Source organism: Scyliorhinus torazame, chromosome 3 (assembly GCF_047496885.1).
Source record: "Scyliorhinus torazame isolate Kashiwa2021f chromosome 3, sScyTor2.1, whole genome shotgun sequence".
NCBI lineage: Eukaryota > Metazoa > Chordata > Chondrichthyes > Carcharhiniformes > Scyliorhinidae > Scyliorhinus > Scyliorhinus torazame.
In genome coordinates, this window is record NC_092709.1 from 3,847,790 (window position 1) to 4,780,810 (window position 933,021).

The window sequence follows — 933,021 nt, forward strand, 5'->3', positions numbered from 1 at the left end:
CCCTCCCTCAGGTCTCACTCTCTGATAGTGCAGCACTCCCTCAGGACTGACTCTCTGACAGTGCAGCTCTCCCTCAGGACTGACTCTCTGATAGTGCAGCACTACCTCAGTACTGACCCTCTGACAGTGCAGCACTCCCTCAGGACTGACTCTCTGACAGTGCAGCTCTCCCTCAGGACTGACTCTCTGATAGTGCAGCACTCCCTCAGTACTGACCCTCTGACAGTGCGGCACTCCCTCAGTACTGACCCTCTGACAGTGCAGCCCTCCCTCAGTACTGACCCTCTGACAGTGCAGCACTCCCTCAGTACAGACCCTCTGACAGTGCAGCACTCCCTCAGTACTGACCCTCTGACAGTGCAGCCCTCCCTCAGTACTGACTCTCTGATAGTGCAGCACTCCCTCAGTACTGACCCTCTGACAGTGCAGCACTCCCTCAGTACTGACCCTCTGACAGTGTGGCACTCCCTCAGGACTGACTCTCTGACAGTGCAGCACTCCCTCAGTACTGACCCTCTGACAGTGTGGCACTCCCTCAGGACTGACTCTCTGACAGTGCAGCACTCCCTGAGGACTGGCTCTCTGACAGTTGCAAATCTTTCACACCTGTTATGGCTCAGGGTTTAGAGAACCCCAAAGTGGATCATGGATTTCACCTGACCCACAACTTTTACTAGATTGTGGTATGGGGAGCACACGGCCCACACGACAGGTGTGGTACAGCAGAAATGGAAAAGTATTTTTAAAGCAAAACAATGTTTATTCTTTTAACTCAAGTTAACCTTTTTAAATAAACAGTGAACATCCTAGCAATCATCAATTCAAATACAACCCCCAAAGAAAACAACACTAAGTAATGCGTAATAACTTCTCAAACAACATCCAGAAGACAAAAGAAACACCTTTTAACAGAACATTTTACATTCACTACTGAGAACATTTATAATTGTGAATTCGCCAAATGATCAAGAGATAGTCTTTTCATGACAGAGAGAGCAGCAGTACACCTGCTCTGTCTGGCTTCAGCTCCAACACTGAAAACAAAACTAAAACACACCCTGCAGCAAACAGCCTAAAACAAAAGTAAAAAGCTGACAGACCGCCCAGCCCCACCCACATTCTGACATCACTTCTAAACACCCATTTCTTAAAGGTACATTTCTTAAACACCCATTTCTTAAAGGTACTCTCACATGACACACCACAGGGTTCGGTCCTTGGCCCCAGCTATTTACAATCTATATAAATGAGTTGGATACAGGAATAGAAGTTTATTTAGCCATATTCGCAGATGATACAAAAATAGGCGGGACAATAAGTTGCAATGAGGAAATAAGAGCCTTGCAAATGGATATAGATAGGTTAGGAGAGTGGGCCAAAATGTGGCAGATGGAGTTTAACGTGGGTAATTGTGAAATCATGCATTTTGGTCAAAGGAATGGGAAAGGAACTTTAAAAATAAAATCTTTTTCTCACAAGTAGGCTTACATTAACACTGCAATGAAGTTACTGTGAAAAGCCCCTAGGTGCCACACTCCAGCGCCTGTTCAGGTACACAGAGAGAGAATTCTGAATGTCCAAATTACCTAACAGCACATCTTTGGACTGTGGGAGGAAACCGGAGCACCCGGAGGAAACCCACGCAGGCATGGTGAGAATGTGCAGACTCCGCACAGACAGTGACCCAAGACCGGAATCGAACCTGGGATCCTGGCGCTGTGAAGCAACAGTGCTAACCACTATGCTACACAATTATTATCCAAATGATTTGATTTGATTTGATTGTCACATGTACCGAAGTACAGTGAAAAGTATTTTCCTGCGGCCGAGGGAACGTACACAGTACGTACATAGTAGACAAAAGAATAATCAACAGAGAACATTGACAAATGGTACATCGACAAACAGTGATTGGTTACAGTGCGGAACAAGGGGCCAAACAAAGCAAATACTGAGCAAGAGCAGCATAGGGCGTCGTGAATAGTGTTCTTACAGCGAACAGATCAGTCCGAGGGGGAGTCGTTGAGGAGTCTAGTAGCTGTGGGGAAGAAGCTGTTCCTATGTCTGGATGGGGAGAAACATCAGAGTGGTCTGGTGCAGAGGGATCTGGAATCTGGGTCAGTTACAGAAAATTAGCATGCAGGTGCAGCAGGTAATAAGGAAAGGAAATGGAATGTTGGCATTTAGAGCAAAAGGAATTGTGTATAAAGGTAAGGAAGTGGTGCTGCAACTGTACACGGCATTGGTGAGACTGCACCTGGAGTACTGTGCACAGTTTTGGTCCCCTTATTTGAGGAAAGATGTAGTGGCATTGGGGGCAGTTCAGAGGAGATTCATTAGATTGATTCCAGAGATGAGGGGTTTGTTGTATGAAGAGAGATTGAACAGTTTAGCCCTACACCCTCGAGTTTAGAAGGATGAGGGGAGGTCTAACTGAGGTATACAAGATGCTAAAAGGTCTGGATAAAGTAGACGTGGAGCGGATGCTGCCTCTTGTGGGGCATTCTAAAACTAAAGGTCATAATCTTAGAATAAGAGGTAACAAATTTAAAACAGATTTGAGGAGAAACTACTTCTCCCAAAGGGTTGTGAATCTGTGGAATCCGCTACCCCAGAGTGCGGTGCATGCTGGGACAGTGAGTAAATTTAAGGAGGAGTGAGACAGATTTTTAATGAGTAATGGGGTGAAGGGTTATGGAGAACGGGCAGGACGGTGGAGTTGAGGCCAGGATGGGATCAGCCATGAGCACATTGAGGGTGTTAGGCCCGGGAGGCTAAATTGCCGACTCCCGCTCCGAGGTCATGTGATCTCGGGAGGAGATGCTCTGGCTGATTTCACAATCCAGCTCTTGGTCTGTAACATTGTAGGGAGCAGATGAAGAACATATCAGCCATGATAGAATGGCGGAGCAGACTCGATGGGCCGAATGGCATAATTCTGCTCCTATATCTTATGACCTTACGAACTGTGAAGCGGAGCCGGGCGATCTACCCAGTTTCCTGTGACAACATGTAGCCCTGAGTCAACTCATCTAAATTCAGGTTATCCGGTCACTGTCACATTGTCATTTGTGGGATCTTGCTGTGTGCAGATATGTTGCCTGGTTTATAACAGTGCCGACACTTTGTTGGCTTGAAAGCATTTTGGGATGTCCTGATGTACTGACAGGCGCTGAGGAAATGCAAGTCTTTCTATCTTTGTTTTTTGGCAGTACTCAGTTGGGACACTAGGTGGCAGTTTTGTAGCAGTGAAGAGTCTAGGCAGGACTCTCCGCTTCACAGACTCTGGTGCTGAATCAGTACCAGGACCTCCACCGCCGGGACCTTTACCACCAAGACCGACAGGACCTCCACCGGCAGGACCTCCACCGCCAGAACCTACACCGCCAGGACCACCAGGACCTCCACCGTCGGGACCTCCACCGCAACGGCCGGCAGGACCTCCACCGGCAGAACCTCCACCGACGGGACCTCCACCGCCAAAACTGCCAGGACCTCCACCGCCAGGACCTCCACCTGCAGGACCTCCACCTGCAGGACCTCCACCACCAGGACCTCCATTGGCAGGACTCCATTGGCAGGACCTCCACCTGCAGGACCTCCATTGGCAGGACTCCATCGGCAGGACCTCCACTGCCAGGGCCTCCACCGCCAGGACCTCCATCGGCAGGACTCCATCGGCAGGACCTCCACCACCAGGACCTCCACCGCCAGGACCTCCACCACTAGGACCTCCACCGTCAGGACCTCCATTGGCAGGACTCCATTGGCAGGACCTCCACCTGCAGGCCTCCACCACCAGGACCTCCACCACCAGGACCTCCATTGGCAGGGCTCCATCGGCAGGACCTCCACCTGCAGGACCTCCACCTGCAGGACCTCCACCGCCAGGACCTCCATCGGCAGGACCTCCACCACCGGGACCTCCATCGGCAGGACCTCCATCGGCAGGACCTCCACCATCAGGATCTCCACCGCCAAGACCTCCATCGGCAGGACCTCCACCACCGGGACCTCCACCTGCAGGAACTCCACCTGCAGGACCTCCACCGCCAGGACCTCCACCGCCGGGATCTCCACCGCCAGGACCTCCACCACTGGGACCTCCACCGCCAGGACATCCACCGCCGGGATCTCCACCGCCAAAACCGCCAGGACCTCCACCGCCAGGACATTCACCACCAGGACCTCCACCACCAGGATCTCCACCGGCAGGACCTCCACCGCCAGGACCTCCACCGCCAGGACCTTCACCATCAGGACCTCCACCGCCAGGACCTTCACCATCAGGACCTCCACCGCCAGCACCTTCACCGCAGGGACCTCCACTGCCAAGACCTCCATCGGCAGGACTCCATCGGCAGGACCTCCACCGCCAGGACCTCCACCATCAGGATCTCCACCGCCAAGACCTCCACCGGCAGGACCTCCACCAGCAGGACCTCCATCGGCAGGACTCCATCGGCAGGACCTCCACCGCCAGGACCTCCACCACCAGGACCGCCACCGGCAGGACCTCCACTGCCGGGACCGGCAGGACCTCCACCGGCAGGACCTCCACTGGCAGGGCCGGCTAGTGGTGCAGTAAGATGTTGCACGACCTCCTCAGGGGGCCAGGGTGAGTAGGAAGCACTGTGCCCCGGTACTAACCCCCGTCACACACTCCCGTAACCCCACATCCCCTCCACACCCAGAGACGGCCGAACCCCCCCACCCTGCACCACATCCCGGCACCCATACCGACCGTCATGGCCGGGTGCCCTGGTCACCAGTTGCCCACCCCCTGTGCCGCATGTGTCTGACTGTCTAACACTGCGTCTCCCCCCACCCCCCCAAGAGAAGGCGGAGCATCACTGCAGAGAGTGGGGGGGAAACCGAGGGGGACCGCCGGACCTCCGGCCTCTCACCGCAGTGGCACAGCGGGCACTGGACCCGGTCAGTGAGCCAGCCCACCCCACCACCACCCCACACCCCCTACAGCACCCCCTGGCCACGTCCACAACACCCCCCCCTCACCACCCTGACCACCCTATCACCACCCCCACCCCACCCCTACACCACCCCACGCTCTCTTCACCACCACCTGGCCACGCCTACAAACACCCCCCTCACCTCCCTTACCCCACACCCCTCCCACCAGCCCCGCCCCACCCCCATCCGAACCCCCATCACCCTCATACCACCAGCACCCCAAAGCGTGATCCAATCATGTGTCATGTCTTGTGACTTGTAGGATCACCTGGTTATGAGATGAGCTCTTCTGGTGACCCCGTCCCCGAGCCCAACACCAAGTGGATCCCAGCACCGCGGAGGACACGGACACTGAGGATTTCAGCAACATCCAGCGTCAGCAGCTGCAGTTTGAGGAGTCCAACCACCTGCAAGAGCAGAAGGAGGTGCCGACAATGTGTGCCACCCAGGGGGTACTGGGTGGTGAGGCCTTGGGGGCAAAGGTATCAACTGTGCGTCAGGGTGTCCAAGGCCTGGGGCCCTCTTTCCTGGCGGTGGCCAAGCCACAGGACAGGGCGGCCCTGTCGCGTCCAGCCATGTACCAGGGCCACCTGGACATTGCAGCGGGGCTCCAGAGCTTGGCCCAGTCACAGCGGGTCACGGCTGAGGGAGTCAGTGGCACTGCCCGGGCGCTGGCTGACCTGCGCCAGACCCGAAGGGACCTGGCGTGATCACCGAGTGATGTGGCACAGTCCCAGAGGCAGGTGGCCCAGACTCTGAGCTCCATAGCCACGAGCATGGAGACCCTGTCGAGATGAGAGCGAGCCTCCATCAGCTCCTGAAAGATCTCTGAGACCTTCCCCACTCCTACTCCTATTCTCGACACCACCTTATCCTGCAGTCCCCGGTGCGGCAGGTATGGGAAGGTCGAAACCTGCCTCCGCACAAAACTCTTCACCTGCAGATACCGGAACCCATTCCCACCCGGCACCCCAAACTCCTCCTCCAGCTCCTCCAGGCTCGGGAAACCGTCATCAATAAAAAGATCTCCAAATCTCTCTATCCTCGCCCACTGCCATCTCCGCAACCCCCCATCCAGCCTCCCCCTGGAGTGAACCGGTGACATATCGGTGCCCACACTTATGCCCCTTCCTGCCCCATGTGCTGCCGCCACTGTCCCCACACCCTCAGGGCTGCCACTACTACCGGGCTTGTGGAGTACCGAGCCGGTGAGAATGGCAGAGGTGCCGTTAACAGTGCCCCCAAACCCCTGTCCCTACATGAGGCCGTTCCCCACCCACTCCCAAACCGACCCCTCCCCCACTACCCACCTCCTGACCATTGCTGTATTCACTGACCAATAATAATTTATAAAATTCGGAAGCCAGCCCCCCCCATCATGCTCCCATTCCAGCAACACCTTCCTCACCCGCGGGGTTTTACCCACCCAAACAAATCCCGAGATCACCGCATTTACGTTCACCCGCACACTCGCCACCGGTGCCTGATACAACAACCGGACTCAGTCCCCAAATCCCTGCCCAAATCCTAAACCGCCACATCACTCCCATCGGTATTCCCACTCCACTCGATCAAAGGCCTTCTCTGCGTCCATGGCAACCACCACCTTTACCTCGCGCCTCTCTGAAGGCAGCATGATCACGTTCAGCAACCTCCTGATGTTGGCCGCCAGATGCCTCCCCTTCACGAACCCCGTCTGGTCCTCCTCTATTACCCCTGCGACATGGTCCTCGATCCTCGAGGCCAAGATCTTCGCCAATAGTTTGGCATCTATATTTAGCAGAGAAATAGGTCTATGCGACCCACATTATTCCTAATCTTTATCTCGCTTTAAAATGACGGAGATCGACACCTGCGACTACGTTGGGGAGAATTCCTCCAGCTGCTTTGCCTTATTGAAGGCCCTTACCAGCAACGGTCCCAATACCCCTGAGAACCTCTTGTAAAATTCCACTGGGTACCCATCTGGTCCCGGGGCCTTACCCAATTGCATCGCGTCCGGCCTCTCCACTGCTTCTGCAAGCCCAGGTGGGGCCCCAGGCACTCCACCAAATTCTCATCCACCTTCGGGAACTCCAGCCTTTCCAGGAACCCCCTCATTCCCTCTTCCCCGGCTGGGGGTTCCAACTCGTACAACTTACTACAGAAGTCCCTAAACACCCCGTTCACCCCCGCCGGGTCCAAGACCGTATTCCCACCTGTGTCCATCACTTTCCCAATCTCCCTCACCGCCTCCTGATTCCTCAGCTGGTGCGCTAACATCCCTGCTCGCCTTCTCCCCATATTCATAAACTGCCCCTCTTACCCTTCTCAACTGCTCTACCGCCTTACCCGTGGTTAACAGCCCAAACTCCATCTGCAGCCTCTGCCGCTGCGTTAGCAGCCCCGCCTCCAGGGCTTCTGCATATCTCCTGTCCACCTGCAGGTTTTCCTCCAATAGTCTTTCTATTTCTGCCCACTCCGCCTTCTCCCTGTGCACTTGAATCAAAATAAACTCCCCACTGACCACTGCCTTTACCCTCCCCGACCTCGAGCTTGACTGGTCCAGTCCTGGATCCAGGACCGTATTGAAGTCCCCCCCCACATAATCAGCCGATGAGAGTCTACGTAGATCAAACCCACCACCTTGATCGAATCCACCGCTTGGGTCAGGTCCTCCAGATTCTCAAAGAGTCATTGGACTCGAAACGTTAGCTCTTTTCTCTCCCTACAGATGCTGCCAGGCCTGCTGAGATTTTCCAGCATTTCCTCTTTCGTTTCAGATTCCAGCATCCGCAGTAATTTGCTTTTTTCTTCCAGAGTCTCCTTTCGTTGCTGGGTGAACTTCTCGCTCAGGAAGATCACCAGCTGCTCCATTGACCACTGAGCTGGCAGGGCCGCTCCCTGCCCCTCCGCCATCTCAACGTGCACCGCAGATACCGCACCAGCTTTTGCTGTCTGTTCCTCTTTTGCGACCGCTTCTGGCCCTCAGCTCCATACACCAGTGGGTCAATCTCTTCCACTCATTCTGCACCTTTTTGCCTCCTCACCTCCACCCGTTAACCGTGGAAACGGTCCACAAAAAACCAACGAGCGGGAGCCACAGAATGAGCGACCACTCACACCGTGGCTGCCACCGCAAGTGATTTAATCTTAATTTCAATGTCATATCTTTATTTTTTATTTTTTTATTTCCTTTATATATTCCTTGAATAATGTTGTATCCATTCAGGATCATACTGGAGGTTCAACTTCAACTGGGAGTTGTTTTTTACTCCATACTGTTTACAGCAGCCCGACACATGCACAACAAATGGGGTTTTCGATTTCTGGTGAAGGGCATGGAGTGAGTGGGCGCACACAAGGCAGCTCGGCTCGAAGGTGTTGGTCTGGGCTTTTTTCACCCGTTCATTGGGTGGATTCACCAGAAAAGTGGAGCGGAAAGTGCAAGGGAAGAAGCTCTCCTCTAGATTGCCGTGTCTACTGGCTACCTGACCCGGCTGAGGACAGCGAAGGACCTGGCAAGGAGATGAGGAGACGTGCGTTCCCGACTTATCAGCACACATGTTGTTGGAGCAACTGCTGCCCCCTAACAATTTGAGGGAGGGCAGGATTGGGGACATATACGGGTGGTTGGGGGACCAGGGCAAGGCACAGGTGGTGAGGATAAAGTGTAAGTGGGAAGAGGAGTTGAGGAGGGAAATAGGATGGGGTCTCTGGTGTGAGGTGATACAGGGCGTGAAGCCAACCTTTTCCTGTGCGGGGATGAGCTTGATTCAGTTCAAGGTGGTGCTCAGGGTGTGTACGTGACTCTGGTGAGGATGAGTGGGTTCTTCCAGGGGGTGACCAATGTGAGAAGTGTGGGCAGGGACCAGCATCTCAATTCCATTTACCCCCATCTTGATCCATATCTCTTTGTCCCATCTATTTTCCATTCCAATTCTCTTCCCCCTCCTAATGATGCACGAAGGCAGACTTTCATCTGTTTCCATAGTTACTAATTCCTGGAACAGGTTGTGGTGATATGCATCACCATATATATACAAGGGGTTAATGTAAATACATTGCAACTAAGTAAACACTAGAGGGAGCACCGGAGATGTCATGATTGCAAACATGCAGCTACTGAACACTTAGAATAGGACACAACCAATGAGCAGTCAATCACTGGCTTTGAAAGCAGACCAAGGCAGGCCAGCAGCACGGTTCAATTCCCGTACCAGCCTCCCCGAACAGGCGCCAGAATGTGGCGACTAGGGGCTTTTCACAGTAACTTCATTTGAAGTCTACTTGTGACAATAAGCGATTTTCATTTCATTTCATTTTCATTTCAAGACACCCAGAGGTGGCATTTCCACAAGGGGGCATTACAAAACCCATATATAAAAGGACAGGGCACACGTGCTCTGTCTCTTTCCACAGACAGACATCTAGAGAGTACATCAGGGTTGATCAGCAACATCACACCCAGCACGTGACTTAGAGCAGGCTGGTAAAGATAGACTGAAAAATGAATGAAATGAAATGAAAATGAAATGAAATGAAAATCGCTTATTGTCACAAGTAGGCTTCAAATGAAGTTACTGTGAAAAGCCCCTAGTCGCCACATTCTGGCGCCTGTTCAGGGAGGTTGGTACGGGAATTGAACCCACGCTGCTGGCCTGCCTTGGTCTGCTTTCAAAGCCAGCGATTTAGCCCTGTGCTAAACCAGCCCCTTCAAACACATTTGAAGGTGACACTAATTTTGGCCGCGTTGTGGACGCACCTTCCTCGGTCGTCAAGTCCTGGGCTGGGACTCGAACCCAGAGTTTCTTGCTCAGAGGCAGGGAGGCTAACCCACTGCCCCACAAGATCTCCTACACATCCCTTTGTACCTAACAACCACAGCCTTTTGTGGCGTGTGTTCCAGATTTCCAATACTCGATGTGGAGAAGCTTCCTGGTTTCAGGCCAGAATGATCCCTCATCAGCAGCAATAGTTCTTCGAGATCCACTCTATTAACTGCTTGTATTATTTTATAATAATAATCTTTTTAGAATGACAATCTAAATGATCACTTTTCAGTGGGATTGCAAGCCAAGGAAAGGGTCTTGTATACTTTTTAGATATTCCATTCCCTATTTTCAACTTCCTCTTTCCCAGGACGGCAATTAACATTTCCAAGAACATTAATTTTATTATATTGCTGCTAAATTCTCCCATTGAAACTCCAGTCTGTGTTCAGTTGGAGGCAAGTCAACATCTGCTGCCACATCCGACAAGAATCATATCACCCTCCCTTCCTGCTTTGCACAACTTCCTGTCAACATCTGTCACATTATTGGTTTTTATTATATCTGCTTCAGTTTCACATAAAATATTCACTACACATTTCCTTTTTGCTCTTGATTCCAACTTGAACCAAATTCCTCATTCTGATTCTGTCCCCACCTCAATTACTTATCAGCTTATTCTCCCCCTAAACCTCTTTGCTGTTTTCCCCCTGACAATAACCCCCTCCTTGCCCTATGCTCCCCTCACTCTGCATGACCCCCTCACCCTGCGCCCACCCTCCTCACCCTGTGCCTCTCTCCTCACCCTGCGCCCAATCCTCGCCCTGCACCAGTCCCCTCCTCGCCCTGCATGCACCCCCTCACCCACCCTCCTCACCCTACGCCCCCCTCCTCACTCTATGCCCCCCATTCCCCACCCATCATCCCTGTCCTCGCCCTGCACCCAACCCCCCCACCTCACCCCTACCCAAACTCACCTTCTCGACCTTCTTGTCTGCTCCTGGGTGTTTAAGTCACCAGTGCGAGTCCCTCCAACTCACTGCTCACCAACCCCCCGAGAGTACCTCTCTGCTAACCCCAGGAGAGACTCATTTTCAAAACGCTGACTCCCGCCCCTCAGTCCCGCCACCTATCTCGACACCATACTTGCAGAATGTGCCTGTAATTGGCAAATTCATTTCAAGACAGATTAGTGTGAGACTGTACATTTTGTGTGAAATCAGACATTGCTTGGTTAAGAGGTGTAAATATAACAGAGGAGCAGCTGAATCTGGGGGCGCAAATCATGAAAAGTAAGATAAAGTCCCCACCGCCCCAGATGACCCTCGGCTGCTTCCCCCTTTGAGGGGGAGCTGACTGGGGGGGATTTAACCTGAGGATCACCACACCTCAGGTGCGGGGCAGGGTTGTGAAGGCGGGGCCTTCATGAATAACCTCAGTCGGTACAGGGTTTGGAGACCCGCAGGTTAAAATAATACCATTAAAAATGCAAATACAGCTCTGGAGTTTATGAGAGAGGGAAAGAATTGAAAAGCAGAGAAGTTACATCAATTTACGATAGAACCTGAGTTGGACCACAATTGTGTGGTTCTGGTCTCCATATTGGTTTGGAGGCATCATCAGGAAAGAGTGAAGAGACTGGAACTCCATTCTCCAGAATGGGAGAGAATCTGATCAATATCTTTTTTGGGACAGTAGATACAGAGGAAATTCTCCCTCTTGTGGGGGCTCCAAAACCAGGAACCACGGACACAAGATGTTGGGTTCTTCTGCCGCGCCTGGCGCAAGATCGCCACGGACGGGACGGGGGCCATGTGAAGATCCATTGCCCTCGGGCGGGGATATCCGGTTACCGGGCGGACGCAGTCCCTAATAATTCAAGAGAAACTTCATCACCCAAAGAGTGGTGACAATGTGGAACTTGCTCCCAATGGGAGTGCTCAAGATGGATAATATTGATACGTTTAAGGGGGACGCTGGATAAACACATGAGAGAGAAAGAACCAATGGATAGAGGATTGGCTGACTGGCAGAAGGAAGAGAGTAGTGATAAAGGGGTCTTTTTCAGGATGGCAGCCGGTGACTAGTGGTGTGCCTCAGGGGTCTGTGCTGGGACCACAACTTTTCACAATATACATTAATGATCTGGAAGAAGGTACTGAAGGCACTGTTGCTAAGTTTGCAGATGATACAAAGATCTGTAGAGGGACAGGTAGTATTGAGGATGCAGGGGGGCTGCAGAAGGACTTGGACAGGCTAGGAGAGTGGGCAAAGAAGTGGCAGATGAAATACAATGTGGAAAAGTGTGAGGTCATGCACTTTGGAAGGAGGAATTTAGGCACAGACTATTTTCTAAATGGGGAAATGCTTCAGAAAGCAGAAGCACAAAGGGACTTGGGAATCCTTGTTCAAGATTCTCTTAAGGTCAACGTGCAGGTTCAGTCGGCAGTTAAGAAGGCAAATGCAATGTGAGCATTCGTATCAAGAGGACTAGAATATATGACCAGGGATGTACTTCTGAGGCTGTATAAGACCCCATTTGGAGTATTGTGGGCAGTTTTGGGCCCTATATCGAAGGAAGGATGTGCTGGCCTTGGAAAGGGTCCAGAGGAGGTTCACAAGAATGATCCCTGGAATGAAGAACTTGTCGTATGAGGAACGTTTGAGGACTCTGGGTCTGTACTCGTTGGAGTTTAGAAGGATGAGGGGGTATCTTATTGAAACTTACTGGATACTGCGAAGCCTGGATACAGTGGATGTGGAGAGGATGTTTCCACTTGTAGGAAAAACTAGAACCAGAGGACGCCATCTCAGACTAAAGGGACGATCCTTTGAAACAGAGATGGAGAGGAATTTCTTCAGCCAGTGGGTGGTGAATCTGTGGAACTCTTTGCCGCAGAAGGCTGTGGAGGCCAAATCACTGAGTGTCTTTAAGACAGAGATAGATAGGTTCTTGATCAATAAGGGGATCAGGGGTTATGGGGAGAAGGCAGGAGAATGGGGACGAGAAAATATCAACCATGATTGAATGGCGGAGCAGACTCGATGGGCCGAGTGGACTAATTCTGCTCCTATGTCTTCTGGTGTTATGGATCAGCTGACAGGATGAGATGAAGGTGGGAACGGGCTTGTGTGGAGCATAAACACCAAAATGGAGCATTTGGGCCGAATGGCCTGATGTTGGGTTCGAAGTTCAGGGCAATTCTAAGCCATGGTTCTGTAGCAGTTGGTTTGCTGAACTGTTCTCTCATCTCTGCTGTCTCAATGCACTTGGTCCCAGCAAATTATTCACAATTCCCCAACTCGGGCAGTGCCCATTGTAGTTTCAAATTAATTGGCCAGAAACCGCGGCGTGAACCAGATCTAACCACCTGTCATCGGGTAACTGGGACCTCTGTTATATCTACACCTCTTAACCAATAGCAGCTGAATACCTCTTTACTTCCAGGGCTAACTGCCCCCTGTCTCTGGCTCTCGCTCCTCCGATGGAGCCCATGGATATCTAGAGTCGCGGGGTGGAACCTTCTGGCGATTCCCACTGGCGGGATCTTCTGTGCACCCGCCACCCGGTTTCCCGGCAGCGAGGGGTGCATTCACAGGAAACCCCTAAGATCCTGCCGCTGCCACCATGCAACAGGTGGTCACTACACGGTAAATCCCACCCATGGAGTTATCTATGGCACTGAAGGAGGCCATTCAGCCCATGGACTCCATGCTGGCTTTCTGTCGAGCAACCCAGTCAGTCGCATTCTCTGCTCTATCCCCATAACCCAGCAATTTTATTTTGCTCAAATGTTCATCCAATTTCCTTTTGAAATCATTGACGGTCTTCACTTGCACCCTCCCCACAGGCAGCGAGTTCCAGGCTGCCCCTGCTCGCTGTATAAACCACGTTCATCCTTCAGACCTCCCTGCATCTCGTGTCCCAAACCTTAAATTGGCATCCCATATTCCTTGTACCATTAGTGAATGGGAAGAGTTTTTCCTTGTCTGCCTTACCTAAACCTGTCATAACCTTGTACACCTCCATCAAATCCACCCCCCATCATCCCTCCGTCACTCTGAGAACATCTCACTTTCTCCGACCTTGCAGCTAAAATCCCTCATTCCTGCAACTGTTCTGGCAAATCTCCTGTTGAGGGGAGATGGTATTGTCATTGGACCAGTGATCCAGAGGCCCTGGTACTGTCATTGGACCAGTGATCCAGAGGCCCTGGTACTGTCATTGGGCCAGTGATCCAGAGGCCCTGGTATTGTCATTGGACCAGTGATCCAGAGGCCCTGGTACTGTCATTGGACCAGTGATCCAGAGGCCCTGGTACTGTCATTGGACCAGTGATCCAGAGGCCCTGGGACTGTCATTGGACCAGTGATCCAGAGGCCCTGGTACTGTCATTGGACCAGTGATCGAGAGGCCCTGGTATTGTCATTGGACCAGTGATCCAGAGGCCCTGGTACTGTCATTGGACCAGTGATCCAGAGGCCCTGGTATTGTATTGGACCAGTGATCCAGAGGCCCTGGTATTGTATTGGACCAGTGATCCAGAGGCCCTGGTATTGTCATTGGACCAGTGATCCAGAGGCCCTGGCTGATGTCCTGGGCACATGGGTTCAAATCCTACCATGGCAGCTGGTGCAATTTCAATTCTTTTAATGAATCCAGAATATAGGGCTGGACTCTCCGATTTGGAGACTATGTCCCCACGCCAGTGTGGGAACGGGTTTACGCCAGGAAAACTGGCGCAAAACGGCCACTGATTCCCCGTGTTGCTGGGGGCTAGCAGGAAGGCAGCGTAGAGCACCCGTCTCTGGGGAATTGCCGGATCCGTAGTCATGCATGCGCACTGCGGCGGCCTGCAGCGGCCGTGCCGTGCTTCATGGCGGAGGCCGCTTGCGGACCCGACCCGCAAAATAGTCCCCCCCCTTGCCCTATGCCCCCCTCACTCTGCATGCCCCCCTCACCCTGTGCCCACCCTCCTCACCCTGTGCCTCTCTCCTCACCCTGCGCCCAATCCTCGCCCTGCACCAGTCCCCTCCTCGCCCTGCATGCACCCCCTCACCCACCCTATGCCCCCTCCTCACTCTATGCCCCCCATTCCCCACCCATCATCCCTGTCCTCGCCCTGCACCCAACCCCCCCACCTCACCCCTACCCAAACTCACCTCCTCGACCTTACTTGTCTGCTCCTGGGTGTTTAAGTCACCAGTGCGAGGCCCTCCAACTCACTGCTCACCAACCCCCCGGGAGAACCTCTCCGCTAACCCCAGGAGAGACTCATTTTCAAAACGCTGACTCCCGCCCCTCAGTCCCGCCACCTATCTCGACATCATACTTGCAGAATGTGCCTGTAATTGGCAAATTCATTTCAAGACAGATTAGTGTGAGACTGTACATTTTGTGTGAAATCAGACATTGCTTGGTTAAGAGGTGTAAATATAACAGAGGAGCAGCTGAATCTGGGGGCGCAAATCATGAAAAGTAAGATAAAGTCCCCACCGCCCCAGATGACCCTCGGCTGCTTCCCCCTTTGAGGGGGAGCTGACTGGGGGGGATTTAACCTGAGGATCACCACACCTCAGGTGCGGGGCAGGGTTGTGAAGGCGGGGCCTTCATGAATAACCTCAGTCGGTACAGGGTTTGGAGACCCGCAGGTTAAAATAATACCATTAAAAATGCAAATACAGCTCTGGAGTTTATGAGAGAGGGAAAGAATTGAAAAGCAGAGAAGTTACACCAATTTACGATAGAACCTGAGTTGGACCACAATTGTGTGGTTCTGGTCTCCATATTGGTTTGGAGGCATCATCAGGAAAGAGTGAAGAGACTGGAACTCCATTCTCCAGAATGGGAGAGAATCTGATCAATATCTTTTTTGGGACAGTAGATACAGAGGAAATTCTCCCTCTTGTGGGGGCTCCAAAACCAGGAACCACGGACACAAGATGTTGGGTTCTTCTGCCGCGCCTGGCGCAAGATCGCCACGGACGGGACGGGGGCCATGTGAAGATCCATTGCCCTCGGGCGGGGATATCCGGTTACCGGGCGGACTCAGTCCCTAATAATTCAAGAGAAACTTCATCACCCAAAGAGTGGTGACAATGTGGAACTTGCTCCCAATGGGAGTGCTCAAGATGGATAATATTGATACGTTTAAGGGGGACGCTGGATAAACACATGAGAGAGAAAGAACCAATGGATAGAGGATTGGCTGACTGGCAGAAGGAAGAGAGTAGTGATAAAGGGGTCTTTTTCAGGATGGCAGCCGGTGACTAGTGGTGTGCCTCAGGGGTCTGTGCTGGGACCACAACTTTTCACAATATACATTAATGATCTGGAAGAAGGTATTGAAGGCACTGTTGCTAAGTTTGCAGATGATACAAAGATCTGTAGAGGGACAGGTAGTATTGAGGATGCAGGGGGGCTGCAGAAGGACTTGGACAGGCTAGGAGAGTGGGCAAAGAAGTGGCAGATTAATACAATGTGGAAAAGTGTGAGGTTATGCACGTTGGAAGGCGGAATTTAGGCACAGACTATTTTCTAAATGGGGAAATGCTTCAGAAAGCAGAAGCACAAAGGGACTTGGGAATCCTTGTTCAAGATTCTCTTAAGGTCAACGTGCAGGTTCAGTCGGCAGTTAAGAAGGCAAATGCAATGTGAGCATTCATATCAAGAGGACTAGAATATAAGACCAGGGATGTACTTCTGAGGCTGTATAAGACCCCATTTGGAGTATTGTGAGCAGTTTTGGGCCCCATATCGAAGGAAGGATGTGCTGGCCTTGGAAAGGGTCCAGAGGAGGTTCACAAGAATGATCCCTGGAATGAAGAACTTGTCGTATGAGGAACGTTTGAGGACTCTGGGTCTGTACTCGTTGGAGTTTAGAAGGATGAGGGGGGATCTTATTGAAACTTACTGGATACTGCGAAGCCTGGATACAGTGGATGTGGAGAGGATGTTTCCACTTGTAGGAAAAACTAGAACCAGAGGACGCCATCTCAGACTAAAGGGACGATCCTTTGAAACAGAGATGGAGAGGAATTTCTTCAGCCAGTGGGTGGTGAATCTGTGGAACTCTTTGCCGCAGAAGGCTGTGGAGGCCAAATCACTGAGTGTCTTTAAGACAGAGATAGATAGGTTCTTGATCAATAAGGGGATCAGGAGTTATGGGGAGAAGGCAGGAGAATGGGGATGAGAAAATATCAACCATGATTGAATGGCGGAGCAGACTCGATGGGCCGAGTGGACTAATTCTGCTCCTATGTCTTCTGATGTTATGGATCAGCTGACAGGATGAGATGAAGGTGGGAACGGGCTTGTGTGGAGCATAAACACCAAAATGGAGCATTTGGGCCGAATGGCCTGATGTTGGGTTCGAAGTTCAGGGCAATTCTAAGCCATGGTTCTGTAGCAGTTGGTTTGCTAAACTGTTCTCTCATCTCTGCTGTCTCAATGCACTTGGTCCCAGCAAATTATTCACAATTCCCCAACTCGGGCAGTGCCCATTGTAGTTTCAAATTAATTGGCCAGAAACCGCGGCGTGAACCAGATCTAACCACCTGTCATCGGGTAACTGGGACCTCTGTTATATCTACACCTCTTAACCAATAGCAGCTGAATACCTCTTTACTTCCAGGGCTAACTGCCCCCTGTCTCTGGCTCTCGCTCCTCCGATGGAGCCCATGGATATCTAGAGTCGCGGGGTGGAACCTTCTGGCGATTCCCACTGGCGGGATCTTCTGTGCACCCGCCACCCGGTTTCCCGGCAGCGAGGGGTGCATTCACAGGAAACCCCTAAGATCCTGCCGCTGCCACCATGCAACAGGTGGTCACTACACGGTAAATCCCACCCATGGAGTTATCTATGGCACTGAAGGAGGCCATTCAGCCCATGGACTCCATGCTGGCTTTCTGTCGAGCAACCCAGTCATTCCCATTCTCTTTTTTTTTAAAATTTTTTATTAAATATTTTATTGAAAATTTTTGGTCAACCAACACAGTACATTGTGCATCCTTTACACAATATTATAACAACACAAATAACAATGACCTATTTTATAAACAAAAAATGAATAAATAACAAAAATGAAAACTAGCCCTAATTGGCAACTGCCTTGTCACAAGTAACACTCTCCAAAAATATAATTTAACAGTCCAATATATAATTATCTGTAGCAACGACCTATACATACTATACAGTATATATTAACAACCCTGAGAGTCCTTCTGGTTCCTCCCCCCCCCCCCCCCCCCCCCCGATCCTGGGCTGCTGCTGCTGCCTTCTTTTTCCCATTCCGTCTATCTTTCTGCGAGGTATTCGACGAACGGTTGCCACCGCCTGGTGAACCCTTGAGCCGACCCCCTTAGGACGAACTTAATCCGCTCTAGCTTTATAAACCCCGCCATGTCATTTATCCAGGTCTCCACCCCCGGGGGCTTGGCTTCTTTCCACATTAGCAATATCCTGCGCCGGGCTACTAGGGACGCAAAGGCCAAAACATCGGCCTCTCTCGCCCTCTGCACTCCCGGCTCTTGTGCAACCCCAAATATAGTCAACCCCCAGCTTGGTTCGACCCGGACTCCTACTACTTTTGAAAGCACCTTTGTCACCCCCATCCAAAACCCCTGTAGTGCCGGGCATGACCAAAACATATGGGTATGATTCGCTGGGCTTCTCGAGCACCTCGCACACCTATCCTCCACCCCAAAAAATTTACTGAGCCATGCTCCAGTCATATGTGCCCTGTGTAATACCTTAAACTGAATCAGGCTTAGCCTGGCACACGAGGACGACGAGTTTACCCTGCTTAGGGCATCTGCCCACAGCCCCTCCTCGATCTCCTCCCCCAGCTCTTCTTCCCATTTCCCTTTTAGTTCATCTACCATAGTCTCCCCTTCGTCCATCATTTCCCTATATATATCTGACACCTTACCATCCCCCACCCATGTCTTTGAGATCACTCTGTCCTGCACCTCTTGTGTCGGGAGCTGCGGGAATTCCCTCACCTGTTGCCTCGCAAAAGCCCTCAGTTGCATATACCTGAATGCATTCCCTTGGGGCAACCCATATTTCTCGGTCAGCGCTCCCAGACTCGCGAACTTCCCATCCACAAACAGATCTTTCAGTTGCGTTATTCCTGCTCTTTGCCACATTCCATATCCCCCATCCATTCCCCCCGGGGCAAACCGATGATTGTTTCTTATCGGGGACCCCCCCAAGGCTCCAGTCTTTCCCCTATGCCGTCTCCACTGTCCCCAAATCTTCAGTGTAGCCACCACCACCGGGCTTGTGGTGTAGTTCCTCGGTGAGAACGGCAATGGGGCTGTCACCATAGCCTGTAGGCTAGTCCCCCTACAGGACGCCCTCTCTAATCTCTTCCACGCCGCTCCCTCCTCCTCTCCCATCCACTTACTCACCATTGAAATATTAGCGGCCCAATAATACTCACTTAGGCTCGGTAGTGCCAGTCCCCCCCTATCCCTGCTACGCTGTAAGAATCCCTTCCTCACTCTCGGGGTCTTCCCGGCCCACACAAAACCCATGATGCTCTTTTCAATCCTTTTAAAAAAAGCCTTCGTGATCACCACCGGGAGGCACTGAAACACAAAGAGGAATCTCGGGAGGACCACCATCTTAACCGCCTGCACCCTCCCTGCCAGTGACAGGGATACCATATCCCATCTCTTGAAATCCTCCTCCATCTGTTCCACCAACCGCGTTAAATTTAACCGATGCAATGTGCCCCAATTCTTAGCTATCTGGATCCCCAGGTAACGAAAGTCCCTTGTTACCTTCCTCAACGGTAGGTCCTCTATTTCTCTACTCTGCTCCCCTGGATGCACCACAAACAACTCACTTTTCCCCATGTTCAATTTATACCCTGAAAAATGCCCAAACTCCCCAAGTATCCGCATTATTTCTGGCATCCCCTCCGCCGGGTCCGCCACGTATAGTAGCAAATCGTCCGCATACAAAGATACCCGGTGTTCTTCTCCTCCCCTAAGTACTCCCCTCCACTTCTTGGAACCCCTCAACGCTATCGCCAGGGGCTCAATCGCCAGTGCAAACAATAATGGGGACAGAGGGCATCCCTGCCTTGTCCCTCTATGGAGCCGAAAATATGCAGATCCCCGTCCATTCGTGACCACGCTCGCCACTGGGGCCCTATACATCAGCTGCACCCATCTAACATACCCCTCTCCAAAACCAAATCTCCTCAACACCTCCCACAAATAATCCCACTCCACTCTATCAAATGCTTTCTCGGCATCCATCGCCACTACTATCTCCGTTTCTCCCTCTGATGGGGCCATCATCATTACCCCTAACAACCTCCGTATATTCGTGTTCAGCTGTCTCCCCTTCACAAACCCAGTTTGGTCCTCGTGGACCACCCCCGGGACACATTCCTCTATTCTCATTGCCATTACCTTGGCCAGGACCTTGGCATCTACATTTAGGAGGGAAATAGGTCTATAGGACCCGCATTGTAGCGGGTCCTTTTCCTTCTTTAAGAGAAGCGATATCGTTGCTTCAGACATAGTCGGGGGCAGTTGTCCCCTTTCCTTTGCCTCATTCAAGGTCCTCGCCAGTACCGGGGCGAGCAAGTCCACATATTTTCTATAGAATTCGACTGGGAATCCATCCGGTCCCGGGGCCTTTCCCGCCTGCATGCTCCTAATTCCTTTCACCACTTCTTCTACCTCGATCTGTGCTCCCAGTCCCACCCTTTCCTGCTCTTCCACCTTGGGAAATTCCAGCCGATCCAAGAAGCCCATCATTCTCTCCCTCCCATCCGGGGGTTGAGCTTCATATAATTTTTTATAAAATGTCTTGAACACTCCATTCACTCTCTCCGCTCCCCGCTCCATCTCTCCTTCCTCATCCCTCACTCCCCCTATTTCCCTCGCTGCTCCCCTTTTCCTCAATTGGTGTGCCAGCAACCTGCTCGCCTTCTCCCCATATTCGTACTGTACACCCTGTGCCTTCCTCCATTGTGCCTCTGCAGTGCCTGTAGTCAGCAAGTCAAATTCTACATGTAGCCTTTGCCTTTCCCTGTACAGTCCCTCCTCCGGTGCTTCCGCATATTGTCTGTCCACCCTCAAAAGTTCTTGCAGCAACCCCTCCCGTTCCTTGCTCTCCTGCTTCCCTTTATGTGCCCTTATTGATATCAGCTCCCCTCTAACCACCGCCTTCAACGCCTCCCAGACCACTCCCACCTGGACCTCCCCATTATCATTGAGTTCCAAGTACTTTTCAATGCACCCCCTCACCCTTAGACACACCCCCTCATCTGCCATTAGTCCCATGTCCATTCTCCAGGGTGGGCGCCCTCCTGTTTCCTCCCCTATCTCCAAGTCTACCCAGTGTGGAGCGTGATCCGAAATGGCTATAGCCGTATACTCCGTTCCCCTCACCTTCGGGATCAATGCCCTACCCAGCACAAAAAAGTCTATTCGCGAGTAGACTTTATGGACATAGGAGAAAAACGAGAACTCCTTACTCCTAGGTCTGCTAAATCTCCACGGGTCTACACCTCCCATCTGCTCCATAAAATCTTTAAGTACCTTGGCTGCTGCCGGCCTCCTTCCAGTCCTGGACTTCGACCTATCCAGCCCTGGTTCCAACACCGTATTAAAATCTCCCCCCATTATCAGCTTTCCCATCTCTAGGTCCGGAATGCGTCCTAGCATCCGCCTCATAAAATTGGCATCATCCCAGTTCGGGGCATATACGTTTACCAAAACCACCGTCTCCCCCTGTAGTTTGCCACTCACCATCACGTATCTGCCCCCGTTATCCGCCACTATAGTCTTTGCCTCGAACATTACCCGCTTCCCCACTAATATAGCCACCCCCCTGTTTTTCGCATCTAGCCCCGAATGGAACACCTGCCCCACCCATCCTTTGCGTAGCCTAACCTGGTCTATCAGTTTCAGGTGCGTTTCCTGTAACATAACCACATCTGCCTTAAGTTTCTTAAGGTGTGCGAGTACCCGTGCCCTCTTTATCGGCCCGTTCAGCCCTCTCACGTTCCACGTGATCAGCCGAGTTGGGGGGCTTCCTACCCCCCTTGTCGATTAGCCATCACCTTTTTCCAGCTCCTCACCCGGTTCCCACGCAGCTGTATCTCCCCCAGGCGGTGCCCCCCCGCCCATCCTCTCCCATACCAGCTCCCCCCTCTCCCCAGCAGCAGCAACCCAGTAATTCCCCCCTCCCACCCCCCCCGCTAGATCCCCCGCTAGCGTAATTACTCCCCCCATGTTGCTCCCAGAAGTCAGCAAACTCTGGCTGACCTCGGCTTCCCCCCGTGACCTCGGCTCGCACCGTGCGACGCCCCCTCCTTCCTGCTTCTCTATTCCCGCCATGATTATCATAGCGCGGGAACCAAGCCCGCGCTTCTCCCTTGGCCCCGCCCCCAATGGCCAATGCCCCATCTCCTCCACCTCCCCTCCTCCCCCCATCACCACCTGTGGGAGAGAGAAAAGTTACCACATCGCAGGATTAGTACATAAAACCCCTCTTTGCCCCCCACATTCGCCCCACCACTTTGTTCAAACGTTCTTTTTAATAACCCGCTCATTCCAGTTTTTCTTCCACAATAAAAGTCCACGCTTCAACCGCCGTCTCAAAGTAGTGGTGCCTCCCTTGATATGTGACCCACAGTCTTGCCGGTTGCAGCATTCCAAATTTTATCTTCTTTTTATGAAGCACCGCCTTGGCCCGATTAAAGCTCGCCCTCCTTCTCGCCACCTCCGCACTCCAGTCTTGATAAACGCGGATCACCGCGTTCTCCCATTTACTGCTCCGAGTTTTCTTCGCCCATCTAAGGACCATTTCTCTATCCTTAAAATGGAGGAATCTCACCACTATGGCTCTGGGAATTTCTCCTGCTCTCGGTCCTCGCGCCATCACTCGGTATGCTCCCTCCACCTCCAACGGACCCGCCGGGGCCTCCGCTCCCATTAACGAGTGCAGCATCGTGCTCACATATGCCCCGACGTCCGCTCCCTCCACACCTTCAGGAAGACCAAGAATCCTCAGGTTGTTCCTCCTTGCGTTGTTTTCCAGTGCCTCCAACCTTTCCACACATCGTTTCTGATGTGCCTCCTGCGTCTCCGTCCTCACCACCAGGCCCTGTACGTCGTCCTCATTCTCGGCTGCCTTTGCCTTCACGACCCGAAGCTCCCGCTCCTGGGTCTTTTGTTCCTCCTTTAGCCCTTCGATCGCCTGTAGTATCGGGGCCGACAGCTCTTTCTTCATTTCCTTTTTGATCTCTTCCACACAGCATTTCAAGAACTCTTGTTGTTCAGGGCCCCATGTTAAACTGCCACCTTCCGACGCCATCTTGGTTTTTGCTTGCCTTCCTTGCCGCTGTTCTAAAGGATCCACTGCAATCCGGCCACTTTCTCCTCCTTTTTTCATCCGTATCCAGGGGGGATTCCCTTCTGGTTTACCGCACAGTGTTTTTAGCCGTCAAAATTGCCGTTGGGGCTCCTATCAAGAGCCCAAAAGTCCGTTTCACAGGGAGCTGCCGAAACGTGCGACTCAGCTGGTCATCGCCGCACCCGAAAGTCCAGTTCCATTCTCTGCTCTATCCCCATAACCCAGCAATTTTATTTTGCTCAAATGTTCATCCAATTTCCTTTTGAAATCATTGATGGTCTTCACTTGCACCCTCCCCACAGGCAGCGAGTTCCAGGCTGCCCCTGCTCGCTGTATAAACCACGTTCATCCTTCAGACCTCCCTGCATCTCGTGTCCCAAACCTTAAATTGGCATCCCATATTCCTTGTACCATTAGTGAATGGGAAGAGTTTTTCCTTGTCTGCCTTACCTAAACCTGTCATAACCTTGTACACCTCCATCAAATCCACCCCCCATCATCCCTCCGTCACTCTGAGAACATCTCACTTTCTCCGACCTTGCAGCTAAAATCCCTCACTTCTGCAACTGTTCTGGCAAATCTCCTGTTGAGGGGAGATGGTATTATCATTGGACCAGTGATCCAGAGGCCCTGGTACTGTCATTGGACCAGTGATCCAGAGGTCCTGGTATTGTCATTGGACCAGTGATCCAGAGGCCCTGGTATTGTCATTGGACCAGTGATCCAGAGGCCCTGGTACTGTCATTGGACCAGTGATCCAGATGCCCTGGTATTGTATTGGACCAGTGATCCAGAGGCCCTGGTATTGTATTGGACCAGTGATCCAGAGGCCCTGGTATTGTATTGGACCAGTGATCCAGAGGCCCTGGTATTGTCATTGGACCAGTGATCCAGAGGCCCTGGCTGATGTCCTGGGCACATGGGTTCAAATCCTACCATGGCAGCTGGTGCAATTTCAATTCTTTTAATGAATCCAGAATATAGGGCTGGACTCTCCGATTTGGAGACTATGTCCCCACGCCAGTGTGGGAACGGGTTTACGCCAGGAAAACTGGCGCAAAACGGCCACTGATTCCCCGTGTTGCTGGGGGCTAGCAGGAAGGCAGCGTAGAGCACCCGTCTCTGGGGAATTGCCGGATCCGTAGTCATGCATGCGCACTGCGGCGGCCTGCAGCGGCCGTGCCGTGCTTCATGGAGGAGGCCGCTCGCGGACCCGACCCGCAAAATAGTCCCCCCCCTTGCCCTATGCCCCCCTCACTCTGCATGCCCCCCTCACCCTGTGCCCACCCTCCTCACCCTGTGCCTCTCTCCTCACCCTGCGCCCAATCCTCGCCCTACACCAGTCCCCTCCTCGCCCTGCATGCACCCTCTCACCCACCCTCCTCACCCTACGCCCCCTCCTCACTCTATGCCCCCCATTCCCCACCCATCATCCCTGTCCTCGCCCTGCACCCCACCCCCCCACCTCACCCCTACCCAAACTCACCTCCTCGACCTTACTTGTCTGCTCCTGGGTGTTTAAGTCACCAGTGCGAGTCCCTCCAACTCACTGCTCACCAACCCCCCGGGAGAACCTCTCTGCTAACCCCAGGAGAGACTCATTTTCAAAACGCTGACTCCTGCCCCTCAGTCCCGCCACCTATCTCGACATCATACTTGCAGAATGTGCCTCTAATTGGCAAATTCATTTCAAGACAGATTAGTGTGAGACTGTACATTTTGTGTGAAATCAGACATTGCTTGGTTAAGAGGTGTAAATATAACAGAGGAGCAGCTGAATCTGGGGGCGCAAATCATGAAAAGTAAGATAAAGTCCCCACCGCCCCAGATGACCCTCGGCTGCTTCCCCCTTTGAGGGGGAGCTGACTGGGGGGGATTTAACCTGAGGATCACCACACCTCAGGTGCGGGGCAGGGTTGTGAAGGCGGGGCCTTCATGAATAACCTCAGTCGGTACAGGGTTTGGAGACCCGCAGGTTAAAATAATACCATTAAAAATGCAAATACAGCTCTGGAGTTTATGAGAGAGGGAAAGAATTGAAAAGCAGAGAAGTTACATCAATTTACGATAGAACCTGAGTTGGACCACAATTGTGTGGTTCTGGTCTCCATATTGGTTTGGAGGCATCATCAGGAAAGAGTGAAGAGACTGGAACTCCATTCTCCAGAATGGGAGAGAATCTGATCAATATCTTTTTTGGGACAGTAGATACAGAGGAAATTCTCCCTCTTGTGGGGGCTCCAAAACCAGGAACCACGGACACAAGATGTTGGGTTCTTCGGCCGCGCCTGGCGCAAGATAGCCATGGACGGGACGGGGGCCATGTGAAGATCCATTGCCCTCGGGCGGGGATATCCGGTTACCGGGCGGACGCAGTCCCTAATAATTCAAGAGAAACGTCATCACCCAAAGAGTGGTGACAATGTGGAACTTGCTCCCAATGGGAGTGCTCAAGATGGATAATATTGATACGTTTAAGGGGGACGCTGGATAAACACATGAGAGAGAAAGAAACAATGGATAGAGGATTGGCTGACTGGCAGAAGGAAGAGAGTAGTGATAAAGGGGTCTTTTTCAGGATGGCAGCCGGTGACTAGTGGTGTGCCTCAGGGGTCTGTGCTGGGACCACAACTTTTAAAAATATACATTAATGATCTGGAAGAAAGTACTGAAGGCACTGTTGCTAAGTTTGCAGATGATACAAAGATCTGTAGAGGGACAGGTAGTATTGAGGATGCAGGGGGGCTGCAGAAGGACTTGGACAGGCTAGGAGAGTGGGCAATGAAGTGGCAGATGAAATACAATGTGGAAAAGTGTGAGGTTATGCACGTTGGAAGGAGGAATTTAGGCACAGACTATTTTCTAAATGGGGAAATGCTTCGGAAAGCAGAAGCACAAAGGGACTTGGGAATCCTTGTTCAAGATTCTCTTAAGGTCAACGTGCAGGTTCAGTCGGCAGTTAAGAAGGCAAATGCAATGTGAGCATTCATATCAAGAAGACTAGAATATAAGACAAGGGATGTACTTCTGAGGCTATATAAGACCCCATTTGGAGTATTGTGAGCAGTTTTGGGCCCCATATCGAAGGAAGGATGTGCTGGCCTTGGAAAGGGTCCAGAGGAGATTCACAAGAATGATCCCTGGAATGAAGAACTTGTCGTATGAGGAACGGTTGAGGACTCTGGGTCTGTACTCGTTGGAGTTTAGAAGGATGAGGGGGGATCTTATTGAAACTTACTGGATACTGCGAAGCCTGGATACAGTGGATGTGGAGAGGATGTTTCCACTTGTAGGAAAAACTAGAACCAGAGGACGCCATCTCAGACTAAAGGGACGATCCTTTGAAACAGAGATGGAGAGGAATTTCTTCAGCCAGTGGGTGGTGAATCTGTGGAACTCTTTGCCGCAGAAGGCTGTGGAGGCCAAATCATTGAGTGTCTTTAAGACAGAGATAGATAGGTTCTTGATTAATAAGGGGATCAGGAGTTATGGGGAGAAGGCAGGAGAATGGGGACGAGAAAATATCAACCATGATTGAATGGCGGAGCAGACTCGATGGGCCGAGTGGACTAATTCTGCTCCTATGTCTTCTGGTGTTATGGATCAGCTGACAGGATGAGATGAAGGTGGGAAAGGGCTTGTGTGGAGCATAAACACCAAAATGGAGCATTTGGGCCGAATGGCCTGATGTTGGGTTCGAAGTTCAGGGCAATTCTAAGCCATGGTTCTGTAGCAGTTGGTTTGCTAAACTGTTCTCTCATCTCTGCTGTCTCAATGCACTTGGTCCCAGCAAATTATTCACAATTCCCCAACTCGGGCAGTGCCCATTGTAGTTTCAAATTAATTGGCCAGAAACCGCGGCGTGAACCAGATCTAACCACCTGTCATCGGGTAACTGGGACCTCTGTTATATCTACACCTCTTAACCAATAGCAGCTGAATACCTCTTTACTTCCAGGGCTAACTGCCCCCTGTCTCTGGCTCTCGCTCCTCCGATGGAGCCCATGGATATCTAGAGTCGCGGGGTGGAGCCTTCTGGCGATTCCCACTGGCGGGATCTTCTGTGCACCCGCCACCCGGTTTCCCGGCAGCGAGGGGTGCATTCACAGGAAACCCCTAAGATCCTGCCGCTGCCACCATGCAACAGGTGGTGACTACACGGTAAATCCCACCCATGGAGTTATCTATGGCACTGAAGGAGGCCATTCAGCCCATGGACTCCATGCTGGCTTTCTGTCGAGCAAACCAGTCAGTCCCATTCTCTGCTCTATCCCCATAACCCAGCAATTTTATTTTGCTCAAATGTTCATCCAATTTCCTTTTGAAATCATTGATGGTCTTCACTTGCACCCTCCCCACAGGCAGCGAGTTCCAGGCTGCCCCTGCTCGCTGTATAAACCACGTTCATCCTTCAGACCTCCCTGCACCTCGTGTCCCAAACCTTAAATTGGCATCCCATATTCCTTGTACCATTAGTGAATGGGAAGAGTTTTTCCTTGTCTGCCTTACCTAAACCTGTCATAACCTTGTACACCTCCATCAAATCCACCCCCCATCATCCCTCCGTCACTCTGAGAACATCTCACTTTCTCCGACCTTGCAGCTAAAATCCCTCATTCCTGCAACTGTTCTGGCAAATCTCCTGTTGAGGGGAGATGGTATTGTCATTGGACCAGTGATCCAGAGGCCCTGGTATTGTCATTGGACCAGTGATCCAGAGGCCCTGGTATTGTCATTGGACCAGTGATCCAGAGGCCCTGGTACTGTCATTGGACCAGTGATCCAGATGCCCTGGTATTGTATTGGACCAGTGATCCAGAGGCCCTGGTATTGTATTGGACCAGTGATCCAGAGGCCCTGGTATTGTATTGGACCAGTGATCCAGAGGCCCTGGTATTGTATTGGACCAGTGATCCAGAGGCCCTGGTATTGTCATTGGACCAGTGATCCAGAGGCCCTGGTATTGTATTGGACCAGTGATCCAGAGGCCCTGGTATTGTCATTGGACCAGTGATCCAGAGGCCCTGGCTGATGTCCTGGGCACATGGGTTCAAATCCTACCATGGCAGCTGGTACAATTTCAATTCTTTTAATGAATCCAGAATATAGGGCTGGACTCTCCGATTTGGAGACTATGTCCCCACGTCAGTGTGGGAACGGGTTTATGCCAGGAAAACTGGCGCAAAACGGCCACTGATTCCCCGTGTTGCTGGGGGCTAGCAGGAAGGCAGCGTAGAGCACCCGTCTCTGGGGAGTTGCCGGGTCCGTAGTCATGCATGCGCACTGCGGCGGCCTGCAGCGGCCGTGCCGTGCTTCATGGCGGAGGCCGCTCGCGGACCCGACCCACAAAATAGTCCCCCCCTTCGGCCAGCTTGCGCGCCCCGGACCCCCCCCCCCCCCACCACAGTGCCCCCCCAGCCCCGAATATCTCGCGGCTCGGCCCTCCCCGTACTGTGGTGGCGCCACGCCGAGTTCCCAATGGGTGAGACCACGAGAGACCCACACCGTCAGGAACTCAGCCGGTCGGAGACGGAACATCGCGGGGGGGCCTCAGCGAACATACGGGGGCCGTGGATACGGCGTGTGGCGTATTCTGCGAGTACGCCATTTTTCAGGGGACGGAGCATCGCGAAAGCGCCGCCGCCCCTGATTTCGGCGTCATCGGGGATTCTCCGTCCCGTCGCCGATCGCGATTTCGGCATCGGGGAGCGGAGAATCTCGCCTCTCGTCTCAGTAATGGTGACTATGAAACCATTGTCGATTATAGTAAAATAATCTGGTTCACTGATATCCTTTAGGGAAGGATACTGTTGTCCTTCTCTGGTCTGGCCTACACGTGACTCCAGGCCCACAGCAATGTAGTTAATTCTTAAATGCCCCTCTGAAATAGCCTAATGTAAGTATCCTCCTGTTTAACCCTTGTCTGTTTCCTTTTCCTCCTTTTAATTTCTGGTATTTTCCACTATTGCAATTTTGGTCCATGGATGATTAATGACTTTAAGAACAAGCAGCTTACCTTTAATTTAAAACAGGAAGCTCCAGCAGGGTGTGCTGTTTGGCCTGTCATCAGTGATGACCTGGATTGATTGGCTTGAATGCCGGCCAATGAGCTGTCCCCACAAGCCGGGTTCTTCTTGGGGACAGGCAGTGATTGGTTCTGTTGTCTCTGGAATGTTGAGACCAGGTTTTAGTTTTGTTTTGATGTCAGAAGCATGGAGGGTGACAGCCCTGATCTCTCTCTTATCTAGTAGATACTTCCGAAAGAGCTGAGGGAAAAAAACTCTCTCTCTGCACAGCCAGACTGTACTGCAAAGAAACCAAAGGCAAGCCACCAGCTGGCGGCTGGGTTCAGATGTTTAAAACCCTTTTAAAGCCTCATGTGGAGAACCCTGTTCTTATCACAATAAGGCTGTTAGTCATTCTGGTGGCGTTAGAAACCAGTAAGAATTAAACAAGTCTGAGATTGTTCCTTTAGATGAAGGCCCAGGTTGATAAATGTTAAAGCGACTCTCCAGAGGAAATCCTAGTACCTGGGAGTACTGACTGAATGCCGCTGTCAGAAGATCATCTCTAACACTACTCTGGTGGCTCTGATCACTAAGCATCCTGGAAGGAAAGCCTGCTGCAATGACTTCAACTTTGAAGCAAGGACACTCATCTTTCATTTCACACGAATCCCTTATTACTTTCACCCTCTTCCCCTCCCCCCACTGTCTGTATCTGTCTTGTGTGTGTCTGGGTAGAGGGTGGGACGGTAAAAGGGGGAGGTAGTAGATTAACTGACCGTTATAATTACTGCACTTTTCAACTTTGTTTCTGTGATAAATAAACAGTTATTGTGTTCAACTTACAGACCTGGTGACTGTCACTTCTTGAGTAGCCAAGGGGCGAAAGATTCTGAGAATTTTATCCGAATTATTGGTTAATTGACTTGTGTTGGGACTCCGGGGCCTGTGGGCTGGAATTGACCGTGCACTAGCCCAGGGTGTCGTAACACTAGCAAATCACTCAGTTCAAGGGCAATTGGGGATTGGGCAACAAATGCTGGCCCGGCCTGCGAAGCCCACATACCATGAAAGAAGAAAAAACTTTCAAAAGGTGTGATGCAATTTTCTAGCTTTGGCTTAACCACAGCTTTATAAAGCTTCAGCATAAAGTCCCTGTTTTTGTACTCAATTCCCTATTTTGAATGCCTAGATTCCGTATGTTCTGTTGACCATTCACACTGTGTCCTGCCAAAGGTCTATGTCCCTGAGACTATTCAAGTTGCTGCCTTGTATACATTTCCCCTCCAGCTCCCCATTCTCCAGCCCTAAACTTTCAGTTTTCTGCATTTCCTTCCCTGTTCCTCCACATACTCCGCTTTTCCAGCACACTCATCCCCTGCTCACCTCACTCCAGCCCTAGCCCCTTCTGAGCCTCAGAGTAACTGACATTGAAATGTTTCTCTAACGTCAGGCACTGTTACTCCTCTTTAACATCCGCAATTCCTTTCTATAATAACCCCCACTCCTTTTCCCTATTGCCTCATCTGGAACCTCCTTTGCCCATTTCAACATATTATCAGTTTTGTGCCCTTCAGTTTCCTCTTTAATTCTTGCCCATTAGTTTTGTAGCTTAGTTTCAGTCATGGGTCAGTCACCCTGTGACGAAGGGTTTGGTGAATTATCCCAGTCATACTTGTGGTGATTCATTCAGTCAACCACACTGTCCTCCTCCCAGTGTCGTGAGTCCTGCACTCATACAGTTAGAACCATAGAATTCCTACTGTGCAAAAGAAGGCCATTCGGCCCATCAAGTCTGCACCAACCTTCTGAAAGAGCGCCTTACCTACCCACTCACATGTCCTATCTCCATAACCTCATAACCCCACCTAACCTACACTAGCACACTGGGCTAAATCACTGGCTTTGAAAGCAGACCAAGGCAGGCCAGTAGCACGGTTCAATTCCCGTACCAGCCTCCCCGAACAGGCGCCGGAATGTGGGGCTTTTCACAGTAACTTCATTGGAGCCTACTTGTGACAATCAGCGATTTTCACTTTTCACTTTCACATCCTTGGACACTAAGGGCAGTTGATCACGGCCAATCCACCTAACCAACACATCTTTGGACTGTGGGAGTAAACCGGAGCACCCGGAAGAAACCCACGCAGACACGGGGAGGAAGTGCAAACTCCACGCAGCCACCTGAGGCTGGAATTGAACATGGGTCCTTGGCGCTGTGAGACCGCAGTGCTAACCACTCTGCCACCGTGTCACCCCCAACTGAGTGTTCAAGATGTTGTGTACATTGTAGTGATCAGGTTTCATGGTTAGATTTGTGATACACTAAACCAATTAATCTGAGGCCCGATCTGCGCTCTCAAGTCAACATTAAGGATTCCATGGTCAGAATCGGTGAAGAGCAGGGGAGCCCTCCCTGGTGTCCTGGTCACAAATGTATCAGCGGGAGTAATTTCATGAAACTTGGGGGGTGGATGGGAAAGAGCTGCCGTGACCATGAGGCTAATGGTGGAGTCAGACACATTGTCCAGTGAAGTGATGATTCACATTGGGGAATTCAAGTTAGTGAATGATTTACACGTTAGCAACAACAAACGTTAACTCGCCTAATTAATTTGGCTCAAGCTCTGAGCCACTAAAATCATTGGAAAATTGGAAGTGGTGCAAACGGGGTTTTCACCTCCTGCCCTTCCAATCCCAGCTCCCTTTGAGCAGAGCTCTGAGGCCGAGAGCCACGTGCACAGTAACCCCAACCATGGCATCCTAACTGTGTGGAAAATCACAAATGTTCCGTGTGATCAGCACCAAGAGGAATTGAGAACAATAAGAAAATGTGACGCTGCCTGAGGGACTTTGGGGAGCTTCCTCCGATCTTAATTAGCTTTAAGTCAAAGGGAAAGTGTCTTATATTCCACCTCGAGGGGGGAAATTTTGAGCCTGCTCTCTCCGTCTGTGAGAAACCAGGTGCAGCTCAAAATCCAGAGAGAATCGAAAAACGCAATTCTCTCCGGCGTGATTGGGTTTAGGAGTTTTCATTCCCCCCCCCTCTCCGGTGGAGCAGTGAGACCCCGGGAACCCGGAACCTAATGTTAATACATTAGCACGTCATTCACAAAAGATCTCCCCCATCACGGAATATTCACCGGGCGGGGCGTCATTTACAACTTGTCTACGAAAGCAGGAACCTGGAGGCCTCACGTCCGGGGTGGACATCAGGCAGCAGTGGTTCTCCTGGCTTGTCACTGCTCAGCGTACAGCAGAGAGAACGCGGGGGACACTGATAAATTCAACAAGTGGCCACGGCTGGGGGTCACTCACTCAACCTCGGGGGAGGGGTCACAAGCTGGACTCACCTTCTGTTCACTTGGGGGCGCCCCTTCCTTTCTGAGGTTCTGGAGGCTGGCAGGCAGGCATCGCTTCCTGTGACCTCCTTGATGGACTTTGCTCAAATAGAAACACAGAAAATAGGAGCAGGAGGAGGCCATTCGGCCCTTCGAGCCTGCTCTGCCATTCATTATGATCATCGTGGATCATCCAACTCAATGGCCTAATCCCGCTTTTTCCCCATATCCTTTGATCCTCTTCGCCCTACAGGGCTATATCTAACTGTGCTTAATCACCACTGAGAGAATGACCATCCTTACCGGGAGCTGGAATGGGGGTGGGAGGAGGTGAATTCAGAGGGTCAGCACTGGGGGAGACTGTCAGGTTTCTGGGTGGGGTCCCATGAGAGGCCAGGCTGTAAGGGCAGAGCAGGGGACTCAGGGATGGGTGCATCACTGCCTCATCAATAAAGAAGACCCTCTCGCTTTGGTAAGCATGACTGCAGTGTGGGTGGAACCCCACACTCAGGCAGCACTGTGAGGACAAAGGTGTTAAGCTCTATGGAATTTTAATTCCACTTGTTTGGGAAGTTTGACTGTCAGGAACAAGTTGGGCTGTGAAATGGGAGAATGAGGGTGCCCTCTAGGTTTGTGTTTGTCATGTTAATTGCAGACTTCACTCTAATCAGTTGTGCCTTATCTGCCATAGAAGGCAGTCATTTGCTTGATGTGCTACCTAACCCTTCAATTGTGCCAAAGAAAGCTGAAGAACTAAACTTCACTTCACCGAGTGGAGTATCAATATTGACTCCCAAAACTCATACAAGGGTTAACATCACACAGGATACACTGATGTGTTCCCCAATACAAGGCTTCATGGTGAAGTCTATTATCGTTGACCCTGTTATAGGTCATAACAGGGCCGTCTTTGAGGTGCCCCGAGGGTATGTAGACACAGATTCCACGTATACACTCAACAGCCCTGTCACCTAAGGCAGGGATTGGTGTTGGGGAGGGGGGGAGGCAGCAGTTGTGAAATGGCCTGGAGGGTGTCACTGACACGCCCAAGAGTCCAGGAGCCGAATCCTGGTGGGGCTGAGAGGGGCAGGTGTGGGGATTTGCCGGAGTGAGAAGGGAAGGGAGGGTGTGAGGCTCAGGGGAGAGTCACTTACTCAGGGACCGTGCACAAGTGGAGGTCTCAGAGGAGTGCAGGGCTGAGGGTCAGGACTCTGTCAGGAATCCTCGCCGATCAATTTGGTGATCTTCCCCTTTCAGTGCATGTTTTTAAAAAAATATTTTTTATTCTCCCCCTTTTTCACATTTTCTCCCAAATTTACACCCACCAACAATAAACAATAATCAGTAACAAATATGTCAATCCCCAAATCAATAACAACGATCCCATCCTCCCACCAAACCCCAAGCAGTAGCCCGCATGTTCACATAAAAAAATGACAAAAAGGAATCAGGAACCGCCCATAGTCACCATCAACACACACAGCCCCCCTCCCCCCAACCCTCCCACCCACCCCTCCCAACTAATGTTCGATGTTATCCAATTCTTGAAAGTGAACAATGAATAATGCCCATGAATTGTAGATCCCCTCCATCCTTCCCCTCAGTTCACACTTAACCTTCTCAAAAGTCAAGAATTCCAACAGGTCCTCCTGCCACACCAGGGCACAGGGTGGAGAGGCTGCTCTCCAACCTATCAGGATCCGCCTCCGGGCGATCAACGAGGCGAAGGCTACAACATCTGCCTCCGCACCCGTTTCCAACCCCGGCTGGTCCGACACCCCGACTATGGCCTCCCGGGGGCTCGGGTCCAGTTTCACGTGCACCACCTTGGAAATTACCCTAAAAACCTCCTTCCAGTAATCCTCTAGCTTTGGACAGGCTCAAAACATATGAACGTGATTAGCGGCCCCCGCCCCGCAATGTTCACACACATCTTCAACTCCTTCAAAGAATCGGCTCATCCTCGCCCTCGTGAGGTGTGCTCTGTATACCACCTCCAGCTGTATCAGCCCCAACCTCGCGCACGAGGTGGAGGCATTCACTCTCCGGAGCACCCCACACCAGAACCCCTCCTGGGGCTGGTTTAGCACACTGGGCTAAATAGCTGGCTTTTAAAGCAGACCAGCAGCACGGTTCAATTCCCGTACCAGCCTCCCCGAACCGGCGCCGGAATGTGGTGATTAGGGGCTTTTCACAGTAACTTCATTTGAAGCCTACTTGTGATAATAAGCGATTTTCATTTCATAACCGCTCCCAACTCTTCCTCCCACTTTGCTTTGATCCCTTCCAGCAGTGCCTTCTCCTCTTCCAAAATAGCTCCGTAAACCGCTGACACTACCCCCTTCTCCAGTCCCCCCGTCGTCAGCACCTCCTCCAGCAACGTGGAGGCCGGGAAACTCTGTATTTCCTTTCTGGCAAAATCTCAAACCTGCATGTATCTAAACATTTCCCCCTGCTCCAGCCCATACTTCGCTTCCAGCTCCTTCAATCCTGCAAACCGACCCCTAAGAAACAAATCTTTTAGTGTCTTAATCCCCTTCTCCTCCCATCTCCGAAAATTTCCATCCCACTTCCCTGGCTCAAATCTGAGGTACCCCCGAATCGGCATTTCCCTTGACCCTGCCCCCAACCCGAAGTGTTGGCGAAACTGCCTCCAAATTCTCAATGAAGCTATTATTACCGGACTCCCTGAGTATTTCCCCGGGGACATCGGGAGCAGCGCTGTTGCTAGCGCCTTCAATCCCGACCCCCGTATCCAAACTCTCCTCCATTCTGACCCATTGGGTTTCAACCCCTCTGACCCAGCTCCGCACCTTCTCCACATTCGCTGCCCAGTAGTAATACATCAGGCTCGGAAGACCCAAACCCCCTGCCTGCCTTCCCCTCTGTAGCAGCACTTTTCCAACTCTGGCCACCTTCCCTCCTCATATGAACAACGTAATCCTTCCCTCAATCTCTCTGAAAAAAGCCTTTGGCAGGAAAATCGGCAGGCATTGGAAAATAAACAGAAATCGCGGCAACACGTTCATTTTAACCGCCTGTACCCGACCCGCCAGTGACAGAGGGAGACCATCCCACCTTGCCCGATCAGCTTTCACTCTCCCCACCAAACTAGAAATGTTGTACCGGCGGAGCCCCCCCAATCCCGAGCAACCTGCACCCCCAGGTATCTAAAGTGAGTCCCTGCCCTACGGAATGGCAGCCCCCCCACCCCTGCCCCCACATCCGGCCGAGACACCACAAAATACTCACTCTTGTTTAGATTTAATTTGTACCCGAGAAAGACCCAAACACCCGAAGCAGCTCCAATATTCCCCCTATCGACACACTTGGCTCCGACACGTATAACAGCAAGTCATCGGCATATAAGGACACCCTATGCTCTATCCCGCCCCCGCACTATCCCTTTCCATACCCCTGAACTTCTTAATGCGATGGCCAATGGCTCAATCACGAGTGCAAACAGCAGGGGGGACATAGAACATCCCTGTCTAGTCCCACGGTGGAGAGGAAAATACCTCGAGCTGATATTATTTGTGCGGACACTCGCCCTCAGCTCCTTATATAGTAGCTTTACCCAGTTCACAAATCTTGGTCCAATCCCAAACCGCTCCAGAACTGCCATCAAGTACCCCCATTCTACCCGGTCAAACGCCTTCTCAGCGTCCAATGCCACAAACACCTGTTTCCTTCCCCTCCGCCGGTGCCATAACTGTGGTGTTGGGTGTTCTGACACACAGATGAGCCAACACGGTTGCATATGGTACAACGCTATTTTATTTAAACTTACTATTTACAGTTTGGTCTTTGCACTCTGCACGTGGGGGTTCCCTGCTTGTGATGTTTTAACAGCTCTTTCTTGTTCCCTTCTCCCCAGACCTACTGACCTCCAGGTGTCGTGCTCGTGCTTTTTATGTGTTGGTGTTCTTGTCTGTGATTGGTTGTGGTGTTGTGTACTCTGATTTGCCTGTTAGTGTGTCCATCATGATGTGTGTGTTTGAATATCATGACATCCCCCCTTTTTACAAAGATATGTGCCTACGTGGTAATAAATATGATCGTGTCGTGAGTGCATCTAAGAGTGTGTGTGTGTCGTGTGCAGCATGTGCATATGACGGAACTATGTACATGGGGCGATGTCGGGTGCGTCACATGAACCAAGTTGTACCATAACATAACATAAATGCGAACGAGAGAAGAAGAAAAAAAAAAAAACTTGAACAGTTGTCCAGTCAGACGACATCTGGAACGATAAACAACAACAGGTTATCATGTAAAATTGTGCAACTTGTTAAACATATGAACGGTATTATAAGTCCAGTCTAATGGGCTTGCGACGAGTTCAGGTTGACCGCCTCAAGGGTGGATCAAGAACCACCGGCTGCTGTGCAGGCATGGCCATGGGTGGCGATGGAAAGGGCGTGATGTGCGGCAGCTCCACAAAGTCATCCTCGGAAGCCTGTTGAGGATCTGGCGTGTGCGTACTGTGTGGCTGTGAGCGTGGAAGTCGGCGAAGGGCGCGCCGATTGCGGCGACGCACGGAACCATCCGGCATGCGAACCAGGAACGAGCGGGGAGCCACTTGTCGGAGGACTTCGGCCGGTGCTGACCAGCCACCATACGGTTGATGGACGCGTACTTTGTCTCCGGAGGACAGGGGGGGCAGGTCCGTCGCTCGTGTGTCGTACCGACTTTTCTGGCGATCACGCTGCAGTTGCATGTTCCGAAGAACCGCCTCATGGTCTGTTGTTGGTGCCAGGATGGAAGGTACCGTCGTCCTGAGGGAGCGACCCATTAGTAGCTGCGCTGGCGAGAGACCCGTGGATAGCGGGGCCGATCGATAGGCCAGCAAGGCAAGGTTAAAGTCCGATCCGGCAGCAGCCGCCTTGCACAGGAGCCGCTTGGCGATGTGGACACCCTTTTCAGCCTTCCCGTTCGATTGTGGATGCAGAGGGCTGGATGTCACATGAGTGAAACCATATGCTGCGGCAAAGGACGACCATTCACGGCTGGCGAAACAGGGTCCATTGTCTGACATGACAGTCCTTGGAATGCCATAGCGAGCAAATGTTTCCTTGCAGGCCCCAATGACTGCGGACGACGTCAGATCATGGAGAGGCATGACTTCCGGGTAGTTTGAGAAGTAGTCTATAATAACGATGTAATCTCTGCCGAGCGCGTGAAATAGGTCAACACCCACCTTCGCCCAGGGGGACGTCACCATCTCGTGTGGTAGAAGTGTTTCCGGAGGTTGCGCCGGCTGAAACCTCTGACAGGTTGTGCAGTTGAGCACCATGTTGGCTATGTCTTCATTAATACCCGGCCAATATACCGCCTCCCGGGCCCTTCGTCTGCATTTTTCGACGCCCAAGTGGCCTTCGTGTAGTTGATGAAGAATCATCTGGCGCACGCTGTGCGGAATAACGATCCTGTGTGATTTCATAAGGACCCCGTCTATGTTGGTGAGATCATCTCGCACATTATAAAACTGGGGGCACTGCCCTTTTAGCCACCCTTCCGTCATGTGGCGCATCACTCGCTGCAGAAGGGGGTCAGTCGCCGTCTCTGCGCGTATGTGGGCCAGACTAGGATCATCAGCTGGCAGATTTGCTGCTGTCAGAGTTACGTGTGCCTCAATTTGACGCACGAACCCCTCCGCATCTGGTGGTGTGCTCACTGCTCGGGAAAGAGTGTCCGCCACGATGAGCTCCTTCCCCGGAGTGTAGATCAGTTCAAAATCGTACCTCCTGAGTTTAAGTAAGATGCGCTGGAGGCGAGGAGTCATGTCGTTCAGGTCTTTGTTAATGATGTTGACCAGGGGGCGGTGGTCAGTTTCGACCGTAAATCGTGGCAGGCCATACACATAGTCGTGGAACTTGTCCAGTCCAGTTAACAAGCCCAGGCATTCTTTTTCGATTTGCGCGTAGCGCTGTTCGGTAGGGGTCATGGCTCGTGAGGCATATGCAACCGGGGCCCATGACGACGTGCTGTCTTTTTGCAGGAGTACCGCTCCAATACCAGATTGGCTGGCGTCTGTTGAGATCTTTGTAGGGCGAGTCGTGTCAAAGAAGGCCAGCACTGGTGCCGTGACCAGTTTGTGCTTGAGCTCCTCCCATTCCCGCTGAATGCCAGTTGAATTCTGTCGATTTTTTTACGAGATGGCGCATATTTGTTGTATGAGAAGCCAGGTTGGGAATGAACTTCCCAAGGAAGTTGACCATGCCCAGGAATCTTAAGACAGCCTTCTTGTCAGCCGGTCGTGGCATGGCTGTGATGGCGCTAACCTTGTCTGCATCGGGACGGACCCCTGACCTTGAGATGTGGTCCCCGAGGAATTTCAGCTCCGTCTGGCCGAAGGCACACTTCGCACGGTTGAGACGCAGGCCATTTTGTCGTATGCGGGTAAAGACACGTCGTAGACGATGCATGTGTTCCTGCGGAGTGGTGGACCAAATGATGATATCGTCCACATATACATGTACCCCTTCGATGCCTTCCATCATCTGCTCCATAATGCGGTGGAAAACTTCAGATGCTGAAATGATGCCGAATGGCATCCGGTTGTAGCAGAATCTGCCAAAAGGGGTGTTGAATGTGCATAGTCTTCGGCTGGCCGGGTCCAGTTGGATCTGCCAGAATCCTTTGGACGCATCCAATTTAGTGAATATTTTGGCTCGCGCCATCTCGCTGGTGAGGTCTTCTCGTTTCGGGATGGGATAGTGTTCCCGCATGATGTTGTTATTCAGATCTTTAGGATCTATACATATACGGAGCTCGCCAGAGGGCTTCTTTACACAGACCATGGAGCTGACCCATGGCGTGGGCTCCGTGACCCTGGATAGGACCCCTTGGTCCTGAAGAATCTGCAGTTGTGCCTTGAGGCGGTCTTTGAGTGGCGCAGGAACCCTGCGAGGTGCGTGAACGACAGGGATGGCGTCCGGTCTGAGTCGAATCTTGTACGTGTATGGCAATGTCCCCATGCCTTCAAAGACCTCCTGGTTGTGAGCAAGGAGGGAATGGAGATTTGCGTGGAACTCAGCATCCGGGAAGTCGGATATCTCATCTGGAGAGAGAGACATAATGCGCTGTACCAGGTGAAGGACCTTACACGCCTGTGCGCCCAGTAACGAGTCCTTTGATGAGCCGACAACTTCGAAGGGGAGTGTGGCCGTGTACATCTTGTGAGTCACCTGTAGCTGGCAAGATCCTATGGACGGGATGACGTTCCCGTTATAGTCAACCATCTTGAGCCGGGATGGCGTGATGGGTGGTTTGACCTTCATGGCCTGGACTGCAGAGTAAGCAATCAGGTTGGCGGATGCGCCGGTGTCCAGACGGAAGGCGACGCGCGATCGGTTGACCGTCAGGGTGGCACACCACTCATCGGCTGGATTGATGGCATTGACCTTGTTGACATCAATGACGGAAACGCGGAAGGCATCCTGGTCATCTGCATCACTTAACTGGAAGTCTTGATGCGTGGGCTGGATGGTCCTGACTTGTCTGCGAGATTGTCGAGGATGCGCCGGATCCATGGGTTGAGCCGAACGACAGTGGGCTGCGTAGTGGCCCATCTTGCCACATCTGAGGCACTGTCGGTGTTTTGCAGGACATTGCCCTTTTAAATGTAGAGCTCCACAATTGCCGCACGTCATGACGTCACGGCGTTCGTTGCGCCACTGCGCATGCGCAGTGCGATCTTGCGGTGGGCGCGCCTGCGCAGTGCGTCCCTCATTGTGGCCGTTATTTTTGGCGCGCACCTGCGCGGGAGACCGCGAAAAGCGCGGGAAGCGGCCGCTGTCGTCCGGGCCGTGGGTCGGGAAGTAATCGACGGCCTGGATGCGTTCGACGTCGTGGGCGGCCTGGCTTGCCGATTCGACGGCTGGGGACCCCCTCCGTGCCAACTCGGACGCCTGAAATCGGGCAAAACGGCAGGTAGCATTTTCGTGGAGGACACAGGCTTCCACAGCAGACGCTAAGGTGAGGCTTTTCATTTTAAGAAGCTGCTGGCGTAGGCCACTAGAGGCAACACCAAAAACAATCTGGTCCCTGATCATGGACTCTGTGGTGGTGCCGTAACCGCAGGACTGCGCTAGAATCCGGAGGTGCGTCAAGAAGGGTTGAAAAAGCTCCTCCTTACCTTGCAGGCGTTGCTGAAAGAGGTATCTTTCAAAACTTTCATTTACTTCAACTTGAAAGTGTTGGTCCAGTTTGAGGATGACCGTGTCATATTTGGCTTGGTTTTCGCCTTCTTCGAACACCAGTGAGTTGAAGACGTTGGTGGCGTGCTGACCTGCGTAGAAGAGGAGCATTGCAATCTTCGTGTCATCCGAGGCATTCTGTTTTTCGGTGGCACGGATGTACAGGTCAAATCGCTGCCTGTAGAGCTTCCAGTTGGTACCTAGGTTCCCCGCGACTTGCATCGGCTGCGGTTTGTCGGTGTGGTCCATGTCCAGAATGGCAGGTTAGTAGGCAGGTATCGATCCACTCCTGTACCATGTGGTGTTGGGTGTTCTGACACACAGATGAGCCAACACGGTTGCATATGGTACAACGCTATTTTATTTAAACTTACTATTTACAGTTTGGTCTTTGCACTCTGCACGTGGGGGTTCCCTGCTTGTGATGTTTTAACAGCTCTTTCTTGTTCCCTTCTCCCCAGACCTACTGACCACCAGGTGTCGTGCTCGTGCTTTTTATGTGGTTGGTGTTCTTGTCTGTGATTGGTTGTGGTGTTGTGTACTCTGATTTGCCTGTTAGTGTGTCCATCATGATGTGTGTGTTTGAATATCATGACAATAACCACGTTCAATACCCTCCTAATGTTTGTTAAGAGCTGCCTCCCTCTCACGAACCCCTTTCTCGGGGTACAAACTAAATCTAAACAAGAGTGAGTATTTTGTGGTGTCTCGGCCGGATGTGGGGGCAGGGGTGGGGGGGGGCTGCCATTCCGTAGGGCATCTATCTTCACCTATCACCTTCGGGAGGCACTCCTCCAGCCTACCCGCCAGTACCTTCGCCAATACTTTTGCGTCCACATTCAGAAGTGATATGGGCCGATACGACCCACACTCCGTCAGATCTTTATCTTTTTTTAGCAACAGGGAAATCGATGCCTGCCCCAAAGTTTATGGCAACACCCCCTTCCCTATCGCCTCTTCAAACATCCCCACCATCAGGGGTGCCAGCTTGTCCTTGAATTTTTTATAATATTCCACCGGAAACCCATCCGGCCCTGCCACCTTCCCCGACTGCATCCTCCCAATCGCTTTCTTTATCTCCTGCTCCACTATCGCTCCTTCTAGTGTAGCCCTGTCCCCCTCCCCTAACCTCGGGTACTCCAACCCATCTAGAAATTCCTGCATCTCCCGGTCTCCCCCAGGTGGCTCTGACCTGTACAACCTCTCATAAAATTCCTCAAAAACCTTGTTAATCAGGTCCGGAGCCACCACCAACTTCCCTGCCCGATCCTTCACCTATACAATTTCCCTTACCACTGCCTCCCTCCGGAGCTGACCTGCTAACATACTTATTTCCATGTTTGTAAACTGCACCCCTTGCTCGTCTCAGTTGGCGCACCGCCTTCCTGGTAGATAGTCGGTCGAAGCTCGCCTGTCGTTCCTTCCGCTTTTTCAACTTCGCTGGGTCCCCATCTTCTGCATAACCCCTATCTACCTCCAACATCTCATCTATTACCCTCTGCCGCTCCAACCTCTCCTCTTTGTCCACCCTGGCCTTAAATGAAATCACCTCACCCCTCACCACCACCTTTAGAGCCTCCCAGACGACTGCCTTCGACACCTCACCTGTACAGTTGAAACCTACATATTCCTTAATTACCTTTTCAATTTTGTCACAGAACGCTTGGTCCCCCAAAAGTCCCACATCTAATTTCCACCCCGGTCTCTGCGCTACCCCCTTCTCCAGCACCATCTCCACCCAATGCGGAGCATGATCTGACACTGCAATTGCCGAGTATTCCGACCCCTTAACCCCAGCCAGCAAAGCCTTCCCCACCACGAAAAAGTCGATCCGCGAGTATACCTTATGGACTGCTGAGAAAAACGAGTACTCCCATTCCCTCGGGTGCAGAAACCTCCAAGGGTCCACCCCTCCCATTTCCACCATTAGCCCAGCCAACGCCTTCGCCCCCCCCTGATGGGACCAGCAAGCACGGCCATGACCTGTCCAACCTTGGTTCCTGCACCAAGTTCCAGTCCCCCTCCACAATCAGCTCATGCGTGTCCAAGTCGGGAATGGCCCCAAACAGCTTCCTCGCGAATCCCACATCGTCCCAATTGGGACCGTATACACTTAACAGCGCCACTAACCTCCCCTCCAGCCCCTGTCACAATCACACATCGACCCCCCTGATCTGCCACCACATTCTCCATCTGGAAGCGCACTCTTGCTGGCTCAATTACTAGGGGGCATAGGTTTAAGGTGAGAGGGGCAAAGTTTAGAGTAGATGTACGAGGCAAGTTTTTTACGCAGAGGGTAGTGGGTGCCTGGAACTCACTACCGGAGGAGGTAGTGGAGGCAGGGACGATAGGGACATTTAAGGGGCATCTTGACAAATATATGAATAGGATGGGAATAGAAGGATACGGACCCAGGAAGTGTAGAAGATTGTAGTTTAGTCGGGCAGTATGGTCGGCACGGGCTTGGAGGGCCGAAGGGCCTGTTCCTGTGCTGTACATTTCTTTGTTCTTTGTTCTTTGTATTACCGCTACCGCTCGAACCCTTCCATCAAATCCGGAGTGAAACACTTGGCTAACCCAGCCCTTTTTAAGTCTCACCTGGTCCTTCACCCTCAAGTGAGTCTCCTGCAGCATTGCTACATTGGCTTTCAAACTTTTAAGATGCTCAAGCACCCTTGACCTCTTGACCGGACCTCCTAACCCCCTCACGTTCCACGTGACTATCCTAACTGGGGGTCTCTCACCCCCCCACCCTTCTTATCCACCATCACCATACCACTGGGCCCTGCGCCATGAGCCTGAGCAGTCCCTATCCATTATTAACATCAAAGCCCTTCCCCCCTCCCAAACCCCCCCTACATTTCCTCTCGAAAAATCAACTCTGTCGTGATATTCAGGTAAACATCATGGTGCAAACATACATACATATTGATGGACAGATCAACGGACCAATCAACACACACGCAACATCACAGCCAATCACAGGCAAGAGCATACACACTACAAAACAGGGAACACAACACTTCCCGCTCATTCCAGCAGGAGACAGCTCAGGGCACAGAGCTCCGAGCAAGCCACTTAGACATCCACCATGTGCTGAGTGCCACTCCAAGATAACATTAGGAATAGGTCCACAGATTCTAGGGTTATGATCGAACCTCAGTAACCAGTTTACCACTGTAAATATATATTAGTAATAAAACTGAGTTGTACCATTCGCAACCGTGTTGGTTCGTCTGTGTAGCAGAGCCCCCAACACATCAAACCCCCAGCATCAATCCCATCCCCCTCCTCGCTCGCCTCGTAGGCCCATCGAAACCTGCTAACCAGGCTCCAATATCCGCAGCCCTCACCTCACGTCCGTTCACTAGCGACTTTAGTTAGTTAGCACGGGTGGCTCTGCCAAGATATACCGTCCCCTCCCACCCAGTCCCAGAGAAAGAAAAAACAAAAACACCAATTCAACCCACACAATTCACTAAAATAAGATATAACCGTCGCAACACAGAATGCCAATCAACCCAACCAATAACTTGAACTCTGTAACAATGTGAAGAGAATTAAATTACAATACCCGTCAGTAAAAAGAAAGTTATCGCATTTATATATTTTCCAGCTCCCCAATCACAATTCACAGTCTCTCTTTCAGCTCCGCTCCTCACGTCTGTCCCAAGCCTTCTGCCCTCACGAGCGCCTCAGCCGCCTCCGCTGTCTAGAAATAAAATTCTTTGGCATCATTCGTCACCCTCAGCTTCGCCGGGTATACCATACCAAATCGCATCCCCTTGTTGGACTGTGCCACCTTCACTCGCCTGAACGGCGCTCGTTTTTTTGCCAACTCCACCGTTAAGTCCTGGTAGATCCGAACACCAGCACCATCCCACTGCACCTCCCGTTTCTGCTTCTCCCTTCATGCAGTATTTATGGAAGCAGATAATTACTGCTCTTGGCGGCTCGTTTACTTTGGGTTTCGGCCTTAATGACCGGTGAGCTCGGTCTAGCTCGTACCGGGAGGGGTTCTTACCCTCCCCATCAACTCCGCCAACTTCTTAGCGAAATACTCTGTTCCTTTTATAAGGGCAAAGTACTCTGTTGGCCTTGGGCACTCTGTCCCTTCAGGCAAGCCCACAATTCTCAGATTTTGCCACCTCGAGCGGTTCTCCAAGTCCTCAAGCTTTGCTCGGAGCCCTCTGTTGACCTCCACCGTCCTCCGCAGCTCAGCCCCCATCGAGGTGAGCTGGTCGCTGTGCTGCGACATGGCCTCCTCCACTTCCTTCATCTTCTCGCCCTGCTCTCTCACCTCGGCCGATGTCTTTGCCTGTTGTTGAAAACTCACCACTATTCTTAGAAGTCCTCCTATACCAAAAAGGGCCGACATTCTAAATGGTGATCAGGGATTCTCACTCCCTGACTCCGATGCAGGCTTCGGTGGGTGCTATTCAGGACAAACTATGTTTTCAAGTTATCCCCCGGTATAACCCATACATTCACCGAAGATTTCATCTAATTACCACTTAGTAGCGTTGATCCTGGGTCCCGCATTGCTAAGTAAGTAAAGTAGACTTTGGAATAACCATTATTTCAGGTTAAATTAAGTTATTTTATTATTATATATTTTCTTTTAAAAGCTGCAATCCCTGTCTTTACAGAAAGGTAAAAAGATCTTGCTTCTGGATCCTTCCGGTTGGTTGAAGGGACCTTCAGGCCCAACTTGACAATCAATCTTCTTTTTAAAATCTGGTCTTCTTTAAATGTATTCGCTGATGAGTTCAGTTGCTGTGTCCTATCTTTCACATGTACCGAGCTGTGAGAGCTGACTCTGCTGTCTATCTCTGAGCTGACTCTGAGCTGACTCTGCCTCCCCTTTAAATTCTAGTCTTCCTCAGATGTATTAGCTATTTTAGCTCAGCTGCTTTGCCCTGTCCCTTTCCAATGTCCGAGCTGACTGTAATCTAACTCTGAGCTGCTTGTTCCCCCTCTGCTTCTCCGCCTCTCTGCTTCTCTCTGAGTTCTGGTTCTCCCTGCCTTGGTCTCTGAGTTTATATTTTCTTTCTAACAGTTATTACGTTTTTATGACTTTATTGTAAAGTAACTCTTATTTAACTTTGATTGTAAAAAGTATCTTTGCTCTAAACATTCTAATCCAACTAAGTATTCACTTTGACATGACCTCACCTTTCAGGTCTCTAATTACATTGCTTCCTTTGTGATGTTCAAAGTTCCTTTGTGATATTCAAAAATGCTTTGGTTTCAAGAGGAGTGAATTTTGGTTTGGTTCATGTCATTTCTATAGTTTTATTTTCCAATTGTGTCCTCAGCTCATAATTTTGACTTTATTTTGGCTTTGAATTATGTTTCTCGTAGACTGATAGTCTCCAGTTTTCTTTAATTTACCTGGTATTAGCAAAATTTCACACCTAGAATTGTCACCAAATTCAACTGAACCTCATCCTTTCCTTTCCAGCTGCTCACTAAGATAGTTACTTTCAATGAAGGTGTGAGCCATTGTTTTTGGCTTCACTCAAAATCCTGTGTGTTTGCTAAGCCTGCTTGACCAAGGATATCTGCATTTTACAATCCTGCCCTGGCAGCTGCTGTTAACCCTTTGTGGGATCTTGCCCTGTATTCTCTCATGTTTCTCTCAGACCAGATATTGCCAGACTTCCATGTTTCAAATGACACAGCTTTCCATATTTTCAATAACATGTCACAGCTACCATCACCGGGGCGATTGTCTCCTCCACCAATGACTTCAATGCGACCGCCGCCTCCTTCCTCAAAGCCTCCATGTGCCTCGCAAACTGCTTTTCGAGCTCCACAGCCATCCCCTTGGTCATCTTTTCCACCGTAAGTAGTGCGGCCCCACCATGCGGTCCGCATCCACCATCTTGTCAGCACTTTTGCTGGTCCTCTCATTCAGCGGCGAGCCCGCGTTTCCTCCCTTCCTTGACGCTGCTTTTCACATCCTTTAGCGGCTTATTATTTTTCCTTTTTTTTTCACCCTTCTTTCCTTCCTCAATCTTTTATTTTATAGAAAAACAAAAAATTCTTCCTTCAAAAAAAGAAAAAAACTTTCACCAAGTTTCTTTAACTCTTCTTTTTTGTGTTCCTCCGGAATTTCCCTGGGAACAGACTTCAGTCTCCTTACCACATTCTAGGCAGGAGCCACCTGCTGTGGGGCATCTCACCTACATCGCGCCCTGGCTTCGGGCCTGACACCTCGACCTCCGTTTACTCCGCCCCCGCTGCTCCGACCTCCGCGCGCGCTGGGCCCGAAGCCTCAACACCAGCTGCCCGACACCCGCGCGGGGTTCCTCGCCGGTTTTCAAACCGACCCCGCTTCACGTCCGGGACGGCCCCAAAGGCCGACAATAATTGGAGGGGAGAGCGAAGAATCGGGGAAACTCCCGACAGCGCCGCAAATAGTGGCCACCGGGGGGAGCTGCTCTCGATGCGGCCGACCCGCTCGCAAATGCCACTGGAAGTCCAATGCATGGTTGTGGAGAATCACGGAGCCTGTCGCGTTGGGGCAGGGTGTGATAGCCTGCAGCATGTAGCCTTGCGGTCTCCATTGTATCATTTCAGGGATCATTCTTGTGAACCTCCTCTGGACCCTTTCCAAGGCCAGCACATCCTTCCTTAGATACGGGACCCAAAACTGCTCACAATACTCCAAATGGGGTCTGACCAGATCCTTATACAGCCTCAGAAGTACATCCCTGGTCTCGTATTCTAGCTTTTATGACATGAATGCTAACATTGCATTTGCCTTCCTAACTGCCGACTGAACCTGCACCTAACCTTAAGAGAATCTTGAACTAGAACTCCTAGGCATGGTAGCACAGTGGTTAGCACAGTTGCTTCACAGCCCCAGGGTCCCAGGTTCGATTCCCGGCTTGGGTCACTGTCTGTGCGGAGCCTGCACGTTTTCCCCGTGCCTGCGTGGGTTTCCTCCGGGTGCTCCGGTTTCCTCCCACAAGTCCCAATAGACGTGCTGTTAGGTAATTATTACATTCCGAATTCTCCCTCTGTATACCCGAACAGGCGCCGGAGTGTGGCGACTAGGGGATTTTCACAGCAACTTCATTGCAGTGTTAATGTAAGCCTACTTGTGACAATAAAGATTATTATTATTAAGTCCCTTTGTGCTTCTGATTTCCGAAGCCTTTCCCCATTTAGAAAATAGTCCATGCCTCCATTTCTCCTTCCAAAGTGCATAACCTCACACTTTTCCACTTTGTATTCCATCTGCCACTTCTTTGCCCACTCTCCTAGCCTGTCCAAGTCCTTCTGCAGCCTCTCTTATTGAACGATAAGATTAGGGAGGGTCCAGGTTATCTGTTATATTGTTAAAGACCGTTTTTAAGTCTGTGAATTTGCTACTCTAGATAATTGATGCGGGAACAAAAGAACATGTAAACATACAAAATAGGAAGAGCAGTCGGCCATTCTGCCCCTCGAGCCTGTTCCACCATTCATTAAGATCATGTCTGATCCGTTTGTGTTTCGATGTCCACATTCCCCAAATAACCCTTGCCAAATGAGAATCTATCGATCTCCACCTTAAAAATATTCAGTGACCCCGGCCTCCCCTGCTTCTGAGACAGAGTTGCAGAATCACTCAGCCCTCAGAGAAAACAATTCTCCTCATCTCTGTCTTAAACTAGCAACCCCTAATTTTCAGCAATATCCCTGATTCTGGACTCAGCCACAAGAGGAAACATCCTTTCCATGTCCACCTTGTTGAGACCATTCAGGATCTTATAAACTTCAATCAACTCCCTTTTCACTCGTCTAAACTCCAGTGGAAACCAGCCCAGTCTGTCCAACCTCCCCTCGTAAGACAACCTGCTCATTCTGATATCAATCTGTAAACCGCCTTGGAACCACCTTTAATGTATCTAAATAAGGAGATCAAAACTGCTCACAGTATTGGAGCCATGGAGCTGGATTCTCCATTTGGGAGACTAAGTCCCCATGCCAGCGGGAAAGCGGCGGCGTTTTACGCCAGGAAAAATGGTGCAAAACGGCCACCAATTCCCTGTTCCGGTTGTGGGGGAGAGGGGGGGGGGGCAGCAGCCAGGCAGCGTAGAGCCCCCTCTAGCTGCCGATATGGCTTGGAGAATTGCCGGGTCCCTGGCTGCGGCTCGCAAAAATAGTCTCCCCCTTTGGCAGGTTCGCGCGCCCTGGACCGTGCCCCCATAGCGCCCCCAGCCCCGAATAAAGCGCCCCCCCCCGCCCGCGGATCGGCCCACCCCTGACAGTGGCGACGCTGGACTGAGTTCGCAGCCGCCACGCTGAGTTCCCGACTGGTGAGACCACACGCGACCCACGCCATCGGGGAACTCGGCTGTCCGGGGACGGAATATCACGGGGCGGGCCTCAGCCAACGTAAGGCGGGCGTGAATACGACGCGCGGTATACTCCTAGAGTACGCCACTTTTCAGGGGGTGGAGCATCGAGAAAGCGATGCTGCCCCCGATTTCGTCATCATCGGGGTTTCTCCGCCCCTTCACTGAATTCGATTTCGGCATCGGGAATCGGAGAATCTAGCCCGTGGTCTGCTCTCCTCACATTGCATTGCTATTCAGTCCCAGGAGAGTGGTTGTCGCCTGTGAACTTTGTGTCAACATTTTGAGTGTCAGATCAAGGATATCGAAAAGATAAGGGGAAAGAAAGATCCAATTAACAGCTTGGAACAGTCCACCTGCACATCATCTGATGTGAGGTTCATTAACGCTGCAGAGTGATCAATGATTACTCAGTAAATCTCCTGCATTGCACAAACTGCACTGTATCTGAAAGCTTTATCAAAAGTCTTGGTGGTTAAAAGAAGTATCAGGAAAGTCCCTTAGCCAGAAACTTGCTGCTGACGTGTGTCAACCATGTCGAGGATTAATGAGCTGATACGTCGTCTTAGCTGTTGTAAAGTGCAAAGCACCCAGCAAAACATATGAAGAAATCAATATTGCCCAGGATTGAGGCTTGAAGCATCGTCCGTATCATTAGTAGCTGTCAGAGACCGTTGGTGGGATTCTCGGTCCTGAGACTCTCCGCTGGATAACGGCGGAATTGGGAAATGCGATTAGGCGGAGAATAGGACCCGACGCTAAAATCGTGGTGGGCGGCCATTTGACACCAAATCACGATTCTCCGTCACATCGACAGTGGCGTCAATGCGCACCGGAACACACATCCAGTAAACACCGTTTGAATCACAGAATCATAGCATTTACAGTGCAGAACGAGGCCATTCAGCCGGTTGAGTCTGCTCTGACCCTTGGAAAGAGGTCCTACTAAAGCCCCTACCTCCACCCGATCCCCACACGTCCAGCCTATCCCCGTAACCCCACCTAACAATGTTTAGACACTAAGGGACAATTTAGCACGGCCAATCCACTTAACCCGCACACCTTTGGACGGTGGGAGGAAACCGGAGCACCCGGAGGAAACCCACGCACACACGGGGAGGATGTGCAGACTCCGCACAGACGGGAATCGAACCTGGGACCCTGGGGCTGTGAAGCAACTGTGCTAACCACTGTGCTACCCATAAATTATTAGCATATCATTAGCGGGTCTGAGCCGGAATTCTCCAGGTCCTCCGCGACTCTCCGCCTCCGATGGGCCGAGTTCCCCACGGTGCGGGTCACTTGTGCTTTTAAAAATCGTGAAACCGGCGCCGTGGCTTCTGGGGGAGCGAGGGGGGGGGGGGTATGGAAAGTGTCCAGGATCGCCATTATTTGCTGACAGTTGTGCTGCTGGCCGGGGCGGGGGGGGGGGGGTGGGGTGGGGGGCTTCTGCCAGGGCCGGGGGGAGTAGGGGGGTGACCAGGAGGTGGGCTGTGGGGTCAGGGAGATCGGGCACGGAACACCATTGCCGCGGCTGGCAAGGCAGCCATGCAACTGTGCACGCTGTTGACTGCCCACTGAGAATTCAGGGCCATGGGTCGTATAGGTGTCAACCCAGGGCACCCCCCCCGGGTGACCTCTGACCTCAGCAGACTTATCAGCTGTATGGGCACTCTCCAGCACGACCAATGCTATCTTATTGGGTGCTCTCCTCCGCGCCCCCCCACCCCCTCTCCTTAGCCACTGTTGGCTTTGAACAGGTCCTGGAACAGGTTGGTGAATGGCCCCCACGCTATGTGGAAGCCCTCGTCCGACCCCCAGATGGTGAATTTGATCTTCTCCAGGTGGGGAAATTCCGACCTGTCTGCCGGCCAGTCTGCAGCTATGGGCAGTGCTGCCGATCGGCAGCCGAGCAGGATTCTCCGGCGTGCGATTAGGGAAGCAAAGGCCAGGGCGTCGGCCCTCTTCCCCATGTGTAGATCTGGCTGGTCCGATTCCCCGAAATTAGCCTAATGGCTGATTTAAATACCTGGGCGCTGGATTCACCTGGCGCCCGGCACTCAACGGCGACGCCTGCAAGACCTTGTTGGGCGCCATTTAGTAATGGGACTGTGCCACGTAGGCCAAGGCCTGGCAATACCGGCGACGCCCTCAGCCATGACTCGCTGTGACTGGGCCATGCTCCTGAGCACCTCTGCAATGTCCAGGTGGCCCTGGTACATGGCTGCCTCTGGCAGGGCCGCCCTGTCCTGTGACTTGGCCTCTGCCCACACACAGTGTCCCAGGCCTTGGACATCTTGACCCATGGCCAATACCTTTGCCCCCAAGGCCTCCACCGCGGATGCTACCTGTGCAGTGTTGGCCTGGGTGGCACGCATTGTCGGCACCACCTCCTGCTCCGACACACGGATGTGCTCCTCCACCTGCTCCAGCAGGTACTGGATGCTCGCCGACAACCCCTCATGTAGTCCCTGGCTCTGTGTCAGCATCTCCACGATTGGTGGGACTGCCCATTCCAGAAGCCTGAAACCCATCTGAACGTCAGCTAGTCCCTGGGGTCGGCCTGCTCTCCGACCGTCCACTCCCTCGGGAGTTCCTACCTCCACCTGATGTACCGGACCAGCTGTGTGGTGAGCACCAGATAGTATCCCAGAAGCCTCTTCCCTAAAGTGCCCAACCGAGGTGAGTGTCTCTGGGAAGGTGGAGGGTGTTGGAGACGGGTGTGATGGGAAGTCAGTGTCGTTCTCAAACTCGAGCTCCGGGGTGTCTCGGGCTGTGGGTCGAGGGCTCCCATCGCTGTCTGCGTCCTCTTCCTCGCTCCTATCCCCTTGGGGTTGGGGTCTGGGCGGGGACATCAGAGGGACCCGCCTCATTGCCAGAAGTTTCTGCAAGACATGAGACATGACGCATGATTGGATCGTGGGTGACAATTGGGGTGCTGGGTGGTGGATGGGGGGGTGGGGGTGGTGGTGTGTGGGGGCAGTGGTGGAGGGAGGGTGGGGGTGTGTGTGGTGGGGGGGGTATGGGCGGGTGATGGTGGGGGATGGGGATGGTGGAGGGAGGTGTGGGGGCGGTGGTGGAGGGGGCGTGTGTGGAGGAGGTGTGTGGGGGCGGTGGTGGTGGGGGGTGGGGTGGTGGTGGAGGGGGTTGTGGGGGTGGGGTAGGGGAGGTGGGGATGGTGTGTGTGGGGGTGGTGGTGGAGGGGGTGGGGGGATGGTGGTGGTGGAGGGGGGTGTGGGGGTGGTGGTGGAGGGGGTGGGGGGTCGTGGAGGGGGTGGGGGGGTGGTGGAGGGGGTGGGAGGGGTGATGGAGGGAGTGGTGGTGGTGGAGGGGGTGGGGGTGGTGGTGGAGGGGGTGGTGGTGGTGGAGGGGGTGGGGGTGCTGGAGGGGGTGGGGGTGATGGAGGGGTGTGTGGGGGTGGGGTAGGGGGGGTGGGGATTGTGTGTGTGGGGGTGTGGGGGTGTGGTGGGGGGGTGGGGATGGTGTGTGTGGGGTGGTGGAGGGGGTGGGGTTGTGGTAGGGGGGTGGGGATGGTGTGCGTGGGGGTGTGAAGGTGGGGTGGGGGGGTGGGGATGGTGTGTGTGGGGGGTGGGGGTGGGGTGGGGATGGTGTGTGTGGGGGGGGTGGTGGAGGGGTGGGGGTGTGATAGGGGGGGTGGGGATGGTGTGCGTGGGGGTGTGGGGGTGGGGGGGTTGGAGGGGGTGGGGGGGGGTTGCTCAGGATCAGTGCTTCTCAGCATATTGGATTTCTTGCCGTGTTTTTCAATCCCTTGTTTATCCTCCTCGCCGGATTGTTCTGGACGTTTCCAGCCACCGTTTGCCGAGCAGAGATCGGCATCACCGCTGTGTTGCTCCTCGAGGAGACATTTGCCTCCAGCCACCCATGGAGTCACCCACTGAAACAGCCTCTGGCTCCACTTTGAAGACTTTGTTTCTGTCAGCTTCCGACTTGGTGTCTATCCATTGTTCCACACTCTCGAGGGCACCTGTATCTTCGAGGTCCACCCCCCCTTTCAGTAGAACCGCTTTCTTGATGCGCTGTGTGTGGAGTAGTGATCTGAGTCTTGGATTGTTCCTCCGGAGTCAGGACTGACTTTGCATCTATGGCTGCTGTGTGCGCCATCGGTATATAGTTGGTGTCGGTATCGTATAATCGCTGTGCTAGCCGCAGTGACTCACGTGCTGCTGCACCCGGCAGTGATTGCTTGTCTGTTTCCAGAATTGCAAATTTAACTGTGAATAATTGTGCATTCATTTCGACTTGCAGGTTACACGTTCCCAATGTCTTAATTGGTGTGCCGTGGCAGTTGATGAGATTCTTGGGGGGCAGCACGTTGGAAAGTGATTAGCACTATGGCCTCACAGCTCCAGGGTCCCAGGTTCGAAACCCAGCTTGGGTCACTGTCTGTGCGGAGTCTGCATATTCTCCCCGTTGTCATGTGAGAGTACCTTTAAGAAATGGGTGTTTAGAAGTGATGTCAGAATGTGGGTGGGGCTGGGCGGTCTGTCAGCTTTTTACTTTTGTTTTAGGCTGTTTGCTGCAGGGTGTGTTTTAGTTTTGTTTTCAGTGTTGGAGCTGAAGCCAGACAGAGCAGGTGTACTGCTGTTCTCTCTGTCATGAAAAGACTATCTCTTGATCATTTGGTGAATTCAGAATTATAAATGTTCTCAGTAGTGAATGTAAACCTGATGTGCTTCTGTTAAAAGGTGTTTCTTTTGTCTTCTGGATGTTGTTTCGGAAGTTATTAAGGATTACTTTAGGGGTTGTATTTGAATTGATGGTTGCTAAGATGTTCACTGTATGTTTTAAAAAGGTTAATTTGAGTTCATAGAATCATAGAATCATAGAATTTACAGTGCAGAAGGAGGCCATTCGGCCCATCAAGTCTGCACCGGCTCTTGGAAAGAGCACCCGACCCAAGGTCAACACCTCCACCCTATCCCCATGACCCAGTAACCCCACCCAACACTAAGGGCAATTTTGGACACTAAGCGCAATTTATCACGGCCAATCCACCTAACCTGCACATCTTTGGACTGTGGGAGGAAACCGGAGCACCCGGAGGAAACCCACGCACACACAGGGAGGATGTGCAGACTCCGCACAGACAGTGACCCAAGACGGAATCGAACCTGGGACCCTGGAGCTGTGAAGCAATTGTGCTAACCACTATGCTACTGTGCTGCCCTCTCATAGAATAAACATTGTTTTGCTTTAAAAAGTACTTTTCCACAGAGTCTCAATCCAAGCAGATGACCTGCTCCTCCGCATCTTGGACCCACAAAGCAGCATGGACGGAATCGTCGCGCTCCTGAAAGAGTTTGGCGCCTTCTCGGGCTACAAACTCAACATGAGCCAAAGCGAGATCTTCCCGGTACACCCACAAGTAGGGGGGGGCAGCACTAACGGGACTGACGTTTAAACAAACCCGACTCAAATTCCGCTACCTGGGGATCCAAATAGCCCACGACTGGAAAGCAATCCACAAATGGAACCTCACCAGTTTGACGGAGGAAGTAAAAAAGGACCTGCAAAGTTGGAGCACACTCCCACTCTCCCTCGCGGGGAGAGTCCAGACGATCAAAATGAACGTGCTGCCCAGGTACCTCTTCCTATTCAGATCCATCCCGATCTACATCCCCAAGGCCTTTTTCAAAGCACTAGACAAACTAATCATAGCGTTCGTATGGGGGGGGGGGGGGGGGGGGGCGGGGATGCTAGGATCCCAAAGAAGGTCTTACAAAAAACAAAATCAAGGGGAGGGCTAGCCCTCCCAAATCTACAATTATGCCACTGGGCGGCGACGGCCGAGCGAATAAGGGGATGGATCAAGGAGCCAGAAGCCGATTGGGTGCGCGCGGAGGAGGCCTCCTGTAACGTGACCTCCCTCTGGGCCCTCACAACGGCGGCACTCCCATCCCCACCCAAAAAACACTCCAGCAACCCGGTGGCGATAGCTACCCTCCAGTCCTGGAACCAACTACGGCAGCAATTTGGCCTGACCAAATTGTCGGACAAAGCTCCCATCTGCAACAACAATAGGTTCACACCAGTGCTGACTGACGCCACCTTCAAACGGTGGAGACAGGACGGGGGGACACTGACAGTCAGGGACCTATACACCGACGGAAGGGTCACAACACTGGACGAACTGACAGAGAAATTCCAGCTAGCCAGGGGGAACGAGCTAAGGTACCTGCAACTCAAAAACTTCCTACGAAAGGAGACAAGGACGTACCCACAACCGCCACGTCAGACATTACTGGAAGAGTTACTGGACGCGAGCATATTAGAGAAAGGAAACTGTAGCGACATGTATGACCGACTGGTAGAGGGGGCCGACGCAACAAGAATGAAATGGGAGGAGGACCTGGGGATCGAGATAGGGTGGGGACTCTGGAACGAGGCACTGTGTAGGGTCAACTCCACCTCCACAAGGCTCAGCCTGACGCAGCTAAAAGTGGTACACAGAGCCCACTTAACAGGAACCCATATGAGTAGGTTCTTCCCGGAGGTGGAGGATAGATGTGAGCGGTGCCAAGGAGGCCCGGCCACACCACCCCCACATGTTCTGGTCTTGCCCCAGACTTGCTGGGTACTGGACAGCCTTCTTCGAGGCAATGTCCAAGGTGGTGGGGGTGAGGGTGGAGCCATGCCCGAAAGTAGCGGTCTTCGGGGTTTCACACCAGCCAGATCTATTTCTGGGGAGGAGGGCGGACGCCCTTGCCTTTGCCTCCCTGATCGCCCGCCTTAGAATCCTGTTCGGCTGGCGGTCAGCAGCACCACCCAAAGCTGCGGACTGGCTGGCGGTCAGCAGCAGCACCCAAAGCTGCAGACTGGCTGGCGGTCAGCAGCACCCAAAGCTGCGGACTGGCTGGCGGTCAGCAGCACCACCCAAAGCTGCGGACTGGCTGGCGGTCAGCACCACCCAAAGCTGCGGACTGGCTGGCGGTCAGCAGCACCCAAAGCTGCAGACTGGCTGGCGGTCAGCACCACCCAAAGCTGCGGACTGGCTGGCGGTCAGCAGCACCCAAAGCTGCAGACTGGCTGGCGGTCAGCAGCACCACCCAAAGCTGCAGACTGGCTGGCGGTCAGCACCACCCGAAGCTGCAGACTGGCTGGCGGTCAGCACCACCCAAAGCTGCAGACTGGCTGGCGGTCAGCAGCAGCACCCAAAGCTGCGGACTGGCTGGCGGTCAGCAGCACCCAAAGCTGCAGACTGGCTGGCGGTCAGCACCACCCGAAGCTGCAGACTGGCTGGCGGTCAGCAGCACCCAAAGCTGCGGACTGGCTGGCGGTCAGCAGCACCACCCAAAGCTGCGGACTGGCTGGCGGTCAGCAGCACCACCCAAAGCTGCAGACTGGCTGGCGGTCAGCAGCACCCAAAGCTGCGGACTGGCTGGCGGTCAGCACCACCCAAAGCTGCAGACTGGCTGGCGGTCAGCAGCACCACCCAAAGCTGCAGACTGGCTGGCGGTCAGCAGCACCACCCAAAGCTGCAGACTGGCTGTCCGACCTCTCGGAATCTCTCCAAACGGAGATAATTAAATTCGCCATCCGAGGGTCAGACGGTGGCTTCCACAGAACGTGGGAGCCATTCACCGAATTGTTCCGGGACCTGTTTGTGGCCAACGAACAAGCAGAAGAATAGCCAGGTAGCCAAGAACCGGGGGAAAGCAGCCAAAGCATGAGAGGGAGAGATAGACCGGGAGAGGGGGGACGCCAACTCAATCTAAGAGGAAGGAAAGGGGAACCACGGGGGGGGGGGCAGGGAAACGTTAACCAACTTCACATCCACAGGAACAGAGAAAAGGGAGAATATAGGCAGAGGACGGGAGGGCCGGCTGAAGTGGCAGCGAGCACGAGAAGACAACGGTGGCGAAATCTGGCCGGGAGAAGCGAGGGGCAACACCGGCACCAGACCCACTCGAGGATTGCCCTCCGCAAGTGCCTCGCCGGCACAAACGGATGCCTACTTACATATATATCATATCCTGTGTGCATAACGGCAAAATATACTCTGTTCAAAAATCCAATAAAAAATATTTATAAAAAAAATACTTTTCCATTTCTGCTGTACCACACCTGTTGAGTGGGCCGTGTGCTCCCCATCCCACAATCTAGTAAAAGTTGTGGATCAGGTGAACTCCATGATACACTTTGGGGTTCTCTAAACCCTGGCCCATAACACAGTTTCTGCGTGGGTTTCCTCCGGGTGCTCCAGTTTCCTCCCACAAGTTCCAAAAGACGTGCTGTTAGGTAATTTGGACATTCTGAATTCTCCCTCCGTGTACCCGAACAGGCGCCGGAGTGTGGCGACTAGGGGCTTTTCAGAGTAACTTCATTGCAGTGTTAATGTAAGTCTACTTGTGACAATAAAGATTATTATATTGCAATCGTTATTCTCTATTTGTGGTTGAATCCACATTTTCTGCAGGTCTGCTTTGTTGATTAAATTCACTCTGATACCTGTGTCCAGTTTGATGTTTGTGCTGGTTTGATTAATTATCAGCGGAATCGCCAATTGTCCAAGTGGTTTGCTATTTCTTCTTCTATTTCTGAATTTCGTTGTTCAGTGCCTTCAGTAATCATGTCCATGAAAAAATAGCTATCCAGGCCGTCTGGTGCATCATTAAACTCAGTTTGCCTGTTCAGGGCTGCACTTTGCATAATTGCTGAATCACTCATTATTTTAGCCTCAGTTATCACATTAGGTTGCTGTGTTTTTCCAATCGACAGGAATTGCTGGGCAAAATGTTTTTTTCTGGCACATCTGGCACAGGTTTTGCCGAATGCAGGGCATTTTCTCGGACTGTGTGTTCTGCCACACCTCCGGTTAAAAGTTGTGTGTCAGGTGACCTCCATGATACACTTTGGGGTTCTCTAAACCCTGGCCCATAACTAATTGGCGGCTCGAGGGGGATAAAAGTCTATCTATTGGATTGGCTTAGTGAACTTAAAGACAGTGAGGGGTGAGCATATTGTGGTTGCTTTTCAGGTGTGGTATTCTAGTTGAAATGGGAAGTGTGTTGTGGACAATGGCTCTTTCAGAGGCTCTGAAGCTTTTGAGGGTGGAGACGGTCACACGTAGTACTTTACGGACAGAGACTAAAAGCAGACTGTTAGATTTGGCAAAAACATTGCAGTTAACATTACCTGACAAAATGCGAAAAGATGAGGTAATTATGGTGGTGGCAAAGCATTTAAAGTTGCCTGAGATACAGTCTGACTAATTAGAAATGGCAAAGATCCAGTTGCAGATTGAGCAACTTGACCATGAAAAAGAATTAAAGCAGCTTGAATATGCAATGAGAGAAAAAGAAAGAGAAAGGGAGATACAGATCAGGGAAAAAGAAAAGGAGAGAGAAGAAAGAAACAAAGAAAGAGATAGAGAGGAAAAGGAAAGAGATGGAGAGGCAAGGGAAAAAGAGAGAGAGTTTGAACTTCAGAAAATAGCTATGAAACATAACAGTCAGTTATAATTGGCAGACGTAAAGGGAAACGTGCAGTTGGATGATAGTGATGAGGATAGTGAGAAAGAGCATCAAAGTCGAAGGCTTGGTGGGGATCTATTTAAATATGTCCAAGCATTGCCAAGGTTTGACGAGAAGGAGGTAGAAGCCTTTTTCATTTCATTTGAGAAGGTAGCTAAACAAATGAAATAGCCACAGGACATGTGGGTATTACTGATTCAAACAAAGCTGGTAGGTAGGGCTAATGAAGTGTTTGCATCACGACTGGAGGAGGAATCTGGGACGTATGAGGAGGTGAAAAAATCCATCTTAGGTGCATGTGAACTAGTGCCTGAAGCCTACAGACAAAGGTTTAGAAATTTAAGGATAGAATTTGGTCAAACATACATGGAGTTTGAAAGGCTCAAACAGAGTAATTTTGATAGGTGGATAAGGGCTTTGAAAATAGACCAAATGTATGAAGCTCTCAGAGAAATTATGCTTTTGGAGGAGTTTAAAAATTCAATTCCTGATGTAGTGAAAACTCATGTGGCAGAACAGAGGGTTAAAACTGCGAGATTAGCAGCAGAAATGGCAGATGATTATGAATTAGTTCATAAATCAAAGCTTGGTTTCTGACATCAGTTTCAGCCGGTGAGGGATAGAAACTGGGGACATGAGAAATACTCAAGTGGTAAAGGTAAAGGTGATCTGATGGGAGATAATAAGGGGAGTGCACCTCAGACTAAAAAAGAAATCCAGGAGGGTGGAAGAGACATGAAAAGTTTCAAATGTTTTCACTGTAATAAACTAGGCCATGTAAAGTCACAGTGTTGGTGGTTGAAGAAAAGCACTGAGAAGGCTGATGTGGTGACACAGGATAAGACAGTGGGGTTTGTGAAAGTGGTAAAGGAAAGCCCAAGTGAAGCGAAGGAGGTGCAAAAGATTGTACAGCCTGATCAAGAGGTGATTGATAAGAAGGTGCCAGATCTCTTTAAAGAATTTACTTGTGTGGGTAAAGTTTACTCATGTATATCAAGAGGAGCAGGTAAAGAAGTCACAATTTTAAGAGATACGGGAGCTAGTCAATCTTTAATGGTAAGAGATGAGGAGTTATGTAGTTTGGGAAGAATATTGGCAGAAAAGTTGGTAATATGTGGAATTCAGGGTGAGAGTAGTGGTGTTCCATTATATAAGGTAAGGTTGGAAAGTCCAGTGAAGAGTGGTGAAGTGGTAGTAGGAGTAATAGAGAAACTATCTTGTCCAGGAATACAGCTTATCTTGGTTAATGATAGAGCTGGATCGCAGGTGGGAGTGATGCCTACTGTGGTTGATAAGCCAGTGCAAAATCAGACAACTGAAGTGTTGAAGGACGAAAATCCTGGGATTTTTCAGGATTGTGTAGTAACAAGGTCGCAAAGTCACAGGTTAAGACAAGAGGAGAAATCAAAGAGTGAAGATGAAGTTGAAGTGCAATTATCAGAAACAATTTTTGATCAGATGGTTGAAAAAGAACAAGAACAGGTGGAGGATGAGGCGGATATTTTTCGTTCAGGAACATTGGCGGAGTTACAACAGAAAGATGTAGAAATAAAACGGATATATCAGAAAGCATACACGAAGAGGAATCTGAGTGTATACCAGAGTGTTATTACTGTAAATTCCCGTACCAGCCTCCCCGAACAGGCCCCGGAATGTGGCAACTAGGGGCTTTTCACAGTAACTTCATTGAAGCCTACTTGTGACAATAAGCGATTTTCATTTTCATAAAAGTGATGTTTTGATGAGAAAATGGAGTCCTTTACATATGCAGGTGGATGAAAAGTGGGCAGAAGTTCATCAAGTAGTATTGCCGGTAGGGTATAGAAAGGAGGTGTTGCGAGTTGCACATGAGGTATCAGTGGGAGGTCATTTGGGAATAAGGAAAACTCAAGCTAAATTCCAGAAACATTTTTATTGGCCTGGACTACATAAAGATGTAGTTAAATTTTGTCAATCATGTCACACATGTCAAGTGACAGGGAAACCTCAAGCAGTGATAAAACCAGCGCCCTTAATACCCATTCCAGCATTTGAGGAACCTTTTACAAGGGTCCTAATCGATTGTGTAGGACCGTTTCCTAAAACAAAAAGTGGGAATCAATATCTTTTGATGATAATGGATGTGTCTACTAGGTTTCCAGAGGCCATGAAATGAAATGAGTGAATTAAAATTGCTTATTGTCACAGGTAGGCTTCAAATGAAGCTACTGTGAAAAGCCTCTAGTCGCCACTGTTCGGGGAGGCTGGTACAGGAATTGAACCATGCTGCTGGCCTGCCTTGGTCTGCTTTAAAAGCCAGCTATTTAGCCCAGTGTGCTAAACCAGCTCATAGTTGGCCATTTCAGTACATAATATTACAGCTAAAAAGATTGTGGAGGAGTTACTTAAATTCTTTACTAGATATGGACTACCCACAGAAATACAATCGGATGAAGGATCAAATTTTACCTCAAGGCTATTCAAAGAAGTTATGGATAGCTTAGGAATAAAACAATTTAAATCAACTGCGTACCATCCAGAATCGCAGGGAGCGTTAGAAAGGTGGCATCAGACATTAAAGACAATGTTGAGGGCGTATTGTCAAGATTATCCAGAGGATTGGGATAAAGGAATTCCATTCGTACTGTTTGCAATTAGGGATGCACCTAATGCGTCAACCAAATTCAGTCCTTTTGATCTAATTTATGGTCATGAGGTAAGGACCACTTAAATTGATTAAGGAAAAATTGGTGGGTGAGAAATCGGAAATTACACTGTTGGATTATGTGTCAAATTTTAGGGAACGATTAAATAGAGCAGGTGAATTGGCTAGACAACATTTGAAAGTTGCACAAAATGTGATGAAATGGGTAGCGGACAAGAAATCCAAAGTTTGTAGTTTTGCCAGTGGGGATAAAGTTTCAGTGTTGTTACCAGTGGTAGGGGAGCCTTTAAAAGCTGGGTTTTGTGGCCCTTATCAGATTGAAAGGAAATTAAGTGAGGTGAATTATGTGGTAAAAACACCAGATTGACAGGCATTTCTGGGCAAAATGTTGTTTTCTGGCACATCTGGCACAGGTTTTGCCGAATGCAGGGCATTTTCTTGGACTGTGTGTTCTGCTGCACCTCTGGCACAAAATGGCATTCTCTGAATAGTTCACAAAATGGCCACTGCCTAGACCACGGGCGGGATTCTCCCCTACCCGGCGGGGCAGGCCGTACCGGCGCCGAGTGGCGTGAAGCACTCCGGCGCCGGCCGCCCAGACCGGCACGACGCGGCGCCATTCCCGCCCCCGCCGAAAGACCGGCGCCGGAGAATCCGGCAGGCGGCATCGGGGCGGGATTCACGCTGCCCCCCGGCGATTCTCCGGCCCGGCGGGGGGTCGGAGAATTCCGCCCCATGTTTCTGATCCCGCTGCAACACAGCAAAGGTGCCATCGGTCACACCTTCCTTTTCCTGCCACTTTCTTTTTTTAAAAAAATGTTTTTCTAAATTTAGAGTACCCAATTCATTTTTTCCCAATTAACTGGCAATTTAACGTGGCCAATCCACCTACCCTGCACATCTTTGGGTCATGGGGGCAAAACCCACACAAACACGGGGAGAATGTGCAAACTCCATGTTTTGTTATGTTTCCTTTGTAACATAAGCGGCTTCCTTGTGTTGCATTTGTCAAGGAAGGTCGAGACGTGTAAATAACTTCAACTCATTTATATACACTATGTACATTTTTATAACTTGAGTTCGACACTACTGCTAATCCTAGTATAGCTACCTAAACTGACTAACCAGCTGCTGTCTTCCACGTGGTGAGAAGATTCACTGGAGAGAATTCTTCGAGACAGGATCTACTCCCATTTGGAAGCAAATGGACGTATTAGTGAGAGGCAGCACGGTTTTGTGAAGGGGAGGTCGTGTCTCACTAACTTGATAGAGTTTTTCGAGGAGGTCACTAAGATGATTGATGCAGGTAGGGCAGTAGATGTTGTCTATATGGACTTCATTAAGGCCTTTGACAAGGTCCCTCATGGTAGACTATTACAAAAGGTGAAGTCACACGGGAACAGGGGTGAGCTGGCAAGGTGGATACAGAACTGGCTAGGCCATAGAAGGCAGAGAGTAGCAATGGAGGGATGCTTTTCTAATTGGAGGGCTGTGACCAGTGGTGTTCCACAGGGATCAGTGCTGGGACCTTTGCTCTTTGTAGTATATATAAATGATTTGGAGGAAAATGTAACTGGTCTGATTAGTAAGTTTGCAGACGACACAAAGGTTGGTGGAATTGCGAATAGCGATGAGGACTGTCGGAGGATACAGCAGGATTTAGATTGTCTGGAGACTTGGGCGGAGAGATGGCAGATGGAGTTTAATCCGGACAAATGTGAGGTAATGCATTTTGGAAGGTCTAATGCAGGTAGGGAATATACAGTGAATGGTAGAACCCTCAAGAGTATTGAAAGTCAAAGAGATCTAGGAGTACAGGTCCACAGGTCATTGAAAGGGGCAACGCAGGTGGAGAAGGTAGTCAAGAAGGCATACGGCATGCTTGCCTTCATTGGCCGGGGCATTGAGTATAAGAATTGGCAAGTCATGTTGCAGCTGTATAGAACCTTAGTTAGGCCACACTTGGAGTATAGTGTTCAATTCTGGTCGCCACACTACCAGAAGGATGTGGAGGCTTTAGGGAGGGTGCAGAAGAGATTTACCAGAATGTTGCCTGGTATGGAGGGCATTAGCTATGAGGAGCGGTTGAATAAACTCGGTTTGTTCTCACTGGAACGAAGGAGGTTGAGGGGAGACCTGATAGAGGTATACAAAATTATGAGGGGCATAGACAGAGTGGATAGTCAGAGGCTTTTCCCCAGGGTAGAGGGGTCAATTACTAGGGGGCATAGGTTTAAGGTGAGAGGGGCAAGGTTTAGAGTAGATGTACGAGGCAAGTTTTTTACGCAGAGGGTAGTGGGTGCCTGGAACTCGCTACCGGAGGAGGTAGTGGAAGCAGGGATGATAGGGACATTTAAGGGGCATCTTGACAAATATATGAATAGGATGGGAATAGAAGGATACGGACCCAGGAAGTGTAGAAGATTGTAGTTTAGTCGGGCAGCATGGTCGGCACGGGCTTGGAGGGCCGAAGGGCCTGTTCCTGTGCTGTACATTTCTTTGTTCTTTGTCTTTGTGGTGAGTGTAATATTGAATCAACCCTGTGCCTCTCCTCACTGACTGTCTCCACTGGCCAAAAGGGGACATCATGTGTGTGGTGTCCTTTATGTATGGGTTGCTGTAATGCCCCCCTGTGGTCGTGTCACCTCCTTGTGTATCGTGAATGTCCATTGGTCGCCTCCTATCTAACCTATCTATTGGTTGAGTGTGTGTGTGTGTGATGTTTCTAGTGTTCCCTCTAGTGTCTGGCTAGCTTACATGTATTTACAGTGATGCACATCACCACACTCCACACGGCCAGTGACCCAGAGCCGGGATCGAACCTGGGACCTCGGTGTCGTGAGGCAGCAGTGCTAACCACTGCGCCACCGCGCTGCCCCTATTCCCGCCACTTTCTCAGGTCTGGATCTCAGTGATTTGCTATTGTACAATCTCACTGGCCTTGCATATTTTCATAGCATCTGCTTGTTTTAAATCCTTTTCCCTCAGCAATCACTCGCGTAATTTATCACATTGCAGACTGTATACAATTTGGTCTTTAATCAATGACTCATGGAGGTTTGCAGAATTGCAGGACTGTGCTTTGAGATGTGGAACCCTGACAAAACAGTCACATTTCTGCAGTCTCCTCCTGAATACATAACGCTCGAAGGTTTGGTTTTTTTTCGGATGGCAATAGTTCTCGAATTGCTCGATTACTTTTGAGTAACTCTTCTTGTTTCCTCTGAAGCAAACTGAAAAATATTAGACAGATAAATTGCTTGGGAACCGGCTGCTGTTATTAGGAGTTGCTAATTTTCTCTCATCCGAAGATACTTGGAGACCAAGAGCTTGCACGTAAAAAATGAACTGTAGCTTGAAAGCACGCCGGTTTGCATCTCCATTCCCAGTCGTGAACAGTTAGCTGGGTGTCTTCAATGCTTCCATCTCGCTTCGACCATCCTGGTAGTGTTTCGTTTTACAGACAATTTTTTTTCGCGTCTCCACTTGTTCTCTTGTGTCTTCTCGACATATCTAACTTTCCCTAACTGCTCTCTTTCAACATCCACTCCAAAGATGGTAGAACAGTAAAACTTATAACTTATAATGCACATGTAGATCATAGAATTTACAGTGATGATGAACTATTCATGTTATATACAGATGCTGGTCAACCTATCATCACATGCGCCGCCCCCGCACCGATGCTCCGCCCGGTGGGGGGTTAGCAGCCACACCACGTAAAACCCCCACCTTTCCCTGCAGATACGGACAGAGGATTGCCGGGTCCGAGGTCGCACATGCGCACGGCGGTGACCTGCAGTCTACAACATGGCGCCGATCGCGCACGGACCTGGCCTGCCAGATAGTGCCCCCCCCGTAACCCCCCTCGCCAACCCCTCCTGGTCCTCCCAGCCCCTGCCGAAGCCCCCCCCCCAGCCAGTGGAACGGCCCCCCCCCCTCCCCAACTGTGGCAGCGCTGGACACAGTCTGCAGCCGCCATGCGAGGTTGACGAAACCTCAGGCCACAAGCGATCCGTGCCATCGGGAAGTCAGCCCATCGGGGTTGGAGCATCAGGGGAGGACCTTCAGGTGAAGTCCTGAGGCCATCCCAACGGCGTGGGGCGTACTCCCGATGACGCCGTTTTGAAGAGGGCGGAGCATCCTACAACAGGCACCACCCCCGATTTCGGCGTCAAAAGGGATTTTCCGGCCAATCGGCGAATGCGATTTCGGCATCGGCAATCGGAGAATCCCGCCCCTTAGTCTCTGACACGGAGAATCCCGCCCCTTAGTCTCTGACACGGAGAATCCCGCCCCTTAGTCTCTGACACGGAGAATCCCGCCCCTTAATCTCTGACACGGAGAATCCCGCCCCTTAGTCTCTGACACGGAGAATCCCGCCCCTTAGTCTCTGACACGGAGAATCCCGCCCCTTAGTCTCTGACACAGAGAATCCCGCCCCTTAGTCTCTGACACGGAGAATCCCGCCCCTTAGTCTCTGACACGGAGAATCCCGCCCCTTAGTCTCTGACACAGAGAATCCCGCCCCTTAGTCTCTGACACGGAGAATCCCGCCCCTTATTTCCTCATAATGTGAGCGTTGACAGTGAAACTTTGTAAGTTGGTTTCAGGAGTCTGTTAAGTAATTGGAAGCGTTTGTGGTTGAAAGATCAAGAAAGGAAAAAGTTAAATTAAGAAGTCACAGATTTGGGGGAGTTGATGTAATCCTCTGTTGATGTCTTGCCTTGGGGGGGGTTTATGCTTTGCTCCAGTCACTCGGGGATTTTCCCAAGCCTCGTTCAGGGTGTTTGGATTAAACTGAAAATTCCTCCTCTGTGTTACAACCAGGGATTTCAGCTCTGGTAAAACACAAACCCAATTACGTCAGACTCCACTGCGAGACGAGGGTGTACGCTATCTTATTTACATAGAGAAATCATTGCAAAATGATGTAGAAATCGTGTCAATGTAAAATGAGAGACTGTTGAAGTATTTACATGCAAAGGATGCGAACGCCACATATTGATCCGGGGAGTATCACCCTCACAAAGGAAATAAGATTAATCTAAAATTATTAAAGCTTTATTTGCGTTTATTTGTCCAGGTAATAAAAGCACTTTAACCTTGCTCTTAATTGTTGAAACTAAAATAAAATAAAACAGCAGAAATTGCAGGAAAAACCCACCCGGTCTGGCAGACTCTGCAGATAGAAACACAATTAACATTTCCAGTCCAAAATGATTCTTCGAAGGAACATTTTGTAAAAGCTGTTTAAACCTGTTCTCAGAGAGACAATATGAAAAAGGCTGAACATAGAGCAGGTGCAAAATACACGACTAACAGCATAAATGTATTCGGGACGTTCATTTGAAGTTAAACAGGAATTACAGCACAGAAACAGGCCATTCGGTCCAACTGCTCGGTGCTGGAGTTAATGCTCCGCATGAACCTCCTCTCACCCTGTCAGCAGGTCCGTCTGTTCCTCGCTCCCTGGTCTGTTTACCCAGCTTCCCCCTGAAATGTCTCAACACTATGCACCACGACACTCCCTGTGGGAGTGAGTTCCACATTCTCCCCACTCCCTGTGTAAGTGAGGTCCACATTCTCCCCACTCCCTGTGGGAGCGAGTCCCACATTCTCCCCACTCCCTGTGGGAATGTGTCCCACATTCTCCCCACTCCCTATGGGAATGTGTCCCACATTCTCCCCACTCCCTGTGGGAATGTGTCCCACATTCTCCCCACTCCCTGTGGGAATGTGTCCCACATTCTCCCCACTCCCTGTGGGAGCGAGTCCCACATTCTCCCCACTCCCTGTGGGAGCGAGTCCCACATTCTCCCCACTCCCTGTGGGAGCGAGTTCCAAATTATCTCCACTCCCTGTGGGAGCGAGTCCCACATTCTCCCCACTCCCCGTGGGAGCGAGTCCCACATTCCCCCCACTCCCTGTGGGAGCGAGTCCCACATTCTCCCCACTCCCTGTGGGAGCGAGTCCCACATTCTCCCCACTCCCTGTGGGAGCGAGTTCCAAATTATCCCCACTCCCTGTGGAAGCGAGTCCCACATTCTCCTCACTCCCTGTGGGAGCGAGTTCCAAATTATCCCCACTCCCTGTGGGAGCGAGTCCCACATTCTCCCCACTCCCCGTGGGAGCGAGTCCCACATTCTCCCCACTCCCTGTGGGAGCGAGTCCCACATTCTCCCCACTCCCTGTGGGAGCAAGTCCCACATTCTCCCCACTCCCTGTGGGAGCGAGTTCCACATTCTCCCCACCCCCTGTGGGAGCGAGTTCCACATTCCCCCCACTCCCTGTGGGAGTGAGTCCAACATTCTCCCCACTCCCTGTGGGAGCGAGTCCCACATTCTCCCCACTCCCTGTGGGAATGTGTCTCACATTCTCACCATTCTCTGGATAAGAATGTTTCGCCTGAATTCTCAACTAAATTAAAAATATTGTGTGCACTCCTGAGGAAGGCTGTTCTTGCTCTCGAGGGAGTGCAGCGAAGGTTTACCAGACTGATTCCAGGGATGGCGGGACTGTCATATGAGGAGACATTGACTAGGTTGGGATTGTTCTCGCTGGAGTTCAGAAGAATGAGGGGAGTTCTCATAGAGACTTATACAATTCTAACAGGACTAGACAGGGTAGACGCAGGGAAGACGTTTCATAGAGTCCTAGATGTTTACAGCATGGAAACAGGCCCTTCGGCCCAGCTTGTCCATGCCGCCCAGTTTCTATCACTAAGCTAGTCCCACTTGCCAGCATTTGGCCCATATCCCTCTATACCCACCCTGCCCATGTAACTGTCTGTTTTTTTTAAAGGACAAAATTGTACCCGCCTCTGCCACTGCCCCTGGCAGCTCGTTCCAGATGCTCACCACCTTCTGTGTGAAGATATTTCCCCTCTGGTCTCTTTTGTACCTCTCCGCTCTCACCTTAAACCTTTGCCCTCTAGTTCTAGACTCCTCTACCTTTGGGAAAAGATGTTGACCTTATCGATGCCCCTCATTATTTTACAGGCCTCTCTAGGATCACCCCTAAGCCTCCTACGCTCCCGGGGAAAACAATCCCAGTCTATCCAGTCTCTCCTTATAACTCAGACCATCAAGTCCTGGTAGCATCCTCGTAAATCTCTGCTGCACTCTTTCTAGTTTAACAATATCCTTCCTATAATAAATAGGGTGACCAGAACTGAACACAGTGTTCCATGTGTGGTCTTACCAATGTCTTGTACAACTTCAACACAACGTCCCAACTCCTGTATACAATGGTGGGTGTGTCCAGAACCAGGGGCGAAATTCTCCGTTATCAGCGGAAAGTCCGCCGATCGGCGCCAAAAACGGCGCAAATCCGACTTGCGTCACGTCGTAAAAATGGGTCGAAAGTCTCCGGCCCGAAATGGGCTAGCAGCGACGTAACGGGATCCGCGCTTGCGCAGTGGTTCACGCCGTGCAGCGTCATACACGCTGCACGGCGTGACGGCTCATAAGGCCGCGCTGCTTCCCCCCACCCGACCGGAACACCCGACCGCAACACCTGACTGGATGGCTGGCCGCCGCTCAGCCCCGAGGTTCGAGTCACGCGATGTGGAGGCGCTCCTGGACGTGGTGGAGCAGAGGAGGGACGCCCTGTATCCCGGGCACGGCCGCAGAGTTGCCCCACGCCACAGCCGGCGTCTGTGGAGGGAAGTGGCAGAGGCCGTCACCGCTGTGGCCCTAACACCACGGACAGGCACCCAGTGCCACAAGAAGGTGAACGACCTCGTCAGAGCAGGCAGGGTGAGCCTCCCCATATCCCCCCTCCCCATATCCCCCCTCCCCATATCCCCCCTCCCCATATCCCCCCTCCCCCATTTCCCCCTCCCCATATCCCCATATCCCCCCTCCCCCATATCCCCCATATCCCCCCTCCCCCATATCCCCCCTCCCCATATCCCCCTCCCCCATATCCCCCCTCCCCCATATCCCCCTCCCCTTTGTATCCCCCCTCCCCCATATCCCCCCTCCCCCATATCCCCCTCCCCCACATCCCCCACAATCCCCCCTCCCCATATCCCCCATATCCCCCCTCCCCCATATCCCCCCGCCCCATATCCCCCCTCCCCATATCCCCCTCCCCATATCCCCCTCCCCCATATCCCCCTCCCCATATCCCCCATAATCCTCCCTCCCCCATATCCCCCATATCCCCCCTCCCCATATCCCCCCTCCCCATATCCCCCCTCCCCCATATCCCCCCTCCCCCATATCCCCCTCCCTCATATCACCCCTCCCCATATCACCCCTCTCCCATATCCCCCCTCCCCCATATCCCCCCTCCCCCATATCCCCCATAATCCCCCTCCCCATATCCCCCATATCTCCCCCTCCCCCATATCCCCCCTCCCCATATCCCCCATAATCCCCCCTCCCCCATATCCCCCATATCTCCCCCTCCCCCATATCCCCCCTCCCCCATATCCCCCCTCCCCCATATCCCCCTCCCCCATATCCCCATAATCCCCCCTCCCCCATATCCCCCAGAATCCCCCCTCCCCATATCCCCCTTCCCCATATCCCCCCTCCCCCATTTCCCCCCTCCCCATATCCCCCCTCCCCCATATCCCCCCTCCCCCATATCCCCCATATCCCCCCTCCCCCATATCCCCCATATCCCCCCTCCCCCATATCCCCCGTATCCCCCCCTCCCCCATATCCCCCATATCCCAAGTGAATCCAGCCCTAACCTTAACCTCTGCAATGCACGCGCAACCGATGGCGTGCATTCATATACCTGCCTTAGTGTTGCCTTTTACCCCTGCCACCCCCTCCCCCCCCACAGGATAAGCGCGCACACAACAATAGGGAGCATGTGAGGACTGGAGGAGGCCCCGCTGATGAGAGGCCACTGACCGAACATGAGGAAAGGGCCCTGGAACTGGCTGGCGGACCTGAGGACCGGGAGGTTGCTGATGCAGAGGTCGGGGGCGTAGTAGCAAGTGAGCCACCGACAGCCCGTCCCCATATCCCCCCTCCCCTATATCCCCCTCCCCCATATCACCTGATCACTGCCTGATGTCTAACCATGCATGCTTCATTGTGTATCGCAGGACCAAACGTCCAGGCACCCATCCCCGCAGATGCAGACCGCCCGCAGGATGCCCCTCGGAGGCCACGGGAGACGGAGAGACCCGGACCCTCCAGCATGCGACGCCCGCAGGATGCCCCTCGGAGGCCACGGGAGACGGAGAGACCCGGACCCTCCAGCATGCGACGCCCGTAGGATGCCCCTCGGAGGTCACGGGAGACGGAGAGACCCGGACCCTCCAGCATGCGACGCCCGCAGGATGCCCCTCGGAGGCCACGGGAGATGGAGAGACCCGGACCCTCCAGCATGCGACGCCCGCAAGATGCCCCTCGCACACCATGGGAGACGGAGAGACCCGCACCCTCCAGCATGCGACACCCGCAGGATGCCCCTCGCACACCACGGGAGACGGAGAGACCCGCACACTCCAGCATGCGACGCCCGCAGGATGCCCCTCGCACACCACGGGAGACGGAGAGACCCGCACCCTCCAGCATGCGACGCCCGCAGGATGCCCCTCACACACCACGGGAGACGAAGAGACCTGGAGCAACAGGGAGACGACACCCCCGTCACGTGCGGGAGCGACCACTCAGCGACGAGGGGGGCAGCCACAGGCCCCCGTCACATCCGAGCCAGGACACCACTACCCAGGACACCACTACCCAGGACACCACTACCCGGGACACCACTACCCGGGACAGCACTGCCCAGGACACCCCTACCCGGGGCAGCACTACCCAGGAAGACGAAATACCGGACAGTGACTCAGAGTGGATGGGTGGAGACGAACCCCCACCCCAAAGTGCCATGGACTCAGAGTGGGACGAAGAGCACGACACAACGCCACTGCTGTCACCAACACCCTCCACCATCGCAGAAACACTCACCTCGGTTGGGCACTTTAGTGATGAGGCGTCTGGTACACTCACTGGTGCGCACAACACAGCCGTCCCGGTACAGCAGGTGGAGGTAGGAGCAGCAGAGGGGCCGGGCGGTCGGAGGGCAGCCCAGCCCAAGCGAACATCTGCCGCCCAGATGGATCCCGGGTTCCTGGAGTTACCACACCCACACATAGATCCGATGCAACCACCGACCCGGAGACGAGCGGCTTGCGGCGGCTGCAGTCGCAGGTGGAGGAGTCCACCCGCGTCCAGGAGCTGGGAGTGGTCCCGGTCATGCGTGCCACCCAAGCTGACACCGCACGGGTGGCGTCCGCGGTGGAGGCAATGGGTGCGACGGTGTCAGACATGGGGAACGACAGGAGGCCATGAGCCAGTGCCAGCGCCAGATGGCAGAGGCGCTCAACGCCATAGCCCAGTCTCTGGAGGCCATACCCCAGTCTCAGCAGTCCATGGCCCAGTCTCAGCAGGCCAAGGCCCAGTCTCAGCAGGCCATGGCCCAGTCTCAGCAGGCCATAGCCCAGTCTCAGCAGGCCATCGCTGAGGGCATCGGCGCCAGTGGCCATGTGCGAGCCAGCGTCGCACTGTCACAGACAGGGTTTGCCAACCCCCTGGGCTCCATGGCTGCAAACCTGCAGACCCCTGTCGATACCAGCACGGGCCTCCAGGACTGGCAGCGCCAGATGTCGGGGGGGCGTCGGATGGCCAGTCCGTTCGCATCTCCCACCCATGTAGAGGCCTGGGGGCCATCGGGCACCCCGAGGGAGGAGGAGGTGGTGTTGTCCGTCCCGGCTCCCCCTGTAGGGGAGGTCCCGATACACCGCGACACCTCGGACTCCCCCCCTTCCGTCCCAGGTGCATCGGGTGGGCAACGGGCAGGACAGGCTGGCAGCTCGCCATCCCAGTCGCCCGGGCCGCAGCCTGGCCCATCTAGGCCAGGACGCCCCAGGAAACGGCCGCCAAAGGGATCCAGTGTCAGAGGGCAGGAATCACAGGAGTCCACCTCCAGTTCTGCTGTACCGGCTGGGGAACCACGTAGACGTAGTCAAAGGGCACGGAAGGCCAAACAATTAGACACTGAGTAAGTTGGCATGGGTGCAGGGCACAGATGAGTTTTAGGGGCTAGGGCACGTGCATGAACTCCTTTGGTTATTAAAGTCAATGTTACACCTACAGAAGCTGCATTTGTGCTCTGTCCAAAGCGTGCGGGGGTGTCATGTACGTTGAGCGCAAGTGTGTGTGTGAGGGGTGGTCTTACCTCAGCCCCAGGTGAGTCTGCCCCCTTCCCCCTGGGCCGCCATCAACATCCCCCGGGCAGAGGACGGGACCGTGCGCTGCAGTGTCACAGCCGCATGCAGGGATGGTCCGGGTGGATGGTGGTACTGTGGCCATGAGTCAGACATAGTCCAACGATGTAGAGCCAGGAGCTCACCGCAGGGCGGGTTGTCATCATCCTCCATGGCCTGCAATAGACATGCGTCCACCCGCAACTGTGTGAGCCCGGCCCGTTGTGCCGCAGGTGGATCGGCAATGGGGGGGGGGGGGTGCATGCGGGTGGGGTGGGTGGGGTTGGGGAGGGGAGTGAGGGTGCTGGGTGGGTGGATGGGTGGGGGGTGTGGGTGGTCGGCTGTTGCCATGGTGTGCGGTCTGTGGCCATACTACCCGATTCCCACGCCCATCTAGTCAGTGAAGCGGGCGGCTATCAGTCTGTCCCGTGCCCGCTGGGCCAGCCGGTAACGGTGGACAGCCACCCGCCTGTGTCTACCCCGTCTGCCCTGACCATCACCCCCATCCCCCTCATCTGGGGAGGACTGCGCCTCTTCCTGCTGCTCCTCCACTCCGCCCTCCTCTGCCTGCGGCACATCGCCCCTCTGCTGGGCTATGTTGTGCAGGACGCAGCACACCACAATGATGCGGCCGACCCTATCTGACCGATACTGGAGGGCGCCCCCAGAGAGGTCCAGGCACCTGAAACGCATCTTCAGCACGCCAAAGCACCTCTCTATCACTCCCCTTGTCGCTACATGGGCATCATTGTAGCGGTTCTCCGCCTTATTGCGTGGCCTCCGTATAGGCGTCATCAGCCACGATCGCAATGGGTAGCCCTGTCGCCCAGCAGCCAGCCCCTCAGCCGGGGATGGCGTCCCTCGTACATGCCGGGGTGGATGACCGCGACAACACGTATGAGTCATGTACACTGCCTGGGTAACGGGCGCAGACGTGCAGGATCATCATGCGGTGGTCGCAGACCACCTGTATGTTCATCGAATAGGTCCCCTTCTTATTGGTGAACACGGCCCTGTTATCTGCAGGTGGCCGCACGGCGACGTGCATCCCATCGATCGCGCCCTGGACCATGGGGAACCCGGCCACGGCAGAGAAGCCCACGGCCCGGGCATCTTGGCTGGCCCGGTCCACGGGGAAGCGGATGTAGCGGTGCGCCATGGCATATAGGGCATCTGTCACTGCCCGGATGCACCGATGCACCGATGTCTGCGATATGCCGGACAGGTCCCCACTCGGTGCCTGGAATGACCCCGTTGCATAAAAGTTCAGGGCCACCGTAACCTTGACGGACACGGGGAGAGGGTTCCCCCTCCAGTGCCACGCGGTGACAGGTGTGCCAGCAGGTGGCAGATGTGTGCCATGGTTTCCCGGCTCATCCGGAGTCTCCTCCTGCATTCCCGGTCCGTGAGGTCCTGGTATGACTGCCGGGGCCGGTACACACGGGGCGCCCTCGGGTGCCTCCGTTGCCGTGGGGCCGCGACGTCCTCCTCCCCCTCCTCGTCCTGTCGGTCAGGTGTCCCTCCAGCCTGGGCGGCTGCCGCCTGCCCCTCTGCGGCAGCCTGCGCCGCCTCTCTGGCACGCTCCTCCTCCTCCTCCTCATCCAGGGCAACATAGACATGAGCGGCTGCCGCCACGGCGGCCAACATCGCTGGATGATCGGAAAACATGACGGCCTGGTGGGGGGGAGGGGAACGACGACATGTCATCATTGCCCATATCCCCTCCTCCCCCCAGCCAGGTGGCATGGACCGCATGGGTCCAACTGTTGGAGGCTGGCACCTGGCCAGGTGGACCAACTCACTTGCCCTCGCATCCCCCTCCCCGGCACGGACCCCCCCCAACCTCCACCCCGGCACGGACCCCCCCCCCAAACCTCCACCCCGGCACGGACGCCCCATCCCCCTCCCCGGCACGGACCCCCCCCAACCTCCACCCCGGCATGGACCCCCCATCACTCTCCCTGGCACGGACCCCCCCCCAACCTCCACCCCGGCACGGACCCCCCATCCCCCTCCCCGGCACGGACACCCCCCCAACCTCCGCCCCGGCACGGACCCCCCCCCCCCAACCTCCACCCCGGGCACGGACCCCCCCAACCTCCACCCCGGCACGGACACCCCCCACAACCTCCACCCCGGCACGGACCCCCCATCCCCCTCCCCGGCACGGACCCCCCCCCAACCTCCACCCCGGCACGGACCACCCCCCCCAACCTCCACCCCGGCACGGACCCCCCCCCAACATCCACTCCGGCACAGACCCCCCCCAACCTCCACCCCGGCACGGACCCCCCCCCAACCTCCACACCGGCACGGACCCCCCATCCCCCTCCCCGGCACGGACCCCGCCCCAACCTCCAACCCGGCACGGACCCCCCATCCCCCTCCCCGGCACGGACCCCCCCCAACCTCCACCCCGGCACGGACCCCCCCCCCCAACCTCCACCCCGGCACGGATCCCCCCCAACCTCCACCCCGGCATGGACCCCCGCCCAACCTCCACCCCGGCACGGACCCCCCCAACCTCCACCCCGGCACGGACCCCCCATCCCCCTCCCCGGCACAGACCCCCCCCCAACCTCCACCCCGGCACGGACCCCCCCCCCCCCAACCTCCACCCCGGCACAGACCCCCCCCCCAACCTCCACCCCGGCATGGACACCCCATCCCCCTCCCCGGCACGGACCCCCCCCCCATCCCCCTCCCCGGCACGGAGGCCCCCATCCCCCTCCCCGGCACGGACCCCCCCCCATCCCCCTCCCCGGCACGGACTCCCCTCCCGGCACTCCCCCGGAGCCCAGCCTACTCTAACCACCCCCCCCCCCCTGCCCCCCCCCCCCCCCCCCCCCCCGCCGCACACACACACACACAACCCGAGACACGAGACACACCTCTCCTCACGCATTCAGACTGCGGCCACGCCATCGCCTGCCCAGAGCCAACCCCCCAGGCCGTCACTCACCTCCTCGCTGGTCGGCGTGAACCTGGAGCACCGGGTCACGCCGATGAAAAGGAGGTTTAATTTACGTCGACGTGAACGGTCATCACGTCGACGGGACTTCGGCCCATCCGGAAGGGAGAATATCGGCAGGCCGAAAATTGGCTGCCTTGCGCAGACCCGTGACATTCTCCGACGGCAGCGGCGACATTAACGCCCCGCCGACTTTTCTCCCTTCGGAGACTTCGGCAACCGGCGGGGGCGGGATTCACGGCGGCCAACGGCCATTCTCCGACCCTCTGGGGGGTCGGAGAATGACACCCCAGGGGTCACAGTCTGAGGATTCAGGGTAAACTATTTTGGACAGAGATAAGGAGACATTTCTTCACACAAAGAACATAGAACATAGAAAATACAGCACAGAACAGGCCCTTCGGCCCACGATGTTGCGCCGAACCTTTGTCCTAGATTAATCATAGATTATCATTGAATTTACAGTGCAGAAGGAGGCCATTTGGCCCTTTGAGTCTGCACCGGCTCTTGGAAAGAGCACCCTACCCAAACTCAACACCTCCACCCTCCACCTTGGACATTAAGGGCAATTTATCATTGGCCAATTCACCTAACCCGCACATCTTTGGACTGTGGGAGGAAACCGGAGCACCCGGAGGAAACCCACGCAGACACGGGGAGGACGTGCAGACTCCGCACAGACAGTGACCCAAGCCGGAATCGAACCTGGGACCCTGGAGCTGTGAAGCAATTGTGCTATCCACAATGCTACCGTGCTGCCCTTGAGAACAAATAAATCTACACTATATCATTTTACCGTAATCCATGTACCTATCCAATAGCTGCTTGAAGGTCCCTAATGTTTCCGACTCAACTACTTCCACAGGCAGTGCATTCCATGCCCCCACTACTCTCTGGGTAAAGAACCTACCTCTGATATCCCTCCTATATCTTCCACCTTTCACCTTAAATTTATGTCCCCTTGTAATGGTTTGTTCCACACGGGGAAAAAGTCTCTGACTGTCTACTCTATCTATTCCCCTGATCATCTTATAAACCTCTATCAAGTCGCCCCTCATCCTTCTCCGTTCTAATGAGAAAAGGCCTAGCACCCTCAACCTTTCCTCGTAAGACCTACTCTCCATTCCAGGCAACATCCTGGTAAATCTTCTTTGCACCTTTTCCAAAGCTTCCACATCCTTCGTAAAATGAGGCGACCAAAACTGTACACAATACTCCAAATGTGGCCTTACCAAAGTTTTGTCCAGCTGCATCATCACCTCACGGCTCTTAAATTCAATCCCTCTGTTAATGAACGCTAGCACACCATAGGCCTTCTTCACAGCTCTATCCACTTGAGTGGCAACTTTCAAAGATGTCTGAACATAGACCCCAAGGTCTCTTTGCTCCTCCACATTGCCAAGAACTCTACCGTTAACCCTGTATTCCGCATTCATATTTGTCCTTCCAAAATGGACAACCTCACACTTTTCAGGGTTAAACACCATCTGCCACTTCTCAGCCCAGCTCTGCATCCTATCTATGTCTCTTTGCAGCCGACAACAGCCCTCCTTACTATCCACAACTCCACCAATCTTCGTATCGTCTGCAAATTTACTGACCCACCCTTCAACTCCCTCATCCAAGTCATTAATGAAAATCACAAATCACAAAGAGTGGTGAGCCTGTGGAATTCATTACCACAGGAAGTAGTTGATGCAAAAACATTGAATATATTCAAGAGGTGGCTGGATATAGCACTTGGGGAGAATGGGATCAAAGGCTATGGGGAGAAAGCAGGATTAGGCTATTGAGTTGGATGATCAGCCATGATGAAGAAAAAAAACAAAGAACAAAGAAATGTACAGCACAGGAACAGGCCCTACGGCCACCAAGCCCGTTCCGACCATGCTGCCCGACTAAACGACAATCTTCTACACTTCCTGGGCCCGTATCCCTCTATTCCCATCCTATTCATGTATTTGTCAAGATGCCCCTTAAATGTCACTATCGTCCCTGCTTCCATCACCTCCTCCGGTAGCGAGTTCCAGGCACCCACTACCCTCTGCGTAAAAAACTTGCCTCGTATATCTCCTCTAAACCTTGGCCTTCGCACCTTAAACCTATGACCCCTAGTAATTGACCCCTCTACCCTGGGAAAAAGTCTCTGACTATCCACTCTGTCAATGCCCCTCATAAGTTTGTAGACCTCTATCAAGTCGCCCCTCAACCTCCTTCATTCCAGTGGGAACAAATCAAGTTTATTCAACCTCTCCTCATAGCTAATGCCCTCCATACCAGGCAACATCCTGGTAAATCCCTTCTGCACCTTCTCCAAAGCCTCCATATTCTTCGGGTAGTGTGGCGACCAGAATTGAACACAATACTCCAAGTGTGGCCTAACTAAGGTTCTATACAGCTGCAACATGACTTGCCAATTCTTATACTCAAAGCCCCGGCCAATGAAGGCAAACATGCCGTATGCTTTCTTGGCTACCTTCTCCACGTGTTGCCCCTTTCAGTGACCTGTGGACCTGTCCACGTAGATCTCTCTGACTGTCAATACTCTTGAGGGTTCTACCATTCACTGTATATTCCCTACCTGTATTAGACCTTCCAAAATGCATTACCTCACATTTGTCCGGATTAAACTCCATCTGCCATCTCTCCGCCCAAGTCTCCAAACAATCTAAATCCTGCTGTATCCTCTGACAGTCCTCATCGCTATCCGCAATTACACCAACCTTTGTGTGATCTGCAAACTTACTAATCAGACCAGTTACATTTTCCTCCAAATCATTTATATATACTACGAACAGCAAAGGTCCCAGCACTGATCCCTGCGGAACACCACTCGTCACAGCCCTTCATTCAGAAAAGCATCCTTCCGCTGCTACTCCCTGCCTTCTTTGACCTAGCCAGTTCTGTATCCATCTTGCCAGCTCGCCTCTGATCCCGTGTGACTTCACCTTTTGTACCAGTCTGCCATGAGGGACCTTGTCAAAGGCCTTAATGAAGTCCATATATAGCACATCCACTGCCCTACCTGCATCAATCATCTTTGTGACCACCTCGGAAAACTCTCTCTAGTTAGTGAGACACTAACTTCACAAAACCGTGCTGCCTCTCACTAATACGACCACTTGCTTCCAAATGGGAGTAGATCCTGTCTCGAAGAATTCTCTCCAGTAATTTCCCTACCACTGACGTAAGGCTCACTGGCCTGTAGTTCCCTGGATTATCCTTGCTACCCTTCTTAAATAAAGGAACAACATTGGCTATTCTCCAGTCCTCCGGGACATCACCTGAAGACAGTGAGGATCCAAAGATTTCTGTCAAGGCCTCAGCAATTTCCTCTCCAGCCTCCTTCAGTATTCTGGGGTAGATCCCATCAGGCCCTGGGGACTTATTCACCTTAATATTTTTCAAGACGCCCAACACCTCGTCTTTTTGGATCTCAATGTGACCCAGGCTATCTACACACCCTTCTCCAGACTCAACATCTACCAATTCCTTCTCTTTGGTGAATACTGATGCAAAGTATTCATTTAGTACGTCGCCCATTTCCTCTGGCTCCACCCTCCCCTGTCCTTCAGTGGGCCAACCCTTTCCCTGGCTACCCTCTTGCTTTTTATGTATGTGTAAAAAGCCTTGGAATTTTCCTTAACCCTATTTGGCAATGGCTTTTGGTGACCCCTTTTAGTCATTCTGACTCCTTGCTTAAGTTCCTTCCTACTTTCGTTATATTCCACACAGGCTTTGTCTGTTCCCAGCCTTCTAGCCCTGACAAATGTCTCCTTTTTGTTTTTGACGAGGCCTACAATATCTCTCGTTGTTCCCGAAATTTACCATATTTATCCTTCTTCCGCACAGGAACATGCCGGTCCTGAATTCCTTTCAACTGACATTTGAAAGCCTCCCACATGGCAGATGTTGATTTACCCTCAAACATCCGCCCCCAATCTAGATTCTTCAGTTCCCGCCTAATATTGTTATAATTAACCTTCCCTGTTCGAGAGGGGGACAACCACAGGGGATTCCTGCACTGACTGCCTGCCCTTTCTGGTGGTCACCCATTTCTCTGCCTGCACCTTGGGTGTGACCACATTTATATAACTGCTATCTATGACGCTTTCCGCCACCTGCATGCTCCTAAGTGCATCCAATTGCTGCTCCAACCGAACCATGCGGTCTGTGAGGAGCTCCAGTTGGGTGCACTTTCTGCAGATGAAGCCATCCAGGACGCTGGAAGCCTCCCGTACCTGCCACATCTCACAGTCAGAGCACTGCGCCCCTCTAACTGACATTGCATCAATTAATTAGTAAATTAAAATTAAAAATAAATACTTATTGAATTTTTAAAAAAGTTACTGTTAACTATATATTCCGAGCACTAGATTTCTACTATAAATGTGAAAGCTAAATATAGTACTCTCCGATCTCTGTCTTAGATACCCCTCTAAATTATAATTAAGTAATTAATTCATTATGTTTAATTAGTTTAACAATGTTTAATTTTTTAATTTAGTGCAGATTCCCTACCAGCCAATCAGGTCACAGCTTTCCTGTGATGTCACTTTTCAGCCCCCCCCCCCCCCCCCCCCCCCCCCCCCCGCCCCCCCCAGTCGGCTCACTCAGAATAGCCGAATATCCCCGGCTCCGTCGCTCACTCCCGCTCCCGGGAATGATCATGATAAGTGGCGGAGTAGGCTTGCAGGGCCGAATGTCCTCCGCCTGCTCCTATCTTCTGTGTCTCTATGGAAATTACAAATATTGTAATGTAGAGAGAGAGAGAGAGCTTTCATTTAAATTGACATCACATTACCAGGACATTCAGAAACACTTTGCCAAGAATTAAATCAAAAGAGAAAATGCTGGAAACACTCAGCAGGTCAACTACCTGTGGTGGTATGTATTAGGGGTAATACGGTACGCCACGTGTCGACAGGCTATTGGTGGAGGGATGCCAGGTCCTGATAGGATCTGCCACCTACTGGACTCCACCCAGAAATGCCGGTATAAGAACCCAGCTTTTCCCTCCATTTCCCTCAGCAGCTGCATTCTGTAACCACGTTGCTGGGGATAAAGTTCTGCTTAATAAAGCCTTCAATTGACATTACCTCAACCTGCCTCGCGTCATATTGACGGTGCTACACTACCTCTGGAGGGAGACACAGATTGGTGATCAGAACATGAAAAGTTAGCAAAGTAATGGTAATAGAGAGGTCGGGAAAATTGGCAGGGTTGATGAAAAGAACAACAATGAGGCAATGTGAAGGGAGGGAGAGGGGAGTGTCGATGTGACAAATGGGAAAATGGTGCATGATGGTAATTGGGCAGGTTTGTCTGGAGGAAACAGGAGGATACAGAGAGGGAGGAAAAACTGAGCATGAGTGTGAAGGATTCAGGTCGCCGGGAGCCAATCAGATAAGGACTGAGACCTGTGGAGATGTGCACCGACCCCACCAGCTCTCTGCCTGATAGGGGGGGAGTCCCACCGGGGGAGGGTCCCAGCCCCGACAGCAGAGCGCCGAGCCCCCCCCCCCCCCCCCCCCCCCCCGCACCAGCTCCACACTCAGTCAGTGATTGTGGTGCAGCAGCGTTCATTGTCAGCTCGTTCTGCCGGAGAGAGGATCCAGGATGTTAGGGCTGCTCATCCGTAAAGAAGTGTCAGATAGAGGGTGTGGTAAAGATTAGATTTACATCATTTAAAAATCACCTCAGGACCAACAGCACAAACAGAGCCAGAGGCAGGGATTTGGGTGTGGCTACCCTCAGAGAGAAAATAGCACACAGCAATATCCCACAAACAGCAGTGTGATCACAACCATATCATGTGTCAAAGTGATAGTGATTGAGGGATGAATATTGATGAAATATATGATCGCTGCTCGTCTTCACAATAGTAGACATAGGATTTTTTACATTCACTTCAGATAGCCTGGGTTTAAAGTATCACATCAAAGACAGGACTTGCAGCACTCCCTCAGTACTGACCCTCTGACAGTGCAGCACTCCCTCAGTACTGACCCTCTGACAGTGCGGCATTCCCTCAGTACTGACCCTCTGACAGTGCAGCACTCCCTCAGTACTGACCCTCTGACAGTGCGGCACTCCCTCAGTACTGACCCTCTGACAGTGCAGCACTCCCTCAGTACTGACCCTCTGACAGTGCGGCACTCCCTCAGTACTGACCCTCTGACAGTGCAGCACTCCCTCAGTACTGACCCTCTGACAGTGCGGCACTCCCTCAGTACTGACCCTCTGACAGTGCAGCACTCCCTCAGTACTGACCCTCTGACTGTGGAGCGCTCCTTCAATAGTGACCCTCTGACAGTGCAGCACTCCCTCAGTACTGACCCTCTGACAGTGCAGCACTCCCTCAGTACTGACCCTCTGACAGTGCAGCACTCCCTCAGTACTGACCCTCTGACAGTGCGGCACTCCCTCAGTACTGACCCTCTGACAGTGCAGCACTCCCTCAGTACTGACCCTCTGACAGTGCAGCACTCCCTCAGTACTGACCCTCTGACAGTGCAGCACTCCCTCAGTACTGACCCTCTGACAGCGCGGCACTCCCTCAGTACTGACCCTCTGACAGCGCGGCACTCCCTCAGTACTGACCCTCTGACAGTGCAGCAGTCCCTCAGTACTGACCCTCTGACTGTGGAGCACTCCCTCAGTACTGACCCTCTGACTGTGGAGCGCTCCTTCAATAGTGACCCTCTGACAGTGCAGCACTCCCTCAGTACTGACCCTCTGACAGTGCAGCACTCCCTCAGTACTGACCCTCTGACAGTGCGGCACTCCCTCAGTACTGACCCTCTGACAGTGCAGCACTCCCTCAGTACTGACCCTCTGACAGTGCAGCACTCCCTCAGTACTGACCCTCTGACAGTGCAGCACTCCCTCAGTACTGACCCTCTGACAGTGCGGCACTCCCTCAGTACTGATCCTCTGGCAGTGCAGCACTAATACCCAGGGAGTGCCAGTGTGGAATTTGGCTGATGCCTGTTGAGTGTTTGTTTGAAACCACAGTTCACACTCTGACTCCAGCTGATACCAGAAAGAGGAAGCAATGAGTGTGCCCACACTCTTGAACAGAGAGAGTAGGAAATGAATATTTAACAGTGAGAGAGAACAGCAACTTCGGGAAGTCCGGGATAATCAGTCTCTGCAGACCCCCTCCAGTGGGCAGTGTGTCTGTGTGAGGGGCAGTGTCTCTGTGAGTGGGGACAGTGTGTCTGTGAGAGGGACTGTGTCTCTGTGAGAGGGACAGTGTGTCTGTGAGAGGGACAGTGTGTCTGTGAGTGGGGACAGTGTGTCTGTGAGAGGGACAGTGTGTCTGTGAGTGGGGACAGTGTGTCTGTGAGTGGGGACAGTGTCTCTGTGAGAGGGACAGTGTCTCTGTGAGAGGGACAGTGTGTCTGTGTGAGGGACAGTGTCTCTGTGAGAGGGACAGTGTGTATGTGAGAGGGACAGTGTCTCTGTGAGAGGGACAGTGTGTATGTGAGAGGGACAGTGTCTCTGTGAGAGGGACAGTGTGTCTGTGAGAGGGGCAGTGTCTCTGTGAGAGGGACAGTGTCTCTGTGAGAGGGACAGTGTGTCTGTGTGAGGGACAGTGTGTCTGTGAGTGGGGACAGTGTGTCTGTGAGTGGGGACAGTGTCTCTGTGAGAGGGACAGTGTCTCTGTGAGAGGGACAGTGTGTCTGTGAGAGGGACAGTGTCTCTGTGAGAGGGACAGTGTGTCTGTGAGAGGGACAGTGTGTATGTGAGAGGGATAGTGTGTCTGTGTGAGGGACAGTGTGTCTGTGAGTGGGGACAGTGTGTCTGTGAGAGGGACAGTGTGTCTGTGAGTGGGGACAGTGTGTCTGTGAGAGGGATAGTGTGTCTGTGAGTGGGACAGTGTGTCTGTGAGTGGGGACAGTGTGTCTGTGAGTGGGGACAGTGTGTCTGTGAGAGGGGACAGTGTGTCTGTGAGAGGGGACAGTGTGTCTGTGAGAGGGATAGTGTGTCTGTGAGAGGGGACAGTGTGTCTGTGAGTGGGGACAGTGTGTCTGTGAGAGGGGACAGTGTGTCTGTGAGAGGGGACAGTGTGTCTGTGAGAGGGACAGTGTGTCTGTGAGAGGGACAGTGTCTCTGTGAGTGGGGACAGTGTCTCTGAGAGAGGGATAGTGTGTCTGTGTGAGGGACAGTGTGTCTGTGAGTGGGGACAGTGTGTCTGTGAGAGGGACAGTGTGTCTGTGAGTGGGGACAGTGTGTCTGTGAGTGGGGACAGTGTGTCTGTGAGAGGGGACAGTGTGTCTGTGAGAGGGGACAGTGTGTCTGTGAGAGGGATAGTGTGTCTGTGAGAGGGGACAGTGTGTCTGTGAGTGGGGACAGTGTGTCTGTGAGAGGGGACAGTGTGTCTGTGAGAGGGGACAGTGTGTCTGTGAGTGGGGACAGTGTGTCTGTGAGTGGGGACAGTGTGTCTGTGAGAGGGACAGTGTGTCTGTGAGTGGGGACAGTGTGTCTGTGAGAGGGACAGTGCCTCTGTGAGAGGGACAGTGTGTATGTGAGAGGGACAGTGTGTCTGTGAGAGGGACAGTGTGTCTGTGAGTGGGGACAGTGTCTCTGTGAGAGGGTCAGTGTCTCTGTGAGAGGGACAGTGTGTCTGTGTGAGGGACAGTGTCTCTGTGAGAGGGACAGTGTGTCTGTGAGTGGGGACAGTGTGTCTGTGAGAGGGACAGTGCCTCTGTGAGAGGGACAGTGTGTATGTGAGAGGGACAGTGTGTCTGTGAGAGGGACAGTGTGTCTGTGAGTGGGGACAGTGTGTCTGTGAGAGGGACAGTGTGTCTGTGAGTGGGGACAGTGTGTCTGTGAGTGGGGACAGTGTCTCTGTGAGAGGGGACAGTGTGTCTGTGAGTGGGGACAGTGTCTCTGTGAGAGGGATAGTGTGTCTGTGTGAGGGGACAGTGTGTCTGTGAGTGGGGACAGTGTGTCTGTGAGAGGGACAGTGTGTCTGTGAGAGGGGACAGTGTGTCTGTGAGTGGGGACAGTGTGTCTGTGAGAGGGATAGTGTGTCTGTGTGAGGGACAGTGCCTCTGTGAGTGGGGAGTGTGTCTGTGAGTGGGGACAGTGTCTCTGTGAGAGGGACAGTGTCTCTGTGAGAGGGACAGTGTGTCTGTGAGTGGGGACAGTGTGTATGTGAGAGGGACAGTGTGTCTGTGAGAGGGACAGTGTCTCTGTGAGTGGGGACAGTGTGTCTGTGTGAGGGACAGTGTCTCTGTGAGAGGGACAGTGTGTCTGTGAGTGGGGACAGTGTGTCTGTGAGAGGGACAGTGCCTCTGTGAGAGGGACAGTGTGTCTGTGAGAGGGACAGTGTCTCTGTGAGTGGGGACAGTGTGTCTGTGAGTGGGGACAGTGTCTCTGTGAGAGGGACAGTGTGTCTGTGAGTGGGGACAGTGTGTCTGTGAGAGGGACAGTGTGTCTGTGAGAGGGACAGTGTGTCTGTGAGTGGGGACAGTGTGTCTGTGAGAGGGACAGTGTGTCTGTGAGTGGGGACAGTGTGTCTGTGAGTGGGGACAGTGTCTCTGTGTGAGGGACAGTGTGTCTGTGAGTGGGGACAGTGTCTCTGTGAGAGGGATAGTGTGTCTGTGTGAGGGACAGTGTGTCTGTGAGTGGGGACAGTGTGTCTGTGAGAGGGACAGTGTGTCTGTGAGTGGGGACAGTGTGTCTGTGAGAGGGGACAGTGTGTCTGTGAGTGGGGACAGTGTGTCTGTGAGAGGGATAGTGTGTCTGTGTGAGGGACAGTGCCTCTGTGAGTGGGGACAGTGTCTCTGTGAGTGGGGACAGTGTCTCTGTGAGAGGGACAGTGTCTCTGTGAGAGGGACAGTGTGTCTGTGAGAGGGGACAGTGTGTCTGTGAGTGGGGACAGTGTGTCTGTGAGAGGGGACAGTGTGTCTGTGAGTGGGGACAGTGTGTCTGTGAGAGGGATAGTGTGTCTGTGTGAGGGACAGTGCCTCTGTGAGTGGGGACAGTGTCTCTGTGAGTGGGGACAGTGTCTCTGTGAGAGGGACAGTGTCTCTGTGAGAGGGACAGTGTGTCTGTGAGAGGGACAGTGTGTATGTGAGAGGGACAGTGTGTCTGTGAGAGGGGCAGTGTCTCTGTGAGAGGGACAGTGTCTCTGTGAGAGGGACAGTGTCTCTGTGAGAGGGACAGTGTCTCTGTGAGAGGGGACAGTGTCTCTGTGAGAGGGACAGTGTCTCTGTGAGAGGGGACAGTGTGTCTGTGAGAGGGACAGTGTGCCTGTGCTGATGTGGGTTTGAGGGCAAAGTGAAGATGGGGCCGGTATGGAGGGGGTGAAACTGCAGAAGTCCAACCCGGAGCGGACTGGGTGCAGCAGGAGCTGGAGATGGGGAGTCCACGAGTAGAACCGGCTGCAGCAAGCGGGCTGGAGGCTGGTGTCCGTGGAGGGGAGAGGTAAGTGTACAATAGTGATGCCTGAACTGGGGCTGAGACTGGGAGCTGGGGTCTGGGAGCAGGAGCTGGGGTCTGGGAGCAGGATCTGGGGGTCTGGGAGCAGGACCTGGGGTCTGGGAGCAGGAGCTGGGATCTGGGAGCAGGAGCTGGGATCTGGGAGCAGGATCTGGGGTCTGGGAGAAGGATCTGGGGTCTAGGAGCAGGACCTGGGGTCTGGGAGCAGGATCTGGGGTCTGGGAGCAGGATCTGGGGTCTGGGAGAAGGATCTGGGGGTCTGGGAGCAGGAGCTGGGATCTGGGAGCAGGATCTGGGGTCTGGGAGCAGGATCTGGAGGTCTGGGATCTGGGAGCAGGATCTGGGGATATGGGGTCTGGGAGCAGGATCTAGGGATCTGGGGGTTCGGTAGCAGGATCTGGGGTCTGGGATTGCAGGCTGTAGGGTTGCTGGGAGAGGTGAGTGCATATTTAAAAGTGCTTAGTTTACAGGTCGAGTGGCAGTTGGAGACTTCACTTCCTGGAGCGGGCCTATTGGCTCATTGGAAATCAGGCAGGGTACAAAAGGTGTGGCAGGAGTGCCTTTAGACACGGAGTGCTGATTGGAACAGAGTGCATCTGAGTTTAGGTGAGTTTAGGAAATAGCGGGGCACCTGGAGGGAAATTGTCCCATTGGGCAGACGCAGCATGGGTTCATAAACGGTAGGTCGTGTCTGACTAATTTGGTAGAATTTTTTGAGGACGTTACCAGTGCAGTAGATAATGGGGAGCCAATGGATGTGGTATATCTGGATTTTGACAAGGTGCCACACAAAAGGTTGCTGCATAAACTAAAGATGCATGGCATTGAGGGTAAAGTGGTAGCATGGGTAGAGGATTGGTTAGCTAACAGAAAGCAGAGAGTGGGGATAAATGGGTGTTTCTCTGATTGGCAACCTGTAACTAGTGGGGTCCCTCAAGGATCAGTGTTGGGCCCGCAGTTGTTCACAATTTACATAGACGATTTGGAGTTGGGGACCAAGTGCAATGTGTCAAAGTTTGCAGCCGACACTAAGATGAGTGGTAAAGCAAAAAGTGCAGAGGATACCGGAAGTCTGCAGAAGGATTTGGATAGGTTAGGTGAATGGGCTAGGGTCTGGCAGATGGAATTCAATGTTGCCAAGTGTGAGGCTATCCATTTTGGGAGGAATAACAGCAGAATGGATTATTATTTAAACGGTAAGATGTTAAAACATGCTGCTGTGCAGAGGGACCTGGGTGTGCTGGTGCACGAGTCGCAAAAAGTTGGTGTGCAGGTGCAACAGGTGATTAAGAAGGCTAATCGAGTTTTGTCTTTCATTGCTAGAGGGATGGAGTTTAAGACTAGGGAGGTTATGCTGCAATTGTATAAGGTGTTGGTGAGGCCACATCTGGAGTATTGTGTTCAGTTTTGGTCTCCTTACCTGAGAAAGGACATATTGGCACTGGAGGGAGTGCAGAGGAGATTCACTAGGTTGATCCCAGAGTTGAGGGGATTAGATTATGACGAGAGGTTGAGTAGACTGGGACTGTACTCATTGGAGTTTAGAAGGATGCGGGGGGATCTTATTGAAACAGAAAAATTATGAAGGGAATAGACAGGATAGATGCGGGCAGGTTGTTTCCACTGGCGGGTGAAAGCAGAACTAGGGGGCATAGCCTCAAAAATAAGGGGAAGTAGATTTAGGACCGAGTTTAGGAGGAACTTCTTCTCCCAAAGGATTGTGAATCTCTGGAATTCCTTGCCCAGTGAAACAGTTGAGGATCCTTCTTTAAACGTTTTTAAGAAAAAGATAGATACCTTTCTAAAGAATAAAGGGATTCGGGGATATGGTGTTCGGGCCGGAAAGTGGAGCTGAGTCCACAAAAGATCAGCCATGATCTCATTGAATGGTGGAGCAGGCTCGAGGGGCCAGATGGCCTACTCCTGCTCCTAGTTCTCATGTTCTTATGGGAGCAGGAGCTGGGGGATCTGGGGGTTCGGAAGCAGGACCTGGGGTCTGGGAGCAGGATCTGGGGGGCCTGGGAGCAGGAACTGGGGGTTCAGGAGCAGGAGTTGGGGGATTTGGGGGTCTGGGAGCAGGAACTGGGGTTTCAGGAGCAGGATCTGGGGGATCTGGGGTCTGGGAGCAGGATCTGTGGATCTGGGGGTTCGGTAGCGGGATCTGGGGGGTCTGGGGGTCTGGGAGCAGGATCTGGGGGTTCGAGGGCAGGATTGGGCGGATCTGGGGGTGTGGGAGCAGGACTTGGGGGATCTGGGGGTTCAGGAGCAGGGTCTGGATTCTGGGAGCAGGATCCCGGGTATCTGGGGGTCTGGGAGCAGGATCTGGGGGATCTGGGATCTGGGAGCAGGATCTGGGTTCTGGGAGCTGGATCTGGGGGATAATGGGTTTGGGAGCAGGGTCTGGGGTTCGAGGGGCAGGATTGGGGGGACCTGGGGGTTCGGGAGCAGGGTCTGGGGGACCTGGGGGTTCGGGAGCTGGATCTTTGGGATCTGTGGGTTCGGGAGCAGGGTCTGGGGGATCTGGGGGTTCGGGAGCAGGGTCTGGGGGATCTGGGGGTTCGGGAGCAGGGTCTGGGGGATCTGAGGGTTCGGGAGCAGAGCCTGGGGGATCTGGGGGTTCGGGAGCAGGGTCTGGGGGATCTGGGGGTTTGGGAGCAGGGTCTGGGGGATCTGGGGGTTCGGTAGCAGGGTCTGGGGGATCTGAGGGTTCGGGAGCAGAGTCTGGGGGATCTGGGGGTTCGGGACCAGGGTCTGGGGGGATCTGAGGGTTCGGGAGCAGAGTCTGGGGGATCTGAGGGTTCGGGAGCAGAGTCTGGGGGATCTGGGGGTTCGGGAGCAGGGTCTGGGGGATCTGAGGGTTCGGGAGCAGAGTCTGGGGGATCTGGGGGCTCGGGAGCAGGGTCTGGGGGTTCGGGAGCAGGGTCTGGGGATCTGAGGGTTCGGGAGCAGGGTCTGGGGGATCTGGGGGTTCGGGAGCAGGGTCTGGGGGATCTGGGGGTTCGGGAGCAGGGTCTGGGGGATCTGGGGGTTCGGGAGCAGGGTCTGGGGGATCTGGGGGTTCGGGAGCAGGGTCTGGGGGATCTGGGGGTTCGGGAGCAGGGTCTGGGGGATCTGGGGGTTCGGGAGCAGGGTCTGGGGGATCTGGGGGTTCGGGAGCAGGGTCTGGGGGATCTGGGGGTTCGGGAGCAGAGTCTGGGGGATCTGGGGGTTCGGGAGCAGGGTCTGGGGGATCTGGGGGTTCGGGAGCAGGGTCTGGGGGAACAGGGGGAGGGACGGGTTTTCGAGGTGAGAGATTTATTTTACACTTAAGTTCATTGCTGGACAAATTTACAGAAGGCAAAAGTAACAATATATATATTTTAAATTCCAAGATTGTTTAACAAGTTGGGAAAGTTAATTAAAATCTTTTAAACAAGGTTTTTTTTAACAAAGGAATCGTGCTTCAGTTTGATAAAAACGTTTCCCTGATTAACTTATAGGGCGAAATTCTCCGTTATCGGCGCAAAGTCCGCCGACCGGCGGCAAAAACGGCGCGAATCCCACCTGCATCACGCCGCCAATAACGTCGCAAAGTCTCTGGCTCGGAAGGGGCTAGCAGCGACGTGACGCTATCCGCGCTGGCTCACGTGGTTCACACCGTGCGGCGTGACGGCTCATTAAGGACGCGCTGCACCCCCCACCCGACCGGATGGCCGCCCGCCGCTCAGCCCCGAGGTTCGAATCACGGGACATTGAGGCGCTCCTGGACGCAGTGGAGCAGAGGAGGGAGGCCCTGTATCCCGGGCACGGCCGCAGAGTTGCCCCACACCACAGCCGGCGTCTGTGGAGGGAGGTGGCAGAGGCCGTCACCGCTGCGGCCCTGACACCACGGACAGGCACGCAGTGCCACAAGAAGTGAACGACCTCGTCAGAGCAGGCAGGGTGAGCGTCCCCCATATCCCCCCCTCCCCCCTATCCCCCATATCCCCCTCCTCCATATCCCCCATATTCCCCCTCCCCATAACCCCCCTCCCCCATATCCCCATAACCCCCCTCCCCCATATCCCCATATCCCCCCACACCCAGATCTCCCATATCCCCCCACCCCATATCCCCCTCCCCCATATCCCCCCTCCCCATATCCCCCATATCCCCCTCCCCATATCCCCCATATCCCCCTCCCCATATCCCCCTCCCCATATCCCCCTCCCCATATCCCCATTTCCCCCTACCCCATATCGCCCTCCCCCATATCCCCCATAACCCCCTCACCCATATCCCCCATCCCCATATCCCCCTCCCCATATCCCCCTCCCCCATATCCCCTCCCCCATATCCCCTCCCCCATATCCCCCATATCCCCCTCCCCATATTCCCCTCCCCATATCCCCCCTCCCCCATATCCTCCCACCCCATATCCCCATATCCCCTCTCCCCCATATCCCCCATATTCCCCCTCCCCATATCCCCCATTTCCCCCTCCCCATATCCCCCCTCCCCCATATCCCCCCTCCCCATATCAGCCCTCCACCTATCCCCCATATCCCCCCACCCCATATGCCCCATATCCCCCTCCCCATATCCCCATATCCCTCCATCCCCCATATCCCCCCTCCCCCATATCCCCCCTCCCCATATCCCCCCTCCCCTATCCCCCCTCCCCATATATCCCCTCCCCCATATCCCCATATACCCCCGCCCCCATATCCCCCCCTCCGCCATATCCCCATATACCCCTCCCCCATATACCCCTCCCCATATCCCCATATTCCCCCTCCCCCATATTCCCCTTCCCATATCCCCCCTCCCCCATATTCCCCCTCCCCATATCCACCATAACCCCCTCCCCATATCCCCCATATCGCCCCTCCCCCATATCCCCCCTCCCCCATATCCCCCACCCCCCATATCACCCCTCCCCCATATCCCCCATATCCCGCTCCCCCATATCCCCCTTCCCCATATCCCCCCTCCCCATATCCCCCATATCCCCCCTCCCCATATCCCCCCTCCCCATATCCCCCTCCCCATATGCCCCCTCCCCCATATCCCCATATCCACCCTCCCCATATACCCCCGCCACCATATCCCCCCTCCCCATATCCCCCCTCCCCATATCCCCCCTCCCCCATATCCCCCCTCCCCCATATCCCCCATATCCCCCCTCCCCCATATCCCCCCTCTCCCATATCCCCCCTCCCCATATTCCCATAACCCCCCTCCCCATATTCCCCATATCCCCCTCCCCATATTCCCCTCCCCTATATCGCCATATCCCCCCTCACCATATCCCCGATATCCCCCCTCCCCATATCCCCCCTCCCTATATCCCCCATATCCCCCTCCCCCATATTCCCCCTCCCCATATCCCCGCTCCCCATATCCCCACTCCCCCATATCCCCCTCCTCATATCCCCCCTCCCCATAACACCCCTATCCCCCCTCCCCATATCCCCCTCCCCATATCCCCCATATCCCCCTCGTCATACCCCCCTCCCCATATCCCCCTCCCCATATCCCCCATATCCCCCCAACCAGTCCCCCAAATGCCCCCTCCCCATATTAACCCTCCCCATATCCCCCCTCCCCATATCCCCCATCCCCCATATCCCCCATAGCCCCCCTCCCCCATATCCCCCCCTCCCCATATCCCCCCTCCCCATTTCCCCCTCCCATACACCCCCTCCGCCATATCCCACCTCCCCAATATCCCCCTCCCCCATATCCCCCATATCCCCCCTCCCCATATCCCCCCTCCCCATATCCCCCATATCACCCCTCCCCATATCCCACCTCCCCATATCCCCCCTCCCCATATCCCTCATATCACCCCTCCCCCATATCCCCCTCCCCATATACCTCTCCCCCATATCCCCCTCCCCATATCCCCCATATACCCCCTCCCCCATATCCACCATATCCCCCCTTCCCATATCCCCCTCCCCATATCCCCATATCCCCCCTTCCCATATCCCCTACCCCATATCCCCCCTCCCCATATACCCCTCCCCATATCCCCCCTCCCATATGCCCCCTCCCCATATCTCCCCTCCCCATATCCCCCTCCCCATATCCCCCATATCCCCACCCCACATAAACCCCCTCCCCATATCCCCCATCCCCCATATACCACTCCCCCATATCCCCCCTCCCCATATCCCCCATATCCCCATATCCCCCCTCCCCCATATACCCCATATCCCCCTCCCTATATCCCCCCTCCCCATATCCCCCTTATCCCTCCTCCCCCATATCCCCCATATCCCCCCTCCCCCATATCCCCCATATCCCCCCTCCCCATATCCCCCCATCCCATATCCCCATATCCCCCCTCCCTCATATCCCTCATATCCCCCCTCCCCATATCCCCCATATCCCCCTCCCCATATCCCCCCTCCCCATATCCCCCATATCCCCCCTCCCCCATATCCCCCCTCCCCCATAATCCCCCCTACCCCCTCCCCATATGCCCCTCCCCATATCCCCATATCCCCCTCCCCATATCCCCCATATCCCCCCTCCCCCATATCCCCCCTCCCCGATATCCCCCCTCCCCCATATCTTGCTCCCCATATTAACCCTCCCCATATCCCCATATCCCCCCTCCCCATATCCCCCATATCCCCCTCCCCATATCCCCCATATCCCCCCTCCCGCATATCCCCCCTCCCCCATAATCCCCCCATCCCCCTCCCCATATCCCCCTCCCGATATCCCCCATTTCCCCCTCCCCATATCACCCTGCCCATATCCCCCTCCCCATATCCCCATATCTCCCCTCCCCATATCCCCATATGCCCCCTCCCCCATATCCCCCATATCTCCCATATCCCCCCTCCCCCATATCCCCCTCCCCCATATCCCCCCTCCCCCATATCCCCATATCCCCCCTCCACCATATCCCCCCTCCCCATAGCCCCCCTCCCCCATATCCCCCCTCCCCATATCCCCCTCACCATATCCCCCATATCCCCCTCCCCATATCCCCCCTCCCCCATATCCCCCTCCCCCACAGTACTGACACTCTGACAGTGCGGCACTCCCTCAGTACTGGCCCTCTGACAGTGTGGCACTCCATCAGTACTGACCCTCTGACTGTGCAGCACTCCCTCAGTACTGATCCTCTGACAGTGCAGCACTCCCTCAGTACTGACCCTCTGACAGTGCAGCACTCCGTCAGGACTGACCGGCTGACAGTGCGGAAATCCCTCAGTACTGACCCTCTGACACTGCGGCACTCCCTCAGTGCTGACCCTCTGGCAGTGCGGTCCTCCCTCAGTACTGACCCACTGACAGTGCAGCGCTCCCTCAGTACTGACCCCCTGACAGTGCGGCACTCCCTCAGTACTGACCCTCTGACAGTGCAGCACTCCCTCAGTACTGACCCTCTGACAGTGCAGCACTCCCTCAGTACTGATCCTCTGTCAGAGCAGCACTCCCTCAGTATTGACCCTCTGACAGTGCGGCATTCCCTCAGTACTGATCCTCTGACAGTGCAGCATTCCCTCAGTAATGACCCTCTGACAGTGCGGCACTCCCACAGTACTGACCCTCTGACAGTGCAGCACTCCCTCAGTACTGTCACTCTGACAGAGCAGCACTCCGTCAGGACTGACCGACTGACAGTGCGGAACTCCCTCAGTACTGACCCTCTGACACTGCGGCACTCCCTCAGTGCTGACCCTCTGGCAGTGCGGCCCTCCCTCAGTACTGACCCTCTGACAGTGCGGCACTCCCTCAGTACTGACCCTCTGACAGTGCGGCATTCCCTCAGTACTGAGCCTCTGACAGTGCAGCACTACCTCAGTACTGACCCTCTGACAGTGCGGCACTCCCTCAGTACTGACCCTCTGATAGTGCAGCACTCCCTCAGTACTGACCCTCTGACAGTGCGGCATTCCCTCAGTACTGATCCTCTGACAGTGCAGCACTCCCTCAGTAATGATCCTCTGACAGTGCGGCACTCCCTCAGGACCGACCCTCTGACAGTGCAGCACTCCCTCAGTACTGACCCTCTGACAGTGCGGCACTCCCACAGTACTGACCCTCTGACAGTGCAGCACTCCCTCAGTTCTGTCACTCTGACAGAGCAGCACTCCCTCAGTACTGATCCTCTGTCAGTGCAGCACTCCCTCAATACAGACCCTCTGACAGTGCGGCACTCACTCAGTCCTGACCCTCTGACAGTGCGGCACTCCCTCAGTACTGACCTTCTGACAGTGCAGCACTCCCTCAGTACTGACCCTCTGACAGTGCGGCACTCCCTCAGTACTGACCCTCTGGCAGTGCGGAACTCCCACAGTACTGAACCTCTGACAGTGCGGCACTCCCTCAGTCCTGACCCTCTGACTGTGCAGCACTCCCTCAGTACTGATCCTCTGACAGTGCGGCACTCCCTCAGTACTGACCCTCTGACAGGGCAGCACTCCGTGAGGACTGACCGACTGACAGTGCGGAACTCCCTCAGTACTGACCCTCTGACACTGCGGCACTCCCTCAGTGCTGACCCTCTGGCAGTGCGGCCCTCCCTCAGTACTGACCCACTGACAGGGCAGCGCTCCCTCAGTACTGACCCCCTGACAGTGCGGCACTCCCTCAGTACTGACTCTCTAACAGTGCAGCACTCCCTCAGTACTGACCCTCTGACAGTGCAGCACTCCCTCAGTACTGATCCTCTGTCAGAGCAGCACTCCCTCAGTACTGACCCTCTGACAGTGCGGCACTCCCTCAGTACTGACCCTCTGACAGTGCGGCACTCCCTCAGTACTGACCCTCTGACAGTGCAGCATTCCGTCAGGACTGACCGACTGACACTGCAGCACTCCCTCAGTACTGACCCTCTGACAGTGCAGCACTCCCTCAGTACTGACCCTCTGACAGTGCGGCACTCCCACAGTACTGACCCTCTGACAGTGCAGCGCTCCCTCAGTACTGACCTTCTGACAGTGCAGCACTCCCTCCGTACTGATGCTCTGACAGTGCAGCACTCACTCAGTACTGACCCTCTGACAGTGCAGCACTCCCTCAGTACTGACCCTCTGACAGTGCAGCAATCCCTCAGTACTGACCCTCTGACAGTGCGGCACTCCCTCAGTAATGACCCTATGACAGTGCGGCACACCCACAGCACTGACCCTCTGACAGTGCAGCCCTCCCTCAGTACTGACCCTCTGACAGTGCGGCACTCCCTCAGTAATGACCCTCTGACAGTGCGGCACTCCCTCAGTACTGACCCTCTGACAGTGCGGCACTCCCTCAGTACTGACCCTGTGACAGTGCGACATTCCCTCAGTAATGACCCTCTGACAGTGCGGCACTCCCTCAGTACTGACCCTCTGACAGTGCAGCAATCCCTCAGTACTGACCCTCTGACAGTGCGGCACTCCCACAGTACTGACCCTCTGACAGTGCAGCCCTCCCTCAGTACTGACCCTCTGACAGTGCGGCACTCCCTCAGTAATGACCCTCTGACAGTGCGGCATTCCCTCAGTACTGATCCTCTGACAGTGCAGCACTCCCTCGGTACTGACCCTCTGTCAGTGCGGCACTCCCTCAGTACTGACCCTCTGACAGTGCAGCACTCCCTCAGTACTGACCCTCTGACAGTGCAGCACTCCCTCAGGACTGATCCTCTGGCAGTGCGGCCCTCCCTCAGTACTGACCCTCTGACAGTGCGGCACTCCCTCAATACTGACCCTCTGACAGTTCAGCACTCCCTCAGTACTGATAATCTGTCAGTGCAGCACTCTCTCAGTACTGACCCTCTGACAGTGCGGCACTCCCTCAGTACTGACCCTCTGACAGTGCGGCACTCGCTCAGTACTGACCCTCTGACTGTGCAGCGCTCCCTCAGTACTGACCCTCTGACAGTGCGGCACTCCCACAGTACTGACACTCTGACAGTGCAGCACTCCCTCAGTACTGTCACTCTGACAGAGCAGCACTCCATCAGGACTGACCGACTGACAGTGCGGAACTCCCTCAGTACTGACCCTCTGACACTGCGGCACTCCCTCAGTGCTGACCCTCTGGCAGTGCGGCCCTCCCTCAGTATTGACCCTCTGACAGTGCGGCACTCCCTCAGTACTGACCCTCTGACAGTGCGGCATTCCCTCAGTACTGAGCCTCTGACAGTGCAGCACTACCTCAGTACTGACCCTCTGACAGTGCGGCACTCCCTCAGTACTGACCCTCTGATAGTGCAGCACTCCCTCAGTACTGACCCTCTGACAGTGCGGCATTCCCTCAGTACTGATCCTCTGACAGTGCAGCACTCCCTCAGTAATGAACCTCTGACAGTGCGGCACTCCCTCAGGACCGACCCTCTGACAGTGCAGCACTCCCTCAGTACTGACCCTCTGACAGTGCGGCACTCCCACAGTACTGACCCTCTGACAGTGCAGCACTCCCTCAGTTCTGTCACTCTGACAGAGCAGCACTCCCTCAGTACTGATCCTCTGTCAGTGCAGCACTCCCTCAATACAGACCCTCTGACAGTGCGGCACTCACTCAGTCCTGACCCTCTGACAGTGCGGCACTCCCTCAGTACTGACCTTCTGACAGTGCAGCACTCCCTCAGTACTGACCCTCTGACAGTGCGGCACTCCCTCAGTACTGACCCTCTGGCAGTGCGGAACTCCCACAGTACTGAACCTCTGACAGTGCGGCACTCCCTCAGTCCTGACCCTCTGACTGTGCAGCACTCCCTCAGTACTGATCCTCTGACAGTGCGGCACTCCCTCAGTACTGACCCTCTGACAGGGCAGCACTCCGTGAGGACTGACCGACTGACAGTGCGGAACTCCCTCAGTACTGACCCTCTGACACTGCGGCACTCCCTCAGTGCTGACCCTCTGGCAGTGCGGCCCTCCCTCAGTACTGACCCACTGACAGGGCAGCGCTCCCTCAGTACTGACCCCCTGACAGTGCGGCACTCCCTCAGTACTGACCCTCTAACAGTGCAGCACTCCCTCAGTACTGACCCTCTGACAGTGCAGCACTCCCTCAATACTGATCCTCTGTCAGAGCAGCACTCCCTCAGTACTGAACCTCTGACAGTGCGGCACTCCCTCAGTACTGACCCTCTGACAGTGCGGCACTCCCTCAGTACTGACCCTCTGACAGTGCAGCATTCCGTCAGGACTGACCGACTGACACTGCAGCACTCCCTCAGTACTGACCCTCTGACAGTGCAGCACTCCCTCAGTACTGACCCTCTGACAGTGCGGCACTCCCACAGTACTGACCCTCTGACAGTGCAGCGCTCCCTCAGTACTGACCTTCTGACAGTGCAGCACTCCCTCCGTACTGATGCTCTGACAGTGCAGCACTCACTCAGTACTGACCCTCTGACAGTGCAGCACTCCCTCAGTACTGACCCTCTGACAGTGCAGCAATCCCTCAGTACTGACCCTCTGACAGTGCGGCACTCCCTCAGTAATGACCCTATGACAGTGCGGCACACCCACAGCACTGACCCTCTGACAGTGCAGCCCTCCCTCAGTACTGACCCTCTGACAGTGCGGCACTCCCTCAGTAATGACCCTCTGACAGTGCGGCACTCCCTCAGTACTGACCCTCTGACAGTGCGGCACTCCCTCAGTACTGACCCTGTGACAGTGCGACATTCCCTCAGTAATGACCCTCTGACAGTGCGGCACTCCCTCAGTACTGACCCTCTGACAGTGCAGCAATCCCTCAGTACTGACCCTCTGACAGTGCGGCACTCCCACAGTACTGACCCTCTGACAGTGCAGCCCTCCCTCAGTACTGACCCTCTGACAGTGCGGCACTCCCTCAGTAATGACCCTCTGACAGTGCGGCATTCCCTCAGTACTGATCCTCGGACAGTGCAGCACTCCCTCGGTACTGACCCTCTGTCAGTGCGGCACTCCCTCAGTACTGACCCTCTGACAGTGCAGCACTCCCTCAGTACTGACCCTCTGACAGTGCAGCACTCCCTCAGGACTGATCCTCTGGCAGTGCGGCCCTCCCTCAGTACTGACCCTCTGACAGTGCGGCACTCCCTCAATACTGACCCTCTGACAGTGCAGCACTCCCTCAGTACTGATAATCTGTCAGTGCAGCACTCTCTCAGTACTGACCCTCTGACAGTGCGGCACTCCCTCAGTACTGACCCTCTGACAGTGCGGCACTCGCTCAGTACTGACCCTCTGACTGTGCAGCGCTCCCTCAGTACTGACCCTCTGTCAGTGCGGCACTCCCTCAGTACTGACCCTCTGACAGTGCAGCACTCCGTCAGTACTGACCGACTGACAGTGCGGCACTCCCTCAGTACTGACCCCCTGACAGTGCGGCACTCCCTCAGTGCTGACCCTCTGACAGTGCGACACTCCCTCAGTACTGACCGTCTGACAGTGCGGCACTCCCTCAATACAGACCCTCTGACAGTGCGGCACTCACTCAGTACTGACCCTCTGACAGTGCGGCACTCCCTCAGTACTGACCTTCTGACAGTGCAGCACTCCCTCAGTACTGACCCTCTGACAGTGCGGCACTCCCTCAGTACTGACCCTCTGACAGTGCAGCACTCCCTCAGTACTGACCCTCTGACAGTGCGGGATTCCCTCAGTACTGATCCTCTGACAGTGCAGCACTCCCTCAGTAAAGACCCTCTGACAGTGCGGCACTCCCTCAGTACCGACCCTCTGACAGTGCAGCACTCCCTCAGTACTGACCTTCTGACAGTGCGGCACTCCCACAGTACTGACCCTCTGACAGTGCAGCACTCCCTCAGTACTGTCCCTCTGACAGTGCGGCACTCCCTCAGTACTGACCCTCTGTCAGTGCAGCACTCAGTCAGTACTGACCGACTGACAGTGCGGCACTCCCTCAGTACTGACCCTCTGACATTGCGGCACTCCCACAGTACCGACCCTCTGACAGTGCGGCACTCCCTCAGTGCTGACCCTCTGACAGTGCAGCACTCGCTCAGTACTGACCCTTTGAAAGTGCGGCACTCCCTCAGTACTGAACTTCTGACAGTGCAGCACTCCCTCAGTACTGACCCTCTGACAGTGCGGCACTCCCTCAGTACTGACCCTCTGACAGTGCAGCACTCCGTCAGTACTGACCGACTGACAGTGCGGCACTCCCTCAGTACTGACCCTCTGACAGTGCGGCACTCCGTCAGTGCTGACCCTCTGGCAGTGCGGCCCTCCCTCAGTACTGACCCTCTGACAGTGCAGCGCTCCCTCAGTACTGACCCTCTGACAGTGCGGCACTCCCTCAGTACTGACCCTCTGACAGTGCAGCACTCCCTCAGTACTAACCCTCTGACAGTGCGGCACTCCCACAGTACTGACCCTCTGACAGTGCGGCACTCTCTCAGTACTGACCCTCTGACAGTGCAGCACTCGCTCAGTACTGACCCTCTGACAGTGCGGCGCTACCTCAGTACTGACCTCCTGACAGTGCGGCACTCCCTCAGTACTGACCCTCTGACAGTGCGGCACTCCCTCAGGACTGACCCTCTGACAGTGCAGCACTCCCTCAGTACTGACCCTCTGACAGTGCGGCACTTCCTCAGTACTGACCCTCTGACAGTGCAGCACTCCCTCAGTACTGACCCTCCTGACAATGCGGCACTCCCTCAGTACTGACCCTCTGACAGTGCGGCACTCCCTCAGTACTGACCCTCTGACAGTGCAGCACTCCCTCAGTACTGACCCTCTGACAGTGCGGCACTCCCTCAGTACTGACGTTCTGACAGTGCGGCATTCCCTCAGTACTGATCCTCTGACAGTGCGGCAATCCCTCAGTACTGACCCTCTGACAGTGCGGCACTCCCTCAGGACTGACCCTCTGACAGTGCAGCACTCCCTCAGTACTGACCCTCTGACTGTGCAGCACTCTCTCAGTACTGACCCTCTGACAGTGCGGCATTCCTCAGTACTGACCCTCTGACAGTGCGGCACTCCCTCAGTACTGACCCTCTGACAGTGCGGCACTCCCACAGTACTGACCCTCTGACAGTGTAGCGCTCCCTCTGTACGGACCCTCTGACAGTGCGGCATTCCCTCAGTACTGATCCTCTGACAGTGCAGCACTGCCTCAATACTGACCCTCTGACAGTGCGGCACTCCCTCAGTTCTGACCCTCTGACAGTGCAGCACTCCCTCAGTACTGACCCTCTGACAGTGCGGCACTCCCACAGTACTGACCCTCTGACAGTGCAGCACTCCCTCAGTACTGACCCTCTGACAGTGCAGCATACCCTCAGTACTGACCCTCTGACAGTGCAGCACTCCCTCAATACTGACCCTCTGACAGTGCGGCACTCCCACAGTACTGACCCTCTGACAGTGCGGCACTCCCTCAGTACTGACCCTCTGACAGTGCGGCACTCCCTCAGTACTGACCCTCTGACAGTGCGTCATTCCCTCAGTACTAATCCTCTGACAGTGCGGCACTCCCTCAGTACTGACCCTCTGACAGTGTGGCACTCCCTCAGTACTGACCATGTGACAGTGCAGCACTCCCTCAGTACTGACCCTCTGACAGTACGGCATTCACTCAGTACTGATCCTCTAACAGTGCAGCACTCCTTCAGTACCGACTCTCTGACAGTGCAGCACTCCCTCAGTACTGACCCTCTGACAGTGTGGCACACCCACAGTACTGACCCTCTGACAGTGCAGCACTCCCTCAGTACTGACCCTCTGACAGTGCAGCACTCCCTCAGTACTGAACCTCTGTCAGTGCAGCACTCCCTCAGTACTGACCCTCTGACAGTGCGGCACTCACTCAGTACTGACCCTCTGACAGTGCGGCACTCCCTCAGTACTGACCCTCTGACAGTGCAGCACTCCCTCAGTACTAACCCTCTGACAGTGCGGCACTCCCACAGTACTGACCCTCTGACAGTGCGGCACTCCCACAGTACTGACCCTCTGACAGTGCAGCACTCCCTCAGTACTGACCCTCTGACAGTGCAGCACTCCCTCAGTACTGATCCTCTGTCAGTGCAGCACTCCCTCAGTACTGACCCTCTGACAGTACGGCACTCACTCAGTACTGACCCTCTGACAGTGCGGCACTCCCTCAGTACTGACCTTCTGACAGTGCAGCACTCCCTCAGTACTGACCCTCTGTCAGTGCGGCACTCCCTCAGTGCTGACCCTCTGGCAGTGCGGCCCTCCCTCAGTACTGACCCTCTGACAGTGCAGCGCTCCCTCAGTACTGACCCTCTGACAGTGCGGCACACCCTCAGTACTGACCCTCTGACAGTTCAGCACTCCCTCAGTACTGACCCTCTGACAGTGCGGCACTCCGTCAGTGCTGACCCTCTGGCAGTGCGGCCCTCCCTCAGTACTGACCCTCTGACAGTGCAGCGCTCCCTCAGTACTGACCCTCTGACAGTGCGGCACTCCCTCAGTACTGACCCTCTGACAGTGCAGCACTCCCTCAGTACTAACCCTCTGACAGTGCGGCACTCCCACAGTACTGACCCTCTGACAGTGCGGCACTCTCTCAGTACTGACCCTCTGACAGTGCAGCACTCGCTCAGTACTGACCCTCTGACAGTGCGGCGCTACCTCAGTACTGACCTCCTGACAGTGCGGCACTCCCTCAGTACTGACCCTCTGACAGTGCGGCACTCCCTCAGGACTGACCCTCTGACAGTGCAGCACTCCCTCAGTACTGACCCTCTGACAGTGCGGCACTTCCTCAGTACTGACCCTCTGACAGTGCAGCACTCCCTCAGTACTGACCCTCCTGACAATGCGGCACTCCCTCAGTACTGACCCTCTGACAGTGCGGCACTCCCTCAGTACTGACCCTCTGACAGTGCAGCACTCCCTCAGTACTGACCCTCTGACAGTGCGGCACTCCCTCAGTACTGACGTTCTGACAGTGCGGCATTCCCTCAGTACTGATCCTCTGACAGTGCGGCAATCCCTCAGTACTGACCCTCTGACAGTGCGGCACTCCCTCAGGACTGACCCTCTGACAGTGCAGCACTCCCTCAGTACTGACCCTCTGACTGTGCAGCACTCTCTCAGTACTGACCCTCTGACAGTGCGGCATTCCTCAGTACTGACCCTCTGACAGTGCGGCACTCCCTCAGTACTGACCCTCTGACAGTGCGGCACTCCCACAGTACTGACCCTCTGACAGTGTAGCGCTCCCTAGGTACGGACCCTCTGACAGTGCGGCATTCCCTCAGTACTGATCCTCTGACAGTGCAGCACTGCCTCAATACTGACCCTCTGACAGTGCGGCACTCCCTCAGTTCTGACCCTCTGACAGTGCAGCACTCCCTCAGTACTGACCCTCTGACAGTGCGGCACTCCCACAGTACTGACCCTCTGACAGTGCAGCACTCCCTCAGTACTGACCCTCTGACAGTGCAGCATACCCACAGTACTGACCCTCTGACAGTGCAGCACTCCCTCAATACTGACCCTCTGACAGTGCGGCACTCCCACAGTACTGACCCTCTGACAGTGCGGCACTCCCTCAGTACTGACCCTCTGACAGTGCGGCACTCCCTCAGTACTGACCCTCTGACAGTGCGTCATTCCCTCAGTACTAATCCTCTGACAGTGCGGCACTCCCTCAGTACTGACCCTCTGACAGTGTGGCACTCCCTCAGTACTGACCATGTGACAGTGCAGCACTCCCTCAGTACTGACCCTCTGACAGTACGGCATTCACTCAGTACTGATCCTCTAACAGTGCAGCACTCCTTCAGTACCGACTCTCTGACAGTGCAGCACTCCCTCAGTACTGACCCTCTGACAGTGTGGCACACCCACAGTACTGATCTTCTGACAGTGCAGCACTCCCTCAGTACTGACCCTCTGACAGTGCAGCACTCCCTCAGTACTGACCCTCTGACAGTGCAGCACTCCCTCAGTACTGATCCTCTGTCAGTGCAGCACTCCCTCAGTACTGACCCTCTGACAGTACGGCACTCACTCAGTACTGACCCTCTGACAGTGCGGCACTCCCTCAGTACTGACCTTCTGACAGTGCAGCACTCCCTCAGTACTGACCCTCTGTCAGTGCGGCACTCCCTCAGTGCTGACCCTCTGGCAGTGCGGCCCTCCCTCAGTACTGACCCTCTGACAGTGCAGCGTTCCCTCAGTACTGACCCTCTGACAGTGCGGCACACCCTCAGTACTGACCCTCTGACAGTTCAGCACTCCCTCAGTACTGACCCTCTGACAGTGCGGCACTCCCACAGTACTGACCCTCTGACAGTGCGGCACTCCCTCAGCACTGACCCTCTGACAGTGCAGCACTCGCTCAGTACTGACCCTCTGACAGTGCGGCGCTACCTCAGTACTGACCTTCTGACGGTGCGACACTCCCTCAGTACTGACCGTCTGACAGTGCGGCACTCCCTCAGTACTGACCCTCTGACAGTGCGGCACTCCCTGAGTTCTGACCGTGTGACAGTGCAGCACTCCCTCAGTACTGATACTCTGTCAGTGCAGCACTCCCTCAGTACTGACCCTCTGACAGTGCGGCACTCACTCAGTACTGACCCTCTGACAGTGCGGCACTCCCTCAGTACTGACCTTCTGACAGTGCAGCACTCCCTCAGTACTGACCCTCTGTCAGTGCGGCCCTCCCTCAGTACTGACCCTCTGACAGTGCAGCGCTCCCGCAGTACTGACCCTCTGACAGTGCGGCACACCCTCAGTACTGACCCTCTGCCAGTTCAGCACTCCCTCAGTACTGACCCTCTGACAGTGCGGCACTCCCACAGTACTGACCCTCTGACAGTGCGGCACTCCCTCAGCACTGACCCTCTGACAGTGCAGCACTCGCTCAGTACTGACCCTCTGACAGTGCGGCGCTACCTCAGTACTGACCTTCTGACGGTGCGACACTCCCTCAGTACTGACCGTCTGACAGTGCGGCACTCCCTCAGTACTGACCCTCTGACAGTGCGGCACTCCCTGAGTTCTGACCGTGTGACAGTGCAGCACTCCCTCAGTACTGACCCTCTGACAGTGCGGCACTCCCTCAGTACTGACCCTCTGACAGTGCGGCACTCCCACAGTACTGACCCTCTGACAGTGCGGCACTCCCTCAGTACTGATCCTCTGACAGTGCAACACTCGCTCTGTACTGACCCTCTGACAGTGCGGCGCTCCCTCAGTACTGACCTTCTGACGGTGCAGCGCTCCCTCAGTACTGACCCTCTGACAGTGCGGCACTCCCTCATTACTGACCCTCTGACAGTGCGGCACTCCCTCAGTTCTGACCCTCTGACAGTGCATCACTCCCTCAGTACTGTCCCTCTGACAGTGCGGCACTCCCTCAGTTCTGACCCTCTGACAGTGCATCACTCCCTCAGTACTGTCCCTCTGACAGCGCAGCACTCCCTCAGTACTGACCCTCTGACAGTGCAGCACTCCCTCAGTACTGTCCCTCTGACAGTGCGGCACTCCCTCAGTTCTGACCCTCTGACAGTGCAGCACTCCCTCAGTACTGACCCTCTGACAGTGCGGCACTCCCTCAGTTCTGACCCTTTGACAGTGCAGCACTCCCTCAGTTCTGACCCTCTGACAGTGCAGCACTCCCTCAGTACTGTCCCTCTGACAGTGCGGCACTCACTCAGTTCTGACCCTCTGACAGTGCAGCACTCCCTCAGTACTGACCCTCTGACAGTGCGGCACTCCCTCAGTTCTGACCCTTTGACAGTGCAGCACTCCCTCAGTTCTGACCCTCTGACAGTGCAGCACTCCCTCAGTACTGTCCCTCTGACAGTGCGGCACTCCCTCAGTACTGACCCTCTGACAGTGTGGCACACCCACAGTACTGACCCTCTGACAGTGCAGCACTCCCTCAGTACTGACCCTCTGACAGTGCAGCACTCCCTCAGTACTGAACCTCTGTCAGTGCAGCACTCCCTCAGTACTGACCCTCTGACAGTGCGGCACTCACTCAGTACTGACCCTCTGACAGTGCGGCACTCCCTCAGTACTGACCCTCTGACAGTGCGGCACTCCCTCAGTACTGACCCTCTGACAGTGCGGCACTCCCACAGTACTGACCCTCTGACAGTGCGGCACTCCCACAGTACTGACCCTCTGACAGTGCAGCACTCCCTCAGTACTGACCCTCTGACAGTGCAGCACTCCCTCAGTACTGATCCTCTGTCAGTGCAGCACTCCCTCAGTACTGACCCTCTGACAGTACGGCACTCACTCAGTACTGACCCTCTGACAGTGCGGCACTCCCTCAGTACTGACCTTCTGACAGTGCAGCACTCCCTCAGTACTGACCCTCTGTCAGTGCGGCACTCCCTCAGTGCTGACCCTCTGGCAGTGCGGCCCTCCCTCAGTACTGACCCTCTGACAGTGCAGCGCTCCCTCAGTACTGACCCTCTGACAGTGCGGCACACCCTCAGTACTGACCCTCTGACAGTTCAGCACTCCCTCAGTACTGACCCTCTGACAGTGCGGCACTCCGTCAGTGCTGACCCTCTGGCAGTGCGGCCCTCCCTCAGTACTGACCCTCTGACAGTGCAGCGCTCCCTCAGTACTGACCCTCTGACAGTGCGGCACTCCCTCAGTACTGACCCTCTGACAGTGCAGCACTCCCTCAGTACTAACCCTCTGACAGTGCGGCACTCCCACAGTACTGACCCTCTGACAGTGCGGCACTCTCTCAGTACTGACCCTCTGACAGTGCAGCACTCGCTCAGTACTGACCCTCTGACAGTGCGGCGCTACCTCTATACTGACCTCCTGACAGTGCGGCACTCCCTCAGTACTGACCCTCTGACAGTGCGGCACTCCCTCAGGACTGACCCTCTGACAGTGCAGCTCTCCCTCAGTACTGACCCTCTGACAGTGCGGCACTTCCTCAGTACTGACCCTCTGACAGTGCAGCACTCCCTCAGTACTGACCCTCTGACAGTGCAGCACTCCCTCAGTACTGAACCTCTGTCAGTGCAGCACTCCCTCATTACTGACCCTCTGACAGTGCGGCACTCACTCAGTACTGACCCTCTGACAGTGCGGCACTCCCTCAGTACTGACCCTCTGACAGTGCGGCACTCCCTCAGTACTGACCCTCTGACAGTGCGGCACTCCCACAGTACTGACCCTCTGACAGTGCGGCACTCCCACAGTACTGACCCTCTGACAGTGCAGCACTCCCTCAGTACTGACCCTCTGACAGTGCAGCACTCCCTCAGTACTGATCCTCTGTCAGTGCAGCACTCCCTCAGTACTGACCCTCTGACAGTACGGCACTCACTCAGTACTGACCCTCTGACAGTGCGGCACTCCCTCAGTACTGACCTTCTGACAGTGCAGCACTCCCTCAGTACTGACCCTCTGTCAGTGCGGCACTCCCTCAGTGCTGACCCTCTGGCAGTGCGGCCCTCCCTCAGTACTGACCCTCTGACAGTGCAGCGCTCCCTCAGTACTGACCCTCTGACAGTGCGGCACACCCTCAGTACTGACCCTCTGACAGTTCAGCACTCCCTCAGTACTGACCCTCTGACAGTGCGGCACTCCCACAGTACTGACCCTCTGACAGTGCGGCACTCCCTCAGCACTGACCCTCTGACAGTGCAGCACTCGCTCAGTACTGACCCTCTGACAGTGCGGCGCTACCTCAGTACTGACCTTCTGACGGTGTGACACTCCCTCAGTACTGACCGTCTGACAGTGCGGCACTCCCTCAGTACTGACCCTCTGACAGTGCGGCACTCCCTGAGTTCTGACCGTGTGACAGTGCAGCACTCCCTCAGTACTGATCCTCTGTCAGTGCAGCACTCCCTCAGTACTGACCCTCTGACAGTGCGGCACTCACTCAGTACTGACCCTCTGACAGTGCGGCACTCCCTCAGTACTGACCTTCTGACAGTGCAGCACTCCCTCAGTACTGACCCTCTGTCAGTGCGGCACTCCCTCAGTGCTGACCCTCTGGCAGTGCGGCCCTCCCTCAGTACTGACCCTCTGACAGTGCAGCGCTCCCGCAGTACTGACCCTCTGACAGTGCGGCACACCCTCAGTACTGACCCTCTGACAGTTCAGCACTCCCTCAGTACTGACCCTCTGACAGTGCGGCACTCCCACAGTACTGACCCTCTGACAGTGCGGCACTCCCTCAGCACTGACCCTCTGACAGTGCAGCACTCGCTCAGTACTGACCCTCTGACAGTGCGGCGCTACCTCAGTACTGACCTTCTGACGGTGCGACACTCCCTCAGTACTGACCGTCTGACAGTGCGGCACTCCCTCAGTACTGACCCTCTGACAGTGCGGCACTCCCTGAGTTCTGACCGTGTGACAGTGCAGCACTCCCTCAGTACTGACCCTCTGACAGTGCGGCACTCCCTCAGTACTGACCCTCTGACAGTGCGGCACTCCCACAGTACTGACCCTCTGACAGTGCGGCGCTCACTCAGTACTGACCTTCTGACGGTGCAGCGCTCCCTCAGTACTGACCCTCTGACAGTGCGGCACTCCCTCATTACTGACCCTCTGACAGTGCGGCACTCCCTCAGTTCTGACCCTCTGACAGTGCATCACTCCCTCAGTACTGTCCCTCTGACAGTGCGGCACTCCCTCAGTTCTGACCCTCTGACAGTGCATCACTCCCTCAGTACTGTCCCTCTGACAGCGCAGCACTCCCTCAGTACTGACCCTCTGACAGTGGAGCACTCCCTCAGTACTGTCCCTCTGACAGTGCGGCACTCCCTCAGTTCTGACCCTCTGACAGTGCAGCACTCCCTCAGTACTGACCCTCTGACAGTGCGGCACTCCCTCAGTTCTGACCCTTTGACAGTGCAGCACTCCCTCAGTTCTGACCCTCTGACAGTGCAGCACTCCCTCAGTACTGTCCCTCTGACAGTGCGGCACTCACTCAGTTCTGACCCTCTGACAGTGCGGCACTCACTCAGTTCTGACCCTCTGACAGTGCAGCACTCCCTCAGTACTGACCCTCTGACAGTGCAGCACTCCCTCAGTACTGAACCTCTGTCAGTGCAGCACTCCCTCAGTACTGACCCTCTGACAGTGCGGCACTCACTCAGTACTGACCCTCTGACAGTGCGGCACTCCCTCAGTACTGACCCTCTGACAGTGCGGCACTCCCTCAGTACTGACCCTCTGACAGTGCGGCACTCCCACAGTACTGACCCTCTGACAGTGCGGCACTCCCACAGTACTGACCCTCTGACAGTGCAGCACTCCCTCAGTACTGACCCTCTGACAGTGCAGCACTCCCTCAGTACTGATCCTCTGTCAGTGCAGAACTCCCTCAGTACTGACCCTCTGACAGTACGGCACTCACTCAGTACTGACCCTCTGACAGTGCGGCACTCCCTCAGTACTGACCTTCTGACAGTGCAGCACTCCCTCAGTACTGACCCTCTGTCAGTGCGGCACTCCCTCAGTGCTGACCCTCTGGCAGTGCGGCCCTCCCTCAGTACTGACCCTCTGACAGTGCAGCGCTCCCTCAGTACTGACCCTCTGACAGTGCGGCACACCCTCAGTACTGACCCTCTGACAGTTCAGCACTCCCTCAGTACTGACCCTCTGACAGTGCGGCACTCCGTCAGTGCTGACCCTCTGGCAGTGCGGCCCTCCCTCAGTACTGACCCTCTGACAGTGCAGCGCTCCCTCAGTACTGACCCTCTGACAGTGCGGCACTCCCTCAGTACTGTCCCTCTGACAGCGCAGCACTCCCTCAGTACTGACCCTCTGACAGTGGAGCACTCCCTCAGTACTGTCCCTCTGACAGTGCGGCACTCCCTCAGTTCTGACCCTCTGACAGTGCAGCACTCCCTCAGTACTGACCCTCTGACAGTGCGGCACTCCCTCAGTTCTGACCCTTTGACAGTGCAGCACTCCCTCAGTTCTGACCCTCTGACAGTGCAGCACTCCCTCAGTACTGTCCCTCTGACAGTGCGGCACTCACTCAGTTCTGACCCTCTGACAGTGCAGCACTCCCTCAGTACTGACCCTCTGACAGTGCGGCACTCCCTCAGTTCTGACCCTTTGACAGTGCAGCACTCCCTCAGTTCTGACCCTCTGACAGTGCAGCACTCCCTCAGTACTGTCCCTCTGACAGTGCGGCACTCCCTCAGTACTAACCCTCTGACAGTGTGGCACACCCACAGTACTGACCCTCTGACAGTGCAGCACTCCCTCAGTACTGACCCTCTGACAGTGCAGCACTCCCTCAGTACTGAACCTCTGTCAGTGCAGCACTCCCTCAGTACTGACCCTCTGACAGTGCGGCACTCACTCAGTACTGACCCTCTGACAGTGCGGCACTCCCTCAGTACTGACCCTCTGACAGTGCGGCACTCCCTCAGTACTGACCCTCTGACAGTGCGGCACTCCCACAGTACTGACCCTCTGACAGTGCGGCACTCCCACAGTACTGACCCTCTGACAGTGCAGCACTCCCTCAGTACTGACCCTCTGACAGTGCAGCACTCCCTCAGTACTGATCCTCTGTCAGTGCAGAACTCCCTCAGTACTGACCCTCTGACAGTACGGCACTCACTCAGTACTGACCCTCTGACAGTGCGGCACTCCCTCAGTACTGACCTTCTGACAGTGCAGCACTCCCTCAGTACTGACCCTCTGTCAGTGCGGCACTCCCTCAGTGCTGACCCTCTGGCAGTGCGGCCCTCCCTCAGTACTGACCCTCTGACAGTGCAGCGCTCCCTCAGTACTGACCCTCTGACAGTGCGGCACACCCTCAGTACTGACCCTCTGACAGTTCAGCACTCCCTCAGTACTGACCCTCTGACAGTGCGGCACTCCGTCAGTGCTGACCCTCTGGCAGTGCGGCCCTCCCTCAGTACTGACCCTCTGACAGTGCAGCGCTCCCTCAGTACTGACCCTCTGACAGTGCGGCACTCCCTCAGTACTGACCCTCTGACAGTGCAGCACTCCCTCAGTACTAACCCTCTGACAGTGCGGCACTCCCACAGTACTGACCCTCTGACAGTGCGGCACTCTCTCAGTACTGACCCTCTGACAGTGCAGCACTCGCTCAGTACTGACCCTCTGACAGTGCGGCGCTACCTCAGTACTGACCTCCTGACAGTGCGGCACTCCCTCAGTACTGACCCTCTGACAGTGCGGCACTCCCTCAGGACTGACCCTCTGACAGTGCAGCTCTCCCTCAGTACTGACCCTCTGACAGTGCGGCACTTCCTCAGTACTGACCCTCTGACAGTGCAGCACTCCCTCAGTACTGACCCTCCTGACAATGCGGCACTTCCTCAGTACTGACCCTCTGACAGTGCGGCACTCCCTCAGTACTGACCCTCTGACAGTGCGGCACTCCCTCAGTACTGACGTTCTGACAGTGCGGCATTCCCTCAGTACTGATCCTCTGGCAGTGCGGCAATCCCTCAGTACTGACCCTCTGACAGTGCGGCACTCCCTCAGGACTGACCCTCTGACAGTGCAGCACTCCCTCAGTACTGACCCTCTGACTGTGCAGCACTCTCTCAGTACTGACCCTCTGACAGTGCGGCATTCCTCAGTACTGACCCTCTGACATTGCGGCACTCCCTCAGTACTGACCCTCTGACAGTGCGGCACTCCCACAGTACTGACCCTCTGACAGTGTAGCGCTCCCTCAGTACGGACCCTCTGACAGTGCGGCATTCCCTCAGTACTGATCCTCTGACAGTGCAGCACTGCCTCAATACTGACCCTCTGACAGTGCGGCACTCCCTCAGTTCTGACCCTCTGACAGTGCAGCACTCCCTCAGTACTGACCCTCTGACAGTGCGGCACTCCCACAGTACTGACCCTCTGACAGTGCAGCACTCCCTCAGTACTGACCCTCTGACAGTGCAGCATACCCTCAGTACTGACCCTCTGACAGTGCAGCACTCCCTCAATACTGACCCTCTGACAGTGCGGCACTCCCACAGTACTGACCCTCTGACAGTGCGGCACTCCCTCAGTACTGACCCTCTGACAGTGCGGCACTCCCTCAGTACTGACCCTCTGACAGTGCGTCATTCCCTCAGTACTAATCCTCTGACAGTGCGGCACTCCCTCAGTACTGACCCTCTGACAGTGTGGCACTCCCTCAGTACTGACCATGTGACAGTGCAGCACTCCCTCAGTACTGACCCTCTGACAGTACGGCATTCACTCAGTACTGATCCTCTAACAGTGCAGCACTCCTTCAGTACCGACTCTCTGACAGTGCAGCACTCCCTCAGTACTGACCCTCTGACAGTGTGGCACACCCACAGTACTGACCCTCTGACAGTGCAGCACTCCCTCAGTACTGACCCTCTGACAGTGCAGCACTCCCTCAGTACTGAACCTCTGTCAGTGCAGCACTCCCTCATTACTGACCCTCTGACAGTGCGGCACTCACTCAGTACTGACCCTCTGACAGTGCGGCACTCCCTCAGTACTGACCCTCTGACAGTGCGGCACTCCCTCAGTACTGACCCTCTGACAGTGCGGCACTCCCACAGTACTGACCCTCTGACAGTGCGGCACTCCCACAGTACTGACCCTCTGACAGTGCAGCACTCACTCAGTACTGACCCTCTGACAGTGCAGCACTCCCTCAGTACTGATCCTCTGACAGTGCAGCACTCCCTCAGTACTGACCCTCTGACAGTGCAGCACTCCCTCAGTACTGATCCTCTGTCAGTGCAGAACTCCCTCAGTACTGACCCTCTGACAGTACGGCACTCACTCAGTACTGACCCTCTGACAGTGCGGCACTTCCTCAGTACTGACCTTCTGACAGTGCAGCACTCCCTCAGTACTGACCCTCTGTCAGTGCGGCACTCCCTCAGTGCTGACCCTCTGGCAGTGCGGCCCTCCCTCAGTACTGACCCTCTGACAGTGCAGCGCTCCCTCAGTACTGACCCTCTGACAGTGCGGCACACCCTCAGTACTGACCCTCTGACAGTTCAGCACTCCCTCAGTACTGACCCTCTGACAGTGCGGCACTCCGTCAGTGCTGACCCTCTGGCAGTGCGGCCCTCCCTCAGTACTGACCCTCTGACAGTGCAGCGCTCCCTCAGTACTGACCCTCTGACAGTGCGGCACTCCCTCAGTACTGACCCTCTGACAGTGCAGCACTCCCTCAGTACTGATCCTCTGACAGTGCGGCAATCCCTCAGTACTGACCCTCTGACAGTGCGGCACTCCCTCAGGACTGACCCTCTGACAGTGCAGCACTCCCTCAGTACTGACCCTCTGACTGTGCAGCACTCTCTCAGTACTGACCCTCTGACAGTGCGGCATTCCTCAGTACTGACCCTCTGACATTGCGGCACTCCCTCAGTACTGACCCTCTGACAGTGCGGCACTCCCACAGTACTGACCCTCTGACAGTGTAGCGCTCCCTCAGTACGGACCCTCTGACAGTGCGGCATTCCCTCAGTACTGATCCTCTGACAGTGCAGCACTGCCTCAATACTGACCCTCTGACAGTGCGGCACTCCCTCAGTTCTGACCCTCTGACAGTGCAGCACTCCCTCAGTACTGACCCTCTGACAGTGCGGCACTCCCACAGTACTGACCCTCTGACAGTGCAGCACTCCCTCAGTACTGACCCTCTGACAGTGCAGCATACCCTCAGTACTGACCCTCTGACAGTGCAGCACTCCCTCAATACTGACCCTCTGACAGTGCGGCACTCCCACAGTACTGACCCTCTGACAGTGCGGCACTCCCTCAGTACTGACCCTCTGACAGTGCGGCACTCCCTCAGTACTGACCCTCTGACAGTGCGTCATTCCCTCAGTACTAATCCTCTGACAGTGCGGCACTCCCTCAGTACTGACCCTCTGACAGTGTGGCACTCCCTCAGTACTGACCATGTGACAGTGCAGCACTCCCTCAGTACTGACCCTCTGACAGTACGGCATTCACTCAGTACTGATCCTCTAACAGTGCAGCACTCCTTCAGTACCGACTCTCTGACAGTGCAGCACTCCCTCAGTACTGACCCTCTGACAGTGTGGCACACCCACAGTACTGACCCTCTGACAGTGCAGCACTCCCTCAGTACTGACCCTCTGACAGTGCAGCACTCCCTCAGTACTGAACCTCTGTCAGTGCAGCACTCCCTCATTACTGACCCTCTGACAGTGCGGCACTCACTCAGTACTGACCCTCTGACAGTGCGGCACTCCCTCAGTACTGACCCTCTGACAGTGCGGCACTCCCTCAGTACTGACCCTCTGACAGTGCGGCACTCCCACAGTACTGACCCTCTGACAGTGCGGCACTCCCACAGTACTGACCCTCTGACAGTGCAGCACTCACTCAGTACTGACCCTCTGACAGTGCAGCACTCCCTCAGTACTGATCCTCTGTCAGTGCAGCACTCCCTCAGTACCGACCCTCTGACAGTACGGCACTCACTCAGTACTGACCCTCTGACAGTGCGGCACTCCCTCAGTACTGACCTTCTGACAGTGCAGCACTCCCTCAGTACTGACCCTCTGTCAGTGCGGCACTCCCTCAGTGCTGACCCTCTGGCAGTGCGGCCCTCCCTCAGTACTGACCCTCTGACAGTGCAGCGCTCCCTCAGTACTGACCCTCTGACAGTGCGGCACACCCTCAGTACTGACCCTCTGACAGTTCAGCACTCCCTCAGTACTGACCCTCTGACAGTGCGGCACTCCCACAGTACTGACCCTCTGACAGTGCGGCACTCCCTCAGCACTGACCCTCTGACAGTGCAGCACTCGCTCAGTACTGACCCTCTGACAGTGCGGCGCTACCTCAGTACTGACCTTCTGACGGTGCGACACTCCCTCAGTACTGACCGTCTGACAGTGCGGCACTCCCTCAGTACTGACCCTCTGACAGTGCGGCACTCCCTGAGTTCTGACCGTGTGACAGTGCAGCACTCCCTCAGTACTGATCCTCTGTCAGTGCAGCACTCCCTCAGTACTGACCCTCTGACAGTGCGGCACTCACTCAGTACTGACCCTCTGACAGTGCGGCACTCCCTCAGTACTGACCTTCTGACAGTGCAGCACTCCCTCAGTACTGACCCTCTGTCAGTGCGGCACTCCCTCAGTGCTGACCCTCTGGCAGTGCGGCCCTCCCTCAGTACTGACCCTCTGACAGTGCAGCGCTCCCGCAGTACTGACCCTCTGACAGTGCGGCACACCCTCAGTACTGACCCTCTGACAGTTCAGCACTCCCTCAGTACTGACCCTCTGACAGTGCGGCACTCCCACAGTACTGACCCTCTGACAGTGCGGCACTCCCTCAGCACTGACCCTCTGACAGTGCAGCACTCGCTCAGTACTGACCCTCTGACAGTGCGGCGCTACCTCAGTACTGACCTTCTGACGGTGCGACACTCCCTCAGTACTGACCGTCTGACAGTGCGGCACTCCCTCAGTACTGACCCTCTGACAGTGCGGCACTCCCTGAGTTCTGACCGTGTGACAGTGCAGCACTCCCTCAGTACTGACCCTCTGACAGTGCGGCACTCCCTCAGTACTGACCCTCTGACAGTGCGGCACTCCCACAGTACTGACCCTCTGACAGTGCGGCACTACCTCAGTACTGATCCTCTGACAGTGCAACACTCGCTCTGTACTGACCCTCTGACAGTGCGGCGCTCCCTCAGTACTGACCTTCTGACGGTGCAGCGCTCCCTCAGTACTGACCCTCTGACAGTGCGGCACTCCCTCATTACTGACCCTCTGACAGTGCGGCACTCCCTCAGTTCTGACCCTCTGACAGTGCATCACTCCCTCAGTACTGTCCCTCTGACAGTGCGGCACTCCCTCAGTTCTGACCCTCTGACAGTGCATCACTCCCTCAGTACTGTCCCTCTGACAGCGCAGCACTCCCTCAGTACTGACCCTCTGACAGTGCAGCACACCCTCAGTACTGTCCCTCTGACAGTGCGGCACTCCCTCAGTTCTGACCCTCTGACAGTGCAGCACTCCCTCAGTACTGACCCTCTGACAGTGCGGCACTCCCTCAGTTCTGACCCTTTGACAGTGCAGCACTCCCTCAGTTCTGACCCTCTGACAGTGCAGCACTCCCTCAGTACTGTCCCTCTGACAGTGCGGCACTCCCTCAGTTCTGACCCTCTGACAGTGCAGCACTCCCTCAGTACTGACCCTCTGACAGTGCGGCACTCCCTCAGTTCTGACCCTTTGACAGTGCAGCACTCCCTCAGTTCTGACCCTCTGACAGTGCAGCACTCCCTCAGTACTGTCCCTCTGACAGTGCGGCACTCCCTCAGTACTGACCCTCTGACAGTGCGGCACTCCCTCAGTACTGACCCTCTGACAGTGCGGCACTCCCTCAGTTCTGACCCTCTGGCAGTGCGGCCCTCCCTCAGTACTGACCCTCTGACAGTGCAGCGCTCCCTCAGTACTGACCCTCTGACAGTGCGGCACTCCCTCAGTACTGACCCTCTGACAGTGCAGCACTCCCTCAGTACTAACCCTCTGACAGTGCGGCACTCCCACAGTACTGACCCTCTGACAGTGCGGCACTCTCTCAGTACTGACCCTCTGACAGTGCAGCACTCGCTCAGTACTGACCCTCTGACAGTGCGGCGCTACCTCAGTACTGACCTCCTGACAGTGCGGCACTCCCTCAGTACTGACCCTCTGACAGTGCGGCACTCCCTCAGGACTGACCCTCTGACAGTGCAGCTCTCCCTCAGTACTGACCCTCTGACAGTGCGGCACTTCCTCAGTACTGACCCTCTGACAGTGCAGCACTCCCTCAGTACTGACCCTCTGACAGTGCAGCACTCCCTCAGTACTGAACCTCTGTCAGTGCAGCACTCCCTCATTACTGACCCTCTGACAGTGCGGCACTCACTCAGTACTGACCCTCTGACAGTGCGGCACTCCCTCAGTACTGACCCTCTGACAGTGCGGCACTCCCTCAGTACTGACCCTCTGACAGTGCGGCACTCCCACAGTACTGACCCTCTGACAGTGCGGCACTCCCACAGTACTGACCCTCTGACAGTGCAGCACTCCCTCAGTACTGACCCTCTGACAGTGCAGCACTCCCTCAGTACTGATCCTCTGTCAGTGCAGCACTCCCTCAGTACTGACCCTCTGACAGTACGGCACACACTCAGTACTGACCCTCTGACAGTGCGGCACTCCCTCAGTACTGACCTTCTGACAGTGCAGCACTCCCTCAGTACTGACCCTCTGTCAGTGCGGCACTCCCTCAGTGCTGACCCTCTGGCAGTGCGGCCCTCCCTCAGTACTGACCCTCTGACAGTGCAGCGCTCCCTCAGTACTGACCCTCTGACAGTGCGGCACACCCTCAGTACTGACCCTCTGACAGTTCAGCACTCCCTCAGTACTGACCCTCTGACAGTGCGGCACTCCCACAGTACTGACCCTCTGACAGTGCGGCACTCCCTCAGCACTGACCCTCTGACAGTGCAGCACTCGCTCAGTACTGACCCTCTGACAGTGCGGCGCTACCTCAGTACTGACCTTCTGACGGTGCGACACTCCCTCAGTACTGACCGTCTGACAGTGCGGCACTCCCTCAGTACTGACCCTCTGACAGTGCGGCACTCCCTGAGTTCTGACCGTGTGACAGTGCAGCACTCCCTCAGTACTGATCCTCTGTCAGTGCAGCACTCCCTCAGTACTGACCCTCTGACAGTGCGGCAGTCACTCAGTACTGACCCTCTGACAGTGCGGCACTCCCTCAGTACTGACCTTCTGACAGTGCAGCACTCCCTCAGTACTGACCCTCTGTCAGTGCGGCACTCCCTCAGTGCTGACCCTCTGGCAGTGCGGCCCTCCCTCAGTACTGACCCTCTGACAGTGCAGCGCTCCCGCAGTACTGACCCTCTGACAGTGCGGCACACCCTCAGTACTGACCCTCTGACAGTTCAGCACTCCCTCAGTACTGACCCTCTGACAGTGAGCACTCCCACAGTACTGACCCTCTGACAGTGCGGCACTCCCTCAGCACTGACCCTCTGACAGTGCAGCACTCGCTCAGTACTGACCCTCTGACAGTGCGGCGCTACCTCAGTACTGACCTTCTGACGGTGCGACACTCCCTCAGTACTGACCGTCTGACAGTGCGGCACTCCCTCAGTACTGACCCTCTGACAGTGCGGCACTCCCTGAGTTCTGACCGTGTGACAGTGCAGCACTCCCTCAGTACTGACCCTCTGACAGTGCGGCACTCCCTCAGTACTGACCCTCTGACAGTGCGGCACTCCCACAGTACTGACCCTCTGACAGTGCGGCACTCCCTCAGTACTGATCCTCTGACAGTGCAACACTCGCTCTGTACTGACCCTCTGACAGTGCGGCGCTCCCTCAGTACTGACCTTCTGACGGTGCAGCGCTCCCTCAGTACTGACCCTCTGACAGTGCGGCACTCCCTCATTACTGACCCTCTGACAGTGCGGCACTCCCTCAGTTCTGACCCTCTGACAGTGCATCACTCCCTCAGTACTGTCCCTCTGACAGTGCGGCACTCCCTCAGTTCTGACCCTCTGACAGTGCATCACTCCCTCAGTACTGTCCCTCTGACAGCGCAGCACTCCCTCAGTACTGACCCTCTGACAGTGCAGCACTCCCTCAGTACTGTCCCTCTGACAGTGCGGCACTCCCTCAGTTCTGACCCTCTGACAGTGCAGCACTCCCTCAGTACTGACCCTCTGACAGTGCGGCACTCCCTCAGTTCTGACCCTTTGACAGTGCAGCACTCCCTCAGTTCTGACCCTCTGACAGTGCAGCACTCCCTCAGTACTGTCCCTCTGACAGTGCGGCACTCACTCAGTTCTGACCCTCTGACAGTGCAGCACTCCCTCAGTACTGACCCTCTGACAGTGCGGCACTCCCTCAGTTCTGACCCTTTGACAGTGCAGCACTCCCTCAGTTCTGACCCTCTGACAGTGCAGCACTCCCTCAGTACTGTCCCTCTGACAGTGCGGCACTCCCTCAGTACTGACCCTCTGACAGTGTGGCACACCCACAGTACTGACCCTCTGACAGTGCAGCACTCCCTCAGTACTGACCCTCTGACAGTGCAGCACTCCCTCAGTACTGAACCTCTGTCAGTGCAGCACTCCCTCAGTACTGACCCTCTGACAGTGCGGCACTCACTCAGTACTGACCCTCTGACAGTGCGGCACTCCCTCAGTACTGACCCTCTGACAGTGCGGCACTCCCTCAGTACTGACCCTCTGACAGTGCGGCACTCCCACAGTACTGACCCTCTGACAGTGCGGCACTCCCACAGTACTGACCCTCTGACAGTGCAGCACTCCCTCAGTACTGACCCTCTGACAGTGCAGCACTCCCTCAGTACTGATCCTCTGTCAGTGCAGAACTCCCTCAGTACTGACCCTCTGACAGTACGGCACTCACTCAGTACTGACCCTCTGACAGTGCGGCACTCCCTCAGTACTGACCTTCTGACAGTGCAGCACTCCCTCAGTACTGACCCTCTGTCAGTGCGGCACTCCCTCAGTGCTGACCCTCTGGCAGTGCGGCCCTCCCTCAGTACTGACCCTCTGACAGTGCAGCGCTCCCTCAGTACTGACCCTCTGACAGTGCGGCACACCCTCAGTACTGACCCTCTGACAGTTCAGCACTCCCTCAGTACTGACCCTCTGACAGTGCGGCACTCCGTCAGTGCTGACCCTCTGGCAGTGCGGCCCTCCCTCAGTACTGACCCTCTGACAGTGCAGCGCTCCCTCAGTACTGACCCTCTGACAGTGCGGCACTCCCTCAGTACTGACCCTCTGACAGTGCAGCACTCCCTCAGTACTAACCCTCTGACAGTGCGGCACTCCCACAGTACTGACCCTCTGACAGTGCGGCACTCTCTCAGTACTGACCCTCTGACAGTGCAGCACTCGCTCAGTACTGACCCTCTGACAGTGCGGCGCTACCTCAGTACTGACCTCCTGACAGTGCGGCACTCCCTCAGTACTGACCCTCTGACAGTGCGGCACTCCCTCAGGACTGACCCTCTGACAGTGCAGCTCTCCCTCAGTACTGACCCTCTGACAGTGCGGCACTTCCTCAGTACTGACCCTCTGACAGTGCAGCACTCCCTCAGTACTGACCCTCCTGACAATGCGGCACTTCCTCAGTACTGACCCTCTGACAGTGCGGCACTCCCTCAGTACTGACCCTCTGACAGTGCAGCACTCCCTCAGTACTGACCCTCTGACAGTGCGGCACTCCCTCAGTACTGACGTTCTGACAGTGCGGCATTCCCTCAGTACTGATCCTCTGACAGTGCGGCAATCCCTCAGTACTGACCCTCTGACAGTGCGGCACTCCCTCAGGACTGACCCTCTGACAGTGCAGCACTCCCTCAGTACTGACCCTCTGACTGTGCAGCACTCTCTCAGTACTGACCCTCTGACAGTGCGGCATTCCTCAGTACTGACCCTCTGACATTGCGGCACTCCCTCAGTACTGACCCTCTGACAGTGCGGCACTCCCACAGTACTGACCCTCTGACAGTGTAGCGCTCCCTCAGTACGGACCCTCTGACAGTGCGGCATTCCCTCAGTACTGATCCTCTGACAGTGCAGCACTGCCTCAATACTGACCCTCTGACAGTGCGGCACTCCCTCAGTTCTGACCCTCTGACAGTGCAGCACTCCCTCAGTACTGACCCTCTGACAGTGCGGCACTCCCACAGTACTGACCCTCTGACAGTGCAGCACTCCCTCAGTACTGACCCTCTGACAGTGCAGCATACCCTCAGTACTGACCCTCTGACAGTGCAGCACTCCCTCAATACTGACCCTCTGACAGTGCGGCACTCCCACAGTACTGACCCTCTGACAGTGCGGCACTCCCTCAGTACTGACCCTCTGACAGTGCGGCACTCCCTCAGTACTGACCCTCTGACAGTGCGTCATTCCCTCAGTACTAATCCTCTGACAGTGCGGCACTCCCTCAGTACTGACCCTCTGACAGTGTGGCGCTCCCTCAGTACTGACCATGTGACAGTGCAGCACTCCCTCAGTACTGACCCTCTGACAGTACGGCATTCACTCAGTACTGATCCTCTAACAGTGCAGCACTCCTTCAGTACCGACTCTCTGACAGTGCAGCACTCCCTCAGTACTGACCCTCTGACAGTGTGGCACACCCACAGTACTGACCCTCTGACAGTGCAGCACTCCCTCAGTACTGACCCTCTGACAGTGCAGCACTCCCTCAGTACTGAACCTCTGTCAGTGCAGCACTCCCTCATTACTGACCCTCTGACAGTGCGGCACTCACTCAGTACTGACCCTCTGACAGTGCGGCACTCCCTCAGTACTGACCCTCTGACAGTGCGGCACTCCCTCAGTACTGACCCTCTGACAGTGCGGCACTCCCACAGTACTGACCCTCTGACAGTGCGGCACTCCCACAGTACTGACCCTCTGACAGTGCAGCACTCACTCAGTACTGACCCTCTGACAGTGCAGCACTCCCTCAGTACTGATCCTCTGTCAGTGCAGCACTCCCTCAGTACTGACCCTCTGACAGTACGGCACTCACTCAGTACTGACCCTCTGACAGTGCGGCACTCCCTCAGTACTGACCTTCTGACAGTGCAGCACTCCCTCAGTACTGACCCTCTGTCAGTGCGGCACTCCCTCAGTGCTGACCCTCTGGCAGTGCGGCCCTCCCTCAGTACTGACCCTCTGACAGTGCAGCGCTCCCTCAGTACTGACCCTCTGACAGTGCGGCACACCCTCAGTACTGACCCTCTGACAGTTCAGCACTCCCTCAGTACTGACCCTCTGACAGTGCGGCACTCCCACAGTACTGACCCTCTGACAGTGCGGCACTCCCTCAGCACTGACCCTCTGACAGTGCAGCACTCGCTCAGTACTGACCCTCTGACAGTGCGGCGCTACCTCAGTACTGACCTTCTGACGGTGCGACACTCCCTCAGTACTGACCGTCTGACAGTGCGGCACTCCCTCAGTACTGACCCTCTGACAGTGCGGCACTCCCTGAGTTCTGACCGTGTGACAGTGCAGCACTCCCTCAGTACTGATCCTCTGTCAGTGCAGCACTCCCTCAGTACTGACCCTCTGACAGTGCGGCACTCACTCAGTACTGACCCTCTGACAGTGCGGCACTCCCTCAGTACTGACCTTCTGACAGTGCAGCACTCCCTCAGTACTGACCCTCTGTCAGTGCGGCACTCCCTCAGTGCTGACCCTCTGGCAGTGCGGCCCTCCCTCAGTACTGACCCTCTGACAGTGCAGCGCTCCCGCAGTACTGACCCTCTGACAGTGCGGCACACCCTCAGTACTAACCCTCTGACAGTTCAGCACTCCCTCAGTACTGACCCTCTGACAGTGCGGCACTCCCACAGTACTGACCCTCTGACAGTGCGGCACTCCCTCAGCACTGACCCTCTGACAGTGCAGCACTCGCTCAGTACTGACCCTCTGACAGTGCGGCGCTACCTCAGTACTGACCTTCTGACGGTGCGACACTCCCTCAGTACTGACCGTCTGACAGTGCGGCACTCCCTCAGTACTGACCCTCTGACAGTGCGGCACTCCCTGAGTTCTGACCGTGTGACAGTGCAGCACTCCCTCAGTACTGACCCTCTGACAGTGCGGCACTCCCTCAGTACTGACCCTCTGACAGTGCGGCACTCCCACAGTACTGACCCTCTGACAGTGCGGCACTCCCTCAGTACTGATCCTCTGACAGTGCAACACTCGCTCTGTACTGACCCTCTGACAGTGCGGCGCTCCCTCAGTACTGACCTTCTGACGGTGCAGCGCTCCCTCAGTACTGACCCTCTGACAGTGCGGCACTCCCTCATTACTGACCCTCTGACAGTGCGGCACTCCCTCAGTTCTGACCCTCTGACAGTGCATCACTCCCTCAGTACTGTCCCTCTGACAGTGCGGCACTCCCTCAGTTCTGACCCTCTGACAGTGCATCACTCCCTCAGTACTGTCCCTCTGACAGCGCAGCACTCCCTCAGTACTGACCCTCTGACAGTGCAGCACTCCCTCAGTACTGTCCCTCTGACAGTGCGGCACTCCCTCAGTTCTGACCCTCTGACAGTGCAGCACTCCCTCAGTACTGACCCTCTGACAGTGCGGCACTCCCTCAGTTCTGACCCTTTGACAGTGCAGCACTCCCTCAGTTCTGACCCTTTGACAGTGCAGCACTCCCTCAGTTCTGACCCTCTGACAGTGCAGCACTCCCTCAGTACTGTCCCTCTGACAGTGCGGCACTCCCTCAGTACTGACCCTCTGACAGTGCGGCACTCCCTCAGTACTGACCCTCTGACAGTGCGGCACTCCCTCAGTTCTGACCCTTTGACAGTGCAGCACTCCCTCAGTTCTGACCCTCTGACAGTGCAGCACTCCCTCAGTACTGTCCCTCTGACAGTGCGGCACTCCCTCAGTACTGTCCCTCTGACAGTGCTTCTCATGTTATTGAATCCATGGGGAACTGTAACCCGGTAGATGGGAGTTACGTTGTGAAGTGATAGGGTGCAATTCAAATCTTAATCCTTTCCTTTTCTTCACAACAACAGCTAACGATATTGGTGCTGAATAAAGTTTCACAATGGCTATAAAAGCCCTCTTCAGGTTGTGACAGAGGTTTTCTTCCTTATTTACAGCGTCTCATCACTTCAGCTGCTCCGCAGAAACCGAGTGAAACTCGTCAATGAGCTTGGAGACAGAATCGACTGTATTCTGGATCATGCTTTGCAAATCGAGATACTTTCAGAAGACGATTTTGAAGATGTGAAGTATAATCCTGGGCCCAGGAGGAAGGTGCGGGCCCTGCTGGATATTATCGACTGCCGTGGGGAACTGATGGCTCAGCAATTCTGTTCACTCTTCCAGAAAACCAAATATGTGTCTGAAAAGGAAACTATATCCAGAGGTACGTAGACTGTCCATTGATTAGACTGTGTCCAGGGGTGAATAGACTGACCATTGATTAGATTGTGTCCAGGGGTAAGTAGACTGTCCAATGATTAGACTGTGTCCAGGGGTAGGTAGGCAGTCCATTGATTAGACTGTGTCCAGGGGTGAATAGACTGACCATTGATTAGATTGTGTCCAGGTGTAAGTAGACTGTCCAATGATTAGACTGTGTCCAGGGGTAGGTAGGCAGTCCATTGATTAGACTGTGCCCAGGGGTAAGTAGACTGTCCATTGATTAGACTGTGTCCAGGGACAAGTAGGCTGCCCATTGATTAGACTGTGTCCAGGGGTGAATAGACTGTCCATTGATTAGACTGTGTCCAGTGGTAAGTAGGCTGTCCATTGATTAGACTGTGTCCAGGGGTAAGTAGGCAGTCCATTGATTAGACTGTGTCCAGGGGTAAGTAGACTGTCCAATGATTAGACTGTGTCAAAGGGCAAGGTAGACTGTCCAATGACTAGACTGTGTCCAGGGGTAAGTAGACTGTCCACTGATTAGACTGTGACCAGGGGTAAGTAGACTGTCCATTGATTCGACTGTGTCCAGGGGCAAGTAGACTGTCCATTGATTAGACTGAGTCCAGGGCTAAGTAGACTGACCATTGATTAGACTGTGTCCAGGGGTAAGTAGGCTATCCAGTGATTAGACTGTGTCCAGGGCTAAGTAGACTGACCATTGATGAGACTGTGTCCAGGGGTAAGTAGACTGTCCATTGATGAGACTGCGTCCAGGGCTAAGTAGACTGTCCATTGATTAGACTGTGTCCAGGGGTGAATAGACTGTCCATTGATTAGACTGTGTCCAGTGGTAAGTAGACTGTCCATTGATTAGACTGTGTCCAGTGGGAAGTAGGCTGTCCATTGATTAGACTGTGTCCAGGGCAAAGTAGACTGTCCAATGATTAGCCTGTGTCGAGGGGTAAGTAGACTGTCCATTGATTAGACTGTGTCCAGGGGTAAGTAGACTGTCCATTGATTAGACTGTGTCCAGGGGTAAGTAGACTGTCCATTGATTAGACTATGTCCAGCGGTACGTAGACTGTCCATTGATTAGACTGTGTCCAGGGGTAAGTAGACTGTCCATTGAATAGACTGTGTCCAGGGGCAAGTAGGCTGTTCATTGATTAGACTGTGTCCAGTGTTATGTAGACTGTCCATTGATTAGACTGTGTCCAGCGCAAAGTAGACTGTCCAATGATTAGACTGTGTCCAGGGGTGAATAGACTGTCCATTGATTTGAGTGTGTCCAGGGGTAAGTAGACTGTCCAATGATTAGCCTATGTCCAAGGTAAGTAGGCTGTCCATTGATTAGACTATTTTCAGGGGTAAGTAGACTGTCCATTGTTTAGACTGTGTCCAGGGGCAAGTAGGCTGTCCATTGATTAGACTGTGTCCAGGGGTGAATAGGCTGTCCATTGATTAGACAGTGTCCAGTGGTAAGTAGGCTGTCCATTGATTAGACTGTGTCCAGGGGTAAGTAGACTGTCCATTGATTAGACTGTGTCCAGGGGTATGTAGGCTGTCCATTGATTAGACTGTGTCCAGGGGTAAGTAGGCTGTCCATTGATTAGACTGTGTCCAGGGGTAAGTAGACTGTCCATTGATTAGACTGTGTCCAGGGGTAAGTAGGCTGTCCATTGATTAGACTGTGTCCAGGGGTAAGTAGACTGTCCATTGATTAGACTGTGTCCAGGGGCAAGTAGGCTCTCCATTGTTTAGGCTGTGTCCAGGGGTGAATAGACTGTCCAATGATTAGACTGTGTCCAGGGCAAAGTAGACTGCCCATTGATTAGAATGTGTCCAGGGGCAAGTAGGCTGTCCAATGATTAGACTGTGTCCAGGGGTAAGTAGACTGTGCAATGATTAGACTGTGTCCAGGGCAAAGTAGACTGTCCATTGGTCAGACTGTGTCCAGGGGTAAGTAGACTGTCCAATTATTAGACTGTGTCCAGGGGTAAGAAGACTGTCCAATCATTAGACTGTGTCCAGGGCAAAGTAGTCTGTCCATTGATTAGACTGTGTCCATGGGCATGGAGGCTGTCCATTGATTAGACTGTGTCCAGGGGTAAGTAGACTGTCCAATGATTAGACTGTGTCCAGGGGTAAGTAGACTGTCCAATGATTAGACTGTGTCCAGGGGTAAGTAGACTGTTCAATGATTAGACTGTGTCCAGGGGTAAGTAGACTGTCCATTGATTAGTCTGTGTCCAGGGATAAGTAGACTGTCCATTGATTAGACTGTGTCCAGATGTATGTAGAGTGTCCAATGATTAGACTGTGTCCAGGGGTGAATAGACTGTCCATTGATTCGACTGTGTCCAGAGGTATGTAGACTGTCCATTGATTAGTCTGTGTCCAGGGGCAAGTAGACTGTCCATTGATTAGAATGAGTCCAGGGGAAAGTAGACTGTCCAATGATTAGACAGTGTCCAGGGGTATGTAGACAGTCCATTGATTAGACTGTGTCCAGGGGTCAGTAGACTGTCCATTGATTAGTCTGTGTCCAGGGGTATGTAGACTGTCCATTGATTAGACTGTGTCCAGGGGTAAGTAGGCTGTCCGTTGATTAGACTGTGTCCAGGGGTAAGTAGACTGTCCATTGATTAGACTGTGTCCAGGGGGAAGTAGGCAGTCCATTGATTAGACTGTGTCCAGGGGTAAGTAGACTGTCCATTGATTAGACTGTGTCGAGGGGCAAGTAGGATGTCCATTGATTAGACTGTGTCCAGGGGTAAGTAGACTGTCCATTGATTAGACTGTGTCCAGCGCAAAGTAGACTGTCCAATGATTAGACTGTGTCCAGCGGTAAGTAGACTGTCCATTGATTAGACTGTGTCCAGGGCAAAGTAGACTGTCCATTGATTAGACTGTGTCCAGGGGTAAGTAGGCTGTCCATTGATTAATCTGTGTCCAGGGGTATGTAGACTGTCCATTGATTAGACTGTGTCCAGGGGTAAGTAGGCTGTCCAATGATTAGCCTATGTCCAGGGGTAAGTAGGCTGTCCATTGATTAGACTGTGTACAGGGGTAAGTAGACTATCCATTGATTAGACTGTGTCCAGGGGCAAGTAGGCTGTCCATTGATTAGACTGTGTCCAGGCGGGAATAGACTGTCCATTGATTAAACAGTGTCCAGTGGTAAGTAGGCTGTCCATTGATTAGACTGTGTCCAGGGGTAAGTAGGCTGTCCATTGATTGGACTGTTTTCAGGGGTAAGTAGACTGTCCATTGATTAGACTGTGTCCAGGGGCAAGTAGGCTGTCCATTGATTAGACTGTGTCCAGGGGTGAATAGGCTGTCCATTGATTAGACAGTGTCCAGTGGTAAGTAGGCTGTCCATTGATTAGACTGTGTCCAGGGGTAAGTAGACTGTCCATTGATTAGACTGTGTCCAGTGGTAAGTAGACTGTCCATTGAATAGACTGTGTCCAGGGGTAAGTAGACTGTCCATTGATTAGACTGTGTCCATGGGTAAGTAGACTGTCCATTGATTAGACTGTGTCCAGGGGCAAGTAGGCTCTCCATTGTTTAGGCTGTGTCCAGGGGTGAATAGACTGTCCAATGATTAGACTGTGTCCAGGGAAAAGTAGACTGCCCATTGATTAGAATGTGTCCAGGGGCAAGTAGGCTGTCCAATGATTAGACTGTGTCCAGGGGTAAGTAGACTGTCCAATGATTAGACTGTGTCCAGGGCAAAGTAGAGTGTCCATTGGTCAGACTGTGTCCAGGGGTAAGTAGACTGTCCAATTATTAGACTGTGTCCAGGGGTAAGTAGACTGTCCAATCATTAGACTGTGTCCAGGGCAAAGTAGTCTGTCCATTGATTAGACTGTGTCCATGGGCATGGAGGCTGTCCATTGATTAGACTGTGTCCAGGGGTAAGTAGACTGTCCAATGATTAGACTGTGTCCAGGGGTAAGTAGACTGTCCAATGATTAGACTGTGTCCAGGGGTAAGTAGACTGTTCAATGATTAGACTGTGTCCAGGGGTAAGTAGACTGTCCAATGATTAGACTGTGTCCAGGGGTAAGTAGACTGTCCAATGACTAGACTGTGTCCAGGGGTAAGTAGACTGTTCAATGATTAGACTGTGTCCAGGGGTAAGAAAACTGTCCATTGATTAGTCTGTGTCCAGGGATAAGTAGACTGTCCATTGATTAGACTGTGTCCAGGGGTAAGTAGACTGTCCATTGATTAGTCTGTGTCCAGGGGCAAGTAGAATGTCCATTGATTAGAATGAGTCCAGGGGAAAGTAGACTGTCCAATGATTAGACTGTGTCCAGGGGTATGTAAACTGTCCATTGATTAGACTGTGTCCAGGGGTAAGTAGACTGTCCATTGATTAGTCTGTGTCCAGGGGTATGTAGACTGTCCATTGATTAGACTGTGTCCAGGGGTAAGTAGGCTGTCCATTGATTAGACTGTGTCCAGGGGTATGTAGACTGTCCATTGATTAGACTGTGTCCAGGGGCAAGTAGGCAGTCCATTGATTAGACTGTGTCCAGGGGTAAGTAGACTGTCCATTGATTAGACTGTGTCCAGGGGTAAGTAGACTGTCCATTGATTAGACTGTGTCCAGCGCAAAGTAGACTGTCCAATGATTAGACTGTGTCCAGCGGTAAGTAGACTGTCCATTGATTAGACTGTGTCCAGGGCAAAGTAGACTGTCCATTGATTAGACTGTGTCCAGGGTAAGTACGCTGTCCATTGATTAATCTGTGTCCAGGGGTATGTAGACTGTCCATTGATTAGACTGTGTCCAGGGGTAAGTAGGCTGTCCAATGATTAGCCTATGTCCAGGGGTAAGTAGGCTGTCCATTGATTAGACTGTGTCCAGGGGTAAGTAGACTATCCATTGATTAGACTGTGTCCAGGGGCAAGTAGGCTGTCCATTGATTAGACTGTGTCCAGGCGTGAATAGACTGTCCATTGATTAGACAGTGTCCAGTGGTAAGTAGGCTGTCCATTGATTAGACTGTGTCCAGGGGCAAGTAGGCAGTCCATTGATTAGACTGTGTCCAGGGGCAAGTAGGCTGTCCATTGATTAGACTGTATCCAGGGGTAAGAAGACTGTCCATTGATTAGACTGTGTCCAGGGGTAAGTAGACTTTCCATTGATTAGACTGTGTCCAGGGGCAAGTAGGCAGTCCATTGATTAGACTGTGTCCGGGGGCAAGTAGACTGTCCATTGATTAGACTGTGTCCAGCTGAAAGTAGACTGTCCAATGATTAGACTGTGTCCAGTGGTAAGTAGACTGTCCATTGATTAGACTGTGTACAGGGCAAAGTAGACTGTCCATTGATTAGACTGTGTCCAGGGGTAAGTAGGCTGTCCATTGATTAGACTGTGTCCAGGGCAAAGTAGACTGTCCATTGATTAGAATGTGTCCATGGGTAAGTAGGCTGTCCATTGATTAGACTGTGTCCAGGGGTAAGTAGACTGTCCAATGATTAGCCTATGTCCAGGGGTAAGTAGGCTGTCCATTGATTAGACTGTGTCCAGGCGTGAATAGACTGTCCATTGATTAGACAGTGTCCAGTGGTAAGTAGGCTGTCCATTGATTAGACTGCGTCCAGGGGTAAGTAGACTGTCCATTGTTTAGACTGTTTCCAAGGGTAAGTAGACTGTCCATTGATTAGACTGTGTCCAGGGGTAAGTAGACTGTCCATTGATTAGACTGTGTCCAGGGGTAAGTAGGCTGTCCATTGATTAGACTTTGTCCAGGGGTAAGTAGACTGTCCATTGATTTGACTGTGTCCAGGTGCAAGTAGGCTCTCCATTGATTAGACTGTGTCCAGGGGTGAATAGACTGTCCAATGATTAGACTGTTTCCAGGGCAAAGTAGACATTCCATTGATTAGACTGTGTCCAGGGCAAAGTAGGCTGTCCAATGATTAGACTGTGTCCAGGGGTAAGTAGACTCTCCAATGATTAGACTGTGTCCAGGGCAAAGTAGACTGTCCATTGGTCAGACTGTGTCCAGGGGTAAGTAGACTGTCCAATTATTAGACTGTGTCCAGGGATAAGTAGACTGTCCAATCATTAGACTGTGTCCAGGGCAAAGTAGTCTGTCCATTGATTAGACTGTGTCCATGGGCATGGAGGCTGTCCAATGATTAGACTGTGTCCAGGGGTAAGTAGACTGTCCATTGATTAGACTGTGTCCAGATGTCTGTAGAGTGTCCAATGATTAGACTGTGTCCAGGGGTGAATAGACTGTCCATTGATTCGACTGTGTCCAGGGGTCAGTAAACTGTCCATTGATTAGTCTGTGTCCAGGGGTAAGTAGACTGTCCATTGATTAGAATGAGTCCAGGGGAAAGTAGACTGCCCAATGATTAGACTGTGTCCAGGGGTATGTAGACTGTCCATTGATTAGACTGTGTCCAGGGGTAAGTAGACTGTCCATTGATTAGTCTGTGTCCAGGGGTATGTAGACTGTCCATTGATTAGACTGTGTCCAGGGGTAAGTAGGCTGTCCATTGATTAGGCTGTGTCCAGGGGTAAGTAGACTGTCCATTGATTAGACTGTGTCCAGGGGCAAGTAGGCAGTCCAATGATTAGCCTATGTCCAGGGGTAAGTAGGCTGTCCATTGATTAGACTGTGTCCAGGCGTGAATAGACTGTCCATTGATTAGACAGTGTCCAGTGGTACGTAGGCTGTCCATTGATTAGACTGCGTCCAGGGGTAAGTAGACTGTCCATTGTTTAGACTGTGTCCAAGGGTAAGTAGACTGTCCATTGATTAGACTGTGTCCAGGGGTAAGTAGACTGTCCATTGATTAGACTGTGTCCAGGGGTAAGTAGGCTGTCCATTGATTAGACTTTGTCCAGGGGTAAGTAGACTGTCCATTGATTTGACTGTGTCCAGGTGCAAGTAGGCTCTCCATTGATTAGACTGTGTCCAGGGGTGAATAGACTGTCCAATGATTAGACTGTTTCCAGGGCAAAGTAGACTGTCCATTGATTAGACTGTGTCCAGGGCAAAGTAGGCTGTCCAATGATTAGACTGTGTCCAGGGGTAAGTAGACTCTCCAATGATTAGACTGTGTCCAGGGCAAAGTAGACTGTCCATTGGTCAGACTGTGTCCAGGGGTAAGTAGACTGTCCATTGATTAGACTGTGTCCAGGGGCAAGTAGGCTCTCCATTATTTAGACTGTGTCCAGGGGCAAGTAGGCTCTCCATTATTTAGACTGTGTCCAGGGGCGAATAGACTGTCCAATGATTAGACTGTGTCCAGGGCAAAGTAGACTGCCCATTGATTAGAATGTGTCGAGGTGCAAGTAGGCTGTCCAATGATTAGACTGTGTCCAGGGGTAAGTAGACTGTCCAATGATTAGCCTGTGTCCAGGGCAAAGTAGACTGTCCATTGATTAGACTGTGTCCAGGGCAAAGTAGACTGTCCATTGGTTAGACTGTGTCCAGGGGTAAGTAGACTGTCCAATTATTAGACTGTGTCCAGGGGTAAGTAGATTGTCCAATCATTAGACTGTGTCCAGTGCAAAGTAGTCTGTCCATTGATTAGACTGTGTCCATGGGCATGGAGGCTGTCCATTGATTAGACTGTGTCCAGGGGTATGTAGACTGTCCATTGATTAGACTGTGTCCAGGGGTAAGTAGACTGTCCATTGATTAGAATGAGTCCAGGGGAAAGTAGACTGTCCAATGATTAGACTGTGTCCAGGGGCAAGTAGGCTGTCCATTGATTAGACTGTGTCCAGGCGTGAATAGACTGTCCATTGATTAGACAGTGTCCAGTGGTAAGTAGGCTGTCCATTGATTAGACGGCGTCCAGGGGTAAGTAGACTGCCCATTGATTATCTGTGTCCAGGGGTAAGTAGACTGTCCATTGATTAGTCTGTGTCCAAGGGTAAGTAGACTGTCCATTGATAAGACTGTGTCCAGGGGTATGTAGACTGTCCAATGATTAGACTGTGTCCAGGGGTGAATAGACTGTCCATTGATTCGACTGTGTCCAGGGGTAAGTAGACTGTCCATTGATTACTCTGTGTCCAGGGGTATGTAGACTGTCCATTGATTAGACTGTGTCCAGGGGTAAGTAGGCTGTCCATTGATTAGACTGTGTCCAGGGGTAAGTAGGTTGTCCATTGATTAGTCTGTGTCCAGGGGTATGTAGACTGTCCATTGATTTGACTGTGTCCAGGGGTAAGTAGGCTATCCATTGATTAGACTGTGTCCAGGGGTAAGTAGGCATTCCATTGATTAAACTGTGTCCAGGGGTAACTAGACTGTCCATTGATTAGACTGTGTCCAGGGGCAAGTAGGCAGTCCATTGATTAGACTTTGTCCAGGAGTAAGTAGACTGTCCATTGATTAGACTGTGTCCAGGGGTAAGTAGGCTGTCCATTGATTAGACTGTGTCCAGGGGTATGTAGACTGTCCATTGATTAGACTGTGTCCAGGGGTATGCAGACTGTCCATTGATTAGACTGTGTCCAGGGGTAAGTAGACTATCCATTGATTAGTCTGTGTCCAGGGGTAAGTAGACTGTCCATTGATTAGAATGAGTCCAGGGGAAAGTAGTCTGTCCAATGATTAGACTGTGTCCAGGGGTATGTAGACTGTCCATTGATTAGACTGTGTCCAGGGGTAAGTAGTCTGTCGATTGATTAGACTGTGTCTAGGGGTAAGTAGACTGTCCATTGATTAGTCTGTGTCCTGGAGTATGTAGACTGTCCATTGATTAGACTGTGTCCAGGGGTAAGTAGACTTTCCATTGATTAGTCTGTGTCCAGGGGTAAGTAGACTGTCCATTGATTAGACTGTGTCCAGGGGTATGCAGACTGTCCATTGATTAGGCTGTGTCCAGGGGTAAATAGACTGTCCATTGATTAGTCTGTGTCCAGGGGTAAGTAGACTGTCCATTGATTAGAATGAGTCCAGGGGAAAGTAGACTGTCCAATGATTAGACTGTGTCCAGGGGTATGTAGACTGTCCATTGATTAGACTGTGTCCAGGGGGAAGTAGACTGTCCATTGATTAGTCTGTGTCCAAGGGTAAGTAGACTGTCCATTGATAAGACTGTGTCCAGGGGTATGTAGACTGTCCAATGATTAGACTGTGTCCAGGGCTGAATAGACTGTCCATTGATTACTCTGTATCCAGGGGTATGTAGACTGTCCATTGATTAGACTGTATCCAGGGGTAAGTAGGCTGTCCATTGATTAGACTGTGTCCAGGGGTAAGTAGGTTGTCCATTGATTAGTCTGTGTCCAGGGGTATGTAGACTGTCCATTGATTTGACTGTGTCCAGGGGTAAGTAGGCTGTCCATTGATTAGACTGTGTCCAGGGGTAAGTAGGCATTCCATTGATTAGACTGTGTCCAGGGGTAAGTAGACTGTCCATTGATTAGACTGTGTCCAGGGGCAAGTAGGCAGTCCATTGATTAGACTTTGTCCAGGAGTAAGTAGACTGTCCATTGATTAGACTGTGTCCAGGGGCAAGTAGGCTGTCCATTGATTAGACTGTGTCCAGGGGTAAGTAGACTGTCCATTGATTAGACTGTGTCCAGGGGTAAGTAGGTTGTCCATTGATTAGTCTGTGTCCAGGGGTATGTAGACTGTCCATTGATTAGACTGTGTCCAGGGATAAGTAGGCTGTCCATTGATTAGACTGTGTCCAGGGGTAAGGAGACTGTGCATTGATTAGTCTGTGTCCAGGGGTAAGTAGACTGTCCATTGATTAGACTGTGTCCAGGGGTATGCAGACTGTCCATTGATTAGGCTGTGTCCAGGGGTAAGTAGACTGTCCATTGATTAGTCTGTGTCCAGGGGTAAGTAGACTGTCCATTGATTAGAATGAGTCCAGGGGAAAGTAGACTGTCCAATGATTAGACTGTGTCCAGGGCAAAGTAGACAGTCCATTGATTAGACTGTGTCCAGGGGTAAGTAGGCTGTCCATTGATTAGACTGTGTCCAGGGCAAAGTAGACTGTCCATTGATTAGAATGTGTCCAGGGGTAAGTAGGCTGTCCTTTGATTAGACTGTGTCCAGGGGTAAGTAGGCTGTCCAATGATTAGCCTATGTCCAGGGGCAAGAAGGCTCTCCATTGTTTAGACTGTGTCCAGGGGTTAATAGACTGTCCAATGATTAGACTGTGTCCAGGGCAAAGTAGACTGCCTATTGATTAGAATGTGTCCAGGGGCAAGTAGGCTGTCCAATGATTAGACTGTGTCCAGGGGTAAGTAGACTGTCCAATGATTAGCCTGTGTCCAGGGCAAAGTAGACTGTCCATTGATTAGACTGTGTCCAGGGCAAAGTAGACTGTCCATTGGTTAGACTGTGTCCAGGGGTAAGTAGACTGTCCAATTATTAGACTGTGTCCAGGGGTAAGTAGATTGTCCAATCATTAGACTGTGTCCAGGGCAAAGTAGTCTGTCCATTGATTAGACTGTGTCCATGGGCATGGAGGCTGTCCATTGATTAGACTGTGTCCAGGGGTATGTAGACCGTCCATTGATTAGACTGTGTCCAGGGGTAAGTAGACTGTCCATTGATTAGTCTGTGTCCAGGAGTAAGTAGACTGTCCATTGATTAGACTGTGTCCAGGGGTATGTAGACTGTCCAATGATTAGACTGTGTCCAAGGGTGAATAGACTGTCCATTGATTCAACTGTGTCCAGGGGTAAGTAGACTGTCCATTGATTAGTCTGTGTCCAGGGGTATGTAGACTGTCCATTGATTAGACTGTGTCCAGGGTTATGTAGACTGTCCAATGATTAGACTGTGTCCAGGGGTGAATAGACTGTCCATTGATTCGACTGTGTCCAGGGGTAAGTAGACTGTCGATTGATTAGTCTGTGTCCAGGGGTATGTAGACTGTCCATTGATTAGACTGTGTCCAGGGGTAAGTAGGCTGTCCATTGATTAGACTGTGTCCAGGGGTAAGTAGACTTTCCATTCATTAGACTGTGTCCAGGGGCAAGTAGGCAGTCCATTGATTAGACTGTGTCCAGGGGCAAGTAGGCTGTCCATTGATTAGACTGTGTCCCGGGGTAAGTAGACTATCCATTGATTAGACTGTGTCCAGCGCAAAGTAGACTGTCCAATGATTAGACTGTGTCCAATGGTAAGTAGACTGTCCATTGATTAGACTGTGTACAGGGCAAAGTAGACTGTCCATTGATTAGACTGTGTCCAGGGGTAAGTAGGCTGTCCATTGATTAGACTGTGTCCAGGGCAAAGTAGGCTGTCCATTGATTAGAATGTGTCCATGGGTAAGTAGGCTGTCCATTGATTAGACTGTGTCCAGGGGCAAGTAGGCTGTCCATTGATTAGACTGTGTCCAGGCGTGAATAGACTGTCCATTGATTAGACAGTGTCCAGTGGTAAGTAGGCTGTCCATTGATTAGACGGCGTCCAGGGGTAAGTAGACTGTCCATTGATTAGACTGTGTCCAGGGGTAAGTAGACTGTCCATTGATTAGACTGTGTCCAGGGGTAAGTAGACTGTCAATTGATTAGACTGTGTCCAGGGGTAAGTAGGCTGTCCATTGATTAGACTGTGTCCAGGGGCAAGTAGGCTCTCCATTGATTAGACTGTGTCCAGGGGTGAATAGACTGTCCAATGATTAGACTGTTTCCAGGGCAAAGTAGACTGTCCATTGATTAGACTGTGTCCAGGGCAAAGTAGACTGTCCATTTGTTAGACTGTGTCCAGGGGTAAGTAGACTGTCCAATGATTAGACTGTGTCCAGTGGTAAGTAGACTGTCCAATCATTAGACTGTTTCCAGGGCAAAGTAGACTGTCCATTGATTAGACTGTGTCCAGGGGCATGGAGGCTGTCCATTGATCAGACTGTGTCCAGGGGTAAGTAGACTGTCCATTGATTACTCTGTGTCCAGGGGTATGTAGACTGTCCATTGATTAGACTGTGTCCAGGGGTAAGTAGTCTGTCGATTGATTAGACTGTGTCTAGGGGTAAGTAGACTGTCCATTGATTAGTCTGTGTCCTGGAGTATGTAGACTGTCCATTGATTAGACTGTGTCCAGGGGTAAGTAGACTGTCCATTGATTAGTCTGTGTCCAGGGGTAAGTAGACTGTCCATTGATTAGAATGAGTCCAGGGGAAAGTAGACTGTCCAATGATTAGACTGTGTCCAGGGGTATGTAGACTGTCCATTAATTAGACTGTGTCCAGGGGTAACTAGAGTGTCCATTGATTAGTCTGTGTCCAAGGTGAAGTAGACTGTCCATTGATAAGACTGTGTCCAGGGGTATGTAGACTGTCCAATGATTAGACTGTGTCCAGGGGTGAATAGACTGTCCATTGATTCGACTGTGTCCAGGGGTAAGTAGACTGTCCATTGATTACTCTGTGTCCAGGGGTATGTAGACTGTCCATTGATTAGACTGTGTCCAGGGGTAAGTAGGCTGTCCATTGATTAGACTGTGTCCAGGGGTAAGTAGGTTGTCCATTGATTAGTCTGTGTCCAGGGGTATGTAGTCTGTCCATTGATTTGACTGTGTCCAGGGGTAAGTAGGCTGTCCATTGATTAGGCTGTGTCCAGGGATAAGTAGGCATTCCATTGATTAGACTGTGTCCAGGGGTAAGTAGACTGTCCATTGATTAGACTGTGTCCAGGGGCAAGTAGGCAGTCCATTGATTAGACTTTGTCCAGGAATAAGTAGACTGTCCATTGATTAGACTGTGTCCAGGGGCAAGTAGGCTGTCCATTGATTAGACTGTGTCCAGGGGTAAGTAGACTGTCCATTGATTAGACTGTGTCCAGTGCAAAGTAGACTGTCCAATAGAACATAGAACATAGAACAATACAGCGCAGTACAGGCCCTTCGGCCCACGATGTTGCACCGAAACAAAAGCCATCTAACCTACACTATGCCATTATCATCCATATGTTTATCCAATAAACTTTTAAATGCCCTCAATGTTGGCGAGTTCACTCCTGTAGCAGGTAGGGCATTCCACGGCCTCACTACTCTTTGCGTAAAGAACGTACCTCTGACCTCTGTCCTATATCTATTACCCCTCAGTTTAAAGTTATGTCCCCTCGTGCCAGCCATTATCATCCGCGGGAGAAGGCTCTCACTGTCCACCCTATCCAACCCCCTGATCATTTTGTATGCCTCTATTAAGTCTCCTCTTAACCTTCTTCTCTCCAACGAAAACAACCTCAAGTCCGTCAGCCTTTCCTCATAAGATTTTCCCTCCATACCAGGCAACATCCTGGTAAATCTCCTCTGCACCCGCTCCAAAGCCTCCACGTCCTTCCTATAATGCGGTGACCAGAACTGTACGCAATACTCCAAATGCGGCCGGACCAGAGTTCTGTACAGCTGCAACATGACCTCCCGACTCCGGAACTCAATCCCTCTACCAATAAAGGCCAACACTCCATAGGCCTTCTTCACAACCCTATCAACCTGGGTGGCAACTTTCAGGGATCTATGTACATGGACACCTAGATCCCTCTGCTCAGCCACACTTTCAAGAACTTTACCATTAGCCAAATATTCCGCATTCCTGTTATTCCTTCCAAAGTGAATCACCTCACACTTCTCTACATTAAACTCCATTTGCCACCTCTCAGCCCAGCTCTGCAGCTTATCTATATCCCTCTGTAACCTGCTACATCCTTCCACACTATCGACAACACCACCGACTTTAGTATCGTCTGCAAATTTACTCACCCACCCTTCTGCGCCTTCCTCTCGGTCATTGATAAAAATGACAAACAGCAACGGCCCCAGAACAGATCCTTGTGGTACTCCACTTGTGACTGTACTCCATTCTGAACATTTCCCATCAACCACCACCCTCTGTCTTCTTTCAGCTAGCCAATTTCTGATCCACATCTCTAAATCACCCTCAATCCCCAGCCTCCGTATTTTTGCAATAGCCTACCGTGGGGAACCTTATCAAACGCTTTGCTGAAATCCATATACACCACATCAACTGCTCTACCCTCATCTACCTGTTCAGTCACCTTCTCAAAGAACTCAATAAGGTTTGTGAGGCATGACCTACCCTTCACAAAGCCATGCTGACTATCCCTGATCATATTATTCCTATCTAGATGATTATAAATCTTGTCCCTTATAATCCCCTCCAAGACTTTACCCACTACAGACGTGAGGCTCACCGGTCTATAGTTGCCGGGGTTGTCTCTGCTCCCCTTTTTGAACAAAGGGACCACATTTGCTGTCCTCCAGTCCTCTGGCACTGTTCCTGTAGCCAATGATGACATAAAAATCAAAGCCAAAGGTCCAGCAATCTCTTCCCTGGCCTCCCATAGAATCCTAGGATAAATCCCATCAGGTCCCGGGGACTTATCTATTTTCAGCCTGTCCAGAATTGCCAACACCTCTTCCCTACGTACCTCAATGCCATCTATTCTATTAGCCTGGGGCTCAGCATTCTCCTCCACAACATTATCTTTTTCCTGAGTGAATACTGACGAAAAATATTCATTTAGTATCTCGCCTATCTCTTCAGACGCCACACACAATTTCCCATCCCTGTCCTTGACTGGTCCTACTCTTTCCCTAGTCATTCGCTTATTCCTGACATACCTATAGAAAGCTTTTGGGTTTTCCTTGATCCTTCCTGCCAAATACTTCTCATGTCCCCTCCTTGCTCGTCTTAGCTCTCTCTTTAGATCCTTCCTCGCTACCTTGTAACTATCCATCGCCCCAACTGAAACTTCACACCTCATCTTCACATAGGCCTTCTTCTTCCTCTTAACAAGAGATTCCACTTCCTTGGTAAACCACGGTTCCCTCGCTCGACGCCTTCCTCCCTGTCTGACCGGTACATACTTATCAAGAACACGCAGTAGCTGATCCTTGAACAAGCCCCACTTATCCAGTGTGCCCAACACTTGCAGCCTACTTCTCCACCTTATCCCCCCCAAGTCACGTCTAATGGCATCATAATTGCCCTTCCCCCAGCTATAACTCTTGCCCTGCGGTGTATACTTATCCCTTTCCATCATTAACGTAAACGTCACCGAATTGTGGTCACTGTCCCCAAAGTGCTCTCCTACCTCCAAATCCAACACCTGGCCTGGTTCATTACCCAAAACCAAATCCAATGTGGCCTCGCCTCTTGTTGGCCTGTCAACATATTGTTTCAGGAAACCCTCCTGCACACACTGTACAAAAAACGACCCATCTATTGTACTCGAACTATATATTTTCCAGTCAATATTTGGAAAGTTAAAGTCTCCCATAATAACTACCCTGTTACTTTCGCTCATATCCAGAATCATCTTCGCCATCCTTTCCTCTACATCCCTAGAACTATTAGGAGGCCTATAAAAAACTCCCAACAGGGTGACCTCTCCTTTCCTGTTTCTAACTTCAGCCCATACTACCTCGGAAGAAGAGTCCCCATCTAGCATCCTCTCCGCCACCGTAATACTGCTCTTGACTAGCAGCGCCACACCTCCCCCTCTTTTGCCTCCTTCTCTGAGCTTACTAAAACACCTAAACCCCGGAACCTGCAACATCCATTCCTGTCCCTGCTCTATCCATGTCTCCGAAATGGCCACAACATCGAAGTCCCAGGTACCAACCCATGCTGCCAGTTCCTCTACCTTGTTTCGTATACTCCTGGCATTGAAGTAGACACACTTCAAACCACCTACCTGAACGCTGGCCCCCTCCTGCGACGTCAAATCTGTGCTCCTGACCTCTATACTCTCATTCTCCCTTACCCTAAAACTACAATCCAGGTTCCCATGCCCCTGCTGCATTAGTTTAAACCCCCCCAAAGAGCACTAACAAATCTCCCCCCCCAGGATATTTGTGCCCCTCAGGTTCAGATGTAGACCATCCTGTCTGTAGAGGTCCCACCTTCCCCAGAAAGAGCCCCAGTTATCCAAAAATCTGAAACCCTCCCGCCTGCACCATCCCTGTAGCCACGTGTTTAAATGCTCTCTCTCCCTATTCCTCATCTCACTATCACGTGGCACGGGCAACAACCCAGAGATAACAACTCTGTTTGTTCTAGTTCTGAGCTTCCATCCTAGCTCCCTGAAAGCCTGCCTGACATCCTTGTCCCCTTTCCTACCTATGTCGTTGGTGCCAATGTGGACCACGACTTGGGGCTGCTCCCCCTCCCCCCTAAGGACCCGGAAAACACGATCCGAGACATCACGTACCCTTGCACCTGGGAGGCAACATACCAAACGTGAGTCTCTCACGCTCCCACAAAATCTCCTATCTGTGCCCCTGACTATAGAGTCCCCAATTACTAATGCTCTGCTCCTCTCCCCCCTTCCCTTCTGAGCAACAGGGACAGACTCCGTGCCAGAGGCCCATACCCCATGGCTTACCCCTGGTAAGTCGTCCCCCCCACAAGTATCCAAAGCGGTATACTTGTTTCTCAGGGGAACGACCGCAGGGGATCCCTGCACTGACTGTTTTTTCCCAGTCCCCCTTACAGTTACCCACCTATCTCCAATCTTTGGTGTAACTAATTCCCTGAAGCTGCTATCTATGACCCCTTCTGCCTCCCGAATGATCCGAAGTTCTTCCAACTCCAGCTCCAGTTCCCTAACTCGGTCTTGGAGGAGCTGGAGATGGCAGCACTTCCTGCAGGTAAAATCAGCAGGGACACTAACTGCATCCCTCACCTCAAACATCCTGCAGGAGGAACATTGCACTCCCTTCCCTGCCATTCCTCTAACTTTCTACCAAGATCTGGCTGAAAAATAACAATAATATAATAAAATATGGTACTTACCTCACACCAATGGGTTTTATTATTAGGTTAGAGGAGGAGGGCGGGTGGGAGACACTACACGTGTAGTGTCTCGGGTTTCCTCTCCACCAGAATTTATTGGTGAGGGTCTTCCCAGACGTCCGCGGGTCGACTTCCTGATCCCGCCTAAAAAACTAATTTAAAAAAAAAGAAAAATTCTCAGCTCCTGCTGAAATTGACTAACCAGCCAGCTCCACTCCCGCCGAAATCGACTGGCCTGCCCCTGCAAAGAGAAGTGCTTTTAAAGGTTGACTTACCTCCCAGCAACCTCCTTCCGCAATGCTCCCGCTGAAATTGACTAACCAGCTGCTCTCACGCCGCCGAAATCGACTGCCCTGCCCCTGCAAAGAGAAGTGCTTTTAAAGGTTGACTTACCTCCCAGCAACCTCCTTCCGCAATGCTCCCGCTGAAATTGACTAACCAGCTGCTCTCACGCCGCCGAAATCGACTGGCCTGCCCCTGCAAAGAGAAGTGCTTTTAAAGGTTGACTTACCTCCCAGCAACCTCCTTCCGCAATGCTCCCGCTGAAATTGACTAACCAGCTGCTCTCACGCCGCCGAAATCGACTCGGGAGATTCAGTCACACTGAGGGAGATTCAGTTACACTGAGATTCAGCCACACTGAGATTCAGTCACACTGCGATTCAGTCACACTGCGATTCAGTCACACTGAGATTCAGTCACACTGAGGGAGATTCAGTTACACTGAGATTCAGCCACACTGAGATTCAGTCACACTGAGATTCAGTTACACTGAGATTCAGCCACACTGATATTCAGCCACACTGAGATTCAGTCACACTGAGATTCAGTCACACTGAGGGAGATTCAGTCACACTGAGATTCAGTCACACTGAGATTCAGTCACATTGAGATTCAGTCACACTGAGGGAGATTCAGTCACACTGGGATTCAGTCACACTGAGATTCAGCCACACTGAGATTCAGTCACACTGAGATTCAGTTACACTGAGATTCAGACACACTGAGATTCAGCCACACTGAGATTCAGTAACACTGAGATTCAGTCACACTGAGATTCAGTCACACTGAGATTCAGCCACACTGAGATTCAGTCACACTGAGATTCAGCCACACTGAGATTCAGTCACACTGAGATTCAGTCACACTGAGGGAGATTCAGTCACACTGAGATTCAGTCACACTGAGATTCAGTTACACTGCAATTCAGTCACACTGAGATTCAGTCACACTGAGATTCAGTAACACTGAGGGAGATTCAGTCACACTGAGATTCAGTATCACTGAGATTCAGTAACACTGAGGGAGATTCAGTCACACTGAGATTCAGTCACACTGAGATTCAATAACGCTGAGGGACATTCAGTCACACTGAGATTCAGTAATGCTGAGGGAGATTCAGTCACACTGCGATTCAGTCACACTGAGATTCAGTCACACTGCGATTCAGTCTCACTGAGATTCAGTGAGATTCAGACTGTCCATTGATTAGACTGTGTCCAGGGGTATGCAGACTGTCCATTGATTAGGCTGTGTCCAGGGGTAAGTAGACTGTCCATTGATTAGACTGTGTCCAGTGGTAAGTAGACTGTCCATTGATTAGACTGTGTCCAGGGCAAAGTAGACAGTCCATTGATTAGACTGTGTCCCGGGGTAAGTAGACTGTCCAATGATTAGACTGTGTCCAGGGGTAAGTAGACTGTCCAATGATTAGACTGTGTCCAGGGCAAAGTAGACAGTCCATTGATTAGACTGTGTCCCGGGGTAAGTAGACTGTCCAATGATTAGACTGTGTCCAGGGGTAAGTAGACTGTCCAATGATTAGACTGTGTCCAGGGGTAAGTAGACTGTTCAATGATTAGACTGTGTCCAGGGCAAAGTAGACTGTCCATTGATTAGACTGTGTCCAGGAGCAAGTAGGCTGTCCAATGATTAGACTGTGTCCAGGGGTAAGTAGACTGTCCAATGATTAGACTGTGTCCAGGGCAAAGTAGACTGTCCATTGATTAGACTGTGTCCAGGGCAAAGTAGACTGTCCATTGGTTAGACTGTGCCCAGGGGTAAGCAGACTGTTCAATGATTAGACTGTGTCCAGGGGCAGGTAGGCAGTCCATTGATTAGAGTGTGTCCAGGGGTGAATAGACTGTCCATTGATTAGACTGTGTCCAGTGGTAAGTAGGCTTTCCATTGATTAGTCTGTGTCCAGGGGTATGTAGACTGTCCATTGATTAGACTGTGTCCAGGGGCATGCAGACTGTCCATTGATTAGACTGTGTCCAGGGGTAAGTAGACTATCCATTGATTAGTCTGTGTCCAGGGGTAAGTAGACTGTCCATTGATTAGAATGAGTCCAGGGGAAAGTAGACTGTCCAATGATTAGACTGTGTCCAGGGGTATGTAGACTGTCCATTGATTAGACTGTGTCCAGGGGTAAGTAGTCTGTCGATTGATTAGACTGTGTCTAGGGGTAAGTAGACTGTCCATTGATTAGTCTGTGTCCTGGAGTATGTAGACTGTCCATTGATTAGACTGTGTCCAGGGGTAAGTAGACTGTCCATTGATTAGTCTGTGTCCAGGGGTAAGTTGACTGTCCATTGATTAGACTGTGTCCAGGGGTATGCAGACTGTCCATTGATTAGGCTGTGTCCAGGGGTAAGTAGACTGTCCATTGATTAGTCTGTGTCCAGGGGTAAGTAGACTGTCCATTGATTAGAATGAGTCCAGGGGAAAGTAGACTGTCCAATGATTAGACTGTGTCCAGGGGTATTTAGACTGTCCATTGATTAGACTGTGTCCAGGGGTAAGTAGACTGTCCATTGATTAGTCTGTGTCCAAGGGTAAGTAGACTGTCCATTGATAAGACTGTGTCCAGGGGTATGTAGACTGTCCAATGATTAGACTGTGTCCAGGGGTGAATAGACTGTCCATTGATTCGACTGTGCCCAGTGGTAAGTAGACTGTCCATTGATTAGACTGTGTCCAGGGGTAAGTAGGCTGTCCATTGATTAGACTGTGTCCAGGGGTAAGTAGGTTGTCCATTGATTAGTCTGTGTCCAGGGGTATGTAGACTGTCCAACGATTTGACTGTGTCCAGGGGTAAGTAGGCTGTCCATTGATTAGACTGTGTCCAGGGGTAAGTAGGTTGTCCATTGATTAGTCTGTGTCCAGGGGTAAGTAGTCTGTCGATTGATTAGACTGTGTCTAGGGGTAAGTAGACTGTCCATTGATTAGTCTGTGTCCTGGAGTATGTAGACTGTCCATTGATTAGACTGTGTCCAGGGGTAAGTAGACTGTCCATTGATTAGTCTGTGTCCAGGGGTAAGTTGACTGTCCATTGATTAGACTGTGTCCAGGGGTATGCAGACTGTCCATTGATTAGGCTGTGTCCAGGGGTAAGTAGACTGTCCATTGATGAGTCTGTGTCCAGGGGTAAGTAGACTGTCCATTGATTAGAATGAGTCCAGGGGAAAGTAGACTGTCCAATGATTAGACTGTGTCCAGGGGTATTTAGACTGTCCATTGATTAGACTGTGTCCAGGGGTAAGTAGACTGTCCATTGATTAGTCTGTGTCCAAGGGTAAGTAGACTGTCCATTGATAAGACTGTGTCCAGGGGTATGTAGACTGTCCAATGATTAGACTGTGTCCAGGGGTGAATAGACTGTCCATTGATTCGACTGTGCCCAGTGGTAAGTAGACTGTCCATTGATTAGACTGTGTCCAGGGGTAAGTAGGCTGTCCATTGATTAGACTGTGTCCAGGGGTAAGTAGGTTGTCCATTGATTAGTCTGTGTCCAGGGGTATGTAGACTGTCCAACGATTTGACTGTGTCCAGGGGTAAGTAGGCTGTCCATTGATTAGACTGTGTCCAGGGGTAAGTAGGCATTCCATTGATTAGACTGTGTCCAGCGGTAAGTAGACTGTCCATTGATTAGACTGTGTCCAGGGGCAAGTAGGCAGTCCATTGATTAGACTTTGTCCAGGAGTAAGTAGACTGTCCATTGATTAGACTGTGTCCAGGGGCAAGTAGGCTGTCCATTGATTAGACTGTGTCCAGGGGTAAGTAGATTGTCTATTGATTAGACTGTGTCCAGCGCAAAGTAGACTGTCCAATGATTAGACTGTGTCCAGTGGTAAGTAGACTGTCCATTGATTAGACTGTGTCCAGGGCAAAGTAGACAGTCCATTGATTAGACTGTGTCCAGGGGTAAGTAGGCTGTCCATTGTTTAGACTGTGTCCAGGGCAAAGTAGACTGTCCATTGATTAGAATGTGTCCAGGGGTAAGTAGGCTGTCCTTTGATTAGACTGTGTCCAGGGGTAAGTAGGCTGTCCAATGATTAGCCTATGTCCAGGGGTAAGTAGGCTGTCCATTGATTAGACTGTGTCCAGAGGTAAGTAGACTGTCCATTGATTAGACAGTGTCCAGTGGTAAGTAGGCTGTCCATTGATAAGACTGCGTCCAGGGGTAAGTAGACTGTCCATTGATTGGACTGTGTCCAAGGGCAAGTAGGCTCTCCATTGTTTAGACTGTGTCCAGGAGTGAATAGACTGTCCAATGATTAGACTGTGTCCAGGGCAAAGTAGACTGTCCATTGATTAGACTGTGTCCCGGGGAAAGTAGGCTGTCCAATTATTAGACTGTGTCCAGGGGTAAGTAGACTGTCCAATGATTAGACTGTGTCCAGGGCAAAGTAGACTGTCTAATGATTAGACTGTGTCCAGGGCAAAGTAGACTGTCCATTGGTTAGACTGTGTCCAGGGGTAAGTAGACTGTCCAATGATTAGACTGTGTCCAGGGGTAAGTAGACTGTCCAATCATTAGACTGTGTCCAGGGCAAAGTAGACTGTCCATTGAATAGACTGTGTCCAGGGGCATGGAGGCTGTCCATTGATTAGACTGTGTCCAGGGGTAAGTAGACTGTCCAATGATTAGACTGTGTCCAGGGGTAAATAGACTGTCCATTGATTAGACTGTGTCCAGGGGTAAGTAGACTGTCCAATGATTAGACTGTGTCCAGGGGTAAATAGACTGTCCATTGATTAGACTGTGTCCAGGGGTAAGTAGACTGTCCATTGATTAGTCTGTGTCCAGGGGTAAGTAGACTGTCCATTGATTAGACTGTGTCCAGGGGTATGTGGACTGTCCATTGATTAGACTGTGTCCAGGGGTAAGTAGACTGTCCATTGATTAGTCTGTGTCCAGTGGTAAGTAGACTGTCCATTGATTAGACTGTGTCCAGGGGTATGTAGACTGTCCAATGATTAGACTGTGTCCAGGGGTGAATAGACTGTCCATTGATTAAACTGTGTCCAGGGGTAAGTAGACTGTCCATTGATTAGTCTGTGTCCAGGGGTATGTAGACTGTCCATTGATTAGACTGTGTCCAGGGTTATGTAGACTGTCCAATGATTAGACTGTGTCCAGGGGTGAATAGACTGTCCATTGATTCGACTGTGTCCAGGGGTAAGTAGACTGTCCATTGATTAGTCTGTGTCCAGTGGTATGTAGACTGTCCATTGATTAGACTGTGTCCAGGGGTAAGTAGGCTGTCCATTGATTAGACTGTGTCCAGGGGTAAGTAGACTGTCCATTGATTAGACTGTGTCCAGGGGCAAGTAGGCTGTCCATTGATTAGACTGTGTCCAGGGGTCAGTAGGCTGTCCATTGATTTGACTGTGTCCAGGGCTACGTAGACTGTCCATTGATTAGACTGTGTCCTGGGGTAAGTTGCCTGTCCAGTGATTAGACTGTGTCTAGGGGACGGAGACTGTCCATTGATTAAACTGTGTCCAGGGCCACGTAGACTGTCCATTGATTAAACTGTGTCCAGGGCTACGTAGACTGTCCATTGATTAGACTGTGTCCTGGGGTAAGTTGCCTGTCCAGTGATTAGACTGTGTCTAGGGGACGGAGACTGTCCATTGATTAAACTGTGTCCAGGGCTACGTAGACTGTCCATTGATTAGACTGTGTCTAGGGGACGGAGACTGTCCAGTGATTAGACTGTGTCCAGGGGTGAATAGACTGTCCACTGATTAGACTGTGTCCAGGGTATGTTGACTGTCCATTGATTGGACTGTCCAGGGGTAAGTTGACTGTCCAATGATTAGACTGTGTCTAGGGGAAGGAGACTGTCCAGTGATTAGACTGTGTCCAGGGGTGAATAGACTGCACAGTGATTAGACTGTGTCCAGGGTATGTAGACTGTCCATTGATTGGACTGTCCAGGGGTAGGTACACTGTCCATTGACTAGACTGTATCCAGGGGAGGTAGACTGTCCATTGCTTCAACTCTGCCCAGGGGTAAGTAGACTGTCCAATGATTAGCCTGTGCCCAGGGATGAATAGACTGTCCAGTGATTAGACTGTGACCAGGGGTGAATAGACTGTCCATTGATTAGACTGTGACCAGGGCTAAGGTGACTGTCCATTGATTAGACTGTGTCCGAAGGTAGGTAGGCTGTCCAATGATTAGACTGTGTCCAGGGGTAAGTAGACTGTCCATTGATTAGACTGTGTCCAGGGGTGAATAGACTGTCCATTGATTAGACTGTGTCCGGGGTGAATAGAGTATCCATTGATTAGACTGTGTCCAGGTGTGAATAGACTGTCCCGTGATTAGACTGTGTCCAGGGGTGAATAGACTGCCCAATCATTAGACTGTGTCCAGGGCAAAGTAGACTGTCCATTGAATTGACTGTGTCCAGGGGCATGGTGGCTGTCCATTGATTAGACTGTGTCCAGGGTTATGTAGACTGTCCAATGATTAGACTGTGTCCAGGGGTGAATAGACTGTCCATTGATTCGACTGTGTCCAGGGGTAAGTAGACTGTCCATTGATTAGTCTGTGTCCAGTGGTATGTAGACTGTCCATTGATTAGACTGTGTCCAGGGGTAAGTAGGCTGTCCATTGATTAGACTGTGTCCAGGGGTAAGTAGACTGTCCATTGATTAGACTGTGTCCAGGGGCAAGTAGGCTGTCCATTGATTAGACTGTGTCCAGGGGTCAGGAGGCTGTCCATTGATTTGACTGTGTCCAGGGCTACGTAGACTGTCCATTGATTAGACTGTGTCCCGGGGAAAGTAGGCTGTCCAATTATTAGACTGTGTCCAGGGGTAAGTAGACTGTCCAATGATTAGACTGTGTCCAGGGCAAAGTAGACTGTCTAATGATTAGACTGTGTCCAGGGCAAAGTAGACTGTCCATTGGTTAGACTGTGTCCAGGGGTAAGTAGACTGTCCAATGATTAGACTGTGTCCAGGGGTAAGTAGACTGTCCAATCATTAGACTGTGTCCAGGGCAAAGTAGACTGTCCATTGAATAGACTGTGTCCAGGGGCATGGAGGCTGTCCATTGATTAGACTGTGTCCAGGGGTAAGTAGACTGTCCAATGATTAGACTGTGTCCAGGGGTAAATAGACTGTCCATTGATTAGACTGTGTCCAGGGGTAAGTAGACTGTCCAATGATTAGACTGTGTCCAGGGGTAAATAGACTGTCCATTGATTAGACTGTGTCCAGGGGTAAGTAGACTGTCCATTGATTAGTCTGTGTCCAGGGGTAAGTAGACTGTCCATTGATTAGACTGTGTCCAGGGGTATGTGGACTGTCCATTGATTAGACTGTGTCCAGGGGTAAGTAGACTGTCCATTGATTAGTCTGTGTCCAGTGGTAAGTAGACTGTCCATTGATTAGACTGTGTCCAGGGGTATGTAGACTGTCCAATGATTAGACTGTGTCCAGGGGTGAATAGACTGTCCATTGATTAAACTGTGTCCAGGGGTAAGTAGACTGTCCATTGATTAGTCTGTGTCCAGGGGTATGTAGACTGTCCATTGATTAGACTGTGTCCAGGGTTATGTAGACTGTCCAATGATTAGACTGTGTCCAGGGGTGAATAGACTGTCCATTGATTCGACTGTGTCCAGGGGTAAGTAGACTGTCCATTGATTAGTCTGTGTCCAGTGGTATGTAGACTGTCCATTGATTAGACTGTGTCCAGGGGTAAGTAGGCTGTCCATTGATTAGACTGTGTCCAGGGGTAAGTAGACTGTCCATTGATTAGACTGTGTCCAGGGGCAAGTAGGCTGTCCATTGATTAGACTGTGTCCAGGGGTCAGGAGGCTGTCCATTGATTTGACTGTGTCCAGGGCTACGTAGACTGTCCATTGATTAGACTGTGTCCTGGGGTAAGTTGCCTGTCCAGTGATTAGACTGTGTCTAGGGGACGGAGACTGTCCATTGATTAAACTGTGTCCAGGGCCACGTAGACTGTCCATTGATTAAACTGTGTCCAGGGCTACGTAGACTGTCCATTGATTAGACTGTGTCCTGGGGTAAGTTGCCTGTCCAGTGATTAGACTGTGTCTAGGGGACGGAGACTGTCCATTGATTAAACTGTGTCCAGGGCTACGTAGACTGTCCATTGATTAGACTGTGTCTGGGGGACGGAGACTGTCCAGTGATTAGACTGTGTCCAGGGGTGAATAGACTGTCCACTGATTAGACTGTGTCCAGGGTATGTTGACTGTCCATTGATTGGACTGTCCAGGGGTAAGTTGACTGTCCAATGATTAGACTGTGTCTAGGGGAAGGAGACTGTCCAGTGATTAGACTGTGTCCAGGGGTGAATAGACTGCACAGTGATTAGACTGTGTCCAGGGTATGTAGACTGTCCATTGATTGGACTGTCCAGGGGTAGGTACACTGTCCATTGACTAGACTGTATCCAGGGGAGGTAGACTGTCCATTGCTTCAACTCTGCCCAGGGGTAAGTAGACTGTCCAATGATTAGCCTGTGCCCAGGGATGAATAGACTGTCCAGTGATTAGACTGTGACCAGGGGTGAATAGACTGTCCATTGATTAGACTGTGACCAGGGCTAAGGTGACTGTCCATTGATTAGACTGTGTCCGAAGGTAGGTAGGCTGTCCAATGATTAGACTGTGTCCAGGGGTAAGTAGACTGTCCATTGATTAGACTGTGTCCAGGGGTGAATAGACTGTCCATTGATTAGACTGTGTCCGGGGTGAATAGAGTATCCATTGATTAGACTGTGTCCAGGGGTGAATAGACTGTCCCGTGATTAGACTGTGTCCAGGGGTGAATAGACTGCCCATTGATTAGACTGTGTCCAGTGTAAGTAGACTGTCCATTGATTAGACTGTGTCCAGGGTTATGTAGACTGTCCAATGATTAGACTGTGTCCAGGGGTGAATAGACTGTCCATTGATTCGACTGTGTCCAGGGGTAAGTAGATTGTCCATTGATTAGTCTGTGTCCAGTGGTATGTAGACTGTCCATTGATTAGACTGTGTCCAGGGGTAAGTAGGCTGTCCATTGATTAGTCTGTGTCCTGGGGTAAGTAGACTGTCCATTGATTAGACTGTGTCCAGGGGCAAGTAGGCAGTCCATTGATTAGACTGTGTCCAGGGGTAAGTAGACTGTCCATTGATTAGACTGTGTCCAGGGGCAAGTAGGCTGTCCATTGATTAGACTGTGTCCAGGGGTAAGTAGGCTGTCCATTGATTAGACTATGTCCAGGGCTACGTAGACTGTCCATTGATTAGACTGTGTCCTGGGGTAAGTTGCCTGTCCAGTGATTAGACTGTGTCTAGGGGACGGAGACTGTCCATTGATTAAACTGTGTCCAGGGCCACGTAGACTGTCCATTGATTAAACTGTGTCCAGGGCTACGTAGACTGTCCATTGATTAGACTGTGTCCTGGGGTAAGTTGCCTGTCCAGTGATTAGACTGTGTCTAGGGGACGGAGACTGTCCATTGATTAAACTGTGTCCAGGGCTACGTAGACTGTCCATTGATTAGACTGTGTCTAGGGGACGGAGACTGTCCAGTGATTAGACTGTGTCCAGGGGTGAATAGACTGTCCATTGATTAGACTGTGTCCAGGGTATGTCGACTGTCCATTGATTGGACTGTCCAGGGGTAAGTTGACTGTCCAATGATCAGACTGTGTCTAGGGGAAGGAGACTGTCCAGTGATTAGACTGTGTCCAGGGGTGAATAGACTGTACAGTGATTAGACTGTGTCCAGGGTATGTAGACTGTCCATTGATTGGACTGTCCAGGGATAGGTACACTGTCCATTGACTAGACTGTATCCAGGGAGGTAGACTGTCCATTGCTTCAACTCTTCCCAGGGGTAAGTAGACTGTCCAATGATTAGCCTGTGCCCAGGGATGAATAGACTGTCCATTGATTAGACTGTGACCAGGGGTGAATAGACTGTCCATTGATTAGACTGTGACCAGGGGTAAGGTGACTGTCCATTGATTAGACTGTGTCCGAAGGTAGGTAGGCTGTCCAATGATTAGACCGTGTCCAGGGGTGAATAGACTGTCCCGTGATTAGACAGTGTCCAGGGGTGAATAGACTGTCCATTGATTAGACTGTGTCCAGTGTAAGTAGACTGTCCAATGATTAGACTGTCCAGGGATAGGTAGACTCTCCATTGATTAGACTGTGTCCAGGGGTACGTAGACTGTCCATAGATAAGACTGTGTCCAGGGGTGAATAGACTGTCCATTGATTAGACTGTGTCCGGGGTGAATAGACTATCCATTGATTAGACTGTGTCCAGGGGTGAATAGACTGTCCAGTGATTAGACTGTGTCCAGGGGTGAATAGACTGTCCATTGATTAGACTGTGTCCAGTGTAAGTAGACTGTCCAATGATTAGACTGTCCAGGGGTAGGTAGACTCTCCATTGATTAGACTGTGTCCAGGGGTACGTAGACTCTCCATTGATTAAGACTCTGCCCTTTTGGAATAGTGGTTGATTACAGATATAGAGAGGTTTGTGGGCTCAGGTTGGCGTGGTTAGTTCCTGGTCTGGCTGCCTCTCGAACCCAGTGGAGTGTGAGTGTGAAGCAGTTTTAGCCGCACTGTGATACTAAACTGGTATCAATGTCCAAACATCACTCTCTGGTGCAAAACATTGACCTTGATTTACCTGAGCTATATTTCTTATGTAATCGTACAGCAATGCGGGTCAAAACCACTTGATACCTGTGTCAGAGTGAGAGTGTAAACACACCCTCAGGTAGATTCCAGTGTGGATTTTCTCTGGATTTACTGTGAATGCTACTCCAGGTACTGAGGAATATTGAGTTAGAGATGGCACTCCCAGGATGAAGGTGTGGGTCAGGGAATTGTGGTTGGAACATGTTTCAGCTGAAATGCTTTGCAGTGCCCTGAGATTGTGAAAGGAACTATATTGATGCAAGTCTTTCATCAAGACCAAGGACAATAGTCAGCTGTATTGTTGGGTAGATGGGGAAATGATAAGTAGAATATAAATCAAACCCATTTAATGCTCAAAATGTATTGTTAGAAAATGAAAGACTTGCATTTCTATAGCGCCCTTCATGACTGCAGGACGCCCCGGCTGTGTTACAGGCAATGATGTTGCACAGTACATCCCACAAATAGCGATGTGGTACCTACTCCATCAGCTTTAGTGATATTAATTTAGGGATAAATATTGGACCCAGAAAATTCTCTAGAATAATTATTGAGTTTTGTGCTAGTTTCACAGTGGCTTTTCACAGTAACTTCTTTGCAGTGTTAATGTAAGCCTACTTCTGACAATAAAGATTATTACAATTATTTCATAGTTCGCCAATCAGCTGTTTAGATCGTGTATCATCCTCCAGCCAGAGTGACTGGTAAATCAGGATTGTTCTAGAAATAAATTTTAGAGTACCCAATTCATTTTTTCCAAATTAAGGGGCAATTTAGCGTGGCCAATCCACCTACCCTGCACATTTTTGGGTTGTGGGGGCGAAACCCACGCAAACATGGGGAGAATGTGCAAACTCCACACGGACAGTGACCCAGAGCCGGGATCGAACCTGGGACCTCAGCGCCGTGAGGCTGCAGTGCTAACCCACTGTGCCACCGTGCTGCCCGAAATAATAGCTGGAGAGGGGAGAGCGAGAGCTGATTCCAGAGCTGTTTATCTAAAGACATGGCTGGTTGTGCTGGACACAGAGGGAGTGACCAGTGGTTATATTGATTCAGACTTGTCACGTTAAGCTACCACAGCGATCTACCCTCTTCCACTTTAATGTTTCAAATGTCGTTTTGTGCCTCTGCAGAAGATTCAGTTTTGATGAAGAAACACAAACAAGTCCTTAGTCGCAGGAATGAAGTAATGATGTATTACAACACACGCCCGGGAGAGAAAATCCATCTTTCAGATCAATTCACCAACTTGCTGCTTGTCCAAGGGCATCACAGCCTTGAATTCAAAAGGCATGAGCTGCTGTCCTTTGGGCAGGAGCGGATTCACTTACAGGAGAGCAGCAGGCCGCAGATGGAAATCAAACCAGGACAATTATTTATGAAGATGAACGACAAACGAGCTCCCAACATAACCCTGGTTTCTGGAGTAGCGGGAATAGGGAAGACTGTCCTGCTGCAGAAGATTGTTTACGATTGGGCCAATAATCAATGCTTTAATAACTTTGAGTTCATTCTGCAATTCTCATTCAGGGACCTTAATTTAATTAATAAACCCACCAGTTTCAGGAATCTGGTTTTGAGGAAAAACAGTCACTTGTCCAAAGGGCTGGATGTGGTTTTCGAGGCTGCGGAGAAGTTGCTGATCATTCTGGATGGCTTTGATGAGTTTCGATTGTGCAGCTCTCTGGCTGGAGATTGCTACATCACTGACCCTGATGAGGAAGGGGACCTGGTGGATATCATTCACAGTCTCCTGCGAAGGGAACTGCTCATGGGGGCTTCAATCCTGCTGACGAGCCGGCCCACAGCAGTCAGCTACATCCCAGTGGAGACCATTGACAGATTCGTAATCATCACCGGCTTCTCTGAGAGGGATATCCGAAATTTCTTCCTGAAATATTACCAAGGTGAGGAAGTGGGCGGCCAAATGTTCCTGCGGGTGAAAGGAAATGATGTCCTCTTCACCTTGTGCTTTGTCCCTGCCTTTTGTTATATTGTCTGCAGCGTTTTCAAACAGGACGAAGGGGAGTGTCAGAAAGAGCCCAAGACAATGTCAGACATTTACAGCCGCTACCTGAGTGTGCTGTTGAGACATCATTCCCGACCCCAGCTAACAGGGGAAGAGCCACTCACACACACCCTCCGCAATCTGGGCAGCTTAGCATACAGCAAACTGCTGCAACACAACACACTCTTCTACCAACACGACCTGCAGGCTCATTCTGTGCAACTGGACACTTTGGTGAATAGTTTTCTGGATGAAACCTGTGTCCAGGAGCCAGACGGTGTGCAGAGTGTCTTTTCCTTCACACATTTCACCATCCAGGAGTTCTTTGCAGCTCTGCATTACATACTGGAACCCGAGCCTTTCCCAGACCTGATGAATGTGGACACAATGATCGATTACACGATAGCCTCGGGTTTCCTGGATATTTTCCAGCGATTCCTGTCGGGTTTGTTGTCAGAGCGGAATCAAGCCTTGCTCTCCAAGCACATGGAGATGGACAAAGCCACGAAGTCTGAGTCCTACTGCCACTGGCTGATGGCAGGAATCAAAGAGCACTGTGAAAATGGGTCCAGCATCTTGAATCTTCTCCACTGTCTATTCGAACAGCAAAATGACTCATTGGCAGAAAGGATACATCCCCAGAATGTGCGCGTTCACATTGGGGACAATGTACTTACTCCAGTAGATTTCACTGTGTTGAAATACTTTCTAGACATGAAGATTGGAGATCTGGAAGAATTAGATCTCACAGCAACAAACATAAATAGTGCAGCGCTGAGGAATCTGCAACCATATCTAAACCAATGTGAGAGGCTGTGGTGAGCACCTTTTATATCTTTCTTTGGGATTGGCTGACATGGACAAGGCTATGTTTATCACACCTCACTAGTTACTCTCAGGGTATTAGGTCAATGGTCAGGGATTTGGAATCCAGCTGGGTTTATACAACAGGACACGGCTATCAACCCTTCATTTCTCATGTAGAGTCTTATCCATTGGATTTCACAGCTTCCTGCAGAGGGCAGTGATGGGCCCGTATTGTCCATGTGTTCCACACACTTCCCAATTTGGAGTTTAAAAAAATAATCTTTTAATAATCTTTATTGTCACAAGTAGGCTTACAATGAAGTTACTGTGAAAATCCCCTAGTCGCCACACTCCGGTGCCTGTTCGGGTACACAGAGGGAGAATTCAGAATGTCCAATTCACCTAACAACACGTCTTTCGGGACTTGTGGGAGGAAACCGGAGCACCCGGAGGAAACCCACACAGACACGGGGAGAACGTGCAGACTCCACACAGACAGTGACCCAAACCAGGAATCGAACCTGGGACCCTGGAGCTGTGAAGCCACAGTGCTAACCACGAGACTTGGATTCTTGATTAATAAGGGGATCAGGGGCTATGGGGAGAAGGCAGGAGAATGGGGATGAGAAAAGCATCAGCCATGACAATGGCGGAGCAGACTCGATGGGCCGAGTGGCCTAATTCTGCTCCTATGTCTTATGGTCTTATGGAATTAGCCTATCACAGCTCAGGGCCCCCACTCACTCTCTCACTGACAACCCTGTCAGTGATTTAACTAATGGATATTTTTGACTTCTTTCACCATTACCACAATTATAGTTCACATTTATTCTTTTTCAGTTCCATTCCTCTGGATTTAAACTAGAAGGGCTTGAGGTTCATAAGGAGGAGGTGTTAGCAATTCTGGAAAGTGTGAAAATAGATAAGTCTCCTGGGCCGGATGGGATTTATCCTAGGATTCTCTGGGAAGCTAGGGAGGAGATTGCTGAGCCTTTGGCTTTGATCTTTAAGTCATCTTTGTCTACAGGAATAGTGCCAGAAGACGAGGATAGCAAATGTTGTCCCCTTGTTCAAGAAAGGGAGTAGAGATAACCCCGGTAACTATAGACCAGTGAGCCTTACTTCTGTTGTGGGCAAAATCTTGGAAAGATTTATAAGAGATAGGATGTATAATCACCTGGAAAAGAATAATGTGATTAGAGATAGTCAACACGGTTTTGTGAAGGGTAGGTCGTGTGTCACAAACCTTATTGAGTTCTTTGAGAAGGTGACCAAACAGGTGAATGAGGGTAAAGCAGTTGATGTGGTATATATGGATTTCAGTAAAGCGTTTGATAAGGTTCCCCACGGTAGGCTACTGCAGAAATTACGGGTGGTTTAGCAGTTTGGATCAGAAATTGGCTAGCTGGAAGAAGACAAAGGGTGGTGGTTGATGGGAAATGTTCAGACTGGAGTCCAGTTACTAGTGGTGTACCACAAGGATCTGTTTTGGGGCCACTGCTGTTTGTCATTTTTATAAATGACCTGGAGGAGGGCGTAGAAGGATGGGTGAGTAAATTTGCAGATGACACTAAAGTCGGTGGAGTTGTGGACAGTGCGGAAGGATGTTACAAGTTACAGAGGGACATAGATAAGCTGCAGCGCTGGGCTGAGAGGTGGCAGATGCAGTTTAATGTAGAAAAGTGTGAGGTGATTCATTTTGGACGGAATAACAGGAAGACAGAGTACTGGGCTAATGGTAAGATTCTTGGCAGTGTGGATGAGCAGAGAGATCTCGGTGTCCATGTACATAGATCCCTGAAAGTTGCCACCCAGGTTGAGAGGGTTGTTAAGAAGGCGTACGGTGTGTTAGCTTTTATTGGTAGAGGGATTGAGTTTCGGAGCCATGAGGTCATGTTGCAGCTGTACAAAACTCTGGTGCGGCCGCATTTGGAGTATTGTGTGCAATTCTGGTCGCCGCATTATAGGAAGGATGTGGAAGCATTGGAAAGGGTGCAGAGGAGATTTACCAGAATGTTGCCTGGTATGGTGGGAAGATCTTATGAGGAAAGGCTGAGGGACTTGAGGCTGTTTTCGTTAGAGAGAAGAAGGTTAAGAGGTGACTTAATTGAGGCAGACAAGATGATCAGAGGATTGGATAGGGTGGACAGTGAGAGCCTTTTTCCTCGGATGGTGATGTCTAGCACGAGGGGACATAGCCTTAAATTGAGGGGAGATAGATATAGGACAGATGTCAGAGGTAGGTTCTTTACTCAGAGAGTAGTAAGGGCGTGGAATGCCCTGCCTGCAACAGTAGTGGACTCGCCAACACTAAGGGCATTCAAATGGTCATTGGATAGACATATGGACGATAAGGGAATAGCGTAGATGGGCTTTAGAGTGGTTTCCCAGATCGGCGCAACATCGAGGGCCGAAGGGCCTGTACTGCGCTGTAATGTTCTATGTTCTATGTTCTAAAATTGATTTAACTCTTCATTTTCCTCCCTCACATTTTATTTTCCACTCTGCAACTCCCTCAGTACTGACCCTCTGACAGTGCGGCGCTCCCTCAGTACTGACCCTCTGACTGTGCGGCACTCCCTCAGTACTGACCCTCTGACAGTGCCGCACTCCCTCAGTACTGCCCCTCTGACAATGCAGCACCCCCTCAGTACTGACCCTCTGACAGTGCGGCACTCCCTCAGTACTGACCCTCTGACAATGCAGCACCCCCTCAGTACTGACCCTCTGACAGTGCAGCACTCCCTCAGTACTGACCCTCTGACAGTGCGGCGCTCCCTCAGTACTGACCCTCTGACAGTGTGGCACTCCCTCAGTACTGACCCTCTGACAGTGCAGCACTCCCTTAGTACTGGCCCTCTGACAGTGTGGCACTCCCTCAGTACTGACCCTCTGACAGTGCAGCACTCCCTCAGTACTGACCCTCTGACAGTGCAGCACTCCCTCAGTACTGACCCTCTGACAGTGTGGCACTCCCTCAATACTGACCCTCTGACATTGCAGCACTCCCTCAGTTCTGACCCTCTGACAGTGCAGTACTCCCTCAGTACCGTCCCTCTGACAGTGCAGCGCTCCCTCAGTACTGACCCTCTGACAGTGCAGTACTCCCTCAGTACTGTCCCTCTGACAGTGCGGTACTCCCTCAGTACTGACCCTCTGACAGTGCAGTACTCCCTCAGTACTGTCCCTCTGACAGTGCAGCACTCCCTCAGTACTGACCCTCTGACAGTGCAGTACTCCCTCAGTACTGTCCCTCTGACAGTGCAGCGCTCCCTCAGTACTGACCCTTTGACAGCGCGGTACTCCCTCAGTACTGTCCCTCTGACAGTGCGATACTCCCTCAGTACTGTCCCTCTGACAGTGCGGCACTCCCTCAGTGCGGCACTCCCTCAGTACTGACCCCTGACTGTGCAGTACTCCCTCAGTACTGACCCTCTGACAGTGCAGTACTCCCTCAGTACTGTCCCTCTGACAGTGCAGCACTCCCTCAGTACTGACCCTCTGACAGTGCAGTACTCCCTCAGTACTGTCCCTCTGACAGTGCAGCGCTCCCTCAGTACTGACCCTCTGACAGTGCGGTACTCCCTCAATACTGTCCCTCTGACAGTGCGATACTCCCTCAGTACTGTCCCTCTGACAGTGCGGCACTCCCTCAGTGCGGCACTCCCTCAGTACTGACCCCTGACTGTGCAGTACTCCCTCAGTACTGACCCTCTGACAGTGCAGCACTCCCTCAGTACTGACCCTCTGACAGTGCGGCACTCCCACAGTACTGACCCTCTGACAGTGCAGCACTCCCTCAGTACTGACCCTCTGACAAGGGCAATTAGGGATGGGTACTAAACGGTGACACACCCTGCGATACCCACATCCCACGAACAAACAAGCAAAACAAACATTTCATAATGATTCACTCTGGAGAACGTGGTCGTCTAATCAACCCAATTGACCTCACAAAAAGTTAGAGTTATGGAAATGACACTCACAGATACAGAGCTTTCATTGGTTGTGGTTTTTATAAAAGGTAAAACTAAGCAGATTCAAAAACCTCTTCTATTTTTTAACTTGCTAGGTGTGGAGAAAATAAATTGGATTTTGAAGCAATTGGATTGCTGTGCGAGCTGCTGAGATCTCCAGACTACAAACTGAAACTGTTGGGGTAATACCACCAAAATCCTTTCATCAATGTGCTGGAAATTGTCACTGATACATTTACATTATCGAGGGCCCTGGAATCCTGAGCAGGCCTTGGAAGTTGCTGCCCTTCTCACGCCTGGGTGAAGGATCCAGGATCATTGCCCCTCTCACAGTGCCTTTGACCTCAACACTGGCAATGGTGACAGTCACCTGTGGATTTCCGGGCCCCCCTGCGTTTGGGTTTTCGGGGAATGAATGTTGAGAATTCTTATTAATATTTTGAACTTTGGTCAATACAGTTGGACAATGGTTCTGACTATTGGTTATGGATAACTGTTAACTCTTAGATGTCTGCACAACAGACTGTCTCCAGTTCTGTTCTGAAGGGATTGTGGGACACTATGGATTGACTCTTTATACTGTGGCATTAAGACTCAACATCACAACTTGATGCCTTGAATGTGGTGATTGGTCTAAACCAAGGCAGTCAGCTCCTCCCCAGAAAACCATTCCCAAGAAACAGCTTACTGTTTCTTCCCCATCCCATCTCTTCCTTGCTCCATTTAACATCCCAGAGGCTCCGGTCTCTGACTTCTTGGACGGCAGGGTTCCAGCAAGGCTCCTACCTACAACCTTGGCTATGCCCGACTCCCGAATCTGTCACCTTGACTTGTGTCCAAGGCTCTGTCCGAGCACCATTGGTTCATTTCCTGTGCCAGTCACCTGTCCACCAGTTACCAATGGACTTTCGATCAAACCCATTTATCCTGCTGCCCTCTGAACATCAGCGGCACAATCTTCTGTTTTGGGGAATGTTTTCATTACATTTTTAACACTTTATACAAAAATACAAAACATATAAACAAAGAACCTGTAACCAAACCCTAAAGCCAAACACGCCCCCAACATCACCATCCATTCCGTGGAACAACAAAAATAAAAAAGAGACAAAGCCCCGGCTTACTGAACCCCCCTCCCCACCCCCTCACCCCCGTGCGTACGTGCGTGCGTGTGTGTGCATGTGTATGGGTGTGTGTGTGTGCCCATGTGTGGGTGTGTGTGTGGGGTGTGTTATGTGTGTGTGTGCGTGTGATATGAGTGTGCGTGTGTGTGTCTGTGTGTGATATGTGTGTGTCTGTGTGTGTGTGTGTGATATATGTGTTTGGGGGTGTGTGGGGGTGTGTGTGGGGGTGTATGTGTGGGTGTGTGTGTGCGCGTGGGTGTGTGGGGGGTGTGGGTGTGTGTGGGTGGTGTGTGTGTGTGATATGTGTGATATATGTGTGTATGATGTGTGTGTGTGTATGATGTGTGTGTGTGATATGTGTGTGCGTCTAATATGTGTGATGTATGTGTGTGTCATATGTGTGTGTGTGTTATGTGTGTGTGTGATGTGTATGTGTGTTTGTGATATGTGTGTGTGACATGTGTGTGTGTGTGTGAGATATGTGATGTGTGATGTATGTGTGTGTCATATGTGTATGTGTGTGTGATATGTGTGTGTGCCATGTGTGTGTGTGTGCGATTGTGTGTGTGTGTGTGTGTGTGATATCTGTGTGTGTGATGTGTGTGTGTTCTGTGTGTGTCTGATGTGTGTGGTGTGTGTGTGTGTGATATGTGTGTGAGTGTGTGTGTGTGTTTGTGTGTGTTTGTGAGTGTGTGTGAGTGTGTGTGGTTGTGTGATGTGTGTGTGAGTGTGTGAGAGTGTGTGTGAGAGTTTATGTGTGTGAGCGTGTGTGAGTGTGGGTGTGTGATATGTGAGTGTGTGTGTGATATGTGTGTGTGTGATGTGTGTGTGTGTGATATGTGTGTGAGTGTGTGTGTGTGAGTGTGTGTGAGTGGGTGAGTGTGGGTGTGTGATATGTGTGTCTGTGTGAGTGTGTGTGATATGTGTGTGTGATATGTGTGTGAGTGTGAGTGTGTGTGTAATGTCTGTGTGTGATATGTGTGTGAGTGTGTGTGTGTGATATGTGAGTGTGTGTGTGTGTGATATGTGTGTGTGTGATATGTGTGTGCGGGTGTGTGATATGTATGTGTGAGAGTGTGTGTGTGATATGTGTGTGAGTGTGTGTGTGGGTGATATGTGTGTGTGTGTGATATGTGTGTCAGTGTGTGAGTGTGTGTGTGTGTGAGCGTGTGTGTGTATGAGAGTGTGATATGTGTGTGAGTGTGTGTGTGAGTGTGTGTGTGAGTGTGTGTGTGTGAGTGTGTGATGAGTGTGTGTGGTGAGTGTAAGTGCGTGTGTGTGTGAGTGTGACGTGTGTGTGTGATATGTGTGTGAGTGTGTGTGGGTGTGTGTGTGGGTGTGTGATATGTGTGTGAGAGAGAGTATGTGTGTGATGTGTGTGTGATGTGTGTGAGTGTGTGTGAGTGTGTGTGTGTGATATGTATGTGTGTCTGTGTGTGTGTGTGTATGAGTGTGTGTGAGTGTGTGTGGTTGTGTGAAATGTGTGTGTGTGTGTGAGTGTGGGTGGGTGTGGGTGTGTGAGTGTGCGGGTGTGTGCGGGTGTGTGATATGTGTGTGTGTGAGTGTGAGTGTGTGAGTGTGTGTGTGTGGGTGTATGATATGTGTGTGTATGTGTGAGTGAGTGTATATGTGTGAGTGTGTGCACGTGTGGGTGTGTGATATGTGTGTGTGTGTCTGATATGTGTGTGTGTGTGGGTGTGTGATATGTGTGTGTGGGTGTGTGATGTGTGTGTGTGGGTGTGTGATGTTTGTGTGTGTGGGTGTGTGATATGTGTGTGTGTGTGTGTGTGTGAGTGAGTGTGTTTGTGAGTGTGTGTGCGTGTGGGTGGGTGATATGTGTGTGTGTGAGTGAGTGTGTGTGTGTGTGAGTGTGTCTGTGTGTGTGTGTGTGTGAGCGTGTCTGTGAGTGTATGCGTGTGTGTGAGTGTGTGTGTGGGTATGTGGTATGTGTGAGTGTGAGTGTGTGATATGTGTGTGTGTGTGAGTGTGCTTGATATGTGTGAGTGTGTGTGTGTTATGTGTGTGTGTGTGATATGTGTGTATGGGTGTGTGTGTGTGGGTGTGATATGTGTGTGACGTGTGTGCGCGATTGTGTGTGTGGTGTGTGTGTTATATGTGTGTGTGTGTGATCTGTGTGTGTGTGAGATGTGTGTGATGTGTGTTGTGTGTGTGATGTGTGTGTGTAATGTGTGTGTGAGTGTGTGTGTGATGTGTGTGAGATGTGTGTGAGTGTGTGTGTGTGGGTGTGTGATGTGTGTATGTGAGTGTGTGTGTATGCTATGTGTGAGTGTGTGTGTGTGTGTGTGTGTGTGTGAGTGAGTGTGTGTGTGTGTCAGTGTGTATGAGTGATGTGTGTGTGATGTGTTTGTGTGAGTGTGTGTGAGTGTGTGTGAATGTGTGTGAGTGTGTGTGATACGTGTGTGTGAGTGTGCGTGTTTGTGAGTGTGTGTGTGAATGTGTGGGTGTGTGATATGTGTGTGTGTGAGTGTGTGTGTGTGAGTGTTTGTGAGTGTGTGTGTGTGAGGGTGTGTGATATGCGTGTGTGTGTGTGCGAGTGTGTGTGTGTGGGTGTGTGATATGTGTGTGTGAGTGTGTGTGTGAGCGTGTGTGTGTGTGAGTGTGTGTGTGTGTGTGTGTGTGAGAGCATGCGTGTGTGTGAGTGTGTTTGGGTGGGGATGTGTGATATGTGTGTGTGTGTGTGAGTGTGTATGTGTGAGTGTGTGTGAGTGAGTGTGTGAGTGTGTGTGATGTCTGTGTGTGATGTGTGTGTTTGATATGTGAGTGTGTGTGTGTGTGATATGTGTGTGTGTGATATGTGTGTGCGGGTGTGTGATATGTATGTGTGAGAGAGTGTGTGTGATATGTGTCTGAGTGTGGGTGATATGTGTGTGATATGTGTGTCAGTGTGTGAGTGTGTGTGTGTGAGTGTGTGTGTGTGTGAGTGTGATATGTGTGTGAGTGTGTGTGTGAGTGTGAGTGTGAGTGTGTGTGTGATGTGTGTGAGTGTGTGTGTGTGATGAGTGTGAGTGTGTGTGTGTGACGTGTGTGTGTGATATGTGTGTGAGTGTGTGTGAGTGTGTGTGAGTGTGTGTGTGTGTGTGTGGGTGTGATATGTGTGTGTGAGAGAGTGTGTGAGAGAGTGTGAGTGTGAGTGTGTGTGAGTGTGATGTGTGTGTGATGTGTGTGACGTGTGTGTGTGATATGTGTGTGAGTGTGTGTGAGTGTGTGGGTGTGATATGTGTGTGTGAGAGTGTGTGAGAGAGTGTGAGTGTGAGTGTGTGTGTGTGATATGTGTGTGTGAGTGTGTGTGTGTATGAGTGTGTGAGTGTGCGTGGGTGTGTGAAATGTGTGTGTGTGTGTGTGAGTGTGGGTGTGTGAGTGTGCGGGTGTGTGCGGGTGTGTGTGTGTGTGTGAGCGTGTGTGTGTGGGTGTGTGATATGTGTGTGTGTGGGTGTATGATATGTGAGTGTATGTGTGAGTGAGTGTATGTGTGAGTGCGTGTGGGTGTGTGATATGTGTGTGTGTGTGATATGTGTGTGTGTGTGATGTGTGTGTGTGGGTGTGATATGTGTGTGTGTGTGTGTGAGTGAGTGTGTTTGTGTGTGTGTGTGATATGTGTGTGTGTGTGTGTGTGAGTGAGTGTGTGTGTGTGTGAGTGTGAGTGAGTGAGTGAGTGTGTGTGAGTGTGTGAGCGTGTCTGTGAGTGTATGCGTGTGTGTGAGTGTGTGTGTGGGTATGTGGTGTGTGTGTGTGTAAGTGTGTGTGTGTGTTTGATATGTGAGTGTGTGTGTGTGATGTGTATGTGTGTGTGTGATATGTGTGTGTGATGTGTGTGTGCGTGTGTGTGTGAGATATATGTGTGTGGGTGTGTGTGTGTGGGTGTGATGTGTGTGTGACATGTGTGTGTGGGTGTGATGTGTGTGTGTGATATGTGTGTGATGTGTGTGTTTGTGTTGTGTGTATGTGATGTGTGTGTGTGTGATGTGTGTGTGATGTGTGTGTGATATGTGTGTGTGATATGTGTGTGTGATATGTGTGTCAGGTGTGTGTGAGTGTGTGTGTGTGTGGTATGTGTGTGTGAGTGTGTGTGTATGATATGTGTGAGTGTGTGTGTGAGTGAGTGTGTGTGTGTGTGAGTGTGGTGTGTGTATGATGTGTGTGTGAGTGTGTGTGAGTGTGATGTGTGTGTGAGTGTGTGTGATGTGTGTGTGTGTGTATGAATGTGTGAGTGTGTGTGATGTGTGTGTGTGCGTGTTTGTGAGTGTGTATGTGAGTGTGAGTGTGTGTGTGTGAGTGTGTGTGTGTGTGTGAGTGTGTGAGGGCGTGTGTGTGTGGTTGTGTGATATGTGTGTGAGTGTGTGTGAGTGTGTGTGTGTGAGTGTGTGTGTGAGTATGTGTGAGTGTGAGCGTGTGTGTGTGTGAGAGCGTGCCTGTGTGTGTGTGAGTGTGTGTGGGTGGAGGTGTGTGATATGTGTGTGAGTGTGTGTGTGTGAGTGTGTATGTGTGAGTGTGTATGTGAGTGTGAGTGTGTGTGTGTGAGTGTGTGTGTGTTATATGTGTGTGTGTGTGATGTCTATGTGTGTGTGTGATATGTGTGTGTGACATGTTTGTGTGTGTGTGAGATATGTGTGTGTGGGTGTGATATGTGTGTGTGTGTATGAGTGTGTGTGGGTGTGTGAAATTGTGTGTGTGTGTGTGAGTGTGGGTGTGTGAGTGTGCGGGTGTGTGCGGGTGTGAGTGTGTGTGAGTGTGTGTGTGTGGGTGTGTGATATGTGTGTGTGTGGGTGTATGATATGTGAGTGTATGTGTGAGTGAGTGTATGTGTGAGTGCGTGTGGGTGTGTGATATGTGTGTGTGTGTGTGTGATATGTGTGTGTGTGGGTGTGTGATGTGTGTGTGTGTGTGATATGTGTGTGTGGGTGTGTGATGTGTGTGTGTGGGTGTGATATGTGTGAGTGAGTGTGTGTGTGTGAGTGTGGTGTGTGTATCATGTGTGTGTGAGTGTGTGTGAGTGTGATGTGTGTGTGTGTGTGTGTATGAATGTGTGTGAGTGTGTGTGATGTGTGTGTGTGCGTGTTTGTGAGTGTGTATGTGAGTGTGAGTGTGTGTGTGTGAGTGTGTGTGTGTGTGTGAGTGTGTGAGGGCGTGTGTGTGTGGTTGTGTGATATGTGTGTGAGTGTGTGTGTGTGTGTGTGAGTGTGTGTGTGTGAGTGTGAGCGTGTGTGTGTGTGTGAGAGCGTGCCTGTGTGTGTGTGAGTGTGTGTGGGTGGAGGTGTGTGATATGTGTGTGAGTGTGTGTGTGTGAGTGTGTATGTGTGAGTGTGTATGTGAGTGTGAGTGTGTGTGTGAGTGTGTGTTATATGTGTGTGTGTGTGATGTCTATGTGTGTGTGTGATGTGTGTGTGACATGTTTGTGTGTGTGTGAGATGTGTGTGTGTGTGTGTGTGATATGTGTGTGTGTGTGTGATGTGTGTGTGTGTGATATGTGTGTCATATGTGTGTGAGTGTGTGAGTGTGTGTGTGTGTGTGAGTGAGTGTGTGAGTGTGTGTGAGTGAGTGAGTGAGTGTGTGAGTGTGAGTGTGTGAGTGAGTGTGTGTGTGTGTGTGAGTGAGTGTGTGTGTGTGTGAGTGAGTGTGTGAGTGTGTGTGAGTGAGTGAGTGAGTGTGTGAGTGAGTGAGTGAGTGTGTGTGTGTGTGAGTGAGTGTGTGTGTCTGTGTGTGTGATGAGGATCCCATCGAGCAGCGTTCGCAAATATCCTCCACCCCCTCGAAAGAACGACTCATCCTAGCCCTAGTGAGGTGCGCTCGAAACACTACCTTTCAGCAGATAAGGCTCAGACATGGACATGATGATGTGGCATTCACCCTCCGCAGCCCCTCGCTCCACACCTCCTCTTCCAGTACTGATCCCAACTCCTCCACCCAGGTAGCTTTCCTCCTTCTACTGAGCTCAACTCTTCCCCACAATCAGCTCATACACGCTGGGTGTACTGACTCCTCTGACCCTGAACAGGAGAGAATCCACTCCAAAAGGCTGACAGCAGCACCTCCGGGAAATCCGACAAAAGCTTCTTAACAAAGCTCCGCACCTGGAGGAACCTGAACATGTCCGCGCCTAACTGCCCAAATTCTTCCCACCCCCTCTTTATTGGTCCCCCCCCCCCGCCAGGCCTCGCATGTCCCAGGTGACTAACTTTGTCGGGGGCCTCTCACCCCTCCCCAACCTCGAGTCAGCCATTACCACCGCGATGCATCATACCTTCACCACCGGCCCCTAGGCCACAGGCCCACATCAGGTGGCCGCCTGCCCCACCCAATGGGTGTGACAAAGAAAATCCCCTGGTCACTGTTAGCTCCCTAACCTCCCCCTCCCCAACCCTATACCTCCCCCCGCCATTCACCTCAACTAACACCCTCCCCAACAAACATTCTACACTCATCGAGCCTCACCAAACAGACCCAACAAGTCTCAGCCCATGCCCCCCACACCACTCCTGTTCACTAGCCTAACTTTTAGTGCTAGCAAGGTCCCCCCCCCCCCCCCCCCCCTCCCGGCCCAGCAAGGTCCTGCCCAAAAACAACCAAAACAAAGACCCCCACCCCCCAAGTCCATCCTCCCTACTTTGTTGTTCCAATCCCAGTACCCTTTTCTTTCTATCCAATGACCCTATCAGCCCCCCCCCCCGCGCTACCATCCCTCCTGACCCTAACCTCCAGAACAATCCCCCCCCCCACCAACCTCCCAGAAAGGGAAAAGCAAAAACAGAACACAACTATATTGTAATATAGGGGTAGCACGGTGGCGCAGTGGTTAGCCCTGTGCCTCACGGCACCGAGGTCCCAGGTTCGATCCAGGCTCTGGGTCACTGTCCGTGTGGAGTTTGCACATTCTCCCCGTGTTTGCGTGGGTTTCACCCCCACAAACCAAAAAAATGTGCAAGCGAGGTGGATTGGACACGCTAAATTGCCCCTTAATTGGAAAAAGTGAATTGAGTACTCTCAATTTTTAAAAAAACTACATTGTAATATTTACAGACTCCCCAACCCAACTTTCACACACAGGAAAAATCCCTCCAGCCCTCCTCACATCAGTCCTTTGTCAAAGGACAAAGAACAAAGAAAAGTACAGCACAGGAACAGGCCCTTCGGCCCTCCAAGCCCGTGCCGACCATGCTGCCCGACTAAACTACAATCTTCTACACTTCCTGGGTCCGTATCCCTCTATTCCCATCCTATTCATGTATTTGTCAAGATGCCCCTTAAATGTCACTATCGTCCCTGCTTCCACCACCTCCTCCGGTAGTGAGTTCCAGGCACCCACTACCCTCTGCGTAAAAAACTTGCCTCGTACATCTACTCTAAACCTTGCCCCTCTCACCTTAAACCTATGCCCCCTAGTAATTGACCCCTCTACCCTGGGGAAAAGCCTCTGACTATCCACCCTGTCTATGCCCCTCATAATTTTGTAGACGTCTGTCAGGTCGCCCCTCAACCTCCGTCGTTCCAGTGAGAACAAACCGAGTATATTCCACCACTCCTCATAGCTAATGCCCTCCATACCAGGCAACATCCTGGTAAAGGGCAGCACGGTAGCCTTGTGGATAGCACAATTGCTTCACAGCTCCAGGGTCCCAGGTTCGATTCTGGCTTGGGTCACTGTCTGTGCGGAGTCTGCACGTCCTCCCCGTGTGTGCGTGGGTTTCCTCCGGGTGCTCCGGTTTCCTCCCACAGTCCAAAGATGTGCAGGTTAGGTGGATTGGCCATGATAAATTGCCCTTAGTGTCCAAAATTGCCCTTAGTGTTGGGTGGGGTTACTGGGTTATGGGGGTAGGGTGGCGGTGTTGACCTTGGGTAGGGTGCTCTTTCCAAGAGCCGGTGCAGACTCGATGGGCCGAATGGCCTCCTTCTGCACTGTAAATTCTATGATAATCTATGATAAATCTCTTCTGCACCCTCTCTAAAGCCTCCACATCCTTCTGGTAGTGTGGCGACCAGAATTGAACACTATACTCCAAGTGTGGCCTAACTAAGTTTCTATACTGCTGCAACATGACTTGCCAATTCTTACACTCAATGCCCTGGCCAATGAAGGCAAGCATGCCGTATGCCTTCTTGACTACCTTCTCCACCTGTGTTGCCCCTTTCAGTGACCTGTGGACCTGTACACCTAGATCTCTCTGACTTTCAATACTCTTGAGGGTTCTACCATTCACTGTATATTTTCTCCCTGCATTAGACTATCCCAAATGCATTACCTCACATTTGTCCGGATTAAACTCCATCTGCCATCTCTCCGCCCAAGTCTCCAAACAATCTAAATCCTGCTGTATCCTCTGAAAGTCCTCATCGCCATCCGCAATTCCACCAACCTTTGTGTCGTCTGCAAACTTACTAATCAGACCAGTTACATTTTCCTCCAAATCATTTATATATATGACGAACAGCAAAGGTCCCAGCACTGATCCCTGCGGAACACCACTAGTCACAGCCCTCCAATTAGAAAAGCACCCTTCCGTTGCTACTCTCTGCCTTCTATGACCTAGCCAGTTCTGTATCCACCTTGCCAGCTCACCCCTGATTCCGTGTGACTTCACCTTTTGTACCAGTCTACCATGAGTGACCTTGTCAAAGGCCTTACTGAAGTCCATATAGACAACATCCACAGTTCTACCTGCAAAAATCATCTTTGTGACCTCTTCGAAAAACTCTATCAAGTTAGTGAGATACGACCTCCCCTTCACAGAACCGTGCTGCCTCTCACTAATACGTCCATTTGCTTCCAAATGACAGTAGATCTTGTCTCGAAGAATTCTCTCCAGTAATTTCCCTACCACTGACGTAAGGCTCACCGGCCTGTAGTTCCCTGGACTATTCTTGCTACCCTTCTTAAACAAAGGAACAACATTGGCTATTCTCCAGTCCTCCCGGACATCACCTGAAGACAGTAAGGATCCAAAGATTTCTGACAAGGCCTCAGCAATTTCCTCTCTGTCCTCCTTCAGTACCCTGATCCCATCAGGCCCTGGGGACTTATCTACCTTAATATTTTTCAAGACGCCCAACACCTCGTCTTTTGGGATCTCAATGTGACCCAGGCTATCTACACACCCTTCTCCAGACTCAACATCTACCAATTCCTTCTCTTTGGTGAATACTGATGCAAAGTATTCATTTAGTACCTCGCCCATTTCCTCTGGCTCCACACATAGATTCCTTTGCCTATCCTTCAGTGGGCCAACCCTTTCCCTGGCTACCCTCTTGCTTTTTATGTACGTGTAAAAAGCCTTGGGATTTTCCTTAACCCTATTTGCCAATGACTTTTCGTGACCCCTTCTAGCCCTCCTGACTCCTTGCTTAAGTTCCTTTCTAATTTCCTTATATTCCACACAGGCTTCGTCTGTTCCCAGCCTTCTAGCACTGACAAATGCCTCCTTTTCTTTTTGACGAGGCCTACAATATCTCTCGTTATCCAAGATTCCTGAAATTTGCCGTATTTACCCTTCTTCCACACAGGAACATGCCGGTCCTGAATTCCTTTCAACTGACACTTGAAAGCCTCCCACAGGTCAGATGTTGATTTACCCTCAAACATCCGCCCCCAATCTAGGTTCTTCAGTTCCCGCCTAATATTGTTATAATTAGCCTTCCCCCAATTTAGCACATTCACTGTAGGACCACTCTTATCCTTGTCCACCAGCACTTTAAAACTCACTGAATTGTGGTCACTGTTCCCAAAATGCTCTCCTACTGAAACTTCTACCACTTGGCCGGGCTCATTCCCCAATACCAGGTCCAGTACAGCCCCTTCCCTAGTTGGACTGTCTACATATTGTTTTAAGAAGCCCTCCTGGATGCTCCTTACAAACTCTGCCCGGTCTAAGGCCCTGGCACTAAGTGAGGCCCAGTCAATATTGGAGAAGTTGAAGTCTCCCATCACCACAACCCTGTTGTTTTTACTCTTTTCCAAAATCTGTCGACCTGTCTGCTCCTCTATCTCCGCTGGCTGTTGGGAGGCCTGTAGTAAGCCCCCAACATTGTGACTGCACCCTTCTTATTCCTGATCTCGACCCATCTAGCCTCACTGCCCTCTGAGGTGTCTTCCCATAGTACAGCTGTGATATTCTCCCTAACCAGTAGAGCAACTCCTCCACCCCTTTTACATCCCCCTCTATTCCGCCTGAAACATCTAAATCCTGGAACGTTTAGCTGCCAATCCTGTCCTTCCCTCAACCAGGTCTCTGTAATGGCAACAACATCATAGTTCCAAGTACTAATCCAAGCTCTAAGTTCATCTGCCTTACCCGTAATACTTCTTGAATTAAAATATATGCACTTCAGGCCACCAGACCCGCTGTGTTCAGCAACTTCTCCCTGTCTGCTCTGCCTCAGAGCCACACTGTCCCTATTCCCTAGTTCTCCTTCAATGCTCTCACCTTCTGACCTATTGCTCCCGTGCCCACCCCCCTGCCATACTAGTTTAAACCCTCCCGTGTGACACTAGCAAACCTCGTGGCCAGGGTATTGATAAATGCCTCATCCTTCCCCGTCATGTCAAAATGGTGATCCCTCGAGTGGCATGTGACTTTCAGCCCCTAACCGCCTTCGCCTTAGTGAAGCCCTCTCTCTGCTTCGCTAGTTCGGTACCAATGTCCTGGTAGATCCGTACTGTGTGCCCATCCCACTCAATGTTCTGACTCGTCTTGGCCCACTCCAGGAACCGCTCCTTCCCCAGTAACTGTGAAATCGGACGGTCACCGCCCATGGCGGCTCGTTCAGCTGCAGTTTCTGCCGCTGAGCACGATGCTCCCTGCCCAATCCCGGAGCGATGACCACTTCATCCTCGTCCACCAATCGAGAGACCATTTCGGAACAGTAATCGGCCGGTCTCGAGATCTCCACACCCTCCAGCAAGCCCACCACTCAGATTCAGGTGCCTCGACCGGTTCTCCGTCTCTTCAACTTTGGTCTTCAGGCCCTTATACCCGTCCGACATGAGCAGCTTTGCAGCTTCCAACGAGGCAGGCTGGTCCTCATGCTATGCCAAGCCCTCCTCCACGCCCTCCAGTGTCTCAGCTTGCTCCTTCACAGCCTTGACCATCTTGCCCAGATCCTCCTTTATCGGGCCCAGCGCCTCCTCGACGGTCGCTTTGAATGAGGTTTTAATCTTCTTTCCTGGTCATTGAAATTGAACATCCATCTGCCTGCCAAATGTCTCCAACTCCTGCGACATCACCCCCGCCAGCGTCTCTACCGGCTTGGTGCGGCCGCCTCCGCGACCTATTCTCCCCCAGATTCCTTTGCCGGGCAACCAGCCGGGGATTTCTTTCCTGTGGCCTTTATCGCTGAGGGTTTTGACATTCCTCTATCTGTTCTCCACACCAACCTACAGGGTTAGGATCCCAAATCTCCCGAAGAAACCGGGCAAAAGGGATCAAAACACTGGGACCCTGTCAGGAGCCGCCTCTCGTGCGACCTGCTTTCTCAGGAAGCCCCCAGCAGCACAATCTTAAAACTATCAAACACAACAAAAGCTTACTCTTTACTTAATGAAATAAATACATAAATTCTCCAGAACCTCGCTTCTGTCTGTCTTTGCATTTAGAAACAGGAAGAGAACATTCAGCCCCTCGAGTCTGTACTGTTAGAATTCATAGAACAAAGAACAAAGAACAAAGAAATGTACAGCACAGGAACAGGCCCTTCGGCCCTCCAAGCCCGTGCCGACCATGCTGCCCGACTAAACTATAATCTTCCTCACTTCCTGGGTCCGTATCCCTCTATTCCCATCCTATTCATGTATTTGTCAAGATGCCCCTTAAATGTCACTATCGTCCCTGCTTCCACCGCCTCCTCCGGTAGCGAGTTCCAGGCACCCACTACCCTCTGTGTAAAAAACTTGCCTCGTACATCTACTCTAAACCTTGCCCCTCTCACCTTAAACCTATGCCCCCTAGTAATTGACCCCTCTACCCTGGGGCAAAGCCTCTGACTATCCACTCTGTCTATGCCCCTCATAATTTTGTAGACCTCTATCAGGTCGCCCCTCAACCTCCGTCGTTCCAGTGAGAACAAACCGAGTTTATTCAACCGCTCCTCATAGCTAATGCCCTCCATACCAGGAAACATTCTGGTAAATCTCTTCTGCACCCTCTCTAAAGCCTCCACATCCTTCTGGTAGTGTGGCGACCAGAATTGAACACTATACTCCAAGTGTGGCCTAACTAAGGTTCTATACAGCTGCAAAATGACTTGTCAATTCTTATACTCAATGCCCCGGCCAATGAAGGCAAGCATGCCGTATGCCTTCTTGACTACCTTCTCCACCTGTGTTGCCCCTTTCAGTGACCTGTGGACCTGTACACTTAGTTGTCTCTGACTTTCAATACTCTTGAGGGTTCTACCATGCACTGTATATTCCCTACCTGCATTAGACCTTCCAAAATGCATTACCTCACATTTGTCCGGATTAAACTCCATCTGCCATCTCTCCGCCCAAGTAACATATGATGAACGTCTGAGGATCCTGGGATTATATTCATTGGAGTTTAGGAGGTTGAGGGGAGATCTAATAGAAACTTACAAGATAATGAATGGCTTAGATAGGGTGGATGTAGGGAAGTTGTTTCCATTAGCAGGGGAGACTAGGACCCGGGGGCACAGCCTTAGAATAAAAGGGAGTCACTTTAGAACAGAGATGAGGAGAAATTTCTTCAGCCAGAGAGTGGTGGGTCTGTGGAATTCATTGCCACAGAGGGCGGTGGAGGCCGGGACGTTGAGTGTCTTTAAGTCAGAAATTGATAAATTCTTGATTTCTAGAGGAATTAAGGGCTATGGAGAGAGAGCGGGTAAATGGAGTTGAAATCAGCCATGATTGAATGGTGGAGTGGACTCGATGGGCCGAATGGCCTTACTTCCGCTCCTATGTCTTTTGGTCTTATGGTCTCCAAACAATCTAAATCCTGCTGTATCCTCTGACAGTCCTCATCGCTATCCGCAATTCCACCAACCTTTGTGTCGTCTGCAAACTTACTAATCAGACCAGTTACATTTTCCTCCAAATCATTTATATACACTACAAACAGCAAAGGTCCCAGCACAGATCCCTGCGGAACACCACTGATCACAGCCCTCCAATTAGAAAAGCACCCTTCCATTGCTACTCTCTGCCTTCTATGACCTAGCCAGTTCTGTATCCACCTTGCCAGCTCACCCCTGATCCCGTGTGACTCCACCTTTTGTACCAGTCTGCCATGAGGGACCTTGTCAAAGGCCTTACTGAAGTCCATATAGACAATATCCACTGCCCTACCTGCATCAATCATCTTTGTGACCTCCTCGAAAAACTCTATCAAGTTAGTGAGACACAACCTCCCCTTCACAAAACCATGCTGCCTCTCACTAATACGTCCATTTGCTTCCAAATGGGAGTAGATCCTGTCTCGAAGAATTCTCTCCAGTAATTTCCCTACCACTGAAGTAAGGCTCACCGGCCTGTAGTTCCCTGGATTATCCTTGCTACCCTTCTTAAACAGAGGAACAACATTGGCTATTCTCCAGTCCTCCGGGGCATCACCTGAAGACAGTGAGGATCTAAAGATTTCTGTCAAGGCTTCCGCAATTTCCTCTCCAGCCTCCTTCAGTATTCTGGGGTAGATCCCATCAGGCCCTGGGGACTTATCCACCTTAATATTTTTCAAGACGCCCAACACCTCGTCTTTTTGGATCTCAATGTGACCCAGGCTATCTACACACCCTTCTCCAGACTCAACATCGACTAATTCCTTCTCTTTGGTGAATACTGATGCAAAGTATTCATTTAGTACCTCGCCCATTTCCTCTGGCTCCACACATAGATTCCCTTGCCTATCCTTCAGTGGGCCAACCCTTTCCCTGGCTACCCTCTTGCTTTTTATGTACGTGTAAAAAGCCTTGGGATTTTCCTTAACCCTCTTTGCCAATGACTTTTCGTGACCCCTTCTAGCCCTCCTGACTCCTTGCTTAAGTTCCTTTCTACTTTCCTTATATTCCACACAGGCTTTGTCTGTTCCCAGCCTTTTAGCCCTGACAAATGCCTCCTTTTTCTTTTTGACGAGGCCTACAATATCTCTCGTTATCCAAGGTTTTCGAAAATTGCCGTATTTATCCTTCTTCCTCACAGGAACATGCCGGTCCTGAATTCCTTTCAACTGACACTAGAAAGCCTCCCACATGTCAGGTGTTGATTTACCCTCAAACATCCGCCCCCAATCTAGGTTCTTCAGTTCCCGCCTAATATTGTTATAATTAGCCTTCCCCCAATTTAGCACATTCATCCTAGGACCACTCTTATCCTTGTCCACCAGCACTTTAAAACTTACTGAATTGTGGTCACTGTTCCCGAAATTCTCCCCTACTGAAACTTGCAGCACCTGGCCGGGCTCATTCCCCAATACCAGGTCCAGTACCGCCCCTTCCCTAGTTGGACTGTCTACATATTGTTTTAAGAAGCCCTCCTGGATGCTCCTTACAAACTCTGCCCCATCTAAGCCCCTGGCACTAAGTGAGTCCCAGTCAATATTGGGGAAGTTGAAGTCTCCCATCACCACAACCCTGTTGTTTTTACTCTTTTCCAAAATCTGTCTACCTATCTGCTCCTCTATCTCCCGCTGGCTGTTGGGAGGCCTGTAGTAAACCCCCAACATTGTGACTGCACCCTTCTTATTCCTGATCTCTACCCATCTAGCCTCACTGCCCTCTGAGGTGTCCTCCAGTAGTGCAGCTGTGATACTCTCCCTAACCAGTAGCGCAACTCCGCCTCCCCTTTTACATCCCCCTCTATCCCGCCTGAAACATCTAAATCCTGGAACGTTTAGCTGCCAATCCTGCTCTTCCCTCAACCAGGTCTCTGTAATGGCAACAACATCATAGTTCCAAGTATTAATCCAAGCTCTAAGTTCATCTGCCTTACCTGTTACACTTCTTGCATTAAAACATATGCACTTCAGGCCACCAGACCCGCTGTGTTCAGCAACTTCTCCCTGTCTGCTCTGCCTCAGAGCCACACTGTCCCTATTCCCTAGTTCTCCCTCAATGCTCTCACCTTCTGACCTAATGCTCCCGTGCCCACCCCCCTGCCATACTAGTTTAAACCCTCCCGTGTGACACTAGCAAACCTCGCGGCCAGGATATTTATGCCTCTCCGGTTTAGATGCAACCCGTCCTTCTTATATAGGTCACACCTGCCCCGGAAGAGCTCCCAGTGGTCCAGATAATGGAAACCCTCCCTCCTACACCAGCTGTTGAGCCACGTGTTTAGCTGCTCTATCTAGAATTTACAGTCCTGTGTTATTCAGGGAGATTGTGACTAATCTTGGATCTAACTCTATACAGCTGACTTGGTTCCATATAAACTTTTATAATCCACGCCAAGCAAAATAAATCTTTCTGTCTCAGATTTAAATGATGAATTAGCACAGGCTTTAAATATTGCTGTAACTTAAGATATTGAAAACCTCAATTTAGAATTAAAGTTTTAAATTCATTGATTATTCCTGTGGTCTAATTGGTTGTCCAGGTTTCTGTCTGATGTCCCTGTTCTCCATCCTCACATTAAAATGCAATTAAAAATAATGATTCCTTTGCAATTCCCTCAATTCACCGCTATTGTAAATTTTACACTATTCATTCAATTTTATTTTTATAAAAATAATTTGGCTAGTTGGGTGGAATTCTTTATTTTCGAGATGAAGTGTGATGGCGGGAAGCGCCTGCCGCCCCCCTTTGGTGAGGATGGCAAGATCCCACAGCAGATTCTGCGCTTGGATCCTCAATAATTACCCACAGGCGAGCCTCTTTCCCAATCACCCGGAAGACCGGCACCTGATTGGTCTGCCTACCGTCAGCTGGCGGCTTTGGATGTCCCAGCACCATATTTAATCCCAATCCAGCACGAGTGCTTCACTCTCTGCAGCCTGTTCTCAGGAGACCCTCCGACGTGTCCCGAACACAGATGCAAAAGCCCAGCGGCCTCCGGAAGAAGGCAGCATCACCTTTCACATGCCCCCCAGCAATAGCCGCGGGGGGATTATCAGATGTGTGACTCTCTGCGCACTGCCTTTCCTCTTTGCCCAAACCAGGACATGTACTTCAGGGTGAGAGCTCTACGCTGGTCTGCACTTGCTGTGTGACAGAGTTTGAAGCTTTACGTGGTGCAGGAAACACCCAGCCTCCACTCCCATCACTGTTCCTCCTTGCTGGACTGTACGTTGACAGCGTGAGCACATCAGCAGGACACTGATGACCACAGCTGGGCCCTGATGGGAGTTGTGAGCTCGTCAGGCCCGAGTGTGAAATCAGCGATGGTTCAGTTATTCCTTCAGAAGTCACAAAATGGCTTGGAGGACGAGAGGAGATGTTTCCTGATGATTGGACTTGTAGATTTACTCCTCATAGAATCATAGAATTTTCAGTGCAGAGGAGGCTGTTTGCCCCATCGAGCCTGCACCGACCCGTGGAAACAGTACCCCCACCTAGGCCCACGCCCCAACCCTATCCCTGTAACCCAGTAAACCCAATAACCTTTTGGACACTAAGGGCAATTTATCATGGCCAATCCACCTAACCTGCAGATCTTTGGACTGTGGGAGGAAACCGGAGCACCCGGAGGAAACCCACGCAGACACGGGGAGAACGTGTAAATTTAGCACAGTCACCTGAGGCGGGAATTGAACCCGGGTCCCTGGCGCTGTGAAGCAGCAGTGCTAACCACTGTGCCACCACAAACACTGGTGTCTAACGTGGGGCTTGAGTCGATGACCCTGAGCTTAAGAGTCTCGTGCTCCAACGACTGAGCTAGCCAGACAGCTGGCTAGGCAGCCAGACAGTTGGCTAGACAGCCAGGCAGCTGGCTAGACAGCCAGGCAGCTGGTTAGACAGCCAGACAGCTGGCTAGACCGCCAGACAGCTGGCTAGACCGCCAGACAGCTGGCTAGACCGCCAGACAGCTGGTTAGACCGCAAGACAGCTGGTTAGACCGCCAGACAGCTGGCTAGACAGCCAGACAGTGGTAATAGGATAAACTGGGAACACATTTAACGGAATATTAAACAAAATGCTTCAAAGCTATTGGTGCTTGGTTAATCTTCTTAAAAGTGACTGCACTCAGTAACAGCAGTGTGTGTATAGTTTGAATGGACTCAGTAACAGCAGTGTGTTGTATAGTTTGAATGGGCTCAGTAACAGCAGTGTGTTGTATAGTTTGAATGGGCTCAGTAACAGCAGTGTGTGTATAGTTTGAATGGGCTCAGTAACAGCAGTGTGTTGTATAGTTTGAATGGACTCAGTAACAGCAGTGTGTGTATAGTTTGAATGGGCTCAGTAACAGCAGTGTGTTGTATAGTTTGAATGGACTCAGTAACAGCAGTGTGTGTATAGTTTGAATGGGCTCAGTAACAGCAGTGTGTGTATAGTTTGAATGGGCTCAGTAACAGCAGTGTGTTGTATAGTTTGAATGGACTCAGTAACAGCAGTGTGTGTATAGTTTGAATGGGCTCAGTAACAGCAGTGTGTGTAGAGTTTGAATGGGCTCAGTAACAGCAGTGTGTGTATAGTTTGAATGGGCTCAGTAACAGCAGTGTGTTGTATAGTTTGAATGGACTCAGTAACAGCAGTGTGTGTATAGTTTGAATGGGCTCAGTAACAGCAGTGTGTGTATAGTTTGAATGGACTCAGTAACAGCAGTGTGTGTATAGTTTGAATGGGCTCAGTAACAGCAGTGTGTGTATAGTTTGAATGGGCTCAGTAACAGCAGTGTGTGTATAGTTTGAATGGGCTCAGTAACAGCAGTGTGTGTATAGTTTGAATGGACTCAGTAACAGCAGTGTGTTGTATAGTTTGAATGGGCTCAGTAACAGCAGTGTGTTGTATAGTTTGAATGGGCTCAGTAACAGTAGTGTGTGTATAGTTTGAATGGGCTCAGTAACAGCAGTGTGTTGTATAGTTTGAATGGGCTCAGTAACAGCAGTGTGTTGTATAGTTTTGAATGGACTCAGTAACAGCAGTGTGTGTATAGTTTGAATGGACTCAGTAACAGCAGTGTGTTGTATAGTTTGAATGGGCTCAGTAACAGCAGTGTGTTGTATAGTTTGAATGGGCTCAGTAACAGTAGTGTGTGTATAGTTTGAATGGGCTCAGTAACAGCAGTGTGTTGTATAGTTTGAATGGGCTCAGTAACAGCAGTGTGTTGTATAGTTTGAATGGGCTCAGTAACAGCAGTGTGTTGTATAGTTTGAATGGACTCAGTACAGCAGTGTGTGTATAGTGTGAATGGGCTCAGTAACAGCAGTGTGTTGTATAGTTTGAATGGACTCAGTAACAGCAGTGTGTTGTATAGTTTGAATGGGCTCAGTAACAGCAGTGTGTTGTATAGTTTGAATGGACTCAGTAACAGCAGTGTGTTGTATAGTTTGAATGGGCTCAGTAACAGCAGTGTGTTGTATAGTTTGAATGGGCTCAGTAAAAGCAGTGTGTTGTATAGTTTGAATGGACTCAGTAACAGCAGTGTATTGTATAGTTTGAATGGACTCAGTAACAGCAGTGTGTGTATAGTTTGAATGGGCTCAGTAACAGCAGTGTGTTGTATAGTTTGAATGGACTCAGGAACAGCAGTGTGTTGTATAGTTTGAATGGACTCAGTAACAGCAGTGTGTGTATAGTTTGAATGGACTCAGTAACAGCAGTGTGTTGTATAGTTTGAATGGGCTCAGTAACAGTAGTGTGTGTATAGTTTGAATGGACTCAGTAACAGCAGTGTGTTGTATAGTTTGAATGGACTCAGTAACAGCAGTGTGTTGTATAGTTTGAATGGACTCAGTAACAGCAGTGTGTTGTATAGTTTGAATGGGCTCAGTAACAGCAGTGTGTTGTATAGTTTGAATGGACTCAGTAACAGCAGTGTGTGTATAGTTTGAATGGGCTCAGTAACAGCAGTGTGTTGTATAGTTTGAATGGACTCAGTAACAGCAGTGTGTTGTATAGTTTGAATGGACTCAGTAACAGTAGTGTGTGTATAGTTTGAATGGGCTCAGTAACAGTAGTGTGTTGTATAGTTTGAATGGACTCAGTAACAGCAGTGTGTTGTATAGTTTGAATGGGCTCAGTAACAGCAGTGTGTTGTATAGTTTGAATGGACTCAGTAACAGTAGTGTGTGTATAGTTTGAATGGGCTCAGTAACAGTAGTGTGTTGTATAGTTTGAATGGACTCAGTAACAGCAGTGTGTTGTATAGTTTGAATGGGCTCAGTAACAGCAGTGTGTTGTATAGTTTGAATGGGCTCAGTAACAGCAGTGTGTTGTATAGTTTGAATGGGCTCAGTAACAGCAGTGTGTTGTATAGTTTGAATGGGCTCAGTAACAGCAGTGTGTTGTATAGTTTGAATGGGCTCAGTAACAGCAGTGTGTTGTATAGTTTGAATGGGCTCAGTAACAGCAGTGTGTTGTATAGTTTGAATGGACTCAGTAACAGCAGTGTGTTGTATAGTTTGAATGGACTCAGTAACAGCAGTGTGTTGTATAGTTTGAATGGGCTCAGTAACAGCAGTGTGTTGTATAGTTTGAATGGGCTCAGTAACAGCAGTGTGTTGTATAGTTTGAATGGGCTCAGTAACAGCAGTGTGTTGTATAGTTTGAATGGACTCAGTAACAGCAGTGTGTTGTATAGTTTGAATGGACTCAGTAACAGCAGTGTGTTGTATAGTTTGAATGGGCTCAGTAACAGCAGTGTGTTGTATAGTTTGAATGGACTCAGTAACAGCAGTGTGTTGTATAGTTTGAATGGGCTCAGTAACAGCAGTGTGTTGTATAGTTTGAATGGGCTCAGTAACAGCAGTGTGTTGTATAGTTTGAATGGGCTCAGTAACAGCAGTGTGTTGTATAGTTTGAATGGGCTCAGTAACAGCAGTGTGTTGTATAGTTTGAATGGACTCAGTAACAGCAGTGTGTTGTATAGTTTGAATGGGCTCAGTAACAGCAGTGTGTTGTATAGTTTGAATGGGCTCAGTAACAGCAGTGTGTTGTATAGTTTGAATGGGCTCAGTAACAGCAGTGTGTGTATAGTTTGAATGGGCTCAGTAACAGCAGTGTGTTGTATAGTTTGAATGGGCTCAGTAACAGCAATGTGTTGTATAGTTTGAATGGGCTCAGTAACAGCAATGTGTTGTATAGTTTGAATGGGCTCAGTAACAGCAGTGTGTTGTATAGTTTGAATGGGCTCAGTAACAGCAGTGTGTTGTATAGTTTGAATGGGCTCAGTAACAGCAGTGTGTTGTATAGTTTGAATGGGCTCAGTAACAGCAGTGTGTTGTATAGTTTGAATGGCTCAGTAACAGCAATGTGTTGTATAGTTTGAATGGGCTCAGTAACAGCAGTGTGTTGTATAGTTTGAATGGGCTCAGTAACAGCAGTGTGTTGTATAGTTTGAATGGACTCAGTAACAGCAGTGTGTTGTATAGTTTGAATGGGCTCAGTAACAGCAGTGTGTTGTATAGTTTGAATGGACTCAGTAACAGCAGTGTGTGTATAGTTTGAATGGGCTCAGTAACAGCAGTGTGTTGTATAGTTTGAATGGGCTCAGTAACAGCAGTGTGTTGTATAGTTTGAATGGACTCAGTAACAGCAGTGTGTGTATAGTTTGAATGGGCTCAGTAACAGCAGTGTGTTGTATAGTTTGAATGGGCTCAGTAACAGCAATGTGTTGTATAGTTTGAATGGGCTCAGTAACAGCAGTGTGTTGTATAGTTTGAATGGGCTCAGTAACAGCAGTGTGTTGTATAGTTTGAATGGGCTCAGTAACAGCAGTGTGTTGTATAGTTTGAATGGGCTCAGTAACAGCAGTGTGTTGTATAGTTTGAATGGGCTCAGTAACAGCAGTGTGTTGTATAGTTTGAATGGACTCAGTAACAGCAGTGTGTGTATAGTTTGAATGGGCTCAGTAACAGCAGTGTGTTGTATAGTTTGAATGGGCTCAGTAACAGCAATGTGTTGTATAGTTTGAATGGGCTCAGTAACAGCAGTGTGTTGTATAGTTTGAATGGGCTCAGTAACAGCAGTGTGTTGTATAGTTTGAATGGGCTCAGTAACAGCAGTGTGTTGTATAGTTTGAATGGGCTCAGTAACAGCAATGTGTTGTATAGTTTGAATGGGCTCAGTAACAGCAGTGTGTTGTATAGTTTGAATGGGCTCAGTAACAGCAGTGTGTTGTATAGTTTGAATGGACTCAGTAACAGCAGTGTGTTGTATAGTTTGAATGGGCTCAGTAACAGCAGTGTGTTGTATAGTTTGAATGGACTCAGTAACAGCAGTGTGTGTATAGTTTGAATGGGCTCAGTAACAGCAGTGTGTTGTATAGTTTGAATGGGCTCAGTAACAGCAGTGTGTTGTATAGTTTGAATGGGCTCAGTAACAGCAGTGTGTTGTATAGTTTGAATGGGCTCAGTAACAGCAGTGTGTTGTATAGTTTGAATGGCTCAGTAACAGCAGTGTGTTGTATAGTTTGAATGGGCTCAGTAACAGCAATGTGTTGTATAGTTTGAATGGGCTCAGTAACAGCAGTGTGTTGTATAGTTTGAATGGGCTCAGTAACAGCAGTGTGTTGTATAGTTTGAATGGACTCAGTAACAGCAGTGTGTTGTATAGTTTGAATGGGCTCAGTAACAGCAGTGTGTTGTATAGTTTGAATGGGCTCAGTAACAGTTAGTGTGTGTATAGTTTGAATGGGCTCAGTAACAGCAGTGTGTTGTATAGTTTGAATGGACTCAGTAACAGCAGTGTGTGTATAGTTTGAATGGACTCAGTAACAGCAGTGTGTGTATAGTTTGAATGGGCTCAGTAACAGCAGTGTGTGTATAGTTTGAATGGGCTCAGTAACAGCAGTGTGTGTATAGTTTGAATGGACTCAGTAACAGCAGTGTGTTGTATAGTTTGAATGGGCTCAGTAACAGCAGTGTGTTGTATAGTTTGAATGGACTCAGTAACAGCAGTGTGTGTATAGTTTGAATGGGCTCAGTAACAGCAGTGTGTGTATAGTTTGAATGGGCTCAGTAACAGCAGTGTGTGTATAGTTTGAATGGACTCAGTAACAGCAGTGTGTTGTATAGTTTGAATGGGCTCAGTAACAGCAGTGTGTTGTATAGTTTGAATGGGCTCAGTAACAGCAGTGTGTGTATAGTTTGAATGGACTCAGTAACAGCAGTGTGTTGTATAGTTTGAATGGGCTCAGTAACAGTAGTGTGTGTATAGTTTGAATGGGCTCAGTAACAGCAGTGTGTGTATAGTTTGAATGGACTCAGTAACAGCAGTGTGTTGTATAGTTTGAATGGGCTCAGTAACAGCAGTGTTGTATAGTTTGAATGGGCTCAGTAACAGCAATGTGTTGTATAGTTTGAATGGGCTCAGTAACAGCAGTGTGTTGTATAGTTTGAATGGGCTCAGTAACAGCAGTGTGTTGTATAGTTTGAATGGGCTCAGTAACAGCAATGTGTTGTATAGTTTGAATGGGCTCAGTAACAGCAGTGTGTTGTATAGTTTGAATGGACTCAGTAACAGCAGTGTGTTGTATAGTTTGAATGGGCTCAGTAACAGTAGTGTGTGTATAGTTTGAATGGGCTCAGTAACAGCAGTGTGTTGTATAGTTTGAATGGGCTCAGTAACAGCAGTGTGTTGTATAGTTTGAATGGGCTCAGTAACAGCAGTGTGTTGTATAGTTTGAATGGGCTCAGTAACAGCAGTGTGTGTATAGTTTGAATGGGCTCAGTAACAGTAGTGTGTTGTATAGTTTGAATGGGCTCAGTAACAGCAGTGTGTGTATAGTTTGAATGGGACTCAGTAACAGCAGTGTGTTGTTTGAATGGGCTCAGTAACAGCAGTGTGTTGTATAGTTTGAATGGACTCAGTAACAGCAGTGTGTTGCTATAGTTTGAATGGGCTCAGTAACAGCAGTGTGTTGTATAGTTTGAATGGCTCAGTACAGCAGTGTGTTGTATAGTTTGAATGGACTCAGGTAACAGCAGTGTGTTGTATAGTTTGAATGGGCTCAGTAACAGCAGTGTGTGTATAGTTTGAATGGACTCAGTAACAGCAGTGTGTGTATAGTTTGAATGGCTCAGTAACAGCAGTGTGTTGTATAGTTTGAATGGGCTCAGTAACAGCTAGTGTGTGTATAGTTTGAATGGGCTCAGTAACAGCAGTGTGTGTATAGTTTGAATGGACTCAGTAACAGCAGTGTGTTGTATAGTTTGAATGGGCTCAGTAACAGCAGTGTGTTGTATAGTTTGAATGGGCTCAGTAACAGCATGTGTTGTATAGTTTGAATGGGCTCAGTAACAGCAGTGTGTGTATAGTTTGAATGGCTCAGTAACAGCAGTGTGTTGTATAGTTTGAATGGGCTCAGTAACAGCAATGTGTTGTATAGTTTGAATGGGCTCAGTAACAGCAGTGTGTTGTATAGTTTGAATGGACTCAGTAACAGCAGTGTGTTGTATAGTTTGAATGGGCCTCAGTAACAGTAGTGTGTGTATAGTTTGAATGGGACTCAGTAACAGCAGTGTGTTGTATAGTTTGAATGGGCTCAGTAACAGCAGTGTGTTGTATAGTTTGAATGGGCTCAGTAACAGCAGTGTGTTGTATAGTTTGAATGGGCTCAGTAACAGCAGTGTGTGTATAGTTTGAATGGGCTCAGTAACAGTAGTGTGTTGTATAGTTTGAATGGGACTCAGTAACAGCAGTGTGTTGTATAGTTTGAATGGACTCAGTAACAGCAGTGTGTTGTATAGTTTGAATGGACTCAGTAACAGCAGTGTGTTGTATAGTTTGAATGGGCTCAGTAACGGTAGTGTGTGTATAGTTTGAATGGGCTCAGTAACAGCAGTGTGTGTATAGTTTGAATGGGCTCAGTAACAGCAGTGTGTTGTATAGTTTGAATGGGCTCAGTAACAGCAGTGTGTTGTATAGTTTGAATGGGCTCAGTAACAGCAGTGTGTTGTATAGTTTGAATGGGCTCAGTAACAGCAGTGTGTTGTATAGTTTGAATGGACTCAGTAACAGCAGTGTGTTGTATAGTTTGAATGGGCTCAGTAACAGCAGTGTGTTGTATAGTTTGAATGGGCTCAGTAACAGCAGTGTGTTGTATAGTTTGAATGGACTCAGTAACAGCAGTGTGTTGTATAGTTTGAATGGACTCAGTAACAGCAGTGTGTTGTATAGTTTGAATGGACTCAGTAACAGCAGTGTGTTATATAGTTTGAATGGGCTCAGTAACAGCAGTGTGTTGTATAGTTTGAATGGGCTCAGTAACAGCAGTGTGTTGTATAGTTTGAATGGCTCAGTAACAGCAGTGTGTTGTATAGTTTGAATGGGCTCAGTAACAGCAGTGTGTTTGTATAGTTTGAATGGGCTCAGTAACAGCAGTGTGTTGTATAGTTTGAATGGACTCAGTAACAGCAGTGTGTGTAATAGTTTGAATGGACTCAGTAACAGCAGTGTGTTGTATAGTTTGAATGGACTCAGTAACAGCAGTGTGTTGTATAGTTTGAATGGGCTCAGTAACAGCAGTGTGTGTATAGTTTGAATGGGCTCAGTAACAGCAGTGTGTTGTATAGTTTGAATGGGCTCAGTAACAGCAGTGTGTTGTATAGTTTGAATGGGCTCAGTAACAGCAGTGTGTTGTATAGTTTGAATGGGCTCAGTAACAGTAGTGTGTGTATAGTTTGAATGGGCTCAGTAACAGCAGTGTGTTGTATAGTTTGAATGGGCTCAGTAACAGTAGTGTGTGTATAGTTTGAATGGACTCAGTAACAGTAGTGTGTGTATAGTTTGAATGGGCTCAGTAACAGCAGTGTGTTGTATAGTTTGAATGGGCTCAGTAACAGCAGTGTGTTGTATAGTTTGAATGGACTCAGTAACAGCAGTGTGTTGTATAGTTTGAATGGGCTCAGTAACAGCAGTGTGTTGTATAGTTTGAATGGACTCAGTAACAGCAGTGTGTTGTATAGTTTGAATGGACTCAGTAACAGCAGTGTGTGTATAGTTTGAATGGGCTCAGTAACAGCAGTGTGTTGTATAGTTTTGAATGGGCTCAGTAACAGCAGTGTGTTGTATAGTTTGAATGGGCTCAGTAACAGCAGTGCGTTGTATAGTTTGAATGGACTCAGTAACAGCAGTGTGTGTATAGTTTGAATGGACTCAGTAACAGCAGTGTGTTGTATAGTTTGAATGGACTCAGTAACAGCAATGTGTTGTATAGTTTGAATGGACTCAGTAACAGCAGTGTGTGTATAATTTGAATGGACTCAGTAACAGCAGTGTGTTGTATAGTTTGAATGGGCTCAGTAACAGCAATGTGTTGTATAGTTTGAATGGACTCAGTAACAGCAGTGTGTGTATAGTTTGAATGGACTCAGTAACAGCAGTGTGTTGTATAGTTTGAATGGGCTCAGTAACAGCAGTGTGTTGTATAGTTTGAATGGGCTCAGTAACAGCAGTGTGTGTATAGTTTGAATGGCTCAGTAACAGCAGTGTGTTGTATAGTTTGAATGGACTCAGTAACAGTAGTGTGTGTATAGTTTGAATGGGCTCAGTAACAGCAGTGTGTTGTATAGTTTGAATGGGCTCAGTAACAGCAGTGTGTTGTATAGTTTGAATGGACTCAGTAACAGCAGTGTGTTGTATAGTTTGAATGGGCTCAGTAACAGCAGTGTGTTGTATAGTTTGAATGGGCTCAGTAACAGCAGTGTGTTGTATAGTTTGAATGGGCTCAGTAACAGCAGTGTGTTGTATAGTTTGAATGGACTCAGTAACAGCAATGTGTTGTATAGTTTGAATGGACTCAGTAACAGCAGTGTGTTGTATAGTTTGAATGGGCTCAGTAACAGCAGTGTGTTGTATAGTTTGAATGGACTCAGTAACAGCAGTGTGTTGTATAGTTTGAATGGACTCAGTAACAGCAGTGTGTTGTATAGTTTGAATGGACTCAGTAACAGCAGTGTGTTGTATAGTTTGAATGGACTCAGTAACAGCAGTGTGTTGTATAGTTTGAATGGACTCAGTAACAGCAGTGTGTTGTATAGTTTGAATGGACTCAGTAACAGCAGTGTGTTGTATAGTTTGAATGGACTCAGTAACAGCAGTGTGTGTATAGTTTGAATGGACTCAGTAACAGCAGTGTGTTGTATAGTTTGAATGGGACTCAGTAACAGCAGTGTGTGTATAGTTTGAATGGACTCAGTAACAGCAGTGTGTTGTATAGTTTGAATGGACTCAGTAACAGCAGTGTGTTGTATAGTTTGAATGGACTCAGTAACAGCAGTGTGTTGTATAGTTTGAATGGACTCAGTAACAGCATGTGTGTAGTTTGGGCTCGTAAGGTGTGTATAGTTTGAATGGACCTCAGTAACAGCAGTGTGTTGTATAGTTTGAATGGACTCAGTAACAGCAGTGTGTTGTATAGTTTGAATGGACTCAGTAACAGCAGTGTGTTGTATAGTTTGAATGGACTCAGTAAACAGCAGTGTGTTGTATAGTTTGAATGGGCTCAGTAACAGCAGTGTGTTGTATAGTTTGAATGGACTCAGTAACAGCAGTGTGTTGTATAGTTTGAATGGGCTCAGTAACAGCAGTGTGTTGTATAGTTTGAATGGACTCAGTAACAGCAGTGGGTTGTATAGTTTGAATGGACTCAGTAACAGCAGTGTGTTGTATAGTTTGAATGGGACTCAGTAACAGCAGTGTGTTGTATAGTTTGAATGGACTCAGTAACAGCAGTGTGTTGTATAGTTTGAATGGGCTCAGTAACAGCAGTGTGTTGTATAGTTTGAATGGACTCAGTAACAGCAGTGTGTTGTATAGTTTGAATGGACTCAGTAACAGCAGTGTGTTGTATAGTTTGAATGGGACTCAGTAACAGCAGTGTGTTGTATAGTTTGAATGGGCTCAGTAACAGCAGTGTGTTGTATAGTTTGAATGGGCTCAGTAACAGCAGTGTGTTGTATAGTTTGAATGGACTCAGTAACAGCAGTGTGTGTATAGTTTGAATGGACTCAGTAACAGCAGTGTGTGTATAGTTTGAATGGCTCAGTAACAGCAGTGTGTTGTATAGTTTGAATGGGCTCAGTAACAGCAGTGTGTTGTATAGTTTGAATGGACTCAGTAACAGCAGTGTGTTGTATAGTTTGAATGGGCTCAGTAACAGCAGTGTGTTGTATAGTTTGAATGGGCTCAGTAACAGCAGTGGTGTTGTATAGTTTGAATGGACTCAGTAACAGCAGTGTGTTGTATAGTTTGAATGGGCTCAGTAACAGCAGTGTGTTGTATAGTTTGAATGGGCTCAGTAACAGCAGTGTGTTGTATAGTTTGAATGGGCTCAGTAACAGCAGTGTGTTGTATAGTTTGAATGGCTCAGTAACAGCAGTGTGTTGTATAGTTTGAATGGGCTCAGTAACAGCAGTGTGTTGTATAGTTTGAATGGGCTCAGTAACAGCAGTGTGTTGTATAGTTTGAATGGACTCAGTAACAGCAGTGTGTTGTATAGTTTGAATGGACTCAGTAACAGCAGTGTGTTGTATAGTTTGAATGGGACTCAGTAACAGCAGTGTGTTGTATAGTTTGAATGGACTCAGTAACAGCAGTGTGTGTATAGTTTGAATGGGCTCAGTAACAGCAGTGTGTTGTATAGTTTGAATGGACTCAGTAACAGCAGTGTGTTGTATAGTTTGAATGGGCTCAGTAACAGCAGTGTGTTGTATAGTTTGAATGGGCTCAGTAACAGCAGTGTGTTGTATAGTTTGAAATGGGACTCAGTAACAGCAGTGTGTTGTATAGTTTGAATGGGACTCAGTAACAGCAGTGTGTTGTATAGTTTGAATGGGCTCAGTTAACAGCAGTGTGTTGTATAGTTTGAATGGACTCAGTAACAGTAGTGTGTGTATAGTTTGAATGGGCTCAGTAACAGCAGTGTGTTGTATAGTTTGAATGGGCTCAGTAACAGCAGTGTGTTGTATAGTTTGAATGGGACTCAGTAACAGCAGTGTGTTGTATAGTTTGAATGGGCTCAGTAACAGCAGTGTGTTGTATAGTTTGAATGGGCTCAGTAACAGCAGTGTGTTGTATAGTTTGAATGGACTCAGTAACAGCAGTGTGTTGTATAGTTTGAATGGGCTCAGTAACAGCAGTGTGTTGTATAGTTTGAATGGGCTTCAGTAACAGCAGTGTGTTGTATAGTTTGAATGGACTCAGTAACAGCAGTGTGTTGTATAGTTTGAATGGGCTCAGTAACAGCAGTGTGTTGTATAGTTTGAATGGGCTCAGTAACAGCAGTGTGTGTATAGTTTGAATGGACTCAGTAACAGCAGTGTGTTGTATAGTTTGAATGGGCTCAGTAACAGCAGTGTGTTGTATAGTTTGAATGGGCTCAGTAACAGCAGTGTGTGTATAGTTTGAATGGACTCAGTAACAGCAGTGTGTTGTATAGTTTGAATGGGCTCAGTAACAGTAGTGTGTGTATAGTTTGAATGGGCTCAGTAACAGCAGTGTGTTGTATAGTTTGAATGGCTCAGTAACAGCAGTGTGTTGTATAGTTTGAATGGGCTCAGTAACAGCAGTGTGTTGTATAGTTTGAATGGGCTCAGTAACAGCAATGTGTTGTATAGTTTGAATGGGCTCAGTAACAGCAGTGTGTTGTATAGTTTGAATGGGCTCAGTAACAGCAGTGTGTTGTATAGTTTGAATGGGCTCAGTAACAGCAGTGTGTTGTATAGTTTGAATGGGCTCAGTAACAGCAGTGTGTTGTATAGTTTGAATGGACTCAGTAACAGCAGTGTGTTGTATAGTTTGAATGGGCTCAGTAACAGTAGTGTGTGTATAGTTTGAATGGGCTCAGTAACAGCAGTGTGTTGTATAGTTTGAATGGGCTCAGTAACAGCAGTGTGTTGTATAGTTTGAATGGGACTCAGTAACAGCAGTGTGTTGTATAGTTTGAATGGGCCTCAGTTAACAGCAGTGTGTGTATAGTTTGAATGGCTCAGTAACAGTAGTGTGTTGTATAGTTTGAATGGGCTCAGTAACAGCAGTGTGTGTATAGTTTGAATGGACTCAGTAACAGCAGTGTGTTGTATAGTTTGAATGGCTCAGTAACAGCAGTGTGTTGTATAGTTTGAATGGGCTCAGTAACAGCAGTGTGTGTATAGTTTGAATGGGCTCAGTAACAGCAGTGTGTGTATAGTTTGAATGGGCTCAGTAACAGCAGTGTGTGTATAGTTTTGAATGGACTCAGTAACAGCAGTGTGTTGTATAGTTTGAATGGGCTCAGTAACAGCAGTGTGTTGTATAGTTTGAATGGGCTCAGTAACAGCAGTGTGTTGTATAGTTTGAATGGACTCAGTAACAGCAGTGTGTTGTATAGTTTGAATGGGCTCAGTAACAGCAGTGTGTTGTATAGTTTGAATGGGCTCAGTAACAGCAGTGTGTTGTATAGTTTGAATGGCTCAGTAACAGCAGTGTGTTGTATAGTTTGAATGGGACTCAGTAACAGCAGTGTGTTTATAGTTTGAATGGGCTCAGTAACAGCAGTGTGTTGTATAGTTTGAATGGGCTCAGTAACAGCAGTGTGTTGTATAGTTTGAATGGCTCAGTAACAGCAGTGTGTTGTATAGTTTGAATGGGCTCAGTAACAGCAGTGTGTTGTATAGTTTGAATGGGCTCAGTAACAGCAGTGTGTTGTATAGTTTGAATGGGCTCAGTAACAGCAGTGTGTTGTATAGTTTGAATGGGCTCAGTAACAGCAGTGTGTTGTATAGTTTGAATGGGCTCAGTAACAGCTAGTGTGTTGTATAGTTTGAATGGGCTCAGTAACAGCAGTGTGTTGTATAGTTTGAATGGGCTCAGTAACAGCAGTGTGTTGTATAGTTTGAATGGGCTCAGTAACAGCAGTGTGTTGTATAGTTTGAATGGGCTCAGTAACAGCAGTGTGTTGTATAGTTTGAATGGTCTCAGTAACAGCAGTGTGTTGTATAGTTTGAATGGACTCAGTAACAGCAGTGTGTTGTATAGTTTGAATGGGCTCAGTAACAGCAGTGTGTTGTATAGTTTGAATGGGCTCAGTAACAGCAGTGTGTGTGTATAGTTTGAATGGGCTCAGTAACAGCAGTGTGTTGTATAGTTTGAATGGGCTCAGTAACAGCAGTGTGTGTATAGTTTGAATGGGCTCAGTAACAGCAGTGTGTTGTATAGTTTGAATGGGCTCAGTAACAGCAGTGTGTTGTATAGTTTGAATGGGCTCAGTAACAGCAGTGTGTTGTATAGTTTGAATGGGACTCAGTAACAGCAGTGTGTTGTATAGTTTGAATGGCTCAGTAACAGCAGTGTGTTGTATAGTTTGAATGGGCTCAGTAACAGCAGTGTGTTGTATAGTTTGAATGGGACTCAGTAACAGCAGTGTGTTGTATAGTTTGAATGGACTCAGTAACAGCAGTGTGTTGTATAGTTTGAATGGACTCAGTAACAGCAGTGTGTGTGTATAGTTTGAATGGGCTCAGTAACAGCAGTGTGTTGTATAGTTTGAATGGGCTCAGTAACAGCAGTGTGTTGTATAGTTTGAATGGGCTCAGTAACAGCAGTGTGTTGTATAGTTTGAATGGGCTCAGTAACAGCAGTGTGTTGTATAGTTTGAATGGGCTCAGTAACAGCAGTGTGTTGTATAGTTTGAATGGACTCAGTAACAGCAGTGTGTTGTATAGTTTGAATGGACTCAGTAACAGCAGTGTGTTGTATAGTTTGAATGGACTCAGTAACAGCAGTGTGTTGTATAGTTTGAATGGGCTCAGTAACAGCAGTGTGTTGTATAGTTTGAATGGGCTCAGTAACAGCAGTGTGTTGTATAGTTTGAATGGGCTCAGTAACAGCAGTGTGTTGTATAGTTTGAATGGGCTCAGTAACAGCAGTGTGTTGTATAGTTTGAATGGGCTCAGTAACAGTAGTGTGTGTATAGTTTGAATGGGCTCAGTAACAGCAGTGTGTTGTATAGTTTGAATGGGCTCAGTAACAGCAGTGTGTTGTATAGTTTGAATGGACTCAGTAACAGTAGTGTGTGTATAGTTTGAATGGGCTCAGTAACAGCAGTGTGTTGTATAGTTTGAATGGGCTCAGTAACAGCAGTGTGTTGTATAGTTTGAATGGGCTCAGTAACAGCAGTGTGTTGTATAGTTTGAATGGGCTCAGTAACAGCAGTGTGTGTATAGTTTGAATGGGACTCAGTAACAGCAGTGTGTTGTATAGTTTGAATGGGCTCAGTAACAGCAGTGTGTTGTTATAGTTTGAATGGCTCAGTAACAGCAGTGTGTTGTATAGTTTGAATGGGCTCAGTAACAGCAGTGTGTTGTATAGTTTGAATGGACTCAGTAACAGCAGTGTGTTGTATAGTTTGAATGGACTCAGTAACAGCAGTGTGTTGTATAGTTTGAATGGGACTCAGTAACAGCAGTGTGTGTATAGTTTGAATGGGCTCAGTAACAGCAGTGTGTGTATAGTTTGAATGGGCTCAGTAACAGCAGTGTGTTGTATAGTTTGAATGGAGCTCAGTAACAGCAGTGTGTTGTATAGTTTGAATGGCTCAGTAACAGCAGTGTGTTGTATAGTTTGAATGGGCTCAGTAACAGCAGTGTGTTGTATAGTTTGAATGGACCTCAGTAACAGCAGTGTGTTGTATAGTTTGAATGGACTCAGTAACAGCAGTGTGTTGTATAGTTTGAATGGGCCTCAGTAACAGCAGTGTGTTGTATAGTTTGAATGGGCTCAGTAACAGTAGTGTGTGTATAGTTTGAATGGGCTCAGTAACAGCAGTGTGTTGTATAGTTTGAATGGACTCAGTAACAGCAGTGTGTTGTATAGTTTGAATGGACTCAGTAACAGCAGTGTGTTGTATAGTTTGAATGGGCTCAGTAACAGCAGTGTGTTGTATAGTTTGAATGGGCTCAGTAACAGCAGTGTGTTGTATAGTTTGAATGGACTCAGTAACAGCAGTGGTGTTGTATAGTTTGAATGGGCTCAGTAACAGCAGTGTGTTGTATAGTTTGAATGGGCTCAGTAACAGTAGTGTGTGTATAGTTTTGAATGGACTCAGTAACAGCAGTGTGTTGTATAGTTTGAATGGACTCAGTAACAGCAGTGTGTTGTATAGTTTGAATGGCTCAGTAACAGCAGTGTGTGTTATAGTTTGAATGGACTCAGTAACAGCAGTGTGTTGTATAGTTTGAATGGGCTCAGTAACAGTAGTGTGTGTATAGTTTGAATGGGCTCAGTAACAGCAGTGTGTGTATAGTTTGAATGGGACTCAGTAACAGCAGTGTGTTGTATAGTTTGAATGGGCTCAGTAACAGCAGTGTTGTATAGTTTGAATGGGCTCAGTAACAGCAGTGTGTTGTATAGTTTGAATGGGGCTCAGTAACAGCAGTGTGTTGTATAGTTTGAATGGGCTCAGTAACAGCAGTGTGTTGTATAGTTTAAATGGGCTCAGTAACAGCAATGTGTTGTATAGTTTGAATGGGCTCAGTAACAGCAGTGTGTTGTATAGTTTGAATGGACTCAGTAACAGCAGTGTGTTGTATAGTTTGAATGGGCTCAGTAACAGTAGTGTGTGTATAGTTTGAATGGGCTCAGTAACAGCAGTGTGTTGTATAGTTTGAATGGGCTCAGTAACAGCAGTGTGTTGTATAGTTTGAATGGGCTCAGTAACAGCAGTGTGTTGTATAGTTTGAATGGGCTCAGTAACAGCAGTGTGTGTATAGTTTGAATGGGCTCAGTAACAGTAGTGTGTTGTATAGTTTGAATGGGCTCAGTAACAGCAGTGTGTGTATAGTTTGAATGGACTCAGTAACAGCAGTGTGTTGTATAGTTGAATGGGCTCAGTAACAGCAGTGTGTTGTATAGTTTGAATGGACTCAGTAACAGCAGTGTGTGTATAGTTTGAATGGCTCAGTAACAGCAGTGTGTGTATAGTTTGAATGGGCTCAGTAACAGCAGTGTGTGTATAGTTTGAATGGACTCAGTAACAGCAGTGTGTTGTATAGTTTGAATGGGCTCAGTAACAGCAGTGTGTTGTATAGTTTGAATGGGCTCAGTAACAGCAGTGTGTGTATAGTTTGAATGGACTCAGTAACAGCAGTGTGTTGTATAGTTTGAATGGGCTCAGTAACAGTAGTGTGTGTATAGTTTGAATGGGCTCAGTAACAGCAGTGTGTGTATAGTTTGAATGGACTCAGTAACAGCAGTGTGTTGTATAGTTTGAATGGGCTCAGTAACAGCAGTGTAGTTGTATAGTTTGAATGGGCTCAGTAACAGCAAGTGTGTTGTATAGTTTGAATGGGCTCAGTAACAGCAGTGTGTTGTATAGTTTGAATGGGCTCAGTAACAGCAAGTGTGTTGTATAGTTTGAATGGGCTCAGTAACAGCAGTGTGTTGTGTAGTTTGAATGGACTCAGTAACAGCAGTGTGTTGTATAGTTTGAATGGGCTCAGTAACAGTAGTGTGTTGTATAGTTTGAATGGGCTCAGTAACAGCAGTGTGTTGTATAGTTTGAATGGGCTCAGTAACAGCAGTGTGTTGTATAGTTTGAATGGGCTCAGTAACAGCAGTGTGTTGTATAGTTTGAATGGGCTCAGTAACAGCAGTGTGTGTATAGTTTGAATGGGCTCAGTAACAGTAGTGTGTTGTATAGTTTGAATGGACTCAGTAACAGCAGTGTGTTGTATAGTTTGAATGGACTCAGTAACAGCAGTGTGTTGTATAGTTTGAATGGACTCAGTAACAGCAGTGTGTTGTATAGTTTGAATGGGCTCAGTAACAGTAGTGTGTGTATAGTTTGAATGGGCTCAGTAACAGCAGTGTGTTGTATAGTTTGAATGGGCTCAGTAACAGCAGTGTGTTGTATAGTTTGAATGGGCTCAGTAACAGCAGTGTGTTGTATAGTTTGAATGGGCTCAGTAACAGCAGTGTGTTGTATAGTTTGAATGGGCTCAGTAACAGCAGTGTGTTGTATAGTTTGAATGGACTCAGTAACAGCAGTGTGTTGTATAGTTTGAATGGCTCAGTAACAGCAGTGTGTTGTATAGTTTGAATGGGCTCAGTAACAGCAGTGTGTTGTATAGTTTGAATGGACTCAGTAACAGCAGTGTGTTGTATAGTTTGAATGGACTCAGTAACAGCAGTGTGTTGTATAGTTTGAATGGACTCAGTAACAGCAGTGTGTTGTGTATAGTTTGAATGGGCTCAGTAACAGCAGTGTGTTGTATAGTTTGAATGGCTCAGTAACAGCAGTGTGTTGTATAGTTTGAATGGGCTCAGTAACAGCAGTGTGTGTATAGTTTGAATGGGCTCAGTAACAGCAGTGTGTTGTATAGTTTGAATGGGCTCAGTAACAGCAGTGTGTTGTATAGTTTGAATGGACTCAGTAACAGCAGTGTGTGTATAGTTTGAATGGACTCAGTAACAGCAGTGTGTGTATAGTTTGAATGGACTCAGTAACAGCAGTGTGTTGTATAGTTTGAATGGGCTCAGTAACAGCATGTGTGTATAGTTTGAATGGCTCAGTAACAGCAGTGTGTTGTATAGTTTGAATGGGCTCAGTAACAGCAGTGTGTTGTATAGTTTGAATGGGCTCAGTAACAGCAGTGTGTTGTATAGTTTGAATGGCTCAGTAACAGTAGTGTGTGTATAGTTTGAATGGGCTCAGTAACAGCAGTGTGTTGTATAGTTTGAATGGGCTCAGTAACAGTAGTGTGTGTATAGTTTGAATGGACTCAGTAACAGTAGTGTGTGTATAGTTTGAATGGGCTCAGTAACAGCAGTGTGTTGTATAGTTTGAATGGGCTCAGTAACAGCAGTGTGTTGTATAGTTTGAATGGACTCAGTAACAGCAGTGTGTTGTATAGTTTGATGGCTCAGTAACAGCAGTGTGTTGTATAGTTTGAATGGACTCAGTAACAGCAGTGTGTTGTATAGTTTGAATGGACTCAGTAACAGCAGTGTGTGTATAGTTTGAATGGGCTCAGTAACAGCAGTGTGTTGTATAGTTTGAATGGGCTCAGTAACAGCAGTGTGTTGTATAGTTTGAATGGGCTCAGTAACAGCAGTGTGTTGTATAGTTTGAATGGACTCAGTAACAGCAGTGTGTGTATAGTTTGAATGGACTCAGTAACAGCAGTGTGTGTATAGTTTGAATGGACTCAGTAACAGCAGTGTGTTGGTATAGTTTGAATGGCTCAGTAACAGCAGTGTGTTGTATAGTTTGAATGGTCTCAGTAACAGCAGTGTGTGTATAGTTTGAATGGGCCTCAGTAACAGCAGTGTGTTGTATAGTTTGAATGGACTCAGTAACAGCAGTGTGTGTATAGTTTGAATGGCTCAGTAACAGCAGTGTGTTGTATAGTTTGAATGGGCTCAGTAACAGCAGTGTGTTGTATAGTTTGAATGGACTCAGTAACAGCAGTGTGTTGTATAGTTTGAATGGGCTCAGTAACAGCAGTGTGTTGTATAGTTTGAATGGGCTCAGTAACAGCAGTGTGTTGTATAGTTTGAATGGCTCAGTAACAGCAGTGTGTTGTATAGTTTGAATGGGACTCAGTAACAGCAATGTGTTGTATAGTTTGAATGGACTCAGTAACAGCAGTGTGTTGTATAGTTTGAATGGGATCTCAGTAACAGCAGTGTGTTGTATAGTTTGAATGGACTCAGTAACAGCAGTGTGTTGTGTAGTTTGAATGGACTCAGTAACAGCAGTGTGTTGTATAGTTTGAATGGACTCAGTAACAGCAGTGTGTTGTATAGTTTGAATGGACTCAGTAACAGCAGTGTGTTGTATAGTTTGAATGGACTCAGTAACAGCAGTGTGTTGTATAGTTTGAATGGACTCAGTAACAGCAGTGTGTTGTATAGTTTGAATGGACTCAGTAAAGCAGTGTGTGTGTATAGTTTGAATGGACTCAGTAACAGCAGTGTGTTGTATAGTTTGAATGGACTCAGTAACAGCAGTGTGTGTATAGTTTGAATGGACTCAGTAACAGCAGTGTGTTGTATAGTTTGAATGGACTCAGTAACAGCAGTGTGTTGTATAGTTTGAATGGACTCAGTAACAGCAGTGTGTTGTATAGTTTGAATGGACTCAGTAACAGCAGTGTGTTGTATAGTTTAATGGGCTCAGTAACAGCAATGTGTTGTATAGTTTGAATGGACTCAGTAACAGCAGTGTGTTGTATAGTTTGAATGGACTCAGTAACAGCAGTGTGTTGTATAGTTTGAATGGACTCAGTAACAGCAAGTGTGTTGTATAGTTTGAATGGGACTCAGTAACAGCAGTGTGTTGTATAGTTTGAATGGGCTCAGTAACAGCAGTGTGTTGTATAGTTTGAATGGACTCAGTAACAGCAGTGTGTTGTATAGTTGAATGGGCTCAGTAACAGCAGTGTGTTGTATAGTTTGAATGGACTCAGTAACAGCAGTGTGTTGTATAGTTTGAATGACTCAGTAACAGTAGTGTGTATAGTTTGAATGGACTCAGTAACAGCAGTGTGTTGTATAGTTTGAATGGACTCAGTAACAGCAGTGTGTTGTATAGTTTGAATGGGCTCAGTAACAGCAGTGTGTTTGTATAGTTTGAATGGACTCAGTAACAGCAGTGTGGTTGTATAGTTTGAATGGGCTCAGTAACAGCAGTGTGTTGTATAGTTTGAATGGACTCAGTAACAGCAGTGTGTTGTATAGTTTGAATGGGCTCAGTAACAGCAGTGTGTTGTATAGTTTGAATGGGCTCAGTAACAGCAGTGTGTGTATAGTTTGAATGGACTCAGTAACTGCAGTGTGTGTATAGTTTGAATGGACTCAGTAACAGCAGTGTGTGTATAGTTTGAATGGCTCAGTAACAGCAGTGTGTTGTATAGTTTGAATGGGCTCAGTAACAGCAGTGTGTTGTATAGTTTGAATGGGACTCAGTAACAGCAGTGTGTTGTATAGTTTGAATGGGCTCAGTAACAGCAGTGTGTGTATAGTTTGAATGGGCTCAGTAACAGCAGTGTGTGTATAGTTTGAATGGACTCAGTAATCAGCAGTGTGTTGTATAGTTTGAATGGGCTCAGTAACAGCAGTGTGTTGTATAGTTTGAATGGGCTCAGTAACAGCAATGTGTTGTATAGTTTGAATGGGCTCAGTAACAGCAGTGTGTTGTATAGTTTGAATGGCTCAGTAACAGCAGTGTGTTGTATAGTTTGAATGGGCTCAGTAACAGCAGTGTGTTGTATAGTTTGAATGGGCTCAGTAAATGCAGTGTGTTGTATAGTTTGAATGGACTCAGTAACAGCAGTGTGTGTATAGTTTGAATGGACTCAGTAACAGCAGTGTGTTGTATAGTTTGAATGGACTCAGTAACAGCAGTGTGTGTATAGTTTGAATGGGCTCAGTAACAGCAGTGTGTGTATAGTTTGAATGGGCTCAGTAACAGCAGTGTGTTGTATAGTTTGAATGGACTCAGTAACAGCAGTGTGTTGTATAGTTTGAATGGCTCAGTAACAGCAGTGTGTTGTATAGTTGAATGGGCTCAGTAACAGCAGTGTGTTGTATAGTTTGAATGGACTCAGTAACAGCAGTGGTGTGTATAGTTTGAATGGACTCAGTAACAGCAGTGTGTTGTTATAGTTTGAATGGGCTCAGTAACAGCAGTGTGTTGTATAGTTTGAATGGGCTCTGTAACAGTAGTGTGTGTATAGTTTGAATGGCTCAGTAACAGCAGTGTGTTGTATAGTTTTGAATGGACTCAGTAACAGCAGTGTGTTGTATAGTTTGAATGGACTCAGTAACAGCAGTGTGTTGTATAGTTTGAATGGGCTCAGTAACAGCAGTGTGTTGTATAGTTTGAATGGGCTCAGTAACAGCAGTGTGTTGTATAGTTTGAATGGACTCAGTAACAGCAGTGTGTTGTATAGTTTGAATGGGCTCAGTAACAGCAGTGTGTTGTATAGTTTGAATGGGCTCAGTAACAGTAGTGTGTGTATAGTTTGAATGGACTCAGTAACAGCAGTGTGTTGTATAGTTTGAATGGACTCAGTAACAGCAGTGTGTTGTATAGTTTGAATGGGCTCAGTAACAGCAGTGTGTGTATAGTTTGAATGGACTCAGTAACAGTAGTGTGTTGTATAGTTTGAATGGACTCAGTAACAGCAGTGTGTTGTATAGTTTGAATGGACTCAGTAACAGCAGTGTGTTGTATAGTTTGAATGGACTCAGTAACAGCAGTGTGTTGTATAGTTTGAATGGACTCAGTAACAGCAGTGTGTTGTATAGTTTGAATGGGCTCAGTAACAGCAGTGTGTTGTATAGTTTGAATGGGCTCAGTAACAGCAGTGTGTTGTATAGTTTGAATGGACTCAGTAACAGCAGTGTGTTGTATAGTTTGAATGGGCTCAGTAACAGCAGTGTGTTGTATAGTTTGAATGGGCTCAGTAACAGTAGTGTGTGTATAGTTTGAATGGACTCAGTAACAGCAGTGTGTTGTATAGTTTGAATGGACTCAGTAACAGCAGTGTGTTGTATAGTTTGAATGGGCTCAGTAACAGCAGTGTGTGTATAGTTTGAATGGACTCAGTAACAGTAGTGTGTTGTATAGTTTGAATGGACTCAGTAACAGCAGTGTGTTGTATAGTTTGAATGGACTCAGTAACAGCAGTGTGTTGTATAGTTTGAATGGACTCAGTAACAGCAGTGTGTTGTATAGTTTGAATGGACTCAGTAACAGCAGTGTGTTGTATAGTTTGAATGGGCTCAGTAACAGCAGTGTGTTGTATAGTTTGAATGGGCTCAGTAACAGCAGTGTGTGTATAGTTTGAATGGGCTCAGTAACAGCAGTGTGTTGTATAGTTTGATGGGCTCAGTAACAGCAGTGTGTTGTATAGTTTGAATGGGCTCAGTAACAGCAATGTGTTGTATAGTTTGAATGGGCTCAGTAACAGCAGTGTGTTGTATAGTTTGAATGGGCTCAGTAACAGCAGTGTGTTGTATAGTTTGAATGGGCTCAGTAACAGCAGTGTGTTGTATAGTTTGAATGCGTTGCCAACACTGAGTAGCAATATAGTGAATGTGTAATCTCGGTAAATTTTTAATTCCAACACTTTTCTCAAACAGTCTCGGCTGGACCGACATTGGGAACAATGAGCTGAAGGAACTTTGTGACGCACTAAAGGACAACAAAACACTTCAGGAACTGTGGTAACTTGATAGACATTGGCCCATTTATCTGTCTGCCTGTCTGTCTCATTGTCTTATCTATCTGGATCTCTATGTCTGGTTGTTCATCTGTCAGTTTATCTGCCTGTCTATTTCCCTGTCCGTCTAGCTTCCTGTCCGTCTGGTTGCTCTGTCTGTCTGGTTGCTCTGTCTGTCTGGTTGCTCTGTCTGTCTGGTTGCTCCGTCTGCCTGGTTGCTCTGTCTGTCTGTCTGGTTGCTCTGTCTGGTTGCTCTGTCTGGTTGCTCTGTCTGTCTGGTTGCTCTGTCTGCCTGGTTGCTCTGTCTGTCTGCCTGGTTGCTCTGTCTGTCTGTCTGGTTGCTCTGTCTGTCTGCCTGGTTGCTCTGTCTGTCTGTCTGGTTGCTCTGTCTGTCTGCCTGGTTGCTCTGTCTGTCTGCCTGGTTGCTCTGTCTGTCTCGTTGCTCTGTCTGTCTGCCTGGTTGCTCTGTCTGTCTCGTTGCTCTGTCTGTCTCGTTGCTCTGTCTGTCTGCCTGGTTGCTCTGTCTGTCTGGTTGCTCTGTCTGCCTGGTTGCTCTGTCTGTCTGGTTGCTCTGTCTGCCTGGTTGCTCTGTCTGTCTCGTTGCTCTGTCTGTCTGCCTGGTTGCTCTGTCTGTCTGTCTGGTTGCTCTGTCTGCCTGGTTGCTCTGTCTGTCTGTCTGGTTGCTCTGTCTGGTTGCTCTGTCTGGTTGCTCTGTCTGTCTGGTTGCTCTGTCTGGTTGCTCTGTCTGTCTGTCTGGTTGCTCTGTCTGCCTGGTTGCTCTGTCTGTCTGGTTGCTCTGTCTGTCTGGTTGCTCTGTCTGTCTGGTTGCTCTGTCTGTCTGTCTGGTTGCTCTGTCTGGTTGCTCTGTCTGGTTGCTCTGTCTGTCTGGTTGCTCTGTCTGCCTGGTTGCTCTGTCTGTCTGTTTGCTCTGTCTGTCTGGTTGCTCTGTCTGTCTGTCTGGTTGCTCTGTCTGTCTGTTTGCTCTGTCTGTCTGGTTGCTCTGTCTGTCTGTCTGGTTGCTCTGTCTGTCTGTCTGGTTGCTCTGTCTGGTTGCTCTGTCTGGTTGCTCTGTCTGCCTGGTTGCTCTGTCTGTCTGCCTGGTTGCTCTGTCTGTCTGCCTGGTTGCTCTGTCTGTCTGCCTGGTTGCTCTGTCTGTCTGGTTGCTCTGTCTGTCTGCCTCGTTGCTCTGTCTGGTTGCTCTGTCTGGTTGCTCTGTCTGTCTGGTTGCTCTGTCTGTCTGTCTGGTTGCTCTGTCTGGTTGCTCTGTCTGCCTGGTTGCTCTGTCTGTCTGCCTGGTTGCTTTGTCTGTCTGCCTGGTTGCTCTGTCTGTCTGCCTGGTTGCTCTGTCTGTCCGAATTCTCTGTCTGTCTGTCACGATCCCAGATCAGACCCCAGTGGTTCGGACACTGGACTGAAATCCAAATATTTTAGTTTATTCTAAGACTGCGAAGGAATGATTTGCTGCAGAAGCGATTGCACGAAGAAACAGGCCTTTGATATTTCGAAAGCAAGTCTTTATTATAAACAAAATATTAAAGTTTTAACTTCACATCAAAAATGAACAGCTTACAATTACCCCTTAATCACAATTCCCCATTAACAACCAGAAAAGAAACATACAGCTCTGAATCTATCTTACTGTGGGGCAATTGTGGACTCAGATAAGAATTTAACTCCTCTCTCCAGAGTTTCTCCACAAAACTGCCTGTCTAAAGCTTTTCAAAATGTCTGTCCGCATTCCTTGGCTCCACCCAGCAATGACCTCATCTCCCCAAGCTGAAAAACAAATGGGGTGGGTTTCTCCGTCCCGCACCACGCCCCCGCCGGCAGCGGGATCCTCCATTCTCGCAGCTGGCCAATGAGGTTTCCCATTGTGGGCACCCCCACAGTGTCGGGAAATCCCTGGGTGTGAGCGCTCTGCCGGCAAAGCGGAGGACCCCGTCAACAGAGAATCCAGCCCATGACCTCTGCAGGCTGCAAAGCATTTCAGCTCCTCAGGGACTTTCCCAGTCAAACCACAGTCCATTAACCTAGACCGAAAAACAGTTTCCTTTGTCAATTTCACCTTCTGGCTGCTAAAAGATCCAGGCCCTGCAAAGCAGAATTCTTTTTTATACAAAACATGGCCACTGCAGTCAAACATTTAAATTGCCCAATACCTAAAATTCAATATTCCTGAAATCTTCCAGTGGTCACACCTCACCCCTTAAAACAATGAATGAGCAATTTAAACAGATGGCTTCATTTTTATAAAACCTTTTTTAACGTTAAACATTTCTTAAGATTATATATACGATACACTCTATACGCTATATCATTTTACATTTTTAAACAGGCCAACATCAACATGAATATAGTCCATTTTAATCTTCTCACATGTTACAGGTGTGATAACGCATCAGTAATCACACTTTCTGTTTGACAAACTCTCGTATCAGCTCTGTCTGAATAATCCTGGCATTATCAAGCAGAAAGTTGGTCTGTCTGTGTGTTTGGCTGCGTCTGTCTGTCTGGCTGCGTCTGTCTGCGTCTGTCTGTCTGCCTCTGTCTGTCTGTCTGTCTGGCTGCGTCTGTCGGTCTGGCTGCGTCTGGCTGCTTCTGTCTGTCTGTCTGCCTCTGTCTGTCTGGCTGCGTCAGTCTGTCTGGCTGCGTCTGTCTGTCTGGCTGCATCTGTCTGCCTGGCTGCGTCTGTCGGTCTGGCTGCGTCTGTCTGCGTCTGTCTGTCTGGCTGCGCCTGTCTGTCTGGCTGCGTCTGTCTGTCTGGCTGCGTCAGTCTGTCTGTCTGCATCTGTCTGTCTGGCTGCATCTGTCTGCGTCTGTCTGTCTGTCTGGCTGCATCCGTCTATCGGGCTGCGCCTGTCTGTCTGGCTGCGCCTGTCTGTCTGTCTGCGTCCATCTGCCTGGCTGCGTCCGTCTGTCAGGTTGGTCTAACTGTCTGTCCATGTCTCTGCCTGGTTGTGTCTGTCTGTCTGCCTGGTTGTGTCTGTCTGTCTGTCTGGCCAGTCTACAAATCGCAGACTAACGTTTCCGTTTCAGGATTGAAGGCAGTAATGCGGATTATGATGGAATATCTGGATTTACCGCAATTCCTTCTACAAATACAACATTAAAAAAAGTGGTGTAAGTAGTGGGGATATAACTGTGCTGATGTAAAATATCATTGCTATCAAATTTGTAAATATTTATAAATGTTTAAGTGTTAAATATTCTTTATTTATATACAATATATACAACTGCCAGGAAGCATTGAACAGGCTGGACTCTTTAACAAGAGAGGGTTGAGGGGGGTGACCTGATAGAGATCTTTAAAATTAGGAAGGAGTTTGAAAGGATAAATACGGAGAAGATGTTTCCACTTGTGAGGGAGACGGGAACTCAGGGCCATAAATATCAGAGTTACCAGAAAATCAATTTTTAAAATATGTTTTTATTAAAGTTTTTCAATTTTACAAAATCTTACAAAAGATACAATTTTCTATAAATCCCCCGAAACATCCAGCAAGAAAAAATATGAATGAAAACCCAATCCTACCCCCCCACCCCCCCCCCCCCCCCCCACGCCCGCAAAACATCTACACACAGCCCAGCAACTGATGGTGATTAGTTCATTGAAGTAAGTAATAAAAGTACCTCCGGTAGAACTGACTACAAAAGCTTCCTTCTATAGATATGTGAAGAGAAAAAGACTGGTGAAGACAAATGTAGGTCCCTTACGGTTAGAATCAGCTGAATTCATAATGGGCAACAAAAAGATGGCAGACCAGTTGAACAAATGCTTTGGATCGGTCTTCAGTCAGGGGACCACAAATGACCTGCAAATTGGCATAGGGAGGCAAGAATAAGGGAAGTTAACACGTGGCTGAAAGAGTGGTGTGGGAAAGAGGGGTTTCTTTTCATGGGACACTGGCATCAGTTTTGGGACAGGGGGGACCTAAACTGTTGGGATGGTCTCCACCGGAACCGAGCTGGGACCAGTGTTCTGGCGAAAAGAGTAAATAGGGTGGTCAATAGGACTTTAAACTAGAGATTGGGGGGGAAGGGAAAGTCAGGGAACCACGAGGTGAAGTAATCAGTGGGAAGCGTAGCTGCTTAGGAATACAAAAAAAGCACAAAAAGACAGAACTCAGGAGAGGTTACGATAGTCCCCATCCCACAAAATATGACACAGTGTATGGAAAGGCTCAGTAAACCAAGGTCCACCACACTAAGAAAACAAAAAGGGACGGTCAATAGAGAATTAAAGGTGCTATATTTAAATGCGCGCAGTGTACGGAACAAGGTAGATGAGCTTGTGGCCCAGATTGTGACTGGCAGGTATGATGTGGTAGGCATCACAGAGTCGTGGTTGCAGGGGGTTCAGAACTGGCATTTAAACATCCAGGGATTCACAACCTATCGAAAAGACAGAGAGGTAGGCAGAGGGGGCGGGGTTGCCTTGTTAATTAGGAATGAAATTAAATCAATAGCACTAAATGACATAGGGTCAGATGATGTGGAGTCTGTGTGGGTAGAGTTGAGGAACCACAAAGGCAAAAAAACCATAATGGGAGTTATGTACAGGCCTCCTAACAGTGGTCAGGACCGGGGGCACAAAATGCACCACGAAATAGAAAGTGCATGTCAGAAAGGCAAGGTCACAGTGATCATGGGGGCTTCAATATGCAGGTGGACTGGGTAAATAATGCTGCCAGTGGACCCAAGGAAATGGAATTCATTGAATGTTTACAGGAGGGCTTTTTGGAACAGCTTGTGATGGAGCCCACGAGAGAACAGGCCATTCTGGACTTAGTGTTATGTAATGAGCCAGACTTGATTAAAGATCTTAAAGTAAGGGAACACTTAGGAGGCAGTGATCATAACATGGTAGAATTCAATCTGCAATTTGAAAGAAAGAAGGTAGAATCAGATGTAAAGGTGTCACAGTTAAATAAAGGTAACTACAGGGGCATGAGGGAGGAACTGACGAAAATCGACTGGGAGCAGAGCCTAGTGGGAAAGACAGTAGAACAGCAATGGCAGGAGTTTCTGGGAGTAATTGAGGACACAGTACAGAGGTTCATCCCAAAGAAAAGAAAGGTTATCAGAGGGGGGATTAGGCAGCCATGGCTGACAAAGGAAGTTAGGGAATGCATCAAAGCAAAAGAGAAAGCCTATAATGTGGCAAAGAGTAGTGGGAAGTCAGAAGATTGGGAAGGCTGCAAAAACAAACCGAGGATAACAAAGAGAGAAATAAAGAAAGAGAGGATCAAATATGAAGGTAGGCTAGCCAGTAACATTAGGAATGATAGTAAAAGTTTCTTTAAATACATTAAAAACAAACGGGAGGCAAAAGTAGACATTGGGCCGCTCCAAAATGACTCTGGTAATCGAGTGATGGGAGACAAGGAAATAGCTGAGGAACTAAATAAGTACTTTGCGTCAGTCTTCACAGTAGAAGACATGGTTAATATCCCAACAATTCAGGAGAGTCAGGGGGCAGAGTTGAATATGGTAGCCATCTCAAAGGAGAAAGTGCTAGAGAAACTAAGAGGTCTAAAAATTGATAAATCTCCGGGCCCAGATGGGCTACATCCTAGAGTTCTAAAGGAGATAGCTGAAGAAATAGTGGAGGCGTTAGTTATAATCTTTCAAAAGTCACTGGAGTCAGGGAAAGTCCCAGAGGATTGGAAAATCGCTATTGTAGCCCCCCTGTTCAAGAAGGGAACAAGGAAAAAGATGGAAAGTTATAGGCCAATTAGCCTAACCTCGGTTGTTGGCAAGATTCTAGAATCCATCGATAAGGATGAGATTTCTAATTTCTTGGAAGTGCAGGGTCGGATTAGGACAAGTCAGCATGGATTTAGTAAGGGGAGGTCGTGCCTGACAAACCTGTTAGAGTTCTTTGAATAGATAACAAATAGGTTAGACCAAGGAGAGCCAATGGATGTTATCTATCTTGACTTCCAAAAGGCCTTTGATAAGGTGCCTCACGGGAGACTGCTGAGTAAAATAAGGGCCCATGGTATTCGAGGCAAGATACTAACATGGATTGACGATTGGCTGTCAGGCAGAAGGCAGAGAGTTGGGATAAAAGGTTCTTTTTCGGAATGGCAACCGGTGACGAGTGGTGTCCCGCAGGGTTCAGTGTTGGGGCCACAGCTGTTCTCTTTATATATTAACAATCTAGATGACGGGACTGGGGGCATTCTGGCTAAGTTTGCCGATGATACAAAGATAGGTGGAGGGGCAGGTAGTATGGAGGAGGTGGGGAGGCTGCAGAAAGATTTACACAGTTTAGGAGAGTGGTCCAAGAAATGGCTGATGAAATTCAACATGGGCAAGTGCGAGGTCTTGCACTTTGGAAAAAAGAATAGAGGCATGGACTATTTTCTAAACGGTGACAAAATTCATAATGCTGAAGCGCAAAGGGACTTGGGAGTCCTAGTCCAGGATTCTCTAAAGGTAAACTTGCAGGTTGAGTCCGTAATTAAGAAAGCAAATGCAATGTTGTCATTTATCTCAAGAGGCTTGGAATATAAAAGCCGGGATGTACTTCTGAAGCTTTATAAAGCATTAGTTAGGCCCCATTTAGAATACCGTGAGCAATTTTGGGCCCCACACCTCAGGAAGGACATACTGGCACTGGAGCGGGTCCAGCGGAGATTCACACGGATGATCCCAGGAATGGTCGGCCTAACATACGATGAATGTCTGAGGATCCTGGGATTATATTCATTAGAGTTTAGGAGGTTGAGGGGAGATCTAATAGAAACTTACAAGATAATGAATGGCTTAGATAGGGTGGATGTAGGGAAGTTGTTTCCATTAGCAGGGGAGACTAGGACCCGGGGGCACAACCTTAGAATAAAAGGGAGTCACTTTAGAACAGAGATGAGGAGAAATTTCTTCAGCCAGAGAGTGGTGGGTCTGTGGAATTCATTGCCACAGAGGGCGGTGGAGGCCGGGACGTTGAGTGTCTTTAAGACAGAAGTTGATAAATTCTTGATTTCTCGAGGAATTAAGGACTATGGAGAGAGAGCGGGTAAATGGAGTTGAAATCAGCCATGATTGAATGGTGGAGTGGACTCGATGGGCCGAATGGCCTTACTTCCGCTCCTGTGTCTTATGGTCTTATGGACCTTCCAGAAATACTAGGGGGCAGAGGGTCAGCATGAAGGAGGAACTGAAGGAAATCCTTATTAGTCAGGAAATTGTATTGGGGAAATTGATGGGATTAAAACCCGATAAGTCCCCAGGTCCTGATGCTCTGCATCCCAGAGAACATACGGAAGTGGCCCTAGACACATTGGTGATCATTTTCCAGCATTCTATAGACTCTGGAAGAGTTCCAATGGATTGGAGGGCAGCTAATGTCACCCCACTTTTTAAAAAAGGAAGGAGAGAGAAAATGGGGAATTATAGACCGGTTAGCCTGACGTTGGTGGTGGGAAAAGTCTGGAGTCAATTATTAAGGATGAAATAACTGGACATTTGGAAAGCGGGGACAGGATCAGTCCAAGTCAGCATGGATTCACTGAAGGAAAATCATGCTCGGCAAATCTTCTGGAATTTTTTGAGGATGTGACCAGTGGAGTGGACAAGGGTGAACCAGTGGATGTTGTGTATCTGGACTTTCAAAAGGCTTTTAACTAGGTCTCACACAAGAGACTAGTGAGCAAAATTCAAGCTCCTGGCATTGGGGGTAATATATTGATGGGGATAGAGAACTGGTTGCCAGACAGGAAGCAGAGAGTGGGAATAAATGGGTCCTTTTCAGGCAGGCAGTGATAGTGGGGTACTGCAGGGTTCAGGGCTGGGACCCCAGCTCTTCACAATATACATTAATGATTTGGACGAAGGAATTGCAATATCTCCAAATTCGCAGACGACACTAAGCTGGGTGGCAGTGTGTGCTGTGAGGAGGATGCAGAGAGGCTGCAGGGTGACTTGGACAGGCTGGCTGAGTGGGCAAACACTTGGCCAATGCAATATAATGTGGGTAAATGTGAGGTTATCCACTTTGTGGCAAAAACAGGCAGATTATTATCTGAATGGTGGCAGTTTAGGAAACCGGGAAGTGCATTAGAAGAATGAGAGGGGATCTCATAGAAACATATAAAATCCTGATGGGACTGGACAGGCTGGATGCGGGAAGAATGTTCCAGGTGTTGGGGATGTCCAGAACTAGGGGTCACAGCCTCAGAATAAGGGGTCAGCCAATCAGGACTGAGATGAGGAAGAGCTTCTTCTCTCAGAGAGTTGTGACCGTGTGGAATTCTCTCCCACAGAAAGCTGCTGGGGCCGGTTCACTGGATATATTCAAGAGGCAGCTGGACGTGGCCCTTACGGCTAAAGGGATCGAGGGCTATGGAGAGAAAGCGGGAGTGGGACACTGAATTTGCATGATCAGCCATGATCAGAATGAATGGGGGAGCAGGCTCAAAGGGCCGAATGGCCTCCTCGTGCTCCTATTTTATATATTTCTATGTTTCTAACCCCTCGACCAATCCCCTCACCGGGTACTTAACCTCCTCTAGATATAAAAACTCCATTAGATCCCCTAACCATGCACTTGGTGGGGTTGGAGACCTCCCCTCCAGCAGGACCCGCCTCCAGGCCATTAACGAGGCAAAGGCGAGGACATCCGTCTCCACCCCTGTCTGCAGCCCCCGCAAATCTGACACCCCAAATATGGCCGCTAAAGGGCAGAGCTCCAGTTCGATATTGAGAATGGTGCTAAAGAAGGTGACCCCAAAATGTACGAGCTTGGGACAGGACCAGAATGTGTGCGTGTGGCTATCCCGGCCCGCAGAACATAGCTCACACCGATTGTCCATCTCCGGGAAAACACTGCTCTTCCTCTCCGTGGTTAAATGTGCCATAAGCACCACATTAGGCTGGATCAAGCCCAGCCTCGCACACGAGTATGTGGAGCTCAGCCTGCGAAGGGCCTCACTCCACACCTCGTCATCTACTACAGGCTCCCCCTCACACCTCGCTTTCACCCCATCCACTGTATTCATTGTATTCCTCTCATAGGATCCTCACATAGATTCCAGACATGTTCCCCTCCTCCGACCCCACAAGTAAAAAGATCCTTCCCATTAGAGCTGTCGGCGGCACCACTGGGAAAGTCGGGAAAATCTTCTGTACTAAATTCCGAACCTGGCAAAACTAAACGAGTTCGACCCCGACAGCCTGTACTTCACCATTAATTTCTCCAAGCTGGCGAATCGCCCCTCCTCCAAAAACAAGTCTGTTATTCTCTCTAACCCCTTCCTTCCCCACACCCCAAACATGGCATTGCCAGCTCAAACAGGTGGTTATTACAAATGGGGGCCAACATCAACAAAGCCCTCAACCTGAAACGCTGTCTGAACTGCCTCGTTACAACTCCTGTATTCATTGTTCTGACAAATGAAGCCACGCATGCTGAATGCCTTCTTCACCACCCTGTCCACCTGCAACTCTACTTTCAAGGAGCTATGAAGCTGTACCCCTAGATCTCTTTGTTCTGTAACTCTCCCCAACTCCCTATCATTAACTGAGTAGGTCCTGCCCCGATTTGATCTACCAAAATGCATCACCTTACATTTATCTAAATTAAACTCCATCTGCCATTCATCGGCCCACTGGCCCAATTGGTCAAGGTCCCGTTGCAATCCTAGATAACCTTCTTCACTATCCCTATGCCACCAATCTTGGTGTCATCTGCAAACTTATTAACCATGCCTCCTAAATTCTCATCCAAATCATCAATATAAATCACAAATAACAGTGGACGCAGCCCTGAGGCACAGCCAAGCCAATTTTGAATCTAATTGGCTACCTCACCCTGGATCCCGTGAGATTTAACCTTTTGCAACAACCTACCATGCGGTACCTTGTCAAAGGCCTTGCTAAAATCCATGTAGACAAAATTGCTGGCTTTTAAAGCAGACCAAGGCAGGCCAGCAGCACGGTTCAACTCCCGTACCAGCCTCCCCGAACAGGCGCTGGAATGTGGTGACTAGGGGCTTTTCACAGTAACTTCATTGAAGCCTACTTGTGACAATAAGCGATTTTCATTTCATTTCATTCAACTGCACAGCCCTCATCTACTTTCTTGGTTACCCCTTCAAAAAACTCAATCAAATTCGAGAGACATGATTTTCCACTCACAAAGCCATGCTGACTGTCCCTAATCAGTCCTTGCCTCTCTAAATGCCTGTAGATCCAGGGCGCGATTCTCCACTCCCCCGCCAGTTGGGAGAATCGCCTGGGCCGCCGAAATTTCCGGGGACGCCGGTCCGATGCCCTCCAGCGATTATCCCAAGCGGCGGGAACGGCCCGGTTGAGTTTCGCGGGCCGCAGGCCGGAGAATCGCCGGAGACACCCAAAATGGCACCCCCGCGATTCTGAGGCCCGGATGGGCCGAGTGGCCAGGCCAAAACAGCGGGTTCCCCCCAGCGCCGTCCACACCTGGTCGCTACAGTCGTGGGCGGTGCGTGAACGCTGGGGGGGCGGCCTGTGGGGGGGCTCGGGGGGATCCTGCACCGGGCTTCACCTTGAATGTGGGGTGGCCCGCGATCGGTGCCCACCGATCGTCGGGCCGTCCTCTCTGAAGGAGGACCACCTTCCTTCCGCAGCCCCGCAAGATCCGTCCCCCATCTTCTTGCGGGGCGGATTTGGACAGGACGGCAACCACGCATGCGCGGGTGATGTCCGTTATGCGGCGCCGGTCGCGTCATCTATTCGGCGCCGCTTTTACGCGGGCGACAAGGCCTGGCGCGGGTAGATGACGCGGCCCCGATACTGGCCCATTGTCAGGGCCTGAATCGGTCGGGACCGGGGCCGTTCCGCGCCGTCGTGAACCTCGACAGCGTTCACAACGGCGCGGCCACTTCGGCGTGGGGGTGGAGAATCGCGCCCCCTGTCTCTCAGAATACCTTCTAACAACTTACCCACCACAGACATTAGGCTCACCGGTCTGCAGTTCCCAGGCTTTTCCCTGCGGCTCTTCTCAAAGAAGGGCACAACATTTGCTCCCCTCCAACCCTCAGGCCCCTCACCTGTGTCTGTCGACGATTCAAATATCTCTGCTAGGGGACCCGCAATTTCCTCCCTAGTCATCGGAGTATAGGGACACCTTATGCTCCAGCCCCCCCTTAATTATTCCCTTCCATTTTCTTGAAGCCCTTAAAGCCATAACCAAGAGCTCGATCACCATTACAAATAGGAGGGGAGATATCGGACACTCCTGTCTCGTTCCCCGAGCTCAAATTTTTGGTACATACACAAGCCAACGGGGCTTTGTACATGTTGTGTTGGGTGCTCTGGATCTGTGGAACACATATAGGCCACCAACACTTAAAATAGAACAACACTATTTTATTGAGTTAGAAACTGTTGAACATCCTTTCACTGTGGGTTAACACGATGTTAGATTAAACTAAAGACCTATGCCTGTCCTAACCAGTCTATGCGCTCAGCACATGGTGAAGATCTGTGCTGTAAGCTGTCAGCTCTGTCCTTCTGAGAGGCTGCATCCCGAATGAGCGGGAAAACTGATGCCCTCTGTCTTTATAGTGCGTGTGCTCTAACTGGTGATTGGCTGCGGTGGTATGTGTGTTGATTGGTCTTGCTGTGTGTCCATCAGTGTGTGTGTCTGCACCATGATATACTGGTGTATATTATGACAGTACAGTCGACGTACCCACAAGCCAAACTTTGGTCCAAGCCCAAATTTCTCCCAAACTGGAAAATGATACTTCCACTTTGCCTATCAAATGCCTTCTCCGCATCCTAAGCCACCACCACCTCAGGATTGGGCCTTGCCAGCGGGAGAGAAGTACATTTAACAGTCGCCAGACATTAGATGACAGTTTCGGTCCTTAACAAACCCTGTCTGATCTTCATCTATCACCCCAGGAAGACAAGGGTCTCACCTCATCGCCAGCACCTTAGCCAATACCTTGGCATCTGTATTCAACAGTGAAATAGAATGGTACAACCCACATTCCACTTTTTTCAACGAAAGGGAAATCGATGCCTGCACCAGTGTCACTGAGAGGCACCCCGGGTCAAAGAGTCCGGAAACGTGTCCACCAGCAATGGGCCCAACTGTCTGGAAAACGTCTTGTAAAATTCCCCCGGAAACCCATCTGGCCGTGAGGCTTTACCTGTTTGCATCTGTCCTATGGCTGACAAGACTTCCCCACGACCTAGCGGTGCCTCCAATTCCTCGCACTCCTCCTCCCACCAGTAGAAATTCTAGACCCTCCAAAATTGCCGACATATCTGACCCCCCCACTTGCACTAAGACCTATAAAGATTCTTATAGAAAGCCTGAAATGCCCGTTTACTCTCCCCGGGGTGGGCACCAGCTCACCGCTGGAGTCCCTCACCTGAATGTTCTCCCAGGAGGCCTCCTCCCAGCCTCCTCAGCTGGTGAGCCAAGGGAGGGCTGGCGTTCTCCCCATATTCATGAAAAACCTCCCTCGAATGCCGCAGATCGAATTGCGTGTGTAGTTTCTCCTATTCACCGGGATAGGGTCAGTGGATTACCTGCATTCCACCTCCAGAATATCGCCAATTAGCTTCTGCCATTCTTCTCTTACCTCCCTACCCACGTGCGCCTTGTATAATTTAATCTCTCCTCTGATAACTGCTTTCAAAGCCTCCCACAGTGTGTCCAGCCTCCATGGCGGACAGTGAATGGGGCCCAACTTGAAAAGCAGGTCCACCAATCCTACCTTCCTCACCCCGGGAAGGAGAGAGCCACCCATCAAAAAGAAGTCGATCCTGGAGTATATCTTATTATCTGGGGACAAGAACGAGATTTCTTTACCCCCCCCCCCCCCCATGGCTGAACCACCACAAATCCTCACCCTCTGTTCTCTTCCATAAACGCTAGCAGCGCCCTCACTACCCCCCAAAGGAGCCAACAACCTCAACCTAGACTGCTCTAACTTCAGTTCCAGCACACAGTTTAAATCTCCCCCAGGATCAGCTGGTGTGTGTCCAAATCCAGGATGGAGGCCAACAACTTCCTTATAAATTCCACATCATCCCAATTTGGCTCATGCACATTTACCAATACTACCAACTTACCCGCCAATGACCCAGTAACAATCACACACCTGCCTCCCAAATCTGCCACGACCTAATCCACCAAAACGCGCGTCCACTTATTGATTAAAGTCGCCACCCCATGGACCCCAGTATTGAATCCCGGGTGAAAAACCTGGCACCCACCCCTCCGCAGTCTGGTCTGGTCCCTCACCCACAAGTGAGTCCCCTGCAGAAGTACCACATTGGCCCTTGAATTCTTCAGGTCAGAAAAAGCTCTCGATTTCTGAGATGGGTGTTATGGTGTCCTGTACTTAAGAACAAAGAAGCGTACAGCACAAGAACAAGCCCTTTGGCCTCCAAGCCAAACTTAGTCTGGTAAGGGATTGCATTTTGAAATATGCTTTATCCTCGAGGTGGGCAATATCATTGCTTTTTTTCTCAATGTCCTAGGAGGAGCTGCCCCGCTAGCAATAAATAAAACTGGTGAACGAGGGTGAGATGTGGGGGCCTGGGGTGGGGGGGGGGAGTGAAGCTGCAGCTGTTGAACCAATTTTGGCTGGTTCAACAAGCTTAGCGTCTGGGTTGGGGCCTGGGGGGGGGGGCGGGGGGGGGGTGAGGATGTTTGGATCTCTTCAGTGGACCCCCAAAGCCCGCACATTCCATGTGACCAGCCTGATCGAAAGGGTCTCAGCCTCCCCCTCAACCCGGAGTCAGCCATTTAGACAAATCTGAAATTCTTTGAAGATCTAACTAGTAGAGTTGACCAGGGAGAACCAGCAGATGTGGTTTATTTAGACTTTCAGAAGGCTTTCAACAAGATCTCACATAGCAGATTAATATGGAAAGTTAAAGCACATGTCTTGAGATGGATAGAAAGCAGGTTAGCAAAAGGTTGGAATAAATGGGTCTTTTTCTGATTGGAGGCAGTTTCGTGTGCAGTTTTGGTCTCTTTATCTGAGGAAGGATGTCCTTGCTATGGAGGGAGTGCAGCGAAGTTTTACCAGGCTGATTCCTGGGATGGCGAAGTCCATTATATATGATTTAATAGCAGAGCTTTGGAAAACAGTCACACGATCAGACAGGGTTAACGTGGATTTACTAAAGGAAAATCCTGCTTGACAAATCTACTAGAATTCTTCGAGGATGTAACTAGTGGAGTTGATAAGGGGGAGCCAGTCGATGTGGTATATTTGAACTTTCAGAAGGCTTTTGACAAAGTCCCGCATAAAAGATTATCGTGCAAGATTAAAACACATGGGATTAGGGGTAGTGTATTGAGATGGATAGAAAACTGGTTGGCAGACAGGAAACAAAGAGTAGGAATTAACGAGTCTTTTTCAAATTGGCAGCAGTGACTAGTGGGGTACCACAGGGATCAGTGCTGGGACCCCAGCTATTCACAATAGATATTAATGATTTAGACGATGGCACGATCTGACAAAGTCTCATTCTGGCGGGATTAGTGGTGACATTCCCGCCGCTTGTAGTGCCGGGAACGATCCCGCTATCCAATGCCACAGTGTTATATTTTGGGGGTCTCAGCAGGGAATGCCCCCTCCCCCCCCCCCCCCCCCTCCCCCCGCCGTGGTTGCACTCAGCCGCATTTCTTGCTTAAGGAGCTCCGCTGACCAGTGCAGGAAGAGATCGGGTCGGCATTTAAAAATGGTACCCCAATCTCTCAAACCCCAATGTGACCCCTGCCCCCCCCCCCCCCCCCCCCCCCCCACTAAACAACCAAACTCACCTGTTGCAGAGTCCTCGAGCCGCCCTCACCCCAACACATACAGACAGGGCACCCCCGGGTCCGATGTGGGCAAAATGCCATCTCGGCACCTTGGTAGTGCCCCTGCCAGCCTGGCAGTGTCACCTGGGAACCCTGGCAGTTACGTGGTGCTTGGGTGGCATCAGAGTGCCACCCTGCCGGAGGCCACCACCTGGTGGCCTCCGATCGCCTGGGAGACCCCCCCTCCCAACCAGTGCCATTCTGCCAGGGCACCATTTGTGGTGACCAATGCTAAATGTTGCACGGCTGGGGTCTCCTCGACGATGCCAGTAGATTCCGGGGGCCGGTTAGATCCGGCGTAGACATAGTTAAGGGAGCTGCAAGTCTGGATCCCACCCATTGTGGGAATCTCGGGAATTGTCTACAAAATTATGAGAGGCATAGACAGAGTGGATAGTCAGAGGCTTTTCCCCGGGGTAGAGGGGTCAATTACTAGGGGGCATAGGTTTAAGGTGAGAGGGGCAAGGTTTAGAGTAGATGTACAAGGCAAGTTTTTTACGCAGAGGGTAGTGGGTGCCTGGAACTCGCTACCGGAGGAGGTGGTGGAAGCAGGGACGATAGTGACATTTAAGGGGCATCTTGACAAATACATGAATAGGATGGGAATAGAGGGATACGGACCCAGGAAGTGTAGAAGATTGTCGTTTAGTCGGGCAGCATGGTCGGCGCGGTCTTGGAGGGCCGAAGGGCCTGTTCCTGTGCTGTACCTTTCTTTGTTTGTTCTGTGTAGGCCTCTCGCGGGACCTACCAGCCGCATCCCATCCCAAGTCTGGCAGGATGCGGCCAGCAAATCGCGCCCAATATCTCCATATTTGCAGATGACACCAAGTTGCTTCAGTGTGAATTGGACAAGTTGGGCGAGTGAGAATATCAATGGCAGATGCAGTATAATTTGGATAAGTGTGAGGTTATTCACTTTGGAAGCAAAATCAGGAAGGCAGATTACTACCTGAATGGTTGTAAATTGGGAGAGGGGAGTGTGCAGCGGGACCTGGGTGTCCTTGTGCACCAGTCGCTGAAGGTAAGCATGCAGGTGCAGCAGGCAATAAAGAAGGCTAATGGTATGTTGGCCTTCATTGCGAGAGGTTTCGAGTATAGAAGCAGGGATGTGTTGCTGCAATTATACAGGGCCTTGGTGAGGCCACACCTGGAGTATTGAGGGCAGTTTTGGTCTCCTTCTCTGAGGACGGATGTTTCAGTTATAGAAGGAGTTCAGCGAAGGTTTACCAGGCTGATACCTGGGATGGCGGGACTGACGTATAAGGTGCGATGGAGTCGGTTGGGATTATATTCACTGGAGTTCAGAAGAATGAGGGGGGACTTCACAGAAACCACATCATTCTAACATAATTAGAGCGGGTAGATTCAGAAAGAATGTTCCCGATGGTGGGGGAGTCTAGAACCAGGGGTCACAGTTTGAGGGTAAGGGGTAAACCTTTTTGGACTGAGGTGAGGAGAAATGTCTTCACCCAGAGAGCGGTGAATCTGTGGAATTCACTGCCACAGAAAGTAGTTGAGGCCAAAATGTTTTCAAGAAGGAATTAGATACAGCTCTTGGGGCTAAAGGGATCAAGGGATATGGGGAGAAAGCAGGATTAGGTTACTAAGTTGGACAATAAGCCATGATCATAATGGATGGCGGAGCAGGCTCGAAGGGCCGAATGGCCTCCTCCTGCTCCTAGTTTCTATGTTGTGATCTGGAATCCGTTGCCTGAAAGGGAAGTGGATGCAAATTCAACAGGAACTTTCAACAGGGAATTGGGCAAAGTCTTGAAGGGAAAGAATGTTCAGAGTTTTGGGGGAAGAGCTCTGGGGCTGATTGAATAAATTGAACAAAGAGCCAGCATAGATACAAGGGGCTGAATGGCCTTCTATATGATTTGCGATTGTATGAGGGAATTCTGTCAGTTGGTGTCCACATGAAGGAAATGTTTGTCATGCTGTAGAACGAGCTCTGACCTTTCCCCCTGACCTTCCCCCCTGACCTTTCCAGCTTAGTCAATATTGTGACTGTTATTTTGCAGGTTAGTTGGACACTGCCTTCGTGAGGAGGATTTGGTGAAATTGTCCCAGAGCCTGAAACCTTCCAGTTTGGGATTTCTCATTACAGGCTTCAGTGACGACCACGACCAGTGGGAGGGTTGGTGCCACTGGATTCTTCAGCGGTGTGAAATGTGCGACAGTGAGAAGCTTGTCTACTTTCTCATTAAAATCTTCAATGAGTTTCTCCAAAACAAGACCTTCCTGTGGATGTCACAATGGTGTAAGGAGCTTCAGAAGCTTCTACAAGACAGGATTAGGAAATGCAAGACAGAGGACACCAGAAATAAACTGAAAAAAATCAAAGACACCATCAGCCGACACTGCTGAGAAAACAGTCGCCATCTTCCAAGCTGTAAGAAATGGTCATGGATAATTCAACCGATTCGCTCTACCAAAGAGCGGGGCAGCACAGTGACACAGTGGTTAGCACTGCTGCCTCACGGCGCCAAGGTCCCAGGTTCGATCCCGGTCCCGGGTCACTGTCCGTGTGGAGTTTCCACATTCTCCCAGATTCTGCGTGGGTTTCGCCCCCACAGCCCAAAGATGTGCAGGGTCGGTGGACTGGCCACAATAATTTGTCGCTTAATTGGAAAAAAAGAATTGGGTACTCTAAATTTATTTTGAAAAAGCTTTACCAAAGAGCTAGCACAGGGCCGATGGGCTGAATGGCTTCCTGCTGCATTATTCAATGGATTAAATAGCACTTGATGATCACAAAACGCTTCACACTATTTAATTACTTTAGAAAGTGTAGTTTGTGCTGTTATTTAAGACACGTGTTAGATGCTTAATTAGATTTGGGGGATCTGGCATTAACTGGAAATTCACGTGCGCCCCTGTACATAGGAACAGACTAAAAGTTTGGTTGTTGGGTTTGGAGATGTATGTCTGTAATATGTGTCTCTGTAAATAAAGGTATGTGTGTGTAAAGATTGGCTCCAGTTCTATCCTTCAGTGCCTGTCTTTGAGTGAAGGGGGAAGGTGGGGAGGGGTGGGGAGGGGAGTGGAAATGACGGCAAGTACTCCCTCCCCTACCCGCGACACTCCCTCGCCTACCCTCGGCACTCCCTCCCCTACCCTCGGCACTCCCTCCCCTACCCTCGGCGCTCCCTCCCCTACCCCCGGCGCTCCCTCCCCTACCCTCGGCGCTCCCTCCTCTAGCCTCGGCGCTCCCGCCCCTACCCTCGGCACTCCCTCCCCTCCCCTCGGCACTCCCTCCCCTCCCCTCGGCACTCCCTCCCCTACCCTCGGCACTCCCTCCCCTACCCTCGGCACTCCCTCCCCTACCCTCGGCGCTCCCTCCCCTACCCTCGGCGCTCCCTCCCCTACCCTTGGCGCTCCCTCCTCTAGCCTCGGCACTCCCTCCCCTACCCTCGGCACTCCCTCCCCTCCCCTCGGCACTCCCTCCTCTAGCTCTCGGCACTCCCTCCCCTCCCCTCGGCACTCCCTCCCCTACCCTCGGCACTCCCTCCCCTACCCTCGGCACTCCCTCCCCTCCCCTCGGCACTCCCTCCTCTAGCTCTCGGCACTCCCTCCCCTCCCCTCGGCACTCCCTCCCCTACCCTCGGCACTCCCTCCCCTACCCTCGGCACTCCCTCCCCTACCCTCGGCACTCCCTCCCCTCCCCTCGGCACTCCCTCCCCTCCCCTCGGCACTCCCTACCTTCGGCACTCCCTCCCCTACCCTCGGCACACCCTCCCCTACCCTCGGCGCTCCCTCCCCTACCCTCGGCGCTCCCTGCTCTAGCCTCGGCACTCCCTCCCCTCCCCTCGGCACTCCCTCCCCTACCCACGGCACTCCCTCCGCTACCCTGGGCACACCCTCTCCTACCCTGGGCACTCCCTCCCCTACCCTGGGCACTCCCTCCCCTACCCTGGGCACTCCCTCCCCTACCCTGGGCACTCCCTCCCCTACCCTGGGCACTCCCTCCCCTACCCTGGGCACTCCCTCCCCTACCCTCGGCACTCCCTCCCCTACCCTCGGCACTCCCTCCCCTACCCTCGGCACTCCCTCCCCTACCCTCGGCTCTCCCCCCTACCCTCGGCACTCCCCCCCTACCCTCGGCTCTCCCCCCCCTACCCTCGGCACTCCCCCCCTACCCTCGGCACTCACCCCCCCCTACCCTCGGCACTCACCCCCCCCTACCCTCGGCGCTCCCTCCCCTACCCTCGGCTCTCCCCCCCTACCCTCGGCACTCACCCCCCCCTACCCTCGGCGCTCCCTCCCCTACCCTCGGCGCTCCCTCCCCTACCCTCGGCGCTCCCTCCCCTACCCTCGGCGCTCCCTCCCCTACCCTCGGCACTCCCTCCCCTACCCTCGGCAATCCCTCCCCTACCCTCGGCACTCCCCCCCCCCTACATAGAACATAGAAAAATACAGCACAGAACAGGCCCTTCGGCCCACAATGTTGTGCCGAACCTTTGTCCTAGATTAATCATAGATCATCATTGAATTTACAGTGCAGAAGGAGGCCATTCGGCCCTTTGAGTCTGCACCGGCTCCTGGAAAGAGGACCCTACCCAAGGTCCACACCTCCACCCAACACTAAGGGCAATTTTGGACACTAAGGGCAATTTATCATGGCCAATCCACCTAACCTGCACATCTTTGGACTGTGGGAGGAAACCGGAGCACCTGGAGGAAACCCACGCACACATGGGGAGGACGTGCAGACTCCGCACAGACAGTGACCCAAGCCGGAATTGAACCTGGGACCCTGGAGCTGTGAAGCAATTGTGCTATCCACAATGCTACCCTGCTGCCCTTAAGAACAAATAAATCTACACTATATCATTTTACCGTAATCCATGTACCTATCCAATAGCTGCTTGAAGGTCCCTAATGTTTCCGACTCAACTACTTCCACAGGCAGTGCATTCCATGCCCCCACTACTCTCTGGGTAAAGAACCTACCTCTGATATCCCCCCTATATCTTCCACCATTCGCCTTGAATTTATGTCCCCTTGTAATGGTTTGTTCCACCCGGGGAAAAAGTCTCTGACTGTCTACTCAATCTATTCCCCTGATCGTCTTATAAACCTCTATCAAGTCGCCCCTCATCCTTCTCTGTTCTAATGAGAAAAGGCCTAGCACCCTCAACCTTTCCTCGTAAGACCTACTCTCCATTCCAGGCAACATCCCGGTAAATCTTCTTTGCACCTTTTCCAAAGCTTCCACATCCTTCCTAAAATGAGGCGACCAGAACTGTACACAGTACTCCAAATGTGGCCTTACCAAAGTTTTGTACAGCTGCATCATCACCTCACGCTCTTAAATTCAATCCCTCTGTTTTTTTAAAAATAATTTTTATTAAAGGTTTTCATAAAATATCAATAACAAAATGAGAAAGAAAAAAGAACCCAACAAGGGTAAGTACAAAACACAATCTAAAAAAGCAACCCCCCAAACACCCCCCCCCACCCCGTACCTAAATAATAAATTAACATAAACACCCCGACTTAAGACAACAACAGGTGTATACACCCCCTCAGACCCTTCCAGTGTAAATAACATAAACAAAAATAAAGTAAACCCCCTCCCCAACCCCCGAGCTGCTGCTGCCATTGACCAATGTCTAGCGTTCTGCCAGAAAGTCTAAGAACGGTTGCCACCGCCTAAAGAACCCTTGTACCGACCCTCTCAAGGCGAATTTCACCCTCTCCAATTTAATGAACCCTGCCATATCGCTGATCCAGGATTCCACGCTTGGGGGCCTCGTATCTTTCCACTGAAGGAGAATCCTTCGCCGGGCTACCAGGGACGCAAAGGCCAGAATTCCGGCCTCTTTCGCCTCCTGCACTCCCGGCTCCTCTGCCACCCCAAATATTGCGAGCCCCCAGCCCGGTTTGACCCTGGATCCTACCACCCTCGACACCGTCCTCGCTACGCCCTTCCAAAATTCCTCCAGCGCTGGGCATGCCCAGAACATATGGGTGTGATTTGCTGGGCTCCCTGAGTACCTAACACACCTGTCCTCACCCCCAAAGAACCTGCTCATCCTTGTCCCGGTCATGTGTGCCCTGTGCAGCACCTTAAACTGTATGAGGCTGAGCCTCGCGCATGAAAAGGAAGAGTTCACCCTCCCTAGGGCATCTGCCCACGTCCACTCTTCGATCTCCTCTCCCAACTCTTCCTCCCACTTACCTTTCAACTCCACCACCGAGGCCTCCTCCTCCTCCTGCATCACCTGGTAAGTTTCCGAGATCTTCCCCACTCCCACCCCCCCGAGAGCACCCTGTCCTGTACTGTGTGTGGCAGTAGCCGTGGGAATTCCACCACCTGCTGTCTGGCAAACGCCCTTACCTGTAAGTACCTGAAGGTGTTCCCCGGGGGGAGCCCGTACTTCTCCTCCAGCTCACCCAAGCTCGCAAACTTCCCGTCCACAAACAGGTCCCCCAACTTTCGTATGCCTGCCCTGTGCCACCCCGAAAACCCTCCACCTGTTCTTCCTGGGGCGAACCGGTGGTTCCCCTGTAATGGGGTTCACGCCGAGGCCCTAACTTCCCCCCTATGCCGCCTCCACTGCCCCCAAATTTTGTGGGCCGCCACCACTGGCCTCGTGGTATACCTCCTTGGAGGGAGTGGCAGCGGTGCCGTTGCCAGTGCCCCCAGACTCGTACCCACACAGGACGCCGTCTCCAGCCTCTTCCATGCAGCCCCCTCCCCCTCCATCACCCACTTGTGCACCATTCTCGCATTGGCGGCCCAGTAGTACCCACAGAGGTTGGGCAGCCCCCCCCCCCCCCCTATCTCTACTCCGCTCCAGGAACACCCTTCTCACCCTCTGAGTCCCTCGCGCCCACACAAACCCCATTATACTCCTGTTAACCTGCCTGAAAAAAGCCTTCGGGATAAACACGGGGAGGCACTGGAACAGGAACAAAAACCTTGGGAGCACCGTCATTTTGATTGACTGCACCTTACCCGCCAGGGACAGCGGCAACGCGTCCCACCTCTTGAACTCCTCCTCCATTTGCTCCACCAGCCTTGTAAAGTTAAGCCTATGCAGGGCCACTCAATCCCTCTGTTAATGAACGCTAGCACACCATAGGCCTTCTTCACAGCTCTATCCACTTGAGTGGCAACTTTCAAAGATGTATGAACATAGACCCCAAGATCTCTCTGCTCCTCCACATTGCCAAGAACTCTACCGTTAACCCTGTATTCCGCATTCATATTTGTCCTTCCAAAATGGACAACCTCACACTTTTCAAGGTTAAACTCCATCTGCCACTTCTCAGCCCAGCTCTGCATCCTATCTATGTCTCTTTGCAGCCGACAACAGTCCTCAACTCCACCAATCTTCGTATCGTCTGCAAATTTACTAACCCATCCTTCAACTCCCTCATCCAAGTCATTAATGAAAATCACAAACAGCAGAGGACCCAGAACTGATCCCTGTGGTACGCCACTGGTAACTGGGATCCAGGCTGAATATTTGCCATCCACCACCACTCTCTGACTTCTATCGGTTAGCCAGTTCATTATCCAACTGGCCAAATTTACCACTATCCCATGCCTCCTTACTTTCTGCAGAAGCCTACCATGGGGAACCTTATCAAATGCCTTACTAAAATCCATGTACACTACATCCACTGCTTTACCATCATCCACATGCTTGGTCACCTCCTCAAAGAATTCAATAAGACTTGTAAGGCAAGACCTACCCCTCACAAATCCGTGCTGACTATCCCTAATCAAGCAGTGTCTTTCCAGATGCTCAGAAATCCTATCCTTCAGTACCCTTTCCATTACTTTGCCTACCACCGAAGTAAGGACTAACTGGCCTGTAATTCCCAGGGTTATCCCTAGTCCCTTTTTGAACAGGGGCACGACATTCGCCACTCTCCAATCCCCTGGTACCACCCCTGTTGACAGTGAGGACGAAAAGATCATTGCCAACGGCTCTGCAATTTCATCTCTTGCTTCCCATAGAATCCTTGGATATATCCCGTCAGGCCCGGGGTACTTGTCTACCCTCAAGTTTTTCAAAATGCCCAACACATCCTCCTTCCTCACAAGTATTTCCTTGAGCTTACCAGTCTGTTTCACACTGCCCTCTCCAACAATATGGCCCCTCTCATTTGTAAATACAGAGGAAAAGTACTCGTTCAAGACCTCTCCTATCTCTTCAGACTCAATACACAATCTCCCGCTACTGTCCTTGATCGGACCTACCCTCGCTCTAGTCATTCTCATATTTCTCACATATGTGTAAAAGGCCTTGGGTTTTCCTTGATCCTACCTGCCAAAGATTGTTCATGCCCTCTCTTAGCTCTCCTAATCCCTTTCTTCAGTTCCCCTCCTGGCTATCTTGTATCCCTCCAACGCCCTGTCTGAACCTTGTTTCCTCAGCCTTACATAAGTCTCCTTTTTCCTCTTAACAAGACATTCAACCTCTCTTGTCAACCATGGTTCCCTCACTCGACTATCTCTTCCCTGCCTGACAGGGACATACATATCAAGGACACGTAGCACCTGTTCCTTGAACAAGTTCCACATTTCACTTGTGTCCTTCCCTGACAGCCTATGTTCCCAATTTATGCACTTCAATTCTTGTCTGACAACATCGTATTTACCCTTCCCCCAATTGTAAACCTTGCCCTGTTGCACGCACCTATCCCTCTCCATTACTAAGTGAAAGTCACAGAATTATGGTCACTATCTCCAAAATGCTCCCCACTAACAAATCTATCACTTGCCCTGGTTCATTACCAAGTAGCAAATCCAATTTTGCCCCTCCTCTGGTCGGACAATCTGCATACTGTGTTAGAAAAGCTTCCTGGACACACTGCACAAACACCACCCCATCCAAACTATTTGATCTAAAGAGTTTCCACTCAATGTTTGGTAAGTTAAAGTCACCCATGACTACTACCCTGTGACTTCTGCACCTTTCAAAATCTGTTTCCCAATCAGTTCCTCCACATCTCTGCTACTATTGGGGGGCCTATAGAAAACTCCTAACAAGGTGACTGCTCCTTTCCTATTTCTGACTTCAACCCATACTACCTCAGAAGGCAGATACTCCTCGAACTGCCTTTCTGCAGCTGTTATACTATCTCTAAGTAACAATGCCACCCCCCCCCCCCACCTCTTTTACCACCCTCCCTAATCTTATTGAAACATCTATACCCAGGGACCTCCAATAACCATTTCTGCCCCTCTTCTATCCAAGTTTCCGTGATGGCCACCACATTGTAGTCCCAAGTACCGATCCATGCCTTAAGTTCACCCACCTTATTCCTGATGCTTCTTGCGTTGAAGTATACACACTTCAACCCATCTCCGTGCCTGCAAGTACTCTCCTTTGTCAGTGTTCCCTTCCCCACTGCCTCACTAAACGCTTTGGCGTCCTGAATATCGGCTAGTTTAGTTGCTGGACTACAAATCAGGGGCGTCATTCTCCGACCCCCCGCCGGGTCAGAGAATGGCCGTTGGCCGCCGTGAATCCCGCCCCCGCAGAAGTCTCCGGTACCGGAGACTGGGCGGGGGCGGGGAATCGGGCCGCGCCGGTTGGCGGGACCCCCCGCTGGATTCTCCGGCCCGGATGGGCCGAAGTCCCGCCCAGAAATTGCCTGTCCCGCCGGCGTAAATCAAACCTGGTATTTACCAGCGGGACCAGGCGGCGTGGGCGGGCTCCGGGGTCCTGGGGGGGGGGGGCGCGGGGCGATCTGACCCCGGGGGGTGCCCCCACGGTGGCCTGGCCCGCGATCGGGGCCCACCGATCCGCGGGCGGGCCTGTGCCGTGGGGGGGCACTCTTTCCCTTCCGCCTCCGCCACGGACTCCACCATGGCGGAGGCGGAAGAGACTCTCCCCACTGCGCAGGCGCGGGAAACTGACAGCGGCCACTGACGATCCCGCGCATGCGCCGGGAAACTGACAGCGGCCGCTGACGCTCCCACGCATGCGCCGCATTTCCGCGCCAGCTGGCGGGGCAACAAACGCCATTTCCGCCAGCTGGCGGGGCGGAAATCCCTCCGGCGTCGGCCTAGCCCCTCAATGTTGGGGCTCGGCCCCCAAAGACGCGGAGCATTCCGCACCTTTGGGCCGGCGCAATGCCCGTCTGATTGGCACCGTCTTTGGCGCCAGTCGGCGGACATCCCGCCGTTGGGGGAGAATTTCGCCCCCGGTTCTCATTCCCCTGCCAAATTAGTTTAAACCCTCCCGAAGAGTACTAGAAAACCTCCCTCCCAGGATATTGGTGCCCCTCTGGTTCAGATGCAACCCGTCCTGCTTGTACAGGTCCACCTTCCCCAGAATGCGCTCCAATTATCCAAATACCTGAAGCCCTCCCTCCTACACCATTCCTGCAGCCACGTGTTCAGCTGCACTCTCTCCCTATTCCTAGCCTCGCTATCACGTGGCACCGGCAACAAACCAGAGATGACAACTCTGTTTGTCCTGGCTTTTAACTTCCAGCCTAACTCCCTAAACTCATTTATTACCTCCACACCCCTTTTCCTACCTATGTCGGTGGTACAATGTGCACCATGACTTCTGGCTGCTCCCCCTCCCCCTTAAGGATCCTGAAGACACGATCCGAGACATCCCTGGCCCTGGCACCCGGGAGGCAACATACCTTCCGGGAGTCTCGCTCGCGACCACAGAATCTCCTATCTATTCCCCTAACCATTGAATCTCCTACAACTATTGCTTTTCTATTCTCCCCCCTTCCCTCCTGAGCCCCAGAGCCAGACTCAGTGCCAGAGACCTGGCCGCTAGGGCCTTCCCCCCGGTAGGTCATCCTCCCCCAACAGCATCCAAAACGGTTTTTGAAGGGGAACGGCCACGAGGGATCCCTGCGCTGTCTGCCTGTTTGTTTTCTTTCCCCTGACTGTAACCCAGCTTCTCTTGTCCTGTACGTTAGGTGTGGTTACCTCTCTGTAACTCTTCTCTATCACCCCCTCTGCCTCCCGAATGATCCGAAGTTCATCCAGCTTCAGCTCCAGTTCCCTAACACGGTCTTTGAGGAGCTGGAGTTGGGTGCACTTCCCGCAGGTACAGTCAGCGGGGACACCGGTGGTATCCCTCACCACCCACATCCTACAGGAGGAGCATGCAACTGGCCTAGCCTCCATCCCTCTTACCTTACAGAATGTAGCTGCCCTGTGGACCAACTAGATCTCCGCCCTCCGACTCTACTCCAGTCAGCTGCACTCTCTGTAAACTCCTAGCTCTCTTCTCACTCTTTGCGGAAATGCAGGAAACAAAATGAAAGGAGCACCTTACTCCCTCCTCACCTAACTCCCTCAGTCACCAAACTCTCACTATAGCACTCAAATGCACCAAATTCAGCGCTCAGTGCAAACTACCCTCGGCACTCCCTCCCCTACCCTCGGCACTCCCTCCCCTACCCTCGGCACTCCCTCCCCTACCCTCGGCACTCCATCCCCCTACCCTCGGCACTCCCTCCCCTACCCTCGGCACTCCCTCCCCTACCCTCAGCGCTCCCTCCCCTACCCTCGGCACTCCCTCCCCTACCCTGGGCACTCCCTCCCCTACCCTCGGCACTCCCTCCCCTACCCTCGGCGCTCCCTCCCCAACCCTCGGCACTCCCTCCCCTAGCCTCGGCACTCCCTCCCCTACCCTCCGCACTCCCTTCCCTCCCCTCAGCACTCCCTCCCCTACGTTCGGCACTCCCCTCCCTACCCTCGGCACTCCCTCCCCTACCCTCAGCACTCCCCTCCCCTACCCTCGGCACCCCCCCTACCCTCCAGGCTCCCTCCCCTCCCCTCAGCACTCCCTCCCCTACGTTCGGCACTTCCCTCCCCTACCCTCGGCGCTCCCTCCCCAACCCTCGGCACTCCCTCCCCTACCCTCGGCACTCCCTCCCCTACCCTCGGCACTCCCTCCCCTACCCTCGGCACTCCCTCCCTACCCTCGGCACTCCCTCCCCTACCCTCGGCACTCCCTCCCCTACCCTCGGCACTCCCTCCCCTCCCCTCGGCACTCCCTCCCCTCCGCTCGGCACTCCCTCCCCTACCCTCGGCACTCCCACCCCTCCCCTCGGCACTCCCTCCCCTACCCTCGACACTCCCTCCCTTACCCACGGCACATCCCCCCCTACCTCGGCACTCCCCCCCTACGCTCGGCACTCCCTCCCCTACCCTCGACATTCCCTCCCCTACCCTCGGCACTCCCTCCCCTACCCTCGCACTCCCTCCCCTACCCTCGACGCTCCCTCCCCTACCCTCGACGCTCCCTCCCCTACCCTCGACGCTCCCTCCCCTACCCTCGACGCTCCTCCCTACCTCGACGCTCCCTCCCCTACCCTCGCGCTCCCCTCCCCTACCCTCGGCGCTCCCTCCCCTACCCTCGGCACTCCCTCCCCTACCCTCGGCACTCCCTCTCCTACCCTCGGCACTCCCTCTCCTACCCTCGGCACTCCCTCTCCTCCCCTCGGCACTCCCTCCACTACCCTCGGCATTCCCTCCCCTCCCCTCGGCACTCCCTCCCCTACCCTCGGCACTCCCTCCACTACCCTCGGCACTCCCTCCCCTACCCTCGCGCTCCCTCCCCTCCCCTCGGCGCTCCCTCCCCTCCCCTCGGCGCTCCCTCCCCTACCCTCGGCGCTCCCTCCCCTACCCTCGGCGCTCCCTCCCCTCCCCTCGGCACTCCCTCCCCACCCTCGGCACTCCCTCCCCCACCCTCGGCACTCCCTCCCCTACCCTGGGCACTCCCTCCCCTACCCTCGGCACTCCCTCCCCTACCCTGGGCACTCCCTCCCCTACCCTGGGCACTCCCTCCCCTACCCTGGGCACTCCCTCCCCTACCCTGGGCACTCCCTCCCTACCCTGGGCACTCCCTCCCCTACTCTCGGCACTCCCTCCCCTCCCCTCGGCGCTCCCCTCCCCTACCCTCGGCGCTCCCTCCCTAGCCTCGGCACTCCCTCCCCTACCCTCGGCACTCCCTCCCCTACCCTGGGCACTCCCTCCCCTACCCTCGGCACTCCCTCCCCTCCCCTCGACACTCCCTCCCCTCCCCCTCGGCACTCCCTCCCCTCCCCCTCGGCACTCCCTCCCCTCCCCTCGGCAATCCCTCCCTTCCCCTCGGCACTCCCTCCCCTCTGCTCGGCACTCCCTCCCCTACCCTCGGCACCCCCCTACCCTCGACACTCCCTCCCCTACCCTCGGACACTCCCTCCCTTACCCACGGCACTCCCCCCCCACCCTCGGCACTCCCCCCCTACCCTCGGCACTCCCTCCCCTACCCTCGACATTCCCTCCCCTACCCTCGGTACTCCCTCCCCTACCCTCGACGCTCCCTCCCCTACCCTCGACGCTCCCTCCCTACCCTCGGCGCTCCCTCCCCTACCCTCGACACTCCCTCCCTTACCCACGCACTCCCCCCCTACCCTCGGCACTCCCCCCTACCCTCGGCACTCCGTCCCTACCCTCGACATTCCCTCCCCTACCCTCGGCACTCCCTCCCCTACCCTCGGCGCTCCCTCCCCTACCCTCGACGCTCCCTCCCCTACCCTCGACGCTCCTCCCCTACCCTCGGCGCTCCCTCCCCTACCCTCGGCGCTCCCTCCCCTACCCTCGGCGCTCCCTCCCCTACCCTCGGCGCTCCCTCCCCTACCCTCGGCACTCCCGCCCCTACCCTCGGCACTCCCTCCCCTACCCTCGGCACTCCCTCCCCTACCCTCGGCACTCCCTCCCCTACCCTCGGCACTCCCTCCCCTACCCTCGGCACTCCCTCCCCTACCGTCGGCACTCCCTCCCCTACCCTCGGCACTCCCTCCCCTACCCTCGGCACTCCCTCTCCCTCCCCTCGGCACTCCCTCTCCTCCCCCGGCGCTCCCTCCACTACCCTCGGCGCTCCCTCCCCTACCCTCGGCCATCCCTCCCCTCCCCTCGGCACTCCCTCCCCTCCCCTCGGCACTCCCTCCCCCACCCTCGGCACTCCCACCCCCACCCTCGGCACTCCCTCCCCTACCCGCGACACTCCCTCCCCTACCCTGGGCACTCCCTCCCCTACCCTGGGCACTCCCTCCCCTACCCTGGGCACTCCCTCCCCTATCCTGGGCACTCCCTCCCCTACCCTGGGCACTCCCTCCCCTACCCTGGGCACTCCCTCCCCTACTCTCGGCACTCCCTCCCCTCCCCTCGGCGCTCCCTCCCCTACCCTCGGCGCTCCCTCCTCTAGCCTCGGCACTCCCTCCCCTACCCTCGGCACTCCCTCTCCTACCCTCGGCGCTCCCTCCCCTACCCTCGGCGCTCCCTCCCCTCCCCTCGGCGCTCCCTCCCCTCCCCTCGGCGCTCCCTCCCCTATCCTCGGCACTCCCCTCCCCTACCCTGGGCACTCCCTCCCCTACCCTGGGCACTCCCTCCCCTACCCTGGGCACTCCCTCCCCTACCCTGGGCACTCCCTCACCCTACCCTGGGCACTCCCTCCCCTCCCCTCGGCACTTCCTCCCCTCCCCTCGGCACTCCCTCCCCTCCCCTCGGCACTCCCTCCCCTCCCCTCGGCACTCCCTCCCCTCCCCTCGGCACTCCCTCCCCTCCCCTCGGCACTCCCTCCCCTCCCCTCGGCACTCCCTCCCCTCCCCTCGGCACTCCCTCCCCTCCCCTCGGCACTCCCTCCCCTCCCCTCGGCACTCCCTCCCCTCCCCTCGGCACTCCACAGCCATACAGTGCCGCGGGGCAGATTAATGAGGGCTGAACCCCATTGGGCAGAAGCCCTGCGCTCTGGGGCTGCTGGCCAATCAGATTGACCAGAAGCTTCATCAGTCCCGGCAACGCCAGGAAGGCGTCGGTGATTGCCGGGGCTGTAGAAGGAAAAGATCAAGGCCCATGGATCCCCGGAACAGGCCTAGGGCTGGAAGGGTTTGGGTGGGTCAGAGAGAGGGGTGGGATGGCGGGAGGGGGGTAGGTTTAAGGGAGGAAGTGGGTAGTAACGAAAGGGAAGGGTCCACCTGGTGAAGACAGCCCACAACTGGCAACGTGAACCCCCGAAGAGCGACCCTCCCCTACCTTTGATGCCCTTTAACTCCTCGAGTTAAAGAATTGGCTTTCCTCTCCCTCCTGACTGCCCAAGCCAGACGTTTTGTAATTACCAGGGTCAACTGGTTTGATGACAAACCTATTAGACCTGTTTGAAGTGGTGGGTGGGTTGGTGATTTCAGTGCCTGCCCACTGCCCCTGCCCCGTTTACGGGGGTGAGCTCGGGGTTGAGCGGAGAGGTGATGGGATGGGCACAGGTGTTTGTCTCATGTTTCCTGGCCCCCACTCCCAGCAGGACGTAAGCCCCCAGGGTCTTGTCAAATTCTGGCCCATGTCACATTGACTGTGATATGACCAATTAGTCTGTTTCTAAGGATACTGATTGGATAACGAATGTTGACCAAGGCATCAGGGGAACCCCTTCCCCTTGGAATTCTGACGTTGGATCTGATGCTTGTGCCTGAAACAGGCCTCAGTGAAAAAGTGGCATCTCTGACGCTGCAGCATTCTCCCTGCGCTGAAGCAGCAGCCCGCATTACTGCTCCAACCATCGAATGAGGCTTTTTACCAACAGCCTTCTTGTCCAAGGGCCAGGAACCCAAGAAATGAGTCCCACTGAATCTTACCGGCCAAGTTTCTGAATTGTAGCACTGAGGCTTCGATAGTTCCCTCAGGTGAATATGAAAGATCCCACATGGCAGCACAGTGGCGCAGTGGTTAGCACTGCTGCCTCACAGCGCCGAGGTCCCAGGTTCGAATCCCGGCCCCGGGTCACTGTCCATGTGGAGTTTGCACATTCTCCCCGTGTCTGCGTGGGTTTCACCCCCACAACCCAAAGATGTGCAGGGTAGGTGGATTGGCCACGCTAAATTGCCCCTTAATTGGAAAAGATGAATTCGGTACTCTAAATTTAAAAACAAAATTTTTAAAGATCCCACGGGACATTTTTGAAGAAGAACAGGAGCGTTCCCCTCAGAGTCCTGGCCAACATTCACCCTCCGTCAACATCAGAAAAACAGACTATCTGATGGTTATTACGTTGCTGGTTCTGGAAGTTTGTTGAGCCAGGATTGGCCATCTCATTATACGGCAGTGACTCCATTCCTAAAGCACAGTTTTTATTGGCCATAAAGATCTTTCGGGTGTCTCGAGGTTGTGAAAGATTCGGCAGAAAGGTCATTTCTGGCTCTCTGATTTAATACAATTTTCCACTGTGTCAGTAAGTCTCTACACCAGGACTCCCAGCTTGGAAAATAATCCCCTTTGATTGAAAAACGTTCCCGCTCTCTGCAGCTTTCAATAACCCAAACTTACAACTCTGAGAATAGATTTTACACCATCAAACGATGAGGTTAAAGGTCATCATGAACTCAATTGTAAAGAAACACTTGAATTTCGACAATGCTTTCCAAAACTTCATAAATTCTTTAAAATTATTGAATTAATTTTAAAAAGAGATGTCACTGTTGTAATGTATGAAATGTGGCCACCATTTTGTGAACAGCAAGATTCCCAAAACAGCAATGTGATAAATAACCAGATTAAGGGATTTAAAGATGCTGTTTGAGAGGTAAATATTAGCTCCAGGATAATGAGGAGAATAGTGCAGCACTCCCTCAGCACTGACCCTCTGACAGTGCGGCACTCCCTCAGCACTGACCCACTGACAGTGCGGCACTCCCTCAGCACTTACCCTCTGACAGTGCAGCACTCCCTCAGTACTGACCCTCTGACAGTGCGGCACTCCCTCAGTACTGACCCTCTGACAGTGCGGCACTCCCTCAGTACTGACCCTCTGACAGTGCGGCACTCCCTCAGTACTGACCCTCTGACAGTGCAGCACTCCCTCAGTACTGACCCTCTGACAGTGCGGCACTCCCTCAGTACTGACCCTCTGACAGTGCGGCACTCCCTCAGGACTGACCCTCTGACAATGCGGCGCTCCCTCAGTACTGACCCTCTGACAGTGCGGCACTCCCTCAGTACTGACCCTCTGACAGTGCGGCACTCCCTCAGTACTGACCCTCTGACAGTGCAGCACTCCCTCAGGACTGACCCTCTGACAGTGCAGCCCTCCCTCAGTACTGACCCTCTGACAGTGCGGCACTCCCTCAGTACTGTCCCTCTGACAGTGCAGCACTCCCTCAGTACTGATCCTCTGACAGTGCGGCACTCCCTCAGTACTGACCCTCTGACAGTGCGGCACTCCCTCAGTACTGACCCTCTGACAGTGCAGCACTCCCTCAGGACTGACCCTCTGACAGTGCAGCCCTCCCTCAGTACTGACCCTCTGACAGTGCGGCACTCCCTCAGTACTGTCCCTCTGACAGTGCAGCACTCCCTCAGTACTGATCCTCTGACAGTGCGGCACTCCCTCAGTACTGACCCTCTGACAGTGCGGCACTCCCTCAGTACTGACCCTCTGACAGTGCGGCACTCCCTCAGTACTGACCCTCTGACAGTGCAGCACTCCCTCAGTACTGACCCTCTGACAGTGCAGCACTCCCTCAGTACTGACCCTCTGACAGTGCAGCACTCCCTCAGTACTGACCCTCTAACAGTGCAATACTGGGAGAATCCCTGGGTATTAGTGTCTGGAACTATTTGATTTGGAGAAGGTTCTTGCTTTCACACACGTAGTTGCATTTTCTCTCTGTTTTTATTGCACTGTCATTAATTTAGCATTTAATTGAGTTACTTTATTGTCCTTTCGTAAGTCACGAGGTTACCGAGGCAACTGGTAATGATTGAAATTTCCTGGTCATTGAACCTGTGGGTTTCAGAAAGGGTCAGATCCCCGCTAACCGCGAAGTCAGCGAGAAACATTTCCAAGAAATATATTTATTAATTCTGAATGTTTCACACAGTCAGATTAATGAAAAGACAAAGCTCACCATTAACAAATAATCATTTTAAAAGTCCAGGCGATCAGTAAATAGCACAATTAATAGCTGCTCAGTGAACGGATTAAAATTAAACTTTAACACAATGTTTATCCTTGGGAGTTGGAGGGTTTACAAATCCTAAATACAGAATTGACAGAATCACCAGTCCAGAGCCCAGTTATCTTGAGGAAGAATGAAATATTCACAATATTTCTGTGGGGTTTTTCTGTGAACAGGAATCCCCTTTCACAGCGACTGTGCTGTGAGTTCACCAGACTGGTTGATGCTGCAGTGTTATTTTTGAGTGTGAGTGGGTAGAACATTGCAAAGCTGAGTTATGCTCCGTTGTAGCTCATTTTTCCTAGTTGTAGAATAACCCAATGACATTTATAATGGAACAATATCCCCGAAATCAACGACACCTCATCTCGTTCAGGCCCACTGTGATTATTATTTGGCATCTCTGTGCCTTTTATTAAGTGTGACTGTGATTATAATCTGAAGTTTCAATTAAATTCCATCAGGTTGCAAAGTGTTGTTGGCAGACATCGCAAACCTTCCTGTTTTGAAAGTAAAAGTGTGAACACAGGCCGTAAACCTACAGAAAACAAAAACAAACTCAGATTAGTAGGCAGTTCCATTCATCTCCAACCTGCAGAAGTTTGCTGCTGAGATGGAATTAGTTAGCAGATTCGGTGGCAACACTTACTCAGCACTTTTCACAAAATCCCAATGTCCCAAAGTGCGGTCACTGCTGTAATGTGGCAAATGCAGCAGCCAATCTGTGCACAGTAAGATCCCACAAACAGCAATGTGAGAAATGGCCAGGCAATCTGTTTATGTGACGTGGGCTGAAGGATAAACAATTACAGCTGGGGCTTATACAGCAACTTCAACTTGGTAAATGTCGCAAAGAGCTTCACATGGGGAGGGGGGGGGGGGGGGGCGGGGGGGGGGGGGGGGGGGGGGAGAAACCAGAAATTAACCCAAAGCATATCGAGGCATTATGGCCAAAGAGGCAGATAGATGTTGAGGAATCTCTGGAAGGAGGTGAGCAGCTGGAGGAGTTTATGGAGAGAATTTCACACCTCGGGGCTCAGGCAAAACTGCCAATCGTGGAGCAAAAATTGGGGATGTGCAAGAGGCCAGAGGAATGCAGAGATACAAAGAACAAAGAAAAGTACAGCACAGGAACAGGCCCTTCGGCCCTCAAAGCCTGTGCCGACCATGCTGCCCGACTAAACTACAATCTTCTGCATTTCCGGGGTCCGTATCCCTCTATTCCCACCCTATTCATGTATTTGTCAAGATGCCCCTTAAATGTCACTATCGTCCCTGCTTCCACCACCTCCTCCGGTAGCGAGTTCCAGGCACCCACTACCCTCTGCGTAAAAAAACTTGCCTCGTACATCTACTCTAAACCTTGCCCTTGCACCTTAAACCTATGGCCCCTAATAATTGACCCCTCTACCCTGGGAAAAAGCCTCTGACTATCCACTCTGTCTATGCCCCTCATAATTTTGTAGACCTCTATCAGGTCGCCCCTCAACCTCCATCGTTCCAGTGAGAACAAACCGAGTTTATTCAACCTCTCCTCATAGCTAATGCCCTCCATACCAGGCAACATCCTGGTAAATCTCTTCTGCACCATCTCTAAAGCCTCCACATCCTTCTGGTAGTGTGGCGACCAGAATTGAACACTATACTCCAAGTGTGGCCTAACGAAGGTTCTATACAGCTGCAACATGACTTGCCAATTCTTATACTCAATGCCCCGGCCAATGAAGGCAAGCATGCCGTATGCCTTCTTGACTACCTTCTCCACCTGTGTTGCCCCTTTCAGTGACCTGTGGACCTGTACACCGAGATCTCTCTGACTTTCAATACTCTTGAGGGTTCTACCATTCACTGTATATTCCCTACCTGAATTAGACCTTCCAAAATGCATTACCTCACATTTGTCCAGATTAAACTCCATCTGCCATCTCTCCGCCCAAGTCTCCAAACAATCTAAATCCTGCTGTATCCTCTGACAGTCCTCATCGCTATCCGCAACTCCACCAACCTTTGTGTCGTCTGCAAACTTACTAATCAGACCAGTTACATTTTCCTCCAAATCATTTCCATATACTACAAACAGCAAAGGTCCCAGCACTGATCCCTACGGAACACCACTCGTCACAACCCTCGAATCAGAAAAGCACCCTTCCATTGCTACTCTCTGCCTTCTATGACCTAGCCAGTTCTGTATCCATCTTGCCAGCTCACTCCTGATCCCATGTGACTTCACCTTTTGTACTAGTCTACCATGAGGGACCTTGTCAAAGGCCTTACTGAAGTCCATATAAACAACATCCACTGCCCTACCTGCATCAATCATCTTTGTGAACTCCTCGAAAACCTCTATCAAGTTAGTAAGACACGACCTCCCATTCACAAAACTGCGCTGCCTCTCGCTAATACGTCCATTTGCTTCCAAATTGGAGTAGATCCTGTCTCGAAGGATTCACTCCAGTAATTTCCCTACCACTGACGTAAGGCTTACCAGCCTGTAGTTCCCTGGATTATCCTTGCTACCCTTCTTAAACAAAGGAACAACATTGGCTATTCTCCAGTCCTCCGGGACGTAACCTAAGACAGTGAGGATCCAAAGATTTCTGTCAAGGCCTCCGCAATTTCCTCTCTACCCTCCTTCAGTATTCTGGGGTAGATCCCATCAGGCCCTGAGGACTTATCTACCTTAATATTTTTCAAGGCGCCCAACACCTCGTCTTTTTGGATATCAATGTGATCCAGACTATCTACACACCCTTCTCCAGACTCAACATCCACCAATTCCTTCTCTTTGATGAATACTGATGCAAAGTATTCATTTAGTACCTCGCTCATTTCCTCTGGCTCCACACATAGATTCCCTCGCCTGTCCTTCAGTGGGCCAACCCTTTCCCTGGCTACCCTCTTGCTTTTTATGTATGTGTAAAAAGCCTTGGGATTTTCCTTAACCCTGTTTGCCATTGACTTTTCGTGACCCATTTTGGCCGTCCTGACTCCTTGCTTAAGTTCCTTCCTACTTTCCTTATATTCCACACAGGCTTTGTCTGTTCCCAGCCTTCTAGCCCTGACAAATGCCTCCTTTTTCTTTTGGCAAGGCCTAAACTATCTCTCGTTATCCAAGGTTCCCAAAAATTGCCGTATTTATCCTTCTTCCTCACAGGAACATGCCGGTCCTGAATTCCTTTCAACTGACACTTGAACGCCTCCCACATGTCAGATGTTGATTTACCCTCAAACATCCGCCCCCAATCTATGTTCTTCAGTTCCTGCCTAATATTGTTATAATTAGCCTTCCCCCAATTTAGCACATTCACCCTAGGACCACTCTTATCCTTGTCCACCAGCACTTAAAACTTACAGAATTGTGGTCACTGTTCCCAAAATGCTCCCCGACTGAAACTTCTACCACCTGGCCGGGCTCATTCCCGATTACCAGGTCCAGTACCGCCCCTTCCCTAGTTGGACTGTCCACATATTGTTTTAAGAAGCCCTCCTGGATGCTCCTTACAAACTCCGCCCCGTCTAAGCCCCTGGCACTAAGTGAGTCCCAGTCAATATTGGGGAAGTTGAAGTCTCCCATCACCACAACCCTGTTGCTTTTACTCCTTTCCAAAATCTGTCTACCTATCTGCTCCTCTATCTCCCGCTGGCTGTTGGGAGGCCTGTAGTAAACCCCCAACATTGTGACTACACCCTTCTTATTCCTGATCTCTACCCATATAGCCTCGCTGCCCTCTGAGGTGTCCTCTCGCAGTATAGCTGTGATATCCTCCCGAACCAGTAGCGCAACTCCTCCACCCGTTTTACATCCCCCTCTATCCCGCCTGAAACATCTAAATCCTGGAATGTTTAGCTGCCAATCCTGTCCTTCCCTCAACCAGGTCTCTGCAATGGCAACAACATCATAGTTCCAAGTACTAATCCAAGCTCTAAGTTCATCTGCCTTACCCGTAATACTTCTTGCATTAAAACATATGCACTTCAGGCCACCAGTCCCGCTGTTTTCAGCAACTTCTCCCTGTCTGCTCTTCCTCAGAGCCACACTGTCCCTATTCCCTAGTTCTCCCTCAATTTTTTCACCTTCTGACCTATTGCTCCGGTACCCACCCCCCCTGCCATACTAGTTTAAACCCTCCCGTGTGACACTGGCAAACCTCGCGGCCAGGATATTTATGCCTCTCCAGTTTAGATGCAACCTGTCCTTCTTATACAGGTCACACCTGCCCCGGAAGAGCTCCCAGTAGTCCAGATCACGGAAACCCTCCCTCCTACAACAGCTGTTTAGCCACATGTTTAGCTGCTCTATCTTCCTATTTCTAGCCTCACTGGCACGTGGCACAGGGAGTAATCCCGAGATTACAACCCTAGAGGTCCTGTTTTTTAACTTTTTGCCTAGCTCCCTGAACTCCTGCTGCAGGACCTCATTCCCCTTCCAGCCTATGTCGTTCGTACCAATATGTACCATGACCTCTGCCTGTTTGCCGTCCCCCTTCAGGATGCCTGCTACCCATTTGGAGACATCCTGGACCCTGGCACCAGGGAGGCAACATACCATCCTGGAGTCTCTTTCACGTCCACAGAAGCGCCTATCTGTGCCCCTGACTATAGCGTCCCCTATAACTATTACTCTTCTGCGCTTTGACCCTCCCTGCTGAACATCAGAGCCAGCCGTGGTGCCACTGCTCTGGCTGCTGCTGTTTTCCCCAGATAGGCTATCCCCCCCGACAGTATCCAAAGGGGTATACCTGTTCGAGAGGGGGACAACCACAGGGGATTCCTGCACTGACTGCCTGCCCCTTCTGGTGGTCACCCATCTCTCTGCCTGCACCTTGGGTGTGACCACATTTATATAACTGCTATCTATGACGCTTTCCACCACCTGCATGCTCCTAAGTGCATCCAATTGCTGCTCCAACCGAACCACGCAGTCTGTGAGGGGCTGCCATTGGTTACACTTACTGCAGATGTAGACGACCGGAACGCTGGAAGTGTCACAGATCTGCCACATCTCACAGTCAGAGCACTGCATCTCGCTGAGTGACATTTAAGCACTAATTAATTAATTTAAAATAAACACTTGAATTATTGTTAGATTGAGTTACAATTAACTATATTGCCCTGATGCTAGATGATTTTTACTGTAAAATTAAATGCTAAATACCGATCTCTGCCCTCAGGTTTAGTTACTCTACTATCTGGTTAATCAATTATATATTTTTTGCAATTTTTTTTCTCCAAATTTAACAGATTCCCAACCAGCCAATCAGGTCACAGCTTTACTGTGATGCCACTTACAGTTTCCCCCCCCCCACACACAATTTGAAAAGGTAATAAAAATAAAAAATCACTTACCGTCCCAGAATGCTCTCTGGTTCTCTCCCTGCAGATTAACAGTTACAGGCCAGAAGACAGAGAACAAAACAGTAGGAAAAAGCACCTTCTCCCACTCTGCACCAAATTACCTCACTGCACCAAATTACCAAGTTCCAATTCCCACTCTGGATGTGTCTCACTCACTCAGGATGTGTCTCCTTCACCTGCGCAAAGCCACCTGAGTGTGTTTTCTGTCTGTCTTTTATACAGAACTCAGTTAACCAGGGTGACTCACACTACTTAAGCTTCAAATAGAAGAATACAATGTACACTCTTGTGCCACTAAACAGGCTTCAGGTGACTGACAGATAACTGCCTCTCAGCAATTAAGGTGGGGGCAGCTTCAGCCAATCAGACACAAAGCTGCACACCACTTTTAACTGAAAAACAGCAAAATTAGACTTACCACTTACCTTTCCTGATTACCTCACTGCACCAAATTACCAAGTTCCAATTCCCACTCTAGATGTGTCTCACTCACTCAGGATGTGTCTCCTTCACCTGCGCAAAGCAGGTGATCTCGGAGAGTTGTGAGGCTGGAGGAGATTCCAGAGATTAGGGAGTGATGAAAACTATGGTTGGAGGGTGGGGGGTCAACTCCCCTATTCTTCTTCAAAATAGTGACCATGGGATCATCTGTGCCGCCTGTGACAGGCGTTTCAGATCTCATCTGAAAGTCTCGGCGGAATTTAAGGTGGAAACTGTATGAACCAATTTAAGGGAAAGGATAAATTGTGCGAGTCTCCCGATCGCTCCCCGACACTGAGGGAGGAGGTCCCGAGAGTCTCCAGGCTCCTCATGGGACTCTGACCAATCCCGGATCGCAGTGAGATTATCACTGGCTCTGCATTGGCTCTTGGGAAGTCTCGCAGACTAAGGTAATCGATTCTGGAACGGAAGGTTAAGGGGAGGAGGGGGGGGGAGGGGGGGGAGGGGGGGGGGGAGGGGGGGGGGAGGGGGGGGGAGGGGGGAGGAGGGGGGGGAGGGGGAGGGGGGGGAGGGGGAGGGGGGGAGGGGAGGGGGGAGGGGGAGGGGAGGGGGGAGGGGAGGGGGGAGGGGGAGGGGAGGGGGGAGAGGAGGGGGAGGGGGAGGGGGGAGGGGGGGAGGGGGGAGGGGGGGAGGGGGGAGGGGGGGAGGGGGGAGGGGGGGAGGGGAGGGGGGAGGGGGAGGGGGGAGGGGAGGAGGGGGGAGGGGAGGGGAGGAGGGGGGAGGGGAGGGGAGGAGGGGGGGAGGGGAGGAGGGGGGAGGGGAGGGGAGGGGGGGGAGGGGAGGGGGGGAGGAGGGGGGAGGGGGGGAGGGGAGGAGGGAGGGGAGGAGGGGGGAGGGGAGGAGGGGAGGGGAGGAGGGGGGAGGGGAGGGGAGGAGGGGGGGAGGGGAGGAGGGGGGAGGGGAGGAGGGGGGAGGGGAGGAGGGGGGAGGGGAGGAGGGGGGAGGAGGGGGAGGGGGAGGGGGTGGGGGGAGGGGGAGGGGGGCAGGGAGGGGGGGAGGGGAGGAGGGGGGGAGGGGAGGGGAGGAGGAGGGGAGGAGGGGAGGGGAGGGGAGGGGAGGGGAGGGGGGGAGGAGGGGAGGGGAGGAGGAGGGAGGGGAGGGGAGGGGGGGGAGGGGAGGAGGGGAGGGGAGGAGGGGAGGAGGGGAGGGGAGGAGGGGGGAGGGGAGGGGAGGAGGGGGGGAGGGGAGGAGGGGGGGAGGGGAGGAGGGGGGGAGGGGAGGAGCGGGGGAGGGGAGGAGGGGTGGGAGGGGAGGAGGGGGGGCGAGGGGAAGCGGAGGGGGGGCAGGGGAAGCGGAGGGGGGGAGGGGAAGCGGAGGGGGGAGGGGAAGCGGAGGGGGGGGAAGAGGAGGGGGGGAAGAGGAGGGGGAGGGGAAGAGGAGGGGGAGGGGAAGAGGAGGGGGGAGGGGAAGAGGAGGGGGGAGGGGAAGAGGAGGGGGGGAGGGGAAGAGGAGGGGGAAGGGGAAGAGGAGGGGGAAGGGGAAGAGGAGGGGGAGGGGAAGAGGAGGGGGAAGGGGAAGAGGAGGGGGAGGGGAAGAGGAGGGGGAGGGGAAGAGGAGGGGGAGGGGAAGAGGAGGGGGAGGGGAAGAGGAGGGGGAGGGGGAGGGGAAGAGGAGGGGGAAGAGGAGGGGGGAGGGGAAGAGGAGGGGGAAGAGGGGAAGAGGAGGGGGGAGGGGAAGAGGAGGGGGGGAGGGGAAGAGGAGGGGGAGGGGAAGAGGAGGGGGGAGGGGAAGAGGAGGGGGGAGGGGGTGGGAGGGGAGGAGGTGGGAGGGGAAGAGGAGGGGGTAGAAGGGGAAGAGGTGGGAGGGGAAGAGGAGGGGGTGGGAGGGGAAGAGGTGGGAGGGGAAGAGGAGGGGGTGGGAGGGGAAGAGGAGGGGGTGGGAGGGGAAGAGGAGGGGGTGGGAGGGGAAGAGGAGGGGGGAGGGGAAGAGGAGGGGGTGGGAGGGGAAGAGGATGGGGGGAGGGGAAGAGGAGGGGGAAGAGGAGGGGGGGGAAGAGGAGGGGGGGGAGAGGAGGGGGAGGGGAAGAGGAGGGGGGGAGGGGAAGAGGAGGGGGGGAGGGGAAGAGGAGGGGGGGAGGGGAAGAGGAGGGGGGGAGGGGAAGAGGAGGGGGGAGGGGAAGAGGAGGGGGGGAGGGGAAGAGGAGGGGGGAGGGGAAGAGGAGGGGGAGGGGAAGAGGAGGGGGGAGGGGAAGAGGAGGGGGGAGGGGAAGAGGAGTGGGGGAAGAGGAGGGGGGAAGAGGAGGGGGGGAAGAGGAGGGGGGAGGGGAAGAGGAGGGGGGAGGGGAAGAGGAGGGGGGGAGGGGAAGAGGAGGGGGAGGGGAAGAGGAGGGGGGAGGGGAAGAGGAGGGGGGGAGGGGAAGAGGAGGGGGGAGGGGAAGAGGAGGGGGGGGGGTCACCACCACATTCATTGTTTGGTCAAAGGTTAAATAAAACCAGAAAGTGCTGGAAATATTCATCAGCCCTGGCAGCTCTGTGGATAGAAACAGAGTTAATGTTTCAGGTCAATGATCTTCCAGCTCTCCTATAAGACCATAAGACATAGGAGCGGAAGTAAGGCCATTCGGCCCATCGAGTCCACTCCACCATTCAATCATGGCTGATTTCAACCCCATTTCCCCGCTCTCTCTCCATAGCCCATAATTCCTCGAGAAATCAAGAATTTATCAACTTCTGTCTTAAAGACACTCAACGTCCCAGCCTCCACCGCCCTCTGTGGCAATGAATTCCACAGACCCACCACTCTCTGGCTGAAGAAATTTCTCCTCATCTCTGTTCTAAAGTGACTCCCTTTTATTCTAAGGCTGTGCCCCCGGGTCCTAGTCTCCCCTACTAATGGAAACAACTTCCCTACATCCACCCTATCTAAGCCATTCATTATCTTGTAAGTTTCTATTAGATCTCCCCTCAACCTCCTAAACTCCAATGAATATAATCCCAGGATCCTCAGACGTTCATCGTATGTTAGGCCTACCATCCCTGGGATCATCCGTGTGAGTCTCCGCTGGACCCGCTCCAGTGCCAGTATGTCCTTCCTGAGGTGTGGGGCCCAAAATTGCTCACAGTATTCTAAATGGGGCCTAACTAATGCTTTATACAGCTTCAGAAGTACATCCCTGCTGTTATATTCCAAGCCTCTTGAGATGAATGACAACATTGCATTTGCTTTCTTAATTACGGACTCAACCTGCAAGTTTACCTTTAGAGAATCCTGGACTAGGACTCCCAAGTCCCTTTGCATTTCAGCATTATGAATTTTGTCACCGTTTAGAAAATAGTCCATGCCTCTATTCTTTTTTCCAAAGTGCAAGACCTCGCACTTGCCCACGTTGAATTTCATCAGCCATTTCTTGGACCACTCTCCTAAACTGTGTAAATCTTTCTGCAGCCTCCCCACCTCCTCCATACTACCTGCCCCTCCACCTATCTTTGTATCATCGGCAAATTTAGCCAGAATGCCCCCAGTCCCGTCATCTAGATCGTTAATATATAAAGAGAACAGCTGTGGCCCCAACACTGAACCCTGCGGGACACCACTCGTCACCGGTTGCCATTCCGAAAAAGAACCTTTTATCCCAACTCTCTGCCTTCTGCCTGGCAGCCAATTGTCAATCCATGTTAGTAACTTGCCTCGAATACCATGGGCCCTTATTTTACTCAGCAGTCTCCCGTGAGGCACCTTATCAAAGGCCTTTTGGAAGTCAAGATAGATAACATCCATTGGCTCTCCTTGGTCTAACCTATTTGTTATCTCTTCAAAGAACTCTAACAGGTTTGTCAGGCACGACCTCCCCTTACTAAATCCATGCTGACTTGTCCTAATCCGACCCTGCACTTCCAAGAAATTAGAAATCTCATCCTTAACAATGGATTCTAGAATCTTGCCAACAACCGAGGTTAGGCTAATTGGCCTATAATTTTCCATCTTTTTCCTTGTTCCCTTCTTGAACAGGGGTGTTACAATAGCGATTTTCTAATCCTCTGGGACTTTCCCTGACTCCAGTGACTTTTGAAATATCATAACTAACGCCTCCACTATTTCTTCAGCTATCTCCTTCAGAACTATAGGATGTAGCCCATCTGGGCCCGGAGATTTATCAATTTTTAGACCTCTTAGTTTCTCTAACACTTTCTCCTTTGTGATGGCTACCATATTCAACTCTGCCCCCTGACTCTCCGGAATTGTTGGGATATTACTCATGTCTTCTACTGTGAAGACTGACGCAAAGTACTTATTTAGTTCCTCAGCTATTTCCTTGTCTCCCATCACTAGATTACCAGCGTCATTTTGGAGCGGCCCAATGTCTACTTTTGCCTACCGTTTGTTTTTAATGTATTTAAAGAAACTTTTATTATCATTCCTAATGTTACTGGCTAGCCTACCTTCATATTTGATCCTCTCTTTCCTTATTTCTCTCTTTGTTATCCTCTGTTTGTTTTTGTAGCCTTCCCAATCTTCTGACTTCCCACTACTCTTTGCCACATTATAGACTTTCTCTTTTGCTTTGATGCATTCCCTAACTTCCTTTGTCAGCCATGGCTGCCTAATCCCCCCTCTGATAACCTTTCTTTTCTTTGGGATGAACCTCTGTACTGTGTCCTCAGTTACTCCCAGAAACTCCTGCCATTGCTGTTCTACTGTCTTTCCCACTAGGCTCTGCTCCCAGTCGATTTTCGTCAGTTCCTCCCTCATGCCCCTGTAGTTACCTTTATTTAACTGTAACACCTTTACATCTGATTCTACCTTCTTTCTTTCAAATTGGAGATTGAATTCGACCATTCGGCATACAAAATGATCAGGGGGTTGGATAGGGTGGACAGTGAGAGCCTTCTCCCGCGGATGGATATGGCTGGCACGAGGGGACATAACTTTAAACTGAGGGGTAATAGATATAGGACAGAGGTCAGAGGTAGGTTCTTTACGCAAAGAGTAGTGAGGCCGTGGAATGCCCTACCTGCTACAGTAGTGAACTCGCCAACATTGAGGGCATTTAAAAGTTTATTGGATAAACATATGGATGATAATGGCATAGTGTAGGTTAGATGGCTTTTGTTTCGGTGCAACATCGTGGGCCGAAGGGCCTGTACTGCGCTGTATTGTTCTATGTTCTATGTTCTATATTATGATCACTGCCTCCTAAGTGCTCCCTTACTTTAAGATCTTTAATCAAGTCTGGCTCATTACATAACACTAAGTCCAGAATGGCCTGTTCCCTCGTGGGCTCCATCACAAGCTGTTCCAAAAAGCCCTCCTGTAAACATTCAATGAATTCCCTTTCCTTGGGTCCACTGGCAGTATTATTTACCCAGTCCACCTGCCTATTGAAGCCCCCATGATCACTGTGACCTTGCCTTTCTGACATGCACTTTCTATTTTGTGGTGCATTTTGTGCCCCCGGTCCTGACCACTGTTAGGAGGCCTGTACATAACTCCCATTATGGTTTTTTTGCCTTTGTGGTTCCTCAACTCTACCCACACAGACTCCACATCATCTGACCCTATGTCGTTTAGTGCTATTGATTTAATTTCATTCCTAATTAACAAGGCAACCCCGCCCCCTCTGCCCACCTCTCTGTCTTTTCGATAGGTTGTGAATCCTTGGATGTTTAAATGCCAGTCCGGAACCCCCTGCAACCACGTCTCTGTGATGCCTACCACATCATACCTGCCAGTCACAATCTGGGCCACAAGATCATCTACCTTGTTCCGTACACTGCGCGCATTTAAATATAGCACCTTTAATTCTCTATTGACCGTCCCTTTTTGTTTTCTTAGTGTGGTGGACCTTGGTTTACTGAGCCTTTCCATACACTGTGTCATATTTTGTGGGATGGGGACTATTGTAACCTCTCCTGAGTTCTGTCTTTTCGTGCTTTTTTGTATTCCTAAGCAGCTACGCTTCCCACTGAGCAAAGAACAAAGAACAAAGAAATGTACAGCACAGGAACAGGCCCTTCGGCCCTCCAAGCCCGTGCCGAACATACTGCCCGACTAAACTACAATCTTCTACACTTCCTGGGTCCGTATCCTTCTATTCCCATCCTATTCATATATTTGTCAAGATGCCCCTTAAATGTCCCTATCGTCCCTGCTTCCACTACCTCCTCCGGTAGCGAGTTCCAGGTACCCACTACCCTCTGCGTAAAAAACTTGCCTCGTACATCTACTCTAAACCTTGCCCCTCTCACCTTAAACCTATGCCCCCAAGTAATTGACCCCTCTACCCTGGAGAAAAGCCTCTGACTATCCACTCTGTCTATGCCCCTCATAATTTTGTATACCTCTATAAGGTCGCCCCTCAACCTCCATCATTCCAGTGAGAACAAACCGAATTTATTCAATCGCTCCTCATAGCTTATGCCCTCCATACCAGGCAACATTCTGGTAAATCTCTTCTGCACCCTCTCTAAAGCCTCCACATCCTTCTGGTAGTGTGGCGACCAGAATTGAACACGAGACTCCAAGTGTGGCCTAACTAAGGTTCTATACAGCTGCAACATGACTTGCCAATTCTTATACTCAATGCCCCGGCCAATGAAGGCAAGCATGCCGTATGCCTTCTTGACTACCTTCTCCACCTGTGTTGCCCCTTTCAATGACCTGTGGACCTGTACTCCTAGATCTCTTTGACTTTCAATACTCTTGAGGGTTCTACCATTCACTGTATATTCCCTACCTGCATTAGACCTTCCAAAATGCATTACCTCACATTTGTCCGGATTAAACTCCATCTGCCATCTCTCCGCCCAAGTCTCCAGACAATCTAAATCCTGCTGTATCCTCAGACAGTCCTCATCGCTATCCGCAATTCCACCAACCTTTGTGTCGTCTGCAAACTTACTAATCAGACCAGTTACATTTTCCTTCAAATCATTTATATATACTACAAACAGCAAAGGTCCCAGCACTGATCCCTGTGGAACACCACTGGTCACAGCCCTCCAATTAGAAAAGCATCCCTCCATTGCTACCCTCTGCCTTCTATGGCCTAGCCAGTTCTGTATCCACCTTGCCAGTTCACCCCTGATCCCGTGTGACTACAAGAGGTGATTACTTCACCTCTTGGTTCCCTGACTTTCCCTTCCCCTCCTGAAAGGTCAGAGAGTATTTCCAGCACTTTTTCTGTTTATATTGCAGACTTTCAGCATCTGCAGTATATTTTACAGGGGATAAAGCGCTCGTTGGTTCAATGGTTCTTGAGGTCCCTCTGGTGGCAACTTGTGACATTGCAGCAGCCTCTTGATTGGTAATTTGTGTAAGTCAGAAACACCTTCATGATCGCTATCTTCTTACCCTGTCCACTGAGCAGTTTTAACTTGACTGTTTTAAAAAGACTGCATTCTCCGAGAAGAAAGTTTAGCACAGAAACACTTCCTTCAATCACAGCGCTGGGGGGGGGGGTGGAGGGCGAGGGCGGTGAGTAAGGAAGAGGAAATGAGAGAAAGAGAGGGAGAAGGGCAGGATAGCGGGAAGAGGAGGGGGAAGGGTCGGGATGGAGGGGGAAGGGTTAAGGAAAGCTTTATTTATTGAAGTTCCAGATAATAACTATCGCAACGAGAGAGGATCTGAGCAGCGCCCCATTCAATGGCATTACCATCGCTGAATCCCCACGATCACCATCCTGGGGGTTACCATTGGTCAGAAACTGAACTGAATTTGACATATGGGCAATTAGGGATGAACAATAAATACTGGCCTAACCAGCGACGGCCACACCCTGTAAACTGATTTTAAAAATACTGTGGCTACCAGGGCAGGTCAATGGATAGGAATCCTCTGGTGAGGACCTCACCTCCTGACCCCCGAAAGCCTGTCCCCCATCTACAAGTCAGGAGTATGATGGAATACTCTCCACTTGCCTGGATGAGGCAGCTCCAACAACACTCAAGGAGCTCGACACCATCCAGGACAAAGCAGCCCCGCTTGATTAGCACCCCTTCCACAAGCATTCACTCCCTCCACCACTAACGCACAGTGCCAGCCGTGTGCACCATCTACAACATGCACTGTTGGAACTCACCAATGTTCGTTAGGCAGCACCTTTGAAACCCATGACCACCACTATCTAGAAGGACAAGAGCAGCTGATACATAAGACAACCACCTGGAGGTTCCCCTCCACGTCGCTCACCACCCTGACTTGGAAATATATCGCCGTTCCTTCACTGTCGCTGGGGCAACATCCTGGAACACCTTCCCTAACAGCACAGTGGGTGTACCTACACCTTAAGGACTGCCGCGGTTCAAGAAGGCAGCTCACCATCACCTTCTTAAGGGCAACTAGGGATGGGCAACAAATGCTGACCTAACCAGCCACGCCCACATCCCAGAAAACAAATAAAAGCAAACTTCCTTTCTCCACCGTCTTGCCCAGTCAAACAGCTTTTCTTTCCCAACTCCAACACGGTTAGAATGAGGAACAATTCAAATCAAAGTTTTATTGCCCCTTTGATTTTGCTTCCAGCAGTGTTGGAATGTTAATATTTAATTCCTTGGGTAACCCAAGGTTTAATTGATAGGAGGTATGATTGGCCAAGATTCATCAATTACTGAAAGGTTGTGATTGGGATTAGCTCTGTGATTGGCAGAGGGTTGAACGAGAATTCACAGCTGGTCCAGCACTATAACAAATTATAACATAAATTACATTTACCTTTTTATTTCATGTTTGTCGGTTTTGCATGGACACCAGCCTGAAATACAAAGTGTTAGAGATTAAATGGCAATGTTGTACCATACACACACACACACTCACACACATACACACACGGACCCGTACAGACATACACACACACACATGGACCCGTACAGACATACACACACAGTCACGGACTCACATACACACACACTCACACACATTCACACACGCTCGCACTCACATACACACACTCACACACGCTCGCACACACATACACACACTCACACTCACACATGCTCGCACCCACACACTCACATAAACACAAACATGCTCGCACTCACATACATACACACACACTCTCACACACACACACACACACATACACACACACACACACACACGCTCCCGCACTCACATACACACATACACACACAGACACACCTACACACTCATAAAAACCCTCACATACACAGGCACACATGATGTGGAGATGCCGGCGTTGGACTGGAGTGAGCACAGTAAGAAGTCTTACAACACCAGGTTAAAGTCCAACAGGTTTGTTTCGATATCACTAGGTTTCGGAGCGCTGCTCCTTCCTCAGGCACACAGACACACATTCACACTCACATACTTTCACATACAAAGACACACAGGTACACACAATGGCAAACACACACAAACAGGGACATAAAGAAACAAAAAAGAAACACATCTACACACATATTTTGATAAGACTAATATAACGGGCGCTATTATCCCCCTGGCATGAACCGCTCCAGTGCCATGCTGGCCCCCACGAGGTTGTGCCCGGGCCCTGTTCGCGCCATCGTGAAACGCGACGGCGTTCACGGCGGCGCAAACACTTGGTCTCCATGTTGGAGAATCGCCCAAAAGATCTTTGCCTCCCATTGCATACTTACTATTTATTTGCTAATTCCTTTCCAATTCACCTGGGCAAGATCTCTTTTCAACTCACTGAAATTACTGCTCCAACTGAGTATCTTCACCTTACCTGTTGCTTATCCCTTTTCCATATCTATTCTTAAACCTAATGATATTGTGATTACTGTTTACCAGATGCTCCCCCACTGAAACATCCTCCATTTACCCCTCTTCATTACCCGGACCCAGATCCAGCACCTCCTTTCTTCCTCATTGGGATGGAAAATACTGAACAAGAATATTCTCGTGTACACATTTCAGGAACTCCTCACCCTCCTTGCCCTTTCTACTGTTGCTATCCAAGTCTATTTTAGGATAACCAAGTCCCACATTATCACTCCTCCACTGGTTTTCCATCATTCTGAAATTTGACTGCAGATGTGAGAGATCTGGTGGAACTGGAATGCAGCCGATCCAAGCGATCTGCTCCATTGTCCAATCAGACCTGGGATCAGCCTCTAATGAATCCATGGATGACTCATGATCTCATTCTGCAAAGATGAGTCAGGTTACTCCGCTTTTCCCAGTCTCCAGGAGTGCTGGACATGCCAAGGAATTGCAGTGGGAAGAAGCTCTCAGAGTATCTGTGAACGGGAGGGCCTGTAAGGGACCTCCAGATGTTCCGGCTAAGTGTTGCTGGCCTTTCAAAGGCTCCTCTTGAATTATTTACACCAATTGTGGTTATTCCCACCCAACAATCAACAGGAGTTTGAGGCAATTCCCCAATTTGATGAATTCCAATTAATTCTACCTTTCCTACTAGTTTCACAATGTTTACTTCTACTTCAGACCCATCAGCGTTTACAGCCGTGTATAATTTTGTGGATGGATTTAGACGTGAGGATTGAGTGTTATTTGCACTTGAGACTTCAGAAGGAGTGAAGGTGGTGATACTAAATGAGAAATGATTCACACCCAAAGACAAAAAGATTGTTCCCCCATTGTGTTTGGAATTTTTAACGACAAAACTGCCTCAAAGTATCACAGGTTCCATAGAATCCCGACAGGGCATAAAGAGGCCATTCAGTCCATCGAGTCTACAAAGACCCTCTGAAAGAGCCCACTCCCCCACCCTATCCCTGTAACCCCACCTGCCCTGCACATCTTTGGGTTGTGGGGTTGAGATCTACGTAGACACGGGGAGAATGTGCAAACCCCACAAGGACAGTGACCCAGATTCGGGATCGAACCCGGGTCCTCGGTGCCGTGAGGCCACCGTGCTGCCCTACTAAGGGGCAATTTATCGTGGCCAATCCACCCAACCTGCACATCTTTGGACTGTGGGAGGAAATCGGAGCACCCGGAGGAAACCCACGCACACACGGGGAGGATGTGCAGACTCCACACAGTCACCCAGGGCGGAATTGAACCTGGGACCCTGGCAGCAGTGCTAACCACTGTGCTACCATGTTGGCAGAATTCTGCTATTGCTTATCAGACACTAGGAAACCATCGTTCATATCGGAAAGAAGGGGAAACATGTGAGATATTAGAATGATTACTCTACCACTTGTCCTTTGGCTGCTGGAATGTTGGAGATGGTTCCATCATCCATTTTATTAGCATCTGCAAAAGAGAACATTACAGTGAATTAGAATGGATACAGAAACACTGCATTCGGCCCACCTGGGATTAATACTTCAAACAAGCCACCTCCCACCCTCTTCATTTCGCCCTTTAGCTTTTCCTATTTGTGGAATTAAGACTTTGGATGCTGTTTTCTGAAGCATTTCGGCCCCCTGGGCTAGTGCACGGTCAATTCCATCCCCACTTGACCCCGAGTTCCAACACAATTGAAATTAACAATTAAAACTTAGAAAATACCCCAAGCCTTTGTCTCGGTCTGCGCAATAATTACAGTCACCAGGTTTGCAAAAATAAACACAATTAATTTTTCTTAACAGCCATAACTATGAGTAAATCGGCAGCAAATACTAGTTAATTATTATCTAGTTCTGAACCACCCCTTTAACTCGTCCCCTCTACACACACACAAGACAGGCAAACACAGCGGGGAAAGAGGTGTGAAGGAATATATAAAGGATAAGAGGTACCGCAGGGTTCTGTGTTAGGAGCCCAACTGTCCACATTATATATTAAATATTTGGACGAGGGAACTAAATGTATGATCTCCAAATTTGCAGATGACACAAAGTTGGGTGGGAGGGTGAGCTGTGAGGAGGATGCAGAGATGCTTCAGTGGGATTTGGACAGGCTGAGTGAGTGGGCAGATGCAGTATAATGTGGATAAATGTGAATTTATCCACTTGGTAGCCAAAACAGGAAGGCAGATTATTATTTGAATGGGTTTAATTTGAGAGAGGTGGATACTCAGCGAGACCTTGGTGTCCTCGTGCATCAGTCGCTGAAAGTAAGCGTGCGGGTACAGCAGGCAGTAAAGAAGGGAAATGGTATGTTGGCCTTCACAGTGAGAGGATTTGAGTATAGGAATAGAGATGTTTTACTGAAATTGTAAAGGGCATTGGTGAGGTCACACCTGGAGTATTGTGGGCAGTTTTGGTCTCCTTCTCTGAGGAAGGATGTTCTTGCTGTGGAGGGAGAGCAGCGAAGGTTTACCAGACTGATTCCTGGGATGGCGGGACTGTCATATGAGGAGAGATTAAGTCGGTTAGGATTATATTCATTGGAGTTTAGAAGAGTGAGACGGGATCTATTAGAAACTTACAAAATTCTAACCGGATTAGACAGGGTAGATTCAGAAAGAATGTTCCCGATGGTGGGGGAGTCCAGAACTAGGGGTCATAGTTTGAGGAAAAGGGTAAACCTTTTAGGACTGAGGTGAGGAGAAATTTCTTCACCCAGAGAGCGGTGTATCTGTGGAATTCACTACCACAGAATGTAGGTGAGGTGAAAACATTGTGTAATTTCAAGGAGGAAATAGATTTAGCTCTTGGGGCTAAAGGAATCAAGGGATACGGGGGAAAGCAGGTTCAGAATGTTCAACTTGATCAACCACGATCATAATGAATGATGGAGCAGGCTCGGAGGCTCTGTTTTCTATGTATGTTTCCATATCTATAGGCCACCAATAGTAACATTACGGTGGGGCAGGCAAGAAACAAAGAAAGAACGGATGCATGTAGAAATGGTACAGCAGTTATCATGGGGGATTTTAATCTACATGTCGATTGGTTTAACCAGGTCGGTCAAGGCAGCCTTGAGGAGGAGTTTATAGAATGTATCCGCGATAGTTTCCCAGAACGGTATGTAATGGAACCTACGAGGGAACAAACGATCCTCGATCTGGTCCTGTGTAATGAGACAGGATTGATTAATGATCTCATAGTTAGGGATCCTCTCAGAAGGAGCGATCACAATATGGTGGAATTTAAAATACAGATGGAGGGTGAGAAGATAAAATCAAACACTAGTGTTTTGTGCTTAAACAAAGGAGATTACAATGGGATGAGGGAAGAGCTGGCTAAGGTAGACTGGGAGCAAAGACTTTATGGTGAAACAATTGAGGAACAGTGGAGAACCTTCCAAGCGATTTTTCACAGTGCTCAGCAAAGGTTTATACCAACAAAAAGGAAGGACGGTAGAAAGAGGGAAAATCGACTGTGGATATCTGAGGAAATAAGGGAGAGTATCAAATTGAAGGAAAAAGCATACAAAGTGGCAAAGATTAGTGGGAGACTCGAGGATTGGGAAATCTTTAGGGGGCAACAGAAAGCTACGAAAATAGCTATAAAGAAGAGTAAGATAGATTGAGAGAGTAAACTTGCTCAGAGTATAAAAACAGTTAGTAAAAGTTTCTACAAATATATAAAACAAAAAAGAGTGGCTAAGGTAAACATTGGTCCTTTAGAGGATGAGAAGGGAGATTTAATAATGGGAGATGAGGAAATGGCTGAGGAACTGAACAGGTTTTTTGGGTCGGTCTTCACAGTGGAAGACACAAATAACACGCCAGTGACTGCTGGAAATGAGGCTATGGCAGGTGAGGACCTTGAGACGATTGTCATCACTAAGGAGGTAGTGATGGGCAAGCTAATGGGGCTAAAGGTAGACAAGTCTCCTGGCCCTGATGGAATGCATCCCAGGGTAATAAAAGAGATGGCTAGGGAAATTGCAAATGCACTCTTGATAATTTGCCAAAATTCACTTGACTCTGGGGTGGTCCCGGCGGATTGGAAATTAGCAAACGTGACACCACTGTTTAAAAAAGGAAGGTAGGCAGAAAGGGGGTAATTATAGGCCAGTTAGCTTAACTTCGATAGTAGGGAAGATGCTGGAATCTATAATCAAGGAAGAAATAGCGAGGCATCTGGATGGAAATTGTCCCATTGGGCAGACGCAGCATGGGTTCATAAAGGGCAGGTCATGCCTAACTAATTTAGTGTAATATTTTGAGGCCATTATCAGTGCGGTAGATAATGGGGAGCCAATGGGTGTGGTATGTCTGGATTTCCAGAAAGCCTTTGACAAGGTGCCACACTAAAGGTTGCTGCATAAGATAAAGATGCATGGTATTAAGGGGAAAGTAGTAGCATGGATCGAGGATTGGTTAATTAATAGAAAGCAAAGAGTGGGGATTAATGGGTGTTTCTCTGGTTGGCAATCAGTAGCTAGTGGTGTCCCTCAGGGATCAGTATTGGGCCCACAATTGTTCACAATTTACATAGATGATTTGGAGTTGGGGACCAAGGGCAATGTGTCCAAGTTTGCAGACGACACTAAGATGAGTGGTAAAGCAAAAAGTGCAGAGGATACTGGAAGTCTGCAGAGGGATTTGGATAGGTTAAGTGAATGGGCTAGGGTCTGGCAGATGGAATACAATGTTGACAAATGTGAGGTTACCCATTTTGGTAGGAATAACAGCAAAAGGGATTGTTATTTAAATGATAAAATATTAAAACATGCTGCTGTGCAGAGGGACCTGGGTGTCCTAGTGCATGCGTCGCAAAATGTTGGTTAACAGGTGCAACAGGTGATTAAGAAGGCAAATGGAGTTTTGTCCTTCATTGCTAGAGGCATGAAGTTTAAGACTAGGGAGGTTATGCTGCAACTGTATAAGGTGTTAGTGAGGCCACACCTGGAGTATTGTGTTCAGTTTTGGTCTCCTTACCTGAGAAAGGATGTACTAGCACTGGAGGGTGTGCAGAGGAGATTCACTAGGTTAATCCCAGAGTTGAGGGGGTTGGATTACGAGGAGAGGTTGAGTAGACTGGGACTGTACTCGTTGGAATTTCGAAGGTGTCATGTGAGAGTACCTTTAAGAAATGGGTGTTTATAAATGGGTGTGTATATAAATATCTGTAGTGAGAGTACCTTTAAGAAATGGGTGTTTATTACTGCAGTGATGTCAGAGAGTGGGTGGAGCTGGGCTGTCTGTCGGCTTTTTACTTTCGTTTTAGGCTGTTTGCTGCAGGGTGTGTTTTAGTTTAGTTTTCAGAGCTGGATAGCTACAGTCACAGCCAGAAGGTGTTTTAGAGGAACAGGGTAGTTGTTATGGGGGACTTTAACTTTCCAAATATTGACTGGAAATGCTATAGTTCAAGTACTTTAGATGGGTCAGTTTTTGTCCAATGTGTACAGGAGGGTTTCCTGACACAGTATGTAGATAGGCCAATAAGAGGCGAGGCCACATTGGATTTGGTACTGGGTAATGAACCAGGCCAGGTGTTAGATTTGGAGGTAGGTGAGCATTTTGGTGATAGTGACCACAATTCAGTTACGTTTACTTTAGCGATGGAAAGGGATAGGTATATGCCTCAGGGCAAGAGTTATAGCTGGGGGAAAGGCAATTATGATGCGATTAGGCAAGACTTAGGATGCATAGGATGGGGAAGGAAACTGCAGGGGATGGGCACAATTGAAATGTGGAGCTTGTTCAAGGAACAGCTACTGCGTGTCCTTGATAAGTATGTACCTGTCAGGCAGGGAGGAAGTGGTCGAGGGAGGGAACTGTGGTTTACTAAAGTAGTTGAATCACTTGTCAAGAGGAAGAAGGAGGCTTATGTCAAGTTGAGATGTGAAGGTTCAGTTAGGATGCTTGAGAGTTACAAGTTAGCCAGGAAGGACCTAAAGAGAGAGCTTAGAAGAGCCAGGAGGGGACATGAGAAGTCTTTGGCAGGAAGGATCAAGGATAACCCTAAAGCTTTCTATAGGTATGTCAGGAATAAAACAATGACTAGGATAAGAGTAGGGCCAGTCAAGGACAGTAGTGGGAAGTTGTGCATGGAGTCCGAGGAGATAGGAGAGGCGCTAAATGAATACTTGTCGTCAGTATTCACACAGGAAAAAGACAATGTTGTCAAGGAGAATACTGAGATACAGGCTACTAGACTAGACGGGATTGAGATCATAAGGAGGAGGTGTTATCAATTCTGGAAAGTGTGAAAATAGATATGTCCCCTGGGCCGGATGGGATGTATCCTAGGATTCTCTGGGAAGCTAGGGAGGAGATTGCTGAGCCTTTGGCTTTGATCTTTAAATCATCTTTGTCTACATGAATAGTGCCAGAAGACTGGAGGATAGCAAATGCTGTCCCCTTGTTCAAGAAGGGGAGTAGAGACAACCCCGGTAACTATAGACCAGTGAGCCTTACTTCTGTTGTGGGCAAAGTCTTGGAAAGGATTATAAGAGATAGGATTTATAATCATCTAGAAAGGAATAATTTGATTAGGGATAGTCAACACGGTTTTGTGAAGGGTAGGTCGTGCCTCACAAACCTTATTGAGTTCTTTGAGAAGGTGACCAAACAGGTGGACAAGGGTAAAGCAGTTGATGTGGTGTATATGGATTTCAGTAAAGCGTTTGATAAGGTTCCCCATGGTAGGCTACTGCAGAAAATACGGTGGCATGGGATTGAGGGTGATTTAGCAGTTTGCATCAGAAATTGGCTAGCTGGAAGAAGACAAAGGGTGGTGGTTGATGGGAAATGTTCAGCCTGGAGTTCAGTTACTAGTGGTGTACCACAAGGATCTGTTTTGGGGCCACTGCTGTTTGTTATTTTTATAAATGACCTGGAGGGGTGGCGTAGAAGGATGGGTGAGTAAATTTACGGATGACACTAAAGTCGGTGGAGTTGTGGACAGTGCGGAAGGATGTTGCAGGTTACAGAGGGACATAGATAAGCTGCAGAGCTGGGCTGAGAAGTGGCAAATGGAGTTTAATGCAGAAAAGTGTGAGGTGATTCATTTTGGAAGGAGTAACAGGAATACAGAGTACTGGGCTAATGGTAAGATTCTTGGCAGTGTGGATGAGCAGAGAGATCTCGGTGTCCATGTACATAGATCCCTGAAAGTTGCCATCCAGGTTGAGAGGGTTGTTAAGAAGGCGTACGGTGTGTTAGCTTTTATTGGTAGAGGGATTGAGTTTCGGAGCCATGAGGTCATGTTGCAGCCGTACAAAACTCTGGTGTGGCCGCTTTGGAGTATCGCGTGCAGTTCTGGTCGCCACATTATAGGAAGGATGTGGAAGCATTGGAAAGGGTGCAGAGGAGATTTACCAGGATGTTGCCTGATATGGAGGGAAGATCTTATGAGGAAAGGCTGAGGGACTTGAGGCTGTTTTCGTTAGAGAGAAGATTAAGAGGTGACTTAATAGAGGCATACAAGATGATCAGAGGATTAGATAGGGTGGACAGTGAGAGCCTTTTTCCTCGGATGGTGATGTCTAGCATGAGGGGACATAGCTTTAAATTGAGGGGAGATAGATATAGGACAGATGTCAGAGGTAGGTTCTTTACTCAGAGAGTAGTAAGGGCGTGGAATGCCCTGCCTGCAACAGTAGTGGACTCGCCAACATTAAGGGCATTTAAATGGTCATTGGATAAACATATGGATGATAAGGGAATAGTGTAGATGGGCTTTAGAGTGGTTTCACAGGTCGGCGCAACATCGAGGGCCGAAGGACCTGTACTGCGCTGTAATGTTCTATTGTTCTATAGAGTCTCTCTCTGTAATCTAAAGACTGTAAATTGATCATTTGGTGATTTAAAACTAATAACTGCTGTCAGTCGTGACTTTAACCTGATGTGCTTCTGTTAAAGGTTCTGTTTTTAAGTCTTTTGGACGTTAAAAGGAAAGCTTGAAGGATTACTCAGTGTTGTAGTCTTTGGGGGTTGTATTTGATTTACAGGTCGCTAAGATGTTCACTGTATGTTTTAAAAAAGGTTAATTTGAGTTCATAGAATAAACATTGTTTTGCTGTAAAAAATACTTTTCTATTTCTGCTGTCCCACACCTGTAGAGTGGGCCGTGTGCTCCCCATACCACAATCTATTAAAAGTTGTGGGTCAGGTGAACTCCATGATACACTTTGGGGTTCTCTAAACCCTGGCCCATAACAAAGAATGCGGGGAGATCTTATAGAAACATATAAAATTATGAAGGGAATAGATAGGATAGCTGCAGGCAGGTTGTTTCCACTGGCGGGTGAAAGCAGAACTAGGGGGCATAGCCTCAAAATAAGGGGAAGTAGATTTAGGACTGAGCTTAGGAGGAACTTCCTCACCTAAAGTGTTGTGAATCTATGGAATTCCTTGCCCAGTGAAGCAGCAGAGGCTCCTTCATTAAATGTTTTCAAGATAAAGATAGCTTGTTTTTTTAAGAATAAAGGAATAAAGCGTTATGATGTTCGGGCCGGAAAGTGGAGCTGAGTCCACAAAAGATCAGCCATGATATCATTGAATGGCGGAGCAGGCTCGAGGGGCCAGATGGCCGACTCCTGCTCCTAGTTCTTATGTTCTTATGTTCGAGTCGCTGTTTATGATGGACTTCTTCCAATACAGCTTTCTTCAGTGTAGGCCTTCTGTTGGAGGTTTTTGCTTTCAGTCAGTAATGAAAGTCAGTTTTCACTGTTAGTTTCATTCAGGTCTCAAAAGCTTCTCTGCAGGTTCAGAAAACCACAGCTAGGCAGCATTTTTGGAGAAAGAGAGAGAGAGACAGCTGCTCACAGCTTCTTCTCTCTGCGTCCAGGACCCAAATGTCCCTTCCTACACAGGTAGGACCCAATCACCGCCTGTCGCTGGGCAGAATATGGCTCCACCACCAGCCAACCAATCAAACTGAATCCCTCCAATCTCACGGGTGCCAGAAAGTCTGAGTTCCTCTGTTCAAAATCTAAATCTCCAGGAGCACAGCCTATTATTTTGTAACTTTTGCGTTTCTCATTCCTCTGCTCCACTTGAAGGTATAAGTCCATTAACATCCATGGAACAAAATGATGGTGACAAAATAAAAGAAATGGAAAATAAGGAAATCAACAGGAAGCATCAGATTGGAATGTGAATGTTGCCCAACCCCAATTGCTCTTGAACTGAGTGACTTGCTGAGGCCATTTCAGAGGGACAATGAACAGTCAACCACATTGCTGTGGGTCTGGAGTCACATGTAGGCCAGACCGGGTAAGGGCGGCAGATTTCCTTCCCTAAAGGACATTAGTGAACAGATAAGTATTTTTTATGACAATTAATAATGATTTCATGGCATCATCACTGAGACTAGCTTTATGTTCCAGATTTATAATTTATAATTGAATTTAAGTTCCCCCAGCTATCCTGATGGAATTTGAACCCATGCCCCAAAGGCATTGCCTCGGCCTTGGGATTACTGGTTTAGTGCCAATTCCACTATGTCACCGTCTCCCGGTTATACACACTTGTACGTTTCACAGCTAAGTGAATGAAAATATGTCAACTTCTTGGTTAATTAAAGTTCTTGTTAATTAAGTAATAGTCAGATTGTGTTCCTTTGTGTATAGAAGATTAAGGGGTGATCTAGTTGAGATGTTTAAGATGATCATGGATTTGATAGGGTCGGTAGAGAGAAACATCTGGGGTTGTGGAGAGAGGGGGGAAGGAGCCCAGAACAAGGGGGCAGAACCTTGAACTGAGAGCCAGGCTGTTCAGGGCTGGGGTCAGGGGGCCACTTCCTCACACAGAGTGGAGTGGAAATCTGCAACTTGTTCCTCCAAAAAGCTGTTGCGGTTGGAAGTAAGTTGAAAGTTTGAAGACTATGATTGATAGATTTTTGGTGGATAAGAGATGAAGGACTATGGAACCAAGGTAAACAGATGGAGTTAAATACAGGTGAATGGGTGGAACATGCTCAAGGAGCCGAACAGTTTCCCTCTGTTGTGTAAAACTACTCACTGTCTGAATGATGAACAATCTTGAGTTTATCTGTGGAGAAAAAAAATAAAGTGTACACTTGTTAATTTGGGGATTGTCAGACCTTTGTTCTCTTCCTCATTCTCAGGATGTGGAGCTTGCTGGGATTTACATGGAACATAGAACATACAGTGCAGAAGGAGGCCATTCGGCCCATCGAGTCTGCACCACTTAAGCCCTCACTTCCACCCTATCCCCATAACCCAATAACCCCTCCTAACCTTCTTGGACACTAAGGGCAATTTCTCATGGCCAATCCACCTAACCTGCATGTCTTTGGACAGTGGGAGGAAACCGGAGCACCCGGAGAAAACCCACGCAGACACGGGGAGAACGTGCAGACTCCGCACAGACAGTGACTCAGCGGGGGATCAAACCTGGGACCCTGGCGCTGTGAAGCCACAGTGCCAGCCACTGTGCTACTGTGCTGCCCAAGTTGAAATGAAAAATGAAATGAAATGAAAATCGCTTATTGTCACGAGTAGGCTTCAATGAAGTTACTGTTAAAAGCCCCTAGTCGCCACATTCCGGCGCCTGTTCGGGGAGGCTGTTACGGGAGTTTCTTTCCCATCTGTAGTTGTTCTGAGAAAGTAACAGTGAGACATCTTGGTACCATGACTGGACCACAGAGCTGTGGGACTGGAGTCACATCCAGACCAGATTGGGGCAGATCAGCAGATTTCTGAAGAAGATATTGGACTTGAAATGTTAACTGTGTTTCTCTCTCCACAGACGCTGCCGGACCTGCTGAGCTTTTACAACACTTCCCCATACAGCACATGGCCTGTGCAGTGTGTGCGATAAAGGAACATCCGTTCTAGTCTCATCTGAAGGCAGCGGATTCTGGTAGATCAGTCACATCTGATTCAGAGCAATTCCTGAACCTCCAACAAGCATTTAACAACCATGAAAGACCGACCTGCATCTCTATAGTGCCTTTCACAGGATGCCTCAAAATGCACAGTCAACAATGTTCTTTGTGAACTGTGGTTTGTGTCAGAGTGTAATAAATGTGGCAGACGGTTTCTGCACTGCAGGGTCCCACCGAGCTAAATGAGCAGATAATCTATGTTTTCGTCTTGTTGGTTGAGAAATAAATATTGGACGGACACCATGGAAACCACCATGGAAACCACCACGCTCTTTTTACAAATTGGGAGTGCAATGATTTTGGAACATTGACCTTTGATCCTTCGATTAAAGCTGCCAATTTGAGCTGGGAGTGAGGTCTCTGAATGTTTACTCAAAGGTGTTTATCGGGGAACAGCTAATAAGGTATCAAAGTGATACTTTTCAATGGTCTCATCTCTACAAGGATTATTACACAAAATCACTCTCTCCACGTTCTGTCCTCCACGCCTCTCATTATTTATTCATCTCCACTTTTACATCATATTTACAGCACACAAACAGCCATTCGGCCCAACTTCACCATGTTGGTTTGAATGTTCCACATGAGGCTCCTCCCCGCCTCTGACCCTATCACCATATGGTTCTACTCCTTTCTCCCTGGAGTGTTTATCCAGCTTCCCCCTCAATGTATCGCTGCCTTTCACCTCAAGGATTTTATCGAAGAAGGAAATGTGAAGGATCAGCGAATTGGGACAGGTTAAATGGAGGAGTTATTACGAGCACAGATCCCGTGGGCTCCTTCTGTGCATCATTCCCGAGCTTGGGAAGGGAATGATTCTTTGATACTTTGTTTTGTTGGAAATAGATTCCGAGATCAATATCAGAAACGTCTGAGTCCCTGGCCAGGCTGCGTGGCCTTAAATTTCCAACCAGTAAAACTGACCATTAAAATCACAGAAGTCCCAAGTTGAACCAGAAAGTCAGTTTTAACAAATAAATCGAGTGAATCTATGTATTACCGTAGAGGTCGTCCACATCCTGTCTGTCTTTTATAATGTTCTCTCGGAATTTACGCAATCTCTCCTTTTAAATAGAAAAGAGATAAACAAAAGTTAAACCTGAGATTTTACAGATCTCTGAGCAGCAGCAATAGACAGACAACAACGATTAACCTATTGGGCAGGATTCTCTGGCCTCCCAGCCCCAAGGTTCTGACTGTTTCCTGATGGTGAGAGTCTCTGTTTCCCCCACTGTAAATGGGATTTCCCATTGAAGCCACGCTGCCAGGAAACCACGGGAGAGGGTGCACTGCCGACGGGAACAGAGAATCCCGCGGCCAGCCAACGGGTGGAGAATTCTGGCCAATATTTATATAGAGCCTTAAAACACCCCAAGGTGCTTCTCAGGAGAATAATCTGACCTACCCAAAAGGGGGTTCTTACCTCTCCCAAAGGAATTCCGGGACCATATCCAAAGAGATATAGAACAAAGAAGTATGGCTATGGACAAAGTGCAGAATAGATAAGTGCTTACTGGCTGGCGGAGACAAGATGGGCTGAATGGTGTGTTGTACTGTAATACTCAATGACTTTAAGTATCTTAGGCTATCCCGAGGGCCCCAAGTTCAGACCAGCTCCGACCTTTTTTTCAATTAATTTATGGGATGTGGGCATCGTTGGCTAGGCCAGTGTTTATTGCCCATCCCTACTTGCCCTTCAGAAGGTGGTGGTGAGCTGCCTTCCTGAACCGCTACAGTCCTTGGGTTGTAGGTACATCCATTGTGCTGTTAGGGTGGGAGTTCCAGGACTTTTCCCAGTGACAGTGAAGGAATGGCGATATATTTCCAAGTCAGGATGGTGAGTGACTTGGTGGGGAAGCTCCAGGTGGTGGGGTTCCCAGGTATCTGCTGCTCTTGTCCTTCTAGATGGTAGTGGGCGTGGGTTTGGAAGGTGCTGCCTAAGGAACCTTGGTGAGTCCCTGCAGTACATCTTGTAGATGGTACACACGGCTGCCACTGTGCATCGGTGGTGAAGGGAGCAAATGTTTGTGGAAGGAGCAGCAATCAAGTGGGCTGCTTTGTCCTGGATGGTGTCAAGCTTCTTGAGTGTTGTTGGAGTTGCACTCATCCAGGCACTACTGGCCTATCAAACCCCCACTTCAGTGGAGGCAGTTATATGGTCAGCTACCTGTGTAAACTGTGTACGTGTGAACCCTGGCCCAACTCATTCCCGTCCGCACAAAAATGGGAAGAGTTGTGTTTGTGGGTTGGGACGTAGGATTTCTGGGCACATCTGCCAATTCTTTTATTATAAAGTTAGAGTACCCAGTTCATTTTCTCCAATTAAGGGGTAATTTAGCGTGGCCAATCCACCTACCCTGCACATCTTTGGGTTGTGGGGGCGAAACCCACACAAACACAGGGAGAATGTGCAAACTCCACACGGACAGTGACCTGGGACCGGGATCGAACCTGGTGCTAACCACTGCGCTATCGTGCTTCATCTGCCAATTTTGCCATCATGGAGAACCCTGACACTGTGCCACAAATTCAGGCCTTGATGTCGAACCTCGATTTGAATACTGTAAGTCAGCTCCTGACTGTTTTTGGTGGGAATACCAATTATCCGATCACGATGACGGAGCATTGGACTATAATGGGAATGGATTGGAAGTTGCTGTACGAAAATCTTTAACCATCCATCATCCAACTCCCACCTGACGATGGAGACGTTAATTGCCCCTCTGTGGGATCTTTACCAATAGCTGAGCTTCTGCGATTGATTCTCTAATACACATCTAATTATTTTACTGAGGACTCTGTCTCTGTCTCTCCACAGACTCTGACAGACCTTTGATGAATTTTCCAGAACCTTCTGTGTTTGTTTCAGATTTTCAGAATCTGCAATATTTTACTTTTAGCAAATTATTTTATGCTGGGAATATCCGCGCATGTTGGTATCTGGGGCGGTGTGTAGGTGCTGGTGGGGGGCAGGAGGGGGGGCTGTATACTGGGGGGGGGGAGGGGGTTTACCTGGGGGGGGGGTGGAGGTCGGGGGGGGGGGGGGAGGTCACTTCCTCAGCCTCTTTCCTTTATTTTCTATCACGTTTTATTTTCGTCCACCCCTCTTCTGTGAATTGAGCTTCCTTCACTTTCTCGCAATGCTCTGTATGATTGCAGGGTGCTTCGACTGTTGAGGAATCACTTGATGGTGTTCGAGGGCGGGCACACCACACAAAACATCTTAACAAGGAGGTGTTTATTCATTAATAAATTACAGGACTTGAAACCTCGAAGTGCGGGAGTGACAATGACAACAAATTGAAAAAGTGAGCCATTAAATAAAGTGACTCAAGGAAGGACATCTTTGAAGTTAATGAATTGGTGAAATACTGTAAAGGATCATTGTTACTGTCACAATTTTAAAAGGAAAATGTTGGGGTTGTTTAACCAGACTCAAATGGTCAACTTCTGTGCCTGAGTCACATGGTCTAAACAAATAAATGTATCCCTGATTCCTTGTGTTAATGTGAAGTTTTGAGTCTTCTTTCCAGATTTGCTTGGAGAGAGAGAGAGAGAGAGGGAGAGACAGAGAGAGTGAGTGAGAGAGAGAGAGAGAGAGAGGGAGACAGGCATCAAATCATGGTGGATGAAATGGAAGGGTGCCTGCTCGAGATGGAGTGGATGATGGAAGAACAGAAACAAGGGAGGTTGAAGTAATTGCAACTCTAGCAGAGACTTAGGGTTCACTGGGTGAGCCTGAGAGCTGAAGGAGTGACCAGGAATGTTTCCACCCCTTAATGTAGCAAGGGAAATGGGGAATATCCCATCCTGGATATCCCACCTGCCGGTGGGTAGGAAGCTGGACAGATATGGGTGAAGACTGGAGATGTCCAATGAATTGATGCACCAGCAACATAGTCTAACAGATAGGGAGACTGTGGCATAGTGGTATTGTCACTGGACTAATAATCCAGAGACCCGGAGTAATGCGCTGGGGACCCAGGTTCAAATCCCACCTCTGCAGACGGTGAAATTTGAATTTAACAAAAATCTGGGATTAAAAGTCTAAAAGTGACTATTGTCGATTGTTGTAAAAACCCATCTGGTTCACTAATGTCTTTTAGGGAAGGAAATCTGCCTCCTTTCCCGGTCTGGCCTACACGTGACTCCAGACCCACAGCAATGTGGTTGACTCTTATACGCCTCAGGGATGGGCAATAAATGCTGGCCCGCCCAGTGATGCCCACATCCCGTGAACGAATTAAACAAAAAAGAGCAACAGGAGTAGGCCATTCACCATCCAATAGGATCATGGCTGATCTGACTGTTGCTCCAACACCACACTCTGCCTACCACTGATAACCTTTGACCCCCCTTGTTAATCTATCGAACTCTGCCTTCAAAATACTCAATGACTCTGGTTCCATTGCCATTCTCCGGGAAGAGATTTCCAAAGATTCACGACCCTCTGAGAGAAATTCTCCCATCACCTGGATCAAGGATGCTAAGCTGGTCATGACAGTTACGAGGAGGCAGTGGTGTGGTGGTTGTCGTGGATTTGACCAGCAACAACAGGTCTGCCCAGCAACAGGTAGAAATCTCCCTAGCGACAGCGGTAGCCAGCATTCAAAAGGCATAATGAGATGCAATTGTAAAAGTAACGAGATGCAGATGTCTTGACAAATGGTATAAAGATTGCCAGCATCCTCAGAAGCAGAGAGGCAGTTTATACCTAACAGCCAGAGAGGTGAATTTAAAATCTAACAGCCAGGAGCCTAGACAAGCGGCTAAACCTTGGAGTGAAGGTCCTGCACAAACCTTTGGAAAAACAGTTCTAATATCTTCACTGGACTAGGAAAATACACTTCCTAGATCTGACTATCCACACTGTATTGTGTGGTAACTATAAGCTGGATTTGACTTATAGATTTATTTCATTTGAATGTTGTATCAGAAAAGGGAAGTCGTAAGGAGTTCAAGGATCGAGTTGGAACAACGGGTATGTTCTACATAAACCAGGCGTGTGTTTAGTGATTCAGATACTCAATGGCCTTAGAGTATTGTAGTCCTGTTTGGGTGTTTTTGTATTTTCTTTACTGAGATAAATGGGGCGTCATTCTCCGACCCCCCGCCGGGTTGGAGAATCGCCGGGGGCTGCTGTGAATCCCGCCCCCGCCGGTTGCCGAAGTCTCCAGCACCGGATATTCGGCGGGGGCGGGAATCGGGCCGCGCCGGTTGGCGAGCCCCCCCGCTCGATTCTCCGGCCCGGATGGGCCGAAGTCCCGCCGATAAATTGCCTGTCCCGCCGGCGTGGATTAAACCACCTTTTGAATGGCGGGACATGGCGGGCTCCGGGGTCCTGGGGGGGGGCGCGGGGCGATCTGGCCCTGGGGGGTGCCCCCACGGTGGCCTGGCCCGCGGTCGGGGCCTACCGATCCGCGGGCAGGCCTGTGCCGTGGGGGCACTCTTTCCCTACCGCCTCCGCCACGGTCTCCACCATGGCGGAGGCGGAAGAGACTCCCTCCACTGCGCATGTGTGGGAAACTGTCAGCGGCTGAAATTCCTCCGGCGCCGGCCTAGCCCCTCAATGTTCGGGCTCGGCCCCCAAAGATGCGGAGCATTCCGCACCTTTGGGGCGGCGGGATGCCCGTCTGATTGGCGCCGTTGTGGGCGCCAGTCGGCGGACATCGCGCCGTTTCGGGAGAATTTCGCCCCTGGTCTTTAATAATCGTTACATGACGACTGGGGGGGGGGGGGATGGGGGGGGGGTTGCTTATTCTCATTAAGGTTTAAAAAAAAAAATCTTTACTGTCACAAGTAGGCTTATATTAACACTGCAATGTAGTTACTGTGAAAATCCCCTAGTCACCACATTCTGGAGCCTGTTTGGGTACACAGAGGGAGAATTCAGAATGTCCAATTCACCTAACAGCACGTCTTTCGGGACTTGTGGGAGGAAACCGGAGCACCCGGAGGAAACCCACGCAGACACGGGGAGAACGTGCAGACTCCGCACAGACAGTGACCCAAGCCGGGAATCGAACCTGGTGCTGTGAAGCAACTGTGCTAACCACTGTGCTACCGTGCTGCCCCGTTTTTTTTCCATTTGGTAAGAAGAATCCAAATGGGTACAATGATGTGCAATGAACGATTCACCTGGAGTTCACAGCTAACACTTCATCACTGAGGCCTTCTGAAATCTTAGGCGCAATGGAGAGGCGGTGGGTTATCACTAGGGTGTTGGGGCAACCGAGAGGTTGGAGAATGCTGGGATGGTGACCAGGAAATGGGCATTGCATTTTTGAATGGTATTTTTGTTGGTTAAGAGCCCATGGAGTTAAGGGTAAGATCCTGGCATGGATAGAGGATTGGCTGACTGGCAGAAGGCAGAGACTGGGGATTAAGGGGTCTTTTTCAGGATGGCAGCCGGTGACTAGTGGTGTGCCTCAGGGGTCTGTGCTGGGACCACAACTTTCCACAATATACATTAATGATCTGGAAGAAGGTACTGAAGGCACTGTTGCTAAGTTTGCATTTGGTACAAAGATCTGTAGAGGGACAGGTAGTATTGAGGAAGCAAGGGGGCTGCAGAAGGACTTGGACAGGCTGGGAGAGTGGGCAATGAAGTGGCAGATGGAATACAATGTGGAAAAGTGTGAGGTTATGCACTTTGGAAGGAGAAATGGAGGCATAGACTATTTTCTAAATGGGGAAATGCTTCGGAAAGCAGAAGCACAAAGGGACTTGGGAATCCTTGTTCAAGATTCTCTTAAGGTCAACGTGCAGGTTCAGTCGGCAGTTAAGAAGGCAAATGCAATGTTAGCATTCACGTCGAGAGGGCTAGAATACAAGACCAGGGATGTACTTCTGAGGCTGTATAAGGCTCTGGTCAGACTCCATTTGGAGTATTGTGAGCAGTTTTGGGCCCAATACATAAGGAAGGATGTGCTGGCCTTGGAAAGGGTCCAGAGGAGGTTCATAATTATGATCCCTGGAATGAAGAGCTTGTCGTATGAGGAATGGTTGAGGACTCTGGGTCTGTACTCGTTGGAATTTAGAAGGATGAGGGGGGATCTTATTGAAACTTACAGGATACTGCGAGGCCTGGATAGAGTGGACGTGGAGAAGATTTATCCACATGTAGGTAAAACTAGAAGCAGAGATCACAATCTCAGACTAAAGGGATAATCCTTTAAAACAGAGATGAGGAGGAATTTCTCCAGCCAGAGGGGGGTGAATCTGTGGAACTCTTTGCTGCAGAAGGCTGTGGAGGCCAAATCACGGAGTGTCTTTAAGACAGAGATAGATAGGTTCTTGATTAATTAGGGGATCAGGGGTTATGGGGAGAAGGCAGGAAAATGGGGATGAGAAAATATCAGCCATGATTGAATGGCGGAGCAGACTCGATGGGCCGAGTGGCCTAATTCTGCTCCTATGTCTTAACACGCTGAGTGCAAAGGAGGATCCATATGTTGGTAAGAGTTGGCAGGGTTGTAGATTGACAGCGTGTGGGGGATGAGGGGGACACAATTTGGCATCAATGAAAGTGCATGAATGACTTACATAATTATGATGAAGCATTGTAACTTCATTTGTATAGAATTGCTGTTCTTTACAGAAACAGGTGTATGCTCCATAAGACCATAAGACATAGGAGCAGAATTAGGCCACTCGGCCCATCGAGTCTGCTCCGCCATTCAATCATGGCTGATATGTTTCTCATCCCCATTCTCCTGCTTTCTCCCCATAACCCCTGATCCCCTTATTGATCATGAGCTCCGCATGAGCTTCCTCCTACGCCCCTCTTTTTCCATCAACAGATCCTTCGATTCCTCTCAGTTTCCGGCATTTATCCAGCTTCACCCTCAAACATGTCAACACCATTTACCTCAGCCACACCCTGTGGGAGCGAGACCCACATTGTCCCCACTCCCAGTCGGAGCGAATCCCACATTCTCCCCCACTCCCCGTGGGAGTGAGTCCCACATTCTCCCCACTGACCGTGGGAGTGAGACCCACATTCTCCCCACTCCCTGGGCGAAATTCTCCGTAATCGGCACGATGTCCGCTGACCGGCGCCAAAAACGGTGCCAATCAGTCGGGCATCGCGCCGCCCCAAAGGTGCGGAATCCTCCGCATCTTGAGCGGCCGAGCCCTAACCTTGAGGGGCTAGGCCCGCGCCGGACTGATTTCCGCCCTGCCAGCTGGCGGGAAAGGCCTTTGGTGCCCCGCCAGCTGGCGCAGAAATGACATTGCCGGGCGGCGCATGTGTGGGAGCGTCAGCGGGCGCTCACGGCATCCCCACACATGCGCAGTGGAGGGGGTCTCTTCCGCCTCCGCCATGGTGGAGACCGTGGCGAAGGCGGAAGGAAAAGAGTGCCCCCACGACACAGGCCCGCCCGCGGATCGGTGGGCCCCGATCGCAGGCCAGGCCACCGTGGGGGCACCCCCCGGGGCCAGATCGCCGCGCCCCCCCAGGACCCCGGAGCCCGCCTGCGCCACCTTGTCCCACCGGTAAGAGAGGTGGTTTAATCCACGCCGGCGGGACAGGCATTCCAGCAGCGGGACTTCGGCCCATCCGGGCCGGAGAATCGCCGGGGGAGGGGGGGGGGGCGCCAACTGGCGCAGCGCGATTCCCGCCCCTGCCGAATCTCCGGTGCCGGAGAATTCGGCAACCCGCGGGGGCGGGATTCACGCCAGCCCCCGGCGATTCTCCGACCCGGCGGGGGGTCGGAGAATCCCGCCCCCTGTGTGAGCAAGTCCCACATTATCCCCACTACCCGTGGGAGTGAGTCCCACATTCTCCCCACTCCCCATGGGAACGAGTCCCACATTCTCCCCCATTCCCCATGGGAGCGAGTCCCACATTCTCCCCACTCCCCATGGGAGCGAGTCCCACATTCTCCCCATTCCCCATGCGAGCGAGTCCCACATTCTCCCCACTCCCTGTGGGAGCGAGTCCCACATTCTCCCCACTCTCTGTGGGTGAAGAACTTTCTCCTGAATTCCCCACTGGATTTATTAGTGACTGTCTGATATTGATGGCCCCGAGCTCTGATCTCCCCAGAAGAGGAAACATCTTCTCTATTTCTACCCTATTGAAGCCTTTCACAATGTTAAAGGTCTCCTTTACTGGTGAAAAGACCCAGCTTATTTAAAACCTTGAATCACAAGTCATTTCGATACCGCGGCTGCAATCACAGTGCTCCGAACACAACTTGCTGGCCCACAGTATTACTGTCCAGCTCTCCTGTAGGCCCAAACTGACATTTAGTGTGGAATGAACAGGTGGCTAGAATTGAAACCCTAAATCCACACTCAATAGAGCTGAAGTGTCAGCAGTCCATGCGAAACACTTTAAGGCTGTTGGTGCCTGTGACACGAGACCTGGGGTGCAGTTTGTACCGAAATCTCTCTGTGACCGAAGCTGATTGTACCGACAGCAACAAGAGGGTAGAAACTTCAAAGATCACCAAAAGAATGAAGGCAAAACTTTGGAGAATGATGTCTGTGCCAGAATTGTCTAAATGTGAAGTTTCTCCCAAACAGTGACCCAAGCACAATCCATAAAAGATTTTAAACGAACAGAAACTAAATATTTGAAAAGGAAGCCGGCTGGATTTGGTGGGACCGTCTTCAGTCCACTCGGAGGAACTGGGAGTCAGGCAGCTGGAGGAGACACTGCCCCTGCTGGCAGGAGGAGATTGTCATTACAGCGTGACAAATGACAGGACAATCCCATTAGAAATACGGAAAAGAGTTTCTTATAGAAACACATTGACACAAAACCTTGACAATCAGAGAGAAGGTTTTGTAGTGAATGTCTGAAGCTGTAAGGTATTTTTATGAAGCACAGTTTATCTCACTTGATTTTTATTTCGAATGTTCATGTGCAGAGTTCAGGAAGAGAGAAAGATTTGCATTTCTGTAGCACCTTTTATGATCTCAGGATGCCCCAAAGTGCTTTACAGCCAATGAAATACTCCTGAGATGTAGTCACCATTGTCATGTAGGGAAACGTGGTTTTACCCAGCAAGATACCAAAGTGATGATGACCATATAGTCTTATTTTTACAGCGTTAAAATGTATTAATTTGAATAATACGAAGATGCCAATGTCACATTTATGTTGGTTTGTTTTCCAATATTGATGCCGTGCACAAAGATTGAATTTGCTTTGCTCTCCTTCCCTCCCATAATGGAGGAAGGAGTGTGCTACTGAACTGGACAAACCATCCAGCAGAGTTCAGGGTGGTGGGATTGTTCCATTGGCTCAGCCTGACAGAGGGGGAGGGGTTGGCTGCTTTTGCCCTTAGACAGGCAGGGCCGGCCGAGCCAGAAAAATACATTCCTGTTATTGGGAAATCCACTCGCTGCTTGTCCACATCCCAGAAATAAATCTTTGGGCATCAAATGAAAGCTCCCGACCCGAGCTTTGTGGTTGAGGTGAGCTGTCTGTACCTGGACTGGATTAATGTGTCAGGGAGGAAACCCCGGTCTTATTTTAAATGATCAGTCTTTTTAAGAAAATTCACATCTGACTCAGGTCAACAGCTTTATATCATCCTAAATTCAGAACCTTGGAAGAAAGTGGCCCTAACTCCTTGGGCAGGATTTAACTAAATGGGAACAAAGTTCCATAGCAAGCGCATTTAGCCATGTGTTTCCCAGCGCTCGCAGCACCGAGAAACACAAAGCTATAAAACACGACTTGCGTTTGATAAGGGGTCTCAGTGGGGAAAACGCAGCCGAGGCCCCGCATAGACCCACTTTGCACAGTGAGGAGCTGCACTCACTGGAACTCCCCTGTATAGTGAGAGACCGGGACCCCACCCAGGGAGGGTCCCCAAAGCCGTTCCGTTTCTAGAAACCAGTACTGAACAGTGCTCCTCGGAGAGTGAGATTGATCCCACGCCTCAGGTACCTCGGGAACCTGCTCATTAGAGTGAGACTAACTGTCTCGCTTTAATATGCAGATTTGCCAAAAAGTGATTCCGCCCACAATGGGCAAGATTTACATTGCAACGTCTCGCGAGATCGTGTTAGATCTTGTGAGGCGTTGCATGCTGGGTGTATCTCAGGAACGCGGTCTCCTGGCTTTTATTGGCCACGCTGTGGCGCGACGAGCTGCTTTTCGGGCGCAGCGTGGCTGTAAAATCGCGCCTCATGTTAGTAGCTCGAGCCCCTTCACCGACACATCTATCTTGTAGGGAATGAATCAATTATTATTCTGGCACCTGTTGTGCAGCATCTTGATCTTTCTGTTCCGTCTGCCATTGTTTAAACTTTTCCTGTGCTTCATTCACTGTGAGAACTCCCTTTTTGACCAGTTCTTGCAGATGGATCAACTGTTGCTGTCCTGGATTGTACTCTGTCCTGAATGTGTCGGACACTGAGGTCTCATCAACCTTGGGTTTGCTTGCTGCACAACACAAAGGTGATCGATTAGAAATGCAGGACACAAGCTCAGTATTACACTGATCAGTCAGGACGTACAGTATCAGAATGAGTTTTCTCCGTAGGAACAGGCCAACATCTATAATTAGAATGCATGAAAATAACAGGAGACTTCTTCACAATCTTTGGGGCTGAATTGAGAGCTTTAGTACCCATTTTCTCAGAGTTACATGGACAACAAAGACACCCAAGATGCACAAGCACATTTCCGACAGGGAGTGTGCAGGACACCAACTTGTTGAAGTGGTTTGAGCATGTCTGCTGACTACTGGCATTTCTTGAAGCCACATTGCGCCACCTCGTTAAGTGCTGCAGGCTGCCTCCTAGTGGTACAGGCCACCATCAATGTCCAATATGTGCAGCCAATGGGGAGTACTGGCTGTGCATTTCAATGAGACAGCACCAATTTACCCACAACAAACTGAATTGGTGAGGTTAATCTTATACCACAATCTATCCAATTTAGGGGAGGCAGTGGTATTGTCACTGGACTAATGATCCAGAAACACAGGGTAATTCTCTGGGGATCAGGGTTTGAGTCCCACCTTGGCAAATGGTGAAATTTGAAATCAGTAAAAATTGAGTCCAATGCTAACCATCAAACCACTGGCCATTGCCGATTGTCGTGAAAACCTATTTGGCTCATTAACGCACTTGAGTGATGAACTGTCCTTACCTAGCCTATCTAAATGTAACTCCAGGCCTCTTAAACGCCAGCTGAAATGGCCCAGCAAGTCACTCAGTTCAAGGGCAATTAGGGTTGGGCATAGGTAACAATTGCTGGCCTTGCCAATGACAATGCGATTGTGTATTGTGTCTCTGCATCGATCTAGTACAGATACACAACCAAGCATTGTGGTGAAGAGTCACCTATGAACCAGGCAGCCCAGTATACCATAGAATCCTTACAGTGCAGGAGGAGGCCATTTGGCCCATCGAATCTGCACCGTCTCTCTGAAAGTGCACCTTACCTAGGCCCACTCCCCCGCCCTATCCCTGTAACCCCACCTAACCTTTGGAAACTAAGGGGCAATTGATCATGACCAATCCACCTAACCTGCACATCTTTGGACAGTGGGAGGAAACCGGAGCACCCGGAGGAAACCCACGCACACACGGGGGAGAATGCAAACTCCACAGAGACACTCAAGTAACTTTACGTAATGAGTAACTTGTCTATATTCGAGAGCAATCTGTAAATGTGGAAAAGGGAATATTTCAATGTGGTTGTTTGGAATGTGTAAACTGCAGCTGGTTACAATTGCACAAGATATAGATGGGAATTGAAGAATTCTCAGTCAAATATTGATGAACCTTTTTATTAAATCATTTCAAAACTGATGAACTACTTCACCCGCGTGAGTGTAAAATATAGTTATCTTCAAAAGTGATTAATTCTCACTGTAAAAGTCATTAGGCTATATTTCTCTCAAATTCTGAGAATTAGTTCATTAACATGTACAGAAATTCAAATGCTTGCTGATGAAAAAGAAAATGGCAAAGAAAATATCTGGGTGATTTTCCAGATGTTTGCCATCAAGAGCAGCCTCACCCATTGTTTGGACTGATTGGGTAATAATGGGCTTGCTGTGTGTGATACTCCCTGGGAGATGGGCCTTGTTGCTTTTGCACAGTCAGAAAAAGAACTTGACCATGTTTGGGGTTTGACTAACGACATTTCAAAGCCACCAACTGAAAAAAACGCATCTACGTGTTATCACGAGACACCAAAAATAGCAAGGTTCCCTACCTCTTAGGGGGGCAGATTGGAGTTTGTCATCAGTTCCTTTTCCAGTCTTTTGCTGAAACACTAACATAAAGTCATATTAGTTTTTGTTGAAAGTTCCTGAGCAATAACACGCAATCTTTGATTTCCTTAGAGTCTCCCCTGGTCAACATTAATCCAATCGGGAAGACTCACTCACGCTCCCAAGATTATAATCAAAAATCTGGACATTTAATTTAGATGTTGTTCATCAATCATCATTCACATCGATTTTCTTGTGGTGTTCAATAACCTTCTTACCAATGAATCCAGATGAAGAGTTTTCTGTTCATGGAATCATAGAATTGTTACAGTACCATTGGAGGCCATTCCACCTGCCCTGCCTGTGTTCCTTTTTGCAAAAGCAAATTGGCAAGTCGCACTCCCCTTCCCTTTCCTTGTAGCCCTGCTCTGTTTAGATTATCCAATTCCTTTACAAAGCCACGATGGAGTCTGCCTCTACCACTCCCTCGGACAGTGCATCCCACTGCTGTGTAAAACAGTTTTTCTTCATGTTGCCTTAGGGTTTTTTTTCCATTACCTGAGCTTGGTGTTCTCAGGTTCTTGACCTTTCTTTTTTAAAAAAAATATTTTATTCCAAACATTATCAAATTCTTACATACAAAGGCTGTTTTTATTTTAACAAAGTAATAGCAACAACTCTAAATCTCCTTTCCCCCTCAGCCCAACTAACCTCCCTCCCTCACCCCCTCCCCTCCTAATTCTCCCACCTCATCCCCCTAACTGCTGGCCACAAACATTTCCTTAAAGAAAGTGATGAAGGGTATCCCTCTGGATTAGAATTCTTCACCTTTCTGTGAGTGAGATCAGTTTCCCTCTATCGACTCTGTCCAGGCCCCATATGATTTTGAACATGTCTATCAAATCCTCTCTTAATCTTCTCTTTGCCAAGGGAAATTCCCCAGCTTCTCCAATCTATCCACATAGGGCTGGTTTAGCTCAGTGGGCTAGACAGTTGGTTTGTAATGCAGAACAAGGCCAGCAGCGTGGGTTCAATTCCCTTACCAGCCTCCCCAAACAGGCGCCGGAATGTGGCGACTAGGGGCTTTTCACAGTAACTTCATATTTGTGTCAATAAAGGATTATCAGGATGGGAGTTCCTCATCCCTGAACCCATTGTCGTGAATATTTTCTGCACCCTCTCTAAAGCCTAACCCTAACGCTTCCTAAAGCGAGGTGAAAGAATTGGACACAATATTCCAGTTGGGGCTGAAGCAGCGTTTTGTAAAGGTTCAATATAACCTCCTTGTTCTTACACTCAATGCCTTGATTGAAAAGCAGAGAACCCTGTCTGCAGCGTTAACACTTTCTCTCCCTGTCCTGCCACCTTCAGTGATCTGTTTACATAACCCCCCCCCCCCCCCCCCCCCACCCTAGATCTCGCTGTTCCTCCACCCCTTTAGTTTATATTATTTTTCCTTGTTCTTCAATCAGTATGTTGTACCTTCCAACTTAGAATGTTATATTACTGCACAGAAAGCAAGTCATGCACTTAACACCACCTATAATGCTGCTGGTATTCTATTACAGCTATCACCTATTCCCCCCACCTTCCAACCTCTGTGAACTGGAGTCCATTTAAAACTCTGCTATCTGTATCTGAGCTCGTATTGCTCATCCATCACCATGATGCTCACTGATCTACCTTAGCTCTTAGTCAGACATGGCAGTTCTTTGAAAGAACCGTCCAATTAGTCCTAATCCAAAAGAGAAAATGCTGGAAAATCTCAGCAGGTCTGGCAGCATCTGTAGGGAGAGAAAAGAGCTAACGTTTCGAAGGGTCATCCAGACTCGACTGAGTGCTGAATTTGGTGCATTTGAGTGCGATAGTGAGAGTTTGGTGACTGAGGGAGTATAAGGCTTCATTTTTATCTAAAGTCTAGTTTTTATTTTATTTAGTTAATTAACTTAAAAGTTGCTGTTTGGTTTAGAAGAAGGTGAATTTTCAATCAGCTTTAAACAAAGCTTCTACTTGTAGGCACTTGCAGCTGGAGCTTGTTAATTAGTTAATTGGATTAAGCCAGTTTTCAGAGCTAGATTCACAGTATAAAAGTGATCCCCTATAGTGCAGACTTTGTTTGCACTGAGTGCTGAATTTAGTGCATTTGGGTGCTATAGTGAGAGTTTGGTGACTGAGGGAGTGCTGAATTTGGTGCATTTGAGTGCTATAGTGAGAGTTTGGTGACTGAGGGAGTGCTGAATTTGGTGCATTTGAGTGCTACAGTGAGAGTTTGGTGACTGAGGGAGTTAGGTGAGGAGGGAGTAAGGTGCTCCTTTCATTTTGTTTCCTACATTTCCGTAAAGAGTGAGAAGAGAGCCAAGAGTTTACAGAGAGTGTAGCTGACTGGGAGCAGAGTCGGAGGGCGGAGATCCAGTTGGTCCATAGGGCAGCTATATTCTGTAAGGTAAGAGGGGATGGAGGCTAGGCCAGTTGCATGCTCCTCCTGTAGGATGTGGGTGGTGAGGGATACCACCGGTGTCGCCGTTGACTATACCTGCGGGAAGTGCACCCAACTCCAGCTCCTCAAAGACCGTGTTAGGGAACTTGAGCTGAAGCTGGATGGACTTCAAATCATCCGGGAGGCAGAGGGGGTGATAGAGAAGAGTTACAGGGAGGTAACCACACCCAAGGTACAGGACAAGAATAGCTGGGTTACAGTCAGGGGAAAGAAAACAAACAGGCAGACAGTGCAGGGATCCCTCGTGGCCGTTCCCCTTCAAAACAAGTATACCGTTTTGGATGCTGTTGGGGGGGATGACCTACCGGGGGAAGGCCCTAGCGACCAGGTCTCTGGCACTGAGTCTGGCTCTGGGGCTCAGAAGGGAAGGGGGGAGAATAGAAAAGCAATAGTTGTAGGAGATTCAATGGTTAGGGGAATAGATAGGAGATTCTGTGGTCACGAGCGAGACTCCCGGAAGGTATGTTGCCTCCCGGGTGCCAGGGCCAGGGATGTCTCGGATCGTGTCTTCAGGATCCTTAAGGGGGAGGGGGAGCAGCCAGAAGTCGTGGTGCACATTGGTACCAACGACGTAGGTAGGAAAAGGGGTGTGGAGGTAATAAATGAGTTTAGGGAGTTAGGCTGGAAATTAAAAGCCAGGACAGACAGAGTTGTCATCTCTGGTTTGTTGCCGGTGCCACGTGATAGCGAGGCTAGGAATAGGGAGAGAGTGCAGCTGAACACGTGGCTGCAGGAATGGTGTAGGTTGGAGGGCTTCAGGTATTTGGATAATTGGAGCATTCTGGGGAAGATGGGACCTGTACAAGCAGGGCGGGTTGCATCTGAACCAGAGGGGCACCAATATCCTGGGAGGGAGGTTTTCTAGTACTCTTCGGGAGGGTTTAAACTAATTTGGCAGGGGAATGGAACCGGATTTGTAGTCCAGCAACTAAGGTAGCCGATATTCAGGACGCCAAAGCGTGTAGTGAGGCAGTGGGGAAGGGAACACTGACAAAGGAGAGTACTTGCAGGCACGGAGATGGGTTGAAGTGTGTATACTTCAACGCAAGAAGCATCAGGAATAAGGTGGGTGAACTTAAGGCATGGATCGGTACTTGGGACTACGATGTGGTGGCCATCACGGAAACTTGGATAGAAGAGGGGCAGAAATGCTTGTTGGAGGTCCCTGGTTACAGATGTTTCAATAAGATTAGGGAGGGTGGTAAAAGAGGTGGGGGGGGGGTGGCATTGTTAATTAGAGATAGTATAACAGCTGCAGAAAGGCAGTTCGAGGAGTATCAGCCTACTGAGGTAGTATGGGTTGAAGTCAGAAATAGGAAAGGAGCAGTCACCTTGTTAGGAGTTTTCTATAGGCCCCCCAATAGTAGCAGAAGTGTGGAGGAACAGATTGGGAAACAGATTTTGGAAAGGTGCAGAAGTCACAGGGTAGTAGTCATGGGTGACTTTAACTTCCCAAACATTGAGTGGAAACTCTTTAGATCAAATAGTTTGGATGGGTGGTGTTTGTGCAGTGTGTCCAGGAAGCTTTTCTAACACAGTATGTAGATTGTCCGACCAGAGGAGGGGCAATATTGGATTTAGTACTTGGTAATGAACCAGGGCAAGTGATAGATTTGTTAGTGGGGGAGCATTTTGGAGATAGTGACCACAATTCTGTGACTTTCACTTTAGTAATGGAGAGGGATAGGTGCGTGCAACAGGGCAAGGTTTACAATTGGGGGAAGGGTAAATACGATGTTGTCAGACAAGAATTGAAGTGCATAAGTTGGGAACATAGGCTGTCAGGGAAGGACACAAGTGAAATGTGGAACTTGTTCAAGGAACAGGTACTACGTGTCCTTGATATGTATGTCCCTGTCAGGCAGGGAAGAGATGGTCGAGTGAGGGAACCATGGTTGACAAGAGAGGTTGAATGTCTTGTTAAGAGGAAAAAGGAGACTTAGGTAAGGCTGAGGAAACAAGGTTCAGACAGGGCGTTGGAGGGATACAAGATAGCCAGGAGGGAACTGAAGAAAGGGAGAGCTAAGAGAGGGCATGAACAATCTTTGGCGGGTAGGATCAAGGAAAACCCCAAGGCCTTTTACACATATGTGAGAAATATGAGAATGACTAGAGCGAGGGTAGGTCCGATCCATGGACAGTAGCGGGAGATTGTGTATTGAGTCTGAAGAGATGGGAGAGGTCTTGAATGAGTACTTTTCTTCTGTATTTACAAATGAGAGGGGCCATATTGTTGGAGAGGACAGTGTGAAACAGACTGGTAAGCTCGAGGAAATACTTGTTAGGAAGGAAGATGTGTTGGGCATTTTGAAAAACTTGAGGATAGACAAGTCCCCCGGGCCTGACGGGATATATCCAAGGATTCTATGGGAAGCAAGAGATGAAATTGCAGAGCCGTTGGCAATGATCTTTTCGTCCTCACTGTCAACAGGAGTGGTACCAGGGGATTGGAGAGTGGCGAATGTCGTGCCCCTGTTCAAAAAAGGGACGAGGGATAACCCTGGGAATTACAGGCCAGTTAGTCTTACTTCGGTGGTGGGCAAAGTAATGGAAAGGGTACTGAAGGATAGGATTTCTGAGCATCTGGAAAGACACTGCTTGATTAGGGATAGTCAGCACGGATTTGTGAGGGGTAGGTCTTGCCTTACAAGTCTTATTGAATTCTTTGAGGAGGTGACCAAGCATGTGGATGATGGTAAAGCAGTGGATGTAGTGTACATGGATTTTAGTAAGGCATTTGATAAGGTTCCCCATGGTAGGCTTCTGCAGAAAGTAAGGAGGCATGGGATAGTGAGAAATTTGGCCAGTTGGATAATGAACTAGCTAACCGATAGAAGTCAGAGAGTGGTGGTGGATGGCAAATATTCAGCCTGGATCCCAGTTACCAGTGGCGTACCGCAGGGATCAGTTCTGGGTCCTCTGCTGTTTGTGATTTTCATTAATGACTTGGATGAGGGAGTTGAAGGGTGGGTCAGTAAATTTGCAGACGGTACGAAGATTGGTGGAGTTGTGGATAGTGAGGAGGGCTGTTGTCGGCTGCAAAGAGACATAGATAGGATGCAGAGCTGGGCTGAGAAGTGGCAGATGGAGTTTAACCCTGAAAAGTGTGAGGTTGTCCATTTTGGAAGGACAAATATGAATGCGGAATACAGGGTTAACGGTAGAGTTCTTGGCAATGTGGAGGAGCAGAGAGATCTTGGGGTCTATGTTCATACATCTTTGAAAGTTGCCATTCAAGTGGATAGAGCTGTGAAGAAGGCCTATGGTGTGCTAGCGTTCATTAACAGAGGGATTGAATTTAAGAGCCATGAGGTGATGATGCAGCTGTACAAAACTTTGGTAAGGCCACATTTGGAGTACTGTGTACAGTTCTGGTCGCCTCATTTTAGGAAGGATGTGGAAGCTTTGGAAAAGGTGCAAAGGAGATTTACCAGGATGTTGCCTGGAATGGAGAGTAGGTCTTACGAGAAAAGGTTGAGGGTGCTAGGCCTTTTCTCATTAGAACGGAGAAGAATGAGGGGCGACTTGATAGAGGTTTATAAAATGATCAGGGGAATAGATAGAATAGACAGTCAGAGACCTTTGCCCCGGGTGGAACAAATCATTACAAGGGGACGTAAATTTAAGGTGAATGGTGAAAGATATAGGGGGGATGTCAGAGGTAGGTTCTTGACCCAGAGAGTAGTGGAGGCATGGAATGCACTGCCTGTGGAAGTAGTTGAGTCAGAAACATTAGGGACCTTCAAGCAGCTATTGGATAGGTACATGGATTACGGTAAAATGATATCGTGTAGATTTATTTGTTCTTAAGGGCAGCACGGTAGTATTGTGGATAGAACAATTGCTTCACAGCTCCAGGGTCCCTGGTTCGATTCCGGCTTGTGTCACTGTCTGTGCGGAGTCTGCACATCCTCCCCGTATGTGCGTGGGTTTCTTCCGGGTGCTCCGGTTTCCTCCCACAGTCCAAAGATGTGCAGGTTAGGTGGATTGGCCATGATAAATTGCCCTTAATGTCCAAAATTGCCCTTGGTGTTGGGTGGAGGTGTTGAGTTTGGGTAGGGTGCTCTTTCCAAGAGCCGGTGCAGACTCGGGGGGCCGAATGGCCTCCTTCTGCACTGTAAATTCAATGATAATCTATGATTAATCTAGGACAAAGGTTCGGCACAACATCGTGGGCCGAAGGGTCTGTTCTGTGCTGTATTTTCTATGTTCTATGTTCTATGTTCTATGCTGCCCCTTAAATCTCCCTTTAACCGTCTGTGCTCCAAGGAGAACACTCCCAGCTTCCCCAGAGCCCCAAGCTCTGGAATGTCTGCCTAAATCTCTCCACCTCTCTCTCCTTTCTTAAATGTTCCTTGAAATAAGCTAATGTCTCTTATCGTGGCTCAATGGTCCAAGGTATTTTTAAATTAATATCACTCTTGTCAGCCGCTTTAGGGATGTTGTGCGGTGTTGAATGTGCTATATAAATGCCGGTTGTTGTTGGATGAGTCTATGGAGTGGCTATTGCGTTTATTAGTTTACAGTTGACATTTTTAGCTGATGTGCAAATGAGGATTGAGCAAGGAAATTCTCGAGGACAGGGATGAGGCCCTGAAATGATAGCTGGCATCACAGGGGGCCCTCCTGGTCCGTCTTAATCACACAATACCTCTCCATTAAACTCGGACTTAACCCCTTGGAGGACAGTGCTATTCAAATGAGATCGAAGTGCCTGGGGTCAAACAGGTCAATAATGATAATAAATTGAATCAGACTGCAGGAAACACTCAACAATCCCATTGATTGGGCAGTAAGTAGTTTAATTGATGAGGTTTCAGCTTCTGCTGAAATCTGCAGCCTTTTAATGGGTGAGTGAATCAGCTAACTCCTCACAGTCAAACTTCTTTTCGAGAAGAGGCTGGTACTATTTGGGAGGACTGCGTGGCTTTCCTAAATAGGATTTTAATTTGCAAAATTCCTATTTGTATACAAACAGCTACAGGGCATCTTGAACCAGGAGGGTAAACAGACAGATGTCATTGTCCACATTGGTACCAGTGACAGAGGGAGGAAGGGCCACACTTTCCACTGACATAGTCGTCAGAGACGAGAGAAAGTTCCCTGAGGAAGAGGGAAGAGGTCCTGCAAAGACAATTCAGGGAGTTAGGTCAGGAGCTTGATGCTCTAACAATTACGACGAGACTCGAGTAGAGAGTAATCGAGGCTTTATTACGCAGAGATGTGTGGCCTCCTACAGCTGCTGCCGAAATGGCTGCAGCTCGGTGAGCACACACATTTATACTCCGCCTACTGGGCAGAGCCAACAGGCAGGGATCTACCCCCGTACATGTAGTACAGGAGCCTTACCGTATTACATCTCATATGTGTACTATATACAAACAGTGGTGACTACCACATTCACCCCCTGTTAAAAAGAGTCCAGTGGGGGTGGTGGAAAACTATTTACATGTCAGTGAGCATTTTTAAAGTGTACAGTTCTGGAAAAGTTCACAAATTCAGCCGGTCGGGTACCTCCGTTGTGAGCGCCGCAGTCCCGTTGGCGATGCAGGCCCCGGCTCGGTCGCTGGTGACTCCGGGAGCGTGTAGTCCTCATTTCATCCCTGGGTGGAACCAATGGGAGGACGGATCATCCTGGAGTGGGGGCTGTGCTGGGGTGCGCTGGGGGGAGGATGGATGGCGCCGGGGCAGATGGGGGGGAGGCAGGGTGGGGACCCAGCTGGTGCCAGGTCCCTGAGGGAGACTGTGTCCTGGCGGCCGTCGGGGTACGCCATGTAGGCACACTGCGGGTTCGCGTGGAGTAGCTGTACCCTCTCGACCAACGGGTCCGCCTTGTGGAGCCGCACGTGTTTGCGGAGGAGAATGGGTCCTGGAGCTGACAGCCACGTTGGGAACGAAACCCCAGAGGTGGACCTCCTGGGGAAGGCAAGGAGACGTTCATGGGGGGTTGCATTAGTCGCAGTGCAAAGTAGCGATTGGATGGCGTGGAAGGCCTCGATGAGGACCTCCTGCCAGCGGGAGACCGGGAGATTTTTAGACTGTAGGGCCTCCCAGACCGTCCCGTTCTCCCTCTCGACCTGCCAGTTTCCCAGGGGGTTGCAGCTGGCTGTCCTGCTCGAGGCAATGCCCTTGCTGAGCAGGAATTGACGCAGCTCATTACTCAAAGGAGGATCCCCGGTCACTGTGGACGTAAGCGGGGAAACCGAACAGAGTGAAGATGTGATTGAGGGCCTTGATGACTGTGGCAGACGTCATATCGGGACATGGAATGGCGAAGGGGAATCTGGAGTATTCGTCGACCACGTTAAGGAAGTACGTGTTTCGGCCGGAGGAGGGGAGGGGCTCTTTGAAGTCCACGCTGAGGCGTTCAAAGGGACGGGAGGCCTTCACCAGGCGCGCGCGGTCCGGCCGGTAGAAGTGCGGTTTACACTCCGCGCAGACCTGGCAGTCTCTGGTGATAGCCCTGACTTCCTCGATGGAGTAGGTGAGGTTGCGGGCCTTTATGAAGGGAAAGTACCTGGTGACCCATGGGTGACAGAGACCATCGTGTAGGGCCCGGAGTCGGTCGACTTGTGCGCTGGCACATGTACCTCGGGATAGGGCATCGGGGGGCTCGTTGAGCTTACCGGGGCGATACAAAATCTCGATCCACCACCTCAAGATTTTATCATTTTTGATCTTGCCCCGCTGTGTGTTATTAAACATGAAAGCTACCGACCGTTGGTCAGTGAGGAGAGTGAATCTCCTGCCGGCCAGGTAATGCCTCCAATGCCACACAGCTTCAACGATGGCTTGGGCCTCCTTTTCGACGGAGGAGTCCCGAATTTCGGAGGCGTGGAGGGTGCGGGAAAAGAATGCTACGGGCCTGCCTGCCTGGTCGAGGGTGGCAGCCAGAGCGACGTCTGATGCATCGCTCTCGACTTGGAAGGGGAGCGTCTCATCGACCGCGTGCATCGCGGCCTTGGCGATGTCGGCCTTGATACGGTTAAAGGCCTGGTGAGCCTCGGCCGTCAGGGGGAAAGCTGTGGAGTGAATGAGTGGGCGGGCCTTGTCCGCATAGTAGGGACCCACTGGGCATAGTATGCGAAGAAGCCCAGGCATCGTTTGAGGGCCTTGGGGCAGTGGGGGAGGGGGAGTTCCATGAGGGGGTGCATGCGATCGGGGTCGGGCCCTAGAACCCCATTTTGCACCACATTGCCAAGGATAGCTAAGCGGTTGGTGCTGAACACGTGCTTCTCCTTGTTATACGTTAGGTTGAGGAGTGTGGCGGTGTGGAGAAATTTGGAAAGGTTACCGTTGTGGTCCTGCTGGTCATGGACGCAGATGGCGACGTTATCCAGGTCCAGGAAGGTGACCCTCAATCCGTACCGGTCAACCATTCGGTCCATCTCCCGTTGGAATACCGAGACCCCATTAGTGACGCCGAAGGGAACCCTAAGGAAGTGGTAAAGGCGGCCGTCTGCTACGAGCGCCGTATATTGGCGGTCCGCCTTGCGGATGGGGAGCTGGTGGTCGGCAGATTTCAGGTCCACTGTAGAGAAGACCCGGTACTGTGTAATCTGATTGACCATATCAGATATGCGTGGGAGGGGGTACACGTCGAGCTACGTGTACCGATTGATGGTCTGACTGTAGTCAACGACCATCCTGTTTTTCTCCCCAGTTTTGACCACTACCACTTGAGCTCTCCAGGGGCTGTTGCTGGCCTCGATGATGCCTTCCCGCAGCAGCCGCTGGACCTCCGACCCAATGAAGGTCCTGTCCTGGGCACTGTACCGTCTGCTCCTGGTGGCGACGGGTTTGCAATCCGGGGTGAGGTTCGCAAACAGGGAAGGTGGGTCGCGAGGCCGCACACAGTGAGGGGTGGTAGGGGCCCGTCGAATTTCAGAGTTAGACTTTGGAGGTTACACTGGAAGTCCAGGCCGAGTAGCAAGGCAGCGCAGAGGTTGGGGAGGATGTAGAGCCGGAAGTTGCTGAACTCTGCGCCCTGGACGGTGAGGGTGGCGATGCAGTACCCACGGATCTCCACGGATCCGGAGGCCAGGGAGATTCGTTGGGTAATGGGGTGTACCATGAGGGAGCAGCGCCTTACCATATCGGGGTGGATGAACATAAGAACATAAGAACTAGGAGCAGGAGTAGGTCATCTGGCCCCTCGAGCCTGCTCCGCCATTCAATGAGATCATGGCTGATCTTTTGTGGACTCAGCTCCACTCTCCGGCCCGAACACCATAACCCTTAATCCCTTTATTCTTCAAAAAACTATCTATCTTTATCTTAAAAACATTTAATGAAGGAGCCTCTACTGCTTCACTGGGCAAGGAATTCCATAGATTCACAACCCTTTGGGTGAAGAAGTTCCTCCTAAACTCAGTCCTAAATCTACTTCCCCTTATTTTGAGGCTATGCCCCCTAGTTCTGCTTTCACCCGCCAGTGGAAGCTCTCCGTGCTCCCTGAGTCGAGAGGGCAAGGTATCTTGTGGCCATCGACTTTCACCGTCGTTGTCGCGGTTGTGAGGTTGTGTGGCCAGGACTGGTCGAGCGTGATGGAGGCGAGCTGCGGCTGGTGTTGGTGGTCCCCGGGCTGGTTGGCGGCGGTTGCTGGCGATGGGTGGCCCGATGAGGTGCCCGACGAGCAGGGGTCCTGAGGCAACATCCAGAATGGCGCCGAAGATGGCGGCGCCCATGGGGCGCACGTGGGGGGGTGCAGGAACAATGGGGCTGGTTACAGCGGCGATCGACCGGGCCTGGCACACCGCAGCGAAATGTCCTTTCTTCCCGCAGGTCTTGCAAAGTGCGCTCCGTGCCGGGCAGCGCTGCCGGGGGTGCTTTGTCTTCCCGCAGAAATAGCACTTGGGCCCCCCGGGGTTGGCTGGCTGCCGCGCGGCGCAGGCTTGGGGTTGGCTGAGGCGGTCGCTGGTGGGGTCGACGATGTCCAGGATGGGGTCGCCGTGCGGTCGGGGGCGTACGCTTGTACATTACGGGAGGCTACCGTTAGCGAGGTCACGAGTTTCTTGATCACCGCCAGGTCGAGCGTACCCCCTTCTAAGAGGCGCTGGCGGATATACGCCGACCCTATGCCCGTAATGAAAGCGTCCCTGATTAGGAGTTCGGAATGTTCAACGGCCGATACTGCCTGGCAATCGCAGTTCCTCGCCAGGGCGTGCAGGGCACGCCAGAAATCTTTCAATGACTCACCGGGGAGTTGGTGCCGTGAGGACAGGAGGTGCCTGGCGTAGAGTTTGTTGATCGGCCGGGTGTAGTTCTCTTTCGGAAGCGCCATGGCCTCAGTGTAGTTGGGCGCATCCCGGATAAGAGGAAAAATATCGGAGCTCAGCCGTGTGTACAGGATCTGGAGTTTCTGTGCCTCTGAGGGTTGTTCTGTGGCTCATCCGATGTAGGCTTCAATACAAGCTAGCCAGTGGTCGAAGGCCGACGTGGCGTTGTCTGTTTGAGGGTGCAGCTGCAGGCGATCTAGCTTGATGCGGAGATCCTTCACTGTAAAATCTCTGCGTAATAAATTGATGCACTATCAATTACGATGAGATGAGAGTAGAGAGTAATTGAGGCTTTATTACGCAGAGATGTGTGGCCTCCTACAGCTGCTGCCGAAATGGCTGCAGCTCGGTGAGCACACACATTTATACTCCACCTACTGGGCGGAGCCAGCAGGTAGGGATCTACCCCCGTACCTGTAGTACAGGAGCCTTACCGTATTACATCTCATATGTGTACTATATACAAACAGTGGTGACTATCACAGAGCTAAAAAAGCAGGACCTCTAGGGTAGTAATCTCAGGATTACTCCTTGTGCCACATGCTAGTGAGGCTTGGAAAAGGGCGATAGTACAGTTAACACGTGGCTAAAGAGCTGGTGTAAGAGGGAGGGCTTTTGATATGTGGATCACTGGGATATCTTCTGGCGAAGGTAGGGCCTGTACAAGAAGGACAGGTTGTACCTGAACTGGCGGGGCACCAATATCCTCCCCCTCTGGTTCTTTTACCAATTACCTTCAATCTGTGTCTGCCGGGTTACTGACCCTCGTTGGAAACAGTTTCTCCTGGTTTACTCTATCAAAACCTTTCATGATTTTGAACACCTCGATTAAATTTCTCCTTAACCTTCCCCGCTCTAAGGAAATCAATCTCAGCTTCCCCAAACTCTCCATATTAACTGAAGTCCCTCACCCCGTATCCCCTCCACACCCTCTCCAAAGCCTTGACATCCTTCCTAAAGTGCAGTGCCCAGAATGGGGCACAGTCCTGCAGCTGAGGTCCGACCAGTGATCTTGAGGCCTCCATTCCAGCTGGTTAACCTTCCCCAGTGCGCTACAGTGGCGAGCTCAATCGCAGGTGCCTTCTCCCGCTCTACTGGATGGTCAGCCTTCCCTCTGCTCATGTCTTGTGGAAAAAGCATTTCATTCCCACTCATTTGACCTGAAGGAGGATGAAGACTCCTAATGGGGAGGAGACACGTTCATGCTTCACCACATCATAACATCCCAGTCAGACATCGGTAAAATCCAACATTGCTTCATTCGGTAGCACAGTGGTTAGCACAGTTGCTTCACAGCTCCAGGGTTTCAGGTTCGATTCCCGGCTCGGGTCACTGTCTGTGCGGAGTCTGCACGTTCTCCCCGTGTCTGCGTGGGTTGCCTCCGGGTGCTCCGGTTTCCTCCCACAGTCCAAAGATGTGCAGGTTAGGTGGATTGGCCATGCTAAATTGCCCTTGGTGTCCAAAAAAGGTTAGGTGGGGTTACTGAGTTACGGGGATAGGGTGGAGGTGTGGGCTTAAGTAGGATGCTCTTTCCTAGGGCCGGTGCAGACTCGATGGGCTGAATGGCCTCCTTCTGCACTGTAAATTCTATGGTCTATGATTACAAATGTTGGAACAACCATTGCTACAGTCAATGACATACCTTGAGCTATGAAGGGGGTATTGTCCGCACATTGCAGAGTGCTGGGCCGAGGAATAGGTGCTGGCGGCCTCCTTTCGATGCTGCCGGTGTTTTCCTTTTTGTCTTCCGGCAAAATTAAATCATAAGTGTCTTCATCATCCATTGTCAAAGTGTAGGGATCCTCTTCATCCTTCTCCTTGCCAATCCCGGCCGTATCCCAGCATTCTTTAGCTGTTAAAACAGTTGGAATTAGTTTAATTCCTCTTTAGGATCATAATAGGATATCAAAACCACCCATCCCAACCACACACTCCGCGGACTGCACTGACGGGGATTGTGGGCCAGAGGATTAGAGTTTGCTGTGAATTCGCCTCCTTTTGGAGAGATCAGGTTTGCTGGAATTAGCCAAAGTTGTTTAAAATGGAGAAGGGTTTTGACGGAGTGGAAACAGGGAGAACCTGTTACCAGCAGCAGCAGGGTTGGTAACCAGAGGACCCAGCTTTAAGATGATTGTCAGAAGGACCAGCAGTAACTGGAAGAGACGGCAGGTGATCTGGAAGGAGCTGCCTGCAAGGGCGGTGGAAACAGATTCAATCATAACTTTCAAAAAGCACTTGGCCAGTTATTTGAAGAGGAAAAACTGCAGGGCTATGGGGAAAGAGCAGGGAGTAGGACTAATTAGACAGCTCGTTCAGGGATACAGCACAGAGACAGTGGGACAAATGGGCTTTTGCTGTGCTGAATGTTTCTGTGATTCTATTCTCCTATTTCATGGAACAGTAACAAGCAGGCGAGGACCGAAAGGTGGAGAATGTCTCTGTTTAATAACAATTAGTGAACATTCATTCATTCAGAGTGATATTATACATAGTTACCCAAGTGTAGAAGATCCATTGTGACGAGAGTTTTATGAACAATTATAAGATTTAATAGATCAAATCAGAGCTTCTTACAATGAAATCAAACTCAGGAACTGAAACGTTACTGGCCCAAAAGTCAGTTCATTGACTGTTTTAGTGTCTAATATAAATGAACAAAATTAGCCGCTAAATCTAGATGAGGAAGGCCAACTTTTGTTCATCCATTCAGGAATTATTAATAAAGTCCAATTCTGGCCTCTTGAGCATCTCTGGTATTGATCGTTCCATCATTAGTGGCTGTGCCTTCAGCTGCCTCAGGCCTAAGCTCTGGCAATCCCTCCCGAAAGCTCTCTGCCTCTCTCTTTGTCTTTAAGACACTGCTTAAAGCTCACCTCTTTGACAAAATTTTGGTCATCTGAACTAATATCCCCTTACATGGCCAGGTGTCATATTTTATTTATAATATTCCTGTTAAGCACATTGGGATGTTTTGTTTCAGTAAAGGTGCCACTTGTCGTTGGTGTCAATGATCCCATGGCACTATTTTGAAGAAAATCACAGAATTTTCCCCAAGGGTCCTGACCAATATTTATCCCTCAATCTCTCAATCTGCATCACTGACGAACAGACTAACTGGCCATTGCTGTTTATGGGATCTTGCTGTGTCATGTTTCCTACATTACATTCACTTCAGTAAATTCACTTCAAGAGTTCATTGGCTGCAAAGCACTTCAGGACATTTCATAGAATTTACAGTGCAAAAGGAGGCCATTCGGCCCATCGCGTCTGCAATGTCTCTTGGAAAGACCACCCTACTTAAGCCCCACGCCTTCACCCTATCCCTGTAACTCAGTAACCCCATCTAACCTTTTTGACACTAAGGGCAATTTAGAATGGCCAATCCACCTAACCTGCACATCTTTGGACTGTGGGAGGAAACCGGAGCACCCGGAGGAAACCCACGCAGACACGGGGAGAAGGTGCAGACTCCACACAGTGACCCAGCGGGGAATCGAACCTGGGACCCTGGAGCTGTGAGGCAGCAGTGCTAACCACTGTGCCACCGTGCTGCCACCTTTGGAAAGGTATTGTATGAATTAAGTTCTTTCAAGGTATTTTCTCCCCCACCCTTCACAAGGTTTAACAAACCCCCGAAAACAGATCCTCCTTGTTGATAATTTTACACTTTTCCCTTTTTGATCTGATTGGTCTGTCTTGATTGACCACAAGGTGGAGTGGATGAGCTGCGAGTTGTGTTCCCTGAATTTCCCTCTCCTGGATGAGTTCCAGCTTCCATTTGGCACCAACGCCTGCAGCAGTGGGTTGAGGTCAGGGAGGCTCTCGATGCTGGATTAATGGCACGAACACTCCAGCGAGTAGCATGTTGAGGGTCTGGCTTAGCTGTCTCCCAAATTTGATACCATTTCAACATAAAACAACTGTTAAGGAGCAGAGTAAAATATTCTATACTGGCAGCTTTTGGAAAACAGCCAAATAAATATTTTAATTTTGGATAAAAAATCCTTTTGGCTGATGGGACTTTTCTAGATTCCTGTGGCTTTAGAAAACACGGAGCAGTTGGAGAATATTCCTGTTGACACGAATGACTGAAAACACAGTGATGTTCTTAATGGAAGTACTGAAAAACAGCTTGTGGAAAGGTCAATAGTCCCACTCCCCCACCCCACACATTGCTACACCCTCGACACACCATTAACCATCCGCACTCTCCCTGCACCAACTCCGGAGGGTGACAGAGAAAACCAGCTGTCATTGCTGAAGAAACATGAGAAGAGTTTGTGTGAAATATTATCCAAAGGAGTGCTCCGTACAGAGGAAATCCCCATGAAAATCAAAGTATTGCACTTGTTTGGCAATATTGCAACCTCAGGACTTTACAACTGAGTAAATGTGAATAGGTTCGAAGTTAGAAAGTCCACTCCCTCATCAATAAATTCATAAATTTATCGATCTATAACGGATTATCCCTCAGCCTTCTCAGACCTCGAGAAGAGTCAGTCTTTCCTGATAGTTATTTGAAAATGAAAATCGCTTATTGTCACAAGTAGGCTTCAAATGAAGTTACTGTGAAAAGCCCCTAGTCGCCACATTCCGGCGCCTGTTCGGGGAGGATGTTACGGGAATTGAACCGTGCTGCTGGCCTGCCTTGGTCTGCTTTCAAAGCCAGCGATTTAGCCCTGTGCTAAACAGCCCCTTATTTGGGGCCGTAGTTCACTATTTTATTTTTTACGGGGCGTGTTTTGGCCTTCTTCCTGTGCTAACGAATTCCACAGGCCGACCACTCTCTGGGTGAAGACATTTCTCCTCATCTCCGTCCTAAATGGCCTACCCCCTATCCCCAGACGGTGACCCCTAGTTCTGGACACACCCACCATCGGGAACATCTTCCCTGCTCCTCCCCTGTCCAGTCCTGTTAGAATGTTATAGGTTTCTATGAGATCCCCCTTCATTCTTCTGAACGAATACAATCCTAACCGGCTCAATCTCTCAGTCCGGCCAATCCAGGAATCAGCCTGGTAAACCTTCGCCGCACTCCCTCTCTCGCTGGAACATCCTTCCTCAGATAAGGAGTCCAAAGCTGCACACAATGGGCGGGATTCTCTCTGCCCTGGGCCGGCCCGGAGAATCCTCGCGACTGGACCACGCCGCCCCGATTCTCCGCAGAGCCATTGGCACCGGTGTGTTTGGTGCGCCGGCCGGTCCGTCGATTCTCGGGCCGGGGTGGGCCGAGCGGCCGTCGTGGAAACGCTGAGGTCCCGCCAGCTCCGTTATAACCTGCTCTCAGCCGGCGGGACCTCAGCGTGGAAGGGTCGGGTGGCAGCCTGTGGGGGGTGAGGGGGGTGCTGACCCCGGCAAGGGGCCTCCGATGCGGCCTGGCCCGCGATCGGGGCCCACTGATCGGCGGGCCGGCCTCTCTGGCTGGGGGCCTCCTTTCCTACGCGCCGGCCCCTGTAGTCCTGCGCCATGTTGCGTCGGGGCCGGCGCGTTGAAGGAGGCCACTGCGCATGCGCGGATCTCGCGGCGCCCAGTTCGCGCCGGGATCGGCAGCTGGAGCGGCGCGAACCATTCCAGCGCCGTGCTGGCCCCTATAGGGGCCAGAATTAGTCCTGGCAGCGGCCCGTTCATGCCGCCGTAAAACGCGACGGCGTTTACCACGGCGTGGACACTCTGCTGCGGGATGAGAGAATCCGGCCCAATATTCCCGGTGTGGCCTCACCAAGGCCCTGTAAAATTGCCCCCCCCATATTTCCTCCTCGGACTGGAGATTATCCTGCATCACCGGGGGCTGGAGCATCAGAAACAACAGCACCTCCTCCCTCAGGATGTCCCTAACCTGCAGACACCTGAGCCCATTTCCCTTCGGCAACTGATACAGCTCCTCCAAGGGCAGTATGGTAGCACAGTGGTTAGCACTGTGGCTTCACAGCGCCAGGGTCCCAGGTTCGATTCCCCGCTGGTTCACTGCCTGTGCAGAGTCTGCACATCCTCCCCGTGTGTGCGTGGGTTTCCTCCGGGTGCTCCGGTTTCCTCCCACAGTCCAAAGATGTACAGGTTAGGTGGATTGGCCATGATAAATTGCCCTTAGTGGCCAAAAAGGTTAGGAGGGGTTACTGGGTTACGGGGATAGCGTGGAAGTGAGGGCTTAAGTGGGTCGGTGCAGACTCGATGGGGCGCATGGCCTCCTTCTGCACTGTATGTTCTATGTTCTAAGTCTGCAAACTTCCCTCCAACAAACAAATCCCTAAAATATTCTATCTTCACAACCGCTGCCCCAGGAACCTCATATCCACAAGGACAAGCCTTCCATTCCAAAGTGCTATTGACACTGGTTCCACACCCTCAGTGCTGATACCAACACCGGGCTCGTGGAGTACCTGACCGGCGAAAACAGAAGGGGCGCCAACAACAGTGACACTTAACCCGCGGGGCCTTCGCCCCCATACGAACCTCAAAATCATCCCAGAAACCTTCGTAAAAAAGGACTTGGGCACAAAAATCTTGAGGTTCTGGAACACAAAGAAAAACTTTGGCAACAAAGTCATCTTTACCATCTGGACCCGACCAGCCAACGACAATGGCAGCACATCCCAGCTCTTAATGTCCGCCCTCATTCCCTCCACCAGCCGCGCCACCCCTATCCTGAGGTAACAAAAATCCACCCTGAATAACCGGAGCGGCAGTTCCCCCAACTCCTCTCCTGTGCCGGGCATTAATTGGGAATACCTCACTTTTCCCCTTGTTAAACTTGTACCCAGAAAAACTCCCCCCAAATCCCCATGATCCTGCCGAAGATCTGGACCAGGTCCGAAATGGAGATCAGCCGCACATAAAGAAACTTGACACTTGACCCCCCTGCCGCCCCCCCCCCCTCGCCCCCCCTCACCCCCCCCCCGGCGCTCAATACCCCCCTATACCCTCGGGCATCTAAGCGTTATTGCCAACAGCTCAAATGCCGGGGCAAAAAGCAATGGGGAGAGTGGGCACACCTGCCTTGTCCCCCAGTCCAACCCAAAGTACTCTGAACTGACCTTGTTAGTCTGAACACTTGCCTTAGGCGTCTTATTACAGCAGCCGTTCCTAGTCCACAAATCCTTGTCCAAACCCGAACTGCCCCAGCACCTTGAATTGGGGGAGTTTGGCCGTTTTTCGGGTCCACTCCACCCGATCAAAAGCTTTCCCCACATCCATCGCCACCACCACTTCCACTTCTCGGCCCTCTGAGAGCATCATAATTACACTCAGTATACTCCGTACATTCACCAACAGCTGCCGCCCCTTTACAAATCCCATCTGGTCCTCATCTATCATCCCCCGGCACACAATCCTTTATCTGCACCGCCAGCACCATCACCATCACCACAACGCATCTACATTCAACAGCGAGATTGGGCATTATGATCCACATAGCACAAGAACATGACATGGTACCAGGACTGAAGACTGACTAAGAAAAAAGGTTTCTTTGAAGATCCGAAATACTAAAGATAACTCCGTAGAAGAAGAAGGTACACAAAGAAAAAGAAATGTTCTACTAAACTTGTGAACTACTCTTTTTTTCACAAATATTTTATTGAGGCATTTATAATTTTAACATTTTAACCTTTTTGAGTGCTACATATTTTGCACACGTTCCCAGAAAGCAGGCAAATGGTTTGATAGTTTTCTGACAGATTTGTGATTGAAGGCGCAGTCGTGTAATTTTTGCTACCCTACGGTCGTCGATGATCCATAATAAGATCGTGCTCGGGATTTCTAACCACAAGGTACGCGAGAGGCTATTCAGAGAAAATGAGCATCAGCTTGATGATGCTGTTAAAGTTTGTCATGCTGGCGAGCTAGTTGCACAGCAGATTAGCACGCTGAATCTCAAACATTTTGGGGTGAAGATAGAAGAGGCAGCCGGCACCATTAGTGTAGTAATGCACTTGAGTAAAAAATGTGGTCCCAGCGCAGGCGGCCATTTTAAGCGGCCGACCGGACCCTCCATTTCATGCCAGCGATTCGGCAAACGACATTTGCCATGACAATGTCCAACGTTTGGACAGGTATGCTCCAACTGTAACAGCAAAAATCATTTTGCTAAGCAGTGCTTTACCAGTAAAAATGCGGAACAAGCAAAATCAATCAACATGGTTGATGAAGTATGCCTCAGAGACACATTCTTCATCGACATGCTCCCCAGTGAGGACAAGGATAGTCCAGAAATGCAGGAAGACAATGCTTTCATGACGACTTGCAGCAATAGTGAAGCAAATGCAAATACTCCAAAAGAAAAATGGACAGTTCCATTAATGATTAATGACACACTAATTAACTTCAAACCTGACACTGGAGCGAGGGCCAACCTTATCAGTTTGTCAGATTTAAAACAGCTGAAAATTAAACCGCAAGTGTTAAATAAAGCAGTACTACTGAAAAGGCGACAACAGAAATGAAATTACGCGCTAGGAGAATGTGAGCTCAATGTAAACATAAAAAACAGAATTCACGCAGTAAAAGTTCCCATTGTAGAGGTGGAACGTGAATCTCTCCGAGGAGTGGAAGCGTGCGAGGCACTTGCGCTAGTTAAGCGAGTTTTCAGTGCAGACAGCACTGCAACCGTACAATATGCATCAGTAGATTCCATACTGAAGGAGTTTCCGGAGATATTTCAAGGCTTTGGCACTTCACTGTTCATGTATCGAATCTAGTTAAAGGAGAACATGAAACCAGTAAGACACGCACCGGTGTACCAGCTCCATTGAAAGACAGTTTGAAGGCTGAGCTAGAAAGGATGACAGTTTTAGGCGTAATTAAACACAGAGAAGAATCTACAGACTGGGTGAACTCTATGGTTTGTGTCAAGAAGAGAAATAACGACCTATGAATCTATATGGACCTCAAAGATCTGAACCTCAACATTAAAAGACAATATTATCTGACACCGAAGACGGAAGAAATCACATCTGAAATGACAGGAGCAACATGCACGTTGCATGCTTCACAAGGCTTCTAGCAGCCCAAATTAGACAAATAAAGCTGTGCACTTTTAACACACATTTCAAGTGATATTGTTTCTTAACGATGTCATTTGGCATAATTTCTGCATCAGAAATCTTTCACCGTGTCATGGAGCACATTCCAGGAGTCCGAGTTTATGTGGATAACATAATCAAATGCGATCAACACGGAAGAAACATGACAAACGGCTTCACAGGGTCCTGAAGAGTATTAAAAAGAATGGCTTGAAGTTCAACAAAACCAAATGTCAAATTGATGATGACAATATCACTTTCTTGGGAGATCAAGCTGTCTGCAAAAGGTGTTCAGCCTGCTCAATAAAGGCAGGCTTGAAGATACCACGCCCTAATGATCAAAAAGGTATACTAAGAATGATAGGAATGATAAATTTTGTTGGAAAATTTATTCCCAATCTTGCAGCTAAAACTTCACACCTCAGAGAAACAATCAAGAAAGACGCAATATTCCAATGGTCTACCAGACATGAACAGGAAAGGCAAGCATTCCAAGCAGCATTGTCATCAGCCCCAGTGCTGATGGGCGGGCTCCGGGGTCCTGGGGGGGGGGGGGATACTGATAGTCAAGAGGCAAAGGAGCAAGTTCTAGCAAACCTGGCTAATTTTGCATATGATCACAGTAACTATCACTATCTACGACTGGGGACCCACCGATCCGCGGGCGGGCCTGTGCCGTGGGGCACTCTTTCCCTTCCGCCTCCCCCACGGCCTCCACCATGGCGGAGGCGGAAGAGACTCTCCCCACTGCGCATGCACGGGAAACTGTCGGCGGCCGCTGACGCTCCCGCGCATGCGCCGCATTTCCGCACCAGCTGGCGGGGCAACAAACGCCATTTCCACCAGCTGGCGGGGCGGAAATCCCTCTGGCGCCGGCCTAGCCCCTCAATGTTGGGGCTCGGCCCCCAAAGATGCGGAGCATTCCGCACCTTTGGGCCGGTGCGATGCCCGTCTGATTGGCGCCGTTTTTGGCGCCAGTCGGCGGACATCGCGCCGTTGGGGGAGAATTTCGCCCAAGATCTGGAAAGAAACTGACTTCCATAGCATACACATCCAGATCGATGCCAGATACGGAACACACGTATGAGCAAATTGAAAAGGAATATCTCGGTTTAATTAATGGTCTTACTTCCACGACTATGTGTATGGTCTTCCAATGTTTGTAATGCAACCTGACCAGAGGTCGCAACAGTTTAAAAAAATCTGAACGAGACGTCCCCTGGGATTCAGCGCATGAGGACAAAGCTACAACAATATGACTTCGAGCTGATCTATACACCAGGCAAGTATCTCATTGTTGCTGATACACTATCTTGAGCCACAGACATTGAAGAGATACATCACTTCAATGAGGATGTTCAAATGCATGTGAATCTTGGCACTGAGTCTCTTCCGGTATCTAATGACAAATCAAGATTAATAAAGGAAGAACCAACCAAAGACACCGTCTTACAAAAGGTGATAACACGTCTCCATGAGATATGGAGTGGGCAGCACAGTAGCACAGTGGATAGCACTGTTGCTTCACAGCTCCAGGGTCCCAGGTTCGATTCCCGGCTTGGGTGACTGGCTGTGCGGAGTCTGCACGTTCTCCCTGTGTCTGCGTGGGTTTCCACCGGGTGCTCCGGTTTCCTTTCACAGGTCCCGAAAGACGTGCTGTTAGGTAAATTGGACATTTCTGAATTCTCCCTCAGTGTATCCGAACAGGCGCCGGAGTGTGGCGACTAGGGGCTTTTCACAGTAACTTCATTGCATTGTTAATGTAAGCCTACTTGTGACAATAATAAAGATTATTATTAGATTATTATGAGGGATGGCCCAAAGGTTCCTGCTCAAGTTATTATAACGTGAGGGCAGAGTTACGTGATGCAAATGGGCTTTTGCTTCAACAACAAAGAATTGTAATTCCACATCATATACTTTGCAAAATCCATGAAGGGCACTTGGGAAGAGAAAAATGCGAGGGAAGGGCTGAGGGCACAGTCTATTGGCCGGACATCAAGCGCGATATTGATGCAATGGTAAAAAACTGCCCACAGTGTCGGAAGGTGAACAGCTGCACACAGTGCGGGAAGCTTCAGTTCAAACTGCGGAAAGAGTCAGTTACTCAAAGATTAGAGAGGAAACTGACATTTCAAAAAAGGAGGCAATGGAGATTTGATGGCAAATCCACAAGAAAACTCCAACCATTGCAATCAGGTGACAGAGTCAGGGGGAGAAGGTCCCGATGGAACGGATGGTTGAAGTATGCAAAGGTACTGCAACAGGCAGGTCCTAATTCGTATTTAATCATCACTGATAATGGAACATTCTGAAGGTTCAGAAACCTTTTGTGATGGATTCACAAGAAGAATTTGTGAGTAATCCCAAAACAGTTGAAAATGATACAGTTCAGCAGACAGAGCCAGAACAAAATTAAACTGCACAAATGCAAGAAGAACAACAAGAAACTTTCACAACAACAAATGAAGATGAAACAAGGTCAGAAATTCAACCAATGCTCAGAATATCAACAAGGCAAAGACGGAAACCTGAGAGACTGAATTTGTGATGGGCTGCACATAGTTAAATGTTCGAAAGAATTATGCATATATTGGATTGTCATGAATGTAATTAATTACATTTCCAAAGGAAAGGGGATGCGATGAAACGCATAAGAAATCATGCATATAATGTACACGACCTCCGAACAGCAGGTGGCAGTGTAAACCTTCCATGTGACTCTACCTGGAGGAGTTGAGAGTTAGTAGTGTTAGTGGACTGCCATATTTCCAGTAACTCTTGGATAATTTATCAGTATTAGTAGTTTGTAATATATTACTTCTAGTTATCTTTACCACACATTTGTTTTATAATAAATTACTTTAACTGGTCAAGAACTAGATGTTCTATTGTGCAACAGTCCTACCGGCCATAGCACAAGAAGATGGCAACCACCACCTTCCCAAGGGCAACTAGGGATGGGCAATAAATGTAGGCCTAGTCAGCAGCTACATCCTATGAAAGAATAAATAATGTTTGGACGGTACTTACATTTTATATTGCACTGTGCCATCATTTCATAGATACCTTCCTCTTTCTCATCGTCCAAAGTTTGATGAATATTATAATTACCCGGGGATGTTTCCATGCACAGGTGTGTCTTGTTTGACGCCTGTTTAAAAGCAAACAGAAGGATTGGTTCTAATGGTCTAATTAACATACAATGAGTTTTCCCAAAATGTTAGATTGAGAAAAATGTCACTAATAACATCACAATTGTTTATTTTTTCCTTCAGGCAGTCTCTGACAGTTCAAACCAATTGCTAAGCTGTACGTAGAAAGTGGAATTTCTCAGGTGAAGAATTCAATGCACAAGGTAGATGCTAGGAAACTGATAAGGGACAACTAGGATTGTCTTCCTCCGAATACAAAACAACAATTTCAGTATTTTCATACATTTCTAACAAAACAGAACAAGCAAAGTACCTTTTCACAGTGCTTCATGGCACCACAAAGCACCCACGCAGAATGGAGATGATTGGGAAATTTCCTCGGTCAATCAGGGCTGGAAACCACATCACTGTGGATTGACTTTACAAAGGGCTCATTCTCAGCCCAGAGATTAGTGGGAGAACCCCTAAACAGGGTTGGTACCGGGCAGCGAATGGAGTGCGATTTTCCAGGACCACGGCACCGGACACAGTCTGGACAACGCCGCCACTGGGAGCGAACCAGATTCGTATATTTCAATGATTCCGGGTTTTAGTTGGAGTCTCCGGGTTCCCAGGATTCACTGTCCCAGCTGGCGCAGCATGAGGCTGGCGGGAATCACTACTGCTTTCCAAAAACGGGGGGGCTTGGAGACCATTGAAGCCCCAGGGTGGTTGGGAAACAGTGCCCTGGCACTGCCCTCTGACACTCAGGTTGGCACTGACAAGGGAAGGGGCATGAAGGTGGTCCCTGAAAGGGCAGGGCCTTAGGCGAGCCCAGAGCAGGCTACCGCTGACTTTGGAGGGAGGGGCACATGCCGGCAAGTATGGATGTGGGGTGGGTGGGGTGACCGGGTTACCCTCATACCTGTGTGGTGTTGGGGGGGGGGGGAGGCGGTGACCTGGACATCTCGTGTTGTGGGGGAGGTTCCCTTCTGGGGTCTTACCGCCATCTTTAGGTCCCCACTCCAGAAAAAAGTCTAAGCGTGGAAGAATTCCGTGAGAATCTCCCAAAGTCCAAAGAAATGACTTAAGTGTGGGTGGATTGCGATGGGAATTCCGTCGGAACAGGCGGCAGTATTCTCCCGTTATCCTGCCCGAAATAACGGGGACATCCGCCCAACATCATCTTATTCTGCAACTTTCCTGCACTCGATGCATTTTGTTGCAGAGATGATCTGCTTTGCATCGAGAGGCTTTGCTAGATTAGTGTCCTGGGTTTTGTTTATTATACAATCCATAAACCGGAGCACCCGGAGGAAACCCACGCAGACACGGGGAGAACGTGCAGACCCCACACAGTCACCTGAGGCTGGAATTGAACCCGGGTCCCTGGCACTGTGAGGCAGCAGTGCTAACCACTGTGCCACCCAAATAAAGGGTCTTCTTCATGAATCCTCGTTTTAAATAGACTCCGTAGATTGTTTAAATTAGATTCTGTTTTCTGAGAACGTGTTGAAAGTCCCACCCTGCCTCCCTGCCCTTTGTCATTTTTTGGCGAGTGTGACTTTAGTCTATCTCTAAATACTCAAGATAACCCTAATCTGTCAACATATTTATAATTAATAGATTTCAAAACAGAATCAAATCAGAAGAACTTTGTTCCTATAACCTAGACATGTGACTTTGTTCTAAGTCTCGCCTCAGAGGGCCTCTCAAGCTCACAGGAGCTCGTAGCCGGTAGTGTCATTGATTGAGACCCCGGAAATTGGTGAACAAATTTGTCAGTGCTTCAAATATAATTTATTGCCTGTCATATGCGATGTCTTGTGGTTTGATAGATGCTATGTAAAACCTCCCGCATTCCTAATGGCAGTCTAGTGGATCCTCAATGCAGACTTTCCGTGATTTTAATGTTCGTCCCTTATTGTTACTCACAGAACATTCTAATCACAATATTCCAACAGCAGCCTAACCAATGCATTGAGAAAATTTAAGATTGTTTTTATATAGCTCAGTGGGCTAGACAGCTGGTTTGTGATGCAGAACAAGGCCAGCAGCGCGGGTTCAATTCCCGTACCAGCTGAGAATTCTGAATTCTCCCTCAGTGTACCCGAACAGGCGCCGGAGTGTGGCGACTGTCATAATATACACCAGTATATCATGGTGCAGACACACACTGATGGACACACAGTGGGACCAATCAACACACACAACACCGCAGCCAATCACCAGTGAGAGCACACGCACTATAAAGACAGATTTCCCGCTCATTCGATTTGCAGCTAGCTAGGAAGACAGAGCTCACAGCCTGCAACACAGACATTCACCATGTGCTGAGTGCATCAACTGGTTAGGACAAGGCAAAGGTCTTTAGTTAAAGCTAGTATCGTATTAACCCACAGTCTGAGTATGTTTAAACAGTCCGCATCGCCGGCAGCCTCGGGGCCAATTGGAAGATTTTCAAACAGTGCTTCCAGCTCTTCCTCGAAGCCACGGACAGGGAGGGCGCCTCGGATACCAGGAAGATTGCTCTTCTCCTCTCCACGGCCGGGGACCGTGCCATCCACATTTTCAACTCTCTCACCTTTGCAGATGACGAAGACATGATGAAGTTCAAGACGGTTCTCCTCAAATTTGACACTCACTGCAGCGTAGAGATGAATGAAAGTTTTGAACGCTACGTGTTCCAGCAGCGTTTGCAGGGTAAGGACGAACCTTTCCAATCCTTTCTCACGCACCTCCGCATCCTTGCGCAATCTTGCAGCTACAGGCCCACCTCCGACTCCGTGATACGCGACCAGATCGTTTTCGGTGTTCAGTCGGACCCCCTACGTCAGCAGCTCCTCAAAGTAAAGCAACTCACCCTAGCGACCGCCATCGAGACCTGTGTCTTACATGAAAATGCCACCAGTCGGTATTCCCATATACAAGCGGCTGAATCGGCGCGGCAAGGTCCCCACGAGGCGGAACGGGTCCAAGTGACTGAGCACCTCCAGGGCCTCAGCCTGGATGAGGGCGGCCATTTCGGGCGCTTTTCACGGACTCCCGCGCTTGTACGCACCAAACGAGGGGACAGCGACGTGGAGGAACGTAATGCGCAGGCGCGCACCACGCAGGACCGCACCGCGCATGCGCGGTGGCGCAACGAACGTGCTGACCTCACGATGTGCGGCAACTATGGCTCCGCCCACTTAAAGCGGCAATGCCCCGCAAAATCTCGACAATGCCTGCGATGTGGCAGACTTGGCCACTATGCTGCCTTCTGTCGAGCAGCTCAGCCTGCCAATTCATCTCGCTTCAGCCAGCCTCGCAGGAATGTTCAGGCAATTCAACCCACAGCCACCGAGTCTGATGCGGACCTCCCACACAGCAGTGACACCGAGGACCCGAAGGCACCTTTTTGAGTCGGTGTCGTAACGTAAGACAGGCTGTCCCCGAAGCAAAGACACCAGCCGCTGTCGGTATACAGCATCGATGCAGACGATGAGTGGTGTGCCACCCTGACGGTCAACCGGTCCCAAATACAATTCCGCCTGCACACTGGTGCCTCCGCCAATCTCATGGCGTGGTCTGCTTTCCAAAGCCTTTGTGTCAAACCAGCCATCCTTCTGTCGGCCTGCCAGCTATTGGACTACAATGGCAACATCATTCCTGCTACCGGCTCGTGCCAACTTGAAGTGATGCACAAGTCACGGAAAGCTATCCTTCCCTTCGCGATCGTGGGCTCCTCGAAGGACTCCCTGCTTGGTGCACAGGCGTGCAAGCTGTTGAACCTCGTTCAAAGAGTTCACTCTCTCTCTCCTGATGACATGTCTGCCTTCCAGGACGCTGACTTCAGGGCGCAACTCGACGCCATCATCGACCAGCCCTGCGACGTCTTCGAAGGCATGGGCACCCATATACTTACTAGATCCTACTCAAACAGAATGCCATGCCTGTGGTGCATGCACCTCGCAGAGTCCCAGCAACCCTCAAGGACCGCCTCAAGCAGCAGCTGCAGGACCTCCAAGACCAAGGAGTGATCTCCAGAGTTACGGAACCAACCGACTGGGTCAGTTCCATGGTGTGCGTAAAAAAGCCTTCCGGCGAGCTGAGAATTTGCATTGATCCCAAGGAACTGAATCGCAATATCGTGAGGGAGCATTATCCGATTCCCAAGCGCGAAGAGATCACATGCGAGATGGCTCACGCCAAGCTCTTCACCAAACTTGACGCCTCGAAAGTTTTCTGGAAAATCCAGCTCGACAAATCCCGCAGGAAACTGTGTACCTTTAACATCCCTTTTGGCAGATATTGTTACAACAGGATGCCGTTTGGGGTCATATCGGCGTCAGAAGTGTTCCACAGGATCATGGAACAAATGATGGAAGGCATTGAAGGTGTTCGCGTCTATGTCAACAAAGAACAAAGAACAAAGAAATGTACAGCACAGGAACAGGCCCTTCGGCCCTCCAAGCCCGTGCCGACCATACTGCCCGACTAAACTACAATCTTCTACACTTCCTGGGTCCGTATCCTTCTATTCCCATCCTATTCATATATTTGTCAAGATGCCCCTTAAATGTCCCTATCGTCCCTGCCTCCACTACCTCCTCCGGTAGTGAGTTCCAGGCACCCACTACCCTCTGCGTAAAAAACTTGCCTCGTACATCTACTCTAAACTTTGCCCCTCTCACCTTAAACCTATGCCCCCTAGTAATTGACCCCTCTACCCTGGGGAAAAGCCTCTGACTATCCACTCTGTCTATGCCCCTCATAATTTTGTATACCTCTATCAGGTCGCCCCTCAACCTCCTTCGTTCCAGTGAGAACAAACCGAGTTTATTCAATCGCTCCTCATAGCTTATGCCCTCCATACCAGGCAACATTCTGGTAAATCTCTTCTGCACCCTCTCTAAAGCCTCCACATCCTTCTGGTAGTGTGGCGACCAGAATTGAACACTATACTCCAAGTGTGGCCTAACTAAGGTTCTATAATCATAATCATAACGACATAATCATTTGGTCCACCACCCCGCAGGAGCATGTCAGTCGCCTCCAGCGCGTGTTCAAACGCACACGGGAGCAGGGCCTCCGCCTCAACAGAGCCAAATGCTCCTTCGGCCAGACGGAACTCAAGATCCTCGGGGACCACATCTCCCAGTTGGGTGTGCGGCCGGATGCGGACAAGGTGGCTGCCATCACAGCCATGGAAACGCCAGAGGACAAGAAGGCGGTCCTCCGATTTCTGGGCATGGTCAACTTCCTAGGGAAGCTCATCCCTAACCTCGCCTCTCATACCACGGCTCTCAGGAACCTGGTCAGGAAGACGACAGACTTCCAATGGCTCCCTGCCCACGAGCGCGAATGGAGAGAACTTAAAACCAAACTCACCACGGCTCGTATACACCCCGGGCAAAGACCTGATCATAGCCGACGCTCTGTCCAGGGCAGTCAACACCCCGTGTGACCCAGCGGGATTCGTCTGCCAGGTTGACGCCCATGTGGCCTTCGTGGCCTCCAATCTACCTGCCACGGATGAACGCCTCGTCCAAATTTGCCGCGAGACAGCGGCTGACCATTTGCTACAGCGTGTCATGCGCCACCTAACAGACGGGTAGCTCAAGGGCCAATGCCCTCAGTTCTACAACATCAAAGACGATCTGGCAGTAGTCGATGGTGTTCTCCTGAAACTGGGCCGCATTTTCATCCTGCACAGCATGCGCCAGCTCATCTTGGAATAGCTACACGAGGGCTATCTTGGCGTGGAGAAGTGCCGCCGACGGGCCCGAGAGGCTGTGTACTGGCCCGGCATTAATGACGACATCGTCAACACAGTGCTCAACTGCCCCACCTGTCAGCGCTTCCAGCCGGCCCAACCACGTGAGACCCTACAGCCCCATGAGTTGGTCACGCCCCCTTGGTCCAAGGTCGGCATCAACTTGTTCCAGGCGCTGGGCAGGGACTATGTTCTGATTATAGACTACTTTTCAAACTACCCGGAGGTGGTACGTTTACACAACATCACATCGTCTGCAGTCATCCGTGCCTGTAAGGACACCTTTGCTCGTCACAGCATCCCACTCACTGTGATGTCGGACAATGGCCCCTGCTTCGCGAGCCAGGAATGGTCCAACTTTGCCAGGAGGTACAACTTTGTGCATGTGACATCCAGCCCCCTGTACCCCCAATCCAATGGCAAAGCGGAGAAGGGCGTCCACATAGTCAAACGGCTCCTCTGCAAGGCTGCCGACGCTGGGTCCGACTTCTACCTCGCCCTGCTGGCCTATCGCTCGGCCCCACTGTCCACTGGCCTGTCGCCAGCCCAGCTGCTCATGGGTCACACCCTGAGGACAACGGTGCCGTCCATTCACGTCCCAGACCTCGACCACGTTCTGGTCCTTCAACGGATGTAGCTGTCTCGTGCACAGCACAAGGCGCCTCATGACTCCCGTGCAGCTGATCTCCCTGCTCTGACTCCAGATGACAACGTCCGCGTCCATCTCCCGGATGGTGGCTGGTCTGCAACTGCTGTGGTTCTTCGGCAGGTGGCTCCCCGCTCGTTCCTGGTTCGTCTACCGGATGGTTCCATTCTGCGCCGTAATCGGCGTGCCCTTCGTCTCGTTCCCCGCTCGCTACACAATCCTCCGCCAGTGTCACGTCCTCCTGTTGACCCTGATCTGGACTATGCGGAGATTCCGGTTACTCTGCATCCTCCTCACTCTGACGCAGTCCAGCCCGCTCCTCAGCCGGCGGCTCCCGACCCACCCTTGAGGCGGTCAACCAGAATTCGTCGCCCACCTCAGAGACTTAATTTGTGAACTTTGTGGACTTATGGACTTTCTAATTTGTTCTGTTCTTCCGTTTAATCGTTCAAGTGGTTTGTATATAGTGTTCATCTCGTTATTCTTGTGACACACTGTTTTTCTGCACCAGGCACCTTCCCATGTAAATAGCTTAGTTTTTATGTACATAGTCCTGTAAATATTTCACACACACGTAGTCAGGATCATTCACCACACACTATTTATTGTCACGCAGGCACATTTTTTATAAAAGGCCGGGATGTCATAATATACACCAGTATAGCATGGTGCAGACACACACTGATGGACACACAGTGAGACCAATCAACACACACAACACCGCAGCCAATCACCAGTGAGAGCACACGCACTATAAAGACAGGGGGCATCAGAGTTCCCGCTCATTCGAGTTGCAGCTAGCTAGGAAGACAGAGCTCACAGCCTGCAACACAGACATTCACCATGTGCTGAGTGCATTGACTGGTTAGGACAAGGCAAAGGTCTTTAGTTAAAGCTAATATCGTATTAACCCACAGTCTGAGTATGTTTAAACAGTTAATGATTCAATAAAATAGTGTTGCGCTATTTCAAGTGTTGGTGACCTGTGATCCAGAACACCCAACACATCAGCGACTAGGGGCTTTTCACAGTAACTTCGTATTTGTGACAATAAAAGGTTATTACTATTATTATTATATTGTTGCCAGATCTGTAAGCGGCTCTTGACTGATCTTGAGTTAAGACACTGTGGTACATGATGTTGGAATTGTGATGTACATTGAAGGTACAAAGGTGCTCCATCATTTCCCTCACTAATAGCTGTGGTTAGTGGGTGCACTCTTGCCTCAGGGTCAGTAGGTTGGTTAAGAGACTTGAGGGTCAGGGTCAGAGACTTGAGCACGTATCCCGCTGCAGTACTGAGGGAGTGCTGCACTGCCACAGGTGCAAGTTTTAGAATGGATGTTAAACCAAGGCTCATCTGCTCCCTCAGGTGGGCAATAAAGACCCTTTGACTATTTCAAAGAAGGGCAGTGTCCTGACCAATATTTTTCACTCAATCACCATCCCAAAATCACATTATCAGGTCATTATCACATTGCTGTTTATGGGATCCTGCTGTGCGCTGATGGGCTGCTGAGTCTCTTACAGTGACTACACTTCAAAAAGTATTTGATTGGCTGTAAAGCACTTTGGGATGCCCTGAGGTTGTGAAAGTTGCCATAGTAACGCGAGTATTTCTGTGTGCAGACACTCACCAAGTAAAAGCATGTAGTAAATGACTCGCTAAGACAGCTCCACACTGAGGCTGCATGTATATAACCATGGCAATCTCAGTAAATGACTCCGTAATGCAACATTATTAATGAAGCTGCAGTCTCAAACTCAATGCCAGCCCTCAGGAAATGACAGACATTATCCTGTTCTTACCCGAGATTGGCTGAATAATGCAGTTCTCATTGATAACTGGCAGATATTCTTTGCCATTGTATGGTGCTTCAGATTTATCATCAATTCTTATTAAACAACATCAACTATAATTGTTGTGCAGCCCCTTGTCTGTTCTGGAAATGAACATTGTTCTGCAACATCGTCTCTCTTTGTTCCTGCCCCAGCTCACCTGCTACTTGGATCGGCACAGGCTTGGAGGGCCGAAGGGCTCTTCCTGTGCTGTACTCTTCTTAGTTTTTTAAACCCTTTGCCATCGTTTGGTTACCCCCATAATTGATGATTCCAATGCTCTCTTGGCTGGCTTATCACTCTGAAAACTTTAGTTCATTTTAAACTCTGCTATCCTTACTGACCTCACTTGGAGTCCTATTCAGCCACCACCCCGATGGTTGATGATCGACTCTGGCTACCCTGGTTTTCAAATCCCTCCATGGCCATTCCCCTCCCCATCTCTGTAACCTCCTCCAGCCACACAACTCTCCGAGATATCTGCTCTCTGTCCAGTTCCAAAATAATAATAATAATAATGCCACAAGTCGGCTTACAGTAACACTGCAATGAAGTTACTGTGAAAAGCCCCTAGTCGCCACATTCCGGCGCCTGTTCAGGTACACAGAGGGAGAATTCACAATATCCAATTCACCTAACGGCACGTCTTTCGGGACTTGTGGGAGGAAACCGGAGCACCCGGAGGAAACCCACGCAGACACGGGGAGAAGGTGCAGACTCCGCACAGACACTGACCCAAGCCGGGAATCGAACCTGGGACCCTGGTGCTGTGAAGCAACAGTGCTAACCACTGTGCTACTGTGCCACCCTCTCAAAGCTAGCACCTCTCAATTTTTTTCCCGCTCAAATCAATTTTTTAAAATTTTGTGGCTTCTGTTTATTTTTCTAATTGCCTTAAATTTGTGTGTTCTGGTCACCAACCCTCCTGCCAATGGAATCTGTTTTTCTACCTATGCTGTCAAAATCCTTCACAATTTTGAACACTTCTTATTAAATCACACCTTAACCTTTTCTGCTGAAACGAGAACGATCCTAACTTCTCCTGTTTCTCCATTTGTACAGATTTAGCACCCTGCAAAATGCAGCACTTTAATGAAAGATTCCTGCAATTGTCAGAAAACAATTGCCTTCTAACATCAGACTGCTTTTACAAATACACATTCTTGGCAAGAAGCCTCGCCCTGTGGGAACACACATCAGGAAATCACTGGCCTGCTCTCTACATATTCCCGATCCACTGCCAGAGACAGACTTGCTAAACTAGCTCTTATATAATAAAAATATCAGTGTAGGTCTATTGATTTTCCAGTGGAATCCCAATAAGCACTTGTTTTTGCGATGGTTTATGTAATGACAGATTACAGATATTGGGCTAAAGTTTGTGTGGGGGCTGTGAAATTTACCCTTCACTGGGGACACCTCACGACTGACACGCCTTTCAAAGTCCTGCCACCCTCCTTCCTACCTGAGCACTTGGCGGAAAAATAATTTAGCAACAGCTGTTTAGTCTTAATTAATCAACAATATGGGACTGATGATAATTCTTATTGACCTTTTACACAGATAATTGTGTCTGTGTTAAAATGGGATGAGACTCTGTAATATTTGCATGGAACTGTCTAATTTACATCTGAAACCACCATAATTGCAAACAGCAGGTCTGTGCATTCGGATAAAAGGAGGTTTTCAAGAAATCGTTTGCACTGTGCCAAAACACAAGAAACAACAGACTTTTGATATTACCTGAAAGAACAAATCACATTCTGCCTACGCATTCACTGCAAATAACTGTTTCTCCTTTTCCCCCTTTAAACTGCTGTAGCCTAGCAACAGAAGAATTCAGGTCCCAATTTATTGTTCTCTCTGTTATTTTCCATTGATATCAGGCAGAATGACAAGAGGGTTGCAAAATTGCAGGTACTAAATAATTTATAAGATATCCATTTCAATAGTTTTAACACTGACATTATAAAGAAAGAAAGATTGTTTTCACTGACAGTCGCTTTGGGTTTGCACATTTTATTGTGTCAGTAAATGTCCTCTTTTGGTCGGGTGGGCAGTGCGGAGGGGGAGGTGGGGGGGGGATGTGGACTGAGGGCAGCACCAAAGCCACTACCTACAACCTGATCATAAAAGAATGAAAACACCGGTTGTAAGAGTCAAAATACTGTTTTCTTCTGGATAATCAGATGATAGAAATATTCGTGTAGGTCAGTAATGGTTCATTTTACATACCTTAGAGAGGGCATGTTTTGTAGATTATTCAGCAGTTGAATATTTCCTAATCCTGGCAATGTTTTTGTTGGGTTTACACATGCAAGCCGTCAGAACCACTTGAGATAGATTTCCATCAAACTTAGAGCCCAGGGACAGACCATTCGGCCCAACTAGTCCATGCTGGCACTCCACGCACCTCCTCCCATCCCTCTTCACCTCACTCTATCATTATTCCTTTCTCCTCTGTGTTTATCCTGTTAGGGGCTGGTTTAGCACAGTGGGCTAAACAGCTGGCTTGTAATGCAGAACGCTGCCAGCAGTGTTGGTTCAATTCCTGTACCGGCCTCCCCCAACAGGCGCCGGAATGTGGCCCATAACTCTCTATCTCCATCTTCCCCATATAACTGTCTAAATATAACTCTCATTGAAGCTACTCGTGACAATAAGTGATTGTTATTATTATTATATTATTATTAAATGCATCCACAATATTCACCTCAACTACTCCCTGTGGCAGCGAGTGCCACAATCTCACCACTCTCTAAAATGCACTGACAGAAGACAAAGGGTGGTTGTAGAGGATGGTTTTACAAACTGGAGGCCTGTGACCAGTGGTGTCCCTCAGCGTTCAGTGCTGGGCCCACTGTTATTTAATAATTGGATGAGAATGTAGGAGGCATGGTTAGTAATTTTGCAGATGACACCAAGATTGGTGGCATAGTGGATAGTGAAGAAGGTTATCTAGGATTGCAACGGGATCTTGACCAATTGGGCCAGTGGGCCGATGAATGGCAGATGGAGTTTAATTTGGATAAATGTGAGATGATGCATTTTGGTAGCTCAAATCAGGGCAGGACCTACTCAGTTAAAGGTAGGGAGTTGGGGAGAGTTACAGAACAAAGAGATCTAGGGGTACAGGTTCATAGCTCCTTGAAGGTGGAGTCGCAGGTGGACAGGGTGGTGAAGAAGGCATTCGACATGCTTAGTTTCATTGGTCAGAACATTGAATACAGGAGTTGGGACGTCTTGTTGAAGTTGTACAAGACATTAGTAAGGCCACACATGGAATACTTTGTACAGTTCTGGTCACCCTATTATAGAAAGGATATTATTAAATTAGAAAGAGTGCAGAAAAGATTTACTAGGATGTTACCGGGACTTGATGGTCTGAGTTGTAAAGAGAGGCTGGACAGACTGGGACTTTTTTCCCTGGAGTGTAGGAGGCTTAGGGGTGATCTTATAGAGGTCTATAAAATAATGAGGAGCATAGATAAGGGAGATAGTCAACATCTTTTCCCAAAGGTAGGGGAGTCTAAAACTAGAGGGCAGAGGTTTAAGGTGAGAGGGGAGAGATACAAAAGGGTCCAGAGGGGCAATTCTTTCTCACAGAGGGTGGTGAGTGTCTGGAGCGTGCTGCCAGAGGCAATAGTAGAGGCGGGTACAAATTTTGTCTTTTAAAAAGCATTTAGACAGTTATATGGGAAAGATGGATATGGAAAGTTATGGGCCAGATGTGGGCAATTGGGACTAGCTTAGTGGTAAGAACTGGGCGACATGGACAAGCTGGGCCGAAGGGCCTGTTTCCATGCTGTGAACCTTTATGACTCGATGATTCGATGACTCTCTAGATAATTCCTGATTAGGGGTGGGATTTTCTGATCTTGACTGTTACAGGACTGGAAATTCCCACCCAAAGTCAACGGATCTTTTGCAGATCTGTCAGATTTTCCGATCTGCCTGTGGTGCTTCCCGCAGCAGGCCGGATTGGAAGATCCCACCCTGGGATTGAAAGATGGAAGAGTCTCTGGGGGTTTCCAAGCAGCTGTGAGGGTCTGGCTGCTGAATAGTGGCAGCTCCATGCTCTCGGCAAGACTGCAATGTGTTGCTATGAGATAACAGTCTGGAAAAGGACTCTTCCATGCTTCCAAATGAGAAAGAGATGAGGGGCAGGATTCTCCATTTGGGAGACTAGGTGTTGTCCCGGGGACTCTGTTGCCTGTGATTCACGATCCCGGATGGACCAGCACTCTGTTAACGTGAATTGAGAGCAATTCCCAGCCCAGCGAGTGTGGCCGGGGGTAGAATTAGCACCAAAGAGCCTGGCCGCTGTTTGTAATCGTTCCACTTACCCACACACTCACTGCAGCCACCAAGATGACTCACGGAAGACCTGCTCCCTCATTACGAAAGTCCAAGTTGGACCCAAAGTTCTATGTCAGTGAAGAGAGGAGGGACACCCCTTTCCCCAGGGTGGGCTGCAGACTCAAGCCTGACAGTCAGCGTTGCCAGTCTCACCAGGAGGAGACAGCTGGTGATCTGGAGGGGTGGGTTTACTGGTGAGGCCTCTACCCTGAGAGGGGCAGAGAACCAGGGAGGATTCCAAAGGCCATGGTGCCGGTGTCTCTGGTTGGAGTGAACTCTGCTGATTCCCTGCTTCCTCTGCAGTGGGGCAGCGCTTCTGAGGAGTGCCAACACCTGGTGGGCCCCGGATTGAGTTTGGCCATGCCCATCCCCTTGACGATACAGCTGGGTAAGAGGGTGTCCAGAGGGGTGGCCTGGGTGGGCCCCCAGATGACCAGAGGCTCTCTGAACATTCACAGGACACAGTGAGCAGTCAGCAGTGTGAACAGCCAGGAGCCTGTAAGTAGCACCAAAGGGGTGCGTTTAAAAGACAGACGGCAGCAATGGGGGTCTGAGCCAGGCCACCCCGATCCCGAGGGGGACCCCCCGCGTCCATGGACTTGGCACCATGTCGATCCCTGCCACTGCCTCCGGCCCAGCAGCCTCCCCCCAGAAGGCCTGACAGTTTTCATTTGTTCTTCAGTGTTTATTTATCCTCCCACTTCGCCTCTGCAGCCATGGCGGCCAATCCACGTTTGTAAATATTTGTAGTCATTCATGCCCGTGAGAATTCTGCCAAGGAGGGGCGGAGCATCACGGAAGGGCGGAGCATACTGTCTTCAACCCACCAATCAGATTTTATTGCATGCAAATGCCCGTTTTGCAGACCTCGTTTTCGCCACCAAGGAAGGCCTGGAGCAGGGCTCCAGAATTGGCAGTGGGCAGGAACGTGGATTTGGGCATGACGCCAGATTCTCCGCCCGGTCGCGATTCGTGTTACCGCCATCGTGAGGTGGAGAATCCGGCCCAAGGATTAGATCCAGAGACCAACTCAAATTGGTCTGATTGAAATGAATTTAGACAAGTTCCACGTCAGGTGCCTCCTGACCCCCATGACCCCTATTTCTTCTTGTGTTGTGTTCTTCTTGAGTCCTTATTATTGGAGGAGAAATGACACGTCTGCTTTCACTGTGCATTAACCACCAACCCACCATCCTTTAAAGTTGAACCCAGATTTCTTGCTCAAAAGTTGCTTTGGTCTCAGTGTGGGAAAATGGGCAACAGCCTGAATTTTAGGCCCAATGTACAATTGGACGCTTTGAATTAAGAATTGGACATGTGGTGACATGCATCACTGTAAATACACAAGGGGTTAATGTAAATACACTAAGACTAAGTAAACACTAGAGGGAGCACCGGAGATGTAATGACATGCAGACATACAGCTAATGAACACAGAATAGGACACGACCAATGGGCAGTCAAGACACCCAGAGGTGACACTACCACAAGGGGGCATTACACAACCCATATATAAGGACAGGGCACACATGCTCTTTCTCTTTCCACAGGCGATGCTTAGAGAGAAGGACAGGGGCAGATCAGAAGCATCACACCCACCACGTGGCTTGGAGCAGACTGGTTAGTTAGACTGAGTTACTATCGCAAGATTAGCAGGAGAGTCGAACTCAAGTAGGAGAATTGTTAACTGTTCAATAAATGTGTTAAACCTATCTCCAAGTCTGAACCTTCCTTTGTCAGAGCATACATCAAGGAAGCAGCTTATGCTACATGAAGAAGCATAACACAACATGGTACCAGTGAGTCCTGTTGAATCTGTATAGTTAAACTCAACATATCCGTGACAACCAACAACAGCACCCAGGCAAGATGCTCGAGATTCCGGTTCCACAGGAGCTCAGGTACCACGGCAATCTCAGTGCAAACTGGCCTGCGTTCAGGCAGAGATTTGAGATTTACCTGGTAGCGTCCGACATGGATGGCGTGGCGGATGCAGAGAAAGTAAAGCTTCTGCTCACAATTACAGGTGAAAATGCAGCAGAAATCTTCAAGACCTTCAAGTACTCCAAAGGGCAAGACAAGAGAGACTTCCAGACAATCCTGGACAAGTTTGAAAAATACAGCGAGGAAAACACAAAAGAGATCGGTAAAAGAGGCGCCAATACTCACCACGAGATGAAGGTAGGCCTGCAACAGCAGCAAATGGCGATTTTGATTGGTGGCCATCTCGTGAAAGGAGCCGCACATGCACAGTTCCCCAAAAGATGAGGATCGGCAGAACGGTGTCCTGCGCATGCGCGAGAAGCCGCGGATGCGCAGTTGCGCAAAGAGCGCAAAGTAAAGGAAAAGCGATCTGTGCATGTGCAATCCATTCCTACGCTCTACGTCACAAGCGACATGATGTCAGAGGCCCCGGACCACGCCCACTTAAAGGGGAAATGCCCGAAAATAAGAAAAACAAATTAAGCCATAAAACACAATTCTTTCACCTGGAACGACAGCACAATGCCTGAACTTCGACCTGTAGCTGAAAGTAACCTCCGCAGAACCCTGCAACAAGCAGTTAGCACCGCCCAAAGAGATGATTTAGTCCTTGAAGACTACGACTCAGACATTGATTTCTTCTTGGACATAGCGAGCACAATGACAGCTCCGACACAGAAAGTGATGATATGGTCCTTGAAGACTACGACTCAGACGATGATTTCATCACTGGGCGTGGCGACCTCAGTACCAGATCCGAACCGCAACGAGATGTGTTGTACAGTGAAGAATCCGACACAGACATGGATGAGTTCTTCGGATTTGAGGATCCTCAGCCCAGCACAGACGACATCCTCACCCAGAAGTACAGGATTCTGCTGCGGCCTGACGCCAAGAGATAGAGAGCGGTACAATCCCACAGAGAGCGGCCTGACGCCACACCAGTGGTCCACGCACCATGAACAGTGCTCCACACACCACAAAGAGCCTCCGACTCCACACAGAGAGTGGTCCACGCACCACAAAGAGTCCCCAACTCCGCACAGAAAGCGATGAAAGACTCCACAGCAAGACCACTGCACGACTCCATTGAGAGCGCACAGATCGACTCCACAGCGAGACCACTGCATGACTCCACACAGGGAATGATGCCAGACTCCACAGAGAGAGCGATACAAGCCTCCACAGTGAGCTCGTTCACAGACTCCACGATGGAAGCAACGCAAGACTCCAGAGCTCAGTCCTTGCATGAACAAGACCATGAAGGTCTAGCAACTTCCTCTGAGCAACCAGTCCTTGCAAGTCTGCCACGCTCAAGTGCACAGCAAGATGACCATGACAGTCTACCACGCTCACTTGAACAACAAAAAGACTATGCCAGTCTACCCAGATTATTTGAGCCACCAGAAGAAGACTCTGACAGTCTACCCAGCTCATCTAACCGACAAGAAGACACTGAAGGTCTACCCACTGTATGTACGACAAGTGACAAAGGCTTCACAATTCCCATACAAGATGTGCGACATTCAGTGAGACTGACTGTTCCCAGCTAGTATGTACAGAGGCACTCGACAATCAAAGTGAGGCTACTAGTGACTCCAGTGACACCACGTTAATTCAACCCTCATCCACTCGAGCCTCTCCACACGGAAATGCATTCCAGAACGTTTTGACTCCTGACGGGGAGCATCAAGACACCTCAGATGATTCAAGTGAACCTGAAATGACTCCGGACGGGGAGTGTCAAGAAACCAAAGCTGATTCAGGTGAACCAGAAAGGACTCCAGACGGGGAGCATCGACAAGCCAAAGATGATTCCAGTGAACCGGACATGACTCCAGACGGGGTGTGCCGAGGAATCAGAGACGTCACACTCACTGAAACAGCAGATGCCACAAAGGACACTGACACAAGTACTTTGTGAAGGACTCAAATTCTCCACTCGGTGTGGTCATTGGGCGCAACAAACACAACAGCAAAACCTACAAAATCAACAACAAAGACAATAACAAGAAGCTTACCAAAGGCACCAACGTCAAACAAGCACGACAAAACCAACAAGACTGGAACAACGACTGGTACGACATGGTACAACTCTGCCCATGCAGGACAATGTAACAGCACAGCTCCTCACACTGGCACGAGTACAGACATACCCTGGCATGACAGCACATTTCACCCATTCAAGTTTGCTCCACTACAAACAAGCAAACCAGCTTTCAAAGCCGCTGACATACTGCATCAATATCGCAATTACAAGCAGTCCAGGTCGGACAGCACAGATGACATACTGCATCGCTACCACAAGCATAAAAATAAAAGAGTCCACCTCAGACGACGAAGTGATGTGACCATTTGAACACCTCCTGATGACTTCTTGGTTATGGAAACACCAGGGGCGTTATTCTCCGACCCCCCGCCGGGTCGGAGAATGGCCGTTGGCTGCCGTGAATCCCGCCCCCGCCCCCGCCGAAGTCTCTGGTACCGGAGATTGGGCGGGGGCGGGAATCAGGCCGCGCCGGTTGGCGGGACCCCCCGCTGGATTCTCCGGCCCAGATGGGCCGAAGTCCTGCCCAGAAATTGCCTGTCCCGCCGGCGTAAATCAAACCTGGTATTTACCGGCGGGACCAGGCGGCGTGGGCGGGCTCCGGGGTCCTGGGGGGGGGGGGGCACGGGGCGATCTGGCCCCCACGGTGGTCTGGCCCGCGATCGGGGCCCACCGATCCGCGGGCGGGCCTGTGCCGTGGGGGCACTCTTTCCCTTCCGCCTCCGCCACGGCCTCCACCATGGCGGAGGCGGAAGAGACTCTCCCCACTGCGCATGTGCGGGAAACTGACAGCGGCCGCTGACGCTCCCGCGCATGCGCCGCATTTCCGCGCCAGCTGGCGGGGCAACAAACGCCATTTCCGCCAGCTGGCGGGGCGGAAATCCCTCCGGCATCGGCCTAGCCCCTCAATGTTGGGGCTCGGCCGCCAAAGATGCGGAGCATTCCGCACCTTTGGACTGGCGCGATGCCCGTCTGATTGGCGCCGTCTTTGGTGCCAGTCGGCGGACATCGCGCCGTTGGGGGAGAATTTCGCCCCAGGACACTGATGGCGTTCACAAGGGAATGACAACATCAACATCGACACTTCCACAACAGCACAAGAAAGCCACTCGACCGTGTAAATTCATGGACTTTGGACTCATACATATTATTTGGTATTGTATCATCATCACTGTCATCCTGACTTGTACATGTCAACACTTATCTGCCTATTTTGTTCAATTTTCTTTAACACTGTACAGAAAATATGTAACATGAAAAAAGGGGGGATGTGGTGATATGCATCACTGTAAATACACACGGGGTTAATGTAAGTACACTAAGACTAAGTAAACACTAGAGGGAGCACCGGAGATGTAATGACATGCAGACATACAGCTAATCAACACATAGAATAGGACACAACCAATGGGCAGTCAAGACACCCAGAGGTGACACTACCACCAGGGGGCAACCCATATATAAGGACAGGGCACACATGCTCTTTCTCTTTCCACAGGCGACATTTAGCGAGAAGGACAGGGGCAGATCAGAAGCATCACACCCACCACGTGGCTTGGAGCAGACTGGTTAGTTAGACTGAGTTACTATCGCAAGATTAGCAGGAGAGTCAAACTCAAGTAGGAGAATTGTTAACTGTTCAATAAATGTGTTAAACCTATCTCCAAGTCTGAACTTTCCTTTGTCAGAGCATACATCAAGGAAGCAGCTTATGCTACATGAAGAAGCATAACACAACAGGACATTTTAAATCACAGCGACAGTCAGCCCATAGGCAGGCCTGATGGAAATTCGAACAGCCAAGTTCAAATGCACTATGCAGAGACAGATAGTCGGGACAAGTATGGGCCTGTCCTGTAAACAGGACATCAGGAGATAATCAGTCCCATTCAAATGCATCGATTATTGTGGATTTCCCAGATGAAGCAAGACTTTCTGGCACCCAGATTTTCTGCCGTTATCATATATGGAGTAAGGTTACATGAGGGTAATATACTTGGAGCTGGACTCCGGGGGTTGGGTTCCTGGTGTCCTGCAGTGATGCAATCGGCAACTCCATCTCCGCCCCGAGACCTCATTGGCTGAGGGCCAGGGAACTTTCTGGAAAGGCACGAAGAGGAGGATAAGAATCAACCACCAGGACCCTCCGCAGTGAAGACCCGATGCAGAGGAACAGAGAAGATTTGCCAGAGGACCAGAGGTGGAAGGAAGTAGCGCATAAATCCCACCTTCATGGACGGAGGTCCTGAGACACCCGAGACTCAGAGAATTGGACCCAAAGCTTGATTCAGGTCATCGGCACGGGTAGTATTAAGAATCTTGGGATTAATGTAGTTGGGAAAATTTAAAGGGCGCGACTGTTTTTACTGTGTGTCATAATGAATGGGGTTGAATCGTAAATTTTTATTTATTCTTTGTTCATCTCGCAAATAAGGCCACCGGGCGCCGGAATGTGGCGACTAGGAGCTTTTCACAGTAACATCATTGCAGTGTTAATGTAAGCCCACTTGTGACAATAAAGATTATTAATTAATTAAAGCTGGGTAAAAGGTTTGAGTAATAAACTGGTCGAAATGGCTGAAGTTTTACAAGTAGTGACGTGGACACATGCTTACAATAAAGTAATGTTTGCAGCCAACATCAAGTGACAAGATTAAACTGATTATCACTATTCAGACTCTGTATCTTTATGAGGAGCCGGGTATCACAAATATATTTTCAAACTATTGTTTCCCGGTGGCTGTAGTGAGTTTGTGACAGTTAATTGAAGTAACAACTTTCAAATCCAACCCCCTGGATCTTAAAACTTCCCTTTCATTCAGAAGTCGTCATTTATTATTCCCAAATGTCTTTATTGGAGGCAGGACGATCTTGACCTAACATTGTGTTAATAGTGTCAGAAATCAGTCAAATCATCTTCATTTCTCAGCTTACTGTATTTGACATTCTTCAACAATCTACCTCAGCTGCTGGAACATTCTCCTCACAGTCCAAACTCACCAACCAAATTCAACAAAGTTGGCAATTTGACACGTGAATTGTAGCAGGGATGAGGGATGTTCTGTGATTTGGAGAGTTTCCAGAAACTGGAGTTGTGCTCCTCAGAGCAGAGACATTTCAGGGGAGAATGGTTCAGAATTGTGAAGCTTTTGATGGATGAAGAAGAAACTGTCTCCATTGACAGGATGGTCCATAACCAGAGGAACAGATCTAGGTAACTGGCAAAAGAGCACCAGGATGAGACTGTTTTTATGCCTCTCTTTAAGGTAAATAAAGGAATAAATCTTGTCACTTGATGTTGGTGATCACGAAGTGGTGGAAAAATGGGTGTGGAATGCCAATCCCGATTGGCTCCCTGCTGATGGATATGTCATAGGGTCTTTTAACAAGCGTTGGTGTCTGCATCAAAAAACCCCACAAAGACCCAGACATCTGTTTCAGGGTCAGTTGCTTAGGAATGCTGAAAAGAATGGCCGGGTTCTCCGTTTGGGCGACTATGGTGGGATTCTCCATTGCCCGATGCCGATATCGTAATCGGCGATTGGGCGGAGAATCCCTTTTGATGCCGAAATCGGGGGCGGTGCCTGTTTTCAGATGCTCCACCCCCTCCAAAATGGCATAATCGGTGAGCGCGCCGTTGGGACGGCCTCAGGGCATCACCTGAAGGCCCTCCCCCGATGCTCTGTGGCCATGTAAAATGGCTGACTCCCGATTAGAATGGCCAAACCCCGATTTAAAATGGCAAACGGAAGTGGCTGATGGGAAAATCAGCCAACAGGACTCAAACAGACAGCTGCAGGTATAACAGTGTATTCGCCTTTGGCGAAGCCAGACCAAACCGATACCTGCAGCCATCAACATCACAACACCCCAGCCATCTGCATATTAATCAGCAATCCCCGGGAACAATTGCTACAAATTAGCAACTAAAAGCCGACCTAGACCATTCGGCGCCAGCAGGAGCTGACACAAAGGAAGGTAAACGACCACCCCTCGATGAAGGAATCGCTCCAGTATTGGAGAATATCGAACCAAGTGATTGGGACCAAGACAATCCCTTGGAACCAGGTACAAGGTCCGCCCCGAGAGGCGGGAAGCCCCTGGGGACGGTAAGAATAGGGGCCAAGTTCAAATCGACCCTTCTTCTCCTCTCCGCACCCTTCAAGACCCTTGCTGAAAGAGAACGTAAATTTTACTCCAACGATCGCTACCAGATAGACACTCCTGACTATCGACCTGTGCCAGCTTTGGAATCCCGCAGGCTCAGAACCCATTCGAAAGGCCATTCGTTTCCCTGACCTGGTGGGCCATTTCCAAAGTTAAGTATTGGCCTGTTAGTGGTAGGTAGTAGTTTAGAAGTAGAATTAATGTATAAGTATTAATTGCTGTATATAATAAATGAGCGTTGATTTAACTCTTACTAAGCGGTGTGTTGGATTATTAATCATTACTCGGACTTGCACCACGTGGCGGTATCAGAAAGATACCTGGCGACTCAAGAGCAAAGGTGACAGAATAAGAGCAATTAAACTAAGGCTAAAACGAGCAACAGCTCCACCCTTGTTGGGTCGACTTCCTGACGGCGCGCGACACGTGTGCTCTGAGTTTTCCTCAACCTCCCGTGGTGGCTGCGGACTGTGTCCAGCGGGGCCACATTTTGGGGAGGGAAGGGTCCCGCTGGCCGGGAGAGCTTTGGTGAGGGCTGGGGGGTCTGGTGGGGGGTGGTCTGGGGGTGGCGAGGGGGGATACAGGGGGGCACTATCCGGCAGGCCGGGTCCGCGGGGCTGGCACCCTGTTGTACGGCGCGACCGCTACAGGTCGTCACCATGCGCCTGTGCGGCCATGGACCCGACCATTCTCCGGCCGTTTTGGGACCGGGAGCCGGGAGTTTTACCCGGCACTGCTGCTCGCCCCTCACTGGTGCCGGAATCGGTGAGGGTTCGGCGACGAATTTGGCATTGTAAAATGTTCACACGCCGGTGCCGGCCCCTAGCCGCAAAATCAGAGAATCCAGCCCGATGTTCTCCCACCGGAGATGAATCGCACCTGATTTGCGCTAACATTTCACTATCCCTCGCCATGCAAATTTACACATGGTGAGGACTGCCATTCTGAGTGGGTTGCCCAAGAATGAGGCCCCGCGGATGCCCACACACCCCTGCATCATAATGCAGTCCCCCTTCTGTGAAGAAGGGAGGAAACGCGGGTACACCGTCGAATGAGGGGACCAGCAAAAGCACTGACAAGATGGCGGATGGCAGGCCGCGTGGTGGGGCCACACTGCTTACGGTGGAAAAGATGACCAAGTTGATGGTGCTGGAGAAGCAGTTTGCGAGGCACAGGGAGGCACTGAGGGAGGAGATGGCGGTCGCACTGAAGTCATTTGTGGAGGAAGCAATCGCCCCGATGAGGGTAGCTGTGGCAAAGGCATCGCCCGAGGTGAGAGAGCAGGGCGAGAAGATGAAGGAAGCGGAGGAGGCCGTGTCGCAGCACAGCGACCAGCTCACCTCGATGGGGGACGAGCTGCGGAGGGTGGTGGAGGTCAACAGAGGGTTCCGAGCAAAGCTTGAGGACTTGGAGAACCGCTCGAGGTGGCAAAATCTGAGAATTGTGGGCTTGCCCGAAGGGACAGAGGGCTCGAGGCCAACAGAGTACTTCGCCAAGGTGCTGGCGGAATTGATGGGGGAGGGTGAAGGCCCCTCCCGGTATGAACTGGACCGAGCTCATCGGTCGTTAAGGCCAAAATCCAAAGTAAACGAGCCGCCGAGAGCAGTAATTATCTGCTTCCATAAATACCTCATGAAGGAGAAGGTGTCAAACTGTGAGGAGCAGAAGCGGGAGGTGCAGTGGGCTGGTGCTGGAGTTCGGATCTACCAGGACCTGACGGTGGAGTTGGTGAAGAGACGAGCGGCGTTCAGCCGAGTGAAAGCGGCACTGTACAACAAGGGACTGCGATTTGGTGTGGTATACCCGGCAAAGCTGAGGGTGACGTACAACACCAAAGATTTTTATTTTGAAACAGTGGAGGCGGCTGAGGCGTTCATGAAGGCCGAAGGCTTGGGGCAGAAGTGAGGAGTGGAGCTGGAAGAGAGATCGTGGACTGTGATTGGGGAGCTGGAAAATGTATCAGTGTTATAACTTTCTTTCCATTGACCTGTATTCTTTACTGTAACTTACTTGACTTCACATTGTTAGAGTTGAAGTTTTTGTTTGCTTTGATTGCCACTTTTGTTCCTCTTTTTTTGTTGCCACGGTTATATGTTATTTTATTGAATTGTATGGGTTAGATTGGTTTTCTTTTTCTTCTGGGACTGCAGATAAGCTGGTACCCCTGATGGTGGAGATGTTTGAAGAGGTGATAGGGAAGGGGGTGTTATCACAAACTTTGGGGCAGGCTTCGATTTCTCTGTTGCTTAAAAGAGATAAGGATCTGATGGCGTGTGGGTCGTATAGGCCAATATCACTTTTAAACGTGGACGCAAAGATATCAGCGAAGGTACTGGCGGGTAGGCTGGAGGAGTACCTCCCGAAGGTGATAGGTGAAGATCAGACGGGGTTCGTGAGAGGGAGGCAGCTCTTTTCGAACGTTAGAAGGGTATTGAACGTGGTTATGGCACCGGCGGAGGGGAAGGAAACAGAGGTGGTTGTGGCATTGGACGCTGAGAAGGCGTTCAGCTGGGTAGAATGGGGGTACTTGATGGCAGTTCTGGAGCGGTTTGGGATTGGACCAAGATTTGTGAACTGGGTAAAGCTACTATATAAGGAGCCGAGGGCGAGTGTCCGCACAAACAATATCAGCTCGAGGTATTTTCCTCTCCACCGTGGGACTAGGCAGGGATGTCCTATGTCCCCCCTGCTGTTTGCACTCGCGATTGAGCCGTTGGCCATCGCATTAAGAAGTTCAGGGGTATGGAAAGGGATAGTGCGGGGGGGATAGAGCATAGGGTGTCCTTATATGCCGATGACTTGCTGTTATACGTGTCGGAACCGAGTGTGTCGATAGGGGGACTATTGGAGCTGCTTCGGGTATTTGGGTCTTTCTCGGGGTACAAACTAAATCTAAACAAGAGTGAGTATTTTGTGGTGTCTCGGCCGGATGTGGGGGCAGGGGTGGGGGGGCTGCCATTCCGTAGGGCGGGGACTCACTTTAGATACCTGGGGGTGCAGGTTGCTCGGGATTGGGGGGGCTCCGCCGGTACAACATTTCTAGTTTGGTGGGGAGAGTGAAAGCTGATCGGGCAGGTGGGATGGTCGCCCTCTGTCACTGGCGGGTCGGGTACAGGCGGTTAAAATGAACGTGTTGCTGAGATTCCTGTTTATTTTCCAATGCCTGCCAATTTTCCTGCTAAAGGCATTTTTGAGAAAGATTGAAGGATTGATTACCGCAGCACAGTACAACAGTGGTTAGCACAGTTGCTTCACAGCTCCAGGGTCCCAGGTTCGATTCAGGCTTGGGTCACTGCCTGTGCGGAGTCTGCACATCCTCCCCGTGTGTGCGTGAGTTTCCTCCGGGTGCTCCGGTTTCCTCCCACAGTCCAAAGATGTGCAGGTTAGGTGGATTGGCCATGATAAATTGCCCTTAGTGTCCAAAAAAGGTTAGGTGGGGTTACGGGGATAGGGTGGAGGTGTGGGGATACGGTGGAGGTATGGGCTTAGGTAGGGTTCTCTTTCCAAGGGCCGGTGCAGACTCGATGGGCCGAATGGCCCCCTTCTGCACTATAAATTCTATGATTCATATGGGGAGGGAAGGTGGCCAGAGTTAGAAAGGTGCTGCTACAGAGAGGAAGGCAGGCAGGGGGTTTGGGTCTTCCGAACCTGATGTCTTCCTACTGGGCGGCGAATGTGGAGAAAGTGCGGAGCTGGGTCAGAGGGGTTGACTCCCAGTGGGTCAGAATGGAGGAGAGTTTGTGTAGGGGGTCGGGATTGAAGGCGCTAGCAACAGCGCTGCTCCCGATGGCCCCGGGGAAATGCTCAGGGAGTCCGGTAATAATCGCTTCATTGAGAATTTGGAGGCAGTTTCGCCAACACTTCGGGTTGGGGGCAGGGTCAAGGGAAATGCCGATTCGGGGAACCATAGATTTGAGCCAGGGAGGTGGGATGGAAATTTTCGGAGATGGGAGGAGAAGGGGATTAAGACACTAAAAGTTTGTTTCTTAGGGGTTGGTTTGCAGGATTGAAGGAGCTGGAAGCGAAGTATGGTCTGGAGCAGGGGGAAATGTTTAGATACATGCAGGTTCGAGATTTTGCCAGAAAGGAGATACAGAGCTTTCCAGTAGAGCCAACTTCCACATTACTGGAGGAGACGCTGATGACAGGGTGACTGGAGAAGGGGGTAGTATTGACGGTTTACGGGGCTATCTTGGAAGAAGAGAAGGCACCGCTAGAAGGGATCAAGGCAAAGTGGGAGGAAGAGTTGGGAGAGGGTATAGAGGAGGGGTTCTGGTGTGAGGTGCTCCGGAGAGTGAATGCCTCCACCTCGTGCGCGAGGTTGGGGCTGATACAGCTGAAGGTGGTGTACAGAGCGCACCTTACAAGGGCGAGGATGAGCCGGCTCTTTGAGGGGGGTAGAAGATGTGTGTGAATGTTGCGGGGGACCCCGCAAACCATGTTCATGTTTTGGTCCTGCCCAATGCTGGAGGATTACCGGAAGGAGGTGTTTAAGGTCATCTCTAAAGTGGTGCACGTGAAACTGGACCCGGGCCCTCGGGAGGCCATATTCTGGGTGTCGGACCAGCCGGGGTGGAAACAGATGCGGAGGCAGATGTTGTAGCCTTCGCCTCATTGATTGCCTGAAGGCGGATCCTGTTAGAGTGGAGACCAACCTCTCCACCCTGTGCCCTGGCGTGGCGGGGGGACCTGCTGGAATTCCTGACGCTTGAAAAGGTCAAATTTGAACTGAGGGGAAGGATGGAGGGGTTCTACAATTCATGGGCGTTATTCATTATGCACTTTCGAGAATTGGATCACATTGAACATTAGGGGGGTTGGGGGCTGGGAGGATTGGGGGGAGGGGGCTGTGTGTGTTAATGGTGACTATGGGTGATTCCGGATTCCTTTCTGTTATTTGTTTATGTGAACATGCGGGCTACTGCTTGGGGTTTGGTGGGAGGATGGGATCGTTGTTATTGATTTGGGGATTGACATATTTGTTACTGATTATTGTTTATTGTTGGTGGGAGTAAATTTGGGAGAAAATGTGAAAAAGGAGGAGAATAAAAAATATTTAAAAAAAAAGAATTTTAGCAGTCTCTTTTATGTGCTCACAAAATCCCACCCACGGGGGACGCCGTGTCCAATCTCCACGGGGTTGCTGCGAGCGGCCCGGCAGATGTGAGATAATGATCGCTGAGTACCCCACCCTCCTCACCCCAGGAAGAGACCTACCCACCAAACAGAGGTGAATCCGGGACTACTCCTTATATTCGGATACATAAATCTCCACAGTCTGCCCCCCCCCCAATCTGTTCCATGAAAACCAATAACTTCTTTGCTACCCCAGACAGACACAGAGATTTGGGACTCGACCTATCAATCCTTGGATTCAGAACACAATTGAAGCCCCCCCACCATTATTAGCTGATGTGAATCCAGACCTGGGGTCGGAGCCAGCACCTTATTAATGAATGCTGTGTCATCCCAGTTCAGTGCGTACACATTGACCAATACCACCAGTGTGACCGCCAACGACCCACTGACCATTATGTACCTCCCACCTGGGTCTCCCGATATATATATTAAAAAATATATATATTTATTCAAGTTTTTCAACAAATTTTCAACAAATCCCCCCCCCCCAACAAAAAGAAAGCAACAAGAACACAAGTAGAAATTATACATTGGATTTCCCCATGTACAGTAACCCCCCTTATTACAGTAAATAGCACAAATAGGGAAAACCCCACCTTGGCCCAAACACCCCCCCCCCAAGAGAAACCCCCCCCCGCCACTCCCCACGCCCCTGGGCTGCTGCTGCTGACCTCCCCCTAACGCTCCGCGACATAGTCTAGGAACGGTTGCCACCGCCTGAGGAACCCCTGCACAGACCCTCGCAAGGCAAACTTTATCCTCTCTAGCTTGATGAACCCTGCCATGTCATTGATCCAGGCTTCCACATTAGGGGGCTTTGCATCCTTCCATAGTAGCAAAATCCTCCGCCGGGCTACCAGGGACGCAAAGGCCAGAATACCGGCCTTTTTCGCCTCCTGCACTCCCGGCTCTTCCGATACCCCAAATAATGCTAATCCCCAGCTCGGCTTGACCCGGGCATTCACCGCCTTGGACATAGTCCTCGCAAAACCCCTCCAAAACCCATCCAGTGCCGGGCACGCCCAGAACACATGGATGTGATTTGCCGGGCTCCCCGAGCACCTCCCACATCTGTCCTCCACTCCAAAGAACCTACTCAACCTCGCCCCTGTCATATTCGCTCTGTGAGTAACCCTGAACTGTATTAGGCTGAGCCTGGCGCAAGAGGAGGAAGAATTAATCCTACTCAGGGCATCAGCCCACAGACCCTCACCTATCTCCTCCCCAAGCTCCTCCTCCCACTTGCCCTTTAACTCCTCCACCGAGGCCTCCTCCTCTTCCTCCAGCTCCTGGTAAATCGCCAAAACCTTGCCTTCTCCAACCCATACACCCGAAATCACCCTGTCCTGAATCCCCTGTGCCGGAAGCAGTGGGAATTCCCTCACCTGCCACCTCACAAACGCCCTCACTTGCATATACCTGAAAGCGTTTCCCGGGGGGTAGCCTAAACGTCTCCTCCAACGCCCCCAGGCTCGCAAACGTCCCAGCGATGAACAGGTCCCCCATTCTTATAATCCCCGCCCGGTCTCCCAATATATTAACTGAGGAACGTGACACCCTCTTATTGATGAACACAGCTGTCCCCGCATCCTACAATCCAAACCAGAGTGATATACCTGTCCCACCCAACCTTTCCACAACCTTAGAGTTTAATCCTTGATTCTCAAATGGGTCTCCTGTAAAAAAAAACACATCCACCTTCGAATTTCTCAGATGCGCAAACCCCCGAGACCTTTTTACTAGGCCATTTAACCCCCTCATATTCCAGTTTACCAACTGTACAGGGGAGCCTCTCCATCCCCACCCCCCCACCCAGGATCAGCCATATCCCCCCCCCCTCCCAGGGTATATAAAGATAAACTATTTCCATTTGTTGGTGATTCTAAAACTACTTTAAAAATTAGGGCTCGACCATTCAGGAAAGATGTTAGGGGGAACTTCTTCACTCAAAGGATGGTCGAGGTTTGGAACTCTCTCCCACAAACAGCAGGTGAAGCTACATCAGTTGTTAATTTTAAATCTGAGATAGATAGTTTTTTGTTAAGCATATTAAGGAATATGGGCCAACGGTAGGTATATGGAGTTAGGTCACAGATGATCCATTATCTCATTGAATGGCGGGACAGGCTCAAAGGGCTGAATGGCCTACTCCTGTTCCTATGTTCCTAATAATACAGTGAATGCCATTATCTTTTTGACATCATGGCATTACTGTATCTCACTGTATGGTTTGTCATGACTATTTTCACAATGTACATTTTAAAATATACATTTTCCAAAATATTTCATTGAAAGCAAAACTATAATATCACTTATTACATTTCATATTGCAAGTAATTTTTGTAAAGCTGATATTAATCTCGACTCTACAATCCTCCCCATATCCTTCTAGAATTAACAGGTCCCTGCAAAAATGTATTTTGTACAACGGGAGTACCCAATTCTTTTTTTTCCAATTAAGGGCAATTTAGAATGGCTACTCCACCTACCCTGCACACCTTTGGGTTGTGGGGGTGAGACCCACGCCGACACGGGGAGATGTGCAAACTCAAGGACAGTGACCCAGGGCCAGGATTCGAACCCGGGTCCTCGGCCACCGTGCCACCCCTTGTATTTTGTACAATATGGAAGTGTGCCAAGTTGGTGTTGTATGGGTGTCAGAAGCCCTCCAATACATTGCTGATGCGGCTGATCTTCCTTTGCATAACCCAATGTGATACTTCAATTAAAGGGAGCACCGTAACCAGATCTGAGTGAGTCTTCACCCAACATGTCCACCACACCCATCATTGCCAACACTCCCCTGTCATTTCCCCACAGCTCTACACATCTTCACTGTTCAGATTTTCTCACCCACTCATTGCAGTGTTATCCCTGAACTGGAGGACTGGCATAAGCATAACCTGATAACCCTGCCACACAAACCATTTCTTCCTGTAAGGTCTCCTCTCAGGCCAATGGAAATTCAATTTCATCTTTCACTCCAAAAAGAATACAATTCTCCCAGAACTGAGCACCCAAGAAATATCATTAATCAAGTATCATCTTTAAATAATATTAATTAATGTCATATAGTACTGCCATTAGGAATACAAATAACTGGTACTGATTTAGCTTATCCAAACCATTCAAAAGAGTTTGGCTCAGTATTGCTCTCTAGCGATGTTGAGTGGAAGTGGTGACAATGAATGATTTTAAAAGGATATTGGTTGTGCTCTTGAAGGAAATAAACTTGCAGGGCTACAGGAAAGAGTTCAGGAATGGGACAGCCTGGACTTCCGGGTGCGGCGATGACCAGCTGAGTCGCACGTTTCGGCAGCTCCCTGTGAAACGGACTTTTGGGCTCTTGATAGGAGCCCCAACGGCAATTTTAACGGCTGAAAACACCGTGCGGTAAACCAGAAGGGTGTTCCCCCTGGACACGGATGGAAAAAGGAGAGGAAAGTGGCCGGATTGCAGCGGATCCTTTGGAACAACGGCAAGGAAGGCAAGCAGAAACCAAGATGGCGTCGGAAGGTGGCAGTTTCATATGGGGCCCTGAACAACAAGAGTTTTTGAAACGCTGCGTGGAGGAGATAAAAAAGGAAATGAAGAAAGAGTTGTTGGCCCCGATATTACAGGCGATTGAAGGGCTGAAAGAGGAACAAAAGACCCAGGAGCAGGAGCTTCGGGTCGTGAAGGCGAAAGCAGCAGAGAATGAAAACGACATACAGGGCCTGGTGGTGAAGTCGGAGATACAGGAGGCACACCAGAAACGATCTGTGGAGAGGTTGGAGGCACTGGAAAATAACGCAAGGAGGAACAACTTGAGGATTCTTGGCCTTCCTGAAGGTGTGGAGGGGGCGGACATCGGGGCATATGTGAGCACGATGCTGCACTCGTTAATGGGAGTGGAGGCCCCGACGGGTCCGTTGGAGGTGGAGGGAGCATACCGAGTTATGGTGCGAGGATCGCGAGCAGGAGAAGCTCCCAGAGCCATAGTGGTGAGATTTCTCCGTTTTAAGGATAGAGAAATGGTCCTTAGATGGGCGAAGAAAACTCGGTGTAGTAAATGGGAGAACGCGGTGATCCGCGTCTATCAAGATTGGAGTGCGGAGGTGGCGAGAAGGAGGGCAAGCTTTAATCGGGCCAAAGCGGTACTTCACAAAAAAAAGATAAAGTTTGGAATGCTGCAACCGGCAAGACTGTGGGTCACATATCAAGGGAGGCACCACTACTTTGAGACGGCGGATGAAGCGTGGACTTTTATTGTAGAAGAAAAATTGGAATGATTGGACTACGAAAATGAACGTTTGGACAAAGTGGTGGGACGAGTGGGGGGGGGGGGGGGGCGAAGAGGGATTGTATGATTAATCCTGCGGTATGGTAACTTTTCTTTCTCCCACAGGTGGTGATGGGGGGAGGTGGGGAGGGAGAGGAGATGGGGCGTTGGCCATGGGAGGCGGAGCCGAGGGAGAGGCGCGGGCTTGGTTCCCGCGCTATGATAATTATGGCGGGAATAGAGAAGCAGGAAGGAGGGGGCGCCGCACGGGGCGAGCCGTGATCACGGGGGGAAGCCGAGGTCAGCCAGAGTTTGCTGACTTCTGGGAGCAACATGGGGGGAGTAATTACGCTAGCGGGGGGTCTAGCGGGGGGGGGGGAGGGGGGAATTACTGGGTTGCTGCTGCTGGGGAAAGGGGGGAGTGGGTGCGGGAAAGGATGGGCGGGGGGGCACCGTCTGGGAGAAATACAGCCGCGTGGGAACTGGGCGAGAAGCTGGAAAAAGATGATGGCTAACCGGCAAGGGGGGGGGGTGGGAAGCCCCCCAACTCGGCTGATCACGTGGAACGTGAGGGGGCTTAACGGGCCGATAAAGAGGGCACGAGTACTCGCACACCTTAAGAAACTTAAAGCAGATGTGGTCATGTTACAGGAAACGCACCTGAAACTGATAGATCAGGTTAAGTTGCGCAAAGGATGGGTAGGGCAGGTGTTCCATTCGGGGCTAGATGCGAAAAACAGGGGGGTGGCTATATTAGTGGGGAAGCGGGTAATGTTCGAGGCAAAAACTATAGTGGCGGAAAACGGGGGCAGATACGTGATGGTGAGTGGCAAATTACAGGGAGAGATGGTGGTGTTGGTAAACGTGTACGCCCCGAATTGGGACGATGCCAATTTTATGAGGCGAATGCTAGGACGCATCCCAGACCTAGAGACCGGAAAGCTGATAATGGGGGGAGACTTTAACACGGTGTTGGAACCAAGGCTGGATAGGTCGAAGTCCAGGACTGGTAGGAGGCCGGCAGCAGCCAAGGTGCTTAAGGATTTTATGGAGCAGATGGGAGGGGTGGACCCGTGGAGATTCAGTAGACCTAGGAGTAAGGAGTTCTCGTTTTTCTCCTATGTCCATAAAGTCTATTCACGCATAGACTTTTTTGTGTTGGGTAGGGCATTGATCCCGAGGGTGAGGGGAACGGAATATACGGCTATAGCCATTTCGGATCATGCCCCACACTGGGTAGACTTGGAGATAGGGGAGGAAACAAGAGGGCGTCCACCCTGGAGAATGGATATGGGACTAATGGCGGATGAGGGGGTGTGCTTAAGGGTGAGGGGATGCATTGAAAAGTACTTGGAACTCAATGACAATGGGGAGGTTCAGGTGGGAGTGGTCTGGGAGGCGTTGAAGGCGGTGGTTAGGGGGGAGCTGATATCAATAAGGACACATAAAGGGAAGCAGGAGAGTAAGGAACGGGAGCGGTTGTTGCAAGAACTTTTGAGGGTGGACAGACAGTATGCGGAAGCACCGGAGGAGGGACTGTATAGGGAAAGGCAAAGGCTGCATGTGGAATTTGACTTGCTGACCACAGGCACTGCAGAGGCACAATGGAGGAAGGCGCAGGGTGTACAGTATGAATATGGAGAGAAGGCGAGCAGATTGCTGGCACACCAGTTGAGGAAAAGGGGAGCAGCGAGGGAAATAGGGGGGGGTGAGAGACGAAGATGGAGAGACGGAGCGGGGAGCGGAGAGAGTGAATGAAGTGTTTAAGACATTTTATAAAAAATTGTATGAAGCTCAACCCCCGGATGGGAGGGAGAGAATGATGGAGTTTTTGGATCGGCTGGAAATTCCCAAGGTGGAAGAGCAGGAAAGGATGGGATTGGGAGCACAGATCACGGTAGAAGAAGTGGTGAAAGGAATTAGGAACATGCAGACGGGAAAGGCCCCGGGACCGGACGGATTCCCAGTTGAATTTTACAGAAAATATTTGGACTTGCTCGCCCCGCTACTGACGAGGACCTTCAACGAGGCAAAGGAAAGGGGACAACTGCCCCCGACTATGTCAGAAGCAACGATATCGCTTCTTTTAAAGAAGGAAAAGGATCCGCTACAATGCGGGTCCTACAGACCAATCTCCCTCCTCAATGTAGATGCCAAGGTCTTGGCCAAGGTAATTGCAATGAGAATAGAGGAATGTGTCCCGGGGGTGGTTCATGAGGACCAAACTGGGTTTGTGAAGGGGAGACAGCTGAACACGAACATACGGAGGTTGTTAGGGGTAATGATGATGGCCCCACCAGAGGGTGAAACGGAGATAGTAGTGGCGATGGATGCCGAGAAAGCATTTGATAGAGTGGAGTGGGATTATCTGTGGGAGGTGTTGAGGAGATTTGGGTTCGGAGAGGGGTATGTTAGATGGGTGCAGCTGTTGTATAGGGCCCCAGTGGCGAGTGTGGTCACGAATGGACGGGGATCGGCATATTTTCGGCTCCATAGAGGGACAAGGCAGGGATGTCCTCTGTCCCCATTACTGTTTGCACTGGCGATTGTGCCCCTGGCGATAGCGCTGAGAGGTTCCAAGGGATGGAGGGGAATACTTAGGGGAGGAGAAGAACACCGGGTATCTTTATATGTGGATGATCTGCTACTATATGTGGCGGATCCAGCGGAGGGGATGCCAGAAATAATGCGGATACTTGGGGAGTTTGGGGATTTTTCAGGGTATAAATTGAACATGGGAAAGAGTGAGCTGTTTGTGGTGCATCCAGGGGAGCAGAGTAGAGAAATAGAAGACCTACCGTTGAGGAAGGTAACAAGAGACTTTCGTTACCTGGGGATCCAGATAGCTAAGAATTGGGGCACATTGCACAGGCTAAATTTGACGCGGTTGGTGGAACAGATGGAGGAAGATTTCAAGAGATGGGATATGGTAGCATTGTCAATGGCAGGGAGGGTGCAGGCGGTTAAGATGGTGGTCCTCCCGAGATTCCTTTTTGTGTTTCAGTGTCTCCCGGTGGTGATCACGAAGGCTTTTTTCAAAAGGATAGAAAAGAGTATCATGGGTTTTGTTTGGGCCGGGAAGACTCCGAGAGTGAGGAAGGGATTCTTACAGCGTAGTAGGGATAGGGGGGGGCTGGCACTACCGAGCCTAAGTGAGTATTATTGGGCCACTAATATTTCAATGGTGAGTAAGTGGATGGGAGAGGAGGAAGGAGCGGCGTGGAAGAGATTAGAGAGGGCGTCCTGTAGGGGGACCAGCCTGCAGGCTATGGTGACAGCCCCATTGCCGTTCTCACCAAGGAACTATACCACGAGTCCGGTGGTGGTAGCTACACTGAAGATTTGGGGACAGTGGAGACGACATAGGGGAAAGACCGGAGCACTGGGGGGGTCCCCGATAAGAAACAACCATAGGTTTGCCCCGGGGGGAATGGATGGGGGATATGGAATGTGGCAAAGAGCAGGTATAACGCAATTGAAAGATCTATTTGTGGATGGGAAGTTTGCGAGTCTGGGAGCGCTGACCGAGAAATATGGGTTGCCCCAAGGGAATGCATTCAGGTACATGCAATTGAGGGCTTTTGCGAGGCAGCAGGTGAGGGAATTCCCGCAGCTCCCGACACAAGAGGTGCAGGACAGAGTCATCTCAAAGAAATGGGTGGGGGACGGTAAGGTGTCGGATATATATAGGGAAATGAGAGACGAAGGGGAGACTATGATGGACGAACTAAAAGGGAAATGGGAAGAAGAGCTAGGGGAGGAGATTGAGGAGGGGATGTGGGCAGATGCCCTAAACAGGGTAAACTCGTCGTCCTCGTGCGCCAGGCTAAGCCTGATTCAGTTTAAGGTATTACACAGGGCACATATGAGTGGAACACGGCTCAGTAAATTTTTTGGGGTGGAGGATAGGTGTGCGAGGTGCTCGAGAAGCCCAGCGAATCATACCCATATGTTTTGGTCATGCCCGGCACTACAGGGGTTTTGGATGGGGGTGACAAAGGTGCTTTCGAAAGTAGTAGGAGTCCGGGTCGAACCAAGCTGGGGGTTGGCTATATTTGGGGTTGCACAAGAGCCGGGAGTGCAGGAGGCGAAAGAGGCCGATGTTTTGGCCTTTGCGTCCCTAGTAGCCCGGCGCAGAATATTGCTAATGTGGAAAGAAGCCAAGCCCCCGGGGGTGGAGACCTGGATAAATGATATGGCGGGGTTCATAAAGTTAGAGCGGATTAAGTTCGTCCTAAGGGGGTCGGCTCAAGGGTTTACTAGGCGGTGGCAACCGTTCGTCGAATATCTTGCGGAAAGATAGATAGGGGAGAACAAAGAAGGCAGCAGCAGCGGCCCAGGACTTGGGGGGGGGAGGGACGGGGGGGGATGGGGGGGGGGGTGTGGCCTGAGACAAGGCAGTTGCCAATTAGGGCTAGTTTTTATTTTTTGTTATTTAATATTTATTTATTTGTTGTTGTTTTTGTTTAAATTTAAAAAAGGTCATTATTATCTGTATTGTTACAATGTTGTGTAAAGGATGCACAATGTACTGTGTTGGTTGACCAAAAATTTTCAATAAAATATTATTAAAAAAAAAAAAAGAAATGGTGTTTATTTATGGGTGTGTATATAAATATCTGTAGTGAGAGTACCTTTAAGAAATGGGTAGGTATATTACTGCAGTGATGTCAGAGAGTGGGTAGAACTGGGCTGCCTGTCAGCTTTTTACTTTCGCTTTAGGCTTTTTGCTGCAGGGTGGGTTTGGTTTCATTTTAGTTTTGGAGAAGCTGCAATCACAGCAGGATGGGTGTGAATCTCTGCAAGCTTATGAATGTCCATTTGCTGATTTCAACGTGGTAACTGTTCTCAGTGGTGAAGTTAAACCTGAGGTGCTTCTGTTAAAGGTTTTGTGTTTAAGTCTTATGGATGTTAAAAGGAAAGCTTAAAGGATTACTTAGTGTTGTATTCTTTGGGGGGTGTATTTGATTTACTGGTTACTAAGATGTTCACTGTATGTTTTAAAAAGGTTAACTTGAGTTCATAGAATAAACATTGTTTTGCTTTAAAAAATACTTTTCTATTTCTGCTGTACCACACCTGTCGAGTGGGCCGTGTGCTCCCCATCCCACAATCTATTAAAAGTTGTGGGTCAGGTGAACTCCATGATACACTTTGGGGTTCTCTAAACCCTGGCCCATGACAATACCAAACTTTAATACAGACGAATAGAGGAAAGTAAACACCTAACCCCCAACCCACAAACAACTCCAACAGTACAATACACAAACCCCAACTTCGCCCAGAAAAAAACACCCAACAACAAAACTCAACAACTACACCATGCTCTCCCCCACAATACAAAAATCCCACAATAAAAACAGAAGAGCCTCACACTGAACAAATATCAGACAGATGCAGCATAGAAAGCATCCTATCGGGCTGCATCACAGCCTGGTATGGCAACTGCTCGGCCCAGGACCGCAAGAAACTTCAGAGTCGTGAACACCGCCCAGTCCACCACACGAACCTGCCTCCCATCCATTGACTCCATCTACACCTCCCGCTGCCTGGGGAAAGCGGGCAGCATAATCACAGACCCCTCCCACCCGGCTTACTCACTCTTCCAACTTCTTCCATCGGGCAGGAGATACAGAAGTCTGAGAACACGCACGAACAGACTCAAAAACAGCTTTTCTCAGCTGTTACCAGACTCCTGAATGACCCTCTTATGGACTGACCTGATTAACACAATACCCCTGTATGCTTCATCCAATGCTGGTGTCTTGTGTACCTTGTGTTGCCCTATTATGTATTTTCTTTTCTTTTCATGTACTTAATTATCTGTTTGAGCTGCTCGCAGAAAAATACTTTTCACTGTACCTCGGTACACGTGACAATAAACAAATCCAATCCAATCCTTGAGCACATTAGTTCATCCCCAGTCCATGCTCCTTGATGAACTCATTCGCATCCTCCGGCTCCTGCTTTAGTGACCGATCTGGGGGGGGGGCGGCAAGCCCCCATTCCCCACCCGCTTTCCAAACATCTCGGATATATAGTCCGTAGAATTTGAGCCCTCTAGTCCCTCCAGGAGCCCAGGCCCGGCGGGTTGTCTTCCGCCTCAGAGAAGGTGATCGAGAGGATTGTTTAATGTGGGCTTGGGATGGGCCTTGCTAATGTACCTCCTATCTCGTCTGCAGACATCTCCAACTTTCTAATCATGGCTCCAGCTGCCAAGAGGCAGACTATTGCTGGAGGAGGGATCCAGAGCAAACATTCAGGCCCATTAGCTGATTGTGAAAAGAGCCCGGCACATTCCTCATATGGGGGCCAGCCAGTAAGACTATCCTGTCTCGAAAAGCAAATTACTGCGGATGCTGGAATCTGAAACAAAAACAGAAAATGCTGGGCAGTCTCAGCAGGTCTGACAGCGTCTGTGGAGAGATTCTCCCCGTGCGCTGTGTAAGTTAGGAACTAAGCTGCAATGTCTTATTTAAGTTATTTTCCATTCACTTTTTGTTTCTCAGTTTTTTCAAAACTCTAGAACAATCTTGCTGGAAGACTTTATATATAATACATCACACTTGGCAGAACAGTGTGAACTTAGAATGATGGATAGACTGAGGATTCGGAGCTGTAATAAATGACCTGTTGAAATAACGGCATAGATTTTCCATTTGATTAGCCCGACTCAGCTGTATTGACTTTAATTAAATGGCGCTTATGGCAACAGTACATAAAATGACAGACTAGCCGAGATCTACATCTCCCAAATATCACCGGCATTTTCTGGTATCATCTTCTCTGTGTCGTTATATCTCCAGGAAGCTGCTCATAGAGGCACCATTGGGAGACAGAAGGATCCTGGGTGGGATCCTCCGTCGGCCGATGCTGAAATCAGGAAACGCGATTGGGCGGAGAATCGATTGTGACGCCAAAATTGTGTCGGGCGCCGGGGGCACAACAGAATACCGTGCTCCATCGCTTCAACAGGGGCATCAATGCATCTACTCCATACATACAGTCAACGCCCTAGGCATGCCATTAGCGGGCCTGAGCCGGTCTTCTCTGGGACGTCCGCAATGCTCCGCCTCCGCTCGGGGGAATTCCCATGACGAGGTTCACTTGGGCTTTTACAAATCGGGAAACAGGTGCCGTGGCTGATGAGGAAGAGAAAGGAGGGAGGACACGGAGAGGCGTGACCGGACTGGCTGGGGGAGGGGGGACATCTGCCAGGTTCGGCTGGAGCAGCGGGGAGGGGGGGTGGGGGGGTGGGGGGGGGGGGCGGTGGCAGAGGCTTGGAACATGGGGTGGGGGTGACACCCCCTCCCCCACCCACGGGACCAGGTCGTCCAGGCACAGACCACCATTGCCGTGACCTGCAAGGCAGCCATCTTGCTGGGCACCCCACTGACCACCCACCATGGCCCCTGGTTCTGTAGAATGACACTGGCCAGATGGGCACTGCACCCCACCCCTCCACATTCTACCCCCGCACTCCAGCCCCCACCCCACCCCCCCCCCCCATGCCCCACTCTTCACCACACCAACTCCTCTCCCCCCCCCCCCCACCAACCGGGCGCCATCTGCCATCAGGGCAGCAGGTTCCGCACCCAATGGTAACGTCCACAGTAGCCCCTGCAAGAGCGGCCGGGCAGGGTCTCGTTAGATCTACCACCGGCAGAGGTAGGGTCAGCTACCGGTACCCCTGGCAACAGGGACGGGTGCCAGGGGTCTGAGGCCCCCGCAGTGCCGGGCACAGACGGGCCAGGGGCGCAAAGGGCAGGGTGCCAGGGGGAACGGCCGGGGTTGGTTGCGGGAATGGAGGTGGAGGGAAGGGAGAGAGGGGGACGTGTGTGGGCAGGGTCTGCGGTGAAGACTGGGGCCACCATGGAGCCCGGTGGACCGGGTTGGACACGGGGTATACGCACCGTACTAACGTGTCTGCCTTTCACCCCCTGCAGACAATGGACTTCGGAATTCAACCAGGAATGGTGACTTTCATCCTGGCTGATGCAACCCTGCGGGGACCAGCGTCCAGCTGGAGTATCCTCGGCGAGGCTGGTACACCCCAGAAGCTGGTTAGATCTGGTCAGCAGAGTTAAGTCAGCTATTAAACTCACTTCACTTTGCAAGCCTGGGTGCTGCCCATTGTGGGCGGGATCCAGATCGCAATGTCTTGCAAGATCTCATTAGATCTCGTGAGGCGTAATGACCGTTGGGAATCCCAGAAGGGGCATAGCACAGGATCGACTGGCCCAATCCCCTCCCAATTCCGGCAGGACGCGGCTGGTAAGTCGCGCCCTTAGTCAGTTTTTCGGCCTTGAGGAGTTTCTCCTGCCAACACTTAGAAATGTCTTCATCACTGGGAGCTGACCTTGCTGGTCAGACTGGCTCCTCAGAGATCGGGCCGCCATGTTGAAAGGGTGCCCCGATCTCTCAGTGAACTTGAGGGTCCCCCACAGGCCCATACATGGGTAATGTCACCCCCCCACACACGAGTATTACCCCACACCACTCCCCCCTGCTTTCAGTCCCCCCCTTTCAAAATCCCCAACCTTTACCCACCAACATTAAGGAGGCCCCTCCATACTCACCCCGCCCCCCCCCCCCCCCCCCATCCTTCATACCCCTCTCATCCCTCATTGCATGGGTATGGCCCCTCCCGGGCCCTGGCCCTTGGCAGTGCCACCCAGGCAGCTTGTCAATGCCAGGGTGGTCTTAATTGGTGTCAATTGGTGTGACACCACCTTTGTGCGGGATCTGGAACCTGCCTCCGGGCACGGGCAGGTTAGATCGCAAACCTGGAACCTGCCTCCGGGCGCGGGCAGGTTAGATCGCAAACCGATTCACGCCTGACATGGATCACAATTTTGGCTCTTCCGCTATTTAACCGGCATGTCCAGATCCACACCGGCATGACGCAGCCGTTAGATCTCCCTCGTCATTTTCATTTACTGTCAAGCAACCAATTTAAGTACAACAAGGTCCCACCAATAGTAATAAAATGGTGGTTGGTTGAGGAAGGAGTGTTGGCCCAAGACTGGTATCTCATTTACTTCAAATACTGCCATAAATCAGAAAGTAGCCCCTCAATGGAAGAGTGCTCCTGAAAGAGCGCCTTCAACAGTGCAGCACTCCCTCAGTGCCCCTCCAAAGCCCCACCTAGATTATCCTGACGTAACCTGGAGTGCAGTTTGGCCCTACAGCCTTCAGAGGCACAAACACTCGTTAGCTGAAGCAGACTGACACTTCTCTTCAATTAGACGCACCATCATGACTGAGAGAGAGGTGAATTGTACGAGATTTCAGCCATGGCAAAAAGCCAATCATTCAAGAAAGCACTTGTATCAACAGCATCGCTCCGATTATGGAGCCTGTTCCTTGGTCTCCTCTTTTCAGAGATGTACTTTGAACATAAGAACATAAGAACTAGGAGCAGGAGTCGGCCATCTGGCCCCTCTAGCCTGCTCCGCCATTCAATGAGATCATGGCTGATCTTTTGTGGACTCAGCTCCACTTTCAGGCCCGAACACCATAACCCTTAATCCCTTTATTCTTCAAAAAACTATCTATCTTTATCTTAAAAACATTTAATGAAGGAGCCTCAACTGCTTCACTGGGCAAGGAATTCCATAGATTCACAACCCTTTGGGTGAAGAAGTTCCTCCTAAACTCAGTCCTAAATCTACTTCCCCTTATTTTGAGGCTATGCCCCCTAGTTCTGCTTTCACCCGCCAGTGGAAACAACTTGCCCGCATCTATCCTATCTATTCCCTTCATAATCTTATATGTTTCTATAAGATCCCCCCTCATCCTTCTAAATTCCAACGAGTACAGTCCCAGTCTACTCAACCTCCTCTCGTAATCCAACCCCTTCAACTCTGGGATTAACCTAGTGAATCTCCTCTGCACACCCTCCAGTGCCAGTACGTCCTTTCTCAGGTAAGGAGACCAAAACTGAACACAATTCTCCAGGTGTGGCCTCACTAACACCTTATACAGTTGCAGCATAACCTCCCTAGTCTTAAACTCCATCCCTCTAGCAATGAAGGACAAAATTCCATTTGCCTTCTTAATCACCTGTTGCACCTGTAAACCAACTTTTTGTGACTCATGCACTAGCACACCCAGGTCTCTCTGCACAGCAGCATGTTTTAATATTTTATCATTTAAATAATAATCCCTTTTGCTGTTATTCCTACCAAAATGGTAAACTCACATTTGTCAACATTGTATTCCATCTGCCAGACCCTAGCCCATTCACTTAACCTATCCAAATCCCTCTGCAGTCTTCCAGTATCCTCTGCACTTTTTGCTTTACCACTCATGTTAGTGTCATCTGCAAACTTGGACACATTGCCCTTGGTCCCCAACTCCAAATTATCTATGTAAATTGTGAACAATTATGGGCCCAACACTGATCCCTGAGGGACACCACTAGCTACTGATTGCCAACCAGAGAAACACCCATTAATCCCCACTCTTTGCTTTCTATTAAATAACCAATCCTCTATCCATGCTGCTACTTTACTCGTAATGCCATGCATCTTTATCTTATGCAGCAACCTTTTGTGTGGCACCTTGTCAAAGGCTTTCTGGAAATGCAAATATACCACATCCATTGGCTCCCCATTATCTACTGCACTGGTAATGTAGTCAAAAAATTCCACTAAATAGTTAGGCATGACCTGCCCTTTATGAACCCATGCTGTGTCTGCCCAATGGGACAATTTTCATCCAGATGCCTCGCTATTTCTTCCTTGATGATAGATTCCAGCATCTTCCCTACTACCGAAGTTAAGCTCACTGGCCTATAATTACCCGCTTTCTGCCTACCTCCTTTTTTAAACAGTGGTGTCACGTTTGCTAATTTCCAATCCACCGGGACCACCCCAGAGTCTAGTGAATTTTGGTAAATTATCACTAGTGCATTTGCAATTTCCATAGCCATCTCTTTTAGCACTCTGGGATGCATTCCATCAGGTCCAGGAGACTTGTCTACCTTTAGCCCCATTAGCTTGCCCATCACTACCTCCTTGGTGATAACAATCCTCTCAAGGTCCTCACCTGTCATAGCCTCATTTCCATCAGTCACTGGCATGTTATTTGTGTCTTCCACTGTGAAGACCGACCCAAAAAACCTGTTCAGTTCCTCAGCCATTTCCTCATGTCCCATTATTAAATCTCCCATCTCATCCTCTAAAGGACCAATATTTTACCTTAGCCACTCTTTTTTGTTTTATATATTTGTAGAAACTTTTACTATCTGTTTTTATATTCTGAGCAAGTTTACTCTCATAATCTATCTTACTCTTTGTCGTTCATTGATCCCATTTCTATTGTTCTGCCAATCTTGTTGCCTGGCAATTTATTCCACAAACTTTTTTTATCCTTTGGGTGAAATAATGTCCCATGATTTGTCTTTGTCTCCTTGTTTTCCTCATGTTTAACTTGATGATTGAACCTTGTCTACAGTGAACAAGTCTCCTGGATTGAACTGTCAATCCGAAAACATTCATTCAATCCACTTTTCCTCAGGAAACTTGCTCAAATTCCTGGACTAAAGCACTGATGCCCGGGATAGTTCTTACTGAGCATCTCTCAACCCTCTGAAAGGGAAAGTATCTTTTAATCAGAGCTCTGATGAAAGGTCATTAACGTGAAGCGTTGGGCGGGATTTTCCACGTAACCCGTTGCGTGTTTCGCGATGGCAGAGGTGTCAGCATGGTGCTGGAAGCTGTGTGGAGGATGCCCAAGGAATGGTTAGCGGGGAAGGGTGAGCAATGGCTGGGCAAAGGTGGAAGGAATAGTGAAACTGTCTCTGTTCCCTTTAAAGATGGTGGTTGGACTTTCGATCTGCTGGGGATAGGGTGGAGGTGTTGACCTTGGGTAGGGTGCTCTTTCCAAGAGCCGGTGCAGACTCGATGGGCCGAATGGCCTCCTTCTGCACTGTAAATTCTATGTAAATAATCTATGTAAATATGTAATGGTGGCTTGGTGACCTCCTGCCTGTCCCCCATCGTGTGAATTGGTGAGCCCCTTGCGGAAACAGGTTTAACCAGCAGAACAACAGGGCCAAGCGTCCGCCACACCAGCAGAAATCACTCCCACCTTCCCGGCTGCCACCAAACAAGACTCCAGGGTGGAACATTTTTGCCAAGGAATCCAGTGCAGCAGTGCTAACCGCCGTCCCCGTCCCCCGCCTTCCCGCTTGGTGGGGGGGGGTGGGGGGAGAGGGATCGGCCTTCTCGCTGGTGGGTAAGACTCAAGATGCACAAAGACTCCAGGTGCAATGGATGCGGTGGGGGGAGGTCAGGGGCCATGGGCAGCTCGCAGGTGATGGGCTCGGGGAAGGGGGGGGGGGTTGAATCGAGGAACAGACGTTGTCTCGAGCCTTTTCCCTCTGGGTTTCCGACATTCTGCAGGGTCCGGTAAAGACAGGTGAGCTGGAGAGGGTGATGTGAGAGCCGTGGCCTGCATTTAAATATGGCACCTGGACCTTTGAACCCACCAGTTGACGGCGGGCAGACAAATCCTCTGCCAGCCCGCTAGAGGGCAATGTGGCTGTGCATATTAATGAGGTTCCCAGCAGTGAATCGGGTTGGGGATCCCAATATTCTGGCCAGCGGGAAAGGTGTCGCTGGAGCTGCCCCCTCCCCAGGCTGCCCCTCCCCGGGTTCCCCCTCCCTGGGCTACCCCTCCCCAGTTGCAAAGCGGAGAATTCTGCCCATAGGAACAAGAGGAGGCCCTTCAGCCCATCGGCTCTACTCTCACGGCTGATCATCCACCTCAATGCCACTTTGCTGTTGTAACCCCATATCCCTTTATGTCGTTAGTGCCCAGAAATCTATCAATTTCTGTCTTGATCGTGCGGAGTGACTGAGTTCCACAGCCTCTGGGGTGGAGAATTCCAAAGATTCACCACCTCCTGAGTGAAGAAACCAACCTCAGCTCGGTCTTAATTGTCCTTAGCTGGATGGAGACAAGTGCAGGGGACCCGCGGCGGGGCAGGGAAGGAAGGCCCAGGGTTGGTGGGGAGATGGGATGAAGGTCATGATAGCAAGGCCGGGGAGGGGGAGAGGGAGAACCTGGGGAGGGGGAGGGGGAGAACCCGGGGAGGGGCAGAGAGAGAGCTCCGGGAGGGGCAGAGGGAGAACTCGGGGAGGGGGAGAGGGAGAACTTGGGGAGGGGGAGGGGGAGAACTTGGGGAGGGGCAGAGGGAGAACTCGGGGAGGGGCAGAGGGAGAACTCGGGGAGGGGCAGAGGGAGAACTTGGGGAGGGGCAGAGGGAGAACTTGGGGAGGGGCAGAGGGAGAACTCCGGGAGGGGCAGAGGGAGAACTCGGGGAGGGGGAGAGAGAGAACTTGGGGAGGGGGAGGGGGCGAACCCGGGGAGGGGCAGAGGGAGAACTCGGGGAGGGGCAGAGGGAGAACTCGGGGAGGGGCAGAGGGGGAACCTGGGGAGGGGGGTAACCCATGGAGGGAGAGCCCGGGGAGGGGGAACCCGGGGAGGGGGAGCCCAGGGAGGGGGTACTGCAGAGGGGGAACCCGGGGTGGGGGAGCCCGGGGAGGGGGAGCCCGGGGAGAGGGAGCCCGGGGAGAGGGAGCCCGGGGAGGGGGAGCCCGGGGAGGGGGAACCCTGGGAGGGGGAGCCCAGGGAGGGGCAGAGGGAAAACTCGGGGAGGGGCAGAGGGGGAACCTGGGGAGGGGGTAACCCATGGAGGGAGAGCCCGGGGAGGGGGAGCCCGGGGAGGGGGAGCCTGGGGAGGGAGAGCCCCGGGTGGGGGAGCCTGGGGAGGGGGAACCCGGGGTGGGGGAGCCTGGGGAGGGGAAACCGGGGAGGGGGAGCCCGGGGAGTGGGAAACCGGAGAGGGGGAGCCCGGGGAGGGGGAACCCGGGGAGGGGGAGCCTGGGGAGGGGGAAACCGGGGAGGGGAAACCCGGGGCGAGGAGGAACCTGGGTGGGGGTACAGGCCTTTTTGGAAGGGAGGAGGGCAGCCAATCTGAGAAAGGAATAGTGACGGAGGCCCCCCAACAACCCCCCCCCCCCACCCCCGCTCCCTCTTTCCCACCTGGGGCTGGACTTCCCCCCATCATCTCTCAGCTCCTCCTACCGGTCAAAAAAATGCACCTTTGTGGGAAGCGGCCTTTTCGTGACCAATGATTCAGCACTTAAGCACCTCACCTGGGGCTGGTGTGGGGCGGGCTGCTCCAGGCCTTGTTCTGTAAGATTGAGGACAGTGGCAGGAAGGCCACTCTGAAAATCTGTTAACGGGGAGGGTGGAGAACGATAACATTCTGCCCCAAGTGTTACCTATGAAGATTTTACCAACTCTTTGATGTCAGGGCATTGTGATTGTAATCATCGGTCTTCACAGTGGAAGACACAAATAACAAGCCAGTGACTGATAGAAATGAGGCTATGTCAGGTGAGACCTTGAGAGGATTGTTATCACCAAGGAGGTAGTGATGGGCAAGCTAATGGGGCTAAAGGTAGACAAGTCTCCTGGCCCTGATGGAATGCATCCCAGAGTGCTAAAGAGATAGCTACGCAAATTGCAAATGCACTAGTGATAAATTACCAAAATTCACTAGACTCTGGGGTGGTCCCGGCGGATTGGAAATTAGCAAACGTGACACCACTGTTTAAAAAAGGAGGTAGGCAGAAAGCGGGTAATTATAGTAAGTTTGCAGACGACACAAAGGTTGGTGGAATTGCGGATAGCGATGAGGACTGTCTGAGGATACAGCAGGATTTAGATTGTCTGGAGACTTGGGCGGAGAGATGGCAGATGGAGTTTAATCCGGACAAATGTGAGGTAATGCATTTTGGAAGGTCTAATGCAGGTAGGGAATAGACAGTGAATGGTAGAACCCTCAAGAGTATTGAAAGTCAAAGAGATCTAGGAGTACAGGTCCACAGGTCATTGAAAGGGGCAACACAGGTGGAGAAGGGAGTCAAGAAGGCATACGGCATGCTTGCCTTCATTGGCCGGGGCATTGAGTATAAGAATTGGCAAGTCATGTTGCAGCTGTATAGAACCTTAGTTAGGCCACACTTGGAGTATAGTGTTCAATTCTGGTCGCCACACTACCAGAAGGATGTGGAGGCTTTAGAGAGGGTGCAGAAGAGATTTACCAGAATGTTGCCTGGTATGGAGGGCATAAGCTATGAGGAGCGGTTGAATAAACTCGGTTTGTTCTCACTGGAACGAAGGAGGTTGAGGGGCGACCTGATAGAGGTATACAAAATTATGAGGGGCATAGACAGAGTGGATAGTCAGAGGCTTTTCCCCAGGGTAGAGGGGTCAATTACTAGGGGGCATGGGTTTAAGGTGAGAGGGGCAAGGTTTAGAGTAGATGTACGAGGCAAGTTTTTTACGCAGAGGGTAGTGGGTACCTGGAACTCGCTACCGGAGGAGGTAGTGGAGGCAGGGACGATAGGGACATTTAAGGGGCATCTTGACAAATATATGAATAGGATGGGAATAGAAGGATACGGACCCAGGAAGTGTAGAAGATTGTAGTTTAGTCGGGCAGTATGGTCGGCACGGGCTTGGAGGGCCGAAGGGCCTGTTCCTGTGCTGTACATTTCTTTGTTCTTTGTTCTTTGTATAGGCCAGTGAGCTTAACTTCGGTAGTAGGGAAGATGCTGGAATCTATCATCAAGGAAGAGATAGCGAGGCATCTAGATGAAAATTGTCCCATTGGGCAGACGCAGCATTGGTTTATAAAGGGCAGGTCGTGCCTCACTAATTTAGTGGAATTTTTTGAGGACATTACCAGTGCGGTAGATAACGGGGAGCCAATGGATGTGGTATATTTGCATTTCCAGAAAGCCTTTGACAAGGTGCCACACAAAAGGTTGCTGCATAAGATAAAGATGCATGGCATTACGAGTAAAGTAGCAGCATGGATAGAGGATTGGTTAATTAATAGAAAGCAAAGAGTGGGGATTAATGGGTGTTTCTCTGGTTGGCAATCAGTAGCTAGTGGTGTCCCTCAGGGATCAGTGTTGGGCCCATAATTGTTCACAATTTACATAGATAATTTGGAGTTGGGGACCAAAGGCAATGTGTCCAAGTTTGCAGATGACACTAACATGAGTGGTAAAGCAAAAAGTGTAGAGGATACTGGAAGACTGCAGAGGGATTTGGATAGGTTAAGTGAATGGGCTAGGGTCTGGCAGATGGGATACCATGTTGACAAATGTGAGGTTACCATTTTGGTAGGAATAACAGCAAAAGGGATTATTATTTAAATAATAAAATATTAAAACATGCTGCTGTGCAGAGAGACCTGGGTGTGCTAGTGCATGAGTCACAAAAAGTTGGTTTACAGGTGCAACAGGTGATTAAGAAGGCAAATGGAATTTTGTCCTTCATTGCTAGAGGGATGGAGTTTAAGACTAGGGAGGTTATGCTGCAATTGTATAAGGTGTTAGTGAGGCCACACCTGGAGTATTGTGTTCAGTTTTGGTCTCCTCACTTGAGAAAGGATGTACTGGCACTGGAGGGTGTGTAGAGGAGATTCACTTGGTTCATCCCAGAGCTGAAGGGGTTGGATTACGAGGAAAGGTTGAGTAGACTGGGACTGTACTCGTTGGAATTTAGAAGGATGAGGGGGGATCTTATAGAAACATATAAGATTATGAAGGGAATAGATAGGATAGATGCGGGCAGGTTGTTTCCACTGGCGGGTAAAAGCAGAACTAGGGGGCATAGCCTCAAAATAAGAGGAAGTAGATTTAGGACTGAGTTTAGGAGGAACTTCTTCACCCAAATGGTTGTGAATCTATGGAATTCCTTGCCCAGTGAAGCAGTTGAGGCTCCTTCATTAAATGTTTTGAAGATAAAGATAGATAGTTTTTTTGAAGAATAAAGAGATTAAGGGTTATGGTGTTTGGACCGGAAAGTGGAGCTGAGTCCACAAAAGATCAGACATGATCTCATTGAATGGCGGAGCAGGCTCGAGGGGCCAGATGGCCGACTCCTGCTCCTAGTTCTTATGTTCTTATGTAAAAATTCCTGGAGGCACAGGCTAAAAGACAAAGCGGGTTTAGACCGGGATAAAAATGGGGCGAGATGGGAGGGAAGGAATTAAAACAATTACAATCACTCGGGAGAAAGTCCTAGGAAAAGCTTAAGGGACTGAAGGCTAACAAGTCCCCTGGAGCTGATGGTTTATATACTGGGGTCTTAAAAGAAGTGGCACAGAGATAGTGGATGCATTGGTCGCAATTGTCCAACATTTCCTTGATTCGGGGAAGTTCCCAGAGGGTTGGAAAACTGTGAACGTAACATGAAATTAGAGGGAATTTAGCTTAATATCTGTAATAGCAAAACTGCTCGGATCCATCATTAAGCAGGTGGGGTAGGATGTTTAGAAAATCACAATACAATCAGGCAGAGCCAACATGATTTTAGCAAAGGGAAATCGGGCGGGATTCTCCGACCCCCCGCCGGGTGGGGGAGAATCCCGCCCCATGTTCAACAAATGTATTAGAGTTATTTAAGAATGCAACAAACAGGGTGGAGAAAGGGGAACCGGTAGATGTATATTTGGATTTTCAAAAGGCTTTATTAAGGTGCCACGTAAAAGGTCACTGCAGAGGTTAAGAGATCATTGTATTCGGGTGATACATTAGCACGGATAGAGGATTGGTTAACAAGGAACAGAGTCAGGGTAATTGGATCATTTTCAGATTTGCAAACTGTAACTACAGTGGAGTGTCACAAGGATCAGGGGCGGAATTCTCCGGAAACGGCGCGATGTCCGCCGAGTGGCGCCCAAAACGGCGCAAATCAGACGGGCATTGCGCCGCCCCAAAGGTGCGGACTGTTCCGCATCTTTGGGGGCCGAGCCCCAACCTTGAGGGGCTAGGCCGGCGGCGGAGGAATTTCCGCCCTGCCAGCTGGCGGAAAAGGCCTTTGGTGCCCCACAGCTGGCGCGGAAATGATATCTCCGGGCGGCGCATGCACAGGAGCGTCAGCGGTCGCTGACGGCATTCCCGCGCATGCGCAGTGGAGGGAGTCTCTTCCGCCTCCGCCATGGTGGACACCGTGCCCCCACGGCACAGGGCCGCCCGCGGATCGGTGGGCCCTGATCGCGGGCCAGGCCACCGTGGGGGCACCCCCCGGGGCCAGATCGCCCCCCCCTCCCCAGGACCCCGAAGCCCGCCCGCACCGCCTTGTCCCGCCGGTAAGGTAGGTGGTTTAATTTACGCCGGCGGGACAGGCATTTTAGCGGCGGGACTTCGGCCCATCCGGGCTGGAGAATCGAGCGGGGGGGCCCGCCAACCGGCGTGGCGCGATACCCGCCCCCGCCGAATATCCGGTGCCGGAGACTTCGGCAACCGGCGGGGGCAGGATTCAGGGCAGCCCCCGGCGATTCCCGACCCGGCGGGGGGTCGGAGAATCTCGCCCCTGATGCTTCAACTGTTTACGATCTACAGTATATTAATGACCGTATTGTAGCCAAATTTGCTGTTGATACAAAGATAGGTAGGAAAACAATTTGCTGGGGAGAAAATGGTTGGGCGGGATTCTCCGACTCCAAGCCGGGTCAGAGAATCGCCGGAGGGGGGGGGGGGGGATCACGCGACGCCGCTCCAATGCCGGTCCGCCGATTCTCTGCCAACCGGAGAATCGGCGCCAATGGGACCAGTGCGGTCGGAGCGGCGCCGGTCGGAATCCGCTCAACGGGTGGCGATTCTCCGCGCTCGATGGGCTGAATGCCTGCCGAGTTCGGCCGAGTCCCACTGGCACCGTTCGCATGTGGTCCTCGCCGTGGGGGCTGTCCTGGTGTAGGGAGGGGGATTCGACTCCGGGGGGGCCTCCATGGTGGCCTGGGCCTGCGATCGGGGCCTACGGATCGGGGGCCGGGCTTATCCCGGGGGGGTGGGCTATGTGCCTCCGCGCCGGACGGACCCCTTGTAGAGCTCCGCCATATTACCTGGGAGCCGGCGTGGCGAAGGCAACCCACGCGCGTGCACGAACTCGCGTCGGCCGTGCTCGCGCAGTGTGAGGCTCTCCAGTGCCGTGCTGGCCCCCTGTGCGGCACAGGATCGCTGATCCTAGGGGCCGATGACGCCGTTGTAACACGCTCCGGCATTTACGATGACGTCAACACTCAGCCCCAGGATCGGAGAATCCCGCCCACGGAGTCTGCAAGCCGATACAGATAGGGTAAGTGAGTGGGTAAAAATGTGGCAGGTGGAGTATAATGTGTGATACTGTGAGGTTGTCCACTTTGGCAGGAAAAATGGAAAAGCGGAATATTATTTAGAGACTGAAAATGTTGTAGTTCAAAAGGGAACTGAATGTCCTTCTATATGAATCATAGCATTGCCAGTACAGCAAGTGATTCGGAAGGGAAATGGAAAGTTAGCTTTTATTACAAGGGGAAAGGACTATAAAACAGGTAAACGTGCTGCAACTGTACTGGGCATTGATGAGACCACACCTAGTATACTCGGGCCTTTAAGAAGAAGGGACATTCTTGGATTGGAAGTAATTCAGAGAAGGTTGACTCGGCTGCTTCCTGGGGTGAAGGGGTTGTCGCAGGAGGACATGTGGAGCAGTTGGGTCGATACTAATTGACGTTTCGAAGAATCAGAGGTGATCTTATTGAAACAGAAATACCGAGGGGGCTTGACGGGGGTTTGAGGGGGGGGGACGACAAAGAGGATGTTTCGCTTTGTCGGGAATTTAGAAGCAGGATGCACAATTCAAAGATAAAGATTCTCCCATTTAAGATGCAAACGAGGAGCAGTTTCTTCTCTCAGAAGCTGGTTCGGCTGCGGAAATCTCTTCCCCAGTGCAGGCGGCGGGGCCATTGACTATGATCGAGGCTGAATTGGATCGATTTTTGACCTGTAAGGAGGTCGAGAGTTATGGGGACAGACGGGAAAGTAGCCACCATCTGATCAACCAAGATTTTATTGGAAGGGGAACAGCTGAATGGTCTAATCCTTTTCCAATTTCTTATGCTCTGGAGGTGGCTGAAGAAGTGATGGTGCTCCCTTGGTAAATTCTATTTTACAAGTTGCCATACAAACACAGCGTTACTGCTCACTTTGAACATACAAACTTACAAATTAGGAACAGGAGGGGGCCACTGGGCCCCTCGAGCCTGCCTCGCCATTCAATAAGGTCTGATTGTAACCTTCCGGCCGCTGCCCAATAACCTTTCACCCCTTTCTTCGTCAAAAATCTATCTCGCTCTGCCTTCAGAATATTCAAAGACTGCTTCCACCCCCTTTCTAAAGACTGCTGACTCTCTGGGAGAAGAGAATTCTCCTCATCTCCGTTTCAAATGGGCAACCCCTTGTATTTAAACAGTGACCCCTGCTTCTAGGTGTCCACCAGACCAGGTAAGGAAGGCAGATTTCCTTCCCGAAAGGACATGTGAGCCTGCTCTCTTGGCCCCAAGCTCTCCCCCTCTCTCTCTTCCTTTAACAAGTTCCTCGAAAACCCTACCTCTTTAATCAAGTTTTTATTGCTTCCTCATATCACCTCCTCATGTCCTGCCTCTAATCTATACGGGGCAGCATGGTAGCATAGTGGTTAGCACTGTGGCTTCACAGCTCCAGGGTCCCAGGTTCGATTCCCGGTTTGGATCACTGTCTGTGTGGAGTCTGCACATCCTCCCCGTGTCTGCGTGGGTTTCCTCCGGGTGCTCCGGTTTCCTCCCACAGTCCAAAGACCTGCTTGTTAGGTGGATTGGTCATGATAAATAGCCTTAGTGACCAAAAACGTCAGGAAGGGTTATGGGGATGGGGTGGAAGGGAGGGCTTAAGTGGGTCGGTGCAGACCCGATGGGCCGAATGGCCTCCTTCTGCACTGTATGTTCTATGTATAGCTGGTGGTCCCTTATCGTGGATGCTCCACCACCCTCCCCCCACCCCGCCCCACACCAGAGGAAGTGAGATTTGAGGTTTCAATCATCTGAACAGTTGTGGGTTTGTTAATAAAGGAAAAAGAGTCGATGAATAGGATGACAGCAAAACTATATTTTTAAAATAAATTTAGAGTATCCAATTCATTTTTTCCAATTAAGGGGCAATTTAGCATGGCAAATCCACCTACCCTGCGCATCTTTGGGTTGTGGGGGTGAAACCCACGCAGACACGGGGAGAATGTGCAAACTCCATACGGACAGTGACCCAGAGCCGGGATCAAACCTGGGACCTCGGCGCCGTGAGGCAGCAGTGCTAACCACTGCACCTGCGTGCTGCCAGACAGCGACACTATTGACCTGAGATGTAAATGAGATGCAAAGGAAAAACTCTATTGACCATTGCAGATTTTCATAAGTATTGTGACAGACTGTTGTCAAGAGCTTCCCAGGTTCAATACATCCCATTGATCTCGATTTCACAAAGGTTTTCAATGCAGGCAGTACTTCACCCTGTCAGGAGCTGGAGACGGAAGGACTAACTGCGTGGAGAGGTCATTCGTTCTGAAGGGCCTTGACTACACTCTCAACAGACAGATTTTCTGCATTGAATCAAATCTCAGCTTCTCCAGGTGGTCATTGGTAATTCCTCCATTCAGAGATTTGCAGGCTACTATCAGGCCATTCAGCCCAGTTTCCCACTGCTGGGATTTGTGCTCCATGTGAACCCCCACCCTCCCAGATTCAGCTCATCCAGCAGCATTGGCCCCCCCATGTTACTATCTGGCTTCTCCAGAGATGATGTGTCCCTCAGGGTCATGGGAACCTTGCAAACTGGGAGCTGTTAACAATTTAATTCAGGAACTGAACAGGAATCTGACAAGTTATAACAGTGGGATAATTTCTGGAAATTTTACAAACCTCTCACTGTGCTGCACTGTCAGAGGGTCAGTCCTGAGGGAGTGCTGCACTGTCAGAGAGTCAGTACTGAGAGAGTGCTGTACTGTCAGAGAGTCAGTACTGAGGGAGTGCTGCACTGTCAGAAGGTCAGTACTGAGGGGGTGCTGCACTGTCAGAGGGTCAGTACTGAGGGAGTGCCGCACTGTCAGAGGGTCAGTACTGAGGAAGTGCCGCACTATCAGAGAGTCAGTACTGAGGGAGTGCTGCACTGTCAGAGAGTCAGTACTGAGGGAGTGCTGCACTATCAGAGAGTCAGTACTGAGGGAGTGCTGCACTGTCAGAGGGTCAGTACTGAGGGAGTGCTGCACTGTCAGAGGGTCAGTACTGAGGGAGTGCCGCACTGTCGGAGAGTCAGTACTGAGGGAGTGCTGCACTGTCAGAGGGTCAGTACTGAGGGAGTGCTGCACTGTCAGAGGGTCAGTACTGAGGGAGGGCTGCACTGTCAGAGGGTCAGTACTGAGGGAGTGCTGCACTGTCAGAGGGTCAGTACTGAGGGAGTGCTGCACTATCAGAGAGTCAGTACTGAGGGAGTGCTGCACTGTCAGAGGGTCAGTACTGAGGGAGTGCTGCACTGTCAGAGGGTCAGTACTGAGGGAGTGCTGCACTATCAGAGAGTCAGTACTGAGGGAGTGCTGCACTGTCAGAGGGTCAGTACTGAGGGAGTGCTGCACTATCAGAGAGTCAGTACTGAGGGAGTGCTGTAAGTCTGTACATTGTAAGTATTTATTTTCAATTCTCTGAGGAGCACAAGTCAGCTGCTCAGAAATAATCCTCCTATCTTAAATTTTGAAAAGCAGTCCTGATGGTCACCCAGTTTTTCTTCCTGTGAAATATAGTGAAATAGAATTTTTGGAAAACCCACGATCAAACTGAGGCTGGCGGGTTCATGACTTTTGCAAAGTGTTTGTGTCGTTTGGAAAGACAGTTCCTGAATTTATAGATTCGGGATTTTCAGCTGATGTTCACAACACTGATTATATTTTCTTGCCTCATTCAGAACGACATGTCAATCAGTGCCTCCGACATTTGAAAGTATCTAAACACTGCCTTTGATGTTCCTGAATCCACAAGGAAGGAAAGGAATGGTGGCGCAGCCAGAGGAAAAGAATATTTCATTGTCCATTATTGGAATCAGGGGCGTCATTCTCCAACCCCCCGCCGGGTCGGAGAATCGCCAGGGGCTGGCGTGAATCCCGCCCCCGCCGGTTGCCGAAGTCTCCGGCACTGGAGATTCGGCGGGGGCGGGAATCGCGCCGCGCCGGTTGGCGGGCCCCCCCACTCGATTCTCCGGCCCGGATGGGCCGAAGTCCCGCCGATAAATTGCCTGTCCCGCCGGCGTGGATTAACCACCTTTTGAACGGCGGGACCAGGCAGCGTGGGCGGGCTCCGGGGTCCTGGGGGGGGCGCGGGGCGATCTGGCCCCGGGGGGTGCCCCCACGGTGGCCTGGCCCGCGATCGGGGCCCACCGATCTGCGGGCGGGCCTGTGCCGTGGGGGCACTCTTTCCCTTCCGCCTCCGCCACGGTCTCCAACATGGCGGAGGCGGAAGAGACTCTCCCCACTGCGCATGCGCGGGAAACTGTCAGCGGCCGCTGACGCTCCCGTGCATGCGCCGCCCGTGGTTGTCATTTCCGCGCCAGCTGGCGGGGCAAAAAACGCCGTTTCCGCCAGCTGGCGGGGCGGAAATTCCTCCGGCGCCGGCGTAGCCCCTCAATGTTGGGGCTCGGACCCCAAAGATGCGGAGCATTCCACACCTTTGGGGCGGCGCGATGCCCGTCTGATTGGCGCCATTTTGGGCGCCAGTCGGCGGACTCCGCGCCGTTTCGGGAGAATTTCGCCCCTGTTGCGGGCAGATCTTTGCCCACCCTGGCAGTGCCACGTATCACTGATATATCCAGCCTTTCGATGTAATAATCGCAGCTTCACAGCAATATTATCCACCTGGGGGCGATCTACCCGAATGGGAACACAATCCAGCAGCAAGCGCGTTTATCCTGGTGTTTCCCGAATCTCGGAATGCTGAGAAAGACCATGCTATTGAACACTCATTCCGGTAGATACCGGACCTCAGCGGGAACTGCGCCCACCGGAATTCCTCGGTGCAGGAGCAGACCAAGATGCCATTTTTAAATGGGTCCCGATCTCTCAATCCCCCCAAAGGCCCAACCCCCCACAACCACCCAGTATCCCTGGGCCCCATCTGCAGCATGGGGAAAATGTCACCTTGGCAGTGCCCCTGCCCAGCTGGGAAGACCACCTAGGCAATGTCAGGCTGGCACCCAGGTGGCACTGAAAAATGAAAATGAAATGAAAATCGCTTATTGTCACAAGTAGGCTTCAAATGAAGTTACTGTGAAAAGCCCCTAGTCGCCACATTCCGGCGCCTGCTCGGGAAGGCTGTTACGGGAATCGAACCGTGCTGCTGGCCTGCCTTTGTCTGCTTTCAAAGCCAGGGTACCAGGCAGGCAATGCCAGGATGCCAGTCCCAAAGGCTCACCAGCAGTACCGGGGTGCCACTCTACCCAGAGGGCATACATCTGGGGACATCCAATCCCCTTTGAGACCCTCACAAGTGCTGTTCCATCTGTCCCTATTTGTGGAGACCAGCACTGAGCGGCGCTCAGCCGGGATGCGCAAGGCAAAGGAGTTAGATCGTCCGCCTTGGGTAATATGCAGATTAGCCCAAAAGTGATCCGCCCACAATGGGCAGGATTGTGTTTGATCTCGCGAGGCGTGGTGGACTGGATCGATCCCGGACGAGGGTCACTTACCAGCTGCCTTTCGGGTGTAACGTGGCTGGTAGATTGAGCCCAGTTTCTCACGGAGACACGTGGAGAGTTATTGGAGCTCATTTCGTCGGGGCAGGGACAGTAAAACTGGCTGTGGGGCTCACCTGCGTTACCCCGCTGGCATTGGCAGGAGCAGATTGAAGATATGTTGCTTCCCAGACGGACCTTGGCAATATTCCCCGGGAAAGGGTTGGTGGGCCAGTGAACTCGCTCATCGGAGGACAATTCTAATAATTAAGGGACTCATCTTCTTTAGCATTGTTATTGTCAATGTCAGACCCAGTAAGGGCCAAACCTGATTGAAACTCCGCTCACACTCCCTCCTCAGTATTTACCATTTCGACCAACACAAAGGAATTAATAAACAGCAGGCAGAGGGAATATTCTTGCTTGTGGGAGCCCAGGACCAGAGGAGATGAGCTTAAAGTCAGATGATTGAGGGGAGAAGTCTCAGACTGTGAATTGCCCCGTCCTGTTCCGAATTCTGGGACATCAGACCTTTTGCCAACCACAAGAAAACTCCATGTCAAAGCGATGTCACACCTCGTGTGGGTATTGAACTGTGAATCTCAATGATTAATGCCTGTGACTGAGAAAACCTGTTGATAGATTTGGTGATTAGTTTCCAGAATATGTCAACACTTCATATAAACTATTAATGGTTTTGTGAGGATCAGGTGAGCTCGCTACCCAATGACTGGGAATATGAATTCGGTAACAAGCACCCCCATCCTGACCAACCACGTCCCCCTGCAGTTAATGAACGCAAAGCTCCGAATCCACGGTTCAGTGACACCCAAACTCGATGAAATATTGCTGGTTTGTTTAATTCCAGGCACATATTATTTCATGAAAAGCATTTGAAGTCCTTCCCATGGTAACTCACCCTTTCACAAACCCTTCCAACTTTAAAATACCTCATATGCCTCATCCCTCCCTCCCTGTGAAATCCCCTCCCAGTGCCGCAACCCTCGGAAATATCAACTCCAATTCTGGTGAACCCGGATTTTAATCACCTCACCATCGGAATCCACCTCGCCCTCTCCCCCTCTCTGTCTCCCCCCCTCTCTCTCTCTCCGTCTCTCCCTTGCCCTCTCCCTCTCCACATTTCCCTCTCCGTCTCTCCCTCACTACCTCCCTCTCCCTTTCTCCCTCTCCGTCTCTCCCTCACCCTCTCTCTCTCTCTCCTTCCCTCTCCCACTCTCTCTCCCTCTCCCTCCCCGCCTCTCCCTGTCTCTCTCTATCCCTCCCTCTCCGCCTCTCCATCTTCCTCTCTCTCTTCCTCTCCCTTTCCATCTCTACTTCTCCTTCTCGCTCTCCCTCTCTCCCTCCTTCTCCCTCTCCCACTCTCTCCCTCCTCCCTCTCACTCTCTGCTTCTCCCTCTCCCTTTTCCTCTCTCCCTCTCTCTCTCCGCCTTTCCCACTCTCCCTCTACGCCTGTTCCCCTCTCTCCCTCTCCGCTTCTCCCTCTCCCTCTCTCTCCCTCCCTCTCCCTTTCTCCCTCTCCTTCTCTCCCTTTCCCTCTCTCTCCCCCCCTCTCCTTCTCTCTTCCCCCCCCCTCTCCTTCTCTCTCTCTCCCTCTCCACATCTCGCCCTCTCCGTCTCTCGCTCTCCCTCTCTCTCTCCACCTCTCCTTCTTTCCCTCTTCCTCTCCGTCTCTCCCTCTCCCTTTCCGCCTCTCTCCCTCTCCCTCTCTGCTTCTCCCTCTCTCTCTCCGCCTCTCCACCTCTCTCTCGCTCTCCCTCTCCCTCTCCGCCTCTCTCCCTCTCAGTCTCTCGCTCTCCCTCTCCCTCTCTGCTTCTCCCTCTCTCTCTCCGCCTCTCCCTCTCCACCTCTCTCTCTGTCTCTCACTCTCCCTCTCTCCCTCTCCCTCTCTGCTCCTCCCTCTCCCTGTCCGCTTCTCCCTCTCTGCTCCTCCCTTTCCCTCTCCGCTCCTCCCTCTCTCCCTCTCCACTCCTCCCTCTCCGCTCCTCCCTCTCCGCTCCTCCCTCTCCCTCTCTGCTCCTCCCTCTCTCGCTCTCCCTCTCTCCCTCTCCCTCTCCGCTCCTCCCTCTCCGCTCCTCCCTCTCCGCTCCTCCCTCTCCGCTCCTCCCTCTCCCTCTCCCTCCTCCGCTCCTCCCTCTCTCCCTCTCCACTCCTCCCTCTCCCTCTCCGCTTCTCCCTCTCCCTCTCCGCTTCTCCCTCTCTCCCTCTCCGCTCCTCCCTCTCCCTCTCCGCTCCTCCCTCTCCCTCTCCGCTTCTCCCTCTCCGCTTCTCCCTCTCTCCCTCTCCCTCTCTTTGTTAAAATTGATGTCCTATAGCTTTGACTTTCTGCCCCGATATCTGTGACCTCTTGCTTTGATCTGAAATATTGTTTGCCAATACTCCTGGGAAGCACCGTGCAATGTTTTACTATGTTAGAGGTGCTATCAAAATCCCAGTTGTTGTACATAAAGCATTTGATTATTACATTTTAATTATTACATGTTAATATTCAGGTGCTATTCAGGGGCAAGTTGTTTGATGGTAATGGGTGATTCGAAAACTGATCGAGATCACATCAAATTGAACAGTCAACTCAACTGGTGAAAATGCAGGGTTTCTATGGCAACAGTTCCGACAAGTAGCTGCCGGCAAAATTAATTTTGCAAAGATTATTCCACGCCTGTCAATAACGGGATGCCGTGAAATGTTTTAATTATAACGCTATTCATCATCGACGATCACTCGCTAACGAGTATGATTGTCCACTTCAGAAACTCTGTGTTCCTGGTCACGGGTTCTGTGGGTTCTTGCACGGCTGCCGAGCCTGATCTAAGAGCCTCCACTTTAACCGCACACTTGGCAGGTGTTTACGGGGGGGGGGGGGGGGAGGTGGGATCGGTCCTTGGACTCTACATCACTGGTATTCCCTTCTCAGGCTCCTTTTCCGGGCCTCCTCTTGCTGTTGGGTGTCCTCGAAGAATTGTGTCCCGCCAATCAGGTGGCTCCTCCAAGTTGGTCTCTTCTGAGCAAGGGTCTCCCAGGCGTTGACATCGATGTTTCATTTCTTGAGATAAGTTTTCAGGGATCTTTGAAGAGCTTCCTTTGTCCTCCTCCGAAACCTTCCTCGAGCTGGGCGAAGAAGATTTGCTTTGGCAGTCGGAGCTCTGACATCCAGTGGAGTTGGTTTCGGATGATCCTGGCCTCAATGCCGGTGCTCTTGGCTCCTTCAAGGACACTGATGTTAGTACGCCTGTCATTGTAGCTGATACGGAGAATCAGTCTCAGACAGGGTTGATGGTACCTCTCCAAGGCCTTGAGGTGGCGCCTGTACATAATTCAAATTTCTGAGCAGTATGGAAGAGTTGGGAGGGCGACCACCTTGTACACGAGGATCTTGGGGCACGATTCTCCAAAATGGAGGCAGAGGTTCGCGTCCACACAGGGGGCCAGCACCGCGCTGGAGCGGTTCATGCCACTCCAGCCTCCCTTCCCGGCGCCAATTGGGCACCGCGCATGCGCAGTTGGGCCACACCAACACACGCATGCACGGGGAACTTCCTCAGTGCGCCGGCCCCGATGCAACATGACGTAGGGGTTCAGGGGCCGGCCGCGTAATAAAGTAGGGCCGAGGCTGGAGAGGCCGGCCCGCCGATCGGTGAGCCCCGATCGTGGGCCTGACCCCATCGGAGGCCCCCCCAGTGAAGGAGCGCTTTTCCCCGCCCCCACAGGCCGCCCCCAGACCCTTTGCGCAGTGTTCCCGCCGGCAGCGACCAGGTGTGGACGGCGGCAGCGGGACTCTGCTTTTTCCGTGTGGCTGCTCGGCCCATCCGGGCCGGAGAATCGGCGGCCCCGCCTCGTACAGCGGCCCGCGACCGGCGGCGCGCCAAACGCACCGCCGCAAATGGCACCGATTCTCCGCACCTCGGAGAATCGCGAGCCGGCGTCGGGGCGGCGTGGCGCGGTTGCGGCAATTCTCCGGCCCGGCACGGGGCTGGGAGAATCACGCCCTTGGTGTCAGCTCAGATGTCGCAGTCGTCAAAGACTCACGCCCTTAGGCGTCCGAAGGCACCGCTTGTGAATGGGATCAGGGACGCGATTCTCCGACCCCCCACCGGGTCGGAGAATCGCCGGGGCCGGCGTGAATCCCGCCCCCACCGTGTCGCGAATTCTCCGCCACCGGAGATTCGGCGGGGGCGGGAGTCTCGCCGCGCCGGTCGGCGGGAATCCCCCGGCGATTCTCCGATCCGCGATGGGCCGAAGTCCCGCCGCTGTCAACCTACGCCAGTTGGCGTGGATTGAACCACCTTTGGGACGGTGGGACAAGGCAGCGCAGGTGGGCTCCGGGGTCCTGGGGGGGGGCGCGGGGCGATCTGGCCCCGGGGGGTGCCCCCACGGTGGCCTGGCCCACGATCGGGGCCCACCGATCCGCGGGCGGGCCTGTGCCGTGGGGGCACTCTTTTCCTTCCGCCTTCACCACGGTCTTCACCATGGCGGAGGCAGAAGAGACTCCCTCCACTGCGTATGCGCGGGGATGCCGTGAGCAGCCGCTGACGCTGCCGCGCATGCGCCGCCCGGCAAAGGCCTTTACCCCCAGCTGGCGGGGCGGAAATCAGTCCGGCGCGGGCCTAGCCCCTCAAGGTGAGGGCTCGGCCGCTAAAGATGCGGAGACTTCCGCACCTTTGGGGCGGTGCGAAGCCAGACTGATTCACGCCGTTTTTGGCGCCGGTCGGCGGACATCGCGCTGATATCGGAGAATCCCGCCCATGATGTTGAATCTCCAAATCGATGTCCGCCTTAGAGCAGAGGTGACATCTCAGGGGTGAAATTCTCCCGAAACGGCGCGATGTCCGCTGACTGGCGCCCAAAACGGCGCCAATCAGACGGGCATCGCGCCACCCCAAAGGTGCGGAATGCTCCGCATCTTTGGGGGCCGAGCCCCAACATTGAGGGGCTAGGCCGACGCCGGAGGAATTTCCGCCCCGCCAGCTGGCGGAAACAGCCTTTGTTGCCCCGCCAGCTGGCGCGGAAATGACATCCCCGGGCGGCGCATGCGCGGGAGCGTCAGCGGCCGCTGACAGTTTCCCACGCATGCGCAGTGGAGGGAGTCTCTTCCACCTCCGCCATGGTGGAGACCATGGCGGAGGTGGAAGGGAAAGAATGCCCCCACGGCACAGGCCCGCCCGCGGATCGGTGGGCCCCGATCGCGGGCCAGGCCATCGTGGGGGCACCCCCCGGGGTCAGGTCGCCCCGCGTCCCCCACAGGACCCCGGAGCCCGCCCGCACCGCTTTGTCCCGCCGGTAAGGTAGGTGGTTTAATTTACGCCGGCGGGACAGGCAATTTATCGGCGGGACTTCGGCCCATCCGGGCCGGAGAATCGAGCGGGGGGGCCCGCCATCCGGCGCGGCCCGATTCCCGCCCCCGCCGAATCTCAGGTGCCGGAGACTTCGGCAAACGGCGGGGGCGGGATTCACGCCAGCCCCCAGCGATTCTCCGACCCGGCGGGGGGTCGGAGAATGTCGCCCCTGATTGGTTTCTTCCGCCTGATCCCCCGTTAAGGAATAGTTTTGGAGTACACACTGTCACCTCTGACCTTATTGTCATGGGTGACCCTGCCAGGAGTTTAAGACCCCCAATGGCAATGCTCTCGGGATCAATGGAATGTTCAAGCCTCTCCAACCTGGCAAGCTGGCCATGGAAATGAATTGTCATCGTTCTGTATACTCTCAGATCAGGCTGGTCATAATAATCGTTACTGCACAAGACCTTGATTTTATAATTCTTATCCATGTTTTCAAATCCCTCCATGACCTCACCCCCCCACCCCCGTATCTCTGTCCCACAATTCCATGAGATCCCCGTGTTCCTCCCTAAACCTCACAGCCTCTCTGTCCTTCTCTCTTCCTTTAAGACACTGTTTAAAACCTAACTCTTTGACAAAGTTAGACATAAGCTACCTCATATCACTTAGGTGGGTCAGAATCTTGTGAGGTAATCCCTCCTGTCAGGCACCTTGAGGTACTTTACTATGTTAAAGGTGCTATATAAATGCAAGTTATTGTTATGATGTGCTTCCTTCTCTGAGGATACTGATCTATGGTCTTAGTAGCCTGACGTTTGCTCTCAATGCACCAAACTCGGCATTGCAGATACTAATCCTGCGGGTGAATCATGTTGCTGAGTGTTTGTGATTGGACATCATGGGCTAGGTCAAAGAACGTCCATTGCCACTTGAACGTCCATTGCCCCTTGAACGTCCATTGCCCCTTGAACGTCCATTGCCCCTTGAACGTCCATTGCCCCTTGAACGTCCATTGCCCCTTGAACGTCCATTGCCCCTTGAACGTCCATTGCCCCTTGAACGTCCATTGCCCCTTGAACGTCCATTGCCTCTTGAACGTCCATTGCCTCCTGTAAACCCACATTGAAAACAACATTCCTTATATTTTCTGGAAGTTACATCTTCTTAAATATACAAATCTGAGTTTGGAAGAGTTTTTTCTCAGCCCCTGTACACATCCCTCGGTACCTCAGGGGTAAATTGGGCAGGATCTTGTCACAGAGTCTGCCTATTGGGAAGTTGTTTCCGAGCGTTGTGTTGTGCCTCTATATCTCACTGTGATGTCAGACTCTAGAGCAGATAGAAAAACTCACTGGATTTACCCAATGCTACGAACCCTGGGAATTTATTCAGAAAGTAACAGTCAACTCATTCATATCTTCCTATTGGTCTTGCTTCTTTCGATCCACTGGCCCATCTTATGACAACCATCCTGCCATAACCTCCTGACGTGACCCCCAAACCCCCCCAAACCCCCCCAAAGCCCCAAATCACCTATAAGAGGGTCATCAGGCCTCCCCGCACCCGTGCAGGGAACCCTGTACCTGACCCGCAGCGCAAGGAAAATGCCAGCTTAGCACTTTGGCAGTGCCAGCCTGGAACCCTGGCAGTGCCCCTGCCAGCTGGCAGCAACACCTGGCATCTTAGCAGTGCCAGGGTGCCATCCTGCCCAGAGGGCAGGCACCTGGGAGCCTCCGATCCCCTGGGATGTCCTCACGAGAGGCGTTCCGTCTGGTCCCCGCTGGTGGAGGCCAGCACTGAACGGTGCTTGCCCGAGATCTGCAAGGCGAAAAGGTTTGATTCCAAAGCCTTGGTTCGATTGCGGGTAGCATATTAACGGGAGACTAGCTGTCTCAGTCCAATATACAGATTGCGGCGTCTTGCGAGATCGCGTTAGAGGGAAGTCGTGGCATCTATCAGTCGTGTTGCACTGCACCACGCTGCCTGTCAGGTGTAACACGGCCACAAGATTGCACGCCTAGTTTTCAATCTAAGGAACACCACGTAGTTTAGACACAAGTTCTAATGATTGGTTATCTAAGTCCACATTAGGTTACCAACAGGGGCTGTTTAGCACAGGGCTAAATTGCTGGCTTTGAAAGCAGACCAAGGCAGGCCAGCAGCACGGTTCAATTCCCGTAACAGCCTCCCCGAACAGGTGCCGGAATTTGGCGACTAGGGACTTTTCACAGTAACTTCATTGAAGCCTCCTTGTGACAATAAGCGATTTTCATTTCATCTTCATGTTGGCCTTTGACATGATTGACATGATTAAGAGCCCTTGCTCCCTCTCAGTTTTGGTCCTTATGGGGTTTGGGTGCAACTCATTCTGTCTTTCTGAATGCAGCACTTTACACTTGATTGAGTTCGATTCCATCTGCCTTGTTCGGCTAGCCAACCCGTTCCGGAATTTCAGAACTGTCGTCTCCGAATTCACTAATTTGGCAGCACCTCGAAATGGGACCGGTTCACAACGGGTGGAATTCTCCGTGTTTGTGGCTAAATCCTGTGGCAGGGGCGGGAAGGTGGAGTATTTGCCGCAGGGAAACACGCCAAATCTTCCAGCCCCGACTTCATCAATCATGCAACTGCGCTCTTATTCCAAGGTGGGACAGGCCTAATGGCACATAGGAGAAAGAAGGTGGACCTGCTGAAAATGAGGATGGATCTCTGGGAGCTCTCTGAGACCGAATAATGGACGTCCTGAGAGAGAGGCTGCAACTCCAGGAATGTTCTCTGGCTGCAAGATGTAACCGCACCCCCTCCAGGACACCGAGCCTGGAAGACCCACCTGTAGATGCTCCCCCGGCCAAATAGGCTTTGAATGGAATTTTGCCCAATTTCTTTTCGTAAAACTACTCATACAGCAACCCTCTTTCGTATCGAGTCTTTAACATCTAATCACACATTGTAAATGTAATAAGATTATCGTCAATCCCCATCGTCCCCAAAACCCCCTTGCCCCCAATCCCCCTCACCCCAATCCCCTTCGCCCCAATCCCCCTCGCCCCCAATCCCCCTCGCCCCAATCCCCCTCACCCCAATTCCCCTCGTCCCCAATCCTCCTCGTCCCCAACTCCCTCGTCACCAATCACCCTCGCCCCAAATCCCCCTCGTCCCCAAACCCTCTCACCTCCAAACCCCCTTGTCCCCAATCCCTCTCACCCCAATCACTAGCACCCTCAATCCCTCGCACCCTCAATCCCCTTCACCCCAATCCCCCTCGCCCCAATCCCTCTCGCCCCCAAACCCCCTCGCCCCCAATCCCCCTCGCCCCCAATCCCCCTCGCCCCCAATCCCCCTTGCCCCCAATCCCCTTCGCCCCCAATCCCCCTCGCCCCCAATCCCCCTCGCCTCCAATCCCCCTTGCCCCCAATCCCCTTCGCCCCAATCCCCCTCGCCCCCAATCCCCCTCACCCCCAATCCCCTCGCCCCCAATCCCCCTCGCCAGCAATCCCCCTCGCCCCAATCCCCTTCACCCCCAATCCCCCTCGCCCCAATCCCCCTCACCCCAATTCCCCTCGCCCCCAATCCCCTCGCCCCCAATTCCCTCGCCCCCAATCCCCTTCGCCCCAATCCCTCTCGCCCCCAAACCCCCTCGCCCCCAATCCCCCTCGCCCCCAATCCCCTTCGCCCCAATCCCCCTCGCCCCCAATCCCCCTCGCCCCCAATCCCCCTCGCCCCCAATCCCCTTCGCCAGCAATCCCCCTCGCCCCAATCCCCCTCGCCACCAATCCCCCTCGCCCCAATCCCCCTCACCCCAATTCCCCTCGCCCCCAATCCCCTTGGCCCCAATCCCCCTCGCCCCCAAGCCTCATCACCCCCAATCCCCCTCGGCCCAATCCCCCTCGCCCCCTTCACCCCAATCCCCCTCGCCCCCAATCCTTATCACCCCCAATCCCCCTCGGCCCAATCCCCCTCGCCCCCAAACCCCCTTGCCCCCAATCCCCCTCGCCCCCAATCCCCCTTGCCCCAATCCCCCTCACCCCAATCCCCTTCACCCCAATCCCCCTCGCCCCCAATCCCCCTCACCCCAATTCCCCTCACCCCCAATCCCCCTCGTCCCCAAACCACCTCATCCCCAATGCCCCTCGTTCCAAATCCCCCTCGTCCCCAATCCCTCTCACCCCCAAACCCCCTTGTCCCCAATCCCTCTCACCCCAATCCCTAGCACCCTCAATCCCTCGCACCCTCAATCCCCTTCACCCCAATCCCCCTCGCCTCCAATCCCCTTCGCCCCAATCCCTCTTGCCCCCAATCCCCTTCGCCCCAATCCCTCTCGCCCCCAAACCCCCTCGCCCCAATCCCCTTTGCCCCAATCCCCCTCGCCCCCAATCCCCCTCGCCCCCAATCCCCCTCGCCCCCAATCCCCCTCACCCCCAATCCCCCTCGCCCCAATCCCCTTCGCCCCCAATCCCCCTCGCCCCAATCCCCTTCGCCCCCAATCCCACTCGCCCCAATCCCCCTCACCCCAATTCCCCTCGCCCTCAATCCCCTCGCCCCCAATCCGCTTCGCCCCAATCCCTCTCGCCCCCAAACCCCCTCGCCCCCAATCCCCCTCGCCCCCAATCCCCCTCGCCCCCAATCCCCCTCGCCCCCAATCCCCCTCGCCCCCAATCCCCCTCGCCAGCAATCCCCCTTGCCCCAATCCCCTTCGCCCCAATCCCCCTCGCCACCAATCCCCCTCGCCCCAATCCCCCTCACCCCAATTCCCCTCGCCCCCAATCCCCCTCGCCAGCAATCCCCCTCGCCCCAATCCCCTTCGCCCCAATCCCCCTCGCCACCAATCCCCCTCGCCCCAATCCCCCTCACCCCAATTCCCCTCGCCCCCAATCCCCTTGGCCCCAATCCACCTCGCCCCCAATCCTCATCACCCCCAATCCCCCTCGGCCCAATCCCCCTCGCCCCCTTCACCCCAATCCCCCTCGCCCCCAATCCTTATCACCCCCAATCCCCCTCGGCCCAATCCCCCTCACCCCCAATCCCCCTTGCCCCCAATCCCCCTCGCCTCCAATCCCCCTTGCCCCAATCCCCCTTGCCCCAATCCCCCTCACCCCAATTCCCCTCGCCCCCAATCCCCCTTGTCCCCAAACCACCTCATCCCCAATGCCCCTCGTTCCAAATCCCCCTCGTCCCCAATCCCTCTCACCCCCAAACCCCCTTGTCCCCAATCCCTCTCACCCCAATCCCTAGCACCCTCAATCCCTCGCACCCTCAATCCCCTTCACCCCAATCCCCCTCACCTCCAATCCCCTTCGCCCCAATCCCTCTTGCCCCCAATCCCCTTCGCCCCAATCCCTCTCGCCCCCAAACCCCCTCGCCCCCAATCCCCCTTGCCCCAATCCCCTTCGCCCCAATCCCCCTCGCCCCCAATCCCCCTCGCCCCCAATCCCCCTCGCCCCCAATCCCCCTCGCCTCCAATCCCCCTTGCCCCCAATCCCCTTCGCCCCAATCCCCCTCGCCCCCAATCCCCCTCACCCCCAATCCCCTCGCCCCCAATCCCCCTCGCCAGCAATCCCCCTCGCCCCAATCCCCTTCACCCCCAATCCCCCTCGCCCCAATCCCCCTCACCCCAATTCCCCTCGCCCCCAATCCCCTCGCCCCCAATCCCCCTTGTCCCCAATCCCTCTCACCCCAATCCCTAGCACCCTCAATCCCTCGCACCCTCAATCCCCTTCACCCCAATCCCCCTCGCCTCCAATCCCCTTCGCCCCAATCCCTCTTGCCCCCAATCCCCTTTGCCCCAATCCCTCTCGCCCCCAATCCCCTTTGCCCCAATCCCTCTCGCCCCCAAACCCCCTCGCCCCAATCCCCTTCGCCCCAATCCCCCTCGCCCCCAATCCCCCTCGCCCCCAATCCCCCTCGCCCCCAATCCCCCTCGCCCCCAATCCCCCTCACCCCCAATCCCCCTCGCCCCAATCCCCTTCGCCCCCAATCCCCCTCGCCCCAATCCCCTTCGCCCCCAATCCCCCTCGCCCCAATCCCCCTCACCCCAATTCCCCTCGCCCTCAATCCCCTCGCCCCCAATCCGCTTCGCCCCAATCCCTCTCGCCCCCAAACCCCCTCGCCCCCAATCCCCCTCGCCCCCAATCCCCCTCGCCCCCAATCCCCCTCGCCCCCAATCCCCCTCGCCCCCAATCCCCCTCGCCAGCAATCCCCCTTGCCCCAATCCCCTTCGCCCCAATCCCCCTCGCCACCAATCCCCCTCGCCCCAATCCCCCTCACCCCAATTCCCCTCGCCCCCAATCCCCCTCGCCAGCAATCCCCCTCGCCCCAATCCCCTTCGCCCCAATCCCCCTCGCCACCAATCCCCCTCGCCCCAATCCCCCTCACCCCAATTCCCCTCGCCCCCAATCCCCTTGGCCCCAATCCACCTCGCCCCCAATCCTCATCACCCCCAATCCCCCTCGGCCCAATCCCCCTCGCCCCCTTCACCCCAATCCCCCTCGCCCCCAATCCTTATCACCCCCAATCCCCCTCGGCCCAATCCCCCTCACCCCCAATCCCCCTTGCCCCCAATCCCCCTCGCCTCCAATCCCCCTTGCCCCAATCCCCCTTGCCCCAATCCCCCTCACCCCAATCCCCCTCACCCCAATTCCCCTCGCCCCCAATCCCCCTTGTCCCCAAACCACCTCATCCCCAATGCCCCTCGTTCCAAATCCCCCTCGTCCCCAATCCCTCTCACCCCCAAACCCCCTTGTCCCCAATCCCTCTCACCCCAATCCCTAGCACCCTCAATCCCTCGCACCCTCAATCCCCTTCACCCCAATCCCCCTCACCTCCAATCCCCTTCGCCCCAATCCCTCTTGCCCCCAATCCCCTTCGCCCCAATCCCTCTCGCCCCCAAACCCCCTCGCCCCCAATCCCCCTTGCCCCAATCCCCTTCGCCCCAATCCCCCTCGCCCCCAATCCCCCTCGCCCCCAATCCCCCTCGCCCCCAATCCCCCTCGCCCCAATCCCCCTCGCCCCAATCCCCCTCACCCCAATTCCCCTCGCCCCCAATCCCCCTCACCAGCAATCCCCCTCGCCCCAATCCCCTTCGCCCCAATCCCCCTCGCCACCAATCCCCCTCGCCCCAATCCCCCTCACCCCAATTCCCCTCGCCCCCAATCCCCTTGGCCCCAATCCACCTCGCCCCCAATCCTCATCACCCCCAATCCCCCTCGGCCCAATCCCCCTCGCCCCCTTCACCCCAATCCCCCTCGCCCCCAATCCTTATCACCCCCAATCCCCCTCGGCCCAATCCCCCTTGCCCCCAATCCCCCTTGCCCCCAATCCCCCTCGCCTCCAATCCCCCTTGCCCCAATCCCCCTTGCCCCAATCCCCCTCACCCCAATCCCCCTCACCCCAATTCCCCTCGCCCCCAATCCCCCTTGTCCCCAAACCACCTCATCCCCAATGCCCCTCGTTCCAAATCCCCCTCGTCCCCAATCCCTCTCACCCCCAAACCCCCTTGTCCCCAATCCCTCTCACCCCAATTCCTAGCACCCTCAATCCCTCGCACCCTCAATCCCCTTCACCCCAATCCCCCTCACCTCCAATCCCCTTCGCCCCAATCCCTCTTGCCCCCAATCCCCTTCGCCCCAATCCCTCTCGCCCCCAAACCCCCTCGCCCCCAATCCCCCTTGCCCCAATCCCCTTCGCCCCAATCCCCCTCGCCCCCAATCCCCCTCGCCCCCAATCCCCCTCGCCCCCAATCCCCCTCGCCCCAATCCCCCTCGCCCCCAATCCCCTTTGCCCCAATCCCCCTCGCCCCCAATCCCCCTCGTCCCCAATCCCCCTCGTCCCAATTCCCCTCGCCCCCAATCCCCTTCGCCCCAATCCCCCTCGCTCCCAATCCTCATCACCCCCAATCCCCCTCGGCCCAATCCCCCTCGCCCCCTTCGCCCCAATCCCCCTCGCCCCCAATCCTTATCACCCCCAATCCCCCTCGGCCCAATCTCCCTCGCCCCCAATCCCCCTCGCCCCAATCCCCCTCGCCCCCCAATCCCCCTCGCCCCAATCCCCCTCGCCCCCCAATCCCCCTCGCCCCAATCCCCCTCGCCCCAATCCCCTTCGCCCCAATCCCCCTCGCCCCCAAACCCCCTCGCCCCAATCCCCCTCGCCCCCAATTCCCCTCGCCCCCAATCCCCCTCGTCCCCAAACCACCTCATCCCCAATGCCCCTCGTCCCAAATCCCCCTCGTCCCCAATCCCTCTCACCCCAATCCCTAGCACCCTCAATCCCTCGCACCCTCAATCCCCTTCACCCCAATCCCCCTCGCCTCCAATCCCCTTCGCCCCAATCCCCCTCGCCCCCAATCCTCATCGGCCCCAATCCCTCGCACCCTCAATCCCTCGCACCCTCAATCCCTCTCACCCTCAATCCCTTGTTTTATTGGTTTGTATATTAATTGATTTATTCTTTATGTTTTTCTTGTTAATTGGCTCTCAGTTTAACTTGTGAAGAATGTTATGGTGAATCAATTCAAACTAAATTTGAGCAAAATTAAAAGCGGGGATTAGATTCCGGAAGAGAACATTGCAGCTTTAGCAGAAATCGGGATGTCTTAGATTAGACATTTTTATTTTATACATTATTTTAATCAGCCCAAATTGCTGACAGCTCATTTCCCAGTGACGCATAATCTCCTAATTGTTCTTCCTAAAGCTCGCCAGAAAATCCTGGCATTGATTGATGGTGACTCTAAAACATTGCAATCTGCCCCTTCAATAATGCAATGTCCTCGTTGATAGCGCTCCATCCTCCAATTCCACTTGTTTAAGACAAACAATATGAAATAACAACAATATTGTTAGTAAAATTAGGACCTCATATTTACTCATTCAAAGAGGGAACCCCAACATGCAAATTCTTTCGAAGCAGTTTAAAGATACCGGGGAAGGTCCTTAATTGTAATGTTCCAGGATGGAGGATTGCTGACCCTTCAGGATTACCCTCGAGTTTCCAATATTTAAACATTAGTCTTGGGGTCAATGCTGGGAGCAAAACCCAGCAGAAAAATAACAGAGGCATCAAGAGGATTCTCATTTTAGAACATAGAACATACAGTGCAGAAGGAGGCCATTCTGCCCATCGAGTCTGCAACCGACCCATTTAAGCCCTCACTTCCACCCTATCCCTGTAACCCAATAACCCCATCTAACCTTTTTTGGTCACTAAGGGCAATTTATCATGGCCAATCCACGTAACCTGCACATCTTTGGACTGTGGGAGGAAACCGGAGCACCCGGAGGAAACCCACGCAGACACGGGGAGGATGTGCAGACTCCACACAGACAGTGACCCAGCGGGGAATCGAACCTGGGACCCTGGTGCTGCGAAGCAACTGTGCTAACCACTGTGCTACCGTGCATTTGGTTTGAATCCTATTCTTCATTTGATATGAAACTCAGAGAGGGAAAAATCGGCTGGTTGACCTGGTGAGGCGGTTCGAGATGGGAGGTCAGAGTTGGTTCACTCATAGCAGAGCCCACATTCTGTGGTTGCGAAGGTGAGAAGTGACTGAGGAACTTTAATATTCAGACAGCCAGGTGAAAGAGGTCCTGAAAAGGCTGCCTTCAATACACAGACACTGCCTTTAATACGCAGGCACTACCTTTAATACACAGACACTGCCTTTAATACGCAGGCACTGCCTTCAATACGCAGACACTGCCTTTAATACGCAGACACTGCCTTTAATACACAGACACTGCCTTCAATACGCAGACACTGCCTTTAATACGCAGACACTGCCTTTAATACGCAGGCACTGCCTTCAATACACAGACACTGCCTTTAATACGCAGACACTGCCTTTAATACGCAGGCACTGCCTTTAATACACAGACACCGCCTTTAATACGCAGACACTGCCTTTAATACGCAGGCACTGCCTTCAATACACAGACACTGCCTTTAATACGCAGGCACTACCTTTAATACGCAGGCACTGCCTTTAATACACAGACACCGCCTTTAATACGCAGGCACCGCCTTTAATACGCAGGCACCGCCTTTAATACGCAGGCACTGCCTTTAATACGCAGACACTGCCTTTAATACGCAGGCACTGCCTTTAATACGCAGGCACTGCCTTTAATACGCAGGCACTGCCTTTAATACGCAGGCACTGCTTTTAATACACAGGCGGCAGGACCCTGGGAAGCACCGAGGGTCAGAGGGACCTTGGTCTGCATGTACACCCGTCCCTTAAGGTAGCAGAGCAGATGGATACAGTGGTTAAGAAGGCAGATGGGTCTTCTGGTGGCGGCCATGGAGGAGTAGGTCGCACATTTGATAGCTCCCGCCAGTAACAGACTTGTAGACCTTTTCCCCCTGTTTTTTTCCGAATTTTATGGGATAAATCAGTGAAGAGTGAGACAGTGAGGAGAAACCCCTCCGGTGTATGGAGAATTGGACCAGAAGTGGCCGGGTGAGAAGGCAAAGTCCTATAAGGAAGACGCGAGCAGAGCTGGTAACGCGGGGCAGCGTGGCGGAGAGCAAGGGCCGCGGGGAGACGGCACAGTGGTCGACGGAGCAGCTGGTGAAGTTTTTCGAGGATTGCTTCGCCGAGCTGGACCCGACCAAGGCTTCAATTGATCAAGTGATTCAGAATCAGGGGCATCATTCTCTGACCCCCCGCTGGGTCGGAGAATGGCCGTTGGCCGCCGTGCATCCCACCCCCGCCGAAGTCTCCGGTACCGGGGGAATCGGGCCGCGCCGGTTGGCGGGACCCCCCGCTCAATTCTCCGGCCCGGATGGGCCGAAGTCCCGCCCAGAAATTGCCTGTCCCGCCGGCGTAAATCAAAGATGGTATTTACCGGCGGGACCAGGTGGCGTGGGCGGGCTCCGGGGTCCTGGTGGGGGCGTGGGGCGATCTGACCCTGGGGGTGCCCCCACGGTGGCCTGGCCCGCGATCGGGGCCCACCGATCCGCGGGCGGGCCTGTGCCGTGGGGGCACTCTTTCCCTTCCGCCTCCACCACGGTCTCCACCATGGCCGAGGCGGAAGAGACTCTCCCCACTGCGCATGCGCGGGAAACTGACAGCGGCCGCTGACGCTCCCGCGCATGCGCCGCATTTCCGCGCCAGCTGGCGGGGCACCAAACGCCATTTCCGCCAGCTGGCGGGGCGGAAATCCCTCCGGCGCCGGCCTAGCCCCTCAATGTTGGGGCTCGGCCCCCAAAGATGCGGATCATTCCGCACCTTTGGGCCGGCGCGATGCCCGTCTGATTGGCGCCGTTTTTGGCGCCAGTCGGCGGACATCGCGCCGTTGGGGGAGAATTTTGTCCCAGGAGCGAGATTCTCCGACCCCCCCGCTGGGTCGGAGAATTGCTGGGAGCTGGCGTGAATCCCGCCCCCGCCGGTTGCCGAATTCTCCGGCATCGGATATTCGGCGGGGGCGGGAATCGCGCCGGTTGGCGGCCCCCCCCGGCGATTCTCCGGCCGGAATGGGCCGAAGTCCCGCTGCTGGAATGCCTGTCCCGCCGGTGTGGATTAAACCACCTCTCTTACCTGCGGGACAAGGCGGCGCGGGCGGGCTACGGGGTCCTGAGGGGTGGCGGGGCGATCTGGCCCTGGGGGTGCCCCCACGGTGGCCTGGCCCGCGATCGGGGCCCACCGATCCGCGGGCGGGCCTGTGCCGTGGGGGCACTCTTTTCCGTCCGTATTCGCCACGGTCTCCACCATGGTCGAGGCGGAAGAGACTCTCCCCACTGCGCATGCGCGGGAAACTGACAGCGGCCGCTGACGCTCCCGCGCTTGCGCCGCATTTCCGCGCCAGCTGGCGGGGCACCAAACGCCATTTCCGCCAGCTGGCGGGGCGGAAATCCCTCCGGCGCCGGCCTAGCCCCTCAATGTTGGGGCTCGGCCCCCAAAGATGTCCTTTGGGCCGGCGCGATGCCCGTCTGATTGGCGCCGTTTTTGGCGCCAGTCGGCGGACATCGCGCCGTTGGGGGAGAATTCCGCCCCAGGGGCGAGATTCTCCGACCCCCCGCTGGGTCGGAGAATTGCTGGGAGCTGGCGTGAATCCCGCCCCCGCCGGTTGCCGAATTCTCCGGCATCGGATATTCGGCGGGGGCGGGAATTGCGCCGGTTGGCGGGCCCCCCCCGGCGATTCTCCGGCCTGAATGGGCCGAAGTCCCGCTGCTGGAATGCCTGTCCCGCCGGTGTGGATTAAACCACCTCTCTTACCTGCGGGACAAGGCGGCGCGGGCGGGCTACGGGGTCCTGGGGGGTCGCGGGGCGATCTGGCCCTGGGGGTGCCCCCAAGGTGGCCTGGCCCGCGATCGGGGCCCACCGATCCGCGGGCGGGCCTGTGCCGTGGGGGCACTCTTTTCCGTCCGTATTCGCCACGGTCTCCACCATGGCAGAGGCGGAAGAGACACCCTCCACTGCGCATGTGCGGGGATGCCGTGAGCGGCCGCTGACGCTCCCGCGCATGCGCCGCCCGGCATTGTCATTTCCGCGCCAGCTGGCGGGGCACCAAAGGCCTTTCCCGCCAGCTGGCGGGGCGGAAATCAGTCCGGCGCGAGCCTAGCCCCTCAAGGTTAGGGCTCGGCCGTTCAAGATGCGGAGGATTCCGCGCCATTGGGGCGGCGCGATGCCCGACTGATTCACGCCTTTTTTGGCGTTGGTCGGCGGACATCACGCCGATTGCGGCGAATTCCACCCCAGGAAACCCACGGGAGAGCAATCCAGGAGGTGGAACAAATGTTGTCCGAGCACGAGGAGTATATAGCCGTGCTGGAGACCAAGGTAGGGGATGATGAACGACCACCAGAAAAGAATGCAGGAGAAGCTGGAGGACCTGGAGAACAGGTCCAGGAGGCAGAATTTCAGAATTGTTGGCCTCCCTGAAGGCAGTGAGGGATCGGATGTGAGGGCTTATGTGACGGACATGTTGGAGAAGTTGATGGGGGCTGGGGCGTTCCCTCGGCCCTTGGAATTGGACAGAGCAGATAGAGCCCTCGCGAAGAAGCCCAAAGCGAACGAGCCGCCGAGGGCCATGGTGGTACGTTTTCACCGTTTCATGGACAAGAAACTCGTTTTGCGGTGGGCCAAGAAAGAACGGAGCAGCAAGTGGGAGAACTGTGAGCTGCGCATTTATCAGGACCTGGGAGCGGATTTGACCAAGAGGTGATCAGGGGCGAAATTCTCACGAAACGGCGCGATGTCCGCCGACTGGCGCCCAAAACGGCGCCAATCAGACGGGCATCGCGCCGTCCCAAAGGTGCGGAATGCTCCGCATCTTTGGGGGCCGAGCCCCAACATTGAGGGGCAAGTCCGACGCCGGAGGAATTTCCGCCCCGCCAGCTGGCGGAAACGGCCTTTGTTGCCCAGCCAGCTGGCGCGGAAATGACATCTCCGGGCGGCGCATGCGCAGGAGCGTCAGCGGCCGCTGACAGTTTCCCGCGCATGCGCAGTGGAGGGAGGCTCTTCCGCCTCCGCCATGGTGGAGACGGTGGCGGAGGTGGAAGGGAAAGAGTGCCCCCACGGCACAGACCCGCCCGTGGATCGGTGGGCCCCGATCGTGGGCCAGGCCACCATGGGGGCACCCCCCGGGGTCAGATCGCCCCGCGCCCCCCCCAGGACCCCGGAGCCCGCCCACGCCGCCTTGTCCCGCCGTTCAAAAGGTGGTTTAATCCACGCCGGCGGGACAGGCAATTTATCGGCGGGACTTCGGCCCATCCGGGCTGGAGAATCCAGCGGGGGGGCCCGCCAACCGGCGCGGCCCGATTCCCGCCCCCGCCGAATATCCGGTACCGGAGACTTCGGCAACCGGCGGGGGCGGGATTCACGGCAGCCCCCGGCGATTCTCCGACCCGGCGGGAGGCCGGAGAATGACGCCCCTGGTATCAATCGGGCAAAAACGACCCTCTTTAAGAAGGGGGTGAAGTTCGGGATGCTGTACCCGGCCCGTCTGTGGGTCACACATGAGGAACGGGACTTCTACTTTGAAACGCCAGACGAAGTACGGACCTTTATTAAAGAAATGAAGCTGGAGGCGAATTAAAAGACGCTTAAGCCTTGGAGAAGTACTGTGGCAGCGATTTGTGGAGCTGGATTGTATAAAGTTAAGTAGCTCTATGTGAAATAATGGGCTGTGTGGATGGTTAACGGTTGATCTGTCTCGCAGGGACTTTGTTAGGGGGGGATGGGCTTTGAATTTAGTTCTGCTTTTTGGGTGACTATTTTTCCAAAGTGTTTCTTCACTGTTTTTTCTGATGTTTGTTGACTGGGGAATGTGATGCTTTTAAAATGTTTATTCATCTGGGGGAGAGAGAGGAGAGAACAATAGGGAGACAGACGGCTTGGTGCCAGGGGCGGGAGCTATCGAGTCAGCTTGGTGAGCCGACTCTGGGAAGCGCGGTGGGGGGTGAGTAGGTGTTAAGCTGGAGCCTGACTTGGGGGATTGGGTTTCTGGTGTATTCTGGTAATACTGTCCTGGACCCAGCGGGGGTGAACGAGGTGTTTAAGGACTTTTACAATAAATTATATGAGTTAGAACCCCGGCTGGGGTGGAGGGGATGAGGCAATTTCTGGATCAGTTGAGGTTCCTGAGGGTGGAGGAGGACCTGGTGGAGGGGCTGGGAGACCCAATTGAGATTGAGGAAATAATCAAGGGGCTGGAGGACATGGGGCGTCATTCTCCGACCCCCGCCGGGTCGGAGAAACGCCGGGGGCTGGCATGAATCCCGCCACCGCTGGTTGCCGAAGTTTCCGGCACCGGAGACAGAGCGGGGGTGGGAATCGCGACGCGCCAGTTGGCGGGCCCCCCGCTCGATTCTCCGGCCCGGATGGGCCGAAGTCCCGCCGATAAATTGCCTGTCCCGCCGGCATGGATTAAACCACCTTTTGAACGGCGGGACAAGGCGGCGCGGGTGGGCTCCGGGGTCCTGGGGGGGCGCGGGGCGATCTGGCCCGGGGGGGTGACCCCACGGTGGCCTGGCCCGCGATCGGGGCCCACCGATCCGCGGCGGGCCTGTGCCGTGGGGGCACTCTTTCCCTTCCGCCTCCGCCACGGTCTCCACCATGGCGGAGGCGGAAGAGACTCCCTCCACTGCGCATGCGTGGGAAACTGTCAGCGGCCGCTGACGCTCCCGCGCATGCGCCGCCCGGAGATGTCATTTCCGCGCCAGCTGGCGGGGCACCAAAGGCCGTTTCCGCCAGCTGGCGGGGTGGAAATTCCTCCGGCGTCGGCCTAGCCCCTCAATGTTGGGGCTTGGCCCCCAAAGATGCGGAGCATTCCGCACCTTTGGGGCGGCGCGATGCCCGTCTGATTGGCGCCGTTTTGGGCGCCAGTCGGCGGACATCGCGCCGTTTCGGGAGAATTTCGCCCATGCAGTCGGGCAAGGCCCCGGGGCCTGATGGCTACCTGGTGGAATATCAGAGATATTGGGCGAAATTCTCCCGAAACGGCGCGAGAGGCAACCCTCTACCCCCCAGCGTAGCAACAGATCGAATCGCCATTCTTCAAAGGCATCCCAATCTCCGACGACCCCCGAAACAACCCCGACCTCCCCCAGACCTCACGTACTATGGGAAGTGTGCCCCCCTGTGCACCCCCCAACACTGGCATCTCCAGCCCAATCGCTCACGCACACAAAATGCCAGCATTGCATCTTGCCAATGACACCTTGGCAGTGTCAGGCTGGTACCCAGGTGACACCAGCAGTGCCAGGGCACCACCCTGTCCAAAGAGATGCAGCTGTGGGCCTCCGTTCCCTTGGGAGACCCCCACGAGCGAGTGCCATTCCGTCTGGTCCCGGTGTGTGGGGACAAATACCAAACGGCGCTCGGTCCGAGGTCTCTGAGGCAAAGGGATTGAACCCCAAAGCCTCAGGTACCTCAGGAATCTGCACATTAGAGTGAGGATTACTGCGAAAATATGCAAATTTGTCAAAAAGTGATCCCGCCCACAGTGGGCAAGATTTACATGGCAACGTCTCGCGAGATTGCGTTGGATCTTGTGAGGCGTTGCGAGGCGGGTAGATCACGGGAGGGTGATCTCCCAGCTTTCAATGGCCACACTTGCGGACAGCTGCTTTTCTGGTGCAGTCTGGCCATTGGATTGTGTCCTCTGACTCGATGAAAGGGTAGATTTAGATGAGAAAAGATGGGATAAGGTTCAAGTGGAGCAATAAACACCAGCATGAACTGGTTGGGACAAATGGTCCATTCTGTGTCGTAAATCCCATGCAAGCCTATGAATGGAGGAAACCTTCCAGAATATCTGAAGTTGTGATTGTGAGTTGGTGTTTGAGTGGATACCCGGGAATCCAGGGAACAGAGAATTTCGGGAGATGAGATTGAGCCTGCGAGCTGGGCCATCGGTGATGCTGTCTGCATCTGGTAAAAGGGCTCAGGCGCAGCCCTGAGGAACCCAGAAGGCAGGCAGAAGGTTGATGATTCCATGTTGCGGGCCTCTGGGGGAAAAGGTGCCTCTTTGGAGCAGTAGTGTTCTGCTCGGAACTGCAGAAGAGCTAAAGATGTGTTTGTAAATCGGTGTTTAAATGCAGACTTGGAAATCCTGGAGGACAGAATCAGGGAGATGAGATTGAAACCCTATGAGGTGGGCTGTTGTTGGGACATCCAAGTTGAAATGACTTCTGGAGAGAATTCCCAGGTTAGACCTTCGAAGGTGTAGGTCGGCATCCCGTGTGAGAGGCCGAGTTTCAGTGAGATTGGCTGACTCACACTGTTACTGATGTCTGGGGTGGTTGTTGAGAAATCCATCGACTCTGACTTGGTCGCATCTGGTATTTACTGGGCAGTATGGTGCGTTGGCCAAAATTTGCTTGTCAAGTCACCTCAAATTAACCCTGAATGTCAGAGTATAAGATGCATATTGTAAATTGTGTTTTGTTTATGGCCTTGTATGGTGGAGTTTATTTTTTTTTGTTCAAAACATAGAACATAGAACATAGAACAATACAGCGCAGTACAGGCCCTTCGGCCCACGATGTTGCACCGAAACAAAAGCCATCTAACCTACACTATGCCATTATCATCCATATGCTTATCCAATAAACTTTTAAATGCCCTCAATGTTGGTGAGTTCACTACTGTAGCAGGTAGGGCATTCCACGGCCTCACTACTCTTTGCGTAAAGAACCTACCTCTGACCTCTGTCCTATATCTATTACCCCTCAGTTTAAAGCTATGTCCCCTCGTGCCAGCCATTTCCATCCGCGGGAGAAGGCTCTCACTGTCCACCCTATCTAACCCCCTGATCATTTTGTCTGCAAAATTGAATTCAAATTGACCAATCTGTCATGGTGGGATTCGAACCCATGTCCCCAGAGCATCACCCTCTGGATTACTAGTCCAATGACAATACCACAGTGCCACTGCCTCCCCATTACTACTCCCCAAAACAAGTGGAATCTTGTCATTTCTTTCACTGAGCAAGTGCCCTAAATCTCAAACTTTGTCTACTCTATAAAAAACAGTGTTTCTTACAAACCAGGGGCAAAATTCTCCTGAAACAGCGCGATGTCCGCCGACTGGTGCCCAAAACGGCGCCAATCAGACGGGCATCGCGCCGCCCCAAAGGTGCGGAATGCTCCACATCTTTGGGGGCCGAGCCCCAACATTGAGGGGCTAGGCCGACGCCGGAGGAATTTCCGCCCCGCCAGCTGGCGGAAACTGTCTTTGTTGCCTCGCCAGCTGGCGCGGAAATGACATATCGGGGCGGTGCATGCGCGGGAGCGTCAGCGGCCGCTGACAGTTTCCCACGCATGCGCAGTGGAGGGAGTCTCTTCTGCCTCCGCCATTGTGGAGACCGTGGCGGAGGCGGAAGGGAAAGAGTGCCCCCACGACACAGGCCTGCCCGCGGATCGGTGGGCCCCGATCGCGGGCCAGGCCACCGTGGGGGCACCCCCCGGGGCCAGATCGCCCCGCGCCCCCCCAGGACCCCGGAGCCCGCCCACGCCGCCTTGTCCCGCTGTTCAAAAGGTGGTTTAATCCACGCCGGCGGGACAGGCAATTTATCGGCGGGACTTCGGCCCATCCGGGCCGGAGAATCGAGTGGGGGCCCGCCAACCGGCGCGGCCCGATTCCCGCCCCCGCCGAATATCCGGTACCGGAGACTTTGGCAACCGGCGGGGGCGGGATTCACGGCAGCCCCTGGCGATTCTCCAACCCGGCGGGGGGTCGGAGAATGACGCCCCTGATCTCCAAAAACCTGGGGGTCTAGTCAAGAATCATAAGAAAGGTGACCTGAAATGTCAACCCATAGAATCCATAGAATCCCCACAATGCAGAAGAAAGCCAGTCAGCAAATCATCTCTGAACTGACCCTTCGAAGCAGCATCCTACCGAGGCCCACTCGCCCGACCCCTCCCTGTAACCCCGCGCATTGATCATGGTCAAGCTGCTCATCTCTGGACTGTGATGCTACCCAGACTTGCTGATTATTTCCAGAATTTTCTGTTTTTTATTCCGAATTCCAGTACTCACAGTATTTTATTTTTCTAATGGTCTCAATGGATCTTGGTTCGTGTCCCTTACAGAGGCATCGTGACTTCGGTGACGATGGTGGAGGGATAATGGAGATTCTTTTTCGAAAGTGTTCGTTGTGTAGGGCTGGAGGAGGGTTGCAGAGATATGGAAGGGCAGGTGAGTAAAGGATCTAAACAGTCAGAATTGTCCAGGGGTGATGCTGGGAGCTGGGAGTCGATCTAGCTCAGTGAGTACAGGGCGGATGGTGAATGGGATTTGGTGCTACTTAGTGAGGGCTTCGGAATTTAGGATGAGCTCAGTTTTAGGGAGGGTGGTAGATTAGGTGGTGGTGAGAACAGCAATGGGGAAGTCAAAACTGGAGGTAACAAAAAGGCCTGGGGCGTGATTTGTCGGAAATAAAGAGTCCCGTATCGAGCGCGTTTAGCCGGGTGTTCCTGACGCTCACAGCACCGAGAAAGACTCCACTGTCGAACGGGGTTCTGTCGAACGGCCGTACTGAGTCCCATTTCCTGCATGGAGGAGCTCCGCTCGCCAGTGCATGAAGAGATCGGGCCGTCATTTTTAAATGGCACCCGATCTCTACAATCCCCACTGCAGTCTCCAAACCGCTGCAATGCTCCTACTCACCTATAAGGGCATTATTGAACCCTCCACATCCCACCCAATAACAGCAGGATAACCCCGGGCCTGAATCTCGGCACGGGCAAAATGCCACCTGGGCACCTTGGCAGTGCCAGCTTGGAAGTGCTAGGGTGACACCTAGGTGGCAGTGCCAGGGTGCCATTGGAGTGCCAGGGTACTAATCTGCCCAGAACCTGCCCCCCCCCCCCCAACTGCCAGTACACCTGGTCCCCGTTTGTGGTGACCATAGAATCCCTACAGTGCAAAAAGAGGCCATTCAGGCCATCGAGTCTTCACCCCCCCACCCTATCCCTGTAACCCAGTAACACCACCTAACCGTTTTGGACACTAAGGGCAATTTAGCATGGCCAATCCACCTAACCTGCACGTCTTTGGACTGTGGGGGGAAAACCACACAGACACGGGAGGAATGTACAAACTCCACACAGAGTCACTTGAGGTCCCAATCGAACCGGGGTCCCTGGCAGTGTGAGGCAGCGGTGCTAACCACTGTGCCACCATGCCCCCCCGCCCCCAGTACAAAGTGCCGCTCCCTCGGGGTCTCTGAGGTTTAGGGGCGAGATCCCCTGCCTTGTGTAACTCCGGCGAGTGCAATTCAAAGTGCTGCTTACTGCAATATGTTTAATATACAGATTAGCCAGATGTGCATCCCACCTATTGTGGGCGGGATCCAGATCGCGAAGTCTCGCAAGATCCTATTAGATCTCGTGAAGCGTGACGAGCCGGGTAAATCCCACGAGACGCCTCTCGCGGGATTCACTGGGTGCAGCTGTTTGATCGCGCCCACAGTTGAGGGTTTGAGCCGCTAATGTGCTGAGGCAGGAATAGCGTCAGGCGACGTAGCGTCAGGCGACGTAGCGTCAGGCGATGTAGCGTCAGGCGATGTAGCGTCAGGCGATGTAGCGTCAGGCGATGTTACAGAAGTTGAAATAATTGGTCTTAGTGACTAAACAAATATTGGGTCTGAGCTCGGATTAAGGTCAAATAGAACACGAAGGATTTGACCCTTATTCCCTACATTGCAACAATAACTAAACTAAAAATGCGGTGTTCGGCACTGTCAGAAATCCATATTTGTCACATCGACCAGTACTGATTGTTGTTTAATGAAGGTAACTCACTTGTGTTGCCATGGTGACCAAAAGCCAGCACTAACTAGCATAAATGCCAATAAATGTACAACAATCACATAACATATTGCAATTCTCTGAGCTCAAGGACATTTTTCATATCTCTCAGCCTCTTTTAAAAAGGGAAATATATTTGAAGAGGAAAGACTTGCAATGTGACGGGGACCAGGCAGTGTGACGGGGACCAGGCAGTGTGACGGGGACCAGGCAGTGTGACGGGGACCAGGCAGTGTGACGGGGACCAGGCAGTGTGACGGGGACCAGGCAGTGTGACGGGGACCAGGCAGTGTGACGGGGACCAGGCAGTGTGACGGGGACCAGGCAGTGTGACGGGGACCAGGTAGTGTGACGGGGACCAGGCAGTGTGACGGGGACCAGGCAGTGTGACGTGGACCAGGCAGTGTGACGGGAATACCTTGAGTATTGCTGAAAAAGACACATGTTGTCAAATCTTCCTGTCTTGTACTCATCAGGGCAAATAACAAGAATACCAATTTGTAAGGGAACAACAATTTATACTGCATGAGAAGAGAGTGCTGGTTGGTTGGCAAGTGGACTCTGATTGGTAGATGTGTGACCTGAGAGAATGCAAACTGACAAAGCTGGGTAATTAACTGACACTTGTTTAAATTCAAACCAAGTAGGGTGGCTCTGATTGGTTAAGGCACTGCGCTGGTGAATAAACCAAGAAATGGCTGTCACCTATTTTGTTTAACTGAAACAGGCACAATGCGTGTACACGTTCTTTCTGTCTGCAAATGACAAGGTCCTGTGTATTAATATATGCAGCTTCTAGCACGCATAGGTAAGCCGAACTGTGGGCCTGGCCATTCCCCAGACCGGCTCAACTTCTCTAGAGCTTTCTGTTTTTATTTCATATCCCCAACATCAGCAATGTTTTACTTTTATATTATTGTACTTATTGGATAGATCTCTCGGGGAGCTGGCACAGTTGGCCGGTACCTCTGTGCTGTAACCTTCAATGACAGTTCAATCTTATAACACCCTCTGAGGGGTGTTGTCATAATTCAGAGCAGCCATTAACTTAACTAAAATTTGGGCAAACAGACAAAATAACCATGAGATTCTAACAGGGAGGGTGTTGGGGGACTTCAGTTATAAATATTTTGTTACCTCCAGTGCTTGTTCCTGTATGAGCACATTGCAGGTGATTCAGCAAAGTATTTAAACAATCATTATTTATTTCCACCAGGGGAATGTTGTGTGCCTGTGAAATGACAGCGATGTGCTGCGTAATGAGGGCACCGAGGAACGGGTTCAAAGGGAACAGGTATGTCAACACCCAGAGAGGGGGGATAACAGTCCCCCCCCCCCCCCCCCCCCCCCCACGCAGCAATGGTCATGTTCCAACGTCGCACCCTCAGTGTGTTTAGAAGGTGGTACAGGAGTGGGCTGATGCCAGGGAAGTTTCTGTCAATACTGACCCACAGAGTGAAGATGGCAGCTCTCCCAACTTCCTGTGAGACACTGTGACCTGCCTGTCAGAGATCCCAGCGGAGCCTCCCATGCCAGACCCTCTGTGGGATTGGACTCGAGGTCACTGCTCTTCTCCTGCTTTTTCTCTCTGCCCTTCGATCCCTTTAAGAGCTGCGGATGCCTTAAGTGGCGTCTAAGGTGCCCGATTTCATGTTTCCCAATCAGGTTCACTGAGTGAGCAGTCAGGGCACTCATGATAACGTAGCAGCTGTTTCATGTGGTTCTTCTGACAATATGAACATGTATGTACAGCACATAAACCACATCACACATGTGTTTCTTTATATTCATTCACGGGACTTGGGCTTCGCTGGTTAGACCAGCATTCATTCACGATTCCCTAATTGCTCTTTAGAAGGTGGTGGTGAATTGTCTTCTTGAACCGCTGCAGTCCATGAAGGAACGGCGATATATTTCCAAGTCAGGGTGGTGAGTGCCTTGGAGGGGAACCTCCAGGTGGTGGGGTTCCCAGGTATCTGCTGCCCTTGTCCTTCTTCTTGTCCTTCTAGATGGCAGTGGTCGTGGGTTTGGAAGGTGCTGTCTCAGGAGCCTTGGTGAGTTCCTGCAGTTCACCTTGTAGATGGTACACACGGCTGCCACTGTGTGTCGGTGGTGAAGGGTTTGAATGTTTGTGGAAGGGGGAGCAATCAAGCGGGGCTGCTTTGTCCTGGATGGTGTTGAGCTTCTTGAGTGTTGTTGGAGCTGCGCTCATCCAGGCACGTGGAGAATATCCCATCACACTCCTGACTTGTCTCTTGTAGATGGTGGACAGGCTTTGGTGAGTCAGGAGGTGAGTTACTCGCAGTAGGATTCCTAGCCTCTTTGAGCCACAGTATTTCTATGGCTAGTCCAGTTCACTTCTTGATCAATGGTAACCCCCAGGATGTTGATAGGGGGGATTCAGTGATGGTAATGCCATTGAATGTCAAGGGGCGATGGTTAGATCCTCTCTTGTTGGAGATGGTCATTGCCGGGCACTTGTGTGGCACAAATGTAACTTGCCACTTGTCAGCCCCGAGCCTGGATATTGTCCAGGTTTTGCTGCATTTGGACAGGGACTGCTTCATTATCTGAGGAGTCGCGAATGATGCTGAACATTGTGCAGTCATCCGCCAACATCCCCACTTCTGGCCTTATCTTGGAAGGGAGGTCATTGATGAGGCAGGTGAAGATGGTTGGGCCTGGGACACTACCCTGAGGAACTCCTGCACTGGGATGTCTCGGGACTGAGATGACTGACCTTCATTAACCACAACCATCTTTCTTTGTATCAGGATGACTCCAGCCAGCGGAGAGTTTTCCCCCTGATTCCCATTGACTCCAGTTTAGCTCGGGCTCCTTGATGCCGCACTCGGTCAAATGCTGCCTTGATGCCGAGGGCAGTCACTCTCACCTCACCTCTGGCATTCAGCTCTTTTATCCATGTTTGAACCAAGGCTATAATGAGGTCAGGAGCTGGCTGACCCTGACGGAACCCACACTGAGCGTCTGTGAGCAGGTTATTCCCACTAAGTGCCGCACTGTTGATGACGCCTTCTATCACTTTACTGATGATGGAGAGTAGACTGATAGGGCGGTAATTGGCTGGGTTGGATTTGTCCTGTTTCTTGTGTACAGGACACACCTGGACAATTTTCCACATTGCCGGGTTAATGCCAGTGTTGTAGCTGCACTGGAACAGCTTGGCTAGGGGTGCGGTAAGTTCTGGAGCACAAGTCTCCTGTACTATTGCCGGAATATTGTCCGGGCCCAGAGCCTTTGCAGTGTCCAGTGCCTTCAGCCATTTCTTGATATCACGTGGGGTGAATCGTATTGGCTGAAGACGGACGTCTGTGATGCTGGGGACCTCCGGAGGAGACCGAGATGGATCATCCACTCGGCACTTCTGGCTGAAGATTGTTGCGAATGCCTCAGCCTTGTCTTTTACACATGAGCTGGGCTCCTCCATCATTGAGGGACAATTCAGAATGTCCAATTCACCTAGCAGCACGTCTTTCGGGGCTTGTGGGAGGAAACCGGAGCACCCGGAGGAAATGAAATGAAAAAATGAAATGAAAATCGCTTATTGTCACAAGTAAGTTTCAAATGAAGTTACTGTGAAAAGCCCCTAGTCGCCACATTCCGGCGCCTGTTCGGGGAGGCTGGTACGTGAATTGAACCGTGCTGCTGGCCTGCTTTAAAAGCCAGACTCCGCACAGACAGTGACCCAAGCTGGGAATCGAAACTGGGACCCTGGCACTGTGACGCAACAATGCTAACCACTGTGCTACCGTGCTGCCCACGCCAACGCCGAACCCAAGACCCTGCTGGACGCAGTGGAGGTGAAGCGGGCGACCCTGTCACCCGGCCTAGGAAGGAGGCTGTCAGGCACCGCAGTTCACCGTGCCTGGGCACAGGTGGCAGAGGTGGTCAATGCCACCAGCAACGCCATCCAGACCGGCCAGCAGTGCCGTAAAGAACTGCATGACATCTTCAGGCTGGCCAGGGTGAGTAGGCAGCACTGTGCCCCTGGCACCAACCCCCATCCTACATACCTGTAACCCTACCCCCTACTCAGAGGGCGTCCGAACCCCCACCCTGCACCTACCTGGTACCTGGTGCTCTGGCCACTGAAGCCACCAGCAACCCACCCCCTGGGGGGGGGGCCTGGCTCAGAATCATCGGGAGCAGGGAAAGCCGGGAGACCCACTCCCGGGATCTACCCAGCACGCAACACCTCGCGAGATTCAACGCAACCTCGCGAGATGTGATGTGAATCCCACAATGGGCAGGATCACTTTTTGGCAAATCTGCATATTGGAGCGAGGCAGTAATCCTCACTCTAATGTGCAGATTCCCGAGGTACCTGAGGCTTTGGGATTCAATCCCTTTACCTCGGAGGAGCATTGTTTAGCACTGGTCCCCACAAACAGGGACCAGATGGAACGACACTCATAGGGATCTCCAAGGGGATGGGAGGCCCCCCGCTGCATGCCCTTTGGGCAGGATGGTGCCCTGGCACTGGTGCCATCTGGGTTCCCTGGCAGGGACACTGCCAAGGTGCCAAGTTGGCATGTTCTGCATGCCGCGCGATCGGGTTGGGTTGTGGGGGGATGGAGCCTCCCATATTGTATTCAGGCTGGCGGGGGGGGGGGGGGGGTTGTTGGGGATATTTGGGGGGCCTCAGAGATCTCCCGCTACAATGGGGATTTCCAGAGAGCGGAGGTCCCCACTGTACAAAATGGGGCTATGTGGGCCTCGGCCGTGTGTTCAGGTCCCTTGTTCAAAGTGTGTTTCTCCGCACTGCGAGGGCCGGGAAACAAACGGCCAAACACGCTGGCTCGGCAACTTATTCCCGCGCCCGCAGTGCTGACACCGCGACAGTCTACAACAGCAAAACTGGCGCTGCACCTGGACCGATTCAGCAACGGTTAAGGGGCTAACCGGCACCACGTGGAACACAATCGATTCCAATGAGAATAATAAAAATAATCTTTCTTATTGTCACAAGTAGGCTTACATTAACACTGCAATGAAGTTACTGTGAAAAGCTCCTAGTCGCCACACCCCGGCACCTGTTCGGGTACACAAAGGGAGAATTCAGAATGTCCAAATTACCGAACAGCACGTCTTTCGGGACTGTGGGAGGAAACCGGAGCACCCGGAGGAAACCCACGCAGACACGGGGGAGAACGTGCAGACTCCGCACAGACAGTGACCCAAGCCGGGAATCGAACCTGGGACCCTGGCGCTGTGAAACAACAATACGGGATTCGCCGGGTCTGTGATTGACACTCGGGAGGCTGACAAGCTGCAGCCGCACATTACATTCCCCACACACACTCATCCCAGCCGCACACACACATTACACTCCCCACACACACTCACCCCAGACACACACACATTACACTCCCCACACACACTCATCCCAGCCGCACACACACATTACACTCCCCACACACACTCACCCCAGACACACACACATTCCACTCCCCACACACACTCATCCCAGCCGCACACACACATTACACTCCCCACACACACTCACCCCAGACACACACACATTACACTCCCCACACACACTCATCCCAGCCGCACACACGCATTACACTCCCCACACACACTCACCCCAGACACACACACATTCCACTCCCCACACACACTCATCCCAGCCGCACACACACATTACACTCCCCACACACACTCACCCCAGACACACACACATTACACTCCCCACACACACTCATCCCAGCCGCACACACACATTACACTCCCCACACACACTCACCCCAGACACACACACATTCCACTCCCCACACACACTCATCCCAGCCGCACACACACATTACACTCCCCACACACACTCACCCCAGACACACACACATTACACTCCCCACACACACTCATCCCAGCCGCACACACACATTACACTCCCCACACACACTCACCCCAGACACACACACATTACACTCCCCACACACACTCATCCCAGCTGCACACACACATTACACTCCCCACACACACTCATTCCAGCCGCACACACACATTACACTCCCCACACACACTCACCCCAGACACACACACATTACACTCCCCACACACACTCACCCCAGCCGCACACACATTACACTCCCCACACACACTCATCCCAGCCGCACACACACATTACACTCCCCACACACACCATCCCAGCCGCACACACACATTACACTCCCCACACACACTCACCCCAGACACACACACATTACACTCCCCACACACACTCACCCCAGCCGCACACACACATTACACTCCCCACACACACTCATCCCAGCCGCACACACATTACACTCCCCACACACACTCATCCCAGCCGCACACACATTACACTCCCCACACACACTCATCCCAGACACACACACACATTACACTCCCCACACACACTCACCCCAGCCGCACATACACATTACACTCCCCACACACACTCATCCCAGCAGCTCACAGACATTACACTCCCCACACACACTCATCCCAGACACACACACACATTACAGTCCCCACACACACTCATCCCAGACACACACACACATTACAGTCCCCACACACACTCATCCCAGACACACACACACATTACACTCCTCACACACACTCATCCCAGCCGCACACACACATTACACTCCCCACACACACTCATCCCAGCCGCACACACATTACACTCCCCACACACACTCATCCCAGCCGCACACACATTACACTCCCCACACACACTCATCCCAGACACACACACACATTACACTCCCCACACACACTCACCCCAGCCGCACACACACATTACACTCCCCACACACACTCACCCCAGACACACACACATTACACTCCCCACACACACTCATCCCAGCCGCACACACATTACACTCCCCACACACACTCATCCCAGCCGCACACACATTACACTCCCCACACACACTCATCCCAGACACACACACACATTACACTCCCCACACACACTCACCCCAGCCGCACATACACATTACACTCCCCACACACACTCATCCCAGCAGCTCACAGACATTACACTCCCCACACACACTCATCCCAGACACACACACACATTACAGTCCCCACACACACTCATCCCAGACACACACACACATTACAGTCCCCACACACACTCATCCCAGACACACACACACATTACACTCCTCACACACACTCATCCCAGCCGCACACACACATTACACTCCCCACACACACTCATCCCAGCCGCACACACATTATACTCCCCACACACACTCATCCCAGCCGCACACACATTACACTCCCCACACACACTCATCCCAGACACACACACACATTACACTCCCCACACACACTCACCCCAGCCGCACACACACATTACACTCCCCACACACACTCACCCCAGACACACACACATTACACTCCCCACACACACTCATCCCAGCCGCACACACATTACACTCCCCACACACACTCATCCCAGACACACACACACATTACACTCCCCACACACACCATCCCAGCCGCACACACACATTACACTCCCCACACACACTCACCCCAGACACACACACATTACACTCCCCACACACACTCATCCCAGCCGCACACACACATTACACTCCCCACACACACTCATCCCAGCCGCACACACATTACACTCCCCACACACACTCATCCCAGCCGCACACACATTACACTCCCCACACACACTCATCCCAGACACACACACACATTACACTCCCCACACACACTCACCCCAGCCGCACATACACATTACACTCCCCACACACACTCATCCCAGCAGCTCACAGACATTACACTCCCCACACACACTCATCCCAGACACACACACACATTACAGTCCCCACACACACTCATCCCAGACACACACACACATTACACTCCCCACACACACTCATCCCAGACACACACACACATTACAGTCCCCACACACACTCATCCAAGACACACACACACATTACACTCCCCACACACACTCATCCCAGCAGCTCACAGACATTACACTCCCCACACACACTCATCCCAGACACACACACACATTACAGTCCCCACACACACTCATCCCAGACACACACACACATTACACTCCCCACACACACTCATCCCAGACACACACACACATTACAGTCCCCACACACACTCATCCCAGACACACACACACATTACACTCCCCACACACACTCATCCCAGACACACACACACATTACAGGGTGTTAACCAGGGTGCAGGGTAAGCACATTCCCTTTAGAGTGAAGGGTAAGGCTGGTAGAAGTAGGGAACCCTGGATGACTCGAGATATTGAGACTCTGGTCAAAAAGAAGAAGGAGGCATATGACGTACATAAGCAACTGGGATCAAGTGGATCCCTTGAAGAGTATAGAGATTGTCGAAATAGAGTTAAGAGGGAAATCAGGAGGGCAAAAAGGGGACATGAAATTGCTTTGGCAAATAATGCAAGGGAGAATCCAAAGAGATTCTACAAATACATAAAGGGGAAAAGAGTAACTAGGGACAGAGTAGGGCCTCTTAAGGATCAACAAGGGCATCTATGTGCAGAGCCACAAGAGTTGGGTGAGATCCTGAATGAATATTTCTCATCGGTATTCACGGTGGAGAAAGGCAAGGATGTTAAGAAACTAAGGGAAATAAATAGTGATGTCTTGAGAAGTGTGCATATTACAGAGGAGGAGGTGCTGGAAGTCTTAAAGCGCATCAAGGTAGGTAAATCCCCAGGACCTGATGAAATGTATCCTAGGGTGTTGTGGGAGGCTAGGGAGGAAATTGCGGGTCCCCTAACAGAGATATTTGAATCATCGGCAGCCACAGGTGAGGTGCCTGAAGATTGGAGAGTGGCGAATGTTGTGCCCTTGTTTAAGAAGGGCAGCAGGGAAAAGCCTGGGAACTACAGAGCGGTGAGCCAAACGTCTGTAGTAGGTAAGTTGCTGGAAGGTATTCTGAGAGACAGGATCTACAAGCATTTAGAGAGGCAAGGACTGATTCGGGGCAGTCAGCATGGCTTTGTGCGTGGAAAATCATGTCTCACAAATTTGATTGAGTTTTTTGAGGGGGTGACCAAGAAGGTAGAGGAGGGCAGTGCAGTAGACGTTGTCTACATGGACTTTAGCAAAGCCTTTGACAAGGTACCGCATGGTAGGTTGTTGCAGAAGGTTAAAGCTCACGGGATCCAGGGTGAGGTTGCCAATTGGATTCAAAATTGGCTGGACGACAGAAGGCAGAGGGTGGTTGTAGAGGGTTGTTTTTCAAACTGGAGGCCTGTGACCAGTGGTGTGCCTCAGGGATCGGTGCTGGGTCCACTGTTATTTGTGATTTATATTAATGATTTGGATGAGAATTTAGGAGGCATGGTTAGTAAGTTTGCAGATGACACCAAGATTGGTGGCACAGTGGATAGTGAAGAAGGTTATCTAGGATTGCAACGGGATCTTGATCAATTAGGCCAGTGGGCCGACGAATGGCAGATGGAGTTTAATTTAGATAAATGTGAAGTGATGCATTTTGGCAGATCGAATCTGGCCAGGACCTACTCAGTTAATGGTATGGCATTGGGGAGAGTTATAGAACAAAGAGATCTAGGAGTACAGGTTCATAGCTCCTTGAAGGTGGAGTCGCAGGTGGACAGGGTGGTGAAGAAGGCATTCGGCATGCTTGGTTTCATTGGTCAGAACATTGAATACTGGAGTTGGGATGTCTTGTTGAAGTTGTACAAGACATTGGTACGGCCACACTTGGAATACTGTGTGCAGTTCTGGTCACCCTATTATAGGAAGGATATTATTAAATTGGAAAGAGTGCAGAAAAGATTTACTAGGATGTTGCCGGGACTTGATGGTTTGAGTTATAAGGAGAGGCTGGATAGACTGGGACTTTTTTCCTTGGAGCGTAGGAGGCTTAGGGGTGATCTTATAGAGGTCTATAAAATAATGAGGGGCATAGATAAGGTAGATAGTCAACATCTTTTCCCAAAGGTAGGGGAGTCTAAAACTAGAGGGCATAGGTTTAAGGTGAGAGGGGAGAGATTCAGAAGGGCCCAGAGGGGCAATTTCTTCACTCAGAGGGTAGTGAGTGTCTGGAATGGGCTGCCAGAGGTAGTAGTAGAGGCGGGTACAATTGTGTCTTTTAGAAAACATTTAGATAGTTACATGGGTAAGATGGGTATAGAGGGTTATGGGCCAAGTGCGGGCAACTGGGACTAGCTTAATGGTAAAAACTGGGCGGCATGGACTGGTTGGGCCGAAGGGCCTGTTTCCATGCTGTAAACTTCTATGATTCTATGATTCTATACACTCCCCACACACACTCATCCCAGCCGCACACACATTACACTCCCCACACACACTCATCCCAGCCGCACACACACATTACACTCCCCACACACACTCATCCCAGCTGCACACACACATTACACTCCCCACACACACTCATCCCAGCCGCACACACACATTACACTCCCCACACACACTCATCCCAGCCGCACACACACATTCCACTCCCCACACACACTCATCCCAGCCACACACACACACTGCACTCCCCACACACATTCATCCCAGCCGCACACACACATTACACTCCCCACACACACTCATCCCAGCCGCACACACACATTCCACTCCCCACACACACTCATCCCAGCCACACACACACATTACACTCCCCACGCACACTCATCCCAGCCACACACACACATTACACTCCCCACACACACTCATCCCAGCCGCACACACATTACACTCCCCACACACACTCATCCCAGCCACACACACACATTACACTCCCCACACACACTCATCCCAGCCACACACACACATTACACTCCCCACACACACTCATCCCAGCCGCACACACACATTACACTCCCCACACACACTCATCCCAGCCAACAAGATGGCACTGGTTGTGCTGGAGCCACCCATACAGCTGAAGGTTCGGCTGGGGCCAGAGGGCACCTGGGGAAGTGCCCTTGGGGGGGGGGGGGGGGGGGGGGCAAACGACAGTGGGCTGTTAGCGGTGTGCGCAGCTGCATGGCTGTCTTTCCGGCAGCGGCAATGGTGTTCCGTGCCCGTCCACCTCGACCCCACAGCCCACCTCCTGGTCACCGCCCGCTACTCCCCCGGTTCTGGAAGCAGCCCCCTGGCCAGCGGCACAGCTGTCATCCAACTATGCCGATGTTGGACACTTTCCCCCCCCCCTCTCCTCAGCAGCCTCGACGCCCATCCCAGACACACACACACATTACAGTCCCCACACACACTCATCCCAGACACACGCACACATTACACTCCTCACACACACTCATCCCAGCCGCACACACACATTACACTCCCCACACACACTCATCCCAGCCGCACACACATTACACTCCCCACACACACTCATCCCAGCCGCACACACATTACACTCCCCACACACACTCATCCCAGACACACACACACATTACACTCCCCACACACACTCACCCCAGCCGTACACACACATTACACTCCCCACACACACTCACCCCAGACACACACACATTACACTCCCCACACACACTCATCCCAGCCGCACACACATTACACTCCCCACACACACTCATCCCAGACACACACACACATTACACTCCCCACACACACTCACCCCAGCCGCACACACACATTACACTCCCCACACACACTCACCCCAGACACACACACATTACACTCCCCACACACACTCATCCCAGCCGCACACACACATTACACTCCCCACACACACCATCCCAGCCGCACACACACATTACACTCCCCACACACACTCACCCTAGACACACACACATTACACTCCCCACACACACTCATCCCAGCCGCACACACACATTACACTCCCCACACACACTCATCCCAGCCGCACACACATTACACTCCCCACACACACTCATCCCAGCCGCACACACATTACACTCCCCACACACACTCATCCCAGACACACACACACATTACACTCCCCACACACACTCACCCCAGCCGCACATACACATTACACTCCCCACACACACTCATCCCAGCAGCTCACAGACATTACACTCCCCACACACACTCATCCCAGACACACACACACATTACAGTCCCCACACACACTCATCCCAGACACACACACACATTACACTCCCCACACACACTCATCCCAGACACACACACACATTACAGTCCCCACACACACTCATCCCAGACACACACACACATTACACTCCCCACACACACTCATCCCAGACACACACACACATTACACTCCCCACACACACTCATCCCAGCCGCTCACACACATTACACTCCCCACACACACTCATCCCAGACACACACACACATTACAGTCCCCACACACACTCACCCCAGCCGCACATACACATTACACTCCCCACACACACTCATCACAGCCACACACACATTACACTCCCCACACACACTCATCCCAGCCGCACACACACATTACACTCCCCACACACACTCATCCCAGCCGCACACACACATTACACTCCCCACACACACTCATCCCAGACACACACACATTACACTCCCCACACACACTCATCCCAGCCGCACACACATTACACTCCCCACACACACTCATCCCAGACACACACACACATTACACTCCCCACACACACTCATCCCAGCCGCACACACACATTACACTCCCCACACACACTCATCCCAGACACACACACACATTACACTCCCCACACACACTCACCCCAGCCGCACATACACATTACACTCCCCACACACACTCATCACAGCCACACGCACACATTACACTCCCCACACACACTCATCCCAGACACACACACACATTACAGTCCCCACACACACTCATCCCAGACACACACACACATTACACTCCCCACACACACTCATCCCAGACACACACACACACACATTACAGTCCCCACACACACTCATCCCAGACACACACACACATTACACTCCCCACACACACTCATCCCAGACACACACACACATTACAGGGTGTTAACCAGGGTGCAGGGTAAGCACATTCCCTTTAGAGTGAAGGGTAAGGCTGGTAGAAGTAGGGAACCCTGGATGACTCGAGATATTGAGACTCTGGTCAAAAAGAAGAAGGAGGCATATGACGTACATAAGCAACTGGGATCAAGTGGATCCCTTGAAGAGTATAGAGATTGTCGAAATAGAGTTAAGAGGGAAATCAGGAGGGCAAAAAGGGGACATGAAATTGCTTTGGCAAATAATGCAAGGGAGAATCCAAAGAGATTCTACAAATACATAAAGGGGAAAAGAGTAACTAGGGACAGAGTAGGGCCTCTTAAGGATCAACAAGGGCATCTATGTGCAGAGCCACAAGAGTTGGGTGAGATCCTGAATGAATATTTCTCATCGGTATTCACGGTGGAGAAAGGCAAGGATGTTAAGAAACTGAGGGAAATAAATAGTGATGTCTTGAGAAGTGTGCATATTACAGAGGAGGAGGTGCTGGAAGTCTTAAAGCGCATCAAGGTAGGTAAATCCCCAGGACCTGATGAAATGTATCCTAGGGTGTTGTGGGAGGCTAGGGAGGAAATTGCGGGTCCCCTAACAGAGATATTTGAATCATCGGCAGCCACAGGTGAGGTGCCTGAAGATTGGAGAGTGGCGAATGTTGTGCCCTTGTTTAAGAAGGGCAGCAGGGAAAAGCCTGGGAACTACAGAGCGGTGAGCCAAACGTCTGTAGTAGGTAAGTTGCTGGAAGGTATTCTGAGAGACAGGATCTACAAGCATTTAGAGAGGCAAGGACTGATTCGGGGCAGTCAGCATGGCTTTGTGCGTGGAAAATCATGTCTCACAAATTTGATTGAGTTTTTTGAGGGGGTGACCAAGAAGGTAGAGGAGGGCAGTGCAGTAGACGTTGTCTACATGGACTTTAGCAAAGCCTTTGACAAGGTACCGCATGGTAGGTTGTTGCAGAAGGTTAAAGCTCACGGGATCCAGGGTGAGGTTGCCAATTGGATTCAAAATTGGCTGGACGACAGAAGGCAGAGGGTGGTTGTAGAGGGTTGTTTTTCAAACTGGAGGCCTGTGACCAGTGGTGTGCCTCAGGGATCGGTGCTGGGTCCACTGTTATTTGTGATTTATATTAATGATTTGGATGAGAATTTAGGAGGCATGGTTAGTAAGTTTGCAGATGACACCAAGATTGGTGGCACAGTGGATAGTGAAGAAGGTTATCTAGGATTGCAACGGGATCTTGATCAATTAGGCCAGTGGGCCGACGAATGGCAGATGGAGTTTAATTTAGATAAATGTGAGGTGATGCATTTTGGCAGATCGAATCTGGCCAGGACCTACTCAGTTAATGGTATGGCGTTGGGGAGAGTTATAGAACAAAGAGATCTAGGAGTACAGGTTCATAGCTCCTTGAAGGTGGAGTCGCAGGTGGACAGGGTGGTGAAGAAGGCATTCGGCATGCTTGGTTTCATTGGTCAGAACATTGAATACTGGAGTTGGGATGTCTTGTTGAAGTTGTACAAGACATTGGTACGGCCACACTTGGAATACTGTGTGCAGTTCTGGTCACCCTATTATAGGAAGGATATTATTAAACTGGAAAGAGTGCAGAAAAGATTTACTAGGATGTTGCCGGGACTTGATGGTTTGAGTTATAAGGAGAGGCTGGATAGACTGGGACTTTTTTCCTTGGAGCGTAGGAGGCTTAGGGGTGATCTTATAGAGGTCTATAAAATAATGAGGGGCATAGATAAGGTAGATAGTCAACATCTTTTCCCAAAGGTAGGGGAGTCTAAAACTAGAGGGCATAGGTTTAAGGTGAGAGGGGAGAGATTCAGAAGGGCCCAGAGGGGCAATTTCTTCACTCAGAGGGTAGTGAGTGTCTGGAATGGGCTGCCAGAGGTAGTAGTAGAGGCGGGTACAATTGTGTCTTTTAGAAAACATTTAGATAGTTACATGGGTAAGATGGGTATAGAGGGTTATGGGCCAAGTGCGGGCAACTGGGACTAGCTTAATGGTAAAAACTGGGCGGCATGGACTGGTTGGGCCGAAGGGCCTGTTTCCATGCTGTAAACTTCTATGATTCTATGATTCTATACACTCCCCACACACACTCATCCCAGCCGCACACACACATTACACTCCCCACACACACTCATCCCAGCTGCACACACACATTACACTCCCCACACACACTCATCCCAGCCGCACACACACATTACACTCCCCACACACACTCATCCCAGCCGCACACACACATTCCACTCCCCACACACACTCATCCCAGCCACACACACACACTGCACTCCCCACACACATTCATCCCAGCCGCACACACACATTACACTCCCCACACACACTCATCCCAGCCGCACACACACATTCCACTCCCCACACACACTCATCCCAGCCACACACACACATTACACTCCCCACGCACACTCATCCCAGCCACACACACACATTACACTCCCCACACACACTCATCCCAGCCGCACACACATTACACTCCCCACACACACTCATCCCAGCCACACACACACATTACACTCCCCACACACACTCATCCCAGCCACACACACACATTACACTCCCCACACACACTCATCCCAGCCGCACACACACATTACACTCCCCACACACACTCATCCCAGCCAACAAGATGGCACTGGTTGTGCTGGAGCCACCCATACAGCTGAAGGTTCGGCTGGGGCCAGAGGGCACCTGGGGAAGTGCCCTTGGGGGGGGGGGGGGCATACGACAGTGGGCTGTTCGCGGTGTGCGCAGCTGCATGGCTGTCTTTCCGGCAGCGGCAATGGTGTTCCGTGCCCGTCCACCTCGACCCCACAGCCCACCTCCTGGTCACCGCCCGCTACTCCCCCGGTTCTGGAAGCAGCCCCCTGGCCAGCGGCACAGCTGTCATCCAACTATGCCGATGTTGGACACTTTCCCCCCCCCCCCTCTCCTCAGCAGCCTCGACGCCCATCCCAGACACACACACACATTACAGTCCCCACACACACTCATCCCAGACACACACACACATTACACTCCTCACACACACTCATCCCAGCCGCACACACACATTACACTCCCCACACACACTCATCCCAGCCGCACACACATTACACTCCCCACACACACTCATCCCAGCCGCACACACATTACACTCCCCACACACACTCATCCCAGACACACACACACATTACACTCCCCACACACACTCACCCCAGCCGTACACACACATTACACTCCCCACACACACTCACCCCAGACACACACACATTACACTCCCCACACACACTCATCCCAGCCGCACACACATTACACTCCCCACACACACTCATCCCAGACACACACACACATTACACTCCCCACACACACTCACCCCAGCCGCACACACACATTACACTCCCCACACACACTCACCCCAGACACACACACATTACACTCCCCACACACACTCATCCCAGCCGCACACACACATTACACTCCCCACACACACCATCCCAGCCGCACACACACATTACACTCCCCACACACACTCACCCTAGACACACACACATTACACTCCCCACACACACTCATCCCAGCCGCACACACACATTACACTCCCCACACACACTCATCCCAGCCGCACACACATTACACTCCCCACACACACTCATCCCAGCCGCACACACATTACACTCCCCACACACACTCATCCCAGACACACACACACATTACACTCCCCACACACACTCACCCCAGCCGCACATACACATTACACTCCCCACACACACTCATCCCAGCAGCTCACAGACATTACACTCCCCACACACACTCATCCCAGACACACACACACATTACAGTCCCCACACACACTCATCCCAGACACACACACACATTACACTCCCCACACACACTCATCCCAGACACACACACACATTACAGTCCCCACAAACACTCATCCCAGACACACACACACATTACACTCCCCACACACACTCATCCCAGACACACACACACATTACACTCCCCACACACACTCATCCCAGCCGCTCACACACATTACACTCCCCACACACACTCATCCCAGACACACACACACATTACAGTCCCCACACACACTCACCCCAGCCGCACATACACATTACACTCCCCACACACACTCATCACAGCCACACACACATTACACTCCCCACACACACTCATCCCAGCCGCACACACACATTACACTCCCCACACACACTCATCCCAGCCGCACACACACATTACACTCCCCACACACACTCATCCCAGACACACACACATTACACTCCCCACACACACTCATCCCAGCCGCACACACATTACACTCCCCACACACACTCATCCCAGACACACACACACATTACACTCCCCACACACACTCACCCCAGCCGCACATACACATTACACTCCCCACACACACTCATCACAGCCACACACACATTACACTCCCCACACACACTCATCCCAGCCGCACACACACATTACACTCCTCACACACACTCATCCCAGCCGCACACACACATTACACTCCCCACACACACTCATCCCAGCCGCACACACACATTACACTCCCCACACACACTCATCCCAGACACACACACACATTACACTCCCCACACACACTCACCCCAGCCGCACATACACATTACACTCCCCACACACACTCATCACAGCCACACACACACATTACACGCCCCACACACACTCATCCCAGCCGCACACACACATTTCACTCCCCACACACACTCATCCCAGCCACACACACACATTACACTCCCCACACACACTCATCCCAGCCACACACACACATTACACTCCCCACACACACTCATCCCACACCGCACACACACATTACACTCCCCACACACACTCATCCCAGCCGCGCACACACATTACACTCCCCACACACACTCATCCCAGCCGCACACACACATTTCACTCCCCACACACACTCATCCCAGCCACACACACACACTGCACTCCCCACACACACTCACCCCAGCCCCACACACACATTACACTCCACACACACACTCATCCCAGCCACACACACAAATTACACTCCCCACACACACTCACCCCAGCCGCACACACACATTTCACTCCCCACACACACTCACCCCAGACACACACACATTACACTCCCCACACACACTCATCCCAGCCGCGCACACACATTACACTCCCCACACACACTCATCCCAGCCGCGCACACACATTACACTCCCCACACACACTCATCCCAGCCGCACACACACATTTCACTCCCCACACACACTCATCCCAGCCACACACACACACTGCACTCCCCACACACACTCACCCCAGCCCCACACACACATTACACTCCACACACACACTCATCCCAGCCACACACACACATTACACTCCCCACACACACTCACCCCAGCCGCACACACACATTACACTCCCCACACACACTCATCCCAGCCAACAAGATGGCACTGGTTGTGCTGGAGCCACCCATACAGCTGAAGGTTCGGCTGGGGCCAGAGGGCACCTGGGGAAGTGCCCTTGGGGGGGGGGGGGGCATACGACAGTGGGCTGTTAGCGGTGTGTCTTTCCGGCAGCGGCAATGGTGTTCCGTGCCCGTCCACCTCGACCCCACAGCCCACCTCCTGGTCACCGCCCGCTACTCCCCCGGTTCTGGAAGCAGCCCCCTGGCCAGCGGCACAGCTGTCATCCAACTATGCCGATGTTGGACACTTTCCGTCCCCCCCCCTCTCCTCAGCAGCCTCGACGCCGGTTTCACAATTAAAAAAAAAAATTTTGTGTACCCTATTAATTTTATCCAATTAAGGGGCAATTTAGCACGGCCAATCCACCTACCCTGCACATCTTTGGGTTGTGGGGGCGAAACCCACGCAGACACGGGGGGAATGTGCAAACGGTTTCATGATTTTTAAAAGCAGAAGTGAACCTTGCCATCGGAAATTCCCCCCGGTGGAGGCAGAGCATCGCGGAGGCCCCGGAGACCGGGTCAGGCCCGCTAACGACATGCCAATGGCGTTTACTGTACGTGCGGAGTGGAATGCATGACGGCGTTATCGAGGTACCGGAGAATTGCGATCTGGAGTTAACCTGGCGCCGGCCACGATTTTGGTGTCGAAACCGATTCTCCGCCCAATCGCGTTTCACGATTCCAGCGTTGGAACTTTCCACTTCCAAGCCGATTTGCGGGTGTCAATGAGAGGGTTTGTTTGAGGAAATGGTCCAGCCGTCACACTGCAGCCAGGGGGAGGGGGATGGAAGAATGGGAAGGGAAGGGGATGGGAGCAAAAAGATCTGCTCTGCTTGTCTGGAGATGATGATATTTCGAATGAGACATTAAATGGAGGTCCTGTCTGCTGTCAGGAAAGATCCCTTGGCACCACTGAGAAAAGATACAGGGCGTTCTCCCCAGTGTCCTGGGACTAAGATTTACCTCTCAACAAAAATCACCAAAACCAGTGTACGCTCATGATCACATGGCTGTATTTTGGGACCTTGTGTGAAAATGGGCTGTTTTGTTTGCTACACTCTAATAGTGACTACACTTCAGAAATACTCCATTAGTTGTGCACTGCTTTGGGGTGTCCTGAGGTGGGGAAAGGCACTATAGGAATGCAAATCTTTCTTTTAAATTAGTTGGGAGAGGAATGTCTGCCATTTCAGGCTAACAGTGAACGGTGTGGATGCCAGGACACGGAGGCAGCTGATCTGTAAAGTGGGAAAGCGAGGGGGGCCCTGCAAATAGTGTGGGTGATCAGTGGGCAGCTGGGAAATGGAGAGAAATCGCTGAACAACACATTGACGGGATTGAAACACACAAAACCCGGTCAATCTCCCAAACCTTTCCATCAACATTGGGTTTATGGGATTTGCTCAGGCTGACGGCTGGGAAGATGTGATAATTATGTAACCAGAGGTTTCCGCAACTGGCTTCAGTAAGCGTAGAAAGTTTATTCTGGGATTGGGGCTGGGTGAGGGCCGGAACCTCGGGCCTCGGAGCAGGTCTGGGCCTACAAGAGGGTCCTGGTATTTGGACCTGGGTTGTGCGCCTGGGGCCTGAGCTACTGTCGCTCACCTTATGTAGTTTGGAAGCGAACGTGCCTTTACAAATCAGCTCTCAGTCATTGTGGGAGTGTGTGTGTGGGCCGATGGGTCTTCCAATGATTTTTGCCTGCTGTCAGGGGAAGGACCTGTGCTCCCCTGGGCTCCTGGTGATGAGGCTGTGGTCTGATCTCATGCACAGGGTCACAGACGCTTCAGCCTTCCCTGGACAGAGAGAGGTGCGTTACTATTTGGTGATGAGGTTGTCATGATATCCACATCAGCATATCATGGAGCAATCACACACACACTGATGGACAGGCAGTTGGACCAACCAACACACACACAACATCGCAGCCAATCACCAGTGAGAGCACACGCACTATAAAACAGGGAACACCACAGTTCCTGCTCATTCTACCAGGAGTTAGCTCAGAGCACAGAGCTCACAGCGTGCCACTCAGCCATGCACCATGTGCTGAGTGCCTCACTAAGATAGTGCTAGGGCTGGGTCCACAGGTTAGCTGGTGAAGCACGAACCACAGCCAGAAGTTAATAGTTATTATTGTACAGAATAATAAAACAGAGTTGTACCATCCACAACCGCGTTGGTTCGTTTGTGTATCGGAACACCCAACATGACAGAGGTTTTCAGACCCAGTCAGCCAGCCAGTTGCATCATTTTTACTTCATGTGACTTGTAGGAAGTTGGTTGTTTTTTTTTTTTGCTTACTGGAAATGGTTAAAAAACAGTGTTTATCTGTCACCACACATCACACTTAAAGCTACACACCACTGCACAACATGCAAATAAATTAACAGAAATAGAACACATTCTAACACTCAGACATTTTAACAGTCATGCTAATGAATATTACTTAAAAAAGTAAACTTCTTTGAGGGCAAACAATTGTTTTTTTTCCCCTTGTGAGCCTGTACGAGTAACAGAGAATTCCAAATCCGATCTCAGTGACAGATTCACTGCACTTTCCCTCCCTCGCAATGGGGTTTTGTAACAATTGTCTTACCCAGGTAATGATGACAGGGCTAAATCGCTGGCTTTGAAAGCAGACCAAGGCAGGCCAGCAGCACGGTTCAATTCCCGTACCAGCCTCCCCGAACAGGCGCCGGAATGTGGCGACTAGGGGCTTTTCACAGTAACTTCATTTGAAGCCTACTTGTGACAATAAGTGATTTTCATTTCATTTCATTTCATGATGTGCTGAATAATCTCCTGTGGTGCGATATACATCCAGCCAACCTGCTGCAATTTCCTCTTGAATTCCACCCAGGAAATTCTTAACGCACAAATCAGAAGGACGACAATCAGCCCAATGACATCCTGCTCATCCGGATTCCAAAGTTCGCATTTTCCTAATTTTCTGCAGCTTGGCATTCACAACCCCAAGGTCAGAGGAACAAGTCCCACTCCACAGATTGGAGCCCATAATCCAGACTGACATTTCCAATACAGTACTGAGGGAGTGCTGCACTGTCAGAGGGTCAGTACTGAGGGAGTGCTGCACTGTCACAGGGTCAGTACTGAGTGAGTGCTGCACTGTCAGAGAGTCAGTACTGAGGGAGTGCTGCACTGTCAGAGGGTCAGTACTGAGTGAGTGCTGCACTGTCAGAGGGTCAGTACTGAGGGAGTGCTGCACTGCCAGAGGGTCAGTACTGAGGGAGTGCTGCACTGTCAGAGGGTCAGTACTGAGGGAATGCCGCACTGTCAGAGGGTCAGCACTGAGGGAGTGCCGCACTGTCAGAGAGTCAGTACTGAGGGAGTGCTGCACTGTCAGAGGGTCAGTACTGAGGGAGTGCCGCACTGTCAGAGGGTCAGTACTGAGTGAGTGCTGCACTGTCAGAGGGTCAGTACTGAGGGAGTGCTGCACTGTCAGAGGGTCAGTACTGAGGGAGTGCTGCACTGTCAGAGGGTCAGTACTGAGGGAGTGCCGCACTGTCAGAGAGTCAGTACTGAGGGAGTGCTGCACTGTCAGAGGGTCAGTACTGAGGGAGTGCCGCACTGTCAGAGGGTCAGTACTGAGTGAGTGCTGCACTGTCAGAGGGTCAGTACTGAGGGAGTGCTGCACTGTCAGAGGGTCAGTACTGAGGGAGTGCTGCACTGTCAGAGGGTCAGTACTGAGGGAGTGCCGCACTGTCAGAGGGTCAGTACTGAGGGAGTGCTGCACTGTCAGAGGGTCAGTACTGAGGGAGTGCCGCACTGTCAGAGGGTCAGTACTGAGGGAGTGCTGCACTGTCAGAGGGTCAGTACTGAGGGAGTGCCGCACTGTCAGAGGGTCAGTACTGAGGGAGTGCCGCACTGTCAGAGGGTCAGTACTGAGGGAGTGCCGCACTGTCAGAGGGTCAGTACGGAGGGAGTGCTGCACTGTCAGAGGGTCAGTACTGAGGGAGTGCTGCACTGTCAGAGGGTCAGTACTGAGGGAGTGCCTCACTGTCCGAGGGTCAGTACTGAGGGAGTGCTGCACTGTCAGAGGGTCATTACTGAGGGAGTGCTGCACTGTCAGAGGGTCAGTACTGAGGGAGTGCGGCACTGTCAGAGGGTCAGTACTGAGGGAGTGCTGCATTGTCAGAGAGTCAGTACTGAGGGAGTGCTGCACTGTCGGAGTGTCAGTACTGAGAGAGTGCTGCACTGTCAGAGGGTCAGTACTGAGGGAGTACCGCACTGTCAGAAGGTCAGTACTGAGGGAGTGCTGCACTGTCAGAGTGTCAGTACTGAGGGAGTGCTGCACTGTCAGAGGGTCAGTACTGAGGGAGTGCTGCACTCTCAGAAGGTCAGTACTCAGGGAGTGCTGCACTGTCAGAGTGTCAGTACAGAGGGAGTGCTGCACTGTCAGAGGGTCAGTACTGAGGGAGTGGTGCACAGTCAGAGGGTCAGGACTGAGGGAGTGCTGCACTGTCAGAGAGTCAGTACTGAGGGAGTGCTGCACTGTCAGAGGGTCAGTACTGAGGGAGTGCCGAACTGTCAGAAGGTCAGTACTGAGGGAGTGCTGCACTGTCAGAGGGTCAGTACTGAGGGAGTGCCGCACTGTCAGAAGGTCAGTACTGAGGGAGTGCTGCACTGTCAGAGGGTCAGTACTGAGGGAGTGCCGCACTGTCAGAGGGTCAGTACTGAGGGAGTGCTGCACTGTCAGAGGGTCAGTACGGAGGGAGTGCTGCACTGTCAGAGGGTCAGTACTGAGGGAGTGCTGCACTGTCAGAGGGTCAGTACTGAGGGAGTGCCTCACTGTCCGAGGGTCAGTACTGAGGGAGTGCTGCACTGTCAGAGGGTCATTACTGAGGGAGTGCTGCACTGTCAGAGGGTCAGTACTGAGGGAGTGCGGCACTGTCAGAGGGTCAGTACTGAGGGAGTGCTGCATTGTCAGAGAGTCAGTACTGAGGGAGTGCTGCACTGTCAGAGTGTCAGTACTGAGGGGTGCTGCACTGTCAGAGGGTCAGTACTGAGGGAGTGCCGCACTGTCAGAGGGTCAGTACTGAGGGAGTGCTCCACTGTCAGAAGGTCAGTACTGAGGGAGTTCCGCACTGTCAGAGGGTCAGTACTGAGGGAGTGCTGCACTGTCGGAGTGTCAGTACTGAGAGAGTGCTGCACTGTCAGAGGGTCAGTACTGAGGGAGTGCCGCACTGTCAGAAGGTCAGTACTGAGGGAGTGCTGCACTGTCAGAGTGTCAGTACTGAGGGAGTGCTGCACTGTCAGAGGGTCAGTACTGAGGGAGTGCTGCACTCTCAGAAGGTCAGTACTCAGGGAGTGCTGCACTGTCAGAGTGTCAGTACAGAGGGAGTGCTGCACTGTCAGAGGGTCAGTACTGAGGGAGGGGTGCACAGTCAGAGGGTCAGGACTGAGGGAGTGCTGCACTGTCAGAGAGTCAGTACTGAGGGAGTGCTGCACTGTCAGAGGGTCAGTACTGAGGGAGTGCCGAACTGTCAGAAGGTCAGTACTGAGGGAGTGCTGCACTGTCAGAGGGTCAGTACTGAGGGAGTGCCGCACTGTCAGAAGGTCAGTACTGAGGGAGTGCTGCACTGTCAGAGGGTCAGTACTGAGGGAGTGCCGCACTGTCAGAGGGTCAGTACTGAGGGAGTGCTGCACTGTCAGAAGGTCAGCACTGAGGGAGTTCCGCACTGTCAGAGGGTCAGTACTGAGGGAGTGCTGCACTGTCAGAGTGTCAGTACTGAGGGAGTGCTGCACTGTCAGAGGGTCAGTACAGAGGGAGTGCTGCACTGTCAGAGGGTCAGTACTGAGGGAGTGGTGCACAGTCAGAGGGTCAGGACTGAGGGAGTGCTGCACTGTCAGAGAGTCAGTACTGAGGGAGTGCTGCACTGTCAGAGGGTCAGTACTGAGGGAGTGCCGAACTGTCAGAAGGTCAGTACAGAGGGAGTGCTGCACTGTCAGAGGGTCAGTACTGAGGGAGTGCCGCTCTGTCAGAAGGTCAGTACTGAGGGAGTGCTGCACTGTCAGAGGGTCAGTACTGAGGGAGTGCTGCACTGTCAGAGGGTCAGTACTGAGGGAGTGCTGCACTGTCAGAGGGTCAGTACTGAGGGAGTGCCGCACTGTCAGAGGTTCAGTACTGAGGGAGTGCTGCACTGTCAGAGGGTCAGTACTGAGGGAGTGCTGCACTGTCAGAGGGTCAGTACTGAGGGAGTGCTGCACTGTCAGAGGGTCAGTACTGAGGGAGTGCCGCACTGTCCGAGGGTCAGTACTGAGGGAGTGCTGCACTGTCAGAGGGTCAGTACTGAGGGAGTGCTGCACTGTCAGAGGGTCAGTACTAAGGGAGTGCGGCACTGTCAGAGGGTCAGTACTGAGGGAGTGCTGCATTGTCAGAGAGTCAGTACTGAGGGAGTGCTGCACTGTCAGAGTGTCAGTACTGAGAGAGTGCTGCACTGTCAGAGGGTCAGTACTGAGGGAGTGCCGCACTGTCAGAGGGTCAGTACTGAGGGAGTGCCGCACTGTCAGAGGGTCAGTACTGAGGGAGTGTTGCACTGTCAGAAGGTCAGCACTGAGGGAGTGCTGCACTGTCAGAGTGTCAGTACTGAGGGAGTGCCTCACTGTCCGAGGGTCAGTACTGAGGGAGTGCTGCACTGTCAGAGGGTCATTACTGAGGGAGTGCTGCACTGTCAGAGGGTCAGTACTGAGGGAGTGCGGCACTGTCAGAGGGTCAGTACTGAGGGAGTGCTGCATTGTCAGAGAGTCAGTACTGAGGGAGTGCTGCACTGTCGGAGTGTCAGTACTGAGAGAGTGCTGCACTGTCAGAGGGTCAGTACTGAGGGAGTGCCGCACTGTCAGAAGGTCAGTACTGAGGGAGTGCTGCACTGTCAGAGTGTCAGTACTGAGGGAGTGCTGCACTGTCAGAGGGTCAGTACTGAGGGAGTGCTGCACTCTCAGAAGGTCAGTACTCAGGGAGTGCTGCACTGTCAGAGTGTCAGTACAGAGGGAGTGCTGCACTGTCAGAGGGTCAGTACTGAGGGAGGGGTGCACAGTCAGAGGGTCAGGACTGAGGGAGTGCTGCACTGTCAGAGAGTCAGTACTGAGGGAGTGCTGCACTGTCAGAGGGTCAGTACTGAGGGAGTGCCGAACTGTCAGAAGGTCAGTACTGAGGGAGTGCTGTACTGTCAGAGGGTCAGTACTGAGGGAGTGCCGCACTGTCAGAAGGTCAGTACTGAGGGAGTGCTGCACTGTCAGAGGGTCAGTACTGAGGGAGTGCCGCACTGTCAGAGGGTCAGTACTGAGGGAGTGCTGCACTGTCAGAAGGTCAGCACTGAGGGAGTTCCGCACTGTCAGAGGGTCAGTACTGAGGGAGTGCTGCACTGTCAGAGTGTCAGTACTGAGGGAGTGCTGCACTGTCAGAGGGTCAGTACAGAGGGAGTGCTGCACTGTCAGAGGGTCAGTACTGAGGGAGTGGTGCACAGTCAGAGGGTCAGGACTGAGGGAGTGCTGCACTGTCAGAGAGTCAGTACTGAGGGAGTGCTGCACTGTCAGAGGGTCAGTACTGAGGGAGTGCCGAACTGTCAGAAGGTCAGTACAGAGGGAGTGCTGCACTGTCAGAGGGTCAGTACTGAGGGAGTGCCGCTCTGTCAGAAGGTCAGTACTGAGGGAGTGCTGCACTGTCAGAGGGTCAGTACTGAGGGAGTGCTGCACTGTCAGAGGGTCAGTACTGAGGGAGTGCTGCACTGTCAGAGGGTCAGTACTGAGGGAGTGCCGCACTGTCAGAGGTTCAGTACTGAGGGAGTGCTGCACTGTCAGAGGGTCAGTACTGAGGGAGTGCTGCACTGTCAGAGGGTCAGTACTGAGGGAGTGCTGCACTGTCAGAGGGTCAGTACTGAGGGAGTGCCGCACTGTCCGAGGGTCAGTACTGAGGGAGTGCTGCACTGTCAGAGGGTCAGTACTGAGGGAGTGCTGCACTGTCAGAGGGTCAGTACTAAGGGAGTGCGGCACTGTCAGAGGGTCAGTACTGAGGGAGTGCTGCATTGTCAGAGAGTCAGTACTGAGGGAGTGCTGCACTGTCAGAGTGTCAGTACTGAGAGAGTGCTGCACTGTCAGAGGGTCAGTACTGAGGGAGTGCCGCACTGTCAGAGGGTCAGTACTGAGGGAGTGCCGCACTGTCAGAGGGTCAGTACTGAGGGAGTGCGGCACTGTCAGAGGGTCAGTACTGAGGGAGTGCTGCATTGTCAGAGAGTCAGTACTGAGGGAGTGCTGCACTGTCGGAGTGTCAGTACTGAGAGAGTGCTGCACTGTCAGAGGGTCAGTACTGAGGGAGTGCCGCACTGTCAGAAGGTCAGTACTGAGGGAGTGCTGCACTGTCAGAGTGTCAGTACTGAGGGAGTGCTGCACTGTCAGAGGGTCAGTACTGAGGGAGTGCTGCACTCTCAGAAGGTCAGTACTCAGGGAGTGCTGCACTGTCAGAGTGTCAGTACAGAGGGAGTGCTGCACTGTCAGAGGGTCAGTACTGAGGGAGTGGTGCACAGTCAGAGGGTCAGGACTGAGGGAGTGCTGCACTGTCAGAGAGTCAGTACTGAGGGAGTGCTGCACTGTCAGAGCGTCAGTACTGAGGGAGTGCCGAACTGTCAGAAGGTCAGTACTGAGGGAGTGCTGCACTGTCAGAGGGTCAGTACTGAGGGAGTGCCGCACTGTCAGAAGGTCAGTACTGAGGGAGTGCTGCACTGTCAGAGGGTCAGTACTGAGGGAGTGCCGCACTGTCAGAGGGTCAGTACTGAGGGAGTGCTGCACTGTCAGAGGGTCAGTACGGAGGGAGTGCTGCACTGTCAGAGGGTCAGTACTGAGGGAGTGCTGCACTGTCAGAGGGTCAGTACTGAGGGAGTGCCTCACTGTCCGAGGGTCAGTACTGAGGGAGTGCTGCACTGTCAGAGGGTCATTACTGAGGGAGTGTTGCACTGTCAGAGGGTCAGTACTGAGGGAGTGCGGCACTGTCAGAGGGTCAGTACTGAGGGAGTGCTGCATTGTCAGAGAGTCAGTACTGAGGGAGTGCTGCACTGTCAGAGTGTCAGTACTGAGAGAGTGCTGCACTGTCAGAGGGTCAGTACTGAGGGAGTGCCGCACTGTCAGAGGGTCAGTACTGAGGGAGTGCTGCACTGTCAGAAGGTCAGTACTGAGGGAGTTCCGCACTGTCAGAGGGTCAGTACTGAGGGAGTGCTGCACTGTCAGAGTGTCAGTACTGAGGGAGCGCTGCACTGTCAGAGGGTCAGTACAGAGGGAGTGCTGCACTGTCAGAGGGTCAGTACTGAGGGAGTGGTGCACAGTCAGAGGGTCAGGACTGAGGGAGTGCTGCACTGTCAGAGAGTCAGTACTGAGGGAGTGCTGCACTGTCAGAGGGTCAGTACTGAGGGAGTGCCGAACTGTCAGAAGGTCAGTACAGAGGGAGTGCTGCACTGTCAGAGGGTCAGTACTGAGGGAGTGCCGCTCTGTCAGAAGGTCAGTACTGAGGGAGTGCTGCACTGTCAGAGGGTCAGTACTGAGGGAGTGCTGCACTGTCAGAGGGTCAGTACTGAGGGAGTGCTGCACTGTCAGAGGGTCAGTACTGAGGGAGTGCCGCACTGTCAGAGGTTCAGTACTGAGGGAGTGCTGCACTGTCAGAGGGTCAGTACTGAGGGAGTGCTGCACTGTCAGAGGGTCAGTACTGAGGGAGTGCTGCACTGTCAGAGGGTCAGTACTGAGGGAGTGCCGCACTGTCCGAGGGTCAGTACTGAGGGAGTGCTGCACTGTCAGAGGGTCAGTACTGAGGGAGTGCTGCACTGTCAGAGGGTCAGTACTAAGGGAGTGCGGCACTGTCAGAGGGTCAGTACTGAGGGAGTGCTGCATTGTCAGAGAGTCAGTACTGAGGGAGTGCTGCACTGTCAGAGTGTCAGTACTGAGAGAGTGCTGCACTGTCAGAGGGTCAGTACTGAGGGAGTGCCGCACTGTCAGAGGGTCAGTACTGAGGGAGTGCCGCACTGTCAGAGGGTCAGTACTGAGGGAGTGTTGCACTGTCAGAAGGTCAGCACTGAGGGAGTGCTGCACTGTCAGAGTGTCACTACTGAGGGAGTGCTGCACTGTCAGAGTGTCAGTACTGAGGGAGTGCTGCACAGTCAGAGGGTCAGTACTGAGGGAGTGCTGCACTGTCAGAAGGTCAGTACTGAGGGAGTACTGCGCTGTCAGAGAGTCAGTACTGAGGGAGTGCTGCACTGTCAGAGTGTCAGTAGTGAGGGAGTGCTGCACTGTCAGAGGGTCAGTACTGAGGGAGTGCTGCACTGTCGGAGGGTCAGTACTGAGGGAGTGCTGCACAGTCAGAGGGTCAGTACTGAGGGAGTGCTGCACTGTCAGAGGGTCAGTACTGAGGGAGTGCTGCACTGTCAGAGGGTCAGTACTGAGGGAATGCTGCACTGTCAGAGGGTCAGTACTGAGGGAGTACTGCACTGTCAGAGGTGCCATCTTTCAGATAAGGCTTTAAAATGTGACCCCCATCTGCCCTGTAAGGTGATAATTTGACTTTTCTGTATCTCTGGAGAAACAAGGATACAGGATTGATTTGGACCCTGAGGCACAGTCTGAAGGGTGTTTGCTGCATTGCACTGCCAAGCCGACTGAAGCGAAGGTGTTGGGTGATGCAAGTTAACAGTGAAAAGCAGCAGATATGAAATAGAAATACCTAATTATATCGACATCATTGCAGCAAAGTGTGAACATCTGGAATTACTGTTTCTTCAGTAAGGTTTAACAGGATGAGATTAAAGGGGGTGGTGGTGAGGAGGCTGGAATGGGAGTTTGAAACTGGACCAGGACAGGCTCCCAAAATAGAATTAATGTCTTGTGCTGTTCATGTTGTCCGAAAGTCTCCAGATTAATCTCCAGAACACTCTTGTTATCAAACTGTGGGGGGGGGGGGGGGGGGGGTAGGCGACTGAGGTGGGGAGCAGACTGGGAGAGGTGGGAATGAAGGGAGGGGAGGAGAGGGAGGGGATGAGTGGGGAGAGGAGCGATGGGTAGGGAAGGAGTGGAGGGGGAGGGGGAGGTGAGAAGATTTTGGAATGGTGGAGAGCGGATGTGGAAGCGGACCGGGTCCTGGTAAATGCATCCTCCCTCCCCTAACAGGAGAGCTTCAGATGTGACCTTGACAAATTGCCCCCCGTTCACCCACTGCAGACCCTGATTCAGACCGAGACCTTTCGGTGGGATGGTCACTCTCATCGATTGAACACTTCTGCTCCCTTCCCAGTGACTGGACATTTCCTGTGCTTCCTGCAGACATGTTCCCACAAAACAGCAGAACTGAGATTTCTCCTGTGGGAAGGACATAAAGGGAGCCGACCAGGAGATTTCTATTTTGTCATGTGGAGAGAGAGAAACAGAGAAAATGTTTCAGCGCGCCGACCTTTACAGATGAAACGCTAACTCTGTTCCTCTCTCCACAGATGTTCTTTGACTCGCTGAGCGTGTCCAGCATTTGCTGTTTTTAGTTTTTTTTTTCAAATCAAAGCTGACCTATTTACAAGAGATTTTTTTTCTCTTTCTTCCCAGGTATTTGCTCAATGTGTATCTCTCCATCAGCTGTAAGAATGCTGCAGTCTCTTCAGGGTCCCCCACTGTCAGCATCAATTCCTCTGGAGGTCAGTTATAACAGAAATAAACACATTAAATCACCCTCAATTATTCACCAACGTGGGGGTGTAGGGATAGGGGGGGCATTTCCTTGGAGGTGCTTGTCCAGGAGGAGTTACAACTTCACTGCACCCAGTAAATCCCCTGACATTCTGCTTCAAATTGCAATATGACGAACAATGACACTCTCCTTTCCTGCACTAACTCCTTTCTCCGGCAGTTTTGATCTCATTCTGGGCACAATGGTGGCAAATTGACATTCTGGCACAACCGCGGGCACTGAAGAACTTGAGTTAATTATATAATGTTGCAAAAGTGGTTCGGAAATTCAACATTTCATATTGCCAGCTGCTGTTACTGCCAAACGTCAGACATAATGATAAAAGATGTAATTTCTCTATCCTATTAATACACTCAGGGGTGTGGATAAGGGGACAGGGCAGGAAGGTAGTGAGACATCAGCCTTTACTCCAGGCTGCGGAGCCCCATGATGTACCCCTGCTCCACCATCTCCCACATTCTCCTGCTGTATTTATCTCATCCTGTTCATTCAGGGGCCGGTGACTTCACACCCAGTGGAAGCAGATCCCGCCCAGAGATTTTACGCATTCCCACAACATTCCCACATCTCAGGTTTTCCCCGCTGAAATAGAGAGGATATGTTGGGTCTTTGTTCTGTCTTTAATCATCTGGAGCGAACAATTGATTGGAGGGGGTTTTAGCTGGCCTTTGTGTGGAGCGGATTTAGAGGAGGGGGAGTGAGGGAAGTCCAGCTGCTTTGCCAAGTGTGTGCAAACAGCAACCCGCCCAGCAGCAGCAGCAGGGAGCAAAATCCAGCTCGTTAAATGGGAAATTAGCTGCACATTTCTGAGGATATTGCAATATGGATCATGATGCATCTGCCGCCAGAGAGGGGGTGATTCCCCGAGCCCCGCGCCGGGCCGGAGAATCGCCGCAACCGCGCCCCGACGCCGGCACGCGATTCTCCGAGGTGCGGAGAATCGTGCCATTTGCGCCGGCGCAGTTGGCGCGCGACGGCCGCGGGCTGCTGGAGTCGATTCTCCGGCCCGGATGGGCCGAGCGGCCGCGCGGATACGACAGAGTCCCACCGGCGCCGTTCACCCCTGGTCGCTGCCGGCGGGAACTCTGCGCGAACGGGGAGCAGCCTGTGGGGGGGTGGGGGGGTGGGGGAGGGGGGCTCCGTCCCCGGGAGGGGCCTCCGGTGGGGTCTGGCCCACGATCGGGGCCACCGATCGGCGGGCCGGCCTCTCTCCCCCCCCCCGGGCCTACTTTCTGGCGCGGCCGACCGCTGAACACCGGCGCCATGTTGAGTCGGGGCCGGCGCGCGGAAGAAGTCCCCCACGCATGCGCAGGTTGGCGTGGTGCCCATTTGGTGGCGGGAAGGGAGGCTGGAACGGCGTGAACCGCTCCAGCGCCGTGCTGGCCCCCTGCGGGGGACAGAATCGGTCGTCCCTGTGCCCATTTTGCGCCGTCGTGAAACGCGACGGCGTTCACGACAGCGCGAACACTTGGGCTCCATTTGGGAAAATCGCCCCCACAGCGTCAGGACCTCAGCTTCCCTGAGGAGGCAGTCTCAAAGGGGGAGGTTGGAGAGGCGTGAAAACAAAATGCAATCTGACCGCTTCATACTGCAAACAGCAGACAACATGAGTGTGCAGGGCCAGGCATTCAGCATTGCCAGGGGAGCACCTGCCAACTGCTTTGACGACAATTCTCAGGTTGCCCTTAGCCATTCCTCCCAGCTGTCTCGCTCCGCCCTCTGGTGAGGTTTTTAATCTCCAACATTCCAGCCACAAAGAAGGCTCCCAGCGTGCTCCCTCCAATCAACCCACCCACCATCCCAAATTGCATGGTGAACATCGAGGGGGCCTTATAACTGGGGGCATTCTAGAAAGCTGACCTAGAATATAAGCTGCTCTGACAGCTGTAACTGACCGGGAAATGGCTCCGACCAGGGGTTGAAATACATTTTTACTCAAGGGCGTTTGTGGTTTTTAGGAGCTCCCTTTTCATTCTCACTAAGATCTTTATTAGGTTACACAGTTATGTCCCACTACCTTGTGTGCTGGTGATGAATCTGCTGGTCAATTCACCTGCTGCCCATTCTGAATCTTGGCTTCAATGGCTGAAATCTTTCAATGTTCACAAAACTCAGCACATTGATTCTGAGCCAGTTCCTCCCAGACTGACAGGATGAGTTCCAGTTACATAGATTATCATAGAATTTACAGTGCAGAAGGAGGCCATTCGGCCCATCGAGTCTGCACCGGCTCTTGGAAAGAGCACCCTACCCAAGGTCAACACCTCCACCCTATCCCCATAACCCAGCAACCCCACCCAACACTAAGGGCAATTTTGGACACTAAGGGCAATTTATCATGGCCAATCCACCTAACCTGCACATCTTTGGACTGTGGGAGGAAACCGGAGCACCCGGAGGAAACCCACGCAGACACGGGGAGGATGTGCAGACTCCGCACAGACAGTGACCCAAGCCAGAATCGAACCTGTGACCCTGGAGCTGTGAAGCAATTGTGCTATCCACAATGCTACCGTCTCTACTTCCTACGGAAGCTAAAGAAATTCGGCATGTCTGCATCGACTCTCACAAACTTCTACAGATGTGCGATAGAGAGCATCCTATCCGGCTGAATCACAGCCTGGTATGGCAATTGCTCGGTCCAAGATCGCAAGAAACTGCAGAGTGTGGTGAACTCAGCCCAACGCATCACACAAGCTTTCCACCCCCACATTGATTCTGTATACACCTCCCGCTGCCTCAGGAAGGCAGACAGCATTGTCAGAGACCCCTCCCACCCAGGCATTGCCTTCTTCCAGACCCTTCCATCAGGCAGAAGATACAGAAGTCTGAAGACCCGCACATCCAGACATCGGAACAGCTTCTTCCCCACAGCTACCAGACTCCTCAACGACTCTCCCTTGAACTGATCTATTTCCTGTAAGAACACTATTCACGACGCCCTATGCTGCTCTTGCTCATGTATTTGCTTCGTTTGGCCCTTGTTCCGCATTGTAATCAATCACTGTTTGTCGATATACTGTGTCCTTCTTCACATTCACTGTAACTATCTACTATTCTTTTTTGTCTACTGTGTACGCACTGTGTATGTTTCCTTGGCTGCAGAAAAATACTTTTCACTGTACTTCGGTTCATGTGACAATCAATCAATCAATCGATCAATGAGGAGTCACTGCTGTTGTGCAGGTTGGCTGGTATTAAATCTGAAATCAAATCAGACACGTCAGTAACGGAAGAGGGATTCTGTCAGAACTGTGACATAGATGATCTGTGTTCCATAGCAGGACTGCCTGATCATTATTGGAGTTTTGGATTGATTAGAGAGAATTGGATTAATTTATGAAAATTATGCCATAGAAAGTGATTAATTTGAGTCCAATTACAATAAGACTTTCAGAAGCACAGTGTAGTAGTCTTCACTAATGTTATATAATTCACTAATACACTCAACAAGATTTCAAATACAGCATTTTCCTGATTATCAGACTGAACCATTTATTACACACTGCTCTTCATTTTAAACATTATTTTATGGAAATTAGTTTATTAGTTGCTAGGTAACTGCACTAACACTTCAGGCAGAATTGATGATCAGCGTGTTTTTCACAAAACCTAAAGGGAAAAATCTAATTAGGTGTTCAAAAACAGCGATTTGAAAATCTGGATTATACGCAGAAATTTATTGAGCAGAAATTATATTAAATTATTGAACAAAATCCATACATCTGCACCAGCTGTGTGTGATTTTCACCCTGTAGAATGTAGCCAATCTGTTCTATACATTAAATCCTGTGCGATGACTTTATATCTGCAACTGATATTCACCACCAAGCTGTCATTACTTCCAATGAAATTGGTTTGGAGTTTATCATGGCCCGGCTGTGTCAGTGAAAACTTTTATTAGACTCTTCAAGAATATTCTCTGCACCAACAATATTGTGCCTTTCACACAGTAAGTGTTTCTCAAACAGTACGTGACACCGAGTCACTTAGGGAGCGATTAGAACGTGTGAGCAAAAGATTGGTGGAATAAGTAGATTTAAAGGAGTGCCTTCAAAGAGGAACGAAAGGCAGACAGATTCAGGGAGGGAATTCCAGAGCTTAGAGCCTCAGCAACCAACAGTCTGGCCGCCAGCAGAACAACGATTAACATCGGGGGGAGTTCAGGAGACCAGATTGGAGCAGTGCACATTTGTTGACGTTTTGTACGGCTGGAGAAGGTTACAGAGTTGGGCGGGGGGGAGGGTCAAGGCCATGTAGGGATCTGAAAAGAAGGATGAGAGTTATTAATTTCAGGTGTTACCAGGAAATCAGTAAGAAGTCTTACAACACCAGGTTAAAGTCCAACAGGTTTGTTTTGAAGTCAATAGTGACATCGAAACAAACCTGTTGGACTTTAACCTGGTGTTGTAAGACTTCTTACTGTGCTCACCCCAGTCCAACGCCGGCATCTCCACATCAGGAAATCAGTGTGAGTGAACGAGGGTTGCATTTTGGTTGGGGGGGTTGGGGGGGGGGGGGGGTGTGTGTAAAACACCCCATCACCTAGCGACCCACCCCGAGCTCATCCCCAGAATACGGTAGGTGGGTGGGGCCAGAATTGGCAGCCCATTTGCCACATTGGGATAGGTAATCAAGGGTCAGTTAATGCCAATATAACACTGCGCACTGCATAAAAGTGTTGGCATGGCCAGTCGAACAGGAATGGCAGGCCCAACGTTCTGAATAAATTCTTCAAAGAACGGGAAGGAAGATGGTTTCTACCTTTGAGGGTTGTCCTTTGTAGATCCTGCTTTCCCTAAGATCGAGCCCCCCTTTTCTTCCTCTCCATCTGCAACCTTAAAACCATAACCCCCCAGCTCCCCACTCTCCCCCTTCCTAACCTGCCCAAACCTCCCCAACCAAAACCCCAGACTACCTGTTTTGGGGGGATCTATTCGGCCTTCTTCTTGTTCTCCGTTGTAGTCTTGACAGTGACCACTGATATGCCCTTGGCGCTGCCCCGACTGATGGAGCTGGTGAACAATCGAAAATAGCTCACAGCTCCCCAAGGCGAGACTTCCTCTCCAGTGAGGGGCAGAGGTCCCACTTGGACCTAGCCTGTCCGCAGCCTGTTATGACTGTGGGATGGGCTGGCTCAGCTCCTTACCAACCTTGCTCCTGGGGAGGTGGGGGGGGGGCCATGTGCCAAACCCCACCCCACATTCTATAATAATTGGCCCTTGGTTTGATTTTGGATGAGGTGAAGTTCAAGGTGCAAGGAGGGGAAGTGAAGAGGTGAGCATTGAACAAAAAGATGGATGAGAGCAGCAGCAGGGGAGAGGCAGAGGAGGGGTGGGGGAGGACGTGAAAATCCCCATTGGTGCCACTTCCATCATCAGCTCCCAATTTCCAGGAAGCTTAATCTGCCGCATATGGGGCGAAATTCTTCCCCAACGGCGCGATGTCCGCCGACTGGCACCAAAAACGGCGCCAATCAGACGGGCATCGTGCCGGCCCAAAGGTGCGGAATGCTCCGCCATCTTTGGGGGCCGAGCCCCAACATTGAGGGGCTAGACCGGCGGAAATGGCGTTTGTTGCCCCGCCAGCTGGCGGAAATGGCGTTTGGTGCCCTGCCAGCTGGCGTGGAAATGCGGCGCATGCGCGGGAGCGTCAGCGGCCGCCGACAGTTTCCCGCGCATGCGCAGTGGGGAGAGTCACTTCCTCCTCCGCCATGGAGACCGTGGCGGAGGCGGAAGGGAAAGAGTGCCCCCACGGCACAGGCCCGCCCGCGGATCGGTGGGCCCCGATTGCGGGCCAGGTCACCGTGGGGGCACCCCCCGGGGTCAGATCGCACCCCCCAGGACCCCGGAGCCCGCCCACGCCGCCTGGTCCCGCCGGTAAATACCAGCTTTGATTTACGCCGGCGGGACAGGCAATTTCTGGGCGGGACTTCGGCCCATCTGGGCCGGAGAATTGAGCGGGGGGTCCCGCCAACCGGCGCGACCCGATTCCCGCCCCTGCCCAATCTCCGGTACCGGAGACTTCGGCGGGGGCGGGGGTGGGATTCACGGCGGCCTACGGCCATTCTCCGACCCGGCGGGGGTTCGGAGAATGACGCCCCTTATCTTTCAATTGGCTACAAAAGCAAAATTGAGCAATTGTGGACTGTCTGACTTGAGTGGACAAAGGGCTAGGACGACATGGTGAACCGCTCCAGTGCCGTGCTGGCCCCCTGTAGGGGCAGAATCGGTACTCCCAGCGGCCCGTTCACGCCATCGCGAAACACAACGGCGTTTCCGACAGCGTGGACACTCTGCCGCCGAATAGGAGAATCCCGCCCCCAGTTCTTTAAGCAAACGTTTGATTATCTGTCCTAATATCTCTTCTTGTAGCTTAGTTTTGAACTTTGTTTGATAATCACGCCTGTGAAGCTTCTCGGGGTGGGTAGCTGCATTAAAGGTGTTGTACACAAGTTGTTTTTATTTATTCTGTCAAAATGATTGATAATTTTGAATTTCCCCTAAACCTGCTCCGAGGGCAACAATCGCGGCTTCTCCAGCCCTCCACATTAACTGAAGTCCCTCCTCCCTGGTCCCATTCTAGTCAGACCCTCTCCAAGGCTTCAGCATCATGTTGAAAGCGTGTTGCTCAGAATTGGACACAATACTCCAGCGGGGGCCTAACCATTGATTCATAAAGACCTGGCACAACTTTCTGACTTTTGATATAAATGCCGCGTGAGGGACATCTGACACCTTCAAAGGTGACGGGGTTTGAATAATACAACAGCAGCTCCAGGAAAGAAAGTAGCAAAGTCTTATCTAATTGCTGTTGAACCTTTTAAACGGCATGCATTGACCCTGATCACACTGAGCACTGCCCCTCGCCTTTGCATAAGCGGAAGTCAAATTGAACTCTTAGTTTCAGTGGCTCCTTGTAGGAAAATAAGAGGCAACGAATGCAAAATTTACCCAAATAATCCTGCCAGCAATATTTTGCCCAGGGAAACCTATCAGCATTTGCCACAAAGGGCTCACTGTTCATGAAAAACTACTTTGTATTTGAAGTGCAAACAGCTTGTGAAGAAAAAAACCGAGCAGCACAGGACAGAGCAAAAGCTGCCTTACCACAGGCGCTGCCTGTTATACGGTGTTAGATTGAGGCTGTTCCCATCAGAAACACAGCAAAGGGGTTCGCCCAACAAGCACCACCGTAACAGACTCACTGCTCACTTCTGGGCTCTTGCGGTGCACATTTCAGTCACTGTGTGACATGTGACTACACTTCAAAGGAAATTAATTGGCTGTGCATAGAACATAGAACATAGAACATAGAACATAACAGCGCAGTACAGGCCCTTCGGCCCTCAATGTTGCGCGGCCTGTGAAACCACTCTAAAGCCCATCTACACTATTCCCTTATCGTCCAGATGCAAGTCCTGAGAATGTGGAAAGTGCTCTATAAATAAAAGTCTTTTCAAAAAATTGCATTGATAAACTAGTTGCGAGCTGTGACCCATCTCTGTACATAGACAAGCAAGCCCTTGGCGCAGTGGGTTAGCACTGCTGCATCACAGCGTCGAAGACCCGGGTTCGATCCTGGCTCTGGGTCACTGGAGTTTGCACATTCTCCCCGTGTTTGTGTGGGTCTTGCCCTCACCACACAAAGATGTGCAGGGTAGCTGGATTGGCCAATCTAAATTGCCCCTTAATTGGAAAAAATGAATTAGATATTCTGAATTTATTTAAAAAAAGAGAAGCAAGCTCTTTGAGCGGTTCCATCATTCAGTTAGATCACAGCTGCTCTGCAATTCTACTTCATTTACTCTGCTTTGGTTTAATATTCTTGCCTAATAAAAATCTAGCAATTTTCAACTAATAATATGTTTATTAGTGTCAGAAGTAGGCTTATATTAACACTGCAATGAAGTTACTGTGAAAATCCCCTCGTCGCCACATTCCGGCACCTGTGTAGACTAGGTTGTGTAGACTAGGCCTCCATGCACGCACACACACATGCACGCACACACGCACACATGCACACACGCACACACGCGCACACACACACACGCACACACGCGCACGCACACACACACACACACACACACCACCGCCAAGGCCAACAATGCAGAAATCCAAACAAATATTTCTGTAACCCAGCCTTTATTATTTAAAGACTTGTGCCCTTGAGCAAACGTTCTCATTTCACAAACTTCCCACGAGCAAGTACGTTCTGAGCCCCTGGGCGAGGTCTACAGATATTATCCAGATTCACGACAGGCCCTGATCTTCTAGCAGCTTACTCACCTGGTTTTGTTCGGCAAATAGCAGAGCAAGAAGAATTGGTTATAAATTTTCCTCATGACTATGTTGTATGGGACGTATTTAAATATTCTCCAGGTCGGTTACCCACATTCCACATTCTGTAAACATCAGCTCATCTACGTTTCTGCTGCCCATGTGCTAACTCACACCATGTCCCATTCACCCATCACGCCCTCTGCTCGCTGACCTCCTGGTCCAACAATGCTTCAACTTTCAAATGTCATCTTTGTATTTAAAGCCCAACGCAGCCTCACCCCTTCCCTAACGCTGTCACCCCCTCCAGCCTCTATAACTCTCTGAGATCTCGGCACTCCTTCAATTCTGGCCTCTTCTGCATTCCGGTGTTAATTGTTGGGATGTTTAGTGGACATGAAAATCAGAAATGCAAATCCTTTTCTTTCTTTATTCTATTGTTTGCCTCAGATGTCTCGTTCTCTACTTTTTAAAAATCGTTTATTGTCACAAGTAGGCTTCAATGAAGTTACTGTGAAAAACCCCTCGTCGCCACATTCCGGCGCCTGTTCGGGGAGGCTGGTACGGGAATTGAACCGTGCTGCTGGCATTGTTCTGCATTACAAGATAGCTGTTTAGCCCACTGTGCTAAACCAACCCCTTAACTTACACAGACTGGATCAGTATAAAGATCCATCTTCAGAAACATGAGACAAAGAGGAATCAAAGAACAGAACCTTTGAAGGAATCTCCATCTTAAACACAGCCACTAGAGATAGAAATCACCCAGGATCAGCCCAACATCTAAAGGTTGCAATCCGGCAGATCCAATAGATAAGGGGAAAGCAAGGTAAAGTTACCACAGTCCCGCAGGACCCTAGGCCGTTTCCCCTTTGAGAGGGGGGGCTGACTGGTGGTGACTTAACCCAAGCGTCACCACACCTCAGACGAGGGGCAAGGTTGAGAAGGCGGGACCTTCATGAATAACCTGTGGATAAACCAAGGTCAGAGTAGGACTTTGTAAATACCCTCAAGAGGCCCACGGGGTGACCCTAGTCAATCTCTCCACGGGATCCATGGAATACGAGCTTCCCCATAAGTGGGTGGGGGCCTGCCCAGCGGGGGTTTGTTACCAGACTAAACGCCAGCCGGACAGGGACCAACATTCTGGTGGTCCACACAGGGACGGACTGTGTGTACGCCGCCATTGTGGCCGTTTTCTATGTCTACAATAAACTCTTGTTTATTCACCGACAAGGGCCTCCTTGGTCTTCGTACTGGCAATGAGGTAAAATCAACGATTGCGATTCTGGACGTTCCAGCCACACTGGAATATTGTCGCTCAGGAAAGAGATTGGGTAAGTCTTGAAAATGTCGCTCTTTGGGAAATTAGAGGCCTTTGATGTAGGCCTGGAGAACTGGGCTCGATGGGTCGAGCGAACGCGGTATTTCTTCCAGGTGAAATGTATCGGTGGAGAGGACCAACAGAAGGTAATCCTCCTGACCGCCTGTGGGGCTCCAACCTTTGGCATAATCAAGAGGCTAATGTACCCGGCAGCCCCGGACTCCATGTCCTTTGATGAACTTGTGGAGTTAGTGGCGAATTATTACCACCCAAAACCATCTGTGATAATGCAGTGGTATCGGTTCAACGTGGCTGTGCGGAATCGAGGGCAATCGGTAGCCGATTTTCTGACATGATTCCGACACTGGCAGAACATTGAGAGTTTGGTCCATCCATCTCCGAGATGCGAAGGGACCGTTTGGCGTTTGGGATTAACAACATGGCAACTCAGAGGAAATTGTTGGCAGAACCAAAATTGGACCTGAAAAGAGTTTTGGGGCTAGCCCTGTCACATGAGAACGCTAAGAAGTGTGTCCAGGAGCTTTGAGTTCCGTTGACTACAGCGTTCATAGCGTTGGATGGTCAATCGCCACTTCAGACCAACGTGACACCTCCCCGAGGACGATGGGCAGTATCAGCGATATCGGGGCCACCGAGAAGGAACACAAACAATTTGGGAGAGATCCTCAGGCGGTTCTCCCGAGCGGGTGTCTGCCTGAAGAGAGGCAAGTGTGTGTTGCAGGCGATGGTGGTCACGTACCTGGGATAGCGCGTGGACAGGGATGACTACACCCAGCAGAAGGAAAGGTCCTGGCCATAAAGGAACACCCAATAGCACGTGCATCTAGGACCCTGGCCGATGCGGAACATCACTACCCCCAGGTAGAGAAGGAAGGATTAGTCGTGATATCCGCAGTGAGAAACTTACATTAATGTGTTTACAGGCGCCACATCTTTATTGTCACTGACCATAAACCCATGCTGGGCCTCTTCAAGGAGCACAAGTGGATTCCTCCCATAGCCTCAGCTCAAATCCAGCGCTGGGCGTTATTAGCGGCTTACGAGCAGCTTACAAGTACATGTTTGAGTGTCTTCTGGGTGTATGTATAGCAAACGCTGACACCCTCAGTCGATTCCCGCTGCCTCTGAACCCCTCCTCCACCATTAACGGACGAAGTTGTGACAATACTGAACTTCATGGACACTCTGCCCGTGACCACCTCGCAGATCTGTGTGTGGCCCCAGAGGGATCCCACGTTAGCAAAACTACACCACAGCATTCTGCATGGCAGGTTACAGGAAGGCTGGCCAGAAGCGCTACAGCCCTTCATCATGAAGGAGCAAGAGCTCAGTGTGGAGGATGGTATCCTCCTATGGGGAACTCGCGTGATCGTCCCATGGCCGGATTGGGAGATGGTCCTATAGGGCCTGCACAGTGGATACCCTGTGACCTTGAAGATGAAGATTCTGTCAAGGTGCTCTAATTCCGGCCTGGAATTGACGGCAAAATTGAGAGCATGGTAAAACGATGCCTGGCATGCCAGAAACACCAGATGCTCCCTCCATTTGCCTCGCTCATCCCTGATTTGGAGGTCAGCTCGGTTGCGTATTGGAGGGACCCCCAAGGGTGAATGCAGTGGGTGAGATTGGGGATGGGAACAGGATGAAACTATCACCATCAAGAACCACAGGAAATGGCTGCAGCAAAGTGAGATTCTAGTACATGATACCCTTGGCATTTTGGCTGATTTACACTCAGAAACCTCGGAACTGCAACTCAGTCAGTGAACAGTAAGAGCTGGGTGAACAATGTGGTGTCAGCTGCTGGTGAGGTGAGTCTCTAAGAGAACAATTTATTTGACATTCTGGATTAACTACAGATTCCTTTGCCCTAAGGACCTCATCCAAGTGTTGGATGATTGATGAGGAAAATCCGTGAGATAGCCAAAAAAAAACAAATCAGCAAAATACTCTTGCCTGAATGTGTTACAAACTGATCAGGTCGGTTGGGTGTCCCACTCACAGCATTTCACAAAGAATCATTCTTTGTTTTTTGGCCAGCCATAGCACTGAGCTAATATTACAGAAAGGTTTCACTGAGGGTGAGAGTTTGTAGCTCTCTCCTGTTCGCCAACTCCAAAATTAGGATATCAATCCCCACGGTCATGTGTGGGCTGCTGAGAGTTTGTAAGCCAGAGAGGGTTAGAGTATTCTCTCTCAGGCCAAGCTCAAGAGCGTACTACCAAGTTACCACCAACACGTCACCTGTTCCACCAGAGGCCCAAACATCCTGCACCACTGCTACACAAATATCAAACATGCCTACCGCTCTATCACCCGCCCACACTTTGGCAAATCTAACCACAAGGCTATGCTGCTCCCGGCTTATGAGCAAAATCTGAAGCGGGAGAATCCGTCAAAGAAAGTTGTGCATTGTTGGTCTGAGAAATCGGATGATCTCCTACGGGACTGCTTAGAGTCAGTGGACTCTGCGACCAGCCTGAATGGGTACGCCACTACAGTAACTGACTTCATTAGTAAGTGTGTAGAAGACTGTGTGCCAAAGAAGCAAATCCGCGTGTTTCCCAACCGGAGACCCTGGATGAACAGGGATATCCACTGCTTGCTGAAGTCTAGATTCAGGCATTCGAGTTCACGCGACCCTGACCTATACAAGATCTAAGGAGATCCATCAAAGATGCCAAAAGACAACCGGACTAAGCTCGAGTGCCAGGCCAGCCACACGGACCCCCGCCGATTATGGCAAGGTCTGCAAGACATAACGGGCTACAAGATGATGGCATGTAAAATCGCCGGCTCCAACGCATCCCTCCCTGATGAGCTTAACGCATTCTATGCACGCTTTGAGCAAGAGGTCAGCGAGAGCAAGCCCTCCACCCTGGAAGCCTCGGATGAACTTGTATCTGAGGTCACCACTGCAGATGTCAGAGCAGCCTTCTCGAAGGTTAACCCATGGTAAGCCACTGGCCCGGATGGGGTACCCGGACGAGCACTCGGGTCTTGCGCGGATCAGCTGCCGGGGGTATTCGCAGACATCTTCAACCTCTCTTTACAACAATCTGAGTTCCCTATCTGCTTCAAGAAGATGACCATCATCCCTGTAGCGAAGAAAAGCCAAGCAGCGTGCCTTAATGACTATCGTCCAGTGGCTCTGACATCCATCATCATGAAGTGCTTCGAAAGGTTCGTCATGGCCCAAATCAACTCCAGCCTCCCGGATTGCCTTGATCCACTACAGTTCGCCTACCGCTGCAACAGGTCCACAGCAGACGCCATCTCCATGGTCCTGCACTCTACCCTGGCACACCTAGATAACAAAGACACCTATGTCAGACTCCTATTTGTCGACTACAGCTCAGCCTTCAACACCATCATTCCTACGAAACGCATCACGGCTCCTCCCTCTGTGACTGGATCCTGAACTTTCTAACCCACAGGCCACAATCAGTAAAGATAGGCAACAACACCTCCTCCACGATCATCCTCAACACCAGTGCCCCACAAGGCTGTGTCCTTAGCTCCCTACTATACTCCTTGTACACCTATGACTGTGTGGCCAAATTCCCCATCAACTCGATTTTCAAATTTGCTGATGACGCCACCGTAGTGGGTCGGATTTCAAACAATGACGAGACAGAGTACAGGAATGAGATAGAGAATCTGGTGAACTGGTGCGACAACAATAATCTCTCCCTCAATGTCAACAAAACGAAGGAGATTGTCATCGACTTCAGGAAGCGTAGTGGAGAACATGCCCCTGTCGACATCAATGGGAACGAAGTAGAAAGGGTCGAGAGCTTCAAGTTTTTAGGTGTCCAGATCACCAACAGCCTGTCCTGAAAGCCCACCAGCAAGTCTACTTTTGGCATGTCAGCTACGACCCTCACCAACTTCTACAGATGCACCATAGAAAGCATTCTTCCTGGTTGTATCACAGCTTGGTATGGAGCCTGCTCTGCCCAAGACCGCAGGAAACTACAAAAGGTCGTGAATGTAGCCCAGTCCATCACGCAAACCAGCCTCCCATCCATCGACTCTATCTATAATTCCCGCTGCCTCGGAAAGGCAGCCAGCATAATTAAGGACCCCACGCACCCCGGACATTCTCTCTTCCACCTTCTTCCATCAGGAAAAAGATACCAAAGTTTGAGGTCACGTACCAACCGACTCAAGAACAGCTTCTTCCCTACTGCCACCAGACTTTTGAATGGACCTACCCCGTATTAAGTTGATCTTTTCTCTACACCTTGCTATAACTGTAACATATTCTGCAGTCTCTCCTTCCTTCCCTATGTACGGCATTGTTTGTACAGCAGGCAAGAAACAACACTTTTCACTGTGTACTAATACATGTGACAATAATAAATCAAATCAAATCAAAATCAAATATTGTACCAAGGAATGCTGGCTGCCTTTCCGAGGCAGGATTGGGACCAAGGAATGGGCAGGATTCAGACTTGCATAGTTAAGTGAGTTTAACAGCTCAGTTAACAGCTCAGTTAACAGCTCAGTTAAGTCTGCCGATGCCGGGTCTAACCGGTCTGCTGGACCTACCGCCTGGTGAGACCCAGGCGGGCTCCGTTTAGCTCTGGTCCTCACAAACGGGTTCCAGGTGAAATGGCACTGGGAGGGGTCTCCCAGGCGATTGGAGGCTCCGGGGTGGTTGGCCTTGGGGCAGAGTGGCACCCTGGCACTGCTGATGCCAGCTGGGCACTGTGGTACTGCCAACCTGGCACCCTGGTAGTGAAAACTGGATACCATCCTGGTACTGCTAGCGTTCCCAGCTGGCAGTGCCAGGGTACCAGACCGACAGTGTCACAGAGCCCAGGTGGCATTTTGCCCACATCGGGGATCGGGGCAGGGGATGTCCTGCCCTTGTGTGTGGGGTGCAGGGGGGCTCGAAGACTCCTCAACAGGTGCGTTGGGGTGTTGGGGGAGTCTGGGGGTCACATCGGGTGGGGGGGGGGAGGGGGCGGGCACTGAGCGCGGCCTCGGTGGGGCGTTCCCCACTGAGGCCCCAAAAACTAAGATAGCGGGGCTATTGTGTTCGGGCTGGGGGGAGGTTGGGGAATTTTTTTCAGGGCCTCATTCTCTTTTAAAAATGGCATCCGGTCTCTCGCTACAACGGGGAGTTCCGGCGAGCCGTGTTTCCCATGACAAAAAAACGGGGCTATGTGGCCTCTGTAAAGTAAAAATGGGAAAATATGTAATTTGAAACATGGAAGTCTGGCAAAACCTGACCTGAGGGTACATGAGAGAATGTAGGGAAAAATCCCACCAAGGGTTAACAGCAGCTGCAAAAGAAGGTTTTGAAATGCAGATAGCCTTTATCAAACAGGCGTTAAGAAAACAGCCTGTGACTGCTCAAGCTGTAAAACTGATGCATGTCTTTTAAGTCACAGCAGATTGAACTTTTAGTTACATGAAAAAAAACCAATATTTTGCACCTTCTTTGAAGTTAATTATTTTAGTAAGCAGCTAAAAAAGAATTGCCAGGATCTTCAATTGAATTGGGTGACAAATGTTTTGGTGTGAAATTCTGCTGACACCAGTTGAATACGGGAAGCTGGAGACGACGTGCCCACGAAAGCACAAGTTAACCCCAAATCGGAGTCAGAGTTCTGACAGGCTAAGGGCACTATTTGGGAATAAAGCAACTTTAGAAGTGACAGGAACCAGAACCCCGCGAGGATCAAAGCACTTTTGAACTTACAAAGGAAAAAAAAATGTAATCAGAGTTCGATGAACTAAAGTCGTGCTCAACGTGAATACACAGTCGTGTTAGAAGTAATTAAGATTAAAGGTACCTTGAACAATCAAGAGCAAAACAAAGTTACTTTCGATAATGTCATATAAACTTAATAACTGTGGTAAGGGAAATATAAACCCTAAATCAGTAACAGCCAGCAGAGTCAGCTCTCAGAGCTCGGTCATGGGAAGGATAGAACAGAGGAACCGAGCAGAACAGTGAATCCATCAGGAGAAAACCAAAAGATAAAGAAGAGAGATTGTCAAGGTAGACCTGAAGGTCTTTTCAACCAACCAGGAGAATCCAGAAGCAAGGGGCGGGATTCTCCCCTAACCGGCGGGGGGGGGCCGTACCGGCGCCGAGGAGCGGCGTGAACCACTCCGACGTCGGGCCATCCGGAAGGTGCGGAATCCTCTGCACCTTCAAGGGGCTAGGGTGGCTCTGGCGGGGTTGGCACCGAGCCAGCCAGCGCCGAAGGGCCACCGCCGGCCAGCGCGAGTTGGCGCATGTGCGGGAGCAGTTATCCCAGTGCCTGCGAAGGGGGGTTCTTCTCCGCGCCAGCTATGGCAGACCGTTACACCGGCTGGCGCGTAGGGAAAGAGTGCCCCCCATGCTACAGGGCCGCCCACGGATCGGTGGGCCCTGATCACGGGCCAGGCCACCGTGGGGGCCCCCCCCCCCGGGGCCAGATCCCCCCCATTCCCCCCCTTCCCCCGAGGACTCCGCAGGCCGCCTGCGGAGCCAGGTCCCGCCGGTAAGGACCTGGTTTGATTTACGGTGGTGGGATCCACCGAAAACGTGCGGCCACTCGGCCCATCGCGGGCCGGAGAATCGTCGGGGGGGCCGCTGCCAAAGGCCCCCGAACGACACGGCTCAATTCCTGCCCCCGCCAAAAAAATGGTGCTGGAGAATCCGGCAGCCGGCGTCAGGGCAGGATTCACGCCACCCCCCGGCGATTCTCCAACCCGGTGGGGGTCGGAGATTTCCGCCCAAGATTTTTTTACTTTTCTGTAAAGACAGTGATTGCATCTTTTAAAAGAAAAAATATAATAATAAAGTAACAAAGTTTTAACCTGAAACAGTGGTTATTACAAAGTCTATTTTACTTACTTAGCAATGCGGGACCCAGGATCGATGCTACTAGGTGGTAAGTAGATGAAATCTTCTATGAAGATATGGGTTATACCGGGGGATAACTTGAAAATATAGTTTGACCCAAATAGCACCCACCTAAGTCTGCATAGGAGTCAGGGAGTGAGAATCCCTGCTCACCATTTAGAATGTCTTATTGACCCTTTTTGGTATAGGGGGAATTCTAAGAATAGTGGTGAATTTTTTACTTCACCTTGGCTGCAGGTTCCCTGTTTTAGGCCCCTTATTCAAAGCGAGTCGTGTTGAATAGCCCTGTGTTTCTCCGTACTACGAATGCCCAAATACACAGCTAACTGCGCTGGCTCGGGCACTTTGTTCCCTTTTGGCAAGATTGCTCCCTCTGTTTTTTTCCCTTCCGATCGTGCCCATTTACGATCCCGCGGACAGGGTGGATGTGGAGAGGATGTTTCTGTTGTGGCAGAATCTAGAATGAGGGGGTCACTATTTAAAAATAAGGGGTTACCCATTTAAAACAGAGATGAGGAGAATGTTTTACTCCCAGATGTTGGTGAATCTCCGGAACTCTTCCTGAAACGGCCGTGGAAGCAGAGACTTTGAATATGAGCCCTCATGGCTCATTTAAATATCACTAGCTTTGCGCCGTGCCTGGCGAGCCATGTGACTCACGATCAGCCCCGCACCCACACGTACCCGATTTAAGGCTCTCCTGGGATTCACCCGTTGTGCCTGACTCTGCAGCGGGTTCAACACGGTGGCTGAATCGCGCCCTATATTTTGAATTTTGCAAGCACGGGCTATTTTAGTTTGGTCGGTACTTTGGCTGGTAGGAACAGCTGAAAGGCCTTGCTGTTTGATACCATCCATCAGTCATTGGGACATTTGGCCTACCTACCCGGCATCACACAGGCACTGAAATTCATAGACCACATTCTTCACTTGTGTGATGGGCAGAACACACTTTTGGCTTGACGGCAGCATCCTGTTAGTGGTAAATATCACTTGTGTGACAGCCAGCTTCACCTGTTGCTCAGATTTTTAAGCTATGTTGTCCTTCCTGCTAGCGCAGGATTTTTCAGGCTGAAAGTCTTAGGCCCGTTCATGAGTTTACATGATATTCAGTGATCAGCGATCTGATCAGGGTGGCCATTATCCTGCAGGATAATCTGTTCTCTAGCTTGAGTGATAAAAATATGTTTTGGGATCATAGGGAGAGTACCCTGTTCTGCTTTGGGAGATCATTTACATTCACCGAAGGAGCAGATGGAGCTTTGACTGAAAGACTCTCCTCTGAGAGGGCAGCATTCTCTCAGTCCTGTTTTGGCAATGTCGGTGTTTTTCGGCTTAGGGCTCTGGATTGTTGCAACAGCCTCATTCAAAATGGATTCTTGCCACTCTTCACATTTTTTTGTCCTGTTTATTTTCCGACTGGAATTTTGTTAGAGTGACTTTATTCTGCTGCAGACTTTGGGATCTTCCACTTTCCTCGCATCTGATGACACGCCACCTGCTCCATATACGAACCGAGATCAATTTCTCAAATTACACTTCACAGATAAAGAAACATGTGCATCTCGAAGAATAAATTCCCATTGTGCAAAGTTTTGTGCTAATTTGTAATAGGAGTTAATTTAGCTTTGTCCCTCTGCACATTCTTGGCCTGAAATCCATCAAATGCTAACCTGATTTCAAATCCTTCTTCGAGGACGCAAGTATTCAAACTATTTAGCTCTACAATCTCATCTTCCATCACTGACCAGACTTTTGTCCTCATTTTATTCCTGGATTAGGTCCCTAACTAATTAGATACCATAAGGATGCCCAGAGAGTCATTCGGCGATATCTGGGAGATGGAAGCAACTACATCTTCCCGTACATCATTTTAATTCTCTTATTTAGCGTTTTTCCAGCTTTTTCAGATCTTTAACAGAGCTTTCTTGTGTTGTTATGTGACGTGCCGAGTGGATTCATCTCTGCGAATCCTTTTTCTCCTGTAATTTTCCTCCTACAACCTCACTGAGCGCTAATCTGAGATATTCATGGACCATGACTTGGTTGAAGGAACCTAACGTATGGTTGCTAAATATGCTGGTGACACAACGATAGGGCGGCACGGTGGCACCGTGGTTAGCACTGCTGCCTCACAGTGCCAGGGTCCCAGGTTCAATTCCGACCTTGGGTCACTGTCTGCACGTTCTCCCCGTGTCTGCGTGGGTTTCCTCCGGGTGCTCCGGTTTCCTCCCACAGTCCAAATGCGTGCAGGTTAGGTGGATTGGCCATGCTAAATTGCCCCTTAGTGTTCAAAGTCAGGTGGGGTTGCGGGGGGAGTGGGCCTGGGTAGGGCCCTCTTTCAGAGGGTCGGTGCAGACTCGATGGGCCGAATGGCCTCCTTCTGCATTGTAGGGTTTCTAGGATAGGTAGAAAAGCAAGTTGTGAAGAGGACATAAAGTGCCTGTGTAGGAATACAGACAGGGTTAAGTGAGTGGATAAACAGGTGGAGTATAATGTAGAAAAATGTGAAATATAGAAACTAGGAGCAGGAGGAGGCCATTCGGCCCTTCGAGCCTGCTCCGCCATTCATTCTGATCATGGCTGATCATCCAATTGAACTTATCCACTTTGGCAGGAAGACTAGAAAAGCAGAAAATTACTTAAACTGGAGAGAGATTGCAGATCTGAGGTGCAGAGGGATCTGGGTGACCTGGGACATGAATCAGCAGATGTTAAAATTCAGGTACAACGAGTGATTATTAAGGGAAATGGAATGTTGTTGTTTATTGCAAGGAGAATGGAAGCTAAAAGTAGTGAAGATTTGGTGAGGGAGTACTGTGTACTGTTTCGGTCTCCTTATTGCTGCCTCATAGCTCCAGGCCCCTGGGTTTGATTCTCTCCTCGGGTGACTGTGTGGAGTCTGCACGTTCTCCCCGTGTCTGCGTGGGTTTGCTCCGGGTGCTCCAGTTTCCTCCCACTGTCCAAAGACGTGCAGGTTAGGTGGATTGACTATGATCAATTGCCCCTTAATGTCCAAAAGGTTAGGTGGGGTTAGTGGGTTACAGGGATAAGGTGGAGGTGTGGGTTTAAGTGGGGTGCTCTTTCTGGGGGCCGGTGCAGACCCGTTGGGCCGAATGACCTCCTTCTGCACTGCAGATTCTATGATTTAAGACAGGATATAATTTTTTAGAGGCGGTTCACCTCGACTGATAGCTGGGATCAGGGGATTATCTAATGAGGACAGGTTGGGTCTATATCCAGTATTGAAACACACAAGATGCTGAGGGGTTTGACAGTGAAGCTGACAGGATGTTTCCCCTTGTGGGAGAGACCAGAACCAGGGGGTAACGGTGTAAATTAAAGGGTCTTCCGATTAAGCTGGGTCTTTGGAACTCTTTGGAGGCAGAGTCATTGAATATGTTTAAGGTAGAAATAGAGACATTTTTACCTAACAAGGGAGTTGAAGGCTATCGGGATTAGTTGGCAAAGTGGAATTGAGGCCACAATCAGATCTTATTGAATGGCAGGATAGACTCGAGGGGCCCAATGGTTTCCTTCTTCTCCTGAATCATATGTTTATACGGCAAAGCTAGAATCAGATTTTCCTACAATGGCCCATTCAAACCAACTACACCCTCAAATTGCTTGAAGTTGCCCTCATCGCTAACGTTTCTCAGACACGTTAATATTTTAACACATTGCCCATCCTGTGACACATTTAACACATCCTCCCTTCCTTCTGTTACATGAAGCAGGGAGGTCACTGCATGGCAATGTGCTATTATTCAGAATTATGAAGGGTGTTAATAGAGTAAATGAGGGACAGTTTCCACTGGCGAGAGTGTCAATAACCAGGGGATACAGATGAGTGACTATTGATATGAGACGTAAATGATTTCTCTGCAGTGAGTTGCTATGATCCGGAGATATTGCCTGAAAAGGGGGTGGAAGCAGATTTTCTAGCAACTTCCAAAAGATGATTGGATATATACTTGAATCTGAAAGAGTATCGGGTAGTGAACAGAGGTCCAGGGGAGTGGGACTGACGATAGTTCTTTCAAAGAGCTCTTACTTGCACAATGGGCCAGATTGGCTCATTTCCATTTGATTAAGGGGCTGGAAGGCCGATTCTCCACCCCCTCATTATACACTTTCCCTCACAACGGAAAATCCACTGGGTGGGCATTGGGCAAGTTTGTCCAATCCTGGCCCTGACACTGTGGACCCCGAGGTGGTCAAGGGGGTTAATGCACAATTGAGGCTCCCCCCCCAAAGTCCATTGGAAGTCCCCCTGCTCCCAAAACGCAAATCCTGCCCCCCCCCCCCCGCTGACAAGTAGGATCATCTCCCTCCCACCACAGGAGTAACAGCCCCCCCCTCACAGCACAAACACATGAGGGTGACCTGACCCCATCCCTCATTGATCCCCACACCCCACCCCCATCAGAGACAACAATCAGTCACCTCTGTCTGAAAGCTGAAGGAGTCCAGGTAGTGGAGTGAACAATCTCTGTATTTTCACTCACCCTTCCCTAACATCTGCTGCCTCAGGCAAAAGTGATTAAAGCAGCAACTGTAACAAGTGTCAGAGGCTTCCTTGAAAGTCCAGTATACTAGAAAAGGGCTTCAAATCCCTTGACAGCCTTGAAATGCAAATCTTCCATTCAATTTCACACAGCAATACATTGTATTAGCTAATGATTGACAGTTTTATTATTCCCGAGACAGGTGCTTGGTAGACTGTTTATCTATATTTCCCTTCACGCATCTCAAGTACCCTGCTTTAATGCTGACCACTATGTTTATAAACACTCCGGCTATGATTGACAGCTTCTCACCACATTAAAAGCAGCAAAGTGCTTTCAGCCTGGAAAAAGAGAAAGTGAAAGCACTTAGCTGCTATAGATGTGGTGAGGAACTGTCAATCGTAGAAAAAGTGTTTTTAAACATTGTGGTTATCTTCAAAGCAGGATACTTGAGATGCAATCAAGCATGAAGGGAAATATATATAATATATCCTTCTAGGGTCTCTGTTGGGGGTCTCTGATGGGGGGGTTCTCTGGTCGAGCAGTCTCTGATGAAGGGATCTGAGGGGTGGTGGTGGGGTGGGTTGGGCCACTCTCATGCGTGCGTGCTATGGGGGTTGACCCATTATTCCTGTGGTGGGAAGATGCCCCTACTTATAAGCGAGGGGGGGGGCACAGGATCTACATTTGTGGGGGAGAGATGGCCCACTGCCATTTTGAACAGGCGGCCTGGCCTGATACCGGGATTTCAATGGAATCCGGCGAGTTCTCCCCCGTGCATAAATTAGCCTGGTAAAGTAGAGAGATTTGCATAATGGGTCCCACTCCTCAAACCAGCAGAGACCAGTAGCGATTCTCTGCTGGTTAGAGCACTTAGACTCCAGAACGGAGATTCCAGCACGTGGTATTTTGGATGCGACATTAAACACATCCTACTCCTCATGTAGACGGAAGATATTCCATGGCTCCAGTTTAAAGAAGAGCAGGAGAGTTCTCTCCAATACCCTGGTCAACATTCATCCCTCAACTAACATCACAAAGAAAATAGATTATCCGGTTATCGTCCCAATGCTGTGTGTAGGAGCTGCCTGCGAGCAAATTGGCTCCTGCATTACAAACTGGGGCTACACTTCAAAACAACTTTATTGGCTGTAAAGCACTGAAGCCCTGAGGCTTTGAAAGGCGTAATTGAAATAAATGAGATTAAAATTCCAATTTTGTCTTGGGTATTATCAATGTCATTTGCATGGACCGGTTGGGCTGATTGGCCTATTTTGTTGCTGTAAATTCAATGCAAGAAATATGCCATACAAATGTATTCGGTATCCAGATTGCTGTTTGAGGGAAGCTCATCATCTGTCGAAATAAAGATCTCGACAGATCTTTGTATAATCTGCAAACTTAGCAACAGTGCCTTCAGTACCTTCTTCCAGATCATTAATGTATATTGTGAAAAGTTGTGGTCCCAGCACAGACCCCTGAGGCACACCACTAGACACCGACTGCCATCCTGAAAAAGACCCCTTTATCCCCACTCTCTGCCTTCTGCCAGTCAGCCAATCCTCTATCCATGCTAGATGGGTTCTTAACTTATTTAACAGTCTCCTGTGCGGCACCTTGTCAAAGGCCTTCTGGAAATCTAAATAAATCAGGTCCACTGGTTCTCACTGATGTGGATCAGCGAGCACAGGTGGGCTAGGAGGATGGGAGCTGGTGCAAGCAGGTTTTAGTAGGTTGGAGCAGTGCAGGACGAGACAGAAAGCGAGGCTGGAGGTGGAATAAGGAGGATACTAAGATCCTCTTACTATGGGCTGGTTTAGCACAGTGGGCTAAGACATCTGGCTTGTAATGCAGAACAAGGCCAGCAGCGCGGATCCAATTCCCGTTCCAGCCTCCCCGAACAGGCGCCGGAATGTGGCGACTAGGGGCTTTTCACAGTAATTTCATCGAAGCCTACTTGTGACAATAAGTGATTATTATTATTAAGATCCTTCGACATAACCTTTCTGAAGTTACCTACAATGACAGTCACACAGCACATCATTTATAAAAGTACTCTCTGATTTGTCGGTCTGTTCTGTTGAAGGATCACAACCTAACTCATTGACCTTTCACAGATGCTGTGAACTACCAACAGTGTCCAGTTTTATTTTGTATCCCAGCACTCTCCATCTGTACAACTTCCACACCCACTAATTTTCTAGTAAACCAGGAACTCAGCTCCCTGTCTGAGAATGTCTAATGATTGAGGAAGATTGCGGTTTTATCTAGCAGAAAGAAGGCTGTTAATGATGGTCTACAACATACATCTTGCCAACGCAGCAATCAGCCGCTTCACTTTGCCTTTGAATTTTGTTGCATCACATCACTTGGGTAAGACAGAATTAAAATACTTACTGTGAATCTATCCAACAGATCCCGAATTTTCTGAAATCCGTTCTTCCCAGCAAGATCTCTTGGGGTTTCTCCGCAAGCATTCAGGACGGTGGAGGCCTGGAATGCCCCAGGACATTGCAAAAGTAGAGTGGTGAGTTTCCCTAACCCGTTCTTGGCCGCGAAGTGGAGCAATGTCGGGATCTCATGACACAGATCTGGATGTCAACAGAAAGTGGGTAAATGTCAGTTCTGTTGCCTCCCACTCACTCTCAGGCAGAAGTTATTTTTTCCAGTGTGCAGGCTGCATAGTGATGAAGACACATCGTGATGAAGAACACCTCCCTATTTGACAGATGCATGTCTTACCTCTCAGTCGACCATGTACAGTTAAATTTCCCAATAATCACAGCTGACAGTACAAGAATCCCATCTATATTAGCACAGGGCTAAAGTGCCAGCTTTGAAAGCAGACCAAGGCAGGCCAGCAGCACGGTTCAATTCCCGTACCAGCCTCCCCGAACAGGCGCCGGAATGTGGCGACTAGGGGCTTTTCACAGTAACTTCATTTGAAGCCTACTTGTGACAATAAGCGATTTTCATTTACATTGCATCCCACTCCTTCATTACTTACCCACTCATTGGCAACCTATAATATACTCCCAAAATGACAATAGAGCTTTTATATTATTTCTTCATACTGTCTAGATAAACTCTGCTTGAACCCCATTATTCATAAAAATATTCCTTTCTAAGGCTGGAATCACGTCTGTTGCTAATATGACTGTTGCGGTTCTTTATTCCCCCAGCCTCTCTCGCCTGGGAAAGGTAGAGCAGAGAGTGTTATATTCCCAATTTGGGATTGGTTGAAACAATTTCAAGACAAGAACGTAATTTTCCTGTTCTAATCAATGGCTGTAGTTATACAACTTTATTTACATCATGTCCATAACACAGATACAGGCCAAATGTCCCAATAGGTCTGTGCTGGTGCATTCCAGCCTGCTCCCACCTTACTTCATCTCTCCAAATCAATCAATCCTCTAGTCCTAGCTCCCTCCTTGTTAATCCAGCTTCCCCTTAAATGCACCCTTACTCTTCAGCTCAATACTTCCTATGGTAGTGAGCTCTACATTCTCCCCTCTCTGGGTAAAGAGGGCCCTCCTGAATTGCCGGAGGGACCTCCTGAATTCTCGATTGTGCTTTTAGAGATGATCTTGGCCTAAATCCTCTGCTTTGCGATGCTGGAAATGCAAATCGCGACAGGGCCGAGAATCACCGGTAATCAAACAAATTCCGAAAACATGCTCCGAGTCCCTCGCTGGCGGCGATATCGATGTTCACGCCCCACGCCAGCCGATTCATTCAAAACCATGATTTGCATGGATTTCACTCAAATTACTATTAAGCCATTTTGCTGGCAGGGACAGCTTGGGCGGGATTCTCCGACCTCACACCGAGTGGGAGAATCGCCGGGGGTCGGTATGAATCCCGCCCCCGCGGTCCTGCCAATTCTCCCGCCCCCCCCCAAAAACCAGCCCGGCGTGAGTCGCGCCGCCCGCCTTGGAGAATGGCGGGATCCGGCGTGACTCAAAGGACGCCGGGGCCGGCCGAATTCTCTGGCCTGCGATGGGCCGAAGTCCCGCCCGTCTGTAGCCGGTCCCGCCGGCGTAAATCAGAGTAGGTCCCTTACCGGCGGGACCTGGCGGAGCGGGCGGGCTCCGGGGTTCCTGGGGGGGTCGCGGGGGCATCTGAGCCCCGGGAGATGCCCCCACGGTGGCCTGGCCCGCGGTCGGGGCCCACCGATCCGCGGGCGGGCCTGTGCCGTGGGGGCACTCTATTTCTCCGCGCCGGCCGGCGGAGGCCCTTCGGCGCCAGTTGCCGTGGCGCCAAGCCACTATCCCGCCGGCGGGGCCAAACCACTCCGGGGCGGGCCTAGCCCCTGAACGTGCGGAGGATTCTGCACCTTTGGGGCGGCCCGACACCGGAGTGGTTCATGCCGCCTCTATGCCGGGTACGGGAGAATCCCGCCCGTTGTTTTCAGTCGTGCCAGGTTGGCTTCAGCAGATACAGGTTGTGGAATTTTACGCTCGTTGACGAGACCGGAGAGGTCACTCTCAATCCTGCTCTTTGACTTGAACAGTTTTTCATTGAAGAGCTTCGTCAGTTACTCTTTGAGAACCAGGGGCGAGATTCTCCGGAAACGGCGGGGGCTCGGAGAATGTCGCCCCAGGTTTCTCGGGCCTTGCTGCTGGTTTTCCCACATTCATAGTTGATATTCAGCTTCCTGCTCCGCCCCTCCGCCTCTGTTAGGTGACAAGTGGGGATTGGGCGCCATGCCTGCGGAGGGGGAGAGGGAGGCTAAACAAACATTGAAAACCCTCAAACATTGTCGGGTTTGCTGGGAGAGGGGGTTGCCAAGGTCAGGGGACAACTTGGTGCCAAGTCCATGGACGCGGGGGGTCCCCCTCGGGATCGGGGTGGCCTGGCTCAGACCCCCATTGCTGCCGTCTGTCTTTTAAACGCACCCCTTTGGTGCTACTTACAGGCTCCTGGCTGTTCACACTGCTGACTGCTCACTGTGTCCTGTGAATGTTCAGAGAGCCTCTGGTCATCTGGGGGCCCACCCAGGCCACCCCTCTGGACACCCTCTTACCCAGCTGTATCGTCAAGGGGATGGGCATGGCCAAACTCAATCCGGGGCCCACCAGGTGTTGGCACTCCTCAGAAGCGCTGCCCCACTGCAGAGGAAGCAGGGAATCAGCCCAACCAGAGGATACTGGCACCATGGCCTTTGGAATCCTCCCTGGTTCTCTGCCCCTCTCAGGGTAGAGGCCTCACCAGTAAACCCACCCCTCCAGATCACCAGCTGTCTCCTCCTGGTGAGACTGGCAACGCTGACTGCCTCTGCCACCACCTCCCAGGCAGTGTTCAGGCAGGCAGGCTTGAGTCTGTGGCCCACCCTAGGGAGGAGGGTGTCCACTTCTCCCCTCACTGGCCCAGAGCAATGGGGCCACTTCAGACTCCCTGTGAATCATCCTCATGGCTGCAGTGAGTGTGTGGGTAAGTGGAGGGATTAAAAACAGCTCCAGCTGCCAGGGTCTTTAGCACTAACTCTGGCCCAAGCGGTTTGAATGCTCGCTGGGCTGGGAATTCCTCTCAATTCTCGCTAGCAGAGGGCTGGGCCATTTGCACGTCCTGACTCGCTTAACACCCCCAACAGAATCGCGAATCGCACAGTATTCAGTCCTGGCAACAACACTTCCCAAACTGAGAATTCTGGATATTGTAATTATGGCCATGAGTCTCGGACAAGAAACATGTCCCCTGCGTCTGGCAGTCTCGGTCTACACAAACATTCCTCAGTTTTATCAGCTGGAATTAGGTTCTGAGCAGAGTGTGTTGATTGAATTATTTTACAGTGTCATCAAACTTCAATCTAATAACATGAAGTACCATCTGTCATTTTTCCAGTTGTTCCTATATCTTGGATTTTAGTAATTATAAAAATTATTCATCTCATGTGCTAGCTGAAAAGATTATTTAGTTTGATTAATGTGAGGCCAAATTTTCAGAGATGAGAAAATCCCCCAGTGAAAGTTGCTTCGTAAATCTAAACCATAAACAGAACACATCACTGGAATCGAGAAAGTGATGCAACAGCATATTTAACACGGGGCAACAGGGAAGATCGAGGCAACCTGATTTTGTCAAACGTTATCTTCTCATCCAGCAATGAGTGAGACTGTGTGTCCCATCATATATGTTTTGCTCTTTAAAAGATTTATGCAATTAAACTTCCTCTCCCACGTTTTCCCATTACCCGGGCTTTTCTCATTTTCATTTTCAGGAAGGCAGACTTTTGGAAACAAAAACAGGAAGGCAGATTACTACCTGAATGGTTGTAAATTGGGAGAGGGGAGTGTGCAGCGGGACCTGGGTGTCCTTGTGCACCAGTCGCTGAAGGTAAGCATGCAGGTGCAGCAGGCGGTAAAGAAGGCTAATGGTATGTTGGCCTTCATTGCGAGAGGTTTCGAGTACAGAAGCAGGGGTGTGTTGCTGCAATTGTACAGGGCCTTGGTGAGGTCACACCTGGAGTATTGTGGGCAGTTTTGGTCTCCTTCTCTGAGGAAGGATGTTCTTGCTCTCGAGGGAGTGCAGCGAAGGTTTACCAGGCTGATTCCAGGGATGGCGGGACTGTCATATAAGGAGAGATTGACTAGGTTGGGATTGTTCTCACTGAAGTTCAGAAGAATGAGGGGGGAATCACACAGAGACTTATAAAATTCTAACAGGACTAGACAGGGTAGATGCAGGGAAGATGTTACCAATGATGGGTGTGTCCAGAACCAGGGGTCACAGTCTGAGGATTCAGGGTAAACCATTTCGGACAGAGATAAGGAGACATTTCTTCACCCAAAGAGTGGTGAGCCTGTGGAATTCATTACCACAGGAAGTAGTTGATGCTAAAACTTTGAATATATTCAAGAGGTGACTAGATATAGCACTTGGGGAGAATGGGGTCAAAGGCTATGGGGAGAAAGCAGGATTGAGCTATTAAGTTGGATGATCAGCGAAGATTGTGATGAATGGCAGAGCAGGCTCGAAGGGCCAAAAGGCCTCATCCTGCTCCTACCTTCTATGTATCTATGTATGTACCTATGTATCATGTATCAATTGTATTCCCTTTTGAAAGCTATTACTAAATATGCTTCCATTGCTCTTTTAGGCGGGGCTTTCCAATGACATTGTGCCCAATCTTAACCCATTCAAAAATGATCCACTTGGACAGAAATAAAACAGGCCCAATAATGTTTTCTCTCTCAGTCAGACACGAGTCCTGGACACAATGGACCAGAAGCTTTTACACAACACAGTCTCACAGAAGGGGCAAGCCACAGTTATCCCCACTGCGTCCGTGCTTTCTCATCAGACAAGGAGAATGAGTAAACACAATGAAAAGTCACGGGCGAAATTCTCCGGAAACGGCGCGATGTCCGCCGACTGGCGCCCAAAACGGCGCAAATCAGTCGGGCATCGCGCCGCCCCAAAGGTGTGGAATGCTCCGCATCTTTGGGGGCCGAGCCCCAACCTTAAGGGGCTAGGCCCGCGCCGGACCAATTTCCGCCCCGCCAGATTGCGGAAAAGGCCTTTGGTGCCCCGCCAGCTGGCACAGAAATGATTTCTCCGGCGGCGCATGCGCGGGAGCGTCATCGGACGCTGATGGCATTCCCGCGCATGCGCAGTGGAGGGAGTCTCTTCCGCCTCCGCCATGGTGGAGACCGTGGCGAAGGCAGAAGGGAAAGAGTGCCCCCACGGCAGAGGTCCGCCCGCGGATCGGTGGGACCCGATCGCGGGCCAGGCCACCGTGGGGGCACCCCCCGAGGCCAGATCGCCCCGCGCCACCCCCAGGACCTGGAACCTGCCCGCGCCGCCTTGTCCCGCCGGTAAGGTAGGTGGTTTAATCTACGCCGACGGGACAGGCATTTTAGCGGCGGGACTTCGGCCCATCCGGGCCAGAGAATCGGGGGGGGGGGGGGGGGCCACAAACCGGCGCGGTGCGATTCCCGCCCCCACCGAATATCCGGTGGTGGAGAATTCGGCAACTGGCGGGGGCGGGATTCACGCCAGCCCCGGCGATTCACCGACCCGCCGGGGGGTCGGAGAATCTCGCCACACATTTCAGGACTTTCTGAGAGTACTAATCTCTATGTAATAATGTCATTTCAGTCTGAGACAGAAATCTAATTCACCAAACTGATTTAAACAGTGAAGTGACAAATGTTAGCTTCATCGTCCTTGGGGTTAAAGATTCATTTTATTGCAGTTAAATTTTATGCATTTTGTACAAAGCTGCACTGTCATAATTAACAATACCGGGGTGGCAGTGGCACCGTGGTTAGCACTGCTGCCTCACAGCGGTGATGCTGCGGGTGTGAGTCCGGAGCCGGATCACAGTCCGCATCGAGTTTCCACAAGCTTCCCGTGTCTGCGAGGATCTCACCCTCAAAACCGCAGGGTAGGTGGACTGGCCATGCTAAAATGACACTGAAATAAAATCATTTAAAAAAAACACTACAAAAACCCGTACTGTTATCATTAACAATACCACACAAACCTGCACTGTTATCATTGACAATACCACACAAACCCGCACTGTTATCATTAACAATACTACACAAACCCGCACTGTTATCATTAACAATACCACACAAACCTGCACTGTTATCATTGACAATACTACACAAACCCGCACTGTTATCATTAACAATACTACACAAACCCGCACTGTTATCATTGACAATACTACACAAACCCGCACTGTTATCATTAACAATACCACACAAACCCGCACTGTTATCATTAACAATACCACACAAACCTGCACTGTTATCATTAACAATACTACACAAACCCGCACTGTTATCATTAACAATACTACACAAACCCGCACTGTTATCATTAACAATACTACACAAATCCGCACTGTTATCATTAACAATACTACACAAACCCGCACTGTTATCATTAACAATACCACACAAACCCGCACTGTTATCATTAACAATACCACACAAACCTGCACTGTTATCATTAACAATACTACACAAACACGCACTGTTATCATTAACAATACCACACAAACCCGCACTGTTATCATTAACAATAACACACAAACCCGCACTGTTATCATTAACAATACTACACAAACCCGCACTGTTATCATTAACAATACTACACAAACCCGCACTGTTATCATTAACAATACCACACAAACCCGCACTGTTATCATTAACAATAACACACAAACCCGCACTGTTATCATTAACAATACTACACAAACCCGCACTGTTATCATTAACAATACTACACAACCCACACTGTTATCATTAACAATACCACACAAACCCGCACTGTTATCATTAACAATACTACACAACCCACACTGTTATCATTAACAATACTACACAAACCCGCACTGTTATCATTAACAATACTACACAAACCCGCACTGTTATCATTAACAATACCACACAAACCCGCACTGTTATCATTAACAATACTACACAACCCACACTGTTATCATTAACAATACTACACAAACCCGCACTGTTATCATTGACAATACTACACAAACCCGCACTGTTATCATTAACAATACTACACAAACCCGCACTAATATCATTAACAATACCACACAAACCCGCACTGTTATCATTAAAAACACTGCACAAACCCGCACTGTTATCATTAACAATAACGCACAAACCCGCACTGTTATCATTAACAATAACACACAAACCCGCACTGTTATCATTAACAATAACACACAAACCCGCACTGTTATCATTAACAATACTACACAAACCCGCACTGTTATCATTAACAATACCCCACAAACCCGCACTGTTATCATTAACAATACCACACAAACCGGCACTGTTATCATTAACAATACTACACAAACCCGCACTGTTATCATGAACAATACCACACAAACCCGCACTGTTATCATTAACAATACCACACAAACATGCACTGTTATCATTAACCATACTACACAAACCCGCACTGTTATCATTAACAATACCACACAAACCCACACTGTTATCATTAACAATAACACACAAACCCGCACTGTTATCATTAACAATAACACACAAACCCGCACTGTTATCATTAACAATAACACACAAACCCGCACTGTTATCATTAACAATACTACACAAACCCGCACTGTTATCATTAACAATACCACACAAACCCGCACTGTTATCATTAACAATAACACACAAACCCGCACTGTTATCATTAACAATAACACACAAACCCGCACTGTTATCATTAACAATACTACACAAACCCGCACTGTTATCATTAACAATACTACACAACCCACACTGTTATCATTAACAATACCACACAAACCCGCACTGTTATCATTAACAATACTACACAACCCACACTGTTATCATTAACAATACTACACAAACCCGCACTGTTATCATTAACAATACTACACAAACCCGCACTGTTATCATTAACAATACCACACAAACCCGCACTGTTATCATTAACAATACTACACAACCCACACTGTTATCATTAACAATACTACACAAACCCGCACTGTTATCATTGACAATACTACACAAACCCGCACTGTTATCATTAACAATACTACACAAACCCGCACTAATATCATTAACAATACCACACAAACCCGCACTGTTATCATTAAAAACACTGCACAAACCCGCACTGTTATCATTAACAATAACACACAAACCCGCACTGTTATCATTAACAATAACACACAAACCCGCACTGTTATCATTAACAATAACACACAAACCCGCACTGTTATCATTAACAATACTACACAAACCCGCACTGTTATCATTAACAATACCCCACAAACCCGCACTGTTATCATGAACCATACTACACAAACCCGCACTGTTATCATTAACAATACCACACAAACCCGCACTGTTATCATTAACAATAACACACACACCCGCACTGTTATCATGAATAATACTACACAAATCCGCACTGTTATCATTAACAATACTACACAAACCCGCACTGTTATCATTAACAATACTACACAAACCCGCACTGTTATCATTAACAATACCACACAAACCCGCACTGTTATCATTAACAATACTACACAAACCCGCACTGTTATCATTAACAATAACACACAAACCCGCACTGTTATCATTAACAATACCACACAAACCCGCACTGTTATCATTAACAATACCACTCAAACCCGCACTGTTATGATTAACAACACGACACAAACCCGCACTGTTATCATTAACAATAACACACAAACCCGCACTGTTATCATTAACAATAACACACAAACCCGCACTGTTATCATGAATAATACCACACAAACCCGCACTGTTATCATTAACAATAACACACAAACCCGCACTGTTATCATTAACAATACCACACAAACCCGCACTGTTATCATTAACAATACTACACAAACCCGCACTGTTATCATTAACAATACTACACAACCCACACTGTTATCATTAACAATACCACACAAACCCGCACTGTTATCATTAACAATACTACACAACCCACACTGTTATCATTAACAATACTACACAAACCCGCACTGTTATCATTAACAATACCACACAAACCCGCACTGTTATCATTAACAATACTACACAACCCACACTGTTATCATTAACAATACTACACAAACCCGCACTGTTATCATTGACAATACTACACAAACCCGCACTGTTATCATTAACAATACTACACAAACCCGCACTAATATCATTAACAATACCACACAAACCCGCACTGTTATCATTAAAAACACTGCACAAACCCGCACTGTTATCATTAACAATAACACACAAACCCGCACTGTTATCATTAACAATAACACACAAACCCGCACTGTTATCATTAACAATAACACACAAACCCGCACTGTTATCATTAACAATACAACACAAACCCGCACTGTTATCATTAACAATACCCCACAAACCCGCACTGTTATCATGAACAATACCACACAAACCCGCACTGTTATCATTAACAATACCACACAAACATGCACTGTTATCATTAACCATACTACACAAACCCGCACTGTTATCATTAACAATACCACACAAGCCCGCACTGTTATCATTAACAATAACTCACACACCCGCACTGTTATCATGAATAATACTACACAAACCCGCACTGTTATCATTAACAATACTACACAAACCCGCACTGTTATCATTAACAATACTACACAAACCCGCACTGTTATCATTAACAATACCACACAAACCCGCACTGTTATCATTAACAATACTACACAAACCCGCACTGTTATCATTAACAATAACACACAAACCCGCACTGTTATCATTAACAATACCACACAAATCCGCACTGTTATCATTAACAATACTACACAAACCCGCACTGTTATCATTAACAATAACACACAAACCCGCACTGTTATCATTAACAATACCACACAAACCCGCACTGTTATCATTAACAATACCACTCAAACCCGCACTGTTATCATTAACAACACGACACAAACCCGCACTGTTATCATTAACAATAACACACAAACCCGCACTGTTATCATTAACAATACCACTCAAACCCGCACTGTTATCATTAACAACACGACACAAACCCGCACTGTTATCATTAACAATAACACACAAACCCGCACTGTTATCATTAACAATATCACACAAACCCGCACTGTTATCATTAACAATAACACACAAACCCGCACTGTTATCATGAATAATACCACACAAACCCGCACTGTTATCATTAACAATAACACACAAACCCGCACTGTTATCATTAACAATACCACACAAACCCGCACTGTTATCATTAACAATAACACACAAACCCGCACTGTTATCATTAACAATAACACACAAACCCGCACTGTTATCATTAAAAACACTGCACAAACCCGCACTGTTATCATTAACAATACCACACAAACCCGCACTGTTATCATTAACAATAACACACAAACCCGCACTGTTATCATGAACAATACCACACAAACCCGCATTGTTATCATTAACAATACCACACAAACCCGCACTGTTATCATTAACAATACGACACAAACCCGCACTGTTATCATTAACAACACTACACAAACCCGCACTGTTATCATTAACAATACCACACAAACCCGCACTGTTATCATTAACAACACTACACAAACCCGCACTGCTTTCATTAACAATACCACACAAACCCGCACTATTATCATTAACAATACTACACAAACCCGCACTGTTATCATTAACAATACTACACAAACCCGCACTGTTATCATAATCAATACTACACAAACCCGCACTGTTATCATTAACAATACCACACAAACCCGCACTGTTATCATTAACAATACCACACAAACCCGCAATGTTATCATTAAAAATACCACACAAACCCACACTGTTATCATTAACAATACCACACAAACCCGCACTGTTATCATTAACAATACCACACAAACCCGCACTGTTATCATTAACAATACCACACAAACCCGCACTGTTATCATTAACAACACGAAACAAACCCGCACTGTTATCATTAACAATAACACACAAACCCGCACTGTTATCATTAACAATACCACACAAACCCGCACTGTTATCATTAACAATACCACACAAACCCGCACTGTTATGATTAACAATAACACAAAAACCCGCACTGTTATCATTAACAATACTACACAAACCCGCACTGTTATCATTAACAATACCACACAAACCCGCACTGTTATCATTAACAACACGAAACAAACCCGCACTGTTATCATTAACAATACTACACAAACCCGCACTGTTATCATTAACAATAACACACAAACCCGCACTGTTATCATTAAAAACACTGCACAAACCCGCACTGTTATCATTAACAATACCACACAAACCCGCACTGTTATCATTAACAATAACACACAAACCCGCACTGTTATCATGAACAATACCACACAAACCCGCATTGTTATCATTAACAATACCACACAAACCCGCACTGTTATCATTAACAATACGACACAAACCCGCACTGTTATCATTAACAACACTACACAAACCCGCACTGTTATCATTAACAATACCACACAAACCCGCACTGTTATCATTAACAACACTACACAAACCCGCACTGCTTTCATTAACAATACCACACAAACCCGCACTATTATCATTAACAATACTACACAAACCCGCACTGTTATCATTAACAATACTACACAAACCCGCACTGTTATCATAATCAATACTACACAAACCCGCACTGTTATCATTAACAATACCACACAAACCCGCACTGTTATCATTAACAATACCACACAAACCCGCAATGTTATCATTAAAAATACCACACAAACCCACACTGTTATCATTAACAATACCACACAAACCCGCACTGTTATCATTAACAATACCACACAAACCCGCACTGTTATCATTAACAATACCACACAAACCCGCACTGTTATCATTAACAACACGAAACAAACCCGCACTGTTATCATTAACAATAACACACAAACCCGCACTGTTATCATTAACAATACCACACAAACCCGCACTGTTATCATTAACAATACCACACAAACCCGCACTGTTATGATTAACAATAACACAAAAACCCGCACTGTTATCATTAACAATACTACACAAACCCGCACTGTTATCATTAACAATACCACACAAACCCGCACTGTTATCATTAACAACACGAAACAAACCCGCACTGTTATCATTAACAATACTACACAAACCCGCACTGTTATCATTAACAATAACACACAAACCCGCACTGTTATCATTAACAATACTACACAAACCCGCACTGTTATCATTAACAATACCACACAAACCCGCACTGTTATCATTAACAATAACACACAAACCCGCACTGTTATCATTAACAATACTACACAAACCCGCACTGTTATCATTAACAATACTACACAAACCCGCACTGTTATCATTAACAATACCACACAAACCCGCACTGTTATCATTAACAATACCACACAAACCCGCACTGTTATCATTCACAATACCACACAAACCCGCACTGTTATCATTAACAATACCATACAAACCCGCACTGTTATCATTAACAATACTACACAAACCCGCACTGTTATCATTAACAATACCACTCAAACCCGCACTGTTATCATTAACAATACTACACAAACCCGCACTGTTATCATTAACAATAACACAAAAACCCGCACTGTTATCATTAAAAATAACACAAAAACCCGCACTGTTATCATTAACAATACTACACAAACCCGCACTGTTATCATTAACAATACCACACAAACCCGCACTGTTATCATTAACAATAACACAAAAACCCGCACTGTTATCATTAACAATACTACACAAACCCGCACTGTTATCATTAACAATACCACACAAACCCGCACTGTTATCATTAACAATAACACACAAACCCGCACTGTTATCATTAACAATACCACACAAACCCGCACTGTTATCATTAACAATACTACACAAACCCGCACTGTTATCATTAACAATAACACACAAACCCGCACTGTTATCATTAACGATAACACGCAAACCCGCACTGTTATCATTAACAATAACACACAAACCCGCATTGTTATCATTAACAATAACACACAAACCCGCACTGTTATCATTAACAATACTACACAAACCCGCACTGTTATCATTAACAATACTAAAGAAACCCGCACTGTTATCATTAACAATAACACACAAACCCGCACTGTTATCATTAACAATACCACACAAACCCGCACTGTTATCATAAACAATACTACACAAACCCGCACTGTTATCATTAACAATACTACACAAACCCGCACTGTTATCATTAACAATAACACACAAACCCGCACTGTTATCATTAACAATAACATACAAAACTGCACTGTTATCATTAACAATACTACACAAACCCGCACTGTTATCATTAAGAATAACATACAAACCCGCACTGTTATCATTAACAATACTACACAAACCCACACTGTTGTCATTAACAATACCACACAAACCCGCACTGTTATCATTATCAATACCACACAAATCCGCACTGTTATCATTACCAATACCACACAAACCCGCACTGTTATCATTAACAATACCACACAAACCCGCACTATTATCATTAACAATACTACACAAACCCGCACTGTTATCATTAACAATACTACACAAACCCGCACTGTTATCATTAACAATACTACACAAAACCGCACTGTTATCATTAACAATACCACACAAACCCGCACTGTTATCATTAACAATACCACACAAACCCGCAATGTTATCACTAACAATACCACACAAACCCACACTGTTATCATTAACAATACCACACAAACCCGCACTGTTATCATTAACAATACCACACAAACCCGCACTGTTATCATTAACAATACCACACAAACCCGCACTGTTATCATTAACAATAACACAAAAACCCGCACTGTTATCATTAACAATACTACACAAACCCGCACTGTTATCATTAACAATACCACACAAACCCGCACTGTTATCATTAACAATACTACACAAAACCGCACTGTTATCATTAACAGTACCACAGAAACCCGCCCTGTTATCATTAACAATAACACACAAACCCGCACTGTTATCATTAACAATACTACACAAACCCGCACTGTTATCATTAACAATAACACACAAACCCGCACTGTTTTCATTAACAATACCACACAAACCCGCACTGTTATCATTAACAGTAACACACAAACCCGCACTGTTATCATTAACGATAACACACAAACCCGCACTGTTATCATTAACAATAACACACAAACCCGCATTGTTATCATTAACAATAACACACAAACCCGCACTGTTATCATTAACAATACTACACAAACCCGCACTGTTATCATTAACAATACTACACAAACCCGCACTGTTATCATTAACAATAACACACAAACCCGCACTGTTATCATTAACAATAACATACAAAACCGCACTGTTATCATTAACAATACTACACAAACCCGCACTGTTATCATTAAGAATAACATACAAACACGCACTGTTATCATTAACAATACTACACAAACCCGCACTGTTATCATTAACAATACCACACAAACCCGCACTGTTATCATTAACAATAACACACAAACCCGCACTGTTATCATTAACAATACCACACAAATCCGCACTGTTATCATTACCAATACCACACAAACCCGCACTGTTATCATTAACAATAACACACAAACCCGCACTGTTATCATTAACAATACTACACAAACCCGCACTGTTATCATTAACAATAACACACAAACCAGCACTGTTATCATTAACAATAACACACAAACCCGCACTGTTATAATTAACAATACTACACAAACCCGCACTGTTATCATTAACAATAACACACAAACCCGCACTGTTATCATTAACAATCCTACACAAACCCGCACTGTTATCATTAACAATACCACACAAACCCACACTGTTATCATTAACAATACCACACAAACCCGCACTGTTATCATTAACAATACCACACAAACCCGCACTGTTATCATTAACAATACCACACAAATCCGCACTGTTATCATTAAGAATACCACACAAACCCGCACTGTTATCATTAACAATAAAACACAAACCCGCACTGTTATTATTAACAATAACACACAAACCCTCACTGTTATCATTAACAATACTACACAAACCCGCACTGTTATCATTAACAATACTACACAAACCCGCACTGTTATCATTAACAATACCACACAAACCCGCACTGTTATCATTAACAATAACACACAAACCAGCACTGTTATCATTAACAATACTACACAAACCCGCACTGTTATCATTAACAATACCATACAAACCCGCACTGTTATCATTAACAATACTACACAAACCCGCACTGTTATCATTAACAATACCACTCAAACCCGCACTGTTATCATTAACAATACTACACAAACCCGCACTGTTATCATTAACAATAACACAAAAACCCGCACTGTTATCATTAAAAATAACACAAAAACCCGCACTGTTATCATTAACAATACTACACAAACCCGCACTGTTATCATTAACAATACCACACAAACCCGCACTGTTATCATTAACAATAACACAAAAACCCGCACTGTTATCATTAACAATACTACACAAACCCGCACTGTTATCATTAACAATACCACACAAACCCGCACTGTTATCATTAACAATACTACACAAACCCGCACTGTTATCATTAACAATAACACACAAACCCGCACTGTTATCATTAACAATACCACACAAACCCGCACTGTTATCATTAACAATACTACACAAACCCGCACTGTTATCATTAACAATAACACACAAACCCGCACTGTTATCATTAACGATAACACGCAAACCCGCACTGTTATCATTAACAATAACACACAAACCCGCATTGTTATCATTAACAATAACACACAAACCCGCACTGTTATCATTAACAATACTACACAAACCCGCACTGTTATCATTAACAATACTAAAGAAACCCGCACTGTTATCATTAACAATAACACACAAACCCGCACTGTTATCATTAACAATACCACACAAACCCGCACTGTTATCATAAACAATACTACACAAACCCGCACTGTTATCATTAACAATACTACACAAACCCGCACTGTTATCATTAACAATAACACACAAACCCGCACTGTTATCATTAACAATAACATACAAAACTGCACTGTTATCATTAACAATACTACACAAACCCGCACTGTTATCATTAAGAATAACATACAAACCCGCACTGTTATCATTAACAATACTACACAAACCCACACTGTTGTCATTAACAATACCACACAAACCCGCACTGTTATCATTATCAATACCACACAAATCCGCACTGTTATCATTACCAATACCACACAAACCCGCACTGTTATCATTAACAATACCACACAAACCCGCACTATTATCATTAACAATACTACACAAACCCGCACTGTTATCATTAACAATACTACACAAACCCGCACTGTTATCATTAACAATACTACACAAAACCGCACTGTTATCATTAACAATACCACACAAACCCGCACTGTTATCATTAACAATACCACACAAACCCGCAATGTTATCACTAACAATACCACACAAACCCACACTGTTATCATTAACAATACCACACAAACCCGCACTGTTATCATTAACAATACCACACAAACCCGCACTGTTATCATTAACAATACCACACAAACCCGCACTGTTATCATTAACAATAACACAAAAACCCGCACTGTTATCATTAACAATACTACACAAACCCGCACTGTTATCATTAACAATACCACACAAACCCGCACTGTTATCATTAACAATACTACACAAAACCGCACTGTTATCATTAACAGTACCACAGAAACCCGCCCTGTTATCATTAACAATAACACACAAACCCGCACTGTTATCATTAACAATACTACACAAACCCGCACTGTTATCATTAACAATAACACACAAACCCGCACTGTTTTCATTAACAATACCACACAAACCCGCACTGTTATCATTAACAGTAACACACAAACCCGCACTGTTATCATTAACGATAACACACAAACCCGCACTGTTATCATTAACAATAACACACAAACCCGCATTGTTATCATTAACAATAACACACAAACCCGCACTGTTATCATTAACAATACTACACAAACCCGCACTGTTATCATTAACAATACTACACAAACCCGCACTGTTATCATTAACAATAACACACAAACCCGCACTGTTATCATTAACAATAACATACAAAACCGCACTGTTATCATTAACAATACTACACAAACCCGCACTGTTATCATTAAGAATAACATACAAACACGCACTGTTATCATTAACAATACTACACAAACCCGCACTGTTATCATTAACAATACCACACAAACCCGCACTGTTATCATTAACAATAACACACAAACCCGCACTGTTATCATTAACAATACCACACAAATCCGCACTGTTATCATTACCAATACCACACAAACCCGCACTGTTATCATTAACAATAACACACAAACCCGCACTGTTATCATTAACAATACTACACAAACCCGCACTGTTATCATTAACAATAACACACAAACCAGCACTGTTATCATTAACAATAACACACAAACCCGCACTGTTATAATTAACAATACTACACAAACCCGCACTGTTATCATTAACAATAACACACAAACCCGCACTGTTATCATTAACAATCCTACACAAACCCGCACTGTTATCATTAACAATACCACACAAACCCACACTGTTATCATTAACAATACCACACAAACCCGCACTGTTATCATTAACAATACCACACAAACCCGCACTGTTATCATTAACAATACCACACAAATCCGCACTGTTATCATTAAGAATACCACACAAACCCGCACTGTTATCATTAACAATAAAACACAAACCCGCACTGTTATTATTAACAATAACACACAAACCCTCACTGTTATCATTAACAATACTACACAAACCCGCACTGTTATCATTAACAATACTACACAAACCCGCACTGTTATCATTAACAATACCACACAAACCCGCACTGTTATCATTAACAATAACACACAAACCAGCACTGTTATCATTAACAATACCACACAAACCCGCACTGTTATCATTAACAATAACACACAAACCCGCACTGTTATCATTAACAATAACACACAAACCCGCACTGTTATCATTAACAATACTACACAAACCCGCAGTGTTATCATTAACAATAACACACAAACACGCACTGCTATCATTAACAATACCACACAAACCCGCACTGTTATCATTAACAATACCACACAAACCCACACTGTTATCATTAACAATAACACACAAACCCGCACTGTTATCATTAACAATACCACACAAACCCGCACTGTTATCATTAACAATACCACACAAACCCGCACTGTTATCATTAACAATACTACACAAACCCGCACTGTTATCATTAACAATAACACACAAACCCACACTGTTATCATTAACAATACCACACAAACCCGCACTGGTATCATTAACAATACTACACAAACCCGCAATGTTATCACTAACAATACCACACAAACCCACACTGTTATCATTAACAATAACACACAAACCCGCACTGTTATCATTAACAATAACACACAAACACGCACTGTTATCATTAACAATACCACACAAACCCGCACTGTTATCATTAACAATACTACACAAACCCGCAATGTTATCACTAACAATAACACACAAACCCGCACTGTTATCATTAACAATAACACACAAACCCGCACTGTTATCATTAACAATACCACACAAACCCGCACTGTTATCATTAACAATACCACACAAACCCGCACTGTTATCATTAACAATACTACACAAACCCGCAATGTTATCACTAACAATACCACACAAACCCGCACTGTTATCATTAACAATAACACACAAACCCGCACTGTTATCATTAACAATAACACACAAACCCGCACTGTTATCATTAACAATAACACACAAACCCGCACTGTTATCATTAACAATAACACACAAACCCGCACTGTTATCATTAACAATAACACACAAACCCGCACTGTTATCATTAACAATAACACACAAACCCGCACTGTTATCATTAACAATCACACACAAACCCGCACAGTTATCATTAACAATACTACACAAACCCACACTGTTATCATTAACAATACCACACAAACCCGCACTGTTATCATTAACAATACCACACAAACCCGCACTGTTATCATTAACAACACGAAACAAACCCGCACTGTTATCATTAACAATACCACACAAACACGCACTGTTATCATTAACAATACCACACAAAAACCCGCACTGTTATTATTAACAATACCACACAAACACGCACTGTTATCATTAACAATACCACACAAAAACCCGCACTGTTATTATTAACAATACCACACAAACACGCACTGTTATCATTAACAATACCACACAAAAACCCGCACTGTTATCATTAACAATAACACACAAACCCGCACTGTTATCATTAACAATACCACACAAACCCGCACTGTTATCATTAACAATAACACATAAACCCGCACTGTTATCATTAAAAATACTACACAAACCCGCACTGTTATCATTAACAATACCACACAAACCCGCACTGTTATCATTAACAACACAAAACAAACCCGCACAGTTATCATTAACAATACTACACAAACCCGCACTGTTATCATTAACAATAACACACAAACCCGCACTGTTATCATTAACAATACTACACAAACCCGCACTGTTATCATTAACAATAACACACAAACCTGCACTGTTATCATTAACAATACCACACAAACCCGCACTGTTATCATTAACAATACTACACAAACCCGCACTGTTATCATTAACAATAACACACAAACCCGCACTGTTATCATTAACAATAACATACAAAACCGCACTGTTATCATTAACAATACTACACAAACCCGCACTGTTATCATTAAGAATAACATACAAACCCGCACTGTTATCATTAACAATACTACACAAACCCGCACTGTTATCATTAACAATACCACACAAACCCGCACTGTTATCATTAACAATAACACAGAAACCCGCACTGTTATCATTAACAATACCACACAAATCCGCACTGTTATCATTACCAATACCACACAAACCCGCACTGTTATCATTAACAATAACACACAAACCCGCACTGTTATCATTAACAATACTACACAAACCCGCACTGTTATTATTAACAATAACACACAAACCAGCACTGTTATGATTAACAATACCACACAAACCCGCACTGTTATAATTAACAATACTACACAAACCCGCACTGTTATCATTAACAATACTACACAAACCCGCACTGTTATCATTAACAATACCACACAAATCCGCACTGTTATCATTAACAATACTACACAAACCCGCACTGTTATCATTAACAATACCACACAAACACGCACAGTTATCATTAACAATACTACACAAAACCGCACTGTTATCATTAACAATACTACACAAACCCGCACTAATATCATTAACAATACCACACAAACCCGCACTGTTATCATTAACAACACTACACAAACCCGCACTGTTATCATTAACAATAAAACACAAACCCGCACTGTTATCATTAACAATAACACACAAACCCGCACTGTTATCATTAACAATACTACACAAACCCGCACTGTTATCATTAACAATAACACACAAACCCGCACTGTTATCATTAACAATACCACACAAACCCCCACTGTTATCATTAACAATCCCACACAAACCCGCACTGTTATCATTAACAATACTACACAAACCCGCACTGTTATAATTAACAATACTACACAAACCCGCACATTTATCATGAACAATACCACACAAACCCGCACTGTTATCATGAACAATACCACACAAACCCGCATTGTTATCATGAACAATACCACACAAATCCGCACTGTTATCATGAACAATACCACACAAACCCGCATTGTTATCATGAACAATACCACACAAACCCGCACTGTTATCATTAACAATACTACACAAACCCGCACTGTTATCATTAACAACACTACACAAACTCGCACTGTTATCATTAACAACACTACACAAACCCGCACTGTTATAATTAACAATACCACACAAACCCGCACTATTATCATTAACAATGCTACACAAACCCGCACTGTTATCATTAACAATACCATAAAACCCGCAGTGTTATCATTAACAATACTACACAAACCCGCACTGTTATCATCAACAATACTACACAAACCCGCACCGTTATCATTAACAATACCACACAAACCCGCACTGTTATCATTAACAACACGAAAGAAACCCACACTGTTATCATTAACAATACTACACAAACCCGCACTGTTATCATTAACAATACTACACAAACCCGCACTTTTATCATTAACGATAACACACAATCCCGCACTGTTATCATTAACAATACTACACAAACCCGCACTGTTATCATTAACAATGCTACACATACCCGCACTGTTATCATTAACAATACCACACAAACCCGCACTGTTATCATTAACAATACTACACAAACCCGCAATGTTATCACTAACAATACCACACAAACCCACACTGTTATCATTAACAATAACACACAAACCCGCACTGTTATCATTAACAATAACACACAAACCCGCACTGTTATCATTAACAATAACACACAAACCCGCACTGTTATCATTAACAATAACACACAAACCCGCACTGTTATCATTAACAATAACACACAAACCCGCACTGTTATCATTAACAATAACACACAAACCCGCACTGTTATCATTAACAATAACACACAAACCCGCACTGTTATCATTAACAATCACACACAAACCCGCACAGTTATCATTAACAATACTACACAAACCCACACTGTTATCATTAACAATACCACACAAACCCGCACTGTTATCATTAACAATACCACACAAACCCGCACTGTTATCATTAACAACACGAAACAAACCCGCACTGTTATCATTAACAATAACACACAAACCCGCACTGTTATCATTAACAATACTACACAAACCCGCACTGTTATCATTAACAATACTACACAAACACGCACTGTTATCATTAACAATACGACACAAACCCGCACTGTTATCATTAACAATAACATACAAATCCGCACTGTTATCATTAACAATACTACACAAACCCGCACTGTTATCATTAACAATACCACACAAACCCGCACTGTTATCATTAACAACACAAAACAAACCCGCACAGTTATCATTAACAATACTACACAAACCCGCACTGTTATCATTAACAATAACACACAAACCCGCACTGTTATCATTAACAATACTACACAAACCCGCACTGTTATCATTAACAATACGACACAAACCCGCACTGTTATCATTAACAATAACATACAAATCCGCACTGTTATCATTAACAATACTACACAAATCCGCACTGTTATCATTAACAATACCACACAAACCCACACTGTTATCATGAACAATAACACACAATCCCGCACTGTTATCATTAACAATACTACACAAACCCACACTGTTATCATTAACAACACTACACAAACCCGCACTGTTATCATTAACAACACTACACAAACCCGCACTGCTTTCATTAACAATACCACACAAACCCGCACTATTATCATTAACAATACTACACAAACCCGCACTGTTATCATTAACAATACTACACAAAACCGCACTATTATCATTAACAATACCACACAAACCCGCACTGTTATCATTAACAATACCACACAAACCCGCACTGTTATCATTAACAATACTACACAAACCCGCACTGTTATCATTAACAATACTACACAAACCCGCACTGTTATCATTAACAATACTACACAAACCCGCACTGTTATCATTAACAATACCACACAAACCCGCACTGTTATCATTAACAATACTACACAAACCCGCACTGTTATCATTAACAATAACACACAAACCGGCACTGTTATCATTAACAATACCACACAAACCCGCACTGTTATCATTAACAATACTACACAAAGCCGCACTGTTATCATTAACAATACCACACAAACCCGCACTGTTATCATTAACAATACCACACAAACCCGCACTGTTATCATTAACAATACCACACAAACCCGCACTGTTATCATTAACAATAACATACAAATCCGCACTGTTATCATTAACAATACTACACAAACCCGCACTGTTATCATTAACAATAACACACAAACCTGCACTGTTATCATTAACAATACCACACAAACCCGCACTGTTATCATTAACAATACTACACAAACCCGCACTGTTATCATTAACAATAACACACAAACCCGCACTGATATCATTAACAATAACATACAAACCCGCACTGTTATCATTAACAATACGACACAAACCCGCACTGTTATCATTAACAATAACATACAAATCCGCACTGTTATCATTAACAATAACATACAAATCCGCACTGTTATCATTAACAATACTACACAAACCCGCACTGTTATCATTAACAATAACACACAAACCTGCACTGTTATCATTAACAATACCACACAAACCCGCACTGTTATCATTAACAATACTACACAAACCCGCACTGTTATCATTAACAATAACACACAAACCCGCACTGATATCATTAACAATAACACACAATCCCGCACTGTTATCATTAACAATACTACACAAACCCGCACTGTTATCATTAACAACACTACACAAACCCGCACTGTTATCATTAACAACACTACACAAACCCGCACTGCTTTCATTAACAATACCACACAAACCCGCACTATTATCATTAACAATACTACACAAACCCGCACTGTTATCATTAACAATACTACACAAAACCGCACTGTTATCATTAACAATACCACACAAACCCGCACTGTTATCATTAACAATACCACACAAACCCGCACTGTTATCATTAACAATAACACACAAACCCGCACTGTTATCATTAAAAATACTACACAAACCCGCACTGTTATCATTAACAATACCACACAAACCCGCACTGTTATCATTAACAATACTACACAAACCCGCACTGTTATCATTAACAATAACACACAAACCTGCACTGTTATCATTAACAATACCACACAAACCCGCACTGTTATCATTAACAATACTACACAAACCCGCACTGTTATCATTAACAATACCACACAAAACCGCACTGTTATCATTAACAATACCACACAAACCCGCACTGTTATCATTAACAATACCACACAAACCCGCACTGTTATCATTAACAATAACATACAAATCCGCACTGTTATCATTAACAATACTACACAAACCCGCACTGTTATCATTAACAATAACACACAAACCTGCACTGTTATCATTAACAATACCACACAAACCCGCACTGTTATCATTAACAATACTACACAAACCCGCACTGTTATCATTAACAATAACACACAAACCCGCACTGATATCATTAACAATAACATACAAACCCGCACTGTTATCATTAACAATACGACACAAACCCGCACTGTTATCATTAACAATAACATACAAATCCGCACTGTTATCATTAACAATACTACACAAATCCGCACTGTTATCATTAACAATACCACACAAACCCACACTGTTATCATGAACAATAACACACAATCCCGCACTGTTATCATTAACAATACTACACAAACCCGCACTGTTATCATTAACAACACTACACAAACCCGCACTGTTATCATTAACAATACCACACAAACCCACACTGTTATCATGAACAATAACACACAATCCCGCACTGTTATCATTAACAATACTACACAAACCCGCACTGTTATCATTAACAACACTACACAAACCCGCACTGTTATCATTAACAACACTACACAAACCCGCACTGCTTTCATTAACAATACCACACAAACCCGCACTATTATCATTAACAATACTACACAAACCCGCACTGTTATCATTAACAATACTACACAAAACCGCACTGTTATCATTAACAATACCACACAAACCCGCACTGTTATCATTAACAATAACACACAAACCCGCACTGTTATCATTAAAAATACTACACAAACCCGCACTGTTATCATTAACAATAACACACAAACCTGCACTGTTATCATTAACAATACCACACAAACCCGCACTGTTATCATTAACAATACTACACAAACCCGCACTGTTATCATTAACAATACCACACAAACCCGCACTGTTATCATTAACAATACCACACAAACCCGCACTGTTATCATTAACAATACCACACAAACCCGCACTGTTATCATTAACAATAACATACAAATCCGCACTGTTATCATTAACAATACTGCACAAATCCGCACTGTTATCATTAACAATACCACACAAACCCACACTGTTATCATGAACAATAACACACAATCCCGCACTGTTATCATTAACAATACCACACAAACCCGCACTGTTATCATTAACAACACTACACAAACCCGCACTGTTATCATTAACAACACTACACAAACCCGCACTGCTTTCATTAACAATACCACACAAACCCGCACTATTATCATTAACAATACTACACAAACCCGCACTGTTATCATGAACAATACTACACAAAACCGCACTGTTATCATTAACAATACCACACAAACCCGCACTGTTATCATTAACAATACCACACAAACCCGCACTGTTATCATTAACAACACGAAACAAACCCGCACTGTTATCATTAACAATACTACACAAACCCGCACTGTTATCATTAACAATACTACACAAACCCGCACAGTTATCATTAACAATACTAATGATAACTCAGTTATCCTCAGACAGGAACTTGCAGAGGTAGATTGGGGGAGACTATTGGCAGACAAAGGGACGGCTGGTAAATGGGAGGCTTTTAAAAATGTGTTAACCAGGGTGCAGGGTAAGCACATTCCCTTTAGAGTGAAGGGCAAGGCTGGTAGAAGTAGGGAACCCTGGATGAGTCGAGATATTGAGACTCTGGTCAAAAAGAAGAAGGAGGCATATGACGTACATAAGCAACTGGGATCAAGTAGATCCCTTGAAGAGTATAGAGATTGTCGAAATTGAGTTAAGAGGGAAATCAGGAGGGCAAAAAGGGGACATGAAATTGCTTTGGCAAATAATGCAAGGGTGAATCCAAAGAGATTCTACAGATACATAAAGGGGAAAAGAGTAACTAGGGACAGAGTAGGGCCTCTTAAGGATCAACAAGGGCATCTATGTGCAGAGCCACAAGAGTTGGGTGAGATCCTGAATGAATATTTCTCATCGGTATTCACGGTGGAGAAAGGCATGGATGTTAGGAAACTAAGGGAAATAAATAGTGATGTCTTGAGAAGTGTGCATATTACAGAGGAGGAGGTGCTGGAAGTCTTAAAGCGCATCAAGGTAGATAAATCCCCGGGACCTGATGAAATGTATCCCAGGATGTTGTGGGAGGCTAGGGAGGAAATTGCGGGTCCCCTAACCGAGATATTTGAATCATCGGCAGCCACAGGTGAGGTGCCTGAAGATTGGAGAGTGGCGAATGTTGTGCCCTTGTTTAAGAAGGGCAGCAGGGAAAAGCCTGGGAACTACAGACCGGTGAGCCTAACGTCTGTAGTAGGTAAGTTGCGAGAAGGTATTCTGAGAGACAGGATCTACAAGCATTTAGAGAGGCAAGGACTGATTCGGAGCAGTCAGCATGGCTTTGTGCGTGGAAAATCATGTCTCACAAATTTGATTGAGTTTTTTGAGGGAGTGACCAAGAAGGTAGATGAGGGCAGTGCAGTAGACGTTGTCTACATGGACTTTAGCAAAGCCTTTGACAAGGTACCGCATGGTAGGTTGTTGCAGAAGGTTAAAGCTCACGGGATCCAGGGTGAGGTTGCCAATTGGATTCAAAATTGGCTGGACGACAGAAGGCAGAGGGTGGTTGTAGAGGGTTGTTTTTCAAACTGGAGGCCTGTGACCAGTGGTGTGCCTCAGGGATCGGTGCTGGGTCCACTGTTATTTGTGATTTATATTAATGATTTGGATGAGAATTTAGGAGGCATGGTTAGTAAGTTTGCAGAAGACACCAAGATTGGTGGCAGAGTGGATAGTGAAGAAGGTTATCTAGGATTGCAACGGGATCTTGATCAATTAGGCCAGTGGGCCGACGAATGGCAGATGGAGTTTAATTTAGATAAATGTGAGGTGATGCATTTTGGCAGATCGAATCAGGCCAGGACCTACTCAGTTAATGGTATGGCGTTGGGGAGAGTTATAGAACAAAGAGATCTAGGAGTACAGGTTCATAGCTCCTTGAAGGTGGAGTCGCAGGTGGACAGGGTGGTGAAGAAGGCATTCGGCATGCTTGGTTTCATTGGTCAGAACATTGAATATAGGAGTTGGGACGTCTTGTTGAAGTTGTACAAGACATTGGTACGGCCACACTTGGAATACTGTGTGCAGTTCTGGTCACCCTATTATAGAAAGGATATTATTAAACTAGAAAGAGTGCAGAAAAGATTTACTAGGATGTTGCCGGGACTTGATGGTTTGAGTTATAAGGAGAGGCTGGATAGACTGGGACTTTTTTCCCTGGAGCGTAGGAGGCTTAGGGGTGATCTTATAGAGGTCTATAAAATAATGAGGGGCATAGATAAGGTAGATAGTCAACATCTTTTCCCAAAGGTAGGGGAGTCTAAAACTAGAGGGCATAGGTTTAAGGTGAGAGGGGAGAGATTCAGAAGGGCCCAGAGGGGCAATTTCTTCACTCAGAGGGTAGTGAGTGTCTGGAATGGGCTGCCAGAGGTAGTAGTAGAGGCGGGTACAATTGTGTCTTTCAAAAAGCATTTAGATGGTTACATGGGTAAGATGGGTATAGAGGGTTATGGGCCAAGTGCGGGCAACTGGGACTAGCTTAATGGTAAAAACTGGGCGGCATGGACTGGTTGGGCTGAAGGGCCTGTTTCCATGCTGTAAACTTCTATGATTCTATGAACACACAAACCCGCACTGTTATCATTAACAATACCACACAAACACGCACTGTTATCATTAACAACACGACACAAACCCGCACTGTTATCATTAACAATACCACACAAAACCGCACTGTTATCATTAACAATACCACACAAACCCGCACTGTTATCATTAACAATACCACACAAACCCGCACTGTTATCATTAACAATACTACACAAACCCGCACTGTTATCATTAACAATACTACACAAACCCGCACTGTTATCATTAACAACACTACACAAACCCGCACTGTTATCATTAACAACACTACACAAACCCGCACTGCTTTCATTAACAATACCACACAAACCCGCACTGTTATCATTAACAATACCACACAAACCCGCAATGTTATCACTAACAATACCACACAAACCCACACTGTTATCATTAACAATACCACACAAACCCGCACTGTTATCATTAACAATACCACACAAACCCGCACTGTTATCATTAACAATACCACACAAACCCGCACTGTTATCATTAACAATACCACACAAACCCGCACTGTTATCATTAACAATACCACACAAACCCGCACTGTTATCATTAACAATACCACACAAACCCGCACTGTTATCACTAACAATACCACACAAACCCGCACTGTTAGCATTAACAATAACACAAAAACCCGCACTGTTATCATTAACAATACTACACAAACCCGCACTGTTATCATTAACAATAACACACAAACCCGCACTGTTATCATTAACAATACTACACAAACCCGCACTGTTATCATTAACAATACCACACAAACCCGCACTGTTATCATTAACAATACTACACAAACCCGCACTGTTATCATTAACAGTACCACAGAAACCCGCCCTGTTATCATTAACAATAACACACAAACCCGCACTGTTATCATTAACAATACTACACAAACCCGCACTGTTATCATTAACAATAACACACAAACCCGCACTGTTATCATTAACAATACCACACAAACCCGCACTGTTATCATTAACAATACTACACAAACCCGCACTGTTATCATTAACAATAACACACAAACCCGCACTGTTATCATCAACAATACCACACAAACCCGCACTGTTATCATCAACAATACCACACAAACCCGCACTGTTATCATTAACAATACTACACAAACCCGCACTGTTATCATTAACAATACTACACAAACCCGCACTGTTATCATTAACAATACCACACAAACCCGCACTGTTATCATTAACAATAACACACAAACCCGCACTGGTATCATTAACAATAACATACAAAACCGCACTGTTATCATTAACAATACTACACAAACCCGCACTGTTATCATTAAGAATAACATACAAACCCGCACTGTTATCATTAACGATACTACACAAACCCGCACTGTTATCATTAACAATACCACACAAACCCGCACTGTTATCATTAACAATAACACACAAACCCGCACTGTTATCATTAACAATACTACACAAACCCGCACTGTTATCATTAAGAATAACATACAAACCCGCACTGTTATCATTAACAATACTACACAAACCCGCACTGTTATCATTAACAATACCACACAAACCCGCACTGTTATCATTAACAATACCACACAAACCCGCACTGTTATCATTAACAATACCACACAAATCCGCACTGTTATCATTAACAATAACACACAAACCCGCACTGTTATCATTAACAATAGTACACAAACCCGCACTGTTATCATTAACAATACCACACAAACCCGCACTGTTATCATTAACAATACCACACAAATCCGCACTGTTATCATTAACAATAACACACAAACCCGCACTGTTATCATTAACAATACTACACAAACCCGCACTGTTATCATTAACAATACCACACAAACCCGCACTGTTATCATTACCAATACCACACAAACCCGCACTGTTATCATTAACAATAACACACAAACCCGCACTGTTATCATTAACAATACTACACAAACCCGCACTGTTATCATTAACAATAACACACAAACCAGCACTGCTTTCATTAACAATACCACACAAACCCGCACTGTTATCATTAACAATACCACACAAACCCGCACTGTTATCATTAACAATACCACACAAACCCGCACTGTTATCATTAACAATAACACAAAAACCCGCACTGTTATCATTAACAATACTACACAAACCCGCACTGTTATCATTAACAATACCACACAAACCCGCACTGATATCATTAACAATACTACACAAACCCGCACTGTTATCATTAACAGTACCACAGAAACCCGCCCTGTTATCATTAACAATAACACACAAACCCGCACTGTTATCATTAACAATACTACACAAACCCGCACTGTTATCATTAACAATACCACACAAACCCGCACTGTTATCATAAACAATATTACACAAACCCGCACTGTTATCATTAACAGTACCACAGAAACCCGCCCTGTTATCATTAACAATAACACACAAACCCGCACTGTTATCAATAACAATACTACACAAACCCGCACTGTTATCATTAACAATAACACACAAACCCGCACTGTTATCATTAACAATACCACACAAACCCGCACTGTTATCATAAACAATACTACACAAACCCGCACTGTTATCATTAACAATAACACACAAACCCGCACTGTTATCATTAACAATACCACACAAACCCGCACTGTTATCATTAACAATACTACACAAACCCGCACTGTTATCATTAACAATAACACACAAACCCGCACTGTTATCTTTAACAATAACATACAAAACCGCACTGTTATCATTAACAATACTACACAAACCCGCACTGTTATCATTAAGAATAACATACAAACCCGCACTGTTATCATTAACAATACTACACAAACCCGCACTGTTATCATTAACAATACCACACAAACCCGCACTGTTATCATTAACAATAACACACAAACCCGCACTGTTATCATTAACAATACCACACAAATCCGCACTGTTATCATTACCAATACCACACAAACCCGCACTGTTATCATTAACAATAACACACAAACCCGCACTGTTATCATTAACAATACTACACAAACCCGCACTGTTATCATTAACAATAACACACAAACCAGCACTGTTATCATTAACAATACCACACAAACCCGCACTGTTATAATTAACAATACTACACAAACCCGCACTGTTATCATTAACAATAACACACAAACCCGCACTGTTATCATTAACAATAACATACAAACCCGCACTGTTATCATTAACAATACTACACAAACCCGCACTGTTATCATTAACAATACCACACAAACCCACACTGTTATCATTAACAATACCACACAAACCCGCACTGTTATCATTAACAATACCACACAAACCCGCACTGTTATCATTAACAATACCACACAAATCCGCACTGTTATCATTAACAATAACACACAAACCCGCACTGTTATCATTAACAATAGTACACAAACCCGCACTGTTATCATTAACAATACCACACAAACCCGCACTGTTATCATTAACAATACCACACAAATCCGCACTGTTATCATTAACAATAACACACAAACCCGCACTGTTATCATTAACAATACTACACAAACCCGCACTGTTATCATTAACAATACCACACAAACCCGCACTGTTATCATTACCAATACCACACAAACCCGCACTGTTATCATTAACAATAACACACAAACCCGCACTGTTATCATTAACAATACTACACAAACCCGCACTGTTATCATTAACAATAACACACAAACCAGCACTGCTTTCATTAACAATACCACACAAACCCGCACTGTTATCATTAACAATACCACACAAACCCGCACTGTTATCATTAACAATACCACACAAACCCGCACTGTTATCATTAACAATAACACAAAAACCCGCACTGTTATCATTAACAATACTACACAAACCCGCACTGTTATCATTAACAATACCACACAAACCCGCACTGTTATCATTAACAATACTACACAAACCCGCACTGTTATCATTAACAGTACCACAGAAACCCGCCCTGTTATCATTAACAATAACACACAAACCCGCACTGTTATCATTAACAATACTACACAAACCCGCACTGTTATCATTAACAATACCACACAAACCCGCACTGTTATCATAAACAATATTACACAAACCCGCACTGTTATCATTAACAGTACCACAGAAACCCGCCCTGTTATCATTAACAATAACACACAAACCCGCACTGTTATCAATAACAATACTACACAAACCCGCACTGTTATCGTTAACAATAACACACAAACCCGCACTGTTATCATTAACAATACCACACAAACCCGCACTGTTATCATAAACAATACTACACAAACCCGCACTGTTATCATTAACAATAACACACAAACCCGCACTGTTATCATTAACAATACCACACAAACCCGCACTGTTATCATTAACAATACTACACAAACCCGCACTGTTATCATTAACAATAACACACAAACCCGCACTGTTATCTTTAACAATAACATACAAAACCGCACTGTTATCATTAACAATACTACACAAACCCGCACTGTTATCATTAAGAATAACATACAAACCCGCACTGTTATCATTAACAATACTACACAAACCCGCACTGTTATCATTAACAATACCACACAAACCCGCACTGTTATCATTAACAATAACACACAAACCCGCACTGTTATCATTAACAATACCACACAAATCCGCACTGTTATCATTACCAATACCACACAAACCCGCACTGTTATCATTAACAATAACACACAAACCCGCACTGTTATCATTAACAATACTACACAAACCCGCACTGTTATCATTAACAATAACACACAAACCAGCACTGTTATCATTAACAATACCACACAAACCCGCACTGTTATAATTAACAATACTACACAAACCCGCACTGTTATCATTAACAATAACACACAAACCCGCACTGTTATCATTAACAATAACATACAAACCCGCACTGTTATCATTAACAATACTACACAAACCCGCACTGTTATCATTAACAATACCACACAAACCCACACTGTTATCATTAACAATACCACACAAACCCGCACTGTTATCATTAACAATACCACACAAACCCGCACTGTTATCATTAACAATAACACACAAACCCACACTGTTATCATTAACAATACCACACAAATCCGCACTGTTATCATTAACAATACTACACAAACCCGCACTGTTATCATTAACAATACCACACAAACACGCACTGTTATCATTAACAATACTACACAAAACCGCACTGTTATCATTAACAATACTACACAAACCCGCACTAATATCATTAACAATACCACACAAACCCGCACTGTTATCATTAACAATACTACACAAACCCGCACTGTTATCATTAACAATACTACACAAACCCGCACTGTTATCATTAACAATACCACACAAATCCGCACTGTTATCATTAACAATACTACACAAACCCGCACTGTTATCATTAACAATACCACACAAACACGCACTGTTATCATTAACAATACTACACAAAACCGCACTGTTATCATTAACAATACTACACAAACCCGCACTAATATCATTAACAATACCACACAAACCCGCACTGTTATCATTAACAACACAACACAAACGCGCACTGTTATCATTAACAATAAAACACAAACCCGCACTGTTATCATTAACAATACTACAAAAACCCGCACTGTTATCATTAACAATAACACACAAACCCGCACTGTTATCATTAACAATACTACACAAACCCGCACTGTTATCATTAACAGTACCACAGAAACCCGCCCTGTTATCATTAACAATAACACACAAACCCGCACTGTTATCATTAACAATACTACACAAACCCGCACTGTTATCATTAACAATACCACACAAACCCGCACTGTTATCATTAACAATATTACACAAACCCGCACTGTTATCATTAACAGTATCACAGAAACCCGCCCTGTTATCATTAACAATAACACACAAACCCGCACTGTTATCAATAACAATACTACACAAACCCGCACTGTTATCATTAACAATAACACACAAACCCGCACTGTTATCATTAACAATACCACACAAACCCGCACTGTTATCATAAACAATACTACACAAACCCGCACTGTTATCATTAACAATAACACACAAACCCGCACTGTTATCATTAACAATACCACACAAACCCGCACTGTTATCATTAACAATACTACACAAACCCGCACTGTTATCATTAACAATAACACACAAACCCGCACTGTTATCATTAACAATACCACTAAACCCGCACTGTTATCATTAACAATACTACACAAACCCGCACTGTTATCATTAACAATAACACACAAACCCGCATTGTTATCATTAACAATACCACACAAACCCGCACTGTTATCATTAACAATACTACACAAACCCGCACTGTTATCATTAACAATAACACACAAACCCGCACTGTTATCATTAACAATAACATACAAAACCGCACTGTTATCATTAACAATACTACACAAACCCGCACTGTTATCATTAAGAATAACATACAAACCCGCACTGTTATCATTAACGATACTACACAAACCCGCACTGTTATCATTAACAATACCACACAAACCCGCACTGTTATCATTAACAATAACACACAAACCCGCACTGTTATCATTAACAATACTACACAAACCCGCACTGTTATCATTAAGAATAACATACAAACCCGCACTGTTATCATTAACAATACTACACAAACCCGCACTGTTATCATTAACAATACCACACAAACCCGCACTGTTATCATTAACAATACCACACAAACCCGCACTGTTATCATTAACAATACCACACAAATCCGCACTGTTATCATTAACAATAACACACAAACCCGCACTGTTATCATTAACAATAGTACACAAACCCGCACTGTTATCATTAACAATACCACACAAACCCGCACTGTTATCATTAACAATACCACACAAATCCGCACTGTTATCATTAACAATAACACACAAACCCGCACTGTTATCATTAACAATACTACACAAACCCGCACTGTTATCATTAACAATACCACACAAACCCGCACTGTTATCATTACCAATACCACACAAACCCGCACTGTTATCATTAACAATAACACACAAACCCGCACTGTTATCATTAACAATACTACACAAACCCGCACTGTTATCATTAACAATAACACACAAACCAGCACTGCTTTCATTAACAATACCACACAAACCCGCACTGTTATCATTAACAATACCACACAAACCCGCACTGTTATCATTAACAATACTACACAAACCCGCACTGTTATCATTAACAATAACACACAAACCCGCACTGTTATCTTTAACAATAACATACAAAACCGCACTGTTATCATTAACAATACTACACAAACCCGCACTGTTATCATTAAGAATAACATACAAACCCGCACTGTTATCATTAACAATACTACACAAACCCGCACTGTTATCATTAACAATACCACACAAACCCGCACTGTTATCATTAACAATAACACACAAACCCGCACTGTTATCATTAACAATACCACACAAATCCGCACTGTTATCATTACCAATACCACACAAACCCGCACTGTTATCATTAACAATAACACACAAACCCGCACTGTTATCATTAACAATACTACACAAACCCGCACTGTTATCATTAACAATAACACACAAACCAGCACTGTTATCATTAACAATACCACACAAACCCGCACTGTTATAATTAACAATACTACACAAACCCGCACTGTTATCATTAACAATAACACACAAACCCGCACTGTTATCATTAACAATAACATACAAACCCGCACTGTTATCATTAACAATACTACACAAACCCGCACTGTTATCATTAACAATACCACACAAACCCACACTGTTATCATTAACAATACCACACAAACCCGCACTGTTATCATTAACAATACCACACAAACCCGCACTGTTATCATTAACAATACCACACAAATCCGCACTGTTATCATTAACAATAACACACAAACCCGCACTGTTATCATTAACAATAGTACACAAACCCGCACTGTTATCATTAACAATACCACACAAACCCGCACTGTTATCATTAACAATACCACACAAATCCGCACTGTTATCATTAACAATAACACACAAACCCGCACTGTTATCATTAACAATACTACACAAACCCGCACTGTTATCATTAACAATACCACACAAACCCGCACTGTTATCATTACCAATACCACACAAACCCGCACTGTTATCATTAACAATAACACACAAACCCGCACTGTTATCATTAACAATACTACACAAACCCGCACTGTTATCATTAACAATAACACACAAACCAGCACTGCTTTCATTAACAATACCACACAAACCCGCACTGTTATCATTAACAATACCACACAAACCCGCACTGTTATCATTAACAATACCACACAAACCCGCACTGTTATCATTAACAATAACACAAAAACCCGCACTGTTATCATTAACAATACTACACAAACCCGCACTGTTATCATTAACAATACCACACAAACCCGCACTGTTATCATTAACAATACTACACAAACCCGCACTGTTATCATTAACAGTACCACAGAAACCCGCCCTGTTATCATTAACAATAACACACAAACCCGCACTGTTATCATTAACAATACTACACAAACCCGCACTGTTATCATTAACAATACCACACAAACCCGCACTGTTATCATAAACAATATTACACAAACCCGCACTGTTATCATTAACAGTACCACAGAAACCCGCCCTGTTATCATTAACAATAACACACAAACCCGCACTGTTATCAATAACAATACTACACAAACCCGCACTGTTATCGTTAACAATAACACACAAACCCGCACTGTTATCATTAACAATACCACACAAACCCGCACTGTTATCATAAACAATACTACACAAACCCGCACTGTTATCATTAACAATAACACACAAACCCGCACTGTTATCATTAACAATACCACACAAACCCGCACTGTTATCATTAACAATACTACACAAACCCGCACTGTTATCATTAACAATAACACACAAACCCGCACTGTTATCTTTAACAATAACATACAAAACCGCACTGTTATCATTAACAATACTACACAAACCCGCACTGTTATCATTAAGAATAACATACAAACCCGCACTGTTATCATTAACAATACTACACAAACCCGCACTGTTATCATTAACAATACCACACAAACCCGCACTGTTATCATTAACAATAACACACAAACCCGCACTGTTATCATTAACAATACCACACAAATCCGCACTGTTATCATTACCAATACCACACAAACCCGCACTGTTATCATTAACAATAACACACAAACCCGCACTGTTATCATTAACAATACTACACAAACCCGCACTGTTATCATTAACAATAACACACAAACCAGCACTGTTATCATTAACAATACCACACAAACCCGCACTGTTATAATTAACAATACTACACAAACCCGCACTGTTATCATTAACAATAACACACAAACCCGCACTGTTATCATTAACAATAACATACAAACCCGCACTGTTATCATTAACAATACTACACAAACCCGCACTGTTATCATTAACAATACCACACAAACCCACACTGTTATCATTAACAATACCACACAAACCCGCACTGTTATCATTAACAATACCACACAAACCCGCACTGTTATCATTAACAATAACACACAAACCCACACTGTTATCATTAACAATACCACACAAATCCGCACTGTTATCATTAACAATACTACACAAACCCGCACTGTTATCATTAACAATACCACACAAACACGCACTGTTATCATTAACAATACTACACAAAACCGCACTGTTATCATTAACAATACTACACAAACCCGCACTAATATCATTAACAATACCACACAAACCCGCACTGTTATCATTAACAATACTACACAAACCCGCACTGTTATCATTAACAATACTACACAAACCCGCACTGTTATCATTAACAATACCACACAAATCCGCACTGTTATCATTAACAATACTACACAAACCCGCACTGTTATCATTAACAATACCACACAAACACGCACTGTTATCATTAACAATACTACACAAAACCGCACTGTTATCATTAACAATACTACACAAACCCGCACTAATATCATTAACAATACCACACAAACCCGCACTGTTATCATTAACAACACAACACAAACGCGCACTGTTATCATTAACAATAAAACACAAACCCGCACTGTTATCATTAACAATACTACACAAACCCGCACTGTTATCATTAACAATAACACACAAACCCGCACTGTTATCATTAACAATACTACACAAACCCGCACTGTTATCATTAACAGTACCACAGAAACCCGCCCTGTTATCATTAACAATAACACACAAACCCGCACTGTTATCATTAACAATACTACACAAACCCGCACTGTTATCATTAACAATACCACACAAACCCGCACTGTTATCATTAACAATATTACACAAACCCGCACTGTTATCATTAACAGTATCACAGAAACCCGCCCTGTTATCATTAACAATAACACACAAACCCGCACTGTTATCAATAACAATACTACACAAACCCGCACTGTTATCATTAACAATAACACACAAACCCGCACTGTTATCATTAACAATACCACACAAACCCGCACTGTTATCATAAACAATACTACACAAACCCGCACTGTTATCATTAACAATAACACACAAACCCGCACTGTTATCATTAACAATACCACACAAACCCGCACTGTTATCATTAACAATACTACACAAACCCGCACTGTTATCATTAACAATAACACACAAACCCGCACTGTTATCATTAACAATACCACTAAACCCGCACTGTTATCATTAACAATACTACACAAACCCGCACTGTTATCATTAACAATAACACACAAACCCGCATTGTTATCATAAACAATACTACACAAACCCGCACTGTTATCATTAACAATAACACACAAACCCGCACTGTTATCATTAACAATACCACACAAACCCGCACTGTTATCATTAACAATACTACACAAACCCGCACTGTTATCATTAACAATAACACACAAACCCGCACTGTTATCTTTAACAATAACATACAAAACCGCACTGTTATCATTAACAATACTACACAAACCCGCACTGTTATCATTAAGAATAACATACAAACCCGCACTGTTATCATTAACAATACTACACAAACCCGCACTGTTATCATTAACAATACCACACAAACCCGCACTGTTATCATTAACAATAACACACAAACCCGCACTGTTATCATTAACAATACCACACAAATCCGCACTGTTATCATTACCAATACCACACAAACCCGCACTGTTATCATTAACAATAACACACAAACCCGCACTGTTATCATTAACAATACTACACAAACCCGCACTGTTATCATTAACAATAACACACAAACCAGCACTGTTATCATTAACAATACCACACAAACCCGCACTGTTATAATTAACAATACTACACAAACCCGCACTGTTATCATTAACAATAACACACAAACCCGCACTGTTATCATTAACAATAACATACAAACCCGCACTGTTATCATTAACAATACTACACAAACCCGCACTGTTATCATTAACAATACCACACAAACCCACACTGTTATCATTAACAATACCACACAAACCCGCACTGTTATCATTAACAATACCACACAAACCCGCACTGTTATCATTAACAATAACACACAAACCCACACTGTTATCATTAACAATACCACACAAATCCGCACTGTTATCATTAACAATACTACACAAACCCGCACTGTTATCATTAACAATACCACACAAACACGCACTGTTATCATTAACAATACTACACAAAACCGCACTGTTATCATTAACAATACTACACAAACCCGCACTAATATCATTAACAATACCACACAAACCCGCACTGTTATCATTAACAATACTACACAAACCCGCACTGTTATCATTAACAATACTACACAAACCCGCACTGTTATCATTAACAATACCACACAAATCCGCACTGTTATCATTAACAATACTACACAAACCCGCACTGTTATCATTAACAATACCACACAAACACGCACTGTTATCATTAACAATACTACACAAAACCGCACTGTTATCATTAACAATACTACACAAACCCGCACTAATATCATTAACAATACCACACAAACCCGCACTGTTATCATTAACAACACAACACAAACGCGCACTGTTATCATTAACAATAAAACACAAACCCGCACTGTTATCATTAACAATACTACACAAACCCGCACTGTTATCATTAACAATAACACACAAACCCGCACTGTTATCATTAACAATACTACACAAACCCGCACTGTTATCATTAACAGTACCACAGAAACCCGCCCTGTTATCATTAACAATAACACACAAACCCGCACTGTTATCATTAACAATACTACACAAACCCGCACTGTTATCATTAACAATACCACACAAACCCGCACTGTTATCATTAACAATATTACACAAACCCGCACTGTTATCATTAACAGTATCACAGAAACCCGCCCTGTTATCATTAACAATAACACACAAACCCGCACTGTTATCAATAACAATACTACACAAACCCGCACTGTTATCATTAACAATAACACACAAACCCGCACTGTTATCATTAACAATACCACACAAACCCGCACTGTTATCATAAACAATACTACACAAACCCGCACTGTTATCATTAACAATAACACACAAACCCGCACTGTTATCATTAACAATACCACACAAACCCGCACTGTTATCATTAACAATACTACACAAACCCGCACTGTTATCATTAACAATAACACACAAACCCGCACTGTTATCATTAACAATACCACTAAACCCGCACTGTTATCATTAACAATACTACACAAACCCGCACTGTTATCATTAACAATAACACACAAACCCGCATTGTTATCATTAACAATACCACACAAACCCGCACTGTTATCATTAACAATACTACACAAACCCGCACTGTTATCATTAACAATAACACACAAACCCGCACTGTTATCATTAACAATAACATACAAAACCGCACTGTTATCATTAACAATACTACACAAACCCGCACTGTTATCATTAAGAATAACATACAAACCCGCACTGTTATCATTAACGATACTACACAAACCCGCACTGTTATCATTAACAATACCACACAAACCCGCACTGTTATCATTAACAATAACACACAAACCCGCACTGTTATCATTAACAATACTACACAAACCCGCACTGTTATCATTAAGAATAACATACAAACCCGCACTGTTATCATTAACAATACTACACAAACCCGCACTGTTATCATTAACAATACCACACAAACCCGCACTGTTATCATTAACAATACCACACAAACCCGCACTGTTATCATTAACAATACCACACAAATCCGCACTGTTATCATTAACAATAACACACAAACCCGCACTGTTATCATTAACAATAGTACACAAACCCGCACTGTTATCATTAACAATACCACACAAACCCGCACTGTTATCATTAACAATACCACACAAATCCGCACTGTTATCATTAACAATAACACACAAACCCGCACTGTTATCATTAACAATACTACACAAACCCGCACTGTTATCATTAACAATACCACACAAACCCGCACTGTTATCATTACCAATACCACACAAACCCGCACTGTTATCATTAACAATAACACACAAACCCGCACTGTTATCATTAACAATACTACACAAACCCGCACTGTTATCATTAACAATAACACACAAACCAGCACTGCTTTCATTAACAATACCACACAAACCCGCACTGTTATCATTAACAATACCACACAAACCCGCACTGTTATCATTAACAATACCACACAAACCCGCACTCTTATCATTAACAATAACACAAAAACCCGCACTGTTATCATTAACAATACTACACAAACCCGCACTGTTATCATTAACAATACCACACAAACCCGCACTGTTATCATTAACAATACTACACAAACCCGCACTGTTATCATTAACAGTACCACAGAAACCCGCCCTGTTATCATTAACAATAACACACAAACCCGCACTGTTATCATTAACAATACTACACAAACCCGCACTGTTATCATTAACAATACCACACAAACCCGCACTGTTATCATAAACAATATTACACAAACCCGCACTGTTATCATTAACAGTACCACAGAAACCCGCCCTGTTATCATTAACAATAACACACAAACCCGCACTGTTATCAATAACAATACTACACAAACCCGCACTGTTATCATTAACAATAACACACAAACCCGCACTGTTATCATTAACAATACCACACAAACCCGCACTGTTATCATAAACAATACTACACAAACCCGCACTGTTATCATTAACAATAACACACAAACCCTCACTGTTATCATTAACAATACCACACAAACCCGCACTGTTATCATTAACAATACTACACAAACCCGCACTGTTATCATTAACAATAACACACAAACCCGCACTGTTATCATTAACAATAACATACAAAACCGCACTGTTATCATTAACAATACTACACAAACCCGCACTGTTATCATTAAGAATAACATACAAACCCGCACTGTTATCATTAACAATACTACACAAACCCGCACTGTTATCATTAACAATACCACACAAACCCGCACTGTTATCATTAACAATAACACACAAACCCGCACTGGTATCATTAACAATACCACACAAATCCGCACTGTTATCATTACCAATACCACACAAACCCGCACTGTTATCATTAACAATAACACACAAACCCGCACTGTTATCATTAACAATACTACACAAACCCGCACTGTTATCATTAACAATAACACACAAACCAGCACTGTTATCATTAACAATACCACACAAACCCGCACTGTTATAATTAACAATACTACACAAACCCGCACTGTTATCATTAACAATAACACACAAACCCGCACTGTTATCATTAACAATAACATACAAACCCGCACTGTTATCATTAACAATACTACAGAAACCCGCACTGTTATCATTAACAATACCACACAAACCCACACTGTTATCATTAACAATACCACACAAACCCGCACTGTTATCATTAACAATACCACACAAACCCGCACTGTTATCATTAACAATAACACACAAACCCACACTGTTATCATTAACAATACCACACAAATCCGCACTGTTATCATTAACAATACTACACAAACCCGCACTGTTATCATTAACAATACCACACAAACACGCACTGTTATCATTAACAATACTACACAAAACCGCACTGTTATCATTAACAATACTACACAAACCCGCACTAATATCATTAACAATACCACACAAACCCGCACTGTTATCATTAACAATACTACACAAACCCGCACTGTTATCATTAACAATACTACACAAACCCGCACTGTTATCATTAACAATACCACACAAATCCGCACTGTTATCATTAACAATACTACACAAACCCGCACTGTTATCATTAACAATACCACACAAACACGCACTGTTATCATTAACAATACTACACAAAACCGCACTGTTATCATTAACAATACTACACAAACCCGCACTAATATCATTAACAATACCACACAAACTCGCACTGTTATCATTAACAACACTACACAAACGCGCACTGTTATCATTAACAATAAAACACAAACCCGCACTGTTATCATTAACAATACTACACAAACCCGTACTGTTATCATTAACAATAACACACAAACCCGCACTGTTATCATTAACAATACTACACAAACCCGCACTGTTATCATTAACAGTACCACAGAAACCCGCCCTGTTATCATTAACAATAACACACAAACCCGCACTGTTATCATTAACAATACTACACAAACCCGCACTGTTATCATTAACAATACCACACAAACCCGCACTGTTATCATTAACAATATTACACAAACCCGCACTGTTATCATTAACAGTACCACAGAAACCCGCCCTGTTATCATTAACAATAACACACAAACCCGCACTGTTATCAATAACAATACTACACAAACCCGCACTGTTATCATTAACAATAACACACAAACCCGCACTGTTATCATTAACAATACCACACAAACCCGCACTGTTATCATAAACAATACTACACAAACCCGCACTGTTATCATTAACAATAACACACAAACCCGCACTGTTATCATTACCAATACCACACAAACCCGCACTGTTATCATTAACAATACTACACAAACCCGCACTGTTATCATTAACAATAACACACAAACCCGCACTGTTATCATTAACAATAACATACAAAACCGCACTGTTATCATTAACAATACTACACAAACCCGCACTGTTATCATTAAGAATAACATACAAACCCGCACTGTTATCATTAACAATACTACACAAACCCGCACTGTTATCATTAACAATACCACACAAACCCGCACTGTTATCATTAACAATAACACACAAGCCCGCACTGTTATCATTAACAATACCACACAAATCCGCACTGTTATCATTACCAATACCACACAAACCCGCACTGTTATCATTAACAATAACACACAAACCCGCACTGTTATCATTAACAATACTACACAAACCCGCACTGTTATCATTAACAATAACACACAAACCAGCACTGTTATCATTAACAATACCACACAAACCCGCACTGTTATAATTAACAATACTACACAAACCCGCACTGTTATCATTAACAATAACACACAAACCCGCACTGTTATCATTAACAATAACATACAAACCCGCACTGTTATCATTAACAATACTACACAAACCCGCACTGTTAACATTAACAATACCACACAAACCCACACTGTTATCATTAACAATACCACACAAACCCGCACTGTTATCATTAACAATACCACACAAACCCGCACTGTTATCATTAACAATAACACACAAACCCGCACTGTTATCATTAACAATACCACACAAACCCGCACTGTTATCATTAACAATACTACACAAACCCGCACTGTGATCATTAACAATAACACACAAACCCGCACTGGTATCATTAACAATAACATACAAAACCGCACTGTTATCATTAACAATACTACACAAACCCGCACTGTTATCATTAAGAATAACATACAAACCCGCACTGTTATCATTAACGATACTACACAAACCCGCACTGTTATCATTAACAATACCACACAAACCCGCACTGTTATCATTAACAATAACACACAAACCCGCACTGTTATCATTAACAATACTACACAAACCCGCACTGTTATCATTAAGAATAACATACAAACCCGCACTGTTATCATTAACAATACCACACAAACCCGCACTGTTATCATTAACAGTACCACAGAAACCCGCCCTGTTATCATTAACAATAACACACAAACCCGCACTGTTATCATTAACAATACTACACAAACCCGCACTGTTATCATTAACAATACCACACAAACCCGCACTGTTACCATTAACAATATTACACAAACCCGCACTGTTATCATTAACAGAACCACAGAAACCCGCCCTGTTATCATTAACAATAACACACAAACCCGCACTGTTATCAATAACAATACTACACAAACCCGCACTGTTATCATTAACAATAACACACAAACCCGCACTGTTATCATTAACAATACCACACAAACCCGCACTGTTATCATAAACAATACTACACAAACCCGCACTGTTATCATTAACAATAACACACAAACCCGCACTGTTATCATTAACAATACCACACAGACCCGCACTGTTATCATTAACAATACTACACAAACCCGCACTGTTATCATTAACAATAACACACAAACCCGCACTGTTATCATTAACAATAACATACAAAACCGCACTGTTATCATTAACAATACTACACAAACCCGCACTGTTATCATTAAGAATAACATACAAACCCGCACTGTTATCATTAACAATACCACACAAACCCGCACTGTTATCATTAACAATACCACACAAACCCGCACTGTTATCATTAACAATAACACACAAACCCGCACTGTTATCATTAACAACACTACACAAACCCGCACTGTTATCATTAACAATACTACACAAACCCGCACTGTTATCATTAACAATACTACACAAACCCGCACTGTTATCATTAACAATACCACACAAACCCGCACTGTTATCATTAACAATAACACACAAACCCGCACTGTTATCATTAACAATACCACACAAATCCGCACTGTTATCATTACCAATACCACACAAACCCGCACTGTTATCATTAACAATAACACACAAACCCGCACTGTTATCATTAACAATACTACACAAACCCGCACTGTTATCATTATCAATAACACACAAACCAGCACTGTTATCATTAACAATACCACACAAACCCGCACTGTTATAATTAACAATACTACACAAACCCGCACTGTTATCATTAACAATAACACACAAACCCGCACTGTTATCATTAACAATAACATACAAACCCGCACTGTTATCATTAACAATACTACACAAACCCGCACTGTTATCATTAACAATACCACACAAACCCACACTGTTATCATTAACAATACCACACAAACCCGCACTGTTATCATTAACAATACCACACAAACCCGCACTGTTATCATTAACAATAACACACAAACCCACACTGTTATCATTAACAATACCACACAAATCCGCACTGTTATCATTAACAATACTACACAAACCCGCACTGTTATCATTAACAATACCACACAAACACGCACTGTTATCATTAACAATACTACACAAAACCGCACTGTTATCATTAACAATACTACACAAACCCGCACTAATATCATTAACAATACCACACAAACCCGCACTGTTATCATTAACAATACTACACAAACCCGCACTGTTATCATTAAGAATAACATACAAACCCGCACTGTTATCATTAACAATACTACACAAACCCGCACTGTTATCATTAACAATACCACACAAACCCGCACTGTTATCATTAACAATACCAAACAAACCCGCACTGTTATCATTAACAATACCACACAAATCCGCACTGTTATCATTAACAATAACACACAAACCCGCACTGTTATCATTAACAATAGTACACAAACCCGCACTGTTATCATTAACAATACCACACAAACCCGCACTGTTATCATTAACAATACCACACAAATCCGCACTGTTATCATTAACAATAACACACAAACCCGCACTGTTATCATTAACAATACTACACAAACCCGCACTGTTATCATTAACAATACCACACAAACCCGCACTGTTATCATTACCAATACCACACAAACCCGCACTGTTATCATTAACAATAACACACAAACCCGCACTGTTATCATTAACAATACTACACAAACCCGCACTGTTATCATTAACAATAACACACAAACCAGCACTGCTTTCATTAACAATACCACACAAACCCGCACTGTTATCATTAACAATACCACACAAACCCGCACTGTTATCATTAACAATACCACACAAACCCGCACTGTTATCATTAACAATAACACAAAAACCCGCACTGTTATCATTAACAATACTACACAAACCCGCACTGTTATCTTTAACAATACCACACAAACCCGCACTGTTATCATTAACAATACTACACAAACCCGCACTGTTATCATTAACAGTACCACAGAAACCCGCCCTGTTATCATTAACAATAACACACAAACCCGCACTGTTATCATTAACAATACTACACAAACCCGCACTGTTATCATTAACAATACCACACAAACCCGCACTGTTATCATAAACAATATTACACAAACCCGCACTGTTATCATTAACAGTACCACAGAAACCCGCCCTGTTATCATTAACAATAACACACAAACCCGCACTGTTATCAATAACAATACTACACAAACCCGCACTGTTATCATTAACAATAACACACAAACCCGCACTGTTATCATTAACAATACCACACAAACCCGCACTGTTATCATAAACAATACTACACAAACCCGCACTGTTATCATTAACAATAACACACAAACCCTCACTGTTATCATTAACAATACCACACAAACCCGCACTGTTATCATTAACAATACTACACAAACCCGCACTGTTATCATTAACAATAACACACAAACCCGCACTGTTATCATTAACAATAACATACAAAACCGCACTGTTATCATTAACAATACTACACAAACCCGCACTGTTATCATTAAGAATAACATACAAACCCGCACTTTTATCATTAACAATACTACACAAACCCGCACTGTTATCATTAACAATACCACACAAACCCGCACTGTTATCATTAACAATAACACACAAACCCGCACTGTTATCATTAACAATACCACACAAATCCGCACTGTTATCATTAACAATACTACACAAACCCGCACTGTTATCATTAACAATACCACACAAACACGCACTGTTATCATTAACAATACTACACAAAACCGCACTGTTATCATTAACAATACTACACAAACCCGCACTAATATCATTAACAATACCACACAAACCCGCACTGTTATCATTAACAATACTACACAAACCCGCACTGTTATCATTAACAATACTACACAAACCCGCACTGTTATCATTAACAATACCACACAAATCAGCACTGTTATCATTAACAATACTACACAAACCCGCACTGTTATCATTAACAATACCACACAAACACGCACTGTTATCATTAACAATACTACACAAAACCGCACTGTTATCATTAACAATACTACACAAACCCGCACTAATATCATTAACAATACCACACAAACCCGCACTGTTATCATTAACAACACAACACAAACGCGCACTGTTATCATTAACAATAAAACACAAACCCGCACTGTTATCATTAACAATACTACACAAACCCGCACTGTTATCATTAACAATAACACACAAACCCGCACTGTTATCATTAACAATACTACACAAACCCGCACTGTTATCATTAACAGTACCACAGAAACCCGCCCTGTTATCATTAACAATAACACACAAACCCGCACTGTTATCATTAACAATACTACACAAACCCGCACTGTTATCATTAACAATACCACACAAACCCGCACTGTTATCATTAACAATATTACACAAACCCGCACTGTTATCATTAACAGTATCACAGAAACCCGCCCTGTTATCATTAACAATAACACACAAACCCGCACTGTTATCAATAACAATACTACACAAACCCGCACTGTTATCATTAACAATAACACACAAACCCGCACTGTTATCATTAACAATACCACACAAACCCGCACTGTTATCATAAACAATACTACACAAACCCGCACTGTTATCATTAACAATAACACACAAACCCGCACTGTTATCATTAACAATACCACACAAACCCGCACTGTTATCATTAACAATACTACACAAACCCGCACTGTTATCATTAACAATAACACACAAACCCGCACTGTTATCATTAACAATACCACTAAACCCGCACTGTTATCATTAACAATACTACACAAACCCGCACTGTTATCATTAACAATAACACACAAACCCGCACTGTTATCATTAACAATACTACACAAAACCGCACTGTTATCATTAACAACACTACACAAACCCGCACTGTTATCATTAACAATACCACACAAACCCGCACTGTTATCATTAACAATACTACACAAACCCGCACTGTTATCATTTACAATACCACACAAACCCGCATTGTTATCATTAACAATACCACACAAACCCGCACTGTTATCATTAACAATACCACACAAACCCGCACTGTTATCATTAACAATACTACACAAACCCGCATTGTTATCATTAACAATAACACACAAACCCGCACTGTTATCATTAACAATACCACACAAACCCGCATTGTTATCATTAACAATACTACACAAACCCGCACTGTTATCATTAACAATACCACACAAACCCGCACTGTTATCATTAACAATACTACACAAACCCGCACTGTTATCATTTACAATACCACACAAACCCGCATTGTTATCATTAACAATACCACACAAACCCGCACTGTTATCATTAACAATACTACACAAACCCGCACTGTTATCATTAACAATAACACACAAACCCGCACTGGTATCATTAACAATAACATACAAAACCGCACTGTTATCATTAACAATACTACACAAACCCGCACTGTTATCATTAAGAATAACATACAAACCCGCACTGTTATCATTAACGATACTACACAAACCCGCACTGTTATCATTAACAATACCACACAAACCCGCACTGTTATCATTAACAATAACACACAAACCCGCACTGTTATCATTAACAATACTACACAAACCCGCACTGTTATCATTAAGAATAACATACAAACCCGCACTGTTATCATTAACAATACTACACAAACCCGCACTGTTATCATTAACAATACCACACAAACCCGCACTGTTATCATTAACAATACCACACAAACCCGCACTGTTATCATTAACAATACCACACAAATCCGCACTGTTATCATTAACAATAACACACAAACCCGCACTGTTATCATTAACAATAGTACACAAACCCGCACTGTTATCATTAACAATACCACACAAACCCGCACTGTTATCATTAACAATACCACACAAATCCGCACTGTTATCATTAACAATAACACACAAACCCGCACTGTTATCATTAACAATACTACACAAACCCGCACTGTTATCATTAACAATACCACACAAACCCGCACTGTTATCATTACCAATACCACACAAACCCGCACTGTTATCATTAACAATAACACACAAACCCGCACTGTTATCATTAACAATACTACACCAACCCGCACTGTTATCATTAACAATAACACACAAACCAGCACTGCTTTCATTAACAATACCACACAAACCCGCACTGTTATCATAAACAATACCACACAAACCCGCACTGTTATCATTAACAATACTACACAAACCAGCACTGCTTTCATTAACAATACCACACAAACCCGCACTGTTATCATTAACAATACCACACAAACCCGCACTGTTATCATTAACAATAACACAAAAACCCGCACTGTTATCATTAACAATACTACACAAACCCGCACTGTTATCATTAACAATACCACACAAACCCGCACTGTTATCATTAACAATACTACACAAACCCGCACTGTTATCATTAACAGTACCACAGAAACCCGCCCTGTTATCATTAACAATAACACACAAACCCGCACTGTTATCATTAACAATACTACACAAACCCGCACTGTTATCATTAACAATACCACACAAACCCGCACTGTTATCATAAACAATATTACACAAACCCGCACTGTTATCATTAACAGTACCACAGAAACCCGCCCTGTTATCATTAACAATAACACACAAACCCGCACTGTTATCAATAACAATACTACACAAACCCGCACTGTTATCATTAACAATAACACACAAACCCGCACTGTTATCATTAACAATACCACACAAACCCGCACTGTTATCATAAACAATACTACACAAACCCGCACTGTTATCATTAACAATAACACACAAACCCTCACTGTTATCATTAACAATACCACACAAACCCGCACTGTTATCATTAACAATACTACACAAACCCGCACTGTTATCATTAACAATAACACACAAACCCGCACTGTTATCATTAACAATAACATACAAAACCGCACTGTTATCATTAACAATACTACACAAACCCGCACTGTTATCATTAAGAATAACATACAAACCCGCACTGTTATCATTAACAATACTACACAAACCCGCACTGTTATCATTAACAATACCACACAAACCCGCACTGTTATCATTAACAATAACACACAAACCCGCACTGTTATCATTAACAATACCACACAAATCCGCACTGTTATCATTACCAATACCACACAAACCCGCACTGTTATCATTAACAATAACACACAAACCCGCACTGTTATCATTAACAATACTACACAAACCCGCACTGTTATCATTAACAATAACACACAAACCAGCACTGTTATCATTAACAATACCACACAAACCCGCACTGTTATAATTAACAATACTACACAAACCCGCACTGTTATCATTAACAATAACACACAAACCCGCACTGTTATCATTAACAATAACATACAAACCCGCACTGTTATCATTAACAATACTACACAAACCCGCACTGTTATCATTAACAATACCACACAAACCCACACTGTTATCATTAACAATACCACACAAACCCGCACTGTTATCATTAACAATACCACACAAACCCGCACTGTTATCATTAACAATAACACACAAACCCACACTGTTATCATTAACAATACCACACAAATCCGCACTGTTATCATTAACAATACTACACAAACCCGCACTGTTATCATTAACAATACCACACAAACACGCACTGTTATCATTAACAATACTACACAAAACCGCACTGTTATCATTAACAATACTACACAAACCCGCACTAATATCATTAACAATACCACACAAACCCGCACTGTTATCATTAACAATACTACACAAACCCGCACTGTTATCATTAACAATACTACACAAACCCGCACTGTTATCATTAACAATACCACACAAATCCGCACTGTTATCATTAACAATACTACACAAACCCGCACTGTTATCATTAACAATACCACACAAACACGCACTGTTATCATTAACAATACTACACAAAACCGCACTGTTATCATTAACAATACTACACAAACCCGCACTAATATCATTAACAATACCACACAAACCCGCACTGTTATCATTAACAACACAACACAAACGCGCACTGTTATCATTAACAATAAAACACAAACCCGCACTGTTATCATTAACAATACTACACAAACCCGCACTGTTATCATTAACAATAACACACAAACCCGCACTGTTATCATTAACAATACTACACAAACCCGCACTGTTATCATTAACAGTACCACAGAAACCCGCCCTGTTATCATTAACAATAACACACAAACCCGCACTGTTATCATTAACAATACTACACAAACCCGCACTGTTATCATTAACAATACCACACAAACCCGCACTGTTATCATTAACAATATTACACAAACCCGCACTGTTATCATTAACAGTGTCACAGAAACCCGCCCTGTTATCATTAACAATAACACACAAACCCGCACTGTTATCAATAACAATACTACACAAACCCGCACTGTTATCATTAACAATAACACACAAACCCGCACTGTTATCATTAACAATACCACACAAACCCGCACTGTTATCATAAACAATACTACACAAACCCGCACTGTTATCATTAACAATAACACACAAACCCGCACTGTTATCATTAACAATACCACACAAACCCGCACTGTTATCATTAACAATACTACACAAACCCGCACTGTTATCATTAACAATAACACACAAACCCGCACTGTTATCATTAACAATACCACTAAACCCGCACTGTTATCATTAACAATACTACACAAACCCGCACTGTTATCATTAACAATAACACACAAACCCGCATTGTTATCATTAACAATACCACACAAACCCGCACTGTTATCATTAACAATACCACACAAACCCGCACTGTTATCATTAACAATAACACACAAACCCGCACTGGTATCATTAACAATAACATACAAAACCGCACTGTTATCATTAACAATACTACACAAACCCGCACTGTTATCATTAAGAATAACATACAAACCCGCACTGTTATCATTAACGATACTACACAAACCCGCACTGTTATCATTAACAATACCACACAAACCCGCACTGTTATCATTAACAATAACACACAAACCCGCACTGTTATCATTAACAATACTACACAAACCCGCACTGTTATCATTAAGAATAACATACAAACCCGCACTGTTATCATTAACAATACTACACAAACCCGCACTGTTATCATTAACAATACCACACAAACCCGCACTGTTATCATTAACAATACCACACAAACCCGCACTGTTATCATTAACAATACCACACAAATCCGCACTGTTATCATTAACAATACCACACAAATCCGCACTGTTATCATTAACAATAACACACAAACCCGCACTGTTATCATTAACAATACTACACAAACCCGCACTGTTATCATTAACAATACCACACAAACCCGCACTGTTATCATTACCAATACCACACAAACCCGCACTGTTATCATTAACAATAACACACAAACCCGCACTGTTATCATTAACAATACTACACCAACCCGCACTGTTATCATTAACAATAACACACAAACCAGCACTGCTTTCATTAACAATACCACACAAACCCGCACTGTTATCATAAACAATACCACACAAACCCGCACTGTTATCATTAACAATACTACACAAACCAGCACTGCTTTCATTAACAATACCACACAAACCCGCACTGTTATCATTAACAATACCACACAAACCCGCACTGTTATCATTAACAATAACACAAAAACCCGCACTGTTATCATTAACAATACTACACAAACCCGCACTGTTATCATTAACAATACCACACAAACCCGCACTGTTATCATTAACAATACTACACAAACCCGCACTGTTATCATTAACAGTACCACAGAAACCCGCCCTGTTATCATTAACAATAACACACAAACCCGCACTGTTATCATTAACAATACTACACAAACCCGCACTGTTATCATTAACAATACCACACAAACGCGCACTGTTATCATAAACAATATTACACAAACCCGCACTGTTATCATTAACAGTACCACAGAAACCCGCCCTGTTATCATTAACAATAACACACAAACCCGCACTGTTATCAATAACAATACTACACAAACCCGCACTGTTATCATTAACAATAACACACAAACCCGCACTGTTATCATTAACAATACCACACAAACCCGCACTGTTATCATAAACAATACTACACAAACCCGCACTGTTATCATTAACAATAACACACAAACCCTCACTGTTATCATTAACAATACCACACAAACCCGCACTGTTATCATTAACAATACTACACAAACCCGCACTGTTATCATTAACAATAACACACAAACCCGCACTGTTATCATTAACAATAACATACAAAACCGCACTGTTATCATTAACAATACTACACAAACCCGCACTGTTATCATTAAGAATAACATACAAACCCGCACTGTTATCATTAACAATACTACACAAACCCGCACTGTTATCATTAACAATACCACACAAACCCGCACTGTTATCATTAACAATAACACCCAAACCCGCACTGTTATCATTAACAATACCACACAAATCCGCACTGTTATCATTACCAATACCACACAAACCCGCACTGTTATCATTAACAATAACACACAAACCCGCACTGTTATCATTAACAATACTACACAAACCCGCACTGTTATCATTAACAATAACACACAAACCAGCACTGTTATCATTAACAATACCACACAAACCCGCACTGTTATAATTAACAATACTACACAAACCCGCACTGTTATCATTAACAATAACACACAAACCTGCACTGTTATCATTAACAATAACATACAAACCCGCACTGTTATCATTAACAATACTACACAAACCCGCACTGTTATCATTAACAATACCACACAAACCCACACTGTTATCATTAACAATACCACACAAACCCGCACTGTTATCATTAACAATACCACACAAACCCGCACTGTTATCATTAACAATAACACACAAACCCACACTGTTATCATTAACAATACCACACAAATCCGCACTGTTATCATTAACAATACTACACAAACCCGCACTGTTATCATTAACAATACCACACAAACACGCACTGTTATCATTAACAATACTACACAAAACCGCACTGTTATCATTAACAATACTACACAAACCCGCACTAATATCATTAACAATACCACACAAACCCGCACTGTTATCATTAACAATACTACACAAACCCGCACTGTTATCATTAACAATACTACACAAACCCGCACTGTTATCATTAACAATACCACACAAATCCGCACTGTTATCATTAACAATACTACACAAACCCGCACTGTTATCATTAACAATACCACACAAACACGCACTGTTATCATTAACAATACTACACAAAACCGCACTGTTATCATTAACAATACTACACAAACCCGCACTAATATCATTAACAATACCACACAAACCCGCACTGTTATCATTAACAACACTACACAAACGCGCACTGTTATCATTAACAATAAAACACAAACCCGCACTGTTATCATTAACAATACTACACAAACCCGCACTGTTATCATTAACAATAACACACAAACCCGCACTGTTATCATTAACAATACTACACAAACCCGCACTGTTATCATTAACAGTACCACAGAAACCCGCCCTGTTATCATTAACAATAACACACAAACCCGCACTGTTATCATTAACAATACTACACAAACCCGCACTGTTATCATTAACAATACCACACAAACCCGCACTGTTATCATTAACAATATTACACAAACCCGCACTGTTATCATTAACAGTACCACAGAAACCCGCCCTGTTATCATTAACAATAACACACAAACCCGCACTGTTATCAATAACAATACTACACAAACCCGCACTGTTATCATTAACAATAACACACAAACCCGCACTGTTATCATTAACAATACCACACAAACCCGCACTGTTATCATAAACAATACTACACAAACCCGCACTGTTATCATTAACAATAACACACAAACCCGCACTGTTATCATTACCAATACCACACAAACCCGCACTGTTATCATTAACAATACTACACAAACCCGCACTGTTATCATTAACAATAACACACAAACCCGCACTGTTATCATTAACAATAACATACAAAACCGCACTGTTATCATTAACAATACTACACAAACCCGCACTGTTATCATTAAGAATAACATACAAACCCGCACTGTTATCATTAACAATACTACACAAACCCGCACTGTTATCATTAACAATACCACACAAACCCGCACTGTTATCATTAACAATAACACACAAGCCCGCACTGTTATCATTAACAATACCACACAAATCCGCACTGTTATCATTACCAATACCACACAAACCCGCACTGTTATCATTAACAATAACACACAAACCCGCACTGTTATCATTAACAATACTACACAAACCCGCACTGTTATCATTAACAATAACACACAAACCAGCACTGTTATCATTAACAATACCACACAAACCCGCACTGTTATAATTAACAATACTACACAAACCCGCACTGTTATCATTAACAATAACACACAAACCCGCACTGTTATCATTAACAATAACATACAAACCCGCACTGTTATCATTAACAATACTACACAAACCCGCACTGTTAACATTAACAATACCACACAAACCCACACTGTTATCATTAACAATACCACACAAACCCGCAGTGTTATCATTAACAATAACACACAAACCCGCACTGTTATCATTAACAATACCACACAAACCCGCACTGTTATCATTAACAATACTACACAAACCCGCACTGTTATCATTAACAATAACACACAAACCCGCACTGGTATCATTAACAATAACATACAAAACCGCACTGTTATCATTAACAATACTACACAAACCCGCACTGTTATCATTAAGAATAACATACAAACCCGCACTGTTATCATTAACGATACTACACAAACCCGCACTGTTATCATTAACAATACCACACAAACCCGCACTGTTATCATTAACAATACCACACAAACCCGCACTGTTATCATTAACAATACTACACAAACCCGCACTGTTATCATTAACAATACCACACAAACCCGCACTGTTATCATTAACAATAACACACAAACCCGCACTGTTATCATTAACAATACTACACAAACCCGCACTGTTATCATTAAGAATAACATACAAACCCGCACTGTTATCATTAACAATACCACACAAACCCGCACTGTTATCATTAACAGTACCACAGAAACCCGCCCTGTTATCATTAACAATAACACACAAACCCGCACTGTTATCATTAACAATACTACACAAACCCGCACTGTTATCATTAACAATACCACACAAACCCGCACTGTTACCATTAACAATATTACACAAACCCGCACTGTTATCATTAACAGAACCACAGAAACCCGCCCTGTTATCATTAACAATAACACACAAACCCGCACTGTTATCAATAACAATACTACACAAACCCGCACTGTTATCATTAACAATAACACACAAACCCGCACTGTTATCATTAACAATACCACACAAACCCGCACTGTTATCATAAACAATACTACACAAACCCGCACTGTTATCATTAACAATAACACACAAACCCGCACTGTTATCATTAACAATACCACACAGACCCGCACTGTTATCATTAACAATACTACACAAACCCGCACTGTTATCATTAACAATAACACACAAACCCGCACTGTTATCATTAACAATAACATACAAAACCGCACTGTTATCATTAACAATACTACACAAACCCGCACTGTTATCATTAAGAATACTACACAAACCCGCACTGTTATCATTAACAATACTACACAAACCCGCACTGTTATCATTAACAATACCACACAAACCCGCACTGTTATCATTAACAATAACACACAAACCCGCACTGTTATCATTAACAATACCACACAAATCCGCACTGTTATCATTACCAATACCACACAAACCCGCACTGTTATCATTAACAATAACACACAAACCCGCACTGTTATCATTAACAATACTACACAAACCCGCACTGTTATCATTAACAATAACACACAAACCAGCACTGTTATCATTAACAATACCACACAAACCCGCACTGTTATAATTAACAATACTACACAAACCCGCACTGTTATCATTAACAATAACACACAAACCCGCACTGTTATCATTAACAATAACATACAAACCCGCACTGTTATCATTAACAAAACTACACAAACCCGCACTGTTATCATTAACAATACCACACAAACCCACACTGTTATCATTAACAATACCACACAAACCCGCACTGTTATCATTAACAATACCACACAAACCCGCACTGTTATCATTAACAATAACACACAAACCCACACTGTTATCATTAACAATACCACACAAATCCGCACTGTTATCATTAACAATACTACACAAACCCGCACTGTTATCATTAACAATACCACACAAACACGCACTGTTATCATTAACAATACTACACAAAACCGCACTGTTATCATTAACAATACTACACAAACCCGCACTAATATCATTAACAATACCACACAAACCCGCACTGTTATCATTAACAATACTACACAAACCCGCACTGTTATCATTAACAATAACACACAAACCCACACTATTATCATTAACAATAACATACAAAACCGCACTGTTATCATTAACAATACTACACAAACCCGCACTGTTATCATTAAGAATAACATACAAACCCGCACTGTTATCATTAACAATACTACACAAACCCGCACTGTTATCATTAACAATACCACACAAACCCGCACTGTTATCATTAACAATAACACACAAGCCCGCACTGTTATCATTAACAATACCACACAAATCCGCACTGTTATCATTACCAATACCACACAAACCCGCACTGTTATCATTAACAATAACACACAAACCCGCACTGTTATCATTAACAATACTACACAAACCCGCACTGTTATCATTAACAATAACACACAAACCAGCACTGTTATCATTAACAATACCACACAAACCCGCACTGTTATAATTAACAATACTACACAAACCCGCACTGTTATCATTAACAATAACACACAAACCCGCACTGTTATCATTAACAATAACATACAAACCCGCACTGTTATCATTAACAATACTACACAAACCCGCACTGTTATCATTAACAATACTACACAAACCCGCACTGTTATCATTAACAATACCACACAAACCCGCACTGTTATCATTAACAATACTACACAAACCCGCACTGTTAACATTAACAATACCACACAAACCCACACTGTTATCATTAACAATACCACACAAACCCGCACTGTTATCATTAACAATACCACACAAACCCGCACTGTTATCATTAACAATAACACACAAACCCGCACTGTTATCATTAACAATACCACACAAACCCGCACTGTTATCATTAACAATACTACACAAACCCGCACTGTTATCATTAACAATAACACACAAACCCGCACTGGTATCATTAACAATAACATACAAAACCGCACTGTTATCATTAACAATACTACACAAACCCGCACTGTTATCATTAAGAATAACATACAAACCCGCACTGTTATCATTAACGATACTACACAAACCCGCACTGTTATCATTAACAATACCACACAAACCCGCACTGTTATCATTAACAATAACACACAAACCCGCACTGTTATCATTAACAATACTACACAAACCCGCACTGTTATCATTAAGAATAACATACAAACCCGCACTGTTATCATTAACAATACCACACAAACCCGCACTGTTATCATTAACAGTACCACAGAAACCCGCCCTGTTATCATTAACAATAACACACAAACCCGCACTGTTATCATTAACAATACTACACAAACCCGCACTGTTATCATTAACAATACCACACAAACCCGCACTGTTACCATTAACAATATTACACAAACCCGCACTGTTATCATTAACAGAACCACAGAAACCCGCCCTGTTATCATTAACAATAACACACAAACCCGCACTGTTATCAATAACAATACTACACAAACCCGCACTGTTATCATTAACAATAACACACAAACCCGCACTGTTATCATTAACAATACCACACAAACCCGCACTGTTATCATAAACAATACTACACAAACCCGCACTGTTATCATTAACAATAACACACAAACCCGCACTGTTATCATTAACAATAACACACAAACCCGCACTGTTATCATTAACAATACTACACAAACCCGCACTGTTATCATTAACAATAACACACAAACCCGCACTGTTATCATTAACAATACTACACAAACCCGCACTGTTATCATTAACAATAACACACAAACCAGCACTGTTATCATTAACAATACCACACAAACCCGCACTGTTATAATTAACAATACTACACAAACCCGCACTGTTATCATTAACAATAACACACAAACCCGCACTGTTATCATTAACAATAACACACAAACCCGCACTGTTATCATTAACAATAACACACAAACCCGCACTGTTATCATTAACAATACTACACAAACCCGCACTGTTATCATTAACAATAACACACAAACCAGCACTGCTTTCATTAACAATACCACACAAACCCGCACTGTTATCATTAACAATACCACACAAACCCGCACTGTTATCATTAACAATACCACACAAACCCGCACTGTTATCATTAACAATAACACAAAAACCCGCACTGTTATCATTAACAATACTACACAAACCCGCACTGTTATCATTAACAATACCACACAAACCCGCACTGTTATCATTAACAATACTACACAAACCCGCACTGTTATCATTAACAGTACCACAGAAACCCGCCCTGTTATCATTAACAATAACACACAAACCCGCACTGTTATCATTAACAATACTACACAAACCCGCACTGTTATCATTAACAATACCACACAAACCCGCACTGTTATCATAAACAATATTACACAAACCCGCACTGTTATCATTAACAGTACCACAGAAACCCGCCCTGTTATCATTAACAATAACACACAAACCCGCACTGTTATCATTAACAATACTACACAAACCCGCACTGTTATCATTAACAATACCACACAAACCCACACTGTTATCATTAACAATACCACACAAACCCGCACTGTTATCATTAACAATACCACACAAACCCGCACTGTTATCATTAACAATAACACACAAACCCACACTGTTATCATTAACAATACCACACAAATCCGCACTGTTATCATTAACAATACTACACAAACCCGCACTGTTATCATTAACAATACCACACAAACACGCACTGTTATCATTAACAATACTACACAAAACCGCACTGTTATCATTAACAATACTACACAAACCCGCACTAATATCATTAACAATACCACACAAACCCGCACTGTTATCATTAACAATACTACACAAACCCGCACTGTTATCATTAACAATACTACACAAACCCGCACTGTTATCATTAACAATACCACACAAATCCGCACTGTTATCATTAACAATACTACACAAACCCGCACTGTTATCATTAACAATACCACACAAACACGCACTGTTATCATTAACAATACTACACAAAACCGCACTGTTATCATTAACAATACTACACAAACCCGCACTAATATCATTAACAATACCACACAAACCCGCACTGTTATCATTAACAACACTACACAAACGCGCACTGTTATCATTAACAATAAAACACAAACCCGCACTGTTATCATTAACAATACTACACAAACCCGCACTGTTATCATTAACAATAACACACAAACCCGCACTGTTATCATTAACAATACTACACAAACCCGCACTGTTATCATTAACAGTACCACAGAAACCCGCCCTGTTATCATTAACAATAACACACAAACCCGCACTGTTATCATTAACAATACTACACAAACCCGCACTGTTATCATTAACAATACCACACAAACCCGCACTGTTATCATTAACAATATTACACAAACCCGCACTGTTATCATTAACAGTACCACAGAAACCCGCCCTGTTATCATTAACAATAACACACAAACCCGCACTGTTATCAATAACAATACTACACAAACCCGCACTGTTATAATTAACAATACCACACAAACCCGCACTATTATCATTAACAATGCTACACAAACCCGCACTGTTATCATTAACAATACTACACAAACCCGCACTGTTATCATTAACAATACCACACAAACCCGCACTGTTATCATTAACAACACCACACAAACCCGCACTGTTATAATTAACAATACTACACAAACCCGCACTGTTATCATTAACAATAACACACAAACCCGCACTGTTATCAATAACAATACTACACAAACCCGCACTGTTATAATTAACAATACCACACAAACCCGCACTATTATCATTAACAATGCTACACAAACCCGCACTGTTATCATTAACAATACTACACAAACCCGCACTGTTATCATTAACAATACCACACAAACCCGCACTGTTATCATTAACAACACCACACAAACCCGCACTGTTATCATTAACAATACTACACAAACCCGCACTGTTATCATTAACAATAACACACAAACCCGCAGTGTTATCATTAACAATGCTACACAAACCCGCACTGTTATCATCAACAATACTACACAAACCCGCACTGTTATCATTAACAATAACACACAAACCCGCACTGTTATCATTAACAATACTACACAAACCCGCACTGTTATCATTAACAATACCACACAAACCCGCACTGTTATCATTACCAATACCACACAAACCCGCACTGTTATCATTAACAATACTACACAAACCCGCACTGTTATCATTAACAATACCACACAAACCCGCACTGTTATAAGAAACAATACTACACAAACCAGCACTGTTATCATTAACAATACCACACAAACCCGCACTGTTATCATTAACAATACTACACAAACCCGCACTGTTATCATTAACAATACTACACAAACCCGCACTGTTATCATTAACAATAACACACAAACCAGCACTGTTATCATTAACAATACCACACAAACCCGCACTGTTATCATTAACAATACCACACAAACCCGCACTGTTATCATTAACAATACCACACAAACCCGCACTGTTATCATTAACAATACTACACAAACCCGCAGTTTTATCATTAACAATACCACACAAACCCGCACTGTTATCATTAACAATACTACACAAACCCGCACTGTTATCATTAACAATACCACACAAACCCGCACTGTTATCATTAACAGTCCCACAGAAACCCGCCCTGTTATCATTAACAATAACACACAAACCCGCACTGTTATCATTAACAATACTACACAAACCCATACTGTTATCATTAACAATAACACACAAACCCGCACTGTTATCATTAACAATACCACACAAACCCGCACTGTTATCATAAACAATACTACACAAACCCGCACTGTTATCATTAACAATAACACACAAACCCGCACTGTTATCATTAACAATACCACACAAACCCGCACTGTTATCATTAACAATACTACACAAACCCGCACTGTTATCATTAACAATAACACACAAACCCTCACTGTTATCATTAACAATAACATACAAAACCGCACTGTTATCATTAACAATACTACACAAACCCGCACTGTTATCATTAAGAATAACATACAAACCCGCACTGTTATCATTAACAATACTACACAAACCCGCACTGTTATCATTAACAATACCACACAAACCCGCACTGTTATCATTAACAATAACACACAAACCCGCACTGTTATCATTAACAATACCACACAAATCCGCACTGTTATCATTACCAATACCACACAAACCCGCACTGTTATCATTAACAATAACACACAAACCCGCACTGTTATCATTAACAATACTACACAAACCCGCACTGTTATCATTAACAATACCACACAAACCCGCACTGTTATAATTAACAATAACACACAAACCCGCACTGTTATTATTAACAATACCACACAAACCCGCACTGTTTTCATTCACAATACTATACAAACCCGCACTGTTATCATTAACAATACCACACAAACCCGCACTGTTATCATTAACAATAACACAAAAACCCGCACTGTTATCATTAACAATACTACACAAACCCGCACTGTTATCATTAACAATACCACACAAACCCGCACTGTTATCATTAACAATACTACACAAACCCGCACTGTTATCATTAACAGTACCACAGAAACCCGCCCTGTTATCATTAACAATAACACACAAACCCGCACTGTTATCATTAACAATACTACACAAACCCGCACTGTTATCATTAACAATACCACACAAACCCGCACTGTTATCATTAACAATATTACACAAACCCGCACTGTTATCATTAACAGTACCACAGAAACCCGCCCTGTTATCATTAACAATAACACACAAACCCGCACTGTTATCATTAACAATACTACACAAACCCGCACTGTTATCATTAACAATAACACACAAACCCGCACTGTTATCATTAACAATACCACACAAACCCGCACTGTTATCATAAACAATACTACACAAACCCGCACTGTTATCATTAACAATAACACACAAACCCGCACTGTTATCATTACCAATACCACACAAACCCGCACTGTTATCATTAACAATAACACACAAACCCGCACTGTTATCATTAACAATACTACACAAACCCGCACTGTTATCATTAACAATAACACACAAACCAGCACTGTTATCATTAACAATACCACACAAACCCGCACTGTTATAATTAACAATAACACACAAACCCGCACTGTTATTATTAACAATACCACACAAACCCGCACTGTTTTCATTAACAATACTACACAAACCCGCACTGTTATCATTAACAATAACACACAAACCCGCACTGTTATCATTAACAATACCACACAAACCCGCACTGTTATTATTAACAATACTACACAAACCCGCACTGTTATCATTAACAATACTACACAAACCCACACTGTTATCATTAACAATAACACACAAACCCGCACTGTTATCATTAACAATACTACACAAACCCGCACTGTTATCATTAACAATACTACACAAACGCGCACAGTTATCATTGACAATACTACACAAACCCGCACTGTTATCATTAACAATACCACACAAACCCGCACTGTTATCATTAACAATACTACACAAACCCGCACAGTTATCATTAACAATACTACACAAACCCGCACTGTTATCATTAACAATACTACACAAACCTGCACTGTTATCATTAACAATACCACACAAACCCGCACTGTTATCATTAACAAAAGCACACAAACCCGCACTGTTATCATTAACAATACTACACAAACCTGCACTGTTATCATTAACAATACTACACAAACCCGCACAGTTATCATTAACAATACTACACAAACCCGCACTGTTATCATTAACAATACTACACAAACCTGCACTGTTATCATTAACAATAACACACAAACCCGCAGTCTTATAACTGGCCTTATTGTACAAACTGAGGGATTAGCTTATTTGGGAACCTTTTCGTTGCCAACAATCATGTGCTTTTCTATTGAAAGGGATCAAATAAACAGGAAATTAAGGGTATGTGATTATTATTCCACATCAGTCAGAATTCCCCATGGAGTATGATTATTAAAGATTCTTAATTCCCTTTATTTTTTGAGCTGCTCCAAAATATATAACATCGACTTGCATATAATAGGAAGGAAATATAAGTCCAATGGCTGGTTCTGAAGTAAGGTTATTTTCTGACTGTTGTTTCATTATATCTCCCACAGGAATATCAGGCAGGAATATGTCACTGACCTAAAGGAGCTGAATGGATTTGTCCCCCTATATTACTGAACTGAAAACTCTCAGACACAATGCGATTGCTAACCTGACCTATTGGCTAATTGTTCTCAGATGGCGGGTCCCCTGCCCGGCTGTCCAACGCGATGGCGAGGTCACATCATACATTCCCCACAGTGCAGAAGGAGGCCATTCGGCCCACTGAGTCTTCAACGACCCTCTTAAAGAGCTGCCTACCTAGGCCCAGTCTCTTCCCCTATCCCTGTGACCAATTGATCATGGTCAATCTACCTAACCTGCACATCTTGCGACTGTGGGAGGAAACCGGAGCACCCGGATGAAATCCACGCAGACACGGGGAGAATGTGCAGACAGTCACCCAAGGCTAGAATTGAACCCGGGTCCCTAGCGCTGTGGAGCAGCAGTTCTAACCATTGTGCCACCGTGCTGACACAATCTGCCCTATAGCCAGTTCACACTTCAATGAGCATTAGTTGGCTGCTGTGGGTCTTTCAACACTCACTTGGGAGGAAGACCCACCTTCAGGAACTACTGTCCAATCTGATTGGCTGGCAGCTCCTACGCGAAGCTGCCCCTGGAGCTGCAGGAAGACCACCCTCGGAGCACTAGCCCCGTGATTGGAGGAAAAGGTGCACTTTGGGGCTGTCAGACGAGGAGGGTGTAGTAAGCCTACAGGGTGGACCATGGGGGGGTGGGAGAGAGGCTGGAGGGGAAGGCAGTTCCAACAGTTACTGGACCTTCAGGATGGAGATGCCCGAAGTTAAAACTGGGCTGCTAATGTTGTTCCCACCAACACAGTTGTGGCACTTTAACCGTGTCGGCACCCAGAGAAAGAACAAACACAATCACCAACTCTACATCGAGGAGAGCTCAGCAAACTATTGCGGTGATTCACGTCGATGGTGAGTGATGGGAAATCGAGGTCCTCGGCCTCACCATTTCCCAAACTAAGTCCCCTGATACTCCTGAGCCCATTGGAAGCAGGGAACTGGGGAAGAATTCTGTCTTGGGAATGACCACACCAAATGCTTCCCATGGGAGAGATTTCGCAAACTGTGCCTGGATAACCAGGAACCAGAAAGGCTAAAGGGAGATTTCAGCTCCTAGGGGAGGTTGAGAGGGGGTGAGGCAGGGGTGGAGTGTGATGGGGCTTAGTGGGTGAGTGGGATGAGTGTGTGAGCGAAGGATGGGTTGAGTGAGGAAACGGTGAAGGGATGGAGTTGAGCGGATCAAGGGGATGGGGAAGAAGACAGAGTCGATTGAGATGAAGGGGTGAGAGTGAGCGGTTGAGAGGGGATTGAGTGAGAAGGGGTGAGGGATTGAGGGGGTTGAGTGTGAAGGGTGTGAGGGATTGAGGGGTGAAGGGATGAGGGGCTGGGGCAGACAGTGGGGGATTGAGGGTTGAGGGGATGGATGGGTGAGGGTTTGAGTGGGACATGTGCGAGGAGTGAGGATCAGACGGTGTAGCTGAGGAAGGGGAACAGTGTTTGAAAAATGGAATTTAAAGTCTGCCTCAATGCAGAGGAGGAAACAGTAAGACGAGTGGCAATCACACAGGTCAGAGGCAGCAATAGCTCAAGGAAAAGGGAGAAGGAGTTTAATTTTCAGTCTGTACAAGACGGGGAAAGACTGTCTATTATTTGATGTGTTTTGTGGGATTTCAAATAGGTGCAGTGACAACTTTAAGTGTTTATGATTCTTTAGATCCGAGGAGAGCATGTGGAAATTAACAAGGGGCGAGATTCTCCGCAATCGGCGCGATGTCCGCCGACCGGCGCCAAAAACGGCGCGAATCAGTCCGGCATCGCGCCGCCCCAAAGGTGCGGAATTCTCTACACCTTGAGGGGCCGAGCCCTCACCTTGAGGGGCTAGGCCCGCGCCGGACTGATTTCCGCCCCGCCGGCTGGCGGGAAAGGCCTTTGGTGCCCCGCCAGCTGGTGCGAAACTGACTTTGCCGAGCGGCGCATGCGTGGGAGCGTCAGCGGCCGCTCACGGCATCCCCGCGCATGCGCAGTGGAGGGAGTCTCTTCCTCCTCCGCCATAGTGGAGACTGTGGCGAAGGCGGAAGGAAAAGAGTGCCCCCACGGCACAGGCCCGCCCGCGGACCGGTGGGCCCCGATCGCGGGCCAGGCCACCGTGGGGGCACCCCCCGGGACCAGATCGCCCCGCGCCCCCCCCAGGACCTCAGCCTGCCCGCGCCGCCTTGTCCCGCCGGTAAGAGAGGTGGTTTGATTCTCGCCAGCGGGACAGGCATTCCAGCAGCGGGACCCGGCGGGGGGAATCCCGCCCATGATGCTCAAACGCGGGTTCCATAAGTGTGAATTTGCACAGGGCAAAGTGATCATTCTTAAACATTTAATTATTGCAACGGAGCAAAGGAAAGCTGCAATAATTATTTCAAAACATAAAAAGTTGCATTTATATAGCATCTCAGGACGTCCCAGACCGCGCTTCAGCCACTGAAACACTTTATAATAGACGATAAAATATAGTCAACAATACACACAAAGCAAGATCCATCAAAGGCAACATAATAAATGGCCAGGTAATGTGACCGAGCGACACTTATGACCAGGGCAACTGGGAAATTTCAAATTGGTGAGAACTTTCAGAAAAAAAACATAGCTGATGGAATCTCAGTTCTGTTTATCAGCTCATCCAACTGCTGTCACCTCTGACAGTGCAGCAACCCGTCAGTACTGACCCTCTGACAGTGCAGCACTCCCTCAGTACTGACCCTCTGACAGTGCAGCACTCCCTCAGTACTGACCCTCTGACAGTGCGGCACCCCCTCAGTACTGACCCTCTGACAGTGCGGCACTCTCTCAGTACTGACCCTCTGACAGTGCGGCACTCCCTCAGTACTGACCCTCTGACAGTGCGGCACTCCCTCAGTACTGACCCTCTGACAGTGCAGCACTCTCTCAGTACTGACCATCTGACAGTGCAGCACTCTCTCAGTACTGACCATCTGACAGTTCAGCACTGCCTCAGTACTGACCCTCTGACAGTGCGGCACTCCCTCAGTACTGACTCTCTGACAGTGCAGCACTCTCTCAGTACTGTCCCTCTGACAGTGCTGGAGTCCCTCAGTACTGACCCTCTGACAGTGCGGCACTCCCTCAGTACTGACTCTCTGACAGTGCAGCACTCTCTCAGTACTGTCCCTCTGACAGTGCTGGAGTCCCTCAGTACTGACCCTCCGACAGTTCAGCACTCACTCAGTACTGACCCTCTGACAGTGCGGCACTCCCTCAGTACTGACTCTCTGAGAGTGCTGCACTCTCTCATACTGACCTTCTGACAGTGCAGCACACCCTTAGTACTGACCCTCTGACAGTGCAGGGTTCCCTCATTACTGACCTTCTGACAGTGCGGCACTCCCTCAGTACAGACCCTCAGACAGTGCAGCACTCCCTCAGTACTGACCCTCTGACAGTGCAGCACTCCCACAGTACTGACCCTCTGACAGTGCGGCACTCACTCAGTAGAGACCCTCTGACAGTGCAGCACTGTCAGTACTGAGACAGTGCAGCACTTGCTCAGCACTGACCCTCTGACAGTGCAGCACTCCTTCAGTACTGACCCTCTGACAGTGCGGCACTCCCTCAGTACTGACCCTCTGACAGTGCGGCACTCCCTCAGTACTGACCCTCTGACAGTGCGGCACTCACTCAGTAGAGACCCTCTGACAGTGCAGCACTCCCTCAGTACTGACCCTCTGACAGTGCAGCACTCCCACAGTACTGACCCTCTGACAGTGTAGCACTCCCTCAGTACTGACCCTCTGACAGTGCGGCCCTCCCTCAGCACTGACCGTCTGACAGTGCGGCACTCTCTCAGTACTGACCCTCTGACAGTGCAGCGCTCCCTCAGTACTGAACCTCTGACAGTGCAGTGCTCCCTCAGCACTGACCCTCTGATTGTGCAGCGCTCCCTCAGTACTGACCCTCTAACAGTGCAGCACTCCCTCAGTACTGACCCTCTGACAGTGCAGCACTCCCTGAGTACTGACCCTCTGACAGTACGGAACTCCCTCAGGACTGACCCTCTGACAGTACGGCACTCCCTCAGTACTGACTCTCTGACAGTGCGGCACTCCCTCAGTACTGACCCTCTGACAGTGCTGCACTCCCTCAGTACTGACCCTCTGACAGTGCAGCACTTGCTCAGCACTGACCGTCTGACAGTGCAGCACTCCCTCATTACTGATTCTCTGACAGTGCAGCACTCCCTCAGTACTGACCCTCTGACAGTGCAGCACTCCCTCTGTACTGACCCTCTGACAGTGCAGCACTCCCACAGTACTGACCTCTGACAGTGCGGCACTCCCTCAGTACTGACCCTCTGACAGTGCGGCACTCCCTCGGTACTGACCCTCTGACAGTGCAGCACTCCCTCAGTACTGAACCTCTGACTGTGCGGCACTCCCTCAGTACTGAGCCTCTGACAGTGCAGCACTCCCTCAGTACTGACCCTCTGACAGTGCAGCACTCCCTCAGTACTGACTCTCTGACAGTGCTGCACTCTCTCATACTGACCTTCTGACAGTGCAGCACACCCTCAGTACTGACCCTCTGACAGTGCTGCACTCCCTCAGTACTGACCCTCTGACAGTGCAGCACTCCCTCAGTACTGACCCTCTGACAGTGCGGCACTCCCTCAGTACTGACCCTCTGACAGTGCTGCACTCCCTCAGTACTGACCCTCTGACAGTGCAGCACTCCCTCAGTACTGACCCTCTGACAGTGCAGCACTCCCTCAGTACTGACCCTCTGTCAGTGCAGCACTCCCTCAGTACTGACCCTCTGACAGTGCAGCACTCCCTCATTACTGATTCTCTGACAGTGCAGCACTCCCTCAGTACTGACCCTCTGACAGTGCAGCACTCCCTCAGTACTGACCCTCTGACAGTGCGGCACTCCCTCAGCACTGACCGTCTGACAGTGCGGCACTCTCTCAGTACTGACCCTCTGACAGTGCAGCGCTCCCTCAGTACTGAACCTCTGACAGTGCAGTGCTCCCTCAGCACTGACCCTCTGATTGTGCAGCGCTCCCTCAGTACTGACCCTCTAACAGTGCAGCACTCCCTCAGTACTGACCCTCTGACAGTGCAGCACTCCCTGAGTACTGACCCTCTGACAGTGCGGCATTCCCTCAGGACTGACCCTCTGACAGTACGGCACTCCCTCAGTACTGACTCTCTGACAGTGCGGCACTCCCTCAGTACTGACCCTCTGACAGTGCTGCACTCCCTCAGTACTGACCCTCTGACAGTGCAGCACTTGCTCAGCACTGACCGTCTGACAGTGCAGCACTCCCTCATTACTGATTCTCTGACAGTGCAGCACTCCCTCAGTACTGACCCTCTGACAGTGCAGCACTCCCTCTGTACTGACCCTCTGACAGTGCAGCACTCCCACAGTACTGACCTCTGACAGTACGGCACTCCCTCAGTACTGACCCTCTGACAGTGCGGCACTCCCTCGGTACTGACCCTCTGACAGTGCAGCACTCCCTCAGTACTGAACCTCTGACTGTGCGGCACTCCCTCAGTACTGACCTCCTGACAGTGCAGCACTCCCTCAGTACTGACCCTCTGACAGTGCAGGGTTCCCTCATTACTTTTTTTTTAAAGAATATTTTATTGAAAATTTTTGGTCAACCATCACAGTACATTGTGTATCCTTTACACAATAATATGACAGTATTAATAACAATGACCTGTTTTATAAACAAAGAATAAATAATATATAACAAAAACGAAAACTAAAACTAAATGGCAACTGCCTTGTCTCAGATAAGCACTCTCCAAAAATATGGTTTAACAATCCAATATACAATTATTTATAGCAACGACCTATACATATTATACATATATATTAATAACCCTGTGACTCCTTCTGGTTCCTCCCCCCTGGGCTGCTGCTGCTGCCTTCTTCTTTTCCATTCCCTCTATCTTTCTGTGAGGTATTCGACGAACGGTTGCCACCGCCTGGTGAACCCTTGAGCCGATCCCCTTAGGATGAACCTAATCCATTCCAGCTTTATAAACCCTGCCATGTCATTTATCCAGGTCTCCACCCCCGGGGGCTTGGCTTCCTTCCACAACAACAGTATCCAGCGCCGGGCTACTAGGGACGCAAAGGCCAAAACATCGGCCTCTCTCGCCTCCTGCACTCCCGGCTCTTGTGCAACCCCAAATATAGCCAACCCCCAGCTTGGTTCGACCTGGACCCCCACTACTTTCGAAAGCACCTTTGTCACCCCCACCCAGAACCCCTGTAGTGCCGGACATGACCAGAACATGTGGGTGTGATTCGCTGGGCTTCTCGAGCATCTCGCACGCCTATCCTCTACCCCAAAAAATTTACTGAGCCGTGCTCCAGTCATATGCGCCCTGTGTAACACCTTAAATTGAATCAGGCTTAGCCTGGCACACGAGGACGATGAGTTTACCCTACTTAGGGCATCCGCCCACAGCCCCTCCTCAATCTCCTCCCCCAGCTCTTCTTCCCATTTCCCTTTCAGCTCATCTACCATAATTTGCCCCTCGTCCCTCATTTCCCTATATATATCTGACACCTTACCGTCCCCCACCCATGTCTTTGAGATTACTCTGTCCTGCACCTCATGCGTCGGGAGCTGCGGGAATTCCCTCACCTGCTGCCTCGCAAAAGCCCTCAGTTGCATATACCGGAATGCATTCCCTTGGGGCAACCCATATTTCTCGGTCAGCGCTCCCAGACTTGCGAACTTCCCATCCACAAGCAGATCTTTCAGTTGCGTTACTCCTGCTCTTTGCCATATTCCAAATCCCCCATCCATTCTCCCCGGGGCAAACCTATGGTTGTTTCTTATCGGGGACCCCACCAAGGCTCCCGTCTTTCCCCTATGCCGTCTCCACTGTCCCCAAATTTTCAAAGTCACCACCACCACCGGGCTTGTGGGTATTTCTTCGGTGAGAACGGCAATGGGGCCGTCACCATAGCTTGTAGGCTAGTCCCCCTACAGGACGCCCTCTCCAATCTCTTCCACGCCGCTCCCTCCTCTTCCCCCATCCACTTACTCACCATTGAGATATTGGCGGCCCTGTAGTACTCACTTAGGCTCGGTAGTGCCAGCCCCCCCCTATCCCTACTACGCTGTAAGAATCCCTTCCTCACTCTCGGGGTCTTCCCGGCCCACACAAAACTCATGATACTCTTTTCGATCCTTTTGAAAAAAGCCTTCGTGATCACCACCGGGAGGCACTGAAACACAAAGAGGAATCTCGGGAGGACTACCATTTTAACTGCCTGCACCCTCCCTGCCAGTGACAGGGATACCATGTCCCATTTCTTGAAGTCCTCCTCCATTTGTTCCACCAATCGCGTTAAATTTAACCTATGCAATGTACCCCAATTCTTGGCTATCTGGATCCCCAAGTAACGAAAGTCCCTTGTTACCTTCCTCAGCGGAAAGTCCTCGATTTCTCTGCTCTGCTCCCCTGGATGCACCACAAACAACTCACTTTTCCCCATGTTCAGTTTATATCCTGAGAACTCTCCAAACTCCCGAAGTGTCCGCATTATCTCTGGCATCCCCTCCGCCGGGTCCGCTACATATAACAACAAATCATCCGCATACAGAGATACCCGGTGTTCTTCTCCTCCTCTAAGTACTCCCCTCCACTTCTTGGCACCCCCTCAATGCTATTGCCAGGGGCTCAATCGCCAGTGCAAACAGTAATGGGGACAGAGGGCATCCCTGCCTTGTCCCTCTATGGAGCCGAAAGTATGCAGATCCCCGTCCATTCGTGACCACACTCGCCACTGGGGCCCTATACAACAGCTGCACCCATCCAACATACTCATCTCCAAAACCAAATCTCCTCAGCACCTCCCACAAATAATCCCACTCCACTCTATCAAATGCTTTCTCGGCATCCATTGCCACCACTATCTCCGCTTCCCCCTCTGGTGGGGGCATTATCATTACCCCTAGCAGCCTCCGTATATTCGTATTCAGCTGTCTCTCCTTCACAAACCCAGTTGGTCCTCATGGACCACCCTCGGGACACAATCCTCTATCCTCATTGCCATTACCTTGGCCAGAATCTTAGCGTCTACATTTAGGAGGGAAATAGGTCTATAGGACCCGCATTGCAGCGGGTCCTTTTCCTTCTTTAGGAGAAGCGATATCGTTGCCTCAGACATAGTCGGGGGCAGTTGTCCCCTTTCCTTTGCCTCATTAAAGGTCCTCATCAGTAGCGGGGCGAGCAAGTCCACATATTTCCTGTAAAATTCAACTGGGAATCCATCCGGTCCCGGAGCCTTCCCCGCCTGCATGCTCCTAATTCCTTTCACTACTTCCTCTATTTCAATCTGTGCTCCCAGTCCCACCCTTTCCTGCTCTTCCACCTTGGGAAATTCCAGCCGGTCCAGAAAGCCCATCATTCTCTCCCTCCCATCAGGGGGTTGAGCTTCGTATAATTTTTTATAAAATGCCTTGAACACTCCATTCACTCTCTCCGCTCCCCGCTCCATCTCTCCTTCCTCGTCCCTCACTCCCCCTATTTCCCTCGCTGCTCCCCTTTTCCTCAATTGGTGGGCCAGCAACCTGCTCGCCTTCTCCCCATATTCGTACTGTACACCCTGTGCCTTCCTCCACTGTGCCTCTGCAGTACCCGTTGTCAGCAAGTCAAATTCTACGTGTAGCCTTTGCCTTTCCCTGTACAGTCCCTCCTCCGGTGCCTCCGCATATTGCCTGTCCACCCTCAGAAGTTCTTGCAGCAACCGCTCCCATTCCCTACTCTCCTGCTTTCCTTTATGTGCCCTTATTGATATCAGCTCCCCTCTAACCACTGCCTTCAGCGCCTCCCAGACCACTCCCACCTGGACCTCCCCATTGTCATTGAGTTCCAAGTATTTTTCAATGCACCCCCTCACCCTTAGACACACCCCCTCATCTGCCATTCGTCCCATGTCCATTCTCCAGGGTGGGCGCCCTTCTGTTTCCTCCCCTATCTCTAAGTCCACCCAATGTGGAGCGTGATCCGAAATGGCTATAGCCGTATACTCCGTTCCCCTCACCTTCGGGATCAACGCCCTTCCCAAAACAAAAAAGTCTATTCGCGAATAGACTTTGTGGACATAGGAGAAAAACGAAAACTCCTTACTCCTAGGTCTGCTAAATCTCCACGGGTCTACTCCTCCCATCTGCTCCATAAAATCTTTAAGCACCTTGGCTGCTGCCGGCCTCCTTCCAGTCCTGGACCTCGACCTGTCCAGCCCTGGTTCCAACACCGTATTGAAATCTCCCCCCATTACCAACTTTCCCACCTCTAGGTCCGGGATGCGTCCTAGCATACGCCTCATAAAATTGGCATCATCCCAGTTCAGGGCATATACGTTTACCAAAACCACCGTCTCCCCCTGTAGTTTGCCACTCACCATCACGTATCTGCCCCCGCTATCCGCCACTATAGTCTTTGCCTCAAACATTACCCGCTTCCCCACTAATATAGCCACCCCCCTGTTTTTCGCATCTAGCCCCGAATGGAACACCTGCCCCACCCAACCTTTGCGTAGTCTCACCTGGTCTATCAGTTTCAAGTGCGTTTCCAGTAACATAATCACGTCTGCCTTAAGTTTCTTAAGGTGTGCGAGTACCCGTGCCCTCTTTATCGGCCCGTTCAGCCCTCTCACGTTCCACGTGATCAGCCGGGTTGGGGGGCTTTTTACCCCCCCCATTGTCGATTAGCCATCCCCTTTTTCCAGCTCCTCACCCGGTTCCCACGCAGCTGTGTCCCCCCCAGGCGGTGCCCCCCCCGCCCATCCCACCCCATACCAGCTCCCCCCTCTCCCCAGCAGCAGCAGCCCAATAATTCCCCCCTCCCACCCCCCCGCTAGATCCCCCACTAGCGTAGTTACACCCCCCATGTTGCTCCCAGAAGTCAGCAAACTCTGGCCGACCTCGGCTTCCCCCCGTGACCTCGGCTCGCACCGTGCGATGCCCCCTCCTTCCTGCTTCCCTATTCCCGCCATGATTATCATAGCGCGGGAACCGAGCCCGCGCTTCCCCCTTGGCCCCGCCCCCAATGGCCAACGCCCCATCTCTTCCACCTCCTTTCCTCCCCCCACCACCTCCTGTGGAAGAGAGAAAAGTTACCACATCGCAGGATTAATAACATAAAACTCCTCTTTCCCCCCTTCTTCGCCCCCCATATTCGCTCCACCACTTTGTTTCAAACGTTCTTTTTTTTAATAACCCGCTCATTCCAATTTTTCTTCCACGATAAAAGTCCACGCCTCATCCGCCGTCTCAAAGTAGTGGTGCCTCCCTTGATATGTGACCCACAGTCTTGCCGGTTGCAGCATTCTGAATTTTATCTTCTTTTTGTGAAGCACCGCCTTGGCCCGATTAAAGCTCGCCCTCCTTCTCGCCACCTCCGCACTCCAGTCTTGATAAACGCGGATCACCGCGTTCTCCCACTTACTGCTCCGAGTTTTCTTTGCCCATCTAAGGACCATCTCTCTGTCCTTAAAACGGAGGAATCTCACCACTATGGCTCTAGGAATTTCTCCTGCTCTCGGTCCTCGCGCCATCATTCGGTATGCTCCCTCCACCTCCAGCGGACCTGCCGGGGCCTCCGCTCCCATTAACGAGTGCAGCATCGTGCTCACATATGCCCCGACGTCCGCTCCCTCCGCACCTTCAGGAAGGCCAAGAATCCTCAGGTTGTTCCTCCTTGCGTTGTTCTCCAGCGCCTCCAGCCTTTCCACACATCGTTTATGGTGTGCCTCGTGCATCTCCGTCTTCACCACCAGGCCCTGTATGTCGTCCTCATTCTCGGCTGCCTTTGCCTTCACGACCCGAAGCTCCCGCTCCTGGGTCTTTTGCTCATCTTTTAGCCCTTCAATCGCCTGTAATATCGGGGCCAACAGCTCCTTCTTCATTTCCTTTTTGATCTCTTCCGCGCAGCGTTTCAAAAACTCGTGTTGTTCAGGGCCCCATGTTAAACTGCCACCTTCCGACGCCATCTTGGTTTTTGCTTGCCTTCCTTGCCGCTGCTCTAAAGGATCCACCGCAATCCGGCCACCTTCCTCTCCTTTTTCCATCCGCATCCACTGGGGATTCCCTTCTGGTTCACCGCACAGTACTTTTAGCCGTTAAAATTGCCGTTGGGGCTCTTATTAAGAGCCCAAAAGTCCGTTAGACCGGGAGCAGCCGAAACGTGCGACTCAGCTGGTCATCGCCGCACCCGGAAGTGTGGGGTTCCCTCAGTACTGACCCTCTGACAGTGCGGCACTCCCTCAGTACTGACCCTCTAACAGTGCAGCATTCCCTCAGTACTGACCCTCTGACAGTGCAGCACTCCCTCAGTACTGACCCTCTGACAGTGCAGCACTCCCTCAGTACTGACCCTCTGACAGTGCAGCACTCCCTCAGTACTGACCCTCTGACAGTGCAGCACTCCCTCAGTACTGACCCTCTGACAGTGCAGCACTCCCTCAGTACTGACCCTCTGACAGTGCAGCACTCCCTCAGTACTGTCCCTCTGACAGTGCAGCACTCCCTCAGTACTGACCCTCTGACAGTGCAGCACTCCCTCAGTACTGACCCTCTGACAGTGCAGCACTCCCTCAGTACTGACCCTCTGACAGTGCAGCACTCCCTCAGTACTGACCTCTGACTGTGCAGCAGTGCCTCAGTACTGACCCTCTGACAGTACGGCACTCCCTCAGGACTGACTCTCTGACAGTGCTGCACTCTCTCAGTACTGACCCTTTAACAGTGCAGCACTCCTTTAGTACGGACCCTCTGACAGTGCAGGGATCCCTCATTACTGACCCTCTGACAGTGCGGCAGTCCCTCAGTACTGACCATCTGACAGTGCAGCACTCCCTCAGTACTGATCCTCTGACAGTGCAGCACTCCCTCAGTACTGTCCCTCTGACAGTGCAGCACACCCTCAGTACTGACCCTCTGACAATGCAGCACACCCTCAGCACTGACCCTCTGACAGTGCAGCACTCCCTCAGTACTGTCCCTCTGACAGTGCAGCACTCCCTCAGTACTGACCCTCTGACAGTTCAGCACTCCCTCAGTGCTGACTCACAGACAGTGCAGCACTCCCTCAGTACTGACCCTCTGACAGTGCAGCACTCCCTCAGTACTGACCCTCTGATAGTGCAGCACACCCTCAGTACTGACCCTCTGACAATGCAGCACACCCTCAGCACTGACCCTCTGACAGTGCAGCACTCCCTCAGTACTGTCCCTCTGACAGTGCAGCACTCCCTCAGTACTGACCCTCTGACAGTTCAGCACTCCCTCAGTGCTGACTCACAGACAGTGCTGCACTCCCTCAGTACTGTCCCTCTGACAGTACGGCACTCCCTCAGGACTGACTCTCTGACAGTGCTGCACTCTCTCAGTACTGACCCTCTGACAGTGCAGCACTCCCTCAGTACTGACCCTCTGACCAGTGCAGCACTCCCTCAGTACTGACCTCTGACTGTGCAGCAGTGCCTCAGTACTGACCCTCTGACAGTACGGCACTCCCTCAGGACTGACTCTCTGACAGTGCTGCACTCTCTCAGTACTGACCCTCTGACAGTGCAGCACTCCTTTAGTACTGACCCTCTGACAGTGCAGGGATCCCTCATTACTGACCCTCTGACAGTGCGGCAGTCCCTCAGTACTGACACTCTGACAGTGCAGCACTCCCTCAGTACTGACCCTCTGACAGTGCAGCACTCCCTCAGTACTGACCCTCTGATAGTGCAGCACTCTCTCAGTACTGACCATCTGACAGTTCAGCACTCCCTCAGTACTGATCCTCTGACAGTGCAGCACTCCCTCAGTACTGTCCCTCTGACAGTGCAGCACACCCTCAGTACTGACCCTCTGACAATGCAGCACACCCTCAGCACTGACCCAATGACAGTGCAGCACTCCCTCAGTACTGTCCCTCTGACAGTGCAGCACTCCCTCAGTACTGACCCTCTGACAGTTCAGCACTCCCTCAGTGCTGACTCACAGACAGTGCTGCACTCCCTCTGTACTGATCCTCTAACAGTGCATCACTCCCACAGTACTGGCCCTCTAACAGTGTGGCCTTCCCTCAGTACTGACCTCTGACAATGTGTGGCACTCCCTCTGTACTGACCCTCTGACAGTATGGCCCTCCCTCAGTACTGACCCTCTGACAGTGCAGCACTCCCTTAGTACTGACCTCTGACAGTGCGGCACTCCTCAGTACTGACTCTGTCAGTGCGGCACTCCCTCGGTACTGACCCTCTGACAGTGCAGCACTCCCTCAGTACTGACTCTCTGACAGTGCAGCACTCCCTCAGTACTGACTCTCTGTCAGTGCGGCACTCCCTCAGTACTGACCCTCTGACAGTGCAGCACTTGCTCAGTACTGACCCTCTGACAGTGCGGCACTCCTTCAGTACTGACCCTCTGACAGTGCAGCACTCCCTCATTACTGATTCTCTGACAGAGCGGCACTCCCTCAGTACTGACCCTCTGACAGTGCGGCACTCCCTCAGTACTGACCATCTGACAGTTCAGCACTCCCTCAGTACTGACCCTCTGACAGTGCAGCACTCCTTCAGGACTGTCCCTCTGACAGTGCAGCACTCCCTCAGTACTGACCCTCTTACAGTGCGTCACTCCCTCAGTACTGTCCCTCTGACAGTGCAGCACTCCCTCTGTACTGACCCTCTGACAGTGCAGCACTCCCTCAGTACTGACCATCTGACAGTTCAGCACTCCCTCAGTACTGACCCACTTACAGTGCGGCACTCCCTCAGTACTGTCCCTCTGACAGTGCAGCACTCCCTCAGTACTGACCCTCTGACAGTGCAGCACTCCCTCAGTACTGACCCTCTGACAGTGCAGCACTCCCTCAGTACTGACCCTCTGACAGTGCAGCACTCCCTCAGTACTGACCCTCTGACAGTTCAGCACTCCCTCAGTACTGACCTCTGACAGTGCGGCACTCCCTCAGTACTGACCCTCTGACAGTGCGGCACTCCCTCAGCACTGACCCTCTGACAGTGCAGCGCTCCCTCAGTACTGACCCTCTGACAGTGCAGCACTCCCTCAGTCCTGACCCTCTAACAGTGCGGCCCTCCCTCAGTACTGACCCTCTGACAGTGCAGCACTCCCTGAGTACTGATCCTCTGACAGTGCTGCACTCTCTCTCAGTTCTGACCCTCTGACAGTGCAGCACTCCCTCATTACTGATTCTCTGGCAGTGCGGCACTCCCTCAGTACTGACCCTCTGACAGTGCAGCACTCCCTCAGTACTAACCATCTGACAGTTCAGCACTCCCTCAGTACTGACCTCTGACAGTGCGGCACTCCCTCAGTACTGACTCTCTGACAGTGTGGCACTCCCTCAGTACTGACCCTCTGACAGTGCGGCACTCCCTCAGCACTGACCCTCTGACAGTGCAGCGCTCCCTCAGTACTGACCCTCTGACAGTGCAGTGCTCCCTCAGCACTGACCTTCTGACAGTGCAGCGCTCCATCAGTACTGACCCTCTAACTGTGCAGCACTCCCTCAGTACTGACCCTGTGACAGTGCAGCACTCACTCAGTACTGACCCTCTGACTGTGCGGCACTCCCTCAGTACTGACCCTCTCACAGTGCGGCACTCCCTCAGTACTGACCCTCTGACAGTGCAGCACTCCCTCAGTACTGACCCTCTGACAGTGCAGCACTCCTTCAGCACTGTCCCGCTGACAGTGCAGCACTCCCTCAGTACTGACCCTCTGACAGTTCAGCACTCCCTCAGTCCTGACCCTCTGACAGTGCAGCACTCCCTCTGTACTGACCCTCTGACAGTGCAGCACTCCCTCTGTACTGACCCTCTGACAGTGCAGCACTCCCTCTGTACTGACCCTCTGACAGTTCAGCACCCCCTCAGTACTGACCCTCTAACAGTGCGGCCCTCCCTCAGTATTGACCCTCTGACAGTGCAGCACTCCCTCAGTACTGACCCTCTCACAGTGCAGAACTCCCTCAGTACTGACCGTCTGACAGAGCAGCACTCCCTCAGTGCTGACTCTCTGGCAGTGCGGCACTCCCTCAGTACTGACCCTCTGACAGTGCAGCACTCCCACAGTACTGACCTCTGATAGTGCGGAACTCCCTCAGTACTGACCCTCTGACAGTTCAGCACTCCCTCAGTACTGACCTCTGACAGTGCGGCACTCCCTCAGTACTGACTCTCTGACAGTGTGGCACTCCCTCAGTACTGACCCTCTGACAGTGCGGCACTCCCTCAGCACTGACCCTCTGACAGTGCAGCGCTCCCTCAGTACTGACCCTCTGACAGTGCAGTGCTCCCTCAGCACTGACCTTCTGACAGTGCAGCGCTCCATCAGTACTGACCCTCTAACTTTGCAGCACTCCCTCAGTACTGACCCTGTGACAGTGCAGCACTCACTCAGTACTGACCCTCTGACTGTGCGGCACTCCCTCAGTACTGACCCTCTCACAGTGCGGCACTCCCTCAGTACTGACCCTCTGACAGTGCAGCACTCCCTCAGTACTGACCCTCTGACAGTGCAGCACTCCTTCAGCACTGTCCCGCTGACAGTGCAGCACTCCCTCAGTACTGACCCTCTGACAGTTCAGCACTCCCTCAGTCCTGACCCTCTGACAGTGCAGCACTCCCTCTGTACTGACCCTCTGACAGTGCAGCACTCCCTCTGTACTGACCCTCTGACAGTGCAGCACTCCCTCTGTACTGACCCTCTGACAGTTCAGCACCCCCTCAGTACTGACCCTCTAACAGTGCGGCCCTCCCTCAGTATTGACCCTCTGACAGTGCAGCACTCCCTCAGTACTGACCCTCTCACAGTGCAGAACTCCCTCAGTACTGACCGTCTGACAGAGCAGCACTCCCTCAGTGCTGACTCTCTGGCAGTGCGGCACTCCCTCAGTACTGACCCTCTGACAGTGCAGCACTCCCACAGTACTGACCTCTGATAGTGCGGAACTCCCTCAGTACTGACCCTCTGACAGTGCGGCACTCCCTCAGTACTCACCCTCTGACAGTGCAGCACTTCCTCAGTCCTGAACCTCTGACTGTGCAGCACTCCCTCAGTACTGACCCTCTGACAGTGCGGCACTCCCTCAGTACTGTCCCTCTGACAGTTCAGCACTCCCTCAGTACTGACCCTCTGACCGTGCGGCACTCTCTAAATACTGACCCTCTGACTGTGCGGCACTCATTCAGTACTGACCCTCTGTCATTACAGCACTCTCAGTACTGACCCTCTGACAGTGCAGCACTCCCTCAGTACTGACCCTCTGACAGTGCGGCACTCTCTCAGTACTGACCCTCTGACGGTGCAGCACTCCCCCAGTACTGAGCCTCGGACAGTGCGGCACTCCCTCTGGACTGACCTTCTGACAGTGTGTCCCTCCCTCAGTACTGACCCTCTGAAGGTGCGGCACTCCCTCAGTACTGACCCTCTGATAGTGCAGCACTCCCTCAGTACTGACCCTCGGATAGTGCCGCACTGCCTCAGTACTGACCCTGTGAAAGTGCAGCACTCCCTCAGTACTGACCGTCTGACAGTGCGGCACTCTCTCAGTACTGACCGTCTGACAGTGCGGCACTCACTCAGTACTGACCCTCTCAAAGTGCGGCACTCCCACAGTACTGACCCTCTGATAGTGCAGCACTCCCTCAGTACTGACCCTCGGACAGTGCCGCACTGCCTCAGTACTGACCATCTGACAGTGCAGCACTCCCTCAGTACTGACCCTCTGACAGTGCAGCACTCCCTCAGTACTGACCGTCTGACAGTGCGGCACTCTCTCAGTACTGACCCTCTCAAAGTGCGGCACTCCCACAGTACTGACCCTCTGACAGTGCAGCACTCCCTCAGTACTGAACCTCTGACAGTGCAGCACTCCCTCAGTACTGACCCTCTGACAGTTCAGCACTCCCTCAGTACTGACCCTCTGACAGTGCGGTACTCTCTCAATACTGACCCTTTGATAGTGCGGCAGTCATTCAGTACTGACCCTCTGACAGTGCAGCACTCCCTCAGTACTGACCCTCTTACAGTGCGGCACTCCCTCAGTACTGTCCCTCTGACAGTGCAGCACTCCCTCAGTACCGAACCTCTGACAGTGCAGCACTCCCTCAGTACTGATCCTCTGACAGTGCAGCACTCCCTCAGTACTGATCCTCTGACAGTTCAGCACTCCCTCAGTACTGTCCCTCTAACAGTGCAGCACTCCCTCAGTACTGACGCTCTGACAGTGCAGCACTCCCGGAGTACTGACCCTCTGACAGTGCAGCACTCCCTCAGTACTGACCCTCTGACAGTGCAGCACTTGCTCAGCACTGACCCTCTGACAGGGCAGCACTCGCTCAGTACTGACCTCTGACAGTGCGGCACTCCCTCAGTACTGACCCTCTGACAGTGCGGCACTCCCTCAGCACTGACCCTCTGACAGTGCGGCACTCCCTCATTTCTGATTCTCTGGCAGTGCGGCACTCCCTCAGTACTGACCCTCTGACAGTGCAGCACTCCCTCAGTACTAACCATCTGACAGTTCAGCACTCCCTCAATACTGATCTCTGACAGTGTGGCACTCCCTCAGTACTAACCATCTGACAGTTCAGCACTCCCTCAGTACTGACCTCTGACAGTGTGGCACTCCCTCAATACTGACTCTCTGACAGTGTGGCACTCCCTCAGTACTGACCCTCTGACAGTGCGGCACTCCCTCAGCACTCACCCTCTGACAGTGCAGAGCTGCCTCAGTACTGACCCTCTGACAGTGCAGTGCTCCCTCAGCACTGACCCTCTGACAGTGCAGCGCTCCCTCAGTACTGACCCTCTAACAGTGCAGCACTCCCTCAGTACTGACCCTCTGACAGTGCAGCACTCCCTCAGTACTGACCCTCTGACAGTGCAGCACTCCCTCAGTACTGACCCTCTGACAGTGTGGCACTCCCTCAGTACTGACCCTCCGACAGTGCGGCACTCCCTCAGTACTGACCCTCTCACAGTGCGGCACTCCCTCAGTACTGACCCTCTGACAGTGCAGCACTCCCTCAGTACTGACCCTCTGACAGTGCAGCACTCCCTCAGTACTAACCATCTGACAGTTCAGCACTCCCTCAGCACTGACCTCTGACAGTGCGGCACTCCCTCAGTACTGACTCTCTGACAGTGTGGCACTCCCTCAGTAATGACCCTCTGACAGTGCAGAACTCCCTCATTCCTGACTCTCTGACAGTGTGGCACTCCCTAAGTAATGACCCTCTTGACAGTTCAGCACTCCCTCAGTCCTGACCCTCTGACAGTGCAGCACTCCCTCTGTACTGACCCTCTGACAGTGCAGCACTCTCTCAGTCCTGACCCTCTGACAGTGCAGCACTCCCTCTGTACTGACCCTCTGACAGTTCAGCACCCCCTCAGTACTGACCCTCTAACAGTGCGGCCCTCCCTCAGTATTGACCCTCTGACAGTGCAGCACTCCCTCAGTACTGACCCTCTCACTGTGCGGCACTCCAACAGTACTGACCCTCTGACAGTGCAGAACTCCCTCAGTACTGACCGTCTGACAGAGCAGCACTCCCTCAGTACTGACCCTCTGACAGTGCAGCACTCCCTCAGTGCTGACTCTCTGGCAGTGCGGCACTCCCTCAGTATTGACCCTCTGACAGTGCAGCACTCCCACAGTACTGACCTCTGATAGTGCGGAACTCCCTCAGTACTGACCCTCTGACAGTGCGGCACTCCCTCAGTACTCACCCTCTGACAGTGCAGCACTTCCTCAGTCCTGAACCTCTGACTGTGCAGCACTCCCTCAGTACTGACCCTCTGACAGTGCGGCACTCCCTCAGTACTGACCCTCTGACAGTTCAGCACTCCCTCAGTACTGACCCTCTGACCGTGCGGCACTCTCTAAATACTGACCCTCTGACAGTGCGGCACTCATTCAGTACTGACCCTCTGTCATTACAGCACTCTCAGTACTGACCCTCTGACAGTGCAGCACTCCCTCAGTACTGACCCTCTGACAGTGCGGCACTCTCTCAGTACTGACACTCTGATAGTGCAGCACTCTCTCAGTACTGACCCTCGGACAGTGCCGCACTGCCTCAGTACTGACCCTGTGAAAGTGCAGCACTCCCTCAGTACTGACCGTCTGACAGTGCGGCACTCTCTCAGTACTGACCGTCTGACAGTGCGGCACTCACTCAGTACTGACCCTCTCAAAGTGCGGCACTCCCACAGTACTGACCCTCTGATAGTGCAGCACTCCCTCAGTACTGACCCTCGGACAGTGCCGCACTGCCTCAGTTCTGACCCTCTGACAGTGTAGCACTCCCTCAGTACTGACCCTCTGACAGTGCAGCACTCCCTCAATACTGACCGTCTGACAGTGCGGCACTCTCTCAGTACTGACCCTCTGACAGTGCAGCACTCACTCAGTACTGACCCTCTCAAAGTGCGGCACTCCCACAGTACTGACCCTCTGACAGTGCAGCACTCCCTCAGTACTGAACCTCTGACAGTGCAGCACTCCCTCATTACTGATTCTCTGACAGTGCGGCAATCCGTCAGTACTGACCCTCTGACAGCGTAGCACTCTCTCAGTACTGCCCCTCTGACAGAGCAGCACTCGCTCAGTGCTGAATCTCTGGCAGTGCGGAACTCCCTCAGTTCTGACCCTCTGACAAGGCAGCACTCCCTCAGTACTGACCCACTGACAGTGCAGCACTCCCTCAGTACTGACCCTCTGACAGTGCGGCACTCCCTCAGTACTGACCCTCTGACAGTTCAGCACTCCCTCAGTACTGACCCTCTTACAGTGCGGCACTCTCTCAATACTGACCCTTTGACAGTGCGGCAGTCATTCAGTACTGACCCTTTGACAGTGCGGCACTCTCTCAGTACTGACCCTCTGACAGTGCAGCACTCCCTCAGTACTGACCCTCTTACAGTGCGGCACTCCCTCAGTACTGTCCCTCTGACAGTGCAGCACTCCCTCAGTACTGATCCTCTGACAGTGCAGCACTCCCTCAGTACTGATCCTCTGACAGTTCAGCACTCCCTCAGTACTGTCCCTCTAACAGTGCAGCACTCCCTCAGTACTGACGCTCTGACAGTGCAGCACTCCCGGAGTACTGACCCTCTGACAGTGCAGCACTCGCTCAGTACTGACCTCTGACAGTGCGGCACTCCCTCAGTACTGACCCTCTGACAGTGCGGCACTCCCTCAGCACTGACCCTCTGACAGTGCGGCACTCCCTCATTTCTGATTCTCTGGCAGTGCGGCACTCCCTCAGTACTGACCCTCTGACAGTGCAGCACTCCCTCAGTACTAACCATCTGACAGTTCAGCACTCCCTCAGTACTGACCTCTGACAGTGTGGCACTCCCTCAGTACTAACCATCTGACAGTTCAGCACTCCCTCAGTACTGACCTCTGACAGTGCGGCACTCCCTCAGTACTGACTCTCTGACAGTGTGGCACTCCCTCAGTACTAACCATCTGACAGTGCAGCGCTCCCTCAGTACTGACCCTCTAACAGTGCAGCACTCCCTCAGTACTGACCCTCTGACAGTGCAGCACTCCCTCAGTACTGACCCTCTGACAGTGCAGCACTCCCTCAGTACTGACCCTCTGACAGTGCGGCACTCCCTCAGTACTGACCCTCCGACAGTGCGGCACTCCCTCAGTACTGACCCTCTCACAGTGCGGCACTCCGTCAGTACTGATCCTCTGACAGTGCAGCACTCCCTCAGTACTAACCATCTGACAGTTCAGCACTCCCTCAGCACTGACCTCTGACAGTGCGGCACTCCCTCAGTACTGACTCTCTGACAGTGTGGCACTCCCTCAGTAATGACCCTCTGACAGTGCAGCACTCCCTCATTACTGACTCTCTGACAGTGTGGCACTCCCTAAGTAATGACCCTCTGATAGTTCAGCACTCTCTCAGTCCTGACCCTCTGACAGTGCAGCACTCCCTCTGTACTGACCCTCTGACAGTTCAGCACCCCCTCAGTACTGACCCTCTAACAGTGCGGCCCTCCCTCAGTATTGACCCTCTGACAGTGCAGCACTCCCTCAGTACTGACCCTCTCACAGTGCGGCACTCCAACAGTACTGACCCTCTGACAGTGCAGAACTCCCTCAGTACTGACCGTCTGACAGAGCAGCACTCCCTCAATGCTGTCTCTCTGGCAGTGCGGCACTCCCTCAGTACTGACCCTCTGACAGTGCAGCACTCCCACAGTACTGACCTCTGATAGTGCGGAACTCCCTCAGTACTGACCCTCTGACAGTGCGGCACTCCCTCAGTACTCACCCTCTGACAGTGCTGCACTTCCTCAGTCCTGAACCTCTGACTGTGCAGCACTCCCTCAGTACTGACCCTCTGACAGTGCGGCACTCCCTCAGTACTGACCCTCTGACAGTTCAGCACTCCCTCAGTACTGACCCTCTGACCGTGCGGCACTCTCTAAATACTGACCCTCTGACAGTGCGGCACTCATTCAGTACTGACCCTCTGTCATTACAGCACTCTCAGTACTGACATTCTGACAGTGCAGCACTCCCTCAGTACTGACCCTCTGACAGTGCGGCACTCTCTCAGTACTGACCCTCTGACGGTGCAGCACTCCCCCAGTACTGAGCCTCGGACAGTGCGGCACTCCCTCTGGACTGACCTTCTGACAGTGCGTCCCTCCCTCAGTACTGACCCTCTGAAGGTGCGGCACTCCCTCAGTACTGACCCTCTGATAGTGCAGCACTCCCTCAGTACTGACCCTCGGACAGTGCCGCACTGCCTCAGTACTGACCCTCTGACAGTGCAGCACTCCCTCAGTACTGACCGTCTGACAGTGCGGCACTCTCTCAGTACTGACCGTCTGACAGTGCGGCACTCCGTCAGTACTGACCCTCTGACAGTGCAGCACTCCCTCAGTACTGACCCTCTGACAGTGCGGCACTCCCTCAGGACTGACCCTCTGACAGTTCCGCACTCCCTCAGGACTGACCCTCTGACAGTGCAGCACTCCCTCAGTACTGACCCTCTAACAGTGCGGCCCTCCCTCAGTACTGACCCTCTGACAGTGCGGCACTCCCTCAGTACTGACCCTCTGACAGTGCAGTACTCCCTCAGTACTGACCCTCTAACAGTGCGGCCCTCCCTCAGTACTAACCCACTATCAGTGCGGCCCTCCCTCAGTACTGACCCTCTGACAGTGCTGCACTCTCTCAGTCCTGACCCTCTGACAGTGCAGTACTCCCTCAGTACTGACCCTCTAACAGTGCGGCCCTCCCTCAGTACTAACCCACTAACAGTGCGGCCCTCCCTCAGTACTGACCCTCTGACAGTGCAGCACTCCCTCAGTACTGACTCTCAGACAGTGCTGCACTCTCTCCGTCCTGACCCTCTGACAGTGCAGCACTCCCTCTGTACTGATCCTCTAACAGTGCGGCACTCCCACAGTACTGACCCTCTGACAGTGCAGCACTCCCTCAGTACTGACTCTCAGACAGTGCTGCACTCTCTCCGTCCTGACCCTCTGACAGTGCAGCACTCCCTCTGTACTGATCCGCTAACAGTGCGGCACTCCCTCAATACTGACCCTCTGACAGTGCAGCACACCCCCAGTACTGAGCCTCGGACAGTGCGGCACTCCCTCTGGACAGACCTTCTGACAGTGCGTCCCTCCCTCAGTACTGACCCTCTGATAGTGCAGCACTCCCTCAGTAATCACCCTCTGAAAGTGCAGCACTCCCTCAGTACTGACCCTCCGACAGTGCAGCACTCCTTCAGTATTGACCCTCTGACAGTGCAGCATTCTCTCAAACTGAACCTCTGACAGTGCAGCACTCTCTCAGTACTGACCCACTGACAGTGCAGCACTCCCTCAGTACTGACCCTCTGACAGTGCGGCACTTTCTCAGTACTGATCCTCTAACAGTGCAGCGCTCCCTCAGTACTGACCCTCTGACAGTGTGGCACTCTCTCAGTACTGACCCTCTGACAGTGCAGCACTCCCCCAGTACTGAGCCTCGGACAGTGCGGCACTCCCTCTGGACTGACCTTCTGCCAGTGCGTCCCTCCCTCAGTACTGACCCTCTGACAGTGTGGCACTCCCTCAGTACTGACCCTCTGATAGTGCAGCACTCCCTCAGTATTGACCCTCTGACAGTGCAGCACTCCTTCAGTATTGACCCTCTGACAGTGCAGCACTGTCTCAAACTGAACCGCTGACAGTGCAGCACTCCCTCAGTACTGACCGTCTGACAGTGCGGCACTCTCTCAGTACTGACCCTCTGACAGTGCGGCACTCCCTCAGTACTGACCATCGGACAGTGCCGCACTGCCTCAGTACTGACCCTCTGACAGTGCAGCTCTACCTCAGTACTGACCCTCCGACAGTGCAGCACTCCTTCAGTATTGACCCTCTGACAGTGCAGCACTGTCTCAAACTGAACCGCTGACAGTGCAGCACTCCCTCAGTACTGACCGTCTGACAGTGCGGCACTCTCTCAGTACTGACCCTCTGACAGTGCAGCACTCCCTCAGTACTGACCATCGGACAGTGCCGCACTGCCTCAGTACTGACCCTCTGACAGTGCCGCACTCCCTGTCCTGACCCTCTGATAGTGCAGCACTCCCTCAGTACTGACCCTCTGACAGTGCGTCACTCCCTCAGTACTGACCCTCTGACAGTGCAGCACTCCCTCAGTACTGACCCTCTGACAGTGCAGCACTCCCTCAGTACTGACCCTCTGACAGTGCAGCACTCCCTCAGTACTGACCCTCTCACAGTGCGGCACTCCAACAGTACTGACCCTCTGAAAGTGCAGAACTCCCTCAGTACTGACCCTCTGACAGTGCGGCACTCCCTCAGCACTGACCCTCTGACAGTGCAGCACTCCCTCAGTACTGACCCTCTGACAGTGCAGCACTCCCTCAGTACTGACCCTCTAACAGTGCGGCCCTCCCTCAGTACTAACCCACTAATAGTGCGGCCCTCCCTCAGTACTGACCCTCTGACAGTGCAGCACTCCCTCAGTACTGACTTTCAGACAGTGCTGCACTCCCTCAGTACTGACCCTCCGACAGTGCAGCACTCCTTCAGTATTGACCCTCTGACAGTGCAGCATTCTCTCAAACTGAACCTCTGACAGTGCAGCATTCCCTCAGTACTGACCGTCTGACAGTGCGGCACTCTCTCAGTACTGACCCACTGACAGTGCAGCACTCCCTCAGTACTGACCCTCTGACAGTGCGGCACTTTCTCAGTACTGATCCTCTAACAGTGCAGCGCTCCCTCAGTACTGACCCTCTGACAGTGTGGCACTCTCTCAGTACTGACCCTCTGACAGTGCAGCACTCCCCCAGTACTGAGCCTCGGACAGTGCGGCACTCCCTCTGGACTGACCTTCTGCCAGTGCGTCCCTCCCTCAGTACTGACCCTCAGAAGGTTCGGCACTCCCTCAGTACTGACCCTCTGATAGTGCAGCACTCCCTCAGCACTGATCCTCTGACAGTGAAGCTCTCCCTCAGTACTGACCCTCTGACAGTGCAGCACTCCCTCAGTACTGACCCTCTGAAAGTGCAGCACTCCCTCAGTACTGACCCTCCGACAGTGCAGCACTCCTTCAGTATTGACCCTCTGACCGTGCAGCACTGTCTCAAACTGAACCGCTGACAGTGCAGCACTCCCTCAGTACTGACCGTCTGACAGTGCGGCACTCTCTCAGTACTGACCCTCTGACAGTGCAGCACTCCCTCAGTACTGACCATCGGACAGTGCCGCACTGCCTCAGTACTGACCCTCTGACAGTGCCGCACTCCCTCAGTCCTGACCCTCTGATAGTGCAGCACTCCCTCAGTACTGACCCTCTGACAGTGCAGCACTCACCCTCTGACAGTGCAGCACTCCCTCAGTACTGACCTCTGACAGTGTGGCACTCCCTCAGTACTAACCATCTGACAGTTCATCACTCCCTCAGTACTGACCTCTGACAGTGCGGCACTCCCTCAGTACTGACTCTCTGACAGTGTGGCACTCCCTCAGTACTGACCCTCTGACAGTGCGGCACTCCCTCAGCTCTCACCCTCTGACAGTGCAGAGCTCCCTCAGTACTGACCCTCTGACAGTGCAGTGCTCCCTCAGCACTGACCCTCTGACAGTGCAGCGCTCCCTCAGTACTGACCCTCTAACAGTGCAGCACTCACCCTCTGACAGTGCAGCACTCCCTCAGTACTGACCCTCTGACAGTGCGGCACTCCCTCAGTACTGACCCTCTGACAGTGCGGCACTCCCTCAGTACTGACCCTCCGACAGTGCGGCACTCCCTCAGTACTGACCCTCTCACAGTGCGGCACTCCCTCAGTACTGACCCTCTGACAGTGCAGCACTCCCTCAGTACTGACCCTCTGACAGTGCAGCACTCCCTCAGTACTAACCATCTGACAGTTCAGCACTCCCTCAGCACTGACCTCTGACAGTGCGGCACTCCCTCAGTACTGACTCTCTGACAGTGTGGCACTCCCGCAGTAATGACCCTCTGACAGTGCAGCACTCCCTCATTACTGACTCTCTGACAGTGTGGCACTCCCTAAGTAATGACCCTCTGACAGTTCAGCACTCCCTCAGTCCTGACCCTCTGACAGTGCAGCACTCCCTCTGTACTGACCCTCTGACAGTGTAGCACTCTCTCAGTCCTGACCCTCTGACAGTGCAGCACTCCCTCTGTACTGACCCTCTGACAGTTCAGCACCTCCTCAGTACTGACCCTCTAACAGTGCGGCCCTCCCTCAGTATTGACCCTCTGACAGTGCAGCACTCCCTCAGTACTGACCCTCTCACAGTGCGGCACTCCAACAGTACTGACCCTCTGACAGTGCAGAACTCCCTCAGTACCGACGGTCTGACAGAGCAGCACTCCCTCAGTGCTGACTCTCTGGCAGTGCGGCACTCCCTCAGTACTGACCCTCTGACAGTGCAGCACTCCCACAGTACTGACCTCTGATAGTGCGGAACTCCCTCAGTACTGACCCTCTGACACTGCGGCACTCCCTCAGTACTCACCCTCTGACAGTGCAGCACGTCCTCAGTCCTGAACCTCTACCTGTGCAGCACTCCCTCAGTACTGACCCTCTGACAGTGCGGCACTCCCTCAGTACTGACCCTCTGACAGTTCAGCACTCCCTCAGTACTGACCCTCTGTCATTACAGCACTCTCAGTACTGACCCTCTGACAGTGCAGCACTCCCTCAGTACTGACCCTCTGACAGTGCGGCACTCTCTCAGTACTGACCCTCTGATGGTGCAGCACTCCCCCAGTACTGAGCCTCGGACAGTGCGGCACTCCCTCTGGACTGACCTTCTGACAGTGCGTCCCTCCCTCAGTACTGACCCTCTGAAGGTGCGGCACTCCCTCAGTACTGACCCTCTGATAGTGCAGCACTCCCTCAGTACTGACCCTCGGACAGTGCCGCACTGCCTCAGTACTGACCCTGTGAAAGTGCAGCACTCCCTCAGTACTGACCGTCTGACAGTGCGGCACTCTCTGAGTACTGACCGTCTGACAGTGCGGCACTCACTCAGTACTGACCCTCTCAAAGTGCGGCACTCCCACAGTACTGACCCTCTGATAGTGCAGCACTCCCTCAGTACTGACCCTCGGACAGTGCCGCACTGCCTCAGTACTGACCCTCTGACAGTGCAGCACTCCCTCAGTACTGACCCTCTGACAGTGCAGCACTCCCTCAGTACTGACCGTCTGACAGTGCGGCACTCTCTCAGTACTGACCCTCTGACAGTGCAGCACTCACTCAGTACTGACCCTCTCAAAGTGCGGCACTCCCACAGTACTGACCCTCTGACAGTGCAGCACTCCCTCAGTACTGAACCTCTGACAGTGCAGCACTCCCTCATTACTGATTCTCTGACAGTGCGGCAATCCGTCAGTACTGACCCTCTGACAGCGTAGCACTCTCTCAGTACTGACCCTCTGACAGAGCAGCACTCCCTCAGTGCTGACTCTCTGGCAGTGCGGCACTCCCTCAGTTCTGACCCTCTGACAAGGCAGCACTCCCTCAGTACTGACCCACTGACAGTGCAGCATTCCCTCAGTACTGACCCTCTGACAGTGCAGCACTCCCTCAGTACTGAACCTCTGACTGTTCAGCACTCCCTCAGTACTGACCCTCTGACAGTGCGGCACTCCCTCAGTACTGACCCTCTGACAGTTCAGCACTCCCTCAGTACTGACCCTCTGACAGTGCGGCACTCTCTCAATACTGACCCTTTGCAGTGCGGCAGTCATTCAGTACTGACCCTATGATAGTGCGGCACTCTCTCAGTACTGAGACTCTGACAGTGCAGCACTCCCTCAGTACTGACCCTCTTACAGTGCGGCACTCCCTCAGTACTGTCCCTCTGACAGTGCAGCACTCCCCCAGTACTGATCCTCTGACAGTGCAGCACTCCCTCAGTACTGATCCTCTGACAGTTCAGCACTCCCTCAGTACTGTCCCTCTGACAGTGCAGCACTCCCTCAGTACTGACGCTCTGACAGTGCAGCACTCCCGGAGTACTGACCCTCTGACAGTGCAGCACTCCCTCAGTACTGACCCTCTGACAGTGCAGCACTTGCTCAGCACTGACCCTCTGACAGGGCAGCACTCGCTCAGTACTGACCTCTGACAGTGCGGCACTCCCTCAGTACTGACCCTCTGACAGTGCGGCACTCCCTCAGCACTGACCCTCTGACAGTGCGGCACTCCCTCATTTCTGATTCTCTGGCAGTGCGGCACTCCCTCAGCACTCACCCTCTGACAGTGCAGAGCTCCCTCAGTACTGACCCTCTGACAGTGCAGTGCTCCCTCAGTACTGACCCTCTAACAGTGCAGCACTCCCTCAGTACTGACCCTCTGACAGTGCAGCACTCCCTCAGTACTGACCCTCCGACAGTGCGGCACTCCCTCAGTACTGACCCTCTCACAGTGCGGCACTCCCTCAGTACTGACCCTCTGACAGTGCAGCACACCCTCAGTACTGACCCTCTGACAGTGCAGCACTCCCTCAGTACTAACCATCTGACAGTTCAGCACTCCCTCAGCACTGACCTCTGACAGTGCGGCACTCCCTCAGTACTGACTCTCTGACAGTGTGGCACTCCCTCAGTAATGACCCTCTGACAGTGCAGCACTCCCTCATTACTGACTCTCTGACAGTGTGGCACTCCCTAAGTAATGACCATCTGACAGTTCAGCACTCCCTCAGTCCTGACCCTCTGACAGTGCAGCACTCCCTCTGTACTGACCCTCTGACAGTGCAGCACTCTCTCAGTCCTGACCCTCTGACAGTGCAGCACTCCCTCTGTACTGACCCTCTGACAGTTCAGCACCCCCTCAGTACTGACCCTCTAACAGTGCGGCCCTCCCTCAGTATTGACCCTCTGACAGTGCAGCACTCCCTCAGTACTCACCCTCTCACAGTGCGGCACTCCAACAGTACTGACCCTCTGACAGTGCAGAACTCCCTCAGTACTGACCGTCTGACAGAGCAGCACTCCCTCAATGCTGACTCTCTGGCAGTGCGGCACTCCCTCAGTACTGACCCTCTGACAGTGCAGCACTCCCTCAGTACTGACCCTCTGACAGTGCGGCACTCCCTCAGTACTCACCCTCTGACAGTGCTGCACTTCCTCAGTACTGACGCTCTGACAGTGCAGCACTCCCTCAGTACTGACCCTCTGACAGTGCGGCACTCTCTCAGTACTGACCCTCTGACGGTGCAGCACTCCCCCAGTACTGAGCCTCGGACAGTGCGGCACTCCCTCTGGACTGACCTTCTGACAGTGCGTCCCTCCCTCAGTACTGACCCTCTGAAGGTGCGGCACTCCCTCAGTACTGACCCTCTGATAGTGCAGCACTCCCTCAGTACTGACCCTCGGACAGTGCCGCACTGCCTCAGTACTGACCCTCTGACAGTGCAGCACTCCCTCAGTACTGACCGTCTGACAGTGCGGCACTCTCTCAGTACTGACCGTCTGACAGTGCGGCACTCCGTCAGTACTGACCCTCTGACAGTGCAGCACTCCCTCAGTACTGACCCTCTGACAGTGCGGCACTCACTCAGGACTGACCCTCTGACAGTTCCGCACTCCCTCAGGACTGACCCTCTGACAGTGCAGCACTCCCTCAGTACTGACCCTCTAACAGTACGGCCCTCCCTCAGTACTGACACTCTGACAGTGCGGCACTCCCTCAGTACTGACCCTCTGACAGTGCAGTACTCCCTCAGTACTGACCCTCTAACAGTGCGGCCCTCCCTCAGTACTAACCCACTAACAGTGCGGCCCTCCCTCAGTACTGACCCTCTGACAGTGCTGCACTCTCTCAGTCCTGACCCTCTGACAGTGCAGTACTCCCTCAGTACTGACCCTCTAACAGTGCGGCCCACCCTCAGTACTAACCCACTAACAGTGCGGCCCTCCCTCAGTACTGACCCACTGACAGTGCAGCACTCCCTCAGTACTGACTCTCAGACAGTGCTGCACTCTCTCCGTCCTGACCCTCTGACAGTGCAGCACTCCCTCTGTACTGATCCGCTAACAGTGCGGCACTCCCTCAATACTGACCCTCCGACAGTGCAGCACTCCTTCAGTATTGACCCTCTGACAGTGCAGCATTCTCTCAAACTGAACCTCTGACAGTGCAGCATTCCCTCAGTACTGACCCTCTGATAGTGCAGCACTCCCTCAGTAATCACCCTCTGAAAGTGCAGCACTCCCTCAGTACTGACCCTCCGACAGTGCAGCACTCCTTCAGTATTGACCCTCTGACAGTGCAGCATTCTCTCAAACTGAACCTCTGACAGTGCAGCATTCCCTCAGTACTGACCGTCTGACAGTGCGGCACTCTCTCAGTACTGACCCACTGACAGTGCAGCACTCCCTCAGTACTGACCCTCTGACAGTGCGGCACTTTCTCAGTACTGATCCTCTAACAGTGCAGTGCTCCCTCAGTACTGACCCTCTGACAGTGTGGCACTCTCTCAGTACTGACCCTCTGACAGTGCAGCACTCCCCCAGTACTGAGCCTCGGACAGTGCGGCACTCCCTCTGGACTGACCTTCTGCCAGTGCGTCCCTCCCTCAGTACTGACCCTCTGAAGGTGCGGCACTCCCTCAGTACTGACCCTCTGATAGTGCAGCACTCCCTCAGTACTGATCCTCTGACAGTGCAGCTCTCCCTCAGTACTGACCCTCTGACAGTGCAGTACTCCCTCAGTACTGACCCTCTGAAAGTGCAGCACTCCCTCAGTACTGACCCTCCGACAGTCCAGCACTCCTTCAGTATTGACCCTCTGACAGTGCAGCACTGTCTCAAACTGAACCGCTGACAGTGCAGCACTCCCTCAGTACTGACCGTCTGACAGTGCGGCACTCTCTCAGTACTGACCCTCTGACAGTGCAGCACTCCCTCAGTACTGACCATCGGACAGTGCCGCACTGCCTCAGTACTGACCCTCTGACAGTGCCGCACTCCCTCAATACTGACCCTCTGACAGTGCAGCACTCCCTCAGTACTGACCCTCTGACAGTGCAGCACTCCCTCAGTACTGACCCTCTAACAGTGCGGCCCTCCCTCAGTACTGACCCTCTGACAGTGCGGCACTCCCTCAGTACTGACCCTCTGACAGTGCAGCACTCCCTCAGTACTGCCCCCCTGACAGTGCAGCACTCCCTCAGTGCTGACTCTCTGGCAGTGCGGCACTCCTTCAGTACTGACCCTCTGACAGTGCAGCACTCCCTCAGTACTGAACCTCTGACAGAGTAGAACTCCCTCAGTACTGACCCTCTCACAGTGCGGCACTCCCTCAGTACAGACCCTCTGACAGAGCAGCACTCCCTCAGTACTGAACCTCTGACAGTGCAGCACTCCCTCGGTACTGACCCTCTGACAGTGCAGCACTCCCTCAGTACTGACCCTCTGACAGTGCGGCACTCCCTCCGTACTGACCCTCTGACAGTGCATCACTCCCTCTGTACTGACCCTCTGACAGTGCAGCACTCCCTCGGTACTGATCCTCTGACAGTGCAGCACTCACTCAGTACTGACCCTCTGACAGTGCAGCACTCCCTAGGTACTGACCCTCTGACAGTGCAGCACTCCCTCAGTACTGACCCTCTGACAGTGCAGCACTCCCTCAGTACTGACCCTCTGACAGTGCGGCACTCCCTCAGTACTGACCCTCTGACAGTGCGGCACTCACTCTGTACTGACCCTCTGACAGTGCGGCACCCCCTCAGTACTGACCCTCTGACAGTGCAGCGCTCCCTCAGTACTGACCCTCTGACAGTGCGGCACTCCCTCAGTACTGATCCTCTGACAGTGCGGCACTCCCTCAGTGCTGACCCTCTGATAGTGCAGCACTCCCTCAGTACTGACCCACTGACAGTGCAACACTCCCTCAGTACTGACCCTCTGACAGTGCATCACTCCCTCTGTACTGACCATCTGACAGTGCGGCACTCCCTCAGGACTGACCCTCAGACAGTGCCGCACCCCCTCAGTACTGACCCTCTGACAGTGCAGCGCTCCCTCAGTACTGACCCTCTGACAGTGCGGCACTCCCTCAGTACTAACCCTCTGAAAGTGCGGCACTCCCTCAGTGCTGACCGTCTGACAGTGCAGCACTCCCTCAGTACTGACCCACTGACAGTGCAGCACTCCCTCAGTACTGACCCTCTGACAGTGAAGCACTCCCACAGTACTGACCATCTGACAGTGCATCTCTCCCTCAGTACTGACCCTCTGAAAGGGCGGCACTCCGTCAGTACTGACCCTCTGATATTGCAGCACTCCCTCAGTACTGACCCTCTGACAGTGCAGCTCTCCCTCAGTACTGACCCTCTGACAGTGCAGCTCTCCCTCATTACTGACCGTCTGACAGTGCGGCACTCCCTCAGTACTGACCCTCTGACAGTGCAGCTCTCCCTCAATACTGATCCTCTGACAGTGCGGCACTCCCTCCGTACTGACCCTCTGACAGTGCAGCACTCCCTCAGTACTGACCCTCTGACAGTGCAGCACTCCCGCAGTACTGACCCTCTGACAGTGCAGCACTCCCTCGATATTGACCCTCTGACTGTGCAGCACTCCCTCGGTACTGACCTTCCGACAGTGCGGCACTCACTCAGTACTGACCCTCTGACAGTGCGGCACTCCCTCAGTACTGACCCTCTGACAGTGCAGCACTCCCTCAGTACTAACCATCTGACAGTTCAGCACTCCCTCAGCACTGACCTCTGACAGTGCGGCACTCCCTCAGTACTGACTCTCTGACAGTGTGGCACTCCCTCAGTAATGACCCTCTGACAGTGCAGCACTCCCTCATTACTGACTCTCTGACAGTGTGGCACTCCCTAAGTAATGACCCTCTGACAGTTCAGCACTCCCTCAGTCCTGACCCTCTGACAGTGCAGCACTCCCTCAGTACTGACCCACTGACAGTGCAGCACTCCCTCAGTACTGACCCTCTGACAGTGCATCACTCCCTCTGTACTGACCATCTGACAGTGCGGCACTCCCTCAGTACTGACCCTCAGACAGTGCCGCACCCCCTCAGTACTGACCCTCTGACAGTGCAGCGCTCCCTCAGTACTGACCCTCTGACAGTGCGGCACTCCCTCAGTACTAACCCTCTGACAGTGCGGCACTCCCTCAGTGCTGACCGTCTGACAGTGCAGCACTCCCTCAGTACTGACCCACTGACAGTGCAGCACTCCCTCAGTACTGACCCTCTGACAGTGAAGCACTCCCTCAGTACTGACCATCTGACAGTGCATCTCTCCCTCAGTACTGACCCTCTGAAAGGGCGGCACTCCGTCAGTACTGACCCTCTGATATTGCAGCACTCCCTCAGTACTGACCCTCTGACAGTGCAGCACTCCCTCAGTACTGACCCTCTGACAGTGCAGTTCTCCCTCATTACTGACCGTCTGACAGTGCGGCACTCCCTCAGTACTGACCCTCTGACAGTGCAGCTCTCCCTCAATACTGATCCTCTGACAGTGCGGCACTCCCTCCGTACTGACCCTCTGACAGTGCAGCACTCCCTCAGTACTGACCCTCTGACAGTGCAGCACTCCCCCAGTACTGACCCTCTGACAGTGCAGCACCCCCTCGATACTGACCCTCTGACTGTGCAGCACTCCCTCGGTACTGACCTTCCGACAGTGCGGCACTCACTCAGTACTGACCCTCTGACAGTGCGGCACTCCCTCAGTACTGACCCTCTGACAGTGCAGCACTCCCTCAGTACTAACCATCTGACAGTTCAGCACTCCCTCAGCACTGACCTCTGACAGTGTGGCACTCCCTCAGTAATGACCCTCTGACAGTGCAGCACTCCCTCATTACTGACTCTCTGACAGTGTGGCACTCCCTAAGTAATGACCCTCTGACAGTTCAGCACTCCCTCAGTCCTGACCCTCTGACAGTGCAGCACTCCCTCAGTACTGACCCACTGACAGTGCAGCACTCCCTCAGTACTGACCCTCTGACAGTGCATCACTCCCTCTGTACTGACCATCTGACAGTGCGGCACTCCCTCAGTACTGACCCTCAGACAGTGCCGCACCCCCTCAGTACTGACCCTCTGACAGTGCAGCGCTCCCTCAGTACTGACCCTCTGACAGTGCGGCACTCCCGCAGTACTAACCCTCTGACAGTGCGGCACTCCCTCAGTGCTGACCGTCTGACAGTGCAGCACTCCCTCAGTACTGACCCACTGACAGTGCAGCACTCCCTCAGTACTGACCCTCTGACAGTGAAGCACTCCCTCAGTACTGACCATCTGACAGTGCATCTCTCCCTCAGTACTGACCCTCTGAAAGGGCGGCACTCCGTCAGTACTGACCCTCTGATATTGCAGCAATCCCTCAGTACTGACCCTCTGACAGTGCAGCACTCCCTCAGTACTGACCCTCTGACAGTGCAGCTCTCCCTCATTACTGACCGTCTGACAGTGCGGCACTCCCTCAGTACTGACCCTCTGACAGTGCAGCTCTCCCTCAATACTGATCCTCTGACAGTGCGACACTCCCTCCGTACTGACCCTCTGACAGTGCAGCACTCCCTCAGTACTGACCCTCTGACAGTGCAGCACTCCCTCGATACTGACCCTCTGACTGTGCAGCACTCCCTCGGTACTGACCTTCCGACAGTGCGGCACTCACTCAGTACTGACCCTCTGACAGTGCGGCACTCCCTCAGTACTGACCCTCTGACAGTGCAGCACTCCCTCAGTACTAACCATCTGACAGTTCAGCACTCCCTCAGCACTGACATCTGACAGTGCGGCACTCCCTCAGTACTGACTCTCTGACAGTGTGGCACTCCCTCAGTAATGACCCTCTGACAGTGCAGCACTCCCTCATTACTGACTCTCTGACAGTGTGGCACTCCCTAAGTAATGACCCTCTGACAGTTCAGCACTCCCTCAGTCCTGACCCTCTGACAGTGCAGCACTCCCTCTGTACTGACCCTCTGACAGTGCAGCACTCTCTCAGTCCTGACCTTCTGACAGTGCAGCACTCCCTCTGTACTGACCCTCTGACAGTTCAGCACCCCCTCAGTACTGACCCTCTAACAGTGCGGCCCTCCCTCAGTATTGACCCTCTGACAGTGCAGCACTCCCTCAGTACTCACCCTCTCACAGTGCGGCACTCCAACAGTACTGACCCTCTGACAGTGCAGAACTCCCTCAGTACTGACCGTCTGACAGAGCAGCACTCCCTCAATGCTGACTCTCTGGCAGTGCGGCACTCTCTCAGTACTGACCCTCTGACAGTGCAGCACTCCCACAGTACTGACCTCTGATAGTGCGGAACTCCCTCAGTACTGACCCTCTGACAGTGCGGCACTCCCTCAGTACTCACCCTCTGACAGTGCTGCACTTCCTCAGTCCTGAACCTCTGACTGAGCAGCACTTCTCAGTACTGACCCTCTGACAGTGCGGCACTCCCTCAGTACTGACCCTCTGACAGTTCAGCACTCCCTCAGTACTGACCCTCTGACCGTGCGGCACTCTCTAAATACTGACCCTCTGACAGTGCGGCACTCATTCAGTACTGACCCTCTGTCATTACAGCACTCTCAGTACTGACCCTCTGACAGTGCAGCACTCCCTCAGTACTGACCCTCTGACAGTGCGGCACTCTCTCAGTACTGACCCTCTGACGGTGCAGCACTCCCCCAGTACTGAGCCTCGGACAGTGCGGCACTCCCTCTGGACTGACCTTCTGACAGTGCGTCCCTCCCTCAGTACTGACCCTCTGAAGGTGCGGCACTCCCTCAGTACTGACCCTCTGATAGTGCAGCACTCCCTCAGTACTGACCCTCGGACAGTGCCGCACTGCCTCAGTACTGACCCTCTGACAGTGCAGCACTCCCTCAGTACTGACCGTCTGACAGTGCGGCACTCTCTCAGTACTGACCGTCTGACAGTGCGGCACTCCGTCAGTACTGACCCTCTGGCAGTGCAGCACTCCCTTAGTACTGACCCTCTGACAGTGCGGCACTCCCTCAGGACTGACCCTCTGACAGTTCCGCACTCCCTCAGGACTGACCCTCTGACAGTGCAGCACTCCCTCAGTACTGACCCTCTAACAGTACGGCCCTACCTCAGTACTGACACTCTGACAGTGCGGCACTCCCTCAGTACTGACCCTCTGACAGTGCAGTACTCCCTCAGTACTGACCCTCTAAAAGTGCGGCCCTCCCTCAGTACTAACCCACTAACAGTGCGGCCCTCCATCAGTACTGACCCTCTGACAGTGCTGCACTCTCTCAGTCCTGACCCTCTGACAGTGCTGCACTCTCTCCGTCCTGAACCTCTGACAGTGCAGCACTCCCTCTGTACTGATCCGCTAACAGCGCGGCACTCCCTCAATACTGACCCTCCGACAGTGCAGCACTCCTTCAGTATTGACCCTCTGACAGTGCAGCATTCTCTCAAACTGAACCTCTGACAGTGCAGCATTCCCTCAGTACTGACCCTCTGATAGTGCAGCACTCCCTCAGTAATCACCCTCTGAAAGTGCAGCACTCCCTCAGTACTGACCCTCCAACAGTGCAGCACTCCTTCAGTATTGACCCTTTGACAGTGCAGCATTCTCTCAAACTGAACCTCTGACAGTGCAGCATTCCCTCAGTACTGACCGTCTGACAGTGCGGCACTCTCTCAGTACTGACCCACTGACAGTGCAGCACTCCCTCAGTACTGACCCTCTGACAGTGTGGCACTCTCTCAGTACTGATCCTCTGACAGTGCAGCTCTCCCTCAGTACTGAGCCTCGGACAGTGCAGTACTCCCTCAGTACTGACCCTCTGAAAGTGCAGCACTCCCTCAGTACTGACCCTCCGACAGTGCAGCACTCCTTCAGTATTGACCCTCTGACAGTGCAGCACTGTCTCAAACTGAACCGCTGACAGTGCAGCACTCCCTCAGTACTGACCGTCTGACAGTGCGGCACTCTCTCAGTACTGACCCTCTGACAGTGCAGCACTCCCTCAGTACTGACCATCGGACAGTGCCGCCTGCCTCAGTACTGACCCTCTGACAGTGCCGCACTCCCTCAGTACTGGCCCTCTGACAGTGCAGCACTCCCTCAGTACTGACCCTCTGACAGTGCAGCACTCCCTCAGTACTGACCCTCTAACAGTGCGGCCCTCCCTCAGTACTGACCCTCTGACAGTGCGGCACTCCCTCAGTACTGACCCTCTAACAGTACGGCCCTCCCTCAGTACTGACACTCTGACAGTGCGGCACTCCCTCAGTACTGACCCTCTGACAGTGCAGTACTCCCTCAGTACTGACCCTCTAAAAGTGCGGCCCTCCCTCAGTACTAACCCACTAACAGTGCGGCCCTCCCTCAGTACTGACCCTCTGACAGTGCTGCACTCTCTCAGTCCTGACCCTCTGACAGTGCTGCACTCTCTCCGTCCTGACCCTCTGACAGTGCAGCACTCCCTCTGTACTGATCCGCTAACAGTGCGGCACTCCCTCAATACTGACCCTCTGACAGTGCAGCACTCCCTCAGTACTGACCATCGGACAGTGCCGCACTGCCTCAGTACTGACCCTCTGACAGTGCCGCACTCCCTCAGTACTGACCCTCTGACAGTGCAGCACTCCCTCAGTACTGACCCTCTGACAGTGCAGCACTCCCTCAGTACTGACCCTCTAACAGTGCGGCCCTCCCTCAGTACTGACCCTCTGACAGTGCGGCACTCCCTCAGTACTGACCCTCTGACAGTGCAGCACTCCCTCAGTACTGCCCCCCTGACAGTGCAGCACTCCCTCGGTACTGACCCTCTGACAGTGCAGCACTCCCTCAGTACTGACCCTCTGACAGTGCGGCACTCCCTCCGTACTGACCCTCTGACAGTGCAGCACTCCCTCAATACTGACCCTCTGACAGTGCAGCACTCCCTCAGTACTGACCCTCTGACAGTGCAGCACTCCCTCAATACTGACCCTCTGACAGTGCAGCACTCCCTCGGTACTGATCCTCTGACAGTGCAGCACTCACTCTGTACTGACCCTCTGACAATGCAGCACTCCCTAGGTACTGACCCTCTGACAGTGCAGTACTCCCTCAGCACTGACCCTCTGACAGTGCGGCACTCCCTCAGTACTGACCCTCTGACAGTGCGGCACTCACTCTGTACTGACCCACTGACAGTGCAGCACTCCCTCAGTACTGACCCTCTGACAGTGCATCACTCCCTCTGTACTGACCATCTGACAGTGCGGCACTCCCTCAGTACTGACCCTCAGACAGTGCCGCACCCCCTCAGTACTGACCCTCTGACAGTGCAGCGCTCCCTCAGTACTGACCCTCTGACAGTGCGGCACTCCCTCAGTACTAACCCTCTGACAGTGCGGCACTCCCTCAGTGCTGACCGTTGACAGTGCAGCACTCCCTCAGTACTGACCCACTGACAGTGCAGCACTCCCTCAGTACTGACCCTCTGACAGTGAAGCACTCCCTCAGTACTGACCATCTGACAGTGCATCTCTCCCTCAGTACTGACCCTCTGAAAGGGCGGCACTCCGTCAGTACTGACCCTCTGATATTGCAGCACTCCCTCAGTACTGACCCTCTGACAGTGCAGCACTCCCTCAGTACTGACCCTCTGACAGTGCAGCTCTCCCTCATTACTGACCGTCTGACAGTGCGGCACTCCCTCAGTACTGACCCTCTGACAGTGCAGCTCTCCCTCAATACTGATCCTCTGACAGTGCGGCACTCCCTCCGTACTGACCCTCTGACAGTGCAGCACTCCCTCAGTACTGACCCTCTGACAGTGCAGCACTCCCTCGGTACTGACCCTCTGACAGTGCAGCAATCCCTCGATACTGACCCTCTGACAGTGCGGCACTCACTCAGTACTGACCCTCTGACAGTGCGGCACCCCCTCAGTACTGACCCTCAGACAGTGCAGCACTCCCTCAGTACTGACCCTCTGACAGTGCGGCACTCCCTCAGTACTGACCCTCTGACAGTGCTGCACTCTCTCAGTCCTGACCCTCTGACAGTGCAGTACTCCCTCAGTACTGACCCTCTAACAGTGCGGCCCTCCCTCAGTACTAACCCACTAACAGTGCGGCCCTCCCTCAGTACTGACCCACTGACAGTGCAGCACTCCCTCAGTACTGACTCTCAGACAGTGCTGCACTCTCTCCGTCCTGACCCTCTGACAGTGCAGCACTCCCTCTGTACTGATCCGCTAACAGTGCGGCACTCCCTCAATACTGACCCTCCGACAGTGCAGCACTCCTTCAGTATTGACCCTCTGACAGTGCAGCATTCTCTCAAACTGAACCTCTGACAGTGCAGCATTCCCTCAGTACTGACCCTCTGATAGTGCAGCACTCCCTCAGTAATCACCCTCTGAAAGTGAAGCACTCCCTCAGTACTGACCCTCCGACAGTGCAGCACTCCTTCAGTATTGACCCTCTGACAGTGCAGCATTCTCTCAAACTGAACCTCTGACAGTGCAGCATTCCCTCAGTACTGACCGTCTGACAGTGCGGCACGCTCTCAGTACTGACCCACTGACAGTGCAGCACTCCCTCAGTACTGACCCTCTGACAGTGCGGCACTTTCTCAGTACTGATCCTCTAACAGTGCAGCGCTCCCTCAGTACTGACCCTCTGACAGAGTGGCACTCTCTCAGTACTGACCCTCTGACAGTGCAGCACTCCCCCAGTACTGAGCCTCGGACAGTGCGGCACTCCCTCTGGACTGACCTTCTGCCAGTGCGTCCCTCCCTCAGTACTGACCCTCTGAAGGTGCGGCACTCCCTCAGTACTGACCCTCTGATAGTGCAGCACTCCCTCAGTACTGATCCTCTGACAGTGCAGCTCTCCCTCAGTACTGACCCTCTGACAGTGCAGCACTCCCTCAGTACTGACCCTCTGAAAGTGCAGCACTCCCTCAGTACTGACCCTCCGACAGTGCAGCACTCCTTCAGTATTGACCCTCTGACAGTGCAGCACTGTCTCAAACTGAACCGCTGACAGTGCAGCACTCCCTCAGTACTGACCGTCTGACAGTGCGGCACTCTCTCAGTACTGACCCTCTGACAGTGCAGCACTCCCTCAGTACTGACCATCGGACAGTGCCGCACTGCCTCAGTACTGACCCTCTGACAGTGCCGCACTCCCTCAATACTGACCCTCTGACAGTGCAGCACTCCCTCAGTACTGACCCTCTGACAGTGCAGCACTCCCTCAGTACTGACCCTCTAACAGTGCGGCCCTCCCTCAGTACTGACCCTCTGACAGTGCGGCACTCCCTCAGTACTGACCCTCTGACAGTGCAGCACTCCCTCAGTACTGCCCCCTGACAGTGCAGCACTCCCTCAGTGCTGACTCTCTGGCAGTGCGGCACTCCTTCAGTACTGACCCTCTGACAGTGCAGCACTCCCTCAGTACTGAACCTCTGACAGAGTAGAACTCCCTCAGTACTGACCCTCTCACAGTGCGGCACTCCCTCAGTACAGACCCTCTGACAGAGCAGCACTCCCTCAGTACTGAACCTCTGACAGTGCAGCACTCCCTCAGTACTGACCCTCTGACAGTGAAGCACTCCCTCAGTACTGACCATCTGACAGTGCATCTCTCCCTCAGTACTGACCCTCTGAAAGGGCGGCACTCCGTCAGTACTGACCCTCTGATATTGCAGCACTCCCTCAGTACTGACCCTCTGACAGTGCAGCACTCCCTCAGTACTGACCCTCTGACAGTGCAGCTCTCCCTCATTACTGACCGTCTGACAGTGCGGCACTCCCTCAGTACTGACCCTCTGACAGTGCAGCTCTCCCTCAATACTGATCCTCTGACAGTGCGGCACTCCCTCCGTACTGACCCTCTGACAGTGCAGCACTCCCTCAGTACTGACCCTCTGACAGTGCAGCACTCCCTCGGTACTGACCCTCTGACAGTGCAGCAATCCCTCGATACTGACCCTCTGACAGTGCGGCACTCACTCAGTACTGACCCTCTGACAGTGCGGCACCCCCTCAGTACTGACCCTCAGACAGTGCAGCACTCCCTCAGTACTGACCCTCTGACAGTGCGGCACTCCCTCAGTACTGACCCTCTGACAGTGCTGCACTCTCTCAGTCCTGACCCTCTGACAGTGCAGCACTCCCTCAGTACTGACCCTCTAACAGTGCGGCCCTCCCTCAGTACTGACCCTCTGACAGTGCGGCACTCCCTCAGTACTGACCCTCTGACAGTGCAGCACTCCCTCAGTACTGCCCCCTGACAGTGCAGCACTCCCTCAGTGCTGACTCTCTGGCAGTGCGGCACTCCTTCAGTACTGACCCTCTGACAGTGCAGCACTCCCTCAGTACTGAACCTCTGACAGAGTAGAACTCCCTCAGTACTGACCCTCTCACAGTGCGGCACTCCCTCAGTACAGACCCTCTGACAGAGCAGCACTCCCTCAGTACTGACCCTCTCACAGTGCGGCACTCCCTCAGTACAGACCCTCTGACAGAGCAGCACTCCCTCAGTACTGAACCTCTGACAGTGCAGCACTCCCTCGGTACTGACCCTCTGACAGTGCAGCACTCCCTCAGTACTGACCCTCTGACAGTGCGGCACTCCCTCCGTACTGACCCTCTGACAGTGCATCACTCCCTCTGTACTGACCCTCTGACAGTGCAGCACTCCCTCGGTACTGATCCTCTGACAGTGCAGCACTCACTCAGTACTGACCCTCTGACAGTGCAGCACTCCCTAGGTACTGACCCTCTGACAGTGCAGCACTCCCTCAGTACTGACCATCTGACAGTGCAGCACTCCCTCAGTACTGACCCTCTGACAGTGCGGCACTCCCTCAGTACTGACCCTCTGACAGTGCGGCACTCACTCTGTACTGACCCTCTGACAGTGCGGCACCCCCTCAGTACTAACCCTCTGACAGTGCAGCGCTCCCTCAGTACTGACCCTCTGACAGTGCGGCACTCCCTCAGTACTGATCCTCTGACAGTGCGGCACTCCCTCAGTGCTGACCCTCTGATAGTGCAGCACTCCCTCAGTACTGACCCACTGACAGTGCAACACTCCCTCAGTACTGACCCTCTGACAGTGCATCACTCCCTCTGTACTGACCATCTGACAGTGCGGCACTCCCTCAGTACTGACCCTCAGACAGTGCCGCACCCCCTCAGTACTGACCCTCTGACAGTGCAGCGCTCCCTCAGTACTGACCCTCTGACAGTGCGGCACTCCCTCAGTACTAACCCTCTGACAGTGCGGCACTCCCTCAGTGCTGACCGTCTGACAGTGCAGCACTCCCTCAGTACTGACCCTCTGACAGTGAAGCACTCCCTCAGTACTGACCATCTGACAGTGCATCTCTCCCTCAGTACTGACCCTCTGAAAGGGCGGCACTCCGTCAGTACTGACCCTCTGATATTGCAGCACCCCCTCAGTACTGACCCTCTGACAGTGCAGCACTCCCTCAGTACTGACCCTCTGACAGTGCAGCTCTCCCTCATTACTGACCGTCTGACAGTGCGGCACTCCCTCAGTACTGACCCTCTGACAGTGCAGCACTCCCCCAGTACTGACCCTCTGACAGTGCAGCACTCCCTCGATACTGACCCTCTGACTGTGCAGCACTCCCTCGGTACTGACCTTCCGACAGTGCGGCACTCACTCAGTACTGACCCTCTGACAGTGCGGCACACCCTCAGTACTGACCCTCTGACAGTGCAGCACTCCCTCAGTACTAACCATCTGACAGTTCAGCACTCCCTCAGCACTGACCTCTGACAGTGCGGCACTCCCTCAGTACTGACTCTCTGACAGTGTGGCACTCCCTCAGTAATGACCCTCTGACAGTGCAGCACTCCCTCATTACTGACTCTCTGACAGTGTGGCACTCCCTAAGTAATGACCCTCTGACAGTTCAGCACTCCCTCAGTCCTGACCCTCTGACAGTGCAGCACTCCCTCAGTACTGACCCACTGACAGTGCAGCACTCCCTCAGTACTGACCCTCTGACAGTGCATCACTCCCTCTGTACTGACCATCTGACAGTGCGGCACTCCCTCAGTACTGACCCTCAGACAGTGCCGCACCCCCTCAGTACTGACCCTCTGACAGTGCAGCGCTCCCTCAGTACTGACCCTCTGACAGTGCGGCACTCCCTCAGTACTAACCCTCTGACAGTGCGGCACTCCCTCAGTGCTGACCGTCTGACAGTGCAGCACTCCCTCAGTACTGACCCTCTGACAGTGAAGCACTCCCTCAGTACTGACCATCTGACAGTGCATCTCTCCCTCAGTACTGACCCTCTGAAAGGGCGGCACTCCGTTAGTACTGACCCTCTGATATTGCAGCACTCCCTCAGTACTGACCCTCTGACAGTGCAGCACTCCCTCAGTACTGACCCTCTGATAGTGCAGTTCTCCCTCATTACTGACCGTCTGACAGTGCGGCACTCCCTCAGTACTGACCCTCTGACAGTGCAGCTCTCCCTCAATACTGATCCTCTGACAGTGCGGCACTCCCTCCGTACTGACCCTCTGACAGTGCAGCACTCCCTCAGTACTGACCCTCTGACAGTGCAGCACTCCCCCAGTACTGACCCTCTGACAGTGCAGCACCCCCTCGATACTGACCCTCTGACTGTGCAGCACTCCCTCGGTACTGACCTTCCGACAGTGCGGCACTCACTCAGTACTGACCCTCTGACAGTGCGGCACTCCCTCAGTACTGACCCTCTGACAGTGCAGCACTCCCTCAGTACTAACCATCTGACAGTTCAGCACTCCCTCAGCACTGACCTCTGACAGTGCGGCACTCCCTCAGTACTGACTCTCTGACAGTGTGGCACTCCCTCAGTAATGACCCTCTGACAGTGCAGCACTCCCTCATTACTGACTCTCTGACAGTGTGGCACTCCCTAAGTAATGACCCTCTGACAGTTCAGCACTCCCTCAGTCCTGACCCTCTGACAGTGCAGCACTCCCTCAGTACTGACCCACTGACAGTGCAGCACTCCCTCAGTACTGACCCTCTGACAGTGCATCACTCCCTCTGTACTGACCATCTGACAGTGCGGCACTCCCTCAGTACTGACCCTCAGACAGTGCCGCACCCCCTCAGTACTGACCCTCTGACAGTGCAGCGCTCCCTCAGTACTGACCCTCTGACAGTGCGGCACTCCCTCAGTACTAACCCTCTGACAGTGCGGCACTCCCTCAGTGCTGACCGTCTGACAGTGCAGCACTCCCTCAGTACTGACCCACTGACAGTGCAGCACTCCCTCAGTACTGACCCTCTGACAGTGAAGCACTCCCTAAGTACTGACCATCTGACAGTGCATCTCTCCCTCAGTACTGACCCTCTGAAAGGGCGGCACTCCGTCAGTACTGACCCTCTGATATTGCAGCACTCCCTCAGTACTGACCCTCTGACAGTGCAGCACTCCCTCAGTACTGACCCTCTGACAGTGCAGCTCTCCCTCATTACTGACCGTCTGACAGTGCGGCACTCCCTCAGTACTGACCCTCTGACAGTGCAGCTCTCCCTCAATACTGATCCTCTGACAGTGCGACACTCCCTCCGTACTGACCCTCTGACAGTGCAGCACTCCCTCAGTACTGACCCTCTGACAGTGCAGCACTCCCTCGATACTGACCCTCTGACTGTGCAGCACTCCCTCGGTACTGACCTTCCGACAGTGCGGCACTCACTCAGTACTGACCCTCTGACAGTGCGGCACTCCCTCAGTACTGACCCTCTGACAGTGCAGCACTCCCTCAGTACTAACCATCTGACAGTTCAGCACTCCCTCAGCACTGACCTCTGACAGTGCGGCACTCCCTCAGTACTGACTCTCTGACAGTGTGGCACTCCCTCAGTAATGACCCTCTGACAGTGCAGCACTCCCTCATTACTGACTCTCTGACAGTGTGGCACTCCCTAAGTAATGACCCTCTGACAGTTCAGCACTCCCTCAGTCCTGACCCTCTGACAGTGCAGCACTCCCTCTGTACTGACCCTCTGACAGTGCGGCACTCCCTCAGTACTAACCCTCTGACAGTGCGGCACTCCCTCAGTGCTGACCGTCTGACAGTGCAGCACTCCCTCAGTACTGACCCTCTGACAGTGAAGCACTCCCTCAGTACTGACCATCTGACAGTGCATCTCTCCCTCAGTACTGACCCTCTGAAAGGGCGGCACTCCGTTAGTACTGACCCTCTGATATTGCAGCACTCCCTCAGTACTGACCCTCTGACAGTGCAGCACTCCCTCAGTACTGACCCTCTGATAGTGCAGTTCTCCCTCATTACTGACCGTCTGACAGTGCGGCACTCCCTCAGTACTGACCCTCTGACAGTGCAGCTCTCCCTCAATACTGATCCTCTGACAGTGCGGCACTCCCTCCGTACTGACCCTCTGACAGTGCAGCACTCCCTCAGTACTGACCCTCTGACAGTGCAGCACTCCCCCAGTACTGACCCTCTGACAGTGCAGCACCCCCTCGATACTGACCCTCTGACTGTGCAGCACTCCCTCGGTACTGACCTTCCGACAGTGCGGCACTCACTCAGTACTGACCCTCTGACAGTGCGGCACTCCCTCAGTACTGACCCTCTGACAGTGCAGCACTCCCTCAGTACTAACCATCTGACAGTTCAGCACTCCCTCAGCACTGACCTCTGACAGTGCGGCACTCCCTCAGTACTGACTCTCTGACAGTGTGGCACTCCCTCAGTAATGACCCTCTGACAGTGCAGCACTCCCTCATTACTGACTCTCTGACAGTGTGGCACTCCCTAAGTAATGACCCTCTGACAGTTCAGCACTCCCTCAGTCCTGACCCTCTGACAGTGCAGCACTCCCTCAGTACTGACCCACTGACAGTGCAGCACTCCCTCAGTACTGACCCTCTGACAGTGCATCACTCCCTCTGTACTGACCATCTGACAGTGCGGCACTCCCTCAGTACTGACCCTCAGACAGTGCCGCACCCCCTCAGTACTGACCCTCTGACAGTGCAGCGCTCCCTCAGTACTGACCCTCTGACAGTGCGGCACTCCCTCAGTACTAACCCTCTGACAGTGCGGCACTCCCTCAGTGCTGACCGTCTGACAGTGCAGCACTCCCTCAGTACTGACCCACTGACAGTGCAGCACTCCCTCAGTACTGACCCTCTGACAGTGAAGCACTCCCTAAGTACTGACCATCTGACAGTGCATCTCTCCCTCAGTACTGACCCTCTGAAAGGGCGGCACTCCGTCAGTACTGACCCTCTGATATTGCAGCACTCCCTCAGTACTGACCCTCTGACAGTGCAGCACTCCCTCAGTACTGACCCTCTGACAGTGCAGCTCTCCCTCATTACTGACCGTCTGACAGTGCGGCACTCCCTCAGTACTGACCCTCTGACAGTGCAGCTCTCCCTCAATACTGATCCTCTGACAGTGCGACACTCCCTCCGTACTGACCCTCTGACAGTGCAGCACTCCCTCAGTACTGACCCTCTGACAGTGCAGCACTCCCTCGATACTGACCCTCTGACTGTGCAGCACTCCCTCGGTACTGACCTTCCGACAGTGCGGCACTCACTCAGTACTGACCCTCTGACAGTGCGGCACTCCCTCAGTACTGACCCTCTGACAGTGCAGCACTCCCTCAGTACTAACCATCTGACAGTTCAGCACTCCCTCAGCACTGACCTCTGACAGTGCGGCACTCCCTCAGTACTGACTCTCTGACAGTGTGGCACTCCCTCAGTAATGACCCTCTGACAGTGCAGCACTCCCTCATTACTGACTCTCTGACAGTGTGGCACTCCCTAAGTAATGACCCTCTGACAGTTCAGCACTCCCTCAGTCCTGACCCTCTGACAGTGCAGCACTCCCTCTGTACTGACCCTCTGACAGTGCAGCACTCACTCAGTCCTGACCTTCTGACAGTGCAGCACTCCCTCTGTACTGACCCTCTGACAGTTCAGCACCCCCTCAGTACTGACCCTCTAACAGTGCGGCCCTCCCTCAGTATTGACCCTCTGACAGTGCAGCACTCCCTCAGTACTCACCCTCTCACAGTGCGGCACTCCAACAGTACTGACCCTCTGACAGTGCAGAACTCCCTCAGTACTGACCGTCTGACAGAGCAGCACTCCCTCAATGCTGACTCTCTGGCAGTGCGGCACTCCCTCAGTACTGACCCTCAGACAGTGCCGCACCCCCTCAGTACTGACCCTCTGACAGTGCAGCGCTCCCTCAGTACTGACCCTCTGACAGTGCGGCACTCCCTCAGTACTAACCCTCTGACAGTGCGGCACTCCCTCAGTGCTGACCGTCTGACAGTGCAGCACTCCCTCAGTACTGACCCTCTGACAGTGAAGCACTCCCTCAGTACTGACCATCTGACAGTGCATCTCTCCCTCAGTACTGACCCTCTGAAAGGGCGGCACTCCGTCAGTACTGACCCTCTGATATTGCAGCACTCCCTCAGTACTGACCCTCTGACAGTGCAGCACTCCCTCAGTACTGACCCTCTGACAGTGCAGTTCTCCCTCATTACTGACCGTCTGACAGTGCGGCACTCCCTCAGTACTGACCCTCTGACAGTGCAGCTCTCCCTCAATACTGATCCTCTAACAGTGCGGCACTCCCTCCGTACTGACCCTCTGACAGTGCAGCACTCCCTCAGTACTGACCCTCTGACAGTGCAGCACTCCCCCAGTACTGACCCTCTGACAGTGCAGCACCCCCTCGATACTGACCCTCTGACTGTGCAGCACTCCCTCGGTACTGACCTTCCGACAGTGCGGCACTCACTCAGTACTGACCCTCTGACAGTGCGGCACTCCCTAAGTACTGACCCTCTGACAGTGCAGCACTCCCTCAGTACTAACCATCTGACAGTTCAGCACTCCCTCAGCACTGACCTCTGACAGTGCGGCACTCCCTCAGTACTGACTCTCTGACAGTGTGGCACTCCCTCAGTAATGACCGTCTGACAGTGCAGCACTCCCTCATTACTGACTCTCTGACAGTGTGGCACTCCCTAAGTAATGACCCTCTGACAGTTCAGCACTCCCTCAGTCCTGACCCTCTGACAGTGCAGCACTCCCTCAGTACTGACCCACTGACAGTGCAGCACTCCCTCAGTACTGACCCTCTGACAGTGCATCACTCCCTCTGTACTGACCATCTGACAGTGCGGCACTCCCTCAGTACTGACCCTCAGACAGTGCCGCACCCCCTCAGTACTGACCCTCTGACAGTGCAGCGCTCCCTCAGTACTGACCCTCTGACAGTGCGGCACTCCCTCAGTACTAACCCTCTGACAGTGCGGCACTCCCTCAGTGCTGACCGTCTGACAGTGCAGCACTCCCTCAGTACTGACCCACTGACAGTGCAGCACTCCCTCAGTACTGACCCTCTGACAGTGAAGCACTCCCTCAGTACTGACCATCTGACAGTGCATCTCTCCCTCAGTACTGACCCTCTGAAAGGGCGGCACTCCGTCAGTACTGACCCTCTGATATTGCAGCACTCCCTCAGTACTGACCCTCTGACAGTGCAGCACTCCCTCAGTACTGACCCTCTGACAGTGCAGCTCTCCCTCATTACTGACCGTCTGACAGTGCGGCACTCCCTCAGTACTGACCCTCTGACAGTGCAGCTCTCCCTCAATACTGATCCTCTGACAGTGCGACACTCCCTCCGTACTGTCCCTCTGACAGTGCAGCACTCCCTCAGTACTGACCCTCTGACAGTGCAGCACTCCCTCGATACTGACCCTCTGACTGTGCAGCACTCCCTCGGTACTGACCTTCCGACAGTGCGGCACTCACTCAGTACTGACCCTCTGACAGTGCGGCACTCCCTCAGTACTGACCCTCTGACAGTGCAGCACTCCCTCAGTACTAACCATCTGACAGTTCAGCACTCCCTCAGCACTGACCTCTGACAGTGCGGCACTCCCTCAGTACTGACTCTCTGACAGTGTGGCACTCCCTCAGTAATGACCCTCTGACAGTGCAGCACTCCCTCATTACTGACTCTCTGACAGTGTGGCACTCCCTAAGTAATGACCCTCTGACAGTTCAGCACTCCCTCAGTCCTGACCCTCTGACAGTGCAGCACTCCCTCTGTACTTACCCTCTGACAGTGCAGCACTCTCTCAGTCCTGACCTTCTGACAGTGCAGCACTCCCTCTGTACTGACCCTCTGACAGTTCAGCACCCCCTCAGTACTGACCCTCTAACAGTGCGGCCCTCCCTCAGTATTGACCCTCTGACAGTGCAGCACTCCCTCAGTACTCACCCTCTCACAGTGCGGCACTCCAACAGTACTGACCCTCTGACAGTGCAGAACTCCCTCAGTACTGACCGTCTGACAGAGCAGCACTCCCTCAATGCTGACTCTCTGGCAGTGCGGCACTCCCTCAGTACTGACCCTCTGACAGTGCAGCACTCCCACAGTACTGACCTCTGATAGTGCGGAACTCCCTCAGTACTGACCCTCTGACAGTGCAGCACTCCCTCAGTACTCACCCTCTGACAGTGCTGCACTTCCTCAGTCCTGAACCTCTGACTGAGCAGCACTTCTCAGTACTGACCCTCTGACAGTGCGGCACTCCCTCAGTACTGACCCTCTGACAGTTCAGCACTCCCTCAGTACTGACCCTCTGACCGTGCGGCACTCTCTAAATACTGACCCTCTGACAGTGCGGCACTCATTCAGTACTGACCCTCTGTCATTACAGCACTCTCAGTACTGACCCTCTGACAGTGCAGCACTCCCTCAGTACTGACCCTCTGACAGTGCGGCACTCTCTCAGTACTGACCCTCTGACGGTGCAGCACTCCCCCAGTACTGAGCCTCGGACAGTGCGGCACTCCCTCTGGACTGACCTTCTGACAGTGCGTCCCTCCCTCAGTACTGACCCTCTGAAGGTGCGGCACTCCCTCAGTACTGACCCTCTGATAGTGCAGCACTCCCTCAGTACTGACCCTCGGACAGTGCCGCACTGCCTCAGTACTGACCCTCTGACAGTGCAGCACTCCCTCAGTACTGACCGTCTGACAGTGCGGCACTCTCTCAGTACTGACCGTCTGACAGTGCGGCACTCCGTCAGTACTGACCCTCTGACAGTGCAGCACTCCCTCAGTACTGACCCTCTGACAGTGCGGCACTCCCTCAGGACTGACCCTCTGACAGTTCCGCACTCCCTCAGGACTGACCCTCTGACAGTGCAGCACTCCCTCAGTACTGACCCTCTAACAGTACGGCCCTCCCTCAGTACTGACACTCTGACAGTGCGGCACTCCCTCAGTACTGACCCTCTGACAGTGCAGTACTCCCTCAGTACTGACCCTCTAAAAGTGCGGCCCTCCCTCAGTACTAACCCACTAACAGTGCGGCCCTCCCTCAGTACTGACCCTCTGACAGTGCTGCACTCTCTCAGTCCTGACCCTCTGACAGTGCTGCACTCTCTCCGTCCTGACCCTCTGACAGTGCAGCACTCCCTCTGTACTGATCCGCTAACAGTGCGGCACTCCCTCAATACTGACCCTCCGACAGTGCAGCACTCCTTCAGTATTGACCCTCTGACAGTGCAGCATTCTCTCAAACTGAACCTCTGACAGTGCAGCATTCCCTCAGTACTGACCCTCTGATAGTGCAGCACTCCCTCAGTAATCACCCTCTGAAAGTGCAGCACTCCCTCAGTACTGACCCTCCAACAGTGCAGCACTCCTTCAGTATTGACCCTTTGACAGTGCAGCATTCTCTCAAACTGAACCTCTGACAGTGCAGCATTCCCTCAGTACTGACCGTCTGACAGTGCGGCACTCTCTCAGTACTGACCCACTGACAGTGCAGCACTCCCTCAGTACTGACCCTCTGACAGTGTGGCACTCTCTCAGTACTGACCCTCTGACAGTGCAGCACTCCCCCAGTACTGAGCCTCGGACAGTGCGGCACTCCCTCTGGACTGACCTTCTGCCAGTGCGTCCCTCCCTCAGTACTGACCCTCTGAAGGTGCGGCACTCCCTCAGTACTGACCCTCTGATAGTGCAGCACTCCCTCAGTACTGATCCTCTGACAGTGCAGCTCTCCCTCAGTACTGACCCTCTGACAGTGCAGCACTCCCTCAGTACTGACCCTCTGAAAGTGCAGCACTCCCTCAGTACTGACCCTCCGACAGTGCAGCACTCCTTCAGTATTGACCCTCTGACAGTGCAGCACTGTCTCAAACTGAACCGCTGACAGTGCAGCACTCCCTCAGTACTGACCGTCTGACAGTGCGGCACTCTCTCAGTACTGACCCTCTGACAGTGCAGCACTCCCTCAGTACTGACCATCGGACAGTGCCGCACTGCCTCAGTACTGACCCTCTGACAGTGCCGCACTCCCTCAGTACTGGCCCTCTGACAGTGCAGCACTCCCTCAGTACTGACCCTCTGACAGTGCAGCACTCCCTCAGTACTGACCCTCTAACAGTGCGGCCCTCCCTCAGTACTGACCCTCTGACAGTGCGGCACTCCCTCAGTACTGACCCTCTAACAGTACGGCCCTCCCTCAGTACTGACACTCTGACAGTGCGGCACTCCCTCAGTACTGACCCTCTGACAGTGCAGTACTCCCTCAGTACTGACCCTCTAAAAGTGCGGCCCTCCCTCAGTACTAACCCACTAACAGTGCGGCCCTCCCTCAGTACTGACCCTCTGACAGTGCTGCACTCTCTCAGTCCTGACCCTCTGACAGTGCTGCACTCTCTCCGTCCTGACCCTCTGACAGTGCAGCACTCCCTCTGTACTGATCCGCTGACAGTGCGGCACTCCCTCAGTACTGACCCTCTGACAGTGCAGCACTCCCTCAGTACTGCCCCCCTGACAGTGCGGCACTCCCTCTGGACTGACCTTCTGCCAGTGCGTCCCTCCCTCAGTACTGACCCTCTGAAGGTGCGGCACTCCCTCAGTACTGACCCTCTGATAGTGCAGCACTCCCTCAGTACTGATCCTCTGACAGTGCAGCTCTCCCTCAGTACTGACCCTCTGACAGTGCAGCACTCCCTCAGTACTGACCCTCTGAAAGTGCAGCACTCCCTCAGTACTGACCCTCCGACAGTGCAGCACTCCTTCAGTATTGACCCTCTTACAGTGCAGCACTGTCTCAAACTGAACCGCTGACAGTGCAGCACTCCCTCAGTACTGACCGTCTGACAGTGCGGCACTCTCTCAGTACTGACCCTCTGACAGTGCAGCACTCCCTCAGTACTGACCATCGGACAGTGCCGCACTGCCTCAGTACTGACCCTCTGACAGTGCCGCACTCCCTCAGTACTGACCCTCTGACAGTGCAGCACTCCCTCAGTACTGACCCTCTGACAGTGCAGCACTCCCTCAGCACTGACCCTCTAACAGTGCGGCCCTCCCTCAGTACTGACCCTCTGACAGTGCGGCACTCCCTCAGTACTGACCCTCTGACAGTGCAGCACTCCCTCAGTACTGCCCCCCTGACAGTGCAGCACTCCCTCGGTACTGACCCTCTGACAGTGCAGCACTCCCTCAGTACTGACCCTCTGACAGTGCGGCACTCCCTCCGTACTGACCCTCTGACAGTGCAGCACTCCCTCAATACTGACCCTCTGACAGTGCAGCACTCCCTCAGTACTGACCCTCTGACAGTGCAGCACTCCCTCAATACTGACCCTCTGACAGTGCAGCACTCCCTCGGTACTGATCCTCTGACAGTGCAGCACTCACTCTGTACTGACCCTCTGACAGTGCAGCACTCCCTAGGTACTGACCCTCTGACAGTGCAGTACTCCCTCAGTACTGACCCTCTGACAGTGCGGCACTCCCTCAGTACTGACCCTCTGACAGTGCGGCACTCACTCTGTACTGACCCTTTTAAAAGTGCGGCACCCCCTCAGTACTGACCCTCTGACAGTGCAGCGCTCCCTCAGTACTGACCCTCTGACAGTGCGGCACTCCCTCAGTACTGATCCTCTGACAGTGCGGCACTCCCTCAGTGCTGACCCTCTGATAGTGCAGCACTCCCTCAGTACTGACCCACTGACAGTGCAGCACTCCCTCAGTACTGACCCTCTGACAGTGCATCACCCCCTCTGTACTGACCATCAGACAGTGCGGCACTCCCTCAGTACTGACCCTCAGACAGTGCCGCACCCCCTCAGTACTGACCCTCTGACAGTGCAGCGCTCCCTCAGTACTGACCCTCTGACAGTGCGGCACTCCCTCAGTACTAACCCTCTGACAGTGCGGCACTCCCTCAGTGCTGACCGTTGACAGTGCAGCACTCCCTCAGTACTGACCCACTGACAGTGCAGCACTCCCTCAGTAATGACCCTCTGACAGTGAAGCACTCCCTCAGTACTGACCATCTGACAGTGCATCTCTCCCTCAGTACTGACCCTCTGAAAGGGCGGCACTCCGTCAGTACTGACCCTCTGATATTGCAGCACTCCCTCAGTACTGACCCTCTGACAGTGCAGCACTCCCTCAGTACTGACCCTCTGACAGTGCAGCTCTCCCTCATTACTGACCGTCTGACAGTGCGGCACTCCCTCAGTACTGACCCTCTGACAGTGCAGCTCTCCCTCAATACTGATCCTCTGACAGTGCGGCACTCCCTCCGTACTGACCCTCTGACAGTGCAGCACTCCCTCAGTACTGACCCTCTGACAGTGCAGCACTCCCCCAGTACTGACCCTCTGACAGTGCAACACTCCCTCGATACTGACCCTCTGACTGTGCAGCACTCCCTCGGTACTGACCTTCCGACAGTGCGGCACTCACTCAGTACTGACCCTCTGACAGTGCGGCACCCCCTCAGTACTGACCCTCTGACAGTGCGGCACTCACTCAGTACTGACCCTCTGACAGTGCGGCACCCCCTCAGTACTGACCCTCAGACAGTGCAGCACTCCCTCAGTACTGACCCTCTGACAGTGCGGCACTCCCTCAGTACTGACCCTCTGACAGTGCGGCACTCACTCTGTACTGACCCTCTGACAGTGCAGCACTCCCTCAGTACTGACCCTCTGACAGTGCAGCACTCCCTCAGTACTGACCATCTGACAGTGCAGCACTCCCTCAGTACTGACCCTCTGACATTGCATCTCTCCCTCAGTACTGACCCTCTGACAGTGCGGCACTCCCTCAGTACTGAGCCTCGGACAGTGCGGCTCTCCCTCAGGACTGAGCCTCTGACAGTGCGGCACTCCCTCAGTATTGACCCTCTGATATTGCAGCACTCCCTCAGTACTGACCCTCTGACAGTGCAGCACTCCCTCAGTACTGACCCTCTGACAGTGCAGCTCTCCCTCAGTACTGACCCTCTGACAGTGCGGAACTCCCTCAGTACTGACCCTCTGACAGTGCAGCTCTCCCTCAATACTGACCCTCTGACAGTGCAGCACTCCCTCTGTTCTGACCCTCTGACAGTGCAGCACTCCCTCAGTACTGACCCTCTGATAGTACAGCACTCCCTCAGTACTGACCCTCTGACAGTGCAGCACACCCCCGGTACTGACCCTCTGACAGTGCAGCACTCCCTCGGTACTGACCCTCTGACAGTGCAGCACTCACTCAGTATTGACCCTCTGACAGTGCAGCACTCCCCCAGTACTGAGCCTCGGACAGTGCGGCACTCCCTCTGGACTGACCTTCTGCCAGTGCGTCCCTCCCTCAGTACTGACCCTCTGAAGGTGCGGCACTCCCTCAGTACTGACCCTCTGATAGTGCAGCACTCCCTCAGTACTGATCCTCTGACAGTGCAGCTCTCCCTCAGTACTGACCCTCTGACAGTGCAGCACTCCCTCAGTACTGACCCTCTGAAAGTGCAGCACTCCCTCAGTACTGACCCTCCGACAGTGCAGCACTCCTTCAGTATTGACCCTCTGACAGTGCAGCACTGTCTCAAACTGAACCGCTGACAGTGCAGCACTCCCTCAGTACTGACCCTCTGACAGTGCAGCACTCCCTCAGTACTGACCATCGGACAGTGCCGCACTGCCTCAGTACTGACCCTCTGACAGTGCCGCACTCCCTCAGTACTGACCCTCTGACAGTGCAGCACTCCCTCAGTACTGGCCCTCTGACAGTGCAGCACTCCCTCAGTACTGACCCTCTAACAGTGCGGCCCTCCCTCAGTACTGACCCTCTGACAGTGCGGCACTCCCTCAGTACTGACCCTCTGACAGTGCAGCACTCCCTCAGTACTGCCCCCCTGACAGTGCAGCACTCCCTCGGTACTGACCCTCTGACAGTGCAGCACTCCCTCAGTACTGACCCTCTGACAGTGCGGCACTCCCTCCGTACTGACCCTCTGACAGTGCAGCACTCCCTCAATACTGACCCTCTGACAGTGCAGCACTCCCTCAGTACTGACCCTCTGACAGTGCAGCACTCCCTCAATACTGACCCTCTGACAGTGCAGCACTCCCTCGGTACTGATCCTCTGACAGTGCAGCACTCACTCTGTACTGACCCTCTGACAGTGCAGCACTCCCTAGGTACTGACCCTCTGACAGTGCAGTACTCCCTCAGTACTGACCCTCTGACAGTGCGGCACTCCCTCAGTACTGACCCTCTGACAGTGCGGCACTCACTCTGTACTGACCCTCTGATAGTGCGGCACCCCCTCAGTACTGATCCTCTGACAGTGCAGCGCTCCCTCAGTACTGACCCTCTGACAGTGCGGCACTCCCTCAGTACTGATCCTCTGACAGTGCGGCACTCCCTCAGTGCTGACCCTCTGATAGTGCAGCACTCCCTCAGTACTGACCCACTGACAGTGCAGCACTCCCTCAGTACTGACCCTCTGACAGTGCATCACTCCCTCTGTACTGACCATCTGACAGTGCGGCACTCCCTCAGTACTGACCCTCAGACAGTGCCGCACCCCCTCAGTACTGACCCTCTGACAGTGCAGCGCTCCCTCAGTACTGACCCTCTGACAGTGCGGCACTCCCTCAGTACTAACCCTCTGACAGTGCGGCACTCCCTCAGTGCTGACCGTTGACAGTGCAGCACTCCCTCAGTACTGACCCACTGACAGTGCAGCACTCCCTCAGTACTGACCCTCTGACAGTGAAGCACTCCCTCAGTACTGACCATCTGACAGTGCATCTCTCCCTCAGTACTGACCCTCTGAAAGGGCGGCACTCCGTCAGTACTGACCCTCTGATATTGCAGCACTCCCTCAGTACTGACCCTCTGACAGTGCAGCACTCCCTCAGTACTGACCCTCTGACAGTGCAGCTCTCCCTCATTACTGACCGTCTGACAGTGCGGCACTCCCTCAGTACTGACCCTCTGACAGTGCAGCTCTCCCTCAATACTGATCCTCTGACAGTGCGGCACTCCCTCCGTACTGACCCTCTGACAGTGCAGCACTCCCTCAGTACTGACCCTCTGACAGTGCAGCACTCCCCCAGTACTGACCCTCTGACAGTGCAGCACTCCCTCGATACTGACCCTCTGACTGTGCAGCACTCCCTCGGTACTGACCTTCCGACAGTGCGGCACTCACTCAGTACTGACCCTCTGACAGTGCGGCACTTCCTCAGTACTGACCCTCTGACAGTGCGGCACTCACTCAGTACTGACCCTCTGACAGTGCGGCACCCCCTCAGTACTGACCCTCAGACAGTGCAGCACTCCCTCAGTACTGACCCTCTGACAGTGCGGCACTCCCTCAGTACTGACCCTCTGACAGTGCGGCACTCACTCTGTACTGACCCTCTGACAGTGCAGCACTCCCTCAGTACTGACCCTCTGACAGTGCAGCACTCCCTCAGTACTGACCATCTGACAGTGCAGCACTCCCTCAGTACTGACCCTCTGACATTGCATCTCTCCCTCAGTACTGACCCTCTGACAGGCAGCACTTCCTCAGTACTGAGCCTCGGACAGTGCGGCTCTCCCTCAGGACTGAGCCTCTGACAGTGCGGCACTCCCTCAGTATTGACCCTCTGATATTGCAGCACTCCCTCAGTACTGACCCTCTGACAGTGCAGCACTCCCTCAGTACTGACCCTCTGACAGTGCAGCTCTCCCTCAGTACTGACCCTCTGACAGTGCGGAACTCCCTCAGTACTGACCCTCTGACAGTGCAGCTCTCCCTCAATACTGACCCTCTGACAGTGCAGCACTCCCTCAGTTCTGACCCTCTGACAGTGCAGCACTCCCTCAGTACTGACCCTCTGATAGTACAGCACTCCCTCAGTACTGACCCTCTGACAGTGCAGCACTCCCTCGGTACTGACCCTCTGACAGTGCAGCACTCCCTCGGTACTGACCCTCTGACAGTGCAGCACTCACTCAGTATTGGCCCTCTGACAGTGCTGCACTCCCTCAGTACTGCCCCTCTGACAGTGCAGCACTCCCTCAGTGCTGACTCTCTGGCAGTGCGGCACTCCTTCAGTACTGACCTCTGACAGTGCGGCACTCCCTCAGTACTAAACCTCTGACAGTGCAGCACTCCCTCAGTACTGACCCTCTGACAGTGCAGCACTCCCTCTGTACTGACCCTCTGATAGTGCAGCACTCCCTCAGTACTGACCCTCTGATAGTGCAGCACTCCCTCAGTACTGACCCTCTGACAGTGCAGCACTCCCTCGGTACTGACCCTCTGACAGTGCAGCACTCCCTCGGTACTGACCCTCTGACAGTGCAGCACTCACTCAGTACTGACCCTCTGACAGTGCAGCACTCCCTCAGTACTGCCCCTCTGACAGTGCAGCACTCCCTCAGTGCTGACTCTCTGGCAGTGCGGCAATCCTTCAGTACTGACCTCTGACAGTGCGGCACTCCCTCAGTACTGAACCTCTGACAGTGCAGCACTCCCTCAGTACTGACCCTCGGACAGTGCAGCACTCCCTCTGTACTGCCCCTCTGACAGTGCAGCACTCCCTCAGTGCTGCCTCTCTGGCAGTGCGGCGCTCCCTCATTACTGATTCTCTGACAGTGCGGCAATCCCTCAGTACTGACCCTCTGACAGTGCAGCACTCCCTCAGTACTGACCCTCTGACAGTGCAGCACTCCCTCTGTACTGACCCTCTGATAGTGCAGCACTCCCTCAGTACTGACCCTCTGACAGTGCAGCACTCCCTCGGTACTGACCCTCTGACTGTGCAGCACTCCCTCGGTACTAACCTTCCGACAGTGCGGCACTCCCTCAGTACTGTCCCTCTGACAGTGCGGCACTCCCTCAGTACTGACCCTCTGACAGTGCGGCACTCCCTCAGTACTGACCCTCTGACAGTGCGGCACCCCCTCAGTACTGACCCTCTGACAGTGCAGCGCTCCCTCAGTACTGACCCTCTGACAGTGCGGCACTCCCTCATTACTGACCCTCTGACAGTGCGGCACTCCCTCAGTGCTGACCCTCTGACAGTGCAGCACTCCCTCAGTACTGACCCACTGACAGTGCAGCACTCCCTCAGTACTGACCCTCTGACAGTGCAGCACTCCCGCAGTACTGACCATCTGACAGTGCAGCACTCCCTCAGTACTGACCCTCTGACATTGCATCTCTCCCTCAGTACTGACCCTCTGAAAGGGCGGCACTCCCTCAGTACTGACCCTCTGATATTGTAGCACTCCCTCAGTACTGACCCTCTGACAGTGCAGCACTCCCTCAGTACTGACCCTCTGACAGTGCAGCTCTCCCTCAGTGCTGACCCTCTGACAGTGCGGCACTCCCTCAGTACTGACCCTCTGACAGTGCAGCTCTCCCTCAATACTGACCCTCTGACAGTGCGGCACTCCCTCTGTACTGACCCTCTGACAGTGCAGCACTCCCTCAGTACTGACCCTCTGACAGTGCAGCACACCCCCAGTACTGACCCTCTGATAGTGCAGCACTCCCTCGATACTGACCCTCTGACTGTGCAGCACTCCCTCGGTACTGACCTTCCGACAGTGCGGCACTCACTCAGTACTGACCCTCTGACAGTGCGGCACTCCCTCAGTACTGACCCTCTGACAGTGCGGCACTCCCTCAGTCCTGACCTTCCGACAATGCGGCACTCCCTCAGTACTGACCCTCTGACAGTGCGGCACTCCCTCAGTACTGACCCTCTGACAGTGCGGCACTCCCTCGGTACTGACCCTCTGACTGTGCAGCACTCCCTCGGTACTAACCTTCCGACAGTGCGGCACTCCCTCAGTACTGTCCCTCTGACAGTGCGGCACTCCCTCAGTACTGACCCTCTGACAGTGCGGCACTCCCTCAGTACTGACCCTCTGACAGTGCGGCACCCCCTCAGTACTGACCCTCTGACAGTGCAGCGCTCCCTCAGTACTGACCCTCTGACAGTGCGGCACTCCCTCATTACTGACCCTCTGACAGTGCGGCACTCCCTCAGTGCTGACCCTCTGACAGTGCAGCACTCCCTCAGTACTGACCCACTGACAGTGCAGCACTCCCTCAGTACTGACTCTCTGACAGTGCAGCACTCCCGCAGTACTGACCATCTGACAGTGCAGCACTCCCTCAGTACTGACCCTCTGACATTGCATCTCTCCCTCAGTACTGACCCTCTGAAAGGGCGGCACTCCCTCAGTACTGACCCTCTGATATTGTAGCACTCCCTCAGTACTGACCCTCTGACAGTGCAGCACTCCCTCAGTACTGACCCTCTGACAGTGCAGCTCTCCCTCAGTGCTGACCCTCTGACAGTGCGGCACTCCCTCAGTACTGACCCTCTGACAGTGCAGCTCTCCCTCAATACTGACCCTCTGACAGTGCGGCACTCCCTCCGTACTGACCCTCTGACAGTGCAGCACTCCCTCAGTACTGACCCTCTGACAGTGCAGCACTCCCCCAGTACTGACCCTCTGATAGTGCAGCACTCCCTCGATACTGACCCTCTGACTGTGCAGCACTCCCCCGGTACTGACCTTCCGACAGTGCGGCACTCACTCAGTACTGACCCTCTGACAGTGCGGCACTCCCTCAGTACTGACCCTCTGACAGTGCGGCACTCCCTCAGTACTGACCTTCCGACAATGCGGCACTCCCTCAGTACTGACCCTCTGACAGTGCGGCACTCCCTCAGTACTGACCCTCTGACAGTGCGGCACTCCCTCAGTACTGACCCTCTGACAGTGCGGCACCCCCTCAGTACTGACCCTCTGACAGTGCAGCACTCCCTCAGTACTGACCCTCTGACAGTGCGGCACTCCCTCAGTACTGACCCTCTGACAGTGCGGCACTCACTCTGTACTGACCCTCTGACAGTGTAGCACTCCCTCAGTACTGACCTCCGACAGTGCAGCACTCCCTTGGTACTGACCCTCCGACAGTGCGGCACTCCCTCAGCACTGACCCTCTGACAGTGCGGCTCTCCCTCAGGACTGATCCTCTGACAGTGCGTCACTCCCTCAGTACTGACCCTCTGAAAGTGCGGCACTCCCTCAGTACTGACCCTCTGATTTTGCAGCACTCCCTCAGTACTGACCCTCTGACAGTGCAGCTCTCTCTCAGTACTGACCCTCTGACAGTGCGGCACTCCCTCAGTACTGACCCTCTGACAGTGCAGCTCTCCCTCAATACTGACCTTCTGACAGTGCAGCACTCCCTCAGTACTGACCCTCTGACAGTGCAGCACTCCCTCAGTACTGACCCTCTGATAGTGCAGCACGCCCTCAGTACTGACCCTCTGACAGTGCAGCACTCCCTCGGTACTGACCCTCTGACAGTGCAGCACTCCCTCGGTACTGACCCGCTGACAGTGCAGCACTCACTCAGGACTGACCCTCTGACAGTGCAGCACTCCCTCAGTACTGACCCTCTGACAGTGCGGCACTCCCTCAGTACTGACCCTCTGACAGTGCGGCACTCCCTCAGTACTGACCGTCTGATAGTGCAGCACTCCCTCAGTACTGACCCTCTGACAGTGCAGCACTCCCTCGGTACTGACCCTCTGACAGTGCAGCACTCCCTCAGTACTAACCCTCTGACAGTGCAGCACTCCCTCAGTACTGACCCTCTGATAGTGCAGCACTCCCTCAGTACTGACCCTCTGACAGTGCAGCACTCCCTCGGTACTGACCCTCTGACTGTGCAGCACTCCCTCTGTACTGACCTTCCGACAGTGCGGCACTCCCTCAGTACTGACCCTCTGACAGTGCGGCACTCCCTCAGTACTGACCCTCTGACAGTGCGGCACTCCCTCAGTACTGACCCTCTGATAGTGCAGCACTCCCTCAGTACTGACCCTCTGACAGTGCAGCACTCCCTCGGTACTGACCCTCCGACAGTGCAGCACTCCCTCGGTACTGACCCTCTGACAGTGCAGCACTCACTCAGTACTGACCCTCTGACAGTGCAGCACTCCCTCAGAACTGACCCTCTGACAGTGCGGCACTCCCTCAGTACTTACCCTCTGATAGTGCAGCTCTCCCTCAGTACTGACCCTCTGACAGTGCAGCACTCCCTCGGTACTGACCCTCCGACAGTGCGGCACTCCCTCAGCACTGACCCTCTGACAATGCGGCACTCCCTCAGTATTGACCCTCTGACAGTGCGGCACTCCCTCAGTACTGACCCTCTGACAGTGCGGCACGCCCTCAGTACTGACCCTCTGATAGTGCAGCACTCCCTCAGTACTGACCCACTGACAGTGCAGCACTCCCTCAGTACTGATCCTCTGACAGTGCGGCTCTCCCTCAGTACTGACTCACTGACAGTGCAGCACTCCCTCAGTACTGACCCTCTGACAGTGCGGCACTCCCTCAGCACTGACCCTCTTACAGTGCGGCACTCCCTCATTACTGACCCTCTGACAGTGCGGCACGCCCTCAGTACTGACCCTCTAACAGTGCAGCACTCCCTCAGTACTCACCCTCTGACAGTGCGGCACTCCCTCAGTACTTACCCTCTGACAGTGCAGCTCTCCCTCAGTACGGACTCTCTGACAGTGGAGCACTCCCTCAGTACTGACCCTCTGACAGTGCGGCACTCCCTCAGTACTGACCCTCTTATAGTGCAGCACTCCCTCAGTACTGACCCTCTGACAGTGCAGCACTCCCTCGGTACTGACCCTCTGACAGTGCAGCACTCCCTCAGTACTGACCCTCTGACAGTGCAGCACTCACTCAGTACTGACCCTCTGACAGTGCAGCACTCCCTCAGTACTGGCCCTCTGACAGTGCGGCACTCCCTCAGTACTGACCCTCTTATAGTGCAGCACTCCCTCAGCACTGACCCTCTTACAGTGCGGCACTCCCTCATTACTGACCCTCTGACAGTGCGGCACACCCTCAGTACTGACCCTCTAACAGTGCAGCACTCCCTCAGTACTGACCCTCTGACAGTGCAGCTCTCCCTCAGTACGGACCCTCTGACAGTGCGGCTCTCCCTCAGTACTGACTCACTGACAGTGCAGCACTCCCTCAGTACTGACCCTCTGACAGTGCGGCACTCCCTCAGCACTGACCCTCTTACAGTGCGGCACTCCCTCATTACTGACCCTCTGACAGTGCAGCACTCCCTCAGTACTGACCCTCTGACAGTGCGGCACTCCCTCAGTACTGACCCTCTGACAGTGCGGCACTCCCTCAGTACTGACCCTCTGACAGTGCAGCTCTCCCTCAGTACTGACCCTCTGACAGTGCAGCTCTCCCTCAGTACTGACCCTCTGACAGTGCGGCACTCCCTCAGTACTGACCCTCTGACAGGTCAGCTCTCCCTCAATACTGACCCTCTGACAGTGCAGCACTCCCTCAGTACTGACCCTCTGATAGTGCAGCACTCCCTCAGTACTGACCCTCTGACAGTGCGGCACTCCCTCGGTACTGACCCTCTGACAGTGCGGCACTCCCTCAGTACTGACCCTCTGACAGTGCGGCACCCCCTCAGTACTGACCCTCTGACAGTGCAGCACTCCCTCAGTACTGACCCACTGACATTGCAGCACTCCCTCAGTACTGACCCTCTGACAGTGCAGCACTCCCTCAGTACTAACCCTCTGACAGTGCAGCACTCCCTCAGTACTGACCCTCTGACAGTGCGGCACTCCCTCAGCACTGACCCTCTGACAGTGCGGCACTCCCTCATTACTGACCCTCTGACAGTGCGGCACACCCTCAGCACTGATCATCTGACAGTGCAGCACTCCCTCAGTACTGACCCTCTGACAGTACAGCACTCCCTCAGTACTGACCCTCTGACAGTGCGGCACTCCCTCATTACTGACCCTCTGACAGTGCGGCACTCCCTCAGTACTGACCCTCTCACAGTGCGGCACTCCCTCAGTACTGACCCTCTGACAGTGCGGCACTCCCTCAGTACTGACCCTCTCACAGTGCGGCACTCCCTCAGTACTGACCCTCTCACAGTGCGACACTCCCTCAGTACTGACCCTCTGACAGTGCGGCACTCCCTCAGTACTGACCCTCTGACAGTGCAGCACTCCCTCAGTACTGGCCCTCTGACAGTGCGGCACTCCCTCTGTACTGACCCTCTGACAGTGCAGCACTCCCTCAGTACTGGCCCTCTGACAGTGCAGCACTCCCTCAGTACTGACCCACTGACAGTGCAGCACTCCCTCAGTACTGATCCTCTGACAGTGCGGCTCTCCCTCAGTACTGACTCACTGACAGTGCAGCACTCCCTCAGTACTGACCCTCTGACAGTGCGGCACTCCCTCAGCACTGACCCTCTTACAGTGCGGCACTCCCTCATTACTGACCCTCTGACAGTGCGGCACGCCCTCAGTACTGACCCTCTAACAGTGCAGCACTCCCTCAGTACTCACCCTCTGACAGTGCGGCACTCCCTCAGTACTGACCCTCTGACAGTGCAGCTCTCCCTCAGTACGGACTCTCTGACAGTGCAGCACTCCCTCAGTACTGACCCTCTGACAGTGCGGCACTCCCTCAGTACTGACCCTCTTATAGTGCAGCACTCCCTCAGTACTGACCCTCTGACAGTGCAGCACTCCCTCGGTACTGACCCTCTGACAGTGCAGCACTCCCTCAGTACTGACCCTCTGACAGTGCAGCACTCCCTCGGTACTGACCCTCTGACAGTGCAGCACTCCCTCGGTACTGACCCTCTGACAGTGCAGCACTCACTCAGTACTGACCCTCTGACAGTGCAGCACTCCCTCAGTACTGGCCCTCTGACAGTGCGGCACTCCCTCAGTACTGACCCTCTTATAGTGCAGCACTCCCTCAGCACTGACCCTCTTACAGTGCGGCACTCCCTCATTACTGACCCTCTGACAGTGCGGCACACCCTCAGTACTGACCCTCTAACAGTGCAGCACTCCCTCAGTACTGACCCTCTGACAGTGCAGCTCTCCCTCAGTACGGACCCTCTGACAGTGCGGCACTCCCTCAGTACGGACCCTCTGACAGTGCAGCTCTCCCTCAGTACGGACCCTCTGACAGTGCAGCACTCCCTCAGTACTGACCCTCTGACAGTGCGGCACTCCCTCAGTACTGACCCTCTTATAGTGCAGCACTCCCTCAGAACTGACCCTCTGACAGTGCAGCACTCCCTCGGTACTGACCCTCTGACAGTGCAGCACTCCCTCAGTACTGACCCTCTGACAGTGCAGCACTCCCTCAGTCCTGACCCTCTGATAGTACGGCACTCCCTCAGTACTGACCCTCTGACAGTGCGGCACTCCCTCAGTACTGACCCTCTGACAGTGCAGCACTCCCTCAGTACTGACCCTCTGACAGTGCAGCACTCACTCAGTACTGACCCTCTGACAGTGCAGCACTCCCTCGGTACTGACCCTCTGACAGTGCAGCACTCCCTCAGTACTGACCCTCTGACAGTGCAGCACTCCCTCGGTACTGACCCTCCGACAGTGCAGCACTCCCTCGGTACTGACCCTCTGACAGTGCAGCACTCACTCAGTACTGACCCTCTGACAGTGCAGCACTCCCTCAGTACTGACCCTCTGACAGTGCGGCACTCCCTCAGTACTGACCCTCTGATAGTGCAGCACTCCCTCAGTACTGACCCTCTGACAGTGCAGCACTCCCTCGGTACTGACCCTCCGACAGTGCGGCACTCCCTCAGCACTGACACTCTGACAATGCGGCACTCCCTCAGTACTGACCCTCTGACAGTGCGGCACTCCCTCAGTACTGACCCTCTGACAGTGCAGCACTCCCTCAGTACTGACCCACTGACAGTGCAGCACTCCCTCAGTACTGATCCTCTGACAGTGCGGCTCTCCCTCAGTACTGACTCACTGACAGTGCAGCACTCCCTCAGTACTGACCCTCTGACAGTGCGGCACTCCCTCAGCACTGACCCTCTTACAGTGCGGCACTCCCTCATTACTGACCCTCTGACAGTGCAGCACTCCCTCAGTACTGACCCTCTGACAGTGCGGCACTCCCTCAGTACTGACCCTCTCACAGTGCGGCACTCCCTCAGTACTCACCCTCTGACAGTGCGGCACTCCCTCAGTACTGACCCTCTGACAGTGCAGCTCTCCCTCAGTACTGACCCTCTGACAGTGCAGCTCTCCCTCAGTACTGACCCTCTGACAGTGCGGCACTCCCTCAGTACTGACCCTCTGACAGGTCAGCTCTCCCTCAATACTGACCCTCTGACAGTGCAGCACTCCCTCAGTACTGACCCTCTGATAGTGCAGCACTCCCTCAGTACTGACCCTCTGACAGTGCGGCACTCCCTCGGTACTGACCCTCTGACAGTGCGGCACTCCCTCAGTACTGACCCTCTGACAGTGCGGCACCCCCTCAGTACTGACCCTCTGACAGTGCAGTACTCCCTCAGTACTGACCCACTGACATTGCAGCACTCCCTCAGTACTGACCCTCTGACAGTGCAGCACTCCCTCAGTACTGACCCTCTGACAGTGCAGCACTCCCTCAGTACTGACCCTCTGACAGTGCGGCACTCCCTCAGCACTGACCCTCTGACAGTGCGGCACTCCCTCATTACTGACCCTCTGACAGTGCGGCACACCCTCAGCACTGACCCTCTGACAGTGCAGCACTCCCTCAGTACTGACCCTCTGACAGTACAGCACTCCCTCAGTACTGACCCTCTGACAGTGCGGCACTCCCTCATTACTGACCCTCTGACAGTGCGGCACTCCCTCAGTACTGACCCTCTCACAGTGCGGCACTCCCTCAGTACTGACCCTCTGACAGTGCGGCACTCCCTCAGTACTGACCCTCTCACAGTGCGGCACTCCCTCAGTACTGACCCTCTCACAGTGCGACACTCCCTCAGTACTGACCCTCTGACAGTGCGGCACTCCCTCAGTACTGACCCTCTGACAGTGCAGCACTCCCTCAGTACTGGCCCTCTGACAGTGCGGCACTCCCTCTGTACTGACCCTCTGACAGTGCAGCACTCCCTCAGTACTGGCCCTCTGACAGTGCGGCACTCCCTCAGTACTGACCCTCTGACAGTGCAATACTCCCTCAGTACTGACCCTCTGACAGTGCAGCACTCCCTCAGCACTGACCCTCTGACAGTGCGGCACTCCCTCAGTACTGACCCTCTGACAGTGCAGCACTCCCTCAGTACTGTGCAGTGTACCTCAGGACACTCAGAATGTTCGCCTGGACTTTGTGCCCAATTCTCTGCGGTTGTACATGATCCCACGACCTCTTGCCTCAGCGTGAGGTAAGAACGCACTGAGCAATGGCAAATGCAGTGGAAAATCAAACTCCTTTCAGATTCATCCTTGGATTATGAAGCAATTATAAAGAGATTGGCCGAGCTGGCATGCCTCACAAAACACAATAATATTCCTCCTGTGTGTAATTAATGGAGAGAGTAACAAGGGTCATGTAATAATGAAGAGATGAAAAAGATGATAATTAGTCCAAAACTGCCACCTTGCAATGGAGTTGCCTTTCATGTTGGACGGGAATTCAGATTGTGTGGATTTGGGTTGACATAATGTACACTCCTCAGCCCCGGAATAGACCCGAGTTTCCAGCTGATCGGTTCATCGTTCTCCAACAGTCTGTGGGAGCACTGTTTGTTCTGCAGTCTGTCTGCATATCACTGATTGAAGCTCTTCAGTACTAAGAATGGCCAGTGGTCTCCACAAAAGGTCACAACATGAAAGCAAATTTATAACCATTAATGCACGACCATTCTCGGCTTCGTCCGACAGCTGAAAATCTATTTTATGTTGTTTAACTTCATTAACCTTTTCATTCCTTCCGATCTTGTAACTGTTTCTACATTTGTAAATAACCAGCAATGTTATTCATGTCTGCTCAAGAAGTGAGACTTTAATTTGTGGTTCAATCAACATTTGGACAGGAGTTTATTAATATGGGACTTGGATCAATTATTTGTGTTTAATTAATTTATTTCTTCACTTTGATTGCATTTAGGAATCGGGGATTTTATCACAGAACTGACTTGTCACAATAATTGACTGATGGAATTATCCAGGAATCTGTGATTCCCATTATTTAATCACAAGGGCTAAAGTGTCTGACAAAGATATTGGTCTGGTGTTTCTGCTGTGTGTCACCTGGGACTTTGGTGATACAAGTGCCACATGGACAGTTGTGGTGTGAGTCATTCTGGACACTACTTGAGTGAAGGTCACATTAGAGACATCCTTCCCCAGGGCAGGAGATTCAGGTCAGGCCATTAATGAAGGTAATTCAGGAGCCTAACACGAGCTTCTGCCTCACCTTACAACGTTCCTGTGTGTCTGAGAGGGCAGCAATACCCATCGGTCTGGTGCAAACACTGCTCAGCAGCAAGGAATGAAAGCAAAGGGTCGGACTCCAATTGATCAACTCTGCTCCCAATGAAAAAATCAGTTCTGACCCTGAGCTCCAACTCTCCCTATCCACCAACCTCCCCTTCAACCAATCTCCCCCAAGACCCGAACTCCAACCTCCAGACCATCCCATCACACAGAGGTTATAGAATCATAGAACCCCTACAGTGCAGAAGGAGGCCATTTGGCCCATCAATTCGGCACCGACCCTATAAGACCATAAGATATATGAGCAGAATTATGCCACTCGGCCCATCGAGTCTGCTCCGCCATTCAATCATGGCTGATACTTTTCTTATCCCCATTCTCCTGCCTTCTCCCCATAACCCCTGATCCCCTTATTGATCAAAAACCGATCCACCTCTGTCTTAAACACACTCAGTGATTTGATCTCCACAACCATGTGTGGCAAAGAGTTCCACAGATTCACCAGCCTCTGGCTGAAGAAATTGGATTAGATTGGATTTGTTTATTGTCACGTGTACCGAGGTACAGTGAAAAGTATTTTTCTGCGAGCAGCTCAACAGATCATTAAGTACATGGGAAGAAAAGGGAAATTCCTCCTCATCTCTGTTTTAAAGGATCGTCCCGTTAGTCTGAGATGGTGTCCTCTGGTTCTTGTTTCTCCTACAAGTGGAAACATCCTCTCCACGTCCACTCTATCCAGGCCTCTCAGTATTCTGTAAGTTTCAATAAGATCCCCCCTCATCCTTCTAAACTCCAACGAGTACAGACCCAGAGTCCTCAACCATTCCTCATACGACAAGCTCTTCATTCCAGGGATCATTCTTGTGAACCTCCTCTGGACCCTTTCGAAGGCCAACACATCCTTCCTTAGATACGGGGCCCAAAACTGCTGACAATACTCCAAATGGGGTCTGACCAGAGCCTTATACAGCCTCAGAGGTACATCCCTCTCAAAGAACACCCACCTCGGCGCACAACCCACCCTATCCCTGTAACCCATTAACTCCACCTACCCTTTCGAACACTAAGGGGTAATTTATCATGGCCAATCCACCTGACCTGCACAACTTTGTACTGTGGGAGGAACCGGAGCACCCAGGAGGAAACCCACGCAGACACGGGCAGAACGTGCAGACTCCAAACAAAGTGTCCCAAGGCAGGAATGGACGCTGCAGCTGTGAGGCAGCAGTGCTCACCAATGCACCACCGTGCCATCCCGCGTATGCAGCAGGATCACCCAATGTTCTTCTTGATGCTCTGCTACCCCTAGCCCCAACAATTACACTCTGAGCCCTCCAACAACATGGAAGGGACAAGCCTGACACAGGTCAGGACTGAGGGAGTGCTGCACTGCCAGAGGGTCAGTACTGAGGGAGTGCCGCACTGCCAGAGGGTCAGTACTGATGGAGTGCCGCACTGTCAGAGGGTCAGTACTGAGGGAGTGCCGCACTGTCAGAGGGTCAGTACTGAGGGAGTGCTGCACTGTCAGAGGGTCAGTACTGAGAGAGTGCTGCACTGTCAGAGGGTCAATACTGAGGGAGTGCTGCACTGTCAGAGGGTCAGTACTGAGGGAGTGCTGCACTGTCAGAGGGTCAATACTGAGGGAGTGCTGCACTGTCAGAGGGTCAGTACTGAGAGAGTGCTGCACTGTCAGAGGGTCAGTACTGAGGGAGTGCTGCACTGTCAGAGGGTCAGTACTGAGGCAGTGCTGCACTGGCAAAGGGTCAATACTGAGGGAGTGCTGCACTGTCAGAGGGTCAGTACTGAGGGAGTGCTGCACTGTCAGAGGGTCAGTACTGAGGGAGTGCTGCACTGTCAGAGGGTCAGTACTGAGGGAGTGCTGCACTGTCAGAGGGTCAGTACTGAGGGAGTGCTGCACTGTCAGAGGGTCAGTACTGAGGCAGTGCTGCACTGGCAAAGGGTCAATACTGAGGGAGTGCTGCACTGTCAGAGGGTCAGTACTGAGGGAGTGCTGCACTGTCAGAGGGTCAGTACTGAGGGAGTGCTGCACTGTCAGAGGGTCAGTACTGAGGGAGTGCTGCACTGTCAGAGGGTCAATACTGAGGGAGTGCTGCACTGTCAGAGGGTCAGTACTGAGGCAGTGCTGCACTGTCAGAGGGTCAGTACTGAGGGAGTGCCGCACTGTCAGAGGGTCAGTACTGAGGGAGTGCTGCTCTGTTAGAGGGTCAGTACTGAGGGAGTGCAGCACTGTTAGAGGATCAGTACAGAGGGAGTGCTGCACTGTCAGAGGGTCAGTACTGAGGGAGTGCCGCACTGTCAGAAGGTCAGTACTGAGGGAGTGCTGCACTGTCGGAGGGGCAGGACTGAGGGAGCGCTGCACTGTCAGAGGGTCAGTACTGAGTGAGTGCTGCACTGTCAGAGGGTCAATACTGAGGGAGTGCTGCACTGTCAGAGGGTCAGTACTGAGGGAGTGCCGCACTGTCAGAGGGTCAGTACTGAGGGAGTGCTGCACTGTCAGAGAGTCAGTACTGAGGGAGTGCTGCACTGTCGGAGGGGCAGGACTGAGGGCGTGCCGCACTGTCAGAGGGTCAGTACTGAGGGAGTGCCGCAATGTCAGAGGGTCAGTAGTGAGGGAGTGCTGCACTGTCGGAGGGTCAGTACTAAGGGAGTGCTGCACTGTCAGAGGGTCAGTACTGAGGGAGTGCTGCACTATCAGAGGGTCAGTACTGAGGGAGTGCTATACTGTCAGAGGGTCAGTACTGAGGGAGTGCTATACTGTCAGAGGGTCAGTACTGAGGGAGTGCTGCAGTGGCAGGGAGCCAGTCGAGCCGTTACAGAGCAAGTGGCCTCATTCGCTGCTGTTCTCATTCTCAGATTCTCTGCTGGTTAATCTCTTCAAATGATTTCTATCTTAGATGTTACTCTGACTGTGAATTTGATCCATTTTCCCCATTGGCACCAGGAAACGTTTGGCAAATTGCAGCAACTAACTTACCCAGGTCTGTAAAACAGCAGCTAATTAATTTTGATGTCCAGCCATGCCTTGAACAAACCGGCAATGATGCAATTATTCTCATTCAAACACTGAAGCCTAAAGCGAGAATGAATAACTTCAATAACATTTCGACCATGTGAACAGGAAGAATCTGTCCCACGCTGGCAGCCTGTGTCGAGGTATATCCTCAATTAAAATCAACATGGAGAAATATCTTTACACTGCGAGTTCCTGGAATATGGCATTGGTTTATCACATCGACTGGGTGAGTCAGAAACCATGGCATCTATTAATGAAATAAAGGATAAACATTAAAAGCTCCAAGCGATAGAAAGCTACGGTGAGAGAGGGGCAGTGGATTTAATCTGGAGATTAAATCAGAGCTATCTGGGAGACTGAGACAGTTGGAGTAATTTGGGATTTATTGCAGCAGAAAGTTTGTGGGGGCAGAGATTAGTGTGTTGAGATTGTAACACGATAGCTGGCTGGGCTGTGCGGAAACACGCGCTCTCCTTCTGCCCCTCAACAGCGCTGGAGAGGCTGAAATCCGCTGAATTCAACCGCTCAGACTTCCTTTCAGCTGCCGTGTTTTGCGATTTTAGAACAAAGCATTAAAAATAAAACTTGTGGTCAAACTTGAAGAACACAACACCATTATAATATTTAAATACTGTCCTGCATTGTTATGTATTTAAGTAATGTATTCCTGCTGCTGGAGTGTCACGTGATCTGTAGTGATGTCAGCAGTGTTCGTGCGGGCTTTAATCCTCCATCTTGTGTTGTATCAAAGAACAAAAGAACAAAGAAAATTACAGCACAGGAACAGGCCCTTCGGCCCTCCCAGCCTGCACCGATCCAGATCCTTTATCTAAATCTGTCTTCTATCTTCTATTTTCTCAGGATCTACTTCCCTCTGTTCCCCACCCGTTCATATATCTATATCAGCGACATTTTCTGAATAAACCTTGCATCGTGCCTGGAATAAATCCAAGTGTGTGGCACCTCCACACCTTTTCTCTTTACGACACATCGAGAATAAAACAAAAGAGAAAACTGGCGATGAGGATTGAGTAAAGAGAAAACTGGTGAGGAGCTAAAATTGTCAACGAGAAGATTATCGGGACCGGATTCAAACGTCAATCGAAGGAAAAGCTGCTGATGGCGAGAGGTTTGGGAAAGAAACAAAGCACAATCATGGATAAACAGAACACAAGCTGGAAAAGCTTGCTTGCCGTTGGAAGTGGGAAGACCCTAAGCTGCAGAGATCACACACGCAGCAAAGTGAAACGGGCTGAGGGAACGGGAATTCAAACATCTTTCCGATTCTGTACAAGCCACAACGTGAACAAGACAAACCGCAGTCCGGACAAAGGAATTAATATTTTACATTGTGGATGAGGAGACTCTTGTTTCATACATAAAATAAAGAAATGGAAGGTGGAAAGAGGCATAGACACTGGGAGCCGGTGTCCGAAATGGCGGGAAAAGGTCGTGCCATGGAGGCATCTGACGGTGAGACTTGGAAACTCGTATGAAGAGAGATTTCAACTTCATCTCAGAGAGAATCAAATACCAGCGGAACTAAAGGTTGCAACATTTCTCAGTTCAGGGGTTGGAGGAGGGGGAGGGGGGGTTTATGCCAGTGGAAATCCAGTCCATCCAACAAAGCCAGGAGAGAATAATCTTTATTGTCACAAGTAGGCTTACAATAACGCTGCAATGAAGTTACCGTGAAAAGCCCCTAGTCGCCACATTCCGGCGCCTGTTCGGACAGACAGTGACCCAAGCTAGGAATCCGACCTGGGACTCTGGAGCTGTGAAGATACAGCGCTAACCACTGTGCTATCGTGCCAAAGATGAAAGCATCTCACAATTCATGGAAACCTTTAGGTTAGCAAAATAGTGCGAATTTGGTGAACACCAGACTACACCCTTCGTGATAGGTTGTTGGTATCTGGACTCTGCTACCAAGTTATTCAGAGGAAGCTGTTTACTGTAAATGGCTGAACTCCTAAATCAGCTGCAGAAATTGCCACGTCACTGGAGTGGAGCTAGCAGAAAAAGAGGCTTTACATAGGAACATAGAAAATAGAAGCAGGAGACCATTCGGCCCTTCGAGCCTGCTCCCCCATTCATTCTGATCATGGCTGATCATCAAGTTCAATACCCTGATCTCGCCTTCCCCCCATACCCCTCGATCCCTTTAGCCCCAAGAGCTGTATCGAATTCCTTCTTGAAATTACACAACATTTTGGCCTCAACTACTTTCTGTGGGAGTGAATTCCACAGATTCACCACTCTCTGGGTGGAGAAATTTCTCCTCACCTCAGTCCTAAAAGGTTTACCCCTTATCCTCAAACTATGACCCCTAGTCCTGGACCCGCCCACCATCGGGAACATTCTTTCTGAATCTACCCTGTCTAATCCTGTTCGAATTTTGTAAGTTTCTATGAGATCCCCTCTCACTCTTCTAAACTCCAATGAATATAATCCTAACCGACTTAGTCTCTCCTCATATGAAAGTCTCACCATCCCGGGAATCAGTCTGGTGAACCTTTGCTACACTCCCTCCATAGCAAGAACATCCTTCCTCAGATAAGGACACCAGACTGCACACAATACTCCAGGTGTGGCCTCACCAATGCCCATTACAATTGCAGTAAAACATCCCTATTCCTATACTCAAATCCCCTCACTATGAAGGCCAGCATACCATTTGCCTTCTTTACTGCCTGCTGTACCTGCGAGCTTACTTTCAGCGACTGATGCACGAGGACACCAAGGTCTCGCTGAGTATCCACCTCTCTCAATTTACACAACTCACAGATAGGAGCTCAAGTGGAGAACCACAAGATGGAGAGCACCAGGAACAAATCCGCAGGGCTACAATCATGTCACCGATGTGCACAGATTGGACACTCAGTGAAGAATGCTGAAGTAGAGGAAATAAGTCCAAGAACTGTAACAAAAAGGGCCGTATTGGCAAAGCATGCTGGTCACAGCAAACTTCACCAACATTTAAGATGTGTAAGAAGAACAAAACATCTAGGTCTACTAGTTGAGTCTGCAAGATAATAGACAAAGTTCAAGACCGTTCAGGAGATGATGACTGAAACAATTTCAAGAGCTGAGAGAAGGCATCTTATCGGTGCGAGGCGATCAACAATCTTTCTGGGCATTTCCAAAACTTGATGGAATCAAAATGGAAGTGGATACTGGACTGGTTGCATCATTGATACCAGAGATAATCTAGAAGTTAAAGCAGCTGCCATTGAAACCATTAAATGTTATCCTACAGACGTTCACAATGAGGTTGTATCGCTAGAAGGATACATTAATGTAAAGTGGCAGTAAATGGACAGCTCAGCTCGCACAGCTGATCCTCCACGTTATCTGTGGAAACTTTTCTGCTTTATTTGGCAGTGTATGGTTGGGAAATTTTAATTTCAACTGGGGAGCGGTGAAAGGAAAACCTACAGCAATGGCTGCAAAAGTTTAAAAAGTTGTTTGAAAACTCACTGGGCTCAATGACAGGGGTTGAAGTCCAACTCAAAATTAAGCCAAACGGTGCACCAAAATGTCTCAAAGACAGAACCATAGTGTACACCATCAGGCCAAAAGTTGATGAGGAACTAAAAAGCTACTACAAACAGGAGTCATTGAATCAGTCACTACAAGTGATTGGGATACATCAATAGTTCCTGTACTAAAACGCGATGGCTCAGTAACGATATGTGGAGATTTTAAGACAACTATAAACTGGTATTGTGCACAGATCAGTATCCACTGTCGCTGATTGAAGACTTGTTTGTTGGACTTTCTGGAGGTCAGAAATTCTGTAAACTGGACCTATCACAGGCGTATTAACAAATCAATGTGGCTGCAAATTAACTGTCGCTGCTCACTTCTTCTTCGGTGATCATTTGGCAACGAGTATGATTGTCCGCCTAAGAAGCTCTGTGTTACTGGTCACGGATTCTGTGGGTGCTTGCGTGGCTGTTGAGCCCAATCCTAGAGTGGCATCTTCAACCCCACACTTGGCAGGTGTTTCCGGGAGGTGGGATCAGTCCTTGGACTCAAGATCACTGGTATTCCTTTTCTCAGGGCGAAATTCTCCAGAAACGGCGCGATGTCCGCCGACTGGCGCCCAAAACGGCGCAAATCAGATGGGCATCGCGCCGCCCCAAAGGTGCGGAATGCTCTGCATCTTTGGTGGCCGAGACCCAACCTTGAGGGGCTAGGTCGGCGCCGGAAGAATTTCCACCCCGCCAGCTGGCGGAAAAGGCCTTTGGTGCCCTGCCAGCTGGCGCGGAAATGACATCTCCGGGCGGCGCATGCGCGGGAGCATCAGCGGCCGCTGACAGCTTCCCGCGCATGCGCAGTGGAAGGGAAAGAGTGCCCCCACGGCACAGGCCCGCCCGCAGATCGGTGGGCCCCAATCACAGGCCAGGCCACCGTGGGGGCACCCCCCGGGGCCAGATCGCCCCGCGCCCCCCCCCAGGACCCCGGAGCCCGCCCGCGCCGCCTTGTCCCGCCGGTAAGGTAGGTGGTTTAATTTACACTGGCGGGACAGGCATTTTAGCGGCGGGACTTCGGCCTATCCGGGCCGGAGAATCGTGCGGGGGGGCCAGCCAACCGGCGCGGCGCGATTCCCGCCCCCGCCGAATCTCTGGTGCCGGAGACTTCGGCAACCGACGGGGGCGGGATTCACGCCAGCCCCCGGCGATTCTCCGACCCGGCGGGGGGTCCGAGAATCTCGCCCTCAGGCTCCATTTCCGGGCCTCCTCAGAAAAGTTTGTCCCTTCAATCAGGAGGTTCCTTGAAGGAGGTCTACTCTGAGCAAAGGTCTCCCAGGCTTTGATGTCTATGTTGCATTTTGTAAGGTAAGTTGTCAGGATATCTTTGAGGAGTCAGAGGATGTTGATGAATTTCTCTGGATAGCCAACTTCTGACAAGGTCTTCCAGAGCACTTCCCGCTGAGTCAAAAGTCTTGAGTCAGATCGATGAAGGCCATGTAGAGTGGTTGATGTTTTTCCTGGCATTTCCCTTGGAGTTGCTGAGTAGGGAAAATCATGTCCGCTGTTCCATTGTTTTCGCGGAAGCTACAAAGGCTTTCTGGAAAGATTTCTTCAGAGACTGGGAAAGGCGCTCGCGAGGACTCGGGTGAGGATCATCCAGGCATTGGAGAGTAGGGAGATTCCTCGATAGTTTCCACAGTCTGCTCTGTCCCCTTTCTTGAAGATGACACAATAATGGCATCCCTGAGGTCAGCAGGGATTTAATCTCTGGAGTAGAAAATCGCTGCCCCAGGTTTTCAGGAACAGCTGATGGAGATGACGGGTGATCTCTCTCCTCCAGGTTTGAAAATCTCCCCTGGGATCCTGCCCACTCACGTGGCTTTTCCATTCTTCACGTGTTTAATGGCGGCTTTGACTTTGTCCACGCTTGGTGGGATCATCTTTGTTGGGGAGTGCGGGATTTCCTCAAACACGTCCTTATGGATGGTTGTATCACGGTTTAGGAGTTCTTTGAAGTGTTCTCTCCATCGAAGACTGATGTTTTCTCGGTCTCTCACCCTTACACTGCTCTGCTTTGCGGCCCAGGGTATTGGGTCCATATATTGCCTTTGTGGCACTGAAGAAGCCCGGGTGTCGTGTTTGTCAGTGAGGAGTTGCAATTCCTCAGCTTTCTCAGTCCACCATAGTTTCCTGATTTCCTCTTTGTACCTCGGCCTTAGCTAATTGATGAGCTCTCCTCTTTGCCTTGTTGGTTATGTTGTTTTGCCAGCCGCGGAGAGCTTTCCCCTTCTTGTTGATGAGGTCTTGGACAGTCTGATCGTTCTTGTTAAACCAGTCTTGGTGTTTCCTGGTCTTGTAGCGATGGTTTCTTCACAGTTTGAGATGATGACTATCTTCAGCTCTTTCCAGTTTTCCTCCTCCTCCATTAGAATGGACACGTTGGAGATTTTTGAGAAGACATTGTTGGAAGTTCACTAGAATGCTTGGCTCTTGAAGCTGCTCAATGTTGATCTTTTTTTGAGCTGTTTCTTCATCTTCCGCTGCTTCTGGTGGAGTTTGATGGATGGAGAGGAACGGATGAGCTCGTGGCCTGTCCAGCAGTCACCATATCGGTGATGAGGGCATCATTTTGGTGTCAGGTTAAAATGATGACTAAGTCGGTCATGTGGCAGTACTTGATCAAGGACTCACTTTCATGGTGGACAAAGGCCACTTCATTACAGGAGATCTCCATTTGGGGTAATATCTGCACCTGCTCGTTTTCGAACATCTATGGATCAAATTCTGAGTGGGCTAAATAGTGTACAACGTTATCACCACCTGCGCAAGTGAACAACAGCATTTGAAGAAGTTGGGAGCTACATAGGAACATCTGCAAAACCATACTCTCGGAGTTAAAAAGGAAAAGTGTGCCTTTTTCAAGACATCTATAAACTACCCGGGTCACATCATTGATAAAGATAGAATCCCTACAGTGCAGAAGGAGGCAACTCGGCCCATCGAGTCTGCACCGGCCCTCCGAAAGAACACCCCACCAAGGCCCAACCCCCCACCCCATCCCCGCAACCCCACCTAATCTTTGGGTACTAAGGGGCAATTGATCATGTCCAATCCACTTAACTTGCACATCTTTGGACTGTGGGAGGAAACCGGAGCACCCGGAGGAAACCCACGCAGACATGGGGAGAACGTGCAGACTCCACACAGACAGTGACCCAAGCCGGGAATCGAACCCGGGTCCCTGGCGCTGTGAGGCAGCAGTGCTAACCCCTGGCCACCATGTCACTCAAACCTCAAGCTGGCTTGCATAAGAAGCCGGAATCACCACAACCTCAAAATGTGATGTCGTTTCTGGTATTAAACAATTATCACAGTAAATTTATCCCACATTTAGCAACATGATTGAAGTCTTTATCATATTTGTTCTGTGCCAAACAGGTGTGGCACGGGACAGAAGAAAGCGAAAGTGCGAATGGTCAGGTAAAAGAAATCTGAAAGAAATCAGAGCTGTTAGCTCACTCCAATCCCGAACTAAAGTTACAACTTGATCACCCTGTGGGGTTGGTGCATGTCTCACACACGATGCCTTCAGAGGATGAACCACTGTTAACATTCGCTTCACATACTCTTATTAGCGCAGAGATGAATGACGCTCAGCTAGAAAAAGAAGATTTGAGCATCATATTCAGAATAAGATGGTTTCACCACTATCTTTATGGACCTCTCCTGATGGATCACCAACCCTTGCCGGCAATCTTCGAGCGATATAAAGGTATTCCTTCTTCAGCAGCTAGGAGGTTACAGAGATTATCCTTGATATTGTTGACTCACACTTGCGGTATTCAATATTGTAAATCAGAGCAATATGCAAATGCTGATCCTTTGTCAAGATTGTTGTTACAAATCAAGCAACAAACTGAAGACAATTTTGTCAACATCCGAGATTCCTCACACGTGGATAATGTACCTGTTACTTCATCTAGAGATACACAAGTGATGGGGAAGGTTATGGACAAGGTCCAAAAAGAAACGATGGCGAACTTCCATGGGAAAAATGCAGACTTCAAGCTCTACATCACAAGAAGACTTGAGTTGACATTCCAGAGTGTAGTTTTATTGTGGGGAATCTGAGTGATCATTCCTCCGTGCTTGTGGAGCAAGGTCTTTGACCAACTACATGAGGGACATCCTGGTGTGGTAAGGATGAAGGAATTGGCACACAGTTATTTTTTTAGGCCAGGATTAGATGCTCAAATCAAAGAGAAAGTGGGGCAATGTCAGCACCCTGTGCAAAACTAAGAAACCCTCCATCACCGAAACCCTTACATCCGCGGGAATGGCTGATACAGCCATGGCAGAGAGCATACATAGACCATGCTGGTCCAGTGGAGGGACACATGTTCCTAGTGATTGTGGACGCACATTCTAAATGGCCGGAAGTAGTGATAATGAAATCCACAATGACAGAACAAACTATTGAGAAGTCGGATGAAATATTTGCAAGATTTGGTAGACTGGAGCAAGTCGTAAGTGACAATGGAACTCAGCTCACTTCCAAGGAGTTCAAAGACTGCTTAAAAGAAAATAGGGTACAGCCACATAACGTCAGCTCCGTACCAACCTGCAACAAATGGATGGCCGAGCCATTCGTACAATCACTGAAACATTCCATCAAGGCATCAATGGACCAAAGTATTTGTCAATACAAGTAAATAACTTCTTGATGTCACACCGAAAAACTGCACATGCAACGGCATAGAGTTCACCAGCAATGCTGCTTTTCAAAAGAAAACTAAGAACAAAGTTTGACCTTTTGACACCACCTGATACTTCAGAGATTGTCAACGACAACAACAAGCACAGATTGCTAGGAGGGAACAAAACTCTAAAAAGTGAGTATTCATTGAAGGAGAGTAAGTGTTAGCAAGAAGCTGCACTACCAATGACAAATGGCTACGTGCTGTGGTCCCAGCAAAAACAGGTCCAATATCACACACTACACACGGATGATGAGAGTGGGTCATACTGACCAACAACAGTGGCACAATGGCTCAGTGGTTAGCACTGTTGCTTCACAGCTCCAGGGTCACAAGTACAATTCCTGGCTAGGGCCACTGTGCGGAGTCTGCACGTTCTCCCCGTGTCTGCGTGGGTTTCCTCCGGGTGCTCCGGTTTCCTCCGGGTGCTCCGGTTTCCTCCCACAAGTCCCGAAAGATGTGCTTGTTAGGTGAATTGGACATTCTGAATTCTCCCTCAGTGTACCCGAACAGGCGCCGGAATGTGGTGACTAGGGGATTTTCACAGTAACTCCATTGCAGTGTTAATGTAAGCCTACTTGTGACAATAATAGAGATTGTTATAAAAACAACTACTAACTTCACAGAGTGAAATCGCTGAAACTTCCCAGGAAGTATTTCCATCGGAAAATCTAAGCAGTGACCCATCTGAACAGAGACCAGACACCGAGAAATCCCGATTCTGTTTCTGAGAAAACTTCAACATCAGTGGGGACAGATCCCAAAGTAACTTCACAGGCACTTCCACCAACAGGAGAAAAAGGACACACTTCATAGGTCTCGGGTATCCAGGTTCCAGATTGTCGAGTACATTCTAAAATAAATAAATGTTCACCTGAGAGTCTGTCTTAAGAATCACAGTGCAGAAAAGGCATTTCGGCCCATCGAGTCGGCACTGTCACATGTAAAACACCTGACCTGCCCACCTAATCCCATTGGCCAGCACTTGGCCCATAGCCTTGAACGTTAAGACGTGCCAAGTGCTCACCCAGGTACGTTTTAAAGGATGTGAGGCAACCCGCCTCTACCCCCCCCCCCCCCCCCCGTCCCAGGCAGCGCGTTCCAGACCCTCACCACCCTCTGGGTAAAAAGGTTTTTCCTCAAATCCCCCTAAACTGAGTGCTGAATTTGGTGCATTTGAGTGCGATAGTGAGAGTTTGGTGACTGAGGGAGTTAGGTGAGGAGGGAGTAAGGTGCTCCTTTCATTTTGTTTCCTACATTTCCGCAAAGAGTGAGAAGAGAGCTAGGAGTTTACAGAGAGTGCAGCTGACTGGGAGCAGAGTCGGAGGGCGGAGATCTAGTTAGTCCACACGGCAGCTATATTCTGTAAGGTAAGAGGGGATGGAGGCTAGGCCAGTTGCATGCTCCTCCTGTAGGATGTGGGTGGTGAGGGATACCACCGGTGTCCCCACTGACTTTACCTGCGGGAAGTGCACCCAACTCCAGCTCCTCAAAGACCGTGTTAGGGAACTGGAGCTGAAGCTGGATGAACTTCGGATCATTCGGGAGGCAGAGGGGGTGATAGAGAAGAGTTACAGGGAGGTAACCACACCCAAGGTACAGGACAAGAAAAGCTGGGTTACAGTCAGGGGAAAGAAAACAAACAGGCAGAAAGTGCAGGGATCCCTCGTGGCCGTTCCTCTTCAAAACAAGTATACCGTTTTGGATGCTGTTGGGGGGGATGACCCACCGGGGGAAGGCCCTAGCGGCCAGGTCTCTGGCACTGAGTCTGGCTGTGGGACTCAGAAGGGAAGGGGGGGAGAATAGAAAAGCAATAGTTGTAGGAGATTCAATGGTTAGGGGAATAGATAGGAGATTCTGTGGTCGCGAGCGAGACTCCCGGAAGGTATGTTGCCTCCCGGGTGCCAGGGCCCGGGATGTCTCGGATCGTGTCTTCAGGGTCCTTAAGGGGGAGGGGGAGCAGCCAGAAGTCATGGTGCACATTGGTACCAATGACGTAGGTAGGAAAAGGGGTGTGGAGGTAATAAACAAGTTTAGGGAGTTAGGCTGGAAGTTAAAAGCCAGGACAGACAGAGTTGACATCTCTGGTTTGTTGCCGGTGCCACGTGATAGCGAGGCTAGGAATAGGGAGAGAGTGCAGAGAGAATAGGGAGCTGGAGTTGGGTGCACTTCCCGCACAGCGGGGACACCGGTGGTATCCCTCACCACCCACATCCTACAGGAGGAGCATGCAACTGGCCTAGCCTCCACCCCCTCTTACCTTACAGAATATAACTGCCCTGTGGACCAACTGGATCTCCGCCCTCCGACTCTGCTCCCAGTCAGCTGCACTCTCTGTAAGCTCCTAGCTCTCTTCTCACTCTTTGCGGAAATGTAGGAAACAAAATGAAAGGAGCACCTTACTCCCTCCTCACCTAACTCCCTCAGTCACCAAACTCCCACTATAGCACTCAAATGCACCAAATTCAGCACTCCCTCAGTCACACGTGGCTGCAGGAATGGTGTAGGAGGGAGGGCTTCAGGTATTTGGATAATTGGAGCGCATTCTGGGGAAGGTGGGACCTGTACAAGCAGGACGGGTTGCATCTGAACCAGAGGGGCACCAATAGCCTCGGAGGGAGGTTTTCTAGTACTCTTCGGGGGGGTTTAAACTAATTTGGCAGGGGAATGGGAACCGGATTTGTAGTCCAGCAACTAAGGTAGCCGATATTCAGGACGCCAAAGCGTGAAATGAGGCAGTGGGGAAGGGAACACTGACAAAGGAGAGTACTTGCAGGCACGGAAATGGGTTGAAGTGTGTATACTTCAACGCAAGAAGCATCAGGAATAAGGTGGGTGAACTTAAGGCATGGATCGGTACTTGGGACTACGATGTGGTGGCCATCACGGAAACTTGGACAGAAGAGGGGCAGAAATGGTTGTTGGAGGTCCCTGGTTATAGATGTTTCAATAAGATTAGGGAGGGTGGTAAAAGAGGTGGGGGGGGGGGGTGGGGGTGGCATTGTTAATTAGAGATAGTATAACAGCTGTAGAAAGGCAGTTCGAGAAGTATCTGCCTTCTGAGGTAGTATGGGTTGAAGTCAGAAATAGGAAAGGAACAGTCACCTTGTTAGGAGTTTTCTATAGGCCCCCCAATAGTAGCAGAGATGTGGAGGAACAGATTGGGAAACAAATTTTGGAAAGGTGCAGAAGTCACAGGGTAGTAGTCATGGGTGACATTAACTTCCCAAACTTTGAGTGGAAACTCTTTAGATCAAATAGTTTGGATGGGGTGGTGTTTGTGCAGTGTGTCCAGGAAGCTTTTCTAACGCAGTATGTAGATTGTCCGACCAGAGGAGGGGCAATATTGGATTTAGTACTTGGTAATGAACCAGGGCAAGTGATAGATTTGTTAGTGGGGGAGCATTTTGGAGATAGTAACCACAATTCTGTGACTTTCACTTTAGTAACGGAGAGGGATAGGTGCGTGCAACAGGGCAAGGTTTACAATTGGGGGAAGGGTAAATACGATGTTGTCAGGCAAGAATTGAAGTGCATAAGTTGGGAACATAGGCTGTCAGGGAAGGGCACAAGTGAAATGTGGAACTTGTTCAAGGAACAGGTACTACGTGTCCTTGATATGTATGTCCCTGTCAGGCAGGGAAGAGATGGTCGAGTGAGGGAACCATGGTTGACAAGAGAGGTTGAATGTCTTGTTAAGAGGAAAAAGGAGACTTATGTAAGGCTGAGGAAACGAGGTTCAGACAGGGCGTTGGAGAGATACAAGATAGCCAGGAGGGAACTGAAGAAAGGGATTAGGAGAGCAAAGAGAGGGCATGAACAATGTTTGGCGGATAGGATCAAGGAAAACCCCAAGGCCTTTTACACATATGTGAGAAATATGAGAATGACTAGAGCGAGGGTAGGTCCGATCAAGGACAGTAGCGGGAGATTGTGTATTGAGTCTGAAGAGATAGGAGAGGTCTTGAACGAGTACTTTTCTTCTGTATTTACAAATGAGAGGGGCCATATTGTTGGAGGGGACAGTGTGAAACAGATTGGTAAGCTCGAGGAAATACTTGTTAGGAAGGAAGATGTGTTGGGCATTTTGAAAAACTTGAGGATAGACAAGTCCCCCGAGCCTGACGGGATATAACCAAGGAATCTATGGGAAGCAAGAGATGAAATTGCAGAGCCGTTGACAATGATCTTTCCGTCCTCACTGTCAACAGGGGTGGTACCAGGGGATTGGAGAGTGGCGAATGTTGTGCCCCTGTTCAAAAAAGGGACTAGGAATAACCCTGGGAATTACAGGCCAGTTAGTCTTACTTCGGTGGTAGGCAAAGTCATGGAAAGGGTACTGAAGGATAAGATTTCTGAGCATCTGGAAAGACACTGCTTGATTAGGGATAGTCAGCACGGATTTGTGAGGGGTAGGTCTTGCCTTACAAGTCTTATTGAATTCTTTGAGGAGGTGACCAAGCATGTGGATGAAGGTAAAGCAGTGGATGTAGTGTACATGGATTTTAGTAAGGCATTTGATAAGGTTCCCCATGGTAGGCTTCTGCAGAAAGTAAGGAGGCATGGGATAGTGGAAAATTTGGCCAGTTGGATAACGAACTGGCTAACCGCTAGAGGTCAGAGAGTGGTGGTGGATGGCAAATATTCAGCCTGGATCCCAGTTACCAGTGGCGTACCGCAGGGATCAGTTCTGGGTCCTCTGCTGTTTGTGATTTTCATTAATGACTTGGATGAGGGAGTTGGGAAGGGTGGGTCAGTAAATTTGCAGATGATATGAAGATTGGTGGAGTTGTGGATAGTGAGGAGGGTTGTTGTCGGCTGCAAAGAGACATAGATAGGATGCAGAGCTGGGCTGAGAAGTGGCAGATGGAGTTTAACCCTGAAAAGTGTGAGGTTGTCCATTTTGGAAGGACAAATATGAATGCGAATACAGGGTTAATGGTAGAGTTCTTGGCAATGTGGAGGAGCAGAGAGATCTTGGGGTCTATGTTCATACATCTTTGAAAGTTGCCACTCAAGTGGATAGAGCTGTGAAGAAGGTCTATGGTGTGCTCGCGTTCATTAACAGAGGGATTGAATTTAAGAGCCGAGAGGTGATGATGCAGTTGTACAAAACTTTGGTAAGGCCACATTTGGAGTACTGTGTACAGTTCTGGTCGCCTCATTTTAGGAAGGATGTGGTAGCTTTGGAAAAGGTGCATAGGAGATTTACCAGGATGTTGCCTGGAATGGAGAGTAGGTCTTACGAGGAAAGGTTGAGGGTGCTAGGCCTTTTCTCATTAGAACGGAGAAGGATGAGGAGCGACTTGATAGAGGTTTATAAGATGATCAGAGGAATAAATAGAATAGACAGTCAGAGACCTTTTCCCCAGGTGGAACAAAGCATTACAAGGGGACATAAATTTAAGGTGAATAGTGGAAGATATAGGGGGGATGTCAGAGGTAGGTTCTTTACCCAGAGAGTAGTGGGGGCATGGAATGCACTGCCTATGGAAGTAGTTGAGTCGGAAACATTAGGGACCTTCAAGCAGCTATTGGATAGGTACATGGATTACGGTAAAATGATATAGTGTAGATTTATTTGTTCTTGAGGGCAGCATGGTAGCATTGTGGATAGCACAATTGCTTCACAGCTCCAGGGTCCCAGGTTCGATTCCGGCTTGGGTCACTGTCTGTGCGGAGTCTGCACATCCTCCCCGTGTCTGCGTGGGTTTCCTCCGGGTGCTCCGGTTTCCTCCCACAGTCCAAAGATGTGCAGGTTAGGTGGATTGGCCATGATAAATTGCCCTTAGTGTCCAAAATTGCCCTTAGTGTCCAAAATTGCCCTTAGTGTTGGGTGGAGGTGTTGACTATGGGTAGGGTGCTCTTTCCAAGAGCTGGTGCAGACTCAATGGGCCGAACGGCCTCCTTCTGCACTGTAAATTCAATGATAATCTATGATTAATCTAGGACAAAGGTTCGGCACAACATCGTGGGCCGAAGGGCCTGTTCTGTGCTGTATTTTTCTATGTTCTATGTTTTATGTTCTATAAACCTCCCGTCCCTCATCCTGAACTTGTGACCCCCTCATAACCGACCCTTCAACTAAGGGAACAGCTGCTCCCTATCCACCCTGTCCATACCCCTCAGAAACTTGTACACCTCGATCATGTCATCCCTCAGTCTTCTCTGCTCCAGCAAAAATAACCCAGGCCTATCCAACCTCTCTATTGAGCTGTATATCTGTAAAAAGAAATGGTGCAAAGTAATGTATCTAATGTATAATTGGGTCTCTTGTTTAAATGTTAAGAAATGTGGTTGATTGTATTTAGGAAGTAATGGGGGATGTTAAGTAATGGGTTAAGAGACATTCCAATTAGTTGTCTCATTTATGTTAAGTATCCAATAATTGACACTGATATGTAAAGGGGCTTCAGGTGGCCTTTGTGTCAGGTGATGTGAAGATCGAGTTTTGTGCAGAGTCTGTTAAAGTGACATAAAGGGGCGCGATTCTCCACTCCCACGCCGGTTGGGAGAATTGCCAGGGCTGCCAAAATTTCCGGGGACGCCGGTCCGACGCACTCCCGCGATTCTCCCAAGCGGCGGGAACGGTCCGGTCGAGTTTCGCAGGCCGGAGAATCGCCGGAGACACCCAAAATGGCGATTCTCCGGCACCCCCGCGATTCTGAGGCCCGGATGGGCCGAGCGGCCAGGCCAAAACGGCAGCGTTCCCCCGGTGCCGTCCACACCTGGTCGCTACAGTCGTGGGCGGTGAGTGAACGCTGGGGGGGGGGCGGCCTGTGGGGGGGCGAGGGGGGATCCTGCACCGGGGGGTACCTTAAATGTGGGGTGGCCCGCGATCGGTGCCCACCGATCGTCGGGCCGTCCTCTCTGAAGGAGGACCTCCTTCCTTCCACCGCCCCGCAAGATCCGTCCCCCATCTTCTTGCGGGGCGGATTTGGACAGGACGGCAACCACGCATGCGCGAATTGGCGCCGGCCGCGTCATCTATGCGGCGCCGCTTTTACGCGGGCGACAATGCCTGGCGCGGGTAGATGACGCGGCCCCGATCCTGGCCCATTGTCAGGGCCTGAATCGGTCGGGACCGGGGACGTGAATCTCGACGGCGTTCACGACGGCGCGGCCACTTCGGCGTGGGGGTGGAGAATCCCGCCCAATGGTGTTTGTGAAAAGGAGCAGTACCTTTGACTCTTTATACAACAGCAGCTAAACGTCTAACATGGGAGGGGTGTTACGTATTTAAGTAATACATCCCTGTTGGTGGAGTGTCACGTGATCTGTAGTGACATCAGTAGAGAGTTTGCATGGCCCTCCACCTTGCATTGTATCAGCAACATCTCCTGAATAAACCTTGCAGCGTCTCTGGAAGAAACCCAGGTGAGTAGCACCTCCACACCTTTTCGCTTTGTGACGCATTGAGAATATAACACACATCTGGAGAGCAGGTTAGTCACCGTACCCCGACAGTCTCCGTGGTAACTGCTGGAGAGGCTGGCTTCCGAACCGAAGGATTTTAGCACCCCACAGCTCTACCTGTTTTGGGAAAGTTAATATTGGCCCTGCTCCTTATCTGTCTCTGAATAAAGCCAAGGAGACCACATACCTACCTAAAACCCAACAGGTTTGTTTCGAATCACTAGCTTTCGGAGCACTGCTCCTTCCTCAGGTGAATGAAGAGGTGGGTTCCAGAAACAAAAAAAAGACAAAGTCAAAGATGCAAGACGAGACTTTGAACGATACATTTCAAGCATCATAGAAATTAGAACATACAGTACAGAAGGAGGCCATTCGGCCCATCGAGTCTGCACCGACCCACTTAAGCTCTCACTTCCACCCTATCCCAATAACCCCTCCTAACCTTTTGGGCACTTTTTGGGCACTAAGGGCAATTTAGCATGACCAATCCACCTAACCTGCATATCTTTGGACTGTGGGAGGAAACCGGAGCACCCGGAGGAAACCCACGCAGACACGGGGAGGACGTGCAGACTCCGCACAGACAGTGACCCAGCGGGGAATCGAACCTCAACCTCAACCTGTTTTCCCACACCTAGTTTATTTCCTCTCCGAACTCTACCTGCCAGAATGTTTCTTCATACCTCTCTGCATTAGATGCCATGTGTCTGCCCACGTTACCAGTCTGTAAAGTCCTCCTGAAGGCTGTTACCTTCCCCCAGGTTGTGCTAATGTGCAAACTCTGACGTTACCTCTAACTGTGCACAGACTGATCTCTCCTTGAATGGTGATGGACTTGGCTATTGAGCAGAATTATGTCTGTTACCCACGCAGGAAGTATGTAACTGTGTGAAACAGCAATTGGATTCAGTGCTAATCCAACTCTCCTCAAGAACAAGCCGATGATTGTAATCTTATTAAACACTGTGGGGACATCTGATAGTATCATCACTGATATACGAGTAAAAGATTATCACTCCCTAATCACAGAGCCATCTCTGTCTCTTTGATTCCAACACAAAGTTGACTTTTGCCGTGAGATTTGACAGGAGATTGCCGACAATGGAGCAATCTGTCCACTCGCTTTTGCCTAATGAACAATGTGTCATTTTAGCTACAGTAGAATATTGACTATAAAGAAAGATTGAATAGTATCTTTCACAGCTTTGGCACATTTCAAAGTGCTTTACAGCCAATGAGGTATTTTTTTAAAGTGTGTTTATTGGTGTAAGATAGCAGCCAATTTCAGCAAAGCACGATGCCACAAAAAGCAATGATTTAAATAACCAAATAATTTGTTATTTTTAGCAATATAAGTACCAACACAGCCAAGACACTGGGGAGAACTTCCCACTCTTCTTCAAAATAGTGGTCAGGACAGGACAGACCAGGCTTCAGTTTAGCAGCACGTCGGAAAAATGGCTTCTCTGACAGCACAGCGCTCGCTCCAGAAAGCACAGGTGGTGTCTGCAATAGGATTTGAACCCATGTTCCGTTGAGCTTCATCTTCCTCAGTGGCTCAGTGGGTGGCACACTTGCTCTGTGGAAGAAGACACTGATGGGAGTAGTCTGTAGGCCTCCTAACAGTCGCTATATCATAGGATGGAGGATAAATCAGGAGATAATGAGCGCATGTATAAAAGGCAGTACTTTAATCGTGGGTGTCTTTAATCTTCATGTGGATTGGGAAAATCAAATTGCCAGAGGGAGCCACGGGGAAAAATTCATAGAGTATATTCAGGACAGTTTCCTCGAACAATATGTTGTGGATCCAAACAGGGATCAGGTTATTTTGGATTTGATAATGTGTACCTGGGCGGCACGGTAGCACAGTGGTTAGCACTGTTGCTTCACAGCTCCAGGGTCCCAGGTTCGATTCTGGCTTGGGCCACTGTCTGTGCGGAGTCTGCACGTTCTCCCCGTGTCTGCGTGGGTTTCCTCCGGGTGCTCCGGTTTCCTCCCACAAGTCCCGGAAGACGTGCTGTTAGGTAATTTGGACATTCTGAATTCTCCCTCCGTGTACCTAAACAGGCGCTGGAATGTGGCGACTAGGGGCTTTTCAAAGTAACTTCATTGCAGTATTAATGTGAGCCAACTTGTGACAATAAAGATTATTATTATTATGTAATGAAGCAGGTTTAATAAACAATCTCAGAGTAAAAGATCCCCGAGGAAACAGTGAGCATAACATGGTAGAATTTCGCTTTCCGTTTGAGTGAGAAAATTAGGTCAGAAACAATTGTGCTAAACTTAAATAAGGGTAATTACAAGGGAATGAGGGCAGACGTGGCTGGAATGGACTGGGGAAGGAGGTATGCAGGAAAGGCAGTTGACCAGCCATGGAGACATTTATGAAAATAGTTCATTACTCACAACAAAGATATATCCCAGTGAGGAAGAAGGATTCGAGAAGGGGATAAATCAACCATGGTTAACCAAAGAAGTGAAGGATAACTATTAACTGACAGAAAAAAAATACAATGTGGCAAAGATTAGTGATAAGGCAGAAGATGGCACTAAAATAGGTGGGAAGGCAATTGGTGAGGGTCACAGAGGGATGTAGACAGGTGAGGTGAGTGAGCAATAACTTGGTAGATGGAATATCATGTAGGAAAATGTGAAGTTATGCACTTTGGTAGGAAGAATAAAGGAGCTGAATGGGAAAGACTGCAGAAAATTATAGCAGAGAGAGATTTGGAGTCCTCGTGCGTAAACTACAAAAAGCCAGCTTGCACGTTCAGTAGGTAATTGGGAAGACAAATGGAATGTTGGCCTTTACTTCAAAGACACATCAACTTCATACTCGCAGAATGCTTTCATCCACTGCAATTTGCATATCACCACAACCCATCCACAGTAGACACCACCTCCCTGGCCCTACACTCATCCTGGAGCCTCTCAACAACAATGATTCCTACATCAGATTCCTATTCATTGACTACAGCTCTGCCTTCAACACCATAATCCCAGCCAAGCTCATGTCAAACCTCCAAAACCTAGGACTTGGTTCCTCCCTCCTGACCCATAGGCCACAATCAGTAAGAATAAACAACAACACCTCCTCCACGATAGTCCTCAACACTGGGGACCTGAAAAGCTGCGTACTTAGCCCCCTACTATACTCCCTAAACTCGTAATGACTATGTGTCAAAATTTGGCTCCAACTCCATCTACAAGTTTGCTGATGACACGACTGTAGTGGGTCGGATCTTGAAAAACGATGAGTCAGAATACAGGAGGGAGATAGAGAACCTAGTGGAGTGGTGTAACGACAACAATCTCTCCCTCAATGCCAGCAAAACGAAGGAGCTGGTCATTGACTTCAGGAAGCAAAGTATCACACACCCTGTCTGCATCAATGGGGCCGAGGTGGAGATGGTTGACAGTTTCAAATTCCCATCACCCAATCTATCCTGGTCCACCCACGTCGACGCTACCACCAAGAAAGCACAACAGCGCCTATACTTCCTCAGGAAACTAAGGAAATTCGGCATATCCACATTGACTCTTGCCCATTTTTACAGATGCACCATAGAAAGCATCCTATTGGGCTGCATCACAGCCTGGTATGGCAACTGCTCGGCCAAAGACTATGAAACTACAGAGAGTCGTGAACATAGCCCAGTCCATCACACAAACCTGCCTCCCATCCATTGACTCCATCTACACCTCCCGCTGCCTGGGGAAAGCGGGCAGTATAATCAAAGATCCCTCCCACCCGGCTTACTCGCTCTTCCAACTTCTTCCATCGGGCAGGAGATACAGAAGTCTGAGAACACGCACTAACTGATTCAAAAACAGTTCCTTCCCGCTGGCCAATCCACCTACCCTGCACATCTTTGGGCTGTGGGGGCGAAACCCACGCAAACACGAGGAGAATGTGCAAACTCCACACGGACAGTGACCCAGAGCCGGGATCGAACCTGGGACCTCGGCGCCGTAAGGCAGCAATGTCGGCCACTGCGCCACCCCACTCTGCATGCTTCACCCGATGTTTGTGTCAATGTATTTACATTGTGTATTAATCGTAGGTCTTATGTTTGGAGCGATCTGTCTGGACTGTACGCAGAACAATACTTTTCACCGTACTTCGGTACACGTGACAATAAATCAAATCAACGGGAATTAAGTGCAAAAATAGGGAAGTCCTGGTAAAACTATACAAAGCACACATTAGACCAAACCTGGAATACTGGGAACAGTTTTGGTCCCCTTATCCAAGGAAAGATATCCTGTCTTTGGAGGCAGTCCAGAGAAGGTTCACTGGCTTGATCCCGGGTAAATTGTGTCAGGGATCCAGGGCTAGATTGCTCAGTCTGACTAAGAGTAAGGCAGCCCGCATTGCATTCGCTTTGTTAATAGCCCACAGGCGGATTCTATCAACTTGGAGTTCCCCCAAACCACCCACTGCTTCATCCTGATTAGAAGACAAAATGTCTTTTCTTCACTTGGAGAGGTGTAAATATACCAAAAGCGGATCTACTGAGAAACGTTATTGTCTATGGCAATCTTTTGTTTCTTTCTTTAACCAAATAATTACTGCTGATTGTTCATTTAAATTGCCTTTTTTTTTGCAAAGGCGATGTTTGCTTGTTTGTTTACTGGGGGAGGGAGCTGTGTCAATGCACTGAATTCTACTTTGGTTCTCTGTTCCTTATTTCTTTTTGAAATCCAATAAAAATATATTTTTTTAATTACAGTGACAGCACTTCAAAATATTTTCTTGGCTGTGAAGCGCTTTGGGATATCTGGAAGTTCTAAAGGTGATGTGGATGGAAATCAATGTCTCTCTGTGCTTTGTTTCAAAGTAAATTAATTGCAAACATTGTGAGATTTACGGGTTGTTTTATTCTTGTTATTTAAGGATTGGCTGGGCCAGCCTCGCAGTCTCCTGTGTCCACAGCCTGGCCAGGTCTGGGTGAATACCCAAACAGGTGCCAGAGAGTGGCGACTAGGGGCTTTTCACAGTAACTTCATTGCAGTGTTAATGGAAGCCTACTTGTGACAATAATAAAGATTATTATGAAGCTCTCCAATGTCGGCTCAATGCACAAATCTGAAAACTAACTGCACAATGCAACCTTGGAATTCAAAAGTAAGGCTCCTCATATCCCCTGCTGTGTCGGAGCGCAGAGCTGGAGGAACAAATACAAGTAATGATGTACTGATAAAGGCAATCTCTGCATAATTCAACAGAAAACAACCCTCAGAGGGGGTAATTAATCACATGTGAAGCTTCTCCCATTCCACAAACAGCAGTGATCACTCCAAATGTGAACAATCAGGAAACCAATGTTACCTGTAGACGTGTAGAGCACAGACTGTCGGAATGTTTCATGGCTGAGCTCGGAATTAAACTGCTTTCTTACATGTGTCAGCTGACACTGTCCAAAAGCACGAGTGTGATATCCTGTTTCCATTTCATGCAGGTTAGACAGACTGACCAGTGTTTGCGGAGCTCTGCGATTGACAAGTGTGGTTCACTTAACTTCAAATTCTCAATATCAACAACAACATTCATTTCTATTTCCATACCACCTTTTAATAAAACATCTCACAGTGCTTCACAAAAGCTATTATCTCACAGATTTACACGCTGAGCCAGGTAAGGTTATCTGGGGCGTCATTCTCCGACCCCCCGCCGGGTCGGGAATCGCCGGGAGCTGCCGTGAATCCCGCCCCCGCTGGTTGCCGAAGTCTCCGGTACCGAATATTCGGCGGGGGCGGGAATCGGGCCGTGCCGGTTGGCGGGCCCCCCCGCTGGATTCTCCGGCCCGGATGGGCCGAAGTCTCGCCGATAAAGTGCCTGTCCCGCCGGCGTGGATTAAACCACCTTTTGAACGGCGGAACAAGGCGGCGTGGGCGGGCTCCGGGGTACTGGGGGGGCGCGGGGCGATCTGGCCCCGGGGGGTGCCCCCACGGTGGCCTGGCCCGCGATCGGGGCCCACCGATCCGCGGGCGGGCCTATGCCGTGGGGGCACTCTTTCCCTTCCGCCTCCGCCACGGTCTCCACCATGGCGGAGGCGGAAGAGACTCCCTCCACTGCGCATGCGCGGGAAACTGTCAGCGGTCGCTGACGCTCCCGTGCATGCGCCGCCCCGATATGTCATTTCCGCGCCAGCTGGTGGGGCAACAAAGGCCGTTTCCGCCAGCTGGCGGGGCGGAAATCCCTCCGGCGTCGGCCTAGCCCCTCAATGTTGGGGCTCGGCCCCCAAAGATGCGGAGCATTCCGCACCTTTGGGGTGGCGTGATGCCCGTCTGATTGGCGCCGTTTTGGGCGCCAGTCGGCGGACATCGCGCCGTTTGGGGAGAATTTCGTCCCAGATGACCAAAGTTTCGATCCAAGGGATTGATTTTCAGACGTGTCTTAAAAGGAGAAAAATTAGGTCAGATTTCTCGGGCACCGTATTAGATTTTAGATTTGTGACCACTGGTTTTAGATTCCTCCATGAAACCCAAACCAGAATCTGGGTGAGGCACGATCAATTGAAATGAAATGAAATGAAAATCACTTATTGTCACAAGTAGGCTTCAAATGAAGTTACTGTGGAAAGCCCCTAGTCGCCACATTCCGGCGCCTGTTTGGGGATGCTGTTACGGGTTTGGCTGGAGACAAAGTTGAATTCAAACTGAGGCTTTATTAGTATCAGATGTGTGGCCTCCTACAGCAGCTGGTGAAATGGCTGCGAGCTGGAGGCCACGCATATTTATAACCCGGCTCCTGGGCGGAGCTAGCATGCAGGGGCCCAGGTGAACCTGTAGTGCCGGTTCTACCGTACAACTCTTAATATAAGAACACAGTGGTTTCCCACACTGGTTCTGCCCCATTTTCTTTCCAAAGAGGCCTCCTCTGCCACCTCTACAACTGTCTCAGATCTCTGCACTCCTCCAGTTCTGGCTCCTGCGGTATCCCCAATTTGAAATCACTCCACCATTGGTGGCCGTGTATTCAGTTGCCTGAGCCCCAAGTTCTGGAATTCCCTCCCCGAATCTCTGCCGCGCTCTCCTCCTTTAAGATGCTCATTTAAGTTGACCTCCTTGTCCAGGTTTTATCACCTGTTCCAATATCTCTTTCTATGGGTCAGGTTCACATTTTCTTTGCTAGTGCTCCTGTCAAGTGCTTGGAACATCTCATTACATTAAAGTGCTACATAAGTGCAGGTTGTTGTTGTCGGTGTGATTCCATTGAAGAGTTTTGAAAGGCCCCAAATCTTCAGGAGAGTGAAGGCAATCAATCTCAGAGAGCATTGATTCCCATTCATCATTAATATTGAACAACAAAGCACCTGCCGACGCTTCAGGCCTTGCGGTTCTTTCTATCCTGGTTTATGCATCAATGTCTCGGTAGGATTTTTTCTGGACCCAATCTAATTTTGAATGCTGAATGGCCATGGAGGACAAACAACTGCACAGGACACTATGATCTACTTTGCCCAGTAAAGAATTAAATTAAAGTTAATAGGGAAACACCGCTGGAACCCATGGAACCATTTCATTCCCCCCACAGCATTGTGAGGTCAACAGGCCCAGCCTAAGCTGTGGTGTCCAAGGGTTTTGGACATCAAACAACCAAATTATTATAGTTATAACTTGTTCCTTCACCTCTGGGATATCAGTTTGAATCGAGACAAAATCTCCTCAACCGCAGAAGGTGTAACACCTGCCCTGTTACCTTCTCCCCGCTCAAGGCCCCAAACACTCCTTTCAGATGAAGCAGCGTTTGACTTGCACCTCCTCCAATCTGGTCGACTGTATTTGCTGTTCCCAATGCAGGGTCCTCTACATTGGGGAAACTAAACACAGACTGGGCAACCATTTTGGGGAACACCTTCGCTCCGTCTGCAAGCATGACCCTGGTAGGACAATGAAGGTAGCATTAGGGATTTATATTTGTGTTGTTAAAGATTAGAAATAAAGGGCAGGATCTACAGGAAAGCAGCACGGTGCAATACAACCCGGGGATCCCAGGAGATCTCACCTCCGGAATCTACCCTGCTCGCATCGCCTCGCGAGATCCAATACAATCTTGCAAGACGTCATGATGCGAATCCTGCCCATTGTGGGCGGGATCACTTTCTAGCAACTCTGCATATTATAGTGAGACAGCTCGTCACACTCAAATATGCATTCCCGAGATCTACCCAAGGAATGGGTAACTCCCTCGCCTTGGAGACCTCGGGCATGTGCCATTGTGGTCTCCACAAATGGTAACCAGGCAGAACAGCCAGACCTGCGCTACGTACAGTAACACCGAGAGTACCACAAACCTGATAACCAGGGTTTTGCCCGCAATGGAGAGGGAGCGCTGCTCCCATTACCCGACCCTGTGCCACAGCAGTCACCCGGGCCATCTTCAAATTCATCTGGAGATCCAAGATGGACCGTGTCCGAAGGGACACCATGTACAAACCTCTGGAGAAGGGAGGGCGGAACGTACCCAACGTCTCCCTCATCCTGTTGGCCACCTTTGTGTGCAGCTGCATCAAGCTGTGCGTGGACCCCCGGTATGCAAACACCAAGTGTCACGACATACTGAGGTTCTACCTGTCCCCGGTGTTACGACGGATGGGCCTGGCCTCATTGCCGCGGAACCCTCCAAGTAGTTGGACCGTACCATACCACCTCGTTGAAACATTTTTGAAGGAAAACACCTTTGACCACAAGGCAATGAAGCAGTGGTCAGTACGTAATGTCCTCGAGGCCATCAGGGGAAAAGAGACTGTGGAGGACATTGGATGGCTCCCTGAGCAGACTGTCAGAGTCATCTGGCAGAATGCCTCATCACCAGAACTTTCAAACAAGCACCAAGACCTAGCTTGGCTGGTGGTGAGAAGGGCCCTCCCTGTCAGGTTCTTCATGCACACCCGAAGGCTCTGCGCCAATGCACGCTGCCCTCGGAGTGGCTGTGGGGGGAATGAGAAGGTCACCCACCTCCTTGTGGAATGTGCCTTTGCAAAGAAGGTCTGGAGAGAGATGCAGTGATACTTGTCAAGGTTCATCCCGAGCAGCTCTGTGACACAGGACTCTGTGCTCTACGGACTGTTTCTAGGGACACACACCAAGACAAACATCAACTGCTGCTGGAAGGTCATCAACTCGGTGAAAGACGCTCTTTGCTCTGCCCGAAACTTGCTGCTCTTCCAGTGCAAAGAATTGTCCTCGACCGAGTGTTGCAGACTGGCACAATCCAAGGTCCAGGACTACGTGCTGAGGGACGCACTCAAGCTTGGGGCAGCTGCCGCCAAGGCGCAATGGGGAAAGACCACTGTGTAAGGTCTTACCAGCAAATGTACACCGAGGGGTGGGTAACAGTGTAAACCCCCCTCGGTCTGGGCCACCAACACTCCAATGTATAAAACAAACATGACAATGTAAATGTTTAAGAAGGAATTGTAACGTAAACAGCGACATGTGTGTAATGTTATCAAAATTGAATGGAAGTCAAGGGAATGTGTAACTCTGATGGAAATGTACAGTCAAGACAATTCGAAATGTTCTGTAATGTTTATGATAGATTTTATGAATAAAGTAAATTTTTTGATAAAGAAAAACAAAACAGGCAGAACGACACTTGTCGGGTACTCCCAGGGGATTGGAGGGCCGCAGCTGCATGCCCTCTCGGCAGGGTGTACCCTGACACTGCCAAGGTGCCTAGGTGTGCACTGCCAGGGTGCCAAACTGGCATTTTTTGCACGGGGATGATTGGGATGTGTCCTGCGCGGGCGTGAGAGTGTGTGCAGGGTGGGACCCAGGGACCTCCTTATTGGGGGTTGGCAGAGTGGAATAGCGTAGTCGGGGAAGGAGGGGAATGGGAGGGGGTGGTGAGCTGACGGACAAGTCCTCATCCTATGAGAATCTGTTTGGGGATGAGGGCCTCCCTGGTCCTCGGGACATGCTGGACCCTCGTTGCCGCCTGTCATCCATCCTCCATCTCCTCTTGCTGGTCCTCTGCAGGCCCGTCCTCCATCCCCTCCGGATTGACCTCCTCCTCAGATGAGGCTGCATGTCCCGCCTCCCCCTCGCCCTGTATGTCACCCTGCTGCTGTGCCAGGTTGTGGAGGGCACAGCAGACCACCACAAAGCGGGCGACCCTCTGAAGGGGGTACTGCAGGGCACCACCAGACAGGCCCAGGCATCGGAACCCCATTTTGAGCAGGCCGATACACTGCTCAAGGTCACAGCCTGGGCCTCGAAATATTGGGTCCCCGCCTAAATATCCGGCCTCATCAGCCAGGACTTCAGCGGGTACCCCTTATCCCCCAAGAGCCAACCCGTCATCCTGGGGTGGTCCTCGATGACCCCAGGGACCTCAGAGTGTCCCAGGATGTAGCTGTCATGCACACTCCCGCGGGAGTAGTGGTTGTATACCAGTTAAACATTCAGGGAGTGGAACCCCTTCATGTCAGTGAAGGTTGCTCCCTGATGCCCTGGTGTGTCCGCAAGGCGACATGTATGCCATTACCCCCTGGAGCTGGGGCATCCTGGCGATGGCAGAGAATCCTGCAGCCCGGGCATCTTGTGGGCCTGGTCCAGCTCAATGTTGATAAAGTCTGCTGCCCGGGCATACAGGGTACCTGTGACCTCACGGATGCACTTGTGGGCTGCAGCTTGTGAAATGCCGCACAAGTCCCCACTTGAGCCCTGGAATAAGGTTCATAGCTGCGGTGACCTTCACGGCCACTGGGAACGGGTGTAGAATGGCTCTGTCCTGGAAATGTTTGGTGGGACAGACAGGCAGCAGCTGTAGTTGCCCCTGTTATGGGTCTCCACAATATTGAAAGGTGGCTTGAAGGCCTCATGGATGAAAAGCCCTTCACCCCACCCCGTAGCCCCCCAGCGAGGGGTAACCCCTAACCTGGAACGCTTCAGCACCAAACCAAGCCCAACCCCCTCGAGGGATCCAACATCCACCCAGACACGGGGACATCAGCTCCGGTGCCCTTGAGCTCCATTCCAGAAAATGGAAATGGTTGCTCCCCTCCTCATGGATTTTAGTAAGGCATTTGATAAGGTGCCCCATGGTAGGCTTATGCAGAAAGTAAGGAGGCATGGGATAGTGGGAAATTTGGCCAGTTGGATAACAAACTGGCTAACCGATACAAGTCAGAGAGTGGTGGTGGATGGCAAATATTCAGCCTGGATCCCAGTTACCAATGGCGTACCGCAGGGATCAGTTCTGGATCCTCTGCTGTTTGTGATTTTCATTAATGACTTGGATGAGGGAGTTGAAGGGTGGGTCAGTAAATTTGCAGATGATATGAAGATTGGTGGAGTTATGGATAGTGAGGAGGGCTGTTGTCAGCTGCAAAGAGACATAGATAGGATGCAGAGCTGGGCTGAGAAGTGGCAGATGGAGTTTAACCCTGAAAAGTGTGAGGTTGTCCATTTTGGAAGGACAAATATGAATGCGGAATACAGGGTTAACGGTAGAGTTCTTGGCAATGTGGAGGAGCAGAGAGATCTTGGGGTCTATGTTCATACATCTTTGAAAGTTGCCACTCAAGTGGACAGAGCTGTGAAGAAGGCCTATGGTGTGCTAGCGTTCATTAACAGAGGGATTGAATTTAAGAGCCGTGAGGTGATGATGCAGCTGTACAAAACCTTGGTAAGGCCACATTTGGAGTACTGTGTACAGTTCTGGTCGCCTCATTTTAGGAAGGATGTGGAAGCTTTGGAAAAGGTGCAAAGGAGATTTACCAGGATGTTGCCTGGAATGGAGAGTAGGTCTTACGAGGAAAGGTTAAGGGTGCTAGGCCTTTTCTCATTAGAACGGAGAAGGATGAGGGGCGACTTGATAGAGGTTTATAAGACGATCAGGGGAATAGATAGAGTAGACAGTCAGAGACTTTTTCCTCGGGTGGAACAAACCATTACAAGGGGACATAAATTCAAGGTGAATGGTAGAAGATATAGGGGGGATGTCAGAGGTAGGCTCTTTACCCAGAGAGTAGTTGGGGCATGGAATGCACTGCCTGTGGAAGTAGTTGAGTCGGAAACATTAGGGACTTTCAAGCAGCTATTGGCTAGGTATATGGATTACGGTAGAATGATATAGTGAAGATTAATTTATTCTTAAGGGCAGCATGGTAGCATTGTGGATAGCACAATTGCATCACAGCTCCAGGGTCCCAGGTTCGATTCCGGCTTGGGTCACTGTCTGTGCGGAGTCTGCACGTCCTCCCCGTGTCTGCGTGGGTTTCCTCCGGGTGCTCCGGTTTCCTCCCACAGTCCAAATATGTGCAGGTTAGGTGGATTGGCCATGATAAATTGCCCTTAGTGTCCAAAATTGCCCTTAGTGTTGGGTGGGGTTACTGGGTTATGGGGATAGGGTGGAGGTGTTGACCTTGGGTAGGGTGCTCTTTCCGAGAGCCGGTGCAGACTCGATGGGCCGAATGGCCTCCTTCTGCACTGTAAATTCTATGATAATCTATGATTAATCTAGGACAAAGGTTCGGCACAACATCGTGGGCCGAAGGGCCTGTTCTGTGCTGTATTTTTCTATGTTCTATGTCCTCAGATCCCCTGAGCAGCCATTGCGCCAGCTTCACGTATTGAACAAGGAGTACTGAACGACACCCGCGTGATTTCTTGCTGGGGAACCGGCTGATTCCAGGAGGCCATTGCTTTCAGCTTTAATCTAGCTAATGAGATGGAAATTAATGCAAATGAGGGTTAATGATATGCTCCCCACCTTTGGGCGAGATCCGGAACTCGCTATCGGGAGCAGTCTGGTTAAACAGCGAACTGATTGGCGCCCAGTGCCAATCGTGACTTTGGTGTTTTCCTGCTATTTAACCAGCGCGCCCATGCATCCGCGCTGGGTAAACGCAGTGGTTAAATCGCGGCCAGAGATAACGAGCCGGATTCTCTGCTCCTGAGCCTCCGCTCCGTGCCGTTCGCTGGCGGTGGTATTCCATCTTCCTGCCACTTGTCAATGGGATTTCCCATTGAAGCCGCCCCCCCCCCCCCACGCTGCTGGGAAACCTGAGGGGGGGGGGGGTGCATTGCCGGCAGGAAATGAGATCCCGCCGGAGAATTCTGATCAACATTGAACAAAACAAATGAATGAACTGTGTTTTTCCCAGCATTGTTTTGGTTATATTTCAGATTTGCAGTCTCGGCAGAATTTTGCTGTATTGTGATATGGTTACATCAGAGTTAGCAATGGAGCAACAAATGGGGACTGGACACGAGACCCTCCTCCTCTCAAACTCACATTCCGGGGCAGCGCTGCGATACTTTGATCAGGAAATCTGATAAAACTGGTCTAGCTGCTCAGACTCTGACTGCTGCTTTAGGTCGAGAATGGATATTGGCAAATGGACATTTGCTGCCTCGAATGCTCGCCAATTAATCTGCCAATAAAATACTAAATTACACAGATGTTGGCCCATTAACAGCTAGCACGAACAGACAATCTAATTGTACTGATAAGGCAGCCAAAGTGTTACAATAAACAGATGCATTGTCACATGTAAAACCCATGATAATCTTCTGTTTCCCATTGAGATAATTGTATGCGATGGTAATATAATTGTACATCTTGGTAATCCTTGTAATGACGAGGGATCAACAGGTAAGCAGATCAGGGTGACTGCGAAAGAGGGCATCCTGAAGCACTCCGACAGGATGGCTGGTGTGTGATACGGACGAAGATGTTCACCGACACAGTAAGATCTGCAACTCAGAGACTGGAATTTGGGTTGCCAACTCTGCAACCCAGGCTTGGAGTCTCCAGTAACTAATGGACTTGCTTTTCTATAGCACCTTCCAATAACTCAGGAAACCTTATTATTGTTCTGCCCTTCAGATGTAGTCACTATTGTAACGTAGCAAACTGAGCAGCAAATTTGTGCATGGCAAGATCCCACGATAGCAATATGCTAGCACCAGATTGTCAGCTTTCAATGATATTGATTAATATTGGCCGGGGCACACAGGGAACTCCTGTTCTCCCTTGTACTGCTCTCATGGCATCTTTTACATCCAGATAAGGGTTACGTATTTCATTCAGAGATATCCACTCTGACGGTGCAGCACTCCCTCAGTACTGACCCTCTGACAGTGCAGCACTCCCTCAGTACTGACCCTCTGACAGTGCAGCACTCCCTCAGTACTGACTCTCTGACAGTGCAGCACTCCCTCAGTACTGACCCTCTCACAGTGCAGCACTCCCTCAGTACTGACCCTCTGACAGTGCAGCACTCCCTCAGTACTGACCCTCTGACAGTGCGGCACTCCCTCAGTACTGACCCTCTGACAGTGCGGCACTCCCTCAGTACTGACCCTCTGACAGTGCAGCACTCCCTCAGTACTGACTCTCTGACGGTGCAGCACTCCCTCAGTACTGACCCTCTGACAGTGCAGCACTCCCTCAGTACTGACCCTCTGACAGTGCGGCACTCCCTCAGTACTGACCCTCTGACAGTGCAGCACTCCCTCAGTACTGACCCTCTGACAGTGCGGCACTCCCTCAGTACTGACCCTCTGACAGTGCGGCACTCCCTCAGTACTGACCCTCTGACAGTGCAGCACTCCCTCAGTACTGACTCTCTGACGGTGCAGCACTCCCTCAGTACTGACCCTCTGACAGTGCAGCACTCCCTCAGTACTGACCCTCTGACAGTGCGGCACTCCCTCAGTACTGACCCTCTGACAGTGCAGCACTCCCTCAGTACTGACCCTCTGACAGTGCAGCGCTCCCTCAGAACTGACACTCTGACAACGCAGCACTCCTTCAGTCCTGACCCTCTGACAGTGCAGCACTCCCTCAGTACTGACCCTCTGACAGTGCAGCACTCCCTCAGTACTGACCCTCTGACAGTGCAGCACTCCCTCAGTACGGACTCTCTGACAGTGCAACACACCCTCAGTACTGACCCTCTGGCAGTGCAGCACTCCCTCAGTACTGACCCTCTGACAGTGCAGCACTCCCTCAGTACTGACCCTCTGACAGTGTAGCACTCCCTCAGTACTGACCCTCTGACAGTGCAGCACTCCCTCAGTATTGGCCTTCCGACAGTGGGGCACTTCCTCAGTACTGATCCTCTGACAGTGCAGCACTCCCTCAGTACTGACCCTCTGACAGTGCAGCACTCCCTCAGTACTGACCCTCTGACAGTGTAGAGCTCCCTCAGTACTGACCCTCTGACAGTGCAGCACTCCCTCAGTACTGAGCTCTGACAGTGCAGTACTCCCTCAGTACTGACCCTCTGACAGTGCAGCACTCCCTCAGTACTGACCCTCCGACAGTGCAGCACTCCCTCAGTACTGACCCTCTGACAGTGCAGCACTCCCTCAGTACTGACCCTCTGACAGTGCAGCGCTCCCTCAGTACTGACCCTCTGACAGTGCAGCACTCCCTCAGTACTGACCCTCTGACAGTGCAGCACTCCCTCAGTACTGACCCTCCGACAGTGGGGCACTTCCTCAGTACTGACCCTCTGACAGTGCAGTGCTCCCTCAGTACTGACCCTCTGACAGTGCAGCACTCCCTCAGTACTGACCCTCTGACAGTGCGGCACTCCCTCAGTGTTGAACCTCTGACAGTGCAGATAATGAAGTAGTCCATGTCCAAATACAGCAAATCTTGGGCTGACAAGTGACAAGTTACATTTGCGCCACACAAGTGCCAGGCATTGACCATCTCCAATAAAAGAGGATTTAACCATCACCTCTTGACATTCAATGACATTACCATCATTGAACCCCCCACTATCAACATCCTGGGGTTACTATTGACCAGAAACTGAACTGGACTCGCCACATTAATACTGTGGCTACAAAAGCAGGTCAGAGGCTGGGATTCCTGCGGTGGGTAATTCACCTGCTGATCCCCCAAAGCCCGTCCACCATCTACAAGACAGCAGTCAGGAATGTAATGGAATACTCTACACTTGCCTGTGTAATGAATATAAGAAATTGTCATACTTTATAATTTGTACTTTTGTAGTAATATTTTTAAAACCTAAGTTAAATGCTGCTGGAGGTGTGATTGAAAGTGAGATAATCAGTGATTGTTGCAAGGGAATTGTTTTGCTGATAGATATTAAAAACATTTTACCTGTTTGCAGATAGAGGGCTAATGCAATGTTGCAACATTTTGAGCCTGGCTAAACAAATCAAGGCACATCTTGTAACAGGTGACAAAAGAATGTTGTGTGCTTTGAGTGCAGCTGGTGTAGTTAAAGGGAAGGGCCAGATCTGTCTGGACAAAGGAGTTACTTCCAGTGCTCTGAGCTGAGCATAAGATTTTCAGCTAGATCTTAAACAAACAATTTCTCTCTCCAAGGACTGCACACCAAGATAAGCAAGTAAAGTTGGCTGTTAACTTTATACATAAATGGTATTTGAAATATACAGGTTGCTGAATTGGAATGTAGAGGCAGTTTTCAGGACCCAAGTTAGGATGTTGTAACTGCTAACTGTAAAATGTCTTTGTTGCTAGTTCTGTGTTCAAATTGAAGTCTGTTTTATTATAAAAGCTGTCTGCTGGTCAGTGTTATCACTCCTGTGGCGCAGTAACATTTCCTCAAAGTTTTAACAAATGCAAATAGTTTGGTTTTAATCCAGGATCTTAACCAAAATTGGGGTTCCCGTACTTTGTGTACCACTAGGGATGAGTACAGCTCCGACAACACTCAAGAAGCTCAATGTCATCCAGGGCAAAGCAGCCCACTTGATTGCTCCTCCATCCACAAACATTCAAACCCTCTGCCACCGACGCACAGTGGCAGTCGTCTGTATCGTCTGCAAGATGCACTGCAGTAACTCACCAAGGCTCCTTCAACAGTACCTTCAAACCCATGCCCACTAGAAGGACATGGCTAGCAGATACCTGGGAACGCCACCACCTGCAGATTCCCCTCCAAGCCACAAGCCATCCTTCACTACAACTGGGTCAAAATCCTGGAGGTCACTCCCTAACAGCACAGTGGGTGTACCTACACCCCAGGGACTACAGTGGTTCAAGAGGGCATCTCACCACCACTTTCTGAAGGGCTATCAGAGATGGACAACAAATGCTGCTCTAACCAGTGACGTCCATATCCTGTAAATTATTATCCTTTTTAATTGCAATGCTGCTTTCTAAAATTATTCATGTGTGAATTGCTATGGAAATGGAATTTCCATTAAAATTTACCTTTTCACCTTACACATCCCCCATTTATGATTCCATCTCATGGTGTCATCACTCCATTGATGCCAGTTTTTCAATAAAATCTCCCTGTGCATTTATACTTTGATATAAACACAATATTTATTAGGCACAAACACAACAGTTAAACCTTTAAAAAAAATTTAGAGTACCCAATTCATTTTTTCCAATTAAGGGGCAATTTATCGTGGCCAATCCACCTACCCTGCACATCTTTGGGTTGTGGGGGTGAGACCCATGCAGACACGGGGAGAATGTGCAAACTCCACACGGACAGTGACCCAGGGCCGGGACACAACAGTTAAACCTGATGACAACCCTCCCCCCATTTCCATCCATGTGCATTTCCTTGGTTAACAGGCAAGGGGTGAACTTTGTACAAACACGGCAGATTTATGATTGATCCATTACCTTGCCCCCCCTAAAGAATCACCCCCACCAACCCACCTCCACAAACCACCATCCCCATTAACCCCTCCCCCCTCTCCATACCCCATCCTTGCCCCAAAACAACACCAATCTGGTTTAGCTGAATAAACTGTGCACAGAGACTGGGACTGTCCTGCTCAGAATGGCATCGAGCTGAATTTTAACACCGGGTGGAGGGTGGGGTATTCCAACGCCCCCACCCCCCCATTCCGCCACTACCCCCCCACCCCCCCCCCCCCCCCCCCCACTAAACCCCCCCTCCCATCCCGCTGAGTTTTCCAGCTGTGAAGCTGGCTCACCATTGGAAACTAGTGGGATCTCCCTATCCCACTGATATCTACGATGTTTTGCGTGACTCGCCTGCCCGGCCAAGGGGTCGACGGGTCGCGGAGAGTGGGTGGCCTTCAACAGGACCTGAGGATGCCGCTAATGGGAAGGACAGGAAGATCCCACCGTATACTCCGTTTCACCAACAATTGCATCGGCTGTTTCGTTGCTCAATGCAGGGGTACAAAGCTTTGCGTTAACAAACTTACTGTTGTGCTCAGCCCGGTCATCAGGTCCAAGGGTCTGGAAAGCACCAAATCCACTGGGAGGTAGCGAGTTTCGGAGAGATTGAGTGAGGAGCTGATCCAGTTGATCCTTGGAGTTGATCTGGAATGCCTAGAGCGACAAACAAATGCAACGAAGACTGAGGGTCACAAATCCATTGCTCAGGAATTCTCTGCAGAACCCAGTACGATATCTACCTGACTTGCCAACAATCCAGCTGCAAAATCAACCCATAATGGAGGTTACTCCCATCATTATTCCCAGAAATAATGGAACTAGGGAACAGGAGAATCTCTTTAATCCCTTGAGTTGGCTCCACCATCCATTCTGATCTTGGCTGCCCTGCAACTTCACTCCATCCATAACCTGAACACCCTTCATCCATAATTCGCTACAGTCTACCAGGGGCCAGATACAACAGACATCTATCCACTTCAAATCTTGAAGACTCCAAATGATCACCAGCATCAATAAATTTGTGGGAGAAAGTGAATCCGAGATTTGCGCAGCCTTTTATGTGAATAAGTGCCTCCTGACATCATACAGGGAGAGGCTGGCTTTTAATCTTCTGCCCAGGGGGAGTAGTGGGTAGCGACTTGGTGACAGCTCTGTGAACTCGGGGTGTGTGGTATTATAGGTATTACGGTACCTGACAGGCTAAAGCACTATTGGTGGAAACTGTATGCTTTCTATTGGCTAGAGTGTATGGTAGCTCCGCCCTGCTAGGCGGTGTACAAGAGCCCGTGCCGCCCCAGCAGCCCTCATTCTGTACCTGAGCTGCTGGGGGAAACATCTAGCTTATTAAAGCCTTCAGTTGGACTACAACCTCGCTTTAGTGGTCACTGATCGTTTAATAAGCTAGTTTTTTAAGAAGAAAGGATGGAGCTCCGAATCAAGCCGGAGTGTCTGCAACTCAGCCCCCACGCGGCGAACTCAGCGGCAATCTTTAAGCACTGGCTGGCGTGTTTTAAAGGGTATCGCGAGACGGCCGAAAACGCACCCACGGGAGAGCAGAAACTGCACGTCCTGCACTCAAGGTTGAGCCCGGAGATTTACATCCCCATCGAGGAAGCGGAAGACTTCGATGCAGCAATTGAGCTGCTAAAAGGACACTATATTCGCCCGGTAACCAGGTCTACGCCCGGCACCTGCTTGCAACAAAGCGACAGACCCCTGGGGAATTCTACCGTGCACTCCTGGTGCTGGGAAGAAGCTGCGGCTGCCCGTAAGTTTTGGCGAGCGAACACACGGAACACTTAGTCCGGGATGCTTTCGTGGCAGGTATGCTATCGTTACAAATCCGCCAGCGCCTGTTAGAGAAGGAAACCCTGGGTCTCAGGGAGGCACGGGCCCTTGCAGGCTCCCTGGAGGTGGCCTCCAGGAACGCCCGCGCCTACATTCCCGACCGCGCGGCAGCCCCCGGGCAGTGTGGAACCCCGCCGCGGCCGACCCCAAGACTTCTCCCGTTCCCCCACAGGCCTGCGCTGCAAGGCGGCCTGGCAAACCCGAGGGGCCCCGCTGCTACTTTTGCGGGCAGGCCAAGCACACCCGCCAGCGCTGCCCGGCCCGCGCATCCACCTGCAGAGGGATGTGGCAAAAAGGGCCATTTCGTGGGGGTATGTCAGGCCCGAGCGGTGGCCGCGGTCTCCAGCGGCGAATGCGGACCACAACCACAAACTTCTCCACGGGCCACGTGCGGCCAGCAGTCACCGCCACCTCCATATCCCAGAGCCACGTGTGGACCCTGGGCGCCGCCATCTTGTTCCGCGGACGCCACGTTGGAGGGATGGGCGCCACCATTTTGTGCACCCCCGGCCATGTGCGACCAATGAGAGACGCCATCTTGGATGAACCCCCAGGACCCCAGCTCGGCCGACCACACAGTGCCCGAACAGAACTCTCAACGACTGCGATTGGCCTCGGTGACTCTGGATCAGTCTCGGCCTCGAACACTCGCAACCGCTACGCTGACCGTTTTCATCAACGGGCACGAGACGTCCTGCCTAATCGACTCTGGGAGCACGGAGAGCTTCATACACCCCACACGGTAAGGCGCTGTTCCCTCCTCATCCACCCCGTTAATCAAAAAATCTCACTGGCCTCCGGTTCCCACTCAGTGGAGATAAAGGGATTTTGTGTAGCAAACCTCACAGTCCAGGGCAGGGAGTTCAAAAATTTCCGTCTCTACGTCCTTCCCCACCTCTGTGCGGTTACACTCCTGGGTTTAGACTTCCAGTGTAACCTTCACAGTCTGACCTTCCAATTCGGCGGCCCAATACCCCCCCCTACTGTCTGCGGCCTCGCGACCCTTCAAGTCGACCCGCCTTCCCTGTTTGCGAACCTCACCCCGGATTGCAAACCCGTCGCCACCAGGAGCAGACGCTACAGTGCCCAGGACCGGATCTTTATTAGGTCAGAGGTCCAAAGGCTACTGAGGGAAGGGATCATTGAAGCCAGTAACAGTCCCTGGAGAGCTCAAGTAGTGGTGGTAAAGACCGGGGAGAAGCATAGGATGGTCATCGACTACAGTCAGACCATCAACAGGCTTACGCAGCTGGACGCGTACCCTCTCCCCCGCATATCCGACCTGGTAAACAGGATTGCGCATTATAAGGTCTTCTCCACGGTGGACCTCGAGTCCGCCTACCACCAGCTCCCCATCCGTACTAGTGACCGCAAATACACTGCCTTCGAGGCAGACGGGCGGCTCTATCACTTCTTAAGGGTTCCCTTTGGTGTCACCAATGGGGTCTCGGTCTTCCAGCGCGAGATGGACCGAATGGTTGACCGGTACGGTTTACGGGCAACATTCCCGTATCTCGATAATGTCACCATCTGCGGCCACGACCAGCAGGACCACGACATCAACCTCCGAAAATTTCTCCAGACCGCTAAAATCCTTAATCTAACATACAAGAAGGATAAATGAAAATGAAATGAAATGAAATGCATGTTTAGCACCGACCGTCTAGCCATTCTCGGCTACGCAGTGCGAAATGGAGTTATAGGCCCCGATCCTGAACGCATGCGCCCTCTTATGGAGTTCCCCCTCCCTCACTGCTCCAAGGCCCTGAAACGCTGCCTAGGGTATTTTAGCTACTACGCCCAGTGGGTCCCCAACTCTGCGGACAAGGCCCATCCCCTGATCCAATCCACAGCTTTTCCCCTGTCGATAGAGGCCCGCCAGCCCTTCAGCCGCATCAAAGCAGACATTGCAAAGGCCACGATGCGCGCCATCGATGAGTCCCTCCCCTTCCAGGTCAAGAGCGATGTGTCCGACGTAGCTCTGGAGGCCACTCTCAACCAAGCGGGCAGACCCGTGGCCTTATTCTCCCGTACCCTCCATGCTTCCGAAATCCGCCACTCCTCAGTCGAAATGGAGGCCCAGGCCATAGTAGAAGATGTGCGACATTGGAGGCATTACCTGGCTGGCAGGAGATTCACTCTCCTCACTGACCAACGGTCGCTTTCATGTTCGATAATGCACAGCGGGGCAAGATAAAAAAACGACAAGATCTTGCGGTGGAGGATCGAACTCTCCACCTACAACTACGAGATCTTGTATCGTCCCGAGAAGCTAAACGAGCCTCCTGACACCCTGTCCCGCGGCACATGTCCACCGCACAAGTGGACTGCCTCCGAGCCCTTCACGAGGACCTCTGCCACCCGGGGGTCACTCGCTTTTTCCATTTTGTCAAGACCCGCAACCTGCCCTACTCCATTGAGGAGGTCAGGACAGCCACCAGGGACTGCCGAATCTGCGCGGAGTGCAAACCGCACTTCTACCGGCCAGAGAGAACGCACCTGATAAAGGCTTCCCGTCCCTTTGAACGCCTCAGCATGGACTTCAAAGGCCCCCTCCCCTCCACCGACCGCAACACGTACTTCGTGAACGTGATTGACGAGTACTCCCGGTTCCCATTCGCCATCCCCTGCCCCGACATGACCGCAACCACCGTCGTCAAGGCCCTCCAGGGTATTTTTACACTGTTCGGGTTCCCCGCTTACATACATAGTGATATGGGGTCCTCCTTTATGAGCGACGAACTGCGTCAATTCCTGCTCAGCAAGGGCATCGCCTCGAGCAGGACGACCAGTTACAACCCCCGGGGTAACGGACAGGTAGAGAGGGAGAACAGAACAGTCTGGAAGACCGTCCTACTGGCCCTACGGTCCAGGAATCTCCCAGTCTCCCGCTGGCAAGAAGTCCTCCCGGATGCCCTCCACTCCATCCGGTCACTACTCTGTACGACCACCAATCAGACACCTCACGAACATCTCCTTCTCTTCCCTAGGAAGTCTTCCTCCGGGACCTCGCTCCCGACCTGGCTCCGACGATCACAGAGGACGACCAGGGCCCCCGATCGACTGATTGCTTCATTTTAACTGTAATCTGTAAATATAAAACACCGAATGTACATAGTTACCAGACTTGTAAATAGTTACCAAACACTGTCCGGAGGTATTACGGTACCTCCATAACTAATTATACCACGTTTTATGTTTTGTACTTTCCGGCCACCACCCCCGCCGGACTCCTTTTTAACAGGGGGTGAATGTGGTATTATAGGTATTACGGTACCTGACAGGCTAAAGCACTATTGGTGGAAACTGTATACTTTCTATTGGCTAGAGTGTATAATAGCTCTGCCCTGCTAGGCGGGGTATAAGAACCCGTGCCGCCACAGCAGCCCTCATTCTGTACCTGAGCTGCTGGGGAAACATCTAGCTTATTAAAGCCTTCAGTTGGATTACAACCTCGCTTTAGTGGTCATTGGTCGTGCATCAGGGTGTCCCCCTCGGGATCGGGGTGGCCTGGCTCAGACCCCCATTGCTGTAGTATTTATTTTAAACACACCCATTGGGTACAAGTTCCAGGCCCCTGGCTCCTCACACTACTGACTGCTCACTGTGTCCTGTAAATGTTCATATCGAGGGTCAGCTGTACAACAGGCCGAGGAGGAGGTGCGAAGGAGGCGCCGCATCAGGGCACGTAAATACCGTCAGCGTCTGTCCTTCGACGAGATGCCAAACCACCTGTGCCACCAAAGCGCCGTCTTCACCACACCCCTTCCACCACCCGTCACATCCCCCCCCCCCCACCCAGCTCCGCCCATCCCTCACACCCTTCAGACAGAGGAATGAGGCAATCCGAATGTTGGTGGAAAGGTTTGTTGTGCGACGACCCCATCTCTGCACCCGCGACGACCCCATCTCTGCACCCGCGACGACCCCATCTCTGCACCCGCGACGACCCCATCTCTGCACCCGCGACGACCCCATCTCTGCACCCGCGACGACCCCATCTCTGCACCCGCGGCGACCCCATCGCTGCACCCGCGGCGACCCCATCGCTGCACCCGCGACGACCCCATCTCTGCACCCGCGACGACCCCATCTCTGCACCCGCGACGACCCCACCTCTGCACCCGCGACGACCCCACCTCTGCACCCGCGACGACCCCACCTCTGCACCCGCGACGACCCCATCGCTGCACCCGCGACGACCTCATCTCTGCACCCGCGACGACCCCATCTCTGCACCCGCGACGACCCCATCTCTGCACCCGCGACGACCCCATCTCTGCACCCGCGACGACCCCATCTCTGCACCCGCGCCGACCCCATCTCTGCACCCGCGACGACCCCATCTCTGCACCCGCGACGACCCCACCTCTGCACCCGCGACGACCCCACCTCTGCACCCGCGACGACCCCATCTCTGCACCCGCGACGACCCCACCTCTGCACCCGCGACGACCCCATCTCTGCACCCGCGGCGACCCCATCTCTGCACCCGCGACGACCCCATCTCTGCACCCGCGACGACCCCACCTCTGCACCCGCGACGACCCCATCTCTGCACCCGCGACGACCCCACCTCTGCACCCGCGACGACCCCACCTCTGCACCCCCGACGACCCCATCTCTGCACCCGCGACGACCCCATCTCTGCACCCGCGACGACCCCATCTCTGCACCCGCGACGACCCCATCTCTGCACCCGCGACGACCCCATCTCTGCACCCGCGACGACCCCACCTCTGCACCCGAGCCGACCCCATCTCTGCACCCGCGACGACCCCATCTCTGCACCCGCGACGACCCCATCTCTGCACCCGCGACGACCCCATCTCTGCACCCGAGCCGACCCCATCTCTGCACCCGCGACGACCCATCTCTGCACCCGCGACGACCCCATCTCTGCACCCGCGGCGACCCCATCTCTGCACCCGCGGCGACCCCATCTCTGCACCCGCGACGACCCCACCTCTGCACCCGCGACGACCCCATCTCTGCACCCCCGACGACCCCATCTCTGCACCCCCGACGACCCCATCTCTGCACCCGCGACGACCCCATCTCTGCACCCGCGACGACCCCATCTCTGCACCCGCGACGACCCCATCTCTGCACCCGCGACGACCCCATCTCTGCACCCGCGGCGACCCCATCTCTGCACCCGCGACGACCCCATCTCTGCACCCGCGACGACCCCATCTCTGCACCCCCGACGACCCCATCTCTGCACCCGCGGCGACCCCATCTCTGCACCCCCGACGACCCCATCTCTGCACCCGAGCCGACCCCATCTCTGCACCCGCGACGACCCCATCTCTGCACCCGCGACGACCCCATCTCTGCACCCGCGACGACCCCATCTCTGCACCCGCGGCGACCCCATCTCTGCACCCCCGACGACCCCATCTCTGCACCCGCGACGACCCCATCTCTGCACCCGCGACGACCCCATCTCTGCACCCCCGACGACCCCATCTCTGCACCCGAGCCGACCCCATCTCTGCACCCGCGGCGACCCCATCTCTGCACCCGCGACGACCCCATCTCTGCACCCGCGGCGACCCCATCTCTGCACCCCCGACGACCCCATCTCTGCACCCGCGACGACCCCATCTCTGCACCCGCGGCGACCCCATCTCTGCACCCCCGACGACCCCATCTCTGCACCCGCGACGACCCCATCTCTGCACCCGCGGCGACCCCATCTCTGCACCCGCGACGACCCCATCTCTGCACCCGCGGCGACCCCATCTCTGCACCCGCGACGACCCCATCTCTGCACCCGCGCCGACCCCATCTCTGCACCCCCGACGACCCCATCTCTGCACCCGCGCCGACCCCATCTCTGCACCCGCGACGACCCCATCTCTGCACCCGCGCCGACCCCATCTCTGCACCCGCGACGACCCCATCTCTGCACCCGCGACGACCCCATCTCTGCACCCGCGACGACCCCATCTCTGCACCCGCGACGACCCCATCTCTGCAGCCGCGACGACCCCATCTCTGCACCCGCGACGACCCCATCTCTGCACCCGCGACGACCCCATCTCTGCACCCGCGACGACCCCATCTCTGCACCCGCGACGACCCCATCTCTGCACCCGCGCCGACCCCATCTCTGCACCCGCGACGACCCCATCTCTGCACCCGCGACGACCCCATCTCTGCACCCGCGACGACCCCATCTCTGCACCCGCGCCAACGTAACTGGTGTCTGACTTTCGTCTTTTACCTGACCTACCTCTCCTAGGTCTGACGCCAGATTTCACATCAGACATGGAGGCGGCTTGCTGTGTATCTGAGATGACTTTGCCAGCCGTCCTCTGGAGCCATCATGCCGGCCTGCTGCATCCTGCCCACCGTCGCGGCCAACCTTCAGGTGTCACAGGTGGCGAGGTGCCACCTGTTCTGCCCGGTGCCCATCAGATGTCAGATGGGGGAGGATTCACAAGGTGTCACAGCAGCTCCCCTGCAGGAGGCACCAGCATGGGCCCCATCACTCCCTCCTCCCTCGGGGCGCACCATGGCCCCCGGGCTACTCCATGGGACTGAGATGAGGCCGGAGTGAGCTCCAGAGGCTCCACCTCCATCAGGCGCTGTCAGTCATAGAGTCCCACTCTCGTCTCAACCAGAGTCTCGCTGCCCTCAACCATGGAGCACGGAGAATGGGCCACGTCCCTCAGCGAGTGAGTCATGTCCCTCACTGCCTTGGTTATGTCCCTCTGTGACTGGCCCAGGTCAGTCTGCACCCGGCCAGTGCTCCCGATGCCATGAGCCTTTGTGACTGGGCCATGCTCTGGATCACCGCAGCAATGCCCATGTGGGTCTGGGACATGTCAGTCTGTGGCTGGGTTTCACTGTCCTGAGCTCAGCCATCGACCGCACAGTGTGCTCCAAGCCTTGGACGTCTTGACCCATAGCTGTTACTTTTTGACCCAAGGCTTCCACCGTGGATGGCACCCGTTCAGTGTTGGCCTGGGTACCGCGCATTGTCAACACAATCCCCTGCGACTGAAGGCAGTTGGACTCGTCCAGCTGCACCTGGAGTCGCTGGAAAGTGGCTGAAACCTCCTCCTGTAGATCCTGGCTCTGCATCTCCACCAGGGATGTGATCATACTTTCGAGAAGTGCGATACCTGTCTGGGCGGCAGCTGTTTCCTGGAGTGGGCCAGCCCTCCGACCGTCCGCTCCCTCGGGTGTCTTGACCTCCACCTGATGTGCTGAAACATGTGTGACGTGTGCACCTGAAGGTGACCCAAGAGCTTCCTCATTAAAATGCCGCAGCGAGGTGTTAGTCTCTGCCATGGTGGAGGGTGCTGGTGAATGCAGTGCTGGGAAATCGGTGTCGTCCCAGACTGGTCCTCTGGGGTGTGTTGGGGGTGTGGCAGAGTGTGAGGTACCCCAGGGGGGCCAGCCTGGTCTGAAGGTGATCCTGGAAGATGAAAGTCAAGCCATGTGGAAGGAGTGGTCTGAGGGAGAGGGTGACTGGCTACAGGGACATCATTTTGTATTAGGGGCTCACTTGGTTGTCGTGTGCTGACCTCTGCCCCGGGGATGGCCCCTCCTACGCCTTCCCGGCTAATTCAATCATCCTCTGCTCTCCGGGGGTGAGAGTCCTGAGGTCTGGGCTGCCCCTCTGGTCTTCTCCCGCTTTCATCTGTTACCTGGGGGACACATGGTGAGATGTATGGTGGTGAGTTGCACGAGCGGTCTGTAGCTGGTGGCCTGTGTGTGCAAGGCCCCTGACCAATGAGGACAATACAGGTGATGTGGTTTGGTGCAGGGTGGGATATGAGGGCGATGTGGACAGGTGGGTTTTGATTGGCCTCGCTGGGAGTGGGGGTATGGAGTGATGCCAGGGGAACAGACATGGTGGCTCATCCGAGCTGCCCTCAGGAGGTCGTTCATCTTCTTCTGACGCTGCGTGCCATCCACCTGGTGAGGCTGACCGCCTCGGCCACCACCGCCAAGGTCCGGCTGATGACTGCAGGCGGGACCCTCCTGCTCACCCTGGGAAATAGGCCTGGATTCTCCGCCATTTGCCGCCGGTCGGAGGGTCCCCAGTGCGGCAAAGAATCAACCAATCGGGATTAGTGGCAGGTGAGTGTGGACGCCGATCCGATCACGATGCTCCGGCCTCACTGGTGCCAGGATCGGGGTTCATACCGCGTGCCAGCGGGAGGATGCAAAGACCCATGGGTCTGAATGACCAATTTGTATCCCCTTAGTGGGCCGGGCACACTATTCTCCGGCTGTCCGCGATTCTCCAGTCCCCTGGGCGGGAATCACGTGGGCGGGAATCACAATAGGTCTCACCAAACGGGCCCTGACATGGTATCCCTCATGGTGGGCCAAGGGGGTAACTCCTTAAGGGAGTACCCCCAAAGTCCATCCGAGGGCCACCCTCCTCCCCCCCACAATGCATGACCTGCCCACCCCTCCTCTTGCAGACCTTCACCGCCCCCCCCCCCCAGGGCCTCCCCCAGAGAACCTCAAAAATGGGAGACTCACCCAAGGGACCCCCTTAATATGGAGATTCCCCCCACAGAGACCCCCTAACTAAAAGGAACTCCTCCACAGAGACTCCCTAACTAAAGGAAATACCCCACAGAGACCGTCTAACTATAGGGACACCCACATGGACCCCCTAAATAGAGGGATCCCCCCACAGAGACCCCCAGAACAGAGAGACCCTCCCACAGACCCCCTTAAACCCCAATGTTTACATCAAAGAGAGATAAGTATGATTGCAATGCACTTACCTGTCTTTGATGTGGTTGATGTTTGTAAACATTGGAGTTTCAGCACTGAGAGTTACTCATCCCTGAAGGTAGATGAATGAATCAAGATTGCAGCTGTTGTGTGGAAGCTGTCAATCGCAGCCTACTGCTAGAAATGAATGAATGGCTGGCAGCTAATGGACCAGAGAGTTTTAAACACAGGTCACAGCTGTTCTGCCAGGAATAGACAAGTGGAGCTTCAGGTGAGCGTCGCAGCTGTCATTTTTTCAATTGCCCCTGTTTGGGCTACTCTCTAACTTCGAGGCAGGGTTTTTTTTGGGGGGGCAGTTTGGGTTTGTAGGGGGTCCCTCTAGTTAGGGTGTATCTGGGGGGTCTCTGTGGGTGGTCATCCTATTAAGGGGTCCCAATATTAAGGAGGACCCTGTTGGGGGTCACCCTATTAAGGGAGTCTCTGTGGGGGGGGGGTCTCCCTAGTCAGGGAGTCCCTGGGGTTGGGGGTATGTCAGGACACCCCCATATTTGGGGGATGGGGGGCACACAGAAACTCCTGGGGTGGGGAGCTGCTTTGCGACGAGAGGTTGCTGATTTTCACTGGTGGGGGAGGGGGTTAGCCGGCCGTGGGACTTCGCTATCGGGCCACCCGCTCAAATTGGCAGGCCGATAACAGGATTCGCTCGAGAATCCCGTCTGTTCCTCGCTGTGGTGAGGAATACGGAATTGCTCCCTGATTTGTGCTCCCTTGGGGAACGTGAATCGGTAGCACTCCTCCTCCGGCGTGAGAACATAGGGTGGGATTTCGGAATTGGCGATCGGGCGGAGAATCAATTTTTACAACCGAATCGGGGGTGGCACCTGTTTCCGATGCTCCTCCCCCCCCCCCCCCCGAAACAACATCATCGCGGTGCGTGCCGCTCGCCATTGGGACGGCCTCAGGGCGTCACCTGAAGGCCCTCCCCTGATGCTCCACCCCCGATGGGCCGAGTTCCCGACAGCGGGGTTGACGTGTGGTCTCAGAGGCCGGGAATCCGGCATGGCGACTGCGGACCGCTCCCAGCGCCGCCACAGCCGGGCGCGAGCTGTGCTGCGAGCCGTGGGGGGGGGGGGGGCATCGGCGAGTGCTGGGGGGATAGGTGGGGGGATTGGCTAGGGGGAAGCCAGGGAGGCACTATCTGGCAGGTCGGGTCCGCGCACGGCCGACGCCATGTTTTACGTCGCGACCGCTGCAGGTTGTCACCGTGCGCATGTGCGGCAACGGACCCGGCAATTCTCCGGCTGTTTGTGTCGTGGAGGCTGGGGGTTTTACGTGGCGCAGCTGCTCGCCCCTCACCGGCCGCAGGGTCGGTGCTGGGGGGGGCGTCGACTTTCCCACGTAAAACGCTACAGATCCTCCAGACATAGTCTCAAAATTGGAGAATCCCGGCCTGTTTCCCAAACGGAGAATCCCGTCCGTTGTATTGAGCCCCCAGTCGGTGAAGCACGGAGTTCCTCATTTCTGAGCCACCTTCGTGGCTGGAATGAGAGTGTGTGGGGCGTGGAGTGTTTATAAACAGCTCCATCTTGTCAAGCTTTCCAGCGCCAAACCCGGCCCCAGCGAATCCGACGTTGACGGGAATGAGTATTGTTGTAGATTTATATGAGCAGAGTGCCCTGAATTACTCCCCAAACAGCGGCCACAACGGTAACATGAACCACAGAAAATCCAAACCTGGGGCGTCATTCTCCGCCCCGCCACATTTCTGCCCCGACCGGTCGGCGGGAGTCTCCGTAACGCCGGCCGGTCAATGGGGTTTCCCATTGTGGGGCAGCCCCACGCCGTCGGGAAACCCCCGGGCGCCGGCAAAACGGAGACTCCCCCGGCGGAGAATCACGCCCCAGGTGTCAACGCTTGGGGCTGGGTTCTCCGATTCTGAGACTAAGTGCTGACGCTGGCGTGGGAACGATGGCCTTTTACGACTGAAATAACGGCGCAAAAGCTGCACCGATCCTCCGTCTGGTGGGGGCCTAGCAGGCACGCAGCGTAAAGCCCCCGGCTCTAGTTGCCGATACGGCTGGAGAATTGCCGGCTCCGTGGCCACGCAAGCGGACGCTGGCGGCCTGCAGCGGCCGTGCCCTGCAACATGGCGCCGGCCGCGGGCGGACCCGGCCTGACAAATAGTGACCCCCCCTTGGCCGGGCTCGCCATCTCCCCAGCACTGCCCCCAGCCCCCGCCAAAGCCCACGCTGCCCGCGGATCGGCTCTCCCCCCCCCCCGCCCCGACTGTGGCGGTGCTGGACTCAGTCCGCAGCCGCCACGCCGAGTTCCCGTAAAACATACAACACGCAACCCGCGTCGTCAGGAACCCGGCCCATTGGTGGCGAAGCATTGAGGGGAGGGCCTCAGGGAACGTCCTGATGCCGTGCGCTGTACTCCTAGAGTGCGCTGTTTTGAACGGGGCGGAGCATCGCAAAAGAGGCACCGTCCCCGATTTCGGCGTCAACCTGGATTCTCCGGCCGATCGGTGAACGCGATTTTGCCGTCGGAGACCGGAGAATCCCGCCCTTGATCTCCCATACGGAGAATTTCGGCCAGTGATTTTACAGTCGGACTCCTGTTCTGAGCCTCTTGTTCCTCTCCCAAAATGCAAAGCATATCAGTAGTGGAAATAGCAGCGAGGGATGGGGTGGAGCAGCTGGAAAACTGATGAAGAACTGAAGTATTTAAAATGGGTTACTTTTGGTTTAGCAATCTTCAATATTTCTGTGCAGGTGTCCAGTCAAACATTAATTTGTTTGCGACGCATCAACACCTCGATCCTGACAAAGAGCCATGAACATCTCTGCCTGTTGAAGCTGCAGCTATTGTCCAGATGGAATCAGAATAATGATGTCTAGGCCTGTGCTGTATCTGATGCAATAACTCGGATCTTGAAGCTGCATTAATGCTGCACCTTAACCAGACCGGTAACAGTGAATTTGAAATACAAAGCACCCAACAAAGAGATAATGAATTGCTGCTGACACTCACTCTCCACCAATTTTCCATAGATGTGTTCTGCCAACAGCACTGTATATCCATACAGACAATACCACACACGCAGAGCAACACTGGAACAAAAACACCATTGTTCTTTTCTAGACTGCATTTCACTAAATTTGTATAGGCTCCCTTAAAATATCCACTTCCATATCAATCTTATCTCCTCAGAGTGGGCACAGTTTTCTGTGTTGTTTTTGTAGATTATACAACACAGCAGCCCATTTGGCCCATCAAGCCTGTACGGACTAGTGAAATAAAAGAAAGTAGAATGTTTTGAAATAACAACAGAAAATCGTGGGAGAATTCAGCGGATCACATCTGAGGCGTGGGAAACAGAGTCAGCAACCTTTCAGTTGATGAATGTTCGGCTGAAGGTCCTGATTTTACTTCAGATTTCCAGCACCTGCAGCACGGTGAAGGTGTTGTCACTGTTGTGGGAAACACAGCAGTCAATTTGTGCCGAGCAAGCTCCCACAGACAGCAGCAGCAGAGTGGTCAGACAACCTGGCTTTGTGATGTCGATGGAGAGTCAGGAATTTCCAAGAACACCGATCTCCTCATCTCCCTTCCGTGTTCTCTGCTAGTTAACCAAAATCAGTGTCTCCTGGTTACTAACCCTCCTGAAAATAGAAATTCTCCTTATTTACTCTATCCAAACCCATCATTGAGTTGGAAACTTCTCATAAATACACAGCTGTGGTCTCCATGCCTGAGCTTCGAGGAGGAAGAAGAAAGGTTCACTAGACTGCTGGCTGGGATGAAAGGGCTGTCCTATTTGGAGAGTTTGAGTAGAATATGCCGAAACACTCTGGAGTTTAAAAGAATGAGAATAAGAGAACAAAGAACAGCACAGGAACAGGCCCTTCGGCCCTCCAAGCCTGCGCCGACCATGCTGCCCGACTAAACTACAATCTTCTACACTTCCGGGTTCCGTATCCCTCTATTCCCATCCTATTCATGTATTTGTCAAGATGCCCCTTAAACGTCACTATCGTGAGACCTGAACTCATTGCAGTGTACAACATTCACTGTGGACGGCTGAGAGCAGCAGTCTTCACTCAGAAGGTGTAAATGTTTGGAATACTCCTCTCCAAAAGGCTGTGAATGCTCCATCATGGAGAGTATTCCAGACCAAAGGAAACAAGAGATTTGGCAATTCTTACGTTCTTGTGTATTTCTCCTGGACATTCTCCGCTCTAACAAGGCCAATTCTTGTTTCCCCAACTTCTCCTCCCAACTCATCACCCCCCCCCCCCCTCATCACCCCCCCCCCCCTCATCACCCCCCCCCCTCATCACCCCCCCCCTCATCACCCCCCCCCCTCATCACCCCCTCCCCTCATCACCCCCCCCCCCCTCATCACCCCCCCCCCCCTCATCACCCCCCCCCCTCATCACCCCCCCCCCTCATCACCCCCCCCCCCTCATCACCCCCCCCCCTCATCACCCCCCCCCCCCCTCATCACCCCCCCCCCTCATCACCCCCCCCCCCTCATCACCACCCCCCCCCACCCAATACCACCCCCTTCCCCTCCCTCCCTGGTACCATTCGAATAAATCTCCTCTGTTCCCTCTCTAAAGACTCTGCAGCCTCTCTGAAGTTGCCCAGCTGGGGATTTGTATCTTCGCCCAGCAGCATTTCCCTCTGTCAGTTTCTTCTGCTGAGGGACTCAATATCTGTGTTGACCAAATTGGCACAGTCGGAGTTCAAATTTTCCCCTTGAAACATTATTTTTCATACCTGGCAGATGAATTCTATTGGATCAGCTGTTCGAATTAGCAGCCGCTCAATTTCCTCCATCGGTGTGTAGTAGAGAACTTCAGCCGTGGCTATTCTCACTCCTCCACTATAAAGGCTGATTGTCACTGGGCCAGCAGGGAGATCTGGAAAACAGGGATAGGTGTAAACAGAAAGAACTGCATTTCTATAGCACCCTTCACAGCCCCACAACGTCCCAAAGTGCTTTACAGCCAATGAAGTACTTTTGAAGTGTAGCCCTGTTGTCATGTAGGAAACATGGTAGCCAATTTGCACACAGCAAGATGTTCAGTAATGGGTTAAGAGGCATTCCAATTAGTTGTCTCATTTATGTTAAGTATCCAATAATTGACACTGATATGTAAAGGGGCTTCAGGTGGCCTTTGTGTCAGGTGATGTGAAGATAGGATTTTGTGCAGAGTCTGCTAAAGTGAAACAAAGGTGTTCGTGAAAAGGAGCAGAACCGTTGTCTCTTTATACAACAGCAGCTAAACGTCTAACACAAGATCCCATTGTGTTAATGATCAGATCATATTTAAAATAATGCCACGGGTGGTTATATTTCTGTGTGAGAGAGCAGACCCGGTCTCATATGAACATCTAATCTGAAAGACATCGGGCGGGATTCTCTGTTTCTGAGACTAAGTGTTGACGCCAACGCAAAATTCGTGGACTTTCACGACAAAAAAACTTCCGCTGCGGAGGGGCTAGCACCAGTGCCACGTGGAACACAATCGATTCCAATGAGAAACGGGGCCGGATTCGCCGGGTCCGTGATTGATACTCGGGAGGCTGACAAGCTGCAGCCGCACACACACATTACACTCCCCGCACACACTCATCCCAGCCGCACACACACATTACACTCCCCGCACACACTCATCCCATCCGCACACACACATTACACTCCCCGCACACACTCATCCCAGCCGCACACACACATTACACTCCCCACACACACTCATCCCAGCCGCACACACACATTACACTCCCCACACACACTCATCCCAGCCGCACACACACATTACACTCCCCACACACACTCATCCCAGCCGCACACACACATTACACTCCCCACACACACTCATCCCAGCCACATACACACATTACACTCCCCACACACTCATCCCAGCCGCACACACACATTACACTCCCCACACACACTCATCCCAGCCGCACACACACATTACACTCCCCACACACACTCATCCCAGCCGCACACACACATTACACTCCCCACACACACTCATCCCAGCCACATACACACATTACACTCCCCACACACTCATCCCAGCCGCACACACACATTACACTCCCCACACACACTCATCCCAGCCGCACACACACTACACTCCCCGCACACTCATCCCAGCCGCACACACACATTACACTCCCCGCACACTCATCCCAGCCGCACACACACATTACACTCCCCACACACACTCATCCCAGCCGCACACACACTCATCCCAGCCGCACACACATTACACTCCCCACACACACTCATCCCAGCTGCAAACACACATTACACTCCCCACACACACTCATCCCAGCCGCACACACACATTACACTCCCCACACACACTCATCCCAGCCAAACACACATTACACTCCCCACACACACTCATCCCAGCCACACACACACATTACACTCCCCACACACACTCATCCCAGCCGCACACACACTACACTCCCCACACGCACTCATCCCAGCCGCACACAAACATTACACTCCCCACACACACTCATCCCAGCCGCACACACACATTACACTCCCCACACACACTCATCCCAGCCGCACACACACTACACTCCCCGCACACTCATCCCAGCCGCGCACACACATTACACTCCCCACACACACTCATCCCAGCTGCACACACACATTACACTCCCCGCACACACACATTACACTCCCCACACACACTCATCCCAGCCGCACACACACATTACACTCCCCGCACACTCATCCCAGCCGCACACACACATTACACTCCCCACACACACTCATCCCATCCGCACACACACATTACACTCCCCACACACTCATCCCAGCCGCACACACACATTACACTCCCCACACACACTCATCCCAGCCGCACACACACATTACACTCCCCACACACACTCATCCCAGCCACACACACACACATTACACTCCCCACACACACTCATCCCAGCCGCACACACATTACACTCCCCACACACACTCATCCCAGCCGCACACACACATTACACTCCCCACACACACTCATCCCAGCCACACACACACATTACACTCCCCACACACACCATCCCAGCCGCACACACATTACACTCCCCACACACACTCATCCCAGCCGCACACACATTACACTCCCCACACACACTCATCCCAGCCGCACACACACATTACACTCCCCACACACACTCATCCCAGCCACACACACACATTACACTCCCCACACACACTCATCCCAGCCGCACACACACATTACACTCCCCACACACACTCACCCCAGCCAACAAGATGGCACTGGTTGTGCTGGAACGCGCCCACACAGCTGATGGGTCGGACGGGGCCAGAGGGCACCCAGGGGGGTGCCCTGGGGACACCTATACTACCCCTGTCACTAAGTGCACAGTGAGCAGTCAGCGATGCGCGCAGCTGCATGGCTGCCTTGCCGGCTGCGGCAATGGTGTTCCGTGCCCGTCCACCCCGACCCCACAGCCCACCTCCTGACCACTCCCTGCTACTCCCCCGGCCCTGGCAGAAGCCCCCCGGCCAGTGGCACAACTGTTTGCAGACTATGCCGATGTTGGACACTTTCTGCCCCCCTCTCTCTCCCTCAACAGCCACGGTGCCGGGTTCACGATATTTAAAAGCACAAGTGAACCGCGCCGTGGGGAACTCGGCCCATTGGGGGCGGAGGCCCCGAGAATACCGGGTCAGGCCCGCTAATGTTATGCTAATGATGTGTGCTGTATGTGTGTTCCGGACGCCGCTGTCGATGCGGCGGAGGATTGTGATTTGGCGCCAAATAGGCGACAGCCGCGTTTTTAGCATCGGAACATATTCTCTGCCCAATCACATTTCGCAATTTCGCCATCAGGGAATCGCACCCACCACCTCTGGCGGTGCAGAACTCTGTCCAGGTTGTTGACCTCCTTCCTAAAGTATTGGGTCCAGAATTGAACGGAATCCTCGAGTTGTGACCCAAACCAGGTTAACAACCAGACATGCTAGAAAAATAATTGTGTGTGAGATTTCCTTTCTCATTATTCTTCATTAGATTAAACTTAAGCCAGTGTCAGCCATGGTTCTTAGAATCACAGACACACAGAATAATAGAGAGCAGAAAAGGCCTTTCGGCCCATCGAGTCTGCACCGACTCATGAAAAATACCTGACCTGCCCACCTAACCCCATTGGCCAGCACAAGGCCCATAGCCTTGAACGTTAAGACGTGCCAAGTGCTCACCCAGGTACGTTTTAAAGGATGTGAGGCAACCCTCGACCACCCTCCCAGGCAGCGCGTTCCAGACCCTCACCACCCTCTGGGTAAAAAAGTCTTCCCTCACAATTCCCTATATCTCCTGCCCCTCACCCTGAACTTGTGTCCCCCTCGTAACTGACCCTTCAACTAAGGGGAACAGCTGCTCCCTATCCACCCTGTCCATGCCCCTCAGAATCTTGTCCACCTCGATCAGGTCACCCCTCAGCCTTCTCTGCTCCAGAGAAAATAACCCCAGCCTATCCAACCTCTCTTCATAGAACATAGAACAATACAGCGCAGTAGAGGCCCTTCGGCCCACGATGTTGCACCGAAACAAAAGCCATCTAACCTACACTATGCCATTATCATCCATATGTTTATCCAATAAACTTTTAAATGCCCTCAATGTTGGCGAGTTCACTACTGTAGCAGGTAGGGCATTCCACGGCCTCACTACTCTTTGCGTAAAGAACCTACCTCTGACCTCTGTCCTATATCTATTACCCCTCAGTTTAAAGTTATGTCCCCTCGTGCCAGCCATATCCATCCGCGGGAGAAGGCTCTCACTGTCCACCCTATCCAACCCCCTGATCATTTTGTATGCCTCTATTAAGTCTCCTCTTAACCTTCTTCTCTCCAACTAAAACAACCTCAAGTCCATCAGCCTTTCCTCATAAGATTTTCCCTCCATACCAGGCAACATCCTGGCAAATCTCCTCTGCACCCGCTCCAAAGCCTCCACGTCCTTCCTATAATGCGGTGACCAGAACTGTACGCAATACTCCAAATGCGGCCGTACCAGAGTTCTATACAGCTGCAACATGACCTCCCGACTCCGGAACTCAATCCCTCTACCAATAAAGGCCAAGACTCCATAGGCCTTCTTCACAACCCGATCAACCTGGGTGGCAACTTTCAGGGATCTATGTACATGGACACCTAGATCCCTCTGCTCATCCACACTTTCAAGAACTTTACCATTAGCCAAATATTCCGCATTCCTGTTATTCCTTCCAAAGTGAATCACCTCACACTTCTCTACATTAAACTCCATTTGGCACCTCTCAGCCCAGCTCTGCAGCTTATCTATATCCCTCTGTAACCTGCTACATCTTTCCACAATTTATCAACTTGTGTCTTAAAGACACTCAACGTCCCGGCCTCCACCGCCCTCTGTGGCAATGAATTCCACAGACCCACCACTCTCTGGCTGAAGAAATTTCTCCTCATCTCTGTTCTAAAGTGACTCCCTTTTATTCTAAGGCTGTGCCCCCGGGTCCTAGTCTCCCCTGCTAATGGAAACAACTTCCCTACATCCACCCTATCTAAGCCATTCATTATCTTGTAAGTTTCTATTAGATCTCCCCTCAACCTCCTAAACTCCAATGAATATAATCCCAGGATCCTCAGACGTTCATCGTATGTTAGGCCTACCATTCCTGGGATCATCCGTGTGAATCTCCGCTGGACCCGCTCCAGTGCCAGTATGTCCTTCCTGAGGTGTGGGGCCCAAAACTGCTCACAGTATTCTAAATGGGGCCTAACTAATGCTTTATAAAGCTTCAGAAGTACATCCCTGCTTTTATATTCCAAGCCTCTTGAGATGAATGACAACATTGCATTTGCTTTCTTAATTACGGACTCAACCTGCAAGTTTACCTTTAGAGAATCCTGGACTAGGACTCCCAAGTCCCTTTGCACTTCAGCATTATGAATTTTGTCACCGTTTAGAAAATAGTCCATGCCTCTATTCTTTTTTCCAAAGTGCAAGACCTCCCACTTGCCCACGTTGAATTTCATCAGCCATTTCTTGGACCACTCTCCTAAACTGTCTAAATCTTTCTGCAGCCTCCCCACCTCCTCCATACTACCTGCCCCTCCACCTATCTTTGTATCATCGGCAAACTTAGCCAGAATGCCCCCAGTCCCGTCATCTAGATCGTTAATATATAAAGAGAACAGCTGTGGCCCCAACACTGAACCCTGCGGGACACCACTCGTCACCGGTTGCCATTCCGAAAAAGAACCTTTTATCCCAACTCTCTGCCTTCTGCCTGACAGCCAATCGTCAATCCATGTTAGTACCTTGCCTCGAATACCATGGGCCCTTATTTTACTCAGCAGTCTCCTGTGAGGCTCCTTATCAAAGGCCTTTTGGAAGTCAAGATAGATAACATCCATTGGCTCTCCTTGGTCTAACCTATTTGTTATCTCTTCAAAGAACTCTAACAGGTTTGTCAGGCACGACCTCCCCTTACTAAATCCATGCTGACTTGTCCTAATCTGACCCTGCACTTCCAAGAAATTAGAAATCTCATCCTTAACAATGGATTCTAGAATCTTGCTAACAACCAAGGTTAGGCTAATTGGCCTATAACTTTCCATCTTTTTCCTTGTTCCCTTCTTGAACAGGGGGGTTACAACAGCGATTTTCCAATCCTCTGGGACTTTCCCTGACTCCAGTGACTTTTGAAAGATCATAACTAACGCCACTATTTCTTCAGCTATCTCCTTTAGAACTCTAGGATGTAGCCCATCTGGGCCCGGAGATTTATCAATTTTTAGACCTCTTAGTTTCTCTAGCACTTTCTCCTTTGTGATGGCTACCATATTCAACTCTGCCCCCTGACTCTCCTGAATTGTTGGGATATTACTCATGTCTTCTACTGTGAAGACTGACGCAAAGTACTTATTTAGTTCCTCAGCTATTTCCTTGTCTCCCATCACTAGATTACCAGCGTCATTTTGGAGCGGCCCAATGTCAACTTTTGCCTCCCGTTTGTTTTTAATGTATTTAAAGAAACTTTTACTATCATTCCTAATGTTACTGGCTAGCCTACCTTCATATTTGATCTTCTCTTTCCTTATTTCTCTCTTTGTTATCCTCTGTTTGTTTTTGTAGCCTTCCCAATCTTCTGACTTCCCACTACTCTTTGCCACATTATAGGCTTTCTATTTTGCTTTGATGCATTCCCTAACTTCCTTTGTCAGCCATGGCTGCCTAATCCCCCCTCTGATAACCTTTCTTTTCTTTGGGATGAACCTCTGTACTGTGTCCTCAATTACTCCCAGAAACTCCTGCCATTGCTGTTCTACTGTCTTTCCCACTAGGCTCTGCTCCCAGTCGATTTTCATCAGTTCCTCCCTCATACCCCTGTAGTTACCTTTATTTAACTGTAACACCTTTACATCTGATTCTACCTTCTTTCTTTCAAATTGGAGATTGAATTCTACCATATTATGATCACTGCCTCCTAAGTGCTCCCTTACTTTAAGATCTTTAATCAAGTCTGGCTCATTACATAACACTAAGTCCAGAATGGCCTGTTCCCTCGTGGGCTCCATCACAAGCTGTTCCAAAAAGCCCTCCTGTAAACATTCAATGAATTCCCTTTCCTTGGGCCCACTGGCAGCATTATTTACCCAGTCCTCCTGCATATTGAAGTCTCCCATGATCACTGTGACCTTGCCTTTCTGACATGCACTTTCTATTTCGTGGTGCATTTTGTGCCCCTGGTCCTGACCACTGTTAGGAGGCCTGTACATAACTCCCATTATGGTTTTTTTGCCTTTGTGGTTCCTGTTTTTGATTGGCACAGATGCAATGGGCCGAAGGGCCTGTTCTGTGTTGTATGACTCTATGGTTCTAAGGCACAAGTCAGGAGTGTGATGGAATACTCTCCACTTGCCTGGATGAGTGCAGCTCCAACAACACTCAAGAAGCTCGACACCATCCAGGACAAAACAGCTCACTTGACCGGCACCCACCCATCACCTTCAACATTCACTCCCTCCATTGTGATATTTGTATATGGTGAAGGAAGAAGTCTGAAACTTGTCTTTTACCTTCAGCAAGTTTATTCTCAAACAGCTCAGCGAAGTAACAATCTCCTTCTGCTTCTCCCCCCCCAACTTTTTAGATATGTCCATTTCTACTCTTTTGACGATTGGGTTAATGATAATTAACTGTCATTAACTATGCAATTTACATAAAATGTCGTTGCCAAAAGATGTGATTGCTGCTATGTTGATAGGTTCTCCTCTTTCTTTTAATTAGAAACAAATTCAAGAACACATTTTTTAACAAACAAAAACAAAGTTATGTGCGTTAACATTATCGATCTCACATTCCCTTTACCACATTCATATGTACGCAATTACAGAGCAAAAAATGTAGTTTTCCATTGCAACAAAAGACTCCCCTCTTCCAATACATTTAGCAAATTCTTTGTTAAAAAAAAGTCTGATAATTGATGACTTGTGTCAACCCATCATAACTTAGAAAGCTCCATTCTCTGTAACATTTCTTTTGTGCTAACCAGGTCTATTCTTAGCCATCTTTCAGTGACATTTTGTTCAGTAGACATTGTCCCACAGGAATTAATTACAGCACAGCTCTTGATTGGCAAAATCTTCTCACATTTCCCTTTGTATAGAATGTCTGTCAGTATATTGGAAAAGTAAACCCCCATTTCTATTGCTTCTACGAATGCCAATGGAATTCTACGAATGTGTTTCAGCAGCTAAGGCAATTTTCACTACCCTGTGTATTTACTTGCCTTCTCAAGCCAATGGACAACATTTATCCTTCTTTCTCACCAAGATTCTGATAGACCCTGCTATGCTGGAATATCCATCTGGAAGATAGGAATCGCTAAAAATGGCGAACCTAATATCTTCAGGATCACCCAAGGCTGGAAACGTGAGTGTGCCTTTCTCTAAATTTAAATTCTGTCATGTTTTGTTTGCTCTCAGAGCTGCCTCTACCACAGCATTCTTCATCATAGTCCTCAGCCCCGACAGGTCACAACCAACATCAGGCCTAGTCTGAGTCTTCAACTGTCCGATCAAACTTCACAAATGATGGTTTTCCCTTGGACGCTGGATCCTCTTTTTGTCGGGATCGGACCCGATTTATTGGGAACCGACTAATATTTTCTCGCTAAGATTGTCGATCCAATGTCACTCCACACTGACTTTGTTCAATGTCTAACCCTATGCACTTAGATGCTCCTGAAGCTTTGCTTCCAACCTTGAATTCCTCCTTAATTTCATCGATAACCCGTTGCTCAAATTCTACAGACCCTCCCCCACAGAAAGTAACATGCATGATAAAGGTTCCTGCTGCTTTCTCACTGAAATACCTATCGAAGATTGCAGGGTCTGCTTTTAACTGGAAGCAAAAACTGAACTGGACTAGCCACATTAATATGTGGCTACCAGGGCAGGTCAAAGGCTAGGAATCCTACGGCGACTAACTCATCTCCTGATCCTCCCAAAGTCTGTCCGTCATCTACAAGGCAAAAATCAGGAGTGTGATGGGATACTCTCCACTTGCCTGGATGAGCGCAGCTCCAACAACACTCAAGAAGCTCAACACCATCCAGGACAAAGCAGCCCCGCTTAATTGCTCCCCCTTACACAAACATTCAATCCCTCCACCACCGACGAACAGTGGCAGCCGTGTGTACCATCTACAAGATGCACTGCAGGAACTCACCAAGGTTCCTTAGACAGCACCTTCCAAACCCACGGCCACTACCATGTAGAAGGACAAGAGCAGCAGGTATCTGGGAACACCACCTCCTAGAGGTTCCCCTGCAAGTCACTCACCTCCCTGACTTGGAAATATATTGCCGTTCCTTCACTGTCGCTCGGACAGCATCCTGGAATTCCCTCCCTAACGGCACGGTGGGTGTACCTGCACCACATGAGCCGGTGCAGACTCAATGGGCCGAATGGCCTCCTTCTGCACTGTAAATTCAATGATAATCTATGATTAATCTAGGACAGAGGTTCGGCACAACATCGTGGGCCGAAGGGCCTGTTCTGTGCTGTATTTTCTATGTTCTATGTTATTTTCTATGGGCTGCAGCGATTCAAGAAGGCAGCTCACCACCACCTTCTGAAGGGCAAAAAGTGATGGTCTAACCAGCGACGGCCACACCCGTAAATGAATAATAAAAAAACCATTTCAACAAGGCAGACCTCAACAGAAAAATACCAAACACCTAACGCATCATTCAATCTGTAAACACACTGGTTTGATTTCTACAATTTTTCTTTTTTAATCGCAGGTTTCTTTTGATGGTTTCAAAAAAAGAGCCTTTGATATTTCTCACCCTGCAAAAACACCGCTTTTATAACTATCCATTTGCACTCTTATTGTTAAAATGATTTTTAAAATCTTCAAGCTCACTTTCCCTGCAGTCCGGGCCCACCCTGACATCTTGATCCCAGGTATCTCCTCAAAGCCCCGAGGTACTCGTCTAGTTTTAGCCTTGTATATGGTGCCAGAGGGCATGTTTCCTGTGCATAGCCACATATGTGACAAGGCTGGGTGTCCCCTGTTGGCCAATTCAGGATATATTCCAAATTCTGTTGAACTATTCATGTTTTGCTTCCTTTATTAGCTTATCTTCAAATTTATTAGCAGCTGCTAAAACTTCTCCATCATGAGGTCTTCTGCTCCTCGTGACATTCCTAACTTGCTCCATAGTTTCTTTTCTTGTCAAGCTCCGACCTCTCCTCGTGCATAGCCCCTCTTCACTCTCTATCTGTAACGGTATAGTCAGTGTCAAGAATGAAGAATGAAGCTGAATACTTTGATTTCAGTGTTGTACAATTACTACTTTTCCCTTGCTGCCTATCACTTTGCCAGGACATTCCCATTCTATCCGCCCGTTTTGTAACATACCAGGGGTGAAATTCTCCGGTATCGGCGCAATGTCCGCCGACTGGCGCCCAAAATGGCGCAAATCAGTCGGGCATCGCGCCGCCCCAAAGGTGCGGAATGCTCCGCATCTTGGGGGGCCGAGCCCCAACCTTAAGGGGCTAGGCCCGCGCCGGACTAATTTCTGCCCCGCCAGCTGGCGGAAAAGGCCTTTGGTGCCCCGCAAGCTGGCGTGGAAATGACATCTCCGGGCGGCACATGCACGGGAGCGTCAGCGTCAGCTCACGGCATTCCCGCGCATGCGCTGTGGAGGGAGCCTCTTCCGCCTCCGCCATGGTGGAGACCGTGGGGGGGGGGGGGGGCGCTAATCACGTTCATATGTTTTGATCCTGTCCAAAGCTAGAGGATTACGGGAAGGAAGTTTTTAGGGTAATTTCTAAAGTGGTGCACGTGAAACTGGACCCGGGCCCCCGGGAGGCCATATTCGGAGTGTCGGACCAGCCGGGGTGGAAACGGAGGCGGATCCTGTTGGGTTGGAGAGCAGCCTCTCCACCCTGTGCCCTGGCGTGGCGGGGGGGACCTGTTGGAATTCTTGACTCTTGAGAAGGTTAAGTTTGAACTGAGGGGAAGGATGGAGGGGATCTACAATTCATGGGCATTATTCATTGTTCACTTTCAAGAGCTGGATACAATCGAACATTAGTTGGGGGGGAATGGATGGGAGGGTTGGGGGGAGGGGGCTGTGGGTGTTAATGGCGACTATGGGTGATCCCTGATTCCCTTTTTGCCATTTGTTTATGTGAACATGTGGGTGAATGGTTTGGGTTTGGCGGGAGGATGGGATCGTGGTTATTGATATGGGGATTGACATATTTGTTACTGATTATTGGTTATTGTTGGTGGGTGTAAATTTGGTAGAAAATGTGAAAAAGGAGGAGAATAAAGAAATATATATTTTTTAAAAACTATTATCTACTTCCAAACTCCCTCTATATATTGGGCTGGATTCTCCGATTGCTGACGCTGAAATCGCGTTCAGCGATCGGCCGGAGAATCCACTTTTACGCTGGAATCGGGGGCGCCGCATTTTCCGATGCTCTGCCCCCCCAAAAACGCCATCATCGGGAGTACGCCGGCGCCATCGGGGCGGCCTCAGGACGTCACCCGAGACTCACCCCCGATGCTCCGCCCTGATGGGCCGAGGCCCCAGTGACGTGGGGCACGCGTCCTCACAACATTCGGGGGACTGTGGACTGTGTCCAGCGCCACCGTCGGGGGAGGGGGAAGCCGTTCTGCTGGCAGGGGGGGCTTCAGCGGGGGGCACACACCCACACACAAAAAGGGGGGTGTAAAAATCATGATGAAAGTAAAAAGAATAAGAATCTTTGTCTAGCACACCTTCCTTCAGTTCAAACTTTGAGTTTGAGGTTTCTGCTTGCAGTCTGTATGGTTTTCACTGTCGATTCAGAAATACAGCAGATTTACAGTTTTTCTGGAAAATGAGAGAGCGACTCACACAGCTTCCTCTGAGCGTCCAGGACCCAATGTCCTTTTCTTGGTTCTCTGCAAACTATTCCACTTGGGTAGGATCCAATCACCACCTGTTACTGGGCAGAATACAGCCTTTTGCCAATTCACTGGCCACCCGCCAACTCGTCGAACAAATCCCTCTGATCTCTCAGGTGCCAAAAAGTCTGCGCTCTGCTGTTTGGAAGCTATCACAGTGTGCTATTGTGTAACTTTGCTTGACTTTGTGCCCATTGAACACCCATGGGTCAAAAACGATGACGGCAAAACTAAAAGAAATAGGAAATAAGGAGATCAACAGGAAGGGCCCTTACGCAGATCAGGGGAAGCATCTGATAGGACCAAATGGAACTTATGATTCCTGCTGTAAACCAACTCTTATGGACTGTAACCCCCAAAAGTGTTCTTTGCAAGTACTGCCCATACCAGCACCATTTGCAATTTACCATCTGGTTGATCAGCTGATATTTTATGTAACATGTCATCTATCACTTCCTGGTTTCTCTGGCACAGACCATGACTGAATGGGCTCTCAGCTGCAATGTGCAGACATATGATGATCACATTTTCACTCCCAATTACCCACCGTTATCTGTCAGGAATTTGATTTGTTTTCTTAATCCTGTTTCCACCATTTTCTCCATGACCTTATCGACAATGGTCCATCTGTCCTTGCCATGTATTACAGAGGATATGCAAAACGTGGTCACCATATCCATACAGTGTAACAAGGAAAAGTACCCCTATCTTTGTCCCATACTTTTAAATCCATTGCCACTGCATCGTTAAACTCTCTGGCTGGTGGCGTCTTTCTATATTTCATACAAATTTCACATCGAGCCGTGACTTCCTCAATACGGTTTTCTTTTCAAGCACTCCAGCGTCTAGCAGTAAAGCTTTCAGTTTGTGGCGCCGGATGTGCGACCTGTCAATGCAACTTCCAAATAATCTTTCTATCCACCAAACACTTATTCCCAGAAATTAACAAGACTTTGTGAATTCTTTGACGAGAAATTTCCAACTTCCTTAATGGCAGTCAGTAATGGCGTGACCCAGTAAAATGTAGCTCCAGTCTTCCCGAACACTATCACAGTCATTCTTCATGTCTGACCTCATCTGTGCTTGTTTTCCATCGAAGATCTGCTCCACAATAGAGAGAAGTCGCTAGAATCCGCATCTGTACTGATGAAAAGGCCGATGCCAGCTATCCTGCAAGAGAAGACCACCCTTTTGGAAGACACGAGCAGGTTGACATCTCCAAACCTGAAGCACATGGAGCTTTCCCATTCCTTGACCTTCTGCCAATCTGCCTCATCAAGAGACTCCAGGTAGCAGTTAGGCCAGTCCACCCAACACATTGCTGCAAACGTTATCTTAAACTGCACAGTTAATTGAATCAGCCATCAAAATACACTGGATTCAAACTCAATGACCACACAATTCCTTCACAGAAGTTCCCATCATCATTTTCAGCCTCGGAATGATCGGTTTCGTGCACTATTTCAAAATCTGGATTCTTTCCCTGTGGACAACGCGGTGCAGACTGATACTTGGGAATCACACCAATAACACCGATTAACCGCTCCCCATGCATTTCTCGGGTCACCATCCCAGACCCACTTCTTGTCTCAACTTTCAAATTAGTCAAAAGTATGGCCATCTTCAGACCACTATCTTTGCACTGAAATCTGTGTTCAATGTTTTGTCGTTCTCTAACTTGGGCACTATCGAATCCTTTGCTTTATCACAGTGTTTCCTGTATTCAATAGGAAAGTAGCTGGAAATGACTGTCTTCCCGGAATTTCTTTTTGGACAGAAATCATTTGGTTTAAAAGAAAGTCTTTACTTCGGAATTGAACCCTCGTCAATACTGAGAGTCCAACGACATGGGAAATGCACAATCAAGTAACTTAAATGCCAATACCAACTCCGGGATGTTGAGTTCAAATCTCTTCGGTCTCTTATGTCACCTGTCGATGCCCGTGATATATTCCTCCATGGATTGATCATGTATTTTTTGAAATCTATCAAAGGCTGACCAGGCTTCATATGCATCCAATAAGTCACCCTTTTTTGTAGAATTTGTCCAAGAACTGTAACAGAAGGTCTAGTCCCTCTTTATCATCCAAATCATTCCTGTTCATTCTGAAAACACTTTACTGCTAATTTTACTTTTTTGCCAGTAATGACAAGGTTATTGTCAGGCCGTGCCTCTTTCAGCATAATGAAGTAACCTGTGCCCACATCTCAATGCAGTTTTTCGTTGTTCACATGGTTCCACCTCAGAGAGAATGGAGGATAATCAAAACCTGATTTTTTTTTTTGCATCATTGTTCTGCCAGCGTGTGACTTGATTTGTCAGCTGTAACATACTTTTTCCTTCAGAGGGTGAAGACAAAAACCTTCTTTTACACCAACCAATCACTAAGGATTAACGGTCATCCTCTGCTACCATGTTAATTTTAATATTAGTACGGAATCCATGGTCGTGCAGTCAGAGCCTGCATGGACCTACTGGCAGATGTGTTCACGGACATCTTCAACCTCTCCCTACTCCATTCCGAGGTTCCCACCTGCTTCAAGAAGACCATCATCATACCGATGCCAAAGAAGAACCAGGCAACGTACCTCAACCACTACCGTCCGGTTGCCTTGACATCGATCGTTGTGAAGTGCTTCAAGAGGTTGGTCATGAGTCACATCAACTCCATACTCCCGGAATGCCTTGATCCACTGCAATTCCCATTCCGCCACAACCAATCCACAACAGACGTCATCTCCCTGGCCCTACACTCATCCCCGGAGCATCTTGACAACAAGGACTCCTACATCAAACTCCTATTTATTGTCTACAGCTCCACCTTCAACATCATAATCCCAGCCAAGGACATATCAAAACTCCAAAACCTAGGACTTGGCTCCTCCCTCTGCAACTGGATCCTTGACTTCCTGACCCATAGACCACAATCAGTAAGAATAAACAGCAACACCTCCTCCACAATAGTCCTCAATACTGGGACCCTGCAAAGCAGTGTACTTAGCCCCCTACTCTACTCCCTGTACACACACAACTGCGTGGCAAAGGTTCGCTCCAACTCCATCGACAGGTTTGCTGATGACACGACCGTAGTGGGTCGGATCTCAAACAACAATGAGTCAGAGTACAGGAGGGAGATAGAGAACCTAGTGGAGTGGTGTAACTACAACAATCTCTCCCTCAACATCAGTAAAACTATAGAGCTGGTCATTGACGTCAGGAAGCAAAGTATCGTACACACTGTAATGTTCTCTGTACGCACAGATGGTGAGGTCTTTGTGGTTGAAGTGCTCAGAGAACATATGACTTTGTAAATGAACAAAACAGTTTATTAATTAACTAAAACACTAAAGGGTTACTATGATGTTTACTAAGATTACAATTGGATACGACAACTAAATACAAACAACTATAATTAACTATTATTAATTAATGTTCACTCAGGAGCTGCTCGATCTGTGACTGCACTCTTGTCCAGCCAGTGTGTCGCTCTGTGCAGTACAGGAGAATACGTCCTGTCTCCCATGTGGCCTGTCTTCCAGTGACATCCTCCTGTCACCACGCCACCTGTGGTCGGATGCTAGAATTGTAACCTATGCATGCAGGCACTAATGTTTATATACAGTTTGGTTATTATGTTATATACACAAATGATATTCTACATATCATTACACATACCTCTGTCTGCATAAGCGGGGCCGAGGTGGAGATGGTTGACAGCTCCAAATTCCTAGGGGTGCACATCACCAAAAATCTGTCCTGGTTCACCCACGTCGACGCTACGACCAAGAAAGCACAACAGCGCCGATACTTCCTCAGGAAACTAACGAAATTTGGCATGTCCACATTGACTCTTACCAACTTTTACAGATGCACCATAGAAAGCATCCTATCGGGCTGCATCACAGCCTGTATGGCAACTGCTCGGCCCAAGACCGCAAGAAACTTCAGAGAGTCGTGAACACGGCCCAGTCCTACACGTGATCCCGCCTCCCATCCATTGACTCTGTCTACACCTCCCGCTGCCTGGGGAAAGCGGGCAGCATAATCAAAGGCCCCTCCCACCCGGGTTATTCTCTCTTCCAACTTCTTCTATCGGGCAGGAGATACAGAAGTCTGAGAACACGCACGCACGATCCAAAATCAGCTCCTTCCCCACTGTCACCAGACTCCTAAATGACCCTCTTATGGACTGAACTGATCTTTTCACACATCTTCTCTTCTGAGTAGTACTACACTCCGTATGCTCCGTCTGTGTCTATGTGTTTACATTGTGTATGTCCTTTTTTTTCAAAAGGGGGGGGTGGAAGGAGGGTTTGTTGCAGGGTAGTGATAAAGGGGGAACATATGTCAAACTTGGATTGTGTGATGTTTTTGAACAATTTGTATACTTTGGTTTGGAATAAAAATAATTGAACAAAATAAGTAAATAAAAAATTTGCATGGGACTATTTTAAAGAAGAGTAAAAGTAGCTACTCCCGATATCCTGGCCAGTATTGATCCCTCAACCAATATCACCAAAAACAGATAATTTGCTCATCGTCACATTGCTGTTTGTGGGATCTTGCTGTGCGCAAACCTGTAGTTGTGTTTCCTGCATTACAACACTGACTGACCTGGTTGTGAAGCACTCTGGGATGTCTGCTGGTCAGGCAATGTCTTCAATAAATGCGCCTTTTATTTTTAAATTTTAAGTTTTTGAATTCGAGTTAGTCCATTCAGGGAGTGATGGCAGGGAGTGCCTCTGCCTCATGGAAACCTGGAACACTGCACCCCCCCCAAAACCCCCAAAACTGGGGGGGTCAATTGAAAACTGAGACTCATGGGACGTGGATTTCAAAGCTTTTGGAGCTTACATGATCATGTAATTGTGATATTACAGATTTTATTGTCAATTGTTTTAAAGGTGCACTTGTGTCTTCAAAGCTTCACATGGAGTAAACGTATTTTTCAAAATGGACGTAGGAGCAGTCCACATGGAACCTCTCTGTGTTAACGAAAATCTTTTCAGATTCAGGGGCGTCATTCTCCGACCCCCCGCCGGGTTGGAGAATCGCCGGGGGCTGGCGTGAATCCCGCCCCCGCCGGTTGCCGAAGTCTCCGGCACCGGATATTCGGCGGGGGCGGGAATCGGGCCGCGCCGGTTGGCGGGCCCCCGCTCAATTCTCCGGCGCAAATGGGCCGAAGTCCCGCCGATAAATTGCCTGTCCCGCCGGCGTGGATTAAACCACCTTTTGAACGGCAGGACAAGGCGGCGTGGGCGGGCTCTGGGGTCCTGGGGGGGGCACGGGGCGATCTGGCCCCGGGGGGTGCCCCCACGGTGTCCTGGCCCGCGATCGGGGCCCACCGAACCGCGGGTGGGCCTGTGCCGTGGGGGCACTCTTTTCCTTCCGCCTTCGCCACGGTCTCCACCATGGCGGAGGCGGAAGAGACTCCCTCCACTGTGCATGCGTGGGAAACTGTCAGCGGCTGCTGACGCTCCCGCGCATGCGCCGCCCGGAGATGTCATTTCCGCGCCAGCTGGCGGGGCAACAAACGCCATTTCCGCCAGCTGGCGGGGCGGAAATTCCTCCGGCGCCGGCCTAGCCCCTCAATGTTGGGACTCGGCCCCCAAAGATGCGGAGCATTCCGCACCTTTGGGGCGGCGCAATGCCCGTCTGATTGGCGCTGTTTTGGGCGCCAGTCGGCGGACGTCGTGCCGTTTCCGGAGAATTTCGCCCCAGGTCTCTAGGGCTGGCTACAAAGAGTCATAAAAATGCAAAAAAACCTCCTCCAGGGATCTGCATTGTATCCTCCAAAAAGGTGAGAACCCCCCTTGGCTTCTGATAGAACAGGAGGTGGGAAGGGAGTGCAAAAGACCACAATGTAACATCTTTAACAGGCGAAACAATGACTTCCTTGGAAATTAACATAGCCGCCATTTTTGCGTTTTTGAATAGTGTAAAAGAGGCCGTTAGGATCAATCTTATACGGCAGGGTGGGAGAGATGATAGCAGCATGCAGCTCTCAGGTGGGACAGAGGGACCACACCCGCCCCCGCCCCCAAAGAAAATCAGAGATGTCAGTAGAGCTTCCTCTTTGCTCGAAGGCACAGATGAAGGGACCAAGGAGGCAACTGCCGTTCTGTTGAAAGAATCCAGGCAATCTGCCTCCGCGGAACTACTGAGACACAAGAAACCCCCCCCCCTCTCTCTCTCTCTCCCAAAACCTGCTTGATCTGCTGAGACCACTTGAAAAAGGCAAATACCGACTGATCGACTGCAGAGGCCATCGCAGCTGCTAAACCAAACCTCAACTCCTTCGCTTCAGAAAGAAGGAATGGGCCTTCGCTTCAGAAAGAAGGAATGGGCCTTCGCTTCAGAAAGAAGGAATGGGCCGTCAACATCTTACCAGGATTGTTTTGAAATCACATTCTTCAATATATTTTTCCTCGTTACTAATTAAAATACAGACTCAAAGATTACCTAATTAAATTTCAGCAGCAGCAGTTTTTGTTAACAAACTAACCTTTACCTTGCTTAAGGCTATTTTTAATCGATCGAAATTTATAATTTCGATCGCGGGCCAGGCCACCGTGGGGGCACCCCCTGCGGCCAGATCGGCCCATGGCCCCCCCAGGACCCCGGGGCCCAGCCCGCGCCGCCTTGTCCCGCCAGTAAGGTAGGTAGTTTAATCTACGCCAGAGGGACAGGCATTTTAGCAGCGGGACTTCGGCCCATCCGGAGAATCGCGGGGGGGGGGGGGGGGGGGCGCCAACCGGCGTGGCGCGATTCCCGCCCCCGCCGAATATCCGGTGCCGGAGAATTCGGCAACCGGCGGGGGCGGGATTCACGCCAGCCCCCGGCGATTCTCCGACCCGGCGGGGGGTCGGAGAATCCCGCCCATGATTCTTAACTCATTAACAACTTTGCCTTTTACCTGACAGTAACTAAAGAGAGTAAATGATACACACAATCGTGATCTAATTCCATGGCAGAATGAGCTCAAAGGGCTGAGTGGCTTCCTCCTGTTTCTCTGATCCTTTGAATACTTAGCTGATCTGATCAAGTACATCCTTACCACACTGCCAAAATGTATGCAGCCTTTTCAGTTACAAATACATTGAAAGTGTTTTGAAAACAAAGTTTCAGATTTTTCTTAAGGGATAACACATTACAAACTCCCAGAGCTCTTAACTGTACTTCCCCCACACATCACTTACTTTGCTAATTGAGTATTTGCATTGCATCAGTTAGAATCCAAGTTTCCATTACTGAACTCATCACGCAAAGCTGGTGAAACGCCTTTGGCACTTTAGAATGGAAAGTTATAGTCAGAGACTTACAACGGGTACACAAATCTCTCACAGACAACAGCCTGAAACTTCTAGTTTTCAAGGGACATTTCAGAAATGTCCGGAAAGTTTGTAATGAAGAGTTTGGAAAATGGGCATTGATGCACCTCCCTCATCCCACTTTATGGAAAGGTTGTGCCAACAGCACTGATATGAAATGGAAGTTGCTGAAAAGAATATTGAACCTTCTCGATAATCTTCCAAATGAATCAAGCGCGATTTAACTAAAAGGGAACAAAGTCCCATAGTGAGCGGGTTCAGCCGCGTGTTTAATCGCCACCATGCAAAAAATGTCAACCTGGCAGTGCCCCTGCCAGCTGGCAGTAGCAGCTGGGCACCTTGGCACTGCCGATCTGCTGGGCTATCCCCACGAGTGCCGTCCCATCTGCTCCCCGTTTCTGGAGGCCAGTGCTGAACAGCGATCGCCTGAGGTCTCCGAGACGATGGAGATTGATCCCAATGCCTCAGGTACCTCAGGAATCTGCACATTAAACTGAGACCAGGGGCGAGATTCTCGGACCCCCCGCCGGGTCGGAGAATCGCCGGGGGCTGGCGTGAATCCCGCCCCCGCCGGTTGCCGAAGTCTCCAGCACCTGAAATTCGGCGGGGGCGGGAATCGCGCCGTGCCGGTTGGTGGGCCCCCCCGCTCGATTCTCCGGCCCGGGTGGGCCGAAGTCCCGCCGCTAAAATGCCTGTCCCGCCGGCGTAAATTAAACCACCTACCTTACCGGCGGGACAAGGCGGCGCGGGCGGGCTCCGGGGTCCTGGGGGGGGCGCGGGGCGATCTGGCCCCGGGGGGTGCCCCCACGGTGGCCTGGCCCGCGATCGGGGCCCACCGATCCGCGGGCGGGCCTGTGCCGTGGGGGCACTCTTTCCCTTCCGCCTTCGCCATGGTCTCCACCATGGCAGAGGCGGAAGAGACTCCCTCCACTGCGCATGCATGGGAAGCTGTCAGCGGCCGCACACACCCCTGCGCATGCGCCGCCCGGAGATGTCATTTCCGCGCCAGCTGGCGGGGCACCAAAGGCCTTTTCCGCCAGCTGGCAGGGCGGAAATTCGTCCGGCGCCGACCTAGCCCCTCAAGGTTGGGGCTCGGCCCCCAAAGATGCAGAGCATTCCGCACCTTTGGGGTGGCGCGATGCCCGTCTGATTTGCGCCGTTCTGGGCGCCAGTCGGCGGACATCGCACCGTTTCCGGAGAATTTCGCCCCAGCTGTCTCGCTTTAATATGGTGGTGTAGCTCTGTTATTTAAGGATGACATCCGGGAAATAGTAAGGGATGACATCGGTGCTATGGAGGATAAGGTTGAACCATTTGGGCGGAAATCAGGAATAGTAAGGCGAAAAAGTAACTGATAGGAGTAGTCTATAGGCCACCAAATAGTAACATTATGGTGGGGCAGGCAATAAACAAAGAAATAACGGATGCATGTAGAAATGGTACAGCAGTTATCATGGGGAATTTTAATCTACAAGTCGATTGGTTTAACCAGGTCTGTCAAGACAGCCTTGAGGAGGAGTTTATAGAATGTCCACAATTGCTCACAATTTACATAGATGATTTGGAGTTGGGGACCAAGGGCAATGTATCCAAGTTTGCAGACGACACTAAGATGAGTGGTAAAACAAAAAGTGCAGAGGATACTGGAAGTCTGCAGAGGGATTTGGATAGGCTAAATTAGTGGGCTAGGGTCTGGCAGATGGAATACAATGTTGACAAATGTGAGGTTATCCATTTTGGTAGGAAAAACAGCAAAAGGGATTATTATTTCAATGATAAAATATTAAAACATGCTGCTGTGCAGAGAGACCTGGGTGTGCTAGTGCATGAGTCACAAAAAGTTGGTTTACAGGTGCAACAGGTAATTAAGAAGGCAAATGGAATTTTGTCCTTCATTGCTAGAGGGATGGAGTTTAAGACTAGGGAGGTTATGCTGCAATTATATAAGGTGTTAGTGAGGTCACACCTGGAGTATTGTGTTCAGTTTTGGTCTCCTTACTTGAGAAAGGGCGTACTGGCAATGGAGGGTGTGTAGAGGAGATTCACTAGGTTAATCCCAGAGCTGAAGGGGTTGGATTACGAGGAGAGGTTGAGTAGACTGGGACTGTACTCGTTGGAATTTAGAAGGATGAGGGGGGATCTTATAGAAACATATAAAATTATGAAGGGAATAGACAGGATAGATGTGGGCAGGTTGTTTCCACTGGTCGGGGAAAGCAGAACTAGGGGGCATAGCCTCAAAATAAGAGGAAGTAGATTTAGGATTGAGTTTAGGAGGAACTTCTTCACCCAAAGGGTTGTGAATCTATGGAATTCCTTGCCCAGTGAAGCAGTAGAGGCTCCTTCATTAAATGTTTTTAAGATAAAGTTAGATAGTTTTTTAAAGAATAAAGGGATTAAGGGTTATGGTGTTCGGGCCGGAAAGTGGAGCTGAGTCCACAAAAGATCAGCCATGATCTCATTGAATGGCGGAGCAGGCTCGAGGGGCCAGATGGCCTACTCCTGCTCCTAGTTCTTATGGTCTTAATATGCAGATTTGCTAAAAAATGATCCCGCCCACAATGGGTGTGGTTTACATTGCACCGTCTCGCAATATCGCTTTAGATCTTGCGAGGCGTTAGGAGCCATGTAGATCTGGGAGCGGGGTCTCCAGGCTTCTATCGGCCAGGCTGCGCCGCGACGAGCTGCTTTGCGGGTTCATCGTGGCTGTAAAATTGTGCCCAGTGCTGGGAATGTCGCATAAAATGAATCAAGATCTTCCAATGTTCAGTGTGAGAATTACTTTTTTTCAGCTAAGAATGAATGGTCGTTTATTGATTATTTCTGAAGAACCTATCCTTCTTTAATGGGTCCATTGGCAAGTGCACCAACAAATTAAACTCTTGCACATCCCTCCATGTCAAGAAGCTGTACATTAAAAACAGGACCCATCCAAATCCAGCCAATCCCAACTGGCTACTGTCGATCAGCAACAAAGTGATGGAGGGAGTCATCAGCAGTGCGAACAAGCAGCACTTACTCAGCAATAACCAGTTTGGGTTATTGGATTAATCATGATCAGTTTGGGTTCCGCCAGGGTCACTCAGCTCCTGACCTCATTACAGCCTTGGTTCAAACATGGACAATAGAGCTGAATGCCAGAGGCGAGGTGAGGGTGACTGCCCTTGACTGCCCACTGGTTGGAGTCATACCCGGCACAAAGGAAGATGTTGTGGTGGTTGGAGGTCAATCATCTCAGCTCCAGGATATCACTGCAGGAGTTCCTCAGGGTCGTGTCCTCGGCCCCAACCATCTTCAGCTGCTTCATCAATGACCTCCCTTCCATCATAAGGTCAGAAGTGGGGATATTCGCTGATGACTGCACAATGTTCAGCATCATTCGCGACTCCTCAGATAATGAAGCAGTCCATGTCCAAATGCAGCAAGACCTGGATAATATCAAGGCTTGGCTGACAAATGGCAACTTACATTCATGTCACACAAGTGGCAGGCTATGATCATAGAGACATAGAAAATAGGAGCAGGAGGAGGCCATTCGGCCCTTCGAGCCTGCTCCCCCCTTCATTATGATCATGACTGATCACCCAACTCAAAAGCCTAATCCTGCTTTCTCCCCATATCCTTTGATCCCCTTTGCCCTAAGTGCTATATCTAACTACTTCTTGAAAACATACAATGTTTTGGCCTCAACTACTTCCTGTGGTAACGAATTCCACAGGCCGACCACTCTCTGGGTGAAGAGATTTCCTGGCTCTGGCCACACCCACCATCGGGAACATCCTTCCTGCATCTACCCTGTCCAGTCCTGTTAGAATTTTATAGGTTTCTAGGAGATCCCCCATCATTTTTCTAAACTCCAACAAATACAATCCTAACCGATTCAAACTCTCCTTATAGATCAGTCCGGCCAATCCTGGAATCAGTCTGGTAAACCTTCGCTGCACTCCCTCAAGAGCAAGAACATCCTTCCTCAGATAAGGAGACTTGAACTGCATCAAATATTCCAGGTGTGGCCTCACCAAGGCCCTGGATAATTGCAGCAACACATCCCTGCTCCTGCACTCGAATCCTCTCACTATGAAGGCCAGCATATCATTAGCCTTCTTTACCGCCTGCTGCACCTGCATGCTTACCTTCAGCGACTGGTGTAAGAGGACACCTTGGACTCGAGGACAACATCTCCAACAAGACAGGATCTAACCATTGCTGCTCAGTATTCAGTGGCATCACCATCGCTGAATTGCCCACTATAAATATTGTTATGTATCAGAGTAACATCATTGGTTGGTGTAAAGCAATCAAGTTGGAGAGAATAAAGCTGCATTAAGTTTCAAGGGAGTAAGGCCAGGCTGGATGTCCTCTACTTCAATGCCAGGGGTGTTACAGGTTAAACAGATTAGTTAAGGATGAGGATTGACATGTGGAATTGTGATATAGTAGCCATCTCGGAGATGTGGTTCAGGGAGGGGCAGGGCTGGCAGCTCAACATTCCGGGATTTAGAATCTTCAGACGAGACAGAGGAGGGGGCGAATGAGGAGGAGGTATTGCATTTTTAGTTAAGGAGTTACTTACTGCGGTAAGGAAAGATGATATCTTTGAGGGTCGAGCTTAGAAATAAAAAAGGGACAGCCACATTGCTATGTGTTTATTATAGACCCCCAGATAGCCAGCGGGAAATTGAGGAGCAAATATGTGCACAATTTGTGGAGGTGTGTAAAAATATTTAGGTAAAATGGGAGGAGGAACTGGGGACAGAGGTAGGATGGGGACTCTGAAGTGAAGCACTGAGCAGGGTGAACTTCACCTCCTCCTGCGCAAGGCTGAGCCTAATGCAGCTGAAAGTGGTGCACAGAGCGCACCTGACAGAACCCGAATGAGCAGGTTCTTCCCGGAGGTGTAGGACAAATGTGAGCGGTGCCAGAGGGGCCCGGCCAACCACACCCACATGTTTTGGGCTTGCCCCAAGCTTGCTGGGTTCTGGACAGCCTTCTCCGAGGCAATGTCCAAGGTTGTGGGGGTGAGGGTGAAGCCATGCCCGAGAGTGGCAATCTTCGGGGTATCGGAGCAGCCAGAGCTACACATGGGGAAGGAGGCCAAGGCCCTCGCTTTCGCTTCCCTAATCGCCCGCCGGAGAATCCTGCTCGGCTGGCGATCGGCAGCACCACCCACAGCTGCAGACTGGCTCGCTGACCTCTCGGAATTTCTCCACCTGGAGAATATTAAGTACGCCATCCGAGGGTCAGAGGAAGGCTTCCTGGAGACTTGGGGGCAGTTTGTCGGCCTGTTCCAAAACCTGTTCGACGCCAGCAACGAGGAGTAAGTTAAGAATAAAAAAACAAGATAGATGAAGAAACAAAGGACTGCGCAACCTGGGAAGGGGGGGCGGGGGGGGGGGGGGGGGGAGTGGGGAAACCACAAAAGAACAGAAAAGGAGGGAGGGCGGCAAAATGTACATAGGCTCAGCTAAATGAAAGACAAAATAAACCACTCTGTACAATAAAGTAAATTAACGCGGGTAAGAAAAATGTGATGTGTATATATACAATTGTTTATAAATGTGAGAGATGCCAATAAAAAGATATTTTAAAAAAATTATTAGGTGAATTCAACTTTCACAACTTTAATTGGGATAGTCACTGTGTTAAGGGCTAAGATGGAATGAATTTCTTAAAATGTATACAGGAGAACTTTTTAACTCAATATGTAGAGGGACATTGCAGCGTTGGACCTAATTCTGGGGAATGAAGCCGGACAGGTGGTTGATATGTTGGTGGGGGAGCATTTTGGTGACAGCGACCACAACATGGTACAATTTAAGTTTGTTATGGACAAAGAAATGGACAAGTTCCTGTGGTGGTATGCATTAGGGGTATTATGGTACCCTGTGATGCCGAGAGGCTATTGGTGGATAGACGCCGGGTCCCGATTGGATCAGCCGCCTACTGGCTCCACCAAGTAAGGCGGAGTATAAGAGTCCGGGTTCTCCCAGCAGCCGCATTCTGTAACTGTGCTGCTGGGGAACAAGTCTGTGTAATAAAGCCATCGATTGACTCCTTCTCATCTCGTCTCGTGAGTGATTGATTGTGCTACAGTTCCAAAGAAAGGTTTTGGTTTTGGGGAGAGTGGATTTTAATAAAATAAGGCAGGATCTGGCCAAGGTAGACTGGGAAGAGTTAGTTGTGGGGAATATACAGGAGAGCAGTGGGAGGCATTGAAAAGGGAAATGGGAAGGGTACAGGCCCAACATTTTCCTTCGAGGGTAATAGGAAGGAGTAACAAGCCCAGAGAACCATGGATGACCAGAGGCAGTCAGGATACGAGGAGAAGAAAAAGAGAGGCTTTTAGCAAGTACAAGGGGGGCAAATCAACGGAGGCATTAGTGGAGTACAGCAAGTGCAGGATGGAGCATCAGAAAACAATTAGGAGAGCAAAGAAGGGATGCGAGAAAGATCTGGCTGGTAAAAGTAGGGACAATCCCAGAATATTCTATAAGTATATCAATGGGGAGAGGATAACCAGGGATAGAGAGGGGCCCATTAGGAACCTTGGGGACAATCAGTGGGTAGAGCCAGAGGACATTGGTAGAGTGTTGAATGAATGCTTCACATCTGTCTTCACCCAAGAGAATGAGAGGTAGATATGGAACTCAGGGAGAGCAACTGTGAGTCTCTTGAGCAAATTATCACAGGGAGTGACAAGCTATTGGAGGTGTTGGCAGGCTTCAAAGTGAACAAATCTCCAGGTCCGGATGAATTATGTCCAAGGCTGCTGTGGGAGGCAGGGGCTCTGACCCAAATAATTAATTCCTCTCTGGCCGAGGGGTAGGTGCCAGAGGACTGGAGAACCACAAATGTGGTCCCACTATTTAAGAAGGGTTGTAGAGACAAGCCAGGGAACCACAGACCAGAGAGTCTCACGTCAGTGGTGGGGAAACTATTGGAGAAAATTCTGAAGGAGAGAATCTATCTCCAGTTGGAGAGGCAAGGTTTGATCAGGGAGAGTCAGCATGGCTTTGTCAGAGGGAGGTCATGCCTAACAAAGTTGGATTACATTTTTTGAGGAGGTGGCCAGGTGTGTAGATGTGGGTAGTGCAGTTGATGTAGTTTATATGAATTTCAGCAAAGCCTTTGACAAGGTCCCACATGGGAGACTTATAAAAAAGGCAAATGTACATGGGTTACAGGGAACTTGATAAGGTGGATTCAAATCTGGCTGAGCTGTAGGAGACAGAGGGTGATGACAGACGGCTGCTTTAGTGATTGGAAGCCAGTGACCAGTGGGGTACCACAGGATCCGTGGTGGGCCCCCTATTATTTGTCACTTGTATAAACGGGCATAGGTGACTCTGTGGGGGGTTACGATCAGTAAGTTTGCAGACGACACAAAAATTGGCTGGGTGGTTAACAGTGAGGTTGAGTGTCTTGGGTTAGGAAGATATAGACGGGATGGTCAAATGGACAGAAATTAACCCTGGAAAGTGTGAGGTGATACACTTTGGAAGGAGAAATTTGACAAGGAAGTATTCAATGAACCGCCTGACATTAGGAAGTTTAAAAAGCTCTCAGTCAACTGCAAGCCTCTGGGGGCTTGCTTCAAACGGAGGATGGGAGTTTCCAGTATACTTCCCGTTGTAGTGCTGCGGAGACAATGCACGAGGCACTGAAACGGTCCGCGGGAGCGTGGAGTTGCGACTCTGTGACCCACTACCCGGGAATCGATAGGCACAGAAACAACTGCTCTGCCTGCGTGCTGAGAGATTGTTTGCTTTCAGCAGAGAGAAATTATACAGCAGCGAATCATAGAATCATAGAATTTAGAATCATAGACTGTACATACAGAAGGAGGACATTCGGCCCATCGAGTCTGCACCAGCCTATGGAAAGAGCACCCTTCTCAAGCCCACACCCCCACCCTATCCCCATAACCCAGTAACCCCACCTAATCTTTTTTTGGACACTAAGGGCAATTCAGCACGGTCAATTCACCGAACCTAATTAATTAATTAACCTGCCCCCGGAGGAAATCCACGCAGGCACAGGAAGAACATGCAGACTCCGCACAGATAGTGACCCAAGCCAGGAATCGAACCTGCGAACCTGGAGAGGTGAAGTAACCACTGTGCTAACCACTGTGCTACTGTGCTGCCGGAAGACAGATTGAAAGCTGAGCAGCACAGATCAGGGAGCTGCAATCCAAAAATGGTGGGAAGAAAATGCGGCCTGGACACGTTTGATGAGGAGGAGGGGACATGGAATTCTTATCAGGAAAGGTTCCAGTCGTTCCTTCAAGCCAATCGGACACCAGCAGACCTGCGCACCGGGACCTGTCTCTGCTCAGCTGGGAGGAAAACATTCACGTTGTTGCACGATTTAGAACCTCGGCTAAACCTGGAGACACATCGTATGTGAGTTAGTGACTGTCTCGCAAGAACATTTCTCTCCCTGTCCACTGCTAATAGCTGAAAGATTCCACTTTCACCATCGTGCACAGGAGGAAGGGAAACGTTTCACTACTTGTTGCATCACTATGAAAGCTAGCAAAATATTGTGAATTTGGCCAAACTTTGGAGGATACGCTTCGTAACCGATTGGTTTGCGGCCTCGGGAATGAATCCACCCAAAGGAGATTGTTGACTAAAGGGGCATTAACTCTAAAATCTGATATAAAAATCGCAACGTCTATGGAACTTGCTGTGAGAGAAGATTGGAGTTCGAGCTAAAGTCCATAAGATGGAGCCTGTGAGAAGCCGATCCACCGAGAACCTTCCAGGTCATCGCTGCGGCCAAGTGGGACATCTGGCTGGAGATTGTTGGAGCAAGGAGACCAAATGCAGAAACTGTTGGATTGGATTGGGTTTGTTTATTGTCACGTGTACCGAGGTACAGTGAAAAGTATTTTTCTGCGAGCAGCTCAACAGATTATTAAGTACATGAGAAGAAAAGGGAATAAAAGAAAATATATACTAGGGCAACACAACATATACAATGTAACTACATAAGCACTGGCATCGGATGAAGCATACAGGGTGCAGTGTTAATGAAATCAGTCCATAAGAGGGTCATTTAGGAGTCTGGTGACAGTGGGGAAGAAGCTGTTTTTGAGTCTGTTCGTGCGTGTTCTTGTGGTAAAGTTGGTCACATTGCCAAGGCAGGTGGTCACGCCAACCTTCATCAGCAGAAAGCAAGTGTACCAAGAAAAACACAACATAGTCTACAGCACGTGTTTACCAGTTCAGTGATCCAACTGAAGACTCACCGAGAGTCAACGTGTCAAATCAGCTTAAGGAATGTGAGCTCAGTTCTAGCAGTACAAGGAGACCAGCAACAATATTGGGTCGATCCAAAATTAAACGGGAACGCTATTAAGGTGGAAGTGGATACGGGCGCTGCAGTATCACTTATACCTGAATAGATATTCCACCAGAAATTGAAGTATCTGCCATTGCAACCATCTGATGTGGTCTTGAGAACATTTACCAAGGAGGTTGGCCACTGAAGGACTTCATCGAGGTGACTGTGGAAGTTAATGAGCAGGAAGTGGAGTTGCCTCTTCACATTGTTCAAAGAAACTTTCCAGCATTGTTTGGGAGATCTTGGATAAGGAAGATTAAGCTAAACTGGGCCATCATGAACCAACTTGTTGATTCTATGAATGATCGTCAACCATTTCTGAGAAAGTATGTGAATGCATTCGAGGAGTCACTTGGATCCATGACTGGGGTTGAAGTGAAACTCAAGATAAAGGCAGACAGCGTGCCTAAGTGTTGGGAAGCCTGTACCGCACCTTACGATATTCGACCTAAAGTGGAAGAAGAACTCGAGAGGTTACTGAAGACAGGAGTCATTGAGACTGTTACCACCAGCGATTGGGCAGCCCCATTCGTTCCAGAGTTAACGAAGGATGGTTCAGTACGAATATGTGGGGATTTCATAATGATTATCAGCTCCGTATTATGAGCTGACCAGTCCCCTCGACCATTTATCGGAGATCTATTTGCCGGCTTCTCAGGTGGCCAAATAATCTCTCCCAAGCCAATTGGCAAATGAAGGTAGTGATTGAGTCTCAGCCATTACTGACTATAGTGACACACAAGGGTCTGTTTCGGTATCGGAGGCTTCCGTTTGGGATAACATCAGCACCGGCTCTGGCCCAAAGATCTATGGATCAGATTTTGAGTGAGTTCAGGTGTGTGATGCCACCTGGAAAACATTTTGATTACAGGTTTGAATGATGAAGAGCATGGAAAGAATAGACAAGCTACTCTGGGAAAGCTGCAACTACATAGTCTCAGGGTCAAGAGAGAGCAGCGCGAATGTTTGAAATTGTTTATTCACTATCCTGGACACATCATCGACAAAGACGGTCCTCACAAAGAGCCGAGGAAGCTATCAGAGATCCTGGATTCTCCACGACTGCAAACATGGCTCAGTTAAGGTCATTTCCAGGATTATTAAATGACTCTGGATAGTTCATACTGCACTTAGCAACAAGGCTGAAGCCTTAACACACGTTGCTTTGTAATAAACAGGCTTGGCTCTGGACAAAAGATTGTGAGTGTGCTTACCGAAATGTCAAACAAATATAATAGGAATCTGAGCTGTAATCATTCCACCATGTCTACCGATTAGAATCCTGGTACAACTGTACGAGGGCCATCCCGGTGGAGTTAGAATGAAGGAGTTGGGAGAAGGTACGTCTGGTACCCGGGTTAGATGCCCACATAGAGGAGAAGGTGGAGTTATGCCAATCCTGCGCTGTGTTGCGAAATGCATCACCTATCCAACCTTGGAACCCATGGGAGTGGCCTATCAGGTCATGGCAATTAATCCATGTCGATAATGTGGGACCAGTCGAAGGACACATGTTTTTGGTCATGGTTGATGGGCATTCGAATTGACCGGATGTTGTCATCATCAAATCGACAACTCCAGAACAGACCATAGAAAGGCTTGACCAGGTATTTGCAAGATTTGGGTGACCTGAACAACTTGCGAGCAATAACGGTGCTCCGTTCACATTGATGTGTTATGTTCTCGGTGTAACATAAGCGGCTTCCTTGTGGTGCACTTGACAAAGGAAGGTTCCGACGTGGAGATAACTTCAACACGTTTATTAAACTATTTACACTTCTATTACTTGGGTTCGACACTACTGTTAATCCTACTATAGCTACCCAGACTGACTAACCAGTTGCTGAAATCCATGTGGTGGGTGTAATATTGAATCAACCCTGTGTCTCTACTCACTGACTGTCTCCACTGGAAAGAGGCAGATCATGTGTGTGGTGTCCTTTATATATGGGTTGGTGTAATGCCCTCCTGTGGTGGTGTCACCTCCTTGTGTATCGTGAATGTCCATTGGTCGTGTCCTATCTACCTGATCTATTGGTTGAGTGTGTGTGTGTGATGCCTTTGGTGCTCCCTCTAGAGTCTAGCTGGCCTACATGTATTTACATTGATGCACATCACCACACACATCAGCCGGATTAGAGGACTACCTGAAGGGGTGTGGTATCCGCCATATCAAACCTACCCCCCCCCCCCCCCCACCATCCAGCTGCCAACGGCTTACTGACCAACGTTAATTAGGAACGGCTTAAAATGGGACAACTTAAATTGGGCCCACTTCCCTGACATTGACTGGCCTCCATCAATACACAGACCCTGACATCCAGACTAGAATCATAGAATCCCTACACTGCAGAAGGAGGCCATTCAGCCCATCGAGTCTGCACCGACCCTTCGAAAGACCACCCCACCTAGGCCCAATTCTCCATCCTGTTCCTGCAACCCCACCCTAAGGGGCAATTTAGCACGGCCAATCCACCTTAACTGTGCATCTTTGGATTGAGGGAGGAAAGCGGAGCACCCGGAGGAAACCCGGCACGGGGCCACAGTGGTTAGCACTGTGACGGTGCCGCAGTGTCGGCGTCGCAGTGCCGGAGTCGCAGTGCCGGCGTCGCAGTGCCGGTGTCGCAGTGTCGGCGTCGCAGTGTCGGCGCCGCAGTGCTGGTGTCGCAGTGTCGGCGTCGCAGTGTCGGTGTCACAGTGCCGGAGTCGCAGTGCCGGAGTCGCAGTGTCGGCGTCGCAGTGCCGGCGTCGCAGTGCCGGTGTCGCAGTGCCGGAGTCGCAGTGCCGGCGTCGCAGTGTCGGCGTCGCAGTGCCGGAGTCGCAGTGTCGGCGTCGCAGTGTCGGTGTCACAGTGCCGGAGTCGCAGTGCCGGAGTCGCAGTGTCGGCGTCGCAGTGCCGGCGTCGCAGTGCCGGTGTCGCAGTGCCGGAGTCGCAGTGCCGGCGTCGCAGTGTCGGCGTCGCAGTGTCGGCGCCGCAGTGCCGGCGTCGCAGTGCCGGAGTCGCAGTGTCGGCGTCGCAGTGCCGGCGTCGCAGTGCCGGTGTCGCAGTGTCGGCGCCGCAGTGCCGGCGTCGCAGTGTTGGTGTCGCAGTGTCGGCGCCGCAGTGTCGGCGTCGCAGTGTCGGCGTCGCAGTGTCGGTGTCGCAGTGTCGGCGCCGCAGTGCCGGCGTCGCAGTGTCGGCGTCGCAGTGCCGGCGTCGCAGTGTCGGTGTCGCAGTGTCGGAGTCGCAGTGCTGGAGTCGCAGTGCCGGAGTCGCAGTGCCGGCGTCGCAGTGCCGGAGTCGCAGTGCTGGAGTCGCAGTGTCGGCGTCGCAGTGCCGGCGTCGCAGTGTCGGTGTCGCAGTGTCGGTGTCGCAGTGCCGGCGTCGCATTGCCGGAGTCGCAGTGCCGGCGTCGCAGTGCCGGAGTCGCAGTGCTGGAGTCGCAGTGCCGGAGTCGCAGTGCCGGAGTCGCAGTGCCGGCGTCGCAGTGCCGGAGTCGCAGTGCCGGAGTCGCAGTGCCGGAGTCGCAGTGCCGGAGTCGCAGTGCCGGCGTCGCAGTGCCGGCGTCGCAGTGCCGGAGTCGCAGTGCTGGAGTCGCAGTGCCGGAGTCGCAGTGCCGGAGTCGCAGAGCCGCCGTCGCAGTGCCGGAGTCGCAGTGCTGGCGTTGCAGTGCCGGAGTCGCAGTGCTGGAGTCGCAGTGCCGGAGTCGCAGTGCCGGAGTCGCAGTGCCGGCGTCGCATTGCCGGAGTCGCAGTGCCGGCGTCGCAGTGCCGGAGTAGCAGTGCCGGCATCGCAGTGCCGGAGTCGCAGTGCCGGCGTCGCAGTGTCGGCGTCGCAGTGCCGGAGTCGCAGTGCCGGAGTCGCAGTGCCGGCGTCGCAGTGCCAGATTCGCAGTGCCGGCATCGCAGTGCTGGAGTCGCAGTGCCGGAGTCGCAGTGCCGGAGTCGCAGTGCCGGCGTCGCAGTGCCGGAGTCGCAGTGCCGGCATCGCAGTGCTGGAGTCGCAGTGCCGGAGTCACAGTGTCGGCATCGCAGTGCTGGAGTCGCAGTGCCGGAGTCGCAGTGCCGGAGTCGCAGTGTCGGCGTCGCAGTGCCGGCGTCGCAGTGTCGGTGTCGCAGTGCCGGCGTCGCATTGCCGGAGTCGCAGTGCCGGCGTCGGAGTGCCGGAGTCGCAGTGCCGGCGTCGCAGTGCCGGAGTAGCAGTGCCGGCGTCGCAGTGCCGGAGTCGCAGTGCCGGCGTCGCAGTGTCGGTGTCGCAGTGCCGGCGTCGCATTGCCGGAGTCGCAGTGCCGGCGTCGCAGTGTCGGCGTCGCAGTGCCGGCGTCGCAGTGCTGGCATCGCAGTGCCGGCGTCGCAGTGCCGGAGTCGCAGTGCCGGCGTCGCAGTGCCGGAGTCACAGTGCCGGAGTCGCAGTGTCTGCGTCGCAGTACTGGCATCGCAGTGCCAGCATCGCAGAGTCGCCGTCGCAGTGTCGGCGTCGCAGTGCCGGCGTCGCAGTGCCGGAGTCTCAGTGCCGGCGTCGCAGTGCCGGCGTCGCAGTGCCAGCGTCGCAGTGCCGGAGTCACAGTGCCGGCATCGCAGTGTCGGCGTCGCAGTGCCAGCATCGCAGTGCCAGCATCGCAGTGTCGGCGTCGCAGTGTCGGCGTCGCAGTGCCGGCGTCGCAGTGCCGGAGTCGCAGTGCCGGCGTCGCAGTGCCGGCGTCGCAGTGCCGGAGTCACAGTGCCGGCATCGCAGTGTCGGCATCGCAGTGTCGGCGTCGCAGTGCCGGCGTCGCAGTGCCGGCGTCGCAGTGTCGGCGTCGCAGTGCCGGCGTCGCAGTGCCGGAGTCGCAGTGCTGGAGTCGCAGTGTCGGCGTCGCAGTGCCGGCGTCGCAGTGTCGGTGTTGCAGTGCTGGCGTCGCATTGCCGGAGTCGCAGTGCCGGAGTCGCAGTGCCGGAGTCGCAGTGCCGGAGTCGCAGTGCCGGAGTCGCAGTGCCGGAGTCGCAGTGCCGGAGTCGCAGTGCCGGCGTCGCAGTGCCGGCGTCGCAGTGCCGGAGTCGCAGTGCCGGAGTCGCAGTGCCGGAGTCGCAGTGCTGGAGTCGCAGTGCCGGAGTCGCAGTGCCGGAGTCGCAGTGCCGGCGTCGTATTGCCGGAGTCGCAGTGCCGGCGTCGCAGTGCCGGAGTAGCAGTGCCGGCATCGCAGTGCCGGAGTCGCAGTGCCGGCGTCGCAGTGTCGGCGTCGCAGTGCCTGCGTCGCAGTGCCAGAGTCGCAGTGCCGGAGTCGCAGTGCCGGCGTCGCAGTGCCAGAGTCGCAGTGCCGGCATCGCAGTGCTGGAGTCGCAGTGCCGGAGTCGCAGTGCCGGAGTCGCAGCGCCGGCATCGCAGTGCTGGAGTCGCAGTGCCAGAGTCGCAGTGTCGGCATCGCAGTGCTGGAGTCGCAGTGCCGGAGTCGCAGTGCCGGAGTCGCAGTGTTGGCGTTGCAGTGCCGGCGTCGCAGTGTCGGTGTCGCAGTGCCGGCGTCGCATTGCCGGAGTCGCAGTGCCGGCGTCGCAGTGCCGGAGTCGCAGTGCCGGCGTCGCAGTGCCAGAGTAGCAGTGCCGGCGTCGCAGTGCCGGAGTCGCAGTGCCGGCGTCGCAGTGTCGGTGTCGCAGTGCCGGCGTCGCATTGCCGGAGTCGCAGTGCCGGCGTCGCAGTGTCGGCGTCGCAGTGCCGGCGTCGCAGTGCCGGCATCGCAGTGCCGGCGTCGCAGTGCCGGAGTCGCAGTGCCGGCGTCGCAGTGCCGGAGTCACAGTGCCGGAGTCGCAGTGTCGGCGTCGCAGTGCTGGCATCGCAGTGCCAGCATCGCAGTGTCGCCGTCGCAGTGTCAGCGTCGCAGTGCCGGCGTCGCAGTGCCGGAGTCGCAGTGCTGGCGTCGCAGTGCCGGAGTCACAGTGCCGGCATCGCAGTGTCGGCGTCGCAGTGCCAGCATCGCAGTGCCAGCATCGCAGTGTCGGCGTCGCAGTGTCGGCGTCGCAGTGTCGGCATCGCAGTGTCGGCATCGCAGTGCCGGCGTCGCAGTGCCGGAGTCGCAGTGCCGGCGTCGCAGTGCCGGCGTCGCAGTGCCGGAGTCACAGTGCCGGCATCGCAGTGTCGGCGTCGCAGTGTCGGCGTCGCAGTGCCGGCGTCGCAGTGTCGGCATCGCAGTGCCGGCGTCGCAGTGCCGGCGTCGCAATGCCGGAGTCGCAGTGTCGGCGTCGCAGTGCCGGCGTCGCAGTGTCGGCGTCGCAGTGCCGGCATCGCAGCGTCGGAGTCGCAGTGTCGGCGTCGCAGTGCCAGCACCGCAGTGTCGGCGTCGCAGTGTCGGCGTCGCTGTGCCAGCATCGCAGTGTCGGCGTCGCAGTGTCGGCGTCGCAGTGTCGGCGTCGCTGTGCCGGCGTCGCAGTGTCGGCGTCGCAGTGCCGGCGTCGCAGTGCCGGCGTCGCAGTGCCGGAGTCGCAGTGCCGGCGTCGCAGTGCCGGAGTCGCAATGTCGGCGTCGCAGTGCCGGAGTCGCAGTGCCGGCGTCGCAGTGCCGGCGTCGCAGTGCCGGCGTCGCAGTGTCGGCGTCGCAGTGCCGGCGTCGCAGTGCCGGCGTCGCAGTGCCGGCGTCGCAGTGCCGGAGTCGCAGTGCCGGCGTCGCAGTGCCGGCGTCGCAGTGCCGGCGTCGCAGTGTCGGCGTCGCAGTGCCGGCGTCGCAGTGCCGGCGTCGCAGTGCCGGAGTCGCAGTGCCGGAGTCGCAGTGCCGGAGTCGCAATGTCGGCGTCGCAGTGCCGGAGTCGCAGTGCCGGCGTCGCAGTGCCGGAGTCGCAGTGCCGGCGTCGCAGTGCCGGAGTCGCAGTGCCGGCGTCGCAGTGCCAGAGTCGCAGTGCCGGAGTCGCAGTGCCGGCGTCGCAGTGCCGGAGTCGCAGTGCCGGCGTCGCAGTGCCGGAGTCGCAGTGCCGGCGTCGCAGTGCCAGAGTCGCAGTGCTGGCGTTGCTCTGTTACAGTGTTGAGGGAATGTGACATCGTCGGAGCTGCAAGCACTCGGATAAACAGCTGCCCGCTAAACATCCCTTGGCACATTTTGATTTAGGAGGGAAGCTATTCCCGTGTCCTGGTTAACAATTCTCCCTTAACAAACAATTGTCAAATATTGACTCGTCACTCGTACATCTCATTCACTGTCATGAGCCACATCCTGTGAAAATTGCACACTGGATTCACAGACATAATAACTGCACAATGTGGATAGAAGAAACAGGGCCTATTTCCCACACATCGTGCACTGATGAAATACAGTTTCATTGTGTTGCAGATTTACAGGAGATCCAACCCGTGTTAACCAAATCAGGTTGCATTAGAATAATGGAATCCAGCGTCCAGCACAGGAGACCATTCGGCCCATTGCATCTGTGTTGGCTCTTTGAAATGAAAAATGAAAAATCGCTCATTGTCACAAGTAGGCTTCAAATGAAGTTACTGTGAAAAGCCCCTAGTCACCACATTCCGGTGCCTGTTTGGGGAGGCTGGTACGGGAATTGAACCGTGCTGCTGGCCTGCCTTGGTCTGCTTTAAAAGCCAGCGATTTAGCCCAGTGTGCTAAACCAGCTAAAGGAACTGTTCAATTAATCCACTCCCTCTGCACTTTCCCCAAAGTTCTATAAACCTTTCCCCTTCAGACATTTACTCAATGCAAAACAATAAACTCTCCTCATTCCTCCACTGGTACCTTTACCGATTATCCCCAGTCTATACTCTTACCAGTGGAACTGTTTCTCCCGAATAAAACTCTGATCAAAACCATTCATGATTTCGAACACGTTTATCAAATTGCCACGTATTCGTCTCGGCTCTAAGGAGAACAATCCCAGCTTCTCCAGTCTTTCCCACATAACGGAAGTACCTGGTCCCAGAAATCATTCTGGTAAAATCTCCTCTGCACCCTCCCCAAGGCCTTGACAACCTTCCTGAAGTGTAGGGCCCAAGAACTGGCAATAATTTATCATTAAATCCAATTGGCCCGGGGTGAAATTAGTCGCTGTGTGAAATTGTCAGCGAATTAACCTGCCGCAACTTCAGAAAATCTATCACAATTTTACTTTCATATTGATCACAACCTCAGGATATCTCTTCGCAGCCAATGAATAACTTGTGTGGGAATGAGATGTGCTTCTTACCGAGAGCTTCCACACAAAGCGTTTGGCTGTTCCAAATAGCTGGCAGAACCTTCACTTTCTCAGTGCGTGTCAGAAATTCAATCTCCGGGTTTTCACCGAATTTCACACCATCTTTCAGCAGCAAGTATATCTGACTGGAAGTCTGGAGGCAGAAAGATGAACAGGTTACCAACACACGCTGAACATCTGGAGAGCTTTATACTAATTCTGCTATAGCGAATTGTTTGATTGAATCATGTGGTGACATTGCGGTAATGTCCCCACACCAGCAATCCAGAGGATCTGGGGGCACCGGTTCAAATCCACCACCGCAGCTAATGGAACTTAAATTCAACGAATAAATCTGGAATTGAAAGCTAAACTCGGTAACGGTGCCATAAAACTATCATCGTTTGTTGTAAAAACCCATCTGGTTCACTGATGTCCTTCAGGGAAGGAAATCTGCCGTCCTTACCCGGTCTGGCCTACATGTGACTCTCAGATCCAGACTCACAATGAAATCAATGACTCGTAAATGCCCTCTGAAATGGCTGACTAAACCACTAAGTTCAAGGGCAATTAGGGGTGGGCAATAAATTCAGGCCTTGTCAGTGATGCCTACATCCCCTGAAAGAATAAAACACTTGTGAGGAAGATATTCGATATGAGGCAATGGGATCAATTTTTTGTCTTTAGCTTCTATGAAAGCAGAGCATTAGGGGGAGATTCACTGGCTCTGTTAACGCCAGGTTTAAATCTAGCTACGCCGATGAATTCGGCAGGAGGCCCCGAAACGGGTTTTGCGTTGGCCATTATTCGGATGGCGGTGCTCCCAGCCTGCCCCAGCTGGGGTGATCAGGGTTGTTGAGAAATCCAGGGAATCGAGCTTGGTCACATCTGTCATCCATGGTGTAGTATGGTGCGTTCAATCACAGTTAGCCAGTTAATTCACACTTACCTCATCTTTACCCTAAATGTTTAGAGTACCAGATAGGTACTTAAATTGCTCTATCTTTCTGAATTTGTATAGTAATGTTTTGTTTATTTGCTCCAAAACCATGGATCTTGTGGCTTTATTCACTTCGTAAGTGTCTTGTATTGCAAACTTTATCTTAACTTCACATTTTTTTTACTGGTCTCTAATTGGATCTCCCCCTACGTCCTGGGGTCAGGCCAAGGGTTATAACAATACCGAAAATAAACCAAAATAAAAAGTAATTAACCTCTTTCCTGAAGTATAGTGTTTGGACTTTGACACAATACTCCAGATGGAGCTTAAACAAAGATTTACAAAGAAATAAAATGATTAAACTCGGATGGTAGAATCGCTGGTATCCTTTCATATTCTATATTTATCAAAATGATTCAACAACAACAATTGACTCTTCGAGCACCTTTCACATTCCAAAACATCCCACGATGCTTCACAGGAGCATAACCGAAAGAAATTGACAGAGAGTCCCATGAGATAGATATTGAAACAGGAACATTTTAAGGGTTAATTCTGTGATGGAGAGAGGTGGAGAAGCTCAGAGTGGGAATTGCAGAGCTCAGAGCCCAGACAACTGAAGGCACTGCCGCCAATGGTGGAGCGAGAGGAAACAAAGGTATAACGTGCAAGAGAGAAGTACCTACTTTACACTGTATTCGTCTGGGTATCACCAACACAGGGACAGTAACAGCATCACCGAGACCAGGCCCTCCGGATGCATCTTCATTCCGACTCAATGATTGTTGACAATCATTGACTCTAGGTCCTATTAATTAATGTAAATGTAAAAAGAATGCAGGATACTGTCAGTACAGCTGTGCAGAACCTCACCAATAATTGAGATTAAATTAATCAAGACCACTGCATTATTACTGATACAATAATGTGTAGCACACAGTATAAAACAGGAAGTGAGGGCCATTAATTCAATGACTAATCATGAATAGAAAGCAAAATAAAGAGGGGGGAATGAACCATGATTTTGAGAACTAGATAAAAGAGACAGAAAAAATGTCGACAATAATTCAAGTCTGAAGGAATGAGACTCCACACTTATGAACGTTAAGTTTCTGCCAATGAGATTTTTTGCAGTAATTAAGACTCATCTTGTTGTTAAAAGGGTACTTTAAATTAATGGGCAAGCCCAATTTTTTTCTGGCATGTTTAGTTCATAACTTCACATCTTTTGGGCGGAATTCACCGTTTGAGAGACTAAGTGCTGACGCCGGGACTGAAGGGCGGGTGTTCACGGTCCGTATGGTGGTGCCAATCCCTGAACAATTCAGGGCTAATGGGCCATCACTCTCGCCAGGTGGAACTAGCGCAGTGCTATGTTAGGATGGGCAAACCCCCAGGCCAGACATGGCGGGTCACTACCTCCACCCCTCCAGCACCACCCTGTCCCACACACCCCACAGCCCTCACCCCACTCCCACCAGAGGGCTACTGCACCCTCCCCCCACCGGAAGGCCCCTCGCATCCCACCCTGCATCACATGCCAACACTCGTACCGCCCGCCATGGCCAGGCCACCAGTCGTAGACCCACTGCGCTGCGCGCATCTGGGGGTCTCACACTGTGCATTGTTTGTCTCCCCCTCCCCTCCAGGAGAAGAGCTACGCACAACCGCCAGGAGTTGGAGAAGACCGGAGGGGGCCCCCTGCGGCTCTTCACTGTCGTGGAGCAGAGGGCGTTGGGCCTGGTCGCGGGCAGTCACAGAAGCGGAGGTCCGCATGGGACAACCAAGTGAGCCCCCAATGCGTCCCTATGGCACCTGAGACACCCCTCTCTCCCACACCTCATCCACCCGCGATCTCACCATGTATTTTGAGATTACATAGAGAGGTGAGGGGGCTGGAAGAGATTACGGAGGGAGGGTAGGAGGACTGGAGGGGCTTATGGAGGGAGGGTAGGAGGCTGGAGGAGATTACGGAGGGAAGTGAGGGGGCTGGAGGGGATTACGGAGGGAGGGTAGGAGGCTGGAGGAGGTTACGGAGGGAGGGTAGGAGGACTGATGTCTTATGGTCTTATGGTCTTATGGACTGGAGGAGATTACAGAGGGAGGTGAGGGGGCTGGAGGAGTGTCATGATATTCAGATAAACATCATGGTGCAAACACACATACACACTGATGGACAGATCAACGGACCAATCAATACACACACAACATCACAGCCAATCACAAGCAAGAGCAGACACACTATAAAACGGGGAACACGACACTTCCGATTCATTCCAGCAGGAGACAGCTCAGGGCACAGAGCTCACAGCAAGCCACTCAGACATTCACCATGTGCTGAGTGCCTCTCCAAGATAGTGTTAAGGCTGGGTCCACAGGTTAGAGGATAATGAACGAACCACAGCAACCAGCTTACAAATGTTAATAATCGTTAGTAATAAAAACTGAGTTGTACCTTCCGCAACCGTGTTGGTTCGTCTGTGTAGCAGAGCACCCAACACGACATAGTACCAGGATTGGAACCCAGTACCTGTGAGACCTACCTACGCATCCTCAGGAATCCACCATCCTGCGCCATGGACACCATCAGTCCGCTGCAGCCGCTCCAAATCGCTGGAAACCTCGGCGTTAACTGGAAGCTGTTTAAACAGCGCTTCCAGCTCTTCCTAGAAGCCACAGAAAGGGAGAATGCTTTGGACACCAGGAAAATCGCCCTCCTCCTCTTCACGGCAGGGCAACACGCCATCCACATCTACAACTCCCTGGTGTTCGCGGAAGGTGAGGACAAGACGAAGTACAAGACGGTCCTTCTTAAACTCGAGCAGCACTTCAGCGTGGAAGTTAATGAGAACTTCGAGAGGTACCTCTTCCAGCAGCGCCTGCAGGGTAAGGATGAGCCATTTCAATCTTTCCTGACACACCTCCGTATCCTCGCGCAGTCCTGCGGTTACGAGGCCACCTCCGATTCCATGATTCGGGACCAGATCGTTTTTGGGGTCACCTCGGGCACCCTACGCCAGCAGCTCCTCAAAATTAAAAGCCTCACCCTAGCCACCGCCATCGAAGCCTGCATCCTCCATGAAAACGCGACCAGCCGCTACTCCCAATTCCAGGCGGCCGAATCGGCACAGCAGGGGTCCTATGCGGCCGAATCGGCAGGGCAGGTGTCTTACGAGGCCGAGCGGGTCCAGTCCATTGGGTTCCACCCGGCCCGCGGCCCAGATGAATGGGGCCATTTTGCGCGCTTTTCGCGGCCTCCCGCGCTTGTACGCGCCAAAAGAGACGTCGACGCAGAGGGACGTGACGCGCAGGCGCGCTCTACGCAGGACCGAACTGCGCAACGAACGCCATGACGTCACGACGTGCGGCAACTGTGGATCCGCACATTTAAAGCGGCAATGTCCAGCAAAGAACCGACAATGCCTCCGCTGTGGCAAGATGGGCCACTACGCTGCCTGCTGCCGAGCAGCTCAACCTGCCAACGCTCCCCAATTCCGCCAGCCTCGCAGGGATGTGCGGACCATTAGGCCTCCGAGTCATACCCTGACGATATACAGACCGGCGATACAGACGACCGGGAAGCCTTCCTCGTTGCGGTCAACGACAGAAACCGGATGTCTCCAAGCAGGACCCACCAGCCGATGCCAGTGAACAGTGTCAATCTGGGTGATGAATGGTGTGCCACCCTAACGGTCAACCGATCACCAATCACATTCCGTCTGGACACTGGTGCCTCCGCCAACCTGATAGCATGGTCAGCCTTCTACACCTTGAAGGTCAGACCACCAATTCGGCCATCCCGTTGTAAGATGGTCTACTACAACGGAAACGTTATCCCGGCCATGGGATCCTGCCAGCTCCAGGTGACGCACAGTGCGTATAAGGCCACACTGTCCTTCAAAATTGTGGTTCATCAAAGGGCTCCCTGCTAGGCGCACAGGCGTGCAAGGTTCTCCACCTCGTTCAGCGGGTACACGCTCTGTCTCCAGAAGGCACGTCAGACTTCCCGGATGCTGAATTTAGGGCACAGCTCCACTCGCTCCTCGCCCACAACCAGGAGGCATTCGAAGGCATGGGCACACTGCCCTATACCTACAGAATACGGCTCAAACCAGATGCCACCCCGGTCATTCACGCACCTCGTAGAGCCCCAGCACCACTCAGGGACCGCCTCAAGCAGCAGCTGCAGGACCTGCAGGACCAAGGAGTGCTATCCCGGGTCATGGAGCCCATGTCATGGGTCAGCTCCATGGTGTGCGTTAAAAAGCCCTCTGGCGAACTCCGGATCTGCATCGACCCGAAAGACCTGAACAACAACATCATGAGGGAACACTACCCCATACCCAAACGGGAGGAGATCACGAGCAAAATGGCCCGGGCTAAAATCTTCACAAAGCTTGATGCCTCAAAGGGTTTTTGGCAGATCCAACTGGATCAGTCCAGCAGGAAGCTGTACACCTTCAACACTTCTTTCAGCAGGTTCTGCTATAACAGAATGCCGTTTGGTATCATCTCGGCATCCGAGGTATTCCACAGAATCATGGAGCAGATGATGGAGGGCATCGAAGGGGTGTGCGTCTATGTTGACGACGCATCATCTGGTCCACCACACCACAGGAACACATCAGCCGTCTCCAGCGTGTCTTTGCGCGGATACGGGAACACGGCCTGCGCCTCAACCGAGCAAAATGCTCCTTTGGCCAAACTGAGCTAAAGTTTCTGGGGGACCATATATCCCGGTCAGGGGTCCGTCCGGATGCAGACAAGGTGAGCGCCATTACAGCCATGTCGCAACCGGCAGACAAGAAAGTAGTGCCATGCTTTCTAGGCATGGTCAACTTCCTGGGGAAGTTCATTCCCAACCTTGCCTCCCACACAACGGCTCTTCGCCACCTAGTTAAGAAGTCCACGGAGTTCCAGTGGCTGCCCGCACACCAGAAGGAATGGGAGGAGCTCAAAATTAAGCTCACCACAGCCCCGGTACTGGCGTTCTTCGACACCTCTCGGGATACGAAGATCTCAACTGATGCCAGCCAGTCCGGCATTGGGGCGGTACTCTGCAATGGGACGACACTGCATCATGGGCCCCAGTCGCCTATGCCTCGTGGGCCATGACCCCCACAGAACAGCGCTATGCGCAGATCGAGAAGGAGTGCCTGGGTTTGTTGACCAGAATAGATAAGTTCCACGATTACGTGTATGGTCTCCCCCAGTTTACCGCGGAAACCGACCATCGTCCCCTGGTCAGCATCATACATAAAGACCTGAACGAGATGACCCCTCGCCTCCAGCGCATCCTGCTCAAGCTCCGGAGGTACGACTTCCAACTGGTCTGCACCCCGGGAAAGGACCTTATCATTGCGGATGCCCTATCTCGAGCAGTAAGCACACCGCCCGACTCGGAGGGGTTCGCCTGTCAGGTCGAAGCGTAGGTGGCCTTCACATCGGCCAATCTGCCAGCTGACGATTCAAGTCTGACCCGTATTCACCGGGAGACAGCGGCTGACCCCCTTCTACAACGTGTGCTGCGTCACATGACGGGAGGGTGGCTCAAACGACAGTGCCCACAATTCTACAATGTCCGGGACGACTTGGCCGTCATTGACGATTTCCTCCTAAAGTTGGACTGGATTGTGATTCCACACAGCATGCACAAGCTGGTCCTCGACCAGCTACACGAAGGCCATCTCGGAATTGAGAAGTGCAGACGGAGGGCCCGAGAAGCTGTATACTGGCCGGGCATCAGCGATGACATTGCCAACATGGTGCTCAACTGCCCCACCTGCCAAAGGTTTCAGCCGGCGCAGCCCCCTGAGACGCTTCAGCCCCATGAGTTGGTGACGTCCCCCTGGGCGAAGGTGGGTGCGGACCTCTTCCATGCGCTCGGCAGGGACTACGTCATCATCATAGATTACTTTTCGAATTATCCAGAGGTCATACGCCTGCACGATTTAACATCGTTCGCTGTTATAAGGGCCTGCAAAGAAACATTCGCTCACCATGGCATTCCGATTACTGTCATGTCGGACAATGGGCCCTGTTTTGCAAGCCAAGAATGGTCGTCCTTTGCTGCTTCATATGGCTTCACACACGTGACGTCCAGCCCTCTGCATCCCCAGTCAAATGGCAAGGCGGAAAAGGGCGTTCACATCGTCAAGCGGCTCCTCTGCAAGGCTGCTGATGCCGGATCGGATTTCTGCTTAGCCCTGCTGGCCTATCGTTCGGCCCCACTAGCCACTGGCCTCTCACCAGCCCAGCTGTTGATGCGTCACGCCCTCAGGACCACTGTGCCATCCATTCTTGTCCCTACACTCGACCACATTCCAGTACTGCAAAGGATGCGACAGCAGTGTGCTCAGCAGAAGGTGGCACACGACACTCGGGCAACTGATCTTCCTGCCTTGACGCCTGGAGACAACGTCCGCATCCACCTACCAGAGGGTGGCTGGTCGGCAACTGCCGAAGTTCTCCGACGCGTGGCTCCCCGCTCGTTCCTGGTTCGCATGCCTGATGGCTCCATTCGCTGGCGCAATCGCCGGGCTCTTTGCCTGCTTCCGCGCTCGCTGCGTGATCATACACCGGTGCCACGCCCTCCTGTTGTTGCTGATGTCGAATTCGTGGAGCTTCCTGCCACTATGCCCATTCCTCTGCTGCCTGTGGCCAGGCCCATTCCTCAGCTGGTGGTTCCTGACCCACCCCTGAGGCAGTCAACCCAAATTCGTCGCCCACCTACTAGGCTGGACTTATGAGCCTGTTTGAACATTGGACTCACTAAAGGTTTTATGCCACTATGTTAATAAGTTTCTCTTTTGTCGTTACAGGAGTTCGTTTTGATGCTTGATGTTTACACGTGTTTTGTTGATGGTACAACCTCGTTACTATGTTGCACCTGACACCTTCCTATGTATATAGTTTAGCCTCATGTACATGTTGTAGATATTGCACACACCACACACATTCAACTACACTCAGTACACATCTATATTTATTACCACATAGGCACATATTCTTGTAAAAAAGGGAGGATGTCATGATATTCAGATAAACATCATGGTGCAAACACACATACACACTGATGGACAGATTAATGGACCAATCAATACACACGCAACATCACAGCCAATCACAAGCAAGAGCAGACACACTATAAAACGGGGAACACGACACTTCCGATTCATTCCAGCAGGAGACAGCTCAGGGCACAGAGCTCACAGCAAGCCACTCAGACATTCACCATGTGCTGAGTGCCTCTCCAAGATAGTGTTAAGGCTGGGTCCACAGGTTAGAGGGTAATGAACGAACCACAGTAACCAGTTTACAAATGTTAATAATTGTTTGTAATAAAAACTGAGTTGTACCTTCCGCAACTGTGTTGGTTCATCTGTGTAGCAGAGCACCCAACACGACAAGGAGATTACAGAGGGAGGTGAGGAGGCTGGAGGGGATTATGGAGGGAGGGTAGGAGGCTGGAGGGGATTACGGAGGGAGGGTAGGAGGCTGGAGGAGGTTATGGAGGGAGGTGAGGAGGCTGGAGGGGATTACGGAGGGAGGGTAGGAGGCTGGAGGAGGTTACGGAGGGAGGGTAGGAGGCTGGAGGAGATTGCGGAGGGAGGGTAGGAGGCTGGAGGAGGATACGGAGGGAGGGTAGGAGGCTGGAGGAGGTTATGGAGGGAGGGTAGGAGGCTGGAGGGGATTAGGGAGGGAGGGTAGGAAGCTGGAGGAGGTTACGGAGGGAGGTGAGGGGGCTGGAGGAGTTTACGGAGGGAGGGTAGGAGGCTGGAGGAGGTTACGGAGGGAGGGTAGGAGGCTGGAGGGATTAGGGAGGGAGGGTAGGAGGCTGGAGGAGGTTACGGAGGGAGGTGAGGGGGCTGGAGGAGGTTACGGAGGGAGGGTAGGAGGCTGGAGGAGGTTACGGATGGAGGGGAGGGGGCTGGAGGAGGTTACGGAGGGAGGTTAGGAGGCTGGAGGAGGTTACGGAGGGAGGGGAGGAGGCTGGAGGATGTTATGGAGGGAGGGTAGGAGACTGGAGAAGATTATGGAGGGAGGTTAGGAGGTTGGAGGAGATTACGGAGGGAGGTTAGGAGGTTGGAGGAGATTACGGAGGGAGGGTAGGAGGCTGGAGAAGATTATGGAGGGAGGTTAGGAGGTTGGAGGAGATTACGGAGGGAGGTTAGGAGGTTGGAGGAGATTACGGAGGGAGGTTAGGAGGTTGGAGATTACGGAGGGAGGTTAGGAGTGTCGTGTTGGATGTTCTGGTTCACAAACAAGCCGACAATGCTGGAAGTGGTGTAACGCTATTTTATTAACTGTTCAACTATGCTACCATACTGTAAACGTGGGTATAGCAATACCAGCTTAACTGTGGTCCCTTTCCTATCACTAGCTATGGTGAGGCACTCAGCACATGGTGAATGTCTGTGTTGCAGGCTGTGAGCTCTGTGCTCTGAGCTGGCTGCTGCTAGAATGAGCAGGAACTCTCCTGTCCCCTGTCTTTATAGTGCGTGTGCTCTCACTGGTGATTGGCTGCGGTGTTGTGTATGCTGGTTGGTCCCACTGCATGTCCATCAGTGTGTGTGAGTGTCTGCACCATAATATACTGATGTATATTGTGACAAGAAGGACTGGTAAGGATCTTTAAATTTGAGGCATGCCTGTTTTGAAAGTCAATGAAGGCCAGTGGATACATTAATGGATGACTTGGAGGAGTTGGAATGCAGGCAGCAGAGTTCGGGACGATGATTGAAAATAAGATCAACAAGAGAGACCGAGAGACCAGCCAGCAGAACATTGGAATAATTAATTCCATCACTTGCTACATGACATACGTCCCATCGAGCGAGATTTACCCCCCTCCCCCCCCCCCCACCCAACCAACAGCCCCGATCCCCATCCCCACCACACCCTGCCTAATCTCGACCAAATGCTGGCTGTTCCCCCAGTACAAATCTTGCCAGTTTCCATCCATCCCAAGCAGTGCCAATATCTGAGTTGGAGTCTGGCAGAGGGGGAGCACCTGATGTTACATCTTCAGAAGCATTGTCCTCGTCTGAGGGATATTCTTCTGTAGGAGCCTCCTGCTGGTGAGATGTCCCTAGACCAGAGAGAGAGAGAACAGAAGAATTAACATGCTGGAGAAATGCTACACACGAGTAGCTTATTTGGAGCTTTCAGTACAATGAACCATCAACATGATCTCTTCATGGATAAAATGTTTTGCTGTGACTGAGCAGGTAGCATATAATCAGCCTGACAAAGCCCACCCCCCCCCCCAAATGTTAGTACTGAGGGAGTGCTGCACTGTCAGAGGGTCAGTACTGAGGGAGTGCCGCACTGACAGAGAGTCAATACTGAGGGAGTGCTGCACTGTCGGAGGGTCAGTACTGAGGGAGTGCTGCACTGTCAGAGGGTCAGTACTGAGGGAGTGCTGCACTGTCAGAGGGTCAGTACTGAGGGAGTGCCGCGCTGTCAGAGGGTCAGTACTGAGGGAGTGCCGCACTGACAGAGAGTCAATACTGAGGGAGTGCTGCGCTGTCAGAGGGTCAGTACTGAGGGAGTGCTGCGCTGTCAGAGGTTCAGTACTGAGGGAGTGCTGCACTGTCAGAGGGTCAGTACTGAGGGAGGGCTGCACTGTCAGAGGGCAGTACTGAGTGACCACTGCACTGTCAGAGGGTCAGTACTGAGGGAGTGCTGCACTGTCAGAGAGTCAGTACTGAGTGAGCATTGCACTGTCAGAGGGTCAGTACTGAGGGAGTGCTACACTGTCAGAGGGTCAGTACTGAGGGAGTGCTGCAGTGTCAAAGGGTCAGTACTGAGTGAGCGCTGCACTGTCAGAGGGTCAGGACTGAGGGAGTGCTGTGCTGTCAAAGGGTCAGTACTGAGTGAGCGCTGCACTGTCAGAGGGTCAGGACTGAGGGAGTGCTGTGCTGTCAAAGGGTCAGTACTGAGTGAGCACTGCACTGTCAGAGGGTCAGGACTGAGGGAGTGCTGCACTGTCAAAGGGTCAGTACTGAGTGAGCGCTGCACTGTCAGAGAGTCAGTACTGAGTGAGCACTGCACTGTCAGAGGGTCAGTACTGAGGGAGTGCTGCAGTGTCAGAGGGTCAGTGCTGAGGGAGTGCTGCACTGTCGGAGGGTCAGTACTGAGGGACTGCTGCACTGTCAGAGAGTCAGTACTGAGGGAGTGCCGCACTGTCAGAGGGCCAGTACTGAGGGAGTGCTGCACTGTCAGAGGATCAGTACTGAGGGAGTGCTGCACTGTCAGAGGGTCAGTACTGAGGGAGTGCCGCGCTGTCAGAGGGTCAGTACTGAGGGAGTGCTGCACTGTCAGAGAGTCAGTACTGAGGGAGTGCCGCACTGTCAGAGGGTCAGTACTGAGGGAGTGCTGCACTGTCAGAGGGTCAGTACTGAGGGAGCGCTGCACTGTCAGAGGGTCAGTACTGAGGGAGTGCTGCATTGTCAGAGGGTCAGTACTGAGGGAGTGCTGCACTGTCAGAGGGTCAGTACTGAGGGAGCGCTGCACTGTCAGAGGGTCAGTACTGAGGGAGTGCTGCACTGTCAGAGGGTCAGTACTGAGGGAGTGCTGCACTGTCAGAGGGTCAGTACTGAGGGAGTGCTGCACTGTCAGAGGGTCAGTACTGAGGGAGTGCTGCACTGATGATGCTCAGTGAAGAATGAATGAAAGACGAAGGGAAAGAAAACACCTGGAAGAAGGAAGGAATAATAATAAAGAGATACAGATTTGCATTTTTATAGTGCCGGGTCTGCGATGAAGGTAGAAATTATTATAGATCATATTTCATATTTGTGGCAGTAACGTTATTAAAAACCAATGTAATTAAAATACACACAGAGAGTGTATCTACTAAAGCTGTAGTTAAGGTGTCATCGAAGGTGAGGTAATCATTCATTCCAACCGTTTACTTGATTACAGAGAGATGGCTAATGGAACGTTGTTTTGATTTCAGGAAATTCTCTGGGGTTATGATAATTTGATGCATTGAATTTACTCCTAGCTGAGCAGGTGGCAGGATGTCTTAATGGGATGCAGATGATGTAATTAATGGGGATAGAGGGGGATGTAAAGGGGTGGGCGGGTTGCATTATTGGTTAAGGAGAACATCACATCTGCACTGCGGGAGGACACCTCGGAGGGCTCATACAGCGAGGATATATGGGTACAGCTCAGGAATAGGAAGGGTGTAGTCACAACATTGGGGGTTTACTACAGACCTCCCAACAGCCAGCAAGAGATAGAGGAACAGATATGTAGACAGATTTTGGAAATATGTAAAACAACAGGGCTGTTGTGGGGGGTGATTATAACTTTCCCTATTTTGACTGGGACTCATTTAGTGCTAGAGGCTTGGATGGGGAAGAGTTTGTCAGGAACATCCAGAAGGGTCTCTTGAAACAATGTGTAAATAGTCCAATAGGGATGGGGCCGGACTGGACCTGGTATTTGGGGATTGAGCCTGGCCAGGTGGTCGAAGTTTCAGTAGGGGAGCATTTTGGGAACAGTGACCATGGGCGTCATTCTCTGACCCCCCGCCGGGTCGGAGAATGGCCGTAGGCCGCCGTGAATCCCGCCCCCGCCGAAGTCTCCGGTACCGGAGATTGGGCGGGGGCGGGAATCGGGCCGCGTCGGTTGGCGGGACCCCCCGCTGGATTCTCCGTCAAGTCCCGCCCAGAAATTGCCTGTCCCGCCGGCGTAAATCAAAGCTGGTATTTACTGGCGGGACCAGGCTGCGTGGGCGGGCTCCGGGGTCCTGGGGGGGGCACGGGGCGATCTGACCCCAGGGGGTGCCCCCACGGTGGCCTGGCCCGCGATCGGGGCCCACCGATCCGCGGGCAGGCCTGTGCCATGGGGGCACTCTTTCCCTTCCGCCTCCACCACGGCCTCCACCATGGCGGAGGCGGAAGAGACTCTCCCCACTGCGCATGCGCGGGAAACTGACAGCGGCCGCTGACGCTCCCGTGCATGCGCCGCATTTCCGCGCCAGCTGGCGGGGCAACAAACGCCATTTCCGCCAGCTGGCGGGGCGGAAATCCCTCCGCCGCCGACCTAGCCCCTCAATGTTGGGGCTAGGCCGCCAAAGATGCGGAGCATTCCGCACCTTTGGGCCGGCGCGATGCCCGTCTGATTGGCGCCGTGTTTGGCGCCAGTCGGCGGACATCGCGCGTTGGGGGAGAATTTCGCCCCATAACTCAGTAAGTTTTAAGGTACTTGTGGATAAGGATCAGAGTAGTCCTTGAGTACGGTGCGAAATTGGGAGAAGACTGATGATAACAATATCAGGCAGGATCTGAAGGATTTAGATTGGGGCAGCTGTTTGACGGTAAATCAACATCTGACATGTAAATAATGAATAAATAATCTTTTTATTGTCACAAGTCGGCTTACATTAACACTATAATGAAGTTACTGTGAAAAGCCCCTAGTCACCACCCTCCGGTGCCTGTTCCGGTTCACAGAGGGAGAATTCAGAATTCTCAGCTGGTACAGGAATTGAACCACGTTGCTGGCCTTGTCCTGCATCACAAACCAGCTGTCTAGCCCACTGAGCTAAACCAGCCCTTCATTTAGGTCTCACTCAAACATCTTGTGAGGATGAAGGATAAGTATGGCAAGTTTCAGGAACCTTGGATAAGTAGGGATATTGTGAGCCCAGTCAAAAAGAAAAAGGAAGCATTCATAAGGTCTAGAAAGCTGAGAACATGCGAAGTCTCTGAAGAATATAACAAAAGTAGGAAGGAACTTAAGCAAGGAGTCAGGAGGGCTAAAAGGGGTCATGAAACGTCCTTGACAAACAGGATTAAGGAAAATTCCAAGGCTTTTTATATGTATATAAAGAACAAGAGGGTGGCCAGGGAGAAGGTTGGTCCACCCGAGGACAGAGGATGGAATCTATGCATGGAGATAAAGGAAATGGGCGAGGTACTAAATGAGTATTTTGCATCAGTAGTCACCGAAGAGAAGGGCTTGGTGGATGATAAGTGAAGGGAAGGATGTGTAGATAGTCTGGGGAGTGTCAATATCAAAAAGGAGGTGGTGTTGGGCGTCTTAAAAAGCATTAAGATAGTTACGTCCCGAGGGCCTGATAGGATCTACCCCAGAATACTTCGGGAGACAAGGGAGGAAATTGCTGGGGCCTTGACAGACATCTTTGTCTCCTCATTGGCTACAGGTGAAGTTCCAGAGGACTGGAGAGTAGCCAATGTTGTTCCTTTGTTTAAGAAGGGCAGCAGGGATAATCCAGGAAATTATAGGCCGGTGAGCCTTGCGTCAGTGGCAGGAAAAAGATTCTTAGGGACAGGATTTACTCACATTTGAAAACAAATGGTCTTATTAGTGATGGACAGCATGGTTTTGTGAAGGGGAGGTTCTGCCTCACTAACTTGATTGAGTTTTTTGAGGAAGTGACAAAGATGAGAGATGAGGGAAAAGCAGTAGATGTTGTATACATGGACTTCAGTAAAGCCTTTGACAAGGTACCTCATGGCAGACTGGTACAGAAGGTGAAGTCACACGGGATTAGAGGTCAGCTGGCAAGGTGGATACTAAACTGGTTCAGTAATAGAAGGCAGAGAGTAGCATTGGAAGGTTGCTTTTCTGATTGGAGTGCTGTGACTAGTGGTGTTCCGCAGGGATCAGTGCTGGGACCTTTGCTGTTCGTAGTATATATAAATGATTTGGAGGAAAATGTAACTGGTCTGATTGTTAAGTTTGTGGATGACGCAATGATTGGTGGAATTGCGGATAGTGATGAGGACTGTCAGAGGATACAGGGTTTTAGTTTAGATAGGTATCATGGTCGGCACAGGCTTGGAGAGCTGAAGGGCCGGTTCCTGTGCTGTACTGTTCTTTGTTCTTTGAGGAGCCAGGGGCTGGTTTAGCACAGTGGGCTAAACAGCCGGCTTGTAATGCAGGACAATGTCAGCAGTACGGGTTCAATTCCCGTACCAGCTTCCCCGAACACGCGCCGGAATGTGGCGACTAGGGGCTTTTCACAGTAACTTCATTGAAGCCTACTTGTGATAATAAGCGATTATTATTATGTCTGTAGTTATCAGTTTTGCCAAATGTTTTTCGGTTGAGCAGAAACGTCTGACAAGACATGGGGGGTTGGGGGGTCTGGCCCGATACCCTAACAGTCACAACTTCAGGAAAGCGGGAAATTCCAAAGGTAACAATCAGAAATGAGAATATTTTGATCAATTCATCTATAATCCCACTGTTTCACAGATCCGTTTACTCGTTTATACAACCACTTAATCTCTAGATCCAACCTGAAGTTAGAGAACTTTCTTGTGAACAACATCCACAGGAATCAATAATTGTCACATCCCCATTGGCCCCACGTTGACCTGGCACAGCTAGAAGTCAGTTAGTCAATTCTGTGCTCAATCTCCTATCTCAAAATACTAAAGGAAATCAATTGCTATAAGTGAGCAGCCAATCGGACTCAGAGAGCATAAATAGACCTCGCAAAAAATATAGGCCCTTGGTGAAAAGTTCATTAAAGACATCGGGCGAAATTCTCCGACCCCCCGCCGGGTTGGAGAATCGCCGGGGGCTGGCGCGAATCCCGCCCCCGCCGGTTGCCGAAGTCTCCGGCACCGGAGATTCGGCGGGGGCGGGAATCGCGCCACGCCAGTTGGCGGGCCCCCCCGCGCGATTCTCCGGCCCGGATGGGCCGAAGTCCCGCCGCTAAAATGCCTGTCCCGCCGGCGTAAATTAAACCACCTACCTTACGAGCGGGACAAGGCGGCGCGGGCGGGCTCCGGGGTCCTGGGGGGGGCGCGGGGCGATCTGGCCCCGGGGGGTGCCCCCATGGTGGCCTGGCCCGCGATCGGGGCCCACCGATCCGCGGGCGGGCCTGTGCCGTGGGGGCACTCTTTCCCTTCCGCCTTCGCCACGGTCTCCAACATGGCAGAGGCGGAAGAGACTCCCTCCACTGCGCATGCGTGGGAATGCTGTCAGCGGCCGCTGACGCTCCCGCGCATGCGCCGCCCGGAGATGTCATTTCCGCGTCAGCTGGCGGGGCACCAAAGGCCTTTTCCGCCAGCTGGTGGGGCGGAAATTCGTCCGGCGCCGACCTAGCCCCTCAAGGTTGGGGCTCGGCCCCCAAAAATGCGGAGCATCTTTCTGCACCTTTGGGGCGGCGCGATGCCCGTCTGATTTGCGCCGTTTTGGGCGCCAGTCGGCGGACATCGCGCCGTTTCTGGAGAATTTCGCCCATCTTCTTGAATCATCATGCTATTTAACTCATTCTTTCCAAATACTTCATGACCAGTTGGCCTATCATTGTGTGCTGTTGAGTATTGTGGGCAGTTTGATGTCCTTATCTGAGGAAGGATGTTGTTGCTATGGAGGGAGAGCAGTGAAGGTTTACCAGACTGATTCCTGGGATGGCGGGACTGTCATATGAGGAGAGTCGAAAATCGGTTTGGATTATGTTCATTGGAGTTTAGAAGAGTGAGAGGGGATCTCATAGAAACTTACAAAATTCTAGCAGGATTAGACAGGGTAGATTCAGAAAGAATGTTCCCGATGGTGGGGGAGTCCAGAACTAGGGGTCATGGTTTGAGGATAAGGGGTAAACCTTTTAGGACTGAGGTGAGGAGATATTTCTTCACCAAGAGAGCGGTGAATCTGTGGAATTCACTCCCACAGAAAGTAGCTGAGGCCAAAACATTGTGTAATTTCAAGAAGGAATTAGATACAGCTCTTGGGGCTAAAGAGATCGAGGGATTTGAGGCGAAGGCGGGATCAGGGTATTGAACTTGATGATCCACGATGATCATAATGAATGGCGGTGCAGGCTCGAAGGGCCGAATGGCCTCCTCTTGCTCCAATTTTCTATGTATCTGTGTATAATATTAGATTTGTTTCATCATTTCATTTGTAGTCGCCTCGATATTCGCTGGATTAAAATTTAGTTATTGAATGAGGTGATTTAGGGTGTGGTGGAACGGCCTCGTCGCACCGAACCTGATGACACAATGTGGTCATTAAATCTTGCGAGGGGCCTCTCGTGAGATTTGCGTCGCTCTGATCGCCTCTCGAGATCTGACAACCTAATGAGTGTCATAATTTCCACCAGTATATCATGGAAGACACACACTGATGGACACACAGTGGGACCAATCAACACACACAACACCACAGCCAATCACCAGTGAGAGCACACGCACTATAAAGACAGGGGGCATCAGAGTTCCCGCTCATTCGAGTTGCAGCTAGCTAGGAGGACAGAGCTCACAGCCTGCAACACAGACATTCACCATGTGCTGAGTGCATCGACTGGTTAGGACAAGGCAAAGGTCTTTAGTTAAAGCTAATATTGTATTAACCCACAGTCTGAGTATGTTTAAACAGTTAATGATTCAATAAAATAGTGTTGCACTATTTAAAGTGTTGGTGACCTGTGATCCAGAACACCCAATACATCAATGAGATCTCACAAGACGTCGCGATCTGGTCTCACCCAGCGAGATTAACATATTTAAGTAAGGCATGAGGCTCATTTAAATATGCCGGCGCCCTATTCTCCCGAAGACCGAGTACGAATGTCCGCGCCTGGGAGACCTCACCACGGCGCAGCTTACACTGGTCCACACAAACATGGACCAGACATAACGGCTCTTTGGGGGACTTCACAGGCCATCAGAGGCCCCCGGGTGGTTGAACTCGGGACAGGGTTGTACCCTGGTGTTCCGGCTGCCACCCAGGCACCCTGGCAGTGCCATGATGTCACAGGCATGCTGTCAGGAGCATTGCCATGGTACCAGGCTGGCAGTGCCAAGATTCCCAGGTGCCTGGTTGTCTGTGCCAGGCATCAGGCTCGGGGGTGTCCTGCCCTAAAGAGCGGGGGTGAGGGGTGGGACACGATGACCCCCTAAGAGGTAAGTTGGGGCAGTGGGGGGGAAGGGTTCCGAAGGTAGTGGTGGGGTGTCCGAGGGAGGTCGAGAGATCTGCAGGAAATAAGTGCAGCCTTGGCGGGGCCTCCTGACCAGGGCCTGAGGTAACGACAGAGCCCTGTTTGATAGCAGGGTTATTCTTGCCGCTGCAGGTGCTTTTCATCGGGTCAGTGTTGACTCGATGGGCCGAACGGCCTCCTTCTGCACTGTAGGGAGCCAAATGGAGTCTAAACAACCAACCAATGAGATAGCAACAATATCAGCCGGTGTGTTTGGGATTGGTTGAGGCATTATTCTCTTCAGTAATGGTGAGGAGACATTGGTCAATACAGCAGAGCGAAATGAGCAGCGTTCACAGGTCCAAGACATCCCAAAATGCTTGACAACCAGTGAATTACTTGTGAAGTTTCCTCAATGTTACAGGCGGAAAGACTGCAACCTAATTGTGCACAGAATCCACATTCAACCAAATAACCTGTTTGAGTAATTGTGGCTGCGACTAACACCGAGCTGGAAAGAGGGTTACGTCCGACAGTGCGGCCTCAGTACTGACCCTCTGACAGTGCAGCACTCCCTCAGTACTGACCCTCTGACAGTGCGGCACTCCCTCAGTACTGACCCTCTGACAGTGCGGCACTCCCTCAGTGCTGACCCTCTGACAGTGCGGCACTCCCTCAGTACTGACCCTCTGACAGTGCGGCACTCCCTCAGTACTGACCCTCTGACAGTGCGGCACTCCCTCAGTACTGACTCTCTGACAGTGCAGCACACCCTCAGTACTGACCCTCTGACAGTGCGGCACTCCCTCAGTACTGACCCTCTGACAGTGCGGCACTCCCTCAGTACTGACCCTCTGACAGTGCGGCACTCCCTCAGTACTGACCCTCTGACAGTGCGGCACTCCCTCAGTACTGACCCTCTGACAGTGCGGCACTCCCTCAGTGCTGACCCTCTGACAGTGCGGCACTCCCTCAGTGCTGACCCTCTGACAGTGCGGCACTCCCTCAGTACTGACCCTCTGACAGTGCAGCACTCCCTCAGTACTGACCCTCTGACAGTGTGGCACTCCCTCAGTACTGACCCTCTGACAGTGCAGCACTCCCTCAGTACTGACCCTCTGACAGTGCGGCACTCCCTCAGTACTGACCCTCTGACAGTGTGGCACTCCCTCAGTACTGACCTTCTGACAGTGCGGCACTCCCTCAGTACTGACCCTCTGACAGTGCAGCACTCCCTCAGTACTGACTCTCTGACAGTGCGGCACTCCCTCAGTACTGACTCTCTGACAGTGCGGCACTCCCTCAGTACTGACTCTCTGACAGTGCGGCACTCCCTCAGTGCTGACCCTCTGACAGTGCGGCACTCCCTCAGTGCTGACCCTCTGACAGTGCAGCACTCCCTCAGTGCTGACCCTCTGACAGTGCAGCACTCCCTCAGTACTGACCCTCTGATAGTGCAGCACTCCCTCAGTACTGACCCTCTGACAGTGCAGCACTCCCTCAGTACTGACCCTCTGACAGTGAGGCACTCCCTCAGTACTGACCCTCTGACAGTGCAGCACTCCCTCAGTACTGACCCTCTGACAGTGCGGCACTCCCTCAGTGCTGACCTTCTGACAGTGCAGCACTCCCTCAGTACTGACCCTCTGACAGTGTGGCACTCCCTCAGTACTGACCCTCTGACAGTGCAGCACTCCCTCAGTACTGACCCTCTGACAGTGCAGCACTCCCTCAGTACTGACCCTCTGACAGTGCGGCACTCCCTCAGTACTGACCCTCTGACAGTACGGCACTCCCTCAGTACTGACCCTCTGACAGTGCAGCACTCCCTCAGGACTGACCCTCTGACAGTGCGGCACTCCCTCAGTACTGACCCTCTGACAGTGCAGCACTCCCTCAGTACTGACCCTCTGACAGTGCAGCACCCCCTCAGGACTGACCCTCTGACAGTGCGGCACTCCCTCAGTACTGACCCTCTGACAGTGTGGCACTCCCTCAGTACTGACCCTCTGACAGTGCAGCACTCCCTCAGTACTGACCCTCTGACAGTGCAGCACTCCCTCAGGACTGACCCTCTGACAGTGCGGCACTCCCTCAGGACTGACCCTCTGTCAGTGCGGCACTCCCTCAGTACTGACCCTCTGACAGTGCAGCACTCCCTCAGTACTGACCCTCTGACAGTGCAGCACTCTCTCAGTACTGACCCTCTGACAGTGCGGCACTCCCACAGTACAGACTCTCTGACAGTGCAGCACTCCCTCAGCACTGACCCTCTGACAGTGCGGCACTCCCTCAGTACAGACCCTCAGACAGTGCAGCGCTCCCTCAGTACAGACCCTCTGACAGTGCAGCACTCCCTCAGTACTGACCCTCTGACAGTGCAGCACTCCCTCAGGACTGACCCTCTGACAGTGCGGCACTCCCTCAGTACTGACCCTCTGACAGTGCGGCACTCCCTCAGGACTGACCCTCTGACAGTGCAGCACTCCCTCAGTACTGACTCTCTGACAGTGCAGTACTCCCTCAGCACTGACCCTCTGACAGTGCAGCACTCCCTCAGTACTGACCATCTAACCATAAGACCATAAGACATAGGAGCAGAATTAGGCCACTCGGCCCATCGAGTCTGCTCCGGCATTCAATCATGGTTGATATTTTCTCATCCCCATTCTCCTGCCTTCTCCCCATAAATCCTGATCCCCTTACCCTGAACACCATGAGATTTTAACTTATTTCACAGTCTCCTATGCGGCACCTTGCTAAAGACCTTCTGAAAATTTAAATAAATCACGTCCAGTGGTTCTCCTTTGTCTAACTTCCTTGTTACTTCCTCAAAGAACTCTAACAGATTTGTCAGACATGACCTCCTCTTGATGAAGCCGTGCTGACTCAGTCCTATTTTACCATGCACTTCCAAGTACTCTGCGATTTCATATTTAATAATGGACTCTAAGATTTTACCAATAGTGCAGTACGACACTGGGAATATCGCCTTGTCTTTGTACACCAGGCTGTGCAATAAGAGAATAAATGAAGTCAATATCCTAATTTGTTTCATCGCACAAAGCCTGATATTGATCATCCAGATGCACCTCCATGTCATTACAAACAGTGTGATTAGGACACCTGCTTCACCAATAGCTGATAAGCTCGATGATCGGGCAGCACGGTAGCACAGTGGTTCGAACAATTGCTTCACAGCTCCAGGGTCCCAGGTTCGATTCCGGCTTGGGTCACTGTCTGTGCGGAGTCTGCACATCCTCCCCGTGTCTGCGTGGGTTTCCTCCGGGTGCTCCGGTTTCCTCCCACAATCCAAAGATGTGCAGGTTAGGTGGATTGGCCGTGATCAATTACCCTTAGTGTCCAAAATTGCCCTTAGTGTTGGGTGGGGTTACTGGAGTACAGGGATAGGGTGGAAGTGTGGGCTTGGGTAGGGTGCTCTTTCCAAGAGCCGGTGCAGACTCGATGGGCCGAATGGCCTCCTTCCGCACTGTAAATTCTATGAAATATATATTGACCTCTGGCCTCTGTAGCGCACAAAGACTCCGAGAGACGAATAGAGTGAAGTCGATGAGGCTTTATTAAGCGTGTCTGTTCCCCCGCAGCTCGGTAGTAGACTGGCCTGCGGGGGAGGACTCCGGCTTCTTATACTTCGCCTTCAGGGTGGAGCTAGAGGTCAACGGCCAACCAGGACCCGGGATCTGTCAGCCAATGACATTAGGGCTTCCAGTCCCACATGACCCCTAATACATACTACCACATTCACCCCTTGTCAAAAATGAACCCGGCGGGGTGATGCTTCGCATGGTGGTAAGGGTTTACAGGGCTGGTCCTGGGAGGAAAACATTCATATGGCAATACAGTATGTACAATTTTGTCCTGTTTCAACTATTTACAGAAGGTATCGGGAGAAAAAGCAAAATGTTCTTGTGAAAAGTCCATATATTGATTTAGATTGACGCCACGAGTCGGTCGGGCGGCCTGGTCGTCCGTGTCGATCGCCTCGGCCCCGGTGGTGGTGGTGGTGTTTGTTCCGGTGTTGCCGTCTCCGGGAGCCTTACGGTTTCAGCTTGGGCTTTATTCTTGGTCGGGCCTGGGGGGAGGGGGACCCATCCTCCTGGGAAAGGGGCGGTCGCGGGGTGCGGCGGTGGCAGGAAGGGGGGGGGGTTGGGTGAATGGTGTCGGGGGAGTGTGTGTGTTGCCGGCGGGCGCCAGATCTCGCAGGGAGACCGTGTCCTGTCGGCCGTCGGGGTACTCCACGTAAGCGTACTGCGGGTTCGCGTGGAGGAGGTGAACCCTTTCGACCAACGGGTCCGCCTTGTGTGCCCGCACATGCTTTCGGAGCAAGATGGGTCCTGGGGCCGCCAGCCAGGTCGGCAGCGACGTTCCAGAGGAGGACTTCCTAGGGAAGACAAGGAGACGCTCATGAGGCGTTTGATTAGTGCTCGTACACAATAGCGACCGGATGGAGTGGAGAGCGTCCGGGAGGACCTCCTGCCACCGTGAAACTGGGAGGTCCCTGGACCGTAGGGCCAGTAGGACGGTCTTCCAGACCGTGCCGTTCTCCCTCTCTACTTGCCCGTTCCCCCGGGGGTTGTAGCTGGTCGTCCTGCTTGAGGCTATGCCCTTGCTGAGCAGGAACTGGCGCAGCTCGTCACTCATGAAAGAGGACCCCCTGTCGCTGTGGACGTATGCGGGGCAACCGAACAGTGTGAAGATGGTGTTCAGGGCTTTAATGACTGTGGCCGCGGTCATGTCAGAGCAGGGGATGGCGAATGGGAAGCGAGAGTACTCGTCCACCACATTAAGGAAGTATGTGTTGCGGTCGGTGGAGGGGAGGGGCCCTTTGAAATCCAGACTAAGGCGTTCAAAGGGGCGGGAAGCTTTAATCAGGTGCGCACCATCCAGCCTGAAAAAATGCGGTTTGCATTCTGCGCAGATGTGGCAGTTCCTTGTGACTGTACGGACCTCCTCTAAAGAGTATGGGAGGTTGCGGGACTTGATGAAATGGTAAAACCGAGTGACCCCGGGGTGGCAGAGGTCCTCGTGGAGGGTTTGGAGGCGGTTAATTTGTGCGTTGGCACATGTGCCGCGGGATAGGGCATCGGACGGCTCATTCAGCTTTCCGGGACGATACAAGATCTCGTAGTTGAAGGTGGAGAGTTCGATCCTCCACCTTAGGATCTTGTCGTTCTTGATTCTGCCCCGCTGTGCATTATCGAACATGAAAGCTACCGACCGTTGGTCGGTGAGGAGAGTGAATCTCCTGCCGGCCAGGTAATGCCTCCAATGTCGCACAGCTTCTACTATGGCTTGGGCCTCCTTTTCCACTGAGGAGTGGCGGATTTCTGAAGCGTGGAGGGTTCGGGAGAAAAAGGCCACGGGTCTGCCCGCTTGGTTAAGGGTGGCCGCTAGAGCTACGTCGGAGGCGTCGCTCTCGACCTGGAAGGCGAGGGACTCGTCGATGGCGCGCATCGTGGCCTTTGCGATATCCGCTTTGATGCGGCTGAAGGCCTGGCAAGCCTCTGTCGACAGAGGGAAGGTCGTGGTCTGTATTAGGGGGCGGGCCTTGTCTGCGTACTGGGGGACCCACTGGGCGTAGTATGAAAAGAACCCCAGGCAGCGTTTTAGGGCTTTTGAGCAGTGAGGGAGGAGAAATTCCATGACACGGAAATCTTTGGAGGGAAATCTTTTGTGCGCTGGGACGGATGGTCAAAGAACAGCGTCATACCGTGTTGGGGTGGATAAAACTCTCCGTGCTCCCGGAGTCGACTAGGCATGGTGTTTCGTGGCCGTTTATTAGCACAGTTGTCGTCGTCGTCTGGAGTGTCCGGGGCCGAGCTTGGTCCAGCGTCATAGAGGCGAGACGTGGTTGTAGTAGTTGATCGTCTGCCTCGAACCCCGTGGAGCCGTCGAGACTGGGGTCCGTTGGGGGTGAACAAGATGGCCGCCCCCGTGCATCGCACATGGCTGGGGGGTCACAAGATGGCGGCGGGAGTGGACAAAATGGCCACCCTCATGCGTCATACAGGTCTGGGGCGGTCCAAGATGGCGGCGCCCCTCCTCCCCTCGTGGTGGCCGGGACCCAAAATGGCGGCGTCTGCGGATCGCACATGGGGCGCTGGGGTTGGGGAGCGTCAGGAACGCGCGGGGCTCCCTCTTCTTTGGGGACATTGGTAGTGCCGGCGGGTCATACGTGGGGTCCGGAGGGGGGGTTGGGGAGCGTAAGCGGCGTGCAGGGCTCCCTGTTCTCCCGGGACAGCGGTGGCCGGGACCCAGAGTGGCTGCGCCTGCGGGTCGTACATGGGGCGCTGGGGGAGTTGGGGAGCGTAAACGGCGTGCAGGGCTCCCTGTTCTCCCGGGACAGCGGCGACCTCCCGGGACCGGCACACAACCGCGAAATGGCCCTTTTTCCCGCAGCTCTTACAGGTCGCTGTGCGGGCCGGGCAGCGCTGCCGGGGGTGTTTCGCCTGGCCGCAGAAATAGCAGCAGGGCTCCCCCAGTGCGACTTGGCGTTTGGACCGCACAAGCCTGTGGGGTGTCCGGGGGGGGGGGGGGGGGGGGGGCGGAGGGGGTTTGTCGCGACGGGTGCGTACGGAGCCCAATGGGCTGCCGCGCAGTCGGGGCCGTAGGCACGGGCGTTTCGCGCGGCCACGTCCAGGGAGGCTGCTAGGGCCCGTGCCTCTGAGAGTCCTCGCGACTCTTTTTCTAGAAGTCTTTGGCGGATTTGGGAGGATTGCATACCTGCCACAAAAGCGTCGCGCATTAACATGTCCGTGTGTTCGTTTGCGTTCACCGACGGGCAGCTGCAGGCTCGTCCCAAAATCAGCAGCGCGGCGTAGAATTCGTCCATCGATTCTCCGGGACTTTGCCGTCTCGTCGCGAGCTGGTAGCGAGCGTAGATTTGGTTAACTGGGCGGACATAGAGACTTTTCAGTGCTGCGAACGCCGTCTGGAAATCCTCCGCCTCTTCGATGATGGAGAAAATCTCCGTGCTTAACCTCGAGTGCAGGACCTGTAGTTTCTGGTCGTCTGTGACCCGGCCGGTGGCCGTTCTGAGGTAGGCCTCGAAACAAGTCTGCCAGTGCTTGAAGGCTGCTGCCGCGTTCACTGCGTGGGGGCTGATCCTCAGGCATTCCGGGATGATCCTGAGCTCCATAGTCCTTTAGTCACGCTTAATAAATTGTAGCGCACAAAGACTCCGAGAGACGAATAGAGTGAAGTCGATGAGGCTTTATTAAGCGTGTCTGTTCCCCCGCAGCTCGGTAGTAGACTGGCCTGCGGGGGAGGACTCCGGCTTCTTATACTCCACCTTCAGGGCGGAGCTTGAGGTCAACGGCCAACCAGGACCCGGGATCTGTCAGCCAATGACATTAGGGCTTCCAGTCCCACATGACCCCTAATACATACTACCACAGCCTCAAGTTTCCCTGTCACTAAATTTACAATGGAGCCCAGTGCCTGTGCTGGGGCTCACAGAGCCTGCGTGGAGATACATAAGGACCCACAATGCCCATTTTGGACTTCATTCATCTTGAGTTGGACACCCTCTGATGAGAATCAGCACCACTCCATTTCCATCTTCATCCATTGGCTGCTGCACCAGGGCTGAAAATCCCACACAAACAGCAGATTCCAACCTGCCCAGAATCTTGGCTGCACCAGCATGTTGAACAGACTGCAGCTTACCAAAGGCAGATTTGCAAACACCATGCCATCCAAGCCCTGTCACTACGCCTTTTTCTTAAAATAACCCTTCGACGGCTAATTCCGCATTCTGCTGGAACATTTAAAGTTTTTCCCTTCAGGCAGGCCTGAGTATTGTCCATCATTGCCTTATTAAATTAACCCCCTTTCGCAGCCCAGGAATAACCTGTCCAACCGCCCACGGACTCTACCCAATGAAATCAATCTCTTTAGGGAGTAAAACACCTATGTATTGAACCCCCATGAAAACAATACTGCACCAGACACCTCCGCCTCAAGTATTAATGTTCGGACTGGTTTTCTCATCTCCCTGTGCTAAAAGTGTTATTGCAAACCTCAAACATAACCAGTGCTTCGGAAGATCCGATTCCAGCTTCTTTGTCTTCGACCATATATTTCCCACAATTCCACAGGAAACATGATGACCTAAAAACAAAGCTCTCCAAGACTGTAAAATGGAATTCATACCAACTGAAACTCTCTGGGAGAGTGCCGCAAATTCTGAACCATATTTAAAGAGAGACTGAACCTGTGCAGGGTCAGTAACCAGACAGACACAGACTGAAGGTAATTGGCAAAAGAACCAGAGGAGGCAGTGAGGAGATTTATTTTAAGGCACACGGTGAGCTGTGATCTGGAAGGCATTGCCTGAAGGACGGTGGATACAGATGGAATTAGATAAATACCTGAAAAGCAAAAGGTTACAAGGCTGTGGGAAAAAGCAGCAGAATGGAAGGTCTATTCAATATTCCCAAAGAGCTAGCAGATACTCAAAAGGGCCGACTGGTGTCCGTCTGCTGTAACATTCCATAACGTATCTTTCCACCTTTCTCCACAGTCACTTAAATACATTTGAGTTGGCGAAAATAGTGTAATTTAATGATTGTGGCGGGCACATTATGTTCAACAAACTCCACGAACAGCATTGTGATAATCACCAGATACTCTGTTTTTGTTCAGAGGTTGATTGAGAGATAATTATTGGCCATGACACCAGAGAGAACTCCCTGTTCTTCTTCAAAGCAGTGGCCATGGAATCTTTTATCTCCACCTAAATGGGCAGGGAGCACACATCTGACAGTGCAGCACTCCCAAGGTACTGACCCTCTGACAGTGCAGCACTCCCAAGGTACAGACCCTCTGACAGTGCGGCACTCCCAAGGTACTGACCCTCAGACAGTGCAGCACTCCCTAAGTACTGACCCTCTGACAGTGCAGCACTCCCTCAGTACTGACCCTCTGACAGTGTGGCACTCCCAAGGTACTGACCCTCTGACAGTGCGGCACTCCCAAGGTACTGACCCTTTGACAGTGCAGCACTCCCTCAGTACTGACCCTCTGACAGTGCAGCACTCCCTCAGTATTGACCCTCTGACAGTGCAGCAATCCCTCAGGACTGACCTTCTGACAGTGCAGCACTCCCTCAGCACTGACCCTCTGACAGTACAGCACTCCCTCAGGACTGACTCTCTGACAGTGCAGCACTCCCTCAGTACTGATCCTCTGACAATGCAGCACTCCTTCAGTACTGACCCTCTGACAGTGCAGCTCTCCCTCAGTACTGACCCTCTGACAGTGTAGCACTCCCTCAGTACTGACCCTCTGACAGTGCAGCACTCCCTCAGTACTGACTCAGTAAGGGAGTCTAAAACTAGAGGGCATAGGTTTAAGGTGAGAGGGGAGAGATTCAGAAGGGCCCAGAGAGGCAATTTCTTCACTCAGAGGGTAGTGAGTGTCTGGAATGTGCTGCCAGAGGTAGTAGTAGAGGCGGGTACAATTGTGTCTTTTAAAAAGCATTTAGATAGTTACATGGGTAAGATGGGTATAGAGGGTTATGGGCCAAGTGCGGGCAACTGGGACTAGCTTAATGGTAAAAACTGGGCGGCATGGACTGGTTGGGCCGAAGGGCAGCACTCCCTCAGTACTGATCCTCTGACAGTGCGGCACTCCTTCAGTACTGACCCTCTGACAGTGCAGCACTCCCCCAGTACTGACCCTCTGACAGTGCGGCACTCCCTCAGTAATGACCCTCTTACAGTGCGGCACTCCCTCAGTACTGACCCTCTGACAGTGCAGCACTCCTTCAGTACTGACCCTCTGACAGTGCGGCACTCCCTCAGTACTGACTCTCTGTCAGTGCGGCACTCCCTCAGTACTGACCCTCTGACAGTGCAGCACTCCCTCAGTGCTGACCCTCTGACAGTGCGGTACTCCCCCAGTACCTACCCTCTGACAGTGCAGCACTCCCTCAGTACTGACCTCTGACAGTGCAGCACTCCCTCAGTACTGACCCTCTGACAGTGCAGCACTCCCTCAGTACTGACCCTCTGATAGTGCAGCACTCCCTCAGTACTGACCCTCTGACAGTGCAGCACTCCCTCAGGACTGACCCTCTGACAGTGCAGCACTCCCTCAGTACTGACCCTCTGACAGTGCAGCGCTCCCTCAGTACTGACCCTCTGACAGTGCAGCACTCCCTCAGTACTGACCCTCTGACAGTGCAGCACTCCCTCAGTACTGACCCTCTGACAGTGCAGCGCTCCCTCAGTACTGACCCTCTGACAGTGCGGCACTCCCTCAGTACTGACACTCTGACAGTGCAGCGCTCCCTCAGTACTGACCCTCTGACAGTGCAGCACTCCCTCAGTACTGACCCTCTGACAGTGCAGCACTCCCTCAGTACTGACCCTCTGACAGTGCAGCACTCCCTCAGTACTGACCCTCTGACAGTGCAGCGCTCCCTCAGTACTGACACTCTGACAGTGCGGCACTCCCTCAGTACTGACCCTCTGACAGTGCGGCACTCCCTCAGTACTGACCCTCTGACAGTGCGGCACTCCCTCAGTACTGACCCTCTGACAGTGCGGCACTCCCTCAGTACTGACCCTCTGACAGTGCGGCACTCCCTCAGTACTGACCCTCTGACAGTGCGGCACTCCCTCAGTACTGACCCTCTGATAGTGCAGCCCTCCCTCATTATTGACCCTCTGACAGTGCAGCGGGAGAGGCCGAAAATGAGAACCGTGCCAGGCGTCAAACAGTTTGCGATGTAACCAGCCCGCTCCCATCGGTGAAATCGGGATCTCGCCGTAGCGCGGCGAGGAACCAATTCTCACCCCTTAAACGCTATTTCCATTCAATTAACGGGAGCCACCCCATATCCACCGGCCTCCCAACATTCAGCGGCCTCCCCGGTAAGTGCTCACGCTGGCGCCGATTAGCACTCCTTTTGCAAAAAGGTGAACGTGGCGGAAGGGCCTCTGTGCGGAGCCGGGGAGGTGAGCAGCCACCTTTGCTCACAGGCAAAGAGCCTGGGGGACGCTGGGCTTACCACCCCAGTGCTCGGCGGGGGATGGGGACCTGGCTGGGGGGCAGGGGGGAAACGCTCCGCAAGGGGGGGCCGCAATGGGAGGGTGGGAGGAGTAGCTGGGGGAGAGGGCAACTACTCACAGCACCACCATGCCAACCCCTGAATCATGTATACCCGTTCCGGGGGCAACCCTTGTCCCTGCCTCTGGCTGGGCGGCTGAAGGCTGTTGCTATTTGGGAATTGGCAATCGTAGATAAGTGAGCACTTCACACAACCCAAGTGGATTCCCGTGGGCCATGTAGCATGTGGGAGTCATTGTCTAGCATCCCAATCAGGCGCCTGGACACTGTGCAGGGACACTGTGGCACGCAACACCACACATGCAGCAGCCAACATCCGAACACCCAGGACACAGCTCGAGGGACACGAACACGGTCGGAGGGTGGGTGAGTGCCATGGGGAGGGGAGAGGTGCACGGTCCTGGTGACCTTATGCGTGGGTGTCCAGGGCACAGGGTCTGGGTCTGGTGAGGGGGGCCCTCTGCTGACGGGAGTGCGTGGGCAGGGCGATCTGGGTGTGGGGGGTTATTGAATTCTATGGCCAGTCCCCCACACCCTGAGGACCTGGCTGCCCATCAGGGTAGAGGAGGACCCAGAGGGGGAGTCCCACGACGGCCCAGGGTGAACGGGCGTCGCTGGCCGTTTGGACAGATTATGGACAGCGCGTGCTGCAGGAGGCTCCGCCTCAACAAGCAGCTGGAGGACCCCAGCTCCCGGTGGCCGTCAAGATCACTGCAGCCCTGAACCTTTACGCCTTGAGATCATTCCAGGGCTCGAGTGGGGGCCTGTGCGGCATCTCGCAGACCACAGCCCTCAGGTACATCTGGCAGGTCACGGATGTCCTGTTTGCCCGGGCGGAGAACTACATCATCTTCGACCTGGACCAAGCTCAGCAAGGTGCCCGGACAGCAGGTTTCTCCGCTATCACCGGGATGCCCCAGGTCCAGGGGCTGATAGATGTCACACATGTCGCCCCACGCTCATCGGGCCATCTGGGGGTGCCCTATGTTAACAGAAAAGGGCTTTCACTCCCTCAACATCCCGCTCGTGTGCGGCTACCACATGAAGATCATGCACGCGTGTGCCCGCTGCCCGGAAGTGTGCACAACAGCAGATGCATCCTTGGGCAGTCGGTCATCGTCTGGGCCAGGATGGGCGGCTGGCTCTTGGGGGATAATAATAATAATCTTTATTGTCACAAGTAGGCTTACATTAACACGGCAATGAAGTTACTGTGAAAAGCCCCTAGTCGCCACATTCCGGTGCCTGTTCGGGTCACTGAGGGAGAATTCAGAATGTCCAAATTACCGAACAGCACGTCTTTCGGGACTTGTGGGAGGAAACCGGAGCACCCGGAGGAAACCCACGCAGACACGGGGAGAACGTGCAGACTCCGCACAGACAGTGACCCAAGCCGGGAATCAAATCTGGGACCCTGGCACTGTGAAGCAACAGTGCTAACCACTGTGCTCTAGCACTGTGTTAGTTCCTCAATGGGAAAGGAGTTTTTAATCGCTCTTTAAAGCAGTATTCTACATCATGCAAGATGTCCTCATCTGAGCTATCTCCTTTTAGACTGTGGAAAGTCCCCACAGTCAAGTTACTTAAATACTTGTGCCACAGGCATAATTGGCAAAAGTCCCATTTTGTGCGAAGGATAGAACATAGAACATAGAAAATACAGCACAGAACAGGCCCTTCGGCCCACGATGTTGTGCCGAACCTTTGTCCTAGATTAATCATAGATTATCATTGAATTTACAGTGCAGAAGGAGGCCATTCGGCCCTTTGAGTCTGCACCAGCTCTTGGAAAGAGCACCCTACCCAAACTCAACACCTTCACCCAACACCAAGGGCAATTTGGACATTAAGGGCAATTTATCATTGGCCAATTCACCTAACCTGCACATCTTTGGATTGTGGGAGGAAATCGGAGCACCCGGAGGAAACCCACGCAGACACGGGGAGGACGTGCAGACTCCGCACAGTCAGTGACCCAAGCCGGAATCGAACCTGGGACCCTGGAGCTGTGAAGCAATTGTGCTATCCACAATGCTACCGTGCTGCCCTTGAGAACAAATAAATCTACACTATATCATTTAACCGTAATCCATGTACCTATCCAATAGCTGCTTGAAGGTCCCTAATGTTTCCGACTCAACTACTTCCACAGGCAGTGCATTCCATGCCCCCACTACTCTCTGGGTAAAGAACCTACCTCTGATATCCCTCCTATATCTTCCACCTTTCACCTTAAATTTATGTCCCCTTGTAATGGTTTGTTCCACCCGGGGAAAAAGTCTCTGACTGTCTACTCTATCTATTCCCCTGATCATCTTATAAACCTCTATCAAGTCGCCCCTCATCCTTCTCCGTTCTAATGAGAAAAGGCCTAGCACCCTCAACCTTTCCTCGTAAGACCTACTCTCCATTCCAGGCAACATCCTGGTAAATCTTCTTTGCACCTTTTCCAAAGCTTCCACATCCTTCCTAAAATGAGGCGACCAGAACTGTACACAGTACTCCAAATGTGGCCTTACCAAAGTTTTGTACAGCTGCATCATCACCTCACGGCTCTTAAATTCAATCCCTCTGTTAATGAACGCGAGCACACCATAGGCCTTCTTCACAGCTCTATCCACTTGAGTGGCAACTTTCAAAGATGTATGAACATAGACCCCAAGATCTCTCTGCTCCTCCACATTGCCAAGAACTCTACCGTTAACCCTGTATTCCGCATTCATATTTGTCCTTCCAAAATGGACAACCTCACACCTTTCAGGGTTAAACTCCATCTGCCACTTCTCAGCCCAGCTCTGCATCCTATCTATGTCTCTTTGCAGCCGACAACAGCCCTCCTTACTATCCACAACTCCACCAATCTTCGTATCATCTGCAAATTTACTGACCCACCCTTCAACTCCCTCATCCAAGTCATTAATGAAAATCACAAACAGCAGAGGACCCAGAACTGATCCCTGCGGTACGCCACTGGTAACTGGGATCCAGGCTGAATATTTGCCATCCACCACCACTCTCTGACTTCTATCGGTTAGCCAGTTCGTTATCCAACTGGCCAAATTTCCCACTATCCCATGCCTCCTTACTTTCTGCATAAGCCTACCATGGGGAACTTTATCAAATGCCTTACTAAAATCCATGTACACTACATCCACTGCTTTACCTTCATCCACATGCTTGGTCACCTCCTCAAAGAATTCAATAAGATTTGTAAGGCAAGACCTACCCCTCACAAATCCGTGCTGACTATCCCTAATCAAGCAGTGTCTTTCCAGATGCTCAGAAATCCTATCCTTCAGTACCCTTTCCATTACTTTGCCTACCACCGAAGTAAGACTAACTGGCCTGTAATTCCCAGGGTTATCCCTAGTCCCTTTTTTGAACAGGGGCACGACATTCGCCACTCTCCAATCCCCTGGTACCACCCCTGTTGACAGTGAGGACGAAAAGATCATTGCCAACGGCTCTGCAATTTCATCTCTTGCTTCCCATAGAATCCTTGGATATATCCCGTCAGGCCCGGGGGACTTGTCTATCCTCAAGTTTTTCAAAATGCCCAACACATCTTCCTTCCTAACAAGTATTTCCTCGAGCTTACCAATCTGTTTCACACTGTCCTCTCCAACAATATCGCCCCTCTCATTTGTAAATACAGAAGAAAAGTACTCGTTCAAGACCTCTCCTATCTCTTCAGACTCAATACACAATCTCCCGCTACTGTCCTTGATCGGACCTACCCTCGCTCTAGTCATTCTCATATTTCTCACATATGTGTAAAAGGCCTTGGGGTTTTCCTTGATCCTACCCGCCAAAGATTGTTCATGCCCTCTCTTAGCTCTCCTAATCCCTTTCTTCAGTTCCCTCCTGGCTATCTTGTATCCCTCCAATGCCCTGTCTGAACCTTGTTTCCTCAGCCTTACATAAGTCACCTTTTTCCTCTTAACAAGACATTCAACCTCTCTTGTCAACCATGGTTCCCTCACTCGACCATCTCTTCCCTGCCTGACAGGGACATACATATCAAGGACACGTAGCACCTGTTCCTTGAACAAGTTCCACATTTCATTTGTGTCCTTCCCTGCCAGCCTATGTTCCCAACTTCTGCACTTCAATTCTTGTCTGACAACATCGTATTTACCCTTCCCCCAATTGTAAACCTTGCCCTGTTGCACGTACCTATCCCTCTCCATTACTAAAGTGAAAGTCACAGAATTGTGGTCACTATCTCCAAAATGCTCCCCCACTAACAAATCTATCACTTGCCCTGGCTCATTACCCAGTACTAAATCCAATATTGCCCCTCCTCTGGTCGGACAATCTACATACTGCGTTAGAAAAGCTTCCTGGACACACTGCACAAACACCACCCCATCCAAACTATTTGATCTAAAGAGTTTCCACTCAATATTTGGGAAGTTAAAGTCGCCCATGACTACTACCCTATGACTTCTGCACCTTTCCAAAATCTGTTTCCCAATCTGTTCCTCCACATCTCTGCTACTATTGGGGGGCCTATAGAAAACTCCTAACAAGGTGACTGCTCCTTTCCTATTTCTGACTTCAACCCATACTACCTCAGTAGGCTGATACTCCTCGAACTGCCTTTCTGCAGCTGTTATACTATCTCTAATTAATAATGCCACCCCCCCACCTCTTTTACCACCCTCCCTAATCTTATTGAAACATCTATAACCAGGGACCTCCAACAACCATTTCTGCCCCTCTTCTATCCAAGTTTCCGTGATGGCCACCACATCGTAGTCCCAAGTACCGATCCATGCCTTAAGTTCACCCACCTTATTCCTGATGCTTCTTGCGTTGAAGTATACACACTTCAACCCATCTCCGTGCCTGCAAGTACTCTCCTTTGTCAGTGTTCCCTTCCCCACTGCCTCATTACACGCTTTCGCGTCCTGAATATCGGCTACCTTAGTTGCTGGACTACAAATCCGGTTCCCATTCCCCTGCCAAATTAGTTTAAACCCTCCCGAAGAGTACTAGAAAACCTCCCTCCCAGGATATTGGTGCCCCTCTGGTTCAGATGCAACCCGTCATGCTTGTACAGGTCCCACCTTCCCCAGAATGCGCTCCAATTATCCAAATACCTGAAGCCCTCCCTCCTACACCATTCCTGCAGCCACGTGTTTAACTGCACTCTCTCCCTATTCCTAGCCTCGCTATCACGTGGCACCGGCAACAAACCAGAGATGACAACTCTGTCTGTCCTGGCTTTTAACTTCCAGCCTAACTCCCTAAACTTGTTTATTACCTCCACACCCCTTTTCCTACCTATGTCGTTGGTACCAATGTGCACCACGACTTCTGGCTGCTCACCCTCCCCCTTAAGGATCCTGAAGACACGATCCGAGACATCCCTGGCCCTGGCACCCGGGAGGCAACATACCTTCCGGGAGTCTCGCTCGCGACCACAGAATCTCCTATCTATTCCCCTAACCATTGAATCTCCTACAACTATTGCTTTACTATTCTCCCCCCTTCCCTTCTGAGCCCCAGAGCCAGACTCAGTGCCAGAGACCTGGCCGCTAGGGCCTTCCCCCGGTAGGTCATCCCCCCCAACAGCATCCAAAACGGTATACTTGTTTTGAAGGGGAACGGCCACGAGGGATCCCTGCACGTTCTGCCTGTTTGTTTTTTTCCCCCTGACTGTAACCCAGCTATTCTTGTCCTGTACCTTGGGTGTGGTTACCTCCTTGTAACTCTTCTCAATCACCCCCTCTGCCTCCCGGATGATCCGAAGTTCATCCAGCTTCAGCTCCAGTTCCCTAACACGGTCTTTGAGGAGCTGAAGTTGGGTGCACTTCCCGCAGGTATAGTCAGCGGGGACACCGGTGGTATCCCTCACCACCCACATCCTACAGGAGGAGCATGTAACTGGCCTAGCCTCCATCCCCTCTTACCTGACAGAATATAGCTGCCCTGTGGACTAACTAGATCTCCGCCCACCGACCCTGCTCCCAGTCAGCTACACTTTCTGTAAACTCCTGGCTCTCTTCGCACTCTTTGCGGAAATGTCGGAAACAAAATGAAAGGAGCGCCTTACTCCCTCCTCACCTAACTCCCTTGGTCACCAAACTCTCACTATCACACTCAAATGCACCAAATTCAGCACTCAGTGCAAACAAAGTCTGCACTGTAGGGGATCACTTTTATACTGTGAATCTAGCCTCTGAAAACCTGGCCTAATCCAATTAACTAATTAACAAGCTCCAGCTGCAAGTGCCTACAAGTAGAAGCCGGTTTAAAGCTGATTGAAAATTCACCTTCTTCTAAACCAAACAGCAACTTTTAAGTTAATTAACTAAATAAAAGAAAGACTAAACTTTAGATAAAAATGAAGCCTTATACTCCCTTGGTCACCAAACTCTCACTATCACACTCAAATGCACCAAATTCAGCACTCAGTGCAAACAAAGTCTGCACTGTAGGGGATCACTTTTATACTGTGAATCTAGCCTCTGAAAACCTGGCCTAATCCAATTAACTAATTAACAAGCTCCAGCTGCAAGTGCCTACAAGTAGAAGCCGGTTTAAAGCTGATTGAAAATTCACCTTCTTCTAAACCAAACAGCAACTTTTAAGTTAATTAACTAAATAAAAGAAAGACTAAACTTTAGATAAAAATGAAGCCTTATACTCCCTTGGTCACCAAACTCTCACTATCACACTCAAATGCACCAAATTCAGCACTCAGTGCAAACGGTGTCATAACCCCCCGAGGACCTCCCCATGGCTCGTGGAGTTCGAGCTGGCCAGCTAAGAGGGGAACTGGGTGGGCAGGGGGGGGAGGGGGAGGGGGGGGGGGGGTGCGACCACCTGACGCCCGCTATGAGCAAAGGTTGAAAGTGGGCCCAGATTAGGGCCGCTGTAGCAAATCGTCCCAGTGAGGATTGCACTGGGGGTGATGCTGCATTACGCAGGCTGTTGGAACCATATAAATAAATCCAGCTTTGTTTACGACACCTTGCTCGGAGTTCTCATGGATGGGAATTTTTTGAGGATAGAAAATTTGAATTAAAAATCACGGACTCTGCGTACAATTCTAAACCGTAGTGTGTGTTTAGTTTTTAAATTCTGATTAATTTAGATTCTGATTCTTCAACCACGTGACATTGACATTAAGACTGGATCCCTAACGGACAGAAATTCATCTATCATTTTAATTTTATACCATTCCTGAGTAAAGCCCATTAAATGAATTTAATTAAATGTACATTCCAAGTAATTGGCATCATTGAGGTATTTGTGCTGTAGAATCACATAGATTTTCCTTCCAGTGACTTAATGAATAGAAATGGTTCAATGTCAGTGATGGGACATGGTAGAACTTTCCTGGATCATATGGTAACATGTGGATCATATCTGGCAGCCTGGTAACACAGTGGTTAGCAATGGTGCTTCACAGCGCCAGGGTCCTGGGTTCGATTCCCAGCTTGGGTCACTGTCTGTGCGGAGTCTGCACGTTCTCCCCGTGTCTGCGTGAGTTTCCTCCGGGTGCTCCGGTTTCTTCCCACAAGTCCCGAAAGATGTGCTGTTAGGTGAATTGGACATTCTGAATTCTCCCTCTGTGTACCCGAACAGGCGCCGGAATGTGGTGACTCGGGGCTTTTCACAGTAACATCATTGCAGTGTTAATGTAAGCCTACTTGTGACAATAAGAAAGATTATTATTATTGATAACCGTATTTCATTTGTGTTCAATTATGTATCGTTGGAGGACATTAATTGGGGTTTCACCTAAAGACCAATTAATAAGGACTCTATCATAAGAACATAAGAACTAGGAGCAGGAGTAGGCCATCTGGCCCCTCGAGCCTGCTCCGCCATTCAATGAGATCATGGCTGATCTTTTGTGGACTCAGCTCCACTTTCCGGCCCGAACACCATAACCCTTAATCCCTTTATTCTTCAAAAAACTATCTATCTTTATCTTAAAAACATTTAATGAAGGAGCCTCTACTGCTTCACTGGGCAAGGAATTCCATAGATTCACAACCCTTTGGGTGAAGAAGTTCCTCCTAAACTCAGTCCTAAATCTACTTCCCCTTATTTTGAGGCTATGCCCCCTAGTTCTGCTTTCACCCGCCAGTGGAAACAACCTGCCCGCATCTATCCTATCGATTCCCTTCATAATCTTATATGTTTCTATAAGATCCCCCCTCATCCTTCTAAATTCCAACGAGTACAGTCCCAGTCTACTCAACCTCTCCTCGTAATCCAACCCCTTCAGCTCTGGGATTAACCTAGTGAATCTCCTCTCCACACCCTCCAGTGCTAGTACGTCCTTTCTCAAGTAAGGAGACCAAAACTGAACACAATACTCCAGGTGTGGCCTCACTAACACCTTATACAGTTGCAGCATAACCTCCCTAGTCTTAAACTCCATCCCTCTAGCAATGAAGGACAAAATTCCATTTGCCTTCTTAATCACCTGTTGCACCTGAAAACCAACTTTCTGCGACTCATGCACGAGCACACCCAGGTCTCTCTGCACAGCAGCATGTTTTCTATCCTCCAATCATTTGAAGTGAATTCTTTGTAAGAATTTGTCTTGCTGGGAAGATTGGCCACTTGCACTCTGCTTATCAGCTAAAAGATTATGCAGCATTCCATTCATCATCACTTTATTCCTTTCACAGAGTCCCATTGTTGAAAGGACTTTCAACCTGCTGTATTCCTGACCACGCTCCTCATATTTTCAAACAAGCCATTGTACTCACCCCTTACAATGTCCATGTTTAATAAGAGAGTCAGTGATAGCGAGCAGAGAGCAATAACCATTAGCCATCCACATTGTCACTTGTGAAGTTGCCAATTACAGTTTCGTAAGTGCTCACTTTACTTTGGGGTGAGCTCATTCGAGGAGGCAATAAGCAGCCCTCAGACTGGCACCAGTCACGGTTATCACGTCAGAACAAACTGGAGCTGGAGTGTTAGCTGTTCAAAGATTGAAGGGGTGGATAAAACACAAAGTGATGGGGACTCAGGCACTGCCTGAACCAAAACTTCTAATAAATGGCCAATCTACTGGCGATACAGAAGCTCTAAGATTCTTCCTGTTCTGAGATGCTGGAGTAAAACCCGGAGGCTAATGAGTGTGAAATGTCACTGATGGAGGGCCGTCCAGGTTTCCAACCCGGCCTCACAGCGATTTTACACTGGTGCGAGCAGCACCTCGGAAGGGGAGCCCACCCTTGCCCCAGCTAAAGCCCTTAAGTGGCCAATTAATGACCAGTTAAGGTGCATTTCCCACCCAGGGGCGGCCGAAAATGAAGAGAGTTAGATAGTTAGATCTCAGACGGGAAAGGAGTGGAAGCCCTCTTCTGACTGGGGGCACCCTCCTCTTAAGGCCCGGTCACCTCCCAACCTCCAACCTCCCCAGCCTGGGCTATCCCGTCTGAGACCCAGATCGCCGACCCTCCCCTTGGCGACACCCACCAGGCCTTCCCTACTCTCCCCACCCATACCCCTGACACCTAACCGTTTTCTGTGGTTCCCAGGACTGAGGTGCAGCTTGCTCCACGCCGTGCCTCTTCTGGACATTGCAACGCTATTCCTGGAGCGACTGGAGAGCTGCCGGCCAATCAGATTGGACTTCTGCCCGCATTAGGGGTGTATGTCCGGCTTTATGCCAATCAATACTCAGCCGAGCACAATATGGCAGCGGGGCTGGAGGAGATGGCGGGAATGTGCTCATCATTGAACTTGGATGACAAGGCCCGAGCAAGCACCATCCCAACAATTTAGGCCATGAAGTGAAAGTTTAATTTAATTGTTTATAGCAGAATTCCTGCGTGCCTTGCGGGTACTCTGCTGGACCTGTGACTGCCAGGCGCTATCGGCTACCCAGCACGCTGAGCTGTTGGTCAGGGACGCTTATGTCACAGGCATGAAATCAAATTACATCCGTCAGCGATTGCTAGAAGGGGGTACACGCAGCCTCCCAGAGACAGTGCAGCTCTCCAACTCGCTGGAGGTGGCCTCCCAGAACATGGAGGCGTACACCTCCGACCACGCGGCACCCTCGTGAACCTCGTGGGCGCCGCCATCATCCGACCCAGGTGCGGCGCAAGCCTGTGCTGCACAGCAGCCCGCCAACGCTGGAAGCCCGAAGTGCTACTTTTGCGTCCAGGGTAATCATCCCAGACAACGCTGCCCTGCACGGAACGCGACTTGCACCGGGTGTGGGAGGAAGGGCCACTTTGCGAAGGCCTGCCAGGCCCGATCTCCCCGTAAAGCTTCTAGGCCCAGCAACGCTGCCTGCAGCCTCCCGAGAGCCCTGCTCACCCGATCGTACGCTGGCCGGCGCTATCTCCGACCGGCCTACCCATCACCTTCCGAAGCTCGCCTCCATCACGCTCGACCAGTCCCGGCCTCATCACCTCACTAAATCTACGATGACCGTCCAGATCAACGGGCACAAGACGGCCTGCCTTTCCGACTCCGGGAGCACAGACAGCTTCATAAATCCTGATACGGTAAGGCGCTGCTCCCTCCCAATCTTACCCACGACCCAGAAAATCTCCCTGGCTTCCGGATCACATGCAGTAGAAATCCAGGGGTACTGTGTCGCGAGCCTTACTGTACAAGGCATAGAGTACACTAACTTCAAACACTACGTCCTTCCCCATCTCTGCGCTGCCCTATTACTGTGGCTCGACTTCCAGTGCCACCTCCAGAGCCTTAGTTTAAAGTTCGGTGGACCCCTGGCCCCCCTCACCGTCTGTAGCCTCGCGACCTTTAAGGTCGCCCCACCCTCGCTCTTCGCTAACCTCATCCCGGACTGTAAGCCCGTCGCTACTAGGAGCAGACGATACAGTGCCTGGGATAGGACCTTTATCAGGTCGGAGGTCCAGCGAGAGGGGATCATTGAGGCTAGTACCAGCCCCTGGAGAGCCCAAATGGTGGTCGTCAAGACTGGGGAGAAGCACCGGATGGTCATCGACTACAGTCAGACCATCAACCGGTACATGCAGCTCGATGCGTACCCTGCTTATCTGACATGGCCCATCAGATTGCGCAGTATCAAGTCTTCTCCACAGTTGACTTGAGGTCCACGTACCACTAGCTCCCTATCCGCCCGGAGGACCGCCAATACACTGCCTTCGAGGCAGATGGCTTCCTCTACCACTTCCTCAGGGTTCCCTTCGGCGTCACCAAGGGGATCTCGGTCTTCCAATGGGAAATGGACCGATGGTTGACCAGTACGGGCTGTGGGCCACGTTCCCATATCTGGATAATGTCACCATCTGCAGCCATGACCAGCAGGACCATGACGAAAACCTCCGGCACTTCCTCCTCACCGCTAGACTCCTGAACCTCACCTATAATAAGGAAAAATGTGTTCTCCGCATAACCCGCCGAGCAATCCTTGGCTACATTGTGTAAAACGGAGGCCTAGGGCCCGACCCCAGCCGCATGAGCCCCCTCCTGGAACTACCCCTCCCCCACTGCCCCAAGGCCCTGAAGAGATGCCTGGGGTTCTCCTACTATGCCCAGTGGGTCCCCAATTATGCGGACAAGGCCCGTCCACTTATTAAATCCACCATTTTTCCCCTGATGGCTGAGGCCCGTCTGGCCTTCAACCGCATCAAGACAAATTTGCCAAAGCCACGATGCACGCTGTGGACGAGTCCATTCCATTCCAGGTGGAGAGCGATGCGTCGGACCTTCGTCTGGTCGCTACCCTCAACCAGGCAGGCAGGCCCGTGGCTTTCTTCTCCCTTACCCTCCATGCCTCCGAGATTCGACACTCCTCTGTCGAAAAGGAAGCCCAGGCCATTGTGGAAGCTGTGCGACATTGGAGGCGTTACCTGGAGGCTTTCTGTTTAGTGTATTAAAGCCTCAGTTACGTTCACCACTCGCCGTGTGTTCATTGATGGCATATCATGGTTTATACTGTTTAGTGTTATCACATCTTATTTCACCGTTTCATTAGTATTTTTCTACACGCTCTAAGCTCTTCACACAGCTGATGTTGGTGATATTTTAGATGTGATATAAACTGACACTGGTGGTGAAGCTCAACGTAAAGTCTGCCAAACATTATATCAGCCTTTGCATATAATGGGCACTGGCACAAAACATGCCCACTATAAATAACAGGGAATGAAGCAATGAGGTAGGAGGTGGCAATTAGAGAGGGAAAGGGGGGGACTGGAGATGATAGTGGGACAAGAGCACAGGGGGGAAATGCTGGAGGCATAAAGGGTTGGAGGGGGCGGGGGTTGGAGGGAGTGGCGATTGGGGGGTTGAGGCTACTATTTGCGAGTATGACCTGGTTGCTCCAGGTGTCTGTCCAATTTGGGCCACGTTGGAATTTCCGGAATGAGTCGGGAGTGGGCAGCTTTGCTGATCACATTGGGGGGAAGAGTGGCACCAGCAGCTCCACTCCATCTGTTTAAAGAGGGATCATACCTAAATCCCGGAACACTGCCACATATTTTACAGCATTGTCTGTTTCTCACTAGTTACAGATACAAAAATATGCTCTTCCCGTTACCCATTATTTTCCAATTTGAATATTTTCAGCATAACATTTTCTGAAAGTATCTCAGTTAGAAAGTGGTCAATGTCCTCTGCACAGGATGCCAATTCAGACACATGCGGCCAGTGAAGGCTCACTGACCTCCCAGCTCCCAGACCGACCTCCCAGCTCCCAGACCGACCTCCCAGCTCCCAGACCGACCTCCCAGCTCCCAGGCAGACCTCCCAGCTCCCAGACCGACCTCCCAGCTCCCAGACCGACCTCCCAGCTCCCAGACCGACCTCCCAGCTCCCAGACCGACCTCCCAGCTCCCAGACCGACCTCCCAGCTCCCAGACCGACCTCCCAGCTCCCAGACCGACCTCCCAGCTCCCAGACCGACCTCCCAGCTCCCAGACTGACCTCCCAGCTCCCAGACTGACCTCCCAGCTCCCAGACTGACCTCCCAGCTCCCAGACCGACCTCCCAGCTCCCAGACCGACCTCCCAGCTCCCAGACCGACCTCCCAGCTCCCAGACCGACCTCCCAGCTCCCCCCCTCCCGCCTCGATCACCACTGCCCACTCACCTATTAATCCCCCTCCCCAGTCTATGTCAATAGAAACCCCCTCCTCGATCTCCACTGGCCCCTCCCCAGTCTGTGTCAATAGAAACCCCCCTCCTCAATCTCCACTGCCCCCTCCCCAGTCTCTGTCAATAGAAACCCCCCTCCTCGATCTCCACTGCCCCCTCCCCAGTCTCTGTCAATAGAAACCCTCCTCCTCGATCTCCACTGCCCCCTCCCCAGTCTCTGTCAATAGAAACCCCCCTCCTTGATCTCCACTGCCCCCTCCCAAGAGCCAATGTTGTTCCTCTGTTTAAGAAGGGTAGCAAGGATAATCCCGGGAACTACAGGCCGGTGAGCCTTACTTCAGTGGTAGGGAAATTACTGGAGAGAATTCTTCGAGACAGGATCTACTCCCATTTGGAAGCAAATGGACGTATTAGTGAGAGGCAGCACGGTTTTGTGAAGGGGAGGTCGTGTCTCACTAACTTGATAGAGTTTTTTGAGGAGGTCACTAAGATGATTGATGCAGGTAGGGCAGTAGATGTTGTCTATATGGACTTCAGTAAGGCCTTTGACAAGGTCCCTCATGGTAGACTATTACAAAAGGTGAAGTCACACGGGATCAGGGGTGAGCTGGCAAGGTGGATACAGAACTGGCTAGGCCAGAGAAGGCAGAGAGTAGCAATGGAGGGATGCTTTTCTAATTGGAGGGCTGTGACCAGTGGTGTTCCACAGGGATCAGTGCTGGGACCTTTGCTCTATGTAGTATATATAAATGATTTGGAGGAAAATGTAACCGGTCTGATTAGTAAGTTTGCAGACGACACAAAGGTTGGTGGAATTGCGGATAGCGATGAGGACTGTCGGAGGATACAGCAGGATTTAGATTGTCTGGAGACTTGGGCGGAGAGATGGCAGATGGAGTTTAATCCGGACAAATGTGAGGTAATGCATTTTGGAAGGTCTAATGCAGGTAGGGAATATACAGTGAATGGTAGAACCCTCAAGAGTATTGAAAGTCAAAGAGATCTAGGAGTACAGGTCCACAGGTCATTGAAAGGGGCAACACAGGTGGAGAAGGTAGTCAAGAAGGCATACGGCATGCTTGCCTTCATTGGCCGGGGCATTGAGTATAAGAATTGGCAAGTCATGTTGCAGCTGTATAGAACCTTAGTTAGGCCACACTTGGAGAATAGTGTTCAATTCTGGTCGCCACACTACCAGAAGGATGTGGAGGCTTTAGAGAGGGTGCAGAAGAGATTTACCAGAATGTTGCCTGGTATGGAGGGCATTAGCTATGAGGAGCGGTTGAATAAACTCGGTTTGTTCTCACTGGAACGAAGGAGGTTGAGGGGGGACCTGATAGAGGTATACAAAATTATGAGGGGCATAGACAGAGTGGATAGTCAGAGGCTTTTCCCCAGGGTAGAGGGGTCAATTACTAGGGGGCACAGGTTTAAGGTGAGAGGGGCAAGGTTTAGAGTAGATGTACGAGGCAAGTTTTTTACGCAGAGGGTAGTGGGTGCCTGGAACTCACTACCGGAGGAGGTAGTGGAAGCAGGGACGATAGGGACATTTAAGGGGCATCTTGACAAATATATGAATAGGATGGGAATAGAAGGATACGGACCCAGGAAGTGTAGAAGATTGTAGTTTAGTCGGGCAGCATGGTCGGCACGGGCTTGGAGGGACGAAGGGCCTGTTCCTGTGCTGTACATTTCTTTGTTCTTTGTTTTGTTCTCCCCAGTCTGTGTCAGTAGAAACCCCCCTCCTCAATCTCCACTGCCCCCTCCCCAGTCTCTGTCAATAGAAACCCCCCTCCTCGATCTCCACTGCCCCCTCCCCAGTCTGTGTCAGTAGAAACCCCCCTCCTCAATCTCCACTGCCCCCTCCCCAGTCTGTGTCAGTAGAAACCCCCCTCCTCAATCTCCACTGCCCCCTCCCCAGTCTGTGTCAATAGAAACCCCCCTCCTCGATCTCCACTGCCCCCTCCCCAGTCTCTGTCAATAGAAACCCCCCTCCTCGATCTCCACTGCCCCCTCCCCAGTCTCTGTCAATAGAAACCCCCCTCCTCAATCTCCACTGCCCCCTCCCCAGTCTCTGTCAATAGAAACCCCCCCTCCTCGATCTCCACTGTCACATCGCAATCAGCCCCCTCTCCTATCTCTGTTCCCCAATCTCTGTCAATCGATACAGTTTAAGCATAAGGAGAGTTGTGGCCCAATGTTGCTCGGGTCGGTCCATTCAGCTCAGGGACTGTTCTGGATATGTCCTCATTTCCAGGGCTGTGTGTTTTGTAATGGCTGAAACGACGAAGCTCCTCTGTACATGCACGACCCCGCTAGGAGTAAACATACGCACAAAATGGGGACAATATTCCTGACTCTCTCATCCCCACGCTCATGTCCAGTTAAGCTGTTGCAAAGCTGGAGGCTCACAGGCCTTAATCTCCAAATAATAACAGGGAAGTGATAAATGCTTTTTATCTGCTAACAATATTCAAATGGCCTATTTGTGGCCCTGATGAAAGAAGGACAAGGAGCCCTATCTAATATTTCTTCTTTTGTTAACATCTCACTGACGTGCCATTCATTCACTGGCTGAGTTTGGAATTCTGCTGTGCACAAACAGTAGACAAAGCAACAATTACTGCACCTCAAAACTAATTTATTGCCCAGACTGGACACAGGGTTGGTGTTTCCTCTGGTTGGGGCAGGGGTGGGGGTGGGAGGGGTGGCGGGGGGGCAGGGGGGTGGGGGGTCTGGATCAGGGAGTCTCAGGATACGGGGCAGCCATTAGGACTGAGATGACGAGTGATTTGTTCACTCAGAGGGTGGTGAGCCTGTGGAATTCTCTACCACAGAGGGCTGTGGAGGTCAACTTACAAAATATATTTAAGAAGTAATAGACAGGGAGGAACGTGGAGTCATCAATAGGGAATTGATACTCAACAAACTATTGGAATTGAGGGCAGGCAAGTCCCCAGGGCCTGATGGCTGGCATCCTAGGGTGTTAAAGGAAGTGGCAGCAGAGACAGTTATAATATTCCAAAATTCCCTGGACACGGGAAAGGTTCCAGTGGATTGGAAAAATGCTAACGTAACACACTTATTCAAAAAGGGAGGGAGGCAGAATGTGGGAAATTACAGAACAGTTAATTTAACACCTGTCATTGGGAAATTGTTAGAATCCATTATTAAGGAAGAAATAACAGGATATTTCGAAAGTCAAAACTCTATCCATCAGATCAGCATGGTTTTATGAATTGTAAATTGTCTTTGACTGATTTGCTAGAGCTCTTTGAAGATGTTACAAGCAAAGTGGATAGTGGGGATCCTGTAGATGTAGTGTATTTGGACTTCCAGAAGGCATTTGATAAGATGCCGCACAAAAGGTTAATACACAAGGTTGGATCACATGGGATTAGGGGTAATTAATTAGCTTGGATAGAGGACTGGCTGACAGACAGGAGACAGAGTTGGGATAAATGGGCCTTTTTCTGGATGGCAGGATGTAACTAGTGGGGGGCCACAGGGTTCGGTCCTTGGGCCCAGCTATTTACAATCTATATTAACGACTTGGATACAGGGATAGAAGTTTCTATAGCCAAATTTGCAGATGACATTAAACTAGGTGAGGTAGTAAGTTGTAATGAGGAAATAAGGAACTTACAAATGGATATTGATAGGTTAGGTGAGTGGGCCAAATTTTGGCAGATGGAACTTAACATGGATAAGTGTGAGGTCATCCATTTTGGTCAGAAAAATAGAAAGGCAACTTATTATCTACATGGAGATAAACGTCAGAGTGAGTCGGTGCAGAGGGATCTGGGTGACATTGTGCATGAATCGCAGAAGGTTAGTCTGCAGGTACAGCAGGTAATAAGGAAGGCAAATGGAAATTTAACCTTTATAGTTAAAGGGAAAAAGTATAAAGGTAAGGAAGTGTTGTTGCAACTGTACAAGACATTGGTGAGACCGCACCTGGAGTATTGTGTAGAGTGTTGGTCCCCTTATTTGAGGAGGGATGTAGTTGCATTGGAGGCAGCTCAGAGGAGGTTCACTAATCAGAGGGGCTGGATTCTCCGATTTTGGGGCCACGTCCGGAGGATCCGTGGCGTTTTACGTGGGAAAAATCGGCGGCCCCCCAGACCGATCCTCTGACCGGTGAGGGGCTAGCAGCCGCACCACGTAAAACGCACGGCCATCCCAATATAAACGCCTGGACAATGGCCGGGTCCGTGGCCGCGCATGTGCACGCCGACGACCTGCAGCGGTCGTGCCGTACAACATGGCGCCAGCTGTACGCGGACCCGACCGGCCAGATAGTGACCCCCTTGACAACCCCTCGCCACCCCTGGGCCACCCCCCTCCTCCAGTCCTACCAGCCCTTGTGCAGCCCCCCCGCACCGTACCCAGCCAGCAGCACGGTTCCCCCCCGACTGTTGGCGGCGCTGGACACAGTCCCCAGCCGCCACACCGGGTTCCCGACAGCTGAGACCACACGCCCCATGCGGGGTCGGGAACTTGGCCCATTGGGGGCGGAGCATCGGGGGAGGGCCTCCAGGTAACATCTTCGATAACGGCGTTTTGGACGGGGCGGAGCATCCAAAAACAGGCAATGCCCCCGATTCCATTGAAAAAAGGGATTCTCCGCCCGATCAGTGATTACGAAATCAACGTCGGGGGACGGAGAATCCCGCCTGATTGGTGATTACGAAATCAGTGTCAGGGAACGGAGAATCCAGCCTGATCGGTGATTACGAAATCAGCGTCGGGGAACGGAGAATCCAGCCTGATCGGTGATTACGAAATCAGCGTCGGGGAACGGAGAATCCAGCCTGATCGGTGATTACGAAATCAGCGTCGGGGAACGAAGAATCCAGCCTGATCGGTGATTACGAAATCAGCGTCGGGGAACGAAGAATCCAGCCTGATCGGTTTGTCTCATGACGACAGATTGAGCAGTTTAGGCCAAACTCTCTTGAGTTGAGACGAGTGAGAGGAGATTAAATGGAGGTATATAAGGTGATAAAAGATATGGATGAAGTAGATGTGGAGCGGATGTTTTCTCTTGAGGGGCATTCTAAAATGAGAGGTCATAATCTCAGGATGAGGCGTAGCAGATTTAAAATAGAGATGAAGAGATATTTATTTTCTCAAAGGGTCGTGAATGTGTGGAATTCATGGAGTCAAAGCCGTACAGCGCAGAACAGGCCCTTCGGCCCATCGAGTCTGCGCCAATCAAAAACAGCCACCTCACTATTGTAATCCCATTTCCCAGCACTTGCCCCATAGCCCTGTCTGCCCTGGCATCGCAAGCGCACATCTAAATACTTCTTAAAATGTTATGAGGGTCTCTGCCTCCACCCCCGTTTCAGGCAGCGAGTTCCAGACTCCCACCCACCCCCCCTGGGTCTCCTCTGCTCCAAGGAAAACAACCCCAGTCTGTCCAATCTCTCTTCATAACTAACACTCTCCATCCCAGACAACATCCTGGTAAATCTCCTCTGCCCCCTTTCCAGTGGCGATCACATCCCTCCTATAATGTGGATTCCAGAACGGCACACAATACTCTAGCTGTGGCCGAACCAACGTTTAATACATTTCCAGCATAACCTCCCTGCTCTGAAACTCTGTGCCTCGGCTAGTAAAGGCAAGTATACCATATGCCTTCTTAACCACTGTATCCACCTGCTCTGCTACTTTAAGGGACGGGTGTACATGCAGACCAAGGTCCCTCTGGTCCTCGGTGCTTCCCAGGGTCCTGCCGTTTATCCTGTATTCCCCGGCCTTGTTTGTCCTGCCCAACTGCATCACCTCACACTTATCCGGATTGAATTCCATTTGCCGCTGATCAGCCCATCTGACCAGCCCGTCTACATCCCCCTGTAATCGAAGGCTATCCTCCTCACTATTTACCACCCCACCAATTTTCATATCATCCGCGAACTTACTGATCAACCCTCCTCCATTCATATCTAAATCATTTATATAAACCACAAACAGCAAGGGTCCCAACACTGATCTCTGCGGGACCCACTGGACACAGGCTTCCTGTCAGAAAAACACCCCTCGCCCATCACCCTCTGCTTCCTGCCACTCAGCCAATTCTGGACCCAATTTGCCAAATTTCCTTGGGTCCCATGGGCTCTTACCTTCGCTAACAGTCTCCCATGTGGAACCTTATCAAAAGCCTTGCTGAAGTCCAAGTAGACTACGCCAAATACATTTCCCTCATCGACACTTCTGGTCACCTCTTTGAAAAACTCAATCAAGTTCCCTGGGGGAAGGGCAATTATGATGCCATTATACGTGACTTGGGGGGGATAAGGTGGAGAAGTAGGCTGCAAGTGTTGGGCACACTGGATAAGTGGGGCTTGTTCAAGGATCAGCTACTGCGTGTTCTTGATAAGTATGTACCGGTCAGACAGGGAGGAAGGTGTCGAGCGAGGGAACCGTGGTTTACCAAGGAAGTGGAATCTCTTGTTAAGAGGAAGAAGAAGGCCTATGTGAAGATGAAGTGTGAAGTTTCGGTTGGGGCGATGGATAGTTACAAGGTAGCGAGGAAGGATCTAAAGAGAGAGCTAAGACGAGCAAGGAGGGGACATGAGAAGTATTTGGCAGGAAGGATCAAGGAAAACCCAAAAGCTTTCTATAGGTATGTCAGGAATAAGCGAATGACTAGGGAAAGAGTAGGACCAGTCAAGGACAGGGATGGGAAATTGTGTGTGGAGTCTGAAGAGATAGGCGAGATACTAAATGAATATTTTTTGTCAGTATTCACTCAGGAAAAAGATAATGTTGTGGAGGAGAATGCTGAGCCCCAGGCTAATAGAATAGATGGCATTGAGGTACGTAGGGAAGAGGTGTTGGCAATTCTGGACAGGCTGAAAATAGATAAGTCCCCGGGACCTGATGGGATTTATCCTAGGATTCTCTGGGAGGCCAGGGAAGAGATTGCTGGACCTTTGGCTTTGATTTTTATGTCATCATTGGCTACAGGAATAGTGCCAGAGGACTGGAGGACAGCAAATGTGGTCCCTTTGTTCAAAAAGGGGAGCAGAGACAACCCCGGCAACTATAGACCGGTGAGCCTCACGTCTGTAGTGGGTAAAGTCTTGGAGGGGATTATAAGAGACAAGATTTATAATCATCTAGATAGGAATAATATGATCAGGGATAGTCAGCATGGCTTTGTGAAGGGTAGGTCATGCCTCACAAACCTTATTGAGTTCTTTGAGAAGGTGACTGAACAGGTAGACGAGGGTAGAGCAGTTGATGTGGTGTATATGGATTTCAGCAAAGCGTTTGATAAGGTTCCCCACGGTAGGCTATTGCAAAAAATACGGAGGCTGGGGATTGAGGGTGATTTAGAGATGTGGATCAGAAATTGGCTAGCTGAAAGAAGACCGAGGGTGGTGGTTGATGGGAAATGTTCAGAATGGAGTACAGTCACAAGTGGAGTACCACAAGGATCTGTTCTGGGGCCGTTGCTGTTTGTCATTTTTATCAATGACCTAGAGGAAGGCGCAGAAGGGTGGGTGAGTAAATTTGCAGACGATACTAAAGTCGGTGGTGTTGTCGATAGTGTGGAAGGATGTAGCAGGTTACAGAGGGATATAGATAAGCTGCAGAGCTGGGCTGAGAGGTGGCAAATGGAGTTTAATGTAGAGAAGTGTGAGGTGATTCACTTTGGAAGGAATAACAGGAATGCGGAATATTTGGCTAATGGTAAAGTTCTTGAAAGTGTGGATGAGCAGAGGGATCTAGGTGTCCATGTACATAGATCCCTGAAAGTTGCCACCCAGGTTGATAGGGTTGTGAAGAAGGCCTATGGAGTGTTGGCCTTTATTGGTAGAGGGATTGAGTTCCGGTGTCGGGAGGTCATGTTGCAGCTGTACAGAACTCTGGTACGGCCGCATTTGGAGTATTGCGTACAGTTCTGGTCACCGCATTATAGGAAGGACGTGGAGGCTTTGGAGCGGGTGCAGAGGAGATTTACCAGGATGTTGCCTGGTATGGAGGGAAAATCTTATGAGGAAAGGCTGATGGACTTGAGGTTGTTTTCGTTGGAGAGAAGAAGGTTAAGGGGAGACTTAATAGAGGCATACAAAATGATCAGGGGGTTGGATAGGGTGGACAGTGAGAGCCTTCTCCCGCGGATGGATATGGCTGGCACGAGGGGACATAACTTTAAACTGAGGGGTAATAGATGTAGGACAGAGGTCAGAGGTAGGTTCTTTACGCAAAGAGTAGTGAGGCCGTGGAATGCCCTACCTGCTACAGTAGTGAACTCGCCAACATTGAGGGCATTTAAAAGTTTATTGGATAAACATATGGATGATAATGGCATAGTGTAGGTTAGATGGCTTTTGTTTCGGTGCAACATCGTGGGCCGAAGGGCCTGTACTGCGCTGTATTGTTCTATGTTCTATGTTCTATGTTCTAAATTGGTCAGACAGACCTCCCCTGAACAAAACCACGCTGACTGTTCCTGGTTAATCCTGGCCTCTCCAAATGCAGATTAATTCTGACTCTCAGAATTGCTTCCAATAGTTTCCCCACCACTGAGGTTAGACTGACCGGCCTGTAGATTCCTGGTTTATATCTTCCTCCCTTCTTGAATAATGGAACCATGTTGACTATCCTCCAGTCCTCTGGCACCTCACCTGTGGCCAGAGAGGAATTGAAAATTATTGCCAGCGCCCCTGCTACTTCCTCCCTTGCCTCACACAACAACCTGGGACACATTTCATCTGGCCCTGGAGATTTATCTACTTTTAAGCCTGTCAGACCACACAGAACCTCCTCTCTGTCTGTGTTAATCTCTTTAATTTTATTACAGTCCTTCTCCTTGATTTTTGGGCCTCCTCCAATTGGCTATGGACCCGCTGCAGTGTCGCTGACATCTCTCTCAGAATCTCATGGCTGCTCCCTATCATCTGCATCAGCTCCGGGGGGCTCAGCATCTGACTGGGATCCAGCAGACCTCCGATTGCTGTCTCGCCTGGGCGTTCCTGCCTCCACCTGATGTGCATCAGCAACAGTGTGGTGCTCACCAGATTGTGCACCAGATGTCTGTCCACTACTTTCAGCCACCAAGGTGCGTGTCTCTGTGCTGGTGGAGGGTGGGATGACGGCTGTGCCACGACTATTTGAAATGAAAAATGAAAATCGCTTATTGTCACAAGTAGGCTTCAAATGAAGTTACTGTGAAAAGCCCCTAGTCGCCACATTCCGGCACTTGTTCGGGGAGGCTGGTACGGGAATCGATTGGCCTGCCTTGGTCTGCTTTCAAAACCAGCGATTTAGCCCTGTGCTATTTTGGTGGCACCACGGAGCGCTCCTCAGAGCTGTTCTCTTGGGAGGCAGGGAGGGGGGCAACCTGGATGGGCCGGGGCCAACGGCTGCAGGTCCATGCGGGAGAATGGACATGTGGTCAGTGGGGGGGATGGGTCAGTCTGTATGGCATTAACAACTCGCGTGTGACAGATCATCTGGGTGGGGCCACTGGATCCTCGCTGACCATCACTGCTCTACCTCTGGCCACCCCACCGCGTCCTTCCGGGCCCGTTCCTCATAGCGGGTGAGGACTCTAACATCCGGCACCCCACCACCCGTCTGGGCCCTCTCCTGTCGATTGAGGACCAACTTCTCCAGCGGGGGGGCAGAGTCACCCGAGGGGGTGGGGTGGTGGGGGAGGACACATGGGGTGATGAGCCGTATGGGGGAGGGAGATGGAGAGGATGGCGGGGTGGATTTGTTGGGTCTGGTGCAGCCCGGTGTAGGTCGTTGACTTTGCGACACTGTGAGCCGGGCTTCCTGGTCATGTTTCCCGAGCTGACGGCCGCTACCATTTCCTCCTAGGCGGCAGTGGCTGACCCCCCCCCCCGAGACCCTCGGGGGGACAGGGCAGCCAGTCTGGCCTCTACTGCTTCCATTCGTCTGCCCAGGTCGGCATCCCTGAATCGTGAGACAGGTCTCCTCGGTGCCACGGCTGTGAGCTGTGTGGGGTGGCGCTGCAGGGTCGGTTTCAGTGCTGCCCCCCCTGAATAGCCGGAAGCTGGCGAGCGCAGTCCCTGTGAATCACCCGCTGGGACCATCACTTGCGGCGTGAAGCCCGTGGGGCCTAGTTAAGTGGACCATTTAACGGTTTATAATGGTGACGGCTCATGGCAGTTCCTGCTCGCTGCCGCATATAGAAACATTTTGGTTAAATCGCGCCCTTTCTGTTCTGATGTTCCCTGGATTGATTTCTATTCTTAAAATTGTTGAGAGTCGGTGAATCAAATGTCAGTTTCCTCCCTGACGAACAGGATAATTAAGCCTGGAACACACGTTACCGTGAAAGAGTCACTCATTACAAAGGGCATACATTATGCTGTAGTTGATAAAATGTGGGTCAGACCCAGTCTGGGGTAACTGGGTGTAGTCCTGGGCACCTCACCTTGGGAAGGAAATCCTGGCCTCGGAGTGGGTGCAGTCCCGGAGCACCAGAACCATCCTGGGGCATGGATTGGCCTGTAATCCCTCGAGTGTAGAAGATTAAGGTGGACTAATTCAGATGTTTCAGATTTTAAAGAGGTCAATAGAAGCGAGAGAGAGAAATGATTTCCTCTGGTGTGTAACGAGGGCGGCCGGTAGGGAGTGGGGTGTGGGGTGTGGGTGTGGTGAGCTGTCCGGAACAGGTGGGGGCAGCATCCTAAAATTGGAGCCACGCTGCTCAGGGTGATGTCAGGAAGCAGTTCCTCACACAGGGGGAGAGTGGACATCTGGAATTCACCCCCCACCCCCCTCCCCCTGTGAGACGGGGGTCAGTTGGGAATGTCATTCTGGGATTGCAAAATTTTTGTTGGCCAATGGTATTGAAGGGCTTTGGAACCTGGGTGAAATGAAGATTTCAGGTGATCCATGGCCTGAATTGTGCGCCCTCTGGACGCCCGCACGCGGCGGGCTTGGCAGGGAACGCAAGACTCGTTCTCAGCCTGGAGTGAGGCCTGGAGCGCGATTCCACACTGGTTGGCCAATTAACGGCATCCAATGTGAACCGTGCCCTGTGAGAGTCTGAGCGCTGACTGGGAGGGCGGAGGGTGCGGGGGGAGTGGGAGGGCGGAGCGGGCAGGGGGAGGGGGAGGGCAGAGGGGGATGGCGGAGGGGGAGGGCGGAGAGAAAAGGGAGGGTGCGGACTGGTCTCTCCAATGTGCTCCCTCAGGGGGACAACTACCGCGGAGCTCACCCATGGAAAAATAATATCGACCAATCGGCCTACCCGCCAACCATAAAGGCAGATGGGCAATGAAAAATCCTGGATAATTGGTGTTTAATTAATTTACATAGAAACTTAGAAAATAGGAGCAGAAGGAGGCCATTCGGCCCATCAAGCCTGCTCCCCCATTCATTATGGTCACAGCTGATCATCAAGTTCAATTCCCTGATCACGCATTCCCCCCCATATCCTTTGAACCCCTTCACCCGAAGTGCTATATCTAACTGCCTCTTGTAAACATGCAATGTTTTGGCCTCAACTACTTTCTGTGGGAGTGAATTCCACAGATTCACCGCTCTCTTGGTGAAGAAATATCTCCTCACCTCAGTCCTAAAAGGTTTACCCCTTATCCTCAAACTATAACCCCTAGTCCTGGACTCCCCCACCATCGGGAACATTCTGTCTGAATCTACCCTGTCTAATCCTGTTCGAATTTTGTAAGTTTCTATGAAATCCCCTCCCAGTCTTCTAAACTCCAATGAATTTGAATTGGCTTCTTGACTGTCAGTGGTCCGACTCGCATGGTTGACCAAAGCACCGCAGGAGGTCCAATAACATCGGGGCATGAACCCAATGGCTTCTTGCGCGATTTTACGTGTTTTCGGCGTGGGCGCACACCTGAACTTGATACATAAAACTCTGGCCCACGATCTGCCTGCATGGCGGGATTGTCTCAAGGAGCTAAATGACCTTTCCCTATTCCTTAAAAATAACGTGTAGGAACCTTCTAGAAACTTGTAACAATGGTGGCAGCGTTACTAATCTTCCAGTGTACCAGCGTAACACAAAAGAGAGCTCCCAGTCTCCAACCTGAGAACTAACTTCATAACAGTCATTTCAAACACTGAGTAAATGTATACAGGTTATAAAATAAGAGCGACTGATGCAGAATTTGAATTTCTTTATTTAAATTACATTATCCAGTCAAGCTTTACATGACTATCAGACCAACATAATCAATCTCCTGCCTTATTATCACATAAGGGGACAATTATTCTCTCTTTAATGCCTCGTTTGGGTAATTTATTTGATAACAATGTTGAAGCAGCTTCCTTACATCCCACATGAATTCCCAATCGCAACATTTGTTGGGTGAAAAGACAAATGTTAATGATTTGACAGAGAGCGAGAGCTTAGTCTTTAGCTCCATGACTCATCGACAATGCAAATATTATCTGAAAATTATTAGCATGTTTTTGAAGAGCAGCACATCAGGCGGCTGAGATGCTTCCTGTTTCAATTCCCCAAACAACAGCTGGGGGAGAGGGAACTGAGACAGGGACTACGTCCTCGTTCACTGCGACATTTCAGTAAGGTAGCCTGACTGGCCACCTGCGACTCATAGAGCCATAGACCTTCTGCACAGCACAGAAAGAGGCTCTTCCGCCCATCGTGTTTGTGGAGGCCATCATATGCCCATCTGTTCTAATCTCATTTTCCAGTACTTGGCCCATAGCCTTGTACGCTATGACACTTCAAATGCTCATCTAAATGCTTCTTAAATGTTGTGAGGGTTCCCGCCTCGACCACCCTTCGAGGCAGCGGGTTCCAGACTCCCGCCACCCTCTCGGTGAAGAATTTGATTCCTCAAATCCCCTCCAAACCTTCATTCCCTTATGATAAATCTCTGCCCCCTGGTCATTGACCCCTCCGGGAAGGGGAAAGGTACCTTCCTGTCCACCCTATCTATACCCCTCATTATCTTGTGCACCTCAATCAGATCCCCCCACCCTCCCCAAGCCTTCTCTGCTCCAGGGAAAACAACCCCCGTCTAACCAGTCTCACTTGAACCGCTCCAGCCCAGGAAACATCCTGGTGAATCTCCTCTGCACCCCCTCCAGTGCAATCGCATCCTTTCTATTGTGTGATGACCAGAACTGCACACAGAGCTCCAGCTGGGGTCTAACCAGCCTTTTATACAGCTCCAGCATAACCTCCCTGCTCTTATATTCGATGCCTCAGCTAATAAAATCAAGGTGAGAGGTCCTCCCCAGGACATGATCTCCAAGTAAGGTGTGTCCATAACGCAGCCAAACACAGAGAGTATCAACCTGCAGACCCTTCCAAACACACCAATAACTGGCGATAAGAGCGGGAGAGACTCCTGGTCAGGCACTCTGTGGAGTGCCGCCCCCTCAAGCTATAAGCCCCGAGTGACTGAATAATGACCTGTTCCAAGAAATTTTAGCTACCAAAATGGATGAAACTTTGCCTCAGTGACGACTAGGAGTGGGAAGAGAATCACAGCAAATGAGACTATGGGCACGATGTAACGGATAGAAACAGAGTCCCATTTTGGGCGTGTTTAGCGGGTGTTTCGTGGTGCTGAAAGACATCGCTATTTAACGGCGCTTTGTCATTATTTTTGGCCTCAGTCAGGAAGGCCCCACTGAAGATGAGATTTCATCATTTCCTGAGCTCGTCATGCAGGAATAGTATTTGCGGATCAGGCGCCATTTTTAAATGCTGCTCTGATCTATCGACCCCCCTCAGCCATCCTGCCACAATTCTGGATGCCCCCTCCCTCTGCCCTGTTATGGTGTTCTCGAGCGCATCTCACCCCACATCTTAAACACAGGGCACCCCTGGGCCCGATCCCTGGCACAGGCACCCTGGCAGTGCCAAAGTGCTAGGCTGACAGTGGCAAGGTGCCTGAGTGCCAGGGTGCCACGCCGCACACAACCCAACAACCTGGGTACCTGGAAGACCCCCCCCACCCGCAAAGTGCCGTCACACCTGGTCCGTGTTTGTGTGGACCAATGTTAAACAACATCCTGGCAACGGATCCCAGGTACGGGAGCTTGTTCCCGGGCTTCGGGAGAATCGGGTGCCAACATGTTTAAATCACTTAAATATGTTAATCCAGATCTCACCGTCTCGCGAGATCTCGTTAGATCTCTCGCGAGATTTAACGGCCTTGCCGCGTCTCCGAGTCGGGAGTGATGCCATTCAATCGCCACCCGAGTCCGTTTTTCGGGCCTTGGGGAGTTCCTCCTCAGTCTAGCACACGGTCAGAAATGTTTACTGCAGTGGGAGCTGAACCCCGCCAGCGACACCAGCTGCTCAGAGATCGGCCGCCATTTTGAAATGGTGCCCTGATCTTTAAGTGAGCTCGAGGGTCGTTCCCCCCACCCCCCCCCCCCCCCCCCCCCCGGGACCCTGCCACCCCACACAGATATGGGCATTCCCTCCCACATCCAGTGAGCACACCCTGCTCTGGGGTCGCTGAGGCCCTCCCCCTTTCAGGCTCTCCATCTTCCTTTTCCGGAACCCCCTCCCCCCCAACCTTAACAACCCTACATAACCCCCCTTTCATGGGCGTGTCCCCCTCAGGCCCCGCCCTTGCCAGTACGAATTTGGCACACAGGCACCTGGCACTCCCAGACTGACACCCTGGCTGTGCCCCGTCACCCTGGCAGTGCCAACCAAGCACCCTGATACGGTCAGTTAGGCACTCCCAGGGTGCCAGGGGGTGTGCCAGGGGGAGTGCCAGGGGGAGTGCCTGGGGGAGTGCCAGGGGGAGTGCCAGGGGGAGTGCCAGGGCACTGCCCTGTGCCCAACCATACAGGGTGCTCCAATGACTTCCGAGACGCCAGAGTGGCCATCATGACTGGTCTCCACTTGTGGACTCCATTACTAATTGTGCCCAGTTGAGGCTTCGCCGCTGCGGCGGGTGAACCGTGGGCGCTAGGAGAATGCAGCCTCAAATACTGGCTCATTTAATTGTGAATATCTGAACTGATTTCCACCAATTAGTGACCAGATATGCTTTTGTTTTGGTTGAAATACCCTACCTTCCCGGAGGGTTAACCAGTCGTGTGCCAGGCTCAGCCTGATCCAGTTCAGGGTGGTCCAAAGGGCTCATATGACTGTGGCCCGGATGAGCAGGTACTTTGAGGAGGTGGGGGACAGGCATGGGTGGAGGGGGTGGGGTTGGCGGACGTCTTGCGAATCATGTTCTGGGCGTGTCCGAGGCCGAGGGGCTTTTGGCAGGGATTTGCGGACGTCACGTCAGAGGTCCTGGGAGGGAGGCGCTCCAAGTCCACAGGCGGCGATCTTTGGAGTGACGGAAGACCTGGTAGCCAAGGGAGGGCCGAGAGGCAGACGTTTTGGCCTTTGCCCGCCTGGTGGCCCTAAGATGGATTTTACTGGGGTGGAGGACTCACAGCCCCCGAAGCCGGGGGTTTGGGTTAGTGACATGGCGGGGTTCCTCAGACTCAAGAAAATCAAACTCACCCTGAGGGGATCGCTGCCCGGGTTCGTTCGGAGGCGGCAGCCATTCATCGACTTCTTCGGGAAAAAATTAGACTGTCAGTGGGGGGCAAAAGGGGAGGCGGGGAAGTGACGAATAAGGGTTGGAAAACCAATGGCAGGAGGGCCGGGAAGGGTTGGCGGTGAGTTTTTCAGAAGACATGTTGGCTGGGTGTTTGTGTTTGGGGGCGGAGGGGCCGGGGGGGGGGGGGGGGGGGGCGGGGGCGGAGGGGCCCGGGGGGGGGGGGGGGGGCGGGGGGGGCCGGGGGGGGGTTACTTCATTGTGGGTTCTGTTGGATGTTAGTGTTGAAAAGTGTTAACATTATAAATGCCTCAACAAAATATTTTCTAAAAAAAAAGAAATACACAATCTTCTGAATCACTATTAATGCCCTTACTGGAAGTGAGGATTCTGGAGAGGCCGCACGGTAGCATAGTGGTCAGCACTGTCTCTTCACAGCTCCAGGGTCCCAGGTTCGATTCCCGGCTTGGGTCACTGTGCTGAGTCTGCACGTTCTCCCCGTGTCTGCGTGGGTTTCCTCCGGGTGCTCCGGTTTCCTCCCACAAGCCCCGAAAGATGTGCTGTTAGGTGAATTGGACATTCTGAACTCTACCTCAGTGTACCCGAACAGGTGCCGGAGTGTGGCGACTGGGAGATTTTCACAGTAACTTCATTGCCGTGTTAATGTAAGCCTACTTGTGACAATAAGATTATAAAAAGATTATTATAACTAGTTACAGGTTGCAATCCCAGCTGGTGGAATCTTTGTACCTCTGCTCTCAAACAGCACAGCTGCACTTTAAAGTCACAACTGAAGGTACTAATCCAGATCATGTTGGAGACAAAATTTCACAGGAATTCTTACAATAAGGGTGGCGCAGTGGTTAGCGCTGCTGCCTCACGGTGCTGAGGTCCCAGGTTCGATCCCGGCCCCGGGTCACTGTCCGTGTGGAGTTTGCACATTCTCCCCGTGTTTGCGTGGGTCTCACCCTCACAACCCAAAGATGTGCAGGGTAGGTGGATTGGTCACACTAAATTGCCCCTTAATTGGAAAAAAAGAATTGGGTACTCTAAATTTTCTCTTAGAAAATGAACTCTTACAATCATCTGCTGCAACTTCAGCCGAAGAGATATAGAATCCCAAAATGTTGTCAGAAATATTGCTTAGTCTGCTTTTCCAGAATTTTATGTTTCCCATGCAGCTGAAAGAATTAATCTACCAAGATAGCCTTCCCAAGATTAGACTTGTACTTCCTTGAAAGTAGGAAGTCCTTGAGTGGGCATGTTGGCCTTGTTTGCAAGGAAATTGCAGTATAAGAATAAAGAGGACTTTCTACAATTTACTGGTTATGAAAATGAAAATTGCTTATTGTCACAAATAGGCTTCAAATGAAGTTACTGTGAAAAGCCCCTAGTCGCCACATTCCAGCGCCTGTTCGGGGAGGCTGGTTCGGGAATTGAACTGTGCTGCTGGCCTACCTTGGTCTGCTTTCAAAGCCAGCAATTTAGCCGTGTGCTAAAAGTTGCTGTGGAAAGCCCCTAGTCGCCACATTCCGACGCCTGTTCGGGTACACAGAGGGAAAATACAGAATGTCCAAATTACCTAACAGCACGTCTTTCGGGACTTGTGGGAGGAAACCGGAGCACCCGGAGGAAACCCACGCAGACACAGGGAGGATGTGCAGACTCCGCACAGACAGTGATCCAAGCAGGGAATCGAACCCAGGTCCCTGGCACTGTGAAGCCGCAGTGCTAACCACTGTGACAAGGACTTTAAACTAGCAAGTTGGGGGGAAGGGAAGTGTAAAGCTATGGACAGTATAATGGTTAATGGAGATCAAGGCAGCAGGTTACGTGACAGGTTATTATGTAGAGATATGGGTTCAAAGACAAGGAAAATTAGGCGAAAGGGTAAGAGGAAAAATAAATTGCGAAAAGTTACTGATCAAGGTGTTAGGATTCATAACAAAGACATAAAAAACAGCACAAGTGTACTTTACCTGAATGCTCGTAGTATACGAAATAAGGTAAATGAGTTGATGGCGCAAATCATCGTGAATGACTGTGATTTAGTGGCCATTAATGAAACATGGTTAAAAGATGGTCACGACTGGGAGTTAAATATCCAAGGGTATCAGACTATACGAAAGGATAGAATGGATGGTAAGGGCGGTGGTGTAGCTTTGTTGTTTAAGGATGGCATCCGGGCAATAGTAAGGGATGATATTGGTGCTATGGAGGACAAGGTTGAATCAATTTGGGTGGAAATCAGGAATAGTAAGGCGAAAAGGTCACTGATAGGAGTAGTCTATAGGCCACCAAATAGTAACAGGATGGTAGGGCAGACAATAAGCAAAGAAATAACGGATGCATGTAGAAATGGTACAGCGGTTATCATGGGAGATTTTAATCTGCATATCGATTGGTTTAACCAGGTTGGTAAAGGCAGCCTTGAGGAGGAGTTTATAGAATGTGCCTGGGATAATTTCCTGGAACAGTATGTAATGGAACCTACAAGGGAACAAGCGGTCCTAGATCTGGTCCTGTGTAATGAGGCAGGATTGATTAATGATCTCATAGTTCGGGATCCTCTTGGAAGGAGCGACCACAATATGGTGGAATTTAAAATACAGTTGGAGGATGACAAGGTAAAATCAAACACTAGTGTTTTGTGCTTAAACAAAGGCGATTACAATGGGATGAGAGAAGAACTAGCTAAGGTAGACTGGGAGCAAAGACTTCATGTGAAGCAGTTGAGGAACAGTGGAGAACTTTCCGAGCGATCTTTCACAGTGTTCAGAAAAGGTTCATACCGACAAAAAAGAAAGACGGTAGAAAGGGGAAAAATCGACCGTGGATATCTAAGGAGGTGAGGGAGAGTATCAAATTGAAGGAAAAAACATACAAAGTGGCAAAAATTAGTGGGAGACTAGAGGACTGGGAAGTCTTTAGGGGACAACGGAAAGCTACTAAAAAAGCCATAAAGAAGAGTAAGGTAGACTATGAAAGTAAACTGGCTCAGAACATAAAAGCAGATAGTAAAAGCTTCTACAAATATATAAGACAAAAAAGAGTGGCTAAGGTAAATATTGGTCCTTTGGAAGATGAGAAGGGAGATTTAATAATAGGAGACGGGGAAATGGCTGAGGAGCTGAACAGGTTTTTTGGGTCAGTCTTCACAGTGGAGGACACAAATAACATGCCAATGACTGATGGAAATAAGGATGTGATAGGTGAGGACCTTGAGATGATTGTAATCACTAAGGAGGCAGTATTGGGCAAGCTATTGGGGCTAAAGGTAGACAAGTCTCCTGGCCCTGATTGGATGCATCCCAGAGTGTTAAAAGAGATGGCTAGGGAAATTGTAAACGCACTAGTGATAATTTATCAAAATGTACTAGACTCTGGGGTGGTCCCAGAGGATTGGAAAGTAGGAAGCGTGACACCACTGTTTAAAAAAGGAGGTCGGCAGAAAGCGGGTAATTATAGGCCGGTAAGCTTAACTTCTGTTGTAGGGAAAATGCTGGAATCTATCATTAAGGAGGAAATAGTGGGGCACCTGGGGGGAAATTGTCCCATTGGGCAGACGCAGCATGGGTTCACAAAGGGTAGGTCGTGTCTGACTAATTTGGTAGAATTGTTTGAGGCCATTACCAGTGCAGTAGATAACGGGGAGCTAATGGATGTGGTATATCTGGATTTCCAGAAAGTTTTTGACAAGGTGCCACACAAAAGGTTGCTGCATAAACTAAAGATGCATGGCATTGAGGGTAAAGTGGTAGAGGATTGGTTAACTAACAGAAAGCAGAGAGTGGGGATAAATGGGTGTTTCTCTGGTTGGCAACCTGTAACTAGTGGGGTCCCTCAAGGATCAGTGTTGGGCCGGCAGTTGTTCACAATTTACATAGACGATTTGGAGTTGGGGACCAAGTGCAATGTGTCAAAGTTTGCAGACGACACTAAGATGAGCGGTAAAGCAAAAAGTGCAGAGGATACCGGAGGTCTGCAGAAGGATTTGGATAGGTTAGGTGAATGGGCTAGGGTCTGGCAGATGGAATTCAATGTTGCCAAGTGTGAGGCTATCCATTTTGGGAGGAATAACAGCAGAATGGATTATTATTTAAACGGTAAGATGTTAAAACATGCTGCAGTGCAGAGGGACCTGGGTGTGCTGGTGCACAAGTCGCAAAAAGTTGCTGTGCAGGTGCAACAGGTGATTAAGAAGGCTAATCGAGTTTTGTCTTTCATTGCTAGAGGGATGGAGTTCAAGACTAGGGAGGTTATGCTGCAATTGTATAAGGTGTTGGTGAGGCCGCATCTGGAGTATTGTGTTCAGTTTTGGTCTCCTTACCTGGGAAAGGACATATTGGCACTGGAGGGAGTGCAGAGGAGATTCACTAGGTTGATCCCAGAGTTGAGGGGATTAGATTATGACGAGAGGTTGAGTAGACTGGGACTGTACTCATTGGAGTTTAGAAGGATGCGCGGGGATCTTATTGAGACATATAAAATTATGAAGGGAATAGACAGGATAGATGCGGGCAGGTTGTTTCCACTGGTCGGGGAAAGCAGAACTAGGGGGCATAGCCTCAAAATAAGGGGAGGTAGATTTAGGAGGGAGTGTAGAAGGAACTTCTTCACCCAAAAGGTTGTGAATCTCTGGAATTCCTTGCCCAGTGAAGCAGTTGAGGCTCCTTCTTTAAACGTTTTTCAGAAAAGGATAGATGCCTTTCTAAAGAATAAAGGGATTCGGGGATATGGTGTACGGGCCGGAGAGTGGAGCTGAGTCCACAAAGATCAGCCATGATCTCATTAAATGGCGGAGCAGGCTCGAGGGGCCAGATGGCCTACTCCTGTTCCTAATTCTTATGTTCTTATGCTACCGTGCCGCCCATCAGGCTCCAGGGAATCCACGCCTGGAATGATGCGGAGTAGCGTTTTTGTCTCCAAGTGTAAGGAAGGATATTACTTGCATTGGAGATGGTACAACAAAGGTTCATTAGCTCCAGGGCTGGCGGGTGGAGTAAATTGGGTTTATATTCTCTGGTGTTTAGGAGAATGTGACCTCACTGAAACCTACAAGATTCTGAAGGGTTTGATAGGTTAGATGCTGAGAGGTTGTTTCCATTGGTTGCAGATTCTAAAACACGGGAGCAGAGTGACAGGATCAGGAGCCGGTCATTTCGGACTTCAGTCGAAGGATTGTGAATCTTTGGAATTTTTAGTAGGCCACAGATGAGTCTGAGTAGAGTAGATGAAAGAAAACTATTTTTATTGAGAAGCAATTATATTTACAATAAACATCAGGGGTGAGATTCTCTGACCCCCCGCCGGGTCGGAGAATCGCCAGGGGCTGGCGTGAATCCCGCACCCGCCGGTTGCCGAATTCTCCGGCACCGGATATTTTGGGGGGGCGGGAATCGCGCTGCGCCGGTTGGCAGGCCCCTCCCAGCGATTCTCCGGCCCGTGATGGGCCGAAGTCCCGCTGCTGGAATGCCTGTCCCGCTGGCGAGAAAGAAACCACCTCTCTTACCGGGCTAGGTGGCGCGGGCGGGCTCCGGGGTCCTGGGGGGGGGGGGGGGGGCGCGGGGCGATCTGGCCCGGGGGGTGCCCCCACGGTGGCCTGGCCCGCGATCGGGGCCCACCGACCCGCAGGCGGACCTGTGCCATGGGGCCACTCTTTTCACTCCGCCTCGGCCACAGCCTTCACCATGGCCGACGCGGAAGAGACCCCCCCCCCTGTGCATGCGCGGGGATGACGTCAGCAGCCGCGCATGGCACCAAAGCCCTTCCCGCCAGCCACTGGCGCGCCAACCACTCCGACACGGGTCTAGCCCCTCACGGTGAAGGCTTGGCCCCTAAAGGTGCGGAGAAATCTGCACCTTTGGGGTGGCCCAACGCCGGAGTGGTTCCCGGGGAGATCGATTGGTCCAATCCTGTAGGTCACGCGCGGGTGATAACACCCTCCCCCAAAAGTCCGAAGGCTTTTCTGACTGTGGAGGGGGAGGGTGTCAGACTCTCTTCGCCCCTGGCAGTGCGTCCTGCACTCGCGGTGCTGGATCAGGCGGTGGATATCTGGACGGCGAATGCCACGTCCGGTCGGAATACCAATCAGCACTGACTGAGGCTGCTGTGGGGCTTGCTTCGATGCCTGGGTCTCCAGGGCAGAATCCGTATCTACGGCCTCTCTCATTTCGGCGTCTTGAATGTAGCCACTTAAAATGGCTAACTCCTGATTTAAAATGGCGAACGGCAAAGGCTGATGGGAAAGTCAGTCAACAGGACAAAAACAAGCAGCTGCAGGTTGGCTGTGTATATACCTCTGGAAAGGCCAGACAAGATCGATACCAGCAACCATCAGCATAACAAAACACCAGCTATCTGCATACTAATGAGCAATCCCCGGGAACAATGAGCAACATTTAGACACATGAAGCCAAACCAGACTCTTAGGCGCCAGCAGAAGCCCACACAAAGGGAGGTGAACGACCACCTCAGGACCACCCATCGATCAGGGAACCGCTCCAGTATTGGAGAAAGTCGAACCAAGCGATTGGGACAAAGTCCAATCACTTGGGACCAGGTACAGGGTCCGCCCCAAAAGGCGGGAAGCCCCTGGGGGCTATAAGAATTGAGCCCCAAGTTCAAGGCGCTCTCTCTTCACTCGCTCTTCACTCTTCAACAGCCACTCAAAATTGTAAGTCTTACTTCAACGCTCGCTGCGCGATAGGCGCTCCTAGCTACCAATCTGTACCAACTTCGAATCCCGCAGGCTCAGAACCCGAACGAAAGGCCATTCGTTTCCCCGACCTGGTGGGCCAGTTCCAAGTTAAGTATTGGCCTGTTAGCTGTAGAAGTAGCTTAGACGTAGAATTTGTACATGAGTAGTGATTACTGTGTGGAATAAATGTGCTTTGATTTAAATCTTACTAAGCGGTGTGTTGGATTATTGATCATTACTCGGACTTGAACCTCGTGGTGGTATCATAAAGATACCTGCCGACTCGAGAGCAAAGGTAATAAAACAGAGCAATTGAACTAAGGCAAAGTTAGCAACATTATTTGGCGACATCCTGACGGGACCCGATCTAGAAGTGGAAAACCACTCCGGGAGAACCCAGAATTTGAATTAGAGATCCAATTGGAAACAGAAAACCACAAGTGTTCAAGCAGTTCTGATCAATCCTCATAATTCGGAAGTTTGTGTATGCATGCGTAACTAACAGGGCGATAAGGTAAAACTGATAGATTTTTTGTTGCGACAAAACTGTCGGAAGTTTGTATATCGGAAAGTAACGAAAGCCGTACCCGTATTTACAGCACCGCCTTAATACCCCTGTCCCAAATTTGAAGAGCAGCATTCGGATAGGAAAGATGGCATTGCAGGCAATGCAACGCCTCATGAACCCAGAGGAATTTGCGGTCGCAGCGACCAGCAGCAGTAGAGTGGGACAATGTGCCATTTGGGAGGAAGAGATCAGGAAATATCTCAAAGGGAAAGGATGGCCCCTTTGGAATGATTTCTGTGATAACGAGGAATCAGGTCCCGGGAGTATAGGACATACTTGGTGGGAGAACCTGAGCGAGATCCACAAAAAGTGCTTAGGGAAAGCTCACAAGCCGATGGCAATCGTGTCCTGCTTGGCACAATTGCGAGGCACAGAGGAGGTCGTTAGGACGCTCCGGAAAGAAGTTGAGGGCATACATCGAATGAGTAAGATCGATGTAAGCGAGGTACAAAAGGAGAATTTAGAATTGAGAAGGAAGTTGGCAGCAAAAGATGGAGAGGTGGAGGATGCCAAAAGGGCTCACCAGTCTTGTCTGGCGCACTTAAGCAGCTTCCAGTCTCAATGCGAAAAGGTCTATCAGGACAAATGCAAGCAAAAGAAATCCGAGCACCCCACAGCGTTTGCTGGACGCCTGTGGATTCACTTTGCAGCAGTCTTTGGGAACTTAGACCGTGCCCATTTGTCCCCAGACAACATGGCCAAATGGACCCGCACCCTTATCTCCCATGCCACAGAAACAGGACAGAAAGCTTGCCCGAGTTATGATCCCTCAGAGGAGGCCCATAACGAGAAGTGGGTAGTGAAAAGATTGTCCCGCGCTTGGGAGCAATCTGTTCAAAGTAATCCCGCGGTTAAGAATACCGAGATCCCGAGGAAAAGCAGGCCGACGCAGATATGCAGGCAGTAAAAACACACCACAACCCCGCATGGGTGAATGAGGGAAAGAACAGCCCCCCACCCAAGTCACAGGAATGTTACAACTGCGGACAGTTGGGACACTTCGCAAGAGAGTGCAATGCCCCTAAAAGGCCACAGAGAGCCCAGCAGACGGGCACTCTGAGTAAGAAAAAGACAGAGCCCATTCATAGCGTTAGCGCCCGTTCAGATCAGACGGACTTGACCGGAACGGACTGATGGTGTTCGGGCTCCCCCAGTTGGGTCTGCGACACCCTTTGGGATAGATCCGGACGACCGGTAGTTGCAGCAAAATCCGGGGACAGCCCATCGAATTTCTCTGGGACACAGGAGGATCCCACACCACAATAAATTCCTCCACCCTGTTTTAAAAAGACACGTGGCCCACTACAGCCACTATCACCCTCAGCGGCTTTACAGGCCACTCACAGCAGGGACACATCACAGCCCCTGTACCCATTCAAATCGGCAACATCACCACCAAGCACCCTGTGGTTTTAGTTGACCTGCCCCACACAGCAGAACACATTCTGGGAATCGATTTCATGAATTCCCATAATCTTTCATTTGATCCAGTCAACCAGTGTGTCTGGAAGATGGCAAAATCCGAAAGAGCCCCCGCAACGCTCAACATAGGAGAGTACACAAAGAAAATTAGCGCAGTAGGCAAATTTTGGTTCAACCCAACCACGCTTAGCACGGACAAGCAGGTTAGGGCAGTTCTGCAAAAGAACAGGGCAGCATTTGCGACCCACAAGCACGACTGTGGACGGATGACCGGCTCCGTACAGGTAACAGGACCTGACCCTAGACCCCAAAAACAGTATGGATTTCCCCAAGAGGCAGAGGGAGAAATCTCCATGGTATTAGAAAGCTTATTAGAGCAGGGCGTACTTAGGTCAGTAGCCTCCACTAATAATGCCCCGATTTGGCCAGTGAGAAAGCCCGATGGATCATGGCGACTGACCATCGATTACCGGGAACTCAACAAAATCACCCCCGCAGCAGCCCCCACAGTAGCAACAAGTCCCGAGACCATGCTCAAGCAGGGACTCAATTCCCGATTCTTTACGGTTTCGGATATCAGTAATGGATTCTGGTCCATTCCATTGGCAAAGGCGTGCCAGTACAAATTTGCCTTCACCTTTAAAGCACAGCAGTACATGTGGACATGCCTTCCACAAGGCTTCCACAACTCCCCCTCCATTTTCCACCGACAGCTGGCAAATGGTTTAGCCAAATTCTCTCGCCCCGAATGTCTGGTACAGTATGTAGACGACCTACTACTGCAAACAGACACCAAGGAAGAGCACATCGAGCTTCTGTCCGAACTCCTGGAACTATTACATTCAATTGGTTGTAAAGTCAACCCCAAAAAGGCCCAGATTTTGGAAGAAAAGGTGATATATTTGGGTACTATCATCACACACGGTAAACGGGAGATCGAGCATAAAAGGATTGACTCGATCGCTAAATTGCCCCTTCCCCAGAACGTTTCAGCCCTCCGGTCGTTTTTTGGACTGGTTGGCTACTGCCGAAACCACATTGACGGTTTTGCCAGCAAGGCAGCGCCCCTCTCGGACCTCCTAAAGAAAGGAGCCCCCTGGGAATGGCTTCCACAGCATACGGATGCTGTGGACTCTTTAAAACAGGCACTCATAGCAGCCCCCGCACTACAAGTTCCAGACCCGCTTTCCCCTTACGCCATAGAGGTAGCGACCACAGACCGCACCCTTTCGGCCGTGCTCCTCCAGGAACGGCCCGACCAGTTAAGGCCCGTAGCTTATGCCTCCAGACTTTTAGATGCTGTGGAGCAGGGATTTTCAGCCTGTGAGAGGCACCTGCTCGCAGTATTCTGGGCAGTCCAGTATTTTTCATATATTGCCGGACTGAACCCCATCACAATTCTCACCGAACACACCCCCACCCAACTTTTACTGGACGGACGACTCAAAGACGGTACAGTCAGTCAGATTAGAGCAGCTAGATGGACCCTTCTCTTGCAGGGACGGGACATCACTGTTAAAAGGACAAAGACGCACACCTATTTAGCCGACAACTTACAGTACCCCAGAAGCCCCCAGAGCCCCCAGCACACAGACACGTGTGAGCCCGTAAAGATCTATGTGGATGGATCTTCCACGGTCTTGGATGGGAAGCGCATAACAGGTTGCGGTATATATGTCGAGGACGCGCAGGGACGCGCCCTTGAGGAAATATCATTACAACCTCCAGGCCACTTAGGCGCACAGGCAGCAGAACTTGTGGCGATCGCGCATATAGTGGAACACCCAGATTGCTTCCCCAGCCCAGCAGACATATACTCGGACAGCTTCTATGTCTGCAACAGCCTCACGGAATTTCTGCCCCTGTGGAAAGCAAGAGGATTTGTGTGGTAATACCAGGTATTGCGGTACCAGAGAGAGGAATGACCATTGGCTAGACCGCGGGGTCTACCATTGGGCAATGTACATAGCCCCGCCCTGAGAGGCGGGGTATAAGAACCAATGCCGTCCGAGCAGCCTTCACTTCTGTAACTTCGCTGCTGGGTACGGTTCTATCTGATTAAAGCTGAATCGATATGACTCCACGTGGAGTCAAGCGTATTGATTGCGTATCAATTTGTTTCCGCAGACGGAATACCCCTCCCCTCAGCCCCATTGCTCCGTCACATTTTAGAGAGAGCCCAGAACAGGACTTATGGGATAATCAAAGTCCGCAGTCACCATCGTTCCTCCCCCACTGGAAATGTAAAAGCCGACACACTGGCTAAAGCAGGTTCCAGGCACGGATACCTTTGGACACCCCCCGAAAGCGCACCAGTGAGCGCAGTTCAGGTCTCACAGACAAAGATCGAGGATCTAGTAGAGGCCCAGAAGCAGGACAGCAATCTCGCGGAGATTGTAAAAGGCAAATATCCAGCTCCCTATGAGAGGTTTAGAAATACACTGACCACACATGACGGTGTGGTGTTAAAAGACACCCTTTATGAACAGGACAGAAATCAACTGATTTGTTTGTTCCATGACGGTCATGGACATCAGGGAATTGATCCCACTACAGCCCACCTCAAGCAGCTTTGTTGGTGGCCGAATTTAAAGGAAGATGTAAACCACTACATCGAGAATTGTCTTATCTGCGCCCAGAATAATCCGGACAGATATGCCAAAAAGGCCCAACTCAGCCACACCCGACCCGTTAATGGCCCCTGGACTAACCTCCAGATTGATTTTATAGGACCATTGCTCCCTTGCAGGAATGGCTATAAATATGTACTCGTGATGATTGACACATTTACGAAATGGGTGGAAGCATTCCCAGCCCGCACAAACACTGCAAAAACCACAGCCAAGACTTTGACCCACCACATCTTTACGAGATGGGGACTCCCCCGCAGCATTGAATCCGACCAAGGCTCCCATTTTACGGGACGTGTCATGCAGAACATCCTCACGATATTTGGCATCACCCAAAAATTCCACATAGCATACCACCCTCAGTCAAGTGGTATCGTGGAGCGCATGAATCGGACCCTAAAATCCACCCTCAGAAAAATGGTCCAACAGAACAACACCACTTGGGACTCAGTCCTCCCTTTTGCGCTGATGTTTTTGCGTAATATAATTTCTCCTTCCACAGGTTACACCCCACACACTCTCATGACCGGACGCGCCATGAAAGGCACAGAATATTTGTTAGGTTTGGACTTGACCAGCCCCGAAGTGACGGCCCTCACACACGAGAAAGCAGTAGAGCAATTAGTTGAAAATGTTAAAACGGCTCAGCTAGCAGCCGCAGTAAAATTGGGCACCAGAAAGAAACAGAGCAAGGTTTGTTTCGACAAGACAGTGCATGCGACTGAGTACAGTATAGGACAGCAAGTTATGCTCTCTGTATATAACCCCAGCACATTCCTGTCACCAAAATATTCGGGTCCGTATTCCATTGTGGACAAAGTAAGCCCTTCCGTATATAAAATAAAGTACCCCAACGGTAAGACTGCGTGGTTCCATATCAACCAGCTGAAGGCATATGGAACACAGTCTAACCACGCCCACCACGTCATGCTCGACGCAGCACACCACACCCTGCTCACAGCCAACGTAACCCTACCCTCCCCCAACACGTCCAGCCCAGCCACGGACTCGACCTCGACTCCACCCCCGAAATATACACTCCGCCCCGGAACGCCCACAGACAGCAGCAGCAGAGACAGCGACTGTGACTCGGACGATAGCCACAGCACACCCCCCTACTATTCCCATGCAACAGGACCCACACCCAGCGACTCCGACTACGATCCAAGTAATCCCTTCATGATCACTTTCCTAAATAAATCCCACCACCGACCACCGAACCACACTGACGACCCCAATTTTGTCCCCACACAACTAGACACCAATTACTGGCACCGAGATTACTCGTTCCGACTTGTCCGCAACGACGAGAGCGACCCCACCTCACACCATGCAGCCCTTTCAGCCCTGATACACTCAAGAGTGTGGCACCCGGGAGAAGATGACGACCTTGGGTCTGACTCCCAGAACGGGAACCCCTTTGTGACCCTGTTCGCAACCGATAACTGAGGTGTCCAGATTATGTTTTAAAAGGAACCGCTTGGGCGAAGTGTTGTCCTTTCTGATGGAACCTGCAGAATGTTTTATGTTGTTTGTAAGTTTGTTAAATGTTGTATGTCCGACAGGAGAATTTTTTCTCACTGCCCCACGCCTATTCGGCCGAAACCTCTGAGGACTTGCCTACAGAGACTCACTATTGCAAGGCACTAGTTCAGCAGAAACCTCTGAGAGCTTGTCTGCAGAAACTGGTTAAGGAACCAGACCCCCAATCGTAACTGCTCTTCTGGTTCAAGGAAAGAACCACTACGGCAGCCCCACCACGATGACTACATTTCTTTCCCGTTCTTGTCGGTTGCTCAGGCAGTGGAGAAACAGCTTGGGACCCGCCCTGCCTGGGAACCCCCCTCTGGTCAACTACGCTCGGGTAGGGCACACACGGCATTGGTAGCCGTCCTACCCGGGGACTCCATCCAACTCTTACCCGTCGCGGCCCATACGCACCTCATTTTGGCACTTTTCGTTCAAAAAGTTTTGTTTTGTTTTAGGTAACCCTTAGGTTGCCAACCACATGCTATTTACATCCTGAAACATTTGGATGGTAAATTGCACAGTCTGCGAGACGGCTCGCACTGGTTCAATATTTGTAAGTGTGTCTTGTCCTAAAATTCGATTTTTGAAAAAAAAAAATGAGGGAGTCACACATAGTGACCAATTATAAAGGGAGTATCTGGCACTACAGGACAGACAGGCTATCGTACGAGATATTAAACAAAGATAGTTACAGACACTATGCTTGTTTCCACAGAACTCCAGAAGCTCCAGGACCGGAGAAGGGAAGAAAGAAAAGGAAAGAGAAGAGCCATGAGGACTTCCTTCACATGGGTCATCATCATATTTATGGACATTTGGTTGCGCGTGAACACGAACCCCATGACCTCAAGCCCCCCAGCCGTTAATGTTTCACTTCCCCGCAGTACCCAGAGCCCAGTCACCAGCGACACATCATCTTGGTGTGCCAGGTTTATAACCTGGTACTCCCTGTCCTATGTAATAGAAACATTACTGGTATTAGCGATACTCTGCTGCCTAGTGCAGACTATGCGTCGACGGAAATGGAGAAGGAGAGCCTACCGCGCTCGGACCCGGTTTATAGAATCAGATTCCCTATGTTTGGATACGACCAGACCCCCGACCCCCGCGATCTATAATAAAGTGCATTCACTTGCGTTCATTGTAAATAAAGAAATGTAAAGAACTGTTCATGAGCAAATTGTACGATCCTGAGCTTGACTGCCAAGCCAGGAAGACTGATGTATAAACTGCTATGGTTTTGTTTGTATGAATGAGGAAGTTAGGATAATGAAATGTTTAAGTGAGTGTAGTGTATGAAGAATAGTTAGAGGTTCCCAGTTTATTGTTTTGTAATGCATGTCCCTGTTTGACATAGCGCCCTTAGAATTGTTAGTTAAAACATTTTTTGCATAGCTATGGTCAGTGCAGAGGCCATGAAGGAAGTGCCCCCCCCCCCCAGGTTAGGGAATGGAAAGCAACATAGTTATGTGATCCTTCACGCTTCGCGTTAGGATCACAAGGAGGGTGTGTAGCCACTTAAAGCCGAGGGGCCCCGCTGCTACTTTTGCGGGCAGGCCAAGCACCCCCGCCAGCGCTGCCCGGCCCGCGTATCCACCTGCAAGGGATGCGGCAAAAATGGCCATTTCGTGGGGGTATGTCAGGCCCGAGCGGTGGACGCGGTCTCCAGCGGTGAATGCGGACCGCAACCACAAACTTCTCCACGGGCCCCGTGCGGCCAGCGGTCACCACCATCTCCATATCCCAGAGCCACGTGTGGACCCCGGGCACCGCCATCTTGTTCCACGGACGCCATGTTGGAGGGATGGGTGCTGCCCTTTTGTGCACCCCCGGCCATGTGCGACCAATGGGAGACGCCATCTTGGATGAACCCCCAGGACCCCAGCTCGGCCAACCACACACTGCCCGAACAGAACTCTCAAGTACTGCGATTGGCCTCGGTGACTCTGGATCAGTCTCGGCCTCGAACACTCTCAACCGCTACGGCGACCGTTTTCATCAACGGGCACGAGACGTCCTGCCTAATTGACTCTGGGAGCACGGAGAGCTTCATACACCCCGACACGGTAAGGCGTTGTTCCCTACTCACCACCCTGTTAATCAAAAAATCTCACTGGCCTCCGGTTCCCACTCAGTGGAGATAAAGGGGTTCTGTTTAGCAAACCTCACAGTCCAGGGAAGGGTGTTCAAAAATTTCCATCTCTACGTCCTTCCCCACCTCTGCGTGGCCACACTCCTGGGTTTAGACTTCCAGTGTAACCTCCAAAGTCTGACCTTCCAATTCGGCGGCCCTATACCCCTCCCCTCACTGTCTGCGGCCTCGCGACCCTCAAGGTCGATCCGCCTTCCCTGTTTGCGAACCTCACCCCGGATTGCAAACCTGCCGCCACCAGGAGCAGACGCTACAGTGCCCAGGACCAGATCTTCATTAGGTCAGAGGTCTAAAGGCTACTGAGGGAAGGGGTCATTGAAGCCAGTAACAGCCCCTGGAGAGCTCAAGTAGTGGTGGTAAAGACCGGGGAGAAGCATAGGATGGTCATCGACTACAGTCAGACCATCAACAGGTTTATACAGCTGGACGCGTACCCTCTCCCCCGCATATCCGACCTGGTAAACAGGATTGCGCATTATAAGGTCTTCTCCACGGTGGATCTCATGTCCGCCTACCACCAACTCCCCATCCGCACTAGTGACCGCAAGTACACTGCCTTCGAGGCAGACGGGCGGCTCTATCACTTCTTAAGGGTTCCCTTTGGTGGCACTAACGGGGTCACGGTCTTCCAGCACGAGATGGGCCGAATGGTTGACCGGTACAGTTTACGGGCAACATTCCCGTATCTAAATAATGTCACCATCTGCGGCCACGACCAGCAGGACCACGACACCAACCTCCGAAAATTTCTCCAAACCGCTAAAATCCTTAACCTAACATACAATAAGGATAAATGTGTGTTTAGCACCGACTGTCTAGCCATTCCTGGCTACGTAGTGCGAAATGGAGTTATAGGCCCCGACCCTGAACGCATGCGCCCCCTTATGGATTTCCCCCTCCCTGAATGCTCCAAGGCCCTGAAACGCTGCCTAGAGCTTTTTAACTACTACGCTCAGTGGGTCCCCAACTATGCGGACAGGGCCCGTCCCCTGATCCAACCCACAGCTTTTCCCCTGTCGATAGAGGCCCGCCAAGCCTTCAGCCGCATCAAACCAGACATTGCAACGGCCACGATGCACGCCATCGATGAGTCCCTCCCCTTCCAGGTCGAGAGCGATGCGGCCGACGTAGCTCTGACGGCCACCCTCAACCAAGCGGGCAGACCCGTGGCCTTCTTCTCCCGTACCCTCCATGCTTCCGAAATCCACCACTCCTCGGTCGAAAAGGAGGCCCAGGCCATAGTAGAAGCTGTGCGACACTGGAGGCATTACCTGGCGGGCAGGAGATTCACTCTCCTCACTGACCAACGGTCGGTTGCTTTCATGTTCGATAATGCACAGCGGGGCAAGATAAAAAACGACAAGATCTTGCGGTGGAGGATCGAACTCTCCACCTACAACTACGAGATCTTGTATCGTCCAGGGAAGCTAAACGAGCCTCCTGACGCCCTGTCCCGCGGCACATGTCCACCGCACAAGTGGACCACCTCCGAGCCCTCCACAAGGACCTCTGCCACCCGGGGGTCACTCGCTTTTTCCACTTCGTCAAGACCCGCAACCTGCCCTACGCCATCGAGGAGGTCAGGACAGCCACCAGGGACTGCCAAATCTGTGCGGAGTGCCAACCGCACTTCTACCGGCCAGAGAGAGCGCACCTGATAAAGGCTTCCCGTCCCTTTGAACGCCTCAGCATGGACTTCAAAGGCCCCCTCCCTCCACCGACCGCAACACGTACTTCCTGAACGTGATTGACGAGTACTCCTGGTTCCCATTCGCCATCCCCTGCCCGGACATGACCACAACCACCATCATCAAGGCCCTCCATAGCATCTTTGCACTGTTCGGGTTCCCCGCTTACATACACAGTGATAGGGGTCCTCCTTTATGAGCGACGAACTGCGTCAATTCCTGCTCAGCAAGGGCATCGCCTCGAGCAGGACGACCAGTTACAACGCCGGGGTAACGGACAGGTAGAGAGGGAGAACGGAACGGTCTGGAAGACCGTCCTACTGGCCCTACGGTCCAGGAATCTCCCAGTCTCCCGCTGGCAAGAAGTCCTCCCGGATGCCCTCCACTCCATCCGGTCACTACTCTGTATGACCACCAATCAGACACCTCACGAACGTCTCCTTGTCTTCCCCAGGAAGTCCTCCTCTGGGACCTCGCTCCCGACCTGGCTGGCAGCACCTGGACCCATCCTGCTCCGAAAACACGTGCGGGTGCACAAGTCGGATCCGTTGGTCGAGAGGGTCCATCTGCTCCATGCTAACCCCCAGTACGCCTACGTGGCGTACCCCGATGGCCGACAAGATACGGTCTCCCTACGGGACCTGGCGCCCGCCGGAACTCCACGCACATTCCAGCCACCAGTCCCACCCTCCCCTCCACCGCAGCACCTTACAGGAGGATCGGTCCTTCCCCCGCCCCCGTCTAGGCCCCCCACCCACCAACGCCCCCCGCAGGCGCTCCCTTCCCAGGTCAGCCGTTTCCCCCACCAGCGCCGTCTAGGGGTGCCGAAGCTTCCATGGAGATCGAAGCCACGCTCCCGGAGTCACAGATGCCTGAGCCTCCACCGGAGTCACCACCGAGGCTCCGACGATCACAGAGGACGACCAGGGCCCCCAATCGACTGATTGCTTCATTTTAACTGTAATCTGTAAATATAAACTATCAAATGTACATAGTTACCAGACTTGTAAATAGTTACTAAACACTGTCCGGAGGTATTACGGTACCTCCATAACTAATTATACCATGTTGTTATGTTTTGTAGTTTCTGTCCACCACCCCCGCCGGACTCTTTTTTTAACAGGGGGTGAATGTGGTATTATCGGTATTACGGTACCTGATAGGCTAAAGCACCATTGGTGGAAACTGTATGCTTTCTATTGGCTAGAGTGTATAATAGCTCCGCCCTGCTAGGCGGTGTACAAGAACCCGTGCCGCCCCAGCAGCCCTCATTCTGTACCTGAGCTGCTGGGGGAAACATCTAGCTTATTAAAGCCTTCAGTTGGACTACAACCTCGTTTTAGTGGCCATTGGTCGTACATCAGATCTGCTACCATTTCTGTCCCTAACTCGCGCCATGTGTTGCTGCTTGGTTACTTAGCTGGTGAGCCAGCATGTGGCTGGCTTTGTCTCCATGTTCGTAGAAGGCCCCCCCCGTGCCTGGGGGAGCAGGTGGGCTGCCTTCCTTGTGGAGAGTAGGTCAAATTCCATCTGCAACGTTTTCCTCTCCTTCAGTTCCACAGGTGGGGCAGTGGAGTATCGCCGATCCACCTCCAGTACGGAGTCGATCATCCGCTGCTTGGCGGCCCTTTCTTCCCTGTTCCTAAGGGCCCTATGGACTATGAAACCCCCCACCCGTACACCAGCCTCCCCCCCCCGTACACCAGCCTGCCCTCCCCACCGCCCGTACACCAGCCTGCCCCGCCCCCCATACACCAGCCTGCCCCCCCCGTACACCAGCCTCCCCCCGTACACAAGCCTCCCCCCCGTACACCAGCCTCCCCTCCCCCCGTACACCAGCCTCCCCTCCCCCCCATACACCAGCCTGCCCCCCCGCCCCCGTACACCAGCCTGCCCCCCCCATACACCAGCCTCCCCTCCCCCCGTACACCAGCCTGCCCTCCCCGTACACCAGCCTCCCCTCCCCCGTACACCAGCCTCCCCTCCCCCCCATACACCAGCCTGCCCCCCCGCCCCCGTACACCAGCCTGCCCCCCCCATACACCAGCCTCCCCTCCCCCCCGTACACCAGCCTCCCCTCCCCCCCGTACACCAGCCTCCCCTCCCCGTACACCAGCCTGCCCCCCCCATACACCAGCCTCCCCTCCCCCCCGTACACCAGCCTGCCCTCCCCCCGTACACCAGCCTCCCCTCCCCCGTACACCAGCCTCCCCTCCCCCCGTACACCAGCCTGCCCTCCCCCCGTACACCAGCCTCCCCTCCCCCCTATACACCAGCCTGCCCTCCCCCCGTACACCAGCCTCCCCTCCCCCGTACACCAGCCTCCCCTCCCCCCATACACCAGCCTGCCCCCCCGCCCCCGTACACCAGCCTGCCCCCCCCATACACCAGCCTCCCCTCCCCCCCGTACACCAGCCTCCCCTCCCCCATACACCAGCCTGCCCCCCCGCCCCCGTACACCAGCCTGCCCCCCCATACACCAGCCTCCCCTCCCCCCCCGTACACCAGCCTCCACTCCCCCCCGTACACCAGCCTCCCCTCCCCCTGTACACCAGCCTGCCCTCCCCCCGTACACCAGCCTGCCCCCTCCGCCCCCGTACACCAGCCTCCCCTCCCCCCATACACCAGCCTCCCCTCCCCCCCGTACACCAGCCTCCCCTCCCCCCCGTACACCAGCCTCCCTCCCCCCGTACACCAGCCTCCCCTCCCCCCGTACACCAGCCTCCCTCCCCCCGTACACCAGCCTCCCCTCCCCCCGTACACCAGCCTGCCCCCCCATACACCAGCCTCCCCTCCCCCCGTACACCAGCCTCCCTCCCCCCCGTACACCAGCCTCCCCTCCCCCCCGTACACCAGCCTCCCCTCCCCCCCCACCCCCGTACACCAGCCTGCCCGCTACTGTAGCGGCTCCCCAAACAGTTGGATTCTCCTATTTAACCCCATCTACCTCACTACCCTCTTCCCCCTTTCTCTCCGCGCCTCTGCCTGGGCTCGCCCCTGCCTCTCTCTATTTCTTGCAGTCCGGGCTCTGGCTTTAGCCCCCTATCCCTGTTTGCCCAGTCCATTTTCCTGGACAAACCTGTTGGCTTCCTCCGAGGTGTCATAGTAATGTCCTTTATCCTGGTACGTAACCCACAGCTTGGCAAGGTGGAGCTGCCAAATGGCTCTTTTGTACAGGGTGGATTTGGCACCATTAAATTCTGCCCGCCGTTTGGTCAGGCCTGCACCAATGTCCTGGTACAAGATGGAATCTCCTTCCCACTTGCCCCCTCTCGTGCTCTTCGCCCACCGCAGGATCCGCTCTCTGTCCTGGTACCTGTGCAGCTTCACGATTATCGCTCACAGTGGTTGCTCCGCCCTGGGCTGCTGCTGAAGTGACCTGTGGGTGCGGACTACCTCCGTGGCCTTGGCGAAGCCCTCCTTGCCGACCAGTTTCCCGAGCATCGCTGCTGTGTATTCTGTAATGCTTATTCCCTCCGGCAGCCCCGCGATTCTCAGGTTTTACCGACACGATCGGTGCTCCTGCTCCTTCGACCTCTCCTGTGTCTGGACCAGGCTCGCTACCTTGGCCTCGAGTGCCGCAATCTGGCCCACTGGGTCCATGGCTGCTTTTCCGAGGTTCCGAGTCGTCTTTCCCTGGACCTCTAGCCTCCGTTCCATATTGTCCATTGCCTCCCTCATGGCGGCCGTCACACCTTCCACTGCCGCCTCAATGGCTCATCTCCCTCTGTGTCTGGAGCTCAGAGGTGATGAAGCACGTCAGTATGTCCATCGGCGCCTGGGTCTGCGCTGGGAGCTCTGCAGGGTCGGCCCTCACTGTTCTGTGCCTCCACGTGCGGTTCCCTGCTCCAAAGCTGAGGTTTCCCTCCCCTCCACTTCATTGGTATTTCAGCTGGTCAGCTGATTCTATCCCATCCTGCTCGGCAGAGTGGTCGCTGGAGGGTTAGTCTGGTGCCCATTTGTTGGGGTTAAAAGGCCGTAGTTCAAGTTCTTAGCCGAGAGCCACCTTTCGTGTGACCACTCAGCTCTTGGCCGCCACTGGAAGTCTGGGCTCCTGTTCAATATCCGTGCCCAGGCCCGGCCACCAACCATAGCCAACATTTTGACTTTGTACGTCCCCGGGTGCTCGTTCTGCGGGTCCCTCAACATCAGGACTTGGCCCTAACCCAGAAGGACTTACCCCCACAAAGGTTGCCATCCAAGACTCTAAACTCGGGCACTTCCATCGAGAATGCCCGTAACTCATTGGGCAGTCTTCTATGCTGACCCCCATACAGGACTACGTGTCGAACGTTCAAAAGGACCAGGTCGGTTTGTGTCCACTAATGGATTTGGGATGCGTGGCCACTACCTGGTTAGTCCTGGGAGTAGGAGGGCATGTCGGCAAAGGTAGCCGGCTTAACGCGTTCGCGATCTGGATACCCAAACAATGATCAAGTGACTGCCGTGCAGCCAGCAGGAGGGCCCAACGCTGTATCCTGGCGCAGGTGATTGGCAGAATCCCTTTCTCTTCTTTGAAAAGACTCAGCAGCGCTTGTGGTCCGTGATGATCGTGAACCCTCGACTGTTCACATACTGATGGAGTTTATTCACGGCGAAGACAACTTCCAGACGCACTTTCTCAATTTGTGCATAATTGTGCTCTACCACAGCCAGTGTCCGAGGCGAAAGCGATCGGCTCTCTCTGCCAGCTTCCTTGCGGTCTGATAAAACGGCACCAATGCTGTTTGGTGACGCGTTACATGTGATGACTAGAGTCATAAATGTTTACAGCACGGAAACAGGCACTTCAGCCCAGCTGGTCCATGCCGCCCAGTTTCTATCACTAAGCTAGTCCCACTTGCCCGCATTTGGCCCATATCCCTCTGTACCCACCCTGCCCATGTAACTAACTGTTTGTTAAAGGAAAGAATTGTACCCGCCTCCACCACTGCCTCTGGCAGCCCGTTCCAGATGCTCACCACCTTCTGTGTGAAGAAATTTCCCCTCTGGTCTCTTTTGTATCTCTCCCCTCTCACCTTAAACCTATGCCCTCTGATGCGACCATCAATTCACACGAGACGCTCAGTAGAAGTGAACAGTGGTTTTAATAAGCTAGATCTGTGCCTGCTACTGCTCTCTATTGAGTGCCGCCTACAGGCTGCAGGTTTATATACCACCCCTGAGGGGGCGGAGCCACAGGCGGAGCCCACAGGGGCATCAACATAGTCCAGTCCAATACAGCGGTGAATTGCAGTAGCAACACGTTCACCACAGCCTGTAGTTCGAGATTCCACTACTTTTGGAAAAAGATGTTGACTATCTACCTTATCTATGCTCCACATTATTTTATAGAGTATATGACGCTATGGTCACTAAACCTGGAATGAACTTTTCCGTAATAGTTCACCAATCCCAAGATAGACAGCAGCTCTGTGTTGTTTTCTGGTGTCGGTGCTTGTTGAATTGCCGTTGCTTTCTCCGTGACCGGATGTAACCCTCGCGGTTCACTCGGTCGCCCAGGTGTTCCGCTTCCCTCATGTGGAACAGGCTCCGCAGGCGGGCGCCCGTCTCTGAGAAAAGACAGAGAAGCTCGCCCAAATTACTGAGACGTTCTGCTCAGTTGCCCCTGTGACTAACACGTCGCCCAGACACACTCCCACTCACCGAAATCCTCCTCAGTATGCTTTCCGTAACCCTCTGGAATATGGCACAGGCTGCGACACTCCAAAGTGTAGTCTGGTGTACCCGTACAGGCCTCTCTGCGTGTTTATGGTGTTTTATTTACAGGAAGCAGGGTCCAATTCTAAATGCAAGTACGCATGGCTCATATCGAGGCTTCATAAATGAGTGTCCACTGGCCAGTTTTACGTACAGATCCTCGATGCGTGGCTTTGGGTAACGATCCAACCGAGAGGCCCTGTTGACCGTCAATTTGTAGCCCCGCACCATCTGTCCGTTTTACCTGGTTTGAACACTGGAACCAACGGTGCCGCCCAGTCAGTGAAACACACTGATTTAATGATTCCAAGCCCTTTAGCCTCACCTTTCGCTACAAGGCATAAGGGACTGGGCGAGCCCTAAAACAGTTGTGACTCCGGGTCTCCCTGGATTTTCCCCAAGGCCCCCTTTATTTATCCCAGTCAGGACTGGAAAACCTTGGGGTATTTCCCTTGCACTATTGTATAGGCCCCTGGACCACATTCGGGAAATTTGCTGCCAGTCAAGGTGTAGGCGCTTCAACCAATCCCGGCCGAGCAGGCTGTGGCCATGTCCCTTTACTATGATCAACGGGAGTCGCACCGAATGCTGTCTGTAAACTACCAGGGTCATTGTAATTCCCACAATGGCTAACGGTTTGCAGTGTACCCCGCTCACCTTGCCTTGGTGACCCGAAGGTCCAACTTTACATCCCCGTCTTCATCCTGCCGAAGGTTTGTTTTCCGATAGCTGAAACCGCAGCTCCCGTGTCAAGTTCCATGTCGAATAGACGAGCATTAACTTGCAGACTTATCTTGATGAGGGCCAGGGTGCCACAATGCAATGCAGCTGCTTCCACTCCTCCTCTGGCTGGTCCAGGCGGAAAGTGCGAGCCCTTGATTGGCACCTGCCTCGAATGGAGTACCGGGGTTTCTGGCTGAATTATACCTCACGTTCCCTGGGGTTCCTGCGCCCACATGCCCCACAGAAACTGGGCTCTCCCTCTACCAATTCTGAGGAGATATGCCATCGGGACAAACCTGGCCTCTCCAGTACTCAGTCCAGGGTGGGGTTTCAGTCCTGGAGGGGCAGCTCGCCACGAGGGGGTGAGTTCTAGAGTGTCTATCTCCATCTACTGGGTCTCTTGCATTCCTCGCTCAGTATTTGTGCAGGAAAGCAAAATTTGCACAGGCTACTGGAGGTCTCGCGACGGTTCAGCAAGCAACTTCCTTTGGGTAGCCATGTTATTGATGCCGCAGACCAAGCGGTCTCGCAGCATTTCGGAAAGAGAAGTTCCTTATTCACAGATTTCGACTAGTTTTTGTAGCCTTGTCAAAAACATGGTTATGAACTCTCCTGGAGTTCTCTCTGCTGCGTTGAAATGGTATCTTTGCACTATACTAGATGGCTTAGGGTTGAAGTGTTATGCTACTAGGGTTACCAATTCTTCGAAAGTCTGGAGCTGCAGGCTATATCAGGCTCTTTATCACCCCACAAGTATGAGCTCCAGAGGCAGACAGTAATATCACTGTCTGTCGATCAACATCTGCAATAGTGTTCGCCCAGATATCAACCGTGATTGTCCCCGGGCTCCCCGCTCCCTTAGCGGGGGAGGTTCGTACTCGGCGAGACCCACGGGGAGACTGATTTCTCCAACCCCGTAGGTCACGTGCAGGTTATAAGAGAATTCATATGGTTGTGGATACTCCGTTGTTGAATATATTTAAGGCTGGGATTGACAGATTTATCGTCTCTCCGGGAATCAAAGGGCGCAGGGAGCAGTCAGGAGTGTGGAATTGAAACCACAGAGATCTGCCATGATCATTTTGAACGGCAGAGCAGACGTGAGGGGCCAAATAGCCAACTCCAGCTCCTGTTTCTTATGTTGTTAGAGGTTTAAGGACAATCTAATTCCAGGTGATAAAGAAACTGATCGGGTAGTTGGAGCTAAGATAGGGATCGGCTGAATGATGTAACACGCTGGAGGGGCTGAATGGAGGAACACGCTCGAGGGGCTGAATGGAGGAACACGCTTGAGGGGCTGAATGAAGGAACACGCTGGAGGGGCTGAATGAAGGAACACGCTTGAGGGGCTGAATGAAGGAACACGCTTGAGGGGCTGAATGGAGAACACGCTCGAGGGGCTGAATGGAGAACACGCTCGAGGGGCTGAATGGTCTCTTCTTATTTTTAATTTCCTACTCTGCAGAAGTGATGGGGGGTAATTAGTAGATACCTACCTCCTCCTCCTCCCGAGGAATCCCCTCGGAATCTGCTGCTCCTCCCCTAGTTAGTGACCCCTCTGCACAGGGGAATGGTTCCTCACTGTCCACATTGTCCATGTCCCTCATAACCCTGTACACCCCGAGCTACTCCCTCACTTTCTCCAGGTGGAACTTTGATAATCAGAGGCAAACATTGTCACGGTGAAGCTCTGACAGAATAAGGCTGTGAAGCAAATGATGGGTTTTTTTGGCCTGGTTTTGACCCAGTTTATCTCCGTGCTGCACATTAATGAAACTTTTATGCCTGACCTTGGATTTTAGGTGACTTTACTTAAAATATGATTTTCAATAACGTTTCTTTAACAGTCTGACTTTTATGGTCTAAGTGATGTGTGCTACTCTGTCAATCCTTGTAGTAAATCAGGGCTCATACTGTTGAACAGCAAACGCTGGAGTGCGATGTGTAGGATGACCAGTTTGCCATTCCCTTCTCCATAACCCCACACTCTGAAGAATTGCATTGCTCCTGTTTGCTATTGATAGGCCATTATCTTGGTTCGATGGTCATTCCAAAGTGGAGAGACAATGTGCTGTCAGCCTTCACCCCGGAACCGGCTTTTCCTTCAAGGTGACAGTTTTGATGAGAGGTTGGGAAGGCCAATCTGCTCGATGGACAGGGTTTGGGGAGAGAATCTGAGAAATGGGCGAAATTCTCCCGAAACGGCGCGATGTCCGCCAACTGTCGCCAAAAACGGCGCCAATCAGACGGGCATCGCGCCGGCCCAAAGGTGCGGAATGCTCCGCATCTTTGGGGGCCGAGCCCCAACATTGAGGGGCTAGGCCGACGCCGGAGGGATTTCCGCCCCGCCAGCTGGCGTAAACGGCCTTTGTTGCCCCGCCAGCTGGCGCGGAAATGACATATCGGGTCGGCGCATGCGCGGGAGCGTCAGCGGCCGCTGAAAGTTTCCCACGCATGCACAGTGGAGGGAGTCTCTTCTGCCTCCGCCATAGTGGAGACCGTGGCGGAGGCGGAAGGGAAAGAGTGCCCCCACGGCACAGGCCCGCCCGCGGATCGGTGGGCCCCGATCGCGGGCCAGGCCACCGTGGGGGCACCCCCCCGGGGCCAGATCGCCCCGCGCCCCCCCCCAGGACCCCGGAGCCCGCCCACGCCGCCTTGTCCCGCCGTTCAAAAGGTGGTTTAATCCACGCCGGCGGGACAGGCAATTTATCGGCGGGACTTCGGCCCATCCGGGCCGGAGAATCCAGCGGGGGGGGGGCCCGCCAACCGGCGCGGCCCGATTCCCGGCCCCGCCGAATATCCGGTACCGGAGACTTCGGCAACCGGCGGGGGCGGGATTCACGGCAGCCCCCGGCGATTCTCCAACCCGGCGGGGGGTCGGAGAATGACACCCCTGGTTTGGTTTCTCTTTCACTCTCAGAGCCGACACAGGAGTGATCTCACTCCCCCCCTCAACTGGGAGAGACGCCCATTGGAGACACAGCAACACGGAGCAAAGCCTGTGCGTGACTGCAAGCCAGGGTTAAGCTACATTGAACGTTCTGCCTCACAATAGTGGCCAAAATGGACATTTGTAAAATCTTTCATTGAATATGAGAAGCAGCAGAGAATCAGTCGGTGCCAAATCCAATCCTGCACATTCATTTCAAATACCAATTAATTATTTTCTATTGGCCTGATCCCAAAAGCAAGCTTTTAAAGTCATCTAAAAACACAGGAGGGGGTTTGTGGAGGCAGATGACAGAATCCAGGAAACGCAACAAAAGGGTGGATATGAGAAATGCCCCAGTCACACGGAACGGGAAAACTGGGAATGCGGGAATTCTGAAATAAAGACAGAAAAAGCTGGAAACACCAGGTCAGGCAGTGGAAAATCCCAATGGTTTTCCATCCCCAGGCGGTAATACCACAACTTGCATTTAAGTAGCGCCCTCAATGTGGAGAAATGCCTCAAAATGTTTCCCAGAGAGTCATCCAAACCAGAACAGACGCCGAGCGAAAGACAGGTGTTCAAAACCTAGCTGGAAGAATTCAGTTTTAGCGGGATTCTCCGACCCCCCGCCGGGTCGGAGAATCGCCGGGGGCTGGCGTGAATCCCGCCCCCGCTGGTTGCCAAATTCTCCGGCACCGGATATTCGGCGGGGGCGGTAATCGGGCCGCGCCGGTTGGCGGGCCACCCCCGGCGATTCTCCGGCCCGGATGGGCCGAAGTCCCGCTGCTGGAATGCCTGTCCCGACGGTTTGGATTAAACCACCTCTCTTACCGGCGGGACAAGGCGGCGCGGGCGGGCTCCGGAGTCCTGGGGGGGGACGCGCGATCTGGCCACGGGGGGTGCCCCCACGGTGGCCTAGCCCGCGATCGGGACCCACCGATCCGCGGGCAGGCCTGTGCCGTGGGGGCACTCTTTTCCTTCCGCCTTCGCCACGGTCTCCACCATAGCAGAGGCGGAAGAGACCCCCTCCACTGCGCATGCGCGGGGATGCCGTGAGCGGCCGCTGACACTCCCGCGTATGCGCCGCCCGGCAATGTCATTTCCGCGGCAGCTGGTGGGGCACCAAAGGCCTTTCCCGCCAGCTGGCGGGGCGGAAATCAGTCCGGCGCGGGCCTAGCCCCTCAAGGTTAGGGCTCGGCCGTTCAAGATGCGGAGGATTCCGCACCTTTGGGGCGGCGCGATGCCGGACTGATTTATGCGGTTTTTGGCGCCTGTCGGCGGACATCGCACAGATTACGGAGAATTTCGCCCCAGGATTGCCGCCAAGGAGGGAAAGTCTAGGGAAGGAATTCCAGGGCTTCAGGGTCAGTTGTCAGCAAGGGTAGAGCGATGGAAGTTGGGGTGTGCAATGGGCCAATATTTGAAGCATGCAGAGCTCTGGGAGGATTGCAGAGCTGCAGGAGATTTTAGAGAGGGGCAAAACTCTGGCTGACTTGAAAAGAAGGATAGGAACTTTAAAATGAACGTGTTGTCAGACTGGGAGACAATGTGGGCCAGTGAACAGAGGGGTAATGGGTGAACAGGGCTTAGTGCACACTGGAAGAGAGGCAAAGAATTTTGGATGAGCTGAAGGTTACCGAGGGTAGAAAGTAGTGAGAGATAATATCAGGTTAATAATATATCCAGCCTCCGTGAACTACCCCAGCTGGTACAGGGATTGAACCACACTACGTGCATCATACTCTGTCCATCTAGCCAAATGAGACAAGTGACCACCCCGCCAGATCATTTAAACATCTTCCCTTGTGTGGCCTTTGGTTACTGAAACATTTACTGTGCTGAAAGAAATATCATTCAAAGTCCGGATATTTTCTCAGAACTTTCCTTCAGCGCTATATCATTCTCCAATCCTTCTACAGTCACTTCACAGCTTTTTAACACTGGCTAGTTTTCTTCAAAGTTCTAAAATAAGCATCAATGACAATACTTGCAGCCTGCATAACCATTGGGAATACGTCACGAACTTCAAGACTTAACACGTCCAAATTCAAGAACTTTGTGGCTTCACCTGAGTTGATGATGCAGCTGACGACAGACAGATATTCCTGGGCATCCTGATCACTGGAAAGCTCCCAGCACCCTCTCTCTGCATGAACCAGCTTGTAGAGGTCATCCGAACTTGGCACTCCGCAGAGCAACACCACCACTTCATCAGGAGCTTGCAAAATCTTCCCCAGCTGGATTCTCTTCGAGGTCGTCAGTGACGCGAGGAAACCAGGGGTCAGGACCAGCAGCTTACATTTGTAGGCAAGCAGGTCAGCAGTAGTAACCTTCAGATCGTTGGGACAGCCGACATCATAGCTGCAGATACTTTGAGGATTTAATGCCTCTGAGAAAATCTGCTTCAAATATGTGCTCCACTCCTCTGCATCCTCTTCGTACAGGATCAATAGATCTGGACTCGAAGTGTCTTAAATAGAAAAATAAACACAGTTAATACACTCTGGTGAAAACAGACCATAAGATCGTACATGTCAATTTGCACTGACGGTAAAGATGGTATTAGGGAGAGTGTCAGTTATTATTCATTTGTGTGAATCTCCTCACTGAGTCAGAGGATAGGGGGTTCAAGTCTCAATTCAGAATCTTGAGCAGAAAAACTTGATTCACTATCCCTGTGCAATACTGAGGGAGTGCCGCACTGTCAGAGGGACAGTACTGAGGGAGTGCTGCACTGTCAGAGGGACAGTACTGAGGGAGTGCTGCACTGTCAGAGGGACAGTACTGAGGGAGTGCCGCACTGACAGAGGGTCAGTACTGGGGGAGTGCCGCACTGTCAGTGGGCCAATACTGAGGGAGTGCTGCACTGTCAGAGGGTCAGTACTGAGGGAGTGCTGCACTGTCAGAGGGTCAGTACTGAGGGAGCGCTGCACTGTCGGAGGGACAGTACTGAGGGAGTGCTGCACTGTCAGAGGGTCAGTACTGAGGGAGTGCCGCACTGTCAGAGGGTCAGTACTGAGGGAGTGCTGCACTGTCAGAGGGTCAGTACTGAGGGAGTGCCGCACTGTCAGAGGGTCAGTACTGAGGGAGTGCCGCACTGTCAGAGAGTCAGTACTGAGGGAGTGCTGCACTGTCAGAGGGTCAGTACTGAGGGAGTGCCGCACTGTCAGAGGGTCAGTACTGAGCGAGTGCTGCACTGTCAGAGGGTCAGTAGCGAGGGAGTGCTGCACTGTCAGAAGGTCAGTAGTGAGGGAATGCCGTACTGTCAGAGGGTCAGTACTGAGGGAGCACTGCACTGTCAGAGGGTCAGTACTGAGGGAGCGCTGCACTGTCAGAGGGTAAGTACTGAGGGAGTGCTTCACTGTCAGAGGGTCAGTACACAGGGAGCGCTGCACTGTCAGAGGGCCAGTACTGAGGGAGCGCTGCACTGTCAGTGGGTCAGTACTGAGGGAGTGCTTCACTGACAGAGGGTCAGTCCTGAGGGAGCGCTGCACTGTCAGAGGTTCAGGACTGAGGGAGTGTTGCACTGTCAGAGGGTCAGTACTGAGCGAGCGCTGCACTGTCAGAGGGTCAGTACTGAGGGAATGCTGCACTGTCAGAGGGTCAGTACTGAGGGAATGCTGCGCTGTCAGAGAGTCAGTACTGAGGGAGTGCCGCACTGTCAGAGAGTCAGTACTGAGGGAGTGCCGCACTGTCAGAGGGTCAGTACTGAGGGAGCACTGCACTGTCAGAGGGACAGTACTGAGGGAGTGCTTCACTGTCAGAAGGTCAGTACTGAGGGAGTGCCGCACTGTCAGAGGGTCAGTACTGAGGGAGTGCCGCACTGTCAGTGGGTCCGTCCTGAGGGAGTGCTGCACTGTCAGAGGGTCAGTACTGAGGGGGTGCTGCACTGTCAGAGGGTCAGTACTGAGGGAGTGCTGCACTGTCAGAGGGTCAGTACTGAGGGAGTGCTTCACTGTCAGAGGCTCAGTACTGAGGGAGTGCCGCACTGTCAGAGGGTCAGTACTGAGGGAGTGCCGCACTGTCAACTGATAAGAACAGCTGCAGCACATGTGTTAACCATTTAATTGTGGACGGAACTGCTTAGTGGACGAGATTCTCCGACCCCCCGCCGGGTCGGGAATCGCCGGGGGCTGGCCTGAATCCCGCCCCCGCCGGTTGCCGAATTCTCCGGCACCGGATATTCGGTGGGGGCGGGAATCGCGCCGCGCCGGTTGGCGGGCCCCCCCCGCGATTCTGCAGCCCGGATGGGCCGAAGTCCCGCCGCTAAAATGCCTGTCCCGCCGGCGTGGATTAAACCACCTACCTTACCGACGGGACAAGGCATCGCGGGCGGGCTCAGGGGTCCTGGGGGGGGGCGTGGGGCGATCTGGCCCCGTGCGGTGCCCCCACGGTGGCCTGGCCCGCGATCGGGGCCCACCGATCCACGGGTGGGCCTGTGCCGCGGGGGGCACTCGTTCCCTTCCGCCTTCGCCACGGTCTCCATGTGCCGCCCGGAGATGTCATTTCCGCGCCAGCTGGCGGGGCACCAAAGGCCTTTTCCGCCAGCTGGCGGGGCGGAAATTCCTCCGGCGCGGGCCTAGCCCCTTATGGTTGGGGCTCGGCCCCCCAAAGTGCGCCGCATTCCGCACCTTTGGGGCAGCGCGATGCCCGACTCATTTGCGCCGCTTTGGGCGCCAGTCGGCGGATATCGCGCTGACACCGGAGAATCTTTAAGAAGCTTCCAAGATTTAATCAAATTCTAGGCTGACATATTTGCAGCACAGAGGGTGCTCTGCATTGTCACAGGTACTGTCCATTCAGAGTGAATGGTTTAATCAAAACCTTGCCCATATTTTCAAGTTAGGGGCGCCTGTTGCTTCCTTGTGCCGACTCTGTCACAGAATCTTTAACAGCCATCACACAATCGCTATTTAGCATCGAATCAAATAGGCAGCTCGTCACAATGCTCTCTTCATAGCAGAACCACACTCTCCTGATTCCGAGATAAGTGATTACAGAGATACCGATTGAACCAACTGATACTTATTCTCAATGGTATTTGGATAGAGGTTGTACAATGGAAAAATGCTGACTTTTATCGGTACAATAACTTAAACTTCTTTGCAGAATTAAAATTATATCACACAAACATTGAGGAAATTGTTTCTTTGTTGAATGAGCTTAGAACTAGCCAATATATTCAGAGATAGATATGAAAAGCTACTTTGAGAAGTAATTCATCCATCGTGTTAATGATATAGCAATGATACGATTTAATCTGGCACATGTGGGCAATAAGGGAACGCGAGGGTGCACTGGTTAAAGTAAGCCTGTCAGAATCATGGAGTGGCTACAGCACACAAGGAGGCTATTCCACCATCATATCTGTGCTGGCCCTCTGAAGGAGCAATTTACCTGGTGCCACTCTCCCCACCTTCTTCCTGTCGCCCTGCAATGTTTTCCTATTTGGATCACGATCCAACTCCATTGTAAAAGCCTCGAATGACCCTGCCTCCACCACACTCCCCGGCAGTGTTCCAGATCCTCACCACTTTGCTGCGTGAAAATCACCTTCTTCCTGCCGCCGTTGTTTCATTTCCCAGTTACCCGGCTCCGTGCCCTCTGGGGCACGCTCTTTCCAGCAATAGGAATAGTTTGTCCCTCTCTGTCCACTCCAGCCTCCTCCTGATTTTGAACACCTCTCAAATCTCCTGCCAGCTAAGTTTGAAGGATTATTTAGAAATCGTTTCACCTGCGAAATTGTATTTTTTAAATGTTGGTGTGTGAGACGTGATAGCTGGGCTGAAGTTGCTGGTAACACACTGACAGAGAAATTCCCTTTGAAACTAGAAGGCATCTAAAATAGAGAAACGCCATTCGCCAAATACATAAACTCCCCTAAATCACAAATGTTCTGGCACAGTCTGTGAGATTGATCAAATGCAGAATCACCACTCCCTCACTGTCAGCAAACACTTTCCTCAAAACTTTTTTGGCTGTAAGTTTTCTCGGTGTGATCAGGGGGATCCAGGCCTGGGATGAGATCTTGCAGAATGTTTCTGCACCTCGAGAGGCTCTTCGGCCCCACGGGCCTGTGCTAGCACATCTGGCTGCCTCCCCCTCCAGCCAACTCCATCCCAGTCCAAACTGATCTCATCATTTCTGTCAGTGTTGCCTCCTGTTTTACTAGCTTGAACTTGTCTGAAATAAAGCAGTGGACAGCCCAGACATTAATGTCTATGTTCACACATTCTCTGTGCACGATGTGAGCAGAGGCAGAAATTCAAAGTTGTACAAAAGTAACCATCAGGATTGATCGATTTCAGAATCTCAGCAAAAACATTCGGGATTGACACGATTTACTGCATTCAATCCGACTTGATGTGGAGATGCCGGCGTTGGACTGGGGTGAGCACAGGAAGAAGTCTTACAAAACCAGGTTAAAGTCCAACAGGTTTGTTTCGATGTCACTAGCTTTCGGAGCGCTGCTCCTTCCTCAGGTGAATGAAGAGGTATAGCCAAGTTCCGCACACATGAGTGCGGCCTCAACCGGGACCTGGGATTCATGTCGCATTACATTCATCCCCCACCATCTGGCCTGCGAAATCCTACCAACTGTCCTGGCTTGACACAATTCACACCTCTTTAGCCTGGGGTTACCCCATCTCTGGATCTGTAAAGATTTAATCACCTGCTAATGCTCGCATTCCTAGCATTGTCTGGCATCTTTGAATTTGTCTATATATGTGTTTCTGGAACAGACCTCTGCATTCACCTGAGGAAGGAGCAGCGCTCCGAAAGCTAGTGACATCGAAACAAACCTGTTGGACTTTAACCTGGTGTAAGACTTCGCACCGTCTTCAATCCGACAGTAAGTTTTCTCTCTTTCTGGTCGCGATCGGTGTCCTCTCTCCACAATTTACAGAGTTTTACTTTACACAATTTACACTCAGTCTTCATTTCAAACGGTATCGATCGGATCTGAGCTCGAACCAGACACACCAGCAGACACTGTGCACGATACAGAGTGAGGAAGGTCCAGCGTCACATGCAGTGAAGCACACACTCACTCCCCAGGACACACACTCAATCCCCAACACACACTCACTCCCCAGGACACACACTCAATCCCCAACACACACGCAATCCCCAACACACACGCAATCCCCAACACACACGCTCACTCCCCCAGGACACACGCTCACTCCCCCAACACACACGCTCACTCCCCCAGGACACACGCTCACTCCCCCAGGACACACGCTCACTCCCCCAGGACACACGCTCACTCCCCCAGGACACACGCTCACTCCCCCAACACACACGCTCACTCCCCCAGGACACACGCTCACTCCCCCAGGACACACGCTCACTCCCCCAGGACACACGCTCACTCCCCCAGGACACACGCTCACTCCCCCAGGACACACGCTCACTCCCCCAGGACACACGCTCACTCCCCCAGGACACACGCTCACTCCCCCAGGACACACGCTCACTCCCCCAGGACACACGCTCACTCCCCCAGGACACACGCTCACTCCCCCAGGACACACGCTCACTCCCCCAGGACACACACTCAATCCCCAACACACACGCAATCCCCAACACACACGCAATCCCCAATACACACACTCACTCCCCAGGACACACACTCAATCCCCAACACACACGCAATCCCCAACACACACGCAATCCCCAACACACACGCTCACTCCCCCAGGACACACGCTCACTCCCCCAACACACACGCTCACTCCCCCAGGACACACGCTCACTCCCCCAGGACACACGCTCACTCCCCCAGGACACACGCTCACTCCCCCAGGACACACGCTCACTCCCCCAACACACACGCTCACTCCCCCAGGACACACGCTCACTCCCCCAGGACACACGCTCACTCCCCCAGGACACACGCTCACTCCCCCAGGACACACGCTCACTCCCCCAGGACACACGCTCACTCCCCCAGGACACACGCTCACTCCCCCAGGACACACGCTCACTCCCCCAGGACACACGCTCACTCCCCCAGGACACACGCTCACTCCCCCAGGACACACGCTCACTCCCCCAGGACACACGCTCACTCCCCCAGGACACACGCTCACTCCCCCAGGACACACGCTCACTCCCCCAGGACACACGCTCACTCCCCCAGGACACACGCTCACTCCCCCAGGACACACGCTCACTCCCCCAGGACACACGCTCACTCCCCCAGGACACACGCTCACTCCCCCAGGACACACGCTCACTCCCCCAGGACACACGCTCACTCCCCCAGGACTCACGCTCACTCCCCCAGGACACACGCTCACTCCCCCAGGACACACGCTCACTCCCCCAGGACACACGCTCACTCCCCCAGGACACACGCTCACTCCCCCAGGACACACGCTCACTCCCCCAGGACACACGCTCACTCCCCCAGGACACACGCTCACTCCCCCAGGACACACGCTCACTCCCCCAGGACACACGCTCACTCCCCCAGGACACACGCTCACTCCCCCAGGACACACGCTCACTCCCCCAGGACACACGCTCACTCCCCCAGGACACACGCTCACTCCCCAGGACACACGCTCACTCCCCCAGGACACACGCTCACTCCCCAGGACACACGCTCACTCCCCAGGACACACGCTCACTCCCCAGGACACACACTCACTCCCCAGGACACACACTCACTCCCCAGGACACACACTCACTCCCCAGGACACACACTCACTCCCCAGGACACACACTCAGTCCCCAGGACACACACTCAGTCCCCAGGACACACACTCAGTCCCCAGGACACACACTCACTCCCCAACACACACTCACTCCCCAACACACACTCACTCCCCAACACGTGTCTGCGTGGGTTTCCTCCGGGTGCTCCGGTTTCCTCCCACGGTCCAAAGACGTGCAGGTTAGGTGGATTGGACATTCTGAATTCTCCCTCAGTGTACCCGAACAGGCGCCGGAGTGTGGTGACTAGGGGCTTTTCACAGTAAGTTCATTTCAGTGTCAATGTAAGCCTCCTTGTGACAATAAAGATTATTATTACACCCACAAGACGCCCCCCCCAGGGACACACACACACACCCAGGACACACATACACACACACAGGACACACATGCCCCCTCCAGGACACACATGCCCCCTCCAGGACAACCCCCTCCAGGAGACCCCCCCCCCCGGGACACACTCATCCCGCTGGGACACAGTACCGTAGCTCCTACCTGAACTCTGCATGTTAATGGCGCAAAGGGCAGATCGGAGCTGCTACCTGGCGATGACCCAACTCTACTGAGAGCAGAACATTGTCCGTGCAGTTAATGTGAGAGCATCTGTGTGCAACACTTCCTGATCACTAACTCTGGGCCAATAGCATCATTCTGTGAAGCAGCTTCTACACGTTGGAAACCAGCAGCTGCTTGGTGATTATTTTTAGTTTCTGGGACGACCTGTTGCTTCCTGCGTAAAGTAAAACAGAAAGTTGACTTTTTTTGGCGGGGGGGGGGGGGGTTATTTACCTTTGCTGTTCATTCTGGACAGACTGTGACTCAGGGAGAGTTCAGGGGCCTGGCGTAGCCCCTGTTCCTGAGACATTTCCCAAACTTCCAGATTTGTATTTATTCAGGGGAGAATAACAAATGGGAAAATTGTCTTTCCTCCTGGTCCTCGCTGGAGAAGAAAAAAAGTTCAGGAGGAAATCCCAGAAAAAAAATAATTGATTCTTTCATTTTTATTCACCGCCTCCTTAGTTATAAAAATATTGGAGAGGGGCGATAGAAACTGACTTTGAGTCGGTGGGAAAAGCTGCAGCATTATCCAGGCAGGGTTCAGACTGGAGATTCATCACCACCTGAACCGCTCCCTCCCAGGGACTTTTCACTCTGCACAGTCAGATCCAATTCATTTCTCTTGGTTTCCAGCTATTTTAATGAAACCAAATAATCTAAATTAAATAAACATAGGGACAAATTAAAAGAGGCAGCCCCTTAAAGGGACGCTGCCTGGAACAAAACAAAACCACAAATGGAACTTAAAACATCAAACTAGAATGTGATTAAAAGGGTGGATGAGACACCCCAGTCTCTGGGCTGCCCACCGGGCATGGAAGGCTGCAACGGTGCCCGTGGACACCGCATACTCCCTTTCCAGGGACACCCCGTCCCGAATGTAGCTGCGCTAGAGGGGCAGACAGTCGGGTCGGATGACCCCCTTCAGTCGCCGGCTGACTGGACCTGTTTATGTCAAGTTTGTCAGGCCCAGGAGCAGGTCACCAGGAGGTCCTCTCCCCCCCCCCCCCCCGCCTCCCCCTCCCTCCCCCCCTCCCCCCCCTCCCTCCCCCCTCCCTCCCCCCCTCCCCCCCCCCTCCCCCCCCCCCTCCTCCCCCCTCCCCCTGTGAGAATTGTGAGACTAGCTAAGATGAAAAAGGAGGCATACATAAGATCTAGGCGACTTAAATCTGATGAAGCTGTGGAGGAATATCGGGAAAGTAGGACAAATGTCAAACGCGCAATAAAGAGGGCTAAAAGGGGTCATGAAATATCTTTGGCTAACAGGGTTAAGGAAAATCCCAAAGCCTTTTATCCATATATAAGGAGCAAGAGGGTAACTCGAGAAAGAATTGGCCCACTCAAAGACAAAAGAGGGAATTTATGTGTGGAGTCAGAGGAAATGGGTGAGATTCTTAATGAGTACTTTGCATCGGTATTCACCAAGGAGAGGGACATGATGGATGTTGAGGCTAGGGATGGATGTTTAAATACTCTCGGTCAAGCCGGCATAAGGAAGGGGGAGGTTTTGGGTATTCTAAAAGGCATTAAGGTGGATAGGTCCCCAGGTCCGGATGGCATCTATCCCAGGTTACTGAGGGAAGCGAGGGATGAAATAGCTGGAGCCTTAAGAACATAACATAATAAAAACTAGGAGCAGGAGTCGGCCATCTGGCCCCTCGAGCCTGCTCCACCATTCAATGAGATCATGGCTGATCTTTTGTGGACTCAGCTCCACTTTCCGGCCCGAACACCATAACCCTTAATCCCTTTATTCTTCAAAAAACTATCTATCTTTATCTTAAAAACATTTAATGAAGGAGCCTCTACTGCTTCACTGGGCAAGGAATTCCATAGATTCACAACCCTTTGGGTGAAGAAGTTCCTCCTAAACTCAGTCCTAAATCTACTTCCCCTTATTTTGAGGCTATGCCCCCTTGTTCTGCTTTCACCCGCCAGTGGAAACAACCTGCCCGCATCTATCCTGTCTATTCCCTTCATAGTCTTATATGTTTCTATAAGATCCCCCCTCATCCTTCTAAATTCCAACGAGTACAGTCCCAGTCTACTCAACCTCTTCTCGTAATCCAACTCCTTCAGCTCTGGGATTAACCTAGTGAATCTCCTCTGCACACCCTCCAGTGCCAGTATGTCCTTTGTCAAGTAAGGAGACCAAAACTGAACACAATACTCCAGGTGTGGCCTCACTAACACATTATACAATTGCAGCAGAACCCCCCTAGTCTTAAACTCCATCCCTCTAGCAATGAAGGACAACATTCCATTTGCCTTCTTAATCACCTGTTGCACCTGTAAACCAACATTTTGCGACTCATGCACTAGCACACCCAGGTCTCTCTGCACAGCAGCATGTTTTAATATTTTATCATTTAAATAATAATCCCTTTTGCTGTTTTTCCTACCAAAATGGATAACCTCACATTTGTCAACATTGTATTCCATCTGCCAGACCCTAGCCCATTCACTTAGCCTATCCAAATCCCTCTGCAGACGTCCAGTATCTTCTGCACTTTTTGCTTTACCACTCATCTTAGTGTCGTCTGCAAACTTGGACACATTGCCCATGGTCCCCAACTCCAAATCATCTATGTAAATTGTGAACAGTTGTGAACACTGATCCCTGAGGGACACCACTAGCTACTGATTGCCAACCAGAGAAACACCCATTAATCCCCACTCTTTGCTTTCTATTAATTAACCAATCCTCTATCCATGCTACTACTTTCCCCTTAATGCCATGCATCTTTATCTTATGCAGCAACCTTTTGTGTGGCACCTTGTCAAAGGCTTTCTGGAAATCCAGATATACCACATCCATTGGCTCCCCGTTATCTACCGCACTGGTAATGTCCTCAAAAAATTCCACTAAATTAGTTAGGCATGACCTGCCCTTTATGAACCCATGCTGCGTCTGCCCAATGGGACAATTTCCATCCAGATGCCTCGCTATTTCTTCCTTGATGATAGATTCCAGCATCTTCCCTACTACCGAAGTTAAGCTCACTGGCCTATAATTACCCGCTTTCTGCCTACCTCCTTTTTTAAACAGTGGTGGCACGTTTGCTAATTTCCAAACCGCCAGGACCACCCCAGAGTCTAGTGAATTTTGGTAAATTATCACTAGTGCATTTGCAATTTCCCTAGCCATCTCTTTTAGCATTCTGGGATGCATTCCATCAGGGCCAGGAGACTTGTCTACCTTTAGCCCCATTAGCTTGCCCATCCCAACTCCTTGGTGATAACAATCCTCTCAAGGTCCTCACCTGTCATAGCCTCATTTCCATCAGTCACTGGCATGTTATTTGTGTCTTCCACTGTGAAGACCGACCCAAAAAACCTGTTCAGTTCCTCAGCCATTTCCTCATCTCCCATTATTAAATCTCCCCTCTCATCCTCTAAAGGACCAATATTTACCTTAGCCACTCTTTTTTGTTTTATGTATTTGTAGAAACTTTTACTATCTGTTTTTATATTCTGAGCAAGTTTACTCTCATAATCTATCTTACTCTTCTTTATAGCTTTTTTAGTAGCTTTCTGTTGTCCCTAAAGATTTCCCAGTCCTCTAGTCTCCCACTGATCTTTGCTACTTTGTATGTTTTTTCCTTCAATTTGATACTCTCCCTTATTTCCTTAGATATCCACGGTCGATTTTCCCTCTTTTTACCGTCCTTCCTTTTTGTTGGTATAAACCTTTGCTGAGCACTGTGAAAAATCACTTGGAAGGTTCTCCACTGTTCCTCAACTGTTTCACCATAAAGTCTTTGCTCCCAGTCTACCTTAGCTAGTTCTTCTCTCATCCCATTGTAATCTCCTTTGTTTAAGCACAAAACACTAGTGCTTGATTTTACCTTCTCACCCTACATCTGTATTTTAAATTCCACCATATTGTGATCGCTCCTTCCGAGAGGATCCCTAACTATGAGATCCTGAATCAATCCTGTCTTTGCAGCATCCTTGAGCACGGGTGAGGTTCCGGAGGACTGGAGAATTGCTAATGTTGTCCCTTTGTTTAAGAAGGGTAGCAGGGATAATCCAGGGAATTATAGACCTGTGAGCTTGACGTCAGTGGTAGGCAAACATTTGGAGAAGATACTGAGGGATAGGATCTATTCACATTTGGAAGAAAATAGACTTATCAGTGATAGGCAGCATGGTTTTGTGCAGGGAAGGTCATGTCTTACAAACCTAATAGAATTCTTTGAGGAAGTGACAAAGTTAATTGATGAGGGAAGGGCTGTAGATGTCATATACATGGACTTCAGTGAGGCGTTTGATAAAGCTTCCCATGGCAGGTTGATGGAAAAAGTGAAGTCGTATGGGGTTCAGGGTGTACTAGCTCGATGGATAAAGAACTGGCTGGGCAACAGAAGACAGAGAGTAGTGGTGGAAGGGAGTGCCTCAAAATGGAGAAAGGTGACTAGTGGTGTTCCACAGGGATCCGTGCTCGGACCACTGTTGTTTGTGATATACATAAATGATCTGGACGAAGGTATAGGTGGTCTGATTAGCAAGTTTGAAGATGATACTAAGATTGGTGGAGTTGCAGATAGCGAGGAGGACTGTCAGAGAATACAGCAAAATATAGATAGATTGGAGAGTTGGGCAGAGAAATGGCAGATGGAGTTCAATCCAGGCAAATGTGAGGTGATGCATTTTGGAAGATCTAATTCAAGAGCGGACTATATGGTCAATGGAAGAGTCCTGGGGAAAATTGATGTACAGAGAGATCTGGGAGTTCAGGTCCATTGTATCCTGAAGGTGGCAACGCAGGTCGATAGAGTGGTCAAGAAGGCATATAGCATGCTTGCCTTCATCCGACGGGGTATTGAGTACAAGAGTCGGCAGGTCATGTTACAGTTGTACAGGACTTTGGTTAGGCCACATTTGGAATACTATGTGCAGTTCTGGTCGCCACATTACCAGAAGGATGTGGATGCTTTAGAGAGGGTGCAGAGGAGACTCACCAGGATGTTGCCTGGTATGGAGGGTGCTAGCTATGAAGAAAGGTTGAGTAGATTAGGATTGTTTTCGTTGGAAAGACGGAGGTTGAGGGGGGGACCTGATTGAGGTCTACAAAATTATGAGAGGTATGGACAGGGTGGATAGCAACAAGCTTTTTACAAGAGTGGGGGTGTGGATTACAAGGGGTCACGATTTCAAGGTGAAAGGGGGAAAGTTTAAGGGAGATGTGCGTGGAAAGTTTTTTACGCAGAGGGTGGTGGGTGCCTGAAACGCTTTGCCAGCGGAGGTGGTAGAGGCGGGCACAATAGCATCATTTAAAGATGCATCTAGACAGATATATGAACGGGCGGGGAACAGAGGGAAATAGATCCTTGGAAAATAGAAGACAGGTTTAGATGAAGGATCTGAATCGGTGCAGGCTGGGAGGGCCGAAGGGCCTGTTCCTGTGCTGTAATTTTCTTTGTTCTTTGTTCTTTGTAATTCAGGCTTGAATATATTCAGTGTCCCAACCCCCACTGCTCTCTTGGAAGAGAATCCAAAAACAATTGACCCTTGGAAGACAAGACACCTCCTCACCTCAGTTTTGGTCAGTTTCTGCTTTCATTAATAAAGTCACCAGTGTCCCAGATGACCAGAGGCTGCTTTCCTCTTTGAGGGGAAGAGCTGACTGGTGATGATTTAACCCGAGGGTCACCGCACCTCGGGTGAGGAGTAAGGGTGGGAAGGCGGGGCCTTCATGAATAACCTCAGTGGATACGGGAATTGAACCCGTGTTGCTGACCTCGCTCTGCACCACTAACCAGCCCCCAGCCCACTGAGCTAAACCGGCACGGAGCTTCATTTTACTTGAGCTTATTTCACTTTACTTTTACGAACACACCAAATGTTAAAAATGTTTTTTTTCCCTGAAAATATCAAAAACACAGACTTAAAAGTGGATCAAGTTCTTGAAAAATCTGTTTGGGCCTCAGGGACAGGACGAGGCCAGGCAGCCCAGTGAGTGGCTTCTGCCATTCTAAAAGATCATGGGCGTGATTCTCCATTGGCCAACGGCAAAATCAGGAAAGGCGATTGGGCGGAGAATCGGTTTTGACGCCAGAATTGTGGCGGGCGGCAGGTTCACGCCAAATCGCAATTCTCCAGTGCCCTGACAATGCGTCCACTCCGCACACACAGTAAAGCCATTTGCATGTCATTAGCGGGCCTGACTCGGTATTCCCCGGTGCTCTGCGATGCTCTGCATCCGCCAGGGGGAATTCCCGATGGCGACGTTCACTTGTGCCTTTAAAAATCAGGAAACAGGCGTCGTGGCTGATGAGGGAGAGAGAGGAGGTAGGACACGGAGAGGCGCCATCGTGGGCTGCCAGGCCTGACACTGACTGGGCTGACTGGGGAACGTGGGACAGGGGGTGACCAGGCAACTGGCCGTGGGGCCAGGGTGACCTCCCCACCGGACCCGAGTATCCAGGCAGGGACCGCCATTGCCTGATCCTGCAAGGCAGCCATCTTGCTGCAGGCCCCACTGACCATCCACCTTGGCCAGTGGATCTGCAGAGTGACATCAGCCGTATGGGCACCCCCACCCCCACCATCCCTGCACCCACCCTTCCTCCACCTTACCAACCCCCCCAACAACCGGCCGCAACCCACTGACAATGCATCATGTGGCCCACCCAAGGGCAACAGCCACTGTAGCCCCGACAGGTGGGCACCAGATGTGGGCCGCGGAGCATACCACAGGCAAGGGGAACCCCTGGCAACAGGGACAGACGTCAGGGCCAGAGGCCCCCACAGTGCCTCCTCTTTGGCTTTAACATTGATGCACTATCAATTATCACAAAGACGAGAGCAGTGGAATAATCGAGGCTTTATTGAGCAAAGATGTTGTGCCTCCTGTAGCTGCCACCAGAATGGCTGCAGCGCCGGAGAGCACACACTTTTATACTCCGCCTGCTGGGCGGAGCCACCAGGTAGGGATTTGCCCATGTACCTCCAGTATATGTGTCTTACCGTAATACATATAATACATCAGTACTGACTACCACATTCACCCCCTGTTAAAAAAGAGTCCAGCGGTTGGTGGAAAAATAATTTTACAAGTTCAGTCTGTCGGGGGCCTTGATCCTCCGCTGTGATCGCCTCGGTCCTGGTGTTGATGTGGGCGCCGACTTGGTCACCTGTGACTCCGGGAGCGTGTTGTCCTCGTCTTCATCACCCCGAGTGGAACCAGTGGGAAGACGGATCCTCCTGGGGCGGGGGCTGCGGTGAGGTTCGCTGGGGGGAGGGTGAGTGGCGCAGGGGTGAATGAGGCAACCGGAGAGGGGCGTGGAGGGGGTGTCGGGTCGGGGACCGTGGGTGGGGATCCAGCGGGTGCCAGGTCCTGGAGGGAGACTGTGTCCTGACGCCCGTCGGGGTGTGCCACGTAGGCATACTGCAGGTTCGCGTGTAGGAGGTGGACCCTTTCGACCAAATGGTCCGACTTATGGGTCCGCACATGCTTCCGAAGGAGGACGGGCCCAGGAGCTGTCAGCCCTGTTGGGAGTGAGACCCCGGAGGTGGACTTCCTGGTGAAGGCAAAGAGACGTTCATGGGGGGTTTCGTTAGTCGCGGTGCAGCGGAGCGATCGGATGGAGTGGAGGGTGTCGGGGGAGGACCTCCTGCCAGCGGGAGACCGGGGGATTTTTGGACCGCAGAGCCAGCAGGACAGCCTTCCAGACCGTCCCGTTCTCCCTCTCCATCTGCCCGTTTCCCCGGGGGTTGTAGCTGGTCGTCCTGCTCAAGGCGATGCCCTTGCTGAGCAGGAGCTCATCACTCATAAAGGAGGATCCCCGATCGCTGTGGACGTAAGTGGGGAACCCGAACAGAGTGAAGATACTGTGGAGGGCTTTGATGACCGTGGCAGAAGTCATATCGGGGCATGGGATAGAGAAAGGGAACCGGGAGTATTCATCGACCACGTTCAGAAAGTACGTGTTGCGGTCGGTGGAGGGGAGGGGCCCTTTGAAGTCCAAAGGGGCGGGAGGCCTTCACCAGGCGTGCGCGGTCCGGCTGGTAGAAGTGCGGCTTGCACTCCGCACAGACCTGGCAGTCCCTGGTGATTGCCCGTACTTCCTCGACGGAGTAGGGCAGATTGCGGGCCTTTATAAAATGGTACAACCGTGTGACTCCCGGGTGACAAAGGCTGTCGTGCAGGGTCCGGAGTCTGTCCACCTGTGCGCTGGCACATGTACCTCGGGATAGGGCATCGGGGGGCTTGTTGAGCTTATGGGGGCGATACAAAATCTTGTACTTGTAGGTGGAGAGCTCGATTCTCCACCGCAAGATCTTATCATTTTTGATCTTGCCCTGCTGTGTGTTATTGAACATGAAAGCTACCGACCGTTGGTCAGTGAGGAGAGTGAATCACCTGCCGGCCAGGTAATGCCTCCAATGCCGCACAGCTTCAACGATAGCTTGGGCCTCTTTTTCGACGGAGGAGTGCCGAATTTTGGAGGCATGGCGGGTGCGGGGAAAGAATGCCACAGGCCTGCCTGCCTGGTTGAGGGTGGTAGCCAGAGCGACGTCTGATGCGTCGCTCTCCATTTGAAAGTGTAACGTCTCGTCGACTGTGTGCATGGCGGCCTTGGCGATGTCGGCCCTAATACGGTTGAAGGCATGTTGAGCCTCGGCCGTTAGGGGAAAAAGAGTGGGCTGGATGAGTGGGCGGGCCTTGTCTGCATTGTTTGGGACCCACTGGGCATAGTAAGAAAAGAACCCCAGGCAGCGTTTGAGGGCCTTGGGGCAGTGGGGAAGGGGGAGTTCCATGAGGGTGCGCATGCGATCAGGGTCGGGCCCCAGAACTCCGTTCTGGACCACATAGCCGAGGATGGCGAAGCGGTTCATGCTGAACACGCACTTCTCCTTGTTATACGCGAGGTTGAGGAGTTTGGCGGTGTGGAGAAATTTGGCAAGGTTGGCATCGTGGTCCTGCTGATCGTGGCAGCAGATAGTGACATTGTCTAGGTACGGGAAAGTGGCCCGCAGCCCCTACCAGTCGACCATTCAGTCCATCTCCCTTTGGAAGACCGCGACCCCGTTGGTGACGCCAAAGGGAACCCTAAGAAAGTGGTAAAGGCGGCCGTCTGCCTCGAAGGCAGTGTACGGGCGGTCCGCCTTACGGATGGGGAGCTGGTGGTAGGCGGATTTCAGGTCTACTGTCGAGAAGACCCGGTACTGTGCAATCTGATTGACCATATCAGATATGTGTGGGAGGGGGTATGCGTCGAGCTGCGTGTACCGATTGATGGTCTGGCTGTAGTCCACGACCATTCGGTGTTTCTCCCCAGTTTTCACCACTACCACTTGGGCTCTCCAGGGGCTGTTGCTGGCCTGGATGATGCCTTCCCGAAGCAGCCGCTGGACCTCGGACCTGATGAAGGTCCTGTCCTGGGTGCTGTACCGTCTTCTCCTGGCGGCGACGGGTTTACAATCCGGGGTTAGGTTTGTGAATAGGGAAGGTGGTCGACCTTTAGGGTCGCGAGGCCGCACACAGTGAGGGGTGGTAGGGGCCCGCCAAATTTCAATGTTAGGCTCTGGAGGTTACACTGGAAGTCCAGGCCGAGTAGCAAGGCAGCGCAGAGGTTGGGGAGGATGTAGAGGTGGTAGCTGCTGAATTCTAAGGCCTGGATCATGAGCGTGGCTATACAGTACCCCCGGATCACCACGGAGTGGGACCTGGAGGCCATGGAGATTCTCTGATTGGCGGGGTGTACCGCGAGGGAGCAGCGCCTTACCGTATCGGGATGGTTGAAGCTTTCGGTGCTCCCGGAGTCCAGCAGACAGGAGATCTTGTGCCCATCGACCTTCACGCTTGTCGAGGCGGTGGCTAGATTGTGCGGGCGAGACTGGTCAATCGTGACCGAGGCGAGTTGCAGCCGATCGTGGCTGGTGTCGGACGATGGGGTGCCCAGGGGGCACGGGTCCTGGTATGATGGTGGCGCCCATGTGCCGTGGGGGAGACAAATGGCGGCGACTGAAGATCCTGAGGTGGACAAGATGGCAGCGCCCACGGGCCGCACGTGGCCCGAGGAGGGGAAGATGGCAGCGCCCACTGTCCATACGCGGGGAGGGTTGGGGCGATCGCGGCGACTGAGCGGGCCTGGCACACCGCGGCGAAGTGCCCCTTCTTACCGCAGGCCTTGCAAAGGGCGCTGCGGGCCGGGCAACGTTGGCGGGGGTGTTTTTGCTGCCCACAGAAGTAACATCTGAGGCCCCCGGGGTTGGCTGGCTGGCGCATGGCACAGGCGTACAATTGGCTGAGTGGGGTCCCTGGTGGGTCGGCCGTCTGCGGAGTCCACAATGCGTAGGAGGAGTGGGCCGCGCGGCCGGGCGTGTAGGCCTGGATATTGCGCGAGGCGATTGTCATCGATAGCACCAGCTTTTTGATTTCCGCGAGGTCGAGCGTGGCCCCCTCTAAAAGTTGCTGGCGGATGTGGTCTGACCCTATTCCCGTGACGAAAGCGTCCCACATGAGGAGATTCGAATGTTCCGTGGCCGTGACGGCCTGACAGTCACAGTCTCTGACCAGGGGAATTAGAGCACGACAGAAATCTTCTACGGACTCACCAGGGAGCTGACTACGAGTAGGGAGTACGTGTCTGGCGAAGAGCGTGTTCGTCCGCTGGGCGTAGTTCTCTTTCAGTAGCGCCATGGCTTCTTCATAGGTCGGCGCGTCCTGGATAAACGGAAAGACGTTGGAGCTCAGCCGCGAGTAGAGGATCTGGATCTTCTGAGCTTCCGGAATTGGGTCTGGTGCAGACCTGGGGCAAGATTCTCCGACCCCCCGCCGGGTCGGAGAATCGCCGGGGGCTGGCGTGAATCCCGCCCCCGCCGGTTGCCGAATTCTCCACCACCGGATATTCGCCGGGGGCGGGAATCGGGCCGCGCCGGTTGGCGGGCCCCCCCGTGATTCTCCGGCCCGGATGGGCCGAAGTCCCGCCGCTAAAATGCCTTTCCCGCCGGCGTAGATTAAACCACCTACCTTACCGGCGGGTCAAGGCGGCGCGGGCGGGCTCCGGGGTCCTGGGGGGGGCGAGGGACGATCTGGCCCCGGGGGGTGCCCCCACGGTGGCCTGGCCCGCGATCGGGGCCCACCGATCCATGGACGGGCCTGTGCCGTGGGGGCACTCTTTTCCTTCCGCCTTCGCCACGGTCTCCACCATGGCGGAGGCGGAAGAGACTCTCTCCACTGCACATGCGCGGGAATGCTGTCAGCGGCCGCTAACGCTCCCGCGCATGCGCCCCCCGGAGATGTCATTTCCGCGCCAGCTGGCGGGGCGGAAATTCGTCCGGCGCCGACCTAGCCCCTTAAGGTTGGGGCTCGGCCCCGAAAGATGCGGAGCATTCCGCACCTTTGGGGCGGCGCGATGCCCGACTGATTTGCGCCGTTTTGGGCGCCAGTCTGCGGACATCGAGCTGTTTCCGGAGAATTTCGCCCCTGATGTAAGCTTCGAAATAGGCTATCCAATGTTCAAAGTCCTTTTTGGTGTCGCTTGATTTTGGATCCAGCTGCAGGCGATCCGGCTTGATACGGAGGTCTATCTTCTGAAGACTTTAGTTTAATAAATTGATGCACGATCAATTATACAAAGACGAGAGTTGAATACAACTGAGGCTTTATTGCTCTAAGATGTGTGGCCTCCTACAGCAGCTGGCGAAATGGCTGCTGTACGGGAGCACACACATTTATACTCCGCCTACTGGGCGGAGCCAGCAGGCAGGGCTCTACCCCCGTACCTGTAGTACAGGGGCCTTACCACACATCTCCTAATATATACAACAGTGGTGATTACCACACTGATCGTGGCCGCAGATGGTGATGTTGTCTAGGTACGGGAAGGTGGCCCGCAGTCCGTACCGGTCAACCATTCGGTCCAGCTCACGTTGGAAGACCGAGACTCCATTAGTGACGCCGAAGGAAACACTAAGGAAGTGATAGAGGCAGCCATCTGCTTCGAATGCAGTGTATTGGCGGTCCTCCGGGTGGATGGGGAGCTGGTGGTAGGCGGACTTCAGATCCACTGTGGAAATGACCCGATACTGTGCAATCTGATTGACCATGTCAGATATGCGTGGGAGGGGGTACGCGTCGAGCTGCGTGTACCGATTGATGGTCTGACTGTAGTCAATGACCGTCCTGTGGTTCTCCCCAGACTTTACTGCTGCCACTTGGGCTCTCCAGGGGCTGTTGCTGGCCTCAATGATGCCTCCCGCAGGAGCCGTTGGACATCTGACCTAAGGAAGGTCCTGTCCTGGGTGCTGTACTGTCTGCTCCTGGTGGCGACGGGTTTGCAATCCGGGGTGAGGTTCGCAAACAAGGAAGGTGGAGCGACTTTAATGGTCGTGAGGCCACATACGGTGAGGGGGGTAGGGGTCCGCTGAATTTTAAGGTTAAGCTTTGGAGGTGGCACTGGAAGTCCAGGCCGAGAAACAGAGCAGCGCAGAGGTGGGGCAGAACGTAGAGCCGGAAGTTGCTAAACTCTACACCTTGGACGATGAGAGTCGCGATGCAGTACCCCCGGATTTCCACGGAATGGGATCCGGAGGCCAGGGAGTTTTTTTGGGTGACGGGTTGTACCAGGAGGGAGCAGCGCCTTACCGTAGTGGGGTGGATGAAGCTCTTGGTGCTCCCAGAGTCAAAAAGGTAGGTCGTCTCGTGCCCATCGATCTTCACGTTGCCGTTGCGGTCGCGAGGTTGCGGGGCCGGGACTGGTCCAGGGTGATCGAGGCGATCTACAGCAGATGCTGGGACGCCCCGGGCTGGTCAGCGGTGGTGGAGGTAGCGGCAGGTGATGAACGGCAGACGAGCTTCCAGTCGAGCAAGGTCCTGAAGCGTCGTCCAAAATGGCGGCGATGGTGGCGGCGCCCACGGGGCGCACATGGCGGGCGGCATTAAAGATGACAGTGCCCGCGGGCCACACATGGCCTGTGGGGAAGAAGATGGCGGCGCCCACAGGTCACACGTGGGGGGTGTGGGCCTAGAAACATCGGCGACCGACCGGGCCTGGCAAACAGAAACAAAGTGTCCCTTCTTTCCGCATCCATTGCAGGTCGCGCTCCGCGCCGCGCAGCGCTGTCGGGGGTGTTTGTTCTGCCCGCAGAAATAGCATTTGGGCTCCCCGGGGTTGGCTGGCTGCCGCGCGGCGCAGGCTTGCGGTGAGCTGAGTCGGTAGCTGGTGGGGCCCACGATGCCCATGAGGGTGCCGCGTGGTCGGGGGCGTACGACGGGACGTTACGGGAGGCCACTGTTAACGAGTTCGCGAGCTGCCTGGTTCCCGCAAGATCAAGCGTACCCCCTTCCAATAGGCGTGGTGGACGAACGCAGACCTCATGCCCGTAACGAAGGCGTCTCGGATTAAAGTCCTGTGTGCTGGACTGCCGAAACTGCCTGGCAGTCACAGTTCCTCCCCAGGACGTGCAGGGCACGCCAGAAATCGTCTAGGGACTCACCGGGGAGTTGCTGTCTCGTGGCCAGGAGGTGCCTGGCGTATACTTGATTGACTGGCCGAATGTAATGTCCCTTCAGGAGCGCCATCGCTTCGGAGTAAGTGGGCGCATCCCGGATTAGAGGAAAAATGTCGGGGCTGACCCGTGAATAAAGGACTTGGGGATTCTGCGCGTCCGAGGGTTCCTCAGCGGATGTTCGGAGGTAGCTTTCGAAGCAGGCTAGCCAGTGGCCAATGGTGGACGTAGCAGTGGCTGCGGGAGGGCTCAGCTGCAGGCGACCAGGCTTGATGCGAAGATCCATCGTTTTAAAAATCTTTGCTCAATAAATTGATGCACTATCAATTACCACAAAGACGAGAGTAGTGGAATAATCGAGGCTTCATTAAGCATAGATGTTGTGCCTCCTGTAGCTGCCACCAGAATGGCTGCTCAAGGAGATGGACCCTGCAGCAGCAGAGCGTGCCCGGAGGAACAGGAGGCAACTGATGTGGAAGGGGAGCCGGCTGCCCAACAGGCTGAGGAGGAGGTGGTGGGAAGGAGGCACGGATGAGGTCTCCAGCGGCCTCGCGGTGCTCCATGGCGGACTCAGACCGCGGACCTGGATCGCGGAAATAGTTCCCCGCCCACTCAAAAATACCCCAGTCCTGAATGAGGCCCCCCCCCCCCCAGCCCTCCGATCGGCCCACCCCAGACTGTGGTGGCCACGGGCTGAGTCAGCAGCTGCCTCGCGAGTATCCCGAACAGCAGGACCATGGGCGTCATTCTCCGCCGGCGGGAGTCTCCGTTTTGCCGGCGCCCGGGGGTTTCCCGACGGCGTGGGGCTGCCCCACAATGGGAAACCCCATTGACCGGCCGGTGTTACGGAGACTCCCGCCGGCCGGTCGGGGCAGAAATGTGGCGGGGCGGGGAGGAGAATTTCACCCCATGAGTGGTGCATGCCGTTGGGAATTCGGCCGGTCGGGGGTGGAGAATAGCGGGGCGGTCCTCCAGCAATGGCTTGTGCGTGGCGTACTCCCCAAGTAAACCGCTTTTCGGGGGGCGGAGAATCGGCAAACCGGCGCCGGTCCCCAGTTCATGCGGGAAACTGGATTCTCCGCCCTGTCGCCGAACACGATTTCAGCGTCGGGGTGCAGAGAGTCCAGCCCAGATTATCTGAATGGTGGCAGTTTAGGAAAAGGGGAAGTGCAACGAGACCTGGGTGTGATGGTGGAAGTCGCTGAAGGGTGGCGTGCGGGTACAGCAGGCGGTGAGGAAAGCTAATGGCACGCTGGCCTTCATAGCGAGAGGATTGGAGTATCGGAGTAGGGATGTCTCGCTGCAGGTACACAGGGCCTTGGCGAGGCCACACCTTGAGTATTGTGGCAGTTTTGGTCTCCTAGTTTGGGGAAGGACATTCTTGCTGTTGAGGGTGTCCAGCGAAGGTTCACCAGACTAATTCCTGGGATGGCAGGACTGACTAAGGAGGAAAGACTGGATCGACTGGGCTTGTACTCACTGGAGTTTAGAAGAATGAGAGGGGATCTCATAGAAACATATAAAATCCTGATGGGACTGGACAGGCTGGATGTGGGAAGAATGTTCCGGATGTTGGGGATGTCCAGAACTAGGGGTCACAGCCTAAGAATTAGGGGTCAGCCAATCAGGACTGAGATGAGGAAGAGCTTCTTCTCTCAGAGAGTTGTGGCCGTGTGGGATTCTCTCCCACAGAAAGCTGCTGGGGCCGGTTCACTGGATATCTTCAAGAGGGAGCTGGAAGTGGCCCTTACAGCTAAAGGGATCGAGGGATATGGAGACACAGTGGGAGTGGGACACTGAATTTGCATGATCAGCCATGATCAGAATGAATGGGGGAGCAGGCTCGAAGGGCCGAATGGCCTCCTCCTGCTCCTATTTTCTGTTTTTCTATGTGCGATATATATGCTGGATCATGGCGCACCTGACACCGCGGGGGAATGCGGGGGGACACCCGCTCCCAGGGGCTGTCAAGGTGACGTTCACCCTGAACGTCTATGCCACGGGTCCTTCCAGTCTCCGAATGGGGACCTGTCTGGGATCTCACAGAGCTCGGTGCATCCACGCTGTCACGGAGCCCGATATGCCCAGGCAGATTAATACATCCATTTCAATGTGGACCGAGCCCACCGGAATGCCTGGGCAGCGAGGTTTATCACAATCGTCAAGGTGGCCCAGGTCCAGGGGGTGATCGATGGGATGCATGTTGCCCTACGAACACCTGCAGATGACAAGCCGGTCTTCACAAACCAAAAGGGGTTTGATTCGATGTATGTGCAGCTGGTGTGTGTCCATTAGATGTGCATCATGCACGTCTGCACCCAATACCCTGGCAGTGTGCACAACGCCGTCATCCTGGCATACTCGACGATTCCTGGCCTCTTTGAGGTGCCCCCCCTCCCACAAATCAGCTTTGGGGGGGGGGGGGGTTGGCTCCTGAGCGACAGGGATTATCCACTGCAGTCGTGGTTGATGATACCTATCCAGAGGACACAGACCGACATGGAGACCTGCTACAACAATGCTCATGCCACGACCAGGGGCATGATCGAGCGGCGCTTCGGCATCCTGAAGTTGTGGTTCAGGTGCCTGGCCCTCCAGTATAGCTCTGGGAGGGTCTCCCGCATCATGGTGGCCTGCTGCCTCCTCCACAACATCGCGCAGCAGGGGGAGGAGGAGGAGGAAAGCCAGGTCTTGTCCAATGATGAGGATGCGAGGGAGGGCGAGGGTAGGTCAGACATCCTTCTGGCCCAGGCAGAAACAGGACCCAGAACGTCTGCCCACTCCCCCCACCCGGCCCCTGAACCCCCTCTGCGGCCGATTCAATCAGACCACCCGTCACACCCTTCTGACAGAGCATTGAGGGTGGTTGTAACATTGTGCACAGGTGTTTAATGTGAACAGATATTTACAGGTCTGTGCCCTAGCCCCTAATGCTAAACTGTGCACTACATTTGTGCCAACTTAACTGGTGTCTAATTTGCCAGCTTTATGGGTCCTAACGCTACTTCTAGGTGGATCCCCAGATGGTACAACAGGAGTGGAGGCAGCCAGCTGTCATTCCTGCCCTGTGACAAGGGTCCCCATTGGTGGATGTCTTCTGAGGTGACAGTGCTGCTTGGGTGTCCCAGGTGGTGGTGTGCCGCCCTGTTCTGTCCGCTGCCCATGTGATGCGTAAGGCACGGGGAGTGGGGGGGGAGTCCGTGGTGCTGCGGTGTTCCGATATCTCCCCTGCGGGAGTCACCGGCACGGCCCCATCACCTCCTCCTCCCTCGGGGCGCCCGATGGCCCCCGGGCTACTCCATGGGTCGGGGGTACGAGCAGAGCCCCCGGAGGCTCCCCCGCCACCTGGCGCTGCCAGTCCTGGAGGCCCACTCTGGTCTTGACCAGGGTCTGCACGCTCAATGCCATGGAGCACAGGGAGTGGACCATCTCCGCCTGAGACTGCACCACATCATACTTCAACTGTGCCATCTCGCTCTGGGACTGGGCCATCTCGCTCTGGGACTGGGCCATCTCCCTCTGCGACTGGGCCATCTCCCTCTGGGACTGGGCCATCTCGCTCTGGGACTGGGCCATCTCCCTCTGGGACTGTGCCATCTCCCTCTGGGACTGGGCCATCTCCCTCTGGGACTGGGCCATCTCCCTCTGGGACTGGGCCATCTCCCTCTGGGACTGGGCCATCGCCCTCTGGGACTGGGCCATCTCGCTCTGGGACTGGGCCATCTCGCTCTGGGACTGGGCCATCTCCCTCTGGGATTGGGCCATCTCCCTCTGGGACTGGGCCATCGCCCTCTGGGACTGGGCCATCTCCCTCTGGGACTGGGCCATCTCCCTCTGGGACTGGGCCATCGCCCTCTGGGACTGGGCCATCTCCCTCTGGGACTGGGCCATCTCCCTCTGGGACTGGGCCATCTCCCTCTGGGACTGGGCCATCTCCCTCTGGGACTGGGCCATCTCGCTCTGGGACTGGGCCATCTCCCTCTGGGACTGGGCCATCTCCCTCTGGGACTGGGCCATCTCCCTCTGGGACTGGGCCATCTCCCTCTGGGACTGGGCCATCGCCCTCTGGGACTGGGCCATCGCCCTCTGCGACTGGGCCATCTCCCTCTGGGACTGGGCCATCTCCCTCTGGGACTGGGCCATCGCCCTCTGGGACTGGGCCATCGCCCTCTGCGACTGGGCCATCTCCCTCTGGGACTGGGCCATCTCCCTCTGGGACTGGGCCATCGCCCTCTGGGACTGGGCCATCGCCCTCTGGGACTGGGCCATCTCCCTCTGGGACTGGGCCATCTCCCTCTGGGACTGGGCCATCTCCCTCTGGGACTGGGCCATCTCCCTCTGGGACTGGGCCATCTCCCTCTGGGACTGGGCCATCGCCCTCTGGGACTGGGCCATCTCCCTCTGGGACTGGGCCATCTCCCTCTGGGACTGGGCCATCTCCCTCTGGGACTGGGCCATCTCCCTCTGGGACTGGGCCATCTCCCTCTGGGACTGGGCCATCTCCCTCTGGGACTGGGCCATCTCCCTCTGGGACTGGGCCATCTCCCTCTGGGACTGGGCCATCTCCCTCTGGGACTGGGCCATCGCCCTCTGGGACTGGGCCATCTCCCTCTGGGACTGGGCCATCTCCCTCTGGGACTGGGCCATCGCCCTCTGGGACTGGGCCATCTCCCTCTGGGACTGGGCCATCTCCCTCTGGGACTGGGCCATCGCCCTCTGGGACTGGGCCATCTCGCTCTGGGACTGGGCCATCTCGCTCTGGGACTGTGCCATCTCGCTCTGGGACTGGGCCATCGCCCTCTGGGACTGGGCCACCTCCCTCTGGGACTGGGCCATCTCCCTCTGGGACTGGGCCACCTCCCTCTGGGACTGTGCCATCTCGCTCTGGGACTGGGCCATCGCCCTCTGGGACTGGGCCATCTCCCTCTGGGACTGTGCCATCTCCCTCTGGGACTGGGCCATCTCCATCTGGGTTTTGCCATGCCAGCCAGTGCCCGGGCAATGGCACCGACGTTCCCAGCCCTGGCCTGCTGTGACTGGGCCACGCTGAGGAGAGCCACTGCAATGTCCAGGTGGCTCTGGCACATGGCTGCCTGTGAGAGGGCCGCCCTGTCCTGGTTCTCGGCCCCCGTCTGCACAGATTGTCCCAGGCCTTGGACATGCTGATCCATGGCCAACTCATTCGCCCCCAGATGGCATTTACTTTAATGCCAGGGGTATTACAGGTAAAACGGATGGGTTAACGGCAAGGATTGACACGTGGAATTGTGATACAGTAGCCATCACGGAGACATGGTTGAGGGAAGGGCAGGATTGGCAGCTCAACATCCAAAATGTGGAACCTTCAGAAGAGACAGAGAAGGGGGTAAAAGAAGAGAACGTATTGCATTTTTAGTTAAGGAGTCAGTTACTGTGGTAAGGAGAGTTGATACCTTGGAGGGAACATCAAATGAAGCTATGTGGGTAGAGCTTAGGATCAAAAAGGGACAGCCACATTGCTATGTGTTTATTATAGACCCCCAGATAGTCAGCGGGAAATTGAGGAGCAAATATGTGCACAATTCGCAGAGGGGTGTAAAGATAATATTAAGTTAATTATATTAGGTGTTTTCAATTTTCCCAACATTAATTGGGATAGTCACTGTGTTAAGGGTTTAGATGGAGTGCATTTTTAAAAATGTATACCAGAGAATGTTTCTGCTCAATATGCAGAGGGTCCAACAAGGGACGGTGCAGTGCTGGACCTAATTCTGGGGAATGAAGCCGGACGGGTGGTTGATGTGTTGGTGGGGGAGCATTTTGGTGACAGCGACCACAACATGGTACAATTTAAGTTTGTTACAGACAAAGAAATGGACAAGTTGCAAAAAATGTTCTGGATTAGGGGAGAGCGGATTTTAGTGAAACAAGGCCGGATCTGGCCATGGTATACTGGGAAGAGTTAATTGTGGGAAAATCTACTGAAGAGCAGTGGGAGGCATTCAAAAAGGAAATGGGGAGGGTACAGGCCCAACATGGTCCCCCTAGGGTAATAGGAAGGAGTAACAAGCCCAGAGAACCATGGATGACCAGAGGCAGTCAGGATACGAGGAGAAGGAAGAGAGAGGCTTTTAGCAAGTACAAGGGGGGCAAATCAGCGGAGGCATTAGTGGAGTACAGAAAGTGCAGGATGGAGCTTAAGAAAGCAATTAGGAGAGCAAAGAGGGGATATGAGAAAGATCTGGCTGGTAAAAGTAGGGACAATCCCAGAATATTCTATAAGTATATCAGTGGGAAGAGGATAACCAGGGAAAGAGTTGGGCCCATTAGGAACATTGGGGACAATCAGTGGGTGGAGCCAGAGGACAGAGGATGTTGACTGAATACTTGATATTTGTGTTTACCCAAGAGAATAAGGATGCCGGTTTAGAACACGGGGAGAGAGACTGTGAGGTTCTTAAGTAAATTGTCTTAGGGAATGGCAGGCTTAAAAGTGGACAAGTGTCCAGATTCAGATGAATTGTGTTCCAGGCTGCTGTGGGAAGCGAGAAAGGAGATTACAGAGGCTCTGACCCAAATAATTAATTCCTCTCTGGCCTAGGGGTAGGTGCCAGAGGACTGGAGAACCACAAATGTGGTCCCACTATTTAAGAAGGGTTGTAGAGACAAGCCAGGGAACCACAGACCAGAGAGTCTCACGTCAGTGGTGGGGAAACTATTGGAGAAAATTCTGAAGGAGAGAATCTATCTCCAGTTGGAGAGGCAAGGTTTGATCAGGGAGAGTCAGCATGGCTTTGTCAGAGGGAGGTCATGCCTAACAAAGTTGGATTACATTTTTTGAGGAGGTGGCCAGGTGTGTAGATGAGGGTAGTGCAGTTGATGTAGTTGATATGAATTTCAGCAAAGCCTTTGACAAGGTCCCACATGGGAGACTTATTAAGAAGGCAAATGCACATGGGATACAGGGGAACTTGATAAGGTGGATTCAAAGCTGGCTGAGCTGTAGGAGACAGAGGGTGATGACAGACGGCTGCGTTAGTGACTGGAAGCCGCTGTCCTGTGGGGTAGCACAGGGATCCGTGCTGGGCCCCCTATTATTTGTCATTTATATAAACGACATAAATGTCCATGTGGGGGGTAGGATCAGTAAATTTGTGGATGACACAAAGATTAACCGGGGGGTTAACAGTGAGGCTGAGTGTCTTGGGTGACAGGAAGATATTGACGGGATGGTCAAACGGGCAGAAAAGTAGCAGATGGAATTTAACCCTGAAAAGTGTGAGGTGATACACTTTGGAATGAGTAATGTGACAAGGAAATATTCAATGAAAGGCCTGGCGCTGGGAAGTTCCGAGGAACAAAGGGATCTTGGCGTGTTTCTCCATAGATCTCTGAAGGCAGAAGGGCAGGTTAAACGGTGATGAAAAAGGCATTTGGGACACTTGCCTTTATTAATCAAGGCACAGATTACAAAAGCAGGGAGGTCCTGTTGGAGTTGTATAGAACTTTGGTGAGGCCACAGCTGGAGCACTGTGTGCAATTCTGGTCGTCACATTATAGGAAGGATGTGATTGCACTGGAGGGGGTGCAGAGGAGATTAGTTATGAAGAGAGGTTGGATAGGCTTGCATTGTTTTCCCTGGAGCAGAGAAGACTGAGGGGTGACCTGATCGAGGTGGACAAGATTCTGAGGGGCATGGACAGGGTGGATAGGGAGCAGCTGTCCCCCTTAGTTGAACGGTCAGTTACGAGGGGGACACAAGTTCAAGGTGAGGGGCAGGAGGTTTAGGGGGGATTTGAGGAAAAACCTTTTTACCCAGAGGGTGGTGATGGTCTGGAACTCGCTGCCTGGGAGGGTGGCAGAGGCGGATTGCCTCACATCCTTCATAAGGTGCCTGGATGAGCACTTGGCACATCATAACATTTGTGTTGGCAAATGGGATCAGGTGGGCAGGTCGGGTGTTTCTCATGCGTCGATGCAGACTCAACGGGCCGAAGGGCCTCTTCTGCACTGTATTACTCCGTGATTCTGTAAATGTCGGTTGGACTTTAACCTGGTGTTGTAAGACTTCTTACTGTGCTCACCCCAGTCCAACACAGGCATCTCCACATCATCTGTAAATGTCAGTCGAGGATTTCTGGTTTTTGCACTCAGCAACGATCTCTGCAAGTGAAATTCTAATTTACTAATTGGTTATTGGTGTACATTACCACATCTTATAGGTTCTTTCATTTTCCAGCTGTTCCCCATCCTGTGCTGCTAGATACACGATATTACGCTGTGAGATCGCGCTGTGCATTGTTGGCATGGGGTAAATGGAGAGGCAAAGAAATAGGCAAAATGAAGTCTGCTCCATTAGAGACTTTACAGGATGGTCAACGATGTGGAATTGAACCCGTAAAAGGACCTCAATTTTTAGAGAATACATTTTTATTAAGATGACTTAGTCAGTGGTCTGGATATTATCCCCAACATGGCGTCAGCCCCCCTATTGTTATAAAGCAGCACAGGATGGGCGACCTACAGGCATTCATTTAAGCTGATTAGATGTGGAGAATTGTTTTTTTACACAGAGAGTTGTTGTGGTAGTTCCTGGAGGCCTGCTTGCTCACCCTGCCCCGCACTTATGGAGTCGTGCCCCTCAAGCCATATCTAACCAATTGTCTCTCTCTCTCTAACGGGAGATATGGCCATGGCCTTTTGAGGATTAAGGCTAATTATCTACCTGTTGTGATTTGAAATGCATGGTCGGAGAGTGTGGTGAGAGTGAATTTAACACTAAAGAGACTTGGTTAACATAGAACATAGAACATACAGCACAGAACAGGCCCTTCGGCCCTCGATGTTGTGCCGAGCCTTGTCCGAAACCAAGATCAAGCTGTCCCACTCCCTGTCATTCTGGTGAGCTCCATGTGCCTATCCAATAACCGCTTGAAAGTTCCTAAAGTGTCCGACTCCACTATCACAGCAGGCAGTCCATTCCACACCCTAACCACTCTCTGAGTAAAGAGCCTACCTCGGACATCCCTCCTATATCTCCCACCCTGAATCTTATAGTTATGCTCCCTTGTCACAGCGACATCCACCCGAGGAAATAGTCTCTGAACATCCACTCTATCTATCCCCCTAATAATCTTATAAACCTCTATTAAGTCGCCTCTCATCCTCTTCCGCTCCAAAGAGAAAAGCCCTGGCTCCCTCAACCTTTCCTCATAAGATCTATCCTGCAAACCAGACAGCATCCTGGTTAATCTCCTTTGCACCCTTTCCAATGCTTCCACATCCTTCCTATAGTGAGGTGACCAGAACTGCACACAATACTCCAAATGTGGTCTCACCAGGGTCACGTACAGTTGCAGCATAACCTCACGGCTCTTAAACTCAAGCCCCCTGTTAATAAACGCTAACACACTATAGGCCTTCTTCACGGCTCTATCCACTTGAGTGGCAACCTTCAGAGATCTGTGGACATGAACCCCAAGATCTCTCTGTTCCTCCACATTCCTCAGAACCCTGCCGTTGACCCTGTAATCCGCATTCAAATTTTTTCTACCAGAATGAATCACCTCGCACTTACAAAGAACAAAACAAAGAACAAAGAAATGTACAGCACAGGAACAGGCCCTTCGGCCCTCCAAGCCCGTGCCGATCATGCTGCCCGACTAAACTACAACCTTCTACACTTCCTGGGTCCGTATCCCTCTATTCCCATCCTATTCATGTATTTGTCAAGATGCCCCTTAAATGTCACTATCGTGCCTGCTTCCACCACCTCCTCCGGTAGCGAGTTCCAGGCACCCACTACCCTCTGTGTAAAATACTTGCCTCGTATATCTCCCCTAAATCTTGCCCCTCTCACCTTAAACCAAGCCCCCTAGTAATTGACCCCTCTACCCTGGGGAAAAGCCTCTGACTATCCACTCTGACTATGCCCCTCATAATTTTGTAGACCTCTATCAGGTCGCCCCTCAACCTCTGTCATTCCAGTGAGAACAAACCGAGTTTATTCAACCGCTCCTCATAGCTAATTCCCTCCATACCAGGCAACATTCTGGTAAATCTCTTCTGCACCCTCTCTAAATCCTCCACATCCTTCTGGTAGTGTGGCGACCAGAATTGAACACTATACTCCAAGTGTGGCCTAACTAAGGTTCTATACAGCTGCAACATGACTTGCCAATTCTTATACTCAATGCCCTGGCCAATGAAGGCAAGCATGCCGTATGCCTTCTTGGCTACCTTCTCCACCTGTGTTGCCCCTTTCAGTGACCTGTGGACCTGTACACTTAGTTGTCTCTGACTTTCAATACTCTTGAGGGTTCTACCATTCACTGTACATTCCCTCCCTGCATTAGACCTTCCAAAACCTATCAGGGTTAAACTCCATCTGCCATTTTTCGGCCCAGCTCTGCATCCTATCAATGTCTCTTTGCAGCCTACAACAGCCCTCCCCCTCATCCACTACTCCACCAATCTTGGTGTCAACAGCAAATTTACTGACCCACCCTTCAGCCCCCTCCTCCAAGTCATTGATACAAATCACAAATAGCAGAGGACCCAGCACTGATCCCTGTGGTACACCGCTGGTAACTGGTCTCCAGTCTGAAAATGTTCCATCCACTACCACCCTCTGTCTTCTATGTGATAGCCAGTTACTTATCCAATTGGCCAAATTTCCCTCTATCCCACACCTCCTTACTTTCTTCATAAGCCTACCATGGGGAACCTTGTCAAACGCCTTACTAAAATCCATGTATACGACATCAACTGCTCTACCTTCATCGACACACTTAGTTACCTCCTCAAAGAATTCAATCAAATTTGTGAGGCAAGACCTACCCTTCACGAATCCGTGTTGACTATCCCGGATTAAGCTGCATCTTTCCAAATGGTCATAAATCCTATCCTTTTCCATTAACTTACCGACCACCGAAGTAAGACTAACCGGCCTATAATTACCAGGGTCCTTCCGATTCCCTTTCTTGAACAGAGGAACAACGTTCGCCACTCTCCAGTCCTCTGGCACTATCCCAGTGGACAGTGAGGACCCAAAGATCAAAGCCAAAGGCTCTGCAATCTCATCCCTTGCCTCCCAAAGAATTCTTGGATATATTCCATCTGGCCCAGGTGACTTGTCGACCCGAAGGTTTTTCAAAATTGCTAATACATCCTTCCTCAGAACATCTACCTCCTCCAGCCTACCCGCCCGTACCACACTCCCATCCTCAAAAACATAGCCCCTCTCCTTGGTGAACACTGAAGAAAAGTATTCATTCAATACCTCTCCTATTTCTTCTGACTCCATGCACAAGTTCCCACTACTGTCCTTGACCGGCCCTACCCTCACCCTGGTCATTCTTTTATTTCTCACATAAGAGTAAAAAGCCTTGGGGTTTTCCTTGATCTGACCCGCCAAGGACTTCTCATGCCCCCTCCTAGCTCTCCTAAGCCCTTTTTTTAGCTCACTCCTTGCTACCTTGTAACCCTCAAGCGACCCAACTGAACCTTGTTTTCTCATCCTTACATACGCTTCCTTTTTCCTCTTAACAAGACATTCAACCTCTTTTGTGAACCATGGTTCCCTCACACGGCCATTTCCTCCCTGCCTGACAGGGACATGCCTATCAAGGACACGCAGTATTTGTTCCTTGAACAAGCTCCACTTTTCATTTGTGCCTTTCCCTGACAGTTTCTGTTCCCGTCATATGCTCCCTAATTCTTGCCTAATCGCATCATAATTACCCCTCCCCCAATTATAAACCTTGCCCTGCCGTATGGCCCTATCCCTCTCCATTGCAATAGTGAAAGACAACGAATTGTGGTCACTTCTCCAAAGTGCTCTCCCACAAACAAATCTAACACTTGGCCCGGTTCATTACCCAGTACCAAATTCAATGTGCCCCCCCCCCCCCCCCCCCCCGCTCTTGTTGGCCTATCCACATATTGTGTCAGGAAACCCTCCTGCACACACTGTACAAAAACTGCCCCATCCGAACTGTTCGACCGATAGAGGTTCCAATCAATATTTGGAAAGTTAAAGTCACCCATGACAACTACCCTGAGACCTCCACACCTATCCATAATCTGTTTTGCAATTTCTTCCTCCATATCTCTATTACTATTTGGGGGCCTAGAGAAAACTCCTAACAATGTGACCGCTCCATTCCGATTTCTAACTTCGGCCCATATTACCTCAGTCGGCAGATCCCCTTCGAACTGCCTTTCTGCAGCCGTTAAACTATCCTTGATTAACAATGCTACTCCTCCACCTCTTTTACCACCTTCACTACTCTTACTGAAACATCTATACCCCGGAACGTCCAACAACAATTCCTGTCCCTGTTCTAACCATGGGCGAAATTCTCCGGAAACGGCGCGATGTCCGCCGACTGGCGCCCAAACCAGCGCCAATCAGACGGGCATCGCGCCGCCCCAAAGGTGCGGAATGATCCGCATCTTTGGGGGGGCGAGCCCCAACATTGAGGGGCTAGGCCGACGCCGGAGGAATTTCTGCCCCGCCAGCTGGCGGAAACGGCCTTTGTTGCCCCGCCAGCTGGCGCGGAAATGACATCCCCGGGCGGCGCATGCGCGGGAGCGTCAGCGGCCGCTGACAGTTTCCCACGCATGCGCAGTGGAGGGAGTCTCTTCCGCCTCCGCCATGGTGGAGACCGTGGCGGAGGCGGAAGGGAAAGAGTGCCCCCACGGCACAGGCCCGCCCGCGGATCGGTGGGCCCCGATCGCGGGCCAGGCCACCGTGGGGGCACCCCCCGGGGCCAGATCACCCCGTGCCCCCCCCAGGACCCCGGAGCCCGCCCACGCCGCCTTGTCCCGCTGTTCAAAAGGTGGTTTACTCCACGTCGGCGGGACAGGCAATTTAGCGGCGGGACTTCGGCCCATCCGGGCCGGAGAATCGAGCGGGGGGAGCCCGCCAACCGGCGCGGCCCGATTCTCGCCCCCGCTGAATATCCGGTACCGGAGACTTCGGCAACCGGCGGGGGCGGGATTCACGGAAGCCCCCGCCGATTCTTCAACCCGGCGGAGGGTCGGAGAATGACGCCCCATGTCTCCGTAATGACCACAACATCGTAGTCCCAAGTACCAATCCACGCTCCAAGTTCACCTACCTTATTCCGGATGCTCCTTGCATTGAAGTAGACACACTTCAACCCACCTTTCTGTCTGCCGGTACACTCCTGCGACCTTGATACCCTCCTCAGTGCCTCACTACTCTCAACACTGGCTTCTGGACTACAGCTCGTTTTCCCATCCCCCTGACAAATTAGTTTAAACCCCCCCCCCGAAGAGCCTTAGCAAATTTCCCTCCCAGGATATTGGTGCCCCTCTGGTTCAGGTGCAAACCGTCCTGTCTGTACAGGTCCCACCTTCCCCAGAATGTGCTCCAATTATCCACGTACCTGAAACCCTCCCTCCTACACCATCCCTGCAGCCACGTGTTTATCTGCACTCTCCCCCTGTTCCTCACCTCACTAGCACGTGGCACCGGCAACAAACCAGAGATGACAACATGGTTTGTCCTGGCTCTCAGCTTCCACCCTAGCTCCCTAAATTCCTGTTTTAAATCCCCGTCCCTTCTCTTATCTATGTCGTTGGTACCGATGTGTACCACGACTTCTGATTGTTCCCCCTCCCCCTTAAGGATTCTGAAAACACGGTCCGAGATGTCACGGACCCTGGCACCCGGGAGGCAACATACCATCCGTGAGTCTCTTTCGTTGCCACAGAACCGTCTATCTGATCCTCTAACTATTGAGTCCCCAATAACTATAGAACATAGAACAGAGAACATAGAACATTACAGCGCAGTACAGGCCCTTCGGCACTCGATGTTGCGCCGACCTGTGAAACCACTCTAAAGCCCATCTACACTCTTCCCTTATCATCCATATGTCTATCCAATGACCATTTGAATGCCCTTAGTGTTGGAGAGTCCACTACTGTTGCAGGCAGGGCATTCTACGCTGTTACTACTCTCTGAGTAAAGAACCTACATCTGACATCTGTCCTATATCTATCTCCCCTCAATTTAAAGCTATGTCCCCTCGTGCTAGACATCACCATCCGAGGAAGAAGGCTCTCACTGTCCACCCCATCCAATCCTCTGATCATCTTGTATGCTTCAATTAAGTCACCTCTTAACCTTCTTCTCTCTAACAAAAACAGCCTCAAGTCCCTCAGCCTTTCCTCATAAGATCTTCCCTCCATACCAGGCAACATTCTGGTAAATCTCCTCTGCACCCTTTCCAATGCTTCCACATCATTCCTATAATGCGGCGACCAGAATTGCATGCAATTCTCCAAATGCGGCCGCACCAGAGTTTTGTACAGCTCCAACATGACCTCGTGGCTCCGAAACTCAATCCCTCTACCAATAAAAGCTAACACACCATCCGCCTTCTTAACAACCCTCTCAACCTGCGTGGCAACTTTCAGGGATCTATGTACATGGACACCGAGATCTCTCTGCTCATCCACACTGCCAAGAATCTTACCATTAGCCCAGTACTCCGTCTTCCTGTTATTCCTTCCAAAATGAATCACCTCACACTTTTCTGCATTAAACTCCATTTGCCACCTCTCAGCCCAGCGCTGCAGCTTATCTATGTCCCTCTGTAACTTGTAACATCCGTCCGCACTGTCCACAACTCCACCGACTTTAGTGTCATCTTCAAATTTACTCACCCATCCTTCTATGCCCTCCTCCAGGTCATTTATGAAAATGACAAACAGCAGGGGCCCCAAAACAGATCCTTGTGGTACACCACTAGTAACTGGACTCCAGTCTGAACATTTCCCATCAACCACCACCCTTTGTCTTCTTCCAGCTAGCCAATTTCTGATCCAAACTGCTAAATCTCCCTGAATCCCATGCCTCCGTAATTTCTGCAGTCGTCTACCATGGGGAATCTTATCAAACGCTTTACTGAAATCCATATACACCACATCAACTGCTTTACCCTCATCCACCTGTTTGGTCACCTTCTCAAAGAACTCAATACGGTTTGTGAGGCACGACCTACCCTTCACAAATCCGTGTTGACTATCTCTAATCAAATTATTCCTTTCCAGATGATTATACATCCTATCTCTTACAAACCTTTCCAAGATTTTGCCCACAACAGAAGTAAGGTTCACTGCTCTATAGTCACCGGGGTTGTCTCTACTCCCCTTCTTGAACAAGGAGACAACATTTGCTATCCTCCAGTCTTCTGGCACTATTCCTGTAGACAAAGATGACTTAAAGATCAAAGCCAAAGGCTCAGCAATCTGCTCCCTAGCTTCCCAGAGAATCCTATGATAAATCCCATCCGGCCCAGGGGACTTATCTATTTTCACACTTTCCAGAATTGCTAACACCTCCTCCTTAAGAACCTCAAGCCCTTCTAGTCTAGTAGCCTGAATCTCAGTATTCTCCTCGACAACATTGTCTTTTTCCTGTGTGAATACTGACGAAAAATATTCATTTAGCACCTCTCCTATCTCCTCGGACTCCAAGCACAACTTCTCACTACTGTCCTTGACTGGCCCTACTCTTACCCTAGTCATTCGTTTATTTCTGACATATCTATAGAAAGCTTTAGCGTTATCCTTGATCCTACCTGCCAAAGACTTCTCATGTCCCCTCCTGGCTCTTCTTAGCTCTCTCTTTAGATCCTTCCTAGCTAACTTGCAACTCCCGAGCGTCCTAACTGAACCTTCATGTCTCATCTTTACATAAGCCTCCTTCTTCCTCTTGACAAGTGTTTCGACTGCTTTAGTAAACCACAGTTCCCTTGCTCGACCATTTCCTCCCTGCCTGACAGGTACATACTTATCAAGGTCACGCAGTAGTTGTTCCTTGAACAAGCTCCACATTTCCATTGTGCCCATCCCTTGCAGTTTTCCTCTCCATCCGATGCATCCTAAGTCTTGCGTCATCGCATCATAATTGCCGTTCCCCCAGATATAACTCTTGCCCTGCGGTATATACCTATCCCTTTCCATCACTAAAGTAAATGTAATCGAATTGTGGTCACTATCACCAAAGTGCTCACCTACCTCCAAATCTAACACATGTCCTGGTTTATTACCCAGTGCCAAATCCAAAATGGCCTCGCCTCTTGTTGGCCTATCTACATATTGTGTCAGGAAACCCTCCTGCACACATTGGACAAAAACGGACCCATCTAATGTACTCGAACTACAGCGTTTCCAGTCAATATTTGGAAAGTTAAAGTCCCCCATAACAACTACCCTGTTGCTTTCGCTCCTATCCAGAATCATCTTTGTAATCCTTTCCTCTACATCTCTGGAACTTTTCGGAGGCCTATAGAAAACCCCTAACAGGGTGACCTCTCCTTTCCTGTTTCTAACCTCAGCCCATACTACCTCAGTAGACGAGTCCTCATCAAACATCCTTTCTGCCACCGTAGTACTGTCCTTGACTAACAATGCCACCCCTCCCCCTCTTTTACCACCTTCCCTGAGCTTACTGCAATATCTAAACCCCGGCACCTGCAACAACCATTCCTGTCCCTGCTCTATCCATGTCTCCGAAATGGCCACAACATCGAAGTCCCAGGGACCAACCCATGCCGCAAGTTCATCCACCTTATTCCGGATGCCCCTGGCATTGAAGAAGACACATTTTAAACCACCTTCCTGCCTGCCGGTACACTCCTGCAACTTTGAAACCTTACTCATGACCTCACTACTCTCATACTCCTGTATACTGGAGCTACAATTCAGGTTCCCAAGCCCCTGCTGAACTCGTTTAAACCCTCCCGGAGAGCATTAGCAAATTCCCCCCCCCCCCCAGGATATTGGTACCCCTCTGGTCTCCTGATCTCCTGCTCTCCCTCCTTCCCTTCTGAGCCACAGGGGCGGACTCAGTGCTGGAGATCCGTTCACCGTGGCTTACCCCTGGTAGGTCGTTCCCCCCCAGCAGTATCCAAAGCGGTATACTTGTTACTGAGGGGAACGACCACAGAGGATCCCTGCACTGACTGCTTCCTCCCAGCCCCTCTCACCGGCACCAATCTACCTTGATTCTTCGGAGTAACTACATCCCTGAAGCTACTATCTATGACCACCTCTGCCCCCCGAATGATCCGAAGTTCATCCAGCTCCAGCTCCAGTTCCCTAACGCGGTTTCTGAGGAGCCGGAGGTGGGTGCACTTCCCACAGATGAAATCAGCAGGGACACTGACGGCGTCCCTCACCTCAAACATTCTGCAGGAGGAACATTGCACTGCCTTCCCTGCCATCCCCTCTAGATAAAACAAGAAAAAGAAAGAAAGAGCTTACCTGTTATTCACTCTACCCCTTAGGTTAGAGGAGGTGGAAGGGTGGGGGACACTGGAAGGGTGGGGGACACTACAAGTGTCGTGTCTCGGGTTTAGGAACCGCCCAACTTAAATACAGGTAAAAATAAAACACTTAACCAGCAACCACTGCGCCCCGCACGAGAACAGCAATCAGCTATTATGGGCCCGCGCAAACAATTTAAATCTTTACTACTTACCCAGCAGTCACTCTGTCCTCACTCTGACTGGATTCAGCTGGAAACTCCCAACAGTAAGTTTAAAAAAAAATGTATTCCCCTTCTCAGCAAGCACTCACTCAGCAACCACTGTGCCCTGCACAAGAACACCTCAGGGAAAAGAAAATCTACTTGCCAGTCACCAGCCAATCACTTACCTGCAGGCTGTGACATCATTGTTCAACTTCTTTCTACTTCTACCTGCCCTTGAGTTTCCCTCTTGATCTTTACTCGGCTGGGATCTTTACAGTGCTTGGTTTTTTTTGGTTAGAGGAGGTAGGGAGGGAAACACTGAAGAAATGTTTGGGGTTTAACTGTCACTTGACAACAGCTCCTCCACAAACCACCTTCTAGATACAGTGACCGCAATTCACTGATGCAAATTTTCCCTGCAACAGCCAATCAGCAGCTCTGCTCTGCTGCCCTCTGCTGGATGCTTGCCTTCACTTGAACACGAAGGGTGTCTTGCTCAGGTACACGTTCTGGATACAGTGACAGCAATGCACTGATGCAGATTTTCCCCATAACAGCCAATCAGCAGCTCCACTCTGCTGTCCTCTGCTGGATCAAATAACTGGTTAAATACTTCACAGAATCATAGAATGGTCAGAATCATTTGGCCCATTGAGTTTGTGTTAGCTATCTGAAAGAGCAATTCATCTAACGCCATTCCCCATCTTCTTCCCAAAACCCTGCACCTTCTTCCCTTTCAGATGATAATCCCACTCCCTTCTGAATGTCTCAGTTGAACTGCCTCCACCATAGTCTCAGGCAGTGTAGTTCACTTGCTGAAAAAGGTTTCCCTCAAGCCGCCATTGTTCCTGTTGGTCAATGACCTTAAATCTGTGTCCTGATCGCCATGAGGGGCAGTTCCTCCTTATCCACTGCCCACATCCCACATGATTTTAAACACCTCTATCAAATGGCCACTCAAACTCCTCTTCTCCGAGGAAAACTGTCTCAGTTCCACCAATCGCTCTGTGCTGCTGAATTACTTGATGGGCAACTGAATAATTGCAGGACAGTGAGGAAAGAGCAGAGGGGTTTGTCTAATTGGACAGCTCTCTCACAGAGACAGCACAGGCACATTGGGCTGAATGGTCTCCAACCAGTAAGTGTCAGGCAAGTAGTAGCACATGACACTGTAGTCTGGGGGGGGGGGGGGTAGTCTTGAGGAGGAACCATCGTGATCAGTCGGGTTTGTATTAGTTCCAGTTTTATAGCATCAGTTTCCTACCCACAGGTTATTATACCACAATAAAATTAACTAGTCTTGAACTAGATGTTCTTTACTACGCCGAATCAGTAATTGTCTCTGTACAAGAACATAACACGGTACCAGGAGTGGTAAAAACTAAATGATCAGAAGTGTGAAGATTTGAAGGACACAGTCTTCAAATCTGGTGAAACGGTGCTACAATACAAACATGGAACATCGAAGCAATCTCGTCAAAAACAAAAATCTCTGAAAATGCAACGCCAAAGCAAGAAGAGTTAAAAACTCCTGAACAGCATCTAGTACCGGTAATGTTGATGGCGATTGGCGCGCATTTAAACAACAGTTTACTCTGTATGTAGCAGCTCTAGGATTGCAGGCAGCCACATGAAAGAAAGATAGCGTTGTTGCTAACGGTAGCAGGCCCAGAGGCGATTGAGAATCAGAACACCTTCGTAAATGAACAAGAGGACGATAGTGAAAGCTTTGATGACGTCATAAAAAAATTCAATGAACATTGCACGCCGGAAATGAATGAAACTTTTGAGCGATACATATTTAGAACACGCACGCAGAAGACGGGCGTGACCTTTGACAGCTTTCTTACCGACCTCAAGTTAAAAACACAAACGTGTAACTTCATGACTTTAAAATCCTCAATGATTCGCGATCGGATTGTCTTTGCAGTAAATGATGCTAAAGTGAGTGATCGTCTCTTTCGGGAGAGTGAGCTTCAGTTAGAAGTTGCGATTAAGATTTGCCCTGCTAGTGAAAAAGCTGCGCAACATATCAGCACATTCAATGGTTTGGCGCAAAAATTGGGAGCGATGCCGACACCGTAAATGTTGTGACACACTCAAAACTAAAGCGTGGTTTCAGCAGCGGCAGCCATTTTAAACCCTCGGCAGAAGCAGCCATTACGTGCAAAAGATGTGGAAACCGGCACCTCCCGAGGCGATGTACAGCTCATGGCAAACTTTGCACAAAGTGCAAAGGAAAAATCCTTTTGTGAAACAATGTTTCACAAGCAAAAAGGTTAATGCAGGAAAGTCAATTAATACAATTGGTGACATTAATTTGGAAGGCACATATTTTGTTGATGTAATCTGGGATGAAGACAGGGCAAACACAGCCAAAAAGAATAAAATGTTGCCTAAAAGAACAAAAAGTGATAAAAGTGATACTGGAATAGTGACAAAGGGCAAATGGACAGTGTCTTCATTGAAAAAATGATCGATTATCACTGTGAAGTTGGATACAGGAGCAAGCGCAAACCTCATGAGCATCAGTGATATCAAGACTATTCAATTAAAACCGAGAATATTGAATACACCAGTCTCGTTGAAGGCCTATAATGGTCAGAAAATTGACACATTGGGAATGTGTGAATTGGACTAGAAGTAAAAAATAAAGTGCACAAATTAAAATTCTCGATAATAATAATAGTAATCGCTTGTTGTCACAAGTAGGCTTCAATGAAGTTACTGTGAAAAGCCCCTAGTCGCCACATTCCGGCGCCTGTTCGGGGAGGCCGGTACGGGAATTGAACCCGCGCTGCTGGCCTTGTTCTGCATTAAGAGCCAGCTGTTTAGCCCACTGTGCTAAACCGGTTGCTGAAGGTCGTGAATTGTTATGGGTGATGAAGCATATGAAGCACTGGAGCTGGTGAGAAGAGTGTATAGCACTGGCTGTGCACTGAGCACACACAGTGGATCAGTGGAGTCCATTGTGCAGAAATATTCCAGGGTTTGGTGTTTTACCGTTCACTTACAAGATTCAATTAAAACAGAATGCTCAACCAGTGGTACATGTTCCAAGAAGTTCCAGCACCGTTACGTGACCATCTCAAGGCAGAATTAGACAGGTTGACACATCTTGGCATTATAAAAAAGATTGAAGAGCCGACAAATTGGGTCAATTTGATGGTATGTGTAAAAAAATAAAACAATGATCTTCGAATATGTATGGATCACAAAGATTTAAATGCAAATATAAATAAGGAAGACTAGCCGATACCTAAAAGACAGGTGATCACAAGTGAGGTGTCTGGTGCAAAATATTTCAACAAACCTGATGCTTCGCAAGGATTCTGACAATTAAAGCGAGATGAAGAAATGACCAGGTATTGTACATTTGATATTGGGTTGGATTTGTTTATTATCACGTGTACCGAGGTACAGTGAAAAGTATTTTGCTGCGAGCAGCTCAACAGATCATTAAGTACATGGGAAGAAAAGGGAATAAAAGAAAATACATAATAGGGAAAAGATTAGAACGAGTATAAGTTAAGTAAAAAGTGGATCTGTTGGGGAGAGCTCGCAGAGAGTCCCCTCGCTTCGGCGCCATCTTCTGGACATATTCCGTTTGGCATAATCTCAATGTCAGAAATATTCCACCAAGCAATGGAACATATTGCTGAAGGCATTCAGGGTGTTCGAGCACATGTCGATGACATCATAATTTGAGGTTCCACCCAAGAGGAACACACTGGCCGGCTAATTAGGGTATTACAAAATATCAGAAGAAATGGGCTACGACTCAATAAGGCCGAATGTCAGTTTGGTGTAAAGGAAATAACATTCCTCGGAGACAGATTATCTGTTCAAGGAATAGAGCCTCATGACATGAAGGTACACGCCATCATAAATATGCCTCGACCTGTGATAATAGGTAGACTATCATCTGTATACAATATGAGTGAATCATCATTATGTGTATTATAAGTTTCATGTTTTACAGTATTGATTCTAGCATCTGACCAGCAGATGGTGCGAGTATGCAGGCACGTGACCCGGAAGCACCATGTGTCTCAGGAGAAGGTGTTTGTAAGGAGTTGCTAGCAGTTGCATATTAGAGTAGCTGTGTAGTATCTTAGTGTAAGTTAGTGTTAGACCATTATTTCCAACTGTATTAATCTTAGACATTATAGTAACCCTTTAGAGTAGTGGTGGAATAAATAGTTTTGTTGTAAAACAAAGTCTAATATTCTTTGTTAACACTACCACATTAAGATCCAAGATCAGCATAATCAAAGAACAAATTATGCGAGTGATTGCTGAGGGAAAGCGATTCAAACTTAGCAGATACCATTAAAATCTGCAAGGCCAGTGAGATAGCACAAAAGCAGATCACTGAGATACAGACCTGAGAAAGTGGCAGGAAAAAGAGGGCGCGACCGACGCCATCTTTGCTGCGTCGCAGCAAAATTAGAAACATGGGGCGTCATTCTCCGACCCCCCGCCGGGTCGGAGAATGGCCGTTGGCCACTGTGAATCCCGCCCCCGCCGAAGTCTCCGGTACCGGAGATTGGGCGGGGGCGGGAATCGGGCCGCGCCGGTTGGCGGGACCCCCCGCTCAATTCTCCGACCCGGATGGGCCGAAGTCCCGCCCAGAAATTGCCTGTCCCGCCGGCGTAAATCAAAGCTGGTATTTACCGGCGGGACCAGGCGGCATGGGCGGGCTCAGGGGTCCTGGGGGGGGGGCGCGGGGCGATCTGACCCCGGGGGGTGCCCCCACGGTGGCCTGGCCCGCGATCGGGGCCCACCGATCCGCGGGCGGGCCTGTGCCGTGGGGGCACTCTTTCCCTTCCGCCTCCGCCACGGCCTCCACCATGGCGGAGGAGGAAGAGACTCTCCCCACTGCGCATGCGCGGGAAACTGTCAGCGGCCGCTGACGCTCCCGCGCATGCACCGCATTTCCGCGCCAGCTGGCGGGGCACCAAACGCCATTTCCGCCAGCTGGCGGGGCGGAAATCCCTCCGGCGTCGGCCTCGCCCCTCAATGTTGGGGCTCGGCCCCCAAAGATGTGGAGCATTCCGCACCTTTGGGCCGGCGCGATGCCCGTCTGATTGGCGCCATTTTTGGTGCCAGTCGGCGGACATCGCGCCGTTGGGGGAGAATTTCGCCCATGGTCCGGGCGGCGACCATTTGAAAAACATTTCGGAACACGCCATTTTGTGCCAGAGGTGCGGCAGAACGCATGGTCCGAGGAAATGTCCTGCATTCGGCAAAAACTTGTGCCAGATGTGTAAGAAAAAATCATTTTGCGCATCAATGCCTGTTCAATGAAAGAAGACAGCAAACAAAGATTGAAAATGCAATAGCCAAGGCTGCAAAATTTAGTGATTCATCAATGATACAAAGTGCAGCCTTGAACAGGCAACATGAAATTAATGATTAACCAATTGGCCCAGAAGGTTCTGTCTTCGTGAACATAATTAATGAAAATGCTGGACGACAAAGAGCACTAAAAATTCAGGTGTCAAAACAGCGGATGAATAAAGTTAGACACCAGAACTCGCGCAAACATAATTAACAAAGCCGATTTGATGAAGTTGAAAATAAAACCGAATATCCAAAACACAGATTGTGCCGTGAGCGACTATAATGGGAAAAATATCACAACTCTAGGTGCTTGTAATCTACAGGTGGAAGTTAAGAGGAAGAAATGTTTAATCAAGTTCATAATAGGTCAATCATCATGAACATCGTTATTGGGCACAGGCGTCTGCGAGCAGTTACAGCTGGTGAAGCATGTCTACAGCATGGTGAAGCGTGTCTACAGCATGGTGAAGCGTGTCTACAGCATGGTGAAGCGTGTCTACAGCATGGTGAAGCGTGTCTACAGCATGGTGAAGCGTGTCTACAGCATGGTGCAATAACCACACTGTGCCGCTATTGCACAAATAATAAGTAGATTTCCCCAAATATTCCAGCTCAAGGATGAAGCACGTCCAGTAATTCAACAGCTTAGAAGAGAGCCTGCACCACTTCGAGAACGCCTCAAGATCGAGCTTGATAAGATGCAGAGGTTAGACATCAGAGAGAAAGTGGAAGAGCCAACCGGCTGGGTTAGCTCAATGTGTGAAGAAGAGGAACGGAGAGTTGTGCATTTGCATAGACCCCAAGGATCTGAACGAAAACATTAAACAGGAAACCTACCAGATCCCCAAAAGAGCGGAGGTTACCTGTGAGATGGAAAATACCACAGTTTTCAGCAAATTTGATGCTTCCAGGGGATTCTGGCAGCTGAGATCGGACATGGCCGGCACACGCTTGTGCACCTTTAATACACCATTCAGGCGGTACTGATTTTTAAGAATGCTGTTTGGCATCAACTCTGCATCGGAGATCTTCCACAGAGCGATGGAACAGATTGTTGCAAACCTTCCTGGAGTTCGCGTTTATGTCAATGAACATAGTCATCTGGGCATCAAACATGGCCGAGCACAACCAAAGACAAGTGTTAGTTCGGGGTCAAAGAGATCGCCGCTCAGAAGAAGAGACAAGTGCACGACTGCAACCGCTCCAGTAGAATGTTGGACGGTTTGGGGCCAGATGACACCATCAGGGTTGAGACACCACAAGGATGGTCCATCACTGCCAAACTCATAAGATAGGCCCGTCCCAACTCCCTTCTCGTTCTCACAGATCAAGGCTCAATATTGAGATGCAATCTAAGAGCGTTACTAAAGCTCAAGACAAATCAATCAATAAGAACAAAATACAAAGAACAAAGAACAATACAGCACAGGAACAGGCCCTTCGGCCCTCCAAGCCTGTACCGGTCATGATACCAACCTTGGCCAAAACCCTCAGCACTTCCTTGTGCCGTGTCCCTCTATACCCATCCTATCCATGTGTTTGTCAAGATGCCTTTTGTATCTGCTTCCACAACCTCCCCTGGCAATGCGTTCCAGGCACTCACCACCCTCTGTGTAAAAAACCTGCCTTGCCATCTCCTCTAAACTTTGCTCCACGGACCTTAAACCTATGCCCCCTGGTGACTGACCCCTCCACACTGGGAAAGAGTGCCTGCCCATCCACTCTATCCATGCCTCTCATAGTCTTGTAGACCTCTATCAGGTCACCCCTCAACCTCCGTCTTTCTAATGAAAACAATCCGAGTCTATTCAGCCTCTCCACAGAGCTAGCACCCTCCAGACCGGGCAACATCCTGGTAAACCTCCTCTGCACCCTCTCCAAAGCTTCCACATCCTTCTGGTAGTGTGGCGACCAGAATTGTGCGCAGTATTCCAAGTGCGGCCTTACCAAGGTTCTATACAACTGCAGCATGACTTGCCAGTTTTTATACTCGATGCCCCGTCCAATGAAGACAAGCCTTCCGTCTGCTTTCTTGACTAACTTGTCCACTTGTGTTGCCATCTTCAAAGATCTGTGGACCTGCACGCCCAGATCTCTCTGACTTTCTATATTCCTAAGAGTTTTACCATTTACGGTATATTTCCCCTCGATGTTAGACCAAATTGCATTACCTCACTCTTGTCCGGATGGAACTCCATTTGCCATTTCTCTGCCCAAGTCTCCAACCTACCTATGTCCTGCTGTATCCTCTGACAATCCTCAACACTATCGGCCACTCCACCAACCTTAGTGCCATCCACCGAACTTATTAATCAGACCGGCTACATTCTCCTCCAAATCGTTTATGTACAAACAACAGAGGCCCCAGCACCGATCCCTGTGGAACACCACTAGTCACAACCTTCCATTCAGAAAAATACCCTCTACTGCTACCATCTGCCTTCTGTGACCGAGCCAGTTCTGTATCCATCTTACCACCTCACCTCTGATCCCGTGTGAATTCTTCAATCAAGACTGGATGATGGAGTTCCTCATAGAACATAGAACATAGAACATAGAAAAATAAAGCACAGAACAGGCCCTTCGGCCCACGATGTTGTGCCGAACCTTTGTCCTAGATTAATCATAGATTATCATAGAATTTACAGTGAAGAAGGAGGCCATTCGGCCCATTGAGTCTGCACCGGCTCTGGGAAAGAGCACCCTACCCAAGGTCAACACCTCCACCCAACACTAAGGGCAATTTTGGACAGTAAGGACAATTTACCATGGCCAATCGACCTAACCTGCACATCTTTGGACTGTGGGAGGAAACCGGAGCACCCGGAGGAAACCCACGCACACACGGGGAGGATGTGCAGACTCCGCACAGACAGTGACACAAGCCGGAATCGAACCTGAGATCCTGGAGCTGTGAAGCAATTGTGCTATCCACAATGCTACCATGCTGCCCTTAAAAACAAATAAATCTACACTATATCATTCTACCGTAATCCATGTACCTATCCAATAGCTGCTTGAAGGTCCCTAATGTTTCCGACTCAACTACTTCCACAGGCAGTGCATTCCATGCCCCCACTACTCTCTGGGTAAAGAACCTACCTCTGACATCCCCCCTATATCTTCCACCATTCACCTTAAATTTATGTCCCCTTGTAATGGTTTGTTCCACCCGGGGAAAAAGTCTCTGTCTACTCCATCTATTCCCCTGATCATCTTATAAACCTCTATTAAGTCGCCCCCTCATCCTTCTCCGTTCTAATGAGAAAAGGCCTAGCACGCCTATCCTCCTCATACGTCTGAGACTACGCACTCGGCTGTAGAAACGCCGAATATTGAAGCAACCAATGAACAAGTTAGATTACCGGAAAATAACCAGACTACCTCGTCTTCACCTCAAGCACTGCGACGGTCCACCAGGGTTTGAAGACAACCTGATAGACTCAATTTATGAACATCAGCAGCCTAATTATTTGAATGTATACAGAGTTATATCAACGCTGTCAGGAAAATGTAGTACTTTGAAGCTCCAAATGTATCTAAAAAGAAAAACAAATCCAAAGAAGGGGGATATGATGATAAGTAGATTGTCATCTGTATTATCATCTTTATGTAAATAATTGGTGCGATCCTCCGGCCTCGGTACACTTGCGCGAAGCTGGCGAATAGCGGGAGAGGCCAAAAAAGGGAACTGCGTCAGGCGCCAAACTGGTTGCGATGCAACCGTTCTGCTGACGTAGGCGAATTCAGAATCTCGCTATAGCACGGTGAGAGACCAATTATCATCACTTTTTGCATACAATTAACGGGAGCCACCCCTTATCCAATGGCCTCCCGTCATCCAGCCGCCTCCCTAGCGAGTCACGCTGGCACCGATTAGTACCCCTTTTGAAAAACGCGAACCTGGCGGAAGGGCTTCTGCGCGGAGCCGAGGAGGTGAGTAGCCACCTTTGGCCACAGGCAAAGAGCCCAAGGGTGCCACCCCACAGCTCGGCGGGGGGTTAGGCCACCATGAGAGGGTGGGGGAGGGGGGAGGCACTGGGGGGCAACTGGTGGGGCAATCGCCCACAGCATCATCGTGCCAACCCTTGGATCCTAACCCCATTCCGGGGACAGCCCCTGTCCCTGCCCGTCTGCCCCACCAATCACCCATAACCCCAACCGACTGCGGAGGCCCCTGGCTGCGCGGCTGAAGGCTATCGCTAATAGGGAATTGGCAATCGTGGTTAAATGAGCACTTGGCACATGGCAGGTGTGTTCCCGTGGGTATGTGGGCCATGTAGCATGTGGCAGTCACTGCCCAGCATTCCGATCGCACCGTGATACCTGGACACTGTGTGGGGCCAACACTACACGCACAGACACCAACATCCGAACTCCCAGGGGATGGGACACAGCTGCCTGGAGACGGCCATGGCCGGAGGGTGGGGGGGTGCCACAGGGAGGGGTCACCTGGAGAGACAGGTAAAGGGTCCGGGGGTCAGCCCACATTGCGGACGAAAGTGTCAGACATTATAATGTTTGTGCAAAGAGTTGTTCAATGTGCTGTACAATACCACATTCCCGATAGTGCCGCCCCCAACCCCAGCCCCTCCCACCCCATCCCTCCTACCCCAGTGCCCTCACTGATGCTCAATGTGCCTGGCCCTCCTATATCTACCATTACGTCTCGGTGTTTCCCCAGGATGCGTATCTGAGGTGGAGGCAGCCAGCTGTTTACCTCATCCTGTGGCCTTCAATGTCCCTGGTGGGTGTCCTCTGGGGGCTCTGGGGCCGGAGGGACCCGGCTCACTTGTCGGCGGCACATTCACAGCCGATTAGCCCTGTCCCGTGTGCTGACCCCGAGACACGGCCTCAGCAGAGGGGTGGAACTCGGGGGAACTGGGGGCCACCCTCGCCAGTCCATGAGAACTGGCAGTCAGCGCCCCCTCCTCCAGTCGGTACCCATAAGGGTCGTGGGGTTCACCTTGGGACAGAGGGGCAGCTGGTTCGGGCTCCGGCTGCCCCTGCATCATCGTGTCGATGCCCTCAGCGATGCTCCTCGGTGACTGGGAGACATCCCCCAATGACCGGACTATGCTCTGCAGCCCCTCGGCCATACCCATCTGAGAGCGGGACATGTCCCACAGAACCTCATCAAGGTCGGCCTGGTACTGCGTGACATCCCGCATTGAGGCAGACATTCTGCCGAGACCCTCAGCTATGGCCGTCACCGACTGCGTGATGCCCTGGATACCTTCACTCATGGTGCCGACATCGTGCACCAGGCTCCCCACTGCGGTCGCCACCCTGGCAGTCTTGGCCTCGGTGCCACTCATTGCCGGTGACATTTCCTGTGCCCCTAGCCTCTGGGACTCCTCCAATCGGCTGTGGACCTGCTGGAGTGATGCTGACATCTCCCTCTGAATGTCCCGGCTTCTCCCTATCATCTCCATCAGCTCTGGGTGACCCTGTTCCAGAGGCTCAGCATCAGGCTGGGACCCAGCTGGGTCCTCGGATCCAGCAGCCCTCCGATTGCTGTCCCCCCTGGGGGGTTCCTGCCTCCACCTGATGTAGATCCAGTAAGAAGTCTTACAACACCAGGTTAAAGTCCAACAGGTCTGTTTTGAATCACTAGGTTTCGGAGCGCTGCTCCTTCCTCAGGTGAATGAAGAGGTGGGTTCCAGAAACACACAGATAGACAAAGTCAATGATGCAAGACGATACTTTAAATGGGAGTCTTTGCAGGTAATTAAGTCTTTACAGGTCCAAGCGGAACAACTGGAGAGAGGGATAATCACAGGTTAAAGAGGTGTGAATTGTCTCAAGCCAGGACAGTTGGTAGGACAGTTGGTGGATCAGCAGCTGTGTGGTGCTCACCTGATTGTGCCCCAGAAGCCTGACCACTAACATTTCCCACCGAGGTGTGTGCCTCTGCGCTGGGGGAGGGTGGGGATGACAGCTGTGCCACGACCATGGTTGCATCCTCAGAGCTCTCCTCCATGGTGTTCTCCTCGGAGTCAGGAGAGGGTGTCGCCCGGGATGGGCTGGCCCCATTGGCTGCAGCACCTGCGGGAGAATGGACATGTGGTCAGTGGGAGGGATGGGTCAGTCAGTAAGACAATAACAACTCAGGTTTGACAGGTTGGGACCCAGTGGTTCCTCAGCCTCCGCGTGGGTGACCGTTCTGTCCTCGGCCACACCCGTCACCTCCAGAGCCCGCTCCTCGAAGGAGGTGAGGATTCTTAAGTCCAGCACCTCACCGCCGATCTGGGATTTCTCCCGGCGATTATGGGAGAGCTTTTCCTGAGGGGACACGGAGAGGGCACCGTTAACCACACGCGTGCGGTGTGAAGGGAGGGTAGGGGTGGAGGGAGGGTTGAAAGGGTAGGTGGAGGGAGTGCTGAAGGGGGAGAGGGGTGGAAGGAGGGTTGGGGGTCACCTGGGGGGATGCTGTCTTGGGGGTTTGGGGGGGGGCCATTGTGTCAATTCACTCGTGCTGCCCGATGCAGGTCGCTGACCTTTTTCCGACACTGAACGCTGTCCTGCTGGTCACACTGCCCGAGCCGGCTGCTGCCGCCACCTCATCCCAGGCAGCACTGGCTGCCCTGTGGCTCACCCTCCGAGACCCTCGGGGGAACAGGACGCTCCTGCTGGCCTCCACCTTGTGCAGGTCAGCATCCCCGAATCTTGGGGCCGGTCTCCTCGATGCCATTGCCACGAGCTGGCTGGGGTTGGCTGAGCAAGTGCAGCTTAAGTGCAGCTCGACCTTGTCAGCCGTGGGCTGGCGAGCGCGGTCCCGGCGAATCAGCTGGTGAGACAGCATTCAGGGGCGGGAAGCCCGTGAGGCCTCGCTAAGTGGACCAATTAACGTTGAATAGCATTTCCGGCCTCGCTGGGCCGAGCACCGGGAATCTCACGGCAATTCCCGCTCGCTACAGCACTGGGAAATGTTTCCAGAGAATTGCGCCCATTTATATATGTATAACTATTGTAGTTCCTGCATCTGACCAGCAGGTGGTGTGAGTATACAGACACATGTCCCGGACACACCATGAGCTGGATTCTCCGCACCCCGTGCCGAAATCGCGGCCGGCGATGGGGCGGAGGATCCATTTCCACACACGGAATCAGGACCGGCGGTGATTCCCTGATTCTGCGGGCCCTGAGAAGTGGCGTTCGGGGACCATTGGTGGAGGTCCGCTCCGCCACTCTCCACCTCTCGACTGGCCAAAGTCCCGGCAACGTGGATCGAACATGGTCCAACCGGTCGGGATACTCGCCTGGCGGCTGCGGACTCAGTCCCTGGCCACCCTGGTCGGGGGCGGGCCGATCGGAGGCCGGAGATGTTTGTGCGGGGCCGATCGGAGGCCGGAGATGTGTGTGCGGGGCCGATCGGGGGCCGGAGATGTTTGTGCGGGGCCGATCGGGGGCCGGAGATGTGTGTGCGGGGCCGATCGGAGGCCGGAGATGTTTGTGCGGGGCCAATCGGGGGCCGGAGATGTTTGTGCGGGGCCGATCGGAGGCCGGAGATGTTTGTGCGGGGCCGATCGGGGGCCGGAGATGTTTGTGCGGGGCCGATCGGGGGCCGGAGATGTTTGTGCGGGGCCGATCGGAGGCCGGAGATGTTTGTGCGGGGCCAATCGGGGGCCGGAGATGTTTGTGCGGGGCCAATTGGGGGCCGGAGATGTTTGTGCGGGGCCGATCGGAGGCCGGAGATGTTTGTGCGGGGCCGATCGGAGGCCGGAGATGTTTGTGCGGGGCCGATCGGGGGCCGGAGATGTTTGTGCGGGGCCGATCAGGGGCCGGAGATGTTTGTGCGGGGCCGATCGGGGGCCGGAGATGTTTGTGCGGGGCCGATCAGGGGCCGGAGATGTTTGTGCGGGGCCGATCGGGGGCCGGAGATGTTTGTGCGGGGCCGATCGGGGGCCGGAGATGTTTGTGCGGGGCCGATCGGGGGCCGGAGATGTTTGTGCGGGGCCGATCGGGGGCCGGAGATGTTTGTGCGGGGCCGATCGGGGGCCGGAGATGTTTGTGCGGGGCCGATCGGGGGCCGGAGATGTTTGTGCGGGGCCGATCGGGGGCCGGAGATGTTTGTGCGGGGCCGATCGGGGGCCGGAGATGTTTGTGCGGGGCCGATCGGGGGCCGGAGATGTTTGTGCGGGGCCGATCGGAGGCCGGAGATGTTTGTGCGGGGCCGATCGGAGGCCGGAGATGTTTGTGCGGGGCCGATCGGAGGCCGGAGATGTTTGTGCGGGGCCGATCAGGGGCCGGAGATGTTTGTGCGGGGCCGATCGGAGGCCGGAGATGTTTGTGCGGGGCCGATCGGAGGCCGGAGATGTTTGTGCGGGGCCGATCGGAGGCCGGAGATGTTTGTGCGGGGCCGATCGGAGGCCGGAGATGTTTGTGCGGGGCCGATCGGAGGCCGGAGATGTTTGTGCGGGGCCGATCGGAGGCCGGAGATGTTTGTGCGGGGCATTGAGGCTCGGATGCGTGGCCGATCGGTGGCTTTAGTTTTCGGGTCCAGCTCCGCGGTCCGAGTCCATGGAGCACGGCGTGGCCGCTGGAGGCCACCGCCATGCACAAGTACGGCCTCCGAACCAGAGGTGCGGGGGCCCATACCCGCAGCAAAAACTGTGAGGTTCACTCTGGGTCCCTGCTCGCCCCCTGCAGGGCTGCGAATATGTGGCCCTTTCATTCCAGTTTTTCTTGGTGAAACTCCAGTTCTGACGCTGGCGTGGGGTCATCGTCCCAATAACGGAGAATCCAGCCCCATGTGTTCCAGGAGAAGGAGAAGGGGTTTGACGTAGTCGCATATTAGAGTAGCTCTAGTGTAGTATCTTAGTGTAAGTTATTAGTTCCAACTGTATTAATCTTGGACATTTTTGTAATTCGATAGTGTAGTGTTAGTAATAAACAATGTTGTTTATAAAACAAAGTCTAATGTTCTTTATCCACACAGCAATATTGAGATTCCCCAATCAAAGAACATTACAGACTCCAGGCAGTACTGAGGGACTGCGGCATTGCTGAAGGTGCCGTTAGTCAGACGATGGGCGTGATTTAACGGAAATGAAACAGCTCTGTGTCCAGCGCTAGCAGCGCCAAGAAAACCCCGCTATTAAATGGGAGTCTGCTTCATTCTGGGGTTTGGGAGAGGAACGTCCTGTCGAAGCCGCACTCAGCCCCGCTTCCTCCACGAACTCCGCTCGCCAGGGCAGGAAGAAATCGGGCACACTTTTAAATGGCGGATTCCGGAGCACCAAACTCCCCAAATCACCTACAATGGGTTCATTGAGCCCCTCGCACCCCATGTCATAAGGGCAGGACACCCCCGGGCCCAATACCCGACATGGGCAAAATGCCACCCGGTAACTACCAGCTGGGAACCCTAGCAGGGCCAGGCTGGCACCCAGGTGGCACTGCCAGGGTGCCCGACTGGCAGTACTGGGGTGACTGGGCGGTATCAGGCATGCCACAGTACTACCTGCCCAGAGCCTGACCACCCCGATCATCTGGGAGAACTCCCCAAGCTCGGTACACCTGGTCCATGTTTGTGGAGATTAGAGCTAACCAGCGCACGCTCAGGGTCCCGAAGGCACGGGAGTTAGATCCCGTGCCTTGGGTAACTCCGTTGTGTGCACGGTGGCACAGTGATAAGTTGATAAATTCTTGATTTCTCGAGGAATTAAGGCTATGGAGAGAGAGCGGGTAAATGGAGTTGAAATCAGCCATGATTGAATGGTGGAGTGGACTCGATGGGCCGAATGGCCTTACTTCCGCTCCTATGTCTTATGGTCTTATGGTCTTATGAGCACTGCTGCCTCACAGCACTAAGGTCCCCGGTTCAATACCAACCTCGGGTCACTGTCTGTGCGGAGTCTGCACGTTCTCCCCGTGTGTGCGTGGGTTTCCTCCGGGTGCTCCGGTTTCCTCCCACAGCCCAAAGATGTACAGGTTAGGTGGATTGGCTGTGATAAATTGCCCTTAGTGTCCAAAGGTTAGGTGGGGTTATAGTTTTTGACCGAGGCACCCCTCTTTCGGGGGGTGGTTGCAGAGTTGATGGGCTGAATGGCCACCTTCTACCCTGCAAGAATTCTAGGATTTGTCAATACATAGACTGCCGTAAATCTGTGTGAGGTGGGTGTGACTGTACATTTTAATATGCAAATGAGGTCCTGCCCATTGTGGGCGGGATCCGGATTGCAACATCTCGCAAGATCCCGTTAGATCCCGCGAGCGTAGCGGGCCGGGTAAATCTCACGAGAGGCCTCACCCAGGCCAGGCGTGACATGGCCGTTAGAACACCCCGACATGTTAAACCGAGGTCCTATTTTTACCTCTTGGTTGGATGACTATCCATGGCGGCGTTTAAGGCGTGAGGCCCGGCAGGATTTGAACACAAAGATGAGGGTTTTTAAATCAATGTAATGTGTGGTCAGGAGCCAATGTAGGACAGTGAACACAGTGGTGACGTGTGAGTGTGACTTAGTGAGAATAAGGAAACATTTGACGAGGTGAAGTTTAGCGAGAGGAGAATTTAATATGGGGGGGCCAACCGAGAACAATGGAATCATTTTTAAAAATTCTTTCATGGAATGTGAACATCGCTAGCTCGGCCAGTATTTATTGTCTATCCCTAATTGCTCTTGAGGTGGTGGTGGTGTGTTGCCTTCTTGAACCGCCGCAGTCCTTGTGGTGTAGGTACACCCACTGTGCTGTTAGGGAGGGAGCTCCAGGATTTTGACCGAGCAACTGAAGGAACGGCCGATATATTTCCAAGTCAGGGAGGTGAGTGACTTGGGGGGGAACCTCCAGGTGGTGGGGTTCCCAGGTACCTGCTGCTCTTGTCCTTCTAGATGGTAGTGGTCGTGGGTTTGGAAGGTGCTGTCTAAGAAACCTTGGTGAGTTGCTGCAGTGCATCTTGCAGATGGTACACACGGCTGCCACTGTGCGTCGGTGGTGGAGGGAGTGACCATTGAGTCTCGTGGTGCGGATCGAGGCACATCTTTACAATTTGACTCCAAGGCAGTAAGCTTAGTACTGAGTTTCCTAATAGACATCTGGCTGTCCAAACACAAAAGCCTGACAGCATTGTCACGAAACACATTCATTAAGCGGTTCAGCACTCCAGTGAAATAAGCAGTATGCCAAGTTCCAGTTCATTGCACTGCACTAACATTGAGGCAACAAATTTCTCTAACTTGTGTTTAAGGGATTAAAAACTGCAATTAATTTTGTCTCACAAGACACTGTGGAGTAACATGGGGACTCTGATTCATCACCACATCGAATAAATCAGAAAACATTTCTGTCAGCTGTAATTCTGCATGTAATTAAAATGGAACACCTGGCATTTTCCTACTTTTCTTATGTAGAATTAACATTGCTTCGTATGATCCCAAATGTATTGTGTTCTGCAATAATAATAATGAAAACCAATAGCAGCTTTTTGCTAGATTGTGTTGTTTGATGTACAAGCACTTAGATTTATAACAACTTGAAAGTTGGAATCAATGACTGTATTGCTATAATTAATGCTTCTTTGCCAAACCCATGCTATCTAATTGGTCCATATTCTTTAGATTCCTTCATACTGAGAGTATGAATCAATAAACCCGATGGTACCTTTTTGAGTGATATTACGCTGGCCATTCAGCAGTGAAACACACGCTGTGAGAGGCTGAGCACTAAACCGAGGGCCAGTCTCCCCTGTCAATGGCTGTAAGAGATCCCATGGCATTATTTTGAAGAATGCGAGCGGTTGAACATTCCCTGGTGTCTCGTTCAGTTTTTATCCCATGACCAACGTTGCCATAATCAGATGATCTGATCATTTTCACATTGCTGTTTGTGGGATCCTGCTGTGCTGTGTTTCCCACATTGCAATGGTGACTACATTTCAAAAGCACTTTGTGCCTGTCAGGCACTTTCAGTGGAGCTGAGACTGTGCACCATGCTATAGAAATGAAAATCTTTCTATCTCATCCAACATGTGCTCGCTCCGACGAAAGAGAAAATGCTGGAAAATCTCAGCAGGTCTGGCAGCATCCGTAGGGAGAGAAAAGAGCGAACGTTTCGAGTCCGATGACTCTTTGTCAAAGCTAACAGACAGAGAAAGTGGGAAGTATTTATACTGTGGAGTGGGAATGAAAGATGAGTCAGAAACCCAGGGAAACCGGGTGCTAATGGCACAGAAACCAAGGGGAAAGAGTGCTAATGGCAGTCCCCAGAGAGAACAAAAGGTGTGAAAGGCCAACAGCAGAGAAACTAACATCAGAGGGTAAACTGTAGATGTGGGGGAGGGGAAGCGGGAAGCAAAGAAAATGAAAATGAAAATCGCTTATTGTCACGAGTAGGCTTCAAATGAAGTTACTGTGAAAAGCTCCTAGTCGCCACATTCCGGCGCCTGTTCAGGGAGGCTGGTACGGGAATTGAACCGTACTGCTGGCCTGCCTTGGTCTGCTTTCAAAGCCAGCGATTTAGCCCTGTGCTAAAGAGGAGAAAGATGAAGGAAAGGTGAATAAGTTTGGGGGAGGGTGATTAAATATATATTAAGAAAGAAAGAAATGATAAAAGACAGTTAAAATGAAATGAAAATAAATGGGTCGAGGTGGGGTAGAGCTGATCATCTGAAGTTGTTGAATTCGATGTTGAGACCGGAAGGCTGCAGCGTGCCTAACCGGGAGATGAGATGTTGTTCCTCCAGTTTGCGTTGAGCTTCACTGGAACATTGCAGCAGGCCAAGAACAGACATGTGGGCATGGGGGCAGGGTCTTGCGTTAAAATGGCAAGCAACGGGAAGGTCAGGGTCCTGAATGCGCACAGACCGAAGATGCTCAGCAAAGTGATCACCCAGACTGCGTTTGGTCTCTCCAATATAGAGGAGACTCCGATATGTGCTCGTTCCAGCAGCCACACGGGCCCTGTCAATACTGAACGCAGCAGGGCAGCACAGTAGCACAGTGGTTAGCACTGTGGCTTCACAGCGCCAGGGTCCCAGGTTCGATTCCCCCCTGGGTCACGGTCTGTGTGGCGTCTGCATGTTCTCCCCGTGTCTGCATGGGTTACCTCCGGATGCTCCGGTTTCCTCCCACAGTCCAAAGACGTGCAGGTTAGGTGGATTGGCCGTGATAAATTGCTCTTAGTGACCAAAAAAAAAGTTAGGAGGGGTTATTGGGTTACGGGGATAGGGTGGAGGTGAGGGCTTGAGTGGGTCGGTGCAGACTCGATGGGCCGAATGGCCTCCTTCTGCACTATATGTTCTATGAGAATTGATTCACTGGTTGTTAAGTTTGGTGTTGTGGCCGCGGTAAAGATGCACACAGAACATCTGGTTCTTGACTAGTAAGATAATTTATTAACAAATGAACATGTGGAAAGATAACTAAAGAAACTCTAATACAAAAGGTAATGATTAGTGAATTCTCCTGGAGCTACTTCTAATGTGACCGTCCTCTGATATGACTTACTACCAACTGCCGATCTCTGGAGTGACATGGTGGATATCTGTCGCCACCTGCTGGTCGTAGGTCGTATATCTAAACTATATACATTACTATGCATATGTATATCACCACACTGGTCACACGTTTCCAGCAGGGAGCGATGTTCAGTGAGAGTATTGGTTGCAGAATCCATACTACCGTTTTGTAGGCACATCAGAGATTACACACCACAATCCAGCCACATCGCAAACTTATTTTCTTAAGATGATGACAATGACTTGGTCGTGAAAAGGAATGGCCCATTATTGCTGGTGTCTGAAACGCCGGTTTTCCCAGGATTTGGAAGGGCAATTGTTGTGTTTGAGTTTGACGGTTGTGTTGCTCAACTTTCAGCAGCATAGTCCTTCGCTCATTAAATGTCTTTACTATATTGTTACAATGAGTATGAAGGGAAATGTTATTTATAATTCACCCTATTAATTCAATCAGTCCTTTGGCTCTTGGCCCTGTTGCTATTACCCTCTGTATTTATGTAGACATTGAATCACCATGTTCTGACCACTGAATTGTGTGAGACATTGTGCTTGAGTGTTTGGATACCTCCAGACATGTCTCCCCTCCAGCTAACTCCAGGCAAATGTCGTTAGTCAAACATGGAATGCAAAACAAATCCGACATCAAAGGGTGGAATTTAATGCACCAAGTGGTGGTTTGGGAGCCGGGGGCTGGGAGAGGTGGGGCTGGTGTGTGTGTGTGTGTGGGGGCGGGCGGGGAGGGGGGGGGGTGTTTAATTGGGCGGGAAGCTGGAAGGAAGGGAGCCCCATGCCATTCTGCTCCTACCCATTCTCCAGGACAGGAAAGCTTGTGGGTGACCTTTCTGCCTCCCGGAAACCTACTGAGGACCTCAAAATAAGGGCCTTTTCCTGCAGCCACTCGTATTTAACCAGGTGAGGGGTTTGCCATGCGACTGGCCAGTGTCCATACTGATGAAAGCCTTTTCCTTTGCCAGGTCCTTTCATTTGGTCAACGTTCCAGGGGAGGACTAAGTTTCAAAGACACTCTGTGTCATGATATTCAAACACACACATCATGATAGATAGACCAACAGACCAATTAGCACACATAACACGACAGCCAATCACAGACAAGAGCAGACACAGTATAAGACAAGAAACACGACACCTGGTGGACAGTCCATCTGGAGACAAGGACAAGGACAGGACCCGATTAACAAGACACTCACACAGTCACCACGTGCTGAGTACCAAGACAGATCTGTAAATAACAAGTTGGAATAAAACTGCGTTGTACCAATCGCAACCGTGTTGGTTCATCTGTACCTCAGAGCACCCAACACCACATGATACCAGTGAGTGAATCGATACCTGCCGGCAAATCTGCCATCCTGAGCCATGGACACCCACAACAAACCGCAGCCGTTGCAAGTCGCTGGGAACCTGGGCACCAACTGGAAGCTCTTCAAGCAGCGATGTGAACTGTACATGTGAGCCAACGAAAAACAGGGCGCCTCGGACGAAACAAAGATTGCCATGCTCCTCACTACCGCAGGTCAGCACGCCATCGATGTAGACAACTCCTTGGTGTTCGCGGAAGGCGAGAACAAATCTAAATATGACACGGTCCTCCTCAAGCTCGACCAGCACTTCAACGTTGAGGTAAATGAAAGCTTTGAGAGGTCTATCTTTCAGCAGCGCCTGCAAGGTAAGGATGAGCTCTTTCAACCCTTTCTGACGCACCTCCGCATACTCGCGCAGTCCTGCGGTTACGACACCACCTCAGAGTCCATGATCCGGGACCAGATTGTTTTTGGCGTTGCCTCCAGTGGCCTACGCCAGCAGCTTCTAAAAATTAAAGGCCTGACCTTACCATCTGCAGTGGAAGCCTGTGTCCTCCATGAAAATGCGCCCAGCCGCTTTGCCCAATTTCAGGCGACCGAATCGGCACGGAGGGGGTCCCAAGCGATCGAATAGGCAAGCCAGGCCGCCCACGAGGCCGAAAGCATCCAGGCAATCGAGTTTCTCCCAACCCGCGGCCCAGACGAGGGCGGCCGTTTCGCGCGCTTTTTGAGGTCTCCCGCGTTTGTGCGTGCCAAAACCTACGGCAACATTGAGGGACGCACTGCGCAGGCGTGCCCGACGCAAGACCGAACTGCGCATGCGCAGTGGCGTAACGAACGTCATGATGTCATGACGTGTGGCAACTGTGGAGCTGCACATTTAAAAAGGCAATGTCCTGCAAAAACCCGACAATGCCTACGATGTGGCAGGATGGGCCACTACGCTGCCTACTGTCGAGCGGTTCAACCGATGGATCCTCCACATCTCCGACAACCTCACAGACACGTGCGAACCATCCAGCCTCCACATCAGGACATCCAAACCGATGACACAGATGACCAAGACGCCTTCCGGGTTGCGGTCATTGATGTGAACCGGGTCAACACCATCAATCCGGGCGATGAATGGTGTGCCACCCTGACGGTCAACCGATCGCCGATCACTTTCCGCCTGGACACTGGCGCCTCCGCCAACCTCATAGCATGGTCAGCCTTCTATGCCATGAAGGTCAGACCACCAATCCAGCCATCCCGGTGCAAGATGGTCGACTACAACGGGAATGTTATCCCGGCTATGGGATCCTGCCAGCTCCAGGTGACACACAGAACACACACGGCCACACTCTCGTTCGAGATAGTCGGCTCATCGAAGGACTCCTTGCTGGGCGCACAGGCATGTAAGGCTCTCCACCTTGTACAACAAATTCTGTCTCTCTCTCCAGACGACACATCTGACTTCCCAGATGCTGAGTTCAACGCACAGCTCCAATCGCTCCTCGCCCACAACCAGGAGGCATTCGAAGGCATGGGAACACTGCCATACACATACCGAATTCGCCTCAAACCGGACGCCATCCCGGTCGTTCACGCACCTCGCAGGGTTCCTGCGCCACTTAAAGACCGCCTCAAGCTGCAGCTGCAGGATCTCCAGGACCAAGGGGTCCTATCCAGGGCCACGGAGCCCACGCCGTGGGTCAGCTCCATGGTGTGTGTCAAGAAGCCCTCTGGCGAGCTCCGCATCTGTATAGACCCCAAAGACCTCAATAATAACATTATGAGGGAACATTATCCCATACCCAAACGGGAGGAGATCACCAGTGAAATGGCCCAGGCGAAGACATTCATGCAACTGGATGCTTCTAAAGGGTTTTGGCAGATCCAACTGGACCCATCCAGCCGAAAGCTATGCACCTTCAACACCCCTTTCGGCAGATTCTGCTACAACCGGATGCCATTTGGCATCATCTCGGCATCCGAGGTCTTCCACAGAATCATGGAGCAGATGATGGAAGGCATCGAAGGGGTGTGCGTATATGTGGACGATGTCATCATCTGGTCCACCACACCGCAGGAGCACATACATCGTCTCCAACGCGTTTTTGCCCGCATACGGGAAAACGGCCTGCGCCTCAACCGAGCCAAGTGCGCCTTTGGCCCGACCGAATTGAAGTTCCTGGGGGACCACATCTCCCGGTCAGGGATCCTTCCGGATGCAGACAAGGTGAGCGCCATCACAGCCATGCCGGCCGACAAGAAGGCTGTCCTACGCTTCCTTGGCATGGTCAACTTCCTGGGGAAGTTCATTCCCAACCTTGCCTCCCACACAACGACTCTGCGCCATCTCGTAAAAAAATCCACAGAGTTCCAGTGGCAACATACACACCAGCTGGAATGGGAGGAGCTCAAACACAAACTGGCCACGGCACCAGTGTTGGCGTTCTTCGACACGTCTCGTCCCACCAAAATCTCAACTGATGCCAGCCAATCCGGCATTGGAGCAGTGCTCCTGCAGAGGGATGACACGTCGTCAAGGGCCCCGGTTGCCTATGCATTACGGGCTATGACTCCCACAGAGCAGCGCTACGCGCAAATCGAAAAAGAATGTCAGGCTTTGCTAACCGGTTTGGACAAGTTCCACGATTATGTCTATGGTCTTCCACGATTCACGGTCGAAACTGACCACCGCCCCCTGGTCAGCATAATAAACAAGGACCTGAACGACATGACCCCTCGCCTCCAGCGCATCCTACTTAAACTCAGGAGGTACGACTTCCAACTGGTCTACACTCCAGGGAAGGACCTCATCGTGGCGGACGCCCTATCCCGAGCAGTGAGGACGCCGGGGGGGGGGAGGGGTTCGTATGTCAGGTCGAGGCACAGGTGGCCTTGACAGCGGCAAATCTGCCGGCTGACGACTCCAGTCTGGCCCGCATCCGCCGAGAGACAGCGGCCGACCCCCTTTTACAGCGAGTGATGCGCCACATGACGGGAGGATGGCTCAAAGGGCAGTGCCCGCAGTTCTGTAACGTACGGGACAACCTAGCCATCATTGATGGGATCCTTCTGAAGCTGGACCGGATTGTGATTCCGCACAGTATGCGCCAGCTGGTTCTCGATCAAATACACGAAGGCCACTTGGGGGTCGAGAAGTGCAGACGGAGGGCCCGAGAGGCGGTATACTGGCCGGGCATCAGTGACGATATTGCCAACATGGTGCTCAACTGTACAACCTGCCAAAGGTTTCAGCCGGCGCAACCTCCTGAGACGCTTCTGCCCCATGAGCTGGTGACGCCCCCCTGGGTGAAGGTGGGTGTCGACCTATTTCACGCGCTTGGCATGGACTATGTTATCATCATGGACTACTTCTCCAATTACCCAGTAGTCATACGCCTACATGATCTGACGCCATCTGCTGTCATCAGGGCCTGCAAAGACACCTTTGCTCGCCACAGCATTCCGATGACTGTCATGTCGGACAATGGGCCGTTTTGCCAGCCAGGAATGGTCGTCCTTTGCCGCCTCGTATGGCTTCACACACGTGACGTCCAGCCCTCTGCATCCCCAGTCCAACGGAAAGGCGGAGAAGGGCGTTCACATTGCCAAGCGGCTCCTCTGCAAGGCTGCTGCTGCCGGGTCGGACTTTCACCTCGCCCTGCTGGCCTATCGCTCGGCCCCGCTAGCCACGGGTCTCTCGCCAGCACAGCTGCTGATGGGTCGCGCCCTCAGAACCACTGTGCCTTCCATCCTGGCACCAACAACAGACCATGCTCCGGTACTGCATAAGATGCAACTGCAAGGGCAACTGATCTTTCCCCCCTGGCCCCTGGAGACAACGTCCGCATTCATCTACCAGACGGTGGCTGGTCAGCACCTGCCGAAGTTCTCCGACGCGTGGCTCCCCGCTCGTTCCTGGTACGCATGCTGGATGGATCCGTGCGTAGGCGCAATCAGCGAGCCCTTCGCCTACTTCCACGCTCACAACGGGACCCTACACAGACGCCGTGTCCTCCACTGGTTCCTGATAGCGACTTCGCGGAGCTGCCATATACAATGCCCCTTCTGTCGCCGCCCGTGGCCAGGCCGCACCTCAGCCGGTGGTTCTCGACCCACCCTTGAGGCGGTCAACCCGGATTCGTCGCCCACCTACTAGACTGGACTTATGTTCACACGTCAAACTTTAGCAACTACTGTTTTGTAACATGTCACTGTTTTATCGTTCCAAGCCTCGTTTGATCGGTCCAAATTTCAATGTTGTTCTTCTTTTGTTATGGTACAACCTCGTTAGCATGACACACCCGACATCGCCCCATGTATATAGTTACGCCACATGTACATGCTGTAAATATCACGCACACACACCTTTAGTTGCACTCAGGACACATTTATATTTATAACCACGTAGGCACATAATCTTGTAAAAAAAAGGGGATGTCATGATATTCAAACATACATCATAACACACACATCATGATAGATAGACCAACAGACCAATTAGCACATATAACACGACAGCCAATCACAGACAAGAGCAGAGACAGTATAAGACAAGAAACACGACACCTGGTGGACAGTCCATCTAGAGACAAGGACAAGGACAGGACCTAATTAACAAGACACTCACACAAGACCCCCCGCCAGGTCGGAGAATCGCCGGGGGCTGGCGTGAATCCCGCCCCCGCTGGTTGCCGAATTCTCCGGCACCGGATATTCGGCGGGGGCGGGAATCGCGCCGCGCCGGTTGGCGGGCCCCCCCCCCCCGCGATTCTCCGGCCCGGATGGGCCGAAGTCCCGCCGCTAAAATGCCTGTCCCGCCGGCGTAGATTAAACCACCTACCTTACTGGCGGGACAAGGAGGCGCAGGCGGGCTCCGGGGTCCTGGAGGGGGCACGGGGCGATCTGGCCCCGGGGGGGGGGGGGGGGCCACCACGGTGGCCTGGCTCGCGATCGGGGCCCACCGATCCGCGGGCGGGCCTGTGCCGTGGGGGCACTCTTTCCCTTCCGCCTCCGCCACGGTCTCCACCATGGCGGAGGCAGAAGAGACTCCCTCCACTGCGCATGTGCGGGAATGCTGTCAGCGGCCGCTAACGCTCCCGCGCATGCGCCGCCCGGAGATGTCATTTCCACGCCAGCTGGCGGGGCACCAAAGGCCTTTTCCGCCAGCTGGCGGGGCGGAAATTCGTCCGGCGCTGACCTAGCCTCTTAAGGTTGTGGCTCGGCCCCCCGAGTTGCGGAGCATTCCGCACCTTTGGGCCGGCGCGATGCCCGACTGATTTGCGCCGTTTTGGGCGCCAGTCGGCGGACAGCACGCCGATACCGAAGAATTTCACCCAAGGTGCCGACACCAGTGGCGAATCCCTGGACTTCCACGTCAGAAAAATCGGCGCCACACCTATACCGAGTCTGCTACTGGTGAGGGGCGAGCACCGGCAGCGTGTGGAACACCATCGAAACCCGTTAAAAACGGTGCGGGACTCGACGGGTCCGTGATGGATACTCACAGGGCTGACAAGCTGCAGCCGCGTTTAAACAATAACCCCCCCCCCCCCCCCACACACACACACACTGATCGGGGCCGGAATGATGGGACAGGTTGTGCTGGAGCGCCCACACAGCTGGTGAGTCGGCTGGGACCAGAGGGCAGCCAGGTGCGTGCCAAGGGGGGGGGGGGGGGTTCACCTCTATGACCCAGGCTGTCAGCGGCCTGCACAGCTGCACGGCTGCCTTGCCGGCTGCGGCAATGGTGTTCCGTGCCTGTCCACCCCGACCCCACAGCCCACCTCCCGGCCACCCCCCACTACTCCCTCGGCCCGGGCAGAAGCCCCCCCCCTGGCCAGCGGCACGACTGTCGGCAAAGTATGCCGGCCCTACGCCTTCTTTCTCTCGGCAGCCACCACGTCAGGTTCCCGATTGCCGAGAGCACACATGGACCGTGCCGTCGGCAACTCGGCCCGCTGGAGGCGGAGCCTGCCGGGTGGGCCCACTAATGAGATGTGAATGGTGTTTCAATCATGCGTGGCGTGCGTCACAATGACGCGGTTTTCGAAGAGGCGGAGCACCGCGATTCGCCATCAAACTGGCGCCTGCCACGATTGCGGCGTCGGGTGGTATTCTCTGCCCAATCGCACGCCCCGATTATGGCGTCGGCCAGCAGAGAACCCCATCTCTGGATCAATCTACTGAACCTCCTCTGAACTGCCTCCAATGCACCTACGTCCCTCCTCAAATAAGGGCCCCAAACTGTGCTCAATACTCCAGGTACAGTCTCACTAAGACCTCATACAGTTGCAGCAACACTTCCCTACTTTTATACTCGATCCCTTTAAATATTCCATTTGCCTTCCTTATTGTGCAGCACGGTAGCACAGTGGTTAGCACTGTTGCTTCACAGCTCCAGGGTCCCAGGTTCGATTCTCCGCTGGGTCACTGTCTGTGCGGAGTCTGCACATCCTCCCCGTGTGTGCGTGGGTTTCCTCCGGGTGCTCCGGTTTCCTCCCACAGCCCAAAGATGTGCAGGTTAGGTGGATTGGCCACCATAAATTGCCCCTTAATGACCAAAAGAAAAGGTTAAGTGGGGTTATTGGGTTATGGGGACAGGGTGGAGGCGTGGGCTTAAGTAGGGTGCTCTTTCCAAGAGACGGTGCAAACTCGATGGGCCAAATGGTGTCCTTCTGCACCGTAAATTCTATGAAATTACCAGATGTACCTGCATACCAGCTTTCTGCGATTCATGCACTATGACACCCAGATCCCTCTGCAGCGAAGCATTTGGAAGCTTGCTAATAATCATTCAAACTGGTGACAACTGCGTTCTCATTTTGATTCCTGACAACTTAATGATGATGCAGAGAGGCAGCAGAGAAGAAATGAAAAGGGACAAATCCTGCCCTGCGGATGGGACATCCCGCCCCCTGTGCCCAGAGATCTACAGGGTGAAGAATCCACCTATTCAATCACAGGGCAGAAACACTTGGCCCCGGCGAGACATCATCCTCGATTGAGGGATAGTCGATGAAATGTATCACGAATCTTCACCTCACACACTCCCCGTGTGAGCGAGTTCCACATTCTCCCCACTCCCTGTGGGAGCGAGTCCCACACTCTCCCCATTCCCTGTGGGAGTGAGTCCCACATTCTCCCCACTCCCCGTGGGAGCGAGTCCCACATTCTCCCCACTCCCTGTGGGAGCGAGTTCCACATTCTCCCCACTCCCCGTGGGAGCGAGTCCCACATTCTCCCCACTCCCCGTGGGAGCGAGTCCCACATTCTCCCCACTCCCTGTGGGAGCGAGTTCCACATTCTCCCCACTCCCCGTGGGAGCGAGTCCCACATTCTCCCCACTCCCTGTGGGAGCGAGTCCCACATTCTCCCCACTCCCTGTGGGAGCGAGTTCCACATTCTCCCCACTCCCTGTGGGAGCGAGTTCCACATTCTCCCCACTCCCCGTGGGAGCGAGTCCCACATTCTCCCCACTCCCTGTGGGAGCGAGTTCCACATTCTCCCCACTCCCCGTGGGAGCGAGTCCCACATTCTCCCCACTCCCTGTGGGAGCGAGTCCCACATTCTCCCCACTCCCTGTGGGAGCGAGTTCCACATTCTCCCCACTCCCCGTGGAAGTGGGTCCCACATTCTCCCCACTCCCTGTGGGAGCGAGTCCCACATTCTCCCCATTCACTGTGGGAGCAAGTCCCACATTCTCCCCACTCCCCGTGGGAGCGAGTCCCACATTCTCCCCACTCCTTGTGGGAGTGAGTCCCACATTCTCCCCACTCCCTGTGGGAGCGAGTCCCACATTCTCCCCATTCACTGTGGGAGCAAGTCCCACATTCTCCCCACTCCCCGTGGGAGCGAGTCCCACATTCTCCCCACTCCCTGTGGGAGCGAGTCCCACATTCTCCCCACTCCCTGTGGGAGCGAGTTCCACATTCTCCCCACTCCCCGTGGAAGTGGGTCCCACATTCTCCCCACTCCCTGTGGGAGCGAGTCCCACATTCTCCCCATTCACTGTGGGAGCAAGTCCCACATTCTCCCCACTCCCCGTGGGAGCGAGTCCCACATTCTCCCCACTCCTTGTGGGAGTGAGTCCCACATTCTCCCCACTCCCTGTGGGAGCGAGTCCCACATTCTCCCCATTCACTGTGGGAGCAAGTCCCACATTCTCCCCACTCCCCGTGGGAGCGAGTCCCACATTCTCCCCACTCCCTGTGGGAGCAAGTTCCACATTCTCCCCACTCCCCGTGGGAGCGAGTCCCACATTCTCCCCACTCCCTGTGGGAGCGAGTTCCACATTCTCCCCACTCCCCGTGGGAGCAAGTCCCACATTCTCCCCACTCCCTGTGGGAGCGAGTCCCACATTCTCCCCATTCACTGTGGGAGCAAGTCCCACATTCTCCCCACTCCCCGTGGGAGCGAGTCCCACATTCTCCCCACTCCCTGTGGGAGCAAGTTCCACATTCTCCCCACTCCCCGTGGGAGCGAGTCCCACATTCTCCCCACTCCCTGTGGGAGCGAGTTCCACATTCTCCCCACTCCCCGTGGGAGCAAGTCCCACATTCTCCCCACTCCCTGTGGGAGCAAGTCCCACATTCTCCCCACTCCCTGTGGGAGTGGGTCCCACATTCTCCCCACTCCCTGTGGGAGCGAGTTCCACATTCTCCCCACTCCCTGTGGGAGCGAGTCCCACATTCTCCCCACTCCCTGTGGGAGTGGGTCCCATATTCTCCCCACTCCCTGTGGGAGTGGGTCCCACATTCTCCCCACTCCCTGTGGGAGCGAGTCCCACATTCTCCCCATTCACTGTGGGAGCAAGTCCCACATTCTCCCCACTCCCCGTGGGAGCGAGCCCCACATTCTCCCCACTCCCTGTGGGAGCAAGTTCCACATTCTCCCCACTCCCTGTGGGAGTGGGTCCCACATTCTCCCCACTCCCTGTGGGAGTGGGTCCCACTCCCTGTGGGAGTGGGTCCCACATTCTCCCCACTCCCCGTGGGAGTGGGTCCCACATTCTCCCCCACTCTCTGGATAAAGATGTTTCTACTTAATACTCCATGGCCCTGACTTCTGGTTTACCCACTTGGGGAAACATCTCTGTTGAATCTCTGTTTAACCTTAATGCACTATCAATTACGACGAGACGAGAATGGAATGTAATCGAGGCTTTATTACACAGAGGTGTGTGGCCTCCGACTGCAGCTGACGAAACGGCTGCTGTACTGAGAGCACACATATTTATACTCCGCCTACTGGGCGGAGCTAGCAGGCAGGGATCTACCCCCATACCTGTAGTACAGGGGCCTTACCGTAAAATCCATATATATACAGTATAATACATCAGTGGTGACTACCACATTCACCCCCTGTTAAAAATGAGTCCAGCGGGGGTGGTGGGGAACTATATACAGACAAGTTGCTTTTAAAAATCCACAGAGAATATTACAAATTCAGGCGGCCCGGTGCCTTGATCTGTCGTTGAGAGGCCGCAGAGCTGGTGGTGACTCCGGCGGCGGCTTGGTCTTCGGTGACTCCGGGAGCCTGTCAAATTCCTCTTCATCCCCGGAGCAAGGGGAGGACTGATTGTCCTGGAGCGGGGGCTGCGCTGGGGTGCGCCGGGGAGGGGAGGGTGACGCCGGGGCAGGGGGGGCTGTGTGTGTGGACCCAGCTGGTGCCAGGTCCCTGAGGGAGACTGTGTCTTGGCGGCCGTCGGGGTACGCTACGTAGACGTACTGCGGGTTCGCGTGGAGTAGCTGTACCCTCTCAACCAACGGGTCCGCCTTGTGAAGCCGCACGTGCTTGTGGAGGAGAACGGGTCCTGGAGCTGCCAGCCACGTTGGGAGCGAAACCCCGGAGGTGGACTTCCTGGGGAAGGCAAAGAGACGTTCATGGGGGGTTTCGTTGGTCGCGGTGCACAGGAGCGACCGAATGGAGTGAAGTGGTTCGGGGAGGACCTCCTGCCAGCGGGAGGCGGGGAGATCTCTGGCCATAGGGCCAGCTGGACGGACCTCCAGACCATCCCATTCTCCCGCTCCACCTGCCCGTTTCCCCGGGGGTTGTAGCTGGTTGTCCTGCTCGAGGCAATGCCCCTGTTGAGCAGGTACTGCCGCAGCTCCTCGCTCATAAATGAGGATCCCCGTCGCTGTGGACGTAGGCGGGAAAACCGAACAGAGCGAAGATGGTGTTGAGGGCTTTGATGACGGTGGCAGACGTCATGTCGGGGCATGGGATGGCGAAGGGGAATCGGGAATATTCATCGACCACACTGAGAAAGTACGTGTAGCGGTCGGTGGAGGGGAGGGGCCCTTTCAAGTCCATGCTGAGGCGTTCAAAGGGGCAGGAGGCCTTCACCAGGCGCTCACGGTCTGGCCGGTAGAAGTGCGGTTTACACTCCACGCAGACCTGACAGTCTCTGGTGATAGCCCTGACTTCCTCGATGGAGTAGGGCAGATTGCGGGCCTTAATGAAGTGGTAAAAACGGGTGACTCCTGGGTGACAGAGATTGTCGTGCAGGGTCCGGAGTCTGTCCACTTGTGTGCTGGCACATGTGGCTAGGGATAGGGCATCGGTGGGCTCGTTGAGCTTACCGGGGCGATACAAAATCTCGTAGTTGTAGGTGAGAGCTCGATCCTCCACCTCAAGATTTTATCGTTTTTGATCTTACCCCGCTGTGTGTTGTTAAACATGAAGGCAACCGACCGTTGGTCAGTAAGGAGAGTGAATCTCCTGCCGGCCAGGTAATGCCTCCAATGCTGCACAGCTTCAACGATAGCTTGGGCCTCCTTTTCGACGGAGGAGTGCCGAATTTTGGAGGCATGGAGGGTGCAGGAAAAGAATGCCACGGGCCTGCCTGGTTGAGGGTGGCAGCCAGAGCGACGTCTGATGCATCGCTCTCGATTTGGAAGGGGAGCGTCTCGTTGACTGCGTGCAAGACTGCGCCTTGGCGATGTCGGCCTTGATACGGTTGAAGGCCTGGTGAGCCTCGGCCATCAGTGGGAAAACAGTGGATTGAATGCGTGGGCGGGCCTTGTCCGCATAGTTTGGGACCCACTGGGCGTAATACGAAAAGAACCCCAGGCATAATTTGAGGGCCTTGGGGCAGTGGGGGAGGGGAGTTCCATGAGGGGGTGCATGCGATCGGGGTCGGGCCCCAGAACTCCGTTCTGGACCACATAGCCGAGGATGGCTAATCGGTTCGTGCTGAACACGTGCTTCTCCTTGTTATACGTGAGGTTGAAGAGAGTGGCGGTGTGGAGGAATCTGGTGAGGTTAGCGTCGTGGTCCTGCTGGTCGTGGCCGCAGATGGTGACGTTGTCCAGGTATGGGAAGGTGGCCCGCAGTCCGTACCGGTTAACCATTCGGTCCATCTCCCGTTGGAAGACCGAGACCCCGTTGGTGACGCCGAAGGGAACCCTAAGGAAGTGGTAAAGGCGGCCGTCTGCTACGAACGCCGTATATTGGCGGTCCGCCTTGCGGATGGGGAGCTGGTGGTCGGCAGATTTCAGGTCCACTGTCGAGAAGACCCGGTACTGTGCAATCTGATTGACCATATCAGATATGCGTGGGAGGGGGTACACGTCGAGCTGCGTGTACCGATTGATGGTCTGACTGTAGTCCATGACCATTCTGTTTTTCTCCCCGGTTTTCACGACTACTACTTGGGCTCTCCAGGGGCTGTTGCTGGCCTCGATGATACCTTCCCGCAGCAGCCGCTGGACCTCAGACCTGATGGAGGTCCTGTCCTGGGCGCAGTACCATCTGCTCCTGGTGGCGAAGGGTTTGGAGGTAGTCATAGATGTCATAGAATTTACAGTGCAGAAGGAGGCCATTTGGCCCATCGAGTCTGCACCGGCTCTTGGAAAGAGCACCCCACCCAAGGTCAACACCTCCACCCTATCCCCATAACCCAGCAAACTCACCCAACACTAAGGGCAATTTTGGACACTAAGGACAAGTTATCATGGCCAATCCACCTAACCTGCACATCTTTGGACTGTGGGAGGAAACCGGAGCACCCGGAGGAAACCCACGCACACACGGGGAGGATGTGCAGACTCCGCACAGACAGTGACCAAAGCCAGACTCGAACCTGGGACCCTGGAGCTGTGAAGCAATTGTGCTATCCACAATGCTACCGTGCTACTAGTGATGGGCAAGCTAATGGGGCTAAAGGTAGACAAGTCTCCTGGCCCTGATGGAATGCATCCCAGAGTGCTAAAAGAGATGGCTAGGGAAATTGCAAATGCACTAGTGACAATTTACCAAAATTCACTAGACTCTGGGGTGGTCCCGGCGGATTGGAAATTAGCAAACGTGACACCACTGTTTAAAAAAGGAGGTAGGCTGAAAGCGGGTAATTATAGGCCAGTGAGCTTAACTTTGGTTGTAGGGAAGATGCTGGAATCTACCATTAAGGAAGAAATAGCGAGGCATCTGGGTGGAAATTGTCCCATTGGGCAGACGCAGCATGGGTTCATAAAGGGCAGGTCGTGCCTAACTAATTTAGTGGAATTTTTTGAGGACATTACCAGTGCGGTAGATAACGGGGAGCCAATGGATGTGGTATATCTGGATTTCCAGAAAGCCTTTGACAAGGTGCCACACAAAAGGTTGCTGCATAAGATAAAGATGCATGGCATTAAGGGGAAAGTAGTAGCATGGATAGAGGATGTTAGACGTTTTAGTTGCTGTGAAATGAAGAGTCTAAAGTTCTTGTTCCTTTTCACCAAACACCATTTATTTCACTTCCACAGCCTCTGCACAAAACTCTTAACAACACACCACCTGACAGAGGCCACCTGAAGCCCCTTTACATATCAGTGTCAATTAATGGATACTTAACATAAATGAGACAACTAATTGCAATGTTTCTTAACCCATTACTTAACAGTCTCCCCTTCCTTGGAGAAAAAAAATAATTAGGTGAAAACAAAATTTCAAGAAACTCAAAAACACACACAAGGGGCGAAATTCTCCCCCAACGGCGCGATGTCCGCCGACTGGCACCAAAAACGGGCCGGCCCATAGGTGCGGAATGCTCCGCATCTTTGGGGGCCGAGCCCCAGCATTGAGGGGCTAGGCCGATGCCAGAGGGATTTCTGCCCCGCCAGCTGGCGGCAATGGCGTTTGTTGCCCCGCCAGCTGGCGCGGAAATGCGGCGCATGCGCGGGAGCGTCAGCGGCCGCTGAATGTTTCCCGCGCATGCGCAGTGGGGAGAGTCACTTCTGCCTCCGCCAAGGTGGAGGCCGTGGCGGAGGGGGAAGGGAAAGAGTGCCCCCACGGCACAGGCCCGCCCGCGGATCGGTGGGCCCCGTTCGCGGGCCAGACCACCGTGGGGGCACCCCCCGGGGTCAGATCGCCCTCCCCCCCCCCCCCAGGACCCCGGAGCCCGCCCACGCCGCCTGGTCCCGCCGGTAAATACCAGGTTTCATTTACGCCGGCGGGACAGGCAATTTCTGGGCAGGACTTCGGCCCATTCGGGCCGGAGAATTGAGCGGGGGGTCCCGCCAACCGGCGCGGCCCGATTCCCGCCCCCGCCCAATCTCCGGTACCGGAGACTTCGGCGGGGGCGGGGGCGGGATTCACGGCGGCCAACGGCCATTCTCCGACCCGGCGGGGGGTCGGAGAATGACGCCCATGATGTCCCCCCTTTTCTTTTTTTTTGTTTGGACGAGAAAGAAAAAAAAACAGTCACAGAAACAAGCGCCATTGACAATATCCAAAAGTTTCTGTGAACTCGCCCCTCTTTTCGTAAAACAGTCTGACAGTTGATAGCTCCTGTCGACCCATTTAATTTTTGGTATTTCCCCTCTGTCTAACATCTGCTTCAAACTTGCGATGTCTATCCGTAACCTCTTTTCATTGACACTTTTTGTAGAGTGCACATTTTCCCATCGGAATTTATTGTCAATGTGACAGTCAATAGGTATATTACCCAAATCCCCTAATCCCCAAATTTCTGTCAATATCATACTTATATAAAAAGCCATATCCACCGCTTCTACAAGGCTTAACGTCTCAACAGCCAAAGTGCTTTTTACCACTCTCCTTATTTTCTTTGTTTCCCACACAAGTGGGCAATATTTACCATTGTTCCCCAAAAGGAAAATTATAAAACCTCCTACGCTTGAAACCCCATCACATAAATTTGCGTAGGACGCATCACTATAAACTATGAGTTTCAAGTGCTCAAGGTCGCCTAAAACCGGGAACTTCAAAACACACGCCTGCATTTTTAGTTTGGCCAACGCTTTATTTGCTCTTATTATGTCTTCCACTTTGGGATCATTCATTTTGTACTCAACTCTAAGACATCAAAACTCACGTCCGGTCTAGTCTGTCTACCTAACCAGTTCAGTTGCCCAATTAAACTTCGTAGTTGCTCTTTTTCTATCTTTGAAACCATTGCGTCTTTTTGTGAAACTCGGCCACGACTAACTGCTATTGGGCTGATGCTTTCCAAATAAAATTGCTGACGTAAAGTTGCCCTTAATTTAGTCTGTCCAATTTCCAGTCCAATATATTTAAATGCACCGGAAGCCTGACTTCCAACCCTGAATTCTTTCCTCAAACCAGAGATTACAATAGCTTCGAAATCACTAGTCCTACCCCACAAAAAATCATCGACATGCATCATAAAAATGCCAGAAAGATTTCCTTTATAGTGCCAGTAAAACATTGCAGGATCTGCTTTCAACTGGCAACAGCCTAACTTTAACAAAACTGACCTTACCGAAAAATGCCAGCATCATTTAATCCATATACACATTTGTTCAACTTCCAGAGAACCCCTTCTGCGTTAGCTGCTTCTTTAGGAGGACGGAGAAAAATGTCTCTCTGGAACTGATGCCCCTGCAAAAAGGCAGCTTTTATATCTATAGATTTGCATTCCCATGCCTTTGTGGCTAATAGAGCAAAGAAGATCTTTAAAATAACCTTTCCTGCTGTGGCTGAATCTACGCTTAAATCCTGATCTTCTAAATTTTCTTCAAATCCCCTTGCCACAAGCCTGGCCTTTGCCTTATAAGTTCCATCCGGAAGAACATTTACTGTGCAAATCCATCTGTGGGTTAGAGCTCTTTGTCCCCTATCCGGTACTTCCGTGTAGACCCCAAATTCACTCCAACTATGCAATTCTTGCTGTTTAGCTTCTTTAATAACTTTTTCATCTAATTTATTTGAAGCCACCAAAATCTCACGTGCATGTGGGCTTCTACTCCTATTAGTATTCGTAGTCTTACTCATGTTCCGAGATCTTGACAAACTAAATCCTCTCTCCCGCCTGGTATCTCGTTCTGTACTGCTACTGCTTGATCTTTCCCTTCTGCTGTGGGATGTCCTTTCAATAGTTCTCAACCTTTTCCTGTGAACCTGTTCACTATCCGATGTACGACCTGAACTGGGACTGCGTTTCTGTGTCCTCCATTTTTGAACTTCGTTTTCCCAATCCATTGTCTTGACTCCTTCCCCTGAATGCTGTACATTCAACCAATGTTTATACTTTCCAGTGGCCTTCCCTGCTCTACTAATAACAGTTGCATCCTTCCATTGATTAGACCCTTCAGGCAAGTATGTCACTTTTGTTCCAACTTTTGGCAGTTGCCCTTTCGGAAAAATGGCCTGTTTTAATTCACCAGAAGTGTTGTGTTCCTCCACAGAAACCCTGTCTACATCAGTTAATTGGTCCTCATAGTTCTGTAACACATGCGTACCAGATGACTCTGGTTCCTCGTCATGACTGTCTGCTCTGTCTAAATTTGAAAATTTGTCATCTGTACCCATTATCCTTGATGAATGGACCCTTACAGTTTGATGACCATGTTGCAAAATAATTGTTTTGCCATCTATGCCTATGATCTTCCCTGGGCCTTTCCATTCATTAGAATTGTCTCTCTTATAGTATACCATGCCTTCTTGCTGAAAAACGGCATCTGATGGCCGTACGTTATGTCTTAAAGCTCTGCGAATTCTTTCAGAGACCTCTGCTCCCAAAAAAGCTTTTCCACTGCTATGTAATGCATTTAAATGTTCAGCAAAACCAGAGCTAATTGTAGTCCCCTCCCAAGCTGGAGGCTGGTCATCCAAAATGGACGGAATTTTAGGATTTCTACCAAACACTAATTGATAAGGACTATTTGGGGCAGCACGGTAGCATTGTGGATAGCACAATTGCTTCACAGCTCCAGGGTCCCAGGTTCGATTCCGGCTTGGTCACTGTCTGTGCAGAGTCTGCACATCCTCCCCGTGTGTGCGTGGGTTTCCTCCGGGTGCTCCGGTTTCCTCCCACAGTCCAAAGGTGTGCAGGTTAGGTGGATTGGTTGTGATAAATTGTCCTTAGTGTCCAGAATTGCCCTTAGTGTTGGGTGGGGTTACTGGGTTATGGGGTTATGGGGATAGGGTGGAGGTGCTGACCTTGGGTAGGGTGCTCTTTCCAAGAGCCGGTGCAGACCCGATGGGCCGAATGGCCTCCTTCTGCACTGTAAATTCTATGATAATCTATAGCCCCCAACCATCTGCAATGAATTCTTTGCATGTGCTGCCCATGCTAAAGCTGAATTTAGCCTGCAATTTGGTCGATCTGCCAAAATCTTCCGAAGCATGTCATCGATGACAGCATGATTTCTTTCACAGACACCATTACTAAATGGGCTTTCTGCAGCCGTATTCATAACTCTGATATTCATGTTTTCACACATATCCCCAAATTCATCATTAGCAAATTCTCCCCCATTGTCTGTAAGGAGTTTTGCCGGTGGACCCATTCCTGTCCCTATCCATTTTTCCACGATTTGATCCAGAATTACTCTCTTTTCTTTACTTCGTACAATCGTTGATTGACTAAATCTGGTTGCTAAATCTACAAAATGCAAAATAAATATATTATTTGCTTTATCCCAGATCTTAATATCCATGGCCACAATGTCGTTAAAATCCCTGGCCAAAGGTAGGGTTACTATCGGTCGTGCTGGTGTCCTTCTGTACTTCCTGCAAACTTCACAGCGGTCACTAACCTGTTCTATCAGTTTAGTATAGTCGTCATCCCTTACCCCTGCATCCTTTAATACATTTTTCAGCCTCCGAGGAGACGGATGTGCAAATTGCCTATGCAGTTTTAATACCACAAGCTTTTTATCAGCTAAAGTCCCATTTTCAACTGCCATTAACACATCCTTAACCACTCTACTTGAAAAATTATTTGTCAGTAATGGAATACAATAGTGTCCCGACTGTGTAAATTGTAAGTCCACTGTCTTTCCAAGAACTGTTGCCTTATCCTGTTCCATATCCAGTTTCATGTGTGCTTTCTTCATCGATGGTCTGCTCAGAAGCAAAGGTATCTCACTTGATACAACATCCGTGCTAATGAAATGATTCACTCCGGCAATATTGCAAAGGATCACCACTCTTTTCAGCGACTTCAGAGTATTATTATCCCCAAACCTGAAACTTGTGGAACTTTCAAATTCCTTAACCTTGTTACGATTTTCAGCATTCAAAGAGTCCAGGTAACATTTTAACCAGTCAATTCCACACACAGTAGATGTGCAGCCACTGTCCAATACAGCACAGTTGAAGGATTCTGCAACCAACACCCTCATTACCGGCGTAAAACTGCTTGTCAATAGGACAATGCCTTTTTTCTGGTCACTATCTTTTTCCTCTTCTGACTCTTCCGTGTCATGTGTCGCTTCAAACACTCTATCATAACGAGTTGGACAGTTGAAAGCATAATGGTATTGAGAGTCACATCGAAAACATCGATTTATCATGCCCTGTGCATTTCTGGGGTTCATCTTCCTCTTGTAGGTTCTAACTGGGTTTCTGTCTTCATAATTTCCTTGTCTCAGTCTCTGTCTATAGTCTTGAGCCCTGTTCGTAGCCATACGATTTCGCCATCCAGTTACTAGTGTATCTTCCATATTCTGCCTTATTGCAGGCTGACCTATTTGGGTCATCAGAGCCATCGGAATCGAATGTATCCCCAGAATCTTTTGTAAAGCTTTTGTCATCTGTTCGAATAAGGTATCCTTATCAGTAAACTGAACTCCTGTCAAAACCAGAAGCCTATCCATGTTGCTCACTCTAGCACAGTCAAGTAATTTAAAGGCCAACACAGACTGTGAAAATTCCAGGTTGTGTTTCTGAAGCCTTTTATATAGTCTGCCAAATTCCATTATATAGTCTTCCATGGAGATATCCTCCATTTTCCGGAACTTATCAAAATCCGACCATGCTTCATACGCACTTAACAAGTCATCTTTCTTATAAATCTTGTCCATATAATGTAATAAAGTCTCCAGACCTTCTTCTGAGTCTAACTCTTCCAATTCCAGCTCAGAAAGCACTTTGTTTCGGATTTTACTGCCATATGGTAGAGAAAGAGCCAATGCCATACCTTGTTTTCTCTTTCCCAAAGCAGTTACTTTAGTCCACATAACTACTGCACTTCTCCATTGGTCGTACGATTCCCTTTCAGAAAATAAGGGAGGATAGTCATATCCAGCCATCTTTATCCTGGGTTCAGCCATGTATCTTTTTTTATTCCTTCTCACTCACTCCTTGGTTTGATCAAGAAAAGTTGCATCTTTCAAACCTTCACATTTGCACAGCAACCATCCTCTGCCACCAATTGTTAGACGTTTTAGCTGCTGTGAAATGAAGAGTCTAAGGTTCTTGTTCCTTTTCACCAAACACCATTTATTTCACTTCCACAGCCTCTGCACAAAACTCTTAACAACACACCACCTGACAGAGGCCACCTGAAGCCCCTTTACATATCAGTGTCAATTAATGGATACTTAACATAAATGAGACAACTAATTGCAATGTCTCTTAACCCATTACTTAACAGAAGATTGGTTAATTAATAGAAAGCAAAGAGTGGGGATTAATGGGTGTTTCTCTGGTTGGCAATCAGTAACTAGTGGTGTTCCTCAGGGATCAGTGTTGGGCCCACAATTGTTCACAATTTACATTGATGATTTGGAGTTGGGGACCAAGGGCAATGTGTCCAAATTTGCAGACAACACTAAGATGACTGGTAAAGCAAAAAGTGCAGAGGATACTGGAAGTCTGCAGAGGGATTTGGATAGGCTAAGTGAATGGGCTAGGGTCTGGCAGATGGAATACAATGTTGACAAATGTGAGGTTATCCATTTTGGTAGGAATAACAGCAAAAGGGATTATTATTCAAATGATAAAATGTTAAAACATGCTGCTGTGCAGAGAGACCTGGGTGTGCTAGTGCATGAGTCGCAAAAAGTTGGTTTACAGGTGCAACAGATGATTAAGAAGGCAAATGGAATTTTGTCCTTCATTGCTAGAGGGATGGAGTTTAAGACTAGGGAGGTTATGCTGCAATTGTATAAGGTGTTAGTGAGGCCACACCTGGAGTATTGTGTTCAGTTTTGGTCTCCTTACTTGGGAAAGGACGTACTGGCACTGGAGGGTGTGTAGAGGAGATTCACTAGGTTAATCCCAGAGCTGAAGGGGTTGGATTACGAGGAGAGGTTGAGTAGACTGGGACTGTACTCGTTGGAATTTAGAAGGATGAGGGGGGATCTTAAAGAAACATATAAAATTATGAAGGGAATAGATAGGATAGATGCGGGCAGGTTGTTTCCACTGGCGGGTGAAAGCAGAACTAGGGGGCATAGCCTCAAAATAAGGGGAAGTAGATTTAGGACTGATTTTAGGAGGAACTTCTTCACCCAAAGGGTTGTGAATCTATGGAACTCCTTGCCCAGTGAAGCAGTAGAGGCTCCTTCATTAAATGTTTTTAAGATAAAGATAGATAGTTTTTTGAAGAATAAAGGGATTAAGGGTTATGGTGTTCGGGCCGGAAAGTGGAGCTGAGTCCACAAAAGATCAGCCATGATCTCATTGAATGGCGGAGCAGGCTCGAGGGGCCAGATGGCCTACTCCTGCTCCTAGTTCTTATGTTCTTATATTTGCAATCCGGGGTGAGGTTTGCAAAAAGGGAAGGCGGTTGACCTTAAGGGAAGGCGGTCGCCCTTAAGGGTCGCAAAGCCGCAAACGCTAAGCGGTGGTAAGGGCCCGCCAAATTTCAGGGTTAGGCTCTGGAGGTTGCACTGGAAGTCCAGGCCGAGTAGCAAGGCAGCGCAGAGGTTGGGGAGGACGCAGAGGCGGAAGCCGCTGAACTCCACGCCCTGGACGGTGAGGGTGGCGATGCAGTACCCCTGGATTGCCACGGAGTGGGATCCGGAGGCCAGGGAGATTCACTGGTTAGCAGGGTGTGCCGCGAGGGAGCAGTGCCTTACCGTATCGGGGTGAATGAAGCTCTCAGTGCTCCCGGAGTCCAGCAGGCAGGAGGTCTCGTGCCCGTCGACCTTCACCTTTGTCGAAGCGGTCGCGAGGTTGTGCGGTCGAGACTGGTCAATCATGAACGAGGCGAGACGCAGCTGGTCGTCGGCGGTTGCAGGCGATGAGCGGCCGGATGAGGTGCCCGACGGGCACGGGTCCTGAGGCGGGTAAGATGGCAGCACCCATGGGCCGCACGTGTTGTGAGTAGAGCAAGATGGTGGCGCCCACGGGCTGCACGTGGTCCGAGGAGGGGAAGATGGCGGCGCCCACTGGCCGCACGTGAAGGGTGCTGGGACAATAGTAGCAATTGAGCGGGCCTGGCGCACTGCAGCGAAATGTCCCTTCTTGCCACAGGCCTTGCAGAGGACAAGCCATGCTGGGCAGCGCTGTCGGAGGTGTTTTGACTGCCCACAGAAGTAGCATTTGGGGTCCCCCTGGGTTGGTTGGCTGCCGCGCGGCGCAGGCGTGGGGTTGATTGGGGGCGGTCACTGATGGGGTCCATGATGGGGTGGCCGTCGGTGGGGTCCACGATGCACAGGAAGGGTGGGCTGCGCAGTCGGGGGCATAGGACTGAACGTGGGGTGATGCGACCGTAAGCGAGAGCGCTAGTTTTTTGGTCGCTGTGAGGTCAAGCGTGGCCCCTTCTAAGAGGCGCTGGCAGATATAGTCAGACCCTGTGCCCGTAACAAACGTGTCTCATTAGCAGGTTCGCGTGTTCAGCGGCCGAAACGGCCTGGCAGTCACAGTCTCTCACCAGGGCGAGCAGGGCACGCCAGAAATCTTCCACAGACTCACCGGGAAGTTGGTGCCGTGTGGACAGGAGGTGCCTGGCGTAGATTTTGTTGGTCTGCTGAGCGTAATTCTCCTTCAGTAGCGCCATGGCTTCTGCGTAGGTCGGCGCGTCCTGGGCGAGGGGAAAAATATTGGAGCTCAGCCGCGTGTAAAGAATCTGGAGCTTCTGTGCTTCTGGGATTGGGTCTGGCGCAGACCCGATGTAAGCTTCAAAACAGGCTAGCCAATGCTCAAAGTCTTTTTTGGCGTTGTCTGCTTGAGGATGCAGCTGCAGGCAACTTGATGCGGAGGTTCATCTCTGAAAAATCTCTGTGTAATAAATTGATGCACTATCAATTACGACGAGACGAGAGTAGAGAGTAATTGAGGCTTTATTACAGAGATGTGTGGCCTCCGACTGCAGCTGACGAAATGGCTGCTGTACTGAGAGCACACACATTTATACTCCGCCTACTGGGCGGAGCCAGCAGGCAGGGATCTACCCCCGTACCTGTAGTACAGGGGCCTTACCACAAAACCCATATATATACAGTATAATACATCAGTGGTGACTACCACAAACCTCTTCATAATTATAAAGACCTCTATTACTTCGCAACCTTCTCTTTTCTCCAGCTGAATAAATATTAGAAGCCGAGGAAAAGCCAATGGCTATGGTGGCTGATAAAAGCAGGAATCGTTTTGGAATTTTGTAGCAAAGAGCTGGCTCAGATAAAACTCATCCTGTGTAGTAAACTTAATTTCTGTTATGTGTTTTTTTTATTGCCTCGAGGCCTCATTTGCACATCAACAGTAGAAATGTTGCTCCAAACCCATTAGAACAAATTACAAAATATAAATCACAATTCAGCAATGGTAGCATAGCCAAACACAAAATTCCATTTCCCAGCTGTGTCATTTTCCGAATAGATTCTCGATCTGCGATCCATTGAACATTCGCAACTCAACGAGAGCAACTGGAATTTACACACTGCCTTTAACATAGTAAAATGTCTCGGGGCATTTTACTAGAATATTGTCAAACAGGATTTATCACTGTACCATATAAAGAGACACGGGAATTAGTGACAAAAGCTTGTCATGGAGGCTGGGTTTAAGGAATGTTGTAAAGGAGAAGATAGAGGTGGAGTGGGGAAAGAATAACAATAAAATAATAATAATCGCTTATTGTCACAAGTCGGCTTCAATGAAGTTACTGTGAAAAGCCCCTAGTCGCCACATTCCGCCGCCTGTTCGGGGAGGCCAGTACGGGAAATGAACCCGCGCTGCTGGCATTGTTCTGCATTGCAGGCCAGCTATTTAGCCCACTGTGCTAAACCACCCCTGGTTTAGAGGTTTAGGGAGGGAAGTTCAGAGCACAGGGCTAAGGCAGCTGGTGGCTGATAAAGCAGGAATCGTTTTGGAACGTTTGGCCATTCAGATAATTCTCTGTCTTCCTGTTTTTCCTACCAAAGTGGATAAGCTCACATTTACCCAAATTATACTGCATCTACCATGCATTTGCCCACTCACTCAACTTGTCCAAATCAGACTGCAGGATCTCTGCATCCTCCTCACAGCTCACCCTCCCACCCAATGTGGTGTCATCTGCAAATTTGGAGATATAACATTTTGTTCCCTCATCTAAATCATTAATATATATTGTGAAAGCTGGGGTACCACTGGTACCCCACTAGTCCTTGCCCAGCATTCTGAAAAATACCCGTTATGTTTCCTGCCTGCCAACCGGTTTTCTATCCATCGCAAGCGTATGTGATTTAATTTTACATGCTTATCTTTTATGTGGAATTTTGTTGAAAGTCTTCTGAAAGTCCAAATATACCACATCCACTGGCTCCCCCTCATCGACTCTACTAGTTACACCCTCGAAGAATTCCAGTAGATTTGGCAAACCTGGTGCGAGATTCTCCGAACCCCCGCCGGGTCGGAGAATCGCCGGGGGCTGGCGTGAATCCCGCCCCCGCCGGTTGCCGAATTCTCCGGCACCGGAGATTCGGCGGGGGCGGGAATCGCGCTGCGCCGGTTGGCAGGCCCCCCAACCCCCGCGATTCTCTGGCCCGGATGGGCCGAAGTCCCGCTGCCAGAATGCCTGTCCCTCCGGCGTGGATCAAACCATCTACCTTACCGGCGCGACAAGGTGGCGCGGGCGGGCTCCGGGGTCCTGGGGGGGGCGCGGGGCGATCTGGCCCCGGGGGAGCCCCCACGGTGGCCTGGCCCGCGATTGGGACCCTACCACACCTCGGGCGAGGAGGAAGGTTGAGAAGGCGGGGCCTTCATGAATAACCTCAGTCGGTACGGGGATTGAATCCGCCCTGCTGGCCTCGCTCTGCATCACAATCCAGCTGTCCAGCCCGCTGAGCTAAACCCAATTAATGGCCTGTCGATGATACACCTGCTGAAAAGCAGAGTAGTTGGCTACTATGCTGAAAAATAGGATGCTGTTTGCAGTGAGCGAGGCAAACTCTCAATCTGTGCCATGATCGACTTCCAACCGCAGTTATTGCTTTCAGCCCCTTAGCTGTCACAATGAAGGATAAATTGGTGTTGAGCCAAGTTCCATCAATGATACCCAGCGCTCAATTAGAAACAAAATGTGCTCCTCGAGTTGAACTTAAAGTACTCTCCTAAACAATAATACCCAGCATGCTATGTTGCCTGAGGGAGTAAAATGTACAGAGAACAGTAATAATCATCTCATTAGACAAAACAAAAAATAACCAAAGTCACCTCAAGTATAAATGTGTTGAGTACAGAAAGCTGCTCAGACATTTGTCGTCTGAATTTCAGATTTCTGATATGACAGCAATGCTGGCTGTCACGTTCTTCAGACTGACAGTGTGCAATCATTGGAGGAGCGATCCACAGCGAGGTGTTCGCACCCCTGGATGTATTGACTCCTTCGCAATAATTGGGCCAAGACAGGAATTTATCCTAAATGCACATTTATGTCAGTGAATGACGCTTTGCAATCTGCAGAGTTTTAGGGTAGAATTCCTGATTTGTTATACTTGCTGACAAAACACAACATGGGTGGAACTCGTTGGGAAAATGGCAGCGATCTGTTACTTAGCTTTTGATCCATTTTCCCAATTCGTCAACGTATCACACCAGAGGTGCGACACCACGGCAACACTCCCATCCCCGCCAACAAAACACTCAACATGCCCAGTGGTGGTAACCACCCTCCACACCTGGAACCAGGTGAGACAGTTCTTCAGCTTGACCGAAATGTCCACCAGGGCCCCCATCTGTGGCAACCACAAGTTTGCGCCTGCCATGCTAGACGCCACCGTTAGGAGGTGGAGACAGGACGGGGGACGCACTGACCATTAGGGACATCTACACAGAGGACAGGCTAGTGACCTTAGAGGGACTGACAGAGACTTCAGCTCCTCAACGGGAATGAACTCCGACATCTCCAGAAGGGGACAACAGCGTACCCACGGACCCCGATGAACGATGCAGGTAACCTGGGCGAGGGGAACTCTGGGGACCTGTGCGGACCACTATTAGAAAGGGCACGCTCCCCACTGGATGAAACATGGGAAAATGGGAGGAAGAGCTGGGGACAGAAGTAGGGTGGGGATTCTGGAGCGAAACACTGAATGTGGCCAATTCCACCTCCTCGTGTGCAAGGTTCAGCCTCCTGCTGCTGAAAGTGGTGTACAGAGCGCACCTGACCAGAACCAGAAAGAGCAGGTTCTTCCCGGAGGTGGAGGACTAATGTGAGTGGTGCAAGGGAGGCCCGGCCAACCACGCCCACATGTTCTGGGCATGCCCAGGCTTGTCGAGTTATGGACAGCCTTCCTTGAGGCAATGTCCAAGGTTATGAGGGTGGAGCCATGCCCGAGAGTGGCAGCCTTCGGGGTATCGGACCAGCCAGAACTATTAATGGGGAAGAGGGCCAACGCCCTGGCCTTTGCTTCCCTAATCGCACGCCGGAAAATCCTGCTCAGCTGGCGATCGGCAGCACTGCCCACAGCTGCAGACTGGCTCGCTGACCTCTCGGAATTTCTCCAACTGGAGAAGATCAAGTTCACCATCCGAGGGCCAGAGGAGGGCTTCCTCAAAACGTGGGGGCCATTTTCCATCTTGTTCCAGGACCTGTTAAAAGCCATCGGCCAATAGAGCAGGAGGAGGGGGGGGGGCACACGGGAGAGAGGAGGGGGGAGACTGGACAACGGCCTAAACGGATAATAGCGAGCCTAGAGCAAGGCCACAAAGAGCAGAGCCCCCAAAGAAACACTGAAACGGGATGTGGGGGGCAATCAACAAAGGGGGAAGGGGAAATAATAATAATCTCTTTTATTGTCACAAGTAGGCTTACATTAACACTGCAATGAAGTTACTGTGAAAATCCCCTAGTCGTCACATTCCGGCGCCTGTTCGGGTACACAGAGGGAGAATTCAGAATGTAAAATTCATCTAACAGCACATCCTTCGGGACTTGTGGGAGGAAACCGGGGCACCCGGAGGAAACCCACGCAGACACGGGGAGAACGTGCAGACTCCGCACAGACAGTGACGCAAGCCAGGAATCAAACCTGGAATCCTGGCGCTGTGAAGTAACAGTGCTAACCACTGTGCTACCGTGCCGCCCTCCATTATGGATGGTTTTTGGAAACGGAGAAGGCGCCTGTGGAGGGGTAAGGCGGAAATGGGAGGAGGAACTGAGGATAGAGCTGGGTTGGGCGCCTGGAGTGAAATAAGGCACCGGATCGATTCGACCCCATCCTGTGCCAGGATGAGTCTTCCGTTGTTCAAGGTGTTGCAAAAAGCTCATATGATTCAGGCCTGTATGAGTGGGCTTTTTCCAGACGCCGAGCATGCATGCGAGAGATGTGGGAGGGGTCTGGCTGACCACGCTGTAATGTTCTTGTCAGATGGCCTGGTTTATATTACAAGAATACTTGTAGCTAAAACTATAAATGATTTATTGACATTAACTGTGGGTCAACTATATATAAAACACCAGATGAATAACAGTATGAACATGCACAAGCAACCTCTCTCCCAGCTCCCTAATCAGTGTGAGGTCACCTGACTCTAACATTCACTTATATGCCAATGAGACTCCTAGTGGTCAGTCGGTGAATTACAACACAACCATGATATCACTACACACACTCATATGTCCTTGGGGTGCATAAAGTTGGGAGGTTTCTGGACAGTGGTTTTCGAGGCTCTGACAGAGATAGTAGGGGTGAGGATGTTTCTGTGCCCTTTGGTGACGATTCTTGGTGTTTTGGACCTGGCGGAGCTGCTGGAGGAGAGGGGCTGCTGTTGTGGCATTTGCTTCTCTGATTGCCTGGTGGTGAATCTTACTGAGTTGGAGGTCAGTAGTGCCGCCGGGAGTCACGGCATGGCCGGGGGGTCTCGGTGCGGCCGGGGGGGTCTCAGCGTGGCCAGGGGGGTCTCGGCATGGCCGGGGGGGGTCTCGGCATGGCCGGGGGGTCTCGGTGCGGCCGGGGGGGTCTCAGCGTGGCCAGGGGAGTCTCGGCATGGTCGGGGGGGGGGTCTCGGCATGGCCTGGGGGGTCTCGGCATGGCCGGGGGGGGGGTCTCGGCATGGCCGGGTGGGGTCTCGGTGTGGCCTGGGGGGTCTCGGCATGGCCGGGGGGGGGGTCTTGGCGTGGCCGGGGGGGGTCTCAGCGTGGCCAGGGGGGTCTCGGCATGGCCGGGGGGGGGGTCTCGGCTTGGCCGGCGGGTCTCGGCGTGGCCGGGGGGGGGGGGTCTCAGCGTGGCCAGGGGGGGGGTCTCGGCATGGCCAGGGGGGTCTTGGCGTGGCCGGGGGGGGTCTCAGCGTGGCCAGGGGGGTCTCGGCATGGCCGGGTGGGGTCTCGGTGTGGCCTGGGGGGTCTCGGCATGGCCGGGGGGGGTCTTGGCGTGGCCGGGGGGGGGGTCTCAGCGTGGCCAGGGGGGTCTCGGCATGGCTGGGGGGGGGGGTCTCGGCTTGGCCGGCGGGTCTCGGCGTGGCCGGGGGGGGGGGTCTCAGCGTGGCCAGGGGGGGGGTCTCGGCATGGCCAGGGGGGTCTTGGCGTGGCCGGGGGGGGGTCTCAGCGTGGCCAGGGGGGTCTCGGCATGGCCGGGGGGGGGGGTCTTGGCGTGGCCAGGGGGGTCTCGGCGTGGCCGGGGGGGGGGGGGGGGTCTCGGCTTGGCCGGTGGGTCTCGGCGTGGCCGGGGGGGGGGTCTCAGCGTGGCCAGGGGGGTCTCGGTATGGTCGGGGGGGGGTCTCGGCATGGCCTGGGGGGTCTCGGCATGGCCGGGGGGGGTCTCGGCATGGCCGGGTGGGGTCTCGGTGTGGCCTGGGGGGTCTCGGCATGGCCGGGGGGGGGGGTCTCGGCATGGCCAGGAGGGTCTCGGCGTGGTGGGATCCGGATTTTCTCCTGGTTCCCATTGAGTCCAGAAGTGCACCAGCTGAACATTAACCTGGGTGAAATCACCAGATCGGAGATCCATGGAGCCAATAAAGAACCTGAAGAACAATAATGCACCTGGGATCGGCGAGATACCAGAGCTGGTGAAATATGCACACGAGAGCTCAGGGACCTCTTCACCAAGATCTGGACCGTGGAGAAAGTAGGGAGTGTGATGGAGAGATTGAAGAATCTAGTCATGTGGAGAGTTTGTGACATCATCGACTGTTTCACGCACGATCTCCACCCAAGAATCAACAAAACATCGTCAGTGGCTCCACCCAATCAGGACAGCCGGCACCATAAACACCGTCAGGAAGCTGTGTCCACGGAACCACCTGTTGGAATCTATGCCAGCGAAACATGGAAGAGAACAGCAAAGGTGTCACATAAGTTGGACATCTTTCCCCAGTGCTACCTATGTAAGGTCCTGGGCACCACAGGGAGAAACAGTATCACCAATTAACAAATACCACAGCAGAGGTGCCTGTGGGACATGGTGCTGGAGGGATGATTGAGGCAGACAGGGCACGTATTTCAACTCCTGGATGTACACCCGCCGGAGGGGCAGTACAACGGACACCACCAGGTGGAAGAGGAAGACGGGGTCGACCATAGAGAACCTGGTGGATTACATTCAAGAGCAGGACAACTGGGCTGAAGCAAAAGAGATTGCGACGGACATGGGCCAGTGGTGGGGTCTTGCTGCCCATTGTCTGGAGTAACTAAGTCTAAGTCTAAGTCATTCCCAAATTCCCATGCTCCCCCTCACTCACCTCACTCCCATTATTGGACAGTAACCCAGGATTTCAGTCCAAGGAAAAATTGAACCTAATGAATTGGCAGCTCTCTTATTGACGTAAATATTTTCCACAATTGACCAAACAAAGTTTTCAAAGTTTGCTCTCTTCTAACAAGTCCCCAGCGGCTCACGGTTAATCACTGTGCAGAATCAGCTCAATTCATTCTATGGCTTCTGTCCAAAGACCAAAGGATGTGCATAATATTGGCCCTGATTTCAGTACAGGTGAAATCAGAGAGAGACGGACTTTCCAGTTCCTCTGTGTCTGATTTATTAGAAAGGTTCTGGGCGGGATTTAACTAAACGGGAACAATGTCCCATAGCGAGTGCATTGATCCGCGGGTTTCCCGGCGCTCGCAGTTCTGAGAAATACAACGTTATAAAACTGCACTCACGTTAGATAGGGGGCCTCAGGGGGGAATGCATGGCCGAGGCCACACATAGTCCCGATTTCTACATTGACGAGCTCCGCTCGCCAGAACTCCCCGGTGTAGCGAGAGATCGGGATGTCATTTACAAATGGCGTCCCGATCTCTGAGATCCCTAAAGCGCCCCCCCCCCCCCGTCGCACTATGAGAGGGCTCCCGGCCCCTCCCCCTACCCAGCCCAACACCCACCCTGCCGGAATACACTGGGCTAAACACGCTCTCTATGGGACTTTGCTCCCATTTAGTTAAATCGAGCCTATGTTTCTCTATATTGTACCATATGTTTGTCTATACTATAGGTAAAGGTAAAGTCACCACAGTCCCAGGTGACCATAGGCTGTTTTCCCCTTTGAGGGGGGGGCTGACTGGTGGTGATTTAACCCGAGGGTCACCACACCTCAGGCGAGGGGCAAGGTTGAGAAGGCGGGGCCTTACTGTACCACCTGTTTCTCTCTAGTATACTCTCTGTTTCTCAATAATATACTCAACGTAATGAAATGAATGGTCCTTCAGCCAACACAACTTTCTAACCCAAGTGTGCTGCTAAATAAGAACTCAACATTCCCCACAGTGAAAATAGCTATTTTCAAAATAGGCACTATTAACAGATCATTTGGTAGTTCTCACATTGTGGGATCTTGCTGTGCACACATTGGTCGCTGCATTTCCTACATTACAACAGTGACCAAACTAGGACAAGAACATTGACTATAAAGCACTTTGGGACATGGAGATTTGGAAAGGCGCTATATAAATGCAAGGTATTCTTTATCTTTACTTCAGTATTAGTAATGAACGTTTTGTGGACCTTAAGAACATGGACGTCTAACGTTGACTACATTAACTGCCAGTGGTTACTTCCAATGCAGCAACAGTTAAAAGGTTACCTTTCCTTAGATAACAGCACTTTTGGATCAGAAAGTTACGTGGGACTGAGCCCACCTTTGGGGCAGATTTGAATGCCTTCCTCGGGGGTGAACCTGGAGGCAGTGGGTGGCGGCATCTTGTCATCTTCCTACCTCATAGATGGCCCTCCTGTCCTGCTGCCAGTGTCCTGCTGTTGCTAACTTTTGGTTGGTTCTTAATTTGGCTCTATTTAATCACGTCCCAGAAATGTTACTCGTGTGTCTTTACTTAATTTGCTCTGTTTTATAACCTTTGCTCTAGAGTCGCCAGGTATCTTTATGATACCACCACGAGGTTCAAGTTCAAGTGCTGATCAATAACTCAATACAGCAGTTAGTAAGTTTCAAATCGAAACACATTTATTATACACAGTCAATCACTACTCATGCATAAAACTCTACTTACTAGACTATCTCTAACACTAAGAGGCCTATACTTAGCTTTGGAACTGGCCCACCAGATCAAGGGAACAAATGGCCTTCCGTTCAATCTGAGTCTGCAGGCTTCAAAGCTGGTACAGACTGGTAGCTAGGAGCGCCTATCTCGTAGCGTGCGCTGACTGGAGACTTACTTGGTTGGTACAGCTACTAGGTAGGTCACGGTCAAGGGTTGTTTCGAGCTGCTGAGAGACCCTGCCAAGAAGGACGAATTGAACTTGGGGACTCTATTTTATAGTCCCCAGGGGCTTCGCGCCATTCGGGGAGGATCGCCTAAGTTCTGATCACTTGGATCGATTTCTCCAATACTGGAGCTGTTCCCTGATCGCTGGGCGGTTCCTAAGTGTCCGTTGGCCTTCCTTTGTCTTGGCTCCTGCGAGCGCCGAGGAGTCTGGCTTGGCCTTGTTTATCTTAACTGTTTACAATTGTTCCCGGGGATCGCTCATTAATATGTAGATGGTTGTTAGTTTCAGTGCTGTCTGGGTTCCTGCAAGTTCTGATACACAGGAAACTTTGCACCTGCTTGTTTTTCCTGCGTTTGACTGAATTTCCCAGCATTCTTAGCGGATCTCCATTTTAAAGTCGGGAAGTGGCCAACCCAGGTGGCTGCACTGCTGCCAATAAAGGCCCTTAATTGGGTAGTTAATGCCCACTGTGGGCCTCATGCTGCTGCTAAGCCCCGCTGCAGGGCAGGTAGTCACCACGTGGGTGTGGTGGTATATATTAGGGGTAATGCGGTACACCACGTGTCGACAGGCTATTGGTGGAGGGATGCCAGGTCCTGATAGGATCTGCCACCTACTGGACTCCACCCAGAAATGCCGGTATAAGAACCCAGCTTTTCCCTCCATTTCCCTCAGCAGCTGCATTCTGTAACCACGCTGCTGGGGATAAAGTTCTGCTTAATAAAGCCTTCAATTGACATTACCTCAACCTGCCTCGCGTCATATTGACGGTGCTACAATTTATTAAGCAGAATTTAAATTGAAGAAAACGACGTGGGAACATGGAGCTCCGAATCACCCCGGAGTGCCTGCGCATCGCATCCCAAGCAGCTAACTCGGCCTCTATCTTCAAAGACTGGATGGCATGCTTTGAGGGCTACCTCCGAACGGCCCCCGGCACACCGACAGATGAACAAAAGATGCAGGTCCTCTATTCCAGGGTGAGTCCTGACGTCTACTCCCTTATCGAGGACGAGGACGGTTTCACCGGTGCCATCGCCGCGCTGAAGGATATCTACATCCGGCCTGCCAACCAGGTTTTTGCTCGCTACCAGTTCCCCTGACGACAGAGGCTTGCCAGGCCTTTAGCCGCATCAAAACGGATATCGCAAAGGCCACGATGCGCGCCATCGACGAGTCCCTCCCCTTCCAGGTCGAGAGCGACGCATCGGATGTAGCTCTGGCGGCCACCCTCAACCAAGCAGGCAGACCCGTGGCCTTCTTCTCGCGAACCCTCCACGCTTCAGAAATCCGCCAGTCCTCAGTGGAAAAGGAGGCACAAGCAATAGTGGAAGCTGTGCGACAGTGGAGGCATTGCCTGGCCGGTAGGAGATTCACTCTCCTCACTGACCAACGGTCGGTTGCCTTCATGTTCGATAATGCACAGCGGGGCAAGATCAAGAACGACAAGATCTTGCGGTGGAGGATCGAACTCTCCACCTTCAATTATGAGATCTTGTACCGTCCCGGAAAGCTGAACGAGCCATCCGATGCCCTATCTCGCGGCACATGTGCCAATGTACAAGTGGACCGTCTACAAGCCCTCCACGAGGACCTCTGCCACCCGGGGGTCACTCGTTTCTACCACTTCCTTAAGGCCCGCAACCTCCCTTACTCCGTCGAGGACGTCCGAACAGTCACCAGAAACTGCCAGATCTGCGCTGAGTGCAAACCGCACTTTTTCAGGCCAGATAGAGCGCACCTGGTTAAGGCCTCTCGACCCTTTGAACGCCTCAGTTTGGATTTCAAAGGCCCCCTCCCCTCCACCGATCGCAACGCATACTTCCTGAACATCGTTGACGAATACTCCCGTTTCCCTTTCGCCATCCCCTGCCCCGACATGACAGCGTCCACGGTCATTAAAGCCCTCGGTACCATTTTTACACTGTTCGGTTTCCCCGACTATATCCATAGCGACAGGGGGTCCTCCTTTATGAGTGACGAACTGCGTCAATTCCTGCTCAGCAGGGGCATAGCCTCGAGCAGGACGACCAGTTACACCCCCGGGGGAACGGGCAGGTAGAAAGGGAGAATGGAACGGTCTGGAAGGCCGTCCTGCTGGCCCTCCGGTCTAGGAGCCTCCCAATTTCCCGCTGGCAGGAAGTCCTCCCGGATGCCCTTCACTCTATCCGGTCCCTGCTGTGCACCACCACGAATCAAACGCCTCACGAGCGCCTCCTCCTCTTTCCTAGGAAGTCCTCCTCTGGAACGCCACTTCCGACCTGGCTAGCAGCTCCGGGACCTATTCTGCTCCGGAAACATGTGCGGGCGCACAAGTCAGATCCGTTGGTGGAACGGGTGCATCTCCTTCACGCCAACCCGCAATATGCCTATGTGGAGTACCCTGATGGCCGACAGGACACGGTCTCCCTGCGAGATCTGGCGCCCGCCGGAGCTACCCACACCACCCCAACGCCAATCACCACCTCCTCACTCCCGCCGGTTCATCCCGCAGCCATCCCCTTCCCGGGGGATTCGGTTCTCCTCCCAGACCCGCCCAGGAGTAAGGACACAGGGGACAGCGCTACGCTCCCAGAGTCGACGGGACTCGAGTCAGCGCCATCACCACCACGCCCGAGACGATCGGAAAGGGCGACCAGGGCGCCCATCCGGCTCATCGAATCACTTTAACTCTCAACGTTTTCAGTTATTGTGTCTTGTTATAGTTATGGCATCATGCCGACCCTGTTTGGCCCGTTGGCCCAGTTGAAGCGATAGTTTTGTGTTTTGTTCAATGTTACAGCACAGTACCGACTCTGTAAACCCCTACCACCATGCGAACCACCATTCCGCCGGGTTTATTTTCAACAAGGGGTGAATGTGGTGGTATATATTAGGGGTAATACGGTACACCACGTGTCGACAGGCTATTGGTGGAGGGATGCCAGGTCCTGATAGGATCTGCCACCTACTGGACTCCACCCAGAAATGCCGGTATAAGAACCCAGTTTTTCCCTCCATTTCCCTCAGCAGCTGCATTCTGTAACCACGCTGCTGGGGATAAAGTTCTGCTTAATAAAGCCTTCAATTGACATTACCTCAACCTGCCTCGCGTCATATTGATGGTGCTACAGTGGGAAGCCTGAAAAAGCAAGGCCTGTTGTGATTGCTTGTGTGAGCCAGGAGGGTGTGTGGGGTCCTTCGTTCAAAGGCACACAGTGCTCGATCGAGGGGCCCAGCGTTGGGAAAGTGGCTGCTGATAGCCCTTACTCTCAGCCCTTACTACTGAGAGCCCCCGCCTTCGCCCCGCTCGCTTGGGATCCCCGCATCACGCCCATTCCAACCTCACTCATCTGTAGCTCGTGGTCCCCTCGTTGACCTTGGGCTTCAGGAGTGTACATTGCTGGCAGCTGCTCCCTCCAGCGCTGCCTGCAGTGAATGGCAGGCAGCTCCTGATTGACAGGCACCTCTCCGGGCTGCGATTTCCACCCCAGGTCCTTGATCTTGGAGACGGTGCATTGCTAACCAGGCACCCCACCAAAGGATGTGGCGCAGGGCTCTCACTGAAAGGCACATCAGCCAGCGGGCAAGACCCTGTTGCCTGCATTAGATACCAATCGCAGAAACAGGCCATTTGGCCCAACTAGCTCATCCTAGTGCTTACTCCCACGTCAGCCTTGTCCCGCCTTTCTTCATCGCATCCAATCAGTATAATCCAGTGTCCCCTTCTCCCTTTCCTGTTTATTCAGCTTTCACTTAAATGCATCTAAAATACCCACTCCAACCACTCCCTGGGTGCAGGGGTTCCACATCCTCAGCAGAACCCAGACTCAGTGTAGGTTTGAGCATCCTATACTGGAGATTGATGATGGTGTAATACTGGCTGCAGAAGAACGGCAACATTAATATTGCAATGTTGAACAATGGGATTGAAAAGCTAGCCCCAGTCACGGTGACCGTGAAACCATGTCGATTGTCGTAAAAACCCGTCTGGTTCACTAATGTCCTTTAGGGAAGGAAATCTTCTGGCCTCCACGTGACTCCAGACCCACCGAGCAATGTGGTTGCCTCTTAACGGCCCCTTTCTGAAATGGCCCAGCAAGCCACTCAGTTCAAGGGCACTTAGGGGTGGGCAACAGAAGCGGGCCTTGCCACTAACCTCACCCCACGAAGCAATGAAAACAATACCAGCAGGAATGAAATGGAGCATTTAAATAGGTCGTCCTAGGTCTCACGGGGCTTGTGTTAAGGGCTAGGACTGAATTAAGCCAGTAACACGCACAGAATTCAGTGCGACCCACAAATATTATGCAGCTGCAGATTACCAATCGCTTTTAGCACATTCACAATATGTAAATAGTGTCAAACTATTAGTAAAATGGAAGAGATACCGTCTTAAAAGAGGAACTGTTACACTTGGGAAACTCAGAGAACCACGACTAACTTTAACATCTAACCACAATCATCCTGTGAAAAATGTTACAGCAACAGCTTTAGTAAATGCAGAATTTCTGACAGCAATATCTATGTTGTAAAATTACATAAAGTCTATAACACAGAAACAGGCCATTGGGCCCAACTGGGCCATGCTGGAGCACGTGCTCCATTTAACCCTCCTCCCATCCCTCTTCCTCACACCCTATCAGCAGATTTTTCTATTGCTTTCTCCCTCATATATTTATCCAGTTTCCCCTTCAATATATCGCGCATTTGGCGCGGGGCGGAGAATCAACCCCCGACGGAATTGGGCCTGGCGGCATTCCGGCGATTCTCCAGGCCCCGAATATTCACACATCCGCGAATTACACCGGGCAGCTGTGGGGGCCATTGCCAGAGGTCCGCCCAGCGATACTCCGCTCCCGACCGGCATAGTTCCCGACGGCGTGGAACTTACATGGTCTGGCCAGTCGGGACTCTCGCGTGGTGGCTGCAGACTCAGTCCACGGCCGCCCTGGTGGGGTGCGGGGGTATCGGACAGCCGGGGCACAGATCGGGCCGGTCCGATGCAGGGGCACACGGCCGATCGGGGGGGGCGGGGGGGGGGGGGCCTATATTACAGAGCTGCCTCCGCGTTCCGAGTCCGCCTTGGCGCTCGGCCCGGCCGCTGGGGGCCAACACCGCCGTCCGCATGTGCAGACTCAAAACCAGAAGTGCGGGGGCCCGTATCTGCAGCCAGAGCTTCGTAAAGCACTCCGGGTTCCTGCTAGCCCCCTGAAGGTAAGTGAATCGACATGTATTTTTTTCAGGAAAGTGGGGAGTGCAAAGCCAGCATTTGTACGCTGGGCTGGGGACATAGCCCCATACTGGGAGAAGCCAGCCCAAAGGGCCTCGTATCAAAGTCATATTGAAGTTTTATTTCCAGCTGGTCACAGACGCTGCTCTCCAATTTATTCTGGTCTTTCCAAGTCAATCTTCATTTGTTATCATACAGTTAACACTTGGTAATACCGCAGTACTTTAAGCAACATTGTGTTTCAGAAATAACTCACTCGCGAGCATGTGTTTGAAAGGACACCTCGATACATGATGTAACAAGCCCCTGTTAGACAACTAGCCTCCCAAAGTACAGGCGCATTACATTCTCAGTGCACAGTCATGAGCAAAGTGAATTATTCAGTGAAAATGATCGCGTAATTTTATCTAAATATCAATCTTTCTATTTACCCACCAATCTACTGTATCTATTTTAGAGGAGAGAGAACAAGACAGAGTGTTGGAGAGGTTTCCCCCAAGGGAATTCCAGAGTTTACAGCCTTTAGGCATTTGAAGATATGACCAGCAATGGAGGAACAATTAGAATTGGGGATGTTTACAGATGATTAGCTGCTATAATCTCAGCTGATATTTCAATATTTCAGTGCATAAATTGACTGTGTCGATTGAGTGTATTGAGTCGGGTTTCAAAGTCCTTCGACATGCCTTTGGGATGCAGAGAATATGAAAGGGACAATATGAAAGTTATCTTTTTCTTTCTGGTTTAATATGTATGGAATGGAAGTGAAGGATGTCCTTCTTTCCTGAGTCTGTACATGTGTTTTGCAGCCTACGGGAAGAATGCGTCCTGCAGATATTCCGGCACCATTATTAATCTCTCTCTAAAGTGTAAATGCAGTTAATTGCAAATAACAATTAGAAGTGAGATACTGTGATCTAGTGCAGTATTTATGTAAATATTTCTATCTTCCAGAAGATATTGGAACCACCACTTACCAATAAGATTGATGCTGGAGAAGTTGTGACGGTGACGTACTACTCAATGAAAATGGAAGAGAAAAATTAGTTAGCAGGAAGAGAGCAATCTCCCAGCACCAAGCAGACAAAAGAGAACGTTTGTACCAGGGCGTCAGCAGAGAAGACAGGGTGGGTTGTTAAATGTCAACAATGAATTGTGCTGACGCTGGAAAAGGAGCTGTCAATGGGTTGGCAGCATTTCCAACTCCAATCTTTCAGGATATTGTCAACCACAAGATGAAATGCTTCATTGAGGGGAGTACATCGTGGATTGAATTGACTGCAACAAAACACCATTGTGCTGTACTTGCTTTTGAAATGCTGAACAGAATATAAGACTGAGCTGTGTCAGTAACACCGAGTGGCAAAGATTTTATTTAATTATTTGCATTCCTGAAGAGGGCTCTGAACCAGGTCCTACTTTATTCGAGATGTTTACTTTCTTTGCGCGTTAGTGGAGCGGTCTTTATCCTCCCAAGGGCCTCATTCCTCAGTTGTTATCCTGGACTTTGCTCGCCGACAATCGTGTGGTTGTCTATTAATGTTGTGAATTTATCTGTTTGCAGGGAAGTGAATAATTCTGGAGTGTAGTCTTTTCACCGCTGCTTTTCTCATGTTATGCTGATTATTGATCTTGGGATTTGTCCACAGTTTCTTTTTCAGAATAGATCCTTGTGGGGAGGATGGAGCAGGGACAGGATGGAGCAGGGACAGGATGGAGCAGGGGGAGGGGAGGAGCAGGGGGAGGGGAGGACGGCATGTGTGATGAGGTTAGTCCTCCCCCTCCCCCAGTGTAGCGCACAATGACTTACGAGAGACGAGATGTGATGAAGTTGATCCAGGCTTTATTAAGCGATGCTTGTCTCCAGCAGCTCAGCAACAGAATGAGGTTGCGGGGAGAAGCTCGGGTTCTTATACTCCGCCTTCAGGGCGGAGCCAGGAGTCGGCAGCCAACCAGGACCCGGGATCTGTCAGCCAATAGCATCTCGGCTTCACAGTCCCACATGACCCCTAATACATACCACCACATTCACCCCTTGTTAAAAAGGAACCCGGCGGGGTGGTGGTTCGCATGGTGGTAGGGGTTTACAAGGCTGGCCCTGGAAGGAAAATTTCGGACAGTGTTACTACAGATTTAGCCCTACACTGGGCTATGTACAAGTTTGTGAGAACTATTTACAATATTAGCAAAAAAAATTTTTTTTTGTGACAACAACATTCTTGGTGTCACGCGGATTCCACTAGTCGAGCGGGTGGTCTGGTCTTCCTCGTCGATCGCCTCAGCCCCGGTGGTGGTGCAGGTGCTTGCTCAGGCGTGTCGTCTCTGGGAGCGTTTCGGTGATTGTTCCTGTTTTACTCCTGGGCGGGCACGGGAGGAGGACCGATCCTCCCGGGAAGGGGGCGGTCGCGGGGTGCGCCGGTGGCAGGGAGGGGGTGATTGGTGTCGGGGGGGGTGTGAGTGTTGCCGGCGAGCTCCAGGTCCCGCAGGGAGACCGTGTCCTGTCGGCCGTCGGGGTACGCCACGTAGGCGTACTGCGGGTTCGCGTGGAGAAGGTGAACCCTCTCGACCAACGGGTCCGATTTGTGCGCCCGCACATGTTTCTGGAGCAAGATGGGTCCTGGGGCCGCCAGCCAGGTCGGCAGCGACGTTCCGGAGGAGGACTTCCTGGGGAAGACAAGGAGGCGCTCATGAGGCGTTTGATACACAGCAGCGACCGGATGGAGTGGAGAGCGTCCGGGAGGACCTCCTGCCACCGGGAAACTGGGAGATCCCTGGACCATAGGGCCAGCAGGACGGTCTTCCAGACCGTGCCGTTCTCCCTCTCTACTTGCCCGTTCCCCCGGGGGTTGTAGCTGGTCGTCCTGCTCGAGGCTATGCCCTTGCTGAGCAGGAACTGGCGCAGCTCGTCACTCATGAAGGAGGACCCCTGTCACTATGGATATACGCGGGGCAACCGAACAGTGTGAATATGGTGTTAAGGGCTTTAATGACTGTGGCCGCTGTCATGTCGGGGCAGGGGATGGCGAAGGGGAAACGAGAGTACTCGTCCACCATGTTCAGGAAGTATGCGTTGCGGTCGGTGGAGGGAAGGGGCCCTTTGAAATCCAAACTGAGGCGTTCAAAGGGGCGGGAAGCCTTGATCAGGTGCGCTCTATCAGGCCTGAAAAAGTGCGGTTTGCACTCTGCGCAGATGTGGCAGTTCCTGGTGACTGTACGGACCTCCTCCACAGAGTAGGGGAGGTTGCAGGACTTTATGAAATGGTAGAACCGAGTGACCCCCGGGTGGCAGAGGTCCTCGTGGAGGGCTTGGAGGCGGTCTATTTGTGCGTTGGCACATGTGCCGCGGGATAGGGCATCGGACGGCTCGTTCAGCTTTCCGGGACGATACAAGATCTCATAGTTGAAGGTGGAGAGCTTGATCCTCCACCTTAAGATCTTGTCATTTTTAATTTTGCCCCGCTGTGCATTATCGAATATGAAGGCTACCGACCGTTGGTCAGTGAGGAGAGTGAATCTCCTGCCGGCCAAGTAATGCCTCCAATGTCGCACAGCTTCCACTATGGCTTGGGCTTCCTCTTCCACTGAGGAGTGGCGGATTTCTGAGGCGTGGAGGGTCCGGGAGAAAAAGGCCATGGGTCTGCCCACTTGGTTAAGGGTGGCCGCCAGAGCTACGTCGGATGCGTCGCTCTCGACCTGGAAGGGGAGGGACTCGTCGATGGCGCGCATCGTGGCCTTTGCGATATCCGCTTTGATGCGGCTGAAGGCCTGGCGAGCCTCTGTCGACAGGGGGAAGGTAGTGGACTATATTAGTGGGCAGGCCTTGTCTGCATACTGGGGGACCCACTGGGCGTAATATGAAAAGAAACCCAGGCAACGTTTCAGGGCTTTGGAGCAGTGGGGGAGGGGGAATTCCATAAGGGGGCGCATGCGTTCGGGGTCGGGGCCTATTATCCCATTGCGCACTACGTATCCCAGGATGGCCAACCGGTTTGTGCTAAAAACGCACTTTTCCTCGTTATATGTGAGGTTCAGGGCGTTAGCGGTCTGGAGGAACTTTTGGAGGTTGGCGTCGTGGTCCTGCTGATCGTGGCCACAGATGGTTACGTTGTCGAGATACGGGAACGTGGCCTGCAACCCGTGCTGGTCAACCATTCGGTCCATCTCCCGTTGGAAGACCGAGACCCCGTTTGTGACACCAAATGGGACCCTTAGGAAGTGGTATAGACGCCCATCTGCCTCGAAGGCTGTGTACTTGCGGTCACCTGGGCGGATGGGGAGCTGGTGGTAGGCGGACTTGAGGTCCACGGTGGAGAAGACCTTATACTGGGCAATCCGATTGACCATGTCGGATATGCGGGGGAGAGGGTATGCATCTAGCTGCGTGTACCTGTTGATGGTCTGACTATAGACTACGACCATCCTTTGCTTTTCCCCGGACTTTACTACTACCACCTGGGCTCTCCAGGGACTATTGCTGGCCTGGATTATGCCTTCCTTCAGCAACCGCTGGACTTCAGACCGAATAAATGTCCGGTCCTGGGCGCTGTACCGTCTGCTCCTAGTGGCGACGGGTTTGCAATCCGGGGTGAGGTTTGCAAACAAGGACGACGGTTCAACCTTGAGGGTTGCGAGGCCGCAGATAGTGAGTGGGGGTATTGGGCCGCCGAATTGGAATGTTAGGCTCTGCAGGTTACACTGGAAATCTAATCCCAGTAATGTGGGCGCGCAGAGTTGGGGAAGGACGTAGAGCCTGTAGTTCTTAAACTCCCTCCCTTGCACCGTTAGTTCGTGATGAAGAACCCTTTGATCTCTACGGAGTGGGATCCTGCAGCTAGGGAAATCTTTTGCGTACTTGGATGGATGATCAGAAAACAGTGTCTTACCGTGTCTGGGTGAATAAAACTTTCAGTGCTCCCGGAGTTGAACTGGCATGGCGTCTCGTATCCGTTGACCAGCACCGTTGCTGTCGTCGTCTGGAGCGTCCGGGGCCGCAATTGATCCAGTGTCACCGAAGCCAGTCGTGGTAGTAGTGTCGCGGCGTCTTCTTCGGACCCCGTGGAGCCGTCGATGCTGGGGTCCTTTATTGTCAACCAAGATGGTGGCGTCCATGAATCGCACGCGGCCGGGGGTGGACAAAATGGCAGCCCCCATGAATCGCACGTGGCTGGGGGGGTCACAAGATGGCAGCGCCCATCCTCCCCTCGTGGTGCCCGGGAACAAAATGGCGGCGCCCACGGGTCACACATGGGGCTCTGGGGGGGTTGGGATGTGCTGGGCTCGTTCTTCTCCGGGGATTGCGGCGACCCCCCGGGACCGGCACACTGCTGCGTAATGGCCCTTCTTGCCGCAGCTTTTACAAATAGCTGCGCGGGCCGGGCAGCGCTGCCGGGGGTGATTCGCTTGTCCGCAGAGATAGCAGCGGGCCCCCTCGGGATGGTCTGGCGCTTTAACCGCGCAAGCTTGCGAGGGGGGGGGGGGAGAGAGTTTGTCACGACGGGGGTCCACGGAGCCCAAGGGGTTGCCGCGCGGTCGGGGCCGTAGGCGCGGGCGTTTTGCGAGGCCACATCGAGGGAAGCTGCAATGGCCCGTGCCTCTGAGAGTCCTAGCGACTCTCTTTCTAAAAGTCTTTGGCGGATTTGGGGAGAGTTCATACCTGCCACAAATGCATCAGGAATTAGCATGTCCGTGTGTTCGATCGCGTTCACCGGCGGGCAGCTGCAGCCCCGTCCCAAAATTAGCAGCGCGGCGTAGAATTCCTCTAGCGATTCTCCGGGACTTTGCCGTCTCGTCGCAAGTTGGTGGCGCGCGTAGACCTGGTTAACGGGCCAAACGTAGATGCTCTTCAGCAATGCGAGCGCCGTCGGGAAATCCTCTGCGTCTTCTATGAGGGTAAATTTCCAGGCTTACCCTCGAATGCAGGACCTGCATTTTCTGGTCTTCTGTGATCCGGCCGGGGGCCGTTCGGAGGTAGCCTTCAAAACATGCTTGCCAGTGTTTGAATACTGCTGCCGAGTTCGCTGCGTGGGGGCTGATCCGCAGGCATTCCGGGGCGATCCGGAGCTCCACAGTCTTTTAAGCTCGCTTAATAAATTGTGTTGCTGAGCTGCTGGGGACAAGCATCGCTTAATAAATTGTAGCGCACAATGACTTACGAGAGGTGATGAAGTCGATCCAGGCTTTATTAAACGATGCTTGTCCCCAGCAGCTCAGCAACAGAATGAAGCTGCGGGGAGAAGCTCGGGTTCTTATACTCCGCCTTCAGGGCGGAGCCAGGAGTCGGCAGCCAACCAGGACCCGGGATCTGTCAGCCAATAGCATCTCGGCTTCAGAATCCCACATGACCCCTAATACATACCACCACACCCAGTTAGAGTTCTTTGTAAACTTTTGGTTCGGTGGGCTGTGTATTGTTCGAATGCGGAGTCGGGTTTGTTGAACTCCCTCCGGGGGGGGGGGTGTCAATTGTTTCTCCTGATGTGGATACGGGTCTCCCTCTGTGACTGTTTTTGGTGACTGCGAGGGCAGGTGAGGTGGTGTTGGAGGGTGACTGCGAGGGCTGGTGTGGTGGTGTTGGAGGGTGACTGCGAGGGCTGGTGAGGTGGTGTTGGAGGGAGTCTGCGAGGGCTGGTGAGGTGGTGTTGGAGGGTGTTTGTGAGGTCTTGTGAGGTGATGTTGGAGGGTGTGTGCGAGGGCTGGTGTGGTGGTGTTGGAGGGTGTTTGCGAGGGCTGGTGAGGTGGTGTTGGGAGGGGTCTGCGAGGGCTGGTGAGGTGGTGTTGGAGGGTGTCTGCGAGGGCGGGTGTGGTGTTGGAGGGTGTTTGCGAGGGCTGGTGAGGTGGTGTTGGCGGGTGACTGCGAGGGCTGGTGTGGGGGTGTTGGAGGGAGTCTGCGAGGGCTGGTGAGGTGGTGTTGGAGGGAGTCTGCGAGGGCTGGTGAGGTGGTGTTGGAGGGTGTTTGCGTGGGCTGGTGAGGTGGTGTTGGGAGGGATCAGCGAGGGCTGGTGAGGTGGTGTTGGGAGGGATCAGCGAGGGCTGGTGAAGTGGTGTTGGGAGGGATCAGCGAGGGCTGGTGAGGTGGTGTTGGGAGGGGTCTGCGAGGGCTGGTGAGGTGGTGTTGGGAGGGGTCAGCGAGGGCTGGTGAGGTGGTGTTGGAGGGTGTTTGCGTGGGCTGGTGTGGTGGTGTTGGAGGGTGTTTGCGAGGGCTGGGGAGGTGGTGTTGGAGGGTGTTTGCGAGGGCTGGTGAGGTGGTGTTGGAGGGTGTTTGCGTGGGCTGGTGTGGTGGTGTTGGAGGGTGTTTGCGTGGGCTGGTGTGGTGGTGTTGGAGGGTGTTTGCGAGGGCTGGTGAGGTGGTGTTGGAGGGTGTTTGCGTGGGCTGGTGTGGTGGTGTTGGAGGGTGACTGCGAGGGCTGGTGTGGTGGTGTTGGAGGGTGTTTGCGAGGGCTGGTGAGCTGGTGTTGGGAGGTTGTGTGCGAGGGCTGGTGTGGTGGTCTTAGGAGGGTGTTTGCGAGGGCTGGTGAGGTGGTGTTGGAGGGTGTTTGCGAGGGCTGGTGTGGTGGTCTTAGGAGGGTGTTTGCGAGGGCTGGTGAGGTGGTGTTGGAAGGTGACTGCGAGGGCTGGTGAGGTGGTGTTGGAGGGTGTTTGCGAGGGCTGGTGAGGTGGTGTTGGGAGGGGTCTGCGAGGGCTGGTGTGGTGGTCTTAGGAGGGTGTTTGCGAGGGTTGGTGAGGTGGTGTTGGAGGGTGACTGTGAGGGCTGGTGAGGTGGTGTTGGAGGGTGTTTGCGAGGGTTGGTGAGGTCGTGTTGGAGGGTGTTTGCGTGGGCTGGTGTGGTGGTGTTGGAGGGTGTCTGCGAGGGCTGGGGAGGTGGTGTTGGAGGGTGTTTGCGAGGGCTGGTGTGGTGGACACTTAGATACGGACTGACGTTGGCTTTTGGGTGGCCTAATCCTTTTTTTTTTGAGTTGTCCTGGTTTTTGGGAGGGTGGGTGAGGTGGGGGGGGGGGGTAGGGCGGGTCCGCTGTTTCGGCGGAGGGCGAGGAATAGGTCAGTCCTCCCTCCCAGCGCTCCCCAGTCTGGGGCCTGCTCTGACGGCCCACCTGTCCTGGACTGGGCTTCCTCCCTGATTTACGATTGGGACCTGTTATAACCTGCCTACTTACCATTGGCTGGGGACTAATGACAATCCCACAATCCTGTGGGAGTATGAGCTTCCCCAATGAGGGGGGCGGAGAAACCATTAGTAAACTCCTAGTATAAATAAAGCTGGCCAGTTTAGGAACCAGCAGGAAGGATTATGTAGCAAGGGAAGTTGCTGCTGCTGTTATATACATATATATATATATATATATATATATATATTATATATTATATATTATTGTAAATAAATGTTATTACTTTGTATCCTTAAAACTCGTGCTGGATTCTTCGTGGCCCTCACAAAAGGACAGGTCTATACTCGTTTTGGTTCTTGACCCCAGGATACCCTGTTGTCCTCTGAGGGGGGCACTGGAGCTGGTGGGGCGGTGATCTGTTTTGTCCTTTGATCTGGGGCTGGGAGATGGGGTGATGGAAGTTCAGATTCTTGCTCTTGGCTCTCGTGCTTGCTGTCTTTTTGTTTAGTCTATGGGAGGCCCGAGGCCGAGCGTTACACTTTGGTTGCTCCCAGTCCGCTCCTTGTCTTTGTCATTTTGCCACCTCGAAGGTGCAGGGCGGCTGCATGTTCCGATCTGGATGCAGAGAAGACTTTGAATTGCGCTGGAAGTTACTCGACAGCCCTTACCACTGGGGTCCTCGAGTTCTTGTTTTCTTCTTTTGTCATTTTGTTTTGCAGCGATGGGTGTGATGTAGGTCTAGAATGTTGCCTGTATTCAGTTTGGGTGCAGGCAGATTATTTGTCCATGGAAGGGACATGTTGCGGATTATGTAATGACTGTTGTTTTGTGCTGTACATGATTCCTACAGCTATCTTTCTGCTTTTGTTTGTTTGATGCGATTTATTTGTAAAAAAAACTGAAAATCCCAATGGATAAACATTTTTCCTCTTTCATTCCAATTGTCCTACTTTAAGGAATTTTTCTGGAGAAAGATGCGGAGTAGGTATTTTGGAATCCATTTCCACGTCCTTTAGAAAATAATCCCAACGTTTGGGGTCATCTTGACTTTAAACTATTGCACAAGAGGCCATTGCAGCAAGTCTCACATCACTCTTGTGGTGGTCTTAGTGTTGCTAAAGTCAGGATGGTTGGCGTAGTGTTCACTTATACCACAAAGCTTTCAATTTATTAACGCTACTTAATCAGATTCGACGCTTACTCCTATATAATACACATTTTATAACAAACATATAATCTACACTCATCTACTGCTAATCTCTATACTATTACATTAACTATGATCTGCTCTCACTCACAGTATCTTTCCTTCAGTCTGTTCTCTAGTTTCCTCCTCAACCTCTCCCTCCCCACACCAATGTCTTATATAGTTAATAATAATCTTTTTATTGTCACAAGTAGGCTTACATTAACACTGCAATGAAGTTACTGTGAAAATCCCCTAGTCGCCACACTCTGGCACCTGTTTGGGTACACAGAGGGAGAATTCCGAATTCTCAGCTGGCACGGGAACTGAACCCGCGCTGCTGGCCTTGTCCTGTATCACAAACCGGCTGTCTAGCCCACTGAGCTAAACCAGCCCCCAGTAGTTGTACATCTAGCTCCCTCTAGTGGTTGATTTAGACATTACATTAACCCTTGCAGTTCTTTACATTTATGGCAATGTCACAACTCCCAAATGTTGATTCCCAAATTCCGCATCCCACGGAGAACAGAAAGGAAAATAGTTGGAGGTGGGGAAAAGAGTCAATCAAAAAAAGTTAGTTATATTTTTTCATTGTTGCCCTGGTGACATTGATAAACGTGAGAAACATCTTTTATTTCATGAAATGCTCAATGTAACTGCAATTGAACGTTGCAACAACATACTGGCAGAACATTCTTCCCACTCCCCAAGGCCTGATTATTGAGCCTGATTGACAGAGGCACGGTACCACAATGATGGAGAGAAGCGATCAAAGGGAACTAGATTTCCATTGTGGCCTCATGAAAGGTTGAAGTGTTGCCTGTTTGTATCTGCACGTGATGCTTGGTTATTGTCAGTGTAACAATATTGTGGGCAGCCAATCCCAGGAAGCCTGGGCGCGATTCTCCCGTGCCGTTTGGGAAATCGCCGTTTGCGCCGGTTTTTCACGCGACGCCGTTCCGACGCCGTCCCACCATTCTCCAACCGGCGAGAACGGCGTCTTCGAGGTCGGCGCCGCGCCTGCCGGAGAATCGTCCGAGGTGCTAAGTATGGTGATTCTCCGGGCCCCCCGCTATTCAGCGGCTCGGATGGGCCCAGGTCACGCCATTCACCCCGGCTAAATAGATTTGTCAGCCAGTCGTGCTGGCTGGCGATGCGGAGTGAGGAGGTGAGCGGCCCGCGTTCTCGGAGGCAGCATGTTGTGGCGTCCACAGCCGGTGCTGGCAGGTGAGGGGGGGGGGGGTTGGAGGATGCCATGCTTGTGGGGGGGGGTTTCCGCAGGAGCGACATGCCAGACGGCCGTGGCAGGATGGTGGCGAAAACACGCTTGCAAGTTGAGGTCATGCTGATGGGCAAAGGCCACTGGTGCTGCCATCCCGCGCGGCCACACCCCCCCTCACATACAGGAGCCGCAACACCCAGTCCCTGTGAGGGCACGGCCAGCCCACAGTGGCGCAATGAGGAGGGACGGGGTAAACTGGGCGGTGGACGGAGACTGTGGGCAGGGGTCAGGGTGCCTGCGAGTCTGTAGCGAGACCAAGCAACCAGGGAACACGTGTATCCATGGCACCTGGCTGTCGAGGTGTCAAAGCGCCATCGTTAAACATGTTGTATCTCCCCCCCCCCCCTCCTGCAGATCGTCATGTTTGCGCACCAGCCAGCGATGTTCCCCCCGGCAGCGTCGACCCAGGCGGCTCGGAGCAGCTGCGGCAGCGGCGGCTGCAGCAGAGGGACTGGCTGCAGAAGGCCCCGTGCCACCCGCTCAGGCTTGCAGGCCCACCCGCCCGCCCGCCCGACAGGTGCAGGAGGAGGCGGAGGGGGGACGATGACCACCACATCGTCAGGGAGGCACAGGATGAAGATTCGGATCTTGATGGGGCGCAGGGGGAGGAGGAGCAGGTGGTGGTGCCGAGGTGCCGGAGGCGCCCATGAGGCCTCGAGTCTACCCTGACTGCATGTCGTCCGGGGACCTGCGGGACAGGCGAGCAGGAGGGGACTCCGGATGAGTAGGGAGTGATGTGTTATCTGAGTTGGTTTAACATTGACTGCAACTGGATGCAGTGAGACTTCCGACACAGGAGATGGGCCAACACTGTTTTATTGCTGGTTGCTGTACATAATCTGCTGTGGGTTGACACTCAATTAACCTAAACTGATAACCTCTGTCTGTCTTGACCAGACTAGCTCTCTGTCACATGGAGACGGTGCTCACGGCCTTGTGCACTCTAACTATCTCTGTAGCTGTATCCTGCGAAAAGAGAGGGAGTCTTAATGCCTTGTGTGTTTTATAGAGGTAGTGTCCTGTCTGGTGATTGGTTGTTCTGTGTCGTGTGTGTTCATCGGTTAGCTTGTGTGTCAATCACTGCCTGTCTGCATCTCATTATATACATGAGTGGATATTATGACAGGGAGACCATCGACATATATGACACCTCATGGCACACCTGGCACCACGTGGAACGGCGTGGGGGGGGGGGGGGAAAGAGGACATGCTATCCCGGTGACCGTCAAGGTGACGGTAGCCCTCAACGTCTACACAACGGGGTCGTTCCAGGCGCCGAGCGGGGACCTGGCCGGTATCTCAGTCATCGGTGCACCGGTGCATCCGAGCAGTCACCGACGCCCTGTATGCCATCGCCGACCGGTACACCCAGTTTCCAGAGGCCACGCACACAAGGATGCCCGGGCAGCGGGATTCGCCTCCGTGGCCAGGATACCGATGGTCCAGGGGGTGGTTGACGGGGAGCACGTCGCCATGCGTCCACCATCGGAGAACAGGGACGTGTTCATCAACAAAAAGGGGACCTACTCCATGAGCATTCAGATGGTCTGCGACCACCGCATGCAGATTATGCACGTGTGTGCCCAGTACTCCGGCAGTGTGCATGATGCCTTTATACTGGCGCAATCTTACATCCCCGCCATGTTTGAGGGACAACCCCCCCCCCCCCCGACTAAGGGGCTGGTTGCTGGCCGACAGGGGTTACCCTTTGCGGTCGTGGCTGACGACGCCTATACGGAGGCCACAGACCAACACGGAGACCCGCGACAATGAGGCCCTTGCAGCAACCAGGGGTGTTGTGGAGAGGTGCTTCGGCCTCTTGAAGATGTGCTTCCGGTACCTGGACCGCTCTGGAGGGGCCCCCCAGTACCATTCAGAGAGGGTCGGCCGCATAGTTGTTGTCTGCTGCGTGCTGCACAACACAGCCCAGCAGAGGGGCGATGTCCTGGAGGAGGAGGCACAGGGGGAGCCCAGTGAGGGCGACACATCTGGGCATGAGGAGGAGGAGGAGGATGGGATGGGGGGGGGGGGGGCGGGCACAGACCCGACATGGGGGCTGGATATGGCCGGGAGGCTGCACGACACCACCGGCTTGGCGAGCGAGCACGCGAGGCGTTGATCGCCGCTCGTTTCACACACTAGGGGGAGGGCATCGCTGAGCGAGGGACTTGCACCAACGTTCCGCCCAAACCCACCACCCAGCACCCTCCCCACCTCCCGCACCATCCGACAACCCGAGCTCCCACACCACCACTTTCACAGCACCTGCGGCACAGCGGGGTGGTCTTGCACAGTGGCTTGTGTAAGCGGGTGTGATCAGTGCCATGTTGAATGATGACAACCTGCTCTGCGATGAGCTGTGAGCTCCGGATCGTTAAGACAATGTCTGACTCATGGCCACAGCTACACCCTCCACCTGGGTGGTCCCTGTATGCGTCACGGACACGCCATCACGTGGCCATGTGGGGTAGCTGGCGGCGGTGTTCCGAGGACGACGGGGGGGTTGGGGGGGGGAACACACACCCAGCCTCACCGTTGTACCGAACTTCGACCCCCAGCGCCACTCGGTCCCCTTCACAACCCCTCGGGTACCGGACATAGCACAGAGGCATCTAGGTTTGGTGTAACAGTGACTTTAATCGTGACATTCACATACAAGTGCCCTAGCCCCTATAACTAAGCTGTGCCCTGAACCCGTGCCAACCCACTACGTGTCGAACTTCTTTGCCTTATCACTCCGCTTTGGTGTTTCCCCAGACGGTACAGCAGGAGTGGGGACTGCTGAGACTCCTGCCCTGCAACGTGGCTCCCCGTCGGCGCGCGTTTCCTGGGGCGGCCCGGCTTGGATGGGCCAGGCTGCTCGGTGGGCGTGCTGGATGGCATGGTGCCACCCTGTTCTGCCCGCTGTCCACCAGATGCACCAGGGACGGAATGGGGGAAGTCCGAATGTTCCGGGACCTCTCTTGCTGGAGTCACCGGGATGGGCCCCAGAACCTCCTCCTCCCCCCTCGGGGAGCCCGGTGGCCCCCGGCCCTCACTATGGGACGGTGGTGCAAGCGGAGACAAGCGCCGTGGCACCACCGACACCTGGCGCTGCCAGTCCTAGAGGCCCACTGCGGCATCGACCAGGATCTAAACATTCCCAGCAATGGAGCTCAGGGAGTGCACGATCCCTGTCAGGGACATCGCTACCTCCCGCTGGGCTTGTGCGACACCATCCAGCATGTGTGCAAGGCCGCTGATGTTCTCAGCGATGGCCTGCTGGGACTGGGCCATGGCCTGCTGAGACTGGGCCATGGCCTGCAGAGACTGGGCCATGGCCTGCAGAGACTGGGCCATGACCTGCTGAGACTGGCCCATGGCCTGCTGAGACTGGGCCATGGCCTGCTGAGACTGGACCATGGCCTGCTGAGACTGGGCCAGGACCTGCTGAGACTGGGCCATGGCCTGCTGGGATTGGGCCATGGCCTGCTGGGACTGGGCCATGGCCTGCTGGGACAGGGCCATGGCCTGCTGAGACTGGGCCAGACCCCGGAGCGCGGCGACAATGTCCAGCTGGCTCTGGGACATGGCTGCCTGTGAGAGGGCAGCCCTGTCCTGGGCCACGGATGACGCATGCACACTAAGCCCCACTCCCTGAAGAGCCTGACCCATGGCCGAAACCGTTGCCCCCATTGCCTCCACTGCGGACGCCACGCGTGCGGTGTCAGCCTGGGTGGCAGCCATGGCTGGCACCATTCCCTGCTCCTGGACACAGATGGACTCCTCTAACTGCGTCTGCGGATGCTGGCAGGCGGCCGTCACCCTGTTGTCACTGGGTTTCCAAACGCATCGGGTCTGTGGGTGGGTCTGGCAAGTCCAGGAACCCGGGAACTGTCTGGGCAGCAGCTGGGTGCTGGGCCTGGGCTGCCCTCCAACCGTCCAGCCCCTCGGCTGCTCCTACCTCCACCTGTTGCACCGGTTCGGCTGTGTGGTGCGCACCAGTCAGTGTCCCAGAAGCCCCATCACTAATGTGCCCAACCGAGGTGAGTGTATCTGTGATGGTGGAGGGTATGGGTGACAGCAGTGACGCAAGGTCTATGTCCTCATCGGACCCCAGGTCTGGGGTCTCCTGGATCAAGCCTTGGACCAGTGGACGTTGTCCCCGGCCCATGTGAGGTGCATTGTCCGGTCTGTCCACCATCTGTCCACCATCTGTCTGGCCGTCCTCTCTGCGTCACTGTCCAGAGTCCCCGTCCTCTGTCCATCACTGTCCAGAGTCCCCGTCCTCTGTCCGTCACTGTCCAGAGTCCCCGTCCTCTGTCCGTCACTGTCCAGAGTCCCCGCCCTCTGTCCGTCACTGTCCAGAGTCCCCGTCCTCTGTCCGTCACTGTCCAGAGTCCCCGTCCTCTGTCCGTCACTGTCCAGAGTCCCCGTCCTCTGTCCGTCACTGTCCAGAGTCCCCGTCCTCTGTCCGTCACTGTCCAGAGTCCCCGTCCTCTGTCCGTCACTGTCCAGAGTCCTTGTCCTCCGTGTTGGGGGCGGGCGGGGGGGGGCGGGGGGGCGGGGCGGCGGGCGGCGGGCCGGGGGGGGGGGGCGGGCCGGGGGGGGGGCGGGCCGGGGCGGGGGGGGCGGGGCGGCGGGGGGGCGGGCCGGCGGGGGGGGCGGGGCGGGCGGGGCGGGGGTGGCGGGGGGGCGGGGCGGGCGGGGGGGCGGGGCGGGGGGCGGGGGGGGGCGGGGGGCGGGGGGGGCGGGCGGTCAGCAGCAAGAGGCGCAGATGTTGGCAACATTATTACACGGGCGGGGCACTGGGCACCAGGTCATGGCAGCTCGCAAGGGGGTGTGGTGCCCATGTGGGTCGGGTACAACGTGGTGCCCCCCCCTCCTCCTGCGGGGAGGGGGTGGGGGGGTCATGCATTTAAATCTCACTGCGGCTTAATTCCGGAGCACCATGTCACTGCTGGACAAAAGCATAAGAGGCAAATGGCAGGTTGAGGACGGATGGCAGGGTACACATCTTCACACAAAGGAGGGGATCTGAGGCTACAATTTGCCAGCAAAGTGATGGTGATGCTCATGGAGTTCGGAGTAGAGAAAACACCAACTTCAGACCAGGAGAAGATGTGTCAATATCCAAAAGTTATCCCCAGAATTGCAACACATCCCATTAACTAAATAGCTCCTCACCCTCAGCCTTCTATGATTTTTTTTAGGAACTTGCTGTATTTGCTCATTAATAGCCCATTAACCACACCACAGGAAGTTACATTTCATTATTACAAGTTGACATCCTATTTTATCAATGGGTGAAAAGTTAATGACTTCCATCCATCCACCTCTCTGACACTGAATATCAACGAGTACAAGTGTGGAGTCCAATTCCGTCAGATTTTGAATAATTCAGGAAGATATTTAAAATGTCAAGATTTTAATTTAACATTTTTTATTATGTTTACTTTGTCTGTTTTTTCTCTCTCTGTCTCAACCTAATATTTTATTTTCCTCTCGGATTTCTTTTTCTCTAATTCACCCACACAAACACCCTCCTCCTCAGTCCTTTCTCCGCGTATTTCCCAATCCTTGAATTTCACTGAAACAGGTCATTTCATCATTATCTCATCATCATAGAATTTACAGTACAGAAGGAGGCCATTCGGCCCATCAAGTCTGCACCACCCCTTAGAAAGAGCACCCTACTCAAGCACACACCTCCTCCATCCCATCCCCCTGAACCTAGTAACCCCAATTAACCTTTTTGGACACCAAGGGCAATTTATCATGGCCAATCCACCTAACCTGCACATCTTTGGACTGTGGGAGGAAACCGGAGCACCCGGAGGAAACCCACGCACACACGGGGAGGATGTGCAGACTCCACCCAGACAGTGACCCAAGCTGGGAATCGAACCTGGGACCATGGAGCTGTGAAGCAACTGTGCTAGCCACTATGCTACCGTGCTGCCCCATTGCTGGTGGGTGGCATGGTGGCACCGTGGTTAGCACTGCTGCCTCACAGCACCAAGGATCCAGGTTCAATCCTGGCCCTGGGTCACTGTCCGTGTGGAGCTTACACATTCCATGTCTTTCTGGCTCTCACCCACACACCCCCAAAGATGTGCAGGGTAGGTGGATTGGCCACGCTAAATTGGAAAAAATAATTGGATACTAAATTTTAAAAAGAAATTACCTCATTGCGAAAGAAGCTTGCCTATTTAATCAACTGCTGTGAATCTTTGAATTCCAGCAGAAGTCCTAATCATTCAAACCCATACCCCAGCCCCATTGTCAAATAGTGAACTCACATGAACACACACCATTGTACACTCAAGAGCTCAGCGAATCATACAGTGGTTATTCAGCCCTTCCAGTCTGTGTTAGCTCAGTGAGAGAGATATCAGTATGAAATATCTCCATTCAGTCTACCCTGAGCTTCTGGTCACCTGCCCCACTAATACTTCACTGTCCTCAACCTCCTACATTGTGCCAGTGACGTTCAATGGAAACTCCAGAAACAGGGGCGCGATTCTCTGAAATGGAGGCAGAGTGTTCGCGCCGTGGTGAACGCCGTCGAGTTTCACGACGGCACGAAATGGCCCCATCCCGACCGATTCAGGGCCCGATAATGGGCTAGGAGCGACGCCGCGTCATTTACGCGCTCCAGGCCTTGGCGCCGCGTAAAGGCGGCGCTGCACACATGACGCGGCCCGCACATGCGTGGTTGCCGTCCTCCCCGAGTCCGCCCCGCAAGAAGATATCCGACGGATCTTGCGGGGCTGCGGAAGAAAGGAGGTCCTCCTTCAGAGTGGCTGACCCGACGATCGGTGGGCACCGATCGCGGGCCAGACCCCATTTGAGGGCCCCCCCCCGGTGCAGGATGCCCCCTCCTCCCCCCCCCCCCCCGCGTTCCCGCGCTGTTCCTGCCGGCAGCGACCAGGTGTGGACGGCGCCGGGGGGAACCCGCTGTTTTGGGCAGGCCGCTCGGCCCATCCGGGCCGGAGAATCGCGGGGGTACCGGTGAATCGCCAGTTTGGCTGTCTCGGGCGATTCACTGGACCGCGCCACGCAAAACGCGATTGTGTCGACCTGGCCACTTCCGTGTATCGCGGGAGTGCGTCGCGGGAAAATTTGGCAACCCAGGCGATTCTCTGAAACGGCGCGGGAGCAGAGAATCGCGCCCAGATCTTTCGAATCAGCATCTTATACCTTCCAGGACCCAACATTGATTTCAATCATTTCAAATCTCACCATTTATTTGACAGCCACTGTTGGCAATGATACAGCTGTTCCCAGATACATTTCTGGACCAATCTTTTGTTTCTTTACTTGTTCCATTACAATCACCTTACACTTTGCACCATCATCCTTTTTGTCATTTTATGCCTTCCAAACATGTTGAAGTTTCTGGGTTGTTGTAGTGTCAAGAAACAAGAGTTCTGTCTCTCCACAAAACATCTTTAATTCTTAGATCCAACTTCACACACAAATCTCCACCAACAAACAGTGCCACCTGTAACCTCTTGACATATCAGTGACTTCTATTGGATAATTAACATCAAATTAGGATTTAATTGGAAGGTCTGTTAACCCATTCCTAACAACACGCTCATGCTTTTTTTCCCGTTTTGTTCTTTCCTCCCTCCCTCTTTCCCTGCCTCTGTGCTTTCTTAAAACCTGTTGCATCTCTAACTTTTTCCAGTTCTCATGAAACATCTCTGACCCCAAATCATTCTCTCTCCACAGATGCTGCCAGACCTGCTGAATGTTTCCAAAATGTTCTGTTTTAATTTAGCCTCCCCCCCCCCACCCCCCCGCTACTCTGCTTTTTCTCCGTAGCCCTGCAAACTTTTCCCTTTTCAAGTATTTATTCAATTCCCTTTTGAAAGCTAATATTGAGATTGCCTTCCTATTTGCTGCGGTTTCAGACAGCACTTTCCACATCACAGTAACTCACTGTGTAAACAATCCTCTCCCCATCTCCCCTCTGGTCCTTCTGCCAAATATCATAAATTTGTAACGAAAGAGAAAATGCTGGAAAATCTCAGCAGGTCTGGCAGCATCTGGAGGGAGAGAAAAGAGCGAACGTTTCGAGTCCGATGACTCTTTGTCAAAGCTAAAAGACAGAGAAAGTGGGAAATATTTATACTGTGGAGTGAGAACCAAAGATGAGTCATAGCCACAGAAACCCAGGGAAACCGGGTGCTAAATTTGTAACCTCTGGTTACTGATCCTCCCGACACAAACGGGATGAAACAGTCTGAGCTATATTCTCCCCTTTTGATTCCTTCGGTGAAATCGAAACTGCTTCGCAATTATTAATGGTTTATCCAACAAACCCCTTCATACAGTTGATTGTGAACGCCTCCATTAAATCCCCTTCTTGGGCAGCACGGTGGTGCAGTGGGTTAGCACTGCGGCCTCACGGCACCGAGGTCCCAGGTTCGATCCCGGCTCTGGGTCACTGTCCGTGTGGAGTTTGCACATTCTCCCCATGTTTGCATGGGTCTCACCCCCACAACCCAAAAGATTGTGCAGGGTAGGTGGATTGGCCACGCTAAATTACCAATTAATTGGAAAAAATGAATTGGGTACTCTAAATTTATTTTAAAATTTTAAAAAGAAATCCCCTTCTTAACCTCCTCTGCTCTGAGCAGAACAATCCCAGTTTCTCCCGTCTCTCCGTGTACCTGAAGTCCCTCATCCCTGGAACATTTCCAGTAAATCTCCTCCGCACCTTCCCCAAGGCCCTGACATCCTTCCTACAGTGTGGTGACCAGAATTAGACGCAATACTCCAGTGTTTACCAGTGGCTTATCAAGGTTTAGCATCACCTTCTTGCTTTGATGGTCTCTGCTTTGATTATAAAGTTCATTTCTCGCTGTTATTATTTTGTGGATCTGATGCTGGGAATTTCAGTTTGGTCATACATCTGGAAAGTCTGGTGGCAGTTTGTCCTGGAGAACAACGTGAGTAATAATGGGTAGTTATTGGAATGATGTAAGGCGAACTCAGCAGCCAAGAGGCACGCAGCAATATTGATCGGTTGTCTATGTGCCGAGAGGTTGGTTAGGCCAATTGACAGTAAACTCCCTGCTCTTCTCCCAAATAGTTGTCATAAAATCTTTAAGATCAAGCTGAACGTGCAGAACCGTGTCTGGCTGATGTTTTACCTGAAGTTTGTCATTTCTAACACTGGAATTCTTGATTCTGAACTGTGGTGTTGGAATGTGGTTTGAAGTCAATCCATGTCTGACTCAGAGAGAAGGGTTCTGCCCACTCAGCCAAGCAGAATTTTGGTTTAGAAGTAGATTTTTAAAATGATTTCCAATTAAGGGGTAATTTAACACGGCCAATCCACCTACCCTGCAATCTTTGTGGTATGGGGGTGAGACCCACGCAGACACGGAGAGAATGTGCAAACTCCACAAGGTAGAAGTAGATATTAATTGAATGGAAGTTAATAGGTATGCACTAATATTCATTCCCATCTCTAAACCTGACAAGGGGATAAAGTGATTGAATGTTCATATGCACAATCGAACTTTCACACACAAAGAAAATAACCCTTGCATTTCTAGAGCGTCTGCCATGACCTCAGTGTTTTATATGTACGTTGTTGTGTGGTCACTTTAAGAGTCCATTCACATAATAGCTTGTGATGTCATTGGCTATTTCGTGGACTTAGCTTCAGTCTAGATCAAGCTTTTGTACAGTTCACAGCCATCTAATAAACCTCTGTCGCTTGTTGCGTTCAACCCACGTGCTTCAACATTCCTTTCTCTAATCCTGCAAGCGCAAAACACAACAAGATAAAAAGAAAACTGGCGACGAGAAAGGAATCAGAAAATGTATATTCCAAAGAGAAAAAGCAAATTGAAGCTTTCGACAGTCGAATTTGAGGCAGGTCAACAATAGGTCAGCGATGGCGCCCCACATCTGGATCACACCGGTAAGCTTGTTGGGCACAAATTTTTTTTAAAGAAAATGTTAAATGTAAACCGGCACCCTTGAGGAGTTCAGGCTGTTGAGCTCATCACGTGCAGTAGAGTAAGATACGGAGGTAGAGTGGGGCAGAGAAAAAACAATTCTTGCATCACAAGCTGCTACGATTGTCTTATTCAACATTATTAACTAAACCATTTATTTAAGGGAAGTTTTTAAAAATAATTTAGAGTACCCAATTCATTTTCTTTTTCCAATTAAGGGGCAATTTAGCGTGGCCAATCCACCTAACCTGCACATCTTTGGGTTGTGGGGGTGAGACGCACGCAGACACGGGGAGAATGTGCTCTGACATCTGTCTTATATCTATCTCCCCTCAATTTAAAGCTACGTCCCCTCGTGCCAGACATCACAATCCGAGGAAGAAGGCTCTCACTGTCCACCCCATCCAATCCTCTGATCATCTTGTATGCCTCAATTAAGTCACCTCTTAACCTTCTTCTCTCTAACAAAAACAGCCTCAAGTCCCTCAGCCTTTCCTCATAAAATCTTCCCTCCATACCAGGCAACATTCTGGTAAATCTCCTCTGCACCATTTCCAATGCTTCCACATCCTTCCTATAATGCGGCGACCAGAATTGCACGCAATACTCCAAATGCGGCCACACCAGAGTGTTGTACAGCTGCAACATGACCTCATGGCTCCGAAACTCAATCCCTCTACCAATAAAAGCTAACACACCATACGCCTTCTTAACAACCCTCTCAACCTGGGTGGCAACTTTCAGGGATCTATGTACATGGACACCGAGATCTCTCTGCTCATCCACATTGCCAAGAATCTTACCATTAGCCCAGTACTCTGTCTTCCTGTTATTCCTTCCAAAATGAATCACCTCACACTTTTCTGCATTAAACTCCATTTGCCACCTCTCAGCCCAGCGCTGCAGCTTATCTATGTCCCTCTGTAACTTGTAACATCCTTCCGCACTGTCCACAACTCCGCCGACTTTAGTGTCATCTGCAAATTTACTCACCCATCCTTCTACGCCCTCCTCCAGGTCATTTATAAAAATGACAAACAGCAGTGGCCCCAAAACAGATCCTTGTGGTACACCACTAGTAACTGGACTCCAGTCTGAACATTTCCCATCAACCACCACCCTTTGTCTTCTTCCAGTTAGCCAATTTCTGATCCAAACTGCTAAATCACCCTGAATCCCATGCCTCTGTATTTTCTGCAGTAGCCTACCATGGGAAACCTTATCAAACGCTTTACTGAAATCCATATACACCACATCAACTGCTTTACCCTCATCCACCTGTTTGGTCACCTTCTCAAAGAACTCAATAAGGTTTGTGAGGCACGACCTACCCTTCACAAAACCGTGTTGACTATCTCTAATCAAATTATTCCTTTCCAGTTGATTATACATCCTATCTCTTATAAACCTTTCCAAGATTTTTCCCACAACAGAAGTAAGGCTCACTGGTCTATAGTTACCGGGGTTATCTCTACTCCCCTTCTTGAACAAGGGGACAAAATTTGCTATCCTCCAGTCTTCTGGCACTATTTCTGTAGACAAAGATGACTTAAAGATCAAGGCCAAAGGCTCAGCAATCTCCTCCCTAGCTTCCCAGAGAATCCTAGGATAAATCCCATCCGGCCCAGGTGACTTATCTATTGTCACACTTTCCAGAATTGCTAACACCTCCTCTTTATGAACCTCAAGCCCTTCTAGTCTAGTAGCCTGAATCTCAGTATTCTCCTTGACAACATTGTCTTTTTCCTGTGTGAATACTGACGAAAAATATTCATTTAGCACCTTTCCTATCTCCTCGGACTCCAAGCACAACTTCCCACTACTGTCCTTGACTGACCCTACTCTTACCCTAGTCATTCTATTATTCCTGACATATCTATAGAAAGCTTTAGGGTTATCCTTGATCCTACCTGCCAAAGACTTCTCATGTCCCCTCCTGGCTCTTCTTAGCTCTCTCTTTAGGTCCTTCCTAGCTAACTTGTAACTCTCGAGCGCCCTTACTGAACCTTCATGTCTCACCTTTACATAAGTCTCCTTCTTCCTCTTGACAGGTGTTTCGACTGCTTTAGTAAACCATGGTTCCCTCGCTCGACCACTTCTTCCCTGCCTGACAGGTACATACTTATCAAGGACACGCAGTAGCTGTTCCTTGAACAAGCTCCACATTTCCATTGTGCCCATCCCCTGCAGTTTTCCTCTCCATCTGATGTATCCTAAGTCTTGCCTCATCGCATCATAATTGCCTTTCCCCCAGATATAACTCTTGCCCTGCGGTATATACCTATCCCTTTCCATTACTAAAGTAAACGTAATCGAATTGTGGTCACTATCACCAAAGTGCTCACCTGCCTCCAAATCTAACACCTGTCCTGGTTCATTACCCAGTACCAAATCCAATAGGGCCTCGCCTCTTGTTGGCCTATCTACATACTGTGTCAGGAAACCCTCCTGCACACATTGGACAAAAACGGACCCATCTAATGTACTCGAACTATAGCGTTTCCAGTCAATATTTGGAAAATTAAAGTCCCCCATAACAACTACCCTGTTGCTTTTGCTCCTATCCAGAATCATCTTTGTAATCCTTTCCTCCCTTTGGAAGACCGAGGCCCCGTTTGTGACGCCAAAGGGGACCTTACGGAAGTTGTATAGGCGGCCGTTTGCCTCAAAGGCGGTGAAGGTAGGGGAGCTGGTGGCAGGCGGATTTCAGGTCTACCGTTGAGAAGACCCGGTACTGCGCAATCTGGTTAACCATGTCAGATATGCGTGGGAGAGGGTACGCGTCGAGCTGCGTGTACAGGTTGATGGTCTGGCTGTAGTCCACGACCATTCGGTGTTTCTCCCCAGTTTTAACTACTACCATTTGAGCTCTCCAGGGGCTGTTGCTGGCCTCGATGGTGCCTTCCCGAAGCAGCCGCTGGACCTCGGACCTGATGAAGGTCTTGTCCTGGGTGCTGTACCATCTGCTCCTGGTGGCGACGGGTTTGCAATCTGGAGTTAGATTGGCAAAGAGGGAAGGTGGGTCGACCTTTAGGGTCGCGAGGCCGCACACAGTAAGGGGTGGTAAGGGCCCACCGAATTTCAGAGTTAGGCTCTGGAGGTTGCACTGGAAGTCCAGGCCGAGGATTAGTGCAGCGCAGAGGTTAGGGAGGACGTAGAGGCGGAAGCTGCTGAATACTATGCCATGGACTGTGAGCGTGGCCGTACAGTACCCCCGGATCGCTACGCAATGGGATCCGGAAGCCAGGGAGATTTTGTGGTTGGAGGGGTGCATCGTGAGGGAGCAGCGCCTTACCGTATCCGGGTGTATGAAGCTTTTGGTGCTCCCAGAGTCCAGCAGGCAGGAGGTTACGTGTCCGTCGACTTTCACGCTGGTGGATGCGTTGGTCAGGTTATGCGGACGAGACTGGTCGATTGACACGGAGGTGAGTCTTGGTTGGTCATCGCTGGTGTCGGGTATTGGGGCGGCTGGTGGTGCCCATGTGCTGAGGGGTAGACAAGATGGCGGCGCCCGAAGATCTTGAGGGTTACAAAATGGCGGCGCCCATGGAACGCACGTGTTGCGCGGAGGGGAAGATGGCGGCGCCCACTGGCCACACGTGGTCTGAGGAGGGGGATGGTGGCGCCCATTGTCCGTGACCGAGAGGGGTGGGGGCGATAGCGGCTACTGAGCGGGCCTGGCACACCGCGGCAAAGTGGCCCTTCTTCCCGCAGCGCGGACCGGGCAGCGTTGGTGGGGGTGCTTTTGTTGGCCGCAAAAATAGCATCGGGGGACCCCGGGGTTCGCTGGCTGGCGTGCAGCGCAGGCGTATTGGGTGGGCAGCGCCCCCGCTGGGGCTGCTGGCCGTGGGGTCCACAAAGTGTAGGAGGGGTGGGCCGCGCGGCTGGGGGTGTAGCACTGGACGTTGCGCAGGGCAACCGTCATGGAGAGCGCTAGCATTTTAGTCTCTGCGAGGTCGCGCATGGCCCCTTCTAGGAGCCGCTGGCGTATGAGATCTGACCCAATTCCAGTCACTAAAGCGTCCCGCATAAGGAGGTCTGAGTGTTCCTTGGCCGTAACGGCCTGACAGTCACAGTCCCGGACTAGTGGGATTAGGGCCAAAAGTCTTCTATGGACTCACCAGGGAGTTGAGAGCGAGTGGCGAGTGCGTGCTTGGCGAAGAGCGTGTATGTTTTCTGTGCGTAGTTGTCCTTGAGTCGAGTCCTGGCTTCGGCGTAGTTCGGAGCGTCCTGGATTAACGGAAAGACTTTGCAGCTCAACCTGGAATATAAAATCTGAATCTTCTGAGCCTCCGGAACAGGGGTTGGTGCCGCGTTGATATACATCTCGAACCAAGCTAGCCAGTGCTGGAAGTCCTTTCTGGCGTTGCTGGAGTGCGGATCCAGCTGCAGGCGATCCGGTTTGATACGGAGGTCCATCTTTAGAAACTGATAGCAATAAATTGAGGCACGATCAATTGGACAAAGACGATAGTTGAATCCAAACTGAGGCTTTATTGCTGTCAGATGTGTGGCCTCCCACAGCAGCTGGCGAAATGGCTGCTGGCTGGAGGACATGCATATTTATACCCTGCCTCCTGGGCGGATCCAGCAGGCAGGGACTACCGCCGAACCTGTAGTACAGGTCCTACCTTACATCACCTAATACAGGTGCAACAGTGGGTTACCACAAGGGTAAACCCGGGTCCATGAAAGGACTCCAGGTTCATTAAAGATTAAGCAAAATAGCCAACTGTGCAGTCTCCAGAACCTTCCATCACACTCCCAAAGGTAGAATCTGCTGTGCATAAAAGAAGCAGAACAATGGATACCAGGATGCGAAACAGCAGACCAATCAGTTAAAGAAGCATTGAAAACTAATAATAATAATACAGATCAGCCCGAAGTTCATTACAACTTGCCTGTGATGCTTCACAGTACGGTTGGAGCGGTGTCGTCACACATGTATCTTCTGGGGAAGCAAGACCAGTAGCTTTTGCGTCACGCACCTTAACAGGCGCTGAATCAAACTACTCCCAGCTGGGGAAGGAGGCACTGAGCATTATTTTTGGTCTGAGAAAATTTCACCAACACCTCTATGGTGGTCACTTCGCACTGTTGACGGACCACAGGCCTTTAACAGGGATGTTTGGGCCACATTGGGGTTCCCCTTTGTTGGCAACAAGCAGACTTCACCGATGGTCTTTAATATTATCTGCACATTCCTATCAGACCAAATACCCTCAAACAGAGAGCCATGCTAATGATGATTCATTGTCATTTGCCAGCTGGCCAGATATCACCCAGTAGTGAAAATATCTTCTATTGTTCGCAGGCAGAGCACATCCCAGTGACTGCAGCTCAAGTCCAACGACAGACCAGAAACGAGCCCGTGATGGGGAAGATACTGGAAATGGTGCTGGGGGGGAGGATCGCGGGAATGTATCCTGAATTAAAGACGTACATTTCCAGGAAACTCGAGTTGACAGCACAAGACAGATGAATGTTGTGGGGAATAAATCCTCCAAACCTGCGACAAAGCGTACAGGGACAATTACATGAAGGAGTATTTTGATTAAAGGAACTCACACGGAGCTACTTCGGGTGGCCAGGAATTGATGCCCAGATAGAGGAAAAAGCCGGACTGTGCCAGTCCTGTGCGTGGGTAAGGAGCACACTGCCAGGTAAAGCAGGTGTGGGAGCAGGAACTGGACATGGAGTTGGGATGGGGGTGTGGAGGGAGATTATGTTACGGGTCAATGCAGCATCGTCCTGTGCCAGGATGGGCTTGATACAGTTCAAGGTGGTCCATAGGGCCCGTATGACCCGGGCACGGATGAGTGGGTTCTTTGCAGAGGTAACGGATACGTGTGAGAGAGGTGGTGGGGGTCAGCAAAACATGTCCGCGTGTTTTGGTCATGTCCGCGATTGGTGGGATTCTGAGGCTCGATATCTGAAACAAAGGCTGTGGGGGTGGAGATGTCGGCACCCTCTGGGGTGTCGGAGCTGTCAGAGGGGAGGGGGCTGATGTGGTGGCTTTTGCAACGCTGATTGCCCAGTGGCGAATTCGACTGGAGTGGAGGTCAGTGGAGCCGCTGAGGATGCCGGCCTGATTGGGGGAGAAGATTAAATTCGTCCTTTGGGGATCAAAGGGTGGGTTCTTGGTGAGATGATTGTTCTTGTCCCTGTTTGAGGACCAGTGCCAGTGGGTTGCGAAGGGGGGAAGGGGGAAAGAGGGTATGGGGGTGTTAAGGGGAGAAAATGTAAAATTATGGGGATTGAGTTATGTTTTTTGTTTGATTACGTGCTTATGTTTCCCCTGGTTTGAATAAAAATATTTAAAAATAAAAACGCACTGCGTGGTCAGCACCGTACCGCCCATCCACGAACCACTCAGCCGAGCACTTTGCCCAGTCCTTGAAACACACTCTGAAATCCTCCAATGGCCAAGGTTCATTGCATCGCCGCTTAAACAGTTTCTTGGGGACGTATCGCACACCACACGCAACTACTCAGAGCTCCCCAGCTTTACTGTTACTGAAGGGGGAGCTGAGAACCATCTTTGATCTACTCTTACTGCAGGAGATGTCCGCGATAGCAGAACGCAATCAGCAGTCGCCGATCCTGAGAAGAGAGGGTAATTTGAGAAGATGCTTGTTTAAACAAGGAGAGTGAGTGTTGGTTCGCAGCTATACCACCAGCGAGAAGTCCAACTGTATTGGCTCAGACTGGCTCAATCTCCCAAACAGCACAAATGGGAGATGTGGAGATGACACACAGACCGTCTGCTATCTGCATGTATCGATGTGCTAGTGCCATGTCTGACAGAATTACCTCCAGTGGAAACATCGCCCACACAGCCAGATGGTGTGAATGTGACCCCTGGTCAATCTGCTGAAGCAGAGATTGCTGAAGAATTCTCTGCTGCTACCAGACTTTAAAAAAAAAATAATCTTTATTATTGTCACAAGTAGGCTTACATTAACACTGCAATGAAGTTACTGTGAAAATCCCCTCGTCGCCACACTCCGGCGCTTGTTCGGGCACACAGAGGGAGAATTCAGAATGTCCAAATTACCTAACAAGCTCGTCTTTCGGGATTTGTGGGAGGAAACTGGAGCACCCGGAGGAAACCCACGCAGACACGGGGAGAACGTGCAGACTCCGCACAGACAGTGACCCAAGCGGGAATCGAACCTGGGATTTGAGGAAGGATGTGGTGGCAGTGGAGGCAGTTTAGAGGAAGTTCAGCAGATTGATTCTGGGGATGAAAGGTTTGACGTATGAAGAGAGATTAAACAGGTTTGTCATGATATTCAAACATGCATCATAACACATACATAATGGTAGACAGACCAACAGACCAATTAGCACACATAACACGACAGCCAATTACAGACAAGAGCAGACACAGTATAAGACAAGAAACACGACACCTGGTGGACAGTCCATCTGGAGACAGCACAGGGCCAGGACCTCATTAGCAAGACACTCACACAGTCACCACGTGCTGAGTACCAAGTCAGATCTGTAAATAGTTAGGTGGAATAAAACTGCGTTGTACCAATCGCAACCGTGTTGGTTCGTCTGTACCTCAGAGCACCCAACACCTCACGATACCAGGAGTGAATCGATACCTACCGGCAAATCTGCCATCCTGAGCCATGGACACCCGCAACAAACCGCAGCCGTTGCAAGTCGCTGGGAACCTGGCCACAAATTGGAAGCTCTTCAAGCAGCGATTCGAACTGTTCATGCAAGCCAACGAAAAACAGGGCGCCTCGGCCGAAACAAAGATTGCCATGCTCCTCACTACCGCAGGTCAGCACACCATCGATGTATACAACTCCTTGGTGTTCGCGGAAGGCGAGAACAAATCTAAATATGACACAGTCCTCCTCAAGCTCGACCAGCACTTCAACGTTGAGGTCAATGAAAGCTTTGAGAGGTATGTCTTTCAGCAGCGCCTGCAAGGTAAGGATGAGCTCTTTCAGTCCTTCCTGACGCACCTCCGCATACTCGCGCAGTCCTGCGGTTACGACACCACCTCAGAGTCCATGATCCGGGACCAGATCGTTTTTGGCGTTGCCTCCAGTGGCCTACGCCAGCAGCTTCTAAAAATTAAAGGCCTGACCTTAGCATCTGCAGTTGAAGCCTGTGTCCTGCATGAAAATGCGACCAGCCGCTATGCCCAATTTCAGGCGACTGAATCGGCACGGAGGGGGTCCCACGCGATCGAATCGGCAAGCCAGGCCACCCACGACGCCGAACGCATCCAGGCGATCGAGTTTCTCCCGGCCCGCGGCCCGGACCAGGGCGGCCGTTTCGCACACTTTTTCAGGCCTCCCGCGTTTGTGCGCGCCAAAACCTACGGCAACACTGAGGGACATGCTGCGCAGGCGCGCCCGACGCAAGACCGAACTGCGCATGTGCAGTGGCGTAATGAACGCCATGACGTCAGGCAACTGTGGAGCTGCACATTTAAAAGGGCAATGTCCTGCAAAAACCCGACAATGCCTACGCTGTGGCAAGATGGGCCACTACGCTGCCTACTGTCGAGCGGCTCAACCTGTGGATCTTCCACATCTCCGACAACCTCGCAGGAACGTGCGAACCATCCAGCCTCCACATCAGGACATCCAAATCGACGACACAGATGACCAAGACGCCTTCCGGGTTGCGGTCATTGATGGGAACCGGGTCAACACCATCAATCCGGGCGATGAATGGTGTGCCACCCTGACGGTCAACCGATCGCCGATCACTTTCCGCCTGGACACTGGCGCCTCTGCCAACCTCATAGCATGGTCAGCCTTCTATGCCATGAAGGTCAGACCACCAATCCAGCCATCCCGGTGCAAGATGGTCGACTACAACGGAACGTTATCTCGGCCATGGGATCCTGCCAGCTCCAGGTGACACACAGAACACACACGGCCACACTCTCGTTCGAGATAGTTGGCTCATCGAAGGACTCCCTGCTGGGCGCACAGGCATGTAAGGCTCTCCACCTTGTACAACAAATTCTCTCTCTCTCTCCAGCCGGCACGTCTGACTTCCCGGATGCAGAGTTTTCCGCACAGCTCCAATCGCTCCTCGCCCACAACCAGGAGGCATTCGAAGGCATGGGAACACTGCCATACACCTACCGAATTCGCCTCAAACCGGATGCCATCCCGGTCGTTCACGCACCTCGCAGGTTTCCTGCGCCACTTAAAGACCGCCTCAAGCTGCAGCTGCAGGATCTCCAGGACCAAGGGGTCCTATCCAGAGTCACGGAGCCCACGCCGTGGGTCAGCTCCATGGTGTGTGTCAAGAAGCCCTTCGGCGAGCTCCGTATCTGTATAGACCCCAAAGACCTCAATAATAACATTATGCGGGAACATTATCCCATACCCAAACGGGAGGAGATCACCAGTGAAATGGCCCAGGCGAAGATATTCACGAAACTGGATGCTTCTAAAGGATTTTGGCAGATCCAACTGGACCCGTCCAGCCGAAAGCTATGCACCTTCAACACCCCTTTCGGCAGGTTCTGCTACAACCGGATGCCATTTGGCATCATCTCGGCATCCGAGGTCTTCCACAGAATCATGGAGCAGATGATGGAAGGCATCGAAGGGGTGCGCGTATATGTGGACGATGTCATCATCTGGTCCACCACACCGCAGGAGCACATACATCGTCTCCAACGCGTTTCTGCCCGCATACGGGAAAACGGCCTGCGCCCCGACCGAGCCAAGTGCTCCTTTGGCCAGACCGAGTTGAAGTTCCTGGGGGACCATATCTCCCGGTCAGGGGTCCGTCCAGATGCAGACAAGGTGAGCGCCATCACAGCCATGCCGCAGCCGGCCGACAAGAAGGCAGTGCTACGCTTCCTTGGCATGGTCAACTTCCTGGGGAAGTTCATTCCCAACCTTGCCTCCCACACGACGACTCTGCGCCACCTCGTCAGAAAATCCACAGAGTTCCAGTGGCAACACACACACCAGCTGGAATGGGAGGAGCTCAAACGCAAACTCACCACGGCACCATTGTTGGCGTTTTTTGACACTTCTCGTGCCACCAAAATCTCAACTGATGCCAGCCAATCCGGCATTGGAGCAGTGCTCCTGCAGCGGGATGACACGTCGTCAAGGGCCCCAGTGGCCTATGCATCGCGGGCCATGACCCCCACAGAGCAGCGCTACACGCAGATCGAAAAAGAATGCCTGGGCTTGCTAACCGGTTTAGACAAATTCCACGATTATGTCTATGGTCTTCCACGGTTCACGGTCGAAACTGACCACCGCCCCCTGGTCAGCATAATAAGCAAGGACCTGAACGAGATGACCCCTCGCCTCCAGCGCATCCTACTTAAACTCAGGAGGTACGACTTCCAACTGGTCTACACTCCAGGGAAGGACCTCATCGTTGCGGATGCCCTATCCAGAGCAGTGAGTACGCCGCCAGATGCGGAGAGGTTCGTATGTCAGGTCGAGGCACAGGTGGCTTTGACAGCGGCAAATCTACCGGCTGACGACTCCAGTCTGGCCCGTATCCACCGAGAGACTACGGCCGACCCCCTTCTGCAACGAGTGATGCGCCACATGACGGGAGGATGGCTCAAAGGGCAGTGCCCGCAGTTCTACAATGTCCGAGACGACTTGGCCGTCATTGATGGTGTCCTTCTGAAGCTGGACCGGATTGTGATTCCGCACAGCATGCGCCAGCTGGTTCTCGATCAAATACACGAAGGCCACTTGGGGGTCGAGAAGTGCAGACGGAGGGCCCGAGAGGCGGTATACTGGCCGGGCATCAGTGACGATATTGCCAACATGGTGCTCAACTGCACAACCTGCCAAAGGTTTCAGCCGGCGCAACCTCCTGAAACGCTTCTGCCCCATGAGCTGGTGACGTCCCCCTGGGCGAAGGTGGGTGTCGACCTATTTCACGCGCTCGGCATGGACTATGTCATCATAGTTGACTACTTCTCAAACTACCCAGAAGTCATACGCCTGCACGATTTGACGCCGTCTGCTGTCATCAGGGCCTGCAAAGACACCTTTGCTCGCCATGGCATTCCGATGACTGTCATGTCGGACAATGGGCCCTGTTTTGCCAGCCATGAATGGTCGTCCTTTGCCACCTCGTATGGCTTCACACACGTGACGTCCAGCCCTCTGCATCCCCAGTCCAATGGAAAGGCGGAGAAGGGCGTTCACATCGTCAAGCGGCTCCTCTGCAAGGCTGCTGCTGCCGGATCGGACTTTCACCTCGCCCTGCTGGCCTATCGCTCGGCCCCGCTAGCCACGGGTCTCTCGCCAGCACAGCTGCTGATGGGTCACGCCCTCAGAACCACTGTGCCTTCCATCCTGGCACCAACAATAGACCATGCTCCGGTACTGCATAGGATGCAACTGCAGCGCGATCGCCAGAAGAGATCGTACGACATACGAGCAACTGATCTTCCCTCCCTGGCCCGTGGAGACAAAGTCCGCATTCATCTACCAGACGGTGGCTGGTCAGCACCTGCCGAAGTTCTCCAACGCGTGGCTCCCCGCTCGTTCCTGGTACGCATGCCGGATGGATCCGTGCGTAAGCGCAATCGGCGAGCCCTTCGCCTACTTCCACGCTCGCAGCGGGACCCTACACGGACGCCGTGTCTTCCACTGGTTCCTGATAGCGACTTCGTAGAGCTGCCACAGACCATGCCCCTTCTGTCGCCGCCCGTGGCCAGGCCGCACCTCAGCCGGTGGTTCTCGACCCACCCTTGAGGCGGTCAACCCGAATTCGTCGCCCACCTACTAGACTGGACTTATGTTCACACGTCAAACTTTAGCAACTACTGTTTTGTAACATGTCACTGTTTTATCGTTCCAAGCCTCGTTTGACCGGACCAAATTTCAACGTTGTTCTTCTTTTGTTATGGTACAACCTCGTTAGCATGTCACACCTGACATCGCCCCTTGTATTTGGTTAAGCCCCATGTACATGCTGTAAATATCACGCACACACACCTTTAGCTGCACTCAGGACACATTTATATTTATAACCACGTAGGCACATAATCTTGTAAAAAAGGGGGATGTCATGATATTCAAACATACATCATAACACACACATCATGATAGATAGACCAACAGACCAATTAGCACACATAACACGACAGCCAATCACAGACAAGAGCAGACACAGTATAAGACAAGAAACACGACACCTCCTGGCCAGTCCATCTGGAGACAGCACAGGGCCAGGACCTCATTAGCAAGACACTCACGCAGTCACCACGTGCTGAGTACCAAGTCAGATGTGTAAATAGTTAGTTGGAATAAAACTGCGTTGTACCAATCGCAACCGTGTTGGTTCGTCTGTACCTCAGAGCACCCAACACCTCAAGGTTGAGTTTATACTCGCTGGAGTTTAGAAGGATGAGAGGGGATCTGATCGAGGTGTATAAAGTACTAAATGGGATTGATAAAGTAAACGTAGACCAAATGCTCCCCCTTGTGGGGCAATCTGGAATGAGAGGTCATGGATATAGGTTGAGAGGCTGTAGATTTAAAACTGAGATGAGGAGGAACTACTTCTCGCAGAGGGTGGTGAATTTGTAGAACTCGCTGCTCCATAGTGCGGTGGAATCTGAATCTTTAAATGGTTTCGAGAGGGAGATAGATATATTTCTGTTTTTAAAACGGGTTAAAGGGATATGGGGAGCAGGTGGTGAGGTGGATTTGAGACCAGGAAGAGATCAGAGCAGGCTGGAGGGGCTGAATTGACGACCTCTGCTCCCAATTCCTATGTTCCTTTGTTCCTATGTGATAGTCTGTGATGTGATCGGCTACTTTGCGGTTTTTGCCTCAGTCTAGATGAATTCATTGTGCAATCACCCAGACTGGAAACGTCAGCTCCCTTCTCTCTCCACAGACCCCGTCAGACCTGCTGAGATTGTCCAGTATTTTGTGTTTGTGTTTCAGATTTGTTGCCAATTTAATGGAATACTATCCCACCAGCGTCACCAATAATGTTGTGCTTTAGAGTCGACAATATGATACTGAGGCTCTTTTTATGATATGATGTTATGTCCCAACAGCGTCGCCAATACTGTGGGTGTTTCTATTTCTCTGACTGAACCACAAGGCTTTCCCGTATATCGGTCAAATGACCACACAACCAGTTAGTCAGTTCAAGTTCGAAGATGGTTTATTTACACACAAGGGTTACTTCGACCATGCAAGCACAATATACTACAAGTTAAACTACACCTATCAGCTACAATAACATATACTTAACTTCCAGGTGACCGGCACTGTGCAACTGGATAAGGTCTTTATCTTGATCTCACGTGGCTGGTTTGAAGAAGTGGCTCTGTCTATAGAACATAGAACACACAGTGCAGAAGGAGGCCATTCGGCCCATCGAATCTGCACCGACCCACTTATGTCCCCACTTCCACCCTATCCCCGTAACCCAATAACCCCTTCTAACCTTTTTGGTGACTAAGGGCAATTGATCATGGTCAATCCACCTAACCTGCACGTCTTTGGGCTGTGGGAGGAAACTGGAGCACCTGGAGGAAACCCACGCAGACACGGGGAGGACGTGCAAACTCCGCGCAGACAGTGACCCAGCGGGGAATCGAACCTGGGACCCTGGCGCTGTGAAGCCACAGTGCTAACCACTATGCTACCGTGCTGCCCACCTGATGGATGAGTCTCTGCTGGGCTCATCCATCAGGTCGCGATCGTTGGTCTTGAACTTGGCTGTCTGGTCGTTATGCTGCAGTTGGGCTGGCACAGGCCGGATCCAAAAGAGACCAAACACATGGCTGTGTCCCCTTTTATCCCTCTGGGATTTTGTGCTCTTTGGGGCGGTCCTTAATCTTAGACCCAATAATTCGACAGGGCTTCAATCATTGCCTTCGATTTCGGCTAATAAAGGGGTGGGTGGCTTGGTAGCTGGGCGGGTCCTCAGCGGTCATTGACCTTGGCAGTTAGGCTCTCTTAGTAAAGGGAGTGGCGCCGATCAGTGGCTGTATCGGTTTCTTGAGTGCAGTCCTATTGTTCTGGGGAAATGGGCCATTAGAATGCAAACAAGCAGGGGTTTCGATCAGGTCTAGTTGCCTGTGCTTCAAATACACAGGAGCTCTGTATCTGTCTGAGTCCTGGGTTGGCCATAATTCCCATGGTCCTTTGCAGGTGGCCATCTCAGATGGCTACAGATTCCAGCATCCGCAGTAATTTGCTTTTACCATTGTTCAGTTCATGTCATAATATACACAGTATATTATGGTGCAGACACACACACACTGATGGACATGCAGTGGGACCAATCAGCATACACAACACCGCAGCCAATCACCAGTGAGAGCACACGCACTATAAAGACAGGGGACAGGAGAGTTCCCGCTCATCCTAGTAGCAGCCAGCTCAGAGCACAGAGCTCACAGCCTGCAACACAGACATTCACCATGTGCTGAGTGCATCACCTGGTTAGGACTAGGCAAGAGTCAACAGTTAAAGCTGGTATTGCATTTACCCACAGTTCAAGTATGTTAATACAGTTAACCTTATAATACGATAGAGTTGCACCACTTCCAGTGTTGGTGACCTGTTTGTGATCCAGAACACCCAACACATCATGGTACAAGGAGTGGTTGCATACTAGCACTTCTGAGACCCACCTGCAACTAATCAGCATTCCGGCATCCTGAAGTATGGAGAACATCAACCCGCCGCTCCGCATCGCCGGCACCTCAGCGTACAGTGACAACCAGCAACGATACCCAGGCAAGATGTTCAAGATCCGGGTTCCGCAGCAGCTCCAGTGCCACGGCGATCTCCGTGAAAACTGGCAGGCAATCCGGCAAAAGTTTGAAATCTTCCTGCTGGCAGCCGAACTAGAAGACCTGGCCGATCCTGAAAAGACAGAGCTTCTCCTCACCATCGCCGGTGCCAGAGCAGAAGAAATCTTTTAAAAATTCAAGTTCTCCAAGGGGCAAAACAGGAGCGACTTCCAGGCAGTCCTGGACAAATTCGGCAAATACTGTGAGGAAAACACACTCCAACCAGCAAGGAAAGGTAAGAGAAGCGCCAGTACTCACCTCGAGGCCGAACTCCCGGAGCAGAGAACGATTTTGGTCGGCGGCCATCTTTCTAAAGGGACTGCACTTGCTCAGTTGCGCGACGCCGCACATGCGCAATCACGAAAACGGCCATCACTAAAGGAACCGCGATCTGCGCATGTGCAAACGCCTCCTACGTGCTACGTCACGCGCGTCACGACGTCAGAGGCCCCGGACCACGCCCATTTAAAGGGGAAACGTCCCAAATCAAAGAAAAAATCTTTTAAGGCTGTAAAACAACCTTCCTTCACCTGGAATGACAGCACAATGCCTCAAATTGAACCAGGAAATGAAATAAACCTCCAAAGAACCCTGCAACAAGTAGTTACCTACCCCCCAAACCGAGTCCGATTCCGACTTCCCGCAGACCAGTGAACGGAGGGAACCTTTTCGAACCACTGTTATAACAAAGAACAGGCTGTCCCCAAATCAAAACCACCAGCCGCTGTTGGTGCACAGCATTGATCCAGACGATGAGTGGTGTGCCACCCTGACGGTCAACCGATCCCAGATACGATTCCGCCTGGACACTGGTGCTTCCGCTAATCTCCTACCGTGGTCAGCCTTTCAGACCCTTGGGGTTAAACCAACCATTCTTCCGTCGACATGGCAACGTCATTCCTGCTACCGGTTCATGCCAACTCGAAGTGACGCCCAAGTCGCGAAAAGCCATCCTTCCCTTCGAGAAAGTGGGCTCCTCGAAGGACTCTCTGCTAGGCGCGCAGGCGTGCAAACTCCTAAATCTCGTTCAACGAGTACACTCTCTCTCTCTCTCTCCAGAGGACACATCTGCCTTCCAGGATGCGGACTTCAGGGCGCAACTCAATGCCATCATTGACCAGCATCGTGACGTTTTCGAAGGCATGGGCACGCTTCCATTGACTTACAAAATCCTGCTCAAACAAGACGCCACGCCTGTGGTTCATGCACCTCGCAGAGTCCCAGCACCCCTCAAGGACCGCCTCAAGCAGCAGCTGCAGGACCTCCAGGACCAAGTGCTCTCCAGAGTGACGGAACCAACCGACTGGGTCAGTTCCATGGTGTGCGTAAAGAAGCCTTCCGGCGAGCTCCGGATCTGCATTGACCCAAAGGATCGGAATCGCAACATAATGAGGGAGCATTACCCTATCCCCAAGCGCGAGGAGATCACGTGCGAGATGGCTCGGGCCATCTTCTTCACCAGACTTGACGCCTCGAAAGGATTCTGGCAAATTCTTCTAGACAGGTCCAGCAGAAAGCTGTGTACCATTAATACCCCATTTGGCAGATACTGCTACAACAGGATGCCGTTTGGGATTATATTGGCATCAGAAGTATTCCACCGGATCATGGAGCAAATGATGGAAGGCATTGAGGGTGTGCGCGTCTATGTTGACGACATCATCATTTGGTCCACCACCCCGCAGGATCATATCAGTCGCCTCCAGCGCGTTTTCAAACGAATACGGGACCAAGGCCTTCACCTCAACAGAGCCAAATGTTCCTTCGGCCAGACGGAACTCAAGTTCCTCGGGGACCACATCTCCCGGTTGGGTGCGCGGCCGGATGCGGACAAGGTGGCAGCCATCACGGCCATGCAGAAGCCAGCGGATAAGAAGGCGGCCCTCCGTTTTTTGGGCATGGTCAACTTCCTGGGGAGGTTCATCCCCAACCTCGCCTCCCATACCACAGCTCTCTGGAACCTGGTCAGGAAGACGATAGACTTCCAATGGCTTCCCGTCCACGAGCACGAATGGGAGGAGCTTAAGACCAAGCTTACCACGGCCCCGGTATTGGCATTTTTTGATCCCACGAAATAAACAAAAATTTCAACGGATGCCAGCCAATCAGACATTGGGGCAGTACTCCTGCAATGCGATGAGGCCTCATCATGGGCCCCCGTTACATATGCGTCACGTGCCATGACTCCCACGGAACAGCGCTACGCTCAGATCAAAAAGGAGTGCCTGGGCCTGTTGACTGGGGTCGACAAATACGTGTACGGCCTCCCCCAATTCACTGTCGAGACCGACCATCGCCCGCTGGTCAACATTATACAAAAAGACCTGAATGATATGACCCCTCGCCTCCAGCGCATTCTGCTTAAACTCCGGCTGTATGATTTCCAGCTCCTATACACCCCGAGCAAGGACTTGATCATAGCCGACGCTCTGTCCAGGGCAGTCAACACCCCCATGTGACCCAGAGGGGTTTGTCTGCCTTCACGGCCTCCAATCTGCTGGCCACGGAGGAACGCCTTATCCACATTCGCCGCGAGACTGCGGCACACCCCCTACGTGTCATGCGCCACATGACGGACGGGTGGCTCAAGGGCCAATGCCCGCAGTTCTACAATATCAGAGACGATCTGGCAGTAGTCGATGGTGTCCTCCTGAAGCTGGACCGCATTGTGATCCCGCACAGCATGCGCCAGCTCGTTTTGGAACAGCTACACGAGGGCCATCTTGACGTGGAGAAGTGCCGACGGAGGGCCCGAGAGGCTGTGTGCTGTCCCGGCATCAATGAGGACATCGCCAACACAGTGCTCAACTGCCCCACCTGTCAGCGGTTCCAGCCGGCCCAACCACGTGAGACCCTACAGCCCCATGAGTTGGTCACGTCCCCTTGGTCTAAGGTAGGCGTTGACTTGTTCCATGCGCTCGGCAGGGACTACGTTCTGATTGTAGACTATTTTTCGAACTACCCGGAGGTCGTACGCCTGCACGACATCACATCATCGGCGGTCATCCGTGCCTGCAAGGAGACCTTTGCTCGTCACGGCATCCCACTCACTGTGATGTCGGACAATGGCCCCTGCTTCGCGAGCCAGGAATGGTCCAACTTTGCCAGTAGGTACAACTTTGTGCATGTGACATCCAGTCCCCTGCACCCCCAATCCAATGGCAAAGCGGAAAAGGGCGTCCACATCGCCAAACGGCTCCTCTGCAAGGCTGCCGATGCAGGATCTGACTTCTACCTCGCCTTGCTGGCCTATCGTTCGGCCCCACTCTCCACGGGCCTGTTGCCAGCCCAGCTGCTCATGGGTCGCACCCTCAGGACCACGGTGCCGTCCATTCACGTCCCAGACCTCGACCATGTTCCGGTCCTTCAGCGGATGCAACAGTCTCGTGCACAACACAAGGCGGCGCATGACGCTCGGGCGACTGATCTCCCTGCTCTGGCGCCGGATGGCAATGTCCGCATCCATCTTCCGGATGGTGGCTGGTCTGCAACTGCTGTGGTTCTTCGGCAGGAGTCTCCCCGCTAGTTCCTGGTTCGTCTGCCAGATGGTTCCATTCGCCGCCGCAATCGGCGTGCCCTTCGTCTCGTTCCATCCTCACTACGTGATCCTCCACCGGTGCCACGCCCTCCTGTTGTCCCCAACCTGGACTATGTGGAGATTCTGAATACTCTGCATCCTCCTCACTCTGCCGTGGCCCAGCTCGTTCCTCAGCCGGTGGCTCCTGACCACCCTTGAGGCGGTCAACCAGAATTCGTCGCCCGCCTCAGAGACTTGACTTATGAGTTTTACGATGTTGGACTCTTTGATCTGTTCTGTTATCCTGTTTCATCGTTCAGTAGTTTGTATATAATGTTCATTTCGTTGTTGGTGTGACACCCTGTTTCTCTGCACCAGGCACCTTCCCGTGTAAATAGATTAGCTTCATGTACATAGTCGTGTAAATAACACGCACACACATAGTCAGGGACATTCACTACACGATATTTATTGTCACGCAGGCACATGTTCTTTGTATAAAAGGGGGGATGTCATAATATACACAGTATATCATGGTGCAGACACACACTGATGGACATGCAGTGGGACCAATCAGCATACACAACACCGCAACCAATCACCAGTGAGAGCACACGCACTATAAAGACAGGGGACAGGAGAGTTCCCGCTCATTCTAGTAGCAACCAGCTCGGAGCACAGAGCTCACAGCCTGCATCACAGACATTCACCATGTGCTGAGTGCATCACCTGGTTAGGACTAGTCAAGGGTCAACAGTTAAAGCTGGATTTGAATTTACCCACAGTTCAAGTATGTTAATATAGTTAACCTTACAATAAAATAGAGTTGCACCACTTCCAGTGTTGGTGACCTGTTTGTGATCCAGAACACCCAACACATCAGTTCACAGTCATGCAATAAACCTCTGTGCATTATTGCGTTCAACCCCACCTGTTTCAGCATTTCCATTATTTTGTCTTGTTTGTACAATGCACAACACACGGGACGCCCAAGCACTTTACAGTCAATGATGTGGGGTGGCTGTTGTAATGTGGGAAATGCAGCAACCAGTTTGCACAAAGCAAGATCCAACAGACCTGGACGTTCACCTTTAAAATAATCTTCAGTGGGGTTCCACAACATCCAGAGCAAACAGGGTTCTTGGGTTTTTGAGGAGGAATCTTTGATATAACAGCAAACATATCAGAGTTATAGCTTGCCAAACATTTGTTGGTCCAATCCTCGAATATACAAGTTTGTGCGGGATTGTTGTATGACGATAGATTTAAATAAGACTGATGCAATCAAGAAATGTTGATGGAATACGGATATTAGTCAGTAACTAACACTGACACAAATCATGCAGAAGCAGAGTGCCATATGAAAATGCCCAGATAATCCCTTTTCCACATTAATTTACAGTAGCCGGATTCTTATCTGGGAACGAAGGGGTCAACCGGCTCACGGCCACTTCATCGCTACTTTGTGGTTATGCTTTGTTTCGACATGTTTTGCACTGACGCTGTGCTCATAAAGTGCAGAGTGTCAGAGATATGGAGTGAATATTTTTCACCCAGGGCTCCAGAATCAAGCACTCCCGGCTCAGAAAAAGTTTGAGAAGACAGAGTAAAGCTCTCTCCACACTGCCCCAAAAAATGTTAGGGCAAAGAATTTGATTGCAATGGACCTCAAGTATGTCAGAGTGCTCCCCCTGATGGACCAGATTAAAGCTCTCCAGCTGCCAGTTCATCTTCCTCATGGCTTCTGATTCAGATTATAATAATATAATAATAATTTTTATTATTGTCACAAATAGGTTTACATTAACACTGCAATTGGATTGGATTGGGTTGGATTTGTTTATTGTCACGTGTACCGAGGTATAGTAAGTATTTTTCTGCGAGCAGCTCAACAGATCATTAAGTACACGGGAAGAAAAGGGAAGAAAAGAAAATACATAATAGGGCAACACAGGGTACACAATGTAACTGTGCAAGAGACCCTAGCTGATCAAGTGAAGACAAGCATCCAGCAGAGGGCAGTAGAGCGGAGCTGCTAATTGGCTGTTGCGGGGGAAATTTGCATACGTGCATTGTGGTCACCCTAACTTGAAGGTGTATCTGTGCAAGATACCCTAGCTGTTCAAGTGAAGACAAACATCCAGCAGAGGGCAGTAGAATGGAGCTGCTAATTGGCTGTTGTGGGGCAAATTTCCATACGTGCATTGTGGTCACCCTAACTAGAAGGTGTATCTGTGCAAGAGACCCTAGCTGTTCAAGTGAAGACAAGCATCCAGCAGAGGGCAATAGAGTGGAGCTGCTAATTGGCTGTTGTGGGGCAAATTTGCTTACGTTCATTGTGGCCACCCTAACCTGAAGGTGGTTTGTGGAGAAGCTTCAGGGATGTAGTTACTCTGAAGAATAAAGATAGATGGGTGACGGTGAGAGGGTCTGGGAGGAAGCAATCGGCCTTTTGGCTAAGATCAAGTGTAGTTTCTTTTGATCAAGGGAAGCTGAGGATTTCGATGTCGATCGTGGATTGGAGAACTCTGAGGGACTGAAGTCGTCAAAGAGGGAACGTTTGGAGCCCGGTTGCTATTGGTGGATCTACATGCTGGCCTAAACGTTTAGGCCTAACGCCGATACAGTTCAGAACCAACGTACGAGCTATGGATGCAGCTGCATCCCGACCACCAGGCTGGGGAGTGCGAAACACTGTCCGAGTCACAGTGAAGAAAACGGAAGGAGAGTCACCTGTGGACCGGAAACTCTTCGTGAAGCGGGTGCTGCTCGAGTGTTGTGGGTTTAAAGGAACAGATATCTTCTGCTTGCAAAGATTCCCCAACAATGGGTATTTTGATGTCACCTTCAAAAGCGTCGCAGCGTGCATCAAATTCTTGAACGTCTTTAAGGAAAAAGGTAACCAGAGTCCCCTGTCGATCCTGACTGCGGAGCCTCTGTTTACGTTACCGTCGCAGCAAAACCGGGTTGTAACACTGCACACGTACAACCCCCACGTCCCCGTGTCTGATGTGCTCACGTTCCTCGCCAGGTACGCTGAGCTGAAAAGTGACAGCGTGCAAGTGAAAGACACCTTCGGCATCTGGACAAGTGAGCACCAGATCAAGGTGACTCTGAGAACAGACGGCAACGGAACCATCTTGCATCCCCCCTCCAGTTTCGCCATTGGAGGAAATCGTGGCTACCTCTACTACGTGGGACAGCCACGGGTATGCCACACCTGTGGCAAAACGGGGCATGTTGCCGCAAACTGCAGTGTGACTTTCTGCAAAAACTGCAGGCAGGAGGGACACATGACTAAGGACTGCAAAGAAGACAAGTGCTGCAACCTGTGTGGGGAGGCCGGCCATCTTTACAAGGCCTGCCCGAAACGCGGGGCGACATATGCACAGATCATCAGCAGCGGAGTTAAAAAGGTGACCAGAGAGGAGGTGCATACACCCTCCACCGAAAAAGACACCACGGCACAGAATGCGGAAAAGCAACAGAAGGGCCCCCAACAAAAAGAGGAGGCCCCAGCACGCCCTGACAACCCAGCCCCAGCCTCATCTGACGAGGAACACTCAATGGAAGAGGATGGGACGAAGAATAAAGAGCCCTGGGAAACAGTGAACAGGGACAAACAAAAGAGAAAACAAAAAAACAAACTGAAGAACCGCCCGAGGGGGAGTGGCAAAAAGTGACACCTTTCAGCCAGCGGACTTAGCGCCGACACCTCCTCCGATGAGGGAAAACAAGACAAGAATCGGCCTCAAATAAAGAGGCAAAGCACCAACGTGGAACGGGAGGCTCAGACCCCCCAGACCACAGACCGGGAAGAAAATAAAACCCGCCGAGACAATCAACCCCTGGCTCATGGGAACAGCAATATGACCAACGGCCACCAAACGCCGGACATTGAAAACAAGGTCACAGACCAACCCCCGATAGTAACGAGCAGCAACAACCCAGGCGAAGACCGGCCTGCAACCCCAACACCTACTGACTGCCACAATGAACGCCAGGGCTACACCAACCCCCCAATGCATCTGCATCAAGATCACGGGGCCAGTGCGGACCAGAACAGTTTTCTCAGCCCTGCAACTGTGCTAAAGTTTGCGAGCACCACCGGCATGCTGGGGAACATCCAACAGCTGGAACAGCCAACTGTATAGACTCTGGACTCTTGAGACTGGTAAATCTACCATTTTATAATGGGTTTAAAAATTGCATCCATAAATGTGCGAAGCATCAAAGATACTTCGCGGTGTGTAGCCACACTCAACTATTTAGCAAATGTAAAAGCTGACCTACTGTTCCGGCAGGAGTGCGGAATTCCGCACCTCAGCAACTACAGGCGCTGGTCGAGCTGGTGGTCCCACGGGCCATCCATCTGGTCAGGAGGAAACGACTGCCGCTCCTCCGGCCTGGGTATTCTGCTGCGGGGAGGCAACTTCACCATCTCCGACGTTAAGGAGGTGGTGGGCGGGTGCCTCCTCGTAGCAGACGTGAAATACAAAAACACCCCTCTCAGACTTATTAATGTGTACGCCCCGGCCGTAAAAAGTGAGCGGCTGGCAGTCCTTCAGCAACTCCCACTGCTGTTGGCCACCTCCAAGCCGGTCATCCTGGGTGGTGACTTCAACTGCATCATCGATGCGGCTGGACGATCCAGCAGAGCCGACAGCAAACTAGACGCTACGTCCAGACTCCTGATGGAAACGGTAAAAGACGCCAAGCTGCTCGACGTCAGCAGCAACCCTGCAGACGGAGCGCAGCGTAGATACACATGGTCACAGTCAGACGGGTCCGTCCGCTCCAGGATAGACTTCTTCTTTGTGTCCCGAGCTTTCACGGTCAGGTCCACCGACGTAAGGCCGGTGTTCTTCTCTGACCACTGCCTCCTACTGGCCGACTGCCACCTGCAGGAAGACCAGGGGGTAGGCAGGGGGACATGGAAGCTAAATGTAAACCTGCTGACCCCTGAGAACCTTGAGGAACTCAGGAGGGATTACAAAAGTTGGAGAACCGTGAATCCCCTCTTTGAGGCCCCACATCTCTGGTGGGAAGCAATCAAGGGGAATATCAAGAGGTTTTTCATCCTCAAGGGCGTTCAAAAGGTGAGAGAGAGACGAGGGGTCATGTCCAGGCTCCAGAAAAGTATGCAGAATTTGCTCCAGCTGCAGTCGATGGGGGTGGATGTCAAGGAGGATCTCCAAGAGGTGAAGAGCCAGCAAGCCTCGCTCTACACCTCGGAGGCCTCCAAGGTTATCTTCCGTTCCAGAGTCCGCTCCGTGGAGCAGGACGAAAAGTGCTCACGCTTCTTCTTCCAAAAGGTGCACAGAGAGACCTCTGTGATCAGCAGTCTGAAGGACGAAGATGGCTCTGTAAAGTCATCGCAGTCTGACATCCTGAGGATCAGCCAATCCTTTTATGCCGGACTGTATGACCTGAAGCCAACAGATAGCACTGTTTCCCAGACTTTCCTGTCGACTATCACGGAGGTCATAGGCGACAGCGAGCTGGAAAACCTGGACAAACCACTAACTCTGGATGAGCTGACAAAGGCCGCCAAGTCCTTCGAGACGAGTAAAACTCCCGGAAGCGACGGCTTACCGGTTGAGTTGTATTCGGCTCTGTGGGACTGGATGGGCCCGGACCTGCTGGAAGTGTACGAGAGTATGCTTCTGGAAGCCAGCATGTCAGAGTCCATGAGGAAAGGCATCATCACCCTCATCTACAAGCAGAAGGGGGAAAGGGAGGAAATTCGAAATTGGCGACCCATTTCACCGTTGAATGTGGATTACAAAATTCTAGCCAAGGTCATCGCCAATCGGGTCAGGTCTGCTCTGGAGTCGGTGATCCACCCTGACCAGACCTGTGCTGTACCCGGCAGGAAGATCTCTGATAGCCTCGCGCTACTCAGGGATACGATCGCCTACGTGCAGGACAGGAGGGTGGACACCTGCCTCATCAGCCTTGACCAGGAGAAGGCTTTTGGCAGAATATCGCACGCCTACATGATGGATGTGCTCTCCAAAATGGGGCTTGGGGAGGGAATTCGCAATTGGATCAAACTGCTCTACACAAACATCTATAGCGCAGTCTCAATCAATGGGTGGGAATCAGAAAAGATCCAGATCAAATCCGGAGTCAGGCAGGGCTACCCTCTCTCCTCGGCCCTTTTTGTGTGCTGCATAGAACCTTTTGCCGAGTCCATCAGGAAGGATCCGGGTATAAGAGGAGTGACGATCCCAGACAGTGGAGGCATGCAAGTCAAGGCCTCCCTGTACATAGACGACGTTGCCGTCTACTGCTCGGATCCTGCGTCTGTGCGCAGGCTCTTGACCACCTGCGACCAGTTTGAACTGGCCTCGGGAGCCAAGGTAAACCGTGGCAAGAGCGAGGCCATGTTCTTTGGAAACTGGGCCGACCGGTCCTTTGTCCCCTTCACTGTCAGATCAGATTACCTTAAGGTGCTGGGGATATGGTTCGGAGCTGCTGGGGCGTGCACCAAAAACTGGGAGGAGCGCATAGCAAAGGTACGGCAGAAACTGGGCTGGTGGGAGCAACGCTCCCTCTCCATTGCGGGCAAAACCCTGGTCATCAGGTGTGAGGTACTCTCGGTGCTACTGTACGTGGCGCAGGTCTGGCCCATAACCCGACCCTACGCCACAGCAGTCACCCGAGCCATCTTCAAATTCATCTGGAGATCCAAGATGGACCGTGTCCGAAGGGACACCATGTACAAACCTCTGGAGAAGGGAGGGAAAAACGTACCCAACGCCTCCCTCATCCTGTTGGCCACCTTTGTGTCCAGCTGCATCAAGCTGTGCATGGACCCCCAGTATGCAAACACCAAGTGTCACTACATACTGAGGTTCGACCTGTCCCCGGTGTTACGAAGGATGGACATGGCCTCATTGCCGCGGAACGCTCCAAGTAGTTGTACCGTACCACCTGTCCTTCGGGGAAAAGTTTTTGAAGGAAAACACCTTTGACCACATGGCAATGAAGCAGTGGTCAGCACGTAATGTCCTCGAGGCCCTCAGGGAAAAGGAGACTGTGGAGGACGTTGGATGGTTCCCTGAGCAGACTGCCAGAGTCATCTGGCAGAACGCGTCATCACCAGAACTTTCAAACAAGCACCAAGACCTAGCTTGGCTGGTGGTGAGAAGGGCCCTCCCTGTCAGAGTCTTCATGTACACCCGAACGCTCTGCGCCAATGCACGCTGCCCTCGGAGTGGCTGTGGGGGAAATGAGACGGTCACCCACCTCCTTGTGGAATGTGCCTTTGCAAAGAAGGTCAACGATTTAGCCCAGTGTGCTAAACCAGCCTTTAAGGGGAAGTTGGATAAACACGTGAGTGTGAAAGGATTTGCTGATAGGAGGAGATGAAGTTAAGAGAGAGGAAGGAGGAGAATGGACTCGCCAACACTAAGGGCATTCAAATGGTCATTGGATAGACATATGGACGATAAGGGAATAGTGTAGATGGGCTTTAGAGTGGTTTCACAGGTCGATGCAACATCGAGGGTCTAAGGGCCTGTACTGCGCTGTAATGTTCTATGTTCGATGTACATAAGCACCGGCATCGGGTGAAGCATACAGGGTGTAGTGTTAATGAGGTCAGTCCATAAGAGGGTCATTTAGGAGTCTGGTAACAGCTGAGAAAAGCTGTTTTTGAGTCTGTTCATGCGTGTTCTCAGACTTCTGTATCTCCTGCCCGATGGAAGAAGTTGGAAGAGTGAGTAAGCCGGGTGGGAGGGATCTCTGATTATGCTGCCCGCTTTCCCCAGGCAGCGGGAGGTGTCGACAGAGTCAATGGATGGGAGGCAGGTTTGTGTGATGGACTGCGCGGTGTTCACGACTCTCTGAAGTCTCTTGCCTGTTACACACAATGTCTGATATTTAATTCCATTCATTGCAGGGGGTTTAGTATCAGATGCTGTGCGTAACAAGCAGCCTATCCGGTTTCATTCTGCGCCACTGTCAGGGATGGAATTCTATTCCCTTGTCTTTGACCATTCGAATGAGTTCCTGAAGACTCAGTGAGTTTCTGCTGCTTGCAGAGCAGGAGTTGTGTCCGGTTTTAATCTGGTCTTTGCTGCAGCGTTCCCAAGAAGACTAATTTAGACTCATAACTCGTAACCATAGTTAGGGGGATAGACAAGATATTTTGTGGGAACAAGAGACTCACGGTTGATGTGTTGCCTCCCAGGTGCCAGGGTGCGTGATGTCTCGGATCGTGTTTTCGGGATCCTTAAGGGGAGGGGGAGGAGCTCCAAGTCGTGGCCCACATAGGTACCAATGACATAGGTAGGAAAAGGGATAGGGATGTAAGGCAGGAATTCAGGGAGCTAGGGTGGAAACTTAGATCTAGGACAAACAGAGTTGTTATCTCTGGGTTGTTACCCGAGCCACATGATAGCGAGACGAGGAATAGGGAAAGAGAGGAGTTGAACACGTGGCTACAGGGATGGTACAGGAGGGAGGGTTTCAGATTTCTGGATAATTGGGGCTCATTCTGGGGTCGGTGGGACCTCTACAAACGGGATGGTCTACACCTGGACCAGAGGGGTACCAATATCCTGGAGGGGAAATTTGCTAATGCTCTTCGGGAGGGTTTAAACTAGTTCAGCAGGGGCTTGGGAACCTGAATTGTAGCTCCAGTATACAGGAGGTTGAGAGTAGTGAGGTCATGAGTAAGATTTCAAAGTTGCAGGAGTGTACCGGCAGGCAGGAAGGTGGTTTAAAGTGTATTTTCTTCAATGCCAGGAGCATCCGGAATAAGATGGGGGAACTTGCAGCATGGGTTGGTACCTGGGACTTCGATGTTGTGGCCATTTCGGAGACATGGATAGAGCAGGGACAGGAATGGTTGCTGCAGGTGCCGGGGTTTAGATATTTCAGTAAGCTCAGGGAAGGTGGTAAAAGAGGCGGAGGCGTGGCATTGTCAGTCAGGGACAGTATTACGGTGGCAGAAAGGACGTTTGATGAGGACTCATCTACTGAGGTAGTATGGGCTGAGGTTAGAAACAGGAAAGGAGAGGTCACCCTGTTAGGGGCTTTCTATAGGCCTCCGAAAAGTTCCAGAGATGTAGAGGAAAGGATTGCAAAGATGATTCTGGATAGGAGCGAAAGCAACAGGGTAGTTGTTATGGGGGACTTTAACTTTCCAAATATTGACTGGAAACGCTATAGTTTGAGTACTTTAGATGGGTCCGTTTTTGTCCGATGTGTGCAGGAGGGTTTCCTGACACAGTATGTAGATAGGCCAACGAGAGGGGAGGCCATATTGGATTTGCGACTGGGTAATGAACTAGGACAGGTGTTAGATTTGGAGGTAGGTGAGCACTTTGGTGATAGTGACCACAATTCGATTACGTTTACTTTAGTGATAGAAAGGGATAGGTATATACCGCAGGGCAAGAGTTATATCTGGGGGAAAGGCAATTATGATGCGATGAGGCAAGACTTAGGATGCATCGGTTGGAGAGGAAAACTGCAGGGGATGGGCACAATGGAAATGTGGAGTTTGTTTAAGGAACAGCTACTGCGTGTCCTTGATAAGTATGTACCTGTCAGGCAGGGAGGAAGTGGTTGAGCAAGGGAACCGTGGTTTACTAAGGCAGTCGAAACACTTGTCAAGAGGAAGAAGGAGACTTATGTAAAGATGAGACATGAAGGTTCAGTTAGGGCGCTCGAGAGTTACACATTAGCTAGGAAGGACCTAAAGAGAGAGCTAAGAAGAGCCAGGGGGGGGACATGAGAAGTCTTTGGCAGGTAGGATCAAGGATAATCCTAAAGCTTTCCATAGATATGTCAGGAATAAAAGAATGACTCGGGTAAGAGTAGGGCCAGTCAAGGACAGTAGTGGGAAGTTGTGCTTGGAGTCCGGGGAGATAGGAGAGGTGCTAAATGAATATTTTTCGTCAGTATTCACACAAGAAAAAGACAATGTTGTCGAGGAGAATACTGAGATTCAGGCTACTAGACTAGAAGGGCTTGAGGTTCATAAGGAGGAGGTGTTAACAATTCTGGAAAGTGTGAAAATAGATAAGCCCCCTGGGCCGGATGGGATTTATCCTAGGATTCTCTGGGAAGCTAGGGAGGAGATTGCTGAGCCTTTGGCTTTGATCTTTAAGTCATCTTTGTCTACAGGAATAGTGCCAGAAGACTGGAGGATAGCAAATGTTGTCCCCTTGTTCAAGAAGGGGAGTAGAGACAACCCCGGTAACTATTGACCAGTGAGCCTTACTTCTGTTGTGGGCAAAATCTTGGAAAGGTTTATAAGAGATAGGATGTATAATCATCTGGAAAGGAATAATTTGATTAGAGATAGTCAACACGGTTTTGTGAAGGTTAGGTCGTGCCTCACAAACCTTATAGAGTTCTTTGAGAAGGTGACCAAACAGGTGGATGAGGGTAAAGCAGTTGATGTGGTGTATATGGATTTCAGTAAAGTGTTTGATAAGGTTCCCCATGGTAGGCTACTGCAGAAAATATGGAAGCATGGGATTCAGGGTGATTTAGCAGTTTGGATCCGAAATTGGCTAGCTGGAAGAAGACAAAGGGTGGTGGTAGATGGGAAATGTTCAGACTGGAGTCCAGTTACTAGTGGTGTGCCACAAGGATCTGTTTTAGGGCCACTGCTGTTTGTCATTTTTCTAAATGACCTGGAGGAGGGCGTAGAAGGATGGGTGAGTAAATTTGCAGATGACACTAAAGTTGGTGGAGTTGTGGACAGTACGGAAGGATGTTACAAGTTACAGAGGGACATAGATAAGCTGTAGCGCTGGGCTGAGAGGTGGCAAATGGAGTTTAATGCAGAAAAGTGTGAGGTGATTCATTTTGGAAGGAATAACAGGAAGACAGAGTACTGGGCTAATGGTAAGATTCTTGGCAGTGTGGATGAGCAGAGAGATCTCGGTGTCCATGTACATAGATCCCTGAAAGTTGCCACTCAGGTTGAGAGGGTTGTTAAGAAGGCGTACGGTGTGTTAGCTTTTATTGGTAGAGGGATTGAGTTTCGGAGCCATGAGGTCATGTTGCAGCTGTACAAAACTCTGGTGCAGCCGCATTTGGAGTATTGCGTGCAATTCTGGTCGCCGCATTATAGGAAGGATGTGGAAGCATTGGAAAGGGTGCAGAGGAGATTTACCAGAATGTTGCCTGGTATGGAGGGAAGATCTTATGAGGGAAGGCTGAGGGACTTGAGGCTGTTGTCGTTAGAGAGAAGAAGGTTAAGAGGTGACGTAATTGAGGCATACAAGATGATCAGAGGATTGGATAGGGTGGACAGTGAGAGCCTTTTTCCTCGGATGGTGATGTCTAGCACGAGGGGACATAGCTTTAAATTGAGGGGTGATAGATATAGGACAGATGTCAGAGGTAGGTTCTTTACTCAGAGAGTAGTAAGGGCGTGGAATGCCCTGCCTGCAACAGTAGTGGACTCGCCAATACTAAGGGCATTCAAATGGTCATTGGATAGACATATGGACAATAAGGGAATAGTGTAGATGGGCTTTAGAGTGGTTTTACAGGCCGGCACAACATCGAGGGCCGAAGGGCCTGTACTGCGCTGTAATGTTCTATGTTCTATGACTGTGGGAGGAAACCGCAGCACCCAGGGGAAACCCACGCAGACACGGGGAGAACGTGCAGACTCCGCACAGACAGTGACCCAGCAGGGAATCGAATCTGGGACCCTGGTGCTGTGAAGCCATTGTGCTAACCGCTATGCTACCGTGCTGCCCACATGTGAAGCAGCTTTGATCACTTCAGTTTGAGTTGCCTATGGTTACCGGGACTTGTGAATAACCAAGTTATGGAAAATGCTCAATTACAAGGTCCAGTGGCAGGATGTTCTTAAACTGCTGCTTGTCAACGTTTTGACAGGGTAAGATAAACAATTTGAGGGAGAAATTGGTGTCAGGCACTGGGCAGTATGAGATCAGCTCCCTGTTACACACAATGTCTGATATTTAATTCCATTCATTGCAGGGGGTTTAGTATCAGATGCTGTGCGTAACAAGCAGCCTATCCGGTTTCATTCTGCGCCACTGTCAGGGATGGAATTCTATTCCCTTGTCTTTGACCATTCGAATGAGTTCCTGAAGACTCAGTGAGTTTCTGCTGCTTGCAGAGCAGGAGTTGTGTCCGGTTTTAATCTGGTCTTTGCTGCAGCGTTCCCAAGAAGACTAATTTAGACTCGTAACTCTTGTGTTTCTCTCTCTTCACAGACCTGTCGAGATTTTTCCAGCACTTTCTGATTTTATTTCAGATCTCCAGCGTCTGCAGTATTTTGCACCCAGCTGCAATTGGCAGTAAGTGAGAGAAGGAGGTGGGGGGAAGGGGTGTTTAGCGTCAGTGAGTTGATGAGGTGATAATAGGTCAGGGTGAGTGTCAGATGAGGAGGGGATGGGGGTGGGTGGGGCCGATGAGGACAGGCTCAGGTATAATTGTAGAATTTCCCTCCAGTAATGTCAATGGAACTGGCAGCAACTATGGAAAGACAGACAGAGATCAGGAGTTTGATTTTCAATTGCCTGTGGGGGTGAGGTTGGGCACCGCGCCCTCGCTGGCTTGTCCAATGACCTGACTCCTCAAAGCGAGTGGGCTGGAGTTAGCACATTAAAGCTCTTTGAGGAGCTTGCAATCGGGTGCAATGCAGCGGGGGGCATGGAATCATGGTCCTGTTGTATAAATACTTGTATAAATATTAGTTACAAAACACAGATAACATTCGGTATTTTCTTTTTGTCCCGCCTGCAATGCTTTTGGCAGTCTTTGCAAGAGGACCTGAATGTCTTCACTGGAAACACAAACTCAATTCTTGTGGTATCAGCAGTCCCACAAGTTATGGTTTAAGGGCGGCAGTGTGGCACGGTGGTTAGCACTACTGCCTCACAGCGCCAGGGCCCCAGGTTCGATTCCCGGCTTGGGTCACTGTCTGTGCGGAGTCTGCACGTTCTCCCCCTGTGTCTGCGTGGGTTTCCTCCGGGTGCTCCGGTTTCCTCCCACAGTCCAAAGGTGTGCGGGTTAGGTGGATTGGCCGTGCTAAACTGCCCTCAGTGTCCCAAGATGTGCTGGTTAGGTGGAGTTAAGGGTTGCGGGGGGAGTGGGCTGAGGTAAGGGGCACTTTCAGAGGGCCGGTGCAGACCCGATGGGCCGAATGGCCTCCTCCACTGTAGGAATTCTATTGTTCTATTATCTCTTTGCTTTTGGAGGAGCTGGTGGGTGCAAATCGGCTGCCACATTTCCTAAAATGATGAGTACATTTCAGAAAAGTACTTCATTACAGTAAATTGCTTCGAGACATCATTTTTCCCCAGTCTTGCTCATTCTCTCCGCTCCTTGCGTTTTGTTTTTCTCTTTACTCAGCTCATATTCCATTCTTCCCGAGGACAGCATTGCTCGTCCCTCTTCTCAGGCCAGCGCTTCCTTGCAATGCAGCTGGGAGAAGGGATCAATGAGCATCACTTTACACCAGGACTCAAAAGATCTCAATGGCTCCAGCTGTCAGTTCATTCAGCTTTTGTGCTTCGTCTTCTCAAACGTGTCTGCTCAGTATCCGGAGCTCACTCACGACACGGATTAATTTCTTGCACTGGAAATAAAAATCGTTACTCAGTACAGTCATTTAAAAAAATAAGTAAAGGGATTGAAATAGGAAGAGCAGCAAGGAATCTAACGGGACTGTGACTGACTACCTCCAATCTGGAGGGTTTTCAATCTATTCCCTTATTGATTAGGAGCTTTCCGTGCCGTTTTATTGTTCAGCTCCAATTCTTCAAGACCCATTCAATGCTCTGACGGCACAAACGCCAACTTTATCAGCTCTCAACATAATAAAAAAGAATTCTCAGGGTGCTAGTATGTCCTCTGCACTAATTACCCATCACTAATTGCCCATGAAGCGCATCACCTCCATACTCCCAGAACGCCTTGATCCACTGCAATTCGCATACCGCTGCAACCGGTCCACATCAGACACCATTTCCCTGGCCCTACACTCATCCCTAGAGCATCTCGAAAACAAGGACTCCTACATCAGACTCCTATTTATTGACTACAGCTCCGCCTTCAACACCATAATCCCAGCCAAGCTCATATCAAAGCTCCAAAACCTAGGACGTGGCTCCCCACTCTGCAACTGGATCCTCGATTTTCTGACCAACAGACCACAATCAGTAAGAATGAACAACAACACCTCCTCCACAATAGTCCTCAACTCCGGCGCCCCGCAAAGCTGCGTACTTAGCCCCCTACTCTACTCCCTGTACACACACGACTGCGTGGCAAAACTTGGTTCCAACTCCATCTACAAGTTTGCTGACGATACGACCATAGTGGGCCGGATCTCGAATAACGATGAGTCCGAATACAGGAGGGAGATAGAGAACCTAGTGGAGTGGTGTAGCGACAACACTCTCTCCCTCAATGCCAGAAAAGTACTGTACATACCCCTGTCAGCATCAACAGGGCCGAGGTGGAGATGGTTAGCAGTTTCAAATTCCTAGGGGTGCACATCTCCAAAAATCTGTCCTGGTCCACCCACGTCGACGCTACCACCAAGAAAGCACAACAGCGCCTATACTTCCTCAGGAAACTAAGACATCAGCATGTCCACATTAACCCTTACCAACTTTTACAGATGCACCATAGAAAGCATCCTATCGGGCTGCATCACAGCCTGGTATGGCAACTGCTCGGCCCAGGACCGCAAGAAACTTCAGAGTCGTGAACACCGCCCAGTCCACCACACGAACCTGCCTCCCATCCATTGCTTCCACCTACACCTCCCGCTGCCTGGGGAAAGCGGGCAGCATAATCAAAGACCTCTCCCACCCGGCTTACTCACTCTTCCAACTTCTTCCATCGGGCAGGAGATACAGAAGTCTGAGAACACGCACGAACAGACTCAAAAACAGCTTCTTCCCCACTGTCACCAGACTCCTAAATGACCCTCTTATGGACTGACCTCATTAACACTACACCCTGTATGCTTCATCCGATGCCAGTGCTATTGTAGTTACATTGTATATGTTGTGTTGCCCTATTATGTATTTTCTTTTATTCCCTTTTCTTCCCAGGTACTTAATGATCTGTTTGAGCTGCTCGCAGAAAAATACTTTTCACTGTACCTCGGTGCACGTGACAATAAACAAATCCAATCCAATCCATCCAATGAGAAGCTGATACATCCAGTTTGGGATTGTGTGCGATGTGTTACGAGAGCCTCACACACCCCTCACTAAAGTAAAGGTAACGTCGGCACAGTCCCAGGTGACCATAGGCTGCTTTCCCCTTTGAGGGGAGAGCTGACTGGCGGTGATTTAACCTAACCTTAACTTAATTTAGGGCAGCACGGTAGCACAGTGGTTAGCACTGTTGCTTCACAGCTCCAGGGTCCCAGGTTCGATTCCCGGCTTGGGTCACTGTCTGTGCGGAGTCTGCACGTTTTCCCCGTGTCTGCGTGGGTTTCCTCCGGGTGCTCCGGTTTCCTCCCACAAATCCCAAAAGACATGCTGTTAGGTAAGTTGGACATTCTGAATTCCCCCTCAGTGTACCCAAACAGGCGCCGGAATGTGGTAAGACCATAAGACATAGGAGCAGAATTAGGCCACTCGGCCCATCGAGTCTGCTCCGCCATTCAATCATGGCTGATATGTTTCTCATCCCCATTCTCCTGCCTTCTCCCCATAACCCCTGATCCCCTTATTAATCAAGAACCTATCGATCTCTGTCTCAAAGACACTCAGTGATTTGGCCTCCACAGCCTTCTGCAGCAAAGAGTTCCACAGATTCACCCCCCACTGGCTGACAAAATTCCTCCATATATTGGTTTTAAAGGATCGTCCCCTTCGTCTGAGATTGTGTCCACAGCTTCTAGTTTTTCCTACAAGTGGAAACATTCTCTCCACGTACTCTCTATCCAGGCCTCTCAGTGTCCTGTAACTTTCAATAGGATCCCCCCTCATTCTTCTAAACTCCAACACGTACAGACCCAGAGTCCTCAACCATTCCTCATATGACAAGTTCTTCATTCCAGGGATTATTCTTGTGAACCTCCTCTGGACCCTTTCCAAGGCCAGCACATCCTTCCTTCGATACAGGGCCCAAAACTGCTCACAATACTCCAAATGTGGGCTGACCAGAGCATTATGTAGCCTCAGTACATCCCTGGTCTTGTATTCTAGCCCTCTCGACGTGAATGCTAACATTGCAATTGCTTTCCTAACTGCCGACTGAACCTGCACATTAACCTTAAGAGAATCGTGAACAAGGACTTCCAAGTCCCTTTGTGCTTCTGATTTCCGAAGCATTTCCCCATTTAGAAAATAGTCTGTGCCTCCATTTCTCCTTCCAAAGTGCATAACCTCACACTTTTCCACATTGTATTCCATCTGCCACTTCATTGCCCGCTCTCCTAGCTTGCCCAAATCCTTCTGCAGCCCCCTTGCTTACTCAATAATACCTGCCGCTCGACAGATCTTTGTATTATCTGCAAACTTAGCAACAGTGCCTTCAGTACCTTACTCCAGATCATTTTTTAAAAATAAATTTAGTGTACCCAATTCATTTTTTCCAATTAAGGGACAATTTAGTGTGGTCAATCCACCTACCCTGCACATCTTTTGGGTGCCATGAGACAGCAGGACTGACCCACTGCGGCACCGTGCGGCCCGCGGAGAAGGTCTTTGACCGGGTGACGTGGTGGTACTTGTTTGAGGTCCTTGGGTGGTTTGGGTTTGGGCCGAAGTTTGTGGCCTGACATATGTCCTAATTTAAAGTGTCTCCTCAACTGACTCCGATCTTAACTGAGCTGCTTGTATATTTCCCCGGAGACAGTGACCCAGAGCCAGGGTCGAACCTGGGACCTTGGCGCCATGAGGCAGCAGTGCTAACCACTGTGCCACCTGCTGCCCACCTTCCTCCAGTTCATTAATGTATAGTGTGAAACGTTGTGGTCCCAGCACAGACCCCTGAGGCACACCATTAGTCACCAGCTGCCATCCTAAAAAAGACCCCTTAATCCCCACTCTCTGCCTTCTGCCAGTCAGCCAATCCTCTATCCATGCCAGGATCATACCCTGAACACCATGGGCTCCTAACTTTTTTTGAAAATTTAGAGGACGCAATTCTTTTTTTCCATTTAAGGGGCAATTTAGCATGGCCAATCCACCTAGCCTGCACATCTTTGGGTTGTGGGGGTGAAACCCACGCAAACACGGGGAGAATGTGCAAACTCCACACGGACAGTGACCCAGGGCCGGTATCGAACCTGGGACCTCGGTGCCGTGAGGCAACAGTGCTAACCACTGCACTACCATGCTGCCCATGGGCTTATTTAAGTCTCCTGTGCGGCAGCTTGTCAAAGGCCTTTTGGAAATCTAAATAAATCACATCCACTGGTTCTCCTTTGTCTAACTTCCTTGTTACTTCCTCAAAGAACTCTAACAGATTTGTCAGGCATGACTTCCCCTTGACGAAGCCGTGCTGACTCAGTCCTATTTTACCATGCACTTCCAAGTACTCCGCAATCTCATCTTTAATAATGGACTCTAAAATCTTACCAATGACCGAAGTCAGGCTAACCAGCCTATAATTTCCTGTCTTCTGCCTCCCTCCCTCCTTAAACATGAGTGTTACATTAGCCACTTTCCAGTCCTCTGGGACCCTTCCTGCCTCCAGTGATTCCTGAAAGATCATCACTAATGCCTCCACAATTTCCACAGCTATCTCTTTTAGAAACCTGGGGTGTAGTCCATCCAGTCCAGGTGACTTATCCACCTTCAGGCCTTTCAGTTTCCCCAGAACCTTCTCCTTAGTGATGGTCACTGCACTCACCTCTGCCCCCTGGTTCTCCTGGAGCTCTGGCATCATGGTGATAGGGGCTTTTCACAGTAACTTCATTGCACTGTTAATGTAAACCTACTTGTGACAATAAAGATTACTAAAAAAAATGATTAAAGCCTGAGGTTGATTTTTTTTTTAACAAACAATTTTATTGTGGTATTTTAGCCATATAGAAAAAGTGACATTGCACAGTACAAAAAAAAGAAGTCAAGACACAAATTAAACATAGAGCAAACCACGGCTCTGTTCACACAAACCACGGCTCTGTTCACACAAACCACGGCTCTGTTCACGCAAGGACCTGCCTCAATATCCCCCTACTTTACTCTACCCTAGACCCCCCCATCCTCCTCACCCCCCCTACTACCTCCCCCTCCTCCGCTGACGTTTACTCCTCTGTGAAGAAGTCAATAAATGGCTGCCACCTTCGGGCGAACCCCAGTAACGAACCTCTCAAGGCGAACTTGACTTTCTCTAGGCCAAGAAAGCTCGCCACGTCCGATAGCCATAGCTCAGCCCTTGGGGCTTTGAGTCCCTCCATGCTAACAGTATTCGTCGCCGGGCTACCAGGGAAGCAAAGGCCAGAACATCGGCCTCTCTCTCTTCCTGGACTCCCGGGTCCTCCGAAACCCCAAAGATTGCCACCTCCGGGCTCATTACCACCCCAGTTTTCAATACTCGGGACTTGACATCTGCGAATCCCTGCCAGTACCCCCTGAGTTTAGGGCACAACCAGAACATGTGTACATGGTTAGCCGGCCTTCCGGCGCATCTGGCACACTTGTCCTCCAGCCCGAAGAATCTGCTCATCCTGGCCAACGTCATGTGAGCCCGGTGCACAACCTTAAACTGGATCAGGCTGAGCCTGGCGCATGTTGCGGTCGTGTTTACTCTGCTCAGGGCTTCTGCCCAGATACCGTCCTCCATCTCCCCCCCGTGCTCCTCTTCCCACTTAAGCTTCAGGTCCTCGGTCTGCATATCCTCAGCTCCCATTAACTCCTTGTAGACGTCTGAGACTCTACCCTCTCCCACCTCTCCGCTAGAAACTACCCTGTCCTGCCTCCCCTTCGGTGGGAGACGTGGGAAGGACGGCACCAGTTTGCGTACAAAATCCCGCACCTGTAAGTATCTAAAGTAATTCCCTCTCGCCAGCCCAAACTTCTCCTCCAGCGCCCTCATGCTCGGAAAGCTCCCTTCCAGGAACAGATCCACATCCAGACAATCCCCACCCTCCTCTACAGTCGATACCCCCCCGTCCATGTTCCTTGGGGCAAATCGGTGGTTGCCGCAGATTGGGGTCCACACCGATACTCTTACCTCCCCTACATGCCTCCTCCACTGGCCCCAGATCCGAAGAGCCGCCACCACTATCGGGCTGGTGGAGTACCGTGCCGGCGAAAGCGGCAGAGGCGCCGTGACCAGGGCTGCTAAGCTAGTGCCCCTGCACGAAGCAGCCTCCGTCCGCTCCCAAACCCACCCCGCACCCACCATCCATTTCCTTATCATCGCTATGTTGGCCGCCCAGTAATAGTTGCTGAAGTTCGGCAACGCCAGCCCCCCTTCTCCTCTGTTCCTTTCAAGCATCACCCTCTTGACCCGCGGGGGCTTCCCTACCCATACAAATCCCAGAATAATTTTATTCAGCGTCAGGATAAAGATTCATAGATTATCATAGCATTTACAGTGCAGAAGGAGGCCATTCGGCCCATCGAGTCTGCACCAGCTCTTGGAAAGAGCGCCCTACCCAAGCCCACACTGCCACCCTATCCCCATAACCCAGTAACCCCACCCAACACTAAGGGCAATTTTGGACACTAAGGGCAATTTATCATGGCCAATCCACCTAACCTGCACATCTTTGGACTGTGGGAGGAAACCGGAGCCCCCGGAGAAAACCCACGCACACACGGGGAGGACGTGCAGACTCCGCACAGACAGTGACCCAAGCCGGAATCGAATCTGGGACCCTGGAGCTGTGAAGCAATTGTGCTATCCACAAGGCTACCGTGCTGCCCACGCCGTCGGCTGGCTAAATCTCCACGGATCTGCTCCCCCTGTTTGCTCCATGAACCCGCTCAGTTCTTTTGCCATCGCTGGCAACCTACCCGTTCTTGAACATGACCGGTCCAGGCTCGGGTCCAGGACTGTATTAAAGTCCCCGCCCATGATAAGCTTACGCGAGTCCAAGTCGGGGATCTTCCCTAGCATCCTCCTAATAAAATCCACATCGTCCCAATTAGGGGCATACACACTGACCAGGACTACTCTCACCCCTTCGAGCTTACCTCTCACCATAACGAACCTGCCACCCCCATCCACGACTGTGCCCTCCGCCTCAAATTGTACCCTTTTATTAATCAGGATCGCAACCCCCTCATCTTAGAATCAAGCCCCGAATGAAAGACCTGACTGACCCAACCCTTCCTTAACCTAACCTGGTCTGCCACTTTCAGGTGCGTCTCCTGCAGCAAGACAATGTCCGCCTTCGGAACCCGCAGATGCGCAAAGCCCTCTTCACTGGCCCGTTTAACCCTCTAACATTCCAGGTGATCAGCTTGGTTGGGGGGCACTTCCCCCCCCCCTTTGCCGATCAGCCATCCCCTTTCCTTGGCCAGCCCCCCAGCCATGTGTCGCACTTCATCTGGCCCACCTCCTGACCGGCTCCACCCATGACCTCCTCACTGTTGCCATGCCCAGTTTCCATCCCCGTCAGCAGAACGACTCCCCCCTCCTCCTCCCCCTAGCAACACCATCCTATCACCTAACCTCTGCTCTAATCTAACTATATGCACCCCCCCCCCCCCACCTCAGCTACTGTTGACTAGCTGCACTCAGCTAGTCTGGAGCTCCCAGCCTCGGCGCCAGCACGTCTCCCACCCATTGTTCCCAGTCACCCCTCCCCCGACCCATCCATACCACTTCCCCAGATCAGCCCTACTTTTTTTTTTTTTTTTATTAAATATTTTATTGAAAATTTTTGGTCAACCAACACAGTACATTGTGCATCCTTTACACAATATTATAACAGCACAAATAACAATGACCTATTTTATAAACAAAAAATGAATAAATAATAAATAACAAAAATGAAAACTAGCCCTAATTGGCAACTGCCTTGTCACAAGTAACACTCTCCAAAAATATAATTTAACAGTCCAATATATAATTATCTGTAGCAACGACCTATACATACTATACAGTATATATTAACAACCCTGAGAGTCCTTCTGGTTCCTCTCCCCCCCCCCCCCTCCTCCCCGCCCCCCCCCCCCCCCCCCCCCCCCCCCCCCCCGATCCTGGGCTGCTGCTGCTGCCTTCTTTTTCCCATTCCGTCTATCTATCTGCGAGGTATTCGACGAACGGTTGCCACCGCCTGGTGAACCCTTGAGCCGACCCCCTTAGGACGAACTTAATCCGCTCTAGCTTTATAAACCCCGCCATGTCATTTATCCAGGTCTCCACCCCCGGGGGCTTGGCTTCTTTCCACATTAGCAATATCCTGCGCCGGGCTACTAGGGACGCAAAGGCCAAAACATCGGCCTCTCTCGCCTCCTGCACTCCCGGCTCTTGTGCAACCCCAAATATAGCCAACCCCCAGCTTGGTTCGACCCGGACTCCTACTACTTTTGAAAGCACCTTTGTCACCCCCATACAAAACCTCTGTAGTGCCGGGCATGACCAAAACATATGGGTTTGATTCGCTGGGCTTCTCGAGCACCTCGCACACCTATCCTCCACCCCAAAAATTTACTGAGCCGTGCTCCAGTCATATGTGCCCTGTGTAATACCTTAAACTGAATCAGGCTTAGCCTGGCACACGAGGACGACGAGTTTACCCTGCTTAGGGCATCTGCCCACAGCCCCTCCTCGATCTCCTCCCCCAGCTCTTCTTCCCATTTCCCTTTTAGTTCATCCACCATAGTCTCCCCTTCGTCCCTCATTTCCCTATATATATCTGACACCTTACCACCCCCCACCCATGTCTTTGAGATCACTCTGTCCTGCACCTCTTGTGTCGGGAGCTGCGGGAATTCCCTCACCTGTTGCCTCGCAAAGGCCCTCAGTTGCATATACCTGAATGCATTCCCTTGGGGCAACCCATATTTCTCGGTCAGCGCTCCCAGACTCGCGAACTTCCCATCCACAAATAGATCTTTCAGTTGCGTTATTCCTGCTCTTTGCCACATTCCATATCCCCCATCCATTCCCCCCGGGGCAAACCTATGGTTGTTTCTTATCGGGGACCCCCTCAAGGCTCCAGTCTTTCCCCTATGCCGTCTCCACTGTCCCCAAATCTTCAGTGTAGCCACCACCACCGGGCTTGTGGTGTAGTTCCTCGGTGAGAACGGCAATGGGGCTGTCACCATAGCCTGTAGGCTAGTCCCCCTACAGGACGCCCTCTCTAATCTCTTCCACGCCGCTCCCTCCTCCTCTCCCATCCACTTACTCACCATTGAAATATTAGCGGCCCAATAATACTCACTTAGGCTCGGTAGTGCCAGCCCCCCCCTATCCCTGCTACGCTGTAAGAATCCCTTCCTCACTCTCGGGGTCTTCCCGGCCCAGACAAAACCCATGATGCTCTTTTCAATCCTTTTAAAAAAAGCCTTCGTGATCACCACCGGGAGGCACTGAAACACAAAGAGGAATCTCGGGAGGACCACCATCTTAACCGCCTGCACCCTCCCTGCCATTGACAGGGCTACCATATCCCATCTCTTGAAATCCTCCTCCATCTGTTCCACCAACCGCGTTAAATTTAACCTGTGCAATGTGCCCCAATTCTTAGCTATCTGGATCCCCAGGTAACGAAAGTCCCTTGTTACCTTCCTCAGCGGTACAGATCAGCCCTACTTAAGCAAACACTCTATACAAGTCATAAACAACCCCCACAATAGCACAATTCAAGTTAAGCAAGAAAAGAAAAGAGATAAGAAATAACAGGCACTCTTTAGTCCTTCCCATACAGACACAGAAAGAAAATTGCACAAAGTTCCCCTGAAGCATCCAACTTAACCCAAACCTTTTAACTGTTTTCTTTATGAATGTCTCCCCCAGCCAAACTCCAACTAATCAAAGAGCCCAAGCAGGAAACATTCAGGTAAACCACACACATTCAGGTAAACCGGCACTTTTCAAAACGGGAGAGACACCACCTATACGTAAAAGTTCTAACATGAGTCCAAACGTCCTCAGCTCAGGGCCAACCCTTGCTTCTTAACGAAGTCCATCGCTTCTTCGGGTTCCTCCAAACAGTGGTGCTGACCCTCATACGTAACCCACAGTCACGCCGGAAAAAGCAGCCCGAATTTCACCTTGTTTTTATACAGTATCTCCTTCACCTGCCTGTAGCCTCCCCTCCTCCTGGCCACCTCAGCGCTCACCTGGTAAACACGCAGGGTGGTATTGTCCCAAGTACAGCTTCGTGTGCTCTTTGTCCATTGCAGCACCCGTTCCTTGTCCAGGTACCTGTGAAAGCATACCACCATCGCTCGTGGGGGACCCCCCCGTCGCGGCTGCCTCACCTGCACACTGTGTGCCCTGTCCACCACCATCGGGCGCGAGAACACTTCATTCCCCAGCAACTTCTGGAACAGACCCTCCACATACGCGGCAGCGTCTAGCCCCTCTGCCCCCTCCGGGAGGCCCACGATTCTCACGTTCTGCCAACGTGATCTGTTGTCCAGGTCCTCCAGCCTTTCCAGAAGCACTTTTTGCTGGTCCCTCAGCCTCTGAATCTCCACATCCGCCACCGTTTGAAAGTCAGCCTGCTCCTCCACTGACTTCTCCAACTGCTGGAGCTTCTCAGCCTGATCATCCAGCCTTTTTCCCAACCGATCAATCGACTTCTGTAGCGGCTCCAAGTTGTCACACTTCAGAGCCAACAAGCCCTCCTGCATAGTCTGCAGCAGCTGCTCCATTGTGGGCTGGGCTTTCGGCCCACCTTGCTCTGAACATCAGACATGCTGGTCTCTCTCACAGCCTCCACTGTGCCCTTACTCGACCACTTCTTCTGCTGTTTACGGTCCCTCCGGCCTCTGAGGTCGATACAATTCTGTATGGGCCCTGTGCCTGAGTGCTATTGCTTTCCAGTTCCGCGCTCAAGAGCGCAAAAAAGTTGGGGGAAAAGGTCCAAAAGTCCGACCGAAACGGGAGCCACCAAATGTGCGACCTACTCCCTCATAGCCGCCACCGGAAGTCCATTTAAATTTTTTAATTCCAACCAAGCAATACAGCACAAAATAAGCAAAGCACATACAGTTTGTTCAATTTTCTCCCTTTTAACCCCAATCCCCGAGCCCTCTCCCCCTACCCCCCCCCCCCCCCCAACAAACAATTCCTCAAACATGGAGAGAAACAGCCTCCATCGCACATAAATCCCCTCCTTCGACCCCCCCTAAGGGCAACTTTATCTTGTCCAGAGAGGTTCGTACAAATCCCCCAACCAAACCGTGACCCCCGGCGGTGCTGCCGACCTCCAGTTCAGTAATATCTGTCACCGGGCAATCAGAGAGAGGCGAAGGCCATTTCATCGGCCCCTTCGCGTCCAGCAGCTCCGGCGTCTCCGACACCCCAAAGTTCACCACCATGGGGTCCGCGTCATCCTCACCCTCACAATCCCCGACACACTCTCAAGTCACGTCTCGAACGCTACCCAATTTTGAAAACCCCCAGAACATGTGAACATGGTTCAGTGATCCCCCCTCCCACACCTCTCGCACACATCGTCCACCCGCCGGAAGAACCCACTCATCTGGGCCCCAGTCATATCATCCCTATAAACCACCTTAAACTGGCTCATCCTCGCACAGGGGGAGGTGGAGTTGTTTTGATGCATAATCGCGCTCTAAATTCCCCATCCCATCGCGATTCCCAACTCTTCCTCCCACGTCTGCTTGATCCCTTCCCCTTCTCTCCCAACCATCCTTAAATATCCCCAATCCTCCTTTTCCCCCACTCATCTGGGACCAACAACATTTGGTCCAGCAGCCGCGGAAACGAAGGCAGCTCCTTTCGAGCAAAATCCCACATTGCCAATATCTAAACTCTCTCCCCCTCGGCAACTCAAACTCCCACTCACGTCCTCCAACCCTGCAAATTTACCCTCGAACCTACCCCTCTACCCATTCCTCCCACCATCTCCCAGCCATTCCACCTCCAGTCCGGTGCAAACTTATGTTTTCCAAATTATGGGGCTAATACTGACATATGTCCTAATTTAAGATGTCTCCTCAACTGACTCCAGGGGTGAGATTCTCCGACCCCCCGCCGGGTTGGAGAATCGCCGGGGGCTGGCGTGAATCCCGCCCCCGCCGGTTGCCGAATTCTCCGGCACCGGAGATTCGGCGGGGACGGGAATCGCGCCGCACCGGTTGGCGCCCCCCCCACCGCGATTCTCCGGCCCGGATGGGCCAAAGTCCCGCTGCTAGAATGCCTGTCCCACCAGCGTGGATTAAACCACCTACCTTACCGGCGGGACAAGGCGGCGCGGGCGGGCTCCGGGGTCCTGGGGGGCACGGGGCGATCTGGCCCCGGGGGGTGCCCCCACGGTGGACTGGCCCGCGATCGGGGCCCACCGATCCGCGGGCAGGCCTGTGCCATGGGGGCACTCTTTTCCGTCCGCCTTCGCCACGGTCTCCACCATGGTGGACGCGGAAGAGACTCCCTCCACAGCGCCTGCGCGGGGATGCCGTGAGCGGCCGCTGACGCTCCCGCGCATGCGCCGCCCGGAGATGGCATTTCCGTGCCAGCTGGCGGGGCTCCAAAGGCCTTTTCCCATAAGACCATAAGACATAGGAGCGGAAGTAAGGCCATTCGGCCCATCGAGTCCACTCCACCATTCAATCATGGCTGATTTCAACTCCATTTACCCGCTCTCTCTCCATAGCCCTTAATACCTCGAGAAATCAAGAATTTATCAGCTTTTCCGCCAGCTGGCGGGGCGGAAATCAGTCCGGCGCGGGCCTAGCCCCTCGATGTTGGGGCTCGGCCCCCCAAGATGCGGAGGATTCCGCACCTTTGGGGCGGCGCGATGCCCGACTGATTTGCACCGTTTTTGGCGCCGGTCGGCGGACATTGTGCCGATACCGGAGAATTTCACCCCAGATCATAACTGAGCTGCTTGTATATTTCCCCGGGGAAAATGGTAATGAGATCAGCACCAGAGCCCTCAAACCCGTCCCCCTACCAGACTCCTCCTCCAGCCGGACCCAGCCTGACCCCTCCCCTCCCTTTCACCATTGTCTCACCTTCTCCGTGTTCACCGACCAATAATAATGCAGCAGGTTTGGGAGCGGCAGACCCAAACCTCCTTCTTTCCAATAAAGTCCTACTAACCCTCGGCACCTTACCTGCCCCAACAAACTCCAAAATCAGTTTGGCCACCCGTTGAAAGAAGGCCTTGGGAAGGAAAATTGGGAGGGATTGAAAAATAAACAAGGACCTTGGCAACACGTTCACCTTTACCACCTGTACCCTCCCTCCCAATTTCAGGTGCAGGGTGTCCGATAGTTTGAAATCCCCCTAACCCCCTCTATCAGACCCGTCAAGTTCCACTGATGCATGATAAGAACATAAGAACTAGGAGCAGGAGTAGGCCATCTAGCCCCTCGAGCCTGCTCCACCATTCAATGAGATCATGGCTGATCTTTTGTGGACTCAGCTCCACTTTCCGGCCCGAACACCATAACCCTTAATCCCTTTATTCTTCAAAAAACTATCTATCTTTATCTTAAAAACATTTAATGAAGGAGCCTCTACTGCTTCACTGGGCAAGGAATTCCATAGATTCACAACCCTTTGGGTGAAGAAGTTCCTCCTAAACTCAATCCTAAATCTACTTCCCCTTATTTTGTGGCTATGCCCCCTAGTTCTGCTTTCACCCGCCAGTGGAAACAACCTGCCCGCATCTATCCTATCTATTCCCTTCATAATCTTATATGTTTCTATAAGATCCCCCCTCATCCTTATAAATTCCAATGAGTACAGTCCCAGTCTACTCAACCTCTCCTCATAATCCAACCCCTTCAGCTCTGGGATTAACCTAGTGAATCTCCTCTGCACACCCTCCAGTGCCTGTACGTCCTTTCTCAAGTAAGGAGACCAAAACTGAACACAATACTCCAGGTGTGGCCTCACTAACACCTTATACAATTGCAGCAGAACCTCCCTAGTCTGAAACTCCATCCCTCTAGCAATGAAGGACAAAGTTCCATTTGCCTTCTGAATCACCTGTTTCATCTGAAAACCAACTTTTTGCGACTCATGCACTAGCACACCCAGGTCTCTCTGCACAGCAGCATGTTTTAATATTTTATCATTTAAATAATAATCCCTTTTGCTGTTATTCCTACCAAAATGGATAACCTCACATTTGTCAACATTGTATTCCATCTGCCAGACCCTAGCCCATTCACTTAGCCTATCCAAATCCCTCTGCAGACTTCCAGTATCCTCTGCACTTTTTGCTTTACCACTTATCTTAGTGTCGTCTGCAAACTTGGACACATTGCCCTTGGTCCCCAACTCCAAATCATCCATGTAAGTTGTGAACAGTTGTGGGTCCAACACTGATCCCTGAGGGACACCACTAGCTACTGATTGCCAACCAGAGAAACACCCATTAATCCCCACTCTTTGCTTTCTATTAATTAACCAATCCTCTATCCATGCTACTACTTTCCCCTTAATGCCATGCATCTTTATCTTATGCAACAACCTTTTGTGTGGCACCTTGTCAAAGGCTTTCTGGAAATCCAGATATACCACATCCATTGGCTCCCCGTTATCTACCGCACTGTTAATGTCCTCAAAAAATCCCACTAAATTAGTTAGGCACGACCTGCCCTTTATGAACCCATGCTGCGTCTGTTCAATGAGACAATTTCCATCCAGATGCCTCGCTATTTCTTCCTTGATGATAGATTCCAGCATCTTCCCTACTACCGAAGTTAAGCTCACTGGCCTATAATTACCCGCTTTCTGCCTACCTCCTTTTTTAAACAGTGGTGTCACGTTTGCTCATTTCCAATCCGCCGGGACCACCCCAGAGTCTAGTGAATTTTGGTAAATTATCACTAGTGCCTTTGCAATTTCCCTAGCCATCTCTTTTAGCACTCTGGGATGCTTTCCATCAGGGCCAGGAGACTTGTCTACCTTTTGTCCCATTAGCTTCCCCATCACTACCTCCTTGGTGACAACAATCCTCTCAAGGTCCTCACCTGTCATAGCCTCATTTCCATCAGTCACTGGCTCATGTCTGACATCCTGGCCCAGTCATGCACCACCTGAATTCCTAAATAGCGGAATTGAATAATAGCCAGCTTAAACGGCAAGGACCTCCAAATTCACATTCCCCCCCAGAGCGTTCACCGGGAAGATCTCACTTTTCCCGACATTCAATTTATACCCGGAAAAGACCCCAAGCTTCCCCAATAATCCATAATTCTGTTCATACTTTCTTGTGGATTCGCCACATACAACAGTGAATCATCGGCATACAGAGACACCCTGTGCTCTCTAACCCACCTCACAATCTCTCGCCACTCATTTGAAGCTGGTGGCGCAATCGACAATGCGAACAACAATGGTGACAATGGCCGTCCTGCCTTGTCTCCTTATACAGACCAAAATAGCCCAATTTGACTCGTTTGTTCTCACACTCACCCTGGGGTATTATTGGCCGGTGAACGTGGAGAAGATGAGCCAATGGTGGGAGGGAGGGGAGGGGTCAGGCTGGGTCCGGCTGGAGGAGGAGTCTTGTAGGGGAACGGGTTTGAGGGCTCTGGTGATGACGCCGTTGCCATTTTCCCCGGGGAAATATACAAGCAGCTCAGTTAAGATCGGAGTCAGTTGAGGAGACACTTTAAATTAGGACATATGTTAGCCAACAAACTTCGGCCCAAACCCAAACCGCCCAAGGACCTCAAACAAGTACCACCATGTCACCCGGTCAAAGGCCTTCTCCGCGGGCCGCATGGTGGCGCAGTGGGTCAGTCCTGCTGTCTCACGGCGCTGAGGTCCCGGGTTCAATCCCGGCTCTGGGTCACTGTCCATGTGGAGTTTGCACATTCTCCCCGTGTTTGCGTGGGTTTCAGGGTAGGTGGATTGGCCATGCTAAATTGCCCCTTAATTGGAAAAAAAGAATTGGGTACTCTAATTCCTTCTCCAGGTCCATAGATATACCTCAGGCACTCGCTCCCCCTGAAGCGGTCATTCACATTCAATAGCCTCCTAATATTACTAGGGAGCTTCTGCCCCTTCACGAACCTCGTCTGATCCTCTGAGACCACATCTCGCACACATCCCTCATCGACAATAACTTAGCCAACACCACCACGTCCGTGTTCAACAGCGAGATCATCATAGAATTTTTACCATGCAGAATGAGACCATTCGGCCCATCGAGTCTGCACCGACCCTCTGAAGGAGCACCAATCCCCCACCCTATCTTCATAACCCCACCTTGGGGCAATTTAACACAGCCAACCTCCGCCTTCAAACTCTTTAGGTGCTTGAAAACCTGGGACCGTTTCATTGGTCCATTTAACTCACGCACATTCAATGTTACAACCCTTACCAGGGCTTCTGCCCCCCCCACCCCGCCCCCAACTCCCCCATCACCAATACCCACCATCCCACCCAACCCAGACCCCGCCCAAACCTCCATCCCCTCACGAAGCCTACCCCAAGATGGCCCCCCTTCCGTCCTCACCCAAACTCAACCAGCCAACCCACCCCATCCCACTGATCCTTCTAACCCCTCACCGTCTCATACAACGGCCCCCACCGCCATTCTGCTCCTGTTCGCCAGCATCTCCTGCTAGCATGGCGACTCCCACCTGGAGGCCCAAACAAGTGCCCCCACCTAGGCCTTCCAACCTCCCCCCCCCCCATTCTGCTCTACCCATCCCCATATCCCCTCCCTCAATGTCCCGTACCCATAGCAGTGACAAAAAACACACACCGATGCCTCCATACTCAAAATGATCAATGATCCCCAAGAACCTGCCTACCTAAACATCACCAAATCATAAACTATACACAGGTACAACAGTGTACAAAAGATCCGCCAAGCACAAATCTCTCCAAAAACATACAGATGGCACCAAAGTCCCGTACTCAGCCCTCTCCACCCCATGCTCCATAACAAAGTCATTTGCCTCCTCCGGCATCGGAAAATAATATTCCCGGCCTTCAAAAGTTACCCAAAGTTTGGCCGGGTACAGCACCCCAAAGCGAACCTTATGCCAAAAAAGTGCCGTCTTAGCTTTGTTAAACCCTGCCCCTCTCTTGGCCAGGTCGGCACCAATGTCCCGATAGATCTGAATCCGATTTCCTTCCTAGCTGCAGTCCCTTTGTGCCTTGGCCCACTTCAAAATCTTTTCTTTGTCCTAAAACTTGTGCGTATGGACAATCACCACCCACAGCGGCTCCCTAGCCCTCAGCTTCTGCCTCAAGGAACTGTGGGTCCACCTCCAGGGCCTTGTCAAAGACCCTCTCCTCCACCAACTTTGCAAACATCTTGGCAGTCGTTCCCTACACTCCCCCGGCAGGCCCATAATATGAACATTTTGCCGCCGAGACGGATTCTCTTGGTCATCCACCCTCGCACAGAGCACCTTGCAGACATCCCCCAGGATGACCATCTCCCCGTCAAACGACACAATCTGGCACTCTGGTGGGACACCACCTTTTCCACCTCCTTGATCGTCACTCCTTGCGCCTCCAAGTGCTTCTCCACCCGATCCAAGGTCCTGCGAAGAGGTGCTACTACCCCCTCAATCACACTCAACCAGTCTCCCGGCGTCTCCTTTCATTGCTGCTGAACCTCACGTCCGTAATGAAACTCACCTGTTAGTCCATCGGTACTTTAACCGTCAGCGACCACCCTACCCCCTCCGCCACCTTGTGCTGTGCACGAGTCTCCTCCAACTCCTGGGCCAGGGCTCCCACTGACTTTAGCCGGGTTTGGTACCCAGTGGACATTCCAATCCGGGGAAGGAACAGTGACCCTCCACCCTCCTCACACTTTATCCCTCAAGATCCCCCAGTTAATCAGGCAGGAGCCCTCTTGTGTGCGACCGATTAGGCCTTGGCCGGCACAGGAAGTCCCAAGGAGGGTCTTCTAGAATAACCTCACAAATTATTCACAGGAATTACTCAGTTATTCACAAATGTACAAAACAAACTGCAAACAGTGTTGAAACTTATAAAAGCCAGGGAGGAGGCCAGACTCGGACCCCTCCCCTCTCCAGCAGACATCACAGCCGTGCACTACTGTGAAATCCAACATGCAAAAATAACAGGGTCATTTTTATTAATTGAAGTAACATTCATCTGCATCTGCATCCTCTGTTAGTTTTCTGCGCTGCTGTCTCAGCCTATGTCTGAGTTACACAAATCCCCAATGAACAGCCATCTGCTACTTTTAGAAGTCTCATTTATCAAGAGAAATATCACCGTGTGAAATACCTTCCCTGCCCGTCAGGAAACTATAAACCCTCCTTCCTTTCCCTCGATGAGGTGTGAATTAAATCCCACTCGTCTCTCCCCCTCTAGACAGGAGCTTTCTACAAAATGTTCTTCAGAGTGCAGTTACTCCTCCAGATGTCATTGTGACACCCACCTTCAGGCAATCTCCTAACGTTCCACAAAATCGACACTCCACACATGCTTCTTCCACTCGATATACAGACTTAAACAAACCTCTCCAAATTCTATTCAATACCTGTCCAAACACAAACACTCCCAATTCTTCAATCTTGTCACAAACTATTTCATTATTGTGCAATAAAAACAGAAAATGCTGGAAGGATTCAGCAGGTCTGACATCATCAGTGGAGATACAAACAGGGTTAACATTTTAATTCAATCGACTGTTGATTTCACATTCCCAGCTTCCACAGTATTTGCTTTTCATTAACCGTCTGAATATGACACATGGGACAGACCATGACACTGAATGTGGAGCACTGAAACAGTGCAGCACTCCCTCAGTACTGACCCTCTGACAGTGCAGCACTCCCTCAGTACTGACCCTCTGACAGTGCAGCACTCCCTCAGTACTGACCCTCTGACAGTGCGGCGCTCCCTCAGTACTGACCCTCTGACAGTGCAGCACTCTCTCAGTACTGACCCTCTGACAGTGCAGCACTCCCTCAGTACTGACCCTCTGACAGTGCGGCACTCCCTCAGTACTGACCCTCTGACAGTGCGGCACTCCCTCAGTACTGACCCTCTGACAATGCGGCACTCCCTCAGTACTGACCCTCTGACAGTGCAGCACTCCCTCAGTACTGACCCTCTGACCGTGCAGCACTCCCTCAGTACTGACCCTCTGACATTGCCACACTCCCTCAGCACTGACCCTCTGACAGTGCAGCACTCCCTCAGTACTGACCCTCTGACATTGCCACACTCCCTCAGCACTAACCCTCTGACAGTGCAGCACTCCCTCAGTACTGACCCTCTGACAGTGCCGCACTCCCTCAGCACTGACCCTCTGACAGTGCAGCACTCCCTCAGTGCTGTCCCTCTGACAGTGCAGCACTCCCTCAGCACTGACCCTCTGACAGTGCAGCACTCCCTCAGTACTGTCCCTCTGACAGTGCAGCACTCCCTCAGCACTGACCCTCTGACAGTGCAGCACACCCTCAGCACTGACCCTCTGACAGTGCAGCACTCCCTCAGTACTGACCCACTGACAGTGCAGCATCCCTCAGTACTGACCCTCTGACAGTGCAGCACACCCTCAGCACTGACCCTCTGACAGTGCAGCACTCCCTCAGTACTGACCCACTGACAGTGCAGCATCCCTCAGTACTGACCCACTGACAGTGCAGCATCCCTCAGTATACAGAATTAACCACATTAGCGTCAAATAAATAGCTTTATAGTTGTCAGTTGAACAGTTCTTAAAATAAAAGGAAACCCTTTAACTAAAACTGATACCACCTCTATTTCCATTTAAGCAAAACCGATTACATGTCAAAAAACACTTACAAATAACATTGGTAAATACTGGGTTACTTGTTGTACTGTTGTGTAAAGGTCTCTTGTAGAGATTTCTTGGAGGGATTTCTTGGAGAGAGTACCTTTCAGGCACTACCTGGAAGTCCTTCTGACTTTTCCAGACTAAAAAAAGCCTACAGCTAAACTGCTTGCTACAGACCCAACTCCTCCCATTTATTACATAATCTCGACCCCACTAACTGTTCATTGACCATCTTAGCTTAGGCTAAATTTTGATTTGATTTATTATTGTCACATGTATTAGTGTACAGTGAAAAGTATTGTTTCTTGCATGCTGTACAAGCAATGCATACCGTACATAGGGAAGGAAGGAGAGACTGCAGAATATAATGTTACAGTTATAGCAAGGTGTTGAGAAAAGATAACTTAATATGAGGTAGGTCTATTCAAAAGTCTGATGGGAAGAAGCTGTTCTTGAGTCGGTTGGTATGTGACCTCAAACTTTGGTATCTTTTTGAAAATGAAATGAAAATCCCTTCAAAGAAGTTACTGTGAAAAGCCCCTGGTCGCCACATTCCGGTGCCTGCTCGGGGAGGAAGAGGGTGAAGAGAGTAAAAGGGACTGGTATAGCACAGGGCTAAATCTCTGGCTTTGAAGGAAGACCAAGGCAGGCCCGCAGCACGGTTCAATTCCCGTACCAGCCTCCCCGAACAGGCGCCGGAATGTGGTGACTAGGGGCTTTTCACAGTAACTTCATTTGAAGCCTACTTGTGACAATAAGCGATTTTCATTTCATTTTCATTTCATTTTTCATGTCCGGGATGCGTAGGGTCCTTAATTATGCTGGCTGCCTTTCCGAGGCAGCGGGAATTATAGACAGAGTCAATGGATGGGAGGCTGGTTTGCGTGATGGACTGGGCTACATTCACGACCGTTTGTAGTTTCCTGCGGTCTTGGGCAGAGCAGGCTCCATACCAAGCTGTGATACAACCAGAAAGAATGCTTTCTATGGTGCATCTGTAGATGTTGGTGAGGGTCGTAGCTGACATGCCAAATTTCCTTAGTCTTCTGAGAAAGTAGAGTCGTTGGTAGGCTTTCTTAACTATAGTGTCGGCATGGGGGGACCAGGACAGGCTGTTGGCGATCTGGACACCTAAAAACTTGAAACTCTTGATCCTTTCTACTTTGTTCCCATTGATGTCGACAGGGGCATGTTCTCCACTACGCTTCCTGAAGTCGATGACAATCTCCTTTGTTTTGTTGACATTGAGGGAGAGATTATTGTCGTTGCACCAGTTTACCAGATTCTCTATCTCATTCCTGTACTCTGTCTCGTCATTGTTTGAAATCTGACCCACTACGGTGGTGTCATCAGCAAATTTGAAAATCGAGTTGGAGGGGAATTTGGCCACACAGTCATGGGTGTATAAGGAATATAGTAGGGGGCTAAGGACACAGCCTTGTGGGGCACTGGTGTTGAGGATGATTGTGGAGGAGGTGTTGTTGCCTATCTTTACTGATTGTGGCCTGTGGGTTAGAAAGTTCAGGATCCAGTCGCAGAGGGAGGAGCCGAGGCCAAGGCCACGGAGTTTGGAGATGAGTTTCGTAGGAATGATGGTGTTGAAGGCTGAGCTGTAGTCGACAAATAGGAGTCTGACATAGGTGTCTTTGTTATCTAGGTGTTCCAGGGTAGAGTGCAGGGCCAGGGAGATGGCATCTGCTGTGGACCTGTTGCAGCGTTAGGCGAACTGTAGTGGGTCAAGGCAATCCGGGAGGCTGGAGTTGATTCGTGCCATCACTAATCTTTGGAAGCATGTCATGATGATGGATGTCAGAGCCACTGGATGATAGTCATTAAGGCACGCTGCCTGACTTTTTTTTGGTACAGGGATGATGGTTGTCTTCTTGAAGCAGATAGGGACCTCAGATTGTTGTAAAGAGAATGTAAAGAAAATACAATCCCTTTAATTATCTACACTCCAGGGGATCTTCTTTCTATAAATAAAATTCCATTAACCCCATATCGGTAAACAATTACATGCTTGGAATTAATGATAATCCCTCTTTACAACATCTTAATTGCAGCTTTTGCAGATACACTGCCTGCCTGTAGGTTAGACCAGGACATTTTCAAATATTACTGTAACAAGTATATATAATACAATATATATATAAATGTCTAACCATTCATCACAATGGACACAGGGAACCCCTCACCCCTAAAAGCACCAGGGTGCCCCTAACCACTACCACTCAAGCATTGGGGCATTCACCCCCTAACCACTACCACTCAAGCATTGGGGCATTCACCCCCTAACCACTACCACTCAAGCATTGGGGCATTCACCCCCTAACCACTACCACTCAAGCATTGGGGCATTCACCCCCTAACCACTACCACTCAAGCATTGGGGCAGTCCCCTCATAAGAATCGCCCTCCCCCACCACAATCATCGGCCCTCCCCCTTCACGGGCTGCAGCCACATGAGGGGGATCTTCGCCCAAAGGGTTCCCAGAGGACGCACCCCTGGCACGGCCAGGTCAGCACTGCCAGTTTGGGGCTATACACTGCCAGTTTGGCAGTGCCAGGTTGCCAGGGGGCAGTGCCAGGGCACTGCTTGGCCATGTCCCCTCCCACCCGGGGGCTATACTTACCTGCATGCCCCTAATGTGGTCATCACAACCGACTAGGTGGGGCAATTCGTTGAGGGCAGAAGGAGCAGCGTTATGCCCTATAATTAGATACTAATTTATTGTAAAATATAATAATATAATAATAATCGCTTATTGTCACAAGTAGGCTTCAATTAAGTTACTGTGAAAAGCCCCTAGTCGCCACATTCCAGTGCCTGTTCGGGGAGGCTGGCACGGGAATTGAACCCGCGCTGCTGGTCTTGTTCTGCATTACAAGCCAGTTGTTTAGCCCACTGTGCTAAACCAGCCCAGGCACGCGCTCTTCCCGCTTTGGGCCTCTCGTGAGATTTAGCAGCATTGCGGGATTTGCACCCGTGCCTAGTGCCTCTAGAAAGCGACCACAGCTTCAATACCTCCCCGTCGTCCCCTTAACTTCACATAAATTCAAACTACTCACTGCTCAAAATAATCTCTTATTTTTGTGATTTATTTTTAAATCTGGAAAATTCACTTGATTTCGTTAACTGATTTTTTTTAGTCAACAACACAAAATCTGCCTCAGGGCACCGAGGTCCCAGGTTCGATCCCAGCCCCGGGTCACTGTCCATGTGGAGTTTGCACATTCTCCCCGTGTCGGCGTGTGTCTCACTCCAACAACCCAAAATGATGTGCAGGGTAGGTGGATTGGCCACGCTAAATTGCCCTTCATTGGAAAAAAATAAAATACAAATCAACACAAAGCATTTCAAGAAATGCGAGACTTTAAACGGCAGGAAAAGAACCCAGAGCCACACGTCATGGTGAATGGTACAAGGTCAAAGCTTGTTACTGGCATAGCTTGTTTTGCAATTGAAAGAGCCAGCAACATCTCTAATCTACCTTTTAAACAGACTATTAGTGGTTTAGGAACTTTGATTTGCAGGCAGCCTCCTTGTTGCTGCATGTCTAAGTTTCTCTCCACCCATTTCTCAACTCAGAATGAGATTTTTGTTGCAGCCAAGATTACTGCTGATGCCAAAGGCTTCAGGAGATCCTCAGAGCGCTTGTCAACTAAGTCACGCAACTCACCCTCTCACTGCCTAAAACCACCTGCCTTAAATCTTGGATTTTTGCTCCACACGTTGTAGCAGTCGCAAAACTCATGACATTGTTCAAATCCTTGTCCAGATCCTTGATCCTCTTTGGACACATTGACACACTGGTTCCCACATCACAGGTCAGCAATAATCCAATCCAGACTCAACAAAGCAAAGTGGACTGGGACTCCCTGGAGGAGGGGCTTGTATCTCACTTCACTTTGAAGTTGGCTTGGTCCTCGGCATCTCATTTATCTTCACAAATTAGAAGTGGTGAGACGCTGGGGCTGTGCCAGTAATCTGTGAGTGTCACTGCATCACCTGTCCTTTTATTCTCATTGATTCTTTCGCATTGATGGCTGTCAGCCACTAAACTGGGCCTTAGAGATTTTCATTATAAAATACTCCACTCTCTATTATCTTCAGGAACTATCGCAGGGCCTGAACTCCATGCAAGTTGGGCGCATTTGTCAGGTGGTCTGTAAGCAGCCGTGTGTTCTGCTTCCGTCCAATACTTGGACGGAATGTGCCCGGATATTGGCGCAGTGGTGCCAGTGGGGGTGGTCCGAGAGTGTGGCAGGCACCGGGTTCAATGGGGGCCCAGCAGGAGATTTCAAGGTAGCTGCGTCAAGCCACAGAAGACATTGGCAGAGGCAGAGTGAACTCTCCAGAAGCCATGGCAGCAGCGTCTGGGGGACACACCTGTGGGGAGGGCAATGCAGGTGGGCACCATACGACCATAAGACATAGGAGCAGAATTAGGCCACTTGGCCCATCAAGTCTGTTGTGTTACGCTCTTGCTGTAGCATAAGCTGCTTCCTTGATGTGCACTCTGACAAAGGAAGGTTCAGACTTGGAGATAGCTTTAACACATTTATTACTGTTAACAATTCTCCTACTTGGATTCGACTCCTGTTAATCCTGCCATAGCTACTCAGAGTAATTAACCAGTCTGCTACAATCCACGTGGTGGGTGTGATGTGTTTCAATCAACCCTGTCTGTACTCACTGAGTGTCTCCACTGGAAAGAGGCTGATCGTGTGTGTTGTGTCCTTTTATATATGGGTTGGTGTAATGCCCCCCTGTGATAGTGTCACCTCTGTGTGTGTTGTGACTGCCCATTTGCCGTGTCCTATCTTACTGGCCTATTGGTTGAATGTCTGTGTGTCATGATGTCTCTGGTGCTCCCTCTGGTGTCTAGCTAGGTGCAGTGTGTTCACATTAACCCCTTGTGTATTTACAGTGATGCATATCACCACAGAGTCTGCTCCGCCATTCAATCATGGCTGATATGTTTCTCATCCCCATTCTCCTGCCTTCTCCTCATAACCCCTGATCCCCTTATTAATCAAGAACCTATCTATCTCTGTCTTAAAGACACTCAGTGAATTAGCCTCCACAGCCTTCTGCGGCAAAGAGTTCCACAGATCCACCACCCTCTGGCTGAAGAAATTCCTCCTCATCTCTGTTTTAAAGGATCGTCCCTTTTGTCTGAGATGGTGTCCTCTGGTTCTAGTTTTTCCTACAAGTGGAAACATCCTCTCCACGTCCACTCTATCCAGGCCTAGTAGTATCCTGTAAGTTTCAATAAGATTCCCCCCTCATCCTTCTAAACTCCAACGAGTACAGACCCAGAGTCCTCAAACGTTCCTCACACAACAAGTTCTTCATTCCAGGGATCAACCCACGATGTTGTGCCGAACCTTTGTCCTAGATTAATCATAGATTATCATTGAATTTACAGTGCAGAAGGAGGCCATTCGGCCCTTTGAGTCTGCACCGGCTCTTGGAAAGAGCACCCTACCCAAACTCAACACCTCCACCCAACACCAAGGGCAATTTTGGACATTATGGGCAATTTATCATTGGCCAATTCACCTAACCTGCACATCTTTGGACTGTGGGAGGAAACCGGAGCACCTGGAGGAAACCCACGCAGACACGGGGAGGACGTGCAGACTCCGCACAGACAGTGACCCAAGCCGGAATCGAACCTGGGACCCTGGAGCTGTGAAGCAATTGTGCTATCCACAATGCTACCATGCTGCCCTTAAGAACAAATAAATCTACACTATATCATTTTACCGTAATCCATGTACCTATCCAATAGCTGCTTGAAGGTCCCTAATGTTTCCGACTCAACTACTTCCACAGGCAGTGCATTCCATGCCCCCACTACTCTCTGGGTAAAGAACCTACCTCTGATATCCCTCCTATATCTTCCACCTTTCACCTTAAATTTATGTCCCCTTGTAATGGTTTGTTCCACCCGGGGAAAAAGTCTCTGACTGTCTACTCTATCTATTCCCCTGATCATTTTATAAACCTCTATCAAGTCGCCCCTCATCCTTCTCCGTTCTAATGAGAAAAGGCCTAGCACCCTCAACCTTTCCTTGTAAGACCTACTCTCCATTCCAGGCAACATCCTGGTAAATCTTCTTTGCACCTTTTCCAAAGCTTCCACATCCTTCCTAAAATGAGGTGACCAGAACTGTACACAGTACTCCAAATGTGGCCTTACCAAAGTTTTGTACAGCTGCCTCATCACCTCACGGCTCTTAAATTCAATCCCTGTGTTAATGAACGCGAGCACACCATAGGCCTTCTTCACAGCTCTATCCACTTGAGTGGCAACTTTCAAAGATGTATGAACATAGACCCCAAGATCTCTCTGCTCCTCCACATTGCCAAGAACTCTACCGTTAACCCTGTATTCCGCATTCATATTTGTCCTTCCAAAATGGACAACCTCACACTTTTCAGGGTTAAACTCTATCTGCCACTTCTCAGCCCAGCTCTGCATCCTATCTATGTCTCTTTGCAGCCGACAACAGCCCTCCTTACTATCCACAACTCCACCAATCTTCGTATCGTCTGCAAATTTACTGACCCACCCTTCAACTCCCTCATCCAAGTCATTAATGAAAATCACAAACAGCAGAGGACCCAGAACTGATCCCTGCGGTACGCCACTGGTAACTGGGATCCAGGCTGAATATTTGCCATCCACCACCACTCTCTGACTTCTATCGGTTAGCCAGTTCGTTATCCAACTGGCCAAATTTCCCACTATCCCATGCCTCCTTACTTTCTGCATAAGCCTACCATGGGGAACCTTATCAAATGCCTTACTAAAATCCATGTACACTACATCCACTGCTTTACCTTCATCCACATGCTTGGTCACCTCCTCAAAGAATTCAATAAGACTTGTAAGGCAAGACCTACCCCTCACAAATCCGTGCTGACTATCCCTAATCAAGCAGTGTCTTTCCAGATGCTCAGAAATTCTATCCTTCAGTACCCTTTCCATTACTTTGCCTACCACCGAAGTAAGACTAACTGGCCTGTAATTCCCAGGGTTAACGTTAAGAGAATCCTGAACAAGGACTCCCAAGTCCCTTTGTGCTTCTGATTTCTTAAGCATTTCCCCATTTAGAAAATAGTCTATGCCTCTATTGCTCCTTCCAAAGTGCATAACCTCACAATTTTCCACATTGTATTCAATCTGCCACTTCATTTCCCACTCTCCTAGCCTGTCCAAATCCTTCTGCCGCCCCCTTGCTTCCTCAATACTACCTGTCCCTCTGCAGATCTTTGTATCATCTGCAAACTTAGCACAGTGCCTTCAGTACCTTCTTCCAGATCATTAATGTATATTGTGAAAAGTTGTGGTCCCAGCACAGACCCCTGAGGCACACCACTAGTCACCGGCTGCCATCCTGAAAAAGACCCCTTTATCCCCACTCTCTGCCTTCTGCCAATCAGCCAATCCTCTGTCCATGCCAGGATCATACCCTGAACACCATGGGCTCTTAACTTATTTGATAGTCTCCTTTACGGCACCTTGTCAAAGGCCTTCTGAAAATCTAAATAAATCACGTCCAGTGGTTCCACTTTGTCTAACTTGCTTGTTATCTCCTCAAAGAACTCTGACAGATTTGTCAGACATGACCTCCCTTTGACGAAGCCGTGCTGACTCAGTCCTCTTTTACCATGCATTTCAAAGTGCTTCGCGATCTCATCTTTAATTACAGTAAGAAGTCTTGCAACACTAGTGTTTGAAACAAACCTGTTGGACTTTAACCTGGTGTTGAAAGACTTCTTACTGTGCTCACCACAGTCCAATGCCGGCATCTCCACGTCATCTTTAATAACGGACTCTAAAACCTTACCAATGACCGAAGTCAGGCTAACCGGCCTATAATTTCCCGTCTTCTGCCTCCCTCCCTTCTTAAACAGTGGTATTACATTAGCCACCTTCCAGTCCTCTGGAACCCTTCCTGCCTCCAGTGATTCCTGAAAGATCATCACTAATGCCTCCACAATTTCCTCAGCTATCTCTTTTAGGACCCTGGGGTGTAGTCCATCCGGTCCAGGTGAATTATCCACCTTCAGGCCTTTCAGTTTCCCCATAACCTTCTCCTCAGTGTTGGTCACTGCACCCACCTCTGCCCCCTGATTCTCCTGGAGCTCTGCCATCCCACTGGTGTCTTCCACCGTGAAGACTGATGCAAAGTAACTATTCAGTTCCTCTGCCATTTCTTTGTTTCCTATTATTACTTCTCCAGCCACATTTTCTAGTGGTCCAATGTCTATTTTTGCCTCTCTCTTACCTTTTATATATTGAAAAAATCTCTTCCTATCTTCCTTTATATTACTAGCTAGCTTGCACTCGTACTTCATCTTCTCCTCCCCTTGTTGCTTTTTTAGTTGTCCTCTGCTCACGTTTAATGGCTTCCCAATCCTCTGTCACTCAGCCGCCCCCCACTCCCTGTTTTTCCTGATGATTTCCTGCACACTCTTGTGGAGTCAGTGAATGCTAGGGGAACATACCTTTAGTGGGATGGCAAGAGGAGGCCATGCTACCAAACCAAGAAGGCCTGGGTGGAGGTGGCCACTGAGATCAGCGGGCATGATATAGTGTGCTGCACACAGATACAGTGCCATGTGATGAATGCAGGAATTTCAGATATTCAGATATATTGTATGATATGTATTTGGTGCAGTAAGGATTAGGGCAGCACGGCGGTTAGCACTGTTGCTTCACAGCTCCAGGATCCCAGGTTCGATTCCCCGCTGGGTCACTGTCTGTGCGGAGTCTGCACGTTCTCCCCGTGTGTGCGTGGGTTTCCTCCAGGGGCTCCGGTTTCCTCTCACAGTCCAAAGATGTGCAGGTTAGGTGGATTGGCCGTGATAAATTGCCCTTAGTGTCCAAAAATGTTTGGGTGGGGTTGAAGGGCTATGGGGATGGGGTGGGATTGAGCTGTCGGCTTGGGTAGAGTGCTCTTTCCAAGGGCTTGTGCAGGCTTGATGGGCCAAATGGCCTCCTTCTGAAGTGTAAATTCTATGATTCTATGAAAAGCCAGGGTTAGTGTGTGTGACTGCTGGAGTCATGTTTTTAAAGAATTCTGGTATGAAAGGTTTTGGGAGCTACAGGTGCAAGTAGGGCATCGTAAAAGCTTGGCCTAACCGATTTTTATATAAATTAAGGGGGTTCCCTGTGGAGTTAATTAGATCCATTGGGCGGGATTCTTCGATCGCCGTTGCCGAAATCGCGCTTGGTGATCGGCCGGAGAATCCATGGTTACACCGGAATCGAGGGCATCGTTGTTTTTGCAGTGCTCTGCCCCTCAAAAAGGGAGTACTCACATGGCGGCTGCGGACTGTGTCCAGCCCCGTCACAGTAGGCGGGGGGAGGGAGCCTTTCTGCGGGCGGGGGGGGGGGCTTTGGCGGGGGGCTTTGGCGGGGGCTCGGGGAACTGGTGGTGGGTGGTCCGGGGGTGGCAAGGCTGGCTACAGGGGAGCAGTTTTTGACAGGCCGGTCCGCACGTGGCCGGCGCCCAGTTGTACGGACCCGGCCATTCTGAGACCGTATCCGAAGGTAAAGCTGGGGGCTTAACACAGTGCAGCTGCTAGCCCCCCACCGGCGGGGAATCGGTGCAGGGTCATTGCTGACGGAGGGATCCTGCGGACACAGCCGCAGGGTCGCAGAATCCAGCCCATTGTATTTCAGCTTGCTAAGATGATGTAATTAACGGGAGGAACTAATGTATCAGGCATTTTGCAGAAAAGCAGTTTCGTTGAGTTTTAGATTGGGGTGTTAGCAGAAATCAAGCATCTGCTCCCACTGCAGCTCAGATAAAGATATGTCCATAGACAGATTAACAGTTTCTTTCCAAGAAGTTCAGAATTTTCTGGCTGGAAGGTTTTTTAAAGTTCATTTATGGTATGTGGGCGTCGCTGGTTAGGTCAGCATTTATTGCCCATCCCTAGTTGCCCTTCAGAAGTGGTGGTGAGCTGCCTTCTTGAACCCCTGCAGTCCACGTGGTGTAGGTATACCCACAGTGCTGTTAGGGGGGGAGTTCTAGGCTTTTGACCCACCGACATTGATGGAACGGCCGATATATTTCCCAGTCAGGGTGGTGAGTGACTTGGGGGGGAACCTCCAGGTGGTGGGGTTCCCAGGTATCTGCTGCTCTTGTCCTTCTAGATGGTAGTGGTCGTGGGTTTGGAAGGTGCTGCCTGAGGAACCTTGGTGAGTTGCTGCAGTGCATCTTGTAGATGGTACACACGGCTGCCACTGTTTATCAGTGGTGGAGGGAATGAATGTTTGTGGAAGGGGGAGCAATCGAGCGGGTTGCTTTGTCCTGGATGGTGTTGAGCTTCTTGAGTGTTGTTGGAGCTGCACTCACCCAGGCAAGTGGAGAGTATTCCCTCACACTCCTGACTTGTGCCTTGTAGATGGTGGACTGGCTTTGGGGGGTCAGGAGGAGAGTTACTTGCCGTAGAATTCCTAGCCTTTGATCTGCCCTGGTAGCCACAGTATTAATGTGGCTAGTCCAGTTCAGTTTCTGATCAATGGTAACCCCCAGGATGTTGATAGTGGGGGATTTAGTGATAGTAATGCCATTGAATGTCAAGGGGGCGATGGTTAGATAACAAAACAAAGAACAAAGAAATGTACAGCACAGGAACAGGCCCTTCGGCCCTCCAAGCCCGCGCCGACCATACTGCCCGACTAAACTATAATCTTCTACACTTCCTGGGTCCGTATCCTTCTATTCCCATCCTATTCATATATTTGTCAAGATGCCCCTTAAATGTCCCTATCGTCCCTGCTTCCACTACCTCCTCCGGTAGCGAGTTCCAGGTACCCACTACCCTCTGCGTAAAAAACTTGCCTCGTACATCTACTCTAAACCTTGCCCCTCTCACCTTAAACCTATGCCCCCTAGTAATTGACCCCTCTACCCTGGGGAAAAGCCTCTGACTATCCACTCTGTCTATGCCCCTCATAATTTTGTAGACCTCTATCAGGTCTCCCCTCAACCTCCTTCGTTCCAGTGAGAACAAACCGAGTTTATTCAATCGCTCCTCATAGCTTATGCCCTCCATACCAGGCAACATTCTGGTAAATCTCTTCTGCACCCTCTCTAAAGCCTCCACATCCTTCTGGTAGTGTGGCGACCAGAATTGAACACTATACTCCAAGTGTGGCCTAACTAAGGTTCTATACAGCTGCAACATGACTTGCCAATTCTTATACTCAATGCCCCGGCCAATGAAGGCAAGCATGCCGTATGCCTTCTTGACTACCTTCTCCACCTGTGTTGCCCCTTTCAATGACCTGTGGACCTGTACTCCTAGATCTCTTTGACTTTCAATACTCGAGGGTTCTACCATTCACTGTATATTCCCTACCTGCATTAGACCTTCCAAAATGCATTACCTCACATTTGTCCGGATTAAACTCCATCTGCCATCTCTCCGCCCAAGTCTCCAGACAATCTAAATCCTGCTGTATCCTCAGACAGTCCTCATCGCTATCCGCAATTCCACCAACCTTTGTGTCGTCTGCAAACTTACTAATCAGACCAGTTACATTTTCCTCCAAATCATTTATATATACTACAAAGAGCAAAGGTCCCAGCACTGATCCCTGTGGAACACCACTGGTCACAGCCCTCCAATTAGAAAAGCATCCCTCCATTGCTACCCTCTGCCTTTTATGGCCTAGCCAGTTCTGTATCCACCTTGCCAGTTCACCCCTGATCCCGTGTGACTTCTCCTTTTGTACTAGTCTACCATGAGGGACCTTGTCAAAGGCCTTACTGAAGTCCATATAGACAACATCTACTGCCCTACCTGCATCAATCATCTTAGTGACCTCCTCGAAAAACTCTATCAAGTTAGTGAGACACGACCTCCCCTTCACAAAACCGTGCTGCCTCTCACTAATACGTCCATTTGCTTCCAAATGGGAGTAGATCCTGTCTCTAAGAATTCTCTCCAGTAATTTCCCTACCACTGAAGTAAGGCTCACCGGCCTGTAGTTCCCGGGATTATCCTTGCTACCCTTCTTAAACAGAGGAACAACATTGGCTATTCTCCAGTCCTCCGGGACATCCCCTGAAGACAGCGAGGATCCAAAGATTTCTGTCAAGGCCTCAGCAATTTCCTCTCCAGCCTCCTTCAGTATTCTGAGGTAGATCCCATCAGGCCCTGGGGACTTATCTACCTTAATATTTTTTAAGACACCCAACACCTCATCTTTTTGGATCACAATGTGACCCAGGCTATCTACACCCCCTTCTCCAGACTCAACATCTACCAATTCCTTCTCTTTGGTGAATACTGATGCAAAGTATTCATTTAGTACCTCACCCATTTCCTCTGGCTCCACACATAGATTCCCTTGCCTATCCTTCAGTGGGCCAACCCTTTCCCTGGCTACCCTCTTGCTTTTTATGTACGTGTAAAAAGCCTTGGGATTTTCCTTAACCCTATTTGCCAATGACTTTTCGTGACCCCTTCTAGCCCTCCTGACTCCTTGCTTAAGTTCCTTCCTACTTTCCTTATATGCCACACAGGCTTCGTCTGTTCCCAGCCTTTTAGCCCTGACAAATGCCTCCTTTTTCTTTTTGACGAGGCCTACAATATCACTCGTCATCCAAGGTTCCCGAAAATTGCCGTATTTATCTTTCTTCCTCACAGGAACATGCCGGTCCTGTATTCCTTTCAACTGACACTTGAAAGCCTCCCACATGTCAGATGTTGATTTGCCCTCAAACATCCGCCCCCAATCTATGTTCTTCAGTTCCCGCCTAATATTGTTATAATTAGCTTTCCCCCAATTTAGCACATTCATCCTCGGACCACTCTTATCCTTGTCCACCAGTACTTTAAAACTTACTGAATTGTGGTCACTGTTACCGAAATGCTCCCCTACTGAAACATCTACCACCTGGCCGGGCTCATTCCCCAATACCAGGTCCAGTACCGCCCCTTCCCTAGTTGGACTGTTTACATATTGTTTTAAGAAGCCCTCCTGGATGCTCCTTACAAACCCCGCCCCGTCTAAGCCCCTGGCACTAAGTAAGTGCCAGTCAATATTGGGGAAGTTGAAGTCTCCCATCACCACAACCCTGTTGTTTTTACTCTTTTCCAAAATCTGTCTACCTATCTGCTCCTCTATCTCCCGCTGGCTGTTGGGAGGCCTGTAGTATACCCCCAACATTGTGACTGCACCCTTCTTATTCCTGATCTCTACCCATATAGCCTCACTGCCCTCTGAGGTGTCCTCTCGCAGTATAGCTGTGATATTCTCCCGAACAAGTAGCGCAACTCCGCCTCCCCTTTTACATCCCCCTCTATCCCGCCTGAAACATCTAAATCCTGGAACATTTAGCTGCCAATCCTGCCCTTCCCTCAACCAGGTCTCTGTAATGGCAACAACATCATAGTTCCAAGTAGTAATCCAAGCTCTAAGTTCATCTGCCTTACCCGTAATGCTCCTTGCATTAAAACATATGCACTTCAGGCCACCAGACCCGCTGTGTTCAGCAACTTCTCCCTGTCTGCTCTGCCTCAGAGCCACACTGTCCCTATTCCCTAGTTCTCCCTCAATGCTCTCACCTTCTGACCTATTGCTCCCGTGCCCACCCCCCTGCCATACTAGTTTAAACCCTCCCGTGTGACACTAGCAAACCTCGCGGCCAGGATATTTATGCCTCTCCGGTTTAGATACAACCCGTCCATCTTATACAGGTCACACCTGCCCCGGAAGAGCTCCCAGTGGTCTAGATAACGGAAACCCTCCCTCCTACACCAGCTGTTTAGCCACGTGTTTAGCTGCTCTATCTTCCTATTTCTAGCCTCACTGGCACGTGGCACAGGGAGTAATCCCGAGATTACAACCCTCGAGGTCCTGTCTTTTAACTTTCTGCCTAGCTCCCTGAACTCCTGCTGCAGGACCTCATGCCCCTTCCTGCCTATGTCGTTAGTACCAATATGTACAACGACCTCTGCCTGTTTGCCCTCCCCCTTCAGGATTCCCTCTACCCGTTCGGAGACATCCTGGACCCTGGCACCAGGGAGGCAACATACCATCCTGGAGTCTCTTTCACGTCCACAGAAGCGCCTATCTGTGCCCCTGACTATAGAGTCCCCTATTACTATTACTCTTCTGCGCTTTGACCCTCCCTACTGAACATCAGAGCCAGCCGTGGTGCCACTGCTCTGGCTGCTGCTGTTTTCCCCTGATAGGCTATCCCCCCCGACAGTATCCAAAGGGGTATATCTGTTCGAGAGGGGGACAACCACAGGGGATTCCTGCACTGACTGCCTGCCCTTTCTGGTGGTCACCCATTTCTCTGCCTGCACCTTGGGTGTGACCACATTTACATAAGTGCGATCTATGACGCTTTCCGCCACCTGCATGCTCCTAAGTGCATCCAATTGCTGCTCCAACCGAACCATGCGGTCTGTGAGGAGCTCCAGTTGGGTGCACTTTCTGCAGATGAAGCCATCCGGGACACTGGAAGCCTCCCGGACCTGCCACATCTCACAGTCAGAGCACAGCACCCCTCTAACTGACATTGCGTCAATTAATTAAAATTAAAATTTGTCTTTTTTTTAAAATACTTTTTTTTAAATTTCAAAGTTACTGTCAACTATCTGTTTCCTAGCACTAGATTTCTAATAGAAATGCGATAGCTAACTATAATACTCTCCGATCTCTGGCTTAGATATCCTCTAAATTATAATTAAGTTATTATGTTTAATTAGTTCCCAAATACTCAATTTTTTTTAAAATTTAGGTTAGAATCCCAACCAGCCACTCTGGCCACAGCTTTTCTGTGATGTCACTTTAGTTTCCCCCCGACACACACAATTTGAAAAAAGGTATAAAAGTAAAAATAAGTAAAAATCACTTACTTACCTTCTTACCTTCTGAGTGTCTTAGATGTTCTCAGGTTCTCTCGCTGACAGAGACTGCTTCTCCACCTCCGAACCTTGACCTGCACAATGCTAATAATATAATAATAATATAATATGGCACTTACCTTACACCAATGGGTCTTATTATTAGGTTAGAGGAGGAGGGCGGGTGGGAGACACTACACGTGCAGTGTCTCGGGTTTCCTCTCCACCAGAATTTATTGTTCGGGGGGGGGGGGGGGGGGGGGGGGGGGGGGGGGGGGACTTGCCAGAGGTCCGCGGGTCGAACTTCCGGTTCCCGCCTTATATAAAAACAAATAAAACAGAAAAGAAGAACAGACACGGGACCAGGAAAGGCTTTTAAATACACTACTCACCTCCCAGAAGGCCCCTGCGCACCGCTGCCGCCGAAATCCAAAGGGCTGCTCCTGTAAAGGTAAGGTTTTTAAACTAACTACTCACCTCCCAGAAGGCCCCTGCGCACCGCTGCCGCCGAAATCCAAAGGGCTGCTCCTGTAAAGGTAAGGCTTTTAAATACACTACTCTCTTGTAAGAGATGGTCATTGTCTGGCACTTGTGTGACATGAATGTAACTTGCCACTTGTCAGCCCAAGCCTGGATATTGTCCCGGTCTTATTGCATTTGGACAGGGACTGCTTCATTATCTGAGGAGTCGCGAATGGTGCTGAACTTTGTGCAGTCATCTGCAAACATCCCCACTTCTCACCTTATGATGGAAGGGAGGTCATTGATGAAGCAGCGGAAGATGGTTGGGCCGAGGACACTACCCAGAGGAACTCTTGCTGTGATGTCCTGGAGCTGAGATGATTGATCTCCAACCATTGACTCTGGTTTAGCTAGGACTCTTTGATGCCAAACTAGGTCAAATGCTGCCTTGATGTTAAGGGCAGTCACTCTCACCTCACCTCTGGCATTCAGCTCTTTTGTCCATGTTTGAACCAAGGCTGTAATGAGGTCAGGAGCTGGCTGACCCTGACGGAACCCAAACTGAGCGTCCGCGAGCAGGTTATTCCTGAGTGAGTGCCTCTTGATAGCATTGCTGATGACAATGTCAGGCTGTTGTTTGACTAGTCTGTGAGACAGCTAACCCAACTTTGGCACAGGCCCCCAGATGTCAGTAAGGACTTTGCAGGGTCGGCAGGGCTGGGTTTGCCGTTGTCATTTCCGGTGACTGGGTCGATGCCGGGTGGTCCATCCGTTTTCATTCCTTTTTTTCATGTGTTTGCATCGGTTGAATACAGGTATCGCTCAGCCATTTCAGAGGGACATTGCTGTGGGTCTGGAGTCACATGTAGGCCAGGCCGGGTAAGGACGGCAGATTTCCTTCCCTAAAGGACATTAGTGAACCAGATGGGTGTTTACAACAATTGACAATGGTTTCATGATCATCATCAGACTTTTAGTTCCAGATATTTTATTGAGTTTAATTTCCACCACCTGCTGGAGGACCTGAACCCAGGTCCCCAGATTATTACCCTGCATCTCTGGATTACTAGTCCAGCGATAATACCACTTTGCCACCTTTGAAGGTGAGCTGAAGTAAGGTGAGAAGTAACTTCTGAAGATATACAGCCAAAGTTTCTGCTTGGTTCTGACAGGATTCAGGTCTTTTCTTTAAAGCAGTGTAAAAATATCTCTCTTTCTCAAAGTAGAGTATCTATATATCTCAGTACAACAAGTATTCCTGAGTATAAGCAAATTACTGCGGATGCTGGAATCTGAAACCAAAAGGGAAAATGCTGGAAAATCTCAGGGATAGAAAAGAGTTAATGTTTCGAGTCCAGGTGACCCTCTGTCAAAGTATTCCTGAATGCTAACAGTATTGAAAAGTGGATTGGGATCTGAAATGGTTTTGTTGTTTAAATGGAAGTAAAGATAGCGGTTAAGGGTTATTGTGTCGTCTCATCCTTTATCAGGACTTTTAATCACGAACAGCCAATGATTTAGCAATCAGAAAGTCACAATGATTCCGTTGACATCAGTTGCACCCGGCACCCTGGTGTGAACATTGACGATGTGGCGACTGATAATATTGACTGATTATTTCCCTGAGCCAGCCGGGACTCCCGGACATCTGAGAGGCACCGATGACAGATGCACCCATGTCACACACTCTCTCCATGCCGAGCATCAGCACAGAGACAGGTCAGGCACGGCGTGGGCTAAAGCGCCTCAGCACAGAGGTGAGGGCACATCACCTGCTCACAGAGTGCTCAGTGTTGCAATATTCGAAGGACTGTTAGAGACCAAGGCCATGCCGAGTCCGAGGGAGGCGATGACCCTCTGGAGTCGTCCAGGAGGCAGCAAATGCTGGATGTCCATGGGGTGCAAAGCAGGATCTGGTGGAGATCTCTGAGGGTCTGTGTGCCATGGTCTGTGTCAGGGAGGAGGCCATGCGAATCATGAGTATTGTGTTGACCCTGAGCTGTGAGCTCACAGCTTCATCCATTGAGAGAATGGCGACTCTCAAGGGCGGGCAACTCCATCAGCAGAATCAGGGCTCTCTGGGGTTGCACTCGGACTTGCAGGCCCCCCCCCACACAGGTACTGACTGCAGGACAGCACTGCCGGAGAAATGGGTGCGGGGGGAGATGGGTGCGGGGGGGGGGGGGGGGGCGGGGAGTGCCGGGTGGGGGTGGGGAGTGCAGGGGGGGAGAAGGGGGGGAGAGGCGGTGTGTGCAGGGTGGAGCAGGGGGGGTGCAGGGGGGTGCAGGGTGGGAGGGAGTGCAGGGGGGAGAAGGGGGAGAGGCGGTGTGTGCAGGGGGAGCAGGGGGGTGCAGGGTGGGGGGGGGGAGTGCAGGCGGGAGAAAGGGGGGGAGAGGCAGTGTGTGCAGGGGGAGCAGGGTGGTGCAGGGTGGGGGGGGTGAAGGGGGGGCGGGGGGGTGTGCAGGGGAGGAGGGGGGTGCAGGGGGATAGCGGGGGGGTGTGCAGGGGGGAGCAGGTTGGGGGGGAGAGCAGGGGGGAGAAGAGGGAGAGGTGGTGTGTGCAGGGGGGAGCAGGGGGGTGCAGGGTGGGAGGGAGTGCAGGGGGGAGAAGGGGGAGAGGCGGTGTGTGCAGGGGGGAGCAGGGGGGTGCAGGGTGGGGGGGGAGTGCAGGCGGGAGAAAGGGGGGGAGAGGCAGTGTGTGCAGGGGGGAGCAGGGTGGTGCAGGGTGGGGGGGGTGAAGGGGGGGCGGGGGGGTGTGCAGGGGAGCAGGGGGGTGCAGCGGGATAGCGGGGGGGTGTGCAGGGGGAGCAGGGGTGCAGGGAGGGGCGAGCAGGGGTGTGTGCAGGGGTGGAGTTGGGGGGAGAGCGGTGGGGTGCAGGGGGGGTGAGCAGGGGTGTGTGCAGGGGGTAGCGGGGGGCGAGCGGGGGTTTGTGCAGGGGGGTAGCGGGGGGGTGCAGGGGGGGCGAGCGGGGCTGTGTGCAGGGATGGAGTTGGGGGGATAGCGGGGGGGGTGCAGGGGGGGGGCGAGCGGGGATGTGTGCAGGGGGGGGCGAGCGGGGCTGTGTGCAGGGGTGGAGTTGGGGGGATAGCGGGGGGGTGCAGGGGGGGGCGAGCGGGGATGTGTGCGGGGGGGGGCGAGCGGGGCTGTGTGCAGGGGTGGAGTTGGGGGGATAGCGGGGGGGTGCAGAGGGGGGCGAGCGGGGATGTGTGCAGGGGGGGCGAGCGGGGGTGTGTGCAGGGGTGGAGTTAGGGGGAGAGCGGTGGTGTGCAGGGGGGCGAGCGGGGGGGGTGCAGGGGGATAGCAGGGGTGTGTGCTGGGGGGGCGTCGAGACGGAACACTCACAAGTGTAAGTTTAAGGCACTGTTTACACAAGATGAGGTTTTCACAGGTAACCACAGTTGTTTTTCTCACTGCAATGTATGTTTTTTTAAGTTACTGCGTCAACCATTGTATGTTTTGTTCTTCGATTACATCGCTGTTGTAAAAGTAATTCAATATTTTGTTTCAATGCCCTGCCGTGCATGTTTTCCAGAGATGCCGGCCTAATCAGTGCCTGCTGATAGGCGGCAGGGTTAGCAAACCTTGTCAGAGAGGTTGTAAGGTGACATTGGGGTCATGACATTATATTGCCCTCAATGTCTGTGAAGGCGGAGGTCTCCTTGGCCTCCGACAGAAGGCCAGCATTGGCAGCCTAGCTGAAGGAGGGAGTCCTGATGTCCCCTGGTGTCCCTGCCTCCCTGAAGGTTCCTCATGTCTGAATCCTCATTCTCACCCTGTGGCTGCCCAGGTTACTTACCAGATCCATCTGTAGAGTCTTCCCCTGAGGCACATGGAGTGCCTCGGTGTCCTCATCCTCGAGTGGGTCGCCCCCTTGCCGGTGCCAGATTGTGCAGATTTCAGCAGACCACGCCAATCGGCAGCACTCGCTGTGGGGGGGGGGGCACTGCAGGGCACCGGCAGGGTGGTGCTGACGGCGGAGCCGGCCTGGGTAATTTGCACCGACTTGAGGAATCTGGCTCCCATCGGCACAACCAACCTGAATGTTCCTATTCACAGGTGCCCGACTCAGATTCAGGAACCAATCAGACAGGAGCAATCGCTTTGGGAAAAGCGATGAGCAATGAGGCCAGTGACTTGGAAGAGGGGAGCCTTGGCCTCAATGTTGCCTTGAAGCCAACCAGGTTATACATTCTGACAAAAAGAAAATTACAATAACATAAATTTCCATGTACATACAGCCTTTAATATTGTCAAAAAGCTGAAGGATTTCTGGGCTACATAAGGAGATAATAGAGCAAGCGATCGTCTGGTGGGTTCTAAGGAGTGTACCAGACTGCCGCTGTTCAAGGGGGAAGCTCATCGCCTCCTTCTCAAAGGCAATTAGGGATGGGCAATAAATGCGGGCCTAGCCGGAGGTTACCACATTTCAGGAACAAATAAAAAGGAAGCCCGTTATTTAAAATAGATATTTAATTACCCAATCATGCAGTCGTACCACACAGGAGGGAACACACCATTACTGCAAACAACAGGCTGTTCAAAAGAGCGATCTCATCAGTCACATTTGCCTTGCTCTGCATCCACATACTCTCCATTGAAGTAATGCCATGTCTGCCTTTGGCCTGTTGGGGGCCTTTCAGCCAGTTTCACCTTGTAACGGTGGAACACACTGCTGGACGGTGTTACAACCACAGTAGATGTCATCTCTGAGAATGCCAAGCCCCAGGGTCCGGTCTGCCTCACTGACCATAAACCCTTTTTTTCAAATTGTGAAAATGAATTGTAAGAGCTACTGACCCCAAAAGCATGGAACTTCAGCGGCATCTTTAGAATTAAATTTAAAAAAATATTTATTTAAAAAAAATTAAGCACATAAGATTAAAATTACACAGTTATATCAGTATCAGTACCACCAACAAAAAAAAATCTGCTCAGTTAAAGGAACACAAATAAATTAGCTTCTTGGCAACAACCCCCTTATAGATTGGTAACCAAAGGAATCTTGTAATATTACCAAATCAAGGAATTGTTGTCACTTTAATAAAGGTACAGCAGACGATTCCTCGAGCACTTATAGAATCATAGAATTTACAGTGCAGAAGGAGGCCATTTGGCACATCGAGTCTGCACCAGCCCCTGGAAAGAGCACCCTAGTTAACCCACGCTTCTAGCCAATCCCCGTAACCTCACCTAACCATTTGGACACTAAGGGCAATTTAGCACGGCCAATCCACCTAACCTTCACACCTTTGGACTGTGGGAGGAAACCTACCCAGACACGGGGAGAAAGTGCAAAATCCACAGTCACCCGAGGCCGGAATTGAACCCAGGTCCCTGGAGCTATGAGGCATCAGTGCTAACCACTGTGCCACCGTGCCGCCCATACTGTGCCACCATGCTGCCCACTGTGATGTGGAATTCCAAAAGGAGGTTCGCAAACAAACTGTTTCTTTGAAAAGAAAGATTCTTCTAGCTCAACACTGGATGACTGCCTCCAATTCAAAACTTCCACAGCAGCTAACACACAAAGGAGCTGGTGGTCAGGGCTTTCACACACAGCTGCTCCAACTCACTTAAACAGGCCTCCGTAAACATCTTCCCCTTTCATCTCTGCTTCAATTAGCCTCAAACACCTCTTTGAACTTAACTTCTCTGAATGCAAATATTTTTCATGTTTTCCTATTTTAACTCTACTTTGGGTCAATAAAATATCTGAATATGTAACGGGCGGATTCTCCAGTCCCCCAGCCGCATGTTTCCAGGCTGCGTGCCGCTAGCTGGTGGCGGGATTCTATCTTCCCGGAGATTGTCAATGGAATTTCCCAATGCAATCGCCCCACGCTGCCGGGAAGCCCAGGGGTCGAAATGCAATGCCGGCGGGAAAATTGAACCGCAACAACCAGAGAATTCCGGCCAACAATAAAATCCAATCTATATATACGATGGGCACGATTCGCCCAGAAAATGTCTATGTTTGGTTTCGGGTGGGTTTAGCCTAGCACCTTGGCAGTGCCATCCAAATGGTAAACAGGTATATTTGTGCAAGCCCTAGTGTGTGTTGATGGTCAGATACTCTCGGGATGATTTATCTATTTCAGGTTGCAAGTAAGCGTGACTCATTTCTGGTTTAGTAAATGGCAAGTCGCCAGTGGGTTTGGCGAAAATATCCTCAATCTAGGGTATAGAATATTGGTTTAATTTGGCCACTCAATTGACAGTCAGTTTTTAATCCCTGCAAATGAGGATTGTCTTGTCTGGTTTGACAACAGGAACAATAGGTGTTGCCCACTCTGCGAACTGCACTGGCCTTATAATATCTAGGTCTTCAAGGCCTTTAAATCCGGCTTCCATCTTTTCTAACATGGAATAAGGGACTTGCCTTGCCCTGTAATATCTTGGTGTTGCTTCAGGGACCACATATATCTTAGCTTGGAGCCCCTTTATCTTTCCTAGTTTTTCTTGGAATAAAGAACAAAGAACAATACAGCACAGGAACAGGGCCTTCGGCCCTCCAAGCCTGCGACGATCACGTGTCCTAAATAGACCAACCTTCTATACCCTGTCTATCGTCATGGGCGAGGCATTTTCAGAACCCCAAAATGTATCATGGAGTTCAACCAACCTCCCCCTTTAATGTATTTGTTGCTTTTCCTAGCACGTGGCTTGTTCCCTAGGTGTGGGATTACAATTATGGACACGTGGGTTTTTAAACACAAAACCATGTTTATTCCATGAACTCAACTTAACATCTTAAATATTCATTGGATCTCTTAACACCCCTTACTTCAAAGATAACTCCGAAAATATTACAACAGTAAATAATTCCTCAAAATGTTCCTTCAAACTTCCAAGAGACTTAACACTTTTAAACAGAATCACATCAGGTTAAAGGCTTTACTATTATGAGTTTAAATCACCCAAATGATCCAGAGATAGTCTTTCATGGCAGAGATCACAGCAAATCCAGCTCACTGCAAAACACAGACACTCCCCAAGCTCTTTTCCTCCAAACTGAAACTTCAAAATGGCTGACCTGAGTTCAGCTCCACCCACTCTCTGACATCACTGTTTTCTTAAAGGTACATTGCTTAAACATCCATGTCTTAAAGGTACTCTCACATGACACCTCCCCCCAAGAAAAAAAAATAAACCATCAACTTCAAGATGGTTTCATTTTTTACTTTTGCACCATCGACTAAGAAATGCACACAGTAAAAATACTTTTTTGTTTCACAAAAAAAAAACACACGCAAACAGGCATAATAATATAGTCCATTTTCCTTTGCTCTTCTTCCTCCAACCGAAATCCTTCTCGATTGACAGTCTCTTTGAACAAAGTCTCGGCACGATCCATCCATTCCTCTACTCCTCGGCATTTCTCTTTAGAATCAGATACTTTAGTTCAATCTGACCACAGAGCTCCTTGCAATTCTCCAATACAGGAGCATTAGTGATCACAGCTTTCAGGCAGTCAAATGACTGTTGAAAGTCCGCTGTCCATTGAAATTTTTGACGTTTCATTAGATAGTCAGTGGAGTAATCAAGCCACAAACCTTTTGCACAAAAGTTCGATCAAATTCATTCATGTGAAGCAATCGCATTATTTCACTTTGTCTTGAGGGTATCGGAAACTCCGCAAGGAAAGTGGTTCAGGCTTCTCCAAATTCACTTTCGGCTAGGTTCATCACCAAACCCGCCTCCTGAAGTCGATCGAAGAACTCTATACGAGGTTTTAAAGGTTCTTTCCATGTCTGGAAGTTGAAAATAAAAACGGATTGTCCCACTTTCTCAATGCAATCCTCCAAAAGTGGGATAGGATAAGAGTCCGTTCTTGTAACTGCATTCACCTTTCGATAGTCCACACACAACCGTTGGGTACCGTCTGGTTTAGGTACCATCACTATGGGAGAGCTCCATTGGCTGCAACCCACTTCAATTATGCCATTTTAAAGTATACTCTCAACCTCTTTGTTAACCTGTTCCAATTTTAAAGGGTTAAGTCTATATGGATGTTGTTTGGTAGGAACAGCATTTCCCACATCTACATCATGTATAGCCATTTTAGTACTTCCCGATTTATCTCTCCAAACTTGCCCATGTGATATCAATAACTCTTTCAGGTCAGTTTGTTTTTCCTCTGGAAGGTAACTTAACAAGTCATCCCAATTTTTAAGAACATCCTCATTTCCAATTTAATTTGTGGTATGTCAAATTCACAGTCATCTGGATTTGGTTTGTCACTTTGAGTTAGAATCATTAAAACCTCCTTTTTCTCTCCTTCCCTTTCAAAGTACCTTTTAAGCATATTCACATGACACACTCGGTGAGTCTTCCTTCTATCTGGTGTTTTTACCACATAATTCACCTCACTTAATTTCCTTTCAATCTGATACGGTCCACAAAACCTAGCTTTTAAAGGCTCACCTACCACTGGTAACAACACTAAAACTTTATCCCCGCTGGCAAAACTACAAACATTGGATTTCTTGGCCGCTACCCGTTTCATTACATTTTGTGCAACTTTCAAATGTTATCTAGCCAATTCACCTGCTCTATTTAATTGTTCCCTAAAATTTGACACGTAATCCAAGAGTGTAATTTCCGATTTCTCACCCACCAATTTTTCTTTAATCAATTTAAGTGGTCCTCTTACCTCATGACCAAAAATTAGTTCAAAAGGACTAAATTTGGTTGACTCATTAAGTGCATCCCTAATTGCAAACAATACGAATGGAATTCCTTTATCCCAATCCTCTGGATAATCTTGACAATACGCCCTCAACATTGTCTTTAATGTCTGATGGCACCTTTCTAATGCTCCCCGCGATTCTGGATGGTACGCAGTTGATATAAATTGTTTTATTCCTAAGCTAGCCATAACTTCTTTGAATAACTTTGAAGTAAAATTTGATCCTTAATCCGATTGAATTTCTGTGGGTAGTCCATATCTAGTAAAGAATTTACGTAACTCCTCCACAATCCTTTTAGCTGTAATATTACGTACTGGAATGGCCTCTGGAAACCTAGTAGACACATCCATTATGGTCAAAAGATATTGATTCCCACTTTTTGTTTTAGGAAGCGGTCCTACACAATCGATTAGGACCCTTGTAAAAGGTTCCTCAAATGCTGGAATGGGTATTAAGGGAACTGGGTTTATCACTGCTTGAGGTTTCCCTATCACTTGACATGTGTGACATGATTGACAAAATTTAACTACATCTTTATGTAGTCCAGGCCAATAAAAATGTTTCTGGATTTTAGCTTGAGTTTTCCTTATTCCCAAATGACCTCCCACTGGTACCTCATGTGCAACTCGCAACACCTCCTTTCTATACCCTACCGGCAATACCACTTGATGAACTTCTGCTCACTTTTCATCTGCCTGCATATGTATAGGTCTCCATTTTCTCATCAAGACATCATTTTTACGGTAATAACACTCTGGTATACTCTCAGATTCCTCTTCCATATATGCTTTCTGATATATCCGTTTTATTTCTACATCTTTCTGTTGTAACTCCACCAATTTTCCTGAACGAAAAGTATCCGCCTCATCCTCCACCTGTTCTTGTTCTTTTTCAACCATCTGATCAAAACTCGTTTCTGATAATTGCACTTCAACTTCATCTTCACTCTTTGATTTCTCCTCTTGTCTTAACCTGTGACTTTGCGACCTTGTTACTACACAATCTGGAAAAATTCCAGGATATTCGTCCTTCAACCCTTCAATTGTCTGATTTTGCACTGGCTTATCCACCACAGTCGGCATCACTCCCATCTGCGATCCAGCTATATCATTACCCAAGAAACTGTATTCCTGGACAAGATAGTTTCTCTATTACTCCTCCTACCAGTTCACCACTCTTCACTGGACTTTCCAACCTTACCTTATATAATGGAACGCTACTCCTCTCACCCTGAATTCCACATATCACCACCTTTTCTGGCAACATTCTTCCCAAACTACATAATTCCTCACCTCTTACCATTAAAGATTGACTAGCCTCTGTATCTCTTAAAATTGTGACTTCTTTACCTGCTCCTCCTGATACACATAAGTAAACTTTACCAACACAAGTAAATTCTTTAAATACATCTGGCACCTTCTTAACAATTACTTCTTGAACAGGCTGTACAATCATTTGCACCTCCCTCGCTCCCCTTGGGCTTTCCTTTACCACTCTAACAAACCCCACTGTCTTATCCTGTTTTACCACATCAGCCTTCCCAGTGCTTTTCTTCAACTTTCAACACTGACTTTACATGGGCTACTTTATTACAGTGAAAACATCTGAAACTTTTCATTTCTTTTCCACCCTCCTGGATTTCTTTTTTAATCTGAGGTACACTCTCTTTATTGTCTCCCATCAGATCACCTTTACCTTTACCACTTGAGTATTTCTCATGTCCCCAGTTTCTATCCCTCACTGGCCGAAACTGATGTCGGAAACCAATCTTTGATTTATGAACTAATTCATCATCATCTGCCATTTCCGCTGCTAATCTCTCAGTTTTAACCCTCTGTTCTTCCACATGAGTTCTCATTACATCAGGAATTGAATTTTTAAACTCCTCCAAAAGTATAATTTCTCTGAGAGCTTCATACGTTTGGTCTATTTTCAAAGCCCTTATCCACCTATCAAAATTACTCTGTTTGAGCCTTTCAAACTCCATGTATGTTTGACCAAAATCTTTCCTTAAATTTCTAAACCTTTGTCTGTAAGCTTTAGGAACTAGCTCATATGCACTTAAGATGGATTTCTTCACCTCCTCATACATTCCAGATACCTTCTCCGGTAGTGATGCACACACTTCACTAGCTCTACCTACCAGCTTTGTTTGAATCAGTAATACCCACATGTCCTATGGCCATTGCATTTGTTTAGCTACCTTCTCAAATGAAATGAAAAAGGCTTCTACCTCCTTCTCGTCAAACCTTGGCAATGCTTGGACATATTTAAATAGATCCCCACCACGTCTTCGACTATGACGCTCTGTCTCATTATCCTCATCCATCTCCTCCGACTGTACTTGTCCCTTTGCGTCTGCCAATTTTAACTGATTTTCATGTTTCAGAACCATTTTCCGAAGTTCAAACTCTCTCTCTTTTTCCCTTTCCTCTCTATCTCTTTCTTTGTTTCTTTCTTCTCTCTCCTTTTCTTTTTCCTCTCTATCTCTTTCTCTTTCTTTTTCCGCTCTCTCTCTTTTGTATTCAAGCCACTTTAATTCTTTCTCATGTTCCATTTGTTTAATTTGCAACTGAATTTTTGCCATTTCCCATGAGTCAAACTCTATCTCCGGCAACTTTAAATGCTTAACCACTGCCATAATTACCTCATCTTTTCACATTTTGTCAGGTAATGTTAACTGCAATGTTTTTGCCAGACCCAACAGTCTGCTTTTCGTCTCTGTCCGTAAAGTACTGCGTGTGACAGTCTCCACCCCCAAAAACTTCTGAGCCTCTGAAAGAGCCATTGTCCACAACACCCCCCCCCCCCACTTGAACTAAAGTACCACACTGGAAAAGCAACAATCTTTCACTGTCTTTAAGTTCACAAAAGCCAAGCCAATAGATGGACTTTTATCCCCCTCGAGCCCCCAATTGTTATGGGCGAAGCGTTTTCAGAACCCCAAAATATATCATGGAGTTCAACCAACCTCCCCCTTTAATGTATTTGTTGCTTTTCCTAGCACACGGCTTGTTCCCTAGGTGTGGGATTACAATTATGGACACGTGGGTTTTTAAACACAAAACCATGTTTATTCCATGAACTCAACTTAACATCTTAAATAAACATTGGATCCCTTAACACCCTTACTTCAAAGATAACTCTGAAAATATTACAACTGTAAATAATTCCTCAAAATATTCCTTCAAACTTCCAAGAGACTTAACACCTTTAAACAGAATCACATCAGGTTAAAGGCTTTACTATTATGAGTTTAAATCACCCAAATGATCCAGAGATAGTCTTTCATGGCAGACATCACAGCAAATCCAGCTCACTGCAAAACACAGACACTCCCCAAGCTCTTTTCCTCCAAACTGAAACTTCAAAATGGCTGACCTGAGCTCAGCTCCATCCACTCTCTGACATCACTGTTTCCTTAAAGGTACATTGCTTAAACATCCATGTCTTAAAGGTACTCTCATATGACACTGTACATGTGCCTATCCAGATAAGTCTTAAAGGTCGCTAACGTACCTGCCTCAACCACCTCACTTGGCAGTGCATTCCAGGCCACCACCACCTTCTGTGTAAAACACTTTCCCCGCACATCTCCACTGAACCTATCCCCCCTCACCTTAAACTTGTGCCCCCTTGTAATTGTAATTTCCGCCCTGGGGAAAATCCTCCAACTGTTCACCATATCTATACCCCTCATAATTTTATAAACTTCTATCAGGTCGCCCCTCAGCCTCCGTCTCACGAGGGAGAACAATCCCAGTTTATTCAGTCTCTCCTCATAGCTAATACCCTCCATACCAGATAACATCCTGGTAAACCTTTTCTGTACTCTCTTCAAAGCCTCCATGTCCTTTTGGTAGTGCGATGACCAGAATTGGACACAGTTTTCCAAATGTGGCCTAACCGACATTCTATATAATTGTAACATGAATTTCGAACTTTTATACACAATACTCCCATCCTATGAAGGCAAGCATGCCATATGCTTTCTTTACAACCACTTCACCTGTGCTGCCACTTTTAAGGATCTGTGGACCTGCACCCCCAGATCTTTCTGTGTCTCTATGCTCCTGCCATTTATTTTATAGCTCCCACCTGAATTGGATCTACCAAAATGCATCACCTCGCATTTGCCCGGGTTAAATTCCATCTGCCATTTCTCTGCCCAATTTTGCAGCCGATCTATATCCTGTTGTATTCTCTGACAATCTATCCGCAACTCCTGCAATCTTAGTATCATCCGCAAACTTGCTAATCAGACCCGCTACGTTTTCTTCCAATCATTTATATATATTTCAAAGAGCAGAGGTCCCAGAACTGATCCCTGTGGAACACCACTAGTTACAGCCCTCCATTCGGAAAAACACCCTTCCACTGCTACCCTCTGTCTTCTACGTCCAAGCCAGTTCTGGATCCATCCAGCTAGTTCACCCCTGATCCCATGTGGTCTAATCTTTTGCACAGCCTGCCATGAGGGACCTTATCAAATGCTTTACTAAAGTCCATGTAGACAACATCCACAGCCCTTCCCTCATCAATCATTTTTGTCACCTCCTCAAAAGACGCAATCAAATTAGTGAGACATGACCTCCCTTGTACAAAACCATGCTGTCTGTCGCTAATGAGCCATCCAAATGTGCATAGATCCTATCTCTGAGAATCTTTTCTGACAATTTCACGGTCTCTGACGTCAAGCTCACTGGCCTATCACTGGATTATCCTTGCATCCCTTCTTAAATAATGGTACAACATTGGCTATCCTCCAATTCTCTGGGATCTCATCTGTGGCCAATGAGGACACAAAGATTTCTGTTAGAGGCCCAGCGCTGTCATCTCTTGTCTCCCTCAGTAATCTGAGATAGATGCCATCTGGCCCTGGGGATTTGTCTACCATAATGCTTTTTAACACCTAACACTTCCTCCCTCATAATAACGACCTGTTCTGAAGTGTTTACACATCCCTCTGAGACTTCACCAATCAATGTGTCCCTCTCCTTTGTGAATACCAATGCAAAATACTCATTAAGGATCCCACCTACTTATAGAACATACAGTGCAGAAGGAGGCCATTCGGCCCATCGAGTCTGCACCGACCCACTTAAGCCCTTACTTGAAAATGAAGATCACTTATTGTCACAAGTAGGCTTCAAATGAAGTTACTGTGAAAAGCCCCTAGTCGCCACATTCCGGCGCCTGTTCGGGGAGGCTGGTACGGGAATTGAACCGTGCTGCTGGCCTGCCTTGGTCTGCTTTAAAAGCCAGTGACTTAGCCCAGTGTGCTAAACCAGCCCCTTCCACCCTATCCCCGCAACCAAATAACCCCTCCTATCCTTTTTGGTCACTAAGGGCAATTTCTCATGGCCAATCCACCTAACCTGCACATATTTGGACTGTGGGAGGAAACCGGAGCACCCGGAGGAAACCCACTTCCTTTGGTTCCACACATAATTTCCCTCCTTTGTCTTTGAGTGGACCAACTCTTTTTCTAGCTACCCTCTTGTTCCTAATATACATATAAAATGCCAAGGAATTCTCCTTAATCCTGTCTGCCAAGGACATTTTGTGACCCCTTTTGCTCTCCTAACACCCAGCTTGAGTTCTTTTCTACTTTCCTTTTATTCCTCAAGTGCTTTATCTGCTTTTAGTTGCCTGTATCTCATGTATGCATCTTTTTTCTTTTTGACAAGATTTGCAATTTCCCTGGTCATCCATGATTCCCGGATCCTGCCTTTCCTGTCCTTCCTTTTTACCGGCACGTGCCTGTCCTGCACTCCCATCAACTGCTCCTTAAAAGACTCCCACATGCCAAATGTGGATTTACCCTCAAGCAGCTTCTCCCAAACAACAACCTCCAAATCATGCCAAATCTGGTTGTAGTTAGCCTTCCCCCAATTTAGCACCTTAACCCTCGGACAACACTCGTCCTTTTCCAGGAGTATCCGAAAGCTTACCGAACTGTGGTCACTGTTCGCCACATGTTCTCCCACTGCAACGTTGATCATGATGTGGAGATGCCGGCGTTGGACTGTGGGGAGCACAGTAAGAAGTCTTACAACACCAGGTTAAAGTCCAACAGGTTTGTTCCAAATCACTAGCTTTCGGAGCACAGCTGCTTCCTCCTTTCGCCTGAGGAAGGAGCAGCGCTCCGAAAGCTAGTGATTTGAAACAAACCTGTTGGACTTTAACCTGGTGTTGTAAGACTTCTTACTGGACAATGGTGAAGACCTGGCCGGGCTCGTTCCCTAGTACTAGGTCCAATATAGCCCACTCTCTATTTGGACTATCCACATATTGATCCAAAAAACCTTCTTGGACACACTTAACAAATTCCTCACCATCCAGACCCCGAGCCCTAAGGGATTTCCAGTCAATATGAGGAAAATTAAAGTCTCCCACTACAACAACCCTATTATTTCTACATCTATCCAGAATTTGTTTACGTATCTGTTCTTCAACTTCCCGTGGGCTGTTGGGAGGCCTGTAGTACACCCCCATCATAGTGACTTCCCCCTTCATGTTTCTGAGCTCTACCCACAGTGCCTCGTTACTTGATTCTACCATGGTGTCCTCCCGCTGTACAGCTGTAATATGTTCTCTAACCAGTGTCATGTGAGAGTACCTTTAAGAAATGCATGTTTAAGCAATGTACCTTTAAGGAATGGAGATGATCATATTACTGAAGTGATGTCACAGGGGGGGGGGGGGGGGGAGCTGAGCTCACTTCTGCTTTTGGTTTCAGTTTTGCTGAGAGCAGCTGGAAAGTGCCTGGCTGGTTTTGCTGAGAGCAGTTTAAAAGTGCCTGGCTGTTTTGCTGTGGGCTGCTCAAAAGGAGAAAGCCAGTTTGAGACAGCAGCTTGAGAAGTTCTGGTTTGCTGTGAGTTGCTTGAAGGGAGAAAGCCAGTTTGAAAAAGCAGCTTGGGTGTGTCTGTGTATTTCCAGAGAGCTGCAGGAAGAAAAACAAGGTGCTGGAGCTGAAGTCAACCAAGCATATATATCTATGCCATAAAACAGAATATATATATATTCTGTGACCTGGTGTGATTGTTTTAAAGGTTTGAAGCCTTTTGGATGTTTGAAGGAACATTTTGAGGGATTATTTAGTGGTGTATTATGTTCGGAGTTATCTTTGAAGTAAGGGGTGTTAAGAGATCCAATGTTTATTTAATAGGTTAATTTGAGTCCCTGGAATACACATTGTTTTGTGTTTAAAAACCCACGTGTCCATAATTGTAATCCCACCCCTGGGGAACAAGCCGTGTGCTTCAAAAGCAACAATCCATTAAAGGGAGAGGTTGGTTGAATTCGATGATACATTTTGGGTTCTGAAAACGCCTCGCCCATAACAATTGGGGGCGCGAGGGGGATAAAAGTCTATCTATTGGCGGGTGGGTGGCGTGGCGATGGCCGGGCGGGTGGCATGGCGATGGCCGGACGGGTGGCGTGGCGATGGCTGGGCGGTGGCATGGTGATGGCAGGGAGGGGTTTTGTCTACTCGTCACCCACTGGGCAGGGCCACCCAGGGGTG

At 50.9% G+C, this 933,021-nt stretch overlaps 2 protein-coding genes and 1 long non-coding RNA gene across 3 annotated transcripts; 2 read left to right on the plus strand and 1 right to left on the minus strand.

Moving 5' to 3' along the window:
- Window positions 1-82,811: 82,811 nt before the first annotated feature.
- On the plus strand, window positions 82,812-215,384 carry LOC140408254 (NACHT, LRR and PYD domains-containing protein 3-like). The gene is made up of 7 exons (XM_072495210.1): window positions 82,812-85,790; window positions 122,387-122,655; window positions 151,551-153,243; window positions 157,305-157,391; window positions 197,517-197,600; window positions 200,633-200,716; window positions 214,436-215,384. The coding sequence occupies exons 1-7, from the start codon at window positions 85,723-85,725 to the stop codon at window positions 214,779-214,781; spliced, it is 2,631 nt and encodes an 876-aa protein (XP_072351311.1). The 5' UTR covers window positions 82,812-85,722; the 3' UTR covers window positions 214,782-215,384.
- Window positions 215,385-230,144: 14,760 nt separating this feature from the next.
- Window positions 230,145-743,192, minus strand: LOC140408255 (B-cell scaffold protein with ankyrin repeats-like). The gene is made up of 17 exons (XM_072495211.1): window positions 743,123-743,192; window positions 735,972-736,373; window positions 660,266-660,343; window positions 651,939-652,060; window positions 650,325-650,466; window positions 613,778-613,920; window positions 598,960-599,086; window positions 427,874-428,067; window positions 293,802-293,922; window positions 283,394-283,603; window positions 269,979-270,038; window positions 268,009-268,193; window positions 257,790-257,853; window positions 255,901-255,930; window positions 247,288-247,346; window positions 244,854-244,893; window positions 230,145-230,886 (listed from the first exon to the last, which is right to left on the minus strand). Exons 1-16 carry the CDS (start codon window positions 743,133-743,135, stop codon window positions 244,858-244,860), a joined length of 1,986 nt encoding a protein of 661 aa, XP_072351312.1. The 5' UTR covers window positions 743,136-743,192; the 3' UTR covers window positions 230,145-230,886; window positions 244,854-244,857.
- Window positions 427,898-585,662, plus strand: LOC140408256 (uncharacterized). Its single transcript, XR_011940073.1, has 3 exons — window positions 427,898-428,003; window positions 431,700-431,815; window positions 585,537-585,662. It is a non-coding gene; the product is annotated as an uncharacterized lncRNA (long non-coding RNA).
- Window positions 743,193-933,021: the final 189,829 nt, after the last annotated feature.

Coding starts and splice junctions, on each gene's coding strand:
- LOC140408254 (XM_072495210.1), top strand. CDS start 85,723: ATGGGGAGTCCACGAGTAGAACCGGCTGCAGCAAGCGGGCTGGAGGCT. Junction 122,656..151,550: donor AAAGGAAACTATATCCAGAG/GTACGTAGACTG, acceptor GTGCCTCTGCAG/AAGATTCAGTTTTGATGAAG. Junction 157,392..197,516: donor TACAAACTGAAACTGTTGGG/GTAATACCACCA, acceptor TTTCTCAAACAG/TCTCGGCTGGACCGACATTG.
- LOC140408255 (XM_072495211.1), bottom strand. Junction 613,921..650,324: donor GCTTTGTGTGGAAGCTCTCG/GTAAGAAGCACA, acceptor CCTGTTTTCCAG/ATCTCCCTGCTGGCCCAGTG. Junction 247,347..255,900: donor GATTGTTCATCATTCAGACA/GTGAGTAGTTTT, acceptor TCTCTTTTGCAG/ATGCTAATAAAATGGATGAT.